Source organism: Diceros bicornis, chromosome X (assembly GCF_020826845.1).
Source record: "Diceros bicornis minor isolate mBicDic1 chromosome X, mDicBic1.mat.cur, whole genome shotgun sequence".
Lineage (NCBI taxonomy): Eukaryota > Metazoa > Chordata > Mammalia > Perissodactyla > Rhinocerotidae > Diceros > Diceros bicornis.
In genome coordinates this window covers 61,263,562-62,416,994 of record NC_080781.1, presented here as the reverse complement: position 1 = coordinate 62,416,994, position 1,153,433 = coordinate 61,263,562, and the positions used below count along the sequence as shown (strand labels likewise).

General features: G+C 40.0%; 4 protein-coding genes and 1 pseudogene across 12 annotated transcripts; 2 read left to right on the top strand and 3 right to left on the bottom strand.

Moving 5' to 3' along the window:
* Positions 1-58,647: 58,647 nt before the first annotated feature.
* On the bottom strand, positions 58,648-71,530 carry EFNB1 (ephrin B1). Its single transcript, XM_058536068.1, has 5 exons — positions 70,636-71,530; positions 61,876-62,153; positions 60,977-61,069; positions 60,641-60,769; positions 58,648-60,482 (listed from the first exon to the last, which is right to left on the bottom strand). The coding sequence occupies exons 1-5, from the start codon at positions 70,761-70,763 to the stop codon at positions 60,070-60,072; spliced, it is 1,041 nt and encodes a 346-aa protein (XP_058392051.1). The 5' UTR covers positions 70,764-71,530; the 3' UTR covers positions 58,648-60,069.
* Positions 71,531-150,177: 78,647 nt separating this feature from the next.
* On the bottom strand, positions 150,178-209,353 carry STARD8 (StAR related lipid transfer domain containing 8). Of its 4 annotated transcripts, none has more exons than XM_058536064.1 (14): positions 209,330-209,353; positions 163,269-163,340; positions 160,969-161,050; positions 159,903-159,966; positions 157,259-158,646; positions 156,455-156,628; positions 155,369-155,528; positions 154,685-154,883; positions 154,064-154,274; positions 153,655-153,769; positions 153,146-153,370; positions 151,920-152,137; positions 151,645-151,821; positions 150,178-151,495 (listed from the first exon to the last, which is right to left on the bottom strand). In XM_058536064.1, exons 3-14 carry the CDS (start codon positions 160,998-161,000, stop codon positions 151,378-151,380), a joined length of 3,081 nt encoding a protein of 1,026 aa, XP_058392047.1. In that variant the 5' UTR covers positions 161,001-161,050; positions 163,269-163,340; positions 209,330-209,353; the 3' UTR covers positions 150,178-151,377. The 4 variants fall into 4 exon arrangements, with proteins under 4 accessions (XP_058392047.1, XP_058392048.1, XP_058392050.1 ...); XM_058536065.1 differs by lacking the exon at positions 209,330-209,353 and adding an exon at positions 189,702-189,835; XM_058536067.1 differs by lacking the exon at positions 209,330-209,353 and adding an exon at positions 182,482-182,661.
* An 80,766-nt stretch (positions 209,354-290,119) lies between these two features.
* LOC131400508 (signal peptidase complex subunit 2-like) lies at positions 290,120-290,798 on the top strand (annotated as a pseudogene).
* Positions 290,799-318,585: 27,787 nt separating this feature from the next.
* On the bottom strand, positions 318,586-387,820 carry YIPF6 (Yip1 domain family member 6). 4 transcript variants are annotated; one of them, XM_058536062.1, is made up of 7 exons: positions 387,721-387,820; positions 376,830-376,958; positions 375,717-375,795; positions 372,371-372,413; positions 369,957-370,082; positions 369,161-369,318; positions 318,586-318,652 (listed from the first exon to the last, which is right to left on the bottom strand). In XM_058536062.1, exons 1-7 carry the CDS (start codon positions 387,775-387,777, stop codon positions 318,645-318,647), a joined length of 600 nt encoding a protein of 199 aa, XP_058392045.1. In that variant the 5' UTR covers positions 387,778-387,820; the 3' UTR covers positions 318,586-318,644. The 4 variants fall into 4 exon arrangements, with proteins under 4 accessions (XP_058392045.1, XP_058392044.1, XP_058392043.1 ...); XM_058536061.1 differs by lacking the exon at positions 318,586-318,652 and adding an exon at positions 363,910-364,625; XM_058536060.1 differs by lacking the exon at positions 318,586-318,652 and adding an exon at positions 365,063-367,384.
* Positions 387,821-411,868: 24,048 nt separating this feature from the next.
* On the top strand, positions 411,869-989,875 carry OPHN1 (oligophrenin 1). Of its 3 annotated transcripts, XM_058536057.1 has the most exons (25): positions 411,869-412,580; positions 412,722-412,879; positions 587,228-587,323; positions 626,733-626,794; positions 633,509-633,580; positions 647,945-648,046; positions 669,130-669,240; positions 671,913-672,017; positions 673,858-673,987; positions 676,553-676,653; positions 680,637-680,728; positions 684,294-684,372; positions 686,976-687,009; positions 687,527-687,589; positions 688,557-688,631; positions 820,670-820,754; positions 825,870-825,928; positions 827,087-827,192; positions 853,758-853,917; positions 895,313-895,460; positions 903,053-903,376; positions 921,067-921,232; positions 922,298-922,348; positions 925,724-925,765; positions 927,008-928,678. In XM_058536057.1, exons 2-24 carry the CDS (start codon positions 412,726-412,728, stop codon positions 925,755-925,757), a joined length of 2,409 nt encoding a protein of 802 aa, XP_058392040.1. In that variant the 5' UTR covers positions 411,869-412,580; positions 412,722-412,725; the 3' UTR covers positions 925,758-925,765; positions 927,008-928,678. The 3 variants fall into 3 exon arrangements, with proteins under 3 accessions (XP_058392040.1, XP_058392041.1, XP_058392042.1); XM_058536058.1 differs by lacking the exons at positions 925,724-925,765; positions 927,008-928,678 and adding an exon at positions 989,789-989,875; XM_058536059.1 differs by lacking the exon at positions 587,228-587,323.
* The last annotated feature ends 163,558 nt before the right edge of the window (positions 989,876-1,153,433 follow it).

Here is a 1,153,433-nt window from a genome sequence, read left to right as displayed (position 1 = left end):
GGAATGTAAATTGGCACAGCCTCTATGGAAAACAGTATGGAGGTTCCTCAAAAAATTAAAAATGGAACTACTGTATGATCCAGCAATCCCTCTTCTGGATATATAGCCAAAAGAATTGAAAGCAGGGTCTCGAAAAGATATTTGCACACCCATGTTCATAGCAGCATTATTTACAATAGTCAAGAGATGGCAACAACCTAAGTGTCTATCAACAAATAAATGGATAAAGAAAATGTGGTATATATGTATACAATGAAATATTATTCAGCCTTTGAAAAGAAGGAAATCCTGCCACAGATATGTGGCAACATGGATGAACCTGGAGGACACTATGCTAAGTGAAATAAGCCAGTTACAGGAGGGCACATACTGCCTGATTCCACTGATATGAGGAAGCTAATATTGTCAAATTCTTAGAAACAGAAAGTAGAATGCTGGTTGCCAGAGCCTGGAGGGAGGGGGAAATTGGGAGTTGCTGTTCAATGGGTGTAGAGTTTCAGTCATGCAAGATAGAAAAGTCCTAGAGATCTGCTGTACAGCATTGTGCCTATAGTTAACAATACTGTACACCGGAAAATGTGCTAAGAGGGCACCTCTCATGATATGTGTTTTTTACCACAATTTAAAAAAAGCAGAATGGTCAGTACGATCTCTTGTGTAAAAAGGAGAATTGTGTGTGTGTGAGTGTGTGCATGTGTGTGCAGAGAAAAACAATGACTAGAAAGAAAGATACCAAAAAGTCAACAGTGGCTTCCCTGGTTAGTGAGATTATAGCTGGTATTTTCTTGGTAATACTCTTCTGTGGTTTTCAAATTTTCTATAGTGAGTATGTATTACTTTTTATCATCCTCCTCTTACCCCCAAAATGAGAAAGACGAAAAGAAACAAACCAACCAAGAAAATCGGCAGATGCTGTGGAGCCTGAAGCATGGAGGATCGTGGCCATGCCCCCACTAGCCGTCTGACTGTGGACAAGTCACCCAGGCTTTCTGAGCTTCAAATGCCTCACCTCTGGGATGAGTGTTGTGATATCACATTTCTTTGTCTTTCCTGTACAACCAACCCATCTTTTCTTTTGGTCCTTCAAGGGAGATCAAGAACAAAGCTAGAGACACTGGCATCCTTATCTCCAGACAAAGCCACCAGGATGCAAGCAAGCGCCGGGTATGCCCTCACTCTCAACCAGCACTGCTTTCTCCTGCCAAATTAAGAGACAGGGGAAGATGCGACTGGGACCTCTTTGTGGCCTCAGTTTATCAATGTGGAAAATGAGAGTACTGTGAGCAGGTCCGACTCCTGTGCCATGGAGCTGGGGAGAGTAATGCTCCTGGGCTGGGCAAAGCCTCCCCGCCCCTCCTGCAGGGCTTGCCCACCTGGCCACAATAGCCCCCTCTTCTCTAAGGACAAGACCCGTTCACTGTGGGAGTGGGAATGGAGGGCAGGCCTGCAAGACGAAGTGGGGAGGAGGAAGCACAGAGCATGTTGGAAAGGGCCTGCATGGGGCGACCCTCGCTTCTCCCCCAACCCACCAGCCAGGCAGATTCTCTGTCATCTTTGTTGCCACAGTCTAGGTCTCTGGTGCTTGAGGTGGTAGCTGTGAAGTCCCTGTGGGTCCCCACTCCAGCAGCATGGCAGGAGGACAAGGTTCTGTTAGCCCTTCCCCAGCTGGCCGACTCCTGGTAACCAACGCCAGCCCCACTGTCTTCCTTTACCTTGTTGACTGAACTCTCGGTTACTAGAGCAGGGGGCAAGACTGTACCCCACAGCGGCCAGCCCCCAGGTTGTCTGGGGACAACACAGCCATTGGGGTTCCCAACTGCTACCCAGCAACCCTCAAAATGCCTACAAGCAGACTGGCAGGGGCCTTTGCAACGATCCTGGCCATTCCTCTACCTGCAGGCAAGCTAAGCCCTCCTTCACCAGAGGGGGCCTCCCTCTGCTCAAGACCAAGCAGTCCTTCTTCAGAGTTTTCTTACCTCCCCCACCCTCAGAAATCCAATTGTATTTCTCTCCAGAGATTGAGAATCTAACTTCTTAGCCTTCTCTACAGAAAAAAAATATTCACATGGAGACTGGAAATTCTCCGCCTGTGGGTTTCTGTACCTTGAGGGATTTCATTTGCTCCTGCCTCTCCTTAGGTGAATCCTAGAACATCAGAGCTGGAGGAGATTATTGAATTCAACTCCCTCACCCCAACCCTCCCTAGAAACACTCATTGTACAGAAAAGCCCACTGAGGCCCAAAAAGGGGAAAGGCCCAACCTCAGGTTCAAAGCCAAGTGGTGGCAGAGCTGGAACTAGAATCCAGAGCTCCCAAGTCAGGGCCCTTTCCTCAGCCAAGGTGGCCTTCTTCCCCCCACCCCCATCCCTAGGGCCCCCTTTTAGCACACTCTCAGCCTCCCTCTGAAGCAGCAAACGGGCTGGGACAAGTCACAGGGGCTTCTCCTGGCCGAGGGAGTCAGGGACTCTGGGGTGCTGACCCCATCATACCTATCTCCCCTACCCGAAGGGGCTCAGCCCTGCCCAGCCCAGGCCTGCTTCCCCAAGTCCTGCACCCCACACCTTGGCGGGAGGCAGCAGAAGGAAAACTGTCTGAAGTGCTTTCTGCCTCTGGTTTATGGCAGCACTCACACTCACCCTCTCTCTCCATCTCACCAGTGTCTCGCAGGCTCTCTCCCATTCTCTCCATCTCTCTCACACAATATCACTCTCTCCCAAATCTTTCTCTCATCCTCATCTATTGCTCAGTCTCCTTGTCTCTGTTTCTCTCTCACACACATGCTGCCAGTCTCTCCCAATTATCTCAATCTCTCTGTCTTGGTATCCTCTGCCTCTCTCTATCTCTCACATTGTTTCTCTTTTTCCTACTTTCCCTGTCTCTCTCAGTTGCTGGGAGTTCCTTTCTCTTGGTCTCTGGCTCGTACACCCTCTCTGCATTCTCTCTCTCTCTCTCTCTCTCTCTCTCTCTCTCTCTCTCTTTCTCTCTCTCTGAGAGCTGATGATGACCATCACCTCACTCCTCCATGGAGTGATCAGGGGCATCTGGAACAGGTGATGCTTTCAGAGCACCAGACTCCTGCTGGGGGACAAGCTTAGTGAGTGGGCGCAGGGGAAGGGACTGGCTGCATAGGCCTGGCTCTCCCTAGGAAATCCCCCTCCCCCATGCCAGGCCCTTCCTGAGTCAGGCCCTGGGAATAACCAGCCCAATTAAACCTCGGGGCTGCTAGGAGGGAGGAATGGTCCTGGCACTCTGTTGGCCCTGTGGGCCTGGGAATAGGTACCATCCATGCCCCACTTTACAAATGGCCAAGAGCTCTGATAGTGTCTGAGTTGATCATCACTAGAAACCTCTGGGATGCAGAGCAGGAGATTTTTCTGCCTGCTTCATAGGCAAGAACCCAGAGTTCCAAGAAGTCAAAGGACTTGACCCCGGACATACAGCCCATCAATAACAGATCTAGAGCAAGAGTCAAAGCTGTTCAGCAAAGATCAACCACTCTTGACTATCCTACCCCAACTCTGCTCCTGGCCGTGGGCACATAGGGCAAAGGAGTGGGTAGGTGCTCTCTAATGCAAAGGCTTTATCAACAAACACTGAGCTCCCACTTTGAGCAGGAACCCAAGGAAATGCAAAGACAGACATGAATAAACTCTAATATCTGGCAAGAGCTTTACTCTTTCCAAAGTACCTTCTCATACATTGTCACATTTGCCACCTTCCTAATAACCAAGGTAAGTGGTGATAAAACTTACGCCCGCTGTCTGCCAAGGAGTAGATGGCAGAGAGAGGATCAGAGCCTAGTCATGCAACCCCAAATCTAGAACTCTTTCAGCCATGTTCCCCTAAGCAACAGAGGGCCCAAGCAGCCTAGGCCCTCTGCCACTGGGAAGATTGGTGTCAGCCATGGGGCCCACACCAGGGCCAGCTCAGGCTTCACTCACAGAGCTGAATCTTGGGTCTATCCCAAGCAAGCAGGGCCCAGTGGGCAGGGTAGGAGGCGTTCCCATTCCAGAACCCAGACACAAGGGATTGGTCATTGCACGCTACCCTTAAATTCTGAACCTAGCCTAAACTGGCCTAGTGCTGGTGAGAGAGCTCCTGTGGGAGAAGGGCATAGGGCTCCTCTCTGAGAGCAATGCTGGGGAGGAGGGGTCCTGACATGGCCCAGGGATCCCTGGCCTTGCTTCCTGCCCCCATCCCCCAAACTCTGGTCGATAGAAGAGGAGTTACCTGCTTATTGTCCCTCACTCCCCACTAGGATGTCAGCTCCACGAGGGCAGGGCTTTTCACATTTTGTTCATTGCTCAATCCCCAGAGCCCGCAGTAGTGGCTGGCACATCACACATAATAAATAATTGTTGAATTGAATAAATGAATGAATGTTATACCAGGATCCCCATAAGTGGGGAGGGGTGAGTTTCATAGCCCAAGATTTGCCCACCTCCTTCTTCTGGGCAGAATGGGAGGGGATATATCTCCTGCAGAGTTCAGCCTCTGCCTATCCCAAGCCCCTGGCAAATACCCCACTTTCTCCTGAGGGTTCTGCCAGGTCTGATAGGTGAGGAACAAGGGGCTTCCCATGTGTTCCCATGAAGCACAGGCAGCAGCACATCCTGTCCTAACTCATAGACTTGTAGGGTGTCTGGAGGAGCCCATTCCACATTTGGGGAGACTGAGGCCTGGAGAAAAGAGTAAAGGAGCAGACCAAGGTCACTGTGGGTCAGTGTGGAGCTAGGCTTGGAGGCCAGGGCTCCTGACTCTCCTGCTGGGCTCTGGGAGGGGTCAGGGAAGGGAAGGGAAAGGTAGAAAGGATGCTCTCAGGACTCCCCATTCAGGGTACCCGCACCAGGCCCACCATCTTTGGCATATTCACCACTCTCTGTTTCAGACCCATATTCCCCTTCTTCCTTCCTCAGAAGCTGGTGTAGGGGCCAAAGTGGCTGTAAATAGGGACTTCCATCTCTGCTCAGGCCCCAGCCTTGGCCCACTCTTGTCCCAGCCCTGGCCACACATCCCCACCTTTCCATTCCCCTCCTCAGATGGAAACTCTATCTCCACTCACACTTGCTTCCTTTATATCTCTCCCCTCAGTTTTCTGGGGCGGCTGCGGCAAGAAAGAATGGGGTTGTGTGCTGTGGCTCAGAGACTGTCCTTTATTAGTTCTCTCCTCCCCGGGAAATGAGGGGCTGCAGCTGGCCGGTGATATGGGTGGGGTGAGCTGGCCTCTGGCTGCTGGGAAGGCCGCACATCTGGGGGTGGGGGCCTGGAAGGGAAGCTGAGATGAATTACCTGTGTGTGCTAGGAGAATCAATCGGGCATGAGGGCATGCTGCCTGCCCCGCTGGAATTAAGGAGTAGGGCTGGGGCTCCAGCTGGGGACGTGGAAGCAGGCAGAGCCCCCATAGTGGGGGCAGGGGCAGGCAGTGACAGAGCCTTGGAGAGCAAGCCCAGTTGAAAGCAAGCTCCCTGAAAAAGAAGAAAACTATTTTCCAACTCAGGGAAAAATCTCAATAAAGGGAGCCTGCCCTTCTCTACGGTACAAACTTCTAGCCACAGCACCAGACCCACATACTCCCCACTCCCCTCCCCTCCCCTCCCAAAGCCACTTCCAGCTGGGCCCTTTCATCTCCGTTCCTCTGCCCAGCTGGCATGGGTGCTGCATGATGTGTCCTGGCCCTTTGCCTGATGCACACTCACACGCATGCACGTGTTTTCTTTCTTTCTCTCAAAACACTCCCCCCTTCTCTGCTCCACTGCAAGGCCATCATTGACAACTCAGCTGCTTATTAGCTGTGTGTGATCTCAGTTTTACTCTCCTGGAAAATGGAGCAAATCACTCCAAAACAGGATGTTTCGAGTTTTTGACCGCATTGACAGGTAACACCCGGCCCTCAGCTCGTGGCCATGGCTGGCAGTGGTATGCAATGGGAAAAGCCCGGGCTTGGGAGTCAAGCAGAATGGGATTCATATATAGGTTTTGCAACTTATTAGCTGAGTGACTATACATAGGTCACTTCATAGTTCCCTGAGCCTCAGTTTTCTCATCTGTAAAATGGGAATAATAATACCCACCTTGCAACGTGGCTGAAAGAACCTACAGTGAACATGTTTGGAAGAGTGAGTTCTTTTGCAAGCTGTGAAGTGTGCTGCCAGGAGGTAAGACCCTGTCCTGATGATTCCCTCCTCCCTGCCCTCCCACCCTGGGTCCTTGGAGGCCCTCAACAGGAACGTTCCCCCTTAGCTCCCGAGGCACCAGGAGAGCTACGAAGCAGGTAGGGGTCAGAAAACCGGGTGGGCTGACTGGGGCATGGACTTTGAAGGTGGCTGCCTGCCTAGCTGCTGGGGACAATGGAGACAGCCCCCTCCTTCCCACACCTCCCTGCCTCCTCATCTCTGCAGCCGTTTGTTCGGGTCCCTTGCTCTCCAGGAGACAGCCTCCTTTCTGACATCATCTGCAGTCAGTTCCCCTGAGGGTCATCCTCAATTTTCATTTCCTTTCACTAATCCTCACACACAGTCCCTTTGCACAGCCCGGAACAGCCTCTGTCCCAGAGCTGGCTACACTCACCAGATATTTGTTGCAGCTCACAAACCTAGGTTTCTCAGCTGGGAGGGCCTTGCAGAGTTCATCATCTCCAGTCCCTTTCCTCCAGGGCTCTGTCATGGGGATGGGATGGGACTGGGTGGGGGTAGGGGTCGTGAGCCAGGGCTCCTCCCACCCATTCAGCACCTTTGTGCTAATTAGAAAAGGGCACCCTCTGTAGGCAGACACAGCCTGCACCAGGGTGCACAAGATTGGTAAATAGATGGCAGGCTGTATGTCAGCCCCCGCTCATGCTCTCGACTAAACACTCTTGTGCAGTTTACAACCTGTACAACTATACATGGTGGCTCTGGGAGACAGCCTGAGCCTTTTAATACATGCTCAGAAAGCCTGGACTGGGCTCCCATAGGGACCTCGCTGCAGGAAAAGCCAGGAAGGTTATATTAAGTCCTGGAACAGCTCAAGAGATGGAAAAGCACCAAAGGAAGGTGATCTGCTCATGCCATAGCTGGCCGCAGCTGAAGCAAACATGCAGATGGCAAGGCCATCTCTGGGATTCTAGTGGTTAAACGGATGCAGGGCTGAGGGCAGTCTGGCACAATGGGGTCAGAAATAAATTTAGCAATGAAAACCAAAGGTGGAAGGCCTGGGGCTCTGTTTGGAGAACAGGAGTCGAGGGCTGAGGTTTGGGTTCCATTGGTGTGGTTAGGGCTGAGGATTGATCACGAAATAGCAAGGTCAGTGCTGCAGGTCTGAGGAGAGAGCCCGAAGGCCTGCATTAGGGCAGATCGCTCTTTGGGGGAGGCGCAGTGGGCAGTTGCCCACCAGGTCTGCATGCCAGTGGGGCCCATTCACCCAGCCGGGCAGTTCCCCATCCTCTGCTTCCTTCTAGTCCCAGGATCTCCCGGTTGTAAATCATCAACAGTACATTAGAACACATTTGTTTACCACTTTTACATTCCAGCTCCCTTGTGCCATGAAGAGAGCAAATCTCTAGCCCCCTCCATCTTTACCCTGGCAGAGCCCTATTCATCTTTCAAGCCTAGTTCAAATGTCACCTCCTCTGTAAAGCCTTCCCTGACCCCCTCCCTCTCAACTCCCAGGGCTTCTTGGACTCCTACTGTCACCAGACAGATGACACTGTACTGTATCTGTCAATTTTGCCTATCACTCCCACCAGACTAAGGGCCCCCGAGAGCAGGGCCTCTTTCTGATTTTCCTCTGAGTCCCCAGGTCCTGGCACTGAGCCTGGCACTGGGAGGAGCTTAAGAAATGCGTATTGGATGGATGAATAAAGCAAAATGGACATATGTCCACAAATAAGTCACTGGTCGCTGGGTCTGGGAAGGGAAGCACACTTGACGACTGAGCCAGGGAGTAAAGATCCATGACTGTTCTCATGCAGGGCTCCAGGCCATGTCTAGAGCAGGATGAAGGCATGGCCGCAGGGGCAGGGAGATGAGAGGGGGCAGGGGCCTGCGAAGGGTGATTCCTGCTCCTCCTCGGCCCATCCTCCTGACTATTTCTCCCTCAGTCTGGCCTCAAGCTCTGGACAAGCTCCAGGAAGCTGAGGCAGAGGACATTCAAGTGACATCTGACCCACCCCTCTGGTGGGCACTATGCCAATTTCCTGTCTTGCTTCAGATGCCAGAACAGACTCAGCTGCCCCTTCTTCTCTGGCCATCTTGGAGGGCTCCATCTCCCCCAGTACTCAAGTTCCTAGAGGTCCCAGACTGAGGGATTGGCCTCTTGGATTCTTGACACAGCTTTGCCATCAACCTGTCGGGTGACTGTGGTCAAGTGTCTGGCTCTTGCTGACCCAGGATTGTCCCTGCTAGTGTCCGAAGGCTCCCAGGAGGGATAGTGGCTCCTGGGAAGACCAGAAGAGGACTGACTTGGGTGCAGAAGCATGGCACTCACCACCTAGGGCATCTGGAGGGCTTTTAAGGAAGGGATCAGGACTGGGCATGGTCCCACTGGCAGGACTGAGGCAAGCGGTGTCGGGCGCCCGCCCGTCCACCCGCCACTCGCCTGCCCGCCTGAGCCTGCACCCGCTTAGCCACAGGCTGAGGAAGCATAATCATGCTGGGCTATTTCAGACCCATTATCTCAGCTCAGCTCCTGCTTCCTGAGCAGGCCCGGAATTAGCCTGGTGCTTTGTTCTCAAGTGCATTTGTCAGATCACTTGGCCTGTACCTTGGGAAGGAGGGAGGGGAGGGCAGGGGTGGGGAGAGGGCGGAGAGGGAGTCAGAGGAGGAACTCGATGCTAATTAAGTCTCATTAAAAAAAAGAGGACGACAATGAGGAATAAGGAGAAGAAGAAAGAGAAATGAAGTGGAGGGGGGAGGGAAAGGCTTGCTGAGGAAGCAGAACAGCCGACAGGAGAGAGACACATACAGAAACACACAGGCACACACACGCCCACAAAGAGACACGCAAACGCACACAGCTCTCCCTCCTGGCAGCCTGCGCCCCTCTTCCCCACGCTCAGCCCTACCCTGGCCCAGCCTGGACAGGTCATAGGCACAGAAACCTGGCCTTCCTTCCTCCCTCCCAGGGCTGCCAGGCTAAGGATGAAGCACAATCTAGCTTCTAATTCTGCCTTGGTAATTCAGGAGCTCTGTGGCCTTGGGCTAATACCCTATCAGGCCCTCGTTTCCACATTTGTCACATGAAGAGAATTCTCAGGTCCACTTCGCAATGCTGGTGGGAAGAACTGGGAGCCCTCTGTGCAAAGAGCCCAGTGGAGTGCCTACGCCCAGGGAGGCTCCTCTGCACAGGAGCGTCTCCACCCACAGCAGGCCTCTGCCTCTGGCCGATGCCCTCCCTGGGGCAGACCTGGCTGAGTTGTTCTGAGCTGGGGGTAGCATTGCACTGGGGCTGGGGCCCCACTGGGCTCCCTCCCCTCCTGCCACTATTCGCCTGTGCCCCACCACCAGCAGCCCAGGCCTCTTTAATGGACTATTGCTTGGGCAACAGACAAAGCTGCCCAGGGCAGGGAGGCCTCTGCATCTCCACAAAGGTCCCAAGTATCCCTAAAAAACTAACTCTAGCTCTCGATCTTGCAGAATTCTTGGTCTCTTAGTAACTCACATCTCCCAAGGCAGGAGCCCAGCTCGGTGCCAAGCTTGCCTTTCACAGCACTTCAGCCTGGCCCTGGGTGGATGAGAAGACTGAGGTTTGGAATGTCTACTCCATCTTTCGCTGGCTGACCTTAGCCTTCCCATCAGCAAGATGAAGTAACCTGTGCTTGCCCCCGGCCCGCCCCAGGGCAGGGGTTGCCACCTCCAGGCAGGAATAGTACTTCACCCCATCCAGAGACAGGGGGCCTTCACCAGCTCCTGACAAGTCTTTCAAAGATTTAAGCTCAATCTATGGCTTTGGGGCTGGAATTTACACTCCTGCTTGAGTTCAGAGGCATGGATTAGAGGCCCTTTCAAAAGCTCTCTTAGCCTGAAGCATTCATAAAATAGCTTAGTGGCAAGACATTCATCTGGGAGTCAAGTGGTCCTGGATTCAAATCTCTGCTCTGCAAATCACTGGCCAGGAGACCTAGAGCAAATTAACTCTCCTTTTTGAGCCTTAGTTTCCTCCTCTGTAAAATGGGGTTAATGACACAGGGTGCCTATGAGGATAACATGAGATCATGTGGGCAAAGCGCTTAGCACTGTACCTGGCACATACTAGATGCTCAATACATTGAGCTATTATTTGTTTTCTTGACATATAACACTGTATTAGTTTTAGGTGTACAACATAATGATTTATATCCATATATATCGTGTAACGATTACCACAATAAGTTTAGTTAACATCCATCACCGCACATAGTTACAACTTTTTTTCTTGCGATGAGAACACATTGGGCTATTATTATTGGTCCTCCTGTCTCCATTTCCCCACATCTCCCCCACCCCATCTGGCCCAGCTCAGACCCAGATCCCCTCAGAGCAGCTCAGGTGCCCCTGTGCCTGACAGGGCAGGGTGGGTGGAGGGAGTGCCCGCTCAGAGGGAGCTGGGCCAGGACTGCAGGGGTCCATGTCACCCCAGGGCTCCTCCCTGTGCTCTCTGGCAGGTCCTGGGGGGCCGGGTTCATAGGGGTTCAGGCTGGCCTGGGGTCAGGGACCAGAGCTTCAGCACAAGGAGTAGTTGGTTCTAGCAGCAGGAAGAGTGTGGCCCGGGGCCTGGAGGCCTGGCTGCCAGTCTCAGATTTGCTACAGACTCCATGTGCCCTTGGCTGAGTCCCTGCCCCTATAGGGATGTCAGCTGGCACCTCTTCCCTAAGCAGTGAGGTTGCAAGGGCTCCAGGCTACAAAAATGGAGGTCACTGCTCAGGCTCTGCCCAGCTCAGTGAGGTCAGCTGGCATGCCTCATTCCCGCTGCCCTCCCCCGCACTTCTTCACTCCCCTCTCTGACCGAGACTTTTCTTGTAGCCTCTTCTGCAGCACGCCCTTTGAGCCCTTCTACCCTGCACTCCTGTGCAAGCCTTCAAGCAGTCCCAAACTGAGCCGGGGCTCGGGTGGGATGCACTGTGAGCTGAGTTCCCATTGTCCGCAAATCAGGACCAGCTGTCAGCAGCCTGAGAGCCCCAGGCTTGTGGCCACCCCTACTCCCACTGCAGTTACAGAAGAAGGGAGCAGAGTGAGCCCACCGCCTGCCCGTCTGCCTGGGATCCCCCCTCCTCAACACACACAGCATGATCAGCTCCCTAGCCAGGAACAATCAAGCATTATGAATAAAGATGTGCAGCTGGACAGAGAATTCCTCCACACCCACCTGGCCCACCCAGCAGCTCACAGCCTTCCTCCCCCGAACAGACCCTCTCTACCTCAGGGGTACCCCACCCCGGCACACAGTCATGCAGAGGCCAGTTTCTCAGGGCACAGGACTACTTTAGCCTGGCACTGCCCTCAAAAAAGTAACCCCGGTCCTCTGGAAAGAGGTTGCTTGATCTCATCATATCATAACTTGGGTGGGCTTGCCTACAAGGCATGCTGTGACCTCAGCCATCAGAATTGGTGGGGAAGGAGGAAGCCAGACCCTGGTGAAGCTGAGGCCAGAAACATGATTCCAGAGCAGGAAGCTGGGTCCAATGGGGTGTGAACTCTGACCTTGGTCAGGCTCAGTGTTGCGGCGGGTCCAGTGACAAGAGGCCAAGGGATGGATGACCACCTGGTGGTAGCAGAGTGGTAGGATTCTAGATTCTCTGCATTGACAACAGCATTCTAGCTAGGGCTTGAGTGAGCAGGAAATAGCATCCAAGTCTTTGGGTGGGGATGGGGCTTTGGACAAGAGCATCAAGCCCATGAGGAAGAGATATGCTCTGCTGGACAACCAGTCATACAGTTTGGACCCATGTATGGCTGGAGGTGGCAAAGAAATCACAATGGACACAAGTTTGGCCCAGGATTCTCTCCCAGCCCCAGGTGCTACAGCCTATATAATAAGAGAAATTCCAGATACATTTTCCATCACACCACTTCTCCCCCTACTCCTGCCCCTATGTACTACCTCTCTCCCAAGTTCCACTCCCACCCCATCTGAAAAACCCAGTGGGGCTGGAGTGGCCCAGGTCAGGATTAGCTTCAGACCTGAGGGCTGGGCCTCCACATAAGTGGTCTTAATCATGGCTGCACAATGAAAAATCCCCAAGAACCAGGCCATACCCCAGACCAACTGAGCCAGGATCTCTGGGAGTAGGACACAGCCATCAATAATTTTTAAAGCCCCCCAAGTGAGCCTAACGTGCAGCCAAGCTCCAGACCACTGTTAGAGGTCAGCAACCAGCAGAGCGGTTAAGAACAGGAGCTCTGACAGTAGAGAGGCCTGAATTAGAATCCAAGCTCTGCCACTGACTTACTGTATCACACTGGGCAGAATACCTAATCTCCTCAAACCTCAGTTTCCTTATCTGTAAAATCTGACCTCCACGATTGTTGTGAGGATTAAACGAGAAAATACATGCAAAGATCTTAGCACAGTACACAGTAAGTGCTCAGCAAAAGCTGGCTAATATTATTAGCTGGAAGGGCCGATTCAGGCAGAGGCTGACACATAGGTCAAAAACCATCCCTCTTCATCCAAAGGTTTGTAAACTTAGGTTATAGGTTGGCAAGGTCAATGGCTTCCCAGAAGGGTCAGACAAATTCATCACGGATGGAGGCGTAAAGTACTAGGACTGAGGCATTAGAAACCATCATGTCCCATCCGCTCATGTTGTAAAGATGGAAACTGAAGTGCAGGAAGGGAAAGAGACTAGAAACCTGATCTCCTGACTCTCAGGCTCATGCTTAGGTGTGTGCTCAGGTCAATACATGTTTATCTACTAACACACAGTAGAGTATCTATTATATGCCAGGCACTGTGTTGGCATGGAGGAGGCACAGATGTGAATATGGCAGAGTCCCTCCTCTCAGAGGACTTGGAGCCGGGCGTGTGGATCTGTTACTCACAAAGGATGGGAAGTGATCAGTTCCATCTGGACAGAAAGGTTGTGTCCACTTGGAGAGCTCCAGAGAAGGCTTCAACAGGCAGAGTTGGGCCAATGGAGAAGGCGTTCCAGGCAAAGGAGAAGACACAGGTAAAGATATGGAAGGTTTTGGAGCAGGGGTTAACTTTTCTAATCTTTAGGAAGAGTAACCTGGCTTCTGTGTTGGAGGATGGAGGAAAAGGTAGCAGGGAGGCTTGCTGGGGTCTATTGCAAAGTAGGTCCTCCTGTTGTTATCTGTCACAGCCATCTATTTACTCCCTTTGTGTCTCCATGTGTATTTATTCGTGTGTTTCTTCACTATGTGTTTCCCTCACTAGAACGTTAAGTGTCATGGGGCAGATAACTTGACCATCTTGTTCACCATGGTTTCCCCAGAGTCTGGCACAGTGACAGTCACAAAGAATTCAATAACTGCTGAATGAATGAATAAATGAAACAAAACAGAAAATGAGGCTGGACAGAAGGGGACAAATTGGAGAGATATTGAGGAAGTAGACATGATAAGACTTGGTGATGGATTGGATGTAGGGGGTGAGGAGAAGGAAGGAGGCAATGATGACTCCCAGATTTCTGCCTTTATTAACGGAATGGATGGTTGTGCCATTTACAAAACTGGACAATATGGGAAGGGACCACTCTGAGGGAAAGGATGATGACTTCAGCTTGAGGCATTGTTTGAGGTCCCTGTCTGACATAAAATGAACCTTCCCAGAAGGTACATTGAAACCTGAGTCTGGAACTAAATAAATGATCAGGACTAGCAATAAATAATGGGACACGATCAGAGTGGCTGAAAGCAAGACAGTTGGCATTACTACTCTGGAGAGAGCAGAGAGAGAGAGAAGACCAAAGACCAAAGCTAGAGCAAAACTGACCCATGTGTGGCAGGAGTGGAGAGTAAAGGAGCCTAAGGGTACAAGAGACCTGGAGCCATTCAGTGTCTCCAAAGCCAAGGGAAGAGAGAATGGCAAGCAGGAAGGGACGTGTGGCAGGGTCAGATGTAAGGATGGGAAAAGGCCACTTGATTTAGCCGCAAGGAAGTCATTGGTGACCTTTAAAAGAGCAATTTCAGGTGAGAGGAAGAGAGGACATAATGCAGTAGACTGAGGAGAGAGTGGGAGATGAGGAAGCAGACAGTGAGAATAGACAACACTTCTAAGAAGTTTGGCTGAGAAGGAAAGGCAAGAGAGACGATGATAGCTTAAGAGGGAGGCAGGGTCAAGGAAGAGTTTTGTTGAAAGATGGGGGAGAGCTGAAAATCTTTGTAGGCTGAGGAGGAAATAGCACTCAAAGGAGGGGGAGAGATGGAGATATGAGAGAAAGGGAATAATTGATGGAGTTAGGGGTTAGGTATGGAAAGGAGGATAGACATGTCTTCCTAGGAGACAAAGGGAGAGGGAAGGAGGGAGGAGGAGGATGAGGAGGAAGAGAGAGAGACTGGGAGGGAGAACATACAAAGAGATTCTAAGAAGGACAGCCCTTATCTTAGCAAAATTGGAAGCCAAGTATTATGAAGGGTGCAGCCGTGAGGCTGGAATGTAAGAAAAGTGGAAGATGGGAATGGCAGTCCCCAGGGGATGAGTTAAAGGATTATGGAACATCAGTATCAGCAAGGGCCTCCTGTTGAGGCTGGCAAACTTGTAAGTCCTAGGAGCTAACTGGCCAGGGCTGGGGACAGCAGAAGGCAGAACCAGCAGAATGTGTGCAAAGCTTGAATGGCTTCAAGTCTTGAAGGTCATGGCTGGCACCAGGGTCTAGAATAGACAAAGCAAGGAGGTGAGGGAGGCCTGAAGAGGACTGAGGGCTGGGAGAATAAGGTAGGGGATGGGGATGAGAGACTGAAATGCTCAGGAGTAGTGGGACCAATTCATTTTCTTTTTCATTTATCCAACAAATGGTTACTTAAAAGCCCAGTGCCAAGCACTGGAACCAAGACCAGGGTCAGGAGGAATGAAGGAGCCAGTCATCTGAGGGGTAGGGGTAGAGAAGCTGAGGATTAGAAATTCTGGAAATGACAAGGCTTGAGATGTGGCCAAGCCAGTGGGGATCTTCAGATCCAGAAGAGGATACGTAGATGATGTTATGGAGGTTGTAGGATGGCTGGGGGCCAGGCTGAGGTGATGTTCGTGAAGATGCTGAAGCCAGTGCAGAAGACAGCAGGGTGGAGAGAAAGGCCTAGGGGCCTGGTGCTGTGGGAACTGAAGACCAGCCAATATTCTGGTGGGCAGTGGGGCTGAGAAAGGGGAGAGGGGCTTCTAATCAGTAGTATGGCTTACTATGGAAGAGGAGGAATTAGAAGGAGGCCCAGGAGCCTTGGGCCATAAACAGAAATTGTAAACTTGGACTATATCGGTCTCCCTTCTGCTCCTGGAAGCCAAGCTGGGCAAGGGTAAAAGCAGGGCATCCACTTGAGAGAGTTGCTAAAGGCAGATATCAGGTTTTAGTTCTGATCTGAGGGTAAAAGGAGGATGTTTGTGGAGAAAAGATGGAGGCTGGTGGCTTTGTTTCCAATAGAACAAGTTTCCATGGAGAACACTCAGGGTGGTAATGGGGTAAGATCAGACTTGGGAGAGAAGGATGAGGGACTGGGGTGGCACCTGAGAGATCCCCTTGTCCTTGGACAAGTCACTGCAGGTGGCAGGACTAGGAGTCAGGGAAGTGGGTCAGAGAGATGAGACTGACCTCTAGGAGCATGACCACAGCAACTTGTCCACCCTCTTCCCAGCAGAGCCAGATGCAAGGAACAACAGAGCATAGGGCTGCCTGGGTCCCTGAGGCTGACCAGCACAAACCATATCAAGCCTCCTGCCTTTTCCTGGAGGTTTCTCAGCTGGACCAGCCACTCCTTTTCATTTGTCAAGAAGTTGGCCCTAATATCTCCTAAACAGAATTGAGGTCGGCTTTTTGGTGGCATTGACAGAACACCGTATTGGCATAGAACGGTGTAAGCAGGCCTGTGTAAGTTCTGCCCAGTTGCTTTGCTCTCTGAACCTCTTCAGTTTCCTCACTTGAAAAATCAGTGTAAGAACGCTTTCCTCACAGGATGGTTGTGATGATTAACTGAGAGAATGCCCTGAGAAGTCTTTGTAAACCGTCAGTCACTGTAGAGATGTCAGCTGGGAGCATCTCATTGCCCTTGGAAGGAGGGCCGTGGCCCCAAGGCACTCTGGTGAAGGCCACTGGACCTATCAGCTTGTCTGGCTGTCCAGCGGCCCATCTTCCCACTTGTCAGTACAGGAAGCTGGCAGCCAAGGACCTGTGCCAAGCTGGGAGCCTGCTGTTACTGAGCAGGTAGGAGTCCAGTGGAGAAAGGGGCGGAAAACCAGAACGCTGCGGAGAGGGAAGCATGGGGAGGATCCAAGAGGAGGCATCCATCTGGTTGCCATCTAACCTTGTGCCCTGGGGATTCTAGGACCTGTATGATTCCTGCTTTTTGCCTTTCTGGCTGGTTGAGGGCCTCAGCCTGGCCAACTGGATGCTGGGCAGGAAGCCCAGAGGACCAGCATGAGCTGGGGGTGATTGCTACAGGAAACCCTAAGGGGCCTAGAGAACGTGGTGGGAGGAGCACTGAACTGAGCAGAGGAAGGGCTTGCAGCCCCAGGCTGATACTGCCTGGGAGGGAGGGGACGAGAGTGAAACAGCTGAGCTGGAAATTGGGGAAATCAAACATAAACCACCCCAATAAACCTGTCAAGGGCAACAAACTCCTTCTTTTGTTCCCATTGCCTGACCTGTACTTGGCTTCTAAAGGGACAGCAAATTAACTCTGGTTTTTAGGTGAGGCTTCTGGCGCCACTCTGCCTGGGTTGGAATCCCAGCTCTACCGCTTACTAGCTGTGAGACCTTGGACAGGTAAGTTAACCTCTCTGTGCCTCAATTTCTTCATCTGTAAAATGGGGTGTTGTGAGATTAAATGACTTAATATTGGTAAAGTGGTTGGAATGGTGCTAGGGATGGCCAGACACAATCATAGACATTTCTTCATCTAATCTATAGACCATCCTGTGGACTAAGAGTTAGTCCACCACCCCCTTGAAAGATGAGGAATCTGAGGATCAGAGAGGTCAGGTGAGAAAGGGAGGGTTTACACCCAGATCTGTCAGAATCCAAGTCTAATGCCTTTTCCATAGAACTCCTGCTGCCCAGACTGCAGTACTCTAAAAACACTACGAGTGCCTACTGTATGCCAGACACCATTCTAAGTGAGCTGGATATTGGGGCAAACATAAACCACCTCAATAAGTGACAGCCTTCTGAAATCCCCCTAACACCTTACACCATTCCCCAGAGACTACCCCAGATGCCTAAATAGTCATCAGGACAGTGCAGAATCCCCTTCAGACACTGCAGCTACCTGGTACCCATCTTTGTGGGGTTAGGGAAATCCAACGGCCTGAAACTCCTGCTTCCTACGTTGTGTATCTTAGAGCAACAGTGCTTCTCAGATTCTAGAGTCTATCAGAATCACCTGAGGGGCTTGTTAAAACACAGATTGCTGGGCCCCACCCCTAGAGTCTCTGATTCAGTAGGACTGGGGTGGGGCCCAGGAATTTGCATATCTAACAAATTCCGGAGGTGTTGATGCTGCTGGTCTGCTGCCTCAGAGCAGCAACTGTAATATGTACACGGAACACCTGGGGAAGTTGTGCAACTGCAGATTTGGATTGAGTGGGTCTGGGGGGCACCTGGGATTCTGGATTTCTAAGAAGCTCCCAGGTGATTCTGCTGCTGCTCCACTGACCACACTTCGGGTAGCAAGGCTTATTGGAGTGGTTGACACTTAGTTAATTACCAGCCCTTCCCAACCAACAGGCTGGAAGTTTAGCAGAGGTCAACAGACCAGGGGAGGGGAGTGCAGGGCTCAGGAGCCAGAAGTTCAGCAAAAAGGCAGTATCAGAGAGGAGGTGCGACTATAGTACTTTGCCGGCAAAGTGAAGCCAACAGTGAGGGCAACAGTGCTGGGCTTCGGAAGTCGCAGGTGGCCAGTGTTGAAGACACTAATGGCAGTGTGTGTGTGTCCATGTGTGCACACAAGAGAGAAAGCACAAAATTTTGAAAGAATTTGATATTTTTTCAAACATCAAAGTATTATCTTGGGAAAAATCAAAACTTTGTTGGAATTCCTTACACGTATTTTATGGGTTAGTATTGTTTTTAATTTTAATTATATACAGCCAGTGGGGGGCAGGGGCTGTACAGTCTGTTCAGAGCTTAAGGTCTTAAAACCTGGTGTCCACTGAAGTCTTTGTCCCTAAGCTTTGGGGCCTGAGGTTGTGGCCAAGTGTGTGTTCTGCTGGCTCTCCCCCGCTTCCCCCAGGATCTGCAGAGGATATTCAACTTACTTAGATGGAACACAAGTCATCATCCAAGGGGATTCAGGATTCTTAGACAAGATGTCATACAAGAATAAAGAGGGTTCAAGGGCCTGGAGGGGCGTCAATGTTACAGGATCAAGGAACAAAGAAAGGGCACATGTTCCCCACGGACGCTCCAATCAGCACACATCCACAGCAGCAGCCCTTGCTCCCCTGCACTGTGCGGAGTAGCACAGCCTCAGAGACCCAGGACTCCAAGTCACACAGACCTGCATGGGAAGCCCAGTTCTATGTCTTCTTAGCTGTACAACCCAGGACAAATGACCTTGCCGTTCTCAGCCTTGGTTTCTTTATCTGTAAAATAGGAATAATAAGAGTTCCTACCTTATAGGGCTATTGTGAGGACTAAATAAGTTAATATAAATAAGGTTTTTACAATAATGCCTGGAACAGTGTACTCTCAAAAGCAGTGGTTATTATACTTATCTAGTAGTGGTCATAGTTGTAGTAATAGCACCATCTCAGTAGAAACAGAGATGAGTTTGGGCAATGGGAAACATCTGTTCAAGGAGACAAGGGGGCACATGTGAGAGGTGAGTTGTGTTCAACATGTGCCTGAAAGGAGCCTGCCAAGATTCCTCAGGGCCACCTCCCACTGCCCAGTCCTGCCAAGTTATACAGGAGCCGATGAGACCATCAGACAAAACCCAGAATGAGTCCTGAGTGACCTGGAAACCCAAGTGATGGAACAGATACCTTGGGGACACAGTGCCTATTTTCATCTCTTCTCCTAGTTGAAAGTCACCCCTTGTTAAAACAGAGCAGCAATGGGGGGTTGGGGTTTGGTGTTCCCTCTCCAGACTGCTGTGGGCACCTGGTCCCTGCTGCTAGAAGGGGAACAGCTACCCCATCCATGGTGGCCCTTGGTGACCATGGGCCTCTCAGTGGGCAGAGGGATGGCTGAGGCAAGTGGCTTCTCTAGACCCAATCCTGGCCCATGAGAAGGACCTGGCTGGGGATAAGGAGGTACTGGGCACCCTAGGAGGAAGTGAGCGGGTCTGCTCAGGGCCGGCTCCCACTGGGATGGAAGGCTGGGCCCAAGCATGGACCCTGGGCACCGGGAACAGAGTTCAGAGAAGCCAGGGAAAAGATTGGGGGACAGTGCCACACAGGGGAGAGGTGATTCCAAGACTCTAAGAAGAACAGGAGGTTCATGTATGGCCTAAAAAGAGAGGGGAAAGCAAAAATGGAAGCAGGCATGTTCTTCAAGAACAAGGAAGAAGAGACTCATAAGCCAATGTGAAAGCAGTGAACAACACAAGCCTATAAGAATAGTATCTGACTCACTAGTCAACATCAAAAAGCTAGTATAGATCTGAAATGCCTGAGGCCTTCCTTTTCTAAAACAGCACATCTGTGTTCAGAGGTACTTGGGAGCCCTGAATCAGCTGAACGGTTCCCATCGCACACTAGGGCAGCAATGTTGGCTGCAAGAACGGTTCCAGAGGGTGACAAGAGGTGGCCTCTGGTCCCTGCCTCCTCTCCCACCAGTGCCAACCCATCCAGGCCAGTGGGGCTCCCTTAGCCTTAGCATCACTAGGAATCTCTTTCACCAACTTCTTTGGGCTTCAAAAGATTATTCTCCCCAACACATGGAATTTGTGGAGTAATAATTCATTTGTCTTCCTAGTTTTATTGTACAGACATCCTGGCCTGCCAGTCAAAGCTTCTGATCAGTATGAGATTGGCCAAAACCACACTGTGCTGCCATTGGCATGACAGCCCAAACCTGGGACAGGCCTTCAGAAGCACTGTGGCTGACTCTCAGATGCCTCTCCAGCTGTGCTTTCCATGGACACTGGCTTGGGACAGGAACCATGGATCCTGCCCCCTCCCTTCATGCCCCAGAAAGGACCAGTGACTGACTCAGAGATTGCTGGGAAGAAAAGCCAGGTCTCCGGCCTTCCGGCTCTGTCCTCTAGCCATGTTACCAGACTGCCTCAAACTTTCTCAAATCTTCCTCCAAGTGTGCACGCAGTGCCTATTAAATCAGTCTTCTTGCCCTGGCCAAAGCCCTCCTCCTCCTTCCCCTAGGCCCAGTGTCCTGCACTGCAGAACCCCTCCCCTCCAGTTTCAGGGCCTAATCCCAAGTGTCCTTTTCACATCCGCACCCCTCCCCCTCCCTCCCCCAGCCTGTTCTCCATAGGAATGGGCCTTCCCCAGCCTTCCCATCTCCTGGTTCCCACCCCCCTCACCCCCAGCCCTATAGAGTGTCATAAATTCTAATGAAACCCCATCAGGGGAAGAAAAGGAGCAAAAAGTGCCTAATTGGCAGGGGCCTCGAAGCTCTTGGTCCCTGTGGTGGGATTGATAAGGTTCCTGGGAAGCGGTAGGGGTTTAGAGAGAGGAGGGGTAAGCTGGGGGCCTGCCTGCCAAATGTAGCCAATTAATGTCAGTGCTGCCTTTCATGCCAGCCAGTTAAGTCCCACATACTTGTCACCAGCCCTGGGAAGGGGGGCAGGGAGGGCAGGGCAGGGGGTTTCAAGGGAACAACTAATTTCCCAGCAGCCAGGATAATACAGCCTTCAAAATGGGGAGAGGGTTCAGGGGGAGCTGGAAGGTGGCTGCGGGTAGCCCGGGGGCAGGCGGCAGTGGAGGGGGACAAGGTGCAGAACACTGCGGCTCTGTGGGGAATTTGTTTGGAGCCCTGGGAGAAGCGGAAGATGGGATTGGCTTCAGAGGCCAATAGCTGCTGGGAACTGGGAAGGGAACTCACTTTCTCACTTTGTGCCACGCACTAGCAGAGCCAGGTACTTGGCAAAGTTATGTCATTTAGTCTTCACGACAACTCCCAGGCAGCTCAGAGAGGTTAGGGAACCTGCTCAAGATGGCACAGCTCTAAATGGTCAGAGTAAGGAGCTACTAACCAGGCAAGGTCCCATGGTACATGTACCTTTAGATCTCTGCAAAGCAGGGGCAGTGGCTTAAGCATCCAAGAGCCCTTGCCACATCCCTCCTCACCTCCACCAACCGTACGGAGGGTCCTAATGGAGGGCAACACAGTCCAGGCTCCCAGAAAGCAGGTTAGGGTGGGAGATGGTGAAAGACCTTTCAAGACAGGGAGAAGAAGATTGGGAAGGGGGCGGGGAATGGTGTCTCAGTGAAGGAATATCATTGTGAAGCTGGGCATGCCCACTGTTAGCCCTCCAAGGATGCAACTGGCTACAGATAGAAGACACATTTCCGGACAGTCAGAGGTACCAAGTTGTCTTGGCAGCTCTTCCCTTGGAAGTCCAAACACTTAGGGAATTCCCCTTTCTTGCTGGCTTGGGGGAGAATTCTAGGAACTCCTAAAGGAGGGTCTGGGAAGAGTCTGGGGGCGGCCCAGGAGCAGGCTGGCAGAGGGCTTCAGGGCTGGGAAAGGAGGCCCCCCAGAGGCCCCTGGAAGTGAGCAAGGCTCCTCGGGGCAGCATCTGGCTCAGCATCAAGCACTCACCCTCAGGAGCCGGTTTGTTCCCAGGCTTACCAGGAGGAGAAAGGGAATGAGCAAGACAGATCTGAGTACCGATCCTGGATCCACCGCCTCTGAGCTGAGTGATCTGAGGGGAGTCTTGGCCCCTCTCTAAACCTCAATTGCCTCATCTGTGAAATGGGGATAAGCAGAGTACCTACCTGCAGGGTTGTGGTGAGGCTCACAGAAGAGACAGAATGGAAAAGGGTTTGTAGCCTATGACTGACTGGCCAGGGTGGAGGTACTTCTGAGTGGGCAGTTAGGTAGGGGCAGATGTGCCCAGGAGCCAGGCCACACGGTAGTACCAGCTGCCCCTCTGCCCTGGGTGCAGGCAGAGGCGCCACAATGTGTGCATTGTTATGCAGATGCTTTGCCCGCCCGCCTACCCCCAGTGGGCCCACTAATGACCCTGAGAGCTGGTTGGAGGCTGGGACAGGCTAATTACACGGCCCCAAGCCCGCCAAGACCCAATAATTACACAGCAACTTGTACAGGGAGGGTGGCTAATTGTGTGACAAGCTGTGAGGGGAGGGTCAGGGCGCCCCTACAGCTAATGAGCTTCCCCCAGAGTCCATGGGGCAGGGCCAGGGTGAGGGGATGCGGCAGGCAAGCCCTTCCCATTCCCAGCCCCCCATGGTGCCCAGCTCCTGGGAGGGTGGCAGGGTGTGCAGGAGGGAGGGGAGCCGTGATTAAGAGCCAAAGCTTGCCCCAGACCTGTCTCCTCTTGCCAAGTCTTGCTCAAAGCCACACCTGGTCGGGTACTATGGGCTTGGCCCCCTCAGGAACAATTCCCCCTGACGCCTCCCTCACCCCACGGTGGCTCAAGCTCCTCCAGGCTTACCTTCCTGCCCCTGGCCCTAATTGGCTGACAGACTGGCCATGGCAAGGAGTAAAAGATAGATCTGGGAATCCTTGACCATAAGAGCTGGCAGGATCCTTCAGGATCCTCCAATCCAGCTCCCTGCTTCTCGTAGGGGCAGGAAACCAAGGCCCAGGGCAGGGCCAGAGTCCTGGCAAGCTGATGAGCTACTCTCTTGCCTGGTCGACAGAGCTTTCTGTTTCTTTTTGATTCGAAGCAGTTCTAAGTATTCTCAAGGCCTTAGAGTTGGTCAGATCGATGTTCAAATTCAGCCCTTCCACTTTCTAGCTGTGTGACTTTGGGCAAGCCACTTTACCTCTCTGAGCCTCAGTTTCCCCACCTGTGCAATGACAAGGTTATGAGGATAAAATGAGTTAATTCCAGTGAAACCTAGAGCTCAGTGCCTGGCACAATGCAACCCTCATGCAGGTTCCTAACATCCCACCTGGGCCTAAGCACCACAGAACAGCCTCAGGTCCCCAGCCATCTCCACCTCCTTTCCAGGCTCAGTCCCCACCCTTATCCACCAGAGGCCATCCCGACTGCCTGCCCCACTCCAGCCACCAATTCCTCCTTGGATACTTCTCTTTTCCTTGAGACTGGAGCAAAACTGGAGGGGACAGGGGTGGAGGGCAGGGGCAGGGGACTAATTATCCCGTCTTTCTTCCCTTCAGACATGGTACCCTGCGGAGGTAAGGCTTCAAGGTGGAGAGAGGTCTGGGCACCCCCTTCCTCCAGAGGCCTGTTTCTCAGACGACTTCCCCGTCTCTAGCCTACCCCTCAGCTCCTGATATTTTTGGACCCCCCAAAAAAGCAAGCATGAGGCAGAGGCATTAAAGTGGCTGCTGACAAGTTGGAACAGCTTAACAAATTACTCCTAATAAACTATTGGGGGCAAGAGGAGGGGAGGCCGGAAGCCAGCTGGCTCCCAAAGCAGCACCTCCATCTGTGCCCTGGTGGGCACGGCCACTCTCAGGACAGCCATAGGCTTTCCCGCAAGGAGGCCTACACAGAGTATGTCTCCACCCACCCCAGCTCCAGCCCTGGGATAGGAGGTTCCTCAGGCATCAGAACCACGGGGCTCCCCCAGGTCGGAAGTTCTCACCTTCATCAAATGCCAGGGCCTCAGCCCAGCTCTGCCTGCATGGAAGGAGGGGTGGCAAGGCCGAGTGCTCCCACGCCTAGGCTGTCTGGTCCAGGACCTCAGGCTGGAGGCCCACAGCTTATATGGTACCTGGCCATCCTACCAGCATGTGTGCAGGCAGGATTTCCTCTGTGGGCACAGCTCTGGCCACTAACTGAGGCAAATCATCTCTCCTCTTGGCCTTGCTTGCTTTCTTGACTTTCACACAGAGCTGGTCAATCCCCCATTGCCTGCCTCCTAGGGCTATCCTAGGTCTTAAATTAGATCATGAACAGGAAAGTGTTTCCTCGACTTGAAAGTGCCACACACGGGTTGGTTGTTGGGATGGCTGCTGGTTATTGTCGTTATTATTAATTCTTGCCTCTCTGTATTCTTCACCTCTGGCCTCAGCTGGACTGGACCAGTGGGAGGAAAGCGTTGACCAACTCTTCCAGCAATAAGGAACACTTGCAAAGCACTTTCACTTACATCTTGTTTAATCCTCACATCAATGTTTCAAGGGAGGTGTTACTATCCTCTTTTGCAAATGAGAAAACTGAGGCTCGGAGAGGTTAGATAACCTACCAGAGATCGCATAGCTAAGAATTGGTGAAGCTTAGCTTTGAACCCATTTTTATCTCAACTGCAAATCTGTGCCCTTTGAATCAGCTCATTTAGTGGGCCTGGACTCAGCTAAACTGGACAGACAGAGTGTCTCCACAATGGAGGTTCAAGATGCCAGGCTTCAGAGTAGATCCTGACCACATCGTGTGGGCTCCATCCTGGAGAACCCTGGAATGGGGATGCTTTCGAGGGTGAGCTGAGCACTGCTGGGACAAGCCATGTGCCAAGACCTGTAATCTGATTAAGCCATTAGAGCCGCTGCCCTAAGCACGCACTGCCGGGCCGCCAAGTCCTTCAATTAATCCCCAGGTTAATCTGCTCCTTCTCCCCTCCTGTCCCCTCCCCTCCACACCCCCCTCCCAGCCCCAAGAAGTTCCTTCGGGCCTGGAGAGGGAGGGAGGCCAGCCCCTGGGCTTCGTGGAGCTGCAGCAGGGGCATCAGACAGCTCCCCTGGTCGCCATTACTGCTGCCCCTTAGAGAAGGGGGTCCAGTCTGCTCTGGCCACCTTACATTGGGTCTGTCTTCCCCTCAACCCACCTCAGACCATCTACTCCTGCATTCATTCAACAACTGATTGAGCACTTAGTGCGTGCCAGGCACTGGTCTTGGGGTCTAGCAGTAAAGGAGACAGACGAGGCCCCAGGGGGCCCCAGTGCAGGGGAGAAGAGAGATAAACGCACAAGGACTGACAGTTCCATATGCTCCGTGCTACAGCAAGGGGCCCACTAATTGTTGGAGGAAGTCAGAGAACAAGAAGAAGACCATGCCAGGCAGAGGGAACATGTGCCAAAGCACGATGACGTGGTGTGAAAATGCACAGCCTGCTTGAGGACGGTGGCTTCATTGGGGTAGGGATGGAGAGGGGCAGAGGTTCATGGAAGATGAGGCTGAGAGTGGGCTGTGGCCCACGGTGAAGGCCCCGTATGTGTATATGACAGTGTGAGCCATGTATTAGTTTCTGTGTGTGCATAGCCCTGTAGGCATGAGAGTACATCTCAGCTTGTGTGCATCTGCAGCTGTGGCCACTTTTGTGACGGGCATTTGTATCTGAATGTGTGCTCTTGTGGGTGCATATCTGTGAGTGGGTGGGGCCAAAGCCACAGCCTCCAGAAAGTCTCCCTATGTTCTCCTGAGCCATCTCCAAAAGCCCTTTTTCTCACTGCTCCCTCTGCTCCCAGCAGCAGGAGGGCTGAGGACAAGCTCTTCCTTAGCTGGCATGTCTATGTGTGTGTTTGGTTTCCTCAACCACACCTCCAGCACCCCAATGGCAGGGACTGGGGATGCCATTTCTCCTGTAAATTACTTGTCTACCAAGCAAGGACTGAGCCCCGTATACCGGCAGCTTCCAACAGAGCATCCCTAGACATATCTCTCCATCAAATATGCTAGATTACTGATGGGCAGGAACTCCTGGACTTGGATTCATATTCCCTTCCTAGACAGGGAATATGATATATTCCCTCCCTTCACTCCACCCTGACTAGCCCTAGCCAGGTCCAGGCAAGCATGGGAGCTGGCAATGACGGGGCCTTCTACCCATCTCTCCACTGACATCCTGGCTGAACCACCTTGGGTCTCACCAAGATTGCTGCAGAGCCTCCTCACTGCTCTCCACCTTCCCCTCTGACCCCAACAAAGCCTAGTCGCCACATACCAGTCAGAGGGGTCCATTAAATCTAAATCAGATCCTGTCATTCCTCTGCCACAAGCCCTATGGTGGCTCCTGTCTCACTCAGAGTAAAAGCCACCATTTTCTCCCTGGCCCTTACCATGGCACTACAGGATATGCCCTCCCCCTGACCCCGCCATTTCTTCTCTGACCTCCTCTCCTAACTCTCCCCTGCTATAGCCACACAGGCCTCCTTGCTGTTCCTCTAGCAACCAGGCACTCTCCTGTCTCAGGGCCTTTGTGCCTGCTACTCTTTCTGCCTGGAGGGCTCTTCCTTCAGATATACACATGGCTCACTCTGTCTCCGTCATATTTTACTCATATGCCTCCTGTCACCCTCTCAATGAGGCCCACCAGGACCACTCTATTTAAAGCTGCAGATCAGTCCCCCCCAACCCTGGCACTCCCTATTCTCCATAATCTGATCCTTTTACTCTCCATAGCACTTACCATGTTCTAACACACCGTATGATTTACTCATTTATTATGTTTATTATTTGTCTGTCTCCCCTCACTAGAATGTAAGCTCTGTGAGATCTTTGTCAGATCTAATCACTGATGTATCCCAGTTCCTAACATTTTCTGGCATCTAGTAGGCACACAATGAACATTCATGGAAAGAATGCATCCTGGGGAGGAAGCCCCATGGGCCGAGTTCTTCCCAAGGCTTGCTTTGGGATCCAGGAGTTCCAGTCCTCATTCCCAACACTACCCAACCACCTCTCCTCCCACCATGACACCATTAGGTTCTCACAGCCCCAAATAGGGTTAGAATGACTGCGTACACAAGTGCACATGTGCGGACGCACAGACACACACACGGCCCAGATGTGGGCACTGGGATCAGGTTATTTGGCTCCATTGCTGGCCCACAAAACTCCAGAGAGCCCCCAGGCCTGCCCTCCACCACAGGTTTCTCTCAGCTGCTGCTCCTGTTCCCCCAATAACTCCCTTTTCCTCTCCAGGCCCCCTAGCTCTGTCTCTCTGCCCTCAAGGTCTTCCCTGTCCCTCCTCTGACCCTCCCCCCATCAGTGTCCCCAGGCCTGTCCCCTCCCCTCACTGGTCCCCCCTAGTCCCTGCTCCTCTCCCCTTGGTGTCTCCAGATCTTAATCCTTCCCCTCGAAGGCCCCCTAGCCCCCATCCCTCTGCTCACAAGGTCTCTACTGCTGCTCTCCCTGTCCTTTCAGTGACCCCCATTACCCCTGCCCCTCCCTGCTTGGTATCCCCATGTCTACCCTTCTCCCCGTAATACTCTCCTTCTCCCCTTGCTGGCAGATGCCCAGGCTTTCGCTCTCACAGCCTCTATGCATTTCTGCCTGGCCTTTGTGCCACCTGCGGGCCCAGCGTCCCCAAGGGCTCTCCACACAGCCACTCACTAATTAGGTCAATTATCTAATCCTCTCCAATCCAGCTCTGCATTGCTCCACACACTCGTGTCCTCAGGCACTTTCAGAGGCCCCAGGCAGCAGATGCTCCGGCCCTTGCTACCTCTCACGCAGATGCCCCCAGCCTGGCCTCCTGGCTGAGTGATTTCTGCTCATCACAGAAAACTTTCGAAAAGGCAGAAGACACTGAATGGTGGCTAGAAGGACAGTGATTCCTGAAAGGGATGTGTGGGGAGCACATCCATAAGTGACACTGATGTCACCTTCCCAGTGATGTGACATCACTGGATCAATCCTCAGTGTCTGGACTTGTGTGTGTGTGTGTGTCTGTGTCTGTGTGTATGTCTGTGTTGGGGATTTGGGGATGGATCCTGCCTGGAGACAAGGGGAGAGACAAAAAGACACTCAGAACAGGCCTTCTTAATCTTTTTCTGAAGTTGTGTGCCTCCTGAGCATCATGATGACACAACTGGACTGTGGCAACAAACACCCACACTCATTTGCAATTCATTTCAAAGAATTGGTCCCCAGACTCCTGGAAGCTTCCAGAGATCCAGGCCATGCACTTGGATCCAGAAACTCTGATCCAATGGCACTTTCCTACATGCTGCTACCCCCTCTTGGGAAAGATCACCCCTTCAGTATGAGCTCAAGAAATCCTCAACCTTCCCTGCCCCTTCGCAGAGCCTCAGTTTCCACTTCAGAAATGTCTTGCCTGCCCGCCCAATTACCTGACAGCCAGTGCCAGGAAAACCCAGTGTCACTGTAGCCACTGGGGCAGCAAGAACTGCCCCAGGGCCCTGGCATTCCATGGCAGGTCTCTGCTGGAAGTCCCTACCCCTGCCAGGCAGGGTTAGTGTGGGAGGAGGGGTGGGCCAGCAGGCCAGCCAGGAAATGGCTGTGGCTCACTGGCAGTCTGAACCAGTAGGAGAGCCAAGGAGAAGCGGATCAGACGAGGGGCAGGCAGAAGTGAGGACATGAAAAAGGGAAATAGGGATCCCAGAGAGGGAAGGAGATGGGGGCCAGAGAGAGACACTAAAGAGAATGAAAGCAAAGAAAACACTCAGTGGGGACAGTGCTTATATTGCCAAGGAAAACCCAAGAACTTCACCAAGCCCAATCTCCTCCATCAGACAGATGAGGAGATTGAGGCTCCAGAGAGTGAAGGGGACTTGATCAAGACCCCACAGCCTGCCCCTGCCAGGGTTCCAAATACCCAAGCCCAGACTGTCACTGCCCCACCTCAGCTGTAGGCCCCTGGGAGGGGAGGGGACCAAGATGGGTAGGGCTGACAGCCTCCGAATCTCTGTCTCACTGGCCACAAAGACATTCATTACAACAATAATTATAATAGGGACATTTGAAAACAACTTGAATGTCCAACAATAGGGGATTGAGTGAGTAAATTCTAGTTTACCCATAGTGTTGAGTGCTTTGTAACAAAAAAAGCTTGCAGATTAATTTAGTGTCAGAAAATGTTTACAATATACTTTAAAGACCAGTTTATAAATCCAAAACTGTAAATACATACAGGGAAAAAAGACCAGAGGAGGAAATACACCAAAATGTGAACACTTGTCGTCTCTGACAGGGATATTGCAAATTATTGCTGTTTCCTTTTTGCTTGTCCACATTTGCCATATTTTCTTTCATAAGCATGTATTGCTTTTGTAATAAGAAAAAGCACTAAAGTTACGTGTAAAATATTTTTTAAAATCTGCATCTCTAGCTCTGACTTCTCTCCTGACTCCAGGCTCCAAAACCCACTATTGGTTGTCCCACCAGCCAGCCAGGGCCAGAGCAAGAACACAAGGCCGCAGGCTCCTCTCCCTCTGACAGCTGCCGCAACTTGAACTCCACAGTCTTGGCCCCACACCCTTCCCAGCTTCCCCACAGTCATGCCCAGCCTGGGCTACTGCAGCCTCTGCCCTGGCCCCCTCCACCCCACCCTCCTCTCACTGCAATCAGGGCAACTTTTGTTAAAAGATTCATCCAATCATTTCTCTCCCACCTGCAAAACAAGTTGGCGGTTCCCAAGCGCCCATAGGAAAAGATCTATGGGCCGTCAGCCTCTTTGCAAGATTCCCCTCCCCTAAGGAGGAGGAACACACACACACACAGACACACACACAGACACTTCCCACCTTTGCCTCTATTGTCTCATCCCTACTTGGCAGAAGCCCTACCAATACTCACCCCATGCCACCCTGCCTACACACATGCCCTTTATTCACTCCCAATCCACTTCTCCTGTCTGCCCTCATTTGGGTATTGGGTTCATCTTCTCCCCTGACCAGCCAGAGGCTGATTCTTGTGGTTTGGGAGTAGACTCTGGTAGAGCCCAGCCTCCTCATGGAGGCAATTCCAAAGGGCAACAGGGTAAGTTGCAAAGTAGTGGCTGGGTGTGGGGCAGAGAGGACTGGAGGATTTTCTCAGGTGACTGGCGAGCTCAGAATACATACATACATGCAGCCCTGCACAGTGTCTGCATACGCCCCCATGGTAGCCAACCTGCACCTCCCTCAGCCCATGGAGCTCTACAGTGAGTGCACAGACCGGCACCTCACAGTCTCTGCCCACACACGCATCCCTGGCACAGAATGTGCACATTCTCTCCATTCAAAGAGGCCTCTCCCCAGCCCTATATTTCAGGATTTAAAGACTTGGGGTGCACACCTGCAAACAAGCACACCCCCTCACACCCTAGGATATACCCACACTACAGTGAATGTACCCCACCATGTACCCAGGTGAGAAGTGTTTGGTGTGGTAGTGAAGAGCATGGACGCAGAGCCACGCTGGCTGTCTACAGGGCCTGGCTCCAACTCGTACTAGGTGTGTGGCCTGGTGGCAAGTTATGTCACCTCTCTGAACCTGATTCCTCAACTGCAAAATTGGGATAATAATAGTACCTACCTCATAAGGCTCTTGTGCAGATGAAATAAGTTGATATATATAAAGTGCTTAGAACAGTGCCTGTGATAGTGTTATATGTGTTTCTTGTTATTATTATTACATGTCATAAAAATGTGTACCTATGTGCACACGATTCAGAACCTTTTTGCAAGAGTGATAGAGATGTCTGTGTGTGTGCACACGTGAATTTATGAATAAGCAGTATGATTTAGAGGGGACTATCCACACCTCCAACCGTAATCAACACCATTGCCTGAAATTCCACCAATATAGCATATATCATTTGAGTCTTGAAGGCCAGTCCTTTTCAACAATCCTGTATTAAAATGCACATACCCTTTGGGGGGTGTTAAGCCTTATCAACTAACACCTTAGTTGTCAGCTAACACCTTAGTTATCAGCTAACACCTTAGATATCAGTTAACACCTTAGTTGACAGCTAACACCTTAGTTGACAGCTAACACCTTAGTTGACAGCCAGCTGAGAGCAAGACCCTGCAGGACTGGCTTTTGGAAGAAGGAGGACAGGAATAGTAGAAATAGAGGGGCTTTGATAGGGTTGAGAGGAGGGCACCAGGGCCAAACCCCACCAACTTCCCAGTGCTACCAATCTCCTGCTGACCTGTGGTGTATGGAAGGGATGGAGTCCTTCCTTCTAGTTGATGTCACCAGGTGCAGGTAGGGGTGAGGCAGAAGGAAAGGGAGATCATATGCCAGACATTCCCCACAGCAGCTGGTGAGTGTTGGCACAACCAGCCTGAGCCTTCCTGAGAAGGTGGGTGGAGGTCGGGAGCTGAAATCTCTGTATCCTCCTGCCTCTCCCTCAAGTCCCGCCCCTTCTCTACCCACCAACCCCCAGCCAGGGGCTAGGCTAAGGGAATTGGTGGAGGGGAGTACAGGTAGATGGTCTTGGTGACCTCCCCATCCCCCAATTCCCACCACCCAGAACTGGCGCTCTGGAAGCCTAGGGCTGATCTCTGATTGGGCCCTAAAGGGCCATTTCCCTCCCATTGACCTTAGAGGTCAGCCCTGCCAGCTCCTGCTCAGAGCCATCCGTGTCTCTGGCACTTATCATTCCATCCAAAGCCATTCCTGTTTCCCGCCTGGACCACTCCAGTGTGTAATGAAAGCCACAAGCTCATCAAGTTGGGGTAATGAAGGACTTCCTTTGATTTGTCCTCAATTTACCTCCCTCAAGCTTCAAAGAGGCCTCCCACATCCACAGAGCTAAAGCTTCAATGGTCAAAGTAGAGGCCCCTGAGTTCACAATGCTCACAGTTGAAACCTTTAAACTCAGTGCATTTCTACAAACATTGAAGACCAAGGTTCTTAGAATGGCAGTGCTAGAAAGATGTTCAGAGACATCTAGTCCCCTCTACACTCTCCTCAACCCCTGCCCATCATTCGGATAAGGAGATTGAAGCTCAAAGAAGTTATTAATCCCTCATATATGTATGCACTGATAGAGTGGACAAAGAGCTTTAGCATGCGTTCCCACACATAATCCTTGGAAAAATCCTATAAGTAAAGGGTGATTATTATGCCCAGCTTAGAGAGGAGAAAATTGAGGGGAAGAACTGCTTAAGAACTTGCCCAAGATCTCAGAGCAAAGATGTGGCAGGAGTGGACTCCAACCCAAGCCTTCTCTCGAAGGTACTTTCTCGCATGAGGGAGTGGTTAACAGTACGGGTTTTGGAGCCAAATAGACCTGGGATTGAGTCCCAGTTGCACCACCTCCTAGTGTGTGGCCTTGGACTTTCTACAAGCTCCCTAAGCCTCAGTTTCCTACTCTGAAACCAGGGGTAACAACTACTACTCTCCTGGGTTCTTGTTAGGATGCAGGGGGCTGATGCATTGTAAAGAGCTTATTCATTCAGTCCACAAGTATTTAGTGAGCATCTACCATGTGCCAGGCTCTGTTCTAGGCCCCAGAGATAGAGTAGTGAACAAAAACAGACAACAGCCCCTGCCTTCGTGGAAATTACAGTCTAGTGTGGTGGAGAAGCATGTAAATAAGTAAGTGAACAAGATAACTTCAGCTAGTGATGAGTGTTGGGAGGGAAATAAAACAGGTGTGGGATAGAGCATGCCTGGGGTCAGAGGTGGGAGGCGACTTTAGACTGAGGTGATGTTTGAGCTGAGACCTAAATGAGGACAGAATGTTGGGCGGATGGAAGAGCAAGTTCAAAGGCCCGAGCTAAAAACTCTGATCCCTTTCACGTTTATATCTCTTGCCCTGACCATTCCGCAGAGCCCCAGATAACTGCCTACTTGACACCTCCACTTGGATGTCTAATAGGATCTTGAAGTTAACGTGATCAAAGGAGAGTTCTTGAGTTCCCCCCAAACCTTCCCTCTCCCAGTGTTCACCAGCTCGGCAAATGGCATCACTATCCACCCAGTTGCTCCAGCCCCAAACCTGGGAGTTACCCTTGAATTTTTTTCTTTTTCTCACTTCCTACATCCAATCCATCAGTAAGTCCAGCCAATCTGCCCCCAAAATATATGCTAATTTATCCACTGCTCAGCACCTCCCCCTCCACAGTCCTTGCTCACCCCAACAGACCTCCCATCAGCCCCTGCAGTCTATTCTCAACATGGAGACCAAAGTGAGTCTTTTAAAAATGCAAATCAGATCAAGTCACTCTCCTGCTTACAACCCCCGACTGGCCTCTCATCTGGATTAGAATAAAACCCCAAGTCCCCCCATGGCCTCCAGGGTCCTGCCTGCCTCCACCACTCAGCCCTTGCCATTCTCAACCTGGCTTGTTACCTCCAATCCCACCAACCTCCTTCTTGCTAAGCCCTCCAACAGGACAAAGCTCTTAGGATGTGGTAAGCACTCAGAAGACATTAGGCGGGGGTAAAAAAGAAGGAGAATGGAGGCGGACAAGGCAGGGAGGGAGCAGAGGAGGAGGAAGAACATTGGACACTCGGGTGCAGTGGTTGATGGAAGCCACGGCCTCTGTCCTGGGGAAGCTCAGAGCCAGCTGTCTCTTTAGCCCTCATCTCTCCCAACTGAACAAAGAAGCCTCTCCTTCCTGGTCCAGCCTCACATGCCCACTCTTCCTCCACCCAGACAAAGCTGAGGCCACAGGAATAGATGAGTTTGCCAAGGTGAGATATTGGAAGGACAAGAGAAGGAATACAAGGGAAACCGTGGAGAAGCCTGAGAAGGACTAGCAGAGAGAAAGGAGGACCCAGAGGGCACAGTTCTGAAGAAACCCAGGAAGGAGCATGGCAAGGAGAGGTTGGGTCATCAAGTCAAAACCGCCAAGTGGGTGTTGTCCAGGCCCAAGCAGAGAGGAGATGATCTTTAGTCACCCAGGCATTGCTGGCTTGCACAGTAAGAGTAGAGTAGGCAGCAGGCCAGGTCAGGAGACGGTGAGCATAGACACTTGGCCGTGGGAGGGTAGGTGAGCAGGAGGGTGGGAGCTTGAGGAGGTAACAGCATGGAGGAGGGGACTTTTCTAGATGGGAAAAACTGAACCGTATTTGTAGGCTGAGGGCAGGGAGCCAGCAGAGGGGAGAAAATTACTGGAATGTGGTCCCCTGGGGGATGGGCTGGTTGGACTTGGGAGGAGGAGGGCCCCTCCTTCCTCTGAGGAGGGTAGGGGTGGGAAAGGGAGGAGGGCAGTTGGGAAGGGGAAGGGGGGAAAGGGGGCTTGAGCCTATGACTATTGGCCTCTGCTATAGCCCTTCATTTCCCTGTCTTGCCAGGCTTTACCCACCAAGGACAATGCTAGCAGCTGTTCTCCAGCTCTGGTATTCACATTTAAGGGATGACTGGGGAGGCAATGAAGTGGGGTGTTGCAACCACCCCTTTGCTCTGCCCTGGAGCCTATGGAAACCTCCCCACATTGGGCTCAGATGATCAGGACAAGTGGAGCCCATACCCCCTGTGGCCTCTCTCCCTGGCTCCCTTGCCAGATTTCCTCAAGACCCAGACCAGCACCCTCAATCACCAATCCCCGTGCCTACCACCTTAACTCACACCCCCGCCTCAATATGTAGGGGGAGCTAAGCCTAGCCCTGGGACTGGGGACACTGTCGAGGATGCCACCACCACCCCCAGCCCGATGGCCTCATGCTGCTCTAGGCCTATAGGCCCTGTGCCAGGACTTTTGCATACATGAACACCCACAGTTAATGCCCTCAAAGATCTTATGAGCAAAGTAGTTTTATTATGTCCTTTTTACAGTTGAGGAAACTGAGCTTAAAGAAATGCTATCAATTGCCTAGGGCCACCCAGAGCCATTGACGATCAAGGGAAAAAGTCCCCAGGAATTGCCAGTCTTAGATCTTAGCATGTGTCCAAAGGCAACAACAGTCACTGAAGCAGGAAAGGCCCTCTTAGTCCACCTTAGGGCAACCAGTCCCAGTACAAATGGGAAAACGGATGACCTGGCAGGGAGAGTGACTTGGCCAAGGTCACATGGTGAATGGAAGTCAGGATTTGTGTATCCTGGCTCTTTGGCCTGTCGAGCTACCAGAGTGAACTGCCAGCACCAGGCTGGCCACCTGCCTGACAGGGCCATGGAGGAGGCAGGATATGTGAAGTCATGGAGAAGAACAGCTGAGAATGCACTAGGTTTGGTGGTCTTGGAGAGCAGGGACATATCTGCCTATTCAATATCTTGACACAATGCCTGGCATGAGAGTTAGCGCTCAGCAAATATATGTTGGATGGATAGATGGAAAAAGGGCTAAGTGGACACATGTTTGGAGTAAACTCAGAGGAAGGTCCAGCCAGGATACCCCACACTGGTTCCAAATTCTCCCCCAGAGCCAGGACCTTACTCCCCACCCCAGCTACCTGGAGGCTAGACCTGGGGACCTGACTCCCTTTGGGCCAGAGAGGGGTGGGGAGGAAGCTCTGCCAGGATTGGCCAGGGCTTTGATTGAAAGCTGAACCCCAAAACTGAAGAGGCACCATCAATGAGCCTCTCAGCCTCCTCCCCAACCATCACTCTAGGAATGTTCCTCAGAGCCCCTCTTGACCATGCTGGTGAAGCAGAAGCCCCTGCCCCTGCACAAACACACACACACACCCTACTGCCCTCCTCAGTTCAGGACACTAATGAAGCAAATTCCTTCTCCATTTCCAGGGTCCACAGGAAACAGCTTTGTGGCTGAGGCTGGCACATCCGGCCCACTTGTCTTCTAGGCCCCAAGGCCTGCTCGATTCTCCTGGGCCTGGCCTCATTTTCACTCTTCCCATTACCCTCTCTCCCACCTTACCCGTCCCGCCTACCCTCTGACACATGCTCAGGGAAGGCTCCTTTCTGTACAGAAGTAGGGAGCAGTAGGAACATGTATTCTCACACATGGGCACCAGCCCACATCCTTGCTCATACACACACATTCACACACTGGCACATGTTGACACCCATGCACACACACACACAGACTTGTGCCAGAGATAGAAACAGTCAATTAGACCTAGGTACACATCTCTCCTGCCATGGCCAGTCTGTGAGTTCTCTCTCCTGGATGGACCTGCCTTGGTTGGGGTGGGACTGATAAGAAAAAGTGGAGGCTGGGCAGGACAGTGAATCTAATTGTGTCTCTTATGGTTGGAAAAGGTTCTAGGGTCCAAAGAACATGAGCCAGGGTTTGGACCTAATTCCCCTGGGCCACCCATGCCCCAAACTCTGTTATACTCCTTCCCCAAACTCAGCCACCTGCCCAGGGCCCAGCCTGGTGCTCGGGCCTGGCCCTGCCCTACCTGGTCCTCTGGGTACCAAACGTGTAGCCAGGGCTCAAGTGACAAGCCTCATCTTGCCTAATCTGGGACGCTGCTCAGTTGTGGAAGAGGGCTCCCCAGGTCAGAAGTCATCTAATGCCCCTCTTCCTCTGAGGGAGTGCAGCCCAGATCCTCTGAGGCTTTCCCCAAAGAGAAGGCAGGAGCTTCTCTCAAAGAGGACGCCACACTTCCCAGTATCAACAGGCCCAGCATGGATCCTGCTAAAAGGAGTGAGAAAAGAAGAGGGCATTGGGGCCACCAGAGCTGCAGGTAAGGGATTGGCAACTCTTCCTGGCCCCTGCTCTGTAGAGCCCCCACCAGGGATTTCCCAAGCCTCTCACTGCCCACCCCCCATCCCTTGCTCATCTCTCCCATCCTGCCTTGCCTCTATTCACCATCCTTCTCCTGATCCTCTCATGAAAAATGGATGGAGCTTTTATTAGACTGTTTTCTCTTCAAAGGAGCTTTCAATTTTTAATGCTTTGCTGAGGTGGGAGAGACAGACTGGCCCATACAGACCGTGGGGAGGGGGCAGAAGAGGTCTTCCCTGGACTAGGGGAGGGAGCAGGGAGAAGGAGGGTTCTAGGCCTGCCTGAGGGTCGGGGAAGCAGGAAGCAGAAGGAGAGAAGTCTATCAAGAGAGGTCGTTAGTCTTCGAGGTGGAAATACTTTCCTGGGTAGGACACAGCCCCTCCCTTTTCCCTCTGCCCTCCACCTTGGGCTGGGAGATCTTCCAGGGAAATGGAGCAGCTTGTATTGAATACATACTGTGTGCCAGGCTAGGCATTTGATGTACAGATGCCCCATTGACTCGTGACCCCATCTCACTGATGGGAGGCGGTAAGACAGAGCTATAAAGAGCAAAGACTCTGGAGTCAGCCCACCTGGCTTCAAATTCTGACCTCATTGTTTGCTTGCTGTGGTATACTGGGCCAGTCACTTAACCCCTCTGAGCCTCAGTTTTCCCATGTGTCAAATGGGGATAGGAGTACCTGCCTCATAGGGTTGCTATGAAGAGGCAATGAGATTGTGTAGGTCAAGCGCACATACGTGTCTGACACTTAGTAAGCCCTGGATACATACTTATGGTGATGGTGTGATAATCAATGTCCACATAGCACAGATGAGGAGGCTGAGTCTCCAGGAGCTTAAGGGTTGAGGTTCAAAGTCACAGAGCCACTAAATGGTGGAGCCTGATTTTGAACTCATTCTTTTTGGCTCAAGTGCCTAGGCTCATGCCCATACATCACACACTACCTCTCAAAGGGTGGAATTCTGCCTTCTTTAGCACCCCCCACAGCTGGCACACAGTTGGCACGCAGAAAACACGTGCTGAATAATTGTTCATGCTGTCTTAAATTTTGCTGTCTTCTCCCAACCTAGTCTCAATTTACTATGCGTCCCCTTAGAATAATCACTTCACTCCTCTGGTGACAGAGTCCCAAGTCCCCCGCTTCCTTCTCTGGTTCTCTTGGCAGATGAAGCCAGTGTGGAAAGGGGAGGGATGGGAGGAGCCCAGTTATTAGCTGAGAGAGTAACCCCCAGCTGGACCAGAGAGCCCAAGACAGGGACCCATAGTCCCAACCTCAAAGTGCCCATCACAGTGTTGGGTACATGGTTTGTTTCTGCATTTTGGGTACATGCTTTCATACTTTTTATTGTGGAATTTATGTTTGCTAATTACAAAAGTAATACACAGTAATTGTATGAAACTTGGAAAATGCAGAATAATCCATAAAAGAGGAAGAAATCTACTTTGAATCCATAATAGCTATAGGGTCGATTTGACTGTGGTCTACATGCATCTCTTCTCTGAATTCTGAAGCCAGAGGACCCAGTTCAAGATGGATATTGTGGTGCATGTGTGTGGAAAAAGGAGGCATGAGGCCCAGCTGAATTCAATTCAGCCATAGACCCAGCAGTGCTCTTGGCACCTCCAGGGAGAACAAGATGAGGACCTTTGTTCCAACCCGTCTGGTCTGGCTCCACGTGAAATGAGGGGGAAAAAGTTGTTTCTAAATGATAAACTAGAGAAAAATTCATACTCCAGTCACTGGTTTTCCAGGTATTCGTCATTTGATATTCGTCATTTTGACATACCATGAGATGTTTTAGCAAATTTTTCAACAACTTGAAGCATTTTTAGTGCTTGTTCATGTTGAGGGGAGGACTTTGTTTTTCATTTGTGGGGTGTTCTCTATAATTCATTTAAACTCCTATTCTTCCTGGTCAGTTGCTTTGGGGGACGTTATTTCATTTTGGAGGAAGGATCAATGAGTGCAGCACCAGTGGGGCAACTACTCTGGGCCTGGAATCCACACCACTGCCACCCAGGAGAGAGGCCCAAACCAGTTTTTGAGGGAGAATCAGTGTTGAAAGCACCAAGGCTTGGACAACGTAGACCAACATGAGGTTGCAGAACATGGGCTGCAATGAACTATGTGCCCTGATTCTTTTCAATGGCTTCAGATGCCTCCCTCACCTCACACCCACTGGTGTGCTGTGTGTGTGGACATCATGCCTGCTGGTACTTTCAAGCACCATTACACCAAGAAAGCTCAGCCTAAGCCTGTCCCTGTCCCGGAAACCACACAACACTTCCATTCTGATAGCAAGTGGCATTCCCAACGGGAGCAAATGACTACTATGGCACAGTTGAAAAGATGCTAAGCAAACGCTGCTTACGTCAAAAAGCGGTGTATATTGAAATTGGTGAGAACATGGGCTAAAGATAAAGAACGAGGGCATCACTGGCAAAAACATTAATTTGAAAACCTCAAAGGCAAATCACTTGAAAAGCAGATTGTATTGCATTTAAAGGTTATATAGTCACCCTAGGTTGCACAAACTTATGGAAGCTGGAACCAGTAGATGGAAAGATTTCTGTTTCAACTTCTTTGCTTTTGGGGACAATTTACTTAGAACCAGAGGTAAGATTTCAAAGCTCATGAAAACATTTGCTGAACAACCAGAGCAGGAAGAACAAGTTGAAAATGAATTCCCAAATTATTCTCCCCCAAAATAAAAATTGAAAAATCCAGAAAACAGGCAAACATGCTCAAAGCCTGCAAAAAACTTCCCCATAGTGCCTGGAAATTACTATTACATGGAAAACCATTGACAGGAAATATTTCTTTTCAACCAATTTATTATTTCAATGAATTTGCTGTTGTCACTGATTTTTGACGTTTGTTTCTGACACGCTACCAAATCCTCAAAGATCTCACTGTCTCAGGTCTTCGATGGGGCAGTAGAGGGCTAGTGAGCAGACACTGCATCAGGAAGCAGACAGAACACTTCCTAGCTTCATACCCTGTGATCCAACCACTCCCTTCTCTGAGCCACAGTTTCTTCTCCTGGGAAATGGGGGGAAATGTCCTGTCCAGGTTCATTTCCAGGGCTATTGCAAGGGTCACAGGAGACAGCGGAGTGTTAAGAAAGTGTGCTCAGGAATCAGTCTGCCTGGCTCTGCCACCTAGGAGCAGTTTACTTACCTTTCCTGGGCCTCATTTTTCCCATCTACAAAATGGAGCCACACCTTCCTCAATGACGTATCGACGTCTTACATGTAAAGTGCCTGGCATATAGTAAATGTTCGATAAATGTCCGTTATCAATATGGATAGAAAAGTCAGCTTTGGAGACTTATGAGGCATTGTCATTATTTTCACATCTGCCTCCTCAGGCAGTACAGGAGCAGGGGTAAGGCAGGGACTGGCTCTTGCCCATCCATGTATCTCTCACAGAACGGAGACATGGTAGTCACCATGGCATGAAGCTTTGAGTCGTTTTCCCCCATTCACCCTCTGGCTGGCTGGATCTCTCTTTTTTTGTGTGTGAGGAAGATCAGCCCTGAGCTAACATCCGATGCCAGTCCTCCTCTTTTTTGCTGAGGAAGACTGGCCCTGGGCTAACATCCGTGCCCATCTTCCTCTATTTTATATGGGACGCCCCCACAGCATGGCTTGACGAGCGGTGCGTCAGTGCGGGCCCAGGATCCGAACCGGCGAACCCCGGGCCGCTGCAGCAGAGCGCGTGCACTTAACCGCTTGAGCCACCGGGCTGGCCCTGGATCTCTTAAAAAGATCCAAATGAGTCCATGCAGTCCCAATGAACAGAAAGAGGACAGACAAATCCATACTGGCACATACTTCTGCCACCCCAACTGCCCCTACCCTGGCCTGAGGCACAGCCCCTACACAGTGTGACAGGAAGAGCTCTGGGCCAGGCTGCGAGAGCCTAGCCCTCCAGTCTCAGCTCTGCCCCTGATTTGCTGGAAGACTTGGAGCAAGTGCCTGGCCATCTCTGGGCCTCAGTGTCCTCAACTGAAACATGAAGGGGCTGGACTAGATCAGTGCTTCTCAGTCTTGGGGCGGAATCCACAGATCTTCTCTTTATAGGATGAAAATTCCAGCAGAACCAGCCCCTTAGAAGATAGATATTTTGGACAAATACAACTCCCACCCCCAGATCTGCATGTCCCCCACTTGAGAAATGTCTTCAGGATTGAACATAGGCTATGAAAATGTCTTCCAGTTGTGAATTATAGCTGTCTCTATAAGTGTAAGAAAATTTGTGCTTAGATTACCATCAAAATAAGAACATATAAGCTCAATTCTCAAAGAATTCATGACCCCTGAGAATATATCAGCAGACCCCCCCAAAATTGCACAAATCCCAGGCTGAGAATCACTGGACCAGATGTTTGCCAACATGCTCTGGGCCTATACCTACTTTTAGGGTCTCTTGGCTGTGTACATACCTTACTTCCACGGACCCAGACATCCCCCCTCTCCCTATTCCTTCCTGTCACTCCTGGCCCCTCTGGCAAGCTAGACAGCCCCCTCACTTCCCTGCCAGGGCCCCCAGAGCAGGTGTGTGGTTGGAGTGGGAGACAGGCTTGGGCAGGAGTCAGCTTGAGGCCTCACCTTTCACCCTCCTCTGGGGTGGTGTCCCACCTCCTGGGCCAAACCCAGTGGAGCCCCCATATCCAGCAGAGGAAATGGGAAGGGGACTCTAAGCCCAAATCTTCTGCTGCCCCCAGATTCACCTCTAGGTATCGCCTAGAAAACAGGCTCCAGGATCCGTTGGGTCCCTGGATCCCCTTCTTCTGTGGACACTGCTCTTCTTCCTTGCCAAGTGAAATCACCTGGGGAAGAGGACACTTGTTCTACAGGTGTTGCTGACAGGAGGGAGAGGGGGTGGGGGTGGGGTGGGCAGGAAGCCAAGGACAGACAACCATCTCTCTATCCCCTCTCTTTCCTCTGAGAGGCTGCTGTGGGCAGGGGGAGCCCTGGACCAGCACAGGGGCAGTGAGGCAGCAGGGGTGGAAGGATCTAAGACATGCACTGGGTGCCAGGGAAGACTGCCATGCTGGCATCTGTCAAGGTCTGGCTGCTGTATGACCTCACCTCCCTGGAAGTCAATTTACTCATCTGGGAAGTGGGCGGGCTCCCCGTTGATGAGAGGGTCGGAGGAGGTTATGGGTGAGAAGGCCCTTTGGAAACTGTAAAGCACTGTGCCCTGAGCACGTGTGTACACGTACACAGAAGCATGCACCCCAGCATGTTTTGGGCCCCTCCCACCCGTATGTAATGCTTACATTTGAGCAGACATCAGAATCACCTAGAGGGCTTGTTAAAACACAGATTGCTGGGCCCCACCTCGAGTCTCTGATTCAGTAGGACTAGGGTGGGGCCCAGGAATTTGCATTTCTGACAAGTTCCCAGGTGATGCTGATGCTGCTGGTCCTGAGACCACAGTTGGAGAACCACATGCAAAGGGTTTCACACCCACCATGGTATCTGTGAGTGATCTCACTGTGCATGTTGCTTTTCCTGTAACAGAGGGATAAGGGGATCTGGACATGAGGTCACAGCTGCTCTGAACCACAGGCGCCCCCCCAGTCCCCACAGGGGCCTGCCAGAGAGATCTCTTAGATAGCCTGCCCTGTCCCCCAGGCAGACCCTGTGCAGAGCATGAAAGAGCAATTGAAAGCCAGGAACCCCTTCCAACACACATTAAGCCATATTCACAAACACAACCATCATACCAACACACACTCATCTCCCACCTGTATAAGCTAGTGACTAAATACAAAGACTCACGGACAAAACTGCCCAAGTTGGTCAGCAACCCCACTTCCTAATGTGTGACCATGGACAAGTCACTTAACCTCTCTGTGCTTCAGTTTCCTCGCCAATAAAAATAGTGTTAATAATAATGCTTCATAGGGTTGTTGAGAGACTCAATGAGATAAAGAATGGAAATCTCTTGGAAGAATGCTAAATGTTAGCTATTATTATAATTTTTAGCAGAGGGCTCCAGGTCGCCAAAGGAAGCCTCAGTGGGAAAAAAGCCAGAGCAGGCCATAACTATTAACAAATTCTCTCGGGTCAAAGCAGCCGCCTGGCTCAACCGTGACCCACTTGGGTGGCAGGAAACCTGGGCCCCAGTGCCAGGCGTTTCTGACTCACTGTGTGTCTGTGGGTCAGTCCCTTGCCTCCCTGGCCCTCAGAATCCCCATCTGTCCCCTAGGGGCTGAGCTGGATCATTTGTCAGGGCTTTCTTCCCGCTCTGCCACATGGTGGGTTCATGCCCAGTGGTACATGGCAAAGGCAACAGCCACAATGCCACAGGCCCAGCCCATGGCCCAGTTTCATCCTTAGTGGGGCTGAGAAGCTGCTCCCTCTCCCTTTAGTAAGACTCTGTCAGCCACCCTCCCACGGCTGTCTCTTGTATAGGCTCTTTAGGCACAAAGAGCCTTAGAGCTGCCAGAGGCCTGGGAAGGGATGCCAGAGAGAAGATTTCGTGATAACCCCATTCACCTCTGGGCCCTGCCTGTTGGACTACAAAGCATTGTTGTGTCCATCATCTCATCTCACCACAGCTGCGGGAGGCAGGGGGCACAGGAGTTTTAAAACAAAGGCTCCAAGAGGTGGTTTCCTGCCCAAGGTACCAGGCCTTGAATCCAGGACTGTCAGATCCCAAGTCCACTGGCCTGGGCTATGAAAGCCTGTAGAAGTCAGACACAGGAAGGGTCCCCATATTACGTCTGCTTTCTGTCTTCACATTTTTGTTTAAATATCACCTCTCAGAAGGTCTCAGGCCAGGCCCACCCTCATAATCCTGATTCTCCTTATTCTATTTTCTCTTTTTCTGGAGCTCTTATCACCTTCAAACATAATATATAAATTACTTATTTATTATGTCTATTGTTTATTGTGTGTCTCTGAGGGCAGGAACTTTGTCCATGTTGTTTGTTGCGATATCTCTAGTGCCTACAACAGTGCCTGGTGCTTAATAGGTGCTCAATAGAGATTTGTTGAAGGAGTGACACGTATAGTAGTGGCTCATAACGGAGCAGTGGAAACTGCCTCTTAGATGGTCTCCTTGCCTCCGCCCTCCACACCGCTTTGAATATGTGGATGACTTTCCAAAACGCCACCTGACCAGGTCCCTCCCCTGCCTCCAACCTTTCCAGGACTCCCCATCAGCCTTGTGATGAACTCCAACGCCTTGGCCCTTCATGAATTGGCCTCCTTAACCCTCAGCTTCATCTCTTAGGCCACCAACACACCCCCTGCCTTCCAACCAGAACAGATTATTTGCAGCTTCTCCGAAGTGCCCTGGTCTCCCCTCGCCTTTGTGTCTTTGCCCATGTGATTCTGTTTGCCCTCCAGCACCTCTGCAGCCTAGCAAACTCTTATCCTCTACCCTTTGCTCATCTCCCCCTCTTGGAAGCATTTCTCAATGAGATGATGACTTAAAGCATTTCCTGACTCTCGCTGACCTCCTGCTCCTCTCCCCTGGCTGCCTCTGGGCTTCCCAGACACCCTGAAGAGGCCTGGGTTCCAGCATCTGTGTTGTGACCTCTAGTCTTCACATATGTCTCCCTCAGTGAGTTAGGATCCCCTTGAGGGTGGGGACCCATCATGTCTTAGTTATCTCTGTGTCCTCTGTTCCCAGCCACATAGTAGTTGCACAATGGAGGCATGAATGAATGAATAGGGGTCCACAAAGGCAATAATGAATAGCCACAAGTATCTTAATTTTCAAAATCCCTAAGGGAGAATGGACATATCCTTATGGTAGGATTATTCAGGCTAAGACGTCAAGTTCTTTTGCCTTGGGCTAGAATTATATCACCTCGATGAGGCAACTCTTCTTATCTTATGGAAAAACCAATCGTATCTTTCATTTCACTGTCTGTCATCTATAGCTATTATATCTGCCTATATCTATTTATCTAATCTGCTATGTATACACACGTATCCCCCAGATACCTGCCTGGGTACCTACATTTCAGCTCTCTATCAGAGGCACATGGCAGAGTGAGGGTACAGCTCTGGACTTGGATGGCGCAGGTTCCTTCCCAGATCGACCAAGCCGTATGACCTGGCGTAACTTAGCCTTTCTGAACCTCAATTCTCTCATCTGTAAAAGAGGGATGATAATAATGGCCTCTTTCTCACAGGGTTGTTGTGAGATTAAATAAGCTAATTCTTGGTAGGCACTGGTAACAGTAAAATTCACTAAATGATGGTGGCTCTTACAACAGTCATTTATATCACCAGTTATTCATCAAAGGTTTTGGGACAACTGAACAAATTCCATAAAATATAAAATGATAAAATATGTACTTGAGAGAAATCAAGATAAAGAAAAATAAGATTAGGAAAATAATAAAGCCAGAAGTAAGATTGACACACACACAAAATGCCTTCTCTGAAGTTCGATACAGTTACTAGAGCCTGCATTTGGCTCTCAGCTCCCCTGGTAGCCACATAAAAAAGGGAAACATAATCAATTATAAGATTCACGGCACCTGTAACATAAAAATAAACCAAGTACTCCAGAAGCATGGCTTTCCCTAGTCAGAAACTAAATTCCATCTTTCCCTTGTTCCTTCATAAAGAGGATCCAGGGAGAAACAACCATACGCTATGCTCAGCAACATCTCTGCAGCCAGAGAGTACCAGGCTGACTTTCTCATGATGTTCCCTCCAGCTACCTACTACAAAGACCCAAGGCAATGACAATAACAATAAATAATAATAATAAATAATAGCCACCACTTACTATGTGCCAGACATTGAATCCCACCAAATAAACTCAGGAAGTGAGCACTATTATCCCCACTTTACAGATTAGGAAACTGAGTCAGGTGACATCACTTGCTCAAGAACACACAGGCAGGAAGTGGTCGAGCTAGATGCAAACTCAGGTCAGTCTGTTATCAGAACTAGATTCATAACCACTATACTCTCCTGCCTCCAGAAAGGCCACAGTGCTGCACTCCAAATACTCAGCCCTCTGATGAGCTGCCTGAAGCTAAGGATAATATGAGGCTCCAGGAGATAGGTGGGACAGTCTGCTCTGCAGACAGTCCACCATAAATATTAGTTCTCCCATCTGAGCCATTGATAAGGCTGGGGCATCAGGGGCTTCAAGGCTGAGCTATCTGGAGGAAGATCCCGGAGTGTGCCAGTTATGAGTTGCTGATGCAGGGCAGAGCCCCATGCTTGGCCGAAGAGTTAGGCAGAGGGGAGGGCTTAGATGGATCAAGAGGGCCTAAGAGTGATTCTCACAGAGAGGCTGAAGCGTAGCCAAGGGCGAGGGCAGCATTCCCCTGAAAACAGTTCTGAATCCCCTCCAATGTGCCAAGTTCTCCGCCATCGAGCCAGGCCTGCAGCCATTTCTGTCTGGAATGCTTTCAAAGCAGGCGTTACCAATTGCCACTGTGGCCATTAAAAAACTCTCAATAAAACACCCCTACAACATCTAATTTAGGCAATATAGCTTCCTGGTAAACCCTCCAAGATAAATTAGTTGCAAATTGCACCTCCAGGTAACTGAATGATTTGACCTGCTGTATTAAATTGTTGGAGAGAAACCATTTGAATGCTGGGGGCTGTCTGCCAAAGCTGATGATCTGGGTTTTTGGGTAGTTGATCTTAAGGCCTGTTTTCTGACAATAATTGGGCAGTAGGATCAATTGTCTGTTGCAGTGAGTCCTAGAGCACGACAATAAAACCATATCAATGGCAGAAAGAAAAGTACTGATCTTTCTATTCTCATTTGCAAGGGGCCCAGCCCTGGCATCCAGTTTGCCCAGAAGTCTCATCGAGTCATTCCAACTCAAGTTCGGAAGACAGGATGAGGAGAGAAGCAAAATCCATACACCTCTCAAATGTAGTATCTGATTTCCCAGGAGACTGGCCTTCCCTGCTAACCTTGCTTTATATTTTTTAAATGCAAAGTGTTTGGTAGACAAAATTTTTCAAAGCCTTGTCGAGGGCAGGGTGAAGAGAAGAGTAGGGAGGAGTCATTCAAAGGACAGTTCTAGGTGGGGAAATGGTGAAGGACCACTGGCTCAGGGTACCTCTAAGGCCCCATGTAGCTTCAGGAGGGTGGTCACACCCGAAGCGTCCCTCTAAACCTTCCCCCAACCCCCCCCAACACATAGACACAAACCCCACCTATCCAGCTGTTTATTTTGAACCCTTCAGCTTTGGAGATGGGTTCAAAATAAACACTTGGAGAGACAGGGTTTGTGTGTGTGTGTGTGTGTGTGTGTGTGTGCAGGGATTTGTTTGTTGGTTGGTTTGGTGGTGGTGGGGAGAGGGTCATTCCAAGTGGAGGAAACTGCCTAAGCCAGGGCTTGGAGGCAGGTAAGTACCCTTGATGTTCTGGAAGCAATCATTCAGTTCTCGAGGTGATTTGTAGTGTAAGGAGGAGGAGGGGTGGGAGAGCCTTGAGTGGCAGCTTAAGGAATTTAGACTTTACCTTATAGGTACTGGGGAGTCATGGACTGTTTCTAGGGAGGCAAAATGGCCTAGTGGTTAAGACGCCAAACCCTGGAGTCACACTATGTGGGTTCATAAGCTTGCTCAGCAGGTTACTAGCAATGTGAACTTTGGCAAATTTCACAATACCACTTTGCCTCAGTATATTCACCCTTGAAATGGGAATGAAAGCAGTAATACTTACCATGTAAAACTGTTGTGGAGATTAAATAAACTATCACATATGAAGTGCTTAGAACAGTGCCTGGCACACAGTAACCACTCACTTGGTGTTAGCCGTTTTCAATATTAGCAGATCGGATGATAATTCTGAGTGCTTCCTCTCCTCCAGGCATGGTTGTAAGTGCTTTACATAATGCTCTCATTTCATCCTCACGACCCCATGAGATAGGTCTGATTTTTATCCTGACTTTACAGAGGAGGAAGCTGAGGCAGAGAGAAGCTAAGTAACTAACCGGGATCTGGAGTTTAAGAAGGTCAGCCTAGCTTCAGTGTGTAGAAGATGAATTAGAGGGGCGACCTGAAAGTAGGGTGGGACCTAGGCAGAGGCAGGGGTTCAAGTGAGAGGCTGTGAGGCCTGGGCAATAAGAATAGTGGCAGGGAGAAAGCAGAGACAGAGGGATGAGAGAGACCTGGGCCTCTGCTCCCCATGGCAGGACTCGAGATTTCGCAAGGCCTGTCTGGGCCTCCACTAATCTTGAAATAGTTGTGTCCCAGAAGCCTCATGGCTCCCTACAAAGCACAATGGGTCTCAGACCTCACCAAGGGGCAGGACACGAGGACCGTGCAGCCCCATGTTCTAGCCCTTTGGCCAGCATTGTCACAGCCAGGAGATGGGGGGGATGGGAAGAGCCATTGGAGCCAGAGACTAGTGACTGAGTCAAAGCCTTAGTCAGTCTCCTCATCCAGGGCCCTCAGCTTACCCAGCTATGAATTAGGGAGGTGGCTTCAGGGCATTTCTGAATAGTGTTGAGCAAAGAAGCACAGCAGGGGAGGTAGGAGCAAGGTGAGAGGCAGAGGAAACTGCCTGGTGGGGAAGTAGTAGGGGGGACACACTTCACTGCCCTCCCCTCCTCAGCAAAGCCAAACTGCTATCCGGACTGTCAGGCAGTGCTAAAGCCTGCACCCCACCACTGTGAGGGGGAAGGGAGAACAGGGGGAGGATTGTGCCCCTGACACCCAAGGGCCTGCCGCTCCTCCTGGCTACTGAGAATCATGGTGGGAAAGGAGGGAGCAGCTGCCAGAGGGCCACGTAACCTAGGGTAGGACTGGCTGAAGGCAAATCCTTTCTGGCAGCCAATAACGACCACAACCTCTTCCCCTGCTGCCCCTCCCCCCACTGCAAGCAGAGACTGCTTTCTGCCCAAGGTGAAGACTGAACAAACACAAGCAGCTGTGCCGTCTGGGATGTCTAGGGGTCAGGTCAGAGAAGGGTGGTGTCTGGCAGTTCCTCACATGCAGGTGTGATGGGAAACCTCTCTCTCGGAGCTGTCCACAGGATGGCACATGGAAGGGGTTTTCATCTGTGTGAAGTCTTTTCTCCTCTCTGGCCTGTGGGATGTGACTAAAAGTTCTTGGCTCATTCTTGTCTAAAAACCCATCTCTACTCCAAAGGAAGTCTGGGGGTCTGGTGTCACAGGCACTGACTCTGTGCCATATCATTGGGTCCCACCTTAATCTAAGCATTCAGGGACTGAACTGTCCTCAGCAGAGCAGGGTGGGGGTGTGAGAAATAGAGGAGTCTTGGAAGCAGAAAGCTCTGAGTTTGAAAGCCTAGCTCTGTCACTTAAAGCCTATGTGACCCTGGGCATGTCCTAAGGCTTCTCAGAGGCATTGTGCTCCTATCAACAAACAGGAATAATATCACCTCCACGTAGGAGTATGGTAATGAGGATTTGATAAGATGATACATTCAGAGCACCCACGCTCACTCAGAAATAGCCCTTTTTGCTCAGCCTGCCACATCCCAGCATAAACTGCTCCCTAGTCAAAGAGCCAGCCTAGCAAAGCAGGGGCCAATAATGGCCAGGGGGCTGACCAAGACTGGAGAGGTGGCTTCAGTCTCCACAGAGGGCAGAGGGCAAAGCAGGGAGCTTAGATTGGGGTGGAGAGGGGCAGACAGGGGCTGGGGAAGGGGAGATGGAAGAAAAGGGGAGCCTCTGAATATGAAGAAAGGGGAAGGGGGGGCAGGAGAAAGGAAGTTTATTATTCTTCCTGAAGACCAATCATGGGGCTCCCAGAGTGTCGAATTCCAGCTCCTGGAGCCAGATGTGACCTGTTCCTGTTATCATGGAATATTAATCAGAGGGGCCCTTGGGTAATTGGGGAGTTTTGATTAGAGAAATAGCCCTTACAATAATAAGCAGGCAGGAGCCTGGGGAAACCTACCCCCACTCCTGGTCGCCCACCTCTTAGGCTCAGTACTTTTGAAGCTCAGGGACCCAGACTGAGGGGTTGGGGAGTATGGAAAGTGGATGGTGCCAAAGCTGGCATGGGGACCAGAGTTGGATCTGGGGGTGGTGGTGCAGGGATAGGCGGCTACAAATGGGACTAGAGAATAGGGGTTCTGAGGGCCTGGTGCTGGCCTGGCTTCATTCACCTCCCCATCAATCCTCACATTAGCCATTCCCAGGGCTTCCCCCTCGCCAGGCCCCCTCCCAGCCAGCCCTCAGCCGGCACCACTGCCTCAGGCTCTGGCCCTGCTGGGACACCAGCTCTGTTGTAGGCTGCACATGGCCCCTGGGCTCTGCATATTTAGACAGTTAATGGATTAATGAATCTTCCTGTTTGACTGGGCCAGGCTAGAGCCTGAGATGGAGGGAATGAGGGCAAGAATGCGGAGGAGGATCAGCACAACTGCCCCAGCCCTGGAGACCCCCTGACCACAGGGATCCCAGACCCAAAGCATGAAAAGAACCCAGGCGTTTCTGCTCAAGGAATCCAGAAAGTTGCCCCAACCCCCACCCTCACCCCCAAATCCCCAAGGGACAACAATTTGAGGATAGAAGACCCGAGTTCTAAGCCCAACTCTTGACTTGCCCTCTTCTGGGCCTTCAGCTGCCTCTTCTCCACGTTGAGGGCATTGGACTACATTTCTTCTTTCATCAAACTCACTTAGCACCTACTATGTGCCAAGCTCTGTACTGGGCCTTGGAGATTCAGAGAGAAAAAAATATAGCATAGTCTTTACCCCTAAAGACATCATGGTCTAATGACAGAGGCAGTCATGCAACTATCTCACACTGAGATATAATCATAATGATAACATTGATTGAGTGGTTATGGCATGCCAGGCCCTGTGCTAAGGGCTTTACATGTATCTTATCATGACATCTTCTCAACAACCCAACTCCATTGGTAGTATCAACAGCCCCATTTTACAGGTGAGGAAACTGAATTACTGAGAGGTGAAGAACCAAGTATTTGTGATCCAATGTGCTAGAGTCCAGAGACACATGCAGAGCTCAGAAGGAGAACTGGGAAGGTTTCTCAAAAGAGAAGACAGTTAACATATGCTACCTCAAAACATTTTCATTGTTATTGGATGGGTGTGTGTGTGTGTGTGTGCAGGTGTGCGTGCATGTGTGTATGCGTGTAGATTATGAAAATTTCCCAGAGAAAGTGGCTTTTGAAGTTTCTCCAATTTTTTGATACTAGAGCAACACTGAAAATACATACAATTGTGATGACAATCCTTTACACAGGTCCTTCATCCACATTGGAATTGCTGGGTGAGAGGGTCTACACCTTTTTAGGCTTTTGATATATATTATTATCTAAGTGGCCTCCAGAAAGGCTGTACCAGCTTAAACTTCACCAGCCTAACAAGTGTAGAAAGAAGCCACTTAGTGTAGTGTCTTTCTTTCCAGTAGTATCTGGAAGCTCCTGTGACCCTGCTGAGGATGTGAACAAAATAGTGTTTGGAGCTCAGGTTTTGGTTAGTGGGCTTCTCCTGGACGGGGTAACAAATCTTCTTGGCTTCCTCGAAGCACTCCCAACCACTACCAGAGTGAGTGTCCCTGCTTTCGAACTGGACCTCTGGCTGCTGGAGCCTCGCTGGGGATGGACACAGGTTCTGGGTGGGAGCAACACTCACTTGTTCATGCATTCATCGGCTCTCTACTGAGTGCCAGATTCACTGCCCAAAAGAAATACACATTCTGATGGGAAGTGATGGCTCCTTACATCGAAGTACACTTTCTGCTTTTTACAAAGCAGTTTTGCTTATATCATTCCATTCCCGACAGATGGAGAAGAAACCCAGGCCTTGAGAGAAGAGATGACTTATTCAAGTATTAGTGGCAAAGTCGAGCCTCAAATGCAGGCCTCCTGACCCTGACTCCAAGCTCCTGTGAGGGCACAGTGGACTGGGTATTCCTCCCCTTGGCCCTTTGGGAGCCAAGGCCAGGCCAGCCAAGCCCTGGGGCTGGGGCCTGGAGGAGCTTGCAGCTCACCACCGCTGGATTTTACTTGGGACCATAGCAACCCAGGCTGAGGCCGAGGCCAGAAAATCTCTGGCTGCTGAGCCTCTGATTCAAGTGGCCATGCAGAGCAGCCTGGAGCGGACTTGGGCTGCCTAGAGCTGGGTGACAGGAACCAAAGGCTGCCTCAGGACTCAAAGGCTAGTGAGTGACATGTACTGAGCAATTGCCAGGGCACTGTTCTCAGGGCTTGCCATGTGTGCATTCACTTACTCCTCACTGCAGTCTCATGAAATGGCTGCTACTCTCAGCTCCACCTTATGGAGGAAAAAACAGAAACACAGAGGGGTTTAAGTAGCTTACACTAGAATTCATAGCTAGAAAGTGGTAAAGCAGGAATGTAAATCTTGGCAGCCTGACTCCTGAGTCTGGGCTCCTAACTACCACACTAGACGGTCTCTGAAGCCACATGGCTGACATCAAGGGTACAGGCCACAGGGCCCAGCCTCACTCTCTCCCCATGCTGGCACCACTACCTGCCTTACTGGCGTGGCAAGTACCTAAGCATTTGAACTCTGGATTCAGGCTTCTTGGGTTCAAATCCTTGCTCTACAACTCCCTAGCCATGTGCCCATGAGCAAGGTACTTTCCCTCTCTGAGCCTCCTTTCCTCATCTGTAAAACAGGGGTAATCATGGTCCTACCTCAGATAAGGACCTCCCGGAGACCTCATTGAGACATGAAGTGTCAATGGAGTAATGCATGTGAAGCATTGAGCATGGTGCCTGGCCCATAATAAGTACTCAATAAATGTTCGCTTTTATTGTAGGGTAATATAATAAGACGTTGACGCTCCAGATTGGCTGGACAGTAATGGGAGCAGGTGGAGGGCAGGGACAGAGCCCTGGGATGACTGTCCCAGCCCAGCCAAGCCCATTCAATTTGACAAACATTTCAAAGGTTTATTGACATTGCCTCTGTGCTAAGCTCTGTGCTGGGCCTCCCTCTAGGTGAGATACAGAAATTAATTAGACACAGTTCCTACCCTCCAGAAGCTCACAATCTACTGGGGGAAACAAACACAGGCCACATAGTGTAAGCAGAAATGCTGTGAGAGCTGAGAAGAGAGCACCAACTTTGCCTGGATTGGGGGGTCAGAAGTGTCCATGAAAGATCAACAGGAGTTTGCCAGGCCAGGAGCAAGGGGACAAGAATTTCTGGCTGATGGAAGTGTATATGGAAAGGCTCAGAGGTTTAAGGGTGACTGTCCTGGTCAGGGACCCGTGAGTAGGTTTGTGTTGTTGGGGTGTAAGGTGAGTGTAGTATGGAGCGGCAGAGGTGTGAAGCTTAAGAAATGGGCAGGGGCCAGATTGCCCAGGGCCCTGACAGCCATGCTGAGGAGTGGAAGGAAGATTGACAAATTTAAAAGGTAAGAAGAGATTGACAAGATCATGATTGAGTTTGAGAAAGATCACTTTGGCTGCCATTTTGCAAGAGAGGGGGACAGGATGGAAGCAGGGAGACCAGTTAGGAGGCTATTGCCATAGTCCAGGCAAGAGATGAAGGTGGCTTGAACCAGGGTGGTGGTGTTGGGGGCGGTCAGAAATGGGCAGAGTCAAGAGCTATTTCAGAGGCAGAACTGAAGGATAATCCAGAAGTTTCTAGCTTGGGCCCATCCGTGGCAAGACCTTGGCTGAGCTGGGAGCCGACACCTGTGCTCTGTAAACTGGTCTCCTGTTCCCCGTTGGTGTTTATTTTTGTTTCCTTGTAAAGTTCATTTCAGAAAATTCCAATCTTGTTCCAGCTGAGCTGAAGGGAACGGAGATTTTTCCATACCCCAGCTGGGACCTGGGATCCTGGGGCCTCCCAGGGCCCAGGCTTTGCTGGCGGCAACTCCAGCAGAGTGATGATACAAAAAGCTTGGAAGATCTGGTGGGGCTAGGGCCCAGGAGAAGGCCTGGCATGGCTTGGCAGGCCTGCTGTGGGGGCAAGAGCAGTTTGGCCAGGATCAGGGGAGTAGGGGGCGTGCACAGAGAGAGAAGTGAGCAAATCCTGCCTATTGCCTGTTTCAAATGAGGATGGCTCCCTTCCCTGAGCAATGCCCCTAAGTCATGGACACCTCTGGCCTTTTCTTCTCTGGATTCCACACTCCCAGGCGCCACTGAGGGGTGCCTTGGATGAGCATCTATGCCAGAGGAAGGGATTTCAGAGTCCATAGTAAACAACCAGTGATGGGAGGTGGGGGCAGGGGGATTGGGAGGCTGTTTGGTGGTTTGAAGAGGCAATGGGCTGGAAGTCAGAAGATCTGGGTGAGGGCCAGTCCCGGTGAACTTTCTGTGTGACTGTGGGCAGTTCCTTCTTCCCCTCTCTGGGCCTCAGTTTTCCCATCCATCCAACAAGGGGGCTGGACTAGAAGGTCTCTAAATGCCTAACAGCTTGAAAGATTCCATTCTCTTCTCTGAATCTGCCCAGGGGGAGGCCTTGGGGACTGGGGCACTGGCAGGGGCTGAGAATTCCATAGCAATTTGCATGTGAAAGCATGTTACTGCTATGGCTATTAGTGTGTGCAGGGGGACTGAAGACTGGGCCAGGACAGCTAACTGTCAGGCTGGCTGGAAAGGCCCCTGGCTGCCTGGGTGGGGGAGGGAGGGAGGAAGGCCCTGGAGGTGTGCACAGGAGACTGGAGGGCCACACTGGGCTCCTAGGGAAGATGAACACATGATCCTTTAAGGCCCCATCCAGCCTTGTGATGCCCAATTCTCCGTCTGGGCCACAAACCAGCAGGTCTGGCCCCTACAGATGCCTCCAAGCTATTGTGCTGATTAGTGACTTCAGAGCTGTGTGAAGTACCACAGGAGAGGGGCCTCCAGGGAGGTGGGCAAACTGTTAGTGCATTTTCAAGATCTGCTCTGACCAGGCCTACAGCTCCCAGGACCGTGTTTTCCTCAGGGTTATAATGTGTCGTTTTGGTAATTGCCTTGTGTAAACTTACATCGTTTGTCAATATAAATACTGTGTATACACAGGTTTGTTTGGTTCACACGTACACACAAACTCCTGGGAATTCTGGGAGAACAAAGGAACAGTGTGCAAGAAGGGCACACAGCTGTGGCCTGTGAGGCGAGGGAGCTGGTTCTGAGGCCTGGCTCTGCCAGCACTCCCTGTGTGCCCTTGAGTAAGTCCCTTGTGGTGTCTTGGCCTCAGTTTCCCTATGAGGGGTTTGGTCTGGAAAGGAGCTCTCAGGAAAGTCCTAGCTCTACCATTCCTGGCCTCTGACCTCTCAGATTCTACTGAACAAGCATGAGGGCAGCCAGGGAGGCCACCAACCAGTCCCCCGGAGAGCAAGGACACTGCCCAGCAGAATCCAGCCAGTGTAGAGTTCCCAGTGCAGGGTGGATTCCAGGATCTCCTTGGCTTCTCCTGGTACCCTGGAACCAAAGGAGCCACCTGGAGCCTCTCCCTGGGGCCCTGGCCAGAGAAAGGGGGAAGCTCCTCTCGCAGAAGCCAGCTCCTCACCCACTGCCTCTGGAGAGGCTGGGAGAGACCAGTCCACGGGGCCACAGGGGTGGGCAAGGGCTGACGACATACTCTTCTACTTTGGCTTTGGCAAGTGTTTATCATCAGTACATTTTGCTCAGCCCCCAGCCCAGGGATTGGAGCCTCAGGATAACTTCTGATGAAGATGTTTAGGAACTTTGCAAAAGGCCAGCTTTGGTCAGTGATGACGGCAACAGTCAGGGCTTGGGGTCCACTCTCAAAGCAAGAAGGGTCTCCGGGAAGCCCAGCCCCAGAGTTGAACTGCCTACTCTTCACCTCACGGGAAAAGCAACAGCCACCATTTATTGGTGCTTACTACATACCAGACATTCAACATTTGTTGGATCAAAAAAAATGGGATGAATGAACAAGTGAAAGGCTAACTTTAGAATCCAAGTTTTTAATCTGTGTACCCTCCATCCTGCCTCTCACATTCCCATGATCCGTCACCACACAAGCATGGTTAAGAGCTAACCAGGCACATAAAGGCCTTTCTAGAATATGAAGTCCCTGGGAGCAGGGACCTTGTCTATCCTGTTCTTCACTGTACCCCAGTACCCAGACCACTGACTGGCATATAGTAGGTGCTCAGTAAATATTTTCTGAATAAATGAAGAATTCTAGTCCCACTCCTCATTACCCAGATAGGGAAATTGAGACCCAAAGAGGCAGGGATCTGGCTACCCCTGGTCAACAAGAGTCATGTGAGAGCTGGAACAGGCCCTCAGTCTCCAGCTTCTCAGCCCGGGGCTCTTTCCCCTGTATCAAAGTGCCTTGAGCAAACTCCTCCGGCCTTCCCATATCCATTCACACATTCCTTATTTCCCCCACCCCCAGCTTTCCCTCTTTCCTTTCTCTTTGCCAGCTGGATAATTAACCATTGGAAAAAGAACCTACAATTACTGTCTCCCCCATGCCCTTAAATTGCTTTCAGTTTGGGCTCCGTGACCCCTGTCCTGGGTGGGGGCTGGTCTCCTCCTCAACAGCCTCCCAAAGGGGGAGCCAACCTAACAAGCACCAGCTGGGGCCCCAGCCCCCTCCCAGATCCGATGGCCAGCTGTACAGGTGGCTGGCAGCAGATGGGCGAGGAGGGTCCCCAGGCAGGCTGGGGCTGACTCAGCTGGGGTGTCAGTGGGACTGTGACGTGCCCGGGCAGGACTGGAGGCCAGGCAGGCAGGCAGGCGGGCCGGATTTCCAAGAGTGATTGATGCCAGGTGGCCAAAGAGCCGCTTGCTCAGCAGGACCCAACGTAAGATGGTCCCAGTCGGGCCTGGGTCTCTCCTTGGGTTCTTCAGGCCACCGTCATGCCCCTGCCTGGAGGTGCCAAGCCATCCACATCCCTGGTGCTTCAGGGAGGCCTCTTGGGAGCTTAAAATGGACTAGCGCAATAAGTTACAAGAGCCCTGGCCTTCCAGCCCCACAAAGCCTGTCCCTTCAGGGAAACAGAGGCCTGGTTAGCACCTGCTTAGCTTGGCTTCATTGGTGATCTGGGCTCAGCCTGCGGAGGAAGCCAGGCAGCCCCACCCTCACCTGGGAAGCATCCCCTATCCCTGACTCACCAGGAGCTTGGGCCCAGCTGGGACAGGAAGGAGAGCTGAGGGTGGAGCCGGTCTGGGCCGCTACCACAGGAGGCTCCCACCTCCTGCCTCCAGCTAGCTAAGGGTTGGTCCCTCCCTGACCCACACACGGGAAGGGAATGGTGGGGAGGGCTTCTTTTCTTAAAGATCCCCAAGGAAGCACGCTTTCTCGGTTTCACCAGAGGCGGGGCAAGGAGCAGGGGAGTGGGGCAAAGGAGAACCACTGTCAAGGAGCTTCTATTTGTTCGTGGTGTAGTAAAAGGCCTGGGCTTGAATCCTAGTGCTCCCAATCATTTCATGTGTGTTCTTGGGCAAGTCACTGCCCCTCTTAGGGTCTCAGTTTCCTCATGCAAATAATTCCCCACCGTCCACCCTCACAGGGTGGTTTATGAGACTCAATGAGATAATGTATGTAAAAGTGTTTGAAAAAAGTGGCAGGCACTGTCCAGGTGAAGGACACTGCCACAAGGAGCTACTGAGCACCACTCTGTGGCCAGCACAGCACAGGCACTGAGCTCAAACCAGTGCCAGCCACAGCGCCCAGGTCAGGAAAGTGGGAACAGCCAGTCATAAACCTTCTGGGCTGTTGAAGAGACTGTCCAATACTTTCCCTTACTCTCTCCCACAGATTTTACCACACACTCCCACAGCTACTCCCAAGGGGCCCCCAGGAACTCAATCCTCCACCAGTAGCGTGAGGGCAGCTGGTGTCCTAGGCTGGGTGGGGGACCACCCAAGGATACTCAGTTGGAGAAGTGTGGGAAGACGGCTCATCCAACCCAGGTGAGGCTCCATCTCAGTTAGAGACATCAATCTGGCCTGAACCAGCCCTGGTTAGAGACCCCCGGCCCAGGCCAGGGCCCCACTCTGGGCAGGCAGTCAAACAGCAGAGGCCCCATCTGATCCAGGCACTTCCTTTGGTTAATGAGAAACCAAATAAACAGCCTCTGCCCCAGCTGGCTCCAGGAGCACCCCAGCCGAGCCCAGCCCTGCTCTAGCCCAGCCTCCCTTCCCTCTACCCTGCAGATCCCATGGCTCTCCTCCCCCTTCCTTCTCCATGTGCTTCCCACTTTCCTCATAGCTGTGCCTGCTCCTTGGCTGGTTCACTGGGGCTTCCTGCTCTGGATCACTAACTAACCCTCCCTTTCCTTCCTCCTTCTCCTTTCCTCTAGTGCCTTCTTACCCATTTTTAGCTACTAGGATCTCATTTGTCCTCCTCTCCTGACATCTGCCTTAGCCATCTCCACAGGGAGTCCCCCCATAAGACCTGCAGGCTGTTCCAGGCTGGAGCAGGAAGGCCCCAGGCCCTGCCAGTCTGCATCTCTGCTCTGCGATTAAGGCCAAATCCTCTTCGGGGCCCTCGCCACCCTCTCTGACCTGAGCAAGTTACTCATCAGCCTGTGGGAAGGAGAGCGGGTGCTCAGGGCTGCTCTAGCTTGAGGGCTTCAACTGCCAGCAAGCCCCCAAGTATGCTCTGGTGTGACCCAGCTCTGAAGACAAGACAAGGAAGTTTCTTCTGGCTAAGAAGTGAACTGGACAGCATGAAGCAGCCCAAGTACCCAGTGGGCCGCAGCTGAGGCCCACCTCTTGCGAAGTTATTTCTGTCCACCTCCAGGTGTCTTTAGGCAGGGCAGGGCTGGGCCTGCCAGCAGGTCCCAGATCTAGCCCCAGCCAGGTGGTGGCAGTACTTGAAGACACACCCAGGTCCCCATGGGAACACCCCCTCCCCCATCAACCCTCTCTAGCAGAGCCTAGTGCCAGACTGGGCAGATGCACATGGCCTACGCCAGAGAGGTGACAGGATGGACAGGGGGAAATGTTCGCAGGCTCCAGCAGAACAAGAGGAGAGAGAAACTTGGGGGGAGAGCAGGAGGGGCATAGGGCACTTCCAACATCTTGCTCCACAAGGACAGCCACCCTCTTCCCGTCCCTGCCCAGACCACCAGTGTTTTTGGGCACAGGAACTCTCTCTCACACATACATTCTCCCTCTCTCTCACACTCACGCACTCACTCATACACTCACACCTCATTCCCCAACATCACGACACCATTTTACACCCATTTCTCCATGTGGTTAATTTTTTTTTTTAGTTCTCATTTTTTCTAAGAAAAAAGCAACAAGAAAATAATTCAGAGTTTATACAAAACATCTTTACATTATTTTTTCAAAAAAGACTAGTATTTACACAAATGGCAACAGAAACAAAAACAAAAAACCCTTCTGACTGCCACCTGGAAGGGGCTGGCTGTTCTGCTCCCTCTCCCACCTGGCACTGGGGTGGGCAGCTGGCCAGGAGGCAGTGTGGAGGTGGATGGTGTAAGGCCCAGCTCCTTCCATGGCCACTCTGGGAGCGCCTACAAGGCGCACTCAAGTGGCAGTCTGTTAGCAGCCGCGCTGGCAAGGAGCCGGGGTCAAAGTGCACGGCGTGCTGGCCCAGCCCTGGGCAGCCTCTTCCTCTTTCCAGGCCCCAGCCCAAGATTGGGGGACCAGCAGGGGCTGGGCTGGGGGGACACTCACCTGTGCTAGAGCCCAGAAAAGGAGCAGGCCACCTGGCCTTATACCCGCTTAGGTCTCTGCCCTGGGCCTCTGTTTCCCCACCAGGCCGAAAGATGCCGAAGGTGAGGAGAGAACAGGGCAGGGGGGGAAAGGGGAGCTCCCAGCTCTGCAGGGCAAATAGCCACCTGGGCACCTTACCTCCCTCCACCCCCCATGAGGTCATCTGCCTGCAGCAGCTTTCCTGTTCCCCAGGCAACAGCCAATTAAGACGTTAATTACCGTGAGAGTGAGGGAGGCAGGAGATGCCCAAGAATCCCACAAGGAAGGGATTTATTTTTTTTTTGGTGGAAGGGTGGCAGCCACTACCCCATTGCCAAGATCAGCTTTGCAGAGGGAGGGTCGGGAGGGGAAGGTGAGACACCTTGCCTAATGGCACTCTCGTCTTCCCTCGTGGGCAAGAACAGCCCTAGCCTGCTCACCCCCCCCAACCAAATAATAAAGAGTTTATAAAAGAAATGCCATCCTATGTTTCCTGGCTGGCCACATCCTGCCCCAGACCCCTTATACCAGGCTGGGCCAGGCTCAGAAAGCCTGGAGAGGGGCTGCCTTTTTTATATTTTTCCATTTTTCTTCAAAAAACAGATGAAAATGAGTTGACAGCTAAAAAATGAACACAAAAACATTAAAAACAGTGATGATAGCGGACAAGCAGTCCTGGGAAGGTGAAAGGGAGCGAGGGGGAACGGGGCCAGGGGGGCATCTCCCTGTCTGCTGTCCATCAGCGTCCAACCCTGCCCTCCAAGAAGGGGCGCCCCCGCAGAGCCCAGAGGCCTGGCCAGAGGGGGAAGGCACAAGAGCATGGGGGCTGGGGGCACAAGCACCCCCCTCCGAAGCCCAGGGGGCAGGGCAAAAGGGGAATTATAAAAGCCAAGAAACTACAAAACTAAATACAAAGGTGGGCACAGCTGGCAAGGGGAGGGGCATGGGGGAGAAAGGAGAGGTGCAGTCCCGGCCGACTGTCCCTCAGGGCCTGAGGCCGCGCCGGGCTCTCAGACCTTGTAGTAGATGTTCGCTGGGCTCTGGGGTGGCATCTCCTGGACGATGTAGACGGGGTGCCCGTAGTCCCCACTCACCTTCTCATAGTGGGGGCAGTAGTTGTTCTCTGTAGTCCGTAAGGGGATGATGATGTCGCTGGGCTCGGTGCCTGCTGTGCCACTGCCCCCCTTGGGACTGGCCAGGGTACTGAGCGAAAGGGCAGGCGCTCGTTGCTGCGTGTGCTTGCGGTGCCGCTTGCGCAGCTTGAGTAGCAGAACCGTCAGGAAGATGATGATGAGCAGGAAGATGACGCAGCCAGCGCCAACGGCCGCAAACAATGCCACTTTGGAGTTGAAGAAGCTGTCAGGGTCCCCACTGCCGCCTCCGCTGGCACCGGGGCCACTCTTCTCTTCTTGGTTTACAGTCTCTGAGGAAGGGGAAGGGAGGATAGGAATGTCAGCCAGGGGTCCCAGGGACACATGACAGATCTCAGGCTGGGCCCTGTCCTGCCTTTCTTCAGACATAGGGCATGAAAGGGCAGCCGAGCAATGGCTTCTGCCCTCTGTGAGACACCTATACACTCACCATGCTTGCCATCAGAGTCACCCAGGGAGCCCCGACCGCCGGGGGCCTGCGTGGCCATCTTGATAGTGTTGTCTGCCTCCTTGCTGGGCCGGCTGGTAGTCAGCTGATCAGGCGTCACAGCATTGGGGTCTGGGGGTGGGGAGAGGACAGGTGAGGGGGAGGGACCCCAACAGCACAGGTGCCTCAGTCATCTAGCGTGGGCCAGGAATGGCCTGTATATCAGACCTCAAATACTCTAACCCTATTGCCGCCTCTCCTATTCCCAACACATCCACACCCAGTGAAGAACATCTGTCGCAAAGGCCTAACTGGGGAGCCCTCAGACTGGGCACTCACCTTGCCCAACCTTCATGACGATCTTCATGGTGCGTGTACGGCATACACCTCCCTCCCGGTTCTCCAGTCCCTCCAGGCTCCCATTGGATGTAGCTGCAGCAAGAGGCCAGAGAAGTCAGGAGGAGAGAAAGATCTGCCTGCATCACCCAGAAACCCTAGTGCTGCCTGAGCCCATAACAATAGAACTGGGAGCTGGGGAGTGGCAAGTATTTCCCACCTACCTGTGAACCTTTCTACTTCTCTCCATCCCACTAGGATTAGAATAGCTAGCCTAGCCCAGCCCGGGCCAAGAACTAGCCCTTCCTCCAAGAGTGCTGCTCTTCTATCACTACCAGGCCTTGGCCCTTCTTTCTTAGTGGACACTGAAGTGTGTTTTCTCATTGGGCAATGTTGCTCAGAGGCAAAGCAATTAGAACAGGCATCATGTGGGAGGCTTCTGCACAGACTGGAAGGAATCTTGGATTAGGGGTCAGGAGAACTGGGCTGGAGTCCCAGTCCTATCCCTAACTCCCTGTGTGATCTAGGGCTAGAAGCCTCTTCCCCTCTTGGGGCCACAGTTTCCCGTGAAGAGAAAGGCTGAAAGGCTGGCTGATCCCAAAGGGCTCTGCCAACTCTGCCATTCCCAAGATTAGATCATAGGTGGGCAAAGAAAATAAGAGAGAGAGCACCACGAATTGGAGTCCTCTCCCACCAAACTCCTAGAGCCAAGGCGAGCTGGCAGCAGGCCCCCTGGTGAATGTTGGGGCCAGAATTCCAAGGCCAGGCTGGAAGGAGAGCACGCCAGTCTTTAAAGGGTACCAGATCAGGCAGGGCCTTAACTGCATGCAATCTCTTTGCACTGCTTAGAAGCTCCTACTGCTATAGGATAGGAGGGAACCACATGATGGGCAGGGACTCACAGGTAATGTAGTAATCATGGTGCTTCTTGAACTCCAGGCCCATGTAGTTGGGGCTGAACTCCTGGAACTTGATGGTAAAGCGGATTTCCTGCTCTGGCCTATTGCAGGTGACCAGCACATTGGGGTCGAGCACAGTGCTGCAGGCAGCTGCCTGCTCAGGCCGTACCAGGTACAGCTTGTAGTACTCATAGGGCCGTCCTGCTTCTGCTCGGGGACAGATGATGTCCAGCTTGTCGCCAATCTTTGGGTAGATCACCAGGCCCTTCCCACTCAGGAACCTGCCCAGAAGGGAAGAAATGGCAGCCTCAGGGTTGGGGGTCCTGGGCCATCCGCAGAACCAGGTGAGTGGACAATGAAGGCCAGGCTGGGCCTACTGGGTGGAGATGGCAAGAACAGGCATTTTGTCCTTCCTCCATCCTCAGGCTGGGGGTGGGAGAGAGAACCACACTGCCAGCAGGGTATGGAAGGGGTGGCCCATGGGCAAGGCTGCCAGGCTTTGCTTGGCAGGGTGGGGCACTGCCTAGCTGGGGGAGTCCTTTGTCCTAATGTGGCATTTCCGCAGGGGGCTGACGTGGCTTGATGGGCTGGGTACCAAGGTGTCCGGCTTGGGCTGCCTGGAGGTGGCAGCCCTGTCCTCCTCCCACCCCCATCATCACACTCACATTCTTTCATAGCCACTGCTACCACCTCCGCTACACACACGCGTGTGCACACACACACACACACACACACACACAACAAGCCCACACATGCCTTAGCCACCACGCCCACAGCTCCCAGCCAATGGCTGGGGGAGCTCAACCTGTCTGGGACCCATGCCTTCTCCCCGATCTTTGCTAATCTTGGGCATGATGGAGAGATAGGAACAGGCATTGCCTGGAGCCAAGGGGTAATGGGCACAGTCTCTGGCCAGGTGCAGCTCCACAGAGCTCTCCCCAATCCCCACTCCCACTGCCCGGTGTCCTACTGGGACCCATCCCACCCACATAATGCAAGAGCCTGAACCCCCAAACTTGACCAGTCTCACTCCTAAGAAGAACAGCGGGAGAGAAGGGGCCCAAGCAGGGACAACAGATCATATAAGATCGTGCTCCAAGAACCTTACTCATCTGTGTTCTAATCCCCCGACCTCCACAATGCCTTTGCTCCAGATCCTGAGAGAAGATGGACAAATGCCTTCTGAGCCAGAAGGCTAGGCACTAGGGAATAGCAGGGGGAGGGTAGCTGCCTAGGGCTACCTATTCATATCACTCTGTTCTTGCCTAAGCACACAGTAAGAAAGTGGTGCTCACTTGGCCATTTCTGAGTCTGAGCAGGCTGGGGATGGGAGCAAGGAAGTACCATGTAGGAGAAAAAAGACAGGCTTTGGAATCAGACAGACGTGGCCCTTACTAGCTCTGTGACCTTGGAATAGCTACCTGATATCCCTGAGCCTCAGTTTCCTCACTTATAAACTGGGGGTGGTAAAAGCTCCACCTTCCAGGGTTGTGGAGGGGAGACACGATGGCATATGTACAGCACCTAGCGCACAGTAGGCACTCAACATGTTTAACTCCTGCTTAGAAATAGTCTAGTCTGCCAAGAGGCAGGAGGCCAGATACTAACACCAAGTACCTATGAACACAGCCTTGTTGCTTGAGGGGGAAATAGGAAGAGAAGAAATGGCCCCATCCTCAAGGACTTTACTGTCTGGTGTGGGTCATAAAAGTAAATGGCCCACACTCTAGCAACAGATAGCACCAGGCTAACTGTAGGTTATGTGAGAGGATGGTGGTTCAAAAGGCAAGGGCTGGAGGCAGGGAGAGGAAGGAGACAGCTCATCTGACAGGATGGTCAGAGATGGTTCCATAGAAAGAGTGGGATGAAAGCAGGTCCTGAGTGAGGAATAAGAAGGTAACACAGCAAGAGTGGATGGCAATGGCTGGGACACAAAACCCAGGCCAGTGATTGCCCCAGCAATTGGTAGAGAGGGACAGAAGAAGAGGTAGAAAAACTCAGCTGGGGCCAGACTGAAAGGCCTCGAGGGTCACAACAAGCAGTGTGGGTTTCGTCCTGTTGGGGACAGACCTTCTAGCAGCGAGGACAAGGAAGGGCTGAAGGCAGTGCTGCGAGAACGAAGCTGACAGTGCAAGAGCATGGTTCTACTTCCTGAGGGCCCACTCCACAGTGGGGACTACAAGCCATGAGGGCATATTGGGAGCTCAGTATCATCACCCAAGGGAGGGAAATGATATCCAAGAAGGCAAGAAGGGAAACTAGACCAGGTAGATGAAGCAGATGAAGAAAGGCAGCCCTCCCTCCATGTCGAGTGAGGCTCCACCAACCTGGAACCTGCCATCTTGCTATGCACGAGGGTAAAAGTCACAATGAGAAGGCCTCCCCCTTGGTACCAAACTTTACAGCACTGCAGAGGGCCAGAAAGGAAGCAGGCACAGGATGGAGGCCCACACAAACATTTGAAAGGGAACGCCCCCACCCCACGCACCACAAAAAGCTGAGAGGTTTCACCAAAACCTCTGCAATTCCCAAGGCATTTTTCACTTTCCAATCCTCACACTGGTTCCATCCAGGCAACAGGATTAGACAACTTCTAACTGAGTCCAGGCCCCCCCATGTGAGGGAATGGGTGATCAGACGAATGTTCCCATTGAAGAGAGGTGCTCAAAGTAACACAAAGAGCCCAAACCCACCCAGGATGTTAATCCCCAGGGGTCTAAGAGGACCTGAAACATTGGTTGAATCCTTGTACAGCTGCACCTCAACAGGACCCTACCCGGCGGGGACAGCAGGTACATAGAAGGCATGCAAAGTGGTACAGGACAGCTCACCTTTCTAACCACTTGGCCCTGGCTTACTCACAGGTAAGGGAGTCTTCTCTGCCATAAGCAAAGTCTCCCATCGTCATTCAGGCTCTGGAGCCCTGGAACTGGAACAGAGGGCTTCTAGCTACTCAGTGTTCTACCTTAAACCCAGAGACATCGAGGAAACAGATGTCTACATAGTGGGCAGGGGAGGGAAAAGAAGAGAGGACTATTGCCCCCAACACCCCTCAGACTCTCTTCAACCTCAGTGAACAGACTTCATAAATATTCATCAGTTCACTTGCATAGCAGCTGGCAGAGGGAAACTCACCTTCCCCTAAAGGGCAGAAGGGAGAGTAACCTGATGAGACCTGCCTTCCCTGACCCTGACCTCCCATAATGGTGCCTTCTCAGCATCTTCCCCACCACTGGGAAAATTGCTTCTTGGCCTGTGAGATGCTCAAGAAAGTGGCAAGGGGACACAAGGGGTGAGTATGTAGCCAGTGAGAGTGAAGCACAAAGCCAGGTACAACACTAGTCATACTGTTCAGGGGGGTCCCTGCAGGTCTCCCCTCATATTCAGCAGGTCAGGAGTAGGGACAAGAGAGGAGGAGGAAGAGATTGTCCCCAAGTTAAACTCTTTATCCCCCAGTTTTCAAAAACTACTACTCCCCCCATTATCAAGCCAAGCTTTCCTGCCTGGGGCCACCCCCAGACAAAGCCCTTTTCTGGAAAATAAGGGGATTGACATGGCTCAGCAGGAAGCCTGAAGCAGGTCGCCATGGTAACCCCTGAGCCCTTCCCTCCTTAGCCTCTGATAGCCTCCTGGACCTGGGGAGCCACCCCAGGGAGCAAAAGGACTCCGGGGAGGGAGCCTGAGCATTCCAGCTCCCATCTTGTGGCCTGCCTCTTCCCCTCCACCCTAGGCCAAGTCTCCCCCTCAGCCTTCCTACTGAGAAGTACCACCACGACTACTAAAAAGAATCCCGGGACAGAAGCCTGAAGGGCCTGTGGCGGTAGCCTCCCCGGCCCTGGGCTGGTCAGAGGCCAACTGCCCCCGTGCTTCTTTGATCCAGCTGAGCCTCTCTCCACTCATACACATACAGTCTACAGTGGGGAGAGCTTGCAGCTGTGGGGGTCGTGCCCAGAAAGCTGCCCACCTTTGACCAGGTCCACATTTCCTTCCTTCTCACCCTTCCCGTAGGGCCTAGGAACTTGTGGTCAGAGAATGGCCGAAGGAAGAGCCTGGTCCCAGGCCATGCCAGTCCAAGTTTTGTACAAGACTCTAGCCACACCCTTGATTCAGTGACCCCAGCACCACCGTGCCTGCACCCGCAAGGTGGCAGGACCAGTGGAGGACAGACCCCAAGCCAGAGCTCAAGTCTGCTCTCATCCCAGCAAGGGTGGGGAGCCCCCAAATTAAAGGCTCCTCTTTCACTCCCCCAGCTCCACCCAGCCCCCGAGGCAGCAGGAGCAGGCCTGGCATGTCCCAGCAGTGCCCGCCCAGGCGTGGGTGGGCAGGAACAGCAGCTGGGTCCTGGCACACACACACTACTGTCGGAGGCAGGGAAGCCAGGAGAGTCCCAGAGGAAGTCACCCTCCCCACCTACACTGAACTATGCCCTCCCCTCTGTCCCACCTGGCCAATGCTAGGGTCCATTGGGGGCTTAACACTCCCTTCCTCGTTGCCTGCTTTCTGTGGGTTCCCTGAGAGGAAGTGAGATTCCCATCCCAGAGAGGAAGCAAAGGTGCTGTTCAGAGCTCAGGAGGGAGAGAGCTAGGCAGCAAATTGGCTGCCTCTAGTTTAGGTCACCCAAGCAGGCTGCCCTCAGAGGTAGGCCTAGCAAAGTCAAATGAGGAAGCCAGAGCACTGCTCATCCCACGCAAGCAGGGTCTGAGTCACAAGGACAGATGCACGCACACCTGTGAGGTGAGAGGGGCACCCAGGGGCAGGGAGCCAGTGCCTCTTCCCAAACCCCACCTTGAATTCCTGTCTCTCCTCGATTCCAAGGCAGCAAGACGGGCGTGGAAAGAATGGCACATAGCACAACTCTACCCTCTACGAGCTGACTGACTTTAGACAAGTCACTTCCCTTTTCTGGTAAATGGGGGTGATTCCAACTCCCCAGGGCTGTTGGGAACATCCAATGAGCTCACATATGAGGAAGGTTTGTAAGCAGCAAGGTGCTGCCTGACTGTTAGTTAGCACGCCAAGCAGAGTACCATTTAGAAGTAAGAAGCTGAAGGAGCTTACATTCCTGGCTGCTAGCACCCCACCCAAAATGACTACCACGAAAACACACCCAGGAGGGGCTGTGATGGTGCACAGGGCAAGGAAACCAAAATGCGGCTGGTGAACATCCCCCCACCTCAGCTCCCCTAATAATCACAGAGTGGACCCTCTCCAAAACCTGGTGTTCCCATGGCAACCAGCGGCCTCCTGGCTGGCCCACCCTCTCCATGGTCCCAACTCCAGACAACAGTGATGCACAGTAGTATTCAGGGCCCGCCTATCCCCATGCACCTGAGCTGGTGAGGCAGTGGAGAGCCTGAGGGGAGAAAGGGAAGCCTCGATTCAGCCTCTACCCCAGCCTCACAGGCCTTTCTTGCCCTGGTCTGGCTGCCTGGGGTAAGGGTGGGGAGGAAGGGGAACAGAGAACTTTAGGAGCCGCTGGGTTCCCATCACTCTCAGGCCCCCACCTGTGGCCAATCAGCCACAGAGTAGAAGAGGTCAGGTCCCTAGCCACCCCAGAAAGGGGCCCCCTGAGCTGGCCTCCCCAGGACTGTGAACTGAACAGCTGTGAGGGGGCCAACACTTTGGCTTGAGGCAGGCAAGCTTGGGTTGGGGTCTGCAGCTGCCCTCACCCATGCTGGATGGAGTCAAGGGTCCTGGATGCCAAGCTGAACCCCCTACTCCGACCCCCTTGTAGGGAAGTTGTAATGTGATCTCAGACACATTCCCACTCCTTGGAGGTGGGGGAACCTGAGTGGGGGGCAGGAAGGGGTCAGAACAGGACTGAGAGACTGAACTGCAGCAGCTGGACTTGGCTGAGGACTCAAGTGTGAGGCCTGCCGGCTGCCCCAAGCTCTCAGGGGATGACGCTGGGGGAGGGGGCCACCCTGACACCTTCCATCACAGCCCCAGACCCAAGTGTGTGCACACACTTTGGTTCCTCCCAACCTCTAGTGGGACCAAACCCACATCCCCACCCTGCCTGTACTCATGGGGCAAATCTGACAAGAGAGGCCAAGGAGGCAGAAGCTCTTGCCATCCAGGGACTACCATCCTGGAAGGCCCCAGCACCACTTTGGGAAAGAGGCTGGGAGTCTTGAGCTGGCCCTTCCGCTTCCCCTCTCCCGGTCAGGGCTGGGGCTGCACGTGCCCTGGAACCTGGAAACATACCCCAGCCCCACCACTTCTTTGTTTTGATTTTTTTTCCCAAGGAGGAAGCAATTAAGCAGGGTTTATAGGCACTGGGAGATTTTTTGGGGGGAGGGGGCTTGCCAGCTCCTGACAGGGCTGAGGAGAGAGACCAAAAGCAGGGAGGAAGGGAGGAGGGAAGAGAGAAAATGAGCCTGTGAGGGAGAACACGGGCATGTGCGAGAAACAAAAGGACTTGAGAAAAAGAGGCAGAGAGTGACTAAGAGTGAGAGGGAGTGTGAGAAAGAGGGAGAGCAGGCGAGCCTAGCCTGAGAGGGGAGGTGAGCATGGCTCAGAGGGTGTGAGAGGGCAAACCGACATGGACCTGAGAGGGACAACTCAGGCAGGAGGCAAAGAGGGAGAGACAGACAGAGAGAGACTGTTGATTTCAAAGGCTGTGGTAGCCCGAGGGTTGGGTGCAGTGGCACAGGCAGCCCCCAGAGCTCTAGTCGAGCTGAGGACAGTGCTTCTCTCCTGTCCTCCTGCCCTCACCCCAACACACACAGACAGTGGCTGCATTCCAGACCCCTGAGCATAGATGGAACTTGGCGGCGGGGGGTGCACAGGGGCGCCAGATCAGTCCCAACCATTCCCAGGATCTGCCCAGTCATAGGATGGAATTCGTGCAGGTCCTACTGAGTCCTCAGCCACTCCCCATCTCCGTCCCAAAATGCCTGCCCTGAGCTTGAAGTGGATGGAGTGGGGGAGACCTCAAAAATCTGTAAACCGGTCCAGAGCACTAAAGGCTCAAACACAAAAAGGGGGAAGCTCAGAGATATCTTGTTTCTCCCACGTCCCTCCCACCCCCCACCAACTCTGCAGGAGAGCTCCTTTCCAGCTGTGGAGCTGTATGTTATCTCTGGTTAGAGACCCAAGAGAGCAATTAGGTCACTCCCATGAGCCCCTATGATGGGCTACCCTAGGCAGATTTCAGCTCTCCTGGCTCAAGAGAGAGCATTTCCAGCCTCCACTCTTACAGGGGGGAACTGGGCACTTCACAACCTTTCCCCCTGGGCGCAGCAGCCCAGGGCCCCCAGAGCATTTTGACTCCCTGCTGTTAGGAGAGTGTTGCACCCAGTTTGGCTTCTGGGCAGGGGAGAAATCCTTGTCAATCCCTCTCCTTGTACCGAGGCAGAGCCCTCCATTCTGACCCTGGTTTAGCCCCCCCACCCACCAGTAACTAGGACTCTACCTTAACCCAAGGAGAAAAGAACTAAAGAAGCCACCTTCTCCCACTCCAGGGCGGAGAGATTCATGGTTCCTGCAACCTGAGGCCCAGGCAGGCAGGAACCTTGGAAGTTACCGGGAAGCCCAGGAGAGTGGACAGGAAGAGATTCCACATATGGGAATCAGACAGCACAGACAGGGCAGGCCAAGGCTCCCAACTTTCCCACTAAGTGGAGGTGTCTGCACACTGCTGGGACCTCCAGAAATCAGGAAGGAAAAGCAATTTTGACCCTGGTTTCCAACCCAAGTTCTGGATGCCAAAAGAGAAAAAGGTCCAGAGGTCACCACACAGCCCAAGCAACTCCCCACTAACAACCCAGAAACCACTGAGCCACCGCCCTGAAAGGTGTGTGTGTTGTTTGGGGAGGGGGGGATTGTGAAAGGAAAAGAGAAGGAAGAAAAGAAAGGATCTCCTCTACAGACCTACCTCCCCAGCTCTTGGGGAAAGCTAAGCACAGCTCCCCAGTCTGAGGGACATAGGGTGGGGGCCAACCGGACGCGCCTGGGCAGGAATCCTTTGCTCCCAAAAACCACCTCGCTCGCTGGCTTGGCCGCCACTCTCCGCCCGAGCCGCCCTCGAAGCTCTGACGCCGGTTCCACTGGACCCCCGACGGGCGCTGGATCCAACCCCCCACACACAAACCCGTCTCCCACTCCGCCCCTCTCCACCCGCCGCCTTTGTGAGCCTGGGAGCGGCGTCCGCCCTTCCACGGCCCTGGCAGGGAGAAAAGGGGGGCTAGAAGAGACGGAAAAGCGAAAAGCTAGGCAGGCAAACAGGGAAGAAAGAAAAATGAAAATGGGAGAAGCCCGAATGGGGATACAGGCGCTGCCACCCGCCCCAAGTGCGGGGTCCCGCGCTGCAGTCCCTTCACAGCTAAACAAACGAGGAACCTATGTTCCGGCCTCGTCCCCCGCCCCGGTTAAGCTCACCCCCGGAGCGGCCCTTGGCCAAAACCGCCACGTTCCCAGGGGCCCCAGAGGGGGCTGCGTGCTCTCCCCCACCCAGCTCTCGAGCGCGCTCTCGAGCGTCCGGACTCCCAGCTCCGCCTGGAGCAACCACCTCGACTCGATCCGGGACGTGTGGAGGAGAGGGCCGGGAAGCCCAGGGGTCACAACCCAGCCAAGTGCCCCCACCCCACCCCTCCGCACCCTGCCCTGCCCGCCGGCAGGAAAACACACTCAAAAAAGCCCGAGACAAAATGGGGCGCCGCTTCTCCTCTGAACACCTCTCCACACTCTCTCCGGGACGCGCGGCCTCACCCCAAAGGAGTGCCTCCCACTCCCAGAGACCAGAGCAGATAAGTTACTCACTTGGGGTTGAGGGAGCTCCAGGACACGGGCTCCAGGTTCTTGGCCAGCGGCGTGGCGAGCCGGCAGAGCGCCAACACGACCATCGCCACAAGCCATTTACCGAGCCAACGCTGCCCAGGCCGAGCCATCTTCCCGGGGGCAGGCTGCACTTCGGGATCCCCTGGTGCCTCTTCAGCAAAGCTCGCCTCGCCTTCCCGTGCCGCGCTGCGCTCCGAGCCGCTCAGGCGCCCATCCTCCGCAGCCGCCGGCCTTGAAGTGCTCCCCTCCCGCCGGCTTCGGTGTCGCTCTTCTCCGTCCGGCGGGCCAAGAGGACTCACTGGGCAGCCGCCCGCAACCTGGGCATGGGCTGCGGCCTCCGAGGACTCACTCCCCTGGCCTCTCTGCCGCACGAGGCACGACGGGGGCTCTGCGCCCCCGGGTGATCCCGCCTGATTCTGCTCCGCTCCCCGAGACTGTTGGAGACTGCGCGCCCTCTCCCCGACGGGGTCTCCCCGCTGAGGACTCGGCAGCCGCCCCAACGCCTCGAGCGTCCCGGGATCGGCGCCCCTCGGAAGAAGTGGGAGTCTCCCCACAACACGAGCTCGGTCTGGGGGCTGCCGACTGGGTCGCCCTGGCACCGGCTTCGTTCCTCCTGGCCACACTGGGATTCCAGGCTGCGTGCCCCCAACAGCTTCTACTTCAGCGCGGGCCCCGCTCAGTGCACTTAGAAGAGCGGGCAGACGCCGCCGAGCGAGCCAGTCCCATCAGTTTGCGCCTCTGAAGCCTCGGCCGGGTAGCCCGGCAGCCCGGTCGCTGAGTCCTAGCTCCCTGGTGATTGCGCCCGAGGGTCTGTGGCCAGTGCGAGCCTCACACACCTCTCGCTGCTATCCAGCGCGCATCGACTCTCTCCGCGGCCGCTGAGCTGTCTACTCCCCTGCTCAGGCGAACGCAAGGCCAACCCTACTCCTCTTAGCCAATAGCAAGCTCCGTCACAGGGTCCTTGTCCCATTCCACGCCCCCAGAACAGGAAGGGGGTGGGGTTTCAGGGAGCTCTTAAGGACGCGGCGCTCTTGATGGCACCAATCTGAGTGTGCGGCTCGTGCGGTTAGGGGTGGGTCCCGCTTAGTCCTGTTCCCCGAGCGCTCAGTCCGTGGGAAGTTGGCGCTCTTCTAGAGCTGTCGGCCTCCTCTGCTCCCCGCGCGCCCGGTCGACACACCGGCCCACTGATCTGGGCTAGACAGGCCGTGTCACGGGAATCTCAGGAAAATACTTCCACTCTCTTTTTGCACACACGAGCCCTGAAGTCCTGCTCTGTGCCCACCTCTGTGGCAAGGATAGCCTGTTTTACTCCGGGTCCCGTCTCACGTAGGGCTCTGGTGGGCTTTCCTCCTTCCGCCTTCGCAATTCAGTGTCCGCTTGCACATTGACCCGGAGTCCTGAACATGCAGATGGATAGCGGAGGGTGGTGGAGACTCAGAGGGGTCAAGTACGGGACCTGGGGGAAGTTCTTCGCCCCTGGGGACCAGGCCTTCGGGATCTCAGCTTTGGCGGAGAGCCTTGTGGGACCCCAAGAGCCCAGATTTAGAGTCTTGTCCTGTCTGAAGGCGCGGGCAAGGCTCTAGGATAGGCCAGCGGGGATGAGCGGGCACCTCGATAAAGAAAAGACACCTCTAGGGCAAAGAGGAAAAGGCACAGGGCAAGCGCCTTTTGAAAAAGCAAAAGCGGGCGCCCTGGCCCCAAGACGCTGGACTTCAGCTCCTCCTGGCCTCGCCATCTGAGTCTTTGTCTCCCAGCCCAGGCCCATTCTCCCCGCCCCTCCTCGCTTCCTTGCTTATAACTTTGGCTCCATCCCACAGCTCAAACCCTCCTGGTCCGACCCGCTCTCCCTGGTTGGACCCCAACAGACGTACCCACGTGCTAATATCTCCCCCTACTGGTCTTCCATAACACTGCGGGCGCCTGGGACAAGCAGCTCCCACCAGAGCAGGAGCGTGGCACATACAAGCCTGGCACATACGCTTGAACACAAGACCTGGGACAGGCGTGGTGGCCTTGGCAAGAACCGGGGCCCGGTATGGGGAGCAAAGGAAAGCACTAGGAGGAAGATCTAGGTTTGGGATTGGCTTTGGGACTGCTAAGGATATAAAGGATATAAAGTCTCCTTGCTGCTTCTTTTTGGAGATTATTAGGTGAGCAACATTCCCGAAGTGCTCTACCATTTACACGGTTTCATGTCTTTATCTCACTTAAGTAGAAGGCTGAGCTACTGAGTTTCTCACTGGATCCTCGGATGATCTCTTTGGCTGTAGAGTGAGCCTCTATTTGGGGGAAAATAAAAAGGGAGAAGCTGGGTCCCTCCTGCTGTCAGGGACAAGGCCTGGAGGGTGAGAGGATCTGGGTATATAGGGAAGAGGAGGAGCTGTCTAGGGTCTCTCAGCTCCCAGCTGGACTCCTTATTGGAGTGCGAGCAAGGAGAGATGAGAACAAGGTGCAAGGGCACACAGATAGTCCAGCTTGGAGACTAGGATCCCCTGAAGTGCATGGCAGGACATGAAAACCTGAGTATGGAAAGCAGCCTGCCACTTACTGAGTGCCTACTATGTGCCAAGAGCTGTGTTAGATGTGTTTCCTCTCACAATCCTTGAGATAAGTTCTACTATCCCCATTTTACATAAGGGGGAAACTAAAGCTCAGGGAGAAGTGACTCATCTGAGGTCACTGAGCTGATCAGTGGTGGAAGCAGGATTTGACCCCAGGCTTATCTGTCTCTAAAGCCTATGCCCATTCCCCTGTACCATACGTATTTACCACATTTCCAGCCCCCTCTTGCTTACTTGCTTACTTAATTCATTTCTGGTTAAAAGCTGGCCCATGCCTGGAAAGAAGCAGCCTTCAGGATGGCCAGGACTCTACCCTTCACTCACAGTCCTTTAAGAGGTTACTGGGCCTGGGGAAGTTCATCTGTGTTCCTGGCTACATCCCCAAGTTCCCAGCTAAAATCACCACCGCCAACGCCAGAACCTCAGATTCCACTGCCAACATGCCCAGTGTCCGTCGGGAGGTAAGCCCAAGACCAGGTGGGGATAGGGGAGATGAGGCTATGCTACCAGACTTGGGAAACCTGGGAAGAAGGAAGCAACTCCTGAGTGTGCCAGTACCTAATCCTGGGTGGGAAGGGCAGCAGAGGGAAGAGGAGAGAACTCTTTATGTCTAGGCCTGTTCCACACGCTGGTCACCCCTGGTCATAGCACAGCCTTTCTGCCTCAACCTGTCCATCCCAGCTATAGGGGCCTCAGTAGCAGGGCTGGGTCTACTCCCTGCCACAGACAGAGCAATGACTCCAGGCCCCCACTTCCTGCACCACCCCAGCAGGGCCTCAGATGTAGTGATTCAGGCCCCTGAGATAGGGAAAAATTACTCCTCAAGGAAGCCTGAGAGGAAGTCAGGATCTGTAGGGGATGTGGGCTCTCTCTTCTCCAAGCCCTCCCTACTCCAGTGGCAGTCACACCCCACCCCAAGCCTTCCAGATCAATGTCACCAAACACACACACACACACACACACACACACACACCCCTCAGGGTTCAAGGCTACCAGTATTTCCTGAGCACTGATCCTGTGTTAGCCTCTGAGCTGGGCCTGCTCTGGTGACCTGAAGAGGATCTCCACCACGCCCTGCCTTCGAGGAGCTCCAAGTAGACTGAAATCTGTATGTGGGGGCCTCCTGGACCCTGGGATGCAGAACATCTGGCAGCTGCAAGAGGCCTCAGGCATCATGTAGCCCCCAGAGAGCTACAGATCAACTCCTTCTGAGCTCAGCTCCCTACACCCATGGGAGGCACCCATGGGAGGTATAAACTTCAGAGCCACAATTTCACTGCTTCTCAGCTTCATCTCCTTGGGCAAGTCACTTCATCTCTGTATGCTTCAGTTAACTGTCTATAACCTGGAGATCATCCCTCCTTCACAGAGCTGTGGTGAGGAGTGAATGAGATAATGCACATAAAGTGCTTTAGCATCATGCCTGACCCACCACAGTGCTTATGAAGGGAAACTGTTATTCTTCCACAGAGCCTCCCACAGAGACACCCTCATTCCTGGTCACACACGTTCTCGCCTGTTCACACATGCTTTGTATGCCACACACACATTTTTTAGCTCCTCTCGTATTCTCACACATGTAAATATTCATATACAAACTCTCCGTCTTTCTCACCTATCCATTCACGCAGCACCAGCTGGCAGGACTGGATCCTGCCCTTGTGGAATGCAGAGTTAGCCCCTGCATTTTCTTATGTCACTGTCACACACATGTATGAATGTACACACACACCCTCTCTCGATTTCCATGGCCCTTGTCCTTGACCTCTCCTTGCCTGTATTGCACTCTGAGAGAAAAGAAGTGAACTAAGTCACCTGAGACCACATGGCCAGGAAGTGGAAAAGTCAGGATTCAACCCTGGGCCATTTGGCTACACAACTTGAGCTTCTACTCATGACTCTATGCTGATATCCCAGGGCTCTGGAAAGGAGTGTGTGCCAAGGGGTGGGCCTTGCACACCGAAGGGTCAGAGAGCAGGAAGCCTACCCTGAGACGCAGGGCAATGCCAACTGGGACAACCCAGCGAGGCTAGCAGCCCTCTCTCCCATCTCCAGTCATCTATGGCCTGCCCTAAGCCTCCTGTCTGTCCCACAGCTTCTTCCTGCATCCTCCTCACAGATGCACACAGCCACTCCTTACAGGGAGAGGGAAAGCTATGTTTCTGGAACACCTTCTGTATGTATGCCAAGCACTGTAGCTGGGTGCTTTCACCTTTGGTGCTATATTTTCTTTGTTTAATTCTCACAACATCCCTAAGGGTGATATTGATAGGCCTATTTTGGAGATGAGAAAACTGAGGCTCCAGGCTCAATTTGGCTGCATCTTCTGCCCCTGCCCACCTCAGCCTGCAAAGCCCTCTCGCCCAGCTGGCTTATTCCCATCACCCCCTTCTCTCCTGTTCTTCCCTTTGCCCTCACTGCCCCCTAGCTGAGACTGGCTGGGGTCTGTGTTAGGCCCAGGCTGTACTCCCTTCCCCACAAATACCTTGCTTTACCCAAGTCACTCTATCTCTGGGTCAGTCTCAGGGCAAGCTCAGGATGGGGCTTGAGCCCTCCCACTCTTCCTCCTCCCCCCACTCCTGGCTGCACCACATCCCAGGTCTAGGTCAGATCAAGCCCCAGGTGGGTAAGCCCTGCAAGTCTAGTTTCACTGAAGCCATGACAATTTCCAGTGGCTGGGGAAGGAGAGGGTGGTCCAGAAGGCTAAAGCTTCAACCAGACTCAACCCCTAACCCCTCCTCAGTCCCTGCCCCAGCTGCATGCCTGGTTTATGAGTGTTTGCATTGAGATCACCTTGATCTTCCAGGTGTCAGCCTGGCCCCAGGGCAGACTTTGGCATGATGACACAAGGGATAGTAGGAGCCCTTCTCTTCCTGAGATGGGCCTGCCCCCTCCCTCCATCTCTCTTTATCCCCTCCTTATACCCCTTTACCCTACCCTGGACTCCTAGAAATCTGTCGCAAGCCTTGGGCCCCATCCAGGCAAATGGCCTGCCCCTTGCCCCTGAAAAGAGCCTAGAACAGAGCATGGCACAGTGTGGTATAGCAGGTGGCACAAGACTCTGAATTGCAGCTGGGATCCTGGACTCCTTAGAAGCCTCATCTTTGGACATCCCTGCCCTCCTGTGTGTCACAATCTGGGCTCAGCTTCCTCTAGCAGTCCCTCCTGTCCTCTACTCTCTGGCCCAGTGGGGGGCAGCCTTGGGGGGAGCAGAGCCCGAAGCCCTCCAGCCCAGCCCACCTGTTGCTCCCTCACTCCGGTTACCTGGGGAATGTGCAAAGAGGGGCTGAGCCATTCATCACTGTCAGGGGCTGAGGAATCTGGGGGAGGGGAGCAGCAGCTGTTCCCACCTGTCACTGACCCCAGCCTAGCTCCCCATCTCAGAGAGCCAGTAGGCCTGGGGAAGGATGATGCTGGCTGGAGAAATGGCATCTTTGCCCAGTCCTGCTTCTGGCTCCTTAGAGAACACACCGAGAATGTCAGGCCCCATAAACACAGGAAATAAAGTTCCCCTGGAGGAACACCCCAAGCAGAGCAAACATTTGGACAACCAAGGAGCAGAAGGAAGGGGCAGCTGCTTCTTCATCTCTCTAGCTCTCCTACCTCTGACCCCTCACTAGCCTATGAGCTAGCTTCCTATCTCCCTTCCTACCATGAAGGCTAAAGGGTCAGGTTCTGGGCTTTCTTGACAGATAAACCCAGGCCATGAGCCCGGGGGCATCCTGAGGACAGATAAGAGGTAGGACCCAGCTGGCCAGATAACCACTGTCAGATATATGGCACCCAGGCCCACAAGCCTCCAGCTGCCCCTTAGCCAACCCAGCCAGGATCTATGACATTGAAACCTCCCTTCCCTACACACAACTTAGTCCAGCTTTGTTTAGAGACCTTCCTTCCCACCTTCAGTCAGGAGGGCCCCAGTGCCTGGCCTCAGTGTACCTCCCAGTGAGCACACAATTTCCTTCTAAGCCTTTAGTCTCCCCACCAAGCCTCTCCCACCCTGTTCCTGCCATACCTCCACTTCCCCAGAGCTGCCCAAGTTGGGGTTGGGGTGAGACCTCAATTGACAAACCACCCAGCGTCTTCCTCATGAGGAAGCCAACACCCTCAGAGGAACATACATCTCCTTGGCCTGGCTTGTTTTTCTTTCACAGACACTCTCCAGGACACAAAGCAGAGACTATGGCAGCTCTGGCCTCAGCTGTGACGGGTGGGGGTGGGGGTGTGGAGAGGGAGGGAATTTTCCTCCTTGGATTGGTGTCTCAGGCAGGAGTGAAGGCAGGAAGCTGGGGGCTTCTGAAATAAGAATGCCTTAGATGAATAGGGTTCTAAAGACAGGGGAGGGAGGAGGTGGGATGTCAGAGGTGGGGAAATGAGACATTAGGCAGGTTCTTGAATCAAAAGGGCAGAGTCCTGAAGGAAATGTTTTCCTCTCCCTGGTAGCCTCCCTATTCCTCAATCTCTGTCGACCCCCAGTGGCGAGCCCAGTATCTGCATTCCAAAAGGTGACCCAGCACTGAGCCTGGCCCCCAACAGCCCAGCAGGAGGTAGTGGACACTGCCAGCTTCTGGTGCTGACCCGGGCTGAGCTAAGCCAAGAACACCCTTCCTTCTCTTTCCCCTCCTCCCTCCTGGTACCGGAAATCCAATCTATCCAGGCCTACCTTAGTGCCCACCTCCTCTGGGCAGCCTTCCTGGAAAGCCCTAGCCCACAGGTCTGTTCCCTCCTTTGAGCTCCAAAACCTGACTGTACTGCCTGTGATTGGCACTTGGATTTTCATTATTTTTGTATATCCCAGCTCTCCCACTACATATTAACCTCAGGCAGAAACCATTGACTGCTTCTCCTTTATCTTCGACATTAAGGCCAAGTATAGGGATGGGTATATAGGAGGTGTGCAATAAATGTTAATGGTGATGGTGATGACGACAATAGCGATGGTGATGACAACCACCACGTACTGAGGACCTACGACCTTCCAGCTACTTTGTATCCATTCTTGGCGTTTCAGGTACTTTGTATCCATTCTCTTATTCGAAAGTCATTTTATATACAGACGAGAAAACTGAAATTCTCAGAAGTCAAGTGACCTAAATAACGTCTCATGTCTAGTAAGTGGCAGACCCCAAGGTTTGATGCAGATTTCTCTGGATCCAAGCTATAGGTACCTCTATCTCCTACATGCCGGACATTGCCTTTGTCCTGCAAGGGACACAGGGATGACTCTGACTCAGTCCCTGACAACATGGCATGGTATGGGCCACAGCAAAGACCATATGCTCCATGAAGCATGGAAGGACTAGCTCTGTATCCTTCTTCCTTATCCTTTCTCCTCGTCTCAGGGCACTTCTTCTCTAGTTTGATCATTTGGCAGAAAGACAAATTGCCCAGCCCAGATAGGCAGTCTCCCAGGTCCCATCACACAAGGAGGCTGTGTCCAACTAGGAGATTCCTATGGACAATGGGCACCTGAAAAAGTCAATAATCCAGGTCCACAGAGGGATAGTCTGTTAGAGATTGCTACCAGTAGAATACCCAGACTCTCCCAGGAACCAACATGGGTCATTTCAGTTCACACACACTGCTGGGCCTCCCCTGGGAGCCTGGCAGGTGCTGAATCTGAGGCTTAATGAGGTGAGAGAGACGCCTGTGTTACTTCGCCTCACTCCATGCGTGCCTAGTTAGCAAATAGTCCCAAGCCAACAAGCACCATTAAGTAGAGGGCCCACTGACCTGAGCCTTACTCTTGTCCGTGCCCTCCCTGAGCCATTTTGCTTTTCTCCAGCCTGGTGACCTTACAGGAAACTAAGGCATCTCACTCCTGTCCTCTCCCCTTCCCTAAGGCACTCACCTGAGACTCTCAGTCACTCTGTTTTTAGTAGTCCTTGGTGTGAAGAACACCTGTTTGAGCTGGAAAGGAAAAGAGCCCATTGTAGGGGTCCAAGGTGGTTCAAGCCCCCCTCCCTTTCCTGCCCCTACCACTAGGGTTCTAACAAGGCCATGCCTTGGAGTTGACAAACCTGGAAAGCAGGCAGCCTAGTTTCCCAGGCAGATTCTGCAAGGAGCAGAGCTTGCAAGTTTCAAGTTGGACTTTCCATGGGCACTTTATTAAGGGATTTTATGGCCAAAGTGGATGATTGGTAACACCAGCTTTTAAAAATGTCCAGGCTGAAATGACCAGGGCCAGGCAATAAGGCACAGGCCTCTGTGACTCTGATTACCCATTTTCCCTCATGTTGGTGAAGAACAGAACTGTTTCCTGCAGGAAATCTTGTCCTTGCCAGCAGGGCCTCCCAAGGGCCCACTACTGGGCAGAAGCACATTGGTCTTCCTCTAGGAGCGTATGCGCCCTCACCGGGCAACCCATCTTCCATCAGCAGCTGACAACCTCAGTCCCAGCCAGCTGATTGCTAAGACTGATGGGTGTGCACATATGCCATCACACAGAATAGTTGCACTCCAGGAGCTCATTAGGGAAGATGGGCTCACATACTGCTGCCTAGGACATAGCAAAACCTGTACTTCCAGAAATTATGTCTCGAAGAGCCTCGCCTGAAGGCGTGCGATCCAGCTAGCTCTCCTGACACCCTCAATGACCCTGGGATGAATTTGGGTCACTGGGGTCAGTGGTGCCCACACGGGCATTGCAAGGGCACAGATCACCCCGCACAAGTCAGCCGACAACCGTGGATGGGGTAGCGGTGTCATACAGTCCTGGGTAGCCTGTGGCATTCACTTAAAGGGGCTGGGAGCCTGCCTCACAGGGTTGTTGTGAGGGTTTAAATGAGTGAATACGTGTGAAGCATTGATATAGCATGTGCCATGGACACGTCAGCCTTTATTAGCTGTCTTTTTGGCTCTTCAAATATTTATTAACCAATTTGTATTTCTTCTTGGCTTTGCATATTCATGGTGGTTTGCCTTTGCCTTTGTGGGGTTTTTTTCCTTATTAACTTGTAAGAATAATTTATCTACTAAGAATATTAATTCTTTGTTGAAACTTTCTTGGATTTGGAGCCCAAATTATTTTTATTATGTTATTGCTTTTCAGATCAGTAGGTTTTATTATATTTGTATAGTTCTACAAACATCATTATTATCTAATTTCAGAACATTTCATCACCCCCCAAAATACCATATCTATTAGCAGCCACTCCTCTCCCAATTCTTTTCTCCTCCCAGCCCCTGGCAACTACTAATCTTCTTTCTGTCTCAGTGGATTTGCCTATTCTGGACATTTCCTATAAATGTAATCATACTATATGTGGTCTTTTGTGACTGGCTTCTTTTACTTAGTGTAATGTTTTTGAGAGTCTTCTATGTTGTAGCATGTGTCAGTAGTTTGTTCCTTTTTATTGCCACATAACATTCCATTGCATGGCTATACCATACATTTTATTTTATTGCAGTAACATTGGTTTATAACATTATATAAATTTCAGGTGTACATCATTATATTTCAATTTCTGTGTGGATTACATCATGTTCACCACCCAAAAACTAATTACCATCCATCACCATACACATGTACCTATTCATGCTTTTAACCCTCCTCCCTCCCTCCTTTCCTTCTGGTAACCACCATTCCAATCTCTGTCTGTATGGGTTTGTTTGTTGTTGTTTTTATCTTCTATTTATGAGTGAGATCATACAGTATTTGACTTTCTCACTCTGACTTTTTTCACTTAGCATAATACCCTCAAGGTCCATCCATGTTGTCACAAATGGCAAGATTTCGTCCTTTTTTATGGCTGAGTAGTATTCCATCATGTATATACACCACATCACCTTTATCCATTCTTCCCTTGATGGGCACCTGGGTTGCTTCCAAGTCTTGGCTATTGTGAATAATACTGCAATGTACATAGGGGTGCATATATCTTCATGCATTCGTGTTTTCACATTCTTTGGATAAATACCCAGCAGTGGAATAGCTGGATCATATAGTAGTTCTATTCTTAATTTTTTGAGGAATCTCCATACTGTTTTCCATAGTGGCTGCACCACTTTGCATTCCCACCAGCAGTGTATGAGAGTTCCCTTTTCTCCACATCCTCTCCAACACTTGTTCTTTCCTGTCTTGTTAATTATAGCCATCCTGATTGGCTGGAGGTGATATCTTATTGTACTTTTGATTTGCATTTCCCTGATAATTAGTGATGTTGAGCGTCTTTTCATGTGCCTGTTGCCCATCTGTATATCTTCTTTGGAGAAGTGTCTGTTCAGAAGTTTTGCCCATTTTTTAATTGGGTTGTTCATTTTTTTGTTGTTGAGATGTATGTGTTCTTTATATATTTTGGATATTAACCCCTTATCAGATATATGATTTGCAAATATCTTCTCCCAGTTGTTAGGTTCTCTTTTCATTTTGTTGATTTCCTTTGCTGTGTGGAGGATTTTTAGTTTGATGTGGTCCCATTTGTTTATTTTTTCTATTATTTCTCTTGCCCAGTCAGACATGGTGCTTGAAAATATGCTGCTAAGACCGATGTTGAAGAGCGTACTGCCTATGCTTTCTTCTAGAAGTTTCATGGTTTCAGATCTTACATTCAAGTCTTTAATCCATTTGGAGTTAATTTTTGTGTATGGTGTAAGATAATGGTCTACTTTTATTCTTTTGCATGTGGCTGTCCAGTTTTCCCAACACCATTTATTGAAGAGACATTCCTTTCTCCATTGTATGTTCTTGGCTCCCTTGTTGAAAATTAGCTGTCCATAGATGTGTCGATTTATTTCTAGACTCCCAATTCTGTTCCATTGATCTGTGTGTCTGTTTTTGTGCCAGTACCATGCTGCTTTGATTACTCTATCTTTGTAGTCTATTTTGAAATGAGGGAGTGTGATACTTCCGGCTTTGTTCTTTTTTCTCAGGTTTCCTTTGGCTATTCTGGGTCTTTTGTTGTTCCATATAAATTTTAAGATTCTTTGTTCTATTTCTGTGAAAAATGTTGGTGGAACTTTGATAGGGATTGCATTGAATCTATAGACTGCTTTAGGAAGCATGGACATCTTAACTATGTTAATTCTTCCAATCCAAGAGCACAGAATATCTTTCCATTTCTTTGTGTCTTCTTCAATTTCTTTCAGCAATGTTTTGTAGTTTTCAGTGTACAGATCTTTCACCTCTTTGGTTAAGTCTATTCCTAGGCATTTTATTCTTTTTGTTGCAATTGTAAATGAGATCGTATTCTCAATTTCTCTTTCTGCTACTTCATTGTTAGTGTATAGAAATGCAACTGATTTTTTTATGTTGATTTTTGTATCCTGCAACTTTACTGTATTCATTTATTATTTCTAAAAGTTTTTTGGTGGATTCTTTAGGTTTTTCTATGTATAAAATCATGTCATCTGCAAATAGTGACAGTTTCACTTCTTCTTTCCAATTTGGATCTCTTCTATTTCTTTTTCTTACCTCATTGCTTGGCTAGGACTTCCAATACTATGTTAAATAGGAGTGCTGAAAGTGGGCATCCTTGTCTGGTTCCTGTTCTTAGAGGGATAGCTTTCAGTTTTTCTCCACTGTGTATGATCTTAGCTGTGGGTTTGTCATATATGGCCTTTATTACATTGAGGCACTTTCCTTCTATACCCGTTTTATTCAGGGTTTTTTATCATAAAGGAAGGCTGTATCTTGTCAAATGCTTTCTCTGCATCTGTTGAGATGATCCTGTGATTTTTATTCTTCATTGTGTTAATGTGCTGTATCACGTTAATTGATTTGCAGATGTTGAAGTATCCCTGCATCCCTGCAATAAATCCCACTTGATCATGATGTGTGATCTTTTTAATGTATTGTTGTATTCGATTTGTTAGTATTTTGTTGAGGATTTTTGCATCCTCATGTTCATTAGTGATATTGGCCTGTAATTTTCTTTTTTTGTGTTGTCCTTGTCTGTTTTTGGTATCAGGGTATTGTTGGCTTCATAGAATGAGTTACGAAGCTTCCCCTCCTCTTCAATTTCTTGGAGAGTTTGAGAAGGGTAGGTAATAAGTCTTCTTTGAATATTTGGTAGAATTCACTAGGGAAGCTGTCTGGTCCTGGACTTTTATTTTTTGGGGGTTTTTGATGACTGTTTCGATCTCCTTACTGGTGATAGGTCCATTCAAATTGTCTATTTCTTATTGACTCAGTTTTGGAAGGTTGTATGATTCTAAGAATTTATCCATTTCTTCTAGATTACCCAATTTGTTGGCTTATAGCTTTTCGTAGTATTCTCTTATAATCTTTCATATTTCTGAGGTGTCCATAGTAATTTCTCCTCTTTCATTTGTGATTTTATTTACTTGATCCTTCTCTCTTTTTTTTGGTGAGTCTAGCTAAAGGCTTCTCAATTTTGCTTATCTTTTCAAAGAACCAGCTCTTAGTTTCATTGATATATTTCTATTGTTTTTTTAGTCTCTATTTCATTTATTTCTGCTTTGATTTTTATTATTTCCCTTCTTCTACTGATTTGGGGCTTTGTTTGTTCTTCTTTTTCCAGTTCCTTTAGGTATACTGTTAGATTGTTTATTTGAGATTTTTCTGGTTTGTTGAGGTAGGTCTGTATTGCTATAAACTTCCCTCTTAGAACCGCTTTTGCTGTATCCCATAAATTTTGGCATGTTGTATTTTCATTTTCATTTGTCTCCAGGTATTTTTTGATTTCTCCTTTGATTTCTTCATTGACCCAATAGTTATTCAGTAGCATTTTGTGTAATCTCCACATGTTTGTGGCTTTTCTGATTTTCTTCCTGTAGTTGATTTCTAGTTTCATACCAGTGTGGTCAGAAAAGATGCTTGGTGTTATTTCAATCTTCTTAAATTTATTGAGACTTGTTTTGTGGCCTAATATGTGATCTATCCTGGAGAATGTTCCATATGCATTTGAAAAGAATGTGTATTCTGTGGTTTTTGGGTGGAATGTCCTTTATGTATCTACTAAGTCCATCTGGTCTAATGTGTCATTTAAGGCCAATGTTTCCTTATTGATCTTCTGTTTGGATGATCTATCCATTGGTGTAAGTGGAATGTTAAAGTCCCCTACTATTATTGTGTTGCAGTCTATTTCTCCTTTTATGTCTGTTAATAAAGCTTTATATATTTAGGTGGTCCTGTGTTGGGTGCATAGATATTTAGAAGTGTTATATCCTCTTGTTGGATTGTTCCCTTGATCATTAAATAGGGCCCTTCTTTGTCTCTTTTTACAGTTTTTCTTTTAAAGTCTATTTTGTCTGATATGAATGTTGCTACCCCAGCTTTCTTTTCATTGCAATTTGCATGGAGTATCTTTTTCCATCCCTTTGCTTTCAGTTTGTGAGTGTGTTTAGGTCTGAAGTGTGTCTCTTGTATGCAACATATATATGGGTCTTGTTTTATTATCCAGTCGGCCACCTTATGCCTTTTGATTGGAGCATTTAGTCCATTGACATTTAAAGTAGCCATTGATAAGTATGCACTTATTGCTGTTTTGTTACTTTTTTTTCTGGTTGTTTTAGTTGTTCGTCTCTGTTCCTTTCTTCTCTTCTTGCTCTCTTCACTTGCGGATTGATGGCTTTCTTTAGCATTATGTTTGGGTTCCTGTCTCTTAATTTTTGTGTATTTATTATAGGTTTCTGTTTTGTTATTACCATGAGGTTCATATATAATAACCTATGTATATAGCAATCTATATTAAGTTGATGGTTTCTTTAGTTTGACCCCTTGCTAAAGGCTCTACTCTTTAACTCCTCTCTTCCCACATTTTATGTTTTTGATATCATATCTAACGTCTTTTTTTGTGCTTGTGTATCCGTTACCCTCTTATCATGGAAATAGATAATTTTAGTACGTTTTTCTTTTTATCTTCATATTAGCTTCATAGGTGGTCAATCTGCTGCCTTTACTGTATATTCGCATTTACCAGTGATTTTATTGCTTTTTTTGATAATTTTATTATTTCTATTTGTGGTCTTCTCTTTTCCACATAAATAAGTCACTTTAGCATTTCTTGTAAGGCTGGTTTCTTGGTAATAAACTCGTTTAGTTTTTGCTTGTCTGGGAAACTCTTTCTCTTTCCTTCCATTCTGAATGATAACCTTGCTGGGTAGAATATTCTTGGCTGTAGAGTTTTTCCTTTCAGCCCTTTACATATATTGTGCCACTCCCTTCTAGCCTGTAAGGTTTCTTCTGAGAAGTCAGCTGATAGCCTTATGGGGTTTCCTTTGTATGTAACTTGTTGCCTTTCTCTTGTGGCTTTTAGGATTCTCTCTTTATCTTTAATTCTGGACATTTTAATTACGATGTGTCTTGGTGTGGGCCTCTTTGGGTTTACCTTGCTTGGTGCTCTCTGTGCTTCCTGTACCTGGATGTCTGTTTCTTTCCTTAGGTTAGGGAAGTTTTCAGCTATTATTTCTTCAAATAGCTTCTCTGCCCCTTTGTCTCTCTCTTCTCTTTCTAGGACACCTATTATACAGATATTATGCACTTGATGTTGTCCCAGAGGTCTCTTAGACTGTCCTCATTCATTTTTTTTTTTTTTGAGGAAGGTTGGCCCTGAGCTAACATCTGTTGCCAATCTTCCTCCTTTTTTCCTTTCTTCTCCCCAAAGCCCCAGTAGATAGTTGTATGTCATGGTTGTACATCCTTTTAGTTGCTCTATGTGGGACGCCACCTCAGCATGGCTTGCTGAGCAGTACATAGGTCTGTGCCCAGGAACCAAACCGGTGATCCCTGGGCCACCAAAGCAGAGTGCCTGAACTTAACCACTACACAACCAGGCCAGCCCCTGTCCTCATTCTTTTTAATTCTTTTATCTTTTATCTGTTCAGCTTGGATAATCTCCTCTAGTCTTTCATCCAGCTCACTGATCCATTCTCCTGTATCATCTACTCTCCTATTGCATCCCTCTAGTGAATTTGTCATTTCCATTATTGTATTCTTTATTCCTATTTGATTCTTTTTTACATTTTCCACTTCTTTGTTGAAGTTCTCCCTGAGTTCGTCCATTCTTTTCCCAAGGTCAGTGAGCATCCTTATGACTATCAGTTTGTACTCTTTGTTAGACAGATTGTCTATCTCTGTTTAATTTAGTTCTTTTTTTTTTTTTTTTTTTTTTGCTGAGGGAGATTCACCCTAAGCTAACATCTGTTGCCAACCAGCCTCTTTTTTTTTTTTGCTTGAGAAAGATTAGCTCTGAGATAACATCTGTGCCAATCTTCCTCTGTTTCATATGTGGGTTGCCTCCAAAGCATGTCTGATGAGTGGTGTAGGTCTGCACCCAGGATCCAAACCCACAAACCCAGGCCGCCAAAACGGAGCATGTCGAACTTAACTGCTACAGCAAAAGGCAGCCCTCGTTTAGCTCTTTTTCTGAGGATTTGTCCTGTTCCCTTATTTGGAAAGTATTCCTTAGTCTCTTTATTTTGCCTCTTTTTCTGTGCTTATATCTATGTATTAGGTAGATCAGCTATGTCTCCTGATCTCTCCTTATGTAAGAGATGCCTTATGAGGCCCAGCAGTGTGCTTCTCTCTTGTCACTAGTTCCAAATTTAGCAGGAGTTTCCCCTGTGTGGGCTATGTGTGTCCTTCTGTTGTGGCAAGGTTGCTCTTGCTGCAGGTGCCCAGGGAGGCTATGCTGTCCCCCTGGCTAGCTGGTTGTAATACTCAGCTGCGTGTTGCTGCTATGGTCACTCTGGTCACTTTATCAGGTATGGGGAGCCCCAGAACAGTTTGCTGCAATGTCTAATCACACATTCCTGTTGCAGTTTTTCTAAGTGAGTAGGCCCCTGGCATGGCTGGTTGCTAGGCTCAGGGGCTTACAATTGCTGTAGGCCTCCAGCCTGCAAGGCTATTGTCAGCTCTCTCAGGAGTGCAGCTGAGTGGGGCTAGCCCCAGGCAGGAAAACACCCAATTGTTTCAGGCTCTGGAAGGTGAGGCCGATCACCTATGTAGCTTAAGATTGCTCCCAGCTGGCTATGAAGCACTGTAGCTATAAGTTGGCTTTTTTCTCTCCAGAAAGGAATTTCTGCCTCTTCCACCTCAGTCAGCACTGTCCCTTGTTATGGGGGTTCTTTTTATCCAGTTTTCAGTTCTCTCTTGGGGTAATTGTTCCAAGAGTAGTTGTAAATTTGTTGTGTCCATGGGAGGAGGTGAGTTCTGAGTCTGCCTATGCTGCCATCTTGACACCAGAACATATACCATACAATTTTTATGCATTCATCAGTTGATGGGAATTTGGATTGTTTCCACATTTCGGATATTAGGAATAATGCTGCTAGGAACATTCATATACCAATTTTTATGTGGACATATGTTTATATTTCTCTTGGTTACATGTACCTAGGTGTGGAATTGCTTACTTATATGATAATTCTATGTTTAGCATTTTTAGGAACTGCCATATTGTTTGCAAAGTGGCTGCACCCTTTTACGTTCTCACCAGCAATGTATGAGGGTTCCAATTTCTCCACATCCTCCTCAACACTTATTTTCTTTTTTACTATTATATTTATCCTAGTGGGTGTGAAGTGGTATCTCATTGTGGTTTTGATTTGCATTTCCCTGATAACTAGTGATGTTGAGAACATTTTCCTCTGCCTATTGGTCATTTGTATATCTTCTTCAGAGAAATGTCTATTCAGATACTTTACCCATTTTTAATTGGGTTGTCTTTTTATTGTTGAGTTCTAAGTATACTTTATATATTATGGATACTAGTCCCTTATCAGATGTATGATTTGCAAATATTTTCTCTCATTCTGTGGGTTGTCATTTCATTTTCTTGATAGTGTCCTTTAAAGCACAAAACGTTTTTTATTTTGATGAAGTCCAATTTATCATTTTTTTTCTTTTGTGACTCATGCTTTTGGTGTCATATCTAAGAAACCACAGCCTAATCCAAGGTCTCAAAGATTTACTCCTATATTACTTCTAAGAGCTTTATAGTTTTAGCTCTTATATTTATATCTTTGATTCATTTTGAGTTAATTTTAGTGTATGGTATGTGGTAGGGGTCCAACTTCATTTTTTTTGCATGTGGTGTGAATATCTAGGATATCTAAGCACCTTTGTTGAAAAGACTTTTCTTTCCCCATTGAATTGTCTTGACATCCTGGCTGAAAATCAATTTACCATAAATGTGAAGGTTTATTTCTCCATTCTCAATCATTTTCCATTGATCTCTGTGTTTGTCTGTATGCCCATATGATATTGCCTTGATTACTATGGCTTTATAGTAAGTTTTGAAATCAGAAAGTGTGAGTGTTCCAACTTTGCTTCTCTCTTTCAAGATTGTTTTGCCTATTCAGAGTCTCTTGCATTGCATATGAATTTCAGGATCTGCTTGTCAAATCTGCCAAAAAAAAAAAAAGCCATCTGGGATTTTGATGAGGATTGCATTGAATCTGTAGATCAATTTGGGGATTAAATTAAAGCTATTAAGTCTTCCATTTCATGAACACAGAGGATGACTTTCCATATATTTAGGTTTTCTTTAATTTCTGTCAATAATGTTTTGTAGTTTTCAGAGAACAAGTCTTACACTTCTTTTGTCAATTTTATTCCTAAGCATTTTATTCTTTTTGATTTCATCATAAATGAGATTGTTTTCTTAATTTCATTTCAGATTGTTCATTGCTAGTGTATAGAAATACACATTTTTGTACATTGATCTTGTATCCTGGAACTTTGCTTAACCCATTTGTTCTTTTTAGGCTTTTAGTAGATTCGTTAGGGTTCTCTATATGTAAGATTATGTCATCTACAAATAGAAATAAATATTTACTTCTCCCTTTGTTATCTGGATGCCTTTTATTTAATTTTCTTGCAGTACTGCCTTGGCCAGAGCCTCTAGTAAAATGTTGAAAAGAAGTGGCAAGAGCCAACATCCTTGTCTTGTTCCTGAACTTAGGGAAAAGAACTCAGTCTTTCACTATTTTGTGAGACATTAGCTGTGGGTTTTTTGGTAGATGCTCTTTATCTGGTTGAGGAAGTTCCCTTCTCATCCTAGGTTGTTGAGTTTGGGGTTTATTTTTATCATGAAAGAATGATGGATTTTATCAAATGCTTCTTCTATGTCTACTGAGAAGATCATATGGTTTTTGTCCTTTATTAATATGAAGCATTACATTGATTGATTATTGGATGTTAAACAAACCTTGTATTCCAGGCATAAATACCACTTGTTCATAGTGCTTAATACTTTTTATTCATATGCTACCAAATATGGTTTTGTCTGTAGTTTTCTTTCCTTATAACATCTTTGTCTAGTTTTGGCATCAGAGTTAATATTTACTTTATAGAATGAGTTGAAAAGTGTTCCCTCCTTGTATTAGTCAGGGTTATCCAGAGAAACACAACCAATAATATATATATATATATATATATATATATATATATATATATATATATATATATGAATTGGCTTATTGGCTTATGTGATTTTGGAGGCTGGCAAGTCCAAAATCTGCAGAGCTGATGTTCCATTTCAAGTCTGGAGGTTGGCAGGCTACTGTAGAGCCAGGAAGAGCTAATGTCGCAGTTCAAGGGCCTTCAGACAGGAAGAGCTGATGTTCTAGTTCTAAGGCTGGCAGGCAGAAAAATTCTCTCTTACTTGGGGTAAGATCAAGTAAGATTGAGGGATCAGCCTTTTAGTCTATTCAGGCCTTCAACTGATTGAGGTCTGCCCACATTATGGAAGGCAATCTACTTTACTCAGTCTACTGATTTAAATATTAATCTCATCCAAAACACCCTCGCTGACACTCCCAGAATAATATTTGACCAAATGTCTGGGCACCCCATGTCTCAGTCAAGCTGACACATAAAATGAGCTATCACAAGTCCACCCCTTGTCAACTTGGCATCGACATTCATCTCCTTAAACCATACTTAATCTCCAAATAAAGAAAATTACAAAGTCATAATTCCACCAACATGATACAAATACCGTGCCTACAACCAAATGCACACTAACCCCTTCCCCAGAGGAGGGCGTAAACTCTTTGAGTGATGTTTACTCTTCCCCTTGATATCCCATAACTTAAATGCTATGATGTAAAATTAACAATAGTTAAATATTGATACTCAAATCTCCCTCTCCCTCTCTCTGATAAGAATACTTGTCATTGACTTTAGAATGCACCCAGATAATCCAGGGTGCTCCCCTCATCTCAAGATCATTAACTTAATGACATCTGCAAAGATAGATCCTTTTTACAAATAAGATAACATTCATAAGTTCTGGGTATTAGAGCATGGGCATATACTTTTGGTGGCTACCATTCAGTCCAGTACAGTAGATAAAGGGGTAGAGGGAATAGGGTGAGGAACAAGGTGCTAGAGAAGGTGCTAGAAGGGGCTGTCATGTTGTGTTTGTCTCAGGCAACATCATCACCATCATAAACCATTATTGAGTGATTACTATGTACCAAGCTCCATGCTAAGCCATTTATGTACATTGTCTCACTAAAGGGCCCGACCCTCTGAGTTGTTACTATTATTACCCCCATTTGCCAATGAAGAAGCTGTGGTACAGAGAGGTTAAGCAAGTTGCCCACACTCACACAGCCAGGAAGTGGTGGTGCCTGCTTACTAGCTGTCTGACTTTAAATACAGCATCCCTAACCGCAACCCTGAGCTTTCCCCTCAGACAGGCTTGGGGATTGGGATTCAAGGTGCCACAGTGGTGTTAGAAACATCCTGATACGACTGTTGGGAGCCCAGGCCAGATAGGCTTGGGTTTCTATTCTGTCTCTGCCCCTTATTACTTGCATGACCTCCCTGAGTTTCCGTTTGCCCTATGATAAACTAGGGAGGGACCATTTATTCATCCATTAAGTGCCTACTATGTGCCAGGAAAATAACACTTACCTGTCAGGGTACTGTATACATTGAATAAGCTAATGTATATAAATCCCCTGGCATGTATACTACATGCTTGGCAAATAATGACCACTATTATTGTGTAGGTGCAGTTTTGAGAGAGAGACAAAGGGGGAAATGACAAAGGAGGCGTTACATTTGGAGTGTGACCAGATGGAATCCCCAAGACTTAGGCTGATTCAAACTCCAGGGAGGCAGTGACACAGGCAGGCAGAGAAAGGCAAGGATCCTTGGCCAGGCTGTGAAGAAAGAAGGCTCTGCCAGCAGGACCTTAGGCTGTAATCTCAGCCTGAATTTACATGAGGCACATGAGGGCGTGCGCCCCTCACAACAGGCTAGTTCAGAGACTCCCAGAGAAGCCCCAGGCTTCTCTTGTTTCCACCTCTAGGGCAGTGGGCCCAGGCCCTGTGACTGAGAAGGAGGCTGAGGGAGGGAGGAGGCATAAGAGATTAACAGGATCCTCTCTGGGGCATGAAATTTGCATGAGCAAATACCCTGTGTCGACCCACTGGAGAAAGTAAAATGGGACGTAGTAAAACGGGACGTAGAACAGGTTCAGCAGATTTGGAGGGGGAGGGGGAGGGAAGAGGTCACAATACAGGGGATGGAAATGACCTCTTAGCCTGAGGACCAGGCAAGAAAACAGCCTCAGTCTATTACACACACACACACACACACACACACACAGGAATTATGAGGGAACCAGATTTGGAGAAGGGAGCTGGAATGAGGAAAGAGAATGTCCAGCCAGGGGTATTTTGGGTCATATAAGATCTCAGTCTTCATGTTATGATTATGAAAAATAAAGACAGCAAAATTTCATGTCTCTATGGGGTCAGCATGTGGAAAAGGCTAAGCTGATGTCTTCAGTGAGAAAGGTCCAATGAAATCAAGCCAGTCCTGAGGTTATGAATTTCAAATAACTTCTAAAGCCTGAACAGGATGGTTTAAACTTCAGAATTAAGGGAGCAAAGGATGGTAGCACGATGCACCAGCTTTGGAGTCAGGTACATTCACTACACACTTGCTAGCAGTGTGGCCTTGGGCAAGTTACATAAGCTCTCTGAGGTTGCCTCATCTTTCAGATGGGAATCATAATAATAGTACTACTAGGTAAGAGTTACGTAAGACACTGGGTATGGAAGTGTCTGGCACACAGCAGGTGCCTAGAAAATGCCGGTTCTGCAGCTATCCATAAGAGAGTCTTGAGAACCAACTTAAAGTGGGAAACTTGGGAGACCTTGAGGAAGGTTGCCCTACTCAGGGACAATAGCCTACTGTTGGGAGATGAAACCTATGTAGGATTGGTCCTGGACTAGATAACCTTTAGGAATCTTCCACCCCTGAGACTCCATGGTCAGTCAGTCTGCAAATACATACGACATGCAAGGCATTGTGGGAGATACAGAAAGATATCCTGATCTCATCAGTCCGGTCTCAGCTCAGTTGCCACCTCCTCAGAGAACCTTCTCCAACCATCCAGACTAAATTAGTGCCACTCCCCCAACCCTAGTCATTGTCTAGGCCATTATCTCATTTTATTTTCTTCATAACAGTTATCATAGTGTAAAATTACCATTTTCCTTATGTGTTTACTTTCTGACATGCACACACACACAAAAGCTCAGTAAATTTTTTTGCTGTGATGCATAAACAAAGGTCCCTGGCATCAAAGCGCTTATGAGACAAGTGTGGGAGTAGTTGAAGGCTCATATGTCAAGGTCAGGAGCTCACTTCCAGCCAAGAGGTATGAGTTCTAGGAGTTGCTGGGTCTTAAGAGAGGCTTTGAAGGAGAAATGGCATTTGAAAAAGTGGAGATAAGTGAAGGGAGAGGAGTCGATGAATGACAACAGCAACAGCAGTTCTCATTTTCTAAACACCACCGTGTTACCAGACCTGGTTCTCAGCCCTGCAATAGAGCAGTGAACAAGCCAGAGGAGGCCTTGGCTTTGGAATGGCACTCACATCCCAGTGAGAGGAGACAGGACACTTTCAGATAGTAATCAATACTATGGAGAGGATAGAGCAGGATAATGGGATGGAAAGAGATGGAGGTAGAGGTGGGCGGGGTTTTTTTTAGAGGTGGACATCAGGGAGCCGTTGAAGAGGCCATGTCTGAGGTGAGATCAGAATGATAAAAAGAGCCAGGCACTCAGAGTCCAGTCCACCGTTCTACATACAAGGCTGATTTCCCCTGTGTTCAGCCCCTTGCCACCTCTTCTCTTTCACTGTCCTCTTCTGATCTTTTCCCAGAGCCTTTGTTGTTTCCTCTGGTCACTCTCTACTCCTTTTACTGTAAATTAGTCCAGGCTTTCAAGGCCTTTATCAATTTTCCTTTAGTCATTACCAGTTCAACAAACCAAAAGGTCCCAAATCAAGCCAGAAAACTCAAAAAGCTTCTTAGAAGGGAGGAGAGAATGGGGAAAGACAGTGAAGCCTCATGTCTCATTTTTCCCTGTCACATTGGTGCAAATGAAATGAAAATAGCAACCTGACAGTGATGCTGTGGGGATTAGCCTACCTAGTTCACAATAGGTATTCTGAACATGTTAATTCTCCTCTCTACCCTCCTTCTTAATATTTTAAAACATGAAGTGTCCATATTTAATAATACATGTTCATAACAGAATGTACGGAAGGCACTATGAAGTAGAAGAAAAGAAAAGAGTAACAATCACCCTCACAAAATCCCACAACTTGAAGTTAACAATCACTTGACCTTTTGGTGTATTTCCTTCCAGGATTTTTTCTAGGGTTTTTTCTTTTTTTTTTAAACAGCTTCATTGAGATATAATTTAGGTACCATAAAGTTCATCCTTTATGCTAGGAAAACAATATAACGTTTTTCTAGCCTATTCTCAAACTTGTGTTACCATTGTCACTATCTAATATTGGGGCACATCATTAGCCCAAAAAGAAACTCTGTACCCTTTAGCAGTCACTCCCATTTGACCTCTCCTCACTTCCAGTCCTAAGTCAACATTAATCTACTTTCTGTCTCTATAGATTTGCCTATTCTGAGCATCTCATAAAATTAAAGTCATACAATATGTGGCCTTTTGTGTCTGGCTTCGCTTAGCATGATTTCAAGGTTCATTCATATTGTAGTATATATCAGTACTTCGTTCATTTTTATGGCCATATAATATTTCATTGTATGGATACACCACATTTTTTTTAACCATTCTTCAGTTGAAAAACATTTCGGTTATTTCCATTTTGGGCTATTATGAATAATGCTCTTATGAACATTCATATACCAGTTTTTGTGTGGACGTGTATTTTCATTTTTCTTGTGTATATACCTAGGAGTGGACTTGCTGGGTCATATGATAACTCAGTGTTTAACATTTGGAGGAACTACCAAACTATCAATGTTTCTTCATTCATAGTTATGGCGATGCTGTAATACAATCACCTGTACTAGCTTTCTGAGACTTTCTTATTTTTTCCCTAGTTTCTTAGTAAAACATTTTTTCAAACATCCTTTAAAAATGCATTTGATTCAATAAGGCATGGGCTAAGCCCTGGGAATACAAACATGGATAAAAGCTGGTTACTACTTTCAAGGAGCCCACAATCCAGAGGAGGAAGCAGACATGTCAAGTTAAATTCCATGTGATCTGTGCTACAGTAGAGAGATTTAAAAAATGTTGACATAGCACAGAGGAAAGAGGGCAAAACTCTTCATGTGGGATGGTAGGGAAGGCTTCCTGGGGGAGGTGACATTTGCAGAGTCTGGAAAGGTGAGTATGGGTTTATCAGGGAAATGAGGAGGAGGAAAATGTCAAGCAGAGGCAACAAAATGTGCAAAAGCATGGAAACATGAAAGAAAATGGCACCCAAAATATTGCAAATAGATTTATGTGGCCAGACTCCCAGGTACTTTAAGGAAAAGGGCAGTTATGATGCTGTTAATGTAGGTCAGGGCCAGAATTTGAAGGACTTTGAATGACACATAAAGAATTCATAATTTAACCTGTATCATTGGGAAGCCTTAGAAGGATTTAAGGCCAGGAGTGGACATGGTTAGAACTACAGAGTTTAAAAAGTATTTTTGAAATCGAAATATTATACATGTGTATGGTTAAAAATCAAAGAGCAGAAGTGTTTATTATAGGAACCAACAGTCCCTCATCTCATCCTTTCCCATGTCAGACCCTCTCTTTTTTTAGCTGTTTCTCCTGGTAATTTGTTCCCTCATATATTCCCAATAATATACATAAGCTGCTATTTCTTGATCTATCAGTTTAAGACACAACCTCCCCTACTCCTATCTTTGCAATCTACATGTTATCTTTGTATCTTTGTACTTCTATCTTTCCATGGTGTCTACACCATTTTATGTTCCTACCAGCAAGGTATGAGGGTTCTAATTACTCCCTTGCTTTTCTGTGTAGCTTTAGACAACATACTTGCACATGTATTTCTCGTTCTATCACCTCTAGACAGTATCTCTTGACTCTCCATTGACAAGAATATTCGTTGCCATACTTTTCCCTACAGCTCTCCTCTTCCTTCTACATCCCATTTTCTCTCACCTGTATTTTAAATTTTGTATTGTCAAGATTGATGACATTTGCATTCTGTTCTATAAGCATAATTAAATCTTCTATGCTTTCTTTATAGGTTGATTCAAAAAGTTGAGAATAAACAATGGTTGCATTAATTATTGTGACTATGTATATTTTGTTCCTTTCACAGCCAAGTAGTTCATTATGCCCTCATTTCCCTTTCTTATATAGCTTTTTGTTTTTCTGGAGTTGTTCTTTCCTTTCTTTTCTTTTATCTTTTAAAATTAGGATAAAATACCATAACAAAATTTTACCATTTTAACCATCTTTAAGGTGCACAATTCATTGGCAATTAGTACATTCATAATTTTGTGCAATCATTACCACTACCTAGTTTCAGAACATTTTCATCCTCCCAAATGGAAGTCTCGTACCATTTCCCTCTCCCCTCAGCCCCTGGTAACCACTATTCTACTTTATGTCTGTATGGATTTACTTATTCTAGATATTTCATATAAATGAAATCACACAGTATATAGCCTTTTGTGTCTGGCTTCTTTCACTTAGCACAAGGTTTTCAAGGTTCATCCATGTCGTAGCATGTATCAATCAGTACTTCATTTCTTTTTGTGGCTGGATAATATTTCATTGTATGGATATACCACACTTTCTTTATCCATTCATCACCTTTAGGCTATTGTGAATAGCACTTCTATAAACATTTATGTACAAGTCTTTGTTTGAACACATGTTTTCAATTCTTTGGAGTATATATCTAAGAGTGGAATTGCTGGTTCATATGATAATTCTATGTTTAACTTATTGAGCAATCACCAAATTGTTTTCCACTGTGGCTACACTATTTTACATTCCCACTAGCAATGTATGAGGGTTTTAATTTTTCAACATCCTCCCCACTTGTTATTTTCTGCTTTTTTAATTATGGCCAACCTGGTGGATGTGAAATAATATCTCATGGTAGTTTTTATTTGCATTTCCCTAATGACTAATGAAGTTGAGCATCTTTTCATGTGTTTGTTGATCATTTCTATCTCTTCTTTTAGAAATCTCTGTTCAAGTCCTTTGCCCATTTTTTAATTGAGATGTTTGTCTTTTTCTTGAGGTGTAAGAGTTCTTTATATATTCTGTGAAACTAGACTCTTATAATATATATGATTTTCAAATATGTTCTACACTGTGGACTGTTTTTTCACTCTCTTGATAGTGTTGTTCACTGAACAAAAGTTTTAAATTTAGATTAAGTCCAATTTATATTTTTCTTTTCTTGCTTATGCTTGTAGTGTCATATCTAAAATTCATTGCCAAATCCAAGGTCGTAAAGCTTTACCCCAAAGTTTTCTTCTAAGAGTTTTATAATTTTATCTCTTATATTTAGGTCTTTTATCCATTTTTTAGTTAATTTGTGTATATGGTGTGAGGTAAGGGTCCAAATTCATTCTTTTGCGTGTGGATATCTAGCTGTCCCAACAGCATTTCTTGCAAAGACTATTCTTTTCCCACTAAGTGGTGTTGGCACTCTTGTCAAAAATCGACTGACCATAGATGGGTTTACTTATGGAATTTCAATTCTATTCATTCATCTGTATAACTATACATATGCCAATAGCACATTGTTTTGATTACAGTAGCTTTATAGTAACTTTTGAAATCTTCCATCATTGAGTATGACGTTAGCTGGGGTTTTCATCAATACACTTTATCATGTTGAGGAAGCTCCCCTTTATTCCTAGTTTGTTAGGGTGTTATTTTTTAAATTATGAAAGGGTGTTGGATTTTTCCAAATTATTTTTCAGTATCAATTGAGATAATCATGTGGGTCTTTCCTTCATTTCATTAATATGGTGTATTACATTGATTGATTTTTATATGTTGAAAGATGCTTTCATTCCTTTTTTTTAATTTTTGTTTATTACAGTAACATTGGTTTATAATATTGTATAAATTTCAGGTGTACATCGTTATACCTCTATTTTTGCATAGATTACATCATGTTCACCACTCAAATACCAATTACAACCCATCACCACACACATGTGCCGAATTATCCCTTTCACCATCCTCCCTCTCCCCATCCCCTCTGGTAACCACCAATCCAATCTCTGTCTCTATGTGTTTGTTTATTATTGTTATTATCTACTACTTAATGGAGGAAATAATATGGTATTTGACCTTCTCCCTCTGACTTATTTCACTTTGCATAATAGCCTCAATGTCCATCCATGTTGTCACAAATGGCTGGATTTCATCGTTTCTTATGGCTGAGTAGTATTCCATTGTGTATATATACCACATCTTCTTTATCCATTTGTCCCTTGATGGGCACTTAGGTTGCTTCCAATTCTTGGCTATTGTGAATAACGCTGCAATGAACACAGGGGTGCATGTATCTTTATGCATTGGTGTTTTCAAGTTCTTTGGATAAATACCCAGCAGTGGGATAGCTGGATCATATGGTAGTTCTATCCTTGATTTTTTGAGGAATCTCCATACTGTTTTCCATAGCGGCTGCACCAGTTTGCACTCCCACCAGCAGTGTATGAGAGTTCCCTTCTCTCCACATCCTCTCCAACACTTGTTGTTTCCTGACTTGTTAATTATAGCCATTCTGACGGGTGTGAGGTGATATCTCATCGTAGTTTTGATTTGCATTTCCCTGACAGTTAATGATTTTGAACATCTTTTCATGTGTCTATTGGCCATCTGTATATCTTCTTTGGAGAAATGTCTGTTAAGGTCTTTTGCCCATTTTTGAATTGGGTTGGTAGTTTTTTTGTTGTTGAGATACATGAGTTCTTTATATATTTTGGAGATTAACCCCTTATCAGATGTATGCTTTGCAAATATCTTCTTCCAATTGTTAGGTTGTCTTTTCGTTTTGTTGATGGTTTCCTTTGCTGTGCAGAAGCTTTTTAGTTTGATGTAGTCCCATTTGTTTATTTTTTCTATTGTTTCTCTTACCCGGTCAGACATGGTGCTTGAAAAGATGTTGCTAAGACTGATGTTGAAGAGCGTACTGCCTATGTTTTCTTCTAGAAGTTTCATAGTTTCAGGTCTTACATTCAAGTCTTTAATCCATTTTGAGTTAATTTTTGTGTATGGTGTAGGGTAAGGGTCTACTTTCATTTTTTTGCATGTGGCTGTCCAGTTTTCCCAACACCATTTGTTGAAGAGACTTTCTTTTCTCCATTGTATGTTCTTGGCTCCTTTGTCAAAGATTAGCTGTCCATAGATGTGTGGGTTTGTTTCTGGGCTTTCGATTCTATTCCATTGATCTGTGTATCTGTTTTTGTGCCAGTACCATGCTGTTTTGGTTACTATAGCTTTGTAGTATATTTTGAAATCAGGGAGTGTGATACCTCCAGCTTTGTTCTTTTTTCTCAGGATTCCTTTGGCTATTTGGGGTCTTTTGTTGTTCCATATAAATTTTAGGATTCTTTGTTCTATTTCTGTGAAAAATGTTGTTGGAACTTTGATAGGGATTGCATTGAATCTATAGATTGCTTTAGGAAGTATGGATATCTGAACTATGTTAATTCTTCCAATCCAAGAGCATGGAATATCTTTCCATTTCTTTGTGTCTTCTTCAATTTCTTTCAGCAATGTTTTATAGTTTTCCGTGTACAGCTCTTTCACCTCTTTGGTTAAGTTTATTCCTAGGTATTTTATTCTTTTTGTTGCAATTGTAAATAGGGTTGTATTCTTAATTTCTCTTTCTGCTACTTTGTTGTTAGTGTATAGAAATGCAACTGATTTTTGTATGTTTATTTTGTATCCTGCAACTTTACCATATTCGTTTATTACTTCTAAAAGTTTTTTGGTGGATTCTTTAGGGTTTTCTATATATAATATCATATCATCAGCAAATAGTGACAGTTTCACTTCTTCCTTTCCAATTTGGATCCCTTTTATTTCTTTTTCTTGCCTGATTGCTCTGGCTAGGACTTCCAGTACTATGTTAAATAGGAGTGGTGACAGTGGGCATCCTTGTCTGGTTGCTGTTCTTAGAGGGATGGGTTTCATTTTTTCGCCATTGAGGATGATATTAGCTGTGGGTTTGTCATATATGGCCTTTATTATGTTGAGGTACTTTCCTTCTATACCCATTTTATTCAGAGTTTTTATCATAAATGGATGCTGTATCTTGTCAAATGCTTTCTCTGCATCTATTGAGATGATCATGTGATTTTTATTCTTCATTATATTAATGTGGTATATTATGTTGTTTGATTTGCGAATGCTGAACCATCCCTGCATACCTGGAATAAATCACACTTGATTGTGGTATATAATCTTTTTAACGTATTGTTGTATGTGACTTGCTAGTATTTTGTTGAGGATTTTTGCATCGATGTTCATCAGTGATATTGGCCTGTAATTTTATTTTTTTTGTTGTCCTTGTCTGGTTTTGGTATCAGGGTAATGTCGGCTTCGTAGAATGAGTTAGGGAGCTTGCCCCTCTCCTCAATTTTTTGGAAGAGTTTGAGAGGGAAAGGTATTAAGTCTTCTTTGAATGTTTGGTAGAATTCAGCAGGGAAGCCATCTGGTCCTGGACTTTTATTTTGGGGGAGGTTTTTGATTACTGTTTTGATCTCCTTACTGGTGATTGGTCTATTCAAATTCTCTACTTCTTCTTGATCCAGTTATGGAAGATTGTATGATTCTAAGAATTTACCCATTTCTTCCAGATTGTCGAATTTGTTGGCATATAGCTTTTCATGGTATTCTCTTATAATCTTTTGTATTTCTGAAGTGTCTGCTGTAACTTCTCCTCTTTCATTTCTGATTTTATGTATTTGTGACTTCTCTCTTTTTTTCTTGGTGAGTCTATCTAAATGTTTGTCAATTTTGTTTATCTTTTCAAAGAACCAGCTCTTGGTTTTATTAACTTTTTCTATTATTTTTTTAGTCTCTATTTCATTTATTTCTGCTCGATTTTTATTATTTCCCTTCTTCTACTGATTTGGGGCTTTGTTTGTTCTTCTTTTTCCAGTTCCTTTAGGTGCATTGTTAGATTGTTTATTTGAGATTTTTCTTGTTTGTTGAGATAGGCCTGTATTGCTATAAACTTAACTCTCAGAACCGCTTTCGCTGTAACCCATAAATTCTGGCATGTCGTATTTTCATTTTCATGTGTCTCCAGGTATTATTTTTATTTCTTCTTTGATTTTTTCGTTGACCCAGTCGTTGTTCAGTAGCATTTTGTTTAATCTCCACGTATTTGTGGCTTTTCTGATTTTCTTCCTATAGTTGATTTCCAGTTTCATACCGTTGTGGTCAGAAAAGATGCTTGGTATTATTTCAATCTTCTTAAATTTATGGAGACTTGTTTTGTGGCCTAATATGTGATCAATCCTGGAGAATGTTCCATGTGCATTTGAAAAGAACATGTATTCTTCGGTTTTTGGATGGAACGCTCTGTATATATCTACTAGGTCCATCTGTTCTAGTGTGTCATTTAAGGCCAATGTTTCCTTATTGATCTTCTGTTTGGATGATCTATCCGTTGGTGTAAGTGGAGTGTTAAAGTCTCCTACTATTATTGTGTTACTGTCTATTTCTCTTTTTATGTCTGTTAATAATTGCTTTATATATTTAGGTGCACCTACATTGGGTGCGTAGATATTTACAAGTGTTATATCCTCTTGTTGGATTGTTCCCTTGATCATTATGTAATGCCCTTCTTTGTCTCTTTTTAGAGTTTTTGTTTTAAAGTCTATTTTTTCTGATATGAGTACTGCTACCCCAGCTTTCTTTTCATTGCCATTTGCGTGGAGTATCTTTTTCCGTCCCTTCACTTTCAGTTTGTGAGTGTCTTTAGGTCTGAAGTGTGTCTCTTGTATGCAGCATATATATGGGTCTTGTTGTTTTATCCAATCAGCCACCCTACGCCTTTTAATTGGAGGAGTTAGTCCATTGACCTTTAAAGTAGCTATTGATAAGTATGTACTTACTGCCATTTTTTAACTTTTTTTTGGTCAGTGTTTTTGTAGTCCTTCTCTGTTCCTTTCTCCTTCTATACAGAATTGATGGTCTCTTTAGTTTGACCTCTGTCTGAAAGCTCTACTCTTTAACTCCCCTCCTCCCTCATTTTATGTTTTTGATACATATCTAAGCTCTTTTTTGCGCATTTGTATCCATTACCCTCTTATCATGGAAATAGATAATTTTTCCTATTTGTGGTCTTCTCTTTTCCCCTTAAATCAGTGCCTTTAACATTTCTTGTAGCACAAACTCCTTTCCTTTTCCCTATCTGGGAAATTTTTGATCTCTCCTTCCATTTTGAATGATAACCTTGCTGGGTAGAGTAGTCTTGGCTGTAAGTTTTTTCCTTTTAGCATTTTAAATATATTGTGCCACTCTCTTTTAGCCTGTAAGGTTTTTGCTGAGAAGTCAGCTGATAGCCTTAAAGGGCTTCCTTTATATGTAACTTGTCTTTCTCTTGCGGCTTTTAGGATTCTCTCTTTATCGTTAATTCTGGACATTTTGCTTATGATGTGTCTTGGTGTGGGCCTCTTTGGGTTTATCTTGTTTGGGGCTCTCTGTGCTTCCTGTACCTGGATGTCTGTTTCCTTCCTTAGCTTAGGGAAGTTTTCATCTATTATTTCTTGAAATAGATTCTCTGCCCCTTTGTCTTGCTCTTCTCCTTCCGGGACACATATAACACAGATGTTAGTGTGCTTGATGTTGTCCCAGATGTCCCTTAGACTGTCCTCACTCTTTTTAATTCTTTTCTCTTTTACTTGTTCAGCTTGGGTAATTTCTTGTAGTCTTTCATCCAGCTCGTGGATCCTTTCTTCTGTATCCTCTACTCTGCTTTTGAGTCCCTCTAGTGAATTTTTCATTTCCAGTATCGTGTTCTTCATTTCTGATTGGTTCTTTTTTATATCTTCCATTTCTTTGTTGACATTCTCACTGAGTTCGTCTATTCTTCTCCCCACATCAGTGAGCATCCTTAACACTCTTAGTTTGAACTGTCAGGTAGATTGCTCATTTCTGTTTCACTTAGTTCCTTTTCTGGAGTTTTGTCCTGTTCCCTTACTTGGAATGTATTCCTTTGCCTCCTCATTTTGCCTCTTTCCCTGTGCTTGTGTCTATGTATTAGGTAGGTCAGCCAGGTCTCCTTCTCTTTGATAGGTGACCTTATACAAGTGATGCCTTAGGAGTCCTGCAGTGTGCTTCCCTAAGTTCTCAATGTTCCAGGGGTGACCTCTATGTGGGCTACGTGTGTCCTTCTGTTGTGGCCTGCTTGCTCTCCCTGTATGCGCCCAGGTAGGCTGAGTTATGCTCCTGGTCAGCTGTTATAATGCTCAGCTGTTTGTAGTTGTTGTGGACCCTTCAGTCTCTTTATCAGGTGTGGGGAGCCCAGCACAGTTGGCTGCAAGTTCTAATACCACATTTGTGTTGCAGTATTTCTTTTAAGTGAGTAGGCCCCCAGCGTGGCAGGTTGTTAGGCTCAGGGGCTTACACTTGCTGTAATCCTCCAGCCTTTAGGTCTCTTGTCAGCTCTCTGTGGATTGCAGCTGTGTGGGGCTGGCCTCAGGCACGGAAGCACCCAATTGTTTCAGGCTTTGGAAGGTGGGGCAAACCCCCTATGTGGGTCTTTGAGAAGCACAAGTCTTCTGCAGCTGACAAGCCCTGCCACCCACAGGTCCACACACACAGTCAACACAGTCCTGCCCCATGTGTGCGCCCCGACCTCCCGAAGCGGACCCAGTCTCTCCACGGAGGAAGCCCCACATACTCCACCAACACCCCACACTCTCCACCCGCTCCTTGTGAATGCCCTGCCCCACTGAAGTCAGCTCAGTTGCCAGGCAGCAGAGAATCCAGTCACCAATCTATGCAGGCCCACAAGTTGCCTGAAAGCTTGTTGTTAGGTGGGGCCAGTCTCTAGGGTGGGCTGCCTGCCCTGACTGAGCTGGATTAAATCGGTGCTCTAGTGTGTGGGGCAGACCTGGGCTAGCAGGCCTCAGCGAGAACTCCAATGGCGTCTGTGTCAGCACGCCCACACCATGCCACAACAATGGCCGCCGCCAGTGTCCCAGTTCCTGGAGAGGTCTCACCTCTAACCGAGATGCACTCAGGGCCTATTAGGTGAGTCTCTTTTCACCAAAGCTCTATGCACCTTTCTTTCTGGTGATTTTCGGTTGCTTTCTGAAACGGGTGAGTTTGCGCGTGGGCCCTTTAAGAGCCAGTTTTAATTTCTTTGTGAACCAGCTTTTCTGGGGGTACTCCCCAATGTTTTAGTAGCAGGCAAAGTCAGTTATTCTGCCACTCGTCTAGGTTTTGCTGGGTCCACAAAATTCCCACAGCGGGGACGCTCCCAGGCTCAGGGCCCCGCTCCTCCAGGGAGAGCTGCGTACCTGTGGGCTGCTGCCGGGCATCCGTGCAGCTGGCGGCTTGTGAAGGCGGCATTTTTTCTCTCCCAAAGGGAGTTTCTACCTCTTCCACCTCAATTAGGGTTGTCCTTTGTTGCAAGAGTTCCTCTTATCCAGTTTTCAGTTCTCTAACAGGGGTAATTTTTCCACGAGTAGTTGTAAATTGGCTGTGTCCACGGGAGGAAGAGAGTTCAGAGTCTGCTTACGCTGCCATCTTGACTTCCGCCGATCCTTTCATTCCTGGAATAAATCACCCTTAGTCTTGGTATATAACACTTTTAATATGCTGCTGAATTAAGTTTGCTGGTATTGTGTTGAGAATTTTTCCATCTATATTCATAAGTGATGTTGATCTGTGGTTTTCTTTTAATGTGAATTATTTGTCTATCTTTAGTATCAGGGAAATGCTCATTTCATAAAATGAGTTAGGAAGTGTCTTCTCATCTTCTTTGGGAAGATTTTGAGAAGAATTGGTATTAATTTATTTTTAGATGTTTGGCAGAATTAATCAGTGAAGCCATTTTGGTCTTAAGCTTTTTTTTCTTGGAAGGTTTTTGATTACTGATTCAATCTATTTACTTGTTATTGTTCTATTCAGATTTTCAATAAGATATAATAATTATGAACATATATACACCCAAAAACAGATCCCAAATATATGTAGCAAAAATTGACAATATTAAAGGGAGGAATAAATGATTCTACAGTAATAGTTGGAGACTCCAATACCCTACTTTTAATAATGGTTAGAATGACCAGAGAGATGATCAATAAGGAGATAGAGAACTTAAATAACACTAGAAACCAACTAGACCTAACAGGCATATACAGAATCCTCCACCCAACAACAGCAGAATACACATTTTTTTCAAGTGCAAATGGGACATTCTCTACAATAGACCATATGTTAGCCCACAAAGCAAGTTTCAATAAATTCAAAAAGATTTATATCATACAAAGGATATTCTCTGAACACTGTTAAAGAAAACTATAAATCAATAACAAAAGGAGAACTGGAAAATTCCAAATATGTGGAAAGTAAACAACATACTTTAAGTAACCAATGAGTGAAAGAAAAAAAATCACAAGGGAAACATTAGAAAATACTTTGAGACAAATAAAAATGAAAACACAACATACCAAAACTCATAAGATGAATGCAATGTTCAGAGGGAATTTTATAGCTGTGAATGTCTACATTAAAAAAGAAGAGGGCCACATTTGCAACAACATGGATGGGTCTGGAGGGTATTATGTTAAGTGAAGTAAGCCAGAAAGAGAAAGACAAACACAATATGATCTCACTCATATGTGGAATATAAACCAACACATGGACAGAGAAATCTGTATTGTGGTTACCAGGGGCAATGGGGGTGGGGGGTGGGCACAAGGGGTGAAGGGAGTCATATATATGGTGATGGACAAACAAAAATCTACAACCCAAAATTTCACAATGTTAAAAACTATTAAAACATCCATAAAAAAATTAAATACAAAAAGAAGAGGGCCAGCCCAGTGGCATAGCAGTTAAGTGCGCGTGCTCCACTTCGGCCGCCCAAGTGTGCGCAGGTTTGGATCCCTGGTGCACACCGATGCACTGCTTGTCAAGCCATGCTGTGGCAGCATGCCATATAAAGTAGAGGAAGATGGGCACGGATGTTAGCCCAGGGCCAAACTTCCTCGGCAAAAGAGGATTGGCATCAGATGTTAGCTCAGGGCTGATCTTCCTCACAAAAAAAAAAAAGAAGAAGAAAGAAGGGTCAGCCCGGTGGCGTAGTGATTAAGTTTGGTGTGCTCCACTTTGGTGGCCTGGGTTCACGGGTTTGGATCCCAGGCGCAAACCTACACCACTCATCACCCATGCTATGGTGGCGTCCCACATATAAAATAAAGGAAGATTGGCACAGATGTTAGCTCAGGATGAATCTTCCTCAACAAAAGAAAAGAAAAGACAAGAAATATCTATAATAAACAACTTAACTTTATACCTTAAGGAAGTAAAAAGGAAGAGCAAATTAAACCCAATCTATCAGAAAGAAAGAAATAATAAATATTAGAGCTGAGATAAACAAAATGGAGACTAAAGGAATAATAGAGACAATAAATGAAACAAAAGTTGGCTCTTTGAAAAAATCAACAAAACTGACTAATCTTTAGCTAGACTTACCAAAAAATAAAAAAAGAAAGAGAGAGCAAGAGAAGACCCAAATTTCTAAAATCAGAAATGAAAGTGGGGACACTACTACTTTACCTTACAGATATAAAAGAGATTATAAGAAAATACTATGAAAAATTGTACACCAACAAATTAGATAACCTAGATGAAATGGACAAGTTTCTAAATACACACAAACTACCAAAACTGATTCAAAAAGAAATACAATTAACATCTTAAATTTATACCAATCTAATTTGGACTAATACCAACTAAGCTTTATTAGTGTACAAAACTTTGCCCTTATACAGCTCCATCCCACCTTCCTTATGTTATTTACACAAATCACATCTTTGTACGTTGTGTACCTATTAACATAGATTTGTACTTTTATTTTATGTGTTTGTCTTTTAAATCATATCGGAAAATAAAAGAAGTTATAGACTAGAAGTACAATAATACTGGCTTTTATGTTTACCTTTGTAGCTACCTTTATCTTTGTTCTTTATTTCTTTTTACAGCTTTGACTTACTGCCTAGTGTCCTTTTATTTCAGCCTGAAAGACTACCTTTAGCATTTCTTGTAGGACAGGCCTGCCAGTGACAAACTCCCTCAGCTTTTGTTTATCTGGGAATGTTTTAATTTCTCCTTCATTTTTGAAAGATATTTTTGTCAGGTATAGAATTCTTGGTTGAAAGGTTTTTTTTTTTCTCTCAGCACTTTAAATATGTCATCCCACTGCCTTTTATCTTCCATGTTTTTTGATAACAATATGCATTCTTCTCAAGTGCACATGGAGCAATTTCCAAGATAGACCATATGCTAGGCAATAAAACAAACCTCAATAAATTTAAAATAATAGAAATAATAGAAATTATGTTCTCTGACCACAGTGGAATGAATTTAGAAAGCAAAAATAGAAAGAAATTTAGGAAACTCACAAATATGTGGAAATTAAACAACAAATTCCTAAATAACCATTGGTCAAAGAAAAAGATCGAAAGAGAAATTAGAAAATACTTTGAGATCAATGAAAATGAAGACAAAACATACCAAGACTTATGTGAAATGTGACCCAAGCAGTGTTTAGAGGGAAATTTATAGCTATAAATGCTTATGTTAAAAAAGAGGAAAAATTTCAAATCAATAATTTAACCTTCCATCTTAAGACACTGGGAAAAAGAGCAAACTAAATGTGAAGCAAGCAGAAGGAAACTTCCTTTCTAGAGTGGAATGACTAGACTGAAAATAAGTGAAATAGAGAGTATAAAATAGTAGAGAAAATCAATAAAACCAAAAGTTGATTCTTTGAAAAGCTTAACAAAATTGACAAACTTATAGCTATACTGACCAAGAAAAAAATAGAGATGACTCAAATTACTAAATCAGAAATGAAAGAGAGGACATTACTACAGATCTTACAGAAATGAAAAGGATTATAAAGGAATATTATGAATAATTGTGTGTCAATAAAAGAGACAACTTGCATGAAATGGAAATATTCCTAGAAAGATTAAACTACCAAAACTGACTAAACAAGAAATAGACAACATGAATGGATCTATAACAAGTAAAAGGATTGAATTAGTAAAAACAAAAACAAAAAAAACAGCTATAAAGAAAGTCTCAGCACAGATGGATTCACTGGGGAATTGTACCAAACATTTAAAAAAGAATTAATAGCAATTCTTCATAAACTTTTCCTAAAAAAACAGCAGAGGAGGTAATACTTTCCAACTCCTTCTTTGAGGCCAGTATTACCCTGACACTAAAACCAGATGATGATATCACAAGAAAAGAAAACTACAAACTAATATCTCATATGAATATAGATGCAAAAATCCTCAACAATCCAGAACATTCCACCCAACAACAATAGAATATACATTGTTCCCAAGAGGATATGGAACATTCTCCAGGATAGACAGTATGCTAGGCCATAAAACAAAACACTAGCAACAAAATTCAGCAACATATAAATGATTTATACACCACGACCAAGTGTGATTTATCACAGAAAAGGAAGGATGGTTTAACATCTGAAAATCAATTAATACACCATATCAATAGAATATAAAACAAAAAATAGCTATCTCAATATACACAGATAAAAGCATTTGACAAAATCCAACACACTTTCACGATAAAAAAACATTGAACAAACTAGGAATAGAAAGGAAGTTTCTCAACTTTATAAAAGGCATCTAAGAAATACTCACAACTAACATCCATAAGATCAGGAACAAGACAAGGATGTCTGTTCTTGCCATTTCTATTCAACATGGTACTAAAGGTTCTAGCCTGGGCAACCAGGCACAGAAATAGTAATAAAAGGCATCCACATTGGAAAGAAGAAATAAAACCATCTTTATTCACAGATGACAAGTTCTTGTACATAGAAAATCCAAATGAGTCCATTAAATACCTATTAGAACTAATAAACAAGTTTAGTAAGATTGCAGGATACAAGATCAACATAGAATAATAAATTGTATTTCTGTATACTTGCAATGAGCAACCAGAATATGAAAATAAGAAAATTGAATTTACAATAGCTTCAAAAAGAATAAAATATTTAGGAATAAATTTAACAAAAAACATATAAAACTTATGCATACTCTGAAAACTTCGTTGAAAGAAATTAAAGATCTAAATATACGTAAAAACATCCTGTGTTCATGGATTAGAATATTTAATATCGTTAAGATGACAGTACTCGCTAAATTGATCTACAGATTCAACACAATCCCTATCAAAATCCCCGCTGCCTTGTTTGCAGAAATTGACAAGCTCATCCTAACATTCATATGGAAATGCAACGGGCCCAAAATAACCAAAACAATCTTGAAGAAGAACAAAGTTGGAGGACTCACACTTTCTGATTTCAAAACTTACCACAAAGCTACAGTAATCAAGATCATGTGGTACTAGCATAAGGATAGACATATAGATTAATGAAATAGAATTGAGAGTCCAGATATGAACCCATGTGTCTACTGTCAACTGGCTTTCAACAAGGGTGCAAGACCATTCAATGGGGAAAGAATAGTCTTTTCAATAAATGGTACCATGACAACTAGATAGCCACATGCAAAAGAATGAAATTGAACACTTACCTCATACCATATACAAAAATTAACTCAAAATGGATCAAAGACCTAAATGTAAGAGCTAAAACTATAAAACTCTTAGAAGAAAACATGGGAGCAAATCTGCATGACCTTGGATTTGGCAATGGATTCTCATATATGACACAAAGCACAAGAAACACAATTAAAAATAGATAAATTAGATTTCATCAAAATGAAAAACTTCTATGCTTTAAAGGACACTATAAAGAAAATGGAAAAACAATCCCTAGGATGGGAGAAATATTTGCAAATCATAGGATACTTGTATCTAGTATATATAAACAACTTTTAAAACTCAATGATAAACAGATAATAATAGACAACATATAATAATAAACAAATGGCCAATAAGTGCATGAAAATGTTCTCAAAATCATTAGTCAACAGAGGAATGTATATTAGAACCACAATGAGCTACCACTTCACATCTACTAGAATGGTGATAATCAAAAAGTCAGATAATAACAAGTGTTGATGAGGATGTGGAGAAATCAGAACCCTCATACACTGCTGGAGAGAATTTAAAATGGTGCAGCCACTTTGGAAAACAGTTTGGCACTTCCTCACATGGTTAGACATAGAGCTACCGCATGATCCAACAATTTCAACCCTAGGTATATACTCCCTCAAAATGAAAACATACATTCACACAAAAACTTGTTCATGAATGTTTATAGCAGCCAAAAGGTGGAAACAACCTAAGCATCTATCAACTGATGAATAGATAAATTAAATATGCTATATCCATACAGTGAAAACTTATTCCACAATAAAAAGAAATGAAGTACTGATACATGCCAAAACATGGATACACCTTAAAAACATTACATTAAGTGAATGAAGCCAGTAACAGAAAGCCACGTATTGTATGACCCCAATTATATGAAATGCCCATAACAAGCAAATCCACAGGCACAGAAAGTTGATTAGTGGTTGCCAGGAGTTGCAGAGAGGGAGGAAGGGGGAATGACTGCTAATACAGTTATAGGATTTTTTTGAGGTGATGAAAATGTTCTCAAGTTGACTGTGGTAATGGTCGCACGTATGCTAAAAACCATTGAACTGCATACTTTAAATGGATGAATTTCATGGTATGTGAATTATATCTCAATAAAGCTGTTCTTTTTTAAAAAGCTCCACTTAGACCATTAAACGAAAAGAAGAAGAACTTGTGATCCACTCAGGCCAGTTCAATTAGTGGAGGTTTCATGTACAGAGCAATAGGGAAAGAAATATGGGACTTGAAGAGACAGAATCTTAGAATGGTCTGGCCTCATGGAGGCTGGAATTGGATCCTAAGCTAGTCAAGAGACCTCAGCGTCGTGAGTTTAAATATTCGCTCTTAGCCGCTCTTTTCATTCTTTCAGATTCAACTTCCAGTGCCAGCTGCTTGACTTTCTCCAGTTCCCGATTCAGATTCCTTTTTGCACAGAATTTCCTGCCAGACTACCTTTAAGGCACCACCAAGTGGACTGCCCTTTGGTCAGACAGCCAACTTGATCCAACTAGCCATGCCTACCCATACCCCACCTGACTGGATTCAATTACTTCCTCTTGTCTCCCTTGCTCCGACAGCACCCTGAGCCTCTCTCTATTATGGTCTTTAGCCTCTTGGATTCTGGCCACTAAGTATACATTTCTCTCCCAGAAACCTGGCCTAATTCTTTTCTGCTTCCCCCTGGGCATCTGGCAGAGTCAGGCACAATATAGGTACCAAGGAAAAATGCCTTCAACAATAATGATAATGACATTTATCATGGGTTTACAACGTAGCAGGCACTGCATTTTCATGCATTAACTCATTTAATCCTCACATCAGTCCTATCGGGTAAATACTATTATTATCCCCATAATACTGATGAGGAAACTGTGGCTTTAGAGAAGTTGCAAATTATATGAAACCCAGAGGACTAGCAGATACTTAAAATGATAGTGAATCCAGCTTCAGAGAGTTCTCTACAGGCTGGAGTGATGAGTTGAAACGGACAATGTGAAATGTTAGAGTGCCAAATGTATCATGTAACTAGCCCCACCCCTCACCCCCAATCCAACTGCACAAGTCTAGGAAGAGGAAGATGGGGTTTAGCAGCAGCAAATTTGGAAGCCCCTTTGAGCTTTCCCCTTTTCCCTCATCCCCTCTAATCAACCATTCGGCAAGTGAGGTTGCAGTCAGTTCCACAATATTCTTCCCAGTCATGCCTTCCTCTCCATTCTCACTGACTCTGCCCTAGTTGAAGACACTACCATCCCCTCCTTAGACCACCACAAAAGTCTCCTAGGTGACCTTGCCTCCAGCCACCCCTTTCTCCACACTTAGTGTGTTTCTAAAACCCTACTTGGCACACTTTCCCTTCAAGACTCCCTAGATGTCTCCTTACTAAATTGTGATCCCTTGAGGTAGAGACCAGACTTTGTGTATCTTTGTGTTTCTCCCCACCACCATCAAAAAAAGAAACACACACACACACACACACACACACACACACAATGTGTTCAGTGCAGTTCCTGGCGTGATGCATGCTTCTCAAATTTCCTGGTTTTACTTAAGAGAGCAGATGTCAACTTCTTCACTGAGGATGATAAGCAAGTGAGGAGAAAGGCCAGCACCACCACCCTTGGCATACTCTCATGTCCCCAGCCTACCATGACGCTGGGAACCTTTCTGTTATCAGCTGATGAGGAAATATCCTTTCCCTCCTTGCCCTGGGTCACCAGCAGCTCTGTCTGACAGATATAGACCCATCTGATCACCAGTTAAGTGAAACTACCCAGAGGTTCATCCAAGGGCCAGACACACGGAGATGGCTAGAGGAGCTAGGTTGTTTCCACCTCACAGGAAAGAATGCACTAGGGTGGCATCCACCAATAGCCTTTACATCTCACTTTAAGCTTTCACATCATTTTCATCCTTAAGTATCCTGTAAGGGAGGTAGAGCAGGGGCTTCACATTTCAAATGAGGAAACTGAGGCTTAGAAAGGGAAGAGGAACTGTCCAGAGTCAATGAGGCTGCACATGAAATCCCAACTCCAACATGCACACATAGGCTCACGGCAATCTCCAGGGTACCCAGTTAGGTCACCGGCTCCTCGCTGTAGCCTTCACTTTAGGCCTGATGGGGAGCTCACCTCTCCCTGGCCCTGCCCCTCCTCTCTACAACGTCCCACACAGGAGAGGCTTCTCACCTCCTGCAGGCCTGTGACCTCCCTACTTATAATTGAAACATATGCCCCTCTAGCAACTTCTTAGCTCCCTTTCATCCTTAATTTTTCTCCATAGATTTATAACCACCTAACATTCTATAAATTTTATTTATTTTGTTTACTGTCTGTCTCCTTTCACTAGAATGTGAGTTCCATGAGGGAGGGGATTTTTCTATGTTTTTGCCTCTCATGTTCACTGCTGTGTTCCTCAGTGTCTAGAACAGTGCCTGGCATATTGTGAGTGCTCGATAAGTATTTGTAGAATGAATGGAGAGTCATAGCTGAAATCTCCCTCCGCCAGCTATCCAGCCTGCAAAACACCACAGTGGGTACAACCTGCTGCCAGTCCATTGAGTGTGGAATGGGTAATGGGGTTAAAGAGAACTGCTTGGTCCACTTAAAGGGCTAAAGCTGGTGTCTTTCCTTCAAGTCTCCATGTCATGACATGTAGCCCACAACTACCTACCCCTGTAGCCTAGACAGGCTCCCCTTCTCTCAACTTACCTAGTACTTCTCAGCAGAAACTTCAGATTCCAGCCGAAACTCTGCTCCACTACTTCAAACTCTCTCCCAGTTTTACCCAGTTTCATTGACATCTCCATTTACCACCTCTTTCCTGGATAGTAATTCAATCCAATAAACACCAGCTTACCATGCACAAGGTACCAGGCTGTTTCCAGGATGTTGATTCAACACACAATTGTTGAGTACCTACAAGATGCCATACAAGGACAAATAAGATGTGATTCCTGTCCTCAAGTTTCTCCCAGTCTAGTGAGGGAGTCTAGAATGTAACCAGATCCATATTAATCAGTGTGATCAGTTTTGTGACAAAGAGAAGTCCAGAGGTTGTAGGACCCCAGAAGAGAAGCCTTCAACACAGACTGGCTCCCAGAAGGAGAGGCTGTGTAAGCTGAGGCTCGAAGGATGAGAAGGAGTTTGCCAAGTGATAAATTAGGAAGAAAGAAGATGTTTCAGACAGAGGAAGCAGCATGTGCCAAAGTCTAGAGATGGGCAAGAGTTGTTTGTAAGATAGGAGTGCTGCCATCTATACAGGGAGTGGAAGAGATGAGGCTGGGAATAAGGCGTCAGACTATGCAGGGCCTTGTAGGCCATGGCGAGGAGTTTGGATTTTATCTGAAGACCACTGGGGAACCACTGGAGGGCATTTCAGGGGTGTGAAGCATGGATTGTAGAGGCAAAATGAACTCAGGAAAACCAGTTAGGAAACACTATGGTATTCCAGGTGAGTGGTGAAAGATGATGATGGTCTGGTGGTGGCAGTGCAGATACAGAGGAGAGGACAGACTCAAACTTGAGAGGTAGAGAGGAGAGAAAAACCACTGAACTTGGGGACTGGTTGCTGGAGGATTTGGTTCAGAACGGGAGAGATGCTAAGCTGGGTTGGGGCCATGGTGTCTTTGAGGTGCTGGTGGAACATCAAAGGGGAGGTGCCCAGTAGGCAAATAGACTCATGAATGCCAACATTTCCCTCAAGTAGCTCAGTCCTATCCAACTTTGGAATCTCCCTTCTCTTCATCATTTTCACCCCTTTGCCCTGTTATTTATGCCAGATTTCTTTGTTCATACTTCTCTTCCCTCTTCTTTCTGAGGCCATCATCTTGTCTGCCCACCTCCTTCCCACCTGCCTGCCCACCTTCTTCCCATTACATTATTCTCTGTTCCATCCCAAGTAAATATCCCTAAGTACATCTGAGTACAACTGCATATTTCCAATTAATACATTATTCTTTTTCCAGTCAGTCAATTTCTTCTTCATAGTGAATTTTTTTTTTTTGGCTGAGGAAGATTTGCCCTGAGCTAACATCCATGCCGATCTTCCTCTATTTTTTTAGTATGTGGGCCACCAGCACAGCATAGCTGCTAACAGAGTGGTGTAGGTCCATGCCCAGGAACTAAACCCTGGGCTGCTGAAGTGGAGTGTGCTGAACTTAACCACTAGGCCACTGGGGCTGGCCCCACATAGTGAACTTTTAATTGCAGATATCCACATTAACTCTTGACATAGCATCATCTGATTAGAGTCTTTTGAGCTACTAAATAGAAAGGCCCTTAGAAGGTGAAGCCCAGAGAGGGGAAGGGAGTTGTCAAGGTCACACAGTGATTTCATAGCTTAGAAGGGACTAGAACCTGGTACTTCTGTACTCCAGGCTGGTGCTTGAGTGCATACAGTGAATTCTTCCTAGCACAAAAAGGGCTTCTTAAGATATTTAGCAAACAGAGAGGGTGGCCACTTGCCATGAAGGAGGAGCTGTGAAATCTCCTCTTCCAAACTCCTTCAGCAGAGAGTCACTTTTCAGTTGACTCTGGCTTTCCTGCTTCAAGATAGGGGTTGTACTAGGCTGACCTCTGCCCCCTATGTGTTCTCACTGGGGTGAATACCACCTAGCAAGTAGTAGGTAAGCTTTTGGGACCAGCCCATGGGAGGAGAATGGAGACAGATGTCTTCTACTCCAACAGTGTCCCATTCAAGAAGAGATATGGGTGCCTCATCAGCCAGTCCGGAGATTATCTGGGGACAACACCCTTATTCACACAGTGGCTTCTGATAGCTGGTAGCCCAATGGAGAGCAATAAAGGTTAATTACACACAAGGACCAGGGTCCATTTCTCTTGCAGACCTTCCCTAGGGACAGAGAAGACATCAGAATGAGGGTGGGGGACCCCCCGGGGCCTTCAACCCATTTGGTGGCCTCTCTGAGACCTGGAATCTGTTCCAGGGTTCATCGAACTGACACAGAATCACCCACAATTATCACCCAGAGGCATAAGACCTTGAGTCAAATCTCTCCTCCACTACCTAGTAGCTGTGTAGTCTTCGGCAAGTTACTTAACCTTTCTGAGCATCAACTGCCAATTCTGTAAAATAGAAGTAATTAATATCCACCTCACAGTTTTGTGGGATGCTCGAAGAAGAGTGTAAACATAAAAGAGCTCTATAAACTGTAAACCACTGCATTAATAGGAACAAGTTGACAGGAATTTTTCCTGCTGTCTGACCAGCAGTCCTACCTCTACCATAGACTCCTCTTGCTATAGTTTCAGCCCATACCCTCTTGTTAGCCCTCTTCTTCAAAGTGGAACATGGTGTCCTCCATACACTACAACTGCTTTCCTGAATCTTGTGGAGCCCCTACTCTCTTTTTACTTTAGAGACTCAAGGAGACATACTCTCTGACTTCAGACCTCAGAGGTGTTGTCACAAGCAGAGGTTATAGATGGGATCTGGGTGGCACCCGGGGTTGGAGAGTAAGGACTTACGCTCCAAATTTTCTCCTTCCTTTCCCCCAGCAGCCCTTTTTCAAATAGCAGACAACCAGCCCCACGAAGCCACCTCAGAAATCTGCATTTTTACATACACCCCAGATGATTCCAATGAAGAGTTCCCCAGACCAGGCTTCAAGGGCAGTTGCCGTAATTCATCTACATGGCCAGGGCCAGTAGCTCTCCTGGGTTCTTTGCAATTTAACACAAGGCAATACCTTATCCCAAATGGTGGCAGTGAGACACGGTGAGTGACAAGTGGGAGTAACAATTGGGGTCTACCTTCTCCACTTCTCTCAGATGGTATCTATCTCATGTGTGACCACAGGGGCCCATAAGGTGCAAATCTGTTTTGATCTGCTCACGTTTGAGCCAAGTGAGCTTCGTTGGCCCCCAGCCTCTGCTACAATCCAGCCTGTGGGTGGGGGCTGTGACCCCAGGAATCACAGATAATGGAGAGGCAAGGAGCCAATTTTCATGAATCTGAGGAGAATACACACAGTGGCTTGATGGAGGAAGATAGCAGGGATCCCCTTTCAGAAAGGAAATAAGAGGAAAAAAGGAGATGGAGCAACCGAGGGAGATGGTCAGAGGGGCTCTGAGCCTAGGAAGCATGTTCATGGAGGTGTCTTTGAGGGGAGATCGATGGGAGCACAGGGCAGAGGACTGTGTGTGTGTGTGTGGTGAGGAGGATATGATTTCCAAGCAGCTTGAGAGGAAAGTTGCCCAGTTCCTTCCCTCAATGACTTTATCAGTGACAGCAGAAACTGGTGCCCTGCATGTTGTCAATTTCACCACATGCACACCAGACAAGGAGGCAGGGCCCAGGTCTGAGTGCCACCCCTATTATGGATATACTAGGGGCTGGGAGAGGGAAGGTATCTATGAACAGGTTGCAGCTCTGCCTTTGCAACCAGTGCTAGAACCTCCAGAAGAACTGGATGGCACTTGGCAAGGATGCTTCACAGAAGACCCCAACACAAGATAAGGGTGGAACCAGAAGACTTAAAAGTCTTTCTTATCCCTAAGTGTCTACGTTTGTCTCTCTGCTTAATCCAATCAAATTTGAGGAGAATATTTCCCAAGTAGGAGATAATAGTGGTAAATCTAACATTGAATGCTTTACTATAAGCCCCAGAGTGTTCTAAGCCCATTAGGTTTTGACCCACTTAATCCTTACATCCATAGGAGGTTGGGACTTTTATGACCCCAGTTTTACAGATAAGGAAACTGAGGCACAGAGGGGTTAAGTAATTTGCCCATGATTCCTGTTTTAGGCAGCACAGGCCAGGTTATGCTACAGTAATAAATATCACCTAAATCTCAGTGACTTAAGAAAAAAGTTTACTCTCACTCATCTTATGTGTCCATATCGGTCAGCAGGAGGTTTCTAGGACCCAGGCTGCGGGAGCAGCCACCATCTTATGACAATGACACCCAACTCAACATGGGCTTCCACTGTCATGAAAACTGTGGAAGAGAAGTTGGAGAGTTGAGGACCTGTAATTAAATGCTCAGATCCAGATGTGACCACTGTCACTTCTGCCCTCACTTCTTTGGCCAGAACTAGTCACATGGCCACATCTAACTTCAAACAAGTGGGGACATATTATCTTCTGTGTGCCTGGAGGCGCAGAGAGCCTGATATTGATGAACGTTGGTGATGCCCATCACAATCCCACAGCTGGCAAAGACTCAACTGCAGGTTGCCCAGTTCTCAAGCCTCCTCTCTTCATTGCTGTGCTCAATTGCTCTGCTTCTGTGCTCCTCCCATGGCCATCATGCCCTCCTGTGAGTTAGCTAGCAAGTGGCATGGCTTGGGGAGGGTGGTAACGGTGGGAGATTGGGGTCTCTCCCTGCCTGCTCAGTGTCTCTCCATAACTCTCACCACCTAAACCCCTAGGGTCCCAGAGTGCTTTATACCCCCACTCCTGGAATAAGTCCAAGTCCAGTGTCCCCTCTATTCTCTGATCTTGGTGGGGCAGGAGTACACAAGCTTCCAGCAACCCTCACCTCACCCTGCCCCTGCCACTAACTCATGCTCACATAAGTACTTTTCTGTTGAACTTTCAGTGCTGGGAGATAGAGCAGTGGAGACAGAAATGCCGGAGGGCAATTGAAAGTCCTTGGTCCTGGTGAGCAGAGAACATTAGCAGAAGTTCAGCTTGGTGTCTGAAGCTCCTACCACAGCCTACCAAGGTGATGTCAGGAAACTGAGGGAGGGCCAGTGCAAAGGAGTCTGGGGTGACTTCTTTCTGGACTGCAGCAGAAGACATTCAAGTTAGAAGCTGAAGACTTCCTGAAGATAAAGATAATGGTTCCTTTATGCCTGTCTCCCGATTCATTGAGGGAGAAACTGTCAAATTCATCTCTATATCCTCAGCACTCAGCACAGGCCTGGCACTCAGAAAACATTTTGTGGGGGGCACTAGAGGCAGATTTTTAAGAACAAGGTGGAAATAGCCAGACTGGCTTACGCCCCTTTCAGGTTAAAGACTCTCCCACTAATTGATCCTGTACCACACTGGGTTGCTTGATGAAACACAGAGCTGGACTCAGGCCTGGGGAAGCTCAACAGGCTACTGTCCCCACAGGAACTGAGCAGCTGGTTTCCTCTGAAGGGCCTCACTCTCCCCCTGTCAAATGAAGCTTGCAGTCCCCGACCCTTGGGTGGCTAGAAGGGGATTAGGAAGGAACAAATTCTGGAGGGTGGCTCAGTGTCTTTACCCTAGTCGTACCAGTCTTCTTCTAGTTCTTTAAGCATTCTAATCTCTTCCCCATCCTGAGGCTCTAGCTTAGAGTAGTCCCTCTATCTGGAACATTCTTCTCTTCACTCTTGATTTGGCTAACTCTTACTCATCCTTTAGGTCTCATTTTAGGGCCTTTTCCTCATAGCAGATTTCCTTGACACTTCCCTCCCACTCCAATCTGAATTTGGCTTCCCTTGATATATACTCTCATAGCCTCTCTCTTTTTTTCTTTCAGAGCATTTATCACACATGTTACTTGGGATGAATATGGGGAATGATTTGCTTTATGTCTGTCTCTCCCAGAAGACTGTAGTTTCATGAGGTCAAAGATAGTGTTTTTTCACTCTTGTATCCCAAGTATCTAGCACAATGTCTGACACACAGTAGGCTCAATAAGTGTTGGTTAAATAAATGGATAAAATTATGAAGGAAGGAATGAATGTCAAACTCTAGAGTCTTTGCTCTTTCCATTAACACATGCTTACTTGGTGCTTAATATGGCACCTGGCACATAGTGAAGTTCAATAAAAGTTTTCTCTGTCCCTCCCTCCCTTCTTCCTTCCTTCCCTCACTAGCCCATTGCCTGGGAAACTCCTGCCTAGATATGCATCTTCCAGTGAGAACTTCAGACACTAAGATTCCAGATGAGTCAGCAGGAGCGAAGAGCTAAGATTGTGGCTAAGCAACTCCATGCTCAGAGTAGGCCTGCATTAGGGTACAGACAACTTGCTACTTGATCCTCAGCATCTCCCACCTCCTCCAGGCTCAACTGTAAGTGTGGGCAAATGCCAAACCACAGGGAGCCTGGCTTCAGTGTCCAAGGCTCATCCCTCACCTAGCAACCAGGGCTACATTGGGAGTGGAGACTCAAGTGCATAGGGCAGGTAAGCAGAACGAGAAGGAGATCAGGGAGTCTCTCTGAGACTACCCACTAGCCCCAGGGGAACCTTGTTGACCTGGCTGGGAACTGTGCCCCACTCTGTCTGTGGGGGAAATTGTGGAGTCATCTCTGGAAAATAACTGGGCAGAATCTCCAAATCACAACACTCAAAGCAGGAAAGGACATGGAAACTGACCTAGTTCCATACCATGCCCACTGCCACTGGCACCTGATGTGCCAAACCCCTCTGCAGCGCCCCCAGCAAGTGTTCTCTCAGCCTCTGCTTGCACATCCCCAGCCATAGGGAGCTTACTATTCCCAAAGAAGGAAAACTCTGAACCCTCTGCTACATCATTTGGGTATCCCTCTCCACTGGACTGTGCTATCAAAGCTAAGATCCCATCTCAGGGGAATGTTATTGGTCCAGGGGAATGGTCTGGCCCTCAGCCAGGGAACATAGAGGTGTGGAGGGCTATAATCCTTTGTCAGGCCTCCAAAAGTCCTAGGGACTCTGCACCCTAGTATGCAGCCCATGTCAGAGGCCAGGGGGAGTGGCCTGTACAACCTGCCAACCTGATGGACAAGGTGCTTACAGGCACAAGAGCTACTTGAGGGTGGGGACCACATCCTCTTGTTCATCATTCCTGTCACATGGCTATTGCCCAGTAAAGGACAGGGATCAAGCCGTATTCACTTTTGTGACGAGCACTGCCTGACCTTGTTTGTCAAATGAGTGGATGGATGAGTTCTCCTCTTTGAGTAAGTTGCTTCACTTCTCTGAACTTCATTTTCCTTATGCTTCAGATGAGCATTGTAACCCTTGCCTGATCTCCCTCCTGAGGACGGTTGTTGGGAGGGGGAAGGCAATGTCAGTTGGTACACTTTGGAAATGGTATGAGAAATCATTGAGATTTTCTGTCCTTGTTTCCACTTTCTATTTCCACCTTCTAGAGGAACATCAACCTCACCTGACTGATCCTCCTGTCTCTGGCTCCACATCTTTCCTCAGCAAGACATCCTTTCCCCCACTTTCCTCCACCAGAAGCTCACAGGGGTCCCCCAGCCATAAACAAAAGACTCCACAGGTTAGGCCACCCATCTCGAGGGCCCCCTTCCACCATTCTTGCCCCTGTAGTTCCTGGCTTCAGTTGTCTCCACCCCCACCCACCCCCACCTCTGAAAGGATCTTGGCTACTCTGGTTGCCTGCTGGGCCCTGGAAGGTACCCCTAAAGCTATTCTTCTGGGCCCTGGCAAAGACTGCTTCTTGGCAGCTGCCACAGTGGGTGGATAAGCCAAGAATTGGGATTTGTCATCAAGAAGGCCAAGGCTACAGGCAGCCTGGATTTAGTTGAAAAGCCGCTTGAGAACTTGGAAGAATAGTGTGTCAGCTCAGATAGCAGACAAATTCTTGCTGAAATAAACTTCCCAAGGAAAACGGAAAAGAAGACATCCCCCAGGAGAGGGTATTTGGCACAAGAGGAACTTTAAGAGTGCATCTCAGCCTTCCCCTGCCTCTGTGCTGGACTACTCTGAAACCACCTCAGACTAAGGAGACTCTGCACCATTTGAAACTTGCCAGTTTAAGATAAATTGGAAACAACTTAAACACCTAACAATAGGGAACTGTTTAAATAAATTACAGCTCACCCACAGGATGGAATACTCGACAGCTATTTTTTTTAAAAAGCACAATTTTGAAGGCTCCTTAATAGCATAATATATATAATATTAATAAAAATATTATATTTCTATTATAATATATTTATATCATAGTATAAATATAATATATTTATATCATAGTATAAATATAATATGTTAATATAATATACACATATTTTATATATATAATATATATATATATGACAAAATGTGTACACTGCTTACCCTGAGTGGTGGAGTTACATATGATTTTTATTTTCTTCTCTATACTGTCAATACTTACCAAATTTTATCCATTAAATCCATGAATATTGAAGCGCTATCTAGGCTACAACATGAATATACCTTGAAAACAACATTTGGGGAAGTGGCTTTCCCCAAACTGCAAAGCAAATATTCTGCAAATCTCGATTAGGTACCTGGGACCGAAGTAAATTATGGGTTTGATGTCCTGATGGAGCTTGGAAGAGAAGATGGAAAGCCTGTTGGGTAAAGGAATGAGCCTAGTCCCAGTTCTGTCTTCAACTCACTGAATGACCTCGGGGGCAAAGCACTTGAAAACCCAAAGCTCTCAGAACTGAAGTGGGCTCTTAAATACCCTTTAGTCCAAAAAGGGCGAGTGGGTGGTCTTTGTGCTACTGCTTCCCTCTCACTCATCCATGGCAGACATCGCTGATCCATCATGGGACTCTTTCTCCCTCAGCCCAGATGTCCTTGGAATCTACCTCCAGGTAACAGTCCAGGTAGCCACTGCCTATTGTGTAAACTTTCACCCCTGATCTGATCCAATACCAACATTTTATGGTTAGGGAGAAAAGTTTCTCAAGGCCATGCCAGGACTTGCACCTAGGACTCCTGCATCCCTGTCCAGTGTGCGTTCCATTTACCATCTCCCTCTCATTTTACCTTTCTGCACATTTAGGGTGCTGGGGGGGTGTCAAATAAGATAATTTATGTGAAAGCACTTTCCAAACTGTCAAATACAGTACATATATTGTACTGTATTTGATGACTGTTATAGAAGTTGGGTGATTTATCAGTCCATATCCATTTCAAGTGTCCAGGTTGTGTGGGGTTTTCTGAAGGATAAGAGAACACAGAAGAAGACATCATTCTAGGAGAAAAGCTAGTGAGGAGTGGTGGCCAGTGAAAACAGATTCCAGACATGCAAATAAGCACCGGGCACAGGTCCAGTATCTGAAAGAAATCAGGTAGTAAGTAAGTGGAATTTGATTTTTCTCTGCTGAGTTTCTTCTTTGCTTTCTATCTCAGCTTTTCATGGTCATGGCTGCCACAGGCTGGGGCCAGTCTGGAGTTCTGAAAGTATCTGATACAGGAAATGTAAATTTATAAATTGTATATAAATTAGAAGTTGGAGTATGGGTTAGGGCCAGGGAGATGAATACATAGCCTGACTCTGCCACCAGACTTGTAGTGGCTCCCACTCTGGGCTCTACACCCAATGCCTGCCCCATTTTTCTTGGGCTGGATGCACTATTCCTTTATAAATTGTTTTGAAACATCTTTATGGTTTGTGGATATTTGTCTGCATGGCGAGCTTTGGTGATATTGTGAGTGGTCTCCTCTATGGAGTGCTTCATAAATGGCTGAATCCCAGGGGGTGCTTCATATTTACACGCAGCCTTTAGGGCAAGGTTCACCAGACATAATGGGCACCACCACTCACGGATGACAAAGGGTGCCTCTTCTAGACCAAGACTCTGGAAGGTAGGAGGTACTGGGCCCTTCTTCAGCAATAGAACAACTTCTCCCACAATGTACTGGGGTCTGTTCCCCCAGGCAGGGGACTGAACCTCAGGCTGGCTCCTGTTTTCTACCTTCATTTCCTTTTACAAGGCCTTGATGTCCTCATCCGTGACATGGGGATAACGACACTGCCCCCCAGGATAGTTGTCAAGGTCCAGAAGAGAAAGTATCTAGAGCGCAGAGCACAGGGCTGCATGTGGACGGGCTGCAGTGATTAACCACTTCCCTCCCTTCCTTCACATCATTGGTTCTGCCAGAAGAAGGGCCTGCCACAGGGGGGAAGTAGGGAAGAAATATCTTCACTTCTCTCTACTGCCCGCCCATCCCCTGCAGGTGCCTCTCATTGACTGAACCCAATGGGAAGCCAGAGGGCAAGGGAAGCCAGGTGATGCAGTCCCTAAGGGTCAGCTGTCCCCTGTGCCCCTGGGGTAAAAAGCAGGGTAGAGAAGGGGAAAGAATGAAGCTGCAGGAGGGGGCGAGGAGCAAAATGGAGTTGATCGAGGAAGGTTCTCTGGAAGAAGTGAACTTTGAGGGAGAGGATAGGGAGCCCAGCTTCTGGGGGCATAACAGTCAAATTCAAATTGGGTGGGGTGAACAGGAACTGTAGGGTGGCCTGGTTCTGGGCAGGGTTACCTAGAGGTCAATAAATGAGACTGTGCACTCATGTCTTTCTTGGGGAAAGTTCTGGTCACTATGCAGAGTTGGGGACATCCAGGAAGGTAGGTAGAGCTATGAAATTGGGTGGGGCAGCTCCTTCCATTAGAATGGGCTGGGCCTTGACCTTTACTGAGAAGCAAACACTTTGAAGTCATCAGACCAGACCATCTGGGGTGAAGACTGCTGGGTTCCCTGGGAAATGCTCGCTCTCTGAATAAGAACATCCTCTGGGGGTCTTAGCAAAACCCCTGGAATGCCAGCCAGAGAGGGGGGCACATGGTGGGGGAGACACAGATGGAGCAAGTACATTCAGTTGCTCTTCCCTACCCTGGCATTGAAGTCACTTTGGGACCACTCCACTTTCCTCTCCACCTACCTCTTCCCTCTGTACCTTCAGGGAAATCCCTGGGCCTCTCTTGTCAAGACATTCTATGAAATCTCATATGTTACACGATGACAGAACCAGAGGAGCTAGAGACTGCACATGCCAGCCACAGAGGTTTGGGTCAGAGTTTAGAAAAAGGCAACAGTTGGTGAGGGTATTCAAACACGGAAACAGTTGCCCATGAGAGAGTATAGAAGACCGTGTCTGGAGGAAGTGGCCTGGTGCTGTGGAGTTCACACAACCAGGAGTCATGGAACCTAGGTTCTAGTACTGACTTTGCCACTGACTCTGACCTTGAGAAAGTACATTCTGGTCTTCGAGCCTCAGGTTCCCCACGTACAACAATGAAATCAACAGATCTGCCTCAAATGGGTTTTATAAGGAGGAAAGCATAAAACAGATGAGGAAGTATTTTCAAAACTAGAAATCACCAGGTAAACTGGAAGTATCTTGAGAAATAGTAATAATGCTGACAGGAGCCCCCAGGGCCTCTCTGGGCAGGGGAACACATTTGTTGACCAGATGAACAAATATCTTTCTACAGACGCACATTTCCATGTGTACCTAAACCTGAAGTATGCAGAGGCTTGAATACCTTTTGATCCAGAATGTATACACACATCTGAATTCTTGGGTAGAAGGCTCCATGAGGGCTGCAGTATCTGGGCAAGAAATGGCCTGGAGGAGAGAGATGCATTCTGCTGAGAGGCAGCCCCACATATACATACTTGTGCTCAGCTCAGTCTTATTGAAAACCCAGGTCAACTGGAAAAAGCCAAGCTCTAGGCAATGCCTCACAGCCAATTCCATTTTGCCTTAGCCGCTCTTTTGCCAGCTTGCCTTTGAGCCTGTCTGGGAAATACATTACTTACTACAACTTGAGGCCTGCCTGGGTTTGCAGGGAAAAGGGTTAGATGTGAAAGTAAATGAGATATCATTTTATAAAATTTAATCCAAAGAGCACTGGATAGGGAGGCAGAAATTCCCTTCTACTGCTGGTCTGCTGTGTGACCTAGGGGAAGTTCATTGTCCTCTTTGGGCACCTGCACCTGAAGCAGGGGAGGCGGCCGGTAGGAGGTGGTTTGTAAAGACCTAGTGAGCTGAGAGCATCTGTAGGCTCTGGAATGGGCTTTTCTACCTGGCCATTTCTCCTCTTTTGGAGAAAGAGGAAACGCTGCCAGGGGAAACCAGGAGCTTTAACCAACTGCCTTATAAACTGCGGACAGTCTGCCTGAGGTATGTACTTTAGAAGCACTCATTGGGGAACGTCACTCGGCACAATATACCCTTCCCCTTCAGAGGGTTGAGAGATCTCAGAGGTCTCGGAGGAGGTGTGGGGAGGGGCAGGGAGCTGCCTGCAGGCATGAGTCCCAGGCCCTATGAGCCCACTGGCCCCATGTGAGGGGGATGGCGGAGTTTAGCTCCTTGCTCTGGGCTGCAGCTAGGTAGGAACTGACATTATGTCCATTTTAGACATGGGGATACTGAGACAGAAAGGTGAAGAAACTTGCCTGAGGCCTTTCAGCTACTAGACAATGGAACCAGGATCTGAACCCAAGTAGTGTGGTTTCAGAGCTTGTGTGCTTGCTCCTACACCATTATACTCCTAGCACGCCATATTGACAGTGTGTCAAGGCCTCTCAACAAATAAGTACCAGGCTCCTACTCTGTGCCAGGTGCTGCTCTAAGCAGTGAACAAAACAAAGTCCCTGCCCTAATGGCCTTCGAGTCTAGTGTGGGGGAACACACAGTGAACCAGTGAATATATATATGCTGTGTTAAGTTGTGATAAGTGCTTTGAGGAAAAGTGAAGCAGGGTCGTGTGCTGCGAGTGATGGACATGCTTTTTTAAAGAGGATGGTCCAGATGGCCTCATGAAGAGCTGATTTTTTTCTTTGAGGTATGATTTACATAGACTAAAGTGCACTAATCCTAAGAGTACAGCTCGATGACTTCTTACATTGATTGACACTAAGTAAGCACCACTCAGCTTAAGATTTCGAACATTTCCAGCACTCCAGAGTTCCTTCTTTCCCAGTTTCCACCCCAGAGGTAACCTCTAGTCTATCACCATCAATTAGTGTTGCCATTATCTGACTTGTTTCACTAAACTTAATGTCTGTGAGATCCAAGCATATTGTTGTGTGTGTCAGTAGTTCGTTCTTTTTTATTGTTGTGTAATTCTCCATGGATGTTCCACATTTGTTTATTCAGTCTCCTATTGATGGACATGAGGGCTGTTAGCATGTTTTGGCTATTATGAATAACGCTGCTATGAACATTGATTTGTAGGAGTTCTTTATATATTCTGGATATGAGTCCTTTTTCAGATATTATATATATGTATATATACATATATATACATACATATATACACACACACATATATGTATACACTGTGAATGTCTTCTCCCTGTTTGTGGCTGTTTTTTTAACTCTCTTGATTCGTTTTGATGAACAGAAGTTCTTAAATTTAGTGAAGTCCAATTTATCAATATTTTCCTTCCATATCCTGTTTAAGCTATCTTTGCCCATCTCAAGATCATGAATGTATTATCCTATTTTTTCCTAGCAGCTTTATGTTTTACCTTTCATATTTAAGTCCATGATCCAATTAAAATTAATTTTTGTGTATGATGCGAGGTAGGAGTTAAGGGTCACGTTTTTCTCCCATACGGCCAGTCAATTGCTCCAGCACCATTTACTGAAAAGATTGCCTTTTCCTCCATTGAATCACAGCAATGGCCTTTGTTGTGAGACAAAGACCATATACATGTGAGTCCATCACTAGGTTGAGGTGATGTTTGATCTGAGATGTGAATGAAGTGAGGGAGCCAGCCATGGTGCTAAAGGGGACAGAATATTCCAGGGCCTGGACTAGGGTGAGGCACTTGCCTCAGGCTAAAATTTAAGGGGTCACCAAAAAGCTCAGTAATTTGATATATTTTAGCAAAATATTTTTAAAAATCAGAATGCATGCAAGAAATCCATGATAAATAATACATCAGAATTGTACCTGAAGGCAGGCTGGGTATTGCTGATTTTTTCCTTTGTCTCAGCTTCCAACCTGGTTTGGCATGGCACTGCTGCATACAGTGCTGAGGGTGGGGTTGGGGAGCAGCCAGGAAGAAGTGCCTAAGCAGTTGGGCCAGAAGTGAGGGAGGGATATATCAGAGAAAGCTTCCCAGAGGAGGTGATATTTGACCTAGTCTTGAAAGAAGACTAGGAACTTTCCAGGCAGAGTCTATGGTAGGAGTTCATTGTAGGCAGAGCACAGTGAGAGCAAAGGGATGTCGCCTGGAAGAGCCTGGAATGGGAGAGAAATCAAGAGGTAATCTTGTGTGGCTGGGGTCTGCCCACAGTGGGGAGGGAGAGAGGGTGAGAGAAGAGGCTGGAAAGATATGCTGAGACCAGATGGTGAAGAGCCTCTAATTCCAGCCCAAGAAGTACAGGCTTTGTCTTGAAGATGAAGGGAAGCCATGGATGCATTTTATTGGAGTAGGGGGGTAGTACATGCAGTGCTTAGGACGATGTTAGCCTCAGAAAGGCTCTTCCCTCTGCCTGTGTCCTTTGCTGGAGATGTGGAAAGGGATTTACTATCAGAGTGTGGGCTCTGTAGAAGGGTGAGAGCTCCAGGGGAAGGAGCCCAGAGCAAAAGGCCATCAGGCTCCCACAGAAGCCTTTAATTCCCTTGGGGACTCCATCTTAGTCACTGACCACTCCAGACCTTGGACTTCCAAGCTGGATATTCGGACTCTGCCTGTGCACAGACAGGCATCACTGCTGCCCTCCTCCTCCACCCTCTCGGCAGGTGGCCAGAGACACTTTAGTGCTCTCTTCAGCACACTGCCTTCCCAGAGAGGCCTGCTCCTCTCACCCCACAGTGTCCTCTCCCCCTCCACCAGGAACCTTATCAGCCGCACACAGTCTCTATGCCATGGAATTTAGGGCTAAAAGGGGGTCACAGACCGTCTAGGATAGTGGTTCTCAGCCCTGTCTGCACATTGGAATCACCTCAAAAACTTAAAAAAAATACCAATGCCTGGGTTCCACCCCCAGAGACTCTGATGTCCTTGGTCTGGGGTGTCGCCTGGGCATCTGCTTATTCTGATGTGCATCCAAGGCTGAGAACCACTGATCCAGGGTTTCCTAAACATTCCTGATGATAAGAATCACCTGAGGTACTTGTTAAACATACGCATTTCTGGGATCTACCTCAGAATCTAGACAGGCCTCTTTCTGAGTGGACCTGGGAGTAGGGTTCACAGCATCTGGGTAACTCCCTCCTGCTCCTTCTCTTCTTATCCCCAGAGATGAGCCTCAGGGCAAGCTCTGTGTGCAGCTTGTGGGTGAAGAGTTGGTGCTGGGGGCCTCTCTCACACTCATACAGCCATTTGCTCTGGACTGTTATATGACATAATCCTGTTTACTGAGCAGCAAGCAGATACTCAAAGCTTTAGCAACCGTAAGTATAGATGAGGCCTTAGGCCTGGGGGAACACCAGTTTTTTAGCAGCTCCAATTTTTTAGCAGCTGCAAATCCCAGGATGATCTGGGCAAAAAAATAGAAGGGAGCTGGAATAGAGCTTCCAATAAGTCTAGCTTTCCCTTCTTGCCTTGGAAGAGACAGTGTTGGGCATATAAGCAAGATATCAGGCATGGGGTAGGGAGAGAAGCAAAGAAGAAGGAATGGGAAGAGAAGTGGTAGGCTCGAGGTGCTGGGCGGGCACTGAAGTGTGCCCCCTCAGGGCAGTCATCGGAGACACAGAACCAGCGGCACAAGCATCAGTGCCTGAACCTGTAACATATCCGTTTAATACCCAATACCATAGAGAACTGCAGAAGAGCAAATTTAAGGCTAGCCATAGTGGACTCTCCAAAAATGCCTGTTCAACAAATGAATATGCTGAGCTTCAGGGTTCTAAGGACACGCCTCAGGGGCAGCTGTTGAAGGGCAGGCTGACTGAGCTGAGTAGACACTCCCCCTTCACCACAGCCAGTCTGCTTTTATTTGTTTCACATATTTTTCTGAGTAAGATTTTATTAGAAAATAGAAATTTTTTAAGTGCAGAAACCACAGATGCATTCCAACGTTTTCATACTACAGATAAGAAGAAATTGAAGCTCAGAGGAGAAAAAGGACACACAGGCAGTGACAAAACAGGAACCGGGGCCATGGCTGTCTGAGGGTCATCTTCACCAGACCAGGCCTCCCTCACCCCAAACCTTTACTTCTCCCTCTCCAGTCTATTTAGATGGCCTGGGAATTGGGAAGAAAAAATGGGAGAAGGAAAGGAAAGAGGCATGGAGAAGGAAGGGAAGGAAAGAAGACAGGAGAGAGGGAGAAAAAAGAGGAAGGGAAGGAAGAAAGGACGAGTTCGCTGCACTGTGTATTCTGAAAGAAGGGGAATTGGGGGAGCAAGGAGTACTAGAAAACCAGGGTTTCCTTGAAGAGCAGCACTTCTCTAGGAGGAACTTGGCTGAACTAAAGAGTGAAGCAAGGTGAGACTGAGAAAAAAAATCAAACTTAGTCTTGAAGGGGGCCCAGACTGAACTCTGCAATGGTTCAGGGCACTTGGAGATGACTTTCTTGAGTCAGAGGCAGGACCCTTGGGCATCTGTGGACAAATAAATCCATCTGTGGACGGATAAACTGGACTTCCACAAAATTAAAAACTTTTGTGTATCAAAGAACATTATCAAATAAATGACCAGACTGACTACAGAATGTGAGAAAATATTTTCAAATCACATATCTGATAAGGTTTAGTATTCAGAATAGAACTCTTACAACTCTTAACAACTCAATGACAAAAAGTCAAACAACCCAATTCAAAAATGAGCAAACGACTTGAATAGTTATTTCCCCAAAGAAGATATATGAATGGCCAACAAGCATGAAAAGATGTTCAACATAATTGATCATTAAGGAAATGCAAATCAAAACCACAATGAGGTAAAACTTTATACCCACTAGGATGGCTATAATTTAAAAAGACAGAAAACGACGAGTGTTGACGAGGATGTGGAGAAATAGGAACCCTCGTTCATTGTTAGTGTGAATGTAAAATGGTGCAGCCTCTATGCAAAACACTTTGGTGCTTCCTCAAAAAGTTAAACATAGGGTTAACATACAACTCAGCAATTCCACTCCTACATATATAACAGAAGAATTAAAACAGATATTCAAATAAATACTTGTTCACAAATGTTCACAGCAGCACTATTCATAATAGCCAAAAGGTGGAAACAACCCAAACATCTATCAACGGATGAATGAATAATCAAATTGTGGTTTACCCATACAATGAAATACTATTCAGCCATAAAAAGGGAATGAGGGGTGTTCTTATGGGGTGATGAAAAAGTTTTGAAACTAGAGAGAGGTAGTGGTTTCATAACATTGTGAATGCACTAAATGCCACTGAACTATGCACTTTAAAACGGTTAATTGTATGTTATGTGAATTTCACCTCAGCAAAAAAATCATGAGAGATCACAGCTGCCATCTGTGAATGGGAGACATGCTACCTGAGCAGTCAGCTCCTCAGATCTAGTATCATGTGGCTTCTGCAGCATGAGCAACATATTTTCTACACACTCCAAGCTTAACTTGATAACCAATAGCAGCTACAAGATGCAAGTAGTGTCCCCTGATTAATCAATCTGGTTATATCCAATTCAAAGTATGAAAACTAGGGCCCCCCATGCCTTACTCTTTCTTATTGGAACCCCAATTCTGTTTGTATCCACCCTCCTCGACATGGTTATGTGCTTCAAGAGATGGGTCCTGATTGGTCTAAACCTGTTGTAGAAGCTTCAACCCCTGGCCTATGATTGACTTTGGCATGGGCATGTGACATAGTTCAGGCTAATGAGATACTTGGGGAAGCCCACTGAGACCTCTTCTGGAAAAGGTTTCCTTGCTTTATAACAGAGCTACATAGGAAGAGATGATCTCTCTCGTCTTCTGTGGGATGTTGTTGTACCAGAAAGGATATCCAAAGCAGTGGCAGCTATCTTGCAACCAGCCTCAGGATGAAGCCACCATATGGATCAGAGAGAAGCCAAGAGAACCACAGGGAGGTAAACTCTGAAATCATCTTGATACACACCCTCATCCCCTGTAGTAGATTGAATAATTGCCACCCATAGCTATCAAGTCCTAATCCCTAGAAAAAGAGTCTTTGCAGATGTAATTAAGTTAAGGATTTTGAGATGAGGACTACCCTGGATTATCAAGGTAGGCTCTCAATGCTATCACATGAATCCTTATAAGAGAAAAGCATAAGGAGTTTTGAGAGATAGATACACAGAGGAGAAGGCAATGTGAAGATGGAGGCAGAGATCGGACTGATGTGGCTATGAGCCAAGGAACAGCAACAATTGCCTAGAAGCCACCAGAAGCTAGGAGACAGGCATGGAACAATTTGCCCTCAGAGCCTCAGGAGGGAGTATGGCACTGCCAACACTTTGATTTCAGATGTCTGGCCTTCAGAGAATTAATTTCCATTGGTTTAAGCAACTCAATTTGTGGTAATTTATTATAGCAGCCTTAAGAAAGTAATATACACCCCCACCTCACCATACACTCTTTGCTTCCCTTGGGCAGATTCTTTGCTGACCCATACCAGCCTCAGTGGAGGTAGTTCCCCTTAGCCATGTTCCCTGAGCCAGCTTCCCTGTGGCTGCCTCCCCCAGCGCCTGCACTGTAATGGTGTGTTGGACTGTGCCAACTGGGGCTGATCAAGAGGATTGTGATGAATCCCACCTGCCCATTCCCCGACCCCTAGACAGCCCACCCACCCCAGGAGCCCTTGGTGGCCCCACCACTCCATGCAGGCAAATACACTTAGCTCCTGGCCTTCCATGGCCTCCCATTAACTTCCTGGCATCTGACCCATGGACTATTTCCTTATTCCCTCCCAGAGGCCTGCTCCTCCATTCTCTCCCTCTCCCCACCCCAAAAGCTACCTCTCTAGGGACATATCTCATCAAATTCCAAGAACTGATCCTGTCTACCAATCAGAAAGGACTAGACATAAGAAGTGGGTTTCATGGGGAGAGTACAAATCGTCTGCCTTCACCACTCTAATCCTGATCTACCACTTCCTTTCTCTGGATCCCCAGCTCCTCATCAATCACAAGACAACTTTGGAGTCAGGCAGATGTGGAGTTTAAATCCCACTTACCCCACTTACCAGCTGTATCATCTCAGGCCAGTTCCCTTATCCCCCAGTGCCTCAATTTCTTCATCTAAAAATGGGGGTAACAATATGGTAAGAGATCTTTTATCTGGTGTGGCTGATCCTCCCTTTTCTGCACTAACAATATTTCCAAAGTTGGCAATGTTTACTCCAAAACAGAACAATAATTTTTAAAGAGGCATGAAAAAAATTCATTTATATATGCATAATTTTTGTTAACCATGAAAACACATGAAGAACTTGTCACTGTCACTACTAAATATGCATTACCAGTGAGATTGCCACTGTGGTATCACTAGGCTCAGGTGCCATCCTCACCATTCTGCCTATATTGCATGAATTGGGCCACTGTGACCTTAACCGACATTACACACCATCATCTCATGATGAACTTCAGTGCTCAATAAATCATCATTGGATTATTATGATGGTGTTTCTTAAGAAAACTTGATGTCCATTAAAAACAACCCCTTATAACAAGTCCTTTGCTATTGGGATGCCTTGGGTATTTAGGTTTCAAATAGGTGACCTCCTACTGGGTTCCCTTCTTCCTAGGATGGTATCAAAGGAGAACATTCAAGCTCCTGTTGATAAAGTCCCCAGTCGAGTGCCAGGTCCATGGAGCCTCTTGGCACATGGGAACTCTTACACTGAGGAGGAAGGGAGGATGTGCCTGGGGGCTGTCCATCCCACCTCCTCCCAGCTCTCCTGTCTGCTGTCTCCTCCTCAGTGAACAGCAGTGGATGGCTCCACCTCTCAGACTTGACTCAGAAAGTGAAGCAAGTAGGAAAGTGGATTCAAGAGGACCAGCCATGCAGTAAGTATCTCCCAACAGGAAGGGAGCCATAGGCTCACCTTCACCTTCTCCCTGGGTGTGATAGTCAATTTTATGTGTCAACTTGACTGGGCCACAGGGTGCCCAGATATTTGGTCAAACATTATTCTGGGGGCTGGCCCGGTGGCTTAGCGGTTAAGTGCGCACGCTCCACTACTGGCAGCCTGGGTTCAGATCCCAGGCACGCACCGACACACTGCTTGTCCGGCCATGCTGAGGCGTCGTCTCACATACAGCAACTAGAACGATGTACAACTATGACGTACAACTATCTACTGGGGCTTTGGGGAAAAAAAAAACGAGGAGGATTGGCAATAGATGTTAGCTCAGGGCTGGTCTTCCTCAGCAAAAAGAGGAGGATTGGCATGGATGTTAGCTCAGGGCTGATCTTCCTCACAAAAAACAGAAAAATACATTATTCTGGGTGTGTCTGTCAGGGTGTTTTTAGATGAGATTAACATTTGAATCAGTAGACTGAGTAAAGAAGATTGCTCTCCCCAGTGTGGGTGGGCCCCATCCAATCAGCAGAAGGCCTGAATAGAACAAAAAAGGCTGCCCTTCCTGGGAATAAGAGGGAACTCCTGCTTGACTGCTTGGGCTGGGATATCAGTCTTCTCTGGCCTTTGGACTCGAACTGAAACAATGGCTCTTCTTGAGTCAAGCCTGCCAGTTTTTATACTGGAACTTACACCATTGGCTCTCCTGGTTCTCAGGCATTTAGACTCAGACTAGAACTACACATTGGCTCTCCTGGGTCTCCAGCTTGACCATGGTGGATCTTGGGACATCTCAGCCTCCATAATTGTGTGAATTAATTTCTTATAATAATTCTATCTATTATCTATCTATCTATCTATCTATCTATCTATCTATCCATCCATCTATCCTATTCGTTCTATTTCTTTGGAGAACCCTGACTAATACATCATCACCCATTTCCTCCAAGACATAGTGTTCCTTCTGCCTTAGCGGTTCCAGGATTTAGAATCAAGAAACCTAATTTCAAACTCTGACTCTGCCACTATTCTGCTATGGTCACTTGGGCAAGTCATTGGCTGTCCATCGCTGGCCTCAGTAGATTGGTCTGTAAAGATGCGAATAATAATACCTACCCTGCCGTCTTGCTGGGCTGTTGATGCAGCCAGCGTAAGACAATTGTGGATCCATAATAATTGAAAGTTTCCACGTTTCCACCCATACCTTTTCACAAGAGAGATTGTTTTTTTCCCTGGCAGAGCAAAAAATGTTTTGAAGCAGGAAGGCATCTGGAATGCTGGCATCTGGTTCCTCCTCTATTACTATCTCACTGAGTGGCCCTGGGCTGGGTCTTACCTCCTCGGGGCCTCAATTGTCCCATGGATATAGTAAGGAGGGTGGCCAAGAAAAACTGGACCATTCTAGGAACCTAAGAGACATTGAACCACAGAAAGGACAGAGCCATTTCCACAGTAGATTCAAAGATGCCCTTCATGGAGCCATCTCCCAGAGACTTGGGCCCAGATCTCTTCAAGCTCCAGCTACCAGGACATAGTTCTGCTTTGGGTTTGGCAAGCAGGCAGCTCTGACCCTGTTCTCCAAATCTCTGTCCCTTTCTCTCTTCTTCTCTCTCTCTCTCATTACCTCTTCAGAGAGCAGATTTTCTCAACCTCGTCACTCAGAATGGGCCAGGTGGTCCAGCCTCTTGACTCACAAACCTATGAATGGAGAGTATTTCCCAGCAGCCTATTTGCATTAGCCCTTTCTGCAAGGTTGTTATTAGCTTCTAATTGTCAAGTCTTCTTTCTGGCTGTTTCTTATTACAAAGACATTATTTGTTTAACACCCAGATCCCAGGATCTGGGTCTTGGGAGCCTTGGAGGTATTTCGAACACTCCGCTCTTCTTTTCTTTCTCTCCATCTCGCTCCTGTTTTCTCTTTATCTTGGTCCTCTCTTTTGTCTCTTGTAAAAACTGTCCTTGGCATCCTTAAAAAAAGAAAGACCAGGGGCTATCCCCGTGGCATAGTGGTTAAGTTCGGCACCAGCCCGGGGTTCGCGGGTTCGTATCCTGGGTGTGGACCTATACCACTCGTCAGCTATGCTGTGGTGGTGTCCCACATACAAAACAGAGGAAGATTGGCACAGATGTCAGCTCAGGGACAATCTTCCTCAAGCAAAAAAAGAGTAAGATTGGCAGTGGATGTTAGCTCAGGGCCAAACCTCCTCACCAAAAAACAAATAATAATAATAATAAGTAAAAAACAGTAAAGCCCTGCTGGCCCAGGCTTAGCAGTGAAGAGAGACTCACCTCGGGGACCTCTCACCAATCACTGCTACCTCCACTCTCCCTGGACTCCAGACGCACACTGGCAGAGCCCATTTAATGCTTTGGCCTGTGGGGGGACCTAGGACGTTTCCTTTTATTCCCTGAACTCAGTGTGGAATGGATAGCTAAGGCTTTCCTACTGATGCATGGAAAATTGCAGGGAAATGATGTGAAACTACATCATCTTGCTTATAAACGACACCATCCCCAAGGCCCATTGCCAGTCCCATCCCAGCTCCTGGCCTGACTTCACAATGCAGGCGCCACCCAGAAACTCATGTCTAGCCCAGGGCTCCAACAGAGCTAGAGAGGTTATGTCCTGCCAAAGGACATCTCTCACAGTTTGGGTTTCTGTATCAGAATCTGCCTTTTCCCCAGGTCAATGACCCCAGAAATGCCCTCTGTGTAGGAGAGAGCACACCCACACATGGAGTGCCTGAATGCCACACAATAACCCAGCATTCATACCCACAAGAGTACTCATTCAGCAGATGGAGGAGCTGTCCTTACATTTCTTTCCTTTCTCTCCCTCCTTCTCTCTTCTCCACACTGCCACCTGTCTCTCCAATATCCACCTTGTTTCTCACCTCCCACCCACAAGTGCGGGGTCATTTGTGTTTCTGCCTTCTGATGGCCTTCCCCATGCTGGGGCGGCAGAGCCTTCCCTAATGTGTTCTCCTGCCCTCAATAGGTGGCTCAGGTCAGATGGTTGACTTGCACCCCTTCCTCCAGGGTCACATCTCTGCTCTGTTCAGCTGATATTCCCAGTCATTCGTTCAACAAGCATGGGCTGAGCCCCTCGTGGGCCAGGCCCAAGCTAAGTGCTGGGGACACAGCTAGGGACTGTGGTCACAGTTCCTGCCTTACAATGATCCACAGTTATTGAGAAGATAGGCACACAAACAGTCGATAAAAATGCAGTGTCACCAGTGTCATGTGAAGTAAGCACAGGGAAACCTACCCCAGATTGGGGTTGGGGAGAAGGACCAAAGAACATTTCCAGGAGGAAGTGAAGTCTGATTGAGATCTGAAGGAGAAATAAGAGTTAAGCAGGCAAAAAGGAAGGGAAAGAGCATTCCAGGCAACAGGACCTGCATGTTCAGAGTCTAGAGATGAAACAGCAGGGCTAGTCTGTGCCCGGGGTTGTTTTTCCATGACACTCTGTGGACACGTGCCTGTGTGCCCTGCGTCTCCATGCATGACCATAATCTGCACGTCCTAACACAGAAGATCTGGAGGACTATTCTGCCAGAGCCATTGAACACACTATGCCCAGATGGCTGTGTTACAACATAAAATCACCACGTTTTTATTATGAGGTAATGGGATCCTCTGACATCCCTGAGCCTTCCCTCACTCTTGAATTCCTCCATCAATCCCCCTCAGAGCTAGGGTCACCAGTGGAGGAGGTGTAGTGGTGAGGTGGGGATGTCCTTTTCAAACAGCGCAAGATAATAATCATTTTTTTTTAAAGCTGAAAGTTTAATGGTTTAATTTTAGGCCTTGTAAAATATTTTTGTGTCAAATCCACTCCATTAATGCAGTCAGAACAAAATGTTCCTGGTGTCCAAATGGATATATCAAAGCAGCCAGGTCAAAATGGCATGTGCCGCAGGGTGTGTGTGTGTGTGTGTGTGTGTGTGTGTGTGTGTGTGTATGTCTGTGCCTCTGAGCAAGTGAGTATATGAGGGTCACCAGCTACATGCTCCCTTTTATGAATATTTGGGCCAGATCAGGTATTTGCAGGCCTGGGGACCTTGTTCAGTGTACACAGTATGTGTCCACGTGGGGAAAGGTGCCCATCAGCATTGCTCACAGAGCTAGCCTGTCAGGGTATTTCCATCTGTGACCTTGACTTCACACTTGGCCAGGGTGAGGAAGTGAGACTGATCCATGGGGAGAAGAGCTGCTATTTGCGTCTCCCTCCTCACTCTGTTTCATCACTGCCATCAGTCCAGCTAGCCTTCCCAACAAAGTCCCTCCAGCGGGAATTCATAAAATGCTTTATAAAAGAGAAGGGAGCCTGGGGCCAGGCCCACCCAGGCCACAGATCCCCTTAGAGAGAAAAGGAGTTGACAACTGTAGGCCTTCTGGGACCCTAGGCTTTCAAGGTTTCAGAGTGGAGAGAGGCCAGGAACCCAGCCTCCTTGAGGGCCAGCACACTGGCATCCTGGGCAGTCTGGAGGAGCTGGGGCCGGGAGGGTGGAGTAGGGCTGAGTGGGGACAGTACAGACAGACCAAGAGTGGGACTGGACTGATGAAGGGGGCTCAGTCCTGGGCTGTGAGCAGGCTGCAGGGCGCATGGACTGGGCCCGATCTAAAGATGAGACAGGCTCCAACGCCATCTGCCATCCCCGCTGCACCTTTGTTATGCGTGAGACTTCTCCTGCCTGAATAATTGCAGTAGGCTCTCTCTTAATCTCGCAGCAGCTCTTCTCTCCATCTCCAGTTCACGACCCACACAGCATCCAGAGTGAGCTTTCCAAAACACAGGCCCAATCTTATCATTCCCAGCCTAAAACCCTCAGCTGGTTCCCCAGTATCTATAGAAGCATTTCCCAAACTATGTGGCCTGGGATGGTCACTGGGATCTGATGACAAAAGGGATTCCAAGGGCAAATAAGTTAGGAGAATGCCTTGCTCAACAAAGTAAAACAGGTGTCTTTATTGCAGGACAGATGAGCATCTGTACTATGCTAATGTACACCTCCTCTACCCCATTTTTCTCCTAGGATATAGCATTCAGCAGAACCCAGTTTGGGAAACACTGGCTCCACATGCTGTATGCAACTCTCTGGGACCTGGCATCTGCGTGCACCTCCAGCCCCCTTGTCTTCACTCATGTTGTCCCCTCAACAGGAATACCTTCCCTGGCCCTCCCCATTGCCTGCCTAATTTCTGCTTACCTCTCAAGACATTTGAACTATGCCTCCTCCGGGGAGCCTACCCTGGTTACTCCCACCCACTGCTCATCTCTCACTCTCCAGGCTGTGCCTATCTCTGACATGGTTTCAATACAACATTTCCATATTTGCCTCCAAAATGGGACTTTGAGCTCCTTGTAGGCAGGGTCTGGGCCCTATTCAACTCTGGGCCCAGAGCCCAGCACAGGGCCTGCCAGTTCTCAGTGAATGCTGGATGGAGAGATGGGACAGAAAGAGCAGCAGAGCAAGAGTTTCAGAAAGAGAGGGATAGAAAGAAAGACGAAATGAGAGAGCAAAAGCAAGTATATGGAGGCCTTTGTCAGGAAGCCCTCAGAATGCCCCAGGTTCTATGTGTCAAGCTAATGGATTTGAAACTGAACAGCTGTACATTATGTAAGATACTCTACGCAGCTTCAGTAGGAATGGCCAATTGCTCTTGGCTTATTGGCATCCAATGTGGCTGCAGCCCAAACACAACAGTGAGGCCAGTGCATTGGGCCAGTCCAGCCTACTAATTCAGCAGTGCTCACTAATTTGATAAAAACAATGTCTGCTAAAAAGCTCAGGTGGGCCAACCACCAGGTCAGGTGGGCTCAATTTGGCCCTCAGGCAGCATGTGTCAATGTCAGGTTCTACTCCACTGGGGCCCTGCCCACAAGCGCTGCACTGCCTCCATGGCATAGAATTGCGGGGAAAAGGCCTGAGGACTCATCCGTCTCCACAGGAGGACACTGAGGTGTCCTGGCCCCTGATCTATCTCCCCAGATGATGTACCTCTCCTCTCTCTGGTCTGTTTCCCTCTCCTTCCCTCTGAGGCTCAGAGTTAGGAAGTCGGAAAAAGAAAGAAGCTACAAAGAATGGCCAAGCTTAGGGTTTGGATGGGATTCCTTGACCCATTTGTTTACAGAAAGCCTCACTGCCATTTGAGTAAGAACCCCAAGAAGGTGAGAGAAAGCCATGCAGATATCTGGGGAGACTGGAAAGAATACGCCTGACACAGTCAAGGGACAGCAAAGGGGCCAGTGTGGCCAATGCAGATGGGATCAGGGGGAAGTGGTAGGAGATGTGGTCAGACAGGTGACAAGGGGCAAAGTTAGGTAGGGCCTTGTAGACTGTCACAAGGACTTGAGCAAAATCAGAAGCCACTGGAGAGTGCTGTGGAGAAGGTCTTTTTGGTTTGTATGTTGAGAGTGGATTGTAAGAGTGGAAGCAGGGAGGAGTTGAGAGGCTCCTGCAGTCATCCAGGTGAGAGATGATAGCAAGGACTGAGGTGAGAGCAGTGGAAGTGGTAGGGAGTGGGAAAGTTCTGGATGGATTTTGAAAGGAGAATCAACAGAACTTGGATCTGATGTGGGGTATGCAAGAAAGATAGGAGTCAAGGATGACTCCAAGGCTTTTGGCCTGAGCAACTGGAAAGATGGAGTTGCCATTTACTGCTAGTTGCTGAAGATAATCAGACCCAATCTGCAGGGCAGGGTGAAAGCAGACCAAGTTCCTGCAAAGCCCATTAACCCGGCTCAGTGCAGGCCCCCAGTGCAGGTCCCATGTGACTTGGTGAAGCCCCATGTGTTTTGCTGAAAGAAAGGGCATGAGATCTCCAGCAGACCCAGCTAGAAACCTTGGAACCTGGGAGAGTCACCAGGGCCAGGGACAATGTTTGGGGACCTGGTTCTTCCCTTGGGCCCTGGACTTCTCTGGGACACAAGAGCATGGGACACTATGAGGTGCCCCAGCTCCTTTCTCTGCTCACAGCTTCCTTTTGACAGCTCAATCCACTCCATCACTCCCAAGGCTTTCAAAGGCTTGTCACAACTGAGAAAGCTGTGAGTGCCAGGTTTCCTAGATGGAGCCTAGGGCTGGTGTTTAAGGAGTAGGGATGGGTTAGGATGGGATTGAGGCTTTGGGGGCTAGAGAAAGTTGGGAGTGCTCAGCTTTTTGGCTGGAGAGGACAGATTAGGCCATTTACCTAAGAACAAATAGCCATTGGTAGAATAGGCAACCAGTCCAGAAAGAAACTCGAATTTGAGGTGGCCTTGGTATTTTCTTCAGAGCTCCATGCCTGCTGGCCACTAGCTATCAGCCCTGGGTGGGGTGGGAGGGGTGGTTTGCCCCGAGTAGTAAATGACTCTGTATCAAGGAGTTACACCTGTCTCTGATCCCAGGGATCACTGGTTGGGCCTGGAGGGACATCTCTTGCCTTTCCCTGCCCCAGATCTTACCATTTCTTAATAAAGATAACAAAGACTTTAGTTCCCACTCTTGATCTAAGGACCAGGACCATGTTTTTTTCTCCAGCAAGCATATGTGCTTCACAGAGCCATCCCCACTCTCTCACCCGCTCCCCTGGCAACCCTGGGCACTGGTGAGCTGGCTGGCCCCTTTGGAGAAGCTGTGCTTGTGAGGAGGCAATAGGATACTTAAGGCAAAAGGAACCTTTAGAAAAATTAATCTTCCACAGGAGGACTCACCAGAGAAAGAGGTTTGTACCTTTCGTGACTAACTAGGAATTTACCATATATTTCTCTCTTAAATTAGATTCACTCTTCAGGGCTTGCTTTTCCACTCAAGCCAATCCTCCTGTGTCGTTCAGCACACCTGCTGCCCAGGTAAGCCCCATGGCCAGCCCTGCCCTTGCCTCTGACTCTGCTCTCTCCTTTGGGGCCCTTGTGGCAACCCCTCCCTGGCTCTTTCAGAACGTTTCCCTGGAGTGGCTGTGAGTGGCCTCTTTCCTTCTGGGGGTAGGAGAGAGATGGAGCTCAGTGAGTGTTGGGAAAGGCAGTTTCCCATCCCCCATCCTCCCCCTAGCCCCACTGGGCCTTGGGCCTGGAACATTGTGCTGGGTTTACGGCCTTGAGAGGGACTATCTCTCCCTGCTCTGGGCTTGATGTATACTCCTTTGTTTTGTTTAAGCTTAAGCATGTTAGTGGCTCTCGGGCATGCCCCCAGCTTTCTGTATTTCAGACCCTACAGGGGAGGGATTGGGACCCTTCCATTGCAGCATGAAGTGGGGTGCCTGCAGTCACACAGGGCATTGACTGTGGAACAGATCTGCAGGCCATGGGGGACTGAGGCACCGCGAGGGGCTGGAGCTTGTGCATTTGGCAAGGGCTACTCTCAGAAGGAGACTTCACCTCAGGTGTTCACAAACTTTTTGGCCCCATTGTCAGGGCAACTCTGTGTGGCTTTCCTGAAGGCTGTCTAGGACGAGGGCAGCAGTCTGAGGAAAAGCAGACTGGAGACCACACCTCTGGCCGTGCCCTACCTCGGAGCTAGGCCTTCTGCCAGGGCAGTGCCCAGCTGCTGTACCCCCTTGCCAAAGCTCACCTACTTGCAGGATGTTGGACAGCAGCAACCTCATCCAGCTGCTCCTAGATACCTCCCTGGGGCTTAGTTCCTTGTACCTTCTGTAAGTTCTTGATCCTGTCCTCCCTTCTTCCCACATTTGCTCCAGCCAGGGAGCAAAGAATCTGGTATCTGTGTGTGCGACTTTGTGTGTGCACACATGAGCATGCATGCACAGTGCATTTGTCTGTGGGTATGTGAGTGTGTGCGTAGGCCTACCTGCACCCAGGAAAGGGTCAAGGGCTTCTTTCCAGAGAACAGGGGCCCAGAAGTCCCCAAGTCCATCCCCTGGGACTGGTAGGGATTGTGGAGAGCAGAGCCTGGTTCAGCTCCCTAGACCATGTCTCCACTTCCATTAGGTGGGCTTGGAGGAAGAGCTGGGTGGGAGAGGGGGTCTTGCTCAGGGTCACATAGTTCAGAAGCAACAGAGCTGAGACAAGACTCCGTGGCTCCTGATTCTCAGAGCAGTGTTTTTTCTACTACGCCAGAGCAGAGAGAAGAATCTTCATTCTGTCAACCCCAGGAGCATTCGTGAGACCCACAGGAGCCGATGGACAGAGCAATGATTGATTGGGTGTAAAGGGCCATGTGGCTGTGAGAGGTGACTCTTAGGTATTGTGTCTCCCTGGGGTATCTGGCAGAGTGCTAATCCCCGGAGGGCACTCAGTCCTTGTCTTCTTGCTTGCTGCCTTCTAGGACCTGCTGAATAATTCTCTCAGCTCCATGCCCACCCCATCTATGGGTGCTCAGATGCCTAAGCTGGACTGGCTTTGAGGGTCACTCCATCAAAGCTCTTGGATTAGGGCTTAGGGCACACAGTCAGTTCCCTATAGCCCTTCTTTTCTTCTCCATCTTTCTACCCTTGATCTCCTGGCTTTACGGACTTTAGTCCCTTCGGCCTTGGCCAGTTAACCCCAATTGCAGCTGGAAGGATTTGAGTTAGACCAAGGTTTCTCAACCTCGGCACTATTGACATTTTGGGTAGGGAAATTCTTTGTTATGGAGCCTGTCCTATGTCCTGAGCAGCAGGATCTGTGAGCTGGTCTCCAGAGGAGGAACTCAGCCCCACTTTTGCCAGACAATTTGAGTCCTTGCATGTCCTCCCCAAATTCTGGTTTAACTGCCAGGCCTCATGGAAGTCATTTTAGACAGCCCCTTGCCTCCAAGCAAGAGGCTGCCAGATAAGTGGGTGCTTTAGTGATTCACGAATGAGGAAGTGCTTCCTAACATCCAACCTCAATCTCTCCAGCTGCTCCCTAAACCTACTTCCTCTCTTTCCTCCATGGACATGGAAACCACTTCTCACTACCCTCTGGATAAAGAACTGGCTCAGTCATTTGTTGCTGCTTCTCTGACTGGGCTCCATTTTCAGTCCCCTTGCTCTGCCCAGCTTATCTCACTGGGTCTAATGCCCACTGCCCGCCCCCCAACTCCACACTTTCTTTAGTCTTTAGAGTCTGACAGACTAAGCTTCAAATCCACGCTCCTTCATTTGCTAGCTTTGTGACCTCAAGTAGGTCCCCTTACCTCTCTGGGTTTCAGTTGTTTTCATCCGTAAAATGGGGCTATTAATCGTAAGACTCTTGTGAAAAGTAAGCAGGCTAATGCATATAAGGTACTCAACATAGTGCCTGGCATGGTCAGTGCATATTAAGTGTTAGAGGAGGAAAGGCACGTAGAGTGTGTAAGCAGTGCTGGGCATTTGGAGGCACTAAACACATGTTAGCTACTATCGTGCTGATACCCACCTCTGGGGCTTTTGGAAACAAATCAAGTATACTTTATTGGAGGCCGTGCAGAGACTGACCTTGCTCCCCAGACAAGTGAAACCATGAGAAAAGGTGCTTCTGCCTGCTTCACCCCCACACCTCACGGCCGCCTCACTGACTGATCGTTTCCTACCCACCCAACACTGAGTCACAGAGACCCGATTTGTTCAAATCTGGTTCCACCACTAACTAGCTAGGTATAATGTTGGGCAAGTTCATTCCTTCACCTCTCTGAGCCTCAGTTTCTGCACCTATAAAATGGGGGTTAAAATTTTATCCACCTGCAGGGGTTTATGAATCTCTAATGAGAAAACAGGTGGGTGAGCTGTGTCAACCACACTGGAAAGGGGTTGGTTTTCATTTCTGTTGTTCCCTTGCTTTCTCTGAGTCCTGAGCCCTGTCTCCCTTCTTAGCACCCTGCTCCCTTACCCCTCATCTCACTCTCCCTCCATCTCCTCTGCTTCCCCTCCCCATAAAGCTGTCACAGGCTAGGACATGGCCATTTGCTCTGCCTGCACAAGCAGTGCTTGTTTATGCTGGCGTTTTTCTGTGACCTGGACAATGTGTCCCACTCCATGGACAAGCTGGAGCCACTGATTCAGCTGCCTCCCCCTAGGGGGGCTGGTTGGAAGAGCCCAGCCTCAGGCTGAGCCCAGCTCTTCTCCCTCCCCTCAGAGGAGAGGAGGCTGGGAGCCTGGGGGCTCTGCCTCCCTGTCAGGAGCCCTGGGCCATAAATTGCTCTCATTTGACAGCAAGCAGCTTGTCCAAGGTCATAGGAGCCAGTGAGAGGCCCTGACAGGAACCTGCTTGCCTCTCTGGACTAGCAAGCTTAGCTGGGGTGGAGTTGGGAAATGAGAAGAGGTGTCTACACTCCAACAAGCGAGGCAGGAAGTGCTGCTGTGGTCACACACGCTAGATGCGCCGCAAGTGTAGAGACAGGCTTCCAGCTGCACAGGCCTCTGCGCCTCTGTCCCCCTGAGGAAGCAGCAAGAGTTTTACTCTTTTATAGGATCTGCACTGCCCTCTGCCAGGGCCAGGTTATCGTTAGGCAAAGTCATCCCAGCACCTAATTGTCCATGAAAATGTTTTAATTTTAATTTATTTTAACATCAGAAGAAAGAAATGAATATAACAACAGCAAATACATAACGATTAGTCCAGCATGGAGAATATTTGTCTTTATACCAATGCAATCATGAAATATAATTTTTAATGTTGTTTACGAAGGAAGGGCCCGTGAAAGCAAAAGTAGCCAGGGCCCATGATAGTTTAGCTGTAGCCCTGGTCTCTGCTCAATCCCAGGCCCTCCCCATCAGCTTGAGGCACCATCTGCCTGTCTTAAAGGCTATGGCAGGCAGTCCAGGGTCCTTTCTGAGCACTGCCTGGCCTGCCCACCAGCTGGAATCCCAGAGGCAGGCAGAGCAGGACAGCTCCCAGCAAGCTGCAGGGGTGGGCTGGGGACAGAGAAGGGCAGCCTCCATGACCACTGTGTATTCCTGCAGCCCTGCCCCTCTTCCCTCCCTCCTGGTCTCGTTTCTTTTCAGCCAGCTTTCCTCAAATGCCTTTCCTCCTTCCAGCTCTCACACCTACCACTCCCGGTTCCCTTCCCACTGTCCCCCTATACACACCAGCGAGAGGTAGGAGTCTCCTCGCTCTTTGCACTGGGCTGTAGTGGAAAGAAATCGGGCTTGGGATTCTGGGCAGAAGTCTCAGTTCAGCTGCTTACTTGCTGTGTACCCCAAGGCAAGTCCCCTTGCCTCTCATATTCTCAGATCTCCATCTGGAAAAAGGGGATACTGACACCTCACAGGGAACTTTTGAGGTTGAAAGGACACCCTGTGTGGGAAAGTGAATGGCATGGTGCCTGTTACATGATAGGCACTAAGTATCCACGTGTTCCCTCCTGGGCAGTGGAAGGGTTTGACGCTGTCCTGTCCTTCCCCACCCTTCCCCAGGTTCCTTCGAGCTCCATGCCCCCTCCCATTCCTGGCCCCTGCCACATGTACTCTCAAGTCTCCCTGCTCCAACCCTCAAATATTTAGCTGCATTCAGCACACACTCCCTTGAGCTCCCTGACACTGACTCTTCTAGACCAGACTGTGCTGGACACTGACCCTGGGGCCACAGACATGATTCTCACCTGGTCCCTGTCTTTAATGTCACAGCCTAGGCGAGGATGCAGGCTTGTACATTTGAGGTTGGTTTTGTATGACAAAAGTGCACTCAAAAAGTGTTTCAGGAGCTCCGGGGTGGGTTGGTTAGGAAAGGCCGGCTGGGAATGGAAGGGTATGAACAGCTAGAGAGGATAATTTTGGGGCAAGCCAAGTGGCGGGAGTCCTATAGAGCAAGGGCTTGGAGTGAACGAGCCAACACAATAAATAGTGATGAAATGGTCACTTTATGCCTATGACTGTACTTGACACTGTGCTAGGTGCATGGGCTCCTCTCAACACCCTAGCAAGGTAGGCATTCCTATACCCATTTTACAGATGAGAAAACTGAGGCTAGGAGAGTGAAATGGCTTACTCAAGATCACACTGCTAAGAAGTGGCAAAACCAGGACTTGAAGCCACCTGTGTGTGTCTCCAGATGCCTTTCAGCAGACCTCCCTGCCTCCTCAAGCTGGGCACTATGAAGGACTCAGAGATGAACCCCATAAGGATCCTGATCCCAGGTGCTCCCAGGGTAATGGGGAGACTGGTAATGTGACTGGTACCTGAAGAACCCTAAGAGGTGGCATAAGCAAGATGGAAGCCTTGAAACAGATGCAAAGGGCAGTGACAACTCAGAGGAGGGAGAGGGTAACCTTTGCTGGAAGCTTCAGGGATGACTTCCTGGTGGAGACTTATTTGAGTCGAGTGTTGCCAGACTAGTGGGGTTTGAGCATGATAACACTTTGCAACAATCAACCTATTTTGCTAAGCAATCCATACATCACTCTGAGTCTCATTTTATGTATGGGGAAACAGGGGCCCTGAAAGGTTAAATAACTTGCCCACTGCCCCACAGCAAAGAAATGGCAGAGCTGAGACTTGAACTTGGGTCCTCTGAGTCCAAGACAGTCCTACATCCACTCCTGGCAGAGGAAACTAAAGGAGCATGCCCGAGACATGGCTGGAGAAGGGAAGTGAAGGGGAGGAGGAACTTGGTGGACAGGTCAAGGCTGCATTGTGGGGTCCTGAATGCCACAGTGTGGTAGTCACTTGAGGGGGAAGTGGAGGCATTGATAGTTTTTGAGTCAGAAAGACATAGGATGACACTTGACTTTACAAAGATTCACCTGGTACTAGGCATAGGTGGAAATGGGTGAGAGAAGAGAGAAAAGAGGTGAGGGCCTCTCCGTAATGTCCAGGTGGAAAGGAATGCAATATGAACTGGAGTGCCTCAGACACTGGGGCTTGGGTCTGGATACGGGAGACGCTGTGGAGGTAGACTAAGCAGGATGTGGATAGGTCCTCTTTAGAACCACGTGATCTGGCCCCTACCTACCTCTCTGACTCCATCTCTTCCCACACCCCCCTTGCTCCCTGCACCCCAGCCAAGCTGACCAGCTGCTCATCCTAGAAAATGCCAACTTTGTCCCCACCCCAGGACCATTGTACTTGCTGACTATTTCCTTTGCCCAGCACTCTTCCCCTTAGATCTTTGCATGGTTGATTCCTTCTCCTCCCTTGGGTCTTGGCTTACATGTCACCTCCTCAGAAAGGTGCTCCCTGACCACCCTAATGAAGTAAGCAGTCAGTCACTACTCCCTTACCCTGCTGTATTGCCTGCATCACCCTTATCATAGCTGAAGTTAGCTCGTGTATGTGTTTACTGTCTACCTCTCCTGACTCACTCATCTACTAGAATGTGTGCTAACGGCAGGTGGGAACCTTGTCAGTCTTGTTCACTGCTGTATTCCCTGCATCTCAACAGAGTCTGGCACATAACAGACATTTCACAACTACTTGTTGAATGGCAGAAGGGACGAGTGTTTGAATGGATGGATGGATGGATGGATGCATTGGTTGTGCAGAAAGGTGACAGGGAGGGAGGGGTTATGGCTGATTTGGGGATCTGAGCTGGGCAACCAGGAAGATAACAGTGCCACCAACAGAACAGGCAACGGGGAGCAGACTGTGTGTGGGAAGATGATGAGTTTAGCCTGGGCCTGTTGAATTTGATATGCAGTTGGGCTTACAAGTAGAAATGTCCACTCATCAGTGGGAAATACTGTTCTGAGCTCAAAGAAGTCATGGGGCTCTGGATAGCGATGGGGGGCGGCATCTGTATACAGGTGTAAACTGAAACGATGAATGTCAGTGAGGTCCCTAATGAGCAAGGTGAGGCAGGGAGGAGAAGGATGAGGAAGAACTTGGAGGAATGCTTGAGGTTGGGGTGGGGCAGAGGGACGACAGAAGTGGGACGGGCAAGGAAAGAAGGCCAGGAGCTATGGCCAAAAAAGTGGGAAGAGATCTCATTGTATGGAAGAAGGGGGACTCAAGAAGGAAGATATGGTCATAGGGCCATGTTCTTAAGGAGGAAGTAGAGTGAAGACCAATCAGTAGTTAGGATGTACAACGCCACTAGGATATTTTGAGCCTGGTGAGAAGGTAGGTGTGTCCAGAATATTGGGAGCTGAGGCTGTGGGGGTCTGAGAGCCAAGAGGATAAGTAGGGCCTTGATGCCAAACAGAAAATAATATACATACCCCACCCACTCACCCAAGCCCAAGCCCTCCCCACAGAGCCTGACTGGCAGGGAGGAGGCAGGGCAGAGGAGACTACCATTTATTCAAGTCTGCTATGTGCTAGGCACCAGGCAGCCACATTCACAACCATTGGCTCATTTAACCTTGATGACAACCTTGCAAGATATAAATGATTATTATCCTTATCTTCTATGAGGAAAAAGAAATCAGAAAGGTTAAATGTATCACTTAAGGTCACACAACCAGGCTATAATGTACTAGATTTGAACTTGGATCTGTCTACCATCTACCCACAGCTACTCAAGCAACAGGGTGCTGGAGACTAGAAAATAATAGATGGAAGCTCAGAGATAGATTGTCCAATTCCCACATGGGATTCACCCGCAGCCTGGTTTCTTTGAGGTACTGGGTCAGTGAAAGCACAAGGGGAGAAAGTATAGGCAACAGGATTGGGAATTTGAGGGTGAGAGTTCTCCGGCAAAAGGGAAAGGAAAAGGCCAACTCAGGGTGGGTCGAGGTATAAGGCTGAGGGCTGGAAATGGCCATGGGCGGTGCTTGCCATGTGTGTGGGAGTGAGGTGCGTGGGTGGTCTCACCATGATACCCACTCCCCCGTCTATTGGCCATGATGGTCCATTAACGGACTGCACGGTGGGCCAGGGAGAGGCAGGGATGAGAGCTTCTGCTTTATGCAGAGGGACAACACTAAGATCCAGAGTAGCTCCCCTGCTTGGCACTACCTCTCCCAGAATGCCGGACATGAGGGATTCACACTGGGCAGCTGGGCCAGGGCAGCAGAGTCCAGAGCTGAAAGGTTGGGGGAATTCTCTGGCCCTTCCAAGAGCCTCCCTCATAACTCTTTATCTGTTTCCTTGTAACCATCAGCTGGGTGGTCATTTTCATACTGCCCATTAACAGCATGCCCAACCCCATCCTCTGTACCATCACTCAGGCTCCTTCCATAACCAGGTGCCTGTGCTAGAAGGCCTCCTGGCTGCCTTCCTCAAAAACTACTGGCCAGAGTTTTACACTGGTGTCCCTTAACACCAGTGCTGCTTGAGCGCTCTCCCATCCCACACCCACACATGGGGGTGCCTCTATTGTTTTCCCAAAGGCAAGGAACTGACAGGCCCTCTGCTCCACCTAGCTTCCTGACAGGGCTAGCCAAGACACCCTGGCAGCATCAGTAAATAAAGGCCAAAGGCATGTAGGGACAGCTGAACCCAGAAGAAGAGAATAGAATGAAGTGACAGAAAACTTGACAGGCACCCCAATCTGTTCAGGCTGGGTGGGGGTGTTGACTGGGGTGGGCCAACCTAAACACTTCCTGAGCCAGACTTATGATGAGGTATCACTGGCCTGTTTGGCCCACAATGAGGCTGAGGTTCAGAGAGAGAGAACAGGACTTGTGTTCCAGGCTACTTGACAGCACTCAAGGGATGCAAACACAGATACGATTACAAAGCCTATACTCTCTCTGTAGCTGCCCCTCAGAGCTGGGGAATTTTATGGCTACAGCAACATGGCAAAGGCAAGCTCCTTCCTGCGGGAAAGTCAAAATGAGCGGGCCCCTCTAGGACCCTGGTATTTGCTGGCCACTGGAGCCAGACTAGGGGCTGCCTCAAGGCACTTAGACCTCTCATATGCTGGCTTATGGTTGGAACAGCTTCCCCAAGCCTCCTGGGACTGGGTCTCTCCTCTTCATCCTTCAGCTTGGGCTGGGTGTAGCAGGGGAAGGAAGGACAGCATAGCAAGGGGCATCTCTCCTTTGGGCTAGTGTCAGGATGACTGAGGGCGTGGTTGTGGACCACTCAGATCAGGGACCCTGGCCAGATCAGGGGATGGGGTCTTCAGCTTCTGCCCAAGCCCTGGCTTCTTGAATCCCACCTCCCCACTCCCAAATCACCTCCCAAAGAGAAGAGCTGAGGCCCTTCCCCATTCCTCCTGCAGTCCCCCCTTGAGTCCTATGCCGGTAATGCTCACAACCTCTGATCTTAACACCAAGCCCGCACTGTAACCCGTCCCCAGTCCTGAGCCCATTGTCTCAGCAAAGACAGCCACACAGCCAGAGTGCATCTCTAGAAATGTTTTATTGTTCTGCTGAAGGGTCACATGGATCTTGCTCTCCACCTCCCCCATCTCATCTTAAGTGCCTTGCCCCCCCACGGCTTTCCAGATCCCTGCTCCCACCCACAGATTATAATGTACTCATGATAGAATATATGTGTGTGTATACAGATGTGTATATATATACACACAGACACACACACACAAATACATATATATATTCTGACTGTACAGTATTTATAGGTACAAATAAAATAGGCTTAAAAATTACAACATTGGCTGGGACCCATCCCACTCTAGTTTATTCATCTGAAAGAAAAATAAAGCACCAGTTGGCATTTGAATGGCATTTGAATTTCCACATGAACCAAGATGGCCAGTGGGTGCGATAGGTCAGGTTTGGATCAAGCCCCAGCTGGCTGAGATGACACTAGGCCCTTCTATTTGGCTGGCTGGCCGCCTGAGCCAGGGGCCAGGTCTCTGCTTGAGGAAGGGGCTATTATGTCAGCCTGCTACGGCAGAAGAAAGGATGTGGACATAGATATGTGTCTCCTTGCCACCATCTGCCTTTGCTCAGCCTGTGCAGTAGGAGTGAGCCTGTTTACTCTCCAGACATGGCAGTGTGTGGCCAGAGGCTACACAGGACCCCAGGGAGTGGCAGATAAAGTGTAGGGCCCAAGCTAGAGGAGACTGGTTCATTGGTCTCTTGAGACCTCAGAAAGGAAAGTGCCTTCCCACTCTCACATCCCAAGGTATCCCAAATCATCATCGCCTGTCAGTGCCCACTCTTTAAATTACCCTCATAAAAATCAGCATTGTACTTACACAAATAAAACAGCTCATGGTGGTTGGCGCTGCCTTGTGCTCTGCCCCTGTGCCTGTCCACTCCAGTCCAACTTCTCTGGAAAAGCCAGTTCAGGGCCAACGCTGGGCCCAAAGGCAGGACCAGAACTTCCTGTCCAACCTCAAAGTGACCCTAGCACCAAACAGGATGGCTTGGCCTCTCAGAACGGTGGAGAGCTGGGAGCACACACTGCTTTCTACCTCCTTCCCCCTGCAGTAGGGCTTCAGATTGACTGGTGGCTCCACGGGCCTGTAGGGCAGCAGCATCTTCTCGCTCCTAAAATGACTCCTCTCTCTCTCTCTGTCTCCCCCTCTCCCTCGGGGGGGCAGAACACAGGTTTGAGGGTGGAGGTGGAGTGGAGATGGAACACTGAAATTCTCTTTTCCTCCCCTACATGGGTGGAGAAGCTTCAGGAAATAAGAGGGACAGGCAGCTAGGGATGCACAGGCCTGGCTCTGCCCTGGAAGCAGCATCCGAGGGCTGCTCTACTCTCATTTCCCCCTTACTCCCTTGGCGCCAGGGGGCCCAGGTGCTGCCACTCTGGGACCAGGCTGAGGCTCACAACTTTGTCTCAGGGCCAGCTGCTTGCAAGGTGGGGAAGGAGTCCCGGATCTTTGCCACTTCCATGGCACACAGGTGCCCAAAGACTTTGTTGTACCAGTCAGGAGAGCGGCCCCTGGGGAGGCAGAAGCAGGCAGGCATGAGCAAGGGGCTCTTCTCTGGAGCCTTTGCCGGGGGAAAGGGAGAAAGGACTTGCCTCCAGCCCCCAGGGATCAATGGCATGGGACAGAGGCAGAGGGTGCCAGGGCTGAGGGGGCCTGGTACCTGAGGTCTGCACGGCAGATGTGGGTGAGCCGGGAGCGGCCCAGGCCGCAAGGCTCCATGAGGTACTGGGAGGTGAGCATCAGGGCCCGCACCCCCGACTCTGGCACAGGTTGCTCAGGATCCAGGGACTGGGATACAAGCAGGCAACCTCCGCGGGGCAAGTCGGAGCGCCACATCCTGTGGGGAAGGGACACACGTTCAGGTTCCTGGTGCTGGTTCCCACCCCACCTCCCCGGTCCCCCAAGCACAGCAGGCTGATAACTGGAGCCCCTCACCGAAGCACCACGAAGTCGCGGCAGGGATGGGGTGCCATGCTGTCAGTGACATAGTGGTACAGCTCCACACCCGGCATCAGGGCTTCCAGCACCTGGGCCCGCAGCAGGTCCTCATCCCAGAGGGCCCGCTCCCGCAGAACACGGTGTAGCACCACGGCCGGAGGGGCCGCCACCTCTGTGGATGCCTTCCACACACGCAGGGGGTGCCCGTCTGGTGCCTGCAAGCCACAGGAGCAGGGACAGGGGCAGCTGTCAGGGCTGGAGAACTCCCACTCACCCCCAGGCCTGGCCTGCCCTCACTCCAGCCCCTGACAAGGGAAGGCTGCAGGGCTACTCTGCTAACCCTAGCCAGATCCAGACAGGCCATCCCTGTGTTCCCTGTCCTCTCTCTGCTTTCCAGATGTCATTTTCTCTATCTGCTCAAGAGCACAAAGAGATGACGAGACACACGTTCTCTGAGGCCTATTAGGCTCTACCAAGAAATGGGCACAGTGCTTGAAATTTCTGGAAGTGAACAGGAAGAGAAGATGGTGATTGTCCTCAAGGAACTCACCATCTAGTGCAGGAAGTAGAATATGTGCACAGCAACAAAAGCTGCTCTTTCCTGAGCCTTTTGTCTGTGCCAGGCACGGTGCAAGCTTCTCACCCCGATCCTTATAAGGAAGGCTTTACCATGACCGGTTTATACATGGCAAAGCTCAGGCTTGCAGCCTTACTCGTAATCAGGATCCAAGAAAAAACATGGCTAGTGCCAAGAGAAGGGCAGAGAGAAGGCACCCTCAGCCTGGGGCATGACAGGAGGCTCTGAACGGAGGAGGGGCATATCAAGTCAGGGCTTAAGGTGGCTTGGGAAAGGTAGTACTTGGGGCAGGTCAGTCCAGGCAGCAGGACAGCAAGGGCAGAAGCACACAGGTGGAAATGTAAGGAGCTCGGCATGACTGCAGGGCAGGAAGAGATGTGAGGTGAGGCTCTAAAAGTAGTGACATGTCTGGAGTGGGGCTTTGGGAAGGTAATTCTGACAGGTGATCCCTGAAAGAGATCCCTTGGTCTCGTTTGGTTCTCGATTCCTTAAGGTATTTGCTCTGCTAGCTGGCATTCTCCAAGTATCAGGCTGAGGCACAGCGAGACTGGTGGGGCAGCTCCTTCCTTTGGGATCCCTGGCTCCCCCTCACCTGCACCACACCCTCTCCCAGCCCCATGGCAACCACAGGCAGTGTGCTATATACCTTCCTGCAAGCCAGCTCTGTATGCTGGGGCCCTGGCACGCTCATCCAGCCCTTGAAGCGCTCAGCAGCATCACGCAGCAGCTCCTGGACGCTCTCTTCCAGGTAGAGGCTCAGGCTCACGCCAGCTGCTCGGGCCTGCCGCAGCTCAGCTAGGGCTGGGCCGGGAGGGCTGAGCTCAGCTGCACTGTAGGAGCCACACAGTTGCAGCACCATGTCCTGGGGCACCTGGGAGGGCACACACACACCAGGCTGGGGTCCGTGGGGAGCAGGAGAGGGTCAGGGACCCTCAGCCTCAGGGCCCGTGGGGCCTGTCAAGTTCATGTTAAGGGGGTGGAGAGGCCTGGCTACTGCAGTGAGGCAGATAAGAAACCTTGTAGGGGAAGAGTTAGAAGTAGGAGGATGAGGGGTATGTGTCGAGTTGGGTCCTATCCCTGCCTTGGGTCGCAAAGTTGAGGCCTGATGGTTCCCCTGGGTCTGGGAAGTAGGTACCATGGCCGAGAGTTACTCACCTGGAAAAGTTTCTTGCAGTCACTGATCATGTGTGATAGGCCCTGGGTGGCAGCCATGTTCTCACTTAGGTCCCTAGGGCCTGGCCGGCCAACCAGGCCACGTTTGCTCTTGATCCTGGACAGAAGGGCCGGGAGAAGAGGATGGCACAAGGGCACAAGACAAGATGGCTGACAAGCTGGCTTCCAGCTGCCCAGAAGCCAGCTTGCCAGTCCTGAACACAAAGCAACCTGCTGCCCTTTAGAAGGAAGGCCATGCTTCACAGCATTCAACCAGTACTGGGACCCTGAGGAGTCAGGTTGACCCCTTGTGGTGATGCCTGGGAACTGCAGTGCCAGCCATCAAGGGCCAAAAGTCCAACGGGGCCCAAATCTTCCCTGCCTGGCTCTGCCACGCCCTGCCCTCTTTCACCTGGGAGAGGGGCTATCCTTCTTGGAGACATTGAGGTGGAAGATGGAGGGTGCCAGGCACACTGCCAGGTTGCCGGCTGTCATCTGGTTTTCCTCAGCAGAGGCAATGTCACTTAGGAAATAGAGCAGGGTCTGTAGCACCTCTCGGTTCTCATCAGGGAGCAGCAAGGTGGCAGCCTGCGCTGCTGCCAACCATTGATCCTTGGGGAGGACTGTAAGGAAGGAAGAACAGAAGGGCTTCCTTATTCCCCTAGAGCCTCCAGCAGCAAGCCTCCTGCTTCCAGGAATGCAGAAGGCACAGTGATCCCAAGGGAAGCCCGTGAGAGGAAAGAGCAAAGGTGGGCTCTGGGTGCTAGATTAAGCTCTGCTCTACTGTGCAGTGTAACCTTAGGTATGTCCCTGCCTTTCCTCAAGGCCTTAGTCAATCCTTCCATATAATGAGTCTAGGGGGAATAGAATGTGGTCTCTCCCCAGGGGCCTTTCTAACTCCGGATAGTAAATCTTCCAATGAGCTCATGGATGTAGCTACATTTGCTCATATCAGGTTTATCTTCCACAAGCTCTAGGATTCAGAGAGGTTGAGAATGGGGCAGGTTGTTGGGGATAGGTGCAGGCGACTCACGCTGGTAGATCTGCAGGAAAGTGGTGGCGAGCTTGCTGGTGAAGATAGGCTCAGGCAGGTCCCGGAAATACTGCTTCAGCAGGTCAGCCACATCGTAGGCCGACTGGCCCTCGTAGCAGACATTGTCAGGGGAGGTCTCATTCATTTGACGCAGGTTCTGGATCCTAGACTTCACCCCAGACTTGCGGAAGATGCCCACCTGGGTCCATGCAGGGGAGGGAGGGAGGGACGGAGGGAGGGAGGGAGACATGTGGGGGTGAGAGAGAGACTGTGAGGCCAGCCCTGGACCAAGTGTCAAGAGTGTAGGCCACCCCACAGACTTGCAAGCCTGGCAGGCTTCCTGCTGGGCAGGGTAGGAGAGGAATGGCAAAACCAAAGAGAAGGGTTTTTATAGCTTCGGGGCCAAGGAGAAAGATGGCTTTAGTTGAGATGAGGAAGAAACGGGGGACCTAGGCTCAGGCAGGCTCCTGGAGGATGATGACTGCAGCATCTGGGCTAGAAAGTAGCTGGCACAGAGCCAGGCAGAAAGGGAGTTTTGGCTCCATCCTTGCTGGGCCTTCCTGAAGACAGGAAAGGTCTCTGCTCGACCCAGGGGGAAGGCCAGAGCAGTTCCCCTCCCCAACTCCTCAGCCTCAGACCTCCTCCCCAGGGCCATCTCTCTGCAGGCTCCCTGGGAGGGCTCACCTGGTCCAGGCACTGGCTGCGCAAGTAACGCATGGCTTGCTGAATGCTCTGCGGCAGTGGCTGGCCCGTGCGCTGCACATGGATGAGAGGTGGCACCCCAAACACGTGCTGGCCCCGGTAGTCTGGGGTCTTATTCCTTTTCATGAACTTGGGAACTGACCTGTTTGAGGGAGTAACAAGAGGTCACGAAGGTGGCAGGGTAGGCTCGGACACAGGTTGGAGACTGCAGTCTTGGGGGGCTCCGGGGGGGGGTAAGCAGGGTAAGAAACATACCACACCCCCAGAGTCAACATTCATTGAGCACCTGCTCTGGGTCCAGCCCTAGAGGCTCACAGAGGAACACAGGGAGCTCTCAGTCTGGTCAATTGTGTCAACAGGCAGTGACAATACATGTGGCCAGGAGTGGGCTAAGAACTTAGGGGAAGACCCATGAGGGAGGGGAACTGTACCTAGTGGGTCAGGGAAGGCTTCAGAGAGGAGGTGGAAATTCAGCAGGCTCTTGAGGGATAGGTAGGTGTTGTCCCAGAGGAGAAATGGGGAAAAGGCCTTCCAGCCAGAGAGAACAGCATGGACAAAGGCAGAGGCAGGAAAAAGAGCACGGCACATTCAGGGAAGGGCAAATAGTCCACTCGCCTGTATTGTGGCATTGCTTGGGAGTGGCAGGCTAAAGTGCCTGACAGATGGGGCGGGACCAGACGATGAAAGGATCACAATGGGAAGGAAACTGGACCTCATTCTTTGGCAATGGGGAGCCACAGAAGGATGTTTATCAGAGAGTGACAACCAAAGCTGCATTTTAGGACAATCTCACTGGTGGCAGCATGGAGGTTGGGATGCAGGAGGTACACCTTGAGGACTAGGGTCCCCCACCCCCACCCCTCCTCACACATGGCACACGTACTCATCCCATGTGCATCCCCTACAGACATATGCAAGCCACCCAGAGCCACGCTGACCTCTTGGGCCACAGCCCCTCCAGCCTCTTGGCACATCCCACCACTCCACTGGCCCTGGAATGGGGGCAGGGAGGGAGCCAAGACCTAGGTGAGCAGCTCCCCCCATCCACTGTGGCCCAGGAGCACTCACCAGATCCAGCCCTGTTTGTGGGGCACAGTGTACTTCTCCATGAAGGCAGTGAGCCGCAGCAGCGAGCCCTTGTGCAGAAGGTGGATCTGGCCAGCAAACTGCCGGTTGATCTCCAGCGACTCTGAGTTGAGGCTGGGCCGGTGGGAGTTCTGGAAGCTGTGCCAACGGAGCTTCCTGGTGAGGGGTGACGGGGTGGAGAAGGCCAGAGGAGCAGGTTTGGGTAAACTTCAGAAAAGGTTGTGTTCTTCTGGTCTCTTTTTTCTCCCCAAATAAAGAAAATGCAAGGAGATGGGACCACTGTCAGCATTGCTGCTGGGTCCAGGGCTGCCCAGTGGCCAAGACACCGTCAGGGAGGGTGGCAAAGAGCTTAGGCCCATCTAGTGCCAGCAAACAGTACCAGCCCCCTACCCTTCCAAGACTGCAGTGGAGGGCTGCTCTGAGAAATGGATGGCAAAGCTGGAGATCAAAGACCATCTCCTCTAACACCCTCAATTTACACTTGGGGAAACTGAGATCCAAAGAGGAGCTAGAACCTGCTCAAGGCCATAGCAGAGGCAGGTCCTGAACCTAACTTTCTAGATTCCTGAGTCCTGTGCTCTTTCTTTCTCTCTCCTGGGACTGGCTGCCTAGAGGCAATCATCCAGCCCCCAAGGACCTGCCCATGGGCCCCATAACTAAGAAATTGGCTTGAGGGTGGGAGGAGATGGAGGGAGGGGAAGGGAAGAAGGGAGGAAGGGAGGGGGAGGGGGGAGACAGAGAGAGACAACAGAGCCCCCTGGTCCCACCCCGACCCTGAACTCCCACCTGCAGGGTCTGGTAAGTGAGGCCCCAACACCTGAATCTCGTCGTTCACGGGGCACTGATGCCTGGAATCCAGCCGGGGACCCTGAGGCCTCAGCCTCATTCATGGAGTTCCCGCTACTGTCCAGTTCGCTGGAGGAGGCCACAGTGTCAGAAATGGAGTGTCCTTCTTCCACAGACAGGCTGGAGGCAGAGGTGGGCTCCCTGCTTGAATTCGTCTCCTGATCATTATCCTGGGCTGGGCCCAGGGCCTCAGCCTCTGCCTGTGCCAGGGGCTCAGCCTCACCTGGGGCCTGAGTCTGAGCCGAGACTACTGGCTGGACATCAGCCCGGGCCGGAGACTCTACCTGGGCCAGAGCCTCAGCCTGGCCTTCAACCTCAGTTGTGGCTATTTCTACAGATGAAGTGGTCTCCTCCTCTTCTTCCTCGTCTTCTTCCTCTTCCTTATTTCCAGGTCCCAGGTCTGGGTACAAGGCCTGAGACCAAAGCTCTACCCGTTGCTGCAGCCCCCACACATGCTGGAGGATGTCGTCTAGGTGGGCATAGCTGCCCCCACCCTCGTCCTCATCTTCTGCCTCAGCCCCAGCCAGTACAGGTTCAGCTGGGTACAGCTCAGGCATATTGTCATAGGTGCTGGCATGGCTGCCCGTGGAGCCACAGGAGCCCCGGCGCCCTTCGTAGCCCCAGCGCCTACCTGGCTGCCAATCTGCCAAGCGTTGTCCATCCTCAGGACACAGGCTCTCAATGGACAGGGAGCGAGGGAATGTGCCTGGTTTGTGGTCCCTGGGCACATGCACCAGGCAGTCACCCTGGTGTACCCGCTGAGGATGCCAGAATCTGGCCACAGGCCAGGCATCCCAGACCCTCCGAGTCTCAATGCCACCACCATTGGCTGAGGTGGCTATCCGGTTTTTGGCCCTGTAGAATCCAGCTGAGAGGAAGCCACGGCGACTGCAGAAAGAGGAGGCTTTTGTGGCCCTCTCTGAGGTGGCTGGGCTATGGTCAGGCTCTGCTTGCCGGCTGCCACCCTTTTCCTTCCGCCTCAGAGACTCGAGGTGTTTGAGGAAGCTTCGAGAATGGTGCTTCTTGGCTTTATCCTGGGGACCCTCTTGGCCCTGGGTAGGGTTGAGAAGGGGCCAGTCACTCGCGCTGGGGGCACGGCTTAGCAAGGGCAGGTCCGCTGGCTCTGGCGCTAGGCTCACGGTGATGGCTGGCAGGGAGGTGGCGCTAAGCTCAGTGAGGACACTCTCACAGCTGGAGGTCACTGGCAGGCCAGGGCTTGGTGAGGCCAACAGGTCACAAGAGCCCATGCGAGACCAGCATTTACTTTCTTGCTGGAAGGCCCAGTGGTTGCTGATAGTACACTGCTCTTCCTCTTCTGAGTCTTCATTCTGGGAAGGGCGCCACAGGGTTGGGTCAGAGAAGTCCAGCCCACAAGCCCTTGCTTGTGCTCCATTCTCTGCCTCCAATCTCTTGGGGGGACTTTGAGGCAAAGGACCCTATTTTCTGGCTGAGGACATGTCCTAAAGGAGGGAGCTGGCTCTGGGAGTGCCAGAGGAAGCCAGGAGTCATAGACAGAGCCCAGATGAATGGTAACAGTCATTTGATTAATCTAATCCCTCCCCATTTTACAGATAGGGAAACCCAAACCCACAAAGGAGAAGCCACTTGCCTAAGGTCATACAATGTCATGCAGTAAGTCAGTGACAGAGCCAGGGCTAGAATCCAGGTGTCTTGACCTCCTGTCCTCAATAGCCTCCCGGTCTCTAGGCTATAGTCTTGGGTTAGAATCACAGAATGCCAGAGCTGGAAGGAGATTTTAGATTTTCTGATTTTCTAATTTGCAAGGTGGGAAACTGAAAGGGAAGGAGGCTTGCCCAAGGTCACTGAGCAGTCAGTGGCAGAGCTGGGACCAGCCCTCAGGGGTCTTCTGCTCTCCAGGCCAGGGCTCTGGCAACTTAGCTGACCCACCCTGCTGAAGGCTTCAGGTGGGGAAAGCCACAGAGGAAACCCACAAAGCCTGACTCCAGGGAAGGATGGGGTCATCAGGCCCGCATTCCAGGGCTACGTGCAGACAGAGAGTCCTCTCAGTTTCTGCAATCCCAGATTGGCAGAGTTGGAAAGGTCTTTGGAAGCTATTAATGCCCCTCACCACAAATTCATGATAGAGATGGGGAGAATGAAGCTTAGACGGGTAAGACCTCTTGGGGGTGAGGTTGGAGATCCTGACTTCTAAGACCATATAGGCCATGACTTTTCCCACCACATTATTCTGTCTCTGTCCCCTAGTCAAGGAATTTTCACCATCACAGGGCAGGTAGTGGAAGCAGATAGATTTCCCCAAGGCAGAATGATCACCAGGTCAAGTTATTAGTAAACACAGGAGGGAGAGGTGGGCTGAGGTTGGGGAGGAGGTGAGGCCGTGGGCCAGGGCACCTATCCTCACACTCAAACCTCTAGACCAGGCTTGCCGAAACCCAGCAGCCTCCTAGAAACCCCTACCCTTCACTCCCAGGCTGGAGCAAGGCACTGCTCCAGACACCCCAGACTCCCAGGACACTGGAGCTAGTTTTGCAAGTGGTTTGTGTATGTCCTGGGTTCCCCCTGGTGCCACAAGACCACAGACCCTACCCTTGCCATGACTCACCTGCTTGCATTGAAAATGAACCTCCAGTTTCATCGAGGCACAACTGTTCAAGGTCATCAGCCTCCTACAAGGAAAGAAAGCAGTGTTCACTCAAGGGTCCCAAACCCTAAAGACCGCAGGGCATAGCCTACCAAGACACTCCCAAGATGCCATCCACTACTTCACACGCCCAAGCCATCAACACTTCTCCGAAGCCCCAATGTTCATGAAAGTTTCAGTGCCAGATATGATGCTGGGGAGTTTATGGCCTCTGTCTTCCAGGAGTTTATAGATGTGGAATACACCACTAGAGATGGGACAGGTTCAAGAACAGAGTAGACAGAAGGTACAGCCATCACACCAAGAGTGGGACAAGGAACTTCCATGAACAGAGGGGTTGTAGTCAGAGAATGCTTCCTGGAGGACAGAAATGGGATTCTGAGGGAGAGAGAAACAGAGACTCCTATCCTAGGCTTCAGTAGGAGCCTGTGACAAGGCAGAAAGGGAAACGGTCAGTAAACAGAGCAGCGTGGGTGTGAGGGGAGGGGACTGAGACTGATAAGGTCAGTCAAAGCCAGACTGTAAAGGGCCTCAGGTGTCATGCTAAAAAAACTTCTAACTTTTCCCTGTAGGCAGTGACACATTTTAAGCAGAGGTGCACTCACCTGGAAGCTGACTCTAGTGGCTGTGGAGAGGCTGGATCAGGGTGAGGGCAAGGCAGGAAATGCAGAGATGGAAGGCAGGAGGGCCAGTAAGGAGGCTACTACAATGGATCCAAGAAGTTGTGCTTTGGCTTCAAACAAGGGCCAAGCCAGTGTAAGTAGATGGGGGACAATTCAGAATGTTTCAGGGATCTAACTGAAGGGAGAAAAAAATCAAGGCCAGATCTTTGCTTTCTAGCTAGAGTATGTGTGTGAGTGAGGGTGTCATGGACACAGAAGACAGAGCGAGCAGCGTGACTGCGGCAAATGAGCTTTGTTAATAGGCCGGGCTCCTCCTCTGTTAGAGGAGACAGGGACTGCTTTCTTCCATGAGGAATCCCCAAGCCAGGCCCTGACCTCCCAGACCTGGCCCTCAGCCCCCCTACCTGCACAGGGCCCCCAAAGAGTCCTCGTCCATAAAACTGTGGTCCTTCTTCACAGAGGCAATATCCAGGGGAAACGAACCTTCTGTATGGCAGAGAGAAGCCAAGATGAGTCAAGGGTGGTAGGTCAGAAACTCAGCGCCAGTGGCCCTTGAGCTGGAAGTGGAAGGCCAGGGAAGCAGGGAGGCAGGAAGGCAAGAGCCGAGCAGAAAGAGAAAGCCTGGAGTAAAGGAGGAGCCGAGGGAGCTTCGTGTTGGCTGTTGGGGAAAGGCCGAAGAAAGGCCAGGAGGGCTGAACTGGACAAGAGAACCCATCAGTCAGTGAGGCAGGTCCATGGTGGACGGCAGACCTGAGACCCTGGATGGCTGCCAAGAGCCAACCTGGGCTCCTCTAGTCCCCTTTGAATCCTGGGCTGCTCAGACAGGAAACCTCCTGTTTGGCCCAAGGTGAATTGGAGGGATCAGGGAGAGCGCAGCCAAACAATACCTCACTTCTCCCTACTGGTCAGAGCAGGGGAGCCCACTCTCTGGGGTTTGGGGAGGAGAGGGCAGAGAGGAAGGAGTAGGGGAAGAGGAGAGAGCATTAGGGAAATCACATACCTCTCTGCTTTACCGGCAAAACAAGCCGATTGACTCATTTAGCTAATATTAATTGAGCACCTACTTTGTGCCAGACACTGGGGATACAACAGTGAATGAGATATAAATGATCCCTGCCTTCGTGGAGTTTACACTCATGGGGGTAACAGATCATAAACAGTATATGAAACAAACAAGAGAATGCGGTTCTAAATGCCATGAAAGACATTAGCCAGGGTGATGGGGTAAAGAGAGGCTGGCGGGGTGGGGGTACACGTAGAGAGATGGTCAGCAGAGCCCTTTATGAGGTGGTGACTTCTGAGCTGAGTCCTGAGGAACGAGAAGTGGTCAGCCGTGCAAAGAGCCTGGGAAGAGAGTTCCAGGCAGGACTAACATTAAGCCTCCGAGGAGGGAAAGAGCCTGGTGTGAGCGAGTGGTGGAAAGGAGTGTGGAGCGGAGTGAGCAAAGGGGAGAGTGAATGGAAGTTGGGTGATGCAGTCTTGTCAACCGGAATAAAGCACTTGCGCTTATTTCATGCTGAGTGTGCTGGGAAGCCAGCAGAGGAATGACGTAGTGAGGCCTTTGGCTCACGGGGTCCCTCAGCTGCTGTGCGGAGCAAAGGAGGGAGCGCAGGAAGCAGGCTGGCACACTAGGCCAAGCGAGCCATGATGGCAGGTCAGACCAGATATGGCAGTGAAGATGGTAAGAAGTGGATCAATTCAAGATATATTCTGGAGGGAGAAGTGACTTGCTGAAGGGTTAGATATGGAGGACAAAGGAAAAGAGGACTTGAGGATGATTCCTGGTTGTGGGGCTTGAGTGGATGGTGGTGCCATCAGGAGTTCAGATTTAGACCTGTTAAATCTGACACCAGTCAGACATCTGAGTAGATATTGAATTGGCAGTTGAATAGATGAATCTGGAGCTTGGGAATGAGATCTGCACAGAGAGACATTTGAGAGTCACCAGAAGATAGATGGTACTTGTCAAGGATCTCCTGGGAAAGAAATGTTGAGAGAGAAGAGGGGCCAAGATTGAGCCCTGGGACACCCCAACACTTAGATATCAGTTAGAGGAAGCAGAGTCAGCTAAGGAGACTGAGAGCAGCAGCCAGAGAGACAGCCAGGAGGAGAGGGTATTCCAGAAGCTGAAGTGAGTGGCCAACTGCACTGAATGCTAGTGAGAGATTAAGTAAGGCCTAGGAAGCGACCACTGAATTCGACCACGTGGGGGTGCCTGGTGAGCTTGACAAGGACTGTTTTGTTGGTGAGGTGGGGGTGAAGCCAGGGTGCAGTGGGGGTGTGGGAAGCAGAGGCAAAGTGGAAACAGCAAGTATGAACAACTCTAGAGAAAAAGAGAAAAATGAAGGAAAACAGAGAAATGAGGTCACGGGGAAGGTGAGGTGAGGGCAAGGGACGCCAGGGTGCACCCTCCACATCGCATCTATGTAAGTGACATCCTCAGAAGTGGTACACAGCAGTGGCCCTCATGAAGACAAGGTACTTTAACACATGGGGAACACCAGAGCTTGCGAGAGCTGATGAGAGTGATCCAGTGGAGATGATTATGTAGGAGAGAGAAGTTATAACTATAGGAGCACAGCCAAAGTACACAGCTTCTTGTGTGGTTGGAGAAAGGATCTGATTTGCCCCCCTTTACAGATGAAGAATGGAGAGATAAGGTAAGTTTTGGGGTGGGGGAGGGGGAGCAACTGAATGCCCTTACCTTCAAAAAGCCGTGCATACTGAGGGAATCCTGTCGCTCGGAGCCACTCGCATGCTCTTTTGGCCTCGGCTTCTAAAACAGAACAGGGGGAGAGAAACAGGCGGAGAAAAGAGGTTAGTGGGGTGCTGGCACCAAGCCACCTTGGGTGTATGCTGCCTCACCTCCAGCAGGAAGGCACCTCTAGTTCTGGTAATCTGGAAATGGCAAGAGAAGCACGGAGGGGCCAACACACTTGCTCCATGTCCCAGCCAGCTAGGATCTACCCTCTACTCCCCAAGGTCTGCTACCTGCATGTCCTGGAACAGCTTTCTTGAGCCTCATTTCCTGCCTGTCCCAATCCACCTCCCTCTCTCCTGCCTCTACCCAAGAACAAAATCCACCACCAGTAGCAACTCCCAGGAATGTCTGGGGTCAAGGAGTACTGTTGGGGGAAGAAGCCACAGCTGTGTCTTCACCCTCCCCTTCCTCAGGGAGCTGTCCTTCCATGGCCCTGGGTACACCATCCTAGTCCAGCTAAGGATATAAAATGTTCAACAATTATTATTCTCTTTCTCATCATCACACCTAACATTCCCCAGTACTTTGGTAACCAAATCTCCTTTAACACACACAGTAAGCTGTGAAGGTTTTACTATCCCCATTTTGCAGAGCTTCCAAGAGGCTCAGAAAGGAAAAGTCAATCTACAGTCTCACAGTTGACAGAGTAGCAGTGCTGAGGCCATAATCTAAGATCAGTCTGACTCCTGCTCAGGGATCCTACCTTTCTGTCATGGCAGCTTCCCCAGTACTCTTCCTCCCCTACCACTCATCAAGTTTCAGCCCTCCCTCCCCAGGGAGCCTCCCAGGACTGCTCTGGCTCTTCTCTGTGGCTCGACCAATTTGCAGCATAACTCAGTGCTGATTGTCATGTCAACACAGTGCTGGCCGATGGGAGTCGTGGAAAGCAATGGGTCGGCCTCCTGCCTGTGCTCTGGGAGTGTCCAGCACTGGGCGGGGCACCCCTGCCAGCCTCAGCTGAACTGAAGCCACAGAGGAGGCCCTCATGGCCAGGGCAGGCTGAGTACCAGCAGCAAAGCCCTGGAACCACACAGGCAGCTATTTGTTCCCTACCCAGGTGGTGCCAGGGAGCAGTGGGGCTGGGATCGTGGGACCTGGCATTGTGGGGTTGAGGGGAGGTTGCTGGCTTAGCAGAGCTGCTCTGGCCATGGAGTCCTGCCCCCAACATTTCCTCTATTTCCTTAGCGCCTGTGACCAGGGGACCCCAAGGAGACTGGTAGGGTTTTTCCAAGACAGGAAGTACTCTCTCTTCCCAATGCTTTCCCACAAGGAAATCCAGGGTGACATCCTGGCAGCCAGGAGTGATAAGTAAAAGGACAAAATGGTATTTCAGAGATGCTGGGTGGCTAGACAAGGGAGGAAAGAGCGCGGGAAGGTGGAAGTCAGTCAGAAAAAATAACAGGCTCCTCAAGGGCCACACACTGATGAGGATTGGAAAGTGCAAAGAGAAGGCTCTGAAGCCCCTGGAGTCCCTGAGGGCTTTCGGGGCAAACGGGCAGGGCAGAGATGAACACCTGTGCATTTTCGTGAGTGTGTGCATCAGGTCGGTGCTGCCCCAGCATCTGTCTTTGCGTACAGCTGTAGCCCAGTTTGCTCATGTCCACGATCCATATGGATCGGTGTGGGATTGTACGCCTGTCTACACACGGCTACAGGCCCCTCAGTCTGTGCATGCACCTGTATCTGTGTGTGTGTGTGTGTGTGTGTGTGTCCGTGTTTTTTGTTACTGCAATTTTCTAACCTGTGATAAAGATTTAGGAATCACCAGGACCTCTGAGAGGTCCTGGAAAGCATTTGTTCCCATAGAGCCCAGCTAGCAGTACCTCAGCCCCTCTGGCCGGGGGCAATGCAGGCCTGGGAAAGGATCCAGGTCCGTAGGCCAGTGGTGGTCTGGGGGACGTGATAAGAGCAGCCAGAAGGGACTTCATGCACGGTGCGAGGGAGCATTTGAGGGACATGGTTTTGCTGCTAAGACAGCAAAGCCGGCTGCCACAACTACCTCCCTGTCTCCTGCTCCTCCCACACCCCCAGGAGAAGGCCCTTCCCATCCTCAGAGCCCCTCCAGCAGCCAGCTCTGCTTTCCTGTCATTAGGACAAAGGGAGGTGCCAAAGGAGAGACCAGGTCAGAGTTTCCAGACAGGCGAGCACAGAAAGAGACAATGACCCCTAAAGGGCCACAAGTCTGGTATGGCCACCCCAGGCAGGGGAGACAATCCCCACAGATAGGCCTGCATGTCAGGAACACACCCTTGAAGTCCACTGCAGCCCTCAGTCATTCATGCCTAGAGGTAGAAGAAAGAGGAGGAGAGGGAAGGAGAGAGGCACCTGCCTGCCCATTACTTCCGTCCTCCTTCCTAAGCCTGAAGGAGGTGGGAGAATAAGTGATGAAGTCCTGTGTCTTACACATCTGCACCACCTGCCCAAGTCATGGAGCCCATGGAGTGTGCTGGGATGCCTGCTCCTCTAGTGCTAGGCAGTGGCCCTACCCAGGGTTGGCAGGAATGGGACCAGCTCACTCAGGTGTGCGCCAAGGTCTTTCATTCCTGCCTAGAGCCCTGTAGCCCCCAGCTATTCAAAGCGTGATCCCTGGAGCAGCAGCAGCAGCATCACCTGGGAGCTTGCTAGAAATGCAGAATTCCAGACCTAGTGAATCAGAATCTGTATTTAAGTAGATCCTTAGGTGATTTGCATGCACATTAAAGTTTGAGAGGCAGTGGCCTAAATCACCTAGCTCAAGGATTCTCCCCCTTGGATCCACATTAAAATCAGCTAGGAAGCTTTTAAAAAATGCCAACTCCCATGGGCAACATCCCTGGGGGCTGATTTAATTGGTCTGTGGTGGGACTCTCCAAATCAGTATTTTTTAAAAGCCACAGTATGGGGCATACTATGGCCCAAGGGAATTTTCCAAGTTGCACAAAGTTAAAGTGTCACAGATGACATTGTGACCTTGATCTATTAATTCCCTGTCCAGCACTCTTTTCCACTGAATTATGCCACGTGCCCTCAGATGCCAGGTAAACAAAGGGCTTAGACTCAAAGGGACCAACTCCAGGCCCCCGAACTATTTGCTGCCCCTTCTGGTCTAGTGGAGTTACAAGCCTGAATTCAAATCCCAGTGCCTCCAGTCACCAGCTCTCTGACTTTGGGCAAGCTGTTTAATTTTTCTAAGACTCAGTTTCCTCCTCTATAAATTGGGGGTAATAGAATCCACTTCTAATAGCTACTGAGAGCATTAAATAAAATACTGGAGAGAAAAAAAACCCTGTCACACAGTACCAAGCACTCAACAAATGAGTTCCCTTCCCTCTCTGACTGAAGAGTCCTGAGGAAAAAGAGGAAACTGGAGAAAGAGGCTCAGCTAGTGTTCCCTTCTGGGTCTGGAAAGTGGCTGCATCCACCTCATTGTTGGAATTAGAGAATATGGCTCAGGGAAGTGAGGTTAGGAGGCAGAAGCTTCAGAGGCCACAGGAGCTCCAATAGACAAAGCAGCCACGGAGTCTGAAGCAGGGCTATGGACTGAATCCCCAGCAGCCCTCCCTCGAAGGAATGTGGAGAATGTGATGCGTTATTACTCAACAGGATGTCAGGGACATTGGCTCCCAACAATATGCCACATTATGGAGGGCGGGGAGGCCCTGAGGCTCCCTCCCAGATGGAGCAGTCAGGCACAGGTGTCTTGGTTATTAAGGGCTGAGCTAAGGTGCTTTGCCTTCATGCCTCCCACCCGTCCCAGCCTGCCCAGGCTGGGACCAGGAGTGACCACCCACCCCCAGTAGAGTCAATTCACCTTGGGGCTGGGGCCCAGGTGGCCCAGACTGAGGATAGTCCTTTGTGCCTGGCAGGGAGAGTGACACTGGGCAGGCTGAGGCGAGTGATGTAGAAATGTCTGTGGCCCTTGGTCCTGCCTCTGTGTCCAGATGTGCAGATTCCAGTAGTTTCAACTGCTATTTTCTGCAGGCCATGCTCTGGCCAAGGCTAGGGTGATATGCCAGGAGAGGGCAGGGATGGCACTCAGATGGCACAAGCTGGACTCCACTGAGATTTAAGTCCAGACTCTTTCCCTTGGGAGGGGCCCAGCTGATCTGAGCCATAAGAGTTGGGGGAGAGGGCATACTAGAAAGCCCCAGAGTAAACTCAGGCCTCAGGACCACACACACAGGTCTCCTGCAGGGAATGTCAAAGAGGGAACGGCTGAGCAGCAGCGGACAGTTTCAGAGGTCAGTGACAATATCTGCACCTATACTTACACAGGCCATGTACCAGGGGTCCTCTTAGCATGGAGCATTCTTCTATGCAGAGAAGGATGGAATGAGGACAAAAGCAGGGCTTCTGTTCTTGAGAAACGCTATATGAACAGGGGTAGAGTTTATGCACCCAGGAAAAAGGCAGCAACATTTCCCACGGAGGAAATGCAATAATGCCCATAGATGATAACTGAGTGGGAAAAAAAGCTTTTTCCAGTCAAGCTGGCTCCCCTACTTGCTGCCTAAGTCATCTTAGGCAACTTCCTTCATTCTTTAAGCTTTGGTTTCCAGTCTATACAGTGAGGACTAACAACTTTCCTGCCTACCTTGATAGTTACTGCGTGGATTTGGTCGGGTTTCATCTGGTTTTGAAAGTGGCTGTATGAATGCTATCATTAGAGAGGGCTGCTTTGATTAAGACTAGATGAACTTTGTATTCACATAGTCTTTAAGGCTCAGTTCAGATTATGTCCTAGTTGTAAAGAAGTGAGAAAGAGAGCTACGCAGAAAAGAGAAGACAATAGGCAACTAAGCTGCAGGGGGTCAGGCCTCAACCAGCCAATGTCACCAACTCCACTCTCTTCAAGCCACTATTGAAGAACTCGAGTCCTTATGCCTTGTGGTTACTCAATGGGCTGTGAGAGAACTGCCCAGGACCCAGTTCAGCCTCCTCCCTCCCAACCGAAAGGCCAGCTCAGGCCTAGGGACCAGGCAAGACACAGGGCCCAGGACAAGCAACAGGTAGATGTCACAGAGGCCCAGATCAAAGTGTCCTTGTTACTGCTGGAGCAGTAACCTCTCAACTCGGGCTGCACATTATAATCTGGGGAGCTTTTAAAAATGTCAGTGCCTGAATCCCAGTCATGACCAATTAAATTAGAATCTCTGGGGACAGGGTTAGTTTTTTTATTTGTTTTGGAGAGCTCTCCAGGTGATTCTAAAGTGTAGCCAAGATAGAGAACCACTACCCTAAACATATGTGGCCAGTTGAAAAGCCACAGCATAGGTCTCTGGAAAGACTCTAGCCAGAAGCCACACTTAGGCCCATTCTAATCACTGGCCCATGTCCTCTCCAGGCTCAAGTGCGGAAGGTGAGAGCAATGAGCAGAAATATGAATGCATATGGTGGGAGAGGGGAGGGTAAGTCTGTGGTGTTTGTGATGGTAATTTATTCACAGTTAGCTTATTCCATAAGGCAGTACTCAACAAATATGTTGATTTCCTTTACCTTACTTAGCTTCCTATTTGGAAAGGCATCTCTTCCATGGCCCTCACCATAGGATGGGTGTCTCCAAAGCAAGGTCTAGTATCAGCGTGGTCTCTCCCACCTTCAGTGAGCACAGGAAGAAAAGCCAGCGTTCTGAGGGGTGGAGAAAAACCTGGAATGCCACTGTCTACGTGACAACCCAAGTTCTCAAGGTGGGCTCTGTGAGGCCAAGCTGGTACCCAAGGTAGGTAGAGAGGCAGCTTACCACTCCAGGCCCTGCTGCTGTACCTGGGAAATGCTGGGTCCTGGCAAACAGCTTCTCAGATCATTTTTCTTGGTTGACGCAAGGCCCATTTCCTTTGCCCACCCCACTCCTAGAGAGGGACCCCACTTAAGGAGCAGATGTTGGCCTTTTGGCAGAGGGCTTATATTTCATTTGGCCCCAAGAGCTTATGACCAGCTCCTGTCACCCTTCCGTAAGGACACACTAAGGGGCCTAGGCCACAAGAAACGTGCCCACTCAGCCTGGAGCCTTGGATCCCTCCACGGCAGCGCTTCATTTGAATTTGCACAAAGGAGCCCTTTAGGTTGGCAGTGACCTTGGTAGAGATGCTACAACAGGTGACTGCCTGGCTATGCCACCCCTCTCTCAGGGACCGAGGGACAGGGACCTTCACAAGGGCCTGTACTAAGAGCTATCATGGATTCCATGACTGCTAAGACCCTCCCTCCTGACCCTGGAATGGACATTCAGGGGGATCTGCAATATCCTGTCCACTGGGAGGTCAGGTACACTTGTTGTCTCTCCCTGCTCCTGCTGCTCTTAGCTGGAATCACAACTCTAACTAGATTCTTACAGGGGAGGGAGGTGGAGGGAGGAAGGAAGACAAGACCAGAATAGCTCTCATCCCACATTCCAACCTCATAGGAGGGGTGCCGCAGCAAGGGCCTCTGGATTTCAAGTAGCCTAGCTTGGCTGTGCTAGACACTTGGCTGGCCTCCAGCTTGTTAGGTTGCCCCTACTGCACCTGTTCGGATGCCAGACTCAGTCTCAGCTGGAGCTACAGCTGGATGCCAAGCTCCTGGGGCCATGCAAGCAACACTTTTGCAGTCTCTCTGTCACAACTGAGGTACCACCAAGGCAAACAGCCCAGGAGGGTACAGCACCATGGGACTGACTGGTAACAAAATGAAGCCACTGAATCTTCTTGCTGATCAGTGGCAGGCTCACATGTGTGGCTCTCCACTCTAATACCCCTCTCTCCTTAACACTCCAAGTCCACATCACAGCCACAGGGCCACAGGGATCCTCAACCAGGAACAATTTTACCCCCGGGGGGACTTAGGCAATGTCTGGAGACATTTTTGGTTGTCACAACTGTGGAGGAATAGTACTAGCATCCACGGAGTAGAGGCCAGGGATGCTGCTAAACCTCCTACAATACACAGGACAGCCCCACAACAAAAGAAAGGTTGACTCCAAACCTGAAGTGTGAGACCATGAAGGTCATCCTCCACCTTACCTAGGGGCCTCAGGCACCTCCAAGCAGCCCCACCCCACCCTGGGGATGTCTTGAGGAAAGGCAAAGAATGGACGCAATATTCAATGGAGGTCCCTTGTCTTTGGACACTGTGGACCCCTTGCAGGGTCAGCCAGGGAGAGGTGGCAGTTCTAGTTTAGAACTTTTATAAATATAGAAGTTATACAAGGAACCCCAACCATGTCTGGGACACCATGAAGCTGTGGCCTGAGCTGTAATTATAGCAGCTGTGAGAGAGGGTCATGAGGGCCCTGTGGCTAAACCAGACTTCTGGCCTGCTAGGGCTGCTTGAGAATTTGGGTCCAGGGTCAGCCTTGCCTGTGGTCTCCTAGGCCAGCACTTGATACAGCAAGGCCAAAGCAGGCAGCTGACATTCCTGCCTGGTCCATGGCTTCCCTGTGATAGCAAAGTTCAAAGCTGTCACCTGCTCTGCCACAGTCACTCCATTAGCTTTCCTGCCCCCAGGGGATCCTGCCCCCAAACCAGTCCCAGGTGCTCTGACAAGGTCATGGTGACAAGGAAAGACAGGTGTTTTAGTAAGTCATGTGCTACTCCATCACCTCCAGTCCCCAGCCTGCAGGCAAGAGATGCCAGCCTAACCGGTCTCGGGCAGATGTTAGACCAGTGGTAACTGCTCTCCACTGAGGAGAATATGGGTGGAAAGAGTATTGTATTGAAGGTCAGCAGAACTACATTCTGGCCTTAGCTCCACTAGGAACTTGTTGGGTGACCTTGGGTAAACCACTACCTCAGTTTCTCCATCTTCTAACAGCCACTCACCAAAATCTAGACCCAGAGCAGACATATGTGTGATCAGTGGCTGGTTCAGTAGAGGGAGCCTCTTCCTGCACATTCTCTTCTGGGAGACTCAAGTGAGGGTCCTCAGTGGGTACCAAGACCAAACCCATCTTCCCCTCCTAATCTGGCTCTCCTGATTTCCTGCCTCCAAAGGCACCAAACACCTAGGGTTAAACCTCCAGTCATCCTGGTCTGTCCTCTCCTCGCTCATTTATTTAGTCACCAAGTTCTATCAACTTTTCCATCAAACGGTCTTGGTTTCCCACACCCAACTGTGCTCTAGGTTCTCAGGCCTGGATTACTTCAGCTCTCCAAGTTCCCAGCCTCCAGTCTCTCCTTCCAACAGATCATCCTGCTAGCTTCTTCTTCCAAGAGCCCAGCTCTGACCTGGCCACTCTCCTACTCTGTAGCCCAGCGGGCTCCCCACTGCCCACAGCCCAGAGCAGACATCAGACTGCTTTCTACCTGGCACTTGAGGCTCTCCACACTCTAGACCCAGCCTGACGAAGTTGCAAACTCCTATTGTTTATCAAGATGGAAGTCAAGTATCTCCGACCGTGAAGGCTTCCTTCTCTGACCACTCACCAACCCCCTAGCACCCAATGGCTCAGTTAAATTAAGTGGCCCTTTATACATTCCCATTACCTTCTCAGCAGCACATGAGTCTATCTCCCCCATTCAACCAGAGCTCCATTGCACTGGGTCCTGTTGGTCTCAGTATCCCTACTGCAGTGTAGTAAGGGCTACTAAATGTTCTGGCAACACCTAGACAGAAAGTCCTGCTTCTCAACTAGACAGTGTGTCGGCCTCTGACTCCATCCTCTCCTCTGGTATCACCACAGCAAGGACCCAGAGGTGAGCACATACCTGCAACTCAGCAACTCGCTGACTGGCAGAACACCTTGCACCAGGGCAGAAACCACAGGGCCAGGAACAAAGGCCCGGAGACGTGAGAAGGAAAAATGAACTCTGTCTGAGGGTAGAGGCATTCTGGCCTCAAGGACCACCTAGCTCTCCCATCCCAAGCTCTCATGAGGGCATCCAAGCTCAATTAAGAGAAGGATCACGTGCCATCTCCTGCTTCCCTCTCCTGGCCTGTAAAGCCTTGGCAGTCACCCATTTTGACCCTGTGCCACCACTTCTACATCCCACTCCCCTTGCCTACTTCCCTTTCCTTCTGCTGAGGCCAAATATAAACTCCCGGGTAGGAAATGCCTTGAAGGAGCCTGGCCCCACCCTGAGATGCAGAGAAAATTGTCTCTGACAGAAAGGAAATGGGCCTGAGAGAAGTAGCCTCCTCAGGCGGGGCCTGTTCTTCCTCTGGGAGCCAGCAGACACAACCCTTCCCCTGAGTCCTGTGGCCAGCCAAAAGGAGGGCTGTGAGGCCGTGAGGCCGATCACAAAGGAGAGGGCAGGGGCCTAGACCCTTGAGAGCAGGGAGTAACAATGTGCATGTTCAGGCCATGGTGGAGTGAAGGGAAGGAGAACCCAAAGTGGTGGCCTAATGGCTGCGTAACACCTAGGAGCATAGAGGTTTTGGAGTACAGTGGGAAGAATAACAGACCAGCAATCTGAAGATGTGGCTTTTAGTGCTGGCTCTGCTACTTCTTAGCTGTGGCTGTGCTATGATACTGAATGTAATTATTAATAATAATTAATAAGGGAGACACTAATATTTACTGAGTACTTACTATGTGCCAGGCCCTGGGCTAAGCACTTTATACAGATCACATTGGGGAAGACTTAACTTCTCTATGCCTCAGTGTCCTCATCCGTAAAATACAGATATGATCATAGTACTGACAACACAAGCTTTTTGCAAGTGTAAACTGAGGTAATAATAATAACAGCCAAAGGGTACTGAGTTATTGTTATCTCCTAGGCATTTCTTTAGGTACTTTTTATATGGTTTATATCGTTGAATCATCACAACAACCCTGTGAAGTAAGTGCTATGATAATATTTCTATTTGACAGATGAGAAAATTGAGGCCCAGAGATATCAAGTAACTTGCCCAAGGTCTGCAGCTAAGAAGTGGTGGGCCAAGATGGAAATCCAGGCAGTCTGGCTCCAGAATCAGGGCCACCAAGTTAGAATCCTCCTCATTAAATGGGAGAAATCATCTAGGCCGTAGACATAAAAAACATATAGCAGGGTTTTTGCAGTATGAACTCTTAGCCTGAAGTAACTTCCCATCAGTGGAGAAAGCACTTGAGCATCCCATATCTCATTTGGTCCCCACAAGAGCCCTGTCCAAAGCAGGCCTACTGCACAAATGGGGAAACTGAGGCTATGAAAGGTCAAGTGGCTTGTATTGGACTACAGATGGGGCCAGCAGCCTGTCTAAATGCGAATAGCCTCCCTTTTGATCTGTTCCCATGTCAGCCTCCTGAAGCTCTCCCCTCCAAATCCACTCTTTCTTGACTGTGCACTTATTCAACTAATATTGCTTGAGCACCTACTCGGTGCCAGGCCCTATGCTAGGCACCAAGGTCTGAAAACTGAACAAAAGCCGAACTCCCCTAGAGTACTCGACCAGAGCTGCTACCCAGCCCAGAGCAATGGAACTGGCAGCTGGTACAGAAGGAAGCTTGCAACACCCAAGAGTTCAGAGGTGGGAACATTAAGGGGGAGGGCTAGAGCTTCTAGACAAACCCCTCCCACCCCATACTCAATTCCAGCACGGGCCACGCCAGCTGGAAGGATCACAAGTTAATCTAGCCAGGCTCCTGCCTACCCCTAACCACCCACACCTTCTAAATAATGCAACCTGGTTGTCAAGACAGCTCATTAAAATGTCCCTTCTTCCCTGATGCCATTCAGCACCCTGCTCTCCACCCCCAGTGCTGGAAGGTGCTAATCAGGCGGGTCTGCTGCTGATGTTAGAACCCTCCCCCCCCAATTCCCTCCTGCACATCCTCCTCCACTCCAATGCAGCTCTGCTTTCAAGCATCAATACCCAACACTTAGAGTTTTCTCTCCTCTCCATCTGTCCACCAGGGGGCCGGGCAGGCAAGGACCTGGGGACTGTCTGCCCAGGAATGACTGATCACTGGTGGGTGCAATGACCAGTCAGGGGCAGAAGGGATACCTAAGCCTCAGCTCTTGTCTCCTGGCCAGGCATCTGCAAAAGGGAGAGAGAGAGGCATGGCACAGTCACTAAGAGTGTGGGCAGGGAAGTCAGTCTGCCTGGGTCTTGATCCCAGCTCCATCACTCCCTAGCTGCATGACCTCGGGTAAGTTCTTCATTTAACCTCTCCTTGCCTCAGTTTCCTCATATGTAAAATGGGGATGATGATAGCAGTGCCTACCTTACAGAATTGTCACGGGAGCTAAGAAAGTTGAAATGTGTCAAGAATTTAGAAGAGTTCACTATTATTATTGGTGTTATCATCATAACTACAGCTTGTTGTAGTCTCATAAATGCCACTAAAGGAGGCCAGAGTAAGGGAGGCCTGTAGGTGGGCATGGCCAGGGAGAGCTTCTCTGGACAAGGTGGAATCTGAAGTGACAGAAAATTCCAGACCTAATGCCCAGGAGGTGGCAGGTTTGAGCACTGCATATCCCCAGGTCAGTGAAAAACAGCAAAGTGACAAGCTGGCAGAAAGTAGTACTAAACAATAATAATGAGAATTCTGTTTATATTTTTGGATTTAATAGCCAACAACCCCATGAGGTAGGTACATATCTCTATTTCATAGCTGACAAAATGAAGGCTCACAGAGGTTAAGTGATTTGCCCAAAGTCACCCAGTGCCCCTGCTCTTCACCATTATACTCTTCTGCCCTAGGCACCATGTGTACAACTCAGGATGTGTTTTGCTTCGGCTCCACTTTGGCCCTGATGGTGCTCAGGGCAGGCCACCCCAAGATGCACCACTCTGGTATGTAGATTGTTTCGAGATAAAGACTCAGAAGACTCAGGAAGAACATTTGAGTTTCCCCTCCCAAACTGCCTAAAGAATTTCACATACAAGATCTGTTTCAGGAAGGAGCCATTGTTACATGATGGGTGTAGTATAATGTAAAATAAGATGCTGCGATAGGAAAAACAGGAAAGGCACCAAGCCCATTTTATCAAAATTTCTCTCTCTCTCTGGCCACATTCTCTACAGGTGGCCCTGAAAAGAGTTGTCAGACAAACATTTGCATTTCTATCTCCATATGAATTGTCTTCTTCCCCTTTGAAATCCCAAACCACTACCACCACCCCCACCCCCCACCACCTTCCACACCTTTAGCTATAATACTTAAGCAAGCAGCTTAGGCAGAATGATGAGCTGCTCATTTCTGAGTTTCTCTCACGTATACATGTTATTAAACTTGGTATTATTTTCTCCTGCTAACCTGTCTTTTAATTATTTGGCCAGCCGTAAGAACCTTAAAGGAAACGGCAGAGGGGGAGTCTCCCTTTTCCCCGACAGCCCCTCTCCCACATGCCCCTCTTTATTTCCCCCATTTAGAAGGCCCCTGCTCAGGTGGGGGCTGCTGACACCAGATGTTTGGGGCCAAGTGCTTCCCAAGCTCCCCGCCCCTGCCCCAGCCTGACTTGACCTCAGCCTAGAGTCAAAAAGCTGGCTGCAAGTGCCTATCTCACACCTCAGACAGACCAGCCTTTGGCCAGCCCAGATAAAGGACAGGAAATCCTCAGCCACCTCCCCTGGAAGATGCTCCCTCTACCATGGGAACAGAACTGCAGCCTGGGCAGAGGTTCCTCTGTGGTAGGGAAGCTGCCGAGTCAGCCCTAGCTGCCTTGGCTGCCGGGTGTGGTTTGGGGGAAGCAGGGAGGGCTGAGCGTCAGGAGACCTGGGTTCCAAATCCTCCCTCCCTGGAGACCGTGCCGTCCCCCTCCCTGGAGACCATGCCGTCCCCCTCCCTGGGCCTTAGGTGGGGATCACCAAGGATCACACTGGGGGGATCACATTGTCTATCTTATTGGGCTGCTCTCAGAACAGAATGAGATCATGGAAATGAAAGTGCCTGGGAAACTTTAAAGAAATGGGAGGACTCATAGTTGTCATCGTCATTAACTGCTAGAGGAATGGCTGAGTTGGTGTTTCCCCCTGTCTGATTCACTCTTCTGGGCCCCACTGTGGGCGTGGCTCATACTCATTTCTGGCTTCAGTGCTCCTTAAAATATCCCCTTCACCCCATCCCCACCAGCTCAAGAGACAAAAGCAAGTGGCAGGAAAGCAGGATACACTGGCAGCCCCCACACAGTAACCTACAGTCAACCCATCAAAGTGAGCACCTCCTCTCACCAGGCTTTCCGTCTGCTACAGGGAAACCAAGAAGAAGGCCCTTACCCTCCAAGGGCTCCCCAATCATGAGAGCTGGCTGGACCTAAACAACAAACAAATCAGAGAGCTGTATGAGATGTTTGGACCCAGGACTTGGAGGGTTCAGAATCTACCTGCTGGAGTCACCAGAAAAAGATAATGGAGAAGTCTTCTGGAAAAGTTCAGGCTAGAAATAAACAGAAGAGTGTGAGGGGCTTCTGGAGCCTCAGATCCTGCCCCCAGGGCCATCAACAGTAGCATGTGCATAGGAGAGTAATGAGGCTGGGAAGGGGGCAGGTCAGGTCCCCAGAGGAGCACTTGGAGGAGCTGAGGCTATTTGGCCTGAAGAAGATGCAGAGGGACTCATTTTCTGTCCTCAGACTCCTGAAGGTTAGAGAGTAGACAGGGTCTAGGTGGTTCCAGGGTGCAGAGCTGGGACCCAGAGGTAAAAGCCACAGGGAGACAGAGTTCAGCTCAATGTAAGAAAAAACTTTCAGACATTCCATGAATGAAAGCAACTGCCTTAAAGCATTGCTCTCCCAGGTATTGAAGATGGGTGAACAGGAGCTGCACAAGCACCGGCAGGAAGGCCCAAGCTGCAGAAGGAGAGCTGGGTCGAGTGCCTTCTGAAGGCCCTTCTCCCCCGTGCTCTCTCTGCTTCCTACCTCTGGGGTGTCATGGGAGAAAGCACAAAGGTGACTGGAGCTGGCTAGGCCTCAGCCGGTTCCCACAGAGACCTGGGATCCCAGGAGCATCTTGGGCTGGTACTACCCAGGGGGAGCAGGTCACTCATTAACTTGTGGCTGAATGGGTTACAGGGTGGTGACCTGGGACAGATGCAAACATGGGGAGGGGCTAAAAACCCATGCTCAAGTAAAACCCAAGCTGTGGCAGTTCAAGGCACGGCCAGCCCAAACTGACCAGCCAGCTGAGAATGTTTAGTGACCGGGCCTGGCAGAATTTGAACCTAGCTCACCCTTGCCTTGTGGATACAAAAGAAGTCTTGACTAGGAACGTATACTTTCACAGCTGGAAGGGAGCCTGAGAGACCACTGAGTCCATGTCACCTGCCCTGCCCATTTTAAAGATGTGGAAACTGAGGCCCAGAGAAAGCAAATGTCCTCTCTAAAGTCACTCATGGAGAGGTAGCTTTAGAGAGGAACAACCAGAAACCAGGTTTCCTGACTCTATACTAGGCTCACAGAGTTCACTAAATGTTGGTTCCTTCTCTTCTTGCTGAAACTGCAGAAAACTGCTTGTGGTTTAGAGCTTTCTAAATTGGACCTCGGTCCTAGCCTGACCCTTCCCAACTCCCACTGGTTGTCAAGAAACAGGCTCTCTGAGGAAGGCCTCCTCTTCCACTACAGAGGCCTCAGGCTCACAGCAGCAGCAGCAGCAGCAACAGCAGCAGTGTGGCTGGCAGCTCAAGTCCCAGCCTGGTGTGGACAGACCTACAGCTGTACTGAAAACAGCCCAACCACACAGCCAACACACACAGCCCAACTCCAACCCCAGTGACAGCTGACCTTTTGGGTGGGTATTTCTTGCTCTTTTAGACTTTTGAATTAAGAGCAAGGGGTCAACTGTTGCTGGAAACATCCCCACTCCCTTCTGACTCTGATGCCTAAAAAAACTGCTTACCCCACTGTCCGTCTGAATCCCTATCAACTCAACTCCCTGTCCCTCTCAATACCACCCAGGCTTAATGTGTGTCTTTCAAACAATGTGACTAACTACTTCTGTTTGCCCAAGCTAAGACAGAGGGGCAGAAGTTTAACTGGCAACAGAAGTTCCTGGGACTGAGTGTTTGTCAATGTCCCCATGCGGGAAGGTGAGGGTTCAGGATGGGGTCCCTTTAAGGCCTAGGGTGGACAGGGAGGTAGTTAATGGCCATTCCCTAGAGGTGACTTTCCAAGGTGGTTATTAGGTGGCTCAATCATTAACCAAGCAGTGGCAAGACCCCAAGCTTGTTGGAAAGGAGTCACTCCTTTCCCAAGAACAGCCCAAGAACAGGAGGCTGCAGCCAGGGAGAGCACTCATGGGGTCTTTCTTTCCCTCTCACAGCCTGCTCTGCGGTTGTGGGACGAGAGGCCTGGATGAGGGAAGCTCTCCCTCAGCCCTCCACGGGGGTGGAGGAGGGCTGGCCCGGATATGGAGGAAGTCAGCACACCCTTACTGGGGTGGGAGGGAAAAGAGAGACAGTGAGGGTTTTTATCATAAATGAGAGAGGAAGCTCCAAGCTGGGCCGTGGTGATTAGATGACAAGCTGGGAAAGACGCTCATCCTGAATGCATCCTGTTTTGCTCTGAACTGGCCTCAGGAGCCAGGGGCAGGGGAGGGGCCAGGAGGAGAGCACCCTCCCAGGAATTCTCCCAGGCCTGCCGACCTCAAGCTCCTAGGTGGCCCTGGAACTGGGGAGGTGAGTGAGCGAGTTAGAACTCCCATCTACCGCTAGAGATCCAAGGCACCGAGTTTCCACAAGAAGCCTCCACAAGTCAGCCTCAGAAGCCAGAGCCGCAGAGACAGGACAGCCGGTGCTGTAAAATAAGGGGCTAGGGCTCCATAATCACTCCTGTTCAGACCTTTCCTGGGCCTCTCTTCCAAGGTTCAGCTCACATGTCACTGCCTCTGTCAGTCACCTTCCTCTCAGTCAAAAGCAATCGCTCCCTGGTCAGGCCTGCCAGGGCAAAACGTCCTTCTTAACAATTGGAAATCAATACTGCCAGGATATTTGATGACCTTAAGGGACTGTTTTAGGTGTGATAGTTGTACAATGGCTATTTTTTATGAGTCCCTATCTTTTAGAGATATCTACTGAACTAATTATAGATAAATTGATAAGGTGTCTGGGATTCATTTCAAAATAACAAAAAAGAGGGTGAAGCAGACGGAGGTGTACATAGGGAAGGACTGACTATGGGCTAATGGCGGCTGAAGTTGGGTGATGAGCACATGGGGCCTTATTACACTAACCATCTCTACATTTATATACGCTTGGAATTCTTCATAATAATCTTTTTAAAAAGCCCTCACTGAGGAAAGACTTAGTGTTTCATGTATTATTTATGCTACTAACCCCCAAACTAGATGGTAGATTCCCTGAAGGTGGGGGTTGTACTCTGTGTCCTCCACAAGACCTAGCACAGCACTTCGTAGTTTACAAAGCACTTAGCCATGGATCCCCTCGTTTAATCCAGTGAAGTGGAAAAAGCAGGTAGAAACCAAGAGTAAGAGAGGTCAAGCGGAGCGACAGAGCCTAGAGTTAAACCTCCATGTATCCAGCTCCCAGCCCCCTGTTCTTTGCTCCATGCCACCTTGGACTCCTGAGGAACTTAACATCCAGTTCTATAGTCCCTGCACAGGTGGGGTAAACAGGGACAGCAACTGTTGGCATGCCAGTTCCCAAGGTGGAGGGCTGGGCAAGAAGAGACTCAACACACAAATACAGCACTTCAGACTGTGACAAAGGCCCAGATTATGGCCTCCAGTCCAGTGATTCAAGTGTACCAGGACCCCCCTACACACATACACACATACACACAAAAGCCAAAACCCTGAGTCACAGATGAATAGAGCCTTAATGAACACTTGACACCAACCATGTGCACAGCCCTGTGCTCAACTACTCTGTTTAGGGCTGCGGGGCGGGGGACCTCACACTTCCCATCCTAAGGCCTTGCATCTTTGAGATTCCGTATCTCTATTTTATCTGATAACAGCCTCCCAAAGGCTCAGCGTCATGACACTTGATCCTACCCAAACTGGGAGCCCAAGAAAAAGTTCTCTCTATTCTATTCAAGCCAGAGACAACTCTCTCTTCCAGCCAGAGACCCCGTGCCCTACCTTTTCCAAGAAGGTGAGGGCGCAGCCTGCCTTTGTTAAGCCTGCCATCCATTGAACCTGAACTTTCCACAGCTAGAACAGGGAGCTCCAGGAGTCTCCTGGCAGAAAAACACTGGCAGCTGTGACAGCATCCCGATTAGAGACTCCATCCTCTCCTCCCTTTGGGATCTTCTTGCTTTTGTGTCACTGCTGCTATCCCTATACCTGGCTCCAGGGGTCTTCTGCTCACTCTCCAATCCATAGTCCTAATAATGGAATTTTAAAACTTCAAGAAGACGGAGAGGATCAAAGTTCGGGCCTCTTTGTGCCACTTTCTTTGCCTCTCTGCTTAAACTCAGGAGGTGTTGTGCTTTAAAAAAGAAGGCCCTTCCATCCTCCCTGCACCACTCATGCCCCCACCCCAGCACTCACACAGGGTACACAGCCCCTTTGCACACCTTCAGACCCTCTTCTTGCTCTAAACACCTCCAGATATCATCTCCCAATACCCTCTCCTCTCCAGACTGGAGAGTGGGGGAAGCTGCAGATGTACAGAGAGGTTTAGCATACTTCTCCAAGAGTCACTTAAGGGGTGAAGAGAAGGCAAGCGAACAGGGGAGATGGGACTGTGTCCCCGTGGTGTTTTCTAGGGCTAACTACAGAGGCTCAGGGAGCAGAAGTTCCAAATCCCAAATTCAAAATATAGTTGGACAAAGGCCAAATCCCAGAAATGAGGACCAGCCCAGAATGTCCAGCGATATGGTAGCTGTAGCCTTAGGGTGAAAGAATCCCCCACCCCAACACCATCATGCACATCACACTCTTCCTGCTGACTCCATCAACCACTCGGAAACCACCTGCAGCCACCAATGTCTCTACACCCTTGGGCTGCCTGCCCTCCCATAGCCTGACAAGAATTGTCTGTCCTTCATTCCAGGAGGATGAAAGTGAGGGGAAAATTCAGAGAGCAGTAAGACAGACGGACAGTGGGTGGGGACAGCAACTCGTAGAGTGGGGGTGGAAACAGGTCCCACAGTAGGAGTCAGGGATTGAAAATAGCCCTGGGTGTGATTTATCACCCTCTCCTCCTGGGTCTGCAGACCTGGATGCTCCAAGTGGAGTGGGACAGAGACAAGCCAGGGCCCTCCAGCCCAACATCTGGGGCACCTAACCTCTGGGATCCTGGCTCTACATTGGCCCCAACCCTCTCCAGCTTCAGTCTGGCTGCTGTCCTGCTCACCCTCCCCACGACTGGTTTTCCAGCTGGTTTAGTTGCATAATCACCACAGAGCTCTCCATCTACAGAGCTCTCCATCTACATAGCTCCTGTCGACCCAAGCATCTCAGAGATAACCCTTTACCTGCCAGTTAAGAGCCTGGACCCGTGCACCAAGTCATCAAACGTCAGGGCGGAAGAGACTGGCCCTTGACATACTGAAATCCAGCCCACCACCTGAAGTGCAGTTGAAAACACTGTGGCCCACAGAAGTAGTAAGACTCGCCTAAAGTCACATGAATTAGTAACTAAACTCCGGTTCCCTGAGTTGTAATTCAATGCTCAACTTGAAAGAGTCTTGGGAGAAGAGAAATGGAGAGAACCTCCGACTGCCTAATTTGGAAATCCCAAAAACTTCCACTAAAACGCCTTTCCTCAGAGTTCTCTATTCCAAACCCATTTTGGACTTCATGGGGAAACAGCCCTGAAGGACGCGACTTATTCAAAGGTTTTCTCTTGATACCCACGGCTACAACACCAGGAAAGTCCGGGGCGTTTCTCAGAAGGGAAGGCAGTGGCGGAGGGGAAAGCCCATACTGCCAGACCAGGAGTTTCCTGGAAATGACCTTAAAAGCAGAGGAAGGAGAAGAGAGTAAGAGAAGCGCTGTGACCAGACCGCTGAGCCCGGAACTCCGCCACCCACGCCCAGCTCCAGCCCTCCTCCAAAGCCCCAGAGCGGCGGCTCCCGACTCCAGCCAGGCCCAGAGATAACGGGCGGACAGCCGCCTTCCACCACCCCAGTCGCAAGGCTTCCCTGGGAGAAGTGCGGCCTGCGGGTTCGGGGGTCTTCCAATTTCGGCGACTCCAACCCCAAATCCCAGGGGCAAAGGTGGCTCGGCTCGCTTCCTCTGCGTCTCCTGTGTACCCTGCCCAGCCGAACCGCTAGAGCGGGGGCCGGCTGGAGCGCGCCAGAGAAGCGAGGCGGGCGAGGGAGCCCAGGCGGCCCCGTCCGCTCGGATCTTCCCCCGCCGTCGCCCCAACTCCTACCTGGAGGCCGCGTCCACCGCTTTGGGTTCGAGAACCCAACACAGCTGCCAGCAGGCTGGAGGTGAGCACAGGCGGGACTGCTCCGTCCGGAGCACGCGCGGAGCCTGGGATCAGACGGGGGTAACGGTGTCAGCCAGAGGAGCAGCTGCCGCAGCTGCTTAGCTGTTGTCAACCCGACGCTGCTCTTGTGGCAGGTGGGGAGGGAGGCACGGCGAGTTGCGCGGTAGGGGCGCCCCGCCCACCTACAGGCCCCTGGACCAATGAGGGCACAGTCCGGCCCACCGGACTCCTTAGATAGTTGCCCAAATTGTGGTGGGCGGGGCTCCGCCTTCTGGCTCCTCCAATGCCCGCGCCGCTGCCTCTTCCTCAGGTCACACCGCTGGGGGTGGGGGAGCGGGGGGAGGAGGCGCAAGCCGAGAGCCAGCGACTGAGGGCGAAGGAGTGAGTTGGCCTGGCACAGAGACTAATATTTATTGAGCTCTGAATGTGTCTCGCACCGTGTGGGGGATTTAAATACATAAGCCATGTGCACAGGAAGGTTCGGTGGCTTACTGAGGATAATTTATGGGGCGTTCAGAAAATACAATTTGGGTAAGATCTCTTGGGTGAGTAGGGGCAACCGGGACAAAACTGGGATATTAGATATTTGAGCAAGAAGTTGCCATTCCCACCTTGCTCAGGCTCCAGCAATCTGCAACTTCCCCCACTACCCCAAGCTCTCTGTCCCAAGTTCAAACTCTACCTCCGCAAAAATGTATGGAAAACTTGAGGCATCTGCATTAACCATGGCAAGAGAGGGCTCCCAAGAGTTGTGACAGCAAGTACCACCAGAAAGCCCATTTAAATTCAGTACGCAACAGAGTGTTAAGATTTGATTTCTCTCTTGCCTTTCCTCACAAAGTTCCAACACAAGTTCACAACCTTGATTTCATTGTTGAATTGGGGACTCCTATTAGTCAGGGCTGGGAGTACCCAAGACCCCATGCCATCTAACCACCATCCTCCACATTTACAAATACAGAAACTGAGAAGAGATGACGCGCTCAAGTTAACTTAGCAAATCCATGGCAGGGACAAAACCTGCACACCAGTTATTTTCTCTATACCTAATAGATGGGAGAAATGAAGCTGAAGTTTCTAAAAAACAGAGACTGCATCCATCTAACTTGTTTGCTGGAGTAGCCAACATGGTTGAGAGCAAAAAGTAATGTTTCTTAGGACAGCAGCTTTCTTAAGGTCACCCGAGGCAATGGCAGAGCCAGACCTAGCACCAGGTGCCCCCCTCTTGTCTGCCCTTCAGTCTTCTAGGCCAAATTGGAATTCTCCCACTTTCCTTCCTTGCCAGACCTGATGAGAATCAGAGGAGAAATGATGAAGGAGGCTACCTCCCGTGTGTACCCCCTCTTTCCTCTCAATGGCAAGTCTGCAGCTGGCACTTTGTTCAAGATGAGCCATGTCCCTGTGGGTCTTGGATGTGAATGAGGCCTGTACACCAGCTCACTCATGGAAACAAAATTCTACCCAGAGTCAGGAACCCTCATGGTGGGTGGGAAGGGAGATGACCTCCTTCCTGAGGTTGGGCTGTTATATTTGTAAGCATCCCTAAGGCTCTGAGTTGGAGCAAAACTTATCTTGCTTCTGGAAAATGCTAGGATATAAAAGTGTGGGTCTTGCAGTGATCCTATAGCTTCCCTAAGGGCAGGAAACCACGTCAGAACCAATTCTATCCACCCCATGGCACCAAGCACAGTGCCTACAGTAGTTTCTCAGTAATATTTACTAATGGGTGAATGAATGTTGAAAGATATTCAAGGGACAACCATGAAGAAATTACAATCATATGAATATGAGCAAACCCAACTTACCTTTTAGTAGATACATTTAACTGAATCAGATATGTTGGGTTCTGAGACACCCATTTCTTTAAAAAAAAAAAAGGCAATCAAACCAGAAAACTACAACAGGGAAAAATTACAGAAAGAACAAAACCTACAAAAAGAGTAATTGCTATAAATGACTAGAACAAGGGCTTCACAGTGCCTGGCATGGAGTAGCTACTCAATAAAAACACCTTTTGAATTACTAAGTGAACACAATAGTCAGGGAAAGCTACGATCCTAACAGTTGCCACGCACACTGTGACATTTTGAAATGGCCCAAGCGATGTCTAGGCTATTTCTTTGGGACTTTTTTGATCTCCTTCTCTTATCCCATGAGCTTCAGAAAGGCAATGACAGCTCAGCCTCTTCAGAACGACAAAGACAGCTCATCCCCTTCAATCCCACTGCCAGCCTTTGCTCCCCGAGCCACCCCACCCCGCAACCTAAGCCCGAGTCTTGCATAGAACAGATATTCAGTAATGGTGCCTGGAATGGATGAGGAAATGGTACCTTTTCACAGGCTCCTTTCTGGGCTGCATCTTGAGTGGCTCTGGAAGTAACTGGAGCCTTTAGGTCCCTGGTGTCCCTTTTTCCACGAGCCCCCACTATTCCCTGTGTGTCCTATAGTGCTGCCTCTACTATGCTGGATGCCAGCTCAGCCATGAGGCAGGGAAACATACAGTGCATGAGGGCAGGCCGAGGGCAGGTGAAAAAGCCTCGGGGTGCATGTGTGCGTGTGTTTTTATGCCTGAGGCATAGGGCTCCCCTCATTCTACCACTACCATAGCTCAGCTGTGTCATACAAAAGACAATACAATGGATTCTGGAGCCAGATAGCCTGGGTACAAAGCCCAATTCTGCTACTTGCTAGCTGTGTGACCTTAGGCTTTCCAACTTTCTGTGCCTCGGTTTCCTCAACTGTACAGTGTGATGATGATCACCATCCTGACCTTATATGGCTGCTAAGCTGATCCACTGGGCTAAATCACACCTAGAATGGTGGCTGGCACATAGAAAGTGCCTCTAAGTGTTAGATATGGTGACAGATATGGTTAAACAGAGGCACTGAGCAATGGTGGAATGAGCTGTGGATCAGGAAGTAGGAGAGCTGGATGCTAGTCCCACTTCTACCACTTTCTGGCTATGTCACCCAGGGCAAGTCATTGTGCCACTCCAACCATCAGTTTCTTCACTTGTAAAATGAGGGTAGAGTACAATCCCTAGTGGGCAAAGTTGAGACAATAGATGTGAGAGTGTACTGGAAAGGGTGGTGACAGGTGGCAGGATGGCACTGAAGGTGCTGCAGAGCTAAGCTTTTTTCCAGGGCCAATCAGCCCTTTTCTTCTAGGTGGTGGCACAGAGAAACTCCATACACCATTACCCTGAGCCTCACTCCGAGACACTTGGGTCCCAATAAGCGCCTATCTGAGGACTTACAGCCATTCTTACACCCTTTCCTGCCTAAGAATGGGGGTCCCTCAGGCTGCTGCAGGCAGACCCATTACCCCACTCTGGAATGGCTGAGGGTAATGTCAGGAAGGAACCAAACAGATGCTTCCACTACTCTTTTCCATGGAGCTAAAGGAGCAGTAGCAAATAATTCCAGGGAACTGAGCTGGGAAGAAAAAAGGGGAGTAGAAGCCATGAGGGGAAAATGAATTACACTCGGACCAGCTCCACCCAGCACATGACCATGGGTGCCCTCACACACACACGCTCTCACACTTGCACACACATTCCTGCATGCCTCATCAAAAGCCCACCAGTCAGGCCTGGGAGGGTAAAGGCCTGCTCCCCAGTGGCTGGGGCCCCCACCCAGCCTCATGAAAGGGGGCTATTGATCAGGCTCCCAAAAGGTGGGATAGTTGCAGCTCATAAAAAAACTCCTGAGGAGTCGTGGCCATGTCAGGGGGGTTTGCACTAAGAGGGTTAGCCAGAGTAGGGCCAGATGTGGGGAGGGGGGATGCAGTGGTGGCAGGGGCTTGAAAAGCTGAGGAGCACACACGCACCTCACTGAGCATTGCCAACTGTGGATGGGGGTCAGAGAGCTATGTCCTGGAAGGAGCACAAAGACCCCCTCTCAGCCCACAGCCCGGGCTGAGCTTATCCCACTTCCCACAGCATCCTGGAAGGGGGAGCTCTGTGCCAGGCTGGGAGCCCTGGGCTGGGACCCCTGGGCTGGGACCCCTGGGCTGGCTGTGAGGGGAGCTGAAGCACTGGCAGAGCCAGGCACAGGCCAGGGGAGTTTCAGGGGTCACTTACCCTCTCTGGGCTCCCCCTCCCTAAGCCAGGACATAGAGGCACTCATTCCCTCCCACCTGCCTCTTGGAGCCATTGAGAGGAAAGTGTAGGGGCAGCTCATGACCACCTCCAGGCACTTGGACTAGGTGGCTGAAAGTGGAGAACCCAAGGCGACTCAGTCTCTGTCCGGGCTCCTTCCCAGACACTCAAGAGCCTGTCCCCCTCCCCCCAACAAACACGAGACAAAGTGTCAGCTTAATGGAGCACTGGCCCCCAGCATCCACACAACAGACCCATTGGGCCGTGACAGTGTGATGGGCCCCATTTTACACCCAGGATGGGCCCCTGGCCTGGCTTTGCTGGCCCGTCTCAAAGGGGCCAAGGGTTTTCTGCTGCAGGCAGATGGAGCACCCCCCACACCTGGTTCCCTCGGGGAGGTCTGCCTGCCTTGGCCCAAACGAATAAGTGAGGTCACCCTGGGCAGAGCACTGGGTGACTGGCACAGACACCCAGAGCAGGATGCCCACCCCCACCCCCCTATGCCCCACTCCATTCCTGTCCTTCAGAGGAAGGTCACAGTGCAGTGAGGGGAAATGAGCAAAGGCAAGCCCACTTCTAACACAAGCCCCCTCGCCTTGCCCTGCACCCTCCCCATGCACACATACAAGCAGCTGAGGTCAGAGGAACCTTTCCTCTACCCCACCTCCCCAAGAGTCCCCTCTGTATGATTTTGTTTCAGCCTTCAAGCTTGCTTCTTCCTGGTTAAGCTCAGTTTCCTCATCTGGAAAAACAGGGCTGGGTCCTAATTTCTTGCGTCCCTTCTTTTCAGAACATTCTCTGCTTTTGTGAACTTCTCTGTGTGTTTCCGTGGGAGTGAGGCTCCCAGAAGCCCAACATCCATGGGGCCTCTGCAGAGAAAGGGGGCGGTGGAGGCATGAGGGTCCTCTGAGGATGGGCAGTAGCTGGGGACCAGGTCAGAAAGAGCAGAGGAAAGTGAGAAAAAGGAAGGCGAAGGGCTGAGGTGAAAGGCAAAGAAAGGGCCCAGAAGGCTAGAGACCTGGCCTCTGCCTCCAGTGCTGCCCCACTTACCCCGCAGCGGTGGATACCCAGAGCCCCTGAATAGAGCTCAGGATCCTAGTCCCTTGCCTGGGACCCTTCCACATGTCCTTCTAGGGAAGCAGCTCCCAAGACAAAACCTGGGAGGGTATGAAGAAGATGGAGGAGGAGGAAAAAGGCTATTCCTTCCCACCCCTAGGCTTCATCATCTGCCCACTACAGCCTCACCTCATGCTGCAACCAGATCCGGTGCCCATGAAGTTGGAGGGCTTGCTGGGGCAGGGGGTAGGGGGGAAAGTAGCTTTCACAGGCCCTGCCCAGAGCCAGGCCCAGTCCAACCTTGTGATTATGGGTCTCTAGGGCTTGGCAATCTCAATTCAGGCAGACAGAGCCCACCCCCGGCCACCCACCCACCCTGTCTCCTTTCCCTGAAGGACAGCCCTCCAGAGGCCCCAGGATGACATCAGAGAGGGCATCTGATGAGGTGGAGTGGCTCGAGGGCAACTCAACAAAGGGTCTGGGCCCTTTTTGGCCTTGGAATCCCTGTCCTCTCTCAGTGGGCCCTTCCCCCCGCACAGCTCTCCCCCTCCCAATACTGTCACACAAACACACACACATTCTCACTAAATAAAAGTTCTGATCTGACCCTCAGTCAGGGCCAGGGTTTCCCTATGCATATGTACCAACCTGTCAGTCAACATGGGCACCCAGGCACTGGCAGGGGGCTGAGGTGGGAAACAGGGCAGATAGGCCCAAGAGCCAGGGTCCCTGCCTTCCTGGAGCTTCCATGCCAGTGGGGAAGGCAACAGCAGCCCCAGAGGGAGAATGCCCAACCCAAGCAGATGGGCAGCCGAGTGAGGTCCCAGAGGACAGAGAGAGGGGAGGAACAGCAAGGCTCTGAAATCAGACACCTGATGTCTCTGGATCAACGGACCCTCAGGGAACACCAGAAAGTGGTTCCTCGGCCCCACCCCCACCAAGGTTCCTGGATCAGGAGCCAGGACATTGCACTCCTACCCAGCTTCTATCACTGAGAGGCTGTGTGACCTAGGTGAGAGTCTTGCCCTCTCTGGGCCTCAGTGTCCACATATATACAATCAGAGGATGTGATCTGAGGATGTTGGAGGGGCCTGTCCTTCAGCGTGTTCATGTTCCATGACAAATCTTCGTCGAAAAACCCAACCTGGTTTGCTATTTCTTCCCTGCCATTTGGACGGCAGTAAGGGAGAATTTACTGGGGAAAAGGAACAGGCAGAGCCTGGAAATTTTTTTAAGTGCTCAAAGAAATATAAATTTTTTCAATTTCTAAGACAAAGTGCCAGGCAGTCTGGGAGACCTGTTGGAGTGGAAACAGGCCTTTGGATGGAACTTTTAGGAAATTCAAACTGACTGAAAAGGTGTGGCCGGGGTGGCTGGTCTGTGTCATGCAACTAGAGGACAGAGTGAGGTGGTAAGGGGCTCTTGGAGTGATGGGGGGTGTAGGGAGCTACCAGCTAGATAGTAAGACCCAAGGACATAGAGACAAAAAGAGGGACAGAAGGACAGACAAACAATGGAATGAAGAGGGTCATACATATAGTGCGACAGGAAGACAGACAGGAGGGTGGAAGTACGACGCCAGGGGCAGAAACAAAGAAAGTGCTGGAGGCATAAGGGGTAAGGGATATACTGTTTATTACACGCCTACTATATGTTAATAACGAAAATGTTCTTTTTGAGTGGAGGCTGAAGGCAGAGAGAGAGAGAGGTGGGTAGGGACGAAGCCAGACAGAGTCTTGACAAAAGGATGGGACATCTTGGGGTGGCTAAGAATCAGAAGACAGCAGGCGTGCGGGGGTGGAAGGTCTGCAAAAGGGGACTGCCAGCCAGGAATGGGGTTTAGACAAACGTACATAGGACTAATAGATGAAAACGGGACTGGAACCAAAGACAAGGCGAGGGGGAGAGGAGCTTTGCGGAGCCGGCTGGGTCGGCAGCTCGAAGGCGCTCAGCAAAGGGCAACCAGCCCTGACCTCCCGCGAGGGTCCGCGCGGCTCTGTTCACCTGGTTTCCAGCACGGCGGGTCCCACCGGGTGCCCTTCACACCGCACGGTGTCCACGTCCGGGGCTCTGGGAGCCACAAGGCTGGCCTCCAGCCCCGCGCCTCGGCCATGCGTCTGCGAGCGTCTCCGGACCCCGCAGGCGAGCGAGCCTGAACTCTGGCGCCGCGGGTGGCTGCACCCGGACTGAGCGGACAGCCGGGGAAGCGCCGAGGAAGGGAGGGGCTGAGGGAGTGAGGGCTTGGGTTGCCCCGCCCCCCCCACCCAGTAGCGACTAGAAAGTTCCAGGCTCCCATCTTGAGAAGAAACTCCCCCTTCTCTATCCTACACTGGCCTCAACTCATTTAGCTCTGCTACTGTGCCTCGCCATCACCATTGGGCCTCCTCTACTGGGTTGGAGTCACCCTCTAGCCTTTTCTACTCCGGCCCACTATTTGAGAGGTGTCTCACCACCATCCCACTCCTTCCTGCTCCCCTACCCCAGTGTGAGATTGTGAGGGTCTTCTTAGTCACCAGGTCAGCCCCTCCACCTCCTGTCTACCCCAAATCTCACCAACCATGTAACATGGCGGAAGACCCGCTGCAACAGCCAGATGGAGTGGGGAACAATGGCTCCCGCCATCTTGGCAGACTGATTCACTCACTCATCAGCCTCCCCCACCCCCCTACTTATCACTGTCCCCCCCACGCCCGCTTTCTGTCTGTCTGAACAGAGCAAGGGACCCTAGGTTCCAGCAAGGATACCTTGAAACCCTTGCAGTGCCAAGAGTATCCTAGACCTTATGAGCAGAAGCATTCCTTATAGACTCTCATGTTAACAGACGCAAAACTGAGGCCCAAGAATACAAATGGCTTGGCCGTCACCTAAGTGGGAGCAATTATCTCTATGTTGCAGGGCTGTTGTGAGGATCTAAAGGGGTTGAGCACGGTGCCTGGCACAAGAAGACAGTCTGCATAAAGAAAGATTCGCTTTTATTCTCAAGGAAATCAGCACTGGGAATCTACCACAAAAAAAGCCTGGACCCAGGAGCCTAAGTTACATAACCCTTTTCCTTACCCCTAACCTCCACCCACAGCAAGGAAACTTGCATTCCTGGATTTGGGGATGGTGGAGAGTCCTATCTGCCTTTGTGTGCAATGGAGGGAAAGCAGAAAGTTGCCAGCTCTCAAACCTGGTCATTTCTATTCCACTTGTGGTGGCCTGTAAGAGAAGCAAGATTCTAATAGTGGCTCTGCACTAACTGGGGCATGACCTGAGCCATTTTTCCTCTGAGATCCTCAGTTTCCTCATCTGTAACATAAGCATAATAATTCCATGACACAATGGGAATAATAATAAGGGGATACACAGATGAGGGTCACAGCCCCTCCCCCTATCGTCTCCATACCTTGTGCCAGGAGACTAGAGTTAAGCGGCCCCATTTGTGAGGGACAGGCTAGGAAAAGGAAGAGGAGTTTGCGCATTCCTGAGTGCTGATTTGCATGAGATTTACACCCACTTTTCATAGACTCAATGTCAGAGCTTTAAGGAAATGAGAGAGTAACATGTTGACCTCCGCTTCATTCACCCTTTTCTCCAAGGCAGTGCTGGCACACAATAGGTGTTTACAAAAGCTTATTGAATGAATATGTTCTTCACATGGGGAAGAGGATTTGCCTAAGGTCACACAGTGAGTCGTTTTGGAATCAAGATAGGTCTCCTGTCTATTCCTCCTTCCCCTAGGCCATGCTGCTTCATGGAATTCTTTTTGTTTTTCCCCCATGTGATCATAAATCAGTGGGGAGTCCATTGTCTCTCCCAGCACCCTCTGGCCTATCAGCAATCCCCATTCTGGACCAGCTCAGCCAGGATAAACAGCCATTGGGAGGCCCCTCTCTGTGCCCAGCTTGGTGCTGCCAAGCCTTTGACTTCTGAGTTTCCAGCAGCAGCTGCACTGCTCCTGCCACGAGGGCAAGTTCCCCTCTGAGGAAAAGGAGGCCCCAGTCAGCTTCCTCCAAGCACAGGAGTTTCCCTTTTTGCTCTCTGGTGGGGCGGGAGTGCGGGACACAGCCCCTCAGCAGCAGCAGCCTAGAAGGAAGGGCGGCAGCCGCTATTTCCTACCCTGCTAAGGCATCTCCCTCCCTGGCCAGTCCCTCCCCTATTTCCTGAGTTCCACTGCTTCAGCCCCAGCCAGAATAGTGATATGAAAGAGCTCCAAAGTTTAACTTGAATCACAGAACCTGGGAACTGGAAAGGACCCCAGAGGTTATTTATCCCCACCTCCTCCCCACTGCAGTAATGCCCTCTGTTAGCAAAGAGGAGAGGGACATCTGACCTAACCTCTTACAGCTTCAATTTCCTCCTTCATAAAATGGACAGGATGACACTTACCTGACAATGTTGTTGTGGGAGGAAATGTGAGAATGGATTTAATAAAAGCTAATGTGTATTGAGCGCTAACTATATGCCCGGCATTTCAGGTATTAATCTATTTAATTCTTACCACAACCCTCTAAAGTAGGTACTATTAGCAGCAGCAGCAGCATCACCCCCATTTTATATATGGAGAAACTGAAGGACAACAAAGGTAACATAACTTGCTAAGTTCATACAGCTAATAAGTGGCGATGGCAGAATTTGAACTGTGACCCTCAGTTTTCACCCGTATAATGGCGGTGATCATCCTTACCCCAGAAAATGATCCAACATAAAGGTTCCTTGAACTCACCTGTGTCTGTGCGGCTGGAACTTTTGCACCCAAGTATCCCTAAGGGCCAAGGGGGAAGAATGTGAAGCAACCCTGGGGGGGCTGAAAATGTAACCTGAAGCTTCGGCTCCAACCAGGGAATGTCTTTGAAGTCACTGCTTTTATTTTATTTTTTTATTTTTTTTTGCAAGGAGGACTAGCCCTGTGCTAACATCCGATGCCAGTCCTCCCCTTTTTTCTTGAGGAAGACTGGCCCTGGGCTAACATCCATGCCCATCTTCCTCCACTTTATATGGGACACCGCCACAGCATGGCTTAGCAAGCGGTGTGTCGGTGCGCGCCCGGGATCCGAACCTGCGAACCCTGGGCCGCCGCAGTGGAGCGCACGCACTTAACCACTGCGCCACCGGGCCGGCCCCCACTGCTTTTATTTTAAACACCTACTTGAATTTTCCAGTTAATTCCAGTATACACGCATGTTGTTTTCATATAAAAATGGGTGTTTTTCTCCTTTAAGCCTCTGAGGAAAGTTGACACTCTAGGAAGATGGGCCACATTGGTCCTGTCCGTTCATACGCTCCAGGCCACTGCCTTTTACCCTAGGGATACGAGACACCTGACACATGGTAGGCCTTTAGTCACTGAGAAGAGCTAACGTTTATGGAGAGTTTGTTACATGAGCCAGCATTCTAAGCACTTTCCACGTATGATTTAATTATCATGACAATTCTATGAGAGGTCAAATTATTATCATTGCTTTCATTTTTAGTGGGAAAACTGCAGCACGGAGAGGTTAAGCGATTTGCCCATGGTCACATAGTTTGGAAGTAACCACTGGGCTTTAAACCCAGAGATCCTGACTCTCAGCCTTGGCCAGTATCCACTATACATACTGCCTCTTAGGCCACAACAGAGCCTCTTTTACCCACTCATCTCCACCACTTCCCACCAGGACGATTGAGTTGATTCTTAACAGAAGCAGGCCTTATTCCAATTAGATGAGCAGCTCCTTGAGGGCAGAGATGCAGTGTCTCTCCCCTCAACCCACCCTTCCCCAGATTGATGCTAAGCCAGGGGCTGGGCTGTGCACAGGGCTGGTCCTCCATTCATGTGTGGCAATTCATTGTGTCCTGGCTTGTGGCAGTTTCTTGGACTTAGCACCTGTTGGGCTGGTGGATAGAGAACTAGTATTTCACACAGGAGTCCTCTGCTATCCTCTGTAGCAAAGATCCAGCTTCAGAAATGGCTGCCCATCATCTACAGGGACAAGTCCACACTTCTAAGGTTGACGTTCAAAGTGCTGCCCAAGCTTACTCAGCCAAATGAATTGGCGTTCCCAGAACTTCATTAACCTAACTTCATTACCCTCCAGATGTGTCACATGTGCTCTTCTCTTTCACAAAAATGTTCATCCTTATTTCCTTTGACTTATTTCATACTTACGTGGTGCTTTCAATGTGCCTGGCACTTTTCTAAGCTCTTTTCACATTTTAACTCATAGACCCCTTACAGAAACTCTGTAGGTAGTATTATTATCCCATTTTACAGATGAAGAAACTGAAGCACAAAGAGGTTAAATTATTTGCCTTATCTGCCACACCTACCAAATTCCTATATGTCCTCTTAGCCCCTCCTATGAATAGCATAAGCCATTCCCTTTCTGGGTGCTCCCACAGCTCAGTTACATTAGGAATCATTCCATATTGAGTTTAATTATCTATATGTCTTCCTGCCCAATAAGAGTTTGAATTCTCTGAGGGTAAGGACTATGTTTTATTATTTATGGCATATCCATTGCTCAGGAAGGAGTTTGGCACAGAGTTGGCACTTAGAGAATATTTTTTAAAGGACTGAATGAAGAGTGAATGAGTGGCCCAGGAGCAGCCTTGACCGAACCAAGTGGTGGCTGAGAGATTTGGGGTTTTCTTCCCCAAATATCATTAGGGTAGAGGAACGTCAAGATGACTCCATGACCAAGCATGAAATGCAACCAGAGGTAGTCAGAGGGGAAGAGAGAGAAGGCCCCCCCCCACCCCATCCTGCCATCCATGTGGCTGGACCAAACCCTGACACCCTGACCACAAAGCCATTTGGGCTGATGGGACATCTAGTAAGTCACGAAAGCCAGCAGCTCTGGGGTCTGCTCTGGAGAACTGAGCTCCCTGGCTTCTCTGTTTTCCCCTTAAAGGCCCCATGACTGCCTCTGCAATTCAGAGGTTCCTATGGAAAAGAGCAAAGGGCTTAAATGTCACCCTAGGGAGTTGGGGTTTGCTGCTTTTGGTCTCAAGTGTTATGCTTCAGTGAACTTGCTCTGCCCTTCCCTTGCTGGCCAAATGCACTTTGTGGACAAGTAGAGGGGAGTTTGGGCACAACTCAGGTCTCAAATCCTGGTTCCACCATTCAATAGCTGTGTAATCTTTGGCAAATTACTCAACCTTAGTTTCTTCACCTAGAAAATGGAAATAATTTTTTCTGCCCTGCAAACTTCTTTGATCTGAGAGCAGTTTGTAAGTGGAAAATGACCAGACACAGAGAGACTAGCAGAGGGAGTGCTACTTCTGATGGTGTTCCATAGCTTTCCAATGGAAGGCAGAGAGGTCAAGGACCTGAGCCTCAGCCTTTCCCCCATCTCCAGCTGGTTGGGTATGACTATGGCCCAATCATTAGCCTTTTCTGGGCTGTAGTAAAACAGGAAGGATAATTCCTAGGCCTTTGCAGCCAAGTCTTAGACGGGTTGCTGGCTGGTCAGCAACAATGTATATGTGTACAGATTTTATCAGCTCCAGAGAAGGGGCCCCTACGAACTCCAACTCGCAAAGCAGCCTTGGATTTGAACATCAGCTTCAACACTTACTAGATGACATGTCATATCACTTCTCTGGTCCTCAGTTTCCTCACTTATTAAATAGAGGTAATAACACCTGCCTCCCTAAACTATTATGTGGATCAAGTGTGAAAGCATCCTCAAGATGCCTTTGTCAGTGGCAAACTCACTCCTTGACCCTTTATACCTTGCCTCATTGCTTTCTTCCTGTCCTTGCACCACATAGGCTGCTCATTTCTAAGGTCCACTCTCTGCCTTTATCTGGTAAGCAGTTACAGTTTCCACCCACAGCTGCCCCCACTCCCACTCCCCGGCCTTAGTGCACACACCTTCACCCTGGTCAGAACTTGCAGACGTCCGTCCTCCTCTTCTCATCACTGGGCAGGGTGTAGCACCAACCTATAGTAACACATACCCTGCAGTGTGGCTCGGGGGTCCAGGGCTCTGTCCATTTGAGCAACTGTCCTTGCTTTTGTGTCAGGGGAGCAGTTTGCAGCTTGAGGGTCAGTAATCTGCCTCCTGCATTCCACCCTCTTGTGACTAGCCAGGAGGGCTGGCAAACCATGGCGGTGGGCAGGCTTTGTTTGCATCCATCACTTGATATGTTCCCCTGGGATTCTAGGCCAGTGCATGAGAGTGTGCCCAAGTGGCCAGGGCCTCCACAGAAGCCCAGCCCAGAGCTGGTGGGCCCTTAGAGAGCATCTGCTCCACCCCCTCATGGTACAGATCCTGAGGCCCATCCAAGGAGGAGCAATCAACTCAGGGCCCTGAACTCGGGCTTTGCCCTCCAGTATTTACCCCTGCCTTGCCCTGACCTGGAGATTCACTCTTCCAGAGTTCTCATGGGGCCTGGGTGGTTCAAGCGATCAGGTCAGAACAAGGGATTCCAGAGAAGTCCCAAAGTTTTCTGGGAGGAACTTCTCTTCTAATTTCTCCTCTGTGTGGTGTCCTTAGATAACCCATGTCAAAGTCTGGAAACAAAAGTTGGCAGCACACAGGTTCTTAGATAAACAGCAGCTTGCCTTGAACAGATAGGGGCACCCACATACACAGTTGTAAAATGGGTGGAGCACCAGGCCATCCTCCTGTACTTCCTGGAGAGCAATAGGTCGGAAGCCAGGCTGCTGTCCTGGAACCCTGGAGGAGAATGAACCTTGTAAAAATGCCCAGCTCGGGCCGAGAGTCCAACCGGAAGGCCTGAATGGCAGAATTTAGCCCCAGGTCAGCTGCATCCCACAGACTGGAGACCTTTGGGACAGGGGACTACATCCCTTGTCAAAACAGAACCCCAAGCCTTGTACAGTGAGAGGACCCACGAGGACAGGGCCTTGTCTTGAAGGCTAGGGTGGCTCCAGCAGATGTGAGGGTCCAGAGGGACTGCTCACACTCAGGGCCCAGGGACAGGGTCTCTGGGTCAGCCTCCTTTCCCTCCTGCTCACTCTCCTTTCCTAGCTCTTCTCTGCCCAAGCTTCAATGTTCTGTATTCTAGTTTAACCAAGGAGACTGTTCTCTTCCACCAAGTTATTGTCCTCCATGCCTGGTGGTGCTACCTGTACCCTCCTCTGCCTTTGACTTGCTATATAACCTTGGTCATGCTACTTGCTCTTTCAGGGTTAATGATATCTTCATCTGAGCATGAAAAGGTTAGATGGACTAGATCAGCAGGCTTGTGAATTGTGCCTCCCAGTAGCAGGGAGGAGCCTCAAGGCCTACCTTGGGGATGTTGTGGGAGAGGAGAATAAGGGAAGGTAGAGCCTGGAGGCTCCAGGCCCCCACTCCTACCCAGCCTTGCTTCAATCAGAGCATGCTGCTTTTTATCTGTTTTATATGTTAGGCTTCAATTTTAGAAATAAAAAAGAGTCTGCATCTAAGAAAAATTTAAAAGCCAATGGACTACATATCTTTTTCTTGCACCTGAGCCTCAGTTACCTTCTGAGTGATCGTTACATGCTGTAATACAAATAAAAGATGTAGAAGAGTGCCCAGCACGTAATGATGATGACAATAATAGCTACCATTTATTGAGCACTAACTATGTGCCAGGCATTATTCAAAGGCTGTACCTGGGTCAACTCATTTAATCCTTCCAAATCTTCTCAAGAAGGCATTATTATTACCCTCATTTTACAGATAAGGACACTGAGGCACAGAGAAGTTAAGCAACTTGTCCAGTATGACACAGCTAATGAAAGGTGCAACCGGGATTTGAATACAGGCAGTTTGGCTCTAGGGCCCTCATTGTTCATCAGTACAACTATTGGTTCTCAATACATATTTAGTTATTTTTATGATTCTTGTGATGATTGTTATTTTCATTGGTAAATTATATTGCCCCTCATCTGTAGAACGGGCTGAGTTCACCTTGCTCTGTGACTGTGTGCCTAAAATCAGATTGCAGCTGCAGAACGGGTGCATTCCTGCTCTGGCCACGAGGCCAGGCTGCATGGTGCCCACGTGTGCCAGATCTGCTAAGGTAAAGCCTACAGTCTGGGGCCACTTCTCCAAACAGTGAGCAGTGGAAAAATGCTGAGTTTGCTAAGAAAGTAAGCTCTGGCTTGCATGCTCAGAGCCTAGAAGAAACTAGGCGGCAGACCCAGTGGAAATTTATAAGGTGCCTGGATGTCCCGCATGCAACAAGACTACTAACTTGCTATGTTCAGCCCTTACTGACCCTACTACTCTAAATGTCCTCCATTAGCCTGGTTTAGCTTTCCTTCTTCCTTTTTTTCTCCTTTTCTGGCCCTTTATATTTTTCTCTTCCTCTCTCCTCCCTCTCCTTACTCAGCAAGATCCATAATAACTTGCTAAACCACAACCTTCGTATTTCTTATATTTCTACTTTCCAGGGGAATTTTGCAGCTGGTCCCAACTGCTTCTCCTGATTGATCCTCCCTCTCTGGCAGCATTCATCTCTTCTTGGGCCCCACCCACCTGGCCTAGGCTAGTTCCCTCAACTTGAACCCCCTCAGCCCAGAGGCTTGCCCCTTCCTCTTTTTACTTGGCTGTCAAAGCCACTATCTCCCTGGGCAAGTCTCTTCCCTTTTCTAGGTCTCAGTTTCTCCATCTGTTAAAGGTTGAAGGGGAGTGATTGGACTAAATGACATCCGAGGAGCTTTCCAGCTCTAATTTTCAACCATTTTACATCTGATCCATTTAGAAAATTGAATCTCCCTGGCCACTTCTCTCTGTCTCTCTCTCTGTCTGTCTCTGTCTCTGTCTCTGTCTCTGTCTCTGTCTCTCTCTCTCTCTCTATATATATATATATATGTACACACACACATACACACACATGTATATACATTCATACACACACACACATCACATGCGCACATACTCTGTCTGTGTGCGGGGAACTCTAAAAGCATTAGTTGGGGCCAGAATCTAAGGAACTGGGACCTGAGGAAGGTAGAGAGTGGGAACAGGAGTTGTAGAATTTTCAAAGTGGAGCAGCATTTTGAAAGCCAAGTAACTTTAGAAAAATGGTCCTGTCAGCTGATTTGGCTCCAAAGAAAGGTCAAGGAACTGTGTGCCCAGAAGCAGGGCAAGAGCAAAGTATCAACCTGTCTGGGTGTAGTGCACCCCCTGGGATTTAGTTCCATATCCCCCAGCATTTACCACCTGCCTGTTCTGGACAAGTCATCGGAACTAGGGGCAATGGGGGCCCAGGTGGGCTGAGGTGTCTGTTCTCAAGGTGCTTACAGTCAAGTCGCAGAGACAAGCATGGTGGTAAATACAGCACCCCTTACAGTTTCCAAAGTGCTTTCATTTCTTTTGTCCTTTTGGTCCTTACAACAACCTTGTGAGAGAGCAGGAGAGGAACTGTTATCCCATTTTACAGAGCATAGGACTGAGAGTCAATGAAGAGACAGAATTCACCCAAGCTGATCTGACTAGCAAGTGGAGAACTAAGACACAAACCCAAGTACTTGGTCTTCAGAGCCAGTGCTCTGTCCAAAGCATTGTGCTCTTGCATTTTCAATAGCTTTGACAATAGAAGCTTTCTGGGACACTACAAAAAACCCTCCTAACCCTCCAGTGGCTAATTCTGGAAAGTAGGAGTGAGGGGTTATGGGACTTTGGCTCTCCATTTTATATCCAGATGTATTCTATTTCTTATCCACATGTGATAGGAAATAGCTGCCACACAAGGCAGAACATGATCGATGCTATAACTGAGCTTCGAAGAATGGCAAAGGTCTAAACAGACTGAGATGCAGAGGGGGAAATCCCAGAATCCCAGAGACTGCAGCAGTCAGCTTTCTAACTCAGCGGCTATTGCTGACTTCTGGGACAACAGGCCTGCCTAGAAGGAATTCTTCCTGAACAACTAGGTGTATATAGTGGGCAGAATTTCCTGTTTCCTTTCCTTTCCTCATTTTATATTTTGAGGTACCTGAGCCAGAGCCCAGGGCTTGGGAAACACCTGCTTCATTCACCCGTCCCTCACCTGGACTGTGATCATGGATTGCTCTGGAAATGTCCAGCTGGGCCAGTCCAGCCAGACACAGGCAGAAGAAGCCATAGGGACCAAGAAACTCACAAACAGAAGGGGGCCCCAGACAGGCCTCCCCACATTGCTTTTCACTGTTTTTCACTAAGGTCCAAGATTCAGTATCAAACAATCAGACGATCAGTTTGATCACATTTTTGGAAAACCACATTTTTGGAAAACAGAGGTCAAATCCCTTTCCAATTAAAGGTCATATAACCATAGTGTATAGGAGCTTGAAGAGCCTTAGAGACCACCCTATCCAATCCCCTCATTTTAATGATGGGGAAGCCAGGGCCCAGAAGGAGAAGGCACTTGCCCAAGGTCACAGAGTTTGTTAGCACCCATGCCTGGGTGTACTTCAGCCCCCGTTGATGAATGACCCTTGCTTTGAGCCAGGCCTCAAAGGGGCTCATTGGCAGACATGAGAAGGTAAGCACATCTGGTCTTTGGAGACCTGAGGTATATGAGGCATACTTGATCCTTTCATCACTCAACCCAAAGTTGCCTTCTGGCCTGCACACTGTCTCCCGGGAGTAGGGGTGGGGATCTGGAGCCACAATTCAACATAGGCCCTCCGCATCCCAGAGGTCCTGAGGTCTCAGCTCCTGCCTTCTTCATCTCAAATCAGACTTCTGGACTGGAGAAAACATCTCTCCCTTCCCCCACACTACTTTCTGGGATAGTCATGGTGGTCCTTTTATAACCATTTAATAACTATAATTTGGGTATTGTCTGGGAGCTTAGAGAGCACTCTCACACTCATCATCACTTAATTCCCACAACAACCCAGAAGTTGGGTATTTGAATCCTCATTTTACAACAGAAAACTGAGGCTCAGAGAGGTGATCACATAGCTAATAAGTGACAGAGTCAGAATTCAGACCCAGAGCTGTCTGAATTCTCCAGAAACTGAGCTCTTTCCACCAGTTTAAGGCTACCTTTTTCACTTGTTTCTTGACAAGGATGGATGGGTGGATGGGTGGATGGAAGGATAGAGCAAATAGTTCTTGAGCACGCTCTCTGTGTCTGTCTCCGTATTAGGCATGGGGATACAGAGATGAATTAGACAAAGTTTCTACGCTCAGAGAGCCCATTTCAGTGGGTGTTTCTCAAACTTGTGCACCAAAGCACTGCCAAATGGCTGAACAGAATGAACTCATTTCCCACACAGCCCCAAGGAGCCGGAGAAGCCCATGTAGCCAGCCACAAGTGAGAAATTTCTTTGAAGTCTCCATTTTTATCTTACAAATTCACGTGAATTTTGCATGCTATTCCATAAGATATATCTATGCTTGTTTTAATACAAAAATGATGTTTTGCCCCCAGATCTTTTAGGAAGAATGAGCCATTCCAAGCGGATGCTCTCGGAAGCATCTTCCAGGAAGAGGTTCTGCTTACCTCTGGCCCAAGAGAACACATAGCCCCCTTTGAGAAGCAAGAGACAGTGATGTGTTTTTGTGTGGTGAAGGTGTTGTTACTCTGAAAAACTAAGATTTTGGTAAAGAGGCTATGTGTGTGTGTGCACACATGTACGCATGTGACAGATATACATGTGTGCCTGTAGATGCTCCAGAGGTGGCCAGAACTGTTTCCTTTCAGGACCATGTTTCTTTGGCACCCGGATGATCCACACTTCTACCCTGCCAACTAGCTGTGAACTAGCCATGTTCCTCAGCCCAGAAACCAGAACCAGAAAGGACCCTAGGTATTCTGGAAGGTTTTTTTCTAAAAGACCTTTTACATTGACCCTTTTGGTAACTGTGGTTGAGAAATAAGATAGCACCCACCTCCAAGCGACAGAGAGCTGAAAGGGGAGAAAGCCAGGCAAACTTATAGCAGCTTGTGCGGGTCAATGAAATAGTTATCCTGAGAGATATTTGGGGATTGGCAAAGCGCTTCCCTACTTTTGCTGGCTATTTTTTTTCTTTTTTGAGGAAGATTAGCCCTGAGCTAACATCCGTGCCAATCCCCCTCTTTTTGCTGAGGAAGACGGGCCTTGAGCTAACGTCCGTGCCCATCTTCCTCTACTTTACATGGGACGCCGCCACAGCATGGCTTGATAAGCGATGAGTCGTCTGCACCAGGGATCCGAACATGCAAACCCCAGGACACTGAAGCAGAGCACGCAAACTTAACCACTACGCCACCAGGCCGGCCCCTTGCTGGCTTTCTTAAGACAAGAAGCACGTACTTTGTAAAGCCTGACTGTTCTGCCATTTGTGTGTTCTGTAATTAATTTATGTCTGTTTTTTCTTGGTTTTAAAGGAAGGTTCTAAGTGCCATCATACTTTGATGATCCTCAAGGAAACAAGAAAAGGGTCTTGGACCTCCTCTTGGGCCATAGGTTAAAGGGAGCAGGGCATCTCTGGGGGCCAGATGTGGTGATAACAGCAGTGAGATCAAAGCATGACAACGCCACGTGGAGGATTAGGGGAAGGGTTGGAGATTCTGAAAAAATTGCCCCTCCCTCCTTAAGAGTCTCCTTTTGGCCTTTTTCTCTTTACAAACCTTGAAGGGCTTTGTGTTTTGTTTTTAATAAGGAGGCCATTCCCTTCCCTTGTGGAATGTATTCCCTAATATATCCTGCTCCAGGGGCACGTGGACACAGAGTTGGAAGCTTCTGTTCTCGGGAGCTCTACTTCCTATGTTTTCATTTTTCTTCTCAAAATGTAAACCAAACCAACTCTTCCTGTTTCTGGGTTTGGGATGTGGAAGGTCACACAGCAGGGACCCTCTAGCAAACAGATCAGACAAGGCCTCTGAAAGCTGCCCCTTGGCTGCCCTGCCATGGGAGGAGGGCTGTTGGAATGGAATTCAGTCCTGTGGAAAGAGGAGGAGGACAAGAAGAATGGCATCCAGGTTGTAGTGATGGAAAAGCTCTGCTTCTGATGCCAGTTTGCTCTCCTTTGCTTTTTCCCTTACCCTGGGCCTACCCTTGCCCTACCATGGAGCCTTCACCAGCTGAGCTGCTGATCTTCAACCATGTGTTACTCTCAATCAGGAGTAAGTTTAGGGAAGAGTTATCAGGACTGTGAGAAATCATTTTAGGAGTTGGAGCTGTTCACTCTGGGGAAAGACAGATTCTGGGGAGAACATTATAGATGAGTGGGGACTTGTATTCTAGTCTCAGTTTTACCACCGATGAGCTGTCTGCTGTTGTGCAGATCACCTACCTTCTCTGTGCTTCAGCTTCCTCAACTGCAATGAGAGCATTGAACTGTATGAGCTACAAAGTCCCTTCCATCTCAGGCTTTGGGAAATTCTAAATGCCAGCTGATTGGTCGTAGGGCAGAAGGAACATAACAACTTCCATGAGACCCCAAGGGATGAAAACAGAACCACTGGGTGGAAGTTGTGAGGTAGATTCTGGCTCCATATAAAGAAGAACTTTCAACTGAGTACAGAATGAAAAGTGATGCTTGACCATGCCTGGAGAGTTTGATCTGAGCCCGAGTGGGCACGTAACAGGAATGGTATAAAAGGGGGCCTGTTAGCAATTGAGCACTGGACTAGAGCATGGGTCTCCAACATCTACTTTTATGTGGCCAACTCCAGTCTCCAAATGAAATCTTCATGGAGCCTCCAAAAGGTAAAATAGATTTGGTTGAATGAACCACCCCTCAACTCTGTCCTCCCCTCATGTCCTCCAATGAATCTCTGGGGACTCTAGAGTTCTTCAGTACTCAGTTTGAAAATCACCAGTTAATATGATCCTTAAGTACACTCCCTGCCTTGAGATGTAGGGCAACCTCCAAGTTTCAAGGGTTTTGTGGAAATGTGTTTTACATAGATCTGCACCATTGTCTGGAACTATTGGACCCTCAAGGACCTGTCTCAAGATTATTTGTCATCTGGAGCCAGCAAGGGCTCTGTGTCAATCTGTAATAGCTAGCTCAGAGCTGAAATGATAGGGAAGAAAGTCTGCTGAGAGGAAGAAGTCGCTAGTCTGATTACCAGAAGTTCTTTTGCTATGCCAACAAAAATAAAAGACAGTCCTTGGCAGATTCATTGTTTATGTGAGGCCCTGTGCTTAGTTCTGGGAATACAGGGGTCAGTCAGATGTAGCTCTTGTACACCAACAGCTCATGGTCTGTGGGAGATACAGGAAAGAAAAGAGGCAAATGCAGAGCAGTGTTCCATGTTATAATAGAGATACGAATCAGACGGAAAGGGAGTCCAGAGGATGACTTGATGCGCCAAGTAGGGGGGATGGCAGAGACACCCAGTGGAGAGTCCAAGATGAGAGCTCATTGTATGTATAGGAAATAGTGAGTTGTCCCATGGGGCTCAGAAATGTGGGGATGTGGTGGGAGATGAAGCAAGAAAGATAGGTTAAGCTGTGAAGGACTTTGAATGCCAATGTAAAGAATTTGGACTTTGACTAAAGGTAAGGAACAATCAAAGGTTTTTGAGCATCATCAAGTTTTTCTTTTAAAGAAAGAACTCTGGCAGCAGTATGGGAGGTGGACTAGAAGGGAAAGCATGGTGACAGGGAGACCAGTTAAGAAGCCATAGCAACCATCCATGCCAGAGCTGCTAAGAGTTGAGATGGAGGGCTATGAAAGTGTGGGTAGAAAAGAAGGGGCAGATTTAGGAAACATTACAGAGACGTTTCATGGGCATGATTTGGTGACTGGATAGCAGCAAATGAGAGAGATGGAGAAGTCCAGGTTATTATTGCTTGAGTGACTGGGTAGATGATGCTGCATTAACCAAGAAAGAGAGTCCTGGAGAAGGAGAAGGTTTCCAGGGGAATGATGAAGAATTACAATCTTTAGCATTGAGTTTGAGGGATTCATGGGACCTTCTGGTCGAAGTGTCCAATAGCACTTCCTACGTTCTTTCCAGACCTATCATTCCATCTGCAATCCACATTCCCTCCCTAGCCCCTGGGTAGCTATCCCATGCCATCCAGTCCTTGCTCTGCTCTGGATTGGCCCAGGCTGTGAAAATGGCCAACTAGGCTGTGTCTCAGGACATTTGCCTGACCTGCATCTCTAAGCCCAGGCCTAACTTTCTGTTTTGCACTACTGAAAACAGGCACTGGGAACCTGGGCTTCCCAGCCTCTTTTGACCCCAAAAGAAGTTGTTACACTCCCTCCTTTATTCCAAAGAACATCTTGAAATTGTCTTTCCAGTGACCCTATCCCTGCCTCTCCCTTCTTTTAGTCTGACTCTGGCAGAAGTGGGGGGTGGAGGATGGCACAGAGTCAGAGTGCAGAGGACCTTGGGACCTTCTGGTTCAACCTTCTCACTTTTCAGACAAGGAAACTTGAGGCAACTTAAGGAGGGGAGGCAACTAACTCAAGGTCACAGAAGGAGGAAATGTCAGCCCTGGGACCAGGTCTTAGAATTCTCAACTGGTAGTCTAGTGTTTTTGCCTCAGCTGAATTCACTGTAGTTCATGGTTGAAAGATTTTCTGTCTCAAATGATAATCAATTCCAGATACCTCCTAACTAAGTAGATCTTTATACTATTCGAAGTTGCTAGGTAAAGTATCTGTCAAATGCTAGATAAGCTATCCTCTACAAATGTTCTTCATAAAATAGCAAATGTTAAATGACCGGATCTGTCAAGAATTAGTTACAAGAATGATTTGGTCATTTTCAAAAGAAGAGAAGTTAATTGAATTATTATTGTCCTGATGATTTTCGTAGGCTCCATATTTCAACCTCCTGCCCTCCTGAGCCTTGGAAGTGATGCTCAATAGCAACTTAAATAAATGAATTTAAATAAATGTATTTGTTTCTATTTCTATTTCCTCCCTCTTAAACTGGTCTTCCTGTCCTCTCAGAGCTGGAGGGAGGGGTCTGGGGCAGCTGATGGATGGAGTCTGGTGCTGAGGCCAAGCCTGCAGCCAGGCTGGAGCCAGTTAGCTTGGGGAGTCAGAGCTCTTGTTACCAACTATTTACCCCCCAGCTCTTGTAGGCCAACTATTACCCCCCAGGTTTCCTCAGCCACTTCAGCAGGAGCCTGGAGAGAAACCCTGAATGGCTCCAGGCAACAAAAGGAGCTTTGTACACTAGGAGCAAGGGAACGCAGGGAGGATTTGGTGCAAGGGTGGTGGGAGGGAAGGTCAGCAGCCTCCTTACCTCTGCGGGCTGCTGGGAAAGGGAGCTAATAGGTTAAGCAGAAGTGTGGGGTCTGCAAGTAAAGGAGTCACTGAATTTCAGAGCAGCAAGATACCTTAGAGGTCATTTAGACCGAACTATTTATTTTATAGTCGGGGACACTAAGGCCCAGAGAAAGGAAGGGACAGGCGCAACTTCACACAGCTGGCAAAGGACAGAGCCAAAACTACAACCTAGAGCTTCTGGTTCCCCAGTCAAGTGTTTTCACTTCAGGACCTGCAAGGCGGTTCAGAATTGTGGATTTTGGTTGAAGGGAAGGGGCTCCTTTGAGGCTCCAGAACCTATTTCCATCTCAGGAGCAATTCATGCTTAAGTAACACAAAGTGAGGACTTGGAAAGAGTATGAAGTGATGTGGGGAGCCAGAGAGCACCTAGTCAGTCTTGGAGTGAGGCCCGGAGGCCTGAACTTCCTCCTGACCTGTTGGTTTGTGACCTCTCTGTTTTCCAATGCTTTATATATATGCATGGGGTGATTTGGAGTGATACATTGAAATTTTGAATCATGATAGATATATATTGAATTCCATATATATTAGGAAAGATGTAACTAGTAACTCAAAACCCTAATTTCATAGATGTTACAGCTTTGAGCGAGGTTATTGTTTAAAATAAGGTTGATTTAAAGAAAAATAATAAGTATATAATGGCACAGGATGAAGTGATGATAAAAATTGTGAAGTTGGTTGACAGATAAGTGAAATTTTGGAAACATTTGTACTAGTGGATTCTTGGACCAGGATAGCAAGACCATCAAAGGTCATTCAGGCTATCCTCCTGGGCCTGGGCAGCACTACATATGTTGAAGCCAGTTGGACATTCCTAACATTCGCCTGTGATGACGATGCCAAAGGTTTGCTCTGTCAGTGAGACCATAAGGACAAAAGCAGTAGCGTGTCAGAGAAACCTTTGATTGACTGATCTTAATAGGAAGAAGATCACATATGCAGATCATATTCGATTGTCAGCTTTGAGTCAGAGTCTTGGCTTTTTCTTTCTTCTCTAAAAAGTCCCTTGTTGGTCCTCTCCTCCACCAGTTCTGTTCTTACTCTGGTGGAACTTGTAAAAATGGCATATGATAACACAGCAGGCTCAATGTGCAGATGGAATATTGACCATCGGAGAGGGGAAGGTTCTTAAGATCATTCAACCATAAGTGGCAGTCAAGACTGGATCTCAAGCCTCGTGACTCCCAAACCAATGCTTGCTCCACCACTGCCCCACATTTCCTGCCCCACAATTCCTTCTCCATTGCCCTTCCTGCACACTCCCCTCAACCCTACCCCCACCCCAAATCAGGCAGTTATATCCTCCACAAGTCCTGTCTAGCACAGCTCACTTTCTTTAGACCTTCTAAACTCATCAAGAGCCAAAGAAGCTGGTAATATTGGTCACCTCCAAGAGGATTGCTGGGTGGTTGAGAGACAGGGATGGGAAGACTTTTTATTTTCCTACCTCTTGAATTTTGAAACACATGAAGGCATTACCTATTCCAAAAATAAATAAATAAGAAAACAAATCAAGAGTACTGCTCCCTCCCTGAGCTAAATCTCAGAAATAATTACATTTGTTCAGCACTATGACATTTTTAATGCACTATCTCTTATGATCCATACAAGAGCCCTGTGCAATAAGCTCCATTTTATAGATGTGGACATTGGTCTAGAGAGAGGAAGTTTCTTGCCTAGGCTCACACAGTGAATCGGTAATGAAATTTGGACTAAAATCCAGGTCCCCTGATTCCCAGTGCCTTGCTGCTTCCGTTGCCACATCCACATAAACTCATAATTTGTGCTGGATCGTCATTGGATCAGCTTGAGACAATGTATTTACATTTGCCCTTAAATAGACATTTTCAAACCTTAACCTAAAGAAGTAGCACAAAAACTAGTCCCAGCTCAGTTCTGTAGGTGGCAATCTCTTCTGCTTGGCCCCACTCCCTAAAAGACACTCTTTCTTCCTCTGGAAGCCACAGACCACTAAGCCACCTGGTACCCACCATCCCAGGGTTCAGTGCTGGTGACTCAGTCTGGCACAGACATTCTAATGAGCCAACTTAGCAGCTGTGAGTGCATTTCTCTGGGGGAGGGGATCACTATTTCAGGGCCTGAGGGGCTTCTTTTTAGCCTTTGCAGCTGGTGTCTCTGAAATGGAGAAGTTTGTCCTTCTCCCAGGATGAGCAGCCTACAGATCTTGTGCCCCCATAAGTCTCTGTTGCAAAGCAGGAGCTGTACTCAGCAAGAAGCCCTGGAATGGTGATGGGGGGTAAGAGGTGGGGGGTGGAGAAGCAGATGTATGCTGTGTGCTGATCAAAGCCATGTTCCTGCTTCAAAATAGGTCGCCTCTCATCTGCTGTCATGGCAATGCAAATAAACACCTCACCCTGCTGGCTCTTCTTTTTTGCAGCCACCACCCAAGGACTCAAGGTCCTAAGGTAGAAAAGTCCTTGGGAGGTCACCAGATCCCCTCTCTGCCTCCTGGTAAGACTGTGCCCAAACCAACTCCAAGTACTTGGAGAGGTCCTCAGAAGCAAGGGCTTGGGTTGTCTCTTCCAATGTCTCCCCAAGATGCTTCGCACAGGCCCTTAGCATGCCACTTCTTAATTGGTGCCTTTCTGTTTCCTTGACCCCCCAGCCTCAACTGCCACCTAGAAGCCGTGCTCATTGAAGTCATGAGCTCAACCTGATGAAAAACTGGAGCCAACGGGAATGGCTGAGGTTGGGCTGGAGTCAGGAGGGGCCTAGATGACCTCAGCAAAGCCAGGCCAACGCCAGGAGTTTAGGCTCTGGCAGCAAATTCATTCCTGGCCAGCATCCTTTTTTCTCTTCCTTCCCAAAGCAGAAACCCCCCTCTAGACAACTGCACTCTCCTCAACAAAAGGGTGTTCTTCCCAGAATGCCACCCACTTGTCCACATCCAAGTAGGACACCAGAGGCAGAAGATGGATAGACAGTCAGGCTCAAAGAGACTTGTTAGAGAGAAACAGGAGGGAATTTTTTCCCTCGAGGCTATATATATATCCCCTCAGTTTTAACTAACCCTCTTGGAAGCCTTCCAGATAAAGCATGTGTTGGGAATATCACAGACACTGAACTCCAAATGCCAAGTCTCTTTCCTTCACTTTCCTCTTACCTGTTCCGTTTCCCAACATATCTCCTACCTAATATACTTCCTGGTGGAAAGAAAGCATCTAAGAAGGGAAGCATGTGGCAGCTGCCACTTGTTGACAGTTCTTCAGGGAAACCCTCTCCTGGCTCCCTGACCAGAAAAAACTCTCCATTTGAGAAATAAAGAAGCTCTGCATGCTTATTCAGATCTAAAAGGCACGGCCTGAGTCACCCAGGATATGCCCACTGGAGGGAGACAGAGAGGATGTCTCCAGATTTTGTATCTAGGCCATTGGCTCCACTGCCCAGGGACCTAATCAGCCAGCCTATGAGGACCACTGAGAAGCTCAGTCCCATTGCATGCCACTTGCGAGGTCCACTTTATACACTTACCGGCATTCTTCCTTCCCTGCAGCAACGGGAAGCACTGCAAAGGAAACAGAGAAGAAATCAAGGCACTGCAGAAAGCCACGCAATGTCAGAACTGGAAGGGATCTTTGAAATCAGCAAGTTCAATCTACCCATTTTACAGAAAGACACACTGAGGCCCACAGGAAAGGAAAATGAAGTACAAGTAGGGAGCAAAGTAGAGCCTAGAATCCCAGACTCCTGACTGCCCACTCCAAAATACTTTTTCCCACTTTACTAGCTAACTCATCCCGTTCACTTCACTCTCATGGAATGAGGAGTGCCTCCAAGTCAGGGGTTTAGAGACAGTCTGCACAACTCACAGTACTGTTCCAAAACCTGCCAATAAGGATTATCAAGGAATTGGTCACCATTTGCTTGGCACATACCATCTTTGGTATAGCATCAACCAGGTTAGAAGCAAGGTGTGTTGACAGAAGGAGCAGTATTTAGAATCAGAAAGCTCAATTTCAGGGCCACTTTCCTTTACTCACTGATTATGCGACATTGGACATAAACTCTTGAGCCTCAGTTTCTGCATCCATAAGACTAGGATAGTAATAATCCTGACCTCACAGGCTTTGTGAGAAATTAATGTACATGAGAGCACTTCTTTATTTTTTTCTTTTTTTGTGTGAGGAAGACCAGCCCTGAGCTAACATCCGATGCCAATCCTCCTCTTTTTTGCTGAGGAAGACTGGCCCTGGGCTAACATCCGTGCCCATCTTCCTCCACTTTATATGGGACACCGCGACAACATGGCTTAACAAGCGGTGCGTCCGTGCGCACCCAGGATCCGAACCGGCGAACCCTGGGCTGCTGCAGTGGAGCGCACACACTTAACCGCTTGCGCCACAGGGCCGGCCCCATGAGAGCACTTTTTAAAATGATAAAGCACATTATAAATTCATTCATTCCACCAATATTTATAGAGCACCAGTGCCCTATGGAGCACTATGCTAGACGCTAAGGATATAGCAGTGATCTAGACAAAGAAGGTCCCTGTCTTCATGGAGCAGAAACAAACATTAAATAGGTAAACAAATAAATAAATAAGGAGATTTCAGACATTACTAAGAACCAAGAAGGAGAAACTTTCAAAAACAGGATCAGGTAGCGAATGATAGGGTAGGAGGAATATAGGGGGAATTGCTTTAGAAAAGGTGGTCAGAGAGGGTCCCTCAGAGGAGCTAAACTTTGAGCAGAGACCTGAATGACAAGCAAGAGCCAGCAATGTGATGATCTGGGTGCAGAACATTCCAGGCAGAGGTTGAAGAGAGAGGCAAGTGCCAGATTATGCAGGGCTTTGAAGGCCAGGGTGAGGATTTTGGCTTTGATACTAATGACAGTAGGTTGCCATTGGAGGGCAGACAGCAGAATGACAAGATCTGATTTCCACCTTAAAAAGTTCACTCAGGACTGCTGTTGGTAGAGAGATTGTGGAGCTAGAGTTGAAGCAGGGAGGTCTCTTAGTAGACTTTTGCAGTAGTTCAGGTAAGCACTGTCGGTGGCTTGGGCTAAAATGGTGGTGGTAGAGATGTTAATTCAGCAGTTAAGAAGGAAGGAAATAAGCGTTCCTCTTAGAGGCTGAAGGGTTTTCTTGCCTATTCTGCCTTTATGCCACCAGCCTCTCAATCAACCAAAGGATTATCAGGAAAGGACTTGCCATAGTATTTGTCATCTCTCTTATCCCCTGCAAATGATTGTCACACCAGGTGCAGACACTTGACCACAATGATTTCTAGTCCTAGGAGATTAATCTCAGCCCTAGATCACCCTAAAATGACTAAAGGTCAGATCCATCCTTGAAGACCACAAGACAACCTGATGAATCTTCAACCTACAATTGACCACAGGAGAGAGGAGGGGTAGAAGGTGTCCTCCACTGAGGGTTCATTGGCAAGACCCTCTAGGGATGTTAGTGTGAGGGAGATGGAAAATTTTAGAATGAGATAGGTGTGAAAAGAGGAGAAAGGTCAATCAAGAGGGACAGATATGAAATTCCCCTACAAAGCTACAAAGCAGAACTACGATTAAGCAAGTCAATATAATTCTCAGTGGTGGACAAAAGGGGAGTAAAAGGAAAGGATGAGAGAGTGGGAGAGAAGGAGGAAGCAGGCCCTTGTGAGGTCCTAAATGTGATAGTTATTGGAAATTAGGAGATGAACTGATGGGTGGGACAGACTGTTACTCTGCAGTCCTGTTCTATTCATGTTAAATTCTCTCCTTTCCCACCCTACCCTCCAACCCATCATAAGTATAACAGAATTAAAGATAGTTCAGGAGTTAATTAGGCTTTAAATTTACACAGGAATTTATAGGTTACAAATAAGTAACCTTGTTTGACCGTTACAAACATTCTGCGTGTTAGGTTTTATCATACATGAGGAAAATGAGGCCCAGAGAAGTGAAATGACTTACTCGAGGTCACACAGCTAGTAAATGTCAGAATCAAGTTTACCCTTTAGGCCTATGGGTCTCCCAATTTTATTGCATCCTATTCTTTTCTCTCTGGGGTCCAGAATAACCTGGACTGGGCCAGGACTATGAGTTCTACTCTGCTTTGAACCCTGATCCTGGTGCTACTTTGGTAGCTGAGAGGCTTACAGGGAAAGATGAGGCATAAAATTTTGCATCAGTGTTCTGCTACAGAGTAAAGCCTCTTTTTGTTTCCTCGTTGTAGAATATATTCCTCTCACTTGGGGGTTTTGAACCCGGGAGTCCAGCAGCTACAGAGACAGCAACTCTGGAAGAAGACCAGGATTAGTGGTGACAGTCTTCCCATCCAGTGGGTCATTCATTCACTCATTCATTCACTCACTATGAGCCTCCTCAGGGCCAGGCCTTGTGCTGGGTACTCAAGGACTCAGATAAATCAGGCATGTGCCCTGCCCTTGAGGAATTCACAGCCAAGTGGGCGGGGTTGGGTAGGCCACATGCACAAATCATCACAATTCCATGGAAGTGCTATTGAAAAGTATAAAGCCTTGTGGAACTGAGCAGAGGGAGTAATTAGTTGCTGGGAGTGCAGGTGCCCTTCATGAGGGCCTTCATAAAGAAAGCAGCATTTGGAAAAGGTCTTGAAGGATGAATAGATGTTTATGAAGCAGACAAGGGGGCAAAGAGCATGGCAGGCAGAAGGAAGAACATAGAAAACGGCAAGGAGGTGTGGAAGCATGTGGTTTCAGGAACTGTGTGCAGTATGACTGGAAAGCAGAGTGCCAGACAGAGTGAGAAATGAGTCTGGAGCAGTGGGTAGGGGCCAGATCATGAAGGACTCCGTAGATCATGTGAAGGAACTTGAACTTTATCCAGAGCCCAGTGGAGAGCCATTGGAGGGGTCTAAACAGGGGAGTAACATAGTCAGATTTATATTTCAGAATGTTTATCTGTTGAGTGAAGAATAGATTGGGAATGGGTGTGGGGGAGATTAGGCAAAACTAGAGACAAGGAGGCCAGAGCAGATTGGGGCAGTGGCCTTTGGGATAGAAAGGTGGGGACCAATATATGAACTATTTACATGGTAGAACCAAAGTGAATGATAGGATGTGAGAGGATAAGAGATGAGTCGAGGATGAGTCCAAGGTTTCTGGCCTGGGCAACTGGGTGGATGATAGGTCTATTAACTGAGGTCAAGAACAAAGGAAAAGGCCTGGTTTGGGGCATGTGGGAGGGGAATCCTCCTCTTGTAACGAACCTCATTTTAGACCTCTTGCGTTTGAGGGGTCTGTGGAGCATCTGCTTAGAGCTGTCCAGTAGGCACTATGGTAGACCTGTAGATGCAGAGTTGCACAGCAGCAGATGTGGTCCCTGCCCTCAAGGAGCTTGCAGTCTAGTGGGTGATAGAGTGTGCAGACAGAAAAAGATCAGGAGTTTCTGAGAGAAAAAGGGAATCATGTTGAAAGAGTGAAAAAGAGAGAGCCAGAGCCAAAAGGGGGATGGGAGCAGAAAGCTAGTTGCTGGGTGAGAAGTCAGGAGGTCTGAGAGGGGTGGTTTGGAGACAAGCTGCAAAGGCTACTGACAGGCTTTGTCCAGAAGCGAGGAGTCCTCAGCCATAAGTAGCCAGGGCAGAGCTCACTATCACCAGCACCCTCTCTGCTGAGCCTGCAGGATCTATGACCAGTCATTGCCTTGCTATCTGAGGACAGGCCTGCAGAGACTTTTCGTCCTTTCATTGCCTGGTTTCTCTGCTTCCCCTCAGCCCCTAGTCAGCCCTGTGCCATAGACCCAAGCCTGGGCCAGTCATGAGAGCACGTTCTTCACATTCCAGCCTCCCCCAGCCCTCTCAGCTGGGTGACACAGAGCCCTATTCACAGCCTGACCCTCCCTCCCTCCAGAGTGGGCTCTCACCACCCCCAGGCCCAGCCCATGTTTTGCCAACACAGACTATGGCTACTGTAGGAAACAGGCTCCCCTGACCTCTCAGGAGTTGACTCCTCTGCCTCTTGGGTTCTCTCCACTGGAAGGGAGTGCAGTGGGTTTGGCCACTTGTACATGCATGAGTGTACATGTGTGTTCTATGCACTCAGCCAACTTCTGCTAGGCTAGGCCTAGAACAAAGCTTGTGTTCGGCTGGACACAAGAGTGGATAAGACACAGGCTCAGTCCTTAGAGGAGCTCACGATCCAGCATGGAGATAGCTGAGTACATGGTGGGTGGTGTGCAGGCTGGGGCTGGAATAAGCTTGCCACCATGTCCTAAATTGGAGCATTGGTTTCATGGTGCCACTTTTAAACCCCATCCCACTGGCCTGGAAACATGTGCTCATGTTCAGAGTGTGATGTCTGCTGGGAGTGGGGTGCTGCAGCCCTGAGGGACACCAATCTCTTCCCTGGAAAGGGCAGAGGAGACCTCGTTTAGAGTAGGACTGACCGACACAAGCATTCCGGGCTTGACCGTATGCCTTTGACCAATTCTTTACTGGGCCTCAGACTTGTTGCCTATAATGATAGGTGGTCCCCTGACAATTCTTATCCTTCCATCACGAGGAAGAGGATGACGGACAATCCCAGCTGGGAAACGGCAGTGGAAGAAATGACTTCTAGAAGGTCTTTGCAGAACTCAGAGTCTGGGACAGCCTTTTGAGGAATCCTCAGAGGGTCTATCTCCCCTATCTCCCTTCTCTGAGGGTGCGAGCTATCCCATACTAGCTTGGAGGGCGGGGCCTCTCAGAAGGCCTGACTCTCCTTTCCTACCCACCAGGACTACCATGGTCTAATACTCATTCACCCACGCCCCAAGAGAGTACCTGATCTGTAGTCTCAGGAATGTTGATCTGCACATCATTTTATAACTCACCCCATGACAGAAATTCCTGCTGCCTTGGACTCTTTTCACCTTAATTCCTTCCTACCAGTCTCAGAGGACCTCCCTCCCTCACTCCTCACCTGGCCTGCAGGGCCACTCCAGGCCTAGCTTCTTGCCTTTGGACCCCTTTCCCCCAGCCTTCTCCAGCCTTGGGCCCTACTGTCCTCCCTGCCTCCACAGCAGGCGGAAGCTGGGCCAGGAAGGAGAGTGAGTGAGCAGCTGCAACCCCCAGGGGTTCTCTGGATATTCTCAGGAATGTCATATCCAAAAGACTTGACTTTCCCACCAACCAACAGGGACCCTCCTTCCTGCCCAGAGCTTGGGAGTCCTTCCTGGAGAGAGGCCTTAGACAGGGTGAGTACAAGAAGGGACTGCAGGGGAGAGGCACAGTGGTTCCAGGGTGGAATGGAGCCTTGTTTCCAGACTCTGAACTAATTTGACCAGCAGTGGGAGTAGGGGTGGGGATAGGAGAAGCGGGGAGAATCACCTAAACAAGCCACTCCCTGAGCCTCGGGTAGTGACATCAGTGTTTCCTACTGTCTTTTTACTTCTGCAGGATGTTCCCAATTCTTGGCTCTCCTTAGGCAGGTAAAATGTCTCCTTATTTTATAGACAAGGAAACTGAGAGCACAAGCCATGGGCCCAGGGTCACCTGGAGCAACCAATCAACTATCCTCGAATTTAACTCAGATTTACTGAGGGCCTACTATGTGGCAGGCCCTTTCACATTGCCATCATTGCAATCAATTATGATGTAGGGAATATTTTCCCCATGTTGTAGATGAGGAAACTGAGGCTCAGAGAGGGGAAGAATAAGCAGACCCTGGGCTAGCAGATTGGTGTTCTGTTTCCAGCAGCTACTATATTATATCATTATACCACATTCTTTTCTCAAGCTCCCAGAATGACCCAGCCCACGGTAGAGGAAAGGCCAGGGAAAGTCAGCCCACGCCCATTTCCAGGGCCTCAAGCCCCATTCCCCAAGTGCAGGACTTCCTTTCTTCTGCCCCTTGGCAGCCCCAGCCCTGGAACTACTGGTCGAACTGGACTCCAAGGTCTCTGGACAGCAGCAGCAGCTGCTCAGGGGTGGACCAGAGGGGTGTGGTCACCCCCACTGTGAAACCTCTGACCCCACACCCTAGCACAGGCCGCCTAAGCTGCTGCTCCCTGTTATTGTTACTAGTGACTTGGAAATGCAGGCCAGGCCCTGGCTCCCAGAATTTCCCAAGCCTCCAGCTGTTCTCAGGCCTTAGAGGCCACTGGGAGGCCTGGCCTCCAGTGCAGGCTCATTTCCCTGAGCCTGGGCTCCTCTCCCCCTCCCCAGGGATCTTGAGTGGAAATCACTGACATTTGGGAGCAGTTTTTTTTTTTTTTCACTTGGCCTAGAAGTTCAGAGAAGTATACATATATGAAATATAATGAGAGTGCCAGAGCTGGGAGGACTCCCAGAGATAAACCAATTTTCATTTTATAGGAGGAGAAACTGAGGCACAGATTACATAAACATAGTGAATAGAATATGGACTTTGTACCCAGATTACCTGGGTTTAAAACCCCAAGTTTATCACTTCATAGCTGTGTAACCTTGGATGTTTCCTAACCTTTCTGTGTTTCAATAAAATGAGGATGATAAGAATAATAGCACTTGTCTTGCAGAGTTATTGTGATGGTGAAATGAGTTAATATATGTGAAGGGCTTGGAACAGTGTCTACCACATAGTACGTGCTCTATAAATGTGAACTAATATTAGTTCTAACTCTCTTTAGTGCTTTGGGGAAAAATAAACCTGGCTTTGCCAATCTGCAGGCTTTCCTACTTACTTCTGCCTCCACCAGACATATTGTTGTGTGTGTCCTTCACCCCCAGCAGCCCCTACTCATACTCCTTTTGGCACCAACGAAGCTGAAGACAACGTAAGAATGTGTGTCCAAGATATAAGTAAGAGTTGAAGCCTTGCTTTCTACTCCCCATCTCACCTCCCCAGCATCCATCCCCGTCTCTCCCACTCTCCAGAACAAATATTGTCCAATCTCAGATGACTCTTGAGCAAACTGCACCAATTGTGCTGAGATGGGGCAACTGGAGGAGAGATACAAGTGTTAGGAGTTCAGATCAGACAAATTCTGAAGGTACCTATCCCCTTCCCCAAGCTGGGCCCACTTTCAAGATTGTTCTGGCTATGCTGTTGCAAGAAGTACCCTGGACTCCAGTTGAGCCATCCCTTTGCCTTGAAGACTAGGCAAGATTACCATGCACTGGTCCTAGATAGACTAAGATTGTTAACTGAACAGTTTCATCCCCTGACATTTTCTGGACTGAATCAGTCATACCCACCAACAGGACACTTGAGGGTTGTGCGTGTGAAAAAACTCTCATTTTATATCCTCTAGATGGTCAGCTCCATGAGGGTAGGCACCTATAGCTATTTTGCTCACCATTATCTCTCTCCTCAGGGCCGAACACAGTGTCTGGCACATAATAGGCACTGAATAAATATTGCTTGGTTGAATGAGTGAAGGAATGAATTCTTCAAGGCTATTCCCAGCCTAAGAAAACCCTCCATTTCATTTAGGAAGACAATAAATAAACATCTCAACAGGATTTGCCATCGTTATTTCATGTGATCCTCGCTACAGCCTTATGAGATAGGAATTACAGTTTTCCCCAGTGTACCAATAATAAAAATGGTTAATGCTCACCAACAACGTGCCAGGTACTTTTCTAAGTGCTTTATACATATTCACTCATTTAAGCCTCATAACAACCTTATGAGGTGGGTACTATGTTTAGCTTCATTTTACTGAGCAGGAAACTAAAGCTCAGTGGGGTGAAGTAGCTTTCTCAAGGTCACACAACTAGGAAGTTGCAGCTCAGATAAGTGAAAGGCCTGACTCCCTGTCTTCTTACCCTAGATCTGATATTTTCACTGCATCAAGGGCACCCAGGGCAAACTCTCACACACAAATTTCTAAGTCTCTCATTTTGGCCCCTTCTCCCATCACGATTCACCTCAAACTCTTACATCCAGGGCAAGTCCCCTGGCTCTGTGCCTCCTCCCTCTCCTGTATCCAACCTTACTCTTCCTTAAAGAAGCTTCCCTTCTCTTTTCCTCCGTAGATCATCCCTTCAGATTCTGATCCAATTACGTATCTACCACATGCCAGGCTTGTATATACATCATTTTATTAGCAACTCAATTAAGTCTTATCCACTGAGGAGAGGTGGCAGAGGTAGGCATGACATCCAGGTCAGTCGGACTCCATGTCCAGTGCTCTTTCTGCCGTACCAAGGTTCCTTCTATTCTGAACTGGGAAATGCCTCCCAGAAAGCTTCCTAGATCATCCAGAAACCAACTCACAACTCTATTTAAATGCACCTGTGCCAAAAACCTTACCACAACCTATTCTTTTGCCTCAGCCCATAAATCTGTGCTTCACAGATACATGGCATATGTCAGTATCTAGGCAATTTACAATTAGCCACACAGGAATAATCCACAGTGTGGGTTTTTCACCCATGTCAAGAACCAGTACCCACCACTCAACTGATACATTATTTGAGTGGGCTGTGGAACAGAGAGGGACCTGGGGATGAAGCCTCTTTTTATGGAGTATAGGGCCTTGCCAAGTGTTTTTTTTCATGACCTGGGAGTCTATGTCATAATTCGTCACTTTGGACCCAATAATTGAGAGGTGGCTGTATGTACAAATCTCAGATGTACACATGTACACTACCACTTACACACACACACACTCAGGCTGATTAGGGGACCTACAGCAGTGTCCTGAGATGAAATAGGCTATCTGAGGAAGTGGTGAGCTCCACATCATTGGAGGTGTGCAACAGTGTCTGGCCATCCTCTTGGTGAGATGTGATAGAGAGGACTTCTACATGGAATGTGGGAATGGCATCCAGAAGTATTTGAGAGTTTCTATACATTCATATGCCCTCCTGAATCCTCTATACTCTCTCCTGCCCCTTCCACAACAAATGCATACTGCACGTGGCAAATTGGTCTTGCTTGGAATGAGAAGGGCAAAGGTCTCGAAAAGTAGAGATATCCTGGAGGCTGGGAGTGGAACTGCCGAATCACCCAGTCATTGTCACACTTTCACCCCATATCCTGCCAGGCTGATTCCGGGCAAAGAATGGAAAGCTGCAAGCTGGCCTGGGGGCAGAGAGGGCCCAGAGTGTGAACAAGCACATGTGAGGATGTGTGCTCACACGAGCATGTGTATGTACATGAATACGAGCCTGTGGAGGGGGTGTGAAAACAAACAGCCACATGAACAGGTGCCCAAGCAGCCAGGGATAAGAACAGCCACATGAAAGTCCCATGCACACTATGGGAGGGCATTCACAGGAGAGGGTGCTTGAGAATGTGTCCTTGGGTGAACTCAGGAGCACCTTCGTGCACATATGCACTCATATGCATGACTAAATATGTGAGTGCAGTGACTGGGGAGAAGAGTGGTGTCCCTTGTTGGACCATGATTGGGTAGCTAGCCTCTACCAGGCGTCTCGGATTACAAGGGACTTTTCTGTCCATGATTTACTTTGCCTCCCATAGAAGCCCTGTGGGTAGGTAAGACAGGGTTATCACCACGTGCATCTATGTGTGCATGTGTGTGTGGCATGGATATAGATGGCCCACCTGGTATTGCTGTTCGATTCTACCAAAGAAAGTTGTGTTTGGATTTTGCCACTGAACAAGTGGGGAGATTATGGTCTATTACATAGACCATGTGTGGATCCTGCTGTGTCTTGACCCTCTGTGTGACCTTGGGCACATCTTGTCCCCTCTTTGGGCCTCAGTTTCCTCATCTGCAGTTTGGAGGGAGGAGGAGGGAGGGAGGAACAGATTACCTCTATGGGTCTTTCCATCTCTGATATTGTTTGACTACCTACCTATGTTATAAGAGGGAAGAACTGAGGTACAGCAGAAAATATTGACTCTCTCAAAGTCACCTAGAGATCATGGCTGAGATGGAGCTCCAGCCATATTCTCCACGTCCCAGGCCAGTGCACTCCAGGAACTGATATGGCCACCTGCTACAAAGAGAGTAAGTGAGAGAGGATCCATGTTCTGGGCACTCATTATATGCATAAAACCATGCTAGCTGCTGGAAGGGGGCAAAAGGACACATCAAAGAAACAGTCCTGTGTGTGTGCATGTGTGAGGGGGAGGTTGTGGGGGACTCATGTGCATGCTTGGTTGTGCTGAGAGGCCATGGATATCTTCCAAGCCCCCAGTGGCCTCCAAGGAAGACACATCAAACACGTATGAAACTATTTATACTGGGTTCATCTCACATCCAAACGTCTTGTTCCTTGGCTGCCCCTAACCCCAGTGCAGCTCAAAGCAATCTTGGGGCCTGGCTTGGCCTCTTGCCACCTCCCCAGTATCCCTGGCTTCTGGGGTGTCACCCTTCAGCTCCCAAATGGGTTGCTTCTGGTCATAGACTCAGGCAAGGCCAGAGTAGAGGGCAGAGGGGAGTTGTGGCAAAGGAGCACACCTTAACTCTGGAGTTTTCAAATATGGAATAACCCTTGTTCTTTGCTTTGGCGCCCCTGATGTACAGTTCAGAAATCTACTTCCAACAAGTCCTGTGTGTTGACCACCTACTCCATGCAAGGCACTTTAAAGATACCACCTCCCCGAATTCTCATGGGATCTCTGTGAGGCAGGCACTGATTAATGTCATTTTGCAGACAAGGAAACTGAGGCTCAGAGAGGGCTTTCTCAAAGGCACGCAGCTAGTATTTGTTCATGTGTGTGTATGGGGGTGGTGAAATTCAAACCTAAGCTTCTCTGCTTCCCTCCCCCCCCTCCTCATACCTCTTCAGCTGGTGGAGCACTCCATATGTTGTGGGATGGTAGGCAGTTCAGTATCCCCATCAGGACCACAAGAAGGTTGAATAAGATGATCTGAAAGGGCCCTTTCAACTATGGCAGGCTCTGACACAGCCATGCTGATCCCCATAGTCAGCTCTCGCACAGCCATGCAATTGCTCACAAGGGGGCCTGGCTCAGAGACAGAGGCTGGCTCAGAGCAGCCCACGCCCTTGACCCACCTTACAAGCCCAGATGGCCTGCCTAATCTGACTGGGGCCTCAACGCAGTAGCATTGGAAAAGGAGACATGAAACTCAAGCGTGAGTATGGATCTGGCAGGCTGCCTCTTAGCCCTGAGATCTAACCATGTGCTGATTTATGTCTGCCACAGCCCTGTGTGTGTGCGTGCATGCACATGTGCCTTTGCACTGTGTGCATGCTTCTGTATGTCTACACAATTTTGCATATGTGCCTGGGTCTGTGTGTGCCTAGATGCTTGTGCTTGAGAGGGTATGTATTTGTGTGCATGTGTGCCTATCTCTGTATGTGCTTGGAGGCATATGTGTGAGTCTACATGCTTGTGGATATGCACTGCCTGTGTGTGCATGTGCATTTGCATGTGTTTGTCTCTATGTGTGTATGTGTGTGTGGGCATGCTTGAATGGCATGTCTATGTATATGTGTGTGCAGCTGAGAGTGTACACAAATGCATGAATACATCCTGTGTTTGTGAACACGCACATGAGTGAATGTATGCGTGTGCACCAGTGTCTGGGGCCTAGGATACAGGTCCTTGACCTTTCTGGGGACTCCCCTACCCAAAAATTTCTAAGAAGCTGACATGGGTTGGGAGTGTTGCTGGGAGTCTGAGAGATTGGGGTAATGAGTGTAAAGGGATTTAAATCCAAGCCAAGTACCCAGAATGGTTAACTAGGGTAGCGGATAGCGGTGCCAATCAGGCGTCAAACCTCACAGGCACTTTCACTTCCCCCTTGCCCTGTCCTTATCATTAGATCTGTCTCTCATTGTCTCCTCCTCACCCTTCATCACTGCCATCACAGCCACCTTCCTGGCCTCCACATCACTGCATGGGCCCTTCCACACCGTCCCCACCTGAGGCTGCTAGAGTGCTTTTCTTAAAATCATCCGTTTAATTATATCCCTACTTTACTGAAATCCCCCCATCCCCTAAAACAACAGTCCCCAGACATTGGAATTTCATGGATGGGGAAGACAAGGTTTAAATAAATAAATGGAGGAACAATCAGAGAGTTGCAAATTTTTTATTTTGCTGAGGACAGACTTTTTAAAAAACTCTCACTCCTATTTCATAAAAGAAAGATCATTTGAACCCCACCCCCATAAGAAGAACATAACAATCTCCAAATAAGGAATAGTCCTTTGAGTTGAATTAATTTAGCTTTCTGAAAACTGCACTACATTATACCACTTCTCTCTCATTTTACCATAGATGGGTGAAAATCTCATTTGGGACCCCCACTAGGTGAGGACCACAAACCTATGGATCAATTCCAAACCCTATGGGAGGCAGTCCCTGGTTCCCCCTCTCTAACTGCTCTCTCCTCAAACCCTGCACTTGAGACACATCACAAAACCAGCCCCTCCCCAACCCACCATCACTTGACTGCCTCCAGACTTGCTCATGAAGTTTCCTCTGCCAGGCATTCCTGGAATGCCCTTCCCCCCTTTTTGGACTGACAAACTCTTCTCTTCCTTCCAGCCTCAGTCTCAGCCCAAATGTGACCTCCTGAGAAACCTTTCCAAGTCCCTCCCAGTGGAAGTAATCTTTCCCTTCAAGGGTCCCAGCCTTACTTTCATCATATCTTCCAGGCAGACTAGTTGTTTAAAAGTCTTCCTGCGGGCTTGAACTGTGGGAAGCCATCTAGTGTCAAGAGGAGTATGGACTTAGGTGTTCAGATCTCAACACTGCCAGTCATATCTGAGCGACCTTGTAAATATTTCTTAATTGTTCACACTGTCCTTTCACCATCTACAAAAGCAGGAAAACAGTGGGCTGTGGTGAAGATTACCACTACAGTTAATGAATTGAAAGTGCCTATGTCTGGTACATAGTAGATAATAAATAAACACCAGTTCCTGTGTTCTTAGCACAAATCATGCCTTACACATCCTTGTGCGTCCTGCTGTGCTCATGTACCCTGTGTCCAGGAGATAGTGGGCACTCAACAGATATTTGACTGACTGACTATCTAGCAGAGTGTCTAGCATATAGTAGGAGCTTGATAAAGATTTGTCACATTTCTTATGTCCTCTTTGAGGACAGAAGCTACATCCCTTTTTGTCTTTGTGTAACTCCTATGGTGCCTAGCACAGAGTAGGTGGTTGATATATGTTGATGGAAACTAGTAATAATCATAATAATAGTTACCATTAACTCGTATGGATGCTACATGCCGGGCATCACATTAGGAACTTTACACACATTACCTCTTATATTTGCATACATATAATATGTAAACAATAACACCAACCTCATCACCCTGTAAGGTCGGTGTCGCTATTGTCTCCATTTTAAAGCTGAGGAAACTGAGGCTCAGAGAAGTTAAGAATCTTGCCTTTGTGGCGAGGCTGGGGAAGCAACAGAAGCAAGTTTTATGGAAAAGAGCCAGCTAGCCTACTTATTTTCGTGGGAAAGCAGCAGAAGCTCACAGAGCTGGTTAAGTGACAAAGGCAAGATTTGAACCCAAGCCTTTCTAGCTCCGGATAGTCTCAGAAGCCCATCTGTCTTCCAGCCAGCATGCAGTGGTCCTCAGCTGCCTCCTTCCTCCCTGAGTAGTGAGGTGAGCTGGGTGTGGGCAGCCACTTACCTTCACTTTCCTGAAGCAAGCCGAGAAAACATCCAGCAGAGGCATGGTGGTGCGCAGGGAGCTGGCAGGGCCTGGCAGAACTCTGCTGGGCATGGGCCTCTCCCTCTTTAGGGACTTGGCTAGAGGGGACCCGGGGCACGGTGAGAGCCAGCCCTGGCCCTGTGCTCCATCAGCCAGCACCAAGAGGGGAGAGTCGGAGAGCAGCGCTGGCCTGAGCTCCACTTGCCTCCACTCCAGGCGCCTTCCAGAGAGCCGAGGGAGGGAAGAAGAGAGGGAGGGAGGGAGAGACGCTAGCTAAGGAGGAGGGATCAGGAGGCGGGTCACTGATTCAAACCCGGCACCGTTAACCAGTTGGCTGGGACTGGACAGCAATGCCAACTGATATTCCCTGAACATTACAGTTCCCATGCTTGGAGTGTTCAGCCCGCCTGCCATCTCACTCACCAGTCCCATCACCTGCACGCCGGCGTGCCTGCCTGCCTGCCTCCTGTTGAATGACACACTAGCTCTCCCTGGGGGCCTCTGAGTACAACCACAGACAGACAAGGGCTGTGGAAAGAGTGTCAAGGAAAACGGCCCAGGGAGGAGAGCCCTCAATCCCTGCAGGACCCAGGCAGGTGTGAAGGCAGTCGGTGGAAGGGGAAAAGCTGTGGCCTTAGGAAACATTCTCAGATGGGCGGCTCTGGGCCCTGGGTCACGGGGTGATTCTCCAATGCTGCTCTAAAGTTAGGAACTGTGACTCACTCTGGCACCTTGCAGAGGCCCCTTCCTTTCTGGGCCTCAGTTTTCCTGGCTGTACAATGAAAGGCAGGGTCACAGGTCTCTAAGTCTCAAGTCTAATGTATGACTCCTGTTTGGGGTTAGGTACAGGGCAAGTCTGGAAGAAACTCCATTCTGGACAACAATTACTCAGCTCCTCTCAGAACTCCTGTACTGCCCTGGGAATTCATAGGAAGTCAGGTAATGCCCCAAAGAGAATCTGAGCCCTCAAAGGCCATTTCATCCATCCTCCTGCCTCAGGGCATCACAGCCGTCTAGCAGCTCAGATAGTCTAGGTTTATGTTCTTTTCTGAACATCTTCTGAGGAGACGATGGCTTCCCTCTTCGTTATTATCCACTCCCATGCTCAGAACTCTCCAGATCCAGATGTTTAGCTTGGAATCTGAACTTAAACCTTCTGGATGCACTGAAGTCAGTTCTTTCAGTGGAAATAGAGTTAGCACTAGGAGGTTCTGGAGACTTTCTGGGCAGGAAGCCATTAAGAAGCAGTGATTCCCTCCTCCCCCAAGCCTCAGCAGGCAGGGTGCCATGGCTGGCAGCCAGAAGCATCCCAGGGACCCCATGGCAAAGGGCCAGGCTTGGGTCTCTGGGGGCACATGTCATCACAAGGCCCAGAATAACTTACTTTCCCTGGCCTCACTTCCCTTTGAGATATCCAAGCTGGCCAGGCAAAGGATCAAATCCTGGAACCTTAGAAGATCCTAAGCCTGCTTTGAGCAAGCCTCTGCCTATCTTTGAGGACTTTCCTCATCAGTGGTTGGTTTGGTCCAGAGGTTTGTCCTGAGGGTCTGTAAGGGTCCCTCCAGCTGTTTACAACTTACTCTGTAGCCCTCAGTTTCCCCATTTGTACCCTGGGGAGGTTGCAGTAACTGATCTCTCACTTCTCTCTAGCCCTGACCTCCATATCAGATATCCATTCTGTTGGTCCCTGTCAGGATGATAGTCAGCTAAAGGCAAGACAAGTAGCTCCTTCTCACCCACCTCCGACTGTACATGAGCTTATAAGAGAAAGCCCCCTGCATGGGGCAGGGGAGTAACACAAAGACCCAGAGCAGATCAGTATTCCCTTCTTTGAGCATATGCCCTCTTCTCCCACAGCCAGAAGCCTGAGGAGGGAGAACCACGGAGAAACTGCTGGAGGAGACAACATGCTGCACAGCAGCTTGGCTGCGCGGCAGGAGCACAGGCCTCCTAGGATGGCCACATGGCCTCTTGCTCCCTGGAGTTCACCTCCTTCTTTAGATTCTGGCCCCTGGGAGGAGGTGCACCAGCTGTGGCTTTGCACATTCATTCAGGAGGCAATGGTGCACAGCACACTGACCTGAGAGACCAGGAGACTTCAGTTTCACTTCTCGGCCTCTCATGCCAGTTTAACCTTAAGGATATTATAGTGCAATGGTTAAGCCCAAGAACTCTGGAGGTAGACTGCCTGGATTCAAATCCCAGTTCTGTTACTTTCTAACTGGGTGACTTTGGGCCCATTACTGCCTTAGTTTCCCCATCTGTAAAATGAGGGAAAATAATAGCACCTACCTGGTTGGGAGGTTTGAATTAAATGAGTTAAAGTATTTAGTATGGTGCCTGGCATAAAGTAAGTTTTCAATAAATGTTGTTATTGAAGAAGCTTAGGCTTTGGGACCAGACAGACTTATATTTGAACGCTAGTTCTGCTACCTTCTAGTAGTGTGCTCTTAGGAAAGCCACTTCACTTCTCGAAGCCTGTTTCCTCATCTGTAAACTGTGGATTCACTGTTAATCCAAGGGAACTACCGTTAGGAGTCAATGAGACAACATTCCTTTCCACTTACCATGCTTGGCACATAGTAAGTGTTCGATAGATGTTAGTCCCCTCGCTCCCTTTTCCTGTCCTGGGTGCTCCTGACTCACCCTGGTAAAGCAGAAGGAGCATTGATTTGGTATTATCTAGACTTGAGTTCAGATCCAAGCCCAGCTGCTTTCTGGCTGTATAACCACCTTAGGAAAGTTTCTTTATCTCTGGGACCCTCATTTTCCCTGGCTGTAACATAAGGATGAGGATAATGATCCCTACTCACCTTGCAGGCTTGTCATTAAGTAAGAAGGGTCATGAAGAACTTGACTAATAGTAGGTTCTCTCAGTTAACATGGATCCTCCCCCCCCTTTTTCCTCCTTCCCCTGCCCCACACTCTATGGGGGCTCTGAATCTGGGAGGGCCTCCCTTGCCTCACACCCAAGGCCTCCCATAAGTGGCATAGCAGGCATGAAGCCTGCTTTCTTTGGTGGCAGGGTCCGGTGGGTGGACGGTGGGGTATGAAGAGTTGTAGCAATTAGGGCAGGTGGAACCAGAATAGGCTGGGAACCTATGGGCAGACAAGCAGGGAGGCTATCACACTGTCCATCACCTGACCAGCTGCTTTGTCTCCCTACCCACGAACTGGCACTGCCTGTGATGGGGTGTCTTATCCAAGTCCTGAGTGACCACTCTATGCCAAGGAACCCAGGTGAAGGAGAAGAGAAGCCTGGTATGTCTGAGACCCGTGAGTTAGGAAGAATGGTCTCCCTCCCAAGGTCATTGTGTCTATCCCTCTGCCAGATATTGAGCATATTTGGGACCATTGGAGGGAGAAGGCTATACAGAATGAGATGGGAAGTCAGAGAAAGACTAGAGCAATGGTTCTCAAACTTTTTGCTCTCAGGACCCCCTTTACACTATTAACAGTTATCAAAGACCGAGGAGTTTTTATTTATGTAGGTGATATCTATGGATTTTTACTGTATTAGAAATTAAGACGAAGACATTTAAAGAATATTGATTGATTCATTCATTAATTTAAAAAACATGCTTAAAAATTAGACATGTTAACATAAATGACATATTTTTAGAACATACTTTAAATGTATTTTATGAAGAATAACAATATTTTCTACAACAAAAATAAATTTACTGAGAAGAGTGGCATGGTTTTGCATTTTTTGCTATTTTCTTTAATGTCTGGCTTAATAGAAGACAACTGGATTCTCATACCTGCTTCTGCATTCAGTCTGTTGTGACATGCTGTTTGAAGTATATGAAGAAAATCCTGCCTCCCACAGATATGTAGTTTGAAAAGGGAGACCTCTTTGACTCTTGCAAAGGGTCTCAGGGAGCTGTAGGGATTCTTTGGCCTTTGAGAACCACCGTATTACGAGATCTTAATTAGCACTCATTAGAGAATCCTGGAACACATGAGCTGGAAGAGTCTTGCAGAACATCCAGTTTGAAACCCCTCATTGTGCAAAAAGGGAAACTGAGGCCCACATAAGGAAAGAGATTGCCCAATTTCACACAGCAAGTCAACGTCAGAGCTCAAACTTGGATGTAGGTCTCCTGCTTCCTAGGAAAGTTCTTTTCCCACCACCTTTGAACAAATACAGCTTTAGAGTTCCAAGAATAGTACAGTGGGGGGTACAGTAGTATCCTAGTCTGGGTTACAGAGAGGCTTGGATTCTAGTGCCAGATCTGTCATTGATGCAGCAGAGCTTTCCAGAGCATTCAAAGATCACAGCATAGATCAAAAGCATAGCAAAGATTATAAAGTAGTGAGCTCCCTGTCACTAGATGTATACAAGAGAAAACTTGGCCCAACTAACTTGAAGCTGATGTCCCTATCAGCTTCAAGAGCCTAACAGAAGTGACTTTAAATGGTAATTGCACCAAAATTTAGGCAGGGTTCCTGTGGCAGGGCCTAATCAATCACTTTTCCAAGTTGAACCAGGAACATGGTAGGCAGAAAAAAGGAGTAGAAGAATTATTCCACATTTATTTTAGTTTAAAAATTATTTATGTATGTATTTATTTATACTCTATCTTTCATTCAACAACATCCAGTCATTTGTTCAAAAAGTATTTATTTGACATCTACGATATATCAGGCAATATGCTGGGTGCCTTGCTCCAACAAAGCCATGAGTGACTTCAGATGAGAATAACACATCCCACTGCACTAGAAAACTGCCTGTCTCACTTCCTTTTATTTCAATCTCTACCTGTTCATTTTATGCTCATTTTAATGAATGCCATGGAACCAATGAACCCTCGATTACTGCATTTGTGAGGGGGCGGTAATTGAGGAATCAGAAAAGTAAACCTGAACAGAACTTGGCACTTGTATTTCATCTTTTTTTTTTTCTTTGTCTCCAAGTATTTGCCAAGTTTTCAATCAATGAATTCCACTGTAACAGAGGGAGAGAGCAAAGCCCAATGGAAATACTAAAGTTTCCTAGCAGTACACAGGAAGTCAGGGACAGAGTGAAAGGCACAAGTCTAGATTTCCATTTGCAATAATTACCATAGAGAATAGAAGCATAGAAGTGATCCTATGAGACAAACATTTGTGTAACAATCTCCAATTTACCCTTTCCAAGAGTAAGCAATTTACTCCCCTAGAGAGGAATATGGTATTATATACAGCTCCTTAAGGGCAGCAACTATCTCCTGAGGAAACATGGTTTTCCAATGCACATGTATTTTCAATGCAAAGCCACTCACATTGGCATCTAGCAATTCTGTCAATAGGGCACAAGATCTTATATCCAGGCGTTTCACTTTTACTCATTTATTCATTCATTCATTAACTCATTCATTCAGTAGACTTTACTGATCACTACTCTGTGCTTGGCCCCGAGGATATAGAGATGATGTTGATTTATAACAATAGCTAACATTTATTGAGCACTTGATACATATGTACTCGCTCTGTTATAAGCACTCTCAAAGCTTTATCTCATTTATTTTTCACTGCAACCATATACAGAAATTAGTCTTATAATTCTCATTTTACAGATGAGGAAACTGAGTCCCAAAGAGGTGGAAAATGTTGCCCAGGGTCACACAGCTGGCAAGTAGCAGAGCTGAAATTCAATCAAATCCATCTGACTCCAGAGCCCATGCTTTTACACATTACTCTCTGCTCAGATATGGTCCCTGCCATGGAGGAGGGCTGGCTCATGCTCCACAGGAGAGTTAAGCCAAGTAGATAATGAGTTCTGATCCAAGACAGAGCATGAGGAGGTGGAAGTAGAGAGACAAAGATGTCTTATCAGAGGCTAGATGAAGATCAGATCAAAGGATAATAAAGTTTGAGAGAAGAGGTGGCATTCAGGCTAAAGAACAGGCAGGATTTGAGGAAATAATGGGATGAGTATTCCAGACAGAGGGAACAGCAGGCCTAGAAGTAGGAATGTAGAAATTACATATAACAAAGTTCATTCAGGTGGTCTGCAGTGTAGGGTGCATAGAGTTACCAGATTGAGAAAGTATAAGTACAGGATACTCAGTTAAATTTGAATTTCAGATAAACAATGAATAAATTTTTAGTATAAGTATGTCTGAAATTCAAATTTAACTGGCATCCTGTATTTTATATAGCAACCCTAAGGGTGCATAAATGAGATACTAGAACGAGAAAGGGTAGATCGGAACCAGACCATAGAGGGCCTTCAATGTCAGATTAGGTAGTTGTCACATGACTTGAAAACATGGCTCTCTGAGCCTCAGTTTCCCCCATCTGTAATGTGAGGGCACAGGACTAGACCAATGGTTCCTAAACCTGGCTGCACATCTACATTTAAAAATATAGATTGCCAGGCCCCTCCCCAGACAGCCTGAAGCAGAACCTTAAGAGGTAGGGCCTGATTCCCTGGGATTCTGATGAGCAGCTGGGTTTGGAAACCAGTGGGTTCTAAGGGTCCTTCTAGTTCTGATGTTCTTTGTGATCGATCCAAGAATTGACTATACTGGAGAGGCAGGATATACCTTTATACCATTAAATCCCTGAGCCCCTTCTGTCCCCTAGATTTCCTCACCAGGGAGGCCCAACACAAAAGAGTTTGGAATTCCCCTTCCATTCCTCCCCCAGCAACAGAAGGCTACCATTTTAAGTGTCTACACTTTGGGGAGTTCTGACAGATAGGAGGCAGCTAATCATTTCCTTGCTGCAAAATGCCCCTTGCCTTGGCAGGAATTTCTTCCTGCCCAAGGGAGGGGCCCAGGGACAACTAGGAGATGCGTTAGAAACTGGAGTTCTGTGTATCACAGGACCATCAAGGCAAGCAGCCAGAGACTGAGGCAGGCCTGAATGTGATCTCCAGAAAAGACATTAGATGCCCCTTGGAGAAGTGAAATTCCTGCTGTTGGAAAGTCTGGTCTTCTAGTCACCAGGGCCTAGGGTGGGAAATACAGACTTCTCAGCTCCGGAATGCAGTGTCCCTGCCCGCTGCCACAGTGGTTCTGCCCATAAGTAGGTCAGTCAGCACCTCCTAGCTCCTGTGGCCCCTACCCTTGCCATCCCGGTATGCTGAGAGTTAGAGGCAGGGCAGGGGACATGAGATCCCCAAGGACCAAGCTCTGCTTCGTTTTCTAGCCAGGGCCAGCTGCTGCCACCTTGGGCCAACCCACTCCACCTCTCTGAGGAGGCCTTGGGCTCCATTCCTAAGTGTAAGGGCCCCTCAGGGCTATAGCTATAGCTGACTTGGTGGAACCTCACAGGAAGTGGTGGCAACTGAAGGTTGAATCTCGCAAGCATCTGATTATTAGCAGGATTGCCGGTCATTATCATTTCAGCACAGAAGCAATTTTATGCATGAAGTGGTGGCTTCAAATGCTCTGGCAGAAGGGCTGCTGGCTTGGCAATCACAGGTCAGATAGAGCCTGGCAGGGCTAAGGTGGGAATGCTGGCCAGTGAGGGAAGACAATGAAAGGAAGAAGGAGTCAGAGATGGGGGTAAGGGGGATTGAGAAATAGGGCAAGAGAAAGAAACAAACTAGCTTGCAACAAGGTCTGGGCCAATGACACAGCAGGGATCTCCACCTAGGGCCCCAGGATGGCCCATGGGCATGTCCCAGGGCCTAACAGAGCTCAGGGAGACCCTGTGTTAGTGGCAGTTAATGCTTGGGAACTTCTTTGCCAGGCTTGGTGGGTGGGGTCAAATTCTTTGTCATGGGATCATGGCCACAGTTTGCTAAAGCAAACCTAGATGCCTTTGACAGATGACAGGACCTGGGCAGGCACTATGGGATAAGCCTTGCTACACCTGTAGTAAAGCATGCAGAACAGGCTGTCTGGAGAGCTGAGGTAACAGCCAGAAGTGGGGACACTCAGGGGGGCAGCAGAGGTCTTCAGTCTCACACAATGTCTTGGGAGAGGACATGGCAACTGATAAGGAGTCCTGGGGCAGGTGATGCCAAGCACTCTAGGGGGCAGCTGGGGATGCGGCAGCTGGAGGGGGTATGTCTGCAGGCAGCAGGATTCCAGCAGGGGAAAAAGGCCAGACTCCAGTCTGTGAGAGACCAGCAAAGGCAAAGCAGGGCTCAGCTCTCAGGTCACCAAGGATGGAACCAGGGATCAGAGCTGGGGTGGGCAAAGTAGAGACTTGGTCACTGTTACCAGTAAGAGCCCAGTGACTTGAACCAGGGCACAGGGCCAGGCCCAGGGCCAGGCCACAGCAAGGGTCTGACATTGAGGCCAGCAGGTGGGCCTGGGGCTGCCTAGTGTCAGGATGGGTGCCAGGGATGAGGCTGGGCCTACAGGTGGGGTCAAAAGTTCTTAGCTATGGGGGGAGGAGACCAGCAGTGACTGGGTCCCAGGCGATGTTAGATAATAGACCCCTCACAGCACTAAGTCCAGCCCAGAAGTGTCTGCCTCTCTGTGCTTGGTACCTCTCAGTTTGCGCAGAGTCATTCAGACCCTGTCATAGTGGAAAGAAGACTTTCCAAGAGGTCCAGACTCAGCAAAAGCAAGCCCTGAGTTGAGAAGCTGTGGCCTTCTTGGTGACTTGGTGAACTATGAGACCTGGGACAAGCTGCTGCAGGGCTTCTGTGCCGCCATTTTCCCATCTACCATCAGTCCTTAAGGCTGGAGGAAGAAAAATGCATAGAATATATGGAAGGAGAAGAAAGAAAAATAAGAGTAATAATAACAATAATGAGGATGGTGAAATAAAATAAATAACAATAGAACAATAGTAAGAAAGTACAATAATGACTTCTAACAAAATAACCACAATCGTGGCTAACATGCATTAAGCACTTACTTCGTACCAGATACCCCTCTAAACACTTTCCATGGGTTGCCTCATTTAACCTGCACAGTAACCCGGTGTGGTAGGTAGAGATGAGGAAATGGAGGTGGTTCAGAGACGTTTGCCTGAAGTCATACAGTTGGTAAATGGTAGAGCCAGCTTTCTAATCCTGGCAGGCTCCCTCTTGAGCCTACATATGTAACTCTCATACTCAACAGCTTCCCATAAGGAGGCTTATGGGGACAATAATAAAAAAACAACCTCCAGGGGCCGGCCTGGTGGCGCAGCGGTTAAGTGCACGCGCTCTGCTTTGGCAGCCCAAGGGTTCACAGGTTCAGATCCCAGGCGCGCACCGACGCGCCGCTTGTCAAGCCATGCTGTGGCGGCATCCCATATAAAGTAGAGGAAGATGGGCATGGATGTTAGCCCAGGGCCAATCTTCCTCAGCAAGAAAGAGGAGGATTGGCATCAGATGTTAGCTCAGGTCTGATCTTCCTCACACCCACACACACACACAAAAACAACCTCCAGCTACTCCTGCTAGCCCATTGGCAGTTAGTAGGAGTGACTCCACTAGCAGGCATGGGTTGGTGGTCATCCACACTCTAACTCAGCGCTCTGGACGACTGAGGGGCGCTATCTGGCCAGGCTCAGGGGCTTAATTCATGGCTAAAGCCAGAGCTTTCTTCTGTATAAGGCCAATCAGCCCTTCTCAAGACTGCAGTGATTGTCTTCGGCCTTGACCACCAAGCCCAATGCCCCACTTCTAGTATCCTGGCCCCCAAATCAACAGAGAGTGGTCTTAGAGCTAAACACTGTGTAGCAGCTCTGACTCCATAGGAGCAGAGAAAGTACTGTCCTGGGAGTCAGGAGAAAGAGGGACATGGGATCCAGTCCTGTCTGAAGCAGTCACTAGCTGTGTAATTTGGGACAAAGCTGTTCTCCTTTGTGGATATTGATTTCCCCATTTATAGATTTCATTTACTCATTAAACAAATATTTATTGAGCTCTCATTATATGCCAGACACTGTTCTAACCACTGGGGCTTCAACAGTGAATGAGATGACCACAGTCCCTGCCCTCCTGAAGCTTACATTCTCGTGGGGAAGACAAACAATAAACAAATAAGTAAATATGCAGTAAAGATAAAATAAAATGCCAGGTAGTGATGAGGGCTATATAGCAGGCAAAGAAGATGAAAAATGATGGGGCTGCAGGGGGCTATTTTAGCTAGGGTGGTCAGGAATGCAGGGCCTCGAGACCTGGGGATAACGACCCCTACTTCCAAGGGCTGTTGTTGAGGCTTACAATATAAAGTGGTTAATGACCGTGGAAGCACTTTGGAAATTGTGAAACTTCCCAAATGGGAGGAGTGGTTCCTACTCTTATCCTTAGTGCCAAGAGGGTCTGCTCTTTCCCTTTTACTTTTTGTCTCAACAGAGACCCCTTTCTCCCAGCTCCCATCTCATGGATGTTTCCCTTCTCCCTGCCAGTCCCTATAATGTTTTTTTCCCAGATGCCTCTGAAGGTCTCCTTTATACAAAGGACACTTCCTGAGGAAAAAGGCAGAGCAGATACCATGGGCCTGGGGTTCCTGCCCATGGGCAGGGGAAGTAGCACTTCTGGAGCCCTGTGGCTTTCACCCAATGAGGTCAGAGAGCCAGGGTGTGAGCAGTTAGGACAGTGGGGGAAAGACCCTCCCTAGATAGCCAGTGTGACTCTTGGGAGTGGAGTAGGAGAAGAGCTTGAAGGCAGATATGGGTGCTCGGGAAGTGCCCTGTGAGCCCCCTTGCCTACGACTGCCTGTGAAGAGGCAGGGGCCACATTGCTCAAAGGGCCCTTAGCAACAACCCATCCCAGCAGTTCTCAAACCACGGGTGTGCAGCGGAATCAGCTGGGGAGCTGTCTCCAAAGACACAATCACAGATCTCACCTCCTGGAGATTTTGCAATAGATTTGGAGTGAGGGCCTTGGGGCTTGTGTGTTTTGAAAAAAGCTCCTCAGATTATGCCGATAAGCAAGTCTGGTTATGAACCAACACTGGTTTAACTTCCCATGGAACAGGGAAACTGAAGATCAGAAGATAAAAAGTGTTTGCCTGAAGTCACACAGCAGGTCTAAGCACCAGGACTGGAACCAGAGCCTCAGTGTTTCTATGCCAGCCCAGGCTTCTTTCCACTGTCCTTCTCGGTTTCCTCAGCCTACAGCCCACATCTCACCAACCCCCACCAAAGGCCCTGGGTTCTGACACATCCTACCAAAGCCAAGGCTCAGTCCATGCAGTGGGCTAGTTCCTCCCACTGGCAATGGGAGTCCCCTCACTAGCCATTAGGAACAGAAGCTTAAGTTTGCCTTTGTCTTTCCTCTCCCTGCTCCCACCGGCCCTGCAAGTTCTGGGCTCATGAGCACTAGTGCTGACCCCTGGTGGCAAGGCCAAGCAATGGGTGAAGAGGCTAGATTTCTTGTAAACTGAAACTCCCTAGCGGTTAGCCCCTCAGCTTTTAGATGGAGGTGAATCTGGGCCCCATTCAGAAAGTCAGGCAGTCAGCAGTTTTTCTGAGCATCAGCCACTGTGGGTTTACCCAAGAATATTAAGACACAATCCTTTCCTTAAAGAGCTCGTAATCTAGTCTCAGGAACAGAACAGACATTTGTATTGGAAGGGAGGGAGCCCTAGGCTGAGAGGCAGTAGATGTACCTTGTAGTCCTAGCTCAGTCCCTTATAGTTGAGTGATCTTGGACAAACCTATGAATCACTCCATGCCTCGGTTTCCCCTTCTGAAAAATATGGATAACAATCTCTGTCCTGCCAACTTCCTAGGATTGTTTTAAAGATTAAATTATAGAGTGGATGTGAAAGTATTGGGGATTTGTAAAGTGCCACACAAATGGCAATGGGTATTTATCCTGGTCTGAACAGCTAAGCTGGCTATGGCAGAGGTTAGCTGAGACAATGAGAGTGTTGTGCTTTTCAACTAATTTACACGTTTTTAATAAAAATGGAACTCTTTATGAAAGCAGCTTGGCTTTAAGATAAACCCCTACTAAGGTAAGCATGTAAATCAAATGCAAAACTCACATATGATTTTTAAATTCACAAACAGATATAATTCTGTACTTTTCTCACTGGTCTTCAACTGTTCTCAATCAGGAGGATTGAGTCAATGCATGTGAAATATTCTTTGTAAATTGGAAAACGCTGTGGAAATGTGTTATTACGATAAAATGTAGACCCCATTACATTTCCTTCTAGAGTCCTCTAACTTGGAATTAGGCATTCTAGTAGGGCCTAATTGTCTGGCAATCATTTTGGCATCAAAGGTGAGCACATCTTGTCACAGTGTTGAGATGGGATGGGCCCAGCTGAGGTCCACAGAGAAGGAGACCAAGCTGCAGGTTGAGGGAGGGGGACTAACTGCTTCCCCATAGAGAGAGAGGCCCTCAGGAGGAGAGGGATTTGATCTGGCATTATAAAGAATATAAGCCATTCAGTCCCCCTCCTTGGCATTTGGAGTACAGAGATCAGAGGGTACAGGGGTGAGGATAGGACTAGCAGGCCTTAGAGATATCACATGGCCTCCTGTGTCCATGTCTGTGTGCAGACTTGTCTTCATTGGGAAAAGGATGGGAGAGAAGTAGGAGACATGTGAAATCTCAGGAGCTCAAAGGCTTGGGGGACTCTTCACTAAACTCTTATGCTCAACTGTTTTGTCTGCTCTGCAACTTCCCCCCTTCTTCTGAGAAATGCTCCATCCTCCACTTTTTTAATGAAAACCTTCATATTCTTAGATACCCAATACTACCACTGCCTCCCAAAACATATTTCTTGACCATAGCTTATTGACCCAGAGATGAGTCTAGGGATAGCTGGATCATCGAATTCTACCCTTTGACTTTTCTAACTGGAGCTTGGGAAAGGGATTTAGTCACTCTCTGATTATACTAGGCACAGAGGCCATGTTATCATGTGAAGAGGGCCAGTCTGCAGTAGGAGATACTGAAGATGACATGCAGAGAGAAGCTGATAAGTGAGATACAACTAGATTCAATTCCTGGCAGTGTTCAAGGCCTTGGTTCCAGTTGTTCCTGAGGCCCAGCTGTATCCTTGCCTCTCCTGAGGTTTGGTTGTTCAACCTTACATTACACTTTTTTGCCTAAGCTACTTTTCACTGAATTGGTTTTTTGGTCAATTTCTAACAAAAAAAAGTCCTGAAACTTCTTTATTCTTGTTTTTTTTGTGTTTTGTTTGTTTGTTTGTTTGTTTGTCTTGCTAAGGAAGATTTACCCTGAGCTAACATTTGATGCCAATCCTCCTCTTTTTGCTGAGGAAGATTGGCCCTGGGCTAACGTCCGTGCCCATCTTCCTCTACTTTATATGGGACGCTGCCACAGCATGGCTTGAGGAGTGGTGCGTAGGTCCGCGCCTGGGACCCGAACCTGCGAACCCCGGGCCACCGGAGCCGAGGGCTAGAACTTAACCACTACGCCACCAGGCCAGCCCCCCTTTCTCTTTCTTGAAACATTTCTCTTATGTTGAAGACTCCTCATTCTCCTTATTCTCCTGTTCATCCCTTCCCAATCTCCTTCACAGAGACATCTTTCCCTGCCTATTACCTAACTACCACTTTTCTCTAAAGTTCTATCCTAGTCTCACTCTAGTCTCCATGGATGATCTCACTAATTTTCAAGGCTTCAACCACCATTTGTGTGCTGATGACTCTCAACCCTTGTTTTCAGGCTAGACCTCTCTCTGAGCTTCAGACCCGTGTATCCGGTTGCCTACTCAAACACCTCTGCATGAATGTATCACAGGCACCTCAAATGCAACACATCCACCACTGAACTCATTGCTTCATCCTTTCTTGTATTATTCCTTACCTTAAGGAAGAGCACCCCCACACACAGTAACCTAAACCAGAAAGGGAGGAATCCCTCAAGCTTCCTCTTTTGTTCTCATTCTACTATTCAATCACCATATTCCATCAGTTCCACCTGCTGAATATCTCTCTCTTGGTTTGTCAACTTTTTTCCTTTACTCAATATTAATGGTAAGGGAGTTATTTGCAGCAAATTAGAAATTAGAAATGGTCTCCAAAGCGCCCTTCTTACCGACAAAATTGTAAGAGTTTGTAATTAGTTATCTTAGTTATTATCATAACTGGTCTAGCAAACATACTACACATACCTAACTCTCGAATCTTCTCAGCCTCTCCATCCCTACCATCCTTGGCCTGGGTCAGGCCTCAGCTTCTGGGTGTGGGGGATTCTGTGGAAGTATATCAGACCATTATGAGGAGAGAGGGAGAGCATCAGAAGCTAGGGCTCTAGACCCCACTACTGCTTCATCCACAGCAGTGCTGATTGATTGGTTGATTCCTTGATTTATATACTGGGACCCAGGAAAATTTCACTGGACTAAAGAGTTCCTACTGCCCAAAGAAAGAGAGAGAGAGAGAAAGAAGAAAGGAAGGGGGATGGGTGAGGAGGGAGGGAGACAAAGGAAAGAAAAATGAAAACCATTGAATTAAATATCACAACAGCTTCCTAACTCGTCTCCCTGCCTCCAGTCTCCGCACTACCAATTTGCTTTCCAACATTGCTTATGAATTTTGGCTTGTGCAGTAATGTTTTTAAATGTTTTTAAAACATAAATACTACATGAATATGGTTTTTCAGTAAACAATCCAAACAATAAAGAAGTCTATGACCACGGTCTTTCAGCCTCAGCACTATCAACATTTTGAACTGGATTCTTTTTTGTTATGGGAGCTGTCCCATGCCTTGTAGGATGTTTACCAACACCCCTGGCCTCTGTCCACTAATTGCCAGCAGCACTCTCCCAGTTGTAACAACTAGAAGAACATCTGGAGACATTGGAAAATATCCCCTGGGGGGCAAAATGTCCCCTTGTTGAGAACCACTGCTAAAGAGTAAAAAGTGCATGTCCCCCTTCACTTCCGTCAATCCCACTCCCCTCCTCAGAGATGATCATCAGTATCAGTTGACATCTATCATTCCAGACCTTTTCTATGTATTTACATACATATGGACATACATAGCAATGTGATCTTTCCAAAATGTAGATTTGATTATATTACTCCTCTGATCCAATTTCTCCCAAATAGTCTGTAGGAGAAAATGAAAAATTCTTAGCCAGGCATATAAGGCCTTCAGGACCTGGCTTCTTCAGGCTCTTTTCCTACCATCTCTTCCTTGTGGTAGAGCCTCCCACTATAAAGGCTGAAAATGCCATATACTCACCTTCTCAGCTTCCCTTGCATTTAGGGCATGGGCAGGGGACTGGAGGGGATGTCTGATGGGGAGCTTCAGGGAAAGGTTTTCCTGCCTACTAAAAGGATACATGTGGAATGAATTGGTCCTCTTCTTCTTCACTGGATGTTGTTGTACCTGCATGTGACGCAATAACCATCTTGCAATCCAGAAGAGAAATGTTGTTGACAAACCAAGGATGATACAGCAGATGCATAAGAAAACTTCTGGGTCCTTGTTGACAACATCAAACCACTGACCCTACCTGGGAACCACCTTCCTTTGGACTTCTTGTCGCGTGACATAATAAACCAGTTATTGTTCATGTGTTCGTGATACTTTTAGTTGGATATCCACTTACTCGCAATTGAAAACATCTTAACTAATACACCATATTCAACAACTTATTGTTGCCTGAACACACTAGTATATGCCTTTGTGCATCCTGGTTCTTCTGTCTGGAATGCATTCTCCACCGTATCTGCATGACAAACACTTATACGCCAAGTCCTTTCTTAACCGTCACCTTCTTCCCTATGAAGCCTTTTTAACCATCAGCTTATACCCAGAAATGGCAAACATCCCTCCTTCATGAATCTATTTCATCTTGCTCGTATTTTATTATAAAATGTATCACACTGAATTGCAATTTATTTATGTGTCTATCTCTCGCATTAGACTGTGAGCCCCATGAGGAATGAGGCTATATCTGATTTATTTATGAATAAATGTGCTCATCACAAGGCTTGGCACAGAGCAGGGACTTAGTTTACTGAGTGAATGGGTGGTTAGATGGATTAGCGAATGAATGAGGAAACGAATGAACTAACCAAGCCAGATGTGGGTGAGATGGTAAATTATTCATTTCTCTGAATGCCCTGCTTTAGCCCATGCTCATTGAGACCCTCAAAAATCAGGAAAGGGGAGGGTTCTATGGATAGGAGAGGTCATTACAGGACTTCAGTCCACTCATGCTGTACCTCTGTCACCAATTCCTTGGCCAGAGTAGGTCCCTCTCCCTTTTCTCCTCATCACCATGTTCTGACTTGGAATCGAAGTAGAGAAACAAAGTATAGCAGTCAGCCCCTTGTTCCAGAGAGAACTAATCATCTTAGGGCACATGATCCCAATGAGGTCATCTAGCCAATTGTTCCTTGAATAGTCTAGGGGCTTGTTAGAAATGCAGAGTCTCAGGCTCCATCACAGACCTTTGAATCAGAACCTGCATTTTAACATGATCCCCAGGTGATTCCTATGCACAGTTAAGTTTGAGGAGCATGGCAGTCCCTCTCTCCATGGAAGGAACATGGCATTTGCTCAAGTACAAGTAAGTGGGACTTCTATTCACCAAGACTTCTATGGAAAACCATTCCATAACTTGTCTTCATCACACTCTTAGATGTCTTTTCAACTTGTCTGTTCAGGATGTTCATCATAGCTCACCTATGGCCATGGTTTGCCGTGCTCCAACCTAGCTCTGTTAGGAACCGCCTGATAACTGCAGAACTCAAAGGAGCACACATGCCCCACAATTGCTCTTCACTTATATCTGAACAAGCCACCTAGAAAGGAACAAGGACTAGCTGAGGTGTGACTCTCCAGGGCCTGGGGAGGAGAGTCTTCCAGATTTTTCTAAGAGGACTGGCCTTCTAGAAACCCTGGGTAATAATAATAATAATAACCACCAAGGAGTAATACTCAAAATACTTCACAATTGCTGTGGCATAAGCTCCGGCCAATCAGAATGGACCCTATACCAGTGTGAACTCGCTGACTATCAGGCTGGACCATAAGTGATATTTGTAGAGCAATATAACACTGTTTTAAGCCCTTTCACATATCTTCTTTCACTTGATCTTTACAACATCCCACAAGGTGGAAGATATTATCCACGTTTTGACAGTAAGTAAAGTAAGGCTCAAAAAGGTTATGTAACTTGCTTAAAATCACAACAGTTGGGAAGTGGTAGAGCTGAAATTTGAACCCATCTCTCTTCCTCTCGATTCTGCATTTCCCCTACCATGCCATAATTCCTCCTCCCTTCTTTGCCTGGACACTCACACACACCATTCTTCTGGGATACTCCCTCAGCTTTAAGGACAGAGTATCCAGTGTGGGGCCTAATGTGGGGAGCTAGAGAAGGGGACAGGTGAGCCAGGAGTGTCTTCTCATCTCAGATACCAAATGGGAGAACTGGAAGAGCCCTTCCAGGTAATGTAGCCCTATGCTCCCATTTTGTAACAAGGAGACTACACTCCTGAGAGGAGAGAGACAAGACTGAGCATGGTCCACAGAACCAGGAAAGAGTTTAACATCTTCCCCTGTCACTCCCATTTTATAAATAAGAAAACGATGGCCCAGAGAGAACTGACCTGGCTGAAAAAGCAGGTTAATGGAGGAGCTGGGGCTCAAATCCAGGTCTTATGGATTCAAGACATGGCTCATTCTATAATTCTATTCTGGTCTCCTAGACATTCCTTTTGCATAACAAAACAGGCAACACCTTTTAAAGTAGTCTTTCTCATTGCTCAGTGTTAACTAGAAGAGAAGATTGCTGGAAAGCTCCTGGTAGGGGGAGAAAAAGAAAGAGAAACATGCTTCACAGAGTCTTCCACTTTCTAACCGTTTGGAATTTTGAATCCATTTGAGACTGTCTTGTTTTTATTCCTCATCTGGAATTTTTCAAAACAGCATTTCACATTGAGGTCAATTATTTTACACTTAATGCCATCTTGTGTAACCATCAGACCATTCCATTTTGTTTACCCATAAAGGAATGCTGACTTTTGGACAGTTTTTAGCTTTTTTCCATGATTTGTTTCCCATTCCAACTTTTCTACCCTGCTTTCAATTTCAGAGTGTAAGAGCCAGACCCAGAGCTGATCAACAGGAAAGAGAGGAAAGGAGGAGGGATACAGACCCACAGCCCCATCCTGGAGCCATCTCCACAGACCCAAGCTCCCTAATCTACACCATAGGATGAGAATTCTCATATGGAGGGAGTGGCAGTGGCTCACAGGCAGCTCCAGCAAACCATATAGTAAGAATCTCTCTGTCCTTGGAACCTGGAATCAAGTTCGTGTGGCCTTGGGCGTATTATCCCAGCTCTGCCGCTCACCTCTCTGAGCTTCAGTTTCCTCATGTATAAAATAAGGGTAAAAATACACACCATGTTGCCATGTTGAGACATAGTGATAATGTATGTGAAAAGTATGTGGTGAATAGTATAAAGGAGTCACTTTTGTGAGATGTGGCACATCTTTTGGTATATACGTGTGTCTACTCGCAGGGAGGTGGGACAGAACTGGGGCAAGGTCCAATGAATCTCTTAGCCCTGCTCCTGGCTGACATACAAAAGGAGAAGTACCCTGAAGACTCACCTTACTGGGCCCTGTTGCTGCCCCCAGGGGCCCACTCTTAGTCTCCTGAACCAGCCCTCCAGGGGGTGCATTTATATTTGGAGGGATAAAGGAGGAAGGGAGAGTCTGGTCATGAATCCCAGGACCCATTCTGAAACAAACATGCTGGGGAAATGGAGAGGGTCTTTCCCTTGGCTAAGCTGAAAGACCAAGTGACTTGCCTGAGCTTTTTCAAATCTTTTTGCAGGCTTCTTGTTCCAGGAATTCTGTACCACCATTCTCCCTTCCCCAAGTTAAGCAGGAAGGAAACAGCACAGGAGACAAGTGTAAATTTAGAACAAAGTAGAAATGGTATAAATATTATCAATATAAAAATTATCAATGTAGGGGCCAGCCCTGTGGCTTAGCGGCCGGGTTCGGATCCCGGGCGCCCACCGACGCACCGCTTGTCCGGCCATGTTGAGGCCGCGTCCCACATGCAGCAACTAGAAGGGTGTGCAACTATGACATACAACTGTCTACTGGGGCTTTGGGGGAAAAAATAAATAAATAAAATTATAAAAAAAATTATCAATGTAAAAGTTAAAGTACAGATGGCAAAAGTTGGGAGTAAATCTGAAGGAAAGGGTAAGGGAGGATCATTTTTGACATCTCTCGCCCTTATTTAAAAATTTTTCACTAAAAATTATGATAATAATGGCCAGAAAGGAAATGCAGAGTGGAAATTTTCTTTGGCCGAAGCTATATTAATAATCACAGCATGGATGGACATTGAGGGTATTACGCAAAGTGAAATAAGTCAGAGGGAGAATGTCAAATACCGTATGATCTCACTCATTAAGTAGTAGATAACACATAGAGACAGATTGGATTGGTGGTTACCAGAGGGGAAGAGGGGAGGGAGGAGGGCGAAAGGGATAATTAGGCACATGTGTGTGGTTATGGGTTGTAATTAATATTCGGGTGGTGAACATGATGTTATCTATGCAGAAATAGAAGTAGAATGATGTACACCTGAAATTTATACAATGTTATAAACCAATGTTACTGCAATAAACAAAAAATTAAAAAAAAAAAACAAAAAAAAACCTAAAACAACATGGTCATTAAAAGGAATGAATGAATGAATGAATAAATAAACAGACTAGAAAGGAAAAAAAATAATCACAGTGATATTGTTGTTTATTTCAAACATACAGTATGAATTTAGGAATAAACTGCAGGAGTTAGAAACACAAACTTCACCTGAAGTGAGCTCAAAGAATTCTGAATGATTCTGAACCATTACAAATTTACTCTAAAAAAAGAATGCGTCTTGCTGAAGCTGCATGTTGTTGAGGGCTGTCTACATAAGTGGGAATTCTCAAAATTAACTTCCATGTACAACACAATGTTTACTAAAGGATAGGTAACAAAATCATGCTAATTTGAAAGTTGAAAAGCAATAAACTTAACATCATTGTTTCTTTATAAATATTGTTCACTGAAGAGCCAAGTAGTATACTATAATTACATTTTCTTTCTTGTATAAATTTTTGTTTTATCCTGGTGTTTGTAATTGACTTTATCTTCCTTTCATTTTTTAACTTATTTTCATCATATTCTCAATAATTTTCTTCAAACTCTGCATCGTATTAGGTATTCTAACCAGTTACTTTTTTTTCAGAGTTCTTCCTCCTGGAATCAGAGGTCATCTTCCTGCTTCTATGTGGATTGGTTGGTCAGTAGGCCAGATACACAGTTTTCATCATCCTGGATCTTCAAGGTTTTCCTAGGTATGTTCTACTGTTTACACTTTCTTGGGGTAGTCCCACATTTGGTGGAGCACATCCTCAAGGAATTTCCCAATAAAAAAGTGTGTGGGAGCTTAATTTTATGAGTCCTTGACAGTCTGAATATGTCTTTTTTTTTTTCTACTATCATACTTAACTTGTAGTTTTGTTGGTATAGAATTATTGGTTGAAAACATTGTCTCATGATTATTTCACGGTATTGCTTCATTGTCTTCTAAAATGCAAAGCTTTTTGATAAGAAGTCTAAGGTTAATCTGATTCTTATTCCTTTGTATGTGACCTGATTTTTACTCTGAAAGCTTTTAGGATCTCCTCTTTCTCTTTAATGTTTTAAGATTTTATCATACTGTGATTAGGCATGGGGCTCCTTTTCAGTCTTTGGGAGAACATTTATTGTACTCTTTCAATTTAGAGACTCATCAGACAGAGAAAGACAAGTAACATATGATTTCACTCATATGTGGAAGATAAATAAACAAATACATAGATAAGGAGACCAGATTGGTGGTTACTAGAGGGGAAGGGAGTAGGGGAGGGCTAAAGGGGTAAAAGGGTACATTTGTATGGTGACGGATGGAAACTAGACTTTTGATGGTGAAGACGATGCAGTCTATACAGAAGCCAAAATTTAATGATGTACACCTGAAATTTACACAATGTTATAAACCAATGTGACCTCAATAAAATTAAAAAATAAATAAAAAGTAAAAAAAAAAAACAATTTAGAGACTCATGTCCTTTGGCTCTGGGAAAAATCTTTTGAATTATTTCTCTGATAATTTTCTGCCTCTACACTTTCTCTCCTCTTATGTTATCCTTATTATTTGGACGATGAGTCTCTTGAATTGATTCTTTTATGCCTCTTATTTTTTTTCTCCTATGTTTTCTTTACCTTTGTCTTTTCATTCTCCTGTCTGGGAGATTTTCTTGACTTGTCCACCAATTCCTCCATTAATTTTTTTTTTTTAATTTGAGAATATATTTTTAAATTCCAGGAGCTCTCTCATTCTCTGATTTTTTTCCTTATTAATCTGCTTTTATTTTCTAAATCCATTCTTCTTGAATCACTCTGAAAAGACAAATTAGAGTTTAAGTTCACTTCCAATTCCCTGAATTTTTACTGTTTCTTCCAAAATGATCTTTTTTTTTCCTGTTTATCTGTTCTCTATATTTAGTGTTGGAAACATTCATCATGTGTCTGGGGTTCCTTGATTTTACATTCATATTTTATTATAGGGCATTAAGAATCTGGTTAGGAATAAATAAAATCAACAAGGATGAAGGAAAACCAAAAACGAAATACAAACAGAAACAAATAAACTATATTTCAAATGAATAACATAACTTCACTGAAGAGGAAAATAAAGAACCAACCTAAGTAACTTTTAAACACAGCATTTTGACTTGTATACCCTCAAGCTAAAGACAAAAAGGAAATATAAGCAAATTTCAAACTCTAGTTAGCTGGTTTGTTTTTGCAGTGGTATGATTTATCATCTCCAAAACTACTTTACGTGGGTTCTAGGATTGAGTACATAAGTAAATATATTGTGGAAAATGGGAGCCAAGATTTTCACTGTTAAAGAAGGGAGTTACAAATATGAAAAGGAAGATGGTTAGAATGAACCACGTGGTGCTGGATTGGAATTGGAGGTATCAGTATGGTTTTTAATGTACCTCTATATGTCTATATCTGCATTTAGTCTAGCTTCATCCTCTGAGAGCTATGTGTGTATTGGTTTTGTACCATCGTCCATTAAAAATGAAGAAACGGCCAGTTTCGGGGCTGGAGCAAAGAGAATACAAGATGAGCCTGGAACATCTTGGTATGCCAAAAAGTAAGGACATGCTCAAAGAATGTTGGGGACATGTCCAAAAGACACAGGAGCCACTTTGAAGGGGCTCCTACTGGTCAAATCCGGGACAATTTGAGTATCAAAATAAATAATGCAAGTAACAGAATATAACCCACAAAATAAATAAGAATTCAAGAGTCTATGCTGATATAAATAAATTAATGCATAAATGGAGACAGAAAAGCTCTTCCTTATAGTAGAACACCAACTAATAAATGTAGAAGAAATGTTGGAATTAGAAAATTGCCGTTGGGCAACCACCATAGTAATGATTGTTTCAGGCAAGAATCATCAATGAATGCTAAAACTAGTGGGTAAAAGTTTGATGAGAAACAGGATATTTACATAGTCTCAAAGTATCTCCCCACAAGACAGTTATTAATACAAAGGGAAATGTAGCAACTTTACAGTGGACAGACTTGGCAAACGCCACTTTAACCAGGTGATTAAAGTGAACATTATCAGTAATGGGACAAATAGACATCACACACCTGATGATATGAGGCAGTGAGAAGGATAAAACATCACCTCTGTAGTATGTTTGATAAGAATGCATAACTCAAATCTAATCCTGAGGAAACATCAGGCAAACTAAAAGTAAGGAGTATTCATTCTACAAAATAAATGGTCTGTCCTCTCCAAAAATGTCAAGGCCATGTCAAGAAAGAGAAAGAAAGATGAGGGAACTGACCCAGATTAAAGGAGATTGGATTGGATCCTGGACCCGCAAATAATTTATTTTGCTATAAATATATTAGTGAGTCAATTGGTGAATTCTGAATCAGGCTTATAGATTTGACAATAGCATTATACCAATGTTAATTTCATGATTTTGATGAGTATACTGTGGTTATGTAAAGGAATGTCTTTGTTCTTAAGAAATTGACACTTAAGTATTTAAGAGAAGGGCTGGCCCCATGGCTTAGCCGTTAACAGCGTGTACTCTGCTACTGGCAGCCCGGATTTGGATCCCAGGGGCACACCAACGCACCGCTTGTCCGGCCATGCTGAGGCTGCGTCCCACATACAGCAACTAGAAGGATGTGCAACTATGACATACAACTATCTACTGGGGCTTTGGGGAGAAAAAGGGAAAAAAAGGAGGAGGATTGGCAATAGATGTTACCTCAGGGCCAGTCTTCCTCAGCGAAAAAAAAAAAACAAGAGGAGGATTGGCATGGATATTAGCTCAGGGTTGATCTTCCTCACACAAAAAAAAAAGTATTTAAGAGAAAAGGGGCATCATGCCTGCAACTTCTTCTCAAATCGTTTAAAAATTATGTATAGATAGATAGATAGATAGATAGATAGATAGATAGATAGATAGACAGACAGAGACAGATAAGTAGATATAGACAGGTAGATAAGATGAGAAAAAGCAAATATGATAAAATGTTAACACTTTTGGGAATGTGAGTGAAGGGTATACAGGAATTATTTTAGTATTTCTGCAACTTTTCTGTAAATCTGAAGTAATTCAAAAATAAAAATTTTAAAAATCTGGTTGGGAGCTGGTGGAAGGGGATTGTTGGCTGGCAGGCTTCAGTTTAGGATGACTGAGTGATGAGCTGGACAATATACTAGGAAACCCCAAAATGTCAGAATATGAAAGTAATTTTTTCTGGAGTTTATCAATTTCTTTAGAGAAAAATGCTCCAATTTTTTGGTCAAAGGGTAGACTGACTGCCGAGAATGAGAGTGAAGAAGTTGTTGGAGGGTGACAGGGTAGTAGAGCTCAAATACTGGTAAATGTCTTCCCTGCCTAAGTTCCAAACCAACTGATAAATGAGACAAAGGAGAAAGGCATATGGACAGCAAAATATCATCTTTATACCCACAAAGCTGAAATTAGAACATGGCATACATTAAGGCCAAATTGGTTTCCTAATACTGAAGCCCAGAATTAGAGACGTTTACCTACTCAGTTGTCTGCAGTGCTGGACCATCCCAGGCCTCACCATAAGGGCAGGGCCTGTTCTTCTAAGGTGGCTGCATGGTGGAGATCCATTGAGAGTATACCTCCTCTGTGGGCAGGCCTCTCCCAAGAAAAGGAGGAGAGGAAGGGGCTAGACTTACTTGCCTGGTTTCTCCTTCCAAAATCACCAATTAGAGTTGTGAGAAGAGGACAGTAGTGTTTAGGAAATTCCTTCTCCTAGAAACCAGGAATGGAGAGTTACTTCCTACAGAGAGGGGTTAGCTCTTCTGTATACAAACTTTCAACACCTCTTTCTTCAGCCTCACTTTCCACATCTACCCAGCATCAAAACTGACATATTTTAACAACAACATTGAGGGACAGCAAGAGAAGATCCCAAAGAGTACAGAGAAGGCATAAGCAAAGAAGTGGGAGGAAAACTCAGTCACATGAAGCTGTATCATATAGCTCACAGAGTAATCAAGTGTCAAGAAAGAAGGGATTGTCAGCAATGTGAGAGGCTGCTGGAAGATGAATGTTGGAAAAAAGCCTTTGGATTGTGAGTCTAAACTGGGGTATCAGGATTACTGGGAAGCTGGTGGCATAGGAAGACTCTGAACTCACCTCCTCCCATGGACACAAAAATTTACAACTACACTTGGAACAATTACCCCAGAGAGAGAACCGGAAACTGGATAAAAAGAACCCCCATAACAAGGGACAGTGCTGACTGAGGTGGAAGAGGCAGAAATACCTTTTTGGAGAGGAAAAAACCACATTCTAGCCACAGTGCTTCACGGCTGGGAGCAATCTTAAGGTACAAAGCTTTTCCTGGAGGAGCAGGGGGTCTGATGGGAGAGATTTGCCACAATAAGCAGCTTTTGAACTCAGCATGACTGAGACAACTGCCATAATATCTGGCTTTGCTGGCTGTTAAAAACAACAGGGAATACCCGCAGAAAAGCTATCGAACATAAGAGAAAGAAAAGCCTGCTCTTAAAGGGCCCATGCACAAATCCACCCATTTCAGACAGCAACACAAACTCACCAGAAAGAAAGGTGCACAGTCCTTTGGTGAAAGAGACTCACTCGATAGGCTCTTGGCACATCTCAGTGAGGCAGGAGGTGGCTGGGCCCACCTCCCCAGGAAGTGAAACATTGGCAGCAGCCATTATTGTGACCTAGTACAGGTATGTTGACACTGACACTGGCAGCTGCCATGGGAGTTCCTCCTCTGGCATGTTAGCACAGGGGTTTGCCCTGCCTGCTAGAGCACTGATTTAATCCAGCTCAGCCAAGACAGCCAGCCTGCACTAGGGACTGGCCACGCCCACCAGCAAGCCTTCAGGCAACTTGTGGACCCACATATGTGGGGTGTGTGGGACATCTGCTGTGGGGCAAGTGGGTCCCACGTCACTGGGGTGGAGTGTGCACACAGGGCAGGATTGCATTGAAGGGGTGTGTAGGCCGGCAAATGGCGGAGCTTGTCAACTGCAGCAGACTTGTGCTTCTCAAACAGCCACATAGGGGATCTGCCACACCTTCCAACACCTGAAACAATTGTGTGCTGCCATGCCTGTGGCTGGCCCCACCCAGCTGCACTCCTAAGAGAGCTGACAACTGCAGAAGTTGTGTGCCCCTGAGGCCAGCAACCAGACATACTGGGGGCCTACTCACTTAACAGCAAAACAGCAGCAGGTATGTGCTATTAGACCTTGCAGCCAACTGTGATGGGGCTCCCCCCTGCCCAATATAGTGACTAAAGGGACTGTAGCAGCCACACGCAGCTGAGCCTTACAACCAGCCAGCCAAGGGGACAGCTTAGCCTTCCCATGCACCTGCAGCAAAAGCAACCCTGCCACAACAGAAGGACACACATAGCCCACACAGGGGACACTCCTGGAACATTTGGAACTGGTGACGAGAGGGAAGCACATTGCTGGGCCTCATAAGGCATCTCCAAGATCAGGAGATGTAGCTGACCTACATAATACATAGATATAAGCACAGAAAAAGAGGAAAAATGAGGAGACAAAGGAATATGTTTCAAATAAGGGAACAGAACAAATCTTCAGAAAAAGAACTAAATGAAACAGAGGTAAACAATCTACCTGATAAAGAGTACAAACTAATAGGCATAAGGATGCTACTGATCTTGGGAGAAGAATAGATAAACACAGTGAGAACTTCAACAAATAATTGGAAAATAAAAAGGCCAATCAGAAATGAAGAATACAATAAAGGAAATGAAAAATTCACTAGAGGGAGTCAATAGCAGAGTAGATGATACAGAAGAGTGGATCAGTGAGCAGGATGAAAGACTAGAAGAAATCACCCAAGCTGAACAGAAAAAAGAATTAAAAAGAACAAGGACAGTCTAAGGGACCTCTGGGATAACAACAAGCACATTAACATCCATATTATATTATGTATCATATATTATATAATATATATTATCTAGTGTCCCAGAAGGAGAAGAGAGACACAACGAGCAGAGAATCTATCTGAAGAATAATAGCTGAAAACTTCCTAACCTAAGGAAGCAAACAGACATCCAGGTACAGGAAGCACAGAGAGCACCAAACAAGATAAACCCAAAGATGTCCACACCAAGACACGTTATGATTAAAATGTCAAGAATTAAAGATAAAGAGAGAATCCAAAAAGCTGCAAGAGAAAGGCCACAAGTTACATACAGAGGAAACCCCATAAGGCTATCAGTTGACTTCTCAGCAGAAACCTTACAGGCTAGAAGGGAGTGGCATGATATATTTGAAGTGCTGAAAGGAAAAAAACCTAAAGCCAAGAATACTCTACTCGGCAGGTTATCATTCAGAATGGAAGGAGAGATAAAGAATCTTCCAGACAAGTAAAAATTTAAGCAGTTCACCACCACTAAACTGGCCTTATAAGAAATGCTAAAGGGACTTTTTTAAGTGGAAAAGAAAGGACTACAAATAGGAATAAGAAAATTATCAAAGAAAAAAAAATCACTGGTAAAGGCAAACATACAGTAAAGGTAGCAGATCAGCCAGCTATGAAGCTAATATGAAGTTCAAAGTACAAAAGTACTAAAATTATCTATTTCCATGATGAGAAGTTAAGGGATACACAGACACAAAAATGAGGTTACATATGATATCAAAAACATAACATGTGGGTGGAGGGGTGTAAAAGAGTAGGGCTTTCAGTAAGGGGTCAAACGTGAGAGACCATCAACTTAATATAGATTGCTATTTATATAGATTTCTATATATGAACCTCATGATAACCACAAAGCAGAAGCCTATAATAAATACATAAAAAATTAACAGAAAGGAATCCAAACATAATACTAAAGAAAGCCATCAAACTACAAGGTAAGAGAGCAAGAGAAGAAGAAAGGAACAGAGAACTATTAAAACACCCAGAAAAAACGTAACAAAATGGCAATAAGTACATTCTTATCAATAGCTACTTAAAATGTCAGTGGACTAAATGCCCCAATCAAAAGACGTACGGTGGCTGAATGGATAAAAAAACAAGACTCATATGTATGCTGCATACAAGAGACACACTTCAGACCTAAAGACACTCACAAGCTGGAAGTGAAAGGATGGAAATAGATACTCCATGCAAATGGCAATGAAAAGAAAGCTGGGGTAGCAATACTCATATCAGACAAAATAGACTTTAAAACAAAAACCGTAACAAGAGACAAAGAAGGGCACTACATAATGATAAAGGGATCAATCCAATAAGAGGACATAACACTTGTAAATATATGTACACCCAACATAGGAGCACCTAAATATATAAAGCAATTATTAACAGGCATGAAAGGAGAAATTGACAGTAATATAATAATAGTAGAGGACTTTAAGACTCCACTTACATTGATGGATAGATCATCCAAAGACAAGATCAATAAGGAATCATTGGCTGTAAATGATACATTAGACCAGATGGACTTAGTAGATATATACAGAACATTCCATCCAAAAACTGCAGAATACATATTCTTTTCGAATGGACATGGAACATTCTCCAGGATAGATCACATATTAGGCCACAAAACAAGTCTCAATAAATTTAAGAAGATTGAAATAATACCAAGCATCTTTTCTGACCACAATGGCGTAAAACTAGAAATCAACTACAAGAAGAAAACTGGAAAAGCCACAAACATGTGGAGATTACACAAAATGCTACTGAACAACTATTGGGTAAATGAAGAAATCAAAGGAGAAATCAAAAAATACCTGGAGACAAATGAAAATACGACATGGCAGAATTTATGGAATACAGCAAAAGCGGTCCTAAGAGGGAAGTTTATATTAATACAGGCCTACCTCAATAAACAAGAAAAACGTCAAGTAACAATCTAACAGTGCACCTAAAGGAACAAAAAAGAACAAAAAAAGACCAAAATCAGTAGAAGGAAGGAAATGATAAAAATGAAATGAATGAAATAGAGACCAAAAAAAAAAAAAAAATAGAAAAAAATCAATGAAACTAAGAGCTGATTCTTTGAAAGATAAACAAAATTGACAAACCTTTAGCTAGACTCACCAAGAAAAAAGAGAGAAGGCTCAAATAAATAAAATCAGAAGGAAAGAGGAGAAATTACAATGGACACCTCAAAAATACAAAAGATTATACGAGAATACTATGAAAAGCTGTGTGTCAATAAATTGGATAACCTAGAAGAAATGGATAAATTCATAGAATCATACAACCTTCCAAAACTGAATCAAGAAGAAATAGAGATTTTGAATAGAACAATCATCAGTAAGGAGATCTAAACAGTAATCAAAAACCTCCCAAAAAATAAATGTCCAGGACTAGACAGCTTCCCTGGTGAATTCTACCAAAGATTCTAAGACTTAATACCTATCCATCTCAAACTCTTTCAAAAAGTTGAGAAGGAGGGGAAGCCTCCTATTTCATTCTAGGAGGCCAACATTACCCTGATACCAAAACCAGACAAGGACAACATAAAAGGAGAAAATTACAGGCCAATATGATTGATCAATATTGATGCAAAAATCCTCAACAAAATACTAGCAAATCGAATACAACAGTACATTAAAAAGATCATACAACATGATTAAGTGGGATTTATCCCAGGGATACAGGGATGGTTCAACATCCACGAATCAATCAACGTGATACACTACATTAACAAAGTGAAGAATAAAAATCACATGATCATCTCATTAGAAGCAGAGAAAACATTTGACAAGATACAGCATCCATTTATGACAAAAACTCTGAATAAAATGGGTCTAGAAGGAAAGTACCTCAACATAATAAAGCCCATATATGACAAACCCACTGCTAATATCATACTCATGGAAAAAAACTGAAAGCTCTCCCTCTAAGAACAGGAACCTGGGAAGGATGCCCACTTTCACCACTCTTAATTAACATAGTATTGGAAGTCCTGGCCAGAGCAATCAGGCAAGAAAAAGAAATAAAAGGGATCCAAATTGGAAAGGAAGAAGTGAAACTCTCACTGTTTGCAGATGACATGATTTTATATATAGAAAACCCTAAAGAATCTACAAAAAATGATTAGATATAATCAACGAATACATAAAGTTGCAGGATAAAAATCAATATACAAAAATCAGTTGTGTTTCTACACACAACAAAGTAGCAGAAAAAGAAATTAAGAATTCAATCCCATTTACAATGGCAACAAAAAGAATAACATACCTAGGAATAGATTTAACCAAAGAGGTGAAAGACCTGTACACTGAAACCTATAAACCATTGTTGAGGGGCCTACCCATTGGTGTAGTGGTTAAGTTAGTGGGCTCCACTTCAGCAGCTCAGCGTTCACAAGTTTGAATCCCAAGCAAGGACCTAAACACCACTTATCAAGCCAGGCTGTGGCAGCATCCCATATACAAAATAGAGGAAGATGGGCACAGATGTTAGCTCAGGGCTAATCTTTCTCAGCAAAAAAGAGGGAGATTGGCAACAGATGTTAGCTCAGGGCGGATCTTCCTCACCAAGGGAAAAAGAAAACATTGTTGAAAGAAATTGAAGAAGACACAAAGAAATGGAAAGATAATCCATGCTCATGGATTAGGGATACTCCCTAAAGCAATCTACAGATTCAATGCAATTTCTATCAAATTTCCAAGGACATTTTTCACACAAATAGAACAAGGAATCCTAAAGTTTATATAGAACAATGAAAGACCTCAAATAGTCAAAGGAATCCTGAGAAAAAAGAATAAAGCTGGAAGTATCACAGTTCCTGGTTTCAAAATCTACTACAAAGCTATAGTTATCAAAACAGCATGGTACTGGCACAAAAACAGACACACAGATCAATGGAACAGAATCAAGAGCCCAGAAATAAAACCAGACATCTATGGACAGCTAATTTTCAACAAGGGAGCCAAGAACATACAATGGAGAAAGGAAAGTTTCTTCAACAAATGGTTTTGGGAAAACTGGTCAGCTGCATGCAAAAAAATGAAAGTAAACCATTGTCTTACACCATATGCAAAAGTTAACTCAAAATGGATTAAAGACTTGAATGTAAGACCTGAAACCATAAAACTTCTAGAAGAAAACACAGGAAGTACGTTCTTCGACGTCGGTCTTAGCAGCATGTTTTCAAATACCATGTCTGACCAGGCAAGGGAAACAATAGAAAAAATAAACAAATGGGACTACATCAAACTAAAAAGCTTCTGCACAGCAAAGGAAACCATCAACAAAATGAAAAGACAACAATTGGGAGAAAGTATTTCCAAACCATATATCTGATAAGGGATTAGTGTCCCAAAAATATAAAGAACTCATACATTTCAAGAACAAAAAAACTAACAACCCAATTAAAAAATTGACAGGGGCTGGCCCCATGGCTTAGTGGTTAAGTGCGCACGCTCCGCTACTGGGGGCCCGGGTTCAGATCCCGGGCGCGCACCAACGCACTGCTTGTCCGGCCATGCTGAGGCTGCGTCCCACATACAGCAACTAGAAGGATGTGCAACTATTACATTTGGGGAGAAAAAGGAGAGGATTGGCAATAGATGTTAGCTCATGGCTGGTCATCCTCAGCAAAAAGAGGAGGATTGGCATGCATGTTAGCTCAGGGCTGATCCTCCTCACACACATACAAAAAAGGACAAAAAATCTGAATGGAAATTTCTCCAAAGAAGATATACAGATGACCAACAGGCACATGAAAAGATGTTCAATATCACTAATTATTCGGGAAATACAAATCAAAACTACAATGAGATATCACCTCACGCCCATCAGAATGGCTATAATTAACATGACAGGAAATAACCAGTGTTGGAGAGGATGTGGTGAAAAGGGAACTATCATACGCTGCTGGTGGGAATGCAAACTGGTGCAGCCACTATGGAAAATAGTATGGAGATTTCTCAAAGAATTAAGAATAGAACTACCATATGATCCAGCTATTCCATTACTGAATATTTATCCAAAGAACATGAAAACATGAATGTGTAAAGATATATGCACCCCTATGCTAATTGCACTATTCACAATAGCCAAGACTTGGAAACAACCTAGGTGCCCATCAAGAGACGAATGGATAAAGAAGATGTGGTATATATACACAATGGAATACCACTCAGCTATAAAAAAAGATGAAATCCTGCCATTTGTGACAACATGGATGGACCTTGAGGGTATTATGCTAAGCAAAATAAGTCAGAGGGAGAAAGCCAAATACCATATGATCTCACTTATAAATAGAAGATAAAAACAACAACAAACAAACACATAGAGACAGAGATTGGATTGTTGGTTCCCAGAGGGGAAGGGGGAGGGATAAGGGCAAAAAGGGTGATTCTCACACGTGGTATGGTGATGGACCGTAATTAGTCTTTGGGTCGTGAACATGATGTAATCTATACATAAATTGAAATATAATGATGTATACCTGAAATTTATATAATGTTATAGACCAATGTTACCACAATAAAAAAAAGAAAAAAGAAAGTAAAAGAAAAAATAATAAACTAGGGCATCAGTGTTATATGTGGAGAGAGGTGATGGCAGAAGCCCCACTGAAGGGGTCAAAGGGGATTGATTTTCCTCCTTGTGTCTTCCTCCTTTACCCTCAAAAGCATCCTACACATGCCCTGCCTCCTCCCACTAAAGGTACAGGCTTCCTTATCCTCGCCACCACGCACTTTTTAGCTCTCCTCTCAGTTCTAGCTCTGGATCTATTCAGCATTGTGATGATGCAAAGGAAGGATGTAGTAAGGGTCTCTTGTGCTAGCAGGCCAGCTCTCACCTCAGCACTGGTCACATGCCAGCTTTGCCCAGGCAGAACTTTTCCCATGCTGGGTACTGAGAAAAACTGAGAACTGCTTTACCTAGGCCAGAATAGGGTTTTCCCCACTCCCAAAGAGTTGGGTTTGAGTTCATAAGGACCTTCAGTACACCCACCTGGCAGAGGCTGTGTAGAAGCAGCATGGCAGAGAGGAAAGAGCATTGGCTCTGACATCATTTGTGGGTTCAAACATACCTCTGCTATTTACCACATGAATAACATTGGGCAAGTTACTTAACTTTAACTTTTAAATTTTCTGAGCTTTAGTTTCCCCAACTATATAGTGGGAATAGCATCTATTCATTCACTAACATTTACTGAGTATCTACTAAATGACTAGAACTGTAAACAACACAGGCATGTCCTCCCAGAGCTTACAGTCTAATAGGAAAGCAGACATTGCCAAAACAATCACAACATATGTTAAATGCTAAGGGAAAGCACAGAAGGATGACTTAACCTTGTACAGATGGAATGGACTTATTAAGCTCTTTGGAGTTAACCAGTTAAAAATGAGAGGAAAGGAAGAGTATCCCAGTAGGCGCGGAGTGGGGGTGGGGAGAGTCAATGTATAGAAGCTCAGAAATGAGAGAGAATATGATTCTTTAAAGAAGGTGAAATAACTTAAGCATCATTTGAGAATAGAGTGTAAAGGGGAGAGAGATAAAGGTAGAGAGATAGGAAGGGGCTAGATCTTAGTGGTCCTTGAGGTAAAGTTAAAGATTTTGAACTTTTTTCACAGTGGAGAGAGCAAGGTAAGAATTTTTTTTAAGCAGAGGTACTGAAAGTAATGTCATCAAAAAAGACAGAGTAAGGAATACCAGAAATTCTTTCCTCCATAAAATCAACAAGAACACTAGCAGAAATTATCAGAATTAACTTTTTTAGAACTTCAGAAATTAACTAAAACTTTTCAGCAATTAAAAGAGTGTTTATTCAAGAAAAAGGCTGAATCTCAGTAACGACAGCATACTTTGTGGCATTTTAAATTGCTGCATTACCATACTCTCTTCCCAGCTCATCAGTAGCTTCAAAAACTGATAGGCCACAATCACAGTGAAACCAGAAGTCTGGCAGGTATTGGAAAGATCAGAACAGAGTTGGAGCTCTATTCTATAAAATGTAACATTTTTCTATACTATTGAAATTAAGTAGATATTAATCTGAAGTAGATTGTTTTATATTAACTTGTGAATTATAATCCCCAGGGCAAAAAGTAAGACAATAACCCAAAACTATAGTAAAAGAGATGATGAGGGAATTAAAATCATACACTGAAAATATCTCTTTAATATAAAAGAAGGCAGTAATGGAGGACTAGATGAACAAAAATGACATAAGATGCATGTGGAACAAATAGCAAAATGGCAGGTATAAATCCTACCTTATTAGTACGTACATTGAATGCAAATGGTTTAAACACTTCAAAGACAGAGATTTGCAGAATGGATAAAGAGAAACAGGATGCGACTATGCCCTGTTTATAAGAGACACACTTTACATTCAAAAACACAAATAAGTTGCAAGTAAATTGATGGAAAAAGATATACCATGCAAAGAGTAAACAAAAGAGATCTGGAGTGCCTATGTCAATATCACACACAATAGATAAGACAAAAATTGTTACTAATGACAAAGAGGGATATTTTATAATGATAAAAGAGTCAATCCATCAAGAAGATAGAACCATTATAAACATACACACCTAAAAATAAAGCCCCAAAATACATGAGCAAAAACTGACAGAATTGAAGAAACAGACAATTCAACAATACTAGCTGGAGACTTCAATACCCCACTTTCAATTATGTATAGAACAACTACATAGAAGATGAAAAAGGAAATAGAAGACTTGAACAATACTATGCACCAACTACAGCTTATAGAACATTCCACACAACAAGAAGAGCAGAATACACATTTATCTCAAGTGAACACAGAATATTCACCAGGATAGACCATAATGTTATAATGTAAAAAAATCTCAATAAATTTAAAAGTATAGAAATAATACATTATATGTTCTACAACCACAAAAGAATGAAGTTAGTAATGAATAACAGAAAGAACTTTGGTAAATTCACAAATATGTGCAAATTAAATAACACAGTTTTAAATAACCAATGGGCCAAAGAATAAGTCATAAGAGAAATGAAAAAAACTTTGAGATGCCTGAAAACAAAAACACAAAACACAAAACTTATGATATGCCCTCTCTGGGGTCTCTTTTTTAAGGGCACAATCCCTTTCATGAGGGCTCCACTTAATGACTTAATCACCTCCCAAAGGCCCTACATCCTAATCCTAATACATTGAGGGTTAGACTTCAACATATGCATTTTGTGGAACACAAATATTGAGTCCATAGCATGGAAGGAAGCTAAAGCAATGCTTAGAGGGAAACTTATAGCTATACAAGTCTATATTTAAAAAATAAACAACTCAAATCAATAATCTAAATTTCCACCTTAGGAAACTGTAAAAAGAACAGCAAACTAACTCCTAGCAAGCAGAAGGAAAGAAATAATAAAGATTAGATTGAAAATAAATGAAATAGAGAATAGTAAAACAATAGAGAAAATAAATGAAACCAAAAGTTGGTTTATTGAAAACACCAAAAATACTGACAGACATTTAACTAGACAGATGAGAGAGAGAGGCACACACAGAGAGGGAACTGAAATTACTAGAATCAGAAATAAAAAAGGGGACACTACTACCAATCTTACAGAAATAAAAAGGATTATAAGGGAATACTTATGAACAACTGTATGCCAAAAAAATAGATAACTTAGATGAAATTGAAAAATTCCTAAAAAGACACAAACTGCCAAAAAAACACTGAAGAAGAAAGACCTACAACAAGCAAATTGACTGAATTAGTAATCAGAAACTTCCTATGAAGAAAATCCCAGGACCGAAATGGTTTCACTGATTAATTCTATCAAATACTTAATAAGGAATTAACACCAATTCTTAAAAAAATATTCCCAGTAAATCAAAGAAGGAATGCTTCTCAACTTATTCTATGAGGCCAGCATTACCCTGAAACCCAAACCAGAAAAAAGACATTACAAGAAATAAATTACAAACCAATATTCCTTCTGAATATACACACAAAAATCTTTAACACATTATTATCGTAAAAAAAGAAGAAAATTATTTGACAAAATCCAGGACCCTCAACAAATTAGGATTAGAGAGGAAACTTCCTCAACCTGATAAAGGATATCTATGAAAATTCCATAGCTAACATCATGATTAAAGAGGAAAGACTGAAAATTTTTTACCAAAGAGCAGGATGAAAACAAGGTGTCTGCTCTTGTCACTTCCATTTAACATTGTAATTGTGGTATTAGCCAAGGAAATTAAGCAGGAAAAATATATTAAAATGCATTCAGTTCAGACGGAAAGAGTAAAACAATCTCTATTTGCAGAGGACATGATCTTGTATATATAAAACCATAAGGAATCTACAAAAAGCTATTTGAGCTAATAAATGAGTTCAGCAAGTTTGCATAAGATCAATATACGAAAACAATTGTATTTCTACATAATAGCAATTAACTATCTCAAAGTGAAATTAAGAAAACAGTTCCACTTACATTACCTTCAAAAACAATAAAATATTTAGGAATACATTTTAAAAAGAAGTACAAGATTTATACACTGAAAACTGCAAAATATTGTTTAAAGAAATTAAATATCTAATAAATAAAAAAGACAACCTGTGTTTACGGATTGGAAGATTTAATATTTTTAAGATGGCAATATTCTGTATTGATCTATGGCTTCAATGTAATCCCTATCAAAGTCCTGGCCTCCTTTTTGCAGAAATTGACAAGCTGATTCTAAAATTCATATGAAAATTGGAAGAGACTCAGAAGAGCCAAAACAATCTTGAAAAAGAAAAAGCAAGTTGCAGAAATCAGACTTACTGATTTCAAAACTTACTACAAAGCTATAGTAATGAAGACAGTATAATACTGGAATATATACAACAACGGAACAGAATTGAGATAGTAGGAACGAAACCTTACATTTATGGTCGGTTGATTTTTATTTTTTTATTTAAAAAATCTTTATTGTTCTGAGAATCTTTTTGTTTTATTATTGCAGTAACTTTGGCTTATAACTAACATAAATTTCAGGTGTACATCATTATATTTCAATTTCTGTATCGATTATGTCATGTTCACCACCCAAATACTAATTAAAATCCATCACCACACACATGTGCCTAATTGTCCCTTTCGCCTTCCTCCCTCCCCCCTTTCCCTCTGGTAACCACCAATCCAATCTCTGTCTCTATGTGATTGTTTGTTGTTGTTTTTATCTTCTACTTATGAGTGAGATCATACAGTATTTGACTTTATCCCTCTGACTTGTTTCGCTTAGCATAATACTCTCAAGGTCCATCCATGTTGTCACAAATGGCAAGATTTCGTCCTTTTTTATGGCTGAGTGGTATTTCATCGTGTATATATATGACATCTTCTTTATCCTTTCTTCCCTTGATGGGCACCTAGGTTGCTTCCAAGTCTTGGCTATTGTGAATAATGCTGCAATGAACGTAGGGGTGCGTGTATCTTGATGCATTCATATTTTCATGTTCTTTGGATAAACACTCAGCAGTGGAATAGCTGGATTTTATGGTAGTTCTATTCTTAAGTTTTTGAGGTATCTCCATACTGTTTTCCATAGTGTCTGCATCAGTTTGCACTCCCACCGGCAGTGTATGAGAGTTCCCTTCTCTCAAAATGCTCTCCAACACTTGTTATTTCCTGTCTTGGTAATTATAGCCATTCTGACGGGCATGAGGTGATATCATTGAAGTTTTTATTTGCATTTCCCAGATAGTGAATGATGTTGAACATTTTTTCATATGCCTGTTGGTCATCTGTATATCTTCCTTAGAGGAAAGTCTGTTCAGGTCTTTTGCTCATTTTTTAATTGGGTTGTTCATTTTTTTGTTGTTGAGATGTATGAGTTCTTCATGTATTTTGGATATTAACCCCTTATCAGGTATATGGTTTGCAAATATCTTCTCCCAGTTGTTATATTGTCTTTTCATTTTGTTGATGATTTCCTTTGCTGTGCAGAAGGTTTTTAGTTTGATGTGGTCCCATTTGTTTACTTTTTCTATTGTTTCCCTTTCCCGGTCAGACTTGGGACTTGAAAATATGCCGCTAAGACGAATGTCAAAGAGCATACTGCTTATGTTTTCTTCCAGAAGTTTCATGGTTTCAGGTCTTACATTCAAGTCTTTAATCCATTTTGAGTTCATTTTTGTGTGTGGTGTAAGATAATGGTCTACTTTCATTTTTTTTGCATGCTGCTGATCAGTTTTCCAAACACCGTTTATTGAAGAGACTTTCCTTTCTCCATTGTATGTTCTTGGCTCCCTTGTTGAAAATTAGCTGTTGATAGATGTCTGGTTTTATTTCTGGGCTCTTGATTCTGTTCCATTGATCTGTGTGTCTGTTTTTATGCCAGTACCATGCTGTTTTGGTTACTATAGCTTTGTAGTATATTTTGAAACCAGGAAGTGTGATAACTCCAGCTTTATTCTTTTTTCTCAGGATTCCTTTGACTATTCGTGGTCTTTCATTGTTCTATATAAACTTTAGGATTCTTTGTTCTATTTCTGTGCAAAATGTCATTAGAATTGTGGTAGAGATTGCATCGAATCTGTAGATTGCTTTAGGAAGCATGGACAGCTTAACTATGTTAATTCTTCCAATCCAAGAGCACGGTATATCTTTCCATATCTTTGTGTCTTCAATTTCGTTCAACAATGTTTTATAGTTTTCAGTGTACAGGTCTTTTACCTCTTTGGTTAAGTTTATTCCTAGGTATTTTATTCTTTTTGTTGCAATTTTAAATGGGATTATATTATTAATTTCTCTTTCTGCTACTTCATTGTTAGTGTATAGAAATGCAAGTGATTTTTGCACGTTGATTTTGTATCTTGCAGCTTTATCGTATTCGTTTATTATTTCTAAAAGTTTTTTGGTGGATTCTTTAGGGTTTTCTATATATAAAATCATGTCATCTGCAAATAGTGACAGTTTCACTTCTTCCTTTCCAATTTGGATCCCTTTTATTTATTTCACTTGCCTGATTGCTCTGGCTAGGACTTCCAATGCCACGTTAAATAGGAGTGGTGAAATTGGGCATCCTTGTCTGGCTCCTGTTCTTAGAGGGACAGCTTTCAGTTTTTCTGCATTGAGAAAGATATTAGCTGTGGCTTTGTCATAGATGGCCTTTATTATGTTGAGGTACTTTCCTTCTAGACCTATTTTCTTCAGTATTTTTATCATAAATGGATGTTGAATCTCATCAAATGCTTTCTCTGCATCTATTGAAATGATCATGTGATTTTTATTCTTCATTGTGTTAATGTGGTGTATCGTGTTGATTGTTTTGTGGATGTTGAACCATCCCTGCATCCCTGGAATAAATCCCACTTGATCATGATGTATGATCTTTTTAATGTATTGTATTCTATTTGCTAGTATTTTGTTGAGGATTTTTGCATCGATGTTCATCCATCATATTGGCCTGTAATTTTCTTTTTTTGTATTTTCCTTGTGTGGTTTTGATATCAGGGTAATGTTGACTTCATAGAAAGAGTTAGGAACCTTCCCCTCCTGTTCAAATTTTTGGAAGAGTTTGAGAAGGGTAGCTATTAAGACTTCTTTGAATGTTTGGTAGAATTCACCAAGGAAGCTGTCTGGTCCTGGACATTTATTTCTGGGGAGGTATTTGATTACTGTTTCAATCTCCTTACTGTTGATTGGTCTATTCATATTGTCTGTTTCTTCTTGATTCAGTTTTGGAAGGTTGTATGATTCTATGAATTTATCCATTTCTTCTAGATTATCCAATTTGTTGGCATATAGCTTTTTTTTTTTTTTTTGAGGATATCAGCCCTGTGCTAACATCTGCCAATCCTCCTCTTTTTTTGCTGAGGAAGACGGCCCTGGGCTAACATCCATGCCCATCTTCCTCCACTTTATATGGGATGCCGCCACCAGCATGGCTTGCCAAGTAGTGCGTCAGTGTGCGCCCGGGATCCGAACCGGCGAACCCGGGGCCACTGCGGTGGAGCGCGCACATTTAACCGCTTGCACCAGAGGGCCCGCCCCAGCATATAGCTTTTCATGGTATTCTCTTATAATCTTTTGTATTTCTGAGGTGTCTGTTGTAATTTTTCCTCTTTCCTTTCTGATTTTATTTATTTGAACCTTCTCTCTTTTTTTCTAGGTGAGTCTAGCCAAAGGTTTGTCAAGTTTGTTTACCTTTTCAGAAAAGCAGCTCTTGGTTTCATTGATTTTTTTCTTTTTTTTTTTAGTCGCTATTTGATTTATTTCTGCTCTGATTTTTATTATTTCCCTCCTTCTACTGATTTGGGGCTTTGTTTGTTCTTCATTTTCCAGTTCCTTTAGCTGCACTGTTAGATTGTTTATTTGAGATTTTTCTTGTTTGTTGAGGTAGGCGTGTATTGCTACAAAGTTCCCTCTTAGAACCACTTTTACTGTATCCTATAAATTCTGGCATGTCGTTTTTCATTTTCATTTGTCTTCAAGTTTTTTTTTGATTTCTCCTTTGATTTCTTCATTGACCCAATCATTGTTCAGTAGTGTTTTGTTTAATCTCCACATATTTGTGGCTTTTATGATTTTCTTCCTGTAATTGATTTCTAGTTTCATACTAGAAATGTGGTCAGAAAAGATGCTTGGTGTTATTTCAATCTTCTTAAATTTATTGAGCCTTTTTTGTGACCTAAAACGTGATCAATCCTGGAGAATGTTCCGTGTGCATTTGAAAACAATGTGTTTTCTTTCATTTTTGGATGGAATGTTCTTTATATATCTACTAAGTCCATCTGGTCTGGTGTGTCGGTTAAGGCCAACGTTTCCTCACTGATATTCTGTTTCGATAATCTATCCATTGGTGTAAAAGGAGCATTAAAGTCCCCTACTATTATTGTGTTACTGTCCATTTCTCCTTTTATGTCTGGTTTTTTTTTTTTTTTTTTTGTGAGGAGGACCAGCCCTGAGCTAACATCTGATGCCAATCCTCCCCTTTTTTCCTTGAGGAAGATGGGCCCTGAGCTAACAACCGTGGCCATCTTCCTCTACTTTATATGGGACGCCACCACAGCATGGCTTAACAAGCGATGCGTCTGTGCGCGCCCGGGATCCGAACCTGCGAACCACGGGCTGCCACAGCTGAGCACGTGCACTTAACCGTTTGCGCCACCGGGCTGGCCCCTCTCCTTTTACGTCTGTTACTAACTGCTTTATATATTTAGGTGCTCCTTCGTTGGGTGCATAGATATTTACAACTGTTATGTCCTCTTGTTGGATTGTTCCCTTGATCATTATGTAGTACCCCTCTGTCTCTTTTTACAGTTTTTGTTTTAGAGTCTATTTTGTCTGATATGAGTATTGCTACCCAAGCTTTCTTTTCATTGCCATTTGCATGGAGTATCTTTTTCCATCCCTTCACTTTCAGTTTGTGAGTGTCTTTAGGTCTGAAGTGTGTCTCTTGTATGCTGTATATATATATGGATCTTGGTTTTTTATCCAATCCGCCACCCTGTGCCTTTTGATTGGAGCATTTATTCCATTGACATTTAAAGTAACTGTTGATAAATACGAACTTATTGCCATTTTTTAACCTTTTCTCTGGGTGTTTTAGTAGTTCTTCTCTCTTCCTTTCTTCTTCTCTTGCTCTCCTCCCTTGTGGTTTGATGGCTTTCTTTAGTATTACATTTGGGTTCATTTCTCTTGGTTTTTTGTTTATTTATCACAGATTTCTGGTTTCTGATTACCATGAAGTTCATATATAATAACCTACATATATAGCAATCTGTATTATGTTGATGGCCTCTTTAGTTTGACATCTATCTGAAAGCTCTACTCTTTAACTCCCCTCTTCCCACATTTTATGTTTTTGACATCATATCTAACATCTTTTTTGTGTGTTTGTATCCATTACCCTCTTATCATGGAAATAGATAACTTTTCCCTATTTGTGGTCTTCTCTTTCCCACTTCAATACATCCCTTAAGCATTTCTCGTAAGGCTGATTTCTTGGTGATAAACTCCTTTAGGTTTTGCTTGTCTGGGAAATTCTTTATCTCTCCTTCCATTCTGAATGATAACCTTGTCAGGAAGAGTATTCTTGGCTGTTGGTTTTTTCCTTTCATCACTTTAAATATATCATGCCACTCTCTTCTAGCCTGTAAGGTTTCTGCTGAGAAGTCAGCTGACAGCCTTTTAGGGTTTCCTTTGTATATGACTTGTTGCCTTTCTCTTGTGGCTTTTAGGATTCTCTGTCTCTAATTCTGGGCATTTTAATTATGATGTGCCTTGGTGCAGGCCTCTTTGGGTTTATCTTGTTTGGTGCTCTCTGTGCTTCCTGTACCTGGACGTCTGTTTCCTTCCTTAGGTTAGGGAAGTTTTCATCTATTATTTCTTGAAATAGACTCTCTGCCCCTTTGTCTCGCTCTTCTCCTTCTGGGACACCTATAACATGAATGTTACTCCACTTGATGTTGTCCCAGAGGTCCCTTAGACTGTCCTCACTCTTTTTAATTCTTTTTTCTTTCTTCTGTTCAGCTTGGGTGATTTCCTCTTGTTTTTCATCCCACTCGCTCATCCATTCTTCTGTATCCTCTACTCTGCTTTTGAGTCCCTCTAGTGAATTTTTCATTTCCAGTATGGTATTCTTCATTTCTGATTGGTTCTTTTTTATATTTTCCATTTCTTTGTTGATGTTCTCACTGAGTTCATCCATTCTTCTCCCAAGATCAGTGAGCATCCTTATGACTCTTTGAATTCTTTGTCAGATAGATTGCTCATTTCTGTTTCACTTAGTTCTTTTCTGGGTTTTTTTCCTGTTCCCTTACTTGGAACATATTCTTTTGTCTCCTTTTTTTCCCCTTTCTCTGTGCTTGTATCTATGTATTCGGTAGGTCAGCTTACTCTCCTGATCTTGGATAGGTGACCTTATGTAAGAGATGCCTTATGAGGCCCAGCAGTGTGCTTCCCTCTCATCACCAGTTCCAAATGTTCCAGCAGTGACCCCTGTGTGGGCTACATGTGTCCTTCTGTTGTGGCAGGGTTGCTCTTGCTGTAGATTCCCAGGGAGGCTGACTGTTCCCCTGGCTGGCTGATTGTAATGCTCAGCTCTGTGTGGCTGTTATGGACCCTTCAGTCTCTTTATATGGTGTGGGGAGCCCCAGCAAAATTGGCTGCATGGTCTAATAGCACATTCCTGTTGAAGTTTTTCTGTTACGTGGGTAGGCTCCCAGCGCAGCTGGATGTTAGGCTCAGGGGCTTATAATTGCTTTAGGCCTCTGGCCTATAAGCCTCTTGTCAGCTCTTTCAGGATTGCAGCTAGGTGGGGCTGGCCCCAGGCAGGGGAGAACTCAATTGTTTCAGGCTTTGGAAGGTGGGGCTGAGCCCCTATGTAGCTGTTTGAGAAGCACAAGTCTTCTGCAGCTGACAAGCCCCACACACTGTGAACATGGTCCTGCCTCATGCATGCACCCTGACCCCCTGAAGTGGATCCAGTTGCCCTATGGCTGTGGCCCCACACACTCCCCCAATTCCCTGGACACTCTACCTGGTCCTTATGCACACCCTGCCCCACAGAGGTGGACCCACTTGCCTGGCTGCAGAGAATGCAGGCACCTAGCCTATGCAGGCCTGCAAGTTGCCTGAAGGCTTGTTGTTGGGTGGTGCCAGTCTCTAGGGTGGGCCACTTGCCCTGGTGGAGCTGGATTAAACCAGTGCTCTAGTGGGTGGGGAAGACCCTGGGCAGAGAGGCCAGGGGGCAAACTCCAATGTCGTCTGCCAGCATCTATGTCAGCATGCCTGCACCGGGTCACAACAATGGCTTCCACCAATGTTTCAGTCCCTAGAGAGGTCTCACTTCTCACCAAGATGCACCCAGGGCTTATCAGATGAGTCTCTTTTCACCAAAGGACTGTGCACTTTTCTTTCTGGTGATTTTAGGTTGTTTTCCAAAATGGGTGAATTTGTGTGTGGGCCCTTTAAGAGCTGGCTTGTTTTTCTTTCTCATGTCCAATAGCTTTTTTGGGGGTATACACTGTTGTTGTTAGTAGCCAGCAAAACCAGATATTATGACACTCATCTCGGTTGTGCTGGGTCCAAAAAATGCTTATAGTGGCAACAGTCCCTGCTCAGGTCCCCCACTCCTCCAGGGAAGGCTGCGTACCTTTGGATTGCTCCCGGGTAGCCATGAGGCACTGCAACTTGCGAAGGTGAATATTTTTCTCTCCAGAAGGGAATTTCTGTCTCTTCCACCTCAGTCAGGACTGTCTCATGTTGCAGGGGTTCCTCTTATCCAGTTTTCACTTCTCTCTCAGGGGTAACTGTTCCAAGATTAGTTGTAAGTCTGTTGTGTCCATGGGAGGAGGTGAGTTCAGAGTCTGCCTATGTTTCCATCTTGACACTAATGGTCAGTTGATTTTAGATAAGTGTGCTAAGACCACTTGGTGGGGAAAGAATAGTCTTTTCAATAAATGGTGCTATTACAAATGGATATCCACATGCAAAAGAATGAAGTCAGACCTTTACTTCACACCATATACAAAAATTAGCTAAAAATGGATCAAAAATCTTAATGTGAAAGCCAAAACTATAAAACTCTTAGAATAAAAGTTGTAAATATGTGTGTGCCCTTGAGTTAGGCAATGGTAGATATGATATTAAAAGCACAAGCAATCAAAGGAAAAAAATAGACAAATTGGACTTCATCAAAGTTAAAAACTTTTGTGCATCAAAAGACACTATTAAGACAGTGACAAGACAACATATGGAATGGGAGAAAATATTTCCAAAGCATATATCTGACAAGGGTCTAGTATCCAGAATATGTCAGGAACTCTTACAACTCGACAACAAAAAGACAAATAATCCAATATAACAATGGACAAAAGACTTGAATAGACATTTCTCAAAAAAAGATACACAACTAGCCAATAAGCACATAGAAAGATGCTCAACTTCATTAGTCTTTAGGGAAATGCAAATCAAAATCATTATGAGCTATCACTTCACACCCACTAGGGTGACTAGAATAAAAGAGATAGACAATAGCAGGTTTTGGGAAGGATGTGGAAAAATTGGAACTCTCATACATTGCTGATGGGAATGTAAAATGATGTAGCTGCTTTGGAAAACAAGTTGACAGTTCCTCAAAAAGTTAAACATAGAGTTAACATATGATCCAGTAATTTCCTTTCTAGGTATATACCCAAGCGAATTGAAACATATGTCCACCCAAAAACTTGTACATAAATGTTGACAGCAGCATTATTCACAAGGGCCAAAAAGTGGAAACAACCCAAAAGTCCATCAACTTATGAGTGGATAAACAAAAAGTGGTATATTGATAGAATAGAATATTATTCAGCAATTTAAAAAATGAAGCACTGACTGATACATGCTACAACATGGATGAAACTTGAAAACATTATGCCAAGTGAAAGAAATCAGACACAAAAGGTCACATATTATATGATTCTGTTTATGTGAAATATCCAGAATAGGCAAATCCTTAGTGACAGAAAGCAGATTAGTGGTTGCCAGGGCGTGTGGCGAGGGAGTAATGGGTAGCAATTACTGAAGGGCATGAGGTGTCTTTTAGGGATGATGAAGCTATTTTGGAATTAGATTGTAGTGCTGGTTGCACAACTTTGTGTATACACTAAAACCCACTGAACTGTACACTTAAAAGGGTGAATTTTATGGTATGTGAATTATATCTCAATTAACAAAAGTGTTTTAAGCATAAGTGACATGATCATCTTTGTTTAGAAAGATAACTCTGCAGTCATTACAGAGAATGGATTAGAAAGGTGGCAAGATTGGCAGCAAGAAGACCAGTTAGAAAGCTGTTGTAGTAGTCAAGGTGAAAGATAATGTGGCCTAAATGGGGATCACAAGATATGGATGGATTCCAGAGCTATTTAAGCAGTAGAACGGGCAAGATTTGATGACATACGAGATACAGAGGGCTGTTGTAAGAACAAAGGCTGTAAGTGCATCTGGCACCACCATACATTGCTCACATTGGGTGTATTCAACAAATGCTTGTTTACCAGTCTCCTACCCTCCTCCCTCCCTTTCTTCCAGTAACCAGTTCTTCTACCTTGCTCCCTTAACATAGGATCAAGTGTGTCAGACTGTGCCCAAATTGTAGCTTTTAAAGGTATCCTACTGGCTATCACATATTGGGAGATGGAATACGAGAGGGTAGGAGCTGGCTGTTGCCAGCCAATGTTACACAAAATGATATAATTCCATTTCTTTTTAAAGTTCAATTTGTTAGGCTTCCGGTTCCAGACAAGATGCATTAGATGCATTTATTCCTATTTCTCCACTAAGTATAGCCAAAACCCTTGCCATTATATACAAAACAAACATGAAAAAAAAGAGACAAATATGTGAGGTAATGGATGCATTAATTAACCAGATGGGGGAAATATTTTCACAATGTATAATTGTAACAAATCACCACAATGTACAAGCAAGACTGACAAAGGAAAAAAAACAAGACACAAATTACCAATATCAGGAATAAAACAGAGGATATCACTACAAACCCTGTGGACAATGAAAGGATGATAAGGGAATACTACAAACAACTCTGCACACATCAATTTGACACCTTAGGGGAAACTGATCAATTCCTTGGAAAAGAAATTACCCCAACTCACCTAATATGAAACAGATCATTCGAATCACTCTATAGCTATTAAAGTAACTGAATTCATAATTATGAAATGCCCCGAAATGAAATCTCCAAGCCCAGATTGTTTCACTTGAGAACCTACCAAACATTTAAAGAATTGACACAAATTCTACACAATCTCTTACAGTAAATAATAGAAAACAGTTTCCAACTCATTTTATTAGGCCAGTATTATCCTGAATACAAAACCAGACAAAGATGGTACAAAAAAAAGAAAACTATAGACCAATGTTTCTCATGAATATAGACACAAAAATCCTTAATAACATATTAGCAACTAGAATTCAGTGATATATAAAAGAAATGATATACCATGGCTATGTGGGGTTTAGTTATGCACCACAGGGATATAAGGCTGGTTCAATATTTGAAAATCCAATAATTTAATTCACTTCTTTAACACGCTAATGAAGAAAATCACATGATCATAACAATTCATGCATAAAAATCATTAGACAAAATTCAACACCCATTCATGACAAAAACTTTCAGAAACCAGGAATCTATGGGAACTTCCACATTTTCATACAGATCATCTATTTAAAAAAAACCCTATAGCTAACATTGTACTTAATAGTGAGAGACTGAATGTTTTCCCCCTAAGATCAAGAACAATTCTTACCACTGATTCAACATAGTACTGGAAGTCCCATCGATAAGGCAAGAAGGGAAGTAAAAGACATATGGATTACAAAGGAGAAATGAATGTGTCTCTACTTTTAGATGACATGATTGTCTACATAGAAAATCTTGTTGAATCAAAAAATTCCTAGAACTAATGAGGGAGTTCAGCATGGTCATAGGATATAAGATAAACATAAAAATAAAAATAAGTTGTATTTCTATATACTAACAATGAATATGTGGAAACCAAAATTGAAAATACAATACCATTTACAATCACTCAAGAAATGAAATACCTAAGTGTAAATCCAACAATACATGTATAGGATTTGTATGCTGAAAACTACAAAACTCTGATGAAAGAAATCAAAGAAAATATAAATAAATGGAGAGAAATACTGTGTTCGTGGATCTGAATAAACAACATAGTAAAGATATCAATTCTTCCTAAATAGATCTATAGAATTAACATAATTCCTATCATATCCCAGTGAAGTTTTTTGTAGACATAGACAAGCTTATTCCAAAATTTATGCAGAAAGGTACAAGCCCTAGAAGAGCTAAAACAATCTTGACAAAGAAGAAGAAAGTGGGATGAATTACTCTACCCAATATTAAGGCTTACAATATAGCTAGAGGAATCAAGAAAATATGGTATTCGTGGAGGGATAGACACATAGATCAATGGAACAGCACAGAGAAAGTATAAGAAGATCCATAAAAATACGCCCAAGAGATTTTTGACAAAGGTGCAAAAATGAATTTAATGGAGGAAGGAGAGCATTTTCAATAAATGGTGCTGGAGCAGTTGCATATCAATAGGCAAAAAAATAAATCAATAAACCTCTACCTAAACCTCACACTTAATAAAAACTAGATCAAAATAGATCATAGATTTAAATGTAAAATGTAAAGCTATAAATAGTTTAGAATAAAACATAGAAGAAAATCTTCGACACCTAGGGATTGGTACTATCAATTATAAAAATTAAAAACTTTTGCTCTGTGAGAGACCCTGTTAAGAGATTGAAAAGACAAGTTACAGACTGGGAGAAAATATCTGCAAGCCATATATCTCACAAAGGACTCACATCTAGAATATATAAAGAACTCTCAAATCTGAACAGTAAAAACCAAATATTTAATTAGAAAACGGGGAAAAGACATGAACAGATACTTTACTGAAGAGGGAAACAGATGGCAAAAAATCACATGAAAATATATTTAACCTCACTAGCCATTAGGAAAATGCAAATTAAGACCATTACAAGACATCACTACATACCCTATTGGAATGGACAAAATAAAAAAATAGTGACAGTAACAAATTTTGGAGGGGATGCAGAGAAATTAGATCACTCAAACACTGTTGGTGGGAATCTAATATGGTACAGCTACTCTGGAAAATAGTTTGGCAGTTTTTCAAAAACCTTAGCATGCGATTACCATATGACCCAGCTATTGCACTCCTGGAGATCTATCCTAGAGAAATGAAAATTTACATCCACGTAAAAACCTGTACATGCATTTTCATAGCAGCTTTATTTGTAATAGCCAAAAACTGGAAAAAAAACAAAATTTCCTTTTAATAGGAGAAAGGTTAAACAAGTATATCTATACATGGAATAATATTCAGCAGTAAAAAGGGATGAACTATTGATACACATAAAAACTTGGATAGATCTCATGGGCATTATGCTGAATATAAAAAGCCCATTTCAAAAGGTCACATACTGTATGATTCCACCCATATAACATTCTCAAAATAACAAAATTATTGAGATGGAGAAAAGTTCGCTGGTGGCCAGAGTTTAGGAATGTACAAGAGAGAGGGTGGATGTAACTCTAAAGGGCAGTATGACAGAGAATTTGTGGTGATGAAATAGTTTTCTCCCTCTTTTTTTTTTTAACTTCATACTGCTAATTTATGTAGAAATATGTTGCAATATTATAAAGCATGCAAATAAATAATATTTATTATATACTTTCATTTTTCTCAACTATTTTTTTGAAATATAGCTATGTTTATATATGCAGTTGTAATTCACTTATTTTAACCATTTTATTTTCATCATATGACTATACCACAATTTATTCATCAAGTTTTTTCATTGACTATTCAGATTGTTTCCAGTTGTTTATTTTAATCAGCATATTAATTAATTTATTTTTTATTTATTTTATTGAGGTCACATTGGTTTATAAGATTATATAAATTTTAGGTGTGCATCATTATATTTCAACTTCTGTATAGACTCCATCGTGTTCACCACCAAAAGTCTAGTTTTCATCCCTCACAATACACATGTGCCCCTTTACCCTTTTTGTCCTCCCCCCACCCCGTCCCCTCTGGTAACCACTAATCTGTTTTCCGTATCTATGTGTTTGTTTGTTTGTTTGTTTGTTTATCTTCCACATATGAGTGAAATTATATGGTAATTGTCTTTATGTATCTTACTTATTTCACTTAGCATAATACCCTCAAGGTCCATCCATGTTGTTGCAAATGGTATGATTCCTTCTATTTTTATGGCTGAGTAGTATTCCATTGTATATATATACCATGTCTTCTTTATCCATTCATCCATTGATGGGCACTTAGGTCACTTCCAAGTCTTGGCTATTGTGAATATTGCTGCAATGAACATAGGGGTACATAAATCTTTTCCAATCAGTGTCTTCATGTTCTTTGGGTAAATACCCAAAGCAGAATAGCGGCATCCTATGGTATTTCTCGTTTTAAATTTTTGGGAAATCTCCATTCTGTTTTTCATAGTGGCTGCACCATTTTCCATTCCCACAAACAGTATATGAGGGTTCCCTTTTCTCCACATCCTCTCCAACACTTGTTATCTCTTGTCTTATTAATATTAGCCATTCTGATGGGTGTGAGGTAATATCTCATTGCAGTTTTGATTTGAATTTCCCTAATAATTAGTGATGTTGAACATCGTTTCATGTGCCTGTTGGTCATCTGTATATCTTCTTATGAAAAATGTCTGTTCATAGCCTCTGCCCACTTTTTGATCAAGTTGTTCATTTTTTTGTTGTTGGGTTGCATGAGTTCTTTATATACTTTGGAAATTAACCCCTTGTCGAATATAGGATTTGCAAATATTTTCTCCCATTTGGTGTGTTGCCTTTTCATTTTGTTGATGGTTGCCTTTGACTTGCAGAAGCTTTTTACTTTGATATAGTCTCATTTCTTTATTTTTTCTTTTGTTTCCCTTGCTTGTGGAGACATAGTATTAAAAAAGATACTGCTAAGACCAATATCAAGGAGTATTCTGCCTATGTTTACTTCTAGGAGTTTTATGGTTTCAGGTCTTACATTTAAGTCTTTAATCCATCTTGAGTTAATTGTTGTGTATGGTGTTGCAGAAGCTTTTTACTTTGATATAGTCTCATTTATTTATTTTTTTCTTTTGCTTCCCTTGCTTGTGGAGACATGGTATTCAAAAGATATTGCTAAGATCAATATCAAGGAGTATTCTGCCTATGTTTTCCTCCAGGAGTTTTATGGTTTTAGGTCTTACATTCAAGTTTTGAATCCATCTTGAGTTAATTGTTGTGTATGGTGTAAGATAATAATCTACTTTCATTCTTTTCTGCGTGGCTGTCCAGTTTTCCAAGCACCACTTATTGAAGAGCCTTTACTTTCTCCATTGTATGTTCTTGGCTCATTTTAAAAAATTAACTGTCGATAGACGTGTGGTTTTATTTCTGGGCTCTCAATTCTGTTCCATTGATCTGTGTGTCTGTGGCTTTTCTGCCAGTACCATGCTGTTTTGATTACTATAGCTTTGCAGTATATTTTGAAATCAGCGAGTGTGATACCTCCAGCTTTGTTCTTTTCTCTGGATTGCTTTGGCTATCATGGGGCATTTTGTTGTTCCATATAAATTTTAGGACTCTGTTCCACTTCTTTTTTTTTTTTTTTTTGTGAGGAGACCAGCCCTGTGCTAACATCTGCCAATCCTCCTCTTTTTCTGCTGAGGAAGACTGGCCCTGGGCTAACGTTCATGCCCATCTTCTTCCACTTTATATGGGATGCCGCCACAGCATGGCTTGCCAAGCAGTGCGTTGGTGTGCGCCCGGGATCCGAACCGGCGAACCCCAGGCCGCCGCAGCAGAGTGCGCACACTTAACTGCTTGTGCCACTGGGCTGGCCCCAGGACTCTGTTCTATTCTGTGAAAAATGTCATTCGGATTCTATTTGGACCTGCAGTGAATCTATAAATGGCTTTAGGTAATATGGATATTTTAACTATGTATATTCATCCAGTTCATGAGCACAGAATATCTTTCCATTTCTTTATGTCTTCTTCAATGTCTTTCAAAAATGTCTTACAGTTTTCAGTGTATAAGTCTTTCACCTCCTTGATTAAATTTATTCCTAGGACTTTTATTCTTTGTGTTGCTATTGCAAGTGGGATTGTATTCTTGATTTCTTTTTCTGCTAGTTTGTTGTTAGTGTATAGAAATGCAACTGATTTTTGTATGTTAATTTTTTACCTTGCAACTTTACTGTTTTCACGAATTATTGCCAATAGTTTTTTTGGCAGATTCTTTAGGGTTTTCTATATATGGAATCACCCACAAATAGTCACAGTTTCCCTTCTTCCTTTCCAATTTGGATCCCTTTTATTTCTTTTTCTTTTTTTTTTTTTTGCCTAATTTCTTTGGCTAGGACTTCCAATTCTATGTTGAATAAGAGTAGTTAGAGTGGGCATCCTTGTCTTGTTCCTGTTGTTAGAGAGATAGTTTTGAGTTTTTTGAGTATGATGTTGACTGTGGGTTTGCCATATATGACCTTTATTATGTTGAGATACTTTCCTTCTATACCCATTTTATTGAGAGTTTTTTTCATAAATGAATGCTGGATCTTGTAAAATGTTTTTTCTGCATCTAATGAGATGATCATGTGATTTTTATTTTTCATTTTGTTAATGTGGTTTGTCACGTTGATTGATTTGCAGATGTTGAATATCCCTGCATCCCTGGAGTGAATCCCACTTGATCATAGTGGATGGTCCTTTTAATGTATTACTGTATTTGATTTGCTAATATTTTATTGAAGATTTTTGCATCTGTGTTCATCAGTGATATTGGTCTGTAATTTTCTTTTTCTGTGTTGTCCTTGTCTGGTTTTGGTATTAGGATAATCTTGGCCTCATAAAATCAGTTAGGAAGCGTCCTGTCTTCTTCAATTTTTTGGAAGATTTTGAGAAGGATAGGTATTAAGTCTTCGTTGGATGTTTGGTAGAATTCATCAGAGAAGTCATCTGGTCCTGGACTTTTGCTTTTTTGGAAGTTTTTGATTACTGTTTCAATCTCTTTACTTGTGATTGGTTTATTCGGATTCTCTATTTCTTCTTGAGTCAATTTTGGGAGGTTTTATGATTCTAAGAATTTATCTGTTTCTTCCTGGTTATCCAATTTGTTGGCATATAGCTTTTCATAGTATTCTCTTACAATTCTTTGTATTTCTGTGGTATCTGTTGTAATTTCTCCTCTTTCATTTCTGATATTATTTATTTGAAGCATTTCCCTTTCTTTTTTTTTATTGACTCTGGCTAAGGGTTTGTCAGTTTTGTTTATCTTCTCAAAGAAGCAGCTCTTAGTTTCATTGATCCTTTAAATTGTCTTCTTAGTCTCTATTTCATTTATTTCTGCTCTGATTTTTATTATTTCCCTCCTTCTACTGACTTTGGGCTTTGTTTTTCTTTTTCTAGTTTGTTTAGGTATAGTGTTAGATTGTTTATTTTAGATTTTTCATTTGTTTGTTTCTAAAGGTAGGCCTGTGTTGCTATACACTTCCCTCTTAGTACCACTTTTGCTGCATCCTGTTAGTTTTGGTATGTTGTGTTTTCATTTTCATTTGTCTCCAGGTGTTTTTTGGTTTCTTCTTTGATTTTTTCGTTGATCCAATAGTTGTTCAGTAGCACGTTGTTTAGTCTCCACACATTTGTGACTTTTCCAGATTTCTTCTTGTAGTTGATTTCTAGTTTTCTTCATTTTGGTCAGAAAAGATGCTTGATATGATTTAAATCTTCTTAAATTTATTGAGGCTTTATTTTTGCCAACATATGGTCTATCTTTGAGAATGTCCCATTTGCTCAGAATGTTCCAAGTGTACTTGAGAAAACTTTGTTTTCATCTGCTTTTGGATGGAATGTTCTATATAGATCTATTAAGTCTATGTGATCTAGTGTTTCATTTAAGGCCAATGTTCCCTTGTTGGCTTTCTGTCTGGATGACCTATCCATTGATGTAAGTGGGGTGTTAAAGTCCCCTACTATTATTGTGTTGCTGTCAGTTTCTATCTTTATGGTCTGTTAATAGTTGCTTTATATACTTTGGTGATCCTATGTTAGGAGCATATATATTAATGCATTATATCTTCTTGGTAGACTGTCCCTCTTTCCACCATATAATGTCCATCTTTGTCTCTTGTTATCTTTTTTGGCTTGAAGTCTATTTTGTCTGACATAAGTAGGACTACACCTGCTTTCTTTTGGTTGTCATTTGCTTGGAGTATCATCTTCCATCTCTTCCCTATGAGCCTATGTTTGTCCTTAGAGCTGAGATTGGTCTCCTGGAAGCAGTACAGTCGGGTCTTCTTTTTTTTTTTTTTAATTATTTTACTGTGGTCATATTGGTATAACATTGTGTAAATTTCAGGTGAACATCATTATATTTCAGCTTCTGCATAGACTGCATTGTGTTCACCACCAATAGTCTACTTTTTATCAGTCATCATACATATGTGTCCCTTTCCCCCTTTCCCCCTTCCTCCACCCACCTCCCCTCTGGTAACCACCAATCTGTTCTCCTCACCTATGTGTTTGTTTATTTGTTTATCTTCCACATATGAGTGAAATCATACAGTATTTGTCTTTCTCTGTCTCACTTTTTTTGCTTAGCATAATATCCTCAAGCTCCATCCATGTTGTCTCAAATGGCACAATTTTGTCTTTTTTTATGGCTGAGTAGTATTCCATTGTGTATACATACCACATCTTCTTTATCCATTCATCTTTTGATCATCACTTGTGTTTCTTCCAAGTCTTGGCTACTGTGAATAATGCTGCAATGAACATACGGGTGCACATATCTTTTTGAATTAGGGTTGTGTTTTTTAATCCATCCAGTCACTTGGTGTATTTGATTGGTGAATTCAATCCATTTACATTTGGAGTGATTATTGATATATGAAGTCTTAATACCGCCATTTTATCTTTTGTCTTCTGGTTGTTCTATAGTACCACTGTTTCTTTTTCCTTGTGTTACTGTCTGCCATTTCAGTTTGGTGGTTTTCTGTGATGGTTTTCTCAGTCTCTCTTTTTTTATGTTCTGTGACTCTGCTCTGATTTTTTGTTTTGTGGTTACCATGAGGTTTGTATAAAAGATCTCATAGATGAGATAGTCCTTTTTCTGCTGATAGCATCTTATCTCCATTAGCCTTGGCAGGATCTGTCCTTTTCCTCTTCCCCTTCTATGTTTTTGTTGTCACAAATTATATTTTTTTGTGTTGTGATTTTGTTACCAAATTGAAGTGTTTATAGTTATTTTTTATTCTTTCTTTCCCTTTAGCCTTTATGTTATAATTAAGAGTTTACTAACCTATTCTGATACAGTTGCAATTTTATGATTCTGCCTATTTATCACCTTGCTCAAAGCATTGTAAACCTTTGCCTTTTTGTTTCAGGTTGGAGGGACCTTTTCAACATTTCTTGTAAAGCACTTCTAGTGGTGATGAACTCTCTCAGTTTTTTTTTTTTTTTGTGAGGAAGATCAACGCTGAGCTAACATCCGATGCCAATCCTTCTCTCCTTCTCTCTCTCTTTTTTTTTTTGCTGAGGAAGATTGGCCCTGGGCTAACATCCGTGCCCATCTTCCTCTACTTTATACGGGACACTGCCACAGCATGGCTTGACAAGTGGTGAGTCAGTGCGCACCCAGGATCAGAATCTGTGAACCCTGGGGCTGCTGAAGCAGAGCGCGTGCACCTAACCACTGTGCCACCGAGCTGACCCCGAACTCTCTCAGTTTTTTATGTCTGGGCGAGTTTTATTTCTCTTTCATATCTGAAGGATAACTTTACTTATAGAGTATTCTTGGCTTATAGTTTTTGTCTTTCAACATTTTGAATATATCACTCCACTCTCTCCTAGCATGTAGAGTTTCTGCTGAGAAATCCACTGATAGCATCATGAGGGTTCCTTTGTAAGTTATTTTCTTTCTGGCTGCCCTTCATATTCTTGATTTGTCATTGGACTTTTGAAGTTTTAATATAATGTGTCTTGGAGAAGGTCTTTTTGCGTTGCGATAAGTAGGAGTTCTATTAGCTTCATGTACTTGTATACCCAATTCCTTCCTCAGGTTTGGGAAGTTCCCAGCAATTGTTTCTTTGAATAGGCTCTCTGTTCCTTTCTCCCTCTCCCCTCCATCTGGGATATCTATTATCCTTATGTCGCTTTTCCTAATTGAGTTGGATATTTCTCATAGCATTTCTTCATTTTCTAAAAATCTTAGTTCTCTCTCCTCTTCCACCTTACCATTTCTTGATTTCTATTTTCCAGTCACTAATTCTTTTTTCCATATGGTCTGCTGTATTTCCAATGCTTTCTTACTTTATTTTTCATCTCCTTGTGTTCATCATCTCCAGAATTTCTGTTTGTTTTATTTTAAAGTTTCAATCTCTTTGGTGAAATACCCCTTCTGTTCATTAATTTTATTCCTGAGCTCATTGAACTGTCTTTCTGAGTTTTTTTTTGTGACTCACTGAGTTTCTTCATGACAGATATTTTGAATTCTCTGCCAGCTACATTGTAATCTTCTATGACTTAAAGTTTGTTTTCTGGAGAGTTATTTTCTTTCTGTTCTACCATGTTATTGTAATTCTTCATTGTGCTTGATGAGTTGATCATATACAGGACATTTCTGGTAGTAGCCACCTTTCTTATTTAGATAAGGCTTTTGTTACTTTGATTCTGAGCTGCTTCTGGTTGTATTTGAGAGCCTGCACTTTTCACTCTCTACTGCCTCTGCCAGAGGCATTATGAATGCCTTCCTTATGCTGCTTGCACCTCCAAGGTTGCAGTTGCCTTGCTGCTTACAATGTCACTACAGTCGCAGGTGTCACCACTGGGGTCACCAGGCTGCAAGCACCTCTGCTGCTTCTGGGGTCACTTGGGTCTTGTGTTCCCCCACTGGCTCTCTGCAGGCTCTCCACAGGGTCAGGTGCTGCTGTCCCATGCACCACTTGCACTGATGCTCCCAGGTTATCTGGGGGGGGGGTGGCAGTGGCAGCACTGCTGCCAGGGTCACTGGGTTCATGGGCATTGCTGCCACTGCCAGGGGCCTGTGGTCTTGTATGTTGTCCCCACTACTGTTAGAACTGGTGTTGGGGTGTTGCCACTGGCGCTGTGTCATAGGTTCTGCTGTGGCTCCTAAAGCCTCAATCACAGGTGCCACCTGCCACTGTTGGGAGAGGGGTAGGGGCTGAGCTGTGAGTCCTGCTGATGCTCCTGAAGCCTCTGGTCTCCTGCTCCAGTGCGCTTTTTGAAACCTCAGGTCAGGGCACCCCCACCCCTGCTGGAGGTATCTGTGTTTCAGTTGCTGTTCCCTTTACTGGAAAGACCAGTGCTGCTGCTGTGGGAGAGGGAGGGGACTGGGTTACCAGCATCACTGTTTTTCCTGAAGCCTCAGGTCATGGGCACCACCCGCCACTGCTTGGGGGGGCAGGGGCTGAGCTGCTAGTGCTGTTGTTGCTTATGCAGTCTGTGGTTTCCAGTGCCGATGTGCTTTTTGAAACCTCAGGTCAGGTCCACTGCCACTGCCAGGGGTATCTGTGTTTTGGATCACTGCTACCAGGGGAGGGGGAAGGGGCTACTCCCCTAGTTCCACTGTCTCCCAGAGGTTTAGCCCACCACCCTTCAGATGTGTAGTGGTATGGATCTCTCAGGTGTTCTGGTGTGTCATGAAGCTAGCCCTTTGTTGGTCAATGGATGTTGTACTGGTTGTAACTTAGAGGGGAGAGACAAAGGCAACAACTCACTCTGCCACGGTGCTGACATCCTTGACCTCTAGTTTTATCTCTTGATTGCTGTGGCAGTTACACATATCTACAAATGAGATAAAATGACATAGAACTACATACACACATGGAACAAATGTCAATTTCCTGGTCTTGACATTGTTCTATAGTTATGTAAAATGAAACCAGGGTATGTGGAGACTTCTCTGTACTATCTTTGCATCTAAATCCATATTTATTTCAAAATAAAATGTTTTAAAAAATGGAAAAAATTCAATTCAGTACCCACTGCCTAACAGGAGAGTCAGATTCTTGGACAGCAGCTATTTTATTAGATTAGATTTTTTGATTAATAATACATGTACGTGGTGAAAACTTTAAAAACAGAACAGAGGACATGAAATTAAAAGTAAAATCTTCTGCTTTTCTTCTAGCTCACATCCCAGTATTAGCTACTTTTAACCATTTTTAGATTTAATTCTTCAGGTGGTTTACTCTGTAATCCTAAATAATATGCTTATTTATCTATTTCTTTGATTTAATAACTTATACCCATTGACTCCCCACAATATAACCAGTGAGAAATTAGGTCATTTATGCTACTTTCATCTCCCATATTTTTCGAGTTAATATTATTATTTTAAATTCTCCTATTGATTACTTTTATAATACTTAAACCATTGTTTCTGGATAGGTAGCAGCAATAATGTCTATATTTATCGAACACTTACTACATGAAAATACTCTCTTAAGCCTTTTCCACATAAAGTCACGCACCACAATACCAATGTTTTGGTCAATGAGGGACTGCATATACAACGGTGGTCACATAAGATTAGTACCAGATAGCCTAGGTGCATAGTAGGCTATACCATTTCAGTTTGTGCAAGTACACTCTATGATGTTCACACAATGACAAAATCACCTAATGACATGTTTCTCAGAATGTATCTCTATTGCTAAGCTGTGCATGACTGTATTGATTTACTTAATCCTAACAGCAATATTATGATGTAGATACTACTATTTTCCTTATTTTATAGATAAGGAAACTGAGGTACAGAAAAGTTTAAGTAGTTTGCCCCAGGTCATAAAGCAAATAAGTGGTAGAACCAGTATTGGGACCCAGGCAGTCCTCACCTTAGACATTATCTTTTGACTCCCTTTACATAAGGTAATTTGAATCCCTCAGTTTCCCTCAGGCCCGATCCCTCTCCACCTTCAGAATCTATGTCAGATAAAATTTTATAACTCTCCAGATTTATAGCACTTACATTTTTTCTATAAGTATATTTATGTTGTCAAAGCTTTGTTTATATGTTTATTATAAAATACTAAAAACAATTAACAGAATTTACACTATTACAATTATATAATTATTATTTACTGCAGAATCAAGTAGTATAATTGAGCCCATAGAGAAGGAAATCTAATTGTATGTCTCTAAAGCTATGTCATTTGAAGAAGGTTCTAATCATTAAGACCAAATAGATTCTCTTTTCTTACCGCCCATCAATTGCTGCAAATCATGCCACATTATAATTTGCTTCATGTTTAGCTCATGACTTTGTTGTACACCTTTTTTTTATTTCCTGAAGTTACTCATTTACTTTCTTTCTTTTTTTCCAGGGAAAGATTCACCCTGAGCTAATGTCTGTTGCCAATCTTCCTCATTTTTTTTCCTCCCCAAAGCCCCAGTGCATGGGTGTGTACCCTAGTTGTAAATCCTTGTAGTTCTTTATATGAACCACCTCCACAGCATGGCAACTGACAGACAGGTGATGTGGTTCCGTGACTGGGAAATGAACCCGGGCCCCTGAAGCGGTGAGAGCACCAAACTTTAACCGCTAGGCCATAAGGGCTGGCTCTCATTTACTTTCTTTTTGACAAAGTAATGTATGTTTTCTGCATCAGATAGGATGCTTTGGGCTCCAAGCAACAAAGAGCTTAACTCAAGTTGATTTAAACAACGAGGAAGTATATTAGCTTGCATAAGAGGAAGTAAGAGGAAATCCATAGGGAAGGCTGGCTTAAAGATTGGTTCATCCTGTGATTCCATGATGTCATCAAAGTCTTGGGTTCTTTCTGTTTTTTCATAAGTATCAACTTCATCCCAAGGCTGTGTTCTCCCATGGTGATGGGATGGCTGGCCTCTCAGGGCTACATGCTTCCTTTGTTGTCAAAAAGTAGGAGACAGGGGCTTAGAAATTTTTCTAAAAATCCCTCATCAAACCTCTCTTCATGTCTCATTGGCCCCAATTGGCTTAGGCTTGCCTATCTTTGAATTTATCACTGACAAGAGCTATAGAATTACTTACCACAATGGTTAAAATAATCAGCTAAGGAGCAAAATGCTACCACATCTGCTTCATCATACCACTATGGTGATTCAGTTTCTATATCATCTATTTGTTAAAGCAAATTCACTTTCTTCTTGAAGACATTTTGCTGCATGCTCTCTGACTTCTTGTTCTGATTTCCACTAATGAGTTACTAAGCCTGCTGTACAGCTATCTGTTTTTTAGGCCCTGTGTTTTTCTTTCTATAGTGTATAAGCTTTTGTGTAAGGCCTTTTTCCCTTCATTATATTTCATACATTAATCCATGTTGTTGCACGTATAATTTTATTCTTTTTTATTGCTGAGTGGTACGCTATTGTATATCACAGTTTGTAAATCAATTTTCATGTTATGGAAATACAAATTATTCCCAGATTGGGGCTACTATGGATAGAGCTTCTGTGAGTATTCAAGCACAAGTCTTTGTGTGGACACATGTTTAAATTCTTCTTGAGTACATACTTAAGCATGAAATTGCTGGGTCATATAGACCCAGAATATGTTTAACTGTATAAGAACTGCCAAACTTTTTAAAATAGTTGTACCATTTTACACTCCTACCAGTTTATGAGACTTCCAGTTGCTCCACATCCTTCATAAGATTTGACGTTGTAGTGTTTTTAATATTAACCATTCTGGTGGTTGTGTAAAGGTATCTCATTGTGTTTTCTAAACTGAGATATAATTGACATAACATAAAATTCACAATTTTAAAGTTTTTACTTCAGTGATTTTTAGTATATTTATTATGTGCAACCACCATCACCACCATATTATCCCAGAACATTTCTATCACCCTAAAAAGAATCCCCATACCTACTGTCAGCTAGTCCCAATTCCTCCTCCCTCATCCCCTGGAAACCACTAATCTACTTTCTGTCTCTATGGATTTGCCTATTCTAGATATTTCATATGAATGAAATCATACAATATGTGGCCTTTTGCCTGGCTTCTTTCACTTAGCATAATGTTTTCAAGATTCATTTATGTTGTAACATATACAATACTTCATTTCTTTTTACGGCTGAATAATATTACATTATGTGTATATAATACATTTTGTTTCTCCATTCATCAGTTTACAGACATTTGGATTGTTTCTACCTTTTTTTTAAATTATAGCCACCATGCTGTATATTACATCCTCAGGACTTATTTTATAACTGCAAGTTTGTACTTTTTGACCACCTTCACCCATTTCTCCCACCTGCCTCCACAACCACCAATCTGTTCTCTGTTTCTATGAGTTCAGTTTTTTTGTTTGTTTGTTTAGACTCCACATATGTGAGATCATACAGTACTTGTCTTTCCGTCTGACATATTTCACTTGGCATATTGCCCTCAAGATCCATCCATGTTGTTGCAAATGGCAAGATTTCATTCTTATGGCTGAATAATATTCTAATAGATAGATAGATGATAGATAGATAATTAGATAGATAGATAGATAGATAGATAGATAGATAGATAGATATGTATTTCACATCTTCTTTATCCACTCATCCATCAATGGATACTTACATTGCTTCCATGTCTTGGCTATTGTGAATAATGCTGCAATGAACATGGGGGTGCTTATATCTTTCTGAGTTAGTGTTTTCATTTCCTTTGAATAAATACCCAGAAATGGAATTGCTGGATCATATTGTAGTTCTATTTTTAATTTTCTGAAGAATCTCCATACTGTTTTCCATAGTGGCTCCATAAATTTACATTCCCACCAACAGTGCATAAGGGTTCTGTTTTCTCCACATCTTCCCCAAAACTTATCTCTTGTCTTTTTGATAATAGCCATTCTAACAGATGTGAAGTGATATCTCATTGTGGTTTTGATTTGCATTTTCTTGATGATTAGTGATGTTCAGCACCTTTTCAAGAACCTGTTGACCATTTGTATGTCTTCTTTGGAAAACTGTGTATTCAGTTTCTATGCCATTTTTTAATCGGGTTATTAGCTTTGCTATTGAGTTGTACGAGTTCTTTATATATGTTGGATATTAACCCCTTGTCAGATGAATGGTTTGTAAATATTTTCTCCCATTTGATAGGTTGGCTTTTTATTTTCTTGATGGTTTCCTTTGCTCTGCAGAAGCTTTTTAGTTTGGTGTAGTCTCACTTGTTTATTTTTGCTTCTGTTGCCTTTGCTTTGGGTGTCATATCCAAAAAATCATTGCCAAGATCAATGTTGAGGAGCTTACCACCTATATTTTCTTCTAAGAGTTTTATGGTTTCAGGTCTTATGTTCAAATCTAATCCATTTTGAGTTTTGACTTTTGTGTATGGTGTAAGATAGTGGTCCCGTTTCATTCTTTTGCATGTGGCTGTCCAGTTTTTCCAACACCATTTATTTAAGAGACTATCCTTTCTCCATTGTATATTCTTGACTGCTTTGTTGTAAATTAATTGACCACATACGTGTGGATTTATTTCTGGACTGTCTATTCCATTCCATTGATTTGTGTGTCTGTTCTTATGCCAATACCATACTGTTTTGATTACTATAGCTTTATAATATAGTTTGAAATCAGGAAGTGTGATGCCTCCAGCTCTGTTCTTCTTTCTCAGGATTGCTTTGGCTATTGAGGGTCCTTCATGGTTCCATACAAATTTTAGGTTTTTTTTTTTTCTATTTCTGTGAAAAATGCCATTGGAATTTTGATAGGGATTGCATTGAATCTGTAGATTGCTTTGGATAGTATGGACATTTTAACAATATTATTTCTTCCACTCCATGAGCACAAAATATCTTTCCATTTATTGTGTCTTCAATTTCTTTCCTCGATGTCTTATAGTTTTCAGTGTACAGGACTTCCACCTCCTTGGTTAAATTTATTCCTAGATATTTTATTCTTTTTGGTGCAATTGTATAATTTTACTTTTTGCTGTTATAAATATTTCTGCTGTGAACATTTGTGTAATTATTTTGCTTGAACATATGTTTTAAATTCTCTTCATATATGCCTAGAAGTGGAGTTGTCAGGTCATAGGGTAATTCTATGTTTAATTTTTGAGGAACTGCCAAATTGTTGTACATAGTAACTGCATTATTTTACATTCCCATCAGCAATGTATGAGGGCTCCAATTTCTCAACATCCTCAATAACACTTGTTATTGTCTATCTTTTAGATTATAGCTATCCTAATGGATGTGAAGTGGTACCTCAATGTGGTTTTTATCTGCATTTGTCTAATGATTAACGATATTGAGCCTTTTTCATGTGCTTATTGGCCACTTGTGTATCATCTTTGGAGAAATGTCTATTCAAATCCTTTACCCATTTTTATGTTTGGTTCTTTGTCTTTTTGTTGTAGAATTGTAAGTGTTCTTTATATATTCTGGTCACTTGATCTTTACCAGATATATCATTTGTAAATATTTTCTCCCATTCTGTTGACTGTCTTTTTACTTTCTTAATAGTGTGCTTTGACACACAAAAGGTTTTAATTTTTATGAAGTCTAATTTATCTATTTTTTCTTGGATTACTTTTACTTTTGGTGGCATATCTAAGAAACTGTTGCCTAACTCAAAGTCACTCAGATTTGCACCTATGTTTTAAGAGCTTTATAGTTTTAGCTCTTACACTTATGTCTTTGATCCATTATGAGTTAAATTTTGCATATGGTGTGAAGTAGGGGTACAAATTCCTTCTATTACATGTGAATGGTCCATTTGTGTCAGCATCGTTTGTTGAAAATACTATTCTTTCCCATTGAATGATCTTGGCACTCATAAAAAATCAAAATTCATACATTAAAGTCCTAACCCCCAGTACCTCAGAATGTGACTGTATTTGGAGATAGGGTCTTTAAAGAGGTAATTAAGTTAAAATGAGGTCTTAAGGTGGGCCTTAATCCAATATGACCAGTGTCTTTATGAGAAGATATTTGGATACAGACATACACAAAGGGTAGACCAAGTGATATACAGGGAGATGTCCATCTACAAGCCAAGAAGAGCAGCCTCAGAAGAAATCAACCCTGCCAACACCTTGATCTCAGACTTCTAGCATCCACAATCATGAGAAAATAAAGTTTGGTTGTTTATGCCATCCAGTCTGTGGTACTTTGTCATGGCACTTTTGACATGGCAAACTAATACAACTATAAATAAATGTATAGTTTATTTCTGGACTCTCAGTTCAGTTCCATTGGTCTATATATCTTTCCTTCTTCCAGTACCACACTGTTTTGATTACTGTAACTGTGTAGTAAGTGTTGAAACTGGCAAGTCTGAGTCCCCCAACTTTGTTCTCCTATTTCAAGAATGTCTATTTGAGATCCTTTGCTATTCCACACAAATTTTAGCTTTTACAATATTCTATTGCATTTATATACCACATTTTGTTTCCCCATTCATCTGTGAATGAACATTTAGACTGTTTCCATCTCTCAGCTATTGTGAATAATGCTGCAATGAACATGGGAGAACAAATATCTCTATGAGATCTTGTTTTCATTTCTTTTGGATGTATACCCAGAAGTTGGATTGCTAAATCATATGGTAGTTCTATTTTTAATTTTTTTGAGGAACTGCATATTTTTTCCCATAGCAGTGGCACCATTTTCATTCCCACCAACCAACTTCTCCACCTCTTCACCCACACTCATTATTTTTTGTTTTTTGATAATGCCCATCCTAATAGGTGTGAGATGATATCTCATTGTGGTTTTAATTTGCATTTCCCTGATGATTAGTGATAGTGAACATTTTTTCATATACTTATTGGCCATTTTTATGTCTTCTTTGGAGAAATGTCTACTCAAGTCCCTTGCCCATTTTTTAATTGGCTTATTTGGTTTTTGTTGCTATTTAATTGTAGGAGTCCTTTATACATCTTAGGTACTAACTCCTTATCAGATATACGGTTTGCAAATATTTCCTCCCACTCCATAGGTTACCACTCTGTTGATTGTTTCCTTTGCTGTGCAGAGGCTTTTTAGTTCGACGTAGTAACACATGTCTATTTTTACTTTTGTTGCCTGTGCTTTTGCTGTCATATCCAAGAAATCATTGCTAAGATCAATACTATGAAGGTTTTCCCCTTTGTTTCAGGATTTTACAGTTTTAGGACTTACGTTTCAGTCTTTAATCCATTTTGAGTTGCATCTTAGTCCATTTGGGCTGCTATAACAAAACACCATAGGATGGGTGGCTTATAAACAATAAAAACTTATTTCTCACAGTTCTGGAGACTGGAAGTCCAAGAGCAGGGTGCCAACATGGTGGGGTGAGAGCTTTTTCTGGGTCATAGACTTCTTGTATACTCACATGGTGGAAGGGGGCAAGGGAGCTCTCTCAGGCCTCTTTTATAACGGCAATAATCCTATTCCTGAGGGTTCCACCCTCACAACCTAAGCACTTCCCAAGACCCAACCTCTTAATACCATCACATTGGCTATTAGAATTTCAACATATGGATTTTGGGAAGACACTTTCAGTCCATGGCATTCTGCCCCTGGCTCCCTCACCCCCAAATTCATGTCCCTCTCACACGTCATCAACTCAAAAGTCTAAATCCAAAGATTCATCTAACGAGATACGGGTGAGACTCAAGGTAAAATTCATTCTGAGGGAAATTCCTCTCCATCTGTGAAGGTGTGAAATCAAACGAGTTATGTGCTTTCAAAATATAATGGTGAGATGGGCATAGGATAGACATTTCTATTCTAAAAGGGAGACACAGGAAAGAAGAAAGGGGAAACAGGTCCAAAGCAATTCCAAAACCTTAAGGCCCATTGGGGCAGAGGTGCCTTCTGGATACGTTGAGGTAGTGGTCCCGCCCCCACAGCTTTGGGCAGTGCTGCACCCACAGCTTTGCTGGTCACAGCTCACTCCACAAATCTCATGGTTTGGAGTCACATGCCTGCCACTCTCCCAAGCTGGAATCACACACACAGGTGGCCCCACCAGTCTGCAGTTGCAGATATGGCCTGGCCCCATAGCTCCATTAGGCATTGCCTTAGTGGGGGCTGTCTGCAACAACCCTCTGATTGGGTCATGCACCCGTGGCTCCAGGCCACTCCATCCTTCAAAATCTAGGTGGAGGTAGCCACGCTCCTATGGCTCATGCACTCTGTGCACTGGCAGAGATGGTGCTGCACCTAAGCAGCCAAGGTATGCTACCTATACCTTCCAAATGGGCAGCAGATCTCAGCACAGGAATGTGGGGTGGAGAGTCTTGAAATTATTCTGCCTCCCAGGCCCTTTCACTATGGGCCTATGATGGTAACGACAGCCTGAATGACCTCTGAAATGCCTTTGGGGGTCATTTTACTATTGTCTTGGGCAATAGGTCCTGACTTTTGTTTATATGGCTGATTAATCATATGGCGATTGATGAATAGCACCTGGCTTCCACTGAGATGGTGGTGCACACTAATCTCCTTATCAAATTTGGCCACAACCTTTGTGTTACCTCCTGAACAAGCTCTCTAAGTTCTTTAACATGGATAGGGAGATCAGTTTGGGGAGAACCAATATCTTAACAATATTGAGTCTTCCAATCCATAAACATGGTATATGTCTCCATTTATTTAGGTCTTCTTTAAGTTTTCTTAGCCATATTTTGTAGTTTTAGGTGTAGAGGTCTTGTATGTCTCTTGTTAAATTTATTCCTAAGGATTTTATGTTTTTGATACTATTGTAAATTAAATGGTTTTGTATTTAATTTTCAAATTTTATACAACTAGTATATAAAAGTACATTTGATGTTTGTACCTTGTATTCTCCAAACTTGCTAAATTCATTTAATAGTGCTAGTAGTTCTTTTGTAGATTCCTTAGGATTTTCTATGGAAATAATTACATAATGTGCAAATAGAAACAGTTTAACTTCTCTCTTTCTAATCTTCATTCTCTTTATTTTTTCTGCCCCATTGCACTATCTAGGATCTCTAGTAAAATGTTTAAAGGTAGTGGAAGAGTGGGCATTGTTGCTTTGTTCCCAATACTGGGGGGAATCATTCACTAATTTTGTTTTTGCTATTAAGTGTTTTGTTTTCACTACTGTCAGGGTTCACCATAGATTTCTCATAGATGCCCTTTATCAGCTTGAGGAAGTTCCCTTCTACTGATAGTTTGCCAGAGATTTTTATCATATATGGATGATGAATTTTGTAAAATTCTTTTCTGCATTTATTGAAATGAGCATGTGCTTTTTCTGCTTTATTCTGCTAATATGGTGAATAAAATTTGTTGATTTTCTAACGTTCAGCCAACGTAGTATTCCTGTGATAAACTCTACTTGGTCACAATGTAAATCCTTTTGATATATTGCTGAATTTGATTTGCTAATACTTAAAGTATTTTTGCATTTATGATCATGAGTGAGATTGACATCTAATTTTCTTGCAATACTTTTGTCTGGTTTTGATACTAGGGTCATGCAGGCCTCCTAAGACGACTTGAGAAGTGTTCCCACCTTCCCTATTTTCTGAAAGAGTTTGTGTAAGATTGATGTTTTTTCTGAAATATTTGATAGAATTCAAAAACATCTAGGCTTGTAGTTTTTTTTTCTGGGATAAGTGTTGATCTTTTATTCATTCAACTTATTCTAAATTGGCAATATCTTTCTATTTAAATATTCATATCTTTCTTCATTTCTGATAAATTCTTTTCTTTTTAGAAGTTATCGCAGAGATGCAGAGGCAGACAAGATGGCGGCAGTGGCTGCACAGGGTGGGAGAACTGAGGTGGCGAAGGCAGTAGTGGGGCTGGTGGTGGCTCCAGCTGCGGGATAAGTAGTAGCCACAGCAGGTTGTTGGATAAGTGGAAGATTGATGATAAGACTGTGAAAATTGACAAATGGGATGGATCAGCTGTGAAAACTTCTTTGGATGATTCTGCCAAAAAGGTACTTCTGGAAAAGTACAAGTATGTGGAGAATTTTGGTCTCATTGACGGTCACCTCACCATCTGTATCATCTCCTGTTTCTTTGCCATAGTGGCTTTGATTTGGGATAACATGCACTCCTTTCCAGAGTCCAAGCCTGCTTTGGCTTTGTGCATCATATCCTATTTTGTGATGATGGGTATTCTGACCATTTATACCTCATATAAGGAGAAGAGCGTCTTTCTCGTGGCCCACAGGAAAGATCCTACAGGAATGGATCCTGATGATATTTGGCAGCTGTCCTCCAGTTTGAAAAGGTTGGATGACAAATACACTCTGAAGCTGACCTTCATCAGTGGGAGAACAAAACAGCAGCGGGAAGCCGAGTTCACCAATCAATTGCTAAGTTTTTTGACCACAGCGGGACACTGGTCATGGATGCATACGAACCTGAAATATCCAGGCCCCATGACAGTCTCGCCACAGAAAGAAAAATAAAATAGACAATTTTAAAAGCAGCCACCTTTCTGCAGGATCATGCAGAATTACTGCATGAGGGGAAAAGAAACAGAGAACTTAAGATGGATAAAGAAAGAAATGTTCAAAATGTCCCTGTTTTGTCTTGAAATTTTAGTCCAATCTGGATAAATAGGATATTCTAGCTCAGATATGAGAAGTTGTAGCTCTGATATCTAGCTGTAGCCTCCTTGGTCTGTTGATTGCATTGTTTTGATTTGCTTTTCTGGAAAAACATTTCTGCTAAAAGCGGTACAGACTTCCTCCTTCATACCTAGCAGTACTTTATATAGTATAGCTTCATGCCAGGCAGCATTTGAAGACTCAGTTTTTAAAATTGTTAACCTGTTGCTGACTTGTTTGTGTTAATTCCTGTTTCAACAGCTGTTTCTCTTTATTCGGGATACAACTTCTTATGTACAACAGCTTTCCACACAATTTTTGTGGGTGTGTATAAATCTGACTTGGCGAGAACTGGAAAAAAACACAGCTTTTTAATTTGTTTAAAACAGACCTTCTGCCTGCTACATTTTGTGCTATTAACCAATTAAAGAAGCCAATGACATTTTTAATTTTATGTTGTCTATGTTTTCCACTAGTATATCCCTGTTGATTTTTTGTGCCCTTGATTAACCGCCATTTTCTAAATTTTTTTTCAATAAAAGGAAAGAAAATGTGAAAAAAAAAGAAATTATTGCGTCACCTCCATTTTATCTGTCTTCCTTTTTAGGAATCACTATTAAAGTTGAAGCTACTGGATTGATTCTCCATGTCTCAATTTTTTCTCTTATTTTTTAACTTTTTGTGTTTTTACTCTATGCTTCTTGACTTTTATTATAAATTTATAATAAAAAATTATAAATGTTTGTTTATGTAATTATCTTTTTAATTTCCAAGAAGTTTTTCTCATCCATGATTGCTCTTTGGTTGTGGAAACTTGTTCTTGCTTCGTCAATTTAGTATATTCCTGAATCTCTGAGTCTACAAATTAGAAGTTTATAAAGGTTATGTTCCTTGAATTCTCATTCTCATTCTCTCTCTCTCCTTCCATTTGTTCTGTTTTCTCATTTGTGAACTTCTATTTTGTGCTGTTTGTTTCTGTTAAATATCAGGTAATCCTTGGTATCCATTTATATTTCTGACTGAAGGTCTAAGGTAATTAATATAAGGAGCAGAGATTGGCAGGTATATAATCCTCCACAGGCCTCTGACTTGAATGGGAGGGAAATCTAAGACCTATGTATATGTGTGAGGTGTGTTGCCTAGCAGGTTTCACCTTTTGCAGGTAAGGAGCAAGCAAGCACACTAAGGTCCTCCCAGCTGCCATCATAAGGAAGTCTTTGGGCCACCCCGTGGCTTAGCGGTTAAGTGCACATGCTCCACTACTGGTTGCCGGGGTTCGGATCCTGGGCGCACACCGACGCACCGCTTCTCCGGCCATGCTGAGGCCACGTCCCACATACAGCAACTAGAAGGATGTACAACTATGACATACAACTATCTACTGGGACTTTGGGGAAAAAAAGGAGGAGGATTGGCAATAGATGTTAGCTCAGAGCTGGTCTTCCTCAGCAAAAAGAGGAGGATTAGCATGGATGTTAGCTCAGGGCTGATCTTCCTCACAAAAAAAAAAAAGAGTTTAAGTTCTAAAAAAAAAAGGAAGTCTTTATTCTCATGTTCCAGTTGCCACAATAGAAACCCTGGCTCTATTTAGAAAGTTCAATATCTTTAGAAAACAAGCCTCTGGTTTTAGCCCAGGCACTGGCTCTGCAGCTACCAGTATGTCTGTATGGATGGGGGCAGTTGGCGGTCATGGGGTAGCCCAGCTGGCCCATATATACTTATTTAATTAATTAACTTAATGATTGGCTTATAAAATACTCATGTTCTCTGTTATGACTGAATGTTTGTGCCCACCCCCAAATTCATATGTTGAAGCCCTAAGTCCCAAAGTGATATTATTTGGAGGTGGGGTCTTTGGGAAGTAATTAGGTTTAGATGAGGTCATGAGGGTGGGGTCCTCATGATTGAATTAGTGCCCTTATAAGAAGACACCAGGGAGCTTGCTCTCTCTCTTTCTCCCATGTGAGAACACAGGGAGAAGATGGCCCTCTGGAAACCAGGAAGAGGGTTCTCACTAGGAACCAAATCTGCCAACACCTTGATCTTTGAGTTTCCAGCATCCAGAACTGTGAGAAACAAATGTCTGTTGTTTAAGCCACCCAGTCTCTGGTATTTTGTTATAGCAGTATGAGCAGACTTAACACATTATTCATACATGCTGAATAAATTACAATACGCTAGGTTATTCTGCTATAAAAAACTCCAAGATCTCGAGAGTGACGTCAGCATCATGGCGGAGTGAGCTTTCCCGTGAATTCTTCCCCCACAAGATACAACAAAAGCAACAGCCACAGACCAACAACGGAATCCCAGACAGTGAAAAGCTAGAGTGGAGGGATCCACACTGCCGCACATCTGAGAGCGGAACGTGCTGGGCCCCCGGAGGAAGTGGGGAGAGGTAAGGAGAACTCCGCTCCCTCCCCATCAGATCAGCGATCCTGGTCCGTGCGGCTCCCAGAGAGGGGGGAGGGGCGGCCCTCGGCGGGAAACTGTAGCTCTTCGGGCTCTCTCAGCCAGTGGGAAACTCCCGCACAGAGGGCTCAGAGGAGCCACAGGGCTACCATCAACATCTGAGCACCCCAGAGAGCGGATAAAGAGGGGCAAACGAGAAGCCTCCCACGTCAGGGACCCAGAGGGCAAAAGAGAGAGCTCCCCCCTCCCCGCAACCCGGAGTCTGCAGCTCGACCAGACCTAGCGATCCGAGGCAGACCTGAACAAACTGGACTGGACCCGTGGATCGCAGTGGGGAAAAAACAAAACAAAACAAAACAAAACTGCGGATCGCAGCAGAAAAACTGGGGCAGAGCGCAGGGGACTTAGACTACACAGCCCTTTACCACCAGACAGTGGCGGCAGGTGGAAATTGCAACCAGAGACTTCCAGGATGAGGAAAATCAAAACCAACACAGGAACCACAATGCAAAAGTATATGAAATCACCAGACCAGAAACAAAATGACAAGCACTCAGAAATCAACCCCGAAGACACAGAAATCCATAAACTAAATGACAGAGATTTCAAAATAGCTATCATAAAAACACTCAACGAAATACGAGACAACACAGACAAACAATTCAATGAGATTAGGAGTTTCTTCACAAAAGAGATTGAAATCATAAAGAAAAACCAATCAGTGCTGATGGAGATGAAGAACACAATGGAGGAGATAAAGGAGAATCTGGAATCTTTAAAGAACAGAGCTGACAATATGGAGGAAAGAATTAGTACTTTAGAGGATAGGAATACAGATATACTCCAGATGGAAGAAGAGAGAGAACTAAGACTAAAAAGAAATGAAGAAAGACTCCGAGAAATATCTGACTCTATTAGAAAATGTAACATAAGAATTATAGGTATTCCTGAGGGAGAGGAGGGGGAAAGAGAAACAGAGAGCCTATTCAAGGAAATAATAGCTGAAAATTTCCCAAATCTGGGGAAGGAGCAGGAAATACCAGTAAGCGAAGCCAACAGGACGCCTATATATATTAACAGACAAAGGCCTTCACCACGACACCTAGTGGTAAGGCTAGCCAGGGTCAACGACAAAGAAACAATATTAAGGGCAGCTAGACAAAAACAAAAAATAACGTACAAAGGAACTCCCATCAGGCTCTCAGCGGATTTCTCAACAGAAACTTTTCAGGCTAGAAGAGACTGGAATGATATATTCAAAATACTAAAAGACAAAAACTTTCAGCCAAGAATACTCTATCCAGCAAAAATATCCTTCAAATATGATGGAGAAATAGTAACTCTCCCAGATAAACAAAAGCTAAGGGAGTTCATGGCCACGAGACCCCCACTACAAGAAATACTCAAGAAGGCCCTCAGGCCTGAAAAAAAGAAGAGAAAGGGAACACAAAGCTTGGAGTAAGGAGAAAAGTAGGTAGACAAAAACAGAGAAATAGTAGATCTTTACCGGAATAGGTTAGCAACCACTTAAATACTAAACTCAAAGATCAAAGGAAGAAATTCACCAAAAATAAATTTAACCTCATCACTGTAAACACACAGCCACAACACAAGATAGAATAAGGTATAACAAGAGCAACTTAGAAGGGGAAGAGGAAAGTGACTGAATTGACTTAGTATAAGGAAATAGGAGGCTATCAGATAATGGACTATCTCATACACAAGATTTTTTGCCCAAACCTCAAGGTAACCACTAAACAAATAATCAAAGCAAAACCACATATGATAAACAAAGAGAAAACTAGAAGAATCATAAGACAGAACAACCAAACTGAATTGGCAGTCCAAAACAAATGGGACAAGAAACAAAGGAAATGCAAAAGAACCAGAAAATAAGTGACAAAACAGCAACATTCAGCCCTCATATTTCAATAATTACCCTAAATGTAAATGGATTGAACTCTCCAATCAAAAGATACAGAGTGGCAGGATGGATTAAAAAGCAAGACCCAACAATATGCTGCCTTCAGGAAACACATCTTAGCACTAAAGACAAGCACAGGCTCAGAGTGAAAGGATGGAAGACAATACTCCAAGCTAATGGCAAACAAAAGAAAGCAGGTGTTGCCATACTCATATCAGACAAAGTAGACTTCAAGATAAAACAGGTTAAGAAAGACAAAGAAGGGAAATATATAATGATAAAAGGGACACTCCATCAAGAAGACATATCACTTATAAATATATATGCACCCAACATAGGAGCACCAATGTACATAAAACAACTATTAACAAACCTAAAAGGAGAAATCAACAACAACACAATAATAGTAGGGGATCTTAACACTCCACTTACAGCAATGGATAGATCATCCAGACAAAAAGTTAATAAAGAAATATTAGACTTAAATGAAAAACTGGACGAGATGGACCTAGTAGACATATACAGAGCACTCCACCCGAAAACAGCTGACTACACATTCTTCTCAAGCGCGCATGGAACATTCTCTAGGATAGACCATATGTTGGGAAACAAAGCAAGCCTCAATAAATTTAAGAAGATTGAAATCATAACAAGCATCTTTTCAGACCATAAGGCTATGAAACTGGAAATGAACCAGGAAAAAAAAACTGGGAAAGTGACAAAAATGTGGAGATTAAACAACATGCTACTGAATAACCAATGGATCCTTGATGAAATTAAAGGAGAAATCAAAAACTATCTGGAAACAAACGAAAATGATAACATGCCATATCAAACCATATGGGATGCAGCAAAAGCGGTCCTGAGAGGGAAACTCATAGCGATACAAGCCCACCTTAACAAACAAGAAAAAGCCCTAATAGGCAACCTTAAATTACACCTAACAGAACTAGAAAAAGAAGAACAAACAAAGCCCAAAGCCAGCAGAAGGAGAGAAATAATAAAAATCAGTGCAGAAATAAATGATATTGAGACCAAAAAAACAGTAGAAAGGATTAATGAAACAAAGAGTTGGTTCTTCGAGAAGATAAACAAAATAGACAAACCCTTAGCCAGGCTTACTAAGAAAAAAAGAGAAAAGGCTCAAGTAAATAAAATTAGAAATGAAAGAGGAGAAATTACAACGGATACCATGGAAATACAGAGGATTATAAGAGAATACTATGAGAAATTATATGCCAACAAATTGGACAATCTAGAAGAAATGGATAAATTCTTAGACTTATACAACCTCCCAAAATTGAACCAAGAAGAAATGGAGAATCTGAATAGACCAATAACAAGTAAAGAGATTGAAATAGTAATCAAAAACCTCCCAAAAAATAAAAGTCCAGGACCAGATGGCTTCTCCAGTGAATTTTACCAAACATTCAAAGAAGATTTAATACCCATCCTCCTCAAACTATCCCAAAAAATAGAGGAAGATGGAACACTTCCTGAATCATTCTATGAGGCCAACATCACCCTGATACCAAAACCAGACAAAGACAATACAAAGAAAGAAAATTACAGGCCAATATCGCTGATGAACATTGATGCAAAAATCCTCAACAAAATATTGGCAAACCGAATACAACAATATATTAAAAAGATTATACACCATGATCAAGTGGGATTTATACCAGAGACGCAGGGATGGTTCAACATCCGCAAATCAATCAACGTGATACATCACATCAACAAAACAAGGAATAAAAACCACATGATCATCTCAATAGACGCAGAGAAGGCATTTGACAAGATACAACATCCATTTATGATAAAAACTCTCAATAAAATGGGAATAGAAGGAAAGTACCTCAACATAATAAAGGCCATATATGACAAACCCACAGCTAACATCATACTCAACGGGGAAAGACTGAAAGCCATTCCTCTGAGAACAGGAACAAGGCAGGGCTGCCCACTCTCACCACTCCTGTTCAACATAGTACTGGAGGTTTTGGCCAGAGCAATTAGGCAAGAAAAAGGAATAAAAGGAATCCAAATAGGTAACGAAGAAGTGAAACTCTCACTATTTGCAGATGACATGATTGTATATATAGAAAACCCTAAAGAATCTGTTGGAAAACTGTTAGAAACAATCAACAACTACAGCAAAGTTGCAGGGTACAAAATCAATCTACAAAAATCAGTCGCATTTCTATATGCTAATAATGAACTAACAGAAAGAGAGCTCAAGAAGATAATACCATTTACAATTGCATCAAAAAGAATAAAATACCTAGGAATAAATCTTACCAAGGAGGTGAAGGACCTATACAATGAGAACTACAAGACATTATTGAGGGAAATCCACGATGACATAAAGAAATGGAAAGATATCCCATGCACGTGGATTGGAAGAATAAACATAGTTAAAATGTCTATATTACCTAAAGCAATCTACAGATTCAATGCAATCCCAATCAGAATCCCAATGACATTCTTCACAGAAATAGAAAAAAGAATACTAAAATTTATATGGGGCAACAAAAGACCCCGAATAGCTAAAGAAATCCTAAAGAAAAAGAACAAAGCAGGAGGCATCACAATTCCTGACTTCAAAACATACTACAAAGCAATAGTAATCAAAACAGCATGGTACTGGTACAAAAACAGACACACAGATCAATGGAACAGAATTGAAAGCCCAGAAATAAAACCACACATATACGGACAGCTAATTTTCGACAAAGGTGCTAAGAACATGCAATGGAGAAAGGAAAGTCTCTTCAATAAATGGTGTTGGGAAAACTGGACAGCCACATGCAAAAGAATGAAAGTGGACCATGTGCTATCGCCATTCACAAAAATTAATTCAAAATGGATCAAAGACCTGAAGGTGAGACCTGAAACTATAAAACTCATAGAAGAAAATATAGGCAACACACTATTTGACATTGGTTTTAAAGGAATCTTTGCGGATGACATGCCTACCCAGACTAGGGAAACTAAAGAAAAAATAAACAAGTGGGACTTTATCAGATTAAAGAGCTTTTATAAGACAAATGAAACCAGAATCAAGATGAACAAACAACCAACCAGCTGGGAGAGAATATTTGCAAAACATACATCTGACAAGGGGTTGATCTCCATAATATATAAAGAACTCACACAATTGAACAACAAAAAAACAAACAACCCGATCAAAAAATGGGCAGAGGAAATGAACAGACACTTCTCCAAGGAAGATATACAGATGGCCAATAGGCACATGAAAAGATGCTCAACATCACTAATCATCAGGGAAATGCAAATCAAAACAACACTAAGATACCATCTCACGCCCGTTAGAATGGCTATAATCACCAAGACAAAAAACAACAAATGTTGGAGAGGATGTGGAGAAACAGGAACCCTCATACACAGCTGGTGGGAATGCAAATTGGTGCAGCCTCTATGGAAAACGGTATGGAGATTCCTCAAAGAATTAAAAATAGAGATGCCCTATGATCCAGCCATCCCACTACTGGGAATCTATCCAACGCACCTGAAATCAACAATCCAAAGAGGCTTATGCACCCCTATGTTCATTGCAGCATTATTCACCATAGCCAAGAAGTGGAAGCAACCTAAGTGTCCCTCGACTGACGATTGGATTAAGAAAATGTGGTATATATATACAATGGAATACTACTCAGCCATAAAAAAAGACAAAATCGTCCCATTTGCAACAACATGGATGGGCCTGGAGCGTATTATGTTAAGTGAAATAAGCCAGAAAGAGAAAGACAAACACTGTATGATCTCACTCATATGTGGAATATAAACCAACACATGGACAGAGAAAACTGGACTGTGGTTACCCGGGCAGTGGGGGTAGGGGGTGGGCACAAGGGGTGAAAGGAGTCATATATGGGGTGATGGACAAACAAAAATGTACAACCTAAAATTTCACAATGTTAGAAACCATTAAAACATCAATAAAAAAAAAAAAAGAAAAAAAAAATACTCCAAGATCTCAGTACTTTAATACAACAAAGGTTCACTTCTCACTGACACTACATATCCATCATAGATTGATGGGGATTGGGCAGCTCTACTCCTCTTAGCCACTCAGAGATCCAGTCTGAGGAAGCAGTCATCATCTCAAATGATGCTAATTGCCATGCAAGAACGAAAGAGAGCTTTGCAGGTTCTCAATCCTTGGGCTTCAAAGTAATACATGTCACTTCCATTCACAAATCATTTGCCAAAAATAATCCTATGGTCCCATCTAATCACATAGAAGCAAAGAAGTTCAATTCTACCATATGTTTGGAATGTGGAGAGATGAAAATATTTGATGAACAATACTCATGACTACCATGTCTTCCAATTCAGAGATTGGGACTTGAAAAGAACTGCTCCCACCTATATTAAGATTTTTCCTGGCTATCTTTTGGGCCATGGCTCTTCTACTCAGCGCCATGATGGATTACTCCCTTTTTATATCTTTATTGCTATTTCAGTGGGATTTGAGGAGAGAATGTACCTGTGTGTCTGATCAGTCTGCCATGTCAAACCAGAAACCCTGAATCTGCTTTATAATAGGAGCAAGAGAATCTTCAAATGGGTGGTAACCACTTGAGATTTCAGAAATAGGGGTCTGACCAAGATATATTTAATGTATCTCATCTTGGGGTTGCTGAGTCAAGGACCAGGGTCATATAGGAATTAGTAAATCCATTCCATTTTCCTCATTCAGTAGTGGCCTCTGAGTGCTAACCAAGGCAACTTTTGATGTTAGGGAGAGCTCTCATCCCCCAAAATAAACTTTCCTAACTCTTACACTTAATTTTCTACTACGAAAAATTTTAAACATATACAAACATAGTATAGTGTAATGAACCTCCATGTAACCACTATCCAGCTTTAACAATTATCAACTTATGCCCAATTTTGTTTACTCTATAACCCCACTCCCCACATGGATTATTTTGAAGCAAATCGCAAACATCACAGAATTTCACTCATACTTAATTTAGGATTTTAAAATCACAACACCATTATTACATCTTAAAAATGAACGATAATTTTAATATCATCAAATATTTTGCCAGTATTCAAATAAAATTCAAAATATATATTTTTAAGTTTGTTTGAAATAAGATTGAAATTAAATCCACACATTGCAATTCATTAACATGTATCTTGAAACTCTTTTAATCAATAGATTTCCCCCCTCCTCCCATCTCTCTCTTCCCTTTCTTTGAAGTTTATTTGTTGAAGAACCTGAGTTAGTTGCCCTGTAGAATTTCCACAGCCTGGAGTTTGCTCATTGCCTCCCTGTCATTTAAAATATTTCTTTGATCCTGTATTTCTCATAAATTGATAGCTGATCTAAGGTCTTGATATGATTCAGGTTCAACTTTCTGTCAAGAAGACTTCACTGGTAATGTTGAATTCTTCAACAGAAGGCACATAATGTCTAGTGTATTGTTTGTGATGTAATCAACTAGTGATGCTCACTGCCTAAATCCATTGATTTATTAGGGTTTACATTAGAATGGTTATATTCTAATTCTATCATTACTTTTTCATGTACTAGCTGGAATACAAAGAAACTTCAAATATTTTCTATTGGGTCACCCTTTCCATATTAAGAAAAGCAGGACAAATGCTTGAATCTTTCCCTTTAGTTTCGAGTTTTCAAAAAATGAGTTGCTTTCATTGGCATTCTCTAGTGTTGACTAACTATTTTCAGTGTCATTACATAATCTCATGTATTTAAACATATTTTTATGCCCTTACTCTTTTATGTCCCTCTTTGTTTTATGCTGCTTCTGCCACACCTGTGTATGCTCTCCTCTTCTCTACTCCAGGTAAGATGCCGGCTTATTCCTGCATTGTGATTGGTCTGGCCTGTTACCTATGAGGTTGTCTGACTCAGCTAGCAGATGATCTCTTCCTGTTTTCTCTCTCTTTCTCCCTTTGCCTCTGACCTTTGCCTTCTGTCTCTCCTATGAACAGGACTCACAAACAATCAGCACTTAAAAACCATGACAGTGCAAGATTTAGACAGAAGCTTATGCTTTTCTTCAATCAGAAGGGACCAAAACTTTTACGAGTCACTGCCATCAACCCCTGTCCCTGTTGTTTCTTGTCAAGGGACACAGTAACATCGAGCTTCCTTTGAGTTTGAGAATTGTGTGTAAGCCTCTGGTACCTATGGAAAGAGGTTGAAACAGAGGAGTTGAAAGCATGGCTGTAGGCCAACTAGAATACATGGGAGAAACTTTATTGAGCTACGATTTTCCAAGCAATTTCTCAGTACTTTACATTTACACCTCACAATAACTCTCAGAAGTAGAGATTGTAATTCCCATTTTGTACATAAGAAAGCCAAAATTCAAAGTTCCCCACAACTATGTAAGAGCAAACACCAGAATAGGAAAGCAACCATCATTGAAACAAAAAACAAAGAGGGAGAAAATGAGACAATCAACAGTGTTTGACCACATTCTCCTGACAAGTGGAGCTTTGGAGCCATTGAAATGCAGCTTGCAGTGTGAAGTAGGAGAACTCTGGTTGGTATCTTGACAGCCTGAGGGCTCAAATTCCTAATCTAGAAGTTGGAACCAACAGCCATCATTTGCTCCCATCCAATCCTATTTTGGCAGTTAACAGTGAACACTCAGGTGTCTGTGATCTGTTTTCCCTGCAGCCAATAAGAGAGGAGTGGCTCCATACATTCAGGACTCCCTTCCTCGGGGAGAGAAGTCAAGATGGCAGCATAGGCAGACTCTGAACTCACCTCCTCCCATGGACACAGCCAATTTACAACTACTCATGGAAAAATTACCCCTGAGAGAGAACTGAAAACTGGATAAGAGGAACTCCTGCAACAAACGACAATCCTAATTGAGGTGGAAGAGGCAGAAATTCCCTTCTGGAGAGAAAAAATGCCACCTTCACTAGCCGCAGCACTTCACGGCTGCTCAGGAGCAGCCCAAATGTATGCAGCCCTCCCCGGAGGAGTGGGGTGCTAAGCCAGGGAGCACTCCCACTGTAGGCATTTTTTGGACCCAGCACAATTGAGATGAATGGCATAATATCTGACTTTGCTTGCTACTAAAACATTGGGGAGTACCCCCAGAAAAGCTGGTTCACAAAGACATTAAAACCGGCTCTTAAAATGCCCATGCACAAACTCACCCATTTCAGAAATCAACCTAAAATCACCAGAAAGAAAGGTGCACAGTCCTTTGGTGAAAAGAGACTCACCTGATAGGCTCTGAGTGGATCTCGGTGAGAGGTGAGACCTGTCCAGGGACTGGGACAATGGCAGCAGCCATTGTAGTGGCCTGGTGTGGGCATGCTGACACAGATGCTGGCAGATGCCGTTGGAATACTCACTGGGGCCTGCTAGCCCAGGGTTTGCCCCACCCACTAGAGCACCAAATTAACACAGCTCAACCAGGGCAGGCAGCCCACCCTAGGAATTGGCCCCACCCAAGAACAAGCCCACAGGGAACTTGTGGGCCTGCTAAGTGAACTGCCTGGATTCTCTGCAGCCTGGGGGTGTGGGTCCACCTCTGTGGGGCAGAGCACGCGCAAGAAGAAGGTGGAGAGTGTGGAGTGGTGGTGGAGTGTGTCGGGCTCCCACCTTGGAGAGACTGGATCCAATCAGGAGGTCGGGGCATGCACATGGGGTAGGACGGTGTGGAGTGTGCGTGTGGACCTGTGGGTGGCAGGGCTTGTCTGCTGCAGAAGACTTGTGCTTCTCAAAGACCCCTATAGGGGGTTTTCCCCACCTTCCAAAGCCTGAAACAATTGGGTGCTCCCATGCCTGAGGCCAGCCCCACACAGCTGCAATCCTCAGAGAGCTGACAAGAGACCTAAAAGCTGGAGGTTTATAGCAATTGTAAGCCCCTGAACCTAACAACCTGTCACACTGGGGGCCAACTCACTTAATAGAAATACTGTAACATGAATGAGCTATTAGAACTTGCAGCCAACTGTGCTGGGGCTCCCCACACCCGATAAAGAGACTGAAGGGCCCACAACAACTACAAGCAGCTGAGCATTACAACAGCTGGCCAGGGGCATAGCTCAGCCTCCCTGGGCACCTACGGGAAGAGCAACCATGCCACAACAGAAAGACACACGTAGCCCACATAGGGGTCGCTACTGGAATATTTGGAACTGGTGACGAGAGGGAAGCACACTGCTGGGCCTCATAAGCATCACTTATATAAGGTCACCTCTCTAAGAACAGGAGATGTAGCTGACCTACCTAATACATAGACACAAGCACAGGGAAAGAGGCAAAATGAGGAGGCAAAGGAATATGTTCCAAGTAATGGAACAGGACAAAACCCCAGAAAAGGAACTAAGTGAAACAGAAATGAGCAACCTACCCAACAGAGAGTTCAAACAAAGAGTGTTAGGATGCTCACTGATCTTGGGAGAAGAATGGATGAACTCAGTGAGAACATCAATAAAGAAATGGAAGATATAAAAAAGAACCAATCAGAAATGAAGACTACAATACTGGAAATGAAAAATTCACTAGAGGGACTCAAAAGCAGAGTAGAATATACAGAGGAAAGGATCCACGAGCTGGATGAAAGACTAGAAGAAATCACCTAAGCTGAACAGGTAAAAGAAAAAAGAATTAAAAAGAGTGAGGACAGTCTAAGGGACCTCTGGGACAACATCAAGTGGACTAACATTCATGTTATAAGTGTCCCAGAAGGAGAAGAGTGAGACAAAGGGGCAGAGAATCTATTTCAAGAAATAATAGATGAAAACTTCCCTAATGGAAGGAAGGAAGCAGACATCCAGGTACAGGAAGCACAGAGAGCACCAAACAAGATAAACCCAAAGAGGCCCACACCAAGACACATGATAATTAAAATGTCCAGAATTAAAGATAAAGAGAGAATCCTAAAAGCCACAAGAGAAAGACAAGTGACATACAAAGGAAACCCCATAAGGCTATCAGCTGACTTCTCAGCAGAAACCTTACAGGCTAGAAGAGAGTGGCACGATATATTTAAAGTGCTAAAAGGAAAAAACCTACAGTCAAGACTACTCTACCCAGCAAGGTTATCATTCAAAATGGAAGGAGAGATAAAAAGTTTCCCACACAAACAAAAATTAAAGGAGTTTTTCACCAAGAAACTGGTACTACAAGAATGCTAAAGAGACTTATTTAAGGGGAAAAGAGAAGACCACAAATAGGAAAGATTATCTATTTCCATGATAAGAGCGTAATGGATACAAATGCACAAAAAAAGAGGTTAGATATGATATCAAAATGTAAAATGTGGGAGGAAGGGAATTAAAGAGTAGAGCTTCCAGAGGTCAAACTAAAGAGACCATCAATATAGATTGCTATATACTTAGGTTACTGTATATGAACCCCATGGTAATCACAAACCAGAAACCTATAACAAATACACAAAATACTAAGAGAAAGCAGTCCAAACATAATACTAAAGAAAGCCATCCAACCACAAGGGAAGAGAGCAAGAGAAGAAAAAAGAAACAGAGAGGAACTCCTAAAACACCAAGAAAAAAAAAGTTAAAAAATGGCAGTAAGGGGGCCGGCCCGGTGGCGCAAGCGGTTAAGTGCGCGCGCTCCGCTGCGGCGGCCCGGGGTTCGCTGGTTCGGATCCCGGGCGCGCACCGAAGTACTGCTTGGTAAGCCATGCTGTGGCGGCGTCCCATATAAAGTGGAGGAAGATAGGCACCGATGTTAGCCCAGGGCCGTCTTCCTCAGCAAAAAAAGAGGAGGATTGGCGGATGTTAGCTCAGGGCTGATCTCCTCACAAAAAAAAAAAAAAAAAAAATGGCAGTAAGTACATACTTAAAAATAGCTATTTTAAAGGTCAATGGACTAAATGCTCCAATTAAAAGGCATAGGGTGGCTGATTGGATGAAAAAACAAGACCTATACATATGCTGCATACAAGAGACACACTGCAGACCTAAAGACACTCACAAACTGAAACTGAAGGGATGGAAAAAGATACTCCACGCAAATGGCAAAGAAAAGAAAGTGGGGGTAGCAATACTCATATCAGACAAAATAGACTTTAAAACAAAAACTGTGACAAGAGACAAAGAAGGGCACTACATAACGATCAAGGGAACAATCCAAGAAGAGGATATAACACTTGCAAATATCTACGTACCCAATGTAGGAGCACCTAAATATATAAAGCACTTATTAACAGACATATAAAGACAAATATACAGTAACAAATAATAGTAGGGGACTTTAACACTCCACTTACACCAACGGATAGATCATCCAAACAGAAGATAAATAAGGAAACATTGGCCTTAAATGACACACTAGAACAGATGGACCCAGTAGATATATACAGAACCTTCCATCCAAAAACTGAAGAATACACATTCTTTTCAAATGCACATGCAACATTCTCCAGGATTGATCACATATTAGGCCACAAAACAAGTCTCTGTAAATTTAAGAAGATTGAAATAATACCAAGCATCTTTTCTGACCACAACGATATGAAACTAGAAATCAACTATAGGAAGAAAATCAGAAAAGCCACAAATATGTGGAGCTTAAACAAAATGCTACTGAACAACGATTGGGTCAATGAAGAAATCAAAAAATACCTGGAGACAAATGAAAATGAAAATACGACATGTTAGAATTTATGGGATACAGCAAAAGAGGTCCTAAGAGGAAAGTTTATAGCAATACAGGCCTATCTCAACAAACCAGAAAAATCTCAAATAAACAATCTAACAATGCACCTAAAGGAACTGGAAAAAGATGAACAGACAAAGCCCCAAATCAGTAGAAGAAGGGAAATTATAAAAATCAGAGCAGAAATAAATGAAATAGAGACTAAAAAAAAAATAGAAAAATTAATGAAACAAAGAGCTGGTTCTTGAAAGATAAACAAGACTGACAAACCTTTAACTAGACTCACGAAGAAAAAAAGAGAGAAGGCTCAAATAAGCAAAGTTCAGAAATGAAAGACAAGAAATTACAACAGACACCTCTGAAATACAAAAGATTATAAGAGAATACTATGAAAAGCTATATGCCAACAAATTGGACCATCTGGAAGAAATGGATACATTCGTAGAATCATACAACCTTCCAAAACTGGATCAAGAAAAAATAGAGAATTTGAATAGACCAATCACCAGTAAGGAGATCGAAAGAGTAATCAAAAACCTCCCCCAAAATAAAAGTCCAGGACCAGACGCCTTCCCTGGTGAATTCTACCAAACATTCAAAGAAGACTTAATACCTATCCTTCTCAAACTCTTCCAAAAAATTGAGCAGTGGGGGGAGGAAGGTCCCTAACTCATTCTATGGAGCTGACATTACCCTGAAACCAAAACCAGACAAAGAAAACACAAAAAAAGAAAATTACAGGACAATATCACTGAGAACATTGATGCCAAAATCCTCAACAAAATACTAGCAAAATGAATACAACAATATATTAAAAAGATTATATACCATGATCAGGTGGGATTTATTCCAGGTATGCAGGGATGGTTCAACATTCCCAAATCAATCAAGGTGATACACCACATTAATAAAATGAAGACTAAAAATCACATGATCATCTCAATAGACGCAGAGAAAGTATTTGACAAGATACAACATCCATTTATGATAAAAACTCTGAAAATGGTTGGGTATAGAAGGAAAGTACCTCAACATAATAAAGCCCATATAGGACAAACCCACAGCTAATATCATCCTCTATGGTGAAAAACTGAAAGCTATCCCTCTAAGAACAGGAATCAGACAAGGATGCCCACTCTCACCACTCCTATGTAACATAGTATTGGAAGTCCTAGCCAGAGCAATCAGTCAAGAAAAAGAAATAAAAGGGATCCAAATCAGAAAGGAAGATGTGAAACTGTCACTATTTGCAGATGACATGATTTTCTATATAGAAAACCCTAAAGAATCCACCAAAAAATTTTTAGAAGTAATAAACAAATATGTTAAAGTTGCAGGATACCAAATCAACATACAAAAATCAGTTGCATTTCTATACACTAACAATGAACTAGCAGAAAGAGAAATTAAGAATACAATCCCATTTACAATTGCAACAAAAAGAATAAAATACCTAGGAATAAACTTAACCAAACAGGTGAAAGATGTGTACACTGAAAACTATGAAACATTGCTGAAAGAAATTGAAGAAGACACAAAGAAATGGAAAGATATTCCGTGCTCTCGGATTGGAAGAATTAACATACTTAAGATGTCCATGCTTCCTAAAGCAATCTACAGATTCAACGCAATCCCTATCAAAGTTCCAACAACATTTTTCACAGAAATACAACAAAGAGGCCTAAAATTTATATGAAACAACAAAAGACCCCGAATAGCTAAAGGAATCCTGAGAAAAAAGAACAAAGCTGGAGGTATCACACTCCCTGATTTCAAAATATACTACAAACCTATAGTAACCAAAACAGCATGGTACTGGCACAGAAACAGACACACAGATCAATGGAACAGAATCGAAAGCCCGGAAATAAACCCACACATCTATGGACAGCTAATCTTTGACAAAGGAGCCAAGAACATACAATAGAGAAAGGAAAGTCTCTTCAACAAATGGTTTTGGGAAAACTGGACAGCCACATGCAAAAAAATGAAAGTAGACCCTTACCTTACACCATATACACAAATGAACTCAAAATGGATTAAAGACTTTAATGTAAGACCTGAAACCATGAACTTATAGAAGAAAACATAGGCAGTACACACTTTGACATCGGTCTTAGATGCATATTTTCAAGCACCATGTCTGATCAGGCAAGAGAAACAATAGAAAAAATAAACAAATGGGACTACATCAAACTAAAAAGCTTCTGCACAGCAAAGGAAACCATCAGTAAAATGAAAAGACAATCTAACAATTGGGAGAAGATATTTGCAAACCATACATCTGATAAGGGGTTAATCTCCAAAATATATAAAGAACACATGCATCTCAACAACAAAAAATCTAACAACCCGATTAAAAAATGGGCAAAAGACCTGAACAGACATTTCTCCAAAGAAGATATACAGATGGCCAACAGGTTTATGAAAAGTTGTTCAACGTCATTAGCCATCAGGGAAATGCAAATCAAAACTTCAATGAGATATCACCTCACGCCTGTCAGAATGGCTATAATTAACAAGACAGGAAACAACAAGTGTTGGACAGGATGTGGAGAGAAGGGAACTCTCATACACTGCTGGTGGGAGTGCAAACTGGTGCAGTCACTATGGATAACAGTATGGAGATTCCCCCAAAAATTAAGAATAGCACTACCGTATGATCCAGCTATTCCACTGCTGGGTATTTATCCAAAGAACTTGAAAACACCAATGCATAAAGAAACATGCACCCCTGTGTTCGTTGCAGCGTTGTTCACAATAGCCAAGACTTGGAAGCAACCTAAGTGCCCATCAAGAGACAAACGGATAAAGAAGTTGTGGTATATATACACAATGGAATACTACTCAGCCAGAAGAAACGATAAAATCCAGCCATTTGTGACAACATGGATGGACATGGAGGGTATTAGACAAAGTGAAATAAGTCAGAGGGAGAAGGTCAAATACCACATGATCTCACTCATTAAGTAGTAGATAAAAACAACAACAAACACATGGAGACAGAGATTGGATTGGTGGTTACCAGAGTGGAAGAGGGGAGGGAGGACGGCAAAAGGGATGATTAGGCACATGTGTGTGGTGATGGATTGTAATTAGTATTTGGGTGGTGAACATGAGAACATGATGTAATCCATGCAGAAATAGAAGTATAGTGATGTACACCTGAAATTTATGCAATGTTATAAACCAATGTTACCACAATAAACAAAACATTTAAAAAATAAAAAAAAGACTCCCTTCCTTACATATCCCTGGATTTGAAAGGGGTGGAGCTTTCTTCTATTCAAGAGCAGAGGTGCCCCAGTCTTCCTCAAGGCTATAGGTTGACCATAAACTACCTGCTCATGAGGTCAGAGTCAGCCCAGTGGAGTCATTTTCCAAAGGGTCCAGAGGCAATACAGCTATAGCAGATAACCACAAATATAGTCTAGAACAATCAGTGCCATTACTAGGAAAAACAAGTTTGAAGTGTGAGATAAGGACAAAAATGAAAGTATTGAAAAGTCAGAAGTGTCCAGAATGAGATATGAAGTATGAGCAAGGTGAGGAAAGTGGTCCAGAACTAACTCTGTCAATGGTATGTGCTGATGTTCCCCTTTCATATGGTGCATAGGATATGTTGTAAAGATAGATATGAGAGCTCAAGAGAACCACCAAGCTCAAATCCCTTTTGGAATGAGATGGAGTCTAGAAAATAAGTAGAGGCTACTTAAACACATTTGTTCCTTCATTCTCAGGCTTTTGCTTGGCTAGCTGGGGCTGGAGCTGGTTTGGTTCCTTGGAAGTTTGCAAGGCATTGTGAGGGGTGCTTAAGAGGAGATCTGGGCTCTTATGACCATCCCTCTGTCCCATATACCTCCACTGGAGTCTATTCAATAAACCTGGAAGTCCAGAGTCCCCGGTAACCATATACTTTGGCTCTCAATTCCTGAGGGTTTGAAGTGTACAGGAGTCTAAGTGGACTGGGCCTAGTAAAGACTAGTGAAAGACTGGATGGATGTACACAGAATGAGGGCTGAAGGCAGAAAACAATGGGATTTATTCAGTCACTCAACAAATATTGAGTATCCTCTGTGTGCCAAGCACTGTTGAGGTGTTAGGGATATTGGGAAAGAAGGACAGTAAACAAATAGACAAATAAACAGATATATAAATTTATGTATGTAAAGTGAATAAAAATAGAATAGGGCCACATAACTGAGATCGATGGCAGGGAAACTATTTCAGATTGGGTCACTCCTAGAGGAAGTGGTATTTGATCAGAGGCCTAAATTAAGTGAGGGAGGAAGCCATGTGAACATCTTGGGGAAGTTTGTTCCAGTCCAAGTAAACAGCAATTGCAAAGGCACTGAGGCAGAAAAATGAGCTTGATCCTTTCAAGGAAAGTAAGACAAAGCTGACTGAGCAAGAGAGAGAGAGAGAGAGGATTGGAGAATTAGGCAGGGTCCAGATCGCAAAGGGCCCTGTGGGCCATGGGAGAACTTGAGTTTTATTTTAAATGTAATTTTAAGAAGCCATAACATGCAGGGTATTAACTAAGAAAGTGACATAATAAGGTTAAAAAATTTTAAAAGAGCATTCTGGCTGCTGTGGGAGAAAGTATTATAGGGGGCCAAGAGTAAAAGAAGGGAGCTCAGTTAAGAGACTACTACTGGTGAGAGATAATGGTGGCCTGTACTAGGGTGGTAGCAGTGGAGATGGTGAGAAGTGGTCAGATTCAGGACATATTCTGAAGTAAAGCTGATAGGTGTTGCTGTTGGATTGGATTAGGAGCTTGAGGGAAAGAGAGAATTCAAAGATGTCTCTGGTCTGAGAAACTGAGTGAATAGTGGCATCACTTATCATTGGGATAGGCTGGGGGAGAAACATGTTTAAGGTTGGAGAAATAGGAGCTGTTTTTTCTAACACAGTTGTGATGCCTACTAGATATCCAAATGGAGCTATCAAGTGTACAGTTAGATATACAACTCTGGAGCTTAGTGGAGAGGGTCAGAGCTAGAGATATAAATCTGGGAGTCATCAGTGCATAGATATTGAAAGACATGAAACTAGATGAGATCAGCCAGGGAGTGAATGTAGAAAAAAGAAGTCTGAAAACTGAATCCTGAGTCACTCTAACATTTTGAGATCAGAAAGAGAATTTGGAGCAATCAAAGGGGACTGAGAAAAGGTGGGCAGTGAGAAGGGAAGAAAACCAAGAGAGTGTGATTTCTCATAAGCCAAGCAAAGCAAGTGTTTCAAGGGAGACAAAGTACTGAACTGTGTCAAATGTTTCTAAATCCATTGGATTTAGCAAGATGGTCTTGTGGACCTTAACAAAAGCCTGAGAAAAGGGTTAAAGAAAGAATTAGAGATGAGAAAGTGGAGCCAGAAATTACAGACAGTTCTTTGTTGTGCTTCACCACAGAGGATAGCAGCGAATTTGGGAGCAGTTGGCAGTGGACATGGAGTACAGAGAAGCATATTGATAAGCTGATGGGACTGATCCAGAAGACAGGAAAATATTGATGAATTCAAGAGAAAGAGAGGGTCTATTTACAGAAGCAAGGTCCTTGAATAGGCAGGAGGGACTGAGGTCCAGTTCACAGTGGAGGGATAGACTTGTGAGAGTGGCATAGTGAGTACATCCTTTGTATTCAAAGGAAAGGCAGAGAGTATGAGCACAGATGTCAGGAAAGTGATTGATCTGGTTGTTGGAAGGTGAGCTACTTCTCTTCTGATTGCTTCTCTTTAGCCAAAAAATAAGAAGTGAGGTTATCGCTAAGAGTAGGGAGAGGGAAAGGCGTTGGAGTTTTGAGAAGAGAGGAATAGGTGTGAAATGGTGATCTAGACGAATCAGAGAGTGAATGGCTAGGAAAATGTTGTTTGATTGTCAGGAACCTTAAGGGGCTCAAGTATTGTGGTCATGAATTTAAAGTGAGACCATTCAACATAGCTTTATTTTCCCTCCAGCCATGTTTAGCTATTTGAGTGCAAGCATGGAGAAAGGGGAGAATTTGGTTGAATTAGGGCACAGTGGAGGTTTTGGGGGGTCAGAGAGGTGTGGGAGCTGGAGTTGTGTTAGAGAATGTACAAAGCCAAGCAAAGAGAATGGTCCAGGTGATAATGGCCGGCTTGAATTTCCTTCTTGTGGTAACTCAGATAAGCAGAAAAGTAAGGCATGAGGGGTAGCTAATTCTGATGGTCTTTTAAAGAGTAGGTGGTCTCTCTGGCCTTCTTCCTATTCCTCAACCACAGCACACTTATTCAGATCTCAGGTTGTTTGGCACTTGCTGTCCTCTCTCCTGGAAGACTCTTCTCCCATGGCTTGCCACGTCGCTGCATTCAGGACGTCATTCAAATGTCAGCATCTCAGAGAAGCCTTCTCTGACCACTGTTTCCAAAATAGCACCCCCTCTTCAAGTCATAATCTATCTCTTTACTCTGCTTTATTTTTCTTCCCAGCACTTATGCCCATCTGACACATCTTTACTTAATTATTCATTTATTGTGTCTCTCCCATTACCAGAGTGTCCTGCTACATGAGAAATGAGAGAGGGACTTTGTTTTGTTTACTGTTGTATCCCCAGTGCCTAGCACAGCATCTGCCACATATTTAGTGCTCAATTAACATTTGTGGAATAAATAAATGAATGATCAGTTCTTATTATAGCCTCCTTCTTTGGATTGGTCTCTTGAGGTGGGTAGTATTGTGACAGCCTGAAGCCAGGTGTCTACAAGGAGCTGAAGGAACCCTGTGGACCCCCTTATACACTGCTGTGAGTAGAGCTGAGGCAGCAGTGAGAGTGGCTAATGATTTCAGAGATCTGGAATGGGGCCAGAAACAGGTCCTCCTAGTTTGCATGAGGGTTGCTTTTGGAAAGGTGAGGTAGAATGTGGGGCAGGAGGAAAAAAATATCAGCTTCCCAGCATACCCACCTCCCCATTCCACTAAGCAGTATTCAATGGTAGATGAGCATCTTGCATGGTGTCATGTGCAACCTGGAGTTCTCACAGGCTATTGACCTGGCAGTACTGAGTGTGCAGGCAAATAGCAGAGATAGCATCTTTCCTCACTGAAATGGTTAGGGGTTCTAGGTAGAGGTGTTTAAGACGTCAAACTTGGTCATCAGGGAGGTCAGAGGGCTCAAGAGTCCTGTGTGTGGCAGGTAGAATGCCAGGGCATTTGAGGGCCTGGTTCAACATACTTCATCTGACGATTTATCTGAAGGAGATAAGCAGTGGACAGTAGAATGGTAGTTGGAGACCCTGGAAAAGGTACTAGATGGATGGGTTCTTGATTTAACACAGTGCGGCAGTGCTAGTCAAGAAGTTGGAGTGTCTCCTGCAGGCACCAGACAGTGGGGCAGCAGATAATGGAACTGAAGTGGCAGGGCAGGAAGTAGACTATTTTAGTCAGGTCATCTGCCCCACAGCAAATGTGGCATTGTAGCCCTGGGAAAGGAGGGGTAAAAGTATAAGACAAAGTCTCATGTTACTGTTTCCCAGGGATTTTCCCCAGTCTATCCTTGTTCCTGCATGTTTTTTGTGTCCCTCAGAACACTGGGCCAGATGCACCCCTTCCAGAAACCTCAACAAGCAGTTTGATTGTCAAGCTGTCAGGGTGGCAGTGAGGCCTGGGCAGAACACCCTTGTTGGGATCTCGAATGCTGTGCTGGTGTAGGAGTGTGCCATGAAATCTGCCAAAGCAGAGTAATCCTGAGGCTCTGCCAGACCCTGATCATCCTGGGTGTTGAGTTGTTGCTGCCTCCTAACAGGGCCTGTCAGTTCGATATGAGGCAGGGGATTCAAAATATCACCAAATGAAGAATTTCCTAAGGTGGGAGGGACAGTATCTGATTTCTCTCAGTTTTTGGTTGGTACCAGGATTACTCAGACCAGGGGCTCATTCGAGCCAGGTTCTGAGTGAAACAGAGTACCTTAGAAATAGACAATCACTCCTCGGTCCAGAGGGTCACAGAGGATAATAGTCACAAGGCCCTAGAATTTGACTGGAGTACTGCATAGGCCAGAGGACATGTATTAATCAGAGTAACACTAGCTACTGTAACAAACAACTCCTACATCCCAGGGGCTTAGTACAATAGAAGTTTATTTCTCTCTCAAGTCAGTCTGTTGAAGAGTCTGCGACTCTTCTCCAAGTGGTGACTCAAGAACCCAGCTGTTTCCATCTTGTGGCTCTACCACCTTATGTTTTTAAGGCCACTCTAGTGTTCCAGCAGCAGATGGAGACCTGAGAGTGTGAAGAATCACATACACATTACTCAAACATGTTGGCCCTGAAATGATACACATCACATCCAGTCATACTGGCAAGAACTAGTCAAATGACCTTGCCTAGATGTGGGTAAGGCTGGGAAATGGCTGGGAAGCCCCTTCTCAAAAACAACTCTACGCTATGGAAGAAAAGCCTGAACCTGTGGTCACCAGCTAGCGCTCTCTGCAACAAGATAGCCCCAGGTATATGAACTGTCCCAGTCCAACTTGAAATGCTGTCTTTCACTAGCTCTTCTCTTGCATACAAAGATAAATGGCCCACTGAGTTCAAATTTTGCAAATTCCTGGATCTACTGGAACTGTACAGTAGGATGCAATTGAGCAGAAGCAGGTAGTGATCCCACTCTGCCACTGAATCAAAGTGCTTCTTGTCTTCTTTTTCATAAATAATGAGAATGTCAACAGGAGGATCTGAGTGCCAGATAACCTCACACACAAGTTTTGCTTGAGATACTCCCTGAATCTCAAGATTCTGATTTTGAAATGGTACCTCTTTTGCAAGAGCTCAAGACCCTCAGGTGAGATTAATGGGGTAGTTGTAGTTACTTTGTAGAGCAGCTAGTCTCCATCCCTCTCAGATAATTCTTTTCTAAGATGCCTATTTGCCTAGTGAGGAAGACTGGACAGCCACTGATGTTACCCACAGGTTGCCCTAGGTGAAGGACACTGCAGGATTCTTCTGAGTCATGGATGCTTGAATTATTGACAGCACCCACGGCTCTGTATGGTTCCTATCCTGACATTCAAGGGTAAGCATGGTTTCATGGGCTCCTTCCAGCAGGAGATGTCTGTTTATCTTATCCATTCAGATTTGCTATAGTTTCAGGAAGGTTGCCTAGCTAAGTCTCTTGAAACATGGTTTGGTTTAAAAAGTAAAATGAGGAATGCCAGAGTTAACTCTGGCCTGTATCTACGGGTGGGGCCCAGACAGTGGGGTGCTAGTAAATGCAGAACAGATGGCTCTCCTGAAAAATAGACTTGATGATTTCCATAGTGCAAATACTCCCACTATGGCTGACTCCAAGCTATCAATGTTATGCCACTGAACGCAGAGTTGAGGAGAGATGCACAGTAATACACAATTATATATGTTTAGTATTTCCAACATACAGAGTATGGGGACAAAATAACTTCAAGAGTGTAGATATGAGTAAAAGGTAGTAAAATAATTAGGAAGTGTGTAGTTTTGAGCATTTATTACCTATATTTTAACACAATGTATTTAATAGTAAGTTTATATAATTTAATTTTTAATAATGACCGTGATTAATAACCAGCAAGCAAAATTTTTGAAAATTTAGCAGTCAGATCTTGTGAGCTGCTACAAGCTGGCTCTAACACACCACTGCTCTCAGCCCTCTCACCCCTGTACCATGGTTAGCCAATCGGGGTAGAGAGAGGAAAAGAAGAGTGAGCCTGGAAATGAACCATTTCCTTTTCCCAGTGGACTAAGAAATTTCCCAGCAGGGATAACAGCGTCCCCAGGACAAAGCACAAAACCTGTCCCAGGGATAAGCACAATTGTGCATGCTGGTGGCATGTATGCCCAAAAGCAGACTTTAGGGGGGGACAGCCTAAATAGCGTTGTGAACTCATTCTCAGCCTCGAGAGTGATTCATGTAAGAGCCTGAGTCATGACTTGTACTGGATGGCCCACACACACACACTGAGTCCCCAGTTTAGCCAGGCTTTCATACTAACGGTGGAGTGGCTTGGAAACTCCTAGAATTGTCCTCCCTTGGTATCATCATTCTAAGACAGGACCTATCCTATCTTAGAATCCTATGCTGGTTAATCCATTCCATTGGAAAAGGTAGAAAATAGATGTGTTGATGCCTCCTGCCCAAGGCAGCAGAAGTTTGGACATCACCTCTCTGTTCCCTACCACCCTCACACACAAAGAGCTGCCAGAAACCACACAGAATATTTTAAGAAAATGGTTGTCAGCCTGCCTAGACAGAAGTCTAATATATCAAATATGCCACTTGTTCATCCTCTCTGAGAACTGTGAGACCTAGTTGTCCATGAAGCTTTTCAATTGCACGAGGAAGCATATTTCACCTAAAACCACTTGGGCAGAAGCAGTAAGAGCACAGTGATAGTGCGGGAGTGGGGACGCAAGGAGGGAGGAGGGAACCTTCCCTCAATACCATCTTAACCAGGTGTAAGAACTCTCTCATACTGCAAGTTCTTCTATGGTTATATAGAAGGTACCCCTGGGGTCAAGGGCTCATGGTCTGGCATTTACTTCCTGCTTCTCTACATTCTTGATAGTCTCTCACTATACCCCACCACCTCAACTCAGTCCCTGTATCAGTTATCTATTACTGGGTAATAAATTACCACCAAAACTTAGTAGCTTAAAACAACAAATATATTATCTCATAGTTTCTGTGGGTCAGAAATTAAGGAGCAGCTTACCTGGGAGGTTCTGACTCAGGGTCTCTAATGTGACTGCAGTCAGGATATTGGCAGGGGCTGCTGTCACCTTAAATGCTTGCATGGGGTTGGAGGATCCACTTTCAGGATGGCTCAGTCACGTGGCTGTTGGCAGGAGTCCTCAGTTCCTCACTACATGGGCCTCTCCATAGGCTACTTGAGTGCCATCATGACATGGCAACTGACTTACCCCAGAGTGAGTGATCCAATACAGAGGAAAGTGTACTGATTTTTTATGACCTAGTCTCTGAAATCACAGAGTCACCTCTGCTTTATTCTATGCATTAGAAGCAAGTCATAAATGAATATCTCTATCTTATTCATTAGAAGAAAGACATTACAAGCATCTCACCCTCAAGGGGAGGCGAATTAGGCTCTTTAAAGAAATGAGTGGCAAAGAATTTGTAGACATATTTCAAAACTACCACAGCTCTCCCACTGCCCACAAATTATTGATATTCCTCTCAGATGCAAATTACACTCACCCCTCCCAAGGCTCCCAAAAGTCTTATCCAATTATAGCCCCAACTTGAAGTCCCAAATCTCATCATCTAAATCAGGTCCAGGCGTACTTGAGGCTCCCCGATTGTAGTTCATTAGCTATAGCTACTTAAGTACATTTCCTCTCAACTTGATTATCTGTGAAATAAAGAGACAAGTTATCTGTCCCACACACACCTAACATACAATGGTGAGAAAGCACAGGATAACCTCTACAGATGTTACTCTACAAAAAAAGGGGGAAATAGGAGGCACAAAGGAGTCACTGCTTCATAAACAATTCTGAAATCTACCTGGGAAAATTATGGAAGTTCCTTGATTAGGACTCAGTGCTACTCCTGTTGGGGAATAATTCTCCATAGCTCTTGGCTCTGCCCCCTTGGGCTCTTGGTTCCACCTTCTGGGTCATCTTTCTTTTTCCATGAAACATAGTTTGTGTTTGCAGCTGAAGAGTTTTCACAGATTTCATGCTGACATTAGAGTTTTGGGGGTCTAAAAGTCTCTTCATTTTGCAGTGACTGTGTCCCTTTCAGTCCAAGCTGAAAGTGTTTCTGTAAATATAATTATCTTTAAAACTTTGTGAGGCTTGCATGAATCTTATTAATGTTTACTCTATTACACCAAAGACTCACCCCAAAATATCTTTAAGCCTTTCCTAAAATTGGGCTTCTGCTGAGACTACTAAGGGAGGGTACCCTTAAGCTTCTTAGAAGTCCTATTGCCTGACTGAACATCTCTCTAAGACATGATCTTGGATCTTTCTGAGGTGTTAATAAAGGATTTTACAGTCACATCTTCGGCTTTACCTTTAGCCCATGCTTTCCTGAGAGTACCCTGGATGTGATCTTTGCTCCAAAGCCACTTCTTAATTTTAGCGTTAGCAACCATTTGGAGGATCTAAGAATCTTCAAAACCAGCACATCCAGACTCCTTTTTGTTTAACCGTCCTTCTTTTAGCTTATATCTCTCCTTTCACATTATACTATAAGCAGCAAGAAGAAATCAGGCAGTACCTTCAACATTTTAGCTGGACATTATCTTAGCTAGATCATCCAGTTCATTGGATACATTTTTCTACTTTCCAAATAATTTAAGGTGACAGTGTTGCTAGACTTTCTGCCACTACATAACAAAGATCTCCCTTCCTTCATTTTCCAATAACATATTTCTTACTTCTATTTAAATCCTCACTGGCAGCATCCTCAAAGTTCAGACTTCTACTAACAATCTGTTCAAGAAATATTAGCCTTTCATGAACACTCTCCTCAAATTCCCTCCAGTTTTTGCCTGATTCTCAAGCTGCTTCCACATTTTTGGATAATTATTATGATGGCATCCCACTTCCAGGTACAAAAATCTGTATTAGTTATCTATTGCTGCATAACAAATTATCCCCCCAAACTCAATGGCTTAAAACAAAAAACATTTATTATCTCAAAATTTCTGCAGGTCAGGAATTTGGGAGTGGCTCTTCTGGGAACATTGACTCAGGGTCTCTCACATGGCTGTAGACAGGATATAAGCAAGGCTGCAGTCATCTGAAGGCTTGAATAGTGATAGAGGATCTACTACTAAAATGGCTCGCTCACATGGCTGTTGGCAGAGCCGTCAGTTACTCACATGGGCCTCTCCTTAGGCTGTTTGAGTGTCCTGATGACATGGCAACTAACTTCTCCCAGAATAACTGATCCATAAGAGAAAGCTCAGAAGAAGCCATAGTGCTTTTTATGATTTAGTTTCTGAAACTGCACACTGTTACTATTGATTTATGCTATTCATTAGAAGCAAGTCCTACAGGGGAGGGGATTTAGGTTCCACCTTCTGGAGGGAAGAGTATCAAAGAATTTGTGGACATATTTTTAAATTATCATACTCCTCCTTTGCTCCCAGCATGTCATGGTTGGGGCAGGTGGGCAGAGTACTCTAACTTAAGCAAGAAAAAAGGAAGGCTCAGAGAAATTAAGTGGCTTGAATGATACTCCAAAATAGTTCTCATGAATTAGCAGGGCTTTCAACCTAGGAATGGCTAGAGATGGCCAAAATAGAGGTGAAGACAAAGGAGTCAGACAATTCTATGTCTTTGGAAAATGATGCTGTACAACACCTTCTATCTTCTCACTCAGAAAATAACTCATCTTTACTATATGACAGTTTTTACTAATGCCAGTCACCACGATAAGTGCTTTACATGCATTAGCTAAAGTAAGATTCACAAAACCCTATGAAGTAAACACTTTATCATATCCAGTTTACAGGTATGGAATCTGTGGCTCAGAATAAGGAAGAAGGAAGTAATATGATCACAGAGCTACTGGCAGAAAAGCCAAGATTCAAACCAAGGTTTGTCTAACAACTAGACTGCTTTAAACAACACACAAGGTGAAAAGTTTCCATCTTATAGATCCAAGAGAAGTTTGAGTAAAGATGTAGGATATCTGTGCTTAGCCTAACCAGCAGTAATATTATCTATGTATTTTAAGAAAATATTGCTTTAAAAGAGCAAAAACTATCATTTATTGAGCACCTGTTATTTTCTAGATGCCTAACTCATGAAAGTTCATTTCATCTTCACAACAGATATGTGAGGTAAGTATAATTAGCCCATTTTACAGATGTAGAAACACATTTTACAGATGAGGAAGCACAGAGAGAGGAAATGACTTGTTCAAAATGGCACAAATAACATAGTCATGTGTGTTTCCCAAGCCTGGGTACATGTCAGTGATTTTTATGAGCTCCATATAGCCCTTGGGCTTACTGAGGCATTGGAAAGTGCTTAACCTCACCTCAGACAGAGGTGATCCTCACGTTTTTCTCCAGTTGACATAGTGAGCTTCTATACAACATTTCATTTGAATCAAGGGCATCTTGGTTTAAAAAGAGGAAAAAACATAATGCTATTGTCAAGTACAACATAAGGCTTTCTTTGAGTCTTCAGGCTTATGAAAACTTTGCATTTATAGTTCATTCATTCTCTTCTCTTCATTTCTAACATCATCTTTAGGTAGAAATGTGACAAATATTCTAAAGTAAAGACATTAAACATGAGATTAAGGAAGCCCAGGTCTTCAGTGAGTAATCCAGATGGTATTTTATCAGTAATATAAGAATTTTTAGTCTGTGCTTATAACACTGGAATAACATCATTGTGTCTCTTTCAAAAATATAATAATCATTTGAAGTAATAATTTTAAAAATAATAATTAGGAATTCTGGTTCTGGGTAAGTAAGCACACTTTACACTGTCTCTCCTATTAAATGCAGCTATAAAACATGGTGGAATGAATGGAGCAGATAACTGAGGGCTCTGAAAAGTAAATAGTAGCAGAAGGCTTGAGAAAGAAAATTGGAACTTGAAGTACCACTACCAGTGGCAATGAGTTTACTATTTTCTTCCCTCCAATATCCCCTAGTCAGAATTCAATACAGCACAAAACCCAGAAATAAGCATTAGTGTAGATAGAATTCCAGGAAAAGCCCTCTAGTTCCGGTGCAAGGAGGTGAAAAGGGGTCCCCTAATGCTCAGAAACAGTGCAGGATTGCTGGGAAGATGGTGGCATAGGAAGACTCTGAACTCACCTCCTCCTATGGACACAAGAAATTTACACCTACCCTTGGAACAATTACCCTTGAGAACCGAAAATTGGATAAAAAGAACCCCCAGAACAAGGGACAGTGCTGATTGAGGTAGAAGAGGTAGAAATTCCTTCCAGGAGAGGAAAAAGCCACATTCTAGCTGTGGTGCTTCACAGACAGGAGCAATCTTAAGGTACAAAGCGTTCCCTGGAGGAGTGGGGGATCTGAGCAGGAGAGGTTTGTCACAATAAGCAGCTTTTGGACTCTGAACAACTGAGATGAGTGTCATAATATCTGGCTTTCCTGGCTATTAAAAACAGGGAATACCCCCAGAAAAGCTATGGAACATAAGGGGGAAAAAAGCCTGATCTTAAAGGGCCCACACACAAAATCACTGGTTTTTGAAAGCAACCTAAAATCACCAAAAGAAAGATACACAGTTCTTTGGTGAAAAGAGACACATGTGATAGGCTCTGGGCACATCTCAGTGAGAGGATAGATCTCCCCAGGATGGGACCACCTCCCCAAGGACTGAGACACTGGTGGCAGCCATTACAGTGACCTAGTACAGGCATACTGACACAGAAGCTGGCAGACATCACTGGGGTTCTTTCCTTGGCCTTTTAGCACAGGGATCTGCCCCACCCACTGGAGAACTAATTTAATCCAGCTCAGCCAGGGCTGGCAGCCTGCCTAGAGACTGGACCCACCCAACAGCAAGTCCTCAGGCAGCTTGTGGGCCTACATAGGTGGGGTCTGTGGATCCTTGCAGTAGGGTGAGGGTGGCCACTTCAGTGGGTTGGGGCATACACAAGGGGGAGGACTGCACTGACAGGGTGTGTGGGCCTGCAGGCAGTGGGGCTTGTCAGCTGCAGCAGACTTGTGCTCTCAAACAGCCACATAGGGGATTGACTCCATCTTCTAATGCCCAAAAGAATTGTGTGCTGCCATGTGCGGGGCTGGACCCACCCAGATGCATTACTGAGAGAGCAGACAACAGCCTTGCAGCCCAGAGGCCTACAGCAATTGTAAGCCCCTGAGCCTAGCAACCAGCCACGCTAGGGGCCTACTCACTTAACAGAAAAACTGCAGCAGGAATGTCCTATTAGACCTTGCAGCCAACTGTGCTGGGGCTCCACACGCCCAATAAAGTGACGGAAGGAACCACAGCAGCTGCATGCAGCTAAGAATTACAAATCAGTTGGCCAGGGGGACAGCCTAGCCTACCCATGCACCTGCAGCAAGAGCAACCCTACCACAACACAAGGACACATGTAGCCCACACAGGGGACACTCCTGGAACAGTTGGAACTGGTGACAAGAGGGAAGCACACTGCTGGGCCTCATAAGGCATCTCTTACATAACGCCACCTCTCCAAGATCAGGAGATATAGCTGATCTACCTAATACAAAGATATAAGCACAGATAAAGAGGAAAAATGAGGAGACAAAGGAATATGTTTCAAAAAGGGGAACAGGACAAATCGTCACAAAAAGAACAAAATGAAACAGAGATAAACAATCGAACTGATAAAAAGTTCAAACTAACAGTCATATGGATGCTCATTGATCTTGGGAGAAGAATCAATGCATTCAGTGAGAACTTCAACAAACAACTGGAAAATATAAAAAAAAAATCAGAAATGAAGAATAAAATAATGGTAATGAAAAAATCACTAGAGGGAATCAATAGCAAATTAGATGATACAGAAGAATGGATCACGGAGCTAAATGAAAGACTAGAAGAAATCACCCAAGCTGAACAAATGAAAGAAAAAGAATTGAAAAGAATGAGGGCAGTCTAAGGAACCTCTGGGACAACATTAAGTGCACTAACATCCATATTATAGGTGTCCCAGAAGGAGAAAAGAGAGACAAAGGGGCAGAGAATCTATCTGAAGAAATAATAGCTGAAAACTTTCCTAACCTAAGGAAGGAAACAGACATCCAGGTACAGGAAGCACAGAGAGCACTAAACAAGATAAACCCAAAGAGGACCACATCAAGGCACATTATAATTAAAATGTCCAGAATTAAAGATAAAGAGAGAATCCAAAAAGCTACAAGAGAAAGGCAACAAGTTACATACAAAAGAAACCCCATAAGGCTATCAGCTGACTTCTCAGCAGAAACATTACAGGATAGAAGGGAGTGGCATAATATATTTGAAGTGCTGAAATGAAAAAACCTACAGCCAAGAATACTCTACCCAGTAAGATTATCTATCAGAATGGATGGAGAGATAAAGAGTTTCCCAGACAAGCAAAAACCAAAGGAGTTTTCCACCAATAAATAAGTCTTACAAGAAATGCTAAAGGTACTTATTTAAGTGGAAAAGAAAAGGCCACAAATAGGAATAAGAAAATTCCCCCAAAAAACACAAGAACAACAATAAAATCACTGGTAAAGGCAAATATACAGTAAAGGTAGCAGATCAACAACCTATGAAGCTAATAGGAAGGTCAAAAGACAGAAGTAATAAAGCTACCTATTTCCATGATAAGAAGGTAACAGATACATATTCACAAAAAAGAGGTTAAATATGATCTCAAAAACATAAAATGTGGGAGGCGAGGAGTAAAACAGTAGAGCATTTAGAAAGACGTCAAACTTAAGAGACCAACAACTTAATATAGATTGCTATATTCATAGGTTATTATATACGAACATCATGGTAATCACAAACCAGAAACCTATAATAAATACACAAAAAATTATGAGAAAGGAACCCAAGCATAATACTAAAGAAAGCCTTCAAACCACAAGGGAAGAGAGCAAGAGAAGAAGAAAGAAACAGAGAAGTACTACTAAAACACCCAGAAAAAAAGAAACAAAATCACAATAAGTACATACTTATCAATAGCTACTTTACACATCAATGAACTAAATGCTCCAATCAAAAGGAATAGGGTAGCTGACTGGATAAAAAAAAAACAAGACTTATATATGTGTTGCATACAAGAGACACACTTAAACCTAAAGACACTCACAAACTGAAAGTGAAGAGGTGGAAAATGATACTCCATGTAAATGGCAATGAAAAGAAAGTTGGAGTAGCAATATTTATATCAGACAAAATAGACTTTAAAACAAAAACTGTAACAAGAGACAAAGAAGGGCACTACATAATGATAAAGGGATCAATCCAACAAGAGGATAAAACCCTTGTAAATATCTATGCACCCAACATAGGATCACCTAAATATATAAAGCAACCATTAACAGGCATGAAAGAAGAAATAGACAGTAACACAATAATAGTAGGTGACAGTACGTTCCCCTTACACCAACGGTTAGATCATCCAAAGAGAAGAACCTTGAAGGAAACGTTGGCCTTAAATGACACATTAGACCAGATAGACTTAGTAGATATTTAGAGAACATTCCATCCGAAAACTGCAGAATACACATTCTTTTCAAATGCACATGGAACGTTGTCCAGGATAGATCACATATTAGGCCACAAAACAAGTCTCCATAAATTTAAGAAGATTGAAATACTACCAAACACCTTTTCTGACCACAGCAGTATGAAACTAGAAATTAACTACAGGAAGAAAATCAGAAAAGTCACAAATATGTGGAGATTAAACAAAATGCCACTGAACGACGATTGGGTCAATGAAGAAATCAAAAGAGAAATCAAAAAATTTTCTGGAAGCAAATGAAAATGAAAACATGACATACCAAAATTTATGGGATACAGCAAAAGCAGTATTAAGAAGGACGTTAATAGCAATACAGGCATACCTCAACAAACAAGAAAAATCTCAAATAAACAATCTAACAGTGTACCTAAAGGATCTGGAAAAAGAAGAACAAACAAAGCCCCAAATCAGCAGAAGGAAAGAAATGATAAAAATCAGAGCATAAATAAATGAAATAGAGATTTATAAAAAAGAAAGAAAAAGAAAAAAAATCAATGAAACTAAGAGCTGGTTCTTTGAAAAGATAAACAAAATTGAAAAACCTTTAGCTAGACTCATCAGGAAAAAAAGAGAAAATGTTCAAATAAATACAGTCAGAAAATAAAAGAGGAGAAATTACAATGGTTACCTCAGAAATACAAAAGATTATAAGAGAATACTATGAAAAGCTATACTCCAAAAAATTGGATAATCTAGAAGAAATGGATAAATTCTTAGAATCATACAACCTTCCAAAACAGAATCAAGAAGAAATAGAGAATCTGAATAGATCAATCACCAGTAAAGATATCAAAATAGTAATCAAAAACCTCCCCAGAAATAAAACTACAGGACCAGACAGCTTCCCTGGTGAATTTTCCCAAACAATCAAAGACTTAATACCTATCCTTCTCAAACTATTCTGAAAAATTGAGGAGGGAGGGGAAGCTTCCTAACTCATTGTACAAGGCCAATATCACCCTGATACCAAAACCACAGAAGGAAAACACAAAAAAAGAAAATTATAGGCCAATATCACTGATGAATGTTGATGCAAAAACCCTCAACAAAATACTAGCAAATCAAATACAATACATTAAAAAGATCATACACCATGTTGAAGTGGGGTTTATTCCACGGATGCAGGGATGGTTCAACATTCACAAATCAATCAACACGATACACCCTATTAACAAAATGAAGAATAAAAATTACATGATCATCTCAATAGATGCAGACAAAGCATTTGACAAGATACAGCATCCATTTACAATAAAACTCTGAATAAAATGGGTATAGAGGGAAAGTACCTCAACATAATAAAGGTCATATATGACAAACCCATAGCTAATATCATACTCAATGGAGAAAAGCTGAAAGCTATCCCTCTAAGAACAGGAACAAGACAAGGATGCCACTTTTGCCACTCTTAACTAACATAGTATTGGAAGTCTTAGCCAGAGCGATCAGGCAAGAAAAAGAAATAAAAGGGATCCAAATTGGAAAGGAAGAAGTGAAACTGTCATAGTTGCAGGTGACTTGATTTTATATATAGACAACCATAAGGAATCCAAACTTTTAGAAATAATGAATACAGTAAAGTTGCAGGATAGAAAATCAACATACAAAAGTCAGTTGCATTTCTATACACTAACAACGAAGTAGCAGAAAAAGAAATTAAGAATCCAATACCATTTACATCTGCAACAAAAAATAAAATACCTAGGAATAAATGTAACCAAAGAGGTGAAAGACCAGTACACTGAAAACTATAAAACATTGTTGAAAGAAATTGATGAGCATACAAAGAAATGGAAAGATATCCTGTGCTCTTGGATTGGAAGAATTAACATAGTTAAAATGTCCATACTTCCTAAAGCAATCTACAGATTCAATGTAATCCCTATCAAAGTTCCAACATTTTTCAAATAAATAGAACAAAGGATCCTAAAATTTATATAGAACAACAAAAGATGCCAAATAGCCAAAGGAATCCTGAGAAAAAGAACAAAGCTGGAGGTATCACACTGCCTGGTTTCAAAATATACGACAGAGCTATTGTAATCAAAACAGCATGGTACTGGCAGAAAAACATTCACACAGATCAATGGAACAGAATTGAGAGCCCATAAATAAAACCAGACATCCTTCAACAGCTAATTTTTCACAACTGAGCCAAGAGCATACAATGGAGAAAGGAAAGTCTCTTCAATAAACGGTTTTGGGAAAACTGGACAGCCACATGCAAAAGAATGAAAGTAGACCATTATCTTACACCATATGCAAAAATTAACTCAAAATGGATTAGATTTGAATGTAAGACCTGAAACCATGAAACTTCTAGAAGAAAACATAGGCACTATGCTCTTCAAAAACATCGGTCTTAGCAGCATATTTTCAAATACAATATCTGACCAGGCAAGGGAAACAATAGAAAAAATAAACAAATGGGACTACATCAGACTAGAAAGCTTCTGCACAGCAAAGGAAACCATTAACAAAATGAAAAGATAATGTAACAATTTGGAGAGGATATTTGCAAATTATATATCTGATAAGGGGTTAATATCCAAAATATATAGAGAACTCATACATCTCAATGACAAAAAAATGAACAACCCAATTAAAAAATGGACAAAAGATCTGAACAGACACTTTTCCAAAGAATATATACAGGTTACCAACAGGCACATGAAAAGATGTTCAACATCACTAATTATTAGGGAAATGCAAATCAAAACTACAATGAGATATCACCTCACGCCCATCAGAATGGCTATAATTGACAGGAAATAACAAATGTTGGAGAGGATGTGGAGAAAAGGGAAATCCCATACACTGCTGGTGGGAATGCAAACTGGTGCAGTCACAATGGAAAACACTATGGAGATTTCTCAAAGAATTAAGAATAGAGGTACCATGTGATCTAGCTATTCCACTGCTGAGTATTTATCCAAAGAATATGAAAACATGAATGTGTAAAGATATATGCACCCCTACGTTCATTGCAGCATTATTTGCAATAGTCAAGACTTGGAGACAACTTAGGTGCCCATCAAGGGATGAATGGATAAAAAAGATGTGGTATATATACACAATAGAATACTACTCAGCTATAAAAAAGATTAAATCTTGCCATTTGCAACAACATGGATGGAACTTGAGGGTATTATGCTAAGCAAAATAAGTCAGAGGGAGAAAGTCAAATACCATATGATCTTACTCATAAATAGAAGATAAAAACAACAACAACAAACACATAGAGACAGAGATTAGATTGGTGGTTACCAGAGGGGAAGGGAGGAGGAAGGAGAGCAAAAGGGGTGACTGGGCATATGTGTATGATGATGGACGGGAATTAGTCTTCGGGTGGTGAACATGATGCAATCTAATAGAAATCAAAATATAATGATGTACACCTGAAATTTATATGCTATAAACCAATGTTACCTCAATAAAAATATATATATATATATATAAAAGAGACAGTACAAAAATCCCCCATTTCCTTTTCTTTCCTTCATTCTCATGTGTCCTAACCTCCTGTGCAGCTGTGGCAGTGGTGGCCACTGAAGCCAATAGGAGGCAAAATACCGAGGGAGGGAAATATTCCTCTCTAATCAGATGTATGGCAGTCCCAAATGTATGAGGGGAACCCCTTTTGCATTTTTTCTCTCTGTCCTCCTGCCACTTGGCCTCAAATGTGGGCACAGTTACAGGAAGTGCCTGGCAGAGTAAAGTACCTAAAGTCTCAGCTTTCCGGCTGAAGGACCAAAAAGTAGAGCTACATAAAAGCAGAAAGTACCAGGGAGGATCATGGAGAGGAAGTAATTCAGAAAAGTGATCTTTAAAGCTGTTTATGAACTCCTGGGCTTTCACTTCATGTTGTATATGCATGGATCTGATCCAAAATAGCACACATAGATTTTGAGAACTGAAATAAGAGAGAGAACACTACCAATGTCCCAGATTGGCCACTAGGTGGAGCACACTTGGGCAGATCTGAATAGGATTGCAAAGCCTTTGAAAACTGAATGGACACTGAAACTGCAACCCATAGAAGGCTGGCCAGAATCCAACTAGTCAATTGTGTGCTAAAGCAAAAACTATCAACATTTTCCTCAGGGTTTAAACAGAACGTAGGGTCTCATGAAATAATATTTAAAATGTCCAGGATACAATCCAAAATTACTTGGCATATGAAGAACTAGCAAAATCTCAACTTTCAAGGGAAAAGAATTAACAGACATCAACACTGAGATGACATAGATATTGGAAGTATCTGACAAATCATTTAAAGCAGCTATTATAAAACTCCTTTATAATAAGTCAATGCTAATACTCTGGAAACTAATTGAAAGCTAGAAATTTCAGCAAAGAAATAGAAGATATAAGTAAAACCAAATGGAAATTATTAGAACTGAAAAATAAAATAACTAAAATTTGAAACTTTTTGAATAGGCTCAGTAGCAGAATAAAGATAACAGAGGAAAGCCTAAGTAAACTTGAAGACAGCATAGATTGATATAAATTATCCAACAGGACCAGGACACAAGTGAGGCAATCACTTCAGGTACAAAATTTAAAGGTGTACCAAAACACTCAGTAATAAAGATAAATAATATTTTGATGTAATAATTTTTAAAAATCAAATTTAAAGCAAAAACTCCATGATGAAAAAAATATCAAAGTTTTAAGCAAAGACGGGATTAGCAGAGTGCTGTGCTGAGCCATATTGGAGCCTGAGGTGAAAGGCAAAACAGACAAAACTGATCCAATCTAAACCACACAGAAAAAAAATTGGAAAAAAATGAACAGAGTCTGAGGAAACTGTGGGATAATACCAAAAGGTCTAACATTCCTGTCATCAGAATCTCAGAAGGAAAGAAGAAAGAGTAAAATGCAGAAAAATTTTTGAAAAAAATAATTGCTGCTCCAGTTCCACATGTAAGGAGCTTGGAAGTTGCCATTCCATCTTAACAACAAGTAAAAAGTTGAACAGATTGAAAAATTAACAAATCTTCTTGGACCCATAAGGGAGAGAAGGACACAGGGCAAACTGCTACCTCCAAGATTGGCGAGACAGACAAGCAAATACCGGGAGGCGTGGCTTACCAGAGCAGAGACTCAAGCAAAACCGCAGAGGGAACCAGTGCCATGGTATGAAAACCTGAACTGTTATTGATGGATTGCTGGAGGCTTAGTGCAGGCCACTCAGAGGGTTAAAAACTCCAGGGGGACCCAGTCATATGGAGGCCCCCACAATATTCTAAGATTTACCTCCAGGTGATCCACCAGATTACCACAGTAAATACTGCAGAAAAAATCCCCTCAGGCTTCCATCAGGGGGAAGGGATAAGGAATCATTTTGAAATAGCCAGAATACTCTATTCTTAACAAGGCCTGCCCTCAGGGGAAACTAGTTAACCAGAGCCTAGCCTGCTAATGTATTACCAGGGCCCAACTGTCAGGGGAAGGGAAATACCTAAATCCAGCCCACTCTAACCATCCCATCCCACCTAAGGGGGTAGAAAAAACTGAGAAACACTTGTGGAGTTCATAGTCCAGAGGCATAGGCTCATTAAAAGACTGACACCTAATCATAGGACTATAGAATTCTTCCCCTCTCCTCATACCTCACCATACTACTAAAGGCCTATTTACAGTAATTTCTTTTACCTGGCACATCATGTCTGGCTATCAAGAAAAAATTACAAGGCATACCAAAAGGCAAAAAACACAATTTGAAGAGACAAAGCAAGCATCAGAACCATACATGGCAAGAATGTTGGAATTATCAGACCAGGAATGTAAAACAACTATGATTAATATGCTAAGGGCTCTAATGCATAAAATAGATAGCACGAAAGAACATATTGGCAATGTGAGGAGAGAGATGGAAATCCTAAAAAAGAGCCAAAAAGAAATCCTACAGATAAAAAACACTAACAGAAATGAAGAATGCCTTTAATGGGTTTATTATTACACTGGGCATGGCTGAGGAAAGAATTTCTGAGCTAAAGAATATATCAATAGAATCCTCAAATACAGAAAAGCAAAGAGAACAAAGACTAAAAAAAAAACAGAAAAGAATATCCAAGGACTATGGGATAGCTACATATGTGTAACATATGTGTAATAGGAATACCAGAGGGAGATAAAAGAGAAAGGAACAGAAGAAATATTTGAAACAATAATGACAGAATTTCTACAAATTAATGTCAGCTACCAAACCACCGATCTAAGAAGCTCAGAGTACACCAAGCATGAGAAATGCTAAAGAAAACTTAAACCTAGGCATGTCATTTTCAAATTACAGAAAATCAAAGACAAAGAAAAAATCCCCAGAGGAAAAAAACACCTTGCCTATAGAAGAACAAAGGTAAGAATTACATCCAACTTTTCCTCAGAAACCATGCAAGCAAGAAGAGAGTGGAATGAAATATTTAAAGTGTTGAGAGAAAAGAACCACCAACCTAGAATTCTGTACCCTGGAAAATTATCTTTCAGAAGTGAAAGTGAAATAAAGACATTCTCAGACAAAAAAAAAAATTGAGGGAAATTGTTGCCATTAGAGATGACTTGAAAGAAATGTTAAAAGAAGATCTTTAGAGAAAAAGAAAATAATATAGGTCAAAAATTCAGATCCACCTAAAGAAAGGAAGAATCAAAGAAGAAATAAGTGAAAGTTAAATCAAAAGTTTTATTTTTCTTATTTTTAACTGATCTAACAGATAACAGTATGTTCAATATAATAATAGTAACAATGTATTCAATTATATATACTGAAATATGTCATATGTGTGTGTATATACATAGATACGCTTTTGTATGTTTCTATATAACTGAAATGAATGACAGCAATGATATAAGAGTTGGGGGAAAAATACAATTATTTTGTTATTATAAGGTACTCACACTACTTATGAAGTGGTATAGTGTTTTATTTGAAAGTGGTCTTGGAAGTGGTCTTGGATTACTTGTAAATGTATATTGCAAACTCTAAGGAAACCACTAAACAAGTTAAAAAAAATAAGTATAACTGATATGTTAAGAAAGGATAGGAAATAGAATCATATAAACCACACAATTCAATTAAACCAACAAACCAAATAAATCAATTAAAACAACACAAACAAAAAAAAAAACAGAAAAAGAGTGGAAGATAAAAATAGGAACAAAGAATAAGGGCAACAAATAGAAAAGAGTAATGAATATGGTAGATATTAATCCAACTATATAAATAATCACTTTGAATATTAATTGTCTAAATGCACCAATTAAAAGACAGAGATTATCAGAATGGATCAAAAAATACAACTCAACTATACATTGTCTACAGGAAACCTGATTTAAATATAAAGACACATATACATTAAAAGTAAATGGATGGGGCCGGCCTCGTGGCTTAACGGTTAAGTGTGCGCACTCTGCTGCTGGCGGCCCGGGTTCGGATCCCCGGCGCGCACCGAGGAACCGCTTCTCTGGCCATGCTGAGGCCATGTCCCACATACAGCAACTAGAAGGATGTGCAACCATGACATTCATCTATCTACTGGGGCTTTGGGGGAAAAATAAATTAAAAAAAATTTTTTTTAAAGTAAATGGATGGAGAGAAATATGCCATACTAACACTAATCAAATGAAAGCAGGAAAATAGCTCTATAAATTTCAGACAGAGTGGATTTTGAAGTAAGGAAAGTTATCAGAGATAAAGAGGGGCATTACATAAAGATAAAGTGGTCAATTCTCCAAGAACACATAACAATTCTTAACATGTATTCACCTAACAACAGAGTGTCAAACTATTGAGGCAAAAACTGATAGAACTGTAAGGAGAAATAGATCCACTCTCATAGTTGGAGACTCCAACACGCTTCTCTCAGAAATAGACAGATTCAGCAGGCAAAAATCAGTTAGCAGGTAGTTGAACTCAACAAAACCATCAATCAACTGGATATAATTGACACTTCATCCGGTAATAGAAGAATACACATAATTCTCAAGCTCACATGGAACGTTCATCAAGATAGGCCACATTCGGGGCCATAAAACACACCTTAAAAATTTAAAAGAATTGAAATCATACAATGCCTGCTCTCTGACTACAATGGAATTAAACTAGAAATTAATAGCAGAAAGATAACTATAAAATCTCAAAGTAGAGATTAAACAACACATTTCTAAATAACACATGAGTCAAAAAAGAAATCTCAAGAGAAATTTAAAAATATCTTAAAATGAAAATACAACTTAAAATTTGACAGATGTAGTAAAAGCAGTGCTTAAAAGTAAATTTATAGTATTGAATGCATATATTAGAAAAGAAGAAAGATCTAAAATCAATAATCTAAGTTTTCACCTCAGAAAACTAGAAAAAGAGAAAATTAAATCCAAGGTATGCAGAAGAAAATAAATTAATAAGAATTAGAGCAGAAATCAATGAAATTGAAAACAGGAAATTAATAGAGAAACAAACCCAAAAGCTGGTTCTTTGAAAAAATCAATAAAATTGATAAGCCTGTAGCCAGGCTAACTAAGAAAAAAGAGAGAGGACACAAATAACTAATACCAGAAATGAAAGAGAGGATTCCATGGAAATTCCAGATTCCATGGAAATTAAAAGGATAATAAAGGAATACTATGAACAACTCTATGACCACAAATTTGATAACCTAGATGAAATGGACCAATTTCTTCAAAGATACAATCTTCCAAAACTCACACAAGAAGAAATAGATGATCTGAACAGGACTATATCTATTAAATAAATTGAATCAATAATTAATAACCTTCCAAAACAGTAAGTGCCAGGCCCAGATGGGTTCACTGGTGAATTATATCAAACACTTAAGGAAGAAATTATACCAATTCTCTACAATGTCTTTCAGAGGGTAGAAGGAGAGGAAATGCTTCCTAACTCATTCTATGAGGCCAGCATTACACTAATACCAAAACCAGACAAAGATATTATAGGGAAAAAAACCTACAGACTATATCTATCATGAACATAGATATAAAAATCTTCAACAAAATATTAGCAAATCAAATCCAAAAAAGTATAAAAAGAATCATACACCATGACCAAGTGGAATTTATCCCAGTTTGCAAGGCAAGTTCAACATTTGAAAATCAATTAATGTAATCCATCACATCAACAGACAAAACAAAAAAATCACATGATCATATCAATAGATGCAGAAAAAGCATTTGTCAAAATCCAACACCCCTTCATGATTTAAAAAAAAAACCTCTCAGTAAACTAGGAATAGAGGGGAACTTTCTCAACTTCATAAAAACTATCCACAAAAAACCTACAGCTCATATTATACATAATGGTGAGTAGCAAAGCTTTCCCACTAAGATCATGCACAAGGCAAGGATATTCCCTCTCACCACACCTTTTCAACATCATACTGAAAGTCCTTGCTAATGTAATAAGGTAACAAAAGGAAATAAAAGGTATACAGATTGGGAAGAAAGATATAAAATTTTTTGTTTTTTGTTTTTTGTTTTTGTTTGCAGATGACATGATCATCTATGTAGAAAATTCAAAAGAATTAACAGAAAAACTACTGGAACTAATAAGCAATTTTAGCATGGATGCAGGATACAAGGTTATACATGAGTCACTTGCTTTCCTATACACCAATAATGAACAAGTGCAATTTGAAATTAAAAACACAATACCCTTTACATTAGCACCAACAAAAATGAAATACTTAGGTATAAAGCTAACAAAATATGTATAAGATCTACATGAGGAAAACTATAAAATTCTGATAAATGAAATCAAAGAACTAAGTAAATGGAAAGATATACCATGTTCATAGATAGGAAGACTGAGTATGGTCAAGATATCAGTTCTTCTCAATTTGATCTATAGATTTAATTCAATCCCAATCAAAATCCCAGTAAGTTATTTTATGGATATCAACAAACTGATTCTAAAGTTTGTACATAGAAGCAAAAGACCCAGAATAGCAAACACAATATACAAGAACAAAGTTGGAGGACTGATGCTTGAATTCTTGACTGACTTGAAGACTTACCATAAAGAAATTGTGATCAAGAAAGTGTGCTATTGGCAAAGAAACAGACAAATAGATGAATGGAACAAAATAAAGAGCCCCAAAATAGACCTCCATAAATATAGTCACCAATCTTTGACAAAGAAGCAAAGGCAATAACATGGAGCAAAGGTTGTCTATTCAACAATTGGTGCTGGAATAATTGGACATCCACATGCAGAAAAAAGAATCTAGAAAAAGACTTTATACACTTTACAAAAATTAACTCAAATTGGATCACAGACCTAAAGGTAAAATGCAAGACTATAAAACTCCTACAAGCTAACAGGAGAAAACCCAGATGACCTTGGGTTTGGTGATGCCTTTTTAGATACAACACCAAAGACACGATTGATCAAAGAAATAATTTTAAGCTGGACTTCATTAAAATTAAAAACTTCTGCTCTGTGAAAGACAATATCAAGAGAATTAGAATATAAGACACAGACTTGGAGAAAATATTTGCAAAAGACACATCTAATCAAGGACTGTTATCAAAAATATACAAAGAACTCTTAAAACTCAACAATAAGAAAACAAACAACCAGATTTAAAAATGTGACAAAGATATTAACAGACACCTCACCAAAGAAGATATACAGATGACATATAAGCATATGAAAAGATGCTGCACATCATATGTCATCAGGGAAATGCAAATTAAAACAACAACCAGATACCACTATACATCTATTAGAATGGCCAAAAATCTGGAACACTGACAACACCAAATACTGACGAAGATGCAGAGCAACAGACACTCTCATGTATTGCTGGTGGGAATGCAAAATGGCACAGCCACTTTGGAAGATAGTTTCACAGTATCTTCGAAAACTAAACATACTCTTACCATACACTCCAGTGATCGTGCTCCTAGGTATTTACCCAAAGGAGTCGAAAATTAATGTCCACACACAAACTTGCACACAGATGTTTATAGCAGCTTTGTTCATAATTGCCAAAACCTGGAAGCAACCAAGATATTCTTCAGTAGATGAATGGATACATAAACTGTGATACATCCAGACAATGCAATACTATTTTTCAGCACTAAAAAGGAATGATCTATCAAGCTATGAAAATGCATGGAGGAAACTTAAATGCATATTACTGAGTGAAAGAAGCCCATCGGAAAAAGCTGCATACGGTATGATTCCAACTATATGACTTTAACTACATTAACTTTAAAACGATCAGTGGTTACCAGGGGTTGGTGGTTGGGGGAGAGATGAATAGGTGGAGCACAGAGGATTTTTAGGGCACTGAAAATACTCTATAGGATACCATAATGATGGATACAGGTCATTATAGATTTGTCCAAACCTACAGAATGTACAACATCAAAAGTGAACCGTTATGCAAACTGTGGACTTTGAGTGATTATGATGTGTCAATGTAGGTTCATCAATGGTAACAAATGTACCATTCGGTTGAGTGATGTTGATAATGCGGGAAGCTATGCATGTGAGGGGGCAGGAGGTACATGGAAAATCTCTATACCTTCCTCTCAATTTTGTTGTAAACCTAAAACTGCTCTAAAAAGTAAAATCTTTTTAAAAATGTAAAAAAAAAAATAGCTGAAAGTTCCACAAATTTTGTGAAATACATCAATCTACAAATTCAAGAGTTCATCAAACCCAAAATAAGATAAGCACAAAGAAATATATGCCCAGACACATAATAATCAAACTTCTGAAAACTAACAACAAAGAAAAAATCTTGAAAGCAACCAGAGAAAAGTGATGTGTTACATATAAGGGTGTAATGATCAGAATGACTGAATTTCTTATTGGAAATCAGGGAGGCCAGAAGGAAGTGGAACACCAGTTTTAAAGTGATGAAAGAAAATAACTGTCATTCAAAATTGCTATACCCAGTGGAAATATCCTTCAGGAATAAAAGTGAAATAAGAATATTCTCAGATTAAAAAAAAAAAAAACTAAGAGAATTCACTACCAGCAGATGTGCTCTAGACCTAAAGAAATTTCTTCACACAGAAGTGAAATTATACCAGAAAGAAACTTAGAACACCAAGAATGAAGGAAGAGAAACAGTTGTAAATATCTGGGTAAAGATAATAGATCATTCTCTTATTGAGTTCTTTAAAATACATTTGACACTTGAAAGAAAAACTGGAACATTATCTAATGGTGTTTTCAATTTATGTAGACATTAATAAGGCAACTACAATATAAATGAGGGAAGGTAAAGGGACCTATAAGATTATAAGGTTTCTAAATTCCACTTAATGTGGTAAATATTACTTAAAAAAAATTTAAAAGTTGGGTATGTATATTGTAATCACTAGAGCAATCACTGAAAAATGCAAAGAAATAGTCAAAAACATCACAAATAAGTTAAAATGTAATACTAAAAATATTAAAAGAAGGCAGGAAAGGAAAAGCAGAGAAATAGAAAAATAGTAAATAAATAATTAAATAGTAGCCCTAAACACAAACAAGTCAATAATTACACCAAAATAAGCACACCAATTAAAAGATGGAGATTGTCAGATGGATAAAATTGATAATAACATGACCCAATTACATGGTTAGTAGGAGAAACTCAGTTTAAATATAATAATATAGTAGATTTAAAAGTAAAAAGATACACCATGAAAACAATAATCATAATAAAATTGGAGTGGTTATATTATTATCAAAGTACACTTCAGAGCAAAGAAAATTACCAAGGTAAAAGAGAGGCATTACATAATGATAAAAGGGTCAATTCACCCAGAAAGCATAACAATTCTAAATATGTATGAACCTAAAATCACGGTTTCAAAGTACATGAAACAAAAACTGACAGATCTAAAATGAAAAACAGACAAATCCACAATTAGAGTTGGAGACTTCAACACTTTTCCCTCAGTAAACGATAAGACTAGTAAGCAGAAAATCCTCAAGGATATAAAGGAACTGAACAACATCATCAATCTGAAATTGTTTATTAGCTCAAATAAATTTTTGCTGATTCTTTATAGTTTTAGCTCTTTGATTTCAATCTGGATTCCTTTTATTTCTTTTTTTTTTGCCTAGATTTCCTGGATAGAACCTCCAGTACAACGTTGAGTAGAAGTGGCAAGAGCAGATATCTTTGCCTTGTTCCTCATCTCTGGGCAGAGTGGAGGGTGAGGAGGCACTCAGCCTTTAATCATCAAGTCAGACGTTAGCTGTGGATTTTTTGTAGATGATCTTTATCAGTTTGGGACATTCCCTTCTATTCCTTATCTGTTGGGTTTTCTTTTTATCACAGAGTATTGGGTATTTTCCCCCTTTTATGCATCTATTTTGGTGATCATTTACCCTTTATTCTATTAATATGGCATATTATGTTGATTTTTGTATGTTGGACTAACTTCACTGGATAAATCCCACTTGGTCGTAGTCACTCAAAATTTCAGGGTTACAGTCATGAAGATTGTGTTGTATCAGCAAAAGGATAGACACATAAATCAATGAACTGAACTGACTCCAAAAATAGATGACATAAATATGGCTGATTAATTTTTGATAAAATTATAACAGCAATTCAACAGAGAAAGGGTAGTCCTTGTAACAAATATATTGGAACAATTGGACATTCATATGCAAAAAATAAAATTTGACCGAAAACTGACACCTTAAACAAAATTAATTTATCATTTATATCTCAATAAATCTGGGGGAAAAAACAGAACTAATTCAAAGTCTATCATAGATCTAAATCAGAGTTTTGGGGGGTTTTTTTGTTGTCATTTTTTTTTGGTGAGGAAGATTATCCCTGAGCTAACATCTGTTGACAATCCTCCTCTTTTTGCTGAGGAAGATTGGCCCTGGGCTAACATCTGTGCCCATCTTCCTCTACTTTATATGTGGGACGCCTGCCACAGATTGGCTTGATAAGAGGCATGTAGGTCCGTGCCCAGGATCTGAACCTGCAAACTCTGGGCCACCAAAGTAGAGCATATAAACTTAACCACTATGCCAGCAGGCTGGCCCTAAATCAGAGTTTCTTGACCCAGGCAAAATTGCCCCTGGTTAAGAACCACTGATCTAAATATAAAATGTAAAACTATACAACTTTTAGCAGAAAATGTAAGGGTAAATATTCATGATGTGGGGTTATGCAAATCGTTCTTAGACGTGTCACCAAAAGCACAATCCAATCCATAAAAGTAAAAATTGATAATTTGGACTTCATAAAAATTAAAAACCTTCGTTCTGTGAAAGATACTGTTAATAGGATAAAAAACAGGCTAGAGACTAGGAGATAATATTTACAAATCACACATCGGACAATTGACTTTTGTCCAGAACATATAAAGAACTCTCAAAACTGAACAGAAAAAAATATAAGCAATCCTGTTAGAAAATAGGTTAAGGACATAGACATTTCACAGAAGATATATGGATGGCAAATAACCACATGAAAAGATGTTAAACATCATTAGGTATAATGACGTACAAAGTCATCATGAGATGCCACTACAAACCTATTAGAATGGCTGAAATAAAAAAAAATACTGACAACACAGAGTGCTGGTAAGCATGCAAAGTGACTAGAATTCTCCTATATTGCTGGACAAAATGCAAAATTTTATAGCCATTTTGGAAAATAGGTTGGCAGTTTCTTATAAAGTAAATCATACATTTACCACATGACTCAGCAATCCCACTCCTAGATAATTACGCTAGAGAAATTAAAACTTACGTTCACACAGGGACTTGTACAGGGCTATTCATAGAAGCTCTATTTGTAATAGCACAAAACCGGAAACAACACAAATGTCCTTCAACTGGTGGATGGATAAACTGTGGTACATCCATACAATGGGGTGGTACTCAGCAATAAAAAGGAAAGAACTACACATTCACACAACAATTTGGATGAATCTAAAATGTATTATGTTAAGTGATAGAAGCCAGTTTCAAAAGGTGATGGACTATATGATCCCATTTATACCATTCCTTGAAATACAAACTATAGTGGTGGAGAACAGATAAGTGGTTGCCAGTGTATCGAGGAGCGTGGGGAGAGGGTATGACTATAAATGGATAGCAGTATGGATATCTTTTTGGTTGATGGAAATATTCTGCATTCTGATTATACAAATTTATTCCTATGTTAAAACTCATAGAACTATATGCCCTCTCCAAAAAAAGTCAATTTTACTGTATGTGAATTTAAAAAATAAAACTGACAACTATAAAATATCTGTCCCCTGGGCCGGCCCAGTGGCGCAAGCGGTTAAGTGCGCGTGCTCCGCTGCGGCGGCCCGGGGTTCGCTGGTTCGGATCCCGGGCGCGCACCGACGCACTGCTTGGTAAGCCATGCTGTGGCGGCGTCCCATATAAAGTGGAGGAAGATGGGCAACGATGTTAGCCCAGGGCCGTCTTCCTCAGCAAAAAAAAAGAGGAGGATTGGCGGATGTTAGCTCAGGGCTGATCTCCTCACAAAAAAAAAAAAAAAAAAAAAAATCTGTCCCCATTGTCAAACACGCTGGAAAAATAATACATTCTCCTTTTAGGTGTGTAATCTAGGGCAAGTCACTTCACCTTTCTGAGCCTCAGTGTCTTAATTTGTAAAATGGGGATGACAATGCTACCTGACAAAGATGTAGTGATATCTGTTATGTTTTTGATGCCTCATGTCTCTTCCTATCGGGACCTGTCCCTCCTCTACTGTGTGATTCCTGCCAGTTATCAGTCAGCAGGAGTCTACTTCCACCACCACAGAGGAAGGCACTTGACTCAAAACAATCAATCAGATTGCTCCATTCCCCTGGACACAGTTAGTGATCCAAGGGAGTACAAATTACCCAGGTAGGGTTCATCAGAGACCATAGGAGAGGACTGTTCTTGTAAGAGAGAAGGTCCCTGTTTTTTCTTTTTATTGATGTTTTAATAGTTTATAACATTGTGAAATTTTTGGTTGTACATTTTTGTTTGTCCATCACCATATACATGTCTCCTTTCACCCCTTGTGCCCACCCCCTACCCCCATTGCCGCTGGTAACCACACTACAGTTTTCTCTGTCCACGTGTTGGTTTATATTCCACATGAGTGAGATCATACAGTGTTTGTCTTTCTCTTTCTGGTTTATTTTGCTTAATATAATACCCTCCAGGTCCACCCATGTTGTTGCAAATAAAGGTCCCTGTTTTTAAAAGAGATTTATTTGAACTCCAAGGACCATGTACACTTTGAATAGCTGGAGACCATATTTGCAACTATAGGAAGAGAGTCTATCTGAGAATGAAGCCAAACCCCAGAGCTGATAGAAGGAGAGAAGACACACAAAGTCTTAAAGACATTGTTTGAGCATGTGAATTCAGTTGTGTCTGAAGTTAGCCCAGCCCTTCAGACTTCCAGTTAAGTGAATAATATATATACATATTGCTTAAGCTTGTTGATTTTCTGTTACTTACACTCAAAAGCTTGCAGATGTAAAATTAAAGAGATTATATATGTGAAATGTCTAGTCCAGTGTCTGCAACATAGCTGACACTAGATAAATATTAGTTATTTTTGGCCTCCACCCATCCCAACTACCTTCCCTAAATATACTAAATTAACAAATATAGATCAACACTATAGAATTTTTTTCTATTGCTATTCACCTCATCTGCAGACCATATGTAGCTTCTTTCAACAGCATTTCTGCATAGATTCAGATGCAAGCTTCAACATAAAGGGACAAAGCAGAGCAGGGTAGGTCTCCATATTCTGGTCCTATCAGGAATCCATTTCCTATAAAAAGTTATCAGCTGTTCACTTCTTAGATAGCCGGGGATTTATATATTCTGGATATTTCATGTAAATGAAATTACAATATATTACCTTTTGTGTCTGGCTCCCTTCATTTAGCACAACGTTTTAATGTTCATCCACATTGCAGCATGTATCAGTACTTCATTCCTTTTTGTGGCTGAGTAATGTTCCTGTTTATTTTTACTTTGAGAGCTTTATCTTAGTTATACATTTGTTCATTTATATCCCCACTTAGCATTCATTCATACACAAGCCTATTCCTCACAGTGTTAATTCCATCCATTTTTCTACCTAATGCCTTAATATCATTCCTCACCTCTCCCATTCTTAGGCTAGGGGTCTCAGTGAAAAGAGCACAGGCTTTGTACTCAGACAAGCCTAGGGTCAAATTCTGGCTTTGTAAGGGTTAAGAATTATGGCAAACACTGGGCCCCTGGCAGCAACAACACCACCAATGAATTCAACGCCCCTGGCAGCGGTGGTACCAGCAGCCCCAGGTAATCTAGGAGCAGGACTGCAGGTGGTGCACAGGGCAACAGCACCTGAGTCCATAGAGAGCCTGCAGAGAGCCAGTGGGGGAACAAGAGACCCAGGCAACCTCTGAAGCAGCAGAAGTTCTCACAGCCTGGTGACACTGGTGGTGACACCTGAGACTACAGCAACATTATAAGCAGCAAGGCACCAGCAACCTCAGAGACACAAGGATCACAAGGAAGGCACTGACAATGCCTCTAGCAGAGGCAGTGGAAGGTAGAGAGGGCAGGCTCTCAAATACAACCAGAAGCAGACCAGAACCAAAGTAACTAAAGTTTTACCCAAATAAGAAAGGTGTTTACTACCACAAATGCACTGGAAGAGGATCAACTCATCAAGTACCATGAAGAACTAGAGCAGCATGGCAGAGCAGAAAGAGAAAGACAACTCTCCAGAAACCAAACTTGAAGTCACAGAAGATTACAATCTAACTGACAGAGAATTCAAAATAGCTGTCATGAAGAAACTCAACAAGCTACAATAAGACTCAGAAAGACAGTTCAATGAATTCAGGAATAAAATTAATGAACAGAAGAAGTACTTCTTGAAAGAAATTGAAACTCTAAAAAGAAAAAACGAATAGAAATTCTAGAAATGAAGAACACAATTAATGAGATAAATAATAAAGTAGAAAGCACTGGAAATAGAGCAGACCATATGGAAGAGAGAATTAATGAGCTTAAAGAGAGAAATCTAGAAATGATTCAATTGGAGGAGAAGAGAGAACTAAGATGTTTTCAAAATGAAGAAAATCTATAAGAAATACCCAACTCAATTAGAAAAAGCAACATAGGGATAATGGGTATTCCAGAAGGAGAAGAGAGGGAGAAAGGAGCAGAGAGCTTATTCAAAGGAATAATAGCTGTGACTTTCTCAAACCTGGGGAAGGAAGCAGATATAAAAGTACATGAAGCTAATAGAACTCCTAATTATCTCAACAAAAAAGACCTCATCCAAGGCATATTATATTAAAAATGTCAAAAGTCAATGACAAAGAAAGAATATTAAGGGTGGAGAGAAAAGAAAATAACTTACAAAGGAACTACATCAAGATAGCAGATTTCTCAGCAGAAACTCTACAGGCTGGGAAAGAGTGGAATGATATATTCAAAATATTGAAAGACAAAAACTGTCAACCAAGAATACACTATCAAGCAAAGTTATCTTTCAGATACGGAGAAATAAAAGATTTCCCAGACAAACAAAGCAGAGGGAGTTCATCACCACAGGGCGTGCCTTACGAGAAATATAGAAATGAGCCCTTCTACCTGAAACAAAAAGGCAAAGGTTTACAAAGCTTTAAGAAAGGTAAGAAATAGACAGACAGAATCATAAAATTGCAACTCTATATCAGAATATGTTAGTAAACACTTAATCATAACATAAAGGCTAAAAGGAAAGAAAGCATCAAAAATAACAATAACCCCTTCAATATGGTAACAAACTTACAACAGAAAAGGATAATTTGTGACAATAAAATCATAGAAGGGGAAGAGGAAAAGGACAGACCCTGCGTAGGCTAATGGAGATAAGATGTTATCAATAGAAAAAGGACTATCTCATCTATGAGATCTCTTATACAAACCTCATGGTAACCACCAAACAAAAAATTAGAGCAGAGTCACAAAACATCAAAAAAGAGGAAACTGAGAAACACCTCACAGAAAACCACCAAACTCAAATGGCAGACAGAAACACAAGGGAAAAGAAACAATGGAAATAAAGACCAACCAGAAAAAAAAAGATAAAATGGCAGTATCAAGCCCTCATATATCAATAATCACTCTAAATGTAAGTGGATTGAATTCACCAATCAAAAGACACAGAGTGGCTGGATAGATGAAAAAACAAGACCAAACAATATGCTGCCTCCAGGAAAACAATTTCAGCTCTAAAGACAAACCTATGCTCAGAGTGAAGGGATGGAAGATGATACTCTAAGTAAGTGGCAAGCAAAAGAAAGTGGGTGTAGCCATACTTATATCAGACAAAACAGACTTCAAGCCAAAAAAGATAACAAGAGACAAAGATGGACATTATATAATGATAAAAGAAACATTCCACCAAGAAGACATAACACTTATTAATACATATGCACATAATGTAGGAGCACCAAAGTACATAAAGCAATTACTAACAGACCTAAAGGGAGAAACTGACAGTAACACAATAATAGTAGGGGACCTTAACACCCCACTTACATCAATGGATATATCCTCCAGATAGAAAGTCAACAAAGAAACAATGGCCTTAAACAAAACACTAGCTGAGATGGACTTATTAGATGTACATAGAACATTCCATCCAAAGCAGCAGAATACAAATTTTTCTCAAGTACACACGGAACATTCTCAAAGATAGACTATATGTTGGGAAACAAGGCAAGCCTCAACTAATTTAAGAAGATTGAAATCATATCAAGCATCTTTTCCAACCACAATGGTATGAAACTAGAAATCAACTACAGAAAGAAAGCTGTAAAGTCACAAACATGTGGAGACTAAAAACATTCTACTGAACAACTATTGGGTCAATGAAAAACTCAAAGGACAAATCAAAAAGTACCTGGAGACAAATGAAAATGAAAACACAACATGCCAAAACTTATAGGATGTAGCAAAAGTGATACTAAGCGTGAAATTTATAACAATACAGGCCTACCTGAAAAAACAAGAAAATTCTCAAATAACTAATCAATATTATAGCTAAAACAAGTACAAAAAGAAGAACAAACAAAGCCCAAAGTCAGTAGAAGGAAGGAAATAATAAAAATCAGAGTAGAAATAAATGAAAGAGACTAAAAAAACAGTACAGAGCATCAATGAAACTAAAAGCTGGTTCTCTGAAAAGATACAATTGACAAGCCCTTAGCTAGACTCACTAAGAAAAAAGAGAGAAGGCTCAAATAAATAAAATCAAAAAAGAAAGAGGAGAAATTACAACAGATATCACAGAAATACAAAGGATTATAAGAGAATACTACGAAAAACTATACACCAACAAATTGGATAACCTAGAAAAAATGGATAAATTCTTAGAATCATACAACCTCCAAAAACTGGCTCAAGAAGAAATAGAGAATCTGAATAGACAAATCACAAGTAAAGAGATTGAAATAGTAATCAAAACTCTCCCAAAGAACAAGTCCAGAACCAAACAGCTTCTCTGGTGAATTCTAGCAAACATTCAAAGATGACTTAATACCTATCCTTCTCAAACTCTTCCAAAAATTTGAAGATGTCAGGATGCTTCCTAATTCATTTTACAGAGCCAACTATACTCCAATACCAAAACCAGACAAGGACAACACAGAAAAGGAAAATTACAGGCCAATATCACTGATGTACACAGATGGAAAAATCCTCAACAAAATATTGGCAAATCAAATACAACAATACATTAAAAGGACCATCCACCACGATCAAGTGGGATTAAATCCAGGAATGCAGGGATGGTTCAACACCTGAAAATCAACCAATGTGATACACCACATTAACAAAATGAATAATAAAAATCACATGATCATCTCAATAGATGCAGAGAAAACTGTTGACAATATCCAACATCCATTTATGATAAAAACTCTCAATAAAATGGTTATAGACAACACATGGACAGATAGAATTGTTTGGTGGTTACCAGGGGCAAGGAGGGTTGGAGCTGGGCAGAAAGGGTGGAGGGATGCATTTATATAGTGACTGACAAACAATAATGTACAACAAAAATTTCACAGTAAAAAATGGGTACAGAAGAAAAGTACCTCAACATAATAAAGGCCATATATGACAAACCCACAGTCAACACCATAATGAATGGTAAAAAACTGAAAGCCATTCCTCTGAGAACAGGAACAAGACAAGGATGCCCAATCTCACCATTCTTATTCAACATAGTATTGGAAGTCCTAGACAGAGAAACTAGGCAACCAAAAGAAATAAAAGGGATCCAAATTGGAAAGGAAGATGTGAAACTGTCACTGTTTGCAGATGACATGATTCTACACATAGAAAACCCTAAAGAATCTGCCAAAAAGCTACTAGACATAATTAACGAATACGGTAAAGTTGCAGGGTATGAAATCAACATACAAAAATCAGTTGCATTTCTATACACTAACAACAAACTAGCAGAGGTATCAATAATACAATCCCATTGAGAAACGCAACTAAAGAATAAATACCTAGAAAAAAATTTAACCAAGGAGGTGAAAGACCTATAAAGTGAAAACTATAAGACACTGTTGAAAGAAATTGAAGAAGACATAAAGAAATGGAAAGATATCCCATGCTCATGGATTGGAAGAATTAACATAGTTAAAATGTCCATATTATGTAAAGCAATCTACAGATTCAATGCAGTCCCAATCAGAATCCCAGACATTTTTCCCAGAAATAGAATGAATAATCCTAAAATTTATATGGAACAACAGTAGATCCTGAAGAGCCAAAGCAATTCTGAGAAAATAGAACAGAGCTGGAGTTATTATACTCCCTGATTCCAAAATAGACTACAAAGTTATAGTAATCAAAACAGCATGGTACTGGCAGAAAGACAGACAGATCAATGGAACAGATCTGAGGGTCCAGAAATAAAACCGCACATCTATGGACAGCTAATCTTCAACATCAGAGCCAAAAACATATAATGGAAAAAGGAAAGTCTCTTCAGTAAACGATGTTGGGAAAACTGGACAGGCACATGCAAAAGAATGAATGTAGACCATTATCTTACACCACACACAAAAACTTACTCAAAATGAATTAAACACTTGAAAGTAAGATCTGAAACCATAAAACTCCCAGAAGAAAGCATAGGCAGTATACTCTTTGACATCAGTCTTAGCAGTATCTTCTTGAATACCATATCTGCTCAGGCAAGGGAAACAAAAGAAATAATAAACATATGGGACTACATCAAACTAAAAACCTTCTGTACAGCAAAGGAAATCATCAACAAAATGAAATGACAGCCCACCAACTGGGAGAAAATATTTGCAAATCATATATCCAATAAGGGTTTAATTTCTAAAATATATAAAGAACTCATACAACTTAACAACAAAAAATTGAGCAACTCAATCAAAAAATGGGCAGAGGATATGAACAGATATCTTTCAAAGGAAGATATACAGATGGCCAACAGGCACATGAAAAGATGTTCAACATCACTAATTATCAGGGAAATGCAAATCAAAACTACAATGAGATATCACCTCACACCCGCCAGAATGGGTATCATTAAAAAGACAAGAAGGGGCTGGCCTCATGGTGTAGTGGTTAAGTTCACACGCTCTGCTTCCATGGCCCAGAGTTCACAGGTTTGGATCCCGGGCGTGGACCATTGCACTGCTTGTCAAGCCATGCTGTGGCAGCGTCCCATATAAAGTACAGGAAGATGGCCATGGATGTTAGCCCAGGGCCACTGTTCCTCAGCAAAAAGAGGAGGACTGGCAACGGATGTTAGCTCAGGGCTAGTCTTCCTCATAAAAAAATTTAAAAAATAAAAATTAGTAAATAAATAAAAAGACAAGAAATAACAAGTGTTGGAGAGGATGTGGAGAAAAGGGAACCCTCATATACTGTTGGTGGGAATGGAAACTGGTGCAGCCACTATGGAAAACAGTATGGAGATTTCTCAAAAAATTAAAAATTGAAATACCATATGACCTAGTTATTTCACTTCTGAGTATTTGTCCAAAGAACAGGAAAACACTAATTTGAAAAGATATGTGCACCTCTATGTTCAATGCAGCATTATTCACAATATCCAAGACTTGGAAGAAATACAAGTGCCCATCAATGGATGAATGGATAAAGAAGATGTGGTGTGTAAACACACACACACACACACACAATGGAATACTACTCAGCCATAAAAAAGAAGAAATCGTGCCATTTGCAACAACATGGATGGATCTTGAGAGTATTATGCTAAGCAAAATAAGTCAGACAGAGAAAGACAAATACTGTATGATTTCACTTTCACACAAACACACACATAGATACAGAGAACAGATTAGTGGTTACCAGAGGGGAAGGGGGTGGAGGGAAAGAGGTAAAGGGGCACATGTGTATGGTGACAGATGGAAACTAGACTTTTGGTGGTGAACACAATGCAGTCTATTCAGAAGCTGAAATATAATGATGTACACCTGAAATTTACAGTGTTATAAACCAATGTGACCTAAATAAAATAATTTTTAAAAAAGAATTATGATAATCAATGAGATACCACTACACATGTCCTAGAATGGCTAAAATTATAAACATCAAGTTTGTAAAATTAGAAATACCGATTATTGGGGAGGATGTGGAACAATGGATCTCTCCAACACTGCTGGTGGAGTGTAAGTTGGTAGAACCACTTGGAAAAACTATTTGGCAATTTTTAATAAAGTGAAACATACACTTACCATGTAACTTAACAATCCTCTTCCTAGGTATTTGCCCAAGAGAAATAAATCCAAAGCCCATAAAAAGATTTGAATAAAAATGTTCATAGTTGCTTTATTCAAAATAGCCAAATGCTGGAAATAATCTGTGTGAGTCTGAGTCCTCTGAGAAGCAGATGTCAAAACTGGATTAAATGTGCATGAAATATATTAGGGAAAATCTTGTGAGAGAAAATCAGGAGTGAGCTAAGAGAGACTGGGAGAGCCATCAGACCATCATGCAGGTCTGATCCCCACTGAAGAAAAGAGGGAAGAAGGAAGGTTGAGTGGAAGCATCTTTGACTGCAGTGCAGTTCTAAGAAAAGTTCATCAAGGCTGTCTGGGAGTCCTTAAATCAAAATCACCCATCAGAAAAGTCGCCTGTCTTTCAGGAATGGGCCTACTTTAGTATCCCTATCACACTCTCATTGCAGGAATCAGCCTATGGGAAGGGTGGCTTTGGTGAAGAATTTTAGAGCACACACAAAACGTCCATTAATGGGTGAATGGATAAATAAAACTGTGGGATATTTATCCAATGCAATACTACTCAGCAATAAAAAGGAACAGACTACAGATACATACAAGATCAACCTAACAAACATGCAGAGTGAAAGAAATCAGACACAAAAGACCACATGAAATTGTAGAACAGGAAAAACTAATCTAAAGTGACAGAAATCAGATCAGTGATTGTCTGGTACCAGGGATTGGAAGAGGTTGATAAAGGGACACAAAGGAACTTTTATAGATGATGAAAATATTCAATATCTTGATTGTGGTGGTGATTACATGACTGTTTACATTTGTCAAAACTCATCAGCCTGCAAATTTAAAATGAGTACTTTATTATATGTAAATTATCCTTAAAAATTATTTAAACAAATATCTATGACAGAGATTGCTTACTGCACTCAATATCCAGTCCTTCTTCTTCTTTAATAACAATACTCCAATTTTATTTGGGGCAGCAATCACTTAGCTGAAAGAGTACATTTCTCAGCCTCTCCTGCAGCTAGATATGCCCATGTGACTAAGCTCCCTAGGAAGGAGATGTAAGCAGAAGTGCTGTGTTTAACTTCTAAGAAGGTAGCTTAAAGTGAGCTGACTTGCCTGGGAAAAACTTCTCTTTTGTCTTCCCCTATTTCTAACTTGCTGCCTGGTATGCAGATATAATGGATTGGGCTCCAGCGACCATCTTGGACCATGAGGTAACTTTCTGGAAGGAAACTAATACTAAGGATGGTGGCATCAAGAATTTGAAGCTTAGGTCCCAGGTGATGCCAGAGAACCACCATACCAGCCCTGGACCTCTCACCTTTAGACTTTTTAATATGAGAGAGAAATAAGCCTCTATCTTATTTGAATTCTTCTTGTTTTAGATTTTTCTGTTATATGCAATTGAACCTCATTCTAACTGAATATATTCTTTAGAATCAGACCTGGCTCAAGTACCAGCTCTGTCACTTACTAGCTGTGTGGCCTTGGGTAAATAATTTCACCTCAGAGTCTCTGCTTTCTCATTTGTAAAATAGTGCTAGTGATACATAGCTTGCAGGGCTAATATGAGGGAGGACTCAGTGAAAGCATATACTAAATGTCTAGCACATAGTCTCTCCCTTACAGCAAAGGAGCAGGCTTCCCCCGTCCCAGAGAAGACTGCTAACATACAGAGTGAATGGCCTCATGGGCCACCATCTTCACCTCAACACATTAGACAAAAATACCCCATCCTTGGACTCCTATAGCCTTTGTTCAGATATCTATTAATGTGCTTTCCACATTGTAGTTAAATTTATCTCTTTACCTAGCTCTCTTTCCCTCCTCCTCAGGGATCAGATCTAGCCCTACTCCTGACTCCCTCCTAACCTGGTATTCTGGAATTACCCTCCTGAGTCTAATTAATTCAACAAATATTGAGTGCCTACTATGTACCAGGTTCCAGGCTAGATTCTGAGAATAAAAAGGTAAATTAGTCATGGTTTATGTCCTTTTATATCTCATGGTCTAGCAGGATAGACAAACAGGTGAGTATAATTCAACTTAATTCAATGTAATATGCAGTGACAGATGTGAACTTAACCACAAGAGAAGGCCAGAAAATGACAGTTCCATGAAGGCAGAGACTCTGTCTCATTCACTTTAATAGGCACTCAATAAATATTTATTGAAGGAATGAATGGTAATATGGTAGCACAGAAAAGAATACCTAAACCAGGTGGAATAGGGCAGGGGTTAGGAATTAGGGAGGGCAGTTGGCTTCCTGGATGAGGTGAGGCCTGGCTGATTTTTTTTTCTTTATTGTGAAATTTTTGTTGCACATTATTGTTTGTCAGTCACCATATAAATGCACCCCATCATCCTTTGTGCCCACCTCTCTCCCCCCTTGCCCCTGGTAACCACCAAACAGTTCTATCTGTCCATGTGTTGGTTTACCTTCCACATATGAGTGAAATCATGAAGTGTTTATCTTTCTCATTCTGGCTTATTTTGCTTAACAGAATACCCTCCAGGTCCATCCATGTTGTTGCAAATGGGACGATTTTGTCTTTTTTTATGGCTGAGTAGTATTTCATTGTATATATATGTATATATGTATATATATATATATATATATATATATATATACATATATACATATATACACCACATCTTCTTTATCCACTCATCAGTCGAGGGACACTTGGGTTGCTTCCACGTCTTGGCTATAGTGAATAAAGCTGCAATGAACATAGGGGTGCATAAGCCTCTTCGGATTGTTGATTTCAGGTTCATCGGGTAGATACCCAGTAGTGGGATAGCTGGGTCATAAGGTATTTCTATTTTTAATTTTTTGAAGAATCTCCATACTATTTTCCAGAGTGGCTGAGCCAGTTTGCATTCCCACCAGCAGTGAATTAGGGTTCTTGTTTCTCCACAGCCTCTCCAGCACTTGTTGTTTTTTGTCTTGGTGATTATAGACATTCTAACTGGTGTAAGATGATATCTTAGTGTGGTTTTGATTTGCATTTCCCTGCTGATTAGTGATGTTGAACATCTTTTCATGTGCCTATTGGCCATCTGTATATCTTCTTTGGAGAAGTGTCTGTTCATTTCCTTTGCCCATTTTTTGATTGGTTTATTTGATTTTTGTTGTTCAGTTGTGTGAGTTCTTTATATATTATGGAGATTAATCCCTTGTCAGATATATGGCTTGCAAATATTTTTTACCAGGTGGTGGGTTGCCTATTCATTTTCACCCTGGTTTCATTTGCCTTGTAGAAGCTCTTTAATGTGATGAAGTCCCACTTTAATTTTTCTTTGGTTTCCCTTGTCTGAGTAGACATGGAATTCAAAAATATCCCTTTATGGCCAATGACAAATAGTGTACTGCCTATATTTTCCTCCAGGAGTTTTATAGTTTCAGATCTCACTTTCAGGTCTTTGATCTATTTTGAGTTACTTTTTGTGTTTGGTGAAAGAAGATGGTCTACTTGCCTTCTTTTGCATGTGGCTGTCCAGTTTTCCCAGCACCATTTATTGAAAAGATTTTCCTTTCTCAATTCTATGTTCTTAGCTCCTTTGTCGAGGATTAGCTATCCGTAGATGTGAGGTTTTATTTCTGGGCTTTCAATTCTGTTCCATTGATCTGTGTGTCTGTTTTTGTACCAGTACTATGCTGTTTTGATTACTATCGCTTTGTAGTATGTTTTGAAGTCAGGGATTGTGAGGCCTCCAAGCTTTGTTCTTTTTTCTCAGGATTGCTTTAGCAATCGGGGCCTTTTGTTATCCCATATGAATTTTAGGATTCTTTGTTCTATTTCCATGAAGAATGTAATTGGGATTCTGATTCGGATTGCACTGAATCTGTAAATTGCTTTAGGTAGTATGGACATTTTAACTATGTTTATTCTTCCAATCCAAGTGCATGGAATATTTTTCCATTTCTTTATGTCTTCATTGATTTCACTCAATAATGTCTTATAGTTTTCATTGTATATGTCTTTCACTTCCTTGGTTAAATTTACTCCTAGATATTTTATTCTTTTTGTTGCAATTGTAAATGGGATTGTCTTCTTGAGTTCTCTTTCTGTTAGTTTGTTGTTGGTATATAGAAATGCAACTGATTTCTGTAAGTTGATTTTGTATCCTGCAACTTTGCTGTAGTTGTTGATTATTTCTAATAGTTTTCCAATGGATTCTTTAGGGTTTTCTATATATAAGATGATGTCATCTGCCAACAGCGAGAGTTTCGCTTCTTCGTTGCCTATTTGGATTTCTTTTATTCCTTTTTCTTGCCTAATTGCTCTGGCCAGAACCTCTAGTACTGTGTTGAATAAGAGTGGTGAGAGTGGGCACCCTTGTCTTGTTCCTGTTTTCAGAGGGATGGCTTTCAGTTTTTCCCCATCGAATATGATGTTGGCTGTGGGTTTGTCATATAAGGCCTTTATTATGTTAAGGTACTTTCCTTCTATACCCATTTTTCAATAGTTTTTATCATAAATGAATGTTGGATCTTGTCAAATGCCTTCCCTGCATCTATTGAGATCATCATATGGTTTTTATTCCTCGTTTTGTTAATGTGGTGTATCACATTGATTGACTTGCGGATGTTGAACCTTCCCTGCATCCCTGGTATAAATCCCACTTGATCATGGTATATGATCTTTTTAATGTATTGCTGTATTTGGTTCGCCAATATTTTGTTGAGGATTTTTGCATCTATGTTAATCAGGGATATTGCTCTGTAGTTCTCCTTCTTAGTATTGTCTTTGTCTGGCTTTGGTATCAGGGTGATGTTGGCCTCGTAGAATGTGTTGGGATGTGTTCCATCTTCCTCTAATTTTTGGAATAGTTTGAGAAGGATAGGTAGTAAATCTTCTTTGAATGTTTGGTAAAATTCTCCAGAGAAGCCATCTTGTCCTTGACTTTTATTTTTTGAAAGGTTATTGATTAATATTTCAATCTCTTTACTTGTGATTGGTCTATTCAGGTTCTCTATTTCTTCTTGATTCAGTTTTTGGAGGTTGTATGAGTCTAGGAATTTAGCCATTTCTTCTAGATTGTCCAATTTGTTGGCATATAGTTTTTCATAGTAGTCTCTTATAATCTTTTGTATTTCTGTGGCATCCATTGTAATTTCTCCTTTTTAATTTCTAATTTTATTTATTTGAGCCTTCCCTCTTTTTGTCTTGGTGAGTCTGGCTAAGGGTTTGTCAATTTTTTTTATCTTCTCAAAGATCCACATCTTTGTTTCATTGATCCTTTCTACTGTTTTTTTTTTATTTCAATTTCATTTATTTCTGCTCTGATTTTTATTGTTTCCCTCCTTCTTCTGACTTTAGGCTTTGTTTTTTCTTCTTTTTCTAATTCTGTTAGGCATAGTTTGAGGTTGCTTATTTGGTTTTTTTCTTGTTTGTTAAGGTTGACCTGTATTGCTATGAGTTTCCCTCTTAGGACCGCTTTTGCTGCATCCCATATGAGTTGGTACAGTGTATTTTCATTTTCATTTGTCTCCAAATATGATTCTATCTCTCCTTTAATTTCATCAATGATCCACTGGTTGTTTAGTAGCATGTTTTTGAGTCTCCACATCTTTTGTCACTTTTCCAGTTTTTTTCTTGTAGTTGATTTCTAGCTTCATGGCATTATGGTCGGAAAAGACACTTGTTATGATTTCAATCTTCTTAAATTTATAGAAGCATGCCTTGTTTCCCAACATGTGGCCTATTCTTGGGAATGTTCCATGTGCACTTGAGAAGAATGTGTAATTTGCTGTGTTTGGATGGAGTGCTCTCAATATATCTATTAACTCCATTTCATCAAGTTTTTCATTTTAGTCCATTATTTACTAATTGACTTTCTGTCTGGATGATCTATCCATTGATGAACGTGAGGTGTTAGGATCCCATACTATTATTATGTTGTTGATAATTTCTCCTTTTAGGTTTGTTAGTAGTTGCTTTATGTACCTTGGTGCTCCAGTATTGGGTGCATATATATTTAAAAGTGATATGTCTTCTTGGTGGTGTGTCCTTTTTATCATTATATATTGCCCCTTTTTGTCTCTCATTACCTGTTTTATCTTGAAGTCAACTTTGTCTAATATAAGTATGGAAACACCTGCTTTCTTTTGTTTGCCATTAGCTTGGAGTATTGTCTTCCATCCTTTCACTTTGAGCCTATGTTTGTCTTTAGAGCTGAGATGTGTTTCCTGGAGGCAGCAGATTGTTAGGTCTTGTTTTTTAATCCACACCACCAGTCTGTGTCTTTTGATTTGAGAGTTCAGTCCATTTACATTTAGGGTAATTATTGATATTTGGGGGCTTGTTGTTGTTACTTTATCGCTCTTTTTCCAGTTCTTTTGCATTTCTTTTGTTTCTCATCCTGTGTGTTTTGGACTACAAATTTAGTTTGGTAGTTCTGTATGGGAGTTTTCTCTTTCTTTATCGTGTGTGATTCTGTTCTGATTATTTGGTTAGCGGTTACCATGAAGTTTGTATAAAAAATCTCATGGATGTGATAGTCCATTTTTTGATGGACTCTTATTCCCTCAGACTAAGTCGATTCGATCCCTTTCCTCTTCCCCTTCTAAGTTATTGTTGTCACATCTTATTCCATCTTGTGTTGTGAGTTCACGTTTAACATGATGAAGTTATATTTATGCTTGTTGCTTACCTTCCCTTGATCTTTGGTTTAATAATTAAGTGTTTGCTAATCTATTTTGATAGATTACTGCAATTTTTCTACTTTTGTCGACATATTTTCCTCCTTGTTCAAAACTTTGTATCCCCTTTCTCTTGTTGTCCTCAGGGATGATGGCCTTCTTGAGCACTACTTGTAGTGGGGGTCTTGTGGCAATGAACTCCCTTAGCTTTTGTTTATCTGGGATTGTTATTATTTCTCCATCATATCTGAAGGATATTTTTGCTGGATAGAGTATTCTTGGCTGAAAGTTTTTGTCCTTCAGAATTTTGAATATATCATTCCACTCTCTCCTAGCCTGTAAAGTTTCTGTCGAGAAATCAGCTGAGAGCCTGATAGGAATTCCTTTGTATGTTATTATTTTTTTGTCTAGCTGTCCTTAATTTTTTTTTTTTTTTTGGTTGTTGACTTTTGCCAGCTTTACTACTATATGCCTTGGAGAGGGTCCTTTCATGTTGATATATTTAGGAGATCTATTGATTTCATTCACTGGTATTTCCAGCTCCTTCCCCAGGTTTGGGAAGTTCTCAGATATCATTTCTTTGAACAAGTTCTCTGCTCCTTTTTCCCTCTCTTTTCCCTCTGGAATACCTATAATCCTTATATTGGATTTCCTAATTGAGTCGGATATTTCTCAGAGAGTTTCTTCATTTCTTTTTAGTCTTAGTTCTCTTTCCTCCTCCATCTGGAGCATTTCTGCATTGCTGTCTTCAATATTGTTAATTCTTTGCCCCATATTGTCAGCCCTGATGCTTACAGCTTCCAGATTTGCCTTTATCTTCCCTATTGTGTTTTTCATCTCTAAAATTTCTGATTGGTTTTTCTTTATAGTTTCAGTCTCTTTTGTGAAGAAATTCCTGATTTCATTGAATTGTCTATCTGTGTTTTCTTGTATTTTATTGAGTTTTTTTATGATGGCTATTTTGAATTCTCTGTCATTAAGGTTATACATTTCTGTGCTTTCAGGGTTGATTTCTGGGTGCTTGTCATTTTCCTTTTGGTCTGGAGATTTAATATATTTTTGCATGGTGCCTGTCAGTGTTGGCTTATTTTCCCTCATAGTGAAAATTTCTGGTCACAATTTCCTCTTGCCGCCGCTGGGTGGGGGTCAAGGTCTGTGTGTTCTGTGCCTGCCTCAATCCGTGGGTGATCTGGTCGGCCCCCAGCTGAGCTGAGGCATGGAGGATCTGAAGCATGGCTGATCTGAAGCATGGCTGAGCAGAGGCTGCTTGTGCTGGAGTGTGGGAACAGCTGGAGCTGAAGCATGGGAACAGCTGGGACTGGAATGCAGCTAGGCTGAAGCAGGGGGTTCTTGGGTGCAGGTGGGTTGAAGCAGCTGCAGCTGAAGTGGAGCTGGGCTGAAGAAGCAGGAGCTGGAGTTGGAGCACTGCTGGGCCAAAGAAGGTGGAACTGGAGTGCTGCTGGGCTGAAGTTGCTGGTGCCAAGTCAGCTGGAGCCTGAGTGCAGCCAAGCTAAAGCAGCTGGAACCGGGGGGCGTTCGAGCCAAGGGAGCTGCAGCCATGGTGCAGTCGAGCTGGAGCAGCTGGGGCCGTGGTGCAGTCAAGCCAGAGAATCTGGGGCTGTGGTATGGTCAGGCCTGAGTTGCTGGTGCCAAGGCTCCAAGGAGTTGCTGCCTCTGGTGCGGGGGCACAGGCACAGCCCGTCGCTGGTGGGGCCAGGGCAGTGAGGGGTCACTGCCACCGGTGCCCGGGCACCGGGGGGTTGCTGCTTCTAGGGCCTGGGCATGGGAGCACTGCCACCACTGGTGGGGCCCAGGTGCTTGGGGATCACTGCCACTGGTGCCTAGGCGCCAGGGGGCCACTGCCTCTGGTGTCAGGGTGCTGGGAGGTCACTGTGGCTGGTGCTCAGGTGCCTGGGGGCTGCTGCCTCTGGGGCCAGGACTCGGACAGGCTGCTGCCGCTGCTGGTGCCCAGGTGCGTGGGGGCTGCTGCCTCTGGGGGCAGGGTGTGGGCACACTGCTGCTGCTGGTGGGGCCTGTGCACTGGGGGGTCACTGCCTCTGGGGCCTGGGCACCTTGGGGCCACCACCTCTGGGGGCAGGGCACGGGCACTCCACCGCTGCTGGTGGGGCCAGGGCACTGGGAGGTCACTGCTGCTGAGGCCTGGGTGCCTGGGGACGCCTGGCTAATTTTTAAAGGAAAAGGGGGGTATGGAGGGCATTGCAAAGGAGAGAGCTTGAGCAAGGGCATGGTAGTGAGAAATAGTGTGCTTGGGAACAAGTAATTCATTGTTGCTAGAGCACAGAATTCAAGGCCCCGTAGTCGTGTGAGATGAGGTGAGAGAGGAAAGCTTGAGTCAGGTCACAGAAGGCCTTGTATTCCATGTTATAGAGAGCTTCAGCCCTGTCCTAGAGGAGATGGGGAAGCAGTGGAGAGATTTAAACTGAGGAGAGATGTGGTCAAATCTATACTTAAAGTAGGTTACTCTGGCAACAGTGTGACAAATAGATTTGAACAGGGCAATATGGAAGCAGGAGATTACTTAGGTGATTTGCTGCTTAAGTCCAACCAAGAGAAGATGAGGATCTGAAGCAAACTGTGGCAGTGAGGATAGAGAAGAAGAGATGGAGTTGAGATATGCTTAGTGAGTAAAATTAGCAGGAGTGGTGACAGAATAAATATACGGAAGTGAGGGGGGAGTTTAGGGCAATTCTTAGATTTCTAACTTGGGTAACTGGGTATAATGGTGATGCTGTTTTCTAAAATAAGGAACATAGGGGGAGGAGCAGGCTTTGGGTGACCTGTCAAGTCCAGTTGAGACATGACAAGTTTGAAGAGCATATGGGACTTTCAAGTGACTGTCTAGCAGGCAATTATTTCTATATCATGCTAGAAATAATATGCCAAAGTTCTAGACAGGAGATTTCAGAGTTATCAGAATTCCTCAAACTAATTTATTGTCCCATCCATCTAGGAAGAGTGGAGCTTGCTGCCTTCAGGCACAGCTGGATTCAGGGCTCAAACCTCCTGAAGTTTCCCTCAGCTGTTAGCTTCTCTTTCTGCGAGAGACTTATTCTCTTCTGCTGTCTTCCTCCAGGTGGTGGAAAAGTTGGCCACTGACCACCCCAGGTCTGCATCTTTACAACTCATGATCCAAAAGGAAGACAGTCTTCCTCACTAGCTCTAGCAGCAAAGGCCTAGTAAGGCCTCAGATCGGCCCAACTTGGCTCAGGTACTCATCCCTTAATCAATTGCTGTGTTCAAAAAAAGAAGATAACGTGATTGGTTGAGTCTAGGCCACATGTCTACTCCTGTGGTAGGGAGGGTGTAGAGCACCATGAATGACATTTTCAACAGGACCATATGGAGTAAGGGAGAAATTCTCCGAAGGAACCAGAAAAAGGATGAAAATGCATGCTGGACAGGCAAAAACAATAGTTTGAATAGCCTACTGTGGTAGTTGAAATTATGAGAGTGGATTTCACTATCTAGGGAGGGTTTGTAGATTGAGAAGAGCAGCAGAGAGAACACCCACTTTTGAGGGGCAGGTGGAGGATGCCAATAAGAAAAAATAGACTATTATGAGAACCAGGAGAGTTTGATGTCATGGATGACAAGAAAGGAAAATGTTTCCTGGAGGAATGGGAATGATCAACAGTGTCAGTGCAGTCGAGTAAGATAAGGACTTAAAATTAGGAGTAAGAACAGTGTCACGGAAGTGGGCATAGAAGCCAGACTGCAGTTGGTTGAGGAGTGAATGTGAGTGTAGACAAGTTTTTTTGAGAAGTTTGGATGAGAACAGGGTAGCATTTGGATGATAGCTAGAGAGTAACACATTCCCACTCTTGGTTCTGAAGCTATAGCTACTATCCTGGATCAGATTTCTTAATGGAGTCTAGGTGCTTGCCAAGACTAGATTAGCTGAGCTCTTGATCGTGATTTTCAGTCCCTCTTCCACTCCTGCCTACTGCAACCACTCAACATATTACCCATGCCTGTGGCTACCATTGCTGCCCATTAACTTCCTATTATTTCCTTGGCCCAATTTCTCCTTCATTCTCAGCATGCCATGTGATTGGTACTATAAAAACTGTATTCCATTGGGAGCTAGTACTGATAGCAAGGGCCAGTGTCAGCTATTTTTGAATCCTCAATATCTAGCATAATGTAATGATCAACCAGCTTTTTGAATGTGTGAACATTTAATCATCCATGCATCTAACCACTCATTCCCCCCTTCTACCTCACAAGAGGTTTCTCTACTTTCTCTAAAGCTAAATCTACCAACTATATTCTGAATCACAGTCCTTTCCACCTCCTTTGGGGAGTTTTGCTCCCTCAATAAACTGCTTTCCTTGGAGCCTATCACTCTTTCTCATGAGCTCCTTCTTTTTTCACTGTTAAATATGGACATATCCACTGACAAAAAAACTGTTGGTTTTTTTGTTTTGTTTTGCTTTTTGCATTAGGTTTTAGCTAAACTACTTTCTCATGTTATAGAAAGACCAGTGGACTGGAAAAGAAGAAAACTAGGTTTTATTCTGGCTGCTTCAAATAACATTGAGTAAGTAGCTTTTCCTCTCTGGGCCTCAGCTTTTCATTGGTAAAATGAGCAAACTGAGTCAATTATCTCTAAAATTCCTTTCATCTCTAATGTTCTGTGCCTGATATGACTCTACAAATAAGGAACCAATACTCAGTGCCTCCATCTCCTACCTTTGGAAACTTCTTCAAAAATGAAAAAACAAAAAAAAGGTCTTTGTATCCAGTTATCTATTGCCACTATAATGCTGCATATCAAACCACTCAAAATTCAGTAAGTTAAAATAATAAGCGTTTATTTAGTTCTTGAGTCTGTGGGTTAGCAGCTTAGGTTGGGTACAGCTGAGCAGTTCTTCTAGTCTCAGAGGGCTCACTCATTTGTCTGGCAGTCAGTTGGCAGTAGGCTAATCTAGGACGGCTATGGCTGGGATGACTGGGCTCTGTGCAATATGTCCAGTAGGCTAACTCAGGCATGTTCTTACAGAGATGGCAGAGAAACAAGAGAGACAAATGGAAACACACAAAGCCTAAAGTTTCAGAGTCAGAACTGGCACACCATTACTTTTGCCAAATTTTATTATGCAAAGCAAGCCATAGGTCCACCTAGAAACAAGGGGTGGGGGAACAGGTTCTGCCTTTTACTAAGAGGAACTCCAAAGTCACATGGCAAAGGGCAGGGCTTCAGAGAGGGGTAAAATATTGGGACCACTAATGCAATCAGTGTAATTGATTGCAGCCTTCTAGCCAAATACATTTTTCTCAATTCGTATTTCTCATCATGCCCCCACACTCAGCATGCAATACTTATTTACCACCCACTTTTCTTTTAACTAACTCAACACATTTCCCGAACACCTACTTTATGCAAGGCACTTGTCCCCAGGCTTTCAGAGTATAAAACTTTCTGTAAGGGTAGCACAGCATAGCAGGAAGTACATAGGCTTTGGAGTTAAGACAGAGCTATGTTCACATTTCAGCTGCCACTTACTGAATCCAAACTGCTTCCTCTTCTGTAAAAATTAGGGTAACTACAGTAGTCCCCCCTTATCTGTGAGGGATACATTCCAAGACCCCCAGTGTATGCCTGAAACCATGGATAGTACCAAACCCTATATATACTATGTTTTTTCCTATGCATACATACCTATGATAAAGTTTAATTTATAAATTAGGCACAGTAAGAGATTAACAACAACTAATAATAAAATAGAACAATTGTAACAATATACTATAATAAAAGTTACTGTAGATCTTAGCAACCTCAGCATATGATTTTTTTCTTTCTTTATTAAGTCGAGAACTTTCACCTTTTCATTTAAAGGAAGCACTTGACAGCTTCTTTTTGGCATATCTGAATTGCCAGCATCACTACTCTTGCACTTTGGGGCTATTATTAAGTAAAATATGGGTTACTTAAACACAAGCACTGTGATACTCCACAGTAGGTCTGATAACCAAGAGGGCTACTAAATGACTAGTGGGTGGGTAGCATATACAGCTTGGATATGCTGGACAAACGGATGATTCACACCCCAGGCAGGACAGGCTACACAGCATGAGATTTCATCATTTACTCAGAACAGTGCACAATTTAAAACTCATGAATTTTTTTATTTCTGGAATTTTCCATTTAATATTTTCAGACCACAGTTGGCTGCATGTAACTGAAATCGCAGATAAAGGGGGCTAGTACCTCATAGTGTTAGTATAAGATTAAGGTAGCATGTGGAAATCCATGACATGTTTTAGCTTCATTCCTTCCTTCTCATCCTTCTGGTTCCTTTTCAAAGTCCTATCACCTACCAACTACAGTTGTCATCAAGACTGTCTGAAACAACGCATTCTCTCAACATGCATCACATTTGTAAGCTCAAATTTACATTTTTTTTTTATAATTTTTATTTCTTTTCCCCCAAAGTCCCAGTAGATAGTTGTATGTCATAGTTGCACATTCTTCTAGTTGCTGTATGTGGGACGTGGCCTCAGCATGGCTGGAGAAGCAGTGCGTCAGTGCGCGCCCAGAATCCGAACCCGGGCCGCCAGCATCGGAGCACACGCACTTAACCGCTAAGCCATGGGGCCAGCCCTCAAATTTACATTTTTAGCTATGACTTTACTACTTTCCAGACTCACTGTCTGTAGGATATGACCATGTTGATAGCCAAACTCAGCACCTCCACAACTGTTCTCAGAAACACACCATTCTTCCAGGCCTACAGGTTAGAAATATATTGGCACTCCTTTCTTCCCTCTACCCCCCTCCCAATCCAATTTCTCAACATGCCCTCATTTATTCCTTTGCTGTCACTTGATATTCCTCTGCTCCAGAACTTTTGAAGACGCCCTATTTCCTACCACAGTAGGACCTTAATTCACCATTTCCTAGTTTTCAATACCTACCCTCAATAATTTGGTCTCATCTTATCCAACTAACTTTATTTTCCCAATTCAGTTGAATTCACTTTAATATTGAGTTACCATTAGAAAAGGATCGTACTAACACGAAGAACAACTTTCCAATTGTGTTCTTGAGCCTGGCTTTGTAACCCAAGGCATATTACTTCACCTCTCTGAGCCTATTTCCTTAGCTATAAAATAAGCTTAGAGGCTTTACCACCTGGCAGAGTGAAATAAAATATATAAAGGTAGCTAGAAAAATAAGTATCACAAAGCATTGTGACTATGTACAGGACAATGTGCCACACTCTCACATATGCACACGGATGGCTTTACTGACTTGCTTGTTCCCTCTAACCTTTGCTCATAAGTATTCTCTCCCATCTAGAATGCTCTTCCTCCTCCCCTCTTGGATGATATAAATTCTCCCAATACTTCAAAGATTTTCTCCTGTTCTTATTGATTTCTCTGGTATCTTATGTGGTACCAAAAATAAGAACCATGACATATTTCAACTATTATGTGCATAGGGGGCTGGGGAATTTGGTTTCTCCAAATAGACTGTAAACTGAGAGCAGGGACAGGCAGTCTCCAGCAGAAGGCTGAAAACCCAGTTTCTCATCACGCTCTAAGCTGCCTGATTGACCTGATTTAGTTTCATGTAAGTGGGTAGGTATGATTTTAGTTTGGCAAGGAACTGATATAGAAAAGAGACTATGGAGTCATAAAACCTGAGTTTGAATCCTGGTTGCACCACTATGTGACTTTGGGCAATTTACTTAACCTCCCTGAGTTCCCAGGTTCCTCAACTTTGAGATTAGGATAATACCACCAACCTCAAAAGGCTGCTGTGATTAGAGGAGATACTGTTTATAAAGCAGCTAATATAGTGACTGGTATATGTTATTTACTCAGTAAATGTGACTTCCCTTTCTAACTTGCCACCTGTGCAATTCTACACAGAATTCAATATTGTCTGATGACAAAATATTATATCTGAAAACAGTATGCAGCAAATATTTCCATGCCTTTCAGCTCAAGAATAGGCACACACAAATTCTCCTTTTCCAGTGTTTTTTATTTGCACATTTAATATTCACAAATCATTTGACAGATTTATTCTTTTCACAGGTTCATTATTTATAGGAAAGATCAGAATTAAAATGAACTATCGAAGAGGACCAAGAATGGCACAGAGCACAAAGGCTCTGAAAAAGACAAGAGAGTGAACAAGAGCAGCGTGTGGCCACTTCCTACCAAGGAACACTGACTTCATTAAGGCAAAGCCTTTACTCTGTTTTTTCTCCCCCCCACTTAGTTTAACCCAAATAAAAAGGTATTCTATTCTCACACTACTGCTCTCTGAGGTCTTAGGAATGTAGTTGGTACTATAAGCGACCAGATACATCCCTTGAATATAAACACCTAAATAGACAAGTTAGATTTTGATGCATTAACCATCCCTCCGGGAGAATTAAAACGAAAGAGGCAGAAGTTGTTTGATTCTTAAGACTGAGAAAAAGTGAGAGGGGTATACGTGTGTGGTGGTGGGGAGAGGGGAGGGGGGAGAAAAGAGGCTCAAGAAGGGATGAGGGCAGCAAACCTAACCCTTCCCAATGTACAACTGCTCTTGTGTTTTTCTCAGATGCTAATAATATTGTTCTATTACTCAGAAGAAAAGAACAAGAGTTATCTACCTCCAGTCAGTTGTAGGATGTAACGGTTAATAACAGGGAACATGCCCTGGGTATAGGGTGTATTCATTTCATATACATAACAATGCAATTCAAAACTTCAAAACTGTGTCCTACTATGCTCTCATCTAATGTGTTTTCCTTTTTTAAATCAATTTACTGTGTGACCTTGGGCAATTTGCTTAACCTTTCTGTGCCTCTATTGTCTACCTGTAAAATAAGAACTGTAGCACTTTAGGTTGAGGATTAGAGGAGATGCATGAAAAGCATTTAAGAATAGTGCCTGGCCAAATCAACAGAAACAGAAAGCAGACTGGTGATTGCCAGGGGCTGGGGAGAACAGGGAAAAAAGAAAGTGATTGCTAATGGCTATGGGGTTTCTTTGTGGAGTGATGAAAATATTCTAAAATGAGATAGTGGTGATAGTTGCACAACTATGTGAATATACTGGAAAAAAATCACTGAATTGTACATCACTTTAAAAGGGTGAATTTTATGGTAAAGTGTATCTCAATAAAGCTGTTATAAAAAATTTTTTAAAAAATAGAATAGTTCCTGGCACACAGTAAGTGCCCAATAAATGTTAGCTATTATTAGTAGTAATGTTATTGTCATTATTATTATTTGACCATCCTATGGCCTAAGTAAATTCCTAGAAATTCTTTATTTTTAATAAAAGCCCACAGAATCTATAAAAGTATTTCTAATTTACATACAGGGATTAACATTCACACATTTATTTCTATCCAAATTGTCTCAGAAATTAACAGTCTAGTTAAGAATCACAATTTTAGTATTTCACTCTGGAATAAAACAGCTGCATGCAATGGACATCTGATCATATCATGATAGGCTTTAGATAAATTCCAACGACTTGATGTTACTCAAGAATTTGAAATGACAGGAGATTTTTATTTTCATCTCCAGGAATAAACAGGAAGTCCAAATACAGGAAGTAGTTACATATATAAAGTACACAATTAAATCTTCAAATACAGGCTTGCTAGCCTTCTAACCACATTTTGGAGGATACTTTATAAAAAGACAAATACAGTAGACAGTAAAATGCTTACCAGTCTGATGCCCTGTGACCCCACCTTGCCCAACAACAGAAAAACCCCACCACAATGAAAAGATCTAATTCAACCTATGTAATAAGACTCTTAAGAGGCAAAAGACTTGATGATTAATGATTAACTTTTAAGATTACACTGCACATTCAAATATGTTCACATCAATTGAGTTTTTATAATCTGGACAGTGATTAATTCCAGTCTTCACCTTTCCTATTGCTAACGAATATGACAACGAAGTCTCAATCTCAGAAGTAGGAGCAGCAAGTGATAAGCTATGATGGCAGTGATTTACCACATTCGGGAATGATGCTCACACGCTTGAATTTTATCTGAAGCATGAAACTTCCCAATTCCTGCAACAGGGTTTCCTTTGTTAGAGGCCCCCCCCCTTCTAGTCCTCTTTTCTATAATTAGCCATGTGCCTTTGCAGCAAATCAGGGAAAGCTATGTTGAGGGTTACAACTTTCAGATACTCAGGTCTTCTGTCACAGAAAGCAATGTACTTTTTTGCATATATTAAGAAAATATTTATTTATACCTTCAAACTGACCACTCATTTTCAGAAAGATAATTAAATCTCCATTTTACCCACCTTCATTTAAATCAAATAAAACCATTCTCTAAGTCACCCAAGAGCAACAGATTAATACACAGAACAAGCTGCCTTAACACCCAATATGTATAACCCGCTCCCATACACACACACACACCCTCCATCCCCACCCCAAAGTTGTGGCCTTAGGAATTTCTGACCAAATATTTAGCCTGAGTAAAATTCGGTAAATGAGTAAAATTCGGTAAAGACTTAATTCCCTTTTGAGAAGCATAATTATTTCTTTAATTTTAAATTATAATCATTGGGACAGATTATGAAACAACTTTGGAACAGAGATATTTCTAGTGGGAAGTTAGAAAATTTCAGACAATGGAAATGGATGATAATTTAGGACCAATTTCAAAATTAGAACCAGTTTCAAAATATTTTCTTTACCAATTCAAGACTGAAACATTGGCTTTGACTTCATAGGGTTTATTTTAAAATCTTAAAGGGAAATTGAAATAAATACAAAAATATAACCAAAAACTTTGGACAAGGTTGGGACAGAGAGGACCAACTTTGTAATGATTTGTAATCGAGCATCATTCCAAGAACCAATTGGTCCTAGTATTGTTCACTTAGTTAATCTGGATATGAAGAAAATATGTTTTTAAAATTATATATCTATGTGTAGGTAGTCTTTAAATACAGAAATGAATAAATATTTAAATTTTATGATAAAGAAAAAATGTGGAATAAGAAATTCCTATCTTGGGCCAGCCCAGTGGCGTAGCAGTTAGGTTCACGCGCTCCGCTTCGGCAGCCCGGGGTTCTCAGGTTCGGATCCCGGGCACGGACTGACGCACTGCTTGTCAAGCCATGCTGTGGCAGCGTCCCATATAAAGCAGAGGAAGATGGGCACAGATGTTAGCCCACGGCCAATCTTCCTCAGCAAAAAGAGGAGGATTGGCAATGGATGTTAGCTCAGGGCTAATCTTCCTCACACACACACAAAAAAGAAATTCCTATCTTTATAGGTAACTGTATATTTACAATGAATGTTTTCTGCCTGACTCCTAATCTTTGTCTATTAAGAGTTCTTCCAATGTGTAATTTATAGAAGGCAGCAGCTCATATTACCTTAAAGGAGCCCTGTTTAGCTCAGAATCAGCCTGTCTCAGATACTCTGCTCCCTGAAAAGTCTTCACACTTGTGTGCATAAATAGGTGAGAATACAAGTAGGTTGCACATGTGCAAAAAAAGTACTTGTCTAAAGGAAAGCTAATTAGCTTTACAAATAAAGTCTAAAATCAAGAAAATAAATTGCTATTCCCCAACCCAAAAACACATCTCATGGAAAAAACCGCTAAGCCCACTATGAAAAGGCAGCAGCTGTAAACCCAACTTATCTTACGTCATGTGTCTAGTTCTGTGAATCAGCCATCAGAACATTAAATCCCTCCATGTTCACATGAAGGCTAAATGCAGGCTTCTGATTTAGCTTTACTCTCTAATTAAAAGCCAGGCTACAACACAGAATAACAAAGAATTCCTTATAGCTATGCTGTATCTAAATTGCCTCGTTCTACCCTTAAGAGAAGGTGCCCACATGATAATATGAATTAGGGACCTACCGATCTAAATTTCTGAGGTCTTCTACTTGGATAAGTTCAAGCGTTGGCCCACTGAGAGCTTCAGTCAAAGGAAAACGACATATTGACTACTAACACCTTAGCCTGCATATTCAGAGCTGGAGAGTAAGATTAAAAACTAAAGTGTCACTGAGGTGCTGTTAGGCATGGCAGAAAGGTGACTACACAGAAAGACTCAAGAAGCTGATTCTTTAGATGTCCTTTGCTTCTTTTTAAAGCAACAAGTGCAGAACTTTCTCTGATCAAAATCTGAATATTGGTTAATGCATGTTTTCTCCTCTCACATCTATGAATCCCACTCCCAACCTCTGTCATTGCCTTTTTAAGCTGAAGAGAGTAATAAAAGAAAATGGATACAGATTATCCATTCTTATTCATAAGAGAGGCATATTCTAACAGTCATAAGGCAATGTGTTTAAGAGCTGCACCTGAACTGGTATTCTCAAAACTGAAAATATAGCTACCAACTCTATTCAACTTATAGGATGTATCCATGTGCTTTCGAGTCATTGGTTGTCACCCAAATGGACCATGGTGACTCCATCATGCCTTAAGAAGGCATTATACTGTGTGTACTATGCACATGTATCTTAAAGAAATAACATTAAGAGGAGAAGAACAACCTTTCAAACATCAGTTCCTTACATAAGTGGCAACGGTGCTTTATGGCTCCCTTTTAATCTCCTCAGATACCCAGTTACCAAATACTTCCAAAACTAGACAAAAGAGGGCCAGAGGCAAAGCTCCATTGCATTTTTCAGATGAGCCTTCAATTCACGGGTTTTTAATTTCCACTCTCTGATTTACTAAGGAGTGAAGGTGAGAATCATCCAACTGATAACAAAATAGAACAAGAAAACAGGATAAACGGCAAGGGCTTTGCGATTTGGAGGCTGGCTGTCAGCAAGAAAAGCTGTAGAGGCTAAACAAAACAGAACAGAACAAGAAGGAATATTTAATACAATAAGATTGTCACAACCACTAACATTTACTAAACTTAAATGTGCTTGGCATAGTTTGGAACACAGAATTATACTAAAAGTTCAGTTATATTTGTGATCTTCAGAGAAAAAGGCATTCTACAGCATAGTTTTCCAGACAGCTAAGGGCTGCTTGTTTCAAGTACTAAAGCTTTGCAAGTTTTCAACCATTTTAGATGGAAATCTTTCTAAAAGACGTTTCTTACTCTTTTCTGAGAAGTTATTGAACTGTGCTGAACAGGCTTACAAAGATCTTTGTGTAAGGTTATTTGATCCTATGGCAAATGGCCTCATACTGCTGTGCTTTGTGAGTAATTGTTCTTATTAAGTTATCAGCTCTTTTAGATGCCATTCCTCTTGTCCACCCAGGAAGTACCTACTCATCTTTTTACTCATCAGTGATCACCCTTCAGGGAAATCTTTCCTTAACAACCATCTGGTATCCTGCCACCACAGGCAGAACAGCCCACTTATCTCCTCTGTGTCCCCACTATAACCTGCAGAGATTTCCATCTCACCCCTGCAACATTTTATTGCCCTTAAGTGTTTACATGCCTGGCTGCTCCGCTAGATTGTGAACTCTGAGGATAGAGACCATGCTTAGCACAATGCCTGACACATAGTTCGCACTTAATAAATATTTGCTGAATTAAAGAAAGAATGCTTAAGGAGCCTCTCTCTCTTCTTCTAAGATTCTACTTTCTGAACTGCTATGGGCCTGGACACTGGATAACTAAGCTATTTAGAACTACATGTATGGTAAATTATTAGACTCTAAGTGAGGGAATGAGGGGCTTACTCATGGGAAAATCGTCCAAGCTTAATATATAATCTTTGGAATATCAATTCTGGCACTCTCAGACCTTATTTTTGGATTACGTTTTGGCTTTTAACATGTTCCAGAGCAAAGAGATGTTACTGCACTTAAAAATATTAGGCAGTCTGTCTATCCCATTAAATAAGAAGCTAGTGAACACTTCCAGTTCAAGGTGGAATTTTAAGAGAATTTTAGGAATGTAAAAACAATGAGCACATAGCATTCATTGCCAATGCTATAGGTTCTCCCTAATCTTTAGAATTTTCTACTGAAGCAGAACAGTGCTATATAATAATACTTAACAACCTGGGATACCTTAACTTACTGGGAGGTAGTAGAGTATGATCAGGTGAATGATCTGCTTGGGTTTGAAACTTGATTACCCTATTCACTAGTTATGTGTCCTAGGGCAATTTCTTCAACTTCTCTGTGTCTCTTCCTCATCTATAATAACAATAGTTTTTATTTATTAAAGTTGTTGTAAGGGTTAAATGAGATAATACACATAAAGCACTTATAACAGTGCTTGGCCTATAATAAGCAATCTGTACATGCTAGTTATTATTTCTATTATGATTAATTTGTCAGCAAAAGGCCCAAATCATTTCTCAAGTCACCTATGCCTCCTATATGCCAGGACTGAGCTAGGTCTAGTGTAATCTCCTTTCCCAACCCTATCCATTATTGAAGGATTAAATCTTAGAAGTCCAGATATCTAACTCAGATAAGATGGACATCATCCCTATCAATGCCTACTTAGAGCAGTGGGTTCTACAGATGACACTGGCAAGAATCACATCTCTCACATGTGACTTAGGAGTTACACTGCTCCTCATCTGGTCTTCATCTCTAACTCATGTTTTTGTGTGTTCTGTCATTGTAGAGATAAGTACATTCTTACCTACGATAGACCAGGCAAACATCACGATCACCACAAAAAGCCGGACCATGAAGTTTATTGGTCCTGGCTCGGCCAAAAGTACCAGCCGGCAAACCAGCATTGCCACTGTCAAGGGAAGTATACAGTAACCCAGCACACAGAGGCTCTGAAAAAAAGATCTAAAAAACAACACACATCCATAAAGAACATAAATATAGCTGATCTGTATCATGATACAGTTTATTACACAGATTTTTATGTATCACAGATTGTTACCTTCCTCCAGATACATAATACCTATACCCTAACACTTATTTTATGAGGATAGGCCTCTGTATTAAGCACATGTTGTAATTTTTCTCTCTCCATACTATTCCTCCTCTCCTCTTAAACCCCTTAAGAGTCAACCATCTAGGACACCAGAAGATACTCTAATTCCTAGAGACCTCCTTCTCCCACTGAACCTCTGAGACAGTGGTTCTTAATCTTTTCCAGTCTATAGAACTATTTGAGAATTTGTTGAAAGCTATAGACAATCTGTTCCCAAAAATGGACATAATCTTCTAATCCAAAAAATTCTGCCTATGATTTTAGGGGCTGGAGGGAGCATCTGAAGCTTATCAAAGGAGCCCAGATAATTTAAGATAATTTAATTCAACTAGGTTATCTCCGTTCAGTAGTTTTAAGAGAACTGTCTCTTTGGCCCTCATTTATCTTCAGTTTTCCTTTTAAAAAATATCTAACTAGCCAGACTTCCTTAAAAAGCTAAGATATGCTACCCAGCAAGAGAAAAATGATGCATTTTAATAATACTCACATGTTTCCTCCAAGAAGTTTTGAGTTGAGGGTGATGGTAACTGCACCAAACCAGACAATGACAAACACTTCTGCAAACTGGGGCCCTCCATCTTTTTCGCTATCTACAGAGCCTCTTTGAAGCATTCTGTGACAAGGAAACGACATGAGAATTGCCTAATCTTCTATTTAGAGCAACAAAGTTAAGGCATGGGTTCTCGAACTTGGAATCAAGAGCTACCCTATACCTCACCTGCAGATCTGTAATATGTAGGTTGTACGAAAGGAAAATGCCGGAAGTATTTGGCAAGCCTCCCTTACTTCAAATTCCCAATGCCTCAGGACTATATGGAGTGCTCCATTTGGCCTTGGTGGAATGTTTAAATGGATTACTGGAGACCTTTTTTGGTTAAGCAGAGGTTATAAATTGAAGGGCCAAATGAGGCTCACAGACATGAGGTTGTTGGTCCATACAATCCTTAGAATGGTTTTAAATTCAGGTTGACATTATTTTAAAATTGGGAGGTTTCACATAAAAATATGTATTTCTGGATTTTCTTGAAAAATCAGAAGAGTTTCTAATACTGGGCCTGCATTCCTACACGGCAACAATCAGCGGCATTTGACATAGTAGCAGGTTCCTTTAAAAGAGACTTCTCGTCACCAGTTTAACCTAATACATGCATTTAGGTTACCTCTCTAGCCCTTAGATACATTTGAATTTGTAATCCTTGGATTAAGGTTTTTGGTTCTGACATTTAAAAATGGACACAGTCTATAAACCTATTTAGTTGTTGATTTTAAAAAATCAAAACATACAGATTATTACTAAAAGACTGCTTTGAAATTGAGTAGTTGAACAGTCCTTTAAACATCCTCTCTTTGTCTAAGAACTTTACAGACGTAAACTGTTTAGAATTTTAGCCTTAGAACACTTGGACTTGGTGTTATTTTTTCAGACAAATAATAAGTAACATCAAGCTCACAATCTCTTCTTATCACATAGTATAGAGAAGTCACACAGTAAGTCTTGCCCTGCTATGCTGTTTGCCAGTACAGGCTTTTGTATTCTATGGTTGTGCATACTCCATCCCAAGTCCTGACAATCCAATGCAAAGAATGCCAACACTCATCATTTGTTGTCTGGAATCTGTATTGCTTCAGCATGGTATGATGGAAAGAACATTAACTGGCCTAGAAGGCAGAAGACCCAGATACTGATCGTAGTTCTGTCACTAGATATGTAAACTAGAGCAAATCACTTGATGTCTTGGGACTTCAGTTTTCTTCTTGGCAAGTGGGGTTAAACTACGTAATCTCTAAGGTTAATCCTTCCAAACAAAAAGCATATGCTCAGAGCTTCTAATATAAACCCTTCCATCAAGGCACTGGATTATTTCCCTTGATATCGTCATTAAAGGCATAAAAAATAGCACTCTACGTTATTACCTAAATTAGCATATGCTCGACTTAACGTTAAAAAATGGGTAGAGAAGCCACCAAGAAACTTACTGAATTTAGAATCATAAAAGCTTAGACCTGGAAAGGACCCTGAACCAACTCCTTTTGTAGATATGGAAGAGGAGACCCAGAGAGGTTAGGTAGGAAGAGATGTGTAATTATCACAGAAGTAGAGAATGGGCAGTCAAGGAAACCTGAGGTTGAATGCCAGCTCTACCACTGACTATGTGATCTTGGTTCAGTCCTCAATCTCTTTGAACCTGAGCTGGTTTGTCAAAAAAGGAAAATAATATTCACTTCTTGCTATGAGAATAAAATAAGAGAAGGTATTTAAAAATTTTCTCTAAACTGGGAAAAATCATTATACAAACTTTGTATAATGCCCAAAGTCACTCTGCTGATAGCAGAGTCAGGATGAGAACCCAGAACTGAATCCTAGTGTAGTATTTTTTTCCACTCTACCAGTGGTTATATTCCCCTTCCAATGGAACTTTGCTTTCCTTCTTCTGTCTTCTCCCTTTACATATAATGCATATGGAAAGCATAATACTTTGAAATATAATCTTGCTTTAAACTCTACCATTTGTATTCTCTCTAATTTACTCTCATTCTCATTCATATTTTTAATAAGACTTAAAAAGAATTATGTTTGCAAATAAACAGAGCTCAAACCTACAGATATTTAACTCAGTTTAATGATGGGGAAGTGCATGAGACTAAACAAATGTTTGTTGAACAGAAATGGCTAAGAAGTCATTGGTAAACAGAGGTGGGTATAATTTTCACATCTTTAATTCTATCACTCTTTGAATTGATCTGGAAAGATGACTGAATTTTTAGATTTAAATACATAAGGAGTACAATATGTCATAGAAGTCCTAAATGAAATATTCAGTCAAAATTCCCCTCAATTTTGAAACTCCACAAAAAAATATAGTCTCTCAAATAACAAAGAAAAGAAATATAAGTACTTACAATGCAAGTGTCACACAAAGGATCAAAGGGCCCCATAAATCCCCTACAAGGCAAGAAAAGGCAGAAGATTATTAAGAAACAACAATGTAGTATTTTCTATCTTTATTCCAATATCTCCCTCTCCTACTCTTGGAATTCAGACATCAAGGCTCTCTGTCTGCCCAAGCCTTCCCACCTCTACTACCCCTCTACTTTCCCTCCCTGCTCCCCAATTCTGAATGCCCTTCTTCACATATCCTTTAAATTTTGCTCACTTCATATCCCACAAATCACCCCTCTCCCCACCTGAGCCACATTCCAGCATGCTATAGACCAATGGGCAAGGAGTCAAAAGACTCAGGTACTTCACCCAGCACCCTCAGAAAGACTACAGCCAAGTCACTTCACCAATCTGAGACTACATTAGACAAGGGAAGTATAATCAGGCTCATCTCGCAAATATGAAAAATTAAGCTGAGAAGAAAGTGACTTGCCCAAGTTTATATAAGCAGTTAGGTGTGGAGGTGGGACCAGAACCTAGGTCTTCTGATTCCTACTCCAAAGTTCTTTCCACTCTGCCACACTGCTTCACTTTTATAATTATTACATTTAACTAGTATGTAATTGCTGTTCTTATAGGTGAGAAAACAGCCCAATATTGGTAATTTCATAAGGTTAAACTTTAACAAATAACATGAAAGCTTTCTGAAAACTGTAAAAGCCTCTGCCAACATCAGGTCTAAGAATAGTGGTTCTCAATCAACAGCTGTTGGGTGATTAATATGCCAACACTTCAGTAACATACAGCTTAGAGCACAACTACCTTCCCTCAGCTAATACAAAAGAAAGGTACTTATACCACTTCTAACTTTAACTTTACAAGAACATAACTTTACCTATAAGAGGTATGCATATGTACATACTTACATTGTTTTTTTAAAAATTATATAAGTAACTGACATTACTGTGGAAAGTTTGGAAAAGATGTAAAAAAATCAGTCCTACCATTCTAATAAAATTATTGATGTTCTTGTTAAATTTTTTAACTTATCAACTGAAAAACTGATTCCAAGTACAACTGACATTAACACACTTGCTTTTTTTAATGCACTGAAGATTTTTTTTAATTTGTAAAAAATTTGTAATAGTATTTTAAAACTATTTTCTTATTGTTGTAAAATATATAACACAAAATTTACCATTTTAGACACTTTTAAGTGTACAGGTATTGAGTATATTCATTGTTGTGCAAGCATCACACCATCCATCTCCAGAACTTTTTCATTTTCCCAAACTGAAACTCCAACCCATTAAACAATAACTCCCTATTACCCCCTCAGCTCCTGGCAACTACCATTTTAGTTTCTATCAATTTGACTACTCTAGGTATGTAATACAAGTGGAATCATATAATATACGTCCTTTTGTGTCTGGTTTATTTTACTTAGCATAATGTCTTCAAGGTTCATCCACATTGTAGCATGTGTCAGAATTTCACTCCTTTTTAAGGCTGACTAATATTCCATACATATATGGTGTATATACCACATATTGTTTATCCATCCATCTGTCGATGGACATTCGAGTTGTTTCTACCTTTTGGCTGTTGTGAATAATGCTGCTATGAACATGGGTGCACAAATATCTATTCGAGTCCCTGCTTTCAATTCTTTTGGGCATATACAAGTGGAAATGCCGGATTATATAGTAATTCTATGCTTAATTTTTTGAGGAACCACCACATTGTTTTCCACACTGGCTACACCATTTTACATTCCCACCAGCAATGCACAAGGGTTCCAATTTCTCCACATCCTCACCAACACTTGTTATTTTCTGTTTCTTTGATAAAAGCCATCCTAATGGGTGTGAAGTGGTACCTCATGGGTTTTTTTTTAATTATTTTTAAGTCATGAATTTTTTCCTTGCCACTTTGCCAAGGGCTATGATAATAGGGCAGAGCAGAAGTGCAAATTTTGGCCATGACTTGCTCATCCTTTGTGCCAGTCTATCTACCTATCCCCACAAGGTTTGGGAATGGACCTTAATATATGACATAGCTAATATTCATCATTAATCAGCAAATTAACACACTGGTTCTGTATTGTGACTGAAGCAACCTTGCAGCAGTTGAAAGGATATCTTCACATTTGGGGTAGCAGTGGTAGAGTGGAAAAGGGCATTGAACTTGAAAATTAGGTTCTATTCCCGCCTTTGTGATCCTGACAAGACACTCAGCTTCTCTGAGACTCATTTTCTTCATCTGTAAAACAGGCACAATAACTCCTACTTTACAAGGTTGTTTTAATGATTAAACAAGATAATGTGTGGGGGATGGAGAGAAGGCACTAGAATAATAGCTACCATTTATGGTGTGCCTACTAAATGCCAGATGCTGTGCAAGGTGGTTGATATTCAGTGTTATCTCTAATCCTCACCAACAAGTACATGTTATTATCTCCACTTTAACAGAGGAAGAAACTTTAGCATCAGAAAAGTTAACCTGTCTTATACAAGATCACACAGCTAGTGATGAAACCACTATTCAAACTCAGATTTGCCCATGCTCTTTCCACTCTATACCAGCGGTAGCAAATCATGTGTCAGCTCCAACCCACAGTGTACTATATTGAAAAAGATTCTGATGCTGCATCTAGTATCCACACAGAGTAATGGCACATTTGCCACATATCTGACATCTTTATCTTACAGCTGAAATGCTGCCAAAATAGAAGGTATGTTCATGTACCACATCATTGTTACTATTCTCAAACAACTGATTCAATTTTTCTGATAAAGAGTATTAAGATAACCAAGAATGCTTGAAAATAAAAGGTCTAACAATTTTTAAGAATAAATTCTAAATAAGAGCATAATTTATTGCAAACAGTTTTGATAGAACTCTTGAACAAAGAAAGAAGTCATCAGACTAAATGATAGTTCTGAAAACAGAAATGTCAATAAAGGTACTATTAATTTGTTAATCCTTAATGGGTATCAGCTATTATTCTAATTTAACATTTAAACATTTTGCCTTTCCCTTGGAGATTGTTAGCTCTTTGGCTGAACAAAGTCCCTATGTGTTTGCAGCTTCCAGAAACATTTTTTACAGTGTCTATTATAGCAGGTGAGGATATCCAGTCTATATTTATTGATAAGGACAATACATTATGCAAAATCTTCCACTCTCTGAAATTCCATTCTAAATTTTTAACTTCTTCCAAAATTTTCATTTACATATTCATTTATATATTTTTTCATCCTGCAAATGATGTCAGTTTTATTACCACAGAGCCTTTGCCTTATAAAGTACTTATGATAAGGTACAGTGAGAAGCAGCAAATCCTCAAAAACCTCATATACTTACAATCTCTCAAAAGAGTATTACTTTTCCTTGGGTATAAAACATGCATGAATTTTTTCCCAACAGCTTTTAGATCACGCATCTGAAAGACATAAACAACTTGTACTGTGATGACCAAGGTTGCCAGGCAGCCCCTTCACTTAATTTGCTAAAATTTCTTTTATTTCAATCTCCTGGGAACCTTTCATTGAATTTTAGAGCTATAATTACAGTTTAACTCCTTCACTATACAAACAAACCAGAGAGGTAAGGTTTTTCTATTAACTTTTTTTTTACTAACTTCCTAAGCCAACACGTAACTCTTCACCACATCCACCAGCTCTGTTTTGATTTTTAAAACTCTGTAAAAGAGAAATATGGCCCTCCTAATATGTTATTTAAAGAAACTAAAATAGTAACGCTACTAAAATCTGCTCTGCAAAACACAGCATCTGACTTTCAGTTCATACATGATGAGGTCCCAAGGACCAATTAGCCTGCTCCCTAGCTACCACATTCTTCCCAAAATAAAAAAAATTAATTTCCAACATTCCCAATTTAAGTGATAAGTAAATCCTAGAAGCCAGATTAAAAAAATCAAGACATTTGAGAAAGGGTATGGTAATACAAATATAACCTCTCAAAATATAGTTGAGATAATTCTGTCCTAATTTTTTCACCTAGAAATTTCTTCATGTCTTTAATAGCTCTTTGTAAACATGATTTTTAATGGTTGTTTAGCATTCCACCACATAGATGTAACATAATTTAACGATTATCCCTTCGTTGTTCAACTTTCCCCTATTATAAAGAATGGTGTAATGAACGTCTTTTTACATTTACATTTTTCTGTATTTTTAAAAATAATTTTTTACTTGAAATTTTTCCTTATACTATATCTGGAGAAGCAGAATTATCAGCTTAAAAAAATTTGAACATTTTAAGGTTCTTAATACGCATTATAACCAAACTGCTTTCCAAAAAGGCTGTACCAAATTATTATCTAGGGGAGAATCTGAAATTTCAATAAATAAAATATATTGAAAATCAGTGAACCAAACAAAAATTAACAAAGTGCTATTAGCTAATTTAGTCCCATGACACTGAACAGAAGTTCTCTCAACTAGTCTAACTTACCATGGTATTCTGAACAGATTCATTTAATGTGGAACTGTCAAATTCCCGAATGCGAGATCTCATAGGAATGGTGATTTCTCCTTCCACGGGGATGTCTTGTGAGATGGATATATCTGAAAGGCCTGCAAACTGAGAAGAGTTAGAAAAAAATTTAAAGCCTTTAATCAACTGCAGCATTCCTCAAAAACATCATCATTTCCTAGAGAGTAGGAACTATGTTTTTTTGTAGAGTTTATACAGTTTATAAAGTAAGGTGTGAGCTCACCAGACATTAAACAATGCAGTTAACTAAAATTCTCAAATGCTTATTTCTTTTCATTTAAGGAAAGAAATGGCATATGATGGAAAAAATGATAAAGTAAATGGCATAGACACATTCTTGCCCTCAAATATTTGGTTTCATTCAAGCATGAAATCTTCACATGACACAAACTAGCAAGATTGCAGAGCTATTAAAAAGTGACCTTTCAGCAATCCTATCATAGCACGGCCACAATTCTGTTGCACTTCTGGTCCTTAGTTGGCTCTAGTGGCCTCTGCTGGCTAAAAAGGAACATTAGGTGAAGCCTAAAGGGAAAGGGAAGAACAGGGAAATAGCAAAATACATCCTGAACTACAATCTTTTTACCAGGTTACCTGGCAACCACAGATCAATAACATTTCCAAAGTGAAGTGCAAACTTTTAAACTCATGTTCACCTGCAAATTTGATTATTACAACTGAAACTCTGGAATCTTCAAATCCTTAAGAAAACAGAAGCAATCTCTTTTCATATGGTTTTTGGCCCAATGGGCACAATATTTAGTGGGCAACAGTTGCAGGGAAATGAAACACAAGACAGTACACTGAAATTTTAGGAATAAGGTTGTTCAAAGAACTTGCAAAAAACAACTTCTCAATCACACTCTTAATAAGAGAAATGCAAATTAAAACTACTTGAAATAAAAATTTTCAGCTATTAGACTGGCAAGAATCTAAAAGTTTGACAACATACTCTGCTGGTGAAGCTGAGGGGACAGAGCCCTCACACACTGCTGGTGGGGATGCAAAATGGTACTACACGATTGAAGATGAATCTGGCAATATCTAGCAAATTTATATGTGGATCGCCCATTGATTCAGCAAAGCCACTTTTAGGAGTCTAAAGTGGCAAAAATACAAAAACACATATACACAAGGCTCTTCATTACAACACTATTTGTAAAAGCAAAAACCTGAGAATAACCCAAATGCACATCAACAGAGGACTAGTCGAATAAAGTATGATATGTCCACACAATGGAGTACTATGCAGCTGTAAGAAGGAATGGGAATATCCCTAAGAACTATTACAGAGTGTTAAAAAAGCAATGTGGAGAAAAGTTTGTATATATACTACCATTTATCTAGAAAAAAAGGGAATACAAATATATATACATGTCTGAATGTTATCTTTTAAATGTAAGAAATGTATAAGAAATAGGTCATATAATGTGACTTCAGTCATATGTAATGTAAGAAACAAGTCGTATGATTTTTTTTTTTTTAAAAGAGGCTTCCTATTGAGGAAAGGAGGGAATAAAGTAGAGGAGACAGGCAGAGAAGCTAGGCTTCCTTGAATACACATTGTTCTGTATATATGACTTGAAATCACATAAATAGTTCACATAATTATGAAACAAAGTTAAAATTTAAAAGCAGTCCCTAAAACTGAAAGAAAAATGAAACAAATGAACCTACTGTATGTTGAATTAAATACACAACCACACAGAGAGCAACTATGTCAAGGTGATTTTACAACACGGTAATTTGACTTCCAATTAGGATGCAGAAAGCTAGAAAGAGCATCTCTCCCACCAGAACGAGAAAAAGCTAGATAAACTACAAAATCTAACTTTCCTTGAACCCATCAGAGAGCTGAGGCTGTAGCACAACCAAGCAGCCTGCATGAAATCGAAGGCAAGACAGATGCTTCCAAAAAGAGACGGGACATGAGCACTGGCTCATTTGTAGCAAAAGCACAAGATAACCATGACACTAAGCACCACATAGATGGTTAAGAATTCAGCTAAAATTTGAAATGAATTGCTAAAGGCCAATTGTGGACTAGTATGAGAGTGCAGAGCCCCTGGAACCATCAGACACCAGGGAGTTCACACCCACTTGCAGGCTCTTCACTACAGACTTCCATTAGGTCCAGGTGTGGGGGAAGGGAGCAGCTGCCACTTCTGAGAAAAGCACAGAGGCCCGCTGAGACTTTTCTCCCCTACAGAAAAATGGCTTTAAAGCTGCTGGGGGAAGACCAGCAGACTCTGTCGTCTCCAGGGAACAGGTGAAGACCCATTGTAGCTGGGGAAAAAGAAAAGACAAATCTCTACTCCTGGGGGAGGTGTAGGAAACCATCCTGAGGACCATTAGTCTCCTTCAGCTGGGGAAGAGACAGGATCACTGAGAAAGTCACACCCAGGAGACCCAGGGACCCACGGCCTACCTAAGGCCGAGGCTGGATCAAGACAACAAAGAATCCCCCCCACCCCGGGTCCCTACCACCAGGCTAGCAAATATGTAGTAACAAGCAATAGCAGTCTACTGCTAAGGGAGGGGCTAGAGCTTAGAGAGAGATCCACTATTTTATGCAAAGGCAAAGGGAAGGCAAAAGGCTGAGTGTGGAACAGGAACATTAAGAAAAACATTGGGACAACCTAGCATACACCCCAAGTACAAGGTAATAGGAGAAGAATTTGAAGCTGGTGATGACTGAAGGTTCCTATAGCAAGGACAAAACCCAAATGCAGTTCAACTACAGACTCGATTGACTTAACCCCCATGATAACAACTTAGCAGAAAAGATGTGCCATCTCCAGGCAGTCTCTACTGTTCCACACATGATGGCCAGCAATCAGTAAAAAATCACTCCCCCCCCACAAGCAGACACACACACATACACACACACACACAAGAAAAAACAACCCACTGTGACAAGACAAAGTAAGCAATAAAACCAGACTCTGAGATGACCCAGATGTTAAAATTATGAGAAAAAAAAATTTAAGTCAACTATGATTAATATGTTAAAGGCTCTAGTAGAAAAGGTATATGCACGAATGACGGTGAGTTTCTGCAAAGAGATGGAAACTGTAAGAGTCAAACGGTAACACCAGAAATAAATGAACATAGTAACAGATGAAGAATGCCTTTGACAGCTTTATCAGTAGACTCAACACAGCCAAAGAAAGAAATGAGTGATTGGTCAGTCAAAATTATCCAAACTAAAACAAAAAGAGAAGAGTTAAAAAAGAAAAAATATATGTATCACATCATTATTTATATACCTTAAACTTATAAAATGTTATATCTCAATTATATCTCAATAAAACTGGAAAAAAACAAAAAAATCCACAAAACAGAATAGAGTATCCAAGAGCTGTGGATCAATACTAAATGGTCTAATATGTATATAACTGGAATCCCAAAGAAGAGAGAGATAATGGATCTGAAGAGATATTTGAAAAGATAATGGCTGAAAATTTTCCCAAAATAATGGAAGACATCAAATGACAGATTCAAGCCCAGAGGACCCCAATCAAGATAAATACCTAGAGACAAAACAAAATCCAAAATCCACAAACCTAGACACATTCAAACTACCGAAAACCAAAGATAAAGAGGAAAATCTTGAAGGCAGCCAGAGAAAAAAGACATTGCATTCAGAGGAACAGAGATAAGTAAGAGACATCTCACCCAAAACTAGATAAGCCAGAAGAAAATGGAGACACCTTTAGAGTGCTGAAAGAATAAAACTGTCAACCCAGAATTCTAAATTCAGCAAAAATAGCTATCAAAAATGAAGGCAAAATAAAGACTTTTTTTTGAGACAAGCAAAAGCTGAGAAACGCACTACAAGAAATGTTAAAGGAAGATCTTCAGGAGGGAATATGATATTATAAGAAAAGTTGGATTTACACAAGGAAATGTTAAGATCTCTAGAAGGGGTTAAAATTAAGGTAAACAAAAAAAACATTTTTTCTTATTTTTCATTATTCTAAAAGATGACTGCCTAAATCAGGGGTCACTAAATTTTTTTCTACAAAGGACCCACATAGTAAATACTTTACGCTTTGAGAGCTATACAGTTTCTGTTGCAACTACTCAACTCTGCTGCTATAGCATGAAAGCAAAGACAATACATAATCAATTAAATGTGACTGTGTCCCAATAAAACTTTATTTATAAAAATAGGTAGTAAGCCAAATTTTAAATCATAAAAGTATAACATTTAGGAGATAATTGGAAATTTGAACATTGACAAGATATTTGATATTAGGGAATTATTAATTTTTCAGATGTACTAATGATATTGTGGTTATGTTCTTTAAAAACAGAATCCTTATCTTTTAGAGACAGTTATTAAATATTTACTAAATCATTACTAATGATGCCTGGGATTTCCTTCAAATTAGTATAGAAGGGAAGTGGGTAGGGCTATAGAAGAAAGAAGACTGGCCGTAAATTGATAATTATTGAAGGCTGGGTACATGAGGGTCCATTTTACCAAACTACTTTTGAATATGTTTGAATTTTTTTTAATAAAAAGTTAAAAAACAAACACTCCTAATTTTAGGGGCCACCTAAGTTCTTTTCTATTCCTGCCCTCCCCAGCTAAAATGAACCAGAATATAGTCAAATCTCTAGATCTTAGAGTTTACAGAAAATATGTGGCTAGAGGAACATACTAAAAATACCACAAGGATATAATCAGCCAAATACAGAAAGTGGAGAATTCTGCAAAACAAATGACTGAATTTAAACAAATAAATTACATTAAAAAGAGGAGACCAGATATATAAAAAGAGACTTAAGAGACTTATTAACCAAATACAATTTGTTGACCTTGTTTGGATCCTGATTTGGACAACTGTAAAAACACTTTTTCTTTTAGAAAACTGTGAGAAGGTGAAGAGAGACTAGATGATATTAAGGAATTATTAACAAAGAAAACAAAGAAAAAGTCCTTACTTGTTAAGGAAACATACTGAAGTATTTACAGGTAAAGTGATATGTATGCGATTTGCTTTAAAACACGCAGAAAAAATCATGAAAGACAAGGAAAGACTGAAGAACCATTATAGATGCAAGGAAGCTAAGGAAAAATAACAACTAAATGCAATGTGAGATCCTGGGTAAGATCCTGGAACAAAAAAAAAAGGACATTAGTGGAAAACCTGATAAAATTCAAATAAGAAAAGTAGTTTAGTCAACAGTGTTGTACCAATGTTAATTTCCTGGTTCTGATCATTGTACTATAGTTATGTACCATGGTAACATTAGAGGAAGCTGGGTGAGGGATATACAGAAACTGTACCATTTTTGCAACTTTTCTGTATGTCTAAAATTAGTTCAAAATAAAAAGGTCAAAATAATACTCCAGAAAAAAATGCAGTGGGGAGATAGATAAAATAAGAATAGCAGAATGTTGATAGGTATATGGGGTTCATTATACTACTCTTATTTTATTTATATATTTGAAAGCTTCCATAACAAAATTTAAAAATATATCTCTTCCTTATTTCTGCCATTCTCTCAAACTACTCTCCTTCCTCTTCTCTTCCATGGTCAAACCACTCTTCACTCCTCCATTCAATCCTTCGTACCCTGGCACTGGCCTCCTCACTTTACTGACACTCATCTCTAATAGGGACCTCATAATTAAGAAATACAAGGATCCTTTCTCAGTTTTACCCTCTGAATATCCTTCAGCACTTAACGTGTAAACCACCCCTTTCGGAAGCCGTATTCTCTCTTCACTACTATGACACTGTCCTTTCAAACTCCAGGATTGCTTGTTTCAAGTTTGCTATTGCTAGGGGAGGCAGGGCAGTGCAGAAGGAATGGGCTTTGAAGCCAAACGGAGCTCTGCCCTCACTTAAAAACAGCATTGCTAGGCACCAGCCCGGTGGTGCAAGCAGTTAAGTGCGCGCACTCTGCTTCGGCGGCCCGGGATTTGCAGCTTCGGATCCCGGGCGTGCACGGACGCACCGCTTGTCAAGCCATGCTGTGGCGGCATCCCATATAAAGTGGAGGAAGATGGGCACAGATGCTAGCCCAGGACCGATCTTCCTCAGCAAAAAGAGGAGGATTGTCAACAGATGTTAGCTCAGGGCTGATCTTCCTCACACACACAAAAAAAAACAAAAACAAAAATCGCACTGCTATAAGAATTAGATAACACCTGCATAACACTAGCACATAGTCAATGCTCAACATATGGTATTTGGAGAGTACTGATCAAGAGTACAGGCTCCTGGGGCCAGAGAGCCAGAGTTCAAATCCCAACTCCATCATTTACTATGTGATATTGAGCAGGTCCCTTAACCTCTCTGTGCCTCAATTTCCTCATCTGTAAAATTGAGACAATGGTACCATCATCACAGGGTTGTTGTGAGGAAGAAATGTATTAATACACGTAAAGCACTTAGTAGCAGGCTCACAGCAGGGGCTAGATAAATGTTAGCTCAGGTTCAAGAGTCCCAGGGAGTCAATTCCAGTTCTGTCACTGTTGTATAATAAAGAATTTGGCTGGCCTTTGTCTCCTGTTCCTGGCAGGTAGCCTCTAAACCTTTGGAATTTCCCAAATGATAGTAGTATTTTTGTTATTCACAGTGGGCCCTGTAGTTTAGCTAACAGGTGAGTCATCATAGGTCCCTAGATAGTTTACGCTAATGAGATGACTCAGCATGGGGGCTAACCACCCCAGAAAGACCCAACACAAGATTGGAAGGTTGGGGCTTTGAGTCATGTGACATAAACCCAGCCTCTGGGGAGGGAAGGAGCCAATAATCCAGTCAATCATGCCTATATAATGATACTCCAATAAAAACTCTAGATACATGAGTGAGCTTCCCTGGTTGGCAATATTCTGCATATTGTCGAACACTGACGTATCAGGAGAGTAACAGGGTCCTGACTCCACTGGGAGAAGACAAGGAAGCTTTGTGTTAGGAACCCTCCTAGACCTCACCCTATGCATCTCCCCCTTTTGCAGGTTTGGATTATATCCTTTTGCTATAATAAAACTTTAAGTATAGTGCTGTCCTGAGTTCTGTGAGTCATTCTAATAAATTATGGAGCCTAAAGGGATCATGGGAACCCTTGAATTTATAGTCAGCAGGTCAGAAGTGAAGGTGGTCCTGGGAACCTCTAAATCTGTGGCTGGTGTGTGAAGTGGGGGCAATCTTGTGGCAGACTGTGCCCGTAACCTGTGAAGTTTGGCCTAACTCTAGCTAACTGGTTTTAGAAGTCATTGCAGTCACTAACGTGCCATGTGACTCCCACCTATCCTCCATCCCAATCCCTCCTCAATATCTCTTGTCAAGAGAGTTAGTGACATTGTTTAGTGAGCTGAGGCAGGATCTGTGGTCCTCCAGCCCCACATATGACAGGCAGGACTTCCAGGCCCTCAGCTAGTAGATTCTGCTTTCGGACTAGCCCCTCAGTGGGGATGAAAGGTGACTTGGATCCCATGTCCCTCCCCTTCTCCCTGTGCAGGCAGGTTCGTGCACATATATGTACATGTGCCCACAGAAACACACATGCACACTTTGCTGCCTGACTTGGGCCAATGAGGGGAGCAGGTAGAGGCAGGGCCAAAAACATACAGCAAAAGCAAGGACTGCAGCCTTAAGAAGGTGGTTGGGATCAGATGGGTTATATATTAACCAAACTCCAGAAGAGAGAAAGGAGTCAACAAGGGCAAGGGCAAGGGCGGGGGTGGGGGTGGGGGTGGGGGGGCATCAATCAGGAACCAGGTCAGTCCAAGAGGCCTGTCTCCAAAAAGTGGGGAGGGGGTGGCTAGTGGCATGGTTTCTAACCAGCCCCTTCACCTGGGACCAGCTTCCTTCCAGATCCCAGGCTATAGCCATTACTATAGCTTTTTCCTGCTCCCTAAATAGATAGGCAATAGACAGGCATTACCCAAGATTCTGTCTTTTCAACTCTATGCAGATGACTCCTGAGTCAACATCTCTAGTCCTGACCTCTTCTGAGCCCTGAAGTCCAGGTTTTAGAGTCCAACTGCCTGCTGGGTATCTATTGGATGGCCTGCCAATATCTCAAACTAAGTATGTCCAAAAGTGAATTAATCAACTTTTAGGGCCCTCATCCTCCTCTTATGTATTTATGTCCAGGGTATCATTATCCCTCCATTTGTCTATATCCTTGTTTTTCAAAATGTGGTATTGAGAGCAGGAGCAGCAAGACCTGAGAGCTTGTTAGAAATGCAGAATCTCAGGCTTCATCCTAGACCTACCAAATCAGAATCTGCAATTTAACAAGATTCCCCAGATGATTGCTATGCACGTTAAAGTTTGAAAAGCACTGATCTAAGACACATTCTCCCTAGCACTACAAACCCTCAAGGATTCTGCCTTTCTCAAATCCCCCCATCTCTCACCACTGCTGTAGTCCAGGTAGCCATCACTTCTTCCTGGAACCTATAACAGTTTCACTGGTCTCCTAGATTCCAGACATTTCCCATGGTAACTCTTCCCCTATTAAGTTGTCAAATTCATGATTTTAAACCCGTTCCTCTTCAAAAATTTCCACTGACTCCTCATTGCCTATTAAACCTCCCAGCTTAGTAGTCAATATGAAGAAATAACACTTACTGCATGACTATTATGTGCCAGGCACTCTACCAAGTGTTTTACATGTGTTAACTCATTTAATCCACCTAACAACCCTATGAGCTAAGTATTACTGTACCTCCATTTTACAGATGGTGAAACTGAGGCATTGTGGGGTTTGGTAATTTCCCCAATAACCCACAGCTTGTTAAATGACAGAGCTTAGAATCAAAGCTAAGCTATTTGACCCCAGAGCACACATTCATAACCACTGTTCCACGCTGCCTCCGTAATTCAGTAGCCTTATCTTTTAAGGTTTAACTCCTAATACTTTCCTGTGCTTCAGCTAAAGTGATCTATCTCTTGTTCTATAAATACATTAGCACCTCCCAACCTCTGTACCTTCGCCAATGAGAGGCTGTGTAACATTAAGGGAAATAGTCTGGGTTTCAGAAGCAGACCTAGGTTCAAATTTCAGGCCTGGCCACCAACAGGTTGTGAGACTCTACGGAAATCATCAAACCTTTCCAAGTCTCATCTCCTTATCTGAAAGTAAAACAGAGTTTAAAAACCACCTAACTGAAATGGTTGCTATGAAGTTTAGAAAATATGCAGAGGATGTCCAGCAAAATCCTGGCACATAGCAGGTGCCCAATCATTGATAGCTCTTACGCTCACCTAGAATTTCAAATCCTATCTACCCTTTGAGGACCTCTCGAATATAACTTCTACCTTGTAGCTTGCTTCGTTACCCCAACTACACACGATAGCATCTTCTAAATTTCATTAATATTTTATGTGTAACTTTCTATTATATACTCCCTTATCTCGGCATTGTACATTTGTCTTATCCCTACAAATCAGACCGTAAGCACCACAAGGGCAGGTCATTTGTACTCCCTAAAGCAACTGGCATAGTGCATTACACACTGTGGGAGTTCAATAAACATTGTTGAATACAAGTGGATTGGATACTGAGTAATGAATGACCAGAACCACTAAAATTAATTGGGGAAAGCTTCATAAAAGACGGATGGGGCAGTTGAGAGGAAAGCCAGTAACTAAAAACAGCTAAGCACCAGTAACTATGTCACACCAGGCTCCTTTAGTACTCTCACTAATTCTGTGATGAGTTACTACCCCATTTTCCAAATGAGGAAACTGGGGTTCAAAGTGTTTTCCTCAACGTCACAACTGCTCCATGAGAACTTGGACCTACTCTCTCTCATTGCTGTATCTCCTAAAAGAGTGCCTGGAACAACACGAATGCTCAAGAAAATTTGTTGAATGAATGAAGAGATGAATAGAGCTAGTAAACAGAACCAGGACTAGAATCAATTTCACCTGACTCCCAGTTCAGTCCTCTACTAAGTCACCAATTTAAAACAGAAGAAAGAGATGTACCATTTTTTTGAGCAACTGCTATATAACTAAAGACTGTTTGGGAGATAACTAAACACTGTTCAGGAGGAGGGACTTGGGGGCAAAATGTTAATTATACTCCTCAGTTCACGGCACTGATTGTATTATACACTTTACATAAATTACGTCATTTCATCTTCCTAAAAACTCTTTGAGGCAGGTATTTTTCTCTCCATTTTACAGATGAAGAAACACTCTCCATGAAATGAGTTGCCTCAATTCACACAAGTGGCAGAGTGGGTGATTCCAGCCCAGATAAGTGTAACTCCAAAACCTGGACAAGTATTCCTAAATACTTGTCCAGGCTTTGGGCTTGTACTTGCAGTAGAAATTCTATCCCCCGTAAAGACAGGAGCGAGAGAGCCTCAAAAAGAGGTCTGCAAGGCGCTGAGACAGGAAGGGCAAGGATTAAACCAAGACTACTGTGGTCACTGAACGAATCAATAATCAAGTTCTAACGCCCAATGGGAAGCAATCTCTCATTAATCCTAGAATGCTGCTACTCCAACAAACGCTAGTGACAGGTCTTGATAAGATGAGGGGACAGCAGGAGCAAAGATACTTAAAAAATAACCTAAAGCTTGGCACTTAACCCAATGTAGGGGACGAGGACAAGCCCAGACAGTAGGGGAAAGGAAAGTGAATGGCAGTTTCACAAGAACGTGTGGAAGGAATGAGGAGGGCAGGGGGGAAAGCTGTTAGCCCAAAGAACAAGTGCAGTGTTGGGATTGGTTCTGGCATCGGGTACAGGAAGGGCCTGCCGGGAGGAAGGGGATCCGGCTCTCTCACGCCACAAGCCCGTCACCCAACTTCCTTAAGGGGCACTCTGCCTCGCCCTCGGTCCCTTTTGTCGCAGATCCCAAGCTCACCAGGGGCCTGGACGATGCTGTCACCGGGTCTCCTGGAGACTCCGCCGCTTCCGCCATCTTGGCCCTCCTTCTCCCCGGTCGCTCCCACAGGCCTTTGCGGAACCTGAGACGTGGAGGCCGCCGCCGGTCAGCTCGTCATCGCGTGGCGGCTGCGTCACCGAAAGGCGCCTAGCAACGGCTGGCGGCCCCGGCCCTTCCTTGTCCCTTGTCCTCCGGGTTTTAGGGAGAGATCCGTGTCGCCTCGCCTCGCTTCTTCGGGGCCACGGGTCCCACTAGACACGCTCCCCCTTTAACCCTCAACCCCGATTCTCAGATCGCTCCGTCGGTCTCCGGACCACGGCTGCCTTCTCTACTCCACCGCCCCCACGCACCGGTTTCCCGCTTTCGGGAGTAGGCTCGGAGTGCCGGTCCCACGAGCACGGCACCTCATGGAAAAAGCCTGCTCCTCCCCCGGCCGCAGAGAAACTTCAAGTTTCCGTGCTCCTCAATAAAGAGATCGAGCCCTTCCTAATCAACTGCTCCCTCTGCCGTTGCCCCTGCCAGGCTGATTCCCTGCGCTTCTCATCCAGCTACCTAGCCCCTTCCCACTTCCTTGACCTTTATAAACTAATATACTGTCTCCACACCGACCTCCAAGATTACTTTTCTCCTTCACCCCCTTTGAGGAGGAGGGGAAGCTTCTCTATATACATTGGCCAAAATTTTAATCTCACTACAACTTTCAAAGTTGCTAAGCGATTTCGGGCAAGTACTGAAAATGTTCAAGGTCTAAAAATGGGTGATTATTTTAAGAATAACTTTAAAAAAAAAAAAAAAAAACCCTGCTTGTCCCAACCTCTTTTCACTACCTCATCCCGGGACTTTTTCAGTGTTTCTGACTCCAGTTTACCTCTGCCCCACGCTAAAATGAGGTCAAGCAATACATCCATTGTTGATGCATGCAGTATTCAGGATACCGGAGTGCCCTTGGGGGATGTGAATACCAGTTTTCCCCTTTTAACAAACAGGGTAGGGGATGGATGTGAAATAAATTGCTTTATATGTGTGGATAGGCAATCCAGGAAAGCACCCAAGTAGTGAAGTTAAGGAGAGAGAATGTGGAATGTGGTGGGACAAAATTCCCAAACTCATGGAGTGTGCGTGTGGTTGTTGTCTTGTTTTGTTTCAATATTCGTATAATTCTCCTTCAGACCAAGCACATTTTCAGTACTTACACAAATACTGATGAGAGTGATAATAAAATTTAAGCCAGTGGATATGAAAACTTTTTTTTTTATTTCAAGAGAATATTATATACAATTCCCCAGCCCAGGCCTCAGCCTCCCACACCCACTCCACCCCTCCTCCTCCAAACCCTGTTCTGATTTCCAGCACTTATTATTGGATTACCAAATCCCTTCTGGCTTCCCTGAGGTCGTTGAAAACCTCTTCTATTTCCTTGCCACCCTCCAAAATTAGTTTATCTCTCCCTAACTGCAAGCCCCAACTTTTCCACCACCTAACCTCATCTCTTGGCCTGTTTGCCACCCGTTTCAAGATAGCCTCGATGCTGGGTTAAGAGGACGACAGGCCATAAAATTGTTGAGGCAGTCCATGTTCAGGTTACTTAGGCATTATTTCAGACTAAAAATGCCAGTTTTCCTCATTTAACTAATAGGGTATGGGTTGGGTGTGAGATAATATGCTATGAAGAAACTCAAGAAGGAATGTTGTGGAGGAAGGGGGTGTCATAGGGACAAGCTCCTAAAGTAGAAATTATTTTATGTTTTTAGTTGCAAATATATATCACAAAATTGCCAAACTAATTCAGTATTCTTTAATACACTTAGAGTCATTACCCTCTTGAGCAGGATTTACATGACTTGCCCAAAATTGCTTAGAAACTTTGTAAATTATGGAATTGGGATTAACAGTTGTTAGTTGTTCTAAATTACAGGACAATATAATGTACAACTCTAGGAAAACAACTGAAAATTTTAAGGAATCAGGCAGTTTCCTAGAAAAATGGTAACAATTAACTCAAAAAGGAAGTAGGGAATTTCATTAGGACAAAATTTTGGAAGAAAAAATTTTAAATATATGAAAAGCAAGGTGCAGAACAGTTTGTATGGTGTGCTACCATCTGGGTAAAAAAAAAAGTAAGAGTAAGGGAATATATATCCATATGTTTGAATATTCACAGACTATGTACTAATGGCTACACAGAAACTGGTAATGGTGGTTGCCTCTGAGGAGAGAACCTGAGGGACTGGCAATAAGAGGTGGGAGGGACTATTAACTGACTTTCAAGGGAGGACTGTTCAGTGTATGACCTTTCATGCAGCGTGAAATTTTTACCATATCCATGTGTTACTTAAAAAAAGTTGCCAAAGATCTATCCTCTCCTCCCACGCCCTAAGTGCTGGATGGTTTTGGCTTCAAGGAGCAGATAATTCCTACGCTACATAAATTTTTCCAGAGAGAGGAAAAAGGAAAATTTACAAATTTAATCTAGGGACTTAGTGTAAACATGGTATCAAACCTGACAAAGATAGTACTAAAAAAGAAAACTGTCAGTCTCACTTATTAATATAGGTGCAAACATCTTAAACTGTTAGTAAATCAAATCTGGCAAAATAATAATAATACCATGATCGAGTACAGTTTTTCTCAGAAATATAAAGTTCTTTCAGAAGCAGGAAATGCAGTTATGATAATTGATCATTTGGACAGATCAAAGAAAAAACCATCATCTTGATGCTGAAAATTCAACTTCATTCCTGAGAATAAATACATTAATAAAGTAGGAATAGAAGGATACTGACTTAATGTGTTAAAGAAATCTGTCTCAAATCCAAAGCCAACATCTTTCTATACATGGCATTCCCATTAAGCCCAGGAACAAGAGAAGAATGCTTATTATCACCACTATTATTTGACTCTGTTCTGGAAGTGCTGGACAGTGCAAGTAGACTCTTCCTCCTCTTGGGGCCAGGGCCATCGCGTTGCTCATTCTCTCTGAGGCCATTGGTCCCCCTGGGTATTCTCACCCATTAACCCCAGCTTAACCCTCTCTAATACGCAAGCAGCCTTCCAGCGCTATAAACTCCAGGCACGTTTCCCACTTTCGTACTGTATTTCCTGTTCTTGGCATTTGCCTCTCCCAAAGTATAGCACTTCTCTGCATAAACACTCCACCCTTCCTTGTGTAAACATAGTTTCTCTTCCCTCTTGTTGTAAAGAATTAGTGATAAACACCCTCCTAACCTCTCTATTTGCCTCCACCTCTCTATTTGCTGCCCTGGCCCAGCCCTAGCCTTACCCTATTCTCCAATCCTTTCCCACTTCCCTGAGGGTTTTATAACTTTTATTTCCACACCAATTTCCAAACTAAGTTATCTGTCTGACTCCTCTACCATGTACCTCATCCCTGGGCTTTCTCAGCACTTCTGACTCAAGATTGCCTTGTCACTGGGCTAGTAGGAAGTCAGGTTATAAAGCAATTGTGGATTCAGTCAGTATTCAGGTTACCTGGGTGCCCTTTCAGGCTACACATACCTGTTCCCTGGATAAGGGATTAGTATAAGATGAAGTAGAGTGTTCTGTATCCTTTGGATAGGCAATCCACAAGAACTCCAAAGTCGCTCTAAAGGTAAAAAAATGTGAAGGACGTGAACAAATTCACAGAATAGGAATTGTCATGATTTTTTTTTCAGTTACAAGTATACCCAGCAACATTTCTAATCATATACACCTACATTAATTATTCTCTTTCAAACCATGGATATTTTCAGTAGAGCAGTTGACATTTGCTTTTTTAATCCGTAAAATTACATTCACACACTTAGCCTGTGTCCTAATTGTAATTTTATAGCAAAAGAGACCATTTTCCAATTTATTTTTTCATACTTACACATTTGTATGTATTATTCAATTTGATTAATACTTTCCCTAACATTTTACTATGAAAATGTTCAAATAGATAGAAAAGTTGAAAGGGTAGTAGAAAAATGTGAAAGAACAGTACAATGATCACCCATATACGTACCACCTGGATTCTACAATTCACATTTTGCTTTTTCTGCTTTATCACATCTCTATCCATCTGTCCATTCATCAATCCACTGATGTGTCGATTTGTCTCATTTTTTATACATTTCAAAGTAAGTTGCAGACATTAGTATACTTCATATGAGCCTAAACATTTCTGCGTGCATTGTTTTGAATGGATAAGGTAGATCTTTGTGTATTAACATATAAAGATGTCCACGATATATTAAATGAAAAAGGCAGCTTATAAAAAACGCTATTTGTGTTAAATATAAGGATTAATGTAGACATAAGAATTTAATTGGCCAAACAATATCCATTTCCCCTTATTCCTTCTTAACAGAACCCCACTTTTGTTCAGTGTAGCAATGTGTCCAGGCCCAAGTATTGAATCATGATTGATTCAAGTCAATCATGGCAATCTTGCTCTCCAATTTCCCAGCTTCCTTTGCCAACAGGGATGGCCGTATGATCCAGTTCTGGCTAATGAGAACAAAACAGAAGTCATCCAGGGAGGCTTCTGGGAAAGCGTTTGCTTTGTTAGATAGAAGAGACAGATTCAGCTTATATGGCTTGCCCCTTCCCCCAGTCTTCTTGCCTTGAATGCAGACTTGATGTCTGGAGATGCAACAACCATTTTGCAACCAAGAGAAGACTAAGATGAGGACAAAAGCCCTTGTGCTAAGGATGGTCTTTTCATGTTCTGTGTAATATTTTTTTAACAGTCATCACATATATTATTGTAATATATGAATAATAATGTCTTCATTAAAAATGAGGATATAATATCAACACTAACAATTCAAAGTAAAATTGGAGGCTTAAATGAGAAAGTAAGCAAAGTGTGAAAAATAAAGTTAAATATATCTTAGTGGAGTAGTTCTGTCTTAGCTTGGATTTCCTCCAGAAAGCAGAGCCTGAGGCGAGGACTTTCATAGACATATTGATGTTGGGAAGTGATCCCAAGCAACAGGAATAGGGAACTGAGAAGAGTGAAGCATAAATGAAAGGAAAGTCGTTAGAAGGGTATGTTTTCAAGCTGTGAGACTGAGGGTAGATCCCACTAAGGAACGGTGTAGAGTGCACTTCAGAATTGTCTGCTGGAGGAGCAGAAGAGGGGAATGTTTTTCTACAGCTTCCATATTCTATTGGTCAAAGGTTGCTACATGGAGTGTTAACTCCCTTGCACCTCCAAACTTGTGCATACTTAGGAATGGCAGAACAGATTCCCACAGGCCTACAACAGAAAGTAACATACAGCACAGCATAGACAAGTACTGCCACGTTCAACCTGCTTACAGAATGGTGGGCTGAGAGGATGTGAGGCAGAGCATGAGAGGTGTATGATGCTTAGTCTAAACACAAGATGATAGACATCTGAAAAATAATGGTGGCAGTAGAAGTGCCAAAGAAGCAATTTTCCTTTCATTTTTTCTTTACTTTTTATATTTATGTTTATAAAAAGAGAGGCAACTTAGTGAAGTGAATAAGCACACAAACTCTGAAACCAAATACCTGGATATGAAACTCAACTCCACCATTTACTTTTTACTCAAGTTTTGTCAAGTTACTAAACCTCTCTGTGCCTCAGTTTTATCATCTGTAAAATAGCTACCTTACAGAGTTGAGAGGACTACAAAAGTTAAATGTTAGCTATTAATGGCTACTACAGAAATACATCTTTATTATAAAGAATCAGAATACATAAGTATATAAAATACAATGTTAAGTGTCCTGTATCTGCCAGAATGCTTTTATTTTCAAGTAAAAGAAAATCAACCCACGTTTCCAGTGAGGCGTTGGAGAGAGCAAGGGCCATGAATGGGTTATTGAGATAAGCCTTGGGATCAGGCAGTTGGAAGGTGACGTAAAGCTATTCTGTCAGCAAAGTCAGGTTGAGGGGTTGAGGGAAGCTGAGGACTGGAACGGAACTTGGATAACTTGGGAATGTTATCTAGCTAGCCAAGGGGAGGTGTTTCTTCTCTTATCTCCTTTGGTTATTCCGTCTGCCTCTTTTTCTGGTCCTTCGCTATCTTGCTTCTTAACAGCAGTGCCCACCCCTTCTGCAACTAGGAAAAAGAAGGACATGGGGCTACTGTGGAAGAATTTTTTGGCTCAGTTGGCAAAAGAATTAAAAAATAGAATGTCTAGGGGCCAGCCCAGTGGCGTAGTGGTTAAGTTCGTGTGCTCCACTTCAGCGGTCCACGGCTCACAGGTTCGGATCCCGGGCGTGGACCTATGCACCACTCATCAAGCCATGCTGTGGTGGCATCCCATATACAAAGTGGAGGAGGATGGTCACAGATGTTAGCTCAGGTCTAATCTTCCTCAACAAAAAGAGGAAGATTGGCAACAAGTGTTAGCTCAGGGCCAATCTTCCTCACCAAAAAAAAAAAAAAAAGTAGAATGTCTAGTCAATGTTCTGAACAAGTTCATCTGAAAAATGCACTTTTGAAAAGCAAACAAAACCTATGCTATTCGATTGTCATTAAAATTACATACAGAGCAAAGAGAAATGTGTCTTTTAGACTACACATTTCTTCTTCCCACTCTTCCCCAGCATCTTTTTCAAAAAGGAAGATTGTGAATAAGGAAAGAAGGAGGAAGGATACAAAAGGAGAGGACACCCTGAGGAGTATGGAACAGCATCTCTTCCCATACTTTGTTTTAAGTAAACTGCAATATGAAAAACACCATATAGGAATCATTTTAAAGTAGATTTCCTCTATAATAAGGGGGGCAGAGGCCACTGATTGTCCTAGATCTTGCAGTACCTTAGGATGAGTACATGATTCACTAATATCTGAGCTACTTGTATCCAAATTATTTTAATAGTTAATTCTTCAGTCCAGCCCTCCAAATTATTTCCTACATCTGTTTATGTATGAATTCTTAGAAAAGCCCACTGCTTTAATGCATGTGAGACAAGCAAGAAATTAAAGCTCAGGGAGAAATAAGACCACTTCACTCCTTCTATCCTTTGATCTCGTTGGGACCTACAATTCATTGACCTACCAATATTTTACTGTCCCTCATCTCAATGATGTCCTCTCTTCCCTCCTTATTCACCTTAAACTCCATTGATAATCACTACAATTATTCCTTTGCAACAGTCTCAACTCCCTTGCCTCTCTTTTGCTTTATCATACTTGGCAAAAATCCAACCCTAGTTAAACTGAACACCTTATCTACATGGTGCCTGCACAGTCAGCTAAATGTGATTGGAGTGAAGCACACAACTATGCTGAGTGATCTCACTTTAAATGACCACAAAGCTTCATGGACCCTTTTTTTTTTTTTGTGGGGAAGATCAGCCCTGAGCTAACATCTGATGCCGATCCTCCTCTTTTTTTTGCCGAGGAGGATTGGCCCTAAGCTAACATCTGTGCCCATCTTCCTCTACTTTATATGGGACACCGCCTCAGCATGGCGTGACAAGCAGTGCGTCGCTGCACGCCCGGGATCTGAACTCGAGAACCCCAGGCCACCGAAGCAGAGCGCGTGCACTTAACTGCTTGAGCCACTGGGCCGGCCCTCATGGACCCTTAATGTTGCCTGGTGATCACATATATTTCTTAAGTCCATACACTCACTCATTCACCTAGCAGATTATTTCATACTTTCTTTCTCCTCAAAACTTCAACATTTCCTCTCCAGTCCTGAATTTCAGATGACGACTTTGCCTTCTACTTCACTGAGAACATAAAAGCAATCAAAAGAGAACTTCTACAGACTTCCACCACCACGTCTACCCACTTGTGAGCATCTGTAACCACATTCTCTGCCTTTGTTCCTTAGAACTGTTTTACTATGTAAGGCTAACTCCTTCGCTTGTGTGCTAGATCCCATCCCCTATCTTCCCACTCAAGGATATATGTCAATGTTAAAAGGAAAAGTCCACATAAATGAGATGACTTGATTAAAATAACCTAGCAGGTTAAAAATAACAACTAACATCTGCATAGGCTCTACTATTTCACATATATTATTGCATCTGATCCTCACAAAAATTCTATGTAATAGGTTTTATTATTATTCCCATTTTATAAGAAAATGAGACTCAAATGAGATAAGCAATTTGCTCCAAATTGCTCAGAAATTTTGTTAGTGGTAAAGGTGAGATTAAAATTTAAGCTAAGAGTAAAAATGAAGTTTTTAAAAATTTACATGAGCATACCATGTACAAATCTATGTAAACAAGTTTGAAAACATAAAGGAGATGAGCAGATTCTTAGGAAAATATAAATGATCAAAATTGACCAAGAAGGATTTAGAAAACCTCATCAGAACAATAATGATGTAAAAACATATTTTAAACTGTCAGAGAATCAGTCCTCTAAATCAGAGATTGAGAAATGTTTTCTGTAAAAAGCCAGCTAGTAAATGTTTTAGGCTTTGCAGGCCACCTCTTGTCCCTATTGCATATTCTTTTTGTTTTGTTTTGATTTTTTACGGCCCTTTAAAATGTAGTGTCTTAGTTCTGTTCAGGCTGCTATAACAAAATACCACAGCTTATAAAAAGCAGAAGAATGTTTCTCACAATTCTGGAGGCCAGAACTCCAAGATCTAGGTGCCAGCCTGGTTGCATTCTCTGGTGAGGATCCTCTTTCTGGTTCATAGCTGGCGCCTTCTCGCTGTATCCTCAACAGTGGAAGGAGATAGAGAGTTCTGTGGGATCTCTTTTATAAGAGCACTAATCCCATTATGAAGGCTCTACCCTCGTGACCTAATCACCTCCCAAAGGCCCCACCTACTAATACCATCACGTTTGGGGTTAGGATTTCAACATATGATTTTGGCGGGGGACACAAACATTCAGACCACGGCATGTGAAAAACATTCTTAATGTGGGGGCAGTACGAAAACAGGCTGTAGTCTGGGTTTTGCTTGCAGGCTGTAGTTTGCCATTCCCTGCTGTAGATCTGGCTACCAGTGTACAAGAAATACAGGAGGCAGAGGAACATGTTCAACGACACCACAGGGATGCAATCACCAAATTCCAAACTGAGGGAAACTCTAATCTACAAACAACCCTTTTTGTGGTTTATCCTCAAAATTTCAACATCTCCTCTTCAGTCCTGACTTTGCAAATAAATTGCAAGGGGAAAGTTTTGTAAATACATTGCAAGGGCAAAAATCAATTGCAATGTATGAGTTTTATTTGGATCCTGATTCAAAAAAGCAAAGAGTTAAAAAAACACCATTTGAGACAATCTGGATAATTTGAATACTGATGTGATATTTGATGATATTAAGGAATTGTTTAGTTTTGTTTGCTATGATAACAGCTTGTCTATATCTACAAAAAGTCCTGCTGGGATTTTGATTGGAATTGCAGTTAATCTATAGATCACATCTTAATAATACTGAGGCTTCCAGCACATGAATATGGAGTATATCTTTCTATTTATGTCTTTGATTTCTTTCATCAATGTTTTATAGTTTTCAGCAAAAAGTATACATATTTTTGTTAGATTTGTACTTAAGCATTTCATTTTATTTCCAGTGCTATTGTAAATGGTGTTTTTTAAATTTCAAATTCCACTTGTTAGATGCTAGTATATATATTGACCTTTTATACTGCAATCCTGCTAAACTCACTTAGGATTTCTGGGTGAACAATCATGTCATCTGTGAATAAAAACAATTTTACTTCTTCCTTTCCAATCTCAATGCTTCATTTATTTTTCTTGTCTTTTTGCACATGGTAGAACTTCCAGTAAGATGTCAAACAGGAGTGGCGAGAGAGGACATCCTTGTTTTGTGCTTAATCAAATTAAGTATGATGTTAGTCGTAGATTTTTCACTGATGCTCTTTATTAGGTTAAGAATGTTCCTTTCTATTTCTGGTTTGCTGAGAGTTTTTACCAGGAATGGATGTTGAATTTTGTTGAATATATTTTTTGCATCAATTGACATGATCATGTGGTTTTTCTTATTTAGTCTGTTAAAATGGTGAATTACATTGATTGAGTTTCAAATGTTGAACCAGTCTTGCTACCCTAGGATGAACCCCACCTGATGGTATTGTATTATCCTTTTTATATATTGCCAGATTTGATTTGCTAATATGTTTTTGAGGATTTTTATGTGTATGTTCAGAAAGGATTTTGGTCTGTAGTTTTCTTTTAATATCTTTGTTTTGTTTTGGTATTAGAGGAATGCTGGCCTCATAGAATGAGATAAGCATGCAGTCTTCTATTTTATGGAAGGAAGTGCATAGAATTGGTATTATTTTTGCTTAAATCTTGGGTAGAATTCACCAGTGAAACAATTTGGGCTTGGATTTTTCTTTTTTGGAAGGTTTTCTTAAACTGCAAATTCAATTTCTTTAATCGATATAGACTATTCAGGTTATTTATTTCTTCTCCAGTGATTTTTGATAGTTGATCTCTTCTAAGGAATTGGTCCATTTCATCTAAATTGTTTAATTATGGGCATAGAGTTGTTTGTAGTAATTCTTTATTATTCTTTTAATATCTGTGCAGTCAGTAGAGATTTCTTTCATTTCTGATGTTGGTAATCTGTGTCTTCTATTTTTTTTCTTGGTCAGACTTGCTTGAGGTTTATCGATTGCATTGATCTTTTCAAAGAACCATCTTTGGCTTCATTTATTTTTCTCTATTATTTTTCTGTTATCAATTTCATTCATTTCTCCTCTAATCTATGTATTTTCTTCCTTCTGCTTGCTTTAGGTTCAGTTTTCTGCTCTTTTTTCCTCCAGCCTCTTAATTTGGAAGCTTAAGTTACTAATTTAAGATCTTTCATTTTTTCTTTTTTTTTTCTTCCCCCCCAAAGCCCCAGTAGATAGTTGTATGTCATAGCTGCGTATCCTTCTAGTTGCTGTATGTGGGACACGGCCTCAGCATGGCCAGAAAAGCGGTGCGTCGGCGCGCACCCGGGATCCGAACCCGGGCCGCCAGTAGCGGAGCACGCGCACTTAACTGCTAAGCCACAGGGCCGGCCCATGATCTTTCATTTTTTCTAATGTAAGAATTTAATCCTATAATTTTCCAAGAACTGTTATAGCTGCATCCTACAAAATTTGATATGTTTTATTTTCATGTTCATTTAGTTCAAAATAATTTTAAATTTCTCTTGATACTTCCTCTTTGATGCATGGGCTATTTAGAAGTGTGCTGTTTAATTTCCACATATTTGGGAATTTTTCAAGATATTATTTTGTTAATAATTTCTTATTTAATTCCACTATGGTTTGAGAACATATTTTATATGATTTGTATTCTTTTAAATTTGTTAAGGTTTGTTTTATGACTCATAATACAGTCTATGTCAGTGAATGTTTCAAGTGCACTTGGAAAGCATGTCTATTCTGCTGTTGTTGAGTGGAGTGTTCTATAAATATCAGTTAGGTCAAGTTGATTGATTGTGTTGTTCATGTCATCTATATTCTTTGTCGATTTTATGCCTACTTGTTCTATCAATTACTAAGAAAGGAGTGTTGAAGTCTCCAACTATACCCATGGATTTATCTATCGTTTCTTTCAGATCTATCAGTTTTTGCCTTATATATTTTGAAGGTACATGCACATTTAGGACTTTTATGCCTTCTTGGAAAACTCACCCTTTTATCATTATGTAATATCTGTCTTTATTCCTGATAATATTCCTTGTTGTGTAGTCTACTTTTTCTGAAGTTAATATAGGTACTCTAGCTTTCTTTTGGTTAACAGTTGAATGATATTTCTTTTGCTATCTTTTTTTTTTCCCCCAAAGCCCCAGTAGATAGTTGTATGTCATAGTTGCACATCCTTCTAGTTGCTGTATGTGGGACACGGCCTCAGCATTGCCAGAGAAGCAGTGCCGTGGTGCGCGCCCGGGATCCGAACCCCGGGCCGCCAGCAGCGGAGCACACGCACTCAACCGCTAAGCCACGGGGCCGGCCCTCTTTTGCTATCTTTTTACTTCTAACATAAAAAATTTTTGTATTTAAAGTAAGTTTCTTGTAGACAGCATGTAGTTGGATCTTACTATTTCATCCAATCAATCTTTGTATTTTAATGGATGTACTTAGACCATTCACATATAAAGTGATTATTATATGGTTGGGTTTATATATATCATCTTGCAATTTGTTTTATATTTCTTCCACCTGATTATTGTTTCCCCTTTCCTCATTTTCTGACTTCTTTCTGATTGAATTATTTTTATCATTCCATTTTTTATCCTTTTTTGACTTACTAGCTATAACTCTTTGTTGTGTTATCTTAGTGGTTGGTTTAGGGTTTATATTAAATATCTTTAATATATCGTGGTCTACCTTCAAGCAATTTATACTGCTTCATATACGGTATGAAAACCTTATAACAGCATGCTTCCATTTCTCCCTTCCTGGCCTTTGTGCCCTTGTTTTCATATTTTTACTTCTACATATGTATTCAATTCTGTCATACATTGTTATTGTTTTTCTGTAAACAGCTAATTATCTTTTAAAGATATTTAAATAATAAGAAAAAAAAGTCTTTATATTTACACATTCAGTTACCCTTTCTGGTGCTCCTCATTCTTTTGGGTAGACCCAGGTTTCCAATTGGCATCATTTGTCTACCATTTGAAGGAATTCCTTTAATATTTCTTGTAGTGTAGTCTACTGGTGATGAATTAATTCAGTTGTTTTATGTCTGAAAATATTTTTATTAAAACTTCAGGGTTTTTTTTGTAACAGCTTTATTGAAATATAATTCATATATCATATAATTCAGTCATTTGAAGTATATAATTCAATGGCTTTTAGTATATTAACAGAGTTATGCATCCACCACCACAGATGATTTTATAACATTTTCATCACCCCAAACAGAAACCTTGCACCTCTTAGCCATCACCAGTTAATCTCTCATTGCCCACTCCCAGCTCTTGGCAACCACTAATCTATTTTCTGTCTCTATAGATTCTCCTATTCTGCACATTTCATATAAACAGAATCATACAATATGTGGGCTTCTTTCACTTAGCATAATGTTTTCAAGATTCATCCATGTTGAAGCAAGTATCAGTATTTCATTCCTATTTATGGCTGAATAATATTCCATTGTACAGACATACTACATTTTGTTTATCCACTCATTAGTTCATGGACATTGGGGTTGTTTCCATTTTTTGACTATTATGACTAATGCTGCTATGAACTTTTGCATGCAAGTCTGTATGTATACATAAGTTTTCATTTCTCTTGGATATATACCTAAGAGTGGAATTGCTGGGTTATACGGTAACTCTATGTTTAATCTTTTGAGGAACTACCAGGCTGTTTACCAAAATGGCTGCACCATTTTACATTCCCACCAGCCACTTAAGAGGGTTTGAATTTTTCCACATCCTTACAGACACTTTATGATTTTTTAAATTTTAATATGGTTTACAAATAAACATTTATAGGTTTCCAAATTTAATATATATATAAAAGGTGTATACATATATATACATAAAACTTTATATTAAAAAGTTATATGTATATAAAATTTTTTTTTTTATAATTTTATTTATTTATTTTTTCCCCCAAAGCCCCAGTAGATAGTTGTATGTCATAGCTGCACATCCTTCTAGTTGCTGTATGTGGGATGCGGCCCCAGCATGGCTGGAGAAGCGGTGTGTTGGTGTGCGCCCGGGATCCGAACCTGGGCCGCCAGCAGCGGAGCGCATGCACTTAACCGCTAAGCCACGAGGCTGGCCCTAAAATTTATGTTTTATGTTTAATAATAACCATGTATATATTATATACTTATTTGTATAGGTATATATTTTTATATTTATATATACAAATATAGAGAGATGTATATAATAAATATATGTTGATCACCATATTGAATATTTCTGCAACAAAAATATGTTCATAAGTAGAAATTGTGACCATAAGACTCCAAGTATATATATAGAAACACATACATATATCTTTTTAACTTTGTATGTATAAGAATATATATACCTTATAAATATAAGCTTTATATATATATAAGAATAAATACATCTTTCTAATATAAACTTTATATATATATATATATACACATATATATTTATTTATTTCCCCCATTTTGGAGTAGTGGTAGTACTTTTTTTTTTTTTTTGGTGAGGAAGATTGGCCCTAAGCTAACATCCAGCGCCAATCTTCCTCTTTTTGGTGAGGAAGATTAGCCCTGAGCTAACATCTGTGCCCATCTTCCTCTGTTTTGTATGTGGCCACTGCCACAGCATGGCTTGATGAGCTGTGCAAACGTCCGCTCCCGGGATCCGAACCTGCAAACCCGGGGCCACCAAAGTGGAGTGTATGAAATTAACCACTACTCCAGTAGTACTTTCTTTAAGGTGGTTTTGAAGAATAGAAGTTCTTGTTTTTAATGTAAATTAATTTTTCTACAAACTCTCCCCACATCTTTGGGTTCAGTGGGTTTTTTTTTAATGTTATTGCTGGCTACAAGGAAGCTTAGCTTTGCTTTGCAAAATTTCAAAATAAGTAAATCAGGGATATGAAAACCTTTATATGAATAGGGCAAATAAGAATTTGATTATGTGGATCCTTAGTACATCGGGAAAAAAATGGAAAAGTTGTGTTAAAACAAATGAGCAACAGAACCAACTTTTTTTTCAGTTCCCTAGTGAATTATTAGATCAGTGTTTATCAAACTACAGGTTGCAAGTCATTAGTGGGTTGTTAAATTAAAAAATAAAGAGCAACAATTGAGTACGGAGTGAAAAAGTTTTACTGCCAAGCAGGGAGCCCAATTCAGTATGGAGTCTAGGTAGGTAATGTGATATGAGCCTGAGAATAGGAGGAATGGGATAAGTCTTTTAAAGTCAAAGGATCTTAGACTGTGTCTGTCCTATTTTAGGAACGCAAAGTCTCTGAGTGGTGTTGATTGGCTAGGAATATCTGGGTTTGTGGGTTAGGTAAACACTGGGCTGCCTGGAGACGGTCTGTTGTGTAAGTTAGGGCCCCCTCTGGATTATGGTGTCTAGTCAGGGCTGCACTCATATCAGCAGGACAGATCAAGATTTACTCTGGGATATAAAATCATTTTAGTGGGTAGTGACCAAAGTTTTAAAAAATGAAATAGAGTAGAGTAGAATAGAATAGGAAATAGTAGAGCACATTCTATGTAATATGTTGTGAAACTTGTTTTAGTTATATATATGTATGTTCTGGTCTTTGATGTAAAATGTATTTCTTACTATGTTCACGGTCAAAAAAGTTCAAATGGTACTGAAATAAATGATGCTCCTTGAGTTTTTGTTTTTGTCTTAATTTTGTTTTTGTTTTTTAATTTTTTTTTTGAGGAAGGTTGCCCCTGAGCTAACATCTGTTGCCAATCTTCCTTTATTTTCCTTTTTTTCTCCCCAAAGCCCCAGTAGATAGTTGTATGTCATAGTTGTACATTGTTCTAGTTGCTCTCTGTAGGACGCCACAGCATGGCTTGATGAGTGGTACGTAGGTCGGCGCCCAGGATCCCTAACCAGCAAACCCCGGGCCACTGAAGCAGAGCGTGCAAACTTAACTGTTACACCACCGGGCCAGCCCCACTAATTTTGTTCTTAATAAGATATGCTCATAGTAAAAATTCAAACTGTTCAGGAGGGTGAAAATGAAAAGTCCCCCTTCTCTCTATTCCATTTCCACTCCCCCAAATCAAGACTATTAAAATTATTTGTGAATAAATACATACACACAAGTAAACAGTCCCATTTTTATTGAGATACAATTTACATGTATTTTATAAATTATATAATATAAAACACAAAATGTGATCATACTCTAGATACTAATGTGAAACTAGTTTTCAGCTAGTTTTGTTCACTTACATACCTTGGACATATTTTCATACTAAATCATTCTCTTTATGTGTGCATAATCTCTCATTGCATGGATGTACATCATTTATATATCCAGTCTCTAATAGCCATTGCAAGAGGTTCCAGTTTGGCTACTGCAGAAAAATGCTGTAGTGAATATACTTGTCCATATCTTTGCAAGCTCCTGTGGTGAAATCTATAGCACAAATTCCTAAAAGTAGAACTATTGGGTCAAGGGGAATATGCATTTAAAATTTTGTTAGATATTAGCAAACTGCCTTCCAAAATATTCATTCCAGTTTACATACCCACAGTCTATCTATGAGGGTTCTTGTTTCTCCTTGTCAACATCAGTTTTTAGCATGCTTTTAAAGCTTGTCCAATATGATGAAAATATCTCCGCGCACAGGCAGGCTAACACAGTAGTTAAGAGTGAGTACCTGGGATCCTAGCAGCTAGATTTGATTCCCAGCTCAACCACTCCTAAGCTGAATGACTTCGGACAAATTACTTCATTTTTCTAAGCTTCAGTTTCCTCATCTGGGGAATTGGAATGACATTCCTACCTCAGAGGGTGGTTGTTGTAAAGATGAAGTACGCGCCTTGAACATAGTAAATGTTGATGTTAGCGTTTTGTTTACCTTTCAGTATTTAACGTTATTAACTTAAAATTCAAAGTTGTTCTTAAGAATAGTAAGTAGAGTAACTTAGTGGTCTAATATAGTGTTTTGAAGGTTGAAATGTGAATTCACCCACAATTCATTCTTAGTAAGTTTCTGAAACCAGTTTCCTTCCTGTGGTAATGTTGGTTTAACAAGGAGAAAGAGAAAGCATGATTGGCATGTACTGGGTCCTTGCCACAGCATTGCCACTATACCGTTGCCTTCTCTAGACAACTATCTCAGTGTTCATTTTGTGATATGTCTATTTATAAAATTACTAGCATGAAATTATTGCAAATTTGTGAAAAACGAACCAATTTATATTGTTCTAGAATACTTTATTAAAATGCTTTACTTTATATCTTAATATTTTACTGTACTCTAAGTATAAACGCATATCCATTTGCAGTCAGTGGCATGTTATTCTGAACATTTGTCTACTGCTTGTTTTATTGATGGAAAAAAGGCAGGGATTTAAAAATTGGAAAGAATTGCATGTTTTATCTCATGTCGTTTTACTTTAAGAGAAACTAAAAGAATTTGCTAGGCTCAGTTGTCTGAAGGCTTCTTTACGTCTTATCAAACCCAGGGCCAGAAAGCTGTTGGAAAATATTTCAGTTGTTTTATTTTTCTCTAGTTATTATTCTAGTAAATTCTTTTAAAAAGTATGTAATGCAGGGCCAGCCCGGTGGTGTGTAGTGGTTAAGTGCGCATGCTGTGTTTCGAACCACGGTTCACAGGCTCGGATCCCAGGTGCGCACTGATGCACAGCTTGTCAAGCCATGCTGTGACGGCGTCTCATATAAAGTAGAGGAAGATGGGCACGGATGTTAACCCAGGGCCAATCTTCCTCAGCAAAAAAAAAATATATATGTAATGCGCTGTGATATGAGTGAAAATGACCACATATAAAATGGTACACAAATACCCAGTTATTTAATCACATTTATTTAATTATTGGCTTAGAATCAGATGTAAGATAAACTAGTATGGAAGCCAGAAAGCCTAACTGTTGCCAAGTGAGGAGTGGAAACTTCCACTCATTATTAATCATAACCATTGTTGTACAAGGACTGTCATGTCTCAACCAGTTTTTAATAGGTAAAACCCCACACCAATGGGTAAGACTCGTTAACTAGATTGTGGACCCCCTCCATCAGAATCATGTGTGGTACTTGTTTAAAATTAGATTTTCCAAGGACTCACCTAGGTACCCCCTCCCCTCATTTTCTGATTCCTTGTTATTTCCAGGCCACAGTCCATATTATCTTGGCTCAGCCCAGACCTGAATCCATATCATACTATCAGACTCTGGGGGAGGGGTCCAGGAAAATTTACATTTTAACAAGCACCCTAGGTGATTCTTATACAAACCAAAGTTCAAGATTCATTAGTAAAAACATTATGATTTAGGTTCCCCTATTCAGTAGGAGCCCCTAGGAACTCTTGGAAAGTTTCTGGCCCCTCAATAAATCATACTACCTTCTAAGATGCTAGAAAATGAGGTAGGCCAGCAGGATGTACTGGGATGGTGGGCATTGATACATTTCTGGAAGTTTAAAAGTAAACAGCCATGCCTTCATCACCCTGACAAAGTCTCTCAGAATTGAAGTAGGTTCTGTTTGGACCATTTTTTTTTTTTTTTGAGACTGTGGCTAATAGTTAGGAATCAAAATGCACACAGAAAATGGCCACAAGGAGAAAATCCCTAGGATCTTACCAATAAACAGATTTGATATGGTCCTGCTGATATGAAAGGGTAATGAAAACGGTGAATCCTGTGTATAATGAATTTTGGTGGATAGTTAATCACATAGATTAAAATAGATGACATTTTCAAGGCTATAAATTGATGGCTTTTTTCACCAAGAAACATCGTAAGGGGTAACTCACAGAGGGAGGGCAAGTGGAGAGTTGAATGTAGAGAGAACTAGGGAGAAGGACTTTCCCTTCCTTCAACTATTCGCCACTTATACCTCTTAAAATCTTGGCTTAGGCTAAGGAAAGAAACTATGCCAAATCCAGTCAAAGCAAGGAACGGGCCAGTGCCAAGACTGGGGCTGGGAATGGTGCCAACAGTAGTACAGGATTTAGGCGAGGCTAGAGTTAGGGTCAAGGGTAGCCAGGTGGTGGGGCTGGGAAGCTGTTATGTACTTTTTCTTATGTTCCATGCAGTGCAAGGCTGGAAATTTTAGAGGGTTGGACATATGTAGCATGAGAGCCAGATCTGTCAGCTAGTTCTTCAGAGAAGTTCAACATAAAGCCTTTGTTAATACTAAACCTGGGATAATTTCAAATCATTTGCTACAATTACCAACGAATGACCCTAAACTATTTTTTCCATATTACGGTACTAAGTACATCCAGTCATGTAAGCAGGATGGAATGGAGATTCGATATTGATGTATTAGACTGGATGGCATTGTAACGCAATGGCAAAAAAAAAGGGTTTCAGATTCAGACCTGGATTTAAATCCCTGTTACATCATTTACTTTCTTGGTGACCTTGGCCAAGTAGCTTAACTTTCTCTGAGTTTCAGTTGCCTTATCTGTAAAATGAAAGTGACAGTAGAACCTTCCTCACAGAGTTGTCATACAAAGTAAATGAGATCATTTATGCAAAGTGCCTGGCATAAGAGAAGTCATTAACCTATGCTGCCCCCTCTCCCTCCACTTCTTCACCCCTACTTCTCCTCCAATTTCTCTTTTTGTTACTGATATAGGCCAGTTCACTTCTATATCTTCTCTACCCTCTTGTGAAAGAAGGATTGTCACATTTTAGGACAAACCTTTAGGATTCTCTATAAGAAGCACAGGGGTTATAAAATATTACTTTATATGTTTAGGATAAAACTCTTTTTAAACACATCTCATAAATGACTGAAGCCTAAAAAATGTCATTTGGAAAATTACTTTTCTTTCCAGGCTCCCAGACCATTTTTAAGAGAACTCTCTCTCTATTTTTTTTCGTATGTAGAGAAGAGCAAATGATTAACAGGCACTGTAAAGAAATATTTTAATGAAGCTAACTGTGGTCCCAGATGGGAGAGATGAAGCAGACGCTGGCATATTAAGTTAATGTTGGATATTTATTGGGTTTTCTTTTCTTCTTACATTGCCTTTCCTAAAAATCTATAACGTTTTTCTGGTTTCTTTGCTTTCCATCTCTTTATATCTTTCAAGTTGTGAAAGCAATTTGAAATTTATAGGGGGCTGATCTGCTTCTTTAGATTAAAGGGTTATGGTTCTGATTCCAGCGTGAAGGACAGACAGACACATCAAGCTGATAAGCTCCTAGCCTGGATAACCTGAGCTGAATAGTGTTGAGACTTACAGCTGTCCTGCAACTCCACCTTGGAATAATCCAATAAAATGATTAACTCCAGGATTTCAGCTTCTGGTTCTTAAACCCCAAAAAAGAGTCTTGGCTGTGTTGCTATGCTGCAGACCCTGTGAGTGTCCTGAAAGTTGAGATAGCATATTAACCAGACCACAAATCAGGCTAGCATTTCTATGTAAGTTGAAATGTAAATTCCTCAGAGTATGGCTTTTTATTTTCATATGATGATGAAGAACAGGGATCAAGTTGTATTGTTATATAAATAGTAATGTTTTTCTAGGAATATCATTGTGAGTGATCTGACTCCTCTCTGCCTCTGATTCTGTCCATCAGACCAAGAACAATGAAAAAGCATCGGATTCAACCAACATTTATTGAGGAGTTATTATGTGCCAGGCACTCCACATACATTATCTACAGTTAAGCCTTAGAAAAATTTGTGAATAAGACATTATTCCAAGGAGATATTATTCCAAGGTGAGTTTACATGTGACTTGCTTAAGGTCATAGAGCTTCTAAGGGGTGGAGCTAGACTCGACTTCAGGTCTGTATTACCTGTATTGCTCCAATCTTAGTGTTCATTCCACAACATCACAGCTGAAACGGAGTGATTGCCTAGGAAAGAGACAGTGTCTGTATTAAGACTGTGGAGGTGATGTTACTTTGACATACAAGAAACAGGGGAAAATGGGGTTTATCTCCCCCAATATTTTTTAAAAACTTTATTTTTTAGAGCAGTTTTAGGGTCACAGCAAAATTGAGAGGGAGATACAGGATTTCCCATATACTTCTGCCCCTACACAGGCATAGCTTCTCTTATTATCAACATCCCCCACCAGAGTGGCACATTTATTACAGTTGATGAACCTACATTGACACATCCTCATCACCCGAAGTCCATAGTTTACATTAGGATTCACTCTTGGTGTGTACATTCTGTGGGTTTGGACAAAATGTTGTATGATGACATGTATCCACCATTATAGTATCATACAGAGCATTTCCACTGCCCTAAAAATCCTCTTGTACTCCACCTATTCATCTCTCTCCCTCTACCCCCCATCCCCTGGCAACCACTGATCTTTTTGCCATCTCCATAATTTTGCCTTTTCCAGAATGTCATATGGTTGGAATCATACAGTATGTAGTCTTTTCAAATTGGCTTCTTTCACTTAGCAATATGTGTATTTAAGGTTCCCTCATGTCTTTTCACGGCTTGATGGCTCATTTCTTTTTTAGCACTGAATGATATTCCATTGTCTGGATGTACCACTGTTTATTTTTCCATTTCCCTACTGAAGGACATCTTGGTTCCTTATAAGTTTTGGTAATTCTGAGTAAAACTGAAAGGGAACCAATTTCCAAATCCTCAACTTCCTTTTGTACTATTTCCTAAAGGCTATTTGCCTGAGAATTCACCTCCTGTTTGCCTTTCCCATCTCCCTTCCCCAGTCTCTCAAAAGGAAAGCATTCATTTTAAAGGTCACAAATCTTACTATGGTACTTTGACTCAGGATGCAAAAACCCTTGGGACTAAACAAAGCAACAGTTTCAAATATTGATGTCTAGGAATCTTCTTTAACTCAAGGCTCTACAACTTACTCCTTCTCCACCCATCTTTCTAAATGATGCATTTCTGATAAAAGTTTATGTTTTATAATAATAATCACAATGTATAATATCTTCATGCTATTTTTATCATTTGTTTATGCACAATAATTGCAGTTATAACTCAATCCAGAAGCCTTTTTATACTTGGAGCCTTATGGTCACAAGGAAATAAAAATAATTTAATTTCTACTTATGGACATAATTTTGTTGCAAATAAATTTAACATGGTGATCAATAGAGGACTTTCAAGTACCAAAATATATTATGATAGAATACAATTCTGTGGGAGAATGCAATGGATATTTTATTTCAAGGAGAAAAAAGGAACAATGTACATTTTCTGAAGGTTAAAGAAAAGTTTACACTTTTGTTTTGTTTTGTGTTAATGTTTGATGGTGAGCATCAAATTGCCCTGGTATTTAGAATCCAATGAAAATCTTTAAAAGAGTAGTATAACAGCTTTATTTTAAATTTTCAACATGTATAGTATGCTAGAAATTATGCCTTTTGCAACTATTTAAACATGATGAAAAAATTTAGCTGTCAACCTAAAGATGTGTGAGGGAGTACATAGCCTCTCAAAATTCTTTTAGGGGTTATGTGAATAAAAATTTGAAGACCCCAATCCTATTGAGTTTTTTTGAGGGTTAGGTATGATGCGTGCAAAGCATCTAGGATAATGCTCAATTAATGCAGCTATTATCTGAAAGACTGAGTTATAATTTCCACCATCTTTCTTCTTCGGTATTTGGTCCAAGGCCTTTGCATTTTAGTTTCATTGCCTAGACAAAGGATAACACAGATGACTGTAAAACACTTGAGTATAGGAAGTTAGATGAACATACTTGGACTTAACATAAATAATGTCAATGGTAATATTCATAGTGATGAAAATATGGGTGTAGGCTCTATAAGTCAAGGCATATAGCAGGTGTTCAACAAATGCTTGTCAAATGAATGAATGAATGCTATAGGGAACCTTGCTAGAATGAAAGACCATACATTCATTCATTCATACCTGCCCTTAGTGCTTGCTTTGGTGCTTTTAAAGCCCATTTTGGACATTTTCTCATAAAGATAAAAAGAGTAGGAAATGAAGATAAAATAAGGTAAAATAAAAATAAAAAGATAAACGTAAAAAGAGTAGGAAATAAAATCTTTCTCTGGGATGTGGCTGCTTATTAATTTTCAGAGGGTGTTTCCTCATTGGACTCTTTACCATACTGTGATATAGTGTAGGGGTTAAGAGCAGTGCCTCTAGAACCAGCCAGGCTAGGCTCAAGTTTAAGCACTAGCTGTGTGTCCTTGGGCAAGTCACTTAACCTCTCTTCAACTCACCTATCTAATCTTTAAATGGGTATAATAATAATACTAATCTTGCATGATTGTTTTGAGGATTAGTGAGGTGGTTTATAGGATAATAGGTTGTGTGGAAGGTAGAAGAATGTTCCTCCCCTGGAAACTGAATACGTTACCTTACATGGTAAAAGGGACTTTGTAGATGTGATTAAGTTAAGGATCTTGAGATGGGGAGATTATCCTGGGTATTCGGTGGGTCCTTAAACGTGAAAGAGGGAGGCAGGACAGTCAGTGTCAGAGTGATGCAGTGGGAGAGAGACTTAATCAGCCATTGTTGGCTTTGAAGATGCAGGAAGGGGGCTATGAGCCAAAGGATGTGGATAGCTTCTAGAAGCTGGAAAAGGCAAGAAGATGGATTCTCCCCTAGAGCTTCCAGAAAGGAACACAGCCCTTCTGACAACTTGATTTTGGCCTAGTGAGGTCCATTTCTCACTTCCAGAACTGTAAGATAATAACTTTGTGTTGTTTTAAGTCATCAAGTTTGTGGTAATTTGTTACAACAGCAATAGGACACTAGTACAGGTGGGTTAGCCATTGTTACTCTATTTATAACTCCCTTCAGTTCTGGCTTTTCTTGGCTTTCTTCACAGGGCAATGTAATCTAAACACTTCTCTAAAATCAGCATGGATCCTTTTGCTCATGTACACAGTATTTTCCTGCCCCTAGCTACTCTTAATCTCAAAGCAGCTGCTTGTAAGAACCCCAGTTCTCCTACAATGGACAATGGACAAGAGGCCTCTTAGATAAGCTGCAAGACAATTTATAACATCCTCTTCTTAGGTTTTCCACTTACACATGGAAAATCATGTGCTTAATCAATGGCCTCTTCAATGAGCTGGGTCACAAAAACCATGAGGTATGATAGTCTGAGGTCCTATTCAGGAAAAAGTGAACTCCTAATTACAGCCTCCCTTTCTTTGGCTGGGGCCTCTGAGCTTAACATAGAGACCCTAGAGTAGGAATCAACCCTTCAGGTCGAAGACCCATGGGAATTAGAGCGCTAGGATCAGGAGAAATGGGAAAGGGAAGAGGAAAACAAGTTGGTCGGTCAAAGGGAGGCTGGAAAGAGAAAAAGGAAAAAGAATAAACAATCCAGCCGAATAGTAATGCGAAGTGAGAGATGGCCTCTCACAATCGATCACTCTTGGGTTCTTGCTCCAGTTTCAGAAACTTTCCACGTCAACTTCAGTGTGGCGCACCTACCCCTCGAGGCTGGGCCAGCTGGCGAGCCTGGGGCAGGCTGGGAATGCCTTTCTGGGAGAGTAGCGGCCCTTGCTGGGTGGTGGGGAGATCGCAGGGAGGAGTCATGGGGCGTGAAACGGAAAGACTACATCTCCCAGGCCGCCACGCTTTCCAGCTGGAGTCCTAGGGCGCTGACTGCTCCCCAGTTTCCGTAGGAAAGCGCCGGGCTACCGCAGCTATTGTGCGTCGCGCTGTCGCCCTCCTCTTCCCGCTCGGGTGATTATGGAGGAAGGCTACGTTTCATTGCTGCCCCTGCTTAACTCCTCCAGCGCCTAACAGAACGGCAGGCCGGCTCCCTTGGACCAGGAAGAACTCTTGGGAGCCGGAAGACTCTGGTAACAAAACCCTAGAGTGCAAGGAAGACAGTTGAAGAAGGAGCCCGAGCGCTCCGGCTCGGCACAAGGGCTTCGCTGGGTCGGGGCAGAGGCGCTGGCTTTAAGCCGCGGGAGGGGACAGTGCAATCAGCGTTGCCCGTGGATTTCGGCAAAAGGAAACCTTCAGCTAGCTCGCCAGCGAGGAGTGAGGAGAGGCGGCTCCCACCCCCAGCGCTCACCCCCGCCTACACCCTGGGCGGGCCGAAGTGTCACGTTTGCAATTGCTCAGGAAGGATCTGGCCGGTCTCCGGAGGCGAGCCCGGCTGCGGTTTCTGCTGCCTGTCAGGGGAGGCGATGCCTAGGGGGCATGCTGCTTGCTAGGCAGCACCCCATCGGAATCCGACTGCGTTAGCTCTCCTTGTCACCTGAAGCAATCGCCGGGCCTCCCGTTTCCGGTACAGACCAGCCAGCTTTCCCCAGGAGTCTCATCGGAACAGGTATCTGTCCTTCAAAGGGAGGGAGGCTAGGAGTTTCCTAAGCGGGTCCTGCACGCAATCTATGCCATCTACTCCCCCTAATTTGCCACTGATGCTCTTGGTCTTTGTGTCTTTCTCTCTCCTTCCACTCTCCGCCGTCAGAACCATGGGACATCCCCCGCTGGAGTTCAGCGACTGCTACCTGGACAGCCCCGATTTCCGTGAGAGGCTCAAGTGTTATGAACAGGAGCTGGAGAGGACCAATAAATTCATCAAAGATGTGATCAAAGATGGCAACGCGCTTATCAGCGCAATGAGAAGTAAGTGGAAGGCTTCGATGAACTGTTTCCCTGAGCCAGTGGCTCTGGCCTTTAAACTTTTCCATACCGCAGGGGGAAGGAAGGATTCAGGGTGATTCCCAGCCCAGGTCTCTGAGGTGAATGGGTTTCCGGACACTTCGGAAGTGGGGTCAGTAGAAGTGGAAGGTGGTGGCTACAACTAGAACTTTGGGCCTTTCCCTTTAGTGGCCTTGATCTTTTTTTTGAGGAAGATCAGCCCTGAGCTAACATCCGTTGCCAATCCTCCTCTTTTTGCTGAGGAAGATTGGCCCTGGGCTAACATCCGTGCCCATCCTCCTCTACTTTATATGTGGAACGCCTGCCACAGCATGACTTGATAAGTGCTGTGTAGGTCCGCGCCCAGGATCCAAACCTACAAATCCCTGGCCACTGAAGCAGAGCGCAGAAACTTTAACCACTGCAGGCAGGCCCCATAGCCTTGATCTTTTTTTTCTTTTTTTCTTTTGTTTTTGTGAGGAGATCAGCCGTGTGCTAACATCTGCCAATCCTCCTCTTTTTTTGCTGAGGAAGACTGGCCCTGGGCTAACATCCATGCCCATCTTCCTCCACTTTACATGGGACTCCACCACAGCATGGCTTGCCAAGCTGTGCGTTGGTGCGCTCCCGGGATGCCGGCAGGCGAACCCTGGGCGGCCGCAGCGGAGCGTGCGCGCTTAACTGCTTGCGCCACCGGGCCGGCCCCCAGCCTTGATCCTTTAATACAGGATGTGTAGCTGTGCCAGGGACCCTCTTGCTCTGCAACTGTCCTTACTTGGCAGATTGTTGTTCTGAAGGGACAATCTGCCTGTGCCGTTGGACATGCTTAGCACCCATGTCTTGGGCAAGGGGATATCTAAGCTGACCAAGGAACTGCTGCAGCACCTCCTAAATAATTGACAATTAAGGCCAGCAGTTATGGTTTTGTCCTGGCCTCTGGTTGCTACAGATAAGTGTGGGGGCAGTAAAAAATTCCCCATGGCAAGTTATTTTCTAAGGAAAGCACCTTTGCCTCACTGATTTTTTCCTTTAAGTTACTGAGCTATGGTTGTGGTCAAGGTTAGTCTAAGCTCAGTGTTATTGGATGGCCTCACATGCCACTGAATTCTGCTTAAGGGTGGAACAAAGACCTGCCTAGTCCCTGGCACAAGGAGCTCAGCCCCCAGGGGGCGAATTATAGGGCTAGGATTGGGAGCCACTGGGCTGAAGGAACCTGATCTAGCTTGGCATTCCCAGGGGTCACAGCTGACAGCTGTACGACCCTCCCCTTGCTTCCCTACTGTGTGTGGAGTTTTTATTTCTGCTAGTTGGCAGAAGGCTTGGAGTAAGAGAAAGAATAATAACCATCTTCAACAAGAGTGCAGGCAAGTCAACCCTTTGTGCCAAATATATACTTAGAAAAATGGAGGATAGTGATTGGGTGGAGTGATAATTTTTTCTCTTCTTGACTGAAAGATAATTGTGAAAAATAAAGTAAAATTCACTGGCAAATATGTCCTGTATACTTATAACTTTGTTCAGAATGGATTTATCCCAAAAATACTGTGGGTAGGTCCAGTGTGGGGACCTTCTTAAGGCAGATGCAGCCAGTCAAGAGCAGGGAGAAATGCTTGGGAGTGGCAGTGCAACGGTAACTGCTACCAGCTGGTGTTTGTTCTGCAGCTCTTCTGATTTGCCCCTTGGAGCCTGTGCTTTCCCTGCACGTGTTGTCTGTCCACTTTGAGCAGAATATATAGATTGTCCAAGTTCTTGCTGGTCATTTGATTGAGTTTGATCATTTAATGGTTTGTCTTATTGTGGCCTGAACAAGAATAAACTCTTGGCAGTACCTTAAAGATGGGGTATTTGAATTGCTGATCCTTAGAGACTTATAGGCCAGGGTTTGGAGTGTGTTGCCACTTAACAGAGTTCATTGAGAGGTTAAAGATATGCAGGTTGTGCCACAAAAGTAGTTAGAAGGGTGAAGGTTCACTCAAAGGAAAAGGGGGAATGTTTGGATTTTCTTTTTATTTACTTATTACAGTAAATTGCTTGGTGCAGGATCCACAGTCAAATGAAGCTCATCATAAGCCCTGGGAAGGGAGTGGCTTTGTGAAGTGTATTATGTGTTTGTGCTAAAAAATGACCAGCTAAGGCACATCAGAGAGGTTAAGATTCTTTTTTTGTTTTTCTTAAGCATTTTGGAGTGAAGGTAACCTGCTGAGAGACCAGTGCATTTGTTTTTTAATTTTTTTTTGCTGGGAAAGATTTCTAACATCTGTTACCGATCTTCCTCTCTTTTCTTCCCCACTCCCCTCCCCAAAGCCCCAGTACATAGTTGTATATTCTAGTTGTAAGTCCTTCTAGTTCTTCTATGTGAGCTGCCGCCACAGCATGGCTACTGACAGACAAGTGGTGTGGCTCCGCGCCTGGGAACTGAACCCGGGCCGCTGAAGTGGAGCATGAACTTTAGCTGCTATGCCATCAGGGTTGGCTCTAAGATTCTTAAGAAAAATAAACAGTTAAATAAAAAACTTGAGAAAGGGCAAAAGTTTTGTAAGCTAGGGGCAAGTAGTGGTTTTTATTCTTTCCTTTTCTGAGACTGAAAGTGGTAAGAATCAACAATTATGCAGGCCTCAACCTTTGCATATGGGCAAAAGATCCGAGAGATATTTTGGCCCGGAAGGGCTTCTTTATATTTATGGTGGTTTTTCTGTTTCTAAGTATACATAGAAAGTCAAAAATATGAGAGGTAGGAAATAAAACCCAGCAGCTAACCCACACTTCATTTTTTTCCTTAATGTTGCATGATTCTAAAAACATGATTAGCTAGAGGCAAAGGTGGGATGTTTCCCACTGTCTTGACCATAGTAATGTTTATACTCCCACTCTGCTTCCTCACACTATGCTAGCTGGGTGACTTTTTGAGAGTAAGTGGGGTGGAAGCAAAACAGAGGTATGTTCTTGCTTTGTGTGTATGAAAAAGGAAACGGGAACGCTGGAATTGGACTTAGAAGACCTGGGTTACAATCTTGGCTTTACCATCTGGGGATAAGATGGCACAAATCACTTAATTCATCTGTAAAATGGGGGTAATTATACCCACCTCACAGGGTTGTTGTGAGGATCAAAGGAGTTAATGTATTATGAAAGTGCTTTGTAAATGGAAATGGCTAAACATTTTAAGTTGTTGATAATACATCTTCAAGTTAATAATATATCTGCTGGTGAATGTGTACTTTTCAGTAGGTTTCTGAAGAGAAATGCATAAGCAGAAGTAGTTGGAAACATATTTTTTGCTGTCATCTTGTTGGAAAATGTCACTCCTTACATTGGCGTTTCTCAGCAATTAATTTTATATTCATGTATGTGGATTCATTTTGGCATTTGGAGTCTGGCATTGAAATTCAGGAAGAATGATTGATATCTTTTTATTTAACTTATTAAATTGACCATCAAATCAAATGGCTAGTGTTTCTAGGAACCAATGAAACTTGGTTCATCATGCTACAAAAACCAGCTGCAGTTTTTGTTAAAGATGTTAACCTAGGTGGAACTTGATTTCTAAATTTACCCTGCTTGTGTCTGATTTTGTACAGAGCTCTAGATAAGGTTTTAGTCACAACTGTGTGTGATGATTGATTCATTAAATGTAGGACTTATTTCAATATTTCAATTTACTTAGATCTGTGCTCAGAGGTAACTGATGTTATGAATGATATTCAACATGTCTCCTTTGGGGAAGAAGTTGATTCCCTCCTTTTAAATGTGATCTATTTATAATTGTTAGAGTAAAAGATGAGGATTATAACTTAAACTAATGGAAAATAAAAACACCATCACTCTGAAAGTTGAATATATTGCCCACCTTTCTGTTTGTCCTTTGTTTTTATGTTGGCAGTTTTGGTCTCTGATGTTTTTTGAATATTTTCTAAGCGCTCAGGTTAGGTATTATTCAGAACAAGTGATGTGGCCCTTACTTATATCCCAACGCAACATGATACACCTAATAAGTGTTATATGTAGTTCAGTGAACACATACCATTCATTCAGTAAATACTTGTGCACAAACTGTATTCAAGCCATTGTTCTCAGGGCTGTCACAGATGTAAGAGTGAGTCACAGATGGATCCTGCCCCCAAGGAGTTCCCAGACTAGTATGGGAGACAAGACGTTGATCACTATCATTAAGGTAGTAGGTATGGATCAGAGCCTGAAGAGTGGACAGGTGGATACCATGATACATGACATTAGAGGAAGAGCTCATTGCCTGGTGGGAGGATAAGGAAAAGCAAAGGAGGAAGTAGCATTGGAATTGGACAGAATTAATAACACTAATCGCTTGTTTAGCTGTTTCCATGTGCCAGGCATTAAAATATTGTAACAGCCTTATGAGGTAAGGATTATTATTCTCATTTTATAGATGAGAAAATTGAAGTTCATAGGTGCTAAGTAACTTTCTCAGCTAATAAGGGCAAGGGTCTGAATTAGAACCCAGACCTGACTCTAAAGGCCCTGCTTATTTTACTGCATTCAGGACAGGGCATTTCATATAGTAGGAATACACAGAGAATGTGAAGGGACAGCAAATAAGTCATCTGGAATATAGGGTACAGGAAGGGAGGTTTGAGAGATGAGGTTGGAATGGAAGGTAGAGGCCTTGACTGTGCAGGACCTAAGTATTTCAGTCTTTTCTTTATAGGCAGAGTATTCAAAATGTTTTTGGTAGGAGAGAGGCATGATTTGAGTTGTGTTTTAGGAAGATTCATCTGAGAGTGATGTGTAATGTGTTAACAATTCCACACAAATATTTGTGACTTTTCAGCAGTTAGTTGGAAGCTTTAAATTTTCTTTGATATAGCTCAGGGTCAGCAAACCTTTTCTGTAAAGGGCCATATTTTAGGCTTTGAGATCCATGCAGTTTCTGTGGCAATTACTTAACTGCCGTTGTTGCGAGAAAGCAGCCATAGATAATATGTACATGAAATGAGAGTGGCTGTGTTCTAATAAAACTTCATTTATTGACATTGAAATGTGAATTTCACGTAATTTTCACATGTCATGAAATATTATTCTTTCTTTGAATTTTTTCAACAGTTTATAAAAACCATTCTCAGCTCAGCCAGGAGAGAGGGGGCATACAGAAATAGGTGGTGGGCTGGATTTGTCTCACTGGTTGTAGTTAGCAGTTAACCTAAAACTAGTTAACCTGAAAAACCTAAATGAATTTTTATTGGTAAGGTGGTGAATATAGCTATTGGTAAAACATAATGCCACATGTCACATTTTCCGTCAACTAGTTTTACTTTGGTGTGCGGTTAATTATGCCTGCTCTAGATTCGGGGATCATAACCTCAAATGCTGTCAGAGGCCAAGGAGAAAACAGAAAAGTAGAAGCTGTTGGAAGTGGGTTAATAGGGCTGGAGTGATTGGGGTAAAATACAGCACCCTTACCTTATTCAAAAGGCCTTTACTTTTTTTTTTGCTTGAGGAACATTAGCCCTGAGCTAACATCTGTGCCAGTATTTCTCTATTTTGTATGTGGGTTGCTGCCACAGCATGGCTGACGAGTGGTGTAGGCCTGCACCCAGGATCCAAACCCATGAACCTGGGCTGCTAAAGTGGAGTGCGCCAAACTCAACCACCAGGCCATGGGGTCAGCCCTTCTTCCATTTTTTTTTTTTTTAATGTGCCAGCTAAATAACATATATTCACAGCCTAGATTCAGTCAGGCTGCAACTCCTGAGCTAGATGATCTAGCTTTATTGGTCTATGAGTCTTGGACTCTAATGGGCTAGAAAAATGGAAGGCGACTGTCTCCAGATAGAGATTTCTCTGGGGAAGCTCCACTGGACACTTTTTGCGAATTAACAGAGGTGGAATGATGGTATAATGGGAAAAAACCCTAGACATGATGTTTAGATACCTGGGTATGGTGCTGGTTCTGCTACTGATGCGATCTGTGACCTTGGTAAGTCATTTCACTGGGGCCCCAGGTCCTCAGCTTTACAAAGGTGGAGGGGGGTAGGGGATCTACAAGCTCACTTTTTTTTTTGCATTGCATATTGTACTTTAATCTTTTGGGAAAGGAATGAGTAACTTAATGATAGGATCTTATTTTATGCCTACATAAATTTTCACATGATTTTAGTGTACATGACAGTATTTAATTAAACACAAGAATTTAAACAAAATTTTTAAATAGCCTTTCAAAAACCAAGGATAACATACTTTACATATGTTTGTATATATAAAACAGATGTCAGAAAAAAGAATTATATCATGAACCCCACACATATACATGCACAACCACACATACATAGGTTGTCTTGAACTAATGAAAATTTATGTTTTAAATGAATACAAAAGATGCATTCTGTACTAAAAAAGTACGTAAAGTTGATAAAGTAGAAATAATATAATTTGTACAGCTTTTATAACCTAGTCTTAAATTTTTAAAAAATGTCGCTTTCTTGCATTCTATACTTTTAAAGACAAGAGTTTTAGAAGTTTATATTAAGGTATCTTTTTGGGGTACCTGTTCAGCTCTTGCTTTGGCAACTGGAGCAGCTATCTGATAAGTAATTGCTTTCCTGGAAAGATGGATGGATTCCATCTTTGAGGAAAATTTGATATTGAATATACTTAGTGGAGCCATCTCTAGCTTGGCACACAGAGAACATGGATGCTATTTCCAACTCTGCCACTAGCTAGCTCTATGACGTCGAGTAAGTCTTTAGTTTCGTGAGCCTGAGTTTTCCCATTTGTAAAATTAGAGGTTTGGTCATTGAGTTTTAGGGTTCTTCCTGGCTTTATCACTCTGTTCTCTGGGCTGCCACTGTCTTACTCAAGTAGTCAAGCAACCTGAATTGATTCTGTCATTAACTTTATAGCCAATTCATCCTCACTCTGGGAGAGTGGGCAAAGGGAAATTCCAACTGATATGTCCCGCATGAGTAGATGACTTGAATCATGCTAGCCTATCTGATTATCCTTTTGATGAATGCTTCTTAAGAGGTGTCAGCTTGATGCCCTTCAGTTCTGTCCTGAATAGTTCTATAGTGAGGGAGACCAAAGCTTTTAATCCCTCTGGGATGGATGTAGTACCATCGTTTGTAGGGAGGAGTTGGTAATGTAATATATATTCTTAGTCAGCAGATATCCTGTCATAATCCCAGTGATATTTAATCAGTGCCTTGGAGCACATGGAGTTATTTTAGATATTCTCCAAAGTAACTCAGATCAATGAAATGAGTGTGTCATATGGCACTGCTGTAAGTAGACGTGAAGCAGTGTCGAATGAAAATTTGGTGGAGGTGATATTGCCGTGTTCATTGAAGGTCCTCAGAAGACCAGATTCCTAAGTAGCTGGACTGGGAGTGCTGTGGAAACTAGGGTGGAAAAGTGAACCAAGACAGCATTTCAGTGTGACCATTTGTAAGAAGATTTTTTTTTAAGGATGAGGGATGGTGTTGGGTTGGGGTAGGGAAGATTATGGCTTGACCTGCTTGTTAAGAAAAGTTTTTCAATCTGAGTTAAGAGTGATAAAGGAAAATTACTTTTCAGCTTCATTTTTGTAGCCTCATTTTTAAAAGCATAGCCAAATACTTTTGTTTAATCTGACATCTGTTTCTCTAATCAGTTACTATAGAAATTTCCTAAAAGCCCATGAGTATCTGGAAAGATACATGCTTTTCCAGGGGAGTACCCTGGAAATCTTGAGCTGATTTTTTTTCTAGTGGGGTGAAGGGCACTCATGATGCTTTATTGGGCTTGCATCAAGTGCTAAAGCCTTGCACAATGTAAAGGGAATTCAGCTTAATTCAACAAGGATTTACTAAGCACCTACTATGTGTCAGGCACTATCCTGGAAATTGGGGATATAATGTTGAATAAGGCTGCTATGGGCTCTGCCTTCTTGGAGCATGAATTAAATATCTGATTACCCACTTAAATAACTTAATTACAATTGTGAGAAGAGCTATAAAGAAGAAGTTCAGGATATGATATATATTCTATCATCTGTTACAAAGTGGAGCTTTGTGGGGGAAAAAAGGAACTAGACCATGGGAATGCAACTGTCTGTAGGAAAAAACAATAAACTGAGGAGGAAGAGTTCCTAAGTCAAAGCTACCTGTTTTACCACCTTGGTAGTTAATGGCCCTGGTAATGAACAAGACACTTCAAGTGAATGGAGAGTTTCTCAGAAACAGACAGGGTGTAGTATGTGTCATGGGGTCTTCAGGGAAGAACTAAAGTACTTACTGCCTCCTTCTTCATTTATAAGTATATTAACATGTTTTTTGGATAGGTAACACATGAACATGCTACAAAATTCAAAAGGTACAGAAGGGTAAATGTTTTCCCTCCTCCAATGTTCTAGTTCCCCAGTTCTCCACCCTAGAGGCAACAACTGGCAACTGTTTATCCTTTAAAAAGACTTTACCCCAGTGCTTCTATCAACTTCTGCTCCCTCAGGAGTGTGTTCCATTGTAGGCAAATTCCCAGCCTGGGCAAGATTTCTTTAAGATTGTACTTGGAGGGGCCAACCTGATGGCATAGTGGTTAAGTTTGCGTGTTCTGCTTCAGTGGCCTGGGGTTCACTGGTTTGGATCCTGGGCGTGGACCTACTCACCGCTCATCAAGTCATGCTGAGGTGGTGTCCCATACAGAAGAGCTACAACTCCACAACTATGATACACAACTATGTACTGGGGCTTTGGGGAGAAGAAAGAAATAAGAGGAAGTTTGGCAACAGCTGTTAGCACAGGGCCAATCTTCCTCAAAAAAAAAATTGATTGTACTTGGAAAGAATGGTAGATTAAAGACCTCAGAAAATAAACTCCTCCATAAAAGTAAAAAGGGCACTGGCAAAAATGGTCAAAATCAACTTTTTCAGAACTCTGGATATTAACCAAAAGACTTGCAACAATCTGAAGAGTATTTATTGATGAAAACATGTTGAACCTCTGTAACAGCAGGGTTTGTGGCATTTTAACTTACCCTGCTTCCCATTCCCTTCTTCAGAGCTTTGGGGTAGCCTTGAAAACCAACAGCCTTGTAACCACAGTAGCTGTGGAAACCAGTAGCCTTCCAGCACCTGAGAGGGAAGACAGGGTTTGTAGACCCTCAAAAAATTGCATACCCAGTGTCTTGTCACTATTTAACCTGTCTCAAAGCTACCTAGAAAAGCCCCATTCACAGGGCTTCTTATAACTTCACCGGACTTAGAGCTAGCTCAATGGGAAAAGTTCTATTCCCAGGGTGTTTAAAATCACAGCTGCCTGAGGCTGCAATACCAGTCAGGGCAAGCAAGAGTCTGGTCAAAAACAGAAAAGAAAGAAATGGGGAATGAGATATCCGAAGGGGGCTTTGAAAAGCTCAAACATATTCCTGGGGATCTAGAAGGACATGTGCATGCCTAGAAGGGCTGTGCATGTGCCTGGAAAAGACCTGAGAGGGCTCCAATTTCTCTCCTATGGCTGAACTTGAGGCAGAGTTGTAAACTGCCTGGCTGAGTGTTGAAGGAATGCCCCAACATGCACACAGAGCCCCTCAGCAAGAGGTGGAAGACTTAATAGTTCAAGACATTCAAAGAGATCTCTGAACAATCACTAGCTGGCCACTAAGCTAACCAAGCAGAGACTTCAGTGGCCACACCCTACAAGGAATACAGGCATTACAGAATTAGTCCAAGAAATATACTAAACAAACAAACAGCAACAATAACAAAAACAACAATAGAAACAAAATCTGGGGGTCAGGATCTGATTTCCAGAAGTATCATATTATATTGTCTAAAATGTCCAATTTTTGACAAAAAATGATCAGACATGCTAAGAAACAGGAAAGTATACATAAGACACATGTCCATACACAAGAAAAAGTAGTCAGTAGAAACCGTCCCTGATGGGGCCTAAATGTTGGAATTTAGACAAAAAAATTTAAAACAGACAATACAAATATATTCAAAGAACTAAGGGAAACCATGTCTAAAGATTTAAAGGAAAGCATGAGGACAATGTCTCATCAAAGAGACAATATAAAGAGATAAAAATTATAAAAAAGAACCAGATAGGAATTCTGAAGTTGAAAAGTAAAATAACTGAAATGAGAAATTCACTAGAGAGGCTCACCAGCAGATTTGAGCTAGCAGAAGAAAGAATCATAGAACTTGAAGATAAATTAATTGAGATTATCCAGTCTGAGCAAAAGAAAGAAAAAAATGAATAAAAATGAACTGAGCCCCAGAAACTGTGGGATACCATCAAATGTATCAACATATGCATAATGGGAGTCCCAGAAGGAGAAGAAAGATATAAAGGAGCAGAAAGAATATTTGAAGAACTAATGGCCAAAAACTTCCCAAATTTAAGGACCAACATTAATCCCCAAATCCAAGAAGCTCAACAAACTCCAAGTAGGACAAACTCACTGCCATCCATACCTAGATACATTATTGTCAAACTGATGAAAGAGAAAGAGAGAATCTCGAAAGAAGCAAGGGAAAAACAACTCATCAGGTGAATGGGATCCTCAATAAGATGAAGAGCTGACTTCTCATCAGAAATCATGGAGACCAGAAGGCAGTAGGCTGACATATTCAAAGTGCTGAAAAAAAGAATGTCAACCAAGAATTCTATATTCATCAAAACTATTCTTAAAAACAAGAGAGAAATTAAGACATTCTCAGATAAACAAAAACAAAAACTGAGAATTTGTCACTAGCAGACCTACCCTGCAAGAAATAATAAAGGGAGTCCTTCAGGATGAAATGAAAGAATGATGGATGGTAACTCAAATCTGCACAAAATATGAAGAGCACCAGTAAATGTAACTAGATAGGTGGATATAAAAGACAGTATAATTGTCTTTTTTAAGTAACTCTTTTCTTTCCTATCTGATTTAAATGACAACTGCATAATGCAATAGTTATAAAACTATGTTGATGAGCTTATGATATATAAAGATGCAATATGTATGACAATATAGCACAAAGGAGGGGAAGGAAACAATTATATTGGAGCAACGTTTCTGTTTGCTTTCTAAGGTAAAATTAATCTGAACTGGATAGTTTTAAGTTAAGATGGTAATTAATCCTGAGGTCAGTGACTAAGAAAATAACTAAAAATATAAAATAAAAGAAACAACCAGGGAATTAAAATAGTTCATTAGAAACAATATCTATTTAACACAAAAGAATGTAATAATGGAGGAATAGAGGAAAAAAGATAAGACATATAGAAAATAAAGTAAATGGCAGACATAAATCCTACCTTATCAGTAATTATATTAAATGTGGATGAATACACACTGCAGTAGAAAGGCAGACATTGGCAAAATAGATAAATTGGTCAAAAATGGATAAATTGATTGAAATATTTGCTGTCTTTAAAAGACACATTTTGCATTCAAAGGCACAAATAGGTTGAAAGTAAAAGCACAAAATAATATACCAAGCAAACAGTAACCAAAGGGAGTTGGGGTGGCTATACTAATATCAGACAAAATATATTCTAAGATAAAATTTTTAAGACATACAAAGAAAAACATTTTATAATGTTTAGACAGTCAATATATCAAGAAGATATAAAATTATAACCATATGCACCTAACAACAGAGCTCCCAAAATACATGAATCAAAAGTGTTCAGAGCTGAAGGGAGAAATAGATAATCTAACAGTAATAGTCAAAGATTTTAATACTCCACTTTCAATAATGGATAGAACAACTAGATAGGGATCAACAAGGAAATAGGAGACTTGAACAACACTATAAACCAAATAGACCTTTTACAGACATGTGTAGAACACTCTGTACAGTAATAGCAGAATACACATTCTTCTCAATGCACATGGAACATTTTCCAGGACAGACCCTTTTCTAGGCCACAAAACATTTCTGAATATATTTATTCATGCAAAGTATGTTTTCCAGCCACAGTGGAATGAAATTACAAATCAATAACAGAAGGATATTTAGGCAGTTCATAAATATGTGGAAATTAAATATCACACTCCTAAGTAACCAGTGGGTGAAAGAAGAAATCACAAGGGAAATTAGAAAATACTTTGGAATGAATAAAAATTAAAACACAACATGCCAAAACTTTTGGGATGCAGCAAAAGCAGTGCTTAGGGGATAATTTATAGCTTTAAAATACCTACATTAGAGAAAAAAGAAAGGTCACAATTCAATAACCTAACTTCCACATTAAGAAATTAGAAAAAGAAGAACTAATCCCAAAGCAAGTAGATGGAAAGAAATGACAAAGACTAGAGTGGAATTAAATGAAATAAAGAATAGGAAAACCATAGAGAAAATTTTTTAAAAATCAAATCAAATTTTGATTTTTAAAAAGGTCAACAATATTGAGAAACTATTAGCTAGACTGACAATGACAAAACAGTAGACTCAAATTATTAAAAGCAAGAATGAAGGAGGGGACACTACTACCAACCTTAGCAAAATAAAAAAATGATAAAAGGGAATACTGTGAATAACTGTATGCCAATAAATTATATAATTTAGATGAAATGGACAAATTTCTAGGAAGACACAAACTACTGAAATTGACTCCACAATAAATGGAAAATCTGTATAGACCTATAAAAAGTAAAAGCATTGAATTGGTAATCAAAATACTACCCACAAAGAAAAGCCCAGGCCTAGATAGCCTCACTGGTGAATTCTTCCAAATATTTAAAGAAAAATTAATACCCATCCTTTGCAAACTCTTCCAAAAATTAGAAGAGAACACTTTTTAACACATTCTCTGAGACCAGTAGCAGTCTGATACCAAAACTAGGGACATCACAAGAAAAGAAAACTATAGACCAAGTTCCCTTGAGAATATAAATGCAAAAATCCTCAATAAAATACCAGCAAACCAAATCGAGCAACGTATAAAAAGGATGATACACCATAACGAAGTGGAATTTATTCCAGAAATGCAAGGTTAGTTTAACATCTGAAAGTCAATCATGTAATAATGTAATACACCAAATAATTAGAATAAGGAAAAAAACATATTATTATCTCAAAAGATGCAGATTGTTTAAAAAGTCCACTACCTTATTATGCTAAAATCACTATGCAAACTAGGTATATCAGGTTAGTGGTTGTCTAGGACTAGGGGAGAGGGTTGGGATGTGTATGACTGCTAATGGGTAAAGGATTTCTTTTTGGGATTGTGAAAATTTTCTAAAATTAGATTGTGATGATTGTTGCACAACTCTGTGAGTATAATAAAACCCACTTAATTGTACACTTTAATGAGTGAATTTTATGGTATCTGAGTTACATCTCAAAGCCATTTTAAAGATTGTTCTTAGAGAAACAGAGGTGCTTGGCTTATTTACCTGCATCTTCTTTATAGAACAACAGACCTGGAAGCTTGTTTAGAAAGCTTCACATCCACTCTGTTGGGTTTATATCTAGGGAAAAGGAAGCCAAGAGAGAGAACTGACTCCTCTAGGGACCTAGAGCTAGAGTTTGAATTGGGACCAGAATCAGATTTCGTGGTTTCCAAGGATCTTTCTGCACTGTACTCTAAAGCAGGTATGTTTCATTAAAACTGTCTGGATGTTCTTTATTAGGGCTGGAGGTGCTTTTGTTTGAAATGACCCAGGTGACAGTGAAGAACTGTGCTAGTGGAAAGTTTCCCATTCTCCCCTACCCCTACTATCATGGCTGGCATCAGGTCGTTTCCCTGCTGAGCAATCTAGCCCCACTTCAATTAGGGTCTGGTTGTGTTTTCTTTCCTTTATCATAGAAAAGGAGCAATACGTCTTGGTGGTGTGACACCTGTCCTCTTTGTTTCCTGCCCCAAGAGCCTACACTAGCTGGTTGGGTAGTTCCAGAGGCCTCCTCTCTTCTCTATTCATCTGTTGACTTCTTATGGCAAATGCAGCTGCTTTTCATGTAGCAGATAGTGTATATTGGGAAATGTGTGGCATTACTAAAGGGTGACAAAGTCCTCTCCCCGTGTTATTTTTATCCTAAAGCAGCATGGAATATCTCACAAGTGGCAAACAATAGGCCCAGCATTCTAGTACCATATTAGGAATTTCAAGGCAGTTCTTTGCAAAAGGTTTTCATTAAGGACTTCCCAGAAGCAGGAGGGCCACATTTCGGCTTTCAACTCTATTTCCAGAGCCAGGCTGTCGTGGAAAAGCCTTTCCCGGTGATTGGCAAAGTATGTATTATGTATGTGGCAACTGACAGCTGGAGACTAATCCTGAATTCATTAGGTGGGGGGAGGAGGGTGGGGCAATATGCCGTCAAGGTGTTTTATAGGTGCCCCTTACAACTTTTGTTTAGAGCAGGAAAATAAACTGAAAGCAAGTTGTAAAGAAGATGTCCCTGCCACCATCATCGCCATGCTGAATTTCTCTTGCTCTTTTTTTTTTTTTTGTGAGGGGGACTAGCCCTGAGCTAACATCGGATGCCAATCCTCCCTTTTTTCTTGAGGAAGATAGGCCCTGGGCTGACATTTGTGCCCATCTTCCTCTACTTTATATGGGACGCCACCACAGCATGGCTTGACAAGCGGTGCATCCGTGCGCGCCTGGGGTCCGAACCGGTAAACCCCGGGCCGCCGAAGCAGAGTGCGCTCGCTTAACCACTTGCGCCACCGGGCCAGCCCCTCTCTTTCTCTTAACATGGGAAATATTGATATCTCTCCCTATTTGGTTTATCTGGAGAGATTTGTCTTCTAGAATCCACAGCCAGTGTTTCAGGGTTTATGGGAATGATTATTCTGTTATTCTACTAAATGGGAAAGCAAGGGGTACTAGTGTGCTAATTGGGTAACAGCTCAGCGAGGGATTGTATGGCTGCACTAGCAGCATGGAAGGGAAAGGAAAGCTGGGGCTTCTTGGCATTTTGTTTGCTTTTCCTTTGTGAAAAGCAGATGCTGTTTATTCCCTTTTCTTTTGACTAATGGGCAGTATCTTGCTGGAAATGGACTCAGAGAGTTCTAAGAGCCCTTAAGAGAACAATTTCATTTAACTCTTTCGTATTTCAGATGAGGAAACAAACCTAAGAGGGGATGTTCCTTGTCCAAGGTCACAGAGCCAGTTAATCACAGAGTCAGTACCGGAACCCAATAATCAGTCCCACTCCTGGTCTCTGTGGAGTGTCATCATGCCTCAGGAAAACAGTCTCTACCTTTCACTAACCTCTTTTTGCTGAGCCTGTGATTTTTTTCAGAATCACTTTCAGCTTGTGAAAGAAAAGAATTGTTTTCTCTTCACTGCCTCTTGCCAATTATGTACCTCCAGTGTTGGCCTGAAGGCAGTCAGATGTTTCACAGACCTGCAAGAATGGAGTAGGGGAAGGTTCAGGGAGTCTGAAGTTACTGCTGTACTTTTTCTGATTGGCCCTTGCCTAGTAGGAGCTTGATGAAATAGAAGATCAAGAGACAGACCTTCTATAATAGAAACCCCTCTCCTCCAGAGGAGGAGGTTCTAAATGAGGGGTTCTAAACGTGAAATTTAGAGAATCCAATTATGAATGAGAATGAAGCAACTCTAATACAAAATTGGGTTGGGTTTTAGGTATGGTAATGTTTGTGCTGGGCATCAGCATAGCTGGGATCTGTGAATGTGATCTCACTCAGGCTGACTGATTACCTGCATGTGGATATAGATATAGATATGGATATAAACTAACATTTGCAAAGCACTTTATAGTATACAAGGCACTTTCACATACATTATATAACTTAATCTGGGAAGGAAAGTGTTATTATCTCCATTTTATAGTTGAGGAAACAAAGGCTTAGAGAGCTTAAGTACTTTCGCACTGCTTGTCAGTAGTAGAGCTAAGACTTAGATTCTCTGAGTATTCTTTCCACTGTTCCACATTGTTTTTATTCCCTTTAATGATCAAAGAGAATATAAGTGCTGTTCAGAGGAACAGGTAGTTCAGAAAGTAGAAGTATCAAGAAGAGATATGGGGCCTTCTGTAGAGAAATGGAAGCAGCCACCAGTACACACGTCCACAGGAAGTGGCCATTAGGAAAGGTTTGAAAGCTGGAGAACAGCAGTAGAGAAGTGAGTAGCTGACAGGGCTGATAGACCAGAGCTTGTGGTAGAGTTTCTGGCATCATCCACCAACTGTGTGCTATTCTGTGAAGGCTGCTGCAGAGAAGACAGTCCAGACAAAGGTAGAGGTCTTTAAAGGAGAATTCTCTGAAGCCAATGGAGGTGGTTAAAAAAAATTGGGGAAGCTTCATATTAGTGATGGGGGAGAAGGTGACCCTGGGCCTTTTTCATTGCATCTTTAGGATGGAAAATAAGCCTAAAAATTGTCTATTCGTTAATAATGAAGAAAAATAGGGACATATTTTAATAGGCCACTTGTTTTTCTATTTTAGAAGTTTCATAGGTGGTGCAGACGTTATTTAGCCCAAGTTATCTGTGAACGCTGAGTTTTGAGGCTAATACACATGTTGTTTGAAACCAGTTTCATCCTTAGATAGAGTTGTGTGTTTGCACTGATACCATAAATAATAACGCTTCATAAAAATAATGAAAGTATAACATCTTTCTTAGTGTTTTTCAGTTCACCAAACAGTTTGGCATATGATCTCAACTTGATCTTTACAACAACCCTATGAGCTAATCAGGGTATTATTAGTGTTCCTCTTATACAAGTGAAGTAACCAAGGGCAGATGATGGTCTCCCAGTTTTACAGATGAAGAAATTGAAATTCAGAGAAGTTAAGTGATTTGCTCGGTTACTAAGCTAGTGAGTGGCAAATTGTGGTCCAAACCCAGATCTTCTGGCTCTGAAAGGCTGCAAATTTTCTACTGTATTCTGATGTATTCTCTGTAGAATGGGTCAGTGCTCATACCTTACAGGGTGGGTTTGGGAAGTCTGTGTCTCTGAGCGTTCCTGTATGGTCCCTTCCCATGGTAGTTACCTGATTCTCCCTGATGTCTGTCCCAGCTCTGGCCTGGCTTTGCATTCAGCCCTCTTCTGCTCCTTGAGCCTGTCCTCCTAACACCATCTCCTTATGCAGCTCACTCTGTAAAACCCTATCATTTACTCTCCTCAATGTTTCCCATTACCAGCTGCCACCTCCTCCTCCCTCCAGGATCCTAGGAAGCCCTCTCAGAGACTTCGTCTTACTCTCTTGTTTTTATGCCTAGCCACTTGTCCCTGCTCTGGTGACTCACCTGCCACCCTCCAAATTTGTGATTTAAAGTCTTTTGGACCCCCTCATGCCACATGTTAGGCAGCCCCCATTCAAAGGAACTGATAAACATAGGTGTGCCATGGTGATATTTAGGTCCAATCCTTTTGCCTCTCTCTTGCTCCTGTGCCTTTAATCAGTTTCTGCTCCCCTGGCAATATGAGGATAATTGGCATGTTTCTTGGGGAGAGCCCTTTATATAGATTTCCTTGCAGCAGGCAATTTTGCCCTGACCCATGTCTGGCATTATTATCAAAGCTGTTGCTGTTGTTTTGACAGGTCTAACAAGTCCAGCAGGATCTGGCTGATTGAAGCATTGAACCGGCCACTAGGAAAGGAGACACTTGCTTGGCAAGTCTTCTCTCCAGGGAGAATTCTTTTCTTTTGGTATCAGTCTCACCCTCAAGGAGTTAGTAGCCCCTTTTAGGACTGGCTTCCCCAAAATGTGGCCCTCCAGGAGCTTCTGGGTGTTCTGAAAGCTACTGGCCAATTGTGGCTTTGATCTTTCTTATGGGATACTGTCTGAGTTTCTGCACCAGGCAGGAGTTAATAACATGATGTTTAATAAAAAACATATGTCATCCCATTGCCACACCAGAGAAGGTAGCTCTGGTCTCTCCATTGGACCAGCAAAGATTTTTATTTTCTAATGTTGACAAGTAGAAGTAAGTTGAATAGATACTCACAGGCATCGTTTACTTTGAAGGGTTTTGTAGCCTTTAACTTTGAGAATAACTGATTGAGGGAAACTTTCTAGCCTTGCACCTTTGCTCTTTGCTATTTCTCAGGAGTCCTGGGCAGAAGGGAGAGGGCATAAGGAGTAGTAATGATTTCTCCTTGCTCTATTTGCACTAAAGCAGGAGTCAGCATACTATGGCCCATGGGCCAAATCCTGCCCACCACCTATTTACGTAAATAATGTCTGTTTTTGTAAATAACATTCTATGGGCACATAGCCATGCCCACTTGTTTACATATCGTCTATGGCTGCTTTTGCGCTAAAAGAGCAGGGTTGAGTAGTTTTGAAAGAGACAGTGTGGTCCTCAAAGACCATAGGCTGTGCAACATTAATTGGCTATTGTTGGGTAGGACAGGGCATTGAGTTTCTTGTGCATTCCTTGGAACTTCTTGTTTTTTTCCAGCTTCAGCTGGGTTTGTGTAGAGAGATATGCAAGGAAGTGGTTTTGGAAATAGCCTGCTTCCTCATGCATAATGAAGACTCAGAATCTATATGGTGCTACTAGGTGTTTTCCTCTATGAATGGGTAAAGTCCCCATCATCAGTGATGCATTCCTAGGGCCTAGCCCAGGGCCTGACACAATCTCAGCTCTGTTCTCAAGAAGCTCTCATCCAGGGGTTCGGCTTTCTTCAATGACCAATCAGAAACACATTGCTTCTCCAGGGCAGAAACAATTCGCCCTTTTTGATTGTCTTTTGGTATTTGGTCATAAACTCCTGTTTCCTCTTTCCCATTATAGTCAGTCATTGGGGTCTTTTACAAAGCCCCTGAGTAGTTTGTATGCATTTGTTGATTTTTGAATTTTGAACTGATATATTAAGCCCTAAGGTGTATGATACAACTAAGTAATGCCTAAGTAATCTATGGCTCTGCTGGAAGGGAAACCCATGATTTCTGATATATTATTTGTCATAAGATAACAGGAGTCTTTTTTCTCCTTAACAGGTTTGGGAACTTCTCGTTCATTAAAGGGATCAGACAGCAGTTCCCTTTATAGTTAACAATGATGTAATATACCAAGTAGTGAAGGCAACAGGACAGGAACCACAAAAGTCACAACAGGGCATGTTTCCCAGTCAGGCTCTCTCCATCTTGTCAGATAATATTTCACTGAGGTCTAAAGAAATGAAATGTTATGAATAGGAGTACCTCTCAGCTTCCCTGGTTCTTATTTATTCCTTGTGATTGATTGGTATGATTTTGGTATTTTTCTATGATTATTTTGGTATGATTTAATAGGAATTTTAAAAGTGTGACAGTTGCTAGATGTAATTTCATGTTATTTGTGGTACCTTTACTAAAATGGAGCAATCTGGCCTCTAAAACATAGTTTTAGAGAGTAACCACAGGTTCTCCTATGTAAGTAGAACAAAAAGAATCAGAATTATAGTGTTAGAAGGGATCTGGGAGGTCATGGAGTCAACTCTGTTTTCCAGCCACCTGCTTAGCCTGATTTCGGCAGAGATAGATGAGAGCTAGAGAAGGAATGGAATTAGATTGTTGCCTTGGGGATGTTTTCCATCATTAACTTCTGTCCTTTTGGGAACACTAGAAACTAGTTTGTTAGGAAAAGTATAACTTTTGGACCCCAGGGCTTTAAGTCGTCTATTTTTTTTTCAATCTTACCTAAAGGACAGTTGGGGCTCAAGTAGTTAAAGATCTAGTCTTTGTTGAAGTTATGTTACTGAGCTTAGGTTTCAGCATATTCTCTATCTAGGAAATAGAGCTCATCAGCAAGGAATGGCATGGCGTGGCTTAGTACAGTGGCATGATGTTATGGGAATGAGCACTGGCATTGGAGGCACACACACCTGGGTTTGAATTCCATATCTGGCATCGACTAGTTGGATGGCATTTGGCAAGCTACGAGCCTCTTAAAGTCTCAGTTTCCTTAACCATAAATGGAGACAGTAATACCAACCTTGGTCATTGAGTGTATTAATGAAATAATATATTTAAAAGTAACATGCTCTTAATAAATGTTAGTCTCTGCTGTCTAAGTATATTTTTTATTTATTTTATTTTTTTTTTGTGTGAGGAAGATCAGCCCTGAGCTAACATCCATGCTAATCCTCCTCTTTTTGCTGAGGAAGACCAGCTCTGAGCTAACATCCATTGCCAATCCTCCTCCTTTTTTTTCCCCAAAGCCACAGTACATAGTTGTATGTCATAGTTGCACATCCTTCTAGTTGCTGTATGTGGGACGCTGCCTCAGCATGGCCAGAGAGGTGGTGCGTCGGTGCGCCCTGGGGGATCCGAACCCGGGCTGCCAGTAGCGGAGTGGGCGCACTTAACCGCTAAGCCACAGGGCCGGCCCATAAGTATATTTTTTAAAAACATATTTGTGGCAATACTTGTGCCATAAATAAACTTAAATTGTAGTAATCAATAACTTGGTTGGAGTTTGGATGTGGGTCATTCCTTGAGAATTCAAGAATACATTTTACAAAAAGAAGAGCAAAGCAATGTGGGTCATGTTGCTTTCTGCCGTATAGCCTGCAGACACTCCAATGAGAGTAAAGCAGATACTGATCAGAAAGCCTCTGGGATAGCATGTAAAAGCAACTTCACTCACAAAGAAGGTGTCGATGTGCTTGGTCTTGGTCTCCTTTTCTATAATAACCATTTGAGAAAGATTAGCATTGTTATTTGTAGTGCCCTTGGGTGTGATGTTATATCTTTGGTGTGGTTTTACTGGCACTGAGAAAGGGAACACTTTTTAAGTCTGGTCAAATTGCCTGACATAGTGCCTGGACCTCAGTGTTCTCTAAGCATTTTATTTGAATGAATTATGAGACCCTATTTTATAGCATATAAATTGAGACACAGAACAGTTAAGTGGCTTATCCAAGGATTAACACAGAGAGACTGTGGCCTTGTCCATAATGGGACCTGGTCTCCTGCCTTGGTTTCCTAACACAAATGCTTCCCTTCCCAGCATGTCTTTCCTCTTGCCCCATGCAGTGTAATGTAATGAGACTTCCTTCCCCCTTTACCAGCTGGTGATTTGCTTCTAGCTAAATTAGGAGAGTGAGTTAAAAATGCAATGAGAGTGCCATATGGCAATTTGATGTACAATGTTTCATTTAGGATTTCATAGTTGTCGAAATTGGAACAAATAGGGAGGACCCTTTTTTTTTTCTGTTTCATCAGAGCTGAGGTTGAACAAAAGGGCCTGGGTGGGGATGTGGGGAAGGATGGGTGGTCATGGCATGGGTTTTATAGGCAAATGGTGTTGGCGTGGAAGAAAAACACAGCAACAGTGATGTGTGGGTGTGGGTGTAGACAGTGTGTCTACTTCTATAGCACCGAGTCCTTGAATCTGCCTACATTCCTGAGAGACTTGACATTGATTAACTTAAAATTGGTTATTCTGATAGACAAACCCACAAGGCGGGGCTAATGTACATTAATAGAGCTGTGTGTAGAAATCCTCTACCTGAATATACAGACATCCTCTGTCTCTAGAAAGCTGGCCCTTTTTTTGAACTTCTCACTATGCCCCAGTTGTTGCAGAAGTAATTTGGAAACCCCAGAAGAAATATGTAAACCGAGTCTATTACTCACTGGGCCTAAACAAGTTGGAGAGGGATAATTTCACATTTGATGGCAGGCTGTTTGGCTTATTTGTCTTTCCTCTCTCTTTGCTTCCTGTCTGGCTTTGAGTCACTGCAGCAGCTCTTTATGATTGTAGGGATCCCTGGCCAAGGTGGCAATCGGACCTAGGAATTCTGATTCCTCATCTAACATCTGGACTACCTTCAGAATGCTTCTGGAACTTGTATAAATAAAGAAATGCTTTAAAAGATTAATACTGGACAATAAAAGAAACACTTCCACATGAAAAGCCAGCCTAGTTGCTTTCTTCCCCTTTTTCAGGTCCCAAGTGCTCTGCTGAGATGCGCCTAGTATCTTTCTTTCTCTGTACTGTTTTAGACAAGTTCTTCTCAGTTTATAAAATTGCCTTCTCATTGTCAGCCCTCCTTATGGAGTCGGGAAAGAGGTATGTTTAATAGGGTCTGATAAACAATTTTAAAATGATTTTCAATTGTGGTAAAATATACATAACATAAAATTTACCATAATAACCATTTTTAAATGTACAGCTCAATGGTATTAAATATATTCATATTGTTGGGCAACCATCCATCCATCTCCAGAACTCTTTTCATCTTGCATAACTAAAACTCTGTACCTATTAAACAATAACTCCCATTCCCCTCTCCTCTCAGCCCCTGGCAATCACCATTCTACTTTCTGTCTCTATAAATTCGATTATTCTAGATATCTCATATAATGGAATAATATCATATTTGTCTTTTTGTGACTGACTTATTTCACTTACTATACCGTCCTCAAAGTTTATGCATATTATCACATGTGTCAGAATTTCCTTTCCTTTTAAGACTGAATAATACTCCACTATGTGCATATGCCACATTTTGTTTATCCACTTATCTGTCTATGGGCATTCGTGTTGCTTCCACCTTAAAAAAAATCAATTAATTAATTTTTCATTGAGGTATATTTGACATATAACATTATATTAGTTTCAGGTGTACAAGATAATGATTCAATACATTGCAAAATATATACATTGCAAATTGATATATACATTGTATATATTGCAAAATGATCACCGAAAAGGTCTAGTTACCATGTGTCACCATACATAGTTACAAAAAAATTTTTTTCTTGTGATGAGGACTTTTAAGATTTACTCTGTTAGTGACATTCAAATATGCAATATACTATTATTAACTATAGGTACCATGCTGTATGTTACATACCCCTGGATGTATTTATTTATTTTATAACTGGAAGTTTGTGCCTTTTGACCTCCTGAACCCATTTTGCCTGGCCACCTCCCCACATACTCTCTGGCAACTACCAATCTATTCTTTGTGTCTATGAGCTTGTTTTTTTGTTTTGTTTCTCAGATTCTACATATAAGGGGGATCTTATGGTATTTGTATTTCTCTGTCTAACTTATTTCACTTTACATAATGCTCTCAAGATCCATCCATATTGTCACAAATAGCAAGATTTCATTCTTTTTTATGGCTGAATAATATTCCATTGTATATATATACAGTACATCGTTTTTATCCATTCATCCACCGATGGATACTTAGGTTGTTTCCATATCTTGGCTATTGTAAATAATGCTGCAATGAACATGGTGGTGCAGATATCTTTTTGAATTAGTGTTTTTGTTTTCTTTGAATAAATACCAAGAAGTGGAATTGCTGAATCATATGGTAGTTCTATTTTTAATTTTTTGAGGAGCCTCCATAATGTTTTCCATACTAGCTGCACCAGTTTATATTCCCATGAACAGTGTATGAGGGTTCTCTTTTCCATATCCTCACCAACACTTGTTATTTCTTATCTTTTAGATAGTAGCCATTGTAACAGGTTGAGGTGATATCTCATTGTGGTTTTGATTTGCATTTCCCTGATGATTAGTGATGTTGAGTATCTTTTCATGTACCTCTTGGCCATCTGTATGTCTCTTTTGAAAAACATGTCTATTTAGATCCTCTGCCCAATTTTTAATCAGATGGTTTATTTTTTTTGCTATTGAGTTGTATGAGTTCTTTGTATATTTTGGATATTAAACCCTTATCAGATATATGATTTGCAACTATTTTCTCCCATTCAATAGGTTTCCTTTTCATTCTGTTGATGATTCCCTTTGCTGTGCAGAAGCTTTTTAGTTTGATATAGTCCCATTTGTTTATTTTTACTTTTGTTACTGTTGCATTTAGAGTCAGATCCAAAAAATCATTGCTAAGACTGAGGTCAAGGAGCTTAACTGCTTATGTTTTCTTCTAGGAGTTTTATTGTTTCAGGTCTTACATTCAAGTCTTTAATCCATTTTGAGTTAGTTTTTGTGTTTGGTGTAAGATAGTGGTCCATTTTCATTCTTTTGCATGTGGCTGTCCAGTTTTCCCAACAGTATTTATTGAAGAGGCTGTCCTTTCCCCATTGTATATTCTTGCTTCCTTTGTTGTAAATTAATTACCATATGTGCATGGGTTTTTTTCTGGGCTCTCTATTCTGTTCCATTGATCTATATATCTGTTTTTATGCCAATACCATCCTGTTTTGATTACTATAGCTTTGTAATATAGTTTGAAATCAGAGAGCATGATGCCTCCAGCTTTGTTCTTCTTTCTCAAGATTGCTTTGGCTATTTGGAGTCATTTGTGTTTCCATACAAGTTTTTGGATTGTTTGTTCTATTTCTGTGAAAAATACCATTGGAATTTTGATAGAGATCACTTTGAATCTGTAGATTGCTTTGGGTAGTATGGACATTTTAACAATATTAATTCTTCCAATCCATGAACACAGAATATCTTTCCATTTATTTGTGTCTTTAATTTTTTTCATCAATGTCTTATAATTTTCAGTGTACAAGTCTTTTACCTCCTTGGTTAAGTTTGTCCCTAGGTATTTTATTCTTTTTGATACACTTATAAATGTGATTGTTTTCTTACTTTCTCTCTCTGATGGTTCTTTGTTAGTCTATAGAAGTACAACAGACTTTTGTATATTGATTTTGTATCCTGTAACTTTACTGAATTCGTTGATTACTTCTAATAGTTTTTTGGTGGAGTCTTTAGGGTTTTCAATATATAAAATTATGTCATCTGCAAGTAGTGACAGTTTTACTTCTTCCTTTCTAATTTGGATGCCTTTTATTTCTTTTTCTTGCCTAATTGCTCTGGCTAGGACTTCCAACACTATGTCCAATAAAAGTGGCAAGGGTGAGCATCCTTGTCTTGTTCCTGATCTTAGAGGAAAAGCTTTCAGCTTTTCATCCTTGAGTATGGTGTTAGCTGTGGGCTTATCATATATGATCTTTATTATGTTTAGGTATGTTCCATCCATACCTACCTTGTTGAGAGTTTTTATCATAAATGGATGTTAAGTTTTGTTAAATGCTTTTTCTGCATCTATTGAAATTATATGATTTTTATCTTTCATTTTGTTAATGTGGTGTATCACATTGATTGATTTGCAGATATTAAACCATCCTTGCATTCCTGGAATAAATCCTACTTGATCATGGTATATGATCCTTTTAATGTATTGTTGAATTCGGGTTGTTATTATTTTTTTTGAGTATTTTTGCATCTATGTTCATCAGGGATATTGACCTGTAATTTTCTTTTCTTTTGGTGTCCTTGTCTGGTTTTGGTGTCAGGTTAATACTGGCCTTGTAAAATGAGTTTGGAAGTGTTCCTTCCTCCTCAATTTTTGCAAGAGCTTGAGAAGGATTGGTATTAATTCTTCTTTGAATGTTTGGTAGAATTTGCCAGTGAAGGTGTCTGGTCCTGGACTTTCGTTTATTGGGAGGTTTTTGATTACTGATTCAATCTCCTTACTAGTAATCAGTCTACTCAGATTTTCTATTTCTTTATGATTCAGTCTTGGAAGGTTATATGTTTCTAGGAATTTATCCATTTCTTCTAGGTTATGCTACTTGTTGGTGTATAATTATTCATAGTAGTCTCTTATGTTCCTTTGTATTTCTGTGGTATCAGTTGTAATGTCTCCTCTTTCATTTCTGATTTTATTTGAGCCCTCTCTCTTTTTTTCTTTGTGACTCTAGCTAAAGATTTGTCAATTATTTTTATCTTTTCAAAGAACCAGATCATAGTTTCATTGATCTTTTATATTGTGTTTTTAGTCTCTATTTCGTTTATTTCTGCTCTGATCTTTGTTATTTCCTTCCTTCTACTAACTTTGGGCTTTGTTTGTTCTTCTTTTTCTAGTTCCTTGAGGTGTAAAGTTAAGTTGTTTATTTGAGAGTTTTCTTGTTTTTTAAGGTAGGCCTGTATTGCTATGAACTTCCCTCTTAGAACTGCTTTTGCTGCATCCCATAAATATTGATATGTTTTATTTTCATTTTCTTTTGTCTCAAGGTATTTTTTGATTTTTCCGTTGACCCATTGATTGTTCAGTAGCATATTGTTTAGTCTCCACATATTTTTTGAATTTTTCAGTTTTATTCTTGTAATTGATTTCTAGTTTCATACCATTGTGGTCAGAAAAGATACTTGGTATGACTTCAGTCATCTTAAGTTTATTAAGACTTGTTTTGTAGCCTAACATATGATCTATCCTGGAAAATGCATGTGAACTTGAGAAGAATGTGTATTCTGCTGCTTTTGAATGGAATTTCTGTATATATCTATTAAGTCCATCTGGCCTAATGTGGTATTTAAGGCCAATGTTTTCTTATTGATTTTCTGTCTGGATGATCTATCCATTGACGTAAGTAGAATATTAAAGTCCCCTACTATTATTATATTGCTGTCTTTTTCTCCCTTTAGGTTTGTTAATATTTGCTTTATATATTTAGGTACTGCTATGTTGAGTGCATAAGTATTTACAAATGTTGCATCCTCTTATTGGATTCACCCCTTTTTCATTATGTGATGCCTGTCTTTGTCTTTTATTACAATCTTTGTTTTAAAGCCTATCTTGTCTGATATAAGCATAGCTACCTCAGCTTTCTTTTGGTTTCCATTTGCATGGAATATCTTTTTTTGTCCCTTCATTTGCAGTCTGTGTATCTCCTTACATCTGAAGTCAGTCTCTTATAGGCAGTACATGGATGGGTCTTGTTTTTTCCTCCATTCAGACAGTCTATGTATTTTGATTGGAGAATTTAGTCCATTTACATTTAAAGTAATTATTGGTAGGTGTGTACTTATTGCCATTTTAATTGTTTTCTGGCTGTTTTCTAGTTCCTCTCTGTTCCTTTCTTCATCTCTTGCTCTCTTCCTTTGTGGTTTGATGACTTTCTTTAGTGGTATGCTTAGATTCCCTTCTCATTATCTTTTGTGTAGCTACTATAGGTTTTTGCTTTGTGTTTACAGATAACATATACAAAAAACATTACATATTTACATATGCAAAGGCTTATATGTAACAACCTACATTTATAACAGTCTATTTTAAGTTGATAACAACTTAACTTTGAAAGCATTCTAAAACTCTGCATTTTTACTTCCCCCCATGTTTTGTTTTCGATGTCAAATTTTACATCTTTTTATCTTGTGTATCCTTTAACTAATTATTGTAGTTATAGTTATTTTTACCACTTTTGTCTTTTAGCCTTCATAATAACTTTATAAGTGATTAATCCCCTATCTTTATTGTATATTTACCTTTATCAGTGAGATTTGTACTTTCATATGTTTTCTTGTTACTAATTAGTGTCTCTTCTTTTCAGTTTAAAGAAGTCCCTTTAACATTTCTTATAAGGCTGGTTTAGTGGTGATGAACTCTTTTAGCTTGCTTCCATGTTTTAGCTATTGTGAATAATGCTGCTATGAACATAGTTGTACAAATATCTCTTTGAAATCCTGCTTTCAATTCTTTTGGATATATACACAGAAGTGGTATTGCAGAATCATAGGGTAATTTTATTTTTAATTTTTTGAGGAACCTGATAAATAATTTTAAAGTTTTATTCAGGATCCATAATATTTACATGCACTGACTATGACTCATAAAAGCATTAGATATACCACTTTGATTCAGACCCATGATCCATTCAGCCAGGGATTTTGTTTTGGACAGTGGCATTAAGAGACGGTTTATGGGAGGAATGACATCACCTCACAGAGTGATTAGACACTAAAAAAATCCTAATTTCTCTATATCTTGATCTCATATTAATTTTTCTAAATCCTTCTTAAAGCTAGTTATAATTCCAACCCATATAACTTGGAGTGAAGAGTTCCCTAAGACTACCACATGAAAATATGACATTCTTTAATTTGTCCTTAAACTGATTCTTTGAAACTTCAGGAGGATACCTCTTTAAGTTTTGGTTTTTTAGACTTGCTAAGAAAACCATGTATTAACATCTCCTTACTTTGTGTGACTCTAAAGCTGTTTTCAGCTATCAGCCCTTATCTTTTCAGACAAATAATTGTAATTTTTCTATTAGCACCTTATTTTAAAACACATCAGTTACTTGGCAAGTTTTTTGTCCTCTTTCTAGATCGTCTCCAGCTCTCATAGGGCATTCTGAACATTGTCATCAGCATTTCAGGGCATTGCTGAAACCTAGGGAAGAGGTTTTGGTCTCCAAAGTTTATAATCCCCCACCTGGTCATGATCACTATTTTGTTGGGCTTGTATTTTTTGGAAACAGTCCACATCTCCTTCCCTCCAGGACTGTAGCTGATAAAATGGTCTTCAGAGATACTGTACTTACAGAGATTCCCCAGTGTGTTCATGAAATTTAGTGTGGCCCAGCAGCTCGAGCATTGGCCTGGGATATCTGGAACCAGGATTCACGTCCCAAATCTTTGCTAACCAGATCTTAGGTACAATTCATCTTTTAGAGCCTCAGTTTCTTTATATATGAAATGAGATCAAGAGCACCTATCCTGTTCACCCCACAAGATTATTCAGAGACTCAAGTGAGATCATAGAAGTTAAAGTACTTTCTTATTGAGTGTTGTATGCCTGTAGGAAGTTGATTAATTGAGACTTAAAGACTATAGAATATATCAAGTAATTTTCCTTCCCTGGCTTAATTTATCACTAATTATAAGCTTAATTTATTGTTATTTAGACCCAGTTGCTATTTAAAATGACTAATTTAACATGTATAACACTGCTCTCATTGCCTCATTAACAGTAATAGCACTATACAATTGAAGGTCAGTTTTGTAATCTCAACATCTAGGATAAAACTGGAAGTCTATTTTATTTTATTTTATTTTATTTTAATTTTTGTGAGGAAGATCAGCCCTGAGCTAACATCCATGCTAATCCCCCTCTTTTTGCTGAGGAAGACCTGCTCTGAGCTAACATCTATTGCCAATTCTCCTCCTTTTTTTCCCCCAAAGCCCCAGTAGATAGTTGTATGTCATAGTTGCACATCCTTCTAGTTGCTGTGTGTGGGAGGCGGCCTCATCATGGCCGGAGAAGTGGTGCTTCGGTGCGCGCCCGGGATCCGAACCCGGGCCGCCAGTAGCGGAGCATGCGCTCTTAACTGCTAAGCCACGAGGCTGGCCCAAAACTGGGAGTCTAGAGGTTGGCCAAAATGGTCTCACATAGCTAAAGTGGTTTTCACTGGGCACTCTACTCCGTGGGAGAGGATGTGGTTTCCTACCCTTCAGAAATTTAGAAGCAGAAACTAGGGATATGGAGGTGAAATGGGAAGGAGTCCAGAAACAGATCCTTAATATGAAAAATAAGTGACAATTGAATTGAATTTAAGTTAGGGCAGAGACTGAAAATGTCTGAAAAACAGATATAAAGTCTATAAGTCATTGTGCTTTTGGCCCCTTTTGTGTAGGATTCAATAATTGTACATCCTAGAACGTTCATCAAATATATGACAACCTCAGATTAATTGATGGTGTCATGATAATGAAATTGAGTTCCAAAATCATTTAAGAAGGCAGGAAAGTATTAAATGTTAGCTTTCCATTAAAATGGTTAAAATAAAAAATTCTCAGTGCTTAAAGGGATAAATTTTATTTAAATTGAAAATTAACTTTCTTTAATGGTTTATTATCTGATAATGCTGAATAAATAGGACATTACTGTATTAATACCTTATTGATTATTATATTATAAAACTATTTTTGTTTCTCCCAGTTGGATAGTTTTGTATCATTATACCTAATTTATAGGTAGAGGACACTGGCAAGGTACTGTTATGCCAAATTTGTGGCATCATTTGGAGAAGAACACATGGTTCTTATCTCTTCTGGTATGTTACCAAGCTCTATAAATTATATAGGGCTTTCCTATAGGCATTGTCTCATTTTACCTCCACAGTAATCCATTAAGGTACATATTGTTACTCCCATTTTACAGGTAGGAATACTGACGCTTAAGATAGGATCCATGCAATCTATTCATATAAGTGGTAGAGCACTGGATTTAAACCTTGTCTTTTGACTCTAAAGCTTTTGTTTTTTCCAAGTCTTCCACATTGGTATCATCATTATGCTTTACATTTTAGAACAGTTCTGGAAAGGAGGTAGGGCATATAGGCATCATTATGCCCATTTTACCGTCTGAGGAAATTGAACTGAAAGATGCCAAGTGACTTGTCCAAGGGTCACATGATGGCTGGAACCCAGGTCTATTGATTTCTGAGCCACTAACTATTTTTTAAAATAGTTTATTTTGAGGTACTTTCAAATCTACAGGGAAGCTTCAAAGAACTTCAGTTTATCCTTCACTCACATTCACTGATTGTTAACATTTGCTATATTTGCCTTATTCTCTCTGAATATTTAAATATTATTATTTTTTCTCAATTTATGAGAGTAAGTTGCATACATCAAGTCTTTCCCTTAAATCACTCAGTGTGTGTTTCCCAATAACAAGGATATTTATTTCATACCTGTAATACACCTATTAAAATCAGGACATTTAACACTGATATAATACTGTTATCTAATCTAAAATCCATGTTCAAATTTCTCTAATTGTCCTAATCATATCCTTTACAGCTATTTTTTTTCTTGTCCAGAAACAGTTCAGGGTTATGAATAGCATTTAGTTGTCATTGGATCATTACTCTTTATATAATACCTTGTTGCTTCCCTCAGCCTACTATGTCCTAAGTTTAGGAAAAATCTCTGGGATGAAAGATGTACATAAAATGAATTAAAGAATAGAAATGGGAATGTGGACACTCTCTTTCCTTTGCATTCACCTCGGTTTGCTTGCACCCTCTGTGAAACCTCACTTACCACCCAGACATGATGAAGATAGCAGCAGGCTATCTTCTGCAGCAGCTTCTGTCTCCAACAAGGTAGGGATCTGGGCTCCTCCCAGCTCTTCTGCTGACGTCTAGGAAATCCCAGGCATGCACAGGTCTGATCTCAGCTGTAATACAGGAGTGTGGCTGTACCAAGATAGAAAAGAAAGAAAGTAATCTCAGTGACTGTAATGAGTAGAATAGGCGGATAGATGATGGACGAGCAACTGTTGTACATTTAGGTAGGACTTTATTATTTCAAAGTAAATAATATGCATCACTTTTATGATTGTGTTTCCAGCTAATACCAGTTCTTTGAAATAGGTGGGATTGTTGTCATTAACCCTGTTGTACAGATAAAGAAGCAAAATGACTTAAATATGCAGTTACCAGTGGGAAAGCTGAAACTTGAATCCAGGTCTTTTGACTTTACATTCAGTATCTCATTTCCTCCTTTATTACTCCCTTGCTTGTGCCATCCCTCCAGATCTCCTTAGACGTGATTGTGGCAATTCTATTTTAGAATTTGCCCTGAGCCTGTGTGGTACAGCTGTCCCCTTTGCTCAAAAATTACCCTACCCATCAAGCGGTGTGTTGGGTATAGTACCTGAATTCTTCAGAAGGCAGCCTGAGTTGAGATTCCTCATTGCCCCTTTGCCTTGTTCTTTTGAGCCTAGGATCACACACAGGGCGTATATAAGGAAGCAGCCAACTGGCACAGCTCTGTGAGTCTCTACAGCACTAGGTCATGATAGGAAATTTTCCTTTTCAGAGTTGAAAGGCACATTTGGTCTTTGATTTTGCTGAGCACTGGGGCCCCCTTAGATTTCTGGAGATTTAAAGCAGATATCATTTCAACATCAACACCTCCAAAAACAACACACCCCTGCATACATGTGAAAAGATTGCTGATCTGTAGGAAAGAATAGCAGTTCCAAAAAGAAAAGGCATATGATTTTTTATATATCAGTTGTAATAAACACTACCCTTCTCTCTAGGAATGCTTCCTCCCAGGAATTGTAGCGCCCTGATTTGAGTTTTTTAGATTTAGTTTTCAATTTATTTGGTGTCTTTTTGGTCCTTCCATAAGGGTCATCTCAGTATTCTTTTCTGCTAAAGTTAAAGGCATTTGACACTGGTTCTGTATCTGGGCTTGGGACTAGTGGTATGAAAGCTTCTAAGCCAAGCTCCCAAAGCCATAGAGTTCTGAATAAACAGTGTCCTATTGGAGTCTGCAGACTTGAAACACTTGGTGACTGGGCTCCTTTTCCTATTCAGCACACAGGAACAGTTGGCAGCTGGGATTGTATCTTAATTCTATGTCTTTAGCTTTGTTTTCTTCATCATCTTCCCACCTCACCCACTTGTGATTTAGTGCTTACTCGTTCAAGTTCCAGTCATCTAGGACTCTGTCATTCTTTCTAAGCAGGCTAACACAATGTTGAATCTTTACTTCAAATACTCCTGTATAATTATAACTCTCTATTAGGAGTTTTGTGGAAACACCCTCTCCCACAAAGTTTATATTTTAATGTGTGAGTATGTGCTAATGTATGTTTTTCTCAGAGAGTGAGTCCATAGAGTGCAATCAATTTGTGAAGTTTAAATACTGCTGGCCGTATGTGGAACCTATCTTGGCCCTTTTTATTATGAAAATGTGTGGAATAATTTGCAAACCTGATCTTATAAGCACTCCTCTGAATATCTTACCAGGGCTTATTTCTTTGGTTTTTAGTTCTTGGTGTAGCACTATCTATAACTCTTACTGGGCTGTATGAAGAGAACAGATGATGAGGCCTGTCAACATAAGGTATGCACCAGGATTTATTTACACCTGGGGTTTAGTAATTTGATTTATACTGACATTTAGTCATCATTTACTTTGTCTTTGTTTTGAGTCAAAATCTAGCTGAGCATTTTCCTCACATCCTGCTAACTTCCTTATTTTGGTTCATGGCATCCCCAACCTGCCAGTTGGCCAGACTTGAAACTTTAAAAAGAGCTTTTCATTCTTTCTTTCTCCCATGACCCTCACATCTAATAAATGGCCAAGTCTATTAGGTTTACCTCCAGCAGTGTCTTTTGCATTTATCTGCACCTTTCTCTTGCCCTTGCCCCTGCTGCATTTCAAACCTTTGTTAACTTTTTGCCTGAGAAAAACTTGTCCTCAACTGTTTATCTCTTTTCCCTTTAGTTCATCCTATACTGATTCCAGATGAACTGTTCCAAACCAAAGCAGCCGTCATGCCACTTCCTGTTCAGAAACATTAAGTGGCTTCTTATATTTTGAATTTCTTATAAAAAAAGAAAGAATATTCAGTCAGACCCTCAGTGTTTTCTCGATTATGTGCCAAAGTGTGTTTTCCAGCCTCATCTCCTGCTACCTCCATTTGTATCCTTTGCTTTCAAGCTAAATTGGACTCTTCACTGTTCTCCAAACCTAAGCTAAACTCTGTTCCACCTCAGTCCTTTTTGCTCCTGCCATCCTTTTTTCCTAGAATACTCTTGCCTCTATCCATTTCTGTTTGTTGTAATCCTTCCATCTTGCAAGACCCATCTCAAATCTCACCTTCTTCTTGCGTTCTTCACAGATCCTCCCACTTGAATGTGATTTCTTCCTCATTTGAACTCTCATGCGACTATCTATGTCTCATGATGCTTGTATGATCCTTGATATTTGTGTACTCATCTTCACTGCTACATTGAATGCTGTCTTTGGAAGACAACAGTGGTTTCTTAATAATCTTTATATTACTGAACAATATGAGGCCTAGAGCCTTGAATATATCTGGCTTTTAGAAAGTATTTGTGAAATTGAGTAGAGTTTTCTTTATTGTTCTAGTAGTCTATCTGGAATCTTTCTAGGCCAAGCCCAAATGCCACCTTATCAGAGTTACCACTCCTCACCTTGATGGTCACTTACATGTTGTTTATATGGTACTTACAGCCACCTATCTTGTTATTAAGTTAGCCATATTTGTGAATATCTTCCTTCCCTTTCTGGAAGAGGGATTGGTTCTGATTCATCTTTGCATATCTCTTCCCATTTAGCACAGTGCCTGGCTCATAGTAAACGTTCAGTGACTATTAGTTGAATTGAGTAACTCTCTCAGTATAATTATCCTAAAGTTTCTATTTTTTTCTCACCTTTCCAAGAAAAGTATTCTGTGACCAATCAGCCACATTCATAGGGTAATTAGTATATAAAACAACTTTTCTCCAAAATATTTTAGACCCATTCTGAGAACCTTTCTTTGTCATAGTCATGAATGGTGACATTCCACTATTCACTGGAAAGTAGGGGCTGTATAAACACATTTGGGGAGGAGGTTGTGTGCAAGAGTGGAAAGTTATGGCATTAAAAAATCTGTTTATGAATCTAGTACTAACAGTCAATGATAATATATATCAGTGAGGATGGTCTACGTTATACTGCAGAACCAAAAAACCTTCAAAATATCAATGGCTTATAACAAGAAAGATTTATTTCTTTATCATGATGCATGTCAATGGAGGTTGGTCTGGGTGCTCTGCTTATCATAGATACTCAGGGACTGAGGCTGATGGAGCTCCATTTTCATACATGCTTTCATGATCACTAGGTCAGAAGAAAAAGAACATGAAGGTTTGCTCCATGGCTCTTAAAGCTTCTACTAGAAATGACACACATAACTTCTGCTCATATTACATTGGCCAAATTAAGTAACATGGCCATAGCTGCCTTCAGAGGAGGTGGAGAAGTGCAACCCTACCAGGTACCTTGAAGGAAGAATCAGCAATATTTAGTGAAGAGTGGTAATACCTACCACACGTGGTAAAGAATTTATGAAAAGAATATCACAGAAACCTAATTCACAATGCTTGGGAAGGGCAGGGGAGAGGGAAAAAGAAGTGTTCAGCTCAATCAGAACTTAAGTCCTTAAGAGGTACTTATTGAGCACCTTTTATGTCCTAGGCATAGGGATACTGTGGTGAAGAAGACCAACATGGTCTCTGCTTTCAGGGAACTTATATTTCAGAGACAGGCAAAAAACAAGTAAGCAGACAAGTAAAATAATGATAAGTTGTGATAAAAATTGTGACAGGACTAAACAAAGTGTGAACGAATGACAGTAGGGGACTTTCTTTTGGTAGTGTGGTCAGGGAAGGCTTCTTAGAAAAGGTGACATTTAATTTGTTTTTTAATTTGATGATACTGCTTGAATCAGTGACACAGTATTATGTAATCTGATCCATATGTGGAAGAGGAAACTTTTAGTAGGATTGTCCATCTCTTGCTCACATTTCCAAGGTCTGGAAGTCTCTATAAGGCCTGGAGCTGAGATTTCTGTGTGATTAAAGCCTCTAGAAATCTCTATAGCAAAAATATAAATTAGTAAGAGTAGATGTGTGCCAAGGGAAGTTTCTCTATTTGTCCTTCAACAAATCAGTTTGAAATCCTAGGAGAAGGGAATAAAATTCATTCTGTTGTGGGCTCCAGGATAGTCTGAAGAGCAGGAGTTTGATCAGAATACAATATTTCACATTGCTAGCAAAGCTGAAGAAACTGCCTTGAGAGATCATAGAAATCATAGGATCTCAGCACTGGGTACCACCTGGATGTTCTCACCTGATGCAGGCTTCCTTACAGAGCATCCATGCAGGCCTGGTGACGAATGGAGAGCTCAGATCTTTGGGAAAAGTCATTCTTTGTTGGTTCTAATTTTAAAATAGGTCTTCCTTAATTTGAGCCTATATCTGTATCACTCTGACTTCTACACATTTATCTTAGTTCTTACCTCTAAAGCAATAGGTATAAGATAATCCTTCTTCTGGCCATTTCATATCCTTTATAGAAGTAAATAGAGTTAATTTGTAAGTTTAAAAATGAAAGACTCCAGGGCCGGCCCTGTGGCTTAGCGGTTAAGTGCGCGCGCTCCGCTGCTGGTGGCCCGGGTTGGGATCCCGGGCGCGCACATACACACCGCTTCTCCGGCCATCCTGAGGCCGCGTCCCACATACAGCAACTAGAAGGATGTGCAGCCATGGCATACAACTATCTACTGGGGCTTTGGGGGAAAAATAAATGAATAAATAAAATTAAAAAAAAAAAGAAAAACTCCTTCCAAACAATAATCTTTTGGAAAATTAACAAAGATTTTAAGACCTGTCTTACTTAATGTTCTCTTCTACATTTGGAATGTAAATGATTGTTTTCTTCAATTATTTTATTGAGGTCATATTGGCTTATAACATTGTATAAATTTCAGCTGTACATTATTATATTTCACTTTCTGAATAGACTACATTGTGTTCACAGCCAACAGTCTAGTTTTTATCCATCACTATACATACATATGTACCCTTTTACGCCTTTTGTCCTCCCCCCCTTTCCCTCTGGTAACCACTAATCTGTTCTCCTTATATATGTGTTTATCTTCCACATATGAGTGAAATCATACGATATTTGTCTTTCTATGTCTGAATTATTTTGCTTAGCATAATACCCCCAAGGTCCATCCATGTTGTCGCAAATGGCACGATTTTGTCTTTTTTATGGCTGAGTTGTATTCCATTGTATATATATATACCACATCTTCTTTATCTATTCATCCATTGATGGACACTTGGGTTGCTTCCATGTCTTGGCTATTGTGAATAATGCTGTGATGAACATAGGGGTGCATAAATATTTTTGAATTATTAATTTCATGTTGTTTGTATAAATACCCAGTAATGGAATAGCTGGATCATATGGTATTTCAATTTTTAATGTTTTGAGAAATCTCCATACTGTTTTTCATGCTGGCTGCACCAGTTTCCATTTCCACCAGCAGTATACCAGGGTTCCATTTTCTCCACATCCTCTCCAACACTTCTTGTTTCCTGTCTTGTTAATTATAGCCATTCTGACAGGTGTGAGGTGATATCTCATTGTAGTTTTGATTTGCATTTCTCTAATAGTTAGTGATGTTGAACATCTTTTCATGTGCCTGTTGGCCATCTGTAAATCTTCTTTGGAAAAGTGTCTGTTCATATCCTCTGCCCATTTTTTGGTCAGGTTGTTTGTTTTTTGTTGTTGACTTGTATCAGTTGTTTATATACTTTGGAAGTTAACCCCTTGTTGGATATATGATTTGCAGTTATTTTCCCCCAGTTGATGTTTTGTTGATGTTTTTCTTTGCTGTGCAGAAGGTTCTTAGTCTGATATAGTCCCATTTGTTTATTTTTTCTTTTGTTTTCCTTGCTTGAGTAGACATAGTATTTGAAAAGATACTGCTAAGATTGATGTAAAAGAGTGTACTGTGTATATTTTCTTCTAAGTGTTTTTATGGTTTCAGGTCTTGCAGTCAAATCTTTGATCAGTTTTGAGTAAATTTTTGTGTATGACTTAACATAATGGTCTACTTTCATTCTTTTGCATGTGGCTGTCTAGTTTTTCCAACACCACTTATTGAAGAGACTTTCCTTTCTCCATTGTGTGTTCTTGGCTCCTTTGTTGAAGATTACCTGTCCATAGATGTGTGGTTTTATTTCTGGGCTTTTGGTTCTGTTCCACTGATCTGTGAGTCTGTTTTTCTGCCAGTACCATGCTGTTTTGATTACTATAACTTTGCAGTACAATTTGAATTCAAGGAGTGTGATACCTGCAATTTTGTTCTTTTTTCTCAGGATTGTTTTACCTATTTGGGATCTTTTGTTGTTCCATATAAATTTTGAGATTCTTTGTTCTATTTCTGTGAAGAATTTCATTGGTATTCTGATTGGGATTGCATTGACTCTGCAGATTGCTTTAGGTGATATGGACATTTTAACTATGTTGATTCTTGCAGTCCATGAGCATGGAATATCTTTCCATTTCTTTATGTTTTCTTCAATTTCCTTCAATAATATCTTATAATTTTCAGTGTATAGGTCTTTCACCTCCTTGCTTAAATTTATATTTAGGGGGGCCGGCCCTGTGGCTTAGCGGTTAAGTGCGCGCACTCTGCTACTGGCGGCCTGGGTTCGGATCCCGGGCGTGCACCGATAGACTGCTTGTCCAGCCATGCTGAGGCCGCGTCCCACATACAGCAACTAGAAGGATGTGCATTTATGACATACAACTATCTACTGGGGCTTTGGGGAAAAAAAAGGAGGAGGATTGGCAATAGATGTTAGCTCAGAGCTGGTCTTCCTCAGCAAAAAGAGGAGGATTAGCATGGATGTTAGCTCAGGGCTGATCTTCCTCACACACACAAAAAATTCATATTTGTGTATTTTATTCTTTTTGTTGAAATTGTAAATGGATTGTATTCTTGATTTCTCTTTCCACTAGTTTGTTGTTAGTGTATAGAAATGCAACTGATTTTTGTATGTTGATTTTGTACCCTACAACTATACTGTATTCATTGATTATTTCTAATATTTTTTGTGGATTCTTTAGGGTTTTCTATGTATAGAATCATGTCATCCACAAATAGTGAGAGTGTCACTTCTTCCTTTCCAATTTGGATCCCTTTTATTTATTTTTCCTGTGTTATAGCACTGGCTATAATTTCCAGTACTATGTTGAATAAGAGTGGCAAGAGTGGGCATCCTTGTCTTGTTCTTGTTCTCAGAGAAATGGCTTTCAGTTTTTCTCCATTGAGTATGATGTTGACTGTGGGTTTGTCATATATGGCCTTTATTATATTGAGGTGCTTTCCTTCTATACCCACTTTATTGAGAGTTTTCATCATAAATGGATGTTGAATCTTGTCAAATGCTTTCTCTGCATCTATTGAGATGATCATGTGATTTTTCTTCTTCATTTTGTTAATGTGGTGTATCACATTGATTGATTTGCAAATATTGAACCATCCTTGCATCCCTGGAATAAATCCCACTTGGTCATGTTGTATGATCCTTTTAATGTATTGTTGTATTCAACTTGCTAATATTTTGTTGAAGATTTTTGCATCTATTTTCATCAGCAATATTGGCCTGTAATTTTCTTTTTCTTTGTTGCCCTTGTCTAGTTTTGGTATCAGGATGATGTTGGCCTCATAAAATGAGTTAGGAGGCATCCTGTCCTCTTCAATTTTTTGGAAGAGTTTGAAAAGAATAGTTATTAAGTCTTCTTTGAAAGTTTCTTAAAATTCACTGGGGAAGCTGCCTGGTCCTGGACTTTTGTTTTTTTTGGGAAGTTTTTTTCATTACTGTTTCAATCTCTTTACTTATGGTTGGTCTATTCAGATTCTCTATTTCTTCTTGATTCTGTCTTGGGAAGTTGTGTGATTCTAAGAATTTATCCATTTTTTCTAGGTTATCCAATTTGATGGTGTATAGCTTTTCATAGTATTCTCTTGTAATCCTTTGTATTTCTGTGGTGTCCATTGTAATTTTTCCTCTTTCCTTTCTGATTTTATTTGAGTCTTCTCTCTATTTTTCTTAGTGAGTCTCACTGAGAGTGTGTCAATTTTGTTTATTGTTTCAAAGAACCAGCTCTTAGTTTCACTGATCCTTTCTGTTGTTTCTTTAGTCTCTATTTCTTTAATTATTGCTTTGATTTTTATTATTTCCTTCCTTCTATTGTCTTTGGGCTTGTTCTTCATTTTCTAGCTCTTTTAGGTACAGCGTAAGCTTATTTATTTTAGATTTTTCTCTTTAATTGAGGTAGGCCTGTAGTGCTATAAACTTCCATCTTAGTGCCACTTTTGCTGCCTCTGATACGTTTTGGTACATTTTATTTTCATTTTTATTTTTCCAGGTATTTTTTTATTTCTCTTTTGATTTCTTCATTGACCCAATGGTTGTTCAGTAGCATGTTGTTTAGTCTCCACATATTTGTGACTTTCCCAGCTTTTTTCTTGTAATTGATCTGTTTTCATACCATTGTGCTTGAAAAAGATGCTTTATATGATTTAAATCTTCTTAAATTTATTGAGGCTTGTTTCCTAAGATGTGGTCTATCTTTGAGAATGTTTCATGTGCAGTTAGAAGAACGTGTATTCTGCTGTTTTTGGATGGATTGTTCTATATATATATATATTATGTCCATCTGGTCTAGTGTTTCCTTTAAGGTCAACGTTTCCTGGTTGACTTTCTGTCTGGAAGATATATCCATTGATGTAAGTGGAGTGTTCAAGTCCCCTACTATTATTGTGTTGCTGTCAATTTCTCTCTTTAGGTCTGTTAATACTTGCTTTATATACTTTGGTGCTCCTACATTAGGTGCATATATATTAATAAGTTATGTCTTCTTGGTGGAATGTCCCTTTTATCATTATATAGTGCCCATCTTTGTCTCTTGTTATCTTTTTTTGGCTTGAAGTCTGTTTTGTCTGACTTAATTATAACCATCCCCTCTTTCTTTTGCTTGCCGTTTGCTTGGAATATCATCTTTCATCCCTTCACCCTGAATCTATGTTTGTCTTTAGAGCTGAGATTTGTTTCCTGGAGGCAGCATATTGTTGGGTCTTGCTTTTTCACCTATCCAGCCACTCTGTGTCTTTTGATTTGTGAATTCAATCCATTTGTATTACAATCACATTTAGAGTGATTACTGATATAAGAGGGCTTGATACTGCCATTTTATCTTTAGTTTTCTGGTAGTTGTATATTTCTGTTGTTTCTTTTTCCTTGTATTTCTGTCTGCCATTTCAGTTTGGTGTTTTCTGTGATGTTTTTCTCAGTTTTCTCTTTATTTATGATTTGTGACTCTGCTCTGATTTTTTGTTTAGTGGTTACCATGAGGTTTATATAAAAAATCTCACAGATGACATAGTCCTTTTTCTGATAGCCTCTTATCTCCATTAGCCTGTGCAGGTTCCATCCCGTTCCTCTTCCCCTTCTGTGTTTTTGTTGTCACAAATTATTCTTTTTTGTGTTGTGAGTTTGTGACCAAATTGAAATATTTATAGTTATTTTTGATATTTTCTTTCCCTTTATCCTTTATGTTATAATTAAGTGTTTGCTAACCTATTCTGATATAGAGCTACAACTTTCTCAATTTGTCTGTTTATTCATCTCTTTGCTCAAAGCTTTGTAAACCTTTCCCTTTATGTTTCAGGTAGGATGGCTCTGTTCAACATTTCTTCTAAGGCAAGTCTAGTTCCAATGAACATCCTCAGCTTCTGTTTGTCTGGGAAAGCTTTAATTTCGCCATTATATCTGCAGTATCATTTGCTGGATAGAGTGTTCTTGGCTAATAGTGTTTGTCTTTCATTATTTTGAATCTGTCATTCCACTCTCTCCTAGCCTGTAGGTTTTCTGCTGAGAAATCCACTGAAATTGGGGGTTGGGATTTCTTTGTTGTAGGTTATTCTCTTTTCTCTTGCTGCCCGTAATATTTTTTCACTGTCATTGACTTTTGGCAGTTTTAATATTATATGCCTTGGAGAAGGTCTTTTTGCATTGAGGTAATTAAGAGTTCTATTAGCTTCATGTACTTGCATGTCCAGTTTCTTCCCCTCATTTGGGAAGTTTTATTTCATTTGGGAAGTATTATTTTGTTGAATAAACTCTCTGCTCCTGTCTCCTTCTCCTCTCCTTCTGGGCTATTTTTAATTCTTATGTTACTTTTCCTAATTGAGTCAGATATTTCTTGAAGAATTTCTTCATTTTCTAAAAGTCTAGTTCTCTCTCCTCTTCCACCTGAATCATTTCTTGGTTTCTATCTTTGAGCTCACTAATTCTCTCTCTATAGATTCTGCTCTGTTTTTAATGGTTTCTGTATTATTTTTTATCTCATTAATTGTGTTCTTCATCTCCATAATTTCTATTTGTTTTTTTCTTTTTAGAGTTTCAGTGTCTTTTGTGAAGTACTCCTTCTGTTCATTAATTTTATTCCTGAGCTCATTGTACTGTCATTCTGAGTTTTCTTGTAACTTGTTGAGTTTCTTTATGATGGCTATTTTGAATTCTCTGTCCATTAGATTGTAGTCTTCTGTGAATTCAAGTTTGTTTTCTGGAGAATTGTCATTCTCTTTATCTTCCGTGTTACTGTAGTTTTCTCCATGGTGTTTGATGAATTTATCCTCTGTTAGCGCATTTCTGGTAGTAACCCCCTTTCTTATTTGGGTACGGCTTTGGCTACTTTGGTTCTGGTCTGCTTCTGGTTGTATTTGAGAGTCTGTGCTAGCCACCCTCCACTGCCTCTGCCAGAGGTGTCATTGGTTCCCTCCTTGTGCTTCTTGTGCCTCTGAGGTTGCTGGTGCTGCGCTGCTTACAATGTCACTGCAGTCTCCGGTGTTGCTACTGGGGTCACCTGGTTGCGGTCACTTCTGCTGCTTCCAGGGTCACCTGGGTCTCATCTTCCTCCACTGGCTCTCCGTTGGCTCAGATGTTGCCACCTCGTGCACCAGCTGTACTTCTGCTCCCATGTTGTCTGTGGGTGCTGGCAGCACTGCTGCCAGTGCAGCGTCTCCTGCTGATGGAGCTGGTTTTGAGGGTGCCAGCACTGGGGGCTGAGTCACTGGTTCTGCTGTGGTTACTGAAGACTCTGGTCACAGGTTCCCCTTGCCACCACTTGGGGGAGGCAGGGTCTAAGCAGGCAGAGGTTGTTGTTGCTGCCCACTCTGCAGCCTCTGGTCTCTGGCGCTAGCCAGTGTGTTTTTAAAACTCAGTTCAGGGTGCCCTGCCCCTGCCAGGTAAATCCAAGTTTTGTATAGTGTGTCTGCTGTTGGAAAGACCTGACCAACACCAGGGGAGGGGAAGGTGGTGCACACACTGGATCTGCTAGGAGATGGGCAGGGAGCAAGTTGCACCTGTTTTTTGTGTCCTGCTGCATCTCCTCACAGTTGTGTGAGCCGTGGCACCTACTTGTTCTGCTCTGCTTGCAGCCGTGCAAGTTGCAGTGCCTGCTGTTTCTGTTCCTGCAATGACTGCTCGCAGGCATGTGCACTGGCGTGAGGATTGGTGCCGTGAGTCATTGCTGCTGGGTGAGTAGGAGGAGGATGCTCCCCTAGTTCCGCTGCCTCTTGGGGGTCCAGTCCACCCACCTTTACGTGTATAGATGCTTGGATCTCTTATGAATACTGTTGTGCTGTGTAGGGAATCCTCTGTTGGTCAGCGGATGTCTGATTGCTTGTAACTCAGAGGAGAGGGGAGAGACAAAGGGAACAACTCACTCCACCATGATGCTGACATTACTCTGTGACATTTAACTTGAGAACCGAATGAAAAGAAGGCACCAATCACACTAAGATCTGGACAGGGGATTAGGAAGAACATTCCAGGCAGAGGGAACAGTGTATACAAAGACTCTGAAGTTGCAAAGAGCTTGTTTTTTTTCCCCTTCTAGACACTAAATAAAGAGCAATGTGGTTGGAAGGTATTGAATAGTTGCCTGATCACTCAGGACCTGTAGTCCATGTAGGGAGATAGAGTGTCAACCCATCAGACTGTTTAAAGAAGCAAGATTCAAGTAATGTGATTTATATTCCGAGCTTATCTGGCTGAACTGTGGAGAATGAATTCAAGATGGGCAAGAATGGACAAGGGGAGACTGGTTAAGTGGTAATTGCAATAGTACATGCAAGATGATAGCTTACATTAGGGTGGAGATGGAGAAAAGTGTATTAGAGAGATATTTAGGAGCTTAAATTAATGGGATTTGGTGATGGATTGGATGTGGAAGGTGAGGGAGAGGGAGATATCATGGATGACTACCTGGTTTCTAGATGGTTGGTGGGGCCATTCTCTGAGATGGGGAATCCTCGTGAGGACTAGTTTTGTGCGGAAGATTGGGCGTTAGATTTTATATATTTTGAGGAGCCTTCCTGACTCACAGTCTGAGACAGTATGCTGCCTCTAGGTTAAGGCTTTATCTCTGATACTGTGTACATGTGATCTTTATTCAAGGCAGGGGTCCAGAGCAAGTGACTTCTTTACAAGCCTGACGGCCCTTTGTTCCTATGTGGTTTCTTTTGCACCATCAAATGCATCATCACCACAGGAATGGAACACATTGATGGGGTTGGAGAACATTTTTGTGGGTTTGAAAATTTCAAGTGAAAAATGTGTTGGCTTGAAATCTTTGGAAACCATTCCTTAGGGTTATTATGGCTGCAGCTGAAATCAATTAATGGAGCAGCAGATGAAAATCCAAAACATCCCAAGATCATTGAAGCACTGGGGCACCGTGGAAGAGAGTGATCTTTAGGTGGACTTTTCTCCCATTGGATAGAGCCTAAGTTGAGGAAAATGCACACACATGCAATCATGAGTAACTATAAAAATGTCTCCTAAAAATATTAGCAAATAAAAGCTAGTAAATAGAGGTTGAGGGAAAAGGCAGGAGGCAACATAAGATCAAAATCAGCTCCAGTTTCTTTGCAGTACTTTGGGCTCCAATCTGGTAGTTTTCCTGCAAATGCTCTGGTCTGGAAACAACTGGCCTCTCAGTCTTTCTTTGAAACCCCTCACCTCTGCAACCTCAAGCAATATCATTAAATTATCTTTTTGTTAATGTTGAGGCTAGAAAGAGCCTGATCTGAGAAGAAGAAAAAGTAGCAAGGAACAGCAATATTTAGATATGCTAGTGCTAAAAGGAAGGTGGTGGTGATAAAGAAAAAAAAAGCCCAGAGCATTAAGAAAATGTTAACTAGTTAACCTAACAGAGGAAAAACCAGCCAAAGGAAACAGGCGCTCAGTCTGTGTTGAGACCACAGTGTGGAAATGAATTCAGCTACCTGGAAAATTGCAGGCTTGCAGTGAATTGTAATTGGCTTCACTGATAAGAGGCCTGGGGCACTGGGGGAGGCGTGTTTTGTAAACTTGCTGAGCATCCTTTAGCAAATGCCTGTGGTCCCTAGTTTACAGCCAATGAGATGTTAGAAGCAAAAAACCAAAAAAGGAAAAGGTTGTTAACCTTGCTATGATTTTATCTAAATAGAACTTACAGTACAGGCTAAGAGAAGATTAAAGAAATCTGGATGGGGGAGGGTGAAAGGGGTGAAAGGGCACGTGTATATGGTGACTGATGGCAATTAGACTGCGTGGTGAACATGATGTAGTCTACACAGAAATCAAAATATAATGATGTACACCTGAAATTTATATAATGTTATAAACCAGTGTTACCTCAATAATAAATAAATAAATAAACAAACAAATAAATAATAAATAAAAAAGATTAAAGAAATCTGGGTGAACTGTTCTGGAGGCTGTTCCAACACAGCTCTTTCTAAGCAGTCCTGGTATTTCTCCCAAGGCAAGAGCTGCTCACAGTGGGGTGGTAGTTTTTGCTAGCCACTGAGAAGATTAACCACAGGATCCAGTTATTTGCAGTTTCCATGAGCTCCTCAGTCCAAAGAGAGTCACATGCCTCTGGGGGCAAATTCCCCTGGGATAGCGGGGAATGATGGGTAACCTTCTAGCCAGTTACTACTGACCAGGGGCTCAACCTGCGAGACAAGGGTACTCATTAGTATTCAGAGTCGGGAACTCCCTGTTTGTCCCTCACACAAGTCCTCAAGCCCTAGACATGGGTAGAAGGCATGTGGATTCACCTAGCCTCCACAGCCTTGATGCTTACTGGGCATACAGGGAAGTCCTGCCTTGTTCTGTCTCAGAGAGGAATGGTTGAGGGTCCTGCCAGCCAGCCTTCACCCTCAGTAATCTATTGGTCTGAATCCTTGATATACCTTCAAAGAAGGATCCTAGACTCCTCAAGTATCCTGAAATCACTTTCATATAATAGTAGTAACAATGAGAATATACAATGATAGGAAAGAGCCCATTTAAATAGCAACAGAAAAGAGAAAATACATAAGAATAAACTTAATATGTAAGTCTACATGAAGGAAAAAATAAATATTACTGAGGAACACAAAAGAAGACTTAGACTAATATAAAGGCATGCCATACTCTTAAATGTAAAGATAATATAAAAAGTATCAATTCACTTAAGTAGATAGTAGGATAAATTAAACTCAGTTCAAATAAAGATACTTTTTTTTAAAGCTGGTTGTAAAATTCATATGTAAAAACAAGCAAGCATGAAAACCCAGAGAAATTTGGAAAAGAGGAGTAGTTAGTGGCAATTAGTTTTAACAGACTAAAAATAACATATTATTAAGCTATAGTAGTTAAAACATTGTGCTACTTGTACATGATTTTAAGGACAAGTCAATGAAACCCACCAGAAAGTCTAGGACTAGATTGAAATCAGATAGAAATTTCACATCCGATAAACATGGCATTGAGATTAGTGGGAAAGAGATGAATTATTTAACAAAGGTTGTTGGGTCACTTTGGTAGCCATTTGAGAAAAAAGAATTGCATCCATACCTCATACTTAACACTCAAGTAAATTACAGATAGATCAAAGATTTAAACGTAAAAAATAGGGCCATGAAACTTCTAGGAAAAAATGGGAGTGTTTAAAAATTAATTTTAGAGTGGGGAAGGATTTTTAAAATATGATACAAATTTAGGAAGCAATAAAAGGAAAAGATGATATCTTTGAGAGCATGAAATTCAAACTTCCCTATGGAAAAAGAGCATCATGAATAAAGTCAAAAGTCAAATAACTGAGTGCCACTCATACAGTGCCACAGTAGAAATTGGCACAACCTCTGTGGAGGGAGTTTGGCAATTTAAATCAAAATTAAAAATGCACATGCTTTAACCCAGGAATTCTACTTCTTTGAGTTTATTCTATAGATATACCCAATATATCCATCATGTGCAAAAAGATGTATGTACAAAGATGAACTACATGGCCAATGTAATGAATCACTACAAATTTAGTGGCTTAAAACAACTCAGATTTATTCGCTTATACTTCTGGAGGTCATAAGTCCAAAATCAGTTTCACTGGGGGTACAGTCAAAGCATGAGCAGGTCTGGTTCCTTCTGGAGGCTGTGAGGGGGGAATCTGTTTCCTTGCCTTATTCAGTTTTTAATGACTGCCTGTATTGCTTGGCTTGTGGGCCCTTCTTCCATCTTTAAAGTGCATCACTCCAATCTCTGCTTCTGTTGTCACATCACTGCCATTTTCCCCATTAACCCTCCTGCCTCCATCTTATAGGACTGTTTTGATTATATTGGACCCATCTAGATAATTGGTGATAATTGCCCCATCTCAAGATCCTTAATCCCATCTGCAAAGTCCCTTTTGATAAGTAAGGTAATATATTAACAGCTTCTGCGGATTAGGAAATGAACATTTTTGAGGGACTATTATTCAGCCTACCATAGACATGTTCTTGTATATCCTGTCTCTGGAAGAAGAAGAAACTGCTACTGGTAATTTGCTTCTGGAGAGAGGAACCTGGGGGCTGAGGGACAAGGGTGAGACAAAGATACTTTACTGTATGCCCCTTTGTACCTTTTGTGTTTGTATTCTCTATTTTCAAAAAAGTGGCATATACTCATTGTAGAGATTTTAGATATGGCAAAGAAGAGAAGAGCATAAAAATGTGACTCATAATCCAACCATCTAGACTCAACCACTGTTAATATTTTTGGTTTATTTCCTTCTATTTTTTTCTATTCAGAATTAGATCAGTGGTAGACACAATAATGGCTTCCCAAAGATGTCCAAACCCTAATTCCAAGAAGCTGTGAATCTGCTACTACACATGGCAAAAGGAACTTTGTAGATGTGATTAAGGATTGTAAAATAAGGAGATAATCCTGGATTATCTGGATGGGTTCAAAGTAATCACAAAGATCCTTATAAGAGGGAGGCAGAAGTGAAACTGTCACTATTTGCAGATGACATGATTTTATATTTAGAAAATCCTAAAGAATCCACCAAAAAACTTTTAGAAATAATAAATGAATATGGTAAAGTTGCAGGATACAAAATCAACATACAAAAATCAGTTGCATTTCTATGCACTAACAATGAAGTAGCAGAAAGAGAAATGAAGAATACAATCCCATTTACAATTGCAACAAAAAGAATAAAATACCTAGGAATAAACTTAACCAAACAGGTGAAAGATCTGTATGCTGAAAACTATAAAACATTGTTGAAAGAAATTGAAGAAGACACAGAGAAATGGAAAGGTATTCCATGCTCTTGATTGGAAGAATTAACACAGTTAAAATGTCCATACTTCCTAAAGCAATCTACAGATTCAGTGCAATCCCTATCAAAGTTCCAACAACATTCTTCACAGAAATAGAACAAAGAATCCTAAAATTTGTATGGAACAACAAAAGACCCTGAATAACCAAAGGAATCGTGAGAAAAAAGAACAAAGCTGGAGGCATCACACTCCCTGATTTCAAAATATACTACAAAGCTGTAGTAACCAAAACAGCACAGTACTAGCACAAAAACAGACACACAGATCAATGGAATAAAGTCGAGAGCCCAGAAATAAACCCCCACATCTATGGACAGCTAATTTTCGACAAGGGAGCCAAGAAAATACAATGGAGAAAGCAAAGTCTCTTCAATAAGTGGTGTTTGGAAAACTGGACAGCCACATGCAGGAGAATGAAAGTAGACCAGTATCTTATACCATACACAAAAACTAACTCAAAATGGGTTAAAGACTTGAATGTAAGACCTGAAACCATGAAACATCTAGAAGAAAACATAGGAAGTACAATCTATGACATCAGTTTTAGCAGCATATTTTCAAGTACCATGTCTGACCGGGCAAGGGGAATAATTGAAAAAAATGAACAAATGGGACTACATCAAACTAAAAAGCTTCTGCACAGCAAAGGAAACCATCAACAAAATGAAAAGACAATGTAACAACTGGGAGAAGCTATTTGCAAACCATATACCTGATAAGGGGTTAATATCCAAAATATATAAAGAACACATACATCTCAACAGCAAAAAAACTAACAACCCAATTAAAAAATGGGCAAAAGACCTGAACAGACATTTCTCCAAAGAAGATATACAGATGGCCAACAGGCACATGAAAAAATGTTCAACATCATTAACTATCAGGGAAATGCAAATCAAAACTACAGTGAGTTATCACCTCACACCTGTGAGAATGGCTATAATTAACAAGACAGGAAACAACAAGTTTGGAGAGGATGTAGAGGAAGGGAACTCTCATACACTGCTGGTGGGAGTGAAAACTGGTGCAGCCACTATGGAAAACAGTAAGGAAATGCCTCAAAAAATTAAGAATAGAACTACTATATGATCCAGCTATTCCTCTGCTGGGTTTTTATCTGAAGAACATGAAAACATGAGTGCATAAAGATACACGCACCCCTATGTTCATTGCAGCGTTATTCACAATAGCCAAGACTTGGAAGCAACCTAGGTGCCCATCAAGGGACGAATGGATAAAGAAGATATGGTACATATACACAATGGAATACTACTTAGCCATAAAAAATGATGAAATCTGGACATTTGTGACAACATAGGTGAACCTTGAGGGTATTATGCTAAGTGAAATAAGTCACAGGGAGAAAGTCAAATACTGTATGATCTCACTCATAAGTATAAGATAAAAACAACAAACAGTCACATAGAGACAGAGATTGGATTGGTGGTTACCAGAGGGGAAGGGAGGAGGGAGGAGAGCAAAAGGGGTGATTAGGCACATGTGTGTGGTGATGGATTGTAATTAGTATTTGGGTGGTGAACATGATGTAATCTACACAGAAATCGAAATATAATGATATACAACTGAAATTTATATAATGTTATAAAGCAATGTTACCACAATAAATAAAAAAGAGCGAGGCAGGAGGGTCTAAGAGAGAGAAGGTGATGTGAAAACGAAAACAGTGGTTGTGTAATGCATCCTAGAGCCAAAGAATGTACACAAACTTTAGTTGTTGGAAAAGAGAAGCTGAAAAACTGAATTCTTGGACTTCTGACCTCTAGAACTGTAAGAGAATAAATATGTATTGTGTTAAAATACTGAATTGTGGTGATTTGTTAGAGTGGCATTAGGAAACTAATACAGTGTCTTTCTCTCTCTCTCTCTCTCTCTCTTTCTTTCTTTGAGGAAGATCAGCCCTGAGCTAACATCAGTGCTAATCCTCCTCTTTTTGCTGAGGAAGATCAGCTCTGAGCTAACATCTATTGCCAATCCTCCTATTTTTTCCCCCAAAGCCCCAGTAGATAGTTGTATGTCATAGTTGCACATCCTTCTAGTTGCTGTATGTGGGACACGGCCTCAGCATGGCTGGAGAAGCGGTGCCTCGGTGCTCGCCCGGGATCCGAACCCCGGGCCGCCAGTAGCGGAGCGCGCGCACTTAACCGCTAAGCCACGGGGCTGGCCACAACAGTGTCTTTAAATGATAAAGCATCTCCCCACATGCTTTAACATTTTTTGTGAACACTGTAATGACTCTTTACTGTAATACTATTGCTCGTTTATTTATTTGCCTTATTTTCTAGACTATAAATTATACACAGGCAGGGACCATTTATGTCTTTTTCCCCCCAACTTTTTTGAGATATTATTGACATCTATGTACGTTTAAAGTGTACCACTTGATGATTTGATACATGTATCTATTGTGATATGATTACCACAATAAGGTTAGTTAGCACCTCCATCTTCTAACATAATTATCTTTTTTTGGTGTGTGGTTATAACATTTAAGATCTACTCTCTTAACAACTTTCAAGTATATACTCCAGTACTGTTATTTATAGTCACCATGCTGTACATTGGATCCCCAGAACTTATTCATCTTATAGCTGGAAGTTTGTAGCCTTTGAACAACATTTCCTCATTTCCCCCAACCTCTGACCTCTGGCAACCACCAATCTACTCTCTATTTCTTAGTTCAGCTTTTTTAGATTCCACGTATAAGTGAGAGCATACAGTATTTGTCTTTCTGTGTCTGACTTATTTCACTTAGCATAATTCCATAAAGGTCCATCCATATTGTTGCAAAAAGCAGGATTTCTTCTTTTTATGGCTGAAAAATATTCCATTGTGTGTGTGTCGTGGTGTGTATGTGTGTTATATTTTCTTTGTTCATGGAACACTTAGTTTGTTTCCGTGTCTTGCTGTTGTGAATGCAGTGAACTTGAGGGTGCAGATATGTCTTCAAGATAGTGATTTTATTTCCTTTGGATATATACCCAGATGTAGGATTGCTGGACCATATGGTAGTTCTATTTTTCATTTTTTGAAGAACCTCCATACTGTTTTACATAGTGGCTGAGGCAATTTACATTTCTACCAAAAGTGCACAAGGGTTCCCTTTTTTCCACATCCTCACCAACACTTGTTATCTCTTATCTTTTTGGTAACAGCCATCTTAAGAGGTGTGAGGTGATATCTTATTGTGGTTTTGATTTGCATTTTCCTGATGATAAATGATACTGAGCATTTTTTTTCATGAACATGTTGGCATTTGTATGTCTTTCTTTGGAAAAATGTCTATTCGGGGTCTTTTGCCTATTTTTTATTCAGGTTACTTATTTTTTTGCTATTGAGTTATTTGCATTCCTTATATATTTTGGATATTAGCTTATCAGGTGTATGGTTTGCAAATATTTTCTCCCATTCTGTAGGTTGTCTCTTCACTCTGTTGATTGTTTCCATTGCTGTGCAGAAGCTTTTTAGTTTGATGCAATCACATTTGTCTATTTTGCATTTGTTGCTTGTACTTTTGGTGTGATATCCAAAATATCATTACCAAGATCAATGTCAAGAAGCTTTTTCCCTATGTTTTCTTCTAGTCGTTTTACAGTTTCGAGTCTTACATTTAAGTCTTTAATCCATTTTGAGTTAATTTTTGTGAGTGGTGTAAGATAAGGGTCCAGTTTCATTCTTTTGCATGTATATATTCAGTTTTTCTGAGACCATTTATTGAAGAGACTATCCTTTACCCATTGAGTATTCTTGGCTCTATTGTCAAATATTAGTTGATCATATATATGCGTGGGTTTATTTCTGGGCTCTCAACTCTGTTCCCTTCGTCTATATGTCTGTTTTTATATCAGTACTATACTGTTTTGATTACTGTAGCTTTCTAATAAAGTTTGAAATTGGGTATTGTGATGCCTCCAGCATTGTTCTTCTATCTCAGGATTGCTTTGGCTATTTGGGGTCTTTTGTTGTTCCATATGAATTTTAGGATTGTTTTTTCTATTTCTGTAAAAATGTCATTGGAATTTTGATAGGGATTGTATTGACTCTATAAACGGCTTTGGGTAGTATGGACATTTTATTTTAACAATGTTAATTCTTCCAGTCCATGAACATGGGATATCTTTCCATTTGTTTGTGTGTTCGTCAACTTTTTTCATCAATTTCTATACTTTTCAGTGTATAGGTCTTTCATCCTCTTGGTTAAATTTATTCCTAAATATTTTATTATTTTTGATACTATCATGAATGGTATTGTTTTATTTCTTTTTCACATAGTTCATTGTTAGTGTATAGAACTGAAACTGATTTTTGTATAGTGGTGAGCATAGCTGCCTTCTGTGTATGTCTTCATTACCATTATCTTTCCAATGTCTTTCCACAGTGGGGCCTTAATAACTATTCATTTAATAAATCAATGAATATACCATAATTTATCTTACCATTATTTTATTTTAGATATTAATATTTTTTACAGTGTTTTGCTTTTTAAGTAGCTGTTGTCATATATAGATGATGATAATAGTAATCTGTTAAGTGCTTTACATACATAATCTCAATTTAATCCTTCCAAAAAGCTCATGAGGGGTAGATGCTATTATTATCTCCCGTGCCCTAGGTCACACAGTTAGTAAGTGGCAGAAACCTACATCTGTCAGACTCCAGATCTAACACTCTTAACTGCTACATTCTACAGCTTGCTCAAAACTTGGCTCATACTGTATATGCTGATTTTGACAACTTGCTTTTTAAATAAATCACACATCCATCATAAACATCTCCCCATATCATTGCAATTTTTTTACTCTCATTTAATATGTTGCTTAAAATTCTGTTGTATATATCTATTATAATGTATAGGACCAAGATCTTGTTACTAAATATTTTAGATTATTTCCATTGTAAACTTAATTAAATTTGTTTCCAGGTTTAATATGGAAAATTTCAAATTTACATAAAAGTAAAGAGGATACTATAAGGAACACCTATGTACCCATCACATAGCTTCAACAATTATTAACATATGGCCTATCTGTTTTATCTATAACCCTCACCCAATACCTTCGCCCCTGGGACTGGATTACTTGGAAGCAAATTCACAGATGTATCGTTTCATCTGTAAATATTTTTGCATTAAACAGTTTTTATACTGTACAATTGTATAGTATAGTATCCTAGTATCCTAATTATTGTATCCTAGTAGTGTACTAATTCAAGTTACTGCAGAAATGAGTATTCAGAGATAACCTGGAAAAATGAGTAGAGGTAATGACCTTGCTTGGGCTGGGAAAAAGCACAGTTGAGTGTCCATCATCAATGATCTGCAACTGATAATTGAGTGTACTCCAAAAGGGGAAAAATGTTCAGAGGTAGAACCATACCTCTTCGCTGAACATTGGAATTACCTGAGGTACTTTAAAAATACTGATGCCTGGACCACTCCCAGATATTCTGATTTAGTTAGTCTGGGATGAGAACCTGGCACTGAGATATTTTTCTTTATTGTGGTAAAATATACATAACAAAATTTATCATTTTGACCATACTTAAGTGTACAGTTCAGTGGCATTTAGTATATTCACAATGTCATGCAACCATTGCCACTATACATTTCCAGAACTTTTTCATTCTGTCAAACAGAAACTCTATACCTGTTAAATAATAACTCCTGTTTCCCTATCCCCTCAGCCCCTGGCAATCACCATTCTACTTTTTGTCTCTATGAATTTGTCTATTCTAGTGGAATCATACATTATTTGGCCTTTTGTGTCAGGCTTACTTCACTTAGCATAATATTTTCAATGTTCATCCACATTGTAGCATGTATCAGAATTTCATTCCTTTTTAAGGTTGAATAATATTCCATTGTATGTATTACCACATTTTGTATATATCTGTTCATCTGTTGATGAACATTTGGGTTGTTTCTGCCTTTTGGCTATTGTGAATAATGCTGCAGTGAACATTGGTGTAGAATTATCTGCTTGAGTCCCTGCTTTCAATTCTTTTGGGTATAAACCTAGAGGTAGAATTGCTGGATCATATGGTAATTCTATGTTTAATTTTTTGAGGAACTGCCATACTGTTTTCAACAGTGGCTGTGCCATTTTATTTTCCCACCCGCAATGCACAAGGGTTCCAATTTCTCTACATCCCCACCAACACTTGTCATTTTCTGTTTTTTTGATAGTAGCCATCTTAATGGGTGTGAGGTGGTATCTCATTGTGGTTTTGATTTGCATTTCCCTAAATGGCTAGTGATTTGAGAATCTTTTCATGTGGTTATTGGCTATTTCTATATCATTTTTGGAGACATATCTATTCAAGCCCTGTGTCTATTTTTGAATTGGATTTTTTTTTTGTTAAGTTGTAGGAGTTCTTTATATATTCTGGATATTAATCACTTATTAGATGTATGATTTGCAAATAGTTTCATTCTGTGGGTTGCCTTTTCAAACTAAAGGCAAATTAAAATTGCCTTTTCTTGATAATGTCTTTTAAGGTACAAAAGTTTTAAATTTTGATGAAGTCCATTTTATCTATTTTTTCTTTTGTTGCCTGTACTTTGGTGTCATATCCAAGAAATCATTGCCAAATCCAATATCATAAAGATTTCCCCGTATGTTTTCTTCTAAAAGTTTTACAGTTTATGCTCTTACATTTAGATCTTTGATCCATTTTGAGTTAATTTTTGTATATTGTGTAAGGTAAGGGTTCATCTTTATTCTTTTGTATGTGGATATGCAGTTTACCCAGCACCATATGTTAAAAAGACTGTTCTTTCCCCATTGAATGGTCTTGGCATCCCTATTAAAAATAAATTGACCAGGGCCGGCCCTGTGGCTTAGCGGTTAAGTGCGCGCGCTCCGCTACTGGTGGCCCGGGTTCGGATCCCGGGCGCGCACTGACGCACGGCTTCTCCGGCCATGCTGAGGCCGCGTCCCACATACAGCAACTAGAAGAATGTACAACTATGACATACAACTATCTATTGGGGCTTTGGGGAGAAAAAGGAGGAGGGTGGGCAATAGATATTAGCTCAGAGCCAGTCTTCCTCAGCAAAAAGAGGAGAATTGGTATGGATGTTAGCTCAGGGCTGATCTTCCTCACACACACACAAAAAAATCAATTGACCATATATGCAAGGGTTTATTTCTGGGACCTCTGTTCTATTTCATTGGTCTATATGTTTGTCCTTATGCCAGTACCACATGGTTTTGACTGTACCTTTGTAGTAAGTTTTGAAATCAGAAAGTATGAGTCCTCCAACTTTGTTCTTCTTTTTCAAGAATTGCTTTGGCCATTCGGGGTCCCTTGAGATTCCATATAAATTTTAGGATGGGTTTTTCTATTTCTGCAAAAAAAGCTGTTGGGATTATGACAGGGCTTGCATTGAATCTGTAGATTGCTTTGGGTAGTATTGTCATTTTAGCAATATTAAGTCTCCCAATCCATGAACACAGGATGTCTTTCCATTTTTTGGTGTCGTCTTTAATTTCTTTCAGCAATGTTTTATATTCAGTGTAGAAGTCTTTTACCTTCTTGGTTAGGTTTATTCCTAAGTATTTTATTCTTTTTGATGCTATTGTAAATGGAATTGTTTTCTTAATTTCATTGTTGTATGGTTCATCACTGGTTTTTAGAAATGCAACTGATTTTTGTGTATAGATTTTGTATCCTGCCACCTTGATTAATCCGTTTATTAACTGTAACATTTTCTTGTGGAATCTTCAGGATTTTCTAGATATGAGATCATGTCATCTGTGAACAGAGATAATTTTACTTCTTCTTTTCCAACTTGAATGCTTTTTATTTCTTTTTATTCTCTAATTGCTCTGGCTAGAACATCCAGTATTATGTTGAAAGGAAGTGGTGAAAGCAGACATTGTGGTCTTGTTCCTGATCTTAGAGGAAACGCTATCAGTGTTTCACCAATGAGTATGATGTTAGCTGTGAGTTTATATATATATGGCCTTTATCATGTTGAAAGTGTTTCCTTCTATTACTAGTTCATTGAGTATTTTTTCATGAAAGGGTGTTGAATTTTGTCCCATGCTTTTTCTGCATTGATTGAGATGATCATGTGTTTATTTCTTCAATCTGTTAATGTGGTGCATTGCATTGATTGATTTTTGTATGTTGAGACATCCTTGCATTCCAGGAATAAAACCTATTTGGTCATGGTGTATAATCCTTTTAATATGCTGTTGACTTCAGTTTGCCAGTATTTTGTTGAGGATTTTTGCACCAATATTCATAAAGGCTATTGGCCTATAGTTTTCTTGTAGTGTTTTTATCTGGTTTTGGTATCAGGATAATGTTGGCCTCATAAAATCAGTTAGAAAGTGTTATCTCTTTTCCTGTTTTTTGGAAGAGTTTGAAAAAAGATTGGTCACTGAGAGTTTTAAAAGCTCCCCAGGTAATTCTAATAGGCAGTCAGGGTTGAGAGCCTAGCTCAGCAAAATGTGATCCCTGTGCAAGCTGCATTGTAACACATGGGAACTTGTTAGAACTCTAGACTATTGAGACCCACCCCACAACTTCTGAATCAGAATTAGCATTTTTAACAAGATCTCCAGGTGACTCCTGTGCATATTAATGTGTGGGATATACTGGTATATATTAGGATTCTGACAGATGTCACAATTGCCTGATAAGATGCATCTAGGGCCAGCTGAGATTCATTGAATCAGAATCTGGAGGGGAGGAGCCTGGTAAGCTCTCTTTAAAAAAACAAAGTACCTCAGGCAATTCTTATTATCAGTGAAATTTTGGAATAACTGCCTAAGGTGATAGAGCTGGTAGTGCAGTGATTCTCAACCTTGGGCACTCCGGAGCAATGAGACCTAGCTGAGGGCAGGTTGGTGGGGGGTAGTGGGAAGAATGGTTGTAGTTGTTGATGTAGTAAGTGGGAAGGGAGATGTGTTTTCAACTCATACCCTTCTGTACAGGTTGAGTATTTTTTTCCATGAACATGTATTGCTTTCAAAAAAAATTAAAAGATATAGTATTGATTTCCATCCTGAGAGATTGAGAGTCAGTGGTGCTCAGGTGGGGCTAGAAATCTATGGCATGTAAAAAAATCGCCCAGCTGAATTGGTAGCAGCTTTCTAATCGTTCTGCCTCACTCCAGTTTCTTCCCCGCTTTGGTGCACTCTTACTCCTGTTGCCTGGATTATTTTCCTAAAAAACAAATCTGATCAGACACTCAGTAAATATTTGTTGAATGGATGAATCTCTTTTACTCTTTGCTTGCAGTTGACTGCCCACTGTCTACAAGAATTAATACTACCTAACAAGACCTGTAAGACCGTTTATAATCTGACTGCACCCCACCTCTTCAAGCTTCCTTTCCTATCATTTTTTCCCATGTATATCCTCCACTCCACCCACCAAACTACTTGTTGTTTCCTTAACATAGTAGGCATTCTTGTGCCCCATATCCTTGCTTAAGACTCCATTCTTTGCCTGTGCTGTTCCCTTTGCCTGCCATGCCCATCACACATTTTCTCAGTATGGAAAATGTACTCATTCTTCACGTTGTAGCTCAAATTTATTCTCTTCTGTGAAGCTTTCTGCATGTCACTCAAACACAGTTAGTTCACCCCTCTTCTATTCTTCAGTGCCTTTGATTTAGACTTTTGTTATTGCATTCACAACACTGTATTGTAATTATTTAATGTCTATGTCCCTTCTTTGAGCTCCTTCAGGTCAAGGACCATGTCTTCTTTGTCTTCATCACCCATAGAACGTAGCACAGTTTTGTCAGATAAGTGTTCACTAAAATTTTGTCAAATAATTATTCATTCATTCTGCAAATATTTATTGAACATCTCCCATATGCCAGGCACTGTTCTAGGTGTTGCAGATACAGTGGTGAAAGAGACATACCGAGTCCTTTCTCGTATGGAGCTTGAATTTTAACAGGGAGAGGCATAAAATACACTAATAAACAATTAAATAAGATATTTTCTGATAGTTATTAGTTCTATGAAGAAAATATAACAGGATAATGGGATAGAGAGTATCATATGTTTGATATTTTAAAAAGATACTTCTGGCTTATGTGAGTTGAATGGATTTTAGGAGTAAGAGTGGAAGCAGGGAAATCAGTTAGGAGGCTATTGCAATAATCTAGGCAAAGGATGATGGTGACCGGACTAAAGTGGTGGTGGAGATGGTGAGAAGTGCATAGCGATTCATGTTATACTTAGAAAGTGGAACCATCATTACTTATTACTTGTCAATGGATTGGATGAGAGAGAGAAAATGGGGAAGGGAGTGGGAGAGGAAGAGGAGGAGAAAAGGGGAAGAAGAGGGAGGGAAAATGAGGGAGGGAGAGGGATGGAGAGATCAAGGATTAGTCACAAGTTTTTTTGGCTCGAGCACCTGGATGAGATGCCTGTTTGAAATGAATAAAACAAGGGTAGCTTTTGTCAGTCTAAAATTTTTATCAGCTGCATAGCATGAGCAAAACTTCATTCCCCTTTGTTTATTGTTCTCTGATTTGTGAGAGCAGAGGTGAGAGAAGGAAGCATTTTGGCAGTTAAAAATCAGTTCGCTGGGGGCCAGCCTGGTGGCATAGTGGTTATGTGCGCTCCGCTGCGGTGGCCCAGGGTTCGGATCCTGGGCACGCACCGACGCACCGCTTGTCAAGCCATGCTGTGGCGGTGTCCCATATAAAGTAGAGGAAGATGGGTACGGATGTTAGCCCAGGGCCAGTCTTCCTCAGCAAAAAAGAGGAGGATTGGCAACAGATGTTAGCTCAGGGCTGATCTTCCTCACACACACACACACAAAATCAGTTTGCTTAGGCATTAGAGTTGCTAGAGTTTACCTAGGTTTTTCTTATATTCCACCCTTTGCAAATGTGAGATGGAGACAAGCTGTTGTTTGCCCCTCCCCTTCCTTATTCAGTTTACAAATGAACTGACCCACACAACTGGCCCTTAACAAGGGCTGTGTAGGTCTGTGAAGGTTAATGACTGTTGTGGATGGATTGGCTAGAAGTCAACTGGTGGGTGGCAGGGAAAATAATGGATTTGTCAGAGCCAAATATGGATATTAGTTCCCCCAGTATAGATGAGAATTTGTTGGTAACAAAATATTCTTAGAAGTAACACACTGCTAAACAGTATGGATGATTGTTCAGTATTGGGTTTGGCCTTATTTTGAAGCATTAGACCCTAGAGTTTGTATATCAGCCCAGTGAGGCTACTGGCAAAAACTACTAGCACAGATTCAGGATTTTTAAATTTCTGGAACTCTAGGCTATATTCTAGGAGACTGCTGCCAAGGTGGGGCTGGCCACAGAGTTCTGCCTTTGCTGCCACAGAAAATAACTGCTTTTTGAAATACATCTTTAAAAGGAAAAGGTTTATTCACTATAATCTCTTGGCTGGTTTCGGGAAGAGGTTAAATTTGGCTTTGATAAGCAATGGGTTCAGATGGAGTTGTTATAAATTGTGTTTAGAAAAATCAGAAAAGCTATAAAGCCATCTTCTCAGAAGATTCTATTTAACTGTTGGCCCTTCTGTTGGGATGCTGGAGGCTTTGATATTCTCTCTCTGGCTTCTGGTATTGTTTCAGTGAGTTAATTGACAGCTTGCAACAGTTTGTGGCTAAGACCCTAGAATTAGAATTTTTCTTCCAATCAATTTACCTTCAGATTGATAAATAGCAAACACAAAGAGTTCGTTGTTTCTGATCCATAAGGCAGAATACACCATGCAGATTTGTGGGAAGAATTTCTGAGCAAGCATTAAAAATAGTAAATTATATTAATAAACAAAGCCTCTTCAACTCCACCCTCTTGACTTTTAGGATGCAGCTGATAAACAACCACCCATTTTTTTTTTATTGGCCCGAAACACGTGGATCCAGCAGAGTGAGTATTTTGCTGTTCTGCGAACACTTTCCCAACCTTTTCTAACTTGCCCCTAACTCAGACTCAATTGGATTTCAAATGTGAACAACAGAGTCTAATGGAATTTACTGTTTGTGGTTTTTTTAAACAAACGGTTGTTAAGGAACATCTGGCTGCAGTTAATCAAGTTCCTCCTCTGTGTGTGTGTGTGTGTGTGTGTGTGTGTGTGTGTGTGTGTGTGTGCGCGCGCGCGCGCGCAATATGTCTTCAGTTGTAAGGTTCATTGCCAGATTCAGATCTTCTTATTGCACTGGGTTCTAAAAGAGGTTTTGTTAATTACACATTTTAGAGCATGAAACGGAGAGCAATTTCTTTTCTCCTCATTTACCAAGCAAAAGATGACTGATGTTTCCCCACTGTTCAGACTTAATAGGACAGTCACAGTGTAGCAGTATTCTTTGTTACATTGGCCTATGGCAAAGGATTTTAGGGGTTGACAAGATCTTAATTATTTTGTCCAGTTATTTCTGGGAGGTGGCAAGTAATATACTCTTGGCATTTTGGACAGGATAGTTCTTCAATGTGTTTGTCTGTTCTGGGCATTGCTAGCTATGTACTGTTCTAGCTGTCCCACCCTGCAATAAATGCCGGTAGTGCTCCCGAGTCATTGTGCCAAGCAAAATCACCTCCACACCTTTCCAAATGCACCCTGGGAGTGGTACTGCCTTGAGATTGAGAACTACTGATCTGGTTTAAACCCGTCATATTTCAGAGGAGGAAACTGAGGACCAGAGAGACTTGCTCAAGGTTACACAACTATTGACAAAACTGAACTGAAACCCAGTTCTTCTGAATCCTTGACTAGTGTTTTTTCTTGCAATATATTTTGGAGGGCTCATTTAAATACTTTTATGCTGATGTCTTTTGTGCTTTTAGGGATTTTTGACTGGTGGGAAGGTATTCCTAGGCACACATATGGTCAAAAGGTAGTAGAATCTGGAATTTAATTAAAGAAGAGTATGCTCCAATTTTTATTCATCCAAGAAATTTAGTGCATGTCTGCTGTGTGACAGTTTGGAAAAATGGTACCTCTCATGAGCCTCTACTTTTCAAATAATATAAATTGGAAGGGGTGGTGATATGAAGAAAATTACTTAAGGATCTAGAGAGTGATCTTTTATTTGAGTTGAAATGCAGTAAAATGCTTATAATCCATTCTCTCCATAACTCCTTCCTTCATTGCTAGTATTCACTAGCAATCAACTATAATCACTGGCTTCTTTGTTTTTTATTCAATCACTCCTCCCCCATAAGTTGTAAGATGATGTATATTTCTCCTCATTTTCTAATTATTTAGCCCAGGTCAGAGTGTGGACTGATCAGGTACTTGGCAGAAGTTCCTGCTTGGGGAAATGATTCTGAACTCATTCCCAGATCAAGTGGTGGCTTCTAGGTCTTGGCTTTGTCACCAGTAACATGAAGGCAAAGAAGTAAACACAGAACAGTTTTTTTTTGCCATGGGCTTTCTGACTGAGATTATCAAATGTGATTAGATCTCTCATGGATGAAAGATAGAATTGAAAGAACAAGTTGGAGCTCTCTGAGCATCCCTGGGGGATTGTCCTCTTCTGGACAGTCTGTTGTTTTCCATGTGTTTTTTTCCTTGTTTTCCATGTTGAGCTTCCCTTTGGAGGATTTTCCTCCATCACTGCCTGTGTCATTCCTTTTTGATCACGCCAGAACGTTTTCTGAGTGGACTTAGGCAGTCTGCATTTGGTCTGAGATGAGAGGTGATCTATTTTTCTCCCCCTTAATCTCTGATCCTATTCACTAGCATTTTCAATGTAAGCTCCATGCTTATCATGATGACCCTCACCCCTCTTCCTAGGTGGACCAAACACTACAAAGATGTTGCCTGTCACCAGAAAGGAAAGTGAACCCCATGGATTCTACAGGCTTTGGGCAAATAGTATTAATAACTTGCTTTTGGGGAGAGACTCTTTTATGTTCTACCTTCTCTTCCAACTCATCAATAGATCCAAAGGCCTATTCTCTTTTGGGGATTATTATTATTTTGTTTTGTGAGGAAGATCAGCCCTGAGCTAACATCCATGCTAATCCTCCTCTTTTTGCTGAGGAAGACCGGCTCTGAGCTAACATCTATTGCCAATCCTCCTCCTTTTTTTTTCTCCCCAAAGCCGCAGTAGATAGTTGTATGTCATAGTTGCACATCCTTCTAGTTGCTGTATGTGGGACGCGGCCTCAGCGTGGCTGGAGAAGCAGTGCGTCGGTGTGCGCCCGGTATCCGAACCTGGGCCGCCAGTAGCGGAGCGCGCGCACTTAACCGCTAAGCCATGGGGCTGGCCCAGGGGATTATTTTTAATATAGCTTTATTGATATATAATTCACATATCACACAACTCACTCATTTATAGTGTACCATTCAATGGTTTTTAGTGTATTCATAGAGTTGTGCAACCATCACCACAGTCAATGTTAGAATATTTTCATACCTCCAAAAAGAAACCCTGTACCCCTTACGAAGGCCTACTCTTTTTTTTTATTGAGGTCATATTGGCTTATAAGCCTGTGTAAATTTCAGGTGTACATTATTATATTTCAGTTTCTGTATAGACTGCATCATGTTCACCACTAATAGTCTAGTTTTTATCTGTCACCATACATGTATGCCCCTTTAAACCTTTTGCCCTCTCTCCCACTCTCTTGTCCTCTGGTAACCACAAATCTATTCTTCTTATCTATGTATATGTTTATTTTCCACATATGAGTGAAATCATATGGTATTTGTCTTTTTCTTTCTGACTTATTTTGCTTAACATAAGGCCCTCAGGGTCCATCCATGTTGTCGCAAATGGCATGATTTTGTCTTTTTTTTGGCTGAGTAGTATTCTATTGTGTGTGTGTGTGTGTATATATATATATACACATACATACATACATATACCACATCATCTGTATCCATTCATCCATTGATGGGCACTTGGGTTGCTTCCATGTCTTGGCTATCGTGAATAATGCTGTGACAGACATAGGAGTGCATAAATCTCTTTGAATTGTTGATTTCATGTTCTTTGGATAAATACCCAGAAGTAGGATAGCTGGATCATATGGTATTTCAATTTTTAACTTTTTGAGAAATCTTCTTACTGTTTTTCATAGTGGCTGCACTAGTTTGCATTCCCACCAGCAGTGTATGAGAGTTTCTTTTCCTCCACATCCTCTCCAACACTTATTTCTTGTCTTGTTAATTATAGTCATTCTGACAGGTGTAAGGTGATATCTCATTGCAGTTTGATTTGCATTTCCCTAATAATTAATGATGTTGAACATCTTTTCATGTACCTGTTGATCATCTGTATATCTTATTTGGAAAAATGTCTGTTCATATCCTCTGCCCATTTTTTGATTAGGTTGTTCATTCTTTTGTCATTGAGTTGTATGAGTTCTTTATATATTTTGGAAATTAACCCCTTGTCAGATATGTGATTTACAAATATTTTCTCCCAGTTAGTGGGTTGTCTTTTCATTTTGTTCACAGTTTCCTTTGCTGTGTGGAAGGTTTTTAGTCTGATGTAGTCCCATTTGTTTATTTTTTCTTTTGTTTCCTTTGCCTCAGTAGACATGGTATTTGAAAAGATACTACTAAGACCGATGTAAAAGAGCGTACTGTGTGTATTTTCTTCTAAGAGTTTTTATAGTTTCACTTGAGTTAAAGACTCAAGTCTTTAATCCATTTTGTATTAATTTTTGTGTATGGTGTAAGATAATGGTCTACTTTAATTCTTTTGTACATGGCTGCCAATTGTCCCAGCACTACTTACTGAAGAGACTTTCCTTACTCCTTTGTATGTTCTTGGCTCATTTGTTGAAGATTAACTGTCCATAGATATGTGGTTTTATTTCTGGGCTCTCAATTCTGTTCCATTGTTTGGAAGAGAATTCTGTCCAATTCTGTTTTTCCGCCAGTACCATGCTGTTTTTATTACTATACCTTTGTAGCATAATTTGAATTCAGGGAATGTGATACCTCCAAATTTGTTATTTTTTCTCAGGAATTTTTGGCTATTCAGGGTCTTTTGTTGTTCCATGTAAATTTTAGGATTCTTTGTTCTATTTCCATGAAGAATGTCATTGGTATTCTGATTCAGATTGCATTGAATCTGTAGATTGCTTTAGGTAATATGGACATTTGAAGTATGTTTATTCTTCCAATCCATGAGCATGGAATATCTTTCCATTTCTTTATGTCTTCTTCAATTTCTTTCAATAATATCTTATAGTTTTCATTGTATAGATCTTTCACCTCCTTGGTTAAATTTATTCCTAGATATTTTCTTTTTCTTTTTCTTGTGATTGTAAATGGGATTGTATTCTTGACTTCACTTTCTGCTAGTTTGATGTTAGTGTATAGAAATGCAACTGATTGTATGTTGGTTTTTATATCCTGCAACTTTACTGTATTATTTCTAGTAGTTTTTTGGTGGATTCTTTAAGGTTTTCTATATATAGAATCATGTCATCCACAAATAGTGAGAGTTTCACTTCTTCCTTTCCAATTTGGATCCCTTTTTCTTGCCTAATTAGTCCAGGCTAAAACTTCCAGTACTATGTTCAATAAGAGTGGCGAGAGTCGGCAACCTTGTCTTGTTCTCAGAGGAATGGCTATCAGTTTTTCTCCATTGCGTACGATGTTGGCTGTGGGCTTTTCATATGTGGCTTTTATTATGTTGAGGTACTTTCCATCTATACGCATTTTATTAAGCATTTTTATCATAAATGGATGGTGGATCTTGTCAGATGCTTTCTCTGTATATGTTGAGATGATCATGTGATTTTTATTTTTCATTTTGTTAATGGATGTATCTTATTGATTTGTGGATGTTGAACCATCGCTACATCCCTGGAGTAAATCCCACTTGATCATGGTGTATGATCCTTTTAATGTGTTGTTGTATTCAATTTGCTAATATTTTGTTCATTATTTTTGCATCTATGTTCATCAGTGATATTGGCCTGTAATTTTCTTTTTTGTTGTTGTTGTCCTTGTCTGGTTTTGGCATCAGGGTAATGTTGGCCTCGTAGAATGAGTTAGGAAACTTCCCCTCATCTTATTTTTTTGGAAGAGTTTGAGAAGGATACATATTAAGTCTTCTTTGCATGTTTGGTAGAATTCACTGGGGAAGCTTTCTGGTCCTGGACTTTTGTTTTTTGGGAGGTTTTTGATTAGTCTTTCAATCTCTTTACTTGTGATCAGTCTATTCAGATTCGCTATTTCCTCTTGATTCAGTTTTGGGAGTCTAAGAATTTATCCATCTCTTCTAGATTGCCCAGTTTTTTGGCATATAGTTTTTCATAGTATTCTCTAATAATCCTTTGTATTTCTGTGGTGTCCATTGTAATTTCTCCTCTTTCATTTCTAATTTTATTTATTTGAGCCTTCTGTCTTTTTTTCTTAGTGAGTCTGGCTACTGGTTTGTCAATTTTGTTTATCTTCTCAGAGAACCAGCTCTTAGACTCATTTATCCTCTCTACTGTTTTTTTAGTCTCTTTTTTTGTTATTTCTGCTGTGATTTTTATCATTTCTTTCCTTCTACTGACTTTGGGCTTTGTTTGTTTTTCTTTTTCTAGTCCTTTTAGGTATAGGGTAAGCTTGTTTATTTGAGATTCTTTTCTCTTTGTTGATGTAGGCTTGTATTGTTATAAATTTCCATCTTAGTACTGCTTTTGCTGCGTCCCATAAGAGTTGGTATGTTGTGTTTTTATTTTCATTTGTCTCTAGGTATTTTTTTAAACATTTATTTTGGCTGGGAAAGATTCACCCTGAGCTATCATGTTGTCAATCTTCCTCTCTCTCTCTTTTTTGTTCCTCCCCAAAGCCACAGTACATAGTTGTAGAATCTAGTTATAAGTCCTAGTTCTTCTATGTGAGCCACCACCATAGTGTGGCTACTGACAGATTAGTGGTATGGTTCTGTGCCTGGGAACTGATCCCCGGCCACCAATGCAGAGTGCACCAAACTTTATTTATTTACTTATTTTTATTTATTTATTTTTGCTGAGGAAGATTCACCCTGAACTAACATCTCTTGCCAATCTTCTTCTTCTTTGCTTGAGGAACATTTGCCCTGAGCTAACATCTGTGCCAGTCTTCCTCTATTATGTGGGTCGCTACCACAGCATGACTGCTAATGAGTCATGTAGGTCTGTGCCTAGGAACTGAACCTGGGCCGCTGAAGCCCAGTACGCTGAACTTAACCACTAGGTCATGGGGCCAGCCCCTGAACTTTAACCACCAGACCATCAGAGCTGGCTCGGTATTTTTTTTTTTCTCTTTTAATTTCTTCATTGATCCAATAGTTGTTCAGTAGCATGTTGTTTAGTCTCCACATATTTGTGACTTTCCCAGCTTTTTTCTTGTAGTTGATTTCAAGTTTCATAGTATTGTGGTCAGAAAAGTTGCCTGATACATTTCAATCTTCTTAAATTTATTGAGGCTTGCTTTGTTTCCCAACATATGATCTATCTTCAAGAATGTTCCGTGTGCACTTGAGAAGAATGTGTGTTCTGCTGTTTTTGGATGAAATGTTCTAAATATCTATTAAGTCCATCTGATCTAGTGTTTCATTTAAGGCCGTTGTTTCCTTGTTGACTTTCTGTCTGGATGACCTATCCATAGATGTAAGTGGGGTGTTGAGGTCCCCTACTATGATTGTGTTCCTGTCAATTTCTCCCTTTAGGTCTGTTAATAGTTGCTTTATATACTCTGGTGCTCCTGTGTTAGATGCATATATATATTAATGAATGCTACATCTTCTTGGTGGAATGTCCCTTTTATCATTATATAATGCTCATGTTTGTCTCTTGTTGTCTTTTTTATCTTGAAATCTGCTTTGTCTGATATAAATAAGACTACACCTTCTTTCTTTTGCTTGCCATTTGCTTGGGGTATCGTCTTCCATCCCTTTACTCTGAGGCTATATTTGTCTTTAGAGATGAGATGTGTTTCCTGGAGACAGCATATTGTTGGGTCTTGTTTTTTCATCCATCCAGCCACTCTGTGCCTTTTGATTGGTGAATTCAATCTATTTACAATTTAGAGTGATTATTGATATATGAAGGCTTAATACTGCCATTTTATCTTTTATTTTCCAGTTCTATATTTCCATTGTTTCTTTCCCCTTGTATGTCTGTCTGCCATTTCAGTTTGGTGTTTTCTATGATGGTTCTCTATTTATGATTTGTGACTCTGCTCTGATTTTTTGTTTAGTGGTTGCCATGAAGTTTGTATAAAAGATCTCATAGATGAGACAGGCCCTTTTTCTGATAGCCTCTTATGTCCATTAGCCTATGCACGTTCCATCCCTTTCCTCTTGCCCTTCTATGTTTTTGTGGTCACAATTATTCTTTTATGTGTTGTGAGTTTGTCACTAAGTTGCAGTGTTTATAGTTATTTGATACTCTCTTCCCCTTTATCTTTTATGTTATAAGTAAGTGTTTGCTAACCTATTCTGATATAGAGCTGCAATTTTCTGATTTTGTCTGTCTATTTGTCTCCTTGCTCAAAGCTTTGTAAACCTTTGCCTTTTTGTTTCTGGTAGGAGGGCCTTCATCATTTATTGTAAGACAGGTCTAGTGGCAATGAACTCCCTTAGCCTTTGCTTGTCTGGGAAAGCTTTATTTCTCTGTCATATCTAAAGGATCATTTCGCTGGATAGAGTATTCTTGGCTAATTTTTTTTTTGTCTATCAGTACTTTGAATATATCATTTCATACTCTCTTAGCCTGTAAGGTTTCTGCTGAGAAATCCACTGAAAGCCTGATGGGAGTTCCTTTGTAAGTTATTTTCTTCTGCCTTGCTGCCCTTAATATTTTTTCTTTGTCATTGACTTTTGCCAGTTTGAATATTATATGCCTTGGAGAAGGTCTTTTTGCATTGATGTTATTAGGAGTTCTATTGGCTTCATGTACTTGTAAGTCCAGTTCATTCCCCAGGTTTGGGAAGTTCTCAGCTATTGTTTCTTTGAACAAGCTCTCCATTCTTTTCCCCCTCACTTCTCCCTCTGGGATGCCTATAGTCTTTATGTTACTTTTCGTAAGTGAGTCAGATATTCTTGATGAATGTCTTCATTTTTTAAAAAAATCTTAGTTCTCTCTCCTCCTCCACCTGAATCATTTTTATGTTTCTTGAGCTCACAAATTCTCTCCTCCATAAGATGTGCTCTATTTTTTATGCTTTCTTCATTATTTTTTATCTCATTAATTGTGTCCTTCCTATCCAGAATTTCTGTTTGGCTTTTTCTTAGAGCTTTGATCTCTTTGGTGAAGTGTTCCTTCTTTTCATTAATTTTATTCCTGAGCTCATTGAACTGTATTTCTGAGTTTTCTTGTAACTTGTTGAGTTTCTTTGTGACAGCTATTTTGAATTCATTGGCATTTAGATTGTAATCTTCTTTGACTTCAAGTTTGGTTTCTGGAGAGTTGTCATTTTCTCCCTGTTTTGCCATGTTACTGTTGTTCTTCATGGTGTTTGATGAATTCATCCTTTGCCAGTGCATTTGTGGTAGGAATAACCTTTTCTTATTTGGGTATGGCTTTGGTTACTTTGGTTCTGGTCACCTGGGTCTTCTGTTCCTCCATTGGCTCTCCGCAGGCTCAAACATGCTATCCTGTGCACCACCTGCACTGCTGTTCCTGGGTTGTCTTGAAGTGCTGGTTGCACTGCTGCCAGGGGTGCTGGTTTCACTGGTATCACCATCACTGGGGGTTGTCTGGGGACCCAAGGACTTGTAGTCCCCACTGCTGGTCAAGCTGGTATCGAGGTTGCTGCCAATAGGTGCTGTGTCACCTATTCTGCTGTGGTTTCTGTTGCTTCTGGTTGCAGATTCCACTTGCCACTGCCAGGGGGTGGTGCAGGGACTATTTTTTTCTATTTTCACCCCATCTGCTTGTAATTGTGCCAGTCAGGCTGCTCTGCACTTGCTTTGGTGGGCTGTAGGCTCTCGGCAGGGTGATGAAGGCCCACTCTTAATCCTAGTTAGATGTCAATAATAATAGCTAATATTTGGTGAGAGCTTATTCTGTGCACTGGGCTGAGTACTTGCACATGTTATCTCATTTAATATGTGTTACAACCCTGTGAGGTAGGGACTGATATTATCCTCATTTTACAGATGAGTAAACTGAGGCATAAAGACATTTAAACTTGTTCAGAATCAAACAGGTTATAAGTGGTGAAACCTGGGTTCAAACCCTGTCCATCTGACTCCATTGCTTTTAACAAATCATCACATTGTCACATTTTGTTCATGTAATAGGACCAAGCACACTTTTTCCTCCATATTATCAATATGAACTATGATTTAACATGTTCTATCATAAACAGGTGAGTGAATCAGTATTTATTGATCACTTGTTACATCTAGGCACTGGAACAGAAGCGTTGTGGCATGCAGAAAGGACCAAGACAGAAATCATATCCTCAAGAAGCTTCCAATCTAGTTGGTGGCTGGTTTATAATGTAGGGCCACACTTGAGAGATGCCATACACATGTCACAGATGGTTTATAATCTTAAGTTCGGTGGAAGAAAAGATTAATGTGGGCTGGGGTGATTAAAGAAGGCATCCAGAATGAAGTAGGTTCTAGGTGAGCCTAGATGGGAATAAGATCAAAGGCATAGGGATGGGAATGCCAGGAAGCGTGTTGGGAGGACCTTGAAATAGGTTGGAGATGGGTTGAGGGAGACCATTGTGCAAGTCGGACTGCAAAGGGCCTTGCATGTCAGACAAAAGAGTTCATTCATTAATTTAACAGATATTTATTGAGCACTTACTCTTTGCCAAGTAACTGGGGGTAGAGCAGTGGGCAAAAGACAAAAATACCTGTCCTCAAAGAACTTGAATTCTATTTAGGGGAGTAGTTGAAAAACAAGTGAGTATATGATCAGATGGTGTGATCAATCAAAGAAGAGGGGATAGGGAGTGTCAGGTATAGGGGTTAGTGCTGCAAATTTAGAGAGTTTGAACTTTTTCCCTTAGATAGCAGACAGCCATTGCCAAATGTCTCATATTCTGTTTTGGCATAGCGTTTATCCTTGGGATTGCCTAAGAGAAGAAGTGCTTTGGAAGTGAGAAGTAAGGTGTGGAGAGGCCTAGAGGCAGGTAAGAAGATCAAGGGCAAGTGGGAGCTGAGCCTGGCTTCTCTGAGTCTAGCAGCTGTGGTATAGTGGAAAAAGCACTAGATTTGGATCCATGCAGTTTGGACTCTGCCAATAACCTTAGGTCACTTCACTTCTCTAAGCTTTGTTTCCTCTTCTGTATAGTATGAATAGAAATACCTAACTAACAAGAGTATTATCAGGATTACTTGAGATAATATGAATGAAAATGTTTTTAGTTGTGTAATACTGTACAAATGTGGAGTTACTATTATGGACAGTGCCTGTGAAAATTGCATTTCTGTTCTTTTCAGTCTTTCCAGGATTCTGATAGTAGCAATTTAATTTTTTGCGTCAACTAAGTCATAAATTAGAATTTTAAATTGCAAAGTACAATTGGTGCAATGCACTCTATAAGAGGTACTGTGCTAGACACTGGGAGTGCAATAGTGACCAAGGCTGCTTTTACCCCGGGAAGTTTTCTTTCTGCCTTGTTCAAGGCTGCCGGCATGAAAGAAGGGAAACCTCGTTGTGGAGTAGGTACTACATACAGTGCTGGCCACACTCCTTCTGCAGCCTTACCCTGTATAGCAACTAGTCCTCCTACCACACTGAACCACATATCACTGAACCCTGATATCTCTCTCTGTCTCTGTCAGTCAATGTCTCTCTCCATCTGTCTCATTCATTCATTGCACCTACAGTTCCTTCTGCCTGAAGCACCCTTCCCTGCCATATTTTCCTGACAAACTCTAATTCCACATCCTCAACTCATGTCTCCTTTCCTCTAGGAAGCCTTCGCTGATATCTTTCTCACTGTCAGTTATTGCACTGAATTACAGTTGTTCCTTGTGAGTCTCTATCACCACAATGAGCTCCTTGAGGACAGGATTGTGCTTGTCTGGTTACCTTGTGCTTAGTGCCAGGATTGGCATAAAGGAAATGCTTGCTGACTGAATGAATCAGAACTATACAGATACCTAAGTCATATCTAGGAAATTCTTCAAGAGTTCTATATTATACGTCTTTAATGAACTTAAACGTAAACCACAGCCCAGTGACTGAAGATTGTATCAGAAAGAGGCTGTAGAATGTAGTAATAAGGCTATATAACAGTGGTGAGAACATCATTCTAGAGCCAGACTATGTTGTAGCTCCTTCACTTCCTAGAGGTGGGACCTGGAAGCAAGTCCTTTAATATCTGTGCCTCAGTTTTCTCATCTGTAAAATGAAGATCATAATAGTCCCTACCTCATAGATTTGTTCTGAGGATTACATGAATTAATATATATAAAATACTTAAGATAGTTCCTGGCACATATTAAGCACTCTATAAATGTTAGCTCTTCTTGCCTAGTCAAAATAGAGTAACCGGGCATATTCATGGATGAGACAGTTTGGGAGAAGTCTAGTGATCTCTTTAAATTTCAATGTTACTGAAAACACACGTTTCCTGAGTGCCTGCTATGAGCTAGGTACTGAGACAGAATTGGATAAAACTTGGTGTCTGCTGCCTTCAGGGGCCTTTCCTTCTTGTTTTAAAAGATTTTCCTGGTGAAAGTCCTTGGCATTTTAAGATTTTAATCATACATCATATTAGCATCTCTCCTAAGAGTTCCTTGTAAAAATATCAGTAGTTGCCCATGTGATTACTTAGTAAAGAATTCCTGTTATCTCTGCACATATAGCTGCTGGCATATTTCTTGAAGACTTCTGCAGGCTTTCCTTAGATAAGTCTCAATTTCAAGCTCTTTCACCTCAGGCAACCACTGATTTTTTCTCTATCTCTATAATTTTGTCATTTCGAGAATGTTATGTAAATGGAATCATATACAGTAGTCTCCCATTATTCATGGGAGATACGTTCCAAGACCTCCATTGGATGCCTTAAACCATTGATACCACCAAACCCTATATATACTGTTTTTTCCTATACATATCTATGATAGAGTTCAATTTATAAATTAGGTACAGTAAGAGATTAACAACAATAACTACTAATAAAATAGCAAAATTATAACAGTATACTGTGTAATAAAAGTTAGTGGAGATCTTAGCAACCTCAGCATACTATTTTTTTCTTTCCTTTTTAAGTGGAGAACTGTCACCTTTTCACTTAAAGGAAGCATTTTATGGCTTCTCTTTGGCATATCCGAATTGGCAGCATCACTAGTCTTGTGCTTTGGGGCCATTATTAGGTAAAATAAGGGTTACTTGAACACAAGGACTGTGATACCATGACAGTAGATCTGATAACCAAGACGGCTACTAAGTGACTAATGGGCGGGTAGCATATACAGCATGGATAAGCTGGACAAAGGGATGATTCATGTCCTGGGCAGGAGAGAGCAGGACAGCAGGAGATTTCATCATGCTACTCAGAGTGGTGTGCAATTTAAAACCTATGAATTGTTTATTTCTGGAATTTTCCATTTACTATTTCTTGAGTGCAGTTGATCATGGGTGACTGAAACCACAGAAAGCAAAATGTGAATAAGGAGGGACTACTGTAGTATGTGATCTTTTGAGACTGGCTTTTTTCACTCCCATAATGCCCTTGTCATCCATCCAAGTGTATTAACAGTTTATTTCTTTTTATTGCTGAGTGGTGTTCCATTGTATGAATGTACCAGTTTGTTTATTCATTCTCCAGCTGAGGGGCATTTGGATTGTTTCTAGTTTTTAATGATTACAAATACAGCTGCTTTAAGTATTGTCATACAGGTTTTTGTGTGAATGTAAGTTTTCATTTCTCAAGGTAAATGCCCAGGAATGGGATTGTGGGCTCATATATGTATGTGTTTAATTTTATAGGAAACTGCCTAGCCATTTTCCAGAGTGGCTATACCAATTTATATTCTCATGAGCAATGTATGATAATTCCAGTTTCTCTGTATCCTTGCCAGCACTTGGTATTGTCACTATATTTTATTGTAGCCATGCTAATAGGTGTGTAGTAGTATCTCATCTGGGCCTTAATTTTCTTTTCCTTATTGGCTAAGGATGTTGTCCATCTTTTCATGTGCTTATTTGCCATCTGTATATTTTCTTTGGTCAAGTATCTGGTCAAGTATTTTTCCAATTATCTAATTGGGTTGTTTGATTTCTTACTTTTGGGTTTAGTGAGTCCTTTGTGTATTCTGGATATGAATCCTTTGTCAGATATGTAATTGCAAATATTTTTCTTCCAGACTGTGGCTTATCTTTTTGAAAATCCGCTTATTATAGTCTTTCATGGAGAAAAAGGTTTTACTTTTGATGAAATCCAATTTATTTACTTTTTCTTTATGGGTTATGCTTATGGAGTCATGTCTAAGAACATGTCACATAACCCTATTTCACTAAGACTTTATCTTATGTTTTCTTGTAGAGGTTTTATAGTTTTGGGTTTTACATTTAGATCTACGGTCTACTTTGAGTTTATTTTCATATAAAGTGTGAGGTTTAGGTTGAGGTGTGTTTTTGCCTATGGATGTCCAATTTCTCCGCACCATTTGTTGAAAAACCTCTGCCACTTCTTAACTGTGAGAAATTACTTAAACTCTCATGGCCTTGCTTTTCTTTTCTCAAAAATGAGGATAATAACAGGACCTACCTCCTAAGGTTGAAGTGAGGATTCCAGACTATATGTCTAAATGTCTAGCACATAGTAGATAGTAGTAGCCATTATTATTACTTATTTTATAGAGTTTCAAATTTTGAGATTTTACTTTATGATTTATAAGAGTTGGTCACATATAGTACGTTGTGCTTTTTAATCCCTTCTAAGGTTGTTGGGGCACATGGGTCAGTGCTCAGGTAGGGTTTTGGCAGATGGGTTCTATTGAGATGATGACTGAAATCACTTATAGTCAAGAAGTGATAGTTTCTAGTTGGGAGGAGAGCAGAGGCCAAGGCCAGTTCAATACAGGGCAAGAGTGTGTAGCCAAAAATAGGAAATAAAAAATGAAGTCAGATGTTATGGAAGTCAGGAGGAATTCAATAAATTCTTCCTGATTAAATGGGTAAGGGCAAAGGGGTCCTGGACCCTGAGTGTGAATAAAGCAGAGTATTGAGTTACCCTCTTACTAAGTGCTGGAGTCATAGCCCTGTTTAAGGGTGTTGGCCTTGGTTTTTCACTTCAGGATGCCCTTTACTAGCTGTGTGGGGAGGCTTTTGCCCTCTGTTCTCCAAACGAATCGAGTCCAAGACCATGTTTTCTTGTGAGCACTGCTGCTTCAGTGCCAATAGCCAATAGCCTGGTGATGTGCCAGGTCCCCTTTGGGGAGTCTTTCTGAAATATACTGCTTAGCAGAGCTGACAAGGCTGAAGAACCTTCTCAGGAAGCTCATTGTGTCTGTGGTGGGTCTTGGTCTGGGAGCCATTTCAGTTGTGGTTTTTTTTTTTTTTTTGTGAGGAAGATTAGCCCTGAGCTAACATCCGTTGCCAATCCTCCTCTTTTTGCTGAGGAAGACTGGCCCTGAGCTAACATCTGTACCCATCTTCCTCTGCTTTATATGGGACGCCTCAGCATGGCTTGATAAGTGGTTCGTAGGTCCACACCTGGGATCTGAACCGGTGAACCCCGGGACACCAAAGTGGAGTGTGCAAACTTAACCACTACGCCACCAGGCCAGCCCCTGGAAGCCATTTCAAAAGCTAGATCCCACTGCCACTTTGTCAATCTTCATGATGCTCTCTGGCATTTCATGCCACGTTGGCTTGCCAGGAACTCTCCTTAGTCTCTCTGAGAAAGAGCTGGCAGCTTCCATGTTTGTTTGTTTGTTTTTTACTTCCCCTTTGATCAGTGTTCTGAGATCCTAGGTAAAGTAATCTTTTGTGACAAGCATGTGCACGATACCCTGAAAAGAAGTATGCTATTAAATGGAAAAGTTGTATCACAACCAGTCTGACTAGAGATCGCTATGTCTGGTCAAGTGTAAAGTTTTACCTGCTTGCAGTAGTCATTGGAAACTGACAGTGCAATTGAAATTGCCTCTGAGCTGCAGCATATGGCAAAACAAATATGTTTTATTGCACAGTATTGAAGACCAACTTAATGTGGTGGTTTATATGTAAATCTCCAAGATAATAATGGCACCTGACTTCACCCTTCGCTGTTTAGAAAGCCCTGTGCTATTCCCTGTTTAATTTGATTCTTACAGCAAGGATGAGAGAGGTAGGGCAGGGATTATTATTCATATTTTACAGATAGTGAAGCTGTCAGGGAGTTGGAGCTGGAGGGGATTGGGATATCATCCACAGTTGTCAAGAGCATAGGCTCTGAGGCAGATTGCTTACTTTTTTTGAATTTTTTAAAAATATATATAACATAAAATTTGTGACTTTAAAGATTTGTAAGTGTACAATTCAGTGGCATTAGTTACATTCATAATGTTGTATAACCATCACCACTGTCTGTTTCCAAAATTTTTTCATCACTCCAAACACAAACTCTGTAACCATTAAACAACTCCTCATTACCCCCTCCCCTTAGCTGCTAGTAACGTCTAACCTATTTACTGTCTGAATGAATTTACCTATTCTAGATATTTAATATAAGTGAAATATAAGTGGAATCATATAATATTTGTCCTTTTATATCTGGCTTATTTCACTTAGCATAATGTTTTCAAGGTTCATCCATGTTATAGCACGTATCAGTATGTCATTTCTTCTTACTCATAAATAATAAATATTATATATTATTATGAATATATATGTATATATATATACCCACCACATATTGTTTACCTGTTCATCCATTGATAGGCATTTGTGTTGTTTCCACATATTAACTATTGTGAATAGTGCTGCTATGAAATTCATGTACAAGTTTTTGTTTGAATACCCTTTTGCAATTCTTTGGGGTATATACCTAAGAGCAAATTTTCTGGGTCATGTAGTAATTCTATGTTTAGCTTTTTGAGGAACTTTCAAACTGTTTTCTACAGTAGCTGCACCATTTTACATTCCCACCAGCAATGTACAAGGGTTCTAACTTCTCCATATCCTCACCAACACTTGGTATTTATTTTTTATCATAACCATCCTAGTAGGTGTGAAGGGAATATATGGTTATAGTTTTTATTGTCATTTCCCTAATGACTAAGGATGAGCATCTTTTCATGTGCTTATTGGCCATTTGTATATCTTCTTTGGAGAGATGTCTATTCAAGTCCTTTGCCCATTTTGAAATTGGGTGATCTTTTTGTTGTTGAGTTGGAGGAGTTTTTTTACATATTCTGAATATTAACCCTTACCAGATATATGATTTCCAAATATTTTCTCCCATTGTAGGTTGTCTTTTCACTTTCTTGATGATGTCTTTTGATGCACAGAAGTTTAAAATTTTGATGAAGTCCAGTTTATCTATTTTTATTTTTTGCTCAAGATTTTGTTATCATATCTAAGAATTCATTGCCAAGTCCAAGGTCATGAAGATTTACCCCTATATTTCTTTTAGAAGTTTTATGCTTTTAGCTCTTAATTTAGGTTTTATCATATACAGTAAATTTTTTGTATATGATGTGAGGTAGGGATCCAAATTCATTCTTTTGCATTTGGAAATACAGTTGTTCCAGCTCCATTTGTTGAGCGGACTGTTCTTTCTTCATTGAGTGGATTTGGTCATTGAGTGGATCCTTGTCGGTTTCTGATGTAAAGTCTGTTTTGTCTGATATTAGTATATCCACCTCAACTCTCTTTTGGTTATTATTTGCATGGAATAGCTGTTTCTATCCTGTACTTCTTTGGATCTATTTCTGTGTTTGGATCTAAATGAGTTTGTTGTAGATAGCATATAGTTGGATCCTGTTTTTTCTTTATTGAGGTATAATTGACATATAACATTATATTAGTTTAAAGTGTACAGCATAATGATTTGATAATAGTATGTATTGCAAAATGGTTACCACAACACGTCTAGTTAACATCCATCACCACACATAGTTACAAAAACATTTTTTTGTGTGATGATGACTTTTAAGGTCTACTTTCTTAGCAACTTTCAAATATGCAATACAGTATTATTAACTATAGTCGCCATGCTGCACATTACATTCCCGTGACTTAATTATTTTATAACTGGAAGTTTGTACTTTTTGACCCCCTTCACGAACCATTTCTCCCACCCTCCACTCCCCCACCTCTGGCAACCACCAATCTGTTCTCGGTATCTATGAGCTTGGTTTGTTGTTGTTGTTTAAATTCCAAATGTAAGTGAGATCATATGGTATTTGCCTTTTTCTGTCTGACTGACTTCTCTTAGCATAATGCCTTCGAAGTCCATCTATGTTGTTGCAAATGGCAAGATTTCATTCATTTTTATGGCTGCATAGTATTCCATTGTGTGTGTATATATATGAAACATCTTTATCCATTCATCCATAAATGGATACTTAGGTTGTTTTCATATCTTGGCTATTGTAAATAATGCTGCAATGAACATGGGGTTGCAGATATCTGTTCAAATTAGTGTTTTCATTATCTTTGGATAAATACCCTGAAGTGGAATTGCTGAATCATACTGTAGTTCTATTTTTAATTTTTTGAGAGACCTCCATACTGTTTTCCATAGTGTCTGCACCAATTGACATTCCTGCCAACAAGGTATGAGCGTTCCCTTTTCTCCGCATCCTTGGAACACTTGTTATTTCTTGTCTTTTTGATAATAGGCATTCTAACAGGTGTGAGGTGCTATCACATTATGGTTTTGATTTGCGTTTCCCTGGTGATTAGTGATCATGATGTTGAGCACTTTTTCATGTATCTGTTGGCCATCTGTATGTCTTCTTTGAAAAAATATTTATTCAGATCCTCTGCCCAATTTTTAATTGGATGGTTTAATTTTTTGCTATAGAGTTGTATGAGTTCTTTGTGTATTTTGAATATTAAATCCTTATCAGATATATGATTTGAAACTATTTTCTCTCATTGAATAAGTTGCCTTTTCATTCTGTTGATGATTTCCTCTGCTGTGCAGAGGCTTTTTCGTTTGATGTAGTCCTGCTTGTTTATTTTTGCTTTTGTTGCCTTTGCTTTTGGAGTCAGATCCAAAAAATCATTGCTAAGACCAATGTCAAGGAGCTTACTGGCTATGTTTTCTTCTAGGAGTTTTATGCTTTCAGTTCTTACATTCAAGTCTTCAATTCATTTTGAGTTAATTTTTGTGTATGGTGTATGATAGTAGTGTAGTTTCATTCTTTTGCATGTGGCTGTCCAGTCTTCCCAACACCATTTACTGAAGAGACTATCCTTTTCCCATTGTATATTCTTGCCTCCTTGGTTGTAAATTAATTGACCATAGATGCATGGGTTTATTTCTGGGCTCTCTATTCTGTTCCATTGATCTATGTGTCTGTTTTTATGCCAATACCATACTGTTTTGATTACTAGTTACATAGAATAGCTTTTTCCATCCTTTACTTATTTGGATCTATTTCTGTTTTTGGATCTAAAATGAGTTTGTTGTAGATAGCATACAGTTGGATCCTGTTTTTTAATACATTTTATGAGGCTCTCCATTTACATTTAAAGTAATTATTGATAGGTAAGGACTTAATTCTGCCATTTTGCTATTTGTTTTCTGAATGTCTTATACTGTTTTGTCTCTCATTTCCTCCACTAAGGCCTTCTTTTGCATTTATTTGATTTTTCATAGTGAACCATTTTGATCCCCTTCTCGTTTCCTTTTATGTATATTTTTTAGGTATTTTATTTGTGGATACAATAGGGATTACATTTAACATCTTTAATTTGTAACAAATGAGTTTGAATTGATACCAACTTAATTCTTTTAGCACACAAATCTCTACTTCTTTAAAGCTCTCTTCTGTGTATTGTTGTCACAAATATATCTGTATAGACCATGTGTTTGATAACATAGATTTATTATTTTTTTTTATGTATTTGTCTTTTAGATCATATAGGAAGTAAAAAAGTGGAGTTACAAACCAAAAATACAGTAATGCTAGCTTTTATATTTGCATATATACTTACATTTATGGGAGGTCTTTACATCCTCATATGGTTTTGAGTTGCTGTATAATGTCCTTTTATTTCAACCTAAAGGACTCCCTTTAGCATTTCTTATAGCAGAGGTATACTAGTAATGAACTCCCTCAGCTTTTGTTTATCTGGGAATGCCTTAATTTCTCCCTCAATTTTGAAGAATAGTTTTGCCAAATATAGAATTCTTTGTTGGCAGTTTTCTTTTTATTTTAACATTTTATGCCATCCCACTGTCTTCTGGCCTCCATGGTTTCTGATGGGAAATTGGCTGTTAGTTGTAATGAGGATTCCTTCTACATGACAAGTCACTTTTCTCTTGCTGCTTTCAAGATTCTCTTTTTATCTTTGGCTTTTGGCAATTTGATTATAATCTGTCTCAGTTAGTCTCTTTATCTTCCTTGAAATTTGTTGAGCTTCCTGGATGTATACAGTTATGTCTTTCATCAAATTTGGCATGTTTTTGGCTATTACTTCTTCAAATGTTCTTTCTGACCCTTTCTATTGTCACTTTCTAGCAGTTGCATAATGTGTATTGTTGTATGCTTGATAGTCTCCCACAGGTCTTGACTCTGTTCACTCTTTAATTTATGTATCTTTAATGATATTCTCATTTTGTTCATTCATTACATTCCTGATTTTCCTCAGTTCTGTATGTTTTCCTTTAGCTCTTTTAGCATATTTAAGATAGTTGTTTTTTAAAGTCATTGTCTGGTAACTCTGATACGTGGACATCCTCAGGGACAGTTACCGTCAATTTATTTTGTTCCTTTGAATGTGCAATACTTTTCTGTTTCTTTGTATGCCTTGTGTTTTTTTTTGAAAACTGAACATTTTAATATTATAAGGTGATAACTCTGGAAATCAGATTCTCTCCCTTCCATGGGATTTTTTTTCACTATTTTGGCAAAGACTATATCCTTTGTCTTTGTCATGTGTGGTCACTGAAGTCTCTCTTCCTTAGCTCGTGTTCAACTAGCATTTTGACACAGATTTTCTTGAATGCCAGGAGCTAAAAACAAATACAGGAGTACCTCTACCAGTCTTTCCAGATTGGCTGTGTGCCCCGACTATCCTTCAACAATTATCCAGGCTAGCACTGAGACTAAGGATTAGCCCAAGGTGGAAGCTTAGGGTATTCTCAGGTCTTTTCTGAGTATATGTTTTGCCCTGTGCATGCATATGTTTTTGTAAATTCCGCATATACACAGTTGCTTTTGAATATACCTAATTTTCCAAGGAAACTCTCCCTTAGCATTTGCTCCCATGCCTTAGGCAGTATTTTGTATATTTCAACTGTAATCTTTTGCCTCAGGCATCTGAGGGTTGTTAGTTCAGGTTACAGTATTTTTGAGCCTTGCCCACCACTTTTCCAGACTGAGTTCTGAGTTAGGCTAAAGAAACAGAAATACTTGACCTCAGTCTTTCAGGTGACCCTCACACATGTTAGAACAGAAATACACAATGATTTTTGAATAAGATCTTCTCTGCTTCTTCTGGGGCCAGGGACCAGGGTCCCACACTGGGAACACAGGCTGACACCACTGTAAGACCCAAAATGCCATCGTGCCAGAGAATAGTGGGTAAAAGGCCAGTAAGAATGCCGCAAAACTTTCCTACTATTTCGAGGTCACCTTGATCTTAATTCGGCATTTGCTTGGTTGCTGTAAACTTTTGGTTGTTTTCCAGAGTTCTGATAAAGTTGGTTCTGACCTTTTCTGCTTGTTTTTGATGTTTCTGGGTGGGGGAGTAGGGAGAGAGTTTAGAGCTGCCATTTTGTTCATGTCACTCTCTGAATACACTTTTAAATCCAGACTGCCTAATTTTGAATCCTGGCTCCACTACTTACTAACTCTATAATCTTGGGCTATTTACTTAACTTCTCTGTTTTCTCTAGAGGAAAACTGGGTATAATAATAGTACCTACCTCAGAGGGTGGTTGTAAGAATTAAATAAAAATATCTGTGGAAAGCCCTTAGAACATTGTGTGGCATATGTTAAATGCTCAATAATTGTTACCTATCTTTTAAAATTGCATCATAATTTTATGTACCACTAAGAAAGAAAAATACGTTGTTGATTAAAATATGACGAGCCATTGTTAGTAAGGTGTACCTTGATTTTAGAGATATCAAAATATAAAAATATGTCTTAGAACTGATGAAGTATGGTGTCATCATCATCATCATCATTGTGATCACCAGTCATCATCTGGTTCAGTCTTCACATTTGGTAGCCAGAGCAACTGAGGCCCAGAGAGTGTAAGTGACTTGCTCATGCATATGTAGGAAGTTATGTCTTAACCAAATCTAAAATCCAGGTCCCCTGATTCCTATTCCAGTTGCCATGTTGTCAGGGGCCCAGCTGTCTCTTGCAGCTAGCAGTTTGCCTTTTGAATAACGACCTGCTAATCTCTCTGTGTAATAGGTGTGTTAGATGTTGTCAGCAATGTGCTCCAAGTAGAAAGAAAAGAAGGAAGTAGGATATTGTGAACATTTTTTTTATTTAGAAAAATTTGCTAAAAGCTAGCAGGATGATTTGGGGTCTCTTCTAACAGCATAAGCTGTGGGACTCAAAATCAGCTGTCATTTTCTAGTCATGAGGTCTTAGGTGGCCATTTAACCTCTTTGAGCCTAATAGTTTTAGAAATATCAAAAATGGGGAAAATTACTACTCCATAGAGTTGTTTAGAGGGTGAAATGATATCACTTCTAAGTATAGTGATTGGTACATGGTAAATAACCACTAAATGCTAGTTCTCTTTTCTACTTCTTGGAGAGAACTTGATTCACTGACTTTCTCCCTTCTCAGCTCAAACCTTATTTGTGATTATGAGTGTGTGGAATTAGATCAGCATTATTCTCTTTGGTGAATTTGTTTGTGGCCGAGAGAAAAGGTAGCAGCTGTAAGCTGTAATTGTCTAGAGAGACATTCCTAATGCTGAGTGAGGAGGTGAGCAGAGCTGTTTATGGAAAATGAACAGAATGAAAATTGCTTCATGTCAGCTGGCACACTGTGAGATTTTTGCTTCCTGTTGATGTTTTCTTCAGAGGCTGTGTTACATTCAACATGCCCCCTACCCTTTTGGTACACTGATCTTTTCCCGGCTTCCCCAACATGCTAGATCCTTTTGTGCTTTGCTCACATTTTTTCTTTCTGCCTGGAATGCTTTCTCATTTTCTGTACCTGGAAAACTCCTTCATATTCTTTAAGCCTCTGATCAAATGTCACCTTTTTTGTAAAGCCTTGTTAGATGACCCTTTCAGAGGAATAGCATTATTCCTATACCTGAAATAGCATATTATGATTTATTTGTGCATTTCTCCTCTATTAGAGAATATGCTCATTTGAGGGCAGTGACCATGACTATTTCTTCTTTGTGTTATAAGAGCCCAGGACATGGAGCAGTGATGATAGCTAAAGTTTATTGTTTTATATATATATATATATATATACACACATATTTATATATGTACACTCACTAATCCTTACACTCACCCTGTGAAGTAGGTACTGTTGCCATTCCCATTTCACAGATCAGGAGGAGTGAGGATTTAGGTAAATCACTCAAAATTACAAAGCTGGGTGGTTGAGGAACATGTAGTGGAATTTTGTTCTGACTCCAAAGCTCGTGCTGTTAACCACTATGCTCTAGCATGGGATAGTCCAACAGAATTTTCTGTGATAATGGAAATGTTCTCTGTGATTTCCAATACAGTAGCCACTAGCCACGCGTGGCTGTTGAGTACTTGAAATGTGGCTAGTATGACCAAGGAACTGCATTTTTAATTTAATTTAATTTTAATGAATGTAAATTTAAATAGCCACATACAGAAACTGAACTCGGATCCCTTAATGGCTGCCTGGGATTTTTTCTTGGGTTCTCTCAACTGTTCTTATTTGACCAATTATTCTATTAAAGAATCTGAATTCCATCCTGATAGAAACAGAGAACTCACCTTTTCTTAAGACAGTTATATATTTTTTAGCACTCTATCATTATTAGTTAGACTTGGTGTTAAGGCTGTATAAATTGGAAAAATTGTTATTGGGAATAAATGTTCTTTGCCATCACTTTAAAATCCAGTTTTCCACTATATTCACTATAAAGGACGAAGATGAAACAGATTGCAGTAGATTGTTGGGGGGAAAATGTTATTGCTGTGGCTAAAACACAAACGTATAGAAGTAATTATTCCAATGGAAGTTTAAAATTAGGGAGATACTATAGCCTAGAAGCATCCCATCAAAGACACTTGCTGTTGTGCTGAAGGAACAGGAGATTATGAAAAGCACCCAGTGACCAAAGTCACTGCTGACATCTCAAGAGGTCCCAGAGAAGAATCCACGATAGGCTCTTCTTGTGAGTGGATATTAGAGATTGAAGAAGAATGTGTTTTTATTAATTATTTTGAAAACCCTGCTTCCCACACAGCACATGCATTGAGTAAGGGTGAGAATATTCCAGGATATAGAATCAAAGAAACTTAGGGCTAGAAGGAAACGTTAAGCTCTTTTCATATTTCAATCCATACATATTTAAAGAAATTTTTATTATGGAAAATTTCAAATATACACAAAAGCAGAGTCTGGTATAAGGAACCTTATGTATCCATCACTCAAGTTTTTTTTCCAGTCTGATATCATTTATCTCCCCCTCACCCCGTCAACACAAATGCACGCGTGCATGCGCACACACCCACACAATTTTGTTCTGGAGTATTTTAATGCAAATTCCAAGTATGTCATTTACACCCATAAATATTTCAGTACGCATCTATGATAAGGACTTTTTAAGAATACATAACCACTGCAAATCATCACACTCAATACAAATTGCCAGTAATTTCTCAATATCACTCACTACCCAGTCTATATTTACATTCTCCTCAAACTATCTCTTTTTTTAAAGTAATGGATTTTATTTTTTAGAGCAGTTTTAATTTTACAGAAAAATTGAGTGGAAAGTACAGAGAGTTCTCACATTCTCCCTCTCTAACTACCCCTTCACCACTATTTCCCCTATTATTAACATCTTGCATAGTTTATATAAGGGTTCACTCTATATTCTACATGCTATGGGTTTTAAATAAATGTATAATGACATATATCTACCATTACAGTAGCATACAGAATAGTTTTACTACCCTAAAAATCTCTTCTGATTTAAAAACCACTTATTCATCTCTCCTTCCCTCCCTCAAGTCCCTGGCAACCACTGATCTTCTTACTGTCTCCATAGTTTTGCCTTTTCTAGAATTTCATACAGTTAGAATCACATAGTAGTAACCTTTTCAGATTTTCCACTTTCACTTGGCAATATGCATTTAGGGTTCCTCAAAGTCTTTTTGTGGCTTGACAGCTCATTTTTTATCACTGAATAATATTTCATTGTGTGGATATACCATAGTTTATTTATGCATTCACCTACTGAAGGACATTGCTTCTAAGTTTTGGCAATCGTGAATAAAGCTGCTATAAACATCTGCATGCAGGTTTTTGTGTTGCCATAAGTTTTCAACTCATTTGGGTAAATACCAAGGAGGGCAATTGCCAGATCATATGATAAAAGTATGTTTAGTTTTATAAGAAACTGTCAAATTGTATTCCAAAGTGGCTGTCCTGTTTTGCATTCCTATTAGCAATAAATAAGAGTTCCTGTTGTTATAGATCTTCACCAGCATTTGAGGTTGTCAGTGTTTGGATTTTAGCCTTTTTAATAGGTGTGTAGTGGTATCACATAGTTGTTTTAATTTGCAATTCCCTAATGATATATGATGTTGAACATCTTTTCATATACTTATTTCCCATCTGTTGATCTTCTTTGGTAAGGTTGTTCATTGCTGGTATATAAAAAAGCAGTTGACTTTTGTATATTAACCTGTATCTGTCAATTTTCCTATAATTGCTTATTAGTTCCAGAAGGTTTTTGTTGATTCTTTGGGATTTTCTATATAGATACATACAATATATACAATAATATCATCTGCGTACAAAGGCGGTTTTATTTCTTCCTTCCCCATCTGCATGCCTTTTGTTTCCTTTTCTTGTCTCATTGTGTTATATAGGACTTCTAGATGAAAATGAGTGGTGAGAGGGGACATCCTTAACTTGTTCCTGATCTTAGTGGGAAAGGTTCTAGCTTCTTACTATTAAGTCTGATGTTAACTGTATGTTCTTATTTTTTTTGTGAGGAAGATCAGCCCTGAGCTAACATCCATGCTAATCCTCCTCTTTTTGCTGAGGAAGACCGGCCCTGAGCTAACATCTATTGCCAATCCTCCTCCTTTTTTTTTTTTCCCCTTTTTCTCCCCAAAGCCCCAGTAGATAGTTGTATGTCATAGTTGTACATCCTGCTAGTTGCTGTATGTGGGACGCCGCCTCAGCATGGCCGGACAAGTGGTGCGTCGGTGCGCACACGGATCCAAACCCGGGCTGCCAGCAGCGGAGTGCGCACACTTAACCGCTAAGCTAAGAGTTGAGAACGTCCCCCTCTATTCCTAGTTTGTTGAGAATTTTTGTCACGAATAGGAGTTGGATTTTGTCAAATGCTTTTTCGGCATCTATTGACATGATCATATCGTTTTTCTTCTTTAGTCTATTGATGTGATGGATTACAGTAATTGATTTTCAAATATTGACTCAGCCTTGCATACCTAGAATATATACTACTTGGTCGTTGTATATAATTATTTTTATACATTGCTGGATTAAATTTGCAAATATTTTGCTGAGTATTTTTGCATATATGTTTGTGAGAGATATTGGTCTGTATTTTTTAATTTCTTGTAATGTCTTTTTCTGATTTTAATATTAGGGTAATATCAGCCTCATAGAATGAGTTAAGAAGTATTCCCTATGCTTCTATTTTCTGGAAGAGATTATAGAGAATTTGTATAATTTCGTCCTTAAATGACGGGTAGAATTTACCAGTGTATCCATCTCAGCCTGGTACTTTTAGAAGTTTATTAATTATTAATTCAATTTCTTTGAATTTGCATTTGTCTATTTCTCCTTACAGTTCTATCATTTTTTCGCTCCCGTGTTTTGACACTCTTGTTAGGTGCTTACACATTAAGGATTGTTAATGTCTTCTTGGAGAATTGACCTCTTTGTTATTATGTAGTGCCCCTCTTTATCCCAGATAATTTTCCTTGTTTTTGAAGTCTGCTTTGTCTGAAATTAATATAGCTAATCCAGCTGTCTGTTCATTATTGTTAGCATGGCATATCTTTCTCGACACTTTTACTTTTAATCTATCTGTATCTTTATATTTAAAGTGTATTTCTTATAGACAACATGTATTTGGGTCTTGGTTTTTGTTTATCCACTCTGACAGTCTCTGTCTTTTAGTTGGGGTATTTAGACCATTGATGTTGAGTGTGATTATTGATATAGTTTGATTAATATCTACCATATTTCTTGCTGTTTTCTATTCATTGCCCTTGTTCTTTGTTTCTTGTTTTGTATTGCTCTTTTTCTGCCTTCTCTGGTTATAATTGAGCATTTTGTATGATTCCATTTTCTCTCCTCTCTTAGCACATCAATTATAGTTCTTTTAAAACTTTATTTTAGTGGTTTCCTTAGAGTTTGCAATATGTATTTATAAATAATCCAAGTCCACTTTCAAATAACACTATAGTTTCACATATAGTACTTTGTACCAGAGTGTTCCTAATTCCTTCCTTTAGTTCCTTATAACATTGCTCTCATTCATTTCACTCACCCATACACTATAATCACTGAATACGTTGTCCTGATTATTATTTTGAGCAAACAGTTATGTTGCATCAACTGAGGATAAGAAAAATAAAAGGCTTTATTTTAACATCATGTATTTGTTCTCTAGTGCTTTTACTTTCTTTTTATAGATCCATATTTCTGACCTATGTCATTTTCTTTCTCCAAAGAACTTCTTTTAACGTTTCTTGCAAGGCAGATCTACTGGCAACAAATTTCCTCAATTTTTGTTTTTATGAGAAATTATTTCTTCTTCACTTTGGAAGTAAAATTTTGCAGGGTACAGAATTCTAGGTTGGTGGGTTTTTTACCCCCTCAACTCATTAAATATTTCACTCTACTCTCTTCTTGCTTGCATGATTTCTGAGGAGAATTTGAATATAATTCTTATTTTTGCTCCTCCATTAGTAAGATGTTTTTTTTCCTCTGGCTTCTTTCTTTCTTTTTTTCCCTTTATTTTGATTTTCTGCAATTTGAATATGATATGCCTAGGTGTAGTGTTTTTGCCATTTATCCTTCTTGGTGTTCATTGAGCTTTTTGGATCTGTGGTTTGGTGTCTGACAATAATTTGGGGGAATTCTCGGTCATTATAGCTTCAAATATTTCTTCTGTTCCTTTCTCTCATTCTTCTTCTGGTACTCTCATTATGCATATGTCATATGTATATGCATATTTTTTCTCTTTGCATTTCAGTTTTAAAAGTTTCTGTTGACATATCTTGAAGCTCACTGATATTTCCTTGTTCTATTGCAGTCTACTGATGAACCCATCAAAGGCATTCTTTCTTTTTGTATTTGATTTCTAGCATTCTCTTTTGATTCTTTCTGTAGTTTACATCTCTCTGTTTACATTACTCATCTGTTCTTGCATGTGTTCCTCTTTTTCCATTAGAGCCCTTAGCATATTAATCATACTTGTTTTAAATTCCTGGTCTAATAATTCCAACATCTCTGCCATATCTGAGTCTGGTTCTGATGCTTGCTGTGTCTCTTCAGTTTTTTGTCTTTCAGTATGCCTTGTAATTTTTTGTTGAAAGCCAGGCATGATGTACTGGATAAAAGGAACTAAGGTAAATATACCTTTAGTGTAAGGCTTTATGTTTATATGGCTAAGAGTTAGGTTGTATTACTATTTGCTGTTTCTATAGGTGTCAGATGCTAAAATTTTTTCTGGTGTCCTTGTTTTTGTCTCCTTTTTTGTCTTTGGGTTTCCCTAGATACTTCTTAAATAAGGTTTGAAAGGTGCAGTACTTTCAGTTGTATTTTCCTGGTATTATGCATGAGTGCTTTTGATGTGGTGCTAAGTTTTGGGGGGAGAGGAAGCTGAGAAACATTTAATAGTCATATGATTAAGTCTTCATGTTTTTGTGAGCCTGTGCCCCTGGACTGTGACCTTTGCAAGTGCTTCTCAGTTACCCTACATTAGGTTGGACAGGAAAGCTAGTAGGGGATGGAATTGGGTATTTACCTTACCCCATGTGGAAAGCTAGAGGTGGCTGGAGTTGAGTACTTTCATTCCCCCAAGTAGAAAGCTAAAGGGGGCTGGAGTTGGCAATTTAACTTTCTCCATATTAGTTGGGCTTTGATAAAACTCTAGTAAGTTAGGCTCTGATAAAATAGTTTTCCTTAAGTGCAGGTCTTGTTAAGAAGAACAGAATACTCTGTGTGTATTTCAAAATGGCTATTTTCCCCCTTTCCCTACTGGAAACATGAGGGGGTTTTACTCTGATCTTCACTGTGAGAACTTGGTAGGGCTCCTGGTAGTAAAACTCACAGAAGTGTTGGGGGGCTCCCTAAGACTGCCCCCCTCCCAGAGCTTTTAAATCTAAAACTTATCCATACTCATCCTCCAGATATTCATGAATTATAAGTTTTCTTACCTTGGTACTGGTTCCAATGAGAATTTATGATCCTGGGCTTTTGCTCTACTAAGATGTGATTCTTTGCGTTTGCCTGTCTGTCTCTCCAAGTTTACCCTGTGACCTCAATTTTCTGATGGATCTAAGAAGAGTTGTTGGTTTTCAGTTTGCTCAGATTTTTTCTTATTGTGAGAATTGTAGTGATGACTTCCATGCTCCTTACATGCCTGACTGGAAACTAGGAAGTCCTCTCAGTCTCTTTATAGCTTGAGCCATTCTTTTTAAAAGAGTTGAGATGATTTACCACGTATCACCCAAGTAGTTTCTATATTACAAGCAATTATTATATGCTGGGCACTGTTTTAAGTACTTTACACATATTAACTCATTTAGTCCTCATAAGAAAACCTATAAGGTTAGTGCTAATATGATTCTCATTTTACAGAAGAAAAAGCTAAGGAATGGAGAAGTTAAATAACTTGCCTAAGGCCACGCAGCTATTACCTTTCAGAGTGAGGATTTGAATTTAGGCAGTCTGGCTCTTCTTTTCTTCTAGATGATTCCTAGCCAGTGGTAAAATATTACTACTGAATGTGGGACGGGGGTAGATGTGCCGTTTCTTAGACCTGTCTGTTAACTATTCCAGGAGACTCACGACTCAGGGGAATTTCCTTTCCAGTCATCTCTTATATTTCCCTTGTATGATCTCTTGTGCTTCCTCAAAAAAACAGAAAACTACTCATTTCCCCTTCCAGCCACCCTGTTTCATAAAAGCCATAGGACCTATGGGTATGAGACCCCTGGAGGCTTGCATTTATTGTGAAGAATCTACATATCCATATGTACCCCAGACCTTATCTGCAGAATAATAGTATGAGTGCTGTTTTTACAGTTTGTGTAAATAATAAAATAACAATGTACTCGTGTTCCTTACTTGGTGGATATTATAAATTATGACTGCAATCAAGTGAAAAGGTCCAAAATTTGGGGGGGAGTATCAAAAATGGTTTCTCATACTTAAAGGGGGGTAACTGTTGCTGAAGAGAGAGGGTGAGTATGATTGAAATAATAAAGCAGAGATAAGTAGAAAATAAAACTTTATGTTAAAAAGGGAAACCCTAGCCTCATTGTCTCTTCCAGATGAGAAAATGCCCTCTAAACTGTAGACCAAGGGTGCCATTTTGGGGGAATAGAAAAAGAAGACAGATGTGAGGTGGTAATCAGAGCATTATTCCTGGGGGTTTTGCGAGTTGGTATTCTTGGTTTTGAATCATACTTCTATTACTTAATAGTTGTATAATTTGGAACAAGTTACTCAATCTCTCTGTGTCTCAGCTTCCTTATCTGAAAAATATGATTCTTAACCTACAAAGTAAATCACAGAATAGATAAGGCAGCAATAAGGTGGCTAAAAGCACATAATTTTGATAGCATGAAGTCAAATGGACTGGAATTCAAATCCTGGTTCTGCCACTTCCCATTTGTTTGACCTTGAGGAAGTTACTTAAACTCTATGAGCTCCAGTTTCCTCAAATGGAACTAACAATGGCTTCTACCACAAGGTGGCTGTGAGGATTAATTTAGAGAATCCCTGTAAGCTGCTTATTTCAGTGCTTGATACATAATAAGTGCTCAGGAAAATGATGGCTCTAGTCTTGATGATAATTATTATATTATTAACATGGATGAAACCTGCCTAACATGTATTTGTAATTCAGTAAATATTTATATAAAGTTGGGAAGAGATGGTTGTTTGTGGTTTCTTTGTACTAGACTTATATACCTCAATCATGACCTCCTTTGACTCTGGGCTACCTCCAGCGTGGGTTTTGGACTTCTCTTTGCTTTTACCTCCAGCCTAGGATCTGATGGTGGAGAGCACCACTTGTCTTCACTAAACTCTGTCTATAGCAGACTTTTTGTTTAGGGCCATACCCTGGAAGAGATATATCTTTTTCCCTTCAACTGGTCTCCCTGCCAAGGGAGAGATGGCTGTTTGAGTAAGCTTCCTGAAAGCAGTAGTTCTTAACCTTGGCTGTACCTTGCAAACATCAAGGAAATTAAAGAAATACTGATGCCTGGGCTTCACAACTAGAAATTCTAATTTAATTGGTCAGGGGTGCAGCCTAGGCATTGGAAATTTTAAAGTTCCCCAAGTGATTCTAATGTGCAGCCAGGGTTCAGAACCATTGCCCTAAAGCATCCTTCCCCTCTGTCAAAACCTTCAGTGGCTCCATTACCTACTCAATAAATGTGGACACCTGAGCCTGGTGTTCAAGCACCTCCATGAACTGGCCTGTCCTGGTCAGCTTTGCTGAGCATTATCTTCCATTACTTTCCAACGTGAGCCTGCTGTCGTTAATCTAGAAGACACACTGCTCTTTGAAAGTTGGACTTTCCCACATCCTTTTTTTAGCAACTATATTTCCATCTGCTGGGGAAACCCTCCCCATTCTTTAGCTGTTGAAATTCTACAGATTTTTGAAGCCCAACTTAAAAGCCACGTCTTCCAAGAAGCCTCTTGTGATTACCCCAGTGGAAACTCCCTCTTTTCTCTGCCTGCACTTTGGCAGCATGCATATTGCATTTACCCTAACTGCCTTGTATTTTGGACTATATTTAATAGAATTTTGCAATAAAATTATACAATATAATAAAATGCAATCTAGTTTATTTTATAAGGCTTAGAGAGTATAGAATAGTAATAATAATTAATATTATTATAATTATAATATTAAAAACTCAATAAGTGTTAGGTGCTATTATTGCATTGTAGGTCTTATATTAAGTATTTCCCATAATATTTAATTACTTAATCCTCAGAACAATTGTATGAGGCCTAGTAGTTGTAATTATCCCCATTTTCTGCATGAGGAAACTAAGGCAAAGAGAAGTTAAGGAGCTTGGTTTGAAGTCAAAAAGCCTGTAATGGGTAAAGCTGGAACCTAGGCAGGCTGTTTCCAGAGTCTATGCTCTTAAGCACTACAATCTACTACCTTTCTAAAGAAAGCCTAAAGATTGTTTAAGGGTAGTCCACTAAGTGACTATTCAGTCTTTGGCATAAGTGGTAGACTGGGATTTGTACCCAAGCAGTCCTACAATGTATTGTTTGTCTAGATCTGTCCTGTGTACTGTGATAGTCACTGGCCACATGTGGCTATTGAGCAGTTGAAATGTGGCTAGTCGGAATGGAAATGTGCTGTATGTGTAAAATATACAGTAGATTTCAAAGACTTAGTATGATAAAATTAAAAGAGAATATCTCATTTTTATATCTATAGATATAGAATATCACCTTTTTATATTGATTACATGTTGAAATAATAATATTTTGGATAAATTGGGTTAAATAGAGTGTATTAAAATTAATTTACCTGTTTTTACTTTTTTAATGTGGCTACTAGAAAATTTAAAATTACATAGTGGCTCGCATTTGTAGCACACATCATATTCTTAATGGACAGCACTGATCTAGAAAATGTTTTCATGGAAGAGCTCATTTTAATCCTTATGACAGAATCATAAAGCAACAAGGCAGATGCTTCTATCCCCATTTTACATTTTTTATAGATGAGGAAACTGAGTCTTATAAGGGTTAATGATTTGCCTAAGGTCACACATCTGGAAGGTGTTGGTGATGGGGCTTGAATGAACGTCGTCTTTCCAATCCTGAGTACACTAAATGATGTTTGAATTCCATTTTTTTGTTATATTTCTTTATTTATGCAACTATTTAGTGTATTATGGGATGTATACATTTGGAACTTGTGAACTTGGTTACCGATCACAATTTTAAATGGCTTTCAAAAGCCTAACAAATTACTGTTGTATTTGGTAGGTAGAGATGTTTTAACCTGAAGTTTTAGTCTTTCTTGTATCTCCACCATCTTATCAAACCAGAGTATGATTAAGAATGAGTTTTCCAGATCTATTTTTCAGTTGTGTCCAGCAAAGCAATAAGCTTCTACTAAAAACTTGAATCCAGATCTTTGGTGTGTGTAAACTTTATTCCAGTGATGAGAACTCATGTCTGAGCCTCAGTTTCCTCATTTGTAAAATAAGATGATATCAAATTTCACACAGCATTGTTAGGGTGATATGAATTGATGATAAAAAGTACCCAGGACAGTACCTATTATATAATAGGAAATCAGTTAATAGTAGTTTCTTTCCTCCTTTCAGATGGGCCACCTCCAACAGGAAACCTTTTATGAGCTCCCCAGGCCAAGTTCCTTATTCCTTCCTAGTTGCTACCACAAAACAACTCTTTTATAGCCCTGATTTCATTGAGAATTATGGTGGTCTCTGCTCTACTTTCTCCCACTCTCTATATTGTAAACTTCCAAATGGCCAGAATCACATTTTATTCATCTTGTATCACTACAGCCCCTGGCACTGTGCTATGCCTAGAGTAGGTACTCATGACCAACCTAGAAGTTAGGAATGGAGCTTATGACCTGTGGTTAGAATGGGGGCCTGGGTTGACTCTTAGTCTGTGAGGATTATTATAATAGGTGCCTGCTTGAAAATAAAAATGTTAAAATATTTACCATATATAAAGTCTTGAAAAGATTATGAAGCACTTAAGATGCAAATATTAACAATATATATATTGTAGGACACTTCCCCTTCTGGAAAGATGGAATAGATATAATTTTCCCTATTCCTCTTTCTAAGTACAACTAAGAACCCTGGACATTATATATATAAAAAAATATAAGACTATAAAAGGAAAGACAAGTAGACAGACTGGTTAGGAACCTTGACCTGAGGAACTACTTGATGGTGAGTTCCCTTCGTGTTCTTTTGGCCTCATATATCCCAGTCTGGGAGCTGTAGAAGCTCACAACCTGATAATGCCAATGGGCACAGACAAAAAAAGCCCCAAGAAAAGTCTGCTCTCTTTAGGGGCAGCCTAGCCAGACAGAAAACTTTTGGAAAATAACTGTTCTACTCAAGTCAAACATCACAGAAAAAGCTATGGCGCCACATCCATCACTGCCAGCAAAGGCAAAGTAAGAGAATCTAGACCACCCTTGCCAGAATGTAATGACCACCTCTTCCAGCTAGGGTGGTGTCAGTAGAGGCCTAGTGAGGTGCTGAGAAACCTGAACTTCCACCTCTATGTAGCAGTAAGGAGGAACCTTTCCTCTACTGGGTGTCAATCATTGCCAAGTAGGGATCCTCAGTTTCTCCCTGCACCTGGCAGTAATAGCACTTCCCTTCACCCATCAGACAGGTCTTAGAGGAGGCCTGGTAAAACACAAGATTTGAATGAGATCAAGGGTCTCATAACAGAATAGCCAAAATGTCCAGGATATAATAGAAAATCATGTTATATCAAGAATCATTAAAATCTTGCTTTAGTTTGCTAGGGCTGCCATAACAAAATACCAGAGAATGGGTGGCTTAAACAATAGAAATTAATTTTCTCACTATTCTGTAGGCTAGAAGTCTAAGATCAAAGTGTCAACAGATTTGGTTTCTCCTGAGGCCTCTCTCATTCGCTTGCAGATAGCCACCTTCTTGCTTTGTCCTCATATGGCCTTTTCCTCTGTGTACAGGCATACGTCATGTCTCTCTGTATGTTCTAATCTCCTTTTCTTATAAGGACATGAGTCTGATTGGAATAGGGCCCATGCTAATAGCCTCATTTTAACTTAAATACTTCTTGAAAGGCCCTATCTCCAAATACAGGCACATTATGAGGTACTGGGAATTAGGGCTTCAACATATGAATTTTGGGGGGACACAATTCAGTTCATAACAAATCTCAATTTATTAAATGAGAAAACATTTAATAAACAATTTATTAAATGAGAAACAACAGATGTTACCACCCAAATAAGATATTAGATTATCTGAGGACTTTAAAGCAGCCATAATAAAAGTGTTTTAACAAACAATTATGAAGAGTCTCTTTAAAATTTATTTATTTATTTATTTATTCATTTATTTATTTTATTGTGGTAACATTGGTTTATAACAGTGTATAAATTTCAGGTATACATCATTATACTTCTATTTCTGCATAGATTAAATCATGGTCTCATGTTCACCACCCACAGACTAATTACAATCCATCACCAAACACATGTGCCTAATTATCCCTTTCACCCTCCTTCCTCCCCCAGTCCCCTCTGGTAACCACCAGTCCGATCTCTGTCTCTATGTGTTTGTTGTTGTTTTTATCTACTACTTAATGAGTGAGATCATATGGTATTTGACCTTCTCCCTCTGACTTATTTCTCTTAGCATAATACCGTCAGTGTCCTTCCAAGTTGTCACAAATGGCTGGATTTCATCACGTCTTATGGCTGAGTAGTATTCCATTGTGTATATATACCACTTCTTCTTCATCCATTCATCCCTGGATGGTCACTTAGATTGCTTCCAAGTCTTGGCTATTATGAACAATGCTGCAACGAACAGAGGGATGCATGTATCTTTACGCATTGGTGTTTTCATGTTCTTTGGAAAACACCTAGCAGTGGAATAGCTGGATCATATGGTAGTTCTATCCTCAACTTTTTGAGGAACTCTCCATACTGTTTTCCATAGTGGCTGCAGCAGTTTGCACTCCCACCAGCAGTGTATGAGAGTCATCTTCTCTCCACAAACTCTCCAACACTTGTTGTTTCCCGTCTTGTTAATTATAGCCATTCTGACGGGCTGGAGGTGATATCTCATTGTAGTTTTGATTTGCATTTCCCTGATTGTTAATGATGTTGAACAACTTTTCATGTGCCTCTTGGCGATCTGTATATCTTCTTTGGAGAAATGTCTGCTCAGGTCTTTTGCCCGTTTTTTAATCGAGTTGTTAGTTTTTTTTGTTGTTCAGATGTATAAGTTCTTTATATATTTTGGAGATTAACCCCTTATCAGATATATGGTTTGCAAATATCTTCTTCCAATTGTTAGGTTGTCTTTTTGTTTTGTTGATGGCTTCCTTTGCTGTGCAGAAGCTTTTTAATTTGATGTAGTCCCATTTGTTTATTCTTTCTATTGTTTCTCTTGCCTGGTCAGACATGGTGCTTGAAAATATGTTGCTAAGACGAATGTGGAAGAGCATACTACCTATGTTTTCTTCCAGAAGTTTCATGGTTTCAGGTCTTACATTCAAGTCTTTAATCCATTTTGAGTTAATTTTTGTGTATAGTGTAAGGTAAGGGTCTACTTTCATTTTTTTGCATGTGGATCTCCAGTTTTCCCAGCATCATTTGTTGAAGAGACTTTCTTTTCTCCATTGTATGTTCTTGGCTCCTTTGTCGAAGATAACTTGTCCATAGATGTGTGGGTTTATTTCTGGGCTTTTGATTCTGTTCCATTGATTTGTGTGTCTGTTTTTGTGCCAGTACCATGCTGTTTTGGTTACTATAGCTTTGTAGTATATTTTGAAATCAGGGAGTGTGATACCTCCAGCTTTGTTCTTTTTTCTCAGGATTCCTTTAGCTATTCGGTGTCCAGGGAGGCTGAGCTGTCCCCTTAGACAGTTGTAATGCTCAGCTGCTTGTAGTTGTTGTGGGACCTTCAGTCTCTTTATTGGGTTTGGGGAGCCCCAGCACAGTTGGCTGCAAGGTCTAATAGCACATTCCCATTGCAATATTTCTGTAAGTGAGTAGGTCCCCAGTGCTGCAGGTTGTTAGGCTCAGGGGCTTACAACTGCTATACACCTCCAACCTTTAAGTCTCTTGTCAGCTCCCTGAGGATTGCAGCTGTGTGGGGCTGGCCTCAGGCACAGAAGCACCCAATTGTTTCAGGCTGTGGAAGGTAATCCCAATCCCATATGTGGCTCTTTGAGAAGCACAAGTCTTCTGCAGCTGACAAGCCCCACCACCCGCAGCTCCACACACACTATCAACCATGTCCTACCCTCCGTGTGCGCCTTGACCTCCTGAAGTGGACCCAGTCTCTCCAAGGCGGGAGCCCCACATACTCCACCACACTGTCCACCAGCTCCTTGTGCATGCCTTGCCCCAGAGACGTGCAGCCACTCACCAGGCTGCAGAGTATCCAGGCAGTTCACTTAGCAGGTCCACAAGTGCCCAAGGTCTTGTTGTTGGTTGCTACCATTCCCTGGTGTGGGCTGCCCACCCTGGCTGAGCTGGATTAAATCAGTGCTCTAGTGGGTGGGGCAGACCCTGGCCTAGTAGGCCGGGGGAAGAATTCCAAAGGTGCCTGCCCCCGTCTGTGTCAGCACGCCCACACCAGGTCACAACAGTGGCCACTGCCAATGTCCCAGTCCCTGGAGAGGTCTCACCTCTCACCGAGATGCACTCAGAGCCTATCAGGTGAGTCTCCTTTCACCAAAGGACTGTGCACCTTTCTTCCTGGTGATTTTAGGTTGCTTTCTGAAATGGGTGAGTTTTTTCATGGGCCCTTTAAGAGCCGGCTTTAATTTCTTTGTGACCCAGCTTTTCTGGGGGTATTCCCCAATGTTCTTAGTAGCAAAGTCAGATATTATTCCCCTCATCTCGCTTGTGCTGGGTCCAAAAAATGCCAGGCATGCTCCCTGGTTTACCTCCCCCACTCCTCCAGGGAGGGCTGCGTACCTTTGGGTTGCTCCCGGGAGGCTGTGAAGTATTGTGTCTTGTTAAGGTGGCATTTTTTTCTCTCCAGAAGGGTGTTTCTGCCTCTTCCACCTCAATTAGGATTGTCATTTGTTGCAGGGGTTCCTCTGATCCACTTTTCAGTTCTCTCTCAGGGGTAATTTTTCCCCTAGTAGTTGTAAATAGGCTGTGTCCATGGGAGGAGGTGAGTTCAGAGTGCCTACGCTGCCATCTTGACTTCTCTGTCTGAACATTCTTGAATCAAATGAAGAAATAGAAATTCTCTGCAGAAAATAGATAATATAATAAAATATCAAATGGAAATTTTAAAATTAAAAATAAAATGACTGAAATTAAAAACTCAATGGATAGAGCCAACAACAGAATGGAAAGGATAGAGGAAAGAATTAGTGAATTTGAAGATAGAACAATAGAAATTAGACAATCTGAACAACATACAGAAAAAATAGACTGAAAAAAATCAGCTGAGCCTAGGGGACCTTTGTAATTACAACAAAATGTCTAATATTTGTGTTATCAGAGTAGAGAGGGAAAAAAGGAAAAGGAGGATGGAGCTGAAAAGTGGAATACAGACCAATAAAATCTGAACATGGTCCTGACATTTGAATATTTGAGTTTCCAGCTGATAAATGTGGCTTAATGCTTCCCTTCCCCCGCATCCTTCCTTCCCCTGCATCCTCCCTTCCCCCTCATCCTCCCTTCCTCCCTCCCTTGCTTCCTTCCTTCCTTCTTTCCTTCCTTCTTCCCTCCCTTCCTTTTCACTTAGCATAAATAGAAAGAGATTTTTTTTTAAGGAATTGGCTGACATAATTGTGGGAGTTTGGCAAGTCTATAATCTGATGGGGGAAGCCAGCAGGCTGGAGACTCAGGAATGAATTGCAGTTTGAGTACAAAGGTAATCTGCAATAGAACCAGTGTCGTAGTCCATTCAGGCTGCTATAACAAAAATACCATAAACTGGGTATCTTATAAACAGCAGAAATTTATTTCTCCCAGTTTTGGAGGCTGGGTAGACCAAAATCATGGTGCCAGCAGGTTTAGTGTCTGGTGAGGGCTGATTTCTGGTTCATAGATGGTGTCTTCTTTCTTTAACCTCATATAGCAGAAGAGGGCAAGGGAGCTCTGTAGGGCTTCTTTTATAAAGGCACTAATCCCATTCATGATGGCTCTGCCCTCATGACCTAAGCTACTCCCAAATGCCCCGTCTCCTAACACCATTAAACTGGGCTTTAGGTTTCAACATATGAATTTTGGAGGGACACAAATATCCAATCTGTACAACCAGGAAGAGACAATGTTGAAAATAAAATCTGAAGGTTGTCTCCTGGAGAATTCCCTCTTGCTGGAAGGAGGGTCAGCCTTTTGTTCTATCCAGACTTTCAGCTGATTGGATGAGACTCACTCACATTATGGAGGGCAATCTGCTTTACTCAGAGTCTATTGATGTAAATGTAAATATCATCCAAAAACACCCTCACAGAAACATCTAGAAAAATGTTTGACCAAATATCTGGGCCCAGCCAAGTTGATATATAAATTTAACTATTCACTTGGTCTATTTTTATTTGGTAAATAAGGTAAACAAATGTAACATCAAGGCTTGTCTTCATTTAAAGCATATACAATTTAAACTTAGCACCAGAAATTGCTGTATTTTGAATCTCTTTCTGTAACCAAATTATCTGAGCTAAAACATGATTTTTGAAATGACCCGGAAAGGAGGATATTGATCTTGCACAGCAACCTCAAACCTTAGCTAAGAAAGGACTTTTTTTTCCATCTTTTTGAAACAGGAAAATATTTCATCTTGAAAGCATCTGGTCCTTTCTTCCTGCCATGGATAGCCTACATCCAAATAAAACTGGAGTGGGAGAGATTAAGCCACATTTATCAGCTGGAAACTCAAATTATCAAATGTCAGGAGCGTGTTTGGGTTTTGGTCTAGATTCCACAGAAGACGTTAATCCTCTCCATTGGACAAATGTAATGTTATATGTACTTCCGTGTTTTATCCATGCCTCTGTCTTATGCAATTTCCTTTATTGATTTCTTAAAATGAATCCATTTTCTTGCAGATTCTAGATGCAGTTACCAAGTTTTCTGACACAGCTAGAAAGATTTTCCTTTGTCTCTGCATTTCAAGGAGAATCTTCTCTGGTCACGGTCATGTTTAAATATAAAACTCTTCAGAGTCTATAAGTAAAGGAGTTTTGTGGAGTTTTAATAAATATAGACTGAATAATATGTAGGGAAATTAGTCAACTCCCTCAAATTCTCCAGTCTGATGCTGCCGATTTATGAGCGCACTCCTGGGACCAACAGTTGTGCGTGTGGAGAAAGGGTCTGGTTGTCCATGCCAGCCCCCCAAAATGTGCCTAGGATATGTGTGCCCATGACATTTGAGGGAGTGCTTGGCCTAGAAATAGGAAATATTAGGGATGAGGACAGCCTTGAGGTCACACAGACAGTAAGAGATATGGCCAAAATTTGAACTACAAAGCCAGTGTTCTTTTTGCCTCATCATGGCTTTTCAGACAATGCTCAATAATGCCTTGTGCAGAGACATTATTTTTTTATTATTTTTATTTTTTTTTTGTGAGGAAGAATAGCCCTGAGCTAACATCCGATGCCAATCCTCCTCTTTTTGCTGAGGAAGATTGGCCCTGGGCTAACATCCGTGCCCATCTTCCTCTACTTTATATGGGACACTGCCACAGCATGGCTTGAAAAGCGGCACATCGGTATGCGCCGGGATCCAAACCCATGAACCCTGGGCCGCCAAAGCAGAGCATGCACGCTTAACCAGGCCGGCCCCCAGAGACATTATTAATGGCTAAGATCAATATTGTTTCATCAAAATAGATGTACTGAGTTTGTATAAATAATTATGGATTCAAAATGTATATCTATGAATCAGAAGCCTCATTCTTTGAAATGTACTTTCTCTAACCTTTTGGATTTGAACATCCATTTTGCTGAGTCTTCAGCACTATGATCTGGGATGTTGCATTGATAGCATTGAAAGATATGGCTTCCTATTTTGCTTCAGTGCTAACTTTTTTTATTTTTTTTGTGAAGAAGATTAACATCCATGCCAATCCTCCTCTTTTTGCTGAGGAAGACTGGCCCTGAGCTAACATCTATTGCCAATCCTCCTCTTTTTTCTTTTCCCTTTTTCTCCCCAAAGGCCCAGTAGATAGTTGTATGTCATAGTTGCACATCCTTCTAGTTGCTGTATGTGGGACACCACCTCAGCATGGCTGGACAAGCAGTGCGTCGGTGCACGCCTGGGATCCGAACCTGGGCCGCCAGTAGTGGAGCACGTGCACTTAACCGCTAAGCCACGGGGCCGGCCCCCAGTGCTAACTCTTTAAAAGATGATATCTTAGGAAGAAGAAAAGCATTGCTGCATGCCTTGTGGTATAGATAAGTTGAGTGTATGTTAAAACAATTATGGATATTGCAATGAAGAAGTTGTACAATGAAAATTATTAGAGTAGAATGGAATTTTACAAATAATTTAGTTTGAGGGGGAATTAGGAAGGATTATCATTTTTTGACATTATTCGATGATGTCATGCTGCAATGTTTTAAAAAAGAGTGTAATTTGGGGCCTAGTCCAGTGGCGTGGTGGTTGGGTCCGTGCGCTCCACTTTGGTGGCCTAGAGTTCGCAGTTTCAGATACCAAGCATGGACCTACACACTGCTCATCAAGCCATGCTGTGGCAGCGTCCCATATATAAAATAGAGGAGGATGGGCACAGATGTTAGCTCAGGGCCAATCTTCCTCAGCAAAAAGAGGAAGATTGGCAACGGATGTTAGCTCATGGCCAATTTCCCTCGCCAAAAGAAAAAGAATGTAATTTGTTTTTAAGTAGGAAACAAAAACAACATAGATTTACTTTTTATGCTTTAAATGAGTGAATTTTATGGTATATAAAGTGTATCTCAATAAAGATCTTTACAAAATCCTACACTTAATCTCCCTGTTATTCTGATTTTTCTTTATGTCCCTTTCTCATGCATAAACTTTTCTTTCCCTCTATCAACAACCTTCTCCCTCCTTATCCCAAAGCATTGAGAAGCTCCTCCTTCTCTTGGATGATGCTCTTCTCTATAACTAGTTTTAAAATATACTCTCTCTCTCTAATTTGTATTAAAACCCCGTCTAATTCTGACATGGAAAGGACTTTATGAAGGATTTTGTGCTTTAGCGTCATCAAAGTTCCCCAATGAAACCTAAGTTGTTTTCCATTCTGGGCCTTGTGTTTATTTTAATACATGACTGTTTTCACATAGCTGGGAGAAATGTCTAGGCCTCATCCTCATCCTTCTGCCAGTAAATATGTTGTAATGGTAGCCCTGGTGATATTTTTTCTTTACATAGAGGTTAAAGCTTATGACAAATGTGTGCATAGCAAATCAGTGGGCTCTGGGAACAAAGCACTGTTGGGCTGATAATCTAGTTTCTATCATATGGTGATGTGGTTTGGAGAGGGCTTGATTTTATTTCCATTTCTTTTGTTAATTAATATGAAATAAAAACTTCTAAAAGTGTTTTTCCAGGGACAAACTACTAAAGCTTCTTAACAGGGAAACTTTTAGGAATGAAATAAATACTCTTTGGGAAATTTTACAAAGTTTAAGCCTCTTAAGAGGGTTTTACCCACTGGGTACCATGAAGCTACCATGAGGTCCTGTGCTAGGCCCAAGGGATAGAGAGATGAAGTGGACACATTTCTAGCCTACAGGTAGCACCTGGCCTAATGGGAGAGAGAGACACATTCAAAACCAACCATGCTATGGTGACTATGCTTAGTGAACCAAAATTTGGAATGTATGCTCTTTATTAATAGGAACGTACTTGTGTGCTTATGGTAACAACAGGATGGAATATTTTAAATTGGTGCTGTTCCATATTTTCTGAGACATATAGTACTATATACAGATAAGTTGGAGTTTTATAATTCTTTTTTGAGAGCACCCCTGAACTTATAGTCAATGGTAAGAAGAGAAGAAATAATGCTATTGACTTCCTTGCTTCTTTCTTCCCCTTCCCCTTACATTTTCATGTAGTTGAAATCTGCTTGAGGGAACACCATAAGAACCTCTGCTAAATAAAGAAGTCACTAAAAGCTAATACTCTGTGGGCTAAGGGATATGAAATTATGGTAGAGGTAGTCTTACACCTCGGTAACACTTGGCATATTAAAGGCTCTTCCTACCATGAAAATATGATTTGGTTATTCTTTGGTTCATAAAAGCTTTCATAGGTTGAAATTTAAACTTCTTTGTGTGGCATTCAAGGCTCTTCACGGTTTGTCTTCTACTTATAATACTTCTCCAGTTTTGTCTCCTACTACTCCTCCCCACATCCCGTACTTGCCAACTGCTTGAGGTTCTCAGAATATTTCTAATTTTTTTTCCAGATTCATTGTCTCTTTACCTGCTATTTCCTCTGCCTGGAATAAGTCACAGCCAAATATATATCACTCTTTTGTAAAGTCTTTCCTATGCCAAAACAGCTGCTCTCTTGATTGTCTTTTTAGCCCTTGTGCCTATTACAGTTCCTGACACAAAGTAGATGCTGAGTAAACATTTTCCGTGAGGTTTATTCTTTTACCCTCTATAATAGTAATATTAGTATATGCTCGCTAAGAAAATTTGGAAAATACAGAAGAGTATAAATAAGAAAGTAAAAATTGCACGCAGTACCAATAACAACCACTCTTTTGACATATTTTCTTCCAGTCTTTTTCTCTAAGCATATCATATATTTTGTAGATAGTTGTGATTATTTTGGTAAATGTTTAATAAACTGCTCCCTTTATTATTTCTTTTCAATTTCATGTTTCATTATTTCCCTAATGGGTTTCTTGCTCTGGTCATGTTCATATAGCTACTACCTTCTCTCTCTTCTCCATCTTCCACTTCCACACTTGCTAGTTCCTTCCTTAAAACTTAATTAGATGCTCTTCTCTCTGCCAGCTATGCCCTCTACCCTCACTAACCTTGTTTTTCTTTAAAACCTGTTATAAAACCAACATTAAGAATAAGTTTTGCATGATTGAATCCATCTGCCTCTCTACCTTGTTCTTTAAACACTGATAGAGATATAAACTTGGATGTTTTAGCTGGAAGAGATCTTGGGGAAGATAGTCCTCACCTATCGTTTTCAGATAACTCGTGTTCCTGGCACATAGTAGGTGCTCAGTGAATGTTAGTGCCCTCCCTGCTTCCAGCATCTTGTTACTACTAAGGTCACACAGCTGGTAACTGGCAGCATCAGGACTAGATTCCAGGTGTACCGATTCCCAGGCCAACATGTATTTCTTGACAGATTACTTTGTTAAAGTGTTGTTTGATTGTTGAAGATACCTTTTATCTCCAAAATCCATGTGTCTTTTCTCTCTCACAAAAATTCCTTGCAAAATTAGTGTTCCTCACATGTTAGCCTGACTGGCTGACTGACCCACAGTAGAATGGTTCCTTGCTTTGGAACTTCTCCCATATTCACCCAGAGAATTTCTTAGCAGAGCTAGGAATAGAATTCATAACTTTAGACTCCTAGATTTTGAATTTAGGCCATGAATGGTTTCTCTGAGGAGGGTTCCTAATTTTCTCATAAGGGAATATACATTTGAATATGGAAGTGTTGAAAGTTTGATTACAGCAGTGTTAATTTAGGGTTCACGGAATAGGATGTTATAAGTGGGAGAGACCTTTGAAGTCATCTAGTGCAGCCCCCTCTTTTACTGATGAAGGAAATGGGGCCCAAGGTCACTTAGCTGTAAATGGTAGAGACAGTACAAGGAGTTCAGGCATCCTGCCATTTGTACTAAAAGACACTGGAGAATAAGGCTAGGCAGGAGCCAGGGGGTAGGTGAAGGAGACGGGCTTCGGATATTTGTCCTTTCTCTGACATATAGCAGCTGTTATATTTACATATGTGAAGCAATCCACAAAAATGCATTTGCTTCTTACACCCTAGTCCTGTGTTGTATATACACAGAAGATATTATCGCAAGGTAGTTAAAGAAATTCGATTGTTTTCCCAGAAGAATTCTCTGGAGAGAAATTGAGATTACTTTGCCAACTTTTTACTGTGAACACCATTTGGAGTATAATGGTTTGGGGGCTTTGGATTCCCCTTGTAAAAATAGTAACATTCTCAGAATCCAGCACTTTGGGGAAAGCAGCTGGTGTTGAGCGAAAGAGTTCTGGCCTGAGATTAAGTCCTAGCACTGCCAGAACTTATTGTGGACTTTTCATAAGGCCCCAGCCCCTGTCTGAGCCCCGGTTTCCCCTTACGTAAAATCAGAGGTTACATTGGTTCTTCTCGCAGGTCTCCCTGTGCTGATATCCTAGGTTCTAAGGGCACTTTTAGCATTCTGCTGAAGCAGCCATTCTTCCCAGCCATCTGCTGCATTCCAGGAGAGGTCCTCATTCTCTCATTGCCTAATTAGATTGTTTCATCCTGCAGACTAATGGACATGCTGTGCTTGTCATTTCTCCACATCCCTTTGTTTTCTCTTGAATTTCACAGTTGTTTCTTTGCTTGTTCATTTCTCATCGGACTCTATTGTTTTCCTATTAATAGAGGTTTGTCTTCTTGGTCCTCTCTCTCCTCAGCTCATCAGTTTTGATAACTATGCCTTTCATTCAGTGCTCAGAGGACTCCACTCCTATTTTATTACAGCTGGGATACCTCCAAATATGACAGTGTGTGTATTTCAAGGCCATGTAGTTTGCACCTCTGCTGATAATGGTCTCTGTGGCTTCTTTAAAGATGATATTTATTTACTATTAAAATATTATTGTAATAACATTGAAAATATTTTTACCCATAAGCTTAGCTTTTTAATTTTTTTATTTTCTTGTCCAATTTCATCCATATGTGTTTTATATGTTTGCTTTTTTTTCTAGGTTTTTTTTTGAGCTAACATTGGTTTATAAAGTTATATAAATTTCAGGTGTGCATTGTTACATTTAGACTTCTATATAGACTACATTGTGTTCACCACCAAAAGTCTAATTCCCATCCGTCACTGTACAATTGTGCCCCTTTGCCACTTTTGCTCTCCTCCCACCTCCCTTCCCCTCTGGTACCCATCAGTCTGTACTCTGTAGCTATGTTTGTCTCTTGTTTTATCTTCCACGTATGAATGAAATCATACAGTCTTTGTGTCTCTCTGTCTGACTTATTTTGCTTACCCTAATGCCCTCAAGGTCCATCTATGTTGTTGCAAATGGCAAGATTTCATCTTTTTTATGGCTGAGTAGCATTCCATTGACATATATGTATATATATCACATCTTCTTTATCCATTCATGCTTTTATGGGCACTTAGTTTGCTTCCAAGTCTTGGCTATTGTGAATAATGATGCAGTGAACATAAGGGGGCATATAACTTTTCAAATTAGTGTTTTCCTGTTCTTTGGATAAATACCCAAATGTGGAATAGCTGGATCATACGGTATTTCTATTTTTAATTTTTTGCGAAATCTCCATACTGTTTTCCATAGCGGCTGCACCAGTTAGCATTCCCACCAGCAGTATACCAGGGTTGACTTTGCTCCACATCCTCTCTAACACTTATTTCTTGTCTTTTTAATACTACCCATTCTGAAAGATATGAGGTGATATATCTTGTAGATTTGATTTGCGTTTCCCTACTAATTAGTGATATTGAACATCTTTTCATGTGCCTGTTGGCCATCTGTATATCTTCTTTGGAAAAAATATCTGTTTAGATCCTCTGCCCATTTTTTGATCAGGTTCTTCGTTTTTTTTGTTGTTGAGTTGTATGAGTTCTTTGTATATTTTGGATATTAACACTTTATCAGATATATGATTTGAAAATATTTTCTCCCATTTGGTGAGTTTCTTTTCATTTTATTGATGGTTTCCTTTGCTGTGCAGAAGCTTTTTAGTTTTTTTTTTTTTGTGAGGAAGATCGGCCCTAAGCTAACATCTGCCAATCCTCCTCTTTTTTTTTTTTTTGCCGAGAAAGACTGGCCCTGAGCTAACATCCATGCCCATCTTCCTCCACTTTATATGGGACGCCGCCACAGCATGGCTTGACAAGTGGTGCGTGGGTGCGCGCCGGGATCTGAACCGGGGAACCCAGGGCCACTGCAGCGGAGTGCGCGCACTTAACCGATTGCGCCACCGGGCCGGCCCCAAGCTTTTTAGTTTGACGTAGTTCCATTTATTTTTTCTTTTGTTTCCCTTGCTTGAGGAGACATGATATTGAAAAAGATACTGCTAAGACCGATGTAAAGAGTGTATTGTCTATGTTTTCTGCTAGGAGTTTTATGGTTCCAGGTCTTACATTCAAGTCTTTAATCCATTTTGAGTTAACTTTTGTGTATGGTATAAGATAATAGTCTACTTACATTCTTTTGCTTGTGGCTGTCCAGTTTTCCCAGCACCATTTATTGAAGAGACTTTCCTTTCTCCATTGTATGTTCTTGGCTCCTTTGTCGAAAATTAGCTGTCCGTACATGTGTGGGTTTATTTCCGGCCTCTCAATTTTGTTCCATGGATCTGTGTGTCTGTTTTTATTCCAGTACCATGCTGTTTTGGTTACTATAGCTTTGTAGTATATTTTGAAATCAGGAAGTGTGATACCTCCAGCTTTTTTCTTTTTTTTCAGGATTGCTTTGGCTATTCAGGGTCTTTTGTTGTTCCATGTAAATTTTAGGATTCTTTGTTCTATTTCTGTGAAAAATATCATTGGGATTGCATTGAATCTGTAGATTGCTTTAGGTAATATGGACATTCTTTTTTAACTGTTAATTCTTCCAATCCATGAGTACAGAATATCCTTTGATTTCTTTATGTCTTCTTCATTTTCTTTCAATAATATCTTATAGTTTTCAATGTATGGGTCTTTCATCTCCTTGGTTAAATTTATATCTAGGTGTTTTATTCTTTTGGTTGTGATTATAAATGGGGATGTATTCTTGATTTCTCTTTCTGCTAGTTTGTTGTTAGTATATAGAAATGCAACTGATTTTTGTTTGTTGATTTTGTACCCTGCAACTTTACTGTATTTGGTAATTATTGTTAATAGTTTTTTGGTGGATTCTTTAGCGTTTTCTATATATAGAATCATGTCATCCACAAATAGTGAGAGTTTCACTTCTTCCTTTCCAATTTGGATCCCTTTTATTTCTTTTTGTTGCCTGATTGCTCTGGCTAGGACTTGCAATACTGTGTTGAATAAGAGTGATGACAGTAGGCATCCTTGTCTTTTTCCTGTTCTTAGAGGGATAGCTTTCAGTTTTTTACCATTGAGTATGATGTTATCTGTGGGTTTGTCATATATGGCCTTTATTATGTTGAGCTACTTTCCTTCTATACTCATTTTATTGAGGATTTTTATCGTAAATTGATGTTGGATCTTGTCAAATGCTTTTTTTGCATCTATTGAGATGATTATGTGACTTTTATTCTTCATTTTGTTAATGTGGTGTATCACGTTGATTGATTTGCTGATGTTGAACCATTGCTGCATCCCTGGAATAAATCCCGCTTGATCATACTGTATGATCCTTTTAATGTATTGTCGTATTTGATTTGCTAGTATTTTGTTCAGGATTTTTGCATCTATGTTCATCAGCAATATTGGTCTTTAAATTTCTTTTTTTTGTGTCGTCCTTGTCTGGTTTTGGTATCAGGGTGATGTTGGCCTTGTAAAATGAGTTAGGTCCTTTTCAATCTTTTTGGAAGAGTTTGAGAAAGATAGGTATTAAATCTTCTATGAATTTTTGGTAAATGGGTTCACTAGAGAAGCCTTCTGGTCCTGGACTTTTGTTTTTTGGGTGATTTTTGATTACTGTTTTAATTTCTTTACTTGTTTTTTTTTTTTTTTTGCTTTGCATCAGTCTTACTCTTTATTTTTATTTTTTTTAAATTTTTTGTTTATTGCAGTAACATTGGTTTATAACATTGTATAAATTTCCGGTGTACATCATTATACTTCTATTTCTGCGTAGATTACATCATGTTCACCACCCAAATACTAATTACAACCCATCACCACACACATGTGCTGAATTATCCCTTTTGCCCTCCACCCTCCCCCCTTCCCCTCTGGTAACCACCAATCCAATCTCTGTCTCTATGTGTTTGTTTATTGTTGTTGTTATCTACTACTTAATGAAGGAAATCATACGGTATTTGACCTTCTCCCTCTGACTTATTTCACTTTGCATAATACCCTCAATGTCCATCCATGTTGTCACAAATGGCTGATTTCATCGTTTCTTATGGCTGAGTAGTATTCCATTGTGTATATATACCACATCTTCTTTATCCATTCGTCCCTTGATGGGCACATAGGTTGCTTCCAAGACTTGGCTATTGTGAATAAGGCTGCAATGAATACAGTGGTGCATGTATCTTTATGCATTCATGTTTTCAAGTTCTTTGGATAAATACCCAGCAGTGGAATAGCTGGATCATATGGTAGTTCTATCCTTGATAATTTGAGGAATCTCCATACTGTTTTCCATAGTGGCTGCACCAGTTTGCACTCCCACCAGCAGTGTATGAGAGTTCCCTTCTCTCCACATCCTCTCCAACACTTGTTGCTTCCTGTCTTGTTAATTATAGCCATTCTGACGGGCGTGAGGTGATATCTCATTGTAGTTTTGATTTGCAATTCCCTCATAGTTAATGATTTTGAACATCTTTTCATGTGCCTGTTGGCCATCTGTATATCTTCTTTGGAGAAATGTCTGTTCAGGTCCTTTTCCCATTTTTTAATGGGGTTGTTAGTGTTTTTGTTGTTCAGATGCATGAGTTCTTTGTATATTTTGGAGATTAAGCCCTTATCAGATGTATGGTTTGCAGATATCTTCTCCCAATTGTTAGGTTGTCTTTTCGTTTTGTTGATGGTTTCCTTTGCTGTGCAGAAGCTTTTTAGTTTGATGTAGTCCCATTTGTTTATGTTTTCTATTGTTTCTCTTGCCCAGTCAGACATGGTGTTTGAAAAGATGTTGCTAAGACCGATGTCGAAGAGCGTACTGCCTATGTTTTCTTCTAGAAGTTTCATAGTTTCAGGTCTTACATTCAAGTCTTTAATCCATTTTGAATTAATTTTTGTGTATGGTGTAAGGTAAGGGTTTACTTTCATTTTTTTGCATGTGGCTGTCCAGTTTTCCCAACCATTTGTTGAAGAGACTTGCTTTTCTCCATTGTATGTTCTTGGCTCCTTTGTCAAAGATTAGCTGTCCATAGATGTGTGGGTTTACTCCTGGGCTTTCGATTCTATTCCATTGACCTGTGTGTCTGTTTTTGTGCCAGTACCATGCTGTTTTGGTTACTATAGCTTTGTAGTATAGTGTGATACCTCCAGCTTTGTTCTCAGGATTCCTTTACTTATTCGGGGTCTTTTGTTGTTCCAAATAAATTTTAGGATTCTTTGTTCTATTTCTGTGAAAAATGTTGTTGGAACTTTGATAGGGATTGCATTGAATTTATAGATGGCTTTAGGAAGTATGGACATCTTCACTATATTAATTCTTCCAATCCAAGAGCACAGAATATCTTTCCATTTCTTTGTGTCTTCTTCAATTTCTTTCAGCAATAATTTATAGTTTTCCGTGTACAGATCTTTCACCTCTTTGGTTCAGTTTATTCCTAGGTATTTTATTCTTTTTGTTGCAATTGTAAATGGGGTGGTATTCTTAATTTCTCTTTCTGCTACTTCGTTGTTAGTGTAAAGAAATGCAACTGATTTTTGTATGTTGATTTTGTATCCTGCAACTTTACCGTATTCGTTTATTACTTCTAAAAGTTTTCTGGTGGCTTCTTTAGGGTTTTCTATATATAAAATCATGTCATCTGCAAATAGTGACAGTTTCACTTCTTCCTTTCCCATTTGGATCCCTTTTATTCCTTTCTCTTGCCTGATTGCTCTGGCTAGCTCTTCCAGTACTATGTTAAATAGGAGTGGTGACAGTGGGCATCTTTGTCTGGTTCCTTTTCTTATAGGGATAGCTTTTAGTTTTTCACCATTGAGGATGATATTAGCTGTGTGTTTCTCATATATGGCCTTTATTATATTGAGGTACTTTCCTTCTATACCCATTGTATTCAGAGTTTTTATCATAAATGGATGCTGTATCTTGTCAGATGCTTTCTCTGCATCTATTGAGACGATCATGTGATTTTTATTCTTCATTTTATTAATGTGGTTTATCACGTTGATTGATTTGCGAATGTTAAACCATCCCTGCATACCTAGAATAAACCCCACTTGATCATGGTATATAATCTTTTTAACATATTGTTTTATGCGATTTGCTAGTATTTTGTTGAGGATTTTTGCATCGATGTTCATCAGTGATATTGGCCTCTAGTTTTCTTTTTATGTGTTGTCCTTGTCTGGTTTTGGTATTAGGGTAATGTGGGCTTCATAGAATGAGGTCGGGAGCTTGCCCCCCTCCTCAATTTTTTGGAAGAATTTGAGAAGGATAGGTATTAAGTCTTCTTTGAATGTTTGGTAGAATTCACCAGGGAAGCCGTCTGGTCCTGGACTTTTCTTTTTGGGGAGGTTTTTGATTACTGTTTCGATCTCCTTACTGGTGATTGGTCTTTTCAAATTCTCTACTTCTTGATCCAGTTTTGGAAGGTTGTATGATTCTAAGAATTTATCCATTTCTTCCAGATTGTCAAATTGGTTGGCATATAGCTTTTCATAGTATTCTCTTATAATCTTTTGTATTTCTGAGGTGTCGTAATTTCTCCTCTTTCCTTTCTGATTTTACTTATTTGCGCCTTCTCTCTTTTTTTCTTGTGAGTCTAGCTAAAGGTTTGTCAATTTTGGTTATCTTTTCAATAAAACTTGGTTTTATTAATTTTTTCTATTGTTTTTTGGTCTCTATTTCATATATTTCTGCTCTGATTTTTATTATTTCCCTTCTTCTACTGATTTTGGGCTTGGTTTGTTCTTCTTTTTCCAGTTCCTTTAGGTGCATTGTTAGATAGTTTATTTGAGATTTTTCCAGTATTGTATTCTTCATTTGTGATTGGTTCTTTTTTATATCTTCCATTTCTTTGTTGACATTCTCACTGAGTTCATCTATTCTTCTCCCCACATTAGTGAGCATCCTTAACACTCTTTGTTTGAACTCTCTGTCAGGTGTGTTGCTCATTTCTGTTTCACTTAGTTCCTTTTCTGGGGTTTTGTCCTGTTCACTTACTTGGAATGTATTCCTTTGCCTCCTCATTTTGCCTCTTTCCCTGTGCTTGTGTCTACGTATTAGGTAGCTCAGCTACGTCTCCTGCTCTTGGATAGGTGACCTTATGTAAGTGATGGCTTAGGAGGCCTGCCGTGCTTCCCTCAGTTCTCAGTGTTCCAGGGGTGACCCCTATGTGGGCTACGTGTGTCCTTCTGTTGTGGCCTGTTTGCTCTCTCTGTAGGCGCCCAGGGAGGCTGAGTTATGCTCCTGGCCAGCTGTTGTAATGCTCAGCTGCTTGTAGTTGTTGTGGGCCCTTCAGTCTCTTTATCAGGTGTGGGGAGCCCCAGCACAGTTGGCTGCAAGTTCTAATACCACATTTGTGTTGCAGTATTTCTTTTAAGTGAGTAGGCCCCCACCGTGGCAGGTTGTTAGGCTCAGGGCCTTACAATTGCTATAAGCCTCCAGCTTTTAGGTCTCTTTTCTGTTCTCTGAGGATTGCAGCTGCATCGGGCTAGCCTCAGGCATGGGAGCACCCAATTGTTTCAGGCTTTGGAAGGTGGGGAAAACCCTCTATGTGGGTCTTTGAGAAGCACAAGTCTCCTGCCGCTGACAAGCCCTGCCCCCCACAGGTCCACACACACAGTCAACACAGTCCTGCCCGGTGTGTGTGTGTGTGCCCGGACCTCCTGAAGCTGACCCAATCTCTCCACGGTGGGAGCCCCACACACTCCACCAATGCCCCACACTCTCCACCCGCTCCTTGTGCACACAGGGCCTATTAGGTGAGTCTCTTTTCACCAAAGCACTGTGCACCTTTCTTTCTGGTGATTTTAGGTTGCTTTCTGAAATGGGTGAGTTTGCGTGTGGGCCCTTGAAGATCCGGTTTTAATGTCTTTGTGAACCAACTTTTCTGGGGGTATTCCCCAATGTTTTAGTAGCAGGCAAAGTCAGATATTATGCCACTCGTCTCAGTTGTGCTGGGTCCACAAAATACCCACAGCGGGGGCGCTCCCTGGCTCAGGGCCCCGCTCCTCCAGGGAGTGCTGTGTACCTGTTGGCTGCTCCCCGGCGGCCGTGAGGCGCAGCGGCTTGTGAAGGCTTGTGAAGGCGGCGTTTTTCCTCTCCAGAAGGGAGTTTCTGCCTCTTCTACCTCAGTTAAGATTGTCCATTGTTGCAAAAGTTCCTCTTATCCAGTTTTCAGTTCTGTCTCAGGGGTAATTTTTCCACGAGTAGTTGTAAATTGGCTGTGTCCACGGGAGGAGGTGAGTTCAGAGTCTGCCTACACCGCCATCTTGACTTCTCTAAGAGAGTATTCTGATTTCTTTACTTGTGATTGGTGTATTCAGATTCTCTATCTCTTCTCGATTCAGTTTGGGGAGGTTGTATGATTCTAAGAATTTGTCCATTTCTTCTAGATTATCCAATTTTTTGACGTATAGTTTTTCATAGTATTATAATCCTTTGTATTTCTGTGATATCTGTTGTAATTTCTGCTCTTTCATTTCTGAATTTATTTATTTGACCCTTCTCTCTTTTTTTCTTAGTGAATGTACCTAAAGGTTTGTCAATTTTGTTTCTCTTTTCAAAGAACCAGCTTTTGGTTTCATTGGTCCTCTCTATTTTTTTAGTGTCTATTTAATTTATTTTTGTTCTGATTTTTATTGTTGCCTTCCTTCTACTAGCTTCGGGCTTTCGTTGTTCTTTTTGTTATAGTGTTAGACTATTTATTTGAGATTTTTCTTGTTTCTTAAGGTAGGCCTGTATCAGTATAAACTTCCTTCTTAGTACTTTTGCTGCATCCCATAGATTTTGGTATGTTATGTTTTCATTTTCATTTGTCTCCAGGTATTTTCTGATTTCTCCTGTCATTTCTTCCTTCATCCAATAGTTTTTCAGCAGCACGTTCTTTTTTTTTTACTTTTTCAAATTTTTTATTTTTTTGTTTATTGTGGTAACATTGGTTTGTAATATTGTATAAATTTCAGGTGTACATCATTATGCTTCTATTTCTGCATGGATTACATCATGTTCTCATTTTCACCACCCACCGACTAATTACAATCCATCACCACACACATGTGCCTTTTTGCCCTTTTGCCCTCCTCCCCCCCCTTCCCCTCTGGCAACCACAAATCCAATCTCTGTCTCTATGTGTTTGTTTGTTATTGCTATTATCTACTACTTAATAAGTGAGATCATACGGTATTTGACCTTCTCCCGCTGACTTATTTCACTTTGCATAGTACCCTCAATGTCCATCCATGTTGTCACAAATGGCTGGATTTCATCGTGTCTTATGGCTGAGTAGTATTCCATTGTGTATATATATCACATCTTCTTTATCCATTCATCCCTTGATGGGCACTTAGGTTGCTTCCAAGTCTTGGCTATTGTGAACAATGCTGCAATGAACACAGGGGTGCATGTAGCCTTACACATTGGTGTTTTCAAGTTCTTTGGATAAATACCCAACAGTGGAATAGCTGGATTGTATGATAGTTCTATCCTTAATTTTTTGAGGAATCTCCATACTGTTTTCCATAGTGGCTGCACCAGTTTACACTCCCACCAGCAGTGTATGAGAGTCTCCTTCTCTCCACATCCTCTCCAACACTTGTTGTTTCCTGTCTTGTTAATTATAGCCATTCTGATGGGCGTGAGGTGATATGCCACGGGGCCGACCCTCTTCCTTTGTGGTTTGATGGCTTTCTTTAGTAGTATTATGTTTGGGATACTTTTATTAATGTTTTGTGTATTTATTATAGGTTTCTGGTTTAGGATTACCATGACGTTCATATAATAACCTACATATATAGCATCTGTGTTAAGTTGATTGTCTCAGAAGTTTGACCTCTTTGTAAAAGCTCTACTCTTTTACTCTCCTCCTCCTGCATTTTATGTTTTTGATATCATATCTAACCTCTTTTTTGTGCATTCACATCCGTTACTATCTTATCATGGAAATAGATGTTTTTTCCTACTTGTGGTATTCTCTCCCCCCCTCCTTTTTTTTTTGGTGAGGAAGATCGGCCCTGCGCTAACATCTGCCAATCCTCCTCATTTTGCTGAGGAAGACTGGCCCTGGGCTAACATCCATGCCCATCTTCCTCCACTTTATATGGGACGCTGCCACAGCGTGGCTTAGCTAAGTGGTGCGTCAGTGCGTGCCCGGCATCCGAACCGGCGAACCCTGGGCCGCTGCAGCAGAGCACGCGCACTTAACTGCTTGTGCCACCGGGCTGCCCCCTATTTCCCCCTTAAATAAGTCCCTTTAGCATTTCTTGGAGGAATGGTTTATTGCTGTTAATCTCCTTTAATTTTTGCTTGTCTGGGAAACTCTTTATCTCTCCTTCCATTCTGAATGATAACCTTGCCAGGTAGAGTATTATCGGGTATAGTTTTTTTCCTTTTAGCACTTTAAATATATCATGCCACTCTCTTCTAGCCTGTAAGGTTTCTGCTGAGGAGTTAGCTGATAGTGTTATGGGATTTCCTTTGTATGTAACTTGCTGCCTTTATCTTGCAGCATTTAGCATTCTCTCTTTATCTTTAATTCTGGACATTTTAATTATGATGTGTCTTGGTTTGAGCCTCTTTGGGTTTATCTTTTTTGGTGTTCTCTGTGCTTCCTCTACTAGGATGTCTCTTTCTTTCCTTAGGTTAGGAAAGTTTTCAGCTGTTATTTCTTCAAACAGATTCTCTATCCCTTTGTCTTGCTCTTCTCATTCTGGGACATCTGTGGCACGGATGTTAGTGCAGTTGATGTTGTCCCAGAGGTCCCTTAGACTGTCCTCGTTCTTTTTAATTTCTTTTCCTTTACCTGTTCAGCTTGGGTGATTTCCTCTAATCTTTCGGCCAGCCCGCTGATCCATTCTTCTGTAACATCTTCTTTGGTTTTGAGTCCCTCTAGTGAGTTTTTTTATTTCCAGTTTTGTATTCTTCATTCCTGATTGGTTCTTTTTTATATTTTTCAATTCTTTGTTGACTCTCTCCCTGAGTTCATCCATTCTTCTCCCAAGATCAGTGAGCATCCTTTTGACACTCTGTTTGAATTATTTGTCAGTTAGCTTGCTCATTTCTGTTCCATTAATTCTTTTTCTGGGTTTTTGCCTTGTTTCCTTACTTGGAATGTATTCCTTTGCCTCCTCATTTTTCCTCTTTCTCTGTGTGTATATCTATGCATTAGGTATGTCAGCTATGTCTCCTGATCTTGGTGAAGTGGCCTTATGTAAGAGATGCCTTATGAGGCCCAGCAGTGTGGTTCCCACTTGTCACCAGTTCCAAATATTCCAGGCGTGACCCCTGTGCATGCTATGTGTGTCCTTCTGTTGTATCAGGGTTGTTCTTACTGTAGGTACCCAGGGAGTCTGGGATGTCCCTCTGGCTGGCTGTTTGTAATGCTCACTGGTGTGTGGCTGCTATGGACCCTTCAGTCTCTTTATCAGGTGTGGGGCCTGCACAGTTGGCTGCAAGGTCTAATAGCACATTCCTATTGCAGTTTTTCTGTTAAGCGAGTAGGCCTCCAGCATGGCTGGTCGTTAGGCTCAAGGGCTGGTCGTTAGGCTCAAGGGCTTACAATTACTGTAGGCCTCTGGCCTACAAGGCTGTTATCAGCTCTCTCGGGATTGCAGCTGGGTGAGGCTGGCGCTGGACAAGGGAGCACCCCATTGTTTCAGGCTTTGGAAGGTGGGGCCAATCCCTTATGTGGCTGTTTGTGAAGCGTAAGTCATCTTCAGCTGACAAGCCCCACCGTTCACAGGGTCACACACACTGTTAACACAGTCCTGGTGCATGCATGTGCCCTGACCCCCTGAAGTGGACCCAGTCATCCCACTGTAAAGGCCCTGCACACTCCACCCGTTACTTGTGCACGTCTTGCCCTGCTGAGGTGGATCCACTTGCCTGGCTGCAGTGAATCCAGTAACCTAGCCTATGCAGGCCCACAAGTTGCTGGAGGGCCTCCTGTTGGGTTTCGCCCAGTCTCTAGGGGGGCTGCCTTCCCTGACTGAGCCGGATTAAATCAGTGCTATAGTGGGTGGGGTAGACCCTGAGAGGCCAGGGGAAGAACTCCAATGGCATCTGCCAGCATCTGTGTCAGCACACCTGCAGCAGGTCACAGCAGTCGCTCCCACCAACATCTCAGTCCCTGGGAAGGTCTCACCTCTCACTGAGATGCACCCAGAGTCTATCAGGTGAGTCTCTTTTCACCAAAGGACTGTACACCTTTCTTTCTGGTGATTTTAGCTTGCTTTCCAAAATGGGTGAATTTGTGCATGGGCGCTTTAAGAGCTGTTTTTTTTCCCCTTATGTCTGCTAGCTTTTCTGGGGGTATTCCATGTTGTTGTTAGTAGCGAGCAAGGTCGGATGTTATGACACTCATCTCGATTGTGCTGGGTCCAAAAAATGCTTATAGCAGTAACGCTCCACTGCTCAGGTCCCTCACTCCTCCAGGGAAGGCTCCATACCTTTGGATTGCTCCTGGATGGCCATGAAGCACTGCAGCTTGCTAAGGTGGCTTTTTCCTCTCCAGAAGGGAATTTCTGCCTCTTCCACTTCAGTCAGGAGTGTGGCTTGTTGCAGGGGTTCCTCTTATCCAGTTTTCCATTCTCTCTCAGGGTAGTTGTTCCAAGAGTAGTTGTAGATCTGTTGTGTCTGTGGGAGGAGACGAGTTCAAAATCTGCCTGTGCCAACATCTTTACACCAACCTCTGTATGTTTTTTTATAGATGCCTTTTATCAGGTTGAGGAAGTTTCCTCTATTCCTAGTTTGTTGAGTGTTTTAATAAGGAAAATTGTTGAATTTTGTCAAATATTTTATCTGTATCAACTGAGGTGATCATGTGATTTATCTCCTTTATTCTGTTGGTGTGATGTATTACGTTGATTTTCATATGTTGAACCAACCTTGCATTTTTAGGGTAAATCCCACTTGGTCATGATATATAATCCATTTTATGTGTTGCTGGAATCAGTTTGCTGTTTGTTGTTGTTATTGAGGGTTTAGCTTTTATATTTATAAGGGTTTCTTTTCTGGTGCCTTTATATTTATAAGAGTTTCTTTTCTGTTGATGACTTTCTTTTTATATCAGGGTAATATTGGCCTTATAGAATGAGTTGGGAAGTGTTCTTTTTTCTTCAATATTTTTAGACTAGTTTTACTTAAGAAGTTTTATTAATTCTTATTTAAATGTTTGGTAGAATTCACCAGTGAAGCTATCTGGGCCTGAGCTTTTCTTTACGGGATGTTTTAAAATTACAAATTTCATGTCATAAGAATTATAAATTTAATCTCCAAATATACCTGTTATAGGTATAATTAGATTTTCTGTTTTTTCTTGAGTTAATTTTGGCAGTTTGTATTTTTCGAAGAGTTTGTGCATTCCATGTAAGTTATATAATTTTTGGCATACATAGTACTCTCTAATAATTACTTTTATTTCTATAAGATTGTAGTAATATTCTTTCTTTTGGTCCTGATTTTGGTTATTTGAGCTTTCTATCTTTTTTCTTGGTGTGTCTAGCTAAAGATTTGTCAATCTTGTTAATTTCTTTAAAAAAGTAACTTTTTTTTTCTGTATTTCATTTATACCCTCTCTAATCTTTACTATTTCCTTGCTAATACTTTCTTTAGGTTTATTTTGTTCTTCTCTTTCCAGTGTCTTAAGAGAGAATATTAGGTTAATAATTTGAGATCTTTCTTTTTTTTTCATATAAGCATTTGTAACTATAAATGTCACTGTAAGCACTGCTTATGTACATGCCCCAAGTTTTTGTATGTTGTGTCTTCATTTTCATTCATCTCAAGATATTTTCTAATTTCCTTTGTAATTTCCTGTTTTACCCATTTACTACTTAGTAGTGTGTTTATTTTCCATGTATTTGTAAATTTCTCAACTTTATTTCCATAATTATTTTCTAATATCACTCCATGTGTACATAGAACACACTTTCTATGGTATCAATTCTTTCAAACCTATTGAGGCTTTTTTTATGGACTAGCATATAGTCTATCTTGGAGAATATTGTAAGTGCACTTGAGAAGAATGTGTATTCTGCTGTTGTTGGATGCACTGTTCTCTAGATATATGTTAGGTCTAATTAGTTTCTGCTGTTCTCCAAGTCTATTTTTTTTTTTTTGTGAGGAAGATCAGCCCTGAGCTAACATCCCTGCTAATCCTCCTTTATTTGCTGAGAAAGACCGGCTCTGACCTAACATCTATTGCCAATCCTCCTTTTTTCCCCCCAAAGCCCCAGTAGATAGTTGTATGTCGTAGTTGCGCATCCTTCTAGTTACTGTATGTGGGACGTGGCCTCAGCATGGCTGGAGAAGCGATGCGTCGGTGCGCGCCCGCGATCCGAACCCGGGCTGCCAGTAGCGGAGCGCACGCACTTAACCACTAAGCCACGGGGCCGGCCCTGTTGTCCAAGTCTTATATTTCTTTATTGATTCATATATTTTGGGGGTTTCATTTTTGTTAGGTGCATATATGTTTATAATTGTTAAACTTTCCTGATGGATTGGCCCTTTTATCATTATAAAATGTCCTTTATTTCCAGTATCACTTTTTGCTTTGGAATCTGTTTTGTCTGATGCTTATACAGCCACTAAAGCTTTCTCATATCTTTTTCATCTTTTTACTTTCGACTTATTTGTATCTTTGAATGTAATATGTATTTCCTGTAGACAGTATACAGTTGGATTTTTAAAAAAAAGTCTATTTTGTCACTCACTGTCTTTTGATTGGGTAATTTAATCAATTAATATTTAATGTTATTATTGATATAGTTGGATTTATGACTGCCGTCTTAGTTTTTTTATGTCTCATGTCTTTTTGTTCATATATTCATTTACTGATTTCTTTTGTTTTAAGTATTATTATTTTTATTATTGTTATACATATTACATCTATATATGTAGGAATCCCAGAATACATTGTTCTATTAATTACTTTAGAAGATTTTATGTCCTTTAGAGAAGTTGAGAGAGGAATGGAGAATAGGTGTAGATTTATAGAGTTTGTTATATTAACCGTCTTGGGTGCAATTTCTGGTTCCCTTCATTTCATTTTGTGGATTTAGTTACCATTTTGTGTCATTTTCTTACTCCATTATAGCTTTGCTTTCACCAACATCCTTTGTGATTTTATTGTAAAATATATTATGTTTCTGGGGCCAGCCTGGTGGCCTAGCGGTTAAGTTTGCACGCTCCGCTTCAGTGGCCCGGGGTTCACAGGTTTGGATTCTGGGCATGGACCTACACACCGCTCATCAAGCCATGCTGTGGCGGCATCCCACATACAAAATGAAGGAAGATGGGCACCGATGTTAGCTCAGGGCTAATCTTCGTCAGCAACAAGAGGAAGATTGGCAACAGTTGTTAACTCAGGGCCAATCTTTATCACCAAAATATATATATATAATGTTTCTTTATGTTACAGACCTCAAAATACAACTATGTACATATTGTTTTACACAATTGCTTTCTATGTCAGTTAAGAGAAGAAAGGAGAAGTATGCATTTATACTCTCTTTTATAGTTACATAATTACTTTTGTAAGAGATCTCAGTTTTTCATGTGAATTTGAATTACTGTCTATCACCATTGCTTTTAGCCTGAAGAAGTCCTTTAATATTTCTTGTAAAATGAGTCTGCTGGCAAAGGCTTCTCTCAGTAGAACTGGATCTCATCCTATGCAATTAAAACCAGCATCTCTGAGGGTGGAGCCCGGCAAAGGTATGGCATAGACCGGTAGTTCTCAAACTGTGGTCCCTAGACCAGCAGCATTAACATCAACTGGCACAATGTTAGAAATGCAAGTTCTTAGACACCTCCCCACAACTACTGAATCAGAAACTGTGTGGATGCGGGCACAGTAGATTGTGTTTTAAGAAGCTCCATCTCTCCATTGATTCTGATGCACTTTGAAGTTTGAGAACCACTGGCATAGGGAAAGAGCACTGTTGACTTTGGGATCTGAGGACTTTCTGTGAATCTTGGAGCTATCACTGGCTAGCTCTGGGGTGATGCTGAGTAACTTTCTTATCTCTTCTGAGCCCCCTTTACCTTTTTTTTTTAAGGAGAAGAATTATATTAGTTCTAACTCACACTAATCAGAGAGTTTATGTCAAAGCCCCTCTGTAAACTATTATGCCTGTACGCACATGTAAGGCATCGTCATGAGCAAGGGAAACTACAATTGCTTGAGCATCTGTTCTGGGCCAGGAACTCTGTATACAGTCATGCATCCTTTAATGATGGGGATATATTCTTAGAAATGTATCATTAGGTGATTTTGTCGTGTAAACATCATAAGTATACATATACAAACCTAGATGGCATATCCTACTACACATCTAGGCTCTATGGTACTAATCTTATGGGACCACCATCGTATATACAGTCCATCACTGAGTAAAACTTTGTCATTATGCAGTGAATGACTGTATGTTATCTCATTTAGTCCTTAACCACTTTATAAGTAGTGGTAGAATTATTTAGCAGTCCCATCTATTTTCCAACTATATTGGAATCCAAACATTGAAATTCAGTTACATAAAAGCTAACTACCTCAAATCCATCTATATCAAAATCTAACTATATAAATATCCATTTATATCAAAATCCGACAGGAAAGCTAGACAGGAATGGTGTCTATTAAAATACTAAGAGCATTTTGTTGCACTCTCTCACCTCCTCACCAAGAAAAGCACACAATCAGGTCTTGTCCTATCAGTAGCTACAGCCTGTTAACACTTAGCTCTGACACTACACTAGTTACTACTGTGATGTAGGGGAAATCATGCTTGCTCCCTGGACTTCAATCTTTTCATTTTAAAATAGACAGTACTGCCAAAAAATCTTTAAAATATCCTTTCCACTTTAATGTGTTAGTTTAAGATGTGCTGGTAGCTGAAATTTAGTGATTGTTCAAAGCTATAAGAACTGCTTTCCTAGTGAACTTTAAGAAGTAGAGAAGCAGCTCTCTTTCTGGATTGGATTAACTATTAGCATCAATATCAGATTAGGACTGATTGGATTGTATTGGACTGGATTAGAAAATGCTGGTTGAATTAGAGAAAATTTCCGTGTCAATATTGGTCCTTAGGAGTGTGATTAGAGGCTCTTAAAAGTCAGGCCAGGGTGTTATTCTCAAATTAATGGCGTTTATGGTAATTTCCCCTTATCCTCAGTTTTGCTTTCCATGGTTTCAGTTGCCCAGAAGCGGATACTCCTCCTTCTGACATATCGTCAGGTCAATAGTACCCTAACACTAGGTCATAATACCTACCTCCTTCACTCCACTTCATCTCAAAATGTAGGCATTTTATTTTCTCACATCATCACAGGAAGAAGGAGGGTGAGTAGAGTACAATAAGATATTTTGAGAGAGAGACCACATTCACATAACTTTTATTACAGTATATTGTTACAATTGTTCTATTTTTTATTAGTTATTTTTGTTAATCTCTTACTGTGCTTAATTTATGAATTAAACTTTATCATGCATATCTATGTATAAGAAAAAACATAGTATATATAGAGTTTGGTACTATCCGCAGTTTCAGACATCCACTTGGGGTCTTGGAATGTATCCCTGTGGATATGGGGGGACTAATGTATTTGTTTTCTGAGAGAGAGGTACTCTGTGAATGTGAACATTATACGTATTTTTTTATAGCACTTTCATATGTGGGGGGGTGAGTGTGTGTATGTGTGTGTGTACACGTGTATATGCTTTAAAGTACCAATTTTATTGGCTGTATATTATTACATTATACCACACTTACATGCATTTCTTGGCCACCATTATATGTAATGTAATTGTGATTTAACAGGGGCTAGAATGTGAACTTGAAGTTGCAGCATTTTCATTCCTTTCTCTGTAAGTTTGAATGGACCTAGAAGCTAGCCAGTAATGGAGTAGTCAGTCTCTGAAGAATATTGCCTTCCTGTGCTAAAGAAACAAATTTGCTCCCAAGGGACATTTGCCACTGTTCCTGCATCCAGGCAGCAGAATCTGTTTGCTTCACCTCCTATAGGTCTGTGTACAGGCATAGCAGCAGCCTAAGTTCTTAATGCTTTGAGGGCTTTAAGCTCTCTGCTTTTTAAAAAAAGAAATTTTCACAAATGACCAATTAGAGTAGGAGAAATGGTGGGGAGGTTATAAAGATTCCCTCTGTCCATTTTGGCTCAGAAATCTCCTGCCTTGTTCTCTCAAAGGCTGTCTTTTGCCGAGGCTCTGCCAAGGAGAACTGGAGTTTTTCCTTGGGAATCAGAGAAAGGCTCAGTACTCAGTAAATCTGAAAAAGACAAGCTTTTCAGATGTTAATAAGGCTACCCAGGACCCAGGAAACTCTGCAGTCTGGGGGCCAGATTACATACCCAAGCAGTATAACCTTTCACTGGCCTGTAGCCAGATTCTTACTAATGGTGACAATTTTAAGAAAGGATCACAAAGGTAGAATTCCCCCAGAGGGCATCATTCTGAACTTGGAATTCAATACAACTTCCAAAAGTCACAGCAAGCAAAAAGACACTGGCAACATCAGGCGCCTATTTGGGTGCCAAGTTTTCCCATTTTCTTTGGGTTTCTCTATGTCTCTAACCTCGGCAGCTAGTAAGTGCTGAGCTGCTAATTGCTGCCACAAACGTCATGTAGGAAACTTGGGGAAAAAGAAGTTCTCTGCTTTGAAAAGAGCACAGGAGCCACAGGGAAAAGCCAATTACTTATTTTCATTATTATTATTACTGCTACTATTAATGCAAATTTTAAAACTACAGAGAGTCATATAATAAACATCATTGTACCTACCCCCAAAGATGAAGATTTTGTCATGTTTGCTTCATTGCTTTCTTTCTCTACAAAATCATTATAGAGGTAGTGAAGTTGGCTTTTACCCCTCTCTCTAATCCTCAACAGAGGCTACTATATAATCCTGAATTGGGTGTGTATCCTTGGCCGTATTCTAGGAGATCTATATCTATATCTAAATCTAAATCTATAGATATAGATACAGATACCAATATATACATATACATATATATCTATATATATATGAGAGATATAGAATTGTTTTATATATTTAAAATTTTTCCACAAGTGGAATCATGCCACGTGTACCATTGAACTTAATTTTTTTCACTCGGTATTATTTCTTTTAGATGTTTCCATGTTGATATACATGGATGTAATTTATTCACTTTTAATACTGAATAGTATTTCTGTTATGAATATTGTTGGGGAAAATTAAAAGTAAAATCTCCTGCTAACTTAGGAAATCCTTTTCATAAATGTAGAAGAGAAAGAAAGCCGTTTATTGAATAAGCATTAAACCAAACTGGGACGTAAATGACAGACAATCCACTACTGAGATCGCAAAGACAGAAATCTCACACTTTTATATAGCCAAGTAGATGCAATTCCTTGTGTACATGTTCCAAGATATCTTATCCTCAAGTAAAATGACTTGAGAGCGCTACTTGCTACACATAGTTCACCCAAAATGCACCTGGTAATTGAGGTGGCCATGCGATAGTAATTGCCTTTACCCAAAGGAAAAAATAAAACTTTTCTTATCTCTATGACAAGCAGGCAATTAAGACTTGAAATAAGGCACCTAGGCTAAACTAAGCAGGGCAACAGGGAGGTAGGACCTATCTTTCTTGATGTTAATATTTCAAAGAGGTGGCTCCCAGACCCTTAAGAAAAATATTCCTGGGTAGTAATACTGGCAAGAGGCTGATTTAGCTTTTACAAAGATTTGCATACATATCAAAGGGACAGAAGGCAGCTTTACAATTACAAATTTTCTCAAGGAAATAACTAAGAAAAGGGAGAGGGGAAAAGGTCTTTCCCTTGTGGCAACCAGGAACATTCAATCCTTCAATATATCACATATTTATCTATTCATTTCCTTATTAATGGGCATGTAGGCTGTTTCTGATTTTTCATTATTGCCAAAAATATGCCAATGAACATATTCATATATGCTTTCCTGGGAAATGTGCAAGAGTTTCTTAGGTAATGAGCATTTTTAACATTACCAGAAATTTCTAAATTGCATTCCTAAATGGCTATGCCCATTTATAATTTCACCAACAAATATGAGATTCTCCATTTATCCACATCATCATTAACATTTGATACTGTCATACCTTAAAAGTTTTACCAATCTGTTGGGTATGAAATGGAATCTTATTATTGCTTAATTTTTGTTTTCCTGTTTTTTTTTTTCATGAGGAAGATCAGCCCTGTGCTAACATCTGCCAATCCTCCTCTTTTTTTGCTGAGGAACACTGGCCCTGGGCTAACATCTGTGCCCATCTTCGTCCATTTTACATGGGACGCCACCACAGCATGGCTTGCCAAGCGGTGCGTCGGTGCACGCCGGGGATCCGAACCGGCGAACCCCTGGCCACTGCAGCGGAGCACGTGCACTTAACGGCTTGCGCCACCCGGCCGGCCCCAATTTTCCTAACTGTTAAGTGAGCATTTTACAATATGTTTATTGGCCATTTCGTATTTCCCCTTTTTTGAATTGCCTTTTTTTGTGTGTATTTGCCCATTTTTCTTTTGAGTTGTTGGCCTTTATTATTGATTTATAAGTGTTATTTGTATATTCCAGAAATTAATCCTTTATCTGTTAAATATGTTACAAATAATTTCCCCCTATTCTTTGACTCCTTCATTGCACAACCACTTTGTTGACTTTCTCTCCTTTTTCATTTTGTTTATCGTATCTTCCGTCATAGATGTTTTTAACTGTTAAATATATCATATTTTCCTTTATTATTTGTGCTTTTTGCATATTATTTAAAAAATTATTTCCTACACTGAAATTAGAAAGATATTTTCTTGTTTCTTCTACATATTTCAAAGGTTTGCTTTTCACGTTTAGGTCATAATCCATCTAGTTTTCTTTTTTGTGTATGGTGTGAGATAGGTATCTAAATTTTTATATGGGTAGCCAATTGTCAAAACATTTTTTTTTAATTGAGGTAACATTGGTTTTTAACATTGTGTAAGTTCCAGGTGTACAACTTTATAGTTAGACATCTGTATATAGTACAACACGATCACCCCCAAAATTCTAGTTTCCATCCATCACCACATAATTGACCCCCTTTACACATTTCACCCACCCCCCAACCCCCTTCCCTTCTGGTAACCACCAGTTTGTTCTCTGTGTCTATGAGTTTGTTTTTGTTTTGTTTGTTTGTTTGTTTGTTTGTTTTTGTATTCCACATATGAATGAAATCATACGGTATTTGTCTTTCCATGTTGTCATAAATGGTAAGATTTCATTCTTTTTATGGCTGGGTAGTATTTCATTGTATATATATACCACATCATCTTTATCCATTCATCCGTTGATGGACTTTTAGGTTGTTTCCATATCTTAGCTATTGTCCAACATCTTTTATGTAATAAAATATATCCTTGTTGTGCTGGATTTTTGATGTCTCCTCTGTCATATACTAATTTTGCATATGTATATGGATCTGTTTCTGGGCTTTCTGTTTCTCTTCCATCGGACTATTTGTCTCTCTCTGCACCTATACTGTCTTAATTATTATAGCTCATGACAAGTCTAGCCTATTGATAGGGAGGGTCTGATCAAATTGTTTTTCAATACTTTCCTAACTATTCTTGGACTGGTACTTCTGTATGGAATGACTGAGTTTATCAAGTTCCATAAAAAATCCTACTGATTAGAATTGCATTGAATTTATAGATTGAGAGAATTGACCCCTTATGATACTGAGTTTTTTCATGTCTGGAAATAGGTGATTGTTTCATTAATCAGGGGCTATTTGTGTCTTTCAATATTGTTTAAAAAATTTTTATATAAAATACATGCACTTTTTTCTTAATTTCAAGGTAGCTTATTCTTTTAGTTGCTTTAATTAATTCCTTTAAACTATATTTTATAATTGTTTATTTTTGACATATGGGAATTCTATTGATTTTTATATGTTGATCTTGTATCCAGTAACTTTGATGAACTTAATAGTTCTAATGATTTGCCTATAGATTTGCTTGGATTTTCAAAGTAGTAAACCATGTCACCTGTAAACATTCACAATTTTAAGACTTTTTTCCCCAACCTTTATACTTAATATTCCTTTTTGTCTAACTGCAGTGGGTAGGATCACCATACAATGTTTATTAATAAGACGGTCACCCTGGACTTGATCCATACTTTAATGGGAATGCTTCCAAAATTACACCATTAAGTCTGATGTTTGATGCTTTTGGTAGATAGTAGTTGTCAGGTTAAGAAAGTTCCTTTCTAGTATCAGGCTGCCTTTTTTTTTCTTTTTGGTAATAATGATCATGAATGAGTGTTGCATGTTTGTCAAATGCTTTTGTGTATTCTCAGTCTGTAAATATGGTAAATTACACTAATAGATTTTATAATGTAGAATTATCCTTGAAGTCTTAGAATAAACCTTATTTGAACATGATGTATAGTGACCTTTGTTTTTTTCTTTCAGTTTTATTGAAACATAATTGACATATGGCAGTGTATAAGTTTAAAGTGTACAGCATAATAACTTGACTTACATATATTGAAAAATGAATACCACAATAAGTTTAGTTAACATCCATCCCTATATATATAGTGATGTATATATATACACCCATAAAAAAAAGAGAGAAAAAATATTTTTTTCTCTGTGATAAGAACTTTTAGGATCTATTCTCTTAGCAACTTACAACTTTCAAATAGACCATACAGCAGTGTTAATTATAGACATCATGTTGTACATTACATCCCTAGTACTTATTTATCTTATAACTGGAAGTTCGTACCTTTTGACCACCTTCATCCAATTCCCCCTCCCTCAACCCCCTGCCTTTGGTAACCACAAATCTGATCTCTTATTCTATGAGTTTGGGTTTGTTTGTTTGTTTATTTGTTTTTAGATTTCACATATGGGAACATACAGTATTTGTCTTTCTCTGTCTGACTTATTTCACTTAGCATAATGCCCTCAAGGTCTATCCATGTTGTTGCAAGTAGCAGGATATCCTTCTTATAGTGACTTTCTTACGCATTGCTTATTCGCCAATATTTCGTTTAGGATTTTTGTATCTATCTTCATGAATGAGATTAGTCAAAAATTTTCTTTCCTTGTATGTTTTATCACTCATTCATTCAACAAGTATTTATTGAGTCCATACTGTGTTCCATGTACTGTTCTAGTAAATGGGGATATAGTAGTGAATAAAATAGATAAAAATCTTTGCTCTCATGAAGCTTATATTCTACTAGGGAGAAGATAGACCATAAACAAGATAATTAATTAAATATATAGTTTGTTAGATGTGCTGTGCTAACGTGTGCTGTGTTTTGATGTGCTATGTGTTTATGCTAATGATAAAAAATAAGCAGGAATGGGGATAGGGTGTGTATATGTGTGTATCTAGGGGATATGAAATCTTAGATAAGGATTTATAAAGAAGGCTCTCTGAAAAGGTGACATTTCAGTAAAGACATCCAGAGGAAGGGAAGTTATAATGGCCCCGAAGTGGGCATGTTTCTGGTGGATTTAAGGAACAAAAGGAAGCCATTGTGGCTAGAACTGGTTTTGCTATTAGGCCAATAAATAATTGGATAGCTTTCCATTTTTTGTCTGTGTTTAGTTTTTTTTTTTTTAAATAGACATCATAATAGTTTATAACATTGTGAAATTTTAGTTTTACATTATTGTTTGTCACACACCATATAAATGCATCCCATCACCCCTTGTGCCCACCCCTCACCCTCTTCCCCCTGGTAACCACCAAACTGTTTTCTCTCTCTGTGTGTGGGTTTATCTTCCACATATGAGTGAAATCGTGAGGTGTTTATCTTTCTCTGTCTGGCTTATTTCACTTAACATAATACCCTCCAGGTCCATCCACGTTGTTGCAAATGGGACAATTTTGTCTTTTTTATGGCTGAGTAGTATTCCATTGTGTGTGTGTATATATATATATATACACACACACAATGGAATATATATATACACACACACACACACACACACACACACACACACACACACACACACCATGTCTTCTTTATCCATTCATCATTCGAGGGACACTAGGGTTGCTTGCACTTCTTGGCTATTGTGAATAATGCTGCAATGAACGTAGGGGTGCATAAGCCTCTTTGGATTGTTGATTTCAGGTTCTTTGGATAAATACCCAGCAGTGGGATAGCTGGATCATAAGGTATTTCTATTTTTAATTTTTTGCAGAATCTCCATACCATTTTCCACAGTGGCTGCACCAGTTTGCATTCCCACCAGCAGTGATTTAGGGTTCCCATTTCTCCACAACCTCTCCAACATTTGTTATTTTTTATCTTGGTGATTATAGCCATTCTAACGGGTATAAGGTGATATCTTGGTGTAGTTTTGATTTGCATTTCCATGATGAGTACTGATGTTGAACATCTTTTCATATGTGTATTCGCCATCTGTATATCTTCCTTGGAAAAATGTCTGTTCATATCCTCTGCCCATATTTTGATCAGGTTGTTTGTTTTTCTGTTGTTCAGTTGTGTGAGTTCTTTATATATTATGGAGATTAACTCCTTGTTGGATATATGATTTCCAAATGCTTTCTCCCAGCTGGTGGGTTGTCTTTTCGTTTTGATCCTGGTTTCATTTGCCTTGCAGAAGCTCTTTAGTCTGATGAAGTCCCACTTGTTTATTTTTTCTTTTGTTTCCCTTGTCTGAGTAGACATGGAATTGGAAATGATCCCTCTATGACTGATGCCAAAGAGGGTACTGCCTGTATTTTCTTCCAGGAGTTTCATAGTTTCAGTTCAAGTCTTTGATCCATTTTGAGTTAATTTTTGTGTATGGTGAAAGAAAATGGTCTACTGTCATTCTTTTGCATGTGGCTGTCCAGTTTTCCCAGCACCATTTATTGAAGAGACTTCCTTTCTCCATTTTATGTTCTTAGCTCCTTTGTCAAAGATTAGCTATCCATAGATGTGTGGTTTTGTTTCTGGGCTTTCCATTCTGTTCCATTGATCTGTGTGTCTATTTTTGTACCAATACCATGCTGTTTTAATTATTATAGCTTTGTAGTGTGTTTTGAAGTCAGAGATTGTGATGCCTCCAGCTTTGTTCCTTTTTCTCAGGATTCATTTATCTTCAAGATCTTTTTTTGACCCATATGAATTTTAGTATTCTTTGTTCTATTTCCGTGAAGAATGTCATTGGGATTCTGATTGGGATTGCATTGAATCTGTAGATTGCTATAGGTAGAATGGACATTTTAACTATGTGTATGCTTCCAATCCATGTGCATGGGATGTCTTTCCATTTCTTTATGACATCATCAATTTCTTTCAATAATGTCTTATAGTTTTCATTGTATAGGTCCTTCACCTTCTTGGTTAAATTCATTCCTAGATATTTTATTCTTTTTGTTGTGATTGTAAATGGGATTGTATTCTTGAGTTCTCTTTCTGTTAGTTTGTTATTAGAGTATAGAAATACAACTGAGTTTTGCAAGTTGAGTTTGTACCCTGAAACTTTGCTGTAGTTGTTGATTATTTCTAATAGTTTTCCAGTGGATTCTTTAGGGTTTTCTATATATAAAATCATGTCATCTGCAAACAGCAAGAGTTTCACTTCTTCACTGCCTACTTGGATTCCTTTTATTCCTTTTTCTTGCCTAATTGTTCTGGCTAAAACCTCCAGTACTATGCTGCATAAGAGTGGTGAGAGTGGGCACCTTTGTCTTGTTCTTTTTCTCAGAAGAATGGTTTTCAGTTTTTCCCTCTTGAGTATGATGTTGGTTGTGGGTATGTCATATATGGCCTTTATTATGTTGAGGTACTTTCCTTCTATACCCATTTTTTTTTTTTGGTGAGGAAGATCGGCCCTGAGCTAACATCTGCTGCCAATCTTCTTCTTTTTGATGAGGAATATTGGCTCTGAGCTCACGTGTGCCCATTTTCCTCTATTCTGTATGTGGGATGCCGCCACAGCATGGCTTGATGAGTGGTGCATCTGTCCGTGCCTGGGATTCGAACCTGTGAATCCCGGGCTGCCTAAGCGGAGCACGCAAACTTAACCACTATGCCACCAGGTGAGACCCTCTTCTATACCCATTTTGTTGAGATTCTTTTTATCATAAATGGATGTTGGAACTTGTCAAATGCTTTCTCTGCATCTATTGAGATGATCATCTGGTTTTTATTCTTTGTTTTGTTGATGTGGTGTATCACATTGATTGATTTGTGGATGTGGAACCATCCCTGTGTCCCTGGTATAAATCCCACTTGATCATGGTATATGATCTTTTTAATGTATTGCTCTATTTGATTTGCCAATATTTTGTTGAGGATTTTTGCGTCTATGTTCATCAATGATATTTGGCTTGTAATTTTCCTTCTTTGTATTGTCTTCGCCTGGCTTTGGTATCAGGGTGATGTTGGCCTTGTAGAATGTGTTAGGAAGTGTTCCATCTTCCTCTGTTTTTTGGAATAGTTTGAGAAAGATAGGTATTAATTCTTCTTTGAATGTTCGATAAAATTCTCCAGAGAAGCCATCTGGTCCTGGACTTTTATTTTTTGGGAGGTTTTTGATTACTGTTTCAATCTCTTTATTTGTGATTGGTCTATTCAGGTTCTCTATTTCTTCTTGATTCAGTTTTAGGAGGTTGTATGAGTCTAAGACTTTATCCATTTCTTTTAGATTGTCCAATTTGTTCGCATATAGCTTTTCATAGTATTCTCTTATAATCCTTTGTATTTCTGTGATATCCATTGTAATTTCTCCTCTTTCATTTCTAATTTTATTTATTTGAGCCTTCTGTCTTTTTGTCTTAAGTAGTCTGGTTAAGGATTTCTCAATTTTGTTTATCTTCTTATAGAACAATCTCTTTGTTTCATTGATCCTTTCTATTGTTTTTTTTTGGTTTCAATTTCATTTATTTCTGCTTTAGTTTTTATTATTTCCCTCCTTCTGCTGACTTTGGATTTTGTTTGTTCTTCTTTTTCTAATTCTGTTAGGTATAGTTTAAGGCTGCTTATTTGTGATTTTTCTTGTTTGTTAAGGTGGGCCTGTATTGCTATGAGTTTCCCTCTTAGGACCACATTTGCTGCATTCCGTATGATTTGGTATGGTGTATTTTCATTTTCAATGTCTCCAGATATTTTTTGATTCCTCCTTTAATTTCTTCAGTGATCCAGTGGTTGTTCAGTAGCATGTTGTTTAGTCTCCAGATGTTTAGCACTTTTCCAGTGGTTTTCTTGTAGTTGATTTCCAGTTTCATAGCATTATGGTTGGAAAAGATGCTTGTTATGATTTCAATCTTCTTAAATTTATAGAGGCTTGCCTTGTTTCCCAACATATGGTCTATCCTTGAGAATGTTCCATGTGCACTTGAGAAGAATGTGTAATCTGCTGTGTTTGGATGGAGTGCTCTATATATAACTATTAAGTCCATTTCGTCTAGTTTTTCATTTAAGTCCGCTGTTTCCTTATTGACTTTCTGTCTGGATGATCTATCCATTGATGTAAGTGGGGTGTGAAGATCCCCTACTATCATTGTCTTGTTAATATCTTCTTTTATGTTTGTTAATAGTTGCTTTATGTACTAGCTTTCCATTTTTTAAAAAAACTTATTAATTTGAAATAATTATAGATTAACAGGAAATTGCAAAGATAGTACAGAAATGTCCATTGTACCTTTCATTCATTTTATCCCAATGTTTACATCTTACATAATTATAATATAATAGCAAAACCAAGAAACTGACATTGGTACAATGTGCATGTATAGTTCTATGTATTTTATCACATGTGTAGATTTGTGTGACTATAACCTCAATCAAATTATATAACTAGTCCATTGCCACAAAGATCTCTTTACTCCTTTATATTCACAGCCACCCACCTCCCTGCCACCATCCTTATCCCCTGGCAACCAAGAATATGTTCTCCATCTTTATATTTATGTCATTTTGGGAATGCTATTTGAATGGAATTGTACAATATATGACCTTTGGAGATTGACTTTTTTTTTTTTTTTACTCAGCATAATTCTTTGGATATTCTTTGAAGTTGTTCCATGTATCAATAGTTCATCCGTTTTCATTTCTGAGCATTATTCTGTGGTATGGATGTACCACAGTTTGTTTAACCAATCACCTGATGAAAGATATCTGGGTGGTTTTCAAGTTTTGACTCCTAATAAAGCTGCTATGAATTCACGTACAGAATTTTGGGCAGGCGTATGTTTTCATTTCTCTGGGATAATTGCCCAGGAATACAATTGCTAGGTTGTATGGTAAGTGTTTTTTAAGAAACCATCAAACTATTTTCCAGAGTAGTTTTACAATTTTACATTTGCAACAAAAATGTATGAGAGATTTAGTTTTTCTGCATCCTCACCAACATTTGGTATTGTCACTATTTTTTATTTTAGCCTTTCTGATAGGTATGTAGTGATATCTCATTGAGGTCTTAATTTGCATTTCTCAAATAGCTAATGATGTTGAGAATCCTTTCTTGTGCTGATTTGCCATCCATATATCCTCCTCAGTGAAATATCTCTTCATATCTGTTGCCATTTTCTTATTGGATTGTTTGTATTTAATTTTCAATTTGGGGTATTCTTTATATATTCTAGATGTGAGTCCTTTGTGAGCTATGTGGTTTGTAAATATTTTTTCCCAGTCTATAGCTTGTATTTTCATTCTCTCAAAAGGGTCTTTTTTTGTGTGTGTGTGAGGAAGATCAGCCCTGAGCTAACATCCATGCCAATCCTCCTCTTTGTGCTGAGGAATACTGGCCCTGGGCTGACATCCGTGCCCATCTTCCTCCACTTTATATGGGACACCGCAACAGCACGGCTTGACAAGTGGTGCATTGGTGTGCACCCAGGATCCAAACCCCGGGCTGCCACGGTGGAGCGTGCACACTTAACTGCTACACCACTGGACTGGCCCTCAACAGGGTCTTTTGAAGAGAAAATTTTAAAATTTTTATGAAGTTCAGTTTATAGAGTTTTTTTTATATCATGCTTTTGGTATCACATCTAAGAACTCTTCAGCAAGGACTAGGACCTAACGATTTTCTCCAAGTTTTCTCCTGAAAAACTTATTGTTTTAGGTTTAAGTCTGTGATCCATTTTGAGTTAATTTTTGTATAAGATGTGAGGTTTTGGTTGAGGTTAATTTTTATGCTTCATGTTCCATGGCTCTAGCACTATTTGTTGAAAAAGCTATCCTTTCATTCAATTGCTTTTACACTTTTGATAAAAAGTAGTTGCAATAATTTATGTAGATACTCTAGCCTTAATGAGGTGGAGCATAACTGTCCTCTTCTTAAATTTGGGTGGCACATAGGGATTTCCTTCCAAAGATACAGTATGGAATGGAGGAAAGGAAGAGTAATTTTAGAGTGGAGAATCCTGACAAACACTGTCTCTTCCAGGTGATCAATGTCAACATCAATGTCAATGTTAACGATAAGTCATATTGATAATATGTACCTGTGATATGACATGATGAGAATGACACTTTACTTTTGTATTTTCCTCCCGAAAACATATAACCCTAGTCTAATCATGAGAAAAACATCAGAAAAGTACTCCTTAAAACTTCATGGTCATAAAAAACAAGGAAATAATGGGAAACTGTCATAGCTAAGAGGGACCTAAGGAAACATAATTACTAAAGGTAATGTGATATCATGTCTGGGACCTTGGAAAATAAAAAGGACATTAGGTAAAAAACTAAGGAAATCTGAATAAAGTATGGACTTTAATAATAATCTGTCAATGTTGGTTCATAAATTGTAACTCATGTACCATATTAATGTACAATGTTAATAATAGGGGAATTAAGTATGAGGTATATGGGAAATCTGTGCTATCTTTGCAATTTTTCTGTAAATCTAAAACTGTTCTAAAGAAGTTTATTTAAAAAAATCAGTTCAGCATATTCGTTAGGGTCTGTTTCTGGGTTTTCTTTCATGTGCTATTGATCTATGAACACCACCACTCCTTCTTGGTTACTGTTGCTATATAATATGTTCTGAAATCAGGCAAAGTGATTCCTCCCACTTTATTCTTTTCCAAAATTGTTTTAGCTATTTTAGTCCCTTTGTCCTTCCATATAAATTTTAGAATTATTTTGTCTATCTCTCCAAGAAGTCTTGATGGGATTTTAATAGGAATTGCCTTAAACCCGTATATCAATTTGGGAAAAATTGACATCTTTACACTGTTGTGTCTTCCAATTCATGAACGTGATAAGTTTCTGAATTTAATATAACTTTGATTTATTTTGTCAGCCTTTTGTTGTTTTCAGCATACAAATCCTGTATATGTTTTGTTAAATTTATGCCTAGGTGTTTCTTTTTTTATTTTTTTGAGTGATTGTAAATAAAATTAGTATTTTTCCACATATTCATTGCTTAGTATATGGAAATGCAACTGATGTTTGTATGTTGATCTTGTATTGGCCAACCTTGCTGAACTTGCTTAATTAGTTCTAGGGGTTTTATTTTAGAGTACTTGGTGTTTTCTACATAGACCATCAGTCATCTGCAAATAGGAACAGTTTTGATATGGTGTAATTTCACTTCATTCAGTTTAATGCATTTTTAATTTCCCATGAGATTTCCTTTTTGACCCATAAATTATTTAAGAGTTTGTTGTTTACTTTCTAAGTGTTTGGGAAATTTACTGGTATCTTTCTCTTATTAATTTCTAGTTTGATTCTTTTGTGACCAGAGAACACTCTTTGTCAAATTGCAATTTGATTAAATTTTCTGAAGTTGGTTTTATGACCCAGAATATGGTTGTTGTCAGTAGAATAATAGCCCTCCAAAGATATCCACATCCTAATCCCTGAAATTTGTCAATATGTTATATTACATGGCAAAGGGGAATTATGTTGTAAATGGAGGTAAGTTTGCCCATGGGTTGACCTTGAGATGGGAGAGTATCCTGGATTATTCAGGTGTGTCCAATGTTTTCACAAGTATCCTTATAAATTAAAGAAGAGACGGAAAAAAGAGAAGCAGAGATATGGCAGTGTCAGAAAGTCTTGACCTGACATTGCTGACTTTGAAGTTGGAGAAATTTGGCCACAAGTGAAGGAATGTTGGTAGGTGGAAGAGGCAAGGAAAGGGATTTTCCCCTAGAGCCTCCAGTAGGAGAGCAGCCCTGCCAACACTTTGATTCTAGCCCAGTGAGACCCATTTTGAACTTTTGGATTCCAAAAATGTAAGATGATACATCTGTGTTGTTTTAAGCTACTAAATTTGCGGTAATTTGTTATGGTAGTGAAGAGAAAATGAATACAGTGGTCTATATCAGTATATGTTTCATGGATGCTAGAAAAGAAATTGTATTCTGCTGGTGTTAGGTGGAGTGTTCTCTAACTGTTGATCAGATATTGTTGATTGATGGTATTGTTCAATTCTTCTATACCCTTGCTGATTTTCTGTCCAGTTCTATCAATTGTTGAGAGAGGAGTGATTTGTCTCTTTCTTCTTGAGGTTCTATCAGTTTTTGCTTCATGTATGTTGGACGACTTGTGCATACACATTTAGGAATGCTATGTCTTTTTGGTGGATTCTTTTATCATTATGTAATGTCCTTCTCTGTCCCTGGTTATTTTATTTGCTCTGATGTCTACTTTATCTGATATTAATGTATCCACTCCTGCTTTTTTAAAGTTAATGTTTGCCTAGTATATCTTTTTGCACCCCTTACTTTCAACCTACTTATATGTTTCAAGTGAATGTTTTGTAGATATCATATAGTTGCATTGTGTTTTTTTCTTATTCTACTCTGCCAGTCTCTGTCTTTTCATTGGTGTATCTAGATCATTTAAATTTAATATAATTACTTATATATTAGCAGTTAAGTCTGTCATTTTATTGTTTTCTATTTGTTCTCTCTGTTTCTGTTTCTTTCTTTCTTTTTTTTTTTTTTGTGAGGAAGATCAGCCTTGAGCTAACATCCGTGCTAATCCTCCTCTTTTTTTTGCTGAGTAAGACCGGCTCTGAGCTAACATCTATTGCCAATCCTCCCCCTTTTTTTCCCCCCAAAGCCCCAGTAGATAGTTGTGTGTCATAGTTGCACATCCTTCTAGTTGCTGTATGTGGGATGGGGCCTCAGCATGGCCGGAGAAGCGGTGCGTCGCTGCGTGCCTGGGATCCGAACCCGGGCCACCAGTAGCAGAGCGCGCGCACTTACCCGCTAAGCCGTGGGACCGGCCCTCTCTGTTTCTGTTTCTATGTTTTCTTTTGCCTGCAATTCTCTGGGTTACTTGAATTTATTTTAGAATTCCATTTTGATTTATCTGTGATGTTTTTGAGTGTATCTCTTTTTTAAAAATTTTAATTGCGATAAAATACACATAATATAAAATTTACCTCCTTAACAATTTTTAAGTGTACAATTCAGTTATGTTAAGTATATTCACATTGTTGTGTAACCAATCTTGATAACTTTCTTCTTGCAAAAGTGAAACTTTATACCCATTACACAGCAAATCACCATTTCCCCCTTCCCACAGCCCCTGGAAGCTACTATTCTACTTTCTGTTTCTATGAGTTTGACTACTCTTGATAGCTGATATAAGTGAAATCAAACATTGTCTTTTTTGTGACTGGCTTATTTCACTTAACATAATATCCTCAAAGTTCATTCATGTTGTAACGTGTCAGAATTTCCTTCCTTTTTAAGGCTGAATAATATTCCATTGCATGTATATACCACATTTTCTTTATACATTAATCTGTTGATGGACATGGGGCTGCTTCCACCTTTTGGCTATTGTGAATAATGCTGCTGTGAACATGGGTCTACAGATATCTCTTTGAGACCCTGCTTGAGTGTATCTCTGCATAGATTTTTTTTAAAGATTCTCCCTGAGCTAACATCTGTTGCCAATCTTCCTTCTTTTTTTTTTCCTCCCTAACGGCCCAGTGTATGGTTGTATATCCTAGTTGAAAGTCCTTCTAGTTCTTCCATGTGAGCCACTGCCCCAGCATGGCAACTGACAGACGAGTGGTAGGGTTCCACAACTGGGAAATGAACCCAGACCGCCAGAGCGATGAGAGCGCCGAACTTTAACTACTAGGCCATCAGTCAGGGCTGGCTGTAGATTTTTTAGTGGTAGCTCTAGGTTTTATATTTGTAAATATATTTATATATTATATTTGCATGTATGCATATATGTTTGTATAAATATAGTGTACATATAGTATATTTGTATATGTATGCACATACTTTCTCACACTCCACTGGTGTCACCATTTTACCATTCCTAGTGAAGTATAGAAACATTACCTCTTTTACATCCCTTCTACCTTCCCTATTTATAATATAATATTTACTAAATATTTCCTTTACATACATTGAGAACTATACCAGATGATGTTATAATTTTTGCTTCAACAGTCAAAATAATTTAGAAAACATAAGAGAAGTAAATCTATTGTATTTACCCATATTTTTGCTATTACCACTATTCTTTCTTTCTTCATGTTCAAAAATTTCTTCCTTTAGCGTTTCCTTTCTGTTTAGAGAACTCCTTTTACCCATTCTTTTAGTTTAGGTCTGGTGACAAAATCTCTTAGTTTTATTTCATCTGCAAATGTCTTGATTTTGTTTTCATTCTTGAGGGATATTTTCAGTTGATATAGAATTCTGATTTTACAGATCTTTTCTTTCAGTGCTCCCAAAATGTTGTGCCACTGTATTCTGGCCTTCATTTTTGTGATGAGAAATCTGTCAGAATTTTTTCTCTTATAGGTTAGGGATCATTACTCTTTCCCTGCTTTCAAGATTTTTTCATAGTCTTTTGTTTTTATTAATTTGACTGTGATATGTCTTGGCATGTATTTTTTCAGGTTTATCTGGTTTGGGGTTCACTTAATTTCTTGAATCTGTAGGGTTTTGTCTGTTGCCAAATTTGTGAATTTTTCAGCTATTGTTTCTTTGAGTACTTTTTCATTGCTGTCCTCTTTCTCCTCTCTTTCCAGGACTCTGGAAATCATGAAAGTAAGATCTTTTGTTACAATCACACAGGTCTCTGAGGCTTTGTCTCTCTGTTTTTGTTCCCAGTCTATATTCTGTTTTTCAAATTGAGTAATGTTTAGCATTCTGTTTTCAAGTTCACTGATTCTTTTCTTTATCCTCTCTATTTTGCTGTTGAGCTCATCCATTGAGGTTTTTATTTCAGTTGTTGTATTTTTCCACTTTTTAAAAATATTTTTTATTTCTTTATTGGTACTGTCTGTTCTTTGCGGAGATTTTCTATTTTTTTATTTGTTTCAAGCACGTTTGTAATTGTTTATTTTTATGATTGCTGCTTTACAATCATTGTCACATAATTCTAGCATCTGTATGATCTCCATGTGTCTCTTGATTGTCTTTTCTCATGAATCTTGAGATCTTCCCAGTTTTTGATATTACTTTCAGGTGGAGGCAGAAGTCCAGGTTTCCTACTCTTCCTCTTTTGTGGCCCAGGGGTACCCTCCTTTCTGCTGAGGCAGGGATAGGTATTCAGGTGCCCATGAAGCCTCCACTAGTGCCGTTATTTCTAGGAGGGGTAGGAGTGCCTCAGTACCGCTTCCTATGGGCTTCCATTTATATTGTGGGATGGAATGGCTTAGTTATCATTGGGTGAGTGTGAAAGTGCAGTCTTGGCTCTCCATTGGGCCTCCTATCACACCACCCTAGCGAGGAGGGTGATGGACACATTACTGCTAGGTGATAGTGCAAGTATAGGCACCCTCTGTGGTCTACAATGGCACCTTGGGGAGTAGGTGGCTTGTTACTGCCCTACAGTGATGAGAGTCCCACTAGGCATTCTCTGACACCACCATGGTTATGTGATGGGGGCTGGGGCACCATGTTACAGGCTCCCAATTCAGCCTTTGTTGGCAGGGGTGGGTGTGAGTTTTTTTCTGTAATGCTTCCTGGTATAGAGCGGTTATTGTCTAAATGTTTTCTGTGTTACTAGACTGGTTCTTTTCTGGTCTTTGGGCTAGAGAGAGTGGGCTTTTCATGGCCCATTTTTTGTATATGTCCTTTACCTTTTCCAGATTGTGGGCTTCTTCAGCACCCAGTCTGGGATATATGAAGCTAAAATGTAACCCAGGGGATTCACCACAGTGTCCTTTGTTGGAGCTGATACAGTTTCCTAATAGACTTTCTATCAGGGTTTCTTGTTCTATCCTTGTCTCTCTCTTTTTTTTAAGTATATATTTTCCAGCTGTTTTTCTCTCTGTTGTACTCTGGGTGATTTCCTCAGGTCTGTTTTCCAATTTGCTGCCAGTAGGTTTATAGCTTTTTTGTCTCAGCACTTTCAAGTTAATATTACTTTTTCTCTCTACTTTTCAGAGTCTTATGTTTGTTTCATATGTAATGTCTATGGTTGTTAGTTTTACTTAGTGGGAGGAATAGGGAAAAGTATTACTACTTTATCTTTCTGGAAACATAAATATTTTCCTCTTTTTTTTTTTTAATTCTCTGAAACACCTTGTAAAACATTTGGATTATTTGATTCTTAAAGTTCTGTTAACATTCACCTGTAAAACTACCTGAACTTACTGCCTTTGTTATGGATAAAATGGTGTAGGTGCCAATGGGTGGATTGTAGTTTTACCATTTTAACCATTTCTAAGGGTACAACTCAGTCGTGTTAAGTACATTCACAATGCTGTGCAATTATCACCATTATTCATTTACAGAACATCTTCATCATACCAATTGGAAACTCTGTATCCATTAAATAATAACTCCTCACTGCCCTCTCTCCTCAACGCTTGGTAACCTATATTCAATTTTCTGTCTCTATGAATTTGCCTCTTCTAGATACTTCATATAAGTGGAATCATACAATATTTGTCCTTTTGTGTCTGGCTTATTTCACTTAACATTATGTTTTCAAGGTTTATCCATTTTGTAGCATGTATCAGAATTTAATTCTGGGTTGTCAGGAATAATTATGTTACTTAAAATGGATTTTTTTTTTATATCAGTCAGGTGCAGACAGGGAATAACACCATGAGCAGTTGTATGAAAGTGCGAGATTTATTATACTCACAGGTCCTAAAATAGGGAGGCAGTGCCCTCCATTCAGGGGCCGTATAGGAGGAGCACCAAGGGAGCGGGCTCAACCAAGTATATGGGGAACTGAGAGAGAGACAGAGACAGAGAGAGAGAGAAAGAGAGAGAAAGAGAGAGAAAGAGAGAAAGAGAGAAGGGAAGAGATAGAAGAGATAAAGAACAGTAAAAGAGAGAACCCATGGGAAGTGCCTTTATTAGGGTCAATGTGGAGTACACAAGCAAAAGGCATGAGGGGACTTCATTGGTGTGTTTGAATGGTACTAGGTCACAGTTAGGGGAGAGAAAAAAGGGGAACTTGTGGCAGGGACCAGCTTTATCACATTGGGGCACCTAGTCACCTGGGGAGGGGGCTCACAGCCTGTTTGTGGGGATATTGAGACAGCAAGAAAATGTGAAGTTTTAAAATTTACAATATACATGCCTTTTCATTTAATTTAATTTTTATTTATTACTTATTATTTTTTAAGGTTGAATAAGATTTCACTGTATGTATACAATACATTTTGTTTATCTGTTCATCTGTTGATGGATATTTGGGTTGTTTTCACCTTTTGGCTTGTGTGAATAATGCTGCTATAAATGTTGGTGTATGTATCTGTTTGAGTCTTGCTTTAAATTTGTTTGGATATATACCTAAAAATGGAATTGCTGGATCATATGGTCATTTTATGTTTAACTTTTTAAGGAACTGCCAAACTGTTTCCCACAGTGGCTGCACCTTTTACATTCCCACCAACAATGCACAACAGTGGCAATTTCTTCACATCTTCATCAACACTTGTTATTTTCCGTTTTTATGATAATAGTTATCTTAATGGGGGTTAAGTAATATCTCATTGTGGTTTTCATTTACATTTCAGCTTTTCACGTGCTTATTGACTATTTGTATATCTTCTTTGGAGAAAGGTCTATTCAAATACTTTGCCCATTTTTGAATTGGGTTTTTTGATTTTTGTCTTTGAGTTGTAGGAATGCCTTATCTATTCTTGATGTTAATCCCGTATCACATATATGATTAGCAGATATTTTCTCCCAATCTGTGGGTTGTCTTTTCACTCTCTTGATAGTGCCCTTTGATGCACAAAACTTTTTTAATTTTGATAAAGTCCAGTTTATCTGTTTTTTCCTTTGTAACCTATGCTTTTGGTGGTATATTTAACAAATCATTGTCAAATCCAATGTCATGAAGATATCCCCTATGTTTTCTTCCAAGAGTTTCATAGTTTTAGCTCTTTACATTTAGGGCTTTAATCTGTTTTGAGTTAATGTTTCTATATGGCAAATGTAAGGTTCCAACTTCATTCTTCTGCATGTGGATATCCAGTTTACTCAGGCTCATTTGTTGAAAAGACCTTTCCACACTCTATAGCCTTAGCTCCCTTGTTGAAAATCATTTGATCACCTGTGCTAGGGTTTATTTCTGGGCCCTCTATTATATTTCATTTGTCTAAATGTCTGTCCTTGTTCCAGTACCACAGTCTTTTGATTACTGTACCTTTGTAGCAAGTTTGGAAATCAGGAAGTGTGAGTCCTACAGCTTTTTTCTACTTTTTCAGGATTGTGTTGGCTATTTGGGTTCCCTTGAGATTTATCCATATATTTTTCAGGATGGATTTTGCTTTCTGTAAACAACGCCATTGTGATTTTGATAGGGATTGCATTGAATCTGTAGATCATTTTGGATATTATTGTCATCTTAACAATATTAAGTCTTCCAATCCATCAACATGGATGTCTTTCCATTTGTTTATGTCTTTTTTTTTCCCTGAGGAGATTCGCCCTGAGCTAGCATCTGTTGCCAATCTTCCTTTTTTTTTTTTGTTTTTTACTTGAAGAAGATTTGTCCTGAGCTAACATCTGTGCCAATCTCCCACTATTTTGTATGTGGGTTGCCACCACAGCATGGCTGATGAGTGGTATAGGTCCATGCCCGGAATCTGAACCCCTGAACCTGGGCCGCCGAAGCAGAGCACACCAAACTTAACCACTAGACCATGGGGCTGGCCCCTATTTATGTCTTCTTTAATTTCTATCATCAATGTTTTGTAGTTTTCAGTGTAACATCTTTTGGCGCCTTGGTTAAATTTATTCAGAAATATTTTATTCTTTTTAATGTTATTATAAATGGAATTATTTTTATAATTTAGTTTTCAAATTATTCACTATTAGTATATAGAAATACAGCTGTTTTTTGTATGTTGATTTTGCATCCTGTGACTTTGCTGAATCTATTAGCTCTAATAGTGTTTTTTTTGTGGAATCTTTAGGATTTTCTACATATAAGATCGTGTCATCAAAGAATAGAGATAATTTGACTTCTTCCTTTCCAATTTGAATGTCTTTTATTTCTTTTTCTTGCCTAATTGCTCTGGCTAGAACTTCCAATACTATGTTAAATAGAAGTGGAGAAGGCAAGCATCCTTGTTTAATTCTTGACTTTAGGGGAAAAGATTTCAGATTTTTGTCATTGAGTGTGATGTTACCTGTGGATTTTTCAGATATGGCCTTTATCACATTCAGGAAACTGTCTTCTATTCCAAGTTTATTGAGTGTTTTTATCATGAAAAGGTGTTGAATTTTGTTGAATGCTTTTTTTTTGCATCGATTGAGATTATCATGTAATTTTTCCCTTAATTCTCTTAATATCATGTATTACATTGATTTTCATATATTAAACCATTTTTCCATTCTAGGGACAAATACCACTTATTCATGACATATAATCCTTTTAATATGTTGCTGGATTCTGTTTGCTATTATTTTGTTGAGATTTTTTGTATCAGTATTCATAAGGGATATTTGTCTATAGTTTTCCTTCCTTATAGTGCTTTTATATAGCTTTGGCATCTGAGGAATTCTGGCTTCATAGAATGAGTTAGGACGTGTTCCCTTCTCTTTAGTATTTTGGAAGAGTTTGAGAAGGATTGGTGTGAATTCTTTCAACGTTTGGTAAAATTAACTAGTGAAACCATGTCATCCAGGTTTTTTCTTGTTGGGATGTATTTGATTACTGATTCAATCTCCTTACTAGTATTCATCCATTCAGATTTTCTGTTTCTTCCTGGGTCAGATTAGATAGATAATGTGTTTCTAGGAATTTCTTCATTTCATCTAGGTGATCCAAGTTGTTGGTATACAATTGTTCATAGTATTTTCAACTTAGAACAAAGAGACAACTTCAAAACAAAAGGAGAGCTTTTATTTGGAGTCTTAGAATTGCAACTTGGGGTACAGAGGTTCCTGCAGCAGCCAGGAAAGTGTCCCCCTGAGGAGTAAAAGTCAGGCCTTTTTATTAGTAACAAGGAGAGCCTAGAATAATTACCTCAGTTTGTTAGGGAGGGTCACTTTATCGTAGAGTTCATTAGCTTACTTTAGGACATCTTACTGTTACTAGAAAGAGTATATTTTTGTATAGTCATTCAGAAAGTCCTTTCTCAGCAAACAACTCCCTTTTGGCAAGTCAGCAAGGCCAGCAGTTTCATATTTTTAACAAGATGGAGTCCAGCGTACAAAATGGAGTCACTGCTGTCAACTCATTTTACATTTCCCTGTTTTGCTCATGATTTTTCCAGAAGAAAACATCGACAGAGCAGCATTAGTTCCTAGAGGCCATAGACTCTTGATTATCTGCTCCAGTTCTTTCCAGTCCCTCTGTGCATATGTGTGTGGGGCGTCTTGTGAAAGAGTCAACAGCAATTTCCTCCAAACCTTCTGATCCATAAAATCCATCTCGATGAAGAGCGTCTAACGTGGTCATCTGGGCAAACATAAGCTACATAGTTGAGTGATTTACAGTGGAGGTTGCAATTTTTAGTAAGCACTTGATTAACATAATGATGCATATTACTAAGATTAACAACAATATTCTGGTTTATAATACCGTTCTTAATCATGATGCATTTCTGCTGGTAACCAGATAAAGAGATTAAAATAATTCCCAAGTCCTCGTGTGTGTCCTATTTTAACCAATAAATTGATATTATCCTTCATTGTTTTTAGTTCTTGTATTATCTTGCCAGATTGGGTAACATAAAAACAACATTCTTCTCCTAGTAGAGAACAGGTGCTTCCCTGTTGGGCCGTTAAGATATCTAGTGCCCTTCTATTTTGTAGAAAAAATTCTGCCAGGCCATCAATTTGGGTTTGTGGATTTTCAAATGCTTGAACAGAAGCATTGAAAGTAGTAGTCATGACAAGAGAAAGGTTGTGGATTGCTTTCAGTACATAGAAGAATAGACAAAAGACTTCTCCCAATAGGATGATTAAGAGAAAAGTATGAAGGGAATAAAAGAAATGTTCAGTGAGAAAGGACATAAAAATAGACAAGCCTGGTCCAGAATCTTGGGAAAGCTGTCTGCACAGGTGTTGTCTGCTTCAGTTCCTGGAAATTTTACTTTCAGGCCACCAGTGGATGTGCAGGTCCAGTCAGGGTTTGGTGCCTTCTTTAGATATGACACATGAATCCTAGAGTCTATTCCTTGGATTTTGGCTATGCAAGGGTGGGTAAACAGTACTTGATAAGATCGCTTCCAGTGAGGTTGGAGGGAGGCTTCCTAAAGTGTTTTTTCCAGTAGATAAAAGCTCTGGGCTGCAGATTATGATATCTGGTGTTTTTGTCTTCCAGGAGTGCACTGTGGAAAGATTATTCTACCAAAGTATGATTATTCTCTATAAATTTGCTTAGGCCTTTTCAAAACTGAAGTATATCCCCTTTTATCAGCTGTGGATCAAAGGAAGCAGGGACTAGGTGCATTGGGCATCCTGTTATAAGGAGAACAAATTCTTATTGAACTTATGCAAATACATATATTGTCATGAAAATAAGAATATTTAAGGGTTTTAGAATTCTGGAGGGATCAAGTAGGGAGAAAAAGATAAGTACTTGAACCTTTGTTGTAAAGATACACTTTACCAAATTGCTGTAAGTTATAGATAGCTTAGAGAGAAGAAAAAGCGGCCCTTTAAATCTGGAAAACAAAATATCAAAGCGGTTTCTCATTAGGATTTTAGAAATTCCCATCCAGTTCAGTGTTATGATCCTAAAGTTATCAAAAACCTATATTCTAGACTACTTGTCAAAGTCTTTTCTATGAATCTTCTTGAAGATGAAGCACTTTTGCAGGCACAATTTTTGCCAAAGCATCAGAGTAAAACAATAACCGTCTATAAATGACAAAAGACTTAAAAATGTCCATTATTAAAGATCTGCCGTGAGATCATTATAATGCAATTGACAAGAGAATTTGGTTATTTTTGTGACATAGAACATTTTAGGATAATAAGTGGAGTTATGATTGATAATATTATATTAGGCCATATCAGATTTCCAGGAATTTTACATAATTTTTGAACACTTATAACATATACCTATATAGACATAATGTAAAGAAGGCTTAATATTCTTATTTGACAATGCTTCTCATGTAATTTAATATATCAAATAATCCTAAGTAGTTTAATATCTCTCAAGTCAAAAAGACTTTATTTAGAATCTGATTTTTGGGAAGTTTGTCAAAAAATATCAAAAAGGTTTTAAGACATTTGATCAAAAAAGATCATAGGTTTTTTTGAAACAATAATTAATTATCCATTTAACAAAAGTGACAAAGAGATTTTTAAAGGCAAAAACAGAAAGTTACATAGTTCTGAGCAAAACCCAGCTTTTCTAAGTAATCCAAGATTTGATGAAGACGAAACACAGAATCTTTGTTTTGTAGGCAGATTACATTAAAGGTAAAGAAAGTTTGTTGATAATTTCTTATTAAGAGCAGACCAATAATCTGGGAAGACTTTGTCCTTTAATAGAGAGAAAAACCAAATTCTAATTTTGCACCAGTGTACTTTTGATATTAAAATTCATTTTTTAATAAATTCATTTTAATCTTAGCCAGCTTGACCACACATTATAATTTCTTTTTAAAGATTCCTTTTTCACAAACCTTCTGCAACTTTCTATGTCTATTTAGGTTTTTTCCTTTTTCTTTCTTATTTTAGAACTATCATTTTATTTTAGGACAAAATTACTTTCTTGTTTTCCTTTAATGAACATGCATCTTCGTTCTTCATACCTTCTCTTACTGAAAACACATATCCCACTTTCCTTGTCTACTTTTCATATACAGTCATTTTCTCAATTTCAAAAACTTACGAAGTTTATATAGAAAAGAAATAATGCAAGGCAATTGTTACAGAATAATTACAGATTTTACCTTAGAGGATAGCATAATTGCCTATGCATTACATTAAATGAATATAAACTCCTTCTACATAGTATAGTTAAAATAAACCATATGCTTTTTGGAAGTTACAGTATGAGATTCATTTGTGTCTATAGGTTCATCCTGACATTGCTCTGCTAAAATGAGAATGATAGAACAGGCAGAGGCAACAGGATCCCCACATTATTGCTGAAGATGATTGCTCTAGGTTGAGTAGGTAGATAAAGATGTGAAAGATGGAACAACAACTTCTAGACTGGTAGCAGAGCTATAAATATCTGGGAAGCCACTACCAGAATTCTCAGCCTTGTGAGTAGTTATAATGGGAGAAGTTCTTTTAAACAAAGACTGTTTCCTGGCTGTAAATCTGAAAAGACAAGGCAACAAAGTATGAGCCTATCAGAAAGTGATTACAGCCTGGCTTTGAGGAGTTATCATTGTGTATGCATAGGCCAGAAAGGATAGTTATCCTTGTATTGACCTCTCCATCTAGCCACATAGACCTTCTGTTGCTCAATTTACTGTGGTATAAGAGCAGTGGCTTTCAAACCACTGCTGGATTGGATTGTTCCACAGTAAGAAATATAGTGTACATTATGGTCCAGCGTATGCATAACATATATAAAACCAAAATGTAACTAAAATAAAAATTTAATAAACTGACATGTATTTCCTATTTTTAGTATATGCCATACATGCATTATATTTTGCATTTTATGAAATTTTTAAATTTTATATATAATTTTATAATAAATTTTGTCTATGTTAAACTTTTGTTCAATTTATAGATAAAATTGAACATATTCATTTATCTATATTGGTAAATGTAGATACCATGTATATTTTTTATTTAAATAAATGTTAATCATAATTTATCAATGGTCTGTGACCATAGTTTGAAAAATAAGAAGTTACAGTAAATCCTTCCATAGTTAGAGAAAGCTCTACATGAGAGTTCCATTGCTTCCAGTCTTTCAAAAGGACACCTGCTGCTTTGCATGCATTCTCTCAGCATCAGTGCACACAGTTTGCATAGAGTTAATTTACGTTTATTACTCTAAGTGTTCTGACATTTTCTCTTTGGTTCATTTTTTTTTTTGTGAGGAAGATCAGCCCTGAGCTAACATCCATGCTAATCCTCCTCATTTTGCTGAGGAAGACCGGCTCTGAGCTAACATCTATTGCCAATCCTCCTCCTTTTTTTTTTTCCCCAAAGCCCCAGTAGATAGTTGTACGTCATAGTTGCACATCCTTCTAGTTGCTGTATGTGGGACACAGCCTCAGCATGGCCGGAGAAGCGGTGTGTTGGTGCGCGCCCGGGATCCGAACCCGGGCCGCCAGTAGCGGAGTGCGTGCACTTAACCGCTAAGCCACAGGGCCGGCCCTGGCTCATTTTTCATTCTCAGCTCTTCTTCCAATTTTTTTTTTAACTATCTATAATCTTTGCTTTCCAGTGAAAATTAGGAAGCAGGCAGTTGTGAACTATCATATATTAGCATCCTGTAGTATATTAGCAAGCCCATAAACACATTTCATAATTTCTAGAAGCATATTTCTCTTTACAGCATACTTTTCAGTGTGGCACAAAACATGTCTATTGATAGATCCAAATATTATTTGTCTCTCTGTAAAAAATTAGAAAGCCAAAACTAGACAAACTTATGTTTAGCAATCAATGTCTCTCAGTATACCATCCTATCTGGAAATGATTTAGATATTTAATGAATATCCATTATTTAGTTTAACTTAGTATACATTTTGATCTTATTTACATTTATTTAAACACTTGTTTTTAACAATTACGTTTGGATTTGACATTAAATAGTTAACCATCATCCCAAGTCATTCTCCCTGAAGACAAATTCTGCAACAGAAACAGCCCGAGCCCACCCAACCAGTAAGCTTAGGTAGAAAAAGTTGTATGTTTGCAATACATCCAATATTGATAAATCTGAAGACATACCTGTTTTTATTAAACAAACTTAAACTATCTTTTATTTATCAAAGATTATCTCAGATCATGTGAACTTGAAAAACATTTGGGTTATTTTCTATATTTCTGAGAGTTTTAGGAATTCTCAATTTATAATGTTTAATTTTGGCAATACCATCTGGAGGTAGAAAATTATCATATATATACAGACATACATACATAGACATACTGAGAGACACAGAGATCTTTAAATATTTTAGCCATGTCTCAGGTACAAAACTCAAAAGAATAGCTGGATCCAAATTGTGTTTCTGGCAGATGGACTGAGTTAAGGTTACCTGCTCAGATGGCCTAAGATTTTTACTAAAGATTTTGTTTTTTATTTGCATGCTGTAAGGATCCTTTTTAGAGCTGTTTTTGAAGTCATTCTGTCTTTTAGAATCTTCTGCATATCTATCAAAGAATTCATTCCATTGTCTCTGAGAAGTTTGGAATCCTTTCTTTTAAGGGTGCCCCTTAAGGTGGACTTATTTGAAACAAAGGTTCCCCAGAATGGCCATTACAATTGCAAATTGTTTCAAAACTTCACCCATTTTTACTTGCTTAGTTTTAGATCTCTTATTTTCTAACTGTGCATGCAAATAAACTAATTTAGGTATTTCAAATGAGCCTCATTGGGGTCAACCAAGTTTTAAATCATCCTTGGTATACCAGTGCCATTTCTCTAAAAATTTACACACAGCAGGTCCATAATTCTTAAACGTAAATCCAGTGGAAGCCCCAAATGGGGGTTGAGTCCCCATTTTAATTTTAGTGGAAACCCCAAAAGGGGGTTTGTCCCCATAGCAACCCTAGACTGCATACTTCCCACTGCAAGTACATATTCCCCAAAAGAGAAAGTTAATTTTCTTAAACCAATTTCGACAAATACCCAGAATAAAAGCCAGAACTTAAACCAAATCAAGAGGTTTGAGACTGAGAAACTCACCACCTCGGCCCAGGGCAGTTGGGGAGACTACAGAGTACAAAGGGCTCATGCACTTAGCTTGCTCAAAACAAACATCGCCAGAAACAGGTGGAAAATCGCTTCAGAACCCACATTTCTGGCACCAAATACGTCAACGTAGAAAAAAGAGGCAACTGCAACACCAAAGGAGAGCTTTTATTTGAGGTTTTAGAATTGCAATTTGGGGAACACAGTTTCTGGCAGTAGCCAGAAATGCGTCCCTCTGAGGAGTAAGTCAGGAGGCTTTTTTTTTGTGAGGAAGATCGGCCCTGAGCTAACATCTGCCAATCCTCCTCTTTTTTCTGCTGAGGAAGACTGGCCCTGGGCTAACATCTGTGCCCATCTTCCTCCACTTTATATGGGATGCCGCCACAGCATGGCCCGCCAAGCAGTGTGCTGGTGCGCGCCCAGGATCTGTACTGGCGAACCCCGGGGTTTGCGCGCCCAGGATCCGAACTGGGCAGAACCCCGGGCCGCCGCAGCGGAGCGCACGTGCTTAACCGCTTGCGCCACTGGGTGGGCCCCAAAAGTCAGCAGTTTTTATTAGCAACAAGGAGAGCCCAGAACAATCATGTCAATTGTTTGTTAGGGAGGATAAATTTATGTTACAGTTCATTAGCTTACTTAAGGATGTCTTGTTACCAGAAAAGTATATTTTTGCACAGACCTTCTGAAAGTACTTTCTCAGTAAGTCCCTTTTGCCAAGTCAGCAAGGTCAACAGTTTTGTATTTTTAACAAGATGGAGTCCAGGGTACAAAATGGAGTCACTGTTGTCAACTTATTTCACAGTATTCTCTTATAATCCTTTTTGTTTCTGTAAAATTGCTAGTAATGTTCTCACTTTCATTTCTGAGTTTTTTAACTTGAATCTTCTCTATTTTTTCTCATTCATTCTGGCTTAAGGCTTGTCAATTTTGTTGATCTTTTTGAAAAATAAACTTCTGGTGTCATTTATTTTTTATTTTGTTTTTCTATTCTTTATTCAGTCATATTTAGGTTTCGTTTTCTCTTCTTTTTCTGGTTCCTTAAGGTGTAAAGTTAGGTTATTGATTTGAGATATTTCTTCTTTTTTTAATGTATGCACTTACAGTTATAAATTTCCCTCTTAGCACTGCTTTCACTGCATGCCGTGAGTTTTGGTATGTTGTGTTTTTGTTTTCATTTCTCTCAAATTATTTTCTGATTTCTTTTTTGATTCATTGATTGTTTGAGAGTACGTTTTTTAATTTCCACCTATTAGTGAGTTTTCCAGTTTTCCTCCTATTATTAATTTCTAGTTTCATTCCATTTTGATCAGCAAAGATACTTTGTATGATGTCAACCTTTTAAAATTTATTAAGATTTGTTTTGTGGCCTAACACATTGTCTATCCTGTAGAATGTTCAATGTGCACTTCAAAACATATGTATTCTGTTGTTGTGTGGAGTGTTCTTTATATATCATGTATGTCCAATTGGTTTATAGTGTTGAAGTTGAAGTACTCTGTTTCCTTACTAATCTTGTGTCTGGCTGTTCTATCCACTATTGAAAATATTATTGCAGAACTATCTATTTGTCCCTTTAATCTTGTCAATTGATGTTCACATGTTTTAGGACTCTTATATTTGCTCCATATATGTTTATATTTTTTATATCTTCTTGGTGAATTGACCCTTTTATTAATATATAATGTCTTCTTTTGTTTCCATTTTATAATTTCTAATTCTTTGTTGATATTCTCATTTTATTCATATATTGTTTTCCTGATTCCATTTAGTTCTTTTTCCATGTTTTCCCTTAGCTTTTTGAACATAAGATAGGTTTAAAGTCTTTGTCTACCAAGTCCAATGTCTGTTGGATGGTTTCTGCCAATTATCTTATTCCTTTGAATGAACTTTGATTTCCTTTTTCTTTGTATCCCTTATGATTTTTTTGTTGTTGTTGAAAATTGGGCATTTGACTCTTACAATGTGGCAACTCAGGAAATCAGATCAGATTCTCTCACTTCACTAGGGTTTGCTGCTTTTTTTTTTTTTGACTGTCAAATACTGTGTAGTCCATTTGTTTTGAGACTTACAAACTATTTTTGCAGTGACTATTCCTTGTCATGTCTGATCACTGAAGACTGTTCCTTTAGCTCTTGTTCAGCTCATGTTTGGACAGAGATTTCCTTGAGTGCCAGGAGCTCAAACAAACAAAGAAAAAAGAATATAAGGAAAAAAAAAAAAGACAGAACAGCTTCCTTTCCTAGTCTTTGCAGATTGGCTGTGTGCTAGGTCACTCTACCATTTAGTTCGGTTTTCTCTGAGCCTAGGGAACAGCCTGAAGTAAAAGCTTAAGGTCTTCTCAGGTCTTTTTTGAGCATACATCTTGCTTTGGCATGTGCGGGGCTTTCTAAAGTTACCATATACGTGGCAACTCTTGAATGTCATAATTTGCAAAAAGTCTCACCCTAGCTTCTCCTGTGGGCCTTAAGTGGTCTGTTGTATGTCTTACCCATTATCTCTTGCCCCAGTAATCTCTGGGTTTTATGGGCTGAATTGTGTCCCTCAAAATTCATATGTTGAAGTCCTAACCCCCAGCACTTCATGATGTAACTGTATTTGGAGATAGGGCCTTTAAAGTGGTAATTAAGGTAAAATGAGGTCATATAGATGTGCCCAAATCTAACATGACTGGTGTCCTATAAGAACAATTGATTAGGACACAGACATTCACAGATGGAAGACCATGTGAAGACACAGGAGGTAGACGGCTGCCTACAAGCCAAGGAGAGAGGCCGTAGAAGAAACCAACCCTGCTAACACCTTAATCTTGGATTTTTGGTGTCCAGAATTGTGAGCAAATATATTTCTGTTGTAAGCCACCCAATCTATGCTACTTTGTTATGACAGTCCTTAGCAAACCTATATAGTAGGTTTGTAGTCACTTTGTATCTTTTATGAACAGTGCCTGCTGCATTTCCTGCCTGCCTTCTGAGTTATGTGAAACTGAGATGACCACCTTGTGTCAGCCCTTTAGATATCTTCCAGACATAATAATTTGAAAATGAGGTCTGCTCTGCTTCCTATGGTTTGAGGTGGGGAATTGGGAACCCGGCTGCCACTTGCTTACGACCAAGACCACTACCCTACTGGGGAGGCAAGGGCTGGTGAAAACACCACAAAACTTTCCTGCCATTTTGAAGATGGGTTTTTCTTGATTGAGCCTTTGGTTGGTTGCAGTAAACCTTTGACTGTTTTCCAGGGCTCCTACAAAGTTGGTTTAGACAGCTTCTGTTTTTTTTTTTTTTTTTAATATATATTTTGGTGGGGAATTAGAGCTTGGAGCTTCCTAGCCTGCCATTTTGCTGACTTCTGCCCCCATGCCTTTTGTTCCCATCTGTTAGTATTCCTATTAGGGCCTCTTGTCCTATCTCTATCTCTTTATTTTTCTTTTATATTTTCCAGCTGTTTATTTCTCTGTGCTGTGCTCTGGGTTATATCCTCAGATCTGTTTTCCAATTCACTACTAGTAGGTTGATCATTATTTTCTCTCAGCGTGTTAAAACTAATTCTCTGTTTCTTGTGGCATTAGTTATTGCTGATGAGAAAATGGCCATCAGTCTCATTATTGTCCCTTTTGAGATGATCCTTTATTGGCATATGAATTCTGTTTTTTCCTTTTTATCTCTTTGAATATTTTAAATATACTTATTTTAAAAATACCTTTTTTATTGCACTGTAATCCTAGTTCTCATAGAAGGGAGTTTACTCATTTACCTTGGCTCTCATGTTAGTTTCCTAACATGGTTTGTAATTTTGGACTATGATGTTCTCCTGGGTGGGAGTTGTTTCTTTGGATTCCCTCATGTGCCCTGGGTTGTGAAGGCATTCTCATGGGGCAGTTTTTCTTTTACTTCTTTTTGGAGCTTGCTGGTGCTGGTTTAGGATCAGTTTTAAAGTGAATTTCTTATAACCCGTGTGGGCAATACAAATTTGATCTCCAATCAGCAAAAGCTTGTGGTTCTGGGTAACTGTTTATTTTACCTCAATGTAAGACTGTCTGTTATGTTTCCTGCAACATCCTAGGCCAGTGGGCTTCATGCAGGAACCTCATTCCAGCTCCCAGCTCTTACAGAATATTCCCCTGCCTGTCGATAAAATCCCAGCTTCCACATATAGTCACTTCTTTTTATTCATGGTAGTTATGGTATATAAAGTCTTTGGAAACTTTGAATTAGTGAATATTGAGCCATTGTTCCTCAAGGAAATACAGAGGTTCCTTTACGCCTCTCGTCACAACATTTTCATCAGCTGATTACTATATAACCTTGCTTTTTGTGTGTTTCTTTTTAAAGACATTTTATATATATTGTTGATTCATTAACGTTGAACTCATGACCAACAGCACTATAACTTGTGACTGATCGAAGCTTATCTAACATACGAATTTCCTCTGTAAGGCACATCACAACTCGCTTAGTCTTAGGAATGTGAGACAGCACTTCAGCGCTATGCTTAGGGGCAATATTAAATAGCTAAATCCCCAACAAAAAGCAGAAAAAGTGAAAAGCATGGTACTAAATAGACCACAAAAAGGACACTTGTTTATGGTATGAGAGCTGAAATAAGAAAGCAGCATTGCTTTTTTTAACATCTGTTGGGAAAGTGTATGTCAGTGACTCAAATTTTTCATGGCTCTCTGTATGTCCACAAGTGACCACAAAAGGACTAGGAGTATTGATTTTGGAGTTACAAATAAGTTTTAGTTAGTAGGCGAATTCACAGATACAGAATCTGCAGATAATGAGGATCAACTGGATCTAGTGTTCATACCACTCCACTGGCTATTTGCCCTTAGCCACTGCTCCCTGCTCTAGTTTTGAATTTCCTCTTCATTTCTGGTACTTGGGAGCTTCTTTTTCTTGTTTTCCAGGTTTGCTGTGTGTTTTAAAAAGACACACACACATACACACACTTGTTGCATTTTACCCAACATTTCTATGTGTTTGGATTAGGAGGAGGATGTTTTTGTCGAGTCAATCTGACTTATTGAGTGGGTACTTTATTATTTAAAAGGGACAAAAACATACACTCAAGGCTGTGAGAGCTAGAAGAGACTTTAATGATTATCTTGATGAAGAGTTCTTAAGTTGGACTTCAGAGTATCTGGGAACAGGAGATTGTACAGAAGTTTGTATATATACATTTTCCTGGGAAGTAAGTCCATATCTTTAATCATACCCTCAAAGGGTCCATAATCCTTCCTAATGCAAGAGCCACTGTTCTAGTCTAGTTCCATTTTAATTTTATAGGACAATTGCAGATATTCTCATTAGATCTTCGTAGCATTCTGGTTAATAATAACATTAGCCCAATTTTAAAATAAAAATAACTAATTACATTTATACAGTGATCTCTAGTTTTTAAATTATGTCATCTTATTTTAGTCCCCCCAGCAACCCTCTGAGGTAGATGATGTTATCATCATTTTACAATTATAGAAACTGGAGGCAAATCACAGTAGCTAGTAAGTAGTAAGGATTTTTTTCTAAATTGAGGCCCAGAGAGGTAAGGTTACTTGCCCAAACCCACAAAGCTGATTAGTTCCAGAATCAAGACTAGAACTCCAGTCTTAGTGATCTTTCCACTACCTCATTCTGCCATGGAAAAACACACAGCCCTACCAGGTAGCAACATGAGGATTCATTTAAGCTAACAAATTTCTAAGTGTAAAGGGTGCATGTATTTAGATAACAACTTTTTTTTTTTTAACTGAAAGCAGCCAAAACCACCAAGCCTAGCAATGCCTTGGACATTCCATTGTGTAATATGCTTTAGAAGTAGGATTGCATTCATCAAGTTTTGAGTCATAATGAAGCTCAGCTACTTAAATTTCATCCCAATTAAAAACTAGCAAATGAAGATGCTATACACAATGTAGGTAAAATATATACCTATACCTGTAGTTAATATTCTATACATGTTTTCCTGTTAGTTGTCTTCTTTGTAATTGGAGGCTAATTAGGACTTGGGTTCCATTATTTCTTTTGCCTTACACACCCCTCTTCCACCTGCTAGGTTGAATCTGTCCCTTTGGCACTAATATCTCGGAACAATTTTCTATAGGTTCTCCTTATGCGGCTTTTAGGATGAAATATATTCTCAGCAGAATTCACATGGAGTTTCCTGTATCTTCTCTCTATAAATTCCTAATGGGGTACCAGCAGAGCACCGCAACTTTTAGCACTGCTGAATTTTTGCAATATTGAGTTAGTATTACTGGGACCACTGAAATGGGAGTAACTTGCCTATATAGTCATGCAACGCATAACGAAGTTTTGGACAACAATGGACCACATGTATGACAATGGTCTTATAAGATTGGTACCACACACCCTAGGTGTCTAGTAGGCTATACCATCTAGGTTTGTGTAAGTATACTCTACGATGTTCACACAACAACAAAATTGCCTAATGATGCATTTTTTAGAACGTATTCCCATCGTTAAGAGATGCGTGAATGTATTTAAAAATGCACTTAGGGGAAAAAGTAGATTTAACTTTTCAGATAACTTGAATCTTATTAAGTAAATGAGACATTTAAAAAAATAGATTTAGAGTTTTAAAGCCACGCATTCATTCAACTAACTGAGGGCCTACTTTGTACCAGATATTGTACTATTTGATATATGGATAAGAAAAGATTCTCATCTAGAGAAGCTCGCATTTTTTACTCTTCCCTCGTGTTTGCTCCCCTTCTTTAATCTTCCCACTTCCCTTTCCAGTCTGGGAAATCTGACTTCTACCAAATGTTTTGGTAAAGTTTCTTATAACCTGATACCTGAATCTTTTTTCCAACATTTCCAAGTATAGTCAAGCACCATGAATGGGGAGATAACTATCTTAACCTAGGTTCCCTCTAAAAGGAGAACCTGAGACAGAGGCTTGTGAGCAGGTACTTTATGTGAGAGCAGGAGTGAGGGACAAAGGTGTGAAATGGGAAAGGAGAGAAGGCATTGTTAGGATGCATTATCAAGTTGGCCAATACTGGAGCATCTAGTTTAATCATGCTGAAACCTTCTGAGGAGCATAATGAAATATGACTCAGAACTATTGTTCTGGGCACTGAAAGAGGGAAAAAATTGTCCATTGGCTCCAGTACCACCTATAGGTGGCCACAGGGTGTTATGTCCTCTGCACTTCCAAGCTGTATTTGTGTGAGCGTCAAGTGGGGTGACACCACAGCATCAGTGAAACCACAGGGTGGGAAGTGAGAAGTATATGGTATGGGTTTAGATGAGATTTGGTCCATTAGGCTGCTCAAAGTCTGTCCAGAACTTGTCACTGCAGCAAATGCAAGAGGAGGAGCCAAGAGGATTGCTCTGGTGTAAAAGAGGAGTACAGTGCACTCAATAATTTATTACATAGTCAATTCAAATTTTGGAACAATTCTAATTTTTACCTCCCATTGGACTGTTCTGTCTCTCAGAGTGAGAAATCAGGATTATTTATGGTTCAAATTTATGTTTAGGTTTTTAGGACTGAACTTCTCACTTACCTTGACTTCAATGACACCACTCTTTCCTGGTTTTCCACCTACCTTTTGGCCTCCTATGCCAGGCTCCTTCATAGACTTATCTTTTATCTAAGCCTGAAATGTTGTTCCTGAGTTCTATCCTCAGTCTTCTCACTGTAAGTCTTGGATGACCAGATCTACTCCCGTAGCTTCAACTAACATCTTTACACTAATGACTCCAGAGTCTCTGATTCCTCCAGCTCAGGTCCCTTTCCTGAACTCCAGACCCCTAAATCTAACATTGTACTGAACATCATCTGGGTGGTCCATTGTACATCAAATTTAGTAATTACTAGACCTGTTCTTCTTCCTGTTTTCTCTGTCTTGGTTAATTGCTAGATCATCCATCTATTTGCTGAAAGTTATCCTTCTTCTTCCCCTCTTCCTCATCCACTCTGCAAGTTAGTCACTGTCCTCTTTCTTTTACCTAAATATCTCTCCTTGCCATTGAAATAGCAAAGGTATAAATATGTTTGAATATATACTATAATGTTATTGCAGTAACTTCCTGAGAACTGTCAGAGTGATTTTCTACTCCATACATCATGTTTTTTCATCCTTTTCTTTAAAGGCTTTTGATGTCTCATTACCTATATGATAATGTTCTAATATCTTACTATTTATTCAAGGCTCTTACAGCCTGGCCCAGATTTAGCTTTCCAGCTTCATCCTCTACGATACCCACCCTGGTTCAGCTACAGTGAACTCGCAGTTTCCTAAATGTACAGTGCTCTTGTGTGTGTGCGTGCGTGTGTGTGTGTGTTTGTGCTGTTTTGTGTAATTTGCTCCCTCTCCAAACTGCGGAACTCCTGCTTAGTCCTTCAGAGCCCAGCTTAAATGTCAATGAGGCTTTCTCTGAAATCCCTCCCCTATTCCCAGAGTTAATCATTCATTCTACTGTGCTCTCCTGAGACTTGACTCTTCCCTCTGTTATATATCACACTGGATTGCAATGATTTGTGTCATGTATGTCTTTTCTTCTATACCCTAATATCTCTGAGGGCATGATGTGTGTCTTACCTATTTTGCCTTCCTAGCACCCAAGCACAGTAACTGACACAGAGTCTGCATTTTTAGTGAATTTGTTCATTCATACATTTAATCAGTATTTGATGATATCTACTCTGTGCCAGGCATTATTTTAGGCCCTTGAGATACAGGGTCCTGGCTGTCATTAAACATATAGTCTAGTTTTGGAGTAGGTCAAGGTGGCTCATTCACGTGGTGGGCAAGTTGTTGTTGATTAGTGCAGGCAAACCAATTCCCTCTTGAATTGAAATGAATCTCTCACTTCAAGGAAAATAACTAACAGTATTTGTTGTCAATAATAAAATTCAAGTTTTCAAGCAAAAATTAGAATTGTGGAAAACATGTATCCGCCACTGTGTGCTTCACAGCTTTCTAGTATCTAGACTTTTTAAATAAGATTTGTGGTGATTTTGACAACGTGATTTTTTTTTTTTGCTAGTTGCATTCCTAGGTAGCTAATATTTTTGTGGAAATTACAAACGTTTTCTGGTTTTTTTTTAAATTTTTTGTTTATTGCAGTAACATTGGTTTGTTACAATGTGATTTTTTAATTAATTTTTTATATTGAATAATGAAATGTATCAACGTTTGGAAGATTTGCATAACTCAGTGAACCAGTATTTTCCAAATGACCAGTGCATGATGTTACAAAGTCACACATAGGTAAAATATCCATGCATGGGTAAAGATCTATTCAAAGTACAAGATGGACCAATGGATATTACTGGATAACTTGGTATGATTTCTGAATCTGCACTGCAACTAACCATTAAGAAACTACTACAATTATCTGATGGGCTTTGCTCCTTTCTTTTCCAACTACATGTCTGTATGAGGACAAAATTTCGTTATATCCTTCAACGAAAGAACAACAATTTGAATGAAGAAGCAGATATGATGATACAGCTATTTTCTGTTAAGTCAGACATGATAAAGATTTGCAAAATGTAAAATAGTGCCAATACATATTTTTAGGAAATACAGTTGTTTTCCATAACATATATTATTTACTTATGTTAACATGTAATTGTTTTATTGTGGTTATTTTTAATAAATTAATAAATATTTAAAACAAGTCTCAGTTTTAATTTCTAATATAGCAAATATTGATAGATATAATACACGTTAAACAACAGCTGTTTGTAGTCTTCAATAATTATTAAGATGATAAAAGGGGTACCAAGACCAAAACATTTGAGAACTGCTGCCTTATAAAATACCAGTTTCTCTCAGATGCCCTCCTCTCATCTTCCACCAAAAGTATCCTATCTAGTTTATTACAATAGCTTTGTTTGCTGAAAACAAATCCTCTCAAACTTTAGAAGGTTTGAGTCTCCTAGAAGTAACTTCAGATCATCTTATACTAGGCCACCTACATCTTGGTTGGCATAAGGATTTACAGTCATACCCAAGTGGAACAGTTTGATTTCTAACAGACTAGAAAAGAGGTGAATTTCTTTCTGATCTCCAGGTTTGGCAATGGCAATGTTTAAATATACTAAATTTGCAGTTTTTATTAAGAAAGGAAAGAATGAGGACTAGGCATTTTTCATATGTTGTATAATTTAATCCTTACAACAAGTCTATGGGCTAAGTATTATTACTAATCTATTTTTCATCGGAGGAAGCTAAAGGCCAGTACAAAGATTAAGATGATGCCAGTCTTTATTTTTAGAAAGCTTAGTACTCACTTGGACAAATAAGATATCCAAACGACATTTTATAAATTTTTAATTTTGGAATAATTATAGGTTCACAAGAATTTGCAAAAATAGATAGAGAGTCCTGTGTACTCGTCACTCAATTTCCCCCAAATGTTACATCTTATATAAGTATAGAATAATATTAAAAGCAGGAAATTAATATTTGTACAATGGGTATGTATAGTTCTGTGCCATTTTATTACACGTGTAGATTTGCATAATCACCATTGCAATCAGGATACCGAATTTCTCTAATCTTGAGCCCCTGTAGTAAATTCTTCATTTTAGTTAATGTGCCTTTTTTTTTGTGAGGAAGATTAGCCCTGAGCTAACATCCATTGCCAATCTTCCTCTTTTTGCTGAGGAAGATTGGCCCTGGGCTAACATCCACGCCCATCTTCCTCTACTTTATATGGGACGCCGCCGCAGCATGGCTCAACAAGCGGTGCATCAGTCCATGCCCGGGATCTGAACCTGTGAACCCCAGGCCACCAAAGCAGAGTGTGTGAACTTAACTGCTATGTCACCAGGGTGGCCCTTAGTTAATATGCTCTTTAACTACACAAATTTTAGTTGATTGTTTTAAAATTATCTCCACCTCTTTATTGATGTTCTCTATTTAGTGAGACATTGTTCTCATTCTTTCTTTTAGTTCTTTAGTCATGATTTCCTTGAATTCTTTTAACATGTTTAAAATAACTGGTTTAAAATATTTATTCAGTAAGTCCAATGTTTGGGTTTCCTCATGGGCAGTTTCTATTGACTACATTTTTTTCTTGAGTATGGGCCAATATTTCCTGTGTCTTTGTGTGTCTCATAATTTCTTGTTGAAAGGTGTACATTTAAAATAATATGATGTGACAACTCTGGAGGGCCGGCCCCGTGGCTTAGCGGTTAAGTGCGCGCGCTCCGCTGCTGGCGGCCCGGGTTCGGAACCCCGGGCGTGCACCGATGCGCCGCTTCTACGGCCATGCTGAGGCCGCGTCCCACATGCAGCAACTAGAAGGATGTGCAGCTATGGCATACAACTATCTACTGGGGCTTTGGGGGAAAAATAAATAAATAAAATTATTAAAAAAAAATAAAATGATGTGACAACTCTGGAAATTAGATCCTCCCTCTTTCGCTAGGGTTTGTTTTAAGTGTCTGTTATTGTTGTTTGCTTGTTTTTTTGACCTCTTGCACTAACTGTATTAAAGTCTGTATTTTTTGTTGTGTGAAGCCACTGAATTATTTGGTAGGTTAGCTTAGTGTTCAGGTAACGATTGGACGGGGGGATTTCATAAAATATTTTGAAGCAGTAACTCTCCCAGCCTTTGCTGAAGGATGTTGTGTGAGTGTTATGGCATGCCTTCAACAGTCATTTATAACTCTGTCTTGTCATTCTCTCCCTACTTGTGCAGGGCCTCCAGGTCAGCCAGAAGTGAGAGATAAGGGCCTTCTCAAATATTTCATGGGCGTACACGTTGCCTGGGTGTGTACACATTCCTTTGCATGTATGTGTCTTTCTAGATTTCTAGAAATAGGGTGCAGCTTTGCAAAGCCACCCATGGGTATGTCATTCTCCAATTTGTCATTCTCTAATTTTTTTTGTGTGTGAGGAAGATCATCCCTGAGCTAACATCCATGCTAATCCTCCTCTTTTTGCTGAGGAAGACTGGCTCTGAGCTAACATCTATTGCCAATCCTCTTCCTTTTTTTCTCCCTAAAGCCCCAGTAGATAGTTGTATGTCATAGTTGCACATCCTTCTAGTTGCTGTACGTGGGACGTGGCCTCAGCATGGCTGGAGAAGCAGTGCGTCGGTGCACGCCCGGGATTCGAACCCGGGCCGCCAGTAGCGGAGTGCGTGCACCCAACCGCTAAGCCACGGGGCCGGCCCCTCTAATTTTTTTTTACCAAGTGTTTTGGTCAACCTCTTGGAAACTCCAACTTGTACGTTGCCTCAGCCCAACACATTTTTAAGCAGTTTCTGATGATTGTTTTTGACAAATGCCCCAATGGCAGCACTGTTTACACAGAATGAGCTTTGGGTCAGGACAAACATGTCAAACTGGGCAAATAGTGATAATTTTCTAAGAGTGGAGCCTTGTGAAACTACAACCCCATCCTGTCTCCCCAGGTGGCTGATAAACTGTTGGTTTTCACAGGTAATATAGTTGTGAGGCAGTTGGTTTTCAGTGCCCCTGCAGAGCTGGGGAGAAGGTGATTTCATGAGCGTAACTTAATGCACCACAAAGTTCATTGTTCTTATCAAGATTCAGTCTTTTGTCTTGAATAGACACCCCTCAGATTGTTAAGCTTTACTTAATTTAGAGAATATTTGCAATATATATATATGACAGAAGACTTGTATCCAGAATATATAAAAACATCTTACAGCTCAATAATAAGAAGACAGACAACTCAATTATAAAACAGGCAAGAATTTGAACAGACCCTTCATGAAAGAAAAATATTACAAATGTCCAATAAGTACATGATAAGATACTCAGCACCGTTAGCCATCAGGAAACTGCAAACTAAGAGATACTACTACACATCCATTAGAATGGCTAAAATTAAAATAAAAAAGTAAATAACCAGATGTTGGAAGGTATGTAGATCAAGTGAAATTCTTGTACATTATTGATTACAAAATAGTACTATTGATTTGCACTATTGAATATAAAATAGTACAATCACTTGGGAAAATAGTTTGACCTTTTTGATTTTTTCAAGATTATTGCTTTATTCCATTTATTAATGTATCCTATTGTTCATGTTGTTATATTTTAAGCAGTACAGATATGTTAAGTATTGTCCTGTGCATATGATCTATTTCTCTAAAATAAAATAAAAAAAGACTATCTGAAAACATGTACTCTGTACTTTAACAGTACTTTCCATGAGTATCACCTGTAGTTCTTAATAAAACTAGCTCAGATTTCAATACAAAAAATAAAAATAAAAAAATTACAAGGAAAAAATTTACCCTCTGTAAAACACCCAACACATTTAAAGAATTATTATGATTATTTTAGTGCTTTGTCCAATAGCTTGCATTAGGCACTGTTTGCCACTAGGGTAATAGAAGAAAGATGGAGTTCTTTCACTGCAGATACCCTCCACACAGCATGTGGCAAAAAATTAACACTCCCAAGTATGGAAAAGATACCATGATATCTGACAAATCATGAATGGTAATCTAATCTCCTTGTGACAAACTAAAAGCTGTGACCTTGCTGAGCTTTTATTTATTTAGTTAGTTTATTTTTTTTTCAGGTGTAGATCATTATATTTCGGTTTTTGTATAGATTACATCATGTTCAACACCCAGAGACTAATTACAATCCATCACCACACACATGTGCCTAATCACCCCTTTTGCCCTCCTCTCTCTCCTCTTCCTGTGTGGTAACCAGTAATACAATCTCTGTATCCATGTGATTGTTGTTGTTTTTTATCTTCTACTTATGAGTGAGATCATACGGTATTTGACTTTCTCCTTCTGACTTATTTTGCTTAGCATAATACTCTCAAGGTCTATCCGTGTTGTCACAAATAGCTGGATTTCATCGTTTCTCATGGGTGAGTAGTATTCCATTGTGTATATATACCACATCTTCTTTAATCCATTCGTCCCTTGATGGGCACTTAGTTTGCTTCCAAGTCTTGGCTATTGTGAATCATGCTGCAGTGAACATGGGGTGCATGTATCTTTACGCATTTGTGTTTTCATGTTCTTTGGATAAGTGCCCAGCAGTGGAATAGCAGGATCGTATGGTAGTTCTATTCTTAATTTTTTGAGTAATCTCTGTACTATTTTCCATAGTGGCTGCACCAGTTTGCACTCCCCCCAGCAGTGTATGAGGGTTCCCTTCTCTCCACATCCTCTGCAGCACTTGTTGTTTCCTGCCTTGTTAATTATAGCCATTCTGACTGGCTATGTGACTGTTGCCCATCTGTATGTCTTCCTTGGAAAAATGTCTGTTCAGATCTTTTGCCCATTTTTTAATTGGGTTGTTAGTTTTTTTGTTGTTGAGATGTATGAGTTCTTTTTATATTTTGGAGATTAACCCCTTATCAGATATATGGTTCACAAATATCTTCTCCCAATTGTTAGGTTGTCTTTTCATTGTGTTGATGGTTTCCTTTGCTGTGCAGAAGCTTCTTAGTTTGATGTAGTCCCATTTGTTTATTTTTTCTATTGTTTCCCTTGCCCAGTCAGACATGGTACTTGAAAATATGTTGCAAAGACTGATGTCGAAGAGTATACTGCCTATGTTTCCTTCTTGAAGTTTCATGGCTTCAGGTTTTACATTCAAGTGTTTAATCCATTTTGAGTTAGTTTTTGTGTATGGTGTAAGATAATAGTCTACTTTCATTCTTTTGCATGTGGCTATCCAGTTTTCCCAGCACCATTTATTGAAGAGACTTCCCTTTCTCACTGTATGTTCTTAGCTCCCTTGTCGAAAATTAGCTGTCCATAGGTGTGTGGTTTTATTTCTGGGCTCTCGATTCTTTTCCATTGATCTGTGTGTCTGTTTTTCTGCCAGTACCGTGCTGTTTTGGTTACTATAGCTTTGTAGTATATTTTGAAATCAGGGAGTGTGTTGGGGCCGGCCCGGTGGCACAAGCAATTAAGTGCCTGCACTCTGCTGCGGCATCCCAGGGTTCGCTGGTTTGGATCCCGGGCGTGCAGGGACACACCACTTGTCAAGCCATGCTGTGGTGGCGTCCCATATAAAGTAGAGGAAGATGGGCATGGATGTTAGCCCAGGGCCAGTCTTCCTCAGCCAAAAAAGGGGAAGATTGGTAGATGTTAGCTCAGGGCCAATCTTCCTCACACATACACACAAAAAATCAGGGAGTGTGATACCTCCAGCTTTGTCCTATTTTCTCAGGATTCCTTTGGCTACTCTGGGTCTTTTGTTGTTCCATTTAATTTTAGGATTCTTTCTTCTATTTTTGTGAAAAATGTCGTTGGGTCTTTGATAGGGATTGCATTTAATCTGTAGATTGCTTTAGGATGTATGGACATTTTAACTATGTTAAGTCTTCTAATCCAAGAGCACGAAATATCTTTCCATTTATTTGTGTCTTCTTCTATTTCTTTCAACAATGTTTTATAGTTTCCAGTGTACAGATCTTGGACCTCTTTGGTTAAGTTTATTCCTTGGTGTTTTGTTTTTTTTGTTGCAATTGTAAATGGGATTGTATTCTTAATTTCTCTTTCTGCTACTTTGTGGTTAGTTTATTGAAACACAACTAATTTTGTATGTTGATTTTGTGTCCTGGCATTTTGCCATATTCATTTATTATTTCTCAAAGTTTTTGGTGGATTCTTTAGAGTTTTCTATGTATAAAATCATGGCATCTGCAAATAGTGACACTTGCACTTCTTCCTTCCCAATTTGGATCTCTTTTATTTATTTTTCTTGCCTGATTGCTCTGGCTAGGACTTCCAATACTATGTTAAATGAGAGTGGTGAAACTGGGTATCCTTGGCTGATTCCTGTTCTTAGAGGGATAGCTTTCTGTTTTTCACCATTGTGAATTATATTAGCTGTGGATTTGTCATATATGGCCTTTATTATGTTGAGGTGCTTTCCTTCTATACCCATTTTCTTCAGGGTTCTTACCAGAAATGGATGTTGGATCTTGTCAAATGCTTTCCCTGCATCTATTGACATGAGCATGTGATTTTTATTTTTCATTTTGTTAATGTGATATATAAGGTTGATTGATTTGTGAATGTTGGGCCATCCTTCCATCCTTGGAATAAATCCCACTTCATCATGATGTATGATCTTTTTAATGTATTGTTGTATTTGATTTGCTAGTATTTTGTTTAGGATTTTTGCATCAATATTCATCAGTGATCTTGGCCTGTAATTTTCTTTTTTTGTGTTATTCTTGTCTGCTTTTGGTATCAGGGTGATGTTGTCTTCATAGAATGAGTTAGGAATCTTCCCCTCCTCTTCAAATTTTTGGAAGAGTTTGAGAAGTATAGGTATTAAGTCTTCTTTGAATGTTTGGTAGAATTCACCAGTGAAGCCATCTGGTCCTGGACTTTTATTTTGGGGGAGGTTTTTGATTACTGTTTTGATCTCCTTACTGATGATTGGTCTATTCAACTTCTCTATTTCTTCTTGATTCAGTTTTGAAAGGTTGTATGAGTCTAAGAATGTATCCATTTCTTCTAGATTATCCAATTTGTTGACATGTAGCTTTTCATAGTATTCTCTTATATTCTTTTGTATTTCTGAGGTGTCCATTGAAATTTCTCCTCTTTCATTTCTGATTTTATTTATTTGAGCCTTCTTTATTTTTTTATTGGTGAGTCTAGCTAAAGGTTTTTCAATTTTGTTTATGTTTTCAAAGAACTAGCTCTTAGTTTCATTGATTTTTTTCTATTGTTCTTTTAGTCTCTATTTCATTTATTTTTACTCTGATTTTTCTTATTTCGTTCCTTCTACTGATTTTGGGCTTTGTTTGTTCTTCTTTTTCCAGTTCCTCTAGGTACATTGTTAGATTATATTGCTTAACACACACTTACCAACTAACCATATCTTCCATTCATTGGACTCCTAGGTATTTACTTGGGAGAAGTGAAAACTTATATCCAAGAAAGGATTAAGCCTTAATGTTTATAGCAGCTTTATTCACAATAGTGAAAAACTAGAAACATCACAGATGTCCATGAACAGGTAAATGAATGAATTATGGCATATTTACACAATGGAATACTACTCATCAACCAAAAGAATTAATTGCTGAATAGATTAATTTGCAAGGCATTTTGCAGACCTAAATATTTTAGACATAAAAGAGTATATTCTATATGATTCCATTGAAGAGTATAGTGATAAAGAACAAATTTGTATGTATATGACATTAATTAATTAACTAAATAACCAAGTTATCCTATTTATATTCTACCTCATTTCCAGAAAGCCTCAATTGTCTAAAAAGCACTATCTAGCTCCATTCCAGAATGAGTAAGGAAAATGTGAGAAAAAAAGTCATAGAAAACACATGAATAAATAAGAAGGTGATGGAGAGTGAACCCTCAAAGTTAGTTTGAAATATGAGATAGTGGCTTGGTGGGCAGAGATGAGGAAATATTGGGGAAGATAAAATGATGAGTTTACATGGTTTGCAGTGATGCAGTGAATTTTAGCATGATAAGGAAATAAATGTCCCATACATGACAAGCATTTCTAAGTTATCTGTTGATTCTTTGGAGTCCAGAAGTCACCCAACTCATTTATCTCAAACATTTGTGTATTTCCTGGCACTTTCTTCAGTACAGAGGCCACATAAATAAGACCTTCTCTCCATGAAGTGCTATTAATTTATGCCTCTTCATATTTGTGAATGTGATTTGTCTGCGTTGTCTCATTGTTTTGTTTGTTTATAAGGTGAGGCTAGTAACACCTACCTGTGGATAGTTGGGAAGAGTAAATGAAAGTGTTTGTGGAAAGTTCTTCATAAACTTTTTCAATCTCTGTGCAGATGTAAGGTAAAAGTTTTGAAGCCAAGAAGTCTGGAGAAGAGAAGTTGGTGCAAATAATGAAAAAGGGAATGAATGTAATTCCTTTTTTGCTCCATGCATACAAAATAATATAAACGTTGAAAATCATAATATTTGTGGTTTCTGAAATTTTCAGATAATTCTAAAAGAGGAGTGATTAATATCTATCTTACTTGACTCAAGTAAAATTTAAGAAATCCTGGTATGTGTGAAAGGGCAATATAATGAATATTTTTATTTAATGTCACTGAGTGAAACAGAGAGCACATAGGGAATTCTAGGCTTACCTTTTTCTGCTGCTTGCCAAGGAGGCCAGAGAAAAGTGACCGTTTTGCAGACATGGAGCCAGTTTTGTGTTCTCTTTGCTGATGAAATGTGGAAAGCAGGGAATGCATGCTCCTCTCACATTTATGTGGCCCAGATTTGAAGTGGCAAGTGTGATTCTAAAGTGTGGAAATTTGGCAAGGCATGGTAACCTGGTCTGCAGTCCCCAGTCTCTGTAAAATCTTGATTATCATTTTTATTATTATCACCAATGATATGTTCAAAGGATCAAGGCTCTACATGCCGAAAATAAGTACTTCTGAAAATGAGACATAGACAAGCTGGTAATAAAATTCTTGGTTGGTTAATCTGTTCCAGCCAAATGTCTGAACATGTTTTATTGTGTTTACATATGATAGCTTATTGTTTCCCTTTCTGTTAGCCTGAGGGCAAAAACTCTCAGTAAGTCGGTGTGTCTGATAGATGTGAAGGTGGAGGATGATGAAACTAGGAAGTGAAAGAAGAAATAGGAAAAGGGAACCAAAAATAACCAACAAGCTTGAGCTTCTTAGAAGATGGTCTAATGGGTTCTTTAGTTTGTGAGAGCAGTGCACCTCAAACTTTAAAGAGCATACTAATCCCCTAAGGATCATATAAAAATGGAGTTTCTAATTCAGCAGGTCTGGGGTGTGACCTGGGAATGTGTATTTCCATCAAGCTCCCAGGTGATGATGATGCTACTGGCCTGAGAACAACTCTTGGGTTAGCAAGGATGGAGAGTTTGACTGGACCTCTTGGTGAAGGTCATAATTTAAAAATTTCCGTAAAGATAACTGTCAAAATAGTAGCTAATTGTGATATTTTTTTTTATTTTATTGAGGTCAGATTGGCTTATAACATTGTGTAAATTTCAGGTCAACATTATTATATTTCAGTTTCTGTATAGACTGCATCGTGCTCACCACCAATAGTCTAGATTTTATCCATCACCATACATATGTGCCCCTTTTCCCCTTTCACACTCCCCCAACCCCCTTCCCCTCTGGTAATCACTAATCTGTTCTCCTTATCTATGTATGAGTGAAATCATACGGTATTTGTCTTTCTCTGTCTGACTTATTTCACTTCACTAATACCCTCAAGGTCCATCTATGTTGTCACAAATGATGTGATTTTGTCATTTTTATGGCTGAGTAGTATTCTATTGAATATATATATATCACATCTTCTTTATGCATTCATACATTGATGGGAACTTGGGTTCCTTCCACATATTGGCTATCATGAATAATGCTGCGATGAACATAGTGAGGCATAAATCTTTTTGAATTCAAAAAGGTTTCATGTTCTTTGGATAAATACCCAGTAGTGGAATACCTGGATGATATGGTATTTCAATTTTTAATTTTTTGAGAAATCTCCATACTGTTTCCTATAGTGGCCACACCAGTTTGCACCAGCAGTGTTTGAGAGTTTCCTTTTCTCCACATTCTCTCCAACACTTGTTGTTTCTTGATTTGTTAACTATAGCCATTTTTGTTTGTTTGTTTGTTTTTGTTTTTTGGTGAGGAAGATTGGCCTGGAGCTAACATCCATTGCCAATCTTCTTCTTTCTTTTTGCTGAGGAAGATTAGCCCTGAGCTACCATCTGTGCCAATCTTCCTCTATTTTTCATGTGGGATGCCACCACAGCATGGCAGTGCATGGGTCTGCACCCGGGATCCAAACCCATGAACCCCAGGCCACCAAAGCAGAGCACATGAACTTAACCACTACACCACCAGACTGGCCCCAATTATAGCCATTTCGATGGGTATGAGGTGATATCTCATTGTAGTTTTGATTTGCAATTCCCTAATTCATGATGTTGAACATCTTTTCATGAGCCTGTTGCCCATCTGTATATCTTCTTTGGAAAAATGTCTGTTCAGATCCTCTGTGCATTTTTTGACTGGGTTGTTCAGTGTTTTGTTGTGAGTTGTATGAGTTCTTGATATGTTTTTGAAATCAACCCCTTGTCGCATATATGATTTGTAATTATTTTCTCCCGGTTGGTGGGTTTTCTTTTCCTTTTGTTGATGGTTTCCTTTGCTGTGCAGAAGCTTTTTAGTTTGATGTAGTCCCATTTGTTTATTTTTTTCTTTTGTTTCCTTTTCTTGAGTAGACATGGTATTCAGAAAGATACTGCTAAGACTGATGTAAAAGAGCGTACTGCCTCTATTTTCTTCTAAGAGTTTTATTGTTTCAGGTCTTACATTCGAGTCTTTAATCCATTCTGTGTTAACTTTTGTGTATGGTGTATGGTAATGGTCTACTTTCATTCTTTTGCACTTGGCTGTCTAGTTTTCCCAGCACCATTTAGTGAAGAGACTTTCCTTTCTCCATTGTATGTTCTTGGCTCCTTTATCAAGGATTAGCTGTCTACAGATGTGTGGTTTTATATCTGGGCTCTTAATTCTGTTCCATTGATCTGTGTTTCTATTTTTCTGCCAGTACCGTACTGTTTTGATTATTATAGCTTTGTACTGTAATTTGAATTCAGAAAATATGATACCTTCATCTTTGATCTTGCTTTTCCAGGATTGTTTTGGTTATTCAGGTTCTTTTCTTGTTCCATATAAATTTTAGGATTTTTTGTTCTATTTCCATGAAGATTGTCATTGGGATTCTGATTTGGATTGCATTGAACCTGTAGATTGCTTTAGGTAATATGGACATTTTAATTATGTCAATTCTTCCAATCCATGAGCCTGGAATATCTTTCCATTTCTTTATGTCTTTGATTTCTTTCAATAATTTCTTATAGTTTTTGGTGTATAGGTCTTGCACCTACTCGGTTAAATTTATACTTAAGTATTTTACTCTTTTTGTTGTGATTATAAATGGGATTGTATTCTTGATTTCTGTTTCTACTAGTTCATTATTATTGTATAGAAATGAAACTGACTTTTGTATGTTGATTTTGGGCCCTGCAAATTCACTGTATTCATTAATTATTTCTAATAGTTTTTTGGTGGATTCTTTAGAGTTTTCTATATATAGAATCATGTCATCCACACATAATGAGAGTTTTACTTCTTCCTTTCCAATTTGGATCCCTTTTATTTCTTTTTCTTGCCTAATTTCTCTGGCTAAAACTTTCAGTAGTATGTCGTATAAGAGTGGTGAGAGTGGACATTCTTGTTTTTTTCCTATTCTCAGAGGGATGACTTTCAGTTTTTCACTGTTGAGTATGATGTTGACTGTGGGTATGTCATATATGGCCTTTATTATGTTGAAGTACTTTCCTTCCATATCCATTTTATTCAGAGTTTTTATTGTAAGTGGATGTGGGATCTTGTCACATGTTTTCTCTGCATCTATTGAGATGATCACGTGATTTTTATTCATTATTTTGTTAATGTGGTGTATCGCTTTGACTGATTTGCTGATGTTGAACCATCCCCAATCCCTGGAATAAGTCCCAGTTGATCGTGGTGTATGATCCTTTTAACGTATTGTTGTATTTGATTTGCTAATATTTTGTTAAGAATATTTGCATCTATATTCATTAGTGATATTGGCCTGTAAGTTTCCTTTTTTGTTTTGTCCTTTTCTGGTTTTAGTATCAGGGTAATGTTGGCCTCATAAAATGAGTTAGGAAGTGTCTCATCCTCTTCAATTTTCTGGAAAAGTTTGAGAAGGATAGGAATTCAATTCCTGTCTTCTTTGAATGTTTGGTAGAATTCACCTGAGAGCCTTCTGGTCCTGGACTTTTGTTTTTTGGGAGATTTTTGATTACTGTTTCAATCTCTTTGCTTGTGATTGGTCTATTTGGATTCTATGTTTCTTCTTGATTCAGTTTTGGGAGGTTGTATGATTCTATGAATTTATGCATTTTTTTCTAGATTATCCAGTTTGTTTGCATATAGCTTTTCATAGTATTCTCTTATAATCCTTTGTATTTCTGTGGTGTCTGTTGTAATTTTTCCGCTTTCATTTCTGATTTTATTTATTTGATTCTTCTCTCTTTTTTTCTTAGTGAGTCTGGCTAAGGGTTTGTCCATTTTGTTTATCATCTCAGAGAACCAGCTCTCAATCTTTTCTATTTTTTTGTCTCTATTGTGTTTATTTCTGCTGTGATTTTTATTATTTCTTGCCTTCTACTGACTTTGGGCTTTACTTGTTATCCTTTTTCTAGTCCTTTTATTTATATAGTAAGCTTGTTTATTTGAGATTCTTCTTCTTTGTTGAGGTAGGCTTGTATTGCTATAAATTTTCCTCTTAGTATTGCATTTGCTGCATCCCATATGAGTTGGTATTTTATCTTTTAATTTTAATTGGTCTCTAGGTATTTTTTTGATTTCTCCATTGACCCAATAGTTGTTCAGTAGGATGTTGTTTCGTCTCCACACATTTGTGGCTTTCCAAGCTATTTTCTTGGAGTTGATTTCTAGTTTCATAGCATTATGGTAGGAAAAGCTGCCTGATATATTTCAATCTTCTTAAATGTATTGAGGCTTGCTTTGTTTCCCAACATAAGTTCTATCTTTGTGAGTGTTACACATGCATTTGAGAAGAATGTGTGTTCTGCTGTTTTTGGATGGAGTGTTCTATATATATCTATTAAGTCCATCTGGTCTAATTTTTTGTTTAATTCCACTATTTCCTTGTTGGCTTTCTGTCTGGATGATCTATCCATTGATGTAAGTGGGGTGTTGAGGTCCCCTACTATTTTGTGTTGCTGTTAGTTTCTCCCTTTAGGTCTGTTATTAGTTGCTTTATATACTCTGGTGCTCCTATGTTAGATGCATATATATTAATGAATGGTATGTCTTCTTGGTGGAATGTCCCTTTTATCATTATGTAATGCTCATCTTTGTATCTTGTGTCCACTCTTTCTTAGCCTGTAGATTTTCTGCTGAGAAATCTGCTTAAAGCTTGATCAGGATTCCTTTGTAGGTAATTTTCTTCTCTCTTGCTACTCTTAATATTTTTTCTTTGTCATTTTCTTTTGACAGTTTTAATATTATATGCATTCGAGGAAGTATTTTTGCATTGAGATAATTAGGAGTTCTTTAGCTTCATTTGCTTGCATGTCCAATTCCTTCCTGGTTTGGGCGGTTCTCAGCTACTATTTCTTTGAATAAGCTCTCTTCTCTTTTCCTCCTCTTTTCTCCCTCTGGGATTTGTTTAATCCTTATGTCACTTTTTGTAATTGAGTGATATTTCTTGAAGAATTTCTTCATTTTTTAAAAAATCTTTGTTCTCTCTCCTCCTCCACCTGAATCATTTGTAGGTTTCTATCTTCAAGCTCACTAATTCTCTCTTTCATAAGATCTGCTCTATTTTTAATGATTTGTTTGTTATTTTTTATCGCATTGTGTTTTTCATTTCCAGAATTTCTGTTTTTTTTTTTAGAGTTTCAGTCTCTTTGGTGAAGTACTCCTTCTGTTCATTAATTTTTTTTCTGGAGCTCATTGAACTGCTTTCTGAGTTTTCTTGTAACTCGCTGAGTTTCTTCATGATAGCTATTTTGAATTCTCTGTCAGTTAGATTGTAATCTTCTGTAACTTCAAGTTAGATTTCTGGAGAGTTTTCATCCTCTTTCTGTTCTTCTGTGTCATTGTAGTTCTTCATGGTTCTTGATGAGTTGATCCTCTGCCAGCACAATTGTTATAGTAACCACCTTTCTTATTTGGGTAAGGCTTTGGTTACTTTGGTTCTGAACTGCTTCTGGTTGTATTTGAGAGCTTGCACTTTCCACCCTCCACTGCCTCTTCTAGAGGCATCATCAGTACCCTCCTTGTGCTGCCTGTGCCTTGCTGCTTACAATGTCACTGTACTCAGTTGACACAACTGGGGTCACCAGGCTGTGAGCACTTCTGCTGCTTCTGAGGTCGCCTGGATATTATGTTCCTCCACTGGCTCCGTGGGCTCAGATGCTGCTGCCCCATGCACCAGCTCTCCTGGTGCTCCCAGTTTGTCTGGGGCTGCTTGTTGCACCATGCCAAGTTTTCTGGGTTCATGGATGTTGCTGTTGCTGCTGGGGGCCCAGAGACCCAGGGACTTGTATTCATTCCCCTATTACGTAAAGTTGGTGTGGGGGTGCCACCACTGGGGGCTGGGTCACCAGTTCTGCAGCTGTTCCCAATGCCTTTGGTCACTGGTTCAACCTGCCTCTGTCCACCATGATGCTGATGTAACTCAATTGTGATATAATTTTATAACATCATTAAAATTTTGTATAATAAATTTAAAAATCATTGACCAAAATTAAATACATTTTTCTGGCCATAGCACCCTCAGTTTTTTCATTCATTTTCTCCTTAGTTTAGGTTCCTAGGTGAATACTCTGTGAGCAAGTTAAATTTGTTTCTTTGTCAGATAGTATGCTAACCCAGGCTGCCATCTGGTTAATGCGTAAAATGTTCAGGTGTTGCCTATGTTGTCATGGAAAGGGCCCTCCAGAGGCAGACAGACTACCTGCCTTCTAATTCCAGCTCTTCCAGGTAGCTCTGGGACACGGAGCTAAATTTTTCTTTGTAGAATGATTGTAAATATTTGTTTGATGAGAGGTGAGAAAGCATCTAGTTCATTGCCCATAGTAGCGCTCATTGCTTAAGGAGACTCTCTTAGGTGTACAACTAAGTAACTTTAAGTCTTACAGGCCTTGGGTAGAACAGGTCAGAGTGTTCAGGGATTGAAGATAAAACATATCCCATGTCTTAAAGTAAGATTTCACTAAGGTTCACTCCTTCCTCTTTAATATGTGGTTTTACTTGCTCAAATCTTCTACTGAAGGTCTGATCTTTTGTTTGGCTTCATTAAGTGCAAGTTGTTACCTGCCAGAAGCACTTCCCTATGCTTTTCTTCAATCTGCCCTAACAGAGACGAAGAAATCAATCAAAGGGCAGCAGTGTTGACCATTTCTTCTGTTTCCCTTCCGTTGCAGATTATTCCTCAGCTGTTCAGAAATTTTCCCAGACGCTTCAGTCCTTTCAGTTTGATTTCATTGGAGACACTCTGACTGATGACGAGATTAACATTGGTAAGTCTTCAGCTACGTATGGCCATGTGTCTCTCATTGCAGGTCTGAGATGATGTAGCCTCCTCGGTTGTGGATACAGAGAACTTGGGCATCTTTATCCCCTGTAGTCCAGTGCCAAGCTCCTGGGAGACTGCTTAAGCAGGATAAAAAAACATTCCCTTACAGTCCCAATTCCTCCTCACACAAAAGCAATCCAAAGATATCCCTTAAACTTCTGTTGAGGCCTTTGACTCAGTCAATCTGCAAGGGAATTTTTCTCTAAATAATCTAACACATGAACGTTTTTTGCAAAGTATAAATTAAAGAGTGATTTTGTTTACTTTCCAGGATGATTCAGAGTAATATTTTTCTAAGGAACAAATTCCCCCAGAAATTTTAAAATTGGATTTATATATGTACAGTTTTTCAGGCAACAGGAGATTTGGCATTTCCCTTGGGAACTGAATTTAACAACTCACTCTATGGGCTGTGTGATCTTGAACAAGATATTTCCTCTCTCTGAGCCTTAGTCTTGTTTCTGTAAAATGTGGTTAGTATCTATCTCTCAAGGATGTTACAAAGAGGAGATTGAACAGCATACTTAAGTGAAAAGAACTTTGTGTTAGTTGTTACAAAGTTAATGTGGTGTCAGCAAACTATGACCCTTTGGCCAAATCTTGCCCATACCTTTTTTGTAAATAAAATTTTGTTGGAATATAGCCACACTTATTTAATAAAGCACACTTAGGTGCTTTAGTGGTACAACAGTAGCATTGAGTAGTGGCGGAGACTGGATAGCTTGCATAGCCTAAAGTATTTGCCTTCTGGCCATTTAAGAAAAAAGCTTGGTGATCACTGAGTTAAAGAGTTAGTGCAAAGCATTTGCTAGATGAGAACACTGAACCACAGAACTATTGTGAATGATCTAATTTCACTGAAACAAGTTAGTAACAGAATCATATTTATGAACTCAAGAACTAAAATATAAAAACGTATTATTATATATTCATTGTAGTAAATATAAATAATATATAAAAGAATAAAATTACCTATGATAATAAGATATCCTGGCACAGAAGCAATATATTGGAAGTATTGGCATATTATCTTTTAATCTCTTTTTAACATGTATCTGTTTCATGTGTGTGCAATTTAGTTCAGACTAAATACATAATTTTATCTTTTTAACCTAACATTTTACTGTAAGGATTTTCTCATGCCATTTAAAATTCTTTGTAAATTTCATGAGGGGCAAGGACATTGTTTTGTTCACTGCTGTTTCCCTAGCAGATAGAGGAGTGCCTAGCATGTAGTTGATGCTCAATACATGTTTGCTGAATGAGTGAAAAATGGAAGCATTCGAATTTCATTATTATGGGAGCCATACTTTATATAATATTCAACTCTTGTTGGAAATTTAGCTTATTTCCAATTTTTTATTATTATAAATAATACTGCAATGAAAACTTTTTTGGAATTAAGATTGGTAACTATTTATTTTGGTTAAATGTGGTGGTATAACTAGTGAGGCAGACATTTGCATTTGGATTATTTCTTTATTCACTCCATTCTACTTCTGCAAATCTATTTTAGTCTAAGGGCATGACTTATTTGAAAGTTAATATTTTGGGTTCTGAAGTCAGACAGCCCAAATTTGGACACTAGCTTTGCAACTTATTGGCTGTATAACCTAAGCAAGTGACTTCACCTCTCTGAGTGTTCATTTTTCTAATCTGTAAAATGGAGATGAGGTGATCAATGCCAAGTGTGCTCAGTGCCTGAATAAATGTTAGCTATTTAATAATTATTGTTTCTTTTGTAGACCAGAGCCTGCTGTTTATTTTCAATGAGCGTATTCATTTTCCTTATTCCCTTCTCAGTTGACATTTTGTTTCCTTTTTAGTACATGCTGGTGCTATTTCCACCTGTCTTTTAGTGTCCTCTCTCTTCCTTTTGTTTTTCTAGCGCTAATTTTTTTTTTAGAGGAAGACTAGCCCTGAGCTAACATCCGTTGCCAGTCTTCCTCTTTTTGCTGAGGAAGATTGGCTCTGGGCTAGCATCCATGCCCATCTTCTTCTACTTTATGTGTGGGACCCCTGCCACAGGATGACTTGATAAGTGGTGCCAGGTCCATGCCTGGGATCCAAACCCGCGAACCCCAGGCCACCGAAGTGGAGTGTGCAAACTTAAGCACTATGCCAGTGGGCCGGCCCCTATCTTCCTTTTTTTAAAGATTTTTTTTATTGTGGTCACATTGGTTTATAACATTATATAAATTTCAGGTATACATGATTATATTTCCATTTCTGTGTAGATTACATTATGTTCACTACCCAAAGACTAATTACAATCTGTCACCACACACATGTGCGTAATCATCCCTTTTGCCCTCCTCCCCCTCCCTTCCCCTCTGGTAACTACCAATCCAATCTCTGTCTCTCTGTAATTGTTTGTTGCTGTTTTTATCTTGTACTTATGAGTGAGATCATATGGTATTTGACTTTCTCCCTCTGACTTATTTCATTTAGCATAATACCCTCAAGGTCCATCCATGTTGTCACAAGTGGCTGGATTTCATAGTTTCTTCTGGCTAAGTAGTATTCCATCGTGTATATATACCACATCTTCTTCATCCATTCGTCTCTTGATGAGCACCTAGGTTGCTTCCAAGTATTGGCTATTGTGAAGAATGCTGCAATGAACATAAGGGTGCATGTATCTTTATGCATTGGTGTTTTCATGTTCTTTGGATAAATACCCAGCAGTGGAATAGCGGGATCATATGGTAGTTCTATTCTTAATTTTTTGAGGGATCTCCATACTATTTTGCATAGTGGCTGCACCAGTCTGCACTCCCACCAGCAGTGTATGAGAGTTATCTTCTCTCTACATCCTCTGCAACACTTGTTTCCTGTCTTATTAATTATAGCCATTCTGATGGGCATGAAGTGATATCTCATTGTAGTTTGGATTTGCCTTTTCCAGGTAGTTAATGATGTTGAACAACTTTTCGTGTGCCTGTTGGCCATCTGTATATCTTCTTTGGAGAAATGTCTGTTCAGATGTTTTTCCCATTTTTTAATTGGGTTGTTAGTTTTTTTGTTGTTGAGATGTATGAGTTCTTTATATATTTTGGAGATTAACCCCTTATCAGATATATGGTTTGCAAATATCTTCTCCCAACGTTAGGTGTTTTCATTTTCTTGATAGTTTCTTTTGCTGTGCAGAAACATTTTAGTTGATGTAGTCTCATTTGATTATTTCTTCTTTTGTTTGCTTTGCCTGAGGAGACATTCAAAAAGATACTGCTATGTCCAGTGTCCAAGAGCATACTGCCTAAGTTTTCTTTTAGGACTTTTATAGTTTCAGGTGTTACATTCAAATCTTTAATCCATTTTCAGTTAATATTTGTGTATGGTGTAAGATAATGCTCCACTTTCATCCTTTTGCACGTGGCTGTCCAGTTTTCCCAGCACCACATATTGAAGAGAATTTCTTTTCTCCATTGTATGTTCTTGGCTTCCTTGTCGAAAATTAGCTGTCCATAGATGTGGGGGTTTATTTTTGGGCTCTTGATTCTGTTCCATTGATCTGTGTGTCTGTTTTTGTGCCAGTACCATGCTGTTTTGGTTACTATAGCTTTGTAGTATATTTTGAAGTCAGGGAGTGTAGTGTGATACCTCCACCTATGTTCTTCTTTCTCATGATCTTTGGCTATTTGGGTCTTTTGTTGTTCCATATAAATTTTAGGATTCTTTGTTCGATTTCAGTGAAAAATCTCATTGTAACTTTTATAGTGATTGCATTGAATCTGTAGATTGATTTAGGAGGTATGGATATTTTAACTATGTTAATTCTTCCAGTCCAAGAGCATGCAATATCTTTCCCTTTGATTGTGTCTTCCTCTATTTCTTTCAACAATGTTTTATATTTTCTAGGTTACAGGTCTTTCACCTCTGTGATTAGATTTATTTCTAGGTATTTTATTCTTTTTGTTATAATTATTAATGGGATTGTATTCTTAACTTCTCTTTCTGCTACTTCATTGTTAGTGTATAGAAACACACCTGATTTGTATCTGATTTGTATATTGATTTTTTTATCCTGGAAATTTGCCATATACATTTATTATTTCTAAAAGTTTTTTGGTGGATTCTTTAGGGTTTTCTATATGTAAAATAATGTCATCTGCAAATAGTGACAGTTTCACTTCTTCCTTTCCAATTTGGATCCCTTTTATTTCTTTTTCTTGCCTGATTGCTCTGGCTAGGACTTCCAATACTATGTTAAATAGGAGGGATGAGAGTGGACAGCCTTGTCTGGTTCCTGTTCTTAGAGGGATAACTTTCAGTTATTCTCCATTGAGAATGATGTGAGCTGTGGGTTTGCCATATATGGCCTTCGTTGTGTTGAGGTACTTTCCTTCTATACCCATTTTATTCAGGGCTTTTATCATAATTGGATGCTGTATCTTGTCCAATGCTTTCTCTGCATCTATTGAGATGAGCATGTGATTTTTACCCTTCATTTTGTTAATGTGGTGCATCACGTTGAATGATTTGTGGATGTTGAACCATCCATGCATCCCTGGAATAAATCCCACTTGATCGTGGTATATGATCTTTTTAATGTATTGTTGCATTTGATTGCTAGTATTTTGTTGAGGATTTTTGCATTGATGTTCATGAGTGATATTGGCATGTAATTTTCTTTTTTTTTTTGTATTGTCCTTGTCTGGTTTTTGTATCAGGGTAAGATTGAGTTCGCAGAATGAGTTTGGAAGCTTCCCCTCCTCTTCGACTTTTTGGAAGAGTTTGAGAAGGATAGTTATTAAGTTTTCTTTGAATGTTTGGTAGAATTTACCAGGGAAGCCCTCTAGTCCTGGACTTTTTTTGGGGGGAGAGTTTTGATTACTGTTTCCGTCTTCTTACTTGTTATTGGTCTATCAACTTCTCTATTTCTTCTTGATTCAGTTTTGGAAGGTTGTATGATTCTAAGAATTTTTCCATTTCTCTAGATTATCCTATTTGTCGGCTTATACCTTTCCATGGTGTTTGCTCATTGTCTTTGTATTTCTGATGTGTCCGTTGTAATTACTCCTCTTTCATTTCTGATTTTATTTATTTGAGCCTTCTTTTTTTCTTGGTGAATCTAGCTAAGGGTTTGTCAATTTTGTTTATCTTTTCAAAGAACCAGCTCTTAGTTTCATTGATTTTTTTCTATTGTTATTTAGTCTCTATATCATTTATTCCTGCACTGATTTTTTATTATTTACTTCCTTCTTCTGATTTGGGGCTTTGTTTGTTCTTTTTTTTTCCTCTTCCTTAACGTGTACTGTTGGATTGTTTATTTGAGGTTTTTCTTGTGATTTGTGGTAGGTTTGTATTACTGTAAACTTCTCTCTTAGAACTGCTTTTGCTGGATCCCATAAATTTTGCCATATCATATTTTCATTTTCATTTGTCTCCAGGTATTTTTTTTTTATTTCTCCTTTGATTCCTTCATTGAGCCAATCGTTGTTCAGTAGCATTTTGTTCAATTGCCTCGTATTTGTGACTTTTCTGATTTTCTTCCTGTAGTCGATTTCTAGTTTTATACCATCGTGGTCAGAAAAGATGCTTGGTATTATTTCACTCTTCTTAAATTTATTGAGACTTGTTTTGTGACCTAATATGTGATCAATCCTAGAGAATGTTCCATGTTCATTTGAAAACAATGTGTATTCTGCGGTTTTGGGATGGAATGTTCTGTATATATCAACTAAGTTCATCTCGTCTAGTATGTTGTTTAAGGCCAATGTTTCTTTATTGATCTTCTGTTTGGATGATGTATCCATTGCTTTCAGTGGAGTGTTCAAGTTCCCTACTGTTGTGTTACTGTCTATTTCTCCTTTTATCTCTGTTAATAATTGCTTTATATATTTAGCTGCTCCTTTGTTGGGTGCACAGAGATTTACGAGTGTTATATCCTCTTGTTGGATTGTTCCTTTTATCATTATGTAATGCCCTTCTTTGTCTCTTGTTACAGTTTCTGTTTTAAAGTCTATTTTGTCTGAGATAAGTATTACTACCTCAGCTTTCTTTTCATTGCAATTTGCGTGGTGTATCTTTTTCCATCCCCTCAACTTCAATTTGAGAGTGTCTTTAGATCTGAAGCATGTGTCTTGTACACAGGATGTATATGGGTCTTCTTTTTTATCCAGTCAGCCACCCAGTGTCTTTTGATTGGAGCATTTAGTCCATTGACATTTAAAGTAGCTATTGATAAGAATGTACTTACTGCCATGTTGTTGCTTTTTTTCAGGGTGTTTTAGTAGTTGTTCTCTGTTCCTTTCTTCTTCTCTTGTGGTTTGATGACTTTCTTTACTCTCATGTTTAGGTCCCTTTCTCTCTGTTTTTTGTGTACTTATTCTAGGTTTGTGGTTTGTGATTATCATGAGCTTCATATATATTAACTTACATATATAGCAATCTATATTATGCTGATGGTCTCTTTAGTTTGACCTCTTTCTAAAAGTTCTGCTCTTTTACTCCCCTCACCCCACATTTCATGTTTTTGATATCATATCTAACCTCTTTTTTGTGCATTTGGATCCATTACTATCTTATCATGGAAATAGATATTTTTTTCCTATTTGTGGTCTTCTCTTCCCCCTCAAATAAGTCCCTTTAGCATTTCTTGGAGGATTGGTTTTTTGGTGATCAACTCCTTTAATTTTTGCTTGTCTGGGAAAATTGTAATCTCTGTTCCATTCTGAATGATACCTTTGCCAGGTATAGTATTCTTGGTTGTAGGTTTTTTCCTTTTAGGACTTTAAATATATCTCCTCACTCTCTTCTAGCCTGTAAGATTTCTGCTTAGAAGTCAGCTGATAGCCTTAGAGGGTTTCCTTTGTTTGTAACTTGCTGTCTTTCTCTTGTGTATTTTAGGATTCTCCCTTTATTTTTAATTCTTGACATTTTAATTATTATGCGTCTTGGTGTGGCCCTCTTTGGGTTTATCTTTTTTGGTGCTCTCTGTGCTTCCTGTACCTGGATGTCTGTTAACTTAGGTTAGGAAAGTTTTCAGCTATTGTTTCTTCAAATAGTTTCTCTGCCATTTTGTCTCACTCTTCTCCTTCTGGGACACCTATAATACGAATGTTAGTGCACTTGATGTTGTTTGAGAGTTCCCTTACACTCTTTTTATTGTTTTCAATTTTTCTTTTCTTTTATCTGTTCAGCTTGGGTGATTTCCTCTAGTCTTTTGTCCAGCTCGCTGATCCATTCTTCTGTATCATCTACTGTGCTATTGATTCCCCCTAGTGAATTTTTCATTTCCAGTATTATATTCTTCAATTCTGATTGGTTCGCTTTTATATTTTCCAGTTCTTTGTTGAAGTTCTCACTGTGTTCATCTGTTCTGCTCCCAAGATCAGTAAGCCTCCCTATGACTTTTTGTTTGAATTCTTTTTCAGGCAGATTGTTTATTTCTCTTTTGTTTAGTTCTTTTTCTTGTGTTTTGTCCTCTCCCCTTACTTGGTACGTATTCTTTTGTCTCCTCGTTTTGCCTCTTTCTCTGTGCTTATTTTTATATATTAGTTAGGTCAGCTACACTCCCGATCTTGGAGAGGTGGCCTTTTGTAAGAAATGCCTTATGAGGGCCCACTGTGTGCTTACCTCTCGTCTCCAGTTCCAAATATTTCAGGCATGACCCCTATGTGGGCTACGTGTGTTGTCCTTCTGTTGTGGCAGGGTTGCTCTTGCTGCAAGTGCCTGGAGAGGCTAGTCTGTCCCCTTGGCTGAGTGGTCGTGATTCTCAGCTGCATGTGGCTGCTGCAGGTGCCCGGAGAGGCTAGTCTGTCCCCTTGGCTGATTGGTCGTGATTTTCAGCTGCATGTGGCTGCTGTAGTTCCTTCAGTCACTTTATCAGGTGTGGGGAACCCAAGCGTAGTTGGCTGCAAGGCCTAATAGCTCCTTCCTATTGCAGTTTTTCTGTTAAGTGAGTAGGCCCCCAGCATGGCTGGTTGCTACGCTCAAGGGCTTACAATTGCTGTATGCCTCCGGCCTGCAAGGCTGTTGTCAGCTCTCTCAGAATTGCAGCTTTATGGGGCTGGCCTTTGGCATGGGAGTACCCAGTTTTTTCAGGCTTTGGAAGGTGGGGCCGATCCCCTGTGTGGCACCTTGTGAGAAGCACAAGTCTTCTGCAGCTGACAAGCCCCACCACCCACAGGGCCACACACACAGTCCTGCCCCATGCGTGTGCCCCAACCCCCTGAGGCAGACGAAGTCACCCCACTGCTGAGGCCCCCCACACTCCACCTTTGCTGTCATACTCCAACCTCTCCTCACACATGCTCTGCCCCACAGAGGTGGACCCATTCACCTGGCTGCAGAGGATCCAGGCACCCCGCCTATGCAGGTCCACAAGTTGCCCGAGGGCTTGCTGTTGGGTGGCGCCAGTCCCTAAGGTGGGGTACCTGCCCTGGCTGAGCTGTATTAAATCAATGCTCTGGTGCATGGGGCAGCCCCTGGGCTAACAGGCCAGGGGAGAAACTCCATTGGCATCTGACAGCATCTGTGTCATCACGCCTGTACTAGGTTACGATAATGACTGCCACCAATGTCTCAGTCCCTGGAGAGGTCTCACCTCTCACCAAGATGCTTCCAGAGCCTATCAAGTGAGTCTCTTTTCACCAAAGGACTGTGTAAATTTCTTTCTGCTGATTTTACGTTTCTTTCTGAAATGGGTAAATTTGTGCTTGGACCCTTTAAGAGCAGGCTTTTTTTTTTCCCTTTAAGTCTGATAGCTTTTCTGGGGGTATTCCGCATTGCAGTTAATAGACAGCAAATCCAGGTATTATGACTCTTGTCTCAGTGTGCTGAGTCCAAAAGCTGCTTATAGCAGTAATGCTCCCCCTGTCAGATCCGCCACTCCTCCAGGGAAGGCTGCATACCTTAGGATTGCTCCTGGCCAGCCATGAAGTGCTATGGCTTGTTAAGGTGGCTCTTTTTCTCTACAGAAATGAATTTCTGCCTCTTCCACCTCAGCCAGCACTGTCTCTTGTTGCAGCGGTTCTTTTTATCCAGTTTTCAGTTCTCTCTCAGGGGTAATTTTTCTAAGAGTAGTTGTAAATTTGTGGTGTCCATGGGAGGAGGTGAGTTCAGAGTCCAGCTACACCACCATCTTGACACCAAACTCTAATCATTATTGTTAAGATAAGATTTGATTTATTTGTACTTTGTAATGGACTGAATGTTTTCCCCCCCCTAAAATTCATATGTTGAAATTCTAGCCCATGATGTGATGGTATTATGAGGTGGGGCTTTGGGAGGTGATTAGGTCGTGAAAGTGGAGCCCTCGGGAGTGGAATTAGTGCCCTTATAAAAGAGACCCCAGAGAGCTCTTTCACCTTCTTTCCATCATGTGAGAATACAATGAAAAGTCAGCAGTATGCAACCTGGAAGAGGGCTCTCACCAGAACCTGACCATGCTGATGCCCTGATCTCAGACTTCCAGCCTTTGGAACTGTGAGAAATAAATTTCTGTTGTTTATAAGCCACCCAGTGTATGGTATTTTGTTATAGCAGGCCAAACTCAGTAAGACAGAAATTGGTACTGAGAAGTGGGGGTGCTGCTGTAACAAATACGTAAAAATGTAGAAGTGGCTTTGGACCTTGGTAATGGGCAGAGGCTCAGAGAGTTTTGAGGTGCATATCAGAAAAAGCCTAGATTGTTATGAATGGAATTTTAAAGGCAATTCTGGTAATAGCTCAGAAAGAAAAGAGAACAGTAGAAAAACTTCAGTCTTCTTGGAGAATACTTAAGCAGTCATGGACAGAATATTGGTAGAAATATGGATGGTAGGGGCCATTCTGAGATGAGATCTCAGACAGAAATGAGGAACATGTTATTGGACAATGGAGAATAGGTGATCCTTGTTATAAAGAGGCAAAGAACTTGGCTGAACTGTATTCATGTTCTAGTGTTTTGTGGAAGGTAAAACTTGCAAGAAATAAAGTTGGATATTTGGCTGAGGAAATATCTAAGCAAAGTGTTAAAAGAGTGGCTTAGTTCCTCCTGACTGCTTATAGTAAAATATAAAGGAGAGAAATGAATTGAAGACAGAATTGTTAAGCAAAAAGGAACCAAAACTTAAAGATTTGGACAATCCTCTGCCTGTCCATATTACAAAAATGAGAAAGTGTGTTTGGAAGAGAACACTAAGTGTCAGGTGGATCTACTCTTTGATAAGGAGATTAGTGTGAGTGTGAACCATGGATTTAATCAATCATCTCAAGAAAAGCCAGGAATAGAGATGGGATTCTACCAGCAGAAATACTGCCAGCTAGATCTAAAGGAAACAGAGAAATTGGGATTAAATGAAGAAAGACCGTTCAACTTCTTAGACTCTACAGGACCAGATCGTAGAGTAATTTTGCTGTGAACACGCACTGTTCTTCAAGACAAGGGGAAAAGGACCCTGAAAGTGATTCAGAGATCATTAAGGCTGCTATTCCCACCATAGGCCTAGAGTGCATAGGCCCTGGGAAGCAGGGCTGCCTCCACCTAAGATTTCAAAAGGCAAGACCAATACCTAGGAAGCCATAGGGGTGGGGCCACCCTGCAGAGCCCTGAGGGTACAACCCCCCACTCCAGAGAACCAAGACATGAGTGCGTCCACTGCAGAAAGACACCATGGTGGATGGTAGGCAGCCCTCCACCAAACTGTGGGGGTGATGTTGCCACCTTAGTGTGCCCAGAAGGCAGGACTGCTGCCTCAGTGGGTCTGGAAGGCAGAACATCAAGCTAAAGAGCATTATTCTCAAGTCTTAAGATCACATGGAACTTGCCTTGCTAGATTTTGGATTTGCTTGGGACCCATCATCCCTTCCTTCTTTCCTTTCTCCCTTTTGGAATGGGAACGTCTAGTATATTCCTCTCCCACCATTGTATTTTGGAAGCACATAACTTGTTTGTTTTCACAGGTTCACAGCTAGAGAGGAATTTTGCCTCAAGATAATTCATACTTTGAGTCTCACCCATATTTGATTTAGATATTTAGATAAGACTTTGTACTTTAGACTTAAGAGTTGATGTTGGAATGAGGTAAGAGTTTTGGGGCTGTTGAGATGGGAATTAATGTATTTTGCATGTGAGAAGGACATAAATGTTGTGGGGCAAGGGGCAGAATGCAATGGACTGAATGTTTGTATCTCTCCAAAATTCGTGTTGAAAGCCTAACCTCCAATGTGATGGTACCAGGAGGTGGAGGCTTTGGGAGGTAATTAGATTGTGAGGGTGGAGCCCTCATGAATGGGATTAGTGCCTTCATAAAAGGGACTTCAGAGAGCTCTCTAGCCCTCTTTCCATCATGTGAGGATACAATGAGATGTCAGCAGTCTACAACCCAGAAGAAGGCTCTCACCAGAACCTGACCATGCTGGCACCCTGATCTTGGACTTCCAGCCTCCAGAACTATAAGAAATATCTGTTGTTTATATGCCACCCAGTCTATGGTATTTTGTTATAGCAGCTCAAACTGACTAAAACATACTTCTTTGTTAAAATAACTACTACTTGCCTATCAATTGGTAACCTTGGAGATTGGAGATACGTGGTATGTGTATTTCCCTAATTGTCTCTTTTTTATGCTAGAAGAGTCTGACTTTGAACAGGTGCCCATTATCCGCAAAGCCAATCAATAGATCTGAGATGTGTTCTCTATCATCTTTTATGCTGAACTTTTTGTTTTAACTCTCTCACCTCCCTGAACTATACCGTAAATGTCAACTAATGCCATGGAGGAAAAAAAGGTGTGTTGAGCTTGAGCATAATGGCTTATAAACAAAAGTAAAAATGACCCCCTGGTGCTGCCAGGTTCTTGTGGGTATCTGTGGGCTCCATGTGAGTTGCTTCCTGTGACACATTTGCTTCTTAATGTATGCTTTATACTTACACTTTAACTCGGTTACCATTTGCCTGCCAGTTCCAGAAACTAGGAGTTATCATCTTACCATTGCTTTTAGGGGTGTTGACTCATGAACTGACCTTTATTGATGGAGACTGAAAAGAGATTTTGAGAATTTCATTGGTCTTCATAGTCATTGTCCCTGTTGAGTTTGCCATTTTGAAAGTTGGGATTTGTGGTGGTAGTGAGAAGAACAACTAATGCTCCCACAGCAAAGGCTGAGGATCTTTGGAGGCTTTGAGAAGAAATCTTAGAGACCCTACTGGGAGACTGTTGTTGGGAAAAAACAGTTGCTTTGGAAGGTGAAACAGCAGAGTGTGCTATGCCGGCTAATTGCCAACACTACTGGCCCTGAGTCAGTACATTTTCTGTTTCACTGGAAATATTGGTACAAGTACAGTTAGGATGGAATTTTGAGTTGAGCTTTTAGATTTCACATTACATGTGAAGAAAGTCTTGTGGTTCTTCCTATAATGGGTTTTTCTTGATGGCTGCAAGAGATAACTCAGTAGCATTAAAGCCATTGTAGATAGCAGTTGTCTAACAGAGATGGTAGTGATTTCTAGAGAATGTGAGGGAAAGCCTGAGGCCTCTCTGAAGAGCTCCTTCCCGTGATGATCAGCTCTAGGACCTAACCTGAGCAGTCTGTTTAGAACAGGGACAAGTGGGAGGAAGTGTCTCACTGCCCTAACCATGACATTTGTCACTGCTCTAGAGCAAGACATCTATGCCTTTAATTGACATTGCCTGGCCTTTTCTTTACCTTTATGGCTAGGTAACCAAGGGAAATCCCAAGTGTTTAGGTAGTCTTGTGTCTGCTTCAGATTTGAGTTTTATTTATTAGCTATAGGATCTTGGCAACATTACTTGAGCTTCTTGGGCCTCTGTTTTCCTCATCTGTAAAGTAGGGGGTATAGTCTACTTCACAGAATTGTGAGGAGTCAATCAGAGAAGTACATATATCAGAGAGTATATGTAAATCCTTTGGATTAGTGTCTCGCATATGGTTGGTGCTGAATAACTCATAGTTGTTACTGATCCTACTAGGAAGGTGGTAGAACCTAACTTTTGCAAAAAGATGTCAGTTTGAAATTATACTTCCTGAATTAACTACAAAAGGAAAATGTAAAATCAAATGTTAGTGTTCACAGGGACCTTAGAGAATATCTAGTTCAGTTATTCCTAATATAGCATCATATCAGAATCACCTGGAGATCTTTTTGATCCAGAGTCTCAGGACCCATCTTAGATCAAATGAATCAGAATATCTATAGTGGAGCTTAGGGCCCTGATTTCTACACAGTCATCATAACATCAGTGAGCATTTTAGAATTCCAGGTCAGGTCTCAGGGTTTTTCTAACTGTGCTCTTTGGATCCTCAGTGTCTTCCATCTACCCGAGCTCAAATGAAGCATGTAAGAATTTGCTTAAAGAATTGAATTTGCAGATTAAAAGAAAAAAGAAGCCATACTTTCAGAGTGGTTACCAAGCACCAGATATTTATTATTCTAAGCACTTTACATAAACTAATGAGAGAGAGATAATATTAACCTAGTTCACCAACCCTCTCCCCCAACCACCAATTCTATAGATAGGGAAAGCGAGATCCATAGATAAATTAGTGATTATTGAAGGTCTCACACAGCTAGGTAGTGCCAGATTTACTATTAGAACTGAAGACTCCTAAAGCCCAATTGATTTATTCAACAAATTTTTGTTGAGCACCTGCTATGAACCCTGTCCTCATGGAGCTTCCATTCAGGTAAGTTTAAGGAGGTATAGGCAGATGACTTCCTATCTCATCATAGTACCTGGAGGTAAAAAGAATATTGTTTCCCACATAGGCTTGAGAGTACCTCCTTGCTCTTTTCGGAGGATCCTTGATATATATTTGTTCATTAGTAAATAAGTAGAGAGTGTCCACTAAGTGCCATAGACTCGGGATTCAGAGACACAGAACACATATCCCTGCCCTCAAGGATCTCATAGTCTGTTAAAGGAAGCATATGAGTAAACCGACAACTGCGATACAATATAAGTACTATAGTAGAGGTAAGCACATGGAAGCGCCTATTCCAGACTGGTGTGTGTGTGTTTTTGTGTGTGTGTGCACACGTGTATGTATGTGGAAGGGTAATGGGGAGAATAAATAAGGAAGAGTTTTCAGAGAAGTGATATCTAAGTTATATCCAGAGCTAGGTTGAGGCAAGTGAGGCTACTAGAGCTCAAATTTAAGGAGGCACTTATTCTGAGGTTCATACAAAGTGCAGATGGGCACCACAGTGTGAGTGCCTCCTTAAATTTTGCACCCTAAGTGCCTCACTTGCCTCATCCCTGTCCTGGTCCTGGTCTGAGTTGAATTTTTGAAGAATTAGTAATATTTAGGAAAAGATAGGCAGAGAAAACAAATAAACGAAGGCACAGTTGAGGAGACTGAGATTATCTTTCTTGAAACTGGAAGTCATTGAATATGACTGGTAAGAGTGGGGAGGAGTCAGAAATAAGACCAGAGAGGTGTGTAGGGATGAAGTTAGAATCTTGACAGGGGATGAAAATGAGCCAAACAGGCTGGATATAGGAAGGAAATTGATATTCTGTCTCTGTGACTTGGTAATAGGGGGTGGGGCTTGTGGCAAACCATCTAACAGCAGCATCCTTGAATGGGCTCCAGTAATTGTTGCCATCTAAAGATGCTGGCCCTATGTTGCCAGAATATCTGATTTTTTACCAGAAAGTGATATCCAGATATTTTATGCATAATATCCCTATTTTTTAAGTGTCAGCAATTAAGTTAAATTTTAAACACTGTGCAAACCAAACAAAACATATCTGTTAGCCAAATACAGCCCACAGCTTTGTGATGCCAATGCCTGGGTAAGATAGTGAAGGGCCTGCGTTACCTCATATAAGAGTTTGGGTTGTATCCTGAAGCTTATGGGGAAAAATACACAGATGGGAAAGGATCAGGAAGGAGGACCTGGGCAGATTCCCAAAAGTTTTGCCTTAACCTTAAAAACTCTGAGAATTATCTGGTAGATTTCACTGAAGAACCTCATTTTTTTTTTTTAATTTTTTGTTAATTGCAGTAACATTGGTTTATAGCATTGTATAAATTTCAGGTGTACATCATTATACTTCTATTTCTGCATAGATTACATCATGTTCACCACTCACAGACTAATTACAACCCATCATCACACACATGTGCCAAATTATCCCTTTCGGCCTCCTCCCTCCCCCCTTCCCCTCTGGTAACCACCAATCCAATCTCTGTCTCTATGTGATTGTTTGTTGTTGTTATTATCTACTACTTAATGAGGGAAATCATATGGTATTCGACATCCTCCCTCTGACTTATTTCACTTTGCATAATACCCTCAAAGTCCATTCATGTTGTCACAAATGGCTGGATTTCATCATTTCTTATGGCTGAGCAGTATTCCATTGTGTATATATACCACATCTTCTTTATCCATTCGTCCCTGGATGGGCACTTAGGTTGCTTCCAAGTCTTGGCTATTGTGAATAACGCTGCAGTGAACACAGGGGTGCATGTATCTTTACACATGGGTGTTTTCAAGTTCTTTGGATAAATACACAGCAGTGGAATAGCTGGATCCTAGAGTAGTTCTATCCTTAATTTTTTGAGGACTCTCCATACTGTTTTCCATAGTCGCTGCACCAGTTTGCACTCCCACCGGCAGTGTATGAGAGTTCCCTTCTCTCCACGTCCTCTCCAACACATGTTGTTTCCTGTCTTGTTAATTATAGCCATTCTGACGAGCGTGAGGTGATATCTTATTGTAGTTTTGATTTGCATTTCCCTGATAGTTAATGATTTTGAACATCTTTTCATGTGTCTGTTGGCCATCTGTGTATCTTCTTTGGAGAAATGTCTGTTCAGGTATTTTGCCCATTTTTTAATTGGGTTGATAGTTTTTTTGTTGTTGAGATGCAGGAGTTCTTTATATATTTTGGAGATTAACCCCTTATCTGATGTATGGTTTGCAAATAACTTCTCCCAATTGTTAGGTTGTCGTTTCATTTTGTTGATGGTTTCCTTTGCTGTGCAAAAGATTTTTAGTTTGATATAATCCCATTTGTTTATTTTCTCTATTGTTTCTCTTGCCCTGTCAGACATGGTGCTTGAAAATATGTTGCTAAGACCAATGTCAAAGAGCGTACTGCCTATGTTTTCTTCTAGAAGTTTCGTAGTTTCAGGTCTTACATTCAAGTCTTTAATCCATTTGGAGTTAATTTTTGTGTATGGTGTAAGGTAAGGGCCTACTTTCATTTGTTTGCATGTGGCTATCCAGTTTTCCCAACACCATTCGTTGAAGAGACTTGCTTTTCTCCATTGTATGTTCTTGGCTCCTTTGTCAAAGATTAGCTGTCCATAGATGTGTGGGTTTATTTCTGGGCTTTTGATTCTATTCCATTGATCGGTGTGTCTGTTTTTGTGTCAGTACCATGCTGTTTTGGTTACTATAACTTTGTAGTGTGTTTTGAAACCAGGGAGTGTGATACCTCCAGCTATGTTCTTTTTTCTCAGGATTCCTTTAGCTATTCGGGGTTTTTTGTTGTTCCATATAAATTTTAGGATTCTTTATTCTATTCCTGTGAAACATGTTGTTGGAACTTTGATAGGGATTGCATTGAATCTATAGATGGCTTTAGGAAATATGGACATCTTAACTATGTTAATTCTTCCAATCTAAGAGCACAGAATATCTTTCCATTTCTTTGTGTCTACTTCAATTTCTTTCACCAATGTTTTACAGTTTTTGGTGTAAAGATCTTTCACCTCTTTGGTTAAGTTTATTCCTAGGTATTTTATTCTTTTTGTTGCAATTGTAAATGGGATGGTATTCTTAATTTCTCTTTCTGCTACCTCGTTGTTAGTGTATAGAAGTGCAACTGATTTTTGTATGTTGATTTTGTATCCTGCAACTTTACCGTATTGGTTTATCACTTCTAAAAGTTTTCTGGTTTTTTTTAGGATTTTCTATATATAAAATCATGTCATCTGCAAATAGTGAGAGTTTCACTTCTTCCTTTCCAATTTGGATCCCTTTTATTTCTTTTACTTGCCTGATTGCTCTGACTAGGACTTCCAGTACTATGTTAAATAGGAGTGGTGAGAGTGGGCATCCTTGTATGGTTCCTGTTCTTAGAGGGATAGCTTTCAGTCTTTCACCATTGAGGATGACATTAGCTTGAGTTTGTCATATATGGCCTTTATTATGTTGAGGTATTTTCCTTCTACACCCATTTTATTCAGAGTTTTTATAATAAATGGATGCTGTATCTTATCAAATGCTTTCTCTGCATCTATTGAGATGATTATGTGATTTTTATTCTTCATTTTATTAATGTGGTGTATTACATTGATTTACTTGCGAATGTTGAACCATTCCTGCGTACCTGGAATAAATCCCACTTGATCAAGGTGTATAATCTTTTTAACGTATTGTTGTATACGATTTGTTATTTTGTTGAGGATTTTTGCATCGATGTTCATCAGTGATATTGGCCTGTAATTTTCTTTTTTTCTGTTGTCCTTCTCTGGTTTTGGCATCAAGGTAATGTGGGCTTTGTAGAATGAGTTAGGGAGCTTCCCCCTCTCCTCAATTTTTTGGAAGAGGTTGAGAAGCATAGGTTTTAAGTCTTCTTTGAATGTTTGGTAGAATTCACCAGAGAAGGCATCTGGCCCTGGACTTTTATTTTTGGGGTGGTTTTTGATTACTGTTTGGATCTCCTTACTGGTGATTGGTCTATTCAAATTCTCTATTTCTTCTTGATCCAGTTTTGGAAGGTTGTATGATTCTAAGAATTTATCCATTTCTTCCAGACTGTCAAATTTGTTGGCATATAGGTTTTCTTACTATTCTCTTATAATCTTTTGTATTTCTGAGGTGTCTGTTGTAATTTCTCCTCTTTCACTTCTGATTTTACTTATTTGTGCCTTCTCTCTTTTTTTCTTGGTGAGTCTAGCTAAAGGTTTGTCAATTTTGTTTATCTTTTCAAAGAACCAGCTCTTGGTTTTATTATTTTTTTCTACTGTTTTTTTAGTCTCTATTTCATTTATTTCTGCTCTGATTTTTATTATTTCCCTTCTTCTACTGATTTTGGGCTTGGTTTGTTCTTCTTTTTCCCGTTCTGTTTGGTGCATTGTTAATTGTTTATTTGAGATTTTTCTTGTTTGTTGAGATAGGCCTGAATAACTGCCCTTTTAGAACCGCTTTTGCTGTATCCCATAAATTCTGGCATGTCGTATTTTCATTTTCATTTGTCTCCAGGCATTTTTTGATTTCTCCTTTGATTTCTTCATTGACCCAATCGTTGTTCAGTAGCATTTTGTTTAATCTCCATGTATTTGTGGCTTTTCTGATTTTATTCCTATAGTTGATTTCTAGTATCATACCGTTGTGGTCAGAAAAGATGCTTGATATTATTTCAATCTACTTAAATTTATTGAGACTTGTTTTGTGGCCTAATATGTGATCAGTCCTGGAGAACGTTCCATGTGCATTTGAAAAGAACATGTATTCTTTGGTTTTTGGATGGAATGCTCTGTATATGTCTACTAGGTCCATCTGTTCTAGTGTGTCATTTAAGGCCAATGTTTCCTTATTGATCTTCCGTTTGGATGATCTATCCATTGGTGTAAGTGGAGTGTTAAAGACCCCTACTATTATTGTGTTACTGTCTATTTCTCTTTTTATGTCTTTTAATAATTGCTTTACATATTTAGGTGCACCTACATTGGGTGTGTAGATATTTACAAGTGTTGTATCCTCTTGTTGGATTGTTCCCTTGATCATTATGTAATGCCCTTTTTTGTCTCTTTTTACAGGTTTTGTTTTAAAGTCTATTTTGTCTGATATGAGTACTGCTACCCCAGATTTCTTTTCATTACCATTTTTGTGGAGTATCTTATTCCATCCCTTCACTTTCAGTTTGTGAGTGTCTTTAGGTCTGAAGTGTGTCTCTTCTATGCAGCATATATATGGGTCTTGTTGTTTTATCCAGTCAGGCATCCAATGCCTTTTGATTGGAGCATTTAGTCCATTGACGTTTAAAGTAGCTATTGATAAGTATGTACTTACTGCCATGTTTTAACTTTTTTTTTCTCAGTGTTTTAGTAGTCCTTCTCTGTTCCTTTCTCTTTCTATACAGAATTGATGGTCTCTTTAGTTTGACCTCTGTGTGAAAGCTCTACTCTTGAACTCCCCTCCTACCTCATTTTTGTTTTTGTTATCATATCTAACCTCTTTTTTGTGCATTTGTATCCATTTCCCTCTTATCATGGAAATAGATAATTTTTCCTATTTGCGGTCTTCTTTTTTCCCCTTAAATCAGTCCCTTTGACATTTCTTGTAGCACTGGTTTCTTGTTGACAAACTCCTTTAATTTTTCTTTTCTGGGAAATTTTTGAACTCTCCTTCCATTTTAAATGATAACCTTGCTGGATAGAGTATTCTTGGCTGTAAGTGTTTTCCTTTTAGCACTTTAAATATATCATACCACTCTCTTCTAGCCTGTAAGGTTTTCGCTGAGAAGTCAGCTGATAGCCTTATGGTGTTTCCCTTGTACGTAACTTGTCTTTCTCTTGCGACTTTTAGGATTCTCTCTTTATCTTTAATTCTGGACATTTTGATTATGATGTGTCTTGGTGTGGGCCTCTTTGTGTTTATCTTGTTTAGGGCTCTCTGTGCCTCCTGTACCTGGATGTCTGTTTCCTTCCTTAGGTTAGGGAAGTTTTCATCTATTATTTCTTGAAATAGATTTTCTGCCCCTTTGTCTCGCTCTTCTCCTTCTGGGACACCTATAACACGGATGTTAGTGTGCTTGATGGTGTCCCAGTGGTCCCTTAGACTGTCCTCACTCTTTTAATTCTTTTTTCTTTGACCTGTTCAGCTTGGGTAATTTCTTCCAGTCTTTCGTCCAGCTCGCAGATCTGTTCTTCTGTATCCTCTACTCTGCTTTTGAGTCCATCTGGTGAATTTTTCCGTTCCAGTGTTATATTCTTCATTTTTGATTGGTTCTTTTTTATATCTTCCATTTCTTTGTTGACATTCTCCCTGAGTTCATATATTCTTCTCCCCGCATCAGTCAGCATCCTTAAAACTCTCTGTTTGAACTCTGTGTCAGGTAGGTTGCTCATTTCTGTTTCACTTAGTTCCTTTTCTGGGGTTTTGTCCTGTTCCCTTACTTGGAATGTATTCCTTTGCCTCCTCATTTTACCTCTTTCCCTGTGCTTGTGTCTACGTTTTGTGGAGGTCAGCTACATCTCCTGCTCTTGGATAGGTGACCTTATATAAGTGATGCATTAGGAGGCCTGCAGTGTGCTTCCCTGAGTTCTCAGTGTTCCAGGAGTGACTGCCATGTGGGCTGTGTCCTTCTGTTGTGGCGTGTTTGCTCTTCCTGTAGGTGCCCAGGGAGGCTTAGTTATGCTCCTGGCCAGCTGTTGTAATGCTCAGCTGCTTGTAGTTTTCGTGGGCCCTTCAGTTTCTTTATCAGGTTTCGGGTGTCCCAGCACATTTGGCTGCAAGTTCTAATACCACATTTGTGTTGCAGTATTTCTTTTAAGTGAGTAGCCTCCCAGCGTGGCAGGTTGTTAGGCTCAGGGCCTTACAATTGCTGTAAGCCTCCAGCCTTTAGGTCTCTTGTCAGCTCTCTGAGGATTGCAGCTGGTTGGGGCTGGGCTCAGACATGGGAGCACCCAATTGTTTCAGTCTTTGGAAGGTGGAGTGAACCCCCATGTCGGTCTTTGAGAAGCACAATTCTTTTGCAGCTGACAATCCCTGCCCCCCACAGGTCCACACACACAGTCAACACAGTCGTGACCCGTGTGCACGCCCCGATCTCCTGAAGTGGACCCAGTCTCTCCACGTCAGGAGCCCCACACACTCCACCACTGCCCCACACTCTCCACCCACTCCTTGTGCACACCCTGCCCCAATGAAGTGGGTTGTTGCCAGGCTGCAGAGAATCAAGTCACCAATCTATGCAGGCCCACAAATTGCCTGAGGGCTTGTTGTTGGTTGTGGCCTGTCTCTAGGGTGGGCTGCATGCCCTGGCTGAGCTGGATTAAATCAGTGCTCTAGTGAGTGGGGCAGACCTGGGCTAGCAGGCCTCAGGGCAAACTCCAATGTAGTCTGTATCAGCACGCCCACACCACAGGCCACAACAATGTCCGCCGCCAATGTCCCAGTCCCTGGAGAGTTCTCACCTCTCACTGCAATGCACTTAGAGCCTATCATGTGAGTCTCTTTTCACCGAAGCACTGTGCACCTTTCTTTCTGGTGATTTTTGGTTGCTTACTGAAATGGGTGAGTTTGTGCGTGGGCCCTTGAAGAGCCGGTTTTGATGTCTTTGTGAACCAGCTTTTCTGGGGGAGCTCCCCAATATTTTAGTAGCAGGCAAAGTCAGATGTTATGCCACTCGTCTCCATTGTGCTGGGTCCACAAAATGACCCCAGTGGGGCTGCTCCCCAACTCAGGGCCCCGCTCCTCCAGGGAGTGCTGCGTGTCTTTGGGCTGCTCCTAGGTGGCCGTTAAGCTGGCGGCTTGTGAAGGCGGGGTTTTTTCTCTCCAGAAGGGAGTTTCTGCCTCTTCCACCTCAATTACCATCGTCCTTTGTTGCAGGAGTTCCTCTTATCCAGTTTTCAGTTCTGTCTCAAGGGTAATTTTTCCACGAGTTGTTGTAAATTGGCTGTGTCCACGGGAGGAGGTGAGTTCAGATTCTGCTGATGCCGCCATCTTGACTTCTCTCCTCAGGACCTCATATTTTAACCCTGAATTTCAGTCTTGTTATCACTAAGCATGGTGTCCATTGGGTGAACCCTGGTAGCATAGTTCTTCTCCTCTGTGCATCTAGCTTGCTACCTCTTCCCTAGAAGGTGGCACCCATTGGGTTTTAGCAGGTTGTTTGCTTATACCTGGAGAAAGAAAAAGAAATGTTTTTAAATCTCAGACTGCAAATCACATGTCCACTCCAGTCATCCTAACATATTTCAAGAAACTCATTTGTGGACCAAGCAGGTTGATTTAAGGTTAAACTTACAGGTCGAAACGTCCATCAGCCACCCATTACTGCTTCCTGAGAGCAGAGGGCTTAGATAAAGTTCAATATTGTCAGCTCCCCGCAACCCCCACAATTTTGTTCAACATGAATATTATTTGTTTTTGAAAACTCACAGCAGATCATAAACCTATTGATTGTGATGAAATGGGACTTAAGAAATAGTCTCTCGAGGACTTTTCTTGGTGTTTTTTCTGTAAAACCAGTTGGACCATCCTTTGAGAGGTGGTGGCGAAGCTATATTGTTTTAGGGTCCTGGAGATCAGGCATCTTAAAAGAAGAGGGATACCTAAAATGAAAACGAGAAATATTAGTATAAAAGTTTCTAGTAAAGTAAAAAGGCAGGAGTTGAACCCTGAGGGTCCAGTGATTTCAAAGAGGTCAGTGGGGGAAAATCTTTTGATTATGTAGTGCCACTCATGGAGTTTCTTGAAACTTTCAAGATGGGATGTCAGTGCAGTTGGTGACATTGTCCACAGTCTTGGCTATCTTTCACATAGGGGCATACATGAGCTCAGCATTTCACCAGACTTCCTTAGTCCAGACAATGACTTGTCTAGGGAGAATTCTAGCCCAATGCATGGTCTGCTGTGGTGACGAGCCCCTAGATGTTTATATCAAGTTATCGGGCTTCAGCTCACAGGTCTTCTTCAGATACTGGGGAAGGGGCCAGTTACAATGCAACCTGGAATCCCTATAGGGATCTGGGCTATCAGATTTTAGTTCTCCATGACCCCAAGTCAGATGAGAGGGGGAAAGTTGGAATTGTTAGTTTGGAGGATTATAACTAGATATTGAAGGAAATGGGAAGCATTGAATATTTGGTAAGTATTTACAAATTAGGCAAGGTAGCAAGATCCAGTTTGATTTACAGATAGGTACTAAACTGTTTTTTTTGACAGAGAAGGAGAGAAAATCAATTAAATCTCAACTAGACAAGACAGTTTGCATGCTTCTAAGTTACTCACAATTAACAACAGCTGTAAAAGCTCAACTAGCTCAGAGACAAAGAACAGGGCAAAACTCTGATAATCCAGATGGGTGTGCTATAGACAGTGCACCATTTTCCATGGAAACACAACATTTCTCTGTTTTGATCAAAGTTAATCTCAAAGAAAAATTATTCTTGATCAAAATATAAGGCTGTTATCATTAGATTTGGCCTAATTATTTATATAGTTGCATCAAGGATGGTAATTTGTCATTTGGGTCTATTTAAATTTGCTTTGCTAAAAGATTTCATAAAGTATCTCAGATTCGACTTTTAAAAACCTCTTGAGGCTAGAAAGCCAAGCCAAGAATTATCCACCAGATTTTGCCTGCAGTACCTATAAATTTGGGTGAATTCCTCTATTCTCTAGATCCCCAAAATATCCTACAGTTTTGGGACCTGCCAGGAAGGGACTTTCTTTATTCACCTTTAAGGCTGGGAACTCTGTAAGCCAGTATGAGCCTTGTTTTCCCAAGAGGGCTTTGTATGTATTGGCTCCATAAAGTCAACCTTTGCTCCTTAAAACTATCTTGTCATATCTGATTGGATGAGCATCATTTTCAGATATGTCATTTCAGGCAAGGCCTTGATTGCATAACCAATGTTTCCAATCCTGTCCTGATAACAAAAAGAACAGACTCTTATTAAACCTAGGCAAATAATTGTATTGTCATGGAAACAAGAATATTTAATGAGTTTCTAATCCTGGAGGGAATTTGGAAGAGAGAATAAGGTATCATTTATAAATGTTTCATTTCAATTTACAAGAGCGTAATCTACTAAATTGATTTATAGATTACAAAATAAGAGAATTGGGTTCCTTATATATTCAAAAATAGAACATTATAACATCAGTAAGATTCCAAACAAAACCCTCAATCATCCTTCATCAGTTTATTCAGTCCTGAGTAATTAATTCTTGTTCCACCCGACCTTGCATTAGCAGTGTCATGAACTCCTCTGATTCTCGATTAGTTCTTGAAATCCTGACTCAGTTCACTGGTATAGTCTCAAAGTTCTTTAAAGGATGCAATCAGAAGCCTATATACAGAAGTACCTGGAACAGACCTTTTCCATGGGGTTCTGAGAAAGTCCTTTGTTAACAATGAAGTATTCTGGCCTGTAGCCGATTGCTAGTGATTTCAGGAATGCATCAGATTAAAACATAAAAAAACTATCTATAGATGAGGAAAAGATTTAAATGGCTGTGGCTAACTTACTACTGATAATTTTCAAAAGTAAAAGATCTAATGAGAGTTTATTACAAGAATAGTAATGCAGCTGACAAGGATGTATGGTTGTTTCTGTGGCATGCAAAACAAGATAAAAAATCCACAGAAAGTTTTTAGGCAAAACATCTATAAACAATGATTTCTATTTTCAAAAAGAGTGGATATTACATCTAATTTATAAAAATGGATGAGTACAATCTTTACAAAGAAAAAATCTTCAGATATAGCATGATAATACTGACGATATACTAACCGTATAGTTAGAATATACCAAGAATACATCAAGAATATCAAGTAAAAAGAATCAATCATCTGCAGTAGGTCCTAAACATATGTATATTAATAAGATTCCATAGGTAAGTGATGTGAGTCCCCAGTTTCACACTGATTTGAAGATGTTAATTTCAAATTAAAGAGGTAACATTGCAATCAAGTTAACATTTAAAAAATAAATTACGACTGACATTATTATACTGTTGTCTAATATCAGGCAAGGAAGCACCAGGCCTCTGATAAACAGAAATATATCATGGAAAACGAGGGCATCGACAATTCTTTAGGAACCTCCTGTATAGCATGCAATGTCTGAAATATGTATATTAAAACATTTTACTCAGACAATTTTAACCTAGGGAAGGCTAAGCATTTTTTTCTGATTTGACAATGCTTCCCATGCAACTCAGATAGTAAAACCAAAAGCACCAAAACTGCACACTGGACAGTTTAAGGGGGTGGTTGTATTTAGGTTATTGCCACAGGGAGAACCTTCACTGATGGACATTTCAAAGAAAAGGAAGGAAACTTGGGGTATTATAGACGTAGTTAAACAAGGGAGTCACCTTCGAGTCTTATGGGAGTCATGAGAAAGGATGGAGATGGGTCTTATATGTGAGGGCAGGGTGGTCCTTTGTGTTTTAGCTGTTTTTCAGAACCCAAAAGGGTGGGGGATTTCTTAACAGTCACTGTTTTCCTGGAGCTCAAGGCTCAGATAAAGTTCAACATTGTCAGTGGCTTAGGATTCACAAAGAAGGGCATAACCCAGAGTGCTTTCAGAGGGAAGTGCCAGCTCCCAGGGCTCCCTAAGTTCCCATGGGGGCATTTGGTTGAAGAAGATGGCATCCATGCATAATGAGGAGACTGCAAGGCATAAGTTTTGCCCTCTCCAATTCTCATAGACCTTTTACACCCTCCTGCCATCCTTCCCATCTGATTGATCTGGAGACTGCTGGTTAGGTGCCAGCCAGGGGCAAGTAACTGATATAAAACAATCCCAAAACATTCCTGATTGTGGACTGGGAGATCAGGTGAAGTGAATGTCAGTTTCCCAGGAACATCTTCAAGTAGGCCCAAGCTTCAGGCCTTGTGCCATTTGCTCCTGCCCCATCATAAAGGTCTCACTGGGGGCCGGCCCCGTGGCTTGGCTGTTGGGTGCACACGCTCCGCTACTGGCGTCCTGGGTTCGGATCCCGGGTGCACACCGGCGCACTGCTTGTCCGGCCATGCTGAGGCGGCCTCCCACATACAGCAACTAGAAGGATGTGCAACTATGACATACAACTGTCTACTGGGGCTTTGGGGAGAAAAAGGGAAAGAAAAAGGAGGAGGATTGGCAATAGATGTTAGCTCAGGACCAGTCTTCCTCAGCAAAAAGAGGAGGATTGGCATGGATGTTAGCTCTGGGCTGATCTTCCTTACAAAAAAATTAAAAAAAAAATTAGGTCTCACTGACTCTTGTAATTGCATACTCTGAGCTCTCCTCTCTATCCGTCTCTGCCACTATCTTATGTCTGTAGTAATGACCCTTCTTTTTTTTTTTTTTTTTTGTGAGGAGATCAGCCCTGAGCTAACATCCGCCAATCCTCCTCTTTTTTTGCTGAGGAAGACGGCCCTGGGCTAACATCGGTGCCTATCTTCCTCCACTTTATATGGGACGCCGCCACAGCATGGCTTACCAAGCAGTGCGTCGGTGCGCGCCCGGGATCCGAACCAGCGAACCCCGGGCCGCCGCAGCGGAGCGCGCGCACTTAACCGCTTGCGCCACCGGGCCGGCCCCAGTAATGACCCTTCTAATACCTTGGCTCACTGGTTATTTATGGAGATGGTAGGAGTTAGGCACACGGTTTTATAGTTGGCTGGATCTGGTTTCCAATTCTGGCCTATCCATTTATTAGCTATATGATCTGAAGCAGTTTTCTTTTTGAGTTTATTGGTATTTTTGCTTTGTAATGTAAACATACTTTATTATAAAATATGGAAATAGAGAAAACAGAATATAAATAGCTGTCATTTGCTGAGCACCTACTATGTGCAAAATGCTTTGCATGCATTATTTAGTTTTCAGAGCAATTCTACGGAGGTAGACTGAGACTAAGGGAGGTTAAGAAACCTGCCCAGGATAATATAGCTAGTGAATAGCTTAAGTGAGATTTTAAGTCAGTTCTTCTTTACTCTAATGTTTGTACATATATGGTTTCCCCTCAAAGAACCACAATTATTTTGGTGTATTTCCTTCCAGTCTTTTTTTTTGTCTGAGCATAATTTTCTATACGTAGTTGTAATCATATTTTATGGACACCTTTTATGTACAATTTTTTGTATTCTTCTTTTTTCATATAATATTTTACTGTAGGCGTTTTGCTGTGTTTATAAAATTTTGTGTACTGATTCTTTTTAATGGCTGTAATAATAGTCCATTAAGTGGACGTATTTAATCATTTCCCAATCACTGGACATTTTATTTGTTTTCAATTATTCATTATCATTAATAATATTGAATACCTACCTTTGGGCATGAATTTTTCTCCTCCTGTGTTCAGGATTCTTTTTTAGGCATGGTTTCCCAGAAGCGAATTTACTGGCTAAAAGAGTATAAATAATTTTGAGCTTTTTGATTCATATTGTCAGTCTTCATTGGAAATTTATGACTTTTAGAAGACAGTGTATAATAGTGTTAGGAAATTTACTTGACTTTGCTGAACCTCAGTTTTCTCATTAATAAAATGATAATGATAAATAATATAAGACTTGAGTAGCATCTAGCATAGTGTCTTTTCCTTCCTCTCCCTTTTCTTACCTTTTTGATCTTTCTCACTTGACATATTCTAGGAATAGTTAATTCTTGCTGAACTCTCCTTCTAATGCTCTGGGACTGCTAGACATTATTGAAGAGTAGTGCAGTCAGTTTTCTAAGCCATACTTTATAGTGGTGGTGGGGCAGGGAGTGTTGTTGTTGTTGATGGTGGTGGTGGTGAACAGTGGTAGTTATGCAGCCCTGTTTTCTTCCTTTTCTAGCCAGTTTTCTTAATACCAGTTCTCTTATCTGAAGAGAGGGCAAGAGTTCAACTCTTCCCTGCTCTTTAGGGACTATTATCTCCCATAGTACTCTAATGGATAGTCTGATATTACTAAAGCTTTTGTTTTCTTTCCATTAACTATAGAGAGTCATTTGCAGCATTAGCTCTCAGAAGGTGCTATAATGATCCATAACATTTGTTTAAAAATATACCAGTAATAGGCCTTACAGGACTTCATGACTCTAAGCCAGAAATAACCATGGTCCAAACCTCCTGCTCTAACCCTTGAAGCATTTGTCAACTCACTATATACAAGAGCAAAGAAGAGTGAATATGAGACCTTTTGGGGAACCAAAACACCGTTTGGGGGGCAATTAGATAGGCAGAGAGAAGGATATGACATAGGTACTTTAGCTGTGACTGGAGACACATTGTTGTCTTAACATGGTTAGGTAGAGCATTGAATTGGGGTTTCCTTTTGACTGTTCAGCTAGCTGTGTGACCTTGAAAAAGTCAGTTCCCATCTCTGGATCCCAGTCTCCTTATGAATAAAATGAAGTAGTTGGGCTAAGACAGAAGATCTGTAAAAGTCTGAGCCTTTTAGACAGTAAGTGACCAAAATGCAGAAACTCTCTTGACTTTACTAATACTTCTTGCCTGTTGCCATATACCTCAATAGGCTTTTAAAGTCTTCTTATCACCAAATAAATAAACTTATAAGGCCTTCCAGAGAACAGACCTTGAACAATGAGGTTTTCCTTGACTCAGTAACTTAAGTTTAAATTGATTTTGCAATTACTGAAGCTCTTGTTAATTGAAAGGAAGGATCAAAAAAGCTCTGACCAAGTAAGTTACCTCTGCGGGAAGGGTCAAGAAATGACCTCTGAAAAGCTTCTCTCCCATAAAAGCAATGAAAACAATGGCAAAAATTGCCAAAATCAACTTTTTAAGAACTCTGGAAATTAACCAAAATTTTCAACAATATAAGGTATATTTATTCAAGAAAAATAGCTGAATAATTGAAAGAACAATGAGCTCTGTGCTATTTTTACTTGCCCTATTCATACCCTTCTCTGTCCAGCTCCACAGTACCCTTGAAAACTAATAGCTGCACACTCAGGGAAGGTGTGAAAACCACCATTCTAGAGCCATTGGAGAGGGCAGAATGGGTTTGAAGCTAAAAAGTATTACTTATAGGGCTTATCTTATTTGAATTGACTCAGAGTTGACTTACTGCAAATAGATATTTTCTCAGGGAATTTGTCAAAAACAATTAGTGGTAATTGTGTAGCACTGCAGCTGCCTCAGGCAGCAAAAAGAGTAGTAGTAAACAAGAAGCTGAACAATAAACCTGACAGGAAAAACTAGAGAATGAGATGTACATAGAGAGCTTTGAACAGTTGCAACATCTTCCTGGAAATCTATAAGGTCATGCGAATATGTAAGGCTTTGCTCATGTCCAAGGTTTGTGCCTGTCCAGAAAAGACTTGAGAAGGCTCTAATCTCTTCCTTCTGATTGACCTTGAAGATCTATGCCAGCATGAAGTTAAGACTAAGGCAGAGTTATAAACCGCCTGGGTGCGTGTTGAAGGCATACACCAATGCACACACAGAGCCCTTCAACAAAGGCTGGGAGATTTATTGGTTCAAAGCATTTAAATAAATCTCTATCCAATCATTAGCTGACCACTAAGCTAACTCACCAGAGACTTCAGTGGCTTCACATGACAAAGAATAGAGACTTTACAGAATTAGTCCACAAAGTCTCTAAACAGCAACAAGAACAACAAACCCTGAGAAAGGAGGGTTTTGATTTCCAAAGTTGTGACATTGCATTATTTAAAATGTTCTCTTTTCAACAAAAAATTACGAGACATGCAAAAAAATAAGAAAATAATGGCTCAGGAACAAGTGAAAAAAAAAAATCAATGGAAACTGTCCCTGAGGAAGCCCTCAGTCATTTCATTTATGTAAAAATAAAGTTGTAATTTATTTAATTAATAAAAAAGAACCCCTTAAAAATGTGCATTTGGAAAGTACAATAACTGAGATAAAAAATTCACTGTAGGGGCTTAACATCAGATTTGTACTTGGAGAAGATAGAATCAGCAATCTTAAAGACAGATGAATTGAGATTATTCAATCTGAGGAAAAGGAAGAAAAAAATAATTAAGGAAAAGAGCAGAACCTCAGAGACCATGGGATACCATTAAGCATAATAGTACATGCATAGTGGGAGTCCCAGAAGAAGAGAAGAGAGATGAAAGGACAGAAATAATGTATGAAGAAATTATGGCCAAAAACTTGCCAAATTTGGTGAAGAACATTAATCTGCTCATCCAACAAGTTCGACAAACTCAAAGAGATACGTGCCTAAACACACCATAGTCAAACCGTTGTAAGACAGCAACAGAGAGAGACTCTTGTAAAAAAAAAATTAGGGAAAAATGACTTACATTGTACAAGAGATTCTCAAAAAAATTAACAGTTGACTTCTTGTGAGAAACCATGAAGGCCAGAGGCAGGCAGTGGAGTGACATATTCAAAGCACTGAAAAAAAAAAAAAAAAAGACTATCAAATATTCTATATCAAACAAAACTATCTATTTAAAAAACAAGGAGAAATTAAGACAAACTGAGGTAAATGAAAATTTAAAGAATTAATTACTAACAGATCTGCCCTGGAAGAAATAGTAAAGGAAGTCCTTCAGGGTGAAGTGAAAGGACATTAGAGAATAACTAGAATCCACATGAGGAAATAAAGATCACCAATAAAAGTAACTACGTGGTTAATATAAGAGACAGTACATATGTATCTTTGTTTTTAACTCCTTTATTCTCTGATTAGATTTTAAAAGCTACTGCATGAAGCAATAATTATAAAACTATGCTGATGGACTTGTATAGAGATATAATTTATATAACAGTAATAGCACAAAAGAGGAGGAGGGAATGGAGCTATATAAGGCAAAAGTTATTTTATACTATTGAAATTAAATTGATATTAGTCTGAACTGGATCACTCTAAGTTGTTAATTGTAGTCCCCAGGACGACCACTAAGAAAATAACTATAAATATATATCATAAAAGAAACGACAAGGGAATTAAAGTTGAAAGTAAAAAGATGAGATAAGATATATCATGCAAACAGTATAAAATAGAACTGGAGCAGTTGTATTAATATCAGACAAGATACTTTAGGACAAAAAATGTTAATAGAGATAAGAAGGACATTTTATTGTGATAATAGAGTCAATCGATCAAGAAGACATAACAATTACAAATATATAGCCATCTAAAAATAGAACTCCAAAATACATGAAGCAAAACTTAAAGTATTGAATTAGAGAACTCAACAATAGTAGTTGGAGACTTCAACACTCTATTTTCAATGAGGGTAATGCTGGCCTCACAGAATGAATTGGGAAGTATTCCCTCCTCTTTAATTCTTTGGAAGAGTTTGTGATGGGGTAGTGTTAATTCTTTAAGTATTTGGTAGAATATTTAGGAAATAGAAGAAACAAGGAAACAGAAGACTTGAACAAGACCATAAATCAACTATATCTAACAGACATTTTCAGAAAACTCTACCCAAGAACAGTAGAGTATATTCTTTTCATGGGCACATGCAATAGTCTCCAGGGGAGGCCATACATTAGACCCCCAAACAAGCCTCAATAAATTTCAAAGAATTGAAATCATACAGAATATGTTTGCTGAACACAATGGAATGAAGTTAGAAATCAATAAGAGAAAGCTGAATAATACATAAATATGTAAAACTTAAACAGCATACTCCCAAATAATCAATGGATTAAAGAGGGAGGGAATCGTAAGGGAAATGAGAAAATACTTTGCGATGAATGAAAACAAAAACACAGTATACCATACCTTATGGAAGGCAGCTAAAATGGTAGGGAAATTAATAGCTTCAAATTCCTATATTAAGAAACAGCAAAGATCTCAAATCCATAACCTAATCTTCAACCTTAAGACTTTGGAAAAAGAAGAGCAAACTAAATCCAACACAAACAGAACAAGAAAATAAGATTACAGAGGAAATAATTGAAATAGAGAATAGAAAAATAATAAAGATAATCAATAAAATCAAAAATTTGTTTGCTGAATAAACAAAATTGACAAACCATTAGCTAGACTGACCAGGAGCATACTTAAATTACTAAAATCAGGAATGAAATAGGGGTCATGAGTACCGACATTACAGAAATAAAACTGATTAGAAGAAAACAGTATAAACAATTCTATGCCAACAAATTAGATAACCTTGATGAAATCGACAAATTCAAATAGAAAAATACCAACTACTGAAACTGACTCATGAAATAGGGAATGCGAATGGACCTATAACAAATAAAGAGGTTGAATTTGTAACTTAAAAAATATCCCACAAAAAAAATGACCAGGTATGGTTGACTTCACTGGTGAATTCTACCAAATATTTAAAGAATTAACACTATTCCATCACAAACTCTTCTAAAAAATTAAAGAGGAAGGAATACTTCCCAACTCATTCTGTGAGGCCAGCGTTACCCTGATAGAAAAATGAAGGCATCCCATGTTGATGTGTCAGAAAACTTAATATTAAGTTGGCAATAATCCCCAAATTGATCTACACGTTCAATTCAATAACGATCAAAATCTCAGCTGCCATTTTTTTCAGAAATTGTCAAGTTGATACTAAAATTCATATGGAAATTCAAGGGACCTAGAATAGCCAGATGGTCTTGAAAAAGAACAATGTTGGAGGACTCACACTTTCCCATTTCAAAACTCATTACAAGGGTATTGTTATCATAACTGTGTGGTACTGGTGTAAAGACAGACATAGAGATCAATGGAATAGAATTAAGAGTCTAGAAATAATCTCTTATTTTATGGTCAAGTTTGTTTTAATAAGAGTGCCAAGACAATGCAATGGAGAAAGAATAGTCTTTTCCATAAATGATGCTGGAATAACTGGATAGACACATGGGAAAGAATGAAGTTGGACCTCTACCTCACAGCATATACAAAAATTTACTCAAAATGGATCAAGGAGCTAAATGTAGGAGCTAAAACTATAAATCTCTCAGAAGAAAAAATAAAGGTATAAACTTCATAACCTTGACTAAGCAGTGGTTTCTTAGATATGACAACAAAAGTACAAACGACAAAAGAAAAGGTAGATAAATTGGATTTCAACAAAATTTTAAACCTTTGTTCTTCAAAGGACACTATAATGGAGGTGAAAAGACAACCCACAGAACGCAAGACAATTTTGCAAATCATCTATCTGATAAGAGACTTTTGTCCAGAGTATATAAAGTACTCTTACAACTCAACGATAAAGCCAACCCTATTATAAAATGGGCAAAATAATTGAATAGACACTTATCCAAAGAAGATATATAAATGGCCAATAAGCACAGGTAAAGATTCTAAATATCCTTAGTAATTAGGGTAAAACAAAACCACAATGAGATACCACTTCAAACCCACTAGGATTGTGAGTGGTAGCAAGACAGACAATAGGAAATATTGGCGAGGAGGTGGAGAAATTGGAACACTCCTACATTGCTTTTGGTAATATAAAATTGCATAGATGATTTGGAAAACAGTTTTGGCAGTTCCTCAAAAAGTTAAACATAGAGTTACCATATCATCCAGCAATTCCATGCCTAGGTATATACCCAAAAGAACTGAAAACAGGTATCCACGCAAAAACTTGTACACAAGTGTTCATGATTGCATTATTCATGATAGCCAATAAATAGAAACAGTACAGATGCACTGTTAAAATCAATTTGATGAATGGTTAAAAAAATGTGAAATGGCTATACAATGGAACATTATGTGGCAATAAAAAGAAGGATTGATACTCAGTACAACATGGACTAACCTTGAAAACATTATGCTAAGTGAAAGAAGTAAGTCACAGAAGACCACATATTGTATGATCTTATTTGTATGAAATGTCTAGAGTAGGTAAATCCGTAGAGACAGGAAGTAGATTAGTGGTTGCTTGAATGTAGAGAATGGGGAGTGATGCTAATGGGTTTGTGATTTCTTTTGGGGGTGATGAAAATGATCTGGAATTATATAGTGGTGATGATTGCACAACTTTGTGAATATACTAAAAACCACTGAGTTGTACACTTTAAAATGGTGCATTTTATAATATGTAAATAATATTTCAGTTTTAAACATGATGTAATCTTTTAGCCAAAGCTCACTTTGAGGCATCCTTAATACTGTCAAATTTTGAATTTCTTTCTTCATGGATGATGAAGCCTGACTCATTTTAAAAGCCTAGCTGCTGGTAGTAGTAGCTTCCCCCATCTCTGTTTGATAATCTATTCAGATGGTAGTTACTAACCTAATATTTGGTTACCTCTACCTGGAGAAGTGTGAGCAGTGTGACAGTGGCAAGAACTTAGCTGTGGCAGCAAGACAGATCTGAAGTTGAAACCTAGCTCAGCCATTTACTTCCTGTGTGACCTTGAACAAGTTGCTTAATCTCTGTGAGCCTTAGTTTTCTCTCGTTCAAATTAGGGATAATTACATGCACCTAATAAAGTTATTGTGAGGATTAAGCTGTCAGCTAAAGGGCTTGGCACATTTACGTTTCGGGAAATTAATTTTTTCCTTTAAATGTTCCAATACGATAGTTGTCATATTTCCTTTAGAGGCAAACTGATCTTGCCTGGAAAAATTGCCAGAATAATAAAAAATCTCTCTGATTCTTTTTGTAGCATAAAGTATTTGGGGACAGGAGGTCAGTGAACATATCCATTTTTTCTTATTTATTCTTTTTGATTAGGATATTTTTATTCTCTATGCTGATGTTGAGCTTTTAATTTGTAGTGTTTGCAAAAGTGACTTCCTTAGGCGTGTGCAGTAACTTAATCCTCAGAGGAAAGAAATGCCGTTGTCTGGTGTCCTGTATTGACCCTGAATTTAGTGTCTTTGGTACCAGAAATGCTGGATTAGTTGTCCAGTTCTCTTAGGAAGGGGAATGTATTTTTAACTAAAAAATATTAATATGGGTGCATTTGTTTTTCCAGGCTTTCAATATGTTCTCTTTAATTCAGATATCATTTGAGGATATTCTTCCAGTTTCTGGTGAGAAGTTGGGAACTTTAAAATAGTAGTTATTAGAATTTGAAGGAACACTAAAGGCTATTTAGCTTAATTTACCTTTCTTTGGTATATGAAGAAATTGAAATCCAGGGAGGAGAAGTGACTTGCTCAGTCACCTCCCCAGTAAGTGGCAGAACTGGCACTAGAATAGTAGAAAGTTGGGATGGGGAAGAAGGGGTAATGTTTATTATCTACTGTGTGTTGGCACTCTACATTTACTTTGTAATTTAGTCCTTACAATAACACTCTCGGGTATATCATCATGCCTATTTGACAAGTTAGGCAACTGAAGCTCAAAGGGGTCAAGTCACTTATCAAAAGTCACATAGCAAGAAGATGATAGAATGAAGCTGCAAATCCAGGTCTCTCTCTCTCTAAAGATCATGCTCCTTCTATTTTTCTTTCTTGTCCCCTAAACTAGAATCCTCCTTATCTATTACCCCATCTAATGTTCTTTTAAACATATCACATGCCGTTCTTATCTACAGTCCCACAAAAGCTCTTCAGGTACCTGAGGAGAAACAAAACTAGAATGCAGAGAGATAGATTTAGGCTTAGTATTAGGGACAGAGTTTTTAATAGAGACATTCTGAAAGTGAGGTATGGCCTGCTCCAGGAGAGAGTGAGCCCCTGTCATTTAAGGTGACTACCATTTCTGAGCGTATGGGGACTGAGGGGTTTCCTGGAATGTGGGCTTTCAGTTTTATAACTGTGATAGTCCTTGGCACACCAAGGCAAGTTGGTTACCACTACTGTCACTAGAGATGTGTGAGCTGGAGCTGGATGGCTGCTAATGGTGGATGTTGCCCAGGGTTTGAAGCATCGCATGAAGATTTGGATAAGACCATCTGAGTCTCTTCTGTTACTGTGGAACAAGGTGTTTATCTTGTTGTTTTTGTTTTTGGACTTAACGTCTAAATTCTGATAAAATTGGGTCAGAGAGCTGGTGGTTAAATATAATAAGAATAAAACAAAAAGGAACAAGAGAGTAGCTGGGGCTTACTGCTTTCTGTGCTACTAGAACATAGTTTTATTGTTATTGTCATTTTGTTTTGTTCATTTATTTTTATTTTATTTCAATATAAGAACATACTTTCGGGGAATTAAGCTGTATTTCCTAATTCAACCTCTGGGTATTCACCCCTGCAATTATATTGTGTCACACCAACCAAGTTTTCTGACACTTAGCAGGTTAATTGGGTTTAATTGGTCTGGGAAGGGATGTAGCATTGATATTTAAGCTCCTCAGATGATTCTAATGTGTAGCCAGTGTTGAGTATCACTGCCTTAGACCCAAAAAGGAGCAGAACTAACATTTATTGAATGGCTACCATGTGTACTGGGTAGATGTGCATGTATTATCTTATTTAATAATCAAACAACCCTGTGAGATAGGAATTATTATTTGTAGGTAGGCAAAGTGGGTCTCAGTGAGTTTGAGTAACTTGCCAAAGGTAGAGCGTTAGTAAGTCAAATGTGCTTTTTACTCAACCACAGTGCTTCTAAAACCAAGAAAAATGACACTTAACATTTTACAAAACCTATGGGTAACCTAGTATTTCATTCTATCTCCATAACCACTCTGAAGTAACAATTAGTAATATCCTTATTTTACAGATGAGGAAATTGAGGCATGGAAGGGCTAAATTGAGAGAAATTTGTGTAGGTTGTTGAATTGTGTGGAGCAGGGATCGAAACTTAAGTCTTAGGATTCTAGTGCTGCTTTTCTTTACACAGCAAAGCCATTGCCCTTCCCATAATCTTTTTGCTTGTCTATGAAATGAGAGAAATCCCAGCTACTCCTAAGGGTGACTGTGATGACTAAATGAAATATTAGCTATGAAAGAACTCTTACGCAACTACAGGACAACTCTTCTGATGAATATAGATGCATAAATTCTCAAAAAAATACTAGCGAACAGAATTCAGCAGTGTATTAAATGGATCATCCACAGTGATCAAGTGGGATTCATCCCTGGGATGCCAGGATAGTTCAACATATGCAAATCAATAAATGTGAAACATTACATTAATAGAATAAAAGATAAAAATCATATGATTCTCTCAATAGATACAGAGAAAGCATTTGACAAAATTTAACATCTATTCATGATAAAAACTCTCAGAAAATTAGTTATAGAAGGAATGTACCTCAACATGATCAAGGCCATATATGAGAAGCCCACAGCTAGTATCATACTCAATGGTGAGCGGTTGAAAACTTTTCCTCTAAGATCAGGAAGAAGACATGGGTGCCTACTATCACCACTCCTATTCAACAAAGTACTGAAAGTCCTAGACAGAGCAATCAGGCAAGAAAAAGAAATAAAAGGCATCAGAATTGGAAAGGCAGAAGTAAAATTGTTTCTATTTGCAGATGACATGATTTTATATATAAAAAAATTCTAAAGACTCCACCAAAAACTGTTAGATTTAATCAATGAATTCAGTAAAGTTACAGGGTACAAAATCAACATACAAAAATCAGTGTTTCTAGTGTTTCTATACACTAACAATGAATTATCTGAAAAAAATAAAGAAAATTATCCCATTTACAATAACATCAAATACGACAAAATGCTTAGGAATAAATTTAACAAGGAGATGAAAGAGCTCTACACTGAAAATTACAAGGCATTATGAAAGAAATTGAAGAAGACGCAAATAAATGGAAAGATATCCCGTGTTCACGGATTGGAAGAATTAATATTGTTAAAATGTCCATACCACGTAAAGCCCCCTATAGATTCAATGCGATCCCTATTAAGACAATATAAGAACATACTTTTGGGTAATTAAGCTCTATTTCCTGATATGTCATTTTTACAGAAGTAGAAAAAACAATCCAAAAGTTCATAGAAGCACAAAAGACCCCAAACAGCCAAAGCAATCCTGAGAAAAAAGAACAAAGCTGAAGGCATCACACTTCCTGATTTCAAACTATATTATAAGGCTACAGTAATCAAAAGAGTATGATCCTGGCATAAAAGCAGACACATAGACCAGTGGAACCAAATGGAGAGCCCAGAAATAAACCCATGCATATACGGTCAACTAATATTTGACAAGGGAGCCAAGAATACTCAATGGAGAAAAGATAGTCTCTTCAATAAATGGTGCTGAGAAAATTGGATATTCACATGTAAAAGAATGAAACTCGATTCCTATCTTACACCACTTACAAAAAGTAACTCAACATGGATTAAAGACTTAAATGTAAGACCTGAAACCATAAGACTCCTCGAAGAAAACAACTGGAAAAAGCTTCTTGACATGGGTCTTGCAGTGATAGTTTGGATGTGACACCCAAACACAAGCAACAAAGTAAAAAATCCACAAGTGGGTCTACATCAAACTAAAAAGCTTCTGCACAGTGAAAGAAATGATCAATAAAATGAAAAGACAACCTATAGAATAGGAGAAAATATTTGCAAATAATATATGTGATTAGGTAATATCCAAAATTTATAAAGAACTCATACGAGTCAATAGCAAAAAAACAAATAATCCAATTAAAAATGGACAAAAGGCCTGAATAAACATTTTTTCAAAAAAGATATTGAGATAGCCAACAGGTACATGACAAGGTACTCAGCATCACTAATCGTCAGGGAAATGCAAATAAAAACCATGATGAGACATCACCTCATGCCTGTTAGAATGGCTATCATCAAAAGGACAGGATATAAATGTTGGTGAGGATGTGGAGAAAAGGGAACCCTTGTGCACTGTTAATAGGAATGTAAATTGGTACAGTTACTGTGGAAAACAGTATGGAGGTTCCTCAAAAAATTAAAACTAGAAAACTACCTTAAGATCCATTTCCTGGTATATATCTGAAAGAAACAAAATCACTGTGTTGAAGAGATATCCACACCCCCATATTCATGGAAGCATTGTCTATACTATTCAACACATGGAAATAGCCTAAGTGTTCATTGACAGATGAATGGATAAAGAGAATGTGGTGTGTGTGTATGTGTGTGTGTGTGTGTGCGCAATGGAATACTATTCAGGCATAAAAAGAAGGAAATCCTGCCATTTGTGACAAAGTGGATGGACCTTGAGGGCATTATGCTAAGTGAAATAAGTCAGAGAAGGACAAATACTGTATAATCTCACTCTATGTGGAATCAAAAAAAAAACTCATAGAAAAATAAATCAGATTTGTGATTGCCAGAGGCAGGAGTAGGGGGTGGGGCAATTGGGTGAAGGTAGTCAGAAGATACAAACTTCCAGTTAGAAGATAAATAAGTACTGGGGATGTAATGTACAACATGATGACTATCGTTAACACTGCTGTATGGTATATTTGAAAGTTGCTAAGAGAGGAGATCCTAAAAGTTCTCATCACAAAGGAAACAAAAATTGGTAACTATATGAGGTGATGGATGATAACTAAACTTATGGTGGTATTCATTTTGCAATATATATAAGTCAAGTCATTATGCTGTACACCTTAAACTTATACAGTGCTGTATGTCATTTATATCTGAATAAAACTGGAGGGGGAAAAAAACCTCTTGGGTAGACGGATTGGCCAAAAAAAAAAAAAAAGAAAAGGAAACATTCAACAGGCACTGAACACATTATCTTGTTGGCCTTAGATTTGATGCTTTCCTCTAGTGGCCATGCGGGCTTGGGGCACTGGTCCCTACCTCCTGTCGCATAGACATCTGCCCTCTTGCCTTTCAAGTATATGATTAATTTGCTTTATCTTTTATTCTATTTTTCCAGCTGAATCCTTCAAGGAATTTGCCGAATTGCTCAATGAAGTAGAAAATGAGAGGATGATGATGGTAGGTCACTGACATTGGGCCTGGAGCCGACATCAAGGCTGATATTGGGGATTTTTCCTGTCCTCATTGGTTGGATTGATGCTCTGCTGTTTTGGTTTCTGTCTCATTGCTGCCTGGTACTGTAAAGACAGGAAATAGATCTGGTTATTCTATCTGAAGCTCCCACCCTGAGAATTTAGCATTAAATGGAGAGAAATTAGTGTGAAATCCTATCCCTGTTCATTTCAGTGAGAAAGGATTTCACAGGACGTTAAACTGGGCTGTAACATGTTGACAAAAATTGTGGTCTTTTAGTGTTCTTAAACTAATTATCTATTTATTTATGTGTTTCTCTGCTTCCAGAAATAATAATATGGGCTTTATTTTTATTTATAATTGACATATGATTGTTTTATTTAAAATCTATATGAAAACTTTTTTTCCTTACATTTAAAGTCTAATTTAAAAATTAATAGACTTTAATATTTAGAACAGTTTTAGTTTTACAGAAAAATTGAGTGGAAAGGACAGAGAGATTTCATATACTCCCTCTCTTCCTCGCCCCTCTTCATACACAGTTTCTCCTGTTATTAACATCTTGCAAATGTGATACATTTGTTCCAATTAATGAGCATTGGCACAATATTGACACAATATTAACTAAAGTCTATAATTTACATTAGGGTTTACTCTTTATGTTGAACATTCTATGGATTTTGACAAACATATAATGACATGTCTGCACCATTATAGTATCATCACACAGAGTATTTTCACAGCCTTAAGCAGCCTCTGTTCTCAATTTATTCATCCCTCCCTCCCTCCCCTACATCTGAACCCCTGGCAAGCACTGATCTTTCTTTTTACTGTGTTTTGCCTCTTCTAGAATGTCATATAGTTGGAGCCATACAGTATGTAGCCTTTTCTGATTGGCTTCTTTGCGTTAGCAATATGCATTTAAAGTTCCTTCATGTCTTTTCATGGCTTGATAGCTCATTTCTTTTTATCATTGAATAATATACATATTTATTATATATATTATATATAATATGTATTATAATACATATATTCCATTATATGGATGTATCATGGTTTGTTTGTCCATTCACTTATTGAAGGACACCTTGGTTGCTCCCAAGTTTTGGCAATTATGAATAAAGCTGCTATAAACATTAGTGTGCAGATTTTTGTGTAGATGTAAGTTTTCAACTCTTTTGAGTAAATTCCAAGGAGTACAATTACTGGACTGTATGATAAGAGTATGTCTAGTTTTGTAAGAAACTGCCAAACTGTCTTCCAAAGTGACTGTACCATTTTGCGTTCCTACCAGCAGTGAATGAGAGTTCTTGTTGCTCCACATCCTCACCAGCATTTGTAGTTGTCTGCGTTTTGGATTTTACTAATTTTAACAGGTGTGTAGTGGTATCTTATTGCTGTTGTTATTTGCATTTTCCTGATGACATATGATGTGGAACATCTTCTCATATGCTTATTTGCCATCTGTAGATCATTTTCGGTGAGGTGTCAGTTCAGATCTTTTGCCCACTTTTTAATTGGGTGGTTTGTTTTCTTATTGTTGAGCTTTAAGAGTTCTTTGTATATTTTGGATGCAAAGTCCTTTATTGGAAATGTATTTTGCAAAGATTTTCTCCCAGTCTGTGGTTTGTCTTTTCATTTTTTAACAGTGTCTTTTGCAGAGCAGAAGTTTTTAATTTTAATGAAGTCCAGTTTATCAATTATTTCTTTCATGAATCATGGTTTTGTTGCTGTATCTAAAAAGTCATCACCAAACCCAAGGTCACCTAGACTTTCTCCTATGTTATCTTCTATAATTTTGTGTTATATATTTAGGTCTATGACCTCTTTTGAGCTAATTCTTGAGAAAAGTGTAAAGTCTGTGTCTAGTCTCATTTTTTGCATGTGGATGTCCATTTGTTGAAAAGACTGTCCTTTCTCCATTGAATTACCTTTGCTCCTTTGTCAGAGATCAATTGGCTATATTTGTGTGGATCTATTATCTGGACTCTCTATTCTGTTCCATTGATCTATTTGTCTCTTCTTTCACTAATACTACACTGTCTTGATTACAGTAGCTTTGTAGTAAGTCTTGAAGTTAGGTATGAACTTTAGAATCAGTTTGTCAATATTCGCAAAATAAATTGTGGGGATTTTGATTGGGATTGCATTGAATCTATTGAGCAAGTTGGGACAAACTGACTTCTTAAAAATATTGAGTCTTCTTATTTGTGAACATGGGTTATCTCTCTATTTATTTAAATCTTCTTTGATTTCTTTCATCAGAGTTTTATAGTTTCCTCATATAGATCTTATACATATTTTATTAGATTTATTCCTAAGTATTTCACTTTTTTGTGAACTTTATTTTAACAGTTCAAGAAATAATCTTTTTGTGTGGTCCCTAGACCTGCAGCACCAGTGTCACCTGGGAAATTGTTAGAAATACAGGTCCTTGGCCCCACCCCAGACATATTTGGGACTTAAATGTGAAAGTACATATGTTGGTCAATATTTATTTTTATTAGGAGCGTGAGGGTAAAGTGGGAACTTTGTAGAGGACAACAAAGAGGTCTATCTTCACTTTCTCTTATAGGATGACTTCCTATTGGCAGCTCAGTTTTGTTAAGCTCATTTCTTCCAATAGTAAGAGTTCTTTAATCTGTAATCACTCTTCCTTTTCAACAATGTGGTACTGGCTTCTCAGAATACTGCTACCATTTCATCTAGGGCCCTAGAAAAGCAGGATTGATGGCAGGGCTTAGAGGTCAGGAAATTAGAGATTTAGGCTTTAGTAATTGCTGTACCACTAACTTACTTGGCTTCAGACTAATCACTTTATTTTGCTGTCTCTCTTTCTTTATATGTAAAATGAGGAAAGTAATCCCCATCTCCCAAGGTGGTTGTAACTACTCCAAATGATATAATGATCATGGAAGTGTTTTATAAATAACAAAACCACTGATTATATGTGTTGTTTCTAGTTATCTTTTGTTGCCCCCAAGATTCTGCTTGTGGAAATTTGACTTGAGAATGTCCTTAGTTTAAGAGACTTGCTTCTAAGGATACTAAGGAGAGACCAGTATGGGTAGTTTCCCTGGAGCCTGGTAGATGGCCCACTAGCTAATCCACACTCTACTAAATGTTTTCTTCTGCCCAAAGAGTTTGTGGACTGCTGCCAATGTTGATCTCAAAGGCATTTGCCCCCATTTCATTCAGATACCATTAGAAAGCTCAGCTGTACTTCTCTTCAGCCTTAGTTGTTTCTTGATCTTCTTTACTTACCCAATTACAAGCTCTAAAATATTGAAGTAGGATTCATCTTTTGAGATGTTGTTTTTCTCATCCTTCTTGCTGGCAGTTTTCCATGGGACTGACTCATTTTCTTCTGTCTTTAAATATGTTATGCCCTTTTGTCCCCACAGCTCTTCAAACAAGTATTGAATGTTGGCTCCCCATTTACTATTTAATTACAGGAATGCTGTGAAGGTTAGGATCAATGAGGGCCTTTCACAACATGCCAGGAATTCATTGCTTGACTGCACTTCTCCCATTTCCTGGAACTGTGGTAAAAGGACTCCTGTATCCCAATATGGGTAATCTGGGAGGTGTTAAACAGCTTTTTATCCTTTCTATAAGAAGCCAAAAGAAGCTTTAGAAGAACGGGAAAGAAGTTCACAGCCCTAGCATTGTGGCATGTGCAAATGTCTAGTCATTCTCATAAATGAATTTAAATTGTGGAAGAAACTATGGAGGGAAGAAATTAAGAGTAGCATCCCAGCTGTGATTTCTTAAACAGTACCCTGGGGGAGGTTGTAGTACCTCGGAAGGTCGCCTTTAAAAGTCTGGGTAACAGGCTTCCTGTATAGTTAAGGATAAGAGGCTTGCCTAGATACCTTTCTGACTCTGAAGGGGACCTATACTGGCAGTGTTCAAGGTCTGTCTTTGAGGACTGTCAAGGATGACCTAAAGAGGCCCATAACATTTCGAACAGTACATCGTCAATGCCTGCTTTTGGTAATTGATTAACCATCAAAGATTCCTGAGCAATCCTGTACTACTGGATTGAATACCATCTCTATTCTGCTAAATGCCCTATCTAGTATTAATATGGGTTTCATTCAAAAGGAACCTGAATAGATAAACTCACTAATGTCTTTAGAATGTCACTTATCATGCTGGGGATTGTACCCTGAGATAGCAGGTAGGAGCTTTTCTCCTAGAAAGCTCACAATATGGATGCAGTGATCAGAAAGGTGAATAAAGGCCAAATTTTAGTGAAGTCTAGTTACTAGACTTCTAAGGGGTTTAAGGATAAAACAGCATGAAAAAGAAAAAAAAAATGCCAAGCTTCGGTGTGACCTTTTCTTACATCTCTAGCTCTATGTTCTCTCAGAAAGTAGTATAATAATCAATGAGTGTTAAAGAGAGGAAAAGGTTCAGAGTATCTATTTGTGTTGTAGGAGACTAAGAGCAGTATTGCCAATACAATTAAGGGAAAACTATGGATTCCAATTTCAATGAATCATATACTACTTTCCTAGACTGAGACAGGGCCAAACATATAAAAAGCAGTGGTCTTATGGACCCTGTGTGAGAAGTTGCTGGCACACCTGCTTGTGCAATAAATCTCCCTTGGAACATGAAAAACTGTCAACTCTGCCATCCTTGGGGTGCCTGCATATTCAAGGGCTCAGCTGAATATTCATACAGAGGTTTGACACATACTACTATCTTTAGAAGGAAGTGACATGTTCACTTCTTATTCAAAGGCAAAGTTCCTCAACGTTTCCAGGTAGTCACTTTTTATGTGTTACCTTTGTGAAACTGAAATAGTTTTTCTAATTATCTATTGCTGCCTGACAACGTATTCTGTTACTTAGAGGCTTAAACTAAAACAACTTAATTTTATCTCGTTATTTTGTGGGTCAGGAATTTAAGCAGAGGTCAACTGAGTGATTCTTCTGCTCCATTTGGTGGTATTCACCTGGGAGGTGGGTTGATATGGAGGGTCCAAAACGGCTTTACTTACATACCTGGCACCTTGGTGGGATGGCTGGAAGGCTGGGCTCAGCTGGACCTTTGACCAGAATATCTACATTTGGCCTCTCCAGCTTGGTAGTCTCAGGTAGTCCAAGTTCTTATAGTGGCTCAGGGCTCCCAGGGGGAGTATTCCAAGAGCACCAGGTGGAAGTTGCTGGCCTTTTATGACCTAGTCTGAGAAGTCACATAATGTCACTTCTACTATGCTCTATTGGTTCAAAGCAGTAACAAACCCACTCATTTTCAAGGTAGAGGGGGCAGAGACCTTACCTCTCAATGGGAAGAGTGTCACAGAATTTATGGCCATGTTTTAAAACTTCCACGATAGTAAAGAAGAAAAATGTCTCCCTGTACTGAATCTTTGACACTGATGACTTAATTTGTTTCCAGGTAGGTACACAAAGTTGATATCACATAATTTTCAATCCATGGAAATGTAGTGTTTTGGGCAAGAGAGATGGGCTGGTACTTTTAGTAGAAAAATTCTTGTTTGCAGTTAAGGAGAGTCCCTGGTGTCTTTATTTTTAATACCAGGGCTGCTAGTGGAGCTTTGATTGGATGAGAGTTTGCCCATTTAGTTGAACCTTGAATCGTACCTGAACACAAAACAGGAAGCCCAAAGTGCCTGCAGGATTTGGATAAAATATGTACTAATGCTCCAACTTGCCATGCTTTTTGGTGGAAGTTCAAAAATTGATTCTTAGTCTGGAAAATACAGGACTGGTCAAAACTGGCTTTCTACTCTGTCTTCTATTTTTGTTATGAAGATATATCATGTATTACTGACATTTTATGTCTCATCTGACAAGGAAGCCAGTCCCTCATTTCCCTGTCTTGTAATAGATCAAAATTAATGGAATGGGTCCTAAAATCCAGTCCTTCAGATGTGTTCTCTAAGGTCCTCCATTAAAGTACAGCTAATTCACATGGCTGAAGAAACAAACCCCACTTGTTGCCTTGGACAGATACAGTCCCCCAAAAGGTGGTGGGAGACAAAGCTTTGTATATTTCTACCTGCCCACTGAGCAAGGGGTCTGGTTTGGATATGATGTTTGTATATCTCCAGAACCATATCAATGTCGATATTTTTAGTACCTAGACAAGCTGTTCATATCAGCTTCTGAGCAGCTATAGTTAGGTAATTTGAAGGCCTGGTCCAGTGTTCTCTGTGATGCTGTAATGCACTGCAAGTTCTGAAGGAACTGTTTTGGTTTTATGACACACCAGGGCAGGACTGGAAATGATTTATCCTGGGATTTATCCTGATCCTATTACTTCTAATTCATTTGCCTCCCATGAAATGGTTTGCACTTGGTGCAATTGGCCTTTTCATGTATTTTCCATTTCCTTTCTCTTCTCTTTTCCACATATACTTCAGGGCACCTGTGTCTGTTTCTGGACATAACTCTGGATATTTTTCCATTAAAACTCAGATCCAACTACCAGTAAAGTTATGGAGAAATGCTCCTAATGTTCCTTCTCTCATTTCCTCTTAAAGCATTTGATTCTAAGAGACCAATATGGGAAGAAAGACAGTAACAAAACCCAACAAACCAGCAAACTAGTTTACATTTTGTAGGATGGCGTATTACAAGGAAATGCCCTAGTAACAATGAACCTTGAATCTGAACCTTGCTAATCTAAAAGTTGTTTTTTGGTTTTTTCTTTTTTTTATAGGTACATAATGCTAGTGATTTGCTGATCAAACCCCTGGAAAATTTCCGGAAGGAGCAAATAGGCTTCACCAAGGTACATTTTCTCTACGTGTATAAGATATTTTTTATAGCAGTTGAGTAGGCTAACACTCTTCACTCTTCAGGGACAAGGAGGGTTCATCTTTATAAGAAAACTCATCATCAAAAAAGGTGAGATAATTTGGAATTGGCTCCTGGCTGTGCTTCCGACTAGCTCTGTAACTGTGGACAATATACTCCTTTTGGAGCTTCAGTTTCTCTATCTGGAAAATGAGGAGCTTAATAATAGCTATTATTTAAAGACTACTTACTATGTGCTGAGCACTGGGCTGGATGCTTTACATTCATTCTCTAATTACAACAACCCTGTGAGGGTCTGGTATGATCCCTATTTCACAAATGAGGCAGCTGAGGTTTGGACAAGATAAAGGGCATGACCAAAGTTATATAGTTAGTAAGTGACAGAAGCCAGGATTTAGACCTGAGGATCTTTTTAGCTTCAAATCCCACGTTCTTTCCATTAAGCCATACTATTTAGATCTGTACTGTCCAATATGGTAGCTAATAGCTATACAAATAAAGTAAAATTAACAACTCAGTTTCTCAGGCATGCTAGTCACATTTTAAGTGCTCAGTAACCACATGTGGCTAGTAGCTACTCTATTGGACAGTACAGATATAGAACATTTCCGTCATTATAAAAATTTCTCTTGGACAGCACTGTGCCAGATATTCTCAGATTCCTTCCAGCTTGAGCACCCATGGATCTCTCTGATATTTCAGTGTCTTATAAATGGGTATGAATAATTGTCAAATTTATTCTTTTCAGCTAGGTGTGGGCCTATTTTGTGACTTCTAATATGTATGCAGCCTGCGACCAAGATAGTCTACCAGAACTAAATGTAGCATCTTGACCAAGCATCTGGCCCTTTTAGGACTTAGAACACACCATCCAGTGGTTATTATCTGGAATATCATGACAAGTATCAATATCATCCTTGATCCAAACTGATAAGAGAGAGCAGAATAGTGGTCAGGTTGACGTGGGTGTTATTTGAGTGACTGGCATTCAAGGAAAGTGAGTTTTCTGGAAAGCTCAGTAGTGCTGGATTTCACTTGTTTGATCTGGAGTCTCATTAACATAAATACTTAATTGGGAAAGTATATAGTTGGAGGAGAGAAGAACCTTTGAAATCGCGAGGGTGCTATGAAAATAATTAACTACTTAAGTGACATGACAGTTGTTACATAACACTGAATAAAAAGGATGAAGAAGGACAGATAATGTGAAAACTCTCACACCTGGTTTTCTTTCATTCATGGATGAGACTAAGAAAAAGGAAAGTAAGAATATGCTGCAGTGGTTGACGTTATCTGAGGGAAACGAAACAAATTTCTATTGTATATTTCCTATGTCTCAGGCCTGGGCTGAGGATTTTACATATGCTGTCTTCTTTAATTCTTACAGCAAACTTGTGAGGTATCCATTACCCCAACGAAGAAACTGAGACTCAGAAAGGTGAAATTCCTATCAGTCTTTTTTTTTCATTCTTCTTTACCAGTGGGGCCAGCCTGCACACCTACAAGGAACGTAACCAACTCTCAGTGTGAGAGTCATTTTCAAGAAACTATCTAGGGCCGGCCCCGTGGCTTAGCGGTTAAGTGCGCGCTCCGCTGCTGGCGGCCCAGGTTCGGATCCCGGGCGTGCACCAACGCACTGCTTCTCCAGCCATGCTGAGGCCGTGTCCCACATACAGCAACTAGAAGGATGTGCAGCGATGACATACAACTATCTACTGGGGTTTTGGGGGAAAAAAATAAATAAATAAAAAAAATTAAAAAAAAAGAAACTATCTAGAATTATGCTAGTAGTAAAATTTAGGGTAGTTCAAAGAGAACTGAACTATGGACTAGAAAATGTAGCTTCCAGTCTACCCCTGTGTTTTATCAATTTATTGCTTCTCAGTTCCAACACTCCTCAATACCCATTCTATGAAAATGGACAAAATTCCCTTAAGCATCTCTCCTTTTACAGTGAGCAAGATGTTAAGCTTTCTCAGTAGAGGGTGCTGGAGGGATACTGCAGGAAGAAGGGGCTCTCCTGAAGTTTCTGGCTGCTGCTGCACAGTGGGTCAGTAGAATGGGACTGAGATATCCGATGGGGCTCTGACCCAGCAACATACCCAGACTACGTGGTCCCTCAATGACCTTGAAGCCTCTGCCTGTCTTGGTGATAACCTTCCTTCAGGTCTCTTGGTATAGGTCTCTTCCTGAAGGCCTCCCTGCCCGTGTTGTCCCCTAGCTTCCCTCTGTTGCCCCCCCCATGCAGCCCTCCTGCTGACTGAAGGTTTATAACAGAGCTGCTGCTCCCTCCTTCCTCTACCAGCCCCCATACAGCCTGCTTGTGCCATAGGAGGTTCCCACTGAGGAAGGCTGGGCCTGTGAAGCTCACCTGCAACCTAGTGTTCCCATCCTCTCTGTATACCTCCTGCACTAGTTGCTGATTATTTGCTCCCCATCTGCGCTCTGGAGAGTTGCTTCCTGCTTACTTAGTGACTGCAGACCACCAGGCCAAACCAGTAAACTTATCTGCTCTTCAGTGCCTTAAATTATACATTTTCCAATGAGATCTGAACTTCTTCCAAATTTGTCCTTCCTTGGGGTACCTTCCCTTACCCTTAGAGTACCATATAGAATTTCCTTATATCTTATAGTTACTTTTTTTTTAGTTTAATAAGTTTATAGTTTAATAATTCTTTTTTTTATTGTGGTAGCATTGGTTTATAACATTATATAAGTTTCTGATGTACATCATTATATTTCAATTTCAGTGTAGATTACATCACGTTCACCACCCAAAGACTAATTACAATCCATCTCCACACACATGTGCCTAATCACCCCTTTCACCCTCCTCCCTCCCCCCTTCCCCTCTGGTAACCACCAATCTAATCTCTGTCTCTATGTGTTTGTTTGTTGTTATCTTTATCTTCTATTTATGAGTGAGATCACATTGTATTTGACTTTCCCCCTCTTACTTATTTCACTTAGAATAATGCCCTCAAGGTCCATCTATGTTATCACAAATGGCTGGATTTTATCCTTTTTTTATGGCTGAGTAGTATTGCATTGTGTATATATACCACATCTTCTTTATCCATTCACCCCTTGATGGGCACCTAGGTTGCTTCCAAGTCTTGGCTATTGTGAATAATGCTGCAATAAACATAAGGGTGCATATATCTTTATGCATTGGTGTTTTCACGTTCTTTGGATAAATACCCCCCAGCACTGGGATAGCAGGATCATATGGTATAGTTCTATTCTTAATTTTTTGAAGGAATCTCCATACTGTTTTCCATAGTGGCTGCACCAGTTTGCACTCCCACCAGCAGTGTATGAGAGTTCCCTTCTCTCCACATCCTCTCCAACACTTGTTGTTTCCTGTCTTGTTAATTATAGCCATTCTGACGGGTGTGAGGTGATATCTCATTGTAGTTTTGATTTGCATTTCCCTGATAATTACTGATGTTGAACATCATTTCATGTGCCTGTTGGCCATCTGTATATCTTCTTTGGAGAAATGTCTCTTCAGACCTTTTGCCCACTTTTTTAAAAACTGAATTTATTTATTTATTTGTTTATTTATTATTATTATTATTACTATTATTATCTATCTATCTATCTATCTATCTATCTATCTATCTATCTATCTATCTATTTATTGAGGAAGACCAGCCCTGAGCTAACATCCGATGCCAATCCTCCTCTTTTTGCTGAGGAACATTGGCCCTGGGCTGACATCCATGCCAATCTTCCTCTACTTTATATGAGACGACACCACAGCATTGCTTGATGAGCGGTGCCTTGGTGCACGCCTGGGATCCTAACCTGCAAACCCCAGGCCGCCAAAGCAGAGCGTGCACACTTAACCGCTGCTCCACCAGGCTGACCCCCCATTTTTTAATTGGGTTGTTAGCTTTTTTTTGTTGTTGAGATGTATGAGTTCTTTATATATTTTGGAGATTAACCCCTTATCAGGTATATGGTTTGCAAATATCTCCTCCCAATTGTTAGGGTGTCTTTTCATTTTGTTGATGGGTTCCTTTGCTGTGAAGAAGGTTTTACTGTGATGTAGTCCCATTAGTTTATTTTTTCTGTTGTTTCCCTTGCCCAGTCAGACATGGTTTTTGAAAATGTGCTGCTAAGACTGATGTCGAACAGTGTACTGCCTATGTTTTCTTCTAGAAGTTTCATGGTTTCAGGTCTTACATTCAAGCCTTAATCCATTATGAGTTAATTTTTGTGTATGGTGTAAGATAATGGTCTACTTTCATTCTTTTGCAAGTAGCTGTCCAGTTTACACAACACCATTTGTTGAAGAAGCTCTCCTTTCTCCATTGTATATTCTTGGCTCACTTGTTGAAAATCAGCTGTTCATAGATGTGTGGGTTTATTTCTGGGCTCTTGATTCTGTTCCATTGATCTTTGTGTCTGTTTTTATGCCAGTACCATGCTGTTTTGATTACTATAGCTTTGTAGTATATTTTGACGTCAGGGAGTGTGATACCTCCAGCTCTGTCCTTTTTCTCAAGATTCCTTTGGCTATTTGGGATATTTTGTTGTTCCATAAAAATTTTAGGATTCTTTTTTCTCTTTCTGTAGAAAATGTCATTGGAACTTTGATAGGGATTACATTGAATTGGTAGATTGCTTTAGCAAGTATTGACATTTTCACTATGTTAGTTCTTCCAATCCAAGAGCATGGAATATCTTTCCATGTCTTTGAGTCTTCATCTATTTCAACAATGTTTTATAGTTTTCAGTGCACAGGTCTTTCAACTGTTTGGTTAAGTTTATTAATAGGTATTTTATTCTTTTTCTTGCAATTGTAAATGGGATTGTATTTTTAATTTCTCTTTCTGCTCCTTCATTGTTAATGTATAGAAACGCAACTGATTTTGTATGTTGATTTTGTATCCTGGAAATTTGCCATTTTCATTTATTATTTCTAAAAGCTTTTGGTGGTTTCTTTAGGGTTTTCTATATCTAAAATCATGTCATCTGCAAATAGTGACAGTTTCACTTCTTCCTTTCCAATTTGAATCCCTTTTATTTCTTTTTCTTGCCTGATTGCTCTGGCTAGGACTTCCAATACAATGTTAAATGAAAGTGGTGAAACTGGGCATCCTTGTCTGGTTCCTGTTCTTAGATGGATAGCTTTCAGTTTTTCTCCATTGAGAATGATGTGAGCTGTGGGTTTGTCATATATGGCCTTTATTATGTTGAGGTACTTTCTTTCTATGCCCATTTTCTTTAGGGTTTTTATCATAAATGGATGCTGTATCTTGTCAAATGCTTTCTCTGTGTCTATTGAGATGTTCATGAGATTTTTATTCTGCATTTTATTAATGTGGTGTATCACATTGATTGATTTGTGGATGTTGAACCATCCCTGCATCCCTGGAATAAATCCCACTTGATCATGGTATATGATCTTTCTAATGTTTTGTTGCATTCAATTTGCTAGTATTTTGTTGAGAATTTTTGCATCATTGTTCATCAGTGATAGTGGCATGGTTTTGATATCAGGGTTATGTTGGCTTCATAGAATGAGATAGAAAGCTTCCTCTCCTCTTCACTTTTTGGAAAAGTTTGAGAACGATAGATATTAAATCTTCTTTGAATGTTTGGTAGAATTCACCAGGGAAGCCATCTGGTCCTGGACATTTATTTTTTGGGATGTTTTTAATTACTGTTTTGATCTGATTACTGGTGATTGGTCTATTCAAATTCTTTATTTCTTCTTGATTCACTTTTAGAAGGTTGTATGATTCTATGAATTTATCCATTTCTTCTAGATTATCTAGTTTGTTGGTGTATAGCTTTTCATAGTATTCTCGAATAATCTTTTGTATTTCTGAGGTGCTGGTGTAATTTCTCCTCTTTCATTTCTGATTTTATTTATTCAAGCTGTCTCTCTTTTTTTCTTGGTGTGTCTAGCTAAAGTTTTGTCAATTTTGTTTATTTTTTCAAACAACTAGCTCTTAGTTTCATTGATCTTTTTCTGTTGTTGTTTTATTCTCTATTTCATTTATTTCTGCTTTGATTTTTGTTATTTCCTTCCTTCTTCTGATTTTGGGCTTTGTTTGTTCTTCATTTTCCAGTTCCTTTAGGTGTACTGTTAGATTGTTTATTTGAAGTTTTTCTTGTTTGTTGAGGTAGGCCTGTATTGCTATAAACTTCCCTCTTAGAACTGCTTTTGCCGTATACCATAAATGTCGGCATGTCGTATTTTCATTTTCATTTGTCTTCAGGCATTTTTTTATTTCCCCTTTTATTTCTTCATTGACCCAATCGTTGCTCAGTAGCATTTTGTTTAATCTCCACATGTTGGGGGCTTTTCTGATTTTCTTCCTGTAGTTGATTTCTAGTTACATACCATTGTGATCAGAAGGGATGCTTGGTATTATTTCAGTCTTCTTAAATTTATGGAGACTTGTTTTGTGGCCTAATATGTGATCTATCCTGGAGAATGTTCCATGTGCATTTGAGAAGAATGTGTATTCTTCGTGTTTTGAATGGAAGGTTCTGTACATCTCTACTAAGTCCAACTGGTCTAATGTGTCAGTTAAGGCCAATGTTTCCTTATTGATCTTCTGTTTGGATGATCTACCCATTGATGTAAGTGGAGTGTTAAAAGTGCTGTCCATTTCTATTTTTTGTTCTCTATTTCTCCTTTTATGTCTGTTAATAATTGCTTTATACATTTAACTGCTCCAATATTGGGTGCTTAGATATTTACAAGTGTCATGTCCTCTTGTTGGATTATTCCTTTTATCATTATGTAATTCCTTTCTTTTTTTTAATAATTTTATTTATTTATTTCTTTTTCCACAAAGCCCCAGTAGATAGTTGTATGTCATAGTTGCACATCCTTCTAGTTGCTGTATGTGGCATGTGGCCTCAGCATGGCCAGAGAAGCGGTGCGATGGTGGGAGCCCGGGATCCGAACCTGGGCCGCCAGCAGTGGAGCACGTGCACTTAACCGCTAAGCCACGGGGCCAGCCCTGTAATTCCCTTCTTTGTCTCTTGTTACAGCTTCTTTATTAAAGTCTATTTTGTCTGAGGTAAGTACTACCTCAGCTTCCTTTTCATTGTCATTTGCATGGAGTATCTTTTTCATCCCTTCACTTTCAGTTTGTGAATGTCTTTAGGTCTGAAGTGTGTCTCTTGTATGCAGCCTATATATGTGTCTTGCTTTTTTATCTAATCGGCTACCCTATGTCTTTTGATTGGAGCATTTAGTCCATTAACGTTTAAAGTAACTATTGATAAGACTGTACTTATTGCCATTTTTAAATTTTTTTCTCAGTGTTTTGGTGGTTGTTCTCTGTTCCTTTCTTATTCTCTTGCTCTTTTCTCTTGTGGTTTGATGGCTTTCTTTAGTGTTATGTTTGGGTTACTTTCTCTTAATTTTTTGTGCATTTATTATAGGTTTCTGGTTTGAGATTACCATGAGGTTCATATATAATAACCTCTGTATATAGCAGTCTATGTTAAGTTGATGGTCTCTTTAGTTTGACCTCTTTCTAAAAGCTCTGCTCTTTTACTCCCCTCCTCACACATTTTATGTTTTTGATATCATATCTAATCTCTGTTTTGTGTGTTTGCATCCGTTACCCTCTTATCATGGAAATAGATAATTTTAGTACTTTTGTCTTTTGACCTTGATATTACCTTCACAGGTGGTTGATCTGCTACCCCTATTGCATATTTGCCTTTACCAGTGATTTTATTGCTTTTTTTTCATAATTTTCTTATTCCTATTTGAGGTCTTCTCTTTTCCACTTAAATAATCCCATTAGCATTTCTTGAAAGCTGGTTTTTTGGTGATAAACTCGTTTAGTTTTTGCTTGTCTGGGAAACTCTTTACCTCTCCTTGCATTCTGAATAAAAAGCTTGCCAGATAGAGTATTCTTCTCTGTAGGTTTCTTCCTTTCAGTACTTTAAATATATTGTGGCTTCTACCCTGTAAGGTTTCTGCTGAGAAGTCAGCTGATAGCCTTATGGAGTTTCCTTTGTACATAACTTGTCTTTCTCTTGTGGCTTGTAGGATTCTCTATCTTTAGTTCTGGACATTTTAATTATGATGTGTCTTGGCGTGGGCCTCTTTGGATTTATCTTTTTTGGTGCTCTCTGTGCTTCCTGTACCTGGATGTCTGTTTACTTCCTTAGGTTAGGGAAGTTTTCACCTATTATTTCTTCAGATAGATTCTCTTCTCCTTTGTCTCTATCTTCTCCTTCTGGGATGCCTATAACATGGATGTTAGTATGCTTGATGTTGTCCCAGAGGTCCCTTAGACTGTCCTAACTCTTTTATTTCTTTTTTCTGTTCAGCTTGAGTGATTTCCTCCAGTCTTTTGTACAGCTCACTGATCCATTCTTCTCTATCCTTTGCTCTGCTTTTGAGTCCCTCTAGTGAATTTTTCATTTCCAGTCTTGTATTCTTCATTTCTGATTGGTTCTTTTTTATATTTTCCAATTATTTGTTGATGTTTTCCCTGATTTCATCCATTCTTCTCCCAGGATCAGTGAGCCTCCTTATGACTTTTCATTTGAATTCTTTGTCAGGTAGGTTGCTTATTTCTGTTTCCTTTAGTTGTTTTTCTGGGTTTTTGCCTGTTGCCCTGCTTGGAATATATTCCTTTGTCTCCTCATTTTGCGTCTTTCTCTGTGCTCATATCTTTGTATTAGGTAGGTCAGCTGTGTCTCCCTATCTTGGAGAGGTGGCCTTATGTAAGGATGCCTTATGAGGCCCAGCAGTGTACTTCCCTCTTGTCACTACTTCCAAATGTTCCAAGGGTGTCCCCTGTGTGGGCTACATGTGTCCTTCTGTTGTGGCATGGTTGCTCTTGCTGCAGGTGCCCTGGGAGGGTATGTTCTCCCCTTGGCCGGATGTTTGTAGTGCTCTGCTGCATGTGTCTGCTATGGTCCTTTCAGTCACTTTATTGGGCATGGGAGCCCCAGCACAGTCTGATGCAAGGCCTAATAGCCCATTCCTATTGCACTTTTTCTATTAAGTGACTAAGACCCCCAGCATGGCTGGTTGCTAGGCTTAGGGGCTTACAATTGCTGTAGGCCTCCGGCCTGCAAGTCTGCTGACAGCTCTGTCAGGGTTGCAGCTGAGTGGGGCTGGCCTCAGGCATGGGAGCACCCAATTGTTTCAGGCTTTGGATGATGGGGCCGATCCTCTATGTGCCTATTTGAGAAGCACAAGTCTGCTGCAGCTGACAGGCCCCACTGCCTGCAGGGCCACACACCCAGTCAACACTGTTCTGCCCCGTTCTTGCACCCTGACCAACTGAAGCAGACTCAGTTGCTCCACTGCAGAAGCCCGGCACTCTGCACCAATGCAGTCCTGCCCCTTGTGCACACCCTGCTCCACAGAGGCAGACCCAATAACCCAGTTGTGGGGATTCCAGGCACCCCCTCTATGCTGGCTCACAAGTTGCCCAAGGGCTTGCTGTTGGGTGGGGTCACTCCCTCAGGTGGGCTGCCTGCCCTGGAGCTCGATTAAATCAGTGCTCTTGTTGGTGGGGCAGACTACTGTGCTAACAGGCCAGGGGAAGAACTCCAGTGGCATCTGCCAGCATCTGTGTCAGCATGCCTGTACTAGGTCACAGTAATGCCTGCTGCCAATGTCTCAGTCCCTGGAGAGGTCTCACCTCCCACCAAGATTCTCCAAGAGCCTATCAGGGTAGTCTCTTTTCACCAAAGGACTGTGCACCTATCTTTCTGGTGATTTCAGTTTGTTTTCTGAAATGGGTGAATTTGTGTGTTTTCCCTTTACGAGCAGGCTGTTTTTCCCTTACGTGTGATAGCTTTTCTTGGGTTATTTCCCATTGTAGTTAACAGCCAGCAAAGCCAGGTATTGTGGCACTTGTCTCAGTTGTTCTGAGTCCAAAAGTTGCTTATTGTGGTAACGCTCCCCCGGTCAGATTCCCCCCTCCTCCTGGGAAGGCTTTGTACCTTAATGTTGCTCCCAGCCAGCTGTGAAGCGTTGCGGCTAGAAGATGGCTTTTTTCTCTCCACAAAAAAATTTCTGCCTCTTCCACCTCAATCAGAACTGTCCTTTTTGGTAGGGGTTGTTTTTAGTTCTCTCTTAGGGGGTAATTGTTTCAAGAGTAGTTGTAAATTCCTTGTGTCCATTGGAGGAGGTGAGTTCAGAGTCTGCCAACGCCGCCATCTTGACACTGTCCTCCTATAATTTTGTTGTTTTGTGATGTGTTTATCTGACTTTCATATTCTGATAATGCTGACCTCAGAGAATGAATTAGAATTCACCAGTGAAGCCATCTGTTCCTGGACTTTTTTTTGTTAGGAGATTTCTGATTACTGATTCAATGTTTTTACTTATAGATTTGTTAAAAATTTCTATTTCTTCCTGAGGCAGTCTAGGTAATTTGAGTGTGTCTTGGAACTTGTCCACACACACACGCACACACACACAATATTAGAACTATTAAAGAAGTGCAACAAGGTTGCAGAATACAAGATCAATATATAAAAATAAATTGTATTTCTATACAATCAGAAAATTAAAGCAATCCCATTTACAGTAGTATCTAAAATATTAAATTACTTGGGCATAAATTTAACAAAAGAAGAGCAGGACTTGTACATTGAAAATTACAAAACATCATTGGAAGAAATTAAGGAAGACCTAAATAAATAGAAAGACATCCCATGTTCATAAATTGGAAGACTTATTATTAAGATCATAGCACTCACAAAATTGATCTACAGAATCAGTGCAATCTCTAGCAAAATCACAGCTGACCATTTTGCACAAATTGATAAGGTGACCCTGAAATCCACATAAAAAGGACCAGAATAGAAAATGAAATATTGAAAAAGACTTAAAATTTTTAATTTCAAAAGTTATTACAAAACTATAGTAATCAAAGCAGTGTGGTGTTGGCATAAAGATAGACATGTAGATCAATTGAATAGAACTGAGAGTCCAGAAGTAAACTTATACATTTATAGTTAATTGATATTTTACAAGGATGCCAAAACAATTCAATGGGGAAATAGTCTTTTGAAAAAATGATGCTGGGACTACTGGATATCCACAAGCAAAAGAATGAAGTTGGAGTCATATATCACATCATGTTCAAAATTAAGACTTAAAAATATAAAATCTCTTAGAAGAAAGCATAGGTGTAAATCTGAGATTAGGCAACAGTTTCTGAGATAAGACACCAAAAAAACACAAGCAACCAAAGAAAACATAGGTGAATTAGACTTCACAAAATTAAATATGTTTGTGCTTCAAGGGACACTACCAAGAAAGTACCAAGACAACCCAAAGAATCGGAGAAAAATACTTGCACATATAGTATTCAGAGTATATAATGAATTCTTGTAACTCAAAAATGTAAATATAAAAAAACCCAATTTGAAAAAAGGCAAAATAATTCAATAAACATTTCTCCAAAGAACATATATACAAAGGGTCAATAAACACATGAAAAGACATTTAACATCATTAATCATTAGGGAAATGCAAATCAAACCACAGTGAATGCAACTTCACACCCACAGGGTTGGTTATAATCAACAAGACAGATAAGGGTTGGTGAAGATGTGGAGAAATTGGAATTCTCACTCATTGCTGTCGGTAATGTAAAATGATACACTCGCTTTGGAAAATAGTTTGGTGGTTCCTCAAAAAGTTAAACAGAGTTACCATATGACCCAGCAATTCCACTCCTATGTGTATGCTGAAAAGAATTGAAAACATGACCACAGAAAATCTTTTACATGAATATTCATAGCAGCAATATTCATAACAGCCAAAAAAGTGGAAATAACCCAAATGTCCATCAACTGATGAATTCATAAAGAAAATGTGACATATCCATACAATGAAATATTATTCAGCCCTAGAAAGGAATGAAGTGCTGACACATGCTACCACATGATGAACCTTGTGTGGGAGATCAAAATTGGCCACACTGAAATATATCTCTTTACCTTGATTATTTTCTCTGACAGACATTTGACCTCCCCCAAACTGCCTAAAGAATTTAACATAGAAGACCTGTTCCAGGAAGGAGTTACTATCATATGATGGCTGTAATAGAACGTAAAAGAGATGTTGCAATAGGAAAGGCACCAACAAGCCCATCTTATCAAAAATTCTGTCTCTCCCAGGCCACATACTCTAGGTGGCCCTGCAAAGAGTCGCCAGACAAACATTTACATTTATACGGGAAATCTCCATTTGTAAAAGTATCTCCCTCTCTGTATTGGGAAGCGGGGGTGGCCTTATCTCTGGAAACTCTTTTTAGTATGGAAGGAGAGGACTTAAATCTACATATCCTTGATTACTGTGATTTCTGTCTCCCTTCTGTCTTCCCCCCCACCCCCAACATCCTCCTTTGTCTTTAGCTGAAGATAGTAATTAGGATGAGAATCTCTGCCATTTTGTTGAGAAAATCAGTTTCCCTGGTTTCTCCCATGTATACATGTTATTAAACTTGGTATTATTTTCTCCTGCTAATCTGTCTTTTAATTATCTGGCCAGCCATAAGAACCTTAAGGGAAAGTGCGGAGGGGGATTCTCCCTCTTCCCTGACACTTGAAAACGTGCTAAATGTAAGAATACAGTCACAAAAAGCCACATATTGTATGATTTCAGTTATATGAGATGTCTAGAATAGACAAATCTATAGAGACAGAAAGTAAATTGTGATTTTTTTAGGGAGGGTGAATGGGGAATGACTGCTAATAGGTGTGGGGTTTCTTTTTGAGACGATGGAAATATTCTGGAATTAGATAGCAGTGATGGTTGCACAAATTTGTGAATATACTAAAAACCAATTAATTGTCTACTTTAAAAGTTAAATTTTATGATATGTGAATTATATCTCATAGTTTTTATTTAAAAAAACGGAAGTGGAGGAGAAAGTGACCTGCAGAACTTTTTCTGTTTCTAGAGAAGTCGTTTTCTGGCTCCCGTGCTTTCTTCAAACAACTGCTACTCTAAATAGATTCAGCAGCTGGAGGAACAGTTTGCTCTACCTATCTTTTGTGTGAAAATCTCTATCTCCTATGTTTTGGTGTCTGAGTTGGAGTAGGGCTATAGACCTACTTGAGTTTTATTCACAAGCCTCCCTAATTATTTGTAAGCCTCTTGAGTGTAATTTCTCCCACGATCATCTGGGCTCTATTTGACTGTGTGGAATAAATCAGATAGAGCTTTATATTATGTCACCTTGGACATGTCAGTTCACCTTTTTTAAACCTTTATTTCCTTTACAATATCTACTTCTCAGGGTTGTAAAGACTAAATTAGATAATGTATTTTGAGTACCTAGCACTCTGCTGGCCAGATGTAGGCCTCAATTAATGTTAGCTTCCTCTCTACTTCTTTCCCTCTGGTAAAAAGCACATTCCTTACAGGTCGGTGGTCACTCAGCTCTGTCTTGGCTTCCTGCCCAGCTATAAATTGCCTCTAGAAATAAACCATGGTGAGGTGTTTATTTTTCTTTTTATCTGTGTGTCCCTTGCTGTGCCTCTTCTAGTACCTGGCACACTGTAGGTGCTCAGTGAGTTTGGATTGCCCATGAGGCAACAGAAATCTTGCACATGGATTTCCCAGCATGGTGCTGAGAGGATTGCAGAGTGTCAGCATTAGTCTGGGACAAAGGAGCATTGTTAGTGCTCCTTTGGAGGCTGTGTGACTTCCAGTTGTACTGAGAGGCAGAGAGATTAATTAAATTTCATACTTGAGGAGAGTGATGGCTGAGTCTTCCATCCCCCATAAAGCTTTTCAGCTCTTGCTTTCCGGCTAAACCTTCCAGGATTTTTTCCTCATCTTTAAATATGCAGTAATGAAATTCTTAAACGATACCAGAGAACTCATCATTCACAGAGGCAGTCCTGAGTTCCTATTACCTTGGAAATGTTTTACTTATTATTAGGCTGTCTAAATGCATTGTAGATTAACCTTTTAAAGGCATATATTTAGTTCACTACTGTTTTTCTTATTCCTCCTTTAAAAAAAAATGAATGAATAGTTAGTGTATGTCAGTAATATTGGGGAGAAGAAAAATTACCAGCATACAGGCCCATTTTAGGTGTCATTCTTTGAGCTGCAGCTCCCAGAGCCTTCAGATGTACCAGTAGGAACTGCCCTTTGTGTAGGTAGAATGGTTCAGGGTATATTTTAGGAAGTTGAAACTGCTGAGACCAATGTAAAAGCAAATTCTCTCTTGCTTTTATTTTTCTTCCCAGGAGCTAGAGAGATTGGTCACATGAAACCTGATGCTGCATCCTTCATTCTCAGTTCTGAGCAGACTGAATTAAAACTAGACATCTTAATCTGTGCCTTCTCTCCCATGTCTAGGAGCGGAAAAAGAAATTTGAAAAGGATGGCGAGAGGTTTTATTCCTTGCTGGATCGGCATCTACATCTGTCTTCCAAAAAGAAAGAATCTCAGTTACAAGAGGTATGTTCAAAAAGCCTGTCCCCGCCTTCCATTGCCAGCTATGCCTTGATAACAGTAGCAGCTTCCTATTGCAAGGCTTTCCTCATACCCTGCTGAGGCAGGAACCATGTATGATAGTAGTGATTGCAGGTTAAACCCTGGCCTGGGACTCAAGAGCCCTGAGTTCTCAAGCCAGCTCCTCCACTCACTCATGGTGTGATTTTCAATAAGATATTTCCTTTTGGCCTCAGTTCCCCTATCTGTTGAGGGAGGAGTGGTACTCAGTGATCTCTAGAGTCCCTCTCAGTTCTAAGTTTCTGGTTCCAGATTCTACACAAGGATAGAGTTAAACTAGTGTTGTGAGGATAAAGTTAAACCAGTGTTGTATTTGATAGATCAGGAACAGATCTTCTACTTTTTTCCCCTGAGGTATTCCAGCATTAGCTTTTTTTTTTTTTGGTCCTGCACTGGGACTACAGCTTACATGGGACTTGCAGTGACTTCAGGTCAAATAAGCCACGATTTGGTGAATGCCTACTAAGTACCAGGCACTATGCTGGGTGCAACAGGACTACAGAGACAATAAGACATGCTTCTGTCCCTCCTGCAGTTTACAGTTGGGATGCTAAAATAAGAATACATGTGACTCTTATACAAGTAGAATTTTTCACATACTTTAATGTGTATGTGTATGTGGTGTCCTTATAGGTGTGGGAAAGTGTTTGGAGAATAAAAAGTTACATTTGGGTATGGAGAATTGGCTTTGTGGAATAATGTTGCCCTTCCAAGTTGAGGTGGTCATTCAATAGTAGGTAAACTTTTTGACAGATAGAAATGGAGAAATGAACCTTTTAAGTGAAGGGCAATGGTTCCACGGATGAAAAACATAGAGTATGTTTGGTAAAAGATTTGACCAGAATTTGCATTACTGTTGGAGGGTAATGAAAGACAAGATAGGATCAGGCAAGTTGAGGCCATATTGTGGAGTAATAGGCTCAGGAGTTTGTATTGAATTCTGGGAGAATCATTGAAGGCCTTTTGTTGTACAAGCAATCTGAGTAGAATTCTATTTTAGGAATCTTAAAGTGGCTGAGGTTATAGGATGAATTCGATCAGGGAGAGACTGGAAGCCAGAAAGCGAGTTTAGGAAACTATTGCAATGATCTAGGGGAGAGGGTCTGAGTCAGAAGAGTGGCACTGGGGAAGGGAAGGAAGGAAGTAATTGATTAAGACTATTTTAAACGTAAGAATGAATCTGTGTGTTGGATAAAAGATCCAGTGAATATGGAGATATTGAAGATCCAAGTATGAAAAGAGATACCTGATTGAATAAGGTCATAGACATGAGCTAAGAATGTTGTGTGAAATCATCTTGTCCAAGGTCACACAGATTGTGGCGAAGCTGAAGCTCATCTCCTGACACCTGATTTAGTGAGTATCCGTCACATCATGTGAGGTGTTTAAAGGTGATGAGTGGTGGATGGAGTTAGTGTGGAAAAGGTGAAGGACTACTTCTCTTCCAGAAACTGAAATGAAGTACTAGTCTGGGGTCTTCTGCCATTTTCATTTTGCACACTTTTGTTTTCTTCCTTTTCCATCTATTCTGTGCCAGGGTTCCTATGCAGAAAAGAGTTAACATAACAGGCCTGAGACTACTGTGCTTAGAAATGTCTGCTTACAGGATTAGCTTTAGGCTGGTGTCTGGGAACTTGGCTGGTAAAAAGTCCCTACACTGATATAAAAGTTTCCCTAAATGGTAAGAATGACTCACTGTGCCTAAAATGCCTGTACAAACAATGTGGTTTATGCTTAACACCTTATTTTCTTTTGGGAGTCTGGAGTTTTAGTACATGCTCAGCAGAGGGTGCCTATGTACAGCCCCCAGTAAAAACTTAGGACGCTCAGTCTCTAATGATGTTCAACATCAACATCATTCCCTGGTAGAAAACATTTCATGTATGTTGTCATAACTTTTTGTTGGAGGAATCAAGTGTGTCCTCTATAACTGCACTAAGAGAGAACTCTGGGAAGCTTGAACCTAGTTTCCTCTGGACTTCACCCCATGTATCTTTTCCCTTTACCGATTTTGCTTTGTATTCTTCTACTCAAATAAATCTTGGCCATGAGTATGACTATATGCTGACTCCTGTGAGTCCTCCTAGATAATTAACAAACCTGGGGGTTTGGAACCTTGGTCACAATCCAAACTTTTCTCTTTTGGAGGCTTTTGCAGTGAAAGCTTCTGGAGCATCCTAGCAGTTTGATACTGTATGGAGATGTCCCAGGTGACTTTCCTAATGAGCAAGGATGCAGCCTTTGTATCTGTTCAATGAAAAATAAGCAGGAGGACCTTGGTTCAGTCACTGTTTTTAATATTGAGACTTTATTTTTTGGAGCAGTTTTAGGTTTATAGAAAAATTGAATGGTAAATACAGAGAGTTCCCATATATACCTAATCCCCTGCATATAGTTTCCTCTATTATTAGCATTTGCATTAGTGAGGTGCATTTGATAAGCCAATGTGTTGTACATTCTATGGGTTATGGCAAATGTATAATGACATGGATCTAACATTATGCTATCATACAGAGTAGTTTCACTGGCCTAAATAATCCTGGGGCACTACTTATTCATCCCCTCCTTTCCACACCCCCAAAAACCCTTGCAACTAGTGACCTCTTAACGGTCTCCATATTTTTACCTTTTCCAGAATGTCATATAGTTGGAATTACACAGTATATAGCCATTTCAGATTGGCTTCTTTCACTTAGCAATATGCATTTAAGGTTCCTCTGTGTCTTTTCATGGTTTGATAGCTCACTTCTTTTTAGCACTGAATAATATTCCGTTGTGTGAATATACCACAGTTTGTTTATCCACTCACCTATTGAAGGACATCTTGGCTTCCTCCAAATTTTGTCAATTATTAATAAAGCTGCTATAAACATTTGTGTCTAGATTTTTGTGTACATAACTTTTGAAATCATTTGAGTAAATACCAAAGAGCACAATTGCTGGATTGCATGGTGACAGTATATTTAGTTTTGTAAGAAACTGCCAAATTATCTTTCAAAATGGCTGTACTGTTTTTTATTCCTATCATCAATGAATGAGAGTTCCTGTTGCTCCTCATCCTTGTCAGCATTTGATGTTATCCATGTTTTGGATTTTAGCCATTCTAATAAGTGTGTAGTGATGTCTCATTGCTGTTGTAATTTGCATTCCTCTAATGACATATGATGTTTAACATTTTCTGATATTTTTATTATTTGCCATCTGTAGATCTTCTTTGGTGAGGTGTCTGTTCAAATCTTTTACTCATTTTTTAATTGGGTTGTTTGTTTTCCTATTGTTATGCTTTAAGTGTTGCTTGTATATTTTAGATACCAGTCCTTTATCAGGTATCAGTTTTACAAAGATTTTCTCCCACTCTATGGCTTGTCTTTTCATTATTTTAACAGAGTTTTTTACAGAGCAGAAGTTTATAATTTTAATGAAATCCAACTTATCAATTTTTTCTTTCATGTACCATACTTTTGATGTTATATCTAAAAAAGTCATTGCTAAATTTTCTCTTATGTTATCTTCTAGGAGTTTTATAGTTTTGAGCTTTACATTTAGGTATATGATCCATTTTGAGTTAATTGTGAAAGATGTAAGCAGGTCTGTCTATATTTTTTTTTTACATGAAGATGTACAGTTGTTCCAACACCATTCATTGAAAAGACTATCTTTTGTTCCATTGTATTGCCTTTGCTTCTTTGTCAAAGATCAATTGACTATATTTATGTGGATCTATTTCAGGCTCTCTATTCTGTTCCATTGATCTATTTGCCTATTCATTCACCAGTACCAAACTGTTTTGATTACTATAGCTTTATAGTAATTTCAAAATCAGATAATGTCAATACTTCAATTTGTTCTTCTCACCTAATATTGTGTTGGCTATTCTGGATTTTTTTTTTTACCTCTCCATACAAACTTTAGAATCACTCTGTTGATATCCAGAAAATAGCTTGCAGGGATTTTGGATTAGGTTCCATCCAATCTATAGGTTAATTTGTGGAGTACTGACATCTTGATAATACTGTCTTCCTATCCATATACATGGAATATCTCTCCATATATTTAGATCTTTGATTTATTTCAGTAGAGTTTTATGATTTGCATCATATGGATCTTACACATATTTTGTTTGATTTATACCTAAGTATTTCAATTTTTTTATTCTAATGTAAATGGTGTTGTTTTTACTTTTAAATTCCAATTGTTCAGTGTTAGCATATAAGAAAACAATTGACCTTTGTTTGTTAACCTTGTATCCTGCAATTGTGCTATGTTGCTTATTATTTCCAGGAGATTTATGTTGATTCTTTGGAAATTTTCTACATACAAAATAATGTCATGTGCAAAAAAAGACAGTTTTATTTCTTCCTTCCAATTGTATATACGCTTTGTTTCCTTTTCTTGTCTTATTGCATTAGCTTGGAATTCTAATGATTGAATAGGAGTTGTCCTGATCTTAGAGGGAAAGCATCGGGATTCTCACCATTAAGTATGATGCTAGCTGTAGGTTTTTTGCAGCTGTGTGTTATCAAGTTGAGGAAGTTCCCTTATATTCCTAGTTTACTGAGAGTTTTTTTTATCATGAATGGATAGATGTTAGGTTTTGTCAAATGCTTTTTCTATATCTGTTGGAATGATCCTATGATTTTTCTTCTTTAGCTTGTTTTTTTTTTTCAATTATTTTATTGAGGTCATAATGGTTTACAACATTTTGTAATTGCAGGTGCACATTATTATTTATCAGATTCTGTATAGACTGCTTCATGCTCACAACCATTAGTCTAATTTTTATTAGTCATCATACATATGTGCCCATTTACCCCTTTTGCCTACCCACCAACCTCCTTGCCCTCTGGTAATCACTAATCTGTTCTATGTATCCATGTGTATCTTCCACATATGAGTGAAATCATGCAGTGTTTGTCTTTCTCTGGTCTGTCTTATTTCGCTTAACATTATACCATCAAGGTGCATATATGTTGTTGCAAATGGGATCATTTTGTCTTTTTTTTTGGCTGAGTAGTATTCCATTGTGTATATATATATATATATATATATATATATATATATATATATATACACCACATCATCTTTATCCATTCGTCAGCTGAAGGGGACTTTGGTTGCTTCCATGTCTTGGCTATTGTGAATATTGCTGCAACGATCATATGGGTGCATGAATTTCTTTGAATTGTTGATTTCAAATTCTTTGGATAAATACCCAGTAGTGGGATAGCTGGATTGTATGCTATTTCTGTTTTTAATTTTTTAAGAAATCTCTACACTGCCTTCTATAATGGCTGCACCAGTTTGCATTCCCACCAGCAGTGTATGAGGGTTCCCTTTTCTCCACATCCTCTGCAACATTTATTGTTTTTTGTCTTGTTTTTTATAGCCATTCTGAGGGGTGTAAGGTGATATCTCATTGTAGTTTTGATTTGCATTTCCCTAATAATTAGTGATGTTGAACATCTTTTCGTGTGCCTGTTGACAATCTGTATATCTTCTTTGGAAAAATGTCTGTTCGTATCGTCTGCCCATTTTTTGATCAGATTGTTTTTTTTGTTGTTGTGATGTATGAGTTCTTTATATATTGGATATTAACCTGTTGTCAGATATATGATTTGAAAATATTTCTTTTGTTTCCCTTGCCTGAGTAGACATAGTATTCAAACGATGCTGTTAAGACCAATGTCAAAGAGTGTATTGCCTGTGTTTTCTTCTAGGAGTTTTATGGTTTCAGGTCTTACATTCAAGTCTTTAATCCATTTTAAGTTAATTTTCATGTATGGTATAAGATAATTATCTACTTTCATTCTTTTGCATGTGGCTATCCAGTTTTCCCAGCACCACTTATGGAAGAGTCTTCCCTTTCTCAATTGTATGTTCTTGGCTCCTTTGCCAAAGATTAGCTGTCCATAGATGTGTGGTTTTATTTCTGGGCTTTCAATTCTGTTCCATTGATCTGTGTGTCTGTTTTTGTGCCAGTACCAAGCTGTTTTGATTACTAGCTTTGTAGTATATTTTGAAGTTAGGGATTGTGATGCCTCCAGCTGTGTTCTTTTTTCTCAGGATTGCTTTGGCTATTCAGGGTCGTTTGTTGTTCCATATAAATTTTAGGGTTCTTTGTTCTATTTCCATGAAGAATGTCATTGGGATTCTGATTGGGATTGCATTGAATCTGTAGATTGCTTTAGGTAATATGGACATTTTAACTATGTTTATGCTTCCAATCCATGAACGTGGAATATCTTTCCAATTCTTTATGTCTTCTTCAGTTTTTTTCAATAATGGCTTATAGTTTTCTGTGTATAAATTTACTGTTTTTAAAATTTATTCCTAGATATTTTATTCTTTTTGTTGCAATTGTAAATGGGATTGAATTCTTGACTTCTCCTTCTACTAGTTTGTTGTTAGTGTATAGAAATGCAACTGATTTTGTATGTTTATTTTTGGATTACAACTTTGCTGTAGTTGTTGATTATTTATAATAATTTCCTGGTGGATTCTTGAGGGTTTTCTATATATTGAATCATGTCATCTGCAAACAGTGAGAGTTTTACTTCTTCCTTTCCATTTTGGATACATTTTATTTCTTTTTCTTGCCTAATTGCTCTGGCCAAATCCTCCAGTACTATGTTGAATAATAGCCATGAGAGTAGGCACCCTTGTCTTATTCCTGTTGTCAGAGGGATGGCGTTCAGTTTTTCCCTGTTGAGTATTATGTTGGCTGTGGTTTTGTCATATATGACCTTTATTATGTTGAGGTACTTTCCTTCTATACCCATTTTATTGAGTGTTTGTATCATAAATGGATGTTGGGTCTTGTCAATTACTTTCTCTGCGTCTATTGAGATGACCTTGTGGTTTTTATCTTCATTTTGTTAATGTGGTGTATCACATTGATTGATTTGCAGATGTTGAGCCATCCCTGTGTCCCTGGTATGAATCCCCTCGATCGTGATCCTTTTAATGTATTGCTGTATTCGGTTTGCCAATATTTTGTTGAGGATTTTTGCATCTATGTTCATCAGCCGTGTTGGCCTGTAATTTTCCTTCCTTGTGTTGTCCTTGTGTGGCTTTGGGATCATACTGATGTTGACCTCATAAAATGTGTTAGGAAGTGTTCCATCGTCTTCAATTTTTTGGAGTAGTTTGAGAAGGATAGGTATTAAATCTTCTTTGAATGTTTGATTGAATTCTCCAGAGAAGCCATCTGGTCCTGGACTTTTATTTTTTGGGAGGTTTTGATTACTGTTTCAATCTCTTTACTTATGACTAGTCTATTTAGATTCTCTATTTCTTCTTGATTCAGTTTTGGGAGGTTGTATGTGTCTAAGAATTTATCCATTTCATCTAGATTGCTGGATTTTTTGGCATATAGTTTTTCACGGTATTCTCTTTTAATCCTTTGTATTTCTGTGGTATACCTTTTAATTTCTCCTCTTTCATTTCTGATTTTATTATTTGAGCCTTCTCTCTTTTTTTGTTAGTGAGTCTGGCTAAGGTTTGTCAGTTTTGTTTATCTTCTCAAAGAACTGACTCTTAGTTTCATTGATCCTTTCTACTGTTTTTATGGTTTCAATTTCTTTTATTTCTGCTCTAACTTTTATTATTTCGCTCCTTTTGTTGACTTTGGGCTTTGTTTGTTCTTCTTTTTCTAGTTCTGTTAGGTATAGTTTACGATTGCTTATTTGAGACTTTTCTTGTTTGTTAAGATGGGCTTGTATTTCTGTGAATTTCCCTCTTAGGACTGCTTTTTCTGCATCCCATATGAGTTGGTATAGTGTATTTTCATTTTCATTTGTCTCCAGACAGTTTTTGATTTCTCCTTTAATTTCTTTAACGATCCATTGGTTGTTCAATAGCATGTTGTTTGCTCTCCACATATGTGTCACTTTCCCAGCTTTTTTCTTGTAGTTCATTTCTAGTTTCATAGCATTATGGTCGGAGAAGTATTATCAAGCATTGAGCATCATAGCTCGATGTCATTTCAGTCTTCTTAAATTTATTGAGGCCTAGCTTGTTTCCCAACTTGTGATCTATCTTTGAGAATGTTCTATGTACACTTGAGAAGAATGTATATTCTGCTGTTTTTGGATGGAGTCTTCTGTATATATCTATTAAGTCCATCTCGTCTAGTTTTTTGTTTAATTCCACTATTTCCTTGTTGACTTTCTGTCTGGATAATCTATCCATTGATGTAAGTGGGATGTTGAGGTCCCCTACTATTTTTGTGTTGCTGTTAATTTCTCCCTTCAGGTCTGTTAATAGTCACTTTACATACTTTGATGCACCTGTGTTAGGGGCATATCTATTCATAAATGTTATGTCCTGTTGGTGGAAAGTCCCTTTTATTATTATATATTGCCCCTCTTTGTCTCTCATTGTCATTTTTATCTTGAAGTCTGCTTTGTCTGATATAAGTATGGCAGTACCCACTTTCTTTTGTTTACCATTTGCTTGGAGTATCGTCTTCTATCCCTTCACTCTGAGCCTATGTTTGTCTTTAGAGCTGAGATGTGTTTCCTGGAGGCAGCATACTGTTGGGTCTTGTTTTTTAATCTATCAAGATACTCTGTGTCTTTTGATTGGAGAATTCAGTCCATTTAAATTTACAGTGATTATTGATATATGATGACTTAATACTGGCATTTTATCTCTTGTTTTCTGGTTGTGCTGTATTTCCCTTATTTCTCTTCCCTTTTATTTCTGACTGCCTTTTCAGTTTGGTGTTTTTCTATTGTGATTTTCTCAGTTTTCTCTTGATTTATTAATTGTGGATCTGCTCTGAATTTTTGTTTAGTGGTTACCATGAGATTTGTCTAAAAGATCTTGTAGATCATATAGCCCATTTTCTGAAAGCTTCTTATCTCTGTTAGCCTCTGTAGGTTCCGTCCCTTTCCTCATCCCCTTTTGAGTTATTGTTGTCACAAATTATTGTGTTATGTATTGTGAGTTTGTGACTAAATTGAAGTGTTTATAGTTATTTTTCTTCCTTCCTTCCCTTTATCTTTTGTGTTATAATTGTTTGCTAACCTGTTCTGATAGAGCTGCAGTTTTCTGATTTTGTCCATTTATCTCCTTGCTCAAAGCTTTGTAGACCTTCACCTTTTTGTTGCAGGTATGAGAGCTTCCTTCATCATTTCTTGTAAAGGATATCTAATGGTGATGAACTCCCTCAGGTTTCATTATCTGGGAAAGCTTTTATTTCTCCATCATATCTGAAGGATAGTTTTGCTGGATAGAGTATTCTTGGATGAAAGTTTTTGTCTTTTGTTATTTTGAATATATCACTCCATTCTCTCCTAGCCTGTAGGGTTTGTGGTGAAATCCACTGAAAGCCCGGTAGGGTTTTCTTTGTAAATTATTTTCTTCTGCCTTGCTGCCCTTAATATTTTTTCTTTGTCATTGACTTTTGCCAGTTTTACTATTATATGTATTGGAGAAGGTCTTTTTGCATTGATGTAATAGGAGTTCTGTTGGCTTCATGTACTTCTGAGTCCAGTTCTTTCTCCAACTTTGGGAATTTCTCAGCTGTTATTTCTTTGAACAAGCTCTCTGCTCCTTTCTCCCTCTCTTCTCCCTCTGGAATGCCTATAATGCTTATGTTACTTATCCTAATTTAGTCAGATATTTCTTGAAGAATTCCTTATTTTTTTAAAAAATCTTAGTTCTCTCTCCTTCTACACCTGAAGCATTTCTATATTTCTATTCTCTAAATCACTAATTCTGTCCTCCATAATGTCAACTCTATTTTTTAAGGATTCTAGATTATTTATCTCATTAACTGTGTTCTTTGTATCCAGAATTTCACTTTGGTTGTGTTTTTATAGTTTCAGTCTCTTTCGTGAAGTATTCCTTCTGATTCTCAATTTTAATACTGAGCTCATTGAACTGTCTTTCTGAGTTTTCTTGTAACTCGATGAGTGTCTTTATGACAGCTATTTTGAATTCTCTGTCATTTAGATTGTAAATTTCTGTGACGTCAGGGTTGGTTTCTAGAGAGTTGTCATTTTCCTTCTGCTCTAAATTGTTCCTGTAGTTTTTCATGATATTTGATGAACTAATCCTGTGCAGGTGCATTTGTGGTAGTATCAGGTCACAGATTACACCTGCTCCTGCTTGGGGTAAGCAAGAGCTGTGTTTTTAATCCCACCCCATCTGTTGAAAGTTGTTCAAGTACAATGGGTGCTCCTGCAGGCTGGGAAAGCATTTGCATGTGCATGCAGGGCTGCCGTCACCTCTTCTTACAGTTGCACCTAGGTGCATTCCTTCTGGGGGGACCCAGCAGCACAGTGGGCCCTCCCAGAGGGCGGGAATGTATTTGTGCACCTGTGCAGGGCTGTCACTTCCTCTTCTTACAGTCATGGTGCAGCGTGTTCCCACTGACAGGGCTGTGGTGGCATGGGGTGTTTTCCTGTGGACTAGGATAGCATTCACCCAGAGTCCTGGCTGACCCCTCCTCCTCTTAGAGTAGCACCTACCACTGTGAGAGGACCCGCGACCTGGCTCGCTGCTGCTGGGGATGGGTAGGGGGTTGCTCACATATTTCCACTGCTTACCAGGGACCCAGTCCATCCACCTGCAGATGTAAAGCTGCATGGGTCTCTCATGCATCCTGTTGTGCTGTGTGGGTGTCCTCTGTTGTTCAATGAGAGTCTGTTTAGTTGTGCTTCAGAGGTGAAGAGACAAAGGGAACAGCTCACTCCACCATGTTGCTGATGTCACTCTTCTTTAGCTTGTTGAAGTGATGATTACATCAATTGATTTTTGAATGTTGAAGCAGACTTGCATACCTGGAATTAATCCCACATGGTCCTGATGTATAATTTTTTTCATACCTTATTGGATTTGATTTGCTAATATTTTGTTGAGAATTTTTGCATTCATGTTAATGAGAGCTATTCGTCTGTTCTTTTACTGTAATTTCTTTGTCTCGTTTTAGTAGCATGATATTTATGGCCTCTGGGAATGAGTTTTCTGGAATAGTGTAGAAATTTGGTGTCATTTCTTCTTTAAAATGTCTAGTAGAATCAACCAGTCAACCCATCTGGGCCTAGTGCTTTCTCTTTTGCAAGGCTATTGATTATTGATTAAATTCCCTTAGTAGATATGTCTACTCAGATTGTCTATTTTACATTGTGTGACTTTTGGAAGATTGTGTCTTTCGGGGAACTGGTCCATTTCATCTAGGTTATCAAATTTGTGGACATAAAGTTGTTAATCACATTCCTCTCTTATTTTTTTTAATGTCCATGAGATCAGTAGTGATGTCCCCTGTTTCATTTCTGACAGTGTAAATTTATATCTTCTCTCTTTCTTTCTTAGTTAACCTGTCTGTAGTCTTAGCAGTTTTCCTGATCTTTTGAATGAACCAGCTTTTTATTTTTTTGATTTTTCTCTATTGATTTCCTGTTGTCAATTTCATTGGTTTCTTCTTTAATTTTTATTATTTATTTTCCTGTGCTTCCTTCGTGTATAATTTGCTGTTATTTTTCTAGTTTCTTAAGGTAGAAGCTTAAATTATTGATTTTAGATCTTTCCTCTATTCTAATATTTGTATTTAATGCTTTAAATATTCCTCTAAACACTGCCTTCACTGCATCCCACAAATATTAAGTTGTATTTTCATTTTCATTAGTTGAAAATATTTTTTAATTTTTCTTAGGAATTCCTATTTGACCCATGTGTCATTTAGAAATATGCTGTTTAATCTTGAACTATTTTGGTGTATTCCAACTATTTTTTTTGTTATTAATTTCTAGTGTAATTTAATTGTGGTCTGAGAGTATACTTTATATGATTCCTGTTCTTTTAAATTTGTTCAAATGTATTGTATGTCCCAGTATGTGATTGATCTTGGTTATTGTTCCATGTGAGCTTGAAAATAAGATGTATTCTGCTGTTGTTTGATAGCGTTCTATAGATGTTATTTAGATAGAGTTGACTGGTGGTGCTGTTCAGTTCAATTATGTCTTTATTGATTTTCTGCCTCCTGGATCGGTCAATTACTGACAGAGGAAGTCTCCAACTCTAATAGTGGATTCATCTATTTCTCTTTGTAGTTCTATCAGTTTTTGCCTGATGTGTTTTGATGTTCTGTCATACATAATAAGGGCTATTATATCTTCTTGGAGAATTGACCCATTTATCATTATGTTATGTCCCTCTTTTTTCCTAATAGCTTTCCTTCCTCTGAAGTCTCCCTTTTCTGAAATTAATATAGCTTATCTAGCTTTTGTTTTTGATTAAATGTTGGCATGGAATATCTTTCTCCATACCTCTACTTTTAATCTATCTATGTCTTTTATATTTAAAGTGATGTCTTGTACATAACATTTAGTTGGCTCTTATTTTTTATGCACTGTGACAGTCTCTGCCTTTTAATCGGTGTGTTTAGACCATTGACCTTTAAAGTGATTATTGATATAGTTGGATAAATATCTACCATATTTGTTATAGTTTTCCATTCATTACCTTTGTTCTTCGTTTTCTTTCTTTTTTTTTTTTGTTTGGCTTTCAGTCTTTTTTTTGCCATCTCTTTTTTTAATTGAAAATTATATATGATTCCATTTTCTGTCATCTCTTAGCATATCAATTATAATGTTTTTTTTTCTTTTTTAGTGGTTATCCTAGAGTTTGCAGTATGCATTTACAATTAATCCACGTCCACTTTCAAATAACACTATGCTGCTTTGTTGGTATTACAGGAACCTTATAACACAGTATTGTCAATTTCTCCCTTTAGTCCCTTAAAATATTATTGTCATTCATTTCACTTTTTATAATCTATAATCACCCAATACATTTTTGCAATTATTATTTTGAACAAACTCTTATCTTTAAGATCAGTTAAGAATAAGAAAAATATAAGATTTTATTTTACCTTCATCCATTCATTCACTAGTGGTCTTCTTTTCTCTATGTTGGTACATATTTCTGACCTATATCATTTTGCTTCTGTATGAAGAATTTCTTGAAACATTTCTTGTATTCTAACTCTAGGGGCAGAAGACTCCTTCAATTTTTGTTTGTTTGAGAAATTCTTTAATTTTCCTTCACTTTTGAACGATAATTTCACTGGACAGAGAATTCTAAGTTTGTGATTTTTTTCTTTCTACACCTTAAATATTTCACTCTACTCTCTTCCTTTTGCATGGTTTCATAAGAAATGTCTTATCCTTGCTCCTCTTCAGTTAAGGTGTTTTTGCTGTTCCTTATTTTACGATTTTTCTCTGTGTCTTTGACTTTCTGTAGTTTGAATTGATATGCCTACATGTAGATTTTTTTCCTATTTATCGTGCTGTTGTTCTCTGAGCTTTCTCAATCTGTAGTTTGGTATCTAATTTGGAAAATTTTCAGTGATCATTACTTTTTTTTTTAAATTTTTTGTTTATTGCAGTAGCATTGGTTTATAACATTGTATAAATTTCAGGTGTACATCATTATACTTCTATTTCTGCATAGATTACATCATGTTCACCACCCAAATACTAATTACAACCCCTCACCACACACATGTGCTGAATTATCCCTTTCGCCCTCCTCCCTCCCTGCTTCTCCTCTGGTAACCACGAATCCAATCTCTGTCTCTATGTGTCTGTTTATTGTTGTTATTATCTACTACTTAATGAAGGAAATCATACTGTATTTGACCTTCTCCCTGTGACTTATTTTACTTTGCATAATGCCCTCAGTGTCCATCCATGTTGTCACAAATGGCTGGATTTCATCGTTTCTTATGGCTGAGTAATATTCCATTGTGTATATATACCACATCTTCTTTATCCATTCACCCCTTGATGGGCACTTAGGTTGCTTCCAAGTCTTGGCTATTGTGAATAACGCTGCAATGAACACAGGGGTGCATGTATCTTTACGCATTGGTGTTTTCAAGTTCTTTGGATAAATACCCAGCAGTGGAATAGCTGGATCATATGGTGGTTCTATCCTTGATTTTTTGAGGAATCTCCATACTGTTTTCCATAGTGGCTGCACCAGTTTGCACTCCCACCAGCAGTGTATGAGAGTTCCCTTCTCTCCACATCCTCTCCAACACATGTTGTTTCCTGTCTTGTTAATTATAGCCATTCTGATGGGCGTGAGTTGATATCTCATTGTAGTTTTGATTTGCATTTCCCTGATAGTTAATGATTTTGAACATCTTTTCGTGTGTCTGTTGGCCATCTGTATATCTTCTTTGGAGAAATGTTTGTTCAGGTCTTTTGCCCATTTTTTAATGGGGTTGTTAGTTTTTTTGTTGTTGAGATACATGAGTTCTTTAAATATTTTGGAGATTAAGCCCTTATCAGATGTATGGTTTGCAAATATCTTCTCCCAATTGTTAGGTTGTCTTTTCGTTTTGTTGATGGTTTCCTTTGCTGTGCAGAAGCTTTTTAGTTTGATGTAGTCCCATTTGTTTGTTTTTTCTATTGTTTCTCTTGCCCGGTCAGACATGGTATTTGAAAAGATGTTGCTAAGACCGATGTCGAAAAGCATACTGCCTATGTTTTCTTGTAGAAGTTTCATAGTTTCAGGTCTTACATTCAAGTCTTTAATCCATTTGGAGTTAATTTTTGTGTATGGTGTAAGGTAAGGGCCTACTTTCATTTCTTTGCATGTGGCTATCCAGTTTTCCCAACACCATTTGTTGAGGAGACTTTCTTTCTCCATTGTATGTTCTTGGCTCCTTTGTCAAAGATTAGCTGTCCATGATGTGTGGGTTTATTTCTGGGCTTTTGATTCTGTTCCATTGATCTGTGTCTCTGTTTTTGTGCCAGAACCATGCTGTTTTGGTTACTATAGCTTTGTAGTATATTTTGAAATTAGGGAGTGTGATACCTCCGGCTTTGTTCTTTTTTCTCAGGATTCCTTTACCTATATGGGGTCTTTTGTTGTTCCATATAAATTTTAGTATTCTTTGTTCTATTTCTGTGAAAAATGTTGTTGGATCTTTGATAGGGATTGCATTGACTCTATAGATTGCTTTAGGATGTATGGACATCTGAACTATGTTAATTCTTCCAATCCAAGAGCACGGAATATCTTTCCATTTCTTTGTGTCTTCTTCAATTTCTTTCAGCAATGTTTTATAGTTTTCCGTGTACAGCTCTTTCAACTCTTTGGTTAAGTTTATTCCTATGTATTTTATCCTTTACTTGCAATGGTAAATGGAATGGTATTCTTAATTTTTCTTTTTGCTACTTTGTTGTTAGTGTATAGAGATGCAACATATTTTTGTATGTTGATTTTGTATCCTGCAACTTTACCATATTCGTTTATTACTTATAAAAGTTTTCTGGTGGATTCTTTAATGTTTTCTATATATAAAACATGTCATCTGCAAATAGTGACAGTTTCACGTCTTCCTTTCCAATTTGGATCCCTTTTATTTCTTTTTCTTGCCTTATTGCTCTGGCAAGGACGTCCAGTACTATGTTAAATAGGAGTGGTCACAGTGGGCATCCTTGTCTGGTTCCTGTTCTTAGAGGGATATCTTTCAGTTTTTCACCATAGAGGATGATATTAGCTGTGGGTTTGTCCTATATGGGCTTTATTATGTTGAGGTGCTTTCCTTCTATCCCCATTTTATTGAGAGTTTTTGTCATAAATGGATGCTGTATCTTGTCAAATGCTTTCTCTGCATCTATTGAGACGATCATGTTATTTTTCTTCTTCATTTTATTCATGTGGTATATCATGTTGATTGATTTGTGAATGTTAAACTATCCCTGCATACCTGGAATAATTCCCACTTGATCGTGGTGTATAATCTTTTTAACATATTGTTGTATGCGATTTGCTAGTATTTTGTTGAGGATTGTTGCATCAAAGTTCATCAGTGATATTGGCCTGTAATTTTCTTTTTTTGTGTTGTCCTGGTCTGGTTTTGGTATCATGCTTATGTCAGCTTCATAGAATGAGTTAGGGAGCTTCCCACCTCCTCAATTTTTTGGAAGAGTTTGAGAAGGATAGGTATTAAGTCTTCTTTGAATGTTTGGTAGAATTCACCAGGGAAGCCGTCTGGTCCTGGACTTTTCTTTTTGGGGAGGTTTTTTTGATTACTGTTTTGATCTCCTTTCTGGTGATTGGTCTATTCAAATTCTCTACTTCTTCTTGATCCAGTTTTGGAAGGTTGTATGATTCTAAGAATTTATCCATTTCTTTCAGATGTTGAATTGGTTGGCATATAGCTTTTCATAGTATTCTCCTATAATCTTTTGTATTTCTGAGGTGTCTATTGTAATTTATCCTCTTTCATTTCTGATTTTACTTATTTGTGCCTTCTCTCTTTTTTTTTTTTGGTGAGTCTAGCTAAAGTTTGTCAATTTTGTTTATCTTTTCAAAGAACCAGCTCTTGGTTCTACTAATTTTTTCCATTGTTTATTTGGCCTCTATTTCATTTACTTCTGCTCTGGTTTTTATTATTTCCCTTCTTCTACTGATGTTGGGCACTGTTTGTTCTTCTTTTTCCAGTTCGTTTAGGTGCATGGTTAGATTGTTTATTTGAGTTTTTTCTTGTTTGTTGAGATAGGCCTGTATTGCTATAAACTTCCCTCTTAGAAACACTTTTGCTGTATCCCATAAATTCTGGCATGTCATATTTTCCTTTTCATTTGTCTCCAGGTATTTTTTGATTTCTTCTTTGACTTCTTCATTGACCCAGTCGTTGTTCAGTACCATTTTGTTTAATCTCCATGTATTTGTGGCTTTTCTAATTTTCTACCTATGGTAGATTTCTAGTTTTATACCGTTGTGGTCAGAAAAGATGCTTGGTATTACTTCAATCTTCTTAAATTTATGGAGACTTGTTTTGTGGCCTAATATGTGATCAATCCTGGAGAATGTTCCATGTGCATTTGAAAAGAACGTGTATTCTTCGGTTTTTGGATGGATTGCTCTGTATATATCTACTAGGTCCATCTGTTCTAGTGTGTCATTTAAGGCCAATGTTTCCTTATTGATCTTCTGTCCGGATGATCTATCCATTGGTGTAAGTGGAGTGTTACAGTCCCCTACTAATATTGTGTTATTGTCCATTTCTGTTTTTATGTCTGTTAATAATGGCTTTATATATTTAGGTGCACCTACATTGGGTGCCTAGATAGTTACAAGTGTTATATCCTCTTGTTGGATTGTTCCCTTGACCATTATGTAATGCCCTTCTTTGCCTCCTTTTCCAGTTTTTGTTTTAAAGTTTATTTTGTCTGATATGAGTACTGCTACCCTGGGTTTCTTTTCATTGCCATTTGCGTGGAGTATCTTTTTCCATCCTTTCACTTTCAGTTTGTGAGTGTCTTTAGGTCTGATATGTGTCTTTTGTATGCAGCCTATATATGGGTCTTGTTTTTTTATCCAATCAGCCACCCTATGCCTTTTAACTGGAGCACTTAGTCCATTGATGTTTAAAGTAGCTATTGATAAGTATGTACTTACTGCCATTTTTTAACTTTTTTTTTTTCTCAGTGTTTTAGTAGTCCTACTCTGTTCCTTTCTTCTTCTATACAGAATTGATGGTCACTTTAGTTTGACCTCTGTCTGAAAGATGTACTCTTTAACTCCCCTCTGCCCTCCTTTTATGTTTTTGATATCATATCTAACCTCTTTTTTGTGCATTTGTATCCATTACGTTCTTATCATGGAAATAGATAATTTTTCCTATTTATGGTCTTCTCTTTTCCCCTTAAATCAGTCCCTTTAACATTTCTTGTAGTACTGGTTTATTGGTGGAAAACTCCTTTAATTTTTGCTTGTCTGGGAAAATTTTGATCTCTCCTTCCATTTTGAATCATAACCTTGCTGGGTAGAGTATTCTTGGCTGTAAGATTTTTCCTTTTAGCACTTTAATAAATTGTGCCATTCTCTTCTAGCCTGTAAGGTTTCTGCTCAGAAGTCAGCTGGTAGCCTTATGGGGTTTCCTTTGTATGTAACTTGACATTCTCTTGCAGCTTTTAGGATTGTCTCTTTATCTTTAATTCTGGACATTTTGATTATGATGAGTCTTGGTGTGGGCCTCTTTGGGTTTATCTTGTTTGGGGCTCTCTGTGCTTCCTGTACCTGGATGTCTCTTTCCTTCCTTAGCTTAGGGAAGTTTTCATCTATTATTTCTTGAAATAGATTCTCTGCCCCCTTGTCTCGCTCTACTCCTTCCAGGACACCTATAACACGGATGTCAGTGCGCTTGATGTTCTCCCAGAGGTCCCTTAGACTTTCCTCACTCTTTTTAATTCTTTTCTGTTTTACCTGTTCTCCTTGGGTAATTTCTTCTAGTCTTTCGTCCAGCTCACAGATCCATTCTTCTGTATCCTCTACTCTGCTTTTGAGTCCCTCTAGTGAATTTTTCATTTCCGGTATTGTATTCTTCATTTGTGATTGGTTCTTTTTTATATCTTCCATTTCTTTGTTAACATTCTCACTGAGTTCATCTATTCTTCTCCCCAGATCAGTCAGCATCCTTAACACTCTTAGTTTGAACTCTCTGTCGGGTAGCTTGCTCATTTCTGTTTCACTTAGTTCCTTTTCTGGGGTTTTGTCCTGTTCCCTTACTTGGAATATATTCCTTTGCCTCCTCATTTTGCCTCTTTCCCTGTGCGTGTGTCTATGTATTAGGTAGGTCAGCTACGTCTCCTGCTCTTGGATAGGTGACCTTATGTGAGTGATGCCTTAGGAGGCTTCCAGTGTGCTTCCCTCAGTTCTCAATGTTCCAGGGGTGACACCTATGTGGGCTACATGTGTCCTTCTGTTGTGGCCTGTTTGCTCTCCCTGTAGGCACCCAGGGAGGCCGAGTTATGCTCCTGGCGATCTGTTGTAATGCTCAGCTGCTTGTAGTTGTTGTGGGCCCTTCAGTCTCTTTATCGGTTGTGGGGAGCCCCAGCACAGTTGGCTGCAAGTTCTAATACCACATTTGTGTTTCAGTATTTCTTTTAAGTGAGTAGTCCCCCAGCGTGGCAGGTTGTTAGGCTCAGGGCCTTACAATTGCTGTAAGCCTCTAGCCTATTAGGTCTCTTGTCAGCTCTCTGAGGATTGCAGCTGGGTGGCGCTGGCCTCATGCACAGGAGCACCCAATTGTTTCAGGCTTTGGAAGGTGGGGCAAACCCCCTATGTGGGTCTTTGAGAAGTATAAGTCTTCTGCAGCTGACAAGCCCTGCTGCCCACAGGTCCACACACACAGTCAACACAGTCCTGCCCCGTGTGTGCACCCCGACTTCCTCAAGCGGACCCAGTCTCTCCATGGCAGGAGCCCCACACACTTCGCCACTGCCCCACACTCTCCACCCGCTCCTTCTGCACACCCTGCCCCGCTAAAGTCGGCTCAGTTGCCAGGCTGCAGAGAATCCAGTCACCAATCTATGCAGGCCCACAAGTTGCCTGAGGGCTTGTTGTTGGGTGGGGCCAGTCTCTAGGGTGGGCTGCCTGCCCTGGCTGAGCTGCATTCAATGGGTGCTCTAGCGGGTTTGGCAGACCCTGGGCTAGCAGCCCTCAGGGAGAACTCCAATGGCGTCTGTGTCAGCACGCCCACACCAGGCCACAACAATGGCTGCCGCCAATGTCCCAGTCCCTGGAGAGGGCTCACCCCTCACCGAGATGCACTCAGGGCCTATTAGGTGAGTCTCTTCACCACAGCACTGTGCACCTTTCTTTCTGGTGATTTTAGGATGCTTTCTGAAACGGGTGAGTTTGCGCACGGGCCCTTTAAGAGCTGGTTTTAGTTTCTTTGTGAACCGGGTTTTCTGGGGGTACTCCCCAATGTTTTAGTAGCAGGCAAAGTCAGATTTTATGCCGCTGGTCTCGACTGTGCTGGGTCCACAAAATGCCCACAGCGGGGGTGCTCCCCGGCTCAGGGCCCCGCGCCTCCAGGGAGAGCTGCGTACCTGTGAGCTGCTCCCGGCGTATGCCGCCATCTTGACTTCTCTCTGATCATTACTTTAAATATTTCTTTTGTTCATCTTCTCCTTTTGGCATTCCTAGTATATGTATCTTACACCTTTTGTAACTGTTCAACAGATATTGAAAATTCTACTCCATCTTTTTCATTTCTTTTTCTCTTTGCATTTCATTTTTTGAAGTTTTTATTGACATATGTTCAAGTTCACTGATTCCTTTCCTAGCCTTGTCCAGTCTGTTGATAAGCCCATGAAACGTGTTCTTCATTTATGCTAATATTTTATATTTCTAGAATTTCCTTTTGATTATTTCTTCAAGTGTTCATATCTCTGCTTATATAACCCATCTGGTCTTGTGTATTGTCCTCTTTTTCTGTTAGAGCCCTTAGCTGTAATTCCTGGGTCTTATAATTCTACCATCCTCCATGTCTGCCTTATCTGAGTTTGGTTCTGATGCTTGTTCTTTATCTTCAGACTGTGTTTTTTGGTTTTTTGGGGTTTTTTTTTTTTGCCTTTTTTCATGCCCTGTAATCTTTGGATGAAAGTTGGACATGATGTTCCAGGTAAAAGGAACTGAAGTAAATAGGCCTTTGGTATGAGGTTTTATGTTTATCCTGCTAGGAATTCAGCAGTACTTAGTTTGCTGTAGCTGATGTTGTTAGAGGCTAGAATTCTTGTCGTTGTTTTTGTCTTCCCTGCCATCTTTGGATTTCCTTAGAGAGTTTTCTTTTAAATAAAGTCTGATACTAGCTACAGCAACAAGCTTCTGCTTCTAGGCTTCTGCTCTGGTAAGCTCTGATTCTCCATATTCAAGTGTCTATCCAATATTTGAGGCAATTGTTTTCCCTCTGACTTCAATTCTCTGTTGGATGTAAGAGGAGTTGTTGATTTTCAACTTCTTCAGCTTTTTACTTTTGTGAGGATGGGCGTGATAACGTCTAAGCTTCTACCTTTTTGGACCAGAAACCTGAAGTCTTGCATCAGTCACTTTCTTTCTCTTGGCTTCATGTTCCCTATCTGTAAAATACAGAGATAAGATCAATACTTGATAGCTAACTTCTCATCTAGCTCTAGCATTATGTTGAGTCCGTAAGCACTGATTTCCATGAATGACTATGGCAATTTGTGTCATTTGTTACCCTTCTTCTACAGGCAGACCTTCAGGTGGACAAGGAGAGGCACAATTTCTTCGAGTCCTCCCTTGATTATGTTTATCAAATCCAGGAAGTTCAGGAGTCCAAGAAGTTCAATATTGTGGAGCCAGTAAGTTCTATCTGTTGATGAATGGTCTAAAAATATTTACCAACTGCCAGGTAAATGTGGAGAACTTTGATCATAAAATTGGAATCTCAAAGAATGTAAAGAATAATCAATGCTTAATAATGAGTCAATAAGGTAGACACACTGGCTTGTATTGTTCTTGCTCTCTCACTAATATTCTCTCTCTCTTCAGCACCCTTCCCCCCTCTCTCCTTCCTCGCACATTTTCTCTCTCTACCTCTGGTGTTTTCTTTCTTTTTCTTTTCTTCCTCTCTCCTTCCTTCCCTCCTTCAGTTTCTCTGTCACCTTTCCTATTACCTTGTTCTCCTCCCTTCCTTCCTGTCATACATTCATAAAGCCTCTGAAATTACCCATCATATACCAGGCACTTTGCTAGGAACTCATGTCCCTGCACTCAATGAATTCTCATTCTACTACTTTTACTTCTATCTACTTTAATTTTTTCTACTTAAATCTCCTTAATTTATTGTAAAAGATAATGTGCTTTGATTTGAAAACCGTGTTGAATTTTAAAAACTTTCTTTTTCATTATAAAAACAATGTACTTTTATTGCAGAGAAGCTATGAAAAATTATAGGAAATACAAAACAAAAACAACAAACCCCTCCTACAGAGATAATCACTGTTAATATTGTAGCATTTTCCATTCTAAATTCTCTGTGTATCGATTATATTTCTTTTTCTATCTATGTGTGCATGTATACTTGTAGATCTGGGTGTGTGTAAACATGTGTACATGTGTGTGTACATATGTGTATATGCATTGCACATGAGCATGTATATCTGTGTACATGTGCATCTGTTCTCACATTTGTATATATCAGTATATGTATGTGTGCAAACAGATATTTACTAATTTATCCAATAAACATTTATTGATCTTATCTTATGTGCCAGACGCTGTGTTAAACACTGTGTATCCTATAGTGAACAAGACAGACTCAGTTTCTGTCTTTATGAAGACTACACTCTCATGGGGTAGACAGAAGGGAAAGAAGGATACACATAAAAAAAAATAACTGTAAGTTGTGATAAGGACTAAAACAAAGAACAAGAATACGCAGCTACTTTAGATCAAGTGGCCAAGGAGGACTTCTGGAAGTGTCATTTAAGATAAGATCTAAAGAAAGAGAACATGAGGCCATGTGAATAATGGGGAAAGAACATTCCAGGCACAGAAAAACACATGCACACTGTCCTTAAGTTAGGAAAGAAAGGTGTGTTCAAGGCATGAAAAGATTTTTTCTTTTAGATACTGGTAAGAGAAAAGGGGAGTGGTAGGAAATAATGTCTGACAGGAAGGCATAGGTCCTGTAGGCATGGTGAGGGGTTTGTATTTTAGTCTAAGTGTAGTGGAAAACCACTGACGGGTGTTAAATAGGATATGAAATGAGCTGATTTTGTTGTGTGGAGAAGGGCTTGGAAGAGGCCAACAGTGAAAGTGAGGAAACCAGTTAGGAGTCTACTGCAGAGAAGGCAAGAGAAGATGTTGGCTTTGGTTAGGGTGGTGGTAGTGTAAATAAAAAAGAATAGCTGGATTAGAGATTGATTTTGGAGGCAAAACTGACAGGAATTACTGATGGATTGGATTGAGATGTGAGTGACAGAGAAAGCAGGGATGATTCTTTACTTTCTGGCTTGATTGACTGAGAGGGTGGTGGTGTCATTTCCTGAGCTGGGAAAGCTTGGGAGAGAAACAGGAGATTGTCTATATGACTGTGTGTGTGGCACACACACCCATATACATTTATATATATATATATACACGCATATACACACGTGTTTAGTACATACATGTATGTATGCACACACGCGTATACACACGTGTTTAGTACATGTATATATCTGAATATATATGTTTATATATTCATATCTGTATAGTTTCTGTTTATATATATACATATATGTGTATATGTATATGGTGTGTGTGTATGTGTGTGTGTGCATATTTATATGTATTTGCCTGTTTACTTTCTGAAAAGAATAGAACAATTTTTACTACTTCCTATTACACTTTACTATTGCCAGCATTGAGCATTATTTTTAAAATGTTTGTATTTGATAGATGAAAATCGTATTTTTTATTTTTTATTTATGTGTATTGGATTTTTAATGGGGTTGAACATTTTGAACATTAAAAAAATATTTTGTTGATCATTTGTATGTCTTCTTCTGCAACCCCTCTGAAACATTTCTAATTTGAAAATGGGTTAAGACTCCTTGGATCTTTTAGCATTATGATATTCTTCATTAAGGTACAGAATCTTACTTCATTATTTATCCTTTTACTTATCTATTCATTCAACAAATATTTATTGAGTAACTACTCTGTGCCGGTTCTGAGGATATAGATAGAAAAGATACAGTCTATTCCCATACTGTCCAAATTATGAATGTTTTTATATGCTATCTGAAAAGGATCCAAATGAATCAATTTGTTAGTAGTTCGTATTTTCTGAAACTGAGTTCAGTGTAAATGTTTAACCTAACAAGAGAATAGCTATGTGTAGACCTGTTTGTGTTTGCGTGACTGCTTTTAACACTATACTGGGTAAACATTGTGTAGAGTTTCTTTTCTGTGCTTTTGTTTTCTTTATTTGATTAATGAGAAGGTGCTTGTGATTGATAAAGTTATTTTTACATGTTTTCCCTAGGTCTTGGCCTTTCTTCATAGCCTCTTCATTTCCAACAGCTTGACTGTGGAGCTCACACAGGATTTTCTCCCATACAAACAACAACTCCAGCTCAGTTTGCAGAATGTGAGTTTGCATGTGTGTTTTTTTTTTACCTGTCTCCACATTCTAGTTGAATTTCAGCCCCAATTACCTTGACCTTAGAATTCTAGATTATTGCATCCCAGCCAATTTGTCAGGATACACTGGTATGAATCACAAATATTTTAGTGAACTAGACTGTTCTTGCTCTTCCAGTTTCAGGTCCTCCCTGTCTTTGTGGCTGACTGTTGTTCAAACCCACCCTTCCACCCAGTGACACCTCTATCTATCCAATATTAAGTGTTGCTAATTTGCTCCATCTCTCCCAGATCAGAACCCAGCTATGGGCTTGTTTAAGCACAGGTCTTATGCTACTTCCTGGCTGGTCAGTCAAGACACTCTCATTGTGGGTTTTATTATCATGAATGCCCATTTTTCCCTCTCTTCTTTTTTTTTTTACTACTTATTACTAGAGTTAAATAAATTTCTCTTATGGGTTCTCTGCACCTTCTTTCCCATGCTGTTTCTTGTAGGTGGGCATAGGCATAGCTTTCCCATCCTTGTCACATATATTCTTTTTCTCATTCATTTATTTAACCCACATTTAATGAATGCTTGTAGATATAGTGAATATATATTCTGTGCTAGGCTTTGTAAAAGGCACATAAGTAAGGCATGTCAGTTTTTTCTATTTTTAGGGAATATACAGTTCTTGGAGGAGAGAGCCTAAACACAGATAAATCATAATTCCTTATGATAAGTGCTACAATAAAGACCAAAAATTTTAAAGAAACATGGAGAGTGGAACAATTGACTGCCTGGTACAGTCAGAGAAGGTATCACTGAGGTAGTGACTTTGGCGTAGTTGTTATATTGTATGAAATTTATAGATGTATTTTTAGGTGAGAAAGAATGGTAAGTTGCAGTGGAAATAAGCCACTTGATTGTTTAGATGGATCCTGACTTATAGTTGTTGTTGTTGTTGTTATTGTTTTTCTTTCTGGGCACTCTCCTTTCTGGGTGCTCTCTTTCACCAGAAGGTGAGAGCCCCTATCTTCTACTGAGTTACAAAATATTCTTATAACTAGGTTAATTATTTTACTCTTCCTCCAAATATAACTTGACAAGTATGAATTTAACAACAAGCCTTTGCGCATATATATATGGCAAACTCATTTACAGGATAATCAGTAGAGTGGGCCCAACTAGATTGGGCAGCCAAGATCACCTTTTTTGCGGACGTCATGTGACAATCTTGAGACTGAACACTAAGGACTTATCTCTAGTGATTTTCATACCCACATTTCAAACTGTGTTTGCCACTGTGTTTTAGTTATGTAGTTTTAAATATATTACTTCTTACCATTAACTTTTGTTATTCGTGAGTTTGAAAGTGTAAGTTTTCTGTTGAACTATCTTCGAGGAGAGCACCCTTTCATATATTTTATCCTAATGGCCAGAATTTGATTCAGAGTCAAGTAGGCAGTAACTTTACTTGAGGCAAAACTTAGAAGTTGCCGTGATAGTGTTATCCTTCGAACCTTCTTTACAGTCTCCCTTTTGGTAAAGCAAGTGTCAGTCTGTTGCTCAATTCTAAGAGCTCTTATTTATTGGCATCTTATGTGATTCCCATTAGAAAAAAAAGTCTCCCAGATGTGGTTTTATGGGTACATTGCTATTTATGTTTCTTTTTCCCTTTAGTCTTTAGTCCTTTAAACTTCATACAATTGTTTTCTAGTCACTATACCATTCAACATTTGTTTGTTTGCTATGTTGTAGCACATGATGAAAGCTGAGAAAACTCTGCACTGGGTCTCTGACCAATAAATGCTTATTCATGATGATGGTGATGATGATAATGATTATGATGGTAATGTCTTGACAGACAAGAAATCATTTCTCCAGTACGCGGGAAGAGATGGAAGAACTTAAGAAAAGGATGAAAGAAGCTCCCCAGACATGCAAACTTCCAGGACAGCCTACCATTGAAGGCTATCTCTATACGCAAGAGAAATGTGTGTGGGAATACAGGGATACTCACTGAGTTTCCATTGGCTGGCACCTACTGCCATTTGGCCTCTCCAAATTCCAGGCACCCATATTTTTCATAGACCCCTGACAGCTACATCTCTTTGGAGAGCAGCCTTGGAATAGTGAAAATAAAAAGGAAAGAGAAATTGGAGGGAGAGGTTAAGGATTTGTCTTACAAAGGCTCTGGGATGATAAGACCTAAGGTTTCCTCTGATTTTCAGAATGGGGATTGTTAATCATTTAATCCTTCTGATGACTCTTTGACTGGGGCAAAAAGGGAGGCACAGAAAAGGAGGCAGAAAAATAATATTTATTATACGTATTGTGCCAGGCATGGTGCTAAGTGCTTTAAATACACTATCTCATTTAATCTTTGAAACTACCTTGTCATTCCCATTTTACACATGAGGCCACTGAGATTTAGAAAGATTGCTAGTTGAAAGTCACCCAACTATCAAGTAGTAGGCCTAAGAGTAAACTCAGGTCTGTGAAATGCCAAAACCTATGCTCCTACCACTATACCCTATACCTTCCACTGCCTTAGGATCACGTGGTTGCTCTTAAAGCACTAAACGACCATCATGATTTCAGTGGGCAAGACAGTTGTTCATTGCTAACCGAGGAAAATGGGTTAACTTATCCATTCACTGAATATTGCAGAGGATTTAAGCTTTCCTACTTCCTAAAAAACGTTATGCAAACGTGTATGTGCTATTTGATTTTCCTTATGAACTATGACTCAATGCCCCCAAAGCCTGTGATTTCAATTCCTGCTCAGAATTATTCTACCTGGGGAGTAGGCAGAAGAGGCTACCCAGAGTTTATCAATGGCAAAAACCACTGCAATCCACAAAGCATGGCATTTCAGCAGTGATATTATCATGCTTTTCCTCCCTTAAAACAATTAACTTTTGATGGTTTTCAAAGATGTGTTCTTCCACTTGTCAGATTCGTCTTTTCAACTCTGCATTGCAGGATTTCTCCAAGTCAACACTATTGACATTTCAGGCTGGGTAATTCTTTGTTTTGGGGGGGGGCATCCTGTGCATTATAGGGTTTCACAGCATCTATGGCTTCTCCCTACTTTATTCTAATAGCATTCCCCAGGTGTGACAACCCAAAATGTCTCCAGACACTGACAGATATCCCCTGGGAGGCAAAATTGCCCCTGGTTGAGAACCACTGCTATATTTTAAAGAGGTGCAGACTAATGGGTTTATAATCTTGGCTCTAATATCAAGTAGCTATGTGATCCTTCTATGTCCCAGTTTTCTAGTTTGTCAAATGAATATGACGTTGCTACTCAGTTGAATGTATACTTACTGAGCATCCTTTTTGCCAGACAATATGCAATACATTAGGGATACAACAAAATGAATCAACCTTGGTTTTTGCCCTCAAGAAGTTCACAGTCTGAGGAGGAAGACAGACAAGTATATCAAGAATTATAATGAAATATGCTGAGCACTGTTTTGGGGGCATATATCTAAGGGCTTCACTGAAGAAGTGATGTTTGAATTGGAACTTAAATTATGAATGAGAGTTTGACAGGTAAAGAAAAGGGAAAAGAAAATTCCAGGTGTATACCACTGCATGAGTAAAGGCATAGAGGTGTGTGAGAACATAGTTTATTTGTAGGGTCTTTGTTTGCCAAGAACAGTCTTGGTTTATACGCATTGTCCTGATGTAATTATTAATAGTACATCATTCACTCTTAAATATGTCTTCAATTTGAACTGTAAATTATATGACCACCTATTTATTTGGTAACTGAAAGCAATTAAATGAGACAGGAGCATAGAGGTGAGGATGGCAAAAGACAAAGTTGGAAAGGTACAGATGATCACATTATGAAGGAGTTTGTGGGCCAATGTAAGGAGTTTGGAGATAGTGGGAAATCCATGGATGGTTTATAATAAGAAGAATGACATGAGTAGAGATATATGTTTTAAAAATATTCCTCTAGCAAAAGAGTAGAAAATAAACTAGAAAGGAGTGATCAGAGATGGAGGAAACCAGAGAGAAGGCCACTGAAGTAATTGATTGGAGAAATAGTGAATTTTTGTTTTGTTTGAACTATCTCATAAAACATTAAAAAAAAAAGACATCAGCAATAGACTCCTCAACTAATTAAGTTCTAAAAGGGATAGAGAGGAGAAGACAGCTGAAGGAGAGACACGGAGGTAATAGAATGGCCAGAACCCAACCACCAATCAAGCTGGGCAGGTTACAAGGAAGGAGGAGCAGAACGTTACAGATGTTTCCAGCTTATAACATAGGATGTTTAGTGGTAGCATTCATAGGCAATATGGCAATGAGAGTGGTTTGGAGCAAGCCAGAGCAGATGTGGAAAGCAATTGATGAGGGTTAGGATCTCCATATATTCAGTGGGCAGGTGGCACTGCAGGACTGGAGCTCAGGGGAAGAGTAGGGCTGGTTCTGGAGTATGACCATGAAGAGCAAGCTGTACATAGCTTCGATCTTAGGGGTGGCCTGACCATGCAGCCAAAAATTTTATTCTGTCAGCTCACTTTTGCCTGTCTTTGTAGGGGCTTTGGGAATATCCTGGGTGAAATACTACTGCCAGTATGAGAAAGAGACCAAAACACTCACCATGACGCCTATGGAGCAGAAGCCAGGCGCTAAGCAGGTCAGTTCTTTTGTGAGCCACATTTTTTGAAATCCATCTGTGACTGTGTCTCAGAAAAGAGTATATGTTGACTTAGTATCAAAGTATCAAGTCTATCACTGTCATGTGAAACCATGACTTCATATATTCTCCTTGGCCTAAGTTTGCATTGGGCCAGATACTACTCAGTTGAGTGAAAAATCTGTTAATTGTGTCAGGCCTTCTGAAAGTGCCTGTACTCTTTCAGGCAATTTATTAAATTATTACAAGTGCATGTCACATTGTACAAAGAAAATTTGCAAAAATATGGATGAATTGGAGGAGGACAGTATTACTTGCTTTTCAGAAGGCTCTACTATAGGGTTCCTTTAAATAACAAGTGTTTAAAATATAAATCATTTTCCCAAATTCCTTTTTTTAAAGCAGTATGTCTGTTGCCTAAAGTTGGGATAACCTATACCCCACATTCTATGTAATGTTCAAATGTCATTAAGCAGTTAATGCCTCCTCTTCTGCCCTCCAAACCTTGCCCTACTTCCCAAAATGGCAAGATGAGTTTAACACACTGAGAAGACAGTTTACTCACCTGGAAGAACCTGATCTTATATATATAATATGACATGACATGACATGACATATGATATATGACCATGCAGCCAAAAATTTTATTCTGTCATCTCACTTTTGCCTATCTTTTTAGGGGCTTTGGGAATACATACACATACACACACACACCCCCTCTTTCTCTCTCTCTCCCTTGACAGTTTCTTAAGATAAAAACAGATAGACAGACTATTCATACTCTAAAAATAGTTCAATGAGTCGCTTAAACTGTCTCTAAGACAGGGTCTTAGGACATAATTTTTTAAAGATTTCCGTTCTTTACAAATTGTTTACAAGGTAAAACAAGGTTCACTTGTTAGCACTGAAAGTTGTGGTGCATGGCGACCCAATTTAGCTAGGCAGGAATTTGGAGAAAAATTGGGCCAATTTCTCTCCATTGCTGGTGCTTTCCATGGAAGATCTCTTTTGTGTGGCTTGTTCATGGGAAATAAAAGAAGACTGAGATTTGGTGGCAGGCTGTTGACAAACTGCTTTTTCTCTGTCTTTAACCACAAGCTGTACTTCTCTGCTTTGAGTGTGGATTGGAGATGGGCTGCATCTCTAACGAAGCAAACCAGACCGGGTTTCCAGAACCCTCATCTGTGCTTCTATGTGGGCCAGTCGCTCATTCATGACTCCAAAAATCTCCTTAGTTTCCAGTCTGCCAATTGCCAAAGCACATTTTAATGTGGTTCCAATAAATTCACTTTGTGCTGCGGCACAGAATTTGTTCCAGTTCTGTCAGAACTTAGCTAATGTATCTGACTGGCAAGTGCTTATGAGCAACACTGTCTTGTAGTCTCTTCCTTTTCTTTTTCTACACATATTGCTTTCCAAATCCTAGACTTTAAAGTTCCTTTCTTAGATAGTAAGCTCATTTAGGCCCTTTTTCTCTTGCTCAGAGGTGCCTAATGCAAAGCTCGGGACAGAGGCAGCAGATACCACTTTCATATTCTCCTAGCAGATGAGAGCCAAGTGCTCACTTTAGTTTTTCTTTCCCTCTTCCCTTTTCATTGAGTGGCTGCTTGCAAAACTGCAATAGTGTCAGCCTAAGCAGTTTTATATGGGATTCCTTATGGAATATAAAGAGGAACTTGGTTCTTCATTTAGAAGGAATTTCCCTAAATTGGAGTTGGAAATAATTTCTTCTTGTCAGTTCTCTGACTCAGTTCCTATTTCTAGTTTGTGTTTTAGAAAGGCAAATAATACAAATAAATGAGACTATAATAATAATACCACCATAAAAAGCCACTATTTATTGAATGTCTGCTGTGGTCCAGGCTCTGAGCTAGATACTTTCTGTCATGTGCCTCATTTACTCTCCCAGCAGCACTGTGAAGTATCATTAATGCAATTTGAAGATGGAGGAATTAGCCCTCTTTCTGTTGGTGGTACTTACCAGTGTTTCCTACTAGTTCAGCCTGTTAACTTCCATTTGTATTGTGCTACTCACTTTATAGATCACCTTCCTAAATACCATTTTATAAGATTCTCATCCCTTCCCTGTGAGGCAGCTGTGGTAAGAGGAAAGAGTGCTACATTTTATGTCTCAAGAATTGGTTTTAAATCCTAGCTCTGTGGCCTAGTAGCTTCTTGATCTTGGCTAAGAATTGTCCAATTTTTTGATGTTGCCCAGTATCATTTTCCTCATCAGAAAAATGGCATAAATGACAATGTAGTCCGTAAATATTTATTGAGCACTAACTCTTTACTAGGTACTAGATATGTAAAGATAAATGAGACACTGCCCATGTCCTTGAGGAGCTCTTAGTCAAATGAGGAAATCAAACATGAAAACAGGAAGCTTTAATATAATGCAGAAAAAACATAGTGGGCAATGTATGGGATTGGGGAAGGATTTTGGAGGAAATGAAAGCTGAACTGCAGTTTGTAGAACAAGTAAGAGTTTAGCCAGGCAAAGAATATAGATAAAGTCATTTTGGGTGGAGGAAACAGTATATGCAAGGTTATGGAGTCATGAAAGAGCATGATATATGTGTGAAATAAGACTACTTTTGCACTGATGGGGCATAAAACATATGGGGGTGGCTGGAGGTGAACCTGGAGTGCTGGGCAGAGCCTAGGCCCCTGAGCCGTGATGCCACCAAATCTAATGGAGTTGAGAATTTAAAGAGATAGGGTGAGTACATGATACTGTTAATCACTCTCATCTTGAAAGACTAACAATGCTTGATATCCTAAGTGTTGGGGTAGGGAAGGAAGATTGAAGGATGAATTTAGCGTTGAGTTTTTATAGTGTAGGAGCAGCAAAAGGATAGGCCTGCAAGGGGATTGAGTGTGCCAATGAGAGAAGTACTGAATGATTGTCTGTATGGGCCAGTTTGGATGGCATAGTGCTTATGCACAGACCTGGCACTTGGGCACTGTTTCTAAATTGAGGCAGCAACGTGGGTAGTATTATTCCCATTTAATAGATTGTGAAGTTAAGATGCAGAGAGGAAAAATGATTTGCCACGGGTCACATAGCTAGTAAATGGCATAACTGAGAGAAGACCCCAGGTTTTAAGCTTCCTAGTTTATTGCTATTTCCACTATACTGACTTGGGTGACTTTGGGTAAGCCATTTTACCTTTCTGAGCTTCACTTCTTTCTAACAGTTGTTATGGAGAAAGTTGGTTTTAAAATACCTAGTGTAATATGTGGCACATAGTAGGTGATCAATAAATGTTACTTCTCTTTCCTATACCACATTATCTCTGTTGAGATAATAGAGAGAAACTGAACAATGTGGGACTGGGGAATTTTAATCTGTAGACACAGATTCAATGGCCTTGTTAAGTGCCCACAAGACTAAGGTGGGCCACACTATGCTGCACATAGGAAATAACAAATGCCACCTTGACTAATACACAAATTTGCTTATTTTCCCTAATTCTGCCCTATCTTTGGAGAGATTCCTTTTGCAATTCCTGTCATCCTTGAGTCTGGAGTTGGGTAACAGACATGTTTGTCTCCGCTCCTCCATCTGCCACTTTAATGGAAGGAGGGTTGCAGAAAGCCACTTACCGATTGCAACCTCCCTACCTAAAGGTCTCATGCAAATTTTATTCTGTACGTATAGTGCCATTTGGGCAGCACATTTCTCCTACACTTTCCTTACATGATGTGTAACGAGCTTCCTATTTAATCTTGGAAAAGAGTGCTGGCCTACCCTGAGCATTTTCTCCTCTTCTCAGCCATTGATTCTTGGATCAGGGAGAAACCATCTGCCATCTTGCTACAACTACCATTTGAAGGGACAAGGTTCTCAGTGAGGCTACACATTGCTCCTGCTTCCCTGACAGATGCCTTCCAGGTGGCACTGAGGACACTGCAGGAGGCAGAAGAATCTTCTGTGCATTTTGTTTTCAAATTGGCTATTAATACTTCTTTTATATCAGGGTCCCTTGGACTTAACCCTGAAGTACTGCGTGAGAAGGAAGACAGAGTCTATCGACAAGAGGTTCTGTTTTGATATAGAAACTAATGAAAGGTAAGCTGTGCTGGTGTGAATTGGCAATGTCCCCATGTGCCAGGTGCTGGGCCTGGGTAGGTCTTTTATTTTCCTCTGTCATCTCTTGTTGATGAAAATGATCAAATACATTCATGACGGTGTTGTCTTTGCTCTTCTGGCCGCCCTTCACAGGGATCCCTGTTAGACCTGGCCCAGAGCTCTCTATGCAAGCTTCAGTCAGCTTTGCTTCACCTCCTCTAGGCAGAAAAAGTCACTCCTAGGATTTAATTTGCTATCAGATATGCAAAAGGTCAGCATTTGGTGATGCTGCATAAAAGACAGGATAACAAACTCATTCTTTTTTTTTAATCTCCAAGTAAATTGGAACACATTTTTAAGGGAAGATAGATGAGATGAAGGGTGGTAGTGGTATTGGGGAGTCTGTTTTCCCCCACTTGGTGCAAACATGATGCAGACTTTCCTACTTTGCAGACGTTTATGTACGGTGGAAATTGGTTATCAGCTTTCTGACTTTAGCTAAGGCTTACGAACTTTGGACTTGGTTGTTTGTGAATTCGTATGATTACTTTGTTAAAAATGGATGGTCCCAATCAAAGATGGCTGTGATGGTAAACATTGTTATCTATAACCATGAGGCTGTCACTCATTTTTCTGACAGCTTCAGGCCAAGTAGGAAGGGGAAAATTACTGTTGGCTGTGCCTTCCCTTTCATGAACCTTTAGTGTCTCTGGCTTTGCAGCAGCATGGTGCTTAAAATACATTAAAATTTTTATCTCTAGTTCTGATTCCCTTTTCAGCTTAAGTTTGCAAGCTAATTAAAAATAGTATTTTCATAGTCTCAAATCAGTTGCAGTTTGGCCCTGAAGTTAAGGGCTGGGACCAATTCATCTTTATATATCTTGTACCTAGTGCTATGCATGGCTCCTGGTAGATGATAGTAAATTTGGTGTTCATTTTTAAATGTATTTTTTCCTACCTCGAATGCTGAGGAATTTTGACACTAGAACCCAAGAATTAAAGTTTTGATGTGTCTGTGACTTTAGTTACCACATATTGGGCACTTTAAAAAACATTCCCTCATTTAATCCCCTCCCCCATTTTACAGGCGAGGAGACTGAGATTTGAATATATTTAACTGACTTGCCCAATCAAAGTGACATAGAAGCAAGGCTGAGCTCAAACCCTGGTCTTTAGGTCCCCTAAGCCCTTGTTCTTTGTAATTTTGTTTCATGTCTACTATAAGCAGAATAAATATGCTGTGAAATAGAGGGTCAAATATAATAATGAACAGGTGCTGAGGCAGAGTTTTCTGAGGGATGTGACATCTGCTTTCCTGGCTAGTCAATCTGATATAAGGAACAGAGTCAGGCTTCCCAGCAGGCATCAGGCACCTGTACTTATGTTCCCTGCAGCATAGAACAAAGGAATTTTTGAGTCCCTTTTTCTATTTCAGGAGTAGAAGATAACTTCTTTATTAGTATTCCGACCAGTATTTGAAGCCACAGGCTCATAGCCCATCAGAGCTTGAAGGACAATAACAATAACAACAACAGCTGCTAACAATTATTGAGTACCTCCTATGTGCCAGGCACCATTCTCAGCCCTTTAAGTGTATAATTTCCTTTAGTCTTCACCACAGCCACATGAGGTGAGGGTATTATTATCCCAATTTCACAAAGGAAGACAAGAAGACAGAGAGGAGTTAAGCAACTTAGATTACACAGCCAATAAACAATAGAGCCAGGATCCAAATCCAGGCATTCTAGTCTCCAAGCCCACACTCTTACCCTACATTCTACTTCAGATATGCTATATATGCCTTTTTGCTCCAGATGGGTGACTGAGACCTCAGGGAGGGCAAAGTATTTGTCTAAGGTCATAATGGAAGAGCCTGGACTAGAAGGCAGTACTCCTTCTACTTTGTCATCCTGTTCTTAACAATGTTGTTCTTTGAATTTGACTTTCTGTAGCACACAAGAATCGCCAAATGCTTTCTGAATGGTCACTTATTTATTCTTTCAGCTTCTCTGTAAGGTCAAGAGAGAACATAAACCAGCTTTTTGATTTCCCAGATAGGGAACCTGAGTTCCAGAATGGGTTTAATATCATATCTGGTCTGCAGTGTCTGCTTTTATGTCTGTTGCCCACATGCTTGCTCTCCTTCCTTCTGGCTTCAGGATTCAGCTGAGTAGCTGTCTTTACAAAGATTTCTAAACTTTCTAGCCCCATAAGACATATCCAAAAGGTTGGGTGTTTCTTAGAGAATGGTAAACTTGAAAGAATCCAGTGCCCAAAGCCAAGTCCTGGTTTCCAATTGATTCTGGCTTAAAGATCATTTGAGGGCTTTCCTTTTTAAGGAGTACTTTGATGAAGTAAGAGATGGAAAAGCAGGTAGAACAGGAATCCTGTGATATCAGAAGTGGAAAGGACTTCCCAGTTCATCTGTTCCAACACCCTTATGGATAAAGAAACAGGCCAGAGAGGCCCAGTGACTTTTCCAGAGTCTCTGAATTCTCTTGTCATTGCTCTTATCATTTTGTGACTCTGAGAGAGGTCTCATCTTAACATAGAAGGAGTGAGAGGAATAAGCTTCAGATAATGACGCAGCTAGGCAGAGAATGCAAGGGGACTTTATGCCTGCAATAATATGGTCAGTCCCAAATTTCCAATTTGGTTGTGAACGTCTAAAAAGACTATATAGATTATGCCAACTTGGGGTATCTCTGGATATAGGTAGCCTGCAAGTAAATAGAATAAAATTGGGTTTGAGGCCATCTGCCATGCAGAAGAGGCCTTATAGTGTAGTGGTTAAGAAAGAACATGGCTGCTGGACCAGAATTCCTAAATTCAAATCCTGGCTTTATACTTAGCCACTATGTGAACTTAGGTAACCTCTTTGTGCCTCAGTTTTCCCTTCTGTAAGAGAGGGATTACTATAGTACCTGCTTTATAGGCTTCCTGGGTAGATTAAATGAATTAATACCTATAAAGTACTTAGAACAGAACCTGGCACCTAGTGAGCATTCAGTAACTATTAGTTTTTATTATTAGTTGTAAGATTTCTTATGTTAGCCAAAAGGCTTCCTCCCTATGGGTGAGCCAAGATACATGTTGTTGAATTCTTTCCAACTGGAAATGCTTCTTGGACATCCTAGGTGGTGGAAGTAGCAAAGCCATTTTCCTGATAGATGAATATGCCCGTGATGAACTTGCTTACCCCTAGAGCCCAGACTAAATGTCTAGCTTCCAAGAGAGAGAGGCAGGGAGAGCCTCAGTTTTGCTCAAGCACAATAGGGCCAATTTAAGTGTGTATTGTGGTAAGGTGTCTTGGCATCTGCCTTCCTATTTCCTTGCCCGACTCTGGCATGAGGCCACCAAGGTACCACCTCCCCCAGGGTTCCCAAAGTTACTGTTCTATAAATGTCCCATTGTTTTTCTGACTAAAAAAGATTTTGAAAAATTGGAATTCTGTATGCCTGTGCCTGCTGAGTGTGACCCCTCCCAGGGCTAAGAGGGACCCTAGATTACAAGAGTCCATTCTCTCGGGTGAGTTTTCTGCTTTCAACTTGTCATTTTTCCTTAGGCCCGGAACCATCACTCTGCAGGCCCTTTCAGAAGCTAACAGAAGGCTATGGATGGAGGCCATGGATGGGAAAGAACCTGTAAGTTTACCTCAGACACTGCGGGAACCTTAGCAAAATAGTCCAGTGTATGAGTGCCCTCTAGTGGTACCAGTGGGTCTAGGACAATTAAATGATAATAGACCCTTCAGACTCAATTTAGAGCTAGAAGGAATTGTTGATTTGATATCTCTTTTTTAACAAGTAAGGCAACTTGAGTTCTAGAGAGGGTGTGGGATTTCTCAAGGATCACCCTCAGAGAAGGCATCAAAGCTGGGCCTAGAATCCAGGTCTCTCAGCTTCTTGCTCCAGTGTTAGATTGTGCAGCTGTGCCCACAAGATCTTCTTAAGAAAGAAAATAAAGCCTTTTTTTCAGTTTATAAAATTGATGTGTTCATATAGAAGGATGGAAAATAATTGCCGTGGCTGTGAACAAACATTTATTAAGATTTTATTCAAAATGGTCTTGCTGCCCCACTCTTACATCCCCAAGTCAACTTTTTCTCTTTAAGGGTACAGCTGGTGGAGATGGCAGTGCCATCCTGTACCACACCATCTAGAACACTGTTACACAGGAGGACAAGCAATAGCTTAAAAGGGTTACTGATCATCATAGAAAGACCAATGTGAACAGTCAGAGATTGAAAAGCATTTTCTCTCTTCAGTATCTTCCAAGTAGGTTTCTTCTAGTGGCATGTGAAATAATATCAGCTTCCTAGTGTGGGAATCCCAAAAGCCTAGATTTGGATTTTGGTTCTGCTGTTCAATGGTTGTGTGACCTTGAAAATGTTATTTCTCTGAGACTCAGATTTCTTCTCTTCAGTAATATGGTTTTAATAATCTCTGTTCTACCTACCTCACAGGATTGCTTTAAAAAATCAAATTAAAGCCAGTCTGTCAACCATCATGTGCTATATTGGTTTTAGGTGCTTCTAACTGGTCTGAAGGATGGGTGCAAAGCTACAAGATTCAACAGTATTTGGATACAGTCTAATCTCCTTGCTTTATTCAAGGCAAAAACTTGATAAGAGGGGAAATATATTCCAGGGTTTTCTTTCTGTGTGTCCTCAGCGCCCTGGAGACTAAAGAGGAGTGTACAGATCCCTCATTACATTTATAGCAACCAAGATGGTAGCAGGAGAGAAGTGGTGTTGTGAAGACTGCCATCCAGAAAGTAGGCCAGGACCTGTCTCCCCTCCCTCTCCTCCCAGAAACCTGGAGCTTAAACATTTCATGCCTGTGATGTTTCTCTGGGAGGATGCTAGGAGGCTCAGCAAGGCATTTTACTCTTGATTCCCTCTCCTGAACTTGCTCTCCCTTTAGGTTTTAAAGATTGAAGGATGCAGGTGGCTTTTTGTGCAGAATGATGTTAGAACATGGGCCCACTGAATGTGGATCCTTACCAAATTGATTATGGCAGACCCTTATTATTTATTTATTTTTTTTGGTGAGGGAGATTGGCCCTGAGCTAATATATGTTGCCAATCTTCCTCTTTTTGCTGAGGAAGATTGGCTCAGAGCTAACATCTGTGCCCATCTTCCTCTATTTTTGTATGTGGGATGCCACCACAGCAGGGCTTGATGAGTGGTGCATCAGTCTGCGCCTGGGATTCGAACCTGCGAACCCCAGGCTGCCGAAACAGAGCACGTAAACTTAACCACTATGCCACCAGGCCAGCCCCTATGTCAGACTTTTCACAAATATCTTGTTTATAAAGGTGGCAGCAAGGGCTGGCTAGCAGAGAAACCTCTGTCCTGTAAATTTCCATGGGGATACACACATATGCAGAAAATTTTCTTTTAAAAGGAGAGATTGTTAAAGGAGACTCTAACAGATGGCATATAAAGGGCTTATTTTCTGCAGCCTCACATTGCTGATGTTGTTGCTGCTCTACCAAACACTCCAATCTACTAATCTTACACATTTTATTCATGCCTTTGGTTGAAGTGTCAAAGAAGATCAGGACTTGAAGGAACATCTACTCCAACCCTGGTCATTTTAGAGATATGAATTTTGAAGTCAAGAACAACAAGAACAAAAAGGACATGCCCAAGATTTCATAATGAGGTAGAAGCAGAGCCAGGACTAGATTTCAAAAGTCAAGGATCTCCTTTTTGGTCTCTCAAATAGCTATCACAATGCATACTTGAAGATGACTCAGAGAAATCTTGGTCAGTGCCAAGATGGACACTGTTTCAGATGGACACTTGCCTTTCCACAGAGAAACACCCATTAACTAATCTTTGGGGTAGAAGGTTGGTATTGGGAACATTTAAATTTTACCATCAATGCCCCTTACCAAGGTATCCTTGAAAAACCACTTCCTTTCTCTCATGTTCTCTTGCTCCATCAGAAAAATTCTCCAAGCTTTACATAAGTTAATGTCTAAGATGGCAGGCTACAATTTCAGCTGCAATGAGCTGTATGAAATCCAGGGTAATCTTCAGGGATTGTTAATCCAACTATTTTCTAGGGACCTGGGCAAACATGATTCTGTTTATCTCACTTTTCCTTCTTGTGAAATCCTTAGAGTCGCTAATGGTTTTGATGGCCTATCGAGGGAAAGAAATTTAGTATTATTTGCCATACTTACCTATAGCGATTCAAAATAACCACCGCTCTTTCTGTTTGTCTTCTTTTGTAGATCTACCACAGCCCCATAACAAAACAGGAAGAAAGTGAGTCAAATTTCTGATCTACTGACATTATAAACTGCCAGCTGTCCTAATCACAGTAAATGCTATCATCAATGATATGTAATGTTGATGCAAGTGTTTTTATGGATGCCTCTGTGTGGAATGAAATTCAGATCTATTTTTTTAATGTGTCTGTTGATTAACTACGGAAGTCACTTTATCTTAGGTAGTAGTAGTAATATAGATAAACACATCATATCCTTTTGTTCTAGACACATGATAGAAATGGGGTGCATTTCCAACCTAACATTTCACATTTGATGTTGCTCATGCCTAAAGCAGACATAATGCAAAGGGCTAACTAAAAGCATTTTGTGTTATAAGAGTAAAACCTCTAAACTCCACCTGAATAAAAGGATCTTTCCATTTAAGGGTGATTGGAGATGAGCAACCAAACCCCTAGTTCTTTCACTACAGTCTCTTAGCATCATCATTGAATGTTTGATAGATGAGGCTTGTTACAGCAGGATCTAACTCTGCTTTCCTTTGCTTGAAACAGTGGAGCTGAATGAAGTGGGGTTCAAGTTTGTTAGGAAGTGCATCAATGTCATTGAGACCAAAGGTAAGGTATGAACATCCATAGCCTTAGAAGTGTTTGAATCTAGTCAGTCTGAATTTATCCTGGGCAATTTCTCTAAAGTAGCAATGATGTCATCTAGTGGTCAGGACCCATTTTAGGAATGAAGTCTGTTTATAAACCTTGAGCATTAGACACAATTTGTAAAATTTCAGCAAATTCCAAAGCAGTGGTATCCAAGCCAATCATATTTAGATAATTTGTGGTTTACAGCTTTTAAAGAAAAAGCGCTTCAAATGGCTTATAAAGTATTCTGAAATACTACCTGGCACTCCTCAAGTAGTGTTATGATGGTTACATTCTAAATAAATAAGAGCTCAGTTTCTGCCACAGTACATATTGGTTTAAAAATTGATGAAGGCAAAGCTAAACTCAGACAACTATGGAAGCGGCATATATCCAGGCTAACGATAGTCTCTAGTTTCTCTCTGAGAATATTTAGAATGTGGGCAGATGTAGTGTATGAGCCAAGCCTCTTTTTTTCTTTGAAATGTTACTTCAGTCTTTTTCCATGTACAGAATGGCCTTTTGTTACATATCGACCATACTCCAGACTTCTCGTCTTTTCTATCACTGCTCAGGGGCAACTTGAAGGTTGATATTTCTTCACTTTCAATTAAACCCTGGCTCCTTTCCAAGATGGCAATACCATTCTAAGCCATCTGCTGCTACCCACCTAAGCATATTTTTCTATTTACTATAGAGTGTATTCTCTTCTGTTCAGATTAATGAGGGCTTGGTACAATCCAAATGAAAGTATGGAGAGAATAATTTGGAGAGATGCTTCAGGACTGTTCCCCTTTTGCAAGGGAGAGCTGGAGAACTTGGAGAGAGTAGGGAGACCCTTTCCTGTTGGAACTGACTCTAGCGTGTAGGTACCTACTTTCTCTACCCTGAGGGAGATGAAGGCTCTAGCTATATAAACAAAACTGACCTGATTTTTTTTCCCTAGGGATCAAGACAGAGGGATTGTACCGTACTGTGGGCAGCAATATTCAGGTTCAGAAGCTGCTGAATGCCTTTTTTGGTAAGAGTTTTAATTTTATAATTCTTATTGGGGGTTGGTTGTGTATTAGGAAGAAATGTGACTGTAAGAGAAAGGAGGCATTGCTAAAGAAAGTTGTAGGCTATTTTTTAAAAACTATTTTCAAAGGTAAAATGTATACCTATTTGCCTACCCTGTGTCAGAAAGTCTTGCCTTGAAGAAATGACTAGCATCTCTCCTTCCTCACATCTTATTCTTTCCTCAAACCCTTTGCAATCTGGCTTCTACCTCAACCTCTCCATTGGAACTACTCTGGCCAGGCTTGGAAGGTATCTTTTTGTGAAATCCAGTGTTCAGTCTCTATCTTGCTTCATCTCCTTTTGACCACTCCCTCCTTTTTGAAACTTTCTCCCTATGTGACTTCTATGACTCAACAGTCTCCCGATTCTTCTAACATCTTGTATTATTCCTTTCAAGTGACTCTTGTCAGGTCCTGTTTCTTCTTTCCATCTTCTAAATCTTATCTGGGTATTTCCCAGCATTCTCTCTTTACCATCCTTTGCTTCTTTCTCTACGTGTTTTCCTAATGATTGATTTTTATCCTAGTAATGGGTCACATTTTTCTTGTTTTTATATGACTAGTAATTTTTATTGGATGCTGGGCATCATGACTTACTGAGTGTATCGATTTTGTTGACTTTTTTAAACAGTGTTAAATTTTGTTTTGTAGGCAGTTATTTGTGGATCAGCTTAATCCATTTGAGACTTCTTTTTAAGCTTGTTAGGACAGATATAAAGTGTCTTTTACTGGCTAGTTTAGCCCTACCACTAAGTTCTGACTTCTTTTGTCTCTTCATTCTTACCGATTGGAACTTAAACATCTCCCAGCTTTATGTGAATTCTAGGAATTGTTCAGCTTAAAGCTCCGTGATATTTCTTTGCCTAGTCTCATGGATTTTCATCCTAGGCACTCATGGCTTAGTATTCAATGACAGACTCAAGGGGACCCGTAGGTAAGAGATTTTTTAGTTCTTTCTCTACATGGTTCCCTCATCTCTGGTACTCTGCCTTGCAAATTCTAGCTGCCTCAGCCTCTCTGAACTTTGATCTTTATCTCTTCAACTGCTACCATCCAGAAAGTGCTTTCAGGTAGCTAGCTGTGGTCATGGTAGGGCTTATCTTGTTTGTTTCCCCTTTTTCAGTCATAGTCCTGTGCTGTTCATTGTTCAATGACTACAAACAATTCTTTAATATATTTTGTCCAGGGTTCTACTTGTTACAACAGGAGGGCAAGTCTAGTACCAGTTACTCCAACAAGGCCAGGAATGGAAGTCCCTCTATGTGTTTTCTACTAGTACCTCTGTGCTGACAGCACCCAAAAATCTCTAGTCCAGACATCATCTCATGAATTCTAAACTGATGTATCCAGTTGCCCACTGGACCTGTGCTTCTCAAACATATTTAGGTCATGGTACACATTGGAATGATCATATCTGAATAGGACATTCTGATAAATGGAAAAAACAGACTCTGGTTGAGGCAATAAGCTCCAAAAGCTGAGTAAATCAATATTGGAATCATTTCACAAGCTCTCTGTGTATAGATGTTCCACAGGTACCTACATTTGACATGTCTAAAACTAAACTCATTGTTTTTTTCTTCCTGCAAACCTGCTCTTCCTTTTGTGAATGGTGGTGAACTATCTGGTAAGCTCAGTTTTCATAAAGTGTCAGAGAACAAATTGAGTGTAGACAGCTGAAGTTTGGATAAAGCACATATTTTTGGTCTTTTCTTCGATGATGCATGCTTACCTTCCGTAACCCTGCAGGCCTGACAACCGAACCCTATTAGTATTTGAGGGTGCTGCAGCATCCAATGATAGCAGGTGTGGAGTTTTTGCATTACAAATTACATCATTAGTACTTCAATATCTGTTTTCACTTATCACTTTACATTCTTGACTTTTAAAAATTTAAGTTTTCTTATTCCTGTACAATTTACATCCCATCTTATAAGCTAAAGGACACTTTTTCATATATAAAATGGCTGACAGTATAGCCCAGGATATTTAGTCTCTGAAAAATTATTGAACTCAGATCAACTATTTAGAATTCTGTTTCCAGTATCACTACATTCTTCTGCCTGATGTATAATAAGCTTAAAAAAAATGCCATGCTAGGCATTCTACTGATTCTCTTACAGACTTCAATAGGACTGAAATGGTTCCCTCAAATCACACATGGCGGTACAATTTGATTCAGATATCACGGAAAGTGGCAGAGTTGGCATATTGCATCTATTCAACATCAACTTCCAAATATCAGTACTCATAGGAATATCTGAAAAATAGAATTTCTGGATATAAATATTTATAAGTATAATATAAAACAGTGTTAATTTGCTTTTTTATACATAAAACTCGTAACCCCTGATCCCTTACCCAAATCTAAGAAATTCTAGATTTGGTGATGATCTTCATTCATTTAACAAACATTTGAGTATATATTAAGGGTCAGGCATTATACTCAGGGCTGTGGATTAAACAGTGAACACACCACTTGCATTTCCGACCTTTGTGGGGTTTATATTCTATGGAGAAGACTGTCTTTCAGCTAGCTTACAATGTATAATTATGTGGGGAGACCTCCCTTCTAAACTTCTTTCATGTTATGCCTTCTCGGGATTCTCACTGGGATTCTCAAAGTTGTCTTGCTTCTTTTCCCCTTACCCTGATCTATTCCTATACCTCTAGGGGCTGGCTGCCTTGGCTTCATGTAGGCTCACCATGATTTTTCCAGGAGGAAGAGCATTCGTTTCCTTTTGCTGGCACATCATCTTTGCCTCTCTTCTTTCCTTATGTCTCTGGCTCTATGACAGTCAAAAGGACACTTCCAGCTTTTTTTTTTTTTAACCCAAACAACCTGCAGACTACTTTCTCTATGACATCTACAACACATGACTGTGGGCTTTCTTCTATTGTTTACTAGAGACTTCGTTCTTCCGCTACCTGAAAATCTGTCTTTTTGGCTAATAAAATATAACACGGACTACAAAGTCAAAGGGACACATCCAGAATCAATAATCATTTTTCAATCAGTCTGTTGGTTGGTTAGTCACATTGCTCCCCATCCCCAGATTGTTGCATGATGCACTATGTTAATAGATCCTATAAACTCTGAGGAATAGAGTGTTCACTTGTGCTGAATCCATCATAAACTACCTTGGTCACAGAGGTAGGATCTGTGGGATCCTACCGATCCTACTGTAGGATCACCTCAGAGACAGCTTGGTACCACATTTAAGAGTTCTGCTTCTCTACCCTTTACCAAGTCATAGTCATCTAATTAATGATAATGCCTTCCATTATCATTATAATCTTCATAATCATGCTCATGATAATGCCAGTACATCTAGCACATGTGGGTGCTCAGTAGCTATTCCTTCAATGGAACTCTGAGATCATGTTGTGCTCCAGAGACTGAGTATTTTACAATGACTGGAGCAGAGGGGTGAGATGGGGCATGGAGAACAAGGACACTGGGTGTACAGACAGGGGTCCTGGATGAAGTTGAGCCTAGAAACCATACACGGAAAAGCATTGTTCCTACAATACTGTTACCATGCCAGAGGCCTACTGAGCTAAACAGAGGAGAAATTGGCATGGTGAGTAAAGTAACAAATCACTGCTAAGATGTTACTTACTGAGGTATTTAAATTTCTTCTTTCACTTTTACACTATTAGAAGAAAATGCATTTAATTTTCAGAAACCAAGTGGAACATCTAATGTAATGATATACATACAGTTAAATAGAGTAGAAATGTGCACATATGGGTGATATTAGACATTTTTTATTTCCATACTCAGTGCAAAGTATTCGATACCTGAAGACTTAATTTTAGTATTAAACTCACATGTATCTAGACAAATAAATAATAAATATGTATTAAACAGAAGCAACTTCAAATTATATGAGATCTTTGACTGAAGGAGAAATAAGTCCCCTAGCGAATAAAATAAAACCATATCACACTCCACTTCAGGAGCTGCAGAACTTGAACTCCATGCATTAATCTTTAAAGTGACTCTATATGTTAATAATCTTTATTATGCTATAGTATAGTGGGGAGCTTTAACTTTCAATAAATATCAAAATACTTTTATTCCTAAGGCAAGATCTATGTGTGTGCGCATATATTTTTTAAAATTTTCATTTGGTTCAATGCATTAATCACAACTATACTTACTAACCTTAGATACTTTGATTATTCTCAGACCATGCTTGCTTTTAACTAGTATTACTGGAGGCCAAAATAATTTGTCAATAGATATTTAATGTTGTTTAATATTTAATGTTTTTGTTTGATATTATTTAATGTTTTTAAAATTATTTCTTATTTGCCTTTAGTTTTGAAGCTGACTTCAAAAGCTTTTAGAAATAAAGTTTGTGGTCTGAACTCTTGTTCTTTTTCCGTTGTTTTCTCAAGATCTGAATAACTGATACCAAATTCATCTTTAGGTCCCAACTGACATATTGTCCTTTCCTAGCATTCTTGTCAATATGTGAAAGGTGGGATAGGGATTTTTGTTTCAGGGGTATTTTAACTTACAAAAAATAAATTGCTGGTCTATGAATCTGGCAACCTCCTTACCCCACTTGCTCTCTGCTCCTGGGTTTCTGATCTGGGGACAGTCTACCAGCTATCTCACCATAAATAAGAAACCAGGGAATTGTTTGCATTAGTGTCTTCTTGCTGCTGTAACAAATTGCCACAGACACAGTGGGTTAAAACAATACAAATTTATTCAGGAGGTCAAAGGTCTAAAATCAGTCTTATGGGGCTAAAATCAAGGTATTGGTAGGGTTGCATTTCTTCTGGAGGCTCTAGAGTAGAATTTGTTTCCTTGCCTTTTGCAGCTTCTAGAGGCTGCCCACTTTCCTTGCCTCCTACGTACCAGGCACTGTATCAGGTGTTAGGTATATAGCAGTGAACAAGGCAGACAAAAATCCCTCTCCTCATGGAGATTAGACTCTAGCAGCAGGTATAGTTCATGGATATAGTCATATATTTTCTTCCCAGAGTAAACTTTTAAGTATCTCAGATTCAGGGTCCTGTTGAGCTCCCCTGGCAACACCAGGACATAAAACAGTATAGTCAACTGGAAAAGGGAAATCATAGTATTCCCTTTGGAAAAAACAGCCTGCTTCTTGAACCAAGATCTTTTGTACTATTTTTCTGAAGCATATAAGAAAAATATATTAACTTTGGGATAATGTGAAAATATTCTTTTTCCTGATGTGGAGTATATACCTCTGTCTGAATCCCATTGGTTCTCATTTTCTTCCAGGTCTTATTGCTTGTCTTCTGCCTCCTCCTGTCTTGACTAATGAACCCCTTCCCCCTTTTCTTTAGACCAGTCTTAACAGCTTGCTCCATCTCATTCATTGATTCACCCAGTGTTTATTGAATGCCTACTATATGATAGACACTAGTGTTTATAGCTACTGCTTACCTCCCTTTACCTTTATTTGTTTTTTTCTCTCGTTCTTCACATATCCCTTGCCTTCCATTCTGATACACTGTGACTATTAATTCACTTCCATAAAATCTCTCCCATTAGCTCACATTGGAAACCCTTCCAGATGCAAGTAGCTAGTCAAGGTAATCAGAAATGAAAGACTAGTCTTCCCTGGATCAAACCTAGCTGTCATATGGTAAAATTGCATTTACAGAATTCTCAGGTAGGTAGTACATGCTCTAGCATTTCTCTGTTTCTTCACCAGATGCCTGGATCTCTAGGAATCTAGTACCCAGCACAGTGGCTGACACAAGAAATATTTCTGGAATGAATGAGTGTTTTAATAAATTAACTAATGATATCCCAAAATCACAAAACTTATGACACAGTGCTGACCACAGAAAAATCTAGCTATAGTTACATATTTGTATATTTCCCATGTATCCCTAATAATGGTATAAGTAATTAATTGCCAGTTACCTTTAGCAAAGTTCCACATACTTTTTCAGATAAAAACAAAGTAAAAATTAGAAACCATCAAAATTTGTAGAATAAGAATCCTGAGTGAATCCCACTATAGTGTGAGTACACATTCTAAATTGATTTCATGGGTTGATCAGTCTGTACTTGCATTCACAATTTTACATTCTATGGTAGGTATATCTACTGTTAAAAGATAAACTGAGACATATTAAAAATTTTAAGAGTTTATTTAAGCAAAACTCAATTCAAATCGGGCAGCATTCAATCTAGCTGAAAGGAGCTCCAAGGAGCTGTACAAAATGAAAGACTTTAATAGGCAGAAGGGAGGAGGAACAAGGAAGTTATACTAGGCAAAAAAGCAGGTTGATTATTGCAAGGTCACTTTCTTTTAAGGGATGGCGGGGGTCTGTCAGGCAGATTACCTAATGGTACTGATCTGGTGATTCCTGATTGACTGGTTAAAGGTTCCATTTCTGGGAGAACCAAAACTGTAATTAAGTTAAATCTTGGTTTGGTGATGTGGGGCTTAGCGTATAAGCAACTCCATTTTGGGTCTGTTGTCTAGTTTTTTAACAATACAAAATACTATAGAATACTGAGATGAGAACAAATAAATCATGACTGAAAGCATGAAACTCACAAATAATGGACAAATTTAACAATGAAGATTTCTATACCTTAAATTAAAATAAGAGCCAGTCCTGGTGGTCTAGTGGTTAAGATTTGGCACTCTCACCACCACAGTCCGGGTTCATTTCCTAGTCAGGGAACCATACCACCCATCTGTTGGTCGTCATATTGTGGTGGCTGGATGTTACTGTGATGCTTAAAGCTATGCCAGGGGTATTTAAAACAGCAGCAGGGTCACCCATGGTGGACAGGTTTCAGCGGAGCTTCCAGATTAAGACAGACTAGGAAGAAGGACCTGGCCACCCACTTCTAAAAAAATTGGCCATGAAAACGCTGTGAATAGCAGCAGAGCATTGTTTGCAATGGCGTCAGAAGGTGAGAGGATGGTGCAAAAAAGACCGGTCATGCAAAAAACAACAAATGTTGGAGAGGATGTGGAGAAACAGGAACCCTCATACACAGCTGGTGGGAATGCAAATTGGTGCAGCCTCTATGGAAAACGGTATGGAGATTCCTCAAAGAATTAAAAATAGAGATGCCCTATGATCCAGCCATCCCACTACTGGGAATCTATCCAACGCACCTGAAATCAACAATCCAAAGAGGCTTATGCACCCCTATGTTCATTGCAGCATTATTCACCATAGCCAAGAAGTGGAAGCAACCTAAGTGTCCCTCGACTGACGATTGGATTAAGAAAATGTGGTACATATATACAATGGAATACTACTCAGCCATAAAAAAAGACAAAATCGTCCCATTTGCAACAACATGGATGGGCCTGGAGCGTATTATGTTAAGTGAAATAAGCCAGAAAGAGAAAGACAAACACTGTATGATCTCACTCATATGTGGAATATAAACCAACACATGGACAGAGAAAACTGGACTGTGGTTACCCGGGAAGGGGGGGTGGGGGGTGGGCACAAGGGGTGAAGGGAGTCATATATGGGGTGATGGACAAACAAAAATGTACAACCCAAAATTTCACAATGTTAGAAACCATTAAAATATCAATAAAAATCAAAAAAAAAAAAAAAAAAAGACCGGTCATGGTTCTGCTCTGCTGTACACGGGGTCACTAGGAGTTAGAATAGACTCTATGGCACTAACAACAATGAATTAAAGTAAAGCGATAAATGTTTTACTCTTCTGTACTAACTCCATATCTTTAACACTTTTTTTTTTTGTTGCACCTGTCACTTATTGTGTATTGAAATTATTTTTTAATGCATATCTCTCCTAGGAGAATTTTTTTTTTCTCAAAAACAGGAACCATTCCATACATGGCTGTACTTCATACTATTGCACAAAGTTCCTCCTATATAAAGTTTCACAAAATATAGCTGCTGTGAATCTCTACAGATAGCATTAGTATGACCAAGTTATCTGAACTGACATGTCATTAATATTTGGAAATAACATTAAGTAACAAGTCCATAGTATTTTCACATGAGAAGCCAGAATTCTTAAAAATGCCTAAATCCCAATCAGAAACAGTTCTTCGTTTAAACTACGTAGACGAGAATGGGCAAAAGGAAATTGCAACTCCTTTCCTCTGTTGGAGGGCATCCTTTATTTATTCTACCTATTGTCCTCATCTTTCCCTCATTGTTGTTCCTTTGCTGGCCAGATGATCACATCCAGCTTTCCTATAGGCACTTCTTACCTGGTTAGTTAGTTTCGTTTTGATCCTTCTTCCCAGCTCATTCATCTTCTTGATTCATTCTTTTTTTAGAGCATGTCATGTTGTGGTCTCCCTGTAGTGGAAAAACTGTCATCTCAGAAAAAGGAAAAACAATGCAGAGTTTAAAGTCAGGCTGTTTGGTCGTGCCTCCATTTCTTTCCACTTTGTGAATTCTTGTTCATCAATCAGATTTCTGTGTAGGTATTGTATCCTCTGAAGCCAAACCTCATCTTACTCAAACAATTAATCACTTCCTCTTCTCTACCAGTTGTGTACTTTGCACTATGTCTATTGTGCATTTCCTGCTGTGATGTAATTACTTCTGGGATTGTCTGACCTGCTTCACCATAAGTATCTTCAGGTGAAGGACGGTTTCTTAATCTTGGTTGAAAAGCATGTATATACACATATCCAGAGTTTCTAGAATCTTAATTTAATGGAATATGACTGGACCTTCAATATCCTCCATTTCCCTCTGCAATTCCTGGGAATGTCTAAAATTTGGGACAGACACTGTTACCACCAATTACCTGAATAATATTTAGAAATGGTATATATGCAGAAGGGGTGGCAAAGCTTCTTGGGCAGGGCCTCTCCTTTCAACATCAACTTCAGTCCTTCCAAGGACCCCTCAGGCTAGTCTATTATCTGTTGCATAGTCCCAGCTGTGTGCTTGTATCTGCGGGTACTTTTTGGATATCAAAAAGTGCTCACACCTCCTAGACTTCCAAAAAGGACAAAGAGGATCCTGCTGTTTCTCTTCTCTTCTCCTTATGAGTCCCTCCCTCTCCACTTCTCCCTCCCCTTCCTTACCTCTCCACTCCCCCCTTTTCCTCTTCCTCCTCTTCTTCTTTTCCTTCCTCCTCCCTTCTCTCTTTCTCTTTCTCTCTTTTATCCTTTTCCTCTCTTTCTCTTTCTCTCTTTTATCCTTTTCCTATGTGAGTCCTTCTGTCCTCAGAAGCCTCTGTTCCCCAAGCAGTCAGTTGCCCCAGGACCCTTCATGTCCCTGGGAGTTCTCAGGTTAGTGCCCTAGGTGTATATCGGTTATTGCACACATGGAGACTCCCCTAGTCTGTTCTTCACTCTGGTGCCCAAGGTGCAGCCACTACACTCTATCTATGTGCACTCACCAGTGTTCTGGGAGATGTCCCATCCTTGAGCCCAAATGTTCAGTTAGTTAATTGCCTCCTGCAGAGACTAATTACCTGCTTTAATGGCTCTAGCCATCCAGCCTCTGGCCAGGGTTGTAGACAAGGTATCTGTGCACCCCATGGACTTAAAACTCAGAATGACATGAAAGTGGAAAGTGACGCTAAGATAAGGATGGAGTAGAGTTACCAAATTTAGCAAGTAAAAATACAGAATGTCCAGTGAAATTTTAATTTCAGATAAACAGATTTGGGACATACATATACTAAAAAACACCCTAACTATTGTTTATATGACGTTCAAATTGTACTGAGCATCTTGTATTTTACCTGGCAACCTTAATCTGGGGCCCGATTCTATCAGTCATGTTAAGGATTTTATTCCTTAGCATAAGAACAGTGAGAAACCATAGGACAGTTTTAAACAAGGAGTTTTCTGATTGCATTTTGTTGATTGAGGATTCCAAGAAGCCATCGAAATAGCCTACTGATGAAGCAAATCCAAGTTTGTTGCTTGCTGCAGTAAGGAAGGCCAATACCATGACAACATTGTCTTAGTATCCTCTCAGAAGAGGAAAATCAAAGTGAGCAGAGTGTGATTTATAAGGTTTTTGAGATCCGGTTTAAGGCAGGTCTTTCATTGTTGGAGCCTACATGATTGAGATTGGGCAAAGTTCATGATATAACTTCTTTTTTTTATTTTATTGAGGTCGTATTGGCTTATAACATTGTGTAAATTTCAGGTGTACATTATTATATTTCAGTTTCTGTATAGTCTACATTGTATTCACCACCAATAGTCTAGTTTTTATCTGTCACCATACCTATGTGCCCCTTTACACCTTTTGACCTCCCCCCACCCACTTTCCCTATGGTAACCACCAATCTGTTCTCCTTATCTACGTGCTTTTTTGTTTATCTTCCACACATGAGTGAAATCATATGGTATTCATCTTTCTCTGTCTGACTTATTTCACTTAGCATAATACCATCAAGGTGCATCCATGTTGTCGTGAATGGCACAATTTTATCTTTTTTATGGCTGAGTAGTATACCATTGTATATATATACCACATCTTCTTTATCCATTCATCCATTGATGGGCACTTATGGTGCTTCCCACATTTTGGCTATTGTAAATAATGCTGCAATGAACATAGGGATGCATAAATCCCTTTGAATTGTTTAGTTCATGTTCTTTGGATAAATACCCAGTAGTGGGGTAGATGGATCATATGGTATTTCTATTTTTGAGGAATCTCCATACTGTTTTCCATTGTGGCTGCAGCATTTTGCATTCCCACCAGCAGTGTATGAGGGTTCCCTTTTCTTCACATCCTCTCCAACACTTGTTATTTCTTGTCTTTTTAACAATAGCCATTCTGACAGGTGTGAGGTGATATCTCATTGTTTGGATTTGTATTTTACTAATAATCAGTGATGAACATCTTTTCCTGTGCCTGTTGGCCATCTGTATATCTTTTTTGGAAAAATGTCTGTTCATATCTTCTGCCTATTTTTTGATTGAATTGTTCATTTTTTTGTTGTTGTTGAGTTATAGGAGTTCTTTATATATTTTGGAAATTAACCACTTGTCGGATATATGATTTGCAAATATTTTCTCCCAGTTGGTGGGTTGTCATTTCATTTTCTTGATGGTTTCCTTTGCTGTGCAGAAGCTTTTTAGTCTCATGTAGTCCCGTTTGTTTATTGTTTCTTTTGTTTCCCTTGCCTGAGCAGATATGGTATTCAAGAAGATGTTGCTAAGACCCATGTCAAAGAGCGTACTGCCTATGCTTTCTTCTAGGAGTTTTATGGTTGCAGGTTGTACATTCAAGTTTTTGAGCCATTTTGAGTTAATTTTTGTGTATAGTGTAAGATAATGGTCTACTTTCATTCTTTTGCATGTGGCCATCCGATTTTCCTAACACCATTTATTGAAGAGACTTCCCTTTCTCGATTGTATCTTCCTGGCTACTTTGTTGAAGATTGGCTGTCCAAAGATGTATAGTTTTATTTCTGGGCTCTCAGTTCTGTTGCATTGATCCGCGTGTCTGTTTTTGTACCAGTACCATGCTGTTTTGATTACTATAGCTTTGTAGTATATTTTGAAGTCAGGGAGTGTGATAACCTCCAGCAATCTTCTTTCCTCTGGATTCCTTTGGCTATTCGTGGTCTTTTGTTGTTCCATATAAATTTTAGGATTCTTTGTTCTATTTCCATGAAGAATGTCATTGGGATTCTGATTAGGATTGCATTAAATCTTTAGATTGCTTTAGGTAATATGGACATTTTAATTTTGTCAATTCTTCCAATCCATGAGCATGGGATATCTTTCCATTTCTTTCTGTCATCAACGATTTTTTTTCAATAATGTCTTATAGTTTTCAGCATATAGGTCTTTCACCTCCTTGGTTAAATTTATTCCTAGGTATTTTATTCTTTTTGTTGCGATTGTAAATGGGATTATATTCTTGCCTTCTCGTTCTGCTAGTTCATTATTATTGTATAGAAATCCAACTTATTTTCATGTGTCAATTTTGTACCCTGCAACTCTACTATATTTGTTGATTATTTCTAATAGTTTTTGGGGGATTCTTTAGGGCTTTCTATATATAGACCATGTCACCCACAAATAATGAGAGTTTTACTTCTTCTTTTCCAATTTGGATCTCGTTTATTTCTTTTTCTTCTCTAATTGTGCGGGCTAAAACTTTCAGTACTGTGTTGTATAAGAGTGGTGAGAGTGGACATCCTTGTCTTGTTCCTGTTCCCAGAGAAATGGCTTTCAGTTTTTCCGTATTGAGTATGATGTTGGCTGTGGGTTTGTCATATATGGCCTTTATTATGTTGAGGTATTTTCCTTCTATACCCCTTTTTATTGAGAGTTATTTTTATCATAATTGGATGTTGGATCTTGTGAAATGCTTTCTCTGCATCTATTGAGATGATCATGTGATTTTTACTCTTCATTTTGTTAATGTGGAGTATCACGTTGATTGACATGTGAATTTTGAATCATCCTTGCATCCCTGGAGTAAATTCCACTTGATCGTGGTGTATTTTTTTTTAATATCTTGTTGTATTCAATTTGCTCATATTTTGTTTGGACTTACGCATCTGTGTTCATCGGCGTTATTGGCCTGTAATTTTCCTTGTTTATTATGTCCTTCTCTGGTTTTGGATCAGGGTAATGTTGGCCTCGTAAAATGATTTAGGAAGCGTCCCATCCTTTTCAATTTTTTGGAAGAATTTTAGAAGGATAGGAATTAAATCTTCTTCAAATGTTTAGTAGAATTCACCAGAGAAGCTACTTGGTCCTGAACTTTTTTTGGGGGGAAGATTTTTAATTACTGTTTAAATCTCTTTGCTTGCAATTGATCTCTTCAGAGTCTCTATTTCTTCTTGATTCAGTTTTGCGAAGTTGTAAGATTATAAGAATTTATCCATTTTTTCAGGGTTATCCAATTTGTTGGTGGATAGCTTTTCATAGCGTTCTCTTGTAATCCTTTGTATTTCTGTGGTGTCTGTTGTAATTTCTGCTCTTTCATTTCTGATTTTCTTTGAGTCTTCTCTCTATTTTTCTTAGTGAGTCTGGCTAAGTGTTTGTCAACTTTGTTTATCTTCTCAAAGAACCAGCTCTTAGTTTCATTGATCCTTTCTGTTGTTTTTTAAGTCTTTATTTCTGCTTTGATTTTCATTGCTTTCCTTCTACTGACCTTGGGGTTTGTTTATTTCTCTTTTTCTAGTCCTTGTTGGTATAGGGTAAGCTTGCTTATTTGAGATTTTTCTTCTTTGTTGAAGTAGGCTTGTATTGCTATAACCTTCCCTCTTAGTACTGCTTTTGCCTTCCCATTTCAGTTTGCTGGTTTTCTGTGATATTTTTCTCAGTTTTCTCTCTGTTTATGATTTGTGGCTCTGCTCTGATTTTTCTTTTGTGGTTACCATGAGGTTTGTATAAAAGATCTCATAGATGACATAGTCCTTTTTCTGATAGCTTCTTATCTCCATTAGCCTGTACAGGTTCTATCCCTTTCCTCTTTCCCTTCTGTTTTTGTAATCACAAATTATCATTTTTTGTGTTTTGAGTTTGTGACTGAATTGAAGTATTTATAGTTATTTTTCATGTTTTCTTTCTCTTTATCCTTTATGTTATTGTTTGCTGACCTATTCTGACATAGAGCTGCAATTTTCTGATTTTGTCTATTTATCTCCTTTCGCAAAGCTTTTTAAGCCTTTCCCTTTTTGTTTCAGGTAAGATGGCTTCCTTTAACATTTCTTCTAAGGCAAGTCTAGTTATGATGGACTCCCTTTTGTTTGTCTGGGAAAGCTTTTATTTCTCCATCATATCTGAAGGATCATTTTGCTGGATAGAGTATTCCTGGATGATAGTTTTTGTCTTTCAGTATTTTGAATATATAACTCCACTCTCTCCTAGCCTGTCAGGTTTCTGCTGAGAAATCTGCTGAAAACCTGATAGGGCTTCCCTTGTAGGTTATTTTATTCTACCTTGCTGCCCTTAATATTTTTTCTTTGTCATTGACTTTTGACAGTTTTAATATTATTTGCCTTGGAGAAGGTATTTCTGCATTGAGGTAATTAGGAATTCTATTAGCTTCATGTACTTGAATGTCCATTTCTTTCCCCAGGTTTGGGAAGTTCTCAGCTATGATTTCTTTGAATAAGCTCTCTGCTCCTTTCCCTCTCTTCTTCCTCTTGGATTCCTATAATCCTTAAGTTACTTTTCCTAATTGAGTTCGATATTTCTTGAGGAATTTCTTCATTTTTTAAAAATCTTAGTTCTCTCTCTTCTTTCACCTGTATCATTTCTAGGTTTCTTTCTTGAAGCTCACTATTTCTCTCTTCCATATCATCACCTCTATTTTCAGTGCTTTCTCCGTTATTTTTCCTGTCATTAGTGGTGTTCTTCATCTCCAAAATTGCTTTTTTTTTAAATTTTTGTATATTGCAGTAACATTGGTTTATAATATTTTATAAATTTCAGGTGTACATAGTTATACTTCTATTTCTGCATAGATTACATCATGTTCACCACTCAAATACCAATTACAAGCCATCACCACACACATGTAATGAATTATCCCTTTTGCCCTCCCTCCCTCGGTCTCCTCTGGTAACCACCAATCCAATCTCTGTCTCTATGTGTTTGTTTATTATTGTTATTATCTACTACTTAATGAAGGAAATCATATGGTATTTGACCTTCTCCCTCTGACGTATTTCACTTTGCATAATACCCTCAGTGTCCATCCATGTTGTCACAAATGGCTGATTTCATCATTTCTTATGGCTGAGTAGTATTCCATTGTGTATATATACCACATCTTCTTTATCCATTCGTCCCTGGATGGGCACTTAGGTTGCTTCCAAGTCTTGGCTATTGTGAATATCGCTGCAGTGAACACAGGGGTGCATGTATCTTTACGCATTGGTGTTTTCAAGTTCTTTGGATAAATACCCAGCAGTGGAATAGCTGGATCATATGGTAGTTCTATCCTTGATTTTTTGAGGAATCTCCACACTGTTTTCCCTAGTGGCTGCACCAGTTTGCACTCCCACCAGCAGTGTATGAGAGTTCCCTTCTCTCCACATCCTCTCCAACACGTGTTGTTTCCTGTCTTGTTAATTATAGCCATTCTGACGGGCATGAGGTGATATCTCATCATAGTTTTGATATGCATTTCCCTGATAGTTAATGATTTTGAACATCTTTTCATGTGTCTGTTGGCCATCTGTATATCATCTTTGGAGAAATGTCTGTTCAGGTCTTTTGCCCATTTTTTAATTGGGTTGTTTGTTTTTTTGTTGTTGAGATGCATGAGTTCTTTATATATTTTGGAGATTAACCCCTTATCAGATGTATGCTTTGCAAATATCTTCTCCCAATTGTTAGGTTGTCTTTTCGTTTTGTTAATGGTTTCCTTTGCTGTGCAGAAGCTTTTTAGTCTGATGTAGTCCCATTTGTTTATTTTTTCTATTGTTTCTCTTGCTTGGTCAGACATGGTGCTTGAAAATATGTTGCTAAGACCGATGTCGAAGAGCACACTGCCTATGTTTTCTTCTAGAAGTTTCATAGTTTCAGGTCTTACATTCAAGTCTTTAATCCATTTGGAGTTAATTTTTGTGTATGGTGTAAGGTAAGGGTCTACTTTCATTTTTTTGCATGTGGCTATCCAGTTTTCCCAACACCATTTGTTGAAAAGACTTTCTTTTCTCCATTGTATGTTCTTGGCTCCTTTGTCAAAGATTAGCTGTCCATAGATATGTGGGTTTATTTCTGGGCTTTCGATTCTATTCCATTGATCTGTGTGTCTGTTTTTGTGCCAGTACCATGCTGTTTTGGTTACTATAGCTTTGTAGTATGTTTTGAAATCAGGGATTGTGATACCTCCGGCTTTGTTCTTTTTTCTCAGGATTCCTTTAGCTATTTGGGGTCTTTTGTTGTTCCATATAAATTTTAGGATTCTTTGTTCTATTTCTGTGAATAATGTTGTTGGAACTTTGATAGGGATTGCATTGAATCTATAGATTGCTTTAGGAAGTATGGACATCTGAACTATGTTAATTCTTCCAATCCAAGAGCACGGAATATCTTTCCATTTCTTTGTGTCTTCTTCAATTTGTTTCAGCAATGTTTTATAGTTTTCGGTGTACAAATCTTTCACCTCTTTCATTATGTTTATTCCTTGGTATTTTTTTCTTTTTGTTGCAATTGTAAATGGGATTGTATTCTTAATTTCTCTTTCTGCTAGTTCATTGTTAGTGTATAGAAATGCAACTGATTTTTGTATGTTGATTTTGTATCCTGCGACTTTACCGTATTCGTTTAGTACTTCTAAAAGTTTTTTGGATGCTTCTTTAGGGTTTTCTATATATAAAAGCATATCATCAACAAATAGTGACAGTGTCACTTCTTCCTTTCCAATTTGGATCACTTTTATTTCTTTTTCTTGCCTGATTGCTCTGGCTAGGACTTCCAGTACTATGTTAAATAGGAGTGGTGACAGTGGGCTTCCTTGTATGGTTCCTGTTCTTAGAGGGATGTGTTTCAGTTTTTCACCATTCAGGATGATATTAGCTCTGGGTTTGTCATATATGGCCTTTATTATGTTGAGGTACTTTCTTTCTAGACCCATTTTATTCAGTGTTTTTATCATAAATGGATGCTGTATCTTGTGAAAGGCTTTCTCTGCATCTATTGAGATGATCATGTGATTTTTATTCTTCATTTTATTAATGTGGTGTATTATGTTGATTGATTTGCGAATGTTGAACCACCCCTCCATACCTGGAATAAATCCCACTTGGTCGTGGTGTATAATCTTTTTAACGTATTGTTGTATGCAATTTGCTAGTATTTTGTTGAGGATTTTTGCATTGATGTTCATCAGTGATATTGGCCTGTAATTTTCTTTGTTTGTGTTGTCCTGGTCTTGTTTTGGTATCAGGGTAATGTCGGCTTCGTAGAATTAGTTAGGCAGCTTCCCCGCCTCCTCAATTTTTTGGAAGAATTTTAGAAGGATAGGTATTAACTCTTCTTTGAATGTTTGGTAGAATTCAGCATGGAAGCCGTCTGGTCCTGGACTTTTATTTTTGGGGAGGTTTTTGATTACTGTTTGGATCTCCTTACTGGTGATTGATCTATTCAAATTCTCTACTTCTTCTTGATCCAGTTTTGGAAGGTTGTATGATTCTAAGAATTTATCCATTTCTTCCAGATTGTTGAATTGGTTGGCACATAGCTTTTCATAGTATTCTCTTATAATCTTTTGTATTTCTGAAGTGTCTGTTGTAACTTCTCCTCTTTCATTTCTGATTTTACATATTTGTGCCTTCTCTCTTTTTTTATTGGTGAGTTTAGCTAAAGGTTTGTCAATTTTGTTTATCTTTTCAAAGAATCAGCTCTTGGTTTTATTATTTTTTTCTATTATTTTTTTAGTCTCTATTTCATTTATTTCTGCTCTAATTTTTATTATTTCCCTTCTTCTACTGATGTTGGGCACTGTTTGTTCTTCTTTCTCCAGTTCCTTTAGGTGCATTGTTAGATTGTTTATTTGAGATTTTCCTTATTTGTTGAGATAGGCTTGTATTGCAATAAACTTCCCTCTCAGAACCGCTTTCACTGTATCCCATAAATTCTGGCACGTCATATTTTCATTTTCATTTGTCTCCAGGTAATTTGTGATTTTTTCTTTGACTTCTTCGTTGACCCAGTCGTTGTTCAGTAGCATTTTGTTTAATCTCCACGTATTTGTGGCTTTTCTGATTTTCTTCCTATCGTTGATTTCCAGTTTCATATGGTTGTGGTCAGAAAAGATGCTTGGTATTAATTCAGTCTTCTTAAATTTACGGAGACTTGTTTTGTGGCCTAATATGTGATCAATCCTGGAGAATGTTCCATGTGCATTTAAAAAGAACGTGTATTCTTCTGTTTTTGGATGGAATGCTTTGTATATATCTACTAGGTCTATGTGTTCTAGTTTGTCATTTAAGGCCAATGTTTCCTTATTGATCTTCTGTCTGGATGATCTATCCATTGGTGTAAGTGGAGTGTTACAGTCCCCTACTAATATTGTGTTACTGTCCATTTCTGTTTTTATGTCTGTTAATAATGGCTTTAGATATTTAGGTGCACCTACATTGGGTGTGTAGATATTTACAAGTTTTGTATCCTCTTGTTGGATTGTTCTCTTGATCACTATGTAATGCCCTTCTTTGTCTCTTTTTACAGTTTTTGTTTTAAAGTCTATTTTGTCTGATATGCGTACCGCTACCCCAGCTTTCTTTTCATTGCCATTTGCATGGAGTATCTTTTTCCATCCCTTCACTTTCAGTTTGTGAGTGTCTTTAGGTCTGAAGTGTGTCTCTTGTATGAAGCATATATATGGGTCTTGGTGTTTTATCCACTCAGCCACCCTATGCCTTTTAATTTGAGCATTTAGTCCATTGACGTTTAAAGTAGCTATTGATAAGTATGTACTTACTGCCATTTTTTAACTTTTTTTTTTCCTCAGTGTTTTAGTAGTCCTTCTCTGTTTCTTTCTCCTTCTATACAGAATTGATGGTCTTTTTAGATTGACCTCTGTCTGAAAGCTCTACTCTTTAACTCCCGTCCTCCCTCATTTTATGTTTTTGATACATATCTAAGCTCTTTTGTGTGCATTTGTATCCATTACCCTCTTATCATGGAAATAGATAATTTTTCCTATTTGTGGTCTTCTCTTTTCCCCTTAAATCAGTCCCATTAACACTTCTTGTAGCACTGGTTTCTTGGTGAAGAACTCCTTTAATTTTTGCTTGTCTGGGAAATTTTTGATCTCTCCTTCTATTTTGAATGATAACCTTGCTGGGTAGAGTATTCTTGGCTGTAAGTGTTTTCCTTTTAGCACTTTAAATATATCATGCCACTCTCTTCTAGCCTGTAAGGTTTCTGCTGAGAAGTCAGCTGATAGCCTTATGGGGCTTCCTTTATATGTAACTTGTCTTTCTCTTGCGTCTTTTAGGATTCTCTCTTTATCTTTAATTCTGGACATTTTGATTATGATGTGTCTTGGTGTGGGCCTCTTTGGGTTTATCTTGTTTGGGGCTCTCTTTGCTTCCTGTACCTGGATGTCTGTTTCCTTCCTTAGCTTAGGGAAGTTTTCATCTATTATTTCTTGAAATAGATTCTCTGCCCCTTTGTCTCGCTCTTCTCCTTCCGGGACACATATCACACGGATGTTAGTGCACTTGATGTTGTCCTAAAGGTCCCTTAGACTGTCCTCACTCTTTTTAATTCTTTTCTCTTTTACTTGTTCAGCTTGGGTAATTTCTTCTAGTCTTTCATCCACCTCGCAGATCCGTCATTTTTTATCCTCTACTCTGCTTTTGAGTCCCTCTAGTGAATTTTTCATTTCCAGTATCATGTTCTTCATTTCTGATTGGTTCTTTTTTATATCTTTCATTTCTTTGTTGACATTCTCATTGATTACATCTATTCTTCTCCCCACATCAGTGAGCATCCTTAACACTCTTAGTTTGAACTCTCTGTCAGGTACGTTGCTCAGTTCTGTTTCACTTAGTTCCTTTTCTGGGGTTTTGTCCTGTTCCCTTACTTGGAATGTATTCCTTTGCCTCCTCATTTTGCCTCTTTCCCTGTGCTTGTGTCTACGTATTAGGTAGGTCAGCCAGGTCTCCTGCTCTTGGATAGGTGACCTTATACAAGTGATGCCTTAGGAGTCCTGCAGTGTGCTTCCCTCAGTTCTCCGTGTTCCAGGGGTGACCCCTATGTGGGCTATTTGTGTCCTTCTGTTGTGGCCTGTTGCTCTCCCTGTATGCGCCCAGGTAGGCCGAGTTATGCTCCTGGTCATCTCTTGTAATGCTCAGCTGCTTGTAGTTGTTGTGGGTCCTTCAATCTCTTTATCAGGTGTGGGGAGCCCCAGCCCAGTTGGCTGCAAGTTCTAATACCACATTTGTGTTGCAGTATTTCTTTTAAGTGAGTAGGCCCCCAGCGTGGCAGGTTGTTAGGCTCAGGGCCTTACAATTGCTGTAAGCCTCCAGCCTTTTCGTCTGTTGTCAGCTCTCTGAGGATTGCAGCTGGGTGGGGCTGGCCTCAGGCACAGGAACACCCAATTGTTTCAGGCTTTGGAAGGTGGGGCAAACCCCCTATGTGGGTCTTTGAGAAACACAATTCTTCTGCAGCTGACAAGCCCTGCCGCCCACAGGTCCACACACACAATCTACACAGTCCTGCCCCATGTACGTGGCCTGACCTCCCAAAGAGGACCCAGTCTCTCCACGGCGGGAGCCCCACACACTCCACCACTGCCCCACACTCTCTACTCGCTCCTTGTGCACGCCCTGCCCCACTGAAGTTGGCTCAGTTGCCAGGCTGCAGAGAATCCAGTCACCAATCTATGCAGGCCCACAAGTTGCCTGAGGGCTTGTGGTTAGGTGGAGTCAGTCTCTAGGGTGGGCTGCCTGCCCTGGCTGAGCTGGATTAAATTGGTGCTCTAGTCGGTGGGGAGACCTGGGCTAGCAGGCCTCAGGGAGAACTCCAATGGCGTCTGTGTCAGCACGCCCACCCCAGGCCACAACAATGACCGCCGCCAATGTCCCAGTTCCTGGAGAGGTCTCACCCCTCACTGAGGTGCACTCAGGGCCTATCAGGTGAGTCTCTTTTCACCAAAGCTCTATGCACCTTTCTTTCTGGTGATTTTCGGTTGCTTTCTGAAATGGGTGAGTTTGCGCGTGGGCCCTTTAAGAGCCAGTTTTAATTTCTTTGTGAACCAGCTTTTCTGGGGGTACTCCCCAATGTTTTAGTAGCAGGCAAAGTCAGTTATTCTGCCACTCATCTCGGTTTTGCTGGGTCCACAAAATGCCCACAGCGGGGGCGCTCCCCAGCTCAGGGCCCCGCTCCTCCAGGGAGGCTGCGTACCTGTGGGCTGCTCCCAGGCAGCCGTGCAGCTGGTGGCTTGTGAAGGCGGCGTTTTTTCTCTCCCGAAGGGAGTTTCAGCCTCTTCCACCTCAATTAGGGTTGTCCTTTGTTGCAAGAGTTCCTCTTATCCATTTTTCAGTTCTCTAACAGGGGTAATTTTTCCACGAGTAGTTGTAAATTGGCTGTGTCTGCAGGAGGAGGTGAGTTCAGAGTCTGCTTACGCTGCCGTCTTGACTTCCACCTCCTCCAAAATTTCTCTTGGGTTTTTTTTGGAGCTTCAATCTCTTTGGTGAAGTATTCTTTCTATTTATTAATTTTATTCCGAGCTCATTGAACTCTTTCTGAGTTTTCTTGTAACTTGTTCAGTTTCTTTATGACAGCTATTTTGAATTGTTTGTCAGTTAGGTTGTAATCTTCTGTGACTTCAAGTTTGATTTCTGGAGACTTGTCATTTCCTTCTGTTCTTCCATGTTACTGTAGTTCTTCATGGTGTTTGATGAATTGATCCTCTGCCAACACATTTGTGGTACTACAACATTTGTGGTAGTAACCACCTTTTCTTATTTGGGTAAGGCTTTGGTTACTTTTGTTCTGGGCTGCTTCTGGTTTTATTTGAGAGCCTACACTTTCCACCCTCCGCTGTCTCTGCAAGAGGCATCATTGGTCCCTTCCTTGTGCCTCTTGTACTTCTGGGGTTGCTGGTGCCTTGTTGCTTATGATGTCGCTGCAGTCTCTGGTGTCACCACTGTGGTCACCAGACTGTGAGCTGTTCCGTTACTTCTGTGGTTGCCTAGGTCTCATATTCCTCCACTGGTTCTCTGCAGGCTCAGATGCTGCTGCCCCATGCACCATTGCACTGCTGTTCCTGGTTTGTCTGGGAGGTACTGGTTGCAGTGCTGCCAGTGGTGCTGGGTTCATGGGTGTTGCTGTCACTGGTCAGGGCCTGGGGACCTACGGACTTACATGTAGCCCCTGCTGCCAGTGGAGATAATGTTGGGAGTGCCACCACTGCAGGCTGGGTCACCGGGTCTGCTGTGGTCCCTGATGCCTCTGGTCACAGGTCACACCTGCCACCACTAGGGGGTCTGGGGACTGTTTTTTTCCATTCCTGTCCCATTTGCTCATAGCCACATGGGCGGGGCTGCTGCCACCACTCCGTGGGCAGTTGCACACAGGCCAGGCCACCCTCACCTCCACTCACATGCGTGGGCTGCTGCATGAGGATCTGCACACTGGATTGCTGCTGCCAGAGAAAGGAGAGGGGGAGGGGGCTGCTCCCATAGTTCCACTGCTTCCAGGGTGTCCAGTCCACCTACCTTCATATGTATAGCTGCATGGATCTCTTAGGCATTCTATTTTGCAATGTAGGGAATCCTTTATTGTTAATGGATGTCCATTTGGTTGTAACTTAGAGAGGAGAGAAAATGGCAAAAACTCACTCTGTCATGATGCTGATGTCACTCCCCATGATATAATTTTTATATCAAAATTGTATAAAATTTCAAGATATGATTTTTTCAAGAGGTTTGAAGTGAGATTTTGAAGAGTAAACAGTCATTTGATAAGCATTTTTGAGAGATGTTCAGAGAAGTGACTATTTACCCAGATGAAAGCTACTTAACTTAAGTCATTGTTCAGATAAATGGACTTCCAGGAAGTTTCTGAAACAGAGAAAATTATTTGCAACTGTCTTTTACTGGCAAGAATTTCCTGGAATAGTAGTTCATGTTAATGAAGTGTGTTGACTAAGAGTCATGTTAATATGGACTGCAAACTGTGGCTGCATTTGGTTTCCATTCTCCCTACCTTCTGGTATGATTCTTCAGTCTGAAGTGAGCTTCCCAACCTTTCTGTGCTCATGGCATCCTTAGTGTTTCCATAATTTTCCACAGTGTCTCTAGTCCAAAAGAAGTACCTAACATCTCCATTTATCATGTACAGTCCAATCAACTTAATTAAGTATGCATGTCTTACAAACTTAATAGCCATTAAAAAATAATGCACATAAATTGAAAGAAAATATTTTTATTTTTATCGAAAATATTTTTATTTTATGGGTAAATGGCCGCATGATAACATTTTTTTCTGCTGAATATGCTTTAGGAACATTAATATTTTTAAAAGAATAATGATTTTTATTTAAATAAAAAGGATATCTGCTCATCCTAAAAAATTTCCAGCATTAAAAATTATGTACAGAAGTAACTAAAAACTCACTATCTCCTACTCCCCAGAAATAATTATTTTAATATGTGATGATCATTATTCTGAGTATCTTTCTCTCAGTGTATACATAAACCACTTTAGAGAAATGAGGTCACAATATAAATGCTATGTAATTTCAGCAATGTCAGAAAGCTGGACAAGGATGTACATAATTATCACTATTAGGGAACACTATTCCTTAAGTACTAGTCAATGAAAGACAAGAAAAAAAAAGTAGAAGCATAAAAGTTGGAAGAAAGAGGCAATATCTATATATTACAGAGAATATCATTATATAGCTAGAAAAATCAAGGGCATCACCTGAAAAGTTTCTTAGAAAGAGAATTTAATAAGGTAGCTGATTACAAATCTAATGTGCAGAATGTTTTTATTATTATATTTATATTTATTATATAAATTATATAATAAAATGGAAGAAAAGATCCCTTTTATGAAAGGAACCAAACGTAAAATACTTAGGAGTAAACTTAACAAGAAATGTGTAAGATCAACCTAAAAAAAACTTGGAAATGCTAAATAGGGACTGGATAGAAGGCTTCAATACATAGAAACACAGAGCCACTTTTTGGATAAGGATACTCAGTATGGTAAACATTTCAATTGTCGGTCTGGCCCAGTGGCATAGTGGTTAAGTTTGATGTGCTCCATTTCGGCGGCCCAGGTTCACAGGTTCAGATCCTGGGTGCAGACCTATACCACTTGTTAAACCATGCTGTGGCGGTGACCCACATACAAAATAGAGGAAAGATTGGCACAGATTTAGCTCAAGGCCACTCTTCCTCAAGTAAAAGGAAGAACATTGGCAACAGATGTTAGCTCAGCCCCAATCTGCCTCACCAAAAAAAAAAAAAAAGATTTCAATTGTTTAGTGTAAAAATGTGATGCAGTCCCAATGAAAAGACAACTGGAAATTGTTTTGGAACTAAACAATTCTGCTTCTAAAGTTTATTTGGATGACTCAGCTTGTGAGGAGAGTCACGAAATATTTGGAGTAGAAGAATCATACTAGATAGTATCATATAGAGAAGGCTGCCATTGACAAAAACAATTTGGAATTGGTGCATGATTAGGCAGTCAGAACAGCAGAACAGTATAGTGAGCTCGAAAGCAGATCCAAATATATGGGGGAATTTAGTGCATGATAAAAGTGGGATTTCATTGGGGAAATGGTAGGTTTTTTTAAATTTTTTTCTGTGGATAGAAAAATCTGTGTAGAAAACTCTGGGCCCTTTTCACAATATCTTAATTTTTTATAATCAACATAAATGTTTAGCCTGTAAGAGAAATTCTAAACAATCACAATTAAACTATAGTATATACGAGTATATTATGGAGCATTTCCCTTCAAAAATAGTTATCACATGTTTCCATTTCTTGGTAGTATAGCACATTAAGGAATGTTATTAATTTTTCATTCTGTATGAGAATGAATTACTTATGTTGGATGTTATTTTTTTAAATTTTTTATGTCTTAGACCATCTTGTGAGGTTATTTGCTTACCCCATAATACAGTTTCATGCAAAAATGTTAAAACTATGTAAATAGTTTTTGTGGAAATGATCAGTAGCATTGTTTTAAAAGGGTGGAATGGCATCTTTGTTTATAAGAGAATAATTGAAATAATGTTGGATTTCCAAGTTAAAAAATTTGTTATGGTGCTGTCTTCTCTGGACAAATCACAATATATAAGCTATTTTCATAATTGTATTCTCATTACTGGGAGGTTTAACATTAAACACAAATAACTAGAATTAAACATCTCACTAAATATGGGTTAACATTGTTTGGCTTGGCTTGACCTCTATAATAACTTCTCTGTGCAAAATGGAAAAGATTCCCAAATACTTTCCTATCTCACCTCTATCCCTCACACTCATGCCTAATCATTCATTACCTTGGTTATTAAAAGTGTTTGAGCTCTCAAGAAATTTCTGGGATGAAAGTGGCAAGAAGCATTGAATTGAATAGAACTTGGGAACATGGTTCCCTTAGGTTTGAAACTGAGCAGTTGTTATGTTTAACCATCTAAAGTGAGATTTCATTGGGGAAATGGTGGTTTTAAAAAAAAATATTCTAACACTTGTTAAAAACGATAAAGAACACTTTATTCAAGACTATTACAATAGGTGTCAAAACTATCCCAATAGGGGAAAGAGATTGGGCTCCACCATAAATACAAAAAGAATAAGTGGGGATTTATAGCAAAGAGCAGATTAGGGGCCGGGGGCAGTCAGTGGATGAAAAATTACTAAGAGGAGATATCAAGGATAGGGGGAATTTTTGCTAAACTGAGCAAAGAGGATTCTTGCTGAGGGCAGGCCAGGCTGATAAGATATCAAGGGTCTGGGATAAGAAATTTGATTAGTATCAAGAGTGATCAGATATCAAGGGTGGGAGGATTCTCTCTAAAATGACGTAGCAGGATTGTTGCTAAAACTGGATTTTGCAAGGATGGACACTGAAGCCCAAGGTTGAAGCTTAGTTGAGAAAAGGGCTCATAAGAGGCTGACTCACGTTTTGGTCAAGGAGAGGATCTTTGTCAGTCCTTTCTCTTGATCAAGAAAAGAATAGACATTCTTTTCTCCTTTGAACTATATAAGTCCACTTCTCATTTGATCACCTTTTGTTCATTAAGGGCCAGCCGAACCATCTGTTGAGACTTGGTAGTAGGGCAGCCAGTTGGGAGGATTTCTAGATATTGGGCTCAAAGCATCCTGAGTGGCCCAAACAGCAGCAACACCAGGCATGAAGGTTGCCCATACATGATCTGTTGTGATGATTTATTTGAAGTATTTGTCAAGTTATCCAGCTTCAGCTTGCAGGGCTTTGGGAAGAGGGCAGTTTTAGTCCTCAGTGATGCCAAGTCAAGAGGGTGGGAAAAAATTGGAAACATTAATTTGGAGAGTTGTAGCCAGATATTGAGAATTTAGTGGGTGCTGGCAAAATGTGCAAGATGGTAGAATCCAGTCCAATTTACAGGCTGATAAAAATAGAAAGTAAAATGTAGTTTACCAAGAGGTGAAAAAACAGCTCAAAGACAATGAACAGGACTAGAATCTAATAACCCACAAGGGTGTGCTATATTTTTCCATCAAAACATAAAATGTCTCTTTGGAATCACCACCGTTTTTGATTCATTTACAAAATAAGTCTGGTCTCATTAGATTTGGCCTGATTATTTACTTAAATACGGCAAGAATGGTAATTGAGTACATAGGCCTTTTTAAGTTTGCTTTGCTGAAACTTTCCATAAGTAATCTCAGATTATGTGGATATCCAGTTTTCCTAGCACCATTTGTTGAAAAGGCTGTCCTTTCCCCATTGAATGGTCTTGGTACCCTTGTCACAAATCATTTCACCATATATGGGAAGATTTATTTCTGGGCTCTCTATTCTGTTCCATTGGTCTATGTCTGTCTTTATGGCAGTACCAAACTGTTTTTTTTTCCCCATAAGTACAATTTTTTTCTTGTGATGAGAACTTTTAAGATCTTTCCTGTTAGTACCACACTGTTTTGATTACGGTAGCTTTGTCAAAGACAAAATGCACCAGACAAGTAAGGGGATGATTTTACTCAAGTTATTGCTATAGGGAGAACCTTTATTAATGAGGAACATCTCAAATACATTTCGTGGAAAAGGAAGGAAATTTGGAATTTTATAAAAGCAGGTAAGCAAGGGAGTCATCATGAGTTTTACATGAGTCATGTGGAAGGATGGGTATGTGTCTTATATGGGAGGGTAGGGTGGTCCTTTGAAGTTTGTTGTGTCTTAGCACACAAATGGATGGGGGGATTTCTTAACCATCCCTGATTCCTTGAAGTGCAGGGTTCAGATAAAGTTCAACATTGTCACTATGGTTAAGTAAACTCCTTTTCTTTGTCAGGATTAGGGATAAAATATTATCCTGGATTTTGAACAGAAAATGATTTCGTTTTTTTCCTATTTAGATATTTAAACAGAAAAAACCTGCTTTGGCTTAAATAGTTATATTTCTTTTTGAGTCATTCTGCAATTTATTTTTCCAACAAAATGCATGAAATGTGTAACCAATTGTGTACTCAAATTACTCTCTGTCTTCCAAAATAATACTTTGTGTGTGACTCAGAAGACAGCTTTTGTTTTATGTACTTACGCAGCATAATTATCAGGTTTATAGTATAAAATTTGTTCCTAAAACTGTCTCCATTTTTATGGTTCAAACAATCTAACACATAATGATGCTTATATCCAAACTATGCGTGGCAAAATTTCTAATTTTTTCACATAATTCTGAATATTTTACAGTTTCTTATGGTTTTAGATGAACCACTCCTAGCAAGACTGGCCTTAAATTTTCCTCATCTTAAATATTAAAGTTCTGTTTTTTTTCCTATTCTTGAATCGTTGAAACCACTTTCTTATTCTCCGAAGTAGCTGACTCTTTTTTTCCTATGAAAGACATACTTTCTAACTATGCAGTCATATTTTTTTGTTATAGTCCTGTCATTTGAATTGTTCTTGAATTTTGCCTCGTGTTATGAAGATTACTTTTGAGCTGATCTCAATTAGTTTTGTGATTTTCTTTCAGAGCAAAGTAGAGCAACTTGTGTATGTTGGCTTTTTTTCACCGCTTTTTTAATTGAGCTACAATTAATGGACAGAGAAATACACAGATCTTAAATGTACATTTTTAGTGGACACTTCTAAAACTGTACATTCATGCACTAAAATGCACAGATCTTGATGAGTTTTTACAAAGTGAACAAACCTGTGTAATCAATACTCAGATCAAGACATAGAACATTACCTGCATACAGAAGTCCCCTTCTGACTCCTTCTAGTCACAACCCCATAACAGAGATTAACCATTGTTATGACTTCTAACATTATGGACTAGTTTTATTATTGTTTTTTATATAAATAGAATCATACATTATACACTTTTTTGTGCCTGGCTTCTTTCACTCAACATTAAGTTTGTAAGATTCATCTTTGTCGTTGTGTGTTATTGTAGTTTGCTCATTCTCAATTTTGTATAGTATTCCGAGGTATTAACATACCATAATATATTTATCTATTCTGTGTTGATAGACGTTAGGGTTGTTTCCAGTTTGGAGTTATTACAAATGGCACTGCTATGAACATTCTTGTACAAGCCTTTAGATGAACATACACATGCAGTGCTGTTACAGATACATCTAGGAGTGGAATTGCTGGGTCACAGAGTATGTATATATGGAGGTTTTTTTAAACTTCATTGACCTTTTTTTCATATCATAAAATCACTGATTTCAAGTGTACAATTCAATGGTTTTTACTAACTTTAGTGAGTGGTGCACTCGTACCATAAATCAGTTGTAGAACATTTTTATTCCTCCCAATAAGATCCCACAGGTGCATTTACAGGTAATCCCTGTTCCTACCCTCAGCCCCAGGCAACCAGTAAACTACTTTCTATTTCTATAAATTTGCCTTTTCTGGACATTTGTTAAAAATTGAATCATACAATATGTGGTATGTGGTGTCTGGCTTCTTTTACCTAGCATGATGTTTTTGAAATTCATCCATGATGTACCTATGCATCAGTTGTTCATTTATTTTTATTGCTGAATAGTATTCTATTGTATGGATATACCTCGTTTTTCCATTCTTCAGTTGATGAACTTTTGAGTTGTTTCTAGTTTTTGGTTAGTTTGAATAATGCTGCTATGAATATGTGTCCAAGTCTTTGCGTGAACATACGTTTTCATTTCTCTTGGGTAGGTAACTGGGAGAAGAATGGCTGGGTCATATAGTAAATTTATATTTAACTTTTTGAAAACGTTCAAAACTATCTCCAAAGTGACTGCACCATTTTACATTCCCACCAGGAATGCATGAGGGTTCTTTTTTCTCCATATCCTCACCAACATATATTATTGTTTGTCTTATTTTTATTATAGCCATTTCAGAAAGTTTGAAATGGTATTTCATTATGGTTTTAATTTGCATTTATCTAATGACTAATGGTGTTGAGCATTTTTTCATGCACTTATTAGCTATTTGTTTATCTTCTTTTTTGAAATGTCTATTCATATCTTTTGCCCATTTTTTGATTGGGTGTTTTTTTTGTCATGAATGAGTTCTAATGGTTCTTTCTAAATTCTGGGTGTAAGTCCTTTATCAGATATGTGTTTTTCAAATATTTTCTTTCAGTCTGTTGCTAGTCTTTTTATTTTCTTAATGATGTCTTCTGAAGTGCAAAAGTTTTGAATTTTGATTAAGTCTAATTTATCAGTTTTTTCTCTCGTGGACTGTGCTTTTTGTGTCATATCTAAGGAATATCTGCCTAACTGAAGGTCTGCAATATTTTCTTCTATGTTTTCTCGCAAAAAAATGTTTATCATTTTAGCTCTTACATTTAGGTCTTCAATGCATTTTGAGTTAAATTTTGTGTATGGCATGAGGCGAAGATTTAAGTTCATCTTTTTTACAATTGTATATCCAATTGTCCCAACATTCCTTGAACAGATTTCCTTTCCACAATGAATTCCATTGGCTCATTTGCCAAAAATCAGCTAGCTATAAGTGTAAGGATTTATTTCTGGACTCTCACTTCAGCTCTACTGATCCATATATCTATCCTTATGCTGGTTCTCTGTTGTCTTGATAACTGTAGCTTTATGAAATCAGAAACTGAAAGTCTTCCATCTTTTTTCTGCCTTTTCAAAATTGTTTTGCCTATTCTAGGTATTTTGCATTTCCATTTAAATTTAAGGTTCTTCTTGTCAATTATTACAAAAAAGGTTGTTAGACTTTTGATGGGGATTGCACTGAATCTATAAATCAATTGGGGAGAGTTGCTATCTTAACATTATGTGTCTTTATCTTAGTCAGTTCAAGCTCCTATAATAAAAATACTTTGGACTGGGTGGCTTGAACAACAAACATTTATCTCTCATAGTTCTGGAGGGTGAGAAGTCCAACATAAAGATGCCTATAGATTCAGTGTCCAGTAATGGCACACTTCATAGTTCATAGACAGCTGTCTTCTTGCTGTATTCTCACATGCTGGGAAGAGAGCGAGAGAATTCTCACGGGTCCCTTTCTTTATTAATTATTTTATTGATGTCATATTGGTTTATAACATTTGGTTATTTCAGGTGTACATTATTATATATCAGTTTCTGTCTAGACTACATCATCCTCACTACCAATAGTCCAGTTTTTATCCATCACTATACATATGTGCCCCTTTACTCCCTTTGCCCCCTCAGTCCCCTTCCCTTCTGGTAACCACTAATCTCTTCTCTTTATGCATGTGTTTATCTTCCACATATGAGTGATATCATACGGTGTTTATCTTTCGTTGTCTGGCTTATTTCACTTAATGTAATACCCTCAAGCTCCATCCATGTTGTTGCAAATGGGGCAATTTTGTCTTTTTTTAATGGCTGAGTAGTATTCCATTGTATATATATACCACATCTTCTTTATCCATTCGTCAGCTGATGGGCACTTTGATTACTTCCACATCTTGGCTATTGTGAATAATGCTCCAATGAACATAGGGGTGTATAAGTCTCTTTGAATTGTTGATTTCATGTTCTTTGGATAAAGACCCAGTAGTGGGATAGCTGGATCATATGGTATTTCTATTTTTAGTTTTTTGAGAAATATCCATACTGTTTTGCATAGTGGCTGCACCAGTTTGCATTCCCATCAGCCGTGTATGAGGGTTTCCTTTTCTCCACATCCTCACCAACATTTGTTTTTTGTCTTGTTAATTATAGCCATTCTGACAGGTATAAGGTGATATCTCATTATAGCTTTGTTTTGCATTTCCATAATAATTAGTGATGTTGAACATCTTGTCATGTACCTTTTGGCCATCTGTGTATCTTCTTTGGAAATGTTCATATTCTCTGACCACTTTTTAATAGGGTTGTTTGTTTTTTTGTTGTTGAGTTGTATGAGTTCTTTATATATTTCAGAAATTAACCCCCGTCAGATATATGATTTGCAAATATTTTCTCCCAGTTGGTAGGTTGTCTTTTCATTTTGTTCATGGTTTCCTTTGCTCTGTGGAAGATTTTTAGTCAGACGTAGTCCCATTTGTTTATTTTTTCTTTTGTTTCCCTTGCCTGAGTAGGCATGGTGTTTGAAAAGATGCTGCTCACACTGATGTCAAAGAGTGTACTGCCTATATTTTCTCCTAGGAATTTTAAGGTTTCAAGTCTTACATTCAAGTCTTTAATCCATTTTGAGTAAATTTTTCTGTATGGTGTAAGATAATGGTCAACTTTCATTCTTTTGCAAGTGGCTGTCCAATTTTCCCAACACCATTCATTGAAGGGACTTTCCTTTCTGCATTGTGTGTTCTTGGCTCCTTTGTCAAAGATTAGCTGTCCAGAGATGTGTGATTTTATTTCTGGGCTTTCAATTCTGTTCTATTGATCTGTGTCTCTGTGTTTGTGCCAGTACCATGCTGTTTTGATTACTATAGCTTAAATATACTATAGTAGTATATTTTGAAGTCAGGGATTGTGATGCCTCCAGCTTTGTTCTTTTTTTCTAAGGATTGCTTTGGCTATTCGAGGTCTGTTGTTGTTCCATATAAATTTTGGGATTCTTTTTTCTCTTTCTGTGAAGAATGTCATTGGGATCCTGATTGGGATTGCATTGAATCTATCGATTGCTTTAAGTAATATGGACATTTTAACTATGTTTATTCTTCCAATCCATGAGTATGGAATATCTTTCCATTTCTTTATGTCTTTGATTTCTTTCAATAATATCTTATAGTTTTCAGTGTATATGTCTTTCACCTCCTTGGTTACATGTAATCCTAGATATTATATTCTATTTGTTGTGATTATAAAGGGGATTGTATTCTTGACCACTTTTTCTTGTAGTTCATTATTAGTGTATAGAAATGCAACTGATTTTTGTAGGTTGATTTTATACCCTGCAACTTTGCTGTAATTGTTGATCATTTCTAATAGTTTTCTGGTGGATTCTTTAGGGTTTTCTATGTATTGAATCATGCCATCCTCAAACAGCGAGAGTATTACTTCTTCCTTTCCAATTTTGATACCTTTTATTTCTTTTACTTGTCTAATTGCTCTGGCCAAAATCTCCAGTACTATGTTGAATAGGAGTGGCAAGAGTGGGCACTCTTGTCTTGTTCCTGTTCTCAGAGGGATGGCTTTCAGTTTTTCACCATTAAGTATGATGTTGACTGTGAGTGTATCATATATGGCCTTTATTATGTTGAGGTACTTTCCTTCTATACCCATTTTATTGAGAATTTTTATCATAGATGAATGTTGGCTCTTTCTCTGCATCTATTGAAATGATCGTGTGGTTTTTGTTACTCATTTAGTTAAGTAGTATGTCACATTTGCGCATGTTGAACCATCCCTGGAACAAATCCCACTTGATCATGGTGGATGATCCTTTTAATGTATTGCTGTATTCGGTTTGTCAATATGTTGTTGAGCAGTTTTGCATCTGTCTTCATCAGCAATATTGGCCTGTAATTTTCCATCTTTGTGTTGTCCTTCTCTGGTTTTGCTATCAGGGTAATGTTGGCCTCATAGAGTGGGTTAGGAAGTGTTCCATCTTCTTCAATTTTTTGGAATAGTTTGAGAAGTATAGGTATTAAATCTTTTTTCAATGTTTGGTAGAATTCTCCAAAGAAGCCATTTGGTCCTGGACTTTTGGTTTTTTGGGGGTTTTTGTTTACTGTTTCCATGTCATTACCTGTGACTAGTCTATTCAGATTCTCTATTTCTTCTTGATTCAGTTTTGGGAAATTGTATGAGTCTAAGAATTTATCCATTTCTTCTAGGTTATTCAATTTGTTGGCATATAGTTTTTCACAGTATCCTCTTACAATCTTTTGTATTTCTGTGGTATCTGTTGTAATTCCTCCTCTTTCATTTTCAATTTTGTTTATTTGTTTCTTCTCTCTGTTTTTCTTAGTGAGTCTGGCTAAGGGCTTGTCAATTTTGTTTATCTTCTCAAAAAACCAGCCATTAGTTTTGTTGATCCCTTCTACCATTTTTTTAGTCTCCATTTCATTTATTGCTGCTCTAATTTTTATTATTTCCCTCCTTCTGCTGACTTTGGGCTTTGTTTGTTCTTGTTTTCCTAGTTCTTTTAGAGTTCTTAAGATTACTTATTTGAGATGTTTTGTTTGTTGAGGTAGGCCTGTATTGCTATAAATTTCCCTCTTAGTACCACTTTTGCTGCATCCCAGCGAAGTGTTTTCATTTCAAAGTTTATGTTTTCATTTGTCTCCAGGTATTTTTAATTTTTATTTATTTATTTTTTGCTGAGGAAGTTTTACCCTGAGCTAACATCTGTTGCCAATCTTCCTTGGTTTTGCTGAGGAAGATTCGCCCTGAGATAACATCTGTTGCTAATCTTCCTCTTTTTGTATGTGAGCCACTGCCACGGCATGGCCACTGACAAGTGGTGTAGGCCCACAGCTGGGAAATAACTCCTGGCTTCTGAAGTGGAACACGCAGGACTTAACCACTAGGCCACTGGGCCTCGCCTTCCAAGTATTTTTTGATTTCTTCATTGATCCAATAGTTGTTCAGTAGCATGTTGTTTACTCTCCACATATTTGTGTCTTTCTCAGCTTTTTTCTTGTAGTTGATTTCTAGTTTCATAGCATTTTGGTGGGAAAAGATGCTTGATATGATTTCAATCCTCTTAAATTTATTGAGGCTTGTCTTGTTTCCCAACATATGGTCTATCTTTGAGAATGTTCCATGTGTATTTGAGAAGAATGTGTATTCTGCTGTTTTGGATGGAATGTTCTATATATATCTGTTATGTCCATCTGGTCTAATGTCTCATTTAAAGCCACTGTTTCTTTGTTGACTTTCTGTCTGGATGATCTATCCATTGATGTAAGTGGGGTGTTGAGGTCCCCTACTATTATTGTGTTGGTGTCAATTTCTCCCTTTAGGTCTATTAGTAGTTGCTTTATATACTTTGGTGCTCCTCTGTTAGTTGCATATGTATTCATAAGTGTTATTTCCTCTTTGTGAAAGGTCCCTTTTGTCATTATGTACTGTCCCTCTTTGTCTCTCATTGTCCTTTTTAATCTTACAGTCTGCCTTGTCTGATATAAGTATGGCCACACCCACTTTCTTTTGTTTGCTATTTGCTTGACTGTCATCTTCCATCCCTTCACTCTTAGCCTATGTTTGTATTTAGAACTGAGTTGTGTTTCCTGGAGGCAACATACTGTTGGGTCTTGTTTTTCAGTCCATCCAGCCACTCTGTCTTTTGATTGGAGAATTCAATCTATTTAAATGTAGAATGATTATTGATATATGAGGGCTTAATACAGCCATTTTATCTTTTGTTTCCTGGTTGTTCTGTATTTCATTGTTTCCTTTTCCTTGTATTTCTATCTGCCATTTAGTTTGGTGGTTTTCTATGATGTTTTTCTCAGTTTTCTCTTTATTTATGGTTTGTGGGTCTGCTCTGATTTTTTGTTTAGTGGTTACTGTGTGGTTTGTATAAAAAATCTTGTAGATGAGAGTCCACTTTCTGATAGCATCTTATTTCCATTATCCTAAGCAGGTTCCATCCCTTTCCTCTTGTCCTTTGAGTTATTGTAGCCACAAATTATTATTATTTTTTTTGAGATTGAATTTTTTTTACATATTTTTTAATTTATTTTTTTTTATGTTTTAATAGTTTTTAACATTGTGAAATTTGGGGTTGTACATTTTTGTTTGTCCATCACCATATATATGTCTCCCTTCACCCCTTGTTCCCACCCCCCACCCCCACCCCCATTGCCCCAGGTAACCACAATACAGTTTTCTCTGTCCATGTGTTGGTTTATATTCCACATATGAGTGAGATCATACAGTGTTTGTCTTTCTCTTTCTGGTTTACTTCACTTAACATAATACCCTCCAGGCCCATCCATGTTGTTGCAAATGGGACGATTTTGTCTTTTTTATGGCTGAGTAGTATTCCATTGCATATATATACAACATTTTCTGGATCCAATCGTCAGTCGAGGGACACTTAGGTTGCTTCCACTTCTTGGCTATAGTGAATAATGCTGCAATGAACATAGGGGTGCATAAGCCTCTTTGGGTTGTTAATTTCAGGTTCGTTGGAGAGATTCCCAGTAGTGGGATAACTGGATCATATGACATCTCTGTTTTTAATTCTTTGAGGAATCTCCATACCGCTTTCCATAGAGGCTGCACCAGTTTGCATTCCTACCAGCTGTGTATGAGGGTTCCTGTTTCTCCACATCCTCTCCAACGTTTGTTGTTTTTTGTCTTGGTGATTATAACCATTCTAACGGACATGAGGTGATATCTTAGTGTTGTTTTGATTTGCATTTCCCTGATGATTAATGATGTTGAACAGCTTTTCCTGTGCTTATTGCCCATCTGTATATCTTCCTTGGAGAAGTGTCTGTTCATTTCCTCTGCCCATTTTTTGATCGGGTTGTTTGTTTTCTTGATGTTCAGTTGTGTGAGTTCCTTATATATTATGGAGATAACCCCTTGTCAGATGTAAGTTTTGCAAATATTCTCTCCCAGCTGGTGGGTTGTCTGTTCATCTTGATTCTGGTTTCGTTTGTCTTGTAGAAGCTCTTTAACCTGATAAAGTCCCACTTGTTTATTTTTTCTTTACTTTCCCTAGTCTGGGTAGGCATGTCATCTGAAAAGATTCCTTTATGACCAATGTCAAATAGTGTGTTGCCTATATTTTCTTCTATGAGTTTTATAGTTTCAGGTCTCACCTTCAGGTCTTTGATCCATTTTGAGTTAATTTTTTGCATGGTGATAGCAGATGGTCCACTTTCATTGTTTTGCATGTGGCTGTCCAGTTTTCCCAACACCATTTATTGAAGAGACTTTCCTTTCTCCATTGTATGTTCTTAGCTCCTTTGCCGAAAATTAGCTGTCTCTATATGTGTGGTTTTATTTCTGGGCTTTCAATTCTGTTCCATTGATCTGTGTGTCTGTTTTTGTACCTACCATGCTGTTTTGATTACTATTGCTTTGTAGTATGTTTTGAAGTCAAGGATTGTGATGCCTCCTGCTTTGTTCTTTTTTCTTAGGATTGCTTTAGCTATTCAGGGTCTTTTGTTGCCCCATATGAATTTTAGTATTCTTTTTTCGATTTCCATGAAGAATGTCATTGGGATTCTGATTGGGATTGCATTGAATCTGTAGATTGCTTTAGGTAATATAGACATTTTAACTATGTTTATTCTTCCAATCCATGTGCATGGGATGTCTTTCCATTTCTTTCTGTCATCATCAATTTCTTTAAATAATGTCTTGTAGTTTTCATTGTATAGGTCTTTCACCTCCTTGGTAAGATTTATTCCTATATATTTTGTTATTTTTGATGCAATTGTAAATGGTATTATCTTTTTGAGCTCTCTTTCTGTTAGTTCGTTATTAGCATACAGAAATGCAACTGATTTTTGTAGATTGATTTTGTACCCTGCGACTTTGCTGTAGTTGTTGATTATTTCTAGTAGTTTTCCAACTGATTCTTTAGTGTTTTCTATATATAAAATCATGTCATCTGCAAATAGTGAGAGTTTCACTTCCTCGTTACCTATTTGGATTCCTTTTATTCCTTAATATTGCCTAATTGCTCTGGCCAAAACCTACAGTACTATGTTGAATAAGAGTGGTGAGAGTGGTCAGCCCTGCCTTGTTCCTCTTCTCAGAGGAATGGCTTTCAGTCTTTCCCCATTGAGTATGATGTTGTCTGTGGGTTTGTCATAAATAGCCTTTATTATGTTGAGGTACTTTCCTTCTATTCCCATTTTGTTGAGAGTTTTTTATCATAAATGGATGTTGTATCTTGTCAAATGCCTTCTCTACGTCTATTCAGATGACCATGTGGTTTTTATTCTTTGTTTTGATGATGTGGTGTTATCACGTTGATTGATTTGCGGATGTTGAGCCATCCCTGAGTCCCTGGTATAAATTCCACTTCATCATAGTGTATGAACTTTTTAATGTATTGCTGTATTCAGTTTGCCAATATTTTGTTGAGGATTTTTGCATCTAGGTTCATCAGTGATATTGGTCTGTAATTTTCCTTCTTTGCATTGTCTTTGTCTGGCTTTGGTATCAGGGTTATGTTGGCCTCGTAGAATGATTTAGGAAGTGTTCCATCTTGCTCAATTTTTTGGAATAGTTTGAGAAGGATAGGTATTAAATCTTCTTTGAATGTTTGGTAAAATTCACCAGAGAAGCCATCTGGTCCTGGACTTTTATTTTTTGGGAGGTTTTTGATTACTATTTCAATCTCTTTACTTGTGATTGGTCTATTCAGATTCTCCATTTCGTCTTGATTCAGTTTTGGGAGGTTGTATGAGTCTAAGAGTTTCTCCATTTCTTCCAGATTGTCCAATTTGTTGGCATATAATTTCACATAGCATTATCTTGTAATCCTCTGTATTTCCATGCTATCCATTTTAATTTCTCCTCTTTCATTTCTAATTTTATTTACTTGAGCCTTTTCTCTTTTTTTCTTAGTAAGCCTGGCTAAGGGTTTGTCGATTTTGTTTATCTTCTCAAAGAACCAACTCTTTGTTTCATTAATCCTTTCTACTGTTTTTTTGGTCTCAATTTCATTTATTTCTGTTCTGATTTTTATTATTTCTCTCCTTCTGCTGACTTTGGGCTTTGTTTGTTCTTCTTTTTCTAGTTCTCTTAGGTATAATTTGAGGATGCTTATTTGGGCTTTTTCTTGTTTGTTAAGGTGGGCTTGTATCTCTATGAGTTTCCCTATCAGGACCGCTTTTGCTGCATCCCATATGATTTGGTATGGCATATTTTCATTTTCATTTGTTTCCACATATTTTTTGATTTCTCCTTTAATTTCATCAATGATCCATTGGTTGTTCAGTAGCATGTTGTTTAATCTCCACATTTTTGTCACTGTCCCAGGTTTTTTTTCCTAGTTGATTTCCAGTTTCATAGCATTATGGTCTGAAAAAATGCTTTTTATGATTTCAATCTTCTTAAATTTATTGAGGCTTGCTTTGTTTACCAACATATGGTCTATCCTTGAGAATGTTCCATGCGTGCTTGAGAAGAATGTGTAGTCACCTGTTTTTGGATGGAGTGCTCTGTATATGTCTACTAGGTCCATCACGTCCAGTTTTTCATTTAAGTCTACTATTTCTTTATTGACTTTTTGTCTGGATGATCTATCCTTTGATGTAAGTGGGGTATTAAGATCCCCTACTATTATTGTGTTGTTGTTAATGTCTCCTTTTAGGTTTGTTAATAGTTGCTTTATGTACATTGGTGCTGCTATGTTGGGTGCATATATATTTATAAGTGATATGTCTTCTTGGTGGAGTGTCCCTTTTATCATTATATATTTCCCTTCTTTGTCTCTCTTAACATGTTTTATCTTGAATCTACTTTGTCTGATGTGAGTATGGCAACACCTGCTTTCTTTTGTTTGCCATTAGCTTGGAGTATTGTCTTCCATCCTTTCCCTCTGAGCCTGTGCTTGTCTTTAGAGCTGAGATGTGTTTCCTGGAGGCAGCAGTTTTCCATGCTGCCACTCTGTATCTTTAGATTGGAGAGTTCAATCGATTTACATTTAGGGTAATTATTGATATATGAGGGCTTAATGTTGCTGTTTTGTCACTTATTTTCTGGTTCTTTTGCATTTCCTTTGTTTCTTGTCCCATTTGTTTCAGACTGCCAATTCAGTTTGGTTGTTCTGTCTTGTGACTCTTCTAGTTTTCTCTTTGTTTATCATATGTGATTTTGTTTTGATTATTTGTTTAGTGGTTACCTTGAGGTTTCTGTAAAAATTCTTGTGTTTGAGATAGTCCATTATCTGATGGCCTCCTATTTCTTATACTAAGTCAATTCAATCACTTTCCTCTTCCCCTTCTAAGTCGTTCTTGTTATACCTTATTCTATCTTGTGTTGTGGCTGTGTGTTTACAGTGATAAGGTTAAATTTATTTTTGGTGAATTCCTTCCTTTGATCTTTGATTTTGCTATTTAAGTGGTTCCTAACCTATTCCAGTAAAGAGCTACTATTTTTCTGAGTTTGTCTACCTATTTTTCTCCTTGCTCCAAGCTTTTTATGCCCTTTCTCTTCTTTTTTTCAGGGCTGAGGCCCTTCTTGAGTATTTCTTGTAGTGGAGGTCTCGTGGCCATCAACTCCCTTAGCTTTTTTTTTAATCTGGGAAAGTTACTATTTCTCCATCATATTTGAAGAATATTTTTGCTGGATAGAGTATTCTTGGCTGAAAGTTTTTGACTTTCAGTATTTTGAATATATCATTCCAGTCTCTCCTAGCCTGTAAAGTTTTTGTTGAGAAATCCGCTGAGAGCCTGATGGGAGTTCCTTTGTACATTATTGTTTGTATTTGTCTAGCTGCCCTTAATATTGTTTCTTTGTCACTGACTTTGGCCAGTCTTACCACTAGATGTCGTGGTGTGGGCCTTTGCCTGTTGACATATTTAGGTGATCTGTTGGCTTCCCTTACTGGTATTTCCTGCACTTCCCCAGATTTGTGAAGTTCTCAGCTATTATTTCCTTGAATAGGCTCTCTGTTCCTCTTTCTCTCTCTTCTCCCTCAGGAATACCTATAATTCTTATGTTACATTTCCTAATAGAGTCAGATATTTCTCGGAGACTTTCTTCATTTCTTTTTAGTCTTAGTTCTCTCTCCTCTTCCATCTGGAGCATATCTGTATTCCTGTTCTCTATACTGCTAATTCTTTCCTCCATATTGTCAGCTCTGTTCTTTAAAGATTCCAGATTCTCCTTTATCTCCTCCATTCTGTTCTTCATCAGCGCTGATTGTTTTTTTTTTTATGCTTTCAATCTCTTTTGTGAAGAAACTCCTAATCTCATTGAATTGTTTATCTGTGTTGTCTCGTATTTCATTGAGTTTTTTTATGATAGCTATTTTGAAATCTCTGTCTTTTAATTTATGGATTTCTGTGTCTTCAGGATTGTTTTCTGGGTGCTTGTCATTTTCCTTCTGGTCTGGTGATTTCATGTATCATTGCATTGTGGTTCCTGTATTGGCTTTGTTTTTCCTCATCCTGGAAATACCTGGTTGCAATTTCCACCCGCCGCCACTGTGTAGGGGTAAAGAGCTGTGTAATCTGAGCCCCCTGTGCTCTTCCCCGGCTGTTCGCTGCATCCGCTGGTTGCTTGGTGTGGTCTGGTCAGCTGAGCTGCAGGGTCTGTCTTGCGGGGGGAGGGGGCTCTCTGTTTTGCCGGCTGGGTCCCTGGCGTGGGGTCTTCTCGCTTGCCCCTCATTATCCGCTCTCCTGGGGTGGTCAGATGTTAATGGTACCCTGTAGCAGTTCTGAGTCCTCTGTGTGGGAGTTTCCCACTGGCTGAGAGAGCCCAAAGAGCTACGGTTTCCCCACAGAGGGCCGCCCCTCCCCCCTCTCTGGGAGCCACAGGGACCGGGATTTCTGATCTGATGGGGAGGGAGAGGAGTTCTCCTTACCTCTCCCCACTTCCTCCGGGGGCCCAGCAAGTTCCACTCTCAGATGTGCGGCAGTGTGGATATTTCCGACCTTGCTTTTCACTGTCTAGGATTCAGTTATTGATCTTTGACTGTTCCTTTTGTTGTATCTTATTGGGGGAGGAGTTTACGAGTTTACAGGAAAGCACACTCCGCCATGACGCTGACATCACCTGCTTTTTTTTTTTTTGGTGAGTAATATCGGCCGGGAGCTAACATCTGCCAATCCTCCTCTTTTTGCTGAGGAAGACTGGCCCTGGGATAACATCCATGCCCATCTTCCTCCACTTTATATGGGCTGCTGCCACAGCATGGCTTGCCAAGCGGTGCATCGGTGTGTGCCCGGGATACGAACTGGCGAACCCTGGGACACAGCAGTGGAGCACGCACACTTAACTGCTTGCGCCACCAAGCTGGCCCCAAATTATTCTTTTTTGTGTTGTGAGTTTGTGACTAAATTGAAGTGTTTATAGTTATTTTTGATGCTTTCTTTCTCTTTATTGTTTATTGTGTAATTAAGTGTTCACTAACCTATTCTGATATAGAGCTGCAGTTTTCTGATTTTGTATGTATATTTATCTCCTGGCTCAAGGTTTTGTAAACCTTTGCTTTTCATTTCAGATGGGTGGGCTTCTTCTAACGTTTCTTGTAAGGCAAGACTAGTGGCAATGATCTCCCTCAGCTTTTGTTTATCCGGGAAAGCATTTATTTCTCCATTGTATCTGAAGGATAGTTTATCTGGATAGAGTGTTATTGGCTGAAAGTTTTTTTGTTTCAATATTTTAATATATCGTTCCCTTCTCTCCTAGCCTGTAAGTTTTCTGCTCAGAAATTGCTGAAAGCCTTATGTGGGTTCCTTTGTAGGTTATTTTCTTCTGCCTTGCTTCCCTTAATATTTTTTCTTTGTCTTTGACTTTTGCCAGTTTTAGTATTATATGCCTTGGGGAAGGTCTTTTTGCATTGATGTACTTAGTTACGAGTTCTGTTGGCTTCACGTACTTGTAAATCCAGTTCCTTCCCCAGGTTTGGGACTTTCTCAGCTATTGTTTCTTTGAATAAGCTCTCTGCTCCTTTCCCTCTCTCTTCCGGCTCTGGAATACCTATAATCTTTGTGTTGCTTTTCCTAATTGAGTTGGATATTTCTCAAAGAATTTCCTCATTTTTAAAAATTCTTAGTTCTCTCTCCTCCTCCACCTGAAGCATTTCTGTATTTCTATCCTCTAATTCACTAATTTTGTCCTACATAACATCCACTCTATTTTTTATGGATTCTGTATTATTTTTTATCTCATTGTTAATTGTGTCCTTCACATCCAGAATTTCTGTTTGGTTTTGTTTTAGAGCTCCAATATCTTTGGTGAAGTATTTCTGCTGCTCATTAATATTATTCATGAGCTCAGTGAACTGTCTTTCTGAGTTTTCATGTAACTTGTTGAGTTTCTTTATGACAAATATTTTGAATTCTCTGTCATTTAGATTGTAAATTTCTGTGACTTCAGGTTTGGTTTCTGGAGACTTGTCATTTTTATTCTTCTCTGAAGTGTTACTATAGATCTGTATGGTGTTTGATGAATTGTTCCTTTGCTGGCAGATTTGTGGTAGTATCAGGTCACAGATTCCACCTGCCACCACTGGGAGGTGGGTAGGTGCTGTGTTTTCTGATCCCACCCTGTCTGCAGGAAGTTGTGCTCGTAGGGCTGCTCTGCATTTGCTCATGCTGGCCACAGCCACTTGGCAGGTCACACAATCACATGCAGGCAGGGCCTCTGTGCTCTGCTGGCAGGTCACTCTCATCTGGGCAGGGCTGCTGCACTCAGCAGGCAACCAGCTGAGCTGCTGCACTAGGTGAGAGGTGAGGGTTACTTTTGCATGCAGGCCAGCTCTGCACTCATGGGTGGTTTGGCTGAGCTGTGAGCTTCGTGGGTGGGGCTCCTTCACAGGGGCTGAGCTGCCACCACTTGGTGGGGAACGTTACCATGGGCCAGGCTGCTGCAGCATGCTGGGCTCTGCCACAGGCTAGGCTACAACTCCAAATGTGTTTGACTGTGGCCAGGCCGCCCCTGCCTCTTCTTAGAATCATGCTAGCCACTGTGTGAGGACCTGCGACCCGGATCGCTGCTGCCAGAGAAGGGGAGGGATCCACTCACCTAGTTCTGCTGCTTCCCGGTGATCCAGTCCACCCACCTTCAGATGGGTGGCTGCATGGATCTCTCAGGCATCCTGTTGTGCTGTGTAGGGAATCCTCTGTTGGTTAATGAATGTCCGTTTAGTTGTAACTTAGAGGGGAGAGACAAAGGGAACAACTCACTCTGCTATGATGCTGACATCACTCAGGAGTCCCTTTTATAAGGGCACTAATCATGTTCATGATGCCTCCACCCTCATGACCTAATTACCTCCCAAATACCCCACCTCCTAATACTATCACCTTTGGAGTTAGGATTTCACAATGTGAATTTTGGCGGAATACAAACATTCAGTCCATAATATTCTGCCACTGACCCCCCCCAAATTCATGTCCTTCTCACATGCCAAATACATTCATTCCATCTCAATGACCTCAAAAGTCTTAACTCATTCCAGCATCAAGTCTAAAGTCTAAAGTCCAAAGTCTCATCTATATATCATCAAAATCAGATATAGGTGAGACTCAAGGTATGACTTATCCTACAGAAAAATTACTCTCCAACTGTGAACCTATGAAAGCAAACAAGTTATATGCTTCTAAAATGCAGTGGTAGGACAGGCGTTGGGATAGACATTCCCATTCCAAAAGGGTTAAATAGGAAATAATAAAGGGGTAATGGATTCCAAGTAAGTCCAAAACTAATAGGACAAACTCCACTAAACCTTAAGATTTGAGAATAATCCTTTTTGACTCGATGGTCTGCCTTCCAAATCCAGTGACCTTTCTGAGGTGGCGACTTTACCTAGACAGCTCAACAGGACATTGCCCATGAAGATGCCTTTCTGTGGTGGCCCTGCCCATGCCAAAATTCTCTGTGGGAGAAATAGTTGCATCCCCAGGGCTTACAACCCTGTCCCCATGGTTCTGCTGGGTGTTGGTCATTCCTGTTGAAATCAAGGTAGAGGCAGCTCTGCCCCCAGGCCCATCTACTCTGGGCCTGGGTTGGCAAGGCAGCTCTAATGATCTTTGAGCCACCTTCAGGGTCCTTCCTATGTCTTGAAAAATAGTGCATGTTCACGGCCAAATAGCTCTATGGTCCAGTCCTATAGGGTCTAAGAAGTTCAACAGTGTTCCTTCATTTTGTTGCATTTTCTGTTTCATTTGGTCCCAGATGGCAATGTTTCCATTGGTATAATCTCATCTCTATTCTCGGCTTTTGTTGAGACAGTTGATTAAGTCTGTGGTTCACACCCACACTAATCTCCTTATCCAATGGTCAGTCCACTACACCCTTGGTGTTCTCTTCCAAACATGCTTCTCATTTTTTTGTATGTACAGCCTGAGAATTTTCCAAATCTTTAAGTTATGGTTCCTTTTTGTTTAACAATTTTGTCTTAAGTTCATTTATCTCCTCTCACCTTTTACTATAAACGGTTAGGAGGAATCAAGCCACTCTTTCAACACTTTGCTTTGAAATCTCCTCAGCCAAATATCCAGTTTCATCACTCACAAAACACTAACTTCCACAAAATACTAGAACACAAACACAATTCAGCCAAGTTGTCATTTTATAACAAGGATCACTTTTTTCCATTGTCTAATAACATGTTATTTATAGAAACTTTCTCTACCATTCTTGTCTTTTCTTTCTGGGCTCTCACCAGAATCACCTTTAAAATTATTTTCATGGCAATCTAGGCTTTTTAGAGCATGCACTTCAAAACTCTTCTAGCCTGTACCCATTACCCAGTTCCAAAGCCACTTCCACATTTTTAGATATTTCTTACAACAGTACCTCACTCCCGGTACCAATTTCTGTCTTAGTTTAGGCTGCTGTAATGAAAATAGCATATACTGGGTGGCTTAAACAACAAACATTTATTTCTCACAGTTCTGGGGGCTGGGAAGTCCAACATCAAATTACTGGTAGATTGAGTGTCTCATGAAGACCCACTTTGTGGTTCCTAGCCAGCCATCTTTTCACTGTATCCTCATATGGTCAAAAGGGAGTGAGAGAGTTCTCTGGGGTCTCTTTAATAAGGGCACTAATTCCATTCATGAGGGCTCCACCCTCATGACCCAATTATCTCCCGAAGGCCCCACCCTGTAATACTGTCACACTGGGCGTTAGGATTGGAACATATGAATTTTGGGGGAACACAAACCTTTAGTCCTCAATAACAGTCTGGAGTATCTCTCTATTTATTTAGATCTTCTTAATTTCTTTTAACAAAGTTTTATTATTTTCACTGTACAAGTCTTACACTCTTTTTGTTAAATTTATTTCTAATTATTTCATTCTTTTTGATGCTATTGTAAATGCACTTGTATTACTAATTTCATTTTCATATTGTTAATTATTCATATATAGAAATAAAAATTGATTTTTGCATATTGATCTTGTTTCCTGTGGCCTTGCTGAACTCATTGAAGAGTTCTAATAGTTTTTGTATGTGTAGATTTCTTGTATGTGTACAGGACCATGCAATTGGTGAATAAAATGGTTTTACTTCTTTCTTTCCAATCTAGATAACTTTTTATTTATATGTCTTGTTGGATTATACTGACTAGAACCTACTATACTATAGTAAATAAAAGAGGAAAGAGTAGACATCTTTGTCTTGTTCCCAATCTGAGAAGGAAAGCATTTAGTCTCTCATCATTATGTCCTTTATTAGGTTGAGAGAGTTCCCTTCTAATCTGTTAATAGCTTTTATTATAAATGGATGTTGGTTTATGTCAAATGCAGAGAGGATCATGCATTTTTTGTCCTTTATTCTATGAATGGGGTTTATTACATTAATCAGTTTTCAAATGTTAGACCAACCTTGCATTCCTGGGATAAATCACACTTGGTCATGATGTGTAATCTTTTTTTATATGTTTTGAATTTATTTTGCTAATATTTTGCTGAAGATGTTTGCATCCATATTTATAAGATATATTGGTATATAGTTTTTCTTTCTTCTGATATCTTTTTCTGGCTTCGCTATGATACTGTCTTTATAGGATAAGTTGGGAAGTGTTCTATCCTTTTCTATTTTCTGCAACAATTTATGTAGTAGTGGCATTAATTCTTCATTACATCTTTGATAATATTCACCAGTGAAGCCATCTGGGCCTGAGTTTTTCTTTGTGCAAAATTTTGAATTGTTAGTTAAATTTTATAACGTTTTTAATTTCTGAGGAATCAGTGGCAATGTCTCCTCTTTTTTTTCTTATTTTTGTGATCTGTGTCTTCTCTCATTTTTTCTTATATAATATAGCCAAAGATTTGTCGATCTTTTCAGGAACCAACCTTTAGTTTCATGGATTTTTGTCTATAATTTTTCTGCTTTTTCTATTTCATTAATTTAGTCTTCAATTTTTATTTTCTTCCATCAGTTTGATTCAGTTTGGTTTGATGTTCTTTTACTAGTTTTTTAGGGTAAATGCTTAGATTAATAATTTGAGATTTTAAAAATTTTCTAATATAAGTATTCCAAACTATAAATATCCCTCTTAGCACCAATTTAGCAGCATCCCATAAATGTTGATATGTTGTGTTTTTATTTTCATTCGGATCACTATACTTTTTAATTTTCTTTCAATTTCTTTTTTGACCTACAAGTTACTTAGGGCTGTATTGTTTGATTTCCAAATACTTGTGGATTTCCAGAATTTCCTTCTTTGTTTTCCTGTGATGTAACTCTATTGTAGTCATATAATACACTTTGTACGATTTAAATTTTATTGAATTTATTAATACTGTCTTATGATCTGAGATATGGTCCCAATTGGAAAATATTCCATCTGCTCTTGAAAAGAATAGCTAATCTGCTGTTATTGGGTTAATTGTTCTATAGATGTCTGTTAGGTCAAGTTGGTTGATAGTCCTGCTGAAGTCTTCCATATCTTCATTGATGTTTTGTCTAGTTAATCTATCAATTATTGAGAGTGTAGTATTGACGTCTCTGTTATTATTGAATTGTCTATTTCTCCCTTTAAATAAGTCATGAATTTAAAATTTTTCATGTATTTTGAGGCTCTGTGCTTAGACGCACCTATCTTTATAATTGTTATCTCTTCCTGTTAATCTTTTTATCATTATAAAATATCCTTTTTTGTCTCTAGTGACAATTTTTGTCTTAAAGTCTCTTTTGTATTATATTATTATAGGCATTATAGCTCTCTATGATTGCTATTTGCATGGTACTTTTTTCTATCCTTTTACTTTTAACCTATTTTTACCTTGGCATCTAACGTATTTCTCCTCTAGATAGCATATTGTTGGATCATGTCTTTTTGTAGTCCATTCTGCCAGTTTCTGTTTTTTTGTATTTAATTCATTTACATTTAATGTAATTACTGATAAGGTAGGATTTATGTCTATAATTCTCTATCAATAAAAGGTAACACCAGAACTTAATGTCTGTCTGACTTTGAACATAGCATTCCTCAATGAATTTTATTATGCTCTGAGTGCTTTTCACTGAATTATCTTGCAGTATAACCTTGGACACATTTCTAGCATTTCTGAGCCTGATCTCCATCCATAAAATGAGAATCAAAGTAGTACCCACTTCATAGGGCTGTTGTGAGGATTAAATGACATTTTACATGGAAAACATATGAATAAATATTCAGTAAATGGAAGGAGGAAGGGTATTTTTTTTATGTTGATATCACTACCATCATCATCTTTATGATTGTATGCTTCATCTCATTTTCCAATTTTACCCTGTGATTTTACCTCACAACTACAGAAATAAGTGCCAGATTTGATCACCTTTTGTAGAACATAGCCCCATTTTTTCTCAATGCCTATGCCATTAATTATTAAAATTCTCTAAATATATATTTGTTTATTATACTTTATCCTATGAAGATTGTACTAATTTTCAATCACATTCACCTAGCCCTGATTTAAGAGGGGTTATTAACTGAGAATTTATAATTAAGGATACTCAGTAATGACCATATTCAAAGGCATAATTAATTCCCGTTTCAACTTTTTTCTGGTTTTAATATTGGTCAATGCTCTTAGAGTTCTTCTGTGGTTTATAAAATGGTCAAAAATTGCTTCTTCAAAACAAGTGGTCAAAAACGTTGAGTTAAACCCAACTTCCAGTTTGCCAGTATACTTTCAGGAATCATTACCTTGGGCCCATCAAGCCTTCATCCATCCCAGGAGTATTGTGAACCTCATTTATATGTCCTGGTCAGAGCTTAATTCATAGATTAACAACTGTAACTGTACCTCTGTATTTCAGTACCTACATTCAGTGCATTTTGATTCAATCAGTACAGTAGAAGACCTCAAGTATAGAACTTTAAATTTATCTGTAACTATGCATTTTAAAAAACATTTCTATTTTTTCTTCAGTTTGGAATCAGAAACTTTAGATATCAAAATACAGTTTAGAAGTTAATTTTTATCCTTTTTTGAGAGGGAGAAGTGAGTGTCTCTTAAGTTCATTTACTTGTTATTGGATATATCTGTAGTTCACTAAAGTCTATTATTTTGGCAAACTCCTTTGCAAAGGTTTAGGTTAGAATTCTAGCAGTTTTTAAAAAACACATGATTTACTGTCTTTTCTAGTTGGATGTCTATAAATCAAGGAGTAAAATATCCTTTTAGCTTAAAAAATAAATTTTATTTATTATTTATTTATTTATTTTAAATTTCTTGTTAATTGCAGTAACATTGGTTTATAACATTGTATAAATTTCAGGTGTACATCATTATACTTCTATTTCTGCATAGATTACATCATGTTCACCAGCCAAATACTAATTACCACCCATCACAACACACATGTGCCGAATTATCCCTTTTGCCCTACTCCCTCCCCACTTCCCCTCTGGTAACCATCAATCCAATCTCTGTCTCTATGTGTTTGTTTATTGTTGTTATTATCTACTACTTAATGAAGGAAATCATATGGTATTTGACCTTCTCCCTCTGATTATTTCACTTTGCGTAATACCCTCAATGTCCATCCATCTTGTCACGAATGGCTGGATTTCATCATTTCTTATGGCTGAGTAGTATTCCATTGTGTATATATACCACATCTTCTTTATCCATTCGTCCCTTGATGGGCACTTAGGTTGCTTCCAAGTCTTGGCTATTGTGAATAACACTGCAGTGAACACAGGGGTGCATGTATCTTTATGCAATGGTGTTTTCAAGTTCTTTGGATAAATACCCAACAGTGGAATAGCTGGGTCATATGGTAGTTCTATCCTTGATTTTTTGATGAATCTCCACACTGTTTTCCCTAGTGGCTGCACCAGTTTGCACTCCGACCAGCAGTGTATGAGATTTCCCTTCTCTCCACATCCTCTCCAACACTTGTTGTTTCCTGTCTTGTTAATTAAAGCCATTTTGATGGGCGTGAGGTGATATCTCATTGTATTTTTGATTTGCATTTCCCTGATAGTTAATGATTTTGAACATCTTCTCATGTGTCCGTTGGCCATCTGTATATCTTCTTTGGAGAAATGTCTGTTCAGGTCTTTTGCCCATTTTTTAATTGGGTTGTTAGTTTTTTTGTTGTGGAGATCCATGAGTTCTTTATATATTTGGGAGATTAAGCCCTTATCAGATGTAAGGTTTGCAAATATCTTCTCCCAATTGTTAGGTTGCTTTTTCGTTTTGTTGATGGGTTCCCTTGATGTGAAGAAGCTTTTTAGTTTGATGTAGTCCCATTGGTTTATTTTTTCTATTGTTTCTCTTGCCCAGTCAGACATGGTGCTTGAAAATGTGTTGCTAAGACCGATGTCGAAGAGCGTACTGCCTATGTTTTCTTCTAGAAGTTTCATAGTTTCAGGTCTTACATTCAAGTCTTTAATCCATTTGGAGTTAATTTTGTGTATGTTGTAAGGTAAGGGTCTACTTTCATTTTTTTGCACGTGGCTATCCAGTTTTCCCAACACCATTTGTTGAAGAGACTTTCTTTTCTCCATTGTATGTTCTTGGCTCCTTTGTCAAAGATTAGGTGTCCATACATGTGTGGGTTTATTTCTGAGCTTTCAATTCTATTCCATTGATCTGTGTGCCTGTTTTTGTGCCAGTACCATGCTGTTTTGGTTACTATAGCTTTGTAGTATATTTTGAAATCAGGAAGTGTGATACCTCCAGCTTTGTTCTTTTTTCTCAGGATTCCTTTACCTATTCGGGGTCTTTTGTTGTTCTATATAAATTTTAGAATTTTTTCTGTGAAAAATGTTGTTGGAACTTTGATAGGGATTGCATTGAATCTATAGATGGCTTTAGGAAGTATGGACATCTTAACTATGTTAATTCTTCCAATCCAAGAACACGGAATATCTTTCCATTTCTTTGTGTCTTCTTCAATTTCTTTAAGCAATGTTTTATAGTTTTCCATGTACAGCTCTTTCACCTCTTTGGTTAAGTTTATTCCTAGGTATTTTTTTCTTTTTGTTGCAATTGTAAATGGGATAGTATTCTTAATTTCTCTAGCTGCTACTTCGTTGTTAGTGTAAAGAAATGCAACTGATTTTTGTATGTTGATTTTGTATCCTGCAACTTTACCGTATTCGTTTATTACCTTTAAAAGTTTTCTTCTGGATTCTTTGGCGTTTTCTATATATAAAATCATGTCATCTGCAAATAGTGATAGTTTTACTTCTTACTTTCCAATTTGGATCCCTTTTATTTCTTTCCCTTGCCTGATTGCTCTGGCTGGGACTTCCAGTACTATATTAAATAGGAGTGGTGACAGTGGGCATCCTTGTCTGGTTCCTGTTCTTAGAGGGCTAGCTTTCAGTTTTTCATCATTGAGGATGATATTAGCTGTGGGTTTCTCATATATGGTCTTTATTATGTTCAGGTACTTTCCTTCTATACCCATTTTATTCAGTGTTTTTATCATAAATGGATGCTGTATCTTGTCAAATGCTTTCTCTGCATCTATTGAGATGATCATGTGATTTTTATTCTTCATTTTATTAATGTGCTGTATCACGTTGATTGATTTGCGAATGTTAAACCATCCCTGCATACCTGGAATAAATCCCACTTGATCATGGTGTATAATCTTTTTAACATATTGCTGTATGCGATTTGCTAGTATTTTGTTGAGGATTGTTGCATCAATGTTCATCAGTGATATTGGCCTGTAATTTTCTTTTTTTTGTGTTGTCCTGGTGTGGTTTTGGTATCAGGCTTATGTCAGCTTTGTAGAGTGAGTTAGGGAGCTTCCCCCCCCCCTCAATTTTTTGGAAGAGCTTGAGAAGGGTCGGTATTAAGTCTTCTTTGAATGTTTGGTAGAATTTACGGGGGAAGCCGTCTGGTCCTGGACTTTTCTTTTTGGGGAGGTTTTTGATTACTGTTTCGATCTCCTTACTGGTGATTGGTTTATTCAAATTCTCTACTTCTTCTTGATCCAGTTTTGGAAGATTGTATGATTCTAAGAATTTATCCATTTCTTCCAGATTGTCGAATTGGTTGGCATATAGCTTTTCATAGTATTCTCTTATAATCTTTTGTATTTCTGAGGTGTCTGTTGTAACCTCTCCTCTTTCATTTCTGATTTTACTTATTTGTGTCTTCTCTCTTTTTTTCTTGGTGAGTCTAGCTAAAGGTTTGTCTATTTTGTTGATCTTTTCAAAGAACCAGCTCTTGGTTTTATAAATTTTTTCTATTGTTTTTTTAGTCTCTATTTCATTTATTTCTGCTCTGATTTTTATTATTTCCCTTCTTCTACTGATTTTGGGCTTTGTTTGTTCTTCTTTTTCCGGTTCCTTTAGGTGCATTGTTAGATTGTTTATTTGAGATTTTTCTTGTTTGTTGAGATAGGCCTGTATTGCTATAAAGTTCCCTCTTAGAACCGCTTTTGCTGTATCCGATAAATTCTGGCATGTTGTATTTTCATTTTCATTTGTCTCCAGGTATTTTTTGATTTCTTCTTTGATTTCTTCGTTGACCCAGTGATTGTTCAGTAGTATTTTGTTTAATCTCCACGTATTTGTGGCTTTTCTGATTTTCTTCCTATAGTTGATTTCCAGTTTCATACTGTTGTGGTCAGAAAAGATGCTTGGTATTACTTCAATCTTCTTAAATTTATGGAGACTTGTTTTGTGGCCTAATATGTGATCAATCCTGGAGAATGTTCCATGTGCATTTGAAAAGAACGTGTATTCTTCAGTTTTGGATGGAATGCTCTGTATATATCTACTAGGTCCATCTGTTCTAGTGTGTCATTTAAGGCCAATATTTCCTTATTGATCTTCTGTTTGGATGATCTATCCGTTGGTGTAAGTGGAGTGTTAAAGTCCCCTACTATTATTGTGTTACTGTATATTTCTGTTTTTATGTCTGTTAATAATTGCTTTATATATTTAGGTGCCCCTACATTTGGTGCGTAGATATTTACAAGTGTTATATCCACTAGTTGGATTGTTCCCTTGGTCACTATGTAATACCCTTCTTTGTCTCTTTTTACAGTTTTTGTTTTAAAGTCTATTTTGTCTGATATGAGTACTGCTACCTCAGCTTTCTTTTCATTGCCATTTGCGTGGAGTATCTTTTTCCATCCCTTCATTTTCAGTTTGTGAGTGTCTTTAGGTCTGAAGTGTGTCTCTTGTATGCAGCATATATATGGGTCTTGTGTTTTTATCCATTCAGCCACCCTATGCCTTTTAATTGGAGCATTCAGTCCATTGACATTTAAAGTAGCTATTGATAAGTATGTACTTACTGCCATTTTTTAACTTTTTTTTCCTCCGTGTTTTAGTAGTCATTCTCTCTTCCTTCTTCTTCTATACAGAATTGATGGTCTCTTTAGTTTGACCTCTGTCTGAAAGCTCTACTCTTTGACTCCCTTCCTCCCTCCTTTTATGTTTTTGACATCATATCTAACCTTTTTTGTGCATTTGTATCCATTACCTTCTTATCATGGAAATAGATAATTTTTCCTATTTGTGGTCTTCCCTTTTCCCCTTAAATCAGTCCCTTTAACATTTCTTGTAGCACTGGTTTCTTGGTGACAAACTCCTCTAATTTTTGCTTGTCTTGGAAATTTTTGATCTCTCCTTCCATTTTGAATGATAACCTTGCTGGGTAGAGTATTCTTGGCTGTAAGTGTTTTCCTTTTAGCACTTTAAATATATCATGCCACTCTCTTCTAGCCTGTAAGGTTTTTGCTGAGAAGTCAACTGATAGCCTTATGGGGTTTCCTTTGTATGTAACTTGACTTTCTCTTGCGGCTTTTAGGATTCTCTCTTTATCTTTAATTCTGGACATTTTGATTATGATGTGTCTTGGTGTGGGCCTCTTTGGGTTTATGTTGTTTGGGGCTCTCTGTGCTTCCTGTACCTGGATGTCTGTTACCTTCCGTAGGTTAGGGAAGTTTTCATCTATTATTTCTTGAAATAGATTCTCTGCCCCTTTGTCTCGCTCTTCTCCTTCCGGGACACCTATAACACGGATGGTAGTGTGCTTGATGTTGTCCCAGATGTCCCTTAAACTGTCCTCACTCTTTTTAATTCTTTTCTCTTTTACCTGTTTAGCTTGGGTAATTTCTTCTAGTCTTTCGTCCAGCTGGCAGATCCATTCTTCTGTATCTTCTACTCTGCTTTTGAGTCCCTCTAGTGAATTTTTAATTTCCAGTATTGTAGTCTTCATTTGTGATTGGTTCTTTTTTATATCTTCCATTTCTTTGTTGACATTCTCACTGAGTTCATCTATTCTTCTCCCCAGATCAGTCAGCATCCTTAACACTCTTAGTTTGAACTCTGTGTCGGGTAGCTTGCTCATTTCTGTTTCACTTAGTTCCTTTTCTGGGGTTTTGTCCTGTTCCCTTACTTGGAATATATTCATTTGCCTCCTCATTTTACCTCTTTCCCTGTGCTTGTGTCTACATATTAGGTAGGTCAGCTACATCTCCTGCTCTTGGATAGATGACCTTATGTAAGTGATGGCTTAGGAGGCCTCAGTGTGCTTCCCTCAGTTCTCAATGTTCCAGGGGTGACACCTATGTGGGCTACATGTGTCCTTCTGTTGTGGCCTGTTTGCTCTCCCTGTAGGCGCCCAGGGAGGCTGAGTTATGCTCCTGGCCAGCTGTTGTAGTGCTCAGCTGCTTGTAGCTGTTGTTGGCCCTTCAGTCTCTTTATCAGGTGTGGGGAGCCCCAGCCCAGTTGGCTGCAAGTTCTAATACCACATTTGTGTTGCAGTATTTCTTTTAAGTGAGTAGCCTCCCAGCGTGGCAGGTTGTTAGGCTCAGGGGCTTACAATTGCTGTAAGCCTCCAGCCTTTAGGTCTCTTGTCAGCTCTCTGAGGATTGCAGCTGGGTGGGGCTGGGCTCAGACATGGGAGCACCCAATTGTTTCAGTCTTTGGAAGGTGGGGCAAACCCCCTATGTGAGTCTTTGAGAAGCACAAGTGTTTTGCAGCTGTCAAGCCCTGCCACTCACAGGTCCACACACACAGTCAACACAGTCGTTCCCAGTGTTCACACCCCGTCCTCCCGAAGCGGACCCAGTCTCTCCACGGTGGGAGCCCCACACACTCCACCATCCCCCCACACTCTCCACCGGCTCCTTGTGCACGCCCTGCCCCACTGAAGTTGGCTCAGTAGCCAGGCTGCAGAGAACCCAGTCACCAGTCTATGCAAGCCCACAAGTTGCCTGAGGGCTTGTTGTTGGGTGGGGCCAGTCTCTAGGGTGGGCTGCCTGCCCTGGCTGAGCTGGATTAAATCAGTGCTCTAGGAGCTGGGGCAGACCTTGGGCTAGCTGGCCTCAGGGAGAACTCCAATGGCGTCTGTGTCAGCATGCCCACACCACAGGTGACAACAATGGCCACCGTCAATGTCCCAGTCCCTGGAGAGGTCTCACCTCTCACTGAGATGCACACAGGGCCTATTAGGTGAGTCTCTTTTCACCAAAGCACTGTGCACCTTTCTTTCTGGTGATTTTAGGTTGCTTTCTGAAACGGGTGTGTTTGCGCGTGGGCCCTTTAAGAGCCTGTTTTAATTTCTTTGTGAACCAGCTTTTCTGGGGGTACTCCCCAATGTTTTAGTAGCAGGCAAAGTCAGATATTATGCCATTCATCTCGATTGTGCTGGGTCCACAAAATGCCCACAGCGGGTGCCCTCCCGGGCTCAGGGTCCCAGTCCTCCAGGGAGGGTTTCGTACCTGTGGGCTGCTCACGGGCGGCCGTGACGCTGGCGGCTTGTGAAGGTGGCGTTTTTCCTCTCCAGAAGGGAGTTTCTGCCTCTTCTACCTCAGTTTGGATTGTCCGTTGTTGCAGGAGTTCCTCTTATCCAGTTTTCAGTTCTGTCTCAGGGCTAATTTTTCCACAAGTAGTTGTAAATTGGCTGTGTCAGCGGGAGGAGGTGAGTTCAAAGTCTGCCTACGCCGCCATCTTTACTTCCTCTATAAAAATAAATTTTATCATTTAGTAACCACACAAGTTGTTTTTTCAAGGGAAATGCCTCATAAATACAATTATGTGACCAACTCCTTCTTATTCTAAAGCAATAGTTTATGACGCAGATGAGCCCAGTTCTTCATTTTGTTAAAGAACTTAATTATCAGGTTCACAGTATAAAATGCATTCCTAAAACCATTTTCCCTGTGAAAAATTGACAGCCACTATTTCCCATATAATGACACTTGAGTTTACATTTTCTAAGGTATAATTTTAAATTATATAACTATATTTTAAAGTTTCTCAGCAATTTAAGTGCATTAATTTCCATACAAAGAAAAACCTTTTATTCTGCTCAGCCTACATGCTAAAGTGGTATTATTACGTTTTTCTTCTGTTTTAGCAGTCCTGTCTACACCTTTTATACCATCGAGAAGTTTTGGCTGTTTGGCCTTTAAACACATGCATACTGAGTGCTCAATCATATTCTTTTTAAAAATAACCTCTTCATTTAATTTTATTTGATTATTAATTATAAATAATTTATTATGAAATTTGGTTTATATAAAGGACTTTAAAAATCATATACAAATTATAATGAATAATATAATGAACATATAAGAACTCAGGTTAAATTAGAACATTACCAATATCTTGAAAGCTTCCTACATATACCTCCCAGATCACATTCATTTAATATTTAACATTCTCTTACTATTTTTTATATGTATATTAAGTGTTTTAGGTGGTACCTACTGAAATGGCCACTGCTCAACCATTTTTGACCTACAAGTATAGCAGTTTCATGTGGTTCAAATGAATACACATACATGCTAACACACACACATACACTGACCTGTTTTTGAACATTACATTAACGATATTTTAGTGTAGTGTTCCCTCACCAGTTGCTTTGTTCACTCAATTTTATGATCTTGAGATTCATCCATATTGCTATGCAAAGTCCTATTTAATTCATTTTTCTGCTGTATAGTATTCCATTATGTTAATATTTCACCATTAATTTATCCGTTCTCTTGTTAATGGACATTTGTTTTTGCTTCTAGATTTTTGACTTTTTTTTTAACTTTTATAAGTAATCCTGCTATACACTTTCTTGTACATGTCCCCACAAGTTTCTCTAGGTAAGAATGTATAGAAGTTGTAGAGACCTAGAGTATGCACACATTCAATTTTTATAGACAGTAGTAACTTTTCTAAAGTAATAGACCAGTAGTTTATTCTCACTAGCAGTATAAAGAGTGTTCCTTTGAACTATATCCTTACCAACATTTTTTTGGTTTCAGATTTTTAATTTTTCCCCATCAAGTGGATATAATGTGGTATCTAATTGAGGTTTTAATAGTCGTGTCCCTAATTATTAACAGAGTTATGAAGTGAAACATTTTTAAATGCATTTATTTTCCATTCATTTTTCCTCCATTGTGAAGTGCCTGCTCATGTCTTTGTCTGCTTGTGGTATTAGGGTGATACTGGCTTTATAAAATTAATTGTGAAGTATTCCTTCTTTTTCAATGTTTTAGAAGAGTTTATAAAGGATTGTATTAATTCTTCTTGAAATGTTTGGTAAAATTCACCAAATTTTAATTAATAATTTAGTCTTTTTACTGATTATGGAACTATTCAGATTTTCTATTTCATTTTGAGTCATTTTTGGTAGTTTCTATCCTGTCCATTTCATCTAGGTTATCAAATTCGGTGTCATACAATTGTTCATAGTATCCCTTTATAATCCTTTTTACTTTTCCAGTCAGTAATAATGACCCCTATTTCATTCCTCATTTTACTAACTTGAGTCATTCTTTTTTCTTGATCACAGCAGCTGAAGATTTCTCAATTTTATTGGACTTATCAAAGAACAAACTTTTGGTTTCGCTGATTGTCTCTACTGTTTTCCTATTCTCTATTTTCTATTTTATTAATTTACTCTCTAATCTTTATTATTTCCTTCCATCTGCTTGCATTTGAGTTTAATTTTCTCCTCTTTCTCCAGTGTCTTACGGTGACAGGTTAGATTATTGATTTCAGATCTTTCTTCTTTTGTAATATAGGCATTTACATCTATCAATTTCCCTCTAAGCACTGCTTTAGCTGTACCCCAGAAGTTTTGGTGTGTTGTGATATTATCTTTATTCATCTTAAAGAATTTTCCAATTTTTCTGTGATTTATTCTTTGATGCGTTGGTTGTTTAGGAGTGTGTTGTTTAATTTTCACATGTTTTTGAAGTTTCAAAATTACCCTGTTATTGATTTCTATTTTTATTCCATTATGGACAGAGAACATTCTTTGTTTGATCCCAGTCCCTTGAAGTTTATTGAGGTTTATTTTAGGACCTGGCTTGTGGTCTACTCTGGAGAATGTTCCATGTGTGTTTGTGAAAAAATGTGTATTTTGCTGCTTTTGAGTGGAATGCTCTATAGATGTCTGTTATGTTTGTTTAATTTATATTGTTATTTGTCTTCTTTTTCCTCCTTGATCGTCTGCTTAGTTATTGTATCCATTATTTAAAGTGGGATATTGAAGTATGCCACTATTATTATTGAATTGTCTATTTTTTCTTTCAGTTCAGTCAGTTTTGCTTCATATATTTTGTTACTCTGTTGTCAGGTGTATATATGTTTATAAATGTTATCTCCATGATGGATTGACCTTTTATTATTATAAAATGTCCCCGTTTATCTCTAGAAATATTTTTTCTTTTGAAATCTATTTTATCTGATATTGGTATAGCACTCAGCTTTCTTACAGATGCTATTTGCATGATACATTTATTTACATCTTTTTATATATTTTAATTGAGTTATATTTAATATACAACATTATATGTTTCCATTCTTTTACATTCAACCTAATTATATCTTTGAGTCTAATGTGTGACTTTTGTAGAATACATTTGTTGCATCTTGTTTTCTTATCCAGTCTGAAAATCTCTGCTTTTTGATTAATTTATTTAATCAATTCTCCTTTAATGTTATTACTTCTGTGGTTGGGTTTACATCTGTCATTTTGCCTTTTGTTTTCTATATGCCTCTTATTTCTTTGTTCTTCTGTTACTCTTACTGCTTTCTTTTCCTTAATTGAATAGTTTCTAGTGTAACATTTTAATCCTTTAATGATTTTTTCACAATATGTTTTATTATTTTTTTAGTTGTTGCACCAGGGCTTCCAATATACATCTGAATTTACCAGAATCTGTTTGAGATTTATAATAACTTAATACCAGTGACATATAGAAATGGCCAATCCTCTCTATTCCTTTCTCTTCCTTTTTTGTACTATTGTTATTATACCTGTAAGACTAAATATCTTACAAATCCAAAAATACATTGTTATAATTATTTTTTATGTAAATGTATGTCTTTTACACAAGTGGAGAGAATAATGGAGAACAAATACATATTTATAAAATGTGAGATATTAAACTTCTTATTTACTATTTCTAATTTTCTTCATTTGTTCCTGTGGATTCTAGTTACCACTGGGGTAATTCTCTTGCTTTAATACAGCTTTGTACCAAGTACACCCTTAGTGCTGTTATTGTGAAGTAAATTATATTTCTATACATTATAGATGTAACAATACAATCTCATATATATTTTATGCAATTGTATTTTAAATCAGTTAAGAGAAAAAGCAGTTAAGAAACAATTAAATCAGTTAAGAGAAAAACAAGAAAGATGCAATTATACTGCTTTTTATAATTACCTAATTATCTTTTTTCATGCTCTTTAGGGATTTGTGTGTGTGTGTGGATTCAGGTTACTGTCTGGTGTCACTTGTTTTCAGCCTTAAGAACATCCATTACTGTTTCTTATAAATTGGGTCTGCTAGCAATGAATTCTTCCAGTTTTTAAAAAAAATCTTGGAGTGTCTTTATTCTGTCTTCGTTTTCGTAAGATAGTTTTGCTCAATATAAGATTTGTGACTGAGAGTTTTTTTCTTTTCGTGCTTAGAATATATCACCTCATTGCCTTCTGGCCTCCATTCTTCCTAAGCAGATATCAGCTGTTGGTCTTTTTAGGGTCCCTTTGTATGTGATGAGTCATTTTTCTCTTGCTGCTTTCAAGATTCTCATTGCCTTTGTCTTTCAGCATTTTTGCTATAATGTGTCTGGTTTTAGATCACTTTGAGTTATCCTACTTGAAGCTCATTTTATTTCTTGGATATGTAGATTAATGTTTTTCATCAACAATGGAATGTTTAGAGTCATTATTTTTTCATATATTTTTTCTACTCCTGTCTGTCTCCTGTCTTTCTGATACTGCCATTTCATTTATGTTGGTGTGCTTAATGGTGTCTCACATTTCTGTGAATCTTTGTTTATTTTTCTTCATTATTTTTTCTTTCTCTTCTTCAGATTGCATAATTTCTATCAATCTATCTTCAGATGTGCTAATTGTCTCTTCTGCCAACTTAAATCTACTGTTGACCCCTCTAGTGAATTTTTATTTCATTGTTTTTTACTTTTCACCTGCCAAATTTCCATTTAATTAATTTTAAAATAATTTCTATTGCTTTATTGACATTCGCTATTTGAGGAGACATTGTCATAATACCATTCTTTGCTTTTTTTAAAGCATGGTTTACTTTAGTTCTTTGAACATATTTAAAATAGCTGATTTAAAATATTTTTATGCAAATTACAATATCTGGGCCTTCTCAAAGGAAGTTTCTTGCTTGCTATTTCTCCCTGGGAATGAGTCACACTTTCTTTTTCCTCTATATATCTTGTAATTATTTTGTCTATAACTGGGCATTTTAGATAATATATTATAGCAACTCTGAGTATGGATTTACTGCCCCCTCCCTACATGCTTTGTTTAATTGTTTGCTTGTTTGTTTAGTAGCTTGTCTGGAATATTTCAGTGAAGGCCGTTTCCCCTGCAGTGTGCAGTCGCTAATGTTGCTCCTCAAAGGGCACTGTCTTGGATATGTGCTCAGTCACCATGGCATGACAATATTTTTACCAAGGCTCTCTTCGACTGTCTCTTTCTCTGATTTCTCTGTTAAATTATCTGCCTCTTTTGGTATCACACTAAGCTGTTAGCCCTGAGTAATTGTTGGCTGATTGCTATATTGACTTTGACAATACCCTTATGCATAAGTTGCTTTACAGTGATCCAAATAAATTTTGGCCCCTTTGCAGGGGTAGTCTTTGAAGCCAGTGTTTCAGGCTTGCTCCATCCCTAGGTGGGCTCTTCTTAGCTATTTCTTTTCTTCATTCTCTCTGTTAAACTGGCTGTTATATGGTTTAGAGAGCTCATGAAGCCATCACCCTTCTCTTAATTGCTTACTGTCAAAAAATCCATTATTTTTTAGAATACCCTTAGACTTGAACTTCCTCACACTCTATTTCAAATAAAGTCAGTTCCTTTGGGGAGAGATTTGGACCTCTGTTCTTATGGCCTGCAGCTTTCCCTGGGTAGAACCTCTGTGCAAATGATCTGGGAGCTGCGGGTAGCGACAGTGGCATGCTGAGAGATGCACAACACCCATGCTCTATGAACAGGGCATTGAGTGGAAGCAGAATCCTCTGGTCTTCTCAGTTTCTCCCTCCCTGCATGAGACCTCTGCCCTATGAGTGAGCTGGCACAAAGATGGTTTGGGTCCATTATTCTAGTCCTCTTGTTTCCAGGTTCAAGATTCTGCCGTATGAGTGGGGACTGGATTGAGGAAGGAGCTCCATAACTCTCAAACATGCTTTCCTGGATAGAGCTTCTGCAATCTGGGGCTGGAGGTGGGATTATAAATGCTGAAAACCTTCTTGGGGGAGAGAGAACCCTGTGTTTGTGACTGCATCTGGCAGGAGTAGGGCTTCTATCTTGCTCAACTGGCAAGAGGAAATGGGAGGGAGCAAATTGTTTCTCAAATGCCACAGAATCTCACTGTTCTTACTGATATTTAATAGATTTTACTAAAAATGTTTTTCCATTTGATGTATACCATCAGGACAGTTTCTAGAGATTCTAAATGGTTGTGTTTTTGTCTATATAATTTTCTCTATTTATAGTTGTTTTGCTGGGGAGAGGATCCATGGAGTGTCTCATGTTCCCATGTCAGATGTATCTCTCCTAACTTAGAGAATGATTTGACATATAAAAAATGTACTCTATTAATAGCAACCTAACCAAACTTTCTAAACAACGTTATGGTGGTTTTTTTCCCCAAAATCTGTATTTCCTACACATTTGCTTATATGTTGGTTTTACTCTTTCATGTGTCACTATCCTCTAGCCACAGTAGGTGCCATGCTGTATTTGGAAGCATGCCCAGCCTCTAAGTGCCTCAGGCCTTTGCTCTAGCTATTTGCTCTTTCTGTAATGATTTTATGTCTTATATCCATAAGACTCACTTCTCGTTTTCTTCTGATCTCTATACAAACATCACTTCATCATTGAGACTTTCTCAGACCATTGTATCTAAAATAGCACCTCACCTTTCTTTTTTTTATATATATGTAATTTTTTCTGTGTGTGTGTGAGGAAGATCTGCCCTGAGCTAACATCTGTCGGCCATCCTCCTCTTTTTGCTGAGGAAGATTGGCCCCAGGCTAACATCTGTGCCCATCTTCCTCTACTTTATATGGAATGCTGCCACAGCATGGCTTGACAAGTGGTGCGTCGGTGTGCGCCCAGGATCCAAACCTGCAAACCCCGGGCTGCCAAAGTGGAGTGCACACACTTAACTGCTATGCCACCGGGCCAGCCCCCATCTCACCTTTCTTGTTCCCTAACATTTTTCCATCTTATCATGATTTATTGTATTCTGATATAGTTTATTTATTTGTTTATCCTCTGTTTCCCATCATTAGCATTTAAGCTCCACAGTGGTAGGAATTTTGTCTGATTTATGTATTATGATATCCCTAGTACTTAGAACACTGCCTTGCACATAGTAAACTTTTAATTAATATTTTTTGAAAGAACAAATGGGTGATACTATGACAGTTTTATCTATCTCTACAGCAGCACTGTCCAATAGAATCTTCTGCAATGATGGCAATGTTCTCTGCCTGCATTATCCAATATGGTAGCTGATAGCTACATTTGGCCATTGAGGATTTGAAATGTGGCTAGTACAACTGAAGAAGTACATTAAATTTTAGTTAATTTAAATTTAGATTAATATACCTATATGTGGCTATGACTAACTTAACAGTACAGATCCAGAGAGTCTTATGCCTTGCCATGGGATCTTTTCAAGACTTATTTTTTACATTTTATTTATATTTATAGAGTTAATTCTAATACTCCTGGCACTGTTATCATTTATCCTATATACTACGTGTGCTTTAAGTTTCTTGGGTCCTTACAGAAACTCCCTTTGGTTATAATTGCTGTCAATAAACAAGGGTACAAATTCTGAAGAATTGTTTACAAATGAGATGAAGTCCTAAATTCGGTTTGATTTTGGAAACAAGCATCTAATTGTCTCTTCATTGCTTCTTTCATATGAGAAACTTGTTTAAAATATATATTTTTGTATATCCATTCAATGCAATATTTTCTGCAATTAAGTAGGGTGAAGTGCTCATACATGTGACAGCATGGATGAATCTTGAAAACATTATAATAATTGAATGAGGGCAATAATAAAAGGCTATATGTTGTATGATTGCATTTATACAAATTTTCCATAATTGACCAATCTATAGAGAAGGAAGTAGATTGGTGGTTTCTTAGCATGGTGGGGGGAAGAGAAAAGAAGGAAATGGGGGGTGACTGATAATGGGTATGAGGTTTCTTACTGGAATGATGAAAATATTCTATAATTAATTTTGGTGATGGTTTTACAACTTTGTGAATCTAGTAAAAGCTTCTAAATTGTACAGTTAAATTTTTATCTGTGTATCTGCATGCATCTGCTTGTGTGTCTGTTTTTTTCTTGACCTTTTCCCTCAGAAATTTTGATTTAGTAGAATGAAGTTGGGAATCTGCATTTTAAACCAGCAACCACAGTGAGTCTGATACAAGTGCACAAAAGATTAGTGTTTGAGAAACACTGCCTTAGGCAAGGATGTCATATCCCTTCTTTACTTTTGTTAAGAAATTTGTGCAGGCTCACAAAACATAAAAAAGAGGAAACTGAGAAACACATCACAGAAAACCACCAAGCTGAAATGGCAGACAGAAACACAAGGAAAAAGAAACAATGGAAATATAGAACAACCAGAAAACAAAGATAAATTGGCAGTATTAATTCCTTATATATCAATAATCACCCTAAATTTAGATGCATTGAATTCACCGATCAAAAGACATGAAATGACTGGGTGAATGACAAAACAAGACCCAACAATATGCTGCCTCAAGAGACCCATCTCAGCTCTAAAGAAAAACATAGGCTCAAAGTCAAGGAATGGAAAATGATACTCCAAGCAAATGGCAACCAAAAGAAAGTGGGTGTAGCTATAGTTATGTCAGACAAAATAAACTTCAAGCCGAAAAAAATAACAAGGGACAAAGATGGACATTATATAATGATAAAAGGGACATTCCACCAAGAAGACATAAAACTTATTGATATATAAGCACCTAATGTAGAAGCACCAAAGTATATGAAGCAACTATTAACAGACCTAAAGGGAAAAACTGACAGCAACACAATAACAGTAGGGGATGTCTACACCCTACATCAATGGATAAGTCATCCAGACTGAGAGTCAACAAAGAAACAGTGGCCTTAAATGAAACACAAGACTAGATGGACTTAATAGATATACATATATAGAACATTCCATCTAAAAGTAGCAAAATACATGTTCTTCTCAAGTGCACATGGAACATTCTCAAAGATAGACCATATGTTGAGAAAAAAACAAGTCTCTATAGATTTAAGAAAATTGAAATTGTATCACACATCTTATCTGATCAAAATGGTGTGAAACTAGAAATCAACTATAAGAAGAAAGCTGGAAATGTCACAATTATGTGAAAACTAAAGAACATGCTACTGAACACCGAATGGATCAATGTAGAAATCAAAAAATACCTGGAGACAAATGGAAATGAGAACACAACATACCAAAATCTGTGGGATACAGCAAAAGCGGTACTAAGAGAGAAGCTTATAGCAATATAGGCTTACCTCAAGTAAAAAGAAAAATCTCAAATAAATATTTTAACACTACACCTAAAAGAACTAGAAAAACAAGAACAAACAAAGCCAAAGTCATTAGAAGGAAGGAAATAATAAAGGTAGGAGTGGAAATAAGTGAAATAGAGAATTAAAAGACAGTAGAAGAAATCAATGAAATTAAGAGCTAGTTCTTTGAAAAGAAAAACAAAATTGACAAGCCTTTAGCTAGACTCACTAAGAAAAAAGAGAGAAGGCTCACATAAATAAAATGAGAATTGAAAAAGGAGAAATTACAATGGATACCACAGAAATACAAAGAATTATAAGAGAATACTATGAAAAGCTGTACACCAACAAATTGGATAACGTAGAAGAAAAGAATAAATACTTAGAATCATATAACCTCCCAAAACTGAATCAAGAAGAAATAGAGAATCTGAATAGATGAATCACAAGTAAATGGATTGAAACAGTAATCAAAAACATCCCAAAAACAAAACTCCAGAACCAGATGACTTCTCTGGTGAATTCTACCAAACATTCAAAGAAGATTTAATATCCATTCTTCTCAAACTCTCCCAGAAAATTGAAGAGGAAGGATGCTTCCTTACTGATTTTACGAGGCCCACATTACCATGATACCAAAATCAGACAACACAAAAAAGGACAATTACAGGCCAATATCACTGATGAACATAGATGCAAAAATCCTTAACAAAATATTAGCAAATCAAATACAAGAATACATTAAAAGGATCATACACCACAATTTGTGAGTTTTATTCCAGGGATGGAGGGATGGTTCAACATCCATGAATCAATCAATGTGATATACCATATTAACAAAATGAAGAATAAAAATCACCTGGTCATCTCAATAGATGCAGAGAAAGCATTTGACAAGATTCAGCATCGATTCATGAAAAAAACTCTCAATAAAATGGGTATAGAAGGAAAGTACCTCACATAATAAAGGCCTTGTATGACAAACTCCCAATTAACATCATGCTCAATGGTGAAAACTGAAAGCTATCCTTTAAGAACAGGAACAAGACCAGGATGTCCACTCTCACCACTCTCATTCAACATAGTATTGGAAGTCATAGCCAGAGCAAGTAGACAAGAGAAAGAAATAAAAGGGATCCAAATTGGAAAGGAAGAAGTAAAACTGTCACTATTTGCAGATGACATGATTTTATATATACAAAAACTTAAAGAATCCACTGAAAAGCTATTAGAAATAATCAATAAATACAGTAGTTGCAGGATACAAAATCAACAAGCAAAAGTCAGTTGCATTTCTGTATACTAACAATGAACTACCAGAGAAATCCAGGTTACAATTGCATTTATAATCCTAACACAAAGAATAAAATACCTAGGAATAAATTTAATCAAGGAGGCGAAAGACCTATACACTGAAAACTATAAAACATGATTGAAATAAATTGAAGAAGACACAGGAAATGGAAAGATATTGCATGCTCATGGATTGGAAGAATTGATATAGTTAAAATGTCCATATTATCTAAAGTAATCTACAGATTCAATGCAATCCCAATCAAATATCCAATGACATTTTTCTCAGCAATAGAACAAGGAATCCTAAAATGTTATGGAAGCACAAAAGACCCCAAATAGCCAAAGCAATCCTGAGAAAAAAGAACAAAACTAGAGGTGTCACCCTCCCTTATTTCAAAATATTCTGCCAAGCTATAGTAATCAAAACAGCATGGTACTTGCAGAAAAACAGACACATAAATCATTGGATCAGAATTGAGACTGCAGAATTAAAACCACACATCTATGGACAGCTAATTTTCAACAAAGGAGTCAAGAACATACAATGGAGAAAGGAAAGTCTCTTCAATGGTGTTGGGAAAACTGGACAGCCACATGCAAAAGAATGAAAGTAGTCCATTACCTTATGCCATACACTGAAATTAACTGAAAATAGATTAAAAACTTGAGTGTAAAGCCTGAATCCGTGAAAATACTAGAAGAAAACATAGGCAGTAGGTACTTTGACATCTGTCTTAGCAGTATTCTTTTGGATATATCTCCTCAGGCAAGGGAAACAAAAGAAAAACTAAACAATGGGACTATATCAAACTATAAAGCTCCTGCATGGCAAAGGAAACCATCAACAAAATGAAAACACAGTCTAACAGTTGGGAGAAGATCTTTGCAAATTATTTATCTTACAAGGTGTTAATATCCAAAATATATAAGGAACTCATACAACTTAACAACAACAGCAAAAAAACCAGTTGAAAAATGGGCAGAGGTTAGGAACAGACATTTTTCCAATGAAGATATACAGATGTTCGACAGGCATATGAAAAGATGTTCAACATCACTAATTAATTATTAGGGCAATATAAATCATAACTAAAATGAGAAATCACCTTACGCCCGTCAGAGTGGATATTATTAAAAAGATAAGAAATAAGTGGTGGAAAGGATGTGGAAAAAAAGGAACCCTTGTACCCTGCTTGTAGGAATGTAAATTCGTGCAGCCACTACGGAAAACAGTATGGCGATTCCTCAAAAATAGAAATACCATATGATCCAGCTATTGCACTTCTGGGTATTTATCCAAAGAACATGAAAATACTAGTTACAAAAGTTATGTGCACTCCTATATTCATTACAACATTATTCACAATAGCTAAGAGTTGGAAACAACCTAATTGCCCATCAACAGAGGAATGTATAAAGAAGATACGGTATATATATACAGTGGAATACTACTGAGCCACAAAAAAGATGAAATCTTGCCATAATAGCTTCATGGATAGACGTTGAGGGTATTATGCTAAGCAAAATAACTCAGACCGAGAAAGACAATTACCATATGACTTCACTCATGTGTGGAAGATAATAAACAAACAAATAAATGCATAGATATGGAGATCACATTGGTAGTTACCTGAGGGGAAGGTGGTGGCAGGAGGGTGAAAGGAGTAAATGGGCATATGTGTACAGTGACGGATGGCAATTAATCTTTTGGTGATGAGCCCAATGTAGTCTATATAGAAGTCAAAATAGGATGTACACCTGAAATTTATATGTTATAAACCAATGTTACCTCCATAAAAAGAAAAAGGAAAGCGTGTGAATAAAATGATTGAAGATGTCCAAGAGGAAGTAACACCAGCAAGAAATTTCACATTAATGGAACTCTTGGGGGTATTTCATGACATTTGAAACACAAAGGATCAAGTGTTTGAAGCTGATCCAAACTTAGAAAGAAGTATGACAATTCGCCAAAGCATAGAAAAGATGCTCACTCCTTGTCAGTTATGCCATGAGAAGAAGGCAATCATTGTTAAAACTACTCTTAATAAATTTTTTACAAAGAAAAAAAGCAGTTTAATTCTCAAAGAAAAAAAAAGAAATTTGTGATAAACTAGGGGGATGCATATCTTTACCATAAGTATATACCAGTATCCTGGCCTCCTTTATACCATGGTTGAATTTTGAACTAAAATTTTCAGATCTGGGTAATACTGACACATTTTCTCTATATGTGATAGGCCATTGCTACTATAGGCAGATAATGACAATTCCTGTATGGTACTCAGATGGCTTCATCTTCTCAGCTGAAATCTCTTATTCTTTGTATTTTTCTTTCAAAAATAGAATTGGTATTTTCCATAGTATACCCTCTGTGATAGGTTTCAAAATAATGGCAAAAACTTTCTCTACATTAGCCTAGTCTTCCTATTTTGTGATGTGTTTCTCAGAAGGTAGGTTGGGTTTTGTAGTAAGATGTCAGAGTCACAGTCTACACAGGGCAGTGTATGTCCACATCTGGTGCTGGATAATCTGTGTCTGAATCACCTGCAATATTTGTTAAACATCCAGGGATCCAAGATTCAAAATCTCTGAAGGTAGAGCCTGAGAATCTGGGTGAACATTATTTATACTGAAGTTTGTGGACCACTGACTTAGGTAGTGATCTTTGTCATTGAATTTTCTAATATACAACTTGAGAACAATTTTAAAATTTCTTCTAATTTTTCTTATATTGTTTATTATATTTGGGTTTTTTAGGGAAGAGTAGAATTTTGCTGCCTCACTTGAAACACTTTTGTTGCTTTTTCTCAGCTTAATCTTGCTGTCTTAATAAAAACTATACTTTTGCACTCTAGCTATGCTTTTGGGCTTTCCTTCTGAGCCCCCACCTCCGCCCTGATTTTCACATGAATTAACTTGGTCAGCATGGAATTCATCCTGTTCTGTGGACAAAAAGTCTGTAGTCTGTGTGAGTATATGTACGTGTCTGTGTGTACTATTGTTGCTGCTAAGTTTCTACTCATCTTTGCTTGTTCTTGGGAAGCCATAAAACTATAGGGATAGCAATATTAGAATTTTAAGCATCTTGTAGTCTCTGGCCTTACATAGAATATATGCAACTTATGGAAACACTGACTTGAACTTATCTAAAGTGCTACACATTCTAACCTTTCTTAAGAATCTGAAAAGGTACAGAACTTTTTATTGCACTTGTGTAGGAATGACTAAGAACTGTGCTTTCAAAATAAGAATTGTAGTAGACTGATTACAAAAAGTACAGTCTGAAAAACTAGGCTTCATAATTATGGTAATGAGATTTACCTTCTATATCAAATGTTAAATATGAGAAAATTGTTCTGAGAGATGAGAAAGAATTGATATAATTTTAACTGGCAGAGTTTACTAAAATAATTGTTTATTGCTTCTAACAAATTATGTACTGTCCTTCAGTTGTTATATTTACTTAGATGCTGCCATTTTGTTTTGACGAGCAACTTCATGTATGAATAGATGAAGGGAGGCAGCACAGTTCAGGCTCTGAAATCAGACTGCCTCCCTTTCAATCTGGATACTGCCATTTGCTAGTCATGCTGCCTGTTGAGTTGCCTAACCAATCTGAGCCTCTATTTATTCATAGGTAAAAGGGGAAAAATAACGGTGCCTACTTTATAGAGTTATGTTGGGGAATATGTGAGATAATCCACAGAAAGCCTGTAGCACAATGGCCAGCATATAATAAGCACTCAGTAAATGTTAGCTATTTTTTTAAATGAGAATGTTTTATTCACATTTTGAACTGTGTACAATGCATCACATAAATGTATTACTATTAAAATGACAATAACAATAATCATTTATGAAGTGATTCTATGAGTAAAGTGATTTTGTAACTACTTTACATATAGCATCTCATTTAATTCTGACAAATTCACTAATCATATCCATTTTATAGACAAGGACTCTGAGCTTCAGAATGGTTACATAACTTGCCCATGATTAGTAGGTAGTAAATGGCAGTGCAGCATTAGCACCTGATCTTCCTCAGAGATGATCTTGTGCTTTTAAACAATATTGTAAGTAGATACCAGGTTAAATGAATAACCCTGTGGTGTGTGAATAAACACTTACTTAGTAACATATTTCATTTATAACATTATAACATTAGAAATTAGCTGGTAAAGATATGAAAGCTATTGTCTCTAATTATCTGCATGAATTTAGAAATGACAAAACATTAGGCAAAGGAGGATTGTGCCCTGGAATTTCAGGAATTATTATTTCATTGTGAGCTGGATTACCAGCCAGCACAATGAAATAATAAAATTAAATAAAAAGTAAAAATACTGACAATGAAACATTTTGACATAATTTACACACATAATTACTATTATGAGATCCAATTATTTTTTATTTTTTATTATAGTGAGAACACTAAAAATGAGACTTATCTACTTAAATTTTTAAGTATACAATGCAGTATTGTTAATGATAAGTACTATGTTGTGTAGCAGATCTCTAGAACTTATCTTGCATAATTGAAACTTTATACCTGTTGAACAACAACTCCCCATATCCTCTTGTTCCCAGCTCCTGGTAGCCACCATTCTGCTTCTGAGTTTGACTATTTTAGATACCTATAAGAGGGGTCATGCAGTGTTTATCCTTTTGTGACTGGCTTATTTCACTGAGCAAAAAGTCCACTAGGTTCATCCATGTTGTCACATATGGCAGGATTTCCTTCTTTTTAAAGGCTGAATAATATTCCATTGTGTGCATATACCACATTTTCTTAGTCCATTCATTCAATGAGGTACATATAAGTTGTTTTCACATCCTGGAAACTGTGAATAATGCAGCAATGAACATGAGTGCAAATATCTCTTTGAGATTGCAATTTCAATACTTTTGGATATATACCCAGAAGTGGGATTGCTGGATCATATGGTAGTTCTATTTTTTAATTTTTTAAGGAACTTCCATACTCTTTTCCAAAGTGGCTGCATCATTTTACATTCTACCAATAGTATATAGGGGTTCTAATTTTTCCACATCCTTGCCAACATTTGTGATCTTCTTTCTATCATAGTCATCCCAACAGAGGTGAGATAGTAACTCATTATGGTTTTGATTTGCATTTTCCTGAGGACTAGTGATATTGAGCACTTTTTCATAAACCTGTTGGTCATTTGCATGTATTTGGAAAAATGTCTACTCAATCCTTTTGCCTATTTTTTAATCAGGTTATTTGTTTTTTTGCTGTGGATTTATAGGAGTTACTTATATATTTTGGATATTAACCCCTAATTAGAGGTAGGGTTTGCAAATATTTTCTCCCATTGCGTAGGTTCCCTTTTCATTTTGTTGATTATTTCCTTGATGTACAGAAACGTCTTAGTTTGCTATACTCCCACTTATTCATTTTTGCTTTTATTGCCTGTGCTTTTGGTGTCATATCCAAACAATCATTGCCAATACCAGTGTCAAGAAGCTTTTCCTCTGTTTTCTTCTGTAAGTTTTAAAATTTCTGGTCTTTTGTTCAAGTATCTAATCTATTTTGAGTTGATTTTTGTTTATGATGTAAGAAAGGGTCTAGTTTCTTTCTTTCTTTCTTTCTTTCTTTTTTGTGAGGAAGATCAGCCCTGAGCTAACATCCATTGTCAATCCTCCTCTTTTTGCTGAGGATGATTGGCCCTGGGCTAACATCCGTGCCCATCTTCCTCTACTTTATATGGGACGCTGCCACAACATGGCTTGACAAGCAGTGTGTCGGTGCGCCCCCGGGATCCAAACCTGCGAACCCCGCGCCACCGAAGCGGAGTGCACACACTTAACCGCCACGCCACTGGGCTGGCCCCCTAATTTCTTTCTTTTGCATGTGGATATTCAGTTTTCCCAGAACCATTTGTTGAAGAGACTATCCTTTCCCCGTTGTGTATTCTTGACTCCTTTATTGAAGATCAATTGGCCGTATATGTGTGGGTTTACTTCTAAGCTCTGTATTTTGTACTGTTAGTCTACAGGTCTGTCTTTCTTTAAAAAAATTATTTTAATGAGCTCACATTGGTTTACTAACATTGTATAAATTTCAGGTGTACACCATTATATTTCAGCTTCTGTATAGACTACATCACGTTCGCCACCAAAAGTCCAGTTTCAATCCATCACCATACATATATGCCTTTTTACCCCTTTTGCCCTCCTCCTACTTCCCTTCCCCTCTGGTAACCACCAATCTATTTCCCTTATCTATGTGTTTGTTTATGTTCCACATATGACTGAAATCATACGGTACTTGTCATTCTCTGTCTGACTCATTTTGCTTAGCATAATACCCTCAAGGACAATCCATGTTGTTGTAGTAAATGACATGATTTTGTCGTTTTTATGGTTGAGGAGTACTCTATTGTATATATGTACCACATCTTCTTTATCCATTCATCCGTTGATGGGCTCTTGGGTTGCTTCCAAGTCTTGGCTATTGTTAATAATGCTGCAATGAACATAGGGGTGTATATCTTTTCAAATTAGTGTTTTCGTGTGCTTTGGATAATTACCTGGAAGTGAAATAGCTGGATCATATGGTATTCAATTTTTAATTTTTTGAGAAATCTCCACACTGTTTTCCATAGTGGCTGCACCAGTTTGCATTCCCACCATCAGTGTATGAGGGTTCCCTTTTCTCCACATCCTCCCCAGTGCTTGGTATTTCTTTTTAACAGTAGCCATTCTGGTGGGTGTGAGGTGATATCTCATTGTAGTTTTGATTTGCATGTTGCTAATAATTAGTGATGTTGAACATCTTTTAATGTGCTTGTTGGCCCTCTGTATATCTTTTTTGGAAAAATGTCTGATCACCTCTGATTTTTTAATTGGGTTGTTTGTTTTTTGTTGTTGAGTTGTATGAGTTCTTTATATATTTTTGATATTAGCCCTGTGTTGGATATATGATTTGCAAAGACTTTCTCCCAATTGGTAGGTTGTCTTTTCATCTTGTTGATGGTTTCCTTTTCCGTGCAGACGCTTTTTAGTTTGATATAGTCCCATTTGTTTAGTTTTGCTTTTGTTTCCCTTGCCTCAGGAAATGTGGTATTCAAAACGATACTGCTAAGACCTATGTCAAAGAGTGTGCTGCCAACGTTTTCTTGGCATTTTGTGGATTCAGTTCTTACATTCAAGTCTTTAATCCATTTTGAATTAATATTCACGTATGGTGTAAGATAATGGTCTACATTCATTCTTTTGCATGTGGCTGTCCAGTTTTCCCTACACCATTTATTGAAGAGACTTTCCTTTCTCTATTGTATGTTCTTGCCTCCTTTGTTGAAGATTAGCTGTCGATAGCTGTGTGGTTTTATTTCCAGGCTCTCAATTCTGTTCCATTGTTCTCTGTGTCTGTTTTTCTGCCAGTACCATGCTGTTTTGATTACTGTAGCTTTGGTAGTATATTCTGAAGTCAAGGAATGTGATACCTCCAGCTTTATTCCTTTTTCTCAGGATTGCTTTGGCTATTTGAGCTCTTTAGTGATTTCATATAAATTTTGGGATTCTTTGTTCAATTTCCATGAAAAATGTCATTTGGATTTTTGATTGGGATTGCATAGAGTCTGTAGATTGCTTTAGGTAATGTGAATATATTACCTATGTGTATTCTTCCAATCCTTGAACATAGAATATCTTCTCATTTCTTTATGTCTTCTTCAATTTGTTTCAATAATGTCTCATAGTTTTCACTGTATGAGTCTTTCACCTCTTTGGTTAAATTTACTCCTAGGTATTTTATTCTTTTTGTTGCAATTGTAAATGGGATTGTATTCTTGATTTCTCTTTCTGCTATTTCTTTGTTAATGTATAGAAATGCAACTGATGTTTTATGTTGATTTTGTACCCTGCAACTTTTCTATATTTGTTAATTATTTCTAATAGTTTTTTTGTGGATTCTTTAGGGTTTTTTAATAAATACAATCATCACATCTGCAAAGAGTGCGAGTTTTACTTCTTCCTTTCCAATGTGAATCCTTTTTATTTGTTTTTCTTGCCTAATTGCTCTGGCTATGACTCCCAGTAATATGTTTAGTAAGAGTGGTCAGAGGGGCATACTTGTCTTGTTCCTATTCTTAGAGTATTAGCTTTAAGTTTTTCACTGTTGAATATGATGATGGCTGTGGGTTTGTCATATATGGCCTTTATTGTGTTGAGGTACTTTCCTTCTATACACATTTCATTGAGAGTTTTTATCATAAGTGGATGTTGGATCTTGTCAGTGGTTTCTCACCGTCTATTTAGATGATCATGTGAATTTTATTCTTCATTTTGGTATTGTGGTTTATCACATTGATTGACTTGTGGATGTTGAACCATCCCTGTATCCCTGGAATAAATACCACTTGATTGTGGTGTATTATCCTTTTAATGTATTGTTGTATTCAATTTGCTAACATTTTGTTGAGGATTTTTGCATTATGTTCATCAGTGATATCGGCCTGTAATTTTCTTTGTTTATATTATCCTTGGCTAGTTTTGGTATCAGGGTAATGTGGGCCTCATAAAATGAGATAGGAAGTGTCCCATCATCTTCAATTTTTTGGAAGAGTTTAAGGATAGGTATTAAATCTTTGAATGTTTTGTAGAATTCATGAGAGAGGCATTCTGGTCCTGGACTTTTGTTTTTTGGGAGGAGTTTGATAACTGTTTCAACCTCTTGTGATGGGTCTACTCAGATCCTCTATTTCTTTTGATTCAGTTTTGGGATGTTGTATAAGAATTTGTCCATTTCTTCTAAGTTATCCAATTTGTTGGCGTAAAGCTTTTCACAGTATTCTCTTATAATCCTTTGTATTTCTGTGGTATCTGTTGTAATTTCTCCTCTTTCATTTCTGATTTTATGTATATGAACCTTCTCTCTTTTTTTCTTATTGAGTCTAGCTAGTGGATTGTCAATTTTGTTTATCTTTTCAAAGAACCAGATCTTAGTTTCATAGATCCTTTCTATTGTTTTTTTGGTCTCTCTTTCATTTATTTCTGTTTTGATTTTTATTATGCTCTCTTTATACTAACTTTGGGCTTTGTTTGTTCTTTTTCTAATTCTTTTAGGTATAGTGTTAGATTGTTTATGAGATTTTTCTTGTTTTTTGAGATAGACCTGTATTGCTATAAATGTCCTTCTTAGTACTGCTTTTGCTGTATCTCATAGATTGTGGTATGTTGTGTTTTCATTTTCATTTGTTTCCAGATATTTTTTTATTTCTCCTGTGATTCTTCATTGATTCAGTAGTTGTTCAGTAGTGTGTTGTTTAGCCTCCATGTGTTTGTGACTTTTCCAGCTTTCTTGTAGTTGATTTCTAGTCTCATAACATGGTGGTCAGAAAAGATGCTTGATCGGATTTCAATCTTCTTAAATTTATTAATGTTTGTTTTCTTTCTCAACTTATGGCCTATCTTTGAAAATTTCCCATGTGTACTTGAGAAGAATGTGTATTCCACTGATTTTGGATGCAATGTTCTATATATATCTATTATGTACATCTAGTCTAGTGTTTCACTTAAAGCCACTGTTTCCTTGTTGACTTTCTATCTAGATGATCTATCCATTGATGTTAGTGGGGTGTGAAATTGTTGCAGTCAGTTTCTCCCTTTACATCTGTTAATTGTTGCTTTACAAACTTTGGTGCTCCTGTGTTAGGTGCATATATATTAATAAGTGTTATGTATTTTTGGTGGAATATCCCTTTTATTATTATATAATGTCCATTTTTGTCTCTTGATATCTTTTTTGGCTTGAAATCTGTTTTTTATGATATAAGTATCGTTATACCCACTTTCTTTTGGTGCTATTTGCTTGGAGTATCATCTTCCATCCCTTCACTCTGAGCCTATGTTTATCTTTAGATCAATGAGATGGGTCTCCTGGAGGCAGCATAATTTGGGGTCTTGTTTCTTCATCCATCCTGCCACTCTGTGTCTTTTGATTGATGAATTCAATCAATTTACCTGTAGAGGGACTATTGATATTAGAGAGCTTAATACTGCCATTTTATCTTTTGTTTTCTGGTTGTTCTATATTTCTATTGTTTCTTTTTCCTTGTATTTCTGTCATTTCGGTTTGATGGTTTTCTGTGATATGTCTCTCTGTTTCCTCTTTTTTTATATTTTGTGACTCTTCTGCAACTTTTTGTTTTGTTGTTGCCATGAAGTTTGTATACACATTCTCATAGATGAGATAATCCTTTTTCTGCTCATAGCATTTTATCTCCACTAGCCTATGCAGGTTACATCCTTTTCCTCTTCCCCTTCTATGTTTTTCTTTTCAGAAATTATCCCTTTTTGTGTTGTAAATTCATTACCAAATTGAAGTGGTTATAGTTATTTTTAATACTTTTTTCCCTTTAACTTTATGTCATAATTAAGCGTATACTATCCTATTCTGGTATAGTGTTGCAATATTCTGTTTCTATCTGTCTATTTATCATCTCGCTTAAAGGTTTCTATACCTTTACGTTTTTGTTTCAGGTTAAGAGATCTTTTGTAAGGAAGGTTTAGTGGTGATGAACTCCCTCAGCTTTTGTTTGTCTGGGAAAACCTTTATTTCTCCTTCATATTTGAGAGGGATCTTTGCTGTATAGAGTATTCTTAGCTTATAGTTTTTGTCTTTCAATATTTTGAATATATCATTCCACTCTTTCCTGGCCTGTTGAGTTTCTGCTGAGAAATCCACTGATAGCCTGATGCGAGTTCCTTTGTAAGTTATTTTCTTCTCTCTAGTCACCCTTATTATTCTTTCTTTTTCATTAACCTTTGAAGTTTTAATATAATATGCTTTGGAGAAGGTCTTTTTGCATTGAGACAATTAGGAGTTTTATTCGCTTCATGTACTTGTATATCCAGTTCCTTCCCCAGGTTTGGGAAGTTTGCAGCAATTGTTTCTTTGCATAAGCTCTCTGCTCCTTTCTCCCTCTCTTGTCTTTCTGGGATACCTATTATCCTTATGTTGCTTTCTGTAATTGAGTTGGATATTTCTCATAGAATTTCTTCATTTTAAAAAAAAATCTCAGTTCTCTTTCCTCTTCCACCTGAATCATTTCCATATTTCTTTCTTCAAGCTTACTAATTCTCTCTTCCATATCGTCACTTCTATTTTCGGTGCTTTCTCCTTTATTTTTCATCTCATTAATTGTGTTCTTCAGCTCCAGAATTTCTGTTTGGTGTTTTTTTAGAGTTTCAATCTCTGTGGTGAAGTACTCTTTCTGTTCATTAATTTTATTCTTGAGCTTATTGAACTGTCTTTCTGAGTTTTCTTGTAATTCATTGAGTTTCTTCATGACAACTATTTTGAATTCTCTGTTGGTTAGAATGTAATCTTCTGTGAGTTCTAGTTTGGTTTCTGAACAATTCTCATTTTATTTCTGTGATACTGTGTTACTGTAGTTTTTAATGGTGCTTGATAAGTTATTCCTCTGCTGGCACATTTCTGGTAGTAAACACCTTTCTTATTTGGGTAAGGCTTTGGTTACTTTGGTTCTGAGCTATCATGTTTGAGAACCTGCACTTTTCACCCTTCACTGTCTCTGCTAGAGGCGTTGTCAGTGCCCTCCTTTTGCTGCTTTTTCCTCTGAGGTTGCTGCTGCCTTGCTGCTTATGATGTCACTGCAGTCTCAGATGTTACTATGAAGGTCACTAAGCTGTGAGCACTTCTATTCCTTCCAGGGTCACCTGGGTCTCGTGTTGCCCCACTGGCTCTCTATGGGCTGGGGTGCTGCTGCTCCAGGTTGTCTTTGGGTGCATGCAGCACCACTGCAAGGGGCATTGGATTTACAGGTGTTGTTCTCACTGCTGGGGGTCTGGGGTCTCTTATGCATTCCCCGCTGCTGGTAGAGCTGGTGTCAGGTGGTGCTGCTACTGGGGTCTTATTCATGGATTCTGCTGTGGTTCCTGAAGCATTAGTCACAGACACCAACTGCCACCACTTGGGAGGGCAGGAGCTAAGCTGTGAGTGATTGTCATTGTTTCTCATGCAGCCTCTGGTCACTGGCATGTGCCAGTGTACTTGAAACCTCAGGTCAGGGTACCCCTCCAGAGCCAGGAAAATCTGCATTTTTGGTATGGTTCCCACTGCTGGAAAAACCAATGCCACTGCTGGGTGAGGGGACAGGGGCTGGGGCACTGGCTCTGCTCTGTGTCCTGAATCCTCAGGACGTGTGCACCAACTGCCACTGCTGGGGGGAGGCGGGGCAGGGACTATGATGTGAGTGCTGTGTTTGCACTTGCAGCCTTTGTTTGCCAGCAGACATGCCAGTGTGAGGATACGTGTTTTGGATCACTGCTGCTGGGGGAGAGGGAGGGGACTGCTCCTCTAGTTCCACTGCCTCCTGGAGGTCCAGTCCACCCACCTTCAGATGTATAGATGCATGATCTCTCTGGCATTCTGGTGTGCTGTGGAGGGAGTCTTTTGTTGATCAATGGATGTCCTACTTGTTGTAACTTAGAGAGGAGGGACAAAGTGAACAACTCCATCCACCATGATGCTGATGTCACTCTATATGTCTGTCTTTATGCCAGTACCCTACTGTTTTAGTTACTGTAGATTCATAATATATTTTGAAATTAGGAAGTGTGATGCTTTGTTCTTTCTCAAGATTGCTTTGGGTATTTGGGATCTTTTGTGGTTCCATATGAATTTTAAGATTGTTTTTTCTATTTCTGTAAGAAAGAAACACCACTGGGACTTTGATGAGGATCACATTGAATCTGTAGATTGCTTTGGGTTGTATGGACATTTTAACAATATTAAGTCTTCCAATCCATGAACACAAGATGTCTTTCCATGTATCTGGGGCTTCTTTAATTTTTTTCATCAGTGTTTTGTAATTTTTGATGTGCAATTTTTCACTTCATTGGTTAAATTTATTCCTAAATACTTTATTATTTTTGATGGTATCATAAAGGAGATTGTTTTCTTAGTTTCCTTTCCAGACAGTTCATTGTTAGTGTAGAGAAATGCAACTGATTTTTGCATGTTGATTTTGTATCTTGCAACTTTGCTGAATTAGCTTATCAGTTCTAACAGTTTTTTGGTGACATCTTTATGGTTTTCCGCATATAAGATCAAGTCATCTGCAAACAGAGACAATTTTCCTACTTCCTTTCTGATTTTGATGTGTTTTATTTCTTTTTCTTGCCTAATTGCTCTGGCTAAGACTTCCAGTACTATGTTGAATAGAACTAGTGAGAGATGGCATCCTCGTCTTGTTACGGATCTTAATGAAAAAGTTTTCAGTTTTTCAGCTTTGAGTATGATGTTAACTAGGGGCTTTCCCTGTACGGACTTTATTATGTTGAGTTACTTTCCATACCTAGTTTATTGAGAGTTTATCATAAAAGAGTGTTGAATTTTGTCAAATTTTTTTTGCATCTATTGAGATAATCATATGATTTTTTTCTTTTATTTTGTTAATATGGTGTATCACATTTATTGATTTGTGTATGTTGAATCATCCTTGCATCCCAAGGATAAATCTCACTTTATCATGCTGTATGGTCCTTTGAATATGCTGTTTGAATTAGGTTTGCTAGTATTTTGTTGAATATTTTTGCATTTGTGTTCATCATCTTTTCTTATAGTGTCTTTATGTGCCTTTGGTATCAAGATAGTACTGGTCTCCTAAAACGAGCTTGGAAGTATTCTCTCTTCAATTTTTTTTTGAAAATTTTCAGAAGAATTGCTGTTAATTCTTCTTTAAATATTTGGCAGATTTCTTCAGTAAAGCCTTATGGTTCTGGGCTTTTCTGTGTTGGGAGGTTTTCGATTACTACTTCATTCACCTTGCTCATTATTAATTTGGTCAGATTTTCTGTTTCTTCATGATTCATTCTTAACAGGTTGTATGTTTCTAGGAGTTTTTCTGTTTCTTCCATGTTATCCAATGTATTGGCGTGTAATTTTTCATAGTAGTCTTTTATGATCCTTTTTATTTCTGTGGCATTCATTGTGATATCTCCTCTTTCATTTCTGATTTCATTTTTTGAGTCTTCTCCCTTATTTTCTTACTTAGTCTAGTTAAAGTTTTGTCAATTTTGTTTGTCTTTTCAAAAACCATCTCTTAGTTTCACTTATTTTATTTCTATTGATTTTCTGATGTCTGTTTCATTTATTTCTGCTCTAATCTTTATTTCCTTCCCTTTGTTAAATTTAGTCTTAGTTTGTTCTCCTTTTTCTAGTTTCTTTAGGTGTATAGTTAGATTGTTTATTTGATGCCTTTCTTCTTTTCTAATGTAGGCATTTATTGCTATAAACTTCTTTCTCAGTACTGCTTTTTTATATCCCATATTTTGGTATGTTTTGCTTTCATTTTCATTTGTCTGGATATTTTCTTATCTCCCTTTTCATTTATTCTTTGACCCATTGGTTTTTCAGAACTGTGTTGTTTAATTTTAATGTATATGTGAATTTTCCTTCTATCTTTGATTTCTAGTTTCATTCCATTGTGTTTGGAAAAAGATACTTGGTATGATTTCTGTCTTCTTAAATTAACTGAGACTTGTTTTGTGACATAACATGTGATCTATCCTGGAGAATATTTCATATAGGCTTGAAAAATTATGTATTCTGCTGCTTTTGAGTGGAATGGGTGGAATATTCTGTATATGTCTGTTATGTCCATTTGGTGTATTGTTTTGTTCAAGTTTAATGTTTCCATATATATTTTCTATGTGAATGTTCTACCTTTTGTTGAATGTTGGTTATTGAATTCTCTTAATATTATTGTATCACTGTTTCTCACTTCAATTCTATCAATGTTTACTTTATGTCTTTGGGTTGTCTGATATTGGATGCATATCTTCCTGATGAATTGATTCTTTCATTAGTATATAATGCCCTTCGTTGCCTTTATGATAGTTTTTGACTTAAAATCTACTTTTTTCTGATATAAATGTAGCCTCCTCTGTTCTCTTTTGGTTACCATTTGCATGGAATATCTTTTTCCATCGCTTAACTTTTAATGTAAATTTGTCTTTAAGTCTAAAGTGAGTGTCTTGTAGGCATCACACAGTTGGGTCTTATTTTCTTATCCATTCTGCTACTGTATGTTTTTTTCATTGAGGAGTTTAATCCATTTAAGTGCAAAGAAATTATTGATAGAGATGGACTTGCTATTGCCATGTTGTTGTTTCTTTGCTGACTGTCTGTCGTGTAGCTATTTTGGTCCTATTTTCCTCTCTTGTTTTCTTCCTTTGTGCTTCCTTAATTTTTTGTAGTGATATGCTTATATTCCTTTCTCTTTTTCTTTTGTTTACTTCTATATGTATTTTCTTTGTGGTTTCTATGAGGCTTACGTGAAACATCTTGTAGTTATAAATGTCTACTTTAAGCTGAAAATGTAATTTCAATCCATAAAAAAGGTTTATAATTTTGCTTTTCTCCCCTGCACTTTATGTTATTGATTTCACAGTTGCATCTTTTTATATCATATATCCATGAACAAAGTTTTTTAGTTACAATTATTCTTAATACTTTCGTCTTTTAACATTTATACTAAAATTAAAGATGATTTATACACTGCCATTACAGTATTACACTGTTCTGAATTTGCCTATATATTTACCTGTACTAATGAGTTTCATACTTTAATATACTTTCTTGTTATTGTTTAGGGTCCTTTTGTTTCAACTTGAAGAACTCTTTTTAGTATTTTTGGAAGGCAAGTCTACTGGTGATGAACTCCCTCAGCTTGTGTTTGTTGGGAAAGTCTTTATCTCTCCTTCATTTTTGAATTAATATATCATCCCACTCCCTTCTGGCCCACAAGATTTTTGATGAGAAATCTGTTCCTAGTCTAATGAGGGATCCTTTGTACATGACAATTTGCTTTTCTCTTGGTACTTTCAAAATTGTCTTTGTCTTTGAGTTTTTTTTTTTAATTTTTTGTTTATTGCAATAACATTGGTTTATAACATTGTAAAAATTTTAGGTGTGCATCATTATAGTTCTATTTCTGCATAGATTACATCATGTTCACCACCCAAATACTAATTACAACCCATCACCACACACGTGTACAGAATTATCCCTTTCACCCTCCCTCCTCCCCCCTTCCCCTCTGGTAACCACCAATCCAATCTCTGTCCCTATGTGTTTGTTTATTGTTGTTATTATCTATTACTTAATGAAGGAAATCATACGGCATTTGACCTTCTCCCTCTGACTTATTTCACTTTGCATTATACCCTCAATGTCCATCCATGTTGTCACAAATGGCTGGATTTCATGTGTTGGAGAGGATGTGGAGAGAAGGGAACTGTCATACACTGCTGGTGGGAGTGCAAACTGGTGCAGCCACTATGGAAAACAGTATGGAGATTCCTCAAAAAATCAAGGATAGAACTACCGTATGATCCAGCTATTCCACTGTTGGGTATTTATCCAAAGAACTTGAAAACACCAATTTGTAAAGGTACATGCACCCCTGTGTTCATTGCAGCGTTATTCACAATAGCCAAGACTTGGAAGCGACCTAAGTGCCCATCAAGGGACGAATGGATAAAGAAGATGTGGTATATATACACAATGGAATACTACTCAGCCATAAGAAACAATGAAATCCAGCCATTTGTGTCTTTGAGTTTTGACAATTTGATTTTAATGTATTTCATTGTAGACCTTGTTGGTTTTTCCTTTTTGGATGCTTTTGGACCCCATGAATATGGATGTCCATTTTCTTCTCCAGATTTTGGGATTTTTTGACCATTATTTTTTTAAATAGGCTTCCTGTCATTTCCTTCTGGGACATATTGTGTATATTGGTTCACAATATTGTGTATATTGGTTTCTATCTTGTTGAATTTCTCATTTTGGTTAAGAATTGTTTTCCTGATTTCATTTAGTTGTCTGTTGTCTTGTAATTCACTGAGTTCTTTAGGATGACTATTTTGATTTCTTTGTCAGGGAATTCATAGATCTGCATGTCTTTAGCGTCAGTTACTGGTGCTTTATTTTGTTCCTTTAGTTGTGTCATATTTCCTGATTCTTCATGTTCCTGGTAGTTTTGCTTTAGTTTCTGCACATTTGAAGAAACAGCCACTTTTCCCAGTATTTTTGACTGGTTTCAACAGGAAGAGACCTTCACCAATAAGCCTGCTAGAGATCCTAGGAGCCTTTCAACGATTTCCTATGGATCTGCATGCTCCATTTCTTTCCCTCCCTCCTAGAGGAAAAGCCTCTGGGTTGTGTACCTTTTCCCAATCTTGCAAAGCCAAGCCAGCTGCAGCCAAGCCATCCCTTTTCTTTGTTCTTAGCTGTCCCCAGATGTCTCAGTTATGCTGGTTCCCTCATCACTACAAGTGAGGCAGTACAGCTGTTCCAATGCAGGGCTGGGTAATGCTAGGTTCACCTCTCCCAATAAGCCCTGTTACTATTAGTCTTTCTGCATTGTGGTGTCCACAAAACAGCATAGAATCATGAGAGGTATGAATGTCACTGCCTAAAGAGTTTATGGTCTCCTTCAGAATCATTTTATTTTCATGATAGTTTGATGGAGAATGAGTTTCAATATGAGTCTTTAAGCCTCGGCCTACTTAGAGACTGGAAAGATATATTTTCCAGCTAGCTGTCCTCTTAGGTGGGTTTAGCAAACTATGGTCTGCTTCCTATTTTTGTAAATAAAATTTTATTAAAATAAAGCTGCACTCATTTTTTTACTTACTGTCTATGGCTTCTTTTGTCCTACAATGAAAGAGTTGAATAGTTGTAGCATTAACTGTATGGCTGGCAAAATATAAAGTATTTACTATCTGATCCTTTATAGAAAAAGTTTGCCAACACCTGGCTTCAAAGCAAGTGTTTGAATCCTGAAGCCATAGCTACACTGTAGGCTGCTTGCTGCCATTCTTTTACTCAGGTGGTGTAATTCTTTTATGCAGGTGGTCCTGCATTTCTGGTTTATAATCCAGTTCCTTACTTAGATGTAATTCATGTGCTTTCAATTCCTCTATTAAATTATGTATATATGGGGAGGAGTATGGGAGCACACAGTCCATTTCAGTATAAGTTCTACCAATGTGAAGTCATAAATAGGAGGTGTTAGAATAATAATAGAATTCCAATTTTGAAGTGATTTCTTATCACAAAATTTTATTTACAGGTGAATATATAGCTACTCTTCTATACAGACTTTTCTCAGTTACTTCATTTTCTTCAGAGTGTCAACTTGTAGTTTCACCTTTGGGGGGGTTATTTAGATGAAATAGCCTTAAAAAGCTCTATTTTCACAACCATTCCTTCAAAGTCCTAGAATCTTTTTACTTAGCTGACTCTACTCTACTTAATTATCTTTGCTAATCCATTTCATCAATTGATCCCTGGCAAGTCCAAGAGAAATCATCAGTCTATTGACTTTTCATCTACTTTAGTCTTAGATATACAAATGCCAATTCAAGTTCTCAGGCAGTCTTTTGTAAGTTCTTTATCCTTTCCTGTAAATCTCCCTGCTGTAGATTCAGTTGTTAATGCCTAGGGTTACATGGGCTCACTATTGGTGAATTTAAAACACAAGAATGGGAATTTAAAGTGCAGGAAGAGAAAAAAAAAAGTGGCCCAAATGGTCAGTTATTGAAATTAACCAAGATCTCTAAAACAAAGGGGCCTCAGTAGTGGGAGGTGGCCAAGCTGTTTATCAAGTAGTGTGGCTGGCAATGTGTTTATTTGAGATAGCCATCTTTGAAGTGGATGCCTCTTTGAAGTGGATGCCTGCGCAATCAAAGCTTAAGTCAGACACTTGCATTACAAAAAAGAAAAGAAACAACTGTCAGGGCTTACACTACAATAAAATTAGCCATTTTAAAGTAAACAGTTCAGTGGCATTTAGTAACTTTTCAATGTTGTGAAACCACCACCTTTATCTAATCCCAAAAGTTTTTCATTACCCCAAGAGGAAACCCCATGCCTATTAAGCAATTGCTCCCCATTTCCCCCTTCCCCTGTCCCTGGTAACCACTGATCTGACTTATATCTCTATAGATTTGCATATTCTGGATATTACATATTCAGATGATTCCATGTAGATAGAATTTTACAATATGTAATTTTTTGTCTGATTTCTTTCGCTTAGCATAATGTTTTTGAGTTTTATCCACGTTGTAGCATGTATAAATTTTTCATGCATTTTTATGGCTAAATAATATTCTATTGTATGGATATACCATATTTTGTTTATCTGTTCATCTATTGATGGATATTTGGGCTGTTTCCCCCTTTTAGCTGTTGTGAATAGTGCTGCTATGAACATGCATGTACATGTACTTGTTTGAGTACCTGTTTTCAATTCTACATTATGTAACTAGGAGTAGAATTTCTGGGTCACATGATACTTTTATAACTTTTTAAGAAACTGCCAAACCATTTTCCGCAGCAGCTGAAAAATTTTACATTTCTACCAGCAATGTGCAAGGGTTTCAATTTTTCCACATCCTCACCAACACTTGTAATTTTCTGATTTTTTGATTATAGCCATCATTGTGTGTGTGAAATGGCGTTTCATTGTGGTTTTAATTTGTATTTCTCTAATGATTAATGATTTGTACATCTTTTCATGTGCTTGTTAGCCATTCTGTATATTTTCCTTGCTGATGCATTCTTTTATATATTTCTACTTTTCCATCACAACTGAAGGGAACAGGGTTCATATAAATATAGTGATTATAAGAAAAATCATACTGGTGGGAAATTCTGAGCCTTTAGGTCAGCAGCTTCATACTGGACATGAACAACATTCCTGGAGGTTAATTTAATGCACATTGGCTGAAACTTTGGCAAAATTTCTCATAAATTGGTTACTTCCACATTCATTAGAGCTTGCCACTCCAAGATGTAATAATACAGTCATGTGTTGCTTAATGACGGGGATACGTTCTGACAAATGTGTCATTAGGTGATTTTATTGTTGTACGAACATTATAGAGAATACTTACACAAACCTAGATCATAAGCCTACTACACACCTAGGCTATATGGTACTAATCTTATGGGACCACCATCGTGTATGTGATCCATCATTGACTAAAACATTATTATGCGGTGCATGACTAGTTATTTTGACTATTTGCAAGGGACTTGGAAAGATAAGTGTATGTGGTGATTTTTCATTTGGCTAAATCAATTATTTCAGTAGTATAGGTTTCAAGGCTAAAGCTACAAGTGCAAGGAATTATTTAGTGGAGTGAGTTTGGCAGAGTCTTAAGTATCCAAATATCAACTGTAGCTTTGTTATTCTTCGTAGTGATATTCCTGAATTTGAGCATTTCTCACAAGGTATCTGCAAGGCCACGTTATAGTTTCCATGCACCCTAGGCACTTTTGTTTTCATAGGCCACTTCTTCCATAAAAATATTAAAAGTTCTGTTTTGTGACTGTTTTGGTATAAAGACAAATATTATACAAACTGGACTATATTAATATTTTCTTTTGATTTAAAAAATATTAAAACATTTTGTGAGCCTCTAAAAGTATCATGGGCCCTAGGCACTGTGCTTACTGTGTGTAGTGGATCTCAGCCCTGTATATTTAGACACATCCCTCATGATATTATATAGCTCTTTGTGATTTTTATTGTCGTTGACATATGAATTCTTAACACAGTGATTACTTCCTAATAATTTACTCTTTACAACTACTTTGAAATGTCTAGCTTATATAACACAGATCATATTAAACTTGCCTTTTTTTCTCAGTTTCATCATGGACTCAAAACTCTCTTACAGTCTCAGCTTGTTCCGTTTCATTTTTATTTTTCCCTTCATATCCTGCTTGTTACTGTTTGAGCTCTCAGCTGTCAGAAAGCCCTTCTCAGATCAGGCCTTTGGTTTGGCATAGAATTTTTTGGCTAAATATCTTTCAGAAGGTTAAGTTAAGTGTCCATTTTATTTCCACTGGCAGCACTGAGGAGGCATTACAACACAGGTAGGCTGGAAAGGAAAAAGTCACACAAATGAGGTTTTAAATGAAAAAATGGAAGAAATAAAAATGTCTGTCATCATGTTATAAATTCGCACAATGAAATACTACACAGCAATTACAATGAATGAACTATTACAAGAGTTGGCAAACTCCGTCTGTAAAGGGCCAGATAGTAAATAGTTTAGGCATCGAGGGCCATATGGTCTCTGTCTCAACTACTCAACTCTGCTGCTGTAGTGAGAAAGGAACCATAGACAATATGTCAACTAATGAAAGTGTCTATGTTCCAATAAATATTTCTTTACAAAAACAGGCAGCAGGCTGATTTTGACCCAAGAATGATAATTTTCTGACCCTTAAACTAAAGTAGGATATATAAACATGTATAAATATCAGGAACATAATTTGAGTAAACAAAGTAAGTTGTAGAAGGATTCATACATTTTATTACCATTTGGATAAAGTTCAAAGACCTGCAAAACATTATGTTTACAGATGTGTGTGTGCACATGCACACGCTTGGGAATGATAAATATTGTATTCACGATAGTGCTTATCTCTGGAGAGGTAGGAATAGGTACGCTGAGTGAATCAATTTAAATACAGTGTTTAATTTCTTTATAAAACTGATCTGATAGAAATACAGCATAATATTAAGATATGATTAGTACATGTTTGCTATATTTTTTTCTCTGTTTCTCTATGTTTGAAATATTTTACAATTGACCAAAAAAGCACTGCACAAGCCAATCAAAACATGTCTGCTGGCTGAATTTAACTCAGACACCATCACTTTGCCACCTCTACTGTTTATGCATGCAAGCATTCTAAGAAATATCAGCATGGTGGAAAATGATGAGTCTTTATGTCAACAGGTTGAAATCTACTCTATATATATCTGGAGGCTTTTAATGCAATAGCAGTTCATGGTAGGTGATCTGGATATTAACCAAGATATAAGCTGGTTTTCATCAACATATACTACTTCTTTCTTTCTCTTTACAAAATCATTGCATAACTTCTTGGCAACATATACACATTACCGTTACTTTTTTGTGACTTGATTCTTTAGTGTAGTTCATATAGGCTTTCCTTTCCTCTGTGGCTTTGTGGACTCAAACCGACTCAGCATTTTCCAATTGGATCTAATTATTTTATAATCCAATTGACCACCTCTCTTCATCATGGAAGCCTTTTTTCAGACTTGCCTCTGGCCATCCCAGCACTATCCTAGAAAACCTGGAAAGCATTGTGCCTTTCTAGTAATATAATATTCCATAACCATTGTATTTTTTGTTCCAAGATCAAGGCTGGAATGCTTTTCTGTTGACCTTGAACTCATTTAGTTAAGAATCATGAAATGATCCATATACTGAGCTCCTCAAGAACAGAGATTTTGTTTTATTTACTGCTATATTCTTATCATCTTGAAACAGTGTTTGGCACAGAACAGCTACTCAATGAACATGTATTGAATGAATAAATGAATGACGTTATTCCTTTCAGAGGACATAGTTCTACACAGTTTCTGGTGGGAAGTGAGGTTATTCCAAAGGCAGCTTTAGATACCACAGTGAGAGAGGGAAATTTTCAAAGTTTTGAGTTTGTGATTGAATAACTTGGAGTTTTACCCTGGTTTGCTAACTTTTTCTCTTACTTTAGTATAATTTTATTCCTAAGATCCCAATATTTCCTTTTAACTTTTTTCATGTACAACATGCATATGTCAGATTGTATGTAATACGCTATATATTGCCTCACCCGATTTCATGTGTTGCATATGTTTTATAAACCTTAACATTTAAATGCCAACTTGTGGTTTCTTTACTTAACTGAAACTTGTGTGACTCTTTGCAAACTTTATTTATGCTTAATGCTTATATCTGTGCTGTTATTACTTCAGTGTCATTTTAGTACAACACTTTATAATCGCCGCCCTTTATGGTACAGTGCTCCTAGTCAGTGTCAGTTGAGTTACTGAAAGACTAAAAAGGAAATTGTATATCTTCCTGCACAAATTCTGAAAAATGTATAACCCCTATGTGTCAGAGGTCGCCAAGACCACCCCCCAGGTGTGGTAATTTGCTAGAAGGACTCACAGGACTCAGCATATAGTCATACTCATGGTTATGATTTCTTATAGTCAAAGGATACAAAGCAAAATTAGCAAAGGGAAGAGGCACATGGAGTGAAGGCTGGAAGAAACCAGGTGCAAGCTTCCAAGAGTCCTTTCCCAGTAGAGTCACACAGGATGCACTTAATTCCTCCAGTACTGAATTGTGAAAACACATGTGAAGTGTTGTCTACCTGGGAGCTCATCAGAGACTGAGTGCCTAAGGTGTTATTGAAGGCAACTTCTGCCCGGTGTGTACCAAAATTCTAGACTCCCAGAAGAAAGCAAGTGTTCAGCATAAACTACAGTGTTTGTACAGGCAGTCTAGGCATCATAAGCCACTCTTATCGGTTTGGGGATTGATGAGAACTCTTCTAAACTTTCAAGTTCCAACAACAGCCAAAGGCATACCTTGTGAGCAGGCTTTTCTAAGGCTGGCAGTCTCAGGCCTGCTGTGTTAACTTCTTCCTGGATACCGTGTGAGTACAGTTCTACATGGGTTTCCACAGGTCTTTAACCTAATGGAATAAGGCTATTTTGGCATACTACCTATCCCAGCACTCTTGGGACTATCAGTGACAGGGAGAAGATAGAAACTCATAACACACCAAATTGTTCATAAAGTAAATATTAAATAACATTAATGCATTTGTTGGATTATGAATCTTTGCAGGCCGTTTTTTCCATGTTGTCATATTTCAGAACTAATGATTAGCTACCTGCCAGCTTCCAGTGACTGAAGATATAGGTGATACTTTCATTTAGACTACCTTGACTCTCACTTTATATACTCTCAGTATGATTCCAGCAATCACCCATCTACTGACCTTTCTAGTATTTACTGTCTCCTCATTTAGCCTCTCTATCTAAGCTGCAGATGGGTCCTTGTCATCGCCAAGCACCAATTTACCAATAATGAAGAAATTCAATTTCATTTTCATTTTCATTTTTCTTTCCTCTTGGACATCTTCAGCTCTATGCTTTTACCGCTTCAAACTTCAAACTTCCTCTAATAAGCTTCTCTCTTTAAATAGTGTGAAGATTCATTTTCTACCTCGTATCCCACATTGCAGCTTGTTGGTTTTATCTTTAGTAAATCATTACACATAAAATATATATTTTTTTAAGTTTCTACTGAGGCCCAGCATTGGGCAATTTCTCTCTGCAGTCTGGTTATGTGCCAGAGATAGGGTATGATTCCAAAAAGTATTAACATATCTTCTTGTTTTCTGTAAGTACCCTTGGGCCTTCCAGAATCCTCACTGAGAGCTCAGATTTCCTTAGCAAAAGAGGAGGTTTTCAAGTCTGAATCCAGAGTAAAGAGACTCACAGACAAGGCTTGTTCTATAGAGGTCTTAACAGAAAATAAGAGACCAAAAACCACATCCATTTACTAACATGGAGAAGCTAATCAATTGAAATCAGACATAACAAAAAGATCCTTTCAGGAGAACATATAGCAAGAACAATGCCTAATTCTCATGTAGGTTTTTTAAGTTATGTAATTTCCATTTGACAATTTATTCTTTATGGAGTGAATCTGATCATAGATTTTCATTAAGGAAAAAGAAGCATAGCCACAATTCAAATGCTGACCATAATCCATTCAAAAAACTTTCACACACATATTACATCTCAGATATAGTCGTTATTGTTACAAATAATTCCTAGTCACTTTTGTCAACATCCAAGAGGTGAAGTCAAACAAAAGCAGAGATTAGGAAAATGTATAAAATCAAAAATTTGACTTGATGAATCCTATTGATAGTAGTTGCCAGGTCCATATTTTTACATAATTTCACCACTCCGTAATTGTTCTACACTTTTATATTCTTCACCACAAATTATCAAGCAGAAAATGGATAATTTATCACAATTTTTTTCATAAATTTCTAAAATAATGATGCTGTTTACCAATAAAATATCCATTCTTGCCCAAATTAAAGCCATCTGGGAAAAAAGTTTCATTTCTTTTATCTACTAATTGCATACTTGTTCCTATCCCACTGTATTATATTACTTTATTTTCATGTCTGACTCCTACACTACACTATATGTTCTTTAAGACTTCGAATAATACTTTCTCATCTACATTTGTGTAACACCTATGTCAGCATGCTCTTATAAGTATTCCCCAGGGTATTAGTGGCCTGGACTATTGCTGTTTGTGTCCTAAGTCCTGTGTCAGCACCATCTAAAACATGGACTAGGCACTCTTAGATTTCAGTTAGCTGAATAGATGTTTAATCAAGATTCAGGAAACCATGTAAGAGAATTAGGTAAGGGGAGAATGTCAAGACTGAGGGGCTGTTTGCCAAGGGCCCAGTTGTGGGCATCGTCTCCAAGACTGTCAAGACCCATAAGCAACTCTCTTTCATTTGTAACTCTTCCAAGCTGGGCCCTTGCCTCTCCGATTCCTTTTCTTTTAGCAACACCATGTTTTCTGCTATTAAATTGTCACCATCTTCATCTTTTCTCCCTCTTTCGGCTTTTCCTCTCCCGGCCAGAGTACACTTCTAGTTTCTTTTGGGGCCTGTCTTCTTCGTAAGTCTCAGCCTCTTAGCCCCTTTATGAGGTCCTGTACCCCCAGTGGGAAAGAGCCAGTCCAAGCAAACATAAAATCATATATGATTGATTATACGAATTACACTTTTTTCACATTTTAACATCTATTAAATTGGGATTCATCTCATAATTGGTATGTCACAGTATAATTGGCAGAGTTGTTTTCTTTCTTTATAGTACAAAAATAATGGTGGAAATTACAATTAAAGGCATCTTAGATTTGAAGTAGCACTAACTTAAGAAAGTATACAAAGTCACACTGGTAAGCTTCACACACAGAAATTTTGTTTGCATGTAGTCCTTCTTTTCTTCTCTGACCTTACCACATTGCTTCTTGTTGGTCTGTTAAATCAGCGTAACAAAGATCCTTCATGTTGGCCTCTGAATGTTTCCTGTTATATAGGCCTCTCTTGAGTCTTTCAGTTAAATGTTTATTGAATATCTACTATGTGCCAAGCTTGGTGGTAAGTGATAAGGATAGAAAAATGAGAAAAACCAACCTTGTCTTTGCTTTTTTGATTATAGAGTCTTTTAAGATACTGTTATCCATTAGCATTATAAATTGGTCTGATTATAGGCCAGATCATTCATTTGTTCCTGTGGTGTCTAGACTCCTCAATCTTTGTATCTTCCATAAGGAAGTAACTATTCTGGGTGATCATTTTGGACTCTGTGTCCAATGACCCTATAAAGATATGGCAACAATTTGGGTTGACTGCTTCAAGCTGATTCATCTTCTTCATGGTCTCATCGGTTACCTCTCTAAGGTTTTCTTCCTAGTGTGTAGACCCGATATGTTACATCTGCCTTTGTCAAACTTCCAAAGGAACTATAGCAAGCCCAAATGGCATTGCCTCAGGGTTTAGTTTTTCTACTTACCCAGAGTAATTATTTTAAAGAGCTCCAAGGAAGATCCCACTGAGAATGTGTCAGCTGACACTTGCTCAGACCTACAGGGAAGCTTTTATTTCTTCCGTTGTAGTTAAGTTATCCTCAAGAAGTTGGTGTCTGGATTGACATTTCTGAGTGCCCTGTTTTCTTAATGTTCTCTACTTGAATCTATAAGCACCTCCCCTTGGGGCAGCAAATAGCCAGCATGCATGCTCTTGGTAGGCCTTGCCCACGATGAGATTTTGTTTGTCTTTTTTTTTTTTCTTTTGTATTTTTTATTGAGATATAATTGACATGTAACATTGTGTAAGTTTAAGGTGTACAACGGTTGGTTTGATACATTTATATGTTATAATATGATTACTACAGTAGTATTAGCTAACACCTTTATCATGTCATATATTTATCATTTCTTTTTTGTGTTGAGAACAGTTAAGATTCAGTCTCTTTGCAACTTTGAAGTTTATGATACAGTATTATTGACTATAATCACTATGTTGTTTATTAGAGCTCCAGAACTTATTTATCTACTACCTGTAAGTTTGTACCCTTAAACAACATCTCCCTGATTCCCCCACCCCCCAGCTCCTGGTAACTACCATTCTATTCTCTGTTTTTACAAATTCAGTTTCTTTATATTCCTGTTAGGATGGCTTTTATAAAAAAGACAAGAGATAATAAGTGTTGGTGAGGATGTGGAGAAAAGAGAACACTCATACACTTTTGGTGGAAATGTAAACTGGTACAGACATTATGGAAAATAGTATGGCGGTTCCTCAAAATATTAAAAATTGAGCTACCGTATGATTCAGCAATCCCACTCCTGGGTATATATCCGAAGGAATTGAAATCAATATCTCAAAGGGATATCTGCACACCCATATTCATTGCAGCATTATTTACTATAGCCAAGACATGTAAACAACCTAAGTATCCATCAATGGATGAATGGATAAAGAAGATGTGGTATATATACACCATGAAATATTATTAAGCCACAAGAAAGAAGGAAATCTTGCTATTTGTGACAACACGGGTGGACCTTGAAGGTATTATGCTAAGTGAATATAAGTCAGACGGAGAAGGACAAATACTGTAGGTATCACTTATGTGTGGAATTTAAAAAAACTGAACTTGTTTTTCTTCAATTTAATTTAATTTCGTATAGGTTATACATATACTTGGTACAAAATTTAAGAAGTACAAAAGGAAAACGATATAAAGGAAGTCTCCTTTTTACCCCTGGTCCCCAACCACCCAGTTTCCATCTCGGGAAGCAACCACAGCTACCAGTTTCTCTATTTTCTTGTTCTTTTTAAGAAATAATCTTTTATTATGGAAAATTTTAAACATATATAGAAGTAAAGATAATAGTATAATGAACCTCCCTGTATCCAGCACCCTGCTTCAACCAGTATCAACAAGTAGCCAATCTTGTTTCAGCTATACCCTCACCTGCTTTCTCTTCCACCCACTGGATTATTTTGAAGCAGATTTCAGATGTCATATCATTTCATTCATAAATATGTACATATCAGTAAAAGGTAAGGACTCTTTTTTTTTTTTTTTTTTTTTTTTTTTTGTGAGGAGATCAGCCCTGAGCTAACATCCGCCAATTCTCCTCTTTTTTTTTTTTTTTTTTTTTTTTTTTTTTTTGCTGAGGAAGACGGCCCTGGGCTAACATCTGTGCCCATCTTCCTCCACTTTATATGGGACGCCGCCACAGCATGGCTTACCAAGCAGTGCGTCGGTGCGCGCCCGGGATCCGAACCAGCGAACCCCGGGCCGCCGCAGCGGAGCGCGCGCACTTAACCGCTTGCGCCACCGGGCCGGCCCAGGACTCTTTTTTTTTAACATAGCACAATACCATTTTCACACCTAAAAAGCAACAATTTCTTAATATCATCACATTTAAAAATTTCCCAATTGTCTCAATTTTTTTTTTTTTACAGTTTGTTTAAATCAAGATCCACACAAGGTCCACACGTTGTATCATTGCATTTGGTTAAATCTCAAGTCTCTTTTAATCTATAGTTCCCCCCCGCTTTTTTTTTCTTTCTTTCCATTTATTTCTGGAAATAACTGGGTTGTTTATCCTGTACAATTTCCCACATTCTCCTGATTCCATCACTAAATATAGTCTGTCTATCACAAAATACAGTCTGAATCCTATAAACTGCTATTTTGATTTAGAGGTTTTGTCAGTGGTAGGTTCAATTTTTGACAAAAATACTTTATAGGTGGTATTATGCGTCTACATTCAGTTTTAATTTTATAGATAAACCAGGTAAATCCCCTGTTTTTGTTTTGTACAACATATTGGTTAAATACATGGGCTCTGTAGTCAAACTGCTTGGGTTTGTATCCCAATGCCACAATTTAGTAGCTGTATAATCTTGGCCAAGTCATTTCACCTCTTATTGCCCCTTTCCTCATTTGTAGATTGGGGATAGTAATAGCACCTAATTCAGTGTTATCGTGAGGAATAACTAAGTGAAATATGTATAATGCATTTAGAAAGTGCTTGGCACAGAGTAGAAGTTCAATACACATTAACTATTATGTTATTATATTTTTATTTCTCTATCATCTGGTATGATATACGAGAACTTCCATATTACCCAACTCCAGGGGTCACCATTTATGTTGTAGGCTTTGTGAATGATGCTTCTCCTGGTGGTGTACAATGCAGTCTGTGTGTACATATGTAGCAGCCCTGAGTGTAGCCTTGCATCTTTCAGCTATTTTATGTTTTTCAATAACAGCAAGATTTTTGTAAACAGGATTTTGTCTCCATCTGGATTTCTCATTAGCAAACTCATGTATCACACTGCATCTTTGTTTCTATCACCCTCTTCCCTGAAATGTGCATATGTATGCACCCATAGATACACACCACATATACCTTTGTGTATATATATACACACCACATATACCTTTAAAGTCCTCACTAAACAGTACTCCTCATACAACCTCTCCCCCAACCTAGTGATGTGAAGATCAGGTGTCTTTTGGTGCTTGCCACTTAGACTCCAAAGTATACACCTATGGAGAGTTGAGGTACTCAGCCAGATACCAACAAACAGGAAGTAAATCAAATAGCATTATTCCTGGGGACCGTGTAGGCATGTTCAGCAATCTCTTGATTCTTTCTGGGTCTGTCCTTGGAATCTGGCCAAGGATCCTAAGTATTTTAAGCAATGTGAGATAGATACCTTCAGAATGAGGACCCTGCGGAGTGGCCTATAAAAATCTGGACTTCTTACTTGTTGCTAAGCTTAATAATTTCTCTGTATATGATTTCCTTTTTTCTTTTTCCTCGTATCTGGCATGGAAGCCATTAATGGAAAAGTACATCTTTCTAGGCTACGCTCAAGAGAGGTAGGCCTGGGCAGAGGGGAAAAGGAATTAGTTTAATAAAATGTTACTCATATCCTTTCTAATTTAATAAAACGTCAATATGATTTCCATAGATGAGACATCAAAGAATTAAAGAATACAGAATCCTGACTTTTGAAGTTTTCTTATTCACAGCTAATTCACTCATATACACACATATATATACACATATGCCCAACTACTCAAATAATACGTAGTTACAATCATCCTTTCGCAAGAAGTTAGCTGTAATCTTAGTTGAACCAGTAACAAGTTTACCTCGTGGGATAGTTTAGATGGAATGTGCCCAGGAAGGTCCAGTTTCACAGAACCTTTAGTAAGAGCCCAAGAAACTTTCTCAGACCTCTTTGATGATTTAATTATCCTATCTTGGCTAATTAATTTTATCCATCAATTAGTGTCAGGTTGGGCCAGAATATGCTTGATCTTGAGGTAGGGGTTGTATTTATTAATCTATATCCTCTGAGGTCACCATACTGTTGACTAGGATCTGCTCACAAGTCATGAGCTCATCAACTCTTTACCCAGGCTTATCCAAGTAAACAAATGCAAATTCAGATTCTAAGATGCTTCTTATAAATTAGCTCCTCTTGTCTTCCTTTCCCATGATTTAACTCATTTTTTAGTGATATAGGCTCAGTTGGTGTTACTCAAAACCATTCAATCTACCAAAGATTTGCTATTGTGCTTTACCAGTACAATGGAAATTGACAGAGTTAGCCCTGGCAAATATGGAAGTCACTGTAATATCTTGGCCCATCCTGCCTCATATTATATCAACCCCCTCCCCACACACACCTTCTCATATTCATAGTAGATATATTATTCAAGAATTTTAGATACAGCAGAAATATTTTTTACATGTATTTACTTCTCCATCATAGCAATGGCACCAGTACACATATGGACAAGAATAAAAAGAACAATAATCTTGATGAAAAATTCAGAGCCTTATTCAGGATATTAGCTTGGAATCTTCCAAGTACATGGTTCTCAGACACTTTTTGTAAAACATTTATTTCTTTTCATTTATTCTCACTCTTTTCCCTGATTCAGGTTCACTTGTTGGCATCTAGTTACTTATTCAAAATATAATAACCAATTTGCCACTGTGATTTAACAACACAAAGAAACAACACTGATTTAGCACTTACTGTATATAATGCTCTATGATAAGCACTTTGCAAATGTCAACTCATTTAAACCTCACATCATGTCTGTGAGTTAGGTTTTATCATTCCATTTTATAGCTGAAGTAACCAAGGCATGAAATTTAAGTAGCTTCCGGAAGTTAGAGCCAGGATTTGAACTCAGGCTTTCTGAGTCTAGTGTCCATGTTTTTAACACTACATTATATATTATACTACCACTTTTACTTCTAAGATTGTGACTTGTTAGGCTTGCCTATTATATCTTGGCCAATAAGATATAGCACAGCATGGTCCAAAAGATCTTTCTGTGCTGGTGGAAATGTTCTCTATCTGTGCTGTCCAGTATGGAAGCCACTAGGCACATGTGGCTGTTGAGCATTTGAGATTTGGCTAATGAGAATAAGAAACTGAATATTTAATATTATTTCATTTAAATTAATTTAATTGCCATATATGGCTAGTGGTGACCATATTGGACAGCACAGTTTCTAGCACAATACCTGACATAGGAATGACACTCAATAAGCATTTGTTGAATGAAGGAATGACTCCAAGATTTATTTCTCTAGCTCAGATCTCTCCCCTGAACTTCAGGCTCATGTATGCAATTTCCTATTTGGCGTCTTCTTCTGAGTTTCTATTTGTCTCCAAACTTATCGTGTCCAAAATGAACTACTGATCTACCCCTCCAAACCTACTCTTTCCACAGGCTTCTCCATTTCAATTTCTTCTACTTGCTCAAGCTAAAAACTTTAGAGTTATCTTTGATTTCTCTCTTTTTCTTCTTCTCACATCTAATCCATTAACAAATTCTGTAGCTCTCACTTCAAAATATGTCCATAATCTTAGCACTTCTAACCACCTCCACCTTTATATGGCTGAATAATAATTCCATCATGTGGATATACCCACATTTTAGTTATCTACTCATCAGTTGATGGACATTTGTTTTGTTTCCACATTTTAGCTATTGGGAATAGTGCTGCTATGAACATATATGTACTAGTTTTTGTGTGAACGTCTTCACTTATCTTGGGTATATATACCTAGAAGTGAAATGGCTGGGTTGTGTGGTAACTCTATGTTTAACTATGTGAGTAACTACCAATCTGTTTTCCAAAGTAGCTACACCATTTTTACGTTTTCACCAGTAGTGTATGAGAGTTCCAATTTCTCTATCTCCTTTCCGAAATTTGTTATTATCTGTCTATGTGGTGATCGCCATCCTAGTGAGTATAAAGTGGTGTCTCATTGTGGTTTAGATTTGCAACACCCTAATAACTAATGATGTTGAACATCCTTTCATGTTTTTATTGGCCATTTGTATATCTTCTTTGGAGGAATGTCTTTTCAAGTCATTTTCCCACTTTTAAATTGGGTTATTTGTCTTTTTATTATTGAGCTGTAGTAGTTCTTTATATATTCTATATACAAGTCCCCTATCAGATACATGATTTTTAAATATTTTCTACAATTTTGTCAATGTCTTATCATCTTCTTGATGGTATCCTTTGAAGCACAAAAGGTTTTAATTTTTATCAAGTTCAACTTATCTATTTTTTCGTTTTTTTTTTTTGCTTTTGCTGTCATATCTAAGAAACCATTTCCTAATTCAATGTCATGAAGATTACCTCTATGTTTTCTTCTAAGAGTTTTAAAATTTTAGCTCTTACAGTTAAATCTTTGATGCATTTTCAGTTACTTTTTGTATATATTGTGAGATAGGAATCCAACTTCATTCTTTTGCATGTGGCTATCCAGTTGTCCCTATAGGTTTATTGAAGAGACTATTTTTCCCCCATTGAGTTGTCTTAGCACCGTTATTGAAAATCAATTGACCATAAATGTATAGATTTATTTTTGGATTTTTTATTCTATGCCATTGAGCTCTTTGTCTATTCCTATGCTAGTACCATATTACATGATTATTGTAACTTTGTGGAAAGTCTTGAAATCGGGAAGTGTAAGTCCTCCAAATTTGTTCTTGTTTTTCAACATTATTTTGGCTATTTGGAGTCCTTTGCAATTCTATATGAAATTTAGGATCAGTTTGTCATTTTAAGGAAAAAGAAAAAAAGCTAGCTTGGAAGGGATCAGATTGAGTCTGTAGACCAATATGGGAAGTGTTGTCATCTTAACAATATTAAGTTTTCCAATTGACAAAAATGGCCTGGCTTTCCATTTATTTGTGTCTTCTCTTTTGACAATCTTTTGTAGTTTTCAGACTATAAGTTTCAGAGTTAAGTTTTCATATTAAATTTATTCCTAAGTATTTTATTCTTTTTGATGCTACTGTGAATGAAATAGTTTTCTTAATTTTATTTCAGATTGTTGTTAACAGTCATTTTTTACTTTAAATTATTTACATTTTCTTTCAATCTTGAAAAAGACTGGATTTCAAAATCAATCTATTTACTCTCTTGAAAATTGGTACATTATTCTCGTATATGTTTTAAAAGAGATCCTTAGTTTAATAATCTTACTTGCTTAAGTAATTTCTACCTGATTTTGTAAAAATATATATATTGGGTTAAAATATTTGGCTTAATTTTGAACAATAAACATATCACTTTTCAGTAGGTAAATTTAGTCCATTCACATGTATTGTTATTACTGAAAATTCCTGCCATCTTATTTTTTCAAGAAAATGCTTTTTTGTGTTCTTTTTCTTCTTTCTTGCCATTTGTTGGATTCATTGTCTTCTTTGTTCCATTATTTTTTCCACTAAAGGTTAAAAATTTTACACAATATTCTGTTCTATTAGTGGTTACACTTATGTTTTTCCAAAATTTTAATTATATTGGTTGACATTTTGACACATTTTCAAGTTCTCTCTTTGTCTCTGTCTCTGTTGTGCTATTTATATCTACTATATTATTTATATATATATCTATATATCTATCTTTCTATGTTATATATCTTATTTTCTATTAGAGAGAGGGAGAGAGAACATATATACACACACATACACACACACACACACACTTCACTCTCAAATACTTCAGCATGCAACTCCTAAGAATGATTCTCTTATATAACCACAATACCATTAATCTAAAAAAATTAATTCCATGAGATAATCTGACATCAAGTCCATAGTCAGATTTCCCCAATTGTACACAATTTCTATGTGTCTTTAATCTCTTTTAATCTAGAACAGTACCTCCACCTTTTTTTCTAAGACACTGTCTTTTTGAAGAGCCCTAGCTAGTTTTCTTGGAGAATGTCCCACATTCTAGATCTGTCTGATAACTTCCTCATCATTTTATATAACTTGTTCTTCTATCCCCATGTTTCCTGTAAATTGGAAGCTGGGTTTAGAAGACTGAGTATATCAGCATAAACATTTTTGGCAAGAATGCTTCATAGATGAGATTGTGTACTTCTCATTGTATCACATCAGGAGAAATCTTCTTTTACCATTATTAGTGATACAGTTTGAACACCTGCCTGAGATGGTGATTGCCAGATATCCGCATTGTAAAGGTATATTTCTCCTTGGTATTAGGTAATTAATTTATCAAGTAATTCTCTGGCGTGATATGAATATGTTGCTTCCCGACAACATTATCTCCAATGGCCTTACTACCATTCATGATCCTGGCATAAATCACTTATTTTATTTGGAATTGTGCCCTTATATTCTTAACCCACATACTTTAACTCATATTTTTTGATAAATTTCAAAGAATATTTAACTCCTTTTCTCTAAATTACTCTATTGCTCATATTTTAAAGTTAACTTCTTCCTACAGAGTTGGTAAGCTTCACCTGGGAGATATTGGTTACTTGGCTACATGGAGATATGTTTTTTCCTCCTACTTTTCTACTAGGTATTTTTTGACTCAGCAGTATACCATAATGGTTAAGAGCACAGGCTTATATTCAAATCTTAGCTCCATTACTTACTAATTGTGTGTCCTTGGGAAGTAACATAATTTCTCTGAGCTCCGGTTTTCTTATGTGTAAAATGGGGCAAATACGATTACCTAGTTCACAGGGTTTCAAGGATTTACTAAGGTAATGTATGTAAAATACTGAGCAAAGTTCCTATATATAGTTAAACATTCAATACCTGTTAGCTATGAAAAATAAATGGTGGGTAACATTATGATTTGTAATATAATGAACACTTTAACTTTCTCCTGATCTTCTCTGGCTTGTTCATAATCTTTGCCCCTCCTAGAACAGGTAGAACTTTACTTTTTCTTTTTTTCCTGTAAACTCACTTATCTTTTCTTTCTGTTCTAGGTCGTAGAGATGTCTATTAGAAATTTTGAGCTTCTTTAACCTCTGATTCTTTCTAGTGATCCAGAATGTAATATAAATATTGAAATTTTAGGATTCTGTTGTTAAGTCCAGTGCTAACTGTGTGGCCTCCCTGGGGTCCTGGGCCATGTAGGCAAGACCAGTCTGCTTTTTAGTTTCTAAGAAAAATTTACTGACTTCCCTCATGTCTTTCAGAAGGGTTTATAGAGCTTATAACTCTGCCTTTATTGCAATATATTTTTCAATTCCCTCCCAATTCAGCCCCATCTGGCATCAAAAGCAGTATCAAAATAAATGAGGGTCAGGAGAGGTTCACTTTTTCCTTGAGGTTCCTCTTATCTTCTTGTAGACTTCTGATATCTTGTGATATAAATCATCTGCTGGTTAACACTAACAGAGCTGAATGCTCCCCAATCTAAGATGCTAAGGACATTACCTAAATCCATATGTGTCCTGCATTTAGATATCGGGATGAAAAGAGTGCCAATGTGACAGAAATTCTACTAAGCAATTAGTGAAAGAAGTCCCCTAGGTCTTATTATCTAAGTAGAATCAAACAGGAGCCTGTAAAAATATGCTAAGGCAAGAGAGGATGTAAAATGCCACCAACTAGCCTCATCTGGAGAGAAGGGACTATCCATCAAAAGGCACTAATCAGAAAAACAAAAAGAAAAGATTATTAAGACCAAGTTTTCTCTTCACTAGATGTTCAGTACAGCTCATTTCAGTTCTCTTCTGTTTTCTTTTAGGTTTCCTTCTCAGATATCATTTTTGGGGTGAGGCAGAACAGTAGAGTGTGCACATTCTGGTGCCAGCCTGCTTCTCTTTAAATCCTGATCCCATTACTTATTAGTGGTGCCTCTTTGAGCATTTTTCTTAACCTCTCTGGGCCTGTGTTTTCCCACTTGCAAGATAAGGAAGGTAATAAACAGAAATTCATAGGGCTGTGGTGATGCTTAAATGAGGTAATGCAAGTAGAGTGTTTCAATAGGACTAGCACATAGTAGCTGGCAAACTTCACTAAAATATTAATACAAACCTTTATTGACACCTTTTAACTATGAATGTTACCCACATTTCCTCCGATGTTATTGTCTACAGGCAGGGTATATGGCTGGATGGACAACTCCATGTATGAGGAAATGAAGCCTCTTAGCTGCTTCATCTTCTTATAGAGTTACCATTTCTTCTGCTTTCCTTAAGGAAGTTCTCCCTTCCTTGACCTTTTATGTAACCTGGTTTTGTGATGATTCTAGCACATCTATCTTCTTGGAGTTAATGTAGTGAGATACAATCTCTAGAATGGAATTCTTGTTTTAATTCTTATCTTGCAGTAGACTTGATGTCCAACATTTTTTTCCTCTCTCTCTCAGTCAACTGGTTCCCACCTCAAGAATGATGGGCAACTTGGAAGGTGTTGAAAATCAGTGATTGCTAAACTGGATTGTGTGTTAGAAAAATCTAGGGAGTGCTGTAAAAATAGATTTCCTGGTCCCATCTTTAGAGATTCTGATTCAGTCTCTCTGAGGCAGAGTCTCGGAATCTATATATTTTAAAGTTCTCCAGATGATTTTGATGGCTTGATATGTAGTCATTCTTTTGGGAACTGCTGTTTAAAATGATGATTAGATTATTGTTCAGATAATCCTGGGAGATACTGCTTTGTGTTTGTTTTCAGGTCACTGCTTCAGCCAACTTCAACCACTTTGGCAGTCTACATTACACATATGTATATGCCCACATTTTGGTAACCTACATACACATACTCTTACATACTCACATGTGTGAGTATTTGTGGTTATAGTAGTGCCAAAGGGTGCCAAGAGATTCAGAACAGGCTAGATATCTTTGCCTAGGGTTTCCCATGCTTCAGCATTTGTTATCTTCAATCAGAGGGACTGCAACAAAAATTAAAATTAAAACCAATAAATAAGTTTTAAAGGAATTTATAAACTTTATAATAATGCTTTTTGCACATATGTAACATTTTAAACTTCTGAGGATATTCAGGCTTAAAAAGGCACTAAGACTTTAGGGACATACTGTATATGTATTTTTCTGAAGCATTTGAGAGTAAGTTTCAGATGCGATGCCTCTCTACCTTAAATACATCGGTATGTATTTTCCTAAAAACAAGGAAATTATCTTGCATAACGACAGTACAATTATTAAGACAAGGAAGTTAACATTAATACAATACCATTTTCTAACATTCAGACGTTATTATTAATTCACCACCTGTCCCAATAATGTCCTTTAATAGCAAAAGGGAATCTTAGATCATGTATTGGCTTTGATTGTCATATTGCTTTAGTTTTCTTTACTCTTAAACAGATCCTCAACCTTCCTTTATCTTTTTATGACCTTGTCATTTTTGAAGAATACAGGCCAGTGATTTTGTAGAACACCCCTCGTTTTGGGTTTGTCTGATGTTTCCTTGTGATTAGATTCAGGTTATGCATTTTGGGCAGGAATACCACAGAAGTGATTTGTGTCTTTCTCAGCACAACTTATTCTCAAACGGTTCAGAAAAATATGTATACATTATGTCCCAAAAGTCTTAGTGCATTTTTAAGCCTGAATATCCTGTTTAAATGTTACAAATGTCCAAAAAGCATTATTTGAAAGTTTATTTAAACTCTTTTAAAACTTATTCATTTGTTTTAATTTTACTTTTAATTTTTGTTGCAGTCCCTCTGATTGAAGATACCAAGATACACACGTGACATTAACTGGTGATGTTAATTTTAATCAGTTAATTAAACTAGGCTCTGCCAGATTTCTCTACCGTAAAGTTACTATTCTTCTCTTTGCAATGAATAAGGAATTCGTGGGAGAGCATTTTAAGACTATCCTTTTTCTCATCAAATTCACCCACTTGTTTTAGCATCTATTCATGGTGCTTGGTTGAATTAATTATTACAATGTTACTGTGATAGGTTCCAAAAGGTGATTTTATAATTCCACCTCTCCTTCTACATTTATTAGTTGGCATTCTACTATAAGACAGAGCTTTTCCTTATCATTCATTCATTTCCTGATAGCAGTATGGATCCATGGGTTCTTATTTTATTCAATGGATTACAATCCATTACTATCATTATTTTGATGCTCAGATCATCATATATTTGGCCAGTCAGAACCTCTACAAGCTGGTTTCTCTGTCCTTTTGACATTTCCCTTCATTTTTTGAGCACTTCTTTACTTTCTGGCACAAGAAATTCCAGTCTTATCTTATATTTTGCCAGCCCCAGCTCTGGATCCAGCCATTTCTCCAAGGATCCCTTATTCATTTTAGTGGAGAAAAGTTTTTAGAAACCAAGATCTCGGCACTAGATGTACTCATTGCTACTGGGGTTTCATTGCTTCTAGGTCCTCTCAGCACTCAGTATATATATATATATATATATATATATACACACACACACACACACATACTTTTACGTATCTATCTATCTGTATATTAAAATTGTGAATTCATTCTGATGCTTTTAATTCTAATCCAACACTATGAGGTTCATTAAAGCCTTCCTCTTTTCCATATTTGTAATTCGCTTCTCAGACAATGAGAAACCTGGCTCCCATTATTGAAAATGTATTTACAGTTTTGCTTAGTCCTAGAATACACAAAGTAATTTCAGAATTGCTATTTAATACCTCTTAAAAAAATCTTACTAAATATGCTTCAATATTTGTTTATATTTCTTTTGACCTTTAGCCTGAAGGTATAGAGTCAAAATGCTTTGTTCAAAAATTACTTGGATTTTCCACCCTCCCTCACACTGGCCTTGACCTTGGTGTATTTTATTATTCATTAGAAATACGGTTAGTTTCATTTCTGTTTCTCTTCCATTGTAGGGTTTCCCCCATTCCTTTGCTTTTATTTTATTTTTTGAGCATATGCAACTTTAAAATGGTTGCAAAAGTCAGAATTATACAAAAAGGTTTATCCAAGAGAAGTGTCACTTCTCCCCAATTCTTTCTACTCCATTCCTATCCCTCCTCATCTTTTCTACCAGTTCCCACTCAAACTCTGAAGGTAACAAATCTCATTAGTGTGTGTTTTATCCTACCTGTGTTGCTTTTTTGTGCAAATGAGAAAATGTGTATATATTTTCTCATCCCCCTCCTTCTTTCTTACACAAAATGGAGTATATACTTAGCTTTTAAAACTTAACAATATGTTCTGGAAACTACCCCATATAAGTTCATAGAGGTCTCCCTCATTCTTTTTTGTAGCCACAAGTACTCCATTATGTGGATGTACCACAGTTTATTCAACCATTGTCCTATGTAGGGGCATTTAGTTTATTTCTGATATTTTACACCTGTAAACAATACTGTAATGAATAATGTTGTATATATATTTATATATACATATATTTTAGTGAGGTCACATTGGTTTATAACATTATATAAATTTCAGGTGTACATCATTATGTATTGACTTCTGTATAGACTGCATTGTGTTCACCAAAAAAAGTCTAGTTTCCATCTGCCACCATGCACATGTGCCCCTTTACCTCTTTTGCCCTGACCTCTCCCTTATTCCATTCAGGTAACCAGCAATCTGTTCTCCATATCTGTGCATTTGTTTGTTTATCTTCCACACATGAATGAAGTCAAATGGTAATTGTCATTCTCTGTCTGACTTACTTCGCTTAGCAAAATACCTCAAGGTTCTTCCGTGTTGTCACAAATGGCAAGATTTCATCTTTTTTATCGCTCAGTAGTATTCCGTTGTGTATATATACCACATCTTCTTTGTCCATTCGTCCATTGATGGCCACTTAGGTTGCTTCCAAGTCTTGACTATTGTGAATAATGCTGCAATGAACACAGGAGTGCATAATATCTTTTCGAATTAGTGTTTTCATCGTCTTTGGATAAATACCCAGAAGTGGAATACCTACATCATATGGTATTTCTGTTTTTAATTTTTTGAGGCATCTCCATACTGTTTTACATAGTGGCTGCACCAATTTACATTCCCACTAGCAGTGTAGAAGGGTTCCCTTTTTGTCACATCTTCTCCAACACTTGTTATTTCTTGTCTTTTTAATAATAGCCATTCTGACAGGAGTGAGGTGATAGCTCACTGTGGTTTTGATTTGCATATTGCTAATAATTAGAGATGCTGAACATCTTTTCATGTGCTTGCTGGACATCTGTATATCTTCTTGGAAAAATGTCCGTTCATATCCTCTGCCCATTTTTTAATCAGGTTGTTTCTTTTTTGTTATTGAGTTGTATGAGTGCTTTGTATATTTTGGATATTAACCCCTTATCAGATATATGACTTGCAAATCTCTTCTCCCAGTTGATAGGTTGTCTTTTCATTTTGTTGATGGTTTCCTTTGCCTTGCAGAAGCTTTTTAGTTTGATGTAGTCCCATTTGTTTACTTTTTCTTTTGTTTCCCTTTGCCTGAGTAGACATGGTATTCGAAAAGATACTGCTAAGACCAGTGTCAAAGAGTGTACTGCCTATGTTTTCCTCTAGAAGTTTTATAGTTTCAGGTCTTACATTCAAGTCTTTAATCCATTTTGAGTTAATTTTTCTGTATGGTATAAGATAATGTAGTTTCATTCTTTTGCATGTGACTGTCCAGTTTTCCCAACACTATTTATTAAAGAGACTTTCCTTTCTCCATTGTATGTTCTTGACTCGTTTGTCGAAAATTAGCTATCTGTAGATGTGTGGTTTTTTTCTGGGCCCTCAATTTTGTTCCATTGATCTGTGTATGTGTTTTTGTACCAGTACCATGCTGTTTTGATAACTATAGCTTTGTATATATTTTGACATGAGGGAGTGTGATACCTCCAGCTGTGTTCTTTTTTCTCAGGATTGCTTTGGCTATTTGGGATCTTTTGTTGTTCCATGTAAATTTTAGGATTCTTTGTTCTATTTCCATGAAAAATGTCACTGGCATTCTGATTGGGACTGCATTGAATTTGTAGATTGCTTTAGGTAATATGGACATTTTAACTATGTTAATTCTTCCAATTCATGAGCATGGAATATCTTTCCATTTCCTGATGTCTTCTTCAATTTGTTTCAGTAATGTGTTATAGTTTTTAGTGTATAGGTCTTTCACCTCCTTAAATTTATTCCTAGATAATTTATTCTTTTTGCTGCAATTGTAAATGGGATTGTATTCTTGATTTCTCTTTCTGCTAGTTTTTTTGTTAGTGTATAGAAATGCAACTGATTTTTGTAGGTTGATTTTGTACACTGCTACTTTAATGTATTTGTTAATTGTTTCTAATAGTTTTTTGGTGGACTCTTTAGGGTTTTCTATATATAGAATGATGTCATCTGCAAATAGTGACAGTTTTACTTCTTAATTTCCAATTTAGATACCTTCTATTTCTTTCTCTTACCTAATTGCTCTGGCTATGACTTCCAATACTATGTTGAATAAGAATGGTGAAAGCAGGCACCCTTGTCTGGTTCCTGTTCTTAGAGAGATAGCCCACAGGTTTTTAACATTGAGTATGATGTTGGCTGTGGGTTTGTCATATAAGGCCTTTATTATGTCAAGGTACTTTCCTTCTATACCCATTTTACTGGGAGTTTTTATTATAAATGGATGTTGAATCTTGTCTAATGCTTTCTCTGCATCTATTGAGATGATTGTGTGATTTTTATTCTTCATTTTGTTAATATGGTGTATCACGTTGATTGATTTGTAGATGTTGAACCATCCCTGCATCCCTGGAATAAATCCCACTTGGTTGTGATGTATTATCCTTTTAATGTATTGTTGTATTTGATTTGCTAATATTTTGTTGAGGATTTTTCCTCTATGTTCATGGGCGATATTGGCCTGTAATTTTCCTTTTTTGTGTTGTCCTTGTCTAATTTTGGTTTCAGAGTAACATTGGCCTCGCAAAATTAGTTAGGAAGCTTTCCATTCTTTTCAATTTTTCGGAAGATTTTGAGAAGGATTGGAATTAAATCTTCTTTGAATGTTTGGAAGATTTCACCAGAGAAGCCGTCTGGTCCTGGACATTTGTTTTTTGGGAAGTTTTTGATTGCTGTTTCAATCTCTTTACTTGTGATTGGTCTATTCAGATTCTCTATTTCTTCTTGATTCAGTTTTGGGAGGTTGTATGAGTCTAGGAATTTATCCATTTCTTCTAGGTTATCCAATTTGTTGGTGTATAGCTTTTCTTAGTATTCTCTTATAATCCTTTGTATTTCTGTGGTGTCCATTGTAATTTCTCCTCTTTCATTTCTGATTTTATTTGAGTCTTCTCTCTTTTTTCTTAGTGAGTCAGGCTAAAAGTTTGTCGATTTTGTTTATCTTCTGTAAAAACCAGCTCTTAGATTCATTGATCCTTTCTATTGTCTTTTTAGCCTCTATTTATTTCCGGTCTAATTTTTATTGTTTTCTTCCTCTCACTGACTTTGGGCTTTTGTTTGTTCTTCTTTTTTAGTTATTTTAGGTGTAGTGTTAGGTTGTTTATTTGATATTTTTCTTGTTTCTTGAAGTAGGCCTTCATTGCTATAAACTTCCCTCTTGGTACCTCTTTATTTTCATCCCGTAGATTAGATTTTGGTATGTTTTGTGTTCGTATTCGTTTGTCTCCAGGTATATTTTGATTTCTCCTTGGATTTCTTCATTGATCCAATAGTCGTTCGGTAGCATGTTGTTTAGTCTCAACATATTTGTGACTTTTTCAGCGTTATTCTTGTGCTTGATTTCTAGTTTCATACCATTGTGGTCAGAAAAGATGCTTGATATGATTTCAGTCTTCTTAAATTTATTTATACTTCTTGTGTTTCCCAACCTGTAGTCTATCTTTGAGAATGTTCCATGTGCCCTTGAGAAAGATGTGTATTCTGCTGCTTTTGGATGGAATGTTCTATATGTATCTATGAAGTCTATCTGATCTAGTGTTTCATTTATGGCCAATGTTTCCTGTTGACTCTCTGTCTGGATGATCTATACATTGATGTTAGTGGAGTTCCCTACTATTACTATGTTGCTGTCAATTTCTCCCTTTAGGTCTGTTAGTAGTTACTTTATATACTTCGCTGCTCCTGTGTTAGGTGCATATATATTAATACATGTTATATATTCTTTATGGAGTGTCCCTTTTATCATTATATAATGTCCATCTTTGTCTCTTGTTGTCTTTTTTGCTTTAAGTCTATTTTGTCTGATATAAGTATGGCTACACCTGCTTTCTTCGGTTGTCATTTGCTTGGAGTATCATCTTCAATCCTTTCAGTTTGAGCTTATGTTTGTCTTTAGAGCTGAGATGGGTCTCCTGGAGACAACATATTGTAGGTCTTGTTTTTTCATCCATCCAGCCACTCTGTATCTTTTGTTTGATGAATTCGATCCATTTATATTTAGAGTTATTATTTATATATTAGGGCTTAATACTGCCGTTTTACCTTATGTTTTCTGGTTGTTCTATATTTCCATTGTTTCTTTTTCCTTGTATTTCTGTCTGCCATTTCAGTTTGATGGGTTTCTGTGATGTGTGAAGTGTTTCTCAATTTCCTCTTTTTTGATGTTTTGTGACTCTGCTCCCATTTTTTGTTTTGTGGTTACAGTCTGGTTTGTATAAAAGATCTCATAGATGAGAGTGTCTTTTTCTGCTGATAGCATTTTATCTCTGTTAGCCTATGTAGTTTCCGTCCTTTTCCTCTTTCCCTTCTATGCTTTTGTTGTCACAAATTATCGATCTTTGTATTGTGAGTTCATTACCAAATTGACGTGGTTATAGTAATTTTTAATACATTGTTTCCCTTTAGCCTTTATTTTATAATTAAGTGTTTACTAACTTATTCTGTTACAGAGTTGTAATTTTCTGACACTCTCTGTCGATTTATCACCTTCCTTAATATTTTGTATACATTTATATTTTTGTGTCAGGTAGGAGGGCTCCTTTCAACATTTCTTGTAAGGAGAGGTCTAGTGGTGATGAACTCCCTCAGCTTTTTTTTTTATTTATTTATTGCAGTAACATTGATTAATAACATTGTATAAGTTTCAGGTGTACATCATTATACTTCTATTTCTGCATAGATTACATCATGTTTACCATCCAAATACTAATTACAACCCATCACCACACACATGTGCCGAATTATCCCTTTTGCCCTCCCCCCTCCCCCCTTCCCAACTGGTAAACACCAATCCAATCTCTGTCTCTATATGTTTGTTTATTGTTGTTATTATCTACTACTTAATGAAGGAAATCATACGGTATTTGACCTCCCTCTGACTTATTTCACTTTGCATAATACTCTCAACATCCATCCATGTTGTCATAAATGGCTGGATTTCCTCGTTTCTTATGGCTGAGTAGTATTCCATTGTGTATATATACCACATCTTCTTTATCCATTCGTCCCTGGATGGGCACTTAGGTTGCTTCCAAGTCTTGGCTATTGTGAATAACGCTGCAATGAACACAGGGGTGCATGTATCTTTATGCAATGGTGATTTCAAGTTCTTTGGATAAATACCCAGCAGTGGAATAGCTGGATCATATGGTAGTTCTATCCTTAATTTTTTGAGGAATCTCCATACTGTTTTCCATAGTGGCTGCACCAGTTTGCACTCCTACCAGCAGTGTATGACAGTTCCCTTCTCTCCACATCCTCTCCAACATGTGTTGTTTCCTGTCTTGTTAATTATAGCCATTCTGATGGGCGTGAGTTGATATCTCATTGTAGTTTTGATTTGCATTTCCCTGATACTTAATGATTTTGAACATCTTTTCATGTGTCTGTTGGCCATCTGTATATCTTCTTTGGAGAAATGTCTGTTCAGGTCTTTTGCCCATTTTTTAATTGGGTTGTTAGTTTTTTGTTGTTGAGATGCATGAGTTCTTTATATATTTTGGAGATTAAGCCCTTATCACATGTATTTTTTGCAAATATCTTCTCACAATTGTTAGGTTGTCTTTTCGTTTTGTTGATGGTTTCCTTTGCTGTGCAGAAGCTTTTTAGTTTGATGTAGTCCCATTTGTTTATTTTTTCTATTGTTTCTTTTGCTTGGTCAGAGATGGTGCTTGAAAAAATGTTGCTAAGACCGATGTCAAAGAGCGTACTGCCTATGTTTTCTTCTAGAAGTTTCATAGTTTCAGGTCTTACATTCAAGTCTTTAATCCATTTGGAGTTAATTTTTGTGTATGGTGTAAGGTAAGGGTCTACTTTCATTTTTTTCAATGTGGCTATCCAGTTTTCCAAACACCATTTGTTGAAGAGACTTTCTTTTCTCCATTGTATGTTCTTGGCTCCTTTGTCAAAGATTAGCTGTCCATAGATGTGTGTGTTTATTTCTGGGCTTTCGATTCTATTCCATTGATCTGTGTGTCTGTTTTTGTGCCAGTACCATGCTGTTTTGGTTACTATAGCTTTGTAGTATATTTTGAAATCAGGGAGTGTGATACCTCCAGCTTTGTTCTTTTTTCTCAGGAGTCCTTTAGCTATTCGGGGTCTTTTGTTGTTCCACATAAATTTTAGGATTCTTGGTTCTATTTCTGTGAAAAATGTTGTTGGAACTTTGATAGGGATTGCATTGAATCTATAGATTGCTTTAGGAAGTATGGACATCTTAACTATGTTAATTCTTCCAATCCAAGAGGACGGAATATCTTTCCAATTCTTTGTCTCTTCTTCAATTTCTTTCAGTAATGTTTTATAGTTTTCGGTGTACAGATCTTTCACCTCTTTCGTTAAGTTTATTCCTAGGTATTTTATTCTTGTTGTTGCAATTGTAAATGGGATGGTATTCTTAATTTCTCTTTCTGCTACCTCGTTGTTAGTGTATAGAAATGCAACTGATTTTTGTATGTTGATTTTGTATCCTGCAACTTTACCATATTGGTTTATTGCTTCTAAAAGTTTTCTGGTGGATTCTTTAGGGTTTTCTATATATAAAATCATGTCATCTGCAAATAGTGACAGTTTCACTTCTTCCTTTCCAATTTGGATCCCTTTTATTTCTTTCTCTTGCCTGATTGCTCTGGCTAGGACTTCCAGTACTATGTTAAATAGGAGTGGTGAGAGTGGGCATCCTTGTCTGGTTCCTGTTCTTAGTGGGATAGCTTTCAGTTTTTCACCATTGAGGATGATATTGGCTGTGGGTTTGTAATATTTCGTCTTTATTATGTTGAGGTACTTTCCTTCTATACCCATTTTATTCAGAGTTTTTATCATAAATGGATGCTGTATCTTGTCAAATGCTTTCTCTGCATCTATTGAGATGATCATGTGATTTTTATTCTTCATTTTATTAGAGTGGTTTATCACGTTGATTGATTTGCGAATGTTAAACCATCCCTGCATACCTGGAATAAATCCCACTTGATCATGGTGTATAATCTTTTTGACGTATTGTTGTATGCGATTTGCTACTATTTTGTTGAGGATTTTTGCATCGATGTTCCTCAGTGATATTGGCCTCTATTTTTCTTTTTTTACGTTGTCCTTGTCTGGTTTTGGTATCAGGGTAATGTTGGCTTCGTAGAATGATTTAGGTAGCTTCCGCCCCTCCTCAATTTTTTGGAAGAGTTTGAGAAGCATAGGTATTAAGTCTTCTTTGAATGTTTGGTAGAATTCACCAGGGAAGCCGTCTGGTCCTGGACTTTTATTTTGGGGGAGGTTTTTGATTACTGTTTCGATCTCCTTACTGGTGATTGGTCTATTCAAATTCTCTATTTGTTCTTGATCCAGTTTTGGAAGGGTGTATGATTCTAAGAATTTATCCATTTCTTCCAGATTGTCGAATTGGTTGGCATATAGCTTTTCATAGTATTCTCTTATAATCTTTTGTATTTCTGAGGTGTCTGTTGTAATTTCTCCTCTTTCATTTCTGCGTTTACGTATTTGTGCCTTCTCTCGTTTTTTTTTTGGTGAGTCTTGCTAAATGTTTGTCAATTTTGTTGATCTTTTCAGAGAACCAGCTCTTGGTTTTACTAATTTTTTCTATTGTTTTTTTTGGTCTCTATTTCATTTATTTCTGCTCTGATTTTTATTATTTCCCTTCTTCTACTGATTTTGGGCACTGTTTGTTCTTCTTTCTCCAGTTCCTTTAGGTGCATTGTTAGATTGTTTATTTGAGATTTTTCTTGTTTGTTGAGATAGGCCTGTATTGCTATAAACTTCCCTCTGAGAACTGCTTTCACTGTATCCCATGAATTCTGGCATGTCATATTTTCATTTTCATTTGTCTCCAGGTATTTTTTGATTCCTTCTTTGATTTCTTCGATGACCCAGTGATTCTTCAGTAGCATTTTGTTTAATCTTCACGTATTTGTGGCTTTTCTGATTTTCTTCCTATAGTTGATTTCCAGTTTCATACCGTTGTGGTCAGAAAAGATGCTTGGTATTAATTCAGTCTTCTTAAATTTACGGAGACTTGTTTTGTGGCCTAATATGTGATCAATCCTGGAGAATGTTCCATGTGCATTTGAAAAGAACGTGTATTCTTCTGTTTTTGGATGTAATGCTCTGTATGTATCTACTAGGTCCATCTGTTCTAGTGTGTCATTTAAGGCCAATGTTTCCTTATTGATCTTCTGTCTCGATGATCTATCCGGTGGTGTAAGTGGAGTGTTAAAGTCCCCTACTATTATTGTGTTACTGTCTATTTCTGTTTTTATGTCTGTTAATAATGGCTTTAGATATTTAGGTGCACCTACATTGGGTGTGTAGATATTTACAAGTTTGTATCCTCTTGTTGGATTGTTCTCTTGATCATTATGTAATGCCCTTCTTTGTCTCTTTTTACAGTTTTTGTTTTAAAGTCTATTTTGTCTGATATGCGTACCGCTACCCCAGCTTTCTTTTCATTGCCATTTGCATGGAGTATCTTTTTCCATCCCTTCACTTTCAGTTTGTGAGTGTCTTTAGGTCTGAAGTGTGTCTCTTGTATGAAGCATATATATGGGTCTTGGTGTTTTATCCATTCAGCCACCCTATGCCTTTTAATTTGAGCATTTAGTCCATTGACGTTTAAAGTAGCTATTAATAAGTATGTACTTACTGCCATTTTTTAACTTTTTTTTTCCTCAGTGTTTTAGTAGTCCTTCTCTGTTCCTTTCTCCTTCTATACAGAATTGATGGTCTCTTTAGATTGACCTCTGTCTGAAAGCTCTACTCTTTAACTCCCCTCCTCCCTCATTTTATGTTTTTGATACATATCTAAGCTCTTTTTTGTGCATTTGTATCCATTACCCTCTTATCATGGAAATAGATAATTTTTCCTATTTGTGGCCTTCTCTTTTCCCCTTAAATCGGTCCCTTTAACATTTCTTGTAGCACTGGTTTCTTGGTGACAAACTCCTTTAATTTTCGCTTGTCTGGGAAATTTTTTATCTCTCCTTCTATTTTGAATGATAACCTTGCTGGGTAGAGTATTCTTGGCAGTAAGTTTTTTCCTTTTAGCACTTTTAATATATCGTGCCACTCTCTTCTAGCCTGTAAGATTTCTGCTGAGAAGTCATCTGATAGCCTTATGGGGTTTCCTTTGTATGTAACTTGACTTTCTCTTGTGGCTTTTAGGATTCCCTCTTTATCTTTAATTCTGGACATTTTGATTATGACATGTCTTGGTGTGGGCCTCTTTGGGTTTACCTTGTTTGGGGCTCTCTGTGCTTCCTGTACCTGGATGTCTGTTTCCTTCCATAGGTTAGGGAAGTTTTCATCTATTATTTCTTGAAATAGATTCTCTGCCCCTTTGTCTCGCTCTTCTCCTTCCGGGACACCTATATCATGGATGTTAGTGCGCTTGATGTTGTCCCAGAGGTCCCTTAGACTGTCCTCACTCTTTTTAATTCTTTTCTCTTTTACCTGTTTAGCTTGGGTAATTTCTTCTAGTCTTTCGTCCAGTTCGCAGATCCGTTCTTCTGTATCCTCTACTCTGGTTTTGAGTCGCTCTAGTGAATTTTTCATTTCAAGTATTGTATTCTTCATTTCTGATTGGTTCTTCTTTATATCTTCCATTTCTTTGTCGACATTCTCACTGAGTTCATCTATTCTTCTCCCCAGATCAGTCAGCACGCTTAACACTCTTTGTTTGAACTCTCTGTCAGGTAGGTTGCTCATTTCTGTTTCACTTAGTTCCTTTTCTGGGGTTTTGTCCTGTTCCCTTACTTGGAATGTATTCCCTTGCCACATTTTGCCTCTTTCCCTGTGCTTGTGTCTATGTATTAGGTAGGTCAGCTACATCTCCTGCTCTTGGATAGGTGACCTTATGTAAGTGATGGCTTAGGAGGCCTGCAGTGTGCTTCCCTGATTTCTCAATGTTCCAGGGGTGACCCCTATGTGGGCTATGTGTGTCCTTCTGTTGTGGCCTGTTTGCTCTCCCTGTAGGCGCCCAGGGAGGCCGAGTTATGCTCCTGGCCAGCTGTTGTAATGCTCAGCTGCTTGTACTTGTTGTGGGCCCTTCAGTCTCTTTATCAGGTGCGGGGAGACCCAGCACAGTTGGCTGCAAGTTCTAATACCACATTTGTGTTTCAGTATTTCTTTTAAGTGAGTAGTCCCCCAGCGTGGCAGGTTGTTAGGCTCAGGGCCTTACAATTGCTATAAGCCTCCAGCCTTTAGGTCTCTTGTCAGCTCTCTGAGGATTTCAGCTGGGTGTGGCTGGCCTCAGGCACAGGAGCACCCAATTGTTTCAGGCTTTGGAACGTGGGGCCAACCCCCTATGAGGGTCTTTGAGAAGCACAAGTCTTCTGCATCTGCCAAGCCCTGCCGCCCACAGATCCCCACACAGTCAACACAGTCCTGCCCCGTGTGCATGCCCTGACCTCCCCAAGCGGACCCAGTCTCTCCACGGTGGGAGCCCCACACACTCCACCACCGCCCCACACTCTCCCCCCTCTCCTTGTGCATGTCCTGCCCTGCTGAAGTGGCTCAGTTGCCAGGCTGCAGAGAATCCAGTCACCAATGTATGCAGGCCCACATGTTGCCTGAGGGCTTGTTGTTGGGTGGGGTCAGTCTTTATGGTGGGCTGCCTGCCCTGGCTGTGCTGGATTAAATCAGTGCTCTAGTGGGTGGGTCACACCTGGGCTAGCAGACCTCAGGGAGAATTCCAATGGCGTCTGTGTCAGCATGCCCACACCGGGCCACAACAATGGCCGCTGCCAATGTCCCAGTCCCTGGAGAGGTCTCACCCCTCACCGAGTTGCACTCAGGGCCTATTAGGTGAGTCTCTTTTCACCACAGCACTGTGCATCTTTCTTTCTGGTGATTTTGGGTTGCTTTCTGAAATGAGTGAGTTTGTGCATGGGCCCTTTAAGAGCCAGTGGTAATTTCTTTGTGAACCAGCTTTTCTGGCGGTACTCCCCAATGTTTTAGTAGCAGGCAAAGTCAGATATTATGCCATTTGTCTCGATTGTGCTGGGTCCACAAAATGCCCTCAGCGGGGACGCTCCCCAGCTCAGGGCCTCATGCCTCCAGGAAGGGCTGCATACCTGTGCGCTGCTCCAGGGCAGCCTTGAAGCACTGCGGCTTGTGAAGGCAGTGTTTTTCCTCTCCAGAAGGGAGTTTCTGCCTCTTCCACCTCAATTAGGATTGTCCATTGTTGCAGGAGTTCCTCTTATCCAGTTTTCAGTTCTGTCTCAGGGGTAATTTTTCCATGAGTAGTTGTAAATTGGCTGTGTCTGCGGGAGGAGGTGAATTCAGAGTCTGCCTATGCCGCCATCTTGACTTCCCTCCTCCCTCAGCTTTTATTTGCCTGGGAAAGCCTTTATTTCTCTTTCATATTTGAGGGATAACTTGTTGAATAGAGTATTCTTGGCTGATAGTTTTTGTCTCTCAATATTTTGAATATATCATTCTACTCTCTCCTAGTCTGTAGAATTTCTGCTGAGAATTCCACTGATAGGCTGATGAGGATTCCTTTGTAATTAATTTTATTCTCTCTAGCTGCCCTTCATATTCTTTCTTTGTCATTGACTTTTGACAGTTTTAATATAGTGTGGCTTGGAGAAGGTCTTTTTGCATTAGATGATTAGGAGTTCTATTAGTTTCATGTACTTGCATATCCAGTTCCTTCCCCAGGTTTGGGAAGTTCTCAGGTATTATTTCTTTAAAAAGATCTCTGCTCCTTTCTTCCTCTCGTCAATATACATTATCCTTATGTTGCTTTTCCTAAATGAGTTGGATATTTCTCATAGAATTTCTCCATTTTTAAAAAATCTTAGTTCTTTCTCCTTTTCCACCTGAATCCTTTCTAGATTTCTATTTAGAGCTTGGTAATTCTCTCTTCTTTATGGTGTACTCTATTTCCAATGTTTTCTACTTTATTTTTCATCTCATTGTGTTCTTCATCTCCAGAATGATTGTTTAATTTTAGAGTTTCAATCTCTTTGTTAAAGTATTCCTTCTGTTCATTAATTTTATTCCTGAGCTTATTGAACTGCCTTACTGAGGTTTCTTCTGACTCATTGAGTTTCTTCATGACAGCTATTTCGAATTCTCTGTCAGTTAGATCGTAATCTTCCATGGCTTCAAGTATGGTTTCTGGACAGTTCTAATTTTCTTTCTGTGCTACTGTATTATGTAGTTTTTAATGGTGCTTGATGAGTTGTTCCTCTTCCGGCGCATTCGTGGTAGTAAACACCTTCCTTTATTTGGGTAAGGCTTTGGTTACTTTGATTCTGAACTGCTTCTGGTTGTATTTAAGAGCCTGTGCTTTCCACCCTTCACTGCCTCTGCCAGTGGCATCATCAGTGCCCTTATTGTGCTGCTTGTACCCCTCAGGTTGCTGGTACCTCTGAGGTTGCTGGTGTCTTGCTGCTTGTGATCTTGCTGCAGTTGTGCATGTTGCCACCAGGGTCACCAGGCTGCGACCACCTCTGTTGCTTCCTGGGTCTCCTGGGTCTTGTGTTCCCCCCACTGGATCTCCACAGGCTTTGGTGCTGTTGCCATGTCCACCACCTGTGCTGCTGCTCTCGGGTTATCTGGGATGCTGGCACCACCACTGCTGGGGGCGCTGGGTTCACAGGTGTCACCACTGTTGCCAGGGCTCAGGGGACTTGTATGTAACACTGCTGGTAGGGCCAGTGTTGGGGGTGGCAACCCTAGGGTCTGGGTCACAGGTACTGCTGTGGCTCCTGAAGCCCCAGGGCACAGGAACCACCTGCTGGGGGAGAAGTAGAGGCTAAGCTTGAGTACTTCTGTGTTTTCTCAAGCCTCAACTCACAGGCACCCTCTGCCACTGCTGAGTGAGGGTTAGTGGCTAAGTTGTGATTGCCACTGCTGCTCCTGAAGCCTCTGGTCTCTGGCGCCATTGTGCTTTTTGAAACCTCAGGTCATGGGCACTGTTGCCGCTGCTGGTGGTATCTGTGTCTTGGGTACAGCCCCTGCTGCTGGAAAGGCTGGTGTCAGAGTTGCCACCACCAGTGGAGAGTAAGGAGGCTGGGTCACCAGTACCGTGCTGCATTTCCTGAAGTGTCAGTTGTGGGCGCCAACCGTCACTGCTGGGGAGGGGTAAGAGCTGAGTCGTGAGTGTGGTTGTGGCTCCTACAGTCTCTGGTCTCTGGCACCGCTGCGCTTTTTAAAACCTCAGGTCATGGGCGCCGCTGCCACTGCCAGTGGTATCCACTACTATTATAATTTCTGACTGGTTTTTGCTTGTGTATATGAAGGCTATTGATTTCTGTACGTTAATTTTACATTTTGTTGCCTTAGTCATTGCTTCAATTGTTTTTTATTAATTTTATCATTTGTTCTCTAAGTTTTCTGGGTGTACTTTCATATCATCTGCAAATAGAGAGTGTTCCTTCTTTTTTCCAATTCCTAAGCACTTCTTTTTCTTTATGCATGTGTGTATGTGTGTATATGTGTTTTATCATATTAAGAATGCTAATCTGGGGGCCGGCCCTGTGGCGCAAGCAGTTAAGTGCATGCGCTCTGCTGCGGCGGCCTGGGGTTCGCCAATTCAGATCCCTGGTGCACACTGACGCACTGCTTGGCAAGCCATGCTCTGGTGGCGTCCCATATAAAGTGGAGGAGGATGGGCACGGATGTTAGCCTAGGGCCAGACTTCGTCAGCAAAAAAAGAGGAGGATTGGCAGATGTTAGCACAGGGCTGATCTTCCTCACAAAAAAAGAAAAAAAGAATGCTAATCTATCAATGCCTAATTTTAATTTTCTTAAAAGTCAGGAATGGGTGTTGAATTTTGTTGAAGGCTTTTTCAACGTCTTTGGACATAATCATGATTTTTTTAATATCTATGAAAATGGTATATTATATAAGTATATTTCTTAATATTGCACCACTGTTTCATTCTTGCATTTCTGGATTAAATCCAATTTAGCCAGGGTATATTATTTTCTTAATATGGTATTTGGTCCTGTTCACTAATATTTTATTTTGAATTTTTGCATCTTTATTCATAGGTGATATTGTTCCATAATTTTGGGGTACTACATTTATCAGGTTTTGTTATCAGTATTACACTTGTTTATACAGTCATGCACCACAAAATAATGTTTGGGTCAATGACGGACTGCGTATATGATGGTGGCCCCATAAGGTTCATACCATATAGCCTAGGTGTGTAGTAGGCTATACATTCTAGGTTTGTGTAAGTACACTCTACGTTTGCACAACAATGAAATTGCCTAACAATGTATTTCTCAGAACATATCCCCATCGTTAAGTGACACACGACTGTACAAAGAGTTGCAACCTTTCCCATTGTTTTCAATGTCCCAGAAAAATTTATGGATCATTGAGACTCTGTTCTTTGAATGTTTGGTAGAATTCCCTCTGTGCGTTAGTGTATGTATGTGTGTATGTGTGTGCGTGCTTACTCAGGCACGCATGTGATTTAGTTCAGTAATAACTGTCTCTATTTCTACTATAGAAAATTATTTAAGCTTTCTATCTCTGATGGGATCAATCTTGGTAAAATTTCATGTAGGCTTTAAAATTTATCACTGAGGTCTGCGAATTAGTTTCTCATGATTTTTAAAATTTCTTCTGTTTCAATGGTTGTTCTTTTCATATATTTGTGCTTTCTTGTATATCTCTTCTTTTTTTGATAAAGTTAGCTTGTAGTTTGTCTATTTTGTTAATTTTTCCAAAAAAATAAAATTTCAGTTTTTTAATGAGATCTCCTGTTTTTCTCTTCTCTACTTTATTAATTTGTGCTCTTTTTGTTATTTCATTTGTTGGTCTTTCCCTTGGTTTGCTTTGTTGCTCTTTCTTTAGCTTTTTGAGCTGAGAATTTAATTTATTTTAATTCTTTTATTTTATTGATGAATGTGTTTATGTTAGTGAATTTTCCCCCTTATCATTTCATTAAATGTATCCCATAGGTTTTCATTTGTAGTATTTTTATTATCTTGGTTTGTATTTTTAGAATTTTTGTGATTTTAGTTTGTATTTCTTCCTTTACTCAAGAATTATTTAATAGAAAGTTTAAAATTTTTTAGGTAGAATGGACTTTAAAATGATGTTTTAGTTTTATTGCATTGTGATTAGAGAATGTTTTTAATATTTCAACTTTATGGAACTTATTGATGTTATCTTTGTGACCTAATATGTGATCACTTTTTACGAGTCTTAAATGTGCACTTGAGAAGATGTGTAGTCTCTATTATCGGGCTGTATAATTTCATATATATCTATAGGAATGACCTTATTGATTATGTTATTTAGGTCTTCTATATCCTTACTTGTTGTTTGTCCATTTGATCTGTTGTGTAATGAAAATGGTATGTTAAAGTCTCTTATTATTAGTGTTTCTATTGACATCTCCTTGTATCTCCTGTATTTTTGCTTTATAAAGTTGGTTGCTCTTATATTTGATGCACAGATCTTCATTGCTGTTCTATTTTCATTTTGAGTATGGCTTTTTGCATTAAAAAGTGTCCTTTGTCTCATTTAATTAAAGCTTTTTGGCTTGAAATGTACTTTCTCTGATATTGATTCCATTTGCCTGGTAGAACTTTGCTCATTCTTATATTTTCCTCTTTTGCTTCACTTCCCTTTGCCCACTCAATCTTCAGAGTATCTCTCCCTTACGTTTTGCCTTCTTCTTTCCTAGAAGCAATACTTTTCAAAGAGTGCCTTTTGAAAACTGCTTAACTGCTTTAACATCCTTCCCTATGTGCTCTGATCTCCCCTGACTGTTTTTCAGTATTTTTACACTTTGTGTAGACTTTGTCTTTCTGGTGCTGGTTTTTTATTAACTTAAGCCTCTAGCCCCCTTCTGTACTCGTAAATGAACTTTTCCCAGCATTGCCCTTGCTCCCTGTGAAGATTTGTGAAGGGGGAATATGAGTGATAGCACTCCGGGATTTTGTGTTTATTCTCCTACTTACAAGTAATTTGAAGTTTGAGTGTTCTTTGTGTTTTTGTTATGTGGATGGCATGGCTTTGTGTACTTTTATGTTTTTATGGTGTTTCTATGTTGCTTTATGGAGGATGTGTAGGGAGATTTAGATTTACATGGCCACTGTTACCGTGACATAAGCATATCCCATATAATTAAAAATGCTTTGCAAATATTTTAATGGCTACATAATATTACGATAGATAAAAGAGCCAAAATTTGTCAGATCATTTCCTTCTTGTTGAGCATTTAACTTGTTTCCTTTTTTGTGTGTGTGAGGAAGATCAGCCCTGAGCTAACATCTGCCAATCCTCCTCTTTTTGCTGAGGAAGACTGGCCCTAGGCTAACATCCGTGCCCATCTTCCTCCACTTTGTATGGGACCCTACCACAGCATGGCTTGACAAGCAGTGCGGCTGTGGCGCCCGGGATCCGAACTGGCAAACCCCAGGCCGCCGCAGCAGAGCATGTGCACTTAACCGCTTGCACCACCGGGCCGGCTCACTTGTTTCCTTTTTTGTTATGGCGTATTTGTGGATGAGTTAATTCCGATCTATACTTTGGGTAGATTTGCCAAAGTAGAATTACTGCCACAAGGTTGTAAATATTATTAATAATCTTGATAATTTGAATCCAGGGAAAACCAATAGGCCACAGATGGATTTATTTTAAGCTGCTAACTAAGGTAGCCTCCACCCTTTTTTCAGGTAGCACTCCTCTCTCCTGCATATATAGCGTGAACCAGGTCTGAAGTAGTTAGGAGGCACCAATGTGGTTATTTCTGGTGTTTACAAACAGCATCTCTTGCTGGTTGATGGAACCATGTGCCATTACTAGTTATTAAATATTTGACGATCTTCCACCACCATAGTTTATAACATTTGTTATTCTGTGGATGGATTGTTTTTTATCACTGTACTTGGGGCACACACATCTTATATACAACAACAACAAAAGAACAAGTGACCTTTCTTTCAGCTCTCCTTTAGACTGACATCCCTGGGTTTTATAACTGAACAAGGAGGATGAGCAGGAGCCTAAAATACAGTGTCAAGACTGTAACTTCCTGAAACTTATCAATCTTTACATTAGTAATTACTACTTTCATGACTTGTGTCAGAGCCTGATGGGCTCATTTCTGCCTACACTTTCTGTTAGTCACTTCTTTATTCCTCTTACTTGATCAGTTTTGTCAACTGCAAGTAATCAAAGCTGATCTTACTATTCTTGCAACCAGAATTTTCACAGTAATATCATATTACTAACATTTCCTTGATTAATTGGGACACTCTGACATGACTCGTATGTTTCAGAGGAGCCACTTTAACTTTCTTGCTATTGTGTGTGTGTTTTTTTTAACCTCTAAATGTAAGGAAAAGAAACATTGTGTCCTCATTTGGAGTGGTAGTTAGAACTTTGACCAAGACATTTCCTTGATTATTTTTACTCCCAATCTTATTATCTATCACATTACATGACAGGAAATCAGCCTCACCCTAGAATCACCTTTGAGAAGTTGTTATTTAAAAAAACAAAAAACTCCCAGGCATAATCCTGGACCCAATGAATCAATCTCTTGTCTTGAAATCCAGGGATTTGCATTTCACAAAGCTTCTCAAATGACTCTGATGCAGTTTGGCCCCTGACTATAGGCTCATTTTGATTATGCCTAGTTTTAGTGCATGCTGTACATTAAATCATAACCCCAGTACAGCCCTCACGTGGTCATCTCTGTGCCAGTTTATAGAATTTGTCACCCTTGCAATATATCCATGGCATGTTCCAGGGTGCATTCAAAGTTTCAAATGCTCAGAAAGTTATTCCCTAACCAAGAGCCTATAAAAATTCACTTGCATTTTCTGTGAATTGTTTAATGGTTATTTTTTTACATTTTAACTCATTCATTTGAAGTTGTATATATTATTTGATTGTGAGATAGAGATCTAACTTTTTTCTCAAATATGTAATTTTCTAAATTCCATTTATTGAACACTTCTTTTTTTCACTAATTTATAATGCTGATTTTATTGTATATTAAGTTTTTATATTTACATCATATTTTTTTCCTTAGCTTTTCATTTTTTCCACTGGTCTGACTATTCTTGTACTAGTATGATCTTGTTACTGTTGTAGCCTCATTAATCATTTTCCTATCAAGTAGCACAAATTCTCCCCAATTATTCTTCTTTTAAAAAATTGTTTCAGTCATTTTTGCTAGTTCATTATCCCATGTAAATTTTAGAATTATTATCATCTTCCAGAAAACATAAGCTTATTGGCATTTTGATTTGAATTGTGTTAATTGTATAACTTAATTGAAATCAAGTTGACAACTTTTCAGTATTTAGTGTTTCCAGAATCACAGTATTTTTTTTCATTTATGCAAGTTTTCTATGTTTTATACTTTTCTTTAGATAAGTCCTAAATACTTATGTATATTTCTTCCTAGGTTTGATTATATGACTAACACGTGCATGCACATACACACACGGAGTGCTATTTTATTTTTTTGTGAGGAAGACCAGCCCTGAGCTAACATCTATTGCCAGTCCTCCTCCTTTTTTTCCCTTTTTCTCCCCAAAGCCCCAGTAGATAGTTGTATGTCGTAGTTGCACATCCTGCTAGTTGCTATATGTGGGATGCTGCCTCAGCATGGCCGAACAAGCAGTGTGTCGGTGCATGCCTGGGATGCAAACCTAGGCCGCCAGTAGCGGAGCGCGCGCACTTAACCACTAAGCCACGGTGCCAGCCCCATCATTGTTTTTTTCCTATTAAATTTTTGAACTGGTTACTGGTAGTATAGAGGATGCTTATGATTTTTGTATCTTTATTTTCTCAGCATGGATTTTAATAAACTTTCTTGTGAATTTTAGAAATTTTTCAATTGTTTATCTTGGGTGTTTTGGGTAGACAGTTACGTCATAGATTAATAATGATTACTCTATCTCCTTTCCCATAGTTTTGACTTTTCTGTTTCTATTTCTTAGTTAATTACATTAGATAGCCCAGTGGTTTACCACCCTTGCCATTCATTAAAATCACCTGCAGAGTTTAAAAAAACAACTAAGACTCACCTCCAGAGATTCTGATTTAATTCATATCCAGGGTGGAACCTGGGCACTGTCATTTTGAAAAGCTTCTCAGATGTTTCTAGAAGCTAGCTTTGAGAACCATTGTTCTAGACACTCTGGCCCAATGATAAGTAATAGTTGTGAAAGCAGGATTCCTTTCTGGCCTCTGATCTTATGCTTCTGGTTTTTCACCAATAATTGTGATATCAACTGATCATTTGAGACATGGTGGTGTGCTGGAGGCAGCACATACTGGCTCGTAAGACCTGATTGTGCATATCTTTTCCCAACTTCAAGTTCATTGACATAATGTTGATAGCTTGAAATTGGCCCCATACCACAGAAATTGGGAAATGCTACAAATCAAGGCTTCCCTCCTCCCCTAGACAATCTGATCATTAATCATTTACCAGCACACCACTGTATATGTTTATTGGATTAAAGAAGTATCCTATTCCTAGGCTAAGAATAATTTTTATCTTCATTACTATTTGAATTTCATCGCAGCTACCTTTAGTCATATTGACACCTTATAATCAGTAAAGTTTTAAAACTTTCTATTTCTCACAGTAAATTTTTTTTCAGAGAGGTGCCTGTATATTGATTCTTCAGAGTGTTTCCCTTCTTTTGAACTATATAGCTTTTCAGTTTGTTCTTTCTGTTACATTATAGATGAGAAGGAGTCAAATTTGAGTTTGTAAGATGTCAGTGTGAATTCTTGCCCAAAACTCTCAGGTCCAAATGAATAAAAAAGGAAAACATTATTGCAACAATCACTGCTGTGGGGAACTACAGATTCAGAGGGTAATGTGTTTGGGTGGAAAAGAACAGTTCAGTTACCAACTTAGTGGAATAGATGGACTGCATGTTCTTCAGATAATCCTCTATAAAAACTATCTTGTCACACAGATGTGTATAAGAATTAGGCAGTATAAAGCTGAAATTGGCATTTTCTGAGAGGTAATTGGAATGCAGAAATAATAATCTTATCAGTTACATGTAGGCCTGTATGCTTTACAATTAAGTGAGCTGAAATTGGGGTAGACAGCCTCTTAAGAAAATTAAGGAGCCTAAATAGGACATATGGCTAAATTGATGGCCACTCTATTTTCACTGAGGATTGAATAGGCCTTGGGCAAGGCCAAGATTTTACATAAATAAGCCTGCAGTATTCTTCAGAATATACCAATTACCAGTTTATATACGAGGATTCCTTTTTCATTCCAGCAATTGAAATCTTGATTCCTGTAGCCAGGATTCCTTTGCCTTTCCCTATTGCAAAAGGATGGAGCCTACCTACTATGTGCCAGATACTCTTCTGGGAGAAAAAGATTATATCAGGTGCACTGGCAAAGCACAGGCTGAAGGGGCTGCCCCTCTGGAGGGCACAAGCAGTAAACCTTGGTGGCATCATCACTGTGCCTTTTCTACCAGCAAGCAGAGTCTTAGAGCTATGGGGATGTGGCTACCTCCGCATATATTTAGATGGGTGGAGACAAAGAGCCATTGAGAGGGCAGGGTCATCACAGAGAGCTCCCACTAGGGCAGTGCCCAGTTGAGCTAGGGGACAGGGCTGCCTCCATAACCCCAAACTAGTAGAACCACCTGTATGCAGTTCCAGCCTGGGAGAGCCACAGGCACTGAACTCTATCCCGGGAGAGCTGCAGAGTGGGCTGTACCTAAAAAAGCCATGGGAGTGGGACCAAGCAAAGCCTTGGGAACAGCACCACCACCCCAATATGTCCAGAAGGCAGGATACCCACTCCAGCAGGCCTTAAAAGGTTTGGACTTGCTTAGGACCTGTTATCCCTTTCTTCTTTCCTATTTCTCCCTTTTGGAATGGAAGTGTTTGTCCTGTGCCTGTCCCACCACTGTATTTTGGATGCACCTAACTTGTTTTATTTCACAGGTTCGCAGCTGGAGAGCAGTTTCCCTCAGGATGAATTATCTCAGCCGTATCTGATTTAGATGATATTTAGATGAGACATTCAATTTAGACTTCTGAGTTGATGTTGGAAAGAGTTAACTTTTGGGGCTGTAGGGATGGAATGAATGTATTTTACATGTGAAAAGGACATGAATTTCGCCAGACCAGAGGTGAAATGCTATGATCTGAATGTGTCTCCCTAAAATTCATATGTTGAATCTTAGCCCCCAAAGGTGATTGTATTAAGAGGCGGGGCCTTAAGGAGGTGATTAGGTCATGAGGGCTCCGCCCTTATGGGATTAGTGCTCTTATGAAGAGACCTAGAGAGATCCCTTGCCCCTTCTACCATGTGAGGACACAAAGAGAAGTGAGAAGTCTGCAGGCTGCAACACAAAGGAAGGCCTTCACCAGAACCCGACCATGCTGGCACCCTGATCTTGGACTTCTAGCATCTAGAACTGTGAAAAATAAATTTCTGTTTATAAGCTACCCAATCTCTGGTATTTTGTTATGGTAGCCTGAACCAAGGCACTCACTCACTGTCTTGATTATTGTAGCTTTATAGTAAGTCTTGAAATTGGATAATGTCAGTCCTGAGACTTTATTCTTATCCCCCAATATTGTATTTCCTATTTTGTGTCTGTTGCCTTTCCATGTTAACTTCCAGGTCAGTTGTTGATATCCATAAAATAACTGGCTGGAATTTTGATTGGGATTGCATTAATACATAGCTCAAGTTGGGAAGAACTGACATATTGAGTCTTCCTATCCATGTATATGGAATATCTCTCCATTTATTTAGATCTATGATTGATTTTACCAAGATTTTTTAGTTTTCCTCATATACATCTTATACATATTTTGCTAGATTTATACCTAAGTATTTAATTTTTTTGTGCTAATGTAAGTGGTATGTTTTTAATTTCATATTCCAATTGTTCATTGCTGGTATATAAGAAAGCAATTGACTTTTGTTTATTAACCTTGTATCCTGCAGCCTTGCTAAAATTGCTCATTAGTTCCAGGATTTTTGTTGTAGTTGTTGATTCTTTGGGATGTTCTACATAGACATTATATCTGCAAACAAAGGCAGTTTTAACTTTTCCTTCCCAATCTGTATACTTTTTACTTCCTTTTCTTTTCTTATTTCATCAACTGGGATTTCTAGTCATGTTGAATCTTTGCTTTGCTCCTGATCTTAGGGTCAAAACATTCTATCTTCACTATGAAGTATAATGTTAACTGTATGTTTTTTATAGAAGCTCTTTACCAAGTTGAGGAAGTTTCACTCTATCCTTGGTTTAATGAGAGTTTTTATTGTGAATGGGTATTAGATTTGTCAAATGCTTTTTCTGCATGTATTGATGTGATTATATGCTTTTTCTTCTATAGCCTATTGATTTGATGGGTTACATTAATTGATTTTCGAAAATTGAATCAGCCTCGCATACCTGCAATAAATCCCACTTGTGTGGGGCTTATACAATGTTGTGTTCTATTTGCTAATATTTTGTTCATGATTTTTGTATTTATATTCATGAGAGATATTTCATCTGTACTTTTCCTGTATTGTATGTCTTTGTGTGGTTTTGGTATTAGAGTAATGCTGGCCTCACAGAATAAGTTAGGAAATATTCCCTTTGCTTCTATTTTCTAGAAGACATTGTAGAGAATTGGTATAATTTCTTCCTTAAATGTTTGGTAGGATTTACCGGTGAATCCATCTGGGCCTGTTTGGGCAGGTTATTAATTATTGATTCAATTCTTGAATAGATACTGACCTATTCAGATTGTCTATTTCTTTTTGTATGAACTTTGGTAGATTGTGTCTTTGGAAGAATTGGTCCATTTCATCAACGTTATCAAATTTATAGACATAGAGCTGTTCATAATATTCCTTTATTTTCTTTTCAGTGTCCATGGAATCAGTAGTGATTTGTCCCTTTTTCATTTCTGCTATTAGTAATTTGTGTCTTTTCTTTTTCCTTCTTAATTAACTTTGCCAGAGGTTCACCAATTTTCTTGATCTGTTCAAAAAAAACATCTTTTGGTTTTGTTGATTTTTCTCTGTTGATTTCCTGTTTTCAATTTCATGGATTTCTGCTCTAATTTTTATTATTTCTTTACTTCTGCTTCCTTTGGGTTTAATTTGTTCCTCTTTTAGTAGTTTCATAAGGTAGAAGTTAGATTATTGATTTTAGCTCTTCCTTCTTTTCCAATATATGCATTCAATGCTATATATTTTCTTCTAAGCATTGCTTTTGCTATACCCCACAAATTTGTATAAGTTATATTTTTATTTTCCTTTGGTTTGAAATATTTTTAAATTTCTCTTAAGATTTCTTTTTTGAATCACATGTTATTCAGAAGTGTGTTATTTAATCTCCAAATATTTTGGGATTTTTCAGATATCTTACTATTATTGCTTTCTAGTTTAATTTCATTGTGGTCTGAGAGCAGATTTTGCATGATTTCTATTCTTCTAAATTTATTAAGTTATGCCCTATGGCCCAAAATGTGTTCTATTTTAGTGAATGTTCTGTATGAGCTTGAGAAGAATGTGTATCCTGCTGTTGTCGGATGAAGTAGTCTATAAATGACAATTAGATCCAGTTGATTAATGATCCTGTTCAGTTCAATTATATCCTTACTGATTTTTGCCCGTTGCCTCTGTCAATTACTGATAGAAGGATGTTGAAGTCTCCAACAAGAATAGTGGATTCATCTCCTTGCAGTTCTGTCAATTTTTGCCTCACCTATTTTTGATGTTTTTTTGTTGGATGCATATCTGTGAAACACTGTGGTATCTTCTTGAAGAATTAATCCTTCTGTGTAATGGAACTCATTATCTCTGATAATTTTCCTTGATCTGAAGTCTGCTTTGTTTGAAATGAATAGAGCTACTCCAGCTTTTTTAAAATTCATGTTAGCATAGTATATCTTTCCCTATTCCTTTATTTTTAATCTGTATCTGTCTTTATGTTTAAAGTGGATTTCTTGTAGACAATATATAATTGAGTCTCATTTTTTAATACACTCTAACAGTCTATGTCTTTTAATTGGTATATTTATACCATTGATATTTAATGTGGTTATTAATATAGTTGGATTAATATCTACCATATTTGTTAACTGTTCTGTATTCATTTCCTTGTTCTTTGTTTCTCTTTTTGTCTTCTACTATTTTTCTGCCTTCTCTGAGTTTAACTGAGTGTATTGTATGATTCCATTTTTTTCTCTTCTGTTAGCATATCAATTATACTTTTTTTAAAACATTTTTTAGTGGTTACCTTTGCATTTGCAACATACATTTACAACTTATACAAGTCCCCTTTCAAATAACACTATACCACTACACAGGTAGTGCGAGTACCTTATAACAGAGTACCTTATAACATTGTTGTCATGTCATTCATTTCAATTATCCATAAGCTATATCACTGAATACATTGTTGCTGTTATTTTGAACTTTTACCTATTGGATCAATTAAGAATAAGTCCTCTAATACTCTTCCTTTCTTTATGTAGATCTGAGTTATTGACCTATAACTTTCTCTATGAAGAACTTCTTTTAACGTCTCTTGCAAGGCAAGTCTACTAGTGACAAATTTCCTCGATGTTTCTTTATCTGAGAAAGTCTTTATTTCTCCCTCACTTTTGAAAGATAATTTTGACTGGTATTCTTTTATTTTAACACTTAAAATATTTCACTTCACTCTCTTCTTGTTTGCATGGTTTCTGAAGAGAAGTGTAATGTAATTCTTATCCTTGCTCCTCCTATGGTAAGGTGTTTTTTTCTTCTGGCCTCTATCAAGATTTTTTTCTTTGTCTTTTATTATGTTTAGTTTGAATATGATATGCCTTGGTGTAGATCTTTTTGATATGTATCCTGCTTTGTGTTTTCTGAGCTTCTTGGATCTGTGGATTGGTGTTTGTCATTAGTTTTGGGAAATTCTCAGTCATTATTGCTTCAGACATTTCTGCTGTTCCTTTTTCTCTTTCTTTTCCTTCTGGTATTTCCATTACATGTATGTTACACCTTTTGTTATTGGTCCCACAGTTCTTGAATATTCTGTTCTGTCTTTTTCATTCTTCTTCTTTTTGCATTTCACTTTTGGACGTTTCTGTTGACATTTCTTCAAGCTCACTGATTATTTTCTCAGCTATAACCAGTCCATTGATGAAGCCATCAAAGGAATTCTTCATTTCTGTGATGGTGTTTTTTTTTTTTTTTTTTTGTGTGTGTGTGTGTGTGAGGAGATCAGCCCTGTGCTAACATCCGCCAATCCTCCTCTTTTTTTGCTGAGGAAGACGGCCCTGGGCTAACATCTGTGCCCATCTTCCTCCACTTTATGTGGGACGCCGCCACAGCATGGCTTGCCAAGCAGTGTGTCGGTGCGCGCCCGGGATCCGAACCAGCGAACCCCGGGCCACCGCAGCGGAGCGCGCGCACTCAACCGCTTGTGCCATCGGGCCAGCCCCTCTGTGATGGTGTTTTTGATTTCTAGAATTTCCTTTTGGTTCTTTCTTAAGGCTTCTCTTTGCTTACATTATCCATCTTCTCTTTTATGTTGTCCACTTTATCCATTACAATCCTTAGTGTATTAATCATAGTTGTTTTAAATTCCCAGTCTGATTATTCCAAGATCTCTGCCATATCTGAGTCTGGTTCTGATGCTTACTATGTCTCTTCAAACTGTGTTTCTTGTACTTTAGTATGTCTTGTAAATTTTTGTTGCAAGCCAGACATGATGTAATGAGTAAAAGGAACTGTAGTAAATAGGCCTTTAGTGTGAGATTTTCTTTATCTGGCTAGGGGTTAGCCTGTGTTTATTGTTTGCTGTGACTGTAAGTGACAGAGGCTAAACTTACCTCTGGTGTCCTTGTTTTTATTTCTCCTGTTGTCTTTGGTTTTCCCTAGAGACTTCTTAAGTATTGTCTGAGAAGCATGGTTCTTTTAGTCATATTCCACTGTTGTTATCCAGGAGGCCTTGATGTGGTGGTAAGGTGTGAGGGAAGAGATAGCACTCTACAGTCCTATAATTATGTCTCAGTCTTTTAGTGAGCCTGTACCCCTGGCCTGTGACCTTAACAAGTGCTTCTCAGTTTTATTTTGGTTTCCCCCTTAGAAGAGACAGAAAGTCAAGCCAGGTCTGAAGTTGGGTATTTCCTTTTCCTAGATCAGTTAAGCTCGGGTAAAACCCCAGTACATTAGGGTCTGGTAAAATAGTTTCTCTTGAGGGCAGGCCTTGTTAAGAAGAATGAAATGTTCCGTGCATATTTTTTAAAAGGCTACATTTCTGCTCTCCCTCTCTAAAGGATGGAAACCTGAGGGAATTTTTCTCAGATCTTCTTTGTGAGAACCTGATAAAGTGCTTGGAAGTAGAACTCACAAAAGTGTGAGGGTCCCCCTAGGCCTGGGCCCTCTTAGAATTTTTAACTCTCGAACTTGTCCACACTGAGCCTCTAGCAATTGTCAATTACAGATTAGGTTTTCCTAACCTTATACTGGTTCCCAAGGAGTTTTCTGCTCCTGGGCTTCTGCTCTAGTTAGTTTTGATTCTCTGTATCTTCCTGTCTGTCTCTTCCATTTTGGGGACTGTAGTTTGCCCTATGACCTCAGTTTTTTGAAGGATTTAAGAGGAGTAGATTTTCAGTTTGTTCCACTTTTTTCTTGTTGTGCGGATGGAAGAGATGACTTTCAACCTCCTTATGTGCTTGACTGGAATGCAAGGGAATTTTTGAGACATTGAAGACATGTTTGTTATAAAGTTTTCATCTCTTAAAAACTGGTTAGAGTAATTATCTTTTCATTAATGCACTTTATTTATTTTTTAAAAGGGTAAAAAGTAAGATGTTTTGGGACATTAACTTTTTTCTTATTTTCTTTTCTCAAATAGATCCTAAATGCCCAGGAGATATTGATTTTCATAATAGTGATTGGGACATTAAGACAATCACCAGCTCCTTGAAATTCTACCTCAGGTATGCCTGATATGATTTGGGACTTTACTTTTCATAGTCAATGAAATGTGTCTAGGTGGAGATTGAAGTCATTGTGGTCCCAGTTTCAGGAAGTAGGATAGAAAGAAAAAAAAAGAATGAAAAGGATTTCTGTCAAAGAAGAATGTACATTAGGAGACTTTTAAAAAAAATCTGGGAATTTAAGCAAGGGAAGCATCAAAATAATAGAATTATTATTGAAAAATGACTCTTTTTGGAAAAAAAAAGATTATTTTAAAAATCATACCCTTAAAATAATTGAAGTTTCGGGGCCGGCCCGGTGGCGCAAGCGGTTAAGTGCGCGCGCTCCGCTGCGGCGGCCCGGGGTTCGCTGGTTCGGATCCCGGGCGCGCACCGACGCACTGCTTGGTAAGCCATGCTGTGGCGGCGTCCCATATAAAGTGGAGGAAGATGGGCACAGATGTTAGCCCAGGGCCGTCTTCCTCAGCAAAAAAAGAGGAGGATTGGCGGGTGTTAGCTCAGGGCTGATCTCCTCACAAAAAAAAAAAAAAAAAAAAAAAAAAAAAAAAAAAATAATTGAAGTTTTGACATTGTGCACAGATAGAGTGATGTCACAATGGGCTCACTAGTAAAATCAGAAGTTGTGACAATTCAAGGTTGTTAACATGTTTTGGTGGATAATAACCATTTTGAAACATTAAATTGCATTTATGCAAACATAATGTGTTTGTGTGATGTGTTACATCTGATGCCTTAGTCAATATAATGGAAATAAAAACCAAGAAAATACAACCATAAAAATATTGGAACTGAATAAAGTGGCAGCAGTAGGAAAAAAAAATTAACTTAGCAAAATTTAGGGATGCACAATGCTGATGAATATATCATTCAGTTTACTGGCATAAGTTTATATTATGTAAAAATATTTGTGACATATATACATTTTAAACTCATTAATTTCTTACCATTCTTTATGTCCCATAGTATGGCACCATACTTTATTGTGCTAAAATGTCTTCTTTTCAGTTATCATACTCTTTAGAAATTAAGATAGCTACTTAAGCTCTGGGAAATATCATTAATCCAAAATGGATTGGGTCCCAAATATTGCTGTTAAATGACCTTCTGCTGTTGTATCATCATAGAACTTTATATAAACATGAATGCTCTTTTCAGGGGCATTTCTCCTGTATCTGCCAAGGAAGAAAGGTAGTGTTGGTAGAGGGTTTATTCTGTGCTAGACAGTGTTCTAGTTGCTTACATTGACAATATCATTGTTTTTTTCTCACAATAACCCTGTAAGGTGGGTGGTGCTATACTCATTTTACAGATGAGGAACTTGAAGTGCGCCCCTCCCCCATTAGGTAATATCCATGGTCTTAGCTCATATTATTTAAATCTAAGTATCTGACTTGTAAGGCCACTGATATTTGAACATCTTCTTCCCCTATTCCCCACCCCCAGGGACTGTGGCCTTTTTGGAGTTGCTTGGGTAATGTAGTAAAGACAGAGCAATCTGCTATGCATACTTTCAGAAGACTTGAGATGATAAGAGTAGTGAGAGTAAATGATTCTATATCTCAGCCTCTTTCAAAAGAGTCAATTTTTTCAGAGATTTATATAGGTTAAGTTCCTCTCCACATTACATTTTTCCCAGGTTATCCCATAATAAACAGTGTGGCCCTTTTGAAATTTGGGAATATCGAGCCTGAAAGTGTGAGTGGACAGCACACCCAATAAAAGATATTTATCCTCAAGACTCTTACCCATGAGCCTTTAATATGTACCAGCCAGTCAACACCCTTTAGATTTCTCAAAGATATCACTATTTTCAGAGTGGGCCTCCTCCACTTGTGTTCTAGGACCTAACTCAACCCTTATTTCCAACATTTCCAGAAAAGTACTCTAAAAACCATCCCTTCTCTCTCCTGTATCTCTCATTCAACTGGCTCTTTTGGTTTAGCATATAAATATGCTCCAGCAATGCACATCTCCTTGACCTTGTGTCTTCTTTCATTCATTTATTCCACCATTCACTAAGTCATTCAATAAACATTTCCTGAGTGCCTACTCTATGCCGAGCATGGTGCTAGGTAGTAGGCGTACATGTGTGAGTAGATATGATCTCTGACCTTAAAAAGGTTATAGTCCAGTGAGGAGGACAGAGAAAATACAAATAATCATACAAAGATAGCAAACAGTAATAAGTGCTCTGAAGGAAAGGTACAAGGTACTATGAAGGCATATAACAGGAAGACCTGATTTATTCTGGTTGTTTGTTTGAACTGAGGTTTGAATTGTAACCTGGAGTCAACTGAGTCAGGGGGAGAAACAGTTCCAGACAGAGAGAACTGCATATGCAAAGGCCTTGAAGCAAGAGGAAGGAAGACCTCTTCAAGAAAATACATGTACCAGTATAGATGGAGTATTGAGTTTAGAGAAGGAGGGAGAGATATGTAGGGGCCAAATTATGCAAGGCCTTATAGGACATTTTAAAATTGGAGTCTGGATTTACCTTATAAGGAAAGGGAATATATTGAAAGGTTTTAAGCAGAAGGTTATATGATATTTGCATTTTGAAAAAATATATAGAGATCATATTAGAGGGAGGCAAAATAAGTAGAGGTGGAAACCAGTTAGCTGGCTATTGTTGTAGTCCAGGAAAAAGATGATGCTCCTGCTTGGGCTAGGGAGTAGCAGTGGAGATCAGCAGAAATAAGCATATTCAAGAGATTTAGGGAGTAAAATTGGATATGAGAATGAGGGAGAGGAATATAAAAGAATGACTTCCAAGTTTCTGGCCTATACAGCCAAATGATGGTCATGTTTTTACTGATTTGGGAAACACAAGAAAAAGACTAGATTTGAGGGAGATGACAAGTTAGGTTTTGGATATGTCCAATTTGGGTGTCTTTGAAGAAATTAGGGCAAGTTGTTAAGTAGGCAATTGGATATGTAGGAAATATATAGGAATGAAACTCAGAGAAGAGTTCTGGGCTGGAGCTAAAAATTGAGAATCATTGACAATATAGATGATAACTGGAGGCAGGAGCTTAGATGAGATTGCCTAATGAGAGTGATACTTCACCCGTTCCCAACCAAGCTTCAGTATATGAAGTAATATACACTCCCTGTCTCTACTTCTTAACCTCCCAGTTTACTCTTTAACCCACTGCAGTATGACTCTCACCCCTTCTGCTCCACTGAAGCTGCTCTTGCCAAGGTCACCAGTGACTCCCTCAATGCTGTATACAACCAACAGTTGTCAGTCTTTACCTTACTTGACCTCTTTGTAGCATTTGAAGCTGTTAACAAGTCCTCCTTGAAACTTTCTGATCTTTTGGGTTCTTCTGCCTCACTTGCTTTTGGATTTCTCTCACCTCTTTGATCATTTTTAGCAGTCCCATTTATGGACTTTTTACCTGGTACTTCCCAGGGCTCTCCTCTCTTTTTGTTACACGGGAGGTATGGAAGATTCAAATATCCACAGGGGCCAGGATATGAAAATTAGTGAAGTAGACTACTTTCATATTAAACATGTTGCATATTACACCTTTATTTGCATAGCAATGCCTTTGTTTATTTATAAACAGCAATATTCTTTACTTCCACAAATAACCATATGGGCCCAATATAGCTAGATCTTTCAATTTTTCGATAGAGGTGGAAAATACAGATTTTTGAGTGAAATATCTCAATTTTTCATATTCTGATGACTGATTCAATTCCATTTCTTTTTTTATACACTATTCTGGAGAAATAAGAAATGTTGGAAGGCCTCATGTAGCTATTGGCTGACAGTTTGCCATCTCTCCTTGAGCAGTGGTATCTGTATTCATGATTTTAACTACCTTCCTAAATTCGTGATTTCAGTATCTACTTCTCAGATCTAGAAGGGCACTCCACCCATCTTTCTTTTTTTTTTTAATTTTTTTGTATATATAAAGCAATTATTAACAGACATAAAAACAGAAATCCACCCATCTTTCTACTAGACATTTCCATTTGGCTATCCCAGCAGCCCCTCTGACTTAGCATCTCCACTTCCTTTTGAATCAATTTCTATTCTATCTAGTCACCCAAACCAGATTACTCTCTCCCTCACCAACATACCCAATCATTGGAGGAGTTCTCTTTTTATTCTCTTTCAAATAACTTTCCTCACCTTTGTTTTTCTAACCCTAATGTCACTATTTTTGTTTAGGCCTTTATTATCTCTCACCTGGGTTACTACAATAATAACACTGGCGAGCAGTATAGCATGGTGATTAATAGCATGGACTTGTGACAGACTGCCTAGTTCTGCCACTTACTAGATGTGTGGTCTTTGATGAATTATTTAATTTCTCTGAACCTCAGTTTCCTCATTACAAAATGAAGATAATAACAATATCTACCTTACAGGGTTGTCATGAAGATTAAATGAGTAAATATATGTAAATGACATAGAACACTGAAGAGTTTGCTATTATTATTAGTGGATTACTTCCTTCCTCTGAGCCACCCATCAGCTACCTTTATTTTATCATCACATTTGTCCCTTGCATTGCAAATTTTGTACATGGCACTCTCCTCAACTAGACTATTTAGCTCCTTGGAGGTTTGGGCTATGTCTTATTAATCTCTGGATCCCCAATACCTGGCATAATGTCAGGCACAAGTAGGTGCTCAGCAAATATTTTTTGAATAAATAAAGAAAACTATTTGAGCCTCAGTTTCTTCCTCCATTAAACAGAGGTTTTAATAACTGCTCCAGCTCACAGGATCATTGGAAGGATCAAATGGGAGAACAGATGTGAAAGCACTTCAGAAACTCAGGAGTTATCAGACTGTAAGGACTTCATAATAGCATTCAGAGTGGGTCCACTTTGGAATTAGGACTGGTTTGTGCCTCTTTTCACATTGGGGAACTAATTGGAGACCTTGCTTGAGATCTCCGCCCATACCTTTGTAGGTCTTCTGTTGAATTACTAGCAACCAGGATTCCTCTGACAAAGTTTCAGGTGAAGAGATAAATGTATGTAGTCACACTAAGCTGTGGGGCTCAGAAACTTCGGTTTTGCTACCCACAGAACTGAGAATCTAAGGCCTGGCTATTCCTTCACCAAAGGAACTTACAGTCTTCATTAATTTCAGGAATCTTTCTGAACCTGTCATGACTTATAGACTTCACAAAGAGCTGGTCTCTGCTGCCAGTAAGTATTTATGTTACTAGGTAATTGTGTTGTCCTGGCTTCTTAATAATGTTTACAGCAATAAGCCTAGAAAACTGCTTGTGGGAAAGTAATTGAGGGAAAAAAACAAAACACATATGCAGATTTTGTCCATTGCCAAATAAGTATATTCTTGCTTACTGTGTAACTCAAGTGTTGTATTATTTTTCATAAATCAATGTTAGTTGAGTGGGTTGGAGAAAACTGGGTAACTTGAGGGATTTGACAGGTATGCTGACTTTATTGATTGAGTGTGCTTCTTCCATCAGAACAAGAGCATAGGCTCACATTACAAGGGAACAGCAAAATGGTTCCATTACAGTTGCTGTTTCAGCTTTTTTTTTTTTAGCACTTTGCCTTTTCAAATGCTTTTCAATTGTGTTGTGAATCATTAATGCTAATCTGTTAGTAGTAGCGTCACATTTTCTAGATTATAAAACTAAATGTGAGGGTGGAGGGGTGCATGGGAAATAAGTCATATAGAATCACCCCAAAAGTTGGCAGCTGAAGAATTATTAAAAGTTTTGGCTGAGGCCGCTGCATGATATCCCTCCCTACCTCGATGTGATCCTTCTCCTTTATCATGCCCTATGTGGTATGTGAGAAAAAGATTCAGGGGACTTGTCCTCATAATGAATCTTTGTTGAGGCAGGTGACCTTTGATCTTTACTCTGAGCTCTCGCAGTGATTTTCACAGGAAGGCAGAAGCAGCGGGATACCTCCCAGTACCACAAGGAAGGTGGGTGGGCAAGGGTTTCCAGCTGGAATTATACATGTGGAACTTTAGGAGCAGCCCACCGCACCCAGAATTTGACTTCCTCTGAGACAGTCTTGTCTTCTCATCTTTCTCTTCTCTTCTCTCTTCTGTTTTCTTCATCTTTCTATTGTTTTCATCTCTCTTTTTCCTTTTGGTCTCTCTTTCTCTCTCTTTATCTGTGTCTTTGTTTCTTGGTCTCTACCACTGTGTCTCTGTACTTATTTATCTCCCTGTCTCTTTTTATCTCTCTGACTCTCTGTGTCTCTGATTGTCTATTTCTGTGTGTGTGTGCGTGTGTGTGCGTGTGTGTGTGTGTGTGTGTGAGAGTTTGCTTGATCCAATTGCCCAGAAGGCAAACTGTCTCTCTCTCTGTTCTCTCTCAGAGTCTGATAACCTGGATTACCGGCTGGGAGCTATTCACTCCCTGGTATATAAGCTACCAGAAAAGAACCGAGAGATGCTGGAACTTCTTATAAGACACTTGGTCAAGTAAGTAATTTCTGGGTTTTCAGGAATAGTTCCTATTAGAGGACTGTCCCATGTGGTAGCACTGAAGAGAAACTGCCTGTCAGCTCGTTAAGTCCCAGCCCCTAACTGCTTCATTCTGGGCAGGCTGAATACTCTGTGAGGAAGATAATTTTGCCTTGACCCTTGTGTAAATCCTCACAGAGTCATTACATATCTCATTTGAGAGGTTGTCTCAGTTGAGGGGTAACACCAGGTAGAATGGGCTGAACACAGGCTTTGCTGTCAGATAAACATGGTTTTTAATCCCAGCTCTACCACATATTTAGCTGTATAATCTTACAAAAACCTCTCTTAGCCTCTGTTTTGTCATCTGTAAAATGATAATAGTATTGCCTATCACACAGAACTGTTGTATGGATTTGAATGAACACAGATAAAGTGCATGGATATAGGAGGTTCTAAAGAAATGGGAGTTATTGTTAAGGTTATGGTCAACTTCCCCCTTGGGTATGGAAAGCAGGAACAGACAGCAGCATTCCAGGGAGTAGGCCTGGTGAGGGGGCTCCAAGATGTGTGGGTGTAAAGGGCATGTGTGTCCCACTGTAGTGCTTCCTGGCCAGAGGGTTCAATGTTGTGAATAAAGATGAATTTATTTGACTTATAAAAGACCAGATCTGCTTCTTAGGAAGCAGTATGGTGCAGCAGACACCACTTTGTCCTGGAGTCAGCAAACCTGGGTTCTAGTTTCAGTTCTTTTACTAGCTTTCTTGATGACCATGGGCAGGCCACTCCTGGTATACTAAAAAGTAAAGAAATGAGACAGCAAGCTTAGAAAAATTGTGATGCATTTTAAGTGTTTCTATTTAACAAAATAAATCTATTAGCACCCTCACAAAAATGCAGTTATGATATATTTTAACCTCATTCGGAGAGGATCTCAAACACCTAAAATTGAGGCTCTTAGTGAAGGTTAGGCTTCAGGCCAATTGGCCCTCTTGGTCTCCCCCTGTGATAAATCCTGATCACTCTGCATCTCTGGACCTCAGATTCCCCTATGATATAATGAGATATCTCCAAGATCTGATCCAGCTCTGACATTCTAAGTTTTTAAAATATGTTTTTACACTTTTATAGCAAATGAGCATTATAGACACTAATGTAGATAAATAGGCAGAATTAACAAGAGGATGGCTTTTATATTTATTGCCAATGTTTGCAATTTGGGCTAATAGAGAACATTAAGAGACATTTTTCTTCCCAAATATTTGTTTGTGATAATCTCATCAGAAGTACAAAAATCAGCACATAAGCCATCTGCATGTTAATTTGAAGTTGCCGTGGGGGAAAGAGACTGAGTTCAAGTTCCAACTCTATTACTAGTTTGCTGTGTGACCTAAAGTCAGTCCCTCCCACTCTCTGTGCCTCAGTTTGTTCATCTATAATATGAAGGGAATGGACTGGCTAATCTCGAAACGTTCTTCCAGCTATGATTTTTCTAAGTCTCAGTATGTGAAAGGAGCCAAGGACTCAGTTGAAGATTTTCCTTCTAGTAGTTAGTGAGAGACACCTGCTTCCATCTACCGGAAGGCTGGCCACCTGCCTTAGTTCAAGAATCTTCATCCTCAAAATCCCTAGAACAAAAAGGAGCAAGAGACATGAACACACAGGACACAGAAATAGAAAGGTGAATACCCTTAAATACATGAAAAACTGCTCAAGTTCACTCATAGTAAGAAAAAAAGCAAAATAAACCTACGCTGAGATACCATTTATTGGGAAATCCTAAGGCTTGACCACATTCTCTGTTGATGAGCCTTTGGGGCAACAGGTACTCTGATACACTGCTGGGGTTAATGTAGTACAGACCAAGAGGAGGGGAATTTGGCAATATCTAACAAATCTGCATATTCAGTTACCTTTTGACCCAGCAATTTCACTTTTAAGCATCTACTCTGAAGACACATCTCCACAAATACGAAACAACATATGCATGAGATTTGTCACTGCAGCATAATTTTTAATATCAAAATGTTGGAAACAACACAAATGTCCAACAATAGGGAACTAGTTGAGTAAATAATGGTATATGCCAACAATATAGTATTATACCATCATCAAAAAGAGTGAGGAAAATATCTATGAACTTTGTTTTCGTACTGATTTCTAGGATGCATTACAAATTTCCAGGATGTAAAACAGACAGCAACAACAACAAAAATCCAAGTGTAAAACAAGGTACATAATATGCTCCCTTTTTTTTAAAAAGAAAAAAGAGGGAAATAATATATAAGAATATAAACACGTATTTTCTTACTTTTGTCAAATGAGGCAAAGTAAGATAAATAAAAAACTGATGATTCAAAAAGTTAAACATAGGGACCTGCCTGGTGGCATAGTGGTTAAGTTCGCGTGCTCTGCTTCAGCGGCCCAGGGTTCGCAGGTTTGGATCCCGGGCGTGGACCAATGCACTGCTTGTCAAGCCATGCTGTGGTGGCGTCCCATATAAAGTAGAGGAAGATGGGCATGGATGTTAGCCCAGGGCCGGTCTTCCTCAGCAAAAAGAGGAGGATTGGCATCGGGTGTTAGCTCAGGGCTAATCTTCCTCACAAAAACAAACAAACGAAAAAATTGAACATAGAGTTACCACATGACCCAGGAATTCCCCTCCTAGATATATACTGAAGATAAATGAAAACATATGTCCATACAAAAACTTGTACACAAATATTCATAGCAGCATTATTCATAGTTGCCTAAAGGTGGAAACAACCCAAATGACCATCAACTGATGAATGGAAAATTAAAATGTGGTATAAACATACAATGGAACATTATTCAGTCATAAAAAGGGATGAAGTACTGATACATGGATGCACCTCAAAAGTATTATGCTGAGTGAAAGAAGCTAGACATGAAGGCCTCATATTATATGACTCCACTTATATGAAATGTCCAGAATAGACAAATCTATAGAGACAGAAATTAGATTAGTGATTGTCTGGGGCTGGGACGTGGGGACATGGGAGGGAATAGGGAGTGACTGCTAATGGTTAAAGGGTTTCTTTATGGAGTGGTGAAAATGTTCTGGAATTAGTGATGATGGTTGTACAACTCTTAAATATACTAAAAACCATTGAATTGTACTGTTTAAAGGGGTGAATTTTATGGTATGTGAAATATATCTCAATAAAGCTATTATAAAAACTAACTAATGAAAATGGTTACTAAAAGGGATAGGTGGTAAATAGGGTGGAAGGGATAGACATGAAAGCTAGATTCCTCTAAGTCTACCTCCTTCTATGGTTTTGACTTTTGAGCCATTTAATGTTTTAGATATCAAAAAAGTAAAATTAAATCAAAAGGAAAACAATTACAAACCTTAAAATTAATCAGAAAAAAGCAAATGAAGCTAAACATTTATCAAATTGATAATGTAGTCACACAGTTATTTCAAGTAACTTATGAACACAGTCCTCTGACTCATTCTTAATGAGATATATTCAAAGACAGGAAGAGCAGCAAAAAAATCATAAGCCTCACCCAGTAGGTTTATCAGTACTAGTAATATTATAGTTACAATTTGAGGGCCGGACTGGTGGCATAGTGGTTAAATTCTCACACTCTGCTTTGGCAGCCCAGGGTTCGCAGTTTTGGATCCGGGGCACAGGGCAATGCACTGCTCATCAAGCCATGTTGTGGAGGCATCCCATATACAAAATAGAGGAAAATAGGCACAGATGTTAGCGTAAGGCCAGTCTTCCTCAGCAAAAAGAGGAAGATTGGCAACGGATGTGAGCTCATGGCCAGGCTTCCTCACAAAAAAAAAATAATTATTATTAAAATTTGAAACTATTTTATGTATATCTATCTCATAAAGATAAAGCAAAAGAGTAAATATACTAATATTATCAGAAAAAAAGATTTATTGTGTAAGAAAAAGAGATATGGATACAAAATTCAAGACATAAAGCAAAGCTATAATGCTAAAGTTGAATTGAGAATGCCAATTTGAACTCATGATTTAAAAAACAAAACAGAAAAATAAGAGTCATCATCATGGTGGCATGAGATGATCCTTTTGTCTCTCCCCTTCAATCTACAGTGAGTAAAACATCCATAACCCAAGAAAGGCTACATTGCACAACATACCAGGATGCCGGAGAGATCCACACATTTGTACATACAAAGGTGGGTGGATTGGAGCATGTAGAGGAGGCTAAACAGGGGAACAGCAGAGGCAATGCCTAGGATCCTTGATCTCCAGCTGCTGCAGCTGAGTCAGCCACCCCAGCCCCAGAGAACTAGGTGGGCAACAGCAGAGGTGCACATGTGACCCGATCCAGCCAGCTATGGGAGCACCTGTGGCCATGGGAAGCTCAAGGCTGGTAGCAGCGATGGAGGTACCCACAGGACTCCTACATACCAACTGCAGTGGCACCTGCAGCCACAAGGTAACAGACAACAGCTGAGATGCTGCCCTGCGATCCCAGTTCCCTCCCCATTCTTCCCCTCCCCCTGCCATGGGGGCAGAGCTTCCAACCCAGGTGATCCCAGGTGTGGCTAAGGCGTCAGCCATCCCTGTGTCCCTGGTGGCAAAGCCAGGAACTGCAGCAATGCAAGCAACAGCAAGGCATTGGTGACTCCCAGAAGTGCAAGTGGCAACAATGAGAGTACTGGCAACACCCAAATACAGGCAATGGAGGGAGGAAAGTGCAAATCCTCAAATATTACCAGAAGCAGCTCAAGTTAGAGAAACCAAAAACTAGCACTATAGCACCACCTACTGAAAAATGAAAGAAAGACTTCTAATCTCCAAGCAGTTGAAAAGTTTGAATCAAAGCAAACAAAAGCTATACCTAAATTAAAAACGTGTTTGCTACAACAAATGCACTGGCAGAGGGATAACTCAGCAAGCACCACAAAAAGCCACAGTACCATGACATCACAAAAAAGAAAACAGTTCTCCAGAAACCAAATATAAAGTCATGGAAGATTGTGATGTAACTGATAAAGAATCCAAAATAGCTGTCATGAAGAAACTTAATGAACTACAAGAAAGCTCAGAAAGGCAGTTCAATGAGCTCAAGAATAAAATCAATAAACAGAAGGAATACTTTATCAAAGAGATTTAAACTCTAAAAAAGAACTGAACAGAAATTATGGAGCTGAAGAACTCAATAAATGTGGTGAAAAATGCAATAGAAAGCATTGGGAAAAGAGCAGATCATGTGGAAGAGAGAATTAGTGAGCTTGAAGATAGAAACCTAGAAATGATGCAGGTAGAAGAGGAAAGAGAACAAAGACTTTAAAAAATGTAGAAATTTTACAAGAATTATCTGACACCATTAGAAAGGGCAGCATAAGGATAATGGGTATCCAAGAAGGAGAAGAGAGAGAGGAGACCAGAGAGCTTATTTAAAGACATAATAGCTGAGAACTTCCCAAACCTAGGGAAGGAACTGGATGTAAAAATCCATGAAGATAAATAGAACACCCAATTATCTCAAGGCAAAAAGACCTACTCCAAGACACTTGATGATAAAATTGTCAAAAATCAATGACAGAGAAAGAATATTAAAAACAGATAGGGAGTAAAAGACAATAACCTACAAAGGAATTCCCATTGGGTAATCAGCAGTTTCTCAGCAGAACCCTACAGGCCAGGAGAGAGTGGAAAGATATATTCAAAATATTGAAAGATAAAAACTGTCAGTCAAGAATACTCTATCTAGCAAAGTTATCTTTCAAATATGAAGGAGAAATAAAGGCTTTTCCAGACAACAATAGCAGAGGAAGTTCATTGCCAGAAGACCTGCCTTACAAGAAATGTTGAAAGGAGCTCTCCTACTTGAAACAAAAAGGCAAAGGTATACAAAGCTTTGAGCAAAGTGAAAAATAGATAGAATCAGAAAATTGCAACTCTGTATCAGAATAGGATAGTTTATACCTAATTATAACGTAAAAGTTAATGGGAAAGGAAGCATGAAAAGTAACTATAACTACTTCAATTTGGTCACAAACTCACAACACATAAAAGGATAATTTGTCACAACAAAAACTGGAAGGAGAAGAGGAAAAGGATGAAACTTGCATAGGCAAATGAAGATAAGATGCTATCAGCAGAAAAAGGACTATCTTATCTGTGAAACCTTTTATACAAACCACGTGTTAAAAACAGAACAAAAAATCAGAACAGAGTCACAAAACAAAAAAAACATGAAACTGAGAAACACATCACAGAAAACCACTAAGCTGAAATGGCAGACAGAAACACAAAGGAAGAAGAAACAGGGGAAATATAGAGCAACCAGAAAACAAAAGACAAAATGGAGTATTAAGTCCTCATATATCAATAATCACCCTAAATGTAAATGGATTGAATTCACCAATCAAAAGACACAAAGTGGCTGGATGGATTGAAAAACAAGACCTAGCCATATGTTACCTCCAGGAGACACATCTCAGTTCTAAAGGCAAACATAGGCTCAAAGTGAAGGTATGGAATATGATAATCCATGCAAATGGTAACCAAAAGAAAGTGAGTATAGTCATACTTATTTCAGACAAAATAGACTTCAAGTCAAAAAAATATAACAAGAGACAAAGATGGACATTATATAGTAATAAAGGGGACAATTCATCAAGAAGACATAGCATTCATTAATATGTATGCACCTAGCATAGGAGCAGGAATGTATGTAAAGCAACTATTAACAGATCTAAAGGGAGAAATTGACAGCAACACAGTAATAATAGTAGGGGACTTTAATACCCCACTTACGTCAATGGATAGATCATTCAGACATAAAGTCAACAAGGGACCATTGGCTTTAAATGAAACACTAGACCAGATGGACTTAATAGATATATATAGAACATTCCATCCAAAAATAGCAGAATACATTTTTCTCAAGTACACATGGAAAATTCTCAAAGATAGACCGTATGTTGGGAAACAAAACTAGTCTCAATAAATTTAAGAGGACTGAAATCATATGAAGCATATTTTCTGACCACAGTGGTATGAAACTAGAAATGAACTACAAGATGAAAGCTGGAAAAGTCACAAATATGTGCATACTAAAGAACATGCTACTCAACAACTGTGCATCAATGAAGAAATCAAAGGACAAATCAAAAAATGCCTGCAGACAAATGAAAATTAAAACACATCATATCAAAATCTGTAGGGTGCAGCAAAAGCAGAACTAAGAGGAAACGTTATAGCAATACAGGCCTACCTTAAGAAACAAGAAAAATCTCAATCTAACATTACACCTAAAGGAACTAAAGAAAGAAAATCAAATAAGTCCAAAATCAGTAGAAGGAAGGAAATAAATGAAATAGAGACTAAAAAGACAATAGAAAGGATCCATGAAACTAAGAGCTGGTTCTTTGAAAACATAAACAAAATTGACAATGCTTTAGCTAGATTAACAATGAAAAAAGAGAGAAGCCTCAAATTAATAAAATCAGAAATGAGAGAAGAGAAAGTACAACAGCTACCACAGAAATACAAAGGAATATAAGAGAATACTATGAAGAGTTATATATCAACAAATTGGATAACCTAGAAGAAGTAGATAAATTCCTAGAATCATACAACCTCCCAAAATTGAATCAAGAAGAAATAGAGAATCTGAATAGACCAATTACTAGTAAGGGGATTGAAACAGTAATCAAAAACCACTCAAAAAACAAAAGCCCAGGACCAGATGGCTTCTCTGGTGAATTCTACCAAACATTCAAAGATTTAATACCAACCCTTCTCAAACTCTTCCAAAATATTGAAGAGGAAGGGAGGCTTCCTAACTCATTTTACAAGGACAAAAAAAAAGATAACTACAGACCAGTGTCGCTGATGAACATAGATGCAAAAATTCTCAATAAAATATTAGTAAATCAAATACAATGATAGATTAAAAGGATCATACATCATGATCAAGTGGAATTTATTCCAGGGATGCAAGGATCATTCAACATCCACAAATCAATCAATGTGATACACCACATTAACAAAATGAAGTATAAAAATCACATGGTCATCTCAATAGATGCAGAGAAAACATTTAACAAGATTCAACATCCATTCATGATAAAAGCTCTCAATAAAATGGATATGGAAGGAATGTACCTCAACATAATAAAGGCCATATATGATAAACCCACAGCTAACACCATACTCAATAGTTAAAAACTGAAAGCTATCCCTCTAGGAACAGGAACAAGAGAGGGATGCCCTCTCTCCCCACTCTTATTGAACATAGTATTGGAAGTCATAGCCAAAGCAATTAGGCAAGAAAAAGAAACAAAGGTATCCAAATTGGAAAGGAAGAGTTAAAACTGTCACCATTTTCAGAAGACATTTTATATATAAAATCCTTTAGGCACCTACTAAAAAAACTATTAGAAATAGTAAACAAATACAGTAAATTTGCAGGGTACAAAATCAACATTCAAAAATCAGTCGTGTTTCTATACACTAACAATGAACTTACAGAAAGAGAAATCAAGACTACAGTCCCATTTACAATCGTAACAAAAAGAATAAAATATCTAGAAATAGATTTAACCAAGGAGGTGAAAAACCTGTAGACTGGAAACTATAAGACATTTTTGAAAGAAATCAAAGAAGTCACAAAGAAATGGAAAGATATTTCATGCTCATGGGTTGGAGGATAACATAGTTAAAATGTCCATTTTACCTAAATCAATCTACAGATTCTGGGCAGTCTCAGTCAGAATCGCAATGAGATTTTTCATGGAAATAGAACAAAGAATTCTAAAATTTTTATGAAACAATAAAAGACCCTGCAATAGCCAAAGCAATCCTGAGAAAAAAAGAACAAAGCTAGTGATATCACACTCCCTGATTTTAAAATACACTACAAAGCTATAGTAATCAAAACAGCATGGTATTGGCAGAAAATCAGACACCTATATCAATGGAACAGAATTGAGAGCTCAAAAATAAACCCACACATCTATGGACAGCCAATTTTTGACAAGGGAGGCAAGAACATACAAGGGAGAAAGGAAAGTCTCTTCCAATAAATGGTGTTGGGAAAACTACACAGGCACTTGTGAAGATACCACATGGTATCTTATACCATACACAAAAATTAACTCAAAATGGATTTAAGACTTGAATGTAAGACCTGAACCCATAAAACTCTTAGAAGAAAACATAGGCGGTTCGCTCTTTGACATTGGTCTTAGCAGTATCTTTTTGAATGTGTCTCCTCAGGCAGGGAAAACAAGAGAAAAAATGCACAAATGGGACTACATCAAACTAAAACGTTTCTGCACGGCAAAGGAAACCATCAACAAAATGAAAAGACAACCTACCAATTGAGAGAAGTATTTGCAAATCCTATATCTGATAAGGAGTTAATTTCCAAAATATGTAGAGAACTCATACAGTTTACCAACAAAAAAACAAACAACCCAATTAAAAAATACACAGAGGATCTGAACAGACATTTTTCCAAAGAGGATATACAGATGGCCAACAGGCACATGAAAAGATATTCAACATTACTAATTATTGGTGAAATGTAAATCAAAATCGCAGTGACATATCACCTCACGCCTGTCCAAATGGCTATAATTAACAAGACAAGAAATAACAAGGGTTGGAGAGGTTGTGAAGAAAAGTGAACCCTTGTACAGTGCTGGTGGGAAGGGAAACTGGTGCAGCCACTATGGAAAACATTATGGAGATTTCTCAAAAAATTAAAAATAGAAATACCATATGATCCAGCTATCCCACTACTGAGTATTTATCCAAAGAACATGAAATCAACAATTCAAAGAGATTTATGTATCGCTATGTTCATTGCAGCATTACTCACAGTAGCCAAGACTTGGAAACAACCTAAGTGCCTGTCAATGGATGAATGGGTAAAGAAGATGTTGTGTATATATACGTATATATACGTATACTTCTCAGCCATAGAAAAGATGAAATCTTACCATTTGGGAGAACATGGATGGACCTCGAGGGTATTATGCTAAGTGAAATAAGTCAGATAGAGAAAGACAAGTACTATATGATTTCGCTCATGTGAAGATAAACAAACAAATGCATAGATACAGAGAACAGATTGGTGGTTACCAGAGGAGAAGGAAGGTGGGAGGAGGGTGAAATGGGTAAAGGAGCATATGTGTATTGTAATGGATGGCAACTTGGCTTTTAGTGGGGAACACGATGCAGTCTGTTATGAAGTCGAAATATAATGATGTAGACCTGAAATTTATACAATGTTATAAATCAATGTTACCTTAATAAAAAACAATAGAGTAAAAATAAAAATGAAACAAAATAACAAAAACTTCCATTCACTGAATCAGTCTTGAAGTGATTCTAACCCCCCCCCAAAAAAAAAAACAATGAACACGCATAATGCCCAAATCTTTGTTTCTAAATAACATTCCCTTCTCAGAAGTACCCAGGCTTATTATAGAATTGGCTGATCCCAAGTCTAGGGGCAATACAAGGTGAGTCTTGAATAAAGTGTACCTTTGTCAGCAAAGAAGAGCTCAAGTACTAATAGGTTCATGTCACAAGAACACAGGAAGCTACTTGAAAAGCCTGATACTCATTACCTCTGGGGGCAACCCATCAAAAAGAATAAATACCGTATTTGATTAAAACACTTTGAATAAATGAAAATTCATGGGAGGTAGGTAGAATAAGAAAAGCTCTTTATTACAGAAGAATGCCAACTAATAAATATGGAAGGGATGATAGAATTAGAAAAACCACTAGTTTTCAACCTCAGCGCCCTGTTTCATGCATGGATCAAAACCACTGGGTAAAGGATTGTTCACGAACAAGATATTCACATGGTTTCAATGTATTACCCATGGATCACTTACTACTTACAAATGGAAAAATGTGTCTTTACAATGAAGCTATCTGGGAAACACCACCTTAATTAATTGATAAAAGTTAGCATCACTATTAATGGTACAAACTGACCTTTTGTGCCTCCTGATGGGATACACTAAAAAGTACACAACATAAACTGAAATATTTTTGTCAAAAATGTTTAACCTGAATCAAATTAAGTCTCTCCAGTTTGCAGGAAATACAGGGTATAGAGAAATACAGAATGTTTGACATTCTATAAGACAACTGTCTTGGACTTTTCAAAAAAGTCAATAACCTTGGAAAAAGAGGTGAGGTACTGTTTTATATTAAGAAACTAAAGAAACATGAACAAATGCAGCGCATGAACTTTGATTGGCTTAGATTTGGAGAACCCAACTATAAAAGAATTTATTGCATGACATTTGAGAAAATTTGAATATGGACTAGATATTGGATGATATGGAATTATTGTAAATTTTCTTAGCTGTGAAAATGTTATTGTGGTTTTGTAAGACGGCATGCTTGTTCTTTGGAGATGAATGCTGAGTTATTTAGGGTTGAAGAAATTTACTTTTAAAAAGTTCAGAAAAAATATACAGAGAAAGGAAGCAAATACAGTAAAATGTTAATTCTTGAATCTAGGTATAGACAGTATGAGTGTTCATGGTACCATTCTTTCAACTTTTTTGTATGTTTGAAAACCTTTATAACCAAAAGTTGTGGGGAAAATGCAAATAAAAAATAGGCTTGATTCCAACAGGGAAATTTACACAGGAGAAGAAAATCTATTTGCTTTTAGAATTCACATAATTATCCTGTCTGCCAACCACAGCTTTATAATCTATATGATAATTATATCTATGTCTTTGTAATGTGTCCCCACTGCCAGCCCATTTTCTAGGCCGATAACAAGCAGACACAAACTGACCTCAGCCAATTTGGGGTTCCCAATTATCCAGTTCTTTTTGGTTGGTACCTATGGCTTCCATTAATCAGAAGTGGGAGAATGCTACAGGTCACTTCCCCCACAATCTCACAACCAGTGGAATATTACAATGGAAGCAAGCCTCAGGCCTAGTTCTGCCACTCATACAAGTGTTTCTCAACAAGCAAATACAAAAACAGTTGTACAACCTGTTATGTAAACTCAATGAAGTCTCCGCTGTCTTTCCTTTTAGATGCTCTGACTGCATCTTGTGTGAAAGGTTCACTCAAGGCAGATGAGATAGTATTACAGCAACACAATTGGAGTAGGCAATAAAATCCTATGATCCAATGCTCAAATGCAAGACCCCTTTGCAATCCTAGGCCTAGGCTACCATTCTAAAGGGCTATTAGGCTTCCTGGAGTCTTCTTATTTTTGTAATAACCCTTCTGTTATTTCCTAAGCAATACCATGCAATGTAGAGATTAGAAAAGAAAAAAAAAAAAGTAAAAGATTTCTGTTCCCAGCATCCCAAAATCACTACTATTAATATATTAGTGCATTTTCTTCCAAATCTTTCTCTGTGTGTGTTTATGTAAACACACACTCCCCCCCCATCACATTTGCATTTTTTTTACCAAAATGAGTTTATGGTGTTCTGCAACCTCCTTTTCTCAGTTCAATAATTTCTACCTTTCTAAACCATATTAACATTTCTCCAGTTGACCCCCAAATGCCCTTTATAGGTGGTTCATCCAAAGTAGTACTCAATATAGGGTCATACATCATATCTACTTCTTATATCCTTTTCATTTTCTTAATCTAGCAGAGTCCCTTTTTTTATGACTTTGGCTTGTTGATGAGACTACACCAGTTGTTCTGCAGAGTCTTACTAGTTTTGTCTGACTTTCTTCACTGTCGTATTTTTCAGCTTGTTCTCCCATTTCCTTTATTTCTTATAAAGTAGAGGGTATATTTAAAGACCAGATGAATTCAAGTTAACTATTTTTTGGCCAGAACATATCATGGGTGATGTTATGTACCTTATGCTACATCACATCTGAAGATGCATAACATTGGTTGATGTACCTTACTGATGTTAAGATTGACCATTTCTCTACTCTTATAACTTGTCTATGGAAGTTTTGGAGTGTCTATACAATATTTCTAGCCAATCCATGTATCTTGACACATCTAAGCAAAGAGAAATCATTTTACCATCCATCATGCTAATTAACAAAGTCACTGGTGTTGATTGAAGATGAAGTTAGCTAAACCTTATAGTAGCCTCTCTGGCTTCTGATTAGAGTCTTTTAAATACTAATTAATCACTCCTAGACTATGTAAGTATGTATTTATGATTAGAATATTATAACTAACCTGTCCTAGACTATGCATGAAAACTAACAAACACATATATCAAATTTCATCAATTCTAAGGGGGAGTTTTCTTTTTCAAATTGTAACCTGAATCCTGGATGCATGTTAGAATCAATGGTTTCTTAAAATGACTGTTGTCAGGTAGTGGTTTTGATGTAATTATCACAAACTCTACATGCATAAACTTGGTCACACCTGCTCATATTGTAGTCATTTTGGTTAAATTATGTTCATTTTCAAGTTTATTTTCTATTTAAAGTGTCTTCAAAAATATTCCATAATGATTTGACAATGAAATTATTTTTTTTTCCTGGTGGCACATGAAATAATGATGTGGCTGCAATTGATGGCATTGATGATATTCAGGTCATTGCACTGACTATGTTGAAGTATTTAAAGTAAATTGCAGATAATATAACACCAATGGAGGAAACCAAAGCTGTCTGCCCTTAAGGACACCATCCTCAGGGATGAGGACTGCTCACTTCATGACAGACATTGACTCACTCTCCACCTCCATTAGTGTCTTGTCCTTTTAAAAAACTGTTTATGGGGCCGGCACAGTGGCATGGCAGTTAAGTTCACGCGCTCCGCTTAGGCAGCCCAGGCTTCACCGGTTCGGATCCTGGGCACGGACCTACTCACCACTCATCAAGCCATGCTGAGGCGGTGTCCCATACAGAAGAGCTACAACTCTACAACTATGATACACAACTATGTACTGGGGCTTTGGGGAGGAAAAAAAAAGAAAAAAAAACTGTTTATTATGCAAGGTTTCAAGTATATACAGAAGTAGAAGGAATAGTATAAGGAACTCTCATGTGCCCATTACCCAGCTTCAACAATTAGCAACATGTGGCCAATCTTGCTTCATCTGTATCCCCACACATTTCGCCTCCTCCCATATTATTTTGAAGCAAATCCAAGACATCGTATTATTTCATTCACAAATATTTCAGTATGTATATTGAAAAAATGAAAATTCTTTGTACACATAAACACAATGCAATTATCACATCTAAAATAAATAATAATTACTTAATATCATCAAATATTTTGTGTTCAAATTTCCAGTAGTGTCAAATATGTCATATGCTTTTTTCTTTGATTCAGGATCCAAATAAATCCACACAGAGCAATCTGCTGAAATGTTTTTTAGGCCTCTTTTACTGTCCAGCAGAGGTCAACAAATGCTTTCCATAAAGGATTAGATAATACATAGTTTAGGCTTTGTGAGCTATATGGACTCTGTGACAACTACTCAGTTCTACCTTTGTAGTGCAAAAGCAGCCATTGATAATATGTGAATGAATGGGCATAGCTATGCTCCAATAAAACTTTATTTATAAAAATACATTGTAGGTTGGGTTTGGCCCAATGGCCATAGTTTGGTGACCCCTGATCTATAGTAGTAGTTCTCAAACTTGTATGTATATCAGAATCACTTGGAGGGCTAATAAAAAACACAGGGGCCAAGGCTTGATACAATTTATGATGGGGCCTCTATGTTTTTACCATGTTCCCAATCTATGGTTTTCCCCTTCGTCTCTTTCTTTTTTCTTGTAATTTATTTGTTAATGAAAACAGGTCATTTTGTTACTGCCCAACGTGGGGCCTTCTGCTCGCCGCAAGATATGCCAATAGTCAAGAGGGAAAGTGGTAGGAGAGAAAGGGCTTTTTTTTATTACAGCTTGCTAGAAAGAGGGAATATGGCCGACTCACGTCCAAAAGAACCATCTTAAGGGGGTACAAATCTTACAGCAGTTATATAGGCCATTGCGTTTATTGGGGAGAGGGATAGGAATGTTGACCTTCTGGTGTCACAGACTGGGAGTGCCACACCAGATCTTTCAGTTTTCACTGACGATGGCTATCAGCATAGATTCTCTGTTCGGGGGTCATCACATTCCTAAAGAACTCAAAAAAATGAAGTTATTGTCTTATCACAGCTGGGAGGTACATGCACAAGTGGGGGTCGTAAAATCTACAGAGCAGTTAGACCTCCTGGAGGGTGCATATCCAGCTGGGTTAGTTTGTCAAAGGTCATTCAAAGTTACAATAGTTTTTCTTTTCTGCAATGGCTTCCTTCATGTCAACCTTGTCTTGAGCCAGTATCAATTTCCCCCCTTTGCTGTTTAGCCCCTCAATCTTGAGGGATGTCCTGTTGTTCGATCTTACTGAACCAGTCACTTAGTAAGACAGTGACGCAGGTGGGCTCCCAAAGTTAGGCCTACACTGTGGAAGCAAGCAACCAGGTAATTAATAAGACAAAAAGAAAAACAAAGTTAATGGTGGGAGCAAATTATAAACCAGTTTCTAAGTCCAAGGGACAGCCAGTCAAGATTTCTAGATGTCAGTGCCAAAGCATCTTTTGCAGCTTAAATGTCCCTGATGATGTCATCGGGTATTCAGGTACCTTTCTGAGTGGCTTACATTAGCAACAGACATGAATCTTTCTTATGTTTATATAAAGTCCACCAGCTTCAGTTTGTAAGACTTCAGGAAAAAGGTCAGGTTCAGTTCTCAGTGATTCCAAATGAAAGTGATGGAAAAAAAAAATTGAAAACATTAGTTTGGAGATTTGTAGCCAGATATTTCAAGAGACTAGAAGAATTCAGGGTCCAGTCCAGTTAACACATAAAACAGAAACCTCACAGACAATTATCAGAACTAGAACCTAATATCCATGAATGTGTACTTTAGTTTCTATTGAAACATATATTTTTTCTCTCTAAAATCACCCTCATTTTATCAAAGATAGCCAAATTAAGAGTAACTGGTTTGCAAAATAAAATAAACTTGGCTCAATTATTTACATAAGTAAAGCAAGAATAGCCATTGATCATTTAGGCTCTTTTAAATCTGCTTTGCTGGAACTGTTTGTAAGGAATCTCAGATTGAACTTCAAAGGCCTCTTGAGGCCAGGAAAGCCAAGCCAAAGACTTTGTCATCAGCCTTTGCCTGCAATACCTACAGATTTGGGTGAATTCCTCTCTTCTCGAGGTCCCCCAAAATATTTCGAGGTTCCTCGCACCTGCCAGATAAGTGACATTCCTTACTTATCCAGTAAATGCTGCTTGGAACACTGAACATAAGGTACCAAGCCAATACTTCCATGTGGCTTTATTCCATAAAGTCCAATCTTTGTCTCTCAGGAGCTGTCTTGTCACATTCCAGTCAGAGCTTGGTAATATAACCAATGTTTTCAATTGTGTCCTGTTATAAGGAGAACAGATTCTTTTTGAACTTATGCAAATAACTATATTGCCATGAAAACAACAGTACTCCCTTAATGAAGAGTTTCCAAATCCTGGAGGGATCAGGGAGGGAGAAAAAGATAAATGTTTCAATTCCGCTTACAAAGGCATAATATACCAAATTGCCATAAGTCATAGCTATCTCAGGAGAAAATAGAAAAAGTTTTCCTTAAATCTAAAAAAACAAAACAATAAAAAAATCAGCAATATTTCAAAAAAAAGTTATAAAAATCATAATCATCCCCATCAGTTCATTCAGTCCAGCGTAATTGATTCTTGATCTTAATCTTCTGTTAGCAGTTTCATGAAGTCCGCAGTTTCTCTGTTAGAGTTCTGTCATTTCTTACCCAGCTCAGTTCTATAATCTGAAAGTTTATCAGAAACCTGTATTCTAGAGTAAGTGCCAGAGTCCTTTCCATGAATTTTTCTGAAGATAAAACATATTTTGAAAAAGCATCAAACAATAACTGTCTGTAAACAAGACCCCAAAATGGCAATTGACAAAGAAATTTGGTTAATTTTGTGACATACAATACTTTAAAATAATAACCAGAACCGCACTGATAACCAGGACAGATCAGAATTTCAGTAGTGTTATACAATTTTAAAGCACCTATATCAATAACATTCACCCACACAATATCACCTAAGAAGATTGATTATCATTTATCTGACAATGCTTCCCATGTAATTTAACATACTGAATAAACCTAATAAGTTTAGTATCTTCCTCCTTATAGGAAGAGAGCAAATTTCTTTGAGAAGTTCCAGGGGCCCTTTGAAAATTCTCAAAGAAAAAAAGTCAAAAGAAAGACTTTATTTAAGATATGAATTTTGGGGAGCTTGTCAAGAATGTAAACAGTCAAGGGCAAACAGAGCATTAACTATCCAAAAAGCCTTAATAGAGAGACCTCAGTCTTTTGAACATAGGAAATTATTTTAACAGTTTTTCTGTCTTTTGGGTAGACTTACTCAAAGGTAAAGAAAGACCTTTTATAGCCTCTCTATCAAGTTCAAGAAAATTATCCTTTTAAGAGAAAGAAGACCAAATTTTAATTTTGTACCAGCTTACTTCTGATATTAAAACTCATTTACTTAATTAAATTCATTTTAATCTTAGCCAGTTTGACCATGCATAAAACTCTTTTTTCCAGAATTCCTCTTCCACAAACCTTCTGTAACTTTCTTTTTACATTCAGAATTTGTCCCATGTCTTCCTTTCTTCCCTTCTAGTATTTTAAGGGACAAATTTATCTTTCTTAACCAACCAAACAAAACATTTCCATTCTTTGCACCTTCTTTACTATACACATCTTACTTTCCTTGTATATAGAGTTATTTTCCTTATTAATTTTTAGTAGCTTTAATTACATATTAAAATTTTTTTAACCCTTTTAAACTTTGACTTCTAATTAAAAACTAAGTAAGCAGTTATAAACTTTCTTTTATATTAGCATTGGCAAGTTTATTTTTTGGCAAATGATTGGCACTTTTCATAATTTCTGGAAACATGTTACTTTATAGTACAATCTTTTAATAAAACACAAGACATGTTTACTAATAGACCCAAAACACCTTTTAGTTTTCTGTAATAAACCAAAAGTAGATAAACTTAGATATGTTTAGCAATAATGTTTCAGTATTTTATCTTATTTGAAAATGACCCAGATACTCAATTAACTTTTATCAAAAACTCTAAAGTTTTAAGTTATCAAAAGGAATTTTGGAAGCTGTTTTTCCCAAGTACACAGACCACAAAACATAATTATTGTACCCAAAAACTCTTACTTAGTTTTATCTATATAAATCATTTGTTTTCAGCAATTGTCAATCAAACCAACAAACTTAAACCAGCTTTCATTTACCAAAGATTAATTTATATCATGTTAACTTGAAAGAAATTTGGGTTAACTGCATTTAGAAATAATTTTGTACATGCTTACTTCAAGTTAATTGAATAGAGCTCTTAATTTTGACCATACCATCTGGAGGTAAAATATCACACACAGGTAATATACATATAGACACATACACAGAGACTGCACAGCTATTACTGCCATGAATCAGGTGCAAGGCTCCCCAATTATGAATCCAAATTTTTGTTTTAAGCCTTTTTTTACTAATATTTGTGAAGAAGACACTCGAGATGCTAGATTTTTGGCCAAGTGTGGTCCTATGGCCATTTTTTGGCCTTTTTACTTTTTTTTTTCCTTCAGTCTTAGAAATTGGTGATGAGCCAGATAACACTTCTCAGAGAGGGGCAAAGCGATAATCCTTTTTGAGATAAAGGAACTGGGTGGAATCTGAACTGCCTCTAGAGCTGCTTTTCGAGTCTTACAAGGATTTTTTTTAAGGACACTTGCTCTTAATTTCTCAGAAATTGGGTTGTAACTGAAAAGACATAGGTTGATCTCCCTATCCCAATACATCATAAAGGCCCAGAGAAACCACTCAAGTTTTCCCCAAGATGGAGTTTCTGGAAGATATCTGCCTTGTCAGTTTTTAATATCCCAATATCTACAAGCATTTATGGCTTAACTATGGGCACAAGGCGTCCCCAAAAGAGAGTGCAAAAGGAGTAGCCCTCACAAGATCCAGAAAGTTCACTCCAAAAAAAAACAGCCCAAGAAAGCAAAGGGCTTCGCTGCACAGGCGGTAGTGCACCAACAAACAAAGGTCCCTGATTGAGTGAGACCCCTCATGACCAAAGAGATGACAAAGCCAAGTTCTCAAGACATAGAACAAGACAAAAAGAGGGAAAAAAAACCACCTCATCTTATATGCACATTAACAGCTTTAGCTATGCTTTGGGTCTCTTGGATCCAGACTAATACCTAGGGGGGTGGTGCCGCAGGGTTGGGGACTGTGTGTGCTTTACAGAGTGCCTTGTCATTGCATGGAAATTTTCTTGAAGTTGGCTGGGGACCTGTGTCACCTACCCCGATCTGTGACCCAACTTATCCTTTCATGGGAGACTTCTGAAGGTGGCGTGCACCCTAATGGCTTTTAACTGCTCGACCTGCACCCACCAATATTGCAGCTTTTTTGGCTTCCAAGATGCCCTGTTAGCAATAGCTTCCACCTTATGCACACACTCCACAGGAGGGGCCCTATGGCAAAGCTACTGTGGGCCCGCCCAGACAAAAGGCTTGTGGAGATGCCTGCATCTTGCTCTAAGGGTTTTCCTTTATGACAAATGACACAAAAAAAACAGAAACAAGGGAAAATAGCGACCATCTCTGGGAGGAGAATGATCAATAAACCAGTGAATATTCAGTAGCTCTTACTGCTTATCTGTAGCTGAAAGTCGCCCAATTCAGGAGAATGCAGCCTAAGGAGTTTCAGGTGGGGATCAAATTAGTGTTTCCCATTGTTTCAGAATTTAGACACGACTGGTCAAAAGTATGTTTATGCTGCAGCTAGAATCAGATTGCAAAAATTTAAAGCATCCCTAAAATCAAGACCCTTACAATGAAGGCCCAGCCAAGGCTTCCTTTAAATAGCCAATGTAATTCCCCTAAAGCTGATGGCAGTTTGGTAGGACTCTTAGCCACAAACAGGAGTGCAACTTGCATTTTTGTCTGACTATCTCTGACCACAAAATGAGGTGCACCATATTTTCATCCGACCATCTTTTGAGATCCCCTCACAACCTGACAATTATCAAGCCAAGCCCTCAGGACACAAAACAAGCTTGGTAAGATTCTGCTGTTCTCTGTAAACATTTACACCTTTCGGAAACTTTTGGTCGAATGGTGGAGTCCTGGACTCTTTAAAGATTAGAGGTTTTCCCTTTTTCCTTGGTTTGGAGGCTCAAAAAGAGCCCAAAATGGCCACTGTAATTTTAAATTATCCCAAGTTATCTTGCCAGCTGTTTACAGTTATCTCCCTTTTAGGAGCTTCTATCAAGGTGGCCGCAACAAACAAGGTCTGATAGTGAGCTAGTGGGAGCAGCTCCCCCAAGAATAATCAAGGGGTCGGCTCTTTCCCTTATGTGTCCCAGCACCCACAAAGTTCAGGTGATTTAAGCCCCATATGAGCTGCCACTGTCGATTGCCTCACCACGAACAATGAGGGCCCAGTCAGATATGTTCTTCAGGAAGGGTCCCTATGAGGCCGTTGCACGTCATGGGCAGACACCCTGACACCTCTGTAAAGTCCCCAGTCACCTGGGAACATCCCGAAGGACCAGAGGGAACAGTGCCTCTTTTCTTTCAAGTCAGAAGACTCTCATAAGGTTAGTCTAAAAGGCAGTTTGTTATGGTCACCGAGAAACTCAGTCCCCAAGCAGCCAATTTTAATAAATAACACAGTCAAACATAGACAAACATGAACAGGTACAGAAATCCAGTCTCTGGGACTCTAACTCAGGGTACTCTGGGACCCTACCCCAGAGTTCATGACTTGAACCCGATCCTTTTGAGTTCCCCAGTGGCTGTAATCTTTATATTGTCTCCCACAATCCTGAGACTTTAACCCAGCAACTAAATCTCACCAGTAGGGCCTCTAACCCACAATCCTGACAAGATATTAAACAATTTTAGGCACAAGCGCATTTTAACAAGGTCACTCACCCAAATCCAAAAGATGTCTGATCTTGGAGCTCTTTACAGACACAGACAGACACAGACAAACTAGACACTGGTTCCTAGATTCTGGATGAAGTCCTATTCTTCCCACTCTGGCAGGACACCCTATTTACCAGATGGTCCCCCTTCTCAAAGAGGAGACACCAGATGGAGGGGAAGGAAAGTTCTCGGTGGTGGACCCCTGAGGTGACTTACCCTACTCCAGATGTTTGAGCCCATCGACCCACCAGATGTAACCATTTCTCTTCATACCACATCAGCGTTAGGAGGCAGCCGGCGTCAGCACAGGAGAGCAGGTAGGGCAGATCCCCCAAGACAAAGAGAGCCTCGGTGGCCACTAGGGACTTACCCAACAGGCTGCCCGTCCAAGGTCAGCTGGCCACGAGCAGGACTTAATGTCCCATCTGGGTCGCCAAATTGTTACTGCGCAATGTGGGGCCTTCTGCTCACCGCAAGACATGCCAATAGTCAAGAGGCAAGGTGGTAGGAGAAAAAGGACTTTTTTTATTACAGCTTGCTAGCAAGAGGGAAGATGGCCAACTCACGTCCAAAAGAACCATCTTAAGGGGGTACAAATCTTACAGCAGTTATATAGGCCATTGGGTTTATTGGGGAGGGGGTTAGGAATGTTGACCTTCTGGTGTTACAGACTGGGAGTGCCACACCAGATCTTTCAGTTTTCACTGATGATGGCTATCAGCATAGATTCTCAGTTCAGGGGTCATCACATTCCTAAGGAACTCAAAAAAATGAAGTTATCATCTTATCACAGCTGGGAGGTACATGCACAAGCGGGGGGTCGTAAAATCTACAGAGCAGTTAGACCTCCTGGAGGGTGCATATGCAGCTGGGTTAGTTTGTCAGAGGTCATTCAAAGTCACAATAGAGTTTTTCTTTTCTACAATGGCTTCCCTCATGTCAAGCTTGCCTTGAGCCAGTATCAATTTGTCTGTTAAAGTTTCCAATAGGATCAAGGGGCTTACTCTGATTCTAGTTCTTTTTTTTTTTTTGAGGGATTTTTGTGTTTTGTGTTTTCTTTTGGTGGATAGAGTGGGGAGGGCAAGCATACTTAATAGATGGTTCTGTGTTCTTCCAACAGTAGATACATAATGTGTGGCTGTCTTTTTTCCCTGTTATTTTCAAGAGAAGGGCTTTCTTAGATTCATTGAATAGCAGAGCTGGCAGGTGCTTTAGATTACCTAATAACCTCATTTTATAGATGAGGGAATAGATACCTAGGGGTGGAAAAAGATAGGCTCAAAGTCACACAGCACATTATTGATGGAACCAGTTTTAATTAACTTATTCAGTTTTTGTTTTTTTCTGTTTATTGAGATATAATTGACACATAAAATTTGTATATATTTAAGATGTGTGACTTAATGTTTGGTGTATGTATACATTGTGCAATAATTGCCGCAATAAAGCTAATTAACATATCTATCACCTCACATAGTTACCATTTTCTTTCTTTCTTTTTTTTTTTTGTGGTAAGAACACTTAATATCTACCCTCTTAGCAAATTTCAAGTATACAATATTGTTCACTATATTCACATTGCTGTACATTAGATCTCAAGAACTTCTTTATTTTGCATATCTGAAACTTTGTACCTCTTGACTAACATCTCCCCATTTCACCCTCCCTCAACCCTTGGCAACCACCATTCTACTCTCTGCCTCTGAGTTTGAATATTTTGGATTCCACGTATAAGTGAGATCATGCAGTATTTGTCTTTCTGTGTCTGGCTTATTTCTCTTAACATAATGTCCTCCAGGTTTATCCATGTTGTTACAAATGGCAGGATTTCCTTATTTTTTAAGGGTGGTTAATATTCCATTGTGTGTATATATTTATCTATAAGTGTCTGTGGACACTTAGGTTGTTTCCATGTCTTGGCTATTGTGAATAATGCTGCAGTGAACAGGGGAGTGCAGATATCTCTTTGAGATCCTGATTTCATTTCCTTTGGATATATACCCAGAAGTGGGATTGCTAGATCATAAGGTAGTTCTATTTTTATAGGCATTTTAATTTATGACCTCTGATCTAAACCACGTAATCAAATTATATTTTTCCCAAATTGGAGGTTTTTTACAACCTCCCTCTGATACCCATTCCTTTGCTTTAAATTTTGATGTTAAAGAAATTGTACCCATTTTCTCTAGTCCATGTGCACTAGAGAACGTAAGATTTCTTTGCTGTCAAATCATATCACAAACTCCTACTTAATTCACAACTAACAATGCCCTTATTTTTGGTTTCATTCATCATATTGTCGATGCAAATAAACAATAATCAACCTATAGATTAAACATGAGGTAAGTTTAATATATGAGTTAGTCTGAGGACTATAGCCTGGAAGTGCTATCTCCACCAGGGAAGAAAGCACTCCAGAGAAGTGAGGTGTACAGCATGGTTATATACTGTTTCGGAACGTACATCAAACATGGCAGGAATACTTTTTTTTTTTTTTTACTACAGTCACAAGATGTTTTGCTGTGTACACAGCAGGTCAATCTGACCCTGGTTTCTGGGGAAGAATGCTTATCTTCAAAGAAATGCTGATATGGGAGAGAGGCATTCATTCCTATCTTTAAAAGCAACATTCTTTGCTTTGGGATACTGTTTAATGTTTAAAGCAGATGTACAATGCATGCTTGACAGACCATAAGTCAGGCCATTCTGGAAAAACAAGTTCAGGCAAAATCAGTTTTAAACCAAAATGGCTTCCTGATATACTCCAATATATTAACTTTCATATTAATTTTATTGGTTGCCGTTTATTCCATCATTAATCTACAATTTGGGGTGTGACTTTTGTCTCTTAATGGTTTTCAAAATGTATAATAAAGGGAGAGATGTCAAATGGAAAGAAATCTCTTCAAAGAATAGGTTGTCTTCCAAATCTCACAAGAAAGGAAGGAAAAGAGTGTCCTAAATGGGATACCAGGAACCTCCCTCTGGGAAATAAACGTTGGCTCTAGCCTAAAGGGGCTCGCACAGGGGATTTGATTTCTTGAAAGGAACTAGACAAGCAAGCAGTAAGATGCAATGGGATGAAAGACTTGGAGCCCAACAGATATGGGTTTGAATCCCTGTATTGCCATGTATTCACAAACTGTGTGACCTTGACTAAGTGATTTACCATCTGTGAACCTAGGATTAAGAGATAAAATACTCTGCCTTTTGGTGTTATGAGGATTAAGTGAGCTCTGGCATATTCAACCAAAGTCATTTCCTTTCAAAGCTCACAAAAGGAGACAAGCATTCACACATGCTGGAGGCTGTTGTCTCACAAGTGTCATTCCTTGCCTTGTTACTAGTGGTTTAGCCATTCTGGATCGCTTGGTGGCAGCATGGAGTTGCTTTTCTATTTTAACATCTTAAAAAATTCTATCACTAAAGAATAAGGGTTAATTGCAGAAGTATTTAAACTGTTAAAAGGGACCCATCACCAGCCCAGCAATACCAAAAGCCTGTAAATGGTTGCTGTTCCTTATCATCTGAATGGCACCTAGCCTTTGTCATGGGCTTAACAGACTTCATTAGGATTTGTCTAAAGATTCTGTTCCTGTCAATTACCTACTTAGTGACAAGAGCCTGTCTGTCGATGGGGTCAGTCTCTCAGGGGATTTGACCTGGGCAGGTTTTGAAAATTAGTGTTTGTAGTGGGCTGTCCCATCTCCTCACCTCCCTATCCCCACAGCCAAACTGACCAAAGGGCTGCATACCTTTTACTTGGCTGCCTCCAGTGCTATTTGAAAGAGCACTAGAGGTATTCAGTTCCGTTAAAAATCATTAATTGGTACTTGCTGTCTGCAAGACGCACACACACTTGGAAGTTGTTTACCACCTAGTAGGAAAGGTAGGCAAGAAACAGAAAATTCCATCATACTTTGCTTGCCAGTGGTGTCAATCAAGATGAGGACAGTGGGCTGTGATTGTCCTGAAGGAGATGTCACCTAAAGTGAATCTCAAAGGATAAATAGACATTCTTTAGATTTAGGAAGAGGGAGACATTCTAAATTTTATTTATTTATTTATTTTTCCCCCAAAGCCCCAGTAGATAGTTGTACATCATAGTTGCACATCCTTCTAGTTGCTGTATGTGGGATGCGGCCTCAGCATGGCCGGAGAAATGGTGCGTCGGCGCGTACCCGGGATCCGAACCCGGGCCGCCAGCAGCAGAGTGCGCGCACTTAACTGCTAAGCCAGGGGGCCAGCCCCAAGAAGAGGGAGACATTCTAAGCAGAGGGAATGGCGTGAGCAAAAATATGCAGATCTGAAACAACATCGTGTAGCCAGAAAACTTAATCTATGCAGTGTATTGTATCAAAAGTCTCAGGGGCCGGCCTGGTGGTGCAGCGGTTAAGTGCACGTGGTCCGCTGCAGCAGCCCGGGGTTCGCAGGTTCGGATCCTGGGCACGCACCAATGCACCACTTGTCAAGCCATGCTGTGGCGGCGTCCCATATAAAGTAGAAGATGGGCACGAATGTTAGCCCAGGGCCAGTCTTCTTCAGCAAAAAAGAGGAGGATTGGCATCCCATAGCTCAGGTTAGCTCAGGGCTGATCTTCCTCACAGAAAAAAACAAAAGTGTCAGAGGTCAGCAGTGCCTAGATGGAGGCATCTGGAGAGGTAACAATAACAAAAGATACTTCTAATGGAATATTTCCAGGATATCATGCTAAAGCAATTTAGCTCTATTTATTCAACAACCTTCTGAGGTGCCTACTATTTTTGCAAGTGGGAAAACTGAAGCTCAGAGAGGCTAGGTCACTAACACTCACTGTTGCACAGCTAATGAGTGGCAGTGTTGGATTCAAACCCAGTTCAGCTTCAGAGCCCAAGCTGTGCATTGAGATTAGACATAGGTGTCAAGTTACAGAAGGCCTTAATTGCTACTTTGAAGAAAGTTGGCCCTGTCCTATAAGTGATAGGAAGCCACTAAAAGGAATTTAAGCAAGGAGAGTGACTAAGGGTCAGAAAATTTGAGATTACAGGCCCTACTCTAATCAGGCTGATTGTCACTTCAGGCAAATCCCTTTCCTTCTCTGTTTTTTTAATCTGTAGAATTAGGATAATGATAAAGGGCTAATCCTAAAGATCCCTTTCAGCTCTTTGAGTTTTTTGCTTCTTTAACTGGGGATGGGGAAGGGGCTAGATTCCTGACTGGTGAGACTGGTAGGCACTTTCTCTGTGTGCTTTGTTCTTCTTTGTATATGCTTTAAACGTGGTGTACCTTTTGCCTGGAATGTCATCTTGCTTCCCTCCTGTCTTTCCAAATACTTTCTAACTATAGCCTCCCAAACCCCTTGTCTTAACTCCTACAGTGCTACTAAGTAAGTTAGCTGTATCTCACTTTGGCCCCTAATTATATACTATCTTGTATTCTTTGCTAGTTGTTTCCTTTGCAATCTTTTCTTCCCATGTATATTTTGGGCCTCTCTTCTTCTACTTTTTAGTTTCTCTTACCCCCTATGGCACCTAACACAGTCTTGGTTACAAGGGGGTCTTGGAGAAAATCTTGTTAATCATTTTCTTTCTCTTCTGACAGTGTGTGTGAGTACAGCAAAGAGAATCTTATGACTCCCTCCAACATGGGAGTGATCTTTGGGCCCACTCTGATGAGAGCTCAGGAGGACACTGTGGCTGCCATGATGAACATCAAATTCCAGAACATTGTGGTAGAAATCCTAATCGAGCACTTCATCAAGGTATGTTTTTCCTGTCCTCACCATCACTCTTCCAAACATGTGACACTTTCCCCTAGCCACCTTTTAGAGTTGTGTCTCCCTCCCTGGCTCATGTTGATAATGGAAAGAAATTCCATTATAATATAATGACATTTAATAGCATTTCTGACCCTGTGAAATTCATTCATTTAGCAAATATTGCTTGATCATGTAACTGCTTTATTTTCAGGTATCATGTTAGATGATATAGAAGAAGAAAAAGTCACTTCCCATGCCTTTAAGAAGTTCACAGTGTAATATGGAAATAGCAATGTAAACAAAGGAAAATAAATGATAGGTATGAATGTACGCAAAAGTGTATGTACAGTGAAACCATAAAGAAAACAATACCTATACGTTTAAGCTTCATCTCATTCTGAAAGAATTTAAGGTGGTATGTTTTATATGGTATATAAAATATGAGGTAGTGTACATTATAATTAAGTCAAATGAAAAAGGAAATGTAAGGATAGAGACAGGAAATGAACCCAGGAATGAGGCTAGACAAGAAACATTGACAAGTCCTGTACACTTGCTACAGATGGCCCTACATTTGACTCTAAGCTTTCTAGCAGCTGATGCCATCTAGCAGAGTATAATTCAGTAAAACTTTTCTGTAGGGGATTGGGGGCTGATGATATAGTCCAAGCGGTATCCACAGTTCAATTTATAGCTCTGCCACTTACTAGATGTATTAGATGGGGTACAGGTTAGGCTGCTAAGACTCCACATACAAAAACACAGTGGCTCCAACAGAAGAGATATTTATTTCTTGTTTGTGGAATAGTCCAACAAGGTGGTCCAGGGCTGGTATGGTGACTTGACAGGGGCAGGAACCCATGTTCCTTCTTTCTTGTTGTTCTGCCATCTCTAAGGTGCTGCTTCATCTGTATGACCAAATACCTTCTACATTATATCAATTGAGAAGATGAAAGAAAGGGAAATGGAGGATACAACCATTTCCTTTAAGGCCATGAACTGGAAGTCACACATATCACTTTCATTTACATACCATTTGTGAGAATTTAATCTTATAGTCACATCTAGCTATAAGAGAGGCAGAGAAGTATAGTTATTATTTGGGGCAGCCGTGTGCCCAGCTAAGACTTTGGTTCTTTTAGTAAAAGAAGAAAGAGAGAATGGATATTGGAGAACAACTGGCATTCTCTGCCGTATTATCTGTGTTACATCAAACAACTTAGCTTCTCTGATACTCATTTTTTTAGTTAAAACATTAAAATGATAATAAACACATACTATGTGACAGTCACATGTCCAAGGCCATTTAGCTAGTGACAGAGCTGGGATTTAAATCCAAGTAGCCTGGCTCAGAGTTGAAGTACTTAATCACTATGCAGTGCTGTCTCACCAATCATTTTGGTACAGTGATATTATTAGGTATATACAGGGTACTTTGGGATTATCAAGGATGGGTACTTGCAGAGAAGTACAACCTATGTCAATATTGAAGGTGGAAATAAAGGGAAATAGGGAAAGAGAATTTCAAGGAGATGGCTCAGCATGAACAAAGGCTGAAGGGCCTAAAACCCCAAACCATTTGGTATTGTTGGAACATGAAATAGGAATAGGAGTGGCAGGAGATTTGATTGGAGGAAGACAGGGGCCAGGTCCTAAAAGGACTAGACTTTGCCTAGTTGAGGAGTTTAGAATGTTTGGAATTGTTCCTGCAGGCTTGAGAAAGCATCGTTTGAAAGTAGAGTAGTATGATGGATAGACTTATATTCAGGAAACATTATCTTGGCTGTGATATGAAGGATAGATCACAGAGTTAGAGGGTAGTGCCATAGTGTGAGCAATAAATAATTGTAGTCTGTGTCAGGGTAGCAGGAAGAACAGGGAGGCAAAAGCAGTAGGATTTGGTGATTGGAAGTGGAAAATGTGAGAGAGGGAGATATCTGAATCCTGGATTTCTGATTTGGCTGTCTGGATGAATGGGGCTGTTCTTCATATATATAAGAAATACAGAATGGAAAGGTTTTGGGGAGATGGAGAAAAGCTCAGTTTGGGGGAGGTTGGATTTGAGATTCCTGAGAGATATCCAGAGAGCAATATCTAGGAAGGAACTTAGTTGACTGTGAATCTGAAGCAGAGATTGGCAAACTTTTGCTTAAAGAACTATATAGTAAATATTTTTGGTTTTGCAGGTCATAGATCTCTGTCACAACTACTCATCCTCACCTCTGTACTGGGAAAGCAGTCATAGACAACACATAAATAAATGAATGTTCCAACAGAACTATTTACAAAATAGGCAACAGGCCCGTCAGCTGTAATTTCCTGAGCCTTGGTCTAAAGCCCAGATATCATTTATTGATTAATTGGCTGATTCATTCCCTCTAACAAATATGTATTGAATACCCACTCTTTGCCAGGTACTGTTTTAGGCACCAGAGATACAGCCCTTGTGATGTTGGTTGGAATTTATATTCTAAAGAAAGTAGAAAAACAGTATTCAAAATGAAGTAAAATATATAATGTGTTAGATGGTAATGAGCATTAAGAAGAAAAATAAAGCAGAGAAGCGGAATAGGAAGAGTTGGGAAGTGGTTTTGCAATTTTAAATACTGTGACCAGGAAGGCCTCATTGAGAAGATAACCTTTGAGCAGAGACCCATAGGAAATAAAGGAGTGATTCATTCAGATATCTGGGGGAAAAGCATTCTAGGCTGAGGAAATGGTAAGTGCAAAATCCCTGAGGCAGAAGTGTGCCTATCATGTTCAAGGAACAACAAGGAGGCCAGATTGGCTAGAATGGATTAAGCAAAAGAAGAAATAGAAGAAGATGGATTCAGAGAGGAAATGGAGAAGGAAAGCTAAGTAGATCCTATAGGGCCTTAGAATCCATTGGAAGAATTTTTACTTTGTTATCTGAGTAAGATAAATTTCTCTGGTTTTTGACCAGAGAAATGACATGATTTGGCTTATGTTTAAAAGGACTATTCTGGATACTGTGTGGAGAATAGCTGTAGGGGAACAAAGGTAGAAACAAGGAGACTAATTAGGAGGCTCTTTGAATAATGCAATCAAGAAATGATTGTACCTTGGATGAGGGTGGTAACAGTGGAGATCTGAGAAGTGATCAGATTCCAAATATATTTTGAAGGCAGAGCCAACATGATTTGCTGACAAATCATGTGGAATGTGGGAAAAAGAGAAGAGTCATGGGTAATTTAAAGGCTTTTTATCTGAGCAACTGGAAGGATGAAGTTGCCATTTACTGAGATGGATAAGGCTGGGGGAGGAGCAGATGTGAAAAAAAAAGAGCAAGAGTTCAGTTTGGGACAAGTTAAGGTAGATATGACTATGAGACATCTGAGGTCAGAGAAGAGAATAGGATTAGAGAAATAGAGTTAGCCTTCAATGGCATAGAGGTGTTGTTTAAAACCATGTGAGTGAATATTCTTGCCTAAGAAATACTTGTAGCAAAAGGGTAAATGTTAGACCAAGGATTGAAATCTAGGGAGTGCCTATGTTTGAAAGGCTAATAGAAGAGACTACAAAACAGACTGGGAAAGAATAGTCAGTGACAGGAGAACTAGGAGATAGGGGAGCCCTGGACTCCTGGAAAGGAGAGTTTTAGGAAGGGAAGAGTGGACAGTAGTTCCAATTTCCCAAGCCATGTCATGGAGGACAAGCACTGAAAAGTATCTACTGCTTTAAATATTTTTAAATTTTTAAAATATAAGCAATACATGTACATGGTAAAAATTTCAAACCATGGAGAAAGTATAGAATGAAAAACAATTCTACCTTTTACCTATGCTTAACCCCTAGTTCCAATCCTCATTTCAATAAATTCTCATTTGTCATTTTGGCAAAGACAAAAGGTGTATATGTATTATATATATACATATATATATATTATATATTATAATATATATAATATATAATATATATTATAATATATGTATAATATATAAATATTATACATACACACACATACATTAATACATTTGATAGATCTCAATATGCATGTATTATTTCTCTACACAGTACAGCTAGAAACCCTAGACATTATATATAAAAACAACACAAGAAGACTCTGAAATAGAGAGGGAAGAAGGCATACCAGACCAGCTAGGGACCTTGGGACCTGAGAAATGACATAGCCATGAGTCACCTAGGTTTTGTTTTTGCCTCATATCTCCCAGGTTGGGTAGTGTAAAAGCTGACAACCTAAGAACACCAGCAGGTGCAGTCAAAAAAGATCCCAACAAAATCCCGCTCTCTCTAGTCAAAGGACCTGGAAAGCAACAGCCTAACAACACAGAAAATTTTTAGATAATAACCTCTCTACTCCTGAAAAACATCACAGAAAAAATTGCGGCCCCACCTCCACCCCTGCCAGCTAAGGCTGAGTGGAGGGCCTAGACTTCTACTTTTGCCAGTCTGTAACAAGGCACGTGGGTCCCCCTCCCCCTGCCCCATGTGGTGGTATCAAGAAGGCCAAGTGGGGAACCAGACTTTCATCCTCACCTGGTGATAATGAGACACCCTTCCCTACTCCCTTTGGTGTCACTGGAGACGACATGAAGCACCTGGACTCCCATGCCTGTTTAGCACTGGAGTAGTGTCAGACAAGACCTGGTAGGAAAACAGGGATTTCACCACCACTCAGTATTAATAAGACTACCACACTGTGGTGTCAGTGGAGAGGAGACCATGTAAAGAACAGCATTCCTCTCATTAGACACCCTTCCCCCTCCAACCAGAGTGGTATCAACAGAGGCCTAGTGAGGAGCCTAAACTCCTACTCCTGCCTAGCCATAACAAAGAATCCTTCCTCCCACTGGGATGTTAGTGGAGGCCAAGTAGAAAACCTGGACTTCTACTCCATCCTGACAGTAATGAGGCAGTGCTCCTCCTCCCCTGCAGAGTCAGTATCAGAGGAGGCCTGCTATTACAAAAGATATAAGTAAGAACAAGACTCTCATAATACCCAAAATGTGCACGCTTCCATTGAAAATCATTTGTCTTACCAAGAACCAGGAAGATCTCAACATGAATGAAAAAAGACTATCAACAGATATTAACACTAAGATGACACAGATGTTAATTATCTGACCAGAATTGTAAAGTAGCCATCATAAAAATGCTTTAATGGGCAATTAGGAATACATTGGAAACAAATGAAAAAATAAAATCTCAGCAAAGTAATATAGAAAGTTTCTGCAAAGAAATACAAAGACTCAGCAAAGAAATAAAAGACATAAAGAAGAACCAAGTGAAAATTATAGAACTGAAAAATGCAATCAGTGAAATTTAAAAATCCAATGGATGGCCTGAATAATAGTATGGAGAGAACAGGGGAAAGAGACAGTGAACTTTTAGAATAACAGAAATTATGCAATCCAAGCATCAGAAGACTAAGAGAATTTGTTACCAGCAGACCTATCCTAAAAGAATGGCTAAAGGAAGCTCTTTAAACAGAAAGGACGCAATAAAAAAAGGAATCATGGAATATCAGGAAGGAAGAGAGAACAACAGAAAGAACAAAATTATGGGTAAATTCAATAGATTTTCCTTCTTTTGAGTTTTCTCAATTATGTTTGATGGCTAAAGCAAAAAAAAATGTTTTCACCTTACTGAGATAAAGCAAAAATTGTAATATGATCTGATGTGGTTCTCAATGTATGTGGAGGAAATGCTTAAGACAATTGTATTATAAAAGATGGAGCACAAAGAGCATCAAGGGAGGTAAGGTTTGTACATTTCACCAAACAGGTGAAACACCAGTAGCCTGTGATAAGTTATGTATGTACAATGTAATATCTAAAGCAAGCACTAAATATGTATACAGAGAGATGCACACAGAAACATTATAGATAAATCAAACTGAAATTCTAAAAAATGTTCAAGAAGACATAGAAATCCTACATGTTTATGCAGCAAACAACAAAGCTTCAAATTATGTGAAGCAAAAACTTATAGAGCTAAAAGGAGAAATAGAAAGACCCACAATTATACTTGGAGACTTTAACACCCTTCTCTCAACAACTGAAAGAGCAACTAGACAGAAAATTAGCAATGATTTAGAAAAATTCAAGAGCACCATGAACCAACAGAATCTTATCAACATTTATAGAACATTCCACCCAACAACAGTAGAATACACATTATTTTCAAATGGCCATGGAATACATACCAAGACAGACTATATCCTGGGCTATAAAATAAACCTTGAAAATTTTTGAAAAATTGAAATCATGCAGGATTTTTTTCCTGACCACAATGGACTCAAACTAGAAATCAGTAACAGAAAGGCAACATGAGGCTTGGAGGAAAAAAAAGATGATGTTGGAGAACCTAGTTTCCCTGTCCCCCCACAAAGATCAATGATTGGACAGCTATCCTTGAACATAAACAGCTCTGAGAGACCTCTAGAATCCACTTAGGAAGTTTTAGCAACACAATGGAACAAAAAAGCTGAGAATCATTGCACAAGAAGAAATGGACGATTTACTTCATTTTGCCTGCATCATCCCATCCCCCAAGTCGGCATTGTTCAATGCCAAGACAGAACTTCCCATCTCAGAAGAGTTCCTCTTGCAAAGAAAAGAAGAGTGGGGTGAGTGACCAGCTTCTTCAGTATCTTGGGGTACTATGTGAAGTTACCACTTCAGTTTCACCCCACCAAGACCAGCAAAGCTGAGGTGTATACAGCTGGCTAGGAACAAGGAAGAAAAGTAGAGGCTATTATTAGCAGATATGCAGTGAGAGTGATCAAAGTTCACAGAGACCTGCTCTGCAGACAAACTTAGCAGATTTCACCACTGATGAAGCCAATGGTCAGCACAGCCACTGTGAACTCCCTGTAGATCTCGCCAGCGCTCTCTCCACAGGTATTTGTGTTACCTAATGTCAGCCACCTGAGTCACTCTCCACTTCCTCTACCCTCTCACCCTGATAGAGCCCAGGAACCACACTGGCAGCCATCCAAGGTCTCTCCAGCTGCACAAGTGTAAAATACCAGCTGCCTGAGAAGCTCCCTGTCCCTAGCAGAGCCCGGGAGCCATGCCTGCAGCCAGCATGGGCGTCTGCAGCTGTGTGAATGCAAGACATCAGTCTCAGCCTCCTAGGCTGACCACCACCACCATACTTACATTTGGGGCTAGCCCACCCAGCTGTGCACCTGGACACCACCAGCCTGACACCTATCTTGGCCTCTACCACAGCACATACATCCTGGGAGGAGGACATTCAGCCATGGGTGAGCATGACAACAGCTAGGGCCACCATTGGTGCTTGTGGACCTGAATCAGGCCTTGCATTCTGTCATTGACCAGCACCATGATGCCCACCTATAGATAGAAACTCCAGCTGTGCATCTGCACCCCCCAGTCCAACTCCTGTCACCACCCACCACTGCAGTGTACATGCCCAGAGGGAAAGTGTGCAGCCACAGGAGAGCACACTGACAGCCAGGGCCCCCACAGATGCTTGTGGGCCCAGATCAGGCCCTGCCTTCTGTCACTGGCCAACCCAACTGTCCCCACCTTTAGCTAGCCCTTCCAGCCGTGCACCTGCACACTCCCAGCCTGAACCCTGTCACCAGCCTCTACTGAAGAGTGCATGCCTGAGGGGAGAGTGTGTGGCCATAGGAGATCACTCTGACACCAGGGCCTCTGCAGCTGCCAGTGAACCCATAGTTGGCCCTGGCCTTTGCTACCTGACCTGGTTCCCATCACATGTGTGTACACAATGGGTACCTGCCTATCCATAGGCAGCTGCAGCTGGTCCCTGCAGCTGAGTATATACACCACCAGCTCTGGCCACCATCACTTCTTGCCCTGGTCCCTAGCTACTGAACCTGGAGGTGCCACTTAGGACCCCAACAGCCCTTGCAGCCACTGTGGACCCCCTACAGTGCTCACCAAGGACCACACAGTTGATGATATTGTGGACCTGAGGGGCCTGAGCCAAAGACACACCATGCCTTCCTCTACCTGGTGCCACCATGTGCTCCCACAATTGGAACCCTACACTACTAGACTAAGAGTCATAGCACAACTCAGCATGCCCCCAGTCACAGGTGAAAAGCTTCCCTTACCAATTCAATTCATAAAGTCTGAAAGAGGTGACTGCTTCTTCAAATGAACAGACACCTATACAAGGCTACAAAGATCACTAAGAATTCAGGAAACATGTCTCCACCAAAAGACTACTGTAAACCTCCAATAACTGGCCCCAAAGAAATGGAGAACCAGGAATTACCTGACACAGAATTCAAAATAATTGTTCTACATGCGCCCAGAGAGCTACACGAGAACACAGGTAAATAATTTAACAATATCAAGAAAACAATACAAGAACAAAATGAGAAGGTCAACAAAGAGATAGAAAACAAAAAAATTTTGGAGCTGAAGAGTACAATGACTGAACTGAAGAATTCAATAAAGAGCTTCAGAAAACTTGCACAAGCAGAAGAGAGAATCAGTGAGGTAGAAGAAAGATTAATTGAAATTATCCAGTCAGAGGAGCAAAAAATGAAAAGAATGAAAAGGAATGAAGAAAGCCTACAGGACTTATGAAACAACATCAAACAAAATAATGTACACATCGTTGGAGTCCCAGAAGGAGAAGAAAGGGAGAAATGGATTGAAAGCTTATTTAAAGAATGCTGAGAACATCCAAAACCTGGGGAGAGATTTGGACATCCAAGTTCATGAAGCTGATAAATAACTGCAAAATTTCAACCAAAAATAATCTTCTCCAAGGCACATAATAATAAAACTGTCAAAAACCAAAGATAAAGAGAGAATTTTAAAAGCAGCAAGAGAAAAAATTCTCTCATACAAAGGAAGCCCCATAAGGCTATCAGTGGAATTCTCAGCAGAGACTTGTAGGCCAGGAGATAATGGGATGATATACTGACAGTGCTAAAAGAAAGAAACTGCCAACCAAGAATACTTTATCCAACAAAGTTGTACTTCAGAATTGACAGCAAAATAAAGAATTTTCCTAATAAATAAAAGCTGAGGGAATTCATCACCACTAGACATGCCTTGCAAGAAATACTGAACAGAGTTCTTCAAGCTGAGACAAAAAGATGCTATGCTAATTAGTAACATGAAAACATATGAATAACATGAAAACATATAACACGCTAATAAAGGTGAGCATATAGTCAGATTCAGAATATCCTAATACTGTAATATAGTGATGTGTTAACTACTTAACTCTAGTATAAAGGTTAAAGGACAAAAGTATTAAAAAATAGCTATAGCTTCAAAAATTTGTTAATGGATACACAATATAAAAAGGTATAAATGGTGACATCAAAACCATAAAGAGGGGAGTAAAAAAGTAGAGTATTTGCACGATATTGAAGTTAAATTGTTAGTGTAAAATAGGCTGTTATATATAAGATGTTTTATGTAAGCTTCACAGTAAGCACAAAACAAAAACTTCCAGTAGACTCACAACAGATAAAGAGAAGGGAATCAAAGCATACCACTATGGAAAATCATTAGTTTACAAAGGAAGGCAGCAAGAAAGGAAGAAAAGAAAAGCAGAATTAGAAAAGAGCCAGAAAATAAGTAAGATGGCATTAGTAAGTCCTTACCTATCAGTAATTACTCTAAATGATAATGAATTGAATTCTCCCATCAAAAAGTGTAGAGTGGCTGGATGTATATAAAAACAAACCCAACTATATGCTGACTAAAAGAAACTCACTTCAGCTTTAAGAACACAGATAGGCTCAAAGTGAAAGGAGGGCAAAATATTTCATACAAGTGGAAACCAAAAGAGAGCAGGAGTAGCTATATTTATATCAGACAAAATAGACTTTAAGCCAAAAAATGGTAACAAAAACAAAAGTGGTCATTATATAACTTTAAGGAGGTCAATTCATAAGATATGTAACAATCATAAATATATCTGCACCCAACTTTGGAGCACCTAAGTATATTAAGCAAACACTAACAGATCTGAAGACAGAAAGAGACAAAAATACAATAATAATAGAGGACTTTGATACCCTACTTTTAACAGAATCAACAAGGAGACATTAGATTTGAACCATACTTTAGAGCAAACGGAACTAACTGATATATATAGATCATTTCATCCAACATCAGCAGAATGCATATTCTTCTCAAGTGCACATGGAACATTCCCCAGGATAGATCACATGATAGGTCACAAAACAAGGCTTAGCAAATTTAAGCAGAATGAAATCATACCAAGTATCTTTTCTAACCACAATAGTATGAAACTAGAAATGAGTAACAGGAAGAAAGCCGGAAATTTTGCAAATATGTGGAGATTAAACAACATGTTCCTGAATAACCAATAGATCAAAGAAGAAATCCAAATGGAAATCCAAAAATATCTTGAAACAAATGAAAATGAAAGCATAACAGCACATTAAAAGGATCATTCTACATGATCAAGTGGAATTTATCCCTGGGATGCAAGGATGGTTCAACATATACAAATAAGTAAATGTGATACATCACATTAATGAATGAAAGATAAAAATCATATGGGCATCTCAATTGAGGCAAAAAGAGCATTTTACAAAATACAGCATCCCTTCATGACAAAAATGCTCAACAAATTGGGTATAAAAGGAACATACCTCAACACAATAAAGGATATATGTGACAAACCTACAGCTAACACTGTGCTCAGTGGTGGAAGGTTGAAAGCCTTTCCTGTAAGATCAGGGACAAGATAAGGGTGCCCACTCTCACCACTCTTATTCAACATAGTACTGGAAGTTCTAGCCAGAGCAATCAGGCAAAGAAAATAAATTAAAGGCATCTAAATAGGAAAGGAAGAAGTAAAATTGTCTTTGTTTGCAAATGATATGATCATACATTTAGAAAATCCTAAAGATCTACCAAAAAACTGCTAGAACTAATCAACAAATTCAGTAAAGTTGCATTAAATAAACATACAGAATACAATTGTGTTTCTATACACTAACAAGAAAACATGTGAAACAGAAATAAAGGGAACAATTTCATTCACAATAGCATCAAAAACATAAAATACTTAAGAATAAATTTAACCAAGGTGGTTTAATATCTGTATGCTGAAAACTATAAGACTTTGATGAAGGAAGATGCAAACAAATGGAAAGATATCCTGTGTTCATGGTTTGGAAGAATTAATACTGTTAAAATGTCTATATTACCCAAAGCCATCCACAGATTCAATGCAATCCTTATCACAATGCCAATGACATTTTCCACAGAAATAGAAAAAGCAATCTCAAAATTTGTATGGAGTTCCAAAAGGCCTCAAATAGCCAAAGCAATCCTGAGAAAGAACTGAGCCAGAGTCATCATACTACCTTTTTTCTATACTATACTATACTATACGGCTATAGTAATCAAAACTGTAAGGTACTGGCATAAAAATAGAAACATAGACCAATGGAACTAATTCAAGAGCCCACAAATAAGCCCCTGCATATACATTCAACTAGTATTTGACAAAGGAGCCAAGAATACTCACTGGGGATAGGTTAGTCTCTTCCATAAATAGTGTTGGGAAAACTGGATAACAATATGCAGAACAGTGAAATTGGAACCCTATCTTACACTACTCACAAAAATTAACTCAAATTGCATTAAAGACTTAAAGAAAATCATGAAATCATAAATCTCCTAGAAGAAAACATAGGGAAAATACTCCTTGACATTTATCTTTGCAGTGATTTCATGGATATGAGACCAAAAGCACAAGTGACAAAACGAAAAATAAATAAGTGAGACTACATCAAACTACAAAGCTTCTGCACAGCAAAAGAAACAATGAAATGAAAAGGCAACATACAGAATGGGAGAAAATATTTGCAAACCATACATTGGATAAGGGGTTAATATACAAAATGTATAAAGAACTCATACAACTCAATATTAAGAAACCAAACAACCAGATTAAAAAATGGGCAGAGGAACTGAATAGACAGTTTTCCAAAGAAGACATACAAATGATTAACAGGTACATGAAAAGGTATTTGACATCTCTAATCATCAGGGAAATGCAAATCAAAATCACATTGAGATAGCACCTCACACCAGTTAGAATGACTGTCATCAAAAAGACAAGAGATAACAAGTGCTGGCAAGGGTGTGTGGAAAAGGGAACACTTGTGCACTGTTGGTGGGAATGTAAATTGGTGCAGCCACTGTGGAAAACAGTACAGAGATTCCTCAAAAAATTAAAAAAAAAAACTACTATATGATCCACCAATCCCACTTCTGGATATATATCCAAAGGAAATGACAACCAAATCTTGAACAGATATCTGCACCCTCATGTTCATTGCAGCATTATTCACAATAGTCAAGATAGTATGGGGGAAGAGGGAGAATCCCCCTCTGCCCTTTCCCTTAAGGTTCTTATGGCTGGCCAAATAATTAACAAGACAGGTTAGCAGGAGAAAATAATACCAAGTTTAATAACATGTATACCTGGGAGAAACCAGGGAAACTAAGTTTCTCAACACAATAGCAGAGATTCATGTCTTAAATACCATCTTCAGCTAAAGACGAATGAGGATGTTGGGGGTGGAGGGAGTCAGTTACAAGAGATTACCACTAAAGCACAGTAAACAAGATTAAGGTTATTATGCAGATTTAAGGCCTCACTTCCACATTGATAAGTTTTTAGAAATGAGGTCATGCCCCCTCTTCCCAATACAGAGAGGGAGATACCTTTACAAATGGAGATTTCCCTTATAAATGTAAATGTTTGTCTGGCAACTCCTTGCAGGGCCATCTAGAGAATGTGGCCAGAAGACAGAATTTTTGATAAGGTGAGCTTGTTGGTGCCTTTCCTATTGCAACATCTATTTTACATTATATTACAGCCATCAGATAGTAACTCCTTCCTGGAACAGATCTTTTATGTCACATTCTTTAGGCAGTTAGTGAGGGAGGTCAAATGTCCATCAGAGAAAACAATCAAGGTAAAGAGATATATTTCAGGGTGGCCAAATCTTGATCTCCCACAATAGGGAAACAACCTAAGTGTCCATCACAGATTAACAAATAAAGAAGTTGTGTTATGACAGACATGCAGACAGACAAAGAAAAACAAGTACTATGTGATATCACTCATTTCTGAAAACTAAAAAAGCTGAACTGAGAGAAAAAGAGAGTAGAGTGGTGATTACCAGGAACTGGGAGATGGGGGAAATGGGGAAATACTGGTCAAGGGGTAAAAACTTCCAGTTATAAGATTAACAAGTTCTGGAGAACTGATGTACAGCATGGTGATTATAGCTAATAATACTGTATTATATACTGGAAAGTTGCTAAGAGAGTAGATCTTATATGTGCTAACCAGAAAAAGGAAATGGTAATTATGTGATGGGATGAAAGTGTTAGCTAATGCTATGGTGGTAATCATTTTGCAGTATATAAATGTATCAAATCAACAAACTATACTCCTTAAACTTATACAATATTATACGTCAATTAAAGCTCAATCAAACTGAGGAAAAAAAGAAGGAAAACATGAAAATCTATAAATACTTCAATATTAAACACACTTCCCAATAATCCATGAGTAGATAAGGAAGTCTCAAGAGAAATAAGAAATTACATTTAACTGAATGACAACATAAATACAACATATCAAAATTTATGGAAAGCAGTTCTAGCAGTTCTGAGAAGAATATTCATAGAATTGGATGTTTATCTTAGAAAAGTGGCAAAGTCTAAAGTCAATAATATAAAATCCAACCTCAGGAACTTAGAAAAAGTAGAGCAACATAAATCCAAAGCAAATAGAAAGAAGGAAATAATAAATATAAATAATAAAGATAAGATCAGAAATGCCTGGAAATGAAACCAGAAAAACAATAGAGAAATTCAATGAAAGAGTTGGTTACAAAGAATCAATATCCAAAGAACAATGAAATTAACAGTCCTTTAAAAGACTGAGAAAGAAAAAAAGAAAGCAGACACAAATTGCCAATATCAGGAACAAAATGGAGGATAACATACTAATCCTGTGAATCTGAAAAGGATAAGGGAATAATATGAACAATTCTATGCACATAAATTTGATAACTTAGATGAAATGGACCAGTTCCTTAAAAAGTACAAACTACTAGAGTGACGTCAGCATCATGGTGGAGTGAGCTCTTCCCTTAGTTTCTCCCCCCTAAGATACAATGAAAAGGACGTCCCTAAACCAACACAGGACATTCACACAACACAATAGACATCTGAGAGATCCACACAGCCATACTTCTGAAGGTTGGGGTGCTGGACCCACCCCCCCTGGAGGCAGTGGAGGGAGGTAAGGACATCTCCTCTCCCTCCCCAATTGGCAGTGATCTAGGGCACAGGACCTCACATGGCAGCCAACACACAACACTGAGAAGAGAAAAGGGAAAAAGGCAGCCCTCTGTGGGACTGCTTGCACTCTCCGAGTTGCCTCCCAGCCTGTGGGAACACTCTACAGCAAGGCAGCTAAGCTATCACAGTGGCATCCACGCCAAGCCAAGCAGCCCAAGCCAGCAGACAGTGAGTACAGAGCAGGGGCATGCATGATGGTACATGTGAAAGAAAGCACCCCTCCCCACTGCCTGTTGCATCAGCCGGGCAGTTGGCCAGAACAGGGGATGCCCACCAGAGTGCATGCACATATGTGTGTAAAGCAGCAGTGACCAGCAGGCAAACGCAGATGGGCCCAGTCAGCACAGCTTTCAACGGACAGACACATCTGCCAGGGGTCGCAGAGGGCTCAGAAGACACAGCTCCTGCCCCCACCCCAGCAGTGGTGGCAGGTGGAATCTGCGACCAGATACTAGCAATATGTGATGCCGAAAGTCAGGAATTTACAGTCTAAATGACAGAGAATTCAAAATAGTTATCATAAAGAAACTCAACAAGTTACAAGAAAACTCAGAAGACAGTTTAATGATCTCAGGAATAAAATTAATGAACAAAGTGAATTCTTCACAAAAAATATTGAAACTATATGAAAAAAAACAATCAAGAATTTTGTAGATGAAAAACACAGTGAATGAGATAAAGGAAATCTGGAGTCCTTAAAAAATAGAACTGATGTTATGGAGGACAGAATCAGTAATTTAGAGGACAGAAATAAAGAAATACTACAGATGTAGGAGGAGAGAGAACAAAGACTAAAAAGAAATGAAGAAATTCTCTGATAAATATCCAACTCAATTAGGAAATACAATATAAGGATTATAGGTATTCCAGACATAGAAGAGAAGGAGGAAGGAGCAGAGAGCTTGTACAAAGAAATAATAGCTGAGAACTTCCAAAACCTGGGGAAGGAGATGGAATTACATGTAAATGAAGCTAATAGAAATCCTAAGTACATCAATGTAAAAAGACCTTCTCCAAGGCATATATTAGTAAAACTGGCAAAAGTCAATGATAAAGAAAAAATAGTAAGGGCAGCAAGGCAGAAGAAAATAGCCTACAAAAGAACCCCTATCAGGCATTCAACAGTTTTCTCAGCAGAAACCCTAGAGGCTAAGAGAGTATGGAATGGTATATTCAAAATTCTGAAAGACAAAAACTTTCAGCCAAGAATACTCTATCCAGCAAAATAATCCTTCAGATGTGATGGAGAAATAAAAACTCTGCCAGATAAACAAAAACTGAGGGAGTTCATTGCCACAAGACCTCCCCAATACAAGAAATGATCAAGAAAGCCCTCATATCTGGAAAAAAATGTAAAGAAATGGTTTACAAAGCCTTGAGCAAGGAGATAGGCAGACAAAATCAGAAAAATGCAGCTATCTATTAGAACAGGGCAGCAAACACTTAATTATAACATTAAAGATAAAGAGAAAGAAAGCATCGACAATAGCTATAATCACTTCATTTTAATCACAAGGTTACAACACAAAATGGAATAACAACAATAAGTGACAACAATAACTTAGGGAAGAGGAAAGGGATGAAAACCGCTTAGACTAAGGTTAGAGGAGACTATCAGAAAATGGATTATCTTGTCTATGAGATCTTTTATACAAACCTCATGATAACCACTCAACAAAAAAATCATAAAAGAGACACAAATGGTAAATAAAGAGAGAACTGGGAAAACCATCATAGAGAAACACAAAACTCAACTGGCAGTTGGAAATACATGTGACGAGAAACAATGGAAATACAGAATAACTGAAAAACAAGTGATAAAACAGCAACATTAAGCCCTCATATATCAATAATCACTCTAAATATAAATGAATTGAATTCTCCAATCAAAAGACACAGAGTGGCTGAATGGATTAAAAGAAGACCCAACATTATGTTGCCTCCTGGAAATACATCTCAGCTCTAAAGAATAACACAGGCTCCGAGTGAAGGGGTGGAAGACAATATTCCAAGCTAATGGCAAACAAAAGAAAGCAGATGTTGCCATACTTATATCAAACAGTGTAGACTTCGAGATAAAAAAGGCAATGAGAGACAAAGAGCACCAGTAAACAATGATAAAAGGGACACTCCACCAAGAGGACATAACACTTATAAATGTATAAGAACCTAACATGGGAGCACCAAAGTACATAAAGCAACTATTAACAGACCTAAAAGGAGAAATTAACAGCAACACAATAATAGTAGGGGAACTCAACACCCCATTTACATCAAAGGATAGATCATCCAGGCAAAAGTTCAAAAAGGAAATAGTGGAATTAAATGAAAAACTAGACAAGTTGGACTTAACTTATATATAGAGATCTTTGCATCCAGAAACAGAATACACATTCTTCTCAAGTGCACATGGGACATTCTTAATGATAGACCATATGTTGGGAAACAAGACAAGCTTCAATAAATTTAAGAAGATTGAAATCATATCAAGCATCTTTTCTAAGCATAATGCTATGAAACTAGAAATCAAGCACAAGACAAAGCTGGGAAAGTAACAAATATGTGGAGACTAAACAACATGCTACTGAACAACAGTGGATCAATGAAGAAATTAAAGAAGAAATCAAAAAATATCTGGAAACAAATGAAAATGAAAATACATCATACCAACTCATGTGGGATGCAGCAAAAGTGGTCCTAAGAGGGAACTTCATAGAAATACAGGCCCACCTAAACAAACAAGAAAAATTTCAAATAAATAATCTTAAACTACACCTAACAGAACTAGAAAAAGAACAAATAAAGCCCAAAGTCTGCAGAAGGAGGGAAATAATAAAAAATTAGAGCAGAAATAAATGAAATAGAAACCCCCCAAAAAGGTAGAAAGGATCAATAAAACAAAGAGCTGGTTCTTTGAGAAGATAAACAAAATTGACAAAGCCTTAGCCAGACTCACTACAAAAAAGGAGGAAAGGGCTCAAATAAATAAAATTAGAAATGAAAGAGGAGAAATTATGACAGATATCACAGAAATACAAAGGATTATAAGAGAATACTATGAAAAACTATATGCCAACAAATTTGACAATCTAGGAGGAATGGCTAAATTCTTAGACTCATACAACCTCCCAAAACTGAATCAAGAAGAAATAGAGAGTCTGAATAAACCAATCCCAAGTAAAGAGATTAAAACAGTAATCAAAAACCTCCCAAAAAACAAAAGTCCAGGACCAGATGGCTTCTCTGGAGAATTCTACCAAACAGTCAAAGAAGATTTAATACCTGTCCTTCTCAAAATGTTACAAAAATTGAAGATGGGACACTTCCTAACCCATTCTATGAAGCCAACATCACCCTGATCACAAAGCCAGACAAGGACAACACAAAAAAGGAGAATTACAGGCCAATATTGCTGATGAACATAGATGCAAAAATCCTCAACAAAATATTGGCAAACTGAATACAGCAATAAGTTAAAAGGGTCATACACCATGATGAAGTGGGATTTATACCAGGGACACAGGGATGGTTCAACATCTGCAAATCAATCAATTGGTACAGCACATTAACAAAATGAGGAATAAAAATCACATGGTCATCTAAATAGATGCAGAGAAAGCATTTGACAAGGTCTAAGATCCATTTATGATACAAACTCACAACAAAATGAGTATAGAAGAAAAGTTCCCCAACATAATAAAGGCCATATATTACAAACCTACAGCCAAAATCATACTCAACATGAAAAATTAAAAGCCATCCTTCTGAGAACAGGAACAAGACAAGAGTGCCCCCTTTCACCATTCTTATTCAACATAGTACTGGAGGTTTGGGCCAGAGCAATTAGGCAAGAAAAAGAAATAAAAGATATCCAAATTGGCAAGGAAGAAGTGAAACTCTCACTGTTTGCAGGCGACATGATTCTATATATAGCAAACCCTAAAGAATCCATTGGAAAATTATTAGAAATAATCAACAACTAATGCAATGTTGCAGGGTACAAAATCAACTTACAAAAATTGGTTGGATTCTATACTCTAATAACTAACTAATGCAAAGAGAACTCAAGAATACAATACCATTTACAATCTCAACAAAAAGAATAAAATATCTACGAATAAATTTAACCAAGGAGGTGAAAGCCCTAAACACTGAAAACTATAAGACATTATTGAAAGAAATTAAAGAAGACATAAAGAAAGAAATGAAATGATATTCCATGTACATGGATTGGAAGAATAAACATAGTTAAAATGTCCATACTACCTAAAGCAATCTACAGATTGAGTGCAATGCCAAGCAGAATCCCAATAACATTCTTCATGGAAATAGAACAAAGAATCCTAAAATTCATATGGAGCAACAAAAGACCCTGAATAATTACAGCAATCCTGTGAAAAAAGTACAAAGCTGGAGGTATCACAATCCCTGACTTCAAAATATACTACAAAGCTATGGTAATCAAAACAGCATGGTACTTGTACAAAAACAGACACACAAATCAATGGAACCAAATGGTAGCCTTTTCTCTGTGTGTGTGCCTCCCTGGTGTCTCTTCCTCATCTTATAAGTACACCAGCTATATTGGCTTAGGGCTCCACCTTTATGACCACATTAAACCCTTATTACCTTTCAAAGGCTCTATCTCCAAATACAGTTACATTGGGAGTAGTCTTCAAAATGTGAATTTTAGGGGGACACATTTTTAGTCTATAACAGCTGTCCATTTCAGTTGAGAGATGGAGGTAGTAGGTTGTTTTTATTGGGTTGACATTTGAATGTGTGTCTATTATTTTGTGCACCCATTTAATCTTCAGTCACTGAAAACTCTACTTCAGGATAATGGTTACGTCTGTGAGAGGAAAGGGAGTGCAATTGGTGAAGGTTATTGATCTTAAAGTAAGTCATGGTTACACAGGTTTTTTGTTATAATATTTTTAATCTCCTTTATCTGAAATATTTCATAATAAATTATTTAAAAATATTTAATGGGAGGTGAGGAAATGAACATCAAGTAGTTTGGTTGTAAAGGGAACGAAAAATTGTAGGCAGTGGTTATTGAAACATTGAATCAAGGAAGAAACTTTTTAAGGCTGGGAAACTTGTGCATCTTTATAAATCAGGGAGAGTAGAGCTTGTATGGAGGAAGAGATTGAAGATCCAAGTGAGAGAGAGGATAATTGATGGAGGGAGGTCCCCAAGGAGATTTGAGCAGATGGCCTCAAGATTACTTAAGTAAGGATTGGCTTTGGATGAACTTTTAGAGAAGGAGGGGAAAATAGGAATAGATGCATATAAGTTTGCAAGCTGGGGGCGTAAGGAGGCAGTGTCTGTGAAAACTGAGGAAGATAGTGATCGCTGTACTCCATTTTCTCAAGTAGAATGTAAGTCTACCTTATCTGCTGAGAATTAGGGAAAATGAGTGTAGGGCTGGAGACTTGAGGAAGGTAAGAGAAGGTTTAGAACAGTCTGTGAAGGGAATGGAGAGAGAGCTGACCAAGGACATGTGAAAAGGTTGTTGTTAAAGGAAAATGCACATAATAAATCTAGAGTGGTACCATCCCTGGTGGGGCTTCACCCCCTACAACATTGCTCAAAAGCCAGTGTTTAGAATTAGAAAAGACTGATTATGTGCTGCTTTCAGCATTGGTGTTTTTAGGGAAGTGCAGAAAATGAACAGAGACCAAAAATGCTGAGGGTGTTGGTAGTTGTTTATTGTCTACCATTTAGATCAAACTTAGAAGGAGGGGAAGGAAGTGAGGGAATTGGTAGACTGAAAGAAAGTAGAAGAATCAAGGGAATAGAGGTCTCAGTGTTAAAGACCAGGAATAGGGAGAGTGAAGGATTGCTAGAAGGATAGGAAGTTGTCATCAGAGTTGGATACTAGTATTTTGAATTTCAAAGAGAAAGCAAATTTTCAGATGATGACAAGAAAATATTAGCTAACGTTATAAAGCTCTTACTATGTGCCAAACACTGTTTGAAACACTTTACACATATTAGGACATTTACGTCTAATTTCACATAAGAAAAATCCAAGACACAAAGAAGTTGTGACTTGTCCAGAGTCACTGAGTGAATAAGTGTTGGAGCTCAGATTTGGAACCAGGCAGTTCCATACTATACCACCTCAAGTTCTTTGTTATGTTCATGAAAATGGGTACCTGAAGTGGAGGTGAAGGTCACTGGTGATGAGAAAGCTAAGGAACTTTGAGACAAGAGTTGCTGAAAGTCATCCATATAGACCATGAAGATTTGTGTTACATAATATCCTTCTAATCCTAGCATTTGGTGGTCAAATCATTCATCTTGTATGCTTGACTGAGTAGTTTGGTCTTTTTTTTTAATTGAGATATGAGATAGGATTGGTTTCTAACATTATATAAGGTTCAGGTGTACAACATTATAATTCAACATCTGTGTACAGTACAGCATGCTCACCACCAAAATCTAGTTGCCATCCATAACCATCCTGAAGGCAGTAGGGAGCCTTGGAAACTCATTGCATGTTCATTGCATTTTAAGTGTTCTAATTAATTTACAAGTGGATACAAGACTGACACCAGCATGTTTAGTCTCTCATCATTAATCTAACGAAATAGGGGCTTTTTTGTTGTTATTCTATACAATATTTAGGGGAAATGCTAACTTCAATTTTATCAGAAAATCCATTTTTCAATGAATGACCTCAATCCCTACTGAGTTCATAAAAAAAGTGTGATTTTGCTAAGCTTTTGGGGTGATTTGAAGAGCAATTAAAGTGCTGGTTATCTGTTATCCCCATGATCCAATAGGAGGTTATTTCTAGTAACCAGTGGTCAGCTTTTGAGTGAGGTTGTTAGACCCTTGTAACTTGTAAATATGTGTTAAATGATTGAAGTTCTGACCTTTGTGTGATACCAGAGATGTACTCTGACCATGTTTTCCAAACAAAGACATAGTAACCAAGGATCTTTTCTGAATTATGAATTTATTCATATTAACCATCTTATATGAGGATATGAAATAAAGTCCCAGTTTATTATACATTTATCAAATTGACTTTTTTGAAAAAGAGCAAGATGATATGTAGGTGAGATTATTCCAGAAATTCTGGACCTTATGTAGATGTAACTTCATAGGATGCTTGTGGGGATTAGAAGAGATAATATATATGAGAGCTGAATTTGCTCTACAAGTATCAGGGATTATATGTTCCTGCCAAGTTGTTCAGTTAATGGAATATGATTTTTCAGTTGACAGGTATTATAATTTCAGTAATGTATTTTTTCCATTTACACTTGCTCTTTAATAGAAAAGGGCTTAAACACATTGGTTTTAAGTTTCTCTGTCATTCTCTTCCTTCAGCCTCTCTTTTAAGAACATTCAGGGTCTGTAAATAAAATTTAAATGCATCAAAAGAATTGATACTTAAAGGAGAGTCCATTCCTAAGTCTTTTTTGAAGAATTTTAAAAAACAATTTGGATCATCTTTTCTAAATTATTTATTTTATAAGTTGGTAAGTAGGTAAGTGATGAGGGAAGAAGATATACTTCTACACCGATCCCTAGAACAATGTCAACCATTCTTAAATTCTCTCTCTTTCCATCTCACTGAACAGTATGTATCAGGGTGCCTGAACCTGAGGCTGCTACCATGAGACAAAGATGCAATTGGACTGACAGAGGAAGGTTGACTTCTGTTTTCTGAACATTTTGTTTTGGGGAACTATCAGGAATTACAGGAGAAGAATGAGGTCAGCTCTGAAGTTAGTTCTTTGCAATTTAGTTTTGAGGATACCAAGTTATTTCACTTAAGGGGACAAAATATGGGAAGAATCCATTTAAATTTAAGAACTGGAAAGGGACTTTGAAGACCTCCTGGTCCAGGCTGTTCATTTTACATGTAGTTTCTTTTTGCATGCCACAGTAGTGGTAACAAATTTGCATTTCTCCAACTCTGTTCCCACTCATCTACTCTTTGGAACTTTAGCCCACCCCCACTCACCTACTCCCACTGTTCTTCCCAACTAGTTTATAAAAGAACTCAGGTACCAGCCCTAAAGTCTTACCAGTTGTCTCACTTGTGCTTTGCAAACTCGTATCAGTTACACAATCTGGCCCTGGGCATTTTTTTCCCTTACTACTACTGAGATCATTATATTGGAGCTAGGAGCCAGCTGGTCTGCCTCTTTAGATTTAGATTTGTATTTAGGGAACATGGAATCAGGCTATATGCCCAGTGTGGGGCAATGTACTTTTATCTCATTTACACCTTATTCTAACTTTATGAATGATGGATATTATTATCCCCATTTTTTGGATTAGGAAATAGAGAAACTGAGTGTGGTGAGTAGCAAAGCTGAGACTTAAATCTAGGTCTGTTGGGTTAAGGCTGCTCCTCAGGGAATGGGGACCTGTTTTATTTAGGATGTTAAAGATAACAGCAAATTGTTTTACTGTCTTTGCATCACTGATGTTGACTTAGCCCTTCCAACCTCCCTTGAGTTCCCTCCTTAGTGCCAATCTTTCCCTTTTACTGGGTAAGAAGCTGCTATTTAATTCTACAGGATCTTGCCTGCCTTAAGTACAGTTTTCTGGGAGAATAATTATTTTCAAGATAGTTAGAAAATCTATTACTGGTATATGAGAGAATGGATTTTATTCTTATCTCTAAAGATGTATGGTTAGAAACCATGGTTGAGGGAACTGAATGGTATAGTCTTTGCTGCCAACATAGATGGTTGAGGGCAGTTCTTCCTGTAAATTAGCCAGAGAAAGTTGGGTTGTTCTCAATGTGGAGTTTGTGGGAACTCAAATGCTGCCCATGTTCCCAGTGGGACCTCATCTAGGAAAAACCCAATATCATAGCAATGTAATGGATTTATGGAGGCAAACAAGAATACTTTTTTTTTTATAATTTTATTTACCCCCCCCAAAGCCCCAGCAGATAGTTGTATGTCATAGTTGCACATACTGCTAGTTGCTGCATGTGGGACGCGGCCTCAGCATGTCCGGAGAAGCGGTACGTCGGTGCTCGCCCGGGATCCGAACCCCGGGCCGCCAGCAGCGGAGAGCACGCACTTAACTGCTAAGCCACCAGGCCGGCCCAAGAATACTTTTTAAGAAACAATTCTCATTTATGTATTTTTCAGACACCCAATCTTGCAACCCAGAGGAAACAGACCCTTCTAGTCCTTGTCTGTTCCTCCTTTTTCTATGAAATGTGGCTTCTGTGAATTTTGGTCTGCCACCAGAGGGCAGCAAGAGAATAGATGAATGTTTCCCTCTACCTCTGCTTTCTGGAATGATAGATAGATAAATAGATATTTTAAAATATTAGTGAATATAAATATAGATTTACACTTTACAGATTTATATTTTATATATTTAAAACTATATCTCTGTATCTATCTACATATATGCATATACGTATATACACACACACACACATACATACACAGAGAATCTAATTAAGCCAGGTCTCTACTTAATTACCTTTAATTTCTGAAATGATAAAATTAAGCTAAAAGTTATTAAAAATAACATTCTTATTAGCCTGTACGTTTGAGGAAGTTTTCAGAGTCTAATATGTAGTTAGCTGGGGATTTGGCAAACATTTTCAAATGAATCTTCAGAAAAAAATATCTTTAAGTAGTGAATGTTAAGAACAAAATGTAACCTGAAGAAAAATATCTTTGAGTGGAGATTTATTAAGATTGAGAAATTTCTGATGTGTTCTTTAGTCATAGTGAATCTTTGAAAACATAGCTTCAAGTTTTCAATTCTGGCTAAATCAAGATCTTCACACATTTTCCAAAAGCCTAGTTCCCTTAGCTTTGAAGTGAGGTCAGGACCTGTTGGAAGTGAATAAGCATGTCTAAGCCTGATGAGATAGTGTGATAAGTGTAGGATGTAGCTGTGAGCTGGGGTTTACCCTCCAACGTTCAGAGAGCTGAAACATTCCCCATGAGTCACCCTTTTGAGTATCATAACCCTAAGAATTATCCTCAAGATTCCGCAAAAGGTAGGAATCCCCTCTTCTTCCTTTTCCTCTCTCCAGCTGGCACTGAAATAATAATTACAACAGTAAAATAGTAGCTAGCATTTCCTGAGATCTTGCTATGTGCCATGTACTGTGCTAAACATTTGACATTCAACATCTCATTGAACCCTCACAACTTTTATGAGGTATTCTCTCATTTTACTTATAGATAAACTGAGGCCTAGAGGCATTAAATTTGTTAAAGACTATCAAAATCAAATATCTGTTTTTATTGTATTTTTGGAGGCTTCTAATTTGTTTGTGTGTGTTTGTGTGTGTGTGTGTGTGTGTGAGAGAGAGAGAGAGAGAGAGAGAGAATAGGGAGAGATTTTTGAGAATTTAAAAAGATTTCCAAGATCATAAAGTTCATTCCTCTCAATGGCCAGTGATTTTTCTCATATCATATACTTTTTCTATTGCTATTCTCCTTTGAGTGGTCTGAGTCTCAGGTTTTAACATTAGAGATCAGAGTCTGAATAATACAGTAAGACTGGGGCCAGTGTGCTAGAGGGCCAGACAGGTGTGCTTTGGCAGCTAGACTTGAAGCAGACTGAGATTCCTCAGTTTGGTGATACTGCCTATGGGAATTTCAGAAACCAGGAATTAGTGGACGAGCATTGAGATTGAGTGGACTTTTTCTTTGCTCTGAGATTTTGGGGCTGATGCCTGGGTCACTGCTACTTTCTTAGATTAAGACTTCTTTAAATAAGCCTGAAAATCCCCAGGCCACCTCTGTAGGCTTTCAAAATATCCCTAGAGGTGAGAATATTAAGGAAAGAATGGAAAAATAGCTTTGGAATCAGATGGCCCTGAGGTTCTATCCCAGCTCCATCCTTTGCTAGTTGGGTAGTCTTCAACAAGCCAGTCTACCTCCCTGAGCCTTGTTTCCCTCATTTTTAAAGTGGGGCTAATAATTAGACCTACCTCACTTGGTTGTTGGGAGGATTCAATGAGATAAATATGTCAAGTACTCTGTATGTAGTATTGCCCACCAAATTTTAATACCTCCTCATGGCCTATAATACCACCCCTTTACTGTATTGACAGCAGATTAACTTTATTTTAGTGATAGCATTCTTCCATAATCCTTTTAGCTTGGTATCTATTAAGTCTTTGTAGTCAAAGTGACTTTTCTTAGAAATCCTTAGACCATTGTTAATTCATGGTTGTTAAATGAATCAGAAACTCTTCACTTCCCCAGCCTTAAAGCATCCTAAATAGGTCTAAAAGGAAAACTCCACTTGAAACCTGCCATCTCATACTTAGTAGAAAACATAATCCATGCCAAGTGGATGGAGATGTCCTTAGCAGGATCTGACTTCATTCTTTCTCTCCCTCAGTATTCTTTTCTCAAAACAACTGACCAGGAGAATGGACCAACAGACATAGTGTGAATTATAAACCTATTAGATATAATCAGTGGGAGTATAAAACTGTTTCATATTGGAGGTACTGTGTTTTAAGGGGATAGGGCACCAGATTAGGGATTAGAATTCTTGGGTTCTAGTCTCAGTTCTATCATGTACTAGCTTTGGAGACTTGGGCAAGTCGATTCCCCTCTTTGGACATCAGTTTCCCCATAAGTATAATGTATGGGTAGAGCTAGATAGGATCTAGAATGTTACATCTAAAAGGGCCTTAAAAACTATGTGTTGCAGAGACCAAAGACAGACCTGGTGACAGCCCTCTTTAAAAAAAGTTGGCTCTTGGTAACAACAGACATGACATTTTCAAAGTTCTGTGCATACTCTAAGAAAACTTGGTGACACACTTAATGTTTAAAGTGGTCTCTGCCAAATGCTAAGAGCTCATTATTTTTGACCTCATCATCATCTTTGTTTCTAATAAAGTTCAGAGTGCAGTTTTTGCTAATATAACCAGACCCCAGAAAGCTCAACACAGCCTCAGCCAGAGGGTAAGTGGAGACCCAGTGGAAAGCTGGGATTCATCAGGGCCAACTCTTGTAGCTTTGAATTATAGAAAGGCGAGATGCTTTTTGTATAATCTGATATTTGCAGCCCTGAAGCATCTGGAGAAAATCTGGATAGTTGCTCAGTTCTGCCAAAATTTCCAAGAGTTTGAATGAATTTGGATCTTATGTCTTTTGGCAATTGAAAACTGATTGTCTTATGTTAAATTTCTTCTCTATTTCATACCTAAAGACATGACAGAGAAGAAAACAGAAGAGGGTTAATATGTGACAAAACTCAGGCAAGCAGTTCACGAACCCCCTTCCCAGTGATGGCAATACCTCTCCTGGCTGTGCCTCAAAGCTCAACAAATGTTATTATCCAGCTTTAGTCCTCAGGAGCCTTCATAAGAAGGATTTCTAGGAGATGGCTTCCTGACTACAACCCCAGGCAATGCCCAAGGCCCAGCAGAGTGAAATAATATTCCTTGGATATTGAGTTCTCTTAGACCAGTCCTTTAGAATTCAACTCAGCTAATATTCACTCAGTGCCAACCATGTGCCCAGAGAACAAAGAGCATTGGTTTTCCCCCAAACTCTGCTGTAGCTACCTCTGGGATTTTTCCTAAAGTCACTATCAAAGACCACAAAACCCGAAGTGTTCTTAACCAGTCTACAGAAAGCCAAATCAGTCTGTCCTTTTTCTGGAGTTTTGGAGGATGGGCAAATAAGTTTTGCCTGATACTGTTTCCACCCAAGAAATTATTTTTTAAACTTAAAATGTTTCCTTCTATCTTATATAGTGGAGAGAGTGTTAACTCTGAAATCAGACACATCTGAGTTCATATTATAGCCCTGCCACTTACTATCAGGTTGAGCTAGGACAATGCACACTTTATCCCTAGCCAACCCTTTGGCCTCAAATCCCCTCTCTACTCTTATTCCTAGTGAATTGACTTAGTCTATCTATGAGTTAAGAATTCCTGCTTGATTTTTCAGCTATATAAGAGCCACTCCAAGGAAGGAAGGAAGGAAGGAAGGAAAGTGAGGGCTTAAACCCTGTCAAGTTTTAGTGATAATTTCCTCAACTTTCCATTTGTTTCCAATTATTCTCTCCTCCTTCAGTCTTATGAAAAGGACGCATGGTTTGAACTTGGAAACAGTTTGTTCCATCTAAGCCATGTTTTAGTCAGTCTTCTAGGTCTGCAGCTGGTACCACCATTTGTGCCTTCTCCTGCCACTGCTTTCACTTCCCCTTTAAAATGATTACATGAGATGCAGAGGAGGTAGTTTTGTATCCTGTGCCACATGGCATTTGGCCCCATCCGTCACTACAAGAAAGCCACATACTATGAGTTTCCCATTCCTTTAGGATTTGTTTCTTCTATCTTCAGAGTGTATATTGATATTCCTTTCTCAGAAGTCTTTTCATGGATACTCAAGAAGTATGTAGGGAATTGAGTAGAACAGGTGAATTTTCTTTTCTTGGGCCTCTCTTAACTCCCTTTTCATCTCTAAAAATTTTCCCCTCATTAAAATTGGGCTGTCAAAATTAAGTCCAGAGATCATTGGCCCATCATCTCTCCTTTCTCCTCTCTTAAGAGAAACTGGGGAGATTTTCCCAGGTTTTCCTTCCCAAGACCACTAGTTATATCTGTAGTTTGTAGTCTTGTTTTAAAAGAACTAATGATATCCATTAATTTATTAAGTACTAACTAAATTCTTTTTTTAATTTATTAACCTTTTATTTTTTATTACATCTTAGTACAGAAAGCAGATACAGGTAAGCAATGGTATTTTTTAATAATTATTTTTAACTTATTTTATTTTTTTATATTATTTATTATTGAGGTCACATTGGTTTATAACGTTATATAAATATCAGGGGTATATCATTATATTTCAACTTTTGTATAGACTGCATCATGTTCACCACCAACAGTCCAGTTCTTATCCATCACCGTACACATGTGCCACTTTACTCCTTTCACCCTCCCATCACCCCCTTCCCCTCTGGTAATCACCAATCTGTTCTCTATATCTATGTCTTTGTTTGTCTATCTTCCATATATGAATGAAATCATACAACAATTGTCTTTCTCTGTCTTATTTCGCTTAGAATAATACCCTGAAGGTCCATCTATGTTGTTGCAAATGGCATGATTTCATCTTTTTTATGGCTGAATAGTATTCCATTGTATTTATATACCACATCTTCTTTACCTGTTCATCCATTGATGGGCACTTAGGTTGCTTCCAAGTCTTGGCTATTGTTAATAGTGCTGCAGTGAACATAGGGTGTATATATCTTTTGAATTAGTTTTTTCATGTTCTTTGGATAAATATCCAGTAGTGGAATAGCTGGATCATATGGTATTTCTATTTTTAATTTTTTAAGGAATCTCCATATTGTTTCCCCTAGTGGCTGCACCAGTTTGCATTCCCACCAGCAGTGTATGAGGGTTCCCTTTTCTCCACTTGTTATTTCTTGTCTTGTTAGTTATAGCCATTCTGACTGGTGTGAGGTGATACCTAATTGTAGTTTTGATTTACATTTCCCTAAAGCAAGTACCTCTGTTGCTTCTGGGGTCCCCTGGATTTGTGTTCCCACACTGAAGTGGGAGGGAGGGGAAGAGTGGGACAGGAGCCTGGGTCACAGGCACCTCTGGCATGTCCAGGTTTGTTGGGTCTGCAGGCACCATTGCTACAGGTGGGAGGGGGCCAAAGTTGCAGGTGCTACTGCAGCTGTGGGGGACTGGGGTCATGGGCTCCGCTGTTGCTATTAACAGTCTCTCTATGGGCTCTCCATGGGCTCAGGTGCTCCTGCCATGTGTGTCACCTGCACTGCTGCTCCTGGGTTTTCCTGGGAGTGCTGGCACCACCACTACTGGCGGCATTAGGTTCATGGGTGTCACCACACTTTTGGGTGGACCGGGATCATAGGCAACACGCCAACCATGACGTGGGGCAGGGTACCTGGGTTACGAGCACCACTGGGGTTCCTGAAGCCTCTGGTCTCAGGCACCAGCATGGTTCCTGGAACCTCATGGCATGGGCGCTGCCACTGCTGCCAGGGGCCCCGGGTCTTGTATGCAGCCTCTGTTGCTGGAAGGGCTGGTGTTGGAGGCACCACCACTGGGGGAGTGTGTGGGGGCTGTATTGCACGTATCATACCTGTTCCTGGAACCTCTGGTCATGGGCCCTGCAGCAGTTTCTGGAGCCTCCAGAAGGGTGGGCTGCCTGCAGTTCCTGGGGCCTTTGGTCACAGGCAAGGCTGCAGTTCTTAGAGCCTTCAGTCTTGGGAGCTGCCACTGCTGCTCCCCTGGTTCCACCACCTCCAGGAAGTCCAGTCCACCTACCTTCAGATGCACAGATATGGGTATTTCTCGGGCATTCTGGTGTGCTGTGCAGAGAATCCTTTGTTGGTCTATGGACGTCCTACTGGTTGTAACTTAGAGGGGAAAAACAAAGGGAACAACTTAGTCTGCTGTGATGCTGACATCACTCCCCAAATTCTTGTTACATACCAGGCAAATTTCTAGGCACTGGGGATAGACCTGTAAACAAAACAAAGGCCCTTATTTCATGGATCCTATATTCTACTGGGGAGAGACAGATGATAAACAATTTGATATATCTGTCAGGTGGTGATAAGTGCCCTAAAGAAAAATAAAGCAATGTAAAGGATTATCATCTTATAGAAGGTGGTGTTAATATGATATTTAGGCAGAGAACTGAATAAAGTACAAGTACAAGCCATGGTGGGTATCTTGAGGCAGAGCAGTTCCAGGAATAGTGAACAGCAACTGCAAAGGCCCTGAAGTAGAAGTGTACTTGGCATGTTGAATAGCAAAGAGGCCAAAGTGGCTAGCACAAAGGAGCAAGGAGGACCATTTACTCCATTTCTCTTCCCAAAGGGAATAGCAATAACACATAGGTTAATTCTCATCATTTAAAAAAAGATGTGAAGTGAGGCCTTTGGAGGGCCCATAGAAGAGAGAGGTAAGTAGATTCTTCCTACCACAACAATTGCCAATATTTCCACATTAAACCTTGGCTCCAAGATTTACATCTGTAGGCCAGGTTTGGGGAGGATATTACAATCCATTTGACTGTGGAGTTATCCAGGCCGTGTTTTAATTTGAGAGAGGACACACAACAGGAAGTTTCCCCTGTTTTTCTAGACTTTTCTCATTTAGAGAGAGTGTGGTTTTAAGCCTACCTAGCATCTTCTCTGAGCCCTGCCCACAGCACATTGGCAGAACTGGTATCAAAAGTCTCCTCCTTTGGAGGAGATGGACACTGTAGACAGCACCCTGTCCAGGTAGATTTGGCAGCTGTCATTACAAACCCTAGAAGTTAGTGAGCCCATATTCATCTTGGGGCCTGGGTAGCTCCTTGAAGGAGAGCAGGCTGTGAGGAAGGAGTTTTCTCAATGAGAAGCAAATAATTTGTGTAACTGGAGGAGGGAAATAAAATCATTTAATCTGGTAGAGACCTTGAAGAGCCATTAAGTCCACAACCCCTGATTTGCATGGTAAATAATCACTTCACCCCTTATTGCTCTAATCTCAACCTTCTTCCCTCCCTCATTTCTTCCCCTCTCTCCCTCCATCTCCCCTCTCCCTCCCCCTTCTCTCCCAGGAAACATGAGTTTAAGTCCTTTTTAGTGTTGCTAATAGTTAGAATAGTTACCATTTATTGAGTGCTTAATGTGTTCCAGACTAGGCTTTTTACATATATTTTCTCATTCAATCATCACAACAACCCTGTTAGGTAGATGGTATTATTACCCTCATTTTGCATCTGAGGTTTGCAAAATGCAAACTGAGCCTCAAGTTTGAGTCTCATATAGTTTAAATACCTTGCCCAAGGTTGCATAGCTAATAAGCGGCAAAGCCTCGACACAACTGATTCTAACTCAAAGCTGACTCTTTATGTTGTACTCTCTTTTCCCAATTCCAATTGGAGAAGGAATAAGTGAGAAAAATCTCTATTATTTAATAAGCCTTGAGGGGCCAGGAAGCCCTCAGTTATCCATTCATTCTAAAAACTGTCATTGAGCTGCTGTCTTTTGTCTGGTGCCCTAGTAGGGCCCTATCTTCTACAGACGAATGAGACAAAAATCTTTACTGTCAGGAAGCTCGTGATACTGGCAGGGAATTTGGAGCAACTAATACTCAGAATACAGAGCGATAACTAGTGTGATAAAGATGTACATCAGATGCTATGGGAGCACATGGAAGAGGAACATATCTCCGTCTTGGGAGTCAGAGAAGGCGTCATACAGTGGATAATGCATGAATTGAGTCCTTAAAGTTAAAGAGGCATGGATTAATTAAGATACAGGCTAACCTCCTATAACAAAGAGAACTACAAATTCAGTGGCTTAAATAACATAGAGAGAAGTTCATTTCTGTCTCATGTAAAAGTCCATAGGTGAACAGTTCAAAATTGGTGGGGCAGCTCTGCCATCCTTACCACTTGATCTCAATCCCTGGGTCTTAGATACCTGTTTCAGTGGCCTCTATTTGCTGCCCAAAGAGAAGGGGGAGAGAGACAGAATGGAATGCAGACAATTTCCTTATTAAAACATGATCCATAAGTTTGTATACATCGCTTCCACTTGTATTGTGTTGTCTAAAACTTAAGTACATGGCCTTACCTAGATGCAAAGAAGGCTAGGAAATGTATACATGGGTATGCAACTAAAGCTCAGTGACTTCTATTAGTAAAAGAAAGAAGTGAGGAAGGATACTGGGAAGCAATTAGCAGCCTCTGTCATAAGAGGGAAAGATGTTCTAAGCATAGAGAACTCTGTATACAGAAAGGAATGAGAAAACATGGCTTGTAAAGAACTATAATAATTCAGTATGGTTGTAATATAGGGTGAATGTAGAATAGTGGAAGATGAGACTGGAGATTGTGGGCAGTGGCCAGATAATGGAGCACTTTGTGTGCTAACTAAGGAATTTGGAGTTTGTCTCAAAGATAGTGAGGAGTCACTGAAATATTCTAAGCAGAAGAGTAACATAGTTATATTTTGAGTTTAGAAAGGTCACTCTATCCGTACTTTGGTAGACAGATTAAAGGAAGGAATGACAGGTGGCATAGAGAACAGTTAGGAGACCACTCTAGTAATATTAGAGAGACATAATGAGGCTCTGAACTAAGTAAGGCAATGACAATGAGCAGAGAGCATAGATTAGAAAGATATTAAGGAAGTATAATTGGTAGAACTTGGTGACTAAATTGATGTAGGATGTGAGAGAAAGGGAAGATGCTAGGATAATAATGTCCAGATTTCTGTCTTGGACACTAGCATTGTTTTCAGTTATAAACATTTATAAGGAAACAATTAAATGTGTTTAGTTTTAGAAATGTTGAGGTCGAGATACATCTAGGGTATTCAGATGGTGATATTGAGTAGGCAATTAGATATATTGGTATAGAAATCATTAGAGAAAACTGGTAATGCAAGTCATGAGAGTGGATGAAACTGTTGAGAGAGAGAATGAGTCTAGATTAGTGAGATCATTACAGGACTTAGAATACAATCCTGGGGAAGATCAACATTTAGGAAGAGCCAGTGAAAGAGAGTGGATAGTGTTCAGAGAGGTAGGAATATGGCTATTCAGAAAAGTAAAGGATAAAGCATTTTTAGAACAGGAATGTCAACTGTGTCAAGTGCTGGAATAAAGTCAAAATAATGATTGAAAAATACCAGTTGGATTTGGCAATTAGGAAGTTACTGGTGATCATTGTGAAAACAGTTATAGAAGAGTGATGAGGGCAGAGACCAGATTGAGAAGCAAATGGAATATGAAGAAATGGAGGCCAGGGGATTGTGAAATGGCATCAGCAAGGTAGCAGTATAGGAATTTCTAGCACCAGTCTCCTCCCCAAAATATTAGTTTGAACAACTGTCTGCACACAAAAATATCTTCACAAGAGCTAAGGAATCCAGGTGAAGGATTACAACATCTGGGTGAAGCACAGAAATAAGAAAAGACACATTGAGGAGGAAAGATAGAGTCACGTTACCCCTATCACCTCTCCCCCAAGCCCTGGCAGCCCAGTATGGAGAGAAACACTCCCCATGGGAGAAGGAGAGTAAAGTGAGCCCCTGACTTCACCAAGGACCCCAGTGCTGATGTGCCCCAGCACCTAGCCAACGGCTGCAGACCTAGGTGTCTCCCATTGCCCCAGGCTCCTGGTGGACTCCTGCAAACCCAAGCCCCTTGCCCACCCAGGAGTCTACCAGCTTCTGTGGCCAGACGGTTCCTGCAGCCCTAGACAGCTCCTGTGGCACCAGGTTCCCAGCAGGTTTTTGTGAACCCAAGCCCCCAAACCACATTGACATCACCCAGATCTCACATCCACAGGGAACTCCCAAGGCACCAGGCAGCTGGTGGGCTCCCACAAACCCAGGCTCCTGGCCCACCCCACTGCCAGCCTGTTCCCATATCACCAGGCTCCCAGTGGTGTCCTGTGAACCCAGACTCCTGGCCCATTCCAGAACCAGCCAGATCCCACAGACCTAGCCTCTAGACTGGCTCCTACAGACCCAAGTTCCTGGCCCACTTCCAGGCCAGGAGTGCCCCTGCAGTTCAGGCTCCAGCTGGGTTGCTGTGGAGCCAGGCTCCTGGCCCACCTCAGTGCCAAGCTACACCTGCAGCCCCAGCCTTTTGACTGGCTCCCCCAGACCCAGGTTCCTGGCCTGCCCTAGCATCAGGCTAGGCCCTGTAGACCCCATCTCCAGGTTGGCTGCCAAGGCCCCAGGTTACAGGCCAATTTCCATGGCCCTAGGCTCCAGACTTGCATTAGTGGCAGGCCAGCCCCCATGGTCCCAGCCTTCAGGCCAGTTCCTGTGAAACTAGGCTTCTGGCCTGTCCAGCACAAGAACAGTCCCTATGGACCCAGGTGAAAGGCCCACACCAGTAATCCCCTGAGCCTGGTCTGCCCTGTGGACCCAGATCTAGGTTCAGCTGCATGGACCCAGACCACAGGCCCATCACTGCAGACTCAAGGACTAGGATCACTGCCAGTGAACCCAAATTCCAGGCCTACCCCCTTGGACCCAGGTACCAGGCTTGTCCCTGTGGACCCAAGCACCAGGCCTGCCTACCTGCTGACCCAGTCACCAGACCTGATTGCCTAAGGACTCCAGCAGCAAGCCTCCTCACAGACACCACCATATGGCCCACCCTGAATCCCATGATGGGCTGACTGCTGAAGGGCTTTGCCTGCTGAAGCCAGTCTGTGAAGACTGCCGGAGATGTCTGCTTTGTCAAAAGTGTGGAAACCAATGCAAGGCCACAAGAATCATGAATAAAGGGTACATGATACCACCAAAGGAAACTAATAAAGCTCCAATAACTGACCCTAAAGCAAAGAAGACCTAGAAATGGTCTGACAAAGAATTTAGAATAATTCTCTTAAAGAAATTCAGGGAACTACAAGAAAACACAGATAGACAACTAAATGAAATTAGAAAAACAATTCATGAACAAAATGAGAAGTTCAGCAAACAAATAGAAACCATTAAAAAAGAAACGAAAATCCTAACATTCAAGAAACAGTGACTGAACTGAAGAATTCAGTAGCAAGCTTCAACATCACATTCAACTAACCAAAAGGAAGAATTAGTGAATTAGAATACAGGTCATTTAAAATCATCCAGTCAGAGGAGCAAAAAGAAAAAAGAAGGAAAAAGAGTGAAGATAGTCTGCATGAATTATGGGATCCATTAAAAGAAACAATCTATGCATTATTGGAGTCCCAGAAGTCCCAGAAGGAGAAGAATGGGAGAAAGCTTATTTAAAGAAATAATGGCTGAGAACTTCTCAAATCGGGGGAGAGAATTATGAAGCTAACAAATCACCTCAAAATTTCAAACCAAAACAATATTCTCCAAGGCACATTGTAATGAAACTGTCTAAAATCAAAGGCAAAGAGATTATTTTAAAAGAAGCAAGAGAAAAAAAAAATACTCACATATAAAGGAACCCCTATAGGGTTATCAACACATTTCTCAGAAGACACCTTGCAGGCCAGGAGAGAGTTGGATGATATATGCAAAATGGTGAAAGAAAAACACTAGCAACCAAGAATACTTTACTCAGCAAAGTTGTCTTTCAGAAGTGAAGGAGAGATAGACTTTACCAAACAAAAGCTGAGGGAGTTTATCAACACTAGACCTGCCTTATAAGAAATATTGAAAGGAGTTCTTCAAGCTGAAATGAAAGTATGCTAATTAGTATTACAAAAATATATGAAAATATAAAACCTACTGGTAAAGGTAGGTATACAATCGAATTAATAATACTCTAATACTGTAATATGGTGGTGTGTTAATCATATAACTCTAATATAAAGGTAAAAGAATAAAAGCATTAAAGATACCTTTAGCTACAATAATTTGTTAATGGATACACAATATAAAAAGAGGCAAATTGTGACATCAAAAACATAAAATGTGGGGCCGGCCCCATGGCTTAGCGGTTAAGTGCGCACCCTGCACTACTGGCGGCCCGGGTTTGGATCCCGGGCGCGCACCGATGCACTGCTTTTCTGGCCATGCTGAGGCTGTGTCCCAAATACAGCAACTAGAAGGATCTGCAACTATGACATACAACTATCTACTGGGGCTTTGGGGAAAAAAAAAAAGGAGGAGGATTGGCAATAGATGTTAGTTCAGAGCCGGTCTTCCTCAGCAAAAAGAGGAGGATTAGCATGGATGTTAGCTCAGGTGTGATCTTCTTCACAAAAAAAAAAAAAACATAAAATATGCGGGGAGGTGTAAAATAGTAGAGATTTTGTATGTGATTGAATATAAATTATCAGCTTTAAATAGACTCTTAAACCTATATTTTTGTTTATGTAAGCCTCATGGTAAGCACAAAGCAATATCCTACAGTAGATACACAAAAGGTAAAGAGAAGGTAATCAAAACATACCATTACAGAAAACATCAATTCACAAGAAGAAAGATGGCAAGAGAGGAGGAAAGGAACAAGGGAATTACAAAACATCCAGAAACAATTACTAAGATAGAATTAGTAAACCCTTACCTATCAATAATTACTTTAAATGTAACTGGATTAAATTCTTCAATCAAAAGGCATACAGTAGCTGAATGGATTAAAAATAAGAGTCAACAATATGCTGCCTAAAAGAGACTCACTTCAACTTCAATGATATACATAGAATCAAAGTGGAGGGATGGAAAAAGTTATTCCATGAAAATGGAAACCAAAAGAAAGCAGGGATAGCTATACTTATATCAGACAAAGTAAACTTTAAGCCAAAGACTGTAACAAGAGACAAAGAATGTCATTATGTAATGACAAAGTGGTCTATTCATCAAGAGGATATAACAATTGTAAATGTATAGGTACCCAACATTGGAGCATCTAAATATATTAAGCAAATATTAACAGATCTGAAGGGAGAAATAAACAATAAAATAATAGTAGGGGACTTCAATACCCAACTTTCAACAGTGCATAGATCATCCAGACAGAAAATCAATAAACAAACATTGGACTTTAACTATACCTTAGAACAAAGGAACCTAACAAATATATATGGTACATTCCACCCAACAGCAGCACAATACACATTCTTCTCAAGTGCACATGAAACATTCTCAAGGATAGATAATATGTTAGGTCACAAAACAAGCCTTAGCAGATGTAAGAAGATTGAAATCATACTAAGTATCTTTTCTGACCACAATAGTATGAAACTAGAAATCAATAACAAGAAGAAAACTGGAAGATTCACAAATACGTGGTAATTAAACAACACAATCCTGAACAAACAAAGGGTCAAGGAAGAAATCAAAAGGGAAGTCAAAAAGCATCTTGAAACAAATGACAGTGGAAAAACAATGTAACAATATTTAAGGGATGCAGGAAAGCAGTTCTAAGAGGGAGTTTTATAGTGATAAACACCTACATTAAGAAAAAAGAAAGGTCACAAATAAACAACATAACTTTACACCTCAAGCAACTACAAAAAGAAGAACAAACTAAGCCCAAAGTTTGCAGGAGGAAGGAAATAACAAAGATCAGAGAAGAAATAAATGAAATAAAGACCAGAAAAAGGTAGAAAAGGTCAATGAAACTAAGAGCTGGTTTTTAAAAAGATAAAACTGGCAAACCTTTAGCTAGACTAAGAAATAAAGAGAAGACTCAACTGTATAAAATTGGAAATGAAAGAGGAGATACCACAGAAATACAAAGGATAATAAGAAACTACTATGATTAATTGTATGCCAACAAATTGGATAGCCTAGAAAAACTGGGTAAATTCTTAGAAATATACAACCTACCAAGACTGAATCATGAAGAAATAGAGAATCTGAGCAGACTAATAACAAGCGAAAAGATTGAATCAGTAATCAAAAATCTCCCAACAAGGAAAAGCCCAGGACCAGATATTTCATTGGTGAATTCTACCAAACATTAAAAGAATTAATGCCAATCCTTCTTAAACTTCAGAAAAATTGAAAAGGAGGGAATGCCCCAAACTCATTTATAAGGCCAACATTACCCAGATACCAAAGCCAGATAAGGACTATCCAAAAAAAAAAAAAAAACACAAGAACTATAAAGTATACCTGATGAATATAGATGCAAAAATTCTCAAAAAATACTAGCATTCCAAATTCAACAGCACATTAAAAGGATCATACACCATGATCAAGTGGGATTTACCCCTGCGATGCAACAACATCTTTGTTGGGATTCAACAAGGATGGTTCAACATATGCAAATCAATGTGTGATATAGCACATTAATAATATGAAAAATAAAAATCATATGATTGTCTCAATAGATGCAGAAAATGCATTTACCAAAATTGAACATCCTTTCATGATAAAAACTCTCAACAAATTGGGTGTAGAAGGAACATACCTTAACATAAAAAAAGCGACATATGACAAGCCCACAGCTAGCATCATACTCAATGGTCAAAGGTGGACAGCTTTCCCATTAAAATCAGGAGCAAAGGTGGGGCCGGCCTGGTGGCATAGTGGTTAAGTTCACACGCTCTGCTTCGGCGGCCCGGGGTTCGTGGGTTTGGATCCCAGGTGCAGACCTATGCACCACTTATCAAGCCATGCTTTGGCAGGCATCCCACATATGAAATAGAGGAAGATGGGCACAGATGTTAGGCCAGGGCCAATCTTCCTCAGCAAAAAGAGGAGGATTGGCAACAGATGTTAGCTCAGGGCTAATCTCCCTCACTAAAAAGAAAAAAAAATCAGGAACAAGGGGCCAGCCTGGTGGTGCAGTGGTTAAGTTTGCATGTCCCACTTTGGCAGCCTGGGGTTCGCCAATTTGGATCCTGGGCGCAGACCTGCTCACCACTCATCAAGCCATTTTGAGGTGGCGTCCAACATAGAAGAGCTAGAAGGACCTACAACTAAGATATACAACTATGTATTGGGGGCTTTGGGGAGAAAAAAGAAGAAAAAGAGGAACATTGGCAACAGATGTTAGCTCAAGGCCAATCTTCCTCAAAAAAAAAAAACCTCAATAACAATATAAGGATGCTCCCTCTCACCATTCCTGTTCAACATAGTATTGGAATGCTAGCCAGAGCAATTAGGCAAGAAAAAGAAATTAAAAACATCAAAATTGGAAAGAGCTATGTGTAAGTTATTTCTGGTAATTTTTTATTGGATGCAAGACTGTTAATTTTACCTTCTTGGATGTTGGCCATTTTTGTATTCCTATAAATAATATTCTTGAGGTTTTTTCTGGGATGCAGTTAAGTTACTTGAAAACAGCTTGATGCTTTCGAGTATTTCTTTTAGGTTTTTTTAGGCAGAAAAAGAATAGTGTTTAGTCTAGGTTTAATTTTTTTTCACTAATGAGTCAAAACTTGTCTGTGTACTCTACCCAGTGTCCTATGAGTTATTTGATTTTCCACTGTGGCTGGTGAGAACAGGAAGTCTTTCAGGCACTGTGTGATCTTAGGTAGTTGTTCCCTCCAATTCTATCATGTGGTTCTTACCTCACACATATGTACTGATCACTACTCAGCTAAAGTCTTAAAGAGCTGCAGATCTCCAGAGCTCTCTGTGCAGCTATCTCCTCTCTGGACCTATTCCCTGAAAACTCTAACTTCCTTGCCCTCCCCATACTTCCACCTCAACGTCTTCAACTTAGGGAGACTGCTGGGCTCACTCTGGGTTCCCCTCCCTGCATTATGGCCTGCACATTCTCTCCAGGCTGTAAACTGGGACAATCATGAGGCTCACTCCCTTTGTTTTTCCTATCTCTCATGGATCACTGTTCTTCATTGCCAGATTTCCAATGCCTTGAAAACCATTGTTACATATATTTTTCCTAGTTTTTAAATTGTTTCAGGCTGGCAATGTAAATCTAGTCCCTTTTGTCCTATCTTGGCTGGAAATGGAAGTACCCATTATGGTCTTTTCAGAGGACAATTTGGCCTTTTATATCAAAATTTTAAATGTGTTTGTCTTTTGGCCCAGGGATTCCAGTCAGTCTTCTAGTTGCTGGAGATATAGCAGTGAACATGATGATATACTTCCATATAGCTTACAATTGAGTGAGGAGACAGACAACAAAAAAAATAAGTACAATATACTATGTTAGAGAGTGGTAAGAAATGCTAAGGAGAAAAAAACTTAAACAGGGAAGGGGGATAGGAAGCATTGGGTAGAGAGAGGCATGTCAAAATTTTAGATACATTCACCTCAGTGAATTAAAGACTCACTGAGAGGAGTATGTTTGATCACAATCCTACTGGAATTGAGAGAGCAAGCTCTATGGATATCTGGAGGATGAGCACCCAGGTAGAAAAAAAACACTCGGTTCAAAGGCCCTGGTGTGTTTGATGAATAGCAAGGACTATTTGTAACAACTACTACAGTGCCTAAGCAGATGCTCACAAAATATTAGCTATTTAGAATATTATTACTAGTGGTGGTAGAACCAGAAATATGACCTAAAATCATATGGTCTCAAAGCTCATCTGCTTGCTATTATGTCATATTCTTTCTTCGCTACTCCATGAGACGTTGAGACATGTACTGATTTGTGATTGTTCTTTCGTTTTTCTCTATCATTTTCGAGCTTTTACACAGGCTTTCCTTGTGTTCTGAATCATGTAAGCTTGTGACTTTGCAGCCTATGTTGACTCTTGCCTGATAGAATTTGGGGCTCTGACATTTCTCTTTGCACTAATCATTGGGGTTGATTTCATTATTGCTCTGGACGTTGGTCCCCTTCCTCCCTGGTCCCCTTCCTCCCTCACCGCATATGTGTGTCCTCCCAAAGTGTGTGCACTCTGGCCCAAAAGGTCAATCTCCCCATAGACAGGAAGACCCTAAAGTACATATGAGACTCTATATAGAAATTATAATCACAGGTCCTCTCTCATTCATCCAGCACTTTTTACATCTTCCAAGGCATTTCGTTTTTACCCTTTCTTTTTTGAATAAGTAATGCATACGTGGTATGAAATTTTAAAATATGAAAATGATATAGGAATGAAAAATAACTTTTCCTCCATCCTTTCCTCAGCCACTCATTATTCCTGTCTTGAGGCAAACAGTGTAACCAATTTCTTTGGTATCCTTTCAGAAACACTGAATTCATATGGATGTTTTTAGCCACTTTCCACACCCCACCCCTACCCATACAATGTACCTTGAGTACACTTTTCACTTGATTCTCACCACACCCTGTAAAGTAGGTGATTCTCTCCCCATGTTACAGATGAGGAAGCTAAGGCTCAGACACGGGAGGTGACCTGTCTAAGGTTTCCCAGACTGTAAGTGGAAAATCCAGGGCTGATGTTGCAGTTTTTGTCTGCATTATTTCCTCCATACTGGGAAGTGTCAGGTCCTGTGCCTTGAACGTGGTAGAAGATCTCTAAACACTTGCTGGTAGCTAGAGTGATTAAGAAAATCCCCCCAATTCCTTGAGTCATATTAAAATTGCTATGGCAGACTCTAGATGTAATGCTGGTGAGCATCAACCGGTAGTTAGCATTAGGGAGACAAAAACTTGATCTTTCTTACTGTTTCCTGGAAATATTCCCCCTCTACAGATCTATTCAGGTCCACCTGAGGAAAGTGCTGCACCCCCAGTGCCTCCACCTCGAGTGACAGCAAGAAGGCACAAACCAATCACGATTTCAAAGCGCTTGCTGCGGGAAAGGACAGTGTTCTATACTTCTCCCCTGGATGAAAGTGAAGGTCAGTACTGAGGTTCACCCTTAGCTTCTAAATGGTTATGAGACGCAAAGAGGATATTAAAGGGCAGAAGTGGAGACGTAACTATTTTTCTCAATGTAAAGGTAGATGTTTCCTGGCTCCTGGGCCAGGCAAAGCAAGGTTTGTAAAATTTGTGCCTAGAGAGCAAATTAGTCTTTTGGCAGTGGATAGGACAAGGATGAACCTATAAATCTAGCTACCATGATCCCTTAGGAGGCCAGTGGAGGATCCAAAATGTTCTTAGATCTGTACTTCAATACACTGACATGGGTGAGCAATGTGTTTTATGAATGTTCTGAGATTTTAAATTCAAATGCAGCTAACATGGAGGAGTGACATCAGCAAAATGGCTGAATAGGAGTTTCCAGTGCCTGTCCCCTTATAGTAACATCAATTTGAACAACCATCCATGCATGAAAATCCCTTCCCAAGAGCTATGGAATCCAGCTGAGAGATTACAGCACCTGAGTGGAGCACAGAAATACGAAAAAGTGCACTGCAGATGGTAGGAAGGACATTTTCATATTATCCATGTCACCCTTCATCTAAGCTCACACAGCACAATGCAGAGAGAGATACCCTTCCCATGGGGGAAGGAGAGTGAAGTGAGCACCCAACTTCACCTTGAAGCCCAGTACCAGGCCTACCCCAATGAACCTCAGCACCAACTCATCCCCTCATTTACCCAGGCTCTAGGCCTTCCCCTGTAGACTCAGAATCCAAGCCTACCACAGCACCAGACTGGCCCCATGGCCCCAGACTGCAGGCTGGCCCCTGAAGCCCTAGTCTCCAAGATGTAATCACTGACCCAGCCTCCAGGCCAGCCCTCTGTGGACCCAACCTCCATGTCTGTCCCAGTGCCAAGCCAGCCATGTGGCCCCAGGCTCCAAGCTCATTCTTGCAGATCCAGGCTGCAGGCTTGCCCACCCACTAACTCAGGCACCAGACCAGCCTCTCCAAGGACGCCAGCAGCAAGCCCACCTGTGGATCCCACCTGCTGGCCTGCCAAGAATCTCTGGTTGTGTTGACCGGTAAAGGGCTTTCCTTGCCAAAGCCAGTCTGTAAAGACTGGAAGATGTGCCTAATTATTTAAATAGGCCACAAGGATCAAGAATAATAAGGGAAACAAGACACCACCAAAGGAACAAAATCAAGCACCAGGAACCAACCCTAATGAAATGGAGACCTATAAACTGTCTGACAAGGAATTCCAAATAATTGTCTTAAAGATGCTCAGTGAGCTACAAGAGAGCATAGATAGACAACTAAACAAAATCAGGAAAACAATACATGAGGAGTTCAATAAAGTGATAGAAACCATAAAGAACCGAATAGAAATTCTGGAGCTGAAGAACATGATGACTGCACTGAAAAAATCAGTAGAGAGTTTCAACTTCAGACTCAACCAAGCAAAAGAAAGAATTAGTAAGCTCAAAGACAAGTCGCTTGAAACTATCCAGTCAGAGGAATGAAAAGAAAAAAAATTTAAAAAGAGTATAGACAATCTGAGACTTATGGGACATTACCTACTGAATCAATATACACATTATTGGAGTCCCAGAAGGAGTAGAGAAGGAGAAAGGAGCAGAAAGCCTATTTAAAGAAATAATGACAGAACACTTCCTAAATCTGAAGAGGGAAGTGAACATCTAGATGCATGAAGCCCAAAGAAACCCAAATAGATTAAAAATAGAGATTTTCACCAAGACACATTATACTAAAATTCTCAAAATTCCAAGACAAACAGAGAATTTCAAAAGCAGCAAGAGAAAAGTGAGTCATCACATACAAGGAAACCCCCATAAAACTATGAACAGATTTCTCAGCAGAAACCTTGCAGGCCAGGAGAGAGTGGGATAATATATTCAAAGTACTGAAAGGAAAAAACTGCCAACCAAGAATACTATACTGGACAAAGCAGTCCTTCAGAAATGAGGGAGAAATAAAACTTTTCCAGACAAACAAAAGCTAAAGGAGTTCATCACCCCTGAAACTGGTTTATAAGAAATGATAAAAGAGGTTCTTCAAGTTGAAACAAATGGACACTAACAACATGAAAACACAAGAAAGTATAAAACTCATTGGTAAAGATAAGAATGTAGTCCAATTCAGAATATTCTAATACTGTTACAGTGGTTTGTAATTCACTTTTAACTCTAGTATAAAAGTTAAAATACAAAGTATTAAAAATAACTGTAGCTACAGTAATTTCTTAATGGATGCACAATCTAAAAAGAGATAAATTATGACATCACCTCCTCTGTGAAGGAGAAAGTGGAAGGGAATATTGAATGCCTACTCTGTTGTTCCATAATATCATTTTTATTAGCTAAATTCATTTATTTGTTTATTCACAATCTCCCCAAATACATACCAGAGAATATAATCTCTATGCCAGCAGAAATTATTTTTTCACTCTGTATTCCTAGTACCGGCACAGCACACAGCATATTGTAAATCCTCCATAAATGTATGTAATAAATGAACTGGGTGTTAGTAGACCCAAGGTATAATTTCATCTTGGCCACTAGCTTATTGAGTGACTTGGGCTAGTCATTTCCCCATTCTGGGTCTTGGATTGCCCCTCTGTGTGATGAGGGCTTTGTGCCAGATCACCAATGGGATCACCCAGTCTAGACATTTATTTTCTTTGACTTTTTTTTACTCTGAGATATAATTCATATGCCATAAAATTCACCCTTTTGAAGTGTATGTCAGTAGTTTTCAATATATTCACAAGCTTGTGCAACCATCTAATTCTAGAACATCTTCATCACCCCAAAATCCCTGTACCTCCCAATACCCCCCTCCCCGCAATCCCTAGCATTCACTAATTTACTTTCTGTATCTATGGATTTGCCTATTCTGGACATTATTCATATAAATAGAATAATACAATATGTTGTCTTTTTGTGGCTGGCTTCTTAGCATGATTTCAAGGTTCATCCATGATGTAGCATATATCAATACTTCATTCCTTTTTATGGATAAGTAATATTGTGGTATATAAATATACAACATTTTGTTTATCCATTCATCAGTTGACAGACACTGGTTGTTTCCACTTTTGGGCTATAATGCTGCTATGAACATTTGTTGACAGATTTTTGTGTGATGTATATTTTCAATGATCTTGGGTATATACCTAGCAGTGGAATTGCTGGGTCATATGTTCACTTTATGTTTAAACTTTTGAGGAACTATTTTGAGGCTATTTTCTAAAGCAGCTGCGCCACTTCACTTTCCTACCAATAATGGATGAGAGTTCCAATTTCTCCATATCTTTTCCAACACTTGACACTTCATTTTGGAGTTTTTTAAGTAAAAATTATATATTTTTAAGGTGTAGAACATGATGATTTTATACACATATTACATAGTGAAATGATTACTACAGTCAAGCTAATTAACGTCATCTCCTCACAAGTTACTACTTTTTTTTTTTGGATGAGAGCACCTGAAATCTACTGTCTTAGAAGATTTCCAGTATTCATTACAGTGTTATTAACTATAGTCATCATATTGTACATTAGATCTCTAGACTTATTCATCCTACATAACTGCAACTTTGTATCATTTGAGCGACATCTCCCCATTTCCCTCTCCTCCTCACCCCTGGTAACCACTGTTCTACTCTGCTTCTATGTATTCGACTTTTTTAGATTCAACATGTAAATGCAGTTTACAGTTTTTTTCTTTTCATGTCTGGCTTATTTCACTTAGCACAATGTCTTCCAGGTTCATCCATATTGTTGCAAATGACAGGATATCCTTATATGAGTCTGAATAATATTTGCATATATACATACATCACATTTTCTTCATCCATTTATCTGTCAACAGACACTTAGGTTGTTCCCATATCTTATCTTTTTAATTCTAGCCATCCTAAGTGGCTGTGAATCTGTACTCATTTAATCCTCTTCACTTCCCACATAAGGTGGGTATATTGAGATCTCTTATATACGGAAGGCACTGGAGGCTTAAAGAGGATGAATAGTTTGCCCAATTCACACAGCTACTGAATGAAAGAGCAGCAATTTGCATCCATCTTTTTCCAGAGCTCATTTGTCTACTATAATATGTAGTTCCTATAACCTGTCTGACCACTGTTTTGAGAAGGAACAAATCCTTCTATTCATCACCATTCTTTACCAGTAACATTTCATTATCTTACCCCAAATTTGTTATTCCCCTTGTATATAGTATTTCAGTGAGTCCTCCACCATCATCATGGACTCCTTCATACTCCCATAACTAACCCTGTCCATTCCACCCCCTTAACATCTCTTGAATCTGTTTCTCTTTGCTGCTACTGCTCCACTTTAGATCTTTCTCATCAGAAGTCCGCTATCTTGTCTCTTTACCTCCAGCCTCTCTGGTCCAGTCTACTTTTCATAATGAACCTAAAAGGATATTCTAAAAATACATGTGATAATGCCACTTCCCTGCCAAAAGAAGTTATAGTCCTCTGCAGCCCAGTGATAAAGTTCATATTCCTGAACATGGCATTCATGTCTTCATGATATAGCCCCAATCCACCTTAACAACCTCATCTCCAACTCCCCACACTTTTCATCTAAAATTCGTTCCTATGCTCAAGTCACACTAAAGTTTTGTTTTTATTTTACATTTTCTTATACAAACCACGATCTTTCACTTCTCCAAGTTGCTGTCTGTCTGAAATTCCCTTTTCACTTTTTTCCACCCAGCTCAAATGTTACCTCTTTTACAGGATCTTCTCCAGCCCTTCTAGACAGAATTAGCATTGTCCTCCTTATAGCACTTATTTGCATGATTCTACTTTTATTATAATAATTGATCTATTTCTCCTGCTGGACTAGTGTGCAAACTCTCAAAGCTCCTCCCTATGACTTACCCACACATAAAAGAGAGGCCCCCAGTTGACCACTTGCCTATTTATGAGTCCTCCTTGTATGATACTAATTCCCTCCTAGTTCTCTGCAGTTTCTGAAGCTGGTCTGTGTGTTTTCCTGTGGAAATGGATGGCTGGTTGGAGAAAGGCGATGATACTGAACTCTTATTACCTGATAGGAGCAATGAACTCTCTCTTCAGAAAGAGTATAGACTCTGCAAACAGACTTCAAGCTTTTAAAATTCGATCTGCCACATTAGTTTTGTGACACTGAACCTCTCAGTGCCTTAAAGTCCTTATCTGTAAAATGGGACTAATAAGAGTTTACTACTTTTTAGAGTAGTTTTGAAGATTACCTGAGATAATCCAGGTAAAACACTCAGAACAGGACTGGGCACGGAGCAAGCGCTCAAATAATAGTATCTGTTATCATTATCATTATTATCACTGTTATTATTATTATCATTACTATTTTGTCATTATTATTCAGCATATCCAAGAACCTGAAAATGGTTTCACTGGCAGAAGGGCCTAGTTCCAAAGTCCCCATTGCTGCTATCACTCCATCCCCTAGTTCTCCAAGCCAGGAAAAGATCCTTTCCCATGTAGAAGGTAGTGGCCTTTCTGAGACTGTGTATGTGGATTATCTTTATGAGATTGGACCTATTATATTATATTGATATGATGATGATAATACTGTTATTGCCTCTAGGGAAAAGCCAGCCCCTGTTGTCTCCTGTAAAGGAGAGCAGGGATAGAATTCCTATGGTTTCTCCTCCATAAGAAGAAAGTATTCAGATAGAAACATGTAACTGAGATATTGGGCCTAAAGCATGTGAGAGAAGGAATTAATGTCACTGTTAATTTCATTGTTTTGAGAGGGTAAATGTGGTTGAGGTTACTCCTGAGTGCTGGAGGTTTAAAGGTGGCCTTTGCCATAAGGCATGTCCTGGAAGCATGTGATCTAGTTACATGGCACTCCTGTGCTTATGTCCCTCCTATTATTTATAAGCCTTTGGTAATTTTTTTGTTTGACTGCTCTAGTCTGATGGCAATTGTGCTAGGGTTAAAAAAAAAAGCAGGGCCATATATCTACCCTGGGACCAGAGTTGGGGAACTATAGAGGAATTCCTCTTGGCCCTGACCCCTGTGGTGGTGGCAGCAGTGATTGGTGATAGGTTCCCAAGAAGAAAACTCTCTGGGAGAAAAAGTCTTTGCAGCAAGACTTAACCCTTCCTTCCCACATGGAAACTCTTGCCTCATTGTCCAGTTGGAGCATAATAGTATAAATAGTAACTAACAATTAATGAGTGTTTATTATGTACCAGGCACTGAAATAAGTATACCATCTCATGTAATCCTCACCACAACCTCATGAGGTAGGTACTATTATTATACCCATTTTGCTGAGGAGAAAATTTGATGGACAGAGAGATTATGAACTTGCCCAAGGTCCCACAGTTGGTAAGAAGCAGAGCTAAGATTCAGACCTGGCCACAAAGTCTGCATTTCTTTTAACATTTTATTATGGAGAGTTTCAAACATAAACAGAAGTTGAAAAAAATAAGTATAGCATACTCCCCATGAACCTATCACTCAGGTTCAACATTTACCACCACACACCCCATCTTGTTTCATCTGTGCCCCTACCCACTCCCCAAACCCAGACATCATGCCATTTCATCCATAAATGTTTCAGTATGTATCTCTAAAAGATAAGGACTTTTTTTTAACCAAAATTGACATACCATCATCATACCTAAAAGAACAGAAAACAAAATAAACCAGTAATTCCTTAATATCACTATCTAATCAGTGTTTAAATTCTCCTATTGTTTCATTTTTTTAAAATCAGGATTCAAATAAGATCCATGTATTACAATGGGTTGACATGTCTCTCCTGTCTCATTTAGCCAACCAGAACCTCTGTTCTTAACCTACACTCTGATCTAGGTTTTCTATTAACGAGGAAGGTGACATTTTCCTTATAGCAGTAGTTCTCGATCAGGGGTTCATTGACAGTTTCAGGGGGCTTCATGAATCTCTTAAAATTAGTTTTCAAACCTTTGCATGTATTTGTGTAGGTTAATTTTTCTAGGGAGAGTATCCCTGGCTCTCATTAGAGTCTCAAAGCTTTAAGTAAGACTCAGAACAACTGAAAAGCATGTACTATTGTCACAGGAAATTGTAGACCACAAAAGCTAGAGGAAGAACATAAAGTGGTTAGTTGGAGATTTCTTTATGAGGGTGGAGAAAGAAGTTACATTCTGTTAAGTTTATTAACTTGAAATTTGAGAGATCTTTACAAATTACTTTTGAGAGAAATAGAAATAGTTAAGGATTAACTGATGTTTTTATTTTAAAAGAATAGAATATACAATTGATTGGAGACCCTTAAGTCCCTTTTGAATTACATAATCCTTTGAATAAAGCATCTTGATGTATTGTGGTTTTACTGAATTGTGGTCATGAAAATCATACTCAGATCTTGAACTGAATTCCCTATTTGATGGGACCTGTGACTCCATATGAATTGGAGTAGGTAAAGACTGATTTTGTGGGATATTGTTGATTTTTTCCATAATAATAACTCCTTTGAAAATGTGTATAATTTTTCAATATTATGTATGCATGTATAAAAATGAAAAGGTGATGAATGTTGTCATTAATCTTCTTTCTTTGCACCAACTTTTCCTAGCTGAAATCCAACATCAAACACCCAATGGTACCATCACAAGCAGTATAGAACCCCCCAAGCCACCACAATACCCAAAGCTGCCTATTCAGAGGAGTGGGGAAGCTGATCCTGGGAGGAAATCCCCAAGCAGGCCTGTTTCAGATGGCAAGTTGGAGTCATGCCCTGAGGTGGACATCGGGAAGTTGGTGCCTAGGCTGCAAGATGGAGGGACCAAGGCCACACCAAAGGCCACCAATGGACCTGTGCCAGGCTTTGGGCCCACCAAAGCTCCCTCTTTCCACATAAAGAGACCAGCTCCTCGGCCCGTGGTTCACCACAAGGAGGGTAAGTACTTGGGAATCCCATGGGACCCAGAACTGAACCCAACTACTTTGCACCTTGAGATCTTTCTGAGGTTGGTATATTTAAGTAGAAATCTGTTCCAGCATACTACCCCTAATATTGGAATGGTGGGCAAGAACATAAAAACCATTCACAATGATCACTAGAATGTAAACTCCATGAAAGCAGGGATTTTTGGCCTGTTTTATTTACCTCTATATCCCAAGTGCTCAGAATAATGCCTAACTGTCACATACTAGGCACTTATTATTTGTGGAATAAATTAATAATAATGATATTATTTATTAATACTATTATTGATACTGTTGCCATTTATTATCTGCTATGTGCCTGGCACTGTACTAGGTACTGACATACTATTTCTGATCCTCACCACCTTACTATGAAGAATATATTATTATTGTTTTTTTCTACTACAAAACTGAGGCTCCTAGAGGCAAGTGACTTGCCAAATGATCACAGCTAAAAGTAACTGACAGCTAGGATCTAAATCTTACCAAGTCTGGCAGGCACCAAAGCCTGTGTTCTTTCCAATAAGACAGAACTATCACTTTACCTTCCTATAAGAAGCTTTGAATCTGTGAACTGTTGTTTTCTGATTCTCACATTTTAGTTTAGTAGAAATAGGGACAAAGAGGCACAACTTCTGTAAAACTCTGGACTTTTAAATTACAAATTCAAGATGTGACTAACCTCTACAAATTTAATTGGCTACTACATGTGGAGACTCATGTTGGGAGGTTGGGGCTAATCCGGAGAGGATTTGGTTGGGGGGATATAATTCTTTATTTTTTTAACGTCTATTGCCAATCCTCCTCCTTTTCTTTTTCCCTTTTTCTCCCCAAAGCCCCAGTAGATAGTTGTATGTCATAGTTGCACATCCTTCTAGTTGCTGTATGTGGGGCACTGCCTCGGCATGGCCGGACAAGCGGTGTGTCAGTGCGTGCCCAGGATATGAACCCGGGCTGCCAGTAGCAGAGTGTGCGCACTTAACCACTAAGCCACAGGGCCGGCCCCGGGGGGGATATAATTCTATGAAGATAGTATGGTATAATGGAAAGAATATGGACTTTGATATCACAAAAGCTTAGATCCAAATCCTGGCTTTTTTAATTTCTAGTTAAATGAACTTCTAAAAATGTGCCTTATGTTTTATATCCTTTCCTGTTCCAAAAAGGATTTAAGGCATTTCACAATACAGGAAAAATGTAAGAACTTAAAAATAGTAAGAATAATCTATTCAACAAGTATTTATTGAGTACTTACTGTGTGCCTGGCCCCATTCTAGGTGTTGAAGACATAAGAGTGAATAAGACATGCAAGGTGCCTGCCCTCTTGAAGCTTATATCAGGGCTTAGCAAACTATGGCCTTAAAAGGTAGAGTCAGAGGGAGAAGGTCAAATACCATATGATTTCCTTCATTAAGTAGTAGATAATAACAACAATAAACAAACACATAGAGACAGAGATTGGATTGGTGGTTACCAGAAGGGAAGGGGGGAGGGAGGAGGGCGAAAGTGATAATTTGGCACATGTGTGTGGTGATGGGTTGTAATTAGTATGTGGGTGGTGAACATGATGTAATCTATGCAGAAATAGAAATATAATGATGTACACCTGAAATTTATACAATGTTATAAACCAATGTTACTGCAATAAACAAAAAATTAAAAAAATAAAATTTAACAAGGACCAAAAAAAAAAGATAGAGAAAAAACAAAGGAAAAATAATGTGTCATGATGTGAAAATTATATGTAATTTAAATTTCCATGTTCATAAACAGAAACATGCTCTTTCATTTACATATTGTCTAGAGCTGCTTTCACACTACAACAGCAGAATTGAGTAGTGGCAACAGAGACCTTATGGCTTGCAAAGCCTAAAATATTGACTATCATACTTTACAGAAAAAGTTTGCTGACTTCTGCCTTAGATTCTAGAATACAGGTAAGAAAAAATAAGGCCAAGAGGGGGAAAAATGGTAGGATAGTAGGGAGATGTAAAGAATGGAGTTAGTACACAAAATGTTTCCTGTGAAGCCTTACACACTTGCTGGAGCAGTGTCACAGATTTGGCTCCAAACTTTCTAGAGAAAACGAAAAGAGAAAGAACTCAACAATTATATAATTCCAAGTTTTTAAAGTAACAACAAGCCAGTTGTTCAAGTAAAGCACAACTCTTCTGCTTTCGGGCTGATGGCATTGTCTCATAGCACAATTCAGTAAAAGCTATTCTATGGGGGTCTAATAAGATTTCCACTAAGTAACTGACTCTGTGAATTCTCTGGCTTGACCCACTGATGCATCTGTATGGTTACAGTTAAGTTATTTAACCTCTTTGCACCTTGGTTTCCATATCTGTAAATGGGAGAAACAGCTCACCTCACAGAATTATTGCTAGGGTTAAAAGGAATAACAAATAAAATATTTAACATATGTTAATTTCCTCCCCCTGCCCTTCCCCTCCCTAAGATTTGCCTCTTCTGGGAAGTAGCCAAGTAAAGCCAGACTTCTATGTAGACATCTGCCAGATCCTATCAGCTCAGCACACATAGTACTTAGTCCTTGCTATCAGTTCTACCTTCACCATCTTCTGCTGCAAAGTTAAATCCCAGCGGCATTCCCCTCTTCCCCTTCCTCCACAGTCTTGCCCCAGGCTGCTGGCTGCAGATGCCCTGATTGAATGATTTCAGTTAAGTACTGATCTGACTGTCCAGTATCAGCCAGACAATCTAAATCTGCACCACAGCATTACCTGGCTTTGCTTTTTGCCTTAAATCAGTTAGCAACAGGCTAGTGTGATGCAGCTTCTTTCAAAGCCCCATGCCTCCAGCCTTGGCTACAGAATGCAAAACTAAGATAGTAGTCCTAGCCTTGGTGAAGAATTAGCCAAAACTCTGCTGTAGTTGCCTCTTTGAGCCTTGCCCATTCCCACCTCCTTACCTCTTATTCCCTCCCTTCCTCCTCATTTTGGCTGCCACTCCAGTGATAGATTCCAGGCATTAGCACAGATATCAATTGAGCAAAAACTACAAACAGCTCTGACCCTGAGCTATAAACTGATAGTTGTTAGTCCCAGGTGCTGGCCAGCAGCCTGAATGACAGTGTCACAGGGAGGGAGCTGTTACCTCCACTGACCCACTCTGCACCTTGCAGTTGTCATTCCACTTCAGCTCTGTTGATCAGAGCTTTGCCTGCCATCCTGAGGGTCAATGCACAGCAACCTCGTTGCTTTAATAATCCAACTATACCATTGTCCTGTCCCGCATCTTCACCCCTTACATTGATCCAACATTTGAGTACACTTGATATTCTCCACATTTTTTCTTAGCAATTAAAAACAGCAAAAGCAAGGTACAGGTTAAATTGCTTTGTTTCCTGACAGTGAACTTTACAATAAAATAAATATTGTTTGCTGATATAATTTTGTCAAGGACCATTTTCTGTTCCAGACATGGAAATGGATACTTTCTCTTCTTCAATTGCATCTAATCATTGTGATAGGCCTGTGAGATAGGTTTTATTCTCCCTATTTCACAGATGGAGAAAGTGAAGCTCAGAGAAGTGAAACAAGTGAAACTCAGAGAAGTGAAACAACTTGCCCAAAGTCACCCAGGTTATAAGATATTGAAATGGGACTTGAACCTAGGCTTCTTGGGTACCACATTCTTATTTTTTAAGCAGCTTTAGCTACCTGCCCTTTTCTGTTTTCAAAGAAGTGTTCACTTTGTGGGGAGCAAAGTTATACAAGCCCAATTTCCTGCCTTCCTTTGATGTTACTGCCTCTTACAAGTCCTGGCTTTGGAAAGGGCATTTGTGTATCTTCTACAAAGGTACTTTCCTTTGGGGAATGGAGGTGGAGGACGTCTGCTTACGTGTATTTGCTCATTTATTCAGGCATAGTGCTATGCAACGGGAGAGACAAAGATGAAAGGCCACGGTCCCTGCCCTCCAAAGGTTCATGTTGAGGCTGACATGTAAGCAACCAGTCCCGGTCAAGTGTGATTCGTGTTCTAGCAGAGGTGAGAATAAATTCCACTAGGAGCATGAGGCAAGGAGACCTTCACTCTGCTTGAGGATCTGAGAATACATACACACTGGGACCCTATGACATATGAGTTTAGGAGCCCTTCTTAACTCTTCCTCTATCTTGACTGAAGAGAAAGACTTCATGCTGGTGGCATGCTCTTGGGCTTTTAGAAAGGGTACTTGTAAGGCCTTGCTCAACCACAAGGCCATCAATTCTCCACTGGGGTGACTAATGCTATGAGTGGCATTTGCATCTGCTCTAGAAGTATTAGGAACAGATTTGTTCTTGCAGTAGTGGGCTGTGCTGATCATTACTTACATTTTCTTGTTAGGACTTATTATGCTTGAATAATCTACTGTGTTTGGTTTTAATTCTCTGCTTTTCCTGGAGCCTAACTCCAGATTGATCCACAAGGGTGATTCGTGGCTAAAGGAGAAGAGAGGCTTTAGGGTGAGCATGGGAGAGTGTCATAGAAAGAAAGAGATAATTCTAGAAGACTGGGGGAATCTACAAGGGCAAACAACCTCTCCTTTGTGCCCTCAGGTTGGGTGCAGATGGATAAAAGGAAAGGTGGCAAAAAGTTGCTTAAGGTTGAAGACTGATGGCCATCAGGTCCTAAGAAATCTACAGATGCTAATATTCTTTGGTTATGGTCATTCGACAGAGAATGGAGAGGGAGGGAACCGGTTGGGCTAAAGAGAGAGATCAAATTTGTGGTAAAAGTCAGATTGTGGACCAAGGTTAAAAGAAATTAAGAGGGGAGGGATGTCAGCCACATGGCAGAGTAAGCTGTTCCCCTAGGCTCTCCCTCCTGATATACAATGAAAAAGACATTCATTAACTGATAGACGACATCCACATAACACAATGGATGTCTGAGAGATCCACACAGCCATACCTCTGAAGGTGGATGTGCTGGATCCCCCGGGAGGCAGTGGAACGAGGTAAGTGGATCTTCTCTCCCTCCCCAGCAGCAACAATCTAGGGCATGGGACCTCGCATGGTGGACAATGTGTGACTCTGAGAAGAGAAGGGGGAAAGGCAGCCCTCTGCAGGGAACGCTTTCACTCAAAGAGTTGCTTCCTAGCCCATGGGAACACTCCACACTGGGGTAGCTGACCCACCATGGGGGTGCCCCCACCAAGCCAAGCAGTCCAGGTGGGCAGCCGGTGAGTGCAGAGTGGGAGCACAGGCAGGAAAGAAGGCACCTCCTTCCTCCCCATCCAGCCTGGTGCATCAGCTTGGCTGGTCGGCCAGGACAGGGGATCCCTGCCAGAGTGCCTGCACCTGTGTCTGTGTAGAAAGCAGCGGCAGCCAGACACAGAGAGTCCTATCAGCACAACTTCCAGTGGACAGGCACAACTGCCAGGGGTTGCTGCACGCTCAGAAAACACAGCTCCTGCCACTCCCCCGGTGGTGGCAGGTGGAATCTGCGACCAGATACTACCACTATGAGACAGCACAGGTCCACCCCATCAAACAACATGAAGAAATACATTAACACACCAGACCAGAAGGAAAATGACAAGTATCCAGAAACCAATCCTGAAGTCACAAAAATTTACAATCTAAATGACAGAGAATGCAAACTTGTTATCATAAAGAAACTCAACGCGTTACAAGAAAACTCAGAAAGACAGTTCAATGAACTCAGGAATAAAATTAATGAGGAGAGGGAATTCTTCACAAGAGATTGAACTATAAAAATAACAAATGTTGGAGATGAAGAACACAATGAATGAGACAAAAAAAATCTAGCATCCTTAAAAATCAGAGCTGATATTATGGAGGACAGAATTAGTAATTTAGAAGACAGTAATATAAAAATGCTTCAGGTGGAGGAGGAGAGAGAACTGAGACTAAGAAGAAATTCTCCAAGAAATATCCAACTCAATTAAGAAATGCAACATAATGATTGTAGGTATTCCAGAGGTAGAAGAGAATGAGAAAGGAGTAGAGAGCTTGTTCAAAAAAATAATAGATGAGAACTTCCCAAACCTGGGGAAGGAGCTTGAATTACATGTAAATGAAGCTAGTATAACTCCTAAGTGCATCAATGTAAAAAGACCTTCTCCAAGGCATATATTAGTAAAACTGGCAAAAGTCAATGACAAAGAAAAATATTAAGGTCAGGTCAGCAAGGCAGAAGAGAACAACCTACAAAGGAACCTCTATCAGGCTTTCGGCAGATTGCTCAGCAGAAACCTTATAGGCAAGGAGAGAGTGGAATGATATATTGACAATACTGAAATACAAAAACTTTCAGCCAAGAATGCTCTATCCAGCAAAATTATCCTTCAGAAACAATGGAGAAATAAAAACTTTCCCAGCTAAACAAAAGCTGAGGGAGTTCATCGCCACAAGACTCCCCCTACAAGAAATGATCAAGAAAGCCCTCATACCTGAAAAAAAGAAGAAAGGGTTTACAAAGACTTGAGCAAGGAGATGAATAGACAGACAAAGTCAGAAAATTCCAGCTCTATATCAAAACAGGTTAGCAAACAATTATAACATTAAAGATAAAGGGAAAGAAAGCATCAAAAATAACTATAATCACTTCATTTTAATCACAAACTCACAACACAAAACAGAATAAATTGTGACAACAATTACTTAGACAGGGAAGAGGAAAGGGATGGAAACTGCTTGGGCTAAGGAGATAAGAGGCTATCAGTAAGTGGACTATCTCATCTATGAGCTCTTTTATACAAACCTCATGGTAATCACTAAACAAAGAATAACAGAGACACAAATCATAAATACTGAGAAAACCATCATAGAAAATCACTAAACTGAAATGGCAGTCAAAAATACACAGGAGAAGAAACAAGAGAAATACAGCACAACCAGAAAACAAGGGATAAAATGGCTGTATTAAGCCCTCATATATCAATAATCACTCTAAATATAAATGGATTGAATTCTCCAATCAAAAGACACAGAGTGGCTGCCTGGATTAAAAAACAAGACTCAACAATATGCTGCCTCCAGGAAACACATCTCAGCTCTAAAGACAAAAACAGGGTCAGAGTGAAGGGATGGAAGACAATACTCCAAGCTAATGGCAAAGAAAAGAAAGCAGGTATTGCCATACTCATATCAAAGTGGACTTCAAGATAAAAAAAGGCACTTAAAGACAAACCGCGGCAGTAAATAATGATAAAAGGGACACTACACCAAGAGGACATAACACTGATAAATATATATGCACCTAACACAGGAGCACCAAAGTACATAAAGCAACTATTAACAGACCTAAAAGGAGAAATTAACAGCAACACAATAATAGTAGGGGGCCTCAACACCCCATTTACATCAAAGGATAGATCAAATAGAAATTCAACAAAGAAATAGTGGAATTAAATGAAAAACTAGAGCAGATGGACTTAATAGATATATATAGAACACTCCATCCAAAAACAGCAAAATACACATTCTTCTCATGTGCACATGGAACATTCTCAAAGATAAACCATATGTTGGGAAACAACGCAATCCTCAATAAATTTAAGAAGGTTGAAATCATATCAAGCATGTTTTCCGACCATAATGTTATGAAACTAGAAATGAAGCACAAGAAAAAGGCTGGGAAAGTGACAAATATGTGGATACTACACAACATGCTATGGAACAACCAATGGATCAATGAAGAAATTAAAGGGGAAATCCAAAAATGTCTGGAGACAAATGAAAATGAAAATACATCATACCAACTCATAGGAGATGCAGCAAAAGTGATCCTAATAGGGAAATTCATACAAATACAGGCGCAACTTGACAAACAAGAAAAATGTCAAATAAGCAATCTTAAACTACACCTAACAGAACCAAAAAGAAGAACAAAGTGCAAAATCAGCAGAAGGAGGAAAATAATAAAAATTAGAGCAGAAATAAATGAAATTGAAACCAAAAAAACAGTAGAAAGGATCAATGAAACTAAGAGCTGGTTCTTTGAGAAGATAAACAAAATTGACAAACCTTTAGCCAGACTCACTAAGAAAAAAAGAGAGAAGGCTCAAATAAATAAAATTAAAAATGAAAGAGGAGAAATTACAACAGATACCACAGAAATACAAAAGATTATAAGAGAATAGTATGAAAAACTATATGCCAACAAATTGGACAATCTGGAAGAAATGAATCAATTCTTAGACTCATACAACCTCACAAAACCAAATCAAGAAGAAATAGAGAATCTGAATACACCAATCACAAGTAAAGAGATTGAAACAGTAATCAAAAACCTCCCAAAAAACAAAAGTCCAGTACCAGATGGCTTCTCTGGAGAATTCTACCAGACACACAAAGAAGTTTTAAGACCAATCCTTCTCAAACTTTTGCAAAAATTGAAGAAGACGGAACACTTCCTAACTCATTCTATGAAGGCAACATCACCCTGATCCCCAAGCCAGAAAAGGACAACACAGTGAAGAAAAATTACAGGCCAATATCGCTGATGAAGATAGATGCAAAAATCCTCAATAAAATATTGGCAAACCAAATACATCAGTACATTAAAAGGCTCATACACCATGATGAAGTGGGATTTATACCAGGGACACAGGGATGGTTCAACATCTGCAATCAATCAATGTGATACACCACATCAATAAAATGAGGAATAAAAATCACATGATCATCTCAATAGATGCAGAGAAAGCATTTCACAAGATCCAACATCTTTTTATGATAAAAACTCTCCAAAAAATGGGTCTAGAAGGAAAGTACCTCAAAATAATAAAAGCCATATATGACAAACCCACAGCCAACATCATACTCAACGGTGAAAAACTAAAAGCCATCCCTCTGAGAATAGGAACGAGACAAGGGTGCCCACTCTCACCATGCTTATTCAACATAGTACTGGAGGTTTTGGCCAGAGCAATTAGGCAAAAAAAAAGAAAGAAAAGGTATCCAAATTGGCAAGGAAGAAGTGAAACTCACGCTTTTTGCCGACGACATGATGCTATATATGGAAAACCCTAAAGAATCCATTGGAAAACTATTAGAAATAATCAACAACTACAGCAAAGTTGCAGGGTACAAAATCAGCATACAAAAATCAGTTGCATTTCTATACTCTAATAACGAACTAACAGAAAGAGAGCTCAAGAAGACAATCCCATTTACAATTGCAACAAAAAGAATATAATATCTAGGAGTAAATTTAACCAAGGAGGTGAAAGACCTATACAATGAAAACTATAAGATATTATTGAAAGAGGGGGCCGGCCCAGTGGCGCAGGAGTTAAGTGCGTGCGCTCCGCCTCAGTGGCCCGGAGGTTGTAGGTTGAGATCCTGGATGTGCACCGATGCACCGCTTGTTAAGCCATGCTGTGGCGGCGTCGCATATAAAGTAGAGGAAGATGAGCATGGATGTTAGCCCAGGGCAAATCTTCCTCAGCAAAAAAGAGGAGGATTGGCATCAGATGTTAGCTTAGGGCTAGTCCTCCTCACAAAAAAAATATATATATATATTATTGAAATGAATCGATGATGATGTAAAGAAATAGAATGATATTCCATGCACATGGATTGGAAGAATAAACATAGTTAAAATATCCATATTACCTAAAGCAATCTACAGATTCAGTACAATCCCAGTTAGAATCCCAATAACATTCTTCACGGAAATAAAACAAAGAACCCTAAAATTCATATGGAGCAACAAAAGACCCCAAATAGCTAAAACAATCCTGAGAACAAAGAACAAAGCTGGAGGCATCACAATCCCTGACTTCAAAATATACCACAAAGCGATAGTAATCAAAACAGCACGGTACTGGTACAAAAACAGACACACAGATCAATGGAACAGAATTGAAAGCCCAGAAATAAAACCACACATCTCTAGACAGCTAAACTTTGTCAAAGGAACCAAGAACATACAATGGAGAAAGGAAAATCTCTTCAATAAATGGTGTTGGGAAAACTGGACAGCCACATGCAAGAGAATTAAAGTAGACCATTATCTTATGCCATACACAAATATTAACTAAAAATGGATTAAAGATTTGAAGGTAAGACATGAAACCAAAAAACTCCTGGAAGAAAATATAGGCAATACTCTCTTTGACAAAGCTCTTAGAAGCATCTTTTCTAGTACCATTCCTACTCAGGCAAGGGAAACAAAAGAAAAAATAAACAAATGAGATTACATCAGACTAACGAGCTTCTGAAAGGCAAAGGAAACTAGGAACAAAACAAAAGGCCACCCACCAACTGGGAGAAGATATTTGCAAATTATATATCTGACAAGAGGTTAATGTCCAAAATATATAAAGAACTCATACAACTCAACAACAAAAATTCAAACAACCCGATCAAAAAATGGGCAGAGTAGGAGCCGGCCCGGTGGCACAAGTAGTTGGGTGTGCGTGCTCTGCTGCAGCGGCCTGTGGTTCGCCAGTTTGGATCCTGGGCACGCACCGATGCACTGCTTGGCGGGCCATGCTGTGGCAGCATCCCATAAAGGGTGGAAGAAGATGGGTGTGGATGTTGGCCCAGGGCTGGTCTTCCTCAGCAAAGAAAAAAAAAGGGGAGGAGGATTGGCAGATGTTAGCACAAGGCTGATCTCCTCACACACAAAAAAAATGGGCAGAGGATCTGAACCAACAGTTTTCCGAAGAAAATTTACAGATGGCCAATAGGCACATGAAAAGATGTTCAACATCACTAATCATTTGGGAAATGCAAATCAAAACTACAATGAGATATCACCTTACACCTGTTACAATGGTTATAATTACCAAGACAAAAAATAACAAATGTTGGAAAGGATGTGGAGAAAAGGGAACCCTCATACACTGCTGGTGGGAATGCAAACTGGTGCAGTCACTGTGGAAAACAGTATGCAGATTTTTTCAAAAAGTTAAAATAGAAATACCATACAATCCAGCTATCCCACTACTGGATATTTATCTAAAGAACTTGAAATCAACAATTCAAAGGGACCTATGCACCCCTATGTTCATCGCAGCATTATTCACAATAGCCAACACGCGGAAGCAAACCAAGTGCCCGTCAACTTATGAATGGATAAAGAAGATGTGGTATATATATACAATGGAATACTACTCAGCCATAAAAAAGGCAAAATTGTCCCATTTGCAACGACATGGATGGTCCTTGAGAGTATTATGTTAAGCAAAATAAGCCAGACAGAGAAAGACAAACACCACATGATTTCACTCACATGTGGTGGATAAAGAAACACATAGACAAAGAGAACAGATTAGTGGTTAACAGAGGGGAAGGGGGTTGGGGGGTAGGCATAAGGGGTAAAAAGGGACACATATATATGGTGACTGACAAATAATAATGTACACCTGAAATTACACAATGTTATAAACTATTATGACCTCAATAAAATAATAATAAAAAAACACATATGTGATGCATATATATTTAAAAGTCTGGTGGAATTATAAGTAATCTTTATTTTTCTCCTTAAAGTATTCTAGACTTCTTGAAGTTTTGTGTTGAGCATTATTATAAACAAGAAGCTATAAAAGAAAAAAACATTCTTTAATGTTTGATTGAAAAAGGCTTATGGAAATTATTATTATGAATAATAATATGGATAACTTCAGATTTCATATGAATAATTTTATGAAGTTAAGTAACTTCTACTTCCAAAGAGTCTGATATATTATAGGATAAAAATTTCCAGAAATAGTAATAAGAAAGTTTGATTCAGTGAAAAAAATATAGCATTTGGTTAAATTAGCAGCAAGAGCTACCATGTCTGAAATAATTCTCACAGTAAAGTTTACTATAAATAGAAAAAAACAGAAATTAAGAGGAAGTACAGTTTGGTAGAAAGACCATAGGCTCAAAAGACTTTGTGGAGTCTCAGATGTGACTTAGGCTCCAGAGTCTCCCAGATGTGAATTTGAATCTTGGCTCTGCCTCATCCTAGCTGTGAGACCTTAGGCAAATCACAAGCTCTCTGAGCTTTAGTTTTCTCATTTGTAAAATGAAGGTAATAATTGTGCCCATTAGGATCACTGTAACAATGAAATAAGATATCTATGTGCTTTGCACTTAATGAATACTCAGTAAATGGTAGCAGTTGTTTTGCTTTTATAGAGGCTAATTACTAGCCACATGATCTTAGTTAGGTAAACTTCACTTTTTTGAGCCAGTTTTCTCAACTGTAAGTGGGGACAATGCCTACATTGCAGGCAAGTTTTTTGTGGGGATCAAGTAAGATTTGGTATACAGAGCGTCTGGTAATACAATAGAAGTTCAAAAAATGATAGTGCTACTGGGTGGGTAACAACCTCTCAGTAAATGGCAGGCATGGAAGATGGTAGATGTCTACTATTCTAGATTCTCCAGCCTATGAGAAGCTTTAAACCTCAAATGTATATGTCATAAAAAAAGCTCAGAGCTACTTTTTCTATCCTCAACCTGTCTCTGACCATACCAAACACCCAGAAAGAGGAGGACCATTGTTGAGCGGAAGGGGCAAGGAAGGAATCTTAGCCATCCCTCAAGGTCCGGCTTAAGTTCTATTCCCTCCACAAAGCCTTCTGACAATCCTGCTCCAGGGAAGTCTCCCTTACCTTACTTCTTTCACCCCCGCACCCCCCAACTTTTGGCTCTCTAATGTGAATGCTAAGTTACGGTACTCATACTTATTTCCTTTGAGTATGACTTAATTTTCCAACTAGTTTTAAGCCCCTGGAGGACGAAGTCTATGTCAGATCATCTGTGTGCATTTCTTGTGAGAGCATAAGGCTGGGCACAAAAGCTCTCAAAAAACACCCAGTATATTGAACACCTTTCGCTTAGGTTTCAGAATAGCCCTGAAATTTGGGTATATCATGTTTGTGTGTGTTACAGATGGCACAGCTGGGGACTTAAAAAGGGAAAGCTTTTTCCATTGTCCTTCTAATGGACTGAACTACATTGTTCTCTATTCAATAAATATTTATTGAATACCAGTTACATGCAAAGCCATTTACTTGGGCCTCTGGTGAATACAAAGATGGATCTCAACTGGATCTTGCTCTCAAGTTGCTCCCATTCTAATAGGGGAGATAGAGCCACCAAAACAAAGAGACCTGATTCAAAGTACAAGACAATTAATGCCTCAAGAGCCATAGAAAGGAACTTGGAGCATCTTAGGCTTCCTAACAGATATGGCACTTAAGCTGAGTCTTGATGGATGATGCAAATTTGGGCATGTGGGAATAGGGTAAATGGCATCTGGGAAAGAGATGATTCATTGTAAGATATGTACAGGGAACAACAAATAATACTGTTTGTTGGGACTGTAGGATATGTGAAGAGAGGAATAGTGGAAAGATAGATCAGAAAGACCATTTGAAGCCAAATAGAGGAGGATAGTGAATTCCAGGTTAAAAGTGTGTGCGTTTATTTTACAGGCAACAGGGAGCTAAATCTAAGTCCAAATCTAACTCTAAATCTATCTATCGTCTATCTATCGAGAGATTTTTTTCAAGCTAGTTAGGTACATGATGAGAACTGGCTTCCAGAGTCAAAATCAGCATATAAAAGTCAGCAGGAAGAGACATAGGTCTATAGACTATATCATGGACCCATTGATCTGGAAAACAGTCCAAGTCTACATTGTACAGCTAGGGAAGTGATCTGCCCAAGGTCACACAGCAAGTTAGTTTTAGTCTTAAGACTGGAACTAGGTCTCTTGACTCCCAGTTATATTACTCTTCTATCCCTGCCTCCTCAGTTTGACATTGTGGCAAATTAGAGGCAGGAGAGAACAAGATTGGGGTCTTTCAACCAAGAAAGCCCTTTGCTGCTACTTCAAAGTTTGACTTGTAATGAATCATCAAGTTGGAGCTCCCAAGAAAGAGCCTAGGAGCACACAAGGCTAGTGATGTTTGTTTTGCAAGGCCTTGAGTTGATGTCCATTTGGATGTGGCTGTAACTTGGGAAGGAAGGGGGTTCATATTTCAGGGAGTGTCATCTAGTTCTCTCATCAAGGGAAGTGGTAGCCCTAGGATGGACACAGCTTCAGGTAGAAATATTTTCTGGCTCTGACTGTAGCATATGCTTCCTGTCCAATACTCCCTCCAGTAACCAGTAGAAATGGAACAGCATTGTCAGCTCTTGTAATCTGTGATCTGCAGTGAGCACAGTGGTTCTCAACTCTGGCTACGCATTGCATCACCTTGGAAGCTTTTAAAAATACCCATACCCAGCTACTACCCCATTCAATCAAACTAGGATCTATGGGGATAGGGCCCAGGTTCTGTACGACTTGAATGTTCCAAATGTGTACCCAGGGTTGAAAACCACCGGTACTTGGGACTACATGGGCTTCGGAAATCAGATGGACCTGAATCTATTGCCAATTAACTGTGAGGATAATTCTCATCTCTGCATCTCTGTTTCCTCAACTATAGAACAGGGATAACACTTTCTACCTTGCAGAGTTATGGCCAATGTTAAATGAGAATATATGCATAAAGTACTGAGTATAGTATCACCGTACCTGGAACAGAGCAGGTATTCAATAAAAAGGTAGCTGAAATTTTTTACCAATTACTTTATTACCATTATTATTATCATTTATAATTTTTTTATATTACTACTAATAACAACAAAACAGCAGACACTGGGAAGAACAGTGGATGCAGAAATGGGAGATATGGGTTTCAATCCTCACTCTACCACTTACCTAACTATGTGGTTGTGGGTGAGTCAGTTCACCTTTCTGAACCTCGGTTCCTTTTATGTAAAATGGAGAAGATAAAACCCATCTATTCTTCCCTCCCAAACTTATTGTGAACATCAAATAGTTATCTGGGAGAGTGCTTTGAATGGTATAAAGTATGTTAGAAAAATCAGATTATTATAATAATTTTGGTCTTTTTTTCAGCTGCAATTCTGTGTTCCCAGCCTGGTGCTAAGGGGAATGGCATGTCTAGAAATATAAGATATAGTCTAGATGGGAAGATGGAATTTATATGTGTGTACATGGATAGTACTTGGTTTATTCCTCCATTAGAACACCAATCACACTGTATTATCATTATCTCTTTTCATAGCTGTCTTCCTCACCAGAATGGCTAGCTGGAGGAATTAAAAAAACCCATCAACAATATATAAGCAATTCATGAGCATTTACATGGATGGAAATTACCTGTGCCAGCTGGGGTGTTCAGAAGGATGAGATTTGAGCTGAGTGTTGAGGGATGGTTACAATACAGATAAGGCATGAGAACAGAGGCATATATCAGGCAAGAAGCAGGACAGAGTCTAACACTTATTTACCCCTGCGGTATGCTAGGCACTCTCTATAGGCCATCTAATTTAGTCCTTACAACTACCTTGTGAGGAATGGTTATTATATCCATTACCCAGATGAAGAATTTCATAGTCAAAGAGGTGAAATAACTGCCCAGGGTCCCACAGCTTGGAAGTAACAGAACAAGGCCTCAAAACCAGGTCTACCCAACTCCAGACTCTCTGTACTCTCCACCATGCCATGCTGTCTCACCTAGAAATAAGAATCAAGGGCTTGCTTTGATAGGGGAGAGGGGAGACCAATTTGACTAGAGTAGAGCTGGTAATTAAAGTCCAGAGTTAGTGTCTGGGATGATAATTTGGGACCACCTCACAGAGGGCCTTGAATTTATGTTTAGGAGTTTGAACTTTATCCTGTACATTTTATAGCCACTGGAAAGATCTTTAAGGAGAAGATAAACTGTAAAAATACTTAGGGTAAATATTACAACAGTATTATATGGATTAAAGTTAATATTTTTAACATTTCCCTTAAAAATTTTGTAGAAGAAAACTTAATGAATATCAAGATTTGCTAACAAAAATTGAATGACTATCAAGATCTAACACCCTTGCATAGTTGCACATAAGTCTGTTTCCTTATGGTGCTCATCAGGCCATGAGAACTTTTGGTGGACTTTTTAAATTTATTTATTGATGTTTTAATAGTTTTTAACATTGTGAAATTTGGGGTTGTACATTTTTGTTTGTCCATCACCATATATATGGCTCCCTTCACCCCTTGTGCCCACCCCCCACCACCATTGCCCCTGGTAACCACAATACAGTTTCTCTGTCCATGTGTTGGTTTATATTCCACATATGAGTGACATCATACAGTGTTTGTCTTTCTCCTTCTGGCTTACTTCACTTAACATTATACCCTCCAGGCCCATCCATGTTGTTGTAAATGGGACCATGTTGTCTTTTTTTATGGCTGAGTAGTATTCTATTGCATATATATACCACATTTTCTTGATCCACTCGTCAGTCGAGGGACACTTAGGTTGCTTCCATTTCTTGGCTATGGTGAATAATGCTACAATGAACATAGGAGTGCATAAGCCTCTTTGGATTGTTGATTTCAAGTTCGTTGGATAGATTCCCAGTAGTGGGATGGCTGGATCATTGGGCATCTCTATTTTTAATTCTTTGAGGAATCTCCATACCATTTTCCATAGAGGCTGCACCAGTTTGCATTCCCACCAGCTGTGTATGAGGGTTCCTGTTTCTCCACATCCTCTCCAACATTTGTTGTTTTTTGTCTTGGTGATTATAGCCATTCTAACGGGCATGAGGTGATATCTTAGTGTTGTTTTGATTTGAATTTCCCTGATGATTAATGATGTTGAACATCTTTTCACGTGCCTATTGGCCATCTGTATATCTTCTTTGGAGAAGTGTCTGTTCATTATGGTGGACTTTATTTCACTTGACATTATTTTATATGCATATGTTTTTTTGACCTGGCCCAAATCCTTGTCAGTTCATACATAATATGTATTGGTTAAATGCTTTTAAGAATTGAATCGTTTGCTTAGCCTTTGTGATTGGGTCTGACTTTTTGCTGTTAAGAAGCATGTTTTTGTGCCAATTGTTTTTATTTTTTCTTTTGGGTTAATTCCTTTGGGCCTGTTCCATAAAATGGATCAACTGGATCAATGAGTATGAGCTATCTCATATGTGTATGACTTTGCATTTAATCCACATTGTTCCAGAATTCTTGATGGCTATATAGATAGAATAAGCCCGGTGTACAGTGCCACCAGCAACGTGTAAATTCATCTCTTTCACCATACTACTGCCAGAATCATTTTATAAAAAATTATGTATATTTATTTTGTATTGACTGATCTAGAAACTGGAGACATAGAGGCAGGAAGACTAGTTAGCAGACTGCTATGATAGTCAAGGCCTAAGTGAAAAGGCCTGAGTTTTGGTGATGATGAATTTAACAAATTGAAATTCATCATCAAACATTGACTAAGTACCTACTATGTGCCAGGCACTGTACTAAACATATTAGCACCTGATTAAATCCTCTCAATATGTCTGTAAGATAATGTATTATTGGTCTTGATTATATAGATGAGGAAACTGAGCCTTAGCAAACTGATGTGACGTACCCTAGGTCACACAAAGATGAAGTTCTAGAGCTGGGGTTCAAACATAGACTTTCGAAAGGGCAGCTGTTGGAAGAATTACAAAACAAAAAAATAATTCAGAGTTTTAGTGACCAAAAAGAAATGGGGGCAAATGGAGGTGGCCCAGGTAACTCTGATATGGGGTGCCTGCTCCTCAGTAGTGTTCCGTTGGCTAGTTGGCTAACCATCCAAGTTCTTGGTGGTGTTCTCTCTTCCAGGAGACTTTGATAGTTTCAGCAAAGTGCGGCCTCCAGGTGAAAAGCCAACCATCATCCGTCCCCCAGTGAGGCCTCCAGACCCTCCCTGCCGGGCAGCTACTCCTCAGAAGCCAGAACCAAAGCCCGATATTGTGGCTGGCAATGCAGGGGAAATCCCATCATCTGTGTAAGTAGGATTGTTCCTCAACCTTGACCTAAGGCCCATCTTAGGTTACCAGGAATGCTTTCAGGATCACCATTATGGTTGTGAAGAGTGTACAGTGCACAACCCTGGGTCCTAGGGGAATGTCACAGACCCAGCCCTGTTTGGAGTGTTCCATGCAACACTGAGAGATTCCCTAAAGCTGAAGAGTTTGAACCTCAGTCCTGATAGGAGACCCATTTTTCCTAGCTGCCCTGATCTCTGTAGGGTGATAAGATTACTTTCTGTTTTCATATACCCTTGACTCTGGAAATTTTTCTTGTTTTCTTGTTATTGCTACTGGTTTTCAAAGTAATTTCGTGAACAGATTTGTTCATTGTACTTGTGCCTTGAGGCTTTTTTTTTAAAGCAAGGATATGATTTTTAATAATCTTTCAAAATGACTCAGATTCTCCAGAGAGCCTCTTGTAGGGTAGGAGCTGAGGTGACATCCAGCAGGCCTTCCTGAAGCTGGGCCACAAGCCAAGGAACTAGGGATAAAGTGGCTAAGGTGGGGGCCACATAGCAGTTCTTAGGGACCAGCCTTGTTTGCCCAGAACTAGCTTGGTTGGCCTCTCCTCAGCCAGTGCCTGGGACCCCTCTCGGTATACTGCCTCCTAGTGTTTCTTTTTCTTGTGTCTCCTGTTTTCCATAATTGTAAAATGAGGAAAATAGGAAAAACAAAGCCTCCACCATTTTGATTAGTTAACTAAGTGTATTTACAAAATGCCAAAAATTATACTTTGAAACCAAGGACTTGTTTTACTTATTTCTCCCAGGAATAGCCTGAATTGGACAACATACTTAGACCATTCTGAACCAACAGGGAGCAAGGGGTATCAGCCGGAGCCTTGGGGGTGCCTACAGTTTCTGAGTCACTTTACATTCTGATACTTTGGTTTCTCCTCAGATCCAGGTCCTTTGCAAGCTAAGGCAGGGCCTGGTATCGATGGCCCATCTGATTCATATTCTCTTGTGCTTTCCATTGGCAATTGGTTCTCACACATATTCCAGAGCAACTCATGGGACTTGCTTGGCTTCCATTTGCAGGGTGGCTTCCAGGACCAGGTTCTTTGAAACAGCTTCCCGGAAAACAGGAAGGTAAGAGACAGAGGTGACAGAAGAGAAACCAAATCACTTTTTAGTAAATGCGTCATGAACATCTCATTTGCTCTCATGCAATCTCTTCTTCTATTTCTCTCTAGCTCTGTCTCTGTCTCTGTTTATCTCTTCTCTCCCCCAACTCTCTCTCTGTCTTTCACCCTGTGTCTTTGTCTCTGTACCTGTGTGTCTCTCTGTCTTTGTCACTCTATCTCTCTATTTGTCTCTCTCACACTCTGTTTCTTTCTGTGTCTCTGTCATTCTTAGTCTCTTTCTGTCTCTGTGTTTTTCTACTTATGTCTCTGTTTCTGTCTATCTATCTCCCTATGTCTTTGTTTCACCCTTTTTCTGTTTCTCTCTCCCCATGTCTCTCTTTCTTTGTCTATCTCTGTATCTGTTGTCTCTTTGCCTTTCTGTTTTTCTATCTCTTTCTCTGCTCCTCTCTCTCTCTCTCTCTCTCTCTCATACACACACATAGGCACACACACACAGTACTCACATACTATGTAGTATTGCAAAAACTTTACACTCAGTGTAGGAGTCTTTTGTTAGGTTACTTATTTAGACCCTATTATATTCTAAAAGGGCAACTGACAGGCATATATAGAATGAAACACTCTAACGTAAACAGCCTTAGAATAAGTATAGCTCTCATTTCAGAGGTAAATGTTAGACTTAGGTGGTTGTTCTCAAACTGGCTGCACATATAAATCACCTGGAAAAATTTGAGGGAAAAAAAAAAACAAACACAGGTGCATGCCTTCCACTCTAGACCCACTAAAAGAGAATCTCCAGGAGTAGGGCCTGGAAATTTGCTTTTTGTTGTCGTTGTTTTATTTCCTTCCTTCCTCCCTCCCTCCCTCCCTTCCTCCCTCCCTTCCTTCCTCCCTTCCTTCCTGTTAGTTTATTTTTAAAATTCCTCAGGTGCTGGTACAGACAGACTGTCCAAGGCCTGGCATTTGGGACCCTTTAGCCTATAACAGCTGGAGGAACGGTTGCCTAGCCTTTAGGGACTTCTGTGAGTCCATGTTGCTTATCAGAGAGTTTGAAATTGTGCTTCTTGATGAGTGACAGGAGTGTGACTCTTCTAGGTGGTCAGTTAAAAGCAGAACAATTTGCCTTTACCAGCAGTGGAGCTGGGGTAGGTTTGACATCATCTAGTCAAAACTGTGATACCTGACTCACCAGGACATGCTTCTGCAGGACACTGTAGTTGTGCTTGGAAGTCAGCCACAGGGAACCTTAGGCTGAGCCAAATTCTCCTTAGACAATAATTTACCATTTATTTTACCATAACAGACAAAAGTAAGATCAAGGCCCCAGATATGTCTTACTGATAGAATGAAGATAAAGTTTTCACATAGGACTTTTTTAAAGCAGACTTAATCAAATGTCCACCTTGAGAAAAAAAAAAAAAGAAAAATAGAGAGAAAGAGAGACACCTTAATACTTTTAATAAAGTACCCACCTCTGAGGAGGACTACTTCCTGCTTTCTGGCGCTCCTTTCTCCTTACTAGGATAGGCCACATGAGAAATAAGTACCAAGAAAATAGAATGAAGTAAACTAGAATTAACAGAATGAACTGGGTGTATCTAAAGGAGAGCTTTTTAGAGGAGATGATGTCTGAGCTGGGGCTTGAAGGAGGAGTGGAAATACAATGAAAAATATGAGGAAATGATCTGTAGCCTTGGACAGGGAACCAAGGCATTGAAAGGGAATATGTAAGAGGCATGAACAAAGTCCAATAGAATCTTTACGGCAGGCTGACTTTCAATAAGGGCAACTATAGCCAAACTGGTGTTGAGAGTGTAGAAAGATTGGTAACCACTATCGGATTTGTCAGCCAGTGCTCAGGGAAGTCTTGGACCAACCACAATATAAAGGGGCTATGGCCAAAGCAGGCACTTCAGGCTGGAGCACCATTCTACATACCCTATATCCAGGCCTCTAGAACCTAGATTAAATCCTGTTCCTTATCCCCAGATTCCATCTTGGCCAGAGTATGAGTAAGACCAAGGTGGGTACACCTGTCCTCCAGTATGTCATGAGCCGCCATCCTAGGTACCCACAGATTCCTCCCACCCAGCTGCCACATAGGGAAAACACCCCTTCTGTCTAGGCCCCGACTTTGTAACCACCTCTTGCATCAGTGCATTTGTATGCTGGTCACTGGTCAAGATCCTCATACTAGCCACAGTCAATCCCATTTGTGGACATTATTGTCAAGCTCTTCTCTCATCTCTAATGAAAATGATGATCTGTTTAACTTTTTTGCTTCCCATTTGTACACCTGACTGTAGCCTGACATTTGAATGACCTTATTCCCTCATTCATCTCCCTTCCACAATAATTAAAAAAAATTAAAAACTCAAAAGAAAATAAGAAATGGTACATCAAGAAGAGAAGGGATGAGGGGCTGCCCAGTGGTGTAGTGGTTAAGTTCAGCGTGCTCTGCTTCGGCAGCCTGGGTTCGCAGGTTCAGACCCTGGGCACAGACCTATACGACTCATCAAGCCATGCTGTGGCAGCATCCCACACACAAAATAGAGGAAGATTGGCACAGATGTTAGCTCAGGGCCACTCTTCCTCAAGAAAAAAGAGGAAGATTGGCAACAGGTGTTAGCTCAGGGCTAATCTTCCTCATCAAGAAAAAAAAAAAGAAGAAGAAGAGAAGGGAGTGGCATTCACATATACTACAATGTGAATAGTAGCCCTTTGGGAGCGTCCTCAGTATTTGGTGGTGATTGAAACCATGGATGAGAATAAGATCACTCAGGGAGTAGCTGTAAATAGATTTAAGAGAGAAGAGAAAAACAATGCTGAGGATATAGCCCTGGGACCAGCTGTTGTCTGGGATGTTCTGACCATACCCTATGAGGCTTGATTCTCCAGGATTGTCTCTTCCCTCCAGCTGTCCCCAGACAAGGCTGATTTGGGACTGATCTAAGCACATCAAGAGGCTGAGCAAAGCTGGTTTGGTCTTCAAGGCAAAGGAAGATTCATGTTTCACATGGCATTTCCCCTCCTCCTTGCCCTTCTCCCTATTAAAGATAATCACAGAATGTAGTCTTTGGTCTTGGGCCAACTTCTCTGGGCTCCCATAGCCTCCCATAGTCTGGCACTCAAAGGATTGTTCTGTCACCTGAAAGATGTCTTTGTGTCTGGGAGACCGGGCTCTCTAATTCTGCCAGAGAGGTAGCCGAACCAATAAGCATGGAGCTAGATGCTTCAAAACATCTGGATGGAATCACTTCCCCATTTTTCATATGGCCTCTTTGGCACTGGTCTGGAAGGGTCACCTGTCCCATTGCTTTGCCTTTTCTGTTCTAATTTCTAGAGTCTTAGTGAAATGTCTTTCCTCCTTTACCCACAGTTCTCAAGGCAGACTTCCTGGAGATGAGAGTTGAGGCCTCAGGTATGTAGTCTCCAACCCTGAGTACAGAACCTTGTTACAAATAAGCCTTCTTTATGGGATCTGAGTTTTTGAGGAATGGAAGACCATGTAGGTCCAGAGAGTGGGAACTCACGTCCATGCCTCAGTTCATTATCCTATAATTACATGACCCTTAAAATTACTGCCTTCCGATTCTGAGATTCTCTGTGTTTTTAAGTCTCCTTCCTCTTTCTTTTCTTTCTCTCCCAACCAAACTACAGTGTAGTTTTACAAACTGCCTTTGAATCCAGTTCATTAGGAATCCTAGGCTGTGACATTTTGGGCAAGTACATTTCCTTCTCTGAACCTCAATTTCCCAATCTGTAAAATGAAAAGCTTGGTACCGTCTAACTCTGACATCCTTTGAGTCTATAAGAAGGTCAATAACCTTTCTTTTGGTATTGTAGCAGGTACCAAGAGTCCATTTTAGTATCTATAAAGGGACTTCATTCCTTCAGACTAAATCACTATTTCAGTCTTACCCCCTGAACCTTCATCCTTAGTCCTTTATATTTGTCTAAGGCAAAGCATTTTCACATCCATCATCTTATTTGATCCATGTGAAATGCCAGAAATAGGGAGGATAATATGTATTTTAACTCAACAGATTAAGGAACTGAGGTTCAGAGGGGATAATAAGTAACTTGCTAAGGTCACAAGAGTTATGGAGATCATAGAAATTTCTTTCTCTACCTGGGAGTTCTGATTGACTATCAGATTGCTGGCATGACATGAACCAATATATTCATAAATGAGATCCAAGTATCTGGAGCAGAGTTTTCCATGTGCTCCCCAGCCTTCCCTTTCTTCCTGTCACTGCCAGTACTCAGAGGTCTATGGGTAGATAAGCTTTTCCTTATCAGCCCTCATGGAGGTGAAGTCCCAGTAAAAGGAAGTTTGGAGTTATTGTAGGGCCATAAAGGTAGTGGCCATGCTGCAGAGGGTTAATCTCAGAGATCAAGCTTCTGCATCCTCTGCAGGATTTTGGGGGATTAGAGTTGAGGCCAAAGGCACGCAGTTTCCAGCCCTGATTGTAGCACTGTCTTAGGACTGTTTCATGGGATCTGAGTTGTAAGGGGCTTTTCCTGGGCCAACCCATGTTGCTCAGAAAATTAGCTCTCAATTATATGGTTAGCTACCTACGAAGAGAGGCCTCACTGCTCAGTGGCTGTTAAGGGCTTGACCACTCCTAGCTAATTCCCTATTCTCTTCTTTCCCTTTCAGGTTTTAAAGCCTTGGCCTCAGGGAACCCTTTCCAGGTTCTGAAAGGGCCTTCTTCAAACCTTTGTGTGCTGAGTCATTTTGTGCTGAAGAGCAGCTCCTTCCTGGCCCTGCACCTTCAAGCTCTGGGATGCTATAAAATAAGGGGTGCATGTCCTAGACACAGGTTTATTTTTCCTTTGTATTCTGTCTTCATTCCCTCAGCTCCTGTTAAGACTGTGAATGGCTGAATTCCCTCAAGCCAGACTCTGCAGAAACCAGGCTATCCACTGACCTGAGTCGAAGAGGGGAGCTCAGTTTTCAACTCTACTCTGAACTTACTGCCTCCTCAAAAGGCCATCGAACTCTGAAAGATTTGGGGCTGAAGACTAATCTCAGAGGTCTTACCCTGAACTAAAAGCTACTGCAGTTGGGGCCACTGCTTACTCCGGAAGTAGGGGAGTAGGAATGTTTGCTGAACATTGGAGACTCTTAACATGTCTTTTACTGAGGATATGGACCCTGCTGCCATATTGGAGGTGCGGCACTGCAATATATTGCCAATAACCTGTCTACTCCTATGAGAATAGACAGAATGGGTGATGCCCCCACAACCCCTCCATATGGACTCAGGAATGTGGCCTTCCTACTCTTGCATATAGCCGCAAAGCATGTTTTGCATGTCAAAGCCTAGGTCTGTTTGAATTATTCTTCTTCCTGTTTTCTCCTGACAACTTCCCTTTCCAAGTAATCAAGAAAGAAACAACGCTGAAAACAGTGCTTTAAAAAAGGCAGACTGTGTTTGTCCTGCAGGAGTTCCATTTTTGGGTCAAATGCTGGGAAAAATTGTTAAGATGAATGGAGGCCAGGCAGCTGTCACTGTTGCATCCTGCTTGCCTTCTACGGATAAGCTCTTTTATCTCCTGAAAGAAGCAGTTCTTAACCCAGTGTCCATGGATTCAGGAAATTCATGAAGCCTCTGAAATGGTATGCAGAATTCCATGACAATGTGCCTTTTCTGGGGAGATGGTCCATAACATTCTACTGAATTTCAAATGGGCCTATGACCCAATAAAGATTAAGAACCACAGCCCTCAAGATAAAAAACTCTTTTTACACCCCATAATGTGTTTGATTGGAAGGGCCTTTCAAAATCACTTAGTCTACCTACCTAGTTTACCATTGGGGAAACTAAGGCAGAACAAGTTAGCAGCCATGCCTAAACAAGATCTCAGGTCCCTGGGCTCCTATACAAGGTTCTCTCCATTACACCACACTTATTTAGCAAGGGGCCTTATAGTTGCTGGCTCTAGTGGTCATCATTTTGGGGGTTTGGCTTTTACCCACTTTCTTGAACCTCACGTATTTGCCACCAAATGGAAAATTTCCAGACATAAACTCCTGGTCTTCCTCATTTGCTATCTCATCATTGGAAAGAAACTACAACACAATTGGTGTAGTGAGTCAGAAATCTGAGTAGACATTTCTGATTCTCATTTGTTGAAGGGAAGCTACTGGAGAAAGTGGCATTGCTTGTATTCCCACGCAGAGGCCTGGGCCACTGCCTGTCTTTAGGGTCTGTGTAACTATAATATGGCCCAGTTTGAGAGAAAGGGCTTTCCTACTTGGACCCTTCTAGCAAGGCCCTGCTAGTGCACTGACTATAGTACTGAGAGAGAGGTGCAGACATAGAGGGGGGAGGTGAGGGGGATGGAGAGGGAGATGGAAGAAGGGGAAGATAAAGAAAGAGAGAGAATGCACGTATGCCTAAACCAACTCTGAGATGCCTTTGGAATAGTGTTACTGAAAGGCAATAGTCACTTTCAAGACTGAACTCTAAACATGGTTTAATGGTGAGTTAGTAACATCTAGGCTAAAAACACTGAGAGCCTTGTGGTAGTAATTGAGTGGAAACTTGATGCCATTCCCAATGAAGACATGCCCAGGTGGCCACATTGAACTCTCTCAGCTCTACTCAGTCTCAAAGGCAAAGTTGCTAAGAAACCAGGAGCAAAAGAGCCAAGTGGCCACCATTCTACCTGCTGCTCACCCCAAAAGAGAGTCTCTGTGAGGCCTCCTGGCTTCACCCAGGAAGTGTTCATTGAGCCATGGTCTTGGAGCTGTGGCCTTTCTGCTCTGTCCCATTAGATAACTAGCTAAAGCAAACAGGTGTGCAGATTTTGGCCACAGAAGCAGTGGCCAATGGGGCTTGAGTACCTTTGAAGATGGCAGAATAATAGTTTCACTCTGGCTTTCTTGTGGGGAAATACCACAACCACCACTACAAATATTGAAAAATTATTGAGAACCAGAGAAAGCCACTGCAATCCCAGTGGGATAGGTGTCCCAGAAATGTTACTATGAGTTTGCTTTGTGTTTCCTGGCCTAGGAATCACAGATCAAGAGCCTGGCCTAGAGAGTTGAGACTACCAGTCTGGCTGGAGGCCAGGGAGCAGTGGCTGGCTAGCTCTGCCCCTGCTTTAGTCTATACCCAAAGAATGCAAAAGAATGAACCTCAGTGCCTCCCCTTTCACACTCTGATTTAAAGAGCAAAAGCTTCTGTGGTGAGGCACACTGTCATGGAATGAGACTGGCTTGACCCAGGCTTGATGGATGGATAGTCATTCAGAAGAGGCTGTGGGAAGGGGGTGATAATTGAAGAGTGGCAACTATAGGAAATTATCAGCAGGTTAGAGAAATTCACAATGGATGAACTGTAAATCTTGAACTGACAGTAATAACATTCATTAAGCATCTACTAAGTGCTAGGTTCTTCATATATATTATCTCATTTAGTCCTTACAACAATCATGCAGGTAGATGCTATTCTCCTCATTTTATAGATAAAGGATTTATGGCCTAGGGGGCTAAAGTAACTGGCTCAAGGTCACACAGAAAGTAACAGAACTGTGATTCAAATCCAGGCCTTTCTGACTCTGCACCCCATGCTGTTTTCCCTTTGTCACACAGAGGCCACATTACTGGAGCTGGCATGACGCTTTGACTCTTGCTTACCTAACAAAATATTAAAAGGCAAGCATTTGAGGGGAAGGAGGAAGATACAGGTCCAGTCTACAGGAGAACAAAAACTGGGCTAGAAGAGATTTCTAAATTGGGCTTTCTCCTCACCTTCAGTGTACCAATTTGGTAACGTTTTAAAAAGGATCATTTAACTTTACCTTGTGAAATGAAGGATTTATTTTTTAGTTGGTAGTTGTTAAGTCCTTGACTTGTCTGTTTTTCAAAGATAAAAAGGTCCTTGTACGTGTCTGTGTACTTCACCAAGGTTGTAGCATGTGCAGTTTCAGCCCAAGAAACTGGCAACATTCACAAGCAGTTTCAGAAGCAGAAAAGGTCTTCTTGCCTCTGTGGTACTTGATACCTTGGGGTCAAATCCCTACAAAGTTTTTCAGTGGTGATAGTAAAAGTTAAAGAGATGATTTAGAATAAGAAATATTATTGAAGTTCTTGTTTAAAAAAAGGTTGGGGGAGTGGCTGGCCCCATGGCTAAGGTTCCACACACTCTGCTTTGGTGGCCTGGGTTCTCGGAGTTCTTGGATCCCAGGTGCAGACCTACTCCACTCGTAAGCCATGCTGTGGAGGCATCCCACATACAAAGTGGAGAAATATTGGCACAGATGTTAGCTCAGGGCAAATCTTCCTCACCAAAAAAAAAAAAAAAAAAGATGGGGAGAGTTGTCCAGCCACTCAGGGGTGAAACTTAGCATCTGATATCAATAATAAAAAAAGTGTCATGTAGAGCATTTCTAAAATAATTGGCTAAAATCATGGGGAAGTATCTTTCCCTTTTCAAGAAGTTCTTTGGTTCTGTAATAACTAGAACAAATAAAGTAGTAGAGGAAGAAGTATTTCCATGACTAGAAAAAAAATTGCTTTTGAGAGAATGTAGATCAATGATACTATTTTTAATGTAGCTGCAGACAAATGGCCTTGCCACATTACAAGCTTAGAAAAAGCTTTAGAAACATTTAAAAATTGCAGAGAAGCAAGATACCTTGAAGAGATGTTGATGAAGAAAAGCCTTCATTTTCATAAGGAAAAGGAGCACTTGATACCAAGGACATAAATAGATGCTGGAAAGACTGCCTGTGTGAACTACATATGTAACATCAAAACAAAAAAGTATGAGATCTTGGGGTCCATTCATGTGATTTGCAATAAAGTATGCAGATTGTCTGGTATTAATGAGTTCCATCTGCAGTTTTGTCATGGAAACAATCTTTGAGCGTATTAGGCATGATGGTGCAGCCACCACGCACTGCTCACATTGTCTTCTGCAATTCTAAGGAAACCTAGGCACAGAATCTTTTTGTACCAAGGAATCTCAGTCTACAGTGTACTTTGCACCAAGACGTTGTCATTCCCTCAGGCCTCACAACATTACTCCATGATAGGTGATGGCCCTATTTTATAGATGGATAAGCAAACTTTAGGCTCAGGGAGATGAGAAAGGATTTGCCAAAATCACACAGCTAGGGATTGGTAAAAATCCAGTACTGGAAGCTACAGAGGCCTTCCTGCTTCTAATACACCTCACTACCCCCAGTAGTAAAGGAATCCTGACGATAAATGGAGAAGATGCTTAGAAATGAGATTGGTGGAAACAACATCTGCAAGTCTTGCTACTCCAAACGTGGTCCATTGTCAGCCTCAGCATCAGCGTTACCTGGGAGCTTGTTAGAAATGAAGATTCTTGGGCCCCATTGCAGACATCTGAAATCAGAATCTGTATTTTAATAAGATGTCCAGGAGATCTCTGTGCACATTAAAGTTTGAGAAGCACTGATATAAGTCATTTGAGATGACAAAGCAGGTTGAGGAAGGAGACCTCTCAGTGAGGCAAAGACCAAAAATGGTGAATGAGGCCAATTTGGTATGTTGGGAGTGTTTGCAAAGATTGTGTCCATAGCTACCTGCTTCTTACACTGCTCTGTACATGGCCTTGTATTTTGATGACATATAAATGAGGTTTCTCCACTTCAAAGAATAGTGAAACCAGCCTAGAGAATGAGAAGACTGAAAGTTACTTGACTTGCAAATCTCTGAGCATCAAAGGCAGTGGGAAGGCAACATGGGGCAGTGAAAAGAGCTCCTTTCAGGAGCCCTGGGGGTCCAGATTCACCTCTGTCACTGCCTTTCTGTAATACTGAGTACATCCCTCCCCACTCTAGGTCTCAAATTGTCTGTCTTTAAACCAGGTAGTCTCAAAGGGCCTTTTCAGCTTTGACGTTCTGTTATTCTCAGCTGTGAATTTTACTACAGCCTACATTGTAGTGAAAACATGGACAACTCTACTGGGTTTTGTCTGACCATAGTTTAGCAACTTCAGTTCACATAAGAAGGAATGTTCTGGGAGGAAATCTCACAATCATGACAAAGCAACATTAATGGGAACTGCAAGAAACTGGGAGAGGCATGACTTTAGTTAACCAGGTTAAAATTGTCCGGTATTTTAATTAAAGTATAGCAAGGCATCCAGACTGCTTTGAGAACCAGCTGCTTCAAACCACATACTTTGGAATCAACTCCTGTATCTTGAATAGCGCTTACTTTGCACGATTTAATAAAATAAACTCTTTTTTGGGGCCAGCCTGGTGGCGTAGTGGTTAAGTTCCCGTGCTCTGCTTTGGTGGCCCAGGGTTCACAGGTTTGGATCCCGGTGCCAACCTACACATTGCTCATCAAGCCATGCTGTGGTGGCATCCCATATACAAAGTAGAGGAAGATTGGCGTAGATGTTAGCTCAGGGACAATCTTCCTCACCAAATAAATAAATAAATAAATAAAAATTTTAAAAAGTTTAAAATAAAATAAGTCCTTCTGACTTGGGCTTTTGGGAGATAGTTTATTGGGGGTAGAAGGGGCTTATAAAAATGAGAAAACTCCTGCTCACCCCCCATCTGCCACTCATCTCCCCATGTGATTCTGATGCCCATTAGAGGAAGACATCTAACCTCTTAAAATGGAGAAACAGACGCAGAGAGGAGAAGGGACTTGTCTAAGGCCACACACCAGAGCCAATGGCATAAAACAGTTGCTGAGAGTACCACACCAAGGCAACTCTACTTTCTTTGAGTGACTAGTTTACCAGAATCAAGATATCTGCTCCCAGCACACACTAGGAAGGATTAATAGGCCTTCCATCTGAGTACTTTGTTTCTATCACATATTCACATTCATTGCTTCAGTTGAGCCTCACACAACTATGTCATCTAGGCAGAGAAAGGATGATTACCCTCATTGTATTGAGGCTCATAGAGGTGACATAACTTGCCCAAGGTCACACAGGTGGGAAATAGACTTAGACCCTGGTTTTCTGACTTCACCTATACTGTACTGCTTCCCTGGGAGAGGAGAAGCAGCCCTCCAAACCCTCAACACTTCTGGGAAATATCAGGAGCTCTAAGCTCTTAATTGCTTCAATCCAAATGCTTCAAAATAGATTGATTTTTTTCCCTGTTGGAGAATATCCTAACAGTTTTATGACTTGAAATTCTGCAGAGCACTCTTATGTCCCTTCTTCCATAATTTGTCCTCATAACAGCCCCATAAGGTAGGTAAGACAAGGTATTTTGCCCGCATTTGACAGATATATAAATTGAGGCCCAGGATCATTGTATTAGTTTTCTATTGCTGCTGTAACAAATGACTACAAACTTAGCAGCTTAAAACAACATCCATTTCTTCTCTCATGGTTTCTGTAGATCAGAAGTTCATCAGAGTGTAGCCGGATTCTCTTCTTAGGGTCTCACTGAACTAAAATCAAAGTGTCAGCTGGGGATGTGGTTGTCATCTGGGGCTCAAGATCCTCTTCCAAGCTTATGGTTGTTGGCAGAATTCCGTTCCATGTTGTTATAGGACTGAGGTCCCTATATTTTTTGATATGTGGACCCCTCCATCTTCAAGCTAACAATGACATGTCAGATCCTTTTGCTTCTCTTTCTACATCTCTTTGACTTCCTCTTTTGCCTCTGCTGTTAAGGGCTTGCCCTTTCATTGGGGTGATTTCATTGAGCCCACACAGATAATCTGGGATAGTCTCCCTGTTTTAAAGTCGCTAGTAACCTTAATCACATCTTCAGCATCTCTTTTGCCATGTAATCACAGTCTTGGAGATTAGGACATGGGGTCTTAGGGGCCATAATGCTGCTTACACCAGGCATGAAACAGCTGCCTACAGAAGTCCTGTCTTTCAGCATAAAGACACATGGTTGTCAACACCTTAATCCTGGGCAAGAAAAAATGATCATTTACATGCCACCTATGTGGACAGTTAGAAACCCTGGTGTTGTTCAACTTCTCCCATCTCTCAAATATGCATAGATACAATTGGGCAGCACACCCAAGAAAGTTGTAGCTGGAGTGCAAAGGGGGCTCTTTGGAAGCTGATGGCATTTCTTTTTTTTTGGTGGGGGGTCTTTTATTTATTTTATTTTTATTTTTATTTTTTTATTGCAGTAACATTGGTTTAGAACATTGTATAAATTTCAGGTGTACATCATTATACTTCTAGTTCTGCATAGATTACACTATGTTCTCGTGTTCACCACCCAAACTACAAGCCATCACCACACACATGTGGCTAGTTATCACTTTTGCCCTCCTCCCTCCCCTCTTACCTCTGGTAACCACGAATCCATTCTCTGTCTCTGTGTTTGTTGGTTTATCTACTACTTAATGAGTTCTCAAGAGATCATACGGTATTTGACCTTCTCCCTCTGACTTATTTCACTTTGTATAATACCCTCAATGTCCATCCATATTGTCACAAATGGCTGGATTTCATTGTTTCTTATGGCTAAGTAGTATTCCATTGTGTATGTATACCACATCTTCTTCGTTCTTTTGTCCCTTGCTGGGCACTTAGGTTGCTCCCAAGTCTTGACTATTGTGAATAATGCTGCAATGAACACAGAGGTGCATGTATCTTTACGCGTTGGTGTTTTCACGTTCTTTGGATAAATACCCAGCAGTGGAATAGATGGATCATATGGTAGTTCTGTCATTAATTTTGAGGAATCTCCATACTGTTCTCCATAGCGGCTGCACCACTTTCCACTCTCACCAGCAGTGTATGAGAGTTGCCTTCTCTCCACATCCTCTCCAACACTTGTTTCCTGTCTTGTTAATTATAGCCATTCTGATGGGCGTGAGGTGATATCTCATTGTAGTTTTGATTAGCATTTCCCTGATAGTTAATGATGTTGAACATCTTTTCATGTGCCTGTTGGCCATATGTATACCTTATTTGGAGAAATGTCTGTTGAGGGCTTTTACACATTTTTTTAATCGGGTTGTTAGTTTTTTTGTTGTTGAGATGTATGAGTGCTTTATATATTTTGCAGATTAACCCCTTATCAGATATATGGTTTGCAAATATCTTCTCCCAATTGTTAGGTTGTCTTTTCGTTTTCTTGGTGGTTTCCTTTGTTGTGCAGAAGATTTTTAGTTTGATATAGTCCCAATTGTTTATTCTTTCTATTGTTTATCTTCCCTGGTCAGATATGGTGCTTGAAAATATGTTGCTAAGACCGATGTAGAAGAGCGTACTGCCTATGTTTTCTTCTAGAAGTTTCAAGGTTTCAGGTCTTACATTCAACTCTTTAATACATTTTGAGTTAATTTTTGTGTATGGTGTAAGGTAATGGTCTACTTTCACATTTTTGCATGTGGCAGTGCAGTTTTTGTTGAAAAGACTTTCTTTTCTCCATTGTATGTTCTTGGCTCCTTTGTCGAAGATTAGCTGTCCAGAGATGTGTGGGTTTATTTCTGTGCTTTCACTTCTATTCCATTGATCTGTGTGTCTGTTTTTCTGCCAGTACCATGCTGTTTTGGTTACCATAGCTTTGTAGTATATTGTGAAATCAGGGAGTGTGATACCTGCAGCTTTGTTCTTTTTTCTCAGGATTCCTTTGGCTATTCGGGGCCTTTTGTTGTTACATATAAATTTTATGATTCTTTGCTCTATTTCTGTGAAAACTGTTGTTGGAACTTTGATAGGGATTGCACTGAATCTACAGATTGCTTTAGGAAGTATGGACATCTTAACTTTGTTACTTCTTCCGTTCCAAGAGCAAGGACTATCTTTCCATTTCTTTGTGTCTTCTTCAATTTCTTTCAGCAATGTTTTATAATTTTCAGTGTATAGATCTTTCACCTCTTTGGTTAAGTTTATTCCTAGGTATTTTATTCTTTTTGTTGCAATTGTAGATGGAATTGTATTCTTAATTTCTCTTTGTTAGTGTATAGAAATGCAACTGATTTTTGTATGTTGATTTTCTATCCTGCAAATTTACCGTATTCATTTATTACTTCTAAAAGTTTTTGGTGGATTTTTTAGGGTTCTCTATATATAAAATCATGTCACCTGCAAATAGTGACAGTTTCATGTCTTCCTTTCCAATTTGGATGCCTTATATTTCTTTTTCTTGCCTGATTGCTCTGGCTATGACTTCCAATACTATGTTAAATAGCAGTGGTGAGAGTGGGCATCCTTGTCTGGCTTTTGTTCTTAGAGGGACAGCTTTCAGTTTTTCACCATTGAGGGTGATATTAGCTGTGGGTTTGTCATATATGGCCTTATTATGTTGAGGTAGTTTCCTTCTATACCCATTTTATTCAGAGTTTTTATCATAAATGGATGCTGTATCTTGCCAAATGCTTTCTCTGCATCTATTGAGATGATCATGTGATTTTTATTCTTCATTTTGTTAATGTGGTGTATGACGTTGATTGATTTGCAGATGCTGAACCACCCTGCATCCCTGGATTAAATCCCACCTGATCATGGTGTATAATCTTTTTAATGTATTGTATGCGATTTGGTAGTGTTTTGTTGAGGATTTTTGCATCAATGTTCATCAGTGATATGGGCCTGTAATTTTCTTTTTTTGTGTTGTCCTTCTCTGGTTTTGGCATCAGAGTAATGTTGGCTTTGTAGAATGAGTTAGGCAGCTTCTCCTCCTCTTCAATTTTTTGGAAGAGTTTGAGAAGGATAGGTATTAAGTCTTCTTTGAATGTTTGGTAGAATTCACCAGGGAAGCCGTCTCATGCTGGACTTTTATTTTTGGGGAGGCTTTGATTACTGTTTCAATCTCCTTACTGGTGATTGGTCTATTCAAATTCTCTATTTCTTCTTGATTCAGTTTTGTAAGGTTGTATGATTCTAAGAATTTATCCATTTCTTTCAGATTGTCCAATTTGTTGGCATATAGCTTTTCATAGTATTCTCTTATAATCTTTTGTATTTCTGAGGTGTCCATTGTTATTTCTCCTCTTTCATTTCTGATTATACTTATTTGAGCTTTCTCGATTTTTTCTTGGTGAGTCTAGCTAAAGGTTTGTCAATTTTGTTTGTGTTTCCTAAGAATCAGCTCTTGGTTTTATGAATTTTTCTATTGTTTTTTAATTCTCTATTTCATTTATTTCTGCTCTGATTTTTATTATTTCCCTTCTTCTACTGATTTTGGACTTTGTTTGTTCTTCTTTTTCCAGTTCCTTTAGGTGCATTGTTAGATTGTTTATTTGAGATTTTTCTTGTTTGTTGAGATAGGCCTGTATTGCTATAAACTTCCCTTTTGGAACCGCTTTTGTTGTATCCCATAAATTCTGGCATGTCGTATTTCCATTTTCATTTATCTCCAGGTATTTTTTATTTCTCCTTTCATTTCTTCGTTGACCCAATTGTTGTTCAGTAGCACATTGTTTAATCTCCAAATACTTGTGGCTTTCCTGATTTATTTCTATAGTTGATTTCTAGTTTCATACCGTTGTGGTCAAAAAAGATGCTTGGTATTATTTCAATCTCCTTACTTTTATGGAGACTTGTTTTGTGGCCTAATACGTGATCAATCCTGGAGAATGTTCCATGTGCATTTGAAAAGAATGTGTATTCTTCAGTTTTTGGATGGAATGTTCTGTATATATCCACTAGGTCCATCTGTTCTAGTGTGTCATTTAAGACCAATGTTTCCTTATTGATCTTCTGTTTGGATGATCTATCTGTTGGTGTAAGTGGAGTGTTAAAGTCCCCTACTATTATTGTGTTACTATGTCTCCTTTTATGTCTGTCAATAATTGTTTTATATATTTATGTGTTCCTACATTGGATGCATAGATATTTATAAGTGTTATATCCTCTTGTTGGATTGTTCCTTCGATCATTATGTAGTGTCCTTCTTTGTCTCTTCTTACAGTTTTTGTTTTAAATTCTATTTTGTGTTATATGATTATTGCTACCCCAGCTTTCTTTTCATTGCCATTTGCATGGAGTATCTTTTTCCATCCCATCACTTTCAGTTTGTGAGTGTCAATGTCTTTAGGTCTGAAGTGTATCTCTTGTATGCAGCATATATAGGCTTCTTGTTTTTTTTATTCAGTCAGCCACCCTATGCCTTTCAATTGGAGCATTTAATCCATTGATGTTTAAAGTAGCTATTGATAAGTATATACTTACTGCCATTTTTTAACTTTTTTTTTCTCGGTGTTTTAGTAGTTCTTCTCTGTTCCTTTCTTCTTCTCTTGCTCTCTTCCCTTGTGGTTGGATGGCTTGATTTAGTATTTTATTTGTGTTCCTTTCTCTTAGCTTGTTGTGTATTTATTATAAGTTTCTGGTTTGTGATTACCATGGGGATCACATATGGTAACCTACGTATATAGCAATCTATGTTAAGTTGATGGTCTCTTTAGTTTGACCTCTATCTGAAAACTCTAGTCTTTAACTCCCCTCCTCCCACATTTTATATTTTTGATATCATATCTTACTTATTTTTGTGCTTTTGTATCCATTATCCATTACCTTCTTATCATAGAAATAGATAATTTTTCCTATTAGTGGTCTTCTCTTTTCCCTCTAAATGAGTCCCTTTAGCATTTCTTATAGTACTGGTTTCTTGGTGACAAATTCTTTTAATATTTGCTTGTCTGGGAAACTTTTTATCTCTCCTTCCATTTTGAATGATAGCCTTGCTGGGTAGAGTATTCTTGGCTGTAGGTTTTTTCCTTTTAGCACTTTGAATATATTATGTCACTCTCTTCTAGCCTGTAAGATTTCTGCTGAGAAGTCAGCTGATAGCTTTATGGAGTTTCCTTTGTACGTAACTTGTCTGTCTCTTGTGGCTTTTAGGATTCTCTCTTTATGTTTAATTCTGGACATTTTAATTATGATGTGTCTTGGTGTGGGCCTCTTTGGGTTTACCTTGTTTGGTGCTCTCTGTGCTTCCTGTACCTGGATGTCTGATTCCTTCCTTAGGTTAGGGAAGTTTTCAGCTATTATTTCTTCAGATAGATTCTCTGCCCCTTTGTCTCGTTCTTCTCCTTCTGGGGCACCTATAACACGGATGTTAGTGTGCTTGGTGTTGTCCCAGAGGTCCCTTACACTGTCCTCAGTCTTTTTAATTCTTTTTTATTTTACCTGTTCAGCTTGGGTGATTTCTTCTAGTCTTTCATCCAGCCTGCAGATCCGTTCTTCTGTATCCTCTACTCTGTTTTTGAGTCCCTCTAGTGAATTTTTCATTTCCAGCATTATATTCTTCATTTGTGATTGGTTATTTTTTATATCTTCCATTTCTTTGTTGATGTTCTCACTGAGTTCATCCATTCTTCTCCCAAGATCAGTAAGCATCCTTAACACTCTTTGTTTGAACTCTCTGTCGGGTAGGTTGCTCATTTCTGTTTCATTTAGTTCCTTTTCTGGGATTTTGTCCTGCTCCCTTGCTTGGAATGTATTCTTTTGCCTCCTCATTTTGCCTCTTTCCCCGTGCTCATGTCTATTTATTAGGTAGGTCAGCTACATCTCCTGCTGTTAGAGAAGTTACTTTTTATTATTTTTTTTGTGTGTGTGTGTGTGAGGAGATCAGCCCTGGGCTAACATCTGCCAATCCTCCTCTTTTTTATTTTTTTTACTGAGGAAGACTGGCCCTGGGCTAACATCCGTGCCCATCTTCCTCCACTTTATGTGGGACACCGCCACAGCATGGCCTGCCAAGCAGTGTGTCGGTGTGCGCCCGGGATCTGAACCGGCGAACCCTGGGCCACCGCAGCTGAGCACACACACTTAACTGCTTGCACCACCAGGCCAGCCCTGAGAAGTTACTTTTTATAAGTCATGCCTTTTGAGGCCTGGCAGTGTGCTTACCTCAGTTCTAAATGTTCCAGGAGTGACCCCTGTGAGGGCCACATGTGTCCTTCTGTTGTGGCGGGTTTGCTCTTCCTGCAGGGTCCCAGGGAGTCTGAGCTGTCTCCCTTGCCAGCTGTTGTAATGCTCAGCTGCTTGTAGTTGTTGTGGGCCCTTCAGTTTCTTTATCGAGTGTGGGGGTCCCCAGCACAGTTGACTGCAAGGTCTAATAGCACATTCTTGTTGCATTATTTCTATTTAGTGAGTAGGCCCCCAGTGTGGCAGGTGGTTAGGCTCAGGGGCTTACAATTGCTATAAGCCTCCAGGCTTTAAGTCTCTTGTCAACTCTCTGAGGATTGCAGCTGTGTGGGGCTGGCCTCAGGCATGGGAGCACCCAATTGTTTCAGGCTTTGGAAGGTGGGGCCAACCCCCTATGTGGCTCTTTGAGAAGCACAAGTCTTCTGCAGCTGACGAGACCCACCACCCACAGGTCCACACACACAGTCTTGCTCCATATGTGCACCCCAACCTCCTGAAGTGGACCCAGTCCCACCAAGGCAGGATCCCCACACACCCCACCACTGTGCCATACTCTCCACCCACTCCTTGCACACGCCCTGCCCCACAGATGTGGACCCACTCTCCAGGCTGCAGAGGATACAGGCAGTGGACTTAGCAGGTCTACTAGTTCCCAAGGGCTTGTTGTTGGGTGGGGCCAGGCCCTAGGGTAGGCTGCCTGCCCTGGCTGAGCTGGATTAAATTGGTGCTCTAGTGGGTGGGGCAGACCCTGGGCTAGCAGGCCAGGTGAAGAACTCCAATGGTGTCTGCCAGTGTCTGTGTCAGCACGCCCACACCAGATCACAACAATGGCCACCACCAATGTCCCAGTCCCTCAAGAGGTCTCACCTCTCACTGAGATGCACTCAGAGCCTACCCTGTGAGTCTCTTTTCACTAAAGGACTGCACAATTTTCTTTCTGGTGATTTTAGGTTGCTTTCTGAAACAGGTGAATTTGTGCATGGGCCCTTTAAGAGCTGGCTTTAATGTCTTTGTGACCCAGCTTTTCTGGAGGTATTCCCCATTGTTGTTAGCAGCCAGCTAAGTCAGGTATTATGCCACTCCTCTCAGTTGTGCTGGGTCCAAAAAGTGCCTGTAGTGAGCATGCTCCCCAGCTCAGGTCCCCGACTCCTCCAGGGAGGGCTGTATACCTGTGGGTTACTCCTGGGTAGCTGTGAAGTGTTGAGGCCTGTGAAGGTGGAATTTTTTCTCTCCAGAAGGTAATTTCTGCCTTTTCCACTTCAATTAGGACTGTTGTTTGTTGCAAGGATTCCTCTTATGCAGTTTTCAGTTCTCTCTCAGGGGTAATTTTTCCAAGAGTAGTTGTAAATTGGCTGTGTCTGTGGGAGGAGGTGAATTCAGAGGCTGTCTACGCTGCCATCTTGACTTCTCCAACAGAAAGTGATAGTATTTCTAGATGGCACCTTTATGCTGGTGACTAATCCCTTAACTAGTCTCATTCTATGTAGGAGGAGGGGCAGAAACAGTTTTCCTAGAGGCTCAAGGTGAGATATATATTCCCTGTATCGCTTTAACAGTAGAGCTAATACTTATATTAACGTTGACTACATGCCAAATGTGTCCTCTAAGTGCTTTGCGTGGGTTTACTGAATTTGTCCTGATAATATTCCTATGAGGTAAGTACTGGTATTAGCCCCACTTTACAGATTAGAAAACTGAGGCACAGAATGGTTACATGATTTGCCCAAGTTCCCACAACCAGGAAACGTTGAATTCAGGATTCAAACCAAGACCATTCCCTTAACTAATCCCCTGTGGCTTCCACCAGACTGAGGAAATTCTCCTAGAGGAGAGATTGAAAGCCAAGTTGATTTCCAAGTCTCTTGCACCTTTGATCCTCTAAGGTCCACTCAGGTTCCTGGAATTCTGGTAACCAAAGTCAGCACAGCTGAGCTTTCTGAAGGAATGTGCTAAATTTAGAGACTTGCTGAGTTTTATGGCACCAATGAAATGCAAAGGTGCCAAACCTTTTCTCAGAGGCTGGAGGAAAAGGAGACTGTAAGTCCAGGGGGATTTGGTCAAAATTGGTCAGCCCCAGGAATGCCCTCTTCAGAGCAGTATTTCCACTTGGGAACCTCCCCGTGAGATAGGGGATCTCCCTATTTTGGTGTGCATTCAAGTTGTATCACATCTTCTGAACCTCTATGAACATCATTTCCTGAAGACCCAGGCCTCTAGAATGTCTGAAAAAGGTGCCTGAGATTAAGACTGTGAAAGAGGGCTTTCCTGGTCCTGAAGAGCAGAGCTAGGCAGTGGCCTTCTCTATGCTTGCCCTCTCCCAGCATTTGGCAAGCTTGTGGGAACTGAGTTTCCACTAGTATTTTCAGGTCTGGATTTATTTCTCTGGCTTCTGCTTCCTAAGCTACCCCCATCTAGGTCCCATGATGCTGGCAGGTGCCATCCTACTGTAGTTCCCAGAGTCATCAGGATGTGAGGTAGGTGGGGTATGGACAACCTCAGTCTTAACTGTCCCTCACCTCTTCTCCACTCCTCCTACTATCCTGCAAGACTCAGAATTCTGTCTCCCTTCTGGGGCCAAGATCTAGAGGGACTCAGTAGAGACTGAGTTCCTCTGTTACTCCCTATGCCTTCTTTGCTAGCCATTGCCAATTGGACCCTGGCCTCAAACCCCCTTGGAAGGAACTTGAACACCATTATCTATATTCCTGCCTCAATCACCATGGGCAAGTTACTTTGCCCAAATAACCGTGGTTGGCCCTTAATAAGTACTCAACTAATATTAACCAGTAGTAGTAGTAGAAGTTGTAGTAGTAGTAGTGGTGGTGGTGGTGGTGGTGGTAGCGGTAGTGGCTGCATCAGTTGCTATCCAGGAATGGAATTTTCTTTACACCCATTCAGGGCTGGTGGATCATGCTCTGCCATTTAGGATCTTCCCAAATGTTATCTGCAACCTGATTTTTGCATTCTTCAATGCAGTGTAATGTGCTTGGCCTGTAACTGGCATGTTCCTTGGCCCTGTAACTAGCCACCCTGACCCCTACCACCCTATCTAAGCTGTTCCCATACCTAGCTCAGTTCACCCCATACTTCTTCTTCTCTCATGCAGAAGTTTCATGCCAATAACCCAGGCCCAGCTACTCTGCCCTGTACAGTTGTCAACAGTCAGGTCCGGAGGATTCCTATACCTTGAGGTCTGACAGGGGCTCCTTCTTCCTATGACAATTCAGCTCCTGGTGATATGGCTTGGTACCTTCACCATCCTGAGGACCCCTTATGCTATTCTGGAGAGCATCTGTTTTTCCCACACTCCCTTACTCTCCTTTCCTCCTACATTTTGCACTCCTACTGTCATTACAATTGTGCTTATTGTGTTTCTTCAAAGGCACTTAGTGAGGGGGTGGGTAGGTCCTGGAGGAGAGAGAGGAGGGAAGCACTATCCTGCTACTGTCTGATTTCACACTTAATTGGAAATTAACCCTGGGCTCATGGCTGTCCAGGATGTATTTATATCTAGCAAGAAATCATGTTATTTTCCCTGAAGCGAATAAGACATCACAAAATGCCTTTGGAAAATGGCTCTAAAGATCCTTTAAATGAATTTGAAGAGCTCTAGGAAAGAAGCATAGGCAGCCAAGTAGCCAGGCCAGTCCCATTGTGACAAAGGAGGAAAGGAACTCAGCCCTAACCACAAGAGGACAGCTTATGAGAATCAGATCCAGAGTCTTGGCATGATTTGTGCTTCTAGAATTCAGGGCTTTGGGAGTTTAAATAAGGCCCACAATGGAACTGGGAAGGAAACAAACATTGTTGAGCATCTATCATGTGCCAGGCATGAAGTGAGAGAGGCCTGAATCCTTGAGCCTTCCCAGGAGATCTGGCATAAGAATTACGGTGATAACTGCGTGAAACAAAAAGTTCTACCACCTGGTACGCATGTTACATATATTTTATATATGTTGTCTCATTTGAGCCTCTCAACCACCTCATTTTAGTCCCATTTTACAGATAAAGAGACTGAGATCCAGAAAGATTGTTACTTTCCCAAAGTCACATAAAGAGCAAATGGTGAAAGCCAAGATAAGAATGGAGTCCTGTGAGACTCCTTAGCCTGTACAAAGATGGCATATTTTCATTACTGAAACTTCTCTAACACAGAAGGCCCCAAAACCCAGTATTGAACTGACATTTGGGAAAGAAACTTATCATTGTTTATGCTGTGCTGTTGGAAGTGGGACAAAGGGACGAGTAAATAAGGGTGTGGCCAGTGCCTGAAGCAAGTTGGGGATAGAGAAGGTGTGGAGGCACTTTTTCACTGAATTTCTCATTTATTCCTCACAACAGCCTTGAGAGAGTGTTATCCTAATTTTAGATATGAGGAAACTGAAGCTCTACAAGGTTAAATAACTTACTTCAGATTACACAGATAATTGATGATGCTGGGATTTGACCCCAGGTGTGTCTAACACCAAATATAGTGCTTTTTTCCCTTTACAACATACTGTTGGGCATTTGGGTGTGTGTTCAGTCAGTCAGAAGCATTAGGCTGGTGGCAATCTTGGCGAATAGAGAAGCTGCACAAATCATGTTCAAAGACCCATGATCCCTGGTGGGGCAAAGGATAATAGCTAATACCCAGGCCACGGTGATGGAAGGCATACCTGTGCAGCCAGGGTCTCCCTGGTGAGCATCAGCTTTTCCTCACTTGCACAATTGTCTTCAGTGGGAAGTGGAGACCATATTTTCCTCCCTCCCCACCCCAGACTTCCAGGAAACACTAAGGCATCTATAGACATACACACATCTATACATGATATATATCTTCCTCAGTTCTGGGTCAGGAAGGTTTGGCCATGGAGCCACCTTCTTGCCCTTTCTAACTAGATACTAATGGGAAGGAATCTGAAACCCCTATGTAGCTTCTTTTTTTTTTTTTGAGCCAGACAGTGCTATGATCCTCAAGCCCAGCTTCCATAACCTATGGTCAAGGTTCCAGTCCTCCAAATGACTATCTCCATTCTTGCTGTCATCTCAGCAGCCATCTCCAGATCTGAAGGTAGAAAGGAGGTCAGAGAGAGCTGGCCAAGCAACATCCAGCTGCAGTGAAGGAGCAAGGGGGAGGGGGCACAGGAATTCACCACAAGACTCAGACACTGTGTACTTTCTCTGTCAGCCCTCCCAAGCTTTGCAGGTTGGGTCTCTCCAGGTCAGTCAATAACCTTAGCCTTTCTCCACCTTCAGGAGAAGATGATTTCCTTCTAAGAGAGTCTTCCTCCTGAGCTATCTCCTTTCTTTTCCTCTCCAGGTCTGAGAATGGAAGAATTAAGAGATTTAGAAGGGGTAGAAAAGGCTCTACATTTATTTAACAAATGTATGACATTGACTCTCTGTCAGGCACTGTTCTCAGTGCTTTACAAATATGAATGTATTTAATCCTTACAACCACCCTATGAGGTAGATATCATTATTTAAATATGAAGAAACTAAGACACAGAGAGGTTAAGTGACTTGTCCACAGTCATATAGCTAAGAAGTGATAGAGTCAGGATTCAAAATGAAGTTTCTAATTCTGAGGTTTTACCTACTATGTTATGCTGCCCACGTGATACTGTAGCATAGAATATGGGCTTTGGGAGTCAGGCAGAGTCTGGATTCCAATGCCAATTCTGACACTTGCTGGCTATCTTACACCCTGGCAAGTTACTTCCCCTCACTAAGCCTTAGTTTCCTCATCTGTAACACGAGGGTGATGACACATGCCTCTCAGGGTTGTAGTGAGGAATCAATGGAAAGTGCCTAGCCTGGAGTAGGTATTCAAAGTTGGTTCTTTTCTTTTTCCTAAAGCTTGGTACCAGATTACGATTTGGTATCCAGACTCACTAGCTAAGTCAACTTAGCCTGTACCAGTGCTAAGCAAGCACTGGTTGGCACTATGTGTGGCATTCACTCCTACTGGAGTGCCAGATTTCCACCAGAAGAGCTGATGTAGCTGGCATTTTTAAACTTGCAATCCTACCAGAATTAATTACCCATATGGTTCTTTCTCGGCCCAGACATTGGGAAGATACAGCCAGCAGGAGGGACATTTGCAGGAAATGAAGGCATTTCCCCCAACTGAGAAGTCTCATTCACATCCCTGCATGTACCCCACAAGTCTGCCACCCACATCTTTAGTTAATGGATGGGCCAGTGGGCTTAGTTGCAGATGTTTGATCACCCCATAGTCGTTTGAAGTCCTAGGGCTGAAAGACACTCTTAAGGTCATGTAGACCAATTCACTATCCAACTGGGTGTAGTGAAGCAGCCAAACTCTAGACTCAGGCATGGGTTCAAATCCTTCCTCTTCCATTTATTAGCAATTGAGTGGGCAAGTTACTTTTCTTCTCTGAACCTTAGATTTTTCACTTGTAAAATTGAGATTGATAAGTGCTGACCTTTGAGGGTTGTTTTGAGGATTCAACGAGATAATGAAAGCAAAGTGTCTGACACACACAAAGTGTTCAATAAATGGTAGCTATTAATTCTGGCATCATCTGTGCCACAGATCAACAATACTCATGTGTTCCCAATTGCCAACAAAATTGGTTTGTAAAGACTCTTCATGACCTACTCACACAAGATCTTTCATAAAAAGGGTCATACAAAACTCTGCCATGTGGACCCTATCTCATCTTCTTCCTGTCCCCCCTCACCTCACTTATAGCCACACACTTTACATTCTGTAAAAACTGTACCCATGAATGTTCTCCCTTATATTTGAAGGACTCTGGTAGGAAATAAAATCAACAACTTTCAGTAGTGTGGGCAGGGTTAGCAGTACCAACAAGAGATGGTGAAGCACTCAGGGTCTAGGAATAGCAAAAAGCCATTAGATCTTTGGCCTGGAGAGGCAAAGTGATGGAACAGTGTTACCAGGGCCTAATGAGAGCTGGAGCTGTGGAGAAGTCCCTAGTAGGAGCTGTAAGCAGGGAAGATTCTAGTCAGTGCTATAAATGAGACCCAAAGCAGGGAAGGAGTGGGGAAGAAATACCAAGACCTTCCTATCCTCCCACACTTGATCTGACAGTGCCTCCTATTAGCCAAACCATCCAGATACCACCATGTAAGTTGATATAGTCCACAAGGTCAGTCTCTTTGGACACATAGGAGGGGAAAAAAGGGCAGACAATGGATCTGGGGGTGGCAGATGATAGCCAGAGAAAAACTAATAAACTCAGCTTTCCTACCTCCACGCCTTTCACGTTTGGTTCCCTAAAACTGTAATGACCTTCTCTGAATAGATGAACACCTGTTCATCTTAAAGCCCTGCTCGAATATCACCTCCCTAAAAAAGCCTTCTCCATTTCATTATAGTCACTGCTTCTCCGGTCATACTTATTCTGGCACTGATAATACTACATTATTACCATGTGTATTTTTGCCTGGCTTCCTGAAGAGACAATGAACTTCTCAGGGGCAGAGACCTAGTTTTATTCAACTCTGCATTCCAAGCTCTTGGCACAGGATCTGGCTCAGTTGTGCCCCAGTAGTATGTGTTAAACTGAACTGATCATCTCCACCCTAAAAGCTTTACCATGAGACAGTGTTTTCAAAACATCTAGATACCAAGTTAATTTTCATTAACATCATTTAGGCCCTTGTTCTTGGGAGCAGTCTTTCCTAACCAGCCAGATGCTGTGGAACAAGCAGCATTCCTCGAGGTTAGCTTCATTTGGAGGCCTCACAGAGACTATCTCTTGACATTTACCAAAAGCTTTTAAAACCAACTTTCTCCAAAGAGAAAATCCCCAATACCCACCATTTGACAAATTTTAGGAAAAGCAAAGTGCTCTGAAACAGGCAGTTACATTTTCCACCAATTCCTGAATGTTGTTTTAGGCCTCACCTAGAGTTCTTATCCCTGCCTAGGGAACCAATGAAGGGCATGAGTGTAGCGGACAGTGGTGACAGAAAAAAATCAGCTGAAGTAGTCTTCTTCAGATGGGAGCAGTCTTCTTCAGGTGGCCTGAAGAGTGCCTGCAGGCTGCTCATCAATTCCATTTAAGGATAGTGACCCTGGCTGCTGTGGAATAGAATTGAAGAAGCAAAAAAGGACAAGGATATTTCCCATGAATTGCTTTTCATCTGTTTCAACATGGGTAAAGACTGACTGCTCTTAGACCATGCCAAAGCCAAGGGTTGCTTCCTTTAAGAATGTTCCAACTCAGAACTTGTTTTTAGCTCAGCTTAACTTAATTCCCCTTCCCTCCAGTGCCTCCAACACTTTCTGAGTCTCTGCAGCAGCTTCCATGAAGAGAAGTGTGAAAAGAATGCTAGAAATTTAGGCTCTAGCTCTGCCACTCGCTTGCTATGGGACTTAGTCAAGTCCCTTTCTTTCTCTGGACCTGTTTCTTTATTTGTAAAAATGGGGAAAATGGCGGTTCTGAAATCAACCTCATAAAGTGCATTGGAGAAAGTAAGAAGAAATCAATAAATCTGCCAAGCAGGAAGGAAGTCTCCAGAGACGTTGTGATGTTTGAATTGGGCTAGATGTGCTAGGCAGGGCAGTGAGGATGGGCCTGGTAGGTTGAAGGACTAACAAGTTACCTGATGCAGATGCAGCTTACATGTTGGGTGCACAGATGGGAATGACAGGAAATCAGACTTGAAAGGAAGCTTTAGGCATATCTATGAAGAGCCTTGAATGCTTGTAGGTGATTGAAGCTTAAAAACCAGGGAAATGACATGGTTAGTGTGGAGGAACTGTTCTCAGATGTTTTGATCTCAGGACCACTTTGTACTCTTAAAAATTATTGAAGACTTCAAAGAGCCTTTTTTTTGTGGCTGTTATTTATTGATGTTTACCATATTGCAAATTAAAACTGGGGAATTTTTTAAAATTTTATTAATTCATCTAAAAATAATAATAAACCAATTATGTATTAACATAAATAACATTTTAATGAAAAACTATATATATTTTTCAAAACAGAACATATAGTGAGAGGAATGGTATCATTTTAGATTTTTGCAAAACTCTTTATTGTCTGGTTTAATAGAAGACAGCCATATTCTTGTGGCTGTTTCTGCATTCAATCTATTATGATGTGTTGTTTTGTTTGAAAGAAATGAAGAAAATAAGACCTCACTCAGGTATGTAGATATTCTCCTTTGAGACTACACCAAAACTCAACATATGTAGTTTTTTAAAGGTTAGTTGCAGTGTGGAACCTGAAACCATATCAATGAACTTTGCATATCCTATTACATTAAAATCCATTGGTCTAGCTTGCACTTTGAATGAATCATTTACCTGGGCATGATTTTGTAGCATTATGCATTGGTCATTTGGAAAATATTAGTGCACTTAGTCATGCAAATCCTGCATGTACATTTCAATATACAATAGTTTAAAAATCATGTGTTAATATTATCATCAATCTTATAAAAAAAGTTATAAGAAACTGTAAAGCTCATAGTGGCAGATACAAATTTTCTAAAGTTCTAATTTTCACTTGAAAGCTCAAATTTTATCATTGGCGACAAATATTGTCCGTTGTTTTCCTTGAAGTGACAGGCTGACATCATTCATTTTCAAGAAAATGTCTGCCAAATACCCAAACCTGAATAACCATAGTTCATCTGTCAGTTGTCTGTCAACTGAAAATGGTGTTTCATGAAAAAAGCAACTAATTGAGCCCACAAGTCAAAGTGCTTTTCCCTGAGACAACTATCATACTTTGTTGTGCAGCAGAGGTGTTTTATGAGTACTTCTCATTTTGTCGCATAGAATATTAGAAAGGTATGTACTCTAGGGTTGAGATTTAACAAAATTAATAATTTCTACTGCTTAATCAAGGACATTTTTTAAGTGAAACTGGCATTTATTTTTCTGAGAGTTAATGGTGGTGAAGAATCCAATGACTACTAGTACAATTTGGTTTCACCCTGTTGATTCGTGCCGAGGTGCCACACACGCAAATGTCCACCTGGTATCAAAAGCAAACTACTTTAATACTAAACTACTAAAATATTAGTATTACTATGAAAACAGTTTTGACCTTATGGATAGCCTGAAAGTATTTCAGGGACCACAGAGACCATGGACCATTCTTTGAGAACTGCTGGTATAGAGAAGTTTTGAAGGGAGAGATGATTAAAGATGAGAAGACCAGTTAGGAGATGGTTATAGATAATCCAAGTGAGAAATGATGAGGACTTGAACTAAGGCAATCCCAATGTGAATGGGGTAGCAGGTACTGATGTGAAAAAGAGCCCCCATGCTCCCTTAAAGTAACTCAACCCTCCTCTAATGGAAACTATTATCCCTCACTTCTAACACCATAAATTAATTTTGCCTCTTTTTGTAATTTATATAAATGGAATCATACTCTATCTACTCTTTTGTCTCCAGCTTCTTTTGCTCAATGTTATGTTTGTGATATTCAACCATATTGTTCTAACAGTTGTAGTTGGTTCACTTTCATTGCTGTATATTATTCCATTGTGTGAATGTACCACAATATATTTATATAGTCCATTCTGCTGTTGATGGCCATTAAGTAGTTTCCAATTATTGGCAATTATGAATAGTGCTGCTATGAACATTTCTTTGCATGCCTTTTGGTGAACATATGTGCATTTCTGTTGAGTATATCCCTAGGAATGGAATGACGGAGTCAAAGTGTGTACATATATTCAGCTTTAGTAGATGTTGCCAAATACTTTTCCAAAATGGTTGTACCATTTTGCATTTCCATCAGCAGTGTGTGAGAGTTCTAGTTGCTCTAATCCTCACCAACTCTTGAGACTTTTATATTTTTTATTTTAGCCATTCTGGTTATTGTGGTGTGGCATCTCATTATGGTTTCCTTTTGTACTACCCTGATGACTAATGAAGTTGAGCACCTTTTCTATATGTTTATTGGCTATTATATATCTTCTTTCCTATAGTGCCTGTTTAAGTCTTTTGCTCATTTTTTTATTGGTCTATTTGTCTTTTGTCATTGATTTGTAGGGGTTCTATTTCTATTCTGGATACACATCCTTTGTCAAATATGTGCATTGCAAATATCTTCCTCCAATATGTAGCTTTTTTTTTCCCTTTCTTGCTTTTGTCTTTTGATGAACAGAAGTCCTTAATCTTAATATATTATTAAGTATATTTTTTAAATGGTTAACACTTTTTGTATACTGTTTAAAAAATCATTGCATCCTCCAAAAATGCTTGGGTTTGACCACTGGCTCCACTACTTTCTACCTATAACGTTTGGCAAGTTACTTAACATCTCTAGCCTTCAGTTTTTTCATTAGAAAATTGTTTCATAGAGTTGTTACAAAGATTAAAGGAGATGATGCATATAAAATAGTTTAACACCACACAAGGTACACAGCAAGTAATCAATGAATGTTTATTAATTTTCATTTTATATTTTATTCTTTATTAGTATATATAATTTGGAAGTTCATAAAGATTTTGGGGCATTTCTCTCTCAAATATCAAGGTCTACTTTCCTTACGTTACATAGCAGTATAGAAGTTAGACTGTTACCACTACAGGTAATATTTGCTTTTTAGTATTCCAATTTTTCATAATTAAGATGATAAGACAGAAAATGTTGAGCCAAAATAATTTTCAGACTATAGCACACCATGTTTTAGACAGTAACTGATATTTAGAAAGTAACTGATATCTCACTGATCTGGGTTGTAAGAGGTGGGGATGTGCCAGCACAGAGGCATGGGATTCCTAAGAAAAGATTTGCAAGCAAGGAGTCTAAAGAATAGTGGAGAAGGTAGTGGCTTGGCAGTTGTTGATTTAATATATTCAGGTGGAGTTAATTAGCAGGCAGGAAAAAAGTCTTGCTAGGAAATAAGAAATTTTGAAATCATTCACATATTGCTGGTAGTTGAAGCCCTAGGAGTAAACGAAATCTCTCTGGGAGAATGTGTAGAATCTTGTGGATCTCCACTATTTAAGAATGGACTGAAAAGAGAAGGGAGTGAATAAATCAGAAAGGTGGGAGGAGAACCAGGAGAGGTTACCCTCAATATTGGTGGTAAGGAGGGTGACAGAGAGCAGTCAAGTGTGTGAAGTCAAGTGTGTGAAGTGAAACCCATTCAACAATGGGTTGAAGAGGATTTAATCTGAGAAAAAAACACTGGATTTAGTAATTCCAAGATCATTTTGCATAGAGCAAGTGGGAAAAGTTGGCAAATTGTGTGAGTCATTCATTTAACAAATATTCATTGAGCATCTACTATGTGATGTTAATGACCTTTAGCCAAAGGCCACTAGGAACACACCTGTAGTTAAACAAGTTGGGTTTTATTACTCCTTGGAGTTAGGGAGGATGCACACTGTGGGGAACCATGGAGCTCCCTCTCAGTAAGAGGGTGCTTGAAATAACCTACTATAGGTTTTGGGCTTTGTTGGGTGATTTTGGAGAAGGTTGAAGGAAGTGGGAGTTTGCTCTAGATTAGTTGCTGTGAGAAAGTGGGGCAATTTTATGACCTTATTTTATTCTGTGCTTAGATAAAATTATGAAGTAGCCTTGTTTTGTTTCATTTTATTGTAGTCTCAAAGTAACCTTGTCTGAGGTTGTATTGTTTGAGATTGTTTATATCCAAAAGGAGGACAAAATGGCCTTGTTATGATGTCAGACCAGTTTGTAACAATATTGGGTTCTAGCTGTGAATGCCAGATCAGTTCTGGATGTCAGGGGCTGGTTATTTTCTTTCTCAGTCTCCTCCTTATGGCCAAAAACATATGATGTCAGGCTGCAGTACATTAATCCATGGTATCCAGATTTTCACCATTACCAATATTTTCTTGACTAAGATCAGAAGAGTGTCCAATGAATGTCATCTGTAGTTGACAGATGGAGAAGAAAGATTAACACTCCATCTGTTAAAGGATAAGTTTTTGAACCATCAAATATGACTATGGCTGCTTAGTAGCATTTAAGACTCTAGACAGGATATATCAGCCAAGTATAACACAGTCAGTTGTCCAAAACAAAATGGCTGTTAGTCCTTGTAACAGATCTTGAGGCTAAGGGCCTAGATTATGAAACCCAGGCAATGAACACATGTCCGAGAACTCAGCAGGACCTGTTTTAGAGAGCCAAGTGCTTTTTCTTTTAGCCTGGTCACAGACTGTTCTACTTGCCCTTAGTATTTATACAAATAGAAAAAGAAATATTTGCTATAGTACAAACACAAACTCTCCCTTGGCTGGCTAAGAGAAAATCAAAGACTACCACTGGCCATGATAACTCTAGCTAATGGATTTAGAATAGAATTTGTTGGACTTCCAGAGCACAAAAACTACCATTTACTGACTTCTGCTCAAGTCAGAGACAAGTTTTGAACCACCTTTACTAGTTGTATTATTCTCATTGTGGAAATTATAGCTTACATGAGGAGGAAATCAATTATCTCTCCTGGAAGTTTCCTAGAATAATCTGTGCTTGTTTTATTTTGGAGGCTTCTTGCCAAAATATTAAGGGAAACATGATTTACTGGAGGGTGGTAGTTTTAAATACCTGGAAATCTCTAACAGTTACTCCTAATACACAGAATAAATTAGTGTGCAGCAGACAGGTATAAGCCTGATGTCCATGTAAGAAATAGTATCCTAGTGGAGCACAGTTTGTATTGAGAGCATAAGTACTTATTATAATAGGAGTGAAGTAATTTTGTGTCCCTTAAGGCGCACAGATTCTTTGAGTGGAATCAAACCATTTCTATAAAGCAAGCTGAAGTGCCTCTGAAGAGAACAATCTTACTATTATAGCCAGGATAGCCCCCAATATGTGAGCCTATTTCTGATTGACTAGGCCTTGTTGATAGGACTGTAATGACCTCAGCATTTTATTGATGTGAGGTCAAAGTTTAATTTTTACAAGACTGAAAGTTGTGATTAATGATGTGAGGGAAACTTAGGGACCAGAGAGGCTTGTTAAAGGGAAGTTATCTTTTGAAAGATTTAAAGGAATAGCTATTAAATTTTTGTCAGGTGAGGGGAGATGGGACCAGCAACCTGTTAGATTTACAGCAGTAGATATAATCTGAGGAAAATGTATAAGAGAGTTATGCTTTCTCTTAAATGATAGGAGACCATAAGGGTCAGAAATAATAGGATGAAGATAAGGGAGATCATTTTAGTATTTTAGAGGATATCAAAGTAGAATAGTAGGCCAGATTAGTAGTAAAGGGACAGGAAAGAATGTTGAAGAATCAGAAAATTGTTCCACTGTCTTGGACAGAAACTGTCTCTCTCTGAAATCAATGGATTCTGGGATATTTTTAAGAATCCTGTTTATGATTTCTAGATAGAATGAATGTTTAGTAGTCAGGAGGAAAGGATGTAGATATTTTGAGCTGAGAAACATGAATGTAAGAATCTGTACCTTAGAGATTTATTGCTATGTCAGTTGTTAACAATATCTGATAAGGTCCCTTTCATCAAGGCTCAAGGGCAGTTTTTTTTCTGGTGTCTTTTCCAAAAGATTAAATCGCAAGGTTGCAGATCATGCAGAGGCTGTTAGGTGCTTGTTTTGGAAATAGAGTTCATACTTGATGATAAAGCTAGAGGTATCACATGAGTCCCTTGAAGTAATTAATACTATCTGCTTGTAATATCAAATGCATGGAGTGGCCTATTATTATTTTATAAGGAAATAACCTGCAGATTTCACAGGAAGTTGATCTTCTGTATATTAAAGCTAGTGGTAATACTTTGGGACATGAGAGTTCAAAGGTTTCTGAGAGTGTTTCTAATTTTAGTTTTTGAATTCCATTAGTCCTCTCTATTTTTTCTAAGGACTGTGGGTGAAAAAGCCAGTGACATTTCTGGGTAAAAGGTAAAAATTGACAGAGTTCTCTAATAAGAGTACTGTAAAATGAATTGAATATCTCTGTTGTTAGAGAGATAAATGGTAATTCTCCAGGTTCGAAAAAGGAAATCAAGCAGTTTTGTTGTGTGTATGTGTATGTGTTTGGGGGTGGCAATTCACAGTGTCGTAGCTCTTCAGTAAGGGAAAGCTTTAACCCACCCTGAGAATAAACAAACAGTAACCAGAACATATCCATAGCCTATTGCAAAAACATTTGTATGAAGTTTGTTTGGAAGTGTTTAAAGGCCTTTGAGGCTTTGGTTTCTGTCAATGTCCCACCTTTCCAGCTTTACCAGGATTGAGTTGTTGGCAAGTAGGACGCATTTTGGGTCATCCTCAGCAATGCCTCTAACATTGCCCCACCAATGATGATTTAATAGTGTTGCCAGTTTATCTCTGCTATTTTAGGTAATGACATGAAACATTTTTACTAAATTCCATTTTCAATTATTTGGTGCTGTCAGCCATCATGAGAGTGCCAAATATTATCTTTATGCAATGAGCATCCTAACTTTTCCCCTTTCCTTTTCTTTGAATTAGGGACTTGTCTCTAACCATTAATAAATAGCCTCTTTGAATTTCTCCAAGGTATCTTCTTTCTGTCTGATTACAGGAGCAATTATCTTGGTTAATGCTCCTTGTTTAGCATAGTGGTCCTCTGAAGCATTACCACGAGATTCTGGGTCTTTGTACTTGGAGTGACATTGTATTTTTACTATAGCTATGTCCTTAGGTAATAGCAAAGCATCTAAAAGTTCTTCAATTTGTCATCCTCTTTTTCTTCCCTTACATTTTTATCAAGGTTAAAAACCTCTCTGTTTCCAAAGCATTCCAAATTAGTGCACCACCCCGAAAGTACATCTACTGTCAATATAGATATTTGCTTTTACTTTCTTTCTTCTAGGTGGCAGGCCCAGGTAAGGGCAATTATTTTAGTCGTCTGAGATGATTTAATTTCTTGGAGTGGTTTATATTTTGAGTGAATTTAGGTCTGTGATAGCATTTCTAAAAATGAACAAATAAAACTAGGTCAGGGCTATTCAAGGGAATCTTTAACAACATGATTTAAAATCACTAGAAGTGCTGAGAGTTAACAGAATAATTTGGTGACAAAAAGGAACCTCTACTAATTTGGGCGTTATAGGAAAAACCCAAATTCTAATTTTCTTCGTTGGATACATTATTTAACAAATTGTAGTAAAGGGTCTATGAATATAACTTTATTTATATGCATTTAGGCATACACAGATATAAAACATACAAATAGATAATAATGTAAAGGTTTAAGTGTAGCTTTAAAACATAACTAATTAGTTGGTATATTTATTTTTTTTTTGCACCGTTTCTCTCTGTAGTTAGTCTATTTTCTTTCTTTTTTTATTTTTTTGTTTGTTTGTATATTGCAGTAAAATTGGTTTATAACATTGTATAAATTTCAGGTGTACATCATTATACTTCTATTTCTGCATAGATTATATCATGTTCTCATGATCACCACCCAAATACTAATTACAATCCATCACCACACACATGACTAATTATCCCCCTTGCCCTCCCCCTCCCCGCCTCTGATAACCACCAATCCAATCTCCGTCTCTATGTATTTGTTTGTTGTTGTTATTATCTACTACTTAGTGAGTGAAATCATACAGTATTTGACCTTCTCCATCTGACTTATTTCACTTTGTATAATACCCTCAATGTCCATACATGTTGTCACAAATGGCTGGATTTCATTGTTTCTTATGGCTGAGTAATATTCCATTGTGTATATATACCACATCTTCTTTATCCATTCGTCCCTTGATGGGCACTTACGTTGCTTCCGCATCTTGGCTATTGTGAATAATGCTACGATGAACACAGGGGTGCATGTATCTTTACGCATTGGTGTTTTCACGTTCTTTGGATAAATACCCAGCAGTGGAATAGCTGGATCATATGGTAGTTCTATCCTTAATTATCTGAGGAATATCCATACTGTTTTCCATAGTGGCTGCACCAGTTTGCACTCTCACCAGCAGTGTATGAGTGTTCCCATCCCTCCACATCCTCTCCAACAATTCTTGTTTCCTGTCTTGTTAATTATAGCCATTCTGATGGGAGTGAGGTGATATCCCATTGTAGTTTGGATTTGCATTTCCCTGATAGTTAATGATGTTAAGCATCTTTTCACATCTATGTTGGCCATCAGTATATCTTCTTTGGAGAAATGTCTGTTCAGGTCTTTTGCCCATTTTTTAATTGGGTTGTTAGTTTTTTTGTTGTTGAGATGCATGCATTCTTTATATATTTTTGAGATTAAGCCCTTATCAGATGTATGGTTTGCAAATATCTTCTCCCAATCGTTAGGTTGTCTATTCGTTTTGTTGATGGTTTCCTTTGCTATGCAGAAGATTTTTATTTTGATATAGTCCCATTTCTTTATTTTTTCTATTGTTTCTCTTCCCCAGTCAGACATGGTGCTTGAAAATATGGTGCTAAGACTGATGTCGAGAGCGTACTATCTATGTTTTTTTCTAGAAGATTCATGGTTACAGGTCTCACAAGTCTTTAATCCATTTTGAGTTAATTTTTGTGTATGGTGTAAGGTAATGGTCTACTTTCATTTTTTTGCATGTGGCTGTCCAGTTTTCCCAACACCATTTGGTGAAAAGGCTTTCCTTTCTCCAATGTATGTTCTTGGCTCCTTTGTCGAAGATTAGCTGTCCATAGATGTGTGGGTTTATTTCTGTGCTTTCAATTCTAGTCCATTGATCTGTGTGTCTGTTTTTGTGCCAGTACTGTGCTGTTTGGTTACTATAGCTTTGTAGTATGTTTTGAAGTCCAGGAGTGTGTTACCTCCAACTTTGTTCTTTTTTCTCAGGATTCCTTTGGCTGTTCGGGATCTTTTGTTGTTGCATATAAATTTTAGGATTCTTTGCTCTATTTCTGTGAACACTGTTCTTGGAACTTTGATTGGGATGGTATTGAATCTACAGATAGCTTTAGGAAGCATGTACATCTTAACTATGTTAATTATTCCAGTCCAAGAGCACAGAATATCATTCTATTTCTTTGTGTCTTCTTCACATTCTTTCAACAATGTTTTATAGCTTTTGGTGTACAGATCTTTCACCATTTTTGTTAAGTTTATTTCTGCAATTGTAAATGGGATTGTATTCTTAATTTCTCTTTGTTAGTGTATAGAAATGCAACTGATTTTTGTATGTTGATTTTCTATCCTGCAACTTTACCATATTCATTTATGACTTCTAAAAGTTTTTTGGTGGGTTCTTTAGAGTTTTCTACATATAAAATCATGTCATCTGCAAATAGTGACAGTGTCACATCTTCCTTTCCAATTTGGATCCCCTTTATTTCTTTTTCTTGCCTGATTTCTCTGGCTAGGACTTCCAATACTACGTTAAATAGGAGTGGTGAGAGTGGGCATCATTCTCTGGTTCCTGTTCTTAGAGGGATAGCTTTCAGTTTTTCACCATTGAGGATGATGTTAGCTGTGGGTTTGTCATATATGGCCTTTATTATGTTGAGATACTTTCCTTCTATAACCATTTTATTCAGTTTCTATCATAAATGGATGCTGTATCTTGTCAAATGCTTTCTCTGCATCTGTTGAGATGATCATGTGATTTTTATTCTTCATTTTGGTAATGTGGTGTATCATGTTGATTGATTTGCAGATGTTGAACCATCCCTGGATCCCTGGATTAAATCCCACCTGGTCATGGTGTATAATCTTTTTAATGTATTGTTGTATGTGATTTGCTAGTATTTCGTTGAGAATTTTTGCATCAATGTTCTTCAGTGATGTTGGCCTGTAGTTTTCTTTTTTTTGTATTGTCCTTCTCTGCTTTGATATCAGGGTAATGTTGGCTTCATAGAATGAGTTAGGGAACTTCTCCTCCTCTTAAATTTTTTGGAAGAGTTTCAGAAAGATAGGTATTAAGTCTTCTTTGAACGTGTGGTAGAATTCACCAGGAAAGCCATCTGGTCCTGGACTTTTATTTTTGGGGAGGATTTTGATTACTGTTTCGATCTCCTTACTGGTGATTGGTCTATTCAAATTCTCTGTTTCTTTTATCCAGTTTTGAAAGGTTGTATGATTCTAAGAATTTGTCCATTTCTTCCAGATTGTCCAATTTGTTGACATATAGTTTTTCATAGTATTCTCTTATAATCTTTTGTATTTCTGAGGTGTCCGTTGTAATTTCTCCTCTTTCATTTCTGATTTTACTTATTTGAGACTTCTCTCTTTTTTTCTTGGTGAGTCTAGCTAAAGGTTTGTCAATTTTGTCTATCTTTTCAAAGAACCAGCTCTTGGTTTTATTAATTTTTCTATTTTTTTTAGTCTCTATTTCATTTGTTTCTGCTCTGATTTTTATTATTTCCCTTCTTCTACTGATTTTGGGCTTTGTTTTTTCTTCTTTTTCCACTTCTTTCAGGTGCACTGTTAGATTGTTGATTTGAGATTTTTCTTGTTTGTTCAGGCAGGCCTGTATTGCTATAAACTTCCCTCTTAGAACCGCTTTTGCTGTATCCCATAGATTCTGGCATGTCGTACTTTCATTTTCATTTGTCTCCTGGTATTTTTTGATTTCTCCTTTGATTTCTTCATTGACCCAATCGTTGTTCAGTAGCATTTTGTTTAATCTCCAAATACTTGTGGCTTTTCTGATTTCTTTCTATAGTTGATTTCTAGTTTCATACCGTTGTGGTCAGAAAAGATGCTTGGTATTATTTCAATCTTCATAAATTTATGGAGACCTGTTTTATGGCCTAATTCGTTATCAATACTGGAGAATATTCCACGTGCATTTGAAAAGAATGTGTATTCTTCGGTTTTTGGATGGAATGTTCTGTATATATCCACTAGGTCCATCTGTTCTAGTGTGTCATTTAAGGCCACTGTTTCCTTATTGATCTTCTGTTTGGATGATCTATCCGTTGGTGTAAGTGGAGTGTTAAAGTCGCCTACTATTCTTGTGTTACTGTTTATTTCTCTTTTTATGTCTGTTAATAATTTCTTTTTGTATTTAGGTGCTCCTATGTTGGGTGCATAGATATTTACAAGTGTTATATCCTCTTTTGGATTATTCCCTTGATCATTATATCATTCCCTTCTTTGTCTCTTTTACAGTTTTTGTTTTAAAGTCTATTTAGTCTGACATGAGTATTGCTACCCCAGCTGTCTTTTCATTGCCATTTGCATGGAGTAGTTTTTTCAAGCTCTTTACTTTCATTTTGCGAGTGTCCCTAGGTCTGAAGTGTGTCTGTTGTATGCAGCATATACATGGGTCTTATTTTTTTATCCAATCAGCCACCCTATGCCTTTTAATTGGAGCATTTAATCCATTGATGTTTAAAGTAGCTATTGATATGTGTGTACTTACTGCCATTTTTTAACTTTTTTCCTTGGTGTTTTAGTAGTTCTTCTCTGTTCCTTTCTTCTTCTCTTGCTCTCTTCCCTTGTGGTTAGATGACTTTCTTTAGTATTATGTTTGGGTTACTTTCTCTTAGTTTTTTGTGTATTTATTGTATGTTTCTGGTTTGTGATTACCATGGGGTTCATATACAGTAACCTACGTCTATAGAAATCTATATTAAGTTGATTTTTTCTTTAGTTTGACCTCTGTCTGAAAGCTCTAGTCTTTACCTCCCCTCCTCCCACATTTTATATTTTTGATAACATATCTAACCTCTTTTTTGGTGCATTTGTACCCATTACCTTCCTATCATGATAATAGATCATTTTTGCTATTTGTGGTCTTCTCTTTTCCCCTTAAATAAGTCCCTTTAGCATTTCTTGTGATACTGGTTTCTTGGTGACAAACTCCTTTAATTTTGTCTGGGAAACTTTTTATCTCTCCTTCCATTTTGAATGATAACCTTGCCAAGTAGAGTATTCTTGGCTGTAGGTTTTTTCCTTTTAGCACTTTAAATATATCGTGTCACTCTCTTCTAGCCTGTAAGATTTCTGCTGAGAAGTCAGCTGATAGCTGTATGGGGTTTCCTTTGTATGTAACTTGTCTGTCTCTTGTGGCTTTTAGGATTCTCTCTTTATGTTTAATTCTGGACATTTTAATTATGATGTGTCTTGGTGTGGGCCTCTTTGGGTTTAACTTGTTTGGTGCTCTCTGTGCTCCCTGTACCTGGATGTCTGATTCCTTCCTTAGGTTAGGGAAGTTTTCAACTATTATTTCTTGAAATAGATTCTCTACCCCTTTGTCTCATTCTTCTCTTTATGGGACACCTATAACACAGATGTTAGTGTGCTTGATGTTGTCCAAGATGTACCTTAGACTGTCTTCATTCTTTTTAATTCTTTTTTCATTTACCTGTTCAGCTTGGGTGATTTCTTCTTGTCTTTGGTCCAGCTCACAGATCCGTTCTTCTGTATCCTCTACTCTGCTTTTGAGTCCCTCTAGTGAATTTTTCATTTCCAGCATTATATTCTTCATTTGTGATTGGTTCTTTTTTATATCTTCCATTTCTTTGTTGACATTCTCACTGAGTTCATCCATTCTTCTCCCAAGATCAGTGAGCATCCTTAACACTCTTTGAACTATCTGTCGGGTAGGTTACTCATTTACGTTTCATTTAGTTCCTTTTCTGGGGTTTTGTCTTGTTCCCTTACTTGAAACATATTCCTTTGCTTCCTCATTTTGTCTCTTTCCCTGTGCTTGTGTCTATGCATTAGGTATGTCAGCTACATCTCCTGCTCTTGAAGAAGTGACCTTACATAAGTGATTCCTTATGAGGCCCAGCAGTGTGCTTCTCTCAGTTCTGAATGTTCCAGGAGTGACGCCTATGTGGGCTATGTGTTGTCCTTCTGTTGTGGCATGGTTGCTTTTCCCATAGGTGCCCAGGGAGGCTGTGCTATGCCCCTGGCCACCTGTTGTAATGCTCAGCTGCTTGTAGTTGTTGTGGACCCTTCAGTCTCTTTATCAGGTGTCGGGAGCCCCAGCACCATTTTCTGCAAGTTCTAATAGCATATTCGTGTTGCAGTGTTTCTATTTAGTGAGTAGGCCCCCAGCATGGCAGGTTGTTAGGCTCAGGGGCTTACAATTGCTATAAGCCTCTAGCCTTCAGGTCTCTTGTCAGCTCTCTGAGGATTGCAGCTGGGAGGGGCTCGCCTCAGGCACAGGATCACCCACTTCTTTCAGGCTTTGGAAGGTGTGGCCAACCCCCTATGTGGGTCTTTGAGAGGCACAAGTCTTTTGCAGCTGGCAAGCCCCACTGCCCACAGCTCCACACACACTTTCAACACAGTTCTGTCCTGTGTGAGTGCCCCAACCTCCAGAAGTGGACCCAGTCTCTCCAAGGCAGGAACCTCACACACTCCACCACCGCGCCACACTCTCCACCCACTTCTTGTGCACGCCCTGCCACACAGAGGTGGACCTACTCACCAGGCTGTGGAGAATCCAGGCAGCTGACTTAGCAGGCCCACAAGTTGCCTGAGGGCTTGTTGTTGGTTGGGGCCATTCCACAGGGTGGGCTGTCTGCCCTGGCTGAGCTGTATTAAGTCAGTGCTCTAGTGGGTGGGGCTGACCCTGGGCTAGAAGACCCCTGGGAGAACTCCAATAGTGCCTGCCAGGGTCTGTGTCAGCACACCCACACCAGGCCACAACAACGGCTGCCACCAATGTCCCAGTCCATGGAGACGTCTCACCTCTCACTGAGATGCACTCAGAGCCTACCAAGTGAGTCTCTTTTCACCAAAGGACTGTGCACCTTTCTTTCCGGTGATTTTAGGTTGATTTTTCAAATGGGTGAGTTTGTGCGTGGGCCCTTTAAGACCCGGTTTTCATTTCTTTGTCATCCAGCTTTTCTGGGGGTACTCCCCAGTATTTTAGTAACAATCTAAGTCAGATATTATGCCAATCATCTCAATTGTGCTGGGTCCAAAAAATGTCTATAGCAGGGGCACTCCCTGGCTCAGGTTCCCACTCCTCCAGGGAAGGCTGCGTACCTTTGGGCTGCTCCTGGGTGGCCATGAAGCACTGTGGCTTGTGAAGGTGGCTTTTTTTCTCTCCAGAAGGGAGTTCCTGCCTCCAACTCAATTAGGATTGTCATTTGTTGCAGGAGTTCCTCTTATCTGGTTTTCAGTTCTCTCTCAGGGGTAATTTTTCCAAGAGTAGTCGTAAATTGGCTGTGTCCGTGGGAGGAAGTGAGTTCAGAGTCTGCCTATGCCACCATCTTGACTTCTCTCCTGCCTACTCTCATTGGTATATTTAAAGAAGTATCATGTATCATTTTAAATTTATCATTTGAATGAACTGTAAGAACTTTTAAAAAACAAACAGAAAATCACATCTCTTGTTCTGTTCACGTACCTGTAACTCTCTGCAATTATTGTACCTAGTATAATCAGTTGTCTACATTAATACTGTCTTTAATTAAAGTAACCAATCTGTTCTTTTTTCTCAAGACACAAAAAACCCCAGAGGATAGAAAGTTAAAAATCATCCAGCTGCTTTCTCCAGCTACATTTATCTTATTGTAAAAATTTGAGAGGGCAAAAACAGACATACATGCATTATTATCCAAAAGCATTTGCATATTTCGTTAATCTACTGACGTTTAAGAAAGATCAAATAAAAATTATATTTAGTAACAAATGTTTTTGTATATATATGTTATTCTTTTTGGAAACTGTACAGGCATTTAAAGATTGCTTATTAATTAACTTAGGTCTAAGTAAAGTTAGTTAATCTACAAATTACAATTTGATTAACACATTAAATCTTTACAAACTGTAGTACTTAAAAAAATGAAACCCTTAAAAAGACTTCTATTGAAATTATTTTATTTAGTGCTAAAATTTTATAATATAATACAATATAATGTTTACAATTTTATAAATATAATTTTTAATTTTAAAGAAGTTATGGAAATAATAGTGAAAACTCATAAAACTTAAAATGCAGGCTATTTAGGAAGTTTGAATCATGAGCAATTTAAAATTAGTCTTGAACAAACCAAAATATTATAGTAACATTTTTTCTTGGTAAACTACTTGTTAATGGATGAATCATGTGAAAGCATGTCTTTTATCTTGAAATTGAAGCCTTTTCTTATTACTTCATAGCTATAGTTATAAAGGGTATTATATAAATATACTTTTTAATATGAATAACTCTGTATAATCAGTAAATGAATTTCCACAGTGAATAAATAAATATACTTTTTAGTGCCCACATAAAAGCATAGTTTAATAACTTTTCTTTCTTTCTTTTGACAAGTTTTACTATTTTTCTGAACTAAATATTCCTAGAGTATGTACATAACAATTAAATGATTTTTTAAGCAATCTTTAAATTCTTATAAGAGAGAGAAAAAGAAGAGAAAATGGTACAGAAAGATGAGGAGGAGCCAACTTAAGACAAATAGCTAATTATGTTCTCTGTAAGGAGAGAAAAGAAAATTTAGATGTAGAAAAAGATATTTTGACATATACACATAAAAGAGAAAATATCATACAAATTTTGATATAATATGGGTTATTGACATTTTTATCAAGCTATGTAATTAAAAAACCTGCACTACTTATCCCCAATATGGAAATGAAGGAGGGGATATTTCTCTTGTTAAACAAAATGATCTCTCTTTTAGACAAACACTTTTCTCATGAATTTTTTTTTTCTGGTATATAAGTTCTCTTTAAAATGTTAAGCCAAATGTTGGAGTTAATGTAACCAGATGACTTGCCAGTCCAGTTTTTGTTTACATACCACACCTACAATTGCAGGCTTTAAATAATCAACAAAAAAGTAGGAAGGACATTGGGAATATCAACAGCAGAAGCTAAAATTCTAAGTACTGTCTAGGAGACAGTTTCTCATATTTTGCAATAGCTTTAGCTAAAGAATACTTTCTAAAGAGTAGCTTTAGCTAAAGAATTTTTTATTCTGATTTACATTTAGAAGCCTCCTCATATCAATTAAAGAAAGCAGACTATTGGACAGTCCGAGTTTGTTTGCTTTTTGTTTTAAGGCATATTTCAAAGAACATTTGTCTGTATCAAAGTTCCCCCAAAGTGGTCACTAATTCCAAATTTTCCTTGGTGAAATTTTACCAGTTTGAAAGATGTGCACAGGAGGTATCATTATAGTGAGAAAACATAAAGGAAGCAGGTGTTTGGCCTGAAGGAGGTGCAGTTTTAGATGGAACCATGAGAACTACACAACATCCATAAGAATGGTGCTTGTATGACCTGTGTATCCAGAGCTTGGTCAATGGCCAGTAGTCACTGATCAAGGGCTGGAAAAAACTTCCTGATTCTGGGCACATGAAACTAAAATACCAGAAATTCTCAAGGACACAAAACAAGACTGAATAAGAAGTCCTTATAAGGTTTTGAAATGGTGACCTGGTGCAAAGCTTGTCCAAAGGAAACCAGTCTGAGAAGAAATTTTCTGAACATCTCAGTCCCTAAGGCTTGATTGAGGACAGACTTATTGGGCCAGTGTCCATCCTCTCCCTATAGACTTTTTCTCTTATAAACAAACAACATTCAAGACATTAGATGAGAATATAGACAAAAGTCATTAGACAAGCAGGTGTTAGATGCTAGAAAAAATTTCACTGAAGAACAATACAAATCTGATTAGATAACCAAAATCCCAAAGAGGAACTTATTCATAGGAGAACAAAGTAAACCCAGTGCTGAAAGGCTTCAGTGAAATAGTGGAGCTCAATATACCAAGAATTTGTTGCTCAGTCAAGGGCATGCGGAACCTCAATCAAATAGAGACACAAGAGATCTCAAATGTACACACTGTTACTTACTAAGGGTCTCAGTCCAAGGCAATGAGGATCTCAGTTGAATCTTTAGTGGCACCTCCAATTCTGTCAATGCCCTTCAACCAAAGACCACCAGGGACACCAGTTAAACAAGTTGGGTTTATTACTTGTTGCAGCAAGAGAGAACATGCACTGTGTGAAACTGTGTGGTGAGATACTGAAATATTAAGAGGATGTCAGAAAGAAGCTATTATAGAATTTGGGCTTTCTGTCTGATTTTGGAGAGGGTCAAAGAAAGTTGATGTTTGTTTTAGGTTTAATGATGTTGGAAATGGGGGCAGAATTTTATTTTTATTTTTTGTATTAGTAGTTATTTATTTATTTTTGGAAATTTCAAGATCAGTTTATTAAGTTCAATGATGAAAGCTATCAGAAGAATATTCTCCTGAAAATTATTTTTTCTTAGAAAAAAAAGAAAGAGAAATCAACACCCTCTCAGCATAGCCACAGATGCTGTGACAGTCAAGCCTCTCTACAGATGGGGATAGTCCATTAGTTGCTCAAGTCACTCTCTGGGTCAGCAGGATTATAGTCTGGATCATCCTCAGCAGCCTCCCATTCCAAGTCATCCATTTCCTAGAACAAAGACTTATCTACCTCCACATTGTTTCCAGCATCCTCCAAGAACTGGATATCAGATGTGTCAAGATTATGATCTGTTTCAAATAGCTGTTTCCCACTTAGTTTATTTTTTTCTTGCTTGTTCTTCTTTCATTCATTTCTCTCTCTCTCTCTTTTTTTGTTTTCTATTATAATTGTTATTATTTTGTTGATGTCATATTGGTTTATACCATTGTGTAATTTCAGGTGTACATTATTATATATCACCTGTTTCTGTACAGACTGCATCATGCTCACCACCAATAGTCTAGTTTTTATCAATCACCATACATATGTGCCCCTTTACCCCTTTAGTCCACCCTGGGAGTGCAATTTTATGCTTGGATATATTACAGGTGACACAGTGACCTTGATTTTTGTCTCTACTTAGACAAAATTATGAAGGAGCCTTGTTTTGTTTCATTTTGTTATGGTCTCAGAATAACCTTGTCTGAGGTTGTATTCTGTGAGATGATTGTTTATGTCCAACAAGAGAACAAAATGACCTGGCTGTGAGTGTCAGACCAGCATGTGAGATTTAACTGTGAATATCAGATCAGTTTGGGACATCAGGGGCCATATTTTTCTTGATCAATGCCAAGTATTATTCAATGTGCTGGCACACAGAGGTAAAAAACCAAAGTCCCCATCTTCAGGGAGCCCAAATTTTAGTGGGGGTGATAGGAAGAGAAATAATGCTGGATAAGGAAGAGAGAGAATGATGAGGGTGGGGTACTTTGTTAAATAGGGTAGTCAGGGAAGAAGGCCTATATGATAAGGTTACATTTGAGCAGAGGTGTGAAGAAATTGGAAGAGTGAGATATGTATATTGAAGCTGGTTCCAGGAAGAAGGAACCTGGAATGATCCAGACAGAGGCCCTGGTGGGGGGCACATGCTTGGTGAGAAACAGCTAGCAGGCCAGTGCGGTTGGAGTAGGGTGAGGGGGAAAATAATAAAAGATGAGGTCAAAGAGTTTCTATGGACATTATAATGAGTTTGGCTTTTCTCCTCAGTGAGTTGAGAGGCCATTCGTCTTTCTGAGCAGATGAGTGACATGACATTTGTGTTTAAAGGAATGTAAGGCACTTGATTTTGTTTATAGGCTGAGGGAAAGGAATAAGTAGAGAGAAAGGTTAGGATAGGAGGAGAGAGAGACAGAGACTGTGGAATTTTCAGAGGCCCTTTATCTGAGGTATGGTCTTTTATAGTCCTAGTTTATTGAGTGTTTCTATCGTGAAAAGGTGATAGATTTTTGCCAAATGCTTTCCCTGCATGTATGGAGATGATCATGTGGTTTTTGTTTATTATTCTATTGATATGTATTACATTAATTGATTTTTTTTTGCATGTTGAACAAACCTTGCATTACTAAGATAGATCCTACTTGGTCATGTTGGATAGTTTTTTAATATGTTTCTGGATTTGATTTCTTAGTATTTAGTTGAGGATTTTTACATTTATATTCAGAGATATTGGTCTTAGTTTTCTTATCTCATGATGTCTTTGCTTTGGTGTTAGAATAATACTGGCCTTATAGAATGAGATGGGAAGTGTTCCTGATCTATTTTTTGGGAAACTTTTATGAAAATTGGTATTAATTATTCTTTAAAAATTTGATAGAATAGAATGGTGAAGCCATCTGGGCTTGGGCTTTCCTTTGTGGGCAGTTTTTTGATTACTAATTCAATCTCCTCACTTTTTATAGGTCTGTTCAGATTTTCTATTTCTCCTTGAATCAATGTTGCTAGTTTGTGTCTTTCTAGGAATTTATCCATTTCATTTAAGTTTTCTAATTGATTGGGATATGATTGTTCATGGTATCCCTTTATATTCCTTTTAATTTCTGTAAGGCCATTAGTAATCTCCCCTCCTTCATTTCTGGTTCCAGTAATTTGAGTCTTCTCACTTTTTTTCTTTGTGAATCTCACTAAAGATTCGTCAATTTTGTTGATCTTTTCAAAGGACAAGCTTTTGATTTCATTAATTTTCTCTATTATTTTTGCATGTTCTATTTCATTAATTTCTTCTCTAATCTTTATTATTTGGTCCATATCCTTACTTTAGGTTTAATTTTTTACCTCTTCTTTTTCCAGTGTTTTATTGTGGAAAATTAGGTTATTGATTTAAAATAATTCTCCTTTCTTAATATAGGCATTGACAGCTATAAATTTCCCTCTAAGCTCTGCTTTAGCTCTATCCTATAAGTTTAAGTATGTTGTGTCTTCATTTTCATTCATCTGAAAGTATTTTCTAATTTCCCCTTTGATTTCTTCTTTGACCCATTGGTTATTTAGGAGAGTGTTAATATCCACATTTCTGTTTCCCATATTTTTTTCTGCTATTGATTTCTAATTTCACACCATTGTGGTTGGAGAACATACTTTGTGTTATTTCTGTTCTTTTCCATTTATTGAGGTATGTTTTACGGCCTTGCATATGGTCTATCATGGATAATGTTCCATGTGCACTTGAGAGAATATATAGTCTGTTGTTGTTGGATGGAGTGTTCCAAAGGTATGGGTTAGGTCTAGTTGGTTTAGAGTATTATTCAAGTCTTCTATTTCCTTCTTGATCTTCTGCCTAGTTGCTCTATACATTAATGAAAGTGAAGTATTGAAATCTCTAACTATTATTGTTGGATTATCTATTTATCACTTTACTTCTATCAGTTTTTTGTTCAGGCATTTTGGTATTCTATTGTTAGATGCATATATATTTATAATTGTTATATATTCTTGATGGATTAACCCTTTTATCACTATGTCTAGTAACCCTTTTTTTCTAGTACCCTTTATGTCTAGTAACACTTTTTGTTTTAAAATCTATTTTCTCTGATGTTAGTGTAGTCACTCCAGTGTTCTTGTAGTTGCTTTGTGTGATATATCTTTTTCCATTCTTTTACTTTCAGTATATGTGATCTTTGAATCTGTAGCATGTCTCCTGTAGACAACATATAGTTGGATCTTTTCTTAATCCATTCTGATAATTTCTGTCTTTTGATTGTATTATTTAATCTATTTATATTTAATGTTATTACTGATCTAGCTGGATTTACATCTGCCATTTTACTTTTTGTTTCTATGTGTTGCATGTCCTTTTTGTTTCTCTATCCTGCCTTTACTGCTTTCTTTTGAATTAAGTGAATATTTTCTAATTTAATATTTAATTTCTTTAGTATTTTTACTATATGTTTTTGAATTATTTCCCTAATGGCTACTCCAGAGCTTACCATACACATTTACACTTATCAGAATCAGCTTAAGATTTATATGAATTTAATTAATTAATTAACACCATTCAGCTGCTGATCTTACTGAGATTCCCTACACATCCAGGATACTCAACAATTCCAAGTAAGATAAACGCAAAGATATCCACAAATAGAAACACCATAGTAAAAATGCTGAAAGCAAAAGACAAGTAGAAAATCTTAAGAACAGCAAGAGAAAAAGGTAAGAAACAAAAAAACAACAGAGTTGTCACATCATGTGCAAGGGACCCTCAGTTAAGCCCATCAAATTTATTCTTACATTTAGGTATTATATTTTGCCATTTTAAAATTTCCTTATGATCCTTTTTTTTAACATATTTCAAATATGTGAGAAAATTTTCCTTCTCTTACCTATTTCATTCACCTATTCCTCTCTTTTCTTGACCATATTAATTGCAATCATTTTAATGTTCTTGTCAGCTACCTCTAATATTTGGATCATCTTCAGGCATATTTTTAATGTCTGTTTTTTCTCTTCACTTTTGGTCATGTGGTTCTATGTTTTAGTTCAACATGATTCTTTTTTAGTGAATTCTGGATATGGTGTAAAGTATTGCTGAAGGTACAGTTGAGATTATCTTCCTCTAGAAGGGCCTCAACCTTCACTCTACTGGGTAGATAGCATTGTGGCTGATGACCTTAATCCAATCAAGGACTGTGCTAAGTTTCTTCTGTGCTCCATTCCTTGTAAAGCTCAAGATTCATCTAGTTTGCTGAGGACTTCAAGGGCTTTCAACTTAGTGCCTGGTGCATTTCATATGGACACGCTCCTAGTGGATTCTGAACTCTAATTTTTGACTCACAATAGTGTCACAAAGCCCAACTCTACTTTTCAGGATCTTTCCTCATAGGATTTTGCCTCCTACTCCAAGTATCCCTAGTATTTATCAATGATATGAGGGAATACAGGCTATGTACCTGAGGTCTCTCAAGTCTCCACTAAAAGCTCTGCTGCTTTCTTTGTTTCCCAGCAGCAGCTCCACACTAGTGAAAATACTGGATTCACAGTTTCCTGCCCATGCCCAGAACAGGTGAATACTACCAAGATAAAAGTGGCTATGGAATTTTTCTCACCTCTCCAAAGTACTTTTCTCTCTGTATTGTTAGCCCCTCTAGTTCTTGTTGCTTCTGTAATTCTCTGTTGCATTCATATAGAGGATTTTGTTTTATCTAGCTTTTCTGGTCATTCTAGATAGAAGTACTAGATTCTATGATCTGCTGCGTGCAGCTATGAATATGACTCAGTATCCACTCCATTCTTTTCTCTATATCTTTTCTTTATCACTAGCTTTTGCTTCCTCATACACTCTATTCCTCCTAACTCTGGCTTGTGCTTGTCCTGGCATGGCCTTTCATGGTTCTTCCAATCTCTCTACATCATGACCTTTCAGCTTTAGTTCCTGTAGCTAACTGCTTTCTTCTCTTGCGACTTCCCAATTCAAATTCTTGTGAGAGAACTTAATTGGCTTGCATCATCTTTTGATGCCAGATTACATCCTTAATGCCTCATCATTGACTAGCCTATGTATGGATTGTCTTCCCTTAGTTAGGAGGTCAACTTGGTCCAATCAGTTGTGGCTGAGGTGGGGAGGGGGCACATCATGTGGTCCAAAGCATGGCTGCTGAAGGATGCCCCTAATAGGACTTTGGGCAGGGAAGTTTCCCTTAGAAAATGCTGTGTGTGTGACAGACATCACAAATGACATATCTAGGACAGAGCCCTAGCCTGCCAGTTTCTCCTAGCTCCTAGTATCAAGGTAAAGGGAAACACAGAAATTTTTCTTTTGAAATCTCCTGATACCAAGACAAAAGGGCATCTGCCACATCAACAAGAGGATCTAGTGCAGGAATGTTGACAGCTGTGTGTAGATTGGAAGAAGGGCTAGGGATTAAGCTGCCCTCTGTAGCTCTAAACTGTCATATCACTAGTCTCTGTCAAATACTAATACCCAGTCACCAGACTTGTGGGGGTAAGGAGAGTAGGTGAATTATCATTCACTCATTCAACAAATGCATACTAAGCACCTACAATGTTCTAGGTACTGTTCAGGTGCCAGGAAACAGCAGTGAATAAAGCAGACCAAAATTCCCTACACTTATGGAATTTATATTCTATTAGGAGAATGATACTAGTAACAATTATTGAGTATTTACTGTGCACTTGCTACCATTCTAAGCATTTACTCATATTAATTAATTTAATTGTCACATGGGATAGCTACTAGTATTATCATCATCCTAGTTTTTTTTTAATTTTTTGTTTATTGCAGTAACATTGGTTTATAACATTGAATAAATTTCAGGTGTACATCATTCTACTTCTATTTCTGCATAGATTACATCATGTTCACCACCCAAATACTAATTACAACCCATCACCACACACTTGTGCTGAATTATCCCTTTTGCCCTCCTCCCTCCCCCCTTCCCCTCTGGTAGCCACCAATCCAATCTTTGTCTCTATGTGTTTGTTTGTTGTTGTTATTATCTACTACTTAATGAGGGAAATCTTACGGTATTTGACCTTCTCCCTCTGACTTATTTCACTTTGCATAATACCCTCAACGTCCATCCATGTTGTCACAAATGGCTGGATTTTATCGTTTCTTATGGCTGAGTAGTATTCCATTGTGTATATGTACCACATCTTCTTTATCCATTCGTCCCTTGGTGGGCACTTAGCTTGCTTCCAAGTCTTGGCTATTGTGAATATCGCTGCAATGAACACAGGGGTGCATGTATCTTTATGCATTGGTGTTTTCAAGTTCTTTGGATAAATACCCAGCAGTGGAATAGCTGGATCATATGGTAGTTCTATCCTTAATTTTTTGAGGAATCTCCATACTGTTTTCCATAGTGGCTGCACCAGTTTGCACTCCCACCAACAGTGTATGAGAGTTCCCTTCTCTCCACATCCTCTCCAACACATGTTATTTCCTGTCTTGTTAATTATAGCCATTCTGACGGGCATGAGGTGATATCTCATTGTAGTTTTGATTTGCATTTCCCTGACAGTTAATGATTTTGAACATCTTTTCATGTGTCTGTTGGCCATCTGTATATCTTCTTTGGAGAAAGATCTGTTCATGTCTTTTGCCCATTTTTTAATTGGGTTGTTAGTTTTTTTGTTGTTTAGATGTATGAGTTCTTCATATATTTTGGAGATTAACCCCTTATCATCCTAGTTTTAGAGTTGAAAATACTAGTAAGCACCAGGGTTGGGATTCAAACTCAGGCATGCTGGCTGCAGAGGCTCTGCCTTAAGCACAAATATCAACTGACTGAATCATAAACTACAATAACCTGTACCTAGAAGTGCCCTAACTTGTCTGTGATGCAGAGGTAAATAAGATATATTCATTCAGTCAGTCATTATTTGCCAAATTCTTTATAAGCCACATTTCATTCAGCCCTCACAACAACTCATGAGTAATATACTATAATTCCAGCTTTATAAACCTAGAAATGGAGGCTTAAGGTCTGACCCAAGTTCACACAGCTGGAAAGTGGCAGAGTTTAGATTTGAACTGAAATCCTATTGTTCAAAACCCAATCATTCTCTTTTTACTAAAGAGTGCTGCCTTCTATAACTGTCATTTTGCCCACGAGAGATTGGGAATTAAAGCTTTCTTTCTGAATTGAATTGCAGTAGGGAAAAAGTCTTGAGACTTGGTTGAGCTATCAGCAGGAGAGGTGGGAAAGGGACATGTGCTTACTAGGCCAACAACAATAAGGATGAGATGTGTTGTGGAGTGGTTTTGCATCATAAATATGCTTAAGCCATGATTTCAAGCCAAAGAGAGGAGTATCTTTTGGTCTTTTGTTCTGTGGCTACAGCATGTGGGTAGGGAGAACACAATGTGTTCTAAATCACATTGACTGCCCTCAGCCACCAAGTTCCCTTTCTCTTCCTTGACACAAGCCCTAAGGACTTGGCTTGCGTTTCTCTCCTCTAAACTTCCCCTACCATTCTGTCCATCAAGACATTATCCCAGCAGAGATGGGAGTGAAGTGAGCTTTCCCTCTTTTGCTGCTTTCTCCTAGAGAAGTCCTTTGTACTTGTAGGATTTTATCATTATTCATTCCAAGTCTATGTATGTGTGTGGAGGATGGTGAGTGGAGGGGGATTGGGAAACATAGGGTCAGAGTGGGAGAACACCATGAGGTGAGGAAAGAAGGAACACTGCAAGGAAATCAAAAAGAAACTATACAAAGAGGGCAACAGCTTCAGGAGTCTAATTATCTTGTTTTAACCTGGACCTCTGCTTTATTCTCCCTGACTCCTTTTGTAATACTCGTGGCAGCCTCTTTGCATCCTAGCCCTTCCCTTTATATCTCTGAGGGAAAGTTCACCAACCACCCCCTATCACCCATCTTCCAAAATTTAGATTAAGGTCAACCTTTTTCTCCATGAAACAGAAGGAGAAGAGATGAGGGTAGGACTAGTATTTATTGAGGACATTTTATGTGCTAGGTCATTTGATTCTTATATTAGAGGAAACTAATGCTCAAAGAATTAAAATTGCCTCATATGCTATAACTAGTAAGTGATATAGCCAGGATTTTTATCCATGACTTTCTTACTCTAAAGTCTCTACTGTATGCCTAGTGTACCATGGGGCCTCTCAAATGCTTGAGTTTCAGCATTTACACTTACAAATACATACAGACCAGAAGAGTGATTCTCAATTAGATGATAGAAATGGTCATTTTAGAGCATTTCCTCACACTGTGTGTGAGATGTGAGCATCCTTGGCCGGCCTTTTGAGAGAGTGAGGGAACAACCCTCTAGCCCCTGTAACTTAGGGTTATTGTCGTCAGAAGTTAGAGTTAACGTATCTGATGTGGGGGGATAGGGAAGGTAGATGGGGTACAGTAAGCTAGAATCTGTTTGAGACTAGCTTCCTGGGGCAGAACAAGAGTTGCAATAACTAATATCAGCCACAGATATTAAGTACAGAGGTGCTGTCACGCCAATGGTTAGCAATGAGGGGAAGGAAGGCTTATAATACATATCAACAATACTAGTTAAACTTTGTTTTTCTATTAACATTCACATTTTATATATGAGTAAACTGAGGGTCAGAGAGGTTAAGTCACTTGCCCACAGGCACACAGCTTGTTAGTGGCAGATCCAGGATTTGAACTCAGTTCTTTCTGACCATAAGGTTATATAGCCACTGCTATACTATGCCAGGGAATGTGAGGTGGGAAACATTCAGAAGTCCAGTCAATTATACAGATCACTGATCACTTTATAGGTGGCCAAGCCTCAGTTATAAGTTATCTAAAGTTAACCCTGTACCTCCCAATGCATCTGAAAAGTAAAAGGGAGCTAGCCTGGCAGGAAGTATGGTTTCTTAGGTTGTAGAAACTGATTGACAATGGTAGAGAAGGCCGGAGCAGCTGCTGGAGTTATCAGAATATGGAACTGAGTAAGAAGTAGTGGAGAGGAGGCATTGAGTGATTCTTTAGAACCAAATCAGGCTGGTTGTTTGCCTGATGACCCTGTAGGGGTATATAATGGGTTGGTAGGCTGGCCCAGATTAAAGGGCTCAGGGCAGAAAAGACACCTTCCCCTACTACCACACCACTCTCACTCCATTCCTCTGGAGGATCTGTGCCCCTGAATTTGCCTACTAGGAAGTCTTAACATCTTTTGGGTGTTGTTGAGTTGGGAGTGGGCAACTTTCCATGACCACTCACCTACACATATCCATTGAACTGGAGACTAGTGCTGACCACAATGCTCATGGAAGTCCAGAAGTCCTTCTGCAGTGTTGTCCAGTGACTCATATTATGTTTATGGGGCTGAGCATGGTAATATGGAGTAAAAAGCAAGTCCTTTGTGGGCTAGGCAAAGGAGGAAATGATGGAAGATGGGCTGAATCTATGTAGTCAGTTGGATATTTGGATCTGGGATCTACAGGTTTGAGAACTTCTGTTGACTTTATACAACCATTAATAGTGAGTTTCCATGATTCTTGGAAGAAGGAATTCTGGTTTGAGGAGAATAGTCAACTACCTTAGGCAAATCCTGCAGTAAGAAAGTAGATGAATTCATGATTATGTCTGTATCAAGTGTTGCAAATACTCATCTCCGTGCATCTAGCTGTCAATTTCCACATGGTGGGCTATGGATAGGTGGAACTAGATGTGGTAGGGGTGGGTGCATGTGAAGAAAAATCCCAAACACCAGGATATGTATTGAGAGTTGAATCCTTCTTAGAGGAAAAGAATGATGCTGGCACAAGCAGACGGGAGTTTACTGCAGGAGCTAAAGAATAATTAGGGTAAGATGTCCGCTGCCATCAGGATGGCATCATGACCTTTGGTGGGTTGTGGGTCCATGATTAAGTTCATCTTAAGGTTTCCAAAAGTTTGAGTTTCAGGGGCCAGAGTAATAATCCTTCAAGTGCCAGGCATTGCCAGTGCTGAGTGAATGAGAAGCCACCAATAGTCCCTTTAAACTATAGTCAAAGCTTTTAAAGGGTGAACTAGAACCTTTATTTATCCCAACTTCGTTAATAGAGAGGAATAATGGGATGAAACCTAATCACATTTAATAGAACTAAAAGTAAAGAACAGCATTTAAATTGTAATAATCAACTGCACAAGGACCAGGATGGGTGAGATCTGGCTTAGTAGCAAATGTGAAAGAGACAGGAGTTTTCTTTGACTATAGTTATAGTTTATAGTTATAGTTTCTTTAACTTATAAGCTCATTGAGTGTTCTGGGCAAGGTTGTCAAAAGCTTGCCAACTTAAGCTGCATTAATAGAAAAATATAGTCCAGAGCCAAGGAGGAGATAGTTCTGTTTCCTGTGCCCTGCTGAGACCAAAGTAGAGTATATGTTAAGTTCTGGGCTGTCCAAATTTTCCCAATTCACTTGTGTTTTCTTTTGAGGTAACAAAGGAATGCCAAAACCAAGGCAAAGGGCAGAAGAAAAATTTGTGTGGGAAAACCGAAGTCCAGAAAACCAGAAGGGTTCCCAAACTGGAAGTAGACATGGGAGCCAAGAGCTGGAGCTGGGAAATCAGGGCTGGTGAGATAAAAGCACACACAAGGGAGTCAGGAGCAATGCCCATTGCTGTTTTTTATTGACTGACTGAGGCATAGCAAGTGGGTTGTTGGACCTACTTAACTGACCAAAAATATATGGTCACTAATATGAGCTCTATCTTCAGAGGGTAGGTTGGAATACAAGTAAAGATGAGCAGGCAGAAATTCACAGTAAGGATAAAAGCAGAAGACTGAGCTCATGGGGCCAGCCCAGTAGCATAACTGTTAAGTTTGTGCGTTCCGCTTTGTCAGCTTGGGGTTTGCCAGTTCGGATCTTGGACGCAGACCTACTCACCACTTATCAAGCCATGCTGAGGTGGCATCCCACATAGAAGAACAAGAAGGACCTACAACCAGGACATACAACTATGTACTGGGGCTTTGGGGAGAAAAAAGCAAAAGAGGAATATTGGCAACAGATGTTAGCTCAGGACCAATCTTCCTCAAAAAAAACTTTTTTAATAAAAAAAGAAGATGGACCTCATAGATTCACTGAATTGAGAAAAAGGGAAGATCCTGATATAGGCACCCGTGGTTGGCTTTGGGAGACTTCCTGTTAACTCCAGGTATAAATGAAGATTAAAATTTGGAGTCTATGTAGGAGTCCAGTGCCTACCATTGTACCAGAAGATCCCAGCCCAAGAGGGGAACTTGGCAAACCAGGTAGGGTTGAACCCAAAGATGGAATTATCAGTGAGCCCAGATGTTTGGAATCTGGAAAGGTCTGCCTTTATGCAGGGGTAGTGATATCAATGTGAAGTTGACTCAGGGCTCCTTTCTGTACAAGCAGCAAGTGGATATTTGCAAACCCAACACAGACTATCAGATCTCATACAACTGAGAGTCCTGAGTCCATTACTCTGAAAAACACATACTCCAGGAGGCTGAGATCATAGACCTAGGACCTTTTGCACATATTTTTTTGGATCCTGGGAGAGTGAGGAGCCTGTTTGAGAGCATTTGGGGCTCAGAATAAGAATTGGGACTTTACCACCTCTGACCACATGCATGGAATCAGGAAGCTAAGAGGAGATAAATGCACCTGCCAAGGGCATGTCCTGAATCCTCTGATTCACTCAGTTGCATGGAAGACGAAAGTGTGTGTTTGTGTGTATACGGAGAGGAGGGCTTGAGTAGAACAGAGACCACAATGACAGATAATCACAATGATGACAACAGAGATATATGCACACTAAGGGCTAGTTTTGTCCTATAAAAGCAGGCTTGCATGGAATACAAGAGAAAGATGAGGCTGCATAGAGATGTGCATGACCTTCTTTTGCATAGTGACCACTCCCACAAGTAAATATGACCTAGTCAATGTCACAGGCTTTTGTCAATAATATTAGCATTACCTCCTCTTAGAGGAAGAGAGTGGGCAGAGGGATAAGACAAGGGTGGAAGCAACTTTTCCTCTACATAAGTACTCTTATCATCTCTATTCAATGCTTGAGGACACCAATGTTCAGAGAGATTACATAAGTTTCCTAAGATCACAAAGATAGTAGGCACAGTTAGTAGTCAAACACAGGTCTGTCTTATTCTAGACCCTTAAACACAATGTTATATTTCTCTCATTATGTCTGGGAGTGTTAGCTAACAAAGGGAAGTCTAAGAAAGGCAAGTTCTGAGAAATCCTGGGGAAGGCCAAGATTTAAAGTTAGATCAGTAAGAGGAAGGGTAGAGAAGGATGTCAGAAAGATCAGATAACACTTAGAGGTACTAAGTGCTTCACATAGGTTATTTCTGAGTTTCATTGCAACACAACAAGGTAGGTGTTAGCTAGGATAGCTAACTCTTCTGATATGCCTGGGACTTACCTGCTTTTAACACTGAAATTCCTGTGTCCAGGAAACCCCTCACTCTCATGCAAATCAAGACTGTTGGTCACCCTTGTTAGCCAACTTTACAAATGAAGATCCTGAGTTTTATAGAGGTGCATGACTTGTCCAAGGCCTTGCAGTTACTAAGAAACATAGAAAAGACTGTCTGACTCCAAAGGCTAAGTCTTTCAGATCCAAAATTCTGTAGCCACACTGTCTCACCAATAGCTCAAGAGGGCTAAGGAGGTGGTCTGGTAGAGTATAGACAGCTTTGGCTTTTATATCATTTATTCATTCAGCAAACATTCATTAAATGCCAATCACTATGCAAAGTACTGGGAATGGCTTCAGAGGGGGAGATGGACAATACATGATTATAGTAAATAAAAACATTGTATAATGACTATATGGAAAAGGCACCCTAGCAACACAGAGGTGAAGTCTATATTCTTTCTAGAGGGATCTGAAAAAGGTTTCTCAGAGGAAGTAATATTTGAAGTGAATCTTGAAGGATAACTAGGAATTTTCCAGGAAGGTAATTCAGTCTAAGGGCATCCTAGAAAGAGGAAACAAAGGCAAAAAAGAACATGAAATTTTCAGGCATTTTCACAAAACTGCAAGGAATTCTTGAGAGCAGGGTGGGAAAGGGAGTGGTAAGAGAAAAAATTTGAAATAAAGGAAGGGATAATTTATTCATTCTACAAATAATTATGGAGCATTTATTGTTTTTCACACACTATTGTAGACAATAGGAATAGAGTAGTACAAAGTTTTTACTCTCATTGAGCTTAATCTCTAGTGTAGGAAGACAAACAATAAACAAGCAAGGAAATAGCAGATAGTTATAAGTGCTGTGCAAAAAATAAAATCAGGTGATATGATAGATTGACTGGGTGGATCTTAACTTGGGTGGTCCAGGAAGGCCTCTTTGAGGAGGTAACATTTAAGCCAAGACCTAAATGATGAGAAGAAACCAGGCTTGAGACATTAGGAAGGAAGAGCTTTCTGGGCAGAGAAAACTACTTAGGGAAAATCCTAAGATGGGAATGAACTTGCTGTGTTTGAGGAACAGCAAAGAGAGGTAGTAGGGAGAGGGGGTAACAGAGAGTAAGGGCAGATTATTTAGAGTTTTATAAGCCATTTTCTTTGAATGAGATAGGCATTCATTGGAAGTATTGAACAGGTGAATAGCATGGTCTAATTTGCATTTTAAAAAGACTACTTTAGCTGTTGTGTGGAGAATAGGCTGTAGAGGGTCAAGAGTGAAGCAGTTAAGAGGCTATTGCAACGTCCAAGTGACAGAGATAATAGTGGCTCTGCCAAGGGTGGTAGCTATGAATGTGGTGGGAATGTGGTGTGAAGTGCAAAGATTTAGAACATGTTTTAGAGGTCCTGTAGATAGAATTTACTGATGGATATAGGGGAGAAAGAAATAAAGGATGACTCCAAGGTTTTGGCTTAAGTAGTGGGGTGGTAAGTGCCACATGTCTCATGTTGAGTTTGGGCTTCATTCTAAAAACAGTGGGAGTTTTGAAGACGTTTAAGAAAGGAAGCAATATGGTTAGATTTGTGTTGCATAAAGAATACTGCAACTAGGTGAAGAATGGATTGGGGAGGCAAGAGACAAGAAGCCAGGAGCTCTTGTCTGGCGTTTGCAATAGGCAATTGCAATAATCCAGAAGATAAATTATGAGTCTTAAGTAAAATGCTGGCTATAGGAATGCAGATTGGATATCTCCTAGGCCAGTGGAAACCAGAGGACTAATTGTTACCGCACCAGGTCCGATTTTGCCCGCCGCCCAGAAAGCCAATCACCGAGACGACGAGATTGCAGAGAGAGAGGGTTTAATCACAAGGCAGCCAAGTGAGGAAAATGGGAGAACAAGTCTCAAACCCACCTCCCCGAAAATAGGGACTCAAGGGTATTTATGGGGAAGGGCGCAAGGTGGTCTGAAATTATTGGAGGTGAGGAGAGATGAGGTAATTGACGATCTGCACATGCGTAGTCAGCCTTCATGACTCTTCGTAGGACACATGTTCACAGAATGGCGGCATTAGCATGCCCTGAGGGTGGAGTTCCAACCTCTTGCCGTCAAAAGGGCCCAGTTGATGTGTCGTTGGTCTCAATCCGGCCCGAAGTGGACAAGCGGTTCAGTTCCTGAAAAAAATAGCTCAAACATCCATTACCATGGTGACCCCAACTCCAGAGGGATGTTACCTATAGGAACCTAGTGGGAGTCAGATAGCATATTATCTAAACAGCACAGTTAACAATGGGTAAGTTTATCGTGCAGATTTAAGTCCTCATCTTCTGTTCTGATAAGTTTCTAGGTAAGGCCATCCCCTGCTTCTTCCTGATACAAGGAAGAAGATAGATACATTTACAGATGGATATTTTCCTTTCAAATGTAAATGTCTCTATAAAGGGTCACCAGAACTAAGAATGGGCTTAACACGGACCCACCCAGATACCGGAGATGTCTATGGTGATGGCCTATTTTGGGGGCAGGCCTCCCATCCCAAACTCCTTTGGTTAGTTAGTGGGGGTGGGAGCCAAAATGTCATTCGGGCAGAGACATATTCTGAGCTGGCAAATTCCAATCCCCCATAGTTACTAGCTGCTTAATCATCAACGGCTGTTTGTCGGTTTCATTATCAACTAATGAAATGAGGTTGCTGAGCAAGGCAGAAAAATTTGTGTCCCAGAACTGCCACTTACCAGCTGTGTGAAAAAATAATGAAGGAATAATTGTGATTTTAGGCAAACTTCTTCATCTCTGAGCCTTAGCTGTCTTACCTATAAAGTGAGGATGTGATACATAAAAGTGTTGTCATGAGAATTGAGTCAATCTATGAACTTTTTGTAATGCCACCTCTGTCACCACTCATGAGCCTCATCCCTAGCAGACACTCATTAATATCTATCCAGTGTGAGGCAGAATTATGCATACAATTTATGATAAGCTCAGTATCTATGGGAAACATGCCACAGGGTAGGGCTGGTCACGCACTTGGGGTGATTTTTTAATGACCGTGAAGTGGCCCTTAAATATCTCCCTCACCAACCTTTCATGGTATTACTTCACTGGATCATCCAGACTGAAATCCTCACCTATTAAATTTATCCTTTGGATAAGCCAACTACCAATGTCTCCACTTGTCTGAGATGGTTACAGAGAGCTTCCATTGCCTGACAAAAACATGTTCGGATTGGATTGACCCTAAAAAACTCTTTGGATAAGTGGTTAAAAATGTTTTTAGTTGTTAAACCCTTTGTTCCAATGTATTTTACATGGGGCCTCCTTATACTCGAGATAAAAACAGAGCTTCTCTGGTTGAAGTGAAATGTGATGGACCTAGAGTACTGTAGATACAGTTAGAAAACCACTTACTTAGAGCTTGTTGCTAAATCCCCCTTCTCTATTTATCATTTAAAGAAAGTAAGTTCCAGAGAAGTTAAGTGACTTAGCTAAGGTCAAAGATATAGAAAGTGACATAGTCAATTCTGTTCATTTGCTCCTCTACCAGCTGACCATTCCCCATTAATGTAAAGCTTAGCTTGGCCATCAGTTTAGCCAGCTGCCTCCTTAAGCACCAGAGACCAGGTATCTGCCACTAGAAGATTTAGTTTTAGGGGTTTGGAAAGAAAGATATGGTGGTTAGGGTGCTGAGTAGGAAGTAAGTGAGAGATGGATCTTAGCATCTGTACTAATCTTTGGAGATGGCCTCAGAAAGACAGGAACCTCTAGTCAAGACAAGGGTGTGTTAACGTGTCTCTGTTGTGATTAGAATAAATGGAAGAGAGAGACAGAGAGTGAAAGAGAGGAGAGGAGAGAAAAAGAAAAGACAGGAGAGAGTCTGGAGATAAGATCCTAAAATCCTGTCCTCAGTCAGCCTGTGAGGTCCCAGAAGGAAATATATGCAGAGGGGACAGTGTGAGGAAAAGGATGATTTGATGACCAAATCTAACTGTTGAGCTCTAGTCCTGGTGAGCTAGGCTAGACCTTACAGAGCCAGGAAGAATATTTTTTTCTAGGCGAGGCAGGACTAAGTGGCCTCCTTACTCATAGTCCCCCTACTAGTTCCCACTTGGTTTTCTAAAAGGATAGGCAGAGCAATTGGTCCCCCAAGCAGATGACTATATGTTTCCTGAAAGAGAAAACTGTAAAGTTGGAAGAGCCAAGCTTGAAGGACACTTCAAGCAGTATTTCTCAAGAGCTGATCGGCAGATTGTCCTTAAATGATGGCAGGTATTCTAACTCTCCTTCGTTTTTTGGATCCATGGGAGGAAATGGAAAGTTTCCTAGATTACTAGGGAAATAAAGGCCTTGGATCATACAACACTAGTCGGCTGCAATACCTATCGCATTTGGAGAGAATATCACTTTCACATTGGGTCAAAAAAAGACACAACAACATGAGTTACCTGGGACTCATTAAAAAAATGAGTTGAAAATAATCACAAAGGTTGAGGGTTCATGTAAGTGAAGTTCCAGAAATAAAAGCGTGTAGGAACTATAGCCAAACACCAGAGATTATCGTTCAGCCTATCATGATTCCCCAGCTGAAGTGGCCCATATAAAGGAGTGTGAGCTTTTAAAAAATGATGTAATTCAAAAGCCTAGGACCACACGAACATGTTTCCAGGATATTTCCAGCACTGTACATGGGAGAGGAGGCACTAACTGGCTAACCTTGATAGGTAGACAGGGTATTACGCAGTATTTTCCATTTTGCCTGTTTATAAGAAACACCTGGGAGGCCCTTTAAAGACCCTTTAAAGAATTCCTCCCTGGGGATTCTGATAAAAGAAGGTGGGGCTTAGGAATTCACATTATAAATGGCATCTTGGGTGAAACACTATTGTAGAGAAAACAGTTTGAGACTGAAAAGTAAGAGACAAGCATCCCAATTCTGGCTTCATTGCTAACTAGCTGCACATGTCTGAGTAAATAAATTTTCTGGACTTCAGATTTCTCACCTATAAAGTGGAGATAATTATACCCACCTTTCCTACCTCACAGAGGTATTAGGATGATAGCATGAGATCATGTAAGTAAAAGCCACTTTACTGGAATTGCTAGAATGAAAGCCTGCTGCTGCTGCTGCTGCTGCTGCTGCTGCTGCTGCTGCTGCTGATGGTGAATATGACAGTGTAAAAAGCTGACTCAATAGATTTATAGTATGATTTGTTTAGGCTCAGTTGGTGAGGGGGTGGTTGGCAGTAGTGACAGCCCAGGTTGCAGACAGATCATATCCTCAAGGCTCTACCTGGATGGAGTGGGGTAAAGAATAGTAGAGAGCAGCCCTAGAGGAGGGCATGACTAGATAGAATGGGGGGTCAGTCAGAGCAGAGTCTCAGATTCAACAAATACCTGGATTAAAAGCTGTCAAAACCAACATGGAAAGAAAGACTAATCCCACACCCAACCTGCTTTGTTGAATTTTCCTCTCTAGTTCTAGAATTGGGTGAGGCAGGCAGAAGAAATTCATGACTTTGGCTAGAAGTGGCTAGGGAGGGCAGAAGCTCGTAGCTCTCAAGTTTTGATGTTCTCCTTCAAAATATTCTCTCTCTGTGCCCTGACTGCATTCACTCAGGGACTTTTGATCTTGATTTGCTTTCCCAAGTGTGTTTCGCTACTGAGAGGAGAATAAGCTGACATGAGTTCTCAGCTTGCTCAGGAGTGATATTGCTCATTGAAAATTAATAAATAGACTCTGATTTGTAAATTAGTCTCTGGTGGCTCAGTGAACATAAACCAATTCCTCAGAGTCCAATTCATCCCCAGGGAAGCTGATGCAATGGTGTTTATGAATCTGTACGTCTCAAAGGTGAACTCTCAGAATTGAATGGGCTATCCAAAGTTAAAGTAACTTAGGGGCAGTTCAGCCATGGCTTGACCACCATACTGTGCTCAGTGATAGGCATTGTCCCAGAAGCACCTGAGAAGGCATCTGAGAAATTCTGTCAAGCTAGAAGCATCATAAAAATTCACTGTGAAACTCATTTTCATATCAATGGTGTATATTCTTTTTTGTAAGTATTGTTTGAAAATTATTGTGCAGTAGGAAGAAAACCTGGTTTTGAGGGCAGACTGTACCATGTAATATCTACATGTCCTTGGACATAGCCTTTGTTTATAACCATAAATATTCATTTTAAATTTATACAGTACTGTTTTCTGTATGGATGAATAAGTTCCTAACAAATCAGCCCTCCTAAAGTAACAACAATAAACTCTGGGCTAAATACAATAAAACAACTACCCAAGGTCTCTGGGGAACAAACAAAAGCAGTTATATTTTGTAGGGGAATCTAAACTTGGAGGACATGACCAAATTGGATAAGTTTCCCATTTGTATTGCTTTGTCCTGAGGGAAGCCACAATTGTGACACAGCATGGAATAGAGAAAATTCAGATAGAAAGCCTGCTGTCTTTTTGGCTAGAAGGACTAAGGGAAGGAGCTCAGGGTAACTAGGGCTTCCAGTGACTGAGGGGGGAACCAAGAAAGAGAAATGCAGAGAAGGAGAATCCTACATTCTGTGTAAAAACTCTGCCAATCACTGGCTGAACCATGCATATATGGAGCAGTTTGAAAGCAGTCTAACTGAGATCTGAGCTGCCTCTCAGAGCAGGCATAACAGAGCTGGAAATTTGAATCTAACCAAATTTGAGTAATCTTTTGACAATTAATAGTAATAATTTGAATCTAGCTAAGTTAATTGGCAGCTAAAAAAAATCAACACTCTTAGAAGGCATGTAAGAGAGTCCAAAGCTCTACAATATAACATTTACCATGTCCAAGAAACAATCCAATGTTATTCTACATATAAAGAGCTGGAAAAGTGTGAGCCACTCTTAAGAATAAAGATGGCAATTCCAAGATCACCCAGATGTTAGAATTACAGGCAAAGACTTCAAAGCAGCTGATGAAACTAGGCTTGGTGAGTTAAAGGAAAAATATGCTCATAATGAATGAAAATGTAGGTGATATTAGCAGAGAAATAGAAAATGTGAAAAAGAACTAAATGATAACTTCAATACAAGAACACAATTTTGGAAATAAAAGTTACTGTGGAGACTTAACAAGCAAAAAGGAGATGATATAAGAAAGAGTGAGTAAACTTGAAGAAAGATCAATGGAAATTATCCAATCTAAAAAATAAGAAAAAAATAGATCAAAAAAAAAAAATGAAGAGAGCCTCAGTGACCTGTGGAACAATACAAAATTTTTAAGAGATGCGTAATGAGAGTCCTAGAAGGAGAGGAGAGAAAACAATGGGACAGAAAACAAAGTTATCTGAAGAAAACATAGCTGAGAACTTACAAAATTTGGTAAAGGATAGCAAGTTACAGATTCATTCACCACATCAGACCCCAAAGAAGATAAATATGAAGAAAACCCTGCCTGAGTACATCACAGTCAAACTGGTAGTAACCAAAGGTAAAGAGAAATCTTGAAAATAGCCAGTGCAAAATGACACCTTATATATAGGGGAATAATTCAAATCATAATACATTTCCATCAGAATCCATGGAGGCCAGAAGAGAGTGAACAACTGTCAGTTTAGAGTTCTATATCCAGTGAAAATAACCTTCAAGAATGGAGGTAAAATAAGATTCTCAGACTAAGGAATTCTAAAATAATTCACTGTCACTAGACCTGAACTACACAAAATCCCAAATAGGCTTATTCAGGCTGTAGGAAAATGATGCTAGAGGGAAACTCAGATCTTCAGGATTTAATGAAGAGCATCACAAATATAAATATTTGGGTGAATATCAAAAATTATTTTTCCTGTTAATTTCTTTAAAATACACCTTAGCGTATGTGTGTAACACTGTCTTAAGTTTACAATGTATTTAGATATAACATATGTGTTTATATGTATTAAATATGGTGTAAAAAATTGAGGATTGCTGGGGGGATGGATGTATATGGTTGCAAAGTTTATATTTTATATGAAGTGGAAAAATGTTAACTCTAAGTACATGATGAAAAGTTAGGTATGCATATCACAATCCTTAAAACAATCACTAGAAGAATAATGCAAATAAGAATAGCTAAAAAGCCAATAGATAAAATAAAATTAATCATCTCTAAAAGATATTTACATTGAAAAAAATTCACATAATCTAGAAAATAAAAAAGACAGGAAAAGGGGACAGTGGAACAAAAACTAGAGGGAAAAAATAGAAAAGAAATAATATAATAGTTTATCTAAATCCAACCATTTCAATAATTACATTAAATATTAATGGGGTAAATGCTCCAATTAGAAGACAGGGATTATTAAAACACATTTAAAAAGCAAGCCAAACTATATGTTATCTTCAAGAGGCACACTATAAATGTAAAGACACAGAAAGGTTGAAAGTAAATGGTTGGAAAAGATACATGAGGCAAATAACAAGCATAAGAAGGCTGAAAGGCCTACATCAATTGCTGATAAAATAGACTTAAGAATAAGAAATATTATCCAAAAAAATAGCTGTTTCATAGAGATAAAAGGGTCCATTCCTCAGGAATACATAATAATTATAAACATGTATGTGATTAATAAAAAAGCCTCAAGTACACAAAGCAAAAACTGACAGAGTTGAAGTGATAAATAGGCAATTGCATCATTGTTGTAAAAGGTTTTAACACCTTTTTCTCAGCAATTGATAGAAAAGAGAAACAAAAAATCAGTAAAGACATAGAGGATCTGAACAACACTATCAACCACCTTGGCATTTATATTTTTTTTTGGGGGGGGGATTGAACATTTTATTTATTTTTTTTTTTTAATTTTTTGTTTAGTGCAGTAACATTGGTTTATAACATTGTAAAAGTTTCAGGTGTACATCATTGTACTTCTATTTCTGCTATTCCAACGTTGGGTATTTATCCAAAGAACTTGAAAACACCAATTTGCAAAGGTACATGCACCCCTGTGTTCATTGCAGCGTTATTCACAATAGCCAAGACTTGGAAGCAACCTAAGTGCCCATCAAGGGATGAATGGATAAAGAAGCTGTGGCATTTATATTTATATACAATCATTCACTACATAATGATGTTTCAGTCAATGATGATTGCATATACTACAGTGGTGCCGTAAGATTAGTACCATACAGCCTAGGTGTGTAGTAGGTTATACCATCTATGTTTGTGTAAATACACTCTATGATGTTCGCACAATGACAAAATCACCCAATGATACATTTTTCAGAATGTATCCCTGTCATTAAGTGATGCATGACTACAATAGAATACCTAACAACTTCTGAATATATATGTTTTTCAAGTGATCATTGTGCGTTCACCAAGTGAGACCATATACTAGTCCATAAAATAAATCTCAATAAATTGAAAGGGATTGAAATTATACAGAGAGTATTTTCTGACCATAGTAGGGTTAAACTAGAAATAAATTATGATATCTAGAAAAATAACATATTTAGAAATTAATCAACATGATTCTAAATAAAGAAGATATCAAAAAGGAAGTTAGAAAATAGTTTGAATGGAACAATAAAAATACAACTTATCAAAATTTGTGAGATGCAGCTAAAGCAGTGCTTATATGGAAATTTATAACTTTATATGCTTATATTTAAAAATGAGAAATGCATTAAATTAATAAACTAAAGTTTCATCTTGAGACTCTAGAAAGAGAGGAACAAAGCAAACCTAAACTAAGAGAAAGAAAGAAAATAATAAAAATAAGAGCAGAAATAAATGAAATACAAAACAGACAAATGATAGAACAAACTAAGAAAACCACAATTTAGTTCCTTCAAAACACTGAGTCAATTGATAATTTCCTAGCTAGAAACAAAAAGAAAAAGGAAAGAAGTCCCAAATCATCAATATCAGCAGGATTACCACTATATTTCTTGCAAACATTAATATGTAATGATATTATGAATAATTATTCCAAGAATTCGTGAATTTAGATTAAATAGACAAATTTATTGAAAAATGCAACTCACCAAAATTGATGCAACATTACACAGAATATCTGAATAGTCATAGGTATTAAAGAAATTGGATTTATTATTAAAAACTCTTGCACAAAGAAAATTCCAGGGCCATTTATATATTTTTTTCTGATGAATTCTCTCAAACATTTAAGGAAGAAATAATACCAACTTTACACAAAAGCTTTCAGAGAATATAAGAGAAGGAAGTTTTCCCAACTCATTTTATGAGACTGGTATAACCCTAATGCCAAAACCTGACAAAGATATTACAAAAAAGAAAAAGGAGAAGGAGGAGGAGGAGGAAAGAAAAGATAGAAAGAGGAAGAGAGGAAGGAAAGGAAATTACAGATGAATATTATTCATGACCATAGATGCAAACATTCTTAACAAAAGATTAGCAAATCAAATCCAACAATATACACAAAGGTAATACACCATGACCAAGTGGGGCTTACCTCAGGAATTCAAGGTTGGTTTTACATTTGAAAAATCAATCAATATAATTAATCATATTAACAGAATAAGAAGAAAAATAATAAAAATCATTTAAATAGATGCAAGAAAAGCATTTGACAAAATTCAGGACCCATTCATGATTCAAATCCCTCAGGAAAATAGGAATAGAAGGTAACTTCCTCAATCTTAGGAAACTATGAGTGAAACTGCAGCTTACATTACTCATAATGATGAAATATTGAAGATTTCCCTTCTAATATCAGAAAAAGTAAATGATTCCTGCTCTAACCACTTCTATTCAAGATTATACTAGAGATACTGTTCATTATAACAGTGCAGGGGGAAAATGACACAAACTTTAGAAGGGAAGAAATAAAACTTTCTCTCTTTGCAGATGACATGTGTGCTTACATAGAAAATCCTAAAGGATCTACATTAGGAAACTCTAGTAGAACTCGTAAGATTTAGCAAAGTCACTGGATAAAAAGTTAATATACAAAAATCAATTCCATTTTTATATAATTGCATTAAATAATTTGAAAATGAATTATTTTTAAGAGATACAATTTAAAATAACACCAAAACCAAAACATACTTAGGACTACACTTAACGGAAGATGTGCATGATCTCTTACTACAACTACAGAATATTGCTAATAGTGATAAATGAAAGACTAAATAAATGCAGGGATATACCATGTTTATGAATTGAAAAAGTGTCAATATTGTTAATAAGTTAATTCTTGCCAAATTGTTTTACAGATTCAAAGTCATTTGAATAAGAATTGCAGCAAAGCGGCTGGCCCCGTGGCTTAGCGGTTAAGTGCGCGCGCTCTGCTGCTGGCGGCCTGGGTTCAGATTCCAGGCGAGCACCGACGCACCGCTTCTCTGGCCATGCTGAGGCCGTGTCCCACATACAGCAACAAGAAGGATGTGCAACTATGACATACAACTATCTACTGGGGCTTTGGGGGAAAAAAGTAAATAAATAAAATTATAAAAAGAAAAGAATTGCAGCAAATTTTTTGAAGAAATTGGCAAGCTGATTCTAAAATTTATATAACAATGCAAACAACCTAAACCAACCAAAGCAATTTCGAAAAAAGAAAAGCAAAAAACAAAGTTGGAGAACTTACATTACTTGATTTCAAGACTTACTCTAAAGCTAAATAATTAAGGCAGTGTGGTATTGGTGAAAGGATGGGCGTATAGATCAATGTAACAGAACAAAGTGTCCAGAAATACATACATACATACACAGATGAACACAGAGACACACAGATACACTTTTTTTTCCCACAAAGGTGCAAAGGCAATTTAATTGGTAAAGTCTTACCAACAAATAATTCTGGATATTTGTATGGGAAAATAAACCTTAGCCCTCACCTCACATTATACAAAAAAGGTAACTCAAAATGGATCATAGATCTAAATGTAATCACTAAAACTATAAATCTTTTAAAAGGAAACATAGCAAAAATCTTTGTCACTTTAGGCTAGGAAAAATTTTCTTTGATACAACACCAAATGTATGAAGAAAAAAACTGATAAAATGAACTTCATTAAAATTTAAAATCTCTGGTCTTTTATGACACTGTTAAAATGAAAAGACAGACAGTTTTACAAAAGATATGTGAAAGTCCAATAAACACATAAAAGGATGCTCATCATCACTGCCCATCAGGAAAATGAGATTAAAACTACAATTAGAGACAGCTTACCCATTAGAATGATCAAAATTAAAAAGACTAAGTATACCAAGTGTTGGTGATGATGTGGAGGAACTGAAACTCCTGTATACTGCTAGTGGGAATTAAAAAAGTATAACCACTTTATTATTTTTTTTTAAATTTTTTGTTTATTGCAGTAACACTGGTTTATAACATCTTATAAATTTCAGGTGTACATCATTCTACTTCTATTTCTGCATAGATTACATCACGTTCACCCAAATACTAATTACAACCCATCACCACACACAAGTACCTAATTATCCCTTTTGCCCTCCTCCCTCCCCCTTTACCCTCTGGTAACCACCAATCCAATCTCTGTCTCTATGTGTTTGTTTGTTGTTGTTATTATCTACTACTTAATGAGGGAAATCATACGGTATTTGATCTTGTCCCTCTGACTTATTTCACTTTGCATAATACCCTCAATGTCCATCCATGTTGTCACAAATGTCTGGATTTCATTGTTTCTTATGGCTGAGTAGTATTCCGTTGTGGATATATACCACATCTTCTTTATCCATTCGTCCCTTCATGGGCACTTACGTTGCTTCCAAGTCTTGGCTATTGTGAATAATGCTGCAATGAACACAGGGGTGCATGTTTCTTTATTCATTGGAGTTTTCAAGTTCTTTGGATAAATACCCAGCAGTGGAATAGCTGGATCATATGGTAGTTCTATCCTTAATTTTTTGAGGAATCAATAGTGGCTGCACCAGTTTGCACTCCCACCAGCAGTGTATGAGAGTTGCCTTCTCTCCACATCCTCTCCAACACATGTTGTTTCCTGTCTTGTTAATTATAGCCATTCTGATGGGCATGAGGTGATATCACATTGTAGTTTTGTTTTGCATTTCCCTGATAGTTAAAGATGTTGAACAACTTTTCATGTGCCTGTTGGCCATCTGTATATCTTCTTTGGAGAAATGTCTGTTCGGGTCTTTTGCCCCTTTTTTAATTGGGTTGTTAGTTTTTTTGTTGTTGAGATGCATCAGTTCTTTATATATTTTGGAGATTAACCCATTATCAGATGTATGGTTTTCAAATATCATCTCCCAATTGTTAGGTTGTCTTTTTGTTTTCTTGATGGTTTCCTTTACTGTGCATAAGATTTTTAGTTTGATGTAGTCCCATTTGTTTATTTTTTCTATTGTTTCTCTTGCCCGGTCAGACATGGTGCTTGAAAATATGTTGCTGAGACCAATGTCGAAGAGCATACTGCCTATGTTTTCTTCTAGAAGTTTCATAGTTTCAGGTCTTACATTCAAGTCTTTAATCCATTTGGAGTTAATTTTTGTGTATGGTGTAAGGTAAGGGTCTACTTTCATTTTTTTTGCATGTGGCTGTCCGGTTTTCCCAACATCATTTGTTGAAGACTTTCTTTTCTCCATTGTATGTTCTTCGCTCCTTTGTCGAAGATTAGCTGTCCATAGATGTGTGGGTTTATTTCCGGGCTTTCGATTCTGTTCCATTGATCTGTGTGTCTGTTTTTGTGCCAGTACCATGCTGTTTTGGTTACTATAGCTTTGTAGTGTATTTTGAAATCAGGGAGTGTGATACCTCCAGCTTTGTTCTTTTTTCACAGGTTTCCTTTAGCTATGTGGGGTCTTTTGTTGTGCTATATAAATTTTAGGATTCTTTGTTCTATTTCTGTGAAAAATGTTGTTGGAACTTTGATAGGGATTGCAATGAATCTATAGATTGCTTTAGTAAGCATGGACATCTTAACTATGTTAATTCTTCCAATCCAAGAGCACGGGATATCTTTCCATTTCTTTGTGTCTTATTCAATTTCTTTCAGCAATGTTTTATAATTTTCAGTGTACAGATCTTTCATGTCTTTGGTTAAGTTTACTCCTAGGTATTTTATTCTTTTTGTTGTAATTGTAAATGGGGTTGTATTCTTAATTTCTCTTTCTGCTACTTCGTTGTTAGTGTAGAGCAATGCAACTGCTTTTCGTATGTAGATTTTGTATCCTGCAACTTTATCCTATTCGTTTATTACTTCTAAAAGTATTTTGGTGGATTCTTTAGTGTTTTCTATATATAAAATCATGTCATCTGCAAATAGTGACAGTTTCACTTCTTCCTTTCCAGTTTGGATCACTTTTATTTCTTTTTCTTGCCTGATTTCTCTGGCTAGGACTGCCAATACTATGTTAAATAGGAGTGGTGAGAGTGGGCATCCTTGTCTGGTTCCTGTTCTTAGAGCGATAGCTTTCAGTTTTTCACCATTGATGATGATATTCGCTGTGGGTTTGTCATATATGGCCTTTATTATGTTGAGGTAATTTCCTTCTATACCCATTTTATTCAGAGTTTTTATCATAAGTGGATGCTCTATCTTGTCAAATGATTGCTCTGCATCTATTGAGATGATCATGTAATTTTTATTTTTCATTTTATTAATGTGGTGTATCACGTTGATTGATTTGCGTATGTTGAGCGATCCCTGCATACCTGGAATAAATGCCACCTGATCATGGTGTATAATCTTTTTAATGTATTGTTGTATGCAATTTGCTACTGTTGAGGATTTTTGCATCTATGTTCATCAGTGATATTGGCCTCTAATTTTCTTTATTTGTGTTGTCCTTATCTGGTTTTGGTATCAGGGTAATGTCAGCTTCGTAGAATGAGTTAGGGAGCTTCCCCCCTCCTCAATTTTTTGGAAGAGTTTGAGAAGGATAGGTATTAATTCTTCTTTGCATGTTTGGTAGAATGCACCAGGGAAGCCCTCTGGTCCTGGACTTTTATTTTTGGGGAGGTTTGTGATTACTGTTTTGATCTCCTTACTGGTGATTGGTCTATTCAAATTCTCTATTTCTTCTTGATCCAGTTTTGGAAGGTTGTGTGATTCTAAGAATTTATCCATTTCTTCCAGATTGTTGAATTTATTGGCATATAGCTTTTCATAGTATTCTCTTATAATCTTTTGTATTTCTGAGGTGTGTGTTCTAATTTCTCCTCTTTTGCTTCTGATTTTACTTATTTGTGCCTTCTCTCTTTTTTTCTTGGTGAGTTTAGCTAAAGTTTTGTCAGTTTTGTTTATCTTTTCAAAGAACCAGCTCTTGGTTTTATTAATTATTTCTATTGTTTTTTTAGTCTATACTTCATTTATTTCTGCTCTGATTTTTATTATTTCCTTTCTTCTACTGATTTTGGGCTTTGTTTGTTCTTCTTTTTCCAGTTCCTTTAGGTGCATTGTTAGCTTGTTTATTTGAGATTTTTCTTGTTTGTTGATAGACTGTATTGCTATAAACTTCCCTGTTAGAACCGCTTTTGCTGTATCCCATAAATTCTGGGGTGTCGTATTTTCATTTTCATTTGTCTCCAGGTGTTTTTTGATTTCTCCTTTGATCCAATCATTGTTCAGTAGCATTTTGTTTAATCTTCACGTATTTGTGGCTTTTCTGATTTTCTTCCTATAGTTGATTTCTAGTTTCATACTGTTGTGGTCAGAAAAGATGCTTGGTATTATTTCAACCCTCTTAAATTTATGTAGACTTGTTTTGTGGCCTAATATGTGATCAGTCCTGGAGAATGTTCCATGTGCATTTGAAAAGAACGTGTATTCTTCAGTTTTTGGATAGAATGCTCTGTATGTATCCACTAGGTCCATCTGTTCAAGTGTGTCATTTAAGGACAATGTTTCCTTATTGATCTTCTGTTTGGATGATCTATCCGTTGGTGTAAGTGGAGTGTTAAAGTCCCCTACTATTATTGTGTTACTGTCTATTTCTCTTTTTATGTCTGTTAATAATTGCTTTATATAGTTAGGTGCACCTACGTTGAGTGCGTAGATATTTACAAGTGTTATATCCTCTTGTTGGATTGTTCCCTTGATCATTATGTAATGCCCTTCTTTGTCTCTTTTAATAGTTTTTGTTTTAAAGTCTATTTTGTCTGATATGAGTTTTGCTACTCCAGCTTTCTTTTCATTGCCATTTGCGTGGAGTATCTTTTTCCATCCCTTCACTTTCAGTTTGTGAGTGTCTTTAGGTCTGAAATGTGTCTCTTGTATGCAGTGTATACATGGGTCTTGTTATTTTATCCAATCAGCCACCCTATGCCTTTTAATTGCAGCATTTAGTCCATTGACATTTAAAGTAGGTATTGATAAGTATGTACTTACTGCCATTTTTTTAACTTTTTTTTTCTCAGTGTTTTAGTAATACTTCTCTGTTCCTTTCTCCTTCTATACAGAATTGATGGTCTCTTTAGTTTGACCTCTGTCTGAAAGCTCTACTCTTTAACACCCCTCCTCCCTCATTTTATGTTTTTGATATCATATCTAACCTCTTTTTGTGCATTTGTATCCATTATCCTCTTATCATGGAAACAGATAATTTTTCCTATTTGTGTTCGTCTTTTTCCCCTTAAATCAGTCCCTTTAACATTTCTTGTGACACTGGTTTCTTAGTGAAAAACTCCTTTAATTTTTGCTTGTCTGGATAATTTTGGATCTCTCCTTTCATTTTGAATGATAACCTTGAAGGGTAGAGTATTCTGTGCTGTAAATGTTTTTCTTTTAGCACTTCAAATTTTTCGTGCTTCTCTCTTCTAGCCTGTAAGATTTCTGCTGAGAAGTCAGCTCATAGCCTTATGTGGTTTCCTTTGTATGTAACTTGTCTTTCTCCTGTGGCTTTTAGGAGTCTCTCTTTTTCTTTAATTCTGGACATTTTGATTATGATGTATCTTGGTGTGGGCCTCTTTGCATTTATCTTGTTTGGGGCTGTCTGTGCTTTCTGTACCCGGATGTCTGTCTCCTTCCTTAGGTTAGGGAAGCTTTCATCTATTACTTCTTGAAATAGATTCTCTGCCCCTTTGTCTTGCTCTTCTCCTTCTGGAACACTTATAACGTGGATGTTAGTGTGCTTGATGTTGTTCCAGAAGTCCCTTAGATTGTCCTCACTCTTTTTAATTCTTTTCTCTTTTACCTGTTCAGCTTGGCTAATTTCTTCTAGTCTTTGTCCAGCTCGCAGATCCCTTCTTCTGTATCCTCTACTCTGTTTTTTAGTCCCTCTAATGAATTTTTCATTTCCAGTATTGTACTCTTCATTTCTGATTGGTTCTTTTTTATATCTTCCGTTTCTTTGTTGACATTCTCCCTGAGTTCATCTATTCTTCTCCCCAGATCAGTGATCATCCTTAACACTCTTTGTTTGAACTCTCTGTCAGGTAGGTTTCTCATTTCCATTTCACTTAGTTCGTTTTCTGGGGTTTTCTCCTGTTCCCTTACTTGGAATGTATTCCTTTGCCTCCTCATTTTGCCTCTTTCCCTGTGCTTGTGTCTACATATTAGGTAGGTCAGCTATGTCTCCTGCTCTTGGATAGGTGACCTTATATAAGTGATGCCTTAGGAGGTCTGCTGTGTGCTTCCCTCTGTTCTCCATATTCCAGGGGTGACCCCTCTGTGGGCTACGTGTGTCCTTCTGTTGTGGCCTGTTTGCTTTCCCTGTAGGTGCTCAGGGAGGCTGAGTTATGCTCCTGGCCAGCTGTTGTAATGCTCAGCTGCCTGTAGTTGTTGTGGGCCCTTCAGTCTCTTGATCAGGTGTGGGGAGCCCCAGCACAGTTGGCTGCAAGTTCTAATACCACATTTGTGTTGCAGTATTTCTTTTAAGTGAGTAGCCTCCCAGTGTGGCAGGTTGTTAGGCTCAGGGGCTTACAAATGCTATAAGCCTCCAGCATTAGGTCTCTTGTCAGCTCTCTGAGGATTGCAGCTGGGTGGGGCTGACCTCAAGCACAGGAGCACCCAATTGTTTCAGGCTTTGGAAGGTGTGGTATACGCCTATGTGGGTCTTTGAGAAGCACAACTCTTCTGCAGCTGACAAGCCCTGCAGCCTACATGTCCACACACACAGTCAACACAGTCCTGACCCGTGTGTGCGCCCCAACATCCTGAAGTGGACCCAGTCTCTCCACAGTGGGAGCCCCACACACTCCACCACTGCCCCACACTCTCCACCCACTCCTTGTGTATGCCCTGCTCCACTGAAATGGGCTTAGTTGCCAGGCTGCAGAGAATCCAGTAACCAATCTATGCAGGCCCTCAAGTTGCCTGAGGGCTTGTTGTTGGGTGGGGCCAGTCTCTAGGGTGGGCTGCCTGCCCTGGCTGAGCTGGATTAAATTGGTGCTCTAGTGGCTGGGGCCGACCCTGGGCTAGCAGGCCCCAGGGAGAACTTCAGTGGTGTCTGTGTCAGCACGCACACACCAGGCCACAACAATGGCCACCGCCAATGTCCCAGTCCCTGCACATGTCTCACCTCTCACTGCAATGCACTCAGAGCCTATTAGGTGAATTTCTTTTCACCAAAGCACTGTGCATCTTTCTTTCTGGTGATTTTAGGTTGCTTTCTGAAAAGGGTGAGTTTGCATCTGGGCCCTTTAAGAGCTCGTTTTAATTTCTTTGTGAACCAGATGTTCTGGGGGTAATCCCCAATGTTTTAGTAGCAGGCAAAGTCAGATATTATGCCACTAGTCTTGATTGTGCTGGATCCCAAAAATGCCTAGAGCAAGGGCGCTCCCTGGCTCAGGGCCCCACTCCTCCAGGGAGGGCTGCGTACCTTTGGGCTGCTCCCTGGTAGCCGTGAGGTGCTGCGGCTTGTGAAGGCAGTGTTTTTTCTCTCCAGAAGGAAGTTTCTGCCTCTTCCACCTCAATTAAGATTGTCCTTTTTTGCAGGAGTTCCTCTTATCCAGTTTTCAGTTCTCTCTCAGGGGTAATTTTTCCATGAGTATTTGTAAATTGGCTGTGTCTGTGGGAGGAGGTGAGTTCAGAGTCTGCTTATGCCGCCATCTTGACTTCTGCCCTATAACCACTTCAAAAAACTAGAACATTTAACTGAAAACTATAAGACATTATTGAAAGAAATTAAAGAAGACATAAAGAAATGGAAAGATAGTCCATGTTCATGGATTGGAAGAATAACCATAGTTTAAATGTCCATATCACCTAAAGCAATCTATAGGTTCCACACAGTCCCAATCAGAATCCCAATGACATTTTTCATGGAAATAGAGCAAAGAATCCTAAAATTTATATGCAACAACAAAATACCTCAAATAGCCCAATCCTGAGAAAAAAGAACAAAGATGGTGGTATCACACTCCCTGAATTCAAAATATACTACATAGCTACAGTAATCAAAACAGCATGGTACTGGTACAAAAACAGACACACAGATCAATGGAACAGAATGGAAAGCCCAGAAATAAAACCACACATCTGTGGACAGCTAATCTTTGACAAAGGAGCCAAGAAGATACAATGGAGAAAGGAAAGTCTCTTCAATAAATGGTGTTGGGAAACCTGGACAGCCACTTACAAAAGAATGAAAGTAGACCACTATCTTACACCACACACAAATATTAACTCAAAATGGATTAAAGACTTGAATGTAAGACCTGAAACCATGAAACTCCTAGAAGAAAACATAGGCAGTATGTTCTTTGGCATCGTTCTCAGCACTATTTTTCTGAATATCATGCCTCCTCAGGCAAGGGAAACAAAAGAAAAAATTAAAAAATGGGACTACATCAAACCAAAACCTTCTGCACAGCAAAGGAAATCATCAACAAAATGAAAAGACAACCCACTAAATGGGAGAAAATATTTTCAAATCATATATCTGATAAGGGATTAATTTCCAAAATATATAAAGAAATCATACAACTCAACAACGAAAAATGAACAAGCCAATAAAAAAAATGGGCAGAGGATATGGACAGACATTTTTCCAAAGAAGATTTGCAGATGGTCCACAGGCAAATGAAAAGATGTTCAACATCACTAATTATTAGGGAAAAGCAAATTAAAACTACAGTGAGCTATCACCTCACATCCATCAGAATAACTCTTATTAAAGAGACAACGGGGGCCACCCCAGTGGCGTATCAGTTAAGTTCGCACATTCCATTTCAGCAGCATGGGGTTCGCTGGTTCAGATCCTGGGTGAGGACCTACTCCCCACTCATCAAGCTATACTAAAGCAGAGTGCCACAGAGAAGAGCTACAACTCTACAACTATGATACACAACTATGTACTGGGGCTTTGGGGAGAAAAAAGAAAAAGAAGATTGGCAACAGATGTTAGCACAGAGCAAATCTTCCTCAAAAAGAAAAACATTGTTTTAAAAAGACAAAGAATAACGAGTATTGGAGAGGGTGTGGAGAAAAGGGAACACTCATACACTGCTGGTAGGAATGCAAACTGGTGCAGCCAATATGGAAAGCAGTATGGAGATTTCTAAAAAAATTAAAAATATAACTACAATATGATCCAGCTATTCCAATTCTGGGTGTCTATCCAAAGAACATGAAAGCACTAATTTGAGAAGATATATGTGCCCCTATATTCATAGCAGCATTATTCACAATAACCAAGACTTGGAAGAAACCCAAGTGCTCACCAACTGATGGACGGATAAAGAAGAGGTGGTATATATATACACAGTGGAATACTACTCAGCCATCAAAAAAGACAAAATTGTGCCATTTGCAACAACATGGTTGGTCCTTGGGGTATTATGCTAAGCAAAATAAGTTAGAGAAAGACAAGTATGGTATGATTTCAGTAATATGTGAAAGATAAACAAACAAACAGATAAGGAGAACAGATTGGTGGTTACCAGAGGGGAAGTTTTGGTTGGGGGAAGGAAAAGGAATAAAGGGGCACATTTGTGTGGTGATGGACGGAAACTAGACTTTTGGTGGTTCACACGATGTAGTTTATATAGAAGCTGAAATATAATGATGTACACCTTGAATTTACACAGTGTTATAAACCAATGTGACCTCAATAAAAAAAACTAAAACTTTTAAAAACTTTTTATTTTAAAATAATTTTATGCTCACATGGAAGTTGCAAAAATAGTACTAAGGATTTTCATATATCCTTTACCCAACTTCTCCACAGTATATAATTATCAAGGCCAAGAATTGACATTGGCACAATACTATTAACTAAACTACAGACCTTATTTGGATTTCACCAGTGTTTCCTCCAGTTGTGTGTGTGTAATAACATGAATTTTCATCACATGTATAGATTCATGTGATTACCACCATGATGAGGAACAGAATTTTCTATAATCCACAAAATCCCTCCTCATACTGTCACTTTATAGTTATCCCTTTCCCTCATTTCAACTCATGGCAGCCACTGATCTGTTCTTCATTACTACAACTCTGCCATTTAGAGAATGTTATATAAATGTAATGATACAGAATGTAATTTTTTGATACTAGCTTCTTTCACTCAGCATAACTCCTTTGAGATCCATCCAAGTTGCTTGTATCAATAGTATATTCCTTTTTACTGTTGAGTATTATTACATAGAATAGATGTACTACAGTTTGTTTATCAGTAAATGTTAGATGTTATCGTTCCAGACCATTTCTATGCATTTATAGACATGTATATTTACATGTATGTGGCAGACATGGAGATTTATCATTCAGATGTTCCTTTAAGAAAACTTGCTGTGGGGAGCACAGTTGACTGACAGTCCCAGCTGTGGCACCTTTGGATCCACTGCAGCATAAAAACTGAAGCCGTGCTTCTTCCAGGCTACTTTGAGCCAAGACTGAACATGGTGCAGACACTAGAGGTGGGCCGGGCCTGTTTGATTTGTGATTTCCCTAACAGAAAAATTTGCTCAGGGACTCCTCATTGGCCCGGCCAAGACTTCCTCAGATTTCCATTCCCTCTCTTCTTTTACATGTGCCAGACCTGCATAAAGTCTGAAGGTTGTCCCTGACAACTGGTTCCTCTCCCTATATCCTTCACAGGTGTTTTACTCAATGAATCTCTTATACATCTAATCCTGCCTCGACATTTGCTTCTATGAGGAGCTGTACTAACACAATGTACAAATATATTCTTTTGTTCTGTGGGAGTTAAAAAACATAAATGGTGTCATAGTGTACATATTGTTCTACAACTTGTTTTTTTCAATCAAAAATATGTTTTCAATTTTTTCAAGTTAGTATCTCTTCCTTTTTAACTCTTGCATTATATTCCATAGTATAGATATACCATAGTTTATTTTGCCATTTCTGTACGGTTGTTTCTAGTTTTTCCTATTATAAACAATAGTGCAACAAGCATCCTTATATATGCTTCTTTATGCATATGTACAAATATTTCTCTTTTAGTCACTTAAAAGTTGAACTACTTCATTAAATGATACATACATTTTTAATTTTAATGGACACTACCAAATTGCCTTCTAAAAAAGTCTGTACCAATTTATATTTTCATCAACAGTGTATGAGAGTATTTTTCCCTACACCTTCATCAATATTTGATATTATCAGCACTTAAAATGTCTGCTATTTTGATAGGCAAAAATATCTCATTTTTATTAAATTAGAGTTGAGATTATAAGCAACATTCGAGCATTATTGGATATGTTTATTGGCCATTTGGATTCTCTGTTCTGTGAATTGCTTATTTTCTTTGTCCATTTTCCAATTGGGCTGTTTCTCTTTTTCTTTTTGGTTTGTAAGTGTTCTTTTTATAGTCCAGATAGTGATTCCATGAAAGTATTTTCTCCAAGTCTGTCAGTTGTTTTATTTTGTTTATGTTGTTTTATGCTGTAAAAGTTTTTGCAATTTGATGTTGTCAAATTCATAAATCTCTTCCTTTAAAGTATTGTACTTTATGTCTTATACAAGAAGACCTTTTATACTCCAAATTTATAAATATTTGCATATAAAAATATTTAATAATTGTTTCCACATTAAACTATTTAATTAATGAGGAATTTATTTTTGTAACTAGTGTTAGATAGAGATCTAACTTTTTCTTTTTTCCAAAAATATAACCAATTATTTCCAATCTATGTATTAAATTCAGCCATCCTTTACACACTAATATGAAATACCAACTTTGTCACATATCAGTTCACATCTATATCTATATGTATATCTGTATATCTATAGTCTGTTCCTGGGCTCCATTTTGTTCTATTGATTTGTCTATTCTTGTTCCAATTCTGCACTTTCAATAATTATAGCTTCATAAAATGTTTTGATATCTGGTAGGGAAAATCTTTCTTTGTTATTTTTATTTCCAAAAATATTTTCACAGTGCTCATCCATTGGCATAGTGGTTAAGTTTGCTCATTCTACTTCAGCAGCCCGGGGTTTGCCGGTTTGGATCCTGGGCATGGACCTACTCACCGCTTATCAAGCCATGTTGTGGTGGTGGCCCATATAGAAGAGCTACAATTCTACAACTATGATACACAACTATGTACTAGGGCTTTGGGGAGAAAAAAAGAAAAAGAGGAAGATTGGCAACAGATGTTAGCACAGGGCCAATCTTCTACAAAGAAAAAATAAAATAAAATAAATACACAAACAAACAAATAAATAAATAAATAATATAAAAATATTTTCACTAAATTAGGTTCATATTCTCTTCCAAACAAATTTAAAAATGAACTTGTTAATTTCTGTTTAAATGAAACATATTAGATTTTATTGAGACCCCTTTAAATTTATAGAGCAATTTGAAGAGAATTGTCATCTCTTTAATATTGAGTCTTTCTGTCCATGTCAATAGCATATTTCTCCACTTATTTGGATTTTTTATATCCTTAAGTAATGTTTTATAGATTTTTGTTCCATATAAGTCTTATACATTTTTATCAGGTTTATTCCTAGATATTTTGTAGTTTTGGTTGACATTATAAACATTATCAACATTATCTTTTTTTTCTGTAACATTTTCTAATTGGTAACTGCTGATATATGTTGATTTTGTATCTGTACTCTCTTATTTCACACTGACTGACTGGGCCTATGTTACTTAGTTTCTTAAACCCTCACATACTTGGCCAAGCCACAGGAATGCATGACGTTCTATCAGTCAGTTGGTGGGCCAAAATCCTGTTTCAGATCCTTTTAGCCCTCTTCTGTAGTAGGATGGATGCAATTCTCTTTCCTGTGGAAAGAAAACTAGAATTCAGCTGATTCTCAGAATGATAAATGGCCAATAGCATCCTCTTCCTTCCCCCATTCATGCAGTACTTTACCCCTATTGGATCTGTTTAGATCCCTGTGTCTATTGTGTTTACACAGAAGCTCACTTCCTTGGATTTTCAATGCTAGTCCTTTTCTGGGAGGAAGAAGATGCCCACTGCTGCTGTTTTACGTATCTCTGTCTCATGCCTATTTAGAATACTCTCAGCTCATTCCTGGCATGCTATATGTCTAAAGTTTTTGACACAAAGTACACGCTCTGGAAATGTTGGTTCTCGTTTCTACATCTTATGTGAACATTTAAAAAAATAAAGTAAGATATAATCCTAGAGAGCACTCAAATACCCAAATGAAGCAGGCTGCAAGTTCCTTGTCCTGTAGGAGCTTTGCTTAGTAGTGGCATTCTCTAACCCCTAGGGGGAGTCCAAAACTTCTCCTATTCCTGACTTTTTCACCAAAGAGACAAGAACATTTAGGACACAAAAAGGGGTCACTAGGTTCAGGAAATCAAGGACATATGAATTAGCCAGAGGCTCTCTGGGCTAAGCTTTTAGGGGCCCTGCTGGCAATTGGAGCAATAAGATCCAGAGGACCACAATCTCTATAAGATTCTGAGGCCCTTCTGAGGGAGGAGGGCATAGGACAGGCTGCTTATATCCCTGTCTCTAGTCCCTAACAGCCCAACCTGATCCAGCCTGATCTTGGTGGTAGGAAGCAACACTGGGGTGTGAGTCTAAATCCCTGACATGGGGCCGGCCCTGTAGCTTATCGGTTAAGTGTACATGCTCCACTACTGGTGCCTGGGTTCGGATCCCGGGTGCGCACCGATGCACCACTTGTCCGGCCATGCTGAGGCCGCGTCACACATACAACAACTAGAAGGATGTGCAACTATGACATACAACTATCTACTGGGGCTTTGGGGAAAAAAAAAAGGAGGAGGATTGGCAATGGATGTTAGCTCAGAGCCGGTCTTCCTCAGCAAAAAGAGGAGGATTAGCATGGATGTTAGCTCAGGGCTGATCTTCCTCACACACAAAAAAATAAAATAACAAGGTACTAAATCCCTGACATGGAATAAAAACTCTGTGTTGGCCTGGAGTGTCTGTTTGTCCTCTGAGCAGTATGTTCTTTGAGGACCTAGTACGATTGTCTACAGCTGGTCAAGGAGTCAGAATTTTGGGGTCTCAGCCAATATCTCTTCCCATCACAGACACAACTACAGTCAGATCCAATATCTCTTCTAATTGTTGGCAGATATGGGCAGACACCCATTTTATTTTTAATGTTTAACTCAAAGTTCTTAAATGTGAAGTGTGTTTACTGTAGCTTGGAAAGGGTCACGGATATTGAAAGCCCAGCTCTTCAGATCCCAGCCCAGTATCTAATAGGCTCCCCAGCCCCTACGCTCACTCTCACCTGTGATTCCCTGTTGCCTGTGGACAGACCTCCAAGTTGCTGCCCTGATCTGTGGGTAAACCCAATTTCAGGTCTCTCCATCATTGTGCTCTATATGTGCAGTAATCTCTCCATTACTAACTGCTAGACCTTTTAGAATCAATTGACCACTTAGATCATCACTTGTTGCTATTTTCTATATCTTTGGGGCATCACGTACTCTCTGAAGAACTAGACTTTCTGTTATCACCTGCCACAGAGAGAAAAGCAAAAAGAACACACTTTGAGTTGTTAGATTGACCTCAGATTCTTTCTTTGTTCTGTTATTTTTAAAATACATCTTTTATGCTTTTTGCATATATTTACTTTATGGGAAATTTTAAATAGTACAGAAAAGTACAATAAAAATAGAACAAACACCTCTCTATCAATCACATAGAATTGGCAATTAATATTTTAATTCATTAATATTTTCAATTTTATCATATTTGCTTCAAGTATTTTTTATTTCAAGAAATACATTATTATAGGTAAAATTAAACCTTCTGTTCTTCCTATCCTCATTCTCATTTCACTCCTTTCCTCCCTAAAAGCAGCTACAATCATTAATTTAATATGTATGCTTTCCTGTTTTTTTACATTCATATATATTCATAGCTATGTAGCCATGAACAATATATAATAATGTTTTGTGTGCGCTTTAGAAGTGTAGATCAATGGTATTATTTGATATTATATTATTGAGATCTATTGAAGAGATCTATCTTCAATTTCTATGTTGACTGGTTATATGTGTTTATGAATATATGCCGCATTTCTTTTTCTATGTAGTCTATCATATAAATATACCACATCTGTAGATAAACATTTAGGTTGTTTCCAAATTTACCCCAATACAAACGTCACTGCAATAAACATCTTTGTACATGTGTTCCTGAGCACAAGAGTTTAGCTAGAGAATAAAGAAATACAATTGCTGGATCCTAGGGTATGTTAATTTTCAATTTTTCCAGTTACAGTTGAATTGATTTCCCAAGTGGTTATAGCAATTTACATCTCCACCAGCAGCATATGAATGTTTCTATTTTCCCACATTCTTTTCATCACCTGAACAAATAGGCTTTGTAATATTTGCCTATCTAATGGGTGAGAAGTAAAAAATTATTGTTTTAATTTGCATTTTCCTGACCACTAATGAGGTTGAATATTTTCCCATGTGTTCATTAGACACTTTTCTGTCAATTGCTTATTCATTTCTTTTGATGACTTTTTTTCTATTTGGATTCTTTTGCTCTATTTTACTTATTTATGGAGTTTTTAAATTTAAATTTATTTCACTTTTTGAGCAATTAATAAATGCACAGACTAAAACAAATCATGTGGTGTAAAATTATATACAGTTAAAAGTAATTCTGTCTTCTTACTGATGCTAGTCATCCATCTCCCCTTTCCTAATGCAACTGTTACCAGATTTTATGTATCCTTCCAGAGATCTTTTATGTATTTATATACATATGCAAAATATATTTTTTCACAAGTGTTAACTGATTTTATACACTTTTCTCCACCTCTTTTTGTGTGTGTGTGAGGAAGATCAGCCCTGTGCTAACATCTGCCAATCTTCCTCTTTTTGCTGAGGAAGACTGGCCCTGGGCTAACATCCGTGCCCATCTTCCTCTACTTTATATGGGATGCCGCCACAGCATGGCTTGACAAGCAGTGCGTCAGTGCACACCTGGGATCCAAACCCGCAAACCCTAGGCCGACAAAGTGGAGTGCATGCACTTAACTGCTACGCCACCAGGCCGGCCCCTACACCTTGTATTTTTAACTTAATATATCTTGGAACACTTTCCATATCAGTACATGTAGACCTCCTTTTTTTTTAAGCTGTTGCGTAGTATTTTACTGTGTAGCATGAGGGCATTTTTAACTGATTATCCTACTAAAAGATAAACATATAACTATCATGTATGTTTCTGTGCTAATTAATAATGTACTTGAATACATAAAACAAAATTTCTGTAGAGGTAAACTTCCAGAAATTCAATTGTAGTGTGAAATTTTAATATAATTCAGTTTTTGACAGATCAAGTAGCCAAATGTAATTAAAGATACAAGGCCTTTAAACCACATAATTATTAACAACTATATATTAAACTTTTTACCCTATAAACAGAGACTAAATCTAATTTTCTATCATTCATCAAAGATTTATGAAACTTGTACAAATATCAAGTTTTAAAATTTTCAGAGCAAGTAGTCCAAATATATACAGCATGAAAGGGTTTGAAACAATTAACAAATTTGATTTAGTGTAAATATAGAATAATTTTACAATATTAGTTTTCCATTCATGAATATGGTCTATCTCTCCGTTAATTTAGGTCATCTTTATGTCTATCAGTAAAAATTTCATAGTTTTCTCTATCAAGGACATGAGTATTTCTTCTTATGCTTATTTCTAAGTACTTTATCTTTATGTTGTTATTGTGATTATAACTTACGTTGTTAAATTTTTAATTGGTGATGAATGATTTGTAGGAAAGCTATTAATTTTTATATTTTGTGGCTCAGTCGTTTCTTAATGTGATAGTTGTTTCTTTTAGAACACATCTTTCTTCTTTTATAAACTTTTTATCTCTTATTTTGTTTTCTTCTGTTATTTTTCTGGCTAAAACCTTCAGATTAATGTTGTGTAGAAGTGGTGATAGTGGGTGTCTTGGTCTTCTTCATGACATTGATGGATATGCATCTAATGTTTCATCACTAAGATTTGTCTTTGCTGTAGTTTTGTTTAGATATTCTTCCCTGACTTTAATGAAATTAATTTCATTATTTCAACTTTATGCTTTATATGTCCTTCAAGTTACTTAAGGACATTTTTTCAACCTAAGAAAGTTCTGTGATCATACTAGATTGCCAAAAGTTTTTCCGTGAAATAATGGATGTGAGATTTTTACCAACCACTTTTTCCACATCTTTTGAGATGATTATATGATATTTTGTCTTTAATTTGTTAAAGATAGGCTTTCTACTGTGCCATCCTTGCATTGCTGAGATAAACCCCACTTAGGTTATGCTGTTATTCTTTTAATATGCTCCTGTACTTAATTTGCCAATATTTTATTTAGATTTTTTCCATTTGTGTTCATAAGCAGCAGGATAACATATCTAGGAATATGGACTCTGGAGTCAAAGTATCTGAATTTGAATTACGGTTTGGTCACTTACTAACACTGTGATCTTGGACAAATCACTTATCATTTCCTTTTCTCATTTGTAAAATAGGGATAGTAATAGTACTTATTCCATATGGTTAACAGGATTAAATGTATTCATATATGTTCTAGTTATCTATTGCTGTATTTAACAAATTCAATAGGCATATGTCTGCATTGGTTAAAACCCACTTCAAGGACAATTTCTATTCCTGTTATCTGTTGCATAACAAATCACAAAATTTAGTGGCTTAACACAAGAATTATTCTTATAATGTCTTGTAATTCTGCAGGATCAGCTGAGTAGTTCTCCTCCTACAGGTGCTATCGGCTGGAGTGTCAATCAGCTGGGAGCTCAGTGAGACTAGAATGTCCAAGATGACTTACTTGTATGACTGATAGTTGATGCTGGAACAGCGGAGGCTGTCATCAAGAGTGCCTACAAGTGGTTTATCTATGTGGCTTGGACTTCTCACAGCCTGGAGGCTGGGTTTGAAAAAAGAGTCACAAAAGAGAGCATTGCAAAAAAGCCAGATGGAAGCTGCAAGGCTTCTTATAACTTAGCTTTTGAAGTCCCAGAATATCACTTCCACTGGAGCTCAGGGTCTTCTTCCAAGCTCATGGAGGTTATTGACAGAATTCATTTCCTTGTGGTTGTAGAACTGAGTACCCATTTTCTTGCTAACTGTCAACTGGGGAGGGGTCTCTCTCTGCTCCTAGAGGCCACCATCAGGTCCAAGCCTTGTGGCCCTCTCACAACATGGTAGTTAACTTCTTCGAAGCCAGAAGGAAAATTCCTTTCAAGTATGCTATGTCAGTCTTACATAGCATAACATAATCATGAGATTGACTATCTCATCACCTTTGCCATATAGCATAACCTAATCAAGAGTGACTATCCCGTCATATTCACAGGTTCTGCCCACACTCTAGGGGAGGGCATGTACACCAAAGTTGAGAATATTGGAGGTCATTTTAGAATTTTGTCTATCACAATGGGCAAAGGTCAGGAACAGGGAAACCAAAAGAAATACAAATGGCCACTAATACATGAGAAATGATATTAATAAATGCAATTAAAATGAGTTGCCATTTATAGATGTTAGCTCAGAGCCAGTCTTCCTCAGCAAAAAGAGGAGGATTAGCATGGATGTTAGCTCAGGGCTGATATTCCTCACAAAAAAAAAAAATGAGTTGCCATTTTTCTCTTTGTCAGATTGGTAAAGAGTAAAAAAGATTAATAGCCCAGTATTGGGCAGAATGTGGGAAATTCGTTATTTTTACATGCTTTCCATGACAGTATAAATCAGTACAATATTTCAAAAGGACAATTTGGAGCTTAAAAATATTCTCACCATTTGTATTTTTATAGTTTGCTTTTCTACCTAAAAAAGTTTTCACTAAGAAATTATCTTAGACGTTGGCAAAAATTCAACTGAAAGGATGTTCATTGAAGCCCTGTTTTGTAATAGCAAAACAATTGCAAACCATCTAGGTTTATAATAATGTGAGATTAGTTAATTAAATCAGAGTTACAAATGGGTAGACTCTGCAGCCATATTTAATTACTTAGGGAAATACTCATAAAAAGCAGATAAAAATGTCCGGAATTATTCTATTTTTAAAACAAGTTTCCCATGTTCTGATATTAAGGGCTCCTTGGGGTTGGGAGTGGTCAGACACAAGCATATTTCACTTCACTTAAGAAGCAACCCCTCTACATTTCTCCAATCATTCTCTGAGTCTAGGGTTATATGGGGTGTATGTGAAGAAGTTTGAATGTAATAGTAGTGGTAAGCTTTATGCCATGTAGAACCAGATATGTGTGACGCTTAGAGGGAATTCAGAACTATACTAGCCTTCTACATTAAGAAGTATTGTGGAATACTAGAAAAAGTATGGGATTAGGAATAAGAAGACCTATATTCTAGCTTCTTTCACTTGCTTGCTATGACATCTTTGATAATTCTTTTCACCTCTGTGAGCCTCGGTTTGCCCATCTATACGATGAAAAGATTGGACCACATCAGTGCTTCTCAACCCTGCCTGCACATTAGAATTACCTGGGGATTTTTTTTATAAATACGTAATACATGCATAACCAATTAAATGTGAATTTCTGAAGCTAGGGCCAAAGAGACTTTTAAAGGTTCACCCCTCTCCCAGGAGATTCTGATATTAAGTCAGGGTTGAGAAGCACTGAACCAGTTCATCGCTACAAACCCTCCCAAGTCTGATATTTGAGATCCCATAATTCTTTGAGATACCAAGACCTGACATTGAGGTGGTTCTGCCAAATACCCCCTAAAGGGACACACAAGATGTATGTGGACCGTGGGGCCCAGGAAGTGAGCTATACAAACCAGCTCCCAAGGACCCAGGTGGGAAGGTAAATACTGAACAGGATGAAATTGATGTTCAGAGCTATCTATCTGTACCTGTCCTGGATTTGTGCCTTCCTCTGTGCCCAAGATCACTAGCTTTTTTCAACCTGCTGAACCTAGAAAGCTTTGGCCACATCTGATCTCTCCTCTCTCTTAGGTCAGTTGAAATGTGGCCAAATCCTTTCCCCTTAGCTCAGCTACAACAGAGTTGAATTTTTTCAAAAGGGACACTTAAGAGGAAACAATTACAAAAATAGAGAACATAGTTTTTGTTTCTCATCTAGCCACTACATGTAGCCAAGCTCACAGCTTATAGGGCATCTAGCCCCAATTTTCATTCTTTACCTCAAAATTGAAATTGATTTGTGTTGTTGCCCAAGATGTTCAGACTTTAGCCCAGGGTGAATTCAGGCCAGCTGTCGTTCTGGATCTTGAGGTTATCAGCCCCAATTCCCAGGCAGTTCCCTTTGTCTGAGGCATGTGACACCTTCTGGTCCTGCAACTGTGCTGGCTCCAAGACTACTCCTTCCTCTAGCAGAGAAGCTCCTCTCATTTGGGGACTGGATAGATGGCCTTCACTGACCGGGCATCCATCTTCTGCTACACTTACTTTGGAAGGCCTCAAGGGATCCATTTCCCAGAAGTCTGATTTTGTACCTGGGGCCAGATCTTTCAAGGAATTTTCATTTTCCTGATGTAGATTCCCTTCCCTGTGTTAAGGCTCTGCTGTCCCTTTGTGAAACTGGATTCCACCTGTTGATTGTAGCTGATGGATCTGCTCTTTATAGCCTTTTACTCAAGACAGCTTGGATGGAAAGCTCCAAATGTTGGTCTGGAGTCCCCAGAGAAGAGATAGCTTGCCCAAGGTGGCTCTAAAACTGCCACAGGGAGAAAAATCACAGAAAAGGCAGCGCAAGGTTCATCTTGGGGATGGTCAGCAGTCAAATCTGGGAAGACATTCTTTCATCAAATTCAATGAATGAGAGTGACATCACCAAGACGGCAACATAGCTAATTCCTGACTTTGCTCCCCCTCACAAGAACAACTAACAACTATTCATGGGCAAGATACCACTAAGAAAATCCTAGAACATGGAGGTGAGGCTGAGGCACCCTGGAGACCAAGAAAGACCACATTAAAAAGGTAAGAGGAGTGGCTACATGCTGACCATGTTGCCCCCCCCAGGCCAGGGCAGCACCTTGCTGGTTCCTTCAGTGGAAAAAGAGAGTACAGGGTGGACACCAAGCTCCCCCAGCATTGTAAGTCATTTCTTGGGATCCCCTACTCTGGTCTTGCCCCATGGGGATTGCAGAGGAATCTGTGGGACTTGACCACTGAGAATCTGATTGTGACAGAGAACAGGGGAGAGGTTTGCAAAAACCAGCAGTTGGATCTTGGCAGGGAACATGGTGGTGTATAGATCTGCCTGATTCAAGTCTTTAAGAGTCTTGCCAGCTCTGTAGCCTAGTCTGCCCCCAGTCCACTGCTGAGTGTAGCTCCTGGTGCCACCCAACAAGAAAGTATGGTTGGAATACCTGGAAAGTTGCATAGCCCAGAAATGCATGAGCAGAGTCCAGCAAGCAGAGCTGATCATCAGCAGAGCAAATTCAGTGGCCCTATTTGGCCACGGAACTTGAGGCATGGGTAGCCTTGAGTTAAGACTGCAAACAAAGAGCCTTGCTGGACTTGGAGCCAGTTCTACTGCTCTGCCTATGCAAGGAAACTATTTCTTACCCCCGTAATTTCTGAATATAGCCTTCAGCCTGCCCCACCAGGGGACCTAACCAGAGCACGTGGGTAGCTATATAGTCCATCCAACAGCTCTGCTTACAGTGGCACTTGAACAGAGTGCATAGCCCATAGCTTTCCCCAAGTGCAGAGCAAAACCAGTGGCCCTGTCTGGCCAGGGAATTCAGTGCACAGTCTTGTCTTATTTTGGTCTCCAAACAATGAGCTGTGCAGGCCCTGAAGCCCATTCTGCTTCTCAGCCAGAGAAGGGAAGCTAATTCATATCCCTGCATACTAGTGAGTATGGTACTCAGTCCCAACCATCTGGTAAGCCTGACCAGAGAACCCCGGCAACCACAGAGCCCATCCTACAGCTTCATTTGTGTAGGGAACCAAGCCAGCCAGCAGTCCTATGCAGCTATCCTCAGCCAGTGGCATGTCCCCCAAACTCAGAACTCAGGCAGTGGCCTCACCCAAAAATAGACTCTGTTAGCAAGTCCCACCTGCTCAAGGATATTATCAGTGGACACATCCAGAAATCCAAATTTAGCTAATTGGTAAAGAAGTGTCTCTGCCAAAGTAAATTTGTGAAGTCTGGTAGAGGAGACCACTTACTCAATGTGCAGATACCAATGTAAGGAATCAAAGATCATGAAAAATAAGGTAAACATGATACCATCAAAGGAAACTAAAAAAGCTCCAATAGTTGACTCTAAAACAATGGAGATCTATAAACTGTCAGACAAAGAATTCAGAATAATTTTCATAAAGAAGTTTAATGAAGTACAAGAATACACAGATAGACAACTAAATGAAATTGGGAAAACAATGCATGAACAAAATGAGAAACTCAACAAAGAAATAGAAATCATCATTAAAAAAACCCAAACAGAAATCCGGGACTTGAAAAATAAAATGACTGAACTGAAGAACTCAATAGACCAGTTTCAAAAGCAGACTTGACCTTGCAGAGAAAGAATCAGTGACCTGGACACAGGACATTAGAAATTTATCCAGTCAGAGGAGCAACAATAAAAAATAACGAAAAAAGAGTGAAGAAATCCTGTGAGACATAAGGGACACAATAAAAAGAAACAATATCCGTGTTCTAGGAATTCAAGAAGGAGAAAAGAAAGAGAAAGGGACAGAAAGTATATTTAAAGCAATAATAGCTGAAATTTTCCCTAACCTGGGGAGATAAATGGACATCCAGATCCATGAGGCCCAAAACACCCCAAATAGTTTGAATGTGAAAAGGCTACGCTGAGACACATTATAATTAAATTGTCAACAGTCAAAGACAAAGAAAGAATTTTGAAAGCAGCATGAGAAAAGATAGGAGTTACATACAAACGAACCCCTATAAGACCAAAGGTGGATTTCTCAACAAACTTTTCATGCCAGGAGATAATGGAATGATACATTCAAAATATTGAAAGAAAAAAGTATCAACTATGAATTCTATACCCAGCAAATCTGGCCTTCAGAAATGAAGGAGTGATAAATACTTTCCCAAGCAAACAAAAGCTGAAGGAGTTCATTACCACTAGACCTGCCTTACAAGAAGTGCTAAAGGGAGTTCTTTGAGTGGAAGTAAACGAATGCTAATTAATATCATAAAAACATAAAAAGGTGGCATAAAACTCACTAGTAATGGTAAATATATAGTCAAAGTTAGATTCTGTAATATGGTAATGGTGTGTAATTCACTTACAACTCTTGTTTAAAAGTTAAAAAACAAATGTAGTAAAAATAAAAATAACTACAATAATCTGTTATTGGCTACACAATAAAAATATGTAAATCATAACATCTATAACCTAAAAGTGAGGGGGCGGAGAAATAAAAGTGTAAACTGTAGGAATGCTTTGAATTAGTGTTGTTATCAATTTAAAATAGGGTGTTATATTTTAAGATATTTTATGTAAGCCTCATGGTGGCCATAAGGGAAAAACCAGTAGTAAGAACACAAAAGATCATGATAAAGAAATCAAAGAAAAAGACATCAAATCACAAACAAGAAAGACAGCAGGATAAAACAAGGAACAAGGGATCTAGAAAACAGCCAGAAAACAATTAACAAAATGGCAATAGTAAGTTCTTACTTATCAATAATTACTTTAAATGTGAATAGATTAAATTCTCCAATCAAAAGACATAGAACTGTTGAATGGGTTAAAAAGAAAAACAAGATCCAATGATATGTTCCTTAAAACAGATTCACTTTAGCCTTAAAGACACATATAGACTGAGAATAAAGAAATGGAAAAAGATATTTCAAGCAAATGGTAACAAAAAAAGGCAGGGTAGCTGTACTTATACTAGAGAAAATAGATTTTAAAAATGATAAAAAAGACAAAGAATGTCATTATATAATGAGAACGGGGTCAATCCATCAAGAATATATAATAATTGTAAACATTTATGCACCCAACATTGGAATATGTAAATATATAAAGAAAAAACTAACAGAGCTAATAGGAGGAATAAACAGCAATACAATAACAGTTCGGGACTTTAATACTGCACTCTCAACAATTGATAGATCATCCAGACAGAGAATCAATAAGGGAACAGCAGATTTGAACAACACTGTAGACCAAATGGACCTAACAGATATATACAGAACATTCTATTTGACAATAGCAGAATACATATTCTTCTCAAGCACAAATGGATCATTTTCTAGGATAGATCATATGTTAGGCCATAAAACAAGCCTTAGCAAATTCAAGAAGATTGAATCATACCAAGTATCTTCTCTAACCACAATAGTATGAAACTAGCAATCAATAATGGGGAAAACTGGAAAACTCGTGAATACATGGAAATTAAATAGCACTCTCCTGGACAACCAATGGACCAACGAAGAAATTTAAGAGGAAATGAAAAAGTATCTGGAGACAAATAAAAATGAAAACACAACATACTAAAACTTATGGGATGCAGCAAATGCAGTCTTAAGTGGAAAGTTCATAGCAATAAATGCCTATATAAGGAAATAAGAAAGGTTTCAAATAAACAACCTCCATCCACACCTCAACATACTAGAAAAAGTGAAAACTGAGCCTAAAGTTAGCAGAAGGAAGGGAATAATAAAGATTAGAGCAGAGTTAAATAGGAAAATGATAGAGAAGATTAACAAAACTAAGATTTGTTTCTTTGAGAAGGTAGACAAAATTGACAAACCTTTACCTAGACTAACCAAAGAAAACAGAGAGAGGACTCAAATCAACAAAATTGTAAATGACAAAGGAGACATTACAACTGACACCACAGAAATACAAAGGATCATAAGAGGCTACTATGAACGACTACATGCCAAAAAACTGGACAGCCTAGACGAAATGGAAAAATTTTTAGAAACATACAATCTACCAAGACTGAATCAGGAAAAAATAGAAAATCTGAATAGACTGATTATTAGTAAGGAGGTTGAATCAGTAATCAAAAATCTCCCAATGAAGAAAAGCCCAGGACCAGATGGCTTCACTGGTGAATTTTACCAAACATTAAAAGAATAATTAACACTAATCCTTCTCAAACGCTTCAAAATTTGAAGATGAGGGAATACTTCCAAACTCATTTTGCAAGACTAGCATTAACCTGATACCAAAGTCAAAAGAGGACACTACAAGAAAAGAAAATTATAAGCCAATATCCCTGATGAATATAGATGTAAAAATTCTCTATAAAATACTAACAAATCTAATTCAGTAGCACATTAAAAGGATCATGCACCATGATCAAGTGAGATTCATCCCTGGGATGAAAGGATTGTTCAACATATGCAAATCAGTAAATATGATACATCACATTAATAGAATGGAAGAAAAAATTATATGATCATCTCAATAGACACGGAAAAAGCATTTGACAAGATTCAATATTTGTTCATGAGAAAAACTCTTAACAAATTAGGTCTATAAGAAACATATCTCAACATAATAAAGGCCATATATTACAAGCCCACAGCTAACATCATACTCTATGCTGAAAGGTTGATAGCTTTTCTTTTAAGATCAGGCACAAGACAAGGATGCCCACTCACACCACTCCTATTAAACATAGTGCTTTTTTTTTTTTCCCTAAATCTGTAAGCGTGACTGCTTCTTTTTTTTTTTGTGAGGAAGATCAGCCCTGAGCTAATATCTGTGCTAATCCTCCTCTTTTTGCTGAGGAAGACCGGCTTTGAGCTAACATCCATTGCCTAATCCTCCTCCTTTTTTTCCCCCAAAGCCCCCCAGTAGATAGTTGTATGTCATAGTTGCACATCCTTCTAGTTGCTGTATGTGGGACGCGGCCTCAGCGTGGCCAGAGAAGCGGTGTGTCGGTGCGCGCTCGGAATCCGAACCCAGGCCACCAGTAGCGGAGTGTGCGCACTTAACCGCCAAGCCACGGGGCCGGCCCTAAACATAGTTCTTGAAGTCGTAGCCAGAGCAATCAGGCAAGAAAAAGAACTAAAAGGCATCAGAATTGGAAAGGAGGAAGTAAAATTACCTCTATTTGCAGATGACATGATTTTATATATAGAAAATCTTAAAGACTCCACAAAAAAACTGTTAGATCTAATCAACAAATTTGGTAGTTGCAGAATACAAAATTAACATACAAAAATCAGTAGTGTTTCTATATGCTAACAACAAATTATCAGGAAAATAATGAAAACAATCCAATTTACAATAACATCAAAAACAATAAAATACTTAGGAATAAATTTAATCAAAGAGGTGAAAGATCTTTACACTAAATACTACAAGACATTGATGAAAGAAATCCAAGAAGACACAAATAAATGGAAAGGTATTCCATGTTCATGGATTGGAAAATTAATATTGTTAAAATGTCCATACTACCTAAAGCCATCTATAGGTTCAATTCAATGCAATCTTTATCTAGATTTCAATGGCATTTTTTACAGAAGTAGAAAAGAAAAATCCTAAAATTTATGTGGAAAGACAAAAGACCCCAAATAGCCAAAGCAATTCTGACAAAGGAGAACTAAGTGGGAGGCATCACACTTCCTGATTTCAAACCATACTATAGAGCTGTAGTAATCAAAACAGTATGGTACTGGCATAAAAACAGACATATAAATGAATGGAACAGAATTGACAGCTCAGAAATAAACCCATGTGTATATAGTGAACTAATATTTGAGAGAGATAAGAATGATCAATGGAGAAAAGACAGTCTTATCAGTAAATCATAATGGGAAAATGGGATATTCACATGTAAAGAATGAAACTAGAACCCTATCTTATACCACTCACAAAATTTAACTCGAAATGGTTTAAGATGTAAATGTAATAGTGGAAACAATAAAACTCCTATAAGAAAACACAAGGGAGCCAGCCCTGATGGCCTAGCAGTTAAAGTTTGACACACTCCACTTTGGTGGCTTGGGTTGGGTTCCCAGGTGCAAAACCACACCTCTCATCTGTCAGTAGCCATGCTGTGGTGGCAGCTCAGATAGAAGAACTAGAAGGACTTACAACTAGAATATACAACTATGTACTGGGGTTTGGGGGAGGGAAGAAAATGAAGAAGATTGGCAATGGGTATTAGCTCAGGGAAAATCTTTCCTAGCAGAAAAAAAGAAAAGAAAACACAGGAAACAGTCTCTTTGACACGGGTCTTGACAATGACTTTTTGTATATGACACCTAAAGCACAAGAAACAAAATAAAAAACAAACAAGTGGTACTTCAACAAACTGAAAAGCTTTTGCACAGCAAAAGACATAATCAATGAAATGAAAACATAACCTACAGATGGGAAAAATATTTGGAGACTATATATCTGATAACGGGTTAATATCCAAAATATACAAAGAACTCATACAACTCAGCAAAAAAATAATTATAATAATAATCCAATTAAAAAATGGATAAAGGACCCAAATAGACACTTTTCCAAAAAAAACATACAAATGGCCAACAGGTACATGAAAAGGTGTTCAACATCACTAATCATAAGGGAAATGCAAATCAAAACCACAATGAAATATCACTTCACACCTGTCAGAATGGCTATTATCAAAATGACAAGAGATAACAAATGCTGGCGAGCATGTGGAGGAAAGGGAACCTGGTGAAATTGTAAATTGGCACAGCAAATATGAAAAACAGTATGGAGACACCTCAAAAATTAAAAATAAAACTACCATAAGATTCATCAACTCCATTTCTGGGTATATAGTCTAAGGAAATGAAAGCACTATGTTAAAGAGATATCTACACCCCTATGTTCATAGCAGTATTATTTATAACGGAAACAACCTAAGTGTCCATCAATAAATGAATGGATAAAGAAGTTTTCATATATGTATAATGGAATATTATTCAGCTATATAAAAAAGGAAATATTGCCATTTTCAGCAACATGGATGGACATTGAGGATATTGTGCTAAATGAAGTAAGTCAGACAGAGAAGAGCAAACACTCTATGATCTCACTTGTATGTGGAGTTGAAAAAAACTAAACTCTTAGAAAAAGAGGTCAGAGTTGTAGTTGCCGGCAGTGGTGGGTAGAGGTAGGGAGAATTGGATGAAGGCATTCAAAAGGTACACTTTTCAGTTACAAGATAAATAAGTACTAGGGATGTAATCACAACACAATGACTATAGTTAGCACTGCTGTATGGTATATTTGAAAGTTAAGAGAGTAGGTCTTAAGAATTCTCATCACAAGGAAAAAAGCTTTTTTTCTATTCTTTTTTTTGTATCAATATGAGTTAACAGATGTTAACTAAACCTATTGCGATAAACATTTCACAATATATGTAAGTCAGACCATTGTGCTGTATACCTTAAACTTATACAGTGATATATGTCAATTATATCTCAATAAAACTGGAAAAATTTCGATAAATGAGCATAGGCCAGGGACTAGAGGAAAAGCCAAATGATCAGAAGCTGGTAGTCTCCGTAAGGGAGTCAGGAAAAAAGATGGAAAGAGTGAAGTGGGAGGGTGAAATAATTGTCTTGAATGGGATTGTGTAGAGTCCAAGGCTCATTTTATTGACTGCTTTGTTGGTGGGTTGGCCTTGTTTTTCTTTTTCTTGGTAGGATGACCTGATCCAGTCTGACTTTAAATCTTCTTCCTCCTAATCTCTATGTCTGCCCCAGAGTTTGAAAGCTCTTGCTCTCCTGCCTGAGGGCCACTGCCTTTCTGGTCCAGTGAATGGTCCTGAATGATTCTATGTCCTCCGTATGGTTACCAGCTCCCCACACCTCTCCCTGAGACTGACCATTCAGAAGCTTAAGATCAAAGGCTCATAACTGAAAAATATTTTACACTCCCAGCAACAAAATAAAGAATTGGCAACAATATGAAGAAGAGATCACTCCCCCCTACTTGCAAGTGGAGGGCAACAGATTGAGTGGGAGAGAAATAATAGAAAGCTGGCCCTGCACTTCCTCTGGAATGGGGATAAAGCGACCAGTATAGTATGAGAGGAAAGGTTGAGCACTGGATTTGACAGGATGGAAATCTGAATTCCAATCTTAACCTCTATAATAGCAGAGTGATTTTAGTAGCATGAGACTTAGAGTTAGGCACACCTTGATGTCCTGGCTTAGCAGCTTAGTAGCTGTGTGACCTTGGGAAAGTTACTTCATTTTTCAGAGCCTCAGTTTTCCAATACGTAGAATGGAGATGCTAATAGTACCCATCTTCTAGGATTGTTGTGAGGCTCAAATGAGGTAATGTACATAAAGTGTCTAGCAGAGTGCATGACTTAACAAATGGGAGTTATTATCACTTGTTGGAGTCCCTTATGATTCCTAGGCCTCAATTCCTTTTACTGCAAAATGGGATGATAAGGCCCAGCCTGCCTACCTCAAAAGACTGTGGTGAGAACTACAGATAAAAGCATTCTAGCTCCAATGTGCTGCTATAGCTTTATCTTAACCAGGCATGGTCACAGACTGCTGGAATAAGTCACCATCCAGTTTATCTGTCTCTATGAAGAACCAATACATAAAGAATTTTATCCCCCATGTCTTTTCCCTGAGAAATTGGATCCATAAATTTCTGAGTGGGACTCTATCCAGAGGATAATTAACTGATTAGGGGAAGCTAGAGATAAAACTCCATTTTGCAGAGAATAGAAAACATTTGAGGAGTAAATGAGATTCTAGATGTGAGTACAGCCAGTACATGGCTAGAAAAATGGTAGGTGATTATCTTTTTGGGGGCTTTCTTCTTGTTTTTTAAAAGAGAAGGTAAAGTAATATCAATTATTCTAGCTTGGATGTTGACATCTAATAGCAGGGAAGCTCTAGCTGTGTACCCAGTAGCCATATTTCTGCAGCTACAGTTCCTGGGTCAGTTCTTTTTTGAATATATAAAACTACATAGATTCACACCAAAGAGCCTGTAAAACTTAACAGAATGTAATAATGGAATTACAAAGTTTTAGCATGTCAGGGTAGGAAAGGCACTTAGACTACAATGTTAGAAATATCTCTCTCTCACCTGGGTATATGGGCCATGATGACATTTGAACTGATCTTTTAGTTCAATTCTTCAAGAAGCATTTGTTGTGTCCCTACAATGTGGCAGAAGGTTTCCAAAAGTTGTGGTATATTTGTGAGTGGCAAAATATCTTGCCCTTGTGGAGTTTATAGTCTAATAGTGGAGACAGAGAATATACAAATAAATAAATGAATAAGTAAAAACATATGTACAAAATTTGAGATTCTATAAAAATAAACAAGTACTGAGAGAATAATGGTGTGGTGGAGGAGAGAAAATTTGTTAAGATTGCAGATTGTGTGTTCAGGAGAAACCTCGGAGAGGATTTAACTTTTAAGCTGAGACCTGAAGGACAAAAAGGGGCAAAGATTTTGAGAAATAGCATTCCAAGAAAGAGTAAACAGTGTGTTCAAAATTCCTAAAGCTGGAAAGAGTTCAAAGAGCTGAAGACCAGTGGAGCAGAATAAATTAGAGGGAGATTGGTATGAAATTAAGCTGGAAGGGTAAGCATGGGTTAGGTCATGAAGGACATTGTAAATCAAGGTATAGAATTTGGATTTTATTCCAAGTGCAATGGAAAATCATTGTGGGGTTAAGGCAGAGGAATAATATCCGATGTATATTTGTAAAAGTTTATTCAGCCTATAGTGTGGCAATTAAGTACAGGGAACAGTAGAGGAAACAAGACCAATTAGTTCAGGCAAGAGGTGATGGTAGCTTAGAATAAGATGGTGGTAGTGGAAATGGAGACAAGAGCACGGATATGGCATACATTTTGTAAGCAGGATCAAAAGAAATTACTAAGGAAAATGAGGACACAGAGAGGGAGAGATCAAGGAGGTTTCCCAAATTTCTACCTTGAGCAACTAGTGGATAGTGGTACCATTTATTGAGATTCAGAAGATAACAGAGTTTGGGGGGGTAGTGGTAATCAAGAGTTCAGCTTGGAACATGTTAAGACTAAGACATTTGCAAGACATTCAAGAGGAGGTGTCAAGTAAGCAATTGGATATACAAATGTCTGAAAAGAAGTCTGGGCTAGAGATTTAAATATAGGAGTTTTTCACCTACAGATGGCATTTATAAGGCCACTGAATGAATGAGAGCACCTAGGGAGAACATGTAAAAAGAGAAGAGAAGGAGCCGTACTAGGAAATCAAGCCCTTAGGAACCCAGGGAAGAGATGGAAAAGTCAGAAAAAGATGTTGAGAATGAGTGACCAGAGTGATGGGAGTGAAGCCAAGAGAGGGGTGTTTCAGAAGACAAGAGAAGAAACTATTTCCAAGAAGGAAGGGGGTAGCCACCTGTGCTAAACGCTGCTGAGATGTCAAGTCAGATGAGGATAGCAAAGTGTCCATTGAATTTATCGACTTGAAAATCATTAGTGACCTTGACAAGAGTAGTATCGGTGGGTGATAGGGGTAGAAATATGATTGGAGCAGGGGTAAACAACCCTTTCAAGAAGTTTGGCTTTGACTTGGAGCAAAGAAATGAGATAGGTATCTAAAGAGGTATAAGATGAAGGTTTTTTTTTTTTTTTGGTTCTGTTTTGTTTTTAATATGGGAGATACCAAATAATGTTATGCTTATAGGAATAATCAATGATCAAGTAGAGTGGGAGAGGTTGATAATGTAGGCAAATGAGTGAATAACCAAATATATGGAGTCTTGAATGAGTTGGGAGGATGTGGGGTCCAACAGGAATTGCAAAGCGATTGACCTTTAAGGCAAGGTATACTTCATCTGTTGTGATATACGGGGAAAAGGAGAAGGTAGAAGGTGGTTGCATGATGAAGATAGATTTGCAGATTTCATAATTATAAGATGTAGGAACTCCCATAGGATTATTTCTATTTTCCCAATGAAGTATGAAGCTAAATCAACTTGCTGAAAGTTGGAGGGGTTGGGTAGGGTGAGAAGAGGACTTGAAGGCTAAATAGAAATTCACCAGGAGGAGAAGGTGGAGAAGGGCATTCCAAGAAGAGAAGAGTAGACATTTGTTGTACTTGCTGCCCAGAAAACACTGCCCTTTCTTCTAGTGAGAATACCCCAACTTTACTTGTGGGGGAGATACGCAGCTCCCATTGGATACAATTTGGTGGGGTTGTCAAAAAATGTGCCCTGCCCTCTTCCAGTTAAGGAACGGGAAAATGACCTAAGCTAGGTAGATTGCATGCATGTTCTCTGAATTTTGAATAATGAATATCTGAAGCAAGGACATAAGAGTTGGAGCTGATTCATCACAGAATAAACAGCCTTCAACTATTCCTTCATTTTTGTGAGCTATCTCATACCATTCAAGGGAATTCCTTTTTTGTTTAAGCTAGATAAAATCTGTTTCAGCAGTACATTCAACAAACATTTATTGAGAGTCTGGTATGTGCCAGTCACTATTCCAAGAGCTCAAAATATGTCAATGAACAAAACAGAAAGATATCTCTGCCTTTATAGTGCTTATATTCTAGTGTATGGAGAAGACAAAAACAATAAACTGAATCATGTATGCTAGAAGGTGATATGTGCAATGAAAAACATAGAGCAGGGTAAATGGGATCAGGAGCTCTGAGAGAAAGGCAGGTTGCAATTTAAATAAGGTGTTTAAGGCATAGGGAATAGTCCATGCAAAAGCCTTAAGTCAGCAGTATGCCTGATGTGTTTGAGAAATAGCAAGGAGACCAGTGTGGCTAAAGCAAAGTGAGCAAGGGAGAGAGGAACAAGATCATGTAGACCCTTAAAAGATTCGGGGATCCACCGGAGAGTTTTGAGCAGAAGAATGACCTGATTTGACTTGTATGTTAATAGGATTAGTCTGGCTGCTGTGTTGTGAATAGGCTGTAGCTTACTTTGGCTGCTTACAATCAAAGAACACTAACTAATATATAAAGGACATAAAAAGAATATATAAAGGCATAGAAATTGGAAATATCATGCGGTGTTCGGGGAACACTTTGGGGAAGTAGCAGGGTCAGATGATAGGCAATTTTGTATTCTATGTTAAGGAGGTTGGTCTTTACTCTGTGGGCAATTGGGAGCCATAGCAGGTTTTAAGTCAGACCATAAAATGGTGTAATTTGTATCTTTAAAATGATGCTACTCTAGTGGATGGACTGGAGTGGGGAGATCAGAGTGAAAAACTAAGAATCCTCCTTGGTTCTCTCATTTACTGCTTGGGGTGCTTCCCCCAAAGCAAATATTTCCATGTGCCTGACCTCTATCTTAGCAGTTGCTTTAGTCTATTCCCTCTGTGTCTTGCTCTGTGGAAATGGAGAGCAGCTGGTTGTCCTCAGCTGTATAACCAGCCTTCAGCTCCTCCAAGTACTGTGGGATGCAGGAGAAACCTTCTGAGAGAGGTAACAAAAGGGGATTTAAGCCCCTCTTGTTTTTTTTTATGACCTAGTTTGGGCCTTGTAACTGGACCTGTTAACAGTTCTGTTGTGTTTTGAGTTTCTTAAGAGACACAATCCCTTCCCTTGGAAATGTCTGCTGGTCCCATGCATTCCAGAAGCTCTCCTCATTCTGAAGTGTATGAATCTTATAACACATATTTAGCTGTACAAAAACTGTCATATACTCTTTTTTTAAAATTTTATTTATTTTATTTTTTTTCCCCCAAAGCCCCAGTAGATAGTTGTATGTCATAGCTGCACATCCTTCTATTTGCTGTATGTGGCACGCGGCCTCAGCATGGCCGGACAAGCGGTGCTTCGGTGCGGGCCCGGGGATCCGAACCCGGGCCACCAGCAGCGGAGCGCGCGCACTTAACTGCTAAGCCACGGGCCGGCCCGGTCATATACTCTTGAAATCGAATCCTTCTGGAGTGATGGAAAATTCATCCTCAGTGCTGGAAAGATCCTTCCTCCTCTCTACAGTATCACAAGAATCCAGGAGGTTTTCATGGTATTTATAAAAGGGGTTAAAGCATTTCAGTCTTCAGTCCATCATTGCTGGCAAAACTTCAAGTTCCAAGCTCACAAAGTCCCTGTGCCAGGCTGAGCATGGAAAACCTTACAAGGGCTGGGCATCTTTATATATAGGATCCAGCCTCCCAAAGTGCCCATGCCCCTATTTCCCTATGATTTTCTGCAACAATCCTAAGGCTCAGCCAGTGAGCAAGGTGTGGATCCTCTCTATGTAAGTGAACACAGACTTACATCTCTTTCTTTAGAGAGAGGGTTTCTCTCTATCTTTCAGCTTTTACCTCTCTCGGAATAAGTCACTCGTCTCACTCCCCACCTCCCCTAAGAAAATCCTTTCCCACCTCAAAGCATAGAGAATGATGAAAACCAGGAAGGTAAGTTCTCTGCAGATAACTTCTCTTTTTGCCCAGGAACACAAACTTCCCTTGACACAAGAGAGAAAACAGGATCTTGATACTTCGTGAGGTGTATGCAGACTGCTAGTTATCTTCCAATATCAATTCTCCCCTTTCTCCTTTATTAATAGAACCTCCAAATTTTAGCTGGGCAAGTGGCTGCCCAATATAAAGACTACATTTCTCAGCCTTCTTTTCAGCTGGATGTAGCTCTCTGACTACATTCTGGCCAATAGGCTGTGAGCCAAAGCAATATGTGCAATGACTAGATCCTCTTTTAAAGGAAAGGGTATTCCCCTCCTTCTTCCTCTTTCCTCCTCCTGATGGCTGAAATGCAGGAGTGATGATAGGAGCTGGATCAACCATTGTAACCATAATATGAATATTTGGGCATTTTTAAGAATGGCAGAATATATAGAAAGAGCCTGGGTCTTCAAATTGTTCATAATTAAAGTGCCCAGCACTATTAAGTGTCCATACTAGCCCTGGACCACTGACCTAATTTTATAAGAAATAAGCTTCTATTTTTTAAGACATTATGTTTTGGGAGTCTTTTTGTTACATCAACCAATTGTGTGTCTTAACTGATACAGAATTTGGTACCAGAATTGAGGCATTGCAACAGTATTTAGCATACGGGTGGCGTGCAGAGAGAGCACAAATAGAAAGCTGGTAACCCTAGTTATACCATGGCAAAACATTTGTTAATTATATTACTGGTGATTCCTTGCAAGCCACATCATGTTCTAACAGAGTCTCTAAGTATAGTGGTATTGGTTGTAAAACATCTCATTGGTATGTGTTAGCTGCTTCTTGTCACATTTAGCAAAATGTCCAATGAAAGAGAAAAACTTAAGCTTATTTAAGTGGTGACTCTGAAGAGACAGCCACAGTAGGAGATAAGCATGTGTCCCCCAAACCTTTCTCAAGAAAATCCTCTTAAGAATTTTCAGTCAGACAATGGTAGCCAGCCTAGCACCAAAGATCAAGTTGTTTCAGAGGGCTTCAAGATAACTGCCATTAAGATAAGAAGGAGGGAGGATAAATATAATATAGATGCCAATACATAAATAATTAGAGTTTTAAAGTATAAAAACTATTTCTTGGATGTTCAGAAAAATTACAGACTATGTACCTCCGAAATTTCTCTCCTCCAAAAAATCAATGAGAAAACTGGCAAAATTGTCAGCTTCAACTTTTCCAGAACTCTGGAAATTAACTAAAGACTTGCAGCAGTCTGGGGAGCATTTATTCAAGAAAAATAGATGAGTCTCAGTTAGAACAGTGAGCTTTGCAGCAGTTTGAGTTGGCCTATTCCCATTCCTCTATTTCCAGCTTTGTGGTAGCCTTAAAAACCAACAGCCTGCAATAACAGTGAAAGCCAACAGGCTTCCAGCCACTGGAGGGGGAATGGGATATGAGCTCCTTCAAAGCCTCATTCCCAGAGAACTGTCATTATTTGACCTGTCTTGTGGTTCCCTGAAAGATCCCACTTGCAAGGATATCTTTACTTGAACTGACTCAAACTTGCCCAGTGTGAAAAGACTTTTCCCTGTGGGCATTAGTCAAAAATATTTAGAGACAATTTAATTTCTCTGCTGCCTGAGGAGATGGATAATACTTGAGGCAAACAATAGGCTAACCAAAAATCTTCAAGGAAAAGCTGGTGAATGAATCATCCATAAGGGCTTTTAAAAGCTATGACATATTCCTTGCACTCTAGAAGGCCACACACATGTCTAGGGCTGTGTGTATGTCCAGGGCTGTGTGCATGCTTAGGGAAACCAGAGAAGTCCCCAGTCTCTCACCTCTGGCTAACATTGAGTCTTTGCTCAAACAAGAAGTGAAGGCTAAGGTAAAATTGTCAACTGCCTGGCTGAGTGTTGAAGGCATATTCCAACACATATGTAGAGCCTCTTGGCAAATATTTGGAGACTCATTGATTCTACACATTTAAGGAAGTCTTTGTTCAATAACTAGCTGACCGCTAATCTAACCAAACAGAGACTTCAGTGGCCCAAGAACAAAGAATACAAAATTAGTTCAAAAAAGTCACTAAACAAACAACCACCACAACAAACAAGAACAAGAACAAATCCTGAGGAGGGAAAATCTGATTTCTAGAGTTGCCACAATATATTTAAAATGTCATTTTTCACAATAAAAATTATAAGACATACAAAGAAAAAAGAAAATATGGCCTATATACAGGGAACAAAATCAGTGAGAACTGTCCATGTGGAGGCCCAGACACTGAACTTACTGGAAAAAAACTTTCAATCTTCTATTTTAAGTATGTTAAAAGAACTAGAGAAAACCATGTCTGTCAGACCCATCTCCTTTCCTCTACTCCTCTTACAAGGATCCCTTCCAAGGCTCAGAGAAGTTTAGTAATTTCCTGAAGTTACACATCTAGGGAAACACAGAGGCAGAATTGGAAGTCAGGTCTGGCTGATTCCAAAGCCTCTTCTCTTAATTACCATGCTTTATTACCTTGTGTCTGCAGCCCGCCACTCACTGACAGGCTTCCTGGATGGTGAATGGCTCTCACCAAGTAATAGGCACTGCCCTGCTTCCTTTCTGTTGGGTTGTCTGCCTGGCTGAATTTTGACTGAACCATGATTATGTTCCACCCCTCTACCATTGTGCTTGACCTTCCTGACTGCACCTCTGGAATTGGCCTCTTTTCCCCCAGCAGGTAGGAATCGTGTTAGTCAACTCTTTGCAGACAGGCATCATGCCTTGTACTCTAATATCAAGCAACCCCTACATTCTCCTATGCCCCGAGCTGTCTGGGCATAGAGGGACAAGCAGTGCTTATCTTATGGAAACATATGTGGATTGATATGAGGGGTGTGAGGCAGGCCTTCTGCTCTGAGCTATCAGTTCTCCTTTCTTCTTAGACTGAAGTATGGAAATCTGCTGTGAAAGCACCATTCCTTTGGTTTAAGAATATCATTTTCTTACATCATGTTTTCTTTTTTTTTTTTCAGTTTTTAGGGTTTTTTTATTTATTTATTTTTAGTGAGGAAGATCAGCCCTGAGCTAACATCCATGCCAATCTCCTCTTTTTGCCGAGGAAGACTGGCCCTGCGCTAACATCCGTGCCTATCTTCCTCCATTTTATATGGGATGCTACCACAGCATGGCCTGACAAGTGGTGCGTCAGTAGGCACCCGGGATTGGAACCCGGGCCACCAGCAGCGGAGCGGGCACACTTAAGCGCTACGCCATGGGGCCAGACCCTCTTACATCTTGTTTTAAAGTAAACATTTTAAGAAATTAACATTGAGTAATTCTTATGTGCCCAGCCCTGTGCTTGGGACATTACATGTGTTACCCAGATAGCTGCCCTATTGTAGCCAAGATTGCTGATTGTCTCTCCATTAGCAATTCCCTCCTCCTTCTTGCTGTCAGAGCCCTAATGGGTTCAGTGGTAGGTCCTGATTTGTCTAAACCAAAAACGGTGTTTCATTGTTCTTGCCAGTGAGTGGCAAGGATGGAGCTATAACCCAATTTTGACCAATGAGACCTGATAAGTCTGTTCAGAAGCATAAAGGAAGGTATAGCTCCTTTTCTTCTGCTTGATCAGGGTTCCTCAACAGCTGGGTTACACACTGACATTTGAGACTAGATAATTCTTTGTTGGCGGGAGTTGTCCTGTGTATTAGAGAATGTTTAGCAGCATCCATGGCCTCTAACAGCTAGATGCCAGTAGCAAACCCCCTACATGGTAACAATTAAATAATGTCTCCAAGCATTGCCAAATGTCCCCTGGGGGGCAGAGTCACCACTGGGTGAGAGCTAGATGTTGTTGGTTCTAAACCTGATACCTGAAACAGTGGCACCAATTTGATTAATGAAGGGAGCTAACGCAGAGAAGAACTGACATACTGGGAATGGGATAGTGGGAAGGTGGAAAGAACCTGGGATTTTGTATTTGTAGAGCCACTGAATTACCAAACTTTGGATTGCCTTACCTAGGACTTCTTTTTATGAAAAGTTGTACAATACTTACTATTTAACATCAGTTGGGTTGAGATTTTATGCTTACTTGCAGATATACATCTCATCTTCCTCTTTAAGCTCCACCTTTCCCCATAGAATCCTCTTTGAAAAAAAAATCATTGACGAATACAAAATTTTACTGAAAATTTTGTAGGAGAGATGAAAGAATGAGTTTACACCACACACACCTCAGCAAAGGACTTCAAAAGTCACCAACAATGACAACATTTAATCTCTCATATTCATTTTTCTCTCTGCTTAGCCATAAGTTTCTCCCTCACCTCTCTCCCTTTTTTCCTTTCCCAGCACAGTGCTCAGTGCTCATATGCTCTTTTATTGTGTAATATGCAAAGTAATTCTGTTCTACCCCTAAACTTGAACACTCTACTCATCTCAAAGCTCAGAAAAAAGACTCTGAGGTTAATAGAACCCATCATCCCTGTATGGATGGATCATGTATTTTCACTTCAGCATACACTTAGGAGGCTCAGACTCCACTCCACCAAGCATATTATCAAAGTATTTCTCCCAAACACATGATATTAGAATTACATATCAGCATGTCACAAAAAAAACACAAAATATAATGTTGGCTTACACAAGACAAGGAGTTGTTTTTCTCCTGCATAAAAGAAGTCCAAGAGAAGTCAGGCTAGGGCTGGTATGTCAGCTTCACAATATTATCAGGACCCAAGCAACTTCTAGCTTTGCATTCTGCTTCCTTAAGGAGCATTCCTTGCTCTGACATTCTCAATATGTTTGCCAGAGTGCCGGCCATAACATCTGTGTTCTGGGAAGGGAGAAAAAAGGGGGAGAAGACAAAAGTCTATATATTATCTCCTTTTAAGGAGCCTTCAGGGATGCCTCACTCAACAATTTCTGCTTATATCGTATTGGACAGAACTGTGTCACATGGCCACCCTTAAATTAAAGGGAGATTGAGAAATGTAGTGTTATTTTAAGCGGACAGATTGCAGCCCCAAATAAAACCATCACTGTGTTGGTAAGGATGAAGAAGAGAAATGGCTCCTGAATAGCAAACTAGCAATCTGTGCTAGTTGCTACAATGTCCTCTATGAGAGGAGTTCTGGCGACTTCAATTTTCTCTGTCTTATTATATGTATATTACTTCACTTTATCTTTAAAGAAGACCTACAAGGAAAAGAAAGCTCAGAGCTCTCAATATCATTCATCTCATGAGTAGTGGAACCAGGAAGTGAACTCGATTTATCTGACTTCATAGATCGTACTCTACACATATTAACCCTCCCAACCAGTTGGAAATGGAGAACCAAAGAGATAATCTATCCAGATCTCCTTATTTTACAGATGGGTAAGTTGAGTCCCACAGAGAAGAAGAGAGTGGCTTAAAGTCACATAAGAAGTTAGTTGCAGAGCCAGAACCCCAGAAGTCTTTCCACTACACCATATGATATAATCAGATGTGGGTAGGGTCCAAGACACTTTGGAAGGGAAGTGTTGAAAGGAAAGGCGAATTCTCATGAGAAGGGGGATTGATCACAGGCAGGCTCCCATTCTGTCTCTAAATTCCCTATTTTAGTCCTCCATTTCCTTCCCCACATGGTTTAGTGGAAAATAGAAAGAGCAATAGGTTTAGAGCCAGGAGACTTGTGTTGCAGTTCCAGGTCTGCCACCTTTTCATTGTTTGCCTTCATGAAATCTATTTGACTGCTCTAGAATCTCAGTTTCCCAACCTATAAAATGATCAGGATGAATGTTAAGGACTATAGCACTGACATTCTGTGATCTTGTAATGCAAGATCAAGTTGCATGCTTGGCTAAAGGCCAAGATACAGTTCTGTAATTTGGAAAGTGAAGGGATAAAGCGAGAACTAGAAGGAAAGAGTGAGAAAGAAGATGTGCTTAGCAACAGGCTGAGAAGTTGAGGAGGAGGCACACAGAGCAGCAAATGAAACCTCTTTGGAGAAAACAAAGCCAGCATATTCTTGGGATTCCAAGAAGAGCCTACTACCAGAAGTCCAGCCCAAGGCCCTTGTCGAGACTGACAGTTCAACTGAAGTACCCATGAATTATTTAGCCTCCTCTTCCCATCAACAGAGTTTTTACATTGCTGAAATATTTTTACGCAATTGAGGCAACAGAATGTATGAGGGTCATCATAAAAGTAAAGCTTGCATAAAGGACTCTGGGTAGTGTGCTGGGGAGAGTTCTACTGCTCAGGTTGTTTATATAATTTCTCCAGAACCCTTGAGAGACCGTTATCCTTTTTCCCTGTGCATATTCATTCCATTTGATTGTTCCTCAGCATCAATTGGCCTTTAATAAGCTGTATTTTGTCACTTTGGCATTGTACAATCCAACTACTCCACTGGAAATGAGAACGTTTACATTCTAGCAGTGAGGATTCTTGGAAATGGGTGAAGACTGAATCAGAGCTTAGGGATAGAGGCAGAGAAAAGAGAAGAAAGTAGTTAGAAAGGATTGGGAACTAGGCCTGACTCTGTCATTGAATCTCTGAGGAACCCTGGCTGGTCAAGACGTTGCCCTCCCTGAGTCCCAGTTCCATTAACAATGAGATGAGCATGCTGGCCTAGATCAGTGGATTTCAAAGTGTACTCGTAGGATCCTATCGTTCTGTGGAGTGCTTCAGGGAACACCTGAATATAGATATATATACATACACACACACACACACACACACACATATCGGTGCATGTCTGTCCCTGTGTCTGTATTCTTTGTGAGACTTCATTTTTTTAAATAATTTTTTGTTTATAGCAGTAACATTGGTTTATAACATTGCATAAATTTCAGGTGTACATCATTATACTTCTATTTCTGCATAGATTACATCATGTTCACCACCAAAATACTAATTACAACCCATCACCACACACTTGTGCCGAATTATCCCTTTCGCCCTCCGCCCTCCCTCCTACCCCTCTGGTAACCACCAATCCAATGTCTGTCTCTATGTGGTTGTTTGTTGTTGTTATTATCTACTACTTAATGAGTGAGATCATACGGTATTTGACCTTCTCCCTCTGACTTATTTCACTTTGCATAATACCCTCAATGTCCATCCATGTTGTCACAAATGGCTGGATTTCATCGTTTCTTATGGCTGAGTAGTATCCCATTGTGTATATATACTACATCTTCTTTATCCATTCGTCCCTTGATGGGCACTTAGGTTGCTTCCAAGTCTTAGCTATTGTGAATAATGCTGCAATGAACACAGGGGTGCATGCATCTTTATGCATTGGTGTTTTCAAGTTCTTTGGATAAATACCCAGCAGTGGAATAGCTGGATCATATGGCAGTTCTATCCTTAATTTTTTGAGGAATCTCCAAACTGTTTTCCATAGTGACTGCACCAGTTTGCAATCCCACAAGCAGTTTATGAGAGTTCCCTTCTCCCCATATCATCTCCAACACATGTTGTTTCCTGTCTTGTTAATTATGGCCATTCTGATGGGTATGAGGGGATATCTCATTGTAGTTTTCATTTGCATTTCCCTGATAGTTAATGATGTTGAACATCTTTTCATGTGCCTGTTGGCCACCTGTATATCTTCTTTGGAGAAATGTCTGTTCAGGTCTTTTGCCCCTTTTTTAATTGGGTTGTTAGTTTTTTTGTTGTTGAGATACATGAGTTCTTTGTATATTTTGGAGATTAAGCTCTTATCAGATGTATGGTTTGCAAATATCTTCTCCCATTGTTAGGTTGTATTTTCATTTTGTTGATGGTCTCCTTTGCTGTGCAGAAGCATTTTGGTTTGATGTAGTCCCATTTCTTTATTTTTCCTATTGTTTCTCTTGTCCGGTCAGACATGGTGCTTGAAAATATGTTGCTAAGACCGATGCTGAAGAGCATACTGCCTATGTTTTCTTCTAGAAGTTTCATAGTTTCAGGTCTTACATTCAAGTTTTTAATCCATTTTGAGTTAATTTTTGTGTGTGGTGTAAGTACCAGTACCATGTACTGGTACATGGTACCATGTGCCAGTACCATGCTGTTTTGGTTACTATAGCTTTGTAGTACATTTTGAAATCAAGGAGTGTGATACCTCCAGCTTTGTTCTTTTTTCTCAGGATTCCTTTAGCTATTTGGGGTCTTTTGTTGTTCCAAATAAATTTTAGGATTCTTTGTTCTATTTCTGTGAAAACTGTTGTTGGAAATTTGATAGGGATTGCATTGAATCTATAGATTGCTTTAGGAAGTATGGACATCTTAACTATGTTAATTCTTCCAATCCAAGAGCACGGGATATCTTTCCATTTCTTTGCGTCTTCTTCAATTTCTTTCAGCAATGTTTTATAGTTTCCGGTGTACAGATCTTTCACCTCTTTGGTTAAGTTTATTCCTAGGTATTTTATTCCTTTTGTTGTAGTTGTAAATGAGATTGTATTCTTAATTTCTCTCTGCTACTTCGTTGCTCGTGTATAGAAATACAACTGATTTTTGTATGTTGATTTTGTATCCTGCAAATTTACCCTATTTGGTTATTACTTCTAAAAGTTTTCTGGTGGATTCTTTAGGGTTTTCTATATATAAAATCATGTCATCTGCAAATAGTGAGAGTTTCACTTCTTCCTTTCCAATTTGGATCTCTTTTATTTCTTTTTCTTGCCTGATTCCTCTGGCTAGGAATTCCAGTACTATGTTAAATAGGAGTGGTGAGAATGGGCATCCTTGTCTGGTTTCTGTTCTTAGAGGGATAGCTTTCAGGTTTTCACCATAAAGGATGACATTAGCTGTGGGTTTGTCATATACGGCCTTTATTTTGTTGAGATACTTTCCTTCTATACTCATTTTATTCAGAGTTTTTATCATAAATGGATTCTGTATCTTGTCAAATGCTTTCTCTGCATGTATTGAGATGATCATGTGATTTTTTTCCTCATTTTATTGATGTGGTGTATCATGTTGACTGTTTTCCGAATGTTGAACCATACCTGCATACCTGGAATAAATCCCAATTGATCATGGTGTATAATCTTGTTAACGTATTGTTGTATGCAAATTGCTAGCATTTTTTTGAGGATTTTTGAATCGATGTTCATCAGTGATATTATCCTGTAGTTTTCTTTTTTTGTGTTGTCCTTGTCTGGTTTTGGTATCAGGTAATGCTGGCTTCGTAGAATGAGTTAGGGAGCTTCCCCTCCTCCTCAATTTTTTGGAAGAGTTTTATAAGGATAGATATTAAGTCTTCTTTGAATGTTTGGTAGAATTCAACAGGGAAACCGTCTGGTCCTGGACTTTTTTTTTGGGGGGGGGTTTTGATTACTGTTTTGATTTCCTTACTGGTGATTGGTCTATTCAAATTCTCTATTTCTTCTTGATCCAGTTTTGGAAGGTTGTATGATTCTAGGAATTTATCCATTTCTTCCAGATTGTCGAATTTGTTGGCATATAGCTTTTCATATTATTCTCTTATAATCTTTTGTATTTCTGAGGTGTCTGTTGTAATTTCTCCTCTTTCATCTCTGATTTTACTTATTTGAGCCTTCTCTCTTTTTTTCTTGGTGAGTCCAGGTAAAGGATGTTCAGTTTTGTTTATCTTTTCAAAGAACCAGCTCTTGGTTTTATTAATTTTTTCTATTGTTTTTTTATTCTGTATTTCATTTATTTCTGCTATGATTTTTATTATTTCCCTTCTTCTACTGATTTTGGGCTTTGTTTGTTCTTCTTTTTCCAGTTCCTTTAGGTGCATTGTTAGCTTGTTTATTTGAGATTTTTCTTGGTTGTTCATAGGCCTGTATTGCTATAAACTTCCCTCCTAGAACTGCTTTTGCTGTATCCCATAAATTCTGGCATGTCGTATTTTATTTTCATTTGTCTCCAGGTATTTTTTTGATTTCTCCTTTGATTTCTTCATTGACCCAATCGTTGTACAGTAGCATTTTGTTTAATCTCCACGTATTTGTGGCTTTTCTGATTTTCTTCCTATAGTTGATTTCTAGTTTCATACCATTGTGGTCAGAAAAGATGCTTGGTATTATTTCAAACCTCTTAAATTTATGTAGACTTGTTTTGTGGCCTAATACGTGATCACTCCTCGAGAAAGTTCCATGTGCATTTGAAGAGAATGTGTATTCTTCAGTTTTTGGATGGAATGCTCTGTAAATATCAACAAGGTCTGTCTGTTCTAGTGTGTCATTTAAGGCCACTGTTTCCTTATTGATCTTCTGTTTGGATGATCTATCCGTTGGTGTAAGTGGAGTGTTAAAGTCCCCTACTGTTATTGTGTTACTGTCTATTTCTCTTGTTATGTCTGTTAATAATTGTTTTATATATTTAGGGGCTTCTACATTGGGTGCATAGATATTTAGAAGTGTTATATCCACTTGTTGGATTGTTCCCTTGATCATTATGTAGTGCCCTTCTTTGTCTCTTTTTACAGTTTTTGTTTTAAAGTCTATTTTGTCTGATATGAGTACTGCTACCCCAGCTTTCTTTTCATTGCCATTTGCGTGGAGTATCTTTTTCCATCCCTTCGCTTTCAGTTTGTGAGTGTCTTTAGATCTGAAGTGTGTCTATTGTATGCAGCATATATATGGGTCTTGTTGTTTTATGCAATCAGCGACCCTATGCCTTTTAATTGGAGCATTTAGTCCATTGATGTTTAAAGTAGCTATTGATAAGTATGTACTTACTGCCATTTTTTAACTTTTTTCTTTTTCTCAGTTTTTTAGTAGTTCTTCTCTGTTCCTTTCTCCTTCAATACAGAAGTGGTGGCCTCTTTAGTTTGACCTCTGTCAGAAAGCTCTACTCTTTAACTCCCCTCCTCCCTCATTTTATGTTTTTGATATCATATCTAACCTCTTTTTGGTGCATTTGTATCCATTACCCTCTTATCATGGAAATAGATAATTTTTCCTATTTGTGGTCTTCTGTTCTCCCCTTACATCACTCCTTTTAACATTTCTTGTAGCATTGGTTTCTTGGTGACAAACTCCTTTAATTTTTGCTTGTCTGGGAAACTTGTGATCTTTCCTTCCATTTTGAATGATAACCTTGCTGTTTAGAGTATTCTTGGCTATAAGTTTTTTCCATTTAGCACTTTAAATACATCATGCCACTCTCTTCTAGCCTGTAAGGTTTCTGCTGAGAAGTCAGTTGATAGCATTATGGGGTTTCCTTTGTATGTAACTTGTCTTTCTCCTGCGGCTTTCAGGAGTCTCTCTTTATCTTTAATTCTGGACATTTTCATTATGATGTGTCTTGGTGTGGGCCTCTTTGGGTTTATCTTGTTTGGGGCTCTCTGTGCTTCCTGTACATGGATGTCTGTTTCCTTCCTTAGGTTAGGGAAGTTTTCATCTATTATTTCTTGAAATAGATTCTCTGCCCCTTTGTCTCCCTCTTCTCCTTCTGGGACACCTATAACACAGATGTTTGTGTGCTTGATGTTGTCCCAGAGGTCCCTTAGACTGTCCTCACTCTTTTTAATTCTTTTTTCTTTTACCTGTTCAGCTTGTGTAATTTCTTCTAGTCTTTGGTCCATCTCGCAGATCCGTTCTTGGGTATCTTCTACTCTGCTTTTCAGTCCCTCTAATGAATTTTTCATTTCCAGTATTGTATTCTTCATTTGTGATTGGTTCTTTTTTATATCTTCCGTTTCTTTGTTGACATTCTCCCTGAGTTCATCTATTCTTCTCCCCAGATCAGTGATGATCCTTAACACTCTTTGTTTGAACTCTCTGTCAGGTAGGTTTCTCATTTCTGTTTCACTTAGTTTCTTTTCTGGGATTTTGTCCTGTTCTCTTACTTGGAATGTATTCCTTTGCCTCCTCATTTTGCCTCTTTCCCTGTGCTTGTGTCTATGTGTTAGGTAGGTCAGCTACGTCTCCTGCTCTTAGGTAGGTGACCTTATATAAGTGACGCCTTAGGAGGCCTGCAGTGTGCTTCCCTCGGTTCTCAATTGTCCAGGGGTGCCCCCTATGTGTGCTACATGTGTCCCACTGTTGTGGCCTGTTTGCTTTCCCTGTAGGCACCCAGGGAGGCTGAGTTATGCTCCTGGCCACCTATTGTAATGCTCAGCTGCTTGTAGGTGTTGTGGGCCCTTCAGTCTCTTTATTGGGTGTGGAGCAGCCCCAGCACAGTTGGCTGCATGTTCTAACACCACATTTTGTTTCAGTATTTCTTTTAAGTGAATAGGCCCCCAGTGTGGCAGGTTGTTAGGCTCAGGGTCTTACAAATGCTATAAGCCTCCAGCATCAGGTCTCTTGTCAGCTCTCTGAGGATTGCAGCTGGATGGGGCTGGCCTCAGGCACGGGAGCACCCAATTCTTTCAGGCTTTGGAAGGTGGGGCAAACCCACTATGTGGGTCTTTGAGAAGCACAACTCTTCTGCAGCTGATGAGCCCTGCTGCCCACAGGTCCACACACACACTCAACACAGTCCTGCCCTGTGTGCGTGCCCTGACCTCCTGAAGTGGACCCAGTATCTCCACGGCGGGAGCCCCACTCACTCCACCACTGTCCCACACTTTCCACCCACTCCTTGTGCACGCCCTGCCCCACTGAAATGGGCTCAGCTGCCAGGCTGCAAAGAATCCAGTCACCAATCTATGCAGGCCCACAAGTTGCCCGAGGGTTTGTTGTTGGGTGTGGCCAGTCTAGGGTGGGCTGCCTGCCCTGGCTGAGCTGAATTAAATTGGTGCTCTAGGTGGTGGGGCAGACTCTGGTCTAGTAGGCCCCAGGGAGAACTGCAATGGAGTCTGTGTCAGCACACCCACACCAGGCCACAACAATGGCCGCCACCAATGTCCCAGTCCCTGGAGAGGTGTCACCTCTCACTGCAATGCACTCAGAGCCTATCAAGTGAGTCTCTTTTCACCAAAGCACTGTGCACGTTTCTTTCTGGTGATTTAGGTTGCTTTCTGAAATGGATGAGTTTGCATGTGGACCCTTTAAGAGCTGGTTTTAATTTCTTTGTGAACCAGATTTTCTAGGGGTACTCCCCAATGTTTTAGTAGCAGGGAAAGTCAGATATTATGCCACTCATTTTGGTTGTGCTAGGTCCACAAAATGTCCACAGTAGAAGCACTCCCCGGCTCAGGGGCCTGCTCCTCCAGGGAGGGCTGTGTACCTTTGGGTTGCTCCCTGGCAGCCGTGAAGCAGGCAGCTTGTGAAGACGTTATTTTTCTCTCCAGAAGGGAGTTTCTTTCTCTTCCCCCTCAATTAGGACTGTCGTTTTTTGCAGGAGTTCCTCTTATCCAGTTTTCAGTTCTCTCTCAGGGGTAATTTTTCCATGAGTAGTTGTACATGGGCTGTGTCTGCGGGAGGAGGTGAATTCAGAGTCTGCTTACGCTGCCATCTTGAAAACTACCCACCAAGACTTCATGTTTTAAAAAAAAATTGTCTTCAAAAGTTGGAAAACAAGTCAGCCAGATTATGTCTAAGAGATTTGACTGCTTTGACATTCTAGGATCATCATGTTCTAGAACTGAGTCTCATCTCTCTTTCCCAGAATCCACTTGTCCTCAGAAAAGTATCATTAATGGAGTGGTTGGTAGTGGTGGAGGAGAGAGAGAAATTTGTGCAACACATTGGATTATATTGTAATTAAGGGAAAAACATTTCCAAATTCAAGACAGAAAAAAATGAAAAGGGAGGAGAAGCTGGAGATACAGGGATATTTCCATAACTGTGCATAATATGTTGAGAGATTATCTATTAGGCTGTCTCCCCAAACTAAAAGTGACCTCTTTCCTTCTACCCCCAGTGTCCTCCCTACCTTCCCTCTTTCTGATAGAGCTTGTACTACTCAAGAAAAATTCCTTAAGAGGTACTCTATCAGGCTATCCCATTGCCCAAGTTTTTTTTTTGTTTGTCCAAACTAGAAAGAATTAAATATTTTTCTTATTATAAAAGTAATTCAGAGAAGTGATATCAGCAAAAATGGCAGAGCTGGGAAATCCCTGAGCTTGTCCTTCCACAGAAACACTGGAAAAACTGTCATAATCAACTTATCGACTGAAACCTAGAATTCTTTGTGGTTTACCTTACACTTACCATATCACCTGGCTTGGTGGCAGTCTTGAAGACGACATCTTGCATTTCTGCCAGAGGGACCAGAGCCAATATTATTCTCAAAAAACTGTGGTTCCCTGTTTTGACCTTAAGGTTGGCTCCCTGAAGGAAAAATGAACAGGACTTGCTTTTATTTCACCTGACTTGGAACTCCCTTGGGGTGACAAAGACAAAAGGTGTTTGTCAAATATATTTAAAGACAAATGAATCAGCAATAACTGCTTGAGACAAAGGATATCAATTGTGGCAAAGTGTACACACACAAACAGCCTGAGAGAAAAAGATGGGGAGCAAGATGCTATGGGGAATAAGGGCTTCGAAAGCTTCCACATATTCCTGAGAGTCTAGAAGTCCATATGAATGCCCAGGGCAGGGCATATGCTCAGGAAAGACCTGAGACAGCCCTAAGCTCTCACTTCTGGATGACCTTCAAACTCTGCAAAAATAGGAAGTGAAGGTGAAGGAAGGGTTGTAAACTATTCAGCTGAATGTTGAGGACATGCCTTAAAACACAAGTAGAGCCTAGCTACAAAACCTGGGAGACTTATTTTGCTTTGGACCTCTAAGAAAATCTTTGTCAACTCACTAGCTGACCACCAAGCTCTGTAACCTCAGTGACCATACATGAAAAAGAGTACAGTCTGTAAAATTAATTTAGAAAAGTCATTAAATAAACAACTGCAATGTACAACAAGCAGCAAAAACAAACCTTGGGGAGGGAGGAGATTCTGATTTCATGTGTTACCATATTATAATACTCAAAAGGTTCAGTTTCAAAAAGAATTAGGAGTCATGCAATGAAGCAAGAAATTGCAGTCCACTAAGAGGATAAAAAAAGAAAAATTAAGAGAAATTACCCCTGAGGAGACCCAGACATTGAACTTAGTAGGGGAAGACTGTAAATCAATTATCTTAAATCGGTTCAAAGAGATATAGAAAGCCATGTACAAAGAAAGTAACAGAAACCAGGAGAATGATGTCTCATATCTCACCAAAAAGAGAATATAAACAAAGAGATAGAAATTAGAAAAAGGAACCAATTAGAAATTCTGGAGCTGAAAAATACCATAACTGAAATGAAAATTTCACTAGAAGGGTTCATCAGTATACTTCAGCAGACAGAAGAAAAACTCAATTAACTTGAATATAAAATCAATTAAAATTATCCAGTCTGAGAAGCAGAATGAAAAATGAATGAAGATAAATGAACAGATCCTGAGGGACCTGTGAGACACCATCAAGTGTACCAACATGTACATAATGGGAATCTCAAAAGGGGGGAAAGATAGAAAGGGGCAGAAAGAATATTTGGAGAAACAATGATCCCGAAACTGAACTTCCCAGGTTTGGTTAAAAACATTAATCTACACCTCCAAAAAGCTCAATGTACTCTACGCAGGAAAATTCGAAGAAATTTGCTCTGAGACAAAGCATAATCAAATTATTTAAAGCCAATGACAAAGAGAGAATCTTGAAAGCATCAAGAAAGAAGTGACTCATCATGTATAAAGGAACCTCAATAAGATTAACAGCTGATTTCCCATTAGAAACAATGGAGGTTAGAAGGCAAATATATGAAATATTGCAAGTGCTGAATGAAAAGATTGTCAGCCAAGAATTTTACATCTTGCAAAACTATATTTCAAAAATGAATCAGAAATTAAGACAATCCTTGATAAGCAAAAGCTGAGGGAATTTATAACAAGTAGTCATGCATTACAAAACATGCTAAAGGTAGTGCTTCTGGCTGGAATGAAAGAACACAAGATAGGAATGTGAAGCCATACAAAGAAATGAAGAACACCTGTATATAACAGCTAGTATTCGTGTATTTTTTCTTTTTTCTTTTTAACTCCCTTTTTCTCTATATGATTTAAAATAAGGTACATAATACAAAAATTTTAAATGTATGTAATAGGCACACAACTATAAAGATGTAATTTGTGATGACAACAACATAAGGGGATGGATGAAGCTGAATAGGAGCAGAGATTGTGTAGACTATTCAAACTTGATTGTTATAAACTTAAGATGTTAGTTGTAATCCCTAGGGTAACCACAAAGAAAATAACTAAAAAATATATAGAAAAATATTTCAGAAAGGAATTGAAATAATACACTATGAAAACGAACTAAATTAAAAAGAAGGCAGTAATGAAGAAATTGAAGAACCAAAAAGTATGAAACATAGAGAAAGCAAATAGCAAAATGGCAGAAATCAGTTCCTCTTTATTAGTAATTACTTTAAACTGTAAATGGATTAAAGTCTCAAAATAAAAGACAGAGACTGGAAAAATGGATGAGAAAAACATGATTAGTACATGTAGTCTAAAGAGACTCATTTTAGATCCAAAGAAGCAGAGAAGTTTTAAAGTCAAAGGATGGAAAAAGCTATTCTGTGCAAACAGCAACCAAAAGAGAGCTGAGGTGGCTATCTGACAAAATAGACTTTAAGTCAAAAAATGTTACAAAAGACAAAAAAGGACATTATATATTGATAAAAGAATCAAACCATCATGAAAATAACAATTATAAACATATACACACCTAACAAAAGAGCTCCTAAATATGGACAAATTGAAGGAAGAAATAGACAGTTTTACAATAATAGCAAGGTTGCAGCACTCCATTGGAGCAAAGTAAAATATGAGTCTGGACGTATTAGAGAGGGTAAGAACAATGTTGCCAGTACTGCCTCTCCCCCAAGGTGGCACAGCATAAGGCTGAGCTAGCCAGTAACTACCACTATTGGTAATGTTATTTACCTTGAAATCAATAACAAAAAGATAATTAGGAAATCTCAAACTTCCTGAAAATTAAGGAGCACACTTCTGAATAATCCATAGGTCAAAGAAGAAATTATCAGGGAAATTAGAAAAATATATTGAACTGAGTGATAATGAAAATATGACATACCAAATGTTGTATGAAGCACCTAATGCCATACTTTTCATCTCCTCAAACTTTACTATACCATTCCTGGAGGGAAAGGAAGAATTGTGAGTGAGTGCCTGGCTTCCCCATCTGTGTGGAACACTGCTGGGGAAACCTGCTTCTCTCCCACAGTGCCCAGAGTATTGAGCTAGGTCCTTCATGACTGGTAAGAAGGAAGAGATCAAGCAAGAGGCAGATAAGTATATCAGTGGGCATTAAAGAGATACAATTTCAACTGACTTAATTTAGGACTCCAGCAGGTAGCCCCCCCATGAGCTTCTAGGAAAATATCACCCGGGGATTCCCCCACTTGGTATTTAGTCACTCCAATACCCAGAGTGTTAAACATATACCTCCCCTACTCTGTGACTAGCTGCTTGTGCACACTTCCAAGTGTGACCTCTGGTAGACAGGGAGTGCATGTAGAAAACAGTCCAGGGTCTGTAGGCAAGGGAGACAACACAAACTTGAGCTGTAGTGCCACCTTCTGAAAACAAAAGAGGCTATCAGCAGCTGGCCTGGTGACTTGTTAGATTGAGAGAAGACATACAAGTTTAAGAATTCTGCCATAAGAGAGAGCAAGAAACATGGAACAGGTGTGTCCATACAAGGTCAGAGAAAGCCCCAGAAATAAGCGGGAGCAGTGAGCAGTATCTCCCATGTGAAGGCAACTAGAAAGAGTGGAGGAGGTGACTGCAATGTCAAATGCGGAAAAAGCAATGCAAAACTTCAAGAAGTATGCAGAATCAAGGAAAAACCAAAAAATCTCAATAATCCTCCAGTAACTGAACTCAAATACATGGAATTCTGTGATTTACCCAGTAAATAATTCAAAATAGTTATTTTGAGGAAACTCAATAAGTTACAAGAAAACACAGAAAGACAATTCAACAAACTCAGGAAACAATACATGAACAAAATGAGAAATTTAACAAAGAGATAGAAATCATAAAAAAAGAACCAAAGAGAAATTCTGGAGCTGAAGAATTCAATGAATGAAAGAAAAAAAAACACAACAGAGAGCACCAACAGCAGAATAGACCAAACAGAATATAGAATCTGTGATCTAGAGGATAAGCACTTTGAAATAACCCAGTCAGAATAGAACAAAGAAAAAAGAATGAAAGATAGAGAAGAAACCCTACATGATCTTGGGACACCATCAAATTAACAAATATCAGAATAATTGGAGTTCCAGAGGAGAATGGAGGAAGAAGGGGGCAGAAAGTTTATTTAAAGAAATAGTGGTGAGGGGCTGGCCTGGTGGTGTTGTGGTTAAGTGTACACGCTCTGCTTTGGTGGACCAGGGTTAACAGGTTTGGATCTCAGGCGTGGACCTATGCACCACTTATCAGCCCATGCTGTGGTGACATCCCACATATTAAGTAGAGGAAGATTGGCACAGATGTTACCCAGGACCAATCTTCCTCATCAAATAGAGGATTGGTAATGGATGTTATCTCAGGGCTAATCTTCCTCACAAAAAAAAAAGAAAGAAAGATATAGTGGTGAGAACTTCCCAAACCTGGGAAGATACTTGGACATTCAAGTTCTTGAAGCTAATAGATCACTCCATTATCACAATTCAGAACAACCTTCTCCAAGACATATTATAATGGAATTTTCAAAATTCAAAGACAAAGAGAGAATCCTAAAAGAAACACTAGAAAAAAGATTGTAACCTATAAAGGAATCCCCATTAAGCTATCAACAGATTTCTCAGCAGAAACTCTATAGGTCGAGAGAGTGGAATGATATATTCAAAGTTTTGAAATAAAAAATTGCCAGCCAAGAGTACTCTATCAGGCAAAGTCATAATTCAGAAATGATGGAGAAATAAAGACTTTCCCAAACAAACAAAAGTTGAGAGAGTTCGTCACCACTATACTTACCTTACAAGAAATGTTGAAAGTACTTCTTCAAGCTGAAATAAAAAGATGCTAATTTGTAACATGAAAACATTTGAAAATGTACAACACATTGGTAAAGGTAAATACCCAGTCAGATTTAGAAAACACTAATCATATAATATGATGGTGTGTTAACCACATACATCTATATATTAAGGTTAAAGGAAAAGGGTATTAAAATAACCATAGCTACTATAATTTGTAAATGAATATGCAATGTACAAAGAGATAAATTTGACATCAAAAACATGAAAGGGGAGAGTAAAAAGGTAGAGTTTTTGTATGCAATCAAAGTTAAGTTGCTCCCAGCTTAAAATGGACTGTTTTATCTATGAAATGTTTTACGTAAACCTTGTGGTAACCACAAAACAAAAACATATAGCAGATTTGCAAAAAATAAAGAGAAGGGAATCAGAGCGTACCATCACGGTTAATAATCAATTCACAACGTTAGGAAGAAAGAGAGGAAAAAAGGAACAATGAAACTACAAAACAGGCAGAAAGCAATTAATAAGATGGCATTAGCAAGTCCTTACATATTAATAATTACTCTAAATGTAAACGGATTGAATTCACTAATCAAGAGGCACAGAGTGGCTGGATGGATTAAAAAAACAAGACCCAACTATATGCTGTCTACAACAGACTCACTTCAGCTTTGAGGACACACACAGGCTCAAAGTGAAGGGAAGGCAAATAATATTCCATGAAAGTGGAAACCAAAAGAAAGTAGGAGTAGCAATACTTATATTAGACAAAATAGACTTTAAGCCCAAAATGATAACAACAAACAGAAAGGTCATTATATAGTGATAAAGGAGTCACTTCATCATGAAGATATAGCAATCATAAATATATACACACCCAACATCACAGCAGCTGAATATATTAAGTAAATATCAACAGACCTGAAAAGAGAAATAGATAATACAATAATACTAGGGGACTTCAATACGTTAATTTCAGCAATGGACAGGTCATCCAGACAGAAAATTACAATGAAACTTTGGTCTTGGGCCATACATTACACTAAATGGACCTAACAGACATATATAGAACATTCCACCCAACAGCAGCAGAATATATATTCTTTTCAAGTGCACAAAGAACATTCTCCAGAATAGATCATACAGTAGACCATAAAGCAAGTCTTAGCAAATTTAAGAATATTGAAATCCTGCCGAGTATCTTTTCTGATCACAAAGATATGAAATTAGATATCAACAAGAAGAAAGCTGGAAAATGTACAAACATGTGGAAACTAAACAACACACTACTGAACAACCAATGGGTCAAAGAAAAAATCAAAAGGGAAATAAAGGGCCAGCTCTGGTGGCCTAGTGGTTAAGTTCAGCATGCTCTGCTTTGGTGGCCTGGGTTCAGTTCCCAGGCGTGGACCTATACCACTCGTCTGTCGGTGGCCATACTGTGGCACCAACTCAAATACAAAAAGAGGAAGATTGGCAACAGATGTTAGCTCAGGGCGAATCTTCCTCAGGGGAAAAAAAAAACAATTAAAAAGGGAAATAAAAAAAATAACTGAAACAAATATAAATGGAAACACAACACACAAAAACCTATGGGATGCTGCAAGGCAGTTCTTAGAGGGAAGTTTATAGCAATAAATGCATATATTAAGAAAGAAGAAAGATCTCAAATAAACAATCTAACTTTACACCTCAAGGAAATAGAAAAGGAAGAACAAACTAATCCCAGAATTAACAGAAGGAAGGAAACAACAAAGTTCAGAGCAGAAACAAATAAAATAGAGACCAGAAAAACAGTAGAAAAGAACAAGAGAACTAACAACTGGTTTTTTGGAAAAGACAAACTGACAAACCTTTAGCTGGACTAACAAAGAAAAAACAGATAGAAGACATAAAAAATAAAACCAGAAATGAAAGAAGAGACATTGCAAATGATACCACAGAAACAAATAGGCTAATGAGACCACTATGAACAAATATATACCAACAAATTGGATAACCTAGAAAAAATGGATAAATTCCTAGAAAAAATATAACCCACCAAGACTGAATCAGGAAGAAACAGAAACTCTGAATAGACCCATAGCAAGTAAGGAGACTAAATTAGTAATCAAAAACCTCCCAACACAGAAAAGCCCAGGACTAGATGGTTTCACTGGTGAATTTTACCAAACATTTCAAGAATTAATGCCAATCCTTCTCAAACTCTTCAAAAACTTGAAGAGGAAGGTACACTCCTGAACTCATTTTATGAGGCCAGCATTGCCCTGATACCAAAGCAAGATCAAGACAGTACAAGAAAAGAGAACTATAGACAAATATCCCTGATGAATATGCACGTAAAAATTCTCAACAAAATATTATCAAACCAAATTCAACAACATGTTAAAAGGATCATGCAGTATGATCAAGTGGGATTTATCCCTGAGATGCAAGGATAGTTTAACATAAGCAAATTGATAAATGTGATACAACAAGTTAATAGAATAAATTACAAAAATCATGTAATCACCTCAATACATGCAGAAATAGCATTTGACTTGGGCCAGTCCCTGTGGCCTAGTGTTTAAGTTCAGTGTGCTCCGCTTTGGCAACCCAGGTTTTGTTCCTGGGCGTGGACCTACATCACTTGTCTGTCATTGGCCATGCTGTGGTGCTGGCTCACAAATAAAAAGAGGAAGATTGGCCGCAGATGTTAGCTCAGGGAGAATCTTCCTCAGCAAACAAAAAAACAAAAAGAAAAAAGAAAAAACATTTGACAAAATATAACATCCTTTCATGAGAAAAACCCTCAACAAGTTGTTACTTTTAGGAATATACCTCAATTTACTAAAGGTCGTATACGCCAAAACCACAGCTAACATTATATCCATGGTGAAAAATTGAAAGATTTTCCTCTAAGATCAAGAACAAGACAAGAAAGACCACTCTTACCATTCTTATTCAACATAGTACTGAAAATCCTCGCTAAAGCAATCAAGCAGGACAAAGAAATAAAATGCATCCAAATTGGAAAGAAAGAAGTAAAATTGTTGTCATTTGCAGATGATATAATCTTATAGAGATAAAATCCCAAAGATTCATCAAAAAATGTTGGAAGTAATCAATAAATTCAGTAAAGTTGCAGAAAATAAAATCAACCTTCAGAAATCAGTTTCATTTCTATGCACTAACAATGAAATATCTGAAAAAAAAATACAGAAAACTATCCCATTCACAATAGCATGAAAAACAATAAAATACTTAGAAATAAATTTATAATTTAACCAATGAAGTGAAAGATCTGTAAAATAAAAACTATAATACTTTGATGAAAAAAATTGAAAAAGGCAAAAACGTATGGTAAGATATCCCATGTTCATGGATTGAAAGAATTAATATTGTTAAAATGTTCATACTACCCGAAGTCATCTATAGATTCAATGCAATCCCTATCAAAGTTTTAATGGAATTTTCTGCAGATATAAAAATAGCACTCCTAAAATTTGTGTGGAACCACAAAAGACCCCAAATAGCCAAAGCAATCTTGAGAAAGAAGAGCAAAGTGGGAGGCATCACACTTTCTGATTTCAAACCATACTGCAAACCTATAGTAATTAAAACAGTCTGGTACTGGCATCAAAATAGACACATTGTCCAATGGAATAGAATAGAGAACCCAGAAATAAACCCCCATACATAAAGTCAACTAATATTTGAAAAGGGAGCCAAGAATACCCAATGGGGAAAGGGTAGTCTCTTGAATAAATGGTGTTTAGAAAACTAGATAATCACATGCAGAAAAATGAAATTAGTCCCATACCTTACACCACACACAAAAATTAACTCAAAATGGATTAAATATTTAATCATAAGATGTATTACCATAAAACTCCTAGAGGAAATCATTGGGAAGAAGCTCTTTGACATTGGTCTTGGAAATGATTTTTTGGATATGACACCAAAAGCATAAGCAACAAAAGCAAAAATCAATAAGTGGGACTACATCAAACTAAAAAGTTTCTGGAAATAAAAGAAACAACCACCGAAATGAAAAGGCAACATTTGGAATGGGAGAAAATATTTGCAAAACATATATTGGATAAGGGTTAATATTCAAAATGTATAAAGAACCCATATGACTCAATAACAACAAGAACAAAACAATCCAATTGAAAAATGGGCACAGGAACTGAATAGACCCAGTTTTCCAAAGAATTTATTCAAATGGCCAATAGGTACTTGGAAAGATGTTCAATCACTAATTGTCAGGGAAATGCAAATCAAAATCACAATGAGATGTCACCTCACACCTGTTAGACTGTCTATTATCAAGAAGACAAACGATAACAGATATTGGCAAGGACGTGGAGAAAAGGGAGCATTTGTACACTGTTAGTGGGAATGTAAATTGGTTCAGCCACTATGGAAAACAGTATGGAGGTTCCTCAAAAAATTAAAAATACAACTACAATATCACCCAAAGGAAATGAAAACAGGATATTGAAAAAATATCTGCACATCCATGTTTTTTGCACCATTATTCACAATAGCCAAGATATGGAAACAACCTAAGTGTCCATCAATGGATGAATGGATAAAGAAGGTGTGGTATATATTTACACCATGAAATATTATTTAGCCTTTCTCATGGAAGGAAATTTTGCCATTTTTGACAACATGGATGGACCTTGAGGGGATTATGCTAAGTGAGATAAGTCAGACAGAAAAGGACAAATACTGTATGATATCACTTACATGTGTAGTCTAAAAAAAACAAACATAAAAATGAGAGTAAAAGGGTATTTATTGGGGCTGGAAAGTGAATGAATTGGGAGATGTTGGTCAAAGGATACAAACTTGTAACTAGAAGATGAATAAGTTCTGGAGATCTAATGCACAGCATAGTTATTATAGTCAACAATACTGTATCTTATACTTCAAAGTTGCTAAGAAACTAGATCTTAAATGTCATGACCACAAAAAGGAAATGATAATTATGTGATGTGATAGAGATATTAGCTAATGCTACCACGGTAATCATATTGCAATATATAAATGTATCAAATCAAAATATTGTACACCTTAAACTTATACTTATGTGTCAATTTTATCATAAATAAATGAATAAATAAATAAATAAATAAATAAATAAATAAATAAATAAATAAAAATACAAACTCCCAAACACCAGCCTAGACCTACTGACATTTGTATATTTTAAACAGCTTTATTGAGGTATTATTGATAGTTTAAAATCTGGACACATTTAATGTATACAATATGATAAATTTAGAGATATACACACATCCATGAAACCATCACCACAAAGTAACAAATATATCCATGTCCTCCCCCCAAAATAAGAAATCAATGAAATAGATAATTGAAAAACAATAGAGAAAATCAATGAAACCAAAACATGCTTCTTTGAAAAGATCAATAAAATTGACAAATATCTAGTGAAACTGACAAAGAAAAAAAAGAGAGAAGACATAAATTACCAGTATCAAAAATGCAACAGGGCATATAACTGCAGATATTGCTGTCATTAAAGTGAAAAAAGGCAATACAAGAAAGAACTCTAGGCATATAAATACAACTTAGACAAATGGACCAATTTCTCATAACTCAAAAACTACCAATACTCATCCAATATGAAACAGTTAAGCTGAATAGTCCTAAAGAAATTGAGTCCAAAATTTAAAAAGATATGAAAAAAGAGATCTTCAGGTTCAAATGATTTCTATATAACATTATACCAAACATTTAAAGAGGAATTTGTACCAATTCTACATGGAATATGGAAGTCATCATTTTTGCTCTCTTGGAGTTTACAGTAAAGTATGGAAAATAAATAGTAAACAAATAACTATAAGTGTAGTGAGTATTAGGAATTCTCTATACAGTACCATCATGCCTTGTACTTCTAAATACTCATCCATCTATACTATAGAGGGATCAAACCTTCTTTGGGTAGGAATGGGAGCAGCATGGGGCTAGGGAGTAAGTATAGGGAAGGTGTTCCTAAAGAATGGTATTAAATTGGTATCTTAAGGATGAATAGGAGTTGACCAGGTAAAGAAGGAGGGGAGAATATTCAGATGGTAAAGAATATCATATTCACAGCTGTGAGATGGAAGAGGGTATGGCACGTTCAAGGAACTGAGAGAGTTCTAACGTGGCTCGAGTGGAAACAGGGAGGATGTGAGTGGAGATAGATAAAACTGGGAAGCTAAATTTGACCTTGTTGGTCAAGTTGAGGATTTGGGGCATTCTCAATAGGGATTTGGAAGTCACTGAAGCAAGGAAGATATATAATCAAATGTTCATTTAAAAAAGATCACTTAGGCTAATGTGTGGAAAAGGATTGCAGGGGCATAAGAAGAGTTATAAGGAGATTGGCTAAGAGACTATTTCATTAGGCCAGACTAGAGTTGATAGTGGACTGGCCTGGATTCATAACTGAATGTATGGAAGGAAAAAGATGGAATAAAAATATTTTTGAGATAGAATAAGAGGATTTGTTGATAGGCTGTCGGCAGAGAGTGATGGAGAGGGAGGAAGCCAGAAAGACTTTTACATTCCTCTCTTTGCCTGGGAGGGTGGTGTTGCCATCAATAAGAACAATTCCAGTATATGTAAAATGTGTGAAGTAGCATTGGATATGTAGGAGGTGCTTTGTAAATGCGAGTTACCTTATCCTTTAGTAGTAACATAAACGAAACAAAACCTAAAGCCCAACTCTTCCATTCCTTGGACAGTAATTGCGTCACTGAAGGGAACCTTGGGAGACAATCAACCTCTGAGACCGCCTCATTCTACTTACCTTAAATTGCACTTCCATTTCTCTTTTCCCTGGGATAATCAGTGGTCTTATTTATGAGGGCTACCCCTGAATATACTGAATCCTTGATCTTGGATGAGAAGGTATAGCCTTTCCTCAGGAGGAGGGTTGTCCTGATTCAGGTGGTAAGTTGATAACAATGTTATGATGAAGCCTTTAGCGGCATCTGGAATACTCTGACATTTGCATAACTTTAGACTTGGGTCAAAGGAAGTGGCCCCAGTACCCAGTCTTGACTGGTCTCTATTGATCTCCTCAGTCAGAAGGTCCCTATTCCTGGTGAGGAATATTTGGCCAGAGGCTTGCCCTATGCCAGGGTGAACCACCACCCCTTTCCTCTTGGACTGCTGCCCCCACACATAGAGAGAAATGGCTTGGAAGGGGTCAGGAGGAGAGAAAGCTGAGAGAGGAATGCATGAAGAAGTGATGTCTGGAAAGAAAGATGAAAGCAAAGAATTTGGTGGCCTACCTGAGGGGCAGGGAAGGAAGCTGGGTAACAGAATAAAGAGACTTGAAGGAGAACAAGGGTGAGAGTAAACACAGATGGGGAAGAAAAATAACTTATCTATAAAGATTCATTATTGGCTGGTCTAAATTGGAGCCCTGAGAGGCACAGCCAAAAGGGACCTATGAAACCTAACAATAAGCATTTTATCTTGTGTGAGAGATATATTGGCTATCTGTGTGATCTTGTAAACATTCCTTCCCCTCTCTAGATTTCAGGTTGCCCAAAAGTAACATCAGAGGTTGGGACTAGAATACATTTAAACTCTGGCAGCTTATGATGCTAGATAAAGTTAAAGAATCAAGTGGGCCATATAGGATAAATGAAGTGCCTTAGTTATTAGATAGTTGTCTCTGGCAGAGGAGAGAGTGAAGAGTAGAGAGATGCAGAAGACTGAGACCTCTCTCAAAAGATAGCATGCATAAAGCAGATGCCACAAACTCTAGCAAGTAAAAGTAAGACTTACTTGGGCACCCACCAGTGGACTCCTGGGTTTTTCTCTGAGTATACCCCAAACCTGAGTTTTTGCTCTGGCTACAGAGTGCCTGTCCTGATGCCTTGTAATGCATTTATCATCTCTGGCTGGTCTGGAAGCTTTGCTTACTTAAATGACAACTAATGTCCTCATTAGAGGGATACACAAAAAAGGCAATTTTGAAAATCTCAATAATTTGTCCTAGACAACCAAAATGGAAAATGTTAGCTTAATACATCACTTTAACAGCATCATTTACTTAGAAGAGGGACAGGATGTGTGGGTGGGAGCTTGGTAAAACAGATCTGACTTTAAATAAGAAAGAACATTGTAGCTCCCTTGTGGTGAGTATGGGGCCCATCACCACAGGTGACCATGGAATGAGTTTTAGAAGCTAAGTTTATACCTTTCATGGTGCTTACTCTCATTTCATGTTATATTTATTAGGCAGTTTTAAGTTACGAGGAAAATGAGTACCTGGATTAGCTTAGGTCAGATCTTGTTATGTAGAGGTGCCTTGGGGGATATGGAGAATATGGTGGTAAGACAGAATTGTGTGACCTCAAAAAGAATGAGAACAATGAGTCAACATTATTCAAGATATAACCACAGTTCCAATGACCCAGATATCTGTTTGATTTCCCTAAAGAATATCAGCATTTTTCCCTAGGGCATTCTCTATGTACAAGTGACGGTTAGACTTCCAAAGTGAGGAGGAGGCTCTGATTAGTTTGATTTGTCACTGGGCATCACATAGGCTTTCTCACATAGATTTCTTACTCCTTACCATAAAGCCTTTGGATTAGAGTGATCTTGAGGCCCAAGGACATCTTCACGAGGTCCACAGACTCCCTAAAATCCTTGGCAAAGTATAATCAATGTGCAGTTTTCTCAGGAGGAAGGAATTTCATTATCCCCAATAGCTTAGAACCATGTTCTAGAAGAATTTGGCTTTGGCATAGATCCCTGATTCAATCACTTGTGGCCAGGCTATCAAGGTCCCATATCACATGGCATGACAATCTTATACAGAAACAACTGCTTAAGGCTGCTTGTCCAGAAGGAGTCAGCGTAAGAAGCAAGTATGTAGAGCTTCTTGTGCTATACATCTGCTAAACAGGTCCTATATAATCCTCAAATTCTAAAATTATAAATCATCATCATCATTGCTATTTATTGGGTATTTACTATGGAACAAATACACTGACACTCTCTGAGACAGGCACTATTAATTTTCATTGTATGTGTAAGGAAACAGGTTTGAAGAGGTTAAATAACTTACTTAAGGTCACACAGCTAGGCATTAGTAGACCTAAGACTTGAATCTATGCAGTTTCTGACTTCAAAGCTAAGCCTCTTAACTACTAAATTGTAAATGTCTACAATCCATGTCTATAAACATCATTTACGTGCATAACAGTTCCTATTGAAAACAGGACTATCAATCAAAATAACAGCTCATTAAATTGAAGCAAGGCATGCCCAGGAACCTGAGATGACATACTCCCCACTTCTTGCCCCCAGGGCAACTCTCTGATGGAAGGTACTCCAGTTGGGTTCATTGTCTGGAAAAATATACCATCATATCAAAGATCTTAAAATGTGCATAACATTTGTTCAGCAAACATATCTAGGAATATTTTTAGGCAAATATTAAGGATGACCACAAAGACTTGGCTATGGTGGCTCTTCCTAAAGTTATATTTTAAATTATTATTTAAACAATTTGATACATTAAAATTTATTTTTTTCTTTTTTGGTGAGGAAGATTGGCCCTGAGCTAACATCTGTGCCCATCTTCCTCTACTTTGTATGTGGGATGCCACCACAGCCTGGCATGATGTGTGACATGTAGGTCTGCACTCAGGATCCAAACCTGCGAGCCCTGGGCCGCTGAAGTGGAGTCTATGAAATTAACCACTACACCACCAGGCCTGCCCCTAAAATTTACTTTTTTGGTATACGGTTCTATGAGCCTTGTAATCATCAGCACAATCAAGATGTAGTTCTTTGACTGAAAAAATTTTGTCTTGCCACTTTATGGTCAAGCCTTCTACCCACCTCCAACCCCTGAAAAACATTTCTATAGTTTTACCTTTTCCAGAATGTTATATAAATGGAATTATACAGTACGTAGTCTTTTGTGTATGGCTCATTTTGCTTAGCATAATATATTTGAAATTAATCTACATTTTTGCATGTTTTATTGATGAGTAGTATCACATTGTATGAATGTACCAGTTTGTTTATCCATCATCACCAGTTGAAGTGCATTTGGATCATGTGAAGTTTTTGGTGGTTACAATTATTTAGCTTTATAGCTACTATAAATATCCACTGTACAGTTAGGTTTGTGAATGTAAGTTTTTATTTCTCTTAGGCAAGTGCATAGAAATGGAATTACTTGGGTCATACGGTGAGAGTATGTTTAATTTTATAAGAAACAACTTTTTCCCAAAGTAGCTCTACCAATTTGCATTCCCGTCAGCAATGTATGAGCATTCCAGTTGCTCCTACTTCTCCTCAGTGTGTGAGATGGCTACTTTAAAAATTTTTTTTCACCATTCTAGTATGTGTACAATGGTATCTCACTGTGGTTTTAATTGCATTTCTCTAATGACTACAGATATTTAATATTTTAATTTTTTTTTTTTTTTGGTGAGGAATATCGGCTCTGAGCTAACACCTGTTGCCAATCCTCCTCTTTCTTCTTGAGGAAGATTGGCCCTGAGTTAACATCTGTGACAATCTTCCCCTATTTTGTATGTGAGTCACTGCCACAGCATGGTTTTATGAGTGGTGTATGTCCATGCCCAGGATCTGAACCTGCGACCCGGGCCACAAAAGCAGAATGTACCGAATTTAACAACTATGTCACCAGGCCAGCCCCAATAGCTTAATTTTTAATGGTGAATAAATTCAAGTATGAAATAGTAAACTTTAATATTAACAGGGCTTTTGAAAATTATGTTGAGATGTAATTCATATACAAGTTGCACATATTTAAAGTATATAATTTAATATGTGTGCATCTGTGAATTTATAAATTTTTATCTTTCACCAAATTTGAGCAGTTTTTAGACATAATTCCTTCAAATTTTTTTTCTACACCAGTGTCTTTTTTCTCCCCTTCTAGGACTCTAATGAAATGAATGTTACACCTTCTGATATTATTGGATAGGCCTCTGAATCTCAGTTCATTTTTTAAATCTTATTTCTCTCTGTTCTGCAGATTGGATAATTTTTATTGACCCATTCCTCTGTCATTTCTGTAATGATATTGATCCTATCCAATAATTCATTTTTTTAAATTTGATACATTTATATATTGTAATATGATGCCATTGTAGAGACCTATCTCATGGTACATAAATATCATTTCTTTTGAGTAGTTGGAATAATTAAGTTCTAGTCTTTTAGCAAGTTTGATGATTATAATACAATATTGTTGTCTATATTTACTATACTGTGTATTAGATTTCTAGGACTTATTAACATTGCAAGTTTGCACCCTTAAAAAACATCTCTCTTATCCTCCCATCCCCTCTCTGTTTTTACAGGTTTGGCTTTTTTAGATTCCATATCTAAGTGACGTTATACAGTATTTGTCTTTCACTGTCTGGATTATCTGACTTAACATAATGCCCTCAAAGTCCATCCATGTTGTTGCAAATGGCAGGGTGTCATTCTTTCTCATGGCTGAATAATATTCCATTGTATATATATATACCACATCTTCTTTATCCATTCATCCATTTATGGACACTTAGGTTGTTCCCATATCTTAGCTACTGTGAATAATTCTACAATAAATGTGGAATTGAATATATTGCTTTGTTATCATGTTTTCATTTCCTTTGTATATATGCCCAGAAGTGAAATTGCTGGATCATATAGACTTATTTTTAATTTTTTGAGGAGCCTTCATATTATTTTCCATAGTGGTTGAACCAATTTACATTCCAACCCACAGCACACAAGGGTTATTTTTTCTCCATATCCTCTCCAACATTTGTTATCTCTTATCTTCTTGGTGATAGCCCTTCTAACAGGTGTGAGGTGATATCTCATTGTGGTTTTGATTTCCATTTTCCTGATGATTAGTGATGTTGACCATCTTTTTATGTACCTGTTGGCCCTTTGATTGTCTTCTTTGGACAAAATGTCTAATTCTTCTGCCCATTTTTTAATCAAACTGATTTTTTGTTATTGAGTTGTATAAGTTATTTCTATATTTTGGCTGTTAACTCCTTATCCATTATAGGGTATTCATGAATTTTCTCCCATTCTTTAGGTTGTTTTTTTCATTTTGCTAATTGTTTCTTTTGCTCTGCAGAAGTTTTTAAGTTTGATTTAGTCCCATTTTTTGATTTTTGCTTTTCTTGTTTGTGCTTTTGGTATTGAAATCATTGCCAAGACCAATGTCAAGAAGCTTCTTCCCTATATTTTTCTTTTAAGAATTTTATGTTATCAGGTCTTATGTTTAAATCTTTGATCCATTTTGAGTTAATTTTTGTGAGTGGTGTAAGATAGAGTCTAATTTCATTGTTCTGTAGGTGTTTGTTTTCCCAACACTATTTGTTGAAGAGATGATCCTTTCCCTATTAGGTGTCCTTGGCTCCCCTGTCTAATATTAGTTGAACATATATGCAAGGGTTTAATTTTGGCCTCTCTATTCTCTTCCATTTGTCTATGTGTCTATTTTTATGCCAATATTGTACTGTTTTTATTACTACAGCTTTGTATTATAGTTTGAAATCAGGAAGTGTGATACTTCTGGCTTTGTTCTTTTTCCTCAGGGTTGCTTTGGCTATTCTTGGTCTTTTGTGGTTCCATACAAATTTTAGGATTGTTTATTCTATTTCTCTGAAAAATGCCATGGGAAATTTTTGGGGGGTTGTACTGAATCTGTATATGACTTTGGGTGGTATGGACATGGGATGTCTTTCCATTTGTTTGTGTCTTCTTCGATTTCTTTCAACAAAGTCTCCTAGTTTTGAAAGTACAGATTTTTCACCTCCTTGGTTTAATTTACTCCTAGATATTTTATTTTTTTAATGATACTGGGAACAGGATAGTTTTCTTTATTTTTTCCCATATATTTCATTGTTAGTACATAGAAATGCAGCTGAATTCTGTATGTTGATTTTATATCCGTCAACTTTACTGGAATTGGTTGATTAGTTTCAATAGTTTTTTGGTTGAGTGTTTTGGATTTTCTATATACAAAATCATACAATCTGCAAACAGTGACAATTTTACTTCTTCCTTTCTGAATGGGTGCATTTTATTTCTTTGTCTTTGCCTACTTGCTCTAGCTGGGACTTCCAGTACTATATTGAATAAGAGTTGTAAGAGTCAGCATCCTTGTCTTGTTCCTGATCTTACAGGAAGAACTTTCAGTTTTTCACCATTTCGTATAATGTTAGCTGTGAGTTTGTCATATATGGCCTTTACTATGTTGAGGTATCTTTCTTCTCTACTCAATCTATTGAAGGTTTTTGTCATGAAAGGAAGTTGTATTTTTTCAAATGCTTTTTCTGTGTCCATTGCAACGATCATGTGATTTTTTTTCTTTCATTCTAGTAATGTGATATATTACATTCATTGATTTTCATATGTTTAACCATCCTTCCATCCCAGAGATAAATTGTACATGGTCATGGTGTGTAAGCCTTTTAATGTGTTCTTGAATTTTGTTAGTTATAGTTTGTTCATAATTTTTACATCTATATTCATCAGGGTAGTGGTCTATAGTATTCTTTCCTTGTATTGTCCTTATCTGTCTTTGGTATCAGGATAATTTTGACCTTGCAAGAATGATTTTGGGAGTGTTCCCTCCTCTTCAATTTTTTGGAAGAGTTTGAGAAATGTTGGCATTATTTATTCTTTAAATTTTTGGAGTAATTCACCAATGAAGCCCTCTGGTCCTGGAGTTTTATGCGTTGGGAGGTTTTAGATTACTGATTTAGTCTCCATACACGTTATTCGTCTTTTTATATTTTCTATTTCTTCCTGATTCAGTATTAGTAGGTTGTGTGTTTCTAGAAATTCATCTATTTCTTCTAGGTTATCTAATTTTGTTGTCATATAATTCTTCATAGTAGGCTCTTATGATCCTATGTATTTCTGTAATATCAGTTATAATGTCTCCTCTTTCATATAAGTTTTATTGATTTGAGTCTTTTCTCTTTTTTCTTAGATAATCTAGCTAAAGTTTTGTCAACTGTATTTGTATCTTTGAAAAACCAGCTCTTAGTTTTGTTGATCCTTTCTGTTTTTCTTTCTGGTCTCTATTTCATTTATTTCTGCTCTGATGTTTTTATTTTATTCCTTCAGCTAACTTTAGGCTTAATTTGTAGTTCTTTTTCTAGTTCCTTGAGGTGTAATGTTGGGTTGTTTATTTTAGACCTTTCTAATTTCTTAATATATATGCAGCCAGCCATGGTGGTCTAGTGGTTGAGATTTGGCACTTTCACCACTGCAGCCTGAGTTTGTTTCCTGGTCAGAAAACCACACCAGCCATCTGTCAGTTGTCATATGGTGGCAGCTGGTTTGTTGCAGTGATGCTGAAAGCAATGCCATTGATATTTCAAATACCAGTAGGGTTACCCATGGTGGAGAGGTTTCAGTGGAGCTTCCAGACTAAGACAGACTAGGAAGAAGGACCTGGGCACCCACCTCCAAAAAATTTGGCCAAGAGAACCCTATGTGTAGCAGCAGAGCATTGTCTGATATAGCACCAGAAAATGAGAGGATGGCACAAAAAGACCAGACAGGGTTCCACTCTGCTGTACACAGGGTCACTAGGAGTCAGATTGACTCAATGGCAATAACAACAAATTTCTGAACCTATACATTTATTGCTATAAACTTTCCTCTTAGATCTGCTTTGCAGAATCCCAAAGGATTTGATATGTGTTTTCATTTTCATTGTTTCGAGATAAGTTTTTATTTCCCTTTTGATTTCCTCTTTTACTCATAGATTATTCAAAAGTGTGTTGTTTATTTATTTATATTAATTTTATTTTTTATTGTAGTGACATTGGTTTATAACATTATATAAATTTCGGGTGTACATCATTATATTTCGATTTCAGTGTAGATTACATCGTGTTCACCACCCAAAGACTGATTACAATGCATCAACATACACATGTGCCTAATCATCCCTTTTGTCCTTCTCCCTCCCTGCTTTCCCTCTGGTAACCACCAATCTAATCTCTGTCTCTATGTGTTAGTTTGTTGTTGTTATCTTCTATTTCTGAGTGAGATCATATGGTATTTGACTTTCTCCCTCTGACTTATCTTGCTTAGCATAATACCCTCAAGGTCCATACACGTTGTCAAAAATGGCCAGATTTAATCATTTTTTATGGTTTAGTAGTATTCCGTTTTGTATATATACCACATCTTCTTTATGCATTCGTCCCTTGATGGGCACCTGGGTTGCTTCCAAGTCTTGGCTATTGTGAATAGTGCTGCAAGGAACATGGGGGTGCATATATCTTTATGCCTTCATGTTTTCATGTTCTTTGGATAAATACCCAGCAGTGTAATAGCTGGATCATATGGTAGTTCTATTCTTAATTTTTTGAGGAGTCTCCATACTGTTTTCCATAGTGACTGCACCAGTTTGCAGTCCCACCAGCAGTGTATGAGACCTCCCTTTTCTCCACATCCTCTCCAACACTTATTTCCTGTCTTGTTAATTGTAGCCATTCTGATGGATGTAAGGTGATATCTCATTTGATTTGCATTTCCCTGATAATTAGTGATGTTAAAATCTTTTCATGCGCCTGTTGGCCATCTGCATATCTTCTTCGGAGAAATGTCTGATCTTTTGCCCATTTTTTAATTGGGTTATTAGTTTTGTTGTTGTTGAGATGTATGAGTTCTTTATACATTTTGGATATTAAACCCTTGTCAGATATATGGTTTGCAAATATCTTCTCCCAATTGTTAGGTTGTCTTTTCATTTTGTTGATGGTTTCCTTTGCTACACAGAAGCTTTTCATTTTGATGTAGTCCCATTTGTTTATTGTCAAGTACTATGTCTGAGTGGGCAAGGGAAACAATAGAAAAAATGTGTTGTTTAATATTGAAGTGTTTGTAGATTTTCTAGCTTTTGTCTTTTTGTTAATTTCTAGTTTCATACCATTTTGGTCAGAAAAGATAGTTGGTATGATTTCAATCTTCTGAAATTTGCTATGACTTGGTTTGTGTCCTATCATATGATCTATCCTGGAAAATGTTCCATGTGCACTTGAGAAGAATGTGTATTCTGCTACTGTTGGATGGAATGTTCTATATATGTCTAGTAAGTCCATTTGATCTAAAGTATCGTTCAATTCTAGCATTTCATTCTTGATTTTCTATCTGGATAGCTACCCATTGCAGAAAGAGGAGTATTGAAGTCTATTATTATTCTATTATCTATTTCTCCCTTCAGATCTGTTAGTATTTGCTTAACATATTTAGGTGCTCTGATGATGGGTGCTTATATATTTATGATTGTGATGTCTTCTTGAAGAAGTGACCTTTTATATTTATATATAATGACCTTCTTTTTCTCTTGTTACCATTTTTGCCTTGAAGTCTATTTTGTCTGATATAAGTATGGTTACTCCCACTTCCCTTTTGTTTCTTCTTGCTTATAATATATTCCTCTATCCCTTAACTTTGAGCCTCTGTGTGTCTTACAGCTGAAATGAGTCTCTTGCAGGCAGCATATAGTTGGGTCTTGTTTTTTTTTTTTTGTTTTTTTTTTTGATCAATTCTGCTACTATGTGCCTTTTGATTTGTGAATTCAATCCATTTACATTTAGAGTGATTATTGATATGTAACGACTTACTACTGCTTCTTATTGTTTACCTTCTGGTAGTTTTGTGTCTCCATTGCTTCTTTTTCTGTTTGTTTCTGCCTCCGTTTGTAAATTGGTGGTTTTCCGTGTTTGTATGCTCTGTCTCCCCTTTTCTTTATGTTTCCTGAATCTACTCTCTATTTTTGCTTTATGGTTACCATGAAGCTTACATAAAACATCTTATAGATAAAACAGTACATTTTATGCTGATAGCGAGATATCTTTGTTCATCTATAAAGGCTCCACCCTTTTACTTATCCTATTTTATATTTTTGATATGACAAGTTAACTCTTTTTATGCTGCATATTTTTTAACAAATTATAGTCGCTATGGTTATTTTTTTATAATTTTATTGATGTCATAATAGTTTATAACATTGCGAGATTCCAGTTGTATATTATTATTTGCCAGGCACCATATAAATGCACCCCTTTACCCCTTGTGCCCATCCCCCAACTCCTGTTTCCCTGCTAACCATCAAACTCTTCTTTCTGTCTATGTGTTAGTTTATATTCCACATATGAGTGAAGTCATACAGTGCTTGTCTTTCTCTATTTGGCTTATTTCACTTAACATAATACCCTCCAGGTCCATCCATGTTGTTGCAAATGGGATGATTTTGTTTCTTTTTATGGCTGGGTAGTATTCCATTGTGTGTATATATATATATATATAGCACATCTTTATCCAGTCATCTGTCGATGGACATTTGGATTGCTTCCACTTCTTGGCTATGGTGAATAATGCTGCAATGAACATAGGGGTGCTAAGCCTCATTGGATTGTTGATTTCAAGTTCTTTAGATAAATACCCAGAAGTGGGATAGCTGGATAGTAAGGTATTTCTATTTTTAATTTTTTGAGGAATCTCTATACTGTTTTCCATAGAGGCTGCCCAAGCAAGTTTGCATTCCCACCAGCAGTGAATGAGGATTCCTTTTTCTCCACATCCTCTCCAACATTTGTTATTTTTTGTCTTGGTGGTTATAGCCATTCTCACGGGTGTAAGGTGGTATCCTAGTGTAGTTTTGATTTACATTTCCCTGATAATTACTGATGTTGAACATTTTTTCATGTGCCTATTGGCCATCTGTATATCTTCCTTGGAAAAATGTCTGTTCATATCCTCTGCCCATTTTTTGATCAGGTTATTTTGTTGTTGCTGTTCAGTTGTGTGAGTTCTTTGTGTATTATGAAAATTAACCCCTTGTCAGATATATGATTTTCAAATATCTTCTCCCAGCTGGTGGGTTGTCTTTTCATTTCTATCCTGGTTTCCTTTGCCTTGCAAAAGCTCTTTAGTCTGATGAAGTACCCCTTGTTTATTTTTTTCTTTTGTTTCCCTTATCCGAGTAGACATGGAATTCGAAGAGATCTGTCTAAGACCGATGTCAAAGAATGTTCTGCATATATTTTCTTATGGGAGTTTTATAACTTCAGGTCTTACCTTCCAGTCTTTGATCCATTTTGAGTTAATTTTTGTGTATGGTGAAAGATAATGGTTTACTTTCATCCTTTTGCATATGGCAGTCCAGTTTTCCCAACACCATTTACTGAAGAGACTTTCCTTTCTCCATGTATGTTCTTAGCTCCTTTGTCAAAGATTAGCTATCCATAGATGTGTGGTTTTGTTTATGGACTTTCAATTCTGTTCCATTGATCTGTATGTCTGTTTTTGTACCAGTACCATGCTGTTTTGATTGTTAAAGCTTTGTAGTATATTTTGAAGTCAAGGATTGTGAAGACTGCATGTTTGTTCTTTTTTCTCAGGATTGCTTTAGCTATTTGGTGGCTTTTCTTGCCTCATATGAATTTTAGTATTCTTTGTTCTATTTCCATGAAGAATGTCATTGGGAATCTGATTGGGATTGCATTGAATATGTAGATTGCTTTAGGTAGTATGGACATTTTAACTATGTTTATTCTTCCAATCCATGTGCATGGGATATCTTTCCATTTCTTTATGTCATCATCGATTTCTTTCAATAATGTCTTCTGGTTTTCATTGTATAGATTTATCACCTCCTTGGTTAAATTTATTCCTAGATATTTTAATCTTCTTGTTGCCATTGTAAATGAGATTGTATTCTTGAGTTCTCTTTCTGTTAGTTTGTTATTAGAGTAGTGAAATGCAACTGACTTTTATAAGTTGAATTTTTACCCTGCAACTTTGCTGTAGTTGTTGATTATTTCTAATAGTTTTATGATGGACTATTTAGTGTTTTATATATACAAGATCATGTCATCTGCAAACATCGAGAGTTTCACTTCTTCATTGCCTATTTGGATTGCTTTTATTCCTTTTTCTTGCCTAATTGCTCTGGCCAGAACTTCCAGTACTATGTGGAATAAGAGTGCTGAGAGTGGGAACACTTGTCTTGTTCCTGTTCTCAGAGGGATGGCTTTCAGTTTTCCTCGTTAAGTATAATATTGGCTATCGGTTTGTCATATATCACCTTTATTATGCTGAGGTACTTTCCTTTAATATACATTTTCTTGAGAGTTTTTATCCTAAATGGATGTTGGATCTTGTCAAATGCTTTCTCTGCATCTATTGAGATAGTCATGTGGTTTTTATTCCTCGTTTTGTTGATGTGGTGTATCACATTGATTGACTTGTGGATGTTGCACCTTCCCTGTGTCCCTGGTATAAATCCCACTTCATCATGGTGTATGATCTTTCTAATGCATTGCTGTAATCTGTTTGCAGATATTTTGTTGAGGATTTTTGCATCTATGTTCATCAGCAATATTGGCCTGTAATTTTCCTTCTTTGTGTTGTCCTTTTCTGGCTTTGGTATGAGAGCAATGTTGGCCTCATAGAATGTGCTAGGAAGTGTTCCATCTTCCTCTATTTTGTGGAATAGTTTGAGAAGGATAGGTATTAAATCTTCTTTGAATGTTTGGTAAAATTCTCCAGAGAAGACATCTGGTCCTGGACTTTTATTTTTTGGGAGGTTTTTGATTACTTTTTCAATCTCTTTACTTGTGATTTGTCTGTTCAGATTCTCGAATTCTTCTTGATTCAGTTTTGGGAGGTTGTATGAGTCTAAGAATTTATCCATTTCTTGTAGATTGTCCAATTTGTTGGTATATAGTTTTTCATAGTATTTTTTTTATAATCCTGTGTATTTCTGTGGTATCCATTGTAATTTCTCCTCTTTCATTTCTAATTTTATTTATTTATTTGAGCCTTCTCTCTCTTTTTTTTCTTTTTTGGTGAGTCTGGCTAAGAATTTGTCAATTTTGTTTATATTCTCAAAGAACCAGCTTTTTGTTTCATTGATCCTTTCTACTGTTTTTCTTTTTTGGTTTCAATTTCATTTATTTCTGCTCTAATTTTTATTATTTCCCTCCTTCTTCTGAATTTGTTTGTTCTTCTTTTTCTAATTCTGTTAGGTGTAGTTTAAGATTATTTGAGATTTTTCTTGTTTGTTATGATGGGCCTGTATCGCTATGAATTTCCCTCCCAGGACTGCTTTTGCTGCATCCCATATGAGTTGGTATGGTGTATTTTCATTTTAATTTATTGCCAGATGTTCTGCGATTTCTCCTTTTATTTTTTCAATGATCCATTGCTTGTTCAGTAGCATGTTATTTAGTCTCCACATCTTTGCCACTTTCCCAGATTTTTCTTGTAGTTAATTTCTAGTTTCATAGCATTATGGTTGGAAAAGATGCTTGTTATGATTTCAATCTTCTTAAATTTATAGAAGCATGCCTTTTTTCCCAATGTATGGTCTATCCTTGAGAATGTTCCATGCATGCTTGAGAAAAATGTGTAATCTGCTGTTTGTGGATGGAGTGTCCTCTGTATATCTATTAAGTCCATCTGGAAGAGTTTTTCATTTAAGTCCGCTATTTTGTTATTGACTTTCTGTCTGGATGATCTATCTATTGAGGTAAGTGGGGTGTTAAGCTCCCCTACTATTGTTGTGTTGTTGTTGATATCTCCTTTTAGGTTTGTTAATAGTTGCTTTATGTACTTTGATGCTCCTGTGTTGAGTGCATATCTATTTATAAGTGATATGTCTTCTTGGTGGAGTGTCCCTTTTATCATTTTATATTGCCCCTCTTTGCGTCTCATTGCCTTTTTTATCTTGATGTCTACTTTGTCTGATATAAGTATGATAACACTAGCTTTCTTTTGTTTGCCATTAGCTTGGAGTATCATCTTCCATCCCTTCACTCTAAGCCTGTGCTTGTCTTTAGAGCTGAGATGTGTTTCCTGGAGGCAGCATACTGTTGGGTCTTGTTTTTTAATCCATCCAGTCACTCTGTGTCTTTTGATTGGGGAATTCAATCCATTTACACTTAGAGTGATTATTGATATATGAGGGCTTAATGCTGCCATTTTATCATCTGTTTCTAAGTTATTATATATTTCCCTTCTTTCTTGTCCCGTGTATTTTGGACTGCTAATTCAGTTTGGTAGCTCTCTATGATGGTATTTTCAGTTTTCTCTTTATTTATCATTTGTGTGTTTGTTCTGATTTTTATTTAGTGCTTACCATGCAGTTTGTATAAAAGATCTCATAGATGAGATAGTCCATTCCCTGATAGTGTCTTGTTCCCTTGGTCTAAGCAGGTTTCATCCCTTTTTCTCTTCCTTTTCTAAGTTGTTGTTGTCACAACTTACTCCCTTATGTGTTGTGAATTTGTGGTTAAAATGAAGTGATAATATTTATTTTTGATGTTTTCCTTCCCTTTGTCTTTATTTTTATTATTTTTTTTGTGAGGAAGATCAGCCCTGAGCTAACATCCATGCTAATCTTCCTCTTTTTGCCCAGGAAGACGAGCTCTGAGTTAACATCTATTGCCAATCCTCCTCCTTTTTTTGTCCCCAAAGCCCCAGTAGATAGTTGTATGTCATAGTTGCACATCCTTCTGTTGCTGTATGTGGGACGTGGCCTTAGCATGGCCGAAGAAGGGGTGCCTTGGTGCACACCCGGGATCCGAATCCGGGCCACCAGTAGTAGAGCACACACACTTAATCGCTAAGCCATGGGGCCGGCCCCTTCCCTCTATCTTTAGAGTTATAATTAAGTGTTTGCTAATCTGTTCTGATAGAGAGTTGCAATTTTCTGATTTTGTCTGCCTATTTATCCCCTTGCTCAAGGCTTTGTTAACCCTTTCTTTCTTTTTTTTCCCAGGTATGATATCCTTCTTGATAAAATCTTGTAGGGGAGTTCTTGTGGCAATGATCTCCCACAGATTTTATTTATCTGGGAAAATTTTTATTTCTCCATCATATCTGAAGGATATTTTTTTCTGGGTAGAGTATGTTTGGCTGAAAGATTTTGTCTTTCATAATTTTGTATATATCATTCCACTCTCTTCTAGCCTGTAAGGTTTCTGCTGAAAAATCCACTGAAAGCCTTATAGGGCTTCCTTTGTAAGTTATTCTCTTCTGCCTTGCTGCCCTTAATATTTTTTCTTTATTGTTGACATTTGCCAGCTTTACTAATATATGCCTTGGAGAAGGTCTTTTTACACTGATGTAATTAGGAGTTCTGTTGGCTTCTTTTACATGTGATTCCAGCTCCTTCTCCAGGTTTGTGAACTTCTCAGTTATTATTTCTTTGAACAAGCTCTCTGCTCCTTGTTCCCTCTCTTCTGCCTCTGGAATACCTATAATCCTTATGTTGCATTTCCTAATGGAGTTGTATATTTCTTGGAGAATTTCTTCATTTCTTTTTAGTCTAAGTTCTCTCTCCTCATCCATCTGAAGTATTTGTGTGTTACTATCCTCCAGATTGCTAATTCTATCCTCCATTTTGTCAGCTCTGTTGTTTAAGGACTCCAGATTTTTCTTTATCTCATCCATTGTGTTTTCCATCTCTAACAATTCTGTTTGGTTTTTCTTTATAGTTTTGATCTCTTTTGTGAAGAATTCCCTCTGTTCAGTAATTTGGTTCCTGATTTCATTGAACTGTCTTTCAGAATTCTCTCGTAGCTCATTGAGTTTTCTTATCATGGCTGTCTTGAATTCTTTGTCATTTATATTGTAGATTTCCGTGCCTTCAGGTTTGATTTCTGGGTGCTTCTCTTTTTCCTTCTGGTCTGGGGTATTAATATATTTCTTTTTGTGTGTGTGTGAGGAAGATCAGCCTTGAGCTAATATCTGTTGCCAATCCTCCTCTTTTTTGCCAAGGAAGATTGGCCCTGAGCTAAAATCCATGCTCATCTTCCTCTACTTTATATGGGATGCTGCCATAGCATGGCTTGACAAGCAGTGCATTGGATCCGAACCTGTGAACCCCAGGCTGCCGCAGTGAAGTGTGCACACTTAACCACTATGCCACTGGGCAGGCCCCTAATATATTTCCTTATACCATTTGATGGATTGGATTTGTGCCGGTGCATAGTGATAGTTTCTGGATGCAGGTTCCACCTGCTGCCAGTTGTGGGGCAGAAGCTGTGTAATCTGAGCCTGCTGCCGTGATCCCTGTCAGCTGTGCCTGTCTGACGCTAGGTCACTCCTTGGGATCACAGCAGCCCTGTGTGGTCTCCCACCAAATGGGAAAGTAGTCATGTGGGGGGCTCATGGCTGCTGTCACCTGCTTCCACAGTCTTGTCAAGTTGTACTCCCCCCTTCAGGGCTGCAGCAGTACTATGGGCATTCACGGCAGCCAGGGGCTTGTTCAGTTTCTGCAGCCCTCTGTTCCTAGGTTGCACTGGCCATGGTGCTTGATGAGTGGGACCTCTCCTCTGGGTCTGAGCCAAAACTACTCCCTAGGTCCCTGGTGGGATTGTGGATTCTCCCACTGGACAAGAGAGTAATTACACAGGAGCTCAGGTCTACTTCTGCCTGCTCCCACAGACCCACAGAGTTGTGCCCCCCACTTCAGGGCCACTGCAGTACTATGGGCATTCATGGCAGCCAGGGGCTTATTCACTGGCACTTAGCCTGCTAGGTTGCATCAGCCTCTGTGCTTGGAGGGCGGGGCTTCCCCACTGGGTCAAAACCTGTGTCACTCTCTGTGGGCTGTGTGGCCCTGAAGGCTCTCCCACTAGAGGGGGAAGTGATCACACAGGGGGCTCAGGGCTGCCATCACCTGTTTCCACAGTCATGCTGAGGCACTCTCCCGCTCTCGAGTCTGCAGTGGTGCTATGGTCGCTTCAGCTGGGAAAGTAGTTGCATGCGTGCGCTGGGCTGCCTGGGGTCCAGATGGTGCTCAACTATCTCCACAACCTCCTCGGGGGGTAGTCCATCAACCTTCAGATGTATACGTGCTCAGGTCTCTCAGACGTCCTGATGTGCTGTGTGGGTATCCTCTGCTGATCAATGAATGTCCTTTTAGTTGTAGATCAAAGGGGGAGAGACACAGGGAACAGCTCGCTCCATCATGTTGCTGACATCACCTGTAGTTATTTTTAAGTCTTTTCCTTTAGTCTTTATACTATAGTTAAGTGGTTAACACACCATTTATATATAAGAGTTACAGTTTTCTAATTCTGTCTATTTTTTACCTTTGCCAGATTGTTGTGTGCTTTCATATGTTTTCATGTCACTGAGTAGCATCTTTTCATTGCAGCTTGAAGAAATCCCTTCAGCTTTTCTTGCAAGGCAAATCTAGTGGTGCTAAGCTCCCTCAAGTTTTGTCTGTCTGGAAAAACCTTTATTTCTCCTTCATATCTGAAGAATAACTTTGCCAGATAAAGTATTCTTGGTTTGAATACTTTTGTTTAAAAGACAAAATTATTTGGTCTTTCAGCACTTTGAATATGTCATTCTATTCTCTCCTGGCTTGTAGAATTTCTGCTGAGAAATCCACTGATAGCCTAATGGGGGTTCATTTGTAGGTTACTTTCTTTTTTTCCTTGGCTGCCTTTAATATTCTTTCTTTATCATTGATTTTTGACAGTTTCATTATAATGTGTCTTGGAGAAGGTCCTTTTGCATTGAGATAATAGGGTCTTCTATTAGTATCATGGACTTGTATGTCCAAGTCCTTCCCCAGGTTTGGAAATTCTCAGGTCTTATTTATTTAAATAAACTTTCTGCCCTCTTTTCCCTCTCTTCTCCTTCTAGAACACCAACTATTCTAATATTTTCCTTTCTGATAGAAAACAATAGCTCTCATAGGGTTTCTTCACTTTTTAAAAATCTTAGTTTGTTCTCCTCTTCTAACTGAATTATTTCTATATTCCTACCCTCCAAGTCATTATTCTTTCTTCCATCTGGTTTGTTCTATTACTGGTACTCTCTATTGCATTCTTATTCTCATTTTGAATTCTTTAGCTCCAGAATTTCTATTTTTTTATATAATTTCAATCTCTTTGGTAAAGAATTCCTTCTTTTAATTAATTTTATTCCTGAGGTCATTGAATTGTGGTATGAGGTTTCCTGTAGCTCACTAAATTTCTTCATAACAGCTATTTTGTATTCTTTATTAGTTAAATCACAATATTCTATACCTTTGAGCTTAGTTGTTAGAGAATTATTTTCTTTTTGTTATACTACATTTCCTTGGTTTTTAATAGTGCTTGTAGGTATGTGCTTCTGCTTTCACATATGAAGTAGCAGATGTCTCCTTAACTAATGTTTTATGTCTTCTTTGGTTCTTTCAACTCAACAGGCTGGCTATCTGAAACCTTTCCTTTGTATTCCAGAAGGTGGTGCTATAGCTTAAGTTTATGGTTTCTCCCTTTCCTATTGACCTTGGCCAATTATCTGAACACCCTCCGTGACTACCAGAGCTCCTGCTTACAAATGCACCTGGGAGCATGCACAAGGAGCTGGTTGCAGAGTGGGGGAGGTGTGGATTTAGCACTTGGGGCTTTGAGGGTGCCCATGGGCCCAGTGGGGGCATGCTTGAGTGAGGTACTCTCAGAGGTTTGTGGGTAGACTTCCTGCTGAAGTCCTGAAGCAGATAGCAGGAAAAGGAAACGTGTTCCTTTAATGCCCTTTGATACTCCTATCTGCCTCCTCCTCTTTCTCTACCCTCCCCCTAATCATGGAGGTCTTTCCTCAGCAATCTGGATGCTTCTAGAGAGAAATGAGTTTCTACAGCTGCAACCTGCACAACTGGGATAGCTTGGCAGTCACTTGCCACTTTTACTTTCCACCTCCTGGGTGGGAGAGGACACCACTTTCCACCCACTCTGCTAGAGAGGTTGCCTCTGCTGCTGCCAAAAGCCCAGCCCCTTGAAGTGTCACTCTGGGGAGGAGGGCAACCTTGGCTTGTTCCTCCCTTTCCTCTGCATACAAACTGGTCTCTATCCTACTCCTATGGTGTGCTGGACTCTCCCTTAAGGCAGGCTGGACTTCCACAAATTATCTCTTGCTCATGGGTATCTGCTTAGTTTTGCACTTTCTACTTTCTTCCCCTGCCCTTGCATCAGGTAGCGGCGGGGCAGATATGCTGACTCCCTTGGATCTACAGTCCTTACTGAGGTGTTATTTGTTTATTTCAGATGCACAGGTGGGCTAGAAACCTCCCAGGTCCCTTGGTGTAATGTGAAGAAGAACTTTTGTTTGGTTATGGATGTCTAATTAGTTGTTTAGAAAAGGAGGGAGCAAAGAGGAACAACTTATGTGATGCTGATGTCCCCAATGATTCGTTTTTATCAGATATTGTATTTGTATTTTTGTTCTAAAATTTTCATTTAGTTCATTTTATTATTTCCACTTATCTACTGAAAATATTTATGCTTGTATTAATTTTGGTTTTTACCTGTACTTCATAAAGTATGGTTATAATAATCTCTCTAATTTCTTTTTTGATGATTCCTAGAGCATCTTGTGGTTGGCATCTGTAGATTTTCTTTTTTCTTGAGAACTGTTCATAGTTTTTCCTGGTTCTTTGTATATTGAATCACTTTGCATTGTGTTTTGGACATTTTGAATATTATGTTGTAAGACTCTAGGTCTTGTTAAAATCCTCTTGACAATGCTGATTTGTTTCCTTGTTTTAGCAGGAGATCAACCAGGGTAGGTTCAGACTAGAAATTGTCTTGCCTTTTGTTGCTGATTTTTCCAATGGCAGTTTTCAAATCTTCAGTATACTGTTTTTGGTCTGTCCCATCCATGTGCCACTCAGCAGTTAGTCTGGGACTTGGGTGGTGGTTCATATCTGTAATGATAGACTTTGCTATGCTGCTTTGAGTCTCTCTATCACATGCACAACACAGGAGTGCACCTGGAACTTTTGTTAATTCATACACAGAATTAGGGGCTTACCTAACTGGATCTCTCTTCTGTGATTTCTCTCACACTGTCTTGATCCTAGGGTCCTCTTTTCCCTGTACTCTATTTAGAAAGATGGGTTTTCAAAGTTTTAGCCACTCATGGTATCATGCAGTTATATACATCTGAGGCCATCCTCAGAGGGAAGCGATGAGAGAAATAGATGTAAAAAAAATAAGAGAAAGTTATATACACATTCTTTGAATCACACGGTCCACTTTTCCCTGTTCCTCAATAAGCAAGGTGGGTTTTCTCCTGTGGTTTTAGGTAACGTACCATGCTACATATGGCTCCATAACTGGTGCCCCTCTTAAGGCAGGGCCTGGAAAGAAAAAGAGAAATAATGGAAAAAAAAAGAGTATTACTCCCACATTCTCTGGCTTAGAATGGTCTTCTTTCCAGCAACAGGGTTTCTCTCCGAGTTTTCACTGTCCCTGCCTGCTGTGCAGTTCTGCACTAGGACTGCCCTAAGGTCAAAGCCAAGAAACAAAAAGGGGGAAAAAACCCAGTCAGCTCACTCCATTGGAATCGTTCTTCAGGTTTTGATTCCCTCCTGAATCTGCTTACTATTGTTAACTTTTCAGAGTCCTCAGATAGTTGCTTTTTGAATTTTTGTCTAGAGCTTTTAGTTGAAATCAATAGCTAAGATAGACTGTAGTGGGCCCACTAGAAGTTTTGCAAGGATTATTTTTTAATTGAAATTTCAATTGAGATATTTTTAGATTTACCTACAGTTGTAAGAAATGATACAGTAAGATCCCTTCTGCACTTTGCCTAGGTACCCCTAATGGTAACATTTTGCAAAACTATAGCATATTGGAACAAGGATATGACATTGATACAATCCATTGATCTTATCCAGATTTCCCCAGATTTTTACTCATTTGTGTGTGTCTTTGAGTGTGTATATTGAGTTTAATAAAATTGTATCACATGTATAGATTCTGTATCCACACCACGGTCAAGTTACTGATCCAGTTCCAAGGTTCTATCATGCTTCCCTTTTACAACCACACCTATCATCCTCCTGCTTCCCTCCTCCATTCCTAACCCCGGACACCATTAATCTGTCCTGTATTTCTAAAATTTTGTTATTTCAAAAATATTTTATATAAATGGAATCATACAGTATGTATCTTTTTTGTGATGGGCTTTTTTCACTCAACATAATTCCTTGGAGATTCATCCATTGGTTGCATATATCACTAATTTGTTCCATTATATTTCTGAGTAGTACTGCATAGTGTGTATTTATCATGGATTATTTAGCCATTTACCAGTTGAGGCAAATCTGGGCTGATTCTAATTTTCAGCTATTACAAATAAATCTGCTGTGATCATTACTGTACAGGCTTGTGTGGGAAAGTAAGTTTTCATTTTCTTCTGGAATAAATGCCCAGGAGTCCAATAGCTGGCTTGAACTGTAGCTGCATTTTAGTTTTTTAAGAAACTGTCAAAATATTTTCTAGAGTGGCTGTAACATTTCATATTCCAATCAGCATTGTATAGCGATTGACACATCCATGTCAGCATTTGGTGTTGAAACTGTTTTTTAATTTTTTGTGAGGAAGATCAGCCCTGAGCTAACATCCATGCCGACCCTCCTTTATTTATTTATTTTTTTTGCTGAGGAAGACCGGCCCAGAGCTAACATCTATTCCAATCCTCCTCCTTTTTATTTTTCCCTTTTTCTCCCCAAAGCCCCAGTAGATATTCGTATGTCATAGTTGCACATCTTTCTGGTTGCTGCATGTGGCACGTGGCCTCAGCATGGCCCGACAAGTGGTGCATTGGTGCGCGCCTGGGATGCGAACCCAGGCCACCAGTAGCGGAGCGCACGCACTTAACAACTAAGCCATGGGGCAGGCCCAGAAACTATTTTTTATTTTAGCCATTCTGGTATCGTGATATGACATTGTGGTTTTAATTTGCATTTTCCTGACAGCGAATGATATTAAACATCTTTTCATGTGCTTATTTGCGATCTGTATATCATCTTTGGGAAAATTTCTCTTTATATCTTTGGCCCATTTTCTAGTTGGAGTTTTTTTTGCTGTTCAGTTTTTAAAAACAGCTTCATTGAGATAAATCACATATTAGACAATTTACTCATGTAAAGTATACAATTCAATGGCTTTTCTTATATTCACAGATATGTGCGACCACCCCCATGGTCAATTTTAGAACATTTTCATCAATTAAAGAAAAAAAAAACATATCCTGTAACTATTATCCATTCATCTTTCTATTCACTTACTACTCTCCCCAGCTCAGCCATAAGCAACCACTCTCCTACTTTCTGTCTCTATAAATTTCTCTGCTGTGCAATTCATATAAATGGAATCACACCTTATGTGGTCTTTTGTGACTGGTTTCTTTCATTGAGCATAATCTCGAGTAAAACTTTTTAATTTAATGTCCACTTGTCTGAGATTAGTATACCCAATTCAGTTGTCTTGTTTTTGTGGTTTGCATTATATATCTTTTTCAATCCTTTTGCTTTCAATCTATCTGTGTCTTTGAATCAAAAGTGTGTCTCGTATAGACAACATATAGTTGGGTCATGTTTTGTTATTCAGTCTGACAATCTCTATCTTTCATTTGGATTATTTGTTCCATTCACATTTAGTGTTATTTTAGATATAGCTGAATTTACTTCTGCCATCTTTTTGATTTCCATATGTCTCATATCTTTCCTGTTCCTCTATTCCTCCTTTACTGACTTACTTGCATTGAGTGAACATTCTCTAATATAGCATATTGATCTCATTAAATATTTTTTCTCTTTTTTCCCTTTTTTTATTGTGGTAAGATTGGTTTGTAACATTGTATAAATTTCAGGTGTACATCATTATACTTCTATTTCTGCATGGATTACATCATGTTCTCATGTTCACCACCCAAACACTAATTACAATCCATCACCACACACATGTGCCTAATTATCCCCTTCGCCTTCCTGCCTCCCATCCTCCACTCTGGTAACCACCAATCGAATCTCTGTCTCTATGTGTTTGTTTGTTGTTGTTATTATCTACTACTTAATGAGGGAGATCATACGGTGTTTGACCTTCTCCCTCTGACTTATTTCACTTTGCGTAATACTCTCAATGTCCATCAATGTTGTGACAAATGGCTGGATTTCATCATTTCTTATGGCTGAGTAGTATTCCACTGTGTATATATACCACATCTTCTTTACCCATTCATCCATTGATAGGTACTTAGGTTGCTTCCAAGTCTGGGCTATTGTGAATAATGCTGCAATGAACACAGAGGTGCATGTATCTTTATGTATTGGTGTTTTCAAGTTCTTTGGATAAGACCCAGCAGTGGAATAGCTTGATCATATGGTAGTTCTAGCCTTGATTTTTTGAGGAATCTCTGTACTGTTTTCCATAGTGGCTGCACCAGTTTGCATTCCCACCAGCAGTGTATGAGAGTTCCCTTCTCTCCACATCCTCTCCAACACATGTTGTTTCCTGTCTTGTTAATTATAGCCATTCTGACAGGCGTGAGGTGATATCTCATTGTAGTTTTGATTTGCATTTCCCTGATAGTTAATGATGTTGAACACCTTTTCATGTGCCTGTTGGCCATCTGTATATCTTCCTTGGAGAAATGTCTGTTCAGGTCTTTTGCCCATATTTTAATTGGGTTGTTAGTTTTTTTGTTGTCGAAATGCATGAGTTCTTTATATATTTTGGAGATTAACCCCTTATCCAATGTATGATTTGCATATATCTTCTCCCAATTGTTAGGTTGTCTTTTCGTTTTGTTGATGGTTTCCTTTGCTCTACAGAAGCTTTTTAGTTTGATGTAGTCCCATTTGTTTATTTCTTCTATTGTTTCTCTTGCCCGGTCAGACATGGTGCTTGAAAATATGTTTCTAAGACCTATGTCAAAGAGCGTGCTTCTTATGTTTTCTTCTGGAAGTTTCAAGGTTTCAGGTCTTACATTCAAGTCTTTAATCCATTTGAAGTTAAATTTGTGTATGGTGTAAAGTAATGGTCTACTTTCATTTTTTGCCTGTGGCTGTCCAGTTTTCCCAACACCATTTGTTGGAGAGATTTTCCTTTCTCCATTGTACGTTCTTGGCTCCTTTGTCAAAGATTAGCTCTTCATAGATGTGTGGGTTTATTCCTGGGCTTTTGATTCTATTCCATTGATCTGTGTGTCTGTTTTTGTGCCAGTACCATGCTGTTTTGGTTACTATAGATTTGTGGTATACTTTGAATCAGGGAGTATGATATCACCACCTTTGTTCTTTTTTCTCAGAATTCCTTTAGCAATTTGGGGTCTTTTGTTGTTCCATATAAATTTTAGCATTCTTTGTTCTATTTTTATGAAAAATATTGTTGGAACTTTGATAGGGATTGCATTGAATCTATAGATTGCTTTAGGAATTATGGACATCTTAACTGTGTTAACTCTTCCAATCCAAGTGCACGGAATATCTTTCCATTTCTTTGTTTCTTCTTCCGTTTCTTTCAGCAATGTTTTATGGTTTTCAGTGTACAGATATTTCACCTCTTTGGTTAAGTTTATTCCTAGGTATTTTATTCTTTTTGTTGCAATCATAAATGGGATTCTATTCTTAATTTCTCTTTCTGCTACTTAGTTGTTAGTGTAGAGAAGTGCAACTGATTTTTGTGTGTTGATATTGTGTCCTGCAACTTTAGCGTATTCATTTATTACTTCTAAAAGGTTGTTGCTGGATTCTTTAGGGTTTTCTATATATATATATATATATATAATCATGTCATCTGAAAATAGTGACTGTTTCACTTCTTCATTTCAAATTCAGATTCCATTTATTTCAATTTCTTGCCTGATTGCTCTGGCTAGGACTTCCAGTACTATGTTAAATAGGAGTGGTGAGAGTGGGCATTCTTTTCTGATTCCTGTTCTTACAGGGATAGCTTTCAGTTTTTCACCATTGAGGATGATATTAGCTGTGGGTTTGTCATATACGGTCTTTATTATGTTGAGGTACTTTCCTTCTATACCCATTTTATTCGGAATTTTTATCATAAATTGATGCTCTATCTTGTTAAATGCTTTCTCTCCATCTATTGATATGATCATGCAATTTTTATTCTTCATTTTATTAATGTGGTGTACCACGTTGATTGATTTGCGAATATGGAACCATCTCTGCATCCCTGGAATAAATCCCACCTGATCATGTTGTATCATCTTTTTAATGTATTGTTGTATTCGATTTGCTAGTATTTTGTTGAGGATATTTGCATCAACGTTCATTAGTGATATTGGCCTGTAGTTTTCTTTTTTTGTGTTGTCCTTGTCAGGTTTTGGTGTCAGGGTAATGTCAGCTTTGTAGAGTGAGTTGGGGAGCTTCCCCCCCTCCTCAATTTTTTGGAAGAGTTTGAGAAGGATAGATATTAATTCTTCTTTGAATGTTTGGTAGAATTCACCAGGGAGTCCATCTTGTCCTGGATTTTTATTTTTGGGGAGGTTTTTGATTACTGTTTCGATCTCCTTACTCATGATTGGTCTATTCAAATTTTCTATTTCTTCTTGATTCAGTTTTGGAAGGTTGGATGATTATAAGAATTTGTCCATGTCTTCCAGATTGTCAAATTTGTTGGCATATAGCTTTTCATAGTATTCACTTATAATCTTTTGTATGTCTGGGTGTCCGTTGTAATTTCTCCTCTTTCATATATGATTATACTTATTTGAGCTTTCTCTCTTTTTTTCATGGTGAGTCTAGCTAAATGTTTGTCAGTTTTGTTTATCTTTTCAAATAACCAGCTCTTGGTTTTATTAATTTTTTCCTTTTTTTTCAGTCTCTATTTCATTTATTTCTGCTCTGATTTTTATTATTTCCTTTCTTCTACTGATTTGCGTCTTTATTTATTCTTCTTTTTTCAGTTCTTTTAGGCGCATTGTTTGAGTGTTTATTTGAAATTTTTCTAGTTTGTTGAGATAGGCCTGAATTGCTATAAAATTCCCTCTTAGAAATGCTTTTGGGGGTCAGCCTTGTGGCTTAGCAGTTAAGTGCGCACACTCTGCTACTGGCGTCCTGGGTTCGGATCCGGGCGCGCACCGACACACCGATTCTCCGGCCATGCTGAGGTGGCGTCCCACATACAGCAACCAGAAGGATGTGCAACTTTGACATACAACTATCTACTAGGGCTTTGGGGGAAAAAAGGAAGAGGATTGGCAATAGATGTTAGCTCAGAGCTGGTCTCCCTCAGCAAAAAGGCAGGATTAGCATGGATGTTAGCTCACGGCTGATCTTCCTCACCCAAAAAAAAAAAAAAAAAGAAATGCTTTTGCTGTATCCCATAAATTCTGGCATGTCATATTTTCATTTTCATTTTTCTCCAGGTATTTTTTGATTTCTCCTTTGATTTCTTCATTGACCCAGTCGTTATTCAGTAGCATTTTGTTTAATCTCCACGTATTTGTGGCTTTTCTGATTTTCCTCCTATAGTTGATTTCTAGTTTCATACCGTTGTGGTGAGAAAAGATGCTTGGTATTATTTTAGTCTTCTTAAATTTATGGAGATTTGTTTTGTGGCCTAATATGTGATCAATCCTGGAGAATGTTCCATGTGCATTTGAAAATAACGTGTGTTCTTTGGTTTTTGGATGGAATGTTCTGTATATATCCACTAGGTCCATCTGTTCCAGTGTCTCTTAATGCCAATATTTCCTTATTGATCTTCTGTTTGGATGATCTATCTGTTGGTGTAAGTGGAGTGTTAAAGTCCCCTAGTATTATTGTGTTACTGTCTATTTCTCTTTTTATGGCTGTTAATAATTGCTTTATATATTTAGGTGCTCCTACGTTGGGTGCATAGATATTTACAAGTGTTATATCGTCTTGTTGGATTATTCCCTTGATCATTGTGTGTTTCCCTTCTTTGTCTCTTGTTACAGTTTTTGTTTTAAATTCTATTTTGTGTGATATGAGTATTGCTACCCCAGCTTTCTTTTCATTGCCATTTGCATGGAGTATCTTTTTCCATCCCTTCACTTTCAGTTTGTGAGTGTCCTTAGGTCTGAAGTGTGTCTCTTGTATGCAGCATATATATGGGTCTTGTTTTCTTATCCAATCAGTTACCCTATGCCTTTTTATTGGCGCATTTAGTCAATTGACGTTTAAAGTAGCTATTGATAAGTGTTTACTTACTGCCATTTTTTAACTTTTTTCTCTCGGTGTTTTAGTAGTCCTTCTCTGTTTCTTTCTTTCTTCTCTTGCTCTCTTCACTTGTGGTTTGATGGCATTCTTTAGTATTATGTTTGGGTTCCTTTCTCTTAGTTTTTTGTGTATTTATTATAGGTTTCTGGTTTGCGATTACCATGGGGTCCACATACTGTAACCTACGGATATAGGAATCTATATTAAATTGATGATCTCTTTAGTTTGACCTCTGTCTGAAAACTCTGCTCTTTTTTGTTGTTGTTTATTGCAGTAACATTGGTTTATAACATTGTATAAATTTCAGGTGTACATCATTATACTTCTATTTCTGCATTGATTACATCGTGTTCACCACCCAAATACTAATTACAACACATCACCACACACATGTGCTGAATTATCCCTTTCCCCCCACCTCCATCCCCGCTTCCCCTCTGGGAGCCACCAATCCAATCTCTGTCTCTATGTGTTTGTTTGTTATTGTTATTATCTACTACTTAATGAAGGAAATCATACGGTATTTGACCTTCTCTCTCTGACTTATTTCACTTTGCACAATATCCTCAATGTCCTGTGGAAAACAGTATGGAGATTCCCCAAAAAATCAAGGATAGAACTACCATATGATCCAGCTATTCCACTGTTGGGTATTTATCCAAAGATCTTGAAAACACCAATGCATAAAGATACATGCACCCCTGTGTTCATTGCAGCATTACTCACAATAGCCATGACTTGAAAGCTCTGCTCTTTAACTCCCCTCCTGCCACATTTTATGTTCTTGGCATCATATCTAATCTCTTTTGCGTGCATTTGTGTCCATTACCCTCTTATCATGGAAATAGATAATCTTCCCTATTTGTGGTCTTCTCTTTTCCCCTTAAATAAGTCTCTAGCATTTCTTGTAGTACTGGTTTTTTGGTAACAAACTCCTTTTATTTTCACTTGTCTGGGAAACTTTTTATCTCTCCTTCCATTTTGAATGATAACCTTGCTGGGTAGAGTATTCTTGGCCGTAGGTTTTTTCCTTTTAACACTTGAAATATATCGTGCCACTCTTTTCTAGCCTGTATGGTTTCTCCTGAGAAGTCAGGTGATAGCCTTATGGGGTTACTTTTGCATGTAACTTATCTTTCTCTTGCATCTTTTTGGATTCTCTCTTTATCATTAATTTTGGACATTTTAGTTATGATGCGTCTTGGTGTAGGCCTTTTTGGGTTTATCTTGTTTGGTGCTTTCTGTGTTTCCTGTACCTGGATGTCTGTTTCCTTCCTTAGGTTAGGGAAGTTTTCAGCTATTATTTCTTCAAATAGATTCTCTGCCCCGTTGTCTCTCTCTTCTCCTTCTGAGACACCTATAACATGAATGTTAGTGTGCTTGCTGTTGTCCCAGAGGTCCCTTACACTGTCCTCACTCTTTATAATTCTTTTTTCTTTTACCTGTTCAACTTGGGTGATTTCTTCTAGTCTTTCATCCAGCTCGCAGATCCGTTCTTCTGTATCCTCTACTCTGCTTTTGAGTCCCTCTAGTGAATTTTTCATTTCCAGTATTGTATTCTTCATTTCTGATTGGTTCTTTTTTATATCTTCCATTTCTTTGTTGACGTTCTCACTGAGTTCATCCATTCTTCTCCCAAGATAAGTGAGCATCCTTAACACTCTTTGTTTGAACTCTCTGTGGGGTAGGTTGCTCATTTCTCTTTCATTTAGTTCCTTTTCTGGGGTTTTGTCTTGTTCCCTTATTTGGAATGTATTCCTTTACCTCCTTATTTTGCCTCTTTCTCTGTGCTTGTGTCTGTGTATTAGGTCAGTCAGCTATATCTCCTGCTCTTGGAGAAGTGACCTTATATAAGTGATGCCTTATGAGGCCCAGCAGTGTGCTTCCCTCAGTTTTGAATGTTCCAGGACTGACCCCTATGTGGGCTGTGTGTGTCTTTCTGTGGTGGCATGGTTGCTCTTCCCGTAGGTGCCCAGGGATGCTGAGCTATGCCCCTGGACAGCTGTTGTAATGCTCAGCTGCTTGTAGTTGTTGTGGGCCCTTCAGTCTCTTTATCAGGTGTTGGGAGCCCCAGCACAGTTGGCTGCAAGTTCTAATAACACATTTGTGTTGCAGTATTTCTGTTTAGTGAGTAGGCCCACAACGTGGCAGGTTCTTAGGCTCAGGGGCTTACGATTGCTATAAGACTCTAGCCTTCAGGTCTCTTGTCAGCTCTCTGAGGATTGCAGCTTTGTGGGGCTTGCCTCGGGCATGGGAGCACCCAATTGTTTCAGGCTTTGGAAGGTGGGGCAAACCCCTATGAAGCTCTTTGTTAAGCACAAGACTTCTGGAGCTGGCAAACCCCACTGCCCACAGCTCCATACACACTGTCAACACAGTTCTGTCCCTTGTGAGTGCCCCAACTTCCAGAAGTGGACCCAGTCTCTGCAAGGCAGGAGCCCCACACATTCCCCCACTGCGCCACACTGTCCACCCACTCCTTGCACATGCCCTGCCCCAAAGAGGTGGACCCACTTGCCAGGCTGTGGAGAATGTAGGCAGCTCACTTAGCAGGCCCACAAGTTGCTCGAGGGTTTGTTGTAGGGTGGGGCCATTCCCTACGGTGGGCTGCCTGCCCTGGCTGAGCCAGATTAAGTCAGTGCTCTAGTGGGTGGGGCAGACCTTGGACTAGCAGGGCCCACGGAGAACTCCAATGGCGTCTGCCAGGCTCTGTGTCAGCACACCCACACCAGGCCACAACAATGGCCGCTGCCAATGTCCCAGTCCCTGGAGAGGTCTCATCTCTCACCGAGATGCACTTGGAGCCTATCAGGTGAGTCTCTTTTCACCAAAAGTCTGTGCACCTTTCTTTCTGGTGATTTTAGGTTGCTTCCTGCAATGGGTGAATTTGTGCATGGACCCTTTAAGAACCCATTTTAATTTCTTTGTGAACCAGCTTTTCTGGGGGTACTCCCCCATGTTTTGGTAGCAAGAAAAGTCAGATATTATGCCACTCAACTCGATTGTGCTGAATCCAAAAAATGCTTATAGCAGGAGCACTCTCAGGCTTAGGTCCCCACTCCTCCAGGGAGGGCTGTGTACCTTTGGGCTGCCTGTGAGCAGCTGTGAAGCACTGCAGCTTGTGGAGGTGTCATTTTTTTCTCTCCAGAAGGGAATTTCTGCATCTTCTACCTCAATTAGGATTGTCGTTTGCTGCACAACTTCCTCTTATCAAGTTTTCAGTTCTCTCTCATGGGTAATTTTTCCACGAGTAGTTGTAAATGGGCTGTGTCCGTGGGAGAAGGTGAGTTCAGAGTCTGCCTACGCCGCCATCTTGAGTACTCTCTCTCCTAAATATATTTTCTTTATATTTTTTAATTTTATAATTATTATTTTTATTTTATTTATTTATTTATTTATTTATTTGTGAGGAAGAGCAGCCCTGAGCTAACATCCATGCCAATCTTCCTCTTTTTCTGAGGAGGACCGGCCCTGAGCTAACATCTATTGTCATTCCTCCTCCTTTTTATCCCTTTTTCTCCCCAAAGCCTCAGTAGATAGCTGTATGTCATAGTTGCACATCCTTCTGGTTGCTGTATGTGGGGTGCCGCCTCAGCATGACTGGGCAAGTGGTGCGTCGCTGAGCGCCTGGGATCCAAACCTGGGCCGCCAATAGTGGAGTGTATGCACTTAACCGCTAAGCCACGGGGCCGGCCCCTTGTTATTATTATTTTTAATAGAGGTAACATTGTATTATAAGATTATATAAATTTCAGGTGTATATCATTATTTTCAATTTCTGTATAGTTTATGTCATGTTCACCACCAAAAGACTAATTACCATCCATCATCATGCATGCGTGCAAATCATCACTTTCACCCTCCTCCCTCCTGCCTTCCACTCTGGTAACTACCAATCCAATCTCTGTCTCTATGTGATTATGTGTTGTTGTTCTTATCTTATATTTATGAGTGAGATCATAGGGTATTTGACTTTCTCTTTCTGACTTATTTCGCTTACCATGGTAACATCAAGATCCATCCATGTTGTCACAAATGGCAAGATTTCATCTTTTTTATGGCAGAGCAGTATTCCATTGTGTATATATACCACGTTTCTTTAGCCATTCATCCCTCTATGGGCACCTAGGTTACTTCCAAGTCTTGGCTATTATGAATAATGCTGCAATGAACATAGGGGTGTATATATCTTTACACCTTAGTATTTTCGTGTTCTTTGGATAAACACCCAACAGTGGAATAGCTAGATAGTATGGTAGTACTATTCTTAATTTACTGAGGAAGCTCTATACTGTTTCCCATAGTGGCTGTACCGGTTTGCACACCTAGCAGCAGTGTACGAGAGTATCCTTTTCTTCACGTCCTCTCCAACACTTGTTATTTCCTCTCTTGTTAATTATAGACATTCTGACTGGCATGAGGTGATATGTCATTGTAGATTTGATTTGCATTTCCCTCATAATTGGTGATGTTGAACATCTTTTAATCTACCTATTGGTCATCTGTATATCTCCTCTGGAGAAATGTCTGTTCAGATCATTTGCCCATTTTTCAATTGGGTTGTTAGCTTTTTTGTTGTTGTCATTGAGATGTATGAGTTTTTGGATATTTTGAATATTAACGCCTTATCAGATATATGGTTTGCAAATATCTTATCCTAATTGTTAGGTTGTCTCTTCATTTTGTTGATGGCTTCATTTGCTGTACAGAAGCTTTTTAGTTTGATGTAGTCCCATTTGCTTATTTTTCACTATTGCTTCCCTTGCGTGGTCTGATATGGTATTTGAAAATATGTTCCTAAGACTGATGTCGAAGAGCGTACTGCCTATGTTTTCTTCTAGAAGTTTCAAGGTTTCAGGTCTTACATTCAAGTCTTTAACCCATTTCGAGTTACTTTTTGTGTATGGTGTAAGATAATGGTCTACTTTCATTCTTTTGCATGTGGTTGTGCAGTTTTCCCAAAACCATGTATTGAAGACACTTTCCTTTCTCCATTGTAGGTTCTTGGCTCCCTTGTTGAAAATTAGCTGTCCATAGATGTGTGGGTTTATTTCTGGGCTTTTGATTCTGTTCCATTGCTCTGTGTGTCTGTTTTTCTGCCAGTACTATGTTGTTTTAATTACTATAGTTTTGTGATTTATTTTGAAATCAGGGAATGTGATACCTCCAGCTTTGTTCTTTTTTTCTCAGGATTCCTTTAGCTATTCTGGATGTTTTGTTGTTCCATGCAAATTTTGGATTCTTTGTTCTATTTCTGTGAAAAATGTCATTGGAACTTCGATAGGGAGTGCAGTGAATCTGAATATTGCTTTAGGAACTATGCACATTTTTACTACGTTAATTCTTCCAATCCAAGAGCATGGAATATCTTTCTATTTCTCTGTGTCGGCTTCAATTTCTTTCAACAATGTTTTATAGTTTTCAGTGTACAGATCTTTCACTTCTTTGGTTAAAAATATTCCCAGGTACTTTATTATTTTTGTTGCCATTGTAAATGGGATTGTATTCTTAATTTCTCTTTCTGCTACTTCGTTGTTAGTGTTTACAAATGCATCTGATTTTTTTAAAGATTTTATTTATTTATTTTTCCCCACAAAGCCCCAGTAGATAGTTGTATGTCATAGCTGCACAACCTTCTAGTTGCTGTATGTGGGACGCGGCCTCAGCATGGGCGGAGAAGCGGTGCGTCGGTGCACGCCCGGGATCCGAACCCGGGCCACCAGCAGCAGAGCGCGCGCACTTAACCACTAAGCCACGGGGCCGGCCCCAAATGCATCTGATTTTTATGTTGATTTTGTATCCTGCAATTTTACCATATTCATTTATTATTTCTAAGTTTTTTTTTGGTGGATTCTTTATGGTTTTCTATATATAAAATCATGTCATCTGCAAATAGTGACAGTTTCACTTCTTCCTTTCCAATCTGGATCCCTTTTATTTCTTTTGCTTGCCTAATTGCTCTGGCTAAGAATTCCAATACTATGTTAAATAGGAGTGGTGAAAGTTAGCATCCTTGTCTGGTACCTATTCTTAGAGGGATAGCTTTCAGTTTTTCTCCATTTAGACTGATGTTACCTGTGGGTTTGTCATATATAGCCTTTATTATGTTGAGTTATTGTCCTTCTATACCCATTTTATTCAGAGTTTTTATCATAAATCGATGCTGTTTCTTGTCAAATGTTTTCTCTGCATCTATTGAGATGATCCTGTGATTTTTATTATTCATTTTATTTATGTGGTGTATCACGTTGGTTGATTTGTGGCTGTTGAACCGTACCTGCCTCCCTGGAGTAAATCTTGTTTGATCATGGTGTATGATCTTTTTATTGTATTGTTGTATTCAATTTGCTAGTATTTTGTCGAGGATTTTTGTATCGATGTTCCTCAGTGATATTGGCCTGTAATTTTCTTTTTTTGTGCAGTCCTTGTCTGGTTTTGGTAACAGGGTAAGGTTGGCAGCATAGAAGGAATTAGGTAGCTTCCCCTTCTCTTCAATTTTTTGTAAGAGTTTGAGAAGGATAGGTATTAAGTCTTCATTGAATGTTTGGTAGAATTCACCAGGGAAGCCATTTGGTCCTTGACTTTTATCTTTTGGGAGGTTTTTGAATTCTATTTTGATCTCCTTACTGGTGATTGGTCTATTCAACTTCTCTATTTCTTCTTGATTCAGTTTTGGAAGATTCTATGATTCTAAGAATTCATCCCTTTCTTCTAGATAATCCAGTTTGTTGGCACATAGCTCTTCATAGTAATGTCTTATAATCTTTTGTCTTTCTGAGATTTCTATTCTAATTTTTCCTCTTTCATTTCTAAGTTTATTTATTTGAGCTTTCTCTCTTTTTTTCTTCATGAGTCTAGCTAAAGGTTTGTCAACTTTGTTTATCTTTTCAAGGAACCAGCTATTCATTTCATTGATTTTTTTCTATCTTTTTTTAGTCTCTATTTTATTTATTTCTGCTCTGAGTTTTATTATTTCCTTCAGGTTTTGTTTGTTCTTCTTTTTCTGGCTCTTTAGGTACAGCATTAGATTCTTTATTTGAGATTTTTTTTGTTTGTTTAGGTAAGCCTGTGTTGCTATAAACTTCCCTCGTAGAATTGCTTTTGCTCTATCCCATAAATTTTGACGTCATAATTTCATTTATATTTTCTCCAGGTATTTTTTGACTTTGCCTTTGATTTATTCATTGACCCAATGGTTTTTCAGTAGCATTTTGTTTAATCTCCACATGTTTTGGAGATGTTCCAATTCTCTTCTTGTACTTGTTTTCTAGTTTCATACCCCTGTGGTCAGAAAGATGTTTGGTATGATTTAAGTCTTCTTCAATTTATTGAGACTTGTTTCGTTGCCTAATATGTGATCTATTCTGGAGAATGTTCCTTGTGCATTTGAAAAGCATGTGTATTCTGTGGTTTTGGACGGAATGTTCTATATATATCTACTAAGTCCATCTGGTCTAATGTGTCATTTAAGGCCAATGTTTCCTTGTTGTTATCCTGTTTAGATGATCTATACATTGGTGTAATTGGAGTGTTAAAGTCCACTACAATTATTGTGTTACTGTCTATTTCAACTTTTATGTCTGTTAATAATTTGCTTTATATAGTTGGGTGCTCCTATGTTGGGTGTAGGTGTTTATGAGTGGTATATCCTCTTGTTGGATTGTTCCCTTTATCATTATATAGTGCCCTTCTTTGTCTCTTGTTACAGTTTTTGTATTAAAGTCTATTTTTTCTGATAAAAGTATTGATACCCCAGATTTCTTTTCTTTTCTTGTCTTTATTTGGTGAGGAAGATTGGCCACGTGTTAATACCTGTTGTCAATCTTCTCTTTCCACTTGAGAAAGATTGGCCCTGAGCTAACATCTGTACCAATCTTCCTCTATTTTCTATGAGGGACTCCACTACAGCATTGCTCGATGAGCAGTTTGTAGGTCCACTCCCAGGTTATGAACCCATGAACCCCAGGCCTCTAAAGTGGAGCCTGTGGACTTAACCACTATGCCACCAGGCTGGCCCCCCCAGCTTTCTTTTCACTGCTATTTGCATGGAGTATCTTTTTATATCCCTTCACTTTCAGTTTGTGAGTGTCTATAGGTCTGAAGTGTGCCTCTTGTATGCAGCATATACATGGGTTTTGATTTTTGATCCAGTCAGCCACCCTATGTCTTTTGATTGGAGCATTTAGTCCATTGACATTTAAAGTTGCCATTGATAAGTATGTACTTATTGCATTTTGTTACTTTTTTTCTGGATTTTTACTAGTTCTTCTCTGTTCGTTTCTTCTTTTGCTCTCTTCCCTTGTGGTTTGATGACTTTCTTTAATTTTATGTTTGGGTTCCTTTCTCTTAATTTTTTGTATATTTATTATAGGTTTCTGGTTTGTGATTACCATGAGGTTCATATATAATAACCTACATATATAGAAATCTATATGAAGGTGATGGTCTCTTAAGTTTTACCTCTTTCTAAAAGCTCTACTCTTTTACTCCCCTCCTCCCACATTTTATGTTTTTGGTATCATGTCTAACCTCTCTTTATGTGTGTGTATCTATTAACCTCTTATCATGCAAATAGATAATTTTAGTACTTTTGTCTTTTGACATTCATATTAGCTTCATAGGTGGTTAATCTGGTACTTTTATTGTATATTTGCCTTAACCAGTGATTTTATTGTTTTTTAAAAAATAATTTTCTTATTCCTAATTGTGGCCTTTTATTTTCCACTTAGATAAGACCATCAAGCATTTCTTCTAAGGCTGGCTTGTTGGTGATAAACTGCTTTAGGTTTTGCTTGTCTGGAAAACTCTTTATCTCTCCTTCTATGCTGAATGATAACCTTGCCAGATAGAGTATTATTGGCTGTAGGTTTTTTCTTTTCAGCACTTTAAATATATCATGCCACTCCCTTATAGTCTGTAAGGTTTCTGCTGAGAATCAGCTGATAGCCTTATGGAGTTTCCTTTATATGTAACTTGTTTCATTTCTCTTGCAGCTTTTAGGATTCTCTCTTTATCTTTAACCCTTGAAATTTTAATTATAATGTATCTCGGTGTGGACCTCTTTGGGTTTACCTTGTTTGGTGCACTCTGTGCTTCCTGTGCCTGGATGTCTGTTTCTGTCCTTAGGTTGGGAAAGTTTTCAGCTATTATTTCTTCAAATATAGATTCTCTTCTCCTTTGTCTCTCTCTTCTCATTCTGGGACCCTTATAATATGGATGTTAGTGCACTTGATGTTGTCGCAGAGTTCCCTTAGACTGTCCTCATTCTTTTTAATTCTTTTTTTCTTTTATCTGTTCAGCTTGGGCCATTTTTGGTAGTCTTTTGTCCAACTTGCTGATCCATTCTTCTGTATCATTTACTCTGCTATTGAGTCCCTCTAGTGAATTTTTTATTTCCATTATTGTATCCTACATTTCTTTCTTTTTTCTTTTGCATCCTTCATTTCTGATTGGTTCCTATTTATATTTTCCAATTCTTTGTTGAAGTTCTCCCTGAATTCATCCATTCTTCTCCGAAGATCAGTGAGGATACTTATGCCTTTTTTGTTTGAACTCTTTGTCAGGTAGATCGCTCATTTCTGTTTAATTTAGTTCTTTTTCTGGAGTTTTGTCCTGATCCTTTATTTGGAACATATTCCTTTTTCTCCTCAATTTGCCTCTTTCTCTGTGCTTATATCTATGTATTAGGTAGATCAGCTATATCTCTCAATCTTGGAGAGGTGGCCTCATGTAAGAGATGCCTTATGAGGCACAGCAGTGTGCTTCCCTTTCATCACCAGTTCCAAATGTTCCAGGAGTGTCCCCTGTGTGGGCTACATGTGTCCTTCTGTTGTGGCAGGGTTGTTCTTGGTGCAGGTGCATGGGCAGGCTAGCCTGTCCACCTGGCCATCTGATTGCAGCGCTCAGCTGCATGTGGCTGCTATCATCCTTTCAGTCACTTTATTGGGTGTGGGGAGCCCCAGCACAGTTGGCTGGAGGTCTAATAGCACACTCCTGTTGCAGTTGTTCTGTTAAGTTAGTAGGCCCCAGGTGTGGCTGATTGCTAGTCTCGGGGGCTTACAGTTGCTGTAAGCTTCTGGCTTGCAAAGCTGTTTTCAGCTCTTTAAGGAGTGCAGCTGGCTGCGGCCAGCCCCAGACATGGCAGCAGACAATTTTTTAGGTGTTGGAAGGTGAGGCCAATCACCTATGTGGCTGTTGGAGAAGCACAAGTCTTCTGTAGCTGACAAGCCTTACTGCCCACACCGTCAACCCAGTCCTGCACCATGTGCACACCCCAACCCACTGAAGTGGACCCACTAGCCCCACTGCAGAGGGCCCACACACCCTGCCAATGCAGGCCCACCCCTCATGCACGCCCTGCCCCACAGAGGCAGACCCACTCACCCTGCTGCAGAGGTCCCACACATCCCACATATGTGGGCCCACAAGTTGCCTGAAGGCTTGCTGTTGGGTGGGGCCAGTACCTAGGGCAGGCTGCCTGCCCTGACTAGGCTGGATTAAATCAGTGCTCTGGTGGGTGGGGCAGACCCCTGTGCTAACAGGCCAGGAGAAGAACTCCAATGGTGTCTGTCAGTGTGTGTGTCAGCATGCTTGTACTATGTCACAATAATAATTGCTGCCAATGTCTCAGTCCCTGGTGAGGTAGTCCCAGCCTGGGGAGGTCTCACCTCTCACCAAGATGCACCCAGAGCCTATCAAGTGAGTCTTGAAAGGATTGTGCACCTTTCTTTCTGGTGATTTTAGGTTGCTTTCCAAAATGAGTGAATTTGTGTGTGGGGCCTTTGAAAGTAGGCTTTTCATTCCCCTTACGTCTGATAGTTTTTCTGGGGGTATACCCTGTTGTTATTAATAGCCAGCAAAGACAGATACTGTGACACTTGTCCCTGTTGTGGTGAGTCCAAAGCTGCTTATTGTTGCAAACTCTCCTGCTCAGATGCCCCATTCCTCCAAGAAAAGCTTTGTACCTTAAGATTGCTCCCAACTGAAGCTCCGTGGCTGAAATGTGGCTTTTTCCTCTTCAGAAAGGAATTTCTGCCACTTCTACCTCAGTCAGCACTGTCCTTTTTTGTGGGGGTTCTTTCCATCCAGGTTTCAGTTCTCTCTCAGGGGTAATTATTCCAAGAGTAGTCATAAATTTGTTGAGTCCATGGGAGGAGGTGAGTTCAGAGACTTCGTATGCCACCATCTTCCCAGCAATCATCCTCTTTATATTTTTGAGTTACTTTTGAGTGGTTGCTCTTGGGTTTACTATGTATCTTAACTTATGAGAATTGGCTTCATATTTATATTAGTTTCATTCCATTTATATATGTAAATGTTACCCCTGCCTAGCTATATTCCACTTTTTCCTTTTTTTGTGATATTTTGTTACACATATTACTTCTATCGACATTACAAACTCAACAATACATTGTTATAATTATTAACTTAACATCTTTCATCATTTCCTTAGCCTATTGCAGATTTACTCTGACTCATTTTTTGCTGTTATTGGCAAATTTATTACACATATATTACCTTCTCTATATTAAAGGCCTAGGAAAAATTATATATAATATATAATATAAATTTTATATATTTATATACAAGGTAAATTGTATATACTTATTCCCATATTTTAACCTTTCTTCTCAACTCATTTAAATGGCAATTGTTTAAAATATATATATAATTTGTATGTAATTTTAGACTATATATAATATACATCATTTTAAACCATTGCTGTTTAAATGAGTTAAGAGAAGAAAGGAATAAAATATGCATTAATGGTGTCTACTATAATTACGTAAGTACACTTACAGGCATCTTTTCTTTGCTCATTTGGATTCAAATTACCAAATTACCATCTGGGGTCACCTCTTTACTACCTGAAAAACTTTTTAAAATGTTTCTTGTCAGGCAGGTCTGCTAGCAATGAATTATCTCAATTTTTGTTTATCTGTAAAGTATTTTGTCATAGTGTTTTTTTTTTTTTTTTTTTTTTTTTTTGCTGATGAAGATTCACCTTGAGCTAAAATCCATTGCCAAGCCTCCTCTTTTTGCTTGAGGAAGATTCACCCTGAGCTAACATTTGTTGCAAATCTTCCTCTATTTTGTATGTGGGCTGCTGCCACAGCATGACCACTGACCAGCAGTGTAGGTTGTAACCTGGGAACTGAACCCAGGCCGCCAAAGGGGAGCATACCGAACTTAACCACTATACCACCAGGGGTGGTACTTTGCCTTAATTTTTTAACATTATCTTTGTTGGACATAGGATTCTTGGCTGACAGCGTTTTTCCTTCATCACTTTGAATATGTTATCCCACTGTCTTCTGGACTCCATTGTTTCTGCTGAGACATCAGCTATTAATCTTATTATGATTCCTTTATAAGTGACATGTCACTTTTTTCTTGCAGTTTTCAAGATTTTCTCCTTGTTGATTTTCAGCATTTTTATGATGATGTGTCTGTATGTGAGTTTCTTTGAGTTCATCCTACTTGGACTTCATTGAGCTTTCTGGATATGTATGCTATCATTTTTAAAATAGATTTGACAAGTTATTGACTATTATTTCTTTGAATATTTTTTTCCACTTCTTTCCTCTCCTTTTGGTACTCCCATTATGTGCATGTTGGTGTTCTCAATGGTGTCCCACATTTCCCTGAAGCCCTGTTAATTTTTCTTCATTCTTTTTGTCTCTCTGTTCTTCAGCTCACATAATCTCTATCAATTTATGTTCAGGTTTGTTAATTCTTTGTTCTGTCAGGCAAATCTAGTGTTGAGCTAGTGAAAAAAAATTAAGGCAAGATGCTTTCCAGATAAACAAAAATTGAGATAAGTCACTACTAGCAGAACTGCCTTACAAATCTAGTAAGTATTTTACTTCAGTTATTGTACTTTTGAAGTCCAGAATTTACATGTGGTTCTTTTAAAAAAAATAATCTATTCATTATCTTTTGGGTCATCATTGTCATTATACCTTCCTTTATTTCTTTAATCAAGTTCTTCTTTAGTTCTGTGAACATATTTATAATGGCTACTTTGAAATAATTTTTTTCTAAATCTGGTCCCTCTTACAGTTAGTTTCTGTTACTTTCTTATTTTCTGGTGTATGGGTCATACTTTCCCATTTCTTTGCATTTTTTGTAATTTTTTTTGTTGGGAACTGCATATTTTAGATAATATGTGGTAGCAATTCTGTGTACTGCTCCTTCCACCCCTGGAACTTGTTATTATTATTAACTTGTTTACTTATTTAGTGAATGGCTGGATTATTTTAGTGAAGTCTACTTCTTTTCAACCCTCCACAGTTTTAAATCTCTGATGTTGTTCCTCAGAGAGGTGAAATTTCGGGTATGTCCTAGTCACCAGAAATGACAATGGTACTGGTAGGGCTCTCTTCTACTCTTTCTCTAATCAAACCCAGCTTTTAAGCTCCATTAATTGCTCTCCTATTGCTCTATTGTTTACAACAATGCAATGGAGCATAAAATTCACCTTCGAATTATTCTAATCAAATTGTGGCTCCCTTTACAGAATAGTTTTAGTGGTCAGTGTTTGGTGTTTGTTCTGACCTCTGCAGAGCTCCACCTAGTTGTCTTATTTCCTAGGTCTCTCCTTCAAACTAGCCAATCTACAGTTTAGGCTGTATCTTCATTAGATATATAAATCTCTTCTCAATCCCCTTCCACAACCTCATTGGTTTTGAGAGCACTCTTAGTTTTAAACTTCATTCTTGAAAATGAAGTCAGTTCCTCTGGGAAGAGATTTGGAGCTATCTGTTTTATGTCCTGCTTCTCCATCCGGGCAAAAATTCTGAACTAGGGCTCCGGAGCTGGAGACAATGGCAAACATCCCTCTGAGTGACATTCCCATTGTGGGAGCTGAGTGCTCAGTGGTGGTGGGGAAGCTGGGCATAGCCTAAAGACCTTTCATTTTGCTTCTCCTGGAGTTGAACCACCATCTCACATGCTGAGGAAAAGCTATTGGTGCCCCAGTCTTCTCAACTTGTCATGCCCAAGGGAGACTCTTCATTCCACAAGTGGAGGTTAGTCAGGAGAAGGAAGTCTCCACCTCCAGATTAAACTCCCCTCATATATAGCCTAAGCAACAAGCATCTGGGGGCAATATGAGAAATGCTGATGTTCTGTTCCTCCAGGGAAGAATGCCCTCTGACTTGTAACCAGAGGAAAAGGGAGCCCTGTGTTCTTGGCTGTAGCTGTTTCGAGTGGAGTCTTGACCATGTTATCTAGGAGCAGGATGTGAGGGAGTGGTCTTGGTTCAAATACCACAGACTCTTGACTTTCTTACCTAATTTTCACATATGTTTTTGAATAGATGCTGTTTCATTTACTGTTTTCCCTTGGGAACATTTCTAGAGTCTTTGCTTTATTTTATTTTTTCCTTTCCCACCTGTTGTATTTTATTTATTTTTTTCACTTTTTTATTGAAGCATAGTTGGCATACAATATTTTATTAGTTTCAGGTGTATAACATAGTAATTTGACATTTATATACATTGCAAAATGATAACCATGATAGTCTGGTAACTATCTTTCACCATTCAAAGTTATTACAATATTATTGACTACATTCCCTATGCTGTATATTACATCCCTGTGACTTAATTATCTTATAAATGAAATTTTGTACCTCTTAATTCTCTTCATTTATTTCACCCAACCCCCACCTCCCTCCCCTCTGGCAACCACCAGTTTGTTCTCTGTATCTATGAGTCTATTTCTGTTTTGTTTTGTTTGTTTATTTCTTTTGTTTTTTAGATTCAAAATATAAGTGAAATCATATGGTATTTGTCTTTCTCTGTCTGACTTATTTCACTAAGCATAATATTCTCTAGGTCCATCCATGATGCTGCAAATGGCAATATTTCATTCTTTTTTATGGCTGAGTAATATTTAATCGTATGTATTTACCACATCTTCTTAATCCATTCATCTATCAATGGACACTTAGGTTGCTTCCATATTTTGTCTATTGTAAATAGTGCTGCAATGAACATAGCATTAGATATGTTGATTCATATTAGTGTTTTTGTTTTCTTCAGGTAAATACCCAGGAGTGGAATTACTGGATTGTATCATAGTTCTATTTTTAATTTTTTGAGACTCTTCCATACTGTTTTCCATAGTTGCTGTACCTCTTTATATACTCACCAACAGTAGACAAGGGATTCTTTTTCTCTACATCCTCACCACTTGTCATGTTGTCATTTTGGTGATAGCGATTCTGACAGGTGTGAGGTGATAGCTCATTGTGGTTTTGATTTGTGTTTCTCTGATGATTAGCAAAGTTGAGGATCTTTTTATGTTTCTGTTGGTCATCTGTATATCTTCTTGGGAAATATCTATTTAGGTCTTCTGTCCACTTTTTTATCAAATTTTTTTTTATTGAGTTGTAGGACATTTACATATTTTGGATATTAACCCCTTATCAGATATATCATTTGCAAATATGTTCTCCCATTCAGTAGGTTGCATTTTTGTTTTTTTGATGGTTTCCCTTGCTGTGCAAAAGCTTTTTAGTTTGATGTAGTCCCATTTGTTCTTGCTTTTGCTGCCCTTTCTTGAGGAGAGGATTCCAAAAAAAAAATTGCTAAGATCAATGTCAAAGAGTTTACTTCTTATGTTTTCCTGTAGGAATTTTATGGTTTCAGATTTTACATCCAAGTCTTTAGATCATTTTGAGTTTACTTTTGTATATGGTATAAGAAAGTGGTCTAGTTTTATTCTTTTGCATGTAGCTGTCCAGCTTTCCCAACACCATTTATTGAAGAGACTACCTTATCCCCATTGTATATTCTTGACTCCTTTGTCATAGATTAATTGACCATATAAGCATGGGTTTATTTCTAGGCTCTCTATTCTGTTCCATTCATCTATATGTCTGTTTTTGTGACGGTAACATACTGTTTTGATTACTATAGCCTTGTAGTAAAGTTTGAAATCAGGGAGTGTGACACCTCCAGGTTTGTTCCTCTTTCTCAAGATTGCTTTGGCTATTCAGGCTCTTTAATGGTTCCATAAAAATTTTAGGATTGTTTGTTCTTGTTCTGTGAAAAATGCCATTTGTGTTTTGATAGGGATTACATTGAATCTTTAGATTGCTTTGGGTAGTACAGACATTTTAACAATATTAATTCTTCCAACCCATGGGCATGGTATATCTTTCTATTTATTTGTGTTTTCTTCAATTTTTTCATCAATGTCTTAGAGTTTTCAGAGTACAAGTCTTTCACCTCCTTGGTTAAATTTATTCCTAGGTATTTTATTGTTTTTGATGCAATTATAAATGCGATTGTTTTCTTAATTTCTCTTTCTGATAGGTCATTATTAGTGTATAGAAACACAACAGATTTCTGTATATTAAAATTTTATACTTTGCAACTTTATTGAATTCATTTATTAGTTCTAATAGTTTTTTGGTAGAGTTTTTAGAGTTTTCTATATATAGTATCTTGTCATCTGCAAACAGTGATAGTTTTACTTCTTCATTTCCAATTTGGATGAGTTTAATTTCTTTTCCTTGTCTGATTGCTGTGGTTAGGACTTCTAATACCATGTTAAATAAAGGTGGCAATAGTGGGCATCCTTGTCTTGTTCCTGATCTTAGAGGAAATGCTTTTAGCTTTTCACCATTGAGTGTGATATTAGGGTTGGGTTTGTCATACATGGTCTTTATTATATTGAGGTATGTCCCTTCTATAGCCACTTTGTTGAGAGTTTCTACTGTATATAGATGTCAAATTTTGTCAAAAGCTTTTTCTGCATCTATTGAGATGATCATATAAATTTTATTCTTTGTTTTGTTAATGTGATGGTATCACATTGGTTGATTTGTGAATATCAAATCATCTTTGCATCCCTGGGGTAAATTCCAATTGATCACGGTGTATAATTCTTTCGTTGTAGTCAACAAATTCATTGTTGAATTTGGTTAGCTAATATTTTGTTAAAGATTATTGCATCTATGTTCATTAGGGATATTGGCCTGTAATTTTCCTTTTTTGTAGTGTCTTTGGTTTTGGTATTATGGTAATGCTGACCTAGTAGAATGAATTTGGAAGCATTTCTTCCCCTTTAATTTTTTGGAACAGTTTGAGAAAAATAGCTATTATCTCTTCTTTAAATGTTTTGTAGAATTCATTTGTGAAGTCATCTGACCCTGGACTTTTGTTTGTTGGAGTTTTTTTTTTTTATTATTGTTATTGATTCAATTTCATTATTAGTAATTGGTCTGTTCATATTTTCTATTTCTTCCTGACTCAGTCTTGGAAGATTGTATGTTTCTAGGAATTTATCCATTTCTTCTAGTTTGTCCAATTTGTTGGTGTATAATTGTTTGTAGTAATCTTGTATGATCCTTTGTATTTCTGTGGTCAGTTGTAACATTCCCTTCATTTCTCATTTTATTTATTTAGACCCTCTCTCTTTTTTCTTGGTGAGTGTGGCTTATGAATTTTGTTAATCTTTTCCAAGAACCAGCTCTTAGTTTCATTGATCTTTTCTATTTTTTTTTTTTTTTAGTCTCTATGTCATTGATTTCCACTCTGATCTTTGTTATTTTTTCCGTCTACAACTTTGGATTTTGTTCTTTTTTTCTAGTTTCTTTAGGTGTGAGGTTAGATTGTTTATTTGGGATTTTTCTTGTTTCCTGAGGAAGAGTGTATCAGTATAAGCTTCCATCTTAGAACTGCTTTTGTTGCATCCCATGTATTTTGGAATGTTTTGTTTCCATTTTAATTTGTCTCAAGATACTTTTTAATTTCCTCTTTGATTTCTTCAGTGATGCATTGGTTGTTTAGTAGCAAGTTGTTTGCAAGTGTTTGTGTTTTATACAGTTTTTTTCTTGTAGTTGATTTCTAGTTTCATACCATTGTGCTCAGAAAAAATGCCTAACATGAGTTCAATCTTCTTAAATTTATTGAGACTTTTTTGGTGGCCTAAAATGTGATCTATCTTGGAGAATGTTTCACGTATATTTGAAAAGAATGTGTATTCTGCTGTCTTGGGATGGAATGGTCTGTATATATCTATTAAGTCCATTTTGTGTAATGTGCCATTTAAGGCTAAGGTTTCCTTATTGATTTTCTGTCTGGATGATCTATCCTTTGATGCAAGTGGGATGTTAAAGGCCCACTTACATCAGTAATCATTGTATTACTGTCAGTTTCTCCCTTTGTCTGTTAATATTTGCTTTATATATTTAGGTGCTTCTATTTTCGGTGTGTACATATTTACAAGTGATTACAGTAATTACCTGTAGTAGGTGTTTCTATTTTGAGTGTGTATATATTTACAAGTGTTATATCTTTTTGTTGGATCACTCCCTTTATCATTATGTAATGCCCTTCTTTGCCTCTTGTTATAGTCTTTGTTTTAAATCTATTTTGTCCTATATAAGTATTACTACCCCAGCTTTCTTTTTGTTTCCATTTGCATGGAATATCTTTTTCCATTCCCTCACTTTAGGTCTGTGTGTGGGTTTAGATCTAAAGTGAGTCTCTTGTAGACAGCATATAGATGAGTCTTTTTTTTAATCCATTCAGCCACCCTATGTCTTTTGATTGGAGCAAAAGTATTATTGACAGATATGTACTTATTGTCATTTATTTATTGTTCTTTGGTTGTTTTTGTAGTTCTCTACTTCTTCTCTTGTGATTTGATGACTTTCTTTAGTGCTATGTTTCTATTCCTTTCTCTTCATTTTTAATGGATCTGTTATTGGTTTTTGGTTTGTGGTTAACATCAAGTTCTTCTATAACAACCTATATATAGGAGTCTATTTCAACTTGATGGCCACTTAAGTTTGGGCGTGTTCTAAAAGCAATACATTTTTACCGGCCCCATCTTTTATGTTTTTGATGTAATATTTTACATCTTTTTATTTGCATATTCCTTAGCTACTTATTGTATATATAGATTTTACTACTTTTGTCTTTTAACCAGCATACTAGTTATATAGGTGGTTTATCCACTACCTTTAATATGTTTGCCTTTTGCAGTGATATTTTTTTCTTTCATAATTTTTGTATTTCTACTTATGGTCTTGTCTTTTCCATTTAAAGAAGTCTCTCTAACATTTCTTGTAAGGTTGGCTCATAAGTAGTGATGAACTCAGCTTTTGCTTGTCTGGGAATCTCTTTATTTCTCCTTTAATGCTGAGTGATGACTTTGACATATTGAGTATTCTTGGTTGTACCTTTTATTCCTTTCAGCACTTTGAAAATATCATGCCACTCCCTTCTGACCCATAAAGTTTCTGCTGTAAATTCATCTGGTAGTCTTATGGGGTCTCCCTTGTACATAACTACTTGTTTTTCTCTTGCTGCTTTTAAGATTCTCTCTTTATCTTTAACTTTTGACATTTTAATTGTGTGTCTTGGGGTGGGTCTCTTTGAGTTCATTGTGTTTGGGACTCTCTATGCTGCCTGAACTTGGATGTCTATTTTCTTCATGAGGTTAGGAAATTTTCAGCCTTTATTTCTTCAGGTAGGTTTTCTGTCCCTTTGTCTCTCTCTTCTCCTTCTGAGATCTCTATAATGTAAATGTTAGTATGTTTGATGTCATCCCAGAGGTCCCTTAAACTATCCTCATTCTTTTATTCTTTTTTTTCTGCTGTTCCAATTGGATGATTTTCACTACCCTGTCTTCCAGAATGTTGATATGTTCTTTTACATCATCTAATCTGCTGTTGATTCCCTCTAGTGTACTTTTCATTTTAGTTATTGTATTCTTAAGCTCTTACTGGTTCTTTTTTATATTTTCTATCTCCTTTTTGAAGTTCTCACTGTGCTCCTCCATTCTTCTCCCAAATTTAGTAAGCATCTTGATGACTATTACTTTGAACTCTTTATTTGGTAGAATGCTTATCTCTGTTTTGTTTAGTTCTTCTTCTGAGGTTTTGTCTTATTCTTTTATTTGGAAGATATCCCTTTGTCTCCTCATTTTGCCTAACTCTCTGTGTTTGTATCTATATCAGGTAGATCTGCTACATCTTCCAGTCTTGAAGCAGTGGCCTTATGTAGAAAGTGTCCTGTGGGACCTAGTGGCATGTTCCCCCCTGGCTGCCAGAACCAGGTGCTCCAAGGTTGTTCCCTGTGTTTGCTGTGTACACCCTCCTGTTGTGGCTGGGCTGTGATTGCTGTGGGAGCACTGATGTGCACAGCTAGCCCCTAATGCAGCTGACCGAAAGACCTGGCATGACAGCTGCAGGCATACTCCTGTATGGGGTTGGCCCCCTGGGGTGGGAGCCACTTTGGGGGGATACTTATCCCTTTTGAGGCCACCTTCCAAGTATGGTGGCAGGTGGCCATTTTGGAGGGGCTCTGGAGCCAGCTGAGTCTGCCCTCTGGGTGTGGTGTGACAGGAAACCACTTTGGAGGGATTCCAGCGCTAGCTAAGGCTGGCCACTTGGTTTCTCAAGGAGGATGCTTTGGAGGGGCTTCAATGACAGCTGAGGCCACTTGTCAGGTGTGGTGGGGCTGAGGGCCTCTTTGGATGGGCTCTGGCCAGCCAAGGCTACCCACTGGGTGTTGCAGGGAGGGGGGCCACGTTGGGGATGTGCCAACTGGGACAGGTCCACAGGGGAATGCTAGGGTGGGGCAAGCGGTGCTAGTAAGGTAGATTGAGAGAGTCAGAAATGGTTCCTGCCAGCACTGGACCAGCTAGGTAGAAAGTGAGCCAAAAACATGGTTCCCACCAGCACCTCTGTCCCAGGAGAAAGTTCCAACAGATCCCTGTTCCTCTGGCACACACCCTAAAATTAGTCAATGAATATCCTTCACATATGACCCAGGTGCTTTTCAAAATGCTGCCTCTGCACTGGGCCTCAGAATGAGTGAGTATTTGTGCATGCGCTTTAAGAGTGGAGCCTCAAAACTGGAGAGTGGAGAGCGCTATGGCTCTCCCGAACATAAGTCCTGCTTGTTTTCAAAGGTAGACATTATGGGGGCTTGTCTTCCTGGGACAGGTCCCCTGGGCTGGGTAGCCTGATGTGGGATTCATACCCCTCACTCCTCAGGGAGGTCCTTTGCACCTGTGGTATTCCTCCCCACTTTGGGTCACCATACCAAGGGTGTGGGTCCCAAAAAGACCATGATTCTGTTCCTCCTATGTGTCTCAATGGGGCTTGTTCTTTATATCCTTAGTTGTGAAAAATCTATTCTGCTCATCTTCAGGTTGTTCTCAGAGATAGTTTTCTATATGTAGTTGCAGTTTTGGTGTGTCCATAGAAGGTGGTGAGCCCAGGATCTTCCTACTCTGACATCTTAATCCTGAGTCCATTTCCAGAGTCTTTAAATGGTTGTTTTCAAATAATGTTCATGAGTTTCACTGGACACGGCGTCAGCAGAGCTCCTCACACTGTAATGCCAAAAGTAAATGTTCTATTGTTGAATTTCGAGATTATATATATATATATATATATATATATATCCCCTTCTGTTGGATATCTGGTTTGCAAATATTTTGTCCTAGTCTGAAGTTTGTCTTTTCATCCTTCACATGAACAAAAGTTTTATAATTTTGATGAGGTCCAATTTATCAAATTTTCCTTTGGTGGATCACGTTTTAGTGTCAAATCTGAGAACTCTTTGCTTAGCCTTAGATCCAAAAGATTTTCTCCTATTTTTTTTCTAAAAGTTTTAGAGTTTTATGTTTTATTTTTAAGTCTGTGATATATTTTGAGCTAACTTTTGTATAAGGTATGAGTTTAGGTCAAAGTTCATTTTTTTTTTTTTTTGGCCCACAAATATCCAATTACTCCATCACCATTTGTTGAAAAGGCTATCCTTCTTCCATTGAATTCTTTTGCACCTTTGTCAAAAATCAGTTGAGCATATTTGTGTGAGTTTATTTCTGATTTCTCTATTCTGTTCCGTTCATCTATATGTCTATCCCTCAGACAATACCAAACAGTCTTGATTACTGTAGCTATATAGGAAGACTTCATATCTGATGAAATGATTCTTCCAACTTCATATCTCTTTTTCAAAATTGCTTTAGCTATTCTAGCTTCTTTGCCTTTTCATCCACATTTTAGAATAATCTTTTCTGTATATAAAAAAATCTTGCTGGAATTTTACAGGAATTGTATTAAACCTGTATATCAATTTGGGGAGAATTGACATCTTTACTATGTTGATTCTTATAACTCATGAACGTGGTATTTCTTTCTATTTATTTAGGTGTTCTTTGATTTCTTTTATCGGCATTTTGTAATTTTCAGCATTCAGATCCTATAGACTGGAGAAAAACAGAAATAGTTTAAATGTCCAATAATAGGAAATTGTTTAAATAAATATGGAACATCTGTACAATGAGATACCCTGTAGTCAGTTCAAATGACAATGTAGAAATGTAGCTATTGACATAGATCGTCACTGTCAAATATCAGATAGCATTCATCTTTTTCATTTCTCTGGATTTCTGACAAATGGTAAGCACACACAAAGATCACTCACCAAAGGAGAAACAAGCACTAACTGTATTCAATTGGGCAAGATTGTTATAACCTCCAATGTAGAGCTATGGTTTAGAGAAAGTAGTGTGGGTTTGAGGCTGAATTGTTGTATTTTCCGCTCTCTTGAATATGCAAAATCAGCCTGGGTACTCTTGCTCAATCTGTTCTATGGATGAGAATGAAAGTCTGCCACATACATCAACTGCAGACAGAAAAAAGAAGTAGGAGGATAGCTGAAAGGCAGGTTCTGGGTTCTTTCCTAGTGTCCTTACATTATAGGGACAGGATATGGAGGAAAGCCAGAAGTGCCTAGGCACAGGAAATGAAAGGAAAGAGAGATACTACCTTTTTTTTTTTTTGGTGAGGAAGATTAGCCCTGAGCTAACATCCACTGCCAATCCTCCTCTTTTTTTGCTGAGGGAGATTGGCCCTGGGCTAAGATCCGTGTCCATCTTCCTATACTTTATGTGTGGGATGCTGCCACAGCATGGCTTGATAAGCCAGCTCTATATCCACACCTGGGATCTGAACCTGCGAACCCCAGGCCGCCCAAGCAGAGCATGCAAAGTTAACCACTGCACCACCAGGCAGGCCCCGAGAGATATTGCTTTTTAAGTATTGTAACCTTGTCCATCAATATGTATGGCCTCCCAAATTTTTCTAAATTAGCAACTACTCTAATGGGAAGGAACAAACAGGAAGTTAGTGAGATTGTGAAGAAAGGGGTGAAAAGTCGCTCTCTAGCATGAACCCACATGAGGAGAGAGAACAGAGATCTCCTGTGTTTCAAATCCACAGCATGAAGAGTGGCATAAATTTTCCATTTCTGAAAATATTCATTATGCATTGTAAAGTGAAAAACATATTACAAAATAGTCTGTATGGTAGGATTCTATTCTTAAATATAAAAATTCTAACACAATATATAAGCATAGATAAATGTGCATAGAAAAATGTCCAGAAGGGTAAATGATAGCTTTCAATTTTAACAGTAGTTATCTCTAAGAGGTAAAATTCTAATTGATTTTTCTTTTCTTTTTGTTTTGTTTTTTACATTTTCTTATTGTTGTACAGTAAACTTGTAACACTTGTATAACTTTTAAAAATTATAATAAAGCATTTCAAAAATTCTTAAATCTGTATGAGGGTACAATGGAGGCCCAAAGAAGTCTGTCAGAAATAGAAAGGCCCCCAGATATTAGTTAATCCACCTTTTCATGTTCTAATGTGGAAACCAAGGCCCAAAGAGAAGAGACTTGGCTAAGATTAGAATTTTGATGTCCTGAGTTCTAGCCCACTAATCTCTCTTATTACTACATTTAATCAAACAACTGAGTGTAAACCTAGTCAAGAAAGGACAGCAAACACTTGGAATGTCTATACTCATTAGTTTCAAGGAATAGGCTAGACATTTACTTTGAATTGCAAAATCAATTGTAAACTAATACTCATCCCTCATAGCCTTGCACTGGAAGAATGGACAAGATCTCTTCCTCCTCAGAGACTTCAATGACTACCCAAAATTTACAAAGCAAGTAGGAGGCCTGTTAAGGGTCTGAATCCAGCCAGAACACCCTCCTCCAGACATTTAGCTACAATCAGTCATGAGGCTATCTAGCTTAGGCCTCATGTAGTGAACTTACCAAGACTAAGTTGTTCTTTATTTCACTTACAAAGTCAAGTTATTAGAAATCTCTTTCTTTGTGTGTTTGAGTCTGTTTCTTTGCTGTGAATTATTAAATGATTTAAAAGTGATCTAAAATAAGCAAATCTGAAAGCCACCAGGAACTTCTTCCCTTCTTAGCATGCTGGAATCAGGAGCCTTCATCTTCTCTCATCATACATGCAAGGCAAACTAAAGTCATTTTACTACTGCTTCCAACTTCCTCCTCACCAAGTTTCTCTTGGGGACTTGAAAGTTCAGCACTCTAGGCCTTCCCCAGCACTCTAGGGAAGGAAAGAAGTGAACCAGAAAAGGAAACTTTCTTTTAATAACACCTAACATGGCAGTGCAATACAGTGGAGAGAGTACCAGCTTTGGGGGCACACAGACTGAGTTCAAATCCCACCACTGTCAAGAACTGAGAGTAGAAACTTAACTAGGTCCTTTCATCTTTCTGAGACTCAGAGTTCCCTCATCTGGAAAATGGTATAAAGTGGGTTTCAATGAACCACTTTCCCAGTTGCTTATATCTCTTTAGTTTCTGTTTTAAATACATCCTCCCTGTCTTCTTCCAAAAATCTGGCACGGGAAATGTTGCCCTTTTTTGGAGTGTGGGCACATTCAAATATTGTCATGCTTCTTGAGCCCCAAACCACTGCTATGATGTTTGCAGTCTGAAAACTGCAAATGCAAATAGGATTTCCACTGCATACTCACATAATGCAGAACTTTGCATGTCTGCAGCGGTTCAGACAGAACACTCCTAATGGAGTGGATGGGAGGGTAGGTCTTTTTACCGATCACTGAAAGCTTCATCCATTGGGGACCAGATGGGCTTTAATGCCACCAGCTCCTTGGTTCTGGAAAAAGGGGCTTGTCAGGAGACAGCTAATCCCACCGTATATGTAAGATACCCTGATTCAGAGACCCACTGTAGAGCAGAAATGTATTCAAGCGGGAATTACATAGTCATGCAATGTGGCCTTGCACAAGTCATAACTCCTTTTTGGAACACTGTTTCTTCCTTTTCAAAATGAAGATAATAACCTCTGATCCACTTATTTTATAGAGAAGGATTAAAATAAATCATGGGCATGCATGTCTTAAAAGCTTTACTGCTCTATTTACACATGTGTTATTATTATTATTGAAGAGGACTTAATCTACATACTCACCTCTGGAATTTTTAGCTAGTAGAGCTTAAGACCAGGAGAACTCATTAAAACAGGATCCAAGCCCTCCTGGGAAATACAGTGAAGGTAGCTTTGTAACTGATGATAAACACTAGACTCTGGGAAAAAAGAGATGACAACAAATGAGCCAATTTAGGCAAGGAGGACACAATTGCTCCAAGAGGGTAGGATGCTCATCCTGAGGAAGTAGAATAAAACAAACAAATGTGTACCCAATCTTAGAACCATGGGTTATTTATTTTTTGAAAGATGTTTTGGGGCACAACAAAGGATGGTGTTCTGTTTCTAAGGAGCTTCTATTAACAAGTTTCTGAAAACACTTGGATGCTTTTTGGGGGCCTCCAAATAACTGTGGTCTCATAAAGAGGGGTTTTCCCAAGGCTAGCTTTGAGAACTGAAGTCCCTTCAGGGAGACATCCTTCTGAGGAGCAGTTGAGCAGTTTCTGTTTTGCAGAATCAGCCTCCAAGCTTGAAAATAGAATGAGAAATCAGCATCAATAAGCCCCAGAAAAAATGAAGAAACAAAACATAAAACACCCATATAGTAAGGGCCTAAGAGTACAGAACCCAGATCAGAGAGGTTTTAAGGAAATAAGAAAAAATTACATCATAATCCAGAGTCCAGTGAAGGCCGACTAAAGGCAAGGATGGGACATTTAAACTTTTAGAAACTGGACCAGACATAGGCTAGAAACCTATAGTCCTCTCCTCTTGCTTCCTTTCTCCTCTCCATAGTCTCAGTATCACAGTTCTCTGACTTGACCTTCAGCCCTGCATTCCCCAGGGGCCATGTATCCAGATGGTTTCTGTGAGACAGCACTGTTGAGGTACTCTTATTGGAGTACCTCCAGCAACCCTAATAGTTTCTTCCTTGTCCCCACCTAAGCCTTAGTTACCTTCCACAAAGCTTCTGTATATACTGTCTCCGGCTCAGTTGATTTCTGAAGGCTACATTTCTGCACTCCATTCTTAATCCTTTTGTTTTTGTCTTGATCCTCATTTACCACCTCACTGTCTCATGTCCAGATTCTCCCTTTCTACCCAGCCCCAGAGTGACACATAAGCAACAATCCATGTACTGACAAATTTATTAGTTGTGACTGCTGGGTGCACCATGTTGGAAAGAATTGTGTGGCTCTATCTGGGCTTGGTGGGAGAGAGTACTATGACTGATTAGTACTGTACATAGTGAGTGTGGGTTGATGGGTGATTGTGAGTGGCAGTATGTAGTCTCCACATTTGTCTACTGGGATGAGCCCCTTTGGATAAATGGTTTGAGAGAGTGCTTGGTTTTGATTTTGGCTTATTTGAAATACCGATTTTGGATCAAGCCCAACCCTCATCCTTACCATTGCTTGTCCCATTCACCTGGGGACAACCTGTTTGTGAATTCTGAATAAGCTCTCAGAACTCCATGGCCCAGTCAGTACCAGGACTTCGGGCTTCTGTCTAGGAGGCAGATGTTGGGAGAGCAGGGAGGAAGTGCAGGGTGCAGAGGATAGGAAAGCTATAACCACCATGTACTTTCTGGCTTGTATGTGCTCAGTCAAGGGCCATAACAGGACTGATAAGATAAATGGAACACAAAGTTGCTGCCTTATGCAAACTCTCAGTTTGTGAAAGGCTCAAATACCTGTTGGGCCATTATCAGAGCTCATAATTCCAGGAATACTTTTTTTCTTGCTAAGCATTCTAGAGGGAAGTAAACTCCTCAGAAATGGAGAATTCATTTTACTTTTTCACAACTAGGCCTGACAACTCCTCCTTCCAATTTTCAAATAGGGACTTCACATTCCTCAGGAAAATAAACTTTTACCAAATGCTCAGAAAAAGATATGGATTTCTCTTTGCCCTGGCAATGATGGCTCTCTTCAAAGAGCTCTGTACATTGTGGCAAAAGTTAATCATTGTATTTACCTGTGAATAACAGAAAACATCAAAAAGTGGTTTATATTAGGGATTTTATTTTTCTCACATAATGGGAAGTCCAGCAGTTGGTGACTCCTTGATGCCCTGAGAAGTCTAAGCTTCTTCTGGTCTTCCACCTCAGCCTGGACTTCCACATATAGTTGCGACAATTTTCACTGTCCAGTAGTGCCTGATCTGGAGACTTCTGCTTACATCTCAATGACCTGAACTCTGTCACATGCCCACTCCTAATTGCATTGAAGGCTGGGAAATGTATATCTTTTTTAAACTGGAAAATTGCCAAAGAGAAAAATCAGAATTCTCTTACTATGAAGGAAAGGTCTAATAATGCATGGATGAAATGAATTTTCCACAATAATCATAAGAATCAATCATTCAAAAATATTTTGGGGGAGCTACTATGAGCCACGCACTATTCTAGACAATGGGGATATAGCAGTGAACAAGATAGGCATATTCTCTAATTTGGGCAACTCACCTAGACACTATGAACCTCATTTTCTTACCTAACAGGGATAATAATACCTACCTTGCATGATTGCTGTAAATATTGGAGATATTATAGGCAAAATGCCTAGCACATAGCATATGATCAAAAAATTATAGTCATATTACATATATTTAGATACAAACAATGAATAAATTGCTTAGTACCATTTGTTCGGTAATCTATACTTTCCCTATTGATTTGAAAAGCTGCCTGAATTCCACACAAAATTACGATGTATTCTTTTTATTCCTAATTCCAATTGTATTGAAATACAATTGACATATAACATGGTATATGTTTAAGGTGAAAAACATAATGATTTGATACGTAAATATATTGCAAAATGATCATCACAATAACTTTGGTTAACATCTATCACCTCACATAGTTATAATTTTTTTTCTTTGATGAGAACTTTTAAGATCTACTCTCTTAGGAACTTTCAAATATACAATACAGTGTTGTTAACTATAGTCACCACGCTGTATAATATATTCCCATAACTTTATTTTATAACTGGAAATTTTTACTTTTTCGCCACCTTCACCCATTTCCCTCACTCCCATCCCCTGCCAGTAGCAACCACAGTTTGTTCTCTGTTTTTATGAGTTCAGATTTTTAGCTCCACATGTAAGTCAGATCATACAGAATTTGCCTTTCTCTGTCTGGCTTATTTCACTTAGCATAATCCCCTCAAGATTCACTTGTGTTATCACAAATAGCAAGATGTCCTTATTTTTTATGGCTGAATAATATTCCATTCTCTATATATACACCACATCTTTTACTCATTCATCTGATTTGGACACTTACATTGTTTCCACATCTTCCAATAATGCCGCATGAACATGAGGATGCATATGTCTCTTCAAGATAGTGATTTCATTTCCTTCAGATATATACCCAGAAGTGGAATTACTGGATCATATGATAGTTCTATTTTTACTTTTTTGAGAAACCTCCATAATATTTTTCATAGTGACTGTACAAATTTACATTCCCACCACAAGCGTTCCCTTTTCTCCAGATACTTTCCAGTACTTGTTACTGCCTGTCTTTTTGATAATAGCTATTCTAACAGGTGTGAGGTGATATCTCATTGTGGTTTTGATTTGCATTTCCCTGGTGATTAGTGACCTTGAGCACATGTTGGCCGTTTGAATACTTTCTTTGGAAAAATGACTATTTAGGCACTATTCCCCCTTTTAAATTAGATTATTTTATTTTTTTCTATTAATATGATTTCCTGATATATTTTGGATATTAACCCCTTATCAGATATATGGTTTACAAATATTTTCTCCCATTACATGTATTTCCTCTTCATTTTGTTGCTTGTTTCTTTTGTATGCAAAAGCTTTTCATTTTGACATAGTCCCACTTATTTATTTTTGCTTTTATTGCTTGAGTTTTAGGTGTCATATTCAAAAAATAACTGCCAAGATCAATATCAAGGAGCTCTTTCCCTATGTTTTTTTCTGGGAGTTTTATGATTTCAAGTCATACATATAAGTCCTTAATCCATTCCAAGTTAATTTTTCTGAGTGATGTAAATAGTGGTCTCGTTTCATTCTTTTGCATGTAAATATCCAAGTTTCCCAGAACCATTTACTGAAGAAATGGTCTTTTCTCCATTGAACATTCTTGGCTCCCTTGTCAAATATTAGTTGAACATATACGCATGGGTTTACTGCTGGGCCCTTAATTTTCTTCCATTGGACTATATGTGTATTTTTATGCCAATACTATACTGTTTTGATTACTACAGCTTGGAATATAGTTTAAAATCAGGAAGCACGATGCCTCCTGATTTGTTCTTCTTTCTCAAGATTGCTTTGGTTGTTCACGTTCTTCTGTGATTCCACACAAATTTTAGGATTATTTTTTCTATTTCTACATAAATGCCACTGGTATCTTGATAGGGATTGCATTGAATCTATAGATGACTTTGGGTAGTATGGATATTTTAATATTGTTAATTCTCCTGGCCATGAACATGAGATATCTTTTCATTTATTTATGTCATTCAATTTCTTTCATCAATGTCATACTTTTCTGTGTAGAGATCTTACACCACCTCGGTTTATTTCTAAGAATTTTATTGTTTTTGATGCAATCGTAAATGGTATTATTTTCATTTCTTTTTCAGAAATTTTGTTGATAATGTATAGGAATGCTACTGATTTTTGTATGCTAATTTTGTATCCTGCAACTTTACAGAATTCATTGATTAGATCTAAAAGCTTTTTGGTAGGATCTTTAGGATTTTCTGTATATAAAAATCATGTCATCTCAAAGACAATTTTACTTCTTCCTTTCTGATTCAGATGCTTTTTATTTCTTTTTCTTTTCTTATTGCTCTGGCTAGGATATCTAGTACTGTGTTGAATAGGAGTGGTGAAAGTGGGCATCCTTATCTTATTCCTGATCTTAAGAGGACGAGTTTTCATCCCTTCGCCATTAAGTGTAATGTTAATTTTGGGTTTGTTATATATGGCCTTTATTATGTTGAGGTACATTCTTTCTATATCCAATTTGTTGAGAGTTTTTATTATGAATAGAAGTTGAATTTTGTCAAATGCTCTTTCTGTCTCTATTGAGATGATAATTTTATTTTTATCTTTCATTCTATTAATGTGATGTATTACATTTATTGATTTGTGTCTGCTGAATCATCCTTGGATCGCAGGTATGAAACTTACCTGATCAAGGTGTGTGATCCTTGTAATGTGTTGTTGAATTCAGTTTGCTAGTATTTTGTTGGCAATTTTTGAATCTTTATCATCAGAGATATTAGCATATAGTTTTCTGTTCTTGTATTGTCTTATCTGGCTTTGGTATCAGGATAATGCTGGCCTTGTGAAATTAGTTTGTGTGTGTTTTCTCCACTTCATATTTTGGAAGAGTTTAAGAAGTATGGGCACTAATTCTTCTTTAAATGTTTGTTAAAATTCACAAGTGAAACTACCTGCTCCTGGGGTTTTTGTGTTGGGAGATTTTTGATTACTAATTCAATATCCTCACTCTTTATTGGTCTCTTCAGAGTTTCTATTTATTCATGATTCAATCTTAACAGGTTGTATGTTTCTAGGAATTTATCCATTTCTTCTAGGTTTTCCATTTTGTTGGCATATAATTGTTCAAAGTAATCTTATGATTCTTTGTATTTCTGTGGTATTAGTTGTAATCACACCTCTTTCATTTCTGTTTTTATTTATTAAGGTTATCTTTTTCTTAGTTTAGCTAAAGGTTTTTCAATTTTGTCTTTCTTTTAAAAAATACAACTCTTACTTTCATTGATCTTTACTACTGTTTTTCAGTCTCTGTTTCATTTACTTCCAATCTGAACTATATTTTCTTGCTTCTGCTAACTGTTGGCTAAGTTTCTTCTTTTTCTTGTTCTGGAGGTGTCAAGTTAGATTGCTTGAGATCTTTATTTTTTCTTGATGCATGCATTTATCGCTATAAACTTCCCTCTTCCAGTACCTCCTGGAGGGGAGTTTGTACACGTGCTTTGTGCTCTGGTTTTACATATGGCACTTTGTTTTTTGTGGCTGGTGTCCAGGGGATGCTCCTTAATACCCTGCTCTGGTGGCCAGTGGAGCTTGTGTTTGTGGGTCACATGGAAGTGTAACAAATAGATAGGCAGTTCTTGGCCAACTACCCTCCCCCGGGCACAATGCAGACAACCAACTGAAGCACATCCCCTGTCTTTCTGTGAAAGAGGTCTATTTGATGGTCCTGGAGCTTCAGCCTGAAGGGCAGGCTACGAGTTTGGCACACATCTGGGGACCTGCTGAGGTGTTCTCTGGGGACAGAGGCTGGTGGATGCCATCTTTGGCTATCCTTTGGCTTTGCTCCAGGTCACTGTTATCTTTCAGAGAAAACCTTCTAAAATCATCTGGCACTCCAATTTTTGCAGCTACTGCCCAGGAGACAACTCTAGATCTCCTAGATCTTGTGGCCAACAGGGCTTATGATTGCAGTCCCACAGAATTATATATATTTGCATACTCTAAAAGCTGCCTGAGGGTCTGGCTTCCAATCCATCTGAATCTAGGTGCAGAGTGAAATCCTCCCCATTGGACACTGACAGGTCTTGGCACACTCTCAACTACTGGGAGCCACCAAAAATAAAGTAGTATGCTTGTATAATCACTAAGGTTTGAGAGACAACCAAGAACTAGGGCAGGGTTGAAAAATAAGTTTCATCTCCTACATGAGGTCACTTCTTCAAGACTGGGAGAGGTGGCTGTTTTAGCTAATGCATAGAAACTAGCACAGAGAGTCAAGGAAAATGAAGAAATGGAGGAATATGTTCCAAAAAAGAAGAATATAAAACCTCAGGAAAAGAACTTAATGAAACAGAGATAAGTGATTTACTGGATAAAGAGTTCCAAATAACAGTCAAAAATATGCTTACTGAGCTTGGAAGAAGAATGTATGAACAATGTGAGAATTTCAACAATGAGAAAATAGAAGACAATACCAAATAGAAGTCACAGAGTTGAAGAATACAATGATTGAACTGAAAAATACAGTAGAAGGGTTCAACAGCAGACTAGATGAAGCAGAAGAAAACATCAGTGAACTCAAAGACAGGACAGAGGAACTCATCTAATCAGAACAACAAAAATAAAAAAGAATGAAAAAGAGTGAATAGAGCTTAAGGGACTTGTGGGACAACATCAAGCAGACCAACATTTGCGTGATAGAGATCCTAGAAGGAGAAAAGAGAGAGAAAAGGGCAGAAAACGTGTGAAGAAATAATGAATGAAAACTTCTCTAACCTAGGGAAGGAAACAAACATTTAGATCCAGGAAGCCCAGAAAGTTCCAAATAAGATGAACCCAAAGAGACCCAGACCAAGACACTTTATAATTAAAGTGTCAAAATGTAATGACAAGGAGAGAATCTTAAAATCAGGAAAAGAATAACAAAGTTTTATGTACAAGAGAGCCCCCATAAGACTATCAGCAGATTTTTCAGCAGAAACTTCGCAGGCCAGAATGGAGTGGCATGATATATTCAAAGTGCTGAAAGAAAAAAATTGCCAACCAGAATACTCTACATGGCAAAATTATCATTCAGAATTGAAGGAGAGAGAAAAAATTTTCTGACAAGCAAAAACTAAAGGAGTTCATCACCAGCATTACAAGACGTGTTAAAGGGACTCTTTAAGCTGAAAAGAAAAGTACTTAGTAACAACAATATATACGAAGGTATAAGTCTCATTGGTAAATGTAAATATATATTAAAGCTCAGAGTAATCTAATGTCGTAATGGTGGTGAGTTAATCACTTATAAAGCTAGTATTGAAGGTTAAAAGATAAAAGTAGTAAAAATAACTATAACTATAATAATTTATTAAGGGATATACAAGATAAAAATATGTAAATTGTTACATCAAAAACACAAAAGACGTGGGGAGAGTAAAAATGTAGAGATTTAAAATGAATTTAAACTTGTTATCAACTTAGACTGTTATAAATATAAGTTGTTTTATGTAAACCTCATGGTAACCACAAAGCAAAAACCTATAGTAGATACATAAAAGATAAAAAGAAAGGAATCTAAGCATACCACTACAGAAAATTGTCAAATCACAAAGGAAGAGAACAAGAGAAGAGAATGGAACAGAGGAACTACAAGACAGCTGGAAAACAATGAACAAAATGGCAATAAGTATATGCCTATCAATAGTTACTTTAAATATAAAAGGACTAAATTTTCCAATCAAAAGACTTAGAATTACTGAATGGATAAAAAAAACAGACCCATCTATATGATGCCTCCAAGAGACTCACTTCAGATGTAAGAACGTACACAGACTGAAAGTGAAGGGATGGAAAATGATATTCCATCCAAGTGGAAGCCACAGGAAAGCTGGGGTATCTATACTTATATCAGACAAAATAGACTTTAAGACAAAGACTGTAATAAGAGACAAAGAAGATCACTACATAATGATAAAGGAGTCAATCCAACAAGAGAATATAACATTTGTAAATATTTATGTACCCAACATAGGAGCAACTAAATATGTAAAGTGAATATTGACAAACCTAAAAGGAGAAATACAAAAACAATGATAGTAGACTTTAATACCTAATTTTCATCAATAGATATATCATCCAGACAGAAAAGCAATAAGGAAACATTGGTCTTATGTGACATATTAGACCAAATGGACTTAACAGACATATACAGTACATCCCATTAAAAAGTAACAGAATACATATTCTTCTCAAGTGCACATGGAACATTCCCCCAGATAGATCAAATCTTAGGCCACAAAACAAGTCTTAATACATTCAAGAAGATTGAAACCATATCAAGCAACTTTCCCAACTACAGTGGTATGAAACTAGAAATCAATTACAAGAAGAAAACTGGAAAATTCACAAATATGTGAATATTAAATAACATGCTACTAAACAACCAATGAGTCAAAGAAGAAATCAAAAGAGAAATTTAAAAAATACCATAAGACAAATGAAAATGGAAATACTACATACAAAAAATTATGGGAAGCAGAAAAAGCAGTTCTAAGAGGAAAGCTCATAGTGATAAATGCCTACATCAAGAAATAAAGATCTCAAATAAACAACCTTAGTTAATATGCAAGGAACTAGAAAAGGAAGAACACATGGAGTCCAAAGTTAGTACAATGAAGAGAATAACAAAGATCAGAGCAGAAATAAATGAAATAGAGACTAAAAAGACAATAGAAAAGATCAATTAAACTAAGAGCTGGCATTTTTTTTTGAAAAGATAAGCAAAATTGACTGACTGTTAGTTAGCCTCACCAAGAAAAAAGGAGAGAGAACTCAAATGAATAAAATCAGAAGTTGAAGAGATGTTACAATTGATACCACAAAAATGCAAAGCATCAAAAGAGACTGTTATGAAATATCATATACCAACAAATTGGACAACTTAGAAGAAATGGACAAATTCCTAGAAACATACAGCCTACCAAGACTGAATCATGAAGAAATAGAAAATCTGAAAGGAGTAGAAGTAGGGAGATAGAATCAGTAATAAAAAACCACCCATCAAACAAAATTCAGGACCAGATGGCTTCACTAGTAAATTCTACTAAATACTAAAAGAAAAATTAGTACCAATCCTCCTTAAACTCTTCCAAAAATTAGAAGAGGAGAGAATACTTCCAAACTCATTTCATGGGGCCAGCATCACCTTGATACCAAAACCGAACACGAATACCACAAGAAAATACAATTACAGGCCAATATCTCTGATGAACATAGATGCAAATATCCTCACCAAAATATTAGCAAACAAAATTCAACAGTACATTAAAAGGATGATACACCATGATCAAGTGGGATTCATCCCTGGAAGCAAGGATGGTTCAATATCTATGAATCAATCAATGTGATATACCACATTAACACAATGAAGGATAAAAATCATATGATCATCTCAGGAGATGCAGAAAAAGCGTTTGACAAAATTTAACATCTATTTATGATAAAAACTCTCAACAAAGTGGGTATAGAGGGAACATACCTCAACATAATACAAGGCATATATGACAAGCCCAGCTAACATCATATCAATGGTGAAAAGCTGAACATTTTCCTCTAAGATCAGGAACAACACAAGGATACTCACTTTCACCACTTCTAATCAACATAGAATTGGAAGTCCTACGTAGAGCAGTTAGGCAAGAAAAAGAAGTAAAACATCCAAACCATAAAGGAAGAAGTAAATGTTACCATTTTCAGATGACATATACAGAAAACCCTAAAGACCCCCCCCAAATGTTAGAACTAATAAAAGTTGCCAGTTATAAAATCAATATACAAAAATCTGTTGGTTTATTATACACTAATAATGAACGTTCAGAAATTAAGAAAACAATCCCATGTACAATTGCATCAAAGAGAATAAAATACATAGGAATAAATTTAGCCAAGGAGATGAATGTACACTGAAAACTATGAGACATTGAAGATAAAATTGAAGAAGACACAAATAAATGGAAATCTATTCTGTGCTCATGGCTTGGAAAAATCAATATTGTTAAAATGTCCATATTATCCAAAGCAATCTACAGATTCAATATAATCTGTATCAAAATTCCAATGGCATTTTTTCACAGAAATAAGGCAAACAATCATAAAATTTGTATGGGACCACAAAGGATCCCAAATAGCCAAAAGAATCTTGAGAAAGAAGAACAAAGCAGAAGGCATCACGCTATAGTAATTTCAAACTATATCACTAAGCTTTAGTTATCAAAACAATATGCTGTTGGCATAAAAATAGACAAATAGTTGAATGAAACAAAATAGAGAGCCTAGAAATAAACCCATATATATATGGTCAATTTAAATTATGACAAAGGAGCCAAGAATATACATTCAGGTAAAGACAGTCTCTTCAATAAATGGTGTTGGGAAAACTAGACAGCTGCATGCTAAAGAATGAAATTGGACCACTCTCCTACACAATATGGAAAACTTAACTGAAAATGGATTAAAGACTACCATGTAAGACCTGAAACCATAAGAATCCTAGAAGAAAACATATACAGTAAGCTCCTTGACATCAGTCTTGAAGATGAGTTTTTGGATTTAACACCAAAAGCAAAGGCAACAAAAGCAAAAATAAACAAGTGGGACCATGTCAAACTTAAAAGCTTCTGAACAGGAAAGGAAACCATCAACAAAATGAAAAGGAAACCTACAGAATAGGAGAAAATATTTGCAAATCATATACCTGATAAACAGCTAATATCCAAAATATATAAAGAACTCATACGACTTAATAGCAAAAACAAACAAACAAACATTTCAACTGAAAATTGCAGAGTATCTGAATAGAGAGTTTTCCAAAGAAGACATGAAGATGGCCAACAGGCGCATGAAAAGATGCGCAACATCACCAATAATTACGGAAATGTGAATCAAAACCACCATGAGGTACCACCTCACACCTGTTAGAACGACTATTATCAAAAAGACAAGAAGTAACAAGTGTTGGTGAGGCTGTGGGGAAAATGGAACTCTTATGCACTGTTGGTGGTCATGTAAATTGGTGCAGCCACTATGGAAAACAGTATGGAGATTCCTCAAAAAATTAAAAATAGAACTACCATATGAGCCATCATTTCCACTGATGGGTATTTTTCTGAAGAAAAGGAAACACTAACTCAAAAATATATATGCATCCCCACGTTCACTGCAGCATTATTTATAATAATAGCAAATATTATTAAATAACAGCAAAGACATGGAAGCAACCTAAGGGTCCATTGATGGATGAATGGATACAGAAAATGTGGTATATATATACAATGGGATATTATTTTACCATTAAGCAGAACGAAATCTCACTATTTATGACAACATGAATGGACCTTGAGGGCACTATGCTAAGTCAAATAAGTCAGATAAAGGCAAATACCATATGATCTCTCTTATATGTGGAATATAAATATAAAAAATTTTTAAAATTCCAAACTCATAGATAAAGAGAACAGATTGATGATTTCCAGAGGCAGGGAGTAGGGGTGGGAGAAATGGGTGAAAGTGGTCGAAAGGCACAAACTTCCAGTTTTAAAATAAATAAGTCATGGTGATGTAATGTACAGCATGGTGACTACAGTTAATAATACTGAATTGTATATGTGAAAGTTAAGCTAAGAGTGTAAATCTTAGATGTTCTCATCAGAAGAAAAAAAATTGTAAGAGTGTATGGTGATGGATGTTAACTAGACTTATTCTGGTGATCGATTTGCAATATATACAAATATTGAATTGTTATGTTGTACACGTGGAACTACTATAAGGTTATATGTCAATTATATATCAATTAAAAAAAGAATAAACAGAAAAAAGAAGTTCCTCTTAGAACTGCTTTTGCTGCATCCCTTAAGTTACGGTATGTTTTGTTTCCATTTTCATTTGTATCAAGATATTTTTCATTTGTCTTTTAATTTCTTCTTTGCCCTGTTGGTTGGTCAGCATGTGTTTAATTTCCACATATTTTTGAATTTTCCAGCTTTCTTCCTGTTATTGATTCCTTGTTTCATACTAGTATAGTAGGAAAATATATTTGGTATGATTTCAGTGTTCTTAAATTTGCTCAGTCTAGTTTTGTGGTGTGTCGTATGATCTATCCTAGAAAATGTTCTATGTGTGCTTGAGAAGAATGTGTTTTCTGGTGGTTTTGGATGGAATGTTCTGTATATGTCTGTTAGGTCCATTTACTCTATAGTTTGGTTAATGTCTGCTGTTTCCTTATTGATTCTCTGTCTGGATGAGAGTGTTGAGAGTGGGGTAGTAAAATCATCAACTATTATTTTATTGCTTCTTATCTCTGTTTTTAGTTCTTTTGATATTTGCTTTATATATTTAATTGCTCCTTTGTTACGTGCATAAATATGTCCAATGTTATTTCTTCCTGATGTTTGACTTCTTTGTCGTTATATAATGACCTTTGTCTCTTTTGACAATTTTTAGCTTAAAGTCTATTTTATCTGATATAAGAATAGCTATCCCTGCTTTCTTTTGGTTACCATTTGCTTAAAATATCTTTTCCCATCCCTTCACTCTCAGGCTACTTTTGTTTTGTAGGCAGTATATCATTGGATATTTTTTTTTGATCCATCCAGCCATTCCATGTTGTTTCATTGGATATATTAATCCATTTAAGTGAAAATAATTATTGATATGCAGGAACTTACTGTTGCCATTTTCTTTATTGTTTTCTGACTTTTTGTAGATCCTTTCTTCTTTGATTCTTATCTTGCTATTTTCTTTTGTGATTTGATGACAATTTGTAATGGTATGCATTGACTCCTTTATCATAATCTTTTGTGTATCTTCTACAGATTTTTCCTTTGTGGTTACTATGATGCTTAGATAAAATATATATTTATAATATCCTAGTTCAAGCTAATAACTTCAGTAGCATACATAAACTTTATACTTTAAATTCTCCCTGCTCACATTTTGTTACTGATATTATAATTTGTACATTTTCTATAGTGTGTATCCAATAACTATTGTTATTATAGTTATTTTGAATACATTTTTTAACTTCAAATTTAGAGTTGTGAGTGAATTATGCACTACCATTGAAATATTAGAGAATCTTATTTTAACTATATATTTACTATCATCAGTGAGTTTGACATATGTATTAATGTGGTTTTATGGTGGTAATTAGCATCCTTTTATTTCCACTTGAAGAATGTCCTGTAGCATTTCTTGTAAGGTTGGTCTAGTGGTGATGAACTCCCTCAGCTTTTGTTTGTTTGGGAAAGTCTTTATCTATCCTTCATTTCTGAAGGACAGTTTTGCCAAGTATAATAATCTTGGTTGACAGTTTTTTCTTTCACCGTTTTGAATATATCACCCCACATTCTCCTTGCAGGCAATTTCTGTTAAGAAATATCCCTACAGTTTTCTGGGAGTTTCCTTATTATGTGCCAAGTCACTTTTCTCTTGCTGCTTTCAAAATTCACTCTTTGTCTTTGACTTTTGACAATTTAGTTACAGTGTTTCTCAGTATATCTCTTTTTTTAATTCAACCTATTTGGGGTCCTTTGGGTCTTATGAATATGGATGTCAACTTCTCTGCCTATGTGTGGTAAGTTTTCAGCCAGTATTGCTTTAAATATATTTTCTGTCCTTTTCTCTTTCTCTTCTCCTTCTGGGATTCTATAATGCATTTATTTTTTCTTTTGATCATGTTCCATAAGTACTTTCAACTTTCTTCACTCTTTTTCATACATTTTGTTTTTCTTCTCTCACTGGATAATTTCAAGTGACCTATCTTCTAGTTCATTGAATCTTTCTTCTTGGTTGAGTCTGTTGTTGAAGCTTTCCACTGAATTCTTCAGTTCAGTTACTGTATTCTTCAGCTCTAGGATTTCTTTCTTTCTTTCTTTCTTTTTTTTTTTTTGACAGTTTCTATTTCTTCATTGAGCTTTATGTTTTGTGCATGCATTGTTTTCCTAATTTCATTTGGTTGTCGGTCTGCGTTCTTGTAGTTCACTAAACTCCTTTAAGAGGATTTTTCTGAATTCTTTGTCAAACATTTCATGGATCTCCATTTCTTTAGGGTCAGTTATTGTAACTTACTAGTTTCTTTTGATGTTGTCATGTTTACCTGAATTTTTATAATACTTGATTCCTTGCATTGGTATCTGTGCATTTAAGTAAGCAATCTCCTCTTCCAGACTTTACAGGTTTGCTTTGGCAGAGACACTCCTTCATCATTCAGCTCACCTTAGGGTTCTGGATGAGTTTGCTGGTAGCAACTTTGGGCAGATGGTGTCTATAGGTGTCTCTATTTTGGCAAAGCCACTGACAAAGCTCTGAGGTCAAGGGGGTGCTGTAGGCTGGGAACAGTTGGATAGGACTGCTGGCTTGGTTCCCTGCTCAAGCATGGCTGTAGGATTGACTCCACAGTTACCTCGAATCTCTGGTTAAGCTTCCTAGTCAGGAGGCAGTGGATGCTATACTCAGCAGTTGGGCAGGGATATAAATTTGCTTCCCTACATGGCTGTGTGGTAGAATTAGCTGCAAGGCTATTGTGGATTGATGGCTGTTTTTCCAAATTAGGCAGAACTGCCCACCATGGTTTCTGGCCAGGTGGGTCCACTGGCTCAACTCTGAAAATGGGCAGTACTACTAGCTGGGCTCTCTGCTTGGGTTCCATTTAAGTGTAATTGTAAGACGGGCTACACAGCTTCCCAGGTGTTCTGATTTGGCTTCTTGGTCAGGTGCCATTGGAGGCTATATTTAGCCATAGACAGGGCTTCAAATTTGCTTTTCAGCCTGGATAGAGCTGTAGAACAGATTCTTTGGCTGGTATGGCTAGTTGGCTGTGGATCTGAATCATGCAGAATTTCCCATTGAAAATGCAAATCAAAACTACAATGAGATGTCACCTCTTGCACATCAGAATGACTATAATTAACAAGACAGGAAACAACAAGTGTTGGAGAGGATGTGGAAAGAAGGGAACCCTCATACACTGCTGCTGGGAATGTGAATTTGTGCAGCCACTATGGCAAAAAGAATGGAGATTTCTCAAAAAGTTAAAGATAGAACTACAGAACTACCATACAATCCAGCTATTCTACTGCTGGGTATTTATCCAAAGAACATGGAAACACCAATGCATAAAGAAACATGCACCCCTGTGTTCATTTGAAGCATTATTCACAATAGCCAAGACTTGGAAGCAACCTAAGTGCCCATGAAGGGATGAATGGATGAAGAAAGTGTGGTATATACACACAATGGAATACTACTCAGCCATAAGAAATGATGAAATCCAGCCATTTGTGACAATGTGGATGGACATTGAGGGTATTATGCTAAGTGAAATAAATCAGAAGGAGAAGGTCAAATACCATATGATCTCACTAATAAGTAGAAGATAGAAAAAACAATAAACAAACACATAGAGACAGAGATTTGATTGGTCGTTACCAGAGGGGAAGGGGGAGGAGGGCAAAAGGGATATTAAGCACGTGTGTGTGGTGATAGATTGTAGTTAGTATTTGGGTAGCAAACATGATGTAATCTATGCAGAAATAGAAGTATTGTGATGTACACTTGAAATTTATACAATGTTATAAACCAATGTTACTGCAATTAAAAAAATAAAACAATACGTGACATGTCATTGTTAAAAATAAATAAATAAATAAATATCAAAGAAAAAAAAGGACCTTCCCACTGAGTTCCCTGGACAGACAAAGACCAGTGATTTGGCACTGCTGGTGGGTGGAGCTCCTGACTGGGCTCTCTGCTTGGGCACTGCTATAGCAGGGCTGGAGAATGGGTCACACGGCCTTCCTTGTTCTTTGTCCAGGGCACCTGGCCAAACTGAATTGGAAGCTATATTCAGCTGTAGATGGGGCTTTGAATCCACTTCCCTGCCTGGGCAAAGCCGAAGAACAGGTTCCACAGCTAGTATTGCTCATTGGTTGGGGACTTGATTGAAATATAACTTGCCACTAATCTCCCTGGCCAGACAAGGCCACTGGTTTGGCTTTTCAGATGGGGAGAGCCACTGGCTGGGCTCCCTGCTTGATTGCTGCTGGTAAGTGGGGCTGTAGGATAAGCTATGTAGCTTCCCAGGTGCTCTGATTAGGCTACCTGTTGGAGGTTGGGGTGGCTCAATGTTGTATTCAGCAATAGGTGGGGCTATGAATTTGCTTTCCTGCTCAGCTGGGCAGTAGAACATGCTCCAAGTCCTATACAGCTTATGAAATGAGGACCTGAATCAGGCAGAACTCTGCAAGAAGTTCCTTGGCCAAATGGGGTCACTAGTGCAGCTCTGCAGATGGACAGAACTGCTGGCTGGGATTTCTACTCTGGTCTCTCTGTGAGGAGGAATGTGGTCTGCCAAAATCTAAGCACTTATTGCTGTAAGTCCTGTCCCCCCTTCTCCATCCCAGTCCTATCTCCACTAGTCAAGTTCTGTAGATTTCCCCCATGATTCCTGTGAGGCGAGACCCAAATGGACTTCCTGGGAAGCATTCCACAATACTGTAGAGGTAGATGTCAACCTTGGGCTCTTTTTTTTTCCACTGGAGAAACTGTAGCCCTGGAGGGACCCTATTGGTGTAGTGCTGTGCTGGCTTAGGAGAGGGGTGATGCAGTCAAAGTGTAGCCATATCTCTTATCATTCTAATGTGGTCTTTCTCAGTCTCTGTGGTCCAGAGGAGTTCTTCATTGTCACCCTCATGTTTTGGGATTTTCACAATGGTGTATTATCTATGGATGGTTGCTAGTTGGTCTTCTTGTGAGGAGGACTGAAGTCAGCAACAACCTACGTTGCCATCCTGATGACGTCATTCCTCTACAATATAGTTTGTAACCTTGCCTTGGGTTTTTTTTTTTTTACCCCTTTGAGATTGTATTATTACTACACACTCTTAACACTGTCACATTATATTTTCATACCTCATAAGAAATACCCGTATTCTTTCATCCAAAAACATGGTATGCACCTTTAATTATCCAATTTTTTTCTTTACGCCCTTCACAGAGTTTTGTAGCTTTGTGTGTGTGTGTGTGTGTGTGTGTGTGTGTGTGAGGAAGATCAACCCTGAGCTAACATCCGATGCCAATCCTCGTCTTTTTTGATGAGGAAGATTGGCCCTGGGTTAACATCTGTGCCCATCTTCCTCTACTTTACATGGGATGCTGCCACAGCATGGCTTGACAAGTGGTGCATCAGTGCACACCCGGGATCCGAACCTGCAAACCCTGGGCCAGCAAAGCGGAGCGCACACACTTAACCGCTGCGCCACTGGGCCGGCCCCAAGTTTTGTAGCTTTTTCATGTAGTTCCTACACATGTAATTTTAAGTTTATGCCCTCATATTTTCTATTGTTCATTGATATTATGAATAGATCATTTTCTTGTTACTTTTTCTAATTGGTTATTGCTAGTGTGGAAAAAAAGCTACTGATTTGCTAAAATATTTGTTTTGTTAAACACTACACTATTAGACATATAAGTTCTAACAACATTTCTGTTGTTTTGCTTTTCTGGTTAGAGAATTATGTTTTCTTTTTCTGTTCTTTTAATTGTATTAAAATAGTTTTGTGTTCTCCTTGTTAAGATTTATTGTTAATAAATCATGTTTTACAATAAATCTATATTTTTAATAAAACAATGTATAAATACGTAGAATGTAGAAATTCTTATAGACCACAAACTCTGGTTGCAGAGGATGACTTTCTTTTCAGTAACTGAAATTAATATCTAGATTGAAATTCCATTAAATCAGGGTTGCTTTTTTTTCAGTCAAGTTCAAGGTACTTGAGGGTTATTTTTTTCCACTTTCCCTGAGTTGCTTTTAAGTTCCAGGAGATTAACAAGGTGGGCCATTTCAGGTGGAAAGATCTACCTAGTCCCTAGTGGTTGAGTCTACCTCCACTGACTTCTACTGAGAAGTGTGGGACCCTAAGCAACCTGTTTTCATTGGTCTGAGCAAATTCTCTGGAGTTCTCAGCCTTATGATAATTCCTCTGTGCCCTCCCTCAGTTTTACTGTATCTCATACCAAAATTTTTAACTTTACCCCTTGAAAACAGAGAGTAGGGACTCTGTGAGGCTGATTTAGGCCCATTTTTCTAAGCACCCCATGCCACCAACACTACCCTTTCATGCACCTCCTAGGAAAGCAATGGGAAGAAAATGAAGATAGACTTTTCTCAGCTGCACAAACTCATCTGAAGGTTTCTATTGCCCCATCACTTAGAGGGATCAAGTTGCCTTTGGGAGACTTTTTTTCAGTGACCCTCACCATATCGCTTGCTTACTTCTCTAGAACTCTATCTTTAGATAGATAATTCCCACCACTAGAGTGGGATAACTGGCTCTTGTGTCCTACTCTATTTTTTCTAATCTATAGACCATTGAATACACTTTGGTTCTTGATGTTCAAAAGACCCTTTTGAAAATACAAATCTAAAAATTAACTCATCATTTATTATTCTTCTGTGGCCTTTTTTTCAGACACTAAGCTAATATTTCATAAACACTGTCTGAAATGAGGGATGGGGTCCAGGATAACAGAAATTATAAGTACCAAAAAATGAGTTGTCTAATATTAAAATATTACCATAATATGAATAATTTAGATTAAAAAAGGAGAATCTCTCTTAGTACTCTCACTTCCACTTTATTCTTTATTCTATACCTCCTCACCAGAGGTAACCACTGTTAAAAAATTTAGTATATTTCCATCTGATCTTTTTTCTATCCCTTTTTACATGCATATGGATATGTGATTTTCTTACTATAAACGGAAAAATACAATACATAAGCCTCTGAAACTTATGCTTTTCATTTACTAGTATATCAGTAGTTTTTCCACGCTAGTTCATGTAGGTTGATATCATACTATTTAATGGCTGCATATGCATAATATGGATACATTTGTAATTTAGCCATTTGCATATTGAGGGGAATTTAATTAATTCCAGGTTTCTACAACCTAAACAATAGTGCTGTCTAATAGGGAACCTAGAAGATTGTAATCTCCCTTGCAATTCTTTCTCTGCAGTAGCACAACAACCAACTGGCATGATGGCTGGTCTTACAGTACACATTTGAGACTGCAAGTTCCTCAGAGATGTACAGAAGAGAGGGCTGGTGTGGGAGTTAATTGTCCATGCCACCAAGAGAGAGATAAGACTCTAGAAGTGGAGAAGAAAGGCATCCCCACCAATGCCCACCAAAGGATAATTGATAAAGGAGAACCTCCCGGATGGAAAAGCCAAGGGCCAAGAAAGACTATGGACAAGGGAATGAATGCCTTCAAGATTGCAGAAACATGGGCTCACCAAGATTACTCCGCCAGTAGGGAAGACAATTTTTACAATTCCTATCCAGCAGGATCTGATCATTTTTATGGACCAGTGACATCTATGTATCTCCTGTTCTTTTCTTTTCCACATTAAAGTTTTATTGCAGGCATATTGTTCTTTTTCCTCCATTGTATATTGTGTGTATACAGATAATTTGTCTATTAGTATATTGGTCACCACAACAGGAAGCTACAACCAGACATGATGAAGATAATTTCATATTACTCAGAGACTTTGAGCTTAATGCAGGTGTTTCTCTTGAGGACAGGAGTGAACATATTTGAGCTGTGAGAGGAGGGCTACAATAGGGTGGAATGTTGAAAAGACTACAAGTTCCCCCAATATCGATTTTACCTTATTATATAGTAGTAAAACAGTAACAAAACTAAATTGTGACTAATGGGATGAGAATGCAGGTAACTTGTGAAAAATCTAGGTCATGTCCTTAAAGGGAAGAAACAAGCCCCTCTCCCTTTTCTATTCTGCCTTCCTTTGGCCTGGACTTTAAATTTGATACTGGATGCTGATGGTTCCAACTTGTACCATGAGATGTAAGCCATGTTTTGAGGATGGCAGAGCAATAAAATACAAGAAGCATAGGTCCCTTACACTGTTGAACTGTCTCACTTTTACATTAGATCACCTACCGTGACCTTTATACAAGAGAGAAATAAACTTACATCTTGTTTAGAGCACTTTTTGTATATTCTCTTTGTTATAGCAACCTAATCTGTTTCCTGATACACACAGAATGCCCAAAGACAGTGCAACAATATATTTAGAGGATTAAGAGAAAAGGAGAAATGGATCATAAAATAAGCTAAAATATTATTCATCTGATAGGGAAAATGAAAAAAATGTGTACATATATAGCATGAGATAGAGATCTACTTACATATCTATTTGAGGAAAATATTTAAGGAAGTGCCCTAAAAAAATGAAAATAGAATTTAAAGTGTTCTCAAGTTAGACTATGATGAAATGTATAAAAAACGAGTAGTTAGCAATTAATTTTGTAATATGTGTGTGTACATGCATACATATATACATATTTATGTGTATATATATACACACATATACAATTAATGTTAAGTGGGTAACGATACTATATTGCTAAGAAATATTTGTATTAATTAACGATTATTGAAACATTATCATGATATAGGAAAAACATAATGATTACCTGGAATTCAAATGTCTAAACATCTTTGCAGTAGTAGCAGTTATTTTTCTTGTTCTTGTTATTGGTGGTGATGGAGGTTGCTGATGGGAGTTTGTATCAGGGTGCAGAGGAAGATGAATCTTGGTGAGCAAAGGTCTCAATTTAGCCTAGGGGTAAGCAGAGGGTTGTGGGCAAGTAAAGCATCTTGGTAAGAATATGTAGTTATCTAATACCAATTAGTAGTCATAGAGAGATTTATGGTTTTGAGAGATGAGTATGAAACCATTATTAAAATTGAAAAGCCTAGTAGAACTTTCAAAATAACAATGGGAAATTGGGAATAAATGAAAGCTGACAAAACCAGAAAAATTAAGGAAAAGGGGAAAAAAGTGAATCAGTCAGAGAAAGTTAGGAAGTGGGAAGAGAGGAAATGACAATAAAATATAATAGATATTAAATAAGATAGAAGAATTAACCAAGTTTTAGTTATAAAAATAAATGTAAACAAACAATTCTCCAAGCAATGAGAATCTGTAATATTAAAGACACAAAACATGCTGCTTATAAGAAACACATCTAAAAAATAGTTAAAAGTAAAATTTAAAAATAAATATGGTTAGACAAAAATACACCAGGCAAATCCACACTAAAGGAGAGGTAATGTTATTACTGGGAAAAAACGGAGTTAAAGGACAAAAGCATTATATAGGACAAAAAGGGATAATATTGCTCTGGTTATCTATTGCTATATAACAAGCCACCCCCAAACTTAGTGGCTGTTTATAAAATAAAACAACTATTTTACTGTATCTCATGATTTTCTGGGTCAGGAATTTGGGAAAGACTTGGCTGGGTGATTAGTCTCTGATCTACCTGATGCCTGCTATGGTACCTGGGACTGTAAGACCCCTTCCAAGATGACTTCTTCACTTATGTGTTGCAACTCGGTATTCCTTGCCTTCTCTATTTCTGTTCATATAACATCTCATTCTCTAAGATCTGCCAGGAGCTTCAGCTTCTTACAACATGGTGGTCACAGGGTAGTATCACTTCTTACATGGCAGCTGGCTTCTGAGAGTTGGGTAGTGCAAACTGCCAATTCTTGTAAAGGCAAGATGTGATACTAGCATAATGTCACTTTCACCATACCCTATTTAGTCAAAGTAGAGGAGGAAAATGTATCTCATTTCTTGAGAGAAGAAGTGTCTAAAAATTTACTGCCATCTTTAATATAGCATAATATGTAATGATAAATGATGAAATTCATGAAGAGGGTTTAATAATCATAAAAGTTGATACACCAAACAACATGGCAGTCAAACGCGTACAGGAGACACTCAGACTTATAAGGAGAACTGAATAAAAACATATTTGTAGCATTGTATATGTTAATATACCTCTTTAAGAATTTGTCTGATCGAGTAGATTAAAAATGCACAAGGACATACACAATTTAGATAAAATAAGTCACAAGCCCAAGTATATATATATGTGTTTGTGTATATATGAAACTTTGTATTCTATGGTGTAATTTTTTCTCATGCCAAAGGAACGTTTACAAAGATTAACAATGTACTTGGCCACAAAGATAGCCTTAATAAATATTCCAAAGTAGAGATTTATATTTTATATTCACTAATCATAATCTAATAAATCCAGAAATCAACATTAAAAAATGACAAAGACAATATTTATTATTTGGAAATTACAAAACCCTCTTTAACACAGTCGTGGATCAAAAGGGAAATCAAAACTGAAGTTATGAGTTATTTAGAAAACAATACAAAAGAGAATACCTCATATCTATACCTACGGGACACAGATAGAGCTGGAGTCAGAGGGAAATGTATAGCCTTCAATGCTTAAATTATTATTTTAAAAAATACTAACTGAATAAAATTTGTATAACAAATTATTTTTTAAATCCTAAAAATAAGCAAAAATAAAATAGAAAGGAGTAATGAATAAATACAAAAACTGTACTCTATGAAATAAAAAATTAATAGAAAACACCAATATTAATAGATAAATACAAAAATTGATAGCTCCAAGTCAGCTATCTGTCCTATACCCAATCTGTTTTTTACTACATCTTGGAAGTGTTTGGGAGCTTATGCTGGCCTCGCATCTCCAGCAGAATGGTATGCCTCACCCACAGGGAGTAGTTTGCATCCCAGTACAACTACTTAGGAGAATCAAAAAATTATGATCCTTCCATTTTGGCAACCTGACTCTGCTTTCAGAGAGCTAAAATCTTCCTTCCTAGAGCTCCCATCTCCTTGTTCTTGCTCTGCCCCAAGAACCCATGCGGAATAGGTCTGCTACTTTTATTCCTTTAGAAATATGAATTAAAAAATTGTGTCCTCCCAAGTCTCTTTTTTTATTTGACTTTTGATTTTTGTGCTTTGGTTGACTGGAAAAGAGCTGTCTGTAGGCATTTTGAGGCTAAGAGAGGGGTTCCCCATTGAAGACCTCCAGAAAAACCAATGGCTTGCCTAACTCTCCTGTTAGACATCTGCTTTGGCTTCCCAGATGTCCTGGGTTACTATACACAGTTCCTATACATTGAACACTGGAAAGGGACCATTGTGCCTTCTCTCCCCTTAAGGAAGATATCCAGGAGTCAATGCCTGGAAAAGAAGTGATAGATAATCATCATCCAACTTGTGTGCAGGACTTGATGAATCACATAACCCTTTCAGGTCAATTAGTTCCAAAAGAGTAAGCTCATCACAAGGTATCTAGCACAGATTAGAAGCTCAATATGCAGCAGCTTCACGTCAAGAGCCATGCAAAACAGCTACTATTGTTGTAATTTTACAGATGAGACAATCAAATCTCAGAGAGTTGAAGACTTGCTCGAGGTCAAACTGTGATTAAGTATATAACCAGCATTCACTCTCAAGTCTCTGGACACCAGTTCAATGTTCTTTCTTTAAAAAAGCAAAGCAAAACAAAACAAGCATGAAAAACAAAAAATAGTGACAAATTGAAACAGTAAAATTAATATTGATAAAACAGAACAAGGAAACATGATATACCAAATATCTGTATAACTACCATTCAGTTAAAAAAAATTTTACCACCTTTGAACTTTCCTACATGCCCCTCCCAAACTCATCCCTGCCCCTCCTCCTTCAATGGTAGCATCTAATGTGACTTTTTAAAAAATAATTCCTTTGAATTTCTTTAGTTTTACTCCATACCTTTGTTTCCATACAATACCATGTCTTATGTCTTAATATTTTAAAACTTATAGAAATGAAGTTTTAGTCTTATTTTTGAGAAATGATTTTTCAGTTATCTTCCTTATGGATTGTTATCTTTTTCTTCTTATTCATAGGAGTTCTTTAGATCTTCTAGATGTGAGCTATGTACTGATTTTGTGTTACAAGTATCTTCTCCAGTCTATGGCTTGTCATACCACTCAATCAATGGTGTTTTTTGGCCTGAAATTTTTTTTGTATACTGTCTTTTTCATATTTTGGAATTGAGGCTATGCAACCCATAATATGATTGGAGTGATATGAAGTGCTGTTTCTACTCTCACCAACACTTCTGACACAAAATGTGTGGGTTTTCCAAATCAAGCAATTCTCCAGTTCTCTGTAGACAACAACTGAGTGTCCTACAAGTCAATTAAATTCTGATACTAACTACTTGGAGTTAGTGCAGACCTCACAGGTTAAGAGATCAGTCCTGAAAGACTGTTCTCACCCATGCCAACCTCAGATGTCAATTGCAAGTAGTGGGTCCCTAGGTTACTCACATTTCTATCCAACTTGGCTACAAATGGGGTTCTCACAACCACCTCCTTAGGTTTGATAATTTGCTAGAAAGGCTCACAGAACTCAAGAAAACAGTTTACTATTACTGTTTTATTATGAAGGCTACAGCTCAGGAACAGCCAAATAGAAGAGATGATTAGGGCAAGGTATGGAGGAAGGGGCACAGAGCTTCCATGCCTTTTTTGAGCACATTACCCTCCTAGCACCTCATCAAATCTTGTTGTTGAAGAGTTTCTATAGAGCTTAACCTCCAGACCTCCTTCCCCTCCTTGGAGGTTGGTGGGTTGGGCTAAAAGTTCCACCTCTCTAATCACTTGGTCTTTCCAGTGACCAGCCCCATCTTGAGGCTATCTAGGGGCCCCATCCTGAGTCACCTTGTTAGCATAAACTCAGATGTGATAGAAAGGGGCTCATTATGAATAACAAAAGATATTTCTATCACTTAGGAAATTCCAAGCATTTTAGGAGCTCTGTGCCAGGAACTGGGGATAAAGATCAAATATATTTCTTATTATACCACAAGAATATAGTTGTTTAAAATTATACTTATTTGTTCCTCAAATGTTTATTAGAACTCTCCAGTAAAATTGGCTGGGTTTAGGGTTTTCTTTGTGGGAACCATTTAAATGACAGATTCAACTTCTCTAATGGTTATAACACTATTCAGATATTCCGTTTCTAGTTGATTCCATTTCAGTAAGTTATATTTTTCTAAGAATTTGTCCATGTCATCTAAATTTTTGAATTTTTAGCCTACACTTAATAATTTTATCCTTTTAACGTCACTTAATAATTTTATCCTTTTAACTTTATTGTACCTGTAAGTATTACACTTTTTTATTGTTATATTTGTTTATGTCATCTTTTTATGTATCTTGCCAGAGGTTTGTTAATATTATTAGTCTTTTCAACAATCTTTGACTTTATTGACACTATGTATTTATTTTGTTTTATTGATTTCAATTATTACCTTTATTATTTCTTTTCTTCTATTTTAGCTTTATTCTGTTACTCTTTTACTAACTTCTTAAATTGAATGGTTATTACATTAAATTTTAATCTTCCTTTTTTTCTAATATAAGTATTGACGGCTATAAAATTTGCTCTGATTATTGCTTTAAGTACATCTCACAATTTTTATGTGTAACATTGTTATCATTGTTCAGATCTAAAAATTTTATATTATCCATTATGCTATCTTCTTTTATGCATGACTTATTTAGAATTATGTTTCTTAATTTCTAAATTTATGGGGATTTTCTAGTATACATGTTATTAAGATTTTTTAAAATATATTATGAAGTTTTACTAAATTTTATTGGAGTTAGTAAATATGACCTGTATGATATCAATGCTTTAAAACTGACCAAGGTGTAGTTATTTTTAAGAAATATTCCATTTTGTCTTGAAAGGAATGCACATTCTGAATTATATATATGATTACATATATGTGTGTAAATATATACATATATACATTAAATATATTTTTATACATTCACATTTATATTGGTTGAAATATATATACATTGTTTTATATAGATAGATAGATATAGATATAAATAAATTGATATATATCCTTTTGCATGCACTTGCCAATTGTGTTGCTCAAACCTTTCATATCATTACTAATATTTTGTCTCCTTGTTCTACAAGTTATTGTGAGATATGATAAAATCATCCACAATGATTATGAATTTATTATTGCTTGTATTAGTCAATGTTTACTGTACTTGTTTTGATACAATTTTAAATGTTTTACCTTTTCATCTATTCTAAGATGTCCAATCCTTCCTTATTTTCACATTTCTGAAATCAAGATATGTCTAATAACTGATGGCATCTTACAATAATAATTAGCAATAATATTTTAAATTTTTAATTATCTGGCACATATTGATGTATCCGACAATTTATGTAATTTTTGATTTGATGAAATATGACGTATCATCATTGTGAACTGAAACTTCTACCAATATATAGTGATCTTTATGTTCAGTAATGCTTTTGTCTAATTTTTTTTTTTTCTGGTATGACTATAGCTATGCCATATTGGTTATTATTTGTCTGGAATATATTTTTCCTTATGTTTTGTATATGTATCTTATAAACAGTTTATAATTAATCTTAAAATTTAGTCTGACATTTTTTGTCTTTTAAATTACATGGAGTATTAAGTCAAGTTATTTTATTGTGATTATTGATATTTTTAGATTTTTCGCCATCTTATTTTGTACTTTCTAATTGTTTGACTTTTTCAGTTTCTTTTTTCTCTTTTTTTTGTTTCTTTCACATTATTATACATTTTTCTCTTTGAATTTTTTTCACTCTACTAGGAAGTTAAATTCTCTATCTCTATTTCTTTGTTATCCTGGAAATTTTTAAAGCTAGTCTTAACTTTAAAAAGATTATTATCTTTACCATCCACTTGAAAAATAAAAGGACCTTAAAACACTGTAGTTTTATCCCCCATTGCTGATATAATTTGATTTTTGTCATGTATGTTATATTTATATCTCTTATAAACACATAAGATGTTGCTGTTGTTATGGTTGTTGTTGTATACAATTAGTGTTCCTTTTGATTTATCAATATATTTACAACTTCTTTCATCCTCATTCCTTATTTTTTCTCAGATTTTCTATCTGGGATCATTTCACTTAGGCCTCAGCAACATTCTTTACATTTTCCTTTAGTATAGGTCTATTGATGGCAAACATTTTTGTTTGCTAAAAATGTCTTTTTTCTGATTTTCAAAGATTTCTTTGCTCAATATACAATCCTGAATTGCTGGATTTTGTTTGTTTTATTGTGTTGTTGCTGTTGTTCTCTCAGCACAACAAGGAACTAAATCTACTGTCACCTGGCTTCATGGTTGCTGGTGAAAAGTTAGCTATCAATGAAGTTATAGTTTTTCTAAGAGCAATTGATATTTATTTTCTGGTTGCTTTTAATATTTTTCTATTTGTTTTATTTGCTAGAAGTCATATGACTTGGTGAAGATTTCATTGTATTTATCCAGCTTTATATTCCTTGGGCTTTTAATATATAAATTTATGTCTTTTATCATTTTTGAAAATTCTTAGCTACTATCTCTTTATATATTGACTCTATTTTTTTTTCTCCTCCTTTTTGGGACCACAATTGGATACATATTAGTCCTTCTCAATTTGCCTCTTAACCTTTTAGAAAAATTTTCCATCTTTTTGTCTCCCTGTGCTGCATTCTGGATAATTTCTTCTGTTCTAGCATCCATGACAGTAATTCTCTCTTCAGCTCTGTTCAATTTGCTGCTAAACCTATCAAAGATTTTTAATTCAGTGATTAATTTTTTTCATTTCTAGATATTCTAATTAAAAGTTTTAAAAACTGTATTCATTTAAAAATTTCTCTCTTGCACTTCGCTATATTCCTTTCCATCTTTAAAAATTATTTTAAAACATTATCAATTCTTATTTTGTATTGTGTGTTGGATAATTCCATTATCTGAAATCTTAATAACTCTAAGTCTGTTGCCTGTTATTTCTGCTGGTTGTACACAGGGTGTTTGTTTCCTTCTGTATTGCAATTTTCTAGTATGGAATCTTATTTTTAAGAATCTCATCTGTGAAAATTCTTTGAGCTTGTGATAACATTTTGTCTCTACTTCCATTCCATTATTATCAGAAGAGATATTTTGTGTGATTTCAAACTTTTAAAATTTATTAAGACTTCTTTTTTGGCCTTAATATATGGTTGACCCTGGAGAATGTTCCATGTGCACATGAGAAAAATGTGTATTCTGCTTTCATTGGGTGGAGTGTTCTGCATATGCATTTTATATCCAATTGGTCTGTAGTGCTGTTCAAGGCCTCTTTTTCCTTAGTAGTCTTCTTTCTGGTTCTATCCCTTGTTGTAAGTGGGATATGGAAGTCTGCTTTTACTAATGTAGAATTGTCTATTTCTCCCTTCAATTCTTTCAATGTTTGCTTCATCCATTTAGGAGCTCTGATGTTTGTGCAAATAAATTTATAATATTGTATTTTCTCTATGAATTGATCCATTTGTCACTATATAATATCCTTTATCTCTTGACATAGTTTTTGACTTAAAGTCTATTTTGTCTGATATTAGTGTAGCTACCCTTCCTCTCTTTTGATTACAATTTTCATGGAATATAGTTTTCCATCTTTTCATTTTCAACATGTGTGTCCTTAGATCTAAAGTAGGTCTCTTGTAAATGGTGTATAGTTAGATATAGTTTTTGCAAATTCATTCTGCCAATCTATGCCTTTCAATTGGGAAGTTTAATACATGTATATTTAAATAATTACTGATTGGGGTGGACTTATTTTCACCATTTTACTACTGTTTTCTGTATGTGCAATAGCTTTTTTGTGTCTCATTTCTTCCATTACTTTCTTTGTGATTAGTTGATTTTTTTTATAGTGGCAGTTTTGATTCCCTTCATATTTCCTTTTGCATATATTCTATAGATATTTACTTTTTGATTACCTTGGGGATTACATATCACATCCTAAAGTTATAATAATCTATTTTAAACTGATACCAACTTAACTTGTCACATACAAATACTCTACTCCTTTAATGCTCTACCCTTCCTCACGTTGTTATTGGTGTCACAAAGTACTCCTTTATATATTGTGTACCTCTTAACATAGGTTTATAGTTATTTATCTTTCAAAACATGAAGAAAAAAAGTGGCATTACAAGAGAAAATTCAATTATACAGGTTTTTATATTTGTCCATTTATTTACCTTCACTGATGAGCTTTATATTTTTGTATGGCTCAAGTTATTGTCTCTTTCATTTCCCAAAACCATTATTGAAGAGCTTTTAAATAGTGTATTAGGCCATTTTCATTTAATGTAATTGTTGAGATATTAGGGCTTAAGCTTGGTTTTTATTTTTGTTTTCTGATTGTTCACTATGTAATTTCCTTCTCTCTATTCATTTTCATGCTTTCTTGTGGATTACTTGAACAGTTTTTAGGATTTCATTTAGATTCATCTGTATTATTTTTGTCTATATCACTTTGTATTGCTTTTTTAAGTGGTTGATCTAGGTATTACATATACATTTGTAGTATAAGTAATTTGTGTCTCATCTTTTTTCTTTGTCATTCTTGCTAGAGTGTGTGTGTATATATATATACATGCTTTATATATATATATATAAAATCTCACAATCTAAAGATATTGCCTTTTATCAGTTCTAAGGAAGTATACAAACCTTACCTCCCTTTACTTTCCCTGGTTATAACACAATTGTTTAAAATATCTTGTCTACATACATTTAGAACCACACCAGATAGTGGTATAGTTTTTGCTTTAACTGTCATGCATTAGTCAGAAAACTCAAGGAAAGTAAAGCTTATTTTATTTACCCATGTGTTTTGTTTACTCTGTTCTTTATTCCTGACTGATGTTCCAATTATCCTTATTTTATTATTTTCTTTAGTTTTAGAGAATTTTCTTTATGTCAGATCTTCTGATGACAAATTCTCTTAGTTCCTTCATCTGAGAATGTCTTAATTTCCTCTCCTTCCCTGAATGATATGTTCACTGGGTATAAGTATCTGTGTTGTTTGCTTTCAGTGCTTAAAAAATATCATGCCACTTCTTCCTGTCTTCCATGGTTTCTGATGAGAAATCTGTTGTCTTTCTATTGTTTTTTCTCCATTTGGTAAGGTGTTATTTGTCACCACTTTTAAGAATTTTTCATTTGTATTTACTTTTTAGAAGTTTGATTGTGATGTGTCTTGGCATGGGTTGTTTTGGGCTTGTCCTACTTGGGTGTTCTCAGCTTTTTGAATCTGTAGGTTTATGTCCTTTGCCAAATTTTTGAAAATTTTAGCTCTTATTTCTTCGAATACCTTTTCTACCTCACACTCTTTCTCCTCTCCTTTTGGGATTCCAATGATATAAATGTTAGATCTGTTGTTATAGTCTCATATTTCCCAGGGACTTTCTTCACTATTTTGTTGGTATATTTTCTTTCTGTTATTCAAACTGGGTAATTTTTATTGTTCTATCTTCCAGATTACCGATTCTCTTCTCTGTCTCCTCCTGTCCATTATGCAGTTGAGAATAACTTTGTAAACTTTTTTCCCTCTCCTTGTTTTTTCCTCAACTTTATTGAGGTATAATTCATATATAACATTGTGTAATTTTGAGGTATACAGTGTGATGATTTCATGCATGTATATATTGCAAAATATTTACCACAATAAGGTTAGTAAACACATACTTCACCTCACATAATTACAGTTTTGTTATTGTTGTTGTTATGGTGAGAACAGTAATGATCTACTCTCTTAGCAACTTTCAAGTATATAAGAGAGTACTGTTAAATAGAGTCACCATACTGTATGTTAGATCCCCTGAGCTTGCTTCTCTTATAATTGGAAGTTTGAACACCAACATCTCTCCATTTACGCCAACACCCATCCCATGGCAGCCACTAATCTACTCTCTGCTTCTATGATTTTGGCTTTTTTATATTCCACATATAAGTGAGATCATACAGTGTTTGTCTTTCTATGTCTGACCTATTTCACTTAGCATAATGCCTTCAAGTTTCCTCTATTTTGTTGCAAATGGCAGGATTTCCCTCTTTTTTATGGCTGAATAATATTCCATTGTACATATATACCACATCTTCTTTATCCATTCATCTGTTGATGGACACTTAGGTTTTTTCCATGTTTTGGTTATTGTGAATAATGCTGTAATGAACATGGGGGTGCAGTTATCTTTTCAACGTAGTGATTTCATATCCTTCAGAATAATACCCCTAAGTGTGATTGCTGGATGAAATGGTAGTTTTATTTTTATTTTTTTGAGGAACCTCCATACTACTTCTCATAGTATCTGTACCAATTTACATTTTCACCAGCAGTTCAGAAGTGTTCCTTTTTCTCCACATTCTCATCAACATCTGTTATCTCTTGTCTTTTTCATGATAGCCATTCTAACATGCGTGACGTGGTATCTCATTGTGGTTCTGCTTTGCATTCCCCTGATTATTAGTGATGTTTAGTACCTTTTCATGTACATTTTGGCCATTTGCATATCTTCTTTGGACAAATGTATATTCAAGACCTTTGTCTACTTTAATCAGACGATTTGTTTTTTTATATTGAGTTTTTAGCTATCAACCCCTTATCACATATATGGTTTGCAAATGTTTTCTCCCATTCCATAGGTTGCCTTTTAATTTTGTTAATTTTTTTTGTTGTGTAGAAAATTTTTAGTTGATTTAGCTCCATGTGTTGATTTTTGCCTTTGTTGATTGAGCTTTTGGTATCATATCCAAAAAATAATTGCCTAGACCAAGGTCAAGGAACTTTTCTCTATGTTTTCTTATGGCTTCTGGTCTTAGATTTAAGTCCTTAATCCATTTTGAGTTAATTTTTGTGAATGTTGTAAGATAGGGGTTCAATTTCATTCTTTTGCATGTGAATATCCAGTTTTTACAGCACTATTTATTATAGAGGTTATCCTTTCCCAATTGAATGTTCTTGACTCCCTTATCAAATATTAGTTGACCATATATGCATGGGTTTATTTCTGGACTCTCAATTCTGTTGCATTTCTCTATATGTCTGTCTTTTTGCCAAACTTACTGTTTTGATTACTATACTTTTATAATATAGTTTGAAATCAGGAAGTGTGATGCCTCCAGCTTTGTTCTTTCTCAAGATTATTTTGGATAATTGGGGTCTTTTGTGGTTCCATACACATTTTAGTATTGTTTTCTCTATTTCTGAGAAATTTTGAAATGAATTGCATTGAATCTGTGGAAGGTTGTATATAGTATGAACATTTTAAAATATTAACTCTTCTGATTCACAAACATGGAATATCTTTCCATTTGTTTGTGTCTTCTTCAATTTCTTTCATCAATAATTTAGTTTTTGGTGTATTGATCCTTCCCTTCCTAGGTTATATATATTCCTAAGGATTTTATTGTTTTTGATACTATTGTGAGATTATTTTCTTATTTTTCAGATAGCTCATTGTGAGTGTATAGAAATACAACTGATTTTCACATTGATTTTTTTTCTGAAACTTTACTGAATTCATTTATTAGTTCTAACAGTTTTTTGTGTAGTCTTTAGGACTTTTTATGTACAAGATCATATCATCTTCTAACAGAAAAATTTCTACTTCTTCCTATCCAACTTGGATGTCTTTTATTTATTTTTCTTCCCTAATTGCTCTGGCTAGGACTTTCAGTACTATGTTGAATACGAGTTATAATAGTGGGCATCCTTGTCTTGTTCCTGATCATAGAGGGAAAGCTTTCAAACTTTCACCATTGAGTACTATATTAGGTGTGGGCTTGTTATATATGGCATTTATTCTGTCGAGGTAAGTTCCTCTCTACTCAATTTGTTGACAGTGTTTATCATGAAAGAATGTTGAAGTTTTTCAAATGTTTTTTCTGCATCTCTTTAGATGATCATATGTTTTTATCTTTCATTCTAAGATCGTGGTTTATCACATTTATTGATTTGTGTATGTTCTTTGCATCCCAGGGATAAGTCACCCTCAATCATGGTGTATGACCCTTTTAATGTGCTGTTGAATTTAGTTCACTATTATTTTGTTGAGACTTTTTGCATCTATATTTTCAGGGATATTTGCCTATAGTTTTCTTTTTGGTAGTGTCCTCATCTGACTTTGGTATCAGGGTAATGCCGGCTTCATTAAATAAGTTTGGATGTGTTCCCTTTCTTCAATTTCTTGTAGGAGTTTGAGAAGTTTGGTGTTAATCATTTTTGAAATGTTTGGTAGAATACACCCTTGAAGCCATCTGTTCCTGGGCTTTTCTTCATAGGGATATTTTTCATAACTGATTTGATCTCCTTACTCATTATTGGTCTATTCAGATTTTTTATTTCTTCATGATTCAGTCTTGGTAGGTTGCATGTTTCTAGGAATTTATCCATTTCTTCTAGGTTGTTAAATTTTTGGCATATAATTGATCATAGTAGTCTCTAATGATCTGTTTATTTCTGTGGTATGAGTTTTAGTGGCTCTTTCATATACAGTTTATTTACTTGAGTCATGTTTCCTTTTTCTTGCTATGTCTAGCTAAAGTTTATAAATTTTATCTTTTCAAAACACCAACTCTTAGTTTCATTGATTTTTTCTATTGTTCTTCTATTTCCTATCTCATGTATTTCTGCTGTGATATTTGTTATTTCCTTACTTCTGCTAACTTTTGACTTATTTTTTTCTTCTTTTTCTAGTTCCTTGAGGTATAAAGTTAGGTTGTTTATTTGAGGCCTTTCTTTTTTCTTTACGTAGAAAATTATCACTATAAACTTCCCACTTAGAACAGCTTTTATTGCATCTCATAAGTTTTTGTATCTTGTGTTTCCATTTTTATTTGTTTTAAGACATTTTTTAAATTTCCCTTTTAATTTCATCTTTCACCATTGGTTGTTCAGATATCTATCCTGGAGAATGTTCCGTTTCCACTTGAAAAGAACATGTATTCTATTTTTGGATGGAACATTCTATATAAGTCTATTAGGTCCATTTTGTCTAAAGTATATTTCAAGTCCATTGTTTCCTTATTGACTTTCTGTCTGAATGATCTATCCATGGTTGAAGTTGGGTTATTTAAGTCCCCTAGTATTATTGTACTGTTTTCTATTTCTCCCTTCAAATTGTTAGTATTTGTTTAATATGTTTAGGTGTCCAAAGTTGGGTGCATAAATTGACCCTTTTATCATTATATAATGACTTTGTCTCTTGTTACATTTTTCGACCTAAGTCCATTTTGTTTGATATAAATATAGCTACTCCTGCTCTCTTTTGCTTCATAAAACATCTTACAAGTCTATTTTGTACTGATGATAACAACTTAATTTTGATCACATATAAAAACTCTACCCTTTTACTTCTCCCCAAAGTTTTATATTTTTGATGTCACAATTAACATAATTTTATATTGTTTCCATTAGCAAAGTATTGTAGCTATAGCTATTTTTTAATACTTCTGTTTTTGACCTTTATACCTGGGTTAAGTGACTAACACACACCATATTACAGTTGGAGTATTCTGAATTTGATTCTATACTTACCTTTGCCAGTATGTTTTACATTTTCATGTTTCATGTTTCTCATTAGCATACTTTCATTTCAGCTTGAAGAACTCCTTTCAGTATTTCTCGTAAGACAAGTTTAGTGGTGCTGAACTCTCTCAGCTTTTTTCTTTGAAAGTATTTCTCTTTCATTTTGAAGGAAAACTTGCTGAAGAAAGCCTTCTTCATTGGCAGTTTTTCTTCTTTGAGCACTTTGAATATATCATCTCACTGTTTCCTGGCCTATAAGATTTCTGCTGAGAAATCTGCTGACAGCCTTTTGGGGGTTCTCATGTAAGTGACAAGCTTCTTTTCTCTTGCTGATTTTAAGATTCTCTCTTTGTCTTTGATTTTTTTTTACATTTTTAATATAAATGTGTTTTGGAGAAGATCTCTTTGAGTTTAATTTGTTTGAGTATCTATGAGCTTCATGAACTTGGATGTCCAAATCTTTCTTCTGATTTGGGAAGTTCCTAGCCATTATTTCTTTAAACAAGGTTTTCTGTTCCATTATCTCTCTCTTCTCCTTCTGGAACTTTAATAATATATAGATTGCTTCTCTTAATGATGCCCCATAGACTTTCTTCTTCTTCTTCTTCTTTTTTTTTTTTTTTTTTTTGCTCCCTGGACTGGATGATTTCAATTGTCTGTATTTGAGTTCACAGATTCTTTCTTTTGCTTGGGTCCAGTCTGTTATTGATGCTCCCTATTGAATTCTTCAGTGCAGTCATTGTTTTCAACTCCAAAATTTCTGTTTGGTTCTTTTTTATGTTTTCTATCTCTACTCATTTTGTTCTTGTATTATTTTTCTAAATTTTCTAATTAATTAATTTGTTTTATCTGTGTTCTCTGAGCATCTTTAGAATAAATATTTTGAACTCTTTGTCAGACAATTCATGTATCTCCATTTATTTGGTGTCAGTTACTGGAAGTTTACTGTGTTCCTTTGGTGGTATTATGTTTTCCTAATTCTTTCTTATCCTTGCAGCCTCATGTGTCTGCATATTAGAAGAAGCAGTCACCTCTTCCAGACTTTATGGATTAACTTCAGTAAACAAAGACCTTTACCTGTGTTGGCAAACTTGAGCATGCTGTGACCCCAGATATAGTGGTGCAGGGCACCAAGTGCTGGGGCATGTCCAGAGGCCCTGATATCTCATTGGCTCAAAATTCTGGGGCCCAAGATGTTGACAACTGTGTGATCCTTGATGAGATCTGCAAGGACTCTGCAGTGGCTGCAAAGTCTGTTGGGGTCCTCAGTGGTGCCTCCAGGTCCAGTGGTTAGGGACCAAGGCAGGTGGCAGTGATGGCCAAATCTGGTGGCATACTCACACTTGGCTGCAGAGGCCAGCTGCAGGTGTCTGTGTAGTGACAGGTGCCAATTGCAGTCACACACATAGTGGCAAGGGCCAGGGCCAGATCAGGGGCTGGGGTCAATTATGAGTACACTAGCAGCTCTGGGGGCTGTGGCTATCAGTGCACTCCTGTGGCTGCAGGGTCTCACCACAGGCATGCGCATGGTAGTGGAGGTCAGTGATGGGAGTCAGGCTGGTGGCATACAGGTGCACAGCTGCAGGGGCTAGCCATGCATGCACGCACAGTGATGGTGATAAGCCTCAGGTATCTTGGCTGGAGTCTTACATGCATGCACCACAGAGATGCACGCTGTTTGCTGGTGTGGATCCCAGGCTTTGGAAGGAAGTGGGGGAAGGGAGTGAGCAGATGGTTGAGGAGTGAGTACCTCAGGTGGCTATCACCTGTGAACACAAAAACCTATGGGGTAAAAATGTCATTGGTGAAATTTGCAGAGGGTCTGTGGAAGCTGTGCTGGCTATTGGTTTCTCCAGTGGTAAAAGCTGCTGGGGTCCTCTGCAGCACAGGCTGCCAGGAACCATGGTTATTCCCACTGCATGACTGATACAGCTATCCCCTGCCCTTCTTGTTCCTAGCTGTCTCTAGATGTTTCTGTTTTGTCTGTCTCTGGGTGCAGTGAAACCAAAGTGGATCCTTCATGCAGTGCCCTAAAAGGCTGGGGAAGCTGGTTGCTCACTCCATTTTCCCTTTCCTACTGAGGAGAACTCTTTCAAGCCAAGAATTTCCCTCTTGGCACTGAGGAGTGCTGGCAGGGGATATTGGATGATCCAGGCAAAATGCAGCTGTTCTTCCTATTCTAATGTGTGGTTATTCTCAGGTTTTTTGTTTCACTGTGTTGCTTAAGTTTCTTAAGTGGACTCCTTAACTGTCCCAGAGCTATTTTTGTTAATGAATAGTTGTCTAATGATATATCTTTGTGGGGGGATGAAGGCTGGTGTTTCCTACTCTGCCATCTTGGTGACATCACTAGAACATTTTATTTCAATTATTGTATGTATCCGTCCTCATTTTCCATTTTCTTATTCTTTGTATTTTCTCTTTCTTCCTTCCTTCCTTCCTTTCTTTTTTGCTGAGTCTTTCTATTTCTTTGCTGAGGGTTTCTATTTTTCATAGATTTTATGTGTTTGTAGTTGTGTTGAAACATTTTTATCATGGCTGCTTTAAAATATTTGTCAGATAATTCTAATGTCTCTATCATTTTGTTTTGCCATCTTTTTATTGGCTCTGTTCATTTTGCTTGAAATCCTCCTGGTTTTTGGTTTGATGAGAGTTATTTTTATTAGGACCTGGGCATTTTCAATTATGTTAGGAGACTCTAGGTGTTATTTAAACCTCATATAAATTATGTTTTAGGTGTCTTTTAAAAGAAAACCACTCCAGAATAGGAAATAAAGGTGCAACCTCATTATTCCCGGTAGACGTACAAGTCCAGATTCCCTATGCAGCCTCTGTTGACAGACGGGGAGATTCCTCATCACTACTAGGTGGGGTGGGATTTCTTACTCCCTACATGGAATGTCCACTGAGATCATGGTGGAGCAGGCCTTTTTATTGCTTGGTGATGGTGAAAGTCATGACTCTTCACTAGTCCAACTCTGACACCACTCCAGTAGAGATGACGAGGGGCACCTTATTACTGCCAAGTGGTAGGGAAAGTCTAGGCTTCTGAGTTGTCTCCACTAACATGTTTGGAGTGTGGGGACATGTTACTGGTCAACTTGTTGAAAGTTCTGTCTTCCTACTTGACCTTTTCTGACACTACTCCAGCGGAGATTTTGGAGTGCCTCATTGCATCCTCATGGGTGGAAATTTGTATTTTCCACTCATTCTACATTCAACTCACCTATTTGGCCTGGGCAGAAAACAGGTGGATCTTGGAGAATTAAAGTGAGTTGTCCTAAGCTTAACCAGGTGGTGACTCCAATTGCAGCTGCTGTATCAGATGTAGTTTCTTTGCTCAAGCAAATTAACACATCCTCTGGTACCTAGTATACAGCTATTGATCTGGCCAATGTTTCTTTATCCATACCTGCTAGTAAGGACCATCAGAAGCATTTTGCTTTCACTTGGAAAGACCATAAATACACCTTCCCTGCTCTAGGTCAACTATTCAGCCTTATAGCATAGCTTAGTTCACAGGGCTCTTGAGCACCTTACCCTTACACAAGACATCACACTGGTCCATTACTTTGATGGCATGATGATTTGATATAGTGAGCAAGGAGTAGCAACTACATTAGACTTATTGGTAAGACATTTGGGTGCCAGAGGGTGTGAAATAAATCTGACAAAAATTCATGGACCTTCCAACTCAGTGAAATTTCTAAGGGTCTCATGGTCTCAAGGTATGCTAAGATGTCCCTTCTAAAGTGAATGGTAGGTTTTTACATGTGGCCCCTCCTACAACCAAAAAAGTACAATGTCTAGTGGGCCTCTTTGGATTTTGGAGGCAACATATTCCATATTGGGGTGTACTACTCTGGCCCATTTACTAAGTGACTTGAAAAGCTGTTAATTTTGAGTGGGGCCCAGAAAAGAGAAGGATTTGCACAGGTCCAGGCTACCACACAAGAATTCTCTGTCACTTGAGGCATACAGATCCAATGCTGCTTGAAATGTCAGTGGCAGATAGAGATGCTATTTGGAGATCTTGGCAGGCCTCTAAAACTGAATCAAAGCTCAGAACCTTAGGATCTTTGATCAAAGCCTTACCATTCTCTGCAGATAACTGTTCTCCTTTTGAGAAATATCTTTGGCTTGCTACTGGACCTTAGTAAAGACTGAACACTTAACCAAGGGTTCTCAAGTTCATAAGCTTTCCATGATTAACTGGTGTTTTCTGACCCACCAAACTATAAAATTGGGTGCGCACAGCAGTACTCTATTATCAATGGAAGTGGTATATGAGATTGGTCTCAAGCAGGACTTGAAGGCACAAGTAAGTTGTATGGAGAAGTGGCCCAAATACCCATGGTCCCATTCCTGCTACATTACCTTCTTTATTGTAGCCTGAGCCTAAGCCTTATGGGGAGCTCCCTATGATTCGTTGACAAAGCAAGATAAAACTAGGGCCTGGTTTACAGATACTTCTTTACAATATGCAGACACCACCCAAAAGTGGACAGCTTAAGCACTGTAACCCCTTTTTGGGACATCCATGAAGGACAGTGGTGAAGGGAAATCCTCCCAGCTGGCAGATTTTCTAGCACCTGGTTGTTCATTTTTTTTGGAAGGAGAAATGGCCAGATGTGCAACCGTATACCAGTTCATAGGCTGTGGCCAATGATTTGCCTCTCTGGTCAGGTAATTGGAAGGAACACGATTGGAAAATTGGTACCAAGAAGGTCTGAGGAAGAGGGATGTGGATAGACCTTTCTAAATGTGTGAAAAACATGAAGATATTTATGTCCCAGATGAATGCTCACCAGAGGGTGACCTCAGCAGAGGAATGTTTTAATAATCAAGTGGTAGGATGACCCATTATGTGGGTAACTGTTAGCTTCTTTCCCCAGCCACTCTTGTCATTGTCCAATGGGCTCATGAACAAAGTGGCCTTGATGGCAGGGATAGAAGTTATACATGGCCTTAGCAACATGGACGTTCACTCACCAAGGCTGACTTGGTTACAGCCACCGCTGAGTACCCAATATGCCAACAATAGAAATCAACACTGAGTCTCCAATATGGCACCATTCCCTAGGGTGATCAGCTTGGTGGGAGGTTGATTACATTGGACCACTCCCATCATGTAAGGGGCAGCACTTTGATCTTACTCAAACAGACACTTACTCTGGATACAGATTTGCCTTCTCTGCATGCAATCCTCCTGCTAAAATTATCAACCATGATAATTTACCACATAAACTACCTTATCCACTGTTATGATATTTGTATTAGTCAGCTTGGGCTGCCTTAACAAAATATCATATACCGTGTGACTTAACAGAAATTTATTTTCTCACAGTTTTGTGGCTAGAAGTCGACAAGGTCCAGCAGGGTTGGTTTCTTGTGAGAGGTCTTCTATGGGCTTGTAGACAGCTGTCATCCCATCATGTTCTTTCACGACCTCTTGTTTGTGTGCAAGTGGGGGAGAGAGAGGCTAGTGTCTCTTCTTATAAGGACACTAATCCTATCACGTCAGGGTCCCATCCTTATGACCTCAACTAACCTTAATTACTTCCTTACTCCAAATACAGTCACATTGAGGGATAGGGCTTCAAAATATGAAGTTTAGGAGGGACACAATTCAGTGCATAGCATTACTCCACACAGCATTGCTTCTAATCAAGGAACTAACTTCCTAACAAATAAAGTGTGGCAATGGGCCCATGCTCATGGAATTTACTGGTCTTATCATTTTCCCCACCATCCTAAAGCAATGAATGGTAAAATGACCTTTTGAAGACTCAGTTACAACATCAGCTAAGTAGCCATACCTTGTAGGTCTGGGGCAAGGTTCTTCAGGAGGCTGTTGAAACTCTAAATCAGCATCCAATATATGATGCTGTGTCTCTTATAGCCAGTATTCATGAGTCCAGGAATCAAAGGGTATAAATAAGAGTGTTAGCAGTCACCATTACCACTAGTGATTCACTAGCAAAACTTGTGCTTCCTGTCCCTGCAACTTTTTGCTCTGATGGTCTAGAGGTCTTAAAGTGTTACAAAGGCAGAAATGCTTCCACCGGTAGACACAACAATGATTCCATTGAACTGGAAATTAAGACTGCTACCCTGCCACTTTGGGCTCCTCATGCTTCTGAATCAACAGGCAAGGAAGGGTGTTACTGTACTGGCTGGGATAATTTATCCTAATCACCATGGGAAATTGGACTAGTAGTCTACAATGGAAGTAAGAAAGAGTATTTCTGGAATACTGGAGATCCCTTAGGATGTCTCTTAATACTGCCATGCCCTGTGATTAAAGTGAATGGAAAACTACAACAACCCAATTCAGGCAGGGCTACTAATGGCCCAGACCCTTCAGGAATGAAGGTTTGGGTCATGCCACCAGGTATGGAACCACTACCAGCTGAGGTGTTTACTGAAGGTAAAAGGAATACAGAATGAATAGTGTAAGAAGGTGGTTATGTTACAGCTGCTTAAATAGCTATGATAGATATGTAGTCACAGGTTAGCATAAGGGAAGCCATCTTGTAGAAGGGAACCATGTTGGAGCTATAAATAACCATGATCCACAAGGCACCCTTTTGTTGAGTCTGCAATGCTTTTGTTTACATGTAGCCTGGATAAGTCCACACCTGCTTCTGAGCAATATGCATGCTCTGCTACTTTCTCAGCCTTAGCTTACACATAAATCTCCCTATTGTGATAAGACAGTAACTTTTTGTTCTTTAAGTTTTCCCAGGAATGTAATGACCTTCAGAAAGGAGCCCCTATGCTGGTATCCATCGCTGGTGACAAGAAAAAGGGATGATCCAGCGTCTCAAGGACTACAAAAACAGATGGTCACATTCCGAACCCCTCCCCCCTTTTCAGCCCATTTGCCCTATATAACTGTTTCAAAAGTTCATAGTTTTAAGATGGTTCTTTATGGACACTAGTCCGCCATCTTACCCCTTGCTAGCAAGCTATAATAATAATAAAAGACCCTTTCTCTCCTAGCACCTTGATTCTGGACTGTTAACTTGTCTTTGCGGTGAGTAGAGGACCCCTATTTGGTGGTGGCAGTTATATATATAAATACCAGCTCTGACCTTGTGGCCAGTTGCAGAAATGAGGACTGTGATTGTTATGAATATTTCTTCCTTATTTTTTTATTTTCATTTCTCTTTTATTTCCTTTTCATATAACATAAGATGTATTGAATTTCCATCATAGTATTTAAGTTATGGGATATTGAGGAGACGAGTGACCATTACCCAAGAAATTTGCTTCCTCTTCCTGGGAAAAGGCTGGTGCATTTTCTGTTGTATGTAGGATAGTTGTGTCATGTTATGCAGAAGTATGACCTTGCTATTTTATTTATTTGGAGATTATGTATGATTTAAAGAGATAATGGGTAGGTACCAAGTATACAAGAGGTGGACTGTGATGGTTAATTTTATGTAAGAGCTTCACTAGGCTATAGTATGCAGTTGTTTGGTCAAACGCCAGTTTAGATGCAGCTGTAAAGGTATTTTTTAGAAGTGACTAGCATTTAAATAATAAGAGTTTGAGTAAAGCAGATTAATCTCCATTATGTGAATGAACCTCATTCAATAAGTTGAAGGCCTTAAGAGAGAAGACTGAGATCCTCTGAGGAAGAAGGAATTTTGCCTCCAGACTGCCTTTGGGCTCAAGAATGCAACATCAACTTTTACCAGAATTTCCAGCATGTTGGCCTGACCTACAAATTTTGGACTTGCCAGGCCCTACAATCACATGAACCAATTCCTTAATATAAAATAAAAAAAATCTTTATATACATGTAAGTCCTAATGGTTCTGTTTTTCTGGAGAACTCTTACTAATACACATAGGTTAATATGGGGCCATCGTTTTTTTCTGTGTTGTTTGGTTAGAGTAAAGCGGGTATTGTTTAAAATTTTCTGTCATGCTAGGTTGCTCATTTCCTGGTCTTTGGGCTAGAAAGAGCATTGGTTGCAGTGTTTTTCTTTTTTGTCTGTGCCCTTGGTGTTTCTAGGTTGCTGGTTTCTTCAGCTCTATGTCTTGGATGATGTGCAAAAGGAAACCTTGGGAACTCAATGCCATTTGTTCCTCAAATCTCAATATCCCTTGCCAGTCTACTTTCTTCTTTCTCCATTTCAAGTCTTGTTTTGTTTCTTTTATACATAATGTCCAGGGTTTTTAGCTGTACTTAATATGAAGAGTAGGGAAAATTATGTCTGCTCCATCTGCCCAGAAGCAAAAGTCTATATAGAATTTTTAATTTTCTTCACTTGTCACACTATATTGTCTTGTGAATCCTCTGAGGTAGGCACACCCCACTTTTCAGAACTCTGGTCCAAAGAACGACTCCTTAGGCAATAAGAACTGGAGGAAAAAATCCAGAACTGGAAGTCAGAAAAAGTGAATTCTAGTCCTAGTTTGACTTTTTATGACTGTAGACCAATCATTCCTTTCTCTGAGTCTGTTACTACATCTCAAAGATGGGGATACCAAAAACTACCTTGGCCACCTCTCAGGGCTTTTGGAATACAAATTTTAAATGCAATGTGAAAATTCTGTACAAATATTAATAATTACTAGAAATCCAAGACTTGGGGCTTGGGTAACAGAATTACACATGTAAGCAAATAGTATCACATATGATAGTTTGCATAGGAGCTCCTGGGGATATAGAAGGGCTGGAGAAGAGGGAACACTTTGATAAAAGAACTAACTTATAAGGAAATCTAGATGGAGAGGGGAGGAAGAGGTTAGGAGTTTCTATATATAGACTTTATTCAGTTCTTTTGGTTATACGAAATTACATGTTTCTTCAAGTATGAGGGGATTTATTTCAAGGACATGAGCCCAGGATCACAGAAAAGGCAAATCATCTGATATTAGTAAAAGAGAGACCTATTGAATGGGTCACAGAAGTTCTAGGGACTTCAGCAACTGGAAGTTCTGCCTCCTCACTCTAGTAGTCCTCTATGAATGGAACTCAGCTACTCCATGATTATTTCATGATTTCACATTTCAATTATGCCCAGTTTTATCACACTCTTCTTTGCCTCCTGGCTTCTGCTTACTTCTGATTCTGTTTCCACAGAACTTAGGCTTAAAATTGGCCATTATGGTTGCCCTTGTCTCTAATTATCTCATAATCTTTCAGATTCTAGTCCAACTGCTGACTGCCTCCTTCTCTATACATTTCTATTTTTAAAATTATTTTATTGAGGTCATATTGGCTTACAACATTGTGTAGATTTCAGGCGTATGCTATTTCAGTTTCTGTATAGACTGCACTGTGTTCACCACCAATAGTCTAGTTTTTATCTGTCACCATACATATGTGCCCTTTTCCCCCTTTGGCCCTCTCCCCACCCCCTTCCCCTCTGTTCTCCTTATCTATGTGTTTGCTTATCTTCCACATGTGAATGAAATCATATGGTATTTGTCTTTCTCTGTCTGACTTATTTCACTTAGCATAATACCCTCAAGGACCATCCATGTTGTTGCAAATGGCACCATTTTGTCTTATTTATAGCTGAGTGGAATCATTGTATATATATAAAAACATCTTCTTTATCCATTCATCCATTGATGGGCACTTGGGTTGCTTCCATGTCTTGGCTATTGTGAATAATGCTGCAATGAACGTAAGGGTGCATTAATCTTTTTGAGTTATTGATTTCATGTTCTTTGGATAAATACCCAGTAGTGGAATAGCTGGATCATCTCAAATTTATACTTTTAACTTTTTGAGAAATCTCCATACTATTTTCCATAGTGGCTGCACCAGTTTGCATTCCTACCAGCAGTGTATGAGAGTTCCCTTTTTTCTATATCCTCTCCAACACTTTTATTTCTTGTGCTGTTAATTATAGCCATTCTGACAGGTGTGAGGTGATATCTCATTGAAGTTTTGATTTGCATTTACCTAATAATTAGTGATGTTGAACATCTTTTCATGTGCATGTTGGCCGTCTGTATATCTTCTTTGGAAAAATGTCTGTTCACATCCTCTGCCCATTTTTTGATCAGGTTGTTCATTTTTTTGCTGTTGAGTTGTATGAATTCTTTATATATTTTTCGAAATTAATCCCTTGTCAGATATACGATTTGCAAGTATTTTGTCACAGTTGGTGGGTTGTCTTTTTGTTTTGTTGATGGATTCTTTTGCTGGTCAGGAGATTTTAAGTCTGATGTAGTCACATTTGTTTATTTTTTCTTTTATTACTCTTGCCTGAGGAGACATGGTATTCAAAAAGTTATTGCTGAGACCGATGTCAAAGAGCATACTGCTTATGTTTTCTTCTAGGAGTTTTATGGTTTCAGGTCTTACCTTCAAGTCTTTAATCCATTTTGAGTTAACTTTTGTATATGGTAGAAGATAATGGTCTACTTTCATTCTTTTGCATGTGGCTGTCCAGTTTTCCCAACACCATTTATTGAAGAGACTTTCCTTTCTTCACTGTATGTTCTTGGCGCCTTTGTCAAAGATTAGCTGTCCAAAGATGTGTGATTTTATTTCTGGACTCTCACTTCAGTTCCATTGAGCTGTGTGTCTGTTTTTCTGCTGGTACCATGCTGTTTTGATTTCTATGGCTTTGTAGTATATTTTGAAATTGGAGAGTGTGATATCACCACCTTTGTTCTTTTTTCTCAGAATTGCTTTGGCTATTTGGGGTCTTTTGTTGTTCCATATAAATTTTAGGATTGTTTGTTCTATTTCCATGAAGAATGTCATTGCGATTCTGATTGGGATTGCATTGAATCTGTATATTGCTTTAGGTAATATAGAAATTTTAAATATGTTTTTTCTTCCAATCCAAGAGCATGAAATATCTTTCTATTTATAGTATTCATCGTATAGGTTTTTCACCTCCTTGGTTAAATTTATTCCTAGGTATTTTATTCTTTTTGTTGTGGTTGTAAATGGGATTATATTCTTGGTTTATCTTTCTGCTAGTTCAGTATTAGAGCATAGAAATGCAACTTATTTTTGCATGTTGATTTCATACCCTGCAACTTTATTATATTCATTGATTATATCTAATAGTTTTTTGCTGGATTCTTTAGGGTTTTCGATATAAAGAATCATGTCATCCACAAATAGTGACAGTTTTGCTTCTTCCTTTCCAATTTGGATCCCTTTTATTTTTTTTCTTTCTTAATTCTTCTGTAAAACTTCCATTACTATGTTCAATAAGAGTAGTGAGAGTGGGCATCCTTCTCTCCCTTGTTCTTCTTCTCAAAGGAATAGCTTTCATTCTTTCACCCCTGAGTATCATGTTGGCTGTAGGTTTGTCATATATGGCATTTATTATGTTCTGGTAGTTTACTTTTATTTGGAGTTTTTATCAGAAATGGATGTTGGATCTTATCAAATGCTTTCTCTCCATTTATTGAGAAGATAGTGTGACTTTTATTCTTCATTTTGTTAATGTGGTGTATCGCATTGATTGATTTGTGGATGTCAAACCATCCCTGCATCCCTGGAATAAATCCCACTTGACCATGGTGTATGATCCTTTTAACATATTCTTGTATTTGCTTTGCTAATATTTTGTTGAGGATTTTTGCATTTATGTTCATCAGTGATATTGTCCTGTAATTTTCATTTTTTTTTGTTTTGTCCTTCTCTGGTTTCATATCAGGGTAACGTTGGCCTCATAAAATGAGTTAGGAAGAGTCCTGTCCTCTTCAATTTTTTGGAAGAGTTTGAGAAAGATAGGTACTAAGTATTTGAATTTTTGGTAGAATTCACTACTGAAGTCATCTCGTCCTGGACTTCTGTTTTTTGGGAGGTTTTTGATTATATTTTCAATCTCTTTACTAGTGACTGGTCTAATCAGATTCTCTATTTCTTCATGATTCAGTTTTGGGAGGTTGCATGATTCTAAGAATTTATCCATTTCTTCTAGGTTATCCAATTTGTTGGTGTATAGCTTTTCAGAGTATTCTCTTATAATACTTGTATTTCTGTGGCATCTGTTGTCTTTTCTCCTCTTTCATTTCTGATATTATTTATTTGCGTCTTCTCTCTTTTTTTCTTAGTGAGTCTGGTTAGGGATTTGTCAGTTTTTTTTATCTTGTCAAAGAACCAACTCTTAGTTTCATTGATCTTTTCTATTGTTTTTTTATTCTTTATTTCTGCTCTGATTTTTTTTTTTTAATTCCTTTCCTTCTACTGACTTTTGGCTTTGTTTGTTCTTCTTTTTCTAGTTCTTTTGGTTGAGTGTAAGATTGTTTGAGATTTTGCTTGTTTCTTGAAGTAGGTCTGTATTGCTATAAACTTCCCTCTTAGTACCTTTTTCCTGCATCACATAAGTTTTGGGATGTTTTGTTTTCATTTTCATTTATCTCCAGGTATTTTTTGATTTCTCCTTTGATTACTTCCTTTATCCAAGAGTTGTTCAATAGCATGTTTTTTAGTTTCCACATATTTGTGACTTTTCCACCTTTTTTCTTGTAATTGATTTCTAGTTTCACACCACTGTGGTTGGAAAAGATACTTGATATGATTTCAATCTTCCTAAGTTTATTGATGCTTGGCTTGTTTCCCAACATTTGGTCTATCTTTGAGAACCTTCCATGTGCACTTTAGAAGAATGTGTATTCTGCTGCTTTTGGATGGAATGTTCTATATGTATCTATTAAGTCCCTCTTGTCTAGTGTTTCATTTAAAGCTACTGTTTCCTTGCTGACTTTCTGTCTGAATGATCTATCCATTGACATAAGTGAGGTGTTAAGGTCCCTTACTATTATTGTTTTGCTGTCAATTCATATCTTTAGGTCTGTTAATAGTTGCTTTATATACTTTGTTTCTCCTGTGTTAGGGCATATATATTAATAAGTGTTACATCTTCTTAGTGGAATGTCCCTTTTATCATTATATAATGCCCATCTTTGTCTCTTATTAACTTGTTTGTCTTAAAGTCTGTTTTGTCTGATATAAGTATAGCTACACCTGGTTTCTTTTGCTTACCAGTTGCTTAGAGTATCAATTTCCATCCCTTCACTCTGAGCCTATGTTTGTCTTTAGAGTTGACGTGTTTCCTGGAGGCAGCATATTCTAGGGTCTTGTTTTTTAATCCATCCCGCCACTCTGTGTCTTTTGATGGGAAAATTCAATCTATTTACATTTAGGGTGATTATTGATATATGAGGGCTTAATACTGCCATTTTGTTATTTGTTTTCTGGTTGTTCTGTACTTCCATTGTTTCTTTTTCCTTGTATTTTTGTCTGCCATTTCGGTTTGGTGGTTTTCTGTGATGTTTTTCTCAGTGTTCTCTTTATTTACGATTTGTGACTCTGCCCTGGTTTTTTTGTTTTGTGGTTACCATGAGGTTTGTATCAAATATCTCATAAATGAGATCTTTCTTTTTCTGATAGTCTCTTATCTCCATTAGCCTATGCAGATTCCATCTTTTTCCTCTTCTCCTTCTGTTTTTGTTTTCACAAATTGTTCTTTTTTGTGTTGTGAATTTGTGACCAAATTGAAGTGGTTATAGTTATTGTTGATGCTTTCTTTCCCTTTGTCCTTTATGTTATAATTAAGTGTTTACTAATCTATTCTGATATAAGGCTACAATTTTCAGATTCTGTCTGTCTATTTATCTCCTGCATAAAGCTTTGTAAACCTTTGCCTTTTTGTTTCAGGTAGGAGGGCCCTTTCAACATTTCTTGTAAAGCAGGTCTCATGGAGGTGAACTCCCTCAGCTTCTGTTTGTCTAGGAAAGCTTTTATTTCTCTGTAATATCTGAAGGATAATTTCACTGGATAGAGTATTCTTGGCTGATAGTTATTGTCTTTCAGTATTTTGAATATATCATTCCACTCTCTCCTAGCCTGTAGTGTTCCTGCTGATAAATCCACTGAAAGGCTGATGGGGGGTTCTTTTGTAGGGTATTTTACTCTCTCTTGCTGTCCTTAATATTTTTCCTTTGTCATTGACTTTTGCCAGTGTTACTATTATATGACTTGGAGAAGGTCTTTTTGCATTGAGGGAATTACAAGTTCTATTAGCTTCATGTACTTGCACATCCAGTTCCTTTCCCAGGTTTGGGAAGTTCTCAGCTATTATTTCTTTGAATAAGCTCCCTGTTCCCTTCTCCCTCTCTTCTCTTTCTGTGATACCTATAATTTTTATGTTACTTTTCCCAAGTGAGTTGGATATTTCTCAAAAAATATCTTCATTTATTAAAAATCTTAGTTCTCTTTCTTTTCCACAAATCATTTCTAGGTTTCTATCTTCCCGCTCACTAATTCTCTCCTCCGTATATCTGCTCTATTTTTAATGCTTTCTACATTGTTTTTCATCTCATTAATTATGCTCTTCACCTGCAGAATTTGTTTGTTTTTTTTGGGGGGGTCCCAGTCTCTTTAGTGAAGTAATCCTTCTCTTCATTAATTTTATTCTTCGTTGAACAGTCTTTCTGAGTTTTCTTGTAACTCCTTGAGTTTCTTCTTTTTAAATTTTTTTTCATTTTTTATCATTTTGTTGAGGTCATAATAGTTTATAACATTGTGAAAATTCAGGTGTACAATATTGTTTGTCAGTCACCATATATCTGTCCCCTTTACCCCTGATATCCAACTCCCAACCCCCATCCCCTCTGGTAACAACTGATTAGTTCTCTTTGTCCATATGTTTATCTTCCACATATGAATGAAATCATACCATGTTTGTCTTTCTGTGTCTGGCTTATTTTGCTTAACATAATACCCTCAAAGTCTATCCAGGTTGCAAATGGGACAATTTTGTCTTTTTTATGGCTGAGTAGTATTCCATTGTATATCTATCTATATAGATAGATAGATAGATAGAGAGACAGATGTATATAAAGATAGATATCTATCTATAGATATTTATCTATCTATCTATATCTATCTATCTATCTGTCTATCTATCTATCTATCTATCTATCTATCTATCTATCTATCTGTCTATCTAGCTATCTATCTATGGTATATATATACCACAACTTCTTTGTCCATTCGTCAGTTGATGGGCCCTTGGGTTGCTTCCATGTCTTGGCTATTGCAAATAATGCTGCAAAGAACATAGGTGTGCATAAGTCTCTTTGAATTGTTGATTTCAAGTTCTGTGGATAAATACCCAGTAGTAGTATAGCTTGGTCATATGGTATTTCTATTTTTAATTTTTTGAGAAATCTCCATATTTTTTCCTTAGTGGCTTCACCAGTTTGCATTCCCACCAGCAGTATATGAGGGTGCCCTTTTCTCCACATCCTCTCCAACATTTGTTATTTTTTGTCTTGGTAATTATAGTCATTCTAAGAGGTGTAAGTAATGTCTCATCATAGTCTTGATTTGCATTTCCCTAATAATTAGTGATGGGGAACATTTTTTCATGTGCCTGTTGGCCATCTGTATATCTTCTTTGGAAAAATATCTGTTCATATCCTCTGCCCATTTTTTAATCAGGTTGTTTTTTTGTTGTTTTTTAGTTATATGAGATATGTATTGTCTAAATTAACCCCTTGCTGGATATATGATTTGCAAATATTTTCTCCCAGTTGGTGGGTTGTCTTTTCATTTTTTCCTGGTTTCCTTTGCCTTGCAGAACCTTTTAGTCTGATGTAGTGCATTTGTTTATTTTTTCTTTTGTTTCCCTTGCTTGAATAAACATGGTAATCGAAAAGATGCTGCTAATACTGATGTCAAAGAGTGTACTGCCTATATTTTCTCCTAGGAGTTTTATGGTTTTACATTTTACCTTCAAGTTTTTAATCCATTTTGACTTAATTTTTGTGTATGGTGAAAGATAATGGTCTACTTTCATTCTTTTGCATGTGGCTATCTACTTTTCCCAACACCATTTCTTGAAGAGATTTTCCTTTTTCCATTGTATGTTCTTGGCTCTTTTGTTGAAGATTAGCTGTCCGTAGACGTGTGGTTTTATTTCTGGGCTTTCCATTCTGTTCAATTGATCTATGTACCTGTTTTTGTACCAGTACCATGCTGTTCGATTACTATGGCTTTGTAGTATATTTTGAAGTCAGGGATTGTGATGCCTCCAGCTTTGTTCTTTATTCTCAGGATTGTTTTGGCAATTCACGGTATTTAGTTGTTTCATATGAATTTTAGGATTC

Bases quoted from the DNA above. Each gene is read 5' to 3' on its own strand.
- EFNB1 (XM_058536068.1), bottom strand. From the start codon at position 70,763: ATGGCTCGGCCTGGGCAGCGTTGGCTCGGTAAATGGCTTGTGGCGATG. The intron at 61,070-61,875 runs GTGAGTCCCTGC...CTCTTGCTGCAG, and splicing joins CCATGATTACTACATTACCT to CTACATCCAATGGGAGCCTG. The intron at 60,483-60,640 runs GTGAGTGTATAG...CCCCTTCCTCAG, and splicing joins TGACTCTGATGGCAAGCATG to AGACTGTAAACCAAGAAGAG.
- STARD8 (XM_058536065.1), bottom strand. From the start codon at position 189,810: ATGGCCGAGGCGCGGGGCTGGAGGCCAGCCTTGTGGCTCCCAGAGCCC. The intron at 159,967-160,968 runs GTAGGGGGGCTG...CTTTCCTTGTAG, and splicing joins TCTTTGGGGGCCCTGTGCAG to GAGGCTGATGACCTTGAACA. The intron at 153,770-154,063 runs GTGAAAGAGGGC...CCTTCTGTCCAG, and splicing joins AAGGATAGCCCCTCTCCCAG to GATCAAGAGCAAACGTGGCC.
- YIPF6 (XM_058536060.1), bottom strand. From the start codon at position 387,777: ATGGCGGAAGCGGCGGAGTCTCCAGGAGACCCGGTGACAGCATCGTCC. The intron at 372,414-375,716 runs GTAAGTATATGA...CTTGCCTTGTAG, and splicing joins TAATACTCTTTTGAGAGATT to GGGATTTATGGGGCCCTTTG. The intron at 369,319-369,956 runs GTGAGTATTATT...GTTGTTTTTTAG, and splicing joins AAACTTCTTGGAGGAAACAT to ATCTTTTTTTCAGAGCCTCT.
- OPHN1 (XM_058536057.1), top strand. From the start codon at position 412,726: ATGGGACATCCCCCGCTGGAGTTCAGCGACTGCTACCTGGACAGCCCC. The intron at 688,632-820,669 runs GTAAGAGTTTTA...TTTCTCAAATAG, and splicing joins GCTGCTGAATGCCTTTTTTG to ATCCTAAATGCCCAGGAGAT. The intron at 853,918-895,312 runs GTATGTTTTTCC...CCCCCTCTACAG, and splicing joins TAATCGAGCACTTCATCAAG to ATCTATTCAGGTCCACCTGA.